Source organism: Strix aluco, chromosome 6, assembly GCF_031877795.1.
Source record: "Strix aluco isolate bStrAlu1 chromosome 6, bStrAlu1.hap1, whole genome shotgun sequence".
NCBI lineage: Eukaryota > Metazoa > Chordata > Aves > Strigiformes > Strigidae > Strix > Strix aluco.
In genome coordinates, this window is record NC_133936.1 from 38,900,206 (window position 1) to 40,053,638 (window position 1,153,433).

Below are 1,153,433 nucleotides of genomic sequence, written 5' to 3' on the forward strand. Positions count from 1 at the left end.
ATGCAATTGCAGCAAGGGCAGTGGATGTAAAATGATGTTTGGCACCCAGGGAATGCAGATTTTAAGGTCTGTACACAGTAGAGTGTGGTAAAGGCTAAGACCCTATTTGTCTTCCCACCCCTGCTAGTTTCACTGGTGCAAATAGTCCAGGGAATTCAAGAACACGAAATGGACCTCAGTGAAGAGGGGCTTGATAAGAGATTTTCAGCTGGCATAAATCCATATCATTCTCTCATGTCCCAGTATAATTATGGCTGTTAAACTTTTGGGGCAAGTACTGCAAGAGTTGGTGAATGAAATTGGCCCTGAAGAGCATGTCTCCATATGGCAGCATGGCTGGAAGACTGAGATTTTTCCAGAACTAATGTGACCCTTCAGAGCTTTGTGTTCATGTTATTGATGGAGTTACTCTATTGCGTTTATTGCCCAAATGTCTTCCCTTTTAACAAATGACAAACTGTATTTTACAACTACTGATATTCTTGGAAGACTCCTCTGGAAAATGTCTCAAATTCCTTTGTGTAGGGTGCCTTTGGGAGTCTTTAATGTTTTGGATGAATAGTGCTGGCTAGCACCCAATAGGAGTGCAATTTGGAAGGAAGCTTGAGTTTGATTTTTCACAGTATTATATCTTGTGCAGCCCTTGAAATCTGGACACTGAGAGTAGGAGATAAAACACTTCCCATACAGAAATTCAGGACACCACAGTGGCTTTGTTCTCTCTGTAGTGGCACCCAAAACTGGAAACCAGCAGGAAATAAAGCCTTCTCTTTCTGCTTTCCAAGTAACGCATCCAATATCTTCTACTTCAGATGGCAGTAGATGAGCTACTCATCCAGACTTTCTTTATAATCACTTCTAAGAAATAGGCATTTCTAGAGCATGATTCATCGGATCTGTTTCAAATGTCTGCTTTAGGAGGAGGTGGGATGCACTGCTTCCCTCTGCCACCTGTGAAGGGAGGCTCTCCATGTCTAGTTCAGAGGTAGGCGTCTAATCTTAGCTGACAGGGATCCTAGCCCATATGTTCAGTCCCTTCCCCTGATGATCTTAGTTGGCCCTTCTAGAAAAAGGCTTCTTCTGAGTTAGGTTGTGTATGTGTGTTTTTTGGCAGCTGAGCAGTGCAAAAACACAAAGCCTAGTGTAGGGATGTAATTTGTTCTCCAACTTACAACAGACAGTTCCCAGATTAAAACCTACCAAGGCTTCCAAGGCTTGGTCCTGTTGGAAATACTCAGTGATGGTCTTCCACCAGAAGTACTGATCTCTGCAAGGGCTAAATTACCCTTTGCCAAAGTGGGACCTCAGACCTGGTGGGATGTCAGTTCCCTTTGGCTGCTCCTAAAAGGAGACAGCAATTTCCTTTCAGAAGTGAGTGTGAAGGAAAAGCTGAATCTTGACTCCCAGTTTTCTGCTTTTATTGCAGCATGGATCAACTCTGCACATGGCAGCCTTCTGCCATGCCTTTTACTTCAGCTGCCCAGCCCCTCTCTTGGGACAGTTTGCCTGGGTGACCAGGTTTTCAGACTTAGCCCTTGCTATGAGTCTAATGGGAGAAATATGAAGAATGACTCAAAGGCACCAACCGAAAAGAAGAGCTTGAATAGCTTTGTTTATAGCGGGGGGGAAGAAATTAAGAGTTGGTCTAAAAAAAAAAAAGGCTGGGAGATGAAGACAAACTTGAAAACGGCAAGCAGTCAGACTGGATGGTCATTTTTTGTTCTTGAAAACTCTTTGCGTTTACGAATACCAGTGACCCTTGAAGGATCTCTTTGACTGATTGGACAACTCCAGCTATGTGGAGAACACAGCAGTATATTTTTCATAGATCCTAGAAACTGCTAGCACAGGTTCAGTAGCAGCTTGGATGGCTCTTTTCTAACCCTTTTGCACTATTAGACATTCTGCAGGTTGCCAAAGGAGGGGTAATGAAAATCAAGGCAAGGGAGGTCTAAAAACCTCACTCCACCAAGGACAGTGTCTGCTTTGTGAATTGTCAAGAAGGGTTTAGATATTGGCACAGTCCTCTCTCCTGGAGGCAGGACAGTCAGGCAACTGAATTCCCCATAAATTTTCCTGTCATTCATCCGCCAGGAGTATTTTTCAGAAAGGCTGCTGTTCCATCCAGGTACTCCCCTTTTGTAATCGAATGATGATTTATTATCCAAGCAATGAAGAAAAATATATTACCTTGGAATTTATGAATGCATAATGATATGTAAGCCATAATAATGAATCACTCCTTTCCTTCCCCTCCCTTCCTCATGTATATTTGGATGTTTATTTCCATATAAATTTCCATTTATTTATGTCCTCCAAAGTTCTCCTTCACAAAGGGGAATTCCCAAGTTAAGGAGTTGGAGAGTTTGAGATACCTGAGTTAAAGAACAAACAAAACCCATATGCCTTCCAGCTTTCTACTTCTCTGTTTACTTGCTTTCCCAGAGCTTGCTCACTCTCCTTGTCTGAGCTATTGCTATCGTGTGTCTCCCCTGCAGACCCACTTTTAACTCAGGTAACTATTTACTTAAGGTCTGGGTGTGGAGCAATGCCCAAGTCTGAGCACAGGCTAAGGCAAGCCAAGGTCACTGACCACTTTGTTGCCATCGCGTGGTTCAGCAAGGACTGGTGTAGAGTCAGAAAAGTGCTGGATCCCCTGCAGGTTGTCCTGGTGACAGGTGCAGAAGGGGTGGCCCCCAGGACAGCAGCATTACATGCCTTTAGTCTTTCGCTAGTCCATAGTCTTAGGTTTTGCTTATATTTGAGTAAAAACGAAGGAGCCAAGAGTCTAACATAATTCAGGCTAGAGTAGGAGAAGAAAACCTGTTGTTAAACCCTGGAGGGAGCAGTGTTGGAGAGAGACTGAAGCCTGTCATGAAGTGAAATGAACCTGGTGACGCAACCTGCCCAAAGTAACTCCAAATGTATATGCAGCACTCAGGTGTTGAACTCAGCAGTCATGATGCCTAGCCTTCACTGCAAGGTTATTTTTTCCACTCTAATGCATTACTCTCTCTGGACCCATTTAGAAGACGAGATAGTGATGTGTACAATGGCAGAGCCATTACAAAATAAGAAATCTGTTTAAACTAGGTTGAAAACTGTTTAAGCTGATTCAGTGGCATGGCCTTGGCCAATGCTGTGCTCTGCAAGATGGGGTGGATCAAGAGTAATTCTGTGCTAGGTAGAAGTGACACCAGTTAAAGCATACCTGATTTCCCTGCCACACACTACCCAAACTTCTGCTACTGTTTCCCAGGGAATCTTTAGCTAGGCTGATGCTTATGTTCATTTTCTAGAGTTATTTGCAAATATTTGTGTGCCATTTACAAGCTTGCCCAATTGGTTACTATGATGCTGTGCTTGAAATGTAGTTGGCAAAATCCGTTCTTGGCTGGAGATGTCAAAAGAGCTTTGTGGTGGTTAGAGACCCAGATCTACTGAAATTCGTAAGGATTTGGGTATCTAGCACGTAGATATTTCATTGAAAATCCCAGGCTAGGCCATTTGTTATACTTGGTATATTCAGAGCATGTCACAGAAAAAAAAAAAACAGTGTTGCCCATAAGAGCTGGAGGGAACAATCCCACAGTTTTGGCTGCTCTGTTAAAGTCTCATACTGCAGGCTAGACACTGCAGCAGGCTTCATCCCTTTGGGGCTACAACATGTGGTTCTGAAGGGATTAATAAACCCACTGTATTTCAATGAGTGCTGTAACAAGACAGTATTGCAAAAGTGTCTCAAATACCGAGTAGGACTTTGGCCAGAGGCAGACTTTTCTGTGTCTGGAACTGCACACACACAGGCGCTCTTAGCTCGCTCAATACTAAGTCAGTCTTTAGCAAAATGAAGACGTTACTGGAAAAACAGAAAACTTTATCCATCCTTGTAGGCTGCATTTGCATTTGAATGGGTTTTATTCTTTTTGTGCTCATAAAAAGTGTTATATTAAATATTAATATGGTATCTTTCTTGTGTTACTGTACACTTTCCACACACCTGGAAATTAACTCCATTGTAACCACAATAACCCCCTAAAAGAGGACAAAAAACCTGTTTATACTAGTGGAAGAATATTGCAAAAGCAGATTGAAGAGTTTCATTTTTCCAGCGGCCTGCCAAATTCCTTGACTGACATCGCTGAAGATACGGGCATGACTATCTCTATGTTCCTTTATTATTAAAATGCAGCAGAACAACAGGGCAGGCAGTGCTTGGTAAAGCACAGAGAAGGAACTCATAAAAACCTGCTTAACAGACTTATGTTAAAGAGTTTTGCTCTCTGGAGGTGAGTCCAAATGAGTGTGAAAATTTTGATTTGAGCTGCAGGGTGTGTCATCCCTGATTTTTCTACAGGCTGGAGTGGGACATGTTGAGGGGATATGAGGTGGGAGAGGGACCACATGAATTCCTTTGCACTGTCTGGCACCATGAAGGCACACCAGAAACATTCTCATTAATGTTGCCATGAACTCATGTAGGCATCTGCCATGATTCTGGTGCAGTCCCTTTTGCACTTACACTGGCTTGAGCAGAACTTGGGGCACTTCACTCCCTGTACTGCCCTGTGCCCTGATTGCTTTCAATTCTTTCAGTGTTAGGTTCTGGCATTTCTGAGCAAGATGTGAATATGTGAATTTAAACTTGAATTTGGAGCAACACAGGAAAGGAAGAAGGAAGTTTTCTGTAGGTATAATGGACTTCAGACACATAACATCTAAAGAAGTACAAAGGTGTAGTCCGTCAGTAAATTGCTACTTTATCTGAAGGTTTGTCATGGAAACTCCATGTCAAATTTCAGATCTAAGGATGAAGCCTGTGTTCTTCTGAGGAACAGACTAATTTGTTTAGGCTTGCTGTACTTATGTCAAATTATTCCTGCCATTTGCTAGTGATTAAATAAAAATAGGGAAGAGATTATGTTGCATGGTCGCATTTGACTTTCTTGCATGTTACATAGCAGCTGACTGGTCGTCTTACCGGGCTGACCATACAGAGAAGGGAAAGGATGAAAGAATCAAGACCAACCCTGCCTGATAAAGCAAGAACCGCTGACTTGGCTAAGCCATATGTTTGAATTGCACATGCTAAGCTAACAGACTATAGTATTTACAAGACTTCACTAAACACTTAAATCTATTTTGTGGACAAAAGGATTTTAAGTTAATTTATTTTGTTGAAAGAATAATTTAAGCAAGTTAGCATTTTGTTGACAGAATTATGATGAAATTCATTTTGTCTACATAACTGATTGGACAGTTAGCTGAATGCATTTTCTCCACAGAATCAAGTATGTGCCAGGACTGTCAAGCAGGGTTTCCCACATGGTTTCAAGTAGTTTGTCAACAAAATGAATACAAAACCCTTTTGTCTACAAAATGAACTTAGGTGTTAATTGTTTGTCGATAAAGAGTGCAAAGCCCAATGATCCTCTGTTGAACACTGATAAAAATGTATAAGGAGTGTGTGTGAGTGTGTTTGTACAAATGCGCAGAGCTGTGTACCTTGCTTTGTTGTCAGAGTCCAAATGTCACAAACCAAGTGCCTCGCAGGGAGCGGTGTCCGATCCAAGCTGGGACCAGACATGGTCTGGATATCATGTTCATGTTGAGAGCATCACAAGGCATTAACTAGTGTAGAAATGCAAAACACGGGAGCTGGAAAGCTGTCAATATTGTTTCTAGCAGGGATTCAAAGCCTCCCACTGTGAGTGTTAATTCCAGTTCTATTTGGTATGGTACAAGCACACGTGGGATGCAGTAGCCTTCCTACCTTGAAGAATTGTATCACAAATAGATGTGGCAGATAAGTAGCAGAGAGAGGATGTGTTGTATTCAGATCATGCTGGTTGGGAGCTGAGGCATAATGAAACAAACTCATTAGTTTGAAGTCCTATGGGGAAACACCTCTCGGAGACCAGGAATAGATTTCATTCTTCTTGACCACATAAACCACCCTCTCTTTCTGGACAGACACTAATTAAGGCAGTGCATCATGAGCCATGTGCCCATACAAGATGGAAATCTCACTTAAACCTTGATTTTAAGCACAATTGGGCTCATCTGAAGCCCACTGATGGCTTCATTTTCTTTTCTCATTTTAATTTTTTCATATTTTTGCATGTACAGTGTGATTGCAAGTATTCCCAGGGCTCAGTTTTGAACACAGCATCTGGGGTGTCAGCTCTGAGCACCTCTTGGGTAGACCTGGGAACATAATGGAAAAAATGCCTGTTTTATTCAGAAAATATCATTATACTTTTGGAGCAGTCTGCTTAGTGTTAAATATCTAGAAAGGAACAAGAAAAAAAGAAATACCCACTCATTAAATATGCCGTAAAAATGGCACAAAACAATTTTTTGTTCCTTTTCCCTCCCATCCTTTGTGCTTTTAAGAGGGTTAAAGTCAATGGAGGGTAGGAAAAATATGAAAAAAAAAAAAAAAAGTAGTAAAGCTATGAAGAAATATGACAGTGTCATAGTGCAACATAGTTCAGTCCTCTAATATGTTTTTCATGTTCATTCAGCAGGAAACAACCAACTAATCCCCAAGTTCATTTATACTGTTTAAAGGACCCTGGCTTTCAGCTCTGCTGATTTTCAGAAAAGCCAAAAGGAAAGAAGAGCAGTCCCTTTTCAGCTGTGTTTTCTCTAAATATTCTAGTCACTGCTGGAGTGTTGAGGTTAAGGAGAGGTACATTGGGTAGGGAGAGGCGAGGTTAAAGGCACGAAAGTTGTTTCTCCTAATGAGGTTTGTCATTTACAAGGGCATAATCATCTCTGTTTTCTGCAAGAGAACATTTATGTCAGGAGAACTATGCAAGACATTGTTTTCACATTCTTTTGCAGAATGTGACCTTTCAGAGAAATGTAGCCCTGTACCTGAGGGTTTGAGACTGCTCAGACACAGCACACATTGCAGCAGTGCTGGCAGGAGCTCAGCTGATGGTGGGGCCTTCCAGCTAACATTGGACGCAAAGAGCAACTGGTCTCACTTACGTCAGGAGGTGACAACCCTGTTTGAGCTTGAGTGTCCATTGCTCTTTTATGTGCATTTTTTACAGTGCTTCCAAAATGTTTCCCTAATGGCTTTTGCCTTTTGCTTTCTGGTGTGAACAACTGGTCTGTGGGGCTGAGCAGGAGCAGCAGTGGGGGTTTTGCAGTTTGATTATACCATTTAATCACACTTTTTCGGTTGAGCACATTATGCTGTGGCCTGCGAAGAACCACAATTGCTCTTGCTGCAGAAGGTAAAGCAAATCAGACGTGTCAGACTCCCTTGTTGCTCAACAGTCACTAATGACTGCAGCATATGTTGCTGCTTCTCAGGCCACTGGGAGCTCAGTGCATCTGTTACTCCTCCAGGAGCCAAGTCCTGATTGTCGATACCGTGATCCCCATGCACTTAGCAGAACTGTGGTGGTGTTAGCTGGTCCCAGGCCAGCAGCTGTGAAGCTTGAGAGGGACTGTGGTGGAGAGAGGGTGCTGGGAAACCTAGGGAGGATTAGGCAACAACTGGGGACCATGACATGCTAATCTATAATACACAAATGATGTGTCTCGCAGAAATCCCAACCTGGAAATGAAAAGGTTGCAAATTACAGATGTTATATTAACATGGGTTCATAAGGCACTCGCTGGGGGCTGCATGCATAAATTGTCCAGGTAATAAAAACTGCAGTGCTAGTGCTGAGGGACCTCTCAAAAGCCAGGATTTTCAAAAGAATGTGGTACCTGTAGTGTGGAGTGTCTGTAAATCTGACCAGTGTGCTATGAATGTAAAGCTGGGAGACTGCATTTTAAAATGGCCTGGTAAGAACAAACTGACAAAAAAAGGTTTTGGTCACCTCTGTGTTTCAGATACCTCTTCACTGCTCACCAACTCACATATTTGCATACTTCCCAGCAGATCACACTGCATTTCCATTTTACCCTGAGGTCTAGTCTGCAGTGTAGGCATTCAAAGACACACCTATTCATAAAACTGATTTTGCAGCCTAATAACTCTTCAGGGCCAGGGAGAGAGAGCAGGATTTTAATGCAGGCAAAGGCAGGATACTTGGAAAAAAAATGAAGTCTGTACTATGTGCTATAAGGAGAAGAGAATACTTGCTATTAAACTTATAATGTCATACCAGATAATAAAACCAAAATTTGAGCCACTAGAAAGGCCAAATCCTGCTCTCTTTTGCCTACGTGCATTTTCTTTGCTAATGTAGTTATTCCTGCTGCTGGCTCCAGCACAATCATCTCCTAAATGACTTGGCCTACATTACATCTCACTTTCTAGGGGAAGCCATAAGTGTCATTTTAGTATGTTGAGGTGATGTAGCAGTCCTTTTCAGTATGTAAATTATTATCAGCTTCGTTTAAAGCCCTAATAACTAAGTGCATGAATGACTAAAGATACATAGTAAGGCTTGTCTGCAAAGGTCACATAGGATTATTTTGAGTGTGAATTGCAAAAATGGTTTCTGGAAAGGCTGTGTGATATTTTGATATGAGGAGCATAAATGGCAGTTGTTATTCCACCTGTATCAAAAAGAATCAAGATGTATGTGGTTTACAGCTTTGTGTGAAGTAGAGTGCTATAAAGGATGGTTAGATCACCCTCGCTGCATGAAGGCCACTGGAGGTTTCTCCTGTTCAAGGCATTTGCTCTTGTTTTGTCCAACAGAATCCCAAACTAATGGAGCTGTCATTGTAATCTGACAGGTAGCTAATATATAAAGAGGGAAAGATACATGACTCAGAGCAGCACTTGTTTGGAGCTATCTCATTAGTCAAATGCAGGAAATCAATCAGAGTGCGGTGGGGTTCCCGTAATTCAAATGAAAGATAAAATATATATATACTTCATAGTCTATACAGGTGACCATTTTACATCTGTGCTGGAGAGCTTTTCTGGCTCTGAGACAAATATTTGTGGCATTCCCAGAGGGGTGTCTGGGTGTAGAGAGGTTCACAGTACCTCCCTGAACACATTTGCTTAAAAACATGGCCCACGGTCCTTGCAGAAGTGACAACAGGCTGAAGAGATGGTCTCAGTGCTCTGCTGGGAGTGCACAGAGGGGGAAAAGGGGCAAGATTTCCTTCTTGGAAGAAACCTGAGCTGGTTTGCTGCACGGACATACTGGATTTGTAGGTAGCCTGAACCTAGGATGAGGGCAGCCTGCTTATGAGAGGCCCTCATCCCGAATGGGATGCCAGGTCTTAGGATGCCTGAATAGACAATGCCAGGTCTTGGGGACAGCCTGAGATTCAGAACAGGGTTGCCCTTCTCCCATGGCCTTGGAGCCGACTCCTCGCTCCTCAACATGCTGGAGCCCTTGTGCATGTCCAGGAGATTTCTGTCTTGCACTTGCTCATTTTGCTTCCTCTAAGCCATCTCCTGGTCACCTTGTACTCTCCAGCAGCCTAGCTTTTCATCTCCCACTTATCTGGAGCTACGTGGCCGACAGGGCCATCTCTCCGTTAAACTCTCATGGCACCCATCCCGAAGCAGACGATCCCCTCTCTGGACTGCTCAGTGCAAGACAAGAGTCCCACCACCATCTGGCCTGCGTCTGAAAGGAGCAAGTAGAGGGTACATACCTGGCAACTGAGGTGCTAGAGATGTATATTAAACTCTTATTAAAGCAAATAACTTTTGCAAGCTCCCCTTTAGCCTGATTGAGGCCCCACTATACCCATTTTGAGAAAAAAATTTCATTCTTAATGACCAAAGACAAATCCTACTTTTCTTTTTTGGCAAAGAGGGCTCAATTATGTCAACTAGAGAGGTAGCAGCAGCAGTGTTCTCTTCCTTCTCTTTTTGTAGCCTAATTAAAAAGCGTAAGAATGAAGCTTAGAAACAATAGGGTTGACTCATAAGGGATGACTCTATATGACTCATAAAATATGAGATTATTCCAGAGACTTGAAGTACATACACATGCACTGAGAACTTGGGCTTGGGGGGGTTATTTTTCATAACTGAAAGAAGAATGCTTGCTCTGTATTTTGAGATGTACCTGACACATAAAATAACATGTTCCTTGCCATTTTATATGTGACATATAAGATTCAGTGACGTGGTATAGCTGGGAATATTTTAGAAAGACCCAGCATTACTCACACTTCCAGCATCCTTTGCTTTAACTCGGAAGGCTACAGCTGATGCCTGGTACAGTGGAAACTGTAACTTTCTAAAGAAATTGAAATGACCAACTTTTCTTAGAGGCAGCCTAGGAAGAAAGGGTCCCAAACCAAGGGCTGGCCTTCAAAGATCCCCAGTGTCATCCTGGGATTTTGCAGATTGAAACCAGCTCTGCCATTTTGCTTTGAAAACTAGGAAAGCCTGATTCAGAAATGTCTGTGCAAGGGACAGACACCCTGAGGATTAATGGCCTGTCCCTTTAAGCAGCACAATTAAGCACCAAGTACCCCTGAGTGACAAAGATGTCAGCTTTCACTATTACAGCCTCTCTAACAAACCCTTGTGATCAATCAACTGTCCTGTTCAATTAGAAAAGAAAGATGTCATTGCCTTTCCTCTGCCAAAGGTGTCCTTGTAGTCACCTGGGTGGAGGGACAAGCCTGACCCCCCCGGAGCAAGACTCAGGGTCACTGCCGGACGAGCACTCATTCCTTGCCTGGGAGCTTCATTGGTTTTCTGGCCAGAGAAGGCTTTTGCAGCTCTTCGTTACCATGCGCTGGCAAGGAAAGGCAGCATGATGGATTAATGAAAGAAGCTTGATTGAATGGGGCTAGTAAGCTATCAATGAGATTCCCCCATACCTGCATTGTTCTCCTGGATTATAACCAGAGCTACTTTCTCCTTAAAATCAAGAAAGCTCTTGAGATTATACCTGCCAGCGTTATTTTCCAATACTGTGACATGTAGTGGCATCTTGTCCTATTAATTTGCAACTCAGAGAATATAAAAATCTTAAAAGAACAGATCATGATAAAATGGGATAGTTCATACATCTGAATTTCAGGGAACCATTAGTTCCAACTTGATGGTTTTTTATTTGGCTCCACATAGCACAAACAGTGGCTTTTCCTCATGTGCATCTAGGTCCTTATTGCCCTTGAACTCTCTGCTGTGCTCCAGTTATTGAAGTGCCCAAACAGCCTAAGCTAAAGTAGCACATCTTTTGCATACTTTTTATTTAAAATTGATTAGTTTGGTGTGCATCTTGTGCCACATATGATTGTTTAACCTGGGCTGTGGGGATACCTCCTGAGAAATCCCAGAGGCTTTACCGTTGCTGCAAGCAGATGAGTTGCTCCTCTGCCTTCTTCACCTTCCTAAAGAGCAATCACGTGGGGTGGAAGGAAAAAGGCCAGCGTAGCTCAGTTGGTCTTTTGGGCCACATTGTAGGTGACAGTCATTTCCAAGATGATGTTTGCATGTTGGGCTGTGCGCATACTTGGGAGGGGAGGGGGCATTCAGCATTCTCCTGCCCTGTCAAATCAGCTGATGTGAGATCAGAGGTCAGAAGATTTTCTTAGGAATCTTGCATCTTGTACCAGCCCAAAGAGCCCCAACCTGCTAGATGTGGTTCCCAGCACACTATGGATGTGTGTTCAAGCACTGATCACCTCTTCTCTCCATACTCTACTTGCAATTGTTTATCAAAAGGAATGTGAAGAGGCTGTCACAAAAGCGTGCTGTGCTATAAATAATGGCTTTGCTGTGCCGAATATGAGCCATTCAGTGACTGGAGCAGAGACAGCTGTTGACAGAAGGCTGAATTGTTCAGCAAGAGCAGACACCAGGATTAAGTGTGAAATTTGGAAACTGCCTCATAACTTCTACAGGAACGTTAACGTGACATCAAAGATTATTAGTGTTGTCAGGCATGCATTCTCACACTGAGCTTTGGGTAGGATTTTCCTCTTGGAAAAAACCAAGAACACAGATTTGCGTAACTCTTCCCAAATTCTTAGCCTATTTTGAAGGTATGGTCTGTCACTCCCCTCTACGGCATGCAGCCCTTATCCCACCTCTTGTTGGGATCCACGCAACAGTGCTTATGGTCAGGTGTGCACATACTGGCTACGCATAGTGTTTTAAAGAGCAAGGTGTCTTCTGAAAAATCCTTGTGTGATAAATGAACCTTTTCAGTCTTGTGTGTCTAGCTCCAGACTTGTCTGCCAACTACATACCATATGCCGAAACCTGTGCTCAGGTTGGGATTTAGCCAGCATCAGAGAGCTCAGTACACCTACTCTAAATTTGCCACCTTTAGATAGAGATCAAGTTACCTTGGTCTGTGTGTTCATGTCAGTGTCAACATGCCCCCTGGTTCCAAGGTGTCAGGGCGCAGTGCAGCCCAGCAGACTGGGGCACGCTCAGCGATCTCAATATGGGCTGCCAGGGCAGGGGGAGGGAGGGAGCTTGGCAGCCCCACTCTCAGCTGGGAAAGTACCCTGGGCTGCTCATCCCAGCCGTTTGCAGGGGAACTGCTCCTGGGCTTGCAGCCAGCAAGGCACAAAGTCCTGGCAGCTGGCTTGGTTAAGATGGTTCAAGTTTGGTTCACAGTGTAGAAGTACTCGGGGCACCTGAACATCTGGGTATGTGACATGCTCATTAGTTAAAGAAATCCACATTATGTCTCTGATATTGGTTACTATAAACCACCATGAGGATCTGCTTAGATGGGAGAAGGTAGGATGCTACAGGAAACCCCCTATTTCCTTGGGGCTGTTTTTTGTTTTGTTTTCCTTTTTACAAATAACAAATATAATGTGTTAGAGACTTTACAGGACACAGAAGGTAGCTTTTCATGGTAACTATGGTTTGGAAAAGGTGGCAAATATTAGGTCCCCACATTACAAAGTGCAGCAGTCCAGCAGCTTGCTGTTTGGAGCTTAGAATCACAGGCTCATTCTTTCTTGCTTGTACCAAAATCAGTAAGCAAAGTCTATATTAACAGCGTAACAGAGGCTTGGCAAAAGATCCAGAATCTTGGCAGGACTTAAAAAAAAAAACCCAGAGTGAATCCACAAATCTTTTTTTCAGGAAAGGAGTAATTTTAATTGTATCTGAACATGCAATTGGACACGTATGGTGGGGAAAAAGCAAACTATTCTGTTGGGTGAAATTGTACCAAGGTGGGGGTGTAACTCAGCACGGTTCCTGGCTTCAGAGTAGAAATGGGCACTAGGAGCTTGTCCGTGTGTCTCTAGGAGAGTTTTGAAACACTGCTATTCTGAGCTGGCTTGATTTTTTTTCCATTGCAGATGAGTATGGAGTATGTTTTTGCTGTAGTGTTTAACATACGAAGCAGGGTTTTTCCTGGTCCCTTTGAGAAACACCGCCACAGCCCTGTGAGAAGTTAGTTGCAGGAACATTTTCCTGGTGTTTATCCTATGTTTTCCCTTGCTCAATTCCAGCCTATTTTTCATCATTAGAATTGGTTAAAGTGCTGGGGGGCGGGGGGGGGAATTTAGGGAATTTGAAAATCCACTCATGCTGTTCATCCGTTTTTAAGGAAGAGGTATGTAATTGGCAGCATTAGAAGTTTTGCTGAAACTCTTTGTTGGACTTCTGAAGGTTTAAACGAACTGTTTCTGTAATTGGTAATGAGTGACAAAAACCTTCTCGCCCTCCTTCCCACCTCTTCACTGGAGAATTTGGGCAAGCACTAAACTTCCATTACAACCTCATTTCACTGCTATCTTCCTTGAGAACTTTCATCCATCCCTCTCTCCTCTCTGGGAGAGGCTTGTTCCTTACAGCGGCAGTGCAGGGACATGTGGTCAAGCCATACTGGTGTGTGGGGCTGCCGGTGGCCTCGGGGAGGGGCAGGTAGGGCTGTGGCATGCAGCCAGTTCCAGCGGGCTTCAGCAGACCCACTGAGGCACAGCTGAGCCTGCCAGTGCTGCTGGTGGTGTCTCTGGGAAAAGATACTGAAGAAAGAGGAAAAAAGCCACACAGGCAGAGAAATGAGGAGGAAAAAGAAGTGAGAAACACCAGGGTCAGAGAAGGAGGAAAGCAAGGAAGGGCTCTAGGTGCCAGAGCAGGTGCCACCTGCAGCCTGTGGAGAGGACTGTGGTGGACCAGGTACTGCCAGCAGCCGGTGGAGAGGACCACAGTGGAGCAGGTATGACCTGCAGGCCGTGGAAGACCACAATGGAGCAGGGGGAAGGTGTGAGGAGGAAGCAGTGGCAGTGCTGACCTCAACCCACTGTTCCCCATCCCAGCAAGGAGGTAGAGAAGTTAATAGTGAAGGAGTGAGGCTGAGCCTGGGAAAGGAGAGGGGAGGGGAAGACGGTGTTTTAGTTTTGCTTTTGTTTTTCATGCTCCAAATCTATTTTAATTGGTGATAAATTAATTTTCCCCACATCCAGACTGTTTTGCCCATGACAGTATTTGGTAAGGGATCTCCCTGTCTTTTTCTTGACCTGTTAGCATTTTCATCTTCTTTTATCCCCCAGTCCTGTTTGAGGAGGGTTAATGAGAGAGCAGCTTGGTGGGTGTCTGGAAGCTGGCCAAGGCCAGCCCACCACAGAAGAAACATGAGGGTGTGTGGCATTGACAGGAGGTGACCCTGCCTGCAATGCACCACACAGAGATTTGCAGTGATCGTGTTCATGCTTCCCAAGCCCTCCTCACTGTGACAATAAAATGGAGAGACCATTTTCTCCTCCTTTGGTGCCCATTTGGCAGCAAGTATCTCCTGATTAGGATCAACCAGCTTAGTAGCCATTTGTGTTTTCTTCTGCCTTGCCAGAGGACTGTGCTGGGCAAAAATTCAGCAGGAGCATTCAAAGTCTTCCAAACCTCCTTGTGTTTGTCCTGGATGGAATTAGGCCCATTGGACTATAAACACCCTTACTGTGGCAGATGCTTGACTTTGGGATTTTTGTTTCTGTCTGTGAGGTTGGTTGAAGGTCTTTGATGTCGAAAGTAATCAGTGTCTTGTTCACTGAGGTACAAACTGTCTATTGTCACTTTACAAGCTATAGATACAGAAAGATTAATGAGGAATAAGCTACACAGGTTGAGGATGGGCTGTTTTTTTACTGCATTTCTGCAGCACTTCAAAAGAACTGAGAGAAAAAGCAAAGAATAATGTCCAGGAGTTTCAGAGATGAGTAATTACCATTTTGGGAATGAAATCTCATTTCTTTTCAGTGTCCCAAATATAAATAACTGATCATTGCAGGAGGAGGCATTAGCAGTTATCCCCAAATATCCCCTCAACTCATCAGTCCCTTTTTGCAGTTGACCAGTTTTCTAACTCAACAGGTAGTCCAACTTTCCTATTTTTGTGGTACATTCAAAGTCAGCTGCCTCTTCCTTACTGGGTATTCTCCTTCTTTGAGTCCAGTGTATGTAATTAAGCAGAAGATGATATTGCAATGTGTAATTCATCATGTGGAAAGCAAGAACTTCAAGACAGAGATGGTTGCAAATGGATACCAGAAACGTGGCTCTTCTGAATGGCTTGCCTCAACCTCAGCGACTGTGTGTGTCCCTGACTCCCTGGTTTTACTGGACCAAAACTGGATCATCTTCTGCTTTATCTGCTGGAACATGTTTGTTGTCAGTGTCTCAGCCACTATTCATCTCTCTCCAAATCTTCACTGAAAGCACATCATCCTTTGCTGCATCTTTTGTTTATCACTTTTCTGTTATTATTCATAGTCCCTTGACTCTGTCTCCTCTTTCTGAAGGACAAATACTGTTTTACATTATGTAAAGCTGGAAAGCAGAGCCACACATATCTTTGTGGGTCTGACAGATACAGAAATTGTTCATGTCCTGTAGCCTGCATTGGACATAGTCTTGTAAGCAGTGACTTCAAAGTCTGGCCTTACCTGCTCATTGCTTAAAGCAGTTCACAGTATTTTCACAATATAGCAAACCATGAATCTACATCTACATACAATTCACAAAATATTTTCAAATCATAACTTTAGCTTCTCTTCCTAGCAAGTGACTTATGCCTTCATATAATTTAATAATGTATCTACCGTCTTAGCATAAATGAGTAAAAGGCCCTAATAATACGGGGTGGAAAGGGAAGTGAAATTTGAATAGAAATGCCTTAGTGGGAAAACTGCGGGTGGTATAAACACAGGAAGAGGACAGGTGGCTCTGAAGACCTTGTTAGATATGCTGGTTTCCGGTTATGAGTGTCTGCTCTCAGCACATAGGCAGGGAATATATGAGAGCAGGAAAAAAACAAATTTATTCAAGTGGGATCTGATTGTGCCATGAGTGAGAGGAGTGTGCAGAGCCATCCCCCTAGAGAGAAAACCTTCCCATCAGAAGTGGCCTCTTAGTCCCACAGCTGATTCCCAGGACTCCTGCCTCCTACTTGCAGAGACAAGCTAAACATCTTTGACCCTGTAAGAGAGGATCAGGACCGCAGGAAATTTATTAGGAACTTGGGTCCTGCTTTTTATGAAGGGCACAGAGAAAGACAGCAAGAAAAAACCTTGCAATAGGGGAAAGATTAGACTGTTGCTTAGGCAGTGGCATAGCCTGGGATGCTGAAGGTGCCAGGGTGCATGTTGAGAAGTCACTGTGGAGCGAGGAGGATCACTGCATGCTGCCCCGTGGGGAGAGGTACTTGCTCCCTTCATAGCTCCTCTCCTTTCTTTGGCACTCTGAGATTTAAGGTTTGTATTACCCATTGTAAAGGTACACAACTGCTACTTCTGTTAGGGAAAACTGAATTTACATGTTATGTATATTAAGCTTCATAGTATCTTACCTGTGAGGGAACTGTTGTCTTGTTTCTTTGCAAAATGAGACAGTCACAGATAGGTGAGGGGTTAACAAAACCTATGCAAGCAAAAATAGCTTTGGTATTTACCCACTGTGTGAAGAACACAGCGAACAATTGTGTGTGAATTACAATAGATGTGTCAGATAGTGCTTTCTTTACCAAGGTTTCCTGGAAATTGCAAGGCTGTTTTTAGTTGCTGGTAATTTTTTCAGCCTTTAATTGCTTGGGTTGATCTTCTCTACAAACACAGCTGTAGGCTTGTATTCTAAAATTACTATTATTTTAGCCAAGTCTGTTCACCTGTTTTTGGAAACAAGGCATTGAGAATGCTGCTTTGATCTATATATACTAAAAAATTCTGGAAACCTTTTCCTGAGCAGTTTGGGTGGTGGTGGCTGTTGAATCCAGCATGCGGCTTTCTGCTCTGCTGTGCAAAGTTAGACCAAGCTTAGTGAGGTGTTTGGGGAATTAAGTTTGTACATGGTGGAGAGACCTGTTGATTTTAGCAGGTAAAAACCTCCAGAGTTAAAACTCCTGGAGCATGTGCCATCCCTTTCTCTCCAGTAGCAATGACTGATGAGTGGAGTTTTCACTCCCACTGAGTGACAGCTCATGCCTCCCTGGCCCAGGACTACAGTGCTAGGTCATTGTTTGAAATTGCTGCAGCTGTCTGCACTGGGGGACACTTTTACTGCTCTGTGAGTTTGCATTTGTGCGTCTTTCATATGTTTGCACAGCGCAGGCAGGGGAGCCATCCCGTTGAAATGCAGAGTGGATGGGGGGCAAAGAAAATTACTGCTCGTCTGTGACCTTTGAGCACATGATGTTACAGTCCCAATAATGATATTTACTGTGACCTGGAGGTCGTACACAGTTATGCCGAAGTCAGCTTTCAGCAAAGCATCTATGGTGCTGAAGTTCCTTTTAAACAGCTGAACTGGGAAAGGGACAGTCGCTCACAGTTTCAGAACATTTCACTCCTAGAAGGGTTCAATTGTGCTGTATCAAATAGGAAAAAAATTTGAAATATGCAGTGGATTTTGAATTATAAATGTCCAAAGCCTGCAGAAACCAGTGAACCCATCTCACTTATCATTCTATGTCATCAGAACAGAATGTTTTCTGATTCCCCAGAGAAGGTCCTAAACACATATTGATTAAATTTTAAAGACATCAGGAAGGTGTCCAGATTCGTAGAATCATAGAATGGGTTGGGTTGGAAGGGACCTTAAAGATCATCTAGTTCCAAACCCCCTGCCATGCTCGGGGACACCTTCCACTAGACCAGGTTGCTCAAAGCACCGTCCAACCTGGCCTTGAACACAGCCAGGGAGGGGGCAGCCACAGCTTCTCTGGGCAACCTGTGCCAGTGTCTCACCACCCTCACAGGGAAGAATTTCTTCCTTCTATCCCTCCTTCTATCCCTACCCTCCCTGATCAAGAGTCCCTCCCCACCTTTCCTGTAGCCCCTTTCAGTACTGGGAGGCTGCTCTAAGGTCTCCCCGGAGCCTTCTCTTCTCCAGGCTGAACAACCCCAACTCTCTCAGCCTGTCCTCACAGGGGAGGTGCTCCAGCCCCCTGATCATCTTCGTGGAGCCACTCGAGCAGGTCCATGTCCTTCTTATGTTGGTGCCCCCAGAGCTGGACACAGCACTGCAGGTGGGGTCTTAAGAGAGCAGAGTAGAGGGGGAGAATCCCCTCCCTCGACCTGCTGCCCACACTTCTCTTGATGCAGCCCAGGACACGGTTGGCTTTCTGGGCTGTGAGCACACATTGCTGGCTCATAGTTTTCCATCCACTAGTAAAGTCCTTCTCCTCGGGGCTGCTCTCCACCCACTCATCGCCCAGCCTGTATCTGTGCTTGGGGCTGCCCCAACCCATGTGCAGGACCTTGCACTTGGCTTTGTTGTACTCCATGAGGTTCACACAGGCCCACCTCTCCAGCCTGTCCAGGTCCCTCTGGATGGCACATCCCTTCCCTCCAGCGTGTCGGCCGCACCACACAGCTCGGCGTCATTGGAGAACTTGCTGAGGGTGCACTCAATCCCACTGCCCATGTCACCAACAAAGATGTTAAACAGCGCCAGCCCCAACACCGACCCCTGAGGATGCCACTTGTCACTGGTCTCCACTTGGACATCGAGCTGCTGACCACAACTCTGAGTGCGACAATCCAGCCAATTCCTTATCCACTGTATCCACTATCCAATGTAGAGACAAGGATGTTGTGTGGGACAGTGCCAAATGCTTTGCACAAGTCCAGGTAGATGGTGTCAGTTGCTCTTCCCTTATCCACCAGTGCTGTAACCCCACCGTAGAAGGGGTCTGTCTTCTTGCTTCTCTTCGTTGTTGATTTACTTGTTAACCTTGCAGGTGGGCTGAACTGAACTTTCTAACAGACTTGCACTGTGGATCATAAGTGCAGCCTGCCTGCAGTGGGATGAGTATACTAATTCCTGCCATGTGTACCCAGCCAACATCTTCTGGTGGGCTGGTTGTTCCAGATCAGCTTGTTGGACTGAGCAGTGGCCATGACACTTCTGCATCTGGAAACCTCCCAAAAGCAAGAATATACAAACTGAAATCCACACGGGGACCAGAAGGGATCCTCTGTAGAGCAGGAGGAGGACTTTGTCTCAGATGATCTGTGGGTGCATGAGCTGAGGTTTTTGACCTCAGACTGTGGATAGCTGGGCAGCCACCAAGAGTCTGCAGTTCTCTAAACAGAGCAGATGAGAGAAAACTCCTCATCCAGCTTTGTTTCCTCTTGCGAGGAAAGAGGGAGTAAATTGCTTTCTGGAAGGCATGCAGAATGGAGGTGCTGACCTGGCATTACACATCCTAAAGCTCAGAGCAGCCTTGTCATATGTGGTTGCCGACCCTGATTTCAACATGGATTGGACTAGAGACCTCCTGAGGTCCCTTCCAGCCTGAATTATTCTATGATTACTACATGCAACACCTGCCTCAGAAATTTCTGCCCCAGGTCACTCACCTTTTCTGCCACAGGCTTTGCATACTGAGCTGGAATGATAGTGAGGAGAGCTGGGATTACAGGCAAGGTATGAGGGACTTTCACCAGGTCCTGGGTGTCCTGGTGCCCAGAGCCACAGGAGCATCCTGCAGAATGCGGTGGCTCTTCAGCCTGTGCTTCCCTCTAGGGCTGGGTTTATGTCAGAGGCAGGGGGAGCATGGGAAGAGATGTTCAGGTGCTGCTCCATGTCCTAGGTGGGAATGGGTTTGCTCTTTGCCACAATTCCTTCTTCCCTTCCCTCACAGGCGTTTGGTCTGATATTTGTAATTCAGCTGGATTAAGACCTGCACACTCTGATTATTACCTGTGATTAAACCCTGAAGAAAAAGGATAGCTGGGAAATATGGGGTTGCTGGTATTTTCTGATGTGAACAAAAGGTAAAAGTTGACCTGTTCAGGAGCAAATCAGGCTGGATATTTGTCACTCTTGCTGAATATTAAATTCTGGCTCTGTGCCTGCAGTTTATTCTTTCCTTTAGTCCCTATTCATCTTCCCTCCTTCCCTTTTTTTTAATTTATTTTTCAGATGCCTGAATGAGTGGCTTTACAAAATGCACAGTGTGTTTTCCTTATGTTTCTGCCCAGTCTAAGAATAAATTATAGCTTAAACTTGGGAATGCTACATCTGTCACTAGTTGTAAAGCGGCCTTGAAGAATTTTGCCTTGGCAAGCCGTAATTGCTGATAACTGCTCCTTTTATGCAAATCTCGGCACGCGTGGGACTGCTAATGTGGTGGTGGGCTCAGTGGAGGCACGCAGCTGCAGCAGGCAGGACGGCTTCGCAGGCACTGCTCTGCATTGCAATGGGATGCCCCAGGAAGCTGTTCTTGGAATGATCATTAGTTTAGATACCTGTAAACAAACCATGTGGTATTGAATTCAACCCAGAGAAAAAACCTACTTATTGAAGTTCCTGCTCATCACTAAATTAGTCTTCAGTATTTATTTTTAAATATAAGGAAATTGCCTTTTGAGCTGTGGTTGCTTTTATTGCCTGGCTCCCTTGCCTTCAGTGGTAAATACAACTGCAGTGTGATTGTGCTGCCTGCCAGCTTGGCTCATGGGAGTCTCACTGAATTACTACCCCGTCTTACCTGCTTCTCCCTTATCGTAGAAGCAGTTATTTCTTGGCAAAAGCTGGAATTATAAAGTCATAAGGCTGCCAGGCCCATCCTTGGCCTCCAGATGTGGTTATGGTGCTGAGTGAGCAGCCTCGCAGCCACTGAGCTGCAGTAACCCATGTATACCTTGCAGGAAATAAGGTGACTCACTCTTTTTCTGCTCCCTCAGCAAAGGAGCAACTACTAAAGGAGTGGTAGCTGGGAAGAATGTTAAGATAAGGCTACATCCTTTGCTGAGCATCCTATAGAGCAGTCTCTTCTTGCTTTAAGGCTTTGCTGAAACATATTTACATCACTGGGAATTTAACCACCCAGGTAGCAGTCCCAGAGACAGGTACTGTCGCAGCAAAAACTCTGAGCATAATATGCAAACCATTAGCTAGCTAGCATCTCGCTGCTGAGGTTTGCACTACCAAAAATGGAGGGATTATAGAGCACAGTGGGGCTCGGTGCAGCATGTGAAGCATATGTTCAATGCTACATGGCTAATAGTACAAATTGTAATACCTGACTTATTTGGAAAGGTCAGCAAGCACTGCAGCTGGGCGGCTGTCTTGTGGTTGGCATGGCTGTCTCTGCAGCCTGTTGTCAAAGGCTGATTCCAGCACATGAATGCTCCAGTGAGGCTGCCACTCAGGAGACTTTTCCTTTTTTTCTTCCAGGGTACAACAGAGGTCCTGAGTCCCAGTGTGGCACATGATGCAGAGATGCAGGGTCCAGCAGGAGAAGACAGCCCAGGTTTGGTAAGTCTTTGTTCTTGGCTTGTTAACAGGGAATGACAGAGTGGTTGTTTGTGCAGAAGTGGCACTTCCCTGGGTGCTGGTGCGGGAGAGTCCTTGAGCTGGGAGGTGTGATAAGGAATATGGATGCTCTGTTCATGTGAGAGCTGGACATGTGCTTTTGGAGAGGAGAGTGCTTTGTGCTGTCAGCTTGGGAGCATGTCCTTCAGCATGGCTCTGCTGGGAGAGCTGCTGAGCAAAGTTTTCCTGCCCCATGACCCTTTTCAACCAGGTGTAAGCTGGAGCATAACAAAGTTCAACACTGTGCTGCAAATCCATGTGGAGCAGCTGTCATAGGGAATGAACTCACAGAGGGAGCTTAAAATTAAGTATCAACTAGACATTTTGAATAAAATCTGATCCTCATTGTAGTAAATCCTTTAAAAATACATCAGGAGAGAGATGCTTTCCTTCCTTTTTACAAGTGAGGGGGTTGATTTCCTTGAAAGGTGTGCTGACGCTCTAAGGTACACAAGGTAACATTGACAAGGAGGTGAGCTATCAAGTCGTGTGTCTGGGACTTCTTATCAGGTGGCACCAATTGCATTGCCAGCAGCTTGCATGAGCAGAGGCGATATTTTGTTGCTGTAGTGTGACTTTGGCAGGTACAGTTATCAATGCCATAGACTGTGTGTCCTATCATTTATCTGTTTGTGGTCAGGCTGCTCCTACCATGTCATTGATTTCACTTGCTGAAGAAGAAATAGGGCTTTAATTGCATAATTCAGAGTGTTCAGGGACCACATTGACCTGGAGAATTCCTGCTGGCTCCCTCCCACTCCATTTCCATCACCTCTACCGCGGTGGCTCCTTGCTCAGGTTTGCTGTCACAAGCCTGTGTGACACCACACTGCAGGCCAAGTTGGGGTCCTACAATAAAATGCAAATAACACACCTTACTTTTTCTTGGTTCTTTGCATCCTTCTGGAGGGATGTTTTTTTTCCTGTCTGTTTATGGCACAGGTCCATGAACACTTTGGGACAGTCTTGCTGCACAGCAGCATGACATGCTGGGAAAGGATGGAGAGGACAGGCTCCTTCAGCTGGTCTTGTCATCAGCATCTCTATATGGTGAAGCTACAGCCTGAAGAAACTGTTTGCTGGAGGGTGGACTGTAGCATGAGTGGGTTATTTATTTTTTCCTGGCTTGAGGTTTTTGTAGCCTATGCTGGAGAAAGGGGTTCGGGGAGAAACATTTGGTCTGACCGTATACTGGATCTTATGCTCTTATGATCAGTAATGTTGAGTCCATTTCACATGCCTGTTGATAGACGGGCTCAAATGTCTGATTTACCACTTTTGGGCGCTTTGTGCTTCCTGAAGTCACTTTGTTTTAAGGGATGTCCGGTGACAAATACAGAAACTGAGGTGGTCTGAGATCACCAGTGATTTTTTGAAAGTTTTGGCTTACATTCACTCCAAGGTACTGTGGGATAGTTTGCTGTGTATGTGTATTGACAGCTGGGACTGCTGCCCCTTGGTACTGTGCTGTACACAAACATACCATGAGAGATGGGACCTGTCCTGAGAAAAGTATAGGCTGCACAGACAACAGATGTGTGAAAGGAATAAACTTCTGCAGATCATCTCCTCGTTGCAGTGCTCTGCCCACTGGACCATACAACCTCTTGGGCCTGTAATTGGTTCTCTCCAATACCAAAAGACTAAAAGGCAGTATAACCCCATACATCACCAGTTAAATGAGGATGTTATCCATGTCTTCCAGATCTGATCATCATTCTGCCCACAATGCTTTGGGATTTTGGGCCATTGACTTAGCTCTTACCCTGTGAACCTGAAAGAAGGTGCAGGTCTTGCCACTGCACTATTTCATCTGCTGGATTTTATATAGTGTCTCTGGGTTTCTTAGGAGGCAAGATGCACACAGTTTAAACTATGCCCTTGCAAAATAGAAAGCAAAGGTGACATTGGGGTCACCCTTGTGAACCCTGCTAATGAACTGATTATTGCCTTTCTAGTAGCTAGAATAATAATGGAGTACCACTGTGCTTAGAATCTCGGGGACAAAAATCCCCTGAAAGCAGGGTTTTAACAGGGAAGGAGGAATATGAAGGTGAAATAAATTTTGCAATAATTCTCTCACAAATTGTTCTAGACATGTAAATATTGCATGGCTAGCCCATAGTAGTCACCTAGGAGTCTTTATTATAGACTGGGAAGGTTCAAGAGTAGACTCAGAATGGTTGGTAGGATTGTACCCATTAAGGAATAATTATACCTACTCTACAGATGAGCAATACAGATACATAAAGGTATTATTTGTTTAGCTTAATAACAGTTCTGAGGTTTGGGGAATTTGGAATCCTTGCTCTTCCTGGCAATGTCTCCTTCATGTCCCTGGTACATGGGCACAGGAAGCATTTTGCCTGGAGAATACGGGAGAACAATAAGAAAAAGCAGAGTGTTTAAACTTGCTGACTAGGGATGCTGTCTCAGTGTTACCTGGCAGAACTCAGGACCATCAGATTGCTTGGCTAGCAAGCACATAGCAAGATAAGGAGAAGAATTAGATTTTTGTATTGAGTAACAAAATGTTTAGTAGTGAAAATGGGAGAACCCAGGGAGATAGTGTTTGGAGGGACAGCCTTCATGGTTCAGGCTACAGAACAATTTTGCAAAGGAAGAAGGTTCCTTTATAAGGAAGAAGATTTCCTTGCAGAAGCTTTTTTGGCAGCACTTCTTTTAATTTGCTCTGGAGAAGCTGGTGTGTATTGGCTCCAGCAGCATTTGTTTTAAGTCACAGTGGTGTTTCTTGGGTCTGGTGTTTCAAAGCCTTGCACTGGTGCCTTTACAGCCCATGATAGATATGCCTGGAGAACATTGCATGGGCATACACTGAAGTGTGACTCTAAAACGCTGCATTTAATATTGTCAAAGATCTCTGAAAAATAAAACCAGAAAGGGGAGCGCATCTAGTCTGTTCCCCTGATAACCACATATTCTTTGACTAGCAGTAGCTTTGGGGCAGGTTACTTCAGGATGATGTAATTAAATAGACACTTTAAAAGTCCTAGTGTAACTATTGATTTTTTTTCTCTTCAGACAGTTATGGCTTAGACAAGGAAGGAAGGGAAGTGGGTACCTTTGCAAGCTTTTGTGGCAAAGAGCAGAACAGATGTGGAATCCATGTGAAAGTGCTGTTATCCCTCAGCATGGAAGATCACCACAGTCCTTATTGTAGCTCAGTCCTTTCTCCCTCACTGTTTAGTGAAGAGACTCATGCAAGCAAGGCAGAGGAAAACATGCCCTCAATGGTTCAGCTCCATGACTATGTTAGTGCATGTAATTATTTGGAAACATATGACTGTAGATATCTCTCATAGTCACAGGCAATACTGAACAAGTCACCTCCTTAATAGGGACTGTACATCTGAAACTGCTTCAGCTATGTGGATGACTGGGCCCTTTCTATGTATATAAATCTGCAAATGTGTAGTAGGTTGTAAAATTTATGAGCACTTTAGCCCTTATAAATTTTTATCAAGTGTGGCTGTTAAAACCAAGGGTTGTTATTAGTGTTACATGCAGATTTTCATTATTATTAACCCTCTGCTCACCCTTTGCCTTATAGGGGGGAAAAAAATAGAGAAAATAAACTCTAAAGAAAAGGGAAAGAGAAGATTTAGTTTATTGGATGAAAGTAGTGAAATCACTTTCAGGTCCACAGATTGGTGGTCTAAGACCTGGTAGTAAAGATTATATAATCTAGATGGGAGGAATTTGGAGGAGGATATTCCCGTTAAATTCTAACTGTCTAAATGCAGTGTTGCTAGGATATGTCCCAAATCACTGTTCACTGCAGCTAGATGGAAATTGAATGGTTTTCTTGACAGAATTTAACTCAATAACATAGTCCTTTTGAAATGCACTGGACTGACATTATGAGGAAGAAATTGGTAACTGGAACCTTGATTCTGCATGTCTGTGCTCCTTTTTCCCTTTTACATGATATGGATGTTGTCCATAGGAGTCCTGTCAAAGCATGTGCAGGGCTGGATCATGTCCGGGACCAGGGGAGGATGAGGCAATGCAGAGCCAGGCTGCAGAGCAGAGCCACTTTACAGATCTACGGGGACCCTGGGAGAGTCACAGGGGGACACAGGATATTTGGTTCTCACAAGACTTGTTGGTGGGCTAGAAAAACTTATCCCAGAGCAGTGTAAGGATATCCATGCTCCACTGCAGGCTTTGGACCAGTCCTCATCACTATCAGTGCATGGTATATTCTCACTCCTGTATTTTCTTCTCTCCTTCCATGCTTTTTTTTTGGTCATGGAGTGGAGTTCTTTTTTCTCCTTCTTTTTCAAAAACGAAAAAACTGCTGTTAGGATTATGTCCTATTACTTAAAGTGCTTGTTCCGCTACATGTACACGTAAATTTAATTATATTGGCCATATGAAAGATGCATGAAGGTTCACTTTTGGGAAGTATGCCAAAGAGATCTTCTGAATGCGTAGCTGTTTGATGTAGGCTTGTGCATGGTAATTGAATTACTGATCAAGTACTGTATCAATGAAATAATCTTGGTAAATTCTGTGTACTTTAAGTAACTAGAGCCTTGAAGCTGTGGTAAGTGGATCAACGCTGTTATTGATTTTTTTGTTGAATATGCATATTTTATATCTCTTAATAAGACTGTCCTTTTCTAGCTGTTTCCATGTCCTTCAGACCTGAGGGGTTTTTTTTTTTCAATCACTCGTGAAGAATTTTCCTGTCACTGCTTATACTAAGGGACTTCTCAGATGTCCTCCTCACAGCTTTCCTCCTCAGCTGTTGGGAATCCTGCTGCAATGCCACTCCAGTGGATTGCTGTCTGCTTCCCCCTCCCTCTCCTGTGGCCCTTGCAAGACAGGAAAAGTAGGACATTCTCTTTCTCTTCTCACTGCTTTCTGTACAAAAAGTCCTTGCTCTAATTCTGCTGGAGTTTTGTGGGAAAGTCCATTTACATCCTCTCTATTGCTTCTTCCTGGCTTGTCTGTCCCTATCTACCCTTCATTTTGCTAGGGAGACTTAAAGTCACAGGACTGGGGCATGACAGTAGCAAATATAATCCATCCCTTCTGTGTCCTAGAGACCAGGAGAAGTGATGAGTCCATCAAGATCCTATTAATATTATGGATTCAAAGTTAATTGGTTTGTCTTTCCCCTTCTTTCTTGTATGTTTATTTTCTGCTCTCTGGTAGACTGCTCCATAGTTAAGCTCTGGTCCAAGGGGTAGCTAAATTGGTGTTCTTCACAGTGTTGATATCAAATTGCAGAAAAAACAGCTGAAGAAAGAGTGAGTGTCATCCTAGGATCATCTTCTGCAAACAGCTGTTGAAGATGCTTCAAGACAGTGTAGGATGGCAAATATAGTAACCCATAACATAATAACTTTGTGTATAATGACCCCACCCAGTTATATACAGGGGTATGTATGGTATGCAGGGGATGGACTTGAGTAGAGGTTATTTTGAAGACCTTCATTTTGGAGTCAGTCTGAATCCCAAAGTGAGATCTGAGCATGTACTTTCCACTTTTCCTAGAGCAAAGCTGTTTACCCTTGTCAGTACTAGACAGGACTTACAGTATAGACATCACTAATATACATGACTGATAAAGGTCATTTACATTCATTTTTGGATATAGGCATTACGTATCAAGTCCTATAGTATGGCATCATCAAGACGTGCAGTCTCAAAAATTGACCCAAAGAGTCTGTCCTGAAATGCATGATTTATGAAATGACTTAGTCAATTCCTTTTGGTATTTTAGAGACTGAAGATTTTAAAGAAAATGTCTGACTTACTTGAAATCATTCATAGTTCACTGCATAATGCAAGATATTGTTACGAGTTGGATCTGACATGCTCCTTTAGCAGCTACAGTCTCTGGTGGCCTGTTCCAGCAATTCCTTCATGCATTTAGGAGGTTTTCCAGTGAAATTGCGCTCCAGCATTGCACTCAAGAGATACGGCATGCAGAACCTGGCTTTGTTCAGCTGCAGAAACAGCACTTGAGGACATATTAAGGAGCTGGATCGGACACAGCCAGTGCGTGGGGAATTGAGCAACTGCTATTCATGTTTCATGGACAAAAGCTTGCCTCTGGATGAGAGCCACATGATTACTGAAAGAAATCCCTTGGTGATCAGTCTCCTGGCAAGAGCTGAGCAGGTCTTGGGCTGTGTAGCCTGGCTCACGAGAGAGGAAAAGCATCAGACATATGTGATGAGACCTCTGCGAAGTGCACACTGCTCTATCCAAAGGAGATTCTCACCCTTCACTTTGAATGTTGCCAATGTGTCTTTTCCAGCCTCTGCATTTGCCAAAACTGGAGGGCCAGTTTTCACTTTTCTTCTCTGGGATCTTGTAATTTTGTGTCCTTTGCTTTGGTGCTTTTTTTTTTTTTTTTTTTTCTTTTCATTTAGAGGAAAGAAAAAAATCAGAAATTATCAGGCATTAATGTTTCCAGTTGCTGCTTGTGTCCACACAGAGACCTTAAATGCATATCTTCTGCTAGCAAGAAGAATTAATTGTTTCTCACTCTTTGTTCTTACTAGGGCTGATGTGTGAAACAACGGAAAAATAAATGTTTGATTTTCTTAAATTAGGATGACCCTATAAAAGAGACACTAGAAACAATGGGTCTTCACTAGTAAACTGAACAAAAGTGATATAAATACCTCTGAACATGAATTTTTAGATTGTGATCTAGCAAACTGAATGCTGTAACTGTTCTTTCTTTGATGTTTGAGGTGAGAAAAAGCCAATGTTTGACATCACATTCATAAAAGTAACATCCTATTTCTTGTCACTGATAGCAGGTGGTGCTGGAACTTATACATCAAACCATTTTTTTAACCTTCTTTTACACAAACCACTCTTTGTGGCATTCTGTCTCAACATGATCAAACTATAGTTTCATTCACCTCCTTTTTTTTACTTTGTTTCCTACTAAATAGAGCAGCCAAAGGAGGTGGGGAAAAAACAGCTGTCTGAGGCTCTAGTGTAGAATTTATCATAACTGGTCTACTCTTTTTTTTTTTTTTTTTTCCCAAATTTGCAGTGTGTGTCGTTATGTTTTCAGGTCAGGGCATAGTCAGGCCAGAACCTGTAATGGCAGTTTGAGCTGCACTGCACCGTGGGAGTGTCTTTGCCTTCCTGAACAAGGAACAAGGGTGCAGGTCTGAGCCACCTGCGCATCCGCTGGCACCCGCCCTCTCCCTGCTTCCACAGACCTCTAGCGAGTCCCTGTCTTCTCCTGGTGCTTTGGTCTCCCAAGCATACAACACACAGATCTCCTGTGAGGGAGCGAGGCTGTGTTTTCACAGCCACTATCACCATGCAGGCCTGCTCCATCACCAGCATTTCTAACAGCTGTGGCAGTAGCAGTATATATTAATAAAACTAAAGGATTGCAAACCAGATTTTGGTCCTATAGGGCTTGGTAAGGATGCCTGACCTCAGCGGAGCACGTCAACTCACAGCAGCTGAGGGCATGACCTATCTCTCTGCATTTTCGCTCTCTGCCATATTAACTTGATTCAGAGTGGCAAGGATTATGGTTTGGGGACTGTTACCTAAACATGAGGCAGAGGGCAACAGCAAGGATGCATTTAAGGTTATTTTTATACAATGCTGTGGCCAATGAAAATTCGGAAGTCTCTTTAATGCTTTTCACCCAGGGTAATTGACGTACAGATTCTCTCAGACCTTTAAAATCAGGAGTGCCTCAGGCTTTGTGGTACTGTCTCTTCTCTTTACTCCTGCCTTTTTCACAGTCTCGTGCAGTTCAATGCTTGCATTTCCCTCATCTCTGCTGTATAATTTGGTTCCAATTGCACTGAGCCCTAAAGGCCAATTCTTTATAAAATCAGCCAGTGGTGCCACCAGGCAGCGTCAGCTAAAGAGCAGCTTCTTCCAGCTTTCTGCCACAAGAAGACATCCCTGTGTAACACAGGCCTGGGGAGGGGGTGGGCGTGAAGCTTCCTCCAAACCTCTGTTAGTGATCTGGGAAAGGGGAACAAGACTTATACCCTCCTTGTTGCATCTGTCCTGTTCTTTAGAAGAGAAGTGGTTCCCTTGCAGGTAGGCAATCTTGCTCCTGCAACATGGAAAATAATCTTCTCAGTATTAATCAAATTTTGAGTCTCTTTTAAGTCATGGCATATAACTTTAATAGCAGCCAATTATCTGTTTTTAAAGAGGCCTCTTAAAACTGTGCCTTCTCAGAAAGTCTTTAAGATCTCCATGCTGGGTTGGGTTTTTTTTAATACCATGAAAGTTTTCTTGAACTCCTGCAAATACTCCACAGTATTTCCTATTGCCTGCTGCCCAGAGAAGATGGAGAAGAGGTGCCGAAGATGAGGAGTGCTGTTTCCCCTTGCGGGAGCATGACGAAGGACTGGGCAGAGCTGGTGCTGCTGGAGCACTCCCTGCGCTGGCCTGCGAGGGACTCTGCGCTCAGCAGACGTGGGCTGGTGTTAGTCTGCCCTCAAGGGACGACCTCAAGGGGCATCAAGGCAACTTGATGGTTATTTGCAGATTTTCCTGAGGAGTTGTCTCCCATTCACCCTCAGTGAACAAACAAAACTGAATACATGTTAACTTCATTAATTGTTTTCAGAGATTCATGGCAGGAGGGAAATAGATTGCAAAAATGATCAATAATGAGAAGACCTCACCTCCCCTCGGTACCCACCGAAGAAAACCTCAATTGTTCACGAAGAGCTGTGAATGCGTTTTGGGGAATTGTCACTGTATGGGAATTTGAGGGATCTGCATTATTCTGTGATTACAAAGGACAGTAAGAAAGTGTACTGGATTTCTTAAAGATTCTATTGGTGTTCTATAATTTAATTTCAATTTCCAATCTAATTAATGTATTTAGTTAAAAAGTGTCATGAAAGCAATCCTTGAAATGTTTTCCAATGCGTATTCAAGCATTTAAGAAAAGGAAAAAGCAGACCTTATGGTGTAATGCATAAGATGTTTTGCCTCAGAAAGAGTATTTAAAATAAGTGGTCATGTTTAGAAACCTGTATGAACAGAGCCCTTTAAAATTCTGTGGTAGAAAGGTAGTCCGTGGAGACTACAACTACAGAAAATATTGCTCTACTAACATACACTTACGCTTTCCTCAGCAAAATGTAGCTAATGAGACCACTTCAGCTTCCAGTGCTCTTATGAATGCTAACTTCATTGTTTAAAAAAATAAATAAGCAGGAGTGGGAGTGTTATTTAATAAGAATGGTAAACAGTTGGGCTGTCCCTTGGGGAGCAGTTGCTGATGCAGAGTCCAAGCAGAGGTAACGGGCGGGTTTAGTGAAGGGAAGCTATCATTAGTGGTTTCATTTCACATGAAGATTAATAACCTCATTTTATACCTTTCTCATGACATTAAAACTGTTACAAAAGCAAATAATCTGTTTTTATGGGATGAAAAAACAATGGAGAATAGGAGTTCAGTGCACATACAAAGATAAAAGAGGAGGTGAGTATCTCAGAGTGACATGCAGAAGGACAGAGTGTAGTACAGATAGAGGAAAGCATTTATTAGTTTCTTGACCCTAGATCTGACTCAGTAGAAAAGTCTTGCTTAAATATATGCTTTCTTGTGTGTATGGTTTTAATAAAATCTTTTCTGATTTTACTCCTCCTTGCAGTTGTGAATCAAAGACCTGTATCACTGATAAAATGGAGGTCAGCAATTTAACAGCATCTTGCAGAAAAGATTTGGAAGTGAGTGAAATTGAATGGTTATCTGAATCGGACATTTGTCCTATGGGGGGCTGAAAGCTCAAAAATCAGGATGTCACCTGTAGGCATATTTGGGATTTTCCAAAGTAGCAGGATCCATAATGTTGAGAACAGAAATAGAGGGCCCTGTGACAACTCATGGGGAACCTACCTGATGTTGGGGTCCCATTGTGCAATACCATGCTCTGGGCCTGAAACCTTTTAGACCTAGTCTCTGATTTACCAGTAAGATGAACTGATTAAAGTGCCAAATGATTTTCTTTCAATTCAGTGGATTTGAAATACTTAGAGCTAAACTGAGTTTAGGTCCTGCTGGCTCAGAGGTTACAGGAACAAAAAATGAGAGATTATAATGTCAGCTGGACTGGAGCAGACCAAAAGTACCTATCTGGGCTGCCACTTTCTGGGGTCAGAGCCTGGGGCGTGTGCTAGAAGTGTGACTTTGTGGAAAGTCATGAGTGGGAGACTGTGGTCCAAAGCTCTTCTTGCTGGCTACAGGCTGCAGGATCTGTGTGATGCTGCATACATCTGGTTTGTAAATTGTTGCCGGAAAAAAAGCACAGTGCCTCATAGAGGATGCTAAAGGGGAGTGTAAAAATGAGTAAAGGTGTGACAGTCAGTAATTTAGTGTGAGAGGGTTTTGTGAGGCTGAGGGTTGGGGGCAGACACAAAGGGTGGGAGGTGCCTGGGATCTGGTCTCTAACCCCAGCCAGCGCTTCCCTCTGGGAGAGTCCTCCTGCCCTGCAGCAACATCTCCCCACTCTCACTCACTCAGATGATCCTCTTGTACTCTGAGCTACTTTTTGGGAAGAAAATAAATTAATTCTTCAGGCAGAAAGCCAAAATGTCCAGCAGCTTCCAAACAGTTGAACTGTGTTGTATAGGAGGATTAATGCTGTCTGGCTGTGCATCACCAAAGGATGTTTTTACTTTGTTTTTAAATTTGGTTTTCTGAGTGTGTGAGCAAGCTGTGATTCTAGGGAAGATGCGCTGTGTTGTTGGCTTTGGGTTACAGCTCTGGGAGAGAGGGGCCTCTGTGAGCAGCAGGTGCACTTGCTGTTCTGGCTGTAGTTTGTTTTTAAGATGAAGTAATCCCAGGAGAAACAAGAACTGGTGTGGGCTGAATTTTCTTCAAGGAAAGATTAGTTTGTATGTGGCTGAAAATGTGGGTTGATGTAGTCATGTAACACCTTTGTGTCTGCATGGAAGCTGCTCTGCTGTATCTCTGCCCTGGGAATCATGTCCACTACTAGCTGGAAAAAAGACAGTACTGGTAATAAAAGAAGGTATGAAATGGCCTTAAACTGAGATGAGGCTTAGCCTATGAACTCAGATGTGAATTAAAAGCAAAATTTGGAGTATTTTAGGGTATTTGGGCCTATGGTTTTGCTAAGAAATTTCTGTTGGTACCCCACTTCTGACTGCTGTAATAGAGTAAACATCAAGGGTCAAAATTTTCAAAAAGTGCTCACCATCTGTCCTCTGAGTTTTACTGTTTAAAAAGCTTTCTCTGTTTAAAAGCTTCTTAAGTGAGGGTCTAAAAATATATGAAAAAATGCAAAGTAGTAAAATTCTTGGTTACGTTTTGGTCATTTTAAGCAACTTCAAATTTCAGTGGTATTACAGTCACTGCTCTGGTTTACATCTGACCATTACCCAGAGTCAGTAACTGCTGATCAATACAGTTTGTGGCTCTTGTGCATTGCTGTGCAGAATAATACCAGTTCAGAATCTGTATATGTCAGTTCTCTATTTTGTGGTTTGAAAAATTAATACAGGTTTCCACTCACTAAATGCTGTTATCACCATCTAGTTGTCAGAATGGTTTAAGTCTGTTACTGGAGTAGGATACATGCTGAAATGTTATTAAAAATCTGGCATCTCCAAAGAGATAGACAGAGCAAACATAATGACAGTCATAAGCATTTGATTTTTGAATAAAGCCTTCAGAAATACACTTCTCAAACACCATTTTGCTGCAAAACTAAACCATTGTGAAGTGCGAACTCCTCATCTCTCTCTAAGCGATAAAACGAAAAGAATAAAAAATCTGATCAGATCTAGCACATGGTAGGTAAATGATAGGTGATGTTTAAGCTGTTTAATAGAATAAATACTATTCATCGAAGCCTGCAGGCATGTAGTCTAGCCCAATATGGGCTAACTGGGGTCTTGCAACACATCAAAAGTTGATTTGTTTCTGCCTATGTTACACTTTGTGAGAGTACAGGTACTTCTTATACAGATCTCTCAGAGGGCTATCAGTAATGACAGTGGGAAGGGCCACAACATTTTAATCAGTAGTTGCTGGGTCCTTAAACCCATCCATAACATTGTCTGCCAATGTGCTTGTTGCTGTCTCCCACAGGACTTGCTTGCCTGCAAAGTCCTCAGTCGTCCATGAACCCTTAGAAAGGGATCCCCCACTGAATGTGTGTCTCAAAATCAACTTCTGCTTATGCCTTTTTTTTTTTTTTTAAAGATCTTTGCGTGTATCTGCAAATCCATAATGATTATTAGTCATGCTATCATATTAATCGTGTTACTGATGTTCATGGGGAGGGCCTGTTCCTACAAGCACTAGTTGCCATGGTCTTTATCTCCTGTTGCAACTTCCTTTAAGACCCTTATGTTGTTCATTTAGCAACAGTGGTAGTCCTTCAGCCCAGCCTTTAAAAAAGATACAATAAATGAAATCTTAGGCACTGTAAAAGATGCAGCTGTTAAGCAGATGAAGAATAGGAGGAGGAATAAGTTTCTCCGTTAGTACCCATACCTTGTCTGCATGGGCTGCTTCTTACTACAGAGCTGGGAACCCCATTCTGCACCATGGGCTGAATGCCCTCTGCTCTGCCCTCTGTAGCAAAGATGCACCTGTGGAAAATTGAGTCTGAATTTGTTCAGAACCTGTTGGATTGTAACAGACTTCTCAGTCTGGAGGAAAAAAAAAAAAAATCACTGTCCGCAGAAAGCATGCAGCTGAGAAAATGGCCTTTACACACTCTTGTAGCCTTTCTTCATGGTATCAAGCTTGAAAAGAAGTGTACAATGTTATGCCAGTCTGAAGCAAGAGAGACCATTTCCAATGCAGTTTGCATTTCTATTGGCTGCATATACAATACTAGGCAGAGACTGTAAGCCTAGTGGGAAGGCTTTATTACTGAAAGGTTGTAAAATAAAAGGATTTGTAAAGATTCTGTCCTCTCTTGTGAACTCACTGGCTTTGTGATCGATGTGCTTTACCTCCACTACATTCTGTAGTAATTTGTAAACATTGGGATTGCTTATTTGACCAAAGCCAGTCAATTTTTGTCAGATGAAACAAGAGAACTGAGCAGGTTTAGGCCAGTCCTTTTGAGAAGGAGAAGCTAAATCTCTGTGTAGAGCCTCTGACTACCCCAACAGGCAGAGGGCTGAAGCTGTAGGACTGGGTCCTGCCCTGTTGAACTGCTGTCCCTGAAAAGGGAGCAGCCAGAGGGTATTGCTGCTGTTGGTATTGTGGTCCTCTTCGAGAAGCACTGCTAATCAACTTTCCTCTCCCTATTTATTACCAGAAGAAAGAAAAATGGCAACAGTTGCCTGATCTTTAACTGCAATCTAACTGCCTAGAAAGCTTGCTATCAGTCTGTTCTGTTTCCTCTGTGTATTTTCTTGATTGCTTTATCTAGTGATGTTTAGTATTCTTCATTCCTCTGTCATCTGATCTGTTGTATGATAATAGCAGACATCAAAAACGAGGATTTTGTCTTAAAAACCCTATCAAGGACAGCAAGGGCTTGATGTGGCAGAAGCAATAAGCTCTGCATCTGCTGGTGTGCAGCGAGAACTCTCTTATCAATTAGCCCATCACTCGCAGGTTTGTCGTGACTTCCCAGCACCACAGCATGTGCTGGTAACAGCAAAGTAATGATGGAGATAACTCTGCTTTCTCTATCAGGTAAGGGGTTTTTGCTGTAACTTTCTCCACCTTCATATTTCTCTTCAGCTGTACAGCTCTTTGGGCAAGGGCCATCTTTGAACTGTGCAGAAGACAGTGCTATGCTAAGAGCTGTGTGCAAAACACTTTGGTGGAGCTTAAACATCAATGTGTGCATGGCTTCAGGTCACCTAAGTAGTCCTGGCCCCTCCTTGTTTAGCAAACCATCCTGTACAAGCAATCAGGCTTAATCCCACACTTAACATTCATCACAGACACAGGAGTTTTTCTGCACAGGACTTGATTCTCTTTCTGATGGAAATTGCTGGTCTGAACATAAAATAGACAAATTTAACGGAGGGTCGGCTCTGCCAGGGGCTGGGCGGGTGCCCAGAGGAAGGCATGGCAGAGATGAGATGTGCTGTGCCCATGTGTATAGGAGCTGGGAGAGGGTGACGGCATGCCAGCGCATCCCAGGCAGCAGCATCCAGCTCCGCTGGTGACAGATGGAGTGGCCCTTCCTCCAGTCCAGGGGCAGGTGGCCCTGCAGGATGGTTAGACTCTGCAGGTGCATTGTTTGTAGGCAGATTTGTTAATTTATTTGTTAAGGCAAATTACAGGTCAGAAGTGCCTTAACTATAAATGGTATCTCCCAGTCTGCTGGGATATGTGGTATTGTGTGGTCCAAAAGCAATTCCCGAGGCAAAACATGCTGCAGCAGGTGAGAATTAGGGACTGTGGGTGATGGAGATCATCATTCTTCTCCTCCCTAAGAGTACCAGGCTTTGGGAGGGGGTGGGAGGGTTTAGGGGGTGCTAGAAGGCCGCTGCATGGCAGAGAATGGCAGTCTTTAATCCCAGCTGTTGCAAAAGCATTGTTGTTTGAGAACTATCCTCTACTTTAGAAAACTGAAATATTAAAAATTGATTTTTTTTTCTGCTTTTATAAAATTGGCCAGGTTTCTGACATGTTCCCTGAGGGTTACAACCTAATAGCTGATTTTTGTGGCCTTAGAAGTAGCCTGTTCCTACTCCTGGTTTCACTCCCTAGAAGTTGAAAACCATCACTTTCAGTGTTACTGCATGTGAGAAAAGTATTTCTTCTCAACCAAAAACAAGGGGCTGCAGGCTTGGGAGTACAAACTGGCCTACTTACAATGTGCATTGAGCTCCCTTGAAATAGTGTTTTATAGAGTTGGTCAATAATAAAAAAAAAAAAAAAAACCAAACAGCATAACAGTATTAAATGTAGCTTGGAACTGAGCATTATGGGCTGCAGTCTAGACGAGCTCACAGACTTCCCCAGATCAATCCCATTCAATTCCATGCTGTTCTACAATGGTTCTTGTAGTTTGTACAGATTTATGTGTTCAAATCCTTTTTCAAAACACATTGAAAACTGAACTCAGCCTGGCTGAAGGTAGAGAGAGTTCCTAACAAAGTTTTTAGGAAGCACGTTGCTTTGGCTTACAGGCCTTTCTGCAGGAAAAAGCTGTAAAGTTCTTAGCCAGATGCTTGTAATACTAAAAATGCCATGGGCAGAGTTCTAGCAATATAAACATGCTTGGTTTAGGATGGTTATTCCCCTCCTATTCCAGGTAGAGGGTCCAACCAGACCAGTATACTGCTCGTTTTCTTCTTTACATCAACAAGTGTTGTTGGCCCAGTCTGCACTTTCGGTAGGCTTGCATAGGTCAGAGATGGGGAAGCTCAGGCTGCCTGCACAAAAATTATGGGGCTGGAGACAGCAAATATTGACCCCAAACACCAACCATGTCAGCATGGTTGCTCTGCGTAGGGTTGTGCAAGTTGCCTCCGTGACACAGCTTGGTTTAGCTTGACTTCAGTGTCTGTGTTCAATGGGGAACTTTGAGCAAAATGACATGTTCCACATTTGAGAAGTCCCCTTCTGCCCTGCTCATTGAAGGGCCGAGGAGCCAAGTGGCAGCTATCTGTAACACATAACATGCTTCTCAACCACTGCTCCTCTCTCTGCCACAACTTGCTGCTCAGGGCAGTGGAGTCTTGAGTCCAAATCGGAGGCTGAGCGGTCAGGGCTAATTATGAACTGGTCATGTTTGATGCTGCAATAAAAAAATTCTGGCATGGATTCTTACATAGCATGAGTCACTGACAAAGCGTAAATGGCAGACAGTCAAGGGAAAGATCACTTTCATCCCCTGTACGGATTTGTTTTAAGGATGTTATGCTAGCTAGAGGTGTCCAGTGAAATGCTGGATGTTGCCGTGACAATTACCAGGGTTTACATAATCCTTTCTAGAACATCTGAATTTAATTTCTGATATATATTTTAGAATAATATGTCTCTGTCTTTTGTTTTGTTTATTTGCCTATTCCACGGTGGTAACACGATTTCAATTCTAAAAGCAACTAGTGGCCAGCTGTCTTCATTAGAGAGGTAGTATTTGAGGAAGACTCCTTTGTTCTTCAGCTGTCCTTCATCCGTGGCAATCCAGCCCACACACCTGCCAAGCTGTGGCAAAACATAATCCAGTTCCTCCACAAGCTCCTGCAAACTTGCTAACTGGGGAACTGAGATGCGGGCAGTCCTCCCAGGGAGCTCATTCCCTGGGGCTGCATCACTGTCTCAGCTTGTCCCATCTGTTATCAGAGCTGTCCCCTTTCCTTGCACATCAGAGCGGACGTCTACTGCGCTAATTGCTGGAGACCAGAGCTGCTGCAGAGGTCCTCATTTGCTTTAGGACTGGGAAATCATTTCTCTGGGACACTGCAAAGTGCTACCTCAAAGGCAAGTGTGTTTTTTTTTCAAGGTGTAGAGGCTCAAAGTCCACTGCACACTCAGATGGCCATGTTCTGTTCATTTTAAAGGGAACTGTGAGAGTGGGAGAGAGACTCTAGTTGGCAGTTTTGAATGTCTGTGCTGAAAACTGAGGAGTCTTGTTAATGAAATATGTTGCATCTGGTGGCATGGAAAATGAGAATCTTATTTTTGAACTAATGTTATTTGACTAACAGCCTGCTTCCAAACTGCTTTGTTTCTAAATAGCCAAATAATGTGAAATTTCCAGGAACCAGTGTGACTTTCTTCAAAGTTTTCTTGTCCTTCATATTTTTCAGCATATTTTCTTTCCCCTTTCAGGCCTGTGTTATTTGCCAAACTTGTCTCTAAGTCTTTCTATGTTTCTGATTCTCTGTGCACTAATAGTACAACTGTTTTACAGGCATGGTATTTGTTTGTGGGAGAAGCTAAAATGCTTTCCTGGCATAGGAGAAATCTCTGCCCCGAGGAGTTCAAAGACTAAAACTAGAAAGCCTGGACTAAGAAGATAACAGGCCATTAGTGGTTTGGGTATTAAGAGCCTGACTCGGGTGACCAGATTATATTCTTCCCGCAAGCACAAAGTTCTTGTTTGACCTGAGGCAGGTCATGAAGATCCAAATAGTCAAAGATACGCAGGCAGCAGTGATTTGGGCATTATAAAACCCCACTCCTCCCTGTAAGATAGCCCTGCTCCCACCTCCATGGAGCACTTCAAAAATAAATGCATTACAGACAGTAAGACCTCCTGATACGAGCAGCAAGGAACAGATTAAGTGCATTAGCTGGGATCAGGGAAAGGGTAGCTCCTGCACAAAGAACTATGATTTGTTGCAAGCTGGAATTAAATTTTAAAACACAAGAGAGGTGGTTATGCTTAGAGCTCCTTCACAAAGCAAATTGGCATGTGCTGAACCTCTGCTGGCACAGCTAAACACCTTCTTCAGCCTGAACTTCCTCCTCTGTGCTGAAGAAATTCATGCCACATCGACAGGCTGGACAGGAGGAGATTGTAAAAAAGTGGCAGGAGTACAAAACAGAAAAGTTCAGCTATGAAGTGAAGATTTACAAGAAATGCTAAGGAGGGAGACAAAAAGGTGACCAGTAATTTTAATTGTGAAAAGGATTTGTGAGATGTTCAAGTATATAGCCCATGCTGTATACTCAGCAGAGGTCAAATGTTTTTCTGCAATCTTTCTGTGCGTGCCTCATTGAATTTTGATGGGTGCATTGCTGCATACCCTGCCAGTCAGCCTGGAATTGCCCATGTATCTAGTGGAAAATGACCCATACAAACAATGGCATTGTCTTTTCAAACTAAGGATACTACCTTAGGTTTGAATTTGTGTGGCATGCAGGACACCCATTTCTATATCAGGCAATTTCAGCTCAGAATGAATAGGGTTAAACGAAGGCCAAATATCAGGGAGTGAATATGTTTGTTTTCTGTAATACAGCCTGTCCTGCAGATCTCTCATGGTGAATGATGGACAAAACTGGCGACATAATAGAGTAGTAAGGGACTACTTAGCCCAAGTAAAATGGTAGCACAAATAAGTCCAAGGCTAATGCTCTGCTTTTTATATATATATAACAAGAATTGCACCCTTAGGACTACTAGGACTAGCATGTAGGAGATGTATCAGGATTTCAGTGTTCCTTTGAGCTTCCAAAGACAACATATATTGTCTGGGGAGACACTGACTGTGGTGAGCAGGCTGGTGGGGAGTGTGAAATTGCCACTGAAAATCAGTAATTCTAATAGAGTGTTCCCTCGTATCCTCTATTCAACAGCTCCGGGAATTAAACAGTTTTAAACAATCTCCTGATCTATAACAATTGATTATGCATTTATTAAAACATCTATTAAGGATATAGTATTCCTTCCTAAACCATTGATTAAGGGACTGCTTGAGCACTGTGTGACTGTGTTATAGTTGCTACTCGTGTACGCCATCAGAGTTCTTTGGAATGTAAAGAGGCACAGACAATAAAAAGTCTTAGAATTACAGAGTCACAGAATGGTTTGGGTTGGAAGGGACCTTAAAGATCATCTAGTTCCAACCCCCCTGCCATGGGCAGGAACACCTTCCACTAGACCAGGTTGCTCAAAGCCCCGTCCAACCTGGCCTTGAACCCTGCCAGGGAGGGGGCAGCCACAGCTGCTCTGGGCAACCTGTGCCACTGTCTCACCACCCTCACAGTGAAGAATTTCCTCCTTGTATCTAATCTAAATTTACCCTTTTTCAGTTTAAAACCATTACCCCTTGTCCTATCCCTACACCCCTGATCAAGAGTCCCTCCCCACCTTTCCTGTAGCCCCTTTCAGTACTGGGAGGCTGCTCTAAGGTCTCCCCGGAGCCTTCTCTTCTCCAGGCTGAACCCCCACAACTCTCTCAGCCTGTCCTCATAGGGGAAGTGCTCCAGTCTTATTATTTTATTACCACATACATCTTGCTTGTTTTTTCCACTTTGGATGACTCTAGTTATCAGAACAGGTGGTTCAAGGAAAACATGCCTGCAGCAAACTGCCTCTCAGATAATGTTCCATGAAAGGGACCTTCGATTCTTGTTTTAGTGCAGCATGTGTGTGCAATGAATGAAAGAATACTTTGGGGTATGGTGTATTTTAAAGGGTTAAAAAAGACTAGAAAATCAAACTAATTTTTCAGGTGACATATGTTGCATTTCTACCTTGTTTTACTTGAAGAACAAAAACTGAGGCCAATTTTGAGAGATGGTAAGAAGATGACAGAACCTATAGCTCTCCACAAGGAGGAATAAGTAGGTAATGGGCTCTCTATGACAACTGGTCATCACTGCTTTAATGATACAGACCCAATGCCAGCATTGCATAAGCCATGAACTCTGTAGCCTGATGAAACTAGAGACAGCCTGCCCACATCTTTTGCCTCTGGGAGTCCTCTGCTGCTATTGGCACCAAAGAGTGTGTTGAAGTGCTTGCCTTTCCTAGAGCTCGGTGGTGACTAACAGCATAATATTAACTGACAGCTTCTCTGTGGAAGCTGTGATTTTAGTTGTGATGAACATTTACATGGAAATGGACAAAGTGCCCCTCAGCACAAGTTCTTCTGCCCATCTGATGGGCAGTCTGTGGTTCAGGGGTGAGAATACCCAGTCCCTCCTAGACAAGACCCTGACACCTGACCAGCCTGCCAGGAGGCCCTTAACCTGGGGTGGTCCCGCTCTTCATCCCCTTCCCACTCCTTCATCCTCCCCACTGGTGAGTGCCTGCAGGAGGCTCTGACACAGTCCTTCTCTTTACCCTGCCCCATGAAAAAAACTCCAACTGAATGCCATCTGGATTCACAGTGTCAATCCTCAGCTGCTGTGTAATGTCACTGGTTTCAGAGGGGCAGTTGTACATGACCATGGGCTCTCCCTGTCCATACATAGGTGTTCCTGTTATATGGGAGCACAGTGGTACCAGGTGGGCTGAGGTACACTTCTGTCATGCCACCACAGCTGCTGACAGAGGCTGCTGCAGAGAGCGCTAAACTAAGGAAAAATGTGTCACTTGCTCCCCCAGAATTTTATCTTAATCCCTAACAGAGACTAGACTAAACCTGGACCTTTTGTTTGAAATAATTGCTATAATGTGGAATAGCTTTCTTACCCACCCAGAAGTTCTGTGCTGGTACTACGACTGAGTCAGAGAGGAAAAAAAAAAGCAACATAAAATTAGAAAAAGGAACCAGTCCCTTCTGTTTTATTGTGAACATGTTTTCTCCTTCAACATTTTCACCTAGAGGATAGGGGTGAGTTAGATCTGAAGTGCACAGGAAACAGGTATGCATTCCCTAAAGGGTTCCTTTCCTTGCTCTGCTTGAAATGACTGTTAGCTGGTAGGAAAAATCTGCAGCAGCTCGGCCTGGGCCTGGGCACGGGTCAGCGTAGCACACTGTACCACACAGGCCATGCAAGGGTGCGGGGCTGCCTGGCAAGGTGGAGGTGGGAAGCATGTCACAGTTTGTCCGTCCTCGCCCTGCAGGGACTAGGGCTTGTCAGGAGTTACCCCACTCTCCTTCTGGGCAAGAGTGGAAACCCAGTCTGTCTTAGTTAGATCTTCATTAGCCCTTGGCACAACAAAACTTGATTTATTGTGCATGAAAGTGTGTAAATTTACATGGTGGCTCATTCCTGAATTTACGCTTTGACTTAATTCCTTTCTCTTTGAATGTCTTCTACAAAAATACAGCTGAAATCCAAAGGATTCTGTTTTTAAGTAAATAGCAATATAAGATGTTAGAGCGCTGAATGCACTCTGTGATGAGGTTAGCAGTGAAATGTTCACAGGTTTGAGGTATTGTTATTTGAATTTTCATTCAGGTAGCTCACTGAGGGAAGCATTCATAATCTGCGTGAATTTCCAGTGCAGCCAATATAAAAATGGAAAAAAAAAAAAGCTGGAAGCAGAAGTAATTAAACTGATAGTTAAACCTACACTGAAGGAAATGTGGGGTGTAGAAAGTCATGTAGCTTTTTTTTCTTTTCAGGAGTTTTCCTTTTGTTGCTTTCTTTCAAGTGATTTCAAAGGCTTTTCAAAGGGAAGATTAGTGCTGTTCCTGAGTTACTCTCCAAGTCAGAGCAGTCATCTGGGATTTGTTTCACCTGGAGTTCCTTTCCCAGCCTCCTTGGGCTCAGGTCCCCTGCCTCAAAACCTGCTTCACACCAGGGTATCCATCTGTGTGATGAATGGTGCTGTGTCTCATTATCTCCTTATTCTTGTCTGGGTCAAAAGCAAAGATTGTGAATATATATCTGTTCTTTCAGAGGAAGCTGAAAACAAGTTTATTGCCTTTTATGTTTTCGAATCATAGATCCAAAATCCTTCTTTGACCTCCTCCTTTTCTGTGCTTTGCAATAGGCTTTGCTAAATAGTAGCTGGCACCCTTAGAAAAACTGCAACACAATATACCCTTTGCCTTCCTTGCTGGTTCTGCCCATGTGGATAGTGCTGGGGCTTAAGACATGGCAGTCACAGGGTAGAGGAAAGAAACAAAATTTTCTTGGGCTGTAGGACTTACTGTGCTCTTAAGGCAAAAAAAACATCGGCAAAGCAGGAAGAACAGTTAATAGAATTTGTAGGGGAGATTGACAGAGTACAAATTAACCATTGCACCAAATATCTCATTTGATTGTTTTGTCATGCACTAGTTTTCCATATTGCTATTGCTGGTACCAAGCAGGAAATAAATGAAAACAAAGATGCAAAAGGAACATTTATGTATGAATTAATTTTCAGTTGCCTCCAAAGCTAAGACCATTCTTATATTTCAAAGCTGTAAAAAGTGCCTGAATTTTTTTCCCCCCCTTAATCATACAAGATCATTCAGGCTCCCCTTTTTTTTTTTTTTTTTTTTCCTCTCCCATATGTACAAGTGAGCAGGTAACTGCTTGATCAATACAAGGGAGTGAAGCACTTGCTGGAGACAACTGGAAAGAAACTGGTGGGATTTTTCCCTCACAGCCAAACATTTTGGACTGAACTAACATCACTTTTTGGTGCCAAAGAAGTGGAGAAATGGTTAGAGGGAAACCATAAAACCTTTCACAGCGTTTCAACCCATTGAGCTCGAAAAAGTATGAACATAAGCGAACAGAAACCCATAATTTCTTTCCCAATGAAGTGTCAGGACTTCCTCATGTTCCTGCAGGACCCATACACAGACACTTGCAGTGAATGTTAATATGAGGGCTGGGCTGGGAGGTGACAGGCACCAAAACGAGTGTGTTTTTTTTTTTTCCTCTTACTTGGAGGCAGAGGAGGGGAGGTAGATGACCCTTCTCATTTCTGGTCTTGATATGATATTCTAGAGTCAAAGTCATCAGTCCAGAAAAACAACCAACCAGGTGATATTACATAGCTCATGTTGACAGTGGCAGGACTATTGGTGTACTATGAGGTGAACATGGGCTTGGCTCATCGGCTGTATTCAGGATGTTTTAAATTGAAAAAAATTTGCAAGTAGAGTTTTACAGAGCTTTTGCTGAAGGAAACTTGTGAGCAGAACTAGCAAGCTTGAAAATTTGTCTTGAATTTATTTCTTGCATGTTTGTTAGATAGTTTTACATGTCATAACATAATAGAACTGATGTATTTTTATTTTCAGCTCTCAGCAGAGAATTGAAATTTAGTGATGATTGAAATATTTTAGTAGCAGCTACCCAAAATTATTTTAAAGAGAATTATTTAAATAGTGTATCATTTTATTACACTAAAACATGCCAATAATGTCCATGTATATTTTGTAGAATGCGCACATAAATATAAAAGTGAGAGAGAAACATGGCATTCTGAAACTCATAATCTTTGGATGTATTTGTTGTCAGTCTGTATTGAAAAGAAAACAAATGTTGACATATCCAAATATTGTGCAGACCAGAAATCCTATCACCTAGCTAAGTATACTGGTTAAAAAGAAAAGGACAGCAAAAGAGAAAAATTAGAAAGCAAACTTGAATGAGAAAAAACAAAGTCTGGGGAAAGATGAGAGAGAGGTAACAGGTTGGTTGTTTTTGTTTTTTTTTTTTTTAAATTAATATTCAGTTAGATAAAGCAGTCAGTGAAAGAACAGCCTGGTATTCCCAGAAGGAATCAGGAGAAGTTCAGTTCTGTGTATTGTACCTTTTCATGTAATAGTCAAAGTAGATATTTACCATATCTATTTACTTTTTTATTAAGAAATGATAGTTGGATCCTGACACTTTGCTTGCACCAAGTGAATATCTTTACTGAAATTGCTTCTCACTGGACATGTTAGGTCTGTTTACATCAACCTGGGAGAGTAAAACACCCTTTGAAGTTACTTAGATACCTCTAACACCCCAAAAGTGCTGGTAATAATAAAGGGGTCCCACAAAATATGGGTGAGGGAAGCAGCCTTAGATATGGCTTAAGCCAGAGGTTCTGTACTTCTGCCTGAAAAAGAGTGTAAAATAGCATTAAGGACAGGACTTCAGTGTCCAAAATGGGTGTTTGTAGATCTGCATGTCTCAAGGTCTCCAACTCTCAAATGTCTCCAGGAGAGGTGGTTTTCAGAGACTTCACATGGGGCAGTGTCTTGAAGAGCAGAGCCTGTTTCAGCAAGTCATCCTTTCCAGTTCAGGTCAATATTAGGACTCACAGAAAAATGTATTAAAAGAAAAATTATTGATACTTTTTACTTCTGGACTTTTGAGTGAAAATTGAGGTAATTTACAAATTAGCCTGGTTTGCATCCAGCTGTTCTCCTCAAAGAGAAGCAAATGGCTCTCACCACAAGGAACTTTCCCCCTGCTCACCGAAGTGTGTCCATGGTGGAGGTACGGAAGCAACTCATGGTTCTAATTTGAGCCTGTTCTTCCTCTTTGGAGGAAGGAACACAGGTGCCTTTTCCAGCAGTGAAAGGTTCAAAAACCACATATATGCATATGAATACATGGGGATCAAATTTAAGACTCCAGTCCTTGCTGTGTTAATGAATAGTCACACCCTGGAGATAATGGCACCATTTATTAATACATGGTTTAAATGAGAGGGGTATTGCTGGAGGAGTGGGCAGCAGTACTGCTGGAGGATGTTTGTAGGCTGATGGCTTCTGCATGGAAGTCTCAGGGTGATGTGTGGTGCTTTGGAGGACATTATGTTATCAGAGGAAGAGATGGAATTATTCTGAATGCAGGTTAGATAAGTGCTCTCTTCCCATTCACTGTTCTCTTCCTCGCTTTTCTTTCTTTGCCCACATTTCTCTCCCTCTGCCTCCTGAGTGAATCTGGTGTTATAGATGAGGTTTGATAGAGCAGCCATGCAGTTTGTGAAGAACAGTAGGGTTTCTGGAGTGTCTTTCTTCTTGGAATATTGCAAATTAATCACCACAAGATTCAGTTTTTCATCTGAACTCCACATCTTCCCACCTGATGGATAGCAAATAATGGTCAAAACAGAAATAAAAGGATTAATTTGAATCACACTGGAGTTTCTCCTACATTCCTTGACTTAGAATTTAATCATGGATCTGATTGAAAACTGAGTGACCAAAATTGAAACAGACTTGTCTCAACCCCTGTCAGTATTACACCCTAGGAAAAGAAATTTGAAGCCTGAGTCTGAGGACAACATGGAGGAGTTCTGTAGAAACTGGAGAGGTAGGCCACTTAGTATCTGTGCCATGATTATTTCTTATGACAAAGTTCATAGTTTTCCCTCATTCCTGCAGTCTTGGTTAACTGACCCACCCTTTTTTCAGTATGCTATTACTCTCTTCTGCCCCCAGATTTTTTTAAAAAAATTTTTTTCCGGTTGTCCCTTTGGTCTGAAGGTAGGGTGGATAGGCAGGCATTATTCATCCAGGGAAGGGATAGACAGTGAAGGCTACAAAAAGCTCCAAGCATCTTTTTCTCTGCAGAAGGGTAGCTATATTGCATCTCTACATCTCGTGTCCCAAAGCTCTCAAAAGCTGTGTTTCCATCCTTTACAGCCCCTCTTTTTTGCCATCCCTTTCTCTTGACCTTTGCTCTTTCCCAGGGCTTCCTGCCTGCTCCTGGGAGTTTATGGAGAAATGATGCCTGCTTGGAGGTTGCTATGGCTGGGGAGCCAAGTGAGGGTCCATGGTAGGATCACTCACCCTAGAATATCTTGCATGGTCCGTATTGGCTCTAGAAGGGCTGTGGTGCTTGTGTCTCACGGGGCAGCTTTCTTCTCCCCTATTCTCTCCTTCTCCACAAACCCAAAGTTGGCATAGCTGCAGCAAACACGAGCAAGTTTTATTAGCTGCGTCCAGCTGGAAATCTGGCCTTGTACCAGGTAACCGTGACATAACTCAGACTGCTTTCCATTCTCCCCTGCCTCTCCCTCCATGAATTAGTAGCCGTAAAGCACAGCTATGGGCAGCAGCAAATCTTTCCATAATTTCTGCCTTCCAGAGCCAGGTAACAGTCCAGGTTTCTCATCATATCTCTCTCCCCCTCTTTCTTGCTCTCTTTTGGGGACAGGTAACAATAATACTACACATTACATGTCCTCCTTACAGCTAGATAACTAATGATTGCCATTATATCTCTGCCAGAACTAGGTAACTGCAATACTCTTCATTATATATCTGTCTTAAAACCAGTAACAGCAGTACTCTAAATTATGTACCTTTCTTCCTATTTCTCTGTCAGGCAGGTAATTGTTATGCTCATCTTTATGTGTCTTTCCTGGAGCTGTAATAGTTTTCATTGTATCTCCTCAGAGCTTATTATGGTAATGTTCCTTACTGTATATTTCAGAGTCTGGTATTTTTAGAGTCACCTCTGTAGTATTTCACCTTCTATATTTCTTACAATTCGAGTAATTAAAATAGCATCCTTAGGTTAGCAGCTTTCAGAAGGATTGTGCTTTTCCTGTCAGGAGCTCTCTGTAGACAGTCTTGGGGTTGGAAGTGCTCTTTAAAGTCCGCTCTTGATCCCAGGGCCGACTGATGCCATTCACCTTTTGGATTTTGGCAGTGCTTTACTGCCAAGCCACCATGAGTCTGTGTTCAGCTGTGGAAGATGCCAAGAGGGGCTTGGCCTCCCCTGGTACTCAGGGCTCACCTTCAGAAATCAAGTTGTTCCTACATGTCCATATTTTCATGTCCAGCATTTTGCAAATTGAGATGCTGACTTATTCAGAAGAATGGGCTGCTCCTTTACAGTGCCTAACACTCTTACTCCTGATTTTGATTTCAGTCTTCTTTCTTATCTCATAATATAAAATCTGCTGTTCATGGGTAACTGAGGCAAGTTTCACAAACTCAGCTATGACTCCTTGATTATTATTAAGAATTATCTTTCTGGGATTTCAGTGTTTGCTCTTCATTTTTCTTCTGACAGTACTATGTCTTCTGTGAGGCCCTGATGGAGCAGAAATAATACAGTGTGTTTTAGATGATCTTCCTTCTTGTAGCATTTTATACTGAACAGGTTAATAAACCTGTAGTTGGTCATCAGTTTATGTAAAATAACTCCAAGCAGCAAGCCCAATCTGAAAATCACTTGATAAACTATTCAGTAAATGTATCTGCATAAATAACACACAGGAATAAATTGGAACTGGTTTGAGAGCAGAAAAGAGAGCTACATTTGCAGCATGGTTCCGAGACTGTAAATCAAATCAAACCAATTTTGTCTTCTGTTCCAGCTTTTATTAGAGAATCAAAATTCAGATCAGTCTCATGAAAAGATTTCCTTGTACTGCTTGAATCTCATAAGGAAGCCTGACTCTACTTGCAAATGAGCACCGCCTCTAAAAAAAAAAAAAAAGAAACGCTACTACCTGCCCATATCCCCAACATGAAATAGCTGAAAAGTAAAATACATTTCAAGAAACGTTTTGTTTGAATTTTGAGATGGACTGGAGTAGAAGCTGCTTAGAAAAGCAATGTGACGTGGCTTCAGATTAGGACCATAACATATGGAGAACTCTTAAACTTCATGGAAAACTAATAGGTATAGCTGAAGTGGGTAATTTCAAGAGTGCAGCCATAGAAGTTGATACAGACCTGTGAATGACATTACATCCAGGAACTGTGTTATTAAAATTGCCACTTTATTGACTGGCATGGAAAAAAAATCGCAGAGGAAATCAGTCAGCAGTATTAAGGTCTAATCACAACAAGCCAACGAAAATGGAGGGCATTCTGCAACTTAGAAAGAAGCTGCAAAGTTCATTGCAAAGAGCACTGCATTTAGAAGAAGGGCTTCTCGCAAAGCCAGTCTGAGTGAAGTTACCTTCAGCTTAGATGAGAAAGATATGCTGGCAATATTTTTTCATATAAAAGAAAATTGAATTCTTAGCCAGAATAAGAAGAAAAAAATAATGGGAATCTAGTGTGATTGTGAAATTCCCTCTATGGTAATCCGATCTGGAGACCATCAGCCAGGGGAGTCTTTATCTGTCATCTCCTGACAAGGAGAATTTCCAAAGCAAAATTTCCAGAGGAGTTAGCAGAGATGATTGACTGTCGTAAGAGCAGAGCTGGGGTAATGCTGAGCACCTCCTGTGGCAATAGTTCATACATAAACTAATGTCATGAGGTATTTGGTGTAAATTGCTGTTGATTTCAGCAGGTGTAAAACCAGCCCTCATAAAGCGCTTAAAAGGAACATATAAGTATGTGCTGCACAAAGTGCTTCACTTCTCTGCATCTCTGTTTCTTGGATGAAATGTTTTATTTATAGATAAATGTATTTATCTATATATGGGCACTCCTGCCTTTGCCTTGTATATAGAGGGTGATGGGCAGTGAAAGGCTATCAGATTGCATTGCAACTTTAAATGTTCAATATTTCAAACTGAACCAGGGTTCAATTAATGTGGTATCTGCAATACAGTTTTACACAGCCCATCCCAGACTGACTTTATGCTCCCCAGAAACTCAATAGACCATGAGTTCTCCAGTACTGGAAGCTCCTAAGATCTGTGGTACACAGCACCAAACAAGCAGGGTCCCTGTTTTAGATTAAGTCTTTTTATGTTACACACCCCCTCTCTAAAAAAACCTGCTTAGTATTTGTTACGTTGCACTGACTAAGTTAAAGGAATGATTTCTATCTACCTGCTAATATAAGGAAAAATAAAATGAACCATATTGTTTGTCTAACAAGGTCTATCAGACTCAGGTAATAACATGTCAGTATAGGCAGATGTAATGAAAGCCAAGCAACTTATTGATGAGGAGCTGAAGGAGTCAAACTCTGATAGAAAGAAATAATTTACATTGAGGCATTTCTTTAATTTGTTTCAGATGAGGTCAAATCACCTGATTCTTTCTTTAAACAACTGGAAAGTTTTCACAGATTTCATAATATGTTCAAGGTAGCTTATGCTTTTGCAAGAGAGCTGCTTTCAGAGAGCTGCAAATACTTATGTTCTGATGGAGGTGGTACTAAACAAAGAAGAGTTACATAAATGCCTTGTAGCATAGGCTTCATGTGTTGGGAATATTAAAAATAACTCCTCAGTGCTCACAGGGGCTTATTTCAGTAAAGTGTGCTATGTTTTCCATCCTTTTATGCATGACTTCAACTACAAAACCATTATGGAGTTGAAATGTATTGGAATATCCAATATACAATGCCCTCTGGCAAAACCCATGTGAAAATAAGAGGGATAAAGAGGGAAAACACATTTAATATTCATATATGAATTGACTGTATAGTCAATACACTGGCTTGCCTTTTTGCATAGTCTTCAGTTAAGCATAACCGTTTTGTGTCCCGTTTCCATCAAGTTTCAGTGAAGCAGCATACAAAAAAGAAAACCAACCTCTTCCTAAACAGAGAAGAGGTCCCAAATGTAAATTTGACTTTCTCACTTTTGTGATTGGTAACATCCACAGTTTGGGGCTTTCTGTTATGAGGCCGGACCCAACTTTGAACATCTAGATCCAGATTTCCAAAGGATTCAGGGAGAGTCTTGAAGCCAGACTCTCTTAACTTGGCTTTGAAGTTTTATATGAATCCATAGCAAATCTCTTCCTGCTCTTTTAGCCTGACTTCTCATATAAAATGTCTCTGGATGGGACACTCTCTCATTCTTTCCCCAATAACTTTTGAAGTTGTTCAGTTTCAATGTTTTTTTTCCCGAGGGATCAAAAGCCTCAAAATGTAATGTTCCTACAAGCATAATGAGTATAAACAGCTGGATAAAGGAGAAAGAGTGTAGTACTGTTCCCCACTACAGAAAAGAGGTTTCAGTGGACCACTCCTCATAGCCATCCAGGAGTTGTGAACCACGAGAAAAGCTCAGGATAGAGCTCTTTTCTCCTTAGACTTCAAAAATCTAAGCATAAGACACAGACTCATAATAAAATAGGCTTTTATTCAGCTATATGGGAACTCTCACATGTTTTCTTTGCTAGTCTGGGAAAATATTTTTAAGATTTTAGCATAAGATTTGCTCCTATCTGAGACTGTCTAACAGGATTTGCCAGGATGTGATAGGAACCTATTACCTTTGAAAATTAATGTGCATATGCAAACCAGTTCCTCAGACACACAGTTGACACCTGATTCACAGAGTATGGAAGAGTGATTGCAAACAGATTGTAGTCCTGAAGAAAATGAAATAATTTTGTAAAGAGTTGGGGTTTGGTTTTTTGTTTTTCTGTTTTGTTTTATTTTTTAAAATCTAATTAATTGGGAGGAAGAGAACAGAGAATGAGATCTCTCAGGGCCTTTCGACCCTCTCTGGAGAAGAGAAAAAAACCCCAAGCAAATAAAAAAATCTTGATCATTAAAGCCATTTTTAGGGATTGCTAGGAAATTTGAATACCATAAATTACTTACATGCAACACATATTCCCATGTTTTTATATTCACAAAGGCCTTAAAACTAATGTGGGAAACTAATTTTTCTTAATCTCACGTACAGTATGTAAATCAAAGAAAGACCTCTTCTAACAGAAACAGTATTTCTAGCACTTACAAAACCTCTAATAAATTTTGACTGTTTAAAATTTCCCAAGTGGACGAACATGTGCTTTCCTAAGAGGGCCTGTTGTCTGTCTCCTCCTAATGGCAAATACCAGGTGTGAGTTTCCAGTTTTCACCAGGTATCTCTGAGCCAGATTGCACTGGGCAGCTGTGAGATTAGACGGTTGGCTCATGTTTAACGTACCAGCAGAAACTGTGATTATATTAATTTTGAAGTTTTAGAAATATAAGGGAGTGTTAATAGGTGTTTCATCTTAATCACTGCCCGGACATGAGAAAGGATGAAGAATATTGGAGAAAGGATGAAAGGATTAGCTTTGGGACAGTTTTGGTGGAGGTAGCATTTGACTGGCATAGTTTACTCTCAAGCTGGGTTTCAGAAAAACGTTCCCACTCCATCATATCGGTCCAGCAACCTAAAATAAGGCTGAATCTGCGTAAGGGGAAATCTTTCAATATTAGTGTTGCAATGGAAAATAGATCATCAAGATACTTCAGATTAGCCATGGTAAATTTAGTATTTCAGAAGGGAAGGAAAGAAGAGAGTAGTTTTCTTCTGAATATGTCATGGCACACAGAGCAATGAGGAGAGACAGGCTTTTTCTAGGGTTATAGAAGACACGGGTTTCCCGTGTGTCCATTATGGCAAGGTCAGGGTTTTTGAAAGAAAATAATTGAACAAAAATTTTGAATAACTTTTTTGTGACCCTAAAAGCTAAGCTGGGAAATGGCATTTGTGAGAGAAAATGGTTTTACATGAATTAAATTCTCATACAGCACTGTTCACTTAAGCTTTGTTTACCTAGCGTTAAGGGTTAGGGATAGGATTTCTAAAAGGAAGAATGACTTTTTGTCCATATATGTATATATGTCTGTATGTATCTTCATATGGAATTATACACACACATATTAAAAAAATATATATATTCCAAACATATATAAATATATATTTATAGGTATGCATTTAGTCTTCAGAATTGCAGTGAGAAGGACCTTTTTCTTGAAAATTTTTCTTGCTATTGATTCAGAATCTGGTTACTGTGGTGTAGTTGAAGGTAAGGGTGAAGAGTAGAGTTACCCCTCCAGAAATGCAAATACAGAGAGGGAGTGTTTTTGGTGATGAATTTACCTGCTATAAAGACAACAGTTTATGGAAGTGAATGACTTCTTTTATGTTTTTGTAGAGGCACTGTCAACCCAGATGTAGTTTTTCCTGGTGTTGTGGTTAGAATAAAAGCAGATGAGGTGGGTTTTCTACATATTCTTTTATGGCCAAATAAGATCAAATAATTTTCCATTGGTTTAGATACAGATATTACTATTGTGGATATGGGTTTCTAGGTAATTAGAAGCAAGGTTTTTAAAAGAAAGTGATATGCAGAGCAGTTTTCATCCATGCATGGCACTGTTTAGAGGAAGAACAGTCCTTGTAGAAGCAAATGCATTTATATAATTTTTTTGTGTAGACACTCCTTACCTGGATGTGTATTTTGCCAGGGATTTAGAAAGCAAGGAGGTGTGCGTTTTCTTACTAATTATTTTATGGCCCTTTGGATTAGTAAGAAGAATGGTGTTTGGTAGGAGCAAGCAGCCTCAGATTAGTTTCAATGCACGGACTGCTTAACTGGGTATGGTTTTCTGCCCCACCAGTGATCACAGGGACAGCTAGAGCATGGCTTTCTGGAAGAAAGCACTCAGGAGGGTGATCCTCCATGGCTTCTCCTGTGTCCAGGGAGCTGGGTAGAGGAGTGGGATTTATATGAGCTCTGTTGATGGGAAAGGGTTTCCAAAGGAGGTGGTCAGGAGAGAAGTTTTCTTCTGATTCTGTTGGATTTGGAGCAAGAGGGTTTCTAGGAGCAACTGCTGATTTGCCCTGTCAGGGAGAGGGAGAGGAGAGGCAGGCCTGCTCTCAGCTTAGGGATGGGTATGGGAAAGGTTTCATGGTTCTGGTGGGGCAAAAGCTGGTTTGGGTTTTGTTTGTTTTGCTAGTGTTAGTTTATGATCTTAGAAGGGAAACTAAGTGTAGCAAGTGCTCTCAAATTCTTCCATGGTCTATAGATTTAGAAAGGGGGAACATGTCTGCGGGAGCGCCTGCCTTTGTATTAGTATTGGTGTAGACTCTGGACTTCTTTCATTAAGTTTCATACACGTCAGGTTAGGGTTTCAGAAAGGCGATGTCATGAAGAGTACATTTTTCTTCTGTTTTCTTTACCCTGATGTTAGAAGGTGAAAAAATGCTTTATAGAATTGGGTATATACTCTATTTTTTATATAGATACTATTCATGATGGTACATTTTGGTCAAAGTTCACAATAGAGATCAGTTTTTAGAAAAGAAGCAATTAGGAGAATAGTTTTCCACTGAGACTTACTTTGGCCCACAGGAGGGACCAGTTTTGAATGAGACCATGATCTTTATTTTTTGTACACAATGATTACCTGAATGCTGTTTTCCTCAGAATTTAGGTTACGTGCATTAACCTGTAACTTTTTGAAAAGCAAATATTAAGGAAAGATGTAGGTCTGGGATGAAGAATCATATTGGAAGGAACAAGTAGTTTTGATTCAGCTCCGTGAGCAATATGTTTTACACGGGTTTTATGATTAACATTAGAGTTTCAGAGAAGGAGCAGGGAGGACTTCATTTTCCTATTGATTGCTGAATGTTCCACCAAGTTATGGCAAGGACAATGGTTCATAGGGCAAACAGCATGTGTTAGTTCGAAGTAAATACCAGCCATGAAGGTTTAGTGTAAGATTAAGGCTCTAGAAAGAAGAAAACAAAACTCTGGTTTCCTACTGCTTCTTCACTGGGTAGGGAATTTGGAAGAAAGCTCCTCCCAAAAAATTATTTTGAGTATGTGCTTGAGGATTTTGTGATATTTCATAGCAGGAGTAAGGGAACGCAGAGCTTTTGTGCAAGTCTCATGATTGCACTGCAGTTTGCTGGACCATCCATCTAACTGAGGCAGGTTACTTTTGAGAGAAAAAGCAAAAGTTAAAACAGGCTGATATATTTCCAGGGAAAGGCATTGTGCTTGAGACTTTCTGGCATCTCTGTAGACTGGGCAGCTAAATCACATGGAGAACAAGAAACACTGGTCCAGAGAATGATCTCTTCTCCCCAGAATGCCAAGTCTTACTCTCTAAATGAGACACAGGAGTCAGATTAAATGTATTTGCCCTGTATCTTTCTTAAAACTAGCTGGAGCGGATTGCACTGCTATTGAGGAGTCCTAAACTGACATACAAGCAGGTGAGCTCTGTGTGCCCTGTCAACCTTGGCAGCGTGCTGAACACAAGGAGGAGCACATAGCATCCCAAAATTTTGTGGATGGAGAAGATGTTATTAAGAGTTACTAAGAAGATGTTCTGGCTTGTACCAGAGGTGAAGGCCAGACAACGGCAAGATGCAAATGTGTTAGGGTCATGGCATGGCTGGACACAGGAGTTGTTTCTTATTAGGACTCTTATTAGATTATTAATTGGCTCTTGGGTTATTAACATGGACAGTGTGGCTCAGTAAATTCTATCCCATTTATGCAGGGACTCTGTGAGACCTTGCAAATTGTGTTGCCATCACAGCTATGCCTAAAAGCTTAGAGGTATAAAACTTCCACACTGGCAGTAGATTTCAGAAAGTACATCAATAAACAAACCCAACAGAAAACCTGAGTTTACCCCTGTCCTAACCCCTGTGATTATAGCAGAGTAGCATCAAGATGTGCTGGAGTGAAATGAGATCATAAAAAAATAACGGTAACTGAGCAGCAGCAGATTTGTCAGCCTGGGGAGGTTGCAAGAACTATGGTAAAGATGGGCAGGGTCATCTGGGGACAAAGCCTGTGATATCTGGAGCTCTCACAAATGGTAGTCATTTTTAATGGGAGCTGCTGGAGCTTGGTACCACTACAGCTTGTCATTTCAAAAAAACATTGTAAAGGTAATGTTATGCCCTGTTTGTGAAGGAAATGACAACAGTTTCCCCTTTGGAAAAGACTCCCCAGAGCCAAGTTGATGATTGAGTTTTGCATAAATTAGAGCATATACAGACTTATTCAGAGGGGCCGCTGTACCCGTGAAGGGGAGGAATAAATCCCTCAGAGACAGAAAATAGCAGAGACAGATGTGGTGTGTGTGAGATTGGCAGCCCTATACAGTGCAGTACAGGCATGTGGCCTGCCCAGAAACGTACAGTCTGAGTTGGAAAGCTCTCAGCACAGTCCCCATCATCCCTTGGAGGTCAGAGAAGCTCTTAAGGATGGAGCTAGGCAGTGGACTAGCCTGCCAGCAACGTCCTGCCAAAAATGCTATACTACATCATCTGGCAAGGGTCAAATAGCATTGCAAAAATACCTCCAAGGGCTGAATATCTGAGTAAGGAGTTGAGAGACAAAATACGTTAAATGTATAGGCTGTGTCTGAAAGAGCCCTTGGTGGCAGCATGCCACTGCCAAAGCATAGGCTGGGCTCTGCCTGGCTCACAACTCTCTGCTGCCAGGGCAAAGGGTGGTGACACTATGTGCCATGGAGGGTCTTGATCCTCCACAGTGGGAAATCACATGCCGAAGGACCTGCATTTCTGCTTCCTGCTGCTTGAGACTTCTTAGGTTGTGCAGAAGGTAATGTGCTCCTTCTGGAGACCGGCAGTGATTGTGCCAGGCAGAGTTGGACTCGCAGTGCCAGAGGGAAGCACACAGTCTGTCCTGAAGCATGCTTCCCACCCAGTGTAAACTAGGAATTGTGCCTCTCTTCATATTATACTCGGAAATTCCTGTTAGAGATAGTCCTACTGTTTAGATCACTTAGGTATTACAAGTGCTGAACACATCTGCAGTCTTTAGTACGACAACGTTCCCTTACTTTGTTTTTATGCATTTTAATGGAAATTTGCAAGGACTGTTCCAACAACACAAAAGCAAGGCAGGTAAATGTGTCTGTGATTTCATGTAGCTTATGCAGCTGGTTTTCTGTAGAGGTTGGATGTTATTTAGGATAATATTGATTGGTGTTATTTTGCTTTTGAGACTGGCCAGAGTTTTATTAAATCATACCTGTGTGAAATGAAGTCCCTCCTTTAAGGCTATGAAGGGCTGGAACAATGATGAAAGGAAACACATTTATGCTTTTACTTTCTCCACAGATCTGGAAAGCACCTTGTGCTTTTCTGAGTGGAAAGCTGTTACAAAAGAAGTACTTTCTGGGGCAAGTCTGGAGGACAATGACCCATCAGCTCTGCTGCCTGCACTGTGGGCTGGTAAACTCCAAAGGGAGCTTTCCTTGAGCAAAGCTGTCTCCTGTCCCCAGTGTGGGGCACTTGGGGATGCTTCACCCCACCCTGCATCCACTTTGTCTTTTTGCTCTGTGCCTTCTTCAGGACAGGCATAAGTGAGGCTCTGGTTTGTTAGACACTCCACATCCTCTTTCAGCATATACCATCTTAACCTGTCTTTGTGGAGGAGTAAATATTTTTTACATCTATACGGAGAACCCTTTTAGATGTTTTTTAAATTACTGGAAGCTAGTACTTACATATAATACTAAATGTAATAGTTATATGTATAGCCAGTCTATTTCAGAGATGTCTCATTTGGCTATGATCATCTGGGTAACTGCTTTGTTATGTGTACCTGAAGAGTCCTAGAAAATCTTTTATTGGCAAATAAGACATAACTCTAACCTTCAGCAACTGGGAAAAATAGAGAAAAGAACTTAACAAATATGTATTTTTGTGGTTTTTTTCAGTGGTTTGCTTTTTATTAACTCAGTAAAGCAATTTTCAAGATTACATTTCAGGGCTTTTAAAAGACAAAGTCTCTGGACATACCATTATCTTTAGGCTATTCAATACATTTGTGCCGTATTTTCTGCACAGTATACATTTTTATCTCTTTTTTTTTTTTCTTGTTGAGAGAAATATTGATTTGTCCAATGAAAGCTAATTAATTTAAGGGGAAAAAGTGTCATCCATGAGGGAAAGAGAGAGAGCAGGAACATTTGGACAATGCATACATAGTGGAAAAAGTTCTTTATGTAGTTGACTGCATTAAGGTTAAAGGGAATGTAGTTCCTCGTTGCTCTGGAGATTAATTTCATCACTGACTGAAGATAGGTTTCCTGAATCTCTTTATACATAGGCAGTGATATGGACATAGAAATGCTGCTGATCTTCTCCTGATGTCAATCTGTATGTCAAGGTATGGTCACAAATGCATTATATTTTATTTGTGCACTTGGTGCCAAATCCAGTCAGTTGTGTCTAAACTTCCAGTGCCTGATCTGGGGTGAGAGATCAGCCACTCTTCTGCACATTGCACCCACTCGAGCCCCCTTGGGTGGTCTTTCATCCTACGGGGTTGAGACTGCGGGTTCGGGGTTATTCTTTGGGGTATTGTGCCTTCTAGTGGTTTGGGGTGGAAATGATGCAGGCAGGAAGGTTGAAATGGGCTGAAAGCTTGTTCTTGTCTACACGAGCTGGATGTTGAAGCCTAAGACATGGTGGGTGCAGGCAGAAGGCTGAATTTAAGAATGCAATGAGGTGTTATTAATCTGCATTATTGATAATACAAAATACAGCCAGAAATGTACAGATTTATATATATGTATTTTAATATACATGTATGTTTTATATTTGTATTCTTAAATTTGTACCAGCTTGGAGCTCGCAAAATAGCCAAAAAGACCTCGGGTGCAACCCACCCCCTGGTCTTTAAGGCCTTGTAAACACCCATCTCCTACATGGCTCTTGACGTGTCTCCGCTTGGGAGATGAACTCTTCATTCGCACACAGGAAAGCTGCAGTTCCAGTAAAACCTCAGCACAGTTCCTGTTTATATCAGTATAACTGGGATTGGCACTGCAGTAAATATTACCTGTCTGCTTTGGAGGTGTGCATGCTTCCCACTGAAGGAATTTGGGAGAAAGATATGAAGAAGAGTCATGAGTTCATGAAAAATCCTCTCTTGAGGCAACTGAGTGTTGGATCCTGAGGCTCACTCTGGCTCAAAGGCAATAACTGGGATTCCAAGTGCTTTGGGCACAGACTGCCCCTGCAGTGGTGGTGTGCCTGTCCCAGTGCCTTTAGCCCACTTTGCTGGGGTGGGAGAAGAGGGTGATGTTCACTCAGATGAATCCCCTGATCTACTCCCTCATGAAGTCAGTCTGCACAGCAGGCTGAATGGCAGGTAGAGACCAGGAGGGGAATATTCCCTGTGCCAAAGCCCCTGTCTTCATGAGCCATTTCTCCAATTCCCTGTATCTGAGCTACACAAGTACCTTAGACGTAACAGAATGTGCTGGGAAAGGATATTTGTCTTTCATTTTGTGTGTGTGTTTTTATCTTTTTTTTTAAGTATTAGTGTTTGTTCTGATTTTCCTTTTTGAGGGGGGAAATTCTGTCTCATGGAGAGATGAAACTTGACATGGTGCAATAAACAGCCGGTGGGCTAGCTATATATTTAGACAATTTTGAAAACTTGTCATACCGCTTGTATTTTGAAGTTGTGCTATCTATCGCATTGGGTTAGCAGAGAGCTGAAAGAAGTGCTAACCACACACCAGGTGATCACATTAAAATTACCTCAGTGACAAGGGACACCAAAACATTTTCAAATGTAGTGTTTTGAGTCTTACGTTAAGGTGACCTCCAAAACAAGCCTGTCTAGAGGAGCATATGAGTTTAATGCAAAGTGTGAATGAGTGGATGATTGCATGGATCCACAGACATGCCCAGAGGCCCTATAGTGTCCAGCAGTTATATGGGCAAGCTCATCTTCTTCATCTCAGTTACAGTTCTTTAATCTATTTAGTTTTGGTCCACAGTAAAATAGCAGCCTAAGGGGACTATCTTTGGGATGCATTTCATTCCTGAGACGTTCCTCAGGATCGGTGTTGGGACCGACGCTGTTTAACATCTTTGGCGACATGGGCAGTGGGATCGAGCGCGCCCTCAGCAAGTTCACCAGCAACACCGAGCTGTGTGGTGCGGCTGACACGCTGGAGGGAAGGGATGTGCCATCCTGAGGGACCTGGAGAGGTGGGCCCGTGTGAACCTCATGGAATTCAACAAGGCCAAGTGCAAGGTCCTGCACATGGGTCAGGGTGATCCCAATCACAAATACAGACTGGGCAATGAGTGGGTGAAGAGAAGCCCCAATGAGAAGGACTTGGGGGTACTAGTGGATAGAAAACTGCCTATGAGCCAGCAATGTGTGCTCGCAGACCAGAAAGCCAACTGTGCCCTGGGCTGCATCAAGAGAAGTGTGGCCAGCAGGGCAAGGGAGGGGATTCTCCACCTCTACTCCACTCTCATGAGACCCCACCTGCAGTGCTGTGTCCAACTCTGGAGCCCTCAGTAGAAGAAGGACATGGACCTGCTCGAGCAGGTCCAGAGGAGGCCACGAAGATGATCAGGGGCCTGGAGAACCTCCCCTGTGAAGACAGACTGAGAGAGTTGGGGGTGTTCAGCCTGGAGAAGAGAAGGCTCCGGGGAGACCTTAGAGCAGCCTCCCAGTACTGAAAGGGGCTACAGGAAAGGTGGGGAGAGACTCTATCAGGGAGTGTAGGGACAGGACAAGGGGTAACAGTTTTAAACTGAAAAGGGGTAAATTTTGATTAGATATTAGGAAGAAATTCTTCCCTGTGAGGTTGGTGAGACACTGGCACAGATTACCCAGAGAAGCTGTGGCTGCCCCCTCCCTGGCAGTGTTCAAGGCCAGGTTGGACGGGGCTTTGAGCAACCTGGTCTAGTGGAAGGTGTCCCTGCCCAATGCAGGGGGGTTAGAGCTAGATGATCTTTAAGGTCCCTTCCAACCCAAAACATTCTATCATTTTATGATTTTACTCTCTGAATCCAGACAGACTTTTCTTTAGTGTGACCTCTGGAGCATAGTTAAAAGAGAATAAATCTTCTCTTCTAAAAGACCAGTATATGGTCTTCATTTGTGACCAGAACAGTTCTTCCTACACCTGTCACAGTCCTGTGGAAATACTGTCACAGCTGTCTCAGATATCCAGTATTTTGGTGGTGTGCAGAGGGTTGTGTTTTACCTGCATTCTCCTGACTGCAAAAGAGCACCATGAGTGCCCCACATTCCTCTGCCAAAGCATGGCTCAGAAGTGTAAGAAAGAAATAACCTCTTCCATTCCCTTACTAAGATTCCTTTAAAGCACCTTTCTCCAAATGGCTCCAACTAACTTCCCTACAAACAATTAAAATAAACAGAAAACTAGTCAATGTTTTGAAACACAACAGCTAAGGAAAATTTAACAAAACCCATCTGCCTATGCAAAGTAGCCTTGACTAAAGCACATACTTTCTTATGATGTGTAATTTACCAAATACTTCAATAAACAGCAATAGTTAGTCTATTTTGCAACATCAAAGGCTTTCCTACATTTCTTGATCTTATTTCAGCTTGTACCCACTCCTCTCATTAATTTAAACCTGAAGGGAGTACTTCTTTTCAGTGTCTAGGAATAAGCTTAAAATATTTTAAAATAAATGCAGTAGATGTGCTTTTATTTTTACCTCTGTTTATGTAAGAGACATCCAATAGCATGTACCATCCTCCAGATGTGTCTGGACTGAACAGAGCAGTCAAAGAATGGGCAGGGTGCAGTGGACTGGAAATGTTATTAGTAGGAACAGCAGTAGAAATGATGCTCAGGGTTTCTTCAGCCTTTTCAGCAGGAAGCTTCAGTGTGCCTCATGGTGCAAGGAGCAAACCCCATTTCACGAGGGAAGAATCCATTCTGTGGAGAGGGAAAGTGGCTTGTCCTCGAGAGCCAGCAACTGAGCCCAGGCCTCTGCTGCTTTCAGTGAAGTTTAAATACTCAACTACTTCCCAGGGGAAAAAGGAGAATGCACTGGGAAAATAAATAATTTTGATGCATATTGAGAATAATAATATTTTTCTTCTCTCTGGGTCTAGGCAGTTCAGATAATAGGAAGGAATTCAGATATTGGTGGCTTAGAGCCTAGCTGACGTAAATAACGGCAACTCTCTTGACTTCAATCACAACGGTTCATGCCAGCTGAGAATTAGGGCTGTGTTTGCAGAGCTCTTTGAACAATAAACCAGCCATCTTCTCTCAGTACTGTTTTCTTCTGATGAGAAGCTGTCTCCTGGAGAACAGCTGGGAAAATCAAAAAATGTCAATGTACAGCAGAGTGACAGGAGGGAAGTCTGTTTAGCAATCAGTGCAGAGGAGCTACTCTGTCCTTGGGGGTGGCCGTGCAGGGAACAGGGTTCTCCAAGGCAAAACATGGTCAAGCCCTTTTTGCCATGCAGGAAAGGGAGGCACAATTGAAGCCTTTCTCCATGTGGTTCTTGTGATATAGATGAGTTGAGCTTTAAAAGAAGTACATTCAGGTACTTGTAGCAGCCAGCAGCACAGGGGAAGCAGAGGGAGATCAAGCACGCAGATTTGAGTGTCTTGTCACTGAATACTATGCCCTGAATTACACACGTAATGCAGAAGGGAAAGCAAGTCTGGGAATTTTTTCTCCTTAGCATGACGAGAGCCTTGGACTCCCATAATGTTGTTAGCCATGCCTTAACGTGGTGATGTCAGCACCGGTCTATACATTAAGATTTCAGATTTTATTAGGACATCACGCAAAGACAATGACCCAGACAATTTTATTTTTTAAAAGATTTAAAAACTAGATGCAAATACCTTTATGGCAGTATCAAAATATGTTGCAACTATATTTCCAAAGTGGAGGGTAGAAGTTATTTATAAAAGCTTTTTTCAAGGGCTAGGGTCTCTGTACCTATTACCCTGTGAGCTTCCTTAGATGACAAAAATAAGAAAGGACAGTCTCCTTTGTTCGGCAACAACCTGTGAATGGAATGAATTCAGGAGAGACACTTTGCTAAGGCAGCAAAGTCCTCAAATGTTACAGGCAATGTGCCAAGTTCCGTAGAGCAATTGCATTCACAAACGCTACTAGGGAACAAAGATAAATGATCACTTAGTGCACAAGAAGTGCTTATTTTCTCTTTTCTACTTCCCTCTCTTTCCCGTGAAGTGTGAAGAAATACATTAGTTTTGTAACATTTCTACTAGTTGTTTTGGTTTCTGCATGGAAATCTGCAGATGTAAGGACATTCCTCCTACTTCTTGTCCTACCACCAGTGAGGTTGTTAACTTTGAGAACATCTGGGTAGAAGTAGAGTGAATCCTTTCTCTGTAATTAAAAGCGAGTCAGGCTATAGGGAGGCTGTGGCTCTGTAATGTGCTCAGTGTTGTGCTACCATGTGTTTTGCAAGATGGTGGTTATTAATTGGAAAACATTAAAAAATAGAAAGACCAGTGCTTATGTCAGTTGTTTCTTACAGAAAATACATAGCTTCTAAAGTTGTGTCTATCTGCCGTTTGAAATTGCTGTTTCAAACTCCAGATTGTTCTGCCTTTTTCCATTAGTTCAGAGTCCTTCAGTGCCTCAGGTTTTCTTCCCATACAGTGGTTTTTCACATCTGTGGATCAGTTGTGAAATTAAAGGGAAGAGCACGTTTGCCAAGGGAGTCTCCTCTTTGGCACTGGGTGAAGACATGGCAGTAGAGAGCCCCTCTTCCCTGTGCTGGCGCTGTGAAATGACAAAATGTCTCTGAATCAGTCCAAATGTCTGGCATGTAACAAAAAAATCCTGTTGGATCCTTTGGGTGAACAACCCCACTCCTTCTCTGCAGCCAAATGAATACTCTTTTTAAGGGAAGAGTTAACAATTCACTCTGCTGAACCTAATTCACTTTTGCTCAAGCCCTTTTCTAGTACAAGGAAGGATTTATGACTTTCTACTATCGAGCCTATCCCAACCTATGCATTCCCACATGGAAGTGACAAGCTCTGTATTGATATTGTGAGTGGCAATTGCAGAAGACAACACATGGCTTTGGGACACATTTCTCATAGAGCATGGCCACGTCCTTCTGCTATAGCTTGGGCACTGTTGGGCTGAAAACCCTCTGGTTTCAGTATGGGGGACATGCTAGAAAACTCTCAAAAGCATTTGAACAGTCATACACTTTCTTCCTTGAACCCATAAATTCTGTATGTTCAATCCTTCAGCATGTGGCAAAGCTGTTTTCTAGGCAGGTAGAAAGACAAGCTAAAAGTCTTGAAAATGTAGATGGCAGTTGATTAGGACTGGTATAAATTATTTTCTCAGCTTTTGTTGTATTGGACTGGTGAGTTTTGTCTTCGACCATTAGCAATGAAAGATCATGAGGATTTCAAAAGACAGTAGTTTGGTGTTTGACACTTTTTATTTCAGCCCTCCTTTGCAAATACCATCAGGGATTGGTCCATGGTGGAGCATTTCTCGTTTGGAGGTTGCAAGAGAGATGCTGACAAGCTGGAGCAAGTCCAGTGGAGAGGACCATGAAGGTGTTTGGTGGTTGGAGCACACAAGCCAGGGAAGTGGGGAAGAGTCACGTTCAGCCTGGAGGAGAGAAGGCTTTGGGTATGGGGGAACTAACTGCCGACTGTCACTACTGAAGGGGGATCGTTACAGAGGTGCGAGACTGTTCCCAGAGATGCACAGTGACAGGACAAGAGGAGTCAGGCACAGGTTGCAACAAGAGCAATTCTTGGTGGGTAGAAGGTTTGGTCCTGGTTGTCCCAGTTTGGTGCAATTTCCATTGTTGCAGGTTTTGAGAGTTTGAGTGGAAAAGGTGCTGAGCAATAAGATTCAGGTTTGAAGTTAGCCCTGCTCTGAGCAGGGGATGGACTAGAGACCTCCAGAGGCCCCTTCCTATTTGGATTATTCCATGATTGCATGCAGTGTATGCAGTGCACACTGCATGCATTGCAATTCTGTGTGCTCTGCTCTGTGGTTACAGCCCTTTAGCAAAAGAGAATAAAATCTTAAAACAATATTATCATCATTTCTATGGAATTCACTTGTATAAATATTTATAAACATTCAGTTTCCCCTACACAGTGTTGTATTTTCCTGAAGATCTCTGGTTAGAAACAAAAGCATTAAGAGCTCCCCTGTCCCTGCTTAACATGGCACTCTTGGCTTGATAGCGAAACCTGCCGTTGAGTGCCCATCCGTATTCGTTCTGTCCTCCTGAAGTGCTAATCCTGTTTATCCTGTTGCCATAACCTCACTAAGTCTATTTATTTGCTGATTAGCTCTAGGCTTGATTATTCCCTTTAAGCACTGACAAAACATGCTGAAAACAAGGTGTGCACATGACAAAATTTGAATAAACAGAATTATCAAGGAAATGCTAGAGAAAATCCAGAACACAATGCTGAAGATGCAGAGATGTCTGTTCACAGCCGTTAGTCTTAGATGGAAATAAAGGGGAGATTTAGGCGAGTAATGTGGGAAAACTGGGAAATATATAGGTGCCTGTGATAAGGGACTCAGATTTTTCATCTCATGACAACTGGTTAAACTCCACTCACTCCAGTGGAACTGCACTGATTTATTCTAGCTGCGGATCTGGCCTTGTGGTTTGTAAAATCAGCTGTGAATATGCAATGGGGATGGTTTGGGTTTCTTTGAAAAATCTGAGACCTTTTAAATAAATATTCAACACAATATGTTGCTAGAGGAGGACCAGTTGTAGGAGAACCAAAGGACTTCATACAGTCTCATACATTACAGCTCATAACAATGATGTCCTGTGGTTTTAGACTGACGTCATGAATAAAGCAGCCCATAGTATTTTGTCCTGTGCTTATTCCTGTGTTAAGCTGATAAACTTGAGTTAGCATAGAGCTTTTAAAAGACAGATGTCTTGCCTAGTTTTAAAGACTTCAGGTGCTTATATCAAGTCCCTAGGCCAATTGTCTCAGCGGTTAATTACTCCTTGCTATTACAAGAAAATAATGCTTAATGTGGCCTGAATTTATGTAGCCTTATCTCCTGGCCATTAGTTCTTTTTATGTCTTTGTGTGCTAGGTTAAGAAATTGCTGGTAACTGAAATGTTATCCCCAACTGTTTGGTTAGAGACCAGCAAGATTTGTTTAAGCTTTCAGGTTTCTGTTGTGGCTTTCTTACCAAAGTTTATGTTTCCCAAGACAATAGGCTAAACATCCTTAATGTAGACTGTGCAGCCCATATTTACCTGGCTAGCTTCTACCTGAACCCTTGTTCCTGTTGGCTTCAGCCACCTCCAGTCCTGCAGAAGAGTCTAACTAATGACAACCACAAACATGGTTAGAGAAAGAGTTTAGCCTCACTACATCCAAGAATATCTTTAAAGAAGGATATCAGGGTTTACTCCAAACAGGGTTATCATAACAAGTTCTGGGATTTCATTTGCCTGTTACTGCTAATTTAGTTACAAATAACTGCATAAAATCAGTTCATGAGAATATATACAGACACTGTGCAGTAGTAATGAATTAATATCATTAGTGTGATTAAAATGGCAATTGTGTTAATGAATATGAAATGAAACATTTATTTAATGTGAACTTCTGAACTTTTTAGAAGCAAATAATAGACATGTGTTATCTGCCCAACACACTCTCTTCCGTTTTCCACTCTTCTGGTTTCTTTGGTAAATTTATGGCATTAAATGATTGGAACAGCTTCAGTTTGTCCCATAGAGTGAAGCTGAACGTTACAGGTGTTCTCCATTGCCAGCTCCCCACAAACCTGTCCAAGGGTATCCGTGCATCTCTCCTACTACACTCGTGCTGTATTGTCTGCTAATGCAATTAACAGACTTTGAAGGGTGGTCCCTGTATATGGTACCGCCTTTGGAGTTAGTGCTCAAGTCTGTTCCTATTCAGATATTCTTATTTAGCGAGTTTTACCTCTGTCTCCATTGAGAGAAGGCTTGAGCTTGTCTTTGTGGAGGCTTACCTTTCATATGATTTTCAAAATACCATTTTAAAAGTGCTTTTTCTCCACTTCTATGACACTGAAATGGCCAGATAGATTAAAATTTGGGCACACAAAAATATATCGTCTTCAAAATTCATCTCTTAGGAAATACAGCTTACTGCTGGACATTGGAGGGGTCAGACAAATTTTAGATCATACACAGTTGTTCGCCTTATTCCCCAGCAAGTTCCCTGCAGAGACCCAGAGTCCAGGAGCATAGCCAAATTGCTATGAGTAAGTGGCGGAGAATGAATGAAGATTTGCTCCTGTCCCCTCTTACGCCACATGCTGCCTCCTGAAGATACTGATTTACCATGAGTATAAGCCAGTGTTACAAGAGCTGAATAGAGGAAGGGGCTTATTTTCCACTCTGGAATTCACTGGATCTTAGTGGGCCATCTCTTATTTGTAGAAGACCAGGTGATAAATACCACAACGTATTTTCAGCAACATGGTACATTGTTCTTCTTCTCTCATGGGTATGAGGCAGGAGAATGCCAATCTGCTCTCTGCACAGCAGTAATTCCCCCCAGTGAGTGTTAGGAGTAATTAAAGCGGCTTCTCCACAATGAAAACCACACTGTAATACCTAATTAGGAGAACTTTTGAAACAGAAAGAATAAAATGCCTTATGCTACCCATCTCCCTCTGACAAAGGTGCTACTGTGGGACAGACTTTGCTGCTTTTAAACTTGCATGGGGAAGACTTAATTTAATTCTCCTGAAGCATACAGCAGTGTTTTCCATGTGGAAGCAGCTTCATGCCTTTATTTTGTCTGAGGTCAGTAGGAAACTCTTGCAGCTGAGGAGCGGCTAAGCATCAGTGTGAGTGGCCCACATCCCCTTCCCAGGCTGTCTGTCTGTGTGACAGCACTACTGCTCCCTTTCTGTGCTGTCCTCTATTCCAGCCTCATTGGCAAATCAGGCAGGAGTTTGTCTGCCTGCAATACGCTACTTCCTCTAACTCTTAAAAAATGTAGCACACTGCTATAACTTCGAGTGCTAATTGCTGACACAACCTGAATTATGGAGTCATAACCAGAGAACTTTTACTGTTGCATGGGGGATTATTTACAGTAGAGAAGTATGTGAATACCGAATTCTCTGAGTGATTTCTGGGTGGATTTCACATTTAACTTATGATAACTACCTCGATAAAAGCCCTGAGAGAATAATTCCATCTTGTAGCTTTTTCATGATTGCTATTGTACAGGTTATAGATCTTACACTTTTCATTTAGATATGCTAAATAGGTTTTTTCTTCCATTAATAATGAGAAAATTTCCCCTTTTTTCTATGCTTTTCAGAATTAAAATTAGTATTAACATTATTTGGCTATCTGGCTGTGAAGAGAATTTCAATGATGTAAGCAAGAAAGTTAATTTCATTTTTAGAAGACTATTACTGGGTGGAGAAGAGCCACCCAAAGGAGAATTTGTGGGATGGGTCTTCTCTCTAGCAGATTCGTAAGTGGGCTGCAATGATAAAATTATGTTCTTTTTGCAGAAACAAAGCGGAAACCCGAATAAGCTTCTCCCTGCCTTAAAAGTAACATCCTTATTCTGTTAAACTCTAAACTTTGGGCTGCCCAACAGCCCAAAAGAGTCCAAAAACACATTTTTGTAGACTCTTTTGAGACTTCAAATGAATGGTGATGGAAGGGCTAAGCCGTGCCCTGCCTCAGTTTCTTCTGCAGCCCAGCAGAAATGAGTGCAGCAGTCTGCAATGCTGCACGGTGGCAGCTCTGTTCCTGGGGCTTTCCACGCTGACTGGGCAGCTCGTTTTGCTGTTCATGTCATCTTTGTGTCCCTGTCCCCAATGCTCTCAACAGGTGCCCAGCTTCCTGTGATGTGCCTGGCAACTGGTTTTAACTAAAACAACAGTTAGCAAATATATCACATATGGATTTGAGATTTCTGTCATAAAACAAATGACTTCATCCCCCTGCTCTTTGTTGGCTGGATTCTCCTTTCAGCTCCCATATAGAAGCTGTAGTTCTCCCTTCTTTTGAACCTTGTCTGGTCCCAAACTACTGCACAAGGCTACTGGCCTTTTTCATCCAACACCAACCCAAATGGGCTTACAGATATAACACAGGCAAATTATTTCTAAAGGCCAACTTTACCTTAAAAAGGCTAATCTCACTAGGTGCCCTGAATAGTCCATGGAGAGAAACTTGGACTCTCCCCAGGGAGCCCAGCATGGAATGGGTCGTTGGGTTAATAGTTACTATGTTAGTCCAATGCAAGAGCCTCTCTTGCCCATTCTGAACCCTTCTCTGAAAGACCTTATCCCATACATCACAGAAGTAGTAAACAGAATTTTTGCCATAGCTGAAGTCCTATCTAGTTTTTACCCTTTTAAGGTAAACTATTCGAATTCTTGCAGTCCTTTCCACATAAATTTTGTTTTCTGGACCTCTGACCCTGTTTAGTGCTCCAGTCTAAACTCTTTTCAGATGACATCTGATTTTCTAGAAATGCATAGCTCAAACGTGGTGCTTCACCAAGGCCTTCTCCCTGCTGAAGAGAGCAGGAGATCTGTTTCAGGTACCTCCCAGGCAAAATGAGCCCTCAGTCCTGTTAAAGCGCATTCTAGTAGATGGGGCTAGAGCTCTCATTTGTTAAATCATTTTCAATTCCAGGTCTGTTCTCCAAAGGATGTGTTGCTGTTCCTCGACTGGCATCATCTGCAGACTTAATAAGCATGTTATCTGTTTTATCATCCAGATCATTAGTGGAAGTATTGAATAGTCCTAGACCCAGGGCAGCTCCCCATGGAATGCACAGGTCCATACCACTATTTTGATGCTGAAACATTGATAACTGCTTTCCAACCACTTTTGCATTCTCCCTGCAATGTGAAATTCCCATGCTTCCTTAATTCAGCTATGAGACTGCTATAAAAAACAATGTCTGAAGTCAGGATATGTGACATCTGCTGCTGTTCTTTTACCTACAAAACCTATCACCCTCTCACAGGAAAAAATTATTTTGGTTTGACGTAATTTGTTCTTGAGAAATCCATGGTGGCTGCTACTCAAGTCCTGCTTTCTCCTAGGTGCATACATGCAATGTGTTCAACTATTTGTTCCAGTTTATTTTTTCTTTTCCCAGGATTTCATGTTGCTTCTATTTCATTCTTCCTTTCAGAGAAGGAGCCAAAACCAAGAGCTGTGGATTTTGAGAAGTGGACACTGATAATGCCCATCCTACACGTGAGTACTATTTGAGGTAGGGGTAAGGGATGGTTTTGTGTGAGGATGCGAGGCAGAAGCTCTCTCCTTGAGTCTGCCACATTTCTAGGATGACAAATTTCAATAACCCAAGGCTCTTGCAAGGTTTGCAGATAGGCCTTCCCTACTCATACAATTCTTAGTAGCCTTTTTGGGGATTTTTCTTGCACTCGCACTGTGAGTCAAGGACTACTACTGGCACAAGAGCTCAGAACTGACCTGATGTTTAAGTGTGATTTACTTTCAGGTATAAACTTTACAGGCAGTTACAAAATGAAAGCTACCTGTTAGAGAAAATGGTGGTGTTTCCTTTCCTTTCCTCAATTCCCTCCCTTGTAAATGAGGTCAGGAATGTTATGAAGCTAACATCATTAATGGTTGCAAAGTGTTTTGAGATCCCCGAATGGAAGGGCTTATATAAGCAGGAAAGTCTTATTAGGATAATTACAATTGCCAACTGTACTGGCACAATATAGATCACTTAATGAGTTATTTGGCTTTTCCTTTCTCTCTCTCTCTTTCCCCCTCAGCTCCCCAAAGCAACATAAACAGACTGATTTTAATTGGCAACTTTCATTTCTAGCAAATGGATTTTTCACTGAAGTTCAAACTCAGCAGCAACGTTTAGAAAATGCAAGTTGATTTCAGATCAATTGGAATTTGCAGGGCCACAGTAAAGAGGAAAATCTCTATGCTCTTTGAACTACAGAAGCACACACTGAACCTGCCTTTTGAATTATGAGCACTTCTCTCTCAATTACCTTGCAGTGTGTTCACTGCAAGAGCTGTGCTCAGCTGTTGACAGATGCTTGTGACTAATATGATGAAGGTGAATTGATGACTTAGGCTGGCGACTAACATGATATAGCTAATGGTCTCTGCAGAGGAAAAGAAATCCCCTTTGTAGTTTGATCTCCCACTGCTGTGATTTCCTCTCTTGGTTTTGCCAGCATTTCACTTGTGTTGGTTTGAATGTGTGGCCTTCTGGAAGTGACCCAGAGATGGGGTGAGGAAATCAGTTCTTGCTGGTTTATTAGGACTTAAAGGACTATTGATAATCAACTAGCTTCCTTCCTGTAAAACTTTTTCTCTCAGCTGCAGTAACCACTCATGTTCATCCCTGTGACTAAGAAGTGGCTACTTAAGGCTTTATAAAAGTGTATTAAGAAAACTATTAAGATTTAGGAAATTATGATCTCCTTGTAGGTATGACTACCTTACAGTCAGTAATATCAATGCTTAAATCAGCAAGGGTTTAATTCTTGTTGAGCTCTGAAAATTGTATCTATATGCAATGTGGTCCCATTTGGGAATGGCAAGTGTGTTGACTGCTATATAGCATATGTGCCCTTTCTTTCCTTTCTTACTTCTTGTGGATTCCTTAGAATTGGTCCCAGAGGTTGTTTGCTCATGCATTGAAACACCATGCATTTAATTTATACAACTGCCATAATAAGTAATGCAATACTTTATTATTATTACTGCTATACAATATTTATATGGAACTCATACCTACAGATCTGTCCCTTTCTGCTAAATGTTTTTCAAATATACAAGGAGGGAAATCTCCACCCTATAAAACAAATAATGTAGCACAAAAGGTTGCTCCCCAGCTTTTCAAGTTCACCTTCATTCCTGCTGTCAGCATGGGGGGAAAACATGGCTCTTACAATACAAACCATGGGCTCCTGAATCCTAGAGTCGAGGAGAAAGTGTCTGCTTGGCTGTGAAACCAGAGAGGGCTTGGTTTCTTGCTTAGCCATCACTTATCTAGCCTTAAGGCTCAAGGGGCCATGAAAGAAATCCTCAGTGAACAAGAGCAGCCCAAAGGACTGTGAAGCCCCACTCTGCCTGTGTTTAGCTGCTGAGCTGAGAAACCCTCGTGGAATACCACAAGGTGAGGTGACATGCAAATGGGCATCTTTATGGCAATGTCAAAGGGTAGTGATGATAGTTTTTTACATCATGCATAGCCCCACACCACTGTATTCAGTTGTCAGGAAGACAAGTCCCAGTCTGTATTTGCTGCTCTGTCAGTATTTTGTTCTGCACAGTGCTGATGACCATACTACTTAGCAACAAAACAAAGCCACAGCTAACGACTCAGTTCAACTTTCAAGACTAGCTGAAGTTTTTCATGCACTGTTCTTTAGGATGTCATGTTTCCCTCTGGATAAATCACAGTGGACTCTATCATGCTTTTAAAACAGGGAATGTCAGATGTATAAATCCTGAATTGTGCCTCGGGGTCTTTCTGAAGCAGCAAAACAGCCTGGGTTCTGCCTGTTCCCCTTCCCACCCCTCATACACTTGGTGGAGATGATGGCTTACACTGTAGAGCTGCTGTCAGGTTTGTCCTAGGACAATTTAAAAATGTAAATCTTACTGACATCCTTACTAAAGATAATGCTAATGTTTACAGCCCCTGGAAGCCCTTAGATAAATGTACTATGTCCATATTGCCTGCCTTGAATCCAAAATGTTACAGCAGGAATCACTTCCCATACAAGACTATCAGCTATATAGTCTTGCTTCAGCAGAGCCCTGTTGCATGTCTAATTAGCTTTGTATCTCTCTTGTATATATGTGTGTGCGTGTTACAAAAAGCACTCTGACATGAAAGCCCCAGAACATCACCATGTTTCTGAGGGAATGCTGCCTCGTCTCTGCTCTCTGTTCAGCCTCAGACTTTCCACCTCGTGCTTAATACTCAGTATAATATTCCTGGTCCTATTGGGCTGCAACATATTCACCCTGTGGCAGAGCATAGCTGCACATTTTGGGTACAGCTCTGGGGACTCTTTCTTTGTGTGCCTGTTTCTGCAGTTAGCTGTTGTGCCGTCTAAGCCCAGGGCTGGGGAGATGCCACACGCTGCAGCATGCTGCTCTGCACCACAGCTCTGCAGTAAGCCCTAGCCATGGTTTGGCACTGCCCCAACAGCCTTCTCTCCCTCTAGACCTCCTCAGCTCTGTACAGCATCCGCAGGGCAGCCCTATGAAGGGTTTGGGTATCTTGAGATACCCAATCTGAGGTTCCCTTGTTCTGGTCAACCATGCCAAAGAACAGGAAGAAAACTAAAAACTTCAGTTCTGTTTGTGCCCGAGGTGTGATCTCGGTGTGCACAACATGGCTTTACCTTCACTAGGACAGGTAACAGCAACCAGCCCAGCACCCAACTTACTTCTTGAGGAGCTTCAGTCACTATTTCATCTTCTATTACTAGTCAACCTGTTTCCATAGAGAGTATGGAGGTGGGATGCAGTGCCATGCAAGCATCAATGGCAACACTGCGCTTGGCGTAGGGAGCATTTCTTTGTGCGACAGGTTGCTAGTTGCTGTGACAGCACTCGTTTTTTCCTAGGGAAATGTTATTTTTAAAGGCCTTTCCCTTCAGTTAAAACAGAAATTGTTAATACTGAAGGTATGTTACAGTTTTTAGAAGCAGAGGGAACAAATGCTTAGAATAGCCAACAGTGGCATTTTCCACTGTAACCAGTGCCACCAGTCTCTGCATTGAGCACGTTTCCATTAAATGCTTCATCTCATGCTACCTGATGGCTCAGCATCATGGGGACATGTGTGGCAGAGCAGATCACTGTGGTTACAGGCTCTGGGCCATTCCTTGGGGCTCTGGGCACTGTGAGTGAGAACGAGGAGGCATTTATATAATTTTGGGAACATTCTGCCTTTTCTTGGTGTGAAATATTCCCATGCTCTTAAAATACTTTTTTTTTTTTTTTTTTTTTACCACCATAGTTCTTTCACTGGGGACTCTAATGCTTTGAAATGAAGATTTGATTTCTGCTGTTCTGCAGAGGTGATGTGTTTATAGCATCCCTCCCCCTCTCTTTCTCCCAGCTTTTGTGGCTTTTAAAGAAGGAATTGGACCAGGATTGTGCATCAGCTGTGGGTGAGAAGGGTGCTGGCAGGTGACAGGTCCAGGCAGTCCTGACTGCTGCTGGCTGGAGACTGCCCAGAGTAGCAGTGGGAAAAATCTCTTGACAAATATGTGTATATTAGAAAATGGAGGAGAACTGACATAATTTCCTGGTTCAGCAGGCACCCGGCAAGCCCTAATAGCCCCAAAATGGTAAAGGAGAAGTTCTGAAATTTGAAATCTTTCTGATTTTCCCCTTTTTATTTATTAATGTTACAGAAATAGGAAATTATCAGCTAGCTCATTCCTGTGGTTTGCAAACAAAATGTGTTTGTTGTTTTACTTTCCTTTCAAAAAGGCATTTCTTTATTTAAATATTGACCTACCAATTTAAAAGGAGAAGAGGTTTAGAAGAAGGATCAATAATCTGAAAATGAGGTGAAGGATTTTGTGTTGGACTGAATGGAGCATTTTACCCAAAATGACATTTTGAGGGTTCTTTCTTTTTGTTGGCTGAAAGATATTTTTATTTGGACTGGAGTTAAGTGCGTTGTTTCAGCATTACAAACTGCTGCATAATTCCAGAGAGACGCAAGCAGGGGAGACTCCAATAATTGTTTATTAGATATGGACAGTGAGGCTAAGGGAATTAATTCTTGGACTTGGGATTTTTTTCTGCTGTTTTCCCATGCTTTATGCATTTTGGCTAATCTTTGCTTCTTGCTCCCTTGCATTATCCCTCCTTCTTTAAGCATCTCCTTACTTGTGAATCTCTCAGCAATTTTTTGTTGACTCAGTGTGTGTTTTATTTTAATTGCTTCACCTACAAACTGTTGAAACTCTTGAGGTATCACCAAGGAGAGGGAAACATGGATCAGGAGTGGGCCAGCAAGTGCTTCAGGCTTATCTGCATTGTTCCTGAAGGCGTAGCAAGCAGGAGACATGAGCTTTTAAAGTAAGAGAAATGATGATCAACAGGTGTATGGCCAGGACACTTAGGTGCCAAGATTCAGTTTAGGGCAGTGTTATGCCGACCACTAGTGCAAGAAGTAATCCCTGCTGTGGACTCCTTGTAGTCTAGGTATACATGTGGGGATAAATAGGTAAAAGCAGCATATTCAACAGGTCTCAGGTGGAGTTGCAGTACTAGGAGATGGGGGCGCTTGCTGGGAAGTAGGGGGCAATTGGCAGTGTGACTCTGGCTGCAGGGACCCGAGTGTGTGCCTGGGCCATCAGGAGGGATGGTGTACCAGGAAGGAGCTGCGGGAGATCCCCACTGCCCTCACTGGTTGCAAGCAAAAAAGCCAGAAGGCAGCATGCCATTTTGTACAGTCAGCCTGCTGTTATCCTGATCTAGCATGACAAATTGTTGTTCCCAGAGTGGCAGCAGAGTAATCAGACTGTGACAAATGGTTTACTTAGAGCAATTTGTTTTCATTTTACTGAAAATTTCCGCAGTCTTAACAAAAGGTTCCCCCCTGCCTCCTCACTCCTACCGCCTCCTTCTTCCTTTAATGGCATTTGCATGATGTTGAGAGAGGGACTTGGACCAGACCTGCAGCTGAGAGGGCAGCGTGGCAGCTGGGAGACCACAGTTCTGGGCACCCTGGGCTTTTCACAGCTGGAAGTGGTTGCTGGAGGCGAGACAGCAGTGATGATGAGGGTGAAGTTCCTCCTCCATTAGCCACAGGGCTGTACACGTGCTTTTGTCTGCTTTCTCACAGGGGAGCTGAGCTCCCTCTTGCCTTTTGCAGGCTGGTTCCTGGTAGATGAAGGGTGTGTGGGAGCATGGGTTTCCCTGAGGGTCTGAAAAATGTGTCTGTCAGTCTGGCACCTTTCACAATTACTAAAACCCAAGTACAGCCCTATAGCAGTGATGATATGACTGGGAAAGGGGGGCTGTGTCTACCTGAAGTACTGCCAGCCACATCTGCCCTGTGGGTGACAGGGCAGCTGTGCAGCCCCATCCCTGTTTGCGGCACACCTGGACCCATCTGCTTTAACACACTTGCAAAAGCCAAAGAATACAGAGAGAAGGGGAAAACTGCTAAAAAAGAAACAATGCCAAAAGCTGACTAGGAATTTGAGAGTGTTCAAGTCCCTGTCATGATAGCACCTCCAGCTGGCCCTGGGATGAGGACCTCACTGCCTTTCCCTGCTCAAGTCTCAGCCCAGTCTTGCCTGTACAGGCTCTTCAGTACTGCGGTGCCACTGCAAGGTTAAAACTTGGATGAATCCATCTGCTTGGATTTCCTGGCAGAGAGGTGAAAAATGGCTAAACTCTACATTGCCTATTTAGCAGACTTCACCCTGCCCTATGGCAGGGAAGTAACTGCCATGAGACTGACCTAGGAGTGGGCTGAACTTAGGCTACTCATATTCTGCTTACTACAGTTGCTCTCATAATTACCTGCTGCTTCCAAGTGCAGTTCGTGAAGTTTTAGCAGCCAGTGCTTTCTGTGGGCTGCAGGAAAGAGAGACCAACACCTTGTGTAAAATAAGGGTAGTGATATGTGGGGGCTGGAGCCAGGGGCTCTGTGCCATGGGGAAGAGGGCAGGGAGGAGATAGGCTGGTGACAGGGGACTCTGCTGCTGTTGGCAGTTAGACATGGGTTATTAGATTAATATTGAGAGGGCCTCACTCAATACTATTCTCCAAAATCATGCACCAGGATGGGCTTGGTGGCAGACCTGGCCAGCAGGCCTGTGCCATCCAGCTCTTTTTCAGTTCTGGCTTCTTTCCTGCCTGATCTTTTCCAAAATGCATCACTTCCCAGGCCAGAGTACCTGGGGCTCTGCAGATGTGACACGTGCTGCTGCACTCCTTTGAACCCACACCAAAGCCAGAAAAACTTATTTGGGGCCTTCTGTGGTGCAAGCCTTGCTTCTGGACAAATAGTGGGCCTGGGGCATTAGAAGGTGAAGCAATGGAGTCAGGGATTTTCTCCATTATGCTACCTGTGGCTGCTATTTTTTTATATCTGCATGCAATTGTTTAAAGTTTACCTCAGTACAGGCTAACAGGATGAAATGCTCAGGCCACTCTCATATGGGGGGGTTGGACGTGACAGTCTGTAACAGTCTCCTTTGACTCCGAGGTCTGCCTGTAGCCTCAAGGGCTTGATTTGGCAAGCTGCTGCATTAGGTGCTGGTACTACATCTTGCATCCTTGTGCTCTTGCACAAATACTCAGCGATGTGATGCAATTTACTGCCGCGTCCCCCATCCAGCCACCAGAGACATCCATCAAGGTCTGGGGAGCAGCCAGCCCAGCCCTCTTCCTGCACTTTGTCACGATGGCAGTTGTGTCTAAAAATAGTGCAGTGCCACTTAGAGAGCCTGGCAATGTAATGGCTTTCCTTAAATGACATTCCCACTCTGTTGGCCACTTTGCTCTGTGCAGAAGCCCTTGGAAACAGCATAACAGTGTGTAACTAACTGATGCCCACTGGAACGTGTCCCTGGCCTTGGGTGGAACGAGTTTCTGGTATATGTTCATGCAACAAAATGACTTAAGTAAGACCATTATCACAACATGGTTTTCATAATGTATTAGCAAACATAATAAAGTGATGGAAAATTACTTGCACTAATCGGACATCCATAAATAGATTCAAATAGTATGTTTGACTCTTAATTGGAGTGAATAATTTATCAGCTGATTAAATCTGATCATTTTGTACAACCTGGCAGTAGTTTTCCAGTGCATGTTTTTACTGTCCATATATCTCCATTAGATTGACAAATTTGGGTGGTTCAGAATGGTAGTAGTCAGGGAAATGCCATGTGTAAGTAAATAAAGCCAGATTTACAGCATTGGGACACCACTCTCAGATAGTTAACACCAAAATAGGGTGCTGTTATATGTTTAGATAATAGCTGCTCTGTGTCTCACAGATGATTTCTTAAGACATAGGGAGAAAGAAGAAAAAAACCAAACCTCAGCTGCCAAGTATAAACTTCCCAATATTGCAGGTAGAGCAGAAAAGCTGCCAAGAGCTCCTGCAGCGCCTTCTGGGGTTGCTCAAGGAGAGCAGTGGGGTGCGATGGCAAGAGGAGGAGATCACAGCACTCAGTGTTTCAGTCCTGCTTTGTCAGGGGCAGTAAGTCCCAGTGGTGAACACCTGTCAGACACCATCTTTCCATCTCCCTGCTCCTCTGTCCATGTCTCCTCTCACCATACCTGCTCCCATCCACACTTGCATGCTGTCTGCACCTGCATGGGCATTTTCTGAATGTTTTGGTGTTTGCTTTCCTTCTTTGATGTTAAACTCTAGTTCTCTTTCACTGTTTGGATATGAGACATTTCCCTTGATGACACAGTAAAGTCTATATTTGGATGCAGAATCCCACGTGGCTGCAAAACTTCCAGAGATACAATTAAAAAGAAATTACAATTGTGCATAAAATGAATATTAGATAGCTTCAGAGGTCTTAGGCAAAGTCTTGAGGGAAGTGCTGTATTACTGAAGGCCAAGCCTGTGGCGTAGCTTGCTCTTCATGGTCACCTCATCCTGTGCCATGCAGACCTGAAGGCACTGCATCCCAACACCTTTGGAGGCTGGTGCAGGATCCCAGGGTGCCCTATGACAGGTAGTCTGGAGCTGGCATCGCACCCTGGCCAGGATGGTGCCAAGAACAGGGCTGCCACAGGGCCAGCAAGGGGAGGTGGATTCCCCACTCCTCCAATATGTGCAGCTCGCATGTAATCTGTGAAAATTGGAGGGTGGTCAGTCAAACAGGGTGATGACGCAGCTTAATTGCTCTTTACTCTAACACAGGATAGGTGTACAGAAAGGCAAATACAGATACTCTCTGGATTTGTTTGACTATTTCTTTTGCACTAAGAGAACATGCTAACAACCTGACGTGAACTGAGGAGCACTGGTCTCAGTGCTTAGCGTGATAGTCCAAATTCCGCTCTCCTTTGAGATCCGTACCAGTGAAACTCCTGCTGACTTCCCTAGGAGGAAAGGGAGGAACTTGGCATCAGATGATTTGCAGGGTTGCTTAGCTGTAATTTAAAAGAATTAAAATGAAAAGCACCAAAGGGATGAACCAGTCAGCCAGAGAGCATTCGTAGGGCTAGCTGTGTGTGAAGCAGGGATGATAACTGTTGCCTTTTCCCTTCAAATTTGTAGCTGGAACGTCCCTGTTATCCCCAATGTCCATCAGTTCAGTTCCTGACTAAGGAAGAAGGAGAATTGAGAGAAAGAGAACAGATTTTTAGTACTGGATTAATACGTTGGGCAGATAGAGGTGCGAGTATAGAATAAGTATAAAAAATTACTATATATCAGCATATAAAATTAAGCATATGAGATATATACCTTTGGCAAGTCAATAGAGCTAGTGTTAGTGTTGTTACTTTGTAATGGAAATATTTCCTGTGCCTGTCTCAGAGTGGTGGCAGGTAAGAACCCATAATTAGCAACATTTTAATAGGAAAAAAACCCATTTTTTTTTCTGTATTAAATTGCTGCAAAACTAGACCCCAGCTTGGATTGGCATAGAGCAGTGAAACATGGAGAGTGCCTAGGAAGATGCAGTGTTTTTTGAAAGAAGAGAGGGTTTACATACACCAGGAACACAATTGTTGCTTTTCACTCAGTGACAGTGTTGCTTGTTATTTACAAAACTAAAGCAGTTTCCTTAGCATTTCCTCTTGTCACTCTTCAGGCCAGCCTGGGCTCAGCATGGTGTGGGTGAGGGATGTGGCCAAACAAGGAAAGAATGGCCAGAACTTTGGATCTGGCAGAGCTTTCTCCTGATTGCATTTCTTGAGTACACTGCCACTGCCTTCAGTGGGACTAGCTTTTGTCCAAGGCTCCAGATAATTACCACCACTGGCAGCATTATTCTCTTCAGATAGACTCAGCCAAATAACACTGCTGTGTGGCTCTGGACTGGCAAGCTGGGATATGCCTGGCGTGTTGTTTGGAGGCTGGAGCTGTGTCTTGCCTCTTGCCAGCCCTTGCACAAGCAGAATTAGCTTAAATGCGTATTCACTGGATCAGGTCTTCTGGGAAGCCGATCCACCGCTGTTTCTGTTCTAGCTTCTTCAAGTCTGTTTACACTAATGAAACTGGTGATAATGTTAGCCCTAGCACACACCTTTGTGTTTTGTAGTGCTGGTTGTTATTACTGTGCCACAAGGACTGGTTCTTCCAAAATGTCTTTCTCAGCTTGGACTGGGCAGTGTGGTTCATCTCTTCCCTCTCCATTGGGATAAAACCCAAGTCATTCTTGTACAACTTGTTGAATGGAATGGTATATGGGAGTATGTGCCAAGCTTGTCTTGAAGAATGGCATCAAAATTCAGGACTGGGGTTCAAAAAATTCAGCATTTCCTTTGCATCATTAAATATCAGTCTTGAGGATGCTCCCTGCGTTTTGTTGTTTATGCATTGCTAAGGTGACATTTGACACTTCAAGTAGGAAAGACAAATTGCAGTGTTTGGCAAAGCTGCTAAATGTTCATCAGTTAGTGATGAACTAGTTAGTGATAAGTCTTTAGCTCTCTGGGTAATATCCAAAGCAAACAGATAGGGTCAAAGCCTTTACTCATCTGCATCAGCATCCTTCTGTTGACTTAAGTGGGGTTAAGACAATTTACTAGCCACATACGTCAAAAGGGTACTTATTTCCTGGTGCATTAGCAGCAAGATCAGAGCCTAGGAAAGTTATTTAGCTGTGAATACACAGTATGTTCAGTGCCGACTCCCTGAAAGCTCCCTTGTGTGTGCAGGCAGAGTTCACTGCTTGCTTGCTCACTCACAGTCAGCCTGCTCTCCCTTTTGGACCCAGCATGTGTTTCAGCATTTGTTGTTTGCTGTATGCTTTTCTCTTTCAAGCCTAACATGGCCACTGATGATTTTATGTGCTCCTTCTCTTCCTACCCCAAATAAGAAGACCAGGAGCTTCTTAATCAACAGTGTTTCATTGTCATAATTTTGAAAACAGTGAGTAGCTGTTGATAATGCCAAACTTCCTGGCACTATTTTATATGACACCATTTGCAACTGGAAAGGACGATGGTGATGTGAGGGAAAACACTAGGTTTTACTTTTCTGCATCATCTCACCCAAGGAAGATATTCCTTTTGGAACTCAAAGAAAATGTTGCAGATTACTACAGCACAAAATCTGAGCCATTTAGCAAGGCCAAAATAACAAACTCCCAGGACTGAGTCAGAGGAGGAGGAGGAGGAAGGTGCAACACATCTCCCCTTCCCCAGGCTGCCTGGGGGTTGTGGAGAGGTGGACCAGGGAATGGGGACATAGAAAAACATATCTTGTGCTAGTTACACCCCAGTTATCTCTGACCTGAATGCTGCAGCAGTGCAGAAATGTGTTTGTTCCAGGGACAAAAAGGAAAGCTATGTTTTCAGAGAGCAACATCAGTGTTTTTTCCCAATGCTTGCTACAGCAGGGCTGTGGCCTGCCTCTGCTATAGTAACAGCTGGAAAAGGAGATTGATGTTTATTTTCATTCATGACCTAAGGCTTAAACTGTCTTCTTCAGCCTTGTATATTTGTCCAGTATATCTACACCCTGGTCTCTCCAGTGACCTGTTGATGCCACATTGGCTTTAGTGCAGCGTTGCCATCTTTTAACATTGCTCTAAGGTTCATGGCTGCATAAAGCAGGGATGGGGGATCACAGGAAAGCCCCATTTCCAAAAACTGCAATGATATATTATTGGAGAGCTCTGGAGGTAACCCTGGTAATGATTAAGTCTGTGAGTTTGCTGTTTGAGCCTTTACCCACTGAGATGTTTGAGTATTCCCAGCAGGGAGAAGCAGTGACTGGGTGTGCGGTCACTGCATACTATTGTGTCTCCTAAAGATTCATGAACAAACCAACCATCAAATCCAGAGGAGTATAAATAACGCTGAAAAATCCAGACCTTCATTCCCTCCAAAGTGGTGAGGGCTGACTGTGTGAAATTCCGTCTGAAAGAAAAAACCTTCATTTTTACTATTTATTACAATAAAACTGAAAGCAGCCCACATTGTCTCTGAAATGGGAAGCATGACACAGTCAGTATTACATTTTCTTTCTGGATGCAAGAAAATGACCTTCATAGCTCACTTGAGGCTTTGTCTCTTTAGAGTTATGGGCCATTCCCTTGTTAGTGGTAATAAACTGCATTATATTCCACTTCACAGTGATGGGGTTTTTCTACATAATGCCAGGGAACTAAAAAAAAAAAAAAAAGGAAAGAATAAAGGTCAGTGAGTTTCAAAATGTGCTTTATTAAAAAGGATATAAAAGGGAAAGAGCTTGTATCACCTCTCAAACGATATGTGTTATATTAATAAGCCATTATATTTTAAGCACTATTTGTAAGTGTTGCGCACATGTAGTTTGGGATGTTATTATACCATACTCGAGGGTACCAGATGTTCAGCACGCAGAATGGACTGGGACAAAAATCAGAGAGCGCCATAGAAGGGGTGGCTCCTCTGCTGCCAAGCATGGCTGAGACGCTTCACCTTGGCCATCTGAGTCAATGGCAGGTCCCAATATTTCAAGCCCTCCCAAATTTCTGGCTGTGTTTTTAAATAACCCTATCTGAATAGCAGAGACCAGGACACTGTGTTAGTGCAAGCCAAAAACCCTGTTGTTGCTGTGCCTTTAAATAATGCTCAGAAACCCCCTTATTTCCCCTCTGCACTTTTGGCCTCCCAACAGGCCTGTAATTAGCACAGATTTTTCACATTCATGGATAGACTGGAAATTTGGAAGCACTTAATGAAAAAGGTCAGTTACCTTGACCAGGCTGAAATTGCAGTTAGAGGACATTTACTTGCTCCCAAGGCTGGCAGCATACAAATACATGAATATTAACGTACCGCACACAAAAAAACAAACACCGTGTGTAATGTTTGCAAGGATAGGACCTTGTGTTCAGCGTGACTCCAGCCCCAAGGGCTTGCTTGAGCTTTGGGGGAATTTCCTCCTAGACTTACTAAGGCAGGGTTTGCACACAGTCCTCGAGTCTAGAGCTGGATTAGGACATGACTCCAGGTCCAGATTAGCTAGCAATCCAGATTACCACCCTCCCATATGATCTGAGCCAAAGACTAGGTGCAAGTCATGTATTTCTTTCATGGTATGTACAGCACTTCACCCGCCACAGCTACTGTGTTTGGTGGTGGTGCCAAAGCCTGTGTTTCCAATAGGTTTTGTTTTGGAGAGCTAGTTTTGATGGGGAACTAGGTGTTGTTTTGGTTTGGGGTCAGGACCAGGGTCTCAAAGGTCACTACCCATTTTGGTTTTATTTTCCTGAAATAAGGAAGTGCAGGAAACACCCCACCTGCAATCTTGTGGGCTTTGGGGTGAATTAAAAAAATAACATGAATAAAATAACACCCTCTGGATACAGGAAGAAAGTGCCCCTGCAGCAAGGGACTGGCTGGTTTTGCTCCCATGGCATCTTCTGTGATGCCTCCTGTTTGGTATTTGTGGGCTGGAGGATGACAGCAGAGGTCAGAGGAGGCTGCCTCCAAAAGCTTACATACAGACTGGAAAGTGATTAAGGAGTCCTGTGGAAATAGAAGATATGTGAAGCATAATATGATTTCCTGTCTCTCCCTTAGTTCATGAGTTTAATGCAGATTTCTAAGACTACTGGGCAATAAGTGCATAATACGTTTTTATTTATCTGTTTTAATCTCTCAGACTATGCTAAATTATGACAAAAGTAAAATAAGAAACTCACACAGCAAATCCTCTAAACAACTGTTAAGTTAGAAAAGCTCAGATCCTTTTATTTCTGGATCTCTTAGGTGCAGTTAATGCTTAATGGAAGAAGAAGAAAGTCCCTGGTAATAATTACCCAGATTGAATTGAAGCTTATGATCGATAGCAGCAAGGATTCTTACAATAACGTGCAAAGCAATGTGTCCTATACTCATTAAAAAAAAATGTGTCTTTTAAACAATTATTTTTACTGTGTGGGTTTAATTCTAAAAGTGATTATAGCACATTGCTCTTCACCTTAATTGTTTGGCAAATGTCATACTGTAAAAGCAAATCCCTCTCTTGCACTTACAGAGTACTGTGGCATTCTCGTACTGCCAGGAAGCCCCTGCAAGATGCTTACCCTCCCCATGGAACAGGTTGTGAGCGTTTCATAAACCTTTCCACACCGAGCATCCCTTGGAGATGAGGAAACTATTTTATTCCTACTTTTATACACCTGGAGAACTGAAGTACAGAAAAAGCCCCAGATCCGTTAGGGTGCTCAGATGCAAAAATCCCCCTGTGACCGAGTTCTAAGTTCATCCCACCTGACTTTCAGGAAATGGCTGACAGGATGGTTGTGCTGGAAGTTTAGTTGCCCTTAACAATCAGTTCTCAACCACCAGACCACTTTGCTGCTTCCCCATCCATCTGTCTGCAGCCGTGAATCTGGCTTGCCCACCAAGTGCAGAGCTGGATCTCCAGCAATGTATGGCCAGATTTCCAAAACATGTCACCACCAATTATTTGAACATCTGGCACCATTTGAATGTTGTGTTTGTTTAGTTTTGTTTTTAAAAGAAACTGGTCCCTAGCATGTGCACCATGTGTTAATTAGCATGGAAGAAAGACAAGTGTGATGAGCTACTCTTACCTAGGAATAAAGCAGAGCAGAGCAAGACGCACGGCTCAGCAAAGCCAAAGCTCTCAGGGCATAACCAGCACCTCTGTGATAAACTGGATGACAAGGCAGGGACAGATGGGTCTTCTCCAGGACTGGCTTCTCCTCTGACTGCTTGTGAAGGTGCCAGTGGTGAGACTACAGTGATATGGCTACATCACCACCAGGAAAGGAAATTTAGGACTGTCAAAATTGTTGCATGTGTGAAAGTTAGTGCCTGTCTGCTGGTGCTCTTTGCTGTTGTTTGCTGGTTGGCATTTATAGAACAGAGCCAATAGAGCTATTGGCATTTCAGGAGATGCCTGATGCCTTGCAAGATTGCGTTCTGGAAATAAGGAATCTACTTTATATCACAATGACTGTCACCTGCACTCTCTGCTCCACTAAAGTGCATTTATTGTAAGGCTGCATCAAACAAATGGAGTCATAAACTGCACTGTCCCCAGGGCAACTGGATGAATTAAAATCACAGAATGGTTTGGGTTGGAAGGGACCTTAAAGATCATCTAGCTCTAACCCCCCTGTCATGGCCAGGAACACCTTCCACTAGCCCAGGTTGCTCAAAGCCCCGTCCAACCTGGCCTTGAACACTGCCAGGGAGGGGGCAGCCACAGCTTCTCTGAGCAACCTGTGCCAGTGTCTCACCACCCTCACAGGGAAGAATTTCTTCCTTATGTCTAATCTAAATCTCCCCTCTTTCAGTTTAACATCATTACCCCTTCTACTACCCCTACCCTCCCTGATGCAGAGTCCCTCCCCATCTTTCCTGTAGCCCCTTTCAGTACTGGGAGGCTGCTCTAAGGTCTCCCCGGAGCCTTCTCTTCTCCAGGCTGAACACCCCCAATTCTCTTAGCCTGTCTTCACAGGGGAGGTTCTCCAGCCCCTGATCATCTTCGTGGCCTCCTCTGGACCTGCTCGAGCAGGTCCATGTCCTTCTTCTACTGAGGGCTCCAGAGCTGGACACAGCACTGCAGGTGGGGTCTCATGAGAGCGGAGTAGAGGTGGAGAATCCCCTCCCTCGCCCTGCTGGCCACACTTCTCTTGATGCAGCCCAGGCCACGGTTGGCTTTCTGGTCTGCGAGCACACATTGCTGGCTCATAGGCAGTTTTCCATCCACTAGTAAAGTCCTTCTCCTCGGGGCTGCTCTCCACCCACTCATCGCCCAGCCTGTATCTGTGCTTGGGGCTGCCCCAACCCACGTGTAGGACCTTGCACTTGGCCTTGTTGAACTCCATGAGGTTTGCCTGGGCCCACCTCTCCAGCCTGTCCAGGTCCCTCAGGATGGCACATCCCTTCCCTCCAGCGTGTTGGCCGCACCACACAGCTTGGGGTCATCGGTGAACTTGCTGAGGCTGCACTCGATCCCACTGTCTGTGTTGCCAGAGATGTTAAACAGCGTCGGTCCCAACACTCCGCCCCCTGAGGAACACCACTCGTCACTGGTCTCCAATTGGATATTGAGCCATTGTCTGCAACTCTTTGAGTGCGGCCATCCAGCCAATTCCTTATCCACCAAGTGGTCCATCCATGAAACCCATGTCTCTCCAATGTAGAGACAAGCATGTCATATCGGATAGTGTCAAATGCTTTGCACAAGTCCAGGTAGATGATGACAGTTGCTCTTTCCTTATCCACCAACGCTGTAAACCCTTCAAAGTATTCTACCAAATTCATCAGGCATGATTTGCCCTTAGTGAATCCATGTTGGCTGTCACCAGTTCCTCCTTATTTTCCACGTGCCCTAGCATAGGTTCCAGAAGGATATCCAAGACAGTGACAAATGCTGCCAAACAGTATTGATGTTGGGCTGCTGGACCTGTGGTCTCTGGCAAAGCCCAAGAAACAGTCTTGTCTCAGGGAGAGTCCAGAGTTATTGTTCTCAGTAACTGAGGGGAACTAGGTTCCTGTTTCCTCTGCCTTTGCTATCAAAGGGGCAGCCAGGCTCTGCGATAAAGTCTGCTGAGTCTCCACACCTTTGAGAATGAAAAGTTTTGTGTCTTCAAATTTAACTTTCACAGGTCTTCCCTCCACTGCTCCAAAATTCAGCTAAATAAAATATAGATCAAAACATGCAGCAAAATATTGTGGGTCCTCTGCAGCTCCTGCTGAAATCAGCAGTGACAAAACTCCTTGTCATTCAAATGGCATGAGACCAGTCATATGGTTATACATTTTGGCTCTGCATTGTTATAACATGCTTTGTGTGTGTCCATTTATGGACGTTTATGGATGTTTTATGTTACATAGGCTTATACAGGTATGTACACCTAGGAGAGATGAGCACCTGTTTATCTGCAGGCAGCAGATATGTGCCTGTGTACATGTATATGTATACTCTGTGTGTGCTGCCAACATATGTTTAAACTGGTATAAGGCCAGGACTTTGTGATGTGTGTATCCCCGTATGTGTACGTAAAAAGCTAGTCTGCTTTCAAATCGCAGAAGCCAGTTCTAGATCTAAGCTGTAATGGAGACCTTGGGTTTATAAGACCTTCTCTCTTGGTGGTTCTTTGTGTAGAATAACCGTGTGATGCAAAATCTGAAATTGGTGATGGATTGTTATCTGCTGGGCTGCAAGAAGAAAGCTCCGCATGTAATCCCATCAGGTAAAAGCTCCTTGTATGATGCCATTTTATTTTACAGGTGGGCAGCCATCCCAGGGAAGACTTTAATTTGAGAGAGTCTGTACTTAACAGCAGCAGTCCAGAGCCCTGCCACATTCTTTCCCTTGACCTCTTTTGTTCCTTTCTAAAAAAATATATTGGGAGGCCCTTCACAGGGGAGGAGAAGTCAAGGATAACAGTATATCTGTTCACAGTGGCAATGGCCAGCCAAGATCTTAGCTGACTGCAGCCTTGTGCTGACAGCCTGGCAAATGATCCTGTGCCAGGAAACAAAGGAGAGGGGATTTGGTAACGCTGCCCTCGGGCACTCAGCTCCCATGGAGGAACTGGAAGGCCAGGAGCAGACTCTCTGCTTGGGAGAGGAGCAGGGGTTACACATGGGCCCTGATCCTCAAAGAATGACTCAAAATCAGAGCAAGGTGAGCAGTGTGTCTGTTCATACCCAGAAGAAATCCATCCACTGCACCCATGTCAGCTATACCAAATTGGTCACTCAGCCACAGCCACCCATGGCTGCGTGTGCATACACAGAAATTATACTGCTTCATCTCCAGCAACCCCCTTCTCACCTGGTGCACGTCTTGCCTTTCCCCAGCCCCATCCTCCCCGTTTGCGTATTTCTGTCTCCAAAGAAATCACTAAGGGAGAGATACATTTCTTTTCAGCATCATGCTGACCCCCTTTCTCCTCCCCTCAAGCCCTGAAATTAATTAAATGATGTCACGCTTGATTTTATCTGATTTGGAAGCAATTCATCACCCTTTTGCTGGTTCTATTAGTCTAAGCGATCAGCACATTAATTCATTTGTGAGACTAAGCTCAAGGGTAATTACAGTGAGGAAGCTTAATGCCTAAACGTGTTAATGTCTGTAATCAGAACTATTTTCTCAGTGCGGAACAATTGTTAGACAATTACACTTGGATATGATTGCCCTGGTAGGCAACAGACGCTGTGTCAAGAGGGGAATAGCAGAAGCTTGTTTTGCAAGTAGTGTATTATCAGCAAATTTGACTCTTTGCAATCTCTCTTCTTCTAGATTCTGCGCAACACACCCCTTCCTCAGGTTTTGCATTATTAAATAAGTCAAAAAGTCATCTCTCTCTCTCTTTTTCAGGCTGGGTAGTGTGGGGCACAGAGGAAAATAGACTCCTCTGCTTTTTTCTGACATAAATGTCACAGGCTTTTGCTTCTGGTGTCCTGGTTTATGTCCATGGAGAGGAATAATTAATTTAATAGGCAGCCCTTTGCTTCCCAGTAGACACAATTTTTTTTCTGTTCAACACTCAGTGCTTTCCAGTCAAAAGATGTCTAGGACCGTATGAAGTTTAGGACTGAGATTCTCCCTCTTTTGTCCATCTGGAGGACTCTTTGTTGACCTCATGGTGGGGGAGTGTCCTGCCAGGGTAATTCTGGGTTTATTTTAAAGGAGAAGTAGCTGTTGATCGAGGGACCCATATGGGCAGAGTGGGACCACACAAGTATAGCAAGGGGGCACAAAATCTTTCTGGGCAAGGTTGTTTCACAGAATCACAGAATCATCAAGGTCGGAAAAGACCTTGAAGATCATCTAGGTCAACCATTAACTTAACATTGACAGTTCTCAACACCATATGCCTCAGCGCTATGTCAACCCCACTTTTAAACACCTCCAGGGATAGGGATGCCACCACCTCCCTGGGCAGCCCATTCTAGCGCCTAACAACCCGTTCTGTAAAGAAATGCTTCCTCATATCCAGTCTAAACCTTCCCTGATGCAACTTGAGGCCATTACCTCTTGTCCTATCGCTTATTACTTGGTTAAAGAGACTCATCCCCAGCTCTCTGCACCCTCCTTTCAGGTAGTTCTAGAGGGCGATGAGGTCTCCCCTCAGCCTCCTCTTCTCCAGACTAAACAACCCCAGTTCCCTCAGCTGCTCCCCATCAGACCTGTGCTCCAGACCCTGCACCAGCTTCGTTGCCCTTCTCTGGACACGCTTGAGTTGTTCAATGTCCTTTTTGTAGTGAGGGGCCTAAAACTGAACACAGTCATTGAGGTGCAGCTTCACCAGTGCCAGGTACAGGGTAAGATCCCTCCCCTGTCCCTGCTGGCCACGCTATTGCTGATGCAAGCCAGGATACCATTGGCCTTCTTGGCCACCTGGGCACACTGCTGGCTCCTGTTCAGCCGGCTGTCAATCAACACCCTCAGGTCCCTCTCTGACTGGCAGCTCTCCAGCCACTCCTCCCCAAGCCTGTAGAGCTGCTGGGGGTTGTTGTGACCCAAGTGCAGCACCCGGCATTTGGCCTTATTGAAGCTCATGCAGTTGGCCTTAGCCCATCGCTCCAGCCTGTCCAGGTCTCTCTGCAGAGCCTCCCTACCCTTGAGCAGATCAACACTCCCACCCAACTCGGTGTCGTCTGCAAACTTACTGAGGGTGCACTCGATCCCCTCGTCTAGATCATCAATAAAGATGTCAAACAGGAGTGGCCCCAAAACCGAGCCCTGGGGGACACCACTCATGACCAGCCACCAACTGGATTTAACTCCCTTCACCACAACTCTCTGGGCTCGGCCATCCAGCCAGTTTTTTGCCCAGTGAAGCGTGTGCCCATCCAAGCCATGAGCAGCCAGTTTTGCCAGGAGAATGCTGTGGGAAACAGTGTCAAAGGCCTTACTAAAGTCAAGGTAAACAACATCCACAGCCTTTCCCTCATCCAATAAGCAGGTCACCCTGTTGTGGAAGGAGATCAGGTTTGTCAAGCAGGACCTGCCTTTTATAAACCCATGCTGACTGGGCCTTTCTTCCTGTTCTCTTCTGACTGAGCTGTCAGTGCCCTTGTCTGACCAGAAAGCTTCTAGTTTTATGTCAAGTATCCTAAATGTGTCTATTTCCTTCATGGCTAGCTCCAGAAGGAAGTGAGGAAACTTACAGCTAATTGTACAGAGTTCAGCTTTTAATAAAAAAGGCAGAGTGCCAGGAAATATCCCGACTGTACAATCACCCTGCCTAATGCCCAGCAATAACCCCACCTAGGCTGCACAGCACGTGTGATATTCAGTGCTGATGGCTGCTGATAGACGGTCATGTGGGATGAGCAGGCACACCACAGGCTGTGTGGGTGCTGTGTTGCAAAGGGGTTTCAGGGAAAGGTACAGCTCTGGCTCCTGCCTGCGCAGGGTGGGCTGTGGTGGAACCAGTGTTGCTTGGCCATACAGAGTCTGTTGCCTTCATGCAGCAGGCAAAGGATGGGAGCGTGGCTAGGGGTAGGGATCAGCAGCGTAGCAGTGAGCACAACGCCACGGGAGGAGCAATCACACCAGCAGCGTGGACCAGGCGAAGGTGGGGACAGCCCAGCACCTGCAACCTAGTGCTGCTGGTTCAGGGCAATTCAGCCTTGTGGGACTGCTGATCCCTGCCCACCTTACCCTTTCCTGAAACTGGTGTGTGGCATTTGCAGGCAGGTTTTGTTCAGCCTCTCCAGATAGAAGCCCTCCAGAAGCGAGGATGAATTTGCTGCAGGCTCTGTGAGCTGGGTGGTGTGTCTGGGCAGAGGGGCATCCAGGAGCCCCACAAAGTCATTCCTCTTTCTCCCTGGGCAGCCACAGTGACTTCCACTGTTGCTGAGCGAGTCTGAGCACTTGTGCTTTTCAGCTGGGCAGAGATTTTATTTCCACTCAACCTGGAGGCCCTCCAATGCACAAAGCACTGTACCTTGTAGAAATTCTCATTTGGGGTAATGTCCCATACACTGCTGGTCTTGAAAAAATGCATTTCTTGGTATTTGAAGAAAAGCCTCTAGCTGTGCTGGATTGGCAGTGTCCTCAGAGGCCCCTGTGTTAGTCCTTAGCATCAATCCCAGCCTCCTGCCACGAATGAGGCAGGGGAGGAAATGAGTTTACAGTGATGTGTTTTTCAGACATGGTGAAGCTTGTGCCAGTGACAACCCCAAGAAGAGCTGTCTCCTGAGACGCTTTCAGAAGGCTGTCTACACTCAGAGGAAGGTAAGAATGAATCTAAAGTTTCTGTTGTCATTAGTGGTATAGATGAAGAACAAACTGTTTTTTTTTTCCTCAAGAGAGCAATCCTCTCTGGTCTCCAGCTGGACTTGCAAGGGACTGTGGCAGTGACCTCCTCCTGTCTTCACATCTGATTTAACAGGACTGGTATTAGCACCTCCCTGCTTTCTCCAAAACCTAGGATACAACAAAACCCTGCTGGGGTGCCCTCTGGACAGCACAAGAACAGGGACACTCTGTAATAACAACCCTCTCCTGACATCACGAGAGCAGGGAGGCTCTGCAGGTGAGAAAGACAACATGGCCTGGGCAAATGCAAGCAAGTGCTGTACCAGCCACTGACTTGCTTCAGTGTGACCCTTTGCCTATTCAGGCTTGTTTCTAATCCAGGCTTTGGGTTGGATCACTTGGGAGCTTCCCAGGTGAGAGCACCAGCGTGTGCCAAGGGTTTCATACAGTGCCCAGCACGCCAGGGAGAGCAGCCTCACCCGGGCAGGGTGGGAGACCTGCCCAGAGGGCTGTGAGGGCTGCTCCTGCCAAGGGGAGCGGGTAGGGCTGGGGCAGGCTGCATGGGGACAAGACAGGCAAATTTCTCCTGCTGAGGCAGCCAGGGGCATGGTGATGGCTGGGTTTGCTGTCTGTCGTCCCAGTGGGGTCTCGCTGCAGGTTTGCCAAGGAGTGTGGCACGGCAGGTGGATTTTGACGGAATGGCATGAAAACTAACACGATATCTCCACTGTTGAATGAGTTAAAAAATAATGAAATTCAGGGCAATCTCACATCTGTTCTCGCCCAGCTATCAGGTCTGACAATAGGGAATGTAAGCACAATAGGATGTTATGTGGAGAGGTCTGAATTTTGCTTTGTTTCTTCTCCTTTATGCTGGAATACCTTCTCAGCAGTGTAGAAAACCCATTTCTCACCCTTTCATGGTCTCCTGGCAGATCTTTGAATATTAATGCTGTCACCAGCTTCCATGAGTTGAAGTGATCTGTGTGGGGTTGATGAGGGTTGTAGGACATGAGTGAAGTTCCTCTGCCTCCCTCTCTCCTGTTCAGGCAGAAAGCAAAGCACAGGGCACTCACCTGCTCTGCTGGGACCCTGGCCTGGGAATCAGGAGGTCGGGATTTATTTGTTGGCTCTGGCACTGGCTTGCTGCGGAAGCTTAGGCAGGGCATTTCCTCCCATCTTTTGGCAACCTTGTGATCTTAATCCAAAGTCCCTCTGGTCCTTGCTCTGCTGATGAAGTCGAAAGCACGTTAACTCTTATTCAGAAAGGCACTGAAGCCTGGGATGGCTGAGGCCATTGGACCATCCAAGGCCTCCAAATTTTCCCTCTGCTCCCCAAGTTGTAAGGAGCAGCAGGAGATATAGCCTGTTCATTTTGTTATGGATGTTACTGCTCAAAATTAGTCCCAAGTTACTGTAGATACCATTTGAAACTATGATATTTGAACAATAGCTTCTAAAATATTCACCTACTCCTCCACATTTTGTCTTTATTAAAAGCTATAGAATATTTCCAATGTGACAGGAAACATGCTCCATTGTTTCTCCACTACATTTGACTGAAATAAAGCTGTTTCCCTGCACAAAGGTACCCACCTCTGAGCAGTTTGCTATTCTGAGTCCTGTTAAATTTGAAGTCTAACTTATTTTAGCTATTGTGGTCTCAGAGAGCTACCCTGCGAAGTTCTTGCATGCAATTAAAGCTTGATGGGGTTTTACCCCATTTACCAACAGACACACAGAACAGTACATGGATTCAAATGAAGTAGAAATACAATCAGTTGAATCAATTAGGAGATTAATATTTCCATCCTCTCTCCTGTGTTTGGTGGTTGGATGCTTTGAGATACTTTCTGCCCACAAGAATGCAGTCTCCTTCGCCATCACGTATTTAGCCAGAGGTGATGGGATAACAGATGCAGTAAGAAGGAAAAATTAAATCACTCAAGAGATCCCAGATGCAGAAATCAGATCCCTGTACTCCCAGTGAAGCCTGCCGAGCCCTGCTGTGCCCAGTGAGGCCGGCCGCAGTGCTGGGGTGTGAGGTTCACGCCACAGCCCTGTCCCCGGACACAGCTCATCCACCAGCATCCCCCCACGGGAAGGAATGTCTCCCCATGCATTGCTGGGGCAGCGCTGTGCAAAAGCTCTCAGAGCTCTCCATCCCATCTGCAGTGTTAAGGATGGCTGCCTAATGATTTTCCCACAGACGTGCTGGTCAGGGAGGTCACGGGCAGGTACAAGCCAAGCTGCTGTGTGGGTGACTTGAGCTTTTGCTGGTTTTGAGGTTTTGCTGAGAACTAACCGGTGCGTATCACCATGATTCAAGAGGCGGAAACTTGCTGTTGGTGTTACCACCCTGGTTGAGATGAAGCGGGTAGAGGCAGGCCTCTGCGGTGCCTGGGGTATTGCAGCTTCACAGCCTCAGGGGTTGCAGCCACTGTGCCGCAAAGCAAATAGCTGCCTGTATCCATTTACATTGCAAATGCACAACTATAAGGCACCTGCAAACTTTGCAAATTTGTTTGACTGCAAAACCCATCAGAAAAATGAAACTCCTTGCTCACAGATTTTGGTTCCTTTGCCCCTGGTTATGGCTTACAGAACCAAAGAAAACAGCTTTTTGTGGTGCAGGAACAGTAAAGTTACTGAGACTGAATTATTTTTCCTTGTCAGACAGCCGCGAGTGCTGGAGGATTCCACCGGTATTGGTACAGAATCACCACTGGGCTAAAAATAGCTGGAGACCACAGGGCTGTGGGGAGAGGAGCAGCAGCGCTCAGCTGGACACCTGAGGTGTCCTCCAGCCAAAATGACCCATCCCTCCCAGCCTCACCGGTATGCACAGCTTCGCGCTCACCAAAGCTGCCTTAACAGCTCCATCCACATACTGGTCGGTGTGACTTATTGACGTGTCAGTGAGCAAATGTGGGTGTGTTGCTGTGGGCAAGCCAGGGCTTGCTGGGTTAGCTTGTAGTCAACTGCTTCTGCTGCCCTTGAGGACTTGGGGGCCTGCTCAGACCATGGTAACTGTGCTGTGGACCAGCACTGGAAAATTACTCTGTTGTTACTCCTACCCTCCATGTGTTTCTCCCTCATGGTTATAAATACCATCATTTTCTCCCTCGTGGTTATAAATACGTTTTAATCAAAATGAGCATGTTTTACTCTTCTCTGTAAACAATGCAAATGCAATGCAAACATGTCACTGTCTGCTGCTTGGTATTTCTGCATAATCTGGCAATCCTGCACAGAGCAGATAAAACGGCAGAGAAAGAAAGTTCTTACCTCATTTCTCTCTTCTGACCAAGACAATACATCTAATGGCAGGACACGCAATCTGTCTGCCCCAGATACACAAATATTTCATCTCTAAGTCTGGCTAATATTACTGCTGTTGGGGTCCTGGGAGGCCTGGTTCCTGGTTGGAAGCTGTCACCACCCATCAAACACTCTGATTTTAGCAAATCAGCAAATTCAGACAAGAAAATATTTCTCCTTTCCTGCTGCGCTGCTCCCTCCTCATTGCCACATCCCTCCCTCCAAAGGCCACATTGCACAGCATGGCAGTGTTTTGGTGGATGGCTTGGCTCGTGGGCTAGTGCAGACGTGAGTGGATGTGTGTGTGTCCGTTTGCTCAGATCCTCCTGAAACACCTCGTTCAGCTAAGTGACCCACCCTGCTGTAGCACGCTCAGCATCTCTTAGAAAGTGTCAACTTACCTTCCTGCAGCCTGACAGCGACAGGCTGAGGGTTTCTGCTGGGTTTCTCCGGGCTGTTGGGGCAGCACATTTGTAAATGCCATTTTACAGACAACAGTGCAGGTGGGGGTGACCTTTGGGTAAGACTGATGGCACTACTCAGCATTAGTAGTAGTATGTAGTAGTACTTAGTAGTAATGAATACTAAGTATGTATTCATTAACTGTAGTTTGTTTTCCTTGGTTTGGCAGGATTCGGGTGTGCCACAACCCCTTTGAAACATAAAGCAGTGAGGTGGCATTCAGCGCAGCCATCAACCGGGGAGCCCAGACGTGCCATGTGGTAAGTTAGAAGGTAACAGGGGAAGGAAACAACTCCTCTATGGAAAGCTGCTCCCATACATAGCAGAGGAGGAGTGAAGGGCAGGTCGTTTCCACCCCCAGGTGCCGCTTCGTGCTCCTCAGAGCCAACAGTGCGCAGGACGGGTCACTGCTGACCGTCGGGGTGTTTGAGTCGTAGGGGCCCATTGCGGGCAAACAGGGCTTTGCTGGAGCTGGGTCGTGTTTGCTTTCCGGGTTCCTTCCCCGTGCCGTGCTGCAGCATGCAATGCCTTCAGCCGTGGTTCAGCTGCCGAGGAGAGCGGAGGTTGTACCGCGGTCCCCAGCCCCAACCGGGCCTGCCAGGGCAGAGGGAGAGAGGCAGAGCAACAGAGACAGACACAGGTGCCAGAGCAGCAGGTCACCAAAGAGATCAGTTTGCTTTTCATGCCGCACAGCTTCTTCCTTCATCCCTCCTGCCCTCTCCTGTTCTCATCCCCTCCCCAGTCCTGGTCCCTGCCTTGCCAAGAGCACACTTTGGTACAAAGGTCTGAAAAACCAGGACCATTTCTATTCTGTGGGAACAAAAGGTTTCCTTTGTTGTAATTCCTCTGTTCAGTTCTGCACAAGGCCCTCGCATGGGGCACAGCAACACGCACCCTGTATGGTGGGGACAAAAGCAGATTATTGTGGGGATGGCTGTAAGGAAATCATGACCCTTTCTGCTACAGTCTTGTTGACTTGATGGTGCTTTGCAGGAAACAATTCATACAGGTTTTCTCCGCATAATAATTGTAAAGACTTTTCTTGGTGGGAAAAAAATCAGGGGGTAGAGAGGAGGGATTTATCTCAGGGGCAAACACAGCTGTGCCAGAAACAGTTTATGCAAAATTAAATGATCACTTCCTGCTTCCCAAATGTTGTGTCTCAGTGTTGTGGCCCTGATTCAGCGTGGGGGAGAGGGTGATGCGAAGGACTGGGGGCTCCAAGGCTGTGTTAACCTCTTATTTCACTGCTGGCCCACGACAGGAGAGTGGAGTTCAGCAGAGAGAGGACAGCAGCTGGGCTGCTTCGCTAAGGCCATCCTGCTACACATCTTGATTTGGTGTTGGTGTTAATTTTTTTTTTTTAACTTCTTTTTTGCATATATTTAGAAAAAGGTAGGCCTGGGTTAAAGGTCATGATTAACATGCACTTGACACCTCTTGGCCTTCTGCAGCCCCCTGCTGCTATCTGCCTCTCAGCCTGCTGTCCTGGTGCTTCTGTGGCCACTCTGGTGGCCTCCAGTGTCGGCTACTGTGGGTGGCACAGCAATAGAAACACCCACTTTTACAGGTGTATTTTTTCTGGTAAGGAGAGGAGACTTTTGCAGTTGTGCTGGCTGTTTGTCAGCCATTCATCTGGAGAGGTGAGCAGGCATGACAGGTTGGGGCCATGGAGCAGGTGTCCCTTTTGGAGGTGCTGACTGTTCCCTTGAACAAGGACTTTAGCAGGGCTTTAATGGTCAGGATTAAACCCAGCAGTTACCTGGAGTATGCTACCGCTTTGCAAAAGTAAGGGGGAAGATGGGTTTGAACTGTTTAAGAGGAGTTTAAACTGCAACAGGGGAGGTTTAGACTGGACATTAGGAAAAAATGTTTCACAGAAAGAGTGGTCAGACAGTGGAATAGGCTGCCCAGGGAGGGGGTGGAGTCACCATCCCTGGATGTGTTTAAGGGTCGTTTGGATGAGATGCTGGGGGATGTGGTGTAGGGGAGAACTTTGTAGAGTAGGGCTGATGGTTGGACTCGATGACCCCAAGGGTCTTTTTCAACCTGAATGATTCTGTGATTCTGTGAACGGAGGGTTGCAGACAGCATGGAAACAGTTTTTTAAGTATAATCTTTTTTCTTTTTTTTTTCTTTTCTAGATAGTGACATGTAAAGACTCATGCCAGCCCTCCGACTTGGGCTGCCAGCGTGCCAGAGGACTTCACCCAGCTGCCTGTTTCCAGCAGTAGCATCTCTTGGAGGATGTGGAGACTCCCCACGGACTGAGGGGCTCTTCCAGGGGCAAATTGCTCTCACAGGTATACCTGACTCTGCCCACACAATTCGCCTTTATCTATCTCCCCTGTCTCCCATCACATCATAACCCCCATCTCCCCTATCATTTTTCTCTGTGGCTGCTGAGACAGTCTGGGTGTTACACAGTGGCCTGCAAACTGGGATGTCTCCTTGATGGCTGCACTGCAGGCTGGCAGGGGCTCCAGCTCAGAAACAGCATTTCCCTAGGTGAGTGAGGGCTGTTGGATGTTTTTGTCTCCTTTCTGGCCAACCTTCAAAATTAGTTTTGCCCTGGGAAGGAACAAGCCATGCAGGAGAACAACAGGTTACCCCCTCGGGGCAGGCAGGAGGGAGCAGGGAATGTCTAGGGCTGCACCAACACTCCAGTGTCCCCAGGAACAACCTGCCTGGGGGATCTGTGTAGGGAGCTTAAAAAACCCCACACCCCCTGCCCCCAAAAAACCCAAACCCAAACCAAAGAAAAAAACCCAAACCCTACCCCTATGCCCTGCCCACCAAATTTTCAAAAGGCTCCAGCCAATGTTTCAGTTGACTTAAGCCAAAATGCTCCCAGCATTTCAGCTGGCAAACATTTAGTGAAGCAATCTTGAAACGTCTTGGGAGGACACGTTTCAGCCTCCGCCCTCCTGTGCAGTGACAGGACTTGCCAATATAAAGGCTCAGGCAACAAATCCACCTTTTCAGGTAAGATCCCCACCCCCTCCCGCTGGCAGCACTGTTCCCAGCTGTGACTGCACATGTCCAGGCGTGGTTTTTTCACCCATCCCCACACAAGCTGGTCTGAGGGGGTGGCCAAACACTTGGGCGCTGCGGTGCTTCTGGGCTGAGCTCCTCACGCAGCTGGCGTGAATGTGTTGCACAGCTGGTACCTGCCAGTGTGATGAGCGCTTTGTAATCCTGGCAGGGAAATTAGTTGTCCAATGTATTATAGACAGCTTGATTAAAGGAGCCAAAGGGAAGCTTGTTTGCTGGGCTTTACCTTCCTGTTTTGACTTTTTCTAGCTCCTGGCAGGAAATTCCAAAATATTTGCTGGCCCAGTTTGAGCTCTGATACAAGAACCACATTCAGCTACTGCGCCTTAGCAATGGCCACGGCCACGTCAGTGGAGCTGAGCTGTTTCTTACCTGCTGTTGGTTTTCACTTGGTACATTCTTTAACACATGAGGGGGGTTGTTTTAAATAGGCTGTTCATCGGACCTCTTTCGTAGCGTTACAATCACAGTATGGTTTGCAAACTGAGAGCAAGCTTTAAAGAAGTGGTTTGTCTGAACTCTGGGGCTGATCCCGTATTACTGAAACTGGTAAAACAGTTTCTCCTGCCTGGAAGGTCCCCGTCACAGTGCTGGCAGTGGCTGCTTATTTTGCTTTTGGAGAGAGCAGCAACAATCCCCCTGCGCTCAGTGCACAGGGTTGCAGCAGTGGGACAAAACACGGGTCTGGCAGGGCAAGCTGCCAGTTTCACCACTGCAAACCTGAGAAAGCTGAATGCTGGGCAGTTGTAGGACAGTTTGTAAAGGCCCGTGTTTGTACGGGTTTTTTTCTTTTACTGCAAGATCAACTTTCTTCAGAAATGAGTCCTCAGGTTTAAATAAACGCATACGCGTGTGCCCATCTGGTTCATGAGTGAGTGACAGAGCCGCAGAGAACTTCATCACCATTAGTGCAGCATGGAATGGCTTGCTAAAGCTAAATTGTGCTTTTCAGTAGCAGCTTAAACACCTGAATTCAGTGGCCTTTCTGCCAAGCTTTTCTGAATGAGTGGCAGAGGGCTTTAAATGAATATTGTTTCACTAGAAAAAGTTGATTAATGTGCTTTTTTGGCAGGTAAGTAAAACCCACTTGGGGAAGGAATGAAGGGGGAGAGGCTCTCTCTTGTATTGCTCACGTCTCTGGATTTTATTTATTCTGAAGCGTTGCTGAAGTTCTGCTGTGAGCACGTCACTAGTTTTTATGTCAAATCTCTGCCTTTGCATCAGACACCATTTCCTCTGCGCCATGTTAAATGGGCTGCAGCCTTTCCCCGTGTGCGTGTCCCCACGTGCAGGCTGGCCCTGGAAAGGGCCTCGCGGTGTGGAGGCGGTTGGGGCTTCACAGTGGTGGCCCTGGTGGGAGCAGGGTGCCCTGCTGTGGGTGCTGCCCCTCGCCCACCCGGGAAAGGGTGGGCTCCCAGCCAGCAGTGCCCCATTTTGTTACAACCCGTGCCTCACCTACCCCCACAGAATGCCACTGTAAAGCATGAGCTTATAATGTAAAACTAACCTCTTCCCAGCAGCAGAGCTGTTACAAACAGCTTGTGCTCCCGGGGCCGGCTGCCTTTGTGGTGCTACCGAAAGTAGGAGGGAAAGTTACCAGCGGGGCTCCAAGCGAGCCCTGCACAGGGCGGTTTGTTAGGAGAATTGTATGTATCTGTGCAATGACCTTTCCAGACTACTGGGTATAAAATGTTGAGGTCATTTGTGAAACAAATAGTTGCAATCCAGGGAGATGATTGGAGCATTTTCAAATGCGCCTCAAAGAGCCAAATGACCTTTACTATTTCTTGCTAAATTTAAAATGCTCTCCGGAGTCCCGGTAAGGAGGTTAGCCAGAGAGGCAGACAGGGGCGGGCAAGAGCATTTTGATTTAGGGTTTGTGCCAGACCCCCTGGGATTGAACATGGATTTTGCAGTTAATGCCGTGCTGGGGAAGGGCCACGTGCTCGGTCGCAGGACTGCGTGTGGGTCGTGGGATTAAAGCCGGCTGCGGGGCAACAGTGGGCATTTGGCTGAGGGCATGGAGTAGCACCTATGGGCTTTTTCAGCCCCTTTGGGGCGGGGGTGTGGGCAGCAGCCACACATTTCCTGATGGGATTTAAAGGTGCAGCTGCCAAAGTCAGAGTCATACTTGCCCAAGCAATGGCGTTAGTGAGAAGGCATGCGAGCATGGGGAGCACGGGGGCCTGGTGGCCTGGAGGACGTGTGGTTGCATACTGGGGTTTTTGGTTCTTTCAGTTTTTTTAAATTTTATTTATGGCATTGAGTTCTTGTGTCTTAATAAACACACCACCCCCCACCCCAATATCCCCTCCAGCAACAAAGCTGTAAATCCTAAGGTGGCTGGAGCTGGGGCCAGGGTGGCTGTGGGCCAGTTGATGTGCTGCAGCTGGCCACTGGTGGGGGCACAGGGCCTGGGACCAAAAACCCTTCACTGAAACCCTTCTTCACCGAAACCCTTCACAGGCCTTGTTTTAAAAGCTCAGAATTGCACAGCCCTGTTGGGGGGGTGGGGTGTGTGTGGCAACACACACACAGAGGGGTGTGGGGGTGTTCAGAAGAGAACACTGTTGTCTTCCAGGTGTTGCTGGAGGAGCAAACTTCAGCATCGCTGCCCCTGAGCTGGGCACTCCTGGGGTGCCTGAACTGGGGGGGGGTTCAGATAGGCCCATGCTCCCAGGCTGCTGCAGCCTGGGGGTGTGCTCAGCCTTTGCTCTCCCCTCACCACCTGTTCTGGTGACACCCAGCTGCAGGACAGCTGGAGCAACCCTCACCTCCATGGGGTGTTGTTCTCCCCCTCCAGTCCCAAGTGCCAACCCAGGTGCCAGCAGGACGCCCTGGTGTGGGCTGTCCCCCGGAGGCACTCCCTGGCCTGTCCCCGGCTCAGGCCACCCCGGGGCTGTGGTGGCCGTGGCTGTAGGGGTGGGTTGGGGAGAAAGGGAGGGGACTTTGGGTTTCAGCAGGGTGATCGTCCAGCAGACCCCGGGCCATGGCGGGGTCAGGGAGTGGGGAGGTTTGGGTCAGGATGGGGACACCTGGCGGGGCTGTCCCCAAGGGGGGCCCGAGGCCGCTCACTCAGCCGGGACACCAGAAGCACTCACAACCTGGCAAGAAATTTCATGCAGACACGGAGACTTTGTTTCATATTTTATTGAATTTCATTTATATTAAATTAAAAATATATTTCTGACAGATTCATGTAACAAAAAGGCAGAACAGTTTTCAAATTGTTCAGCTGGGATGAGCGTGGGTTGATGCAAGGTGGGTCGCAGTCTACATTTGCCTCAACAAACAGATAAAGCTCTACCCCAAGGACCATGAGGAGAAACTCAGGACTGCACACGGGGGGGAAAATATAACCACACGAAGAGAAGATCCACAGGTTTCTCCCCAGCCTCCAAACAAGACAAAAGGGGAGGGAAGGAAAAAAAGAAAAAAACAAGAAACCATGAAAAGAAGGGAAATTATGCTAAAATATGTACCTAATATTAACCCAGGTCAGTAAGTATTTTAACAGTGCATAATCCTCGATAGCTAAAGTATGAGAAACAAAAGGTTAAAGTAACATTACGCCACACACAATTGGCATACCCTACTGTGTAAGCAAGTGCAGAAAGTCTGAACACACCACAATAGTGCTAAAACACAGAATCACACAGAATGCCAAAAATGGTACTTCTAACCAAAACCAGAGGGTGGGAAGGGAGAGAAAGAAAAGGGGAGGAGCAGCTTAAATCACAAGCAAATTACCTATATACAAATCAACCCTAAGGACAATTATGTTCCAAATAATGGAGTCCACAAGGAAAATAAAAGCAACATTATCCTTATTTACAAATGCAACTAGCTGTGTCTTTAACAAGCTATAAAAATACTATTCACATTTTCAAAGTAACATACAGTAGTTTTTGTATTTTTTTTTTTTATTTTTGTTTCAGAAAGGCAGCTAACTCTGAATGCATCACTTTGCAAGAAATGAGTGTCTTCCCCAACACGCTGATGCTTCTCTTCTTCTGAAGGTACTTCATAAGGCAGAAGTGTTGTTATTTTGTCTCTCTGCACTTTGAGAACATGGAGAATTGGCTAAAACCCAGACCCTCCCCACCTCTGCCTCTCGCACACCTCCCGGCAGGCGGCCGGGCTGGCTGCAGTGAGCCCGTCCCGGGGAGGCAGCTGCCCCCTGCGCCGCCAGCGGGGCTGTCCCTGTGTCGCCTCCCAGGTGGGGCTCAGCCTTTGATTTTGGGAGGACAGTAATGTCATCCTCCCGGGCTGGGAATCTGAGCCTCATCAGAAAAGGAAAAGTCAAGAGGTCAAGACCACCAGGTCAGGAAATGCATTTTGGGTATCTCTATTTTTAGAGAGACTTCTTTTTTGCCTCGGTTTCCCCTCCCTACACTAGAGCTGCTACCTCTTTAGAAATTCCAGCTTACGATGTTGGGGAAATTGCAAAAACTGGGCCAAAAAAAATGGATTAAAACTGTTGTGAATAATGTATTGATTATGTACCAATTTCCAACATTAAAATGCTATAAAAATTATGTTTTCATTGACCTGCATTTTCCTCTTAACATACCCCACCATAAAAAGACAAGTACCCAGCAACTCCCTTCAGTCCCCGTCTCCCAAGGAAGAGTGGTTTAGTGCATTCAAAGTTAGCTACCCCTTACACAGCTGCTCAGTTAATAATCGACCCATTTAACAGCAGTACCAGTTTATGCTACATATGTCATAGTACCTTACCTCAAAAGAACGGCATACATATCTACACTTACTTATAAAATACCATTCACAGTTTATTACTGTGGTTATCCCAAAAGGGTTTAGTCTTCGGAGCGCTATGGACAATACAGTGTTTCCTCCCTAGGAGGGCTCAGAGGCCGGGCAGGGCACGGAGCGGGCGGTGCCACGGGACCATGGCGCTCACGGCCAGCGCACAGCAGCGACTTGATGGACATGAGCGCCCTGGTCACGCCCAAGCCAACAGCGAGGGGATGCTGCATGGGACGCACCTCGGCCCTGGGGGGCTCATCCACAACACGTCTGGAGCACGACTTCATGGCTTTTGGATTGGGGAGGGGAGAGGAACTGGGACAGAATTACTCACAGCGTAACACCTTACACATCTCCCCTTAAAGCCCCTCTCTACCAAGGTCCACAAAGCGCTCTCTCAAAATTAAATAATAAAAAAACAACAAAAAAAGCAGCGCTGACTCATTTCCTCATCAGGGTAACATCCTCAGGTTTCCCCCTCGCACCTTCTCCCAGCCTGCCAGCGCAGGCCCCAGCACCCCTCCAGGCTGGCTCTGCCTGGGAGAGGCGCTCGGCTGCAGCTCAGGCAAGTCCCACCGAGCCCCACGGCCACCCGTCAGCCCTGAACACCCGCAACTTTCCCCCAAAAGGTGCCCTGTGGTGTCCAAACCCAGAGGCAGAGCCCAGCCACCACCGCGACCACTGACAACAGCCTCACCTCTCTGCAATTTCCCCAAGAGCAAGGAGCCTACAGCATAATGACGTACTAATCCACACAACGGTACAGGAATATGAACTGTGATAAAATAAAATTAAAGGTGGAGATGTGATTTTTAGACATTTTGGAGTGGTGCTTCTAACCACAGAGCTTTATTTCTGTTATTTATTTCCAATTTGAAAGCCCCATTTGTAACAGTGACCTTTTCTACCTCATGTAACGCTTAGCAAGAGTCAGAAAATAAAAAAGAGAGGGAACCTTGCAAACATAGCGACGCTGCACAGAGGCTGCCCTGCGGGACGACTGCGGCTCCTTGCATGTGATGGAGCATGAATATTGCAGCCAGCCAACCCCATCCCGCACAGCCGTGGCTTTCTAAGAAAAGATTCTAAATCCAAGGTTTTACGTAACAGACGAACTATTTGGTCAGCAGCAGTGGTCTAAGATCCACGGGGATGAGAATATTGCAAGTGAGGATGAGAATATTGCAAGTGACAGAGCTGGACATGAAGGGGTGCACAGTCTTCATGTAACTGCAAGTAACGCCACCTTTTGAAAAATATTTGCTGAAGGGCACTCGAGGTGCTACTGTCCCCTTTGAGGTGCTCTTTAAGAGCCAAGGAGGCCCGGCTCTGGTTCGTGCCACAGCCTCTGTTCTGCCAGCCTCGCTCAAGCTAAACAGCCTCCAAAGCAGCTCCACACCTACCCGAGCTCCGTAGTTCCGAAATGTGACTGGGAAACAGGGGCAGGAGCCCCAATACGCCACTTGTGCGAGGTGAGGGGCAAGTCCATGCCGAGAAGTGAGCGATGCTCCAGCCTCCAGCCCCTGGGGCAGCTGTGTTACTCCATCCCCCCCCACCCCCAGGAGGCTCGGCAGACAGCGGGTGCGCGTGCCCGCAGGTGCTGCCCTGGCTGTTACCCTGTCCATAAAGAGACGCCCGCCCAGGGTGCGCAGGACTCCCGGGGGAAGCACGGCTGACTGGGATGCCTTCAGTTATCCTGGGGAATTACATGACCAACAGCCTAATTCTGACTTGTGCCAAAGTCTCCCCATCTCCTGGGTGGTATAAAGGAGCCCAAATCATCCCTTTGTTCCTTTACTGCCACCACAATGCAGGACACCTACACAGACACCCCATCAGAAAAAAAAAAAGTTTTCTTCTTTAATATCTGAGTTTCCCATAGAGTCCATCCTCAAAAAACCCCCGAGCCCAAGCTATATTTCTAGGCTGACTTACCTGACAGCTGGTGCTTTTGACCTGTAGTGCCCAGCTCGCTCTGTAGCTTTGGGAAGAACGGATCCACAGAGAGTCGGGGCCAAGCTGGTCTTTCAGGGTTGCTTTTTTCTTTGCTTCTAGGCTGGGACTGGTGGTGGCTGAGGGTGGGGGCAACGCTCCCCTGTAACCCCCTCCCACATCTCTAGTGCAAACTGGTATCGGGCCGGTGGTGAGCCCACAGGCGGCCCTGCCCCAGCACCTCAGCGGCGCAGGTGCCCCTCGCCCGCAGCCTCTGGGCTTACCAGCTGGGCGACAGGAAGGGAAAGTTATTTCCCCATTAATCCAGGAAATAATTGGAATGAGATCACCGCATACAACCCCTGCAGTCAAGAAATGCATCTTCTACCAAATAAGTGGTACAACCAGGGTTAACACCACCTGTCTTCGTACAAAGGATTTCAGGGCTGAGCTTAAGGTACCTGAAACAGACCCACAGGGTGACTCCTACTGCTGATACTCGCTCGGATTTACTTCCATCGCTCGCTACCTGTGAGAGATGACCTGTTTGAAAGCAAGCTGTAAATACTCTGCTAAGAAACCCTCCTGGCTATTTTGCAGAAAAAGAAAAATTTGAAAAGAGCTGGAGAAGAAAACTTAAAAGTAGTTGGTTTCAGTCAATTATGTTACAGCAAGTCAATCAGATCCAGCATCCACATCTGTTCGAAATAACCCTCAGGTAGAGAACAACATATAAGACAAGTATCACTGAAAGAGATTAGGAAAAAATAAGCTGTTGTTCTCTTTCATTTAGCGTGTTGCTTTGCGCCTTGGACAATGGCTGATATACACTGGGGTATCTGCTCTTGAAAAGTCAGACACCACTCTTTCGTGGACAGGCTACAATAAGGGAAAGGAAAAAATTTACAAAGAGGAGGCCGCATTGTAAAATCCATAAAACCTGACAGCGCTGTGTACAGACACCATTTGTAGAATTAGCAAATTAATTACACCCAGACAAAATACTTCTGGCTGATGCTCTCACCTACTGCTTTGTGCTGACAAAATGCATCTGTGTGTGGAAGTATCTGGTTTTCCCCCAAACTTGTAATTATTCATTAAAAAGCCTGACCCTCATCTCCCCAAGATAATACAGTTGAACGTTTGCCATGATTTTGCCATGTACATTTGCCCCACTTCTTTCACCAAGGCAGCAGCTATAGCCACTAAGGCAAACACACGAATTAGGGCCAGCCAGGTATTTCTGCTGATCAGATTAAAGCAGCCAAACAGTTCTGCTCTCAGTTTTGCTTTTTTTCTTTAACCGTGGTTAAACTTTCTTTGGCAAAGAGACAAGAACCTGCCAAAGTAGCTCGGAGGCACTACTCTTGCAGAGGAAACGCGCAGATTTGGGGGCCGTACTCACAAGTCTGCTGCTCTTACTGGGGAAAAGGAGGCGGTTAGCCAGACGCGCGGCACCACCACGCGGGTCAGCCCCTGGCACAGCAGGAAACGCAAGGGCTGGTTTTGGCAATGGCTACTCAAACTGGAAGCTCAGGGGAAAAAAATGCCCATTTGTGAAGCTGCAGTCTGTCCAGTTTCCCATTGTCACTAGTTACGGTGATCATTAACCCTTTGTTTGCCCTCTGCTATTCAAGACACAGCCAGCATGGCTCGGCACAGCTCGGCCTGGCTGCGTCTCAGAGCCCCAGCATAAGGAAGCTTCTGTCTGGCATTCGTGCAGCCTCACTTCAAAGAACCTCTGCATTTCCATGCTACTTAATATAGTATATCACACCCACAGTCAACAATTAAAATGAATAAATAATTCAAGTTTTGTAAGAAATAAAATGTTAAACTGTTAAAAAACACAATTATTTACATTTTGATTATTCGACGGGCTTGTTTCCAACACCGGTACTACTTCATTACCAGAGAAACAAACAGGCCTCACCTTCCGTTAGCAGCTACATCCCAGCACCACCCTACCCGGGTTTGGAGGTGTGCATGCTTCTGCCCCAGCAGCCTTTGAGTGCACCTCTTTGAATTCAAACACGTAAGTTATACCAGAATTTTATTTTATTTTTTCTCCATTAGGAGTTACTCTGTTACAAGACTTGTTCAGGGACAAATCAACCCCTTTCTTCACCTACCTACATAACCAGAGCTGCTGCTGCGCTGAAACAGGACATCCACAATCCCGTCCCAGTCTTTGTCTCCAGGCAGCTGGGCAATTGTGCCCCAACCTGGCAGACCTTTGCCTGTGCTTCAGACGACACCCTGTGAGCACTACTGCTGGCAAACCTTCCCTGGAGCGGCGTCTCCAGGACCTCGTGCCACCCCTCTGTGCCCCCGGCCTCTGCCCAGTGCCTGCCTCTGTCTCCTGCCAAGACCACGAGGCGTTACAGGAGGGCACCAGGAAGAGGCCAGGCCTCTCAGGCGCACGATGGTTTTGTAGCCATCTACCCCCCTTCAGTGGTCTGCCGGTCATTCTGTTCTGCCACCACAAACCAACTTGGTACCCCTTGACCCAACATCTCCTTTTAATAGCTTCAAAGATCTGTACTTGTTCTTGCTGTTTTCAGACTCTTCAGCTACATACTCAGTTTACAGGTTTAACACCCATCCTGCAGCTGGTTCAAGCTGGCCTGAACACACCTGATGCAGAAGCTGGCTGTGGGCTAAAACAACCTTGACCTAGTGATCATACACAAGTTGTTTCCCATCTGCAAGTGTAACAACCAACCCAGGTTTGAAATCTCTCCATACCTTTGACAAGCTGACCCTCAGCCACCAAGATCTGGATAACTCTTGCTTGCTTCTTTCTCCTTCCTCTGCTTCCCTACTATTACAGGTGGCAAGCTGTTCGATGGCAGGATTCTGGGGGAGCTTGATGCCATTTCCAGACCACTGGTTGTTGCTGGTTTCATTGCCAGGTTAGGTCACCCCAAAGATCTCGACTTTAACAGTACTGAGGCGCATAAACTGAAATACCGTTGTATCACCTAAGACTGCCATCCATCAGGTGTTGTTTCTTCCCCTTTAAAAGCCTAAATGGATAGAGAGATAGGCAGATCTTCAAAGGTACTTAATAGTTCCTTAAGATTTTCGGTGGGAACTAGGTACACAGATGCTCTTACACACATGGGTCTTGGCATGTCAGGAGCAAGCCACCAGTGTCTCTGGTCCTTATGCCTCCCTTTCCCAGCTCCATCTGCCTCAGGTTGCTAAAAACGTCCAGAACTCTGGCTGAAAGATATTTCCAAAGAGGAGCAGGCGGGGGGTGGGGGTGTCTACCTAAAAATTGAGGTTCATGAAAGCAGAACTAAGTGCAAGGAGACTGACTCATACTTATTTACATTTTTGACGGAAAGCTCTGCGAGTCATGCACATTTTGACTTCTCAAACCTCATATGCACCATCTTCTGTGCCAGAGTAATCCTCCTTTTAGAAAAAAGTATTCTGTACTGTGCTGCAAGCCAGAGCAAGACATTTGTCTCCTCCGATCCCTGTCAGGGCTTGCTCTGCTGTCCTTTGCGTGGCAGCAGTAACAGCTGGTTGCTCTGTCACTGTATTCTCTGAAGCAGTCAATGCAATGGCCTCTCAGAACTGGTAGACGTTGTTCCAAAGACTTGATTTGCTTCATTTTGGCATTTCCACAGTCATCCTTTACATATAATTCATTTTAAAATTTAAAATTATTATTTTGTATTTTGCTGGTCACTTCCATATTGCTTCATTCAAAATCCAGAAAACAGTTCAAATAAAATCGGAGCTTAAGTGCAAACTAACTTTCCAGTGAACCGCTATGTGCGTTTTCTCCAGTCCAGTGTCTGTTTTCCAGTTTAAAGGCCCCTTCCCACCACCACCCCACAGAACACCAGCAGACTTCATGACCCACATCAGACTCTCCAGTTCTCCATCTTGTCCTCAGTGTTGCCTGACAGCATCCCCAACTCCCTTCATGATCACAAAAAAGAAAAAGAGGGAAGAATTTGTTTAGGTCTTTTTATGTATTTATGGTCAGCAGGTATAAAACAGGAAAGCAAAGCCTTTTGCATACAAATCTTGGTTTCTTGGACTGTCTTTTAGCTTCAAAAAGAACATGTTGGAGGCGTGGTTTTGTTACTCTCTTCTGAAAGGGTTTTTGTGTTTAGTGCTTCTCATGTTGGCACACATACAAAAATGGTCGCATCATATACCAGATCTGAGAGGGAGTCTCTGTGGTTAGGAATTGGCACAAAATCATGGTGTGGCTCAGACAAAGGGTTTAGCCGTATATTAGAGTCACATCATCATTTCTTGGAAAGCCACAATGAAGATCTGAACGATTATGAAAAGCCAGGTTAGACATTTTCAGTTGCTGGGATAGAAAGTGTTAGAGAAAGAAATTGGATTCTCAATCTCAATTACTATGCTATCACACATGATATAAAAATTGTCCATTTTCCCCCCAGTGGAAACTGCATTGAGATTTCCAGGAATGCTGTACAGACTCTCATCAGTTCCTGCTGAAAAAACCAGCCTCTCTCTGGCTTTCCCTGCAGTGTCTGGGTTGAATCACTGAGAACTAGCTCAACAGCAGGCAACACTGCCACTGGCCTTTACTGGTACTGTCTGGCTTCTCTGACCGTCTGACCCTCCAGATCTGCGGAAAGTGAGAAAGGCCAGGTTGTACACACCTTCTTTCAGTCTCTTTCCTTCCTTCCTTCCAGGTTCCCAACCCAATCTGCAAATGACTCCAAGACATCCATTCACTTGGAAGTATCAAAAATGAGTGAACTGGCAAGAAGAGGAAGCTCATGGGAGAAAGGGAGGGAGGGGGGAGAGAGAAAAGGGGAGCGAGAGAGAAAGAGTGAGGCAGCTAGAAGGGGTTGCCTTTCCACTTCTGTAAGACCGCGGTCACTACACCACTGTATTTCGGTGTCTGTAGGGCGGCGGGGGCAGCACAGTGCCAGGCTTCAGGGAGAACTCGGAGAGGTATTCAGGATTCTCTGCCACAATGGGCCGGATCCGTCCGTTCTGTTTGTAAAAGTATTTTGTGCTGTACTCTTGCAGGTAGTCCGGGTGCTGGAGGGTGCTTCGTGGGGGCAGGCTGTGGTTCCAGTAGTCCGGGTTGTCAAAGGCTTTCTTGGCTTTCTCCGGCAAATTGTTCTTCAGGTACTCGGCATTTTCCAAGGTGTTTGCAAAAGTGTTGAGGTACAATGGCTCGTTCACGTACTCATCCTCTGCTTTGGGCTGCCCGTTTGGAGCGTTGTGATACTCTGGGTTGTCCACAGCTTGGACATCTCCATTCTTTCGTCGGGAAACAAATGGGTTCTCTTCCACCGGGTTTAGGTAATCTAAGGGAAGATAAAAAATGAATCAGCGAAGAGAGGGAGTAATCCATCCACGTAGCAAGTATCACGTGTACGTTACTACCAGGCTGTACCAGAAGCGGTACTCGGACTTGTGCGTCCTCCACCCCAGCCATTCCCAGAGCTCCAGATGAGATCAGGTGCCGATCATGTTGAACACACACTTGTTAAAAGTGAAGAATTTACAACCTAAACAGGCAATATGGGTTACAATGAAGACATACTGGTAAGCTAAACTACAGCTCCCGCTGAGCCACAGCCGCCCGTGTGCCTTGATTGATCCTGGACTTTCTCTCAGTGTATGATCTACAGAGCCAAACACGCCGTGCCACTTCTGCCTCTGCTGCCGACTCTCTGTGCAACCTTGGACATATCAGCCAAATCCTCTGCTCTGCAGTCTTTCCATCCAGAAAGCTCTACAGAAATCTTAGTTAAGCCTCTCTGCACAAAAACCATCCCCAAGGGCTAACTTCTAAGACAGCTTCATTTCTAAGAGAACAATTTGCCTGATTAAAAACCTTCCATCCCTGAAGGACAAAGGGCCTCAAAGCATGATGAAAAAAATGATTCAAATGAGCACTGGAAAGGGTACAAGAGAGCCTTACATCAGCTCCAAAACAGGACTTGGAGCAGGCTACAGTTGCTTCAAATCATTTTCTGTGGATTAACACCACCAAAAAATGTAGTTGAATTGCAGAAAGATTTTAAGGCATATGGAGCTTGTATGGAAAGCTAGACAGGAGGTGCAGAGGGAAGAGAAACATAAAGAGATTGGCTGTCCTAGGGTAAAAACACATGCTTTGTAAGGTCTCTCCCATGGTCACACACAGGTGACTGAGCCAGGGAGCAATGGATTCACTGAGTGTTATGTCCTGCCTTGCTCTGTGTATAACAAGGTCTCGCTGCAAAACAAAGCCAATCAGCCTGGGCAGGAGGGATGTCGCTGACACTGTGCATGGGCTGAAAAGTGAATGGCTTGGAGGGGAGCCAGGGAGAGGAGTGACTGGGGGTGGGACCCCTGCATCAAAAGCATCCAGTTCATTCAAGGCTGGAAATCATCAGATCAAACCAACTTCCAGTATTAATTCTGCCTTTCATCTCAGAGCCTAGAGGTTCCTTGAAAAACAGGGTCTCCAAGCCAGCGCCATAAGCGAGGGATGATCTCTCAGCCGCACGGGGATGCCAACACAAGACCTCTGTTTCCAGTGGCATGGCTCTGGAGATACCACAGAGAGTCCTGCCTGCAAGGAAACGGGCCCTTGACTGTTTTAAGAGGGTGGCTGTGATCCTCAGCTCTGGTTTTATCCAGGATGGGGCCAAAACTATGAAATGCAAAAGTTCAAGACTGAGGAAGTACATTTGAACACGTAGATAAAACTTTGCTGAAGCGAGGTGAACAGGCACAAGTGCCCGTACCAAAAACATAGTGGGAACATAATTTTTTTTAGCGATGACAGCCAAGCAGTGCTTTGATTTGAATCCCTCAGCTGACAGAGAGCGTGCAGCACTGTGGCCACACTGTGCCATCCTTGTGTCTGTGCCCAGTGAGACAGGAAGGAGGTGCTGTCTCCTGAGCTGCTGCTACCGCATCCCCGAGGGCTCAGGTAGCCCCTGGGAAGTGCTCAGTTCCTGCAGTGCTCTGACGATCCCCAGCGTGAACCTGTATGTGAACATATGTGTGGGCTCACACTGAAGCAAACTCACAGCATCAAATCTCTTGTTGCTGACTTGTAGGGCCATGAGTGCACTCCCACGACTGCTACTGCCATGGGTCAAGCCCCAGGGCTCCCTCTTTTTCCACCATGTAACACAAAGGGTAAGTGGCTTCCAAATTCTTAGCAAACGCAGTAGTTAGTTGGCATTTACATTTGCATTAATTAATTTCTTCAAAGCTAATGCAAAGGTTTGAAAGCAAATTACTAATGACACATCCCCTTACATCTAAATGATTGCTGTCACTATTTAAAAAGGAAGAAATGAATGATGGCAAACTGGGAAGTGTAGCACTCTGAGCTGGAACAGATCTAGGCAAACTTCACCTTGCAGCAATGGTCTCTCTGAAGCACATCTTGTTCTTTCAATCCTAAACTTCTCTTGGGTATAAAATGCCAACTGTGTGTATCGGTCCTGTGGTATGTTCAGCATGACATTTACCAAGCACGATGCCATGAAGATAAAGAAGATCAATAAACAAAGTGAAGTGAAGACTACGGCTGGTCGAAGATAGATTCTTTTCTTGGAAATAACTGAAGATTTGTGTTTGGATAAGAAGAGGGTTTGGCTTTTTTTCATTCCCCTCTCTTGTTTTTACCCACAAAGAAAAGTAAAAAGGGAATGACCAAACTTGACATATTGTCACATTTGAGCTTTTCTAAGTAGAAAATTAAGCAAAGAAAAATGAATCCCCATGCAAACAAATATTAACCTTGTCAGAATGTTTCAACCTTGCTGGGGTACTCAATAAAGCGATTTTTGGTGAAAAGCTGCTGATGTAGAAAAAGAATGTCTGGAAAGACAATTTTTTACCTGTTTTAGGTTTGTCTCGCATCGGCGTCATGTACCCATCCTCATCCAGCTCTCCCCGGACAACCCGCTCAGGTATGAAGACCGTGGGATCAGCGCTGTACCTCTGGGTGCTGCTGTCCTCTTTTGCCAGGGTTGCCACTTGTTTTCGTAGTGTGCCGTTACAGCATGTATCTTCAAAGATCTCTGCTGTGGCCCCCTGAGCAACCGGGGCTTCTGGTATTATGCAGCCAGGAGCTCTGTATGGCATCGGCACTTCTGCAGCATAGCCACCATCTCTGTACACAAACTGGTTCTGTTGAGAAAGAAAAGGCAGCGTGAGAAAGGAGGCTCTGAAGGGAAGGAAGATTCAACAGCGAGTTATCTCTGTGGCTCCTGTGCCTTTCCTGCCACATTTGCTCAATGATGCATTTCACCGGGCAGGTGAAGCCTTGCCCATCCTGCAGACCGCTGCATTTCCAGCGCTGCAGGATCAGCAGCAGCACAGGCTCTCTTGTGGACCGGCAAAGCATCTGTGTGCCCAGTGGTGCTGAGCTGGCTTCCCCTCCCAGGGAGGCACCGTTGGTGCAGCGAGGGGAGCAGGGAAGCAAGCTGGCTACTCAGGGCTGGAAATGGGGCTAGAAATGGGGCAGGAAAACTTGTCTCCTACCTAAACATGTGGAGGTTGGATATATACAGCTGTAAGATGCAAACATGGTATCTCCTCTTCTATTACTTTGTCAATCTCCCCTGATTTCCGAACAAAACCCTTAAACCTTACGTTAGGAAAATCTCCTTCTTCAAAGGGGACTGGGGATAGAGGACATACCATCTTTGAACCCGGTTTATTCCTGGGGGACCTACTTTTAGGGTGCCCTGCAGTGACAACCACAGGGTCACCCAAACACTATGTAATTCATCAGGCAGTGCATTTCAGGCTGGTGAACTGTGTTCGTATTGGCACCTCAACAAAATGGCTCAACTCAACCTACCATTTTGCTTGACAGCAAGGGCGTGCAAGGAAATTTCGACATCATGACCTATAAATAGGAAGGAAAAATGTACAGATTCATCCAAGCCTGTTACCTAAATGTATTTTTAAGAAAAGTTGGCAGTTGGCAGAATTTTGGGTGTGGGTCCATAAAGCTTGCACATGAATCCGGGCTGAGTGTAGAGATCTTGACTATTTGGTTGCTTATATAAACACTCCATTCACTCTTGGCTTTTGAGCCATTTATGCAGGAAAAAAGGGGTTTGAAACAGAAAATACGTAGTGAAGGAAGGAGGAAAACCTAAAGGATGAAGGTTGAATGTGAAATACTTACTCCTGACATAGGGGTGTAGGCAGGAGGAGGGCTGTGTCCAATTTCACTCTAATAGGAAAGAAAAATGGAATGATGGATACATAATAAGAGGTCACATGAATGAAACAAGTCACATGAGCTGTATGAGGTAATGGGGAGTAACATGCACATCAGATTTCCTAACTGAATCCAAAATTCAAAGAATTCAATCATGGCAAATGTCTCACCAAGCTGTGTGCCTCACCAGTCTTAGAAAGGGCTACTGAGTTCCTCTTGTTGGCTAAGGGCAAATGCCATCTTACACCTGCTGCGAGCTGTGTATCCTGCAAATGTCTCATGTCTAATTTTTGGAAAGTCAGATTGTACAGAAAGAATGACAGACGGTGCACTCAACTTCAGAGGAAATACAGGGCAGGAGAAGTGCAGAAAGCATCTAGCTCCAAGCCAAGGCTTCCTTTCCCAGGGACAAAGCAGGAGAGGAATAACCAGGAGGGCAGGAGGGTGCAGGACTGTCATTAGACTGTCACATCTAGCTTAAGTATCATGAGAAAAACAGCCTCTAAGCTTTGGTAAATCCAAATAGCACAGCAGCTCCTGGATTTCAAGACTCCAGCATGCCATGGTCCTGCTCTCAACATATACCACCCTTCTAATGTTACCTCTGTATCACAGGCTAAGGAGTTTTACCAAGAAGTCTAGAGTATCTATGCAAAGATCTTCATTTTGATATTGGGAGTATCCATGCAGAGATCTTAATTTTGATACTGGTTTCTGGAACGATCTTACACTGCCCTGTGGACCCTGAACTGCTGTAACATCACCAGCACAGTGGCTGCATTTATACCTATTACTGCTACTCAAAACTGGCCTGCCTTTCACAGAGGAAATGCTGAATTTTGGAGGAAAAGAAAAATAAAACAAAGAACCCTTTCTTTCTCATATGTTTTTCTACTGCCAAAATGGTATTTTTGAGACTACAAGATCAGTTCTTCATAATTACTTTGTTTCCCATTTTGTTTCAAAAACTGTATTGTATTTCCCTCATCTCCAAGTTGGGGGAGACAAAAAGTCAGGGTTTGAAAAAAGAAGGTCTAAACTTGAGATAAAATAGAAGGAAAAACCCACCGCCTCAGGAAAGAAGTCTAACCACCCTAAGAACACTCTACTTTAAAAAATATCTCATTAATCAAAATCTGTTTCAAAAACATATTCACACCAAGAAACATACCAGAATTAAAAGAAAAGACAACATGCATCCTCACATAGTAAGGACTGGATGTTCTACAGGCAATCTTTGTAAACTTCTTGTCAAAACATCAGGATGGATGGTCACAGTCAAATATCTTACTTTATAAAGGAATGTTTTGTGTTTAAGCAGAACACTTGCATCAGGAAAAACCGTAAAAACAAATACAAGCTTTTTAAAAATGCATGCTGTCTGTCTGAAGGCCCTTTTCCGGTGATCAAAAATATGCCTATTTCCTGCTATTTGAAATATCCCTGCAGCCATTTTATTACTCAGAACAACACCATGTGTTTGAGGTGTAAATGTGGTGATAAGCCATAGTTAGAGATACACTTTTTTTCCATCCTCATGAAAATTCATCCATATTTAGCCAAGTTATGATCTAAAAATGGCTCCAGGTTGCAAATTACAAAAGCGCAGGAAAACCTTTGTTAGCTGGATTGTCTATCAGCACCATCCATTAGCAAGGCTTGAGCAGGACTCTCCATAGTTGTCCCACTGTCTCAGTGACCCCCCCTGCCAGTGCCCGTGCCCAGGGGAGGAGGAGGAAATGGCAGTCTGAGCAGACTGCAGAGGAGTTGAGAGGCTTGCAAGGAAAATGATGCTGGAGGAACTGGCAGCAGGGATGGTCAGGAGCCAGGGAACGTTGGCTTGCAAAGGAACAGAGGGACAATGGCAAGCAAGAGAGACTGTGAGGTGCAAGAAGGGAGAAAGGGTTGGCATGTCACAGGAGGTTGAGTAGGAAGGGAGACATGGTAGTAAGACCAAAACGTGACAGGGAGAAACAGGAGGCACAAAGACAAAAGACAGAAGGCACTGAAACACCAGCTTCTCTGGGGGCTGGAACTGAACTTGAATCTCCTCTGCTGTCAGCAAATTGCTCTTGAAGCGAATGGCCAATGCAGGCCTGGTTCAGCTGGTGCAGAGGGAGCCCAGCAGCCACCCATCCCACTTGGCACAAGTGGCAGAGCTCAGCTTTGTGCAGCCAGCCGGAGCTCCGGGGGCTCTGTGCACAGGTAATAGGGCTGAGGGAGGATGGGCTGAGACACCCCTGAAATCTAGGCTAACTGTGACTGATTTCACTAAGCTTTTGCCAAAGACCTTGTTACATTTGAAAAGCAGAGCTTGAACTTAAGCCCTAGGCCTGGGAGCAGCTTTGGCCTCTCTGACCCAGCTGTGGCTGCTGAGAGCCAGAGGATGATGCCAACTGCAAAGAAAGTGCCGTCTAAGGCAGTACAGAAAGAGATGACAGCTTGGCCGGATCAGCCTGGAAACTTCAGTGCTGCCCCATCTGCACATAGTCTCTTTCTCTTATTCAAGACAAGTGTACTCATATCCAGAAGAACAACAGCCAAGAAAAGTTCACAAGGAGGGAAGGAAGAGCCTGGCTGAGGTAATCGCACTTGAGAGCGAAGTTCATAGCAGAAGATGGAACAGAAGACATTTTACCAGAGATTACTTGTTTAAAGGGAACAGACATCGGTACAAATCTGGATACGGACTGCGCAACAAGCTTGTAGCTTGGCAGTCTTCTGCAAAAGCTTGTTTGGGACAGTTGGGAAGGTCCCTTTAAACAGGGAACACCATGGAAAACGGAGATGTTCTGATTGCAGAGGACAAATCCCCTCTGAACCCCTGCACTTTTCTTTGGTACCACAGATTTGCAGTCCACTTATAATGACATATGGGCAAGGATACAACCCAGAATGTGTTAGACAAATGGATAAAAAACATTCCCTGAGCCTGCCAGATGCTACTTTGAAGTCCTACTGATGGCTACAGGATGTTGCACTGCAGGACACTTAATCTGCCTTCTCCTTGCCCTCTGATCTCATATTTACTTGAATTCAGGGAAGATTTCTGTCAGCTCCAAGAAGATGGAGAACGAAAGACTGAAGACAAGTAAGTAGTAAGCTATGGCGTATCGAGGGTGGTGAGGATTTAGGCAAACTGACGATTACAGATAGGATCCAGAGAAGAAACACAAAGTGGTGTCTGGAGACAGTCAACTCTCTTAACAGCGAGGAATCCAAAGCTCTGCTGGGAATCCTCTACCTCCTTGTAAAGCTCCCGAGTTTCCTTCCCTCCCTCCCTCCCGCAGACTGCAAGACTCCAAAGAGGGGGTTTGCTTCTTTTGGTTTCCAAGGTGGCTACAGCCCTCTGGACTGCACGAGAGTGAACAGAGCTGTAGCAAGACTGTGTTCATATTATACACAGGGAACTGGAGTTTGCTGCCGTCTGCTTTTCACAGGCACTAGACCCGTGACCATAACCACTCCTTTTCTATTCAGTACTACACTGTGCTATATTACACACCTTTAATTTACATCTTTCTATTTTCACAGAGGCACTCCCATGAATTTCAACTTGTGGGTCATTGAATCTGGATGAGTAAGGGGAGAGCTGTCTTGAACTACTTTTAGTTCACAGCCCACAGTGATCTCTTAAAGGTAACTTAGAAAAGCAAGTCTTTTGTCAACAGGCTTGACTTCAGTACACAGGGCTGTGCTACTCTGCCAGTAAATGTTTAGATGATTAGCAACTTAAAAAAATACTGTTCTAGGATGGCTACATTATCTATCTGTGGGCACGTTTTGCTCCACCCTTATCACAAAAGGCTGAACCCACTGTCCTATCTTTAGATCTTCTTGGCTGTGACTCTAACATTTAAATACATACTGTGCAACTATAACAACATAATAACAGGCCCTCTTAGAATAGCCCTGTCCCAAGATGTCAGGAGAGAATGGATTAGCATTAATGCATTTATTGCTATTTTTGCTGACAAGACCCTTCCCAGTCAGTGACCTGCCAACTAAGATCACAGAAATGGTATTTTCTTCATGCCTCCCCTTTAGCGCTGTACTAAACATAGCTGTCTTGCAGCACCCTTAACATAGAACCTTGCAGCTTGGCTCTTCTCCAAACCACTGGTGTCTGCACACTTTTTAAATTCTTTACTGTTTTTCCCCATGATTTAATACCCTGTGGCCACTGTTCCAAAAAAAGGAGGCGAAGAAAACAGCTGTGGTGCCCATTAGTGGGACTAAAAATGTGATATAATTGTTTAAATGTCTTTAAATTGCCTGCTAATTGCTCTGTGATGTCATCATTTTGTAGACTTCCAAGATAACTACTGAAAGTCCCAGCCAACTCTTATTGGTCAGGACATGAATCACACTGTGAGCAGAAAATACATTTGGACTTTACCAAGTAAAACTTAAATAGCTTGATTTGTATGTGTAATCCAATTTACTTTGTTGATTATTTCTTTGTTGTTGTTTCTTTTGCACCTTAAATACTATCTTGAAAAAAAGAGCTGATGTTACTTTACTGAGATGTTCTAGGGTTTTGGAGTTATGATCCTCAAATTCTGACCTGTATGATCAAATTCTCTAGCTTGCTGAGATGGACAGAGACTTCAGAGGCAGGTTGCTCAAAGACCTCACTACATAAGCCGACTTAGAAAGTATCAACTTGCATACTAAAACCAAAGATGAATAAATAATCACCCTCTTTTGATAGCGTAATATGCATTACATCCATTAGCTCTGGAGCGCACACGTCCATCCACATTTAAACTCCTAAGCATCCTCCAGAAGGAGCCTAGCCTTTTAACTGCCCATGAGCAGCCCTAACCAGAAATGCCCAAGATTTCATTCTTTATATCACATGATTGAATTTTAAGCAAAAACACGACATGAGGGAGAAAAGATAAAAAACAAGCAAATGTCCCCTAAAGCCTTTTTAGAGGCGCTTTGGTATTAAACACGAGTGACATATCAGCTATTATAACCCCTAACGTTTGTATAAAATGAGCCTTGATAAAAGAGAGGTAAATAACACTTTTGTGAATATTGGCCTGTGTTATTGCTTTCTATTCATTAATTTCATTTTCCAATTCCTTGCTTCTAAAATCTCCCAGAGGTAAACATCTCCTCCTTTATAGCAGGGATATAATATCTTCTGTCCGCATGTTAAACTGTTATGAAATCAGAGCCTTGTTGGGTCCTGCCGCTCATATTTATGTAGTTGTGTGAATATGCCTCTGCCTTGTCTCTTTTCATTTGAGTGTAGTGTCATGCCTGGAGTATGGCTCCCAGAGCTGTGTTCCTCCCCCTGCCTGCGTTACAGCTCATCCCACACCAGCCCTGCTGTGACCACAGCTGCTTTCAAAGCTGCACCCACAGCAGATTTCTAGTGGAAGAAACACTGAAGGTACTCAGTGATGTGATGCTGATGTGGGACTACAGGTGGTACAGGACTATCACTAATTAGAAAATAAATAAAGCTTTATTTTACAGCATGATCTGGTACCCCCATGCTTTGCTTGCTAGCAGAGTCTCCCAACAGCACCCACGCTGCTGCAGAGCTGGTTTTCCTTGTCACCCACTGAGGCATACATACACACTTGATAGGGTTGCAAAATTATTACTGCTTCTTGTTTTTAAGCAGCCTGTTAGGTTCATGGGATTGATTTTTCTTTACTAAAGGCAAGGCACTGCCAACATCAATGTACACACACACACACACGTACATTTGAACCCACTCTGATGTGGGTTTGATTTGAACCCACTCCTATCCACATGAAACCCCAATTCCCTTTCACACTCCTTCTGTTCTTGTACACAAAAAGCACCAAACCATAAAGCAGGAGTAAACCATTCCCACCTTCTCACACATCCTGTTCGGGGGCATCTCATGGTCTGTGCTTCAGGCAACTCAGTGATTATCTGTTTTGATCAAGCTCTGCAACACTTCTTTGTACCACTTCAGTCCTAGGCTGTGTGCCTCCAGAAATAACTCACTTTCCCCCTTCCCCTAGAAACTGTTTACCTGATTTGAAACCAGGTCAGCATCCAGGCTTGAGTCACCAAACCACAGCCTCCTAACATACTGGGCTGAGCAGATCTTGCCGCAAGCACCAAGATTTCAGCAGTTCTCTGGGAAGAAGGACAACTGATTTATGTGACTGGATCTGAATAATATGCTTGGGATGCACTGGCGGGGCTGCAGGCAGTGCACACAACACAGAGCTGTCCCACCAGCCCCAAGCAAACTCCAGCTACATGTCAAGGGAGCGACCTGGTATTTACAATTGATCTGAACTGAAATTCAAATAGGAAAGGCCACCCCAGGAGAGCAGCCACCTCTGCTCAGGAGCAGTCCTGCTTCCCTCTGACCACAGAACTAACAGAACTTCCCTCTGCCCTGCTTCAGAGAGCCCACAGCAAACATGTCTGAGACGAAAATCAAAGGAAAGAAAAAAGCGTGTACCAAAGGACTGCTGTGTAACGTTAAACAGAAATGAAATGTTGTTTGTATAGTATTAGCTAGAAGGCTTTGCAGACCTTTGGAGCTTTCTGGTCCTAGCCCCTGCTCAGAGCAGGGCCATATACAAAAAGAAAGGATTAGATGCCCCCCTGGGTCATTACAGTTAAAGCATATCTGTGCCTACAGCTTGCAGCACCTGACAGAAGTCTGGCATTCCTCATGCTCTTGCTTCTGTTCAGCCTGGGCTCCTGACCCTACTTAAGAAGACTCCATTCCCCACTGGGCACTTTCCTTTAGGACTACAAAGAAAAGTTCCCATTAGCACCACTGCCAAGTGTCATGGCTTAGCAGTAGGTACGGGTCATTGCTGGCATCCTGCATCATTTCAGCACACAGAAAAACAATCACAGCATGCTGGAGATGTACATCCTCTGAAACTGGTTTGGGGGGTGTGTGTCTCCTACATCACTTATTTCAGGCATACAAACAGCAGTGTGGCCCACCTGAGTTAATGCAGCAAGACAGGACATACATTTTGACAGTGAGAGGAAAGGGGAGCCTATTATTCAACAACAAAAATAAAAGGTAGGAATAATATACACGGGCTGTGGACAGTAACTATGCAACAATTTACAGTGCCCTTAGTTCAGTGGCCATAAAGTTCCACTGGGGATTGATGAATCTTTATTGGAAATGATGAAGTCCCAGTCCCTTTTCCAGCATTACCCTTTCTCGAAACGTGTGTAAACTTTATAACTTGAATGTTGACACACAATAGAAGAGAATGTAAGCACCATCCTGTGTTAGCTGAAGTGTTTGCTCCAGTCTCTGATGACTGCTCCTTCCACAATCAAGACACAAAATGTCCAGTTCAGATCAGTGACAGAAAAAAAAATAATAGAAGAAACAAGGAATAAGTCTTTTCTGCATGTAAGTTTTTCTTGGTCGCTGTTCGTCAGAAGAGAGGTAACGTCTGCAGGCAGCCGGAGCTCCACCTCAGTTGACAGAGGCTGCCTGTATCATCCAGATGTGCCAGATCACGTCCTGGCAGTATGGTGGGTTTAAGACATCCCTGAACTTGTTCAAAATCAGTACGGACGTTTCACTGGTGACCTGGGTTCAGGTCAGTACTGACTTACTTCATAGCTTCAGATGAGTCATTTAAACTTTCTCTTGCACAATTTTCTCTCCTAACAGCTGTCTGTTTGCAGACTTATAAACTCTTTTAGAGCAGTCCGTATGCAGTAGGATGCCCAAACCTGAACACAGCCTTCTAGGAGTAATTTGGTCTGGACTGTAAACAGTAAACGGCATATATCACAAACAAAACATGCCTAACGATCTTGGCATAATGGTATAGGGAACGGCATACCTAAATATTGCACAGAATGTTTCCTGTGCTGTTACTGGAAAATACCAGACATACACCATATATTTTCAGTGTAACACTTCATCAAGCAGAGGAGTCAAAGATTACAAGACCAATGAAAATCACTTTTTAAGAGATGCATGATGTAGCCACAGAACTCAGTATCCAGGCACACTGACAGGGAAACCGAAGTGAAATGCTTTTCCATAGACTCATCTTTACCTGGGCTGGGAATAAAAGCATTCTCTGGCTGTATGGAATCAAAAACTCTCCCTGGAAATGCCCCTGTCCTTCAGACCTCAGAAACCTTCATCCTTCCAACCTTCAGAACGGCTGGCAAACAGACTTCAGCTGGCACAATATGTAATTTGATCGAAGCATGACACAAGAATGAAGATGCAAGAATTCCTTTTCCCTATTATTTTGTATTAACACACCGTGAATGTCAAATGGACAGGAGAGCAGGAAGGGAGACAGCTTGCATGTGTCTATCTTTCCCTTTCAATCTCCTACCCTTCCTGTCACCCATGACTAGCTTTCTGTCACTCCTTTTTTAATACACTCTCCAAGATGTTTTACAGTAAATGGCACCTTCTAACACTGGGCCAATTCCCCACAGTTTGGAAGAGACAACATACTATTTCCTAGCTACTCTAACAATTCCCTGTGTGAGAGAAGGGTCAAGGCGCTGCTCCTGCTCATATGCTGTAGCATCTGTCCAAAACACAGGAGCAGCAGCAGCTCCTTTTCTGTACAAACCTCGAGCTTCAAATCCCAAAACAGGGAAAGGATGGGGAGTGGGACCAAAACCACAACATGGTCATGATTTGTGATTGCGACATGGCAGACAAAAAAAAAAAAAGCACAAAAGAAAGTTGATGAGCAATACTCAGAGCAGCAGCCCCCTCCTATGCCGCACGCTGCATTGCCATCTTCCCCAGTCTGTTTTATACAGTAATCAAAGGATATTCTGAGCCTCTCAAAATGCCATCAACCCTCATTGAGAATGAAATAGAGCACATCTCCACTGAAGCCTTTACAGCAGTAATCATTACAGCATGCTGGCCTGAACAGGGAGCTCTTACAGACAAAGATGGGTTTTAAAAATAAAATAAAAAAGCCTTCCTAAAATCTGAATAGAAACTTGATGATAATCTCCCAATTTTATTATGCAAGGGGGAAAAGAAACCCATAATTGTGCACTCTTGGTCTCTTATGGCAAAGAATAGGCTTCTTGATGAAATGCTGAGTTGATTTAGAGCAGGGCTGAGGTTCTGGTGGCAATAATACACTAAAAGAAATAACCATCCAGCTGATTTGGATAAAATAATCATTTTTTAACATTCTAAATCTAAACTTCATCTGTGCCTCCTCCCCCTTCTCCCCACCACATCTTCTGGAGAGTCTTTTTATAGCTTTGAGAATTTTTTTTCCCCTCCCCTACCGCAACATCTAACAAAAAAGACAGACTCTTTACTCTGGCTAACAAAGGGCATTTTAGGCTGTGCTGGCATTTTTCCCTATTGCATGTATGCTTAGAAAGTACAGTATTTGGCACAGGATGCTCCAGAGTCTGTCCTCCTGCCACCTTACGCTTGAAGCATTATCACAGGAGTCCGTTGCCGTGGGCTGCTGTGGCTGACACTCTCTGGCTCGTGAGCCCCAACCGTTGCAGGTAGACAGGCATTTAAAATGACAACTCCTTGGAGCTCTGCCAGGTGCATTTCCAAATCACGGCCACTTGTATTTTCAAGGTGCTTTTATTATTTTTAGATAATCACAAATATGATTCCTCAGAAATGGGTATTTTTCACTAACAATTTCTGCTTCAAATCTAGTCACTGAAGGAAAATTTCCTCCCAGCTCTCATAATTATTTCCTGACTCTTAGTCCACTTTTCCATCTACTGAATTATGTAGAGTTGTTTAGCTTGCTGTTTTCCAAGAATGCCTCATCAGTGCAGTGTAGAAATATTTATTACTTACTCTCTTTATATCTATTGACTTTTTTTCTTTTCAGGAGAGAAAAGAAAATGGATCAGCTGTGAGCTCTCTTGACTGTTAACACAGCCAGCAGCTATTCATGGATTAAGCAGATGCTGCCTGATTTTAAACCAGTTTATATTAAAGCTCAATAAATTTACATGTCACGCATCAAGGTTTGAAGCAATATACAGCTACAGTGTCTTCCATCGATTCCACTGAGTGTTAACTTGCAGTAGGTCTCACCAGGCAGTACTGTGAGGTGGTGATTTGTTATTAAATATATATTCAATCTGTAGAAACCAAAATGCCATCCAACACTTTTGGAAAGTCTGACTTCGAATCTATATGCCTGAATTCAGGAGCCTGAATGTGACAGAAAACAGTTAACCCATTAAAAAGTTCCTGTTTTAAGGCACTTGACCTGCAAAACCATGAGGCAATTTGAAAAGTTGGTCCTGATAATCTTTCAGGCTGAGAAGGGCTTACTCCTTGAGTAATCCACTGATTTCAGCTGGCCTGGCTGCAAAGAAAGAAACTAACTGCCATAAAGCACTTTCAAACAGTTTTCTGTGAAGAGACAGGCGTCATCTATTCTGTTTGAGTCCTCCATATGAATTTTCTTCCCTTCTCCTCTGGCAAACTTAGCATATTTTAAAAAGGTATTTAAATACTCATCTTCTAAATACACATATTTTGTAAGAAGCTTTCTTTATTCATGTAAATGATTAGGACTGAAATAATTTTTTATCTAATGTATTTTACAGTCTATTTTTGCATGCTTATTCTTACTACTTCATTCACCCTGAGCAATGAAATTAGGCTGACTAGTATCAGTCTGGGTTCACCTCCTGCTTTTCATGGACAGAGATGGCCTTGTGCTATCTACATTTCCAACAAAGACTAGAAACAGACACAGAAGAATTTCCCAGAAGAAAAACATTACAGTAGGCAAAATATTTGTGATGGTCAACTAGACACCAACAAAACACTAAGAGCTACTGAGGACTGCTTAATGTAAAAGGCAGAGCAGAACAGACAGGAGCCTCCTACCACCAGGATGTCATTAAAACTTAGGGAAGCAGAGAATGGGAATCAGATCTCGAAAGAGAGCTTAGTGGGACTTCCAGAATTACCCTAAAGGTGTGATGGCAGCAACTGCAGTATCCAGTACACTGTTGCCTAGACTCTACTAGGAAAGTACAACAAAATGTAGTATTTAATGAAAGACATACAGAATGGATTCCTACAACCTTTCCTAACTAATCAAGCAGTTTTTCAAGAAGCAAGAGAGCTATTATAGAGTTAGTGTCAGTGTAATCTTCTGAAATGTTATGAAATGCTTTGATCCAACGTCTAGTTAATTTACAAGTTCATCTGTTCTGGCATTGGAGATTTCAGTGTAACACTTGCGTAAAGGAAGTGACAGAGTCTAGTAGAAAGGAAAAAAAAAAAAAGACTAAGATTTTCAGAAAGATTTTGATCACTTTTTGAGGAGAAGGAATTAAAGAAACGGGATAGAAATAAATAAAAAGTCCACAACCTGACACACTGTAGTAATAAGCATCAACTTTAAAGAAAGATTTGGTCATAGTATTTTGGGGAAGATATTGCAGAAGTAGAGGGATGGCAAACACCACCAACCAACCAAATGAAAAGGAGACATCAGAGTTGTCCTTCTTTAACAACAAACAGTACAAATAGTACTATCCTACTTGGCCCCTTAAGCAGAAGGGATTTCTGATAACTGGCAGCTCCTTAATCTAGCTCAAAAAAGGGTGCATGGTGGACAGTAACAGGATCCAAATCCTGCTAAAGAGTCAGCATTAACTGCTCAGTGAGCCTTCTCTATACTGTGATGTATTTTTCATCCCAACCGATACAATCAAGACAATCTTTCTAAAGACAAACTCTACCTCAAACAGAATTTCTGCACTTGATGCAGAAATTAAGAGACAAGAGACTCTGGCCTGTGTTATGCCAAAAGGTTAGACAAAACTCTTGCAATGGCCCCATCTAGCCTTGGTATCACTTCACACAAATTATCTATTGACTTTAGGAATGAGTAGTTTTACTGCCATCAGCCCCACGTGGCCAGGACATACCTGGAGAAATAACAGCTTGAGAGCTTGGGCAGGAACAGTTAACTGCCTTTTCTTACAGAAAAAGAAATGGGGACCAGGAAGGCACTGATTGCTACTAAAGCCCTGGACACAAGGAGAATCATGGACAAATCATCACTCCCTCCTGCCACCTTCTTTGCCAAGAGGAAAGGATGCTATAACCAACCGCTAGCTCTCGCCACCTGCAATGACAGTACCTCTCATACTAGCTCAGCTGTGCTGGCACACTGGGAAGTGCCCCTCCAAATTCTGAGTGCTCTTCAAAAATCCCTCCTTCCAGCTGTAACTGAAGACAGCAGTGCTTACAGTCCCCCACCTTCCAAGTCTGCTGCATTTCAGTTATGTAAAGGACGTTGTATTAGACCTCACATCTGATCTTCTACCACTGGAGCACTGCAGGTGCCTAAGAAATTCAGCCCTGTTACTTAAAAATCTAGTAAAATTCATTTAATTCTGGTAGCAATCCCACTGGTTGAATAGTCCCTCTTGTCCATGATACGCTTTGGAAGGAAAGATGCCATACTGATGTGAAACACATCTGAAAATCACTAACAACCATCTCCTTTGTAACCTTGTGATTTGAAAAGAGCTACCTTTCAAATGTACAAATTAATCATAAAGATAGCTTCTTACCTGGTTTACTCTGGTATAATGATTTTATATGCAAACATATACAGATGTTCAGCCATGAAACACTACCAGACCTAACGCCGCACCAGGGCTCCTGCAACAGCATACCAGACACTGCTCAGGGAACTGGCTTTTGGTGTACCAGAATCTGTTTTAGCCAAGCAGAATAGTCTCCCTAGACATATGAATTAGACATCTCTGAAAAAAAATAGCTTGATATTTAATTGCAGGGTTGGCAGGTCCTTCCATGATATATAGCATATGGAATAAAATTACAGGGACAGTTATCAGCACGTAATAAACAGTATAGACAGTTTTCAGCGGGAATTAGCCAAAGATTTAGAGCAAAAAGCATCATGGGGTACACAGAGTGCTTTCTGTGTTAGTATTATCTCTGTGCACACAGAACAGTACTCGTTACAAATACCTGAATGAATCATCTAATGGCTGTGAATGTAGGACACTTGAAGCACTAGCTGGGGTCCTGTGCTCATGGAAACACTGCCGAGGATTCAGCTTATCTCTCAGAAGCACAGAGCTTCTAAAACTCCGTATTTCTAGAATTTCTCTAGACAATGAAAAATAAAAGCTGGAAAAAGCTGAAGAGCCGAAATTGTCACTAAAGCGTTTCAGATGCAATGAAAGACTTCAATTTAGCTTAGGATGCTAGTTTTTATTTAAAAGCTGCACCAGTCTCAGGCTGGACTTCATAACAGAGGGCACTGTTATGGGCTAGAGCGTGTGCAGGCTTCTGCTCCTGGCAATACAGGTCCCAAAGACGTGCTAGTATGAAGCCACTGTGGGTGTGATGGAAATGCTGAAGCTGTGTCTGAGCCTCACAGCTTCATAAATCTCAGTAATCCCTGGAGGAAGAAGGTTGTGACACTTCCCAGGGAGCTGGAAGCTCCCTGAAAGGCTTCCCTCTTTCCAGTCTTCTTTCCATAGGCTGCAGCTCTGTGCTATTAATTCATATCCAAATACCTTTGTTCTTCACATGGGAGGGAGAAGGCAGGGAGTGTTTTATGCAAACCTCATCCAGTGGTGCCTCTCCCAGGCAACAAGCTGCAAGGATTTAGGACTGAGATCACCCTAGAGAAACTTCAGAGCTTTCCTTAGAAAGTAAATACTGTTGCTCTTCCTTAATTCCCTGACTTCAAAGCCTAAGTGTGAGGAGGCTCACCATCTCCCTGCTTTCTTCCTGCAAACTTCTGTCCCCAGTAGAGCTGCGCTGCTGGAACACTCAACTAAGGCTGTCAGTACAACATGCCCAGAGAAGGAGCACAATACTCTGCCATCACATTCACTAAAACTACAATCAGAACAACTAAGATGGGAAACACAGTATCTTTCATACTTCTGCTCTCTGAAAATGACATGAAGATCATGTAGCTCTTGTCCGTGTGTTTTACTTCACCAAATTGCCTGGCAATCTCCCCATAAAATTTAATTTGCCAGACACACTGAACACAAACTACCTAAACTGTATCAATTCATTTGGCATCTATGGCAGTAGCAGCACTATAATGAGTTTGTGCAATATTAATACTCACTACACCAAACAAGCATAAATCACAAATTATCCAAAGGAAACACAAAACCAAAATCTGACAACTGCAGATAGAGAGCTCTGACAGCATTTCAATTCTGTGATTCTTGTAGCTGACATCCCTCCGTACTGAACTATGCACAGCAGATGCACTATTACCTTAAAGGAGCTACCGTGTATTTTGTTTTAAATCAATATAAATCTTCACTGGAAGAATAGTTAATGTACCAAGAACATGAGTGTTTCAGAAAAACAACAGACAAGCATGTAGCTTTCTGCCCAGAGAGGAAAACAATGTACCACATCCAGAAGAAAACCCTTCTGCAAAGGAAAACAGGAATGCTAACATGCTATGGGGCTTTCAGCTCGGCCCCAAGCCTCTCCAGCAACAAGGTGCTGTGGCCTTCCTGCAATCCAGATGTACTTGCCTACATGGCAGTACAAGCAGTATGTTTAGGAGATGCAGAATTGTTAGCAAACAAAGCTGAGACTGAAGCTAATCTGAGACACTGGACAAGTGTCAAAATTCTACTGGTAATCAATCCTGTTACAGGACAGGAGTCAGTCTCCAATGACACCAGCAAGTGCTATTATAAATCAGCTGGTTGTTCAATAGCAACTTCTTTGCCCATCTCTTCTTTTCGCCTTAAAAAATGACCCCTCCATAAAGATGCTCCTACAATAAAGAAAAACAATATAAAGATGGAAGGGGTGCAAAAATACAGAGCTGAGTGCAGCAAGCTTTCTGTCCCCCAGCTGCCTTATCTGACGTTACCTGGGTCAGAAAACTTGGCTCACAATCTGAAAACTTTTGACCAAGGGTAATTCCAGATTTTTTAAGTGTTAGATTGTTGTACAATGCCAGAGAAAAATTCCCAGCAGTAGGAGTTACTGAAAGAAGGATACAGTCTTGCTACTGTCATTAAATTGAATTGCAAAGCAAATCTCCCACTGACTTTAGTGGTACAAGATCACAGTCTCAAACCAAGATGGGAAATTGTGAGCTGCAGAGAGGAGACGACACATCAAGAATGTGATGGAGCCTCTGTGCGGCAAAAATAAAGGCATGGGGCTCTCCTTCTACAGCTCTGCTGACTTCAAGGGGACCGCATGTGTGCAAGCAGCTGCAACAGTGTGGTTTAAAGTTGGGCAAAGGCTGTGAGAAAGTTACTTGAATATTCATATAATATTAATATTATTATTAATAACAATAATAAAAGCTTGTGTTTGCTTTCTGTGAGTATCCTAGTGAGCATGTTGGAAGCCCAAACAGCACATTTTAAATAACTCTCAGAATATTTAGTTTAGAATTTTTGTTAGAATTAATTCCCTGAGCTCTAGTGGACTCCTCTGCTTGGCTGGCACTAAAGACGGAGGCAAAAGGAACTGCTGAAAAATCAAGTACATTTTCCTACTAGTCCTTTTTTCTTTAAACACCCCAGTGTTTCCAGCAAATATGGGAGTGAGATGAATATAGAAAACCTTATGGGTCTGACTCTGATCTCTCAACCCTATGTTGGTGTAAATGGTAGTACTCCACTGTGCAAAACTAAGCTACAGTGATTTCCATCAGTGTGACAGTGAGCACCTTTCAAAGGTAACTACTGTCAATTGTTCCTTTTCTCAGGAAACAGAACCTCTCCAGAGACAGCTAGGAGTAAACTTGACTTATTTCAGATCAGCATCAACATTAGAAATTAACTCTTGTTGCCATAAAGAGGAAGTTTCTTGCTTATTGCTAAATCATGCATCATCCCTCATGCATCATCCTCCCTTCACTGCCTTTCAGTGATGCAGGAGAAATTCTACATGAATCCAGCTCAGCCAGTGGGACTACAACCCAGCCTCTTCCAAAGACCTCTCTAAGTCTCCTTGCCTTTAAAACCAGTAGCAATTTCCTTATGAATTGACTGGATATTATTTATGATCAAATTTTGTCTTCCTTATTCCAGAAAAGCACTGATTTACTCAGGAGAGGTGAAAGAACTTCACGCAGTGTATGGTCAGAACATGAATACTGACCTGGTTTATACTCTCTTAGCTCCTTTGCTTACCTCTTCCCTGCCTCGCATGGTGTAATCAGTTCAGTCCAGAGTATGAATTTGAAACTACCTCGGCTAAGGACAAATGTCCAAAAGGTTTCTGAAGCACAAGGAATAAACACTAACATTTCAATGACACTTCACTTAGCATTTAAAATGTGACTTCCACTAAAAGGAGCATGGAGACAAAACCAACCAACCAAACAAGTCCCTAAACACTCTGATGCTTGTGCAAAGCGCCTCACATTAGTAATGCATTTCACCATCTCTTAGTTTTGTGAGTAGGGGGTGGCACCTGAACTGTTAAAAGGATGGAGCCAAGTGCAGGAACAGGCAGAGCTACAGGCAGGGAGCTCAGGAGTGATACGGAATTCCAGAAACCCAAAGTCAGGTCCCCACCTGCTGCAGGGCTCTTGTGGCATTGAGCCTGAGGCATTTAGGACAGGATCCAATTCACCAGAGCTCACGCACCAGGTCTGAGACTGCTCTGGAGCTGTCAGTAGCCAGTGGATAGAGAAAGACACCTCCAGAAAGAAACTTATCCCACTGTAAATATCCAAGGCAAGCAGCAGTAATCATGGGCTGGACGCACTCACTCTTCTCCAATAACATGAAATGAAATCTAGATGAAGATTATATCCCTATCCTTTTGATGGTTAGCGTTATGTGAGCTGCATTCCACCTGAACACTCTCTGTGCCTTGGCTCCCCCTGTAAAATGAACAGCATTTCCTCCCCTGACAGGGATGTTACGAAGACCAACATGCTAAAATCTATGACGTGCTCAGCAAAACCACATGCTTGTGAAAGAGGGCCATGAAAGCATCACATACAAACAGGAAAAGGGGCTGGGTCTGAAATCTGGCTCCAGACACAACAGCAGCATTATCTATATATTCCAGCTGCCCTCAGTTACATCAGTGCCAACCCTGTCAAGACAACAGGATTGGGAGAATCCAGGCTATGCACTTCCCGGCCAGAATGGTACACAACTGAGAAACAACACTGCTTGACTTCAGAAGCCTCAGCTGTGCTTTCAGGACAGGCAGATCAAGTCGAGCCTTTGTTCACTCAAGGCTGAGCTATTAATTTAGACTTCACTGAGGCACAATGAACAGGGAATCCAGTGACAACATTTTTACAGTCACTCTCTTTGCAATGGGAGCTTGTAATTCCCAAGGCAACTCTGGCCTGTGTTTGATTAGTGTACTTAAATCTCCACCTGTGCTTTTATAATAACCAGTATTTTCTGTCAGAGCTTGCTCTTACCCTGTTGGAATCAATTCTTGTCCTGGAGGTGTAGATGGGAGGAGGGATGTTGAAGGCTTGAGGAACAAGATACTCTTCAGCATCCATCATATCTTCCAGGTCTTCCTCATCAAGAAGGTTTTGGAAAAACTTGCTGTCATTTGGACTCGGGAGTTTCATACGATCATCTCCCTAAGTAGATTGTATCGAGAGAGAAAAACGGTCAAAAGATCGATTAATTTTCCAAACAGGGAATTTCAGCCTTCTTCATGCCCTAGCGGTCAGGCTGCAGGGACCACACATGCTGTTTTGTTTGTTCTAAAGCACCACATCCACATAATTTGTTTTGATTTTTTTACTGGGAATATGATGACAGAAAGGGAATAACTGCATAAATCAAGCAAAATAATTTTTTGGCGTTCTTGCGATCGAGCTTTTATTCTTTCTTCTCTTTCCCATACAAGCTCAGTTTCTGACCTGAGTTCTGTCAAGGCCTGATATATTTTGTGAAATATCTCAGCTATTTAGGCTCACATGGAGGGGGAAATAACATGGAAACTGCTGTGTCTGGATGTTTGCTTTAGTTTCATTTGTATTTTTAGGGACTTAGAGGCTAAATTTCCCTCTCATCCATATAGAAAATTCTGCAGAATGTAACAGAGCTGAAAGCAATAAAAATCAAACCAGGGAGCAACAGCAACAACAATGATATGTATTTTTATTGAAACAGCATCTACAAGCTGGAGAGGGAAATCAGGGCTGTGCTTTGCTTGGTGTCACAAAGCATCACAAAAGGCAGCCCATGTCCCAGACTCCTAGTAGCCCATAGAAATGATGCTAAACTTAACTGCATGCCTAAAGAATGGCCTCCCACTCTGCAAGAATTATTATGCCCCGTGTGGAATCCAACAGGGAATGATGGCTGGGCTACAGGGTACATACAGACGGGTTTAAAAGCTCAGCAGCAAGTTTGTCATTCTTGATTGCACCTGAGGGGAACGGGAAGTCAGAATGCAGAGATACCAGAGCAATGGAGTTACCCTGGTTGCTCCTCATGAAGCGCATGGCCTGTATTGTCTGCAAGGATCATTGGAGAAGAAGCCTCACAGGATGAAATACCCACCAGACTATCCAAGAGGGGAGGGAAGGGCAGCGGAGAGGAAGGGAGGGAAGAGGCATTTGGAATAGGGAAGCATGTCCTATCTAATGAAGTAATTTAATCAGACTGATTTTTCCAATCTGAAAGCTGAACTGACAATTTAACACAGCAGGGAATCCTGCAAGAGAAATTCCACTTTCAGCACCACAGATCCTCTTGACTAGTATTTTACTTTTCAAATATATTTTACTACTTCTCAAGCTGAATGAGAGTAGCGTATATTTACACTGTGTGATAATACACCATGAGTAGGCTTGCATGTCTACACAGTGAAATGAAACACCATACGGTGAGATTAGCACTAGACCCAGAAGCAATCAGGAGACATAAAGTTACAGTGAATCTACTTCTGGAGGCTCTTCAGCTAGGAATCCTTACGTCAGTGTGAAGCTAAGGACCGGCTGGATATACCTCTGCCCTGTATTCCATAATGTGGAGCAGATACAGCATGAGATGTAGCACGAGAGTATCATTACCTGGATCAAACTAATTCCATGCTTTGGTCTCTGTTGTTTCAACATCACCTTACTTCTTTTAATTTTTCATTTTCATTTGAACTGCTCATACATTGGGAACATCTAAGGACCTTACCAAATAATTGGATTCATTTCCTGTGGCTTGAGTCTGAGTTGTAATAAACACATACACAACTCTAGGTTTCTGCAGAATGCAGGAGTGAAAGGACAAAAAATTTCCACTCCAGGGAGTACACAGCTCCAGCTAGATGTAGTCAACAGGTATGGCTCTATTGGTATTGCCCTGCTGCCACCGTGTAGTTTCATGTGATGAATCATTCTGGTGTGGGTCTATCACAGGGACTGTGAAGCACCACAGAGCCTACACAGCCTAAGGAGGACACAGGGGAAAGCTCCTCTCTAGCATGAGAGGTATCAATGTGGCACAACTCCCTGTCTTCCGAGAAACGTTTATGTTTAGGCTACGAAAAGAAACTTTCTTATGATCTCAGCTGTGCAGGGAAGAGTCTCTTCAAGATAATCACCTGAGATTCAGACTAAGCAACTGCAGAACCAAGCAAGTCCTTGGTCTAAAGTAGGTCCACTGATGGACAAATCTTGTTCCCAGTTTCATGAGACAATGCAAAGTAGTGAGCAGCTTGCAAAGCCAGATCTTGTGTATGTGCTCATAAATACAAGCTTAGGAAGTGAATTTCAGGTTATTTTATTATTTCTATTTTTGAGATACTGACACTGGCCATTCTACTTCATTCTTGTATAGTACTGTGGTCACTGTTTGCTTTAGGTTCAAGAGCACCTTGAGCTTAAGAGTTTTAAAGGCAACCCCCTCAACAGTCAAATTTGGCAGACAATTTTTTTTTTCTTCCCTGATGTTGCAGTCTTGCTTACCTGAATTACTAGGTACCTCTGAGGGTCTCGAGCCATTCTAGAGAATTCAGCAGCCAGCTCCTTGAATTTTGGCCGACTGTCAGCATCAATCATCCAGCCTGAGGACAGATGAAAGATGAGAAGGAAAACAATTAATTGTCAAGGGAAGAAATCATGCAGTTTTTAAAAATGCAGAGGTTTGAAGTCCTTGATAGCTCTGGACTAAAGAAAAGTTACAATAAAGAGCCCAGAATAATGGAAAGCTAGAACTCCATGATGCATCTAAAATGGAAAACATCTGGTCTTGGCCAGAGAAGACCAGATTGTTCCACACTGCATGGATTTCTTCTTAACTTGCTCTGAGCCACTGTTCCCCATCCCCAAAACAGAGACAGCAACAATGTCTTGCAATTTTGTGTCTATCTTGCCCATTTAGATGTCGGCTCTGACTGTCTTTTATTATGGATGTATCCAACCTCTAATATAATGAATCTGATCTCATCTGAGTCTAGTGGGTTTATTACAAAGTTACTACTAAATGCAATTTTACTTTAAGTGGCCTACTGTTCCAGTGACTTAGATTAAAAAGAGCTGTTCAACAGATCTACAGGATGACTGACCTCACATCTGCCTTTCAGGTAAGTCTGCATTCACATGTCTGCATCATTAACACAGACCCCACACAAGGCATTTGATGCTATTTTAATTTAGTAAGGGTGATTCTTTTGTCCTTCACTCTCCAAGAAACATTCATTAGAAACATCAATTCTCAACCCTTGCTAATGCTTTCTGCAAAACAAGCAAGTAGTATGGGTAGTCACCACCAGCAACTAGTTTATCTCAGTGTCAGCTTTTTCTAATGGAAGATCCTATCAGCAGCTTCCCAAGAAAATGTTCTCATTTGCCAGGGAGGCTAAACGAAGCAGGCCTTATCTCCTTCATGCCATTTAACTGAAGAAGTGACCAACACAGGAAAAACAAAGCTGCTATAGCTTATACAGATTTTCACACAAACATTACACGACTAACTCTGTACATTTAGCTGTAACTTTCCATCTTCCAGAATATCCCATCTACTAGGACTTCCTTTTGTCCACCGAGATTCACCTCATATTCATTAGAAATCCTACCAGATGGAACATTTTTGCACTCAACCAACATGAACCCCTTGCACTGTTTAAACAATTTCCATACCTGCATGCACAGTACAACTGTTTTCAGAAGACACATTATTTACCTCTTCTAGTTTTATTCTCTTTCAGTCAGTGTTTTTGTGTACAAAGCAAAAAGGAAAGTACTAAGATGGATGAGATGTGTGTTTGCTAATCTCACTTAAATTAAGTCAGAAACACCAGAGAGATGTTCCTAATTCTTTTTAAATTAGAAGCATAGCCTTGGAGGATACTGTCACTAGTGTGGGTATCTTGGAGATAAAAGGGTAGGAAGGAACCATGTTCAGACTGTTTTCGTTTTTTGCTTAAGTAAAAATATTCAAAATTATTGTACTAGACTAAGAATGATAAAAAATTATCCCCTCTGTAGCATTTCTTGTATTAATTTAATTTTACTTTTTATTATTACTATTGCAATCATTCTTCTTGTTACTAACAATAAAACATTCATGCTTTTTTCCTCCATATTTGGAACCAGCATTTCTCCTCACAACCTTCACTGGCTGGGTATCCATGTACTGTAATTATGTTTAATACTATCTTTTTTAACATCAAAATCAATTGTCATGGAAATGACAAGGGTTTACAATAACAATCATACAATTTTGACTTCACAGCAAGAATATGAGATACCATCTGACAGTAATAAGAAGCTGAGCTAACTCAGCCCTTCATGGCTAAATTCGTATCTTTTGCAATTGCAAAAAATGTGCATACAGTATTTAAATGGAATTTACAGTAACTTGGGAAGCTTTTGTTTTGAAGCAGCCTGCCTCATTACCCAGCACTGTCAGACCATAGATGCAAATGTTCTAAAACAGTGTCCCTCTTGCACTGAGCACGGGGATATTCGAAGCGACATGACTTACACTTCACCATCACCATATAAACATCAATAGTGCAGATCGGAGGTTGGGGCAAACGTTCTCCCTTCTCCAAGAGGTCGGGGATCTCTCGAGTTGGGATTCCATCGTACGGCTTCCCACCAAAGGTCATAAGCTCCCAGATAGTAACTCCTAGACAGAAAAAAAGTGTTAATATTTGAGGTCATACTGCTCAGATTCCTTCACCATTTCTTATAGTGCAGTACTCTGGCCCAGTTCTGGACTGCAATCTCTTCTTCATTACAAGTGACTGTAAAACCACTGTAAAAACAAAGTTTGGTATGCCATTTAAAAAGCTCCAGAAAATGGTGAAACAGCACTTTGTGTTAATCTTCAAAAGCAACTTCCCTCATTTTTATTGGTGTAGGAAGCAGCATGATAGATCTGAGGCACAAGAGAAAGGTCTAAGACAAATAAATGGTAGTAAAGTAAATGGATGCAATAACAAAAGAATGCATCGTGCTCTTTTATCATATCAAAAGGGAAAATGAATGGCTGATGTACTCTATTATTTTAAGGAGAAAAACCGCAGATGTTCCGTAACTTAGAGCATCAATTTCCCACAAAGGTACAGCACTGAGTAACATTATGTCATTGTCTTTGCCTTGTAAGTCATTCACAGACACTTATAATGCTTTTTTCCTTAAATCACCTTATTGATTTGAGTTATGATAGCGCTGTGCTTCAAAACCAAGATTCTCTTTTTGAATAACCATAGCACTTGTTTTGGCATCAGTATTGTAAGTAACAGAATTCGTCCCACAACAAAATCTTAAATATTGAAAATGCTGCTATCACACCAGTTTAACTTTTATTTTTATTGCAAAGGTCATTTTAAACATGCCTCCAGATCAGTAACCATATTTTGCCAGCTGTCATGCTAATGTGAAAAGTGATGGGCAAAATTACCATATGTATAAAACACATATTTATTTCACCCTCATTCACCTCCTTTGTTGATGTTCAATAACTATAACTTGCCAATTGGTTTTGGTCTTGTCCTTTCTGATTACAGATATTCTGGGCTTCCTGTACTTAAAATGAATTTCATAAAAGGAGGCATATTTTTTCCCTAAGTGATATGGGGCATACAGAATTTGAGGAGAAAGAGCAGCTTTACATGACTGATTTAACTTTTGTACGTTTTTCTCAGCTGAATAGAAGAGGGCAGCTAACCAGTCACAGCAAACAGTGTCTTCTGCTGCTACCCACAGGTAAAAGTGAGTAATGAATAGAATTGTACACCTTTCTGTTTCAAAACGATATGGCAACAGGAAATGCAAATAGGAGTCCATGGCCCTAGATACTGCTGAAAAATTCCACTTTCAAAGGTATACATGATTTTATTAGTAACAGCTATACTAGATGAACAGGGAGACTGTTCAGCAGATGTGGCACAATAGCTCGTCTGGATAACTGAATTAACAACAGTAAAGGAACATCTCGTTCCTCAAATGTGACTTTTTTTTTGGTGTGTGTGAAGTCCACATGAGCTGACCTGTCTAACTAATTCACAAGTTATCTGTGAAATTAAACGGATGCTTGTTTTAGTTAGGATGGAGAGCTCGTCTCTTTCTCCTTTTTCTCTTGCTGTATTTGTTCTGTATTATGACAAATTCCCTTTTATCTGACTGTAGGTACAGAAAGTCCCATAAGCTTGAAAATGTTTTTTGACATTCATGGCTTTTAGAGTTGAGATTTTTCAAAGGACTGCTGAAAATTATGACCTGCAGCTGTATTTTTATGAATCTGTGGCTGAGCTGAAAGAGGCCTTCTTCTGTCATAATAATCAGCCAAACTGTTACCAGCCCAGACCTTACGGCAGTCATCCTAGGAGGGACATCGTGATAATGTATTTTAGTGAGCAGGGAAGTAATGCAGGAGCCAAATAACAGCTGCTGTTCAGAGTTACACATTAAAAAATCCCCAACAAAACCAAACTAAGAAAAAGAAAACAAACACCTCCCCCCCCCTCCCCCCAAAAATGAAAAAAATAAAAGACAGAGCAAAACCCACTGGAATTAACTCCTCTAGGAGAAGAGGGTATCTTTAACATAGTAACACAACTTGGTTTAATGCTTTACAAGAGACAAATTTTTAAACTAATCACATGAAGATTTACCATAGCTCCAAACATCACTCTGATGGGTAAACTTCCTGTAGTGTATGCACTCCAGAGCCATCCACTTAATTGGCATCTAGGGAAACACAGAAGAAATGTAACTTTAGAAATATAATATTAAAACAATACAGATAGATCCTGTATGTAGACATCAGCTTCCTCCCCGTTTCCTTTTTCAAATGCAAGCCTAAAAAAAGCAGCACTACCCACCAGAGGAAAAGGTTGTTCCTGACCTCTAGAATGGGGCTTTGCCCCATAAAACATATGGAGGCGAGAAATACGAACCAGTTATCTGCAGAACTTCTCATACCACCCAAATTTTACTGATTTAGATGTAGTGGAACAACTCATTTTTTCATCATACCCACATAAAGATGGGACCAACACAAAAATTACATTCAATCCCCCTAAACCTGAAATGCAGCAGAGAAGGTGGAATACAGTAGCTCTTTTGCCTCAACAGTTTGCAAAACCAGACACTGCTATCTCAATTGCTCTGTAATGAGGCTAGTTAATAATGCAGTGCCCGTAATACTTCACAGTCCACGTCATCATCATCAGAATAAACAGCAATGGGGAGAATTTATAGTGCTTAACCTAATATTTGTTAGGAACTTAGCCTTCCTGGTTCTCTGTATCATTACTGCAGTGAGAAAAGTTGCTCCTAAAAGCAAGTCAAAAGTCCCAAGTTAGGCTTTGGGTCTGAATCACCCTTGGGGAGAGCTCATCTCTTCTGACAGAGAAAGCTGTGTAGGCAAATACAAACCTAGGTTTGGCATAAGGGTTTTCCTTCTTGAGTTTGTGTTAAAATGAGATTCACAGTGTTTCCTGTTCCTGAGCTGGGCCTGTGAGACAGTCTTGCAGTCCATTAATTTCTAATGGACAGACATTAAAAAGAGATTTTTACCTGGCATGGACTTGTATGGGTTGCCTCTAATTTGGAACTATGGAAGATATACTGGAATAAACCAGAGAGATACGTAACTGCATGCAAAATCTGAACAGATGGTGGGTGTAAAAGCAGAGGATGTGTCTTCATTCAAACCCTTATGAAAATACCTTCCATGAAGTTGACTAATGAACATAACCTATACAGTTATGGCAAAAATAGCACTCTCTAATAAAGATTGGCTTAGCACTTGTAAAGACAGTTCATCCTCCTCCACTAAATGCAGAAGAGTAATGCTTTCATTCCCATTAAATGCGACTGGGTCGTTCCAAACTTGAACAATTGCTGAAGTAGCAAAGCTGCATTTCTCATCATGGGATAAGTCAGATTGGAAGCGATCTCAGGAGGTCTCTAGTCCAACCTCAGGCTGAAAGGAGGTTCAGCTATGAGATCACAGCATGTCACTCAGGGCTTTATCCAGTCTGGGCTTGAAAATCTCCAAGGATGGAAACTGCACCACCTCCCTAGGCAACCTGATCAACTGCCTGATTGTCCTCATGGTGACAAAGTTTTTTCTTTTATCCAGTCTGAATCTGTCTTAGCATGCTCTCAATACAACTTTAAGCTGCAAATGTCTTCAGAACACTTCTTTGGAACTGGAAAGTGACACATGTGACATGTAAGTCCTGCTCCAGAACTCCCAACAGTGTGATTGGCTTCACAAGTCCAAGACACCAACTAACAGCTGCCAGGGAACAGCTGGTTTGCAAGGACCAGCTCATTTTCTGTCATTCACTGGCTGATGGAGGGAAGAGGCAGAGGGGTTACTGAAGAGGGGATTAGAGAACTGAAGGAATCAGGTAAAACTGCCAAAACTCCACCTTCCCTGCCAGGAGGTCTCTTTACTGGGGAAACAGGAAAACAACGGCGACTCTTTTCAAGCTCTTCACCTCATTGACTGAAATGCTGATGTAATCCATGCAACAGCTGCCAAGGGCAGCAGCCGCACAAATAAGGCAGCAGCCCATCCAGGAGAAAAGCACACGCTGGCAACAGCTGTTTGTCCCAGACAAGGGCACAAGTGAGCACAGAAAAACACAGATAGCAAGTAGACAGAAAGCAAACTGAACGTTCAGAGAAAGGAATGACAGGAGATGCAGAACCCCTTGGGATTTTGTGACAGGTTGAAATGTGGAATTTCAAGATGTTTAGCATCCGGCTGTGGTATGTACTTAGAGCCTCTACCTACAGCATTTTGAATTTTATAATGCATTCATCTGAAGGCATTAGAAATGAGGTGAGGCACTATATGGATGCTGTGCGATATGCTGAAAAGTAATATGGGAAAATGTCTGGTTTCAAAATTATCCTCAAGCTAGCTTTTTACTGCCCTGGTATTCAGCATGGTATTGGGGAGTTGCATGCAAGAAATAGCATACGCAGGCTCTTCCAATGTGACAGAAGAGGTAGCTCTTTGCTGAGCATATGTAAACTCTCATATACTACAAATACAAACATGTTCTGTGTCCCTCTGTTTTTGTTTTCTGGAAAATTACTTGTCTGAGAAAATGGGACTGCAAATTATTGAGGTTCATACTGACTAGAGAAAGAGGCTTGGCAGGAATGCCCTAGAACAACTGTCAGTCATTGAACTGACTTCAGAAGTCTTCAAAACAAGACACAAAATGGAACATACGAACAAAACCTAACTCAGAGTGTGAAAACTGTTTAGACAATTATATTTCAGCACCTGGAGAAGCTCACTGAACAAGAAATGAGCAGCTTTTATGTGTGCTGTCACAACACAGTTCTAGAAGACAGGGCTTTGCTAAGTCACTGACAGACTTTCTTACATAGATAATAGTCCCGTGGGGATACACTGCCCTAAAGAGTTACTTCAGGAGGTTTGTCACAGTGTGATATGTTTACCTCCAGACATGTTCAGTACTCACCTTCCCTCCATCAGCATTATACTCCTTTTCATCTCCTTCCAAAAGTCTGGCCAAGCCAAAGTCAGTGATCTTCACATGGTTTGGTGATTTCACCAAGACATTACGGGCCGCCAAGTCCCGGTGGACAAGTCTCCTCTCTTCCAGGTACATCATTCCCTGAAGGACAAAGAACAGTAAAATAATCTTAATGAGTCTTACATGATTTTTTAGAACTACTTTTCACTGGTGATATGTAAAATTTCTGTTTCCCTTATTGGTATTCACAATAAGAAAATGGCCTAGAGGGCAGAAGTTCAATGCTGCTTTTGCTCGGAGCAGGAGGTGGGATTAGATGATCTTAGGTTCCTTCCAATGTGAATGATTCTATAAGATTCTGAGGTAATTGCCAAAGGAAACAAAAAACTACATAGATATCTCCTTTGCTCCAGCAAGTTTAGAATCTGGAAATGTGAGACAAAGAAAAGAACTATTACAGCCCTTATTTTTCAGACAGGAAATCTGAAGACCATTAAAAATAATCAACTTAGGCAGAGTCCCACAGAAATTAGGCCAGACTGGGAAACAATCCCAGCTCTTCTACATTCCAGGCAAGTGTCTTCAATTCAAGATGAAGCTTCTTACCCATCTTCAAATGCTTTTAAGGTGGACATAAATTTTCACTACCCTCAGTGGATTAGAAGGAAAACAATTCTTTATTCCAAGTGCTGCAACCCACTTGCCTTTTCACTCCCTTAAAATTTTGCATGTAGTATTATAATAAGACACTAGATCAACGGCCTCTTTTTTTATGAGCATATATATTCTGTTAGAAGTACTTTTGTTAACAAGCTGATCCAGCTGCCTTTAAAGATAAGGTAACATATACTCAAGCTGCCTGGCCTTAACCTTATTCTTACTCTGATGAGAGACTAACCATCTACCATCAGTATGGAAGTTTACATGATGCTTTGTGACACTGAGATGAACACTAAAGCTTAGTCTTATTAATTATACCACACACAAAGGATAGGCAGGGTTACAAGACTATAATTTCATTAAAAGGCATTTATGACATTAACCATCATTAGGAGAACCTACAGATGAAATTACACACTTGATAATTACCCTTAAGGTATCTCTTAATATATTGGCTCTGTATAATATATATGGTAATTTTTAAAAAGTCATTGCTGAATACTGAAGAGATCATATTATCCCATAATAATTCAGACAGTCACAGGTAGCGATTAAAATAGCCAGATTACTCAGTGTCATGGGCCAGACTTTATCCCCTTTCACAGCATAAGAAGCTCACACATACCTATCCCCATACATACCAGGAGGACAATGCCTATGGGTAAGCCACCATTCATGGTCACTGGGCCAGAATGTAGCCTTTTCTTGACAGAAAGTGGATGTCTTTACAAAAAGTATCAAGTGGAGCTCTGAAATGCTGTGGCTTTTAGGTGAAAAATTTCAGTGGAAACACCACTAAAAGGTTTGAAAATATGTGAGAGAACATTTGGCATAAACACTATTTCATTTTTAATGTGGTAGGCTTTGTTGCAGTCAACATGAAGGCTGTTTGAAAGGGGACATGGGGACTCTTTGGCATAAAGCAAACAGAATTATTTTTTAAAAGCCCTGCTAGTTGAGGCAAACACGCCCTCCTGCCAATTGCAAATCAATACTTTTGGCCATTGCACATCAGAACTGTAAGTCTTTGAAAGCATAATGTTTTTTGACATCAAATTAAAACCTGTAGATAAAGGACAAATAAATCTCATAGGTCAAATGATCGTGAGTCACACAACAAACACACCGTGAAACCAGAGGCACCATGACTTAGCACAAGAATTATCATCTGAAGAAATCCAACCAGAAAAATACAACAGTCAATAGACTCTGTGTAGAGGAAAAGCAACCACAGAAGTGGTCCTGTAAAATTCAGATAGATTGGGAATTCATATAAATCCTGTTTCACATCTCTAACACTGAACAGCAACCAGAAAGGGCTTCAAGGCAGTGTCAACGCTGCTCATAACAAGTACTCGAGGAAGCAGGTGGACTACAGAAACCTCCCAGTCTCATGTTCCTCCCTTTCATCTGGGGGTCTTGCAGCCAGTCTGCTGAGATGTCTGCAGGTAGGTGTCAAACAACTTGTCTGGACGTGCCTCAGAAAGCCACTGAGAGAACACCATGCCCGTGCTGCGCTGGGCTGAACAGCACGCGCAGGCATGCAGGGCTCTGTGTGCTTTGTGGAGCAGCCTCTGGCCCACAATCATACGTCCAGCTTTGCTGCTCCTGCAGATAGCAAATCTAATTGTAAGGGTGGCTTCAGGTTGCCCTTAAATATACCACATAGTAATTCCTCACTCATCTAAAATTATACTGGTTCTTTGCAGTTCCTGAAAGTGCTGCCCTTGAAGCCAGGATTGCAGTCATGTGTGAACAGACAGGTGCCCTTGTGCTTCCCCCAAATACTTCTCTCCTGCAGCTCCCAATCTCTTCCTCCACCTTCCATGACATTAAGCACCTCTCTTCAGTCTTACATCCTTCACTGCAAAAGAGCTCCTTCCTGAACAAGAAGTCTCAAGGTGCTGTTTACGCTTCCTTTCTACTTAGTTTAGAAAATAGCTCAAATTTTTAGAATGAACAGAAATACTTCTAAAACATCATAGATTTGAAATAACGTCCAATATCCTTATTTGGTCAAAATTCTTAATACCTCAGAATAAGGCAGGGAAGAAAAGAAAGGTCCAAACCTGGAGACATCTTTGTGGGCAGAATCTGATGAGGACACAAGAACCCAGAGAATTTGATGAGAGAATTCTGTTGGTATCAAAATACATTAGGCCCAAATAAAATTCTCATTTTTAATAGATTAATTTGCACCTATGAGCACTGAAACGACATGAAGATATTGTGGATTTCTTTTAGCAGAAATGAAGAAATGGAATTTCTGTCTTGTTAAAGTCAAAACAGATGATCTGTACAAGGCTGTAGCCCCCTGTCTTTAGCTAATGATGGCAGCAATAGATGGTAAGGTGTCCAGAAACATCCTTCACTGAAAAAGTTAAACAATCAAACCCTTAAGCACGCCTCTTTGGTCTTATTTTACCTTCTCTACGTATGTAATTTACAAGCATTTTTTAAATATGTAGGCTAACACTTTAGGATGTTTCACTGTTTATTCTACTAATTAATTTCCATTTATTTCAGTCTTGTGCTATTATTTAATATCATCTTAGTAAGATTATATTTTATTTAACTTAACATCATACTCTCTTATGAACTAGAAAGATGCGTAATCACCAACCTGAATACTGCTCCTAACCAATACCACAGCTGGTTTTCTTTTCTGTTCACGAAGAGTGTAGAAATAGCTGTCTGTATATCACTGTACTTACAGTTTACTTCACCTCTGTCAAAGAAGCTTCTCAGTGCTTGTTCCTACCTGTGTTATCTGCAAAGCTAAAAACAACCCATGCAGGGTTGACAACTATAAAATCCTATGCAGGTCCATGACCTGCAGAAATGTAAATCCTCTTAGGAATACCCAATGTACAGATGTTAGATTTTCCTGATATCCTATCAACAAGTTTTACATGTGGATGGCAGAAGTATAAGAGAAAAGGTATACATGTGTCTGTATTTTCATTAAATGAGACTATACAAGCAGAATGAAAACAATCTAAAAATGGGAATCCTACAGTATTTGCTGCAGCAATACTGTCTAAACATATACTATGCCAAGAATTATCATTTGAAGGCATTTTTGAACCTCACAGGAAACGTGCTCTATGTACATCTCTCATCATTTTACCTGACACAGAAGTATGAAAACAAAAAAACACTCTCTGCATCACACAGCTGGTGCTACCACCACCCAACAAGCCCATGATCAAATACCAAGAGGACATTTTACGAGAGTTACAAGACAAAACTACCAGTGACCCTAGACCCTGACAATGGAAAGAGATCTGTTTGTGGAAATGACACGTTCAAGCCCGCTCCATTTGCGGTGTGATCTGTGAAGCTGGGGAAATAAGTGCCCTTCAGGACTTGTCCAAATTAGAGCTATACAGATGCCATATAATTATCAAAGTGTAAAATTTCCAGATAATAAGAAACCCCATACTTTAGTATACATATTAGAACATCCACAATAGGGTAGGACTTTTATGCTGAAACCACTGAGAGGAAAAAGCTCAACATTAAGCCATTAGGATCAGTTGTCCCATTATCTCTGAGCCCAGATTCATCTCACACGAACACAACAACCAGCCATGACCTACCCATCACTGCTACTTCCTCATCACAGTCACAACAGAGGTTTCCTCACAGAGAATGTCATTAGAAATGCAATTACTGCTAGGGTCCCTTAACATAAAATCGCTCTCTGAATCAGCACCTAATGTTATTAAGAAGTCAAACAGCCACTGCAAACAGCTGTTACACAGATAAGTTGTGGAAGTCCCTCTGGAACTTCAGGCAGGGCGAGAAATAGCCTTTTATCTTTCACAACTGCGCCCCTTATCCTCACCCAGTACCAGAGTCACGTACGAAGACAAACCTGTGCTATGTGGATCTTTACATAGACATACAGAGCAGTAAAACCACCTGCAGCCTCGACCCCTTCTACCCGTGTGATTATGAACTGTGAAAATGTAAATTCTCCTTTCAGAAGCAAGACACAAATGCCCTTGCCAGGACTTTGAGTAGTGTTAAAGGTCTTTTATCTTTGCCTACACAATTACTAACCTGACCTGCCTATGTGTTTCTATATTTCCCACAAGGCTTGCAACAGCACCAGGGAAACTGAGGCATAGGATAGACTTGTAATAAGCCAAGATGGATTTGTTCAAAGGGAGGTGGACAGGAAAGATGTAAACAGCCACTAGGAGCTTTACTCCAGTAAGACTTTCCTGCCTGTCACTTCTCAGCCTTGATAGTTTTTTATGTAATAACTAGAGTGAAAAAAAATATCAGCAGTTTTACTAGCTGAGGTTAATCCTACTCTCTACCCATCAGTTTACTCTTGGAGCTGGCTAGAAATAAGAGAGAACAAAAATGATCTTGAACAGACTAAAAGTTCGTCCTTAAGAGCTATAAAAGAAGAAAGTCTTTCTCAATTTTATTATGGAGTGTTTGTGAAGTCTCTGGGACTGTGGATAGACAGATTTGGCATGGTCATTTCAGGTAGGGTCAGGTATGCTCGTGCTCTTGTCACAAGAAAAATGACAGACCTGAAAATGAGGTAACATGTGCTGGCAACAAACTGAAGTGGAACAGTGGAAAGGAGACTTTGTGTCAAAAAATCCAGGGGGGAAGAAAAGACAATGAGATGGGACAGCTTTCTGATCTTTCCAAGTGCTGAACTGAAGTAGAAAGTATCAAATTAGGTTCAATATCAGGTCTTCCAGTGCTGCAGACATCTACAGAGGGGCATCATCAAAGGCAGGCTGGTGGTCGAAATAGAATAATAAAGGGATTTTTTCAAAAAAGCAAAACGAAGCTTTTCTGGAAAGTTATGGGTTGTCCCCTGAGATGTTCTGCCTTTAAGACGTGGTCATAATTTGCTGTTTTCTTACTTCAATACCAGTGTTACTTTCTGCTGCTGTTATTTGTCTCCCCATTCCTGAGGGCAGTTTTTGAGCACAGCCTCCATCTGTACAGCTCAGAGTGTAAGAGTTGCAAGCACAGACTGCTTCAGATGCTGTTATTTGATTTCCTTCAATTTTCTGGACTTTTCAGAGTCCCACTTCCCCACTGAGGATGCTTCTGGATTTGTTTCAAAGGTGGCAGCTGCTGTTCAGAGAATGTCTGACTTTTGAATTGCATGACCCTTATCTGAAAGCTCCTTCCATTAGATGCCTGTACCTCATTTCCAGAAAAAAGGTATTCATTACTCAGGACAGAATTTAAGCAGGTATGCAAGTCATTAAATGCAAAGTCCCTTTGGGATAATTATCAGAGATGGACTGAAGTGTCCTGAATCACTAACTAAACTTTAAGTATATACATATGTCTTTGCATGATGCAAGACATCATTTTGCAAGACAATTCAAATTAAAAAAAATAAGTATAAAGACCTTCACCTGCCCCAACAACTTCAGCAATACCAGCAGACAGCAGATGTTCTAGAAACACTTTTTTTTTTCCATGTGACTTTTTGCTGTTTTCTATAATAAACGTTATTATCTCCCTAAATAGAGGGAATGTTGATCTTATCCCATCCAGAAATTAAGAGCAGCCTGCCTTTCTTCGATAATAATTTCCACCCACCAAAGCCAAGCACACATGGCAGATTCATCAAACAAGTACGTGAAGGAAGAAAATTTCAAGTCCAACTCAAATCTCATGGACATTAATCTCCAGCCTTGGAGACTGCCCTCTTTTCATCCTAATAACTTGAGGCTAGCTTAATAACAGGAATCACTACAGAAAGCTTGAAATGATCATCTTTTCCCCGCTTACCCCATGGAAAAAGTGTAATTTTACCAGGGGCTAAATACGCTTTCAAGGAAAACGCGGTGCCCTTTGTTGTCAGGAGCAACCAGAATCATCTAAGTAGCTGTTACTCCAGAGATAGCTGTGGGAGGGAAAAACTGACACTGCTCTGAAATACACTGACTCAGCCGCAGAGGTGTGATTTCTTATGTAGGTCTGCTTGGGAGCTGGGACTGGAGGTCATCCTCACAGCCAAGGGAAAGCAAAGGATGCTAACTATTTCAGTCCAAAGCTGCCAGACTGAGCTGGGGACTCGCACCTTGTGCTATACACACCTCCACCAGGTTAGCTGTCAAGGATTTCTGAAAATGTCTGGAGTTCTACCAACTCTGGTAAAGCTGGCAAGGGAGGCCCATTCCTGCAGCCTGGGCTGTGGTATAACCCCAAATATTTAGGAGTTCAATACTTCCCATTCATATGGGGTAAGTTAATACCTCTCTCTCTTTGGTGAAGGGTACACAAAGAAAGTTTATGTGATAGTAATATATTCCTTTCCATCTGCTGTTCCCTTGACTAAGCTCTCTCTCTCTCTCTCTCTCTCGGTTTCTCTTCTCTACAATTTACTTAAGTTGGAAGCAATGTGCTATTCATGTGTAACAAGCTGTACTATGAGGTAAAAGTGCTTTTCTCTCAAGCTGGCTGTCTTTAGATGCAGCCTTAGTATACAAAGCCGATATAACTAGCTGGATTTTCCTACAGCCATGTTGGACCTGTCCACCAGACCAGGACCATACAACTGAAACTTTGCTAGACCTGCACTCCGAGCTCGTGTGACACGAGCAGTGTGGGTGCTGTGTATTCATGTCTGCTAATATATCCCTTTTCTCACAGTCCTGCTGTGACATTGCTAAATGGTTTCAGACTAAACCATTCAGAGTACACAGAGTACAAGACTATCTGTACTTGTCTTAAGAGGCAGTGCAGCTGGATTATTACCCCTATGGAAAGATAACCAGTGCCAATACAATTTCTGCACAGATTAACTCAAGCTAGTTCTGCTGTGAAAAGTTAGCAGTGATGTTTTGCACACAGGTTAGTCTTAGACCTCTCCACTTGTGGATTACCCAGAAGTACAAATTCTGTCTGCTCACACATGGGAGTGTGATCACACATTGTCTGACTCAGCTGAAGCACAAAATCGAGATGAGCTGGCTTCATACAAACCACAGGAGGACACACACTACCTGTGGCAGTATAAACATGCCAGTTACCCATCAAAAGAACAAGTCTGGGAAAAAAAGTATACACCAGACCATTGCTCTGCATCATGTGGCTGCTGCAGTATATTCGTTTCAGTAACAGGAATCCTAAAGCCTGGTTTACTGCACTGCTGAGCTATGGCCCAAAACACAAAATAAAAATTATGCTAAAGCATAACAGGTCAAAATAAAATCAGGAAGCAAAAGGGAAGGGAAAGAAGCTATTAGGCTAAAGTTTAGATGAGAATTACAGGAAAAATGCAGGCTACTCCACAATGACAGGTGATTCATAAAGGAAGAAAGCAGAAAGAAATGTGAAAAGAAGCAAGTTCATAAGCTTATGACATTTCAAGACTTAATTGACCGGACTGAGCAGACATTTTGATGGGCCCAGACCCTCTGCAATCCTAAATTAAAATCTCAGGAGTGTCATCTCACCCCTTCATAGCAGAGATAAATGGGTCACCGCTGAACTGACTGGTTCACGATTCTGAGGCTGTGGGGTCCTTAAAATGAAGCTATCTATCCTGGGTGGGTGTTGAAGTTCCTCGGGCATCACCAGAAGGGGATTTTGTTCCACTGTCATCATCAAACATGTCATTTGTCTGAACTCTTCATGAAAAGTATGAGTTGTCTCCCTGGCTCCCTCAAATTATGCAGGTATCTAGATTAGGTGGTGCTGAACATAAAGGGTCTGTGAAGCACTTCATGTTCTTCTGATGAAAGATGTTACATAAATATATTAAGTAGCAGAAGCAATGAGATGTAAAACAGGTATTTCAATACTGCCCATGCTGCACGTGCCTCCAAGTTCTGGTCCCACCTACAGTCACATCTGTGCAGGTGCTACATAGGACAAGAGAAAAACAAAGTACATTCCTACACATGACATTCCGGAGGGAGGGAGCTGTGGAGTTGTGTCTGATCTCCATTTTGCAATTAATTCAAGACTATTGCCACAGTGCTTCCTTAAGACAGCTGGGTGCAAGGTGCTCTCCTGTGCCAGCCTTAGTGCCTTCAGTGGGCAAACTGGCTCATACTGGCTGTGTTACCACTTCACTTGGGCCAGGTGTCCTGACCTCCTGGGCTGTGTGGACACAGGCTATGTTAGTCTCCTACAGTACCTTCTCCCTATTCCCAAGGTGCTCAAAAGGACAGGGATGTTCTCTAATCTCTGAAGAAAATCACAGCTCAGCTTATGGTACTGCAGCTCAAAGAGGTGATAGAAATTGTAGCTTGTAGCTGTGCTTATTATAAGCATGTCACCAGTAAGGACACAGTAACCTGGATACAGCTTTGCAGCTCCTCTCATACCCTCACTAGGTCAATGTAGATGTGATGCACAAACGTACGTTGCAGCAGAGACACCCCAAAAGAGTTTCTGACCCTCCAATTACTGAACAGACCAAGAGCTGTAATAGGAAAAACTTAATCAAGTCAGGGACTCGTGGGTAAAGGGTCACCCCCAGAACTTCGATAAAGCATCTGATGCCTCCCTGCTAGCTCTACAGGACATGCTTCTCACAAGGGCTTCTGAAGGTGAGCACACAAACCAGCCATGTTTTCAAGAGACTGTCCTTTGGGTGCATTACCCCATGTAGGAAGAGAAAAAAGCAAGGCAGAAATGTACTGATGGTCACTGTGTAAGAAAAAGACTGACTGTTCAGATGCAGCTTTCTGTTCCACTGCAGGGATGCCCTTCCCTGGATACCACGGGGCTCTGCAAGTCAGAATTTAACACTTGCTGTGTCCACTAATGCTCCCACAACTCACCTCTGTCCAGGAAGCACAGGAGTATGTAGCACTGTTTTGGGTGCAACCGCAGCTATATGCTGCCGACAACTTTTTCTGTAAAAGATGCCTTTACATAAGAACTAACTGCCTAAATAACAAACTTATTACTGCAAAACTCTCCTTGCTGGGCAATAAACTCTCATTGCAACGTAACTACAGTTAAGAGGCTGGCAGGAACACAGTCCTTATAACAAAGACTGAATTACTGTTTCAAAAGCGAATCCTAGTAACCTGTGCTACACATGCCAGCAGGAAGAACCTACCTATCCTCTGATTTGGGGAGTGCTCAGAGACTTCAGGTTTCAGCTCCCAGTGGATCACATACTCCTGGAAAGTGTTTGATGCTTTTCAAAGTGGCAAGCAAAGAGAGAGGTATCAGCACATTAATGATTTGAAAGGGCTTTTTGAATACTATTCTTCTCTCTTAGATTAATTGCTACAGTTAGACTAGCTCCAGCTCCTTCCTCTGAAGAGGCAGGTGGGCTAAATGTGTCCTATAACAGAGCTCCCGGTGCAACTTTAACAGTAAAGCTGCGACCAGTGCTTCCTTAATACTCTGTAGTAAGAAACTGCCCATGAGGGAGATAACTTGGCTTTCTTGAAGCCTGCAGAGAAGCCTGCACTCAGAGGGCCAACAGCATACTAAACAACGAGCTACCTTTCCCCCACCCCAGCCACTGACCTCTTGCCAATACAATTACAATCGGGAGAGTATATTGTGTAGTGCATTCACTCTCTCCAAGAAAGTGTATTTAAAATGGATTACTTCTGCTCCTTAGGCAGGCGATCAATAGAGATGTGGACTGCAATAAGTACAGAGATGTCTGTGGGCTGCAGCACTTATCCTCTGTGTCTCTTCAGAAATTAATTAAAAATCAATGAAGTGTGCAGCCTATTAATAAGGAACCTCCAGATTAACAGATACAAGCACAGCCTTCCCTCAGTTTCAGAATGAACACAGCCACAGCACAAACACATTAGAAATTCGCCAGCACTTCAAACAATACCGTAAGATCTGTGACCTTTCATGACTATGCCCTGCATCTGACTAAACCGCAATATTCTCAACTTTATGCACCCTTAATACATTATATGCTATTTGTTTCAAGTTGGTTAAACAGGAGGACTTGGAGTAACCATTTAGAGGCTTCAGAGTTACTGGCTAGATTTCTAGAAAATGATCTTACCACAAAGCAAAATCACCAGTATGAAGATTGGATCCAGTGAACATCTAACAGAGGGGTAAGTGCACTTTATAACTCCTGGAGGTCACTCTTGGGATTCAGCAATAATTGACAAATTCAATCACTTAACTTCTCCAACGACTTGAAGACTACACTTTGCAACCTGATGAATGCTTAATTACTGTGAAAGATTGAATTTGCCTGGGTTTAGAAGCAGCTGGGCAGGGGCTGGAGAAAGGCATTTTTGTTGTTGATTTCTGTCAGTCAGGACCCCAATCCCTACCACCCCTCCACAGCCCAGCAGTAGCACGCCATACACAGAATATAGAGTAGCTTATAACACACCTAGAGCTGCCAGCCCAGGTCAGGGCCCCTGCTGAGCAAAGAACAGCACATACCCACAGCAAGAGCTTTCCCCTGCTTCTAGGAGATGAGATTCTAATAAAAAAAAAACCCACTCTGTTAATAAACATAGTGATATAATAAATAAAACATTTAGTAAACAAAACTGTGTTTTAGGAGAAAGATGAAATGACTTGTCCAAGATCATTGGTGTTGGGGCAGAGGCAGGGACTGATCCTAGGTCTCAGCAATCACCGGTCCAATACAACACCTATCTTCCCTCAGTTAAAACCCCACCTTTTTCAGACAGCTTTCTTGGGAAATGAGCACTGACCCAGTAGCAGATAATAATTTTCCACCAGAAGTGCACTGATAAACTGACAGGCCATGCGCTGGATGTGAGGTTTTCCAGGATTCACCTTATGTTGTATGTTACAATAATAAAATAGGTGACAAAATGGGTCTTTCCTGTACTCTTGTGTATTTGGCTGGTTCAGATGAGACAATGGTTTTGGACAGCTAAACTTCTTATTCTCCCCTCTTCCTGGGCAGTGACCACCAAGCATACAGGGAACACTGCGCTGGCTACTATCTTGTGTGTTCAGATGAAAATCCTCCAAGAAGAGCACACAGCAGCTCCCTGCTTTGCAAAAGGCAAATATGTACATAATTCCACTGATCCCCCTGAAACACTTGAGAGGGGAAGTTTTTGACCTCAAGACACGTGTTTCACAGGGTGCTTTTGGTCTAATTAAATGCTTTTAGCATTATCCTATGTTCTCATTGAATTAAGCATGGCTGATTTTTTTTTTTTTTTTTTTTTTTTTTCCTCAGCAGACAGCATGATTGTGCCTGAATTTCTGAGGTAGGCACCTTTACTTGAAAGATGCCCCTGAAGCACACACAGCTTCAGGGCTCTGTATGACCACTTTTAAAATCATCATTCCGGTGTAAACAGGAATACAACAGGACAATGGAAGTACTGCTTCTTCTAGAAACCACCATTTTCACAAGCTATTCCACTGCAAGGGCCACTGAGCTCTGCAGGAGAAAAGTGGAACAAGGGCATATTTACCCTCTCCCACTCCTATTTTCTTCTCACATGAGCAGAGCAAGCAGTTGGTCTGTCTGATGGCTTCTGCTTAGGACTGCAATATTGTTCTACAAAAGAAAATGTTCTGAATTTATTCTAAATGCTTTTGATACTCTGATTCAAGAGAGTTCTTGAATAAATTAAAGCTTTGAACTTCCAAACTCTGTTGCCACTAGGTTTCTGAGCACTTCTTAAAAACCCACATCACAGGTAACCATAGTTACCCATTTCATACTTTTTTTTTTTCCTTTTCTAATTGAGAAGCTTATGACAGCTGACAGAACAGGAGAGGCCAGCCACATAAACAGGGTGTGCTAGCTCATAATGGCTGGAGAAACCTGCTAAATAATCCATTAACCTTATTCAATAAATCCAGATGAATGCTAGAGTGGGTGGAAGACAGAAATGTGGTTTCAAGAGACGTATATTTCCCCCCAGCTAAAACGTCACATTATTATTAATGGTTCAGAGCATCGCTGTATTGACAGTGAGAGCCCACAGAGTGTGAGTCAAACTGCTGTGCCCCGCTATAGTTACGTGCATTCAGACTGAATAGCCTTTAGTGTGTGCGGGGGGGTTAATCATTAAATACAGCCTGTCACTTTTTTCTTTTTGCTTCATGATGCTGAGGAGGACGTTTATAACACAGATAATTTATCCAAGAACATATGAATGGTCCATATGCTCCTTGAGCGTATGGAAACAACAGCCAGTGACTTTGCACTGGCAAAGTAAGGGACAGCTGAGCTCTGCCCACTGCACTGGGGTGCACGATCTGTCCCCTTCCCTGCTCCTCTGCACCTCAGCTCAGCCCTATCCAGACAGTAACACCAACTCCATGTGGGGATAACGCATCCAAGGCAAGTTGAGACAAGCCCTCACGCTACTTAAAGTATAATTCTACCCTTTAGGCATATGGACTCAGGTGATTATGGAGCACTGACTGCAGTAGTATTTTGTGCTATGCATCGGTTCACTGGTCCTGCAAAGTGGTTCTACAGTTTTTTCACGGGACCACAATCCTACAGAGAGGAGAAACTACTTCTGAAGTTGTAAATGTCCAAAAAGAAACCTTCATTATGTCCTCAAAAAAAAATTGATTCTTCTTTTTACTTAGATCTGAGAAATATCTAAATGTGGTTTGGCTCAAGCTTTCAAAAGCCATTAACTTTTAAAATGAATCCCAGTGCTGGACGTTTCAGTTCCCTAATCTGAGAAACTTCTCATTGAGTGAGAACTGACTGTTTTAATTGATTTCTGTACACTTCCCAGCTACAGCAAATACTTCAGTTACAGCTACATTTTTGTCAAGCTGTCTCCGGAGCCATGGATGCCATGATTTATTCGAAAAGAAAGAGACTCATGACTTTGACATCTCACGATTTGAGCATGTGGGTGGGTGAATATATTGGAAATTTTGAGAGCTGCTGAGCTGAAACAGGTGACCTGAGTAGAACAAAGAGGAATCGGGGCAGGTGTATTTCCACTGATAGTAACATTTCAAGTGACTTAAGACTCAATTCCTGAGTCACTAAGCTTAAAGGGAGTTTTTCCATTAATTACAACTGAGACAAGTTCATGCCTTGGGTCAGTGCTGCTACCACTGCACAGTACCCAGCTGAAACCTGCAAAGTGGGTTGAAATGGTTTTTAACCATTGGCAAAGTAATTCACCAGGGAAGCACAGGAAACCTAACACCCTTGGGCTCCTCTAAAATCCCAAGTCTCCTTTGAGAAGACCCACACTTGACCCTTCTCCCCAGCTATGAACCCATGTCTTTTTGTCTCTCACTCTAAATCACAGCCATGAATATTTCTATGATTTACAATGACAAACTACTAGCCCTGGCTATGGAATATGGATGGGGCATTGCCTGGAGCAGCCAAAGGCCTTTAACAGGAATCAATTTCTTCCTCTAACCTGTGACCAAGAACTGCCAGGGCCTGGCTGCTAACACCCTGCCTAAGAAGTTGTCCCTGTTCCTCCTGTGGTTCTGCAGCAGCATTTCCATGCTTGGACTATTGTTCCAGCACTGCTGATTTGCCATATAGCCACAACTGTTTCTGGCAAATTGCCATATAGACACATGAACCTTCTTTTCCTTAGTACTGAAATGCAAAGATTCATGAAAGAAAGGGTCTGCTAATAGTAAAATCATTGCAATGAGTAGAAAAGTCTCCTGTTGATTTTGATTCATTTGGATCAGATCCAAACATATGAGAAATCTCCAAGCACAGTTTCCACATGTCTCTTGGCTGGAATTTTTCAGCCATACCTCCATCTCTTGGCTGCTTCATTCACAGTTATTTCCCTCTCTCTTTTAAACTGCCTAGATATTTCAAAGGCTCAGCTGTAGAAACTCACCATCTCCCCAAGGACCCAATCATGCTGGGTTTTTTTCTCCTCTTCAATTAAAACTAACTGGCACCAGGCTTAAAATGTTTCTGTACCTTGACTGAAACACATTGATTAAAACATAGGCAAAGGCACAACATGACCCCCAAACAGAAATACCTTTAAAAAGGTCTTTACACTAAGGGTTTTTTAGGAGCATGGCAAGGAAAATCAAGCTGTCACTGAGGAAAGCATAAAAAAAATCAGGTCAGTAAATGCTGCACTGTCGCCAGGTGGTATGGACTTTAATGGAAAGAGCTTCTTTTCTAGAGGCACTGAGATAATTGAGGATGCCTGGAATCACATACGGATACTATCAACTAGCTTCTTGCCCATGAGACTATTACTAGAACATAACACACCCATATACAGTTCTGGCTCTGCCTCTCCAGAAAACTTGCACAACTCCTCCAAACTGCACCACTACGAAAATTACTTTTAGTACATCAGCACACACAGCACAGGTCATATGTGCACCTCCAATCCCAGATTTTAGAAATATTAGAATTCATTTATAAATTTCTAGCCGAGCACATACAGAATGAATGGTACCAATAGCTTCTTAAAATCCGCACTGCATCTGCTAAGGGTCACGCCAGTGGGTTAGGATGGGAAGCAGCTGCTGCAATGCTGCCCTATTGCAAGAGCTCAGAAGTTACCGTTCTCTGTTTTCATTTAAATTTACTTTTTTTTTTTTTTTTTTGCCATTTTATGTATTTGGTTCCCTAAGAAATCAGGCTGGTGCAATCACGATGTGTGCATATTTATCTTTCTATCTGTCCTTCTCTAGTAATTTTTGATGCTTTTGATAGTTTTCAGCACAATTTGGGACTACACTTGTCTGAGAAGTTTTGCATTCTTATGAGTTTTCTGAAAGCACGTAGGCAAGGAGAGGAGAAAGGCTGTAATAGTTTTCCTGCTCTTGTGATCATAGTCTTTCTTGGGCACTAGAGACTCCACGTAAGAAAGAGACATTATTGAGGATACTTTAACTAGCACTAGGAACATATTAAATTCCAGATAACCTAATCACTAGACATAAATCATAGGCAACCAGCTCTCAGCAGCTCTACTGCTCATAAAACTGCTTTTCTAAAGAGCTCCAGGGGGCCTCATTGATCACAAATTCCACGAAGTTCTACCAAAGGAAAAAATGCAGCCCTATTTACATACACTTATCTAGACTAAAACTAGGGCTTGGTGCACCTAATCTGGGGAGCTGCAGATCAGCACACAACTACCCATGGGATGCTGAACACTCTTTCCCTTGAGTTGCTAAATGACACTAAAGGGCAGCTACACAGATTCTGATAATGGGGTCAGAGTGTCTTTCTCCTGGAAAACCACTGCAAGTTTTGTCCTTCACATGGAAATTTCTGTGACATAGCCTCACCCAACTTAGCCCACGAGGGGCTGAAGGCTACCTGGCCTCAGACTTAAAATAGCCATGGTCCCCTGTGTAGTGGTGTACTCTATGAGCAGGAGGTGTTCAGGAATGGGAAAGACACAACCAAGTGCAGTTTCCCCTCACTAACTCTGGGGCTGGAAGCACGGGGTGGGACACGCATGTTGCAAAGGCCAAGGCTGGATGCGTGGCAACTGTTTTAGCCTGACATTGCACATAGGTATGGAGGGAGCCCAGGTCTTCCTAACCTGGAAATGCCATGGCAGCAAGCCAGGACACTGCATCTAGACCCAGCTGGTAAGTCCTGTATGGTGCCCTACTGCACTGCGCAGTCCCGCTTCCAGGTCACAGGTTCCCACTGGCTTGTACGCTTCTGCCCTGTCTTCCAGTCCGCAGTGGGGCTATGACCTGTAGAGCTTACCCTCTAACAATGATGACATCCCCAGACCACAAAAAGCCTTCATGAAGCTTAACACAGACTAATTTACTCCTCCTCAGGGATCTCAAAGCCTCTTCCAATATCAACTGAAAGCCCCCTCTGAACTTTAGAGGGCTTGAGATCAGCTAGCTTCAAGAGAATTAGGTAGTTTTCCAACATTGAGCTCTCTCTAAAGGTCCTGAGGCATCCTCCTGATGCTGCAGGTGCACTGATATCCTGCTCTAACAAAGAGGCAATCCTACTACAGATATGTCCAGGAAAAAAGACATGGGTTCATTTTACTTTGCTGCTGTTACCACTGGGATGCTGGGAAGTCTGGCAGTGAAAGAAATGGATACAGGTGCAGGCAAGACTCTCCGAGACAGCCTGAAGGCAGGTTTTCTATGGCAGTCTCCCGCATGGACTCTCAGTTGTTTAATAATGTGGTTGAGCCTACAGTGCCTTCTTTTTCTGTTAGCGGGAGTATTAATCACAGTCTCATCTATCTAGATGCCTATTTTTATGAAACTCATACAAAGATAATATCTTTGAGACCTTTTCTCCCCTGTCAAATCTGAATAAATTCAACCAACATTTTGAAAAGTTATTGCAAAGGAAACTTAAGACAGACACAGAGATTTCAATGGGGCTAATTTCCATAGAAAACCAGGCTAAGTCCAAAAAAGTTTTAAGAAAACTCAAGCCCTTACGCATTCCTTTCTTTTAAAGAAGGCTTCCCTTCCATTTCTTAAAGGAGATTTAAAGTAACCATCCTGCCCTGTCCTGAGGGAAAAAGCCTGAACTACACAAATACACTTTGAGCCTTATTTTATGGACTGCAAACCTCATGTAGCTCTGATAAATACTATCTGCTTCATCTGAACTGTGAGCTATTGTTCAGGAGAGAGACTGTGCTGGAGCATCTTTGTATCACCAACTAGACTATCAGCTCCCTGGCACATCTAGGCTAGCAAGCTTGGGCAGTATCCATGGGTTTTTTTGCCAGGGGTTTCTTTCTGATCTTTCCTGTAACTGCAGCAATACTGTAATTCCCCAGCAGCCAGGCCATCATAGAAGTAAGTCCCTCAGTACTCTAGAAGCGTGCTCATGTCTCGTTATGCAGTAGAATTACAGCCAACATCACAGACACAATACTGCCAACCTCAAACACTGAAAAATCAAAGCCAGAGCCTCTAAAAAAAAAAAAAAGCAAAAGATGTTTACTTTCAAAATTCTGAAACTAAAAATACTTAGAAGGTTCTGTTCTTTTTTGCCCTTTGGCCTCTGAAACATTAGGGTCTACTTCAACCCTGTTTGTGGGTTCATCCATTCTTTGATTTTGCTTTAAATGAAAGTAGAAAATCTCATAGAATCTGACTGGAGCTGGAGTTTTCAGAATATCCTGAGGAATAGTGGTTTAAAACACAACTGATGGCAAGAGTGTGGCTACGCAAGAAGACTTGGACAGCAGACTCTCAGAGGTCTAAAAGTTTAGTTCATCTTTTAAATCTATTACAATTTATACTGCAGTATTCATACTATCAATTTATAATTTATATCTCCTAGACCCACTGTGCTAGGCAGCCTTTTTCTGCCAACAAAAATACAACCCCAAGCCAATACTAATGTATGTGTTTACATTTTCAACACCCAAATAGCAGAGTCTTGGTATGTGTTGAACAAACAACAGGTAAATCACAATAAGCAGCTGACTTGTCAAACACCAAATGTTCTGGAAACATCATGCTGTGTGTATTTTAAGAAGGAAGTTGGTTTTGCACATTTCTTATGAGGAAGTTAACAGCGGCAAAGGAAAATGGGTAATATCATCCCAGGAGTTGTGTGAAACAACACAGAACTGGGTGGGATTGAAAAAAAGCTTTCATTCAGTACGAGTGTGAGAAGGGATTCCGTCTGCTGAATAGATTAGATGGCTGAAGCAAGAGAGGCCACTCCCAGAAGCCCAGTCAGGAAGTTCAGATGTCTCCTGCAGGGTCAAAAAACAGCCATAGAGAAAGGTAACTGCCTGAATGCCAACTGGATGTCCGTATGAGACTAAGGGATGCTACAGGATGGCACACAGAAAGGACAAAGAACAAGACTTTTAGCACAACTTGAAGGAAAACCTGAGAATGATGGCTTCTATGTTGAATTCAGGCAGGGGAAAGTCAAGGGCTGTCTCCAGGGAAGGAGGACTTTTCCATATATTCCTAAATTAACTAAAATTCATTAAAGAAGAACTTGAACACATTATCTCTCTGCTATGCTCATGGAAACAGCATAACAGATCTCAGTTTTTGGCTGATTGTGTAATTCAGTAATTACTGGTGTTCAATCTTTGCATGTCCCTGTGGTTCCAAGGCACCACGACACAAGAGACACTGTTCTTAGGCGAGAGGACAAGAATATTTTTCAGAGACAAAAAGGACAAAGAGCTGAATACAAACAGCCTAAGCTGCCAAAATTTATGGGATTTCTCAAATGCAAACCCAGACTTCACAGTGAGCTGCTGTTCCCTGTTCTGATGACACAAGCTGAGCAATCCTAGCCCCTTTCCCCCAGCTTCACTGACTTGCCTGCACCCTGGGCACCTAGACTCCTCCAGGTTCTGCCACACCACTGTATTTTGTACTGCAGGCAGCCCTCAGCCTGCTTATGCTGCGAGGTGCATCAGTCCCTTTGGAAATAGTGAGAGCTAAAGAACCGGCAAATGAAAGGAGGAGGGGGAGTTCACTGATTTGGGCAGAACTGGTTTGGGTAGAGGGATGTGGTTCAGTAAAGCCAGCAGAAGAGACTGTACCTTTTATTTAAAAGTTCCTAGGTGAAAAGAGAACAGACGAAAATGGGAAGGGAGGCAGAAGAAGATAAATGTACAAGGGCAGTGCCCTCAGTTTTCAAAGGACCTCAGGTAAGGTCAGATTTAATGTTTGCCATTTTGAAGGAAATTATCATATTTTCTCTTGTAATTAGCCAAGCATTAGAATCAAAGCTATACTACTTACACAGCAGCAATGTGTTTACTATTCTGGGTTGCGGTTTTTTAATATGCCTAATGCAATTTTAATACTTTTATCTTTTTATGACAAGACTTGGTTCAGACCAAAATAATCACTGTATTAACATTTTTTTCTTACCCACTCTAAGTAGTTCAGTTCATTACTGCAGAAACAGCAAGCCTCCCCAGTCCGTCATTAATTCCTACTGTTTTAATTATGAGAAAGAAAAAAAATTTCTTTATGAAAGACTATGTCAAGACATAATGACACTGTAAATACAAATCTTAACGCAAAGCTATAAAGTACAAACCAGACAAGTCAGTTGCTAATGTAAGATTCTGGTAAAGATCGCATTTTATTTGGTAGGAACTTAATTTTTCACTCTGCCAAGCCATTCTTATGCTGCTCTAAACCCACTGAAATTAACTGCATCACATCTGCCTGGAGAAGAATGAAGCCCTTAAAACTGTCCTAACAATAAGTTCAAAGCACATCCCCATATCTTAATTTGACAAAGTTCAGGGAAATGTCAGCTCCGAATGGTGTAGAAAAGACCTATTTCTATAACGAGCGTGAATTGGGATTCTAATTCCAAACAGCTCTTCAGTGTGGGGAAAGCTGATGGAGATCTGAACTTGGACTCACTTCTAGTTTGGGCTAGTTTCTTCAGCTACTTTCACAACAGAAGCCAAATCAATAAACTCACTGCTTGCAGACAACATCTATAATAATACAGATAAGCTACACATCTAAGATGGATGGGATTTTCAAAGGTATGAACAGATTTAATTAGGTCCATTTTGACCTCAAGGCTTTTTGATCTCAAACTGAAGCATGAGACAAGTGCCACAACACAGAAACTGCACGTCCACATTCCCAGAACAGAGTATTTAAAGTTCAGTACATACATATGTGGCACCTCAGAGACAAGAAGTTTGCAAACTAGGAAATTCAGGAAGCTTAAGGTGATGTGGATGAATGCACTGTAGAGATATATGCAAATGTAAAAAGCTGGACCTTTTTTTTTTATTTTGAGTGGCATAAACACTGTGATTTCAAAGTCGTGGCAATTAGCTAAAGGAAGCTAACATGAGGAAAAAACTAAAATGTAAAACACTATGTTACATTCAAGTCTAACAATTCCTCCAGGCTGAGATTTCAATTTTTGAATCCTGGAAGAGGTAACATGAATGACCTTAATTAACATGCAAGCCCACAAGATAAAGATGCAAACTGAAAGGATTTTCCTGTCGGTTCTTAATCCCAGAGACTTTCTGGCTGAGAGTTACACCTGACTCAAATTCATTTGCTTCCAGTCACTAAGTCCTCCAACACTGGGAAATAGATGTGATTTGACAAATAGATAAGAAACTCTAGGGATCTTGTTAATCGTCAAAGTTTCCTGCTTACTCATGACTATTTTAAAGGAATACCAATAGAAGCAAAGAGGACAACAAAAACACCTGACATTCATGCTAATAACAAATTCAAGCAAAATCAAATCACAAATTAGAGCAAAACGGACCAGAGAAATAGATTCTTCTATTAAAAGAAATAAGATTTTCTCTACTATTCACTGAAGTTAATTACTTTCTACAACTAACAACTGCTTGGACCAGGACATTTTATTTGTTGATATCCTTGTTACATTATATTCAGTTGCTGAATGATCTAGCAGGCATATTATTAGATGTATTAGTAGAATCTTCTTCAGATGACAGAAAGGGAAAAGCTTCTTGCATGTATTTTTGCTGATTAAGTGATTCTAGAAGTAATATCTGAGCAACAGTGACCATTCCCAATAACTCACTGAATAATTATTTTCACGTATACACATGCAAAAAAGCAAATATGAAATGCTTACTGTAATACAGAAAGTCTCTTGAGAAACTGACCTGACATCAATGAAAAAACTTTTTAACTCCCATGGCCTTTGGATTAAAGTGAAAAAGCTAGAGAGCGGCTGAGAAAAAGCATAATGTACCTTCACAATGACCTTCAACTACTGCATAATTATCAGGTTCGGCTTTGACAGATCAATATTTGAAAATAAAAAAATCCTCAAATTCTGCATTGCTGCTGGATACTTGCTGTCAAGTCAACAGCAGATTTTACCTTGGGGCTTTAACCCTTATAAAAATCATCATCAAGCTTGATTGGATTACCAGTGACCAAAACCATTAAAGGGAATTGCTGCGTAAGGAAACGAACACCTTCACTGCTTTCAGCATCTTTGCTGGCTATCCAAACTGCCCTTGGGCTGACTGTACTCTGTCTCCACCCCTCTGGCAAACACTTCAGGAACATGAGCATCAAGACACTTTAAATCCCTACTGGACAGGTACAAGAGCTCCAGGTATTGATCATGTTTGCCAGTTACCTCAGTGGTACCACAGGTCCTTCTTTCGGCTTCACAAGATGGAGCCAGATTATACGTCAAGCCACTTCTGCTTCTACATAAAGCCCAACTGGAGATCACTAACTGACTGAAGATGATGCATGAAGAAGCACCTCTTGGCCTGAGTTTCACTTAATATTTCTAATAAGGCCTCAGGCAACTCTGAACAGTAAGGCAAGGTCTGGCAAGGACTGAGGGAGGGGCTATGATCTACATGGAGGCTGGTGGGACATGTTGGACAGGATAAGAGCTTAGACTGGTAGGACTGCAGTTGGATCTGCCAGTAAGGAGTAGAGAAAGCAGGTCACGAAATGGATGTTTTCTAACTAAAAACCTATTTCAACAGAAACATGAGCTCTGCTAAGGTTGACAACCTTTGGTTGGGTCATTACTGTCCTTCTTGATCCTAATTCCCTGTAGTTATTCTATGATTAAGAGGCTGATCAGCCTCAAGACTCAAACTGAAGACATGTGACTATTTCCAGCATGGATATAAGACCAACTGAAATCATGGAACAAAATCCATTCCGTACTGGACAGAAAACAAAATTCTACAGCCCAGACTAATTTCTGGAAATTACTTTTCATGGGAAGTGGATGGTAGACTTTGTATAGAGATGTACTACAGAAGGAGCAAGCATTTGTACAGTGAGACCACCACACTTGGTGAGAAGCAATTTTTATAAAAACCCTGTTCTGGCCTTGAGCTGTCTCTGCCTGCCTGCCTGTATTTCAAACAGCTGCTCACCTCTCTCCACGGGCACTCTGTTTCACAGAATCTAGCAAGGCTGTTCACAAGTAAGCAGTGACTGGGAAAGCTGGCATGGAACAAAACTTAAGAGATCACTTCAGAAACACTAAAGCCTGAGGTACCAATAGAAAAGAAATTTTAAAAAAAGACATAGTTACAAACAGCCCATTTTTTCAGCCACAAAGAAAACTGGCAAAGAGAAACTTCTATGGCCTTATTTATAATAATATTTACTAAGGTACAACAGCTAGAAAAAGATGCAGACTTTCTTTTCATATTTCTCCTGTAAAGTAAGTTTTTCTTTCTTACTCTGTATTAGCATCTCAGGGCTCATGACCAATTTTCAGCGACATGAAGAATACTGGCTTCCCCTGCGGCTATCTACTGGACTGTACAAGGAACTCTTTCCCTTCTCTAACACTAGCACACAGCTATTGCGAAGATACACCAGACTAGGGGCTATACAGACATTGAAAATGTAACACTCTGCCCATTTCAGCCAAGGATGTCCATTCACATCAAGTGGGACTATGTGTAAAATAAGAAAACTGGACACGTGCTGGTAGGATATGGGTGTTACACTGCTCTGGGAACGCCCTGCACATGGCCCTGAACAAACAAGGCTCCAGGCACCTGCCTGATGATAGATGCAACCACAGCGACTACCTCCTGACAAATATTTCCCTGCCCATTTCCATTTCATGTTTTTGTCTTGTTTTGGGTTTTTTTGGGGGGGGATGTGTGTTTGGTCGTTTTTTTTCTGGTTTTGAGCTGCCATTCACAAATGAACGTGGAAACGAAGAATTTAAAGGCCGAATAAGCCAGCAGGAAAGGTAAGGGACCAGGATTTTACTTAGTCATCTCAAAGGACCTCCTCTTCTCCCCTTGCCTCCAGTTCTGATTGGGACCATGGTAATTGCCACTATTTAGTGGTAAGGGGTCCTCAGGAGCCCTGTTAGCTTTCTTAGGATGAGTGGCAGAAGTAATCACTTTAGCTATTAGGCAAACAAAAAGAGCTGCCAGTTCTCACAGGGCTTGTGAGACCCACCCAAGCTGCTCTGTCCCCTTCCCTTGCTTAAGTTATTTGCTGGCTGGCTGGCTGGCAGAAGAATGCCATCAATGTTTGCTAGCTGCTTATAAAAGATTTTTGCAAAGGGAAAGAAGTGTGATCCCTTCACCTCTTCCCTGCCACTGCCACCCCCACATCCCAACCAGCCATTCAGCTGCTCGGCTGCCTGTTCTCCTCTCTCCCACCCCTCTGTCTGCCTCTCTTTGACTGTATTTTAAATCTCCTTTAGTGTGTTTTCTTAATGCACTGTCACACATTTTAATTCCAGTTCTTAGTCTGTCAACAATGAACTCTGCCAGCTAAACAGAGCTGAAACTGCTTTGCAGTTGGCGGCAAAGATCTATTGAAGTGGGGGGTAACATTTTTTCAATAGCAGGCTTTCATGTAAAATACTAAACTGTAGTGCAGTCTTTCTACTATAGACTGCGATTAAACTGTAATTCCCTGATAGACTTATAACCATGATTTCCTACCAGCTGGCCTGGGAAATTATTTCTGTACTTCACCCAACAGAGCTGTTATTTAGATGGCACACACAAAAAAATGCACATTCAGATTTGCAGTGCCTGTGTTGGGAAGGGAGGAATGTGCCGCAGCTCCAGCCGGCAGCTCCAGCCAGGGGCAGGTTTCTACAGTAGATGGCAGCACCCAGGAACTCCGAAGCTTTCCAGCTGGCCAAGCTATTCCAGCGGCCCCCTCCTTCTGCGGTTTTACTTAATTTCCACTTATTACCCACAACAGGGATGTCCTCCCCCTTCCCTGCCCTGCTCCTGGTTGTAGTAATCTCAGCTTTCCTTCCAAAAACCTTTATGTCCCCCCTTTCAGAGCAGGAGATGCTCAGCTTGTTCTGCTAAAACGACTTCCAAGCAGAGTCAGAACAGAGAACCCGGCCCTATGCTAACTCCCTTATTTGACAGATTTATTTCATCCCATAAAAAGACAACAATATGACATATTCTTCAGGGCACAAAACTTAAAGGGGCTTTGTACTTCACTTGCAGCATTTGTGGAGTGAAAACAGAGGAGCACTAACAGGTAATGCTAACACAGATTAGGGGCCAAAGGAAATGAGATGTGAAGGAGGATTAAGCTCCAAGCAACCGTTCTCAGCTTTGCAAACAGAGAGCACAGCATATTGCCTTTATTATTCTCCCACTCTGGCAGACAGGCATCCCGCTACTCATTTGCACCAGGAACGGGGCACGTTTCCCTCTGTACCAGCTCCAGGTTTTTTCACAGCCTTCCCTCCCAGATGTGCAGGCCGAGGCCCTCGCTCCAGCCTGCCTTCAGCGACTTGTTACACCTGGGTGACTCACACAAACGCTCCCAGATTTCTCTCGGTTCAGAGGAACAGTAACTGCCACCTTTCTAAACCATTCTGGCCAGCTTAGCTGATTTCAGGCAGCACAAGCACAGCCGAAGGGGACTGTGTCCCCCAACATCCCCGCCTTGGCTGTTGTGGCTGGGGGCTCAAGGAGCAGGACAACTGCTCCAGGTACTGCATGTCCACTACCACCCGCAGCAACACCACAGATGCTCCCCTACATGCTCTGCAAGTGGCAGTAGTACAAGGGATCATCACACACCTCCAAAACACTGCTTGTACATCTTTAATACGGAGATAAGAGTACTGAGGTCCTCAAAAAAAGGAACGGATGGAAGAAAAATCTGCAGAAACCATGCAGATGAGCTCACACTTTTAGTAACAGAGAAATGACAAGGTATGATGCTGCACATCAACTGTCTGTTGGATACCTCTGCACAAGGCAAAGGGCTGTTAATCCAAACCTACAAAGAACCATGGCACATAATGGCCACTGCATGAGGCAGACCTAGTTTTAACCAGAGAATAAAAGGCCCCAAACTTTAATTTTAAAAATTAATACTTACCTAATCCTGAACTTTTCCCAATACTGCCTTTTCAAACCTCAGTGACTTAGTTCATGCTGATTTGGCAACAAAGGTGTTAAGGACATCTGCAGTGGCCCTGATATGTGCGTGGAGCAACACAGGATGTTCTCTTTTTCCTCCAGATTTCCGTGGTGGCGTAATGCACTTGAGGAAAGTATAGTAAGACAAGCATGACCGGGGAGGGTTAGTACCTCCAGTACTATCTTGCAATCATTTCAGTGTGTATAAGCTGATTTCTTAGTACAAACGCAGAAGCCATCACTTCAGCAAATACAGACCTGGGATTGTTTTCACAGTGTGCACCTGCTGATTTAATTTTAGGCCTTATATTTTGTGGGGTGCATTTCTAAGCGTTGTTTTAGGTGCCCAGACCTCTCTGTTTTGCCTCCTGCATTGAAGTGGCATGGTAGAGACTGGGGACAGGGAAGAAAAGGGAGATAGTGTTGTTTGCTGTGGCTTTCATTCTGCTCCATTCCCTTTCCCTGATGAATGCAGTAACTTTCACTGCCACTTTGTTGGTGAGACAGAAATACGCAGCATCAAACATGCCATGTTAAAGTGCTGTCTGGGATATGAGCTGAGGGAGCTTGAGCCTTGGCTTGTGTCAACAGCATCTTTCACATCTCACAGGCATGGGGAGATGAAGGTCATTGAGGAAGAGCACTTGAATCAACACAAACGCAACTGACAGTGTTAAGCTCCAAAGAAAAAATTGCTCCTGATTTTTTTTTCTCATTTCTGACCAAAAAAAAAAAAGGAGGAAAATATCTATTTAAAAATATCATACTGCTAACAGTCACTCACCCCCAAACCACCTACACCTCTAAGATAACTATAGTACTGTGTCTCCCCAGCACCTCAGCAATGTGAACGCTCCCGACGCACTTGCCATTTCTGGCGTGCAGAACTGGTACTAATACTCGCTTTTCCCTCTCTTGAAAGCCTCTTTGCCAGCCAGACATTGGTTGTCACTGGGAAAAGTCCCAGTATGAAATACTGAGTGGCTTAGCAGAGGGTGACAGGAGAGAGAAACACTCATTTTAAGTCTGATCCACGCACCATACCAACAGTGAGGGGCAATCTGAATGATCTGGGCATCAGGTTCTAGCCACTGTTTTTCCTGTGTGCATGGAGGTAATTTTTATTTTGAGATGAGGTTTCGAATATATCTAGTTTTAAAATACACAGCAAATTATTTCATTTGGCAGCGATACTATACTCCTATATTCTCTTCCACAAACCAGTTCAGAGAACATGAAAAATGCCATCTAATGAATCACTTCCATTATGCTTATACATCAAGTAGGTAAGGACCTCCATTGGCATTGCACAGAGGGGAATATGAAACATGGGAGGGATTAGAAGGCCTGCAAAAGGTGAGACAGAAAGTGCACGAGTTAATCAGAAACACTGTTCCCAATCTTGTGCTGTTATCACTGTCTGAAGACATTCCGTGCTTGCAGGACACTATTATCTGCTCTTGATACAGCACAATGTTAACAACATCAAATCAACAGCAGGGCTATCAGTCTTCTAAAGGATTGGGAGTTTAGACCCCTCCCTTAATCAACTCAATAGTTACTTGAACGTAGCTGCAGACACATTCAAAAGATGGTAAATCCTACCACATTGTTTCAGGAGAAGGCTAGATCAAGGCTAATAAAGAAACAATCCAAGACATTGATTTTTCAGGTTTACAAGATGTTTCAGACAGCGCTGGCTCTGTGGGAGTTTAGCATGGAAATAATGTACAGTCTCTGCCACATATTCAATGTCAGTATCCATGGTAAATTTTTATGACGGGAATGAGGGTTTTCATTTTTTTGCATTATGAAATTCTTTATTTGCCACAAAACCAGAAAGAATAAAGTTAAACTCTATATAATGTTGCTCACAGAACCGTCAATTTCCTTTTTGTCCTATACTGCATTCTCCTGTAAGAGCCGCGCTGACTGGGAACCCGATGCTGGAGAAGGTATCTCAACCGGACAGCCAGCCAGGGTTCCCCAACTGGAATCACAGATATTCCTGTACGACTAGACAGAGGATGAATATTAAAGCTCAACAGCAATTCCAAACCCTCTGGCTTTTCACTCACTTTGCTGTAGGAATACGTGCCAAAATAGAGGTACTCTTACTCTTCCCTTTTGTGTTCCTTAACTAAGTAGTAGCTGGAGACAGGAAGACAGAAAAGGAATATGCTGTCAAGACAGTTTCATCATCAGGGCTGTGTCCCAACACTATGCCACATCATTATGGTTCTTCTCCCCTCCAGATGAAAGGAGAGCATGTACAGCCTCCAGACACGAACCCACAGTCCTTTTGTACATTCTCACCTGAAGGAAGATTCCCATTGCAAAGAAATGCCAAGTTGCAAAATAGTGGGAGTCTGGAAAAATACTCAGTTCAGATAGTAGAAATCTATAGTGTACATTTGAGCACGGTAATGAACAGCAGTCAGCAACGCACCATTACAGTCATGAAGACTAACCAGAGACTGAGCTGTACGAGCAAGAAATAGCCAGCAGCTTAAAAGAAGAGATTATTCCCCTCTACTTATCTGAAACTGCATATGAAACCTCATGTACCTCTCCACAGTACAAGAGAGATGTCAACAGACCACAGAGAGTCCAGCAGAGGACTGCTAAGATGGTGTCCTGGTTTAACCCCAGCCAGCAACTAAGCCCCACCAGCCGCTTGCTCACTCCCCCCTGGTGGGGTGGGGGAGAGAATCAGAAGGGTAGAAGTGAGAAAACTCCTGGGTTGAGACAAAGACAGGTTAATAGGTAAAGCAAGAGGCACGCACACAAGCAAAGCAAATCAAGGGATTCATTCACCCTTCCCACGGGCAGGCGGGTGCTCAGCCATCCCCAGGACAGCCGGGCTTCGTCACGTGTGACGGTGACTTGGGAAGACAAACGCCATCACTCCAAACGTCCCCCCCTTCCTCCTTCTTCCCCCAGCTGTATGTGCCGAGCATGACGCCACACGGTCTGGGATATCCCTGGGGTCGGTTGGGGTCAGCTGTCCTGGCTGTGTCCCCTCCTGACGTCTTGTGCACCCCCAGCCCCCTCGCTGGTGGGGTGGGGTGAGGAGCAGAAAAGGCCTCGGCTCTGTGTGAGCACTGCTCAGCAACAACTGAAATGTCCCTGTGTTTCCAGCACAAATCCAAAACCTAGCCCCATATTAGTTACTATGAAGAAAATTAACTCTATCCCAGCCAAAACCAGCACAGATGGTTAGAGGAATGGACTAGATAAAACACAAGGAGTGACTGATGCAACTGTGTTTTGTTTATCCTGGAGAGGAGGTGGCCAGTGGGGGAATCTAACTGCGCTTCCACTAACTGAAGGGAGGTTGCAGAGGAAAGAGGCCTGATGCAACAAGCACAAGTTGCAAGAAGGGGAATTTCAAGTCAGTAGAAGGAGGCATCCAGGTTGTTCACATTTCTGTGTCTGCTACCTTTCCCTTGCACAGTGCCTTACTGGTGAGATGAGGGGGTTTGAAATGTTTAATCCAGTCACTCAATCCCATTTTCTCATCCACAGAATGTCCATCAAAAATAACAGGGGACAAAAAAAAAAAAAAATCACACAGGGCACGGCCCTCTAAACTTCCTTCACATGTGACCAACTTGCCGTCGGGAAGAAACCTATCCCTTCTTTCTGGGACTAGTTGTGCGTACTTGTGTCCCACAGTCAGTGCAACCTGGTGTGGCATGGTACTGTCTGTCTGCAGAAGACCCCTGAAGAGGGATTCTTCTCCTCTGTCAAGCTACCTATTTTTTCCAAGTATATCAGGTGATTTAAAAGAAGATATAACCTATTTCCCCCTCCCATCTTTCTCTTTGTAATCATTATGGACATTTCCCCTGAAGTATAACAAGTACCACAGAAAGTCATCCTAGCGGCAAAATAAGGAGGCTGAAAGCTGTCATGGACAAGGAACCAAGCAGGCTTCTTTATGTTGAAGCCAGCCTCAGTATTCTGATTTTACCCACCACTTGCCATTAGAACAGGACATCATTCTTAAGCTGTAACAGCAAAGCTGACTTTGATGTTACTTGAGTTACAAAAAGACAAATACTGCAGGGCCCAAGTTATTACAAGTGAGGAAACTGCAGACAAACAATAGCTGCTTAGATGAAGAACTGGTAGTCAACATGTGAACCTCTAAAAGTATCAGCTTATCATTCTTACTATAAAGCAAGCACTCGCTTTCCTCATCTATGTAGTATGCCTGTGCATGCTACAATCAAAAATGAACACAAGGATTACATTTAAATCAGAAAAAAGTAATGAAATACTTCACAGAGAGAACATGTTAGAAAGTTGGACCTGTTAGGACTGGTCAAATGATGGCCTACTCCAAGAAAATGTGAATTTTGCAGTGTACTTCAGCTTTCTGCCTCTGAGGAAGGATATTTATTTGAAACACAAGTATTCTGAAGAGCAGTGGGGACCTCCAAAAAGCAACAACAAACGAAGATTCTGTAATTACAATTTCAGACTTCTCTGTTTATAAATCCAGCTTCAGACAGTAACGGTCAATCCCCTTTCCTTGGAAACCCTGCCCTGCAGAAGTACTGATGTGCAAAAGTGTTTTTCGTGACATTTGGCTAAAGGCTGAAAGCTGTAAGGTTGAGTCATAAGCAAGAGGATAGGTGATCGTAAAAGCGTGCGCGTTTCTTCCAATCTTTCCATGAATAAAAAACCCCCAACATTTCAGCAAGGCAGGCTTAGCAGCCCTTGAGAAAGATTTTATAAAACCTTTACACAGAATTGCTTTCCCTTTTTAAGTTAGTGGCATTGTTCGACAAAATGGCCTTCACTTAGCAGCAGTCAAGGGTCAGCAGTCTTTTTGTGATAGGTAAAAAAGGTGCCTCACAGCACTACAAGGAGTTAAGCAGATCAAACGTTTTAGTTGAAAGAGAAAATACCTGCTTGCAAGGACATATGAATGGTTTTATGCCCTGCACTTCATGTGCAGCTGTAATGCAACTCTGAGGTCTTCTGAACAAACTCTTTCAGTGCTTAAGAGAAGGGAAACAGTGTGTCTGTAGCTTCCTCCACATCTCAGCTGGGTCTGAGGTTACAGCGTCAGCAGCGTACAGTAACTCTGTGACTGCAACCAGAGTTGCCTTTTGCCTGCTCCTCTGCTGGGTCCCTACAGCTTCTAGGGTATAACTAATCATCTCCTTGACAAGGCCTTGACTTCACCTTATATTTTTGAGCAATTTAAGTTTTGTTCTGTTTCCACTTATAAAATCCCTCAATTTGCAGAATCAGGAAAAGGAGAGGCTGAGATAATCAGGCCATTACCACAGTTACATTTTGGGGAAGAAGACATAGCTTTTTTAGCTGATATCCCCCTATATAAACTTTCTGCAAAAATGCAGTAATGCATTTAAATACCATTATATTGGGTATGCTTATCCGTTTCCTAGGAGGAAGACCTCTATCAACAGGCTCCCTGAACAGCTGACTAACCTGAAACAGCTTCCGAGATTTGCATCTACAAATCTGAGTAATCTAAGTAGCCTGTTCTGCAAAGAGTTACAGTATGAAACAGGATCTTCATGACAGCGTTTTCCTCTCCCCTCTCTTAATTATTATACTCTGGTCCCATGCATCTGAACTTTGTAAACACCCTGCAGAACAACTTGCCTAGTCAAGAGTTTGCATTACCTACATAAATGTCTATTAGCAACTAAAGTGATGCACAGCAGACAAGAGACTTCCCAAAGAGAGACAAAAGGCTATTAATTCTATTTAGTTGCACATATAAAATATGCAGCAAATAACAAACACGCACAGGAACATACACAGTCCTCCCAGAGGACAAAACTCCAAAGTAAAAACCAGGAATGACAAGAAAAAAAGCCAGTATTGCTAAAAAACATTAAGCTTTAAAAGTAAAGATCAAATGTTTGCCTGTGAGAATAGGAAAAAACCTTACATCAGGATCAAAGAATGCCCTGATGTGCGTGGGATTCCTTCCATGATATGGAGTGGGGAGAAGATGTTCAAATACCAAGGTTATTTTGACAATAAGGAGTATTGTGCTAGTAGGTGTTTCATATGAAAAGCAGGAAGCACTCCCCAAATAACAATAATAATAACTTCAGGTGCCTGGCTGCTAGAACTAGCGTTTTCCTAGGTGTGAAAGAGTATATGGATGTCTGCTTTTATGGTTATTTGATGGACAGAAGGGGTGTATACAATATTCACAGATAAAAAAAGTATCCTGTAAGAAGTTATCATTATACACCAAATGACTAGGAAGGTCAATGATATTGACTGACTGATTAAAAATGAGATTTATAAAAAAGAATCAGATGAAAAGCTTGTATACATGAAATACTGCAAATAACAGATAATGCACCAGGGGATTTATTACTAAAACCAATTTGATTTTCTAAGCCTTAGGTAATTTAGAACCTGCAAGTGAATAAGAAAAAGGCTGTTCTCCTCCAGAAAATATTTGTTCTGCCAAAACATAGGAGAAAAAAATAAAAAGGAAAAACCTGCTAAATATTCTCCCCCTCAAAACCAAAACAGAAAAGGAAATAGGAAAAAACCCCCAACCCTTACGGTAGCAGAGCTCTATGCTTCATAACTTCATGTACTGCATTGTCAACCAGACTGGCAGATATGAGAAAGCTGACAGCTCTCCAGAGGACCCCGCTGAAGCTGCTGTGCAGAAGTCTGGAACGGCAGAGACCTGATCCCGCATGTAATGAGACTGAAGAGAGCTGGAAGGTAAACTCCCTTCCCCAGCTGCAGGGAAGGAGCAGACAGGCTGTCTGCCAAGCCTCACGTGAGCCCTTCTGCGTGTGCAAATGCACATACACCAGCATGGGCCTTCCCTCCCAGGTGGCTTTGCTCGGGGGAGGCATCCTTGTGGGGAGGGGGAACCAAGTCGTCAATGTTCTGTTTACTATAAATGCAATGCAAAAAGGCATTAAATTATATTACATTAAAAAAAACCCAACTTGCACTTAAAGTGTCTTACTCATGAATCCAGAGAATATACAGTCAAATGAAGGAAATACTGACATGTCTGTGCTCATCTTTTATGCCTTAGGTTAAACACACTGGAAAAGCCTCATTAACCGGTGACAATTTTAGCTAAAGGTCTTGTGCACCAGGCTGGCTGAGTATATTAGGCCTCATTAATTTTTTTTTTTTTTAAAAAGGAACAAATATAGCTGCTCTAATATTCCATTCAGTTTGTCTAATTCCACTTTAATTGGTATCCACGTAACTGATCTCTTGCATTTCTCGTGGAACCGTCCCAGACACACGCACTCCACGCAACTGAACACAGCAAACACAATCAATCCTCTATTTTGCTCCCACTGATGTCAGCCCAAAAAGGCTCCAGAGGAACACAGAGACTTTTCATAATCTCCCAGCAGGTGAGGCAACCCAAAAAACGTGGCTGTGGTAGCAGGTTGGAAAGTGCACAACTCAATGTCAGATGCCAAAGGAGCGGTGGCTCATTGGTAGCTAAAACCTTACTGTGATCATTGTATAAGACAACGTACCAGCGCTTCACCATTTACTGCAAATTCACCACCACCTATAACAACCAACCAACCCCTAACAACACTATGTGGCTTCTTTTACTGAACGTATACCACTACCATGGTGAGGTCTGCTCTCAGAAACTTCAGGCTCTCTCTGATCTGTATTTAAATAGATGCCCTGCCCCTGGGCATCTATTTAAATTTGCTCTGAAAACCCATTTGCTCTGAAAACCCAGAGTAAACCCGCTGATGAGTTGAGGGTAGGACTCAAGGCAAGCTAAAGAGATAGCCAGCCAAAAGTTGACACTGACAGTTGTGTGTTTGCTGCCTGTGGCAGGAGTTACCCTGTTATATTATTGCATCATTTATGACTTACCAGGATGAAGGCTCAAAAAAGAGACTGTAAAGGACAACTGCCACCGTAATACAGATGTCAGATCATTCCTGACTCAATAAAGCCTTCTGTTACCAGTGGTATGCTAGTGTAAAAGGTGCAGAATGGGAATGGGTTTGCATGCTCCCTTCTGACAGTAATGCAGAAAAGGGCCTGGTTTGCAGAATGGTTGTACCACCTCCACCTATGATGAACTTAATAAACATACAGCTGTACATTACCACACACGTGTATATGCACAGACCCAGAGAGCACCAGTGGCAGACTGAAAGAGAAGTAGAAGGAACACACATCTTACTCTTTGCATAATATTCACAGATGGGACTTTGGGTTGTACCCATTCTGACATGCAGTCTCTCTGATTGCATTGCAAAGTAGCTGTACTTTCCTTTAAGGTGCATGAATTCCTTAGGAAAGGTGGCTGTGACAATAAGAAGTCTAAGAAGTCAGCATCAAATGGAGATGCTGCTGGCTTGTAGATTTTTAAAGGAAAGTATCTCATTGGCATTCCTTTGTGTCCGGTATGCCTCAATTAAAATCAGTCACTGTGCAACAGTAAAAAAAGAATAGAAATACCAACAGAAAAAAGAACATTTTATAGCCTCATGCCTGTGGTGAGTAGGATATGTAGATGATTATGATAATTCTGACAAAATTAATAGGTGTTGTCACTCTGTAATTTGGGGAAAGACAACGTACTACTCAAGTGTCACACACATGACACTAATAGACCTTGCTGGCATCTTTTAACAAGAGATAGAAAGATTATGGCCAGGTCTCTGCCTCTCCATCAAACGCTGGTGGCTGCACTGCAGGACAGTCACACTGACCCTGCTGACGGGGGCTGCCAAAGCCCTGGCACCTTCTCACCCCAGGCACCTTCTCGTGAGGTTCATCTATCAAAAGCCTTTAAAGGCAGCAAGAAGAAAAGCCCTTTTATTCATCAAGAGTTTAAGCTAGTAAAGAAACACTTGAGAAAGGGAAAGGACACAGAGCTTCACTTTTCAAAGTGCTGAGTGAGACCCTTTTATTCCATTAAAGAAAGCTTGAGCAGCATCGCAGAATGAGTTGGAATAAGGGAGGGAATGGGAATTTTCACTCTTTGCTCAGTCTGAAAGACCTAACTAAGGTAGGTGACTGAGTACATGCTTTTTACTACACATCATGAAATTAAACCCCACAGCTTCCATTCACATGTCCATTCTTGCTCTGCTCGTTTTTGCTAATGTGCCATGTTCTCTTCTCCTGCCCTGCTGTTGTACCGCGTTGTTTCCTTTTCCAGGAGATAACAAAATAATGCATGAACTATAGCAAAACTAAGAAATCAGAATGTAAACTAAGAAGAAACAGTGCGCTGGAAAGGTATGAGTTATTCCTTTTAAACAGCAACCTGCACACTAATTTAAATTTCACTGGCCAGAACCAGTCTTGCCCCTGGAACTTGGTCCAAGAGGACACTCCTCTAGAGCAGATGTCCCCTGGAGTGCTCTACATGGGAGAACGTGCCAATGGTGATGACAACGTTTTGACAAAGACAACATTTCTGTGATGTCACCATCCCCCATGGTCAAGTGAACTCAGACACTCACACTCAGCATCCCCCAAACTAATCACAGAAGTTATAATATGCTTGTCCCCTTCTCACATCCATGGCATCCAACCAGACCACCTCTTTCATACAGGAGTGTTTTGGCCATGCTGAGTGAAATTCCCAGCCTGTGGAGATCATGGCTTATTCCTCACCTCCACCACATGGTTCTCTGCCTTCCCTTGACTTCACAGGTCACTCACAAATGCCAACAGTGCCTTAAGGTGGTTTCTCTCTCTTTGCTGTCCACAAAGCCAGCAGAGGCAAGTGCTTTCAAAGAACTGCTCAGAACATGTCTCTGTTTTCTGTGTTCTCACTGCCCCTCTGGAAGTATCATCTTTCTCCGTTAACTATACGGGGACAAAAGAGCTATAGGTCTTGACATGAGTTACTTTTTCTAACACCCTCCTGTAATCTGTGGGAACCTGCACAGCTACATATGCTGTGATGTGACTCTCCCTTTCCCATTCCTCCATACTCAGGCATGCACACACAGACACACATGCAAGACTTCTTCATTACTGCAGTTTAGGCTGATAAAAAGAGCAGCTTTATGGAAAACCCCTCTGGGACTGACTGTACATTCTGCAAAGCTACCTCTACAGCAAGTAAATAAATAAATAATGTGTTCCTCATTTTTGATTTAGACTGTAATTTCCTTTTTAATAACTATCTGCTTTCACAGCACACTCACCAATTCAACAGTATTTAACAGGAGGCTTATACTGTTTTCAGGGGACTTCAATTATGAATTAGACCGTAAACAACTTCTTTCTTTTTTTGTTTATTTCCTCTAACACTTCACTAAGTGGCAGCGTATTCAAATTCCTCTTCAAACAGTTGTATTGCTTCAAGTTTTTACATTAGGGTATAGGGCTATTTTCTTCCTGCCTGACTCTACTGTTCTCATGGCCGTCAGATTAAAAAACAAAACAGCACACTAAAAAAGCCCAGGCACCAAATAAACATTGTCCAAGATGAATCCCTTATTTCAACCATTCAGTGTTCCTTCATCTTGCTGCATACGGCATTTTTGGTTGAAACGAATAGAAACACTTAAATCTCGGTCACCTCTGTCCATTTTAAATGCCAAAACACATTTGACTTTGTAATGAACTGCAGAGCTGTTTGTATAGCCTCCATGTTCTAGAATTAAGCAACAGTCCCCATGAAATCACTCATTACCACTGTTTGCTTATTAGAGCCTCAGGCAAGTGTAAGGGCAGTTAACTCGCTAACACCACAACTGCCAAGTCCAGTAATGACTTATTCCCAGGTCTTTCTTCTATTAGATATGCCACTCCTTACAGAAAAGAGTTTTTACAAAATGCTTTAAAAGTTACATTTCCGAATGATCATTCATTACTAAACCTAAAAAGTAGATGAAGGGCTAAAGTTACGGGGAGAAAGCTGTATCTTAAAAGGGCCAAACAACACGACAACCTTCATTTAGAAGTTGGAGTCAGAGTCTCTAGGCCAGTAATAACAAGCCTGAGAAAGAGGACATGATGTCACAGAGAACCCGCCACAACACATTCAAATTTGGCAAGAGAGGTCAGGAACAAAGCGATGCTCTCAGACCACTGCCAACGAGCACCAGCTAGGCACGACGGGGAGCCAGCCAAATCTTCTGGCTTTTCATTTTTACAGAAGGTTATCAACAGCAGACACAGAAAACAAAGAACTTCCCAGCCATTTCAGCTACTCTGCATTGCTCACATGTCAATCTTCTGGTTAAAAATTACTTCAGCTGATTGTCTCTTTGGAGGTCAAAGTAATAATCCTTATATCCCAGCTTAGGAAGAGGGCAGAGATGTATTCTGATAAGGAAAATGAAGCAGAATTATGCCTCAGGAATTCATATACCACATGGTCCAGGTTTTGAGGAGGAAAATTTGAGAGGGCTTGTATATCACTTTCTACTCCAGCAGGACCGAGATGATTAAAAGGGACTCTGTCATCAGCTGTCATCATAAGCCAAGTGGCTGGACCTGACTGTGTCTAACAGGCTAAATTTGAACAGGATTTATGAGGATGAAGCTCACACAAGACAAACAGTGATGTTTCTGGTTGAAGTTGGTCTGAATTGAGTCACAACTCTTCAGGAATCATAGGGATTTTGATGGCAACAAAGGATGCTGGCTTCCTTGCAAAGGGAATTTGCATCTATTGTACCACTTACTAAAGGGAAAGGCTGGGTTTCCCACAGTGATGAACTTCAGTCAGTCATTGACAGGACCGCAAAACTGTATCCCAGTGTGGCAGAACATCCTAAATAAATCAAACACGCCTTATCTGCCTATATTTATTAATATATCTGATTAGTCTGTAAATACGATACCTCAACATGCTAGGAAAGGGGGGGTATGTCCTGAAGCCTACTGGACTGTAAAATGGAGGGGGAGAGGCCATTTGCGTCCTCAAGAATGGCAGGACAGAGACTGCTGACTTAATTGTAAAGCAAACTTCTGCACCACAGATTTACAAGATTACCTTCAGAAAAAGGTCACCAGCTACTTAAACATGGTTTTAAGCAGCGAATACTTCAATAAACAATTTGGCTTATTTTATATTTAGTTTGTAAATATAATTATACCTTGTTTCATAAATATTTGAGTATTTATATAGTATGTATATTTTGTTTATAAATCTGTTACAAAACCACTCTGGCTTAAGTTTATTTAAACCAAGAAGGAAGACTTACTTTTTTACATATTCAGAATTATTATTCTGTAATATAGTGTCTGAAGGACTCTGATGGAGAATGCTATAACTGTCAAGCTCTTAAGACCCTGGTTCTATGTCTGCAACTACCAAGCTGTTAAGACTATGGCTCAATGTGAGTCTATTTTCAGTTTTTGTTATACACCTAGAATGAACCATATATCATGCAACCCTGATACCAGCATTCAGACTTCTTATCAAGTGAAAGTTTAATATCATACGATATCATCACTGTGTGCTGTCAATGAAGTCAAAATACGAATATATTGCTAGACAGCAGTAGGATTTATTTTCATCCTCTCTAAACACACACGGGCACAGATATATGTATCTGTGGCACAGAAGTGAGCTTTTCAAAGATACAAAGAGAAATTAGTTGCCCAGTACCTTTCCATTATATAATATATAGGTATACATTATATATATGGTAAAAACATACCTGTGCACTTAACTGCTTCAGAGAGGAAAATATATACGTAATTGCAAAAAATCCCCCACAAACCAACATCTCTCTAATACCTCCATTGAACTAGCACTTTCAAACATTTCTGCTAGGGAGCTTATGAAGCTGAGGACATGGAGAACAGCTGAGAGCAGAAATGAACCCACACATACATATATATTTTAAGGCAGAGACAGAAACATAATTCCTTGAAGATCTCTTTTTGGTATACTGCAGCTTCAAGAAGTCACCAGTATTAACTGATGTTCATGTATTTTTCCCTGTTACGAGCACAGGTTGCCACTCGCTGGAATGCTGTTGATCTGGCAGCCAAGCTTGATAAAAGAACAATGTCGCCTTTTAGTTCTATGTGGGCTGAGCTTGAGCAGTAAGAGAGCATTATGCTATTACTGTAAATTACACTGACAGTGGAGGGCTGCTGGGGTTATATGGGATAAGCAATGCTGCACAGCCACCAGTAGTAGAAGTAATTAGCTGGTGTAATGAAGAGCAAGAAAAAGGAGAAGAGTGTTGGACAGCAAAGTGTTGTACTGTCAGCATTATCATTCTCCAAGGCTTCGGCAGAACAATGCACTGCTGAGCCTCTGGTAATCTCTACACATGGCTACCCATGAAGAGAGTAATTAAGAAATGTCATTGCCTCCTTGGGAAAATACCATCGCGTCTCAACAGAATGATGATAATCTCCATAACAGCCCTGTTCTCTCTCTCTCTTTGTTTTGGTGGGGAGTAAAAATGCGTGACAATGCACTCTAAGCTAAATGCGCTTTTGTTCTTCCTTTTGTTACACATCAACCCAAATAAGGCGCTGTCGGTTGAGCCAAACAAAGCTAGATTTAGAAGTAAGTGCATGCACTCCCGAAGTCTGCATAATCAGGCAAAGCCAGATCTGTGTTGGGCATCCCTACTAAAAAGAGTATTTAAAATTCAAGTGTCTGGCACAAGATGGGCAAAATCTGACAAAGTCAAGTCCCCAAAGAGGAAGGCTTTTACAGGAGCTTCTGGATCTCACAAGCACTGACTGATTTGGTGAAAGAGGCAGTGTGACAGCCCTCATCCAAGGGCTGTGGAAGTCCATGCAGGACTGCTGTTTCAGGTTCAACTCCAACTAAAGAGCAGCATTCCTGCAGTGGTGTGCAGCCGTGTTACCTAAGATCAATACTTCCAGGCCAGCGTAAACAAGACAATTGCTATTTTTCCAGCACTGGGCCAGACTCATGTCATCCTTCACTGGGTGACCTTTGTATCATATTGTCAGTCAGCCATAAAAGACTGGCCCTGTTAATTGACATCGTGCCTGAAAATATACATATAAACCTGACCTTAAAGGTTATGACCTATAGTTTTCTAATAAAGATTTTTCAGAGAACTCCATACTGCTGGGGAGCAAAGCAGTATGTACTGTCAAACAGCGATGCAAAGGCCATTGCCAGGAGTCACTGAGGAAGCTAGAAACGTCTCTGCCATTCCTCCTCTCCCTGCCTACTACATGTGTACCACTGGAAATGCACAAGAGCTGAAAGATATCTTGCTTGTCACAGCTGTACCTATATAAATATCAGAAATCCCCTTACAAAAGGTGTGATTAATTACACAAGCAAAGATTTCAGAGAAAAAGGGTGATTGCAGCAGTCTGCTAATGAGGCTGATCAATTCAAATACTTTTTTCCTTCCCCAAAATTTCATTCCAGGTTGTTTACTCTGCTCTCTGAAATTAAGCAGTTGTGTCTACACAGCCAACATACCTTTGATTCTCCAATTCACTGCACATTTAGATTGTACTGGAGGTAAATATTTGCAGCTGGAAAGTAGACAGCTGAGAGTTTAAATGTAACAATTGCTATTTCTGTTTATTCCAGCCTGTTCCTCTGATAAAATGGAAAGGATGAGATGAAAAGCTTTCATGAAAATGGTGTCTTTTGGGTTCTGTGTTACACAGGGCAAAAAGGCCAGGTTCCCAGCCAGGGATTCTCTGACACTAGTACAACTTATAGTCACTACCACTACTTCTATGTTTTATTCTGGAAACCTTTAGGCAGAAATACAGCATTGATTAGTGTGTTCTGAGATTCTGAGTGGTTTTTCTGTGAGCATGATTACATACAGAATGCCGATGCCATGATGAAGGAATAAATGAGGGGAAAATTTTTAAAAAATTATTTTCCAGCATCCACTGATTATGGTAACTGTCATCCTCCAAAGAAGCCTGATAGGCTCCTGTTAGCTATCTCTAGCTGCCCAATTTCAAGACATTATCTAGTGACACTACTGGTTTAGTCTGGCATTCCCCCTCAGGATACAGCTGAAACTTATCAGGTAGGTAACTAGGCAAAAGATAATCACAGTGAAGTTAAAAATATAATGAAAAAATGAATATTTAAAAAGAGCTGAATACACAGTTTGAGGAAAATGGAAGTGATGGAAAATGACAACTCCTCATAGGCAGATTCAGAAAGAAGGGGTAGAAAGAAGTAAGGCTTTTTTAACAGCTTTTGGAAGAAGAGTTAAGTATTTTTAAATTTGACATTCCACTATTGCAAGAATAGTAAAAAAGACTAAAATCTTTTAAAAGTCCAAACGGAGAATTACCTCTGCAGTAGACACGTAACCTTGCCTGATAGAGCTGCAATCCCTGGAAAGGCTGTATTAAGAGTTTTGGCTTCCTCTACATCTTTGCCTCTTTCTACAGCAAATGACACTTTTCTTCAGCTATGGGTTGGTGGGTTTGTACAAACACAGAGGCCATTTTCTACATGATTCCTGTAACATTCAATAATAACATCCCTGAGTCTTCTATTTTGAGTGAAAGTTGCAGAAAAATATAGTACAAGGACATATTTAAATGATACAGCCTGAAAAAGCTGCAAGTATTGTAAATCTCCTTTTGATTTCATGTACAATATAAATTCTGAAGTAGTGGGCTATGTTCCTTTCTGCCCATTTATGTTGATCTCAGTTGTTCTGTCATTAACTTCAACAGATCCCTGATGTTAATCCAGAAATGTCCAAATGCAACAAAAGGATGACTATTTCTTCCTTGGATTATCAAGCCTAAAAGTGAAAAATCTCACCAAGAATTCTTGTGTATAACATCCTGAATCATGTGCTGAAAACCAGACCAGATCATTTGGATGAATACTTAATCAAGTACATCTGATCAGGAACTGTTTTCAAAAGCAGTGTTCTTCATAATAAGCAAAATGATTTTAATGCCATTGGTATGGCTAACCTCCCATATTATTTTTATTTAGCTTGGAAAAAATCCTCACAGACACTTCTACTCCAACGGATTTGCACCTAGCGGGAATTAGCTTACCTATTTTCAAAGAGATTTACAATAAAATATAAAGCTCTGAGTCTGTACTATTTTGACTAAATACCCGACTGAATGGGAAGATACAACTTCATTCTCATCTTTCTGTAAAGCCACTCCATTTTCTAAGATGGCTCCCAAGGAGCAAAGACCCACAGAGCTTCAAAGCAATGGAGAAAGACTTGGCTGAACACTCCAGGCCCCAGTAAACCAGACTTATTTTGTGGGCTTCTTTGTTATGATGCTGTAAAATGGAAAAAGAGAGAAGGGTAAAAAATGCACATGGTGGAGGAGGGTGGAAATTACATTTAATAGGGCTATAAAATTCTGCCTGACTCAGATCAAATGCTTCTGTCATTGCTGTCAAGCAAAATTATGGCAGATCAGGATTAACGCTGCATTCTTTGGAATCTATAGTCTTGCTTCTCATATTGATTTGTGGCAACAGGTCAAACAGAATCCTTAAAAAAGTACATACGTATATATCTGTGCATATATGAGTCATAGCCAGCAACGCTAAATTTATGTGTGCATGCATGTGTGCATTTTGTTTCATTTTGCTCCCATTTGCCACATGAAAGTCTTTTCAAACACATTCATTATTGTGACAACAGGTTGAATCTGTAATTCACCATCTGCCTAAACAACATTAACCTTCATGCAACCTCATATTATTATTGTTAGGCTTTGTCTGAAATTTAAAATCCTCCTAATATAAGCTGGGGGGACAACCCTTGCACTTAACATCATCCCTTCTATTATACACACAACCATCCTTGCCAGTGCAGTTGGAAACTTGCATTTGAGATTGATTTTATTTACCGAAACACACTAGACTCTCTTTAAGACAGCACTAGTGTGTTAGTAACCACCTTGTACCACTGGACAGCCTTCAGGCACACCCCTGCCCCTCCACACCCCTGCCTTTCAGCAGTTGCAACTTCTGAACAGCGCTGCTGGAGTACATCGCTAAATTCCCTTTTCTCCTCTTCTAGAGACACAGGTAAAAGATTTGCCAACCATTTAAATACTACAATGCTATTCCCACAGAATTCTTTCAAAGGACTGCATGCAGTTCTGGATGTTAAGAGTTTCCTCTGAAAAATACAGCCAAGTCCCTCTAGTAGGAGCATTAACACAGCTTGCTGTTGCAGCATAAGCACTATAAGGCAGTGGCACCACATTCAGCACTCGCTTCTTGACAGCAAAAGTATGGAATGAGACTCAGAAAGTTCAGTGAATGCTGAATATATTGCCCATTCATCCCACCGTTTTCATGAGAGCACAAAGCCTTTCCATAGACCCAAATCTAACCCTCCTGACAGAAGGCTGATTATACATACACTTCCAGCATGTGCACAGCTGAATAAAGGATCAGCTTTATTACTTCTAAAAAATATCTTGCATTAAAGAAAGTATTTTAAATCAAAATCCAATTCAAAAACTCTTTCCTGAAAGTATGTCACAGTTTAATAACCCTGGTTACAGGATCTCTGTGTTGCTGTTCCAGAGAAGGAGGTAGGCATCCTCCTCATTTCAAACTACCAGGGGGTGTTTGGTGCAGACCACAGCTGGCACATCTGTTTGCAACTGGCATTCAGTCAGTCAGGAGAGACTCCAGTTCAGGAAAACTTCGCTGTATGTGAAAGGGCCACATTAAGCACATGCTTAAGTCTGAGCACTTGCTTAAGGCCCTTTCCTTAATCACACCCAAAGTCAAAACTCATTTTTCAATCACTGATTCAGAGGTGCCTAAGGTAGGAGCAGAGCTTCCACTGACTTTCAGTCAGCTAGCGGCTTCAGAGCCCCATGAGACAGTGATGGTCCTGCACACCACTGTCTGCTATTGTCCACATATTTCTAACTCCGACTTCTTAACATCATTTGGGCGATGGGTCTCAAACATGACCAGAGAAGACACAAGAAGCCCATTAACCACTTTATGGTTCATTTCACGGGTTTACTATTGAAACTGCCAACAGGAAACTGAAGCAGTTTTTTCTGAGGTTTAGATATTTCTGCAATATTAAAGGTGTCTTTATATAAAACATATACTTTTGTACTCTAAATTGTTGCTTTCCTAGTGGCAGTAACTTGCATTGTCTGTCAACTAGATACTCAGCCATATTTTGATCCTGAAAGGAGAAATCTAGGTTTGCAACTAAAAGCATTTTGAAAGATAATACTTTTCTATTTTTCTATTATTTCTGAGAAGAACATGCTGGTGCCCTGGTTTTCCAGAAACGTACAGCCTCTACCTTCTTATGGTTCCTCTTCTCACAGACCACACTACTTCATGCTGTTAGTCCTCTGCTCGGTTCTAAACAGACCTTTCCACTGTTGCTGCCAATATCCATTAGCAAAATATTTTTATATTTACTGTACAATTTACTTTCATCATCCACTAGCACTCTGTACTTAACATTCAGAAATTAAGTTGGCAGTGACTGGTCGCCATTCCCACTACCTTTGAAATCTAACCTTTTAGTGTGTGTCTTGGATTGTGGTGATGAGGTTTGAGTCCAGTTGCTCCCATTTTATCTTTTTTTCCCCTGTGTAATTTCATTGATACATGAGAAAACTGGTATAGAATTAAGATAAAATGCAGGCAGTAGAATCAAACCCCCAGACATTATTGGATCTCTGGGAAAGGCTGGATCTAGGTCTGAATTCTGAAATTTCTGCTTCCCTCTGGTCTTGACCGGGGCTAAGTCTTCCTGCACTTGATGGAAGTCACTGTACCTACCAGTAATAAGTGCTGCACTGGGAACGCTGGGGTCCCAGTCCTTCAGGGGCTGAATAACATATCTGAGGATATAGATGCCAGTGATGGCAAAGATGTGTCACTTCGAAAATAAACATCTTTGTTTTGTTTCTGCATGCCTGTTTGCTATAAATGCTTTAGCTAAGCCTCAATAGCTATATTTCACTGGGAGAACATTATCTGTTGACAATTATGCAATTCTATTAACATCATTGCCTTTTTAATCTATGAAAGGTTACATTAAACAGAAAGAAGGCACACAGGAGACAACAGAAAAGAAAGTACCTACCCTTTCAGGAAAAAAAAAAAAGATTATTCAAATGATCATCCTGACATTTATTTTTATACGAAAGAAAATAGAACAAGAAACATAACAGGATATTTTGGTGACCTGAATACCATCAGAAAGTAAATTAAAACTCACAATAAATGCAAATGACAGGACAGACTCTTCCCTCTGCTCAGATATGTTTATAAGGGTGAGGTGAATAAGATTAACTGGGAAACGGTTATTTTGTGGACTTGTCTGCACCAGTCATTGCTGGACTGCCTGACAAAGCACAGTGAAGATCGAAGAGGATGATCTAATGTATGCTACCTTACTACAAACCCTTAGCTGTCCAAAGACTCTAGGAAAACCAAAAGCAACCACTACTTTTGAAGTATTAGTAGTGTAATAGCCTTCATAGCCATAGGATGAAACACATCTACCAACTGACATTTATGCCCAGCCCAGTACTGGATGAAAATTCCAGCGCTTTTTCCAGCAGCTAAGATATTCCTGTTTCAGGGGCTTTGCAGAGAGCAGAGCCACCCCAAACGCACCCCTTCACACGGGCACAGACTTCCTAACCCATACAACCAAGGGAGCTGCCTGGAGCAAAAGAGGAGCTGCAGGCTTTCTCTGCATCTGGAGGTGGAGCACTACAGTATCAATGAAAACATGACAGGTGGACAGAATCTGCTTATTTTTCTTAATTCACAACGCAGGGGAAAAAAGGCCCTAATTAATCTAATAGTTTATACTCTCTGAATACTGTGCTCAGTTCTACCCAGAAGGCTCCCTCCTAACCAGGACTAAACATACCACTGCTTTAGTTGCTTTCAAAGTGTCACCTTTCAGCTGGAGTCTCTGGTCAGCAGCATACAAAGCTCTGGAGGTTGGTAAATGCTCCTCCGACTTACTGAGTACTTGCGGATTGTGGTTTTGAATTAACTCTGGGAGAAGGGTAGGCAAATACATGGGGAAGAATTGTGCGTTCTTCTTTCTAAAGCTGAAATGAATGTGCATATGTATTTTTCATCAAGCATAGGCAAAGAACAACTGAGACAGTAGAGAACTTACTGATGCTTAGGACACTGCAATTGACTGAATTTCCTACCTTAAAGATCCCCTCAGTTATTAGGAGACTTCAGAAAAATCTGTTTATGACCATTGTCTGTTCAAGTACATCTGGATGGGCTTGTGACCTGTAGTTAACTGGCTCTTTGCATCACTCAAGTACTCTTTATCTTCCCTTTCCAACGCTGTGCTGCCTATTGTACACTGTGTAGGAGGGATCTGTAATCACAACCCAGAAAGTAGAGAGAAGGGGGTTATTTTTTGTACGTTCTGTTAGTGCTTGAGAGGTTGTACATTGAATGGAGGGGGCAGCTGAAGCAGAAGAGAAACACGAGGGCGTCTTTCTTGGGAGCTGACGCTTTGTTTTGCAAAAGTTGAATGATGGCAAAATTGCTAAAGAATTCTAGTAATTGCACCCCTATTTGGCATTAAGGCAAAATTACTGAGAGCCAGATTATGACTTCTTATGATGGACAGCACTTAGCTCCATGTGTATGAGAAGAGGTATTATCAGCTGGTCCTTGGAATTTGTACTTCTACCAAGGAAATCACATTTCCTATGAAAATTTGCATATTCAGCCCTTAGATTTTTTCACTGCTTCTCACTTGCTCTTTTCTTAATTTTCATCTTAAGACTTGTGCTCTGCATGGGGTTGCTGTCAGACAGAGGTGAAAAAAGATTAGTAGTTCAGTATGCAGAGCCAACGTAAGGTATGAAAGTATAGGAATACTTTTTATACTTTATTTTGTAGCTATAATAATGTGTATTTCTAATGGTGCTCCTCACAGAAGTATTTGCTTGCCCTTTACTAAGCAGTCAGAATTACTCAGTCTGAAACAGCACTTTCTTACCTGTCTTTAGTTCACCTGAAATGACTGATAGAACTCTTTATAACAGAAGGGTTAATGCCTGTCTCAAGTCAGTATCTACAAGGAGCTAACACTCAGAAAAAGCCTGTCAGAATCTTATTTCATTTGTGACTGGAAAGGATTTGGGCTTAGAATAAGGCAATTACACAACTGAGAAACTTACACCAGCCCACATGTTCTCTGCAAAGAGCTGTGAACAGACACATAAATGTTAGTTAGAAGGGACCTCTGGAGGTCACCTAGTCCAACCTCCTTCTCAAAGTAAGACTATCACTAGTGCTGATTTTACTTCTCCAAGTATTTTTAAAACAAACGTGTAATTTGCAAACATTTTGTTTTCTAAACAATTCATTTCTTCACATGCAGCAAGTAAAAGATCTATAAGTAAAACCATCCCTAAAGATACAAGAGATCACGCATATCTGTCTAGCTATAAGAAGGACTTTCAGTGGATCTGTGAGTTGACCAATTGGAATTATTACTTCAACTTACATTGAGCTCAAACCATAAGACAGCCTCTGGTTATTTTTAATCACAGGGAAAGCTGGTCTTGGCACACGACTGCGTTCGTATGAAGACAATCCTGCATTTCTCCATGAAGACAGACAAGGCTACACCACTGAGAATTTTGTATGTTCTGGTCAATCGCTACCAAGCAGATCCCCATCAAGTGGCTGAATACATAGAGGGCTGTTTCTATGAACTTAAGAACTATTTCTATGAAAAACAACACTCCCACTTGCAGTCATGTTATTTCTACCAAAGTCTGCTCAAAATAAAACAGGACTGAAGGAACTGGTTGCACCAAGATGACAGAGTAACATTTAAGTTCAGAATGCCACATTTTCTGTTACTCTAGACCGAAATTTGTACAAAAGTCTAAGTTATCTAGGCACTAAAATTTTGTTGAAATTCCAACACTTGTGTCAGAGAAGTGTCACTAACTCACTAGCACCACCTACACATGCCAATGGCTAATAACGATACTCTTAGGCAATATTAATATTGCCAGTAACTGCAGAAAAGATAAATTAGTCCCTGTGGGGGTATTATGGGGCTGTAATTTCAGTTCAAGTTTCTATGACAATACAAGCCAAGAGACTGAAGTCTGACTCACACTGAACCTAATTAGAAATGGCAAGCTTTGGAAAGCCATCTATAACTTTCTTTTTAAATGGCATGCTGTACTAATAAATGAAATGGTTTTACATGCCTTTTACCAGTTTCCACTAAGGCTAGTCCAATTTCAGAACTCATTCTTTAATTGTGATGTTATCTGAGAAGAAGCCTTTCCAAATGCCAAGGTAAATGAGCATCAGCAAGGTGATGGATGAAAAAAAGGAATGTGCTCTGTAGACAGATGTCAGTATATAGATACAGATTCAATTAAATAACTTTTACTTGGGCTCTTATGTTCCAGTCCTGCTATTAGATCACCGTATTTCAGCCCAGACACATTCAAAAGATTGCAGTTGGCCAGGAAAATCTGCTTCCTGGAATGGGAAAAGCTTTGGATACATAAAGTTTCAGATTAAGTTTTCCTCTGATGGCTAACTAGAATGAAGAGAAGTGCCATCCAGCTCCATATGGTACTCAAGTACATCAGCAGCCTCAAAGTAAGATTAGCAGACTCATTACATGGCATAGCAAAAAGTGTGACTCTTCTGAAGATTGCTGATACTTGATAAAAAAGGGCTGTCTTTCCTTTGGGTTTTTGCTTGGCTTTTTTCTTTCTTCCTAAAGAATCACAAAAAGTACTTGGCAATAAATCAGGGATTCTGTTTTAGAAACTGCACAGAAGACACCTACACAGAGATGTGTTTTCCGTTATTGAACTTGTACTGACTATTAGAAACTTTAGAAAAAGTAGTGTGTTACAGATCTGCTGAAGATAAAATACCTGCTGTTTCTAACAATCACCAATTTGCTGTTGGGCTCAAAATACCCATTAGCTGTCTCTCTTCAGGGCAGCGAAGATTAGATTATCAATTGTAAAGCAGACTGCTTATGAGTCTCTGCTATCCATTTCTGGTAAGTGTGTTTCTTTGGCTTCATAAACCAACAATAGGCCATAAATGATGCGTTGTTGTCTGGAAAGCAGAAGATTTAAATTAGATGGTGCAACTCCACAGATATATGTCTGTGTTCCTAATCATTCTTACTCACTGTGTTTGCGAGTATTGTAACTGGCTCAAACACTTTTGGCTCTACCAAGCAAAGTTCCTGGTGGGAACAGAGAGATAATAAGATTTTTAAAAATGGTTGAGATGGAAATAAAAGTATGTCCATGTAACTTGAGACAACTAGCTATGTGGCATATTCAACACAAAGATTTCATCTTGGCTTTTATGCATATTCCACATTTATTTAGACAGATATTATCACATCTCAGACTTACCACCTGTCAGCTCTGATTTGATAAAACATTGCGTGTGTGTGCTACAACCCACTGACAATGCTCAGTAAAACTGGTTAACGTAAGCCACCTTTATCTAAAAAGTTTACCTAAAAGGGACCTGACATAATCACATTGTTGTGCAAGAAAGCTGTAACATATAGTTGGTTACTGTATGTCAGCTGACAGGTGGAAATTTATTAAGATATGCCAATTCACATACTTTCAGGTAACCACAAAGGTAAATGTTTTGTCTGAGAATTGGAATCTACTGCATTTATCTTCGTGTTAACGTAAGTAAACAAACCTGTGACAGGTCTGGCATACGATCTTATGAAATTCTCTCAATTTGAAGCAGTCCAGCAATAACACTTGGCCCTTGTATAGTGTCTTTCATTAGAGGACCTCTACATGCTTTATTTCATTATGGGCTGCAAGCCCGTTTGCTGAAGAGAGTTTAACTGACATGTCAAAAACCTCATTAAAAAAAAAAAAAAAAAAAAATCTATGAAACAGCCAGAAATAGAATCCAGCCCTTTCTAACTTCACATCTTGTCTTTTACCATAAAACCAGGGACTCCCATTTGAATCATTGCCTTCTGAACTAACACTTGAGTGCAGGCAACACTGAAGAAAGAATGCTAGCAACTGGCTAAAGTAGGTTTTTGCTTAAGAATCAATGGCATTTTGTCATCTATTGCTTTAAAATGTAAGTGATCTTTTCTTCACCTTAATTTATTCTGGGGCAAACATTCAAGATTAAAAATTGCATCTCTTCTCACTTCATGCAGCCTGGATGGAGTGAAAGATTATCATTCATGAAAACAATGAGAAACTAGAAAGCACCTCCTGACAGGTTCTGCACACAAGCTGACTATGAAATAAAAAATGGTCTGAGGTTACCTTGATTGTAAGTGCCAGATGACTTCATGTGGTTGACTCTTCAGTTGCAAGCCACTACTCACGGTTCTTTAGCATAATTCCTACCCTGCATAAGCAGGAGGCATGCACTTGGCACTTACGCAAAAGCTGCAGCAATGCACCTGCTTCTCTGCTTCTCATTTTGTGGATTTCCAGTTTAGATATACTCATCATATCAAGCAACAGAACACTGGACCTTACCAAGAAAATAATTTCAAGAATATCATGTATAATTCCTTTCTTTCTTTGCTGGGCAAAATACCAACAGGCCTAACACTTTACCGCCAACGCAGAAATGTGCATGTACATCCACTTGAAAAGGAAAAGAAAAAGGTAAATGAATGCACCAGAAAAAAACCCACAGGTTGATATGTACAGCTAAGAAAGTTATATGAGGATATGAAGATAAGCCTCAACAAAATAGCCCCTGGAATCTACCTGCAAGTATTCCAATATACTTGGACTCCCATGTGTCCATCAGGATTTCCAGACCAAAAACACAGGCGAGTGTGCTCTGCAGCACATATATGGTAAATCCAATGTGTCCGACATGACTTTGCTAATCTGCGCATGCTCAGATCATCCACACCGTTGGTTTGACACATCTGAATGTGTTGCAGCTTGGGGCACACTGCCACTGTGCACAGTCTGCACGTGCACAGAACTGTCGGATTTCTGGTCTTCTAGAACCTGGAGATGAGCTAGCCCTGCAAGGCATCTGTCTGCACAGCATCTGAAGGCAGGTTGGTTTGTTTCTCCAAGCAGCTTTTGATGTAATTATTGCAACTTTCCTGGCACACGTTACATCAGTGGTAAAATCCTGATATTAATCCCTCATACAGTTAAACAGCTTTTAACTTTTTTTAAATTTCTCTCCCTTTCCTCAAATAATTGTATATTACTTTATATTGTTATGACACATCTATTCCTGTAATCATAAGGTGACACCATATCATGCTAAAATACATAGTGGAAGTATCAATTTCTTTTTTATAGAATTTTACAATATTAACAAGCATTAAAAGCAGCTACTACGTAAAGAAAACTTCAACAGCTTATTTCTTTGTTAACAGCATCTCCTTGTTTGTGCTGCAATGAGGTAGGCGCTAATCAAAAGAATCTTCAAAAATTTTTCTATTTTGTTTTATTATTATTATATATTGTATGTTATCATATGATACACTTGACATACCATAGTATACCTCCCAGGAAATAAAGTAAAAATATGAGATGAATGTATTTAAAATGAACTTGCTTGAGCTTATTTTAAGATGAAATATGCCAAGTGCATTTTTGAAGCTTCTTTTTGAAAGTATAATCTTATTCACTATTCAGATGTTGAAATTCTGATAACTGGCCAGCTCTGTCAGGCAAAAGGAGCTTCCTCATATGTTTTTCATCAGTTCTTTAAATCCATTCATGCAGCAGCCAAGGTAAAGACCAGAAGTCAAATTGAAATCACCTCCAAAGAAGGTAAAACAATATGCAAATCACCCTTGAGATTTTTCAAAAACACATATCACCACCTGAACTGGACAAAACCACAAGCTACTTAAAAAGCACCCAAATCTTAGACATGATTCTATTCCGTAGAGGAAGCCTTTGTAACTCATTTGTAAGGAACAGAGAACACAGAAAATGGGCATCCTGTAGGACTGCATGAGACAAAGGGTCAAAAGTCTGCTTGCTTTACAAATGGCTTATTTATGATCATTTTCTGCAATTTAATCCCCAAATAAGTGTATTCTATGAAATCACAGCCTGACCATCACTTAACTCTGTCATGGTCCCTGAGCAAGAACCGTTCTAAACTGAAGTCAGTCTTTTCCATCGCAGAGGAGCAGTTTCAAGCCTTATTCTAACCAAGCGAATCCTGGGTCTCCACCTAATAACCATGAAAGTTGGTGGCCAAGGGACTGCAGCACGCTGGAAAAGGCCATGACTATGCCAAAAATGTATTTTACCAAAGAAGGGGAGGAAAGAGAGGATGGGAGATGGAAAGGAACCAGAGCTGAGTATGAAAGATAACCACTCTCAGGTAAAAGCCTGCCTCTTTAGATGGCAACAACAAGGAGTTGTGAGTGCTGGTGGGGCTAGGATTTACCCAGAGATTAAAACCCAAAGAACACTTCCCTAGTGTAAGAAGAAGAGTCTGATGATGCCAAGGCAGGCTATTAATGGGTAACTGAACATTTTAATCAGCTTGCTTCTGAAGGACTGTATTACAACAGCTGTCCATGAAGACAAAGTACGAGTTTCCTGAAAACCATCACCTCAAGATTAGTTAAAACACAGCGAGAAAGACTACAGTAAGAAGTGATTTAAAGTTAGGTAAAGACTAAAAAGAAATTAGTATGATTTAACTAACACACTAAAATGGAATCTGTGATTTAACGACCAGAATAATGAAAGGAAGCTCTGATGAATGAAATTAAAATAACAAGACTTAATACTTTTTGAATAAATGCACTGTTGCTCTTCAACGATCAACTTGGTAAAGTAGAAGAGCTTAAAGGAGGCTGAATATCTCACAATGCTCGGTTTATAACAGAACAGAAGTTCATAAGAAAAAGCTTCTTAATCTGTCACAAATCGCTGATTCAAGTTGGAATGTGCTCCTAAATAAGGCTTTGCTTAATGCACAGGTACCAAACGTTCCTTCCTGATCATTAATGTCCTTCTGCTTTTTTTCTTCTCTTTCTATTTATAGGAAACAGATTTAAAGAAAATGTAGCTCAGTTGACTAACATGCATGGAAAAAGCCCTGAATCCCAGCCCTTCAGGTAGCACCACTCAGTGTAGCTCCATTGACTTCAAAGCCGATTTGCCCCAGCTAAGAGCCTGTTCAGAACAGCATGGAAGATGAATGCAACAGAGAAGCACTGACCACTTAAACTCAAACCAAAACAAACCAAAAAACCCCTCAGGTTTAGGAACCCTATTTTGGATCTCCCACTTTGCACAGAAATATAATCCTGTGTAAGGATTGCCAAGAACTGAAACCTCCAGCTGTAAGAGCATGCAGGGCTGTGAGCAACATTGCTGCCAGGAACACTGCTGGGGAGCAGGAAGGAGAAGGCTGGGCAACGAGAGCCGTTTGGCTCTGCACACCTCACGGGCTTGCTGGCCAGAAAAAAGAGAGTATCCTTGATGTACAGGAACAGCTCATGCCCTGCTCAACTGCCTGGGATACTACTCAACAGAACACATGTCAGTGGCCCAGACATGATCCATACAAATATCTGAATCGAGCCCCTCGGCAGCAATATCAAGTAACAAGACCAAGACAGTGTAAGGTACTAAGGGATCTGAAATACCTTCTCAACTCTTAAGATCTGCTTCAGAAGCACAGGGCTCGATTTAAAGAAGTGGGTAGTTTTGCTCTGTTTATCACAGCGATGACTACAAATGCTTTTGAGATTTTCTATGAAAAAAAAAAAATGCCACAAATTATGCTTACTTTGGTTTGGGAAGCAAAGCAGAAAAATCCCACAACATAGTATCAATACAGAGCTGACAAAGTGAAATTTTTCTATGGTTTCCATGATTAAATTTCCTTTCTGACATTCATAGTTTTAAAATGAGATGTAAAAAGAATTATTATTAGCCTTACAATTCAAGATACAAGATGCTGTACAGAGCATAACACCATTATTAAAATTTTAGTCTTAAAAAGACAGAAGAGTATATGGGAAAGAAAGTCAAGTAAGAGCAAAATTGGAAAGATTACAGAGGCGGAGGTAACAAGCCGTACTTGTAAGAAGCAGAGTAGAAAAGAATTCATATCTAATGGGAGGGACGCAAGAAGTGTGGCAGACAAAACATGAGACATTATTCTGTGAATACTGGTAGTCCAAAAAGATGTGTAGGTCTGAACATCTCACAAGAAACAAAGAGAGTTGGAAGGCAAGACAGATAGGAAAAGCTTTAACTGAAGAACATGGAATGAATTCCCTCTTCAATGAAATACTGTCCAGGTGGGTGAGATCTGAACTGTAATGAAGTATTTTTAAATGTAGCCAAAATCAAAGACACTGTTATTTCATCTTGTCCCTGAACCGTCAGTTTTGCAAAAGAAACGTTGTGGGTCATTAGTCTCTAACACAAACTTATTTTTAAATGTAATAAAGTCTTCATTAAATAATTCCATTATATGTGTTTTCCACCTACCGTACACATACCATGAATTACTGATAGCAAGCCCTAGGCAAAGACAAGAGGAAAAGAGAGAGTTGAAGTGAAAACTTTTCTTAGGGTGAAGCAGGCTGAACACACATGAGATTGATTCTGATATGTTTACTCACAAGAATAGCATCATCATTGCATGAATAGGCTTGCTGATTTCAATGAAAACTCAGAGTAATGCATTATTCAGTTCAGCTAATGGAATCAGAATCTGATTTAATTTGAATTAAGAATGAGTAAAGTGAGCAACTAAGAAACCAAAAAACAAGAAACAATCCAAAGTGCAAAACACAACTTGATCTGTATCTGCAGAAGCTCCAAATTTCAGACCTGGGCTGTCTCCCAGCAAAGCGTGAGAATGCTTCCTTTCATTGTTTATTTTTGCCCTGTTACTCAGCTTCGAAACCGGGAACTAAAAGCAACCGTATCATCAAATTCTGCCCCTAAGCAACCGTACCATTCAGTTCAACTCGGCTTCATAAACTTATCAAGCTCCATCTTAAAAGTCATTCATTATTTTGTCTCCATTATTTCTACTAGAAGGTTTCAGAACCTTACCACTTATAGTGGCTAATAACCTTCTTCTAATCTCCGCTCTAAATGTATTCATAGCCAGTTAAGACTCATTCATTCTCATGCCAGTGTTGTCCTTTACCTTACATACTTGTTTTCCTCTTGGGTATTTAACCATGCTAAATTTATAGCTAACACTCAGCATACAAAACTTCATTTAACTAAACTAAATACACGCAAACATTTAATCTCTTATCATATGATGGGCTTTGCATACCCACAAACCACTACATATGTTGCAATTTGATTTCACTTTTTGGGTACAAGCGGACGCTTTTCACTGTTATCCACAGGAGGTAAACTCAGAGCTTCATATAGTGATAACAACACATCCTGTCTCTATTGAAAGTGATATAACTGGTGTATTTTAGACTTATTCTTATCTTTATGTGGGACTCCAAAGCTTGTATTTAAACCTGAAAATGGGCAAAAAAAGGAAAAAAAAAAACAAAACCAAAAACCCAAGTGCAGAAATAGTCATCTATGTTCCTTCCAATTCAGACACACAAATCCTCTATTCTCTTGTGTATATAAATAGCATTTATGTCTTGTGGAAAGAAAAGATTGTTCAAAGGTTAGGAAATGAACCCTAAATTTAGGAAAATAAAGACATCTGCTCCAACCTCAGAGTCCTGACATATCACCTGCCTTTTGACTCTGCAGTTCCTTATCTACTAGGACAATGATATTCCTCTGCTTACCAGACATGTATTAGGACTGCAGGGTGGGAAGACAGTACCATTTTGAGAGTGCCCAAGTATGAAAAGGGAGTGCAACAATGATAATGTAAAGCACAGGATGAGATGTCTCCAAGTGAAACTGCCTTAAGCGCAACATTCAGAAATGATTGCAGCCAAATCCCAGTGGCTTCACATCACAGACCTGCAAAGTTCTTCTATGATTTATCACTCACACGTGTGTAGGCACAACATGCCAGCAAACACAAAACAGGACTCCAGATCAAGCTTTCTCACCAAGAGAACCACTGGTGCACATAAAGGTGATACACAGGGATTGCAGGGTCACCTGCTCTCAAGGAGCACCAAAGTTGTAGTACTATGTGCTACACCGTGCATGTTGACACAGTAATTCCCAGGAGTCCGTAAAGCATGGCAGCATACTTTCATTTGTGCCACCTCCAAAAGCCTTAACTTAAAATCACTGTCACCTATCAGAGTGTTGCACTGCACTGTTCCAGTCTACTCATAATGTCAAACTCCTCCTTCAGTGACACCTAGCTCTTAAACTATCTCCATTCCCAAACATATGGAAATTCATGTACTTTCTGCCTTTTCAAGTCCCCTTCTGATAGCCTACATTTAATTTCTTTCTCTCCATCTACTATCATGCAATTTGGATTGGTTTACTGAATGCTGACATGGGAGACATTGCTGTAGGCAAGTCCCTACATAAAGGAATTCATGATCAAAGTAATGCAAGTTGAGCCTAAACACAAAACCTAACTGTATTACAGTGTAGCATTTTAGTTATATACACAGGTTTCTAGAAGATGTTGGTCAAAACAATTTTTTTTTTGAAAAATAAAGTTGCCTTCTCTAAGACCGACTTTGGTTATGTGTGTGAAACAAAACCTGACAAAATACCATTTTGAAAAAAACAGAACAAAAATGTTTATAAAAGTCAGCTGTATTTTTTTGTTTCAAAATAATTCGTTTTAAAAATAATTTTAAAAAAAGATACTATAAATCCAAAGACATGTCAAAGGTCTTGGAAAAATGTCTTCATTTGGAAAATTCAGAACTGTTTCAGTTCAGGGCAATACATTCTTTTAATGCTCATTATTCTTCATGGGATAAATAATCCAAACCTATTTCCCCTGTAATCAGAAGATATTAAAACTGAAGTCCTGCAACACATCAAGCCATGCACTGTGTGGAATATGATCCCCTCTGTTTGTTCCTAACATGGACAGTTAGTAAATAAAAATAGCAGCAGTGAGGATTTAACTTTGGCCCACAGACAAGGGTAAAGTTTACGGAAGCACGAAGGTCACAGGATAAAGAAAGAAAACCAAAACACAGTGAGAATTGCTGCATACTGAGAGCTAATTTGCACAAACAGGCTAGACAGAAACAGATGGGATGTGGGAAAGCGGGAGAGTGTTGACTAATGACACCTGACTGCCAGATGACCCTGTGGGTTTGAGGGCTGGCATGGCACCTGAAACGGTGCCAGCAGCCACTTGGAACTGCCCTCTCCCCTCTCACATTTCATTAAGCAGACTCACCTTGGTCTTCTGCAGCACAGAGGAGCACACACAGAGAATTACACAGCATCCCCAGGAAGCGTATTCTTTCAGCTATACTACCCTTCTATCCCCACTTCATCGAGAGCTGTTTAACTGACTGCCGTTCACTGCTGCGGGTGTATTCATTGCTGTGTCTCAGGGGAGCTCAGTTTCAGTGGATTTTCTGTGTCACGTATCCTGTTCCAGTGTTTCTGTAAAATTTTACTTTAGGATGGAAGGAATGTATCAACAAAGTACCGGGATGTAAGATGCTATCTTCAGCCCTCATTTATGGCTTGAGACATACCTCAGCAAGATTTCATAAAAGGATATCAAGTGACTGCTGCTTTCATACTTTTTTCATGGGCCTCTGATACAGCAAGTCATGCTAGGACAAGGAGACAACAGGCTTCAGTCCACTGCTACTCCTGGCTCCCACTCAGACAGAGCAGTTACACATGGAGAGTGGACAGTTTGGGGTTTTTTGAGGATACATCTAGATTTGGGACATGATCAGTAGCTCTTCTGCTAGTAGACATCTGCTAGGCTTGATCTTGTTCTTATGAACCACAGTCCTCATCTGGAACAGCTTCTGCCAAGCATATCCCTTCCCTTTTGACAGGCCAGTTCTTTTTTCTTGTACAAAAGGTTACTGGATTTATGCCTGAGCATTGGATTGCACAGGAGAACTTGGAGATCTAGCTAATCGTGAAATCTATGCTCTACTCCAGTATGGACACATCCTTTAGAGCCCCAGAACCTTTGGCAAATGGCCTTACAGAGTTTCCTGAACATTCTTGCATGGTTTTGGGAGCAGGTTTTTATGGGGCACATGCGTACTGTGGTACTCTGCAAAAATGTGAGGGGTCTTAACTTTAAACATCAATGCCTTGGCCATCTAATTTTTGTAGTTATCCAAGCAGGATAAGTTACGTTATAAAATACAATGTTGACAGAAAGGCATTCACTAAGGGGAAAAAACATTTTAATTTATGGGTATATATAGAGAGAAATCCAGCTTTTGTTTCTGAACTCCAGCAACTTAAAAATAGCCAAATATATATATTTCTTGAATAATAATAAAAAAAATGCTTTGGGCTGAAACATTTTATGCTAAGTCACAGTCCAGAGCAGAATTTTATGGTTGAGTTATAAACCTGAAAAATATGGGCTTATAATGGAAATCCTGACAGACCCTAGTAGGTGCTCCTATAATATCTTGAATTTGATTTAGGAGTGGTTTTCAATAATGCTTTCCCAAGCCAGTCTGTTGGGGACTGCTAGAAAAAAAACTAATGTTTTTTTTTTTTCTTCCTCCCAGTGCAGCTCAGTGTACTTGAAGAGAATGCTGGTATGTTCAGGCAAAGCCAGCCTTCAGGGCTTTTGTAGCCTGTGGCCTGTATCAGAGACCCTAAAAATGTCAGTGCTAAGTGCACCTTTCATTTAACAACACAATAAATTGTCTATCTCTGTGCAATAAATCGCTCATTTCTGTGCCTTTGTAAAGGCCAATGTGATTTATAAATGGCTGAAAAATCTTCCTCTTGTTTTCTAACATCCGTGAATGGATTTTTGGGGGGAAGGGAAGAGGAAGCCTAGATAATCCAGGAGTTGTCAGATTAAGACTGGAAAAGAATGATTACTACCCACTATAAACCTCTCCTGGTCACTGACAAGCTGAAAGCAAGTTAACATCCCTGCTCACAGGACCTTACGCAGTACAGAAGGGTACCGCTCACTGACAATGTGTACCATACTGTGCAGAAAAGAAATACAACCACACTTGTGTGGTAGTTCCAACCTTAGCTTAGTCCTCCAGTACCTGCTTTGTCCCAGATTCCCTGTGTGTCCTTGTCATCACCCGCACCCTTCACATTTATCCCTCTGCAAATTAAGCTGTCAGAAAGCTACAAGGTTAGTCTACACTTGTCTTCTAGACAGCGTAGTCAGTGGAGAGAGATAGTCACCTTCAAAGGTTGAGTCATTCCACTCAGCTCTAGAGCTAATGACCAAATACATACACACACACTAAAGACCATAAACAAATACTATCATACTGAGGTTATTATAGCATGCAGAAGAGCCTTAGAGAATCAGAGATCAGAACACAAAGCTGGAAGAAAGATATCACTATAATTTCTATATAAACCTGATCTTACATTTTTGTTCCTGTGGTTCTGATGCAATCTTCGAGCTTCAAATATCCCTCCCCCACAAACTAAAACAGCACATGGGATTCATGCAGTCACAGGTCAGCCAGTATTAAACCCCTCAAAACCAAATGCATTATTACGAGAGAAATGAGGAAATTATGATCCTCTCCAAACTCTGTAATAAGACACAACAACATAAAAACTGGTGGGTGGCAGGCATGATGCTCCTGTGCTCTTTCAGAGCACTGACTGGGTACCAGCTAGAGGGAGCCAAGCAGCCAGAGCATGAGAATGAAGAAAAAATGACAACACTGAAGAAAGCAACAGGAAACAGAGGCTGACACAGAACACTGTAAAAGTCAAGGAAAGACAGAACTAAAGAAAGCAAAGGACAAAATTACAGAGAAAGAGAGTGTGAATATGAAAGAAAGGAAAAAACTTGTTCAACATTTAAGCTGATTAATTTTATCATGCATTCCTTCATTTTAATGCTGTTCACGGAAGACTTCTGTGGACAACTGGGTTTGGTAGAAAAGATAAAGAAGAAGTTACTACACCAGTTCAATACTCCAGATGAAATGACTGGTGAAGAAAGGAGGGGGGGGGCGGGGGGGGAAGTGCATGAAAGTCTCCACAAATAGGTACACAACTTTGCAGGAAAACGTGGAATACTGTGCCCACCAAGGAAACACACAAAGCACAGAGATGCTGTAATTATTTTTAATAGGATTCAATTCCCTGATTTATTTGGAGAATTTTTTCCAGCCACAGCAACTAGGGGAAGAGTCGCCAGGCCCTGATCCTGTATCTCAGTATACAAACAATGGCTGCCCTCAGTGTGCCCACATTAATCTGAGCATGGCAGATCAGACACGATGACAGAAGTCCTAACATTTACTTCCTGCCTTGCCTTGGATGGAAAAAAAAAAAAAAAATCTTCATATCTGAGAGGATCAAAAGAAACTTCTTCAATGTCTCACAAAAGCCCAAGACAGTCCAGTTAACCACAGCAAGAAAGAAATCTGTGCCCTTCCACCACTTAAAAGATAGGACGCAGAATTCAGCAAGATCCACCTGAATTTTGTTGCAAGGGCTTCTCAAGTTTGTTGAACCTTTGTAACTCAGTGAGCTGCCCAGCAGGGTATGGAAAAAATCCCTGGTTATGGGCTAGGTGAGGTAATTCCCCTCAGAGAATTGATGGCATACCCTTGCTCAGCAAGAGCTCTCCAACACCAGAACACCACCAGAAATAGGGTCCTTCATTTCAATTTCCCATCTGTGGATATCAAAGCTTTCCAGCAGAGTGAGTAAAATAGTCATGATGACTAGGAATAAGAAAAGAAAACTGCACAGAGGGATTCAGGAGAGTGAAATGATACTTTCCCCACCTATTTTGATTTTGCTGCTCCACACACGATTAAGGCCTTGTTTCAATATGGCTTTAATTTCATAGCTCTTGGTTTAGATCCTACTCTTCTATACACTGCACTTCCTAATAGAGCAGCCCCATTAGTAAACTACATTTATGCTAATGTACTTGCTTGCAGTGATAATTATCACAGCCCTTAGCCCTGGTCCTTGCCAGTGTGAGCACGTCAGGAGGGGTTGGTATAGCATTATAATTATACAATTAGCCTTGTCATGGCAAGGAGCTCTGGGAATAGAGACATCTTGAAGCTTAAAATGTGGACAGCTGATAGATGACTGTCATTAAGCTCCTTTGTTCACTCCATGATGGAATAGTTACTGAGCTGTAGGGTAGGCTACTTTAATGAAAAAGAAAGACCTTGAACCACAGCCACTATCCTCCACCTCTTCCCAGCCTGTCCAGTCACCCCCAATTCCTCCCACTTTACACAGCTTCTCTTCTCATCCCATCTGCAGCAGAATAACAAAATCTGTCTCTAACAAGTCATTCCTAATCCATCAAGTGTTGATGGAGGAGAAAGGCTCCTCACCTCACAGTGCAGTCAAGGGGTCTTCACTTGCCTCCGGCCCTCCTGGCTCAGAGCCTCTCTCACTCCAGACATGAGGAGTGCAGCCTTAAACTCATTTAATTTAGGATGTGAGGTGAGTGCTGTACCAGCTTGTGGGTCAGCTTCTCAGTTCCATAAATCAGCATAGAACCTTTGAATTTCACATAGCCTGTGAATTTACATCCAGTTGAGAAGCACTGCCCTGGAAGTAATAAAATACGTCTTTCTAAAAGCCTGTCATGGAGAGGCTTCAGGAGCAGGCAGTGGCCAAGCCCTCCCTTTTGCCAAGAGAGCTGCTGGAGGGCACTGAGCCCTGTAACGTGGACCAGCTAAAAGGAAGAGAGAACAGGGTGGCAGAAAGAAGCAGTAAGGAGGCTTTGCAAGTGCCTTTGGCTTGATGGCTCCTGGAGCCTCTCAGCTGCAGATCTGCACTGCTGGCAGGGAATCCTTAGAGAGAGCAATAACTGCAAGTGTGCTGGAATAATACTCAAAAGACTTGAAGACATGCATCTGCTTCATTAAAATTCGATCCCTGAGTTCCTCTCTCTTTTTGTTTCCTGGAGTGTTTTCAAACGTTGTTTTCCTGCATACCTGGATAACTGATGCTATGCAGGGCTTTAGTTAAGGTAATTTGAGAATTATTTTACATTGAAAAGGTATAAAAAGTAATCCCCTGAAGTACTTGCTTTTCCTTCCATGACATTCCACTGTATCAACCTACTTCTACTTTACCTCGTTAGTATTCTGAGGGGTTGTGAATGAATTATTATAGTTCAGAACGCAAAAAACATGTCTGGCAGCCCTGGGGGATACAGGGCAGAACAGAATGGGGCACTGGCTAAGACCCAGGAGAGCTGAGCTCTCCTCCACAGGCTAGGTGATCGTAGGCAAGTTGCTTTGTTTTAGGAAGACTGCTTCCTTTCTCACTCTTTCTCTGCCTTGTCTTCTTTGGGGCAGGAAAAGTTCCTCTACATTCGAACACTGCTCAGCAAAATTGGTGCAGATGTAATGTAAATTAACAGCAGCAGAACGAAACCTTAATTGTACCAGAAAAAACAGTAAAACAGTAGATGGGGCTGCCTGGGTTGAACTTCTATGTTGAATTTAACAACTGTTGTATGCAATGCTACAGAAGCAAAAATGCATTTCTATATGCCCTTGAGAGAGACAAGCACAGCACAAAGGCCCACGATAATAATTCCAACAGAACTCGGGCTAATTTTTCCACTAGAGTAACAGTGAGAGGATACGGCCTCAGATAAAGGTGCCTTATAGTTAACCTCACCTAGGGGCAGAGTGTAACCAACTCTCTCTGACTAGAAACCACAAGATGTTTCTTACTTCTTGAATGCATTTCCATAAGAATGTCCTCACCCCCACACCTCCAAGTTGCCAGGGAGTGTGTTTAGGCAGCCCTTGATGAGAGAAATTATATCAAACACACTGAAATATCAATGCACACAGTACCTGTTTTTTTTATTTTGGTTAAATCTTACTGATTTACATGCATGTCATGCACTGGCTGACAAGGACGTAATTCACCTACTGAGAATTCACTTCTAGACTCATGCCTAGAATTTGATTCTCAACCCGTTTCTCAAGTAGCCAATACTATGGACGACCACGAAGCATTATGCGATCCTTCCGTACCCTAAGGCCACCAAGCTTGTCACTCTTGCTTCCACTCTAGGAAGTATCTTGATATGTGAGCATAGTTTACTGCTTTACTGGACATCAAACTCCACATAAAATTGCTGAGCTGAACTCAGAGCTAAAAGGTTAAACATTCAGTCCCTAAGAGAGACAGTACACATAGAAGTGAGACACAGGGAGATGCCTGTGTATCTGCAAAGCAGAAGGGAAAAACCCCCTTAGACACAGCTGCTGTCTAACAACCATGTTTTATGCAGAATGCTTGGGGGCTACTCTATTTTTATAACTTTCATCCATAAAATAAGAAGCTAAAGCTTCTGGAAGGAGAACACAATTACCCTACAATGATATAACAGTCAGAATAAATTCAACACAATCTGTATAAGCAAAAAGAAAAAGCATCCAAGCTTTTTTCAATTGGCAGTAGATAATACTTAATAACTGCCCTATTGTCAACCTTCAGAAATGATCTCCAGAGCCATATGCAGGTTGGCAACCAGGCATAGCGCCTAACTAGTTTTTGCATCTAGTTGTACAGAAGCAGGGACATATGGAAATGAACAGCCTGGCAGAACAAGTGAACTCTGAAGCAATGACTTCGATAAATAAATGCCTGCACATTGGCAGATGGAGAAAAGCGCAGTAGGGAGGAACGGTATTGCAGCAGCAACTTGATTTTAAACGATTCGTAAAAATCAGCCTGAACTTCAGAATCAAGGCATTTCCAATTTCTTCAGTCCTCTTTTTGTTGGGGAAAATTCTCACCATAAAAAGAGGGAAGCTGAGGGCAGAAAGATGTATCTAACAAAAGATACCAGAAGCTGCTTCAGGGAGCAGATAATAAGATTGGGAGGTCACTGATCATTTCTGCCTCTTATTACATTGCTAATCACATTTTTGGTAGCTTTCAGAACAACACAACCAGTCATTTCCGAAAGTCTAGAAAAGCAAGATGTGGAGAGACACTCTCAAGCTGTACGGCAGAGCCTGAAAGGTGAGCACAGTGGACACAGGTATGTGGGTACACACACCCTTCCCACGGTGAATGGAAACTTGTGGTTGATACAACAGGCACCTTCTGAGTTCATTCCTCTGGAGACCAGTCTATTTGTATACAAATCGAATCTTTCCTATTTGCACTCTGCAGACTGATTCCTAGTTACTGTTAAATGTGACAGATGAGTGGAAAACAAGTATTACTACTCCCCTGCTGCTAGCAGGGGACTAGGACGTTTATACCACTTTTGAGGATCAGGGGATTCCTTGTCTGGTGATCTCAAAGATTATTCGTCCTAGCAGTTCTGAAACATTTTCTTGCGTACATCCTCTCACCCCAATCAACATTACAGTCTGAGAGATAGCAAGGGAATAGGCATTTCTGTATCCCATCAGAAAGCACAATGCAATGCAGAAAGTTCTGTGCAACGTTTGCGTTACTCATATATTATGAGGTGTGCAGAGCCTCATATGTCCCTACATCTTTCCTCTCTTCATTGGTAGCTTCCTATATAATAATTCAGATATATATCTTTATGCATAGATGCAACCTGATAGGGAAGATTTTCAACACACAACTGTCATTTAAGGTCTCCAAAGACAAGAAGAAAATAAAGAGTTAAAGGTACATTTTTATTTTTTAGAGTCTACTTCCATAATAGGATTGTGCCATACTGGCATGGTATGCAGGTAGTCAGTACCTGTGGTGACCTTAACTACAATAATCCATCCCCTACTAAATACCACTGATACGCACACAAAAGCGGCAAAATGCGGCACTCCCTGTCAGGCACACACTGATTGTCTCCATGCCCAGTACCAGCCACTGCAGTAAAAATAAGAGAAGGGGAAGAGACACATGGAGAAACTGAGGAGAAAATAGTCCAGACACACTGCGATGGCCCAGAGTTAACAGGTCAGCCATATGTACCAAGTACTGTATTTTTTTCATGAAAACAGTCACCTGCTGCTGTCCCCTTTATGGGTAGACAAGTGGATGAGCTTCATGCTGTAACGTGAGGCCAAGGCAAAATTAACCTCAGGATTACTGTGATGCAGAAGAAGATTAATTTAATTAAACTTCAATAAACTAACTAAACTTCCCCTCAATAATAGGCCACCTTTTGCTGTAAAAAAACTCCCTTTCTCTTCCTGACGCTTTATCAGTTAGTATTACGTGTATGATCTCACTTCTTTGCACTGCTTGGTTACCCACCATCTCAGAACTCAAATATCTGTAATACCTCATCTTCTCCTCCCACATCACACGGTAATCAAGAAAACTGGCAGGCAATGATTTTCAAACGAGCGTACCTAAATCCAATCCCCATGTTATGCTGAAACCATTTACAATGGAAATCAGTTTAGAACCTGTTTCACTTTGGTAAGAAGCACCATGGGAAAACCATGACCTGCCTTCCACAGACCCTCCCACAGATCTGTCAGCTCTGTAAGCCTCTACTATGGATCAGGCAATTTGCTTCACTAAATCAGCTGCCCACACGAAGTCCATAGCAAAGCAAGTACAGCTCTTAGTTCAATGAGTCAATGGCCATATGCATGCACAAACTGAAAATAAAGGTGGATTATCTTTTCACGTATGCCACTGTGTAAACGTTTTGTAATAAATAATAACAGCCACTATCAATCAAGAGAGTGAAGAACAGATGGGAAGGAGGTTGTGTTGAGAGGAAGGACTCAAACAGGAATATGTATTTTCTCCCCCACCTTCCTCGGTCTGATAACAGCCCTAAATAAACCTTTGCAAAACTCCAGATACAGGCAACCCCCATCAGTATGTTCCAATATTTCATGAAACTCTGGCTGCTTTACCACCACAGCACAGCATTTTCTAGATATTAACATATCTAGAAAATGCTGCGACATCTGAATGTGGGTTTGGGATTCCCTCCACCTCTTTTACAGATCAACTCCTCTACCCTGCAGTCTGGTCATTTCAGCTACTGTCATCTTCAGGCAGGTTTGACAACAGATCTGATCTGGGAAAGAAAACAGTCCCTATTAATGATGAACCCCAAATTCCTCCTCTCCTTGAACAAAAATTCAGGCCTAGCTGAATTTCTCAATTTTCTTACTTTTGTAAGAAAATATTTTGTATTTAAGTTTTTAAAAATAAGTCAATGTTTACTTGATGGCTCCTATTCGGTCCAGCAAAACAAAAGTTGAATCTCCGGGTTTCTCTCCCAGTGCTAACAGTTCAACATTACAACTTGAATTAAGATTTCATAATAGATATTGTAGGAAATTCACTTAAGGCTTCAGATTTAATATAAGAGAGCAGTCTGTGGCACGCATTTTTATGTAACAAGTGTTTTCACTGAAATAATATACCCAAAACTTTAAATAGCTTCTAAATAACTAAATAAAGAGAGGTCCAGATTCTTATTCGTAGTAACATCACTGTATACAACTCTGGTTGCACAGAAGAGCCTTTAAAATGGATAAAAACTATGGCCTCTACACTCTCAGATCTTGTTACTCTTTGCAACCAATTATCAATAACTTGTTCTTAGTACAACGCTGAATAACTAAACGTACCTGAAAACATGGGCAAAACATTGTGCAAGGATTACATCAGGGCTGCCTTTATGACCTATACTGTGCTCCATCTCAGCTGAAGTGCAGTCTGTATATGAACAATAATGGCTTCACTCTTGCTCCCAAAACCCCACAGGAAGGCAGAGCAAGCAAAGCAGGATCCAGCCCTTGAGATTTCCCATTCTGCAGAGAGGAGCAATATTACCCTCCAGCCTCAGCTGTTGTGATAGGTCTTAAACACAGCAGAACCGCGGTGGTTCCCAAAGGAGTGACATGAAGTGAATATTTATCTTCTTGGCAGCGTGGGGGCAGACAACTGATGGCATATCAGAATTTAACTGGCAATGCAGATTCAGAAAGGCTGAAAACTACAATCAGGATAAATCAGTATCTATGAACAGTGAACAGTAGAAGAGGCTGAAAAATCACTCTCTGCTCAGCCCCAGATGTCGCACAGGGGGCTTCTTCCCCCACTTTTTTTCCCCCTGAAAGACCCCCCATTAACACCGAGTTGGAGCTACAGTCAAAGAAAAACACTTTGGTTTACATATTAACAAGTCATCTATAATACTGTAAGCAGACAAAATAGTGTGTATTTCAAGAAAAACCCAACCTTCTTGAAAACAAAAAAAAATGCCTGGAAAAAACCCACAAACACCCAAACAATGTTTTTTGTATCTTTTTTTGGTATGTCATGTTTTTCAGTTAGTTATGAAAATGACAAAAAAGGAACAACAAGAACTACATACCTTAGCTATTTGGACACACCAGTTTAGCAGAAGCTGGGAACCAATATTATCCTTATGCTCATGAACATAATCCAACAGGCAGCCATGAGGCATCAGCTGAGTGACGAGCTGAATGGTGGGGCTCAGGCAGACACCCAGGAGTCTCACCAGGTGCGGGTGGTCCATGCTGGCCATGATAAGAGCTTCCTGTAATAATAAAAGTGACCCCATTACTCCAGTGTGCTTAAAGACTCTAGGTATAGAAGATCTCCCATTTCCCATGCAGCATCTGAAGGGGATCAGCGTCCCCCTAAGTACCATGAATTCCTGTGTTGTCTATCCAGTGCTAGGCATACCTAGGCAAAATCCAGCCTGGTGTAATGTATGCTTGATGTAATGAGCCCCAAGAAACGGGTCAGACTATCTGAACAGAACCAGTGAAGGCTCAGATCAGAAATTCTGCACTGCCCTATATTCCCTGTCCTGTTACAGCCACAGAAGCAAAGATGTAATTGTGACACACTTGACCTTGCTTAAAGGTCTCATTGGTCTTGTTTTACTTCCCTTAATTTTGTTCCTTGAATATATTTTCCCAACTTGTGGTCAAATCCATTGGGCATCAGCTTTTTTTAATGCAAGCAGACTATGCCACTCATGCATAGCGAGACGGCCGGTTAGGTCTCATTTGGCAAGATGTTTGATTAAGCTGTGCTAAACGCCTTACTGGATCAAAGATTTTATGCTTAGTATTTTATAGGCTTAAGCATATAACACTGATATGTCGACTGAGGCTTTCCCAAAGTTCAACCTGCAAAGGGTTAAGAATCAGGAGGTTTAGTGGGGGCTTTTCAAATGTGTCTGATGTTCCTAAGTCCCACTGAAAGTCAGCAGGTTTGTGAAGCCATTAGGATATGACCGTGCTGCTGTCTCTATGACTGTGGTACAGTAACAGCCTAAACTAGTGGTCGTGCTGGTACAGTGGTAGCCCAGCTGCAGTAGCAGTCCTACCCGTCTCCTGACAGTGCCACAAGCAGACCACTACACAATGCAGCAGCTTTCTAAATCTGAGCCTCTTAGCTCAGCTCCTGATACTTCCAAAGTCCTCTCCCAACAGATCTTGAATGAGTTATTTCATTTTTTTCCACATTCTGCTTCCCACACAGTAAACAGGAAATAATACTCCTTTCTTTCTTCTACACTTTATTTATCTTTTCCGGATCATAAGCTTTCAGAGATTTTCAGCTAGCAAGCTAGGTTGTCCAATACCAAGGACCAGACAGACTTAATCTTGGCTATGCTATTTGGCCCTAAAGTTCATACCACTGACAAGTAGCACAGAAACTCCTTATAAAAAAACCTACATGTCTGTTCTTAGAAGTAATGCTGCCATCACAAGCAACTGGCATTCAAAAAAAGCAGCAAGAAAGCTTTTCTCTCTCATTCACTAAGCCGAGTTCTCCATTTCAAGACCTCTTCATCATGGCAATGGAACAATGAAAAGTGAGATGAAACTGCAGCTTTGTAAAGCTATTTTGGTTCTTCTTCTTTCTCAAAAAACCTATACGACATCTTTCTGACAACTTAAAGAATAACAGCTGTAATAGTGCCAAAGAAAGAAAGACAGAAAAAAAGGATGAGGAGAAGTTGGCATCAGAGGAACACAGCATACCCCCCAACTCATAAAAGTTTGGGTTTTTTTTCCTTCCCTATATTAAGGCAAAAAAAAGTCCTGGCAAGTAGGCTGAGTTTGTATTAAAGGAAATTGCTCATCATAGTACAAAGAATATTTGAAACCAAATTGCAGAGTATTTGCATAATAGTTCTCTCTCTTTCTTTCCCCCTCTTTTTTTGTTAAAATGAAAAGATGAACAAGACACTAATTGTAGGGTTTTTCCCCCCCCCCCCCCAGTAAGAAAAGAGCAGATGGCCTCCATTGGGGGGAGTATCTCATTCCTTTTTCTTCCTAAATATATGTGAATAAATAAAATAAATAAATGAATAAATAGGGGCTATTTGTTGGGATGACTGGAGGAGGAGTTCTGAGGAAGATTCCAATGTAACAAATTAGAAAAGGGGTCTTAATTTAAGTAGCTTTGCTCACATTCAGATTAATACAGTTCTCGCTCACTCAACTCATATGTATGGCATCTCTGTGAAACAATTTTAGCCTTTCTTCTGCTGTGACTAGAAAATGTCACTGAAGGCCACCTGAATAAATACCTGTTGACAGGTGCATTATCCAGTTTCAGAGCGTGAAATTAGTCTGCCTCATTTTTTCTTTTTACCCCGTTCATTTTTCTCCTGCAGATGCATAAGGGGATAGTACTTGTTGCCCTCTCCCTCTCTGAGTAAAGGTAAGAGTTTCTGTAGGAAGTTGGAGCAGGAGTACTTTTCTTTATAATGAGGACTGATTAGAACACAGACAATATATTCTTTTTGCTCACCAAGGGACCAGATGGAAAGCTTTGAAGCATGTGCTCCATTAGTCTCCAGCTACTTGCCATTTACAAGTCTATCTGAGTCCAAAGGAAAGATACTTCTGTACAATAATAAAAGCAAGCAGTGCCCCTTGTCTCATTCTGATGTTATGGGAAAGCACGTATTCTTCCAACAGTTTTGGGCAACGGTTCCAGAAAAAAAAATAAAAATGTTGTTAATAAAATATTATGGACTGCTCTGTAATGAATTGAGACACACAACAGAGAGCAGGGAAACCTTCATTAGAGATCTAAGTCACTAATGGATACTAATTTAGCATGAATCCTGGCTTCACATAGTTATTCTCATTAGTACAAGTATTGTTATTTTTATTGAATTCGCATCTACAGGAGAACTAAATTCAGGGTTATGTCTATCTGGCACAGCACAAACACAAAGTAAAAGAGATTGCAATTGTTCTGCTAGAGCCTAATTAGACAAAACAGACAAACAACAACAACAGAAACATTATGACTTAGTAGCAGTTTAAAAATCTGTTCAGCAAATAAGGAACACGAGTCCCCATTTTAAAATCTCTTTGGACATGAAAGACCCTAGAGCTACAATCTCCATGGCACTTAAGCAGTCTGCAGCCTGGTTCCCAATTAAATTTTCTGAAACATTTAATCAGGTAAGGCACCTATACTCACAGACTTGGCTGTCTGACACTGGGATCTTTCAAAACCAACCTCTGCAATTTCCCTTATCTTTTGGTAGCCTTATGTCTGCAGATCTTGTCTCTATACTCAATTCGCACAATTACATGAATGATTCTAAAATTGTGCCAATTCTAATTTAATGGAGAGAAAACCGAGGTACAGAAAAGCACAACCTACTATCCACCGTCACATACGAAGTCTAGAGCATAAGTGGGAACTGAGCCCCAAAACGCTTTATCTTTTTCTCCTGAAAAAAATTCTTTGAAGGTTGAAATAAAAAAGGGGAGGGGAGAGAAATTATTAAGATACAATACTTTATCTTTCCCCCAGGAGTCAAGAGTCTTTGTAGTATCATGTGCTCACAGTAGTACTTGAAAAATGACAGGAGTGGTGACAGTTTTGAAAGGCTCCTGTTGGACATCAGACACCCCCTCCTTCATCTATCTGCAGGAGTGAGAAGTCTTACCACAAGAGTAGCTCCCCAGCCAAACCAAATCTTTTCCCTGAGTTTGTTTATGCTACTGTCACTGCTCAGGTATTAATTACCACAGCAGTGCGTGGCAGCCATACACAGGACAGCTATAAACCAGCCAGCTTAGACACAGGTAGCAGTTGTGGAGCTCAGCTTGCCCTTACCTCTAAGATGTATTTTGCAGTCTATGGCGAGCCCTGACCAGCTGAGGCTAGGGTACTACAAGATCTCAAACAAGTTACTTAAAACCATGGCTGCATACGTATATTCTATTCACAGCAGTGCTTACAATGTTAACATATCCAAGGGGAAGGCTGGTAAAGAAAGACCTTGATGCAGGAGGCAGCTAATCCTGCAGGTAGCTTGGCAGGGCCATTGTTGTGTCCCCCCAGCCTTGTCACAGACCGAATAGCAAGTGACTTTAATTGAGCCTTCCATGTTCAACTCAGTATTGCACTTCTCAGATACGCTGTTTTGTATAAAGAAATCACGGCATGGTGATCATTCCTCTCTTCTGCCCCTTTTCAATGTGGTTGAATTATCGCCACATTAAGCTCAACTCCTGTGACTTATACACACAAGCCTACATTAAGCAATTATATTCAACAATGATATAAATGTTATTTCAATGCTTCACACTGATCTGTCCCGTGCATTTAGTAACACAACAGCATACCCAAGAAGAAGGGCGAATTTGTAGGTCCCAGGTGAGCCATCACCAGACCTACAAGTCTGGTTTCTGTCAGCATAGCCATGTCAATAGGGGTCTGAGGAGGTGCAATTGCCGATACACAGTGAGAGGCCAGAAGCAGCCTTCAGAGTACCTGCTGTTAGACTGCCAAAACATGCTTTGACAGATAGACCTTATTTAAGTCACGAGACCTGGCCGCCACTGTACTGATAGAACACATAGTTCCAGTTCCATCCAGGCTAAAAGCACTTCTCAACACAGATGATGAAGGGAACTAGCCACTCACTTCTCACAGGTCACTTAAGTCACCTTCATTCTTTAGATGGCTTTGAAAATCCCACCTAAAACTGTTTCCTGATCTATCCATACTCTGCAGATGTTTGAAATGTCTTTAATTTGACTGTTGTTTCTCAAGAGTAACTCAAAATCCAACTAAAGCAGGATTTTCATTTCAGCCTTCCAGGATGAGGAAAAAAAACCAATTCTCAAGACTGTGATAAGAAAAGGTGCTCTGAGTAACACCTACAGCACATCTTATAAGATGGTATTTAACTTCCCCCTTTCCTACTTTGATGTGTTATTGCTAACAATTACAACTGACAACTGGACATAAGTATTAGCCAGCATGATGGTCCCTGAAGAGCATCCTTTGATACTGGTTTTGTTTCTCTGACCATTTAGTTTGTAAACCAGCAGGCTCGGCAAGGTGCATGAGCCACGAGCAGTAAAATAATGCCATACTTATGTCCATGTTGAAAATTTATTCTCCACCCAGAGTGGTCCAGGACACAACTCTTTTCCAGCACATGTCCTCGTTAATTAGTGCACCAGTTCAGTACATGGTCAAGCATCCCTGGCCAGACTGTTCCTGAGATGCTAGAGATGGCATACAGACAACTCCTGAGACCCTTGGGGTCCTGGAACCAGGCAGAGCTGATGGTGAGCCATCACCCTGTCGAGTCCAAAACCATGCTCCAAGGGAAATCTGAACATCAGAATTGGTCAAGAGACCTTCCCTCAGCTACTTACGGAGGCTCTGAAACATGTAAACAGGTTGTGTCATTAAGAGTTCTGTACCATGTGGCAGATCCCACACTTTCTAATGCAGTGCTTGATAACCTCATCTTCTTGCTGCTGAAGACTTCACCTAACAAGAATTAGCATTTGAAGCAATATTGGTTATCTCCTTATATCAGATTTAAGCATCTGGCAGAGGGCAAAAATTACTCCTTTTGAAGGCTTGTTCTTTAACACATGATCTTTCTGAGCATCAATGCCCATACCACACAGAGCACTGGGAGAAGCTCACTTACAGGGAGCCAATGTCCCCTTCCCCCTCCACATCCCTCAGAGCCAGTGCAGGAGAAACATGCTCCCTGTTACAGAGAAGCATCGCAGATCTGCTGCCCCAATTCAGCAAGCCCAGGGTAAATTTCACTGCTCCAGTTAAGCCAGATGAATATATGCACCTGATAAAAAGTTCAGTAAGCAGGAACAAAGTCTTAAAAAAATCTTTGGTTTCCTAACCTTCTGCTTCTAACTGTTCTCACCATAAAATGCCCTCAAACAAAACAAGCCAGAAAAGAACAATTCACCTGTTTTTCCTAATCACTGTCGAGTAAATAAACGTACTTAAAGGCTGAGTTCATACTGCGCTGTGCATTTTTCTGAAAGCACAAGCTGTGCTGTGGTAACAGGAGAGATACTACAGTGAATACACTGCTTTTTACATTAATTTTACAATGCTTCTAATGGCTAGGGCAAACACCTGTCTGGAATGCACGTCTGACCTGCTTCAGGGCAGATTCAATTACAGTCCAACATATTTTCAATGCCTTTTCTTTGTCTGCTAGGTCTTACAAATTTTTTAGGTTATAGCCAACTTAGCCTATGCAGTCTGCACAATTACTTAAGCTGAAAGATAGCACAAAATATATCCAACAACATATATGCCCACATTTATTGCATGATAATGATACCCATTGTTCTATTTCCCCTCTACTTCCTATGCAAGATGCTGCTTTCAAATTGCTTTACAGCATTGCTATACTTTCAACCCTAGGGCTGCAATTTGTCACCACTGGGGCAGATACCCTCTGGAAAGCTTCCATTGAAATGTCTCAGCCGTTTCTGAAAATGAAATGAGAGATGCAGCTATAGGGACCAACAAAGGATATCAGAGTCCCACAGCGAGACAGTAGCAAACAGAGGGATGACAGTAACTGCATAAACTGCCACAGCTGTTTTTCCAAGAACCGCTTTATAGTCATTAGGAGCAGACACATTTAACAGGGCACTTTCAGGCAAAAGTCTTTCTTGGGACTTGGCAACAGCCTCTCTAACCAATTTTACTGCTGTGTATAATACAGTGAACAACACCTGAATGCTGCAAGGGCAGACTCAACCCTGAGGTTACTACTGCAGGACTGAGCTATGTGCTTTAACTTGGCTCATGTAAGTATGGCAGCATGTCCTGTGACAAAACAGGTTTCTGTCACTGTACCCTCCTGAGAGATGGTGACAACACCTAGGTTGTGTACAACAAATTCTCTCAGCATCCACAGGAGAAGCAGGACTCAGGAGCAAATGAATTTATCGTTTTTAATGTATTTAATGTATTTATTGTTTTTAATGTATTTAAAAATAGAAAATCTTTCTATACATCCACATCCATACTTCAAGCATAAAGCAAGATGAATACTTACAGTAGGTACAGGTTCATCAATGGTTGTTGCACAGAAGTGTAACAGTGCACATTCAGGTGCAAATCTACTATGGACACTCACACAGTCGCTTTTTCTTTGGGGAAATGCTGACTTTGTCTGGCACAGCAACAGTTATTTGTTGCTAAATCAAGGCCCTGTTATTAAGGAAGTCTAACTGGCTAACTAACACCGTCTCCTTGAAGCTCCCCCCATGCTTGTTTTGCTTTAGGAAGTCACTTTAAGGAAGCTATACGTGACCAAACAGAGAAGATAATAGTATGAGTCTTATTAACATGTGTTTCCTCAGAGCCAGGAAAAACTCTTATGATTAAAGAGACTACAGGCTTTCAATGGATGGTTTTGGACTTTTATCTCCTTTGGACATAAGAGATATGAGCTTTTTTTAGTTCAGTTTCCAATGAAGAGCTTGACCAGAGGTCCGCTGGGTAGTAAGTGAAGTCACTGCATACTTAGACTGGAGTACAAGTGTGCTGCACCATTAAATGGTGAGATTACTTTATTCTTTCAGAAAGTTCTGGAAATCCAGCTGCCAGGTGTGCCACTACACCCAAAACTTCCTAGGATAAAAATGAAGAATGAAAAAGAAAAGAAAATAAAATTCCACAGCAGGGACCACACACTGTGGTCTATCATGCACAAATGTGATGGAACAGCATCAGGCAAGTACCGCTCACTTGGCTCAGACCGAGGTCGGGAGAAGCTCACTTATAGGTAGCCAATGTCCCCTTCCAGTGCTCCACATCCCTCAGAGCCAGTTGGGAGAAGCTGGCTCCAGGTCAGTGTCCCACCATGCATCCAGGCTGCAGCTGGGTGATGAGCAAGGCACGGCACACCACCGGAGCCAACGGGTGCCCAGCCTTTTCTGGAGGTGGTATGTGTCTTTCAGTGTGCTGCATTTCTCAGAGCAGGCCCACCCTCTGAGACTCCTTTGCTTGTCACAGCACTTGCCCACAGCAGAGAGGGTACGTAGTTTTACTGACTCAGCACTGCAGAGGCACAGCCTGTACTGTTGACACTGAATTCAAACGCATGCGATTGCCCCATGTGATTCAAATGCACGGGAGAGATGCTCCACTTTCTTCCAAATGCTTACTTGAAACTAGCACAATTCACGGATTTGAAAACTCTCCCTCTCAAAGGTGACACAAACTGCTGGGTCAAATAGTGCCCACCTTGGAGAAGCAGTAGGCCCTATTCATGCAGGAATACATACTTTCATGCACTTATAGAAGCAAATCTGGCTCACTACATATTTTGAAGCAACATAAAAAAAATTTAAAAAAAAAAAAAAAGGCAGTACTCTGATCCCTGTCCTGCCAACACCACAAACAGTGAGAGCATGGGCAACCATTCTGACTCCAATAGGGCTCAAGTGCTTAGAGTTAAGCACATGCTTAAATGTTCAAAAGTGTAGGAGATACATTCTGTAGAACCCACACACCATATGCTTCTTTCTTCTCCCTGCTGACTTTGTACCAATTAAGTCTCCTAATTAATCAGAGCCCATGTTAGACAGCTGAGGAGGAATCTCAAGTCTAAAGGAACAGACCTCTAGTGCGCAACAAATCAAGTGAAGATTTTCTTTCAAACATCCAGTCAGGGAACAACTCCCACCAGCCTTTCTGTGAACCTTGTCTGAAAACATTGACTCTGGTGACTAGAAAGAAAAATCCAGACCAGTTTCTGTTCACTTTTATGCATAAATGGCCAAGAGTTCAGGACCTCAGCAACCAGAAATGTTTCCATTGAAAGCTGTCAAGAGAAGTAACAGTGGGTTTCAGACTGGCCACCCCCCCTTGCAGATTGGGCGTAAGAGGTTTAACAGCGGGCACACCTCTTTGTAAAAATATCGTATCATTCTGACAAATGTTTTACTTACAGTTTGTGACATGCAACATTATTTCAGAATAGTCTGTCAAAAGTGATTTGTTTCTTACTATTTTGATGCAACTAGCAAAAATGTTTGAAGTTTTAAACAGTCTAAAAAAGGAATCACTTCAGTATTATTCAAACAGGAGGGTAAACAGACCTTACCACTGACCAACTTATAAACATTTTCAGCCTTAGCAGCAGATTCCTTTCAGGAGGAGGGAGTTATTGCTTTGATTTTTGATTTAAGAGGAATGATGGCAAGGTCTCAAGAATGAGCGACAGATTAAAAAGAAAATCTATCAAGTTCTCTCTCCTTTCTGAAAAGTCTCAGGGCATTGCTTTGAAATTTTCTGTTATCACTGAAAAGCTTGACTTTATAATCACACACTCAAAGCTCATTCCTCCTTCAGGATAAATTTAAAGGGACAGCATCAGATTGAAACCTAATTTCATCAAGTGTACTATCAACATTAAGAGTTGTTTTAATCAAAGATACATTTTGCCCACAATCCAGGTATTTCATCTCGCACAACTGAGAATTCAAAATAGACTCATCTCCATGTTTCCCTCATCTGTATTCAGTTGCATAAGAGCATCACACTCAGGACTCAAGTACTGCAAAGGGATGATGATATTTAAAGAAAAAAGGTTTCATTGGACTGTTTGGTTCACTGTTAGATTTTTTTTTTTTTGACCAAGCTGGCATCAGTGAACAACAGTCATCAAAAGCTGCCACACATTTCTTGTGTTACAGTGCTTTCTTCTGTTACTCTGCTTGCTATTTTCTCCTAAGTTTCTACAGCTTCTCCTCCACCCCTATCTTCTCTACTTTCTTTGTTCTTTATTTTACTATCCTGTTGACCTACTCTTCTTCCAAAGATAAAATTAAAAACCTCTTAAAAAAAAAATGCTTGAAAGAAAATCACTGCCACCACCACAATTCATACACCTCCTGCCTGCTGTGCACTGCATCACCTTTCCCAAGTGCTGCAAGGCCGGGCTCTGCCCTGGGCTTCACCTGCCATGGCAAAACCTTGATGCTGGCTGCATCGTCCTGCATCCAGCGATGCAGCCCCTACCCCTGCTGCTGAGCAGATATGGCCCAGCCTTAGGACACTCCTAGAATAGTGAATCCTGGGAGCACTGGGTGTGTGTGGCAGGGCTGGGGTAGCAGGGTGCTGTGGGGGGGCCCCTGGGGGAGAGGCTGGGGCTGCCCCGGCCTGACACTGCTGACTCCAGCCAGCCCACGCTGCCGCAGGCGGGGAGAGCTGAGCGGAGTGGGGCCAGGGAGAGTGGGAGGAAAAGTGGGGTTTTTCCACAAACATTTTAACATGTTTGGGTTTTGGGTTTTTGTTGTTGTTTGCTAATATTGAATCAGCTATTAAATATTTATGTTAATTGACAATAAATTAAGTTAAATTCCCCAAGTCAAGTCTGGTTTGCACACGACAGTAATTGGTGAGCGATTTCCCTATCCTTATCTTGACCCGGGAGTTTCTCTCCTGTTCCTCCCATTTTCTCTCCAGTCCTGCTGGGTGTGGAGGGGTGAGCGAGTGGCTGTGAGGGGACTTGGCTGCGATCTGGGATGGCTCCTCCACCCCCTTCCATGGCCATCCGTGGGATGCTGCCCACCCAGCTCAGTAACTCGGCTCTGAAAACTGGCCAGAATTTAGGAAGTCAATGCAAAAGAGAGCAAAGGTAGCTCACGTCCCTGGCCTGCCTTATAGATTAATGTTTTGAGGAGGTGTGGTGTGGTGTGTTTGTTCTTAAAGACTGGCAGCTTGTCTTATACTCTAATCATAACATTTCATATCCCTCCCTAAACTTTCACAAGATTTGAGCATGTCCTGCTGTCAGGGTAATACACACACACACACACGTAACAATATAATAATGAATTTTTTTTATGTTGATAAAATCTTGACCTCTGCAATAATGCCCATCATCAAATACTATGTCTGATCTTCAATGCGTGGCTGTATTCAGGTCCAGACTTCTGTCAGGGCGAGCCAAACAATTCGAAGAACAAATCTGCATGAATGAGTGGCCAACTGTCTGTTACTAATACAAAACCCTCGGTCAAATCAGTCAACACAACTGTACTTACTAGTTTCTATTTGTGGCTGGGTTGACACTCTCGTCAAGACAAGATCTCACTGAGGCATAGAAGCCAAGAACGTAAAGTTATGAGCAAACACCACTTAAACTTGGAGTACTGCAGGAGGGAATGACTATTTTATAAGTAATCTGTAATTTGAGAGTGGTATAAGTAGAGAAAAAACAATAATATATGTTACACTTTCATCCTCTTTTGTGAATTGCCATAATCCCAAGAACTATGCTAGTATGATGGCACGGTATCACAGATCTGGAATTTCCAAAGGACTGTTCAACCAAACAAAAGGACTCTACAAGGCAAAACACAAACCTCTTTTCCTAGCATTTCTTACAGTGAACTGCAACAAGGCTGACTGGGGTAAATGTGCTTTTCAACAGCCAGTCGTACCTCGCAGCTGTCTAGGAAAGAAAGTGAAAAAGGCTCTTCTAGTGACACTGTCAGGGAAACTTCAGGCAAAAGAAGCACATTAAGAAAACCTGGAACCCCAAGGCACTACCATTGTGCCAAAGTTAGTGCTAGAGACATATGCACAGCAGCTCTGTGGATGTGCCATACAAAGAGCAAGTTTGCTTTCAGATCTGAAGCACAGCCAATTTGCACCCTGATTATAAAGCGGTAACTCCGTCCACGCTGCAGAGAGTTTTGACAGCTAGCACCTATTTTGCATCTTACTGTGAGGCTCAGTAGTCAAGGGGTTGACATTAATAAAAAAAGCAGTAAAAGGTATCCGTAGCTGTTATACCATCAGCCTTTCTAACTAACACAATTACCTATTTGGGACGACTTTTATAAAGTAGAGCGGAGTTACATATAATTAGTCCATCGTATCTATTCCTTGTTGCATGCATTTACATTTTCATTTTTAAAAACCTACACCACCATGGTATGACATCTTACTGGTATCAAAGAACACGCTGTGCCTCCGAGAGGCGCACCGTGAAGCTCAAAGCAACACCTAGTTGCCAGTTCTTTGGTCATCCTCAGTAGACTTCTGTGCCAGTGACAGGCCAAAGCCACAGCAAGCTGTTGCACATCACTGGAGACCTTATAGGAGTGTTCACTGAGAGGAGGTTTTGGAAGTAAATAAAGATGGCATGTTTGGATAGTCCTGTGACTACGTAGAAAAGGAGAAAACGGGTATCAGTCAGCAGCTATGGGCAGGCCAATATGAGCTTGAAATAGTCCTGGAATTTTGTCTCATTTATACAAGCAGGGGAGCGAGACAGACATCTCTGTACATTAAAGCATCTTTCAGGACTGAGCTACATAAGGATATTACATGACAAGAAAAGGCTCTCTTTGTGAGACACTTCTTATGTTCACATGGAGCACTGAGTGCCACTCACTTTTTCAGCACCAGCTCAGCTGCAGAACAGAGGGCTGATTCTGCAAGCTTTAGTTGAGCTAGAGACATTTATATGGTGACACAATGTAGTTTAAGACACTTTCTGGAGCTCTAGGACACCTTGAGAGCTTGCCAAGCTGCCACATAAACATCAACATTGCTAACATTTGGTAGTCGAGAGTTTCACTCAGATCTACGTTCTGATCTGAATGACAACACTGTCAAGCACCTAAATTGTGCTCTCACCTGATAGATTAGTCAAGAGGGACCAGAAGCATCTTCCCACTCTTCTTAAAATCAGATAGGACACAGCATTCAGATCCTCAGAAAAGGCCTAGCACTGGAAAATGTTTCCCATTCTTTACCCAGCTAAAGAAAAAATTCCCCAGTCCTCCCTGCTGTCCACAACTTAACCACTCAGAAAAAATGTTTAATATTCCAATTTGGATTTGACAACATTCCTGTCTAGTAAATGTAGTCTGACTTTTGAAACAACCAACGACTTCAAAACAGAAATCTACCACAGTCCATTCACAAAATGAAAAAACAAGTATTTCAATCACTAACATATTTCTAAAACATCTTCCAGTTGAGGAATTCACTGGAATTTATCTCCCACTGAAAAGCTTCAGCAGAAACTCTTCCTTTAGTTCCAGCAAGTTAATATATTGTACCAAGAAATCTTTTTTCATTATTTTGCCAAGAAAACATTTCACCGAGGAAACTATCCTTCCCCATTTCTTTCCAAACCTCCTCCAAACACTTTCATTACTAAAATAACTTCTCAGAAGACTTGTATTTTTAGCAGATGACTCTAGCCACCGACCTAAACCAACAATACTTCCTTTTAAAAAACCCAATTTGCTTGGCTTCAGAAAACATACAAAGAGATAGATTCTGCTTTTACAGGCATATACAAATCATCCCACTGAACTCCACCGAAGGGCACTGCCTAGCCAGTAAAAGTAGCCTCAACACTAGAGAACGTTTCCAAATGGATTCAACTTGGGGGCTGCCTATCCACTGACATTACCTCCACTCAGTAAATCGACGCCTGGGGAACTGACTGTAGCTAGTCCCTGTTCCACGTGCCCCTACCTTATTGAGGTCTTAATTTCCATCGGGTAAACTGTTATTTGACTGTACCTCAGCCATTTCCTACCTTTGCATCGATATTGCACAGGATTTACCCATGCAAGTCGATCAATGAATGCCTTTGAAGCTAGTATTGAGCAAATGCAACACTGCTGCAGTTTGTCAACATAGCTCAAAAATCTACATAACTGTATTTTCTTAAACATTTTTATATCATTTCTCATGTAAAGCATTAAGATAACAGACCCTGGTCTATCCAAAGCCTATTTAATTGTATTTCCTATAACGCATATGCCTATGCAATTAAAAACCTGACATTCTATATAAAGCAGAAACCTTCAGGATACAATTGCAATCCCCTTATAAGTAACTCAGAGGTAAGAATACCTATTCCTTCTCTTCTGTTGCTAATACACAATCTGCCTTACATCAAGCGTCATCCAGCTTTTTTTAAAATACCTGACTTGGGGGCAAAACCTGACTGATAAGAGATGTTAGATAAAACAGCTTTGTTTGAAAACAAACCTCATATAGTATCTACTTTTCTAAGTAAACATTCCAATCCAATTTAAAACCAGAACATAATTAAAAATAAAAAAAAGAAAAAAAATAATTTGCTTAGAGGTTATGAGATCTGTGTTACAATTAACAGAGTCCCATCTATAAATGGGTATAATAATAATAATAATAATCATTCCTCTACCCTTTATCTGCCGTGTCTATCTTGACTGAAAGCCTTTCAGGGCAGGGACAAGCTCACCATGTTTTCACAGCATGAAGGTTTTTTAATCTTAATAGGTCCAAGAGATGCCATATATTACAATGAGAAGCAACACCAAAGTTAATATGGAAAACATCGCTCTGCAAAATCTTGTTTATTTTCAAAACTACAGTTTCAGTACTGAAGGACCAAGCATTTCAAACCAGCAATTACTGCTCCATGGACTGTCAGCCACATTGTGACCTCAGCTTTATCTCTGTTTATCCTAGTTATTGCACTGAAGTCTAAAAGTTATTGGCAAAATATTACAAAGACTATCAGCAAGCCAGTCATGTACCAGATTTCCCTGTCTTATTTCTTCCATTACAACTATGTGATAAGCAACGATAGGGACAGTTGACTATCACTTGTAAATAATATGTAGAATATTAATAGGAACAGATGGTAATTATATCATTTTTATAAGTCTGTGACAGTTGCTGATGTATCAGAGGTGTCTGGATCAGCACTGAGACATGGGATACACTTAATTTTTGAAGGGTTATCTGCAACAAAACACTAAGGGAGAAGTATTCCAAACTACAGTTTCTTAGAAGACTTTAAGATAAAATATATTTTGACAGTGATAGTTCAAGTTCAGCTCCTATAAGCCTGTGCTTCTGTACCCTTAAATTTCTATTAAAAATGGACACAGTGTGAGTATTTGTATGTATAAAATGGTCTTGGATTTTTTTCCTCAGTATAACACAAAAAACCTTGTTCTCCCCTAACTTTAAGTTGGCTTGGCACTTTGGCAGTATAAAAACAAGTATGACAAACATAATGCATTGATCCTCCAGGGCCCTTTGCCCTTGCTCACTTTCTGCATTGTTGCTGATCTGTGAGTTGCAACATGTGCCGGAGCTCACACACAACCCCATCAGGCTGCTTTCATGAAAAAATCTGATATGTAATAGCCTACCCATCTGGCACTGGACTAAATCACAGACAAGTGTACTTCAAAAATGTTTAGCCAGCATATATATACAGTTTTACAGCCAGCTCCTCTGACTTAAATATCAAGACATTTCTTCTTCAGCCTTTCCCTCAAACCTCATTAGATTCACTGTTAACCTCGAACTAGTGATGGCTTGTTTGGGATGCATTACAGTTAGGTCTATGGAAACAGTACCTCTTTTTTTATTAACAGAGGTCCCATAAAAACCTGCATTTTTTATCAGTGTGGCCACATTCTGGCATATGCATTGCCCTTTAGGAATTTAAACATTAACGTGTGCCTATTTTAGATTGCTAATGTGAGCTGGCAGCACAAAGATAAAATGCAAAGCAATAGGAAGTTTCTTAAGTACAGGCTTTCATTTTCTTTCAGCACTAGTTGCCCAGTTCTTGGTGCCAAACTCTGCTTTAAAACTGGGTATCTTTGTCAACTTCTCATAACATATCAAGCATTATTCAACAATCTTATCACCCATTTTACCATGTTTCATCAGTTTTATTTCTGTACTTTGCATCTGAATGTCAGGAGGACTCTGCAAAGAATGCCAGTGTTCCCAGCCATTTTGCTGAAGTTTAAGGAAGGCTGTTTCTCCTGTGTGCAATTACACATCTATTAGCTATAACCACTCTGGCAAGATCTGTTCCTACACAGATAACATCTTCCCCTCTGCTTTAAATCACACCATCCATCGGTTGTGCAGATGAAAAGACTAGCACCTGCAGGCACTATCACATTGGGAGGCGTGTCACCAAAATTCATGGCCTTACAGTATCCAGCAGAAATTTTTACTCAATGCATAAGATTGCTCTCCTAAAAGTCCACATCCAGATAAAAAAGCACGTAAGTTCTGGGAAAATATGAAGCTGGAGGAGAGCATTCTGGCTCAGGTCCAGATGTAACATATAGTAAAGGTTGGCAACATACAGTGTGGTGCCAAGAACTAGAGATCCACGGTGCTGTAAGCAACAGAAAACTCATGGAAATATAAATCCCAAGCACTTCTGATTAAGTCTCCTAATTAAACTGTTGTGCATCACTTTTGATACTCATAGCACCACTTCTCTGCCTTTTTTTTTTTGTTATTCCCATCCTTTGCCTGTTCAATTTCTAAACACTTTTTCAAAAAGCTCTGTCCTACTGTGTCCTGATATAACAGTGTCAACCATGAGATCCTGACTTCATAACACATACAGCAAAGCAAATAACTGACTTCATGTTTCAGTAACCAAGCTCAAACATACACTCCAAAGCCATAAGTATCAACCATGTTATTGGTGTGCCTCATACCTTTAAAAAGAAATTGTAATACAAGACATCAGTTCAAAATGTTTCCTTCACATACACACTCTTTACAGCCAAAACTACTTCTTGAATATGATTAGAATTTTTTATAGTTTCAATTAATCTACACTTATGTTTCCCAGTTAATATACTAACTCTCCTTCCTCATCTTCTCCTCACTCACAGATTTACCAAACTAAGGTCAGTTGGTTGGTTGCAAGGTCTCCAAGTCATAATGTAACACAAATTTTAAATAAGGAGTTCTGCCATTGCCAGCAACAAAAACCTTCTGAATATACTTCCTAACTCATTTAGGAATAACTTGTAGCACCAGACACTCACTGAAGCATGTGATTCTCCCTTAAACCTGTGGCAGGCTTCTTGGAAGGATGACTCCAAGAGATGAAGTCCCAGCTCTGCTGAATTCACTGCCAAGTTCACAGCTCCTGTTGATTTCAATAGGGCTCAGGTTTCCCCCATCACCAGTAGCAAGCAAACTCTCTTTTCCTCACTGTATTTTCCAGTTAGTGCTTTATGCCAGCAGAACTGTTTCCAAACAGTGTATACACTTTCTCCATACAGCCACATGCTCTTGCATATGGAAAATTAACAGTGCCCTGCACATACACACACATCTTACCCTCGCATACTATGAAAGGAAAAATTACTGAAGTAAGCATTTAAAGAGAAAATTATTGCGTAAGATGGAAATAACAGAAATGTGGCCTTGCAACAGTTAATGTTCAGATGGCTAAAAGCAGTTAACCTTCAGTAGTGATCAGACTTCCAGCTTCTGTAGAGGCTGATCACTCTTGGGGCTTGTGCATGGTATGCAGAGTTCTCAAGGACAGCTTGATTTCTGGCATCTCTGGACAAGTTGGAAATTGTAATTGCAATCACAGTGAGCTTCTGCACCTAGAACTGACAGGCAAACAGTTTCCCCTCCTAAGTGGCTATACTTACCATGTGCGCAAGTGGGAGGAAGAGGGGAGACTGCACAAAAAGGAGTCTACAATCAGGTGAGTTAGGTCATCCCTTGCCCCCACCCCCAGCAACTTACCATGATGGAGTGAAAACCTGTTGGAATTGCAGCTGAAGCACACTGCCAGGCAGTGCAGCAACACTGCTGTTCATTATGAGCTATTCTTACAGAGACCCCTTATGACAGTTGGAAAGGAGGATGTTTACATAAATGACAGCAGATGAGGATAAGAAAAAAAGTCTCCCTGCTGCCATAAAGGATTTCATTTGATCCTAAACCTGTCCTTTAAACTGAGGTTCAAGATTAACTTGGTTGTATTTCCCAAGCAGCCATGCAGTCAGTGGAATGACTGTGGGGTGCCCAGATGTACTATCCAATTACTGTTAGTAGCAGTGTCTTTTCAGACTTTCAGAAGCATCTACATGGACAGTTGAAGACCTGGGTCAAACACTTGGCTAGGTAGCATGAGATGTGTACAAGGAACTAAAAATAATTCAAGGGACAGACAAAAATATTTCTCCAGTCACCTACATAGTCGTATAAAGCAGGATCTTACAAGGAGACTCAGTGTATATGCATCTGTGTCAACTGAGAAACTGTATACCACAGAGCGTGTCCACAGAGAGAAAGAAACAAAGAAAAGCATCTAGACCTATCCAGATCTCTGCAGGTTTTCAGCTGAACAGGAGATAAAATTCTCTTTTGCTAGTCAGCTACATGATTTTTTCCTCTTGAAACCTCTGAACCAAAGGTAAGTTCGATACATCTTGAGGACTTGTCTTTATTCTAAGACAGGCTTACAATTTAGGAAAAGCCGTTTCTCTTCGTTTGCAGTACAAGACAACTGACTGCTTTATTAATTTAGTTAATTAGGCCAGACATAGATAAAGGATGTGGGTATCGGCCCCCTATATGCAGCTTTAATTTGTTTGCTGCATGCCTGATGGAGGTCATTGTCACTTATTACCTTTACACTTCACTTGACAAATGCTCTCCTGCACACTGACACTGCTCCTAGAGACAGCAGGGAACTACAGTAAGTCCAGGCGAAGTCAAGAAGCCCCCTAGATCTTAATTATAAAACCATAAAAGAAACCAACTGCCTCTGAAGCTCTCTTACCAGGAAACAAATGAGAATGGGAAATTTATTTCCAACCATAAATCCCAAACCCTTCAGTTTAATTTTTCCCAAGTTAACTTTCTCACCTAGCTAAGCAGCACTGCCTTCTATTATTAGCTTCTGGCCCAATATCAGCTGACCACCATCAGTCAAACTGTCTTCATCTCAATGAGCTCAGGGACTCCCAAGGAACTCTGTGTATGCAGACTTGTGCTTGCAGCCTCTAATTATTTTCTAACAGATAATGGAGCATTTAAGTTCAGAGAGGATAGATTAAACTTGTAAGTGGATCAAAACCCTGGACAGACTCACAGCTCACAGGTTTACTTCCTGGAAACACCAAGTTTAGAGGGCTGAAGAGGAAAGGCCCTCATCAATTGTCTGTTTGCCCAGGACATGTTACTTCAAAGATGTATGTTTTTTAGCCTCAAAGATAGTTTGCTATGCTTTCCAACTGCACCATGACTTTGGAATATATTACATTATCAGTCGAGCATCTGGTTTGATGTTAAACCATTTGATCAGGCCAATGGCTACTTGACTTATCAGACAATCATAACAGTCAAATAATTTGAGGCTGAGGAGGGAAAATTGTTTTCACAAGTGAAATTATAAGTCCCTGTTCTACTATCAAGTAGCCTCTTAGCTGCGTATTTGCCTTTTTTCCTCACAACAAGCCTCTCTTCCCTCCTTAAAAGTCAGCACCCTCATATATTCTGTTACCAGCCTTAGGGTAAGGAGCAGGATATCCTTCCCTTCTGATACCTGCTGCGTCCGCTGGTGACTCCCCTCTCAGACATGCTTGCAGGCAGACCAGTAGCAAGAACGCCTGTACTCTGAATTCAAATTCCAGCGCCCTTCGGGGGACAATGAAGTGTGACCAGCCAAGCAGGGAGGAGAGACTACGCCCCACAACTTAAGCACCTAACCGTTTCAACACTTGAGGGGAAATCCTTTAGACTCTGAAATTATTCCAGAGATAATATATATTCAGAAATAGGTGGGAAAAAAGTAAACCTACATTTTACAAAACAGTAGCAACCACCTCTGCAGGGTGAAAGCAAATCCATAGAAGTCCACATGTACATTCTGCTTCTGCCCTGGAGAAGGCAGTACGGGTTACTTAGTAGACTTCAGTTTGCACTGTTGTAACAGACACAGACTACTGCAGTGATAAAAACTCTAAGAAAGCAAGGAGCAGGGTAAAAGGAAAAGAGCTAGCTGGGAATGTGTGCAGAAAGCCCAGAAAATAGACTCTGCTGCAACACCCCAAAGAAGAATTCTAAATAGGGGATGTACTTTTTGAAGATGGCCAATTCATCATCCCCTGATGGGAGGAGGGTGAGAGGTGTTTGGCTATAGCAGGTGCTAACATCATGCATTATTTCATTATAGTCATTACAGATCCATTAGTGGGTGTTCAAGGTGCTGAAATGACAGCCCAGTAGCCAAATTGTTGTTCTTTACTCTTTTAGCATAACATTTAGCAGAATTTCAGGAGCTCACAGAGCACTTTTAGACTTACATTCTGCCAACATTAGAAGTCTTGACCAGAGCCTATGGACAATGCCCCTAACTTCTATACCAGCTATTTCTGTAGACACTGAAGAGTCCCAAGTACTCTCTCTGTACACAAACTACTGTTTACAAGAGGCTTTACATTTTCCAGAGCCTCTCTAAAAGGGAATGCTAAGTTTTACTTGCAAGTACAAGGACATACAAAATCGAGTAAGAAGTAATTGCTGACAAAAGCACACCTGTACTTGACAAGTACAAAAAAATTAGTCAAGGGTGTGACTCATATAATGACACCTCCTTCCCACTAACCTCCTCTTCCCATTCATAACCGACATGTCAGACACTTATTTAAGAGTTAACCCTCACTATGTTCATAATGGCACTTAGCCATCTATATACCTTTACAAAATCTGATATAACTGCTTTTAATCAACAACTATTCATAATACTCTTATTACTGAAATCACAGCTGATGCATTTTGCTTGCATATGTACACTTAGATTTTCCTCAGCAACTAACACGAGTACACAATACCAAGTTTTATCAGGATAGTTATACTGACCCAAGCCTTGGGGTGAGAATGAGTAAAACATGTTTTTCTACTGTAAGTTACTCTTCAGTGAAAGATATTTAAATTATCTCCTCATAATAGCTTAAAATTTAAAAAAAAATTAAAACTCTGTCCTTTCTGGGACAGAGAGGAGCAGTCACCTTAAAATCATAAACAATGCCTAGGTCATCCTCTTTAAAAATGTGGCTTGTTTCAGGAAATTAATGACTGGGTTAGGAGGTGAAGGTGGCAGGAACGTCTGTACGATTGCATGAGCAATTATTTCAAAAGAATGAATTTAAATCATCTTCGTCAATGCAGTACAGCAAAGGATGTTACAGACCAATGTACATATATCAAATGCAGCACTGATACAAAACATCTTATTTCTCCTTATTGTCACTTACATAAACTAATGATGAAGTCCAATTCTTTTTGTTATGATTAAGAATAACCTTTAGGTTATTATTAACCTCTAGCACTAAAAATAACTTTAACTTTTCTCTCACCTTGTTAGCACTGGGTCAGAGACTCGTGAGAAACTGCTAATTTAAACAGAAACCTTTCCTAGCGTGACTGTACCTTACATAGTTAAAATCGCTAGAGTTACCAAAAAACCTTCATAATTTCTGAGCCATTTATCAGATGTTACGATGCATACACTGGAGGGAAATGTGGTCCAGTGAACTGTCATCTGATCAAGCTGAGCTATGAAACCTCAGACAAGTAACTTTGTCTTTTAACAAGGACCTTATGTTTTCTTTGTAGAGTGCTTGAAGGTTAATCAGTATCAGAGAAGGACATATTACCATTATTTCTCTATCACATCAGGGGTCAAATCCTCAGCTGGTGCAAGCTGCCTAGTTCCACTAACTTTCATACTGTGATAACAACTCCCTCATCTTGAGGCTGGAAGCTACACGACATACTTGCACTCCCTGCACGTTCACTCCTAAAGGGTGCTGAATACCAGCTCTCCTCCTGGAGCTCTACCATTAAAAATACACTTGACCATTACTTTGTCCATTAAGCAAACATCTAATCCTCTTCATCCCTTTAGTGCAATTAATTCTTTCTGAACAGGGCCAAAATGCCCTTTGTTTTTAATTTGTGCACAATGATTATTGAATGTCATCAACATAAATGTACAGTGCTCTGTAGAAAGCACAGGGAATACCTTCATCTATACAGCCTTCGTTCAATTGCCTAAAAACTCACACATGATAATTTTTCTGAAATAACTAAATCCATAACTGTACATTTGTATTCATTGCTAGATGAAAGATATAATGGGAGTACATTCTCCTTGTGGTTTACAGTCTTATTAATGCTTACCGAATTAAGCCTATACACTGAACAGATCTTCAAGACTTAAAAATCCTATGTAATTTTCAAGTTCATAAGAGGGATTTACAAAAAAGTGCCAATTTCTATGATCTGTCAAAAAATTGTCACTGAATGGGACATACACATTCACAGTGTCAATGAGGCTTGATCTTGACACGGAGCTAAAAACTGAGTGCATAGTCTCCATGAACATAGAACATTCATGAAAATTATGATCTTGACCTCTTATTAACAATATTTCAGATTAGTAAAGCAAAAGGGCTTTTAAAATCTGGCACATTTTAATTTTTTTTCCCCTCCCTGTTACGCTTTGCTGCTGCTGACAGTTCCCAGACTCTCAGAGCTTAGTTCTCAGGACCACTGAAGCAGAAGTGAGCTGAGGCTAAATTTCTGTTGTGGTGAGTTCTGCACCAGCAGAGACTCGCATACATGGCAAGATGCTCCCCTGCAACTCCTCCTCTCCCGTGTCTCTAGCTTCTCTGCCGTGGAAAGATAAAACAAAGAGGAGTTTCACAGCCTTCCACTGATGGGAAGACCATTTATAAGAAAACTCTAAGCATCTTTGGGTCCATGACATCTGCACACTGAAGAACCCAGCCCTTCATTACCATGGCACTGGCATTAGCCTGGTAGCCCAGGTACTTACAGTTCTGTGATGGAATGATCTACAGGCAATAAACTAAACAGGGCAGAGCACTGCCTCACACAGATCTGCCTAGTTCCACTGCTTCAGAGAGGCAGCACTGACCTACCCACAGCTGAGGTGTAACCTTGGTTGGTTGGTTTTGTTTGTTCAGACATTGTTGCAATAGAGAACAGTATGGATATACATTAATAATGAGACAGCTTGTCCAAGACTGAGGGAAGGAGAGAAATGACCTACAAACAAAATTTCAGCAGCTGAGCTTTTCTAGGAACATGATATTGTAGCTCTCGCTGAACATAAGCACAGTTGGTTCTGTGTACAAGCCTTCTACTATTTAAATATAAGGTAAGAAAACTGGCAGAAATACCTCTTTAAAATGTCTGTGGACTACAGAAAGACACCCGTCCCGTTCCACCCCCTGCCCCGCCAAACTCAAAGACACTGATCATTTCTTACATCCATAAACTCCACATTGGCTTTCGGACCAGTGGTCTCATTAAGGATCTTAATGGCCACAGGAATCTTTACCGTTTCTCCCTCAGGGACCCAAATACCCTAGAAAAAGAAGAAAAAGTGATAGAAGATAGTGACAACAGCGTTAAAAACTTCAGAGTTACAGTTCTTTTTGATGCATTCTGTCATATTATGCAGATCAGTTACGAACCTCAGAACTGAGAATACACAAAGCTATAAAACAATAAAAATCCCAGAAAACTATTACTTACACCAGAAGTAAACCATTATGTAAAATGAAAGATTTTGTACCAGTGAACGTCCTCATCAGGCCACCTTGATTTTCCTGTCCAAAACAGGGTTTCTAGAGAGTAATGTCAACACATCAACGATGCACATACTTTTTATACTGACTATCGATTCTGATAAAATTACACAAAAATCTGGATTTTCTGTCTGGATTCTGATGCTAAACTCACTGAAGCTCTCATGAAAGTGATTATCACCAGGTCGTACTATCATGCAGGAACAGGACACCCCGAGAACAATATATTTAGAATGAAACATTTAGGAGCTATTTCTCTAATTAATTGATATCTGAGAATTAAAGCTTAGATGGCTAAAAAGTAAACTTTAAAATTAAAGTTCACAAACTGTGTGTCTCTCAGGCTACTTTTCCATCCTTCTTGATTATTGCTATATTCTTGGCAACCTCACTGTACCTATCTCTATCACTTTATTATTGTCTAAGCATATTGAAACCGATTATTCAAAAATGTATTCCCATGATCTTGTAGCTGTAGTGACCTGGGTCTGTACTTCCTCCATTTCCTCCCCAGTTTGAAGACAGACACAGTATCTGTCCTCTTCCAGTGATCTGACCTACCACCTTGATTTGGCAGGTTTGGGTTGCTCCCGAAGGGTTGGGTGATTGGTTTGACTTGCCCATTAAGGCATACTGCATGCCCAACATGAAGATTTAGACATGACCAACATATCTTAAAAAGAAATCATCTTTAACTGAAGTATTTTTTCCCTTGTGGGTTCTGCTCTTACATCCTGGTTGTTAAAGGGTGTATTGACATAACTAATCTTTTCTATTAAAATGGAAGAAACAAAAAGTATAACGGTTTAACTAATGAAAATATTGTTTTACAAGGTATTGTTACTATTACAAGACCCAGGTGACACTTGCAAAATGACAAAGTTTATCTAGCTTTCCAAAAGTGTACTGTAAAGCCATTATGTAAGAACAGAATGACAAACTTTCATACTGCATTTTAATATCAAGACAGCCCAGCCTGTGTAGTCCTCTTGCATGCAAGAATGACTGTGGCTGACACTCCTTTTCTCACCAAGAAATATCTGCACGTCTGATTAAAACTAAAGTCAACATTTGAGCCTGTCTGATTAAAGCTGAAGTCAACATCTGAGCCTGAAGTGTGCTCCTCCCACACAATTCCACTATCCTGAGTTTCCCAGATATGTAGGGCTCTTGAACCCATTCACAGTACAGGGTGCTTTGCTTCAGAACTTGACTGTTCAAAAGTTAACTGAGGGAGCTCACTGCTGTATAGTGAAGACTCTTACCTTGTACACGGTTCCAAAGGCTCCAGAGCCAAGAACCTTGACACGTTTCAGCTCAGTTTCCTTCAGGATACGAAGCTGTGCTTGGTTGGGTGCTGTGCCACTTGGAGTCAAGGGTTCCACAAGCTATGAAGGAAAATCCAACAGTCTTAAATATTTGAAATTGTGAAGACCCGTCAGACATTTATATTGAAAACAATCGATCCAACTAAATACTGGAATAAAACAGTGGTAGGGTCTGTTGAGCACTAACCTGCCAACTCGTGGGAAGATTTCTCACCTTCAAAAGCAAACGAACAATACTATGAAACCAAGAGACCTGATAAAGAAAATCCTCACTCAACATGTAATAATTTCCACCAGGAATTGCATGATGGAATTACGAACTGGAAATTGAATTGGTGTCACAATAACATACCCAAGGACTCTTGCTAATGGAGGCAGTATAAATATTTTCTACATGGCAGAAATACAGCATTTATTATCAGTGCACGACATTCTATTTTTGCCCATTTTAGTGTCTTTTAAGTTGGCCATATTTCTTTTTAATAGCCCTTACTTAATGGCTCATCACATTCTTATTCTGTTTTGGGGAAGGGACTATTTTTCTGAACTTCTGTTATACCACACGGGAGGACAGCCTTAAGGAGAAAACATCTTATAGCAGACCACTAATTTATAACAGCCAGTAATTTACTGCAGAAAAGGCATAATTAAACAATTTGCTCAAGATGTCCCAAGAAACTTTGTAAATGAACCACTATGGCACATTCAGTTTAAAATGCTCTCAGATCTCAATGTTATACTGTCTCTGCCAGAAAAACAATGCTTCTTAAAAAATAAATTAAAAACACACGAAAAGGACAATACTCTAAACAATGAATAACAGTCTGTTCCTTTACAGGATGAAGAAAACAGTTCAGGGCTACTCCTGCTCAAGTTGGTTTGAAACCACTGCAGTGTTTCACAGTTTACAAGGCTAAATGCACCATGCTCTGCAGTTTGAGAACTACTTCTATGGCTCTTTCAGCATCATGAACTACTTTATTAGTTGACCAGACTTATTTAGTTTTGTTCAGGTAAAAATACTGGTATCTGGAAATTATTGGGGTTAGGAAACCTAACAAACCCAAACAGCAACAAGTCAGGTTATCACAGAAATAATCCGTGAGCTGTACTTTTCTTAAGACTGATTTCTCTTTTCACCTTTCCACTTTAGATGTCCAGTACTTACACCATAAAAGAAAAGTAGACAGACTGGTGGTACACTTATGCATTTTCAGTTTGTGAAGGGTGAAAACAGCTTCTGTGCCACAGTCCACCAACACAGGTACGGCAGGGAGAAGCATTGTAGGGGTCTAAAAAAGTACTTGTAGAGTTTTATGGAGAATGATCTACAGAAAGAATAGGTCTGTTACAGCCTCCAGCTAGAAATAGAGACTAGCTGAAGCTATAGTTGCTTATGGGTTTATCTTGGGCCACTCCTGATTTAATCTTCAGTTTCTAAACCAAGACAAAGCTTCCCCACATGTTCAGTAGGAGGCCTTGGTCCCTCAGGAACTAGTGTCAGCCACAGCTTTTATCTGACCAAATGGAGAATGAGAGCTGGACTTCAGAGCCATACTTCCCAAATGCAATGAAAACTACCTGCTTGATATAATTTATGCTTAAGTAGGGGCTAATACAATGGCAAGATTTACATATCTAAAGGCACTGAGTATTGTTAAGCTTTCTATACAGCTGAACAGTATTTAACAAGCTACGCAAATTCTAGCCAAGCTTCAAGATACTTAAGGCAAACAGATTGGGGATACATAAATCATTTGCTCCCAGGCTCTATAGTGGAGATGAGTGGGAGCAGGACCCTTAGAACAGAACAGAAAACAGCATTGTTAACAAAGCCTTATCAAAGAATCACTAGCTAACGGTATTCCCAAGCTTTATTATCTTACAAAGGGGGACCCTAATTTAAAAATATCATCACTTGCGAAGAGTCTCAAGTATAGGACTGAGGAAATGGTAGCAATCACCTTTGCTGTAGCCAACAGATAATGATTTAATGTTATGTTTAAATATACTTCCTAGATTGCCCCCTCCACTACCGGCATTTCAAAGAGCAGGATGGTGTGGGCACACATATTTTTGCTATTAGAACCGTGAACTTCATTTGGTTAAGCTCTGTGAAGTATCTTGGCTTAATAAAATACATTATTCTTACTGATCGTGACTACAGGCTTTGACAAAATCTGGACCACAAAGGCACTGTTGTTCCCAGTGCCTACATTAAGTGACAATCTCTGAATTTAAATATTCCTGATGAATTTAAGTTTGCATCAGAGCTTGCTGAAGGAACTTACTTCAGTCTTAAAAGTTCACCTCAGTATGCACTGGATGAAAACCTGTAGTATTCAAGCATGAGAGCTGCTAAATGTACTGATGAACTGGAATAGAAGCTCAGTTGAGAGCAGCATGTGAGTTCAAAAATTTGATGGAACATGACTTTGTAATCATGTGGACATTTTTGGTCTTCAAAAGCCATGAATCTGTATATGTACAGAAAATTAGCATCTTGAAATAGCTTCATTCTTTCCATCAGTTTAGTCCTGCAGAAGTTAGCAAAAGGATTTCTACAGATCTCTCTGGTAACTGGACTGAAGACCTGAACATCTTTAATATAAAAGCAGAACAGCTCTGTATATCTTTTCAAATATTCTGTGAGAAGCAGCACACTCTCACCTCAGTCTCCAGGAATCTTCGCAATGCTCTCTTCTTTTTAATGCTTTTGCGCCGAACGTACACGGCAAACGTCAGGCCCACAATGACGATGATGAAGAGGCCACCAATAACTCCCGCAGCAATCAGAGGGGTTCTAGCAATCAGAATCAGAGACTTTATTTTTAGATAGGGCGAGAGACCAAAGGATGGTTGGGTACATAAAACATAATCACTTGGAGAGCTTATTAACTGCCTTACGACCAGAATTTCTAAGTCAGTCCAAATGGGAAGTCAGGGGAAACACATTAACTTTTCTTGGTTTTAATCAACATACCAATTCTACTTTTTTCAAACTTCCATGCACATGTGAGGAGTCGTGTGGACAAGGAAACACAACATGCACTTTGATGGCAAACGCAAATCTGCAATGGCAAAATGAGGATACAGGTATCTGCAGTTTTCCCGCCAGAGCTTTAACTGTGCTTACTCTTTGGCTCCATCTAGATTAACTCATGGGCTTCTGCACTTTGGGGAAAACAAACTAACGGAAAATTCCCAAACTACCAATACGATGTGCCTTCCCGAGTATGGAGGAATTGAGAGGCAACTTCAAATATGGTTTCATAGGCAAATCTGGAGGCATCATACTCGTACACCTTCCTCAGGTAGAGGATATTTACATTTGAACAACATAACTCATGAATAGAGCCACGCACCCTCTTGGAACTCCTGGTTCATTACTATTACACACAAACATTTTGGCCAGGGGTTATAGCTGCACCCATCTGGTTTTGCAGTGGCTTTTCAGCATAGCCAAATCCCAGACCAAAAGACTGGTGTGTTGGAGCCAAAAAACTCCTGCGAACAATGCCAAGCAAGGCTCAGCTTTTGTACAAGACCTGTTGTGCTCCCACTACTCCTTATAACTACTTGCAGCTTTCCAGTCTCTTGAGCAGCATGAGCTACAATTACTAACTTGTTTTGCCATAGTGATAAGCTATAGTAGGCTGGCATCATGGTCGATACTATACAAGCTCAAAACAAAGACTGTCTCAGAGAGTCACTGACTCAGGTGACCACATTTGGGGATCGCCTATACAGACAGTGGAAAGAAGCAGGCTCCCTCTGAAGAAAAAGTCTATGTGCTCTGGCTCAGTTTGCTTTCTCTCTCTCCCTGCTCCATCTCTAAAGGATGGGTAGCAGTCTCCAAACCAAAACCTTAAATTAGGCATTTTCACAGCATACCAACAACTTACCAATATAAACACCCTCACAGCATTTAACATGCTCGGATAAAGGACCTGTCATATCAACCCAAAACAACTCTCCTCTTCATTTGCATGTGCTTTCCATGATGCTGATGCAAGAAACTCTTTAACAGGCAATTATGAAAAACACTGGACATCAAAAGACTTCTCTAGAGCTAGTAATGACTAATGGTCTTGAGCAGAGGAATTTATTATTTTTATGCTGTATGAACAATCATATAATTTTTAACAACCACCACCAAACCCCAGACTGACAAAACAGGCAGGAGATCTCTTGGCTTTAAAGAGCATATTAATAACTATCATAACAGCTGTCAAAATAAATAATTAGAGTTTTATGGTACTGTGTACACTAAAATGGCCCAAATGATATTTATATGACAGACCATAATAAGGAAACAGTTCCAAAGGAGATGTAAGGACTAGTGAAGTTACACATTCCTTGCAGCCCTTTTACTGTTACAGAGAACAGGGGTTCAAAATGAATTTTTATGATCCATCATGTCAACTCTCACTGACTCTTTAAAAGAGAGTCCTCACAATTTTCAGTAGTGATTTGAAAAAAAGCATATAATTTTCAAAAACTTCATCAAAGAAGCACTTAGTTATTAATGTGAAATATGCTGTAATGGCAAATTATATCTGAATTTTCAGGAGGCATCAACTAAACACACTGTTAAGGAAGCTTAAAAAGGGAGCATAAAAGGAATAATATGCAAGAAAAAACATATTTAAATGCTAAACAAATAACTGAAATACAGAAAAAGTTTTATTTCCAACTCAAATAGTTGCCTTCACTCCTTGCATAAAAATCACATCAGAAACAAACATCACAGATCTAAATGGATGTGCTTGTATACCGTACAGCTTCTCCTCACTCTGCTACTGAGCTAAGCCCCAAAGTCAACAATCATGTGTTTTATCCGCTACACTACCAGGAGACAAGTCACTGCCTTCAGTGCTTTCTGGTACCATCAGTGCACTTCGCTGTTGTTTCCAACCACACGTAAATTATTTTCTAAGCCCAGTTTTCTGGGTGTCACCTACCTCATTTGGGTTATTTTTACTTATGTTCGTTAGGCCAAGCTTGCTTTTTGATCTATTCTGCTAACATCTTCAAGTCTCCTGTATCATTTCTCCACTATTTTCATGTTTGCAGTGTCTTATATTTAATACCCTGATGGATTTCATTAACATGCTGTTTACCTTTCTTTTACATAATTGTTAACATGCCTCCAAGGTGGCACTAATCAGAGAACTTGCTGAAGACATGAAACCTTTCTCCCATTTTGTTTTTTTAATCCAATCCTTTTTTTTGCATATGCACCTAACCAACAGTTCAGCTTCACATACAGCTGGACACACAAATCTCCTTATCTCTAGTGGCATTAAGGGCTTAATCCACTTACATTTTTGTTACATTATTGTCCCACAACCACCTCTGTGAATGCAGTTCGCTACATTTGCCACCTCAGACTACTGCCCACTTAAAACTAATTCTGGGAAAGTTAACAGAAGTGACGTTGATGCAGAGAAAAACTGTTACTACCAAAAATCCCTAGTTTTTTAAAAGTCATTTTTAAAAGCATGGAGGCCTCATGTCTCTGTTAGGGCTCACAAAAGGCTAAAGTCAAGCAAAGAGAGGTAGTCTCTCCATGTCAGTCCTGCTCATCCAGCATAAATAATGGACAGCCAAAAGTCAATCCTAGCTCACATTCCTTTCAGCTCCACCACAAACCAACCAACAGGAAACTCCTGATACAGCCACTACTTTCCTTTACACACTGAAAATCTACCCCAGAGGATGAAAACAATCTCTGTTAGATGTTTCTGGACTTTTATGCTCATCAAAATAGCAGTCCAAGAAATATGGCCCTGACTCATAATTCAACCCCACATAATGAATTTGCTATCACGCACCCTTCCCTCAGCTGAGGACAGAATACCCAATTAACAATTGGAAAAGGTGGCAGCAGGGGAGGCAGTGGGAGGGAAAAAATCACAACATGTTGAAAATCCTGCCTTTTAAACTGGAAACTGTGTATCTGTGACTAAAAGTTGAAAGTAAGATTCTATTATTCCCTTAGGAGAAATGAATAATATATATTTCTTTTAAATGTGTACTGTTTTTTCATATTTAGAAGGATGTAACTTCCACTCCCACACACCAAAATTGAGACAAAAAGTTCAAAGTTAGTATTCCAAGATGGACAAGGATGCTCAACAGGGGGGCTCCTACCGTTCCATCCACTCCAAAACATCAAAACATCTGCAATTCCCACAGTGCTTTGAGACCAGGTATTAAAGCCTAATTACTGATTTAGATGAATACATGGTCTCATACTTTTGACTGGAGAGCGCAGCAGAAAGGGGAAAGGAAACACAGTTGTGGTTCATGGAGTAAAGCAGAGAAAGAACACCTGCTTTTCTATCTTTGGCACTAACCCACCTAATATGCTATGTAAATAAATTGAGCTTTGAAACTGAACTGTTAGAGGGCTTTAAGTTCCTGCCTCAACTTTCCCCACCTTCCCCTCCTTTATGTTTTATCTGTATATCCAAACAGGATTCATTACAACCTTGAATATTTGCTAAGTAGTTGCTTCTTGTAAATTTTCATTATCAAGGCATTATTTTCTCCTGATGGACGATTCATACGATCTGCATTCCTCACCCCTTCCATCAGTGAGGAGTTCACCTGACTTTGAAGCTGCACTTTTAGAGATCTAACGGATTCTGCTAATCCTGGAATGATAATCTTAGTATTTAAAATATACAAGATAAACAACCTGACTGAGAAGCAAATCCTTGTATGTTTTAATAGCTTCTCTCTGCTGTGCATCGCTCCCCTGGCAGCGCTCTACAACCACAACTTCCAGAGTGCCTGGTGTTCACAAAACAGTGCTCCCTGGGGATGGGAAGAATTCATCTAATCTTATTCACATTAAGACGTGCTTTGCTTTATATTTTTCTTTTTCAAGAATAAGGCTCCCTTTCCCCTTTCTCCACCTAATCTGAGGGTGTTTGAGCACTGAAAAATGTCACTATTTATGTACAGATTAGGAGATTTTATCATGTGTAAACATGAATTTTAACTCACAGATGATGTCCTACTTCCCACCGATTCCACATTTAATCTAGATATGGGCAAACTGCATTCCACTGTACTCTCAACTAGCTGTAGTTAAACTCTGGTGGCAGGTCGTTCTAGCCACAACTTTTCAATATGCAAAATGACCACAATGTTGCGGTCTACATCTAGGTCCATTCAGCAGTTAAACATCAGTTTTCACTTTGGACAAGGCTAATGCTGACAAACAGCTATCTACAATCAAAACTGCTTCTTCCTTACCCACATTGGTTCCTATATTGAAGCCTCCCTCAAGCAAATATTTCAGGACATTTCTAGATCACTATAATCAAGTTATCTTATGCTCAAAGTTTCTTCACCGGCCTTGCCAAATGAGAAAAACATGCAGAACAGAGACTTGCAGTCTTTAACTGACAGTGTACACCCTTTCCTCCTCTAGTATACCACTAACCAAGATGTGCTGTTGAGATCAACTGTGCTGTTAGGATACATCAAAGTTTTTAACATACAGTGACGTCATTTACTGAAGGTTTCCACATATTTTGGTTATCAGAGTGTTTACTGAGAATACCAACAAGACACAAACAGATATCTTATGTGCATTCTTTAGATTGTAAAAGCGTGTCCTACTCATGTCTCTTTTTTTTTTAAAGGTAGGATTCCCCATTTCACTCAGAAAAATAAATGAGGACAAAGAAAAAAACATTAAGTATAGCTTTGAAAATGAATATAACCTAGGATTCTAGACATTAATATGTACTGATTATAAATTTATGACATCTTTACTATCATTAAAGCACATGTGGTGCACAGTGAATATCTTTAAAACTAATTTTAAATCTGAATGGCATAATTTAGGAGAACAACCACATTTCTGTTATGTTTTCATCACAAATTACTAAGAACTCTCAATTTTAACTCCCTGTTAATACAGTTGACTGGAAATAAATACTGAAATCTCTGGGATTACAGTATCAATATGGAGGCTTTTCATGGGCCTCTCTTTCTGCAAAACTGAAAAGCTCATCTGACATCTTTTGCACCCCTGGTATTTTTGGGCTGAGACTTTTCTCTTCTGCCACAACATAAAAAAGAAATGCTATTGTTAAGAACTTGCACAGTGACTTTGTTTCGAGGCTTGTGCTTTAAGTAAACAGATTAATGTTCCTTGTAAAATATGCCAAGTCAGGCCCCATATAATATAGATTGATTTATCTGTGACAGAAAACCAGTTAAATTCACTAGATTGGACACACAGGTGAAGCCAGTTCATAAAGTAAAAGAACAATCCTCTTTATAAACTTGTCATATTTCCCATTTTCTTTGGGAACGGTGATATTTTGCTTTAAATAAAGAAAACTAGACCTATAATGACCATGGGCGCTGATGGACTGCTCTGAAACTAAAACCATCAACATTAGCTCAAAGAGTTTCTCTCTGCATAAAGCATTCCTGTTAGAAGCAATAAACTCAGCTTGCTTCTCTGCAACCAGTTGCAGTCAACTGGCTCTACAATTATGTCTGCGTACGTGAAATTATTAATAAGAAAACATGCTTTTCTCAAGTAGAAACATAAAGTGCATTTCCCTGTATGACATTATATGCTGAGAGACTACTCTGTCTGGTGGCACTGCTTTCTATTTATTAACTGTCAAATCCAGAAGTACCACAGAGCAGCACAGTCTGAGGCAGAGCATGTTACATCGCTTGAGGGAGCTGGAGAAATATAAGATAGTGCCCATATTAAATCAGTAGGTAGCCAAAACATTCAGTGGGAGCTGGGTCATATACAGAATACAAATCCTAGCATAAAACTGGCCATTGAAACTGAGAAGGAACATTCCTTCACTCCGCAATAGGTGTTCAGGGAAGATTTTTATAACGTTTTCTTCATTGCTACATTTTGGTTTCTATTATCTGTTCTAGCAGACATGGGCAGGCCAATTACCTTCACCCTACAGCCTGTACAACTTCTCAAGCAGAAGGCTGAACTTGAGCCTAAATGGCTCAGAAATTATTTCAACCTGCCCTCAGCTTTGCTCCACCAATGACTGTACAGATGAGTGAACACTGCAGCCAGTATTTATAGGAATTCATTAACATTTCAGATGGCGGCTTGATTCAGTCTAATGCATGCCATTTTTTCTTTACAGTTAAACAATTATGTAGATAGGTGTATGCTTCAAAGTTTGGAAAAACAATCAGATCTCTGAGGTCACGTATTCATCATGAATTAGACATTCACTACTTTGTGCTCTAAAATTTTTGTTAGCCAGTATTTGGTACAGGACACAGAAGGAAATTCACTTCAGTTGGGTGATAAATCAAACCATACAGAATAGAGAACAGGCAGGAATGCTCAGGAGTATTTTAAGCAGCAAACAGGAAGAAACCTTCTTGAATACTGTGCTCTTCCTTCTGCTATTTTTTTAAAACACTTCCCAAATTTCAATGGTGGAAAATGCTTGTAATTCACTTAAGCTGCAGTTAAGTGTTTGCTGAAATTGAGCTATTCAACATATGAAATATCCAAACCCATACATGACTAAGCAAAATCTTGCCTGTAGGACTGCACAGGTAATTTGCCTACCTTTAAGGAGCTGCAAGAGGAAGGTTTCTCTACCTCATGCCCTTCACTTTTACTTTAATTCACAAATCATCATCTTTCTTTTGAAAATGCACTGATCTCCCTTTTTATACCTGCCCCTTTTGATTGTTTTTGGGAATGCCAGACTTTCCATAGAGTAATCGTTCAGAAGATTTAAGGAGCACAGAAGAGATTTTTTGTCTAAGTGGCTGTGAACACTGGACTCTCCTGTTCCAGCTTTGAATCACAGGAGGCAGCGAGCATTTGCTTTCACAAGTTCCAGGAGTATTTCACAGTAGGGAACCTGCAAGGATTGTATTTGGGGACCAAGTCTGAGATTCTGTCTCGGATTCCCTCTTCCTAAGGTCTTTATGACTTTATGTTTCTCCTTTGTGAGAACAGATTCTGTACATTAAAGAGAGCCCTAACTTCTGTCAGACCACTTCTGGTTCAGCTCTGCATCTACAGCCCCATGAGCCATGGTGAACAAACCTCTTCACATGAGTGAGCAGTCAGACTAAGGTTCAGCACTGGACACTGGCAGAGGGGAAAAAAAAAAAGCCATCAAAACAAAACAGGACATGATAAACTGATGAGAACAGAACTGTTGTATTATGTTCTCAATTGTCAAGTTTCTTGTCATATCCAATCATTTGCTTTGTGATAAATGTAGAGCTTATATGGGTTTCAGCTGAGGTTTTTTTAACAAGTGGTGGCATTAGAGCATCTTTTGGACCTATGTTTGAGATTGAAGTTAGAGCGCATGGAGGATTTGTAGGAGAATGTGTCTGGAAATATGCACCCATATCTCATGCATGTATTACACACATTCATACGTACATATACACACACAATTAAAAAATTTTCCTTCAAAGTCTAAATCAAGATAGTAACACTTCAACATAGTAACACTTAATTCCACACTGGTATAACATATATATAAATATAGCATTTGAGACATTTATTAGACTACTAGTAATGGCCATGATGCTGTTAACTTCAACATACATTTTAACTACTCCTCATTTGAGTTCTAAATATGCAGAATTTATTTTTGTGGAGCATAGCAGGGAATAAATGCAGCCAGTGCTCATAAATATCGAGGAAAATCCAAGGTAGATAAAGAGCAGGGTACATTACATTATTTCTGAGTATGTCTGATGCTGCTTTCGGATTTATCACTATTATTTTACAAGGACAGCATTCTGTTTAAATGTCCTACACAAATTATATCAATCATTAGAAAATCCCACTTGGTTATGGGGAAAAACTCACATAAAATTGAGATCCTCCATCTGACACAGGATCATCTCCTATATGATAATATGCCCAAAAATTCTTTTTTGTCAGTAACTTATCAGTCATCTCACAGTAGTTCTTAAATTACCAAGTAGGGCAGAGAGAAACTCTGGTGTATCTTGCAACTCCTCTTAATTCTAGTCATCATCCCACTGCCAGCATTTCCCCAGAGGCCATTCAGAAAAGAAAAGTTCAACTTAGAAGCTCCAAACCCACCCACCTTCACTCCTCTCCTCCGTCTCCACAGCCACCTGAAGGAATCTATTTCACTTCACCGGCTGTAAAACAAGCCAAGGGAAACCAGCCTTTGTGAATATTATCCTCATCTTCTATTCTCAGCTCAACTGATGATTTTTTTTTTTTTTTTTTTTTGCATCTTATGTACACAGCAACCTCCTATCATCTTGATAGTCACAGATGTGACTTGATTAGAAAAACAGCTTGTGTCCGTGGTGAGGATACTGCTCAGAGTAACCTAGACTCTACAACAGCTGTTTTATTATGATTATTTTGCAGTACAGTATGGCCCACATAAAGGCAAATGATATTTTAGTAAAACAGCTCTTCCTTCTCCCAAATTGCAGTATGATAGAACATTCCAGAATTTATTGCAGATACCACCTTATCTATGAATCTTCCAAATGTTAAAAATACTTTTCTTCCACTAGCTGCTGAACTCCCAGAACAGAGCAGGCCAAACACCTGGGAAAGCAGTGATCCAGCTTAAAAATCTCTTTTTCCTATTTCAGCCACAAACCCCTTCCTCTGCCCCCATTACCAAACCCCCAAACCTAAGTACTGGCCTCTCTAGTAGACAGTGGATCCTACTGACTTTTTGTGCCTTTTAGGTCTCTCAGCTTCTGAAGCTCATTGGGCTCAAGAAAACAAAGAGGGAGAAGGCTCAGACATCTTTTTTTCCCCACCTCTAGCATAAGACCTCTCATCCCACTTCAAAACTATGTGTATTTGAAGTATTTAAGTGAGAAGAGCACAAAAAGGTTGATGAAACCCACTGGATAGAATACACACAAACATACTGCTACAGCTATAGGTTTTGGCTTGCTTTCTTAGTAATTGCCTTTTTCTCACTGGAGTTTTCCTGGAACGGGAAAGAGCTCCTTTATTTTAAAAATTCATTGATTAGAAGATGATTCAAATATCTCAAAGTCTGGAATCTGGAGCCTGATCCACTGGTTGATCCAGGAAATCAAAGCAGAGAGAGTTCACGCAAAGCTGAAGCGGTGAGACACACTGAACTTAGCCTGCATCATTTACATCTACAAGTCATTTACATGCAGAGGATATCGCTGCCATGAGGGAGGGAAAAACTTATCTACAGGAGATGGGACTATTTTAAAGCTAGAATATTATCTCTTCTATCTGTTCTTTGTCTATTATCCTTACTGTGATTGAGACTATGCATATTAACAACTAGTGGTCCATTTTTAATGCAGGAATACTTTTTACCTTTTTTTTCCCCCCTACATCAGACCATGTGGGGCAGGGAAAGAGGTAATTTCTTTCTGAAATTTATACATTTTTTTTTAGGAATGTTATTCAATCAAACAAAGCAATGCCCACTGATACAGAGACCACTGAAATGACCTGAAAATATCCCGATGGCTGAGTCAAGTCTACTGGGAACTTAGAAGAGACCAGTTTGGCCACTGCCACGCTGGTGAACTGTCCAGCTAGAATTAGTCCTCTTCCCTCCAGTCTACCAGGTCATTGCTGTTTCTTTGCTTATAACCAACCAACCTACAGGATCTGTATATCATGGTCCATGCTCCCTGAATTATTTTCAGATTAATTTGCAGATTAACATGCTATATTGCCAAAAGTAGGGATTGCAATGTCTTATCTCCTCTTCAGCATGACCTGTAAGACTATACTCAGCAACACTGACATCAAGCCTATAGGTTCTAACTTGGCTGAACCTTAACATCATTAACAGGAGTAAAACAAAAGGTAACAAATAACTAAAAACACATCCTCTGTCCTTTTGTTTGCTTCTGCTTTTCCACTGGCACCTTTTCTTTTCACTCACATTATGCTGCTTTATAGCTTCTGTGCCTTCTAAGAAATATCTGTGCTACTTTATTTCAGTGAAATATCTAAACATCATTAGGTTTACTACAACTAGAGAGCTACGAGTTAAAATGGAACAGCAAGTGAAATAAGAACATGCAATGAAAATCCAAGTGAGCATTTCAAGAGGCAAGTAACACCTTAGCGTATTGCTTTGATGGCCTGTGTTTCTAATGGACAGACTATGTCACAGGCGGGGTGTTGGGAGTCTAAGACAAATTACTTGAGGAAACAGTTCATGTTTCTTACTTAAAAGGCTGATTGCATTTCAGACAATTTTCCTGCAAGTACTACAAGAGAGACTTCACATAATTTACAAACCAGGGATTAGGTCAGGACTGGACCATGTTTAACAGAAGTTTGGCCTTTATCCTGATGGCACAGTTGAATTTTTTCTCAAATTTTTGCATAAATGCCACAACTCTTCAGGATGAGGCATTACCAGCTCTGTCCCAGAACAGGCAAATACGCAGTAAGCCCCTCCCAACTCTCTGCCAATGAAAAGCTCAATCAGAACTAGCCAGCACCTGTTTTTCACATTATCCCACAATCTTTCTTTGCTTGTTTGATCATCTGTTCAATCTCAGTTAACTACAGAAATTATTATCTGCATTATTTTCTGCAATGTGTCTGCAAAAGAGCTTGTTCACCTGTGTGTGATGGTGTTATTAAAAATTTACATCAGATTGAAAAAAAGCATGAAGTTTTTTGACAAAAGTACTGTCATCCCTAAAGAAAACTTCATTTACAAAGGTTACATACAAATAAAACCAATATCTAGATACCATACTTTCTAAAACTTTATAGTACAAAAGATACAGCTCCACCAAAGCATCTTCCAGGAAAGGAGGGGAAGGACAATAAGAAAATTGCTTTATAGATATCAGAAAGGAATAAAACTATCCTAAACGCAGTCCCCACCTACAGTAGGTTACACAGCTTGACATACTAACACTGATCTGAAGAGATCTAATCAAGTAGACTTGACGGTACACATGCTTACAACACAAGCACACCATGACCAATGTACTGTTCTAAAGAACCCAACCAAGAGCCTCTCATTTTATGCAAGAATTGCAGCTCCTTTATCACCTGACAGGTCACGGTGAGTAAGCCAGAATGCAGAGAATTAAGTCTTGTCTGGACTCTAAACTCAAATAAATGTCATGTAAATTGTTTAAATACGAAAGAGCGACAAATCCTGCATTATGCAGGTAGATTGGAAGTAAGGCGGTAAGCTTTAGTTCTGATTTATTATATGTTAAATATTAATGAATTATTAAGAAACCATTCACTGAGGTTTAAACAACTCTACATCTTACATATTTCTAAAGCTCTACAAATGTATTTTTAATAATAGATAATTAATTTATAACAACATTAAATCTAAATTAAATCCTCATTCCAAGCCATAAAAGAAACCCATTGAAGAGTGGTGAGATATATACTGTTGCTCTATAATAAGGTCACTTCTTCATGGCACAATTTTATATCTGCATCATATATTATTTGTGTAGCCAAAGCAGTACAGACACACAACACAAGGCTTATGTAGCCTGATGAGAAATAAAAACAGTAACCTCTGCAACAGGGCTGTGTGTTGTTTTCCATTCTAACAAACCATTTCCAACTTGGAATTTCCTAATGCTTCTTGCCTTTCAGCAGTGACCTATCACATTTGGCCTAATCAGTTATTTTTCCTACTCGTAGTTTCAGTAAAAATAGTCAGTTTCCTGAACAAAGAATTTTCTTATTTTAAATGTATTTGAAAATCTATTTTGCAACTTGTGGTAGCAAAGCAAAAAAAAAAAAAAAAAAAAAAAAAGCTTTTATTGAGAGTCTCTGCAAAGAAATTTGATTACGACCCGACAAAACTCCAATGCTTGGTAAATATTGTGTTTAGTACTTTCTGTATATTTCCCATGACACTCCTCATAAAACAGCCTGCTGTTAAGTGGAGCTGAACATATTCATACAGGTCACCAAGCTGGACTTTGTACTCAAGCGACAGAGGGGTAGGACTTAATGAACACTTGGCATGAAGTTCAGGGATAACAGAGGTACCGTGAAATTCATGGTGTTACCTTGTGTGCTAAGCAGACCAAACACAAGTCCCTACATGTTTCTGCAAGAAACCTGCTTGCTTGCTTTGTAAGACTGGGTGCTGCACTAATGGTTCTTCAGAGCTCGGCAGCTGAAGAAGGCACAAGGGCTGGGACATACCAAATGAGACAATAAGGACTGCCACACATATATGCACAAGAAGACAAGCTAAGGCAACTTCTATAACCTCACTGTGGCATTTCTCTGTTCGGCATGCACCACTGTGCAATTATGAATATTACCCAAATCCATCAAACGAGCACAGTGCAGAGAAACTTGGCCTGTGAGTATCAACAATCTCAATATACTGCAAGAGTATTTCACTCATATTCCCCTCTTTGTATAACAAACCACTAGAAACATCAGATTTCTGGCCTTATTCTATCCTGTGCACTCTCAACAGGATCCTCAAACTGCTGGAGCCACAGAACAGATTTTAAACAGCACTTGCATGACAATTGCTTCTAGTTCTTTCACTCTTTCAACCTTAACAGTTTATTTCTCTCTATAGTAGCAGATCCTACCAAATCCTTCCATACTATGAGACCACACCAGACAACCCTGTTGAGTAAATCAGAAGAAGTAGAAACCTTTGCAGATCCCAGACAAATCTTTCTGAACATGTTACAGAACAGAAGCTTTAATACAATGAGAGCTTTTTAAATCTGTGGTCAGATCCGTACAGCAGAAAAGGAAAACCCACCTAGCCCCTTTCCTCAGTAGATGAGTCCTACTAAGTGGGAGTGGTAAAAAGTGGGGGAATCTCATGAAATCACTACAGTGACTTTCATTCATGTCACAAGGGTACTCAAAATGTATTCCTCCCAAGGCTTTAGGCAGTGAAATATTGCTGTGACAAGAGCAGTGCTCACAGCACAGGTCTGTTTGAGAACCAGTTCAGTAGCAGAAAGTTCTCACACAGAACAGGGTTTTCTCTATCAGTCTGTCCTAAACAAATCAAGTGTAAGCTCTATCCAACCCATGGAGGTAGGACAAGAAACTGCCTTTTTTCTAGTTTTGATTCTTAAAAAATAGATCTGTTTCTTCAACTGCTCTGTTCTGATACAGCATCAGAAATCTCCATATTAAAAGTCTCTCAAGAGTAGCATCTTTTACCAATCAAGTAATGTAGCTTAGTTTGTACTCACAGATCCTATTTTTCCTCTTATTTTATACAGAGATTCTCTTCCTCTTCCCCTCCAGAATGACTATAATTATTCTATAAAAATACAGAGCATATGGAACACTTTCCTCCAAGCAATGGAACAGAGCGCCATAAAAGCAATGAACATAAGCAGTTTATTAGAGGTGGTTTCCCTTCCCCATCATCTACTCAGAGCTGCTGTGAAATTCTATTGAAGTCATACTGTGCAGGGGTACAAAACAGCTATGAAAGGATTTGCCTGCATTACATAGGGTTTACTGTTAATTAGCTCTTGTACACACACGCAGTACATAAAACCAGCTTTTTTTGTTTAGGAAGTGATAATTTGTTGAGAGGACGTCCTTTGTTGATATAAAGCTAGCATTACGATTGTAATTTGAGTTAACATCTACACATCATTTTATGTAACCACTTGACAACGGTGGTCCTGGCTAATTAGTTTCTGTTAGTTAAAAGGGAAATGTGAATGAAATTTTCTTGGGGCATATATAGAGACAGCCATCAGCTTACTCAGACCAGTAACATCAAGGTACTAGGTCTTTCCTATCATATCCACCACATGCTTCTGATCACATCTTCAGATTTGCAGTCTCTCACGCACTGGAAAGCGGAAACTTCGCTTGTCCTTTGATGGTCTCTTCTCTATTAGTATTAAGCTGAATGAATCACAGGGAGGATGAAGATATTTGAATTCATACTTTAAGTAGAAACTTTGTCCACAACCTAGCTGCAATAATCGAGTTAGCCAAATCTTTCTGGCAGACCTGGGAGCGGGGGAGTGTAGAAGAACCAGCCTTTTGTGACTGCCTAGAGTACTTTTCTTAATGGACGGCAGAGTAGTATTATTACAGTTTTCCAATCTTCCTTTTAGGCAATGCTTATCCAAATCTTTGAAGCAGGCATACTGCTCCTTTCACTCTTTGTTCAGAGTTCCTAACACGTATGCTGTTCCACCCAAAGAAACCACTGACCATAATTGTCAGAAGGAGGAGTGTCATTCTAGTGAGAGGTGGGAAAGGAGGACAGCTAACTCCTTTGGGCACTCTGGGAAATTCCAGCCTCCATCTGCTTTCTGTCTTTGCTTTGGTGATTTCTAGGAAAGGTTGATATTAGAAGGGGGGAACCCAAACTGAAGCCTTACAGTAATAATCTAGTACCTGCTCCCCCCACCCCCAAAAGGCAGAGAACAACAGGAAGAGTTATGAGGAGCTGAGAAAAGCTGGGACACAAGGCTCGTGTCTCCTCTCTGTTCCCTGGGCTGAGATTCTCAGCACAGCAGGGAAGGAAGGAAGGAGACAGAAAGGAAGACAGAGCAGCAGTGACATTAGTTACATGCCAGCTAAGGACTCCACCTTGCATGGGGAAGTCTCTGCTGGCCTGTCCCACACCTGCAGGCCTCTGTATCATCTGAGCAGCCCAAAGAGGTCAGCCAGAAAATCTGCTCAGCAAACTGACTCAGTGAATCACACGAATTACCATCAGACAACATTGTGATAGGGATGCTATGAATTAAACACGATATAAATACAGACAGAATGTGTGTTACAAACGTGAGGAAAGGCTTCCCCGGCTGCATGATTTCAACTACAGTAAATCAAGACCTATAATGACAATAACCAGAATGTGCAACTAACGACAAGCAGAGGGAGGCACTCATTTCTCCTGTGACTTCTAACTGCTTTAGAGTCTGAAATTTTCCCGGCAGTTAAGAGCACAGTGAAAGCCTTTGTGAGGATAAATTGAACACATTGAAAATAAATGTGGGTCCTCACAGGGAAAAAAAAAAAGCACATGAGATCCAGCAAGTAACCTAACAGTCATTTGAAAAATCTATCAAGTAGTCTAGAGGAAAAGGACTAAAATAGCCCTTGTACATGGCACTGAGCTGGAAAAAGGAAAAGAAAAGGGTTTCCTTGCATCCTTTTGGACAGAACTCTATTGAAGCTGAGAGTTTTAAAAACCCAAACACCTGTGCATAAAGACACACAATGCCACAAGCAAGGACTTTTTTGCACAAAATGTAAGGCACAAAACATAAGCAGAAAAAAAACAAAGTTTCACCTGGCATCTGGAAAACAAGCCATGTGATGCACATCTGATTAATCCTCATTAAACACAACAGTAAGAATTCCTTTGCTGTTCTACCACACTCTTACAAAAGCTTTCAAATCAATGGATCATGGCAAAACCAATTTGCAAACTGCAAAACTGGAAAGAAAGCAACACTGGTATGAAAATGGAAACAGGTGAAGATGAGAAATACTTCATTGTTTGTGGTTAGAGCCCTGCTCTTACTTTCAGCTGCCTGAACAGCAGGGAGCCCTGCCCTTCAACTGACTGCTAATTCACACCAATGGAAGAAATTCAAGTCAATGGACAAGGATAAAACTGATCATTAATTATTTTAAGGTCTATCAGTCTAGGGAGGGTATGCATTGTTAAAGGGACATGAAGAAGGTTCTACCTACAGCGAAACCCGTAAATTTTTGATTTACATGTCTACTGTAATAAAAAGTATCACTTTGCCAGTGCAGTTTTGCCCATTTTCAGCCCAAACAAAAAAGAACCATTTTCACACACACAAAAAAAAAGCAGTTTCACTAATCTAATAAATATAGAGGTATGAAATTTCCTTCTTTGGCTTGAAAGTGAAATAGATACATACATACTGGCATTTAAATACAGTGCAGTGATTTTCCTAAAATAAATTCAGCAAAGTTGGAACAAAAAAAAAATAAATCCATAAGATCTAAAGGAAACATTTGAGGGCCTTCCCCTCTCAGACTGAATGGAGCAGGAAATTATTCACTTGAGCAGAGTAAAACAATTGCTTTAATTTCAACCCCCCTTGATAACTTGCTTTACTACCTTGACAGTAGATTCAAGGAGACAAAGCCTACGATTTACACAAAACCAATAAAAACCAAAATAAGCATTGCCTGTTAAGACATGGTTTAAGCCTGGCACCCTACTAGACAACACTTTCTTTAGTGTTGTGTCATCGTGTTCAAGCTTCCATTCCTTTGATTACACTTTTAAATATACGGCCCAATTTAACATCCACTGTGATTGACAGGAGTCTTTCCAAGAAATTCAGTGGGTATTTGGCAGTACCTCCAGAGACTTTACTATTACCTGAACATTTTCAATGCAAAGGTAAGTTCTGGAGTTATACCACTTGAATTAAACAGTGAACAAGGTCTCACTAACTTTTGGGCTAACAGAGGAAGCTAGAGCGAGCAGTCTGTAATGCTGTAAGAGTTACACTACAGCCAACAAATTGTCTTTCTAGTATAAAGCCCGTAATGTTACCTCAAAAACAGATTAAAAACCCAATTGATGAAATACATGTAACTTTTAAATTGGTTACTAAAGCAAAGAACTTCAGCATGGCCTTCATTCCCTGTAGTTTGGTAAGTTCCTTAAACTTATGCAAATAGTAATAAGTTTTCTGTATTTGTGCTTTGAGTAAAATTGACAAAATAGAGACCTTTAAAACTGATTACTTGGTTTGGGCAACTCAGTTTGGATGACTACATCTGAAACTGAGTCCCCCACAGAAGTATCTCAAACTGGATATCCGAGAAAGATTAAAATAAAATATTGAAAAGCTCAGTCTTCTTCTGTTGCTTAAGTCAGAACTCATATTGATTTAATTAAACAAGTATACCATTTGATAGCATTTATAAAGCACTGTTTTTCAAGTCTAAACATGTTCTCCTTCAACAGCTAGAAATAGGAATATTCACATTATGTACACAACTAGGAAGGAAAGGCAACCTTAAAATCTTTTTTAAAAGACAGGAAAAAAAAAAAGTAAAATCCTTAATGAGGTGACGTTGACTGAAATGATACATTTTTCATCCAGTCTTAGCTCAGGACAGTAATCCCAAAGCCTGGAAGTCATACTAACCAGTTTGAATTTAAAAATAAACAAGCTCAGTGGCAATGAAGGGCTTTCATGAAAAAGAATGCAGAGTATAACCAGAATGTTTTGGGAGTCTTCCTACATTAATTTATTTTGATTGCCATTACTGAAAAATAAAATTGCTGCAAGGTTATGGTTATTATTATTTTTAAACAGGAAAATTAAAAAAAGGTCAAATAATAGTGTTATGTGAATTAAGGAAGAAATTCAGTTTTGCGGAAACATTTAGTTTTTCCAAAGAAGTACGGAAGAAAAAGCTTCACTTGCTTTTAAGATCTGTCTTAAACAAAAATACAACAAACAGAAAAAAGTAAATTCCAATTTAACCAGAGTTTTCACCATGTTTACTTCTAATAAAGTATCATAAAGAAACACATATTTCTGCAGAAAATTTCAGAATTGAATCCTTATTGATTTAACCTAAAAATAAACTATATGAGTAATATATTTAGTTGGCTTTCAAATGGAAGAGTAACTTTGGATGTTCAGATGCATATCTTACTTAAGGACAAACTATATTCTCCCCAATAATTTGCGTTTCTGAACAAACTGGATAGTATAACATTCCTATGGCAACCAGGGAAGGACCTTGTGTACAAAAATGGAGAAGTGGTGGATGTTACCTAGCATGTTGTGGTAAAGTGGACTGTCGTGTCCATGGATAGTAAATGCAGTCATGACTAGCGGGACCTCTACACCTGCAGGCAATTACAGAACAAAAGATGTCATTTGCCATTCACAAGGACATGCACACGCATGCGCCCTTGTCCACACGTGGAGGATGGAAGACACACAGGGAACGATCACTCAGCAAGTACCTATCCATCAGGCCGATGCAGTCTTCAATACGTGGCCCTATGCACCTGCAGCAAATCCAAATTGAAAATAGGGAGAGAAAGAGAGAAATCTGTTATTTACAGATCCAAGAAGCAGGAATCCTTTCTTTGCCCCACATTCTTAATTATAATTCTCAAGAGAGACCCAAGTCATCACAAAATTATAGCTTCTGACAAAAACAAGCTTGCAATGGGAACGATAACAGCAACATAAACAGCACCCCATGGTTGGGCAAATCTTGGCTCAAACAACACTTAAGGCAGGTTTCACCTGCGTACGTGGGAGCCCTGACAATAGAGTTGCTTTTTCGGGATGTTGTCTGAATCATCAAACCAGTGATTACTGCACAAAAGCTGTTCATTTGCAAGATGAAACCTCTGGGAGCACAATGCAAAACTTTTTTTCTTTCTGTAACTGATGCAATTGTTCATTCTGCTCTAAACTCCTAGCTTGGGCAAGTGCAGAAATATTTTGGAAGCTGACTGTACTTGTATCAGGGAAGCTCAAGGATGAACTTCCAACAACAAAACCCAGTGCAAAATGGTGTCTGATGATTCAGGCATTTTATTCTGCTTTCCTTAGATGCTGCCAAAATTCCTCCACCTGCAAAATCAACAGGTGCTCACCAAAGACAATGGAAATGCAGGGAATCACTTCATGCAGCACCACTAAAGCACAACCACGGGGAAAGAGTCTGTCTGCAAAACATGGATATGCATGGATTTTCCTTGCCCTCATGAATAGCAGTACATGAAGTCGTGTCCTAGGTCCTCTGCGTTCAAATAGCAAGTCAGTTACACATTGACACAGCAGTCAGGATTCTCAGAGACAGATACATAAAGTTAAGCTTTGAGGGGTTAAGACAACCTGACACACTTTAGTGCTGAATGCCCAGCTAGTCCCTCTGTAGCCATGGGGAGTATCTACCTCTCAGCATTTTAATGAAACCAAACCACTTCAACTCTTTAACAAGATCTCAGAGCCATTTTATTAACAGGCTCTTTGGCTGTAACTCTACTACAGGAGCAGGTGATCTGACACATCAGTAGACTGAAACTCACTTCTGTGGAGGCATTTTAAATTTAAGGTATGATCCCCAACTCTTTTTAAAGTCTCCTACTTTCAGTTTGGCTTTGATAGAGGGATACGCATGTCGAAAATCTGAAAGAATTCAAATATGCTCCCATGAGATCTTCTTTCCACTTCACCATCACTTGCCACTCATCAGTTTTTGCTGTATTTAAATTAGCTATCACTCTGCCATTATAAAACAAATTCAGTGAATTCAATTTCCCCTTACCTGCCCATCACAAAGAACAGAATGCTAATGAACTTAGCTCTTGTTTGTTTACTTCAATTTTTTATTTTTATATAAAAACTGTGACATGCAAACATGAATTGTAAGGATTTCCTCAATAATGGTTTCCTTCAGCAAATGTGCAGACATCAAAAGGATTCATTAAATACCCAAGTGGCCAGATAATGTATAAACCAAAAGGGTAGATTTAAACGCGGTTCAAAAACTTTACATAGAGAGAACTCTTGATGGGTGGTTTTTGAAATTTCAGCTGTCCTGGGCTTCAGAACTTAAGAATTCAGGACTGTATGAATTCTAACCATTTCAAACATATCCAACATTTCTTCCTTTCATGGCATTCTCAGCATTTTGCAGAAAACCAGTTCAGTAATGAAGGAGGCTGAAAAAAAGTTGTACAGATCTTCCATTTCCTAGCATGTCAAGAGAAGCTGAGCTCAGGCTCTTGCTATAAAAAAAAGAAGGCACTCTTCAAATTAGAGGTCTGAGAGCCCATTACTAGCTCAGATAACTGGCAGCCTATTGTCTTGCAGTCATTTCACATCTGTACATTTATTCTCTCAGACTTCTGGAGAACAGGACTTGAATCTGAGAAGAGAGAGCTATTTGGACCTCACCCACTCCAAGCTGAAATACCACTGATTTTTATTTAAACCTGTAATCTTCTTCAGTGGATTTCCCAGCCCCAAACAGAAAACACTGTCCAGGTGCAATTTCCATTACTCCCAGTCATGTTGAACAGTTCCCTACTCTCTGACTGGCTGTCCTGATTACACGCGGTAACGCACAATACAGTGTGAGTAATGGCAATAGCTATTAACAAGCTATTTTGCACCACCAAGTCATCAGTTATTTTTCCTCTGGAAGTAACTTCCTTGGTTTCAGGCTTTTTGACACATATAAGTACAAGCATGACACAATCATACATCACACTGGTACTCCATTCACCCCCAGGGTTCCTTCTTCTGCTTGGAGTCTAGATGATATTTTCATTTCCAAGTTCGCTCTGTAAAATGAACTGGTTAACTGATACATGCCAATTTATTAATGATATATTCAGTACCTTAAAACAGTCCAACTGAGCTTATATAGAAAATTACACTTGAAGCTTATCCTAGCTTTACAGACAAGCATCCTGTCCCCTGCCAGGCAGGGCTGGCAAGGAGGGGGGGTTGCCCTCTATGTCAGTGACAGCTGGAGCACATGGAGCTCCTCCTGGGGATGGATGAGGACCCGACTGAGAGCTTACGGATCAGGATGAAAGGGAGGGCAGGGAGAGGTGATATTATAGTGGGGGGCTGCTCCAGGCCACCTGACCAGGAAGACCAAGCGGATGAGGCCCTCTACAGAGAGATAGGAGCAGCTTCACGTTCATCAGCCCTGGTCCTCATGGGGGAGTTCAACCACCCCGATATCTGCTGGAGGGACAACACAGCTGTACATATGGAACGTACTGATGATAACTTCCTTCTGCAAATGATAGAGGAGCCAATGAGGAGAGGGGCTGTGCTAGACCTTGTTCTCATCAACAAGGAGGGGCTGGTGAGGAGTGAGAGATGAGTGAAGCTCAAGGGCAGCCTTGGCTGCAGTGACCATGAAATGGTGGAGTTCTAGATCCTTAGGACAGTGAGGAGGGAGCACAGCAAGCTCCATACCCTGGACTTCAGCAGAGCAGACTTTGGCCTCTTCAGGGATCTGCTTGGCAGAATAGCATCGGATAAAGCCCTGGAGGGAAGAGGGGCCCAAGAAAGCTGGTTGATAGTCAAGGATCACCTCTTCCAACCTCAGGAGGGATGCATCCCAACAAATAGGAAGTCAGGCAAAAATGCCAGAAAGCCTGCAGGGATGAACCAGAAGCTCCTGGACAAGCTCAAACACAAAAAGGAATCCTACAGAGGGTGGAAGCAAGGATACAGAAAAATTGTCTGAGCAGCCAGGAATCAAGTTAGGAAAGCTAAAGCCCTCAGACAATTAAACCTAGCCAGGGATGACAAAGCCATCAAGAAAAGCTTCTATAGGTATATCACTGATAACAGGAAGACTAGGGAAAATATGGGCCCTCTCCGAAAAGAAACAGGAGACCTAGTTACCTGGGATATGGAGAAGGCTGAGGTACTCAACGACTTTTTTGCCTCGGTCCTCACCAGCAAGGGCTCCAGCCACACTGCCCAAGGGGCAGAATGCAGAGGCGGGGACTGGGAGAATGAAGAACCTCCCACTGTAGGAGAAGATCAGGTTTGAGACCACCTATGGAACCTGAGGGTGCACAAGTCCATGGGACCTGATGAGGTGCATCCTCAGGTCCTGAGGGAACTGGCAGATGAAGTGGCTCAGCCACTGTCCATCCACCAGCCACTGTCTATATTTCAGAAGTTGTGGCAGTTTGGTGAAGTTCCTGCTGACTGGAAAAGGGGAAACATAACTCCCATTTTTAAAAAGGGGAAAAAAGAAGATGCAGTGAACTACAGGCCAGTCTCACCTCTGTGCCCAGCAAGATCATGAAGCAGATCCTCCTGGAAACTATGCTAGGACACATGGAAAATAAGGAGGTGATTGGTGACAGAAAACATGCCTTCACTAAGGGCAAATCATGGCTGACAAATCTGGTGGCCTTCTGTGACGGGGTTATAGCACTGGTGGATGAGGGAAGAGCAACTGACACCATCTACCTGGATTTGTGCAAAGTGTTTGACACTGTCCCACATGACATCCTTGTCTCTACATTGGAGAGACATGGATTTGATGGATGGACCACTTGGTGGATAAGGAATTGGCTGGGTGGTCGCACTCAAAGAGTTGCGGTCAGTGGCTTGATGTCCAAGTGGAGAGCGGTGACAAGTGGCGTCCTCAGGGGTCGGTGTTGGGGCTGGCGCTGTTTAATATCTTTGTGGTGACATGGACAGTGGGATCGAGTGCACCCTCAGCAAGTTCACCGATGACACCGAGCTGTGTGGTGCGGCCGACACGCTGGAGGGAAGGGATGTGCCATCCAGAGGGACTTGGGACAGGCTGGAGAGGTGGGCCTGGGTAAACCTCATGGAGTTCAACAAGGCCAAGTGCAAGGTCCTGCACATGGGTCAGGGCAATCCCAAGCACAGATACAGGCTGAGAGATGAGTGGATTGAGAGCAGCCCCAAGGAGAAGGACTTGGAGGTACTGGTGGATGGAAAACTGCCTATGAGCCAGCAATGTGCACTCACAGCCCAGAAAGCCAACTGTGTCCTGGGCTGCATCAAGAGAAGTGTGGCCAGCAGGGCGAGGGAGGGGATTCTCCACCTCTACTCTGCTCTCGTGAGACACCCCCTGCAGTGTTGTGTCCAGCTCTGGGGGCACCAACATAAGACAGACATGGACCTGCTCAAGCAGGTCCAGAGGAGGCCACGAAGATGATCAGGGGGCTGGAGCACCTCCCCTGTGAGGACAGGCTGAGAGAGTTGGGGGTGTTCAACCTGGAGAGGAGAAGGCTCCAGGGAGACCTTAGAGCAGCCTCCCAGTACTGAAAAGGGCTACAGGAAAGATGGGGAGGGACTCTTGATCAGGAAGTGTAGAGATAGTAGAAGGGGTAAGGGTTTTAAACTGACAGAGGGTAGATTTTGATTAGATATATGGAAGCAATTCTTTTTTGTGAGGGTGGTGAGACACTGGAACAGATTGCCCAGAGAAGCTGTGGCTGCCCCCTCCCTGGCAGTGTTCAAGGCCAGGTTGGACGGGGCTTTGAGCAACCTGGTCTAGTGGAAGGTGTCCCTGGCCATGGCAGGGGGGTTGGAGCTAGATGATCTTTAAGGTCCCTTGCAACCCAACCCATTCTATGATTCTATGATCCTTTGAAAGAAAATGATGAGTTAAAAGTTTTGAAAACTGGGAGAAACTGTTTTTTCCTGAAACAATCCTATTTCCCTCTGTCACAAATATTGTCTTCCAACAATTTTCCCGAAGAGTGAAAGGTGGGGTGAAAGGGGTCTTAACTGTTCACAGATGTGGAGTAGTGAAGCCATTTCTGGTCAGATGAGTTCTCAAAAATCTGTCATTGGAAACAAGCAAAACTCATTATAAAATGTTATAGATGGATTAACTCTGGACAGGAGAAAACCTTGGTTCTGGCAATGACCTGGTCATCCAACTATTGCTATAAAGTCAGAGAGCTCAAAACCAGGAAGCACGTACTGATGGTGACAGTAAGAAAGTTGAAGCGGGGCAGCAGGTTGAAGGAAATTTTGCATCTACAAAATAGTAAGGGTTTATTATTCAGAGTTTTTTTCCATTGAATTTGCACTGTTGTTTCATCTGAAATTCATAATGCCTTCCTAAAAATACACCTAAGCTTTAGGGACAAGACAGTCCTTCTGCCTTCAAACCCCTTCTGGACCACACATGTGTCGATAAGACTCCTGTGACTTCTCTGCTCTTGGCTTAGAAAGAAAATAAAGTTTAGGTGAAGAGTAATACACTTCCTTCAAAAAGTTGTGTGAGGAGGTGCATTCCTACGACGAGGAGAGGTGTCCAGTGAGATCTCTCATTTGTGTCTTGTCCTGTGAGGAAGCAGACCATCAAATGCCATTATATAATTAGCATTTTATGTCTGTGAAAGTGTTCCATTTTGGTTAGCTCTGCAAGACAAGGTGCCAAATGCTTTCTGACTCTCTTGAATTAAATGGGAAAGCTGTCCCAAATGCCTCAGATCTGCTCTGAACTGGCTTCAAGTAGCTGATATTTATCATGGGGATGCAAGGCCAGGAGCACAGTTGTTGCATCCAAGGAAGTCACTCCTTAATAGTTCTCTTATTCAGTGTAAGATCATTAACAGGGCTGGATAATTACACGCCTATTAAGAGAAGCAGTCATTATACTTGAATAAGGGAGGAGAAAGGTGTTATCAAATCTCATGCTCTAGGGTGTAAAGGAATCATCTACAAGTGCCATGACAAAATTGTGGGAAAATGCTCACAGGAAACACAGAGGTGGGACAGATATCTTCCTTGGTGACAACAACAGGTGGGGATGACTAGAAACAATGTATGAGAACTAACAACCCAATTTAGAAAGCAGCCTCATTCAAAGAGAGCAGCACTGCAGGAAAGAAATAATACCACACTGGGAGCACTGCTCTGCAGCAGCTCAACACTTTTTGATGAGTATCCAAGCTGTACTGCGAGGGTATTGGTTTTATTCCAGCAATTGATCTGACAGAGAGGAGAACAGACATGCCAGATGAAGTAGAATTATGGTTTTTCTGTACCATTCAGTTGAGAGCCAAATATCAAGATGTGTTCTCTCCATAACCTATTCCACTGAACAATCCTGATTGAGGGGAATTTAAATATTAATTTCTAAAGGAAGGGTATGAAACTAGAGAATTCAGTATTAAAGGAGAAAAGGAGAGAGAGTAAATGATTTCCTTTCTCTCTGTGGGCACATTCAGCCCCTGACAACACTGGCAAGAAGATAGACAACCCATAAACCCCAAACATCTGGGGCAGTCATTAACAGTTTCATTAACATAATCACATGCCAGAAAGTCTTTAGGAACACTAGAAAAGAATACCCATGCTTACCCAGATTTGGGGGGTGGTGGGGTGTTGTTTTTATGAGGGGGTTAGAAAAATACCTAAGAATAGACACATTAACTCTTTAATAAGAGGGTGAGGATTCCTGTGAGGATTTGAGTCATGGCAAAGGGATAGCTCTTCATCTGGGAGATCACCACACCTTTGCATATGTAACCTGGGTGAGACCTTTGGCCCTTTTACTAGTGGTAGTTTGTAATTTCTCCAGGGATTGGCACACAAATCTAAATGAGACATTCTTTCACCTCATCAGCTGCAGCAAATATAAAAGAGGGAAAACTGAAAGTTCAAGGATTAAATGACAACATCACTCAGTAGAAAGGAACCCTGTGTCACCAAGGGTTGCCAATGAATACTGGCAAGTTCAGTTCCAACTGCCTAATGTCCTTCCTATTTGTTCATGAACAAGAATATCAGATTTTCATCACAAGGCATAAAAGCCTCCCTTCTTGATTCCATTCTATCCAGGGAGATAAAAACAAATGACCACTTGCAAAATACTGACGCACAGGAAGAACTGAAAGGCATGGAAAACATTCTGCTCCTTTCCTGGTCTAGGACAAATGCAGTTATGCCATGAAGATTAGTAATAGATCAATTAGACCTCCCCAGAAAAGAGGAGGGAATGGGAAGTGTCATATCCTGGTCTTCTGTGAGGCCAGCAGAGCTGCAAGGCACTTCTTATGCAGGGTGGACAGTAAATCTATCATCCATAGCTGGGCTTGTCAGAATCAATCAGAATTGGCACTTCCACCATCTATGAGAGCCAGAACCAGAGCTCCTGAGGTGAGCTCATCTTTTCACATTGTTTCTTCTTACACTCTTCTTCCACAGTAGCAACATTTTTCTTATTGCATAAGTGATTTAAAGGGTCTGAGGGGAAGACAAATCTTTAACAGATCCCGGCTCTGTCTTTGCGATCTCACTTTCATTTCCCTAATGGCTCTATTGTAATTAGATTTGCAAAACCAGCAAAAGGTCTCATTTTGAATAGCAACAGCTGTTGACATCAAGATTACACTGAATAATTTACTGGTTTAATTTTAGCTGCTAAACAATAAGAGCCTTTTGTCGAAGATTATTTCACTCACTGAAGTTTTCTCTTTTTACCCCTGGCTACTTCCGCTTTCTTTGTATGCTGGACACCACCATCCGACTCATCAAAAAGACATTTATAACTTATGTGGCCCATGCAAAACAATAGTTGTGTATGTGACTACTATTATTTTGTTGCACATATTCTTAATTCTGGCTCAGACATATGGGCTGAATACTTCCAAATGTAACAAGTGATTTTGGGCACTTAGGACTTGAGAAATTGATGCTCAGACTCCTCTACAAAGTCTGGTTTCAGACAAACCCTTTGCATCGGTCCCCGTATGAAAAAGAGAGCAGTAATGCTTTCAATCTCACAGTAGTGCTGCCAGGTTAGTTCACCAATACAAAGAAGCAGAGATGAAAATTCTGTCAACAAGCAAACAGAGTAATTTCACAGGCCTACACTTAAGTGTCAATGGCAGCATTTGCTGCAAACCAGTGGTAGCTAGAAGGAAAGCTAAGAGCATTGCTGTGAAAAGTTGTTCTCTATGGTTTTCAAAACAGATGCAAGCTTTTTTCTGATAAGCTGCTGGCCACTCATGACTAGAACCTGAATGTCACAAGACACCTGAAAATCAAAGGTTGCAGTACTGCTGCATGCACTCCGTTTCCAGGAGTGGGACAGCTGCTTTACCAAGCCAAACTGTATGTAAATCATCATGTGCTATAAACAGTAAATAGCATGGTTCACTTCACAGAATTTGCACTTACCCTTGGGTGCAGTTTGGATGACACGGATGGCACTCACGATCCTCATCAGCATATTTAAAAATGAAGCTGTTGGCCCCCTGTAAGCCATCAGGACATTTTTCCACACAATTTGGACCATCCTTAAAATGGAAACACTTCGTGCAATGGTCAGGTCCCTGAAGAGCATGGAAGAAAGAAATGCAGTGTACTCAACTCTGTCTTCTCCTGCTGCACTAGAACTGCATGTCCTAGACTGACAGACAATAACTGCAGTAGCATTTCTTTCCCAATGAACAGTGAATTAGCTGTATGGTTCCATATGTAGGAGCTGTATGCTCCTCTGTTAAGGAGCAGCAAACATGTAAATCCTGGTGCTTTTGGCCAGAAACAACTTCTGTAGAGTGTAAGACTCAATTTCAGCTTCTAAATAGGTTTCTTAATACTACTGATGTGCTTAACACAATGGGCATCATACCCACTTTAACTCCGAGAAATTTCCCACAACATCATTCAATACTGACCCACATTTGCAAAGCAACTGCACTGGCCTTTCAGTGGGCTCCCCTACCTCTGCACTCCAGAACTACTTTCCACACTGCATTCTCCCTGCGGTATCTGATCACAATACTGAAGAACTACAAGGGCTCCTTCTTCTTAATATGTATGTAGACCAGACTGTTACAAACTACAAACCAAGGTTCCTGGACATCGTCGAAGTAGAATTTTAAAGCTGTGATGATAACCTAGCGTATAAACAAATCTGGAGCTCAGGTTGGGCACTGGTCTAGGATTTTACATTCATGACCCCTGCTACAAATCCAAATTTCACTTGTGGGTTGAGCACCTGAAACATTAGCTTCTTGCTTTATGGTTGTGCTGTAGAAAACACACTATTGCAACAAAAATGATGATACCTACTGAACGGAAAAAAAAGACAAGTCACAGAAATAAGGAAATAAGTTATGAGTTAAATTTCCTCAGCGATGAAGAGACTAAAATACAGCTCCTCATTGTCCACAACACTTGTGACTTTTAATCTTGGCAATATAAAGAAAGAGACAACTTCTATCTCACAAAAGAGCAATAATCTATGAAAGAAGACTCACTGGCCATTATAAAGGTGACAGCTGCAGTTAACATTCATTTAGGATGCATGAAAAAAATTCCTATCAAAGCAACCTAGAAGGCTAACCTAAGCTGAATAAAACAAACAACATATTGTTCAAGCTGAGAGATCGAGACAAATTTCCACACTTTTTTGTGGGGGAAAAAAAAAAAAAAAAGGTTACTGAAGTTGTAGTAGAACAGGACAGAACTGAGCATAAAGAATGAAAACAGTGAAAAAAGAAGGCACTCAAATCACAACTGCATGCTATCTGTCATTTAAAAATTTTGTGCATCTGTACCACTAAGCATTACTACAACTCAGGAAAGTTTTTTAAGCCACTTTGTTAAGGAATCTGATCCAAGGAAGTTTATTCCCAGCACCAATTTAACACGAACAGAATTCTTTCCCTACATGCAGAATAGGTATATTTTCTGCTTTTGTTAACATTAATTTTCAATAGCTGCTTTAAAGTCTGTAAGCAGAAAACGTCTGTGCTTTAGTACACTTTAACAAGCTAGCCCATAACATATAAAATTTTGTTCTTACCGGCCCATAGCATGTGATCATGTTTTCTTCCATCTTTTCACACTGGGGATCACACTCCACACAAACAGAACCATTTGCAAATTCTCGAAATTCCCTAGAAAAATATTTTGGAGACAGCTTAGGAGAAAGCAAAAATGAGACTGAAACAGAGACAAAATAGCTGGTTCTTCACTTGGGGGAAATCATTTCAGCTTCACTAGGGTCAGCAGACTAGGCCAGCTGAGATCACTTCTGTTAATGACGTTATGTTGATTTACACCAGCTGAAAACTGGGCCTCATCAGCAACCTCATTCACGGGCAGGTGAAGCAGAAGACATCTTGTTTACCAGTATAAAACTATAGTGGTTTTTTCCCCTCTTTGCTTAAGAAATAAGGACCTCCTTAACAGAACAAAGTAACTCATTTCTCTATTTTTATCTATGGAATTGTCACTCATAGCTCAGATTCAGGAAGCCACTTGTTACACGTGAGACATCACTATCAGGTAGGAAAGGATTAGAAAGAGCACTGATCACAGTGCAGCTCTTATTGTTTTAGTTACGTCTCTACAAACACTCTTGTTTTAAAGCCCATTCTCCAAAAGGCTTGTAACTTTTTCATCAACAATTCTAGACTAAGATCTGAATCTACAAAATGTCAAAACAAATCCTTTTGCTCATTCATTTCATGTATCCACAAGAAACTATCACCCAAGTGTGGGGTTTTTTTTTTATTATTAACCACATATAAGGGGGGAAAAAAATGTAGTGACAGTAGGTGGTATTTCTTCCTTTAAATGCCAGCTGTCTCATTACAGGTGACAGTTGCACCTCACAAAAAACCTCCGGCACCCTCTCAACACAATTCATCCCACCCTCTTCTAGGCTGAGATGAATTAACATCTGAACAGATCATTTCTGTCCCACTGACCACAGACAGAATCTATGTAACTAGCTCAGACTGAACACCTAAAGCTTTGCAGATGGATCTCATCTTGTTGCTTTAACCAGTTAAAATATTTACATTAACCAGTTAAAGATGTGCTGCACACTTATATTAGTGGGCTCTAGTAATATCCAGATAAAGGAGGAAGGCCTCTGTGCTTAGTTTACTGATGTTCACCCTCCACTCCTCCACAGTGTAATTTAGTACCTATTGCATCAATACAGCTGAAGAAAACCTCAACTGACAACGGCAAGTGAGCTTACCCTTCTCTTTGGCTTTGGAGATAGATCTTTCCTGTTGAGGACTAACAGAGAAGTCAACTACATCTGACCCTACCCTGAAGTACTGTTGCTGCCCTCCAAGATGAATGTGAAGAGCTCTCACACAAACAAAAAATCTCCCCAAGCCCAGGTCACAAATCACTTCACATATTGAGGAAGGAACTGAGCCTGTGGAAAGTGTAAATACCATTCACTAACGGATACAGATCAGAACATTCTGACCTGAGGGCTGGTCAGGAGAGCCTCCTCACAATCTTACCATGCTAGGCTTCATGGCAGCAAGTCACCAAATGTGGTCCAATATATTCCGGTGCACATGAGAACACAGCTGTGGTCTGCAACTTTTCTTTTTTTGGAGGGGGTGGGGGAGGAGGGAAGCGGAGCTTTTAAGCATATAAAACTGTCCTCTGACAAGAATTCTTTTTGCATGCATTCTGCAGATAGAAGAGTTTAGAATATTTTCATGTTTCTATAGGAGTTCATTCAATACTCTTTCCAATTACATGAGTTGGCATCCAAGACAGGAAAAGAAAGAGGACGAAATCATACAGTGATCTTATTGTCAGTTAGCAGCATGAGCTGAAAAAGATGATTTAAATAATTTAGGTTTTTTATGCTGACTTTAAGAGAGGTGTGGGGGACCTTGCTATACTGTTACACAGGAAGTAAAATTTTACCTGTTTCCCTCCACAGCCTAATTATGAATTTCTGCTGCTGCAGCTAATATAAGCAGTTCAGCTCTATTTTCTGTCCTAAGGCAGATTCAGCCACCTTGGCTGTGCCGTATGTAGGTATTCCCCCACCCATCCTCCAGAAAAGATGGTGCACGTGCATGAGCAGCAGAGGAAAGGGGAGGAAGAACTCATGTTGGTTTTACTATTTATATTTGTGTGTACACATACACAGTGCATTATGAAAAAAGAGAGACTTTTCCTAATTTGGGATCCTTATTCAGAGAATTTCTTTATCACATGCCTAAATCTAACTCACCTGAAAGCACATAATTGTATGTGTTTCTGAACAGGGGTGTCAATATTCAAGTAGGGCCCAATGGTGGGGTTTTTTTATAAGTCTTCACCTAAATTGTTCACATCATCAGCAATGCAAAAGGTGCAACAAACTTTTGATGTTGCATGAAAATTTTACTCGGCAGAATACTGGGTAAAGCCTTCTACACAAGTTAAGATTTAAAAATCCTTAAAACTTATCCCACAACATATTTCACTCAAAATCAGTAACATTGGCAATGGAGCCAGATATTGATTAATGTAAAACCAAAAGAACTTACTCCAAGTCCTGAACAATGTAATCAGCAACTTTAGGGGAAAGTGCAAGGGAAATATCTTACCCATCATACAGGTTACAAGAGTCTATGCAGGTCCGTCCCCTGATGAAGCGCTTGCAGGAGAGACACTGGTCTGGCCCTGGCCCCCAACAGCCATCACTTGAGCATAACTCATTACACACCATTCCATCAGCAGCTGCAGAGAGAGAGAAGAGACTGTCATTAATTTACATAGTCCTTTGAAATCCAAAGGAAAACATTTCATTCAGCATTCTGCCATACTCAGAAAAGTAAACTGAACGTTCAGATTTTCTAGAAACAGAATAGCAGAAAATTATCATCGTACCACTACAGAAGCACACTGTGCACTCTCAGTTTGAATACTATAAACACTTCTGGTCGGTTCCTTCCAGAAAGGATTACAGTAGAGTAAGAACAAGGTTTAAGAGAGTGCTACAAGGATGATCAAAATTAGAGAAGAGCTCCTACATCAGGAATAAACAGAAAAGTAGCCTTAGATATGGGTGAGAAAGGACATGATAAAGGTCTATAAAATCTGAATGACAAGAAGGCGGTAAGTAAGCACGAAACAATTATTCATTGCTTCTTCCAAGTCCCTCATAAGTATTCAAAGAGACAGGAACACAATAGGGTTCAAAAGTGAGATTTTTCTTCATAGAAAGTATAGATCAAACTGCAGAATTCCCTGACACAAGACATGGTAAATGCCAAAAATTTAAAGGATTTCAAAAATCAATTGTCCAATTCCACAGAAGGGCTATTAAACTAAGATATAAAGCACTACCTCTGAATTCAGAACTCCCTGAAATAAAATTTACAGATGGTAGGGAAAAAGTTGAAGGAAAATCACCATTAACTGTGATTTTTTAATTGTTTATTGCAAAAGCACCTGAAGAGCCAAAGAGCCTTTATATTAAAACCCCCAAAACCACACAAAATAAACTACTAACAAAGGGTGGGAGGGAAAGGTTGCTTCAAACAGCATAATTAATTCTGTAATTTTATTCTACAGAAATCCTTCTCTACATAAATATCTAGACAACTGTGACAGATGGAGAAAATGACCAAAGGGCAAAAGAAAACACATGTTCTCTCTCCAGCATCTGAAGAAAGTCCAGTTGCACAGTTTCAGTCAAACCCTGGCATGTGAAAGGGTAGATCTCTTAATCTGAATTCAGTCTTGCATGATGAAACATTTAACGCAAATAGATTACGTACTAGACAGAGTAAGATGAAAAGAGCAGCGATCTTAAATATCAGAGATGGCAAATACATAAACACTTCTTTGCTTTTAAACCACTGGAACCAACTTGAAGAAAGCATCAAATAATAAATTAAAAGTAGGCTTGCTGGTAGAATTCTACCACCCCCTCCAACACTGTAGCAATGAAGATGTCCAGTGGGGAACACACACACACGTACTGAATACATGTATTAAACAGCAACTGCATATGCCCAGCACACATTTAAAGACAGGCAATAGCAAAATCAACAAAAGATATTTTTACAAAATGCAAAAAGCCCTCTGGCAGCTTTATATTAAATAAAAAGACAGCAGTACTATGTGCACTATTTTTCTACACTTCTTTCAGTACAGCAGCATTGCTGGGTGACTGGCAAAAAACCCACCCTGTTTTCGTTTCAGGATACCTGGTGGGTTTGTCTCCACTGTCAAGGCTGGAACAGTGCAGTTAGGTACTGTCGATTACAATCTACCTTAACAATTAAAGAGTATACTGAGTTTTATTATCTGAGAAGCACAAAGCCCTTCTGAATCACAAAAGAGAGCAGCAGAAAGATGCTTTCTGCTCTCCACAGCATGTTTTAAAACTGGTTATTCTGTGCTATGGTGTATATAATGTCCCACGTTTGAAGCACTGAATATCCGTCATAGCAGCCTACTGTACGGGAGAGCACACTGCTTCATACAGCGGCTGCCTCCTTAACCGCTCCATAATCGCTGCTTTTCATCAGGCAGCATTGTTTGATGTTGGCACCATGCCTGTCAAACACATCTTTCTGATCTATACAGCATGCCTAGCTTATGTCCTCTTCTATTTCCTACAAGGCAATTCCTGCACCTCCTTTTGCCTGCCGACATGCAGGAAGTTCATGTCACACTGGCAGGGTGCTCTCCTTTGATATACACTACCTGTCCTGTCACCGTCACCCTGCTTTCTGACCTCTGAATTTATTACTAAGCACTTCTTAGAAAAAAATATGCAACAACTGTACGCAAGCCCATGTAGTGAGTAGGCGAGAGGAGTGAAGCTTCTTCCATATTTCCTTTCTTTTTGCAATAGGACATTTGCTTTATCGAGACTGAAAATGGCAGATCGTTGTCTACTCATCTGGTTTTCTGCATAGAACATTTTCATAATTCAGTGCCAAAAGAGGACATTTCACCTTTACATAGGAACCAATCAAGGATTTCATGTCCTCCAGCCCTCACAGGCAAACTGATCCAAGAACAAGAGATTCAGCAGCATGCTTCCTACTTGTACAGTGCCGTAGCTGTCCCTGCATGGCTCTGCTGTACAATATAGGTAATTCAGCAGGTAGATGAGCACTATCTTATTCAATACAATGCTATAAATAACTTTGGACACAAGAAGTCTGCACACTCATGTCTTATCAAGGCTGGAATGCCTAAATATATACACACATTTTTTATATCACATATACTTTCTTAATGACAACATTCAGAAGGTGTTCAGAAGTATCTTTTTGATTCTCTTTTGCCTCAAAGCTCAAATTAGCCCAACATAAAATAATTAAATTTAGCAGTAATTCCAGGTGGTCATTTAATTTCCTTTAAAGCATATTAATTATCACAGATTCCAGCACAGCAAGAGAGACCTGAGCTATTTAGCATGCTGTTTTGTAGAGATTTCTCGTTGTCTTTCCCTGAGCTCTGCTGTAAATCAGGAGTCATTCTGCTGCAAAGGAGCCACACCACACAAAGCCAGTATGAGCAGGGACAAAAAAATCAGCTCTTCATTATTATCCTAACTCTAACTTTTTTTATGCTAGCAGTATTTTTATAACAGATGTCAGTAGTTCCACAACGTCACTGACTGAACTTCACAGAAATCAAAGGAATAATTAGGCAAAAGCTTTGCATTAGCAGATGTTACCTGTGTAGCCAACACAGTTGCCATTTTCATCCACTTTTAGACATTTCATGCATATCTCAGCCTATTGCTGGCTTTGTACAGTACAGTTCAGAAGGTGCACTGACTTGGTATTAAAGGCCAGTTTGGGCCTATTTCATGTTCATTGCCTACAGGAGCATGCAGGAAAAAGTTCCAGGTGATACAGCTGGTCATTTCAGGGGAACCCCAATTATGCCTGAGGATTTAGAGCACACTTGAGGGCTCCCTCGGAGCAGACTCCAGCACTTCACGCCTGGTCTGCCACTCTCCCTTGATCTCATCCAGTCTCATGGTGACATGTGACTGACACTGACCAGACAAATATATGAGTCTTGCCTCATGTTGCCTGCCACAGGGACACCTGGGATTAACAGGCAGCTTCAGACTTAAACTGTATCAACAAAAAGAAAAAAAAAAAAAGGAAAAAACCCAAACCCAGAAATCATCACAGTTCTAATTAAGCAAACTTTTTATACAAATAGTTTTATTTTCTACTCAATGACTCACTTTAAGTGCTTGTCATGCAATAAAAAAAACACACCCTGCTTTGGAGATCCCTTTGTTCTCATTTTTAATCTTAATAATATCAGTAATTCTTCTGATTTTGTTTTATACACTCTCGTCATTGAAAGGCAGTTTCCTGTTTGCTTTCTCACCTTTTTTTGTAACTTGAAATTGTGCTTTTATTACTAGTGATTTCCTTTCTTTTCACTGTTCTCAGCTGTCAGACTACTCTGTGATCAGGATTTTACACACACACGCACACAGTGTTGCACTAAAATAGCCCTTCAAATAGCAAGTGACACTATTACAAGATAGCTCAGAAAATATACTGAGTAACCTTATGCAAACAAAAAGAGAGCTTTTCAGTAAAGAAAATCATGATTACCTCATTGAAATCTAGCCAACACAGTGCCTATAAGTCTATGAAACAAGCAATAGAAAAAAAATTTCGGTATTTCCTTCTGCTTATTTCTAAGTCATAGAAATGTTTTCATAAATGAATCTTGGCAAGATGGTTTTTTTGACAACTTATAAAAACCCATTATGCTTGCCTTCCTCCTCTTCTTTAATTATAGGGATGGCTAAAGAAATGTTTCAATTTTAGACACATTATTTGGCATTTCCATGGGCTGAGAATGTTCTGAAGCTCCAGCATATCACACGGCCATATGTCGAAGGAAAGAACAATAATGCTTTTGACAGGAGCTCATTTTCATCGGGAGTTTCAGAACAAGTGTTCATTCTTTATTAATGGGGTCACACAGGTTAGAAGCAGAAAGGTTCAATGTTTTTCCCCAACCTAGATAGAACACAAGAAAATTAGCTATCTAAAAAAAGAAAGATTATTATTTGGCTATCCACTTATGGGCCTGATCCAAAGCTCCGTGAACTCAATAGAAAAGCTCCCACAGACTTGAATTAGCTTTGCATCATGCCTGATAATGAATGTAATCATTTATTCAAGTTGTTAATTGGTGGCTAAATTGACATAATTCATAACAATCACATTTATAACAACCTTTGCCTAGAAAGGTTTCAATGTACACTGCAGGTGTCACTGAAGATTAAAGGAATTATTTAAATAACTTTGTACAGAAGAACATTTTTCTGCATTTATTTTGTGTGCACTCATATTTAACATGAGTCACCTCTGACTGTTCCACAAAAAAACCCATGCTGGGAAAAAAACGCAGATTCTTCACTTCAGCATGGAGCAATGGTAAAATCTAACTACCAGAGCACACTCTCCATCAAATAACATTATAGTCATTCATTCTGCATTAATAATGTTCATAGCTAAGTAAGTTTTATGCACAAACAGTTTTTAACATTACAATTTATAGTAGTAGACAAGTAGTAGTGTACATTAAATGAGAGCTTCAGGCACTGCATTTTAGATGAATGATCTCCAACTGTCACTCAGCTTATCAGTTTGAAGATGCCCATTTGCCATCTGAACTCTTAAACAGCCTTGGGAGACACCATCAGTCTGTGCTAAAAGTGCAACAACTGTTCAAGTCTCAACTTGTCCCTTGCCCTCAAGTCTTCTCCCGTAACCTGCCCCCAGGCCTAGGTGCCTTTTAGGGTCTACACAGTTCAGAAGTCTCTTGCTGATGATCACATACTGCCGCCCTTTCCATGGTGCTCAGCCTCAAAGGTGCCACCTTCTTCTATGTTCCCTGTGTACACAAGCTTGGACACTGATATTTCTATCCCTGACTGTGTGTAGGGAAGGTGGAGAAGAGAGAGATCGCATTCCTCCCAGATACCCATCCCTCTCTGGCCCCTCATGGGACAATATTAGAAAGACAACACAAAGCAATACACCATTGTGGGGTTTATGGATTTTTTTAAAATTCAAAAAAACACACATATGTTTTGCTCCTGTATTTTCAACATTCTACAAACAAGTTAAGTCTGCCTTAGGCTTTTAACCAGTATTTGGAAAAGCCATCTCAGAGGCAGTGAAATATCTGGTGACTATTTTAACACTGTTAAGAAGTGGCAGAAACAGAGAGATGAAATAACTGAGGGTATCAGGAGCATAAACTATATTTTTTGTGTTGGATAATTTTGTAGCATTTTCCACTGGCTCAAGTCTGTTGTCTTTATCTTCTTAATTGAGAAAAAAAACACAGTGTTCTGCCAAACTCTATAATGTCAAAGATGAAGCATTAATATAGACCAAACTTTTCCACAAATATTTTACTCCCTCAACAATTTTTCAGTATTTCCTCACTGACTTATATGGTCAGCTGAACGCAGCATTAAATGGTATGGAAAAGATATCATCATCTTGTGATATATCGTAAAAGTCACTTAAATATGATGCTGACTAGAAGATCTTGGAAGCTCTTACATGAGTTTTAAGAAAAGGTACATGTTGATTGTAAATGTTTGCTGTAACTTGCTTTAAGCCATTAACAATCACTAGGTAGTGAGGAAAATGAAAACAAGCTGATAGCAACTCAAAATATACAAAGAAATAATAATAAACACACCTCAGAGTGGCTGTAATAATTAACATGGTTTAGACTGGTTTCTTCACTGGAAATGATGTGAAAAAAATCTTTAATGGATAGTTTTATTAAAAAGTCACACCCTGCTAGTTACCATGCATGCAAACAGACAGTACTTCTACCATAGAGAATGGATTCTGATCCTGCAAATATTTACTTATGCATTTCCCTTCCCCATCTTATTTGTCACTCAGAGAGGCATGGGCATATGCCCAAGCATCTGCAGGATCAGGGTCTAGAACAGGCAAAACAACTGAAAAGCAGAAATGGACACCCTAGAGGCTTGCCCTCAGATCCCAAACATTCAGCCAGTGGAAGATTGAGAGAAAACTCTCCTAAATCGCAGCTGTTGGCCTATCCTGAAAATCACAGATGTTTCGGAGGATGCTGGAGAAATGCATCTGGCTCTAAGGAACAGTGCTGCCTTACTCCAAGTAATTGTGAAGATTTTTGTTAGACATCTAACCTGCAGCAGAACCCATTTAACCCCAGAGAGGTGCTGACTGACAGGCAGAGTTGAAGCAGCAGGATAGCTCTTCTCATCTAATGCTGACTCTCAAGAGGCCACAAAACATTAATCAATTCACTCACACAGACATGCATAGAGAGAGAAAACCACTGCTCCCTGTTAGGATTCAGGAAGTCAGCTAAGGCACTGCCTTCTGATGGGAGTAACTTGGCCTCTAGCCTAAGTTCATTATATATAATCCATGTAATGAACACAGGTTAGAGTCCGTTTCTAAAACTAGTCCCTGGGTACTGTAGCTTACGTTGTGACTTCTTAAAATCAAATGAATGAGATTTGCTTTCCTCATGAAGATTTCCCTTGGTGTTATATTTCAGAAAATATCTTTAGCAGTATTTTTCTTCATGGAAAAGAATGAGTCTCTATTGTAACAAATCCTCAACAAGCCAAAAGTCAAATAAGTTTACATTTTCCCTTTGTGTGCAAATGCAGTGACAAGACATACAATGCAAGAGGATGATGTGACAGTACATCCAAGTTTCCATTTGCCCTGGAAGCCCATATTTCAGTAGTTGTGGCGGCTTCAAAGGGACTCAAACTTAGTGATCACAGGAAAGAGCAAAGAGGTATTTGACAAAGGAGTCCTGACAACTAATATGGAAATATCTTCCAAACTACTGTGCTCAGCTATGTTCCCAAGCTCTCAAAACCGGTGAAGCAAATGAGACGCTATTCCATGAAGGGAAAACCACCTTAGGAAGTTCTCTGCTGAGTGGTTTTCCATTGTCTTCTAACATATTGTAAGTTACAGAGAGCTTGAAGCAAAGAGAAAGCATTATTGTATGAGACATGAGGCCTATGTTCAACCTTATTACTGCTTGTTTTATTTTTATACTAAATCTCTAGGAATGGAAAAGACCTGGTTGTTCTTTCATTAAATGATGCATCATTATCAGACAGCTATAGCAAATCTGCCATTAGAAAACATCAAAGAGAACCGAGAGCAAAATTTTTCTCCCAGAGTCAGCAGTTCTTCATACAGTAGAGAGGAAGCCTGTGCTCTCTGGAAGGTTCACAGGTCCATGTATCTCCAGCAAGATGGGACCACACTAGGATCTTGGAATATAACCCTAGTGATTCTTGAGTGGTCATCAAGACCTTGTGCTTCTTCAGGTAGATTGTGTTGTGACAACCTAATACATTCCTTACATGACATCTCAAAGGGCTAATTCCTCCTGTCATGACATACAAAATACACTTGTTACTAGACTGCTAACACAGAACTTGGTTCCTCCTCACCATTTGATCCTATTAAACTCCAACCACTGCATGGGAAAGCAACTAGCAACCCACCATCCCTGGGCAGATGCGATTCTCTTTCTTGGCAACACCTTTATCTGCCAAATACTATACTGTTTTTCATAGTTGGCTTTCTATGTGGGGGCAGAAAGAACAGACTGCATACTAGAACTACAAGTCATCTACAAATGCTCCAGGCTGGCAAGACTGAAGGCATTAGTTATTCATGGGAAGTCAGGAGCTTTCCTCCAAGTTACAAAGGTGCTAGAAAATGCATGTTTTTCCCTTGCAAGGCCTATCTTATTCAATGTTCAAATAATATTCACCCTCTGAAGAACTCAAAGCAAAGAAAAAGCCTTGAGATGGAAAAAATGAAAAACAAGAGAACAGAAGCCAGTAAGATGATGATACAAAGCTCATGGATGTTGAGCAACTGGAGCTAATTCAGAACAAGATAAAGTTGGCTGGGCTGAAAATAGAGACGCTGCAGCCTTCTCTGTCCTGCAACTGGTTAACTCATTTTATTATTCAGGACTATTCTTGGACTCTTCATCAATGCTTCATTCCCACATGACATGATCATCACATGTTCAATCATCTCTGGATGATAGAGAGAGCTATGCCACTCTCACAGACAACCACCTGAAATAATTTATCATACTTTTGTCACCTCTTGGCTGGGTTACAGTAGTAAGGACACCAGGGCATGATGCTGTTCAACATTCAGGCCACCCTTGCGCACCTCCTCACCACAGCAGTAGCAGCAGACACTGCACCTCTCCTCCACCTTCTGTATTGCCTTCCTACAAGATGTTCTACCAAATGTAAAGTTCTAATCCATAGTCTAATCCACAGCCTACACCAAGGACATCTTTTGCAAACATACACAAAAACTTCTACCAAGAAAAGTTCTGTTCAACACATCCTTCTGTCTCACATAACAGAACGTTTATGTCAAAGAATGAAGTATGCCGCAGTTTGAAAGTGGACAGCGGTCTGCTGCAGGTTAAGAAACAACCCGTTCCCTCTACACCTTCAGGCATGATCACAATTAAACTATCTACATCAACAGCAAGAGGCATTTCTTTAACCTTCACTTTTTAAACTTTTCTGTAGAGAAATAGCCTAATAATAATAATAAAACCCAAACCAATAAAACCATGCAGAGACCACCCAAACAAGACTTTCCATTTCATGTAGCTCTTACATAGCAGAAGAGATTAGAAAAATAACTGAGCAGCAGTGATAGATGTATAGTTGTGTTTCACCTAACACTGGAAGGTACACTTATACTACAGTGATGAGGACAGTCACAAACTCTCTCAAAGCATAGCAGAATAGTACTTCAACTGGAGGGTAGAAAAAAAAAGGGGAAAAAACCCCTCACAAGCTAAAGAGTAAGTTAAAAGTAGGACCACAGCCTGAAAAAAACCCAAGGCAAGCATTTCTGGCTGGTCAAAGCGCAAAACCTAGAAGTATCACTTAAACATACAGCAATTTAATGAATCTTCTCTCTTTCTAGCAGTCTAACAGATGCTTAAAATAAACTGTATTGCTGCTACAAGATGATTGTATTAATGCAATTTGCTGCCTGATTTCTGTATAACCAAATTGTTTCATCTGCTACATAGCATTCATTCGCTTTTCAGTACTATGAGCTCAGTCCAGTTACTGGCACCTAAGATTTCCTGAAAGACACTTAGTCCCAATTAAAAGTAATCTTCTTTATCAGATAGGTCAAATACAGAAAGGAGGAATTCAGTGATCAAAAACAGATCCAAAAGTGACCTTTCTGGATTAAGACAAAGCCACTTCAGTGAAGCACGGTAAGGGAAGCAAAAGATGCTAATCTCACTCCATAAGGAAAGGGCTGTAGTTTCTGAATCTTTAAAATCAGTGCCTTTTATGAACACTACATTCACTCCACATTTATGGCCTTCAGAATTCATATTTGTGAAATTGGATCTCTAATCTGGAAAGTTCATGGTAAGGAAGCAGTGCTCTCTCTCTTCTCCCTTTCATTTGTTCATACCTTAAAACATTTCATTTGCCTAGAAATCTGCTCAGAGGCAGACTGGGCCAAATCCTTAGGTTCTGTAAATGATCACAGCTCCACCGATGTCCATGGAGCTTCAAGAGATATTAGTCAAGCTTCTGGCCTCCTCACTGCACTGTATTCTGTCAGTAATTGTATCATTTTCCCTCCCCAGACGAGCCAGTCGTAGACAGCAAGATTTGCACTGAGCAGCAGTACTTACTGCAGTTCTCTGCCTTTTTATTTCGATGAATCACGGTCTTTTGACTGGGTGTGCTGAAGAGGCTGGTCCAGTTGACAGTGTGGTAGTAGCACAAATTGCTGTTGTCTGTTATGTAGATGTTGCCAGCACTGATTTGCTTTAAGGACTGAAACTGCAGAGAAGTAATGCCTTGTTGCTTTAGGATGAGTAAGGAAAGGCCACTGTGATGAAAACAAAAGTAAGAGAGAACAGGAATTAGCTTCAAAAGGAGGAACTTATTAGAGCTGGTTGGGAATTTCACAGAATTAGTTCCTAATGTCAAGATGATCTTTCTGGCAAAACCCAACTTTGGTCAGAAAACTTTTATTTTGGGGTGACACAGATATTTTTTGAGTCAACATCCAGTTCTACTGCCTAGAAAATTATGAGTCCTGCAAGAATTGCGATACCACAAGCTGCGATGCTCGCAACGCTAGGCCAAGTGGGCCAGCAGAACTCAACTAGTTCCATTTCATCCATTAACATATTTTTTGAGATAAATTGCTGTTGAGAAAACGGAATAAAATCCAGGTTTTTTTCAACAGAATTAATACTCTGATAGTTTATGCTAAGGAGAAACTGACAAAGTCATGCAAAATGTATTAACATCTTCTGTCAGGCATCAAATTAATATTTTTGTTATTTTCAAGGAAGTTTTTCCAGCCCATTTTCCTACATTTCATTTTTCTTTTGTTGTAATATGTGGTTATCGCCTTTCTTCATCAAAGGAATGGTAAATGATTGTCTGTGTAACACAGAAATGACTACATGTATTTATGACTGAAGATTAGTGAAGACAATATCCAGTTTCTGGGCATCCTTTAAGTTATTGTATTTTAATGATTTTAATTCTTTTCCAGCTGTTCCAAATACAAATTACTGCTTCCAAACAGAATGCTGGGCTGTAATTCAATCTCAAGGTTTCACTGCTATTCATATTCTGCTTGGATTGCTGTTTAAGATGACAGCAGAATCCCATGACTAATTTACCACATTCACATGGGGGACCAGGGGTTGCTGTATAGATCATTCAGGTACCTTCTGGTGCTTCCCCTATTATTTCTCACATTTTCTTCTCTTCAAACCAATTCCTCCACCTGAACTTTCATTCGGAAACATCTCTGGTAAAAATGGCACTAACGTACACCCCACCTGTAAGGTACCTCAGTGGACTCAGTGTTCTTCCATGCATTTATTTTTTACCACTTCTTAAGACCACATCGTTCTTTGGGCACATGAGCCTGCACTTCCAAACGCAACCACACAAGCTTCCTGATAATGGGGCTAAGTTCTTCTATTAATGTCTTTTAAGTTATGTTTCACATTCACAAGGTATTTTATACCATAGTACTTTCTGGACAATGAGTGAATAGCTACAGCAATGAACTAAGACGTTTGGTTTTGGTGGGTTTTTTTTTTAAATCATTATGTTCAAAAGTTATTACCCATTATAAACAACTCATTAGCGAAGATACTGTTAAGGAATACCCTGGTAACAGCAAAAAATATATCAGTTCATGATGCCCTTCCCAAAGGATGTTGCATTCTGTGCTACTGAACAAAGAATCACTGAATACTAATAAAAACCAATTCCATCAACAAAGAAAGCACCTTACCTATAGAGAGCTCTTCCACCAATAGTAACCAAGTTAGAAAACACCCTGAAATCTGTCATATTCTCAGGCCATGACTGTATGTTCAAATATCCTGAAGGAGAAAAAGGCAAGCACATGAATGTCAATGATTTAGCCATAAAGATTGCTTTATCACATACGTGAGTTAGGGCAGGCCTAGCCTATAAATGAAAGACAGTGCTGATCTGAGAAAAAGAAATAAATAGGTAATGAATGCTGCAGACTAATGTCTTTGAATTCATCAGGCTGCTCACCACTGTCTTCCCCAAGAAAGCAAGGGAGGACTTGTCCCAGCAGCATTACATCCACTTTCAACAGTCACAGTGAGGGTGAACCTAAACACAGGCTGGAATCTTGCAAGGCCTCCCAGCCTTTTCTAAACAGCAGCCGCAGAAACAATGAAGATTTGCCTGAATTAAGAATATTCCATTTTAAAATCTGCTAGAGACTTAGGGCAGAAGTTGAGAGATCCGTCATGATTCATTAAAAGATGACAAGACTTTCCTAAAACAAAGAACTTGCGTTCGATTTTGAGTGTGTGTGAGGACTATTCATCAGAGAGCATTCTCTGCACAAGTATGTGGGACTACTTATTTTGTGCTACACAGACCTCTACAGAGTGCAATTCCCCATGAGTTTGATTCAGTACTGGACTGAAATGCAGTACATCTTTAAGCATAGGGGTAATTCCACTTAAGTACTAGAGCTGAGACAGTCAATTAGACAGTGTGCTTAAGAATGGCAAATTACAGACACCCAGATGCCAGACTATCTTTCACATTAATTAGGGAAAGATTCAGAGCTTGCTTTTGTTTTTAAATACCACTGGCTTGCTGAAATACACAACTTTTGAGAGGTGAAGCACATGGGAGATAACTCATTTCAAATGCCAAACACTTGTTGAGCTATAGCCAGCTACAATCATGCTGTAGCGTCCAAAGATTTCTTTTTGTGTGCATGAAATAGGAAAAAAAATAAATAAAATTCTATCTATACATAATCAGCAATCCCTCAAGAACTCAAAGCTGCAGTACCTTTCTCCCTGCCCCCGAATGGTGAAACAAGAAGCAAGATGCAAGAAAACAGAGTACTGAGTTCTAGCTATATGACCCGACTGAAAAGTCACAAAAGGTGGGAGGGACTACCTCCCCACACTTCATACATTTGTCTTTAAATTACAGAAGCTAATTTGGAGCAGCATCTGCTGTTAGAACAGGAGAAGTAGCTGCACAACCAGACTGGATTGTCTGGCTTTTGCCGAGGCATATTTCAAATGTTTTCAAGTGAAGACCAAGACCCCTTGCCCACTCAACAGTAAGGTCTTGGTCTTCTGATGCTTGTGTACTCCAAACCTAATGGGCATTCTGTATTCATGAGCAAAGGACAACACACTTGTGAATATCAACTGATACCAAAGTTGTTGTGTATTAAACTTTTATGAAGTTTGCTGTGCAGTGAGTTTAAAGAAAAAAGCACTTTGTGTTCTTCAGAAAACCCAACAAATGACAATCGTCAATGCGAAATGAGAAGTTCAGATTATAGGAAATCAGAAGTGTATTACCTGTTATCTCTCTCACTGTTTGGAAGATATTTAATTTCTCGGGATTGATTGCAGCAATTGTGTGATATGGGTCCCTGAAAGATTAAAAGGACAAAATGTGATACTCTGAATTAAAAAAAGATGAGGTTCTCAAAGCTATACCATATAGAAAGCCATATTCAGGAAGTCAACACTTTGCTTTTAGGCAGCATGTGCTCCAGATTTCTTCAGAATGTTTCCAATTTCTTCAGACTGTTGTTCCTGCAGAACCTCTGTCTAACTTCTCCCAAGTCATCTTGAAGGAAAATAATGGTGTTTAGCATCTTTAAGGTTCAAATCATTAATGTCTGAGCAAATATTTATGCTCATGGAAAATCAAGGGATTCTAAACAACCATGGGTGACCTCCCTAAAAGAAAGATGAATTTTCAACATTTTTCCCAGAAACACTAGCTCAAATGGTACAGTTGCGATACTGTACTACCAGGACTAACAAAATTGTTACTGAAACAAGGGACAAGCTATAAGCAAAACAAAACTAAGAGCATGCCAGCAGTTCCTGACACTTGGCATTAAAAGGGTACACTTTTTAGAAGGTGTTGAACAGGGAATATCAAAAAGCACAAATCCTCTCCAAGGAAGTCTGTCACCTGAAAAATGAAACACCCCCACCAAACATGAAAATCTCAAAGTTAGATATACTACAGTATAAAAATATGAAGTTAACTTTGATTTTGAGAGTGCTATCATTTAGTAAATACTTCCCACCCCCCATTTTAAAGGGGTAAAGACTCTCCAACTATTAAAAAGCCATCTAGAAGCCTAACCCAAACAAAAATACTTTAAAAATCCTTCTGTAGTGCCATGTTACGGTATTTTTGAGAGGGTAGGAAACACCCTCTGTAAATGCAGACCATGCATTTCCACCCTTCCTCCTTCTGCTTTCCAAAAGACATCTTTCTGGGAATTGGAACATGCAGGTGATCAACTAGGCCTCACAAGTCTATGCGGTGACAGACTGATGGGGTCACTTCTAACCATCCTGGAGGCGACACCAGGTTAGCAGCAAAAAAATGATTTATTGAACCTTAACAAAAATCCCAGTGGACCACAGAAGCATCATACACACTTAATTTTAACAATCTGGGGCTCTCAGAAAACTTGGTAACAAGTTTTGACTACCTAACAGAAACACTGCACTTTGCTTTTAAAATGTGTTACTACAAAAAAAAAGGAAAACCCTTGCCTGTAGTAGACCTGAGGTTGCTGAACTTCACCTCCCAATCCTAAGATAAAGTAGTCTTTAAAGATACAAATAGACATTTAAAGCCCTTAAACAGCCAAATGTCCGATACGTTTTATCAACATGTAAAACTGTAGAATAATGCAGTCCTCATCTACCATTCTTATCAACAGAGCCAGGATTTTTCAGTAGAACAGAGGCACAGCTGAATTTTACAGCTCCAGGGATGAGAGTTTCAGCTCATTGTGAAACTGGAGATGGACAACTCAAGGGAAGATAAAAAGCTGGTGAGCACTGAAGGCTTGTTGCTCCTGCTGCAAGTCGCGAGGGGGAAGAAGGCGGCAGCATTTGCTGCTAGCTGGGACTGGCCATACTTAAACTACATCTCTCCTTGGTATATCCCACCCCTTCAGCGGCAACACCAGCAGAAGGCAGCTTGGCTTTTTAGCACCCCAAACAGAAGAAAACAGCAGAGAGAAGGCTGCATCCGACCTATACAGGTCCTAACAATTTTTCAGCCAATGTGTTTTCTGTCTCTGCCTCAGGCAGCAGATATGTACCCTAACAAAGAACACTTTATCCATACACTTCAGCAGACCATTACCTTAGAAGACTGAGTACTAATGACTCGCCAACATTTAGGTCTACCTTCATCCCACTTAGCTTCTGGACACTAATTAAAGCTGATTCATAATTATCTAACTTATATATCATAAATAATTGTTCATAAACCCAATTCATAATTATATATATAGTTTTTATATCAATTATTACAAATTCACAAAGACTTGAAGTTCAAGTATTCAGGACAGGGAAAGGCAGGCTACAGAATCACAGGATCAAAAATATGACAGGATCAATTGTAATAGCACAGTTCCCAATAAAAACAAAACCAGCATCTTTTACTGAAGTTATTCTCTGCTACTACAAAAAATCTTTCAATTCCCCACAAAGAGCTAGACTTTAAGTCCCTACAATCTGAAACACTGAAAATTCATACTTTTAAAGGTGCAGTTCACTCTGAGTAAATGAATTGTAACAGGAATTAATTAAAAGTTGGAGTTGAAATATTTGTTATTGTTTTTGCTCTATGCTGTCCATTTATATAATAAACTGCTTTTGTAGCTAGTGTAATTTAAAAAATTTCCTTTCTGTATTATTGATTTGCAAAATGTAACAGAAATTTTAAACAAAAAGCTGTTCCAGAAACACAAAGTTATTTTAATTAATTCTCAAATCTTCTTCTTGTATTTCAATATATACTACTGTAATTTATTCTATGGAAAAATTTAGGGTTGCAGAACTCAGTGTCCTCATACTTAACACTTCGTGGAGTGAGTTTTCTTCATAAAGAATGAGAGACAAAGTGCCACACAGTTTCAACATTACATGTCCTAGGCTTATATTATTCTATTAAAATAGAACAAAATATTTTAACCCTCTGCTTTATAGTCCATAATTTAGATATTTTTCAGATTCATATGGTTTTATTCAAGGGTTGTTTTGGTTCATTTAGACAGATTTTTAAATGAGACTCATCTTGTAACTCTGCAGCTAATATAACTTTCTCAACAAAAGCAGTTCTAATACTCAAAATTACATTTCATGTAATGCACTGGAATAATCCACACAAAATTGCTCACATCCTCTAGCCGCTTGTCTTGCATTTACTAGAGTACTTCCTGTCCTGGGAGACCTAATAGATTTACACCCGGGCTCTTGTTCGGTCACTTGGTCAGTTCAGAAAGTGTGATGGCCTGAGCGCTGACTCCTGTGTGACCCTCTCTAGGGTTTCAACAAGTTCAAAGCAGCATTTCCTTAAACCACTTGAACCAAAGTCCTCTTCCTCCCTATGCTACGTTAACCTTTCACACTGTACTCCCTGCTGGAGAGATGAGAAGACCAACTACACAGTCAGAGCTCACATTTGCTGGCCTTTTGAGAATCACTGAGCTCTAGGGCCCCACTGAAGCGGATTTTCAACTGTCTTTCTCATGGCTGGAGTCAAGTTGTAGGTGGAGCACTACAACCAATCCCTATATCAAATCAACGAAACAAGTTGTTTCTTTCCACCTCACCTAGTAGGGAAATTTGAGCCAGGCAGGTTGGTGTCAACCACTTTATTATAATCTAAATATATCTGAATCTATAGAAAGACTAAAGAAAAATATGCTGGCACTATTCATGCCAGAATCCCATTTCTGATCAATCTGCGGACATTCAGTTAATCCCATTTTCTCTATGCCATAAAGCTGCAAACATGGAGTTGGTTTGGGAACTGTATTTAAGATATCTAATCTTGACAATCAGCTGCAAGAAATGTTGAAAGCTCTGAGGAACCTAAAAAGCAAGTTAAAATTTGAAGCCTACACAGTGCTAGAAGCAATTGAGTACTGTAGACTGTTAATGTACCACAAAATATCTGCATACTTATTGCAATAAAGAGGCGAAAGGGATTAATCTTATTTGTACATTTTGAGGATTTTGCTCATTTTAATAGGTCCAGAAATACCTCAGTGTCATGTAATTCACCATGGCTGATTAGAACATGAAGGCTTGAATTAGCAAGAAGGTACAATCATATTTATGTTCTCTCTATGATGGAAAGAACACAATGCAGGAAAGCAGCTAGTTGCATTGGGCCCCCCCTGGCCATCAAACCAGAGTATGCCTGTCTTCCCTGGCCACATCCCACCCTCACAGCATTTGCACCACGCACTCACCCTTGCTACCACGGCAAACACACAGCGCACCAAACTACAAACAGCAAGGCACTAGTTATCTGGCCGGTGTATCTTCCTTTAGGAGGAGACACTGGGAGACTTTTAAATACTGGTTCTGTACCTCCACATCTTCAACCGCTACTAAGACTTATTCAATATACAGCCATATTGAAATCAAAATACTGGATTAAATACCAGTGAGCTTTGTGCATCCCTGCAATTGAAACTTGAATATATACTTCAAAACTGATTGACAAGAGGGCAGCTTTTTTGCATGTGTATGCAGTGACAGCCACCTGAGCTATGACAGTTTGTGCTATTCTGCACATCAGACTGCTGGTCATACCCCATTTAAAACAAACTGATGGAAGGTAACTTCCCTTTCTCCCTTCTATTCTCTAATCAACCATTATTGTAAGCCAGTACCAAGGATCTCATAAAGTAACCACAGATCACAGTTTTTTCTCTTTCTACTGCAAACAATCTACTTCTTCCTTTCTTTTCCTAGAGGTTGAGTCTTGAGAATCAAGGTAACAGTTTCCTTCATAATGGAAGGCAGAAAACAAATTTATCCTGGATCTGCTATTCTGTAAAAGAAGCCTGCAGCCATCGTTAAGAGGTGGATGCAATTTGTCTCACCTGGCACCATGACATAACATCTTAACGTTTTGTCACTTACCCATGAATCCCAGTAACAAGGAAGATAAGGTTGCCATTGATCTTGGTACAGTTTATGAACTTGTCAATGTTGCTGGAATCCACCGTCTGAGCTGACACTAAACTCCCTGTTCCAATGCCGTCACATGCTGCCAAAACAAGGAGTTTGTGTAAAGAACTAGGAAAGACAATTACTGAATCGGAACATGTTGGCCTTCTCGACACAAGTCTTCATTTCTTTCAGAGATAAAGCAGCAGAGAGGTGTTAAAATGGCACCCATTACATTACCCATATTCCTAAAGAAGCACTGCCAACTTAAAACAAACAATAAGCTATAGTACCTGCCACAGAAGGACATCCTGGCACACAGGTTAAGGTACTTCACACTGGATCTAAAGGCAAGTATGAACCACACTAAATCCCACGCAAGCCAGCTGTAAACAGTTAGTTAATAACTTAGCTCAGACTAACCCGGTGGCCATGGCATTTATTTGTGCACTACTCACTGCAGAAACTGAGGGGTCCTAACACTGCTAGCTCCAGAGACCCCCTTTGCCCTGGTGGATTTATGAACTTAACCATTCACATGCCATAAGGTCCTTTAGAAAGGACGTACAAATAATTCTTGTGAATTCGTGAATTTGTTTCCAGATATAGCTTCCACTAGGACTAAGAAGTGGCATAGGCCCACCTGGGAAAACTGATGGTGCTTTGCTCCTGAGCCATTCAAGCAGGGAGCAGAAAGCCTCCCTAGAGGAGCTTGGGGTGGCAAAGTAACCTATAGATTTCAGTCTTCTCAACAGCATCATCACTGAGAAACCTCTAGTCTATGTTTTAGACACTTAGAAAGGAGGTAGAGTCTGGGAAAACAGAGGCATTTTTAAAAAACAGAGGAAATAAATGGAAACTTAACATTGTATTGACAAGTATGAGACATACCATACATTGAAGCCAGGGCTTTAGTACAGTCCCCTTTGGAATGACAAAAAGACAGCTTTAAAATACCTCCAGGAAATACTTGTCATTAAAATAACATAATAAAGAATTCTTTCAAATTTCTCTAAAACCAACAGAGAAATCCCCTTCATTTTTATCTAATCAAAAGTAATTGGTTACATGACCATTATAACTTAATAAATTTTAATTCTATTATATACACTTCACACACAGCCTACATAGCTCAAAGTTCTGTGGGTATCCAAAGGCTATTAATATTCTACAACATACTCATGAAGGGTATTTCATGCCAAAATGACAGCCTGCTCTGCACAGACTACATTCAGGAAAATTTATACTAAACTACTGCCTACCTTTAGGACAAATGTCAGTGCAGGGCTTGCACATCTTAATACCATTTTCTTCAACCTCCATCTTGGAGCTCGGACATGCACGGACACAAGAGCTGGAATCTACCACAAAGTTGTCTGAAGAGAAAAAGAAGATATTGGCAGAAAGTGAACCGCTGGACTAAATAATACTGAGACATATTTTTGGACTCTGTGTCAATATATATTATTCATTACCTCAGCATTTCCACAGTGACATTACGATTTAATGTTCAGTGTTTTCAGAAGTAAGCAAGCAAATTAGGCATGTTTTTGGAGACTTAGGAAAATCCATGAATTGTCAGGCCTGATTCCCCCTCCTCCCCCAATTTGATTTTATTATTATTTGTAGTAAAGAAAGCTACAGTAATGGGAGAGAAATAAAACAAGACATTCTGCCCTGTCTCTTTCATACACACACAAATACATACATCTGGGATAAAACACTGCAGAAAACAATGACAAGTATTTCAATTTTGCTTTGTAAAACAACTGCCAAAGGGGATATAGACTGATCCTACCTAATTGAGAGCTTAATACTGTCAAGAAAGGCAAAAAAAAAGGAAAAAACGGTCAATGAAGTATTTGAACAAAGAATCATATCCCTTAAGTAGTGCATGGTATACCAGTTCCAAAAAAAATTATCTTGCTTCAAAAAACCCACCACTCTATTACAGTTATGACTAAGCCTTGACAGGCACAGCCTCAGCCTACTGTCAATCTGAACTTCCCCACAGAGATGCAAAATTTGGATTTTGTTTTGGGCTGAATCATGGTTCCATTTATTATAATTACCCATCCTTCTTAGATGTAATTTATGGATAAAATAATTAACGCACAACACAACTGTAAACCTTGGTGGGAATGAAAGGGAGACCAAGAATACTGTCACCCCTATTTTTCTTTCTAACTAAAACAGCAGTATTAAAGACTATGTAAGTCGTGACCTTCCAAATTTTTCTGTTGCTTGACATCATCTGTCTGGTATAGTTTTTTGTATGCATGGGACTATTCTTTTTTTAACTCCCTCTTCCCCTCTAATTTTACTCTGGAGTTTTAATACTGTATTGTTGTCAGTATTGCATGGGTTTTCCTCACTGGGACAGAACTGCTCAGAAATATTTATTGTAACTTTCTGTCAAACCATCATTATTCCAAGTTAAGAAAAGGGCATCAATATCATGAAACCATATGGTGCCAGGTAGTACTGGTGATGGACTGTTAGGTTTCTGAAACAGAAATTTATACCCTTTTACAATCCCATTAACTATTTTCACAGTTCATTTTGAAATTTACAAATGCTGATCTAAAGCATGAATGTTAACAAGTGGTGGTCATGAAAACAGGAACCGAGCGAATTCCCCTTCTTTAAGAAAATCACTATAGGACATTTGGGAAGTGTCACAACCCAGAATGTCACTGCCTTTAGTTAACACATGGCTGAGTTATTACAGGCTGCAAGCACAGGAGGAGTGATTTGAGACACTGAACTATGCACTTAGCTCTCATTCTCTCATTGTTTTGTAAGGCTCCTGAAATGCAACTCAAACTTTCTATCACTGCAGGAAAAGGCAGCTAACACAGCACTTACGTGGGCACTTTTTGACGCAAAAAGCCCCATAGGTGTACTTTGCATTGTGATTATGCTCCAGCTGGAAGGTGGTAGGATTGTATACAAAAGTCTGGGGACACTGCGTGACACATGCACCACTGTCATTGAAATTCATACAGGCCTGCAAAACAAGGGAGAAAAAAAATATTAAATTAAATCACAGAGCTGCTGTTGGGTTTTTTTAGTTTATAATACGGACTTGATTGTTCAGACTCGCTGCAACAGTGAGGAATGTGATATATAGTTTTCTAACCTTCATTCTGGATACTTAGATTCCTTGCTAGGATCTTGGCAAATACATGACTTATAAAAGGGGGCTCACTGAGCCCCCTTAATTCAAAACACAGTTGACTGTTACAATACTTGCTACAGAAACATAACAACACTGTAATTTGTTTCATAACTATTGTTACTACTAGCAATTAACTAATTCACAACTCGTTAGGACATTCTAAAACTGCCAAGAGTGAACAGCTATTTATCATAGTCAGTCTGAACAAATGCTAATGACTCCTTCAGAGCTCCAACCTTTAGATTTCTTACAGCATGGGTCCATCGTCCAGCTGAAAACTAAAATTCCCAATTAGAAAGCATGAGGGATAAGAACTTCTTTTGAGCTAGCACAGGAGGGGGTCATTTCCCTAAGTGGCAAGTTTAACAAGGTCAGTTGCTTCACACACTGAGAAAAGAAAATAGGACTTTGTATCACTTGGCATTCAAGCTCAGCCACCCACAGCTGACAGAGGACAGGGCCCTGACAAATGAAGAGGCAAGTGTGTGGATAAAGAAAGTAGTGGTATGCAGGGAAAATAATTGACCATGCAAAGCTGATAATTAGTAATAGAAAAATCCCACCGATTTTGACATTCCTTGTCACCACATATCGTGTCTACAGTTTTAACCACAGCTTATAAAAGACTGTTGGAGTAATATTCACAAAGCATACCCAAAATGTCAAATTTCATATGAACATGAAAGCTGTAGCCTGGCTTGGATCCCTCTAGTAGTTTAAGCAACCACTGCTACTGGATTCTGCTTCCCCGCTAACCTGTTGTCCAGAAGCCAGGTTGCTTTGGAAGTTTTAGTCTAGGGATGAATCCTTCTGGTCCTTTTCCAGGTTGTAAAAAACAGAGATGATTTTGAATGTTTTAAAGAGTCAGCAAGTATACCAAGATGTGTGTGGTGTCCCCTCCCCTGCTGGACTGGGACTGAGAGAAAAGTGAAAGAGATTTCTCCTTCTGCTGCTTTTACTAACAGTCCTTATCTCCATTCAGACCAGGACCAGCAGGACTGAGGGATGTTACTTGTCACGTCAGAAGATTTCAGAAGGGAGAGGCTAATAATGTAACCGATGGAGAAGGACAAAATCTGCTGCTGAAAGGGATCAATAGGGAGTTCCAGGTTGAAGCCACTGTCCTCCACATACGGAGCACGAGCTAAGCCAAATTGCCTTTCCTGTCTTCTCTGGTTCTCTAAAGCGAGTAGTACAAAACCTGTCAGTTTCTCATAGAACCAGATTTATTTTTTTCTTACAAAGATAAATATAGTCAGTTACTTCTTTACTAAGAACTAGATGGGAAGTCCACCCTATGAATTGATTGTGTCACTTTTCTGATTCCACTGGGTACTCAACCAGGCCCTCCTATGCATTTCAAGTTTTAGATCCAGTTTGGCTTTGAATGCAAGTTAAGAACATCTCTAAAACTTTGTTTTAGCATGTTTGCTTGCAGTTATGTCAGATGTTGATTATTGTCTTTCTTTTAGAACTGAATACGCAAATGATTGTATGGCAGCATATGGAGAAGGATGGATGAATTTTATCTAGAAATATTAAAACCATATTTACAACAGGATGCTATTGCAAGCTGCCATAATACGCTAAAGGATTTGTAATGCTTCATAAACTGTACTTTTGCTTATTAATAAATACTAATTTAGTTTGCTTCCTCAACACATTTTTTACATCCGCTGTTGACTTAAAAGGTACTCTATCAGACAATCCTCTGATAAGTGTTTAGCAAATTCATAAAGTAAAGCACACAACTCTTCAGAGAGATGGCACTTCTCAGGAAAAGCTCATCTAAAAGATTTGGGAACTTTTAATTTATGACTATAATGCTTTGTATACATTTGTAATTGCTTCAATAATATATGCAAACTTCTAACATTTGGTGCTAAATGTTGCTAATTTGTGAATGAAAGCACTGGAAAATACACAAGGAAAAAACAAAGTTCTGTATCTCAGCTGAAAGCTAAGCACAGTTGTCTATAGCCTAAAGGATTACACTTTTCACCCAGTGTGTACTAAGCAAGTAATGACTAGCCTTGAAAATTGCCAGACCCCTGCTGAATTTCTTTTACATTGCTCTTGGCCCAGGAGTGAATGAGAATAAAGCCCTGGGTGCTTCTCTGCTGGATAAGAACAAACAGACTAGTTGATTTTTAGCATACATATTTCCATAACTGCTGCAATTTAGAAAGTCTAACTCATCTTCTTTCAGGCTGCAGTACTACAGAACTTAGGCTGCAATTAACTTACTTTAACCTTTGAAAATGGACATCAACACATCAGCTTTGAGGATGTTCCTCAACAGTCATACGGGAATAGTAACGGCATGTTTTCTCTTTCCTTTAGCTACTTAAATTGTATGTGACATGGGAAAGAATGTTATTTTCCCATCTCTCTAGTCCAAAGCTAACACAGAACTTCCAGTGAGTGCTGGATCAGGTGTACCACATGTGCTGAATATCTACTTGTGCAAAGCCCCAGCCACAAAGAACAGCTTTAGTAAAACCTGTTAGCAGTTAAGTCAGGCCATCACTGCATTTCAGCAGCAGCAGAAGGATAGCATTTAGAATGTGTTTCTGAAGCACATCACCTACCCCTATCAAATGATACCTGAACAGTGAGCAAGTTTCAGGTTCAGTTAGGGAAAGATTCATTTTTGCCAGTTCATTATGATCCACTTGCCTGCACTGCAGGAAATCTGCAATTTCCCATACCATAAGATTCCTCCTCTCAATCCTATCTGGCAGATTTTAAAAGGAGCCTACCGAACTTTGTAGATATTCATTTAATCAACCACTTGGGTATCTTTGAAAATGCACCTCTCTGTGCATGCTCTAGTTCTAGGCTTCTTTAGGTCTAGGTTTGCTTCCCCTGAAAACATTAGCTAAATTTGTCTCTGCAACCCAGTGTTATGAGCTACACATTTTTTGAGATCAGTGTTGGGTTCTGAAGCTGCTTACACCATTATAAGTAACAGAGTACAAACAAGACAAATTTGTCTAAAGGCATGTATGTTCAGATTGTCTATTTTTTTTAGGAAGTTAGCCTTTTTCTCTTTTCATCTTAAGCAGCATACATTTGAGGTAGAGTATTTTGGAAACCACTTGCCTTCCATCTCCCCTAAGAAGCATGCCCAGTAAAAAGGCTGAATTTAAATCAAGTCTGGCAGTAATAGGGAACAGGGAACACCTTTCACAGAGAAGCTAAATTGTATTCTTGACTTTCAGGTAAAAAGCACACAGAGCAGTAATAAAAGCCATGCTCAGATGTAATGATAAATACTTCTAAAAATTCCCTATTGCCTCTAAAAGTTAATTTTAGAAAAGCAAAAGATAAAAATCACAGAGATTAGCATATTGATGGTTCCCAATCTGTATTTACAAATCTCATAAATCTGTTAATGGGTAATATTAGGGTAGATAAGAGATGTTAATATAATGTGAAAAATCTTAAAAGCTAAAATTTGCAGTCTAAATCTAGGAGTGTGCATGCAATACATTAAATGGGATAAAATGGTGAATTTCATGGATTAAAGCATTAAGAATTTGCAGTGCGACTGCCAGGAAGAAGAAAAATGAGAAGTCTCACACATACAAAGCAATCAGTGTCTTTAGGTCCGGAACAACCTCCAGCGCATTCCCGGTGGCAGCAGTCGCTGACGTAGGGCCCATAGCACCGTCCATCACACTGCTCTGCACACACAGTCTTCGTTACTAGGAGGAGGCAGGAAAAATTATCATGTCAGAATCAGGAGAGAGCTCTTCAGCTACACACTGAGGAAAACAACAAACCAAACAGCATACTGAAAAAACCCTCAAATTTTAAGGTAATTGCTTCAGTGGTACTGGCCACTCATATCCTTCAGAGTACCTTCACGATATCCTCTTTAGGAACATATATGTTGCCTAAGGACTTGTGGAGGAATAATTTTTAAAGTGTTTGCTCTTATCCTTGGAAATTCAGGTGGAATATTATTTTCAAATTACTAGTTTTTGTAAACAGCTGATGGAAGGATATGGAAAAGAAACCCACAGAATAACAGAAAAGCCCACCAATTCCATGTGAGTTTTCCCCCACAAAGAACAGCAATACTGAGTAAATGAGTGAAATTCAGAGTGAAGCCAGCAATCTCAGAGCCAAATGCTGTTCTTGATGGCAAGCAATTTGACAAATAGGCGATGAGATAACAGAATGGAATAGAACCTGCAGATTGGAACTCATTTGGAAACACCACTTACTCTTTCTAAATAACACAATCCAGCCTTCATTCACAGGGAAACAACTATATTCCACCAATTGGAAAGCACAGTGATTTAAGTGGTACCACACTACTGTACCTCAGGGCTTAGTCTTATGCAAAGAATGGTCGACAAGTGGAGCACCTTCCTCCCCTCACTCGGCGATAGCCTCTATCTTTATTTTACAGAAAAAGAAATTAATACTATCTGCAGGACTATACCAACCACCGCCTGCAGGACGCCAGGAAGCTGTGCCGTCAGCTGTCTTTGGATAAAAGCAGGGATGTTACACCTCTGTAATTAACCTTTACCATTCACTTTGTTAAAAGCATTTAATTACTTCTCTGTGGAAAACAGTTTTCAAGAAGCCAGAGAACACAGAATACCATTCAACTTTCTGCTCGATTCTACTATTTAATGTATTGGTAACTCCTTTATAAGCACTTTCCAATCCAAATTCCCTCCACTACTTGCCTGAAATACTTAAGGTAATACTTAAGGTAAAGCTTCTTGATATACACAGTATTTATTTAGGACATAAAAATATAAATAACCAAAGAGAAGTCATGATTTATAATCTATGGAATAAAGTGATGAACTTTTAGAATAATTCCTTCTTGCTGATATCAGAGGCAAACCCTCTGACAGAAAACACTTTTGTGCCTTATGCAATCTAATTTAGGAAATAAGGGAAATTTCTGTAAGTGCACTTGCTGTCAACACTGCTAGAGAAACAGGATTTATTTAAGTATTGATAAACATTAGGATAGAGATATAAAACAATGGTATATGTTAAGCAAAACACACATCACAGTACGCCACCACCACACCAGTAGCTGAGAGGGACAGAGTGCAATCTCATGAAAACCAGTGAAGACCTCATTTAGTCAGTGGGTGAATATTGTTTTCTGCCAGTTCAGAAATTGGTCCATAGTGCCTTGATTTGCACTGGACTGGGCACTATCTGCTCTGACCTCAAAGGGAGGCAAGGCCCAGATTTATCCTGACTTGATGGAGGACCCTATTTGCCAGAGGTTCCCCCTCCACCCTGTGGAGAGGCACAGAAACGGAGGACATTCATTTCATCCTGTCCCAGGACCCAAATCCCCTGTGTTTACCCATGTCACTCCTCAAAGAAGCAGCTGGCCCCTGAGCCAAGGCTGACCCATCTAAACTCTCTGCCTCCCTTTTACACAGCGACCATTCATGACCGTGCTTACCTCACTTTTTAAAACGACCTCTCCTCTGCCACCACTTTCTGCCCCTCTGGCTGGCGTTATCACTGCCAGTGGCAGGGCAGGCCCCGAGGCCAGGCACTGAACCACTCTGTGTGGCGGCAGAACAGGGGGCACTAAAATGGCTGCCCTCCCCACATAGCATGCTCAGTGCCCCCTTCTAGAAGGTTCCACAGGCAGAGGGCACAGTGTCCAGGTTCCCCTCACCAGCACCACTCCACCTATCACAGCCTAAAAACTTATAGCACACCAGCAGCATATTTCCTTTTTTTCTTTTCTTTTTTTTAAATTTTTTTAATTGCACTAGAATCAGAGAGCCAAGGATACAATCAACGGTGTTACAACAGAAAAGGAGAAGATGAGATGATAGCACACCATGGTCGCTCACCAGCAGGATGCTGTTAAAAAGCATTCCTTGCCGTTGCTCCACAGGAATTCAACATTTTGCTTAAACCTGTTTTAGTGTAAAGCATCTCTGTGTAGACAATTAGTACAAGCCACCTAATTAGCTCTGTTTTAATGTATTTACCTCAGTGCCAGCTGTTGTTGGGAGCAGGTCAAGATGTCCACCATGACTATATAAACATTGCTTCCCCGTGGAGGAGGTTTCCTGGCAGACTTCTAAAAGGGCAAAGAGGGCAAGGCCCAGCAGTACGCCCCATCTCATCGGCTGCAAAAGGTACTGGGAATCCTCCACCTCTGCCTCCCCAAAACCAAGCCCTCAGGAGGTGAATCCCCCTGCCTCAAGGGGAGGAGGGATCTGCCCATTCTGTGCCTGGTGTGTGACCACAAACCCCACTGATCACCCGCTGGCATGTTTAGAAAAGGCACAGCCTTCTCATCAATTCACGAGTTGTTACTTTTAGAGAGCCAAGATCTGTATTTGCAGGATTACACACTTCTTTCAAGCTGAGCTGCAGATAATAGTGCTTCCCTAGGCTGCGTGGCTTAAACAGCAGTGGGGAATGAGCTCAACAACAGCAATGGATTTAAGCAATTTACTGACATCTTTTCAGCAGTTTTCACACTATTAGGCTATGACAAAATTATCTAAATTATTTACCCTCCTCTAGAGCCCCACCCTAAGGCTTGTGCAATGTATAAAGTTACAGATAAATTCCCTAACTTTTTAAGAGATTACAAGAATTTATTCCAGAGTATGTTTCCTTTTTAAAAAAAAAGCAAGAGCACGCCCTGCACCAGGGCTGACCTGCAGGGATATGTCCCCCTTTTCAGCACAATACTTAAACAGACTGCCTTCAAAAAGCATACTCTGCTTATGATTAGGCACCAGCTTAATGAGGGCCTCTACCATGCTGTTCAGGATAGGAACGTTTTGAATTTTCCTGAAGACTAGGAAGTTACAAAGTGGTTTGCAAAATTTACAATTACAACAAATGTTTGTCACTGTTCTTCCCTAATTGTTTATTTCACTGGGGAAGTAAATAATGCCAACAGAAATGCCAACATTTCATTCTAGGAAAAGGCCACAACACACCCTATTTATCTTCTGGTTCACTGCATGCTGTATTTGCATTACAACTATTATTGATGGTCCAGCTCTGAGGAGGATCTGTCAGATATCTTCAGTGGCACCACACACCAAGACAAAAAATAATTTAGTGAGCTCTGAATGTTTTTAAGGACTCATATTCAAGACAGTCTGCAACGAAGGGTTTTCCCCAAAGCAAAACAAACACAAGGCAATACTATGTATCGTTTGAAGTCCCAAAACAATCTGATTGTTCAGATTCCAGTAAACATAACTCATCAGTTCAGCTTCCCACAATCATTATCATGGAGTAACCTTGTAGAAAATGTACCTAGCAGCACTGGTTAAAAAAGATAGCAAGCTTTTTCCCAAAAAACTTTCCCCCAAATGCAATCAATTGCTTTTATAGCTGTGACTCAAGACCTATCCGAAAGGGTGAAATGTAAGGGTAAATATTACCCAAGATACCAAATTGTATGTTCAGGTTGATGATCGTTGGTGGGTGACTCCTTGAGGGGACGTGTGGCTCAAGATGGTGGATGGGGACAGCGGTAGGGAACTGGGCAGCAGCTGCAAACAGGCAACAACAACCGAGAGCTACCCTGCTGACAGCTGAGAGAGAAGAGTGGAGTAACGCTGACCTCCTCCTCTTGCTACCTAGTGTGGAGACTGCTCACAGGGGAGCTGGTGGACAGGGGTGATCAGGAGCCCTCACATCACGTCCTTCTTGCAGCCCAGACATACATGTGAGATCCAGGAGCTCTGGGCTGATACCCAAGAGAAATCTTAGGTGCCAAATACTCATTTCTTCACCCAACATAACTGTGAGGAGAGCCTTCACTAATCGCAGCTGAGGTCCCAAGTTTCAAATTTGAGGGTTTGGCTGCACAGAACTATAACAGTTGAGGCCAGGACACCAAAGGACAGTGGCAAACACCAAGGTCTTGAAAAAAACATGTGTTGGGATGGATTTCTGGGGGAGTGCAGAACACTGACTGTCAATCTCTACTAGTATTTCACTATGATACAGCAGTAAGGTGCATTGGGGACTGGGTGGAATGGGCACTTCATATGTGTGCAATTAATCAGTCTCTCTTACTGTTTCCCTTAATCTTTAATTATGTCAGGGCACTATAAATCTATGATGGAAAAAATGGGAAGTAACTGAAATCAATGAAAAAGTCTTATGAACATGCAAAGTTATTAGAGAAATACAAGGATTTTAATTAAAGATGCTGGCTCCAAGCAAAAATGCTGTGTTACCCTGATTGATTTAAGCTGCTGGTTCAGCTCTTTCTGTCTTCCCCACCAGGCTCCCGCTTGCCTTTTGCTACTCTAATTGGGTACTTACTGCATCGTCACCTTCTTTTTCTCACCAACATCAGCTGCACAAAGACTATATAAATACAATTATGCTCAGGCCAAACTCCTGTACACATACACAGCCATGGAGCATTTCACATTTGCTGAATGTTTATGTTTCACATTTGATTTAAAGGCTATTTGCCTTTTTGCATTCCCTTAGTTGGGTCTATATTTTAATTTAGATTTTTCTCTTTTGTTTCAGTTACATTCCTCTAGGACAAAGTGCATAATCTGTCATTTTAATAAAATAATGGATTCAATCTGTAAAAGTTTCACTTTCTTTTCATACAAAAAGTAAAAAAAAACCCCAACAAACTCTTAACAGACATCAACAGCAAAAATAGTAACAATCTAACTATAGAGTTTCAAATTTGATTAGCAACTGCCAAAAGTGTTTGTTCTTGCATTTTTTAAAAGTGGTTTACATTCTATTTAGTGGTTGCCCAATACTCTTTGAAAAATAGATTCTCTTTTAAAAGTATTTCCACATTAGCCTTTCCTGACATGGAAGCAAAGAATACTGTATAGCCTTTAAATGTTCAATATTAATATTTACAAATATTTTAATTATAAAAGAAAAAAAGGATTGTTAACTGCATAAAACAGTACCCTGAAATTACATCTTCTCTACTTCCTAATAGAAGAGCTTACTTTAAATTTCCTATTAATTGTCTTCTTAAATACGTACATTTTCTTGTCACATTTAGAGAGAGATTAGGACAGAGTTAGATGCAGGTGGTGTTTCAGATAGAAGTATAGAGAGACCACTGGAAGGCAACATAAGAAGAAGCTAGGTAGATGATACTCATGCAAAAAACAAAAGGATTTTGATTTTTTTCCATTTGTAATTTGAAATGAAAGACATGTATTAAGATCTTTCTTTTTTTATCCTTTCCCAGGAAAATAATCTAAATCTTATCTTGGGAGGGGAGCTCATTAGAATTTTTTGCTTCAGTGACTCCATAAAAAAAATGAAATTATTAAAATGCAGACGTGCCTCTGAGTTGTTTCTAGGAACAAAACAGTTTGACACTGGGATGTAGTGCTGCTGAAGTGCTTTCCTACACACATTTGAAAGACGTGCATCCCCAAGGTGACTAGGTTAAGGTATACGCTGCGTTTGTGATACCATTCATCCTATCTCCGGCTTATATCTAACTTGAAAGCCCAGCATGTTTTTTAAAGTCAGAAATGAAGGCAGCAAAAGCACAGCACTACTTGTATTTTTATGGTTTGAATCTCGTATTGTTTCCTTCAAACAGTTGCAGAAAAACACATTTTGAGAAAGTGCAATGAAGAAATGCCCACTGGCAGCCTAATATTCAGTCTTTTGCTTAAATCCTGCTGTTTAACCAAGGTGCAGTGAGATCAGGGAGGCAAAGAGAGTATATTATAAAAATTAACTCCTGTCCCTGGCAATCAGAGACTGCAGAGTGTGCTTGAAAGTAAAAGGTTGTAGAGTAGCTATTTCAAATTAGAAATGTTTGACCCGTGTATCTCTCTGGAACCTAGATGGCATAAGTCTTTCCATAGTTTATTATTTTAAATCCACGGTTGTGCCTTTGGCCTGTCCCCACTGTTTGGATTTGAGAGGGCAGTCACTGTGAAGAGAGAGATAGCTGTCACTCCTGGAGCAAACCTACCGTGCAGCTCTGCTAAGCTACTGACTTCACAACACTGCAGAGAAGTTTTGCTCTCTCTGGTATTACTACATTAATCCACCAAATCAGTTCACTTATCTGAGAGCAGTGCTTTGTAGTGGTTGAGACCATGGGAACTGATCCTGCCACATGGACTTTTGCAGCCACACAGAGGCCAGCTGGCCTTTCCGACTTTACCTAAGGCCGGAGCCTCTGCTTGCTGGAGCCAAGGCCTGAGCCAGGATCTTATCATCCTTATATAATATAACTGCCAAGGTTTTATAGTATTCTTGGATAAGCTAACCACATAAGGCCTGAACAAGTGTACTCAAGTTTGGATGAATTACCCAGGTTCCTACAGAGTTACGAGTTTTAACAGACAAACAGGCCTCTCATTAGGACAGAGAAAGAACAAGCGTTAATTAATTCTAACCATGATATAAAATAATTTGGTCAGCTAGGGTTTAAGTTCCTTTCCATTATCTACTTCAGCACATAACCTTGATATAAGGAGGCTTTCTCGGCACTGACTTCTTTGAGGCTTTCATAAAGACTGCCAGCAAAGGAAGGAGACTTACTGGCTTGATTCATATAAAGAAGAAACTGCTTAGCATCACTGTACTTGGTTTGTTATACAGTTATTCCTACAACCTGTCCTAACGTGTTTTTAATCATACCCACAGATAAAGCTCAATAGGAATATAAGAACATGTTAACTTTAGTGGAGCTGTAACTGTCACCAGCTTTTCCAGCAACATCAGCTGATACTCCTGACCAAAAAGCAGCACCTGGCAGGGTGGCAGAGCCTCTGCAGGCACACAGCTCGGTTGCCTGTGAGCCTCACTTTGCTATTGACAGCAGGTCAGCTTCGATTTCCTGCTTGTGCTCACTCATAAAACGTTCATGCCAACCTGTCTGCCATTTCTAATTTCCTCTTATCTCTCGCTCCAAGTAGTCAAAAAAAAAAAAAAAGGCATAGTTGTGCTGGTCCTAATACTTCCAACAAAAAAGACAGATGACATTGGGCTATCATCAGTTGAGAGAGTTAGTTGGTGTGCTCGCTTGATAGAGGTTAATTTGTCACAGTCCCTTCCTCCTATCTACAACTCAGCCAAGGAAACAAGCACAAGCTAGAGCAGTGCTCTCTGGGGGAGGTATCAGCAACCATTTAATTTCCTAGGAAGAGCGACTCCAGTAAACGCAACCGATTTCCACCCTCCTAAGTTTCAAAGAAAGGAAATGTAAAGGATAGCTCTATTCCTGTAAGGGGGAAAAAAGAAAAAACTTGTAGGAAAAGACAGCTCTCAATTTTCTCCTCTTTTATATTTGCTAATATTGTGACGGCACTTCTAGCTCTTTAGCGCCTATCTGAAGGAGCTGAAAGCACACAAGGAAGAAACTCTTTGAATATAGTTCCTTTTTATTCATTTTAATGCTCTCTAAATTCAAGAGGACAGACAGACATTGTGAACAACCCTTCACTTACCACTTCTTTCACAAAAAAAACTATTATTCTTTCTTTCAGTACAACTCAAATACATTCTGAAGTTATTATAAAGAGAACAATTCTGCTAGATAACTAATATTCCCAGGCTTCCACGGGAATTAAGAGTATTTTGGCATTAGGAACTTTGCAGTGTCAGGCCATCATTAAAGATCTCCAAATCTGCTTAGTAGTTTTTTTCTATTCCTGCAGTATCCATTTCAGTGTATTCCAAAATAGCCATCAATATTCTCAGGAGCCATGCTCCATGTTGCCACCAAGGAGTGAAAAGAAAATTCAAGTGTGCTTAAGCATTTTTCGAAAGCACAAGGGAGGAAAGAAAAACATAAATTCACATGGGTGGAAAAAAAAGCATATCTGTTGGTAAAAACATACAGAAAAAAATTTCAAATATTTTAGAATTGTACTAAAACCAGAATTTGTAGTATCCCTTCACAATTACAAAAAAAAAAAAAAAAAAAAAAAGTAGTATCCCTGTTACATTATTTTTCAGCCCTTTCTTTCTCAGAGTCTTGCATACTTACAGGTCTGGCAGTGATTCTCTGTGGGTCCCCAGCATCGGCCTGTGCAGGACTTGTGGCATCGACCACCTGCAGGACAGACAGAAAGAGAGAGAGATTAGAAATGTGGCTTCCTTCCATTTCTTCAACATCCAGCAACTGCTGAAGAGGAGGGTCCACCTTGTCTTTGGTTGAAACACACTGCCTGTAAAAAAGGCCCAGATAAATAACCAGGATTGGTGTCAAACATATATGAAATATGACTACTTATCCAAGTGCTTTATACCCTAAATACCTCTCTGCTATGTATAATGACTGGGACATTTTAAAACAAAAAAAGAGATGAACAAGTCTGGAGGACTGAGGAACAATTTCATCACCCAGTGCTATTATTATTGCTCTCTATGTTCTCTCCACAGAAGAGATGGCTGTGCTAGAGAGGATATGTATCTATCTCACATTCAATTTCATCTGAACAATGGGCTGACACAGTCAATGCCTCTGATTAAAAGCCACCCCTCTCTCTCCCCGAAAAGCTTGCATAATCTTCATGTCTGATATCACAGAAAAGGAAATGTGCCCTGTGCAACCACTTAACCCCAGCGACAGCTAAGCTCACGGGACCTTTTCTTTTCTGGCTGGTGGTTCTCTAATTGCTTGTGGTTGTGCTTCTGAAGGATCCTCATGTTCCTTCAAAACCTAGAGGTGATGTCCTGCATCGTCCTTCCACGTGCTGACAGCTTTAGTCCTTCGAGAAAAGGAACTGTAGGTGCTTTCATTGTAAAATACAGATGGAGGAGGAAGAGTTAGCAGTGGTAGCTTTTATAAACTATGTAGTAATTAGTGACTGAAACCCCTCTGGACTAAAGAGGGAGTTGAGACCACATCTTCCATTTCATGGCTAAATGCCAACCACTGTGTGAGGAAATAGAAAACAGGCAGAACAACCGGCACATTCTCCTCTCGCTGCATTTTACATTATTTGAGAAGACACTCAGACAGTCCCATGCCAGTCCTGACTGTGAGTGAATGGAGACCTCATTGCACAGCTCCCACCCAGACGGGGCCAGAGCTTAGTCACACTCCTGCTCTTAGTGCTTTTCCCTCCTGAATGCTGAGAGCCTGCCTTACTGCACCCTCGTCCCGAGCTGCTAAAACCCAGGTGTGGCAGTGCCTGAGGTGTAGGCAGCCAAGCCCTTTAGACCCAGCCAGACCTGAAGGGATGAACTGAGAAACCAACATAAACATTGTTGAAGACTATGCACAGTCCTTATTGCTGCTTTTTTGACCACAGGAACCAAACCTGGTCTTTGATTAAACTTTTACACATCACTGAATACTGCTGAGATCCTATTAAGCCAATTTCCCCTTTGAACCTGATCCAGAAGTTTACCTTTCAATCCTGTATCAACAGCAGCTGCTGTTAACACTGCTCCATTACACTACATCAAATACTTCCCACATACCCTGATGGCAGATAGCATTGGAGAAAGTGCAAAATGTCTCTCAGCTAAAGTTGGATCCCCCAAAAGAAAATGCTGCTCCTTTGTTAACAGTGTGCTTATACCTATGAGACATTATACAGCTGAGCAAACCCACTGTGACGGTCGTGTCAAGTTGGACTTTCTGTCACTACTTTTTCAAAGCTAGTGTTCTTCCCTCAGCACTCGCACAGCATTCATGGTGCTATTGATGATGCTGTATGGTAATTACCACGCTGTATGCCAACTACCTTGTTAAAACTACCAGGTCCTTGCTGCATTCATGTTCATTTAAAGCAATTATACTTGGTAAGCATTCTTGCTGACATCACCAGCACATAATTTGCTGTCACATTCTGCCATCTGTTTATTTAGATCACAAATGTACTATAACTACCTAATGCAAACTCATTCTGGCTGACAGGGAGGGGACTCCATCTGGCACGAATAATGCAACTTTAATCAGTAATAATGATTATTATGATTATTAAGAGACTACTGAAACTCTGTGCAGAAAGCAAATACATCCATATTGATTTATAAGAATAGAAGTTTAAAAAGAAGGTGAGGTAAATAGAAAATTAAAGGAAGAATTTTTAACAGAGGCGGCTCAATAAGATATAGTTAGTTTGTTGATTTTAGTGCTGGCTCAACTGAATAAAAATGATCCCCAGGAAGTAGGTTTTATAAAGTCACTATCCCTGGCCAACAGAAGAAGCGGGAAGGAGAACGTGTATGGCCCCAGGTGCACATTCAGATTACCTTTTCACCACTTGCTTTGCTTGATCCTCACCTGAGCCAGAGTATCTGTGCTGGGGGCAGCTCGGGAGGAACTGCAACCCACGGACAACAGAGCCTCCTCTTGCAAGACTCGACAATATGCTCAATCCTTCCCTGTGGTCAAATCTCATGCCTGTCTAGCCTAAGGGGTCTGGAGTTTAGGGAGAAAGCCAGAAGCCTTGCAGCTAGATGCAGTATAAAGCACTGCACAGATCACTTGTAACCACATATTCCTGAGGCAGAATAAGGCAACAGTTTGGCTGCTTCTTCCTCTTTCTGTCCCTGTCCCGCCCGCCCCTCCCCCCCCCTCCAAAATATACTGTATGCACTGGGCTTTCCACTGCAATACGTGCAGTGAGATAACACAGAAGAAACTTCAAGCATCCCTTCAAGTGATCTCTAACTAGAGAGTCCGCCCACACTTCTGCAAAAGCTACACTTCAAACAGAAATCTTCATATTTGAAACTCCTAGGTGCTGAGCTGATCCTTGGTACGCAACCAAAAATGTATTCAGCCACCTCTACTCCTCATGGAAATAAAAGCGATCCAGCATCTTCAAAAATAATTTAAAAAATTTTTTTAACTTGCATGCCTGCTTCCTCGTACATGACTTTGGCAGTGTCAGATGATCATTTGCATTTAAATAGAAATATTTAACAATAAAGCAAGAAAAGGCTGCCAGTTTCCTTTTTTCTCATTGGGAACTCAAAAGTGTCTGTTTCATTGTTTTCACTTTTCTTAGCTGCACAAACACAACAAGGAGCTCAGCTTGTAGGCAGCACACCTCTGAATTGCATTGTTACATGTCCTTTTGAAGGTCAAACATACTGAGAACTAAAACAAAAAAACCCCTCCTCCCTCCAAATAGCGTGTTATATTAGTTTGCTTGTTTAAAAAGAAAAATAACTTTTTTCACTCTCAGTATGAACTGGTCCAGATTCTGCCCTCACATAACTCAGTATTTCACCTGTTTTTCCCCACTGTAATAAGGACTGACTGCTTACCCATTGAAGATCAGCTCTGTAAATCTAACACCAATATAGTCCCATGGAAGTCAACATAAGTAGACAGGAGCATACGGAGCATTCATGTGAGGAACAGGTCTCATGATTAGATTTGTATGTCAGGCTTAAATGCTAGTAAATCTATTGGCCCTAAGACTGACAAGGTCCTTGGACTAATTATACTACTTCTCACAGACCTTTATATATATATTTCTTAGGATTTTTATATTGTAGCGAGCCAACAGATTTGAGAAAAATTTATCAAACAATTTGTGGTATAAAATAAATTATTCCTGTTATTCCTTGTGTCTCAAATACTCTAAACCCTTCCAACATACAGCAGTAAGGGCTAAAGGAAATAACTAATGAAGAAATGGCAAACCATGAAACTGTCTAAGCGTTCTTCCTTTTGTTTTGTAGTAGCAGAGAGTGGAGGTACAACTCCTTCCTATGATTTCTTCCACTGGTCCTTGACATCAAAAGATGCTGAGTGTTCTAAAGTCCTGGTGACAGTCGGTGGGACCTAGGAACACTCAGCAGCAGTAAAACAGCCCATCTGTGACAACTCATCGTATATGTTCTTATTACAATCAAACAGTGATTCAAGAATTAGCTGGAATTTTTAGCGAAAAAAAAAATTCTGCAGGGCTCTACCTTGCAAGCACTGCCTTGCCCATTCACTTAATTCTTGCACATTAGTGCAGGCATGTAAGAAAAAAGGGGTTTTATCTTTTCTAAGCGAGATAAGGAAAGGAAGAACCTGGAAAAGTCTCCAGCCCCGTTACAGATGTGATGCTAGAATGCTCCTGAATAGTAGCCTTGTTTTGCATACACGATAACATTTTATTCATTAGACTGCAGAGGAGGAGGGAAGGAGTTAAAAGAAGGCTTACATAATTTTTACAGGGTTTGTTACGAAATCTAAGTTTAGAAAGGGCAGATTCCCACTAGAAGTGAGAATTAATTTTGCTTTGGCAAATTTCACGCAGAAAACCAATGGCTCGCCTCCTTGGCTCATCTTCCCTTGGCCAATACTACTGCACCAGATCTTCATTATGGACTCTGGTGCAGAGTATCGTTGTAACTTCCAGAATGGAGTTTTATTTGTAGGAGATGCTTCTGCTCTCCCAGCTAGGGAAAGTCACCAGCAGAAAACGTTTGCTCACTAGCTTGGGAAAGACCAAGGTTACTTCATCCTTGTGCTTTCCTGAAAATTGAGTAGGGCTTTCCTTTGGCTTCAGACTGACATTATTATTTCAGGAACAGTAAACCCACAAAGGATTAAGTTACTGACAAGACAAGAAAAATGAAGTCCTCCTCTCAGCTCTAAGCTCAGTGTAGTACATAGAAGAAATGCTGCTTCTTCCCCATCAGCTGTGCCAGCTGCCTCAAGCAGACCTCTCTCAGTAGGAGAAGGAAAACAGAAATAAGAGAAGTAATGGTCTCACTTTGCACAAAGCTTGCATTTACAGATGGTTTCTATCAGGTTAATAAATCATTAATAGATGTTAGCATAGCTGCAACACACTGATACTGAAGTGTGAATAAACACAGCCAAACTGAAGTGGCTTTGATGGTTATAAGCCATGGTTATAAGCAGCCTCTTACTTATCTAACAGTCTAAAATAATTGATTAACTATCAAAACACCTATAAATAATTTATTAGCTTCTGTAAGCTACTTATAAACTCATCCTTCACCTAAAAAATTCAATCCTGCAAAAACTCTAGAGATACCATGTAGATGTTTCTAGACATAACTAGCCCTAAAGTCCAAGAAGTTCCAGTTGTACTTTGCAATAAGAGGTCCCAGGCTCTTCCTTACATTGCTTAGATGGGACAGAAGGTTTAAATACGCTTGTGTGTTGTTTTACTAGGCAGCTAAAACACCTTAGTTTTATGTATGAAGAGATAACAAAATCAAAATATAATTCAAACACCACAGCACAGCATTAACGAGAATTAAAGATACTATTGTTGTGATGGATTGTTCTGCCTTTATCAGGCTGTAATGCCTTCCCTGTCCTTGTCTGACTATTCCTATTGTCACACATTCATTCATTCACACTTCTTTGTTAAGTAAAAATCATTTTGCATTTTCCACCAGCCCTGTGCTAGCCTTCAGATCTCTCCTATTGATTTGAAAGTAATTACCTAACAGAGACTCACACTTTTCAGGATTTCCTTTCTCTATGACAGGAGAGACACATGTCGCAAAAGAAAGTAAAACTTTCTGCGAAAGAAGAAAGCACCTTACAGAAATATCTAGTGCCCATTTTCTCTTCCTCTCTGTAGAAGCATTATGGGATACAGAAATCTAAGGGTCAATTCCTCTACTGCTGTCAAACTGTTGCTTTCACTGATGTCAGATGAGTTCTCCTCAGAATGTATTGCCAAATAGTTTTCCAACATGGGATTAGTTCCATAAATTCAGGCTTTTCTTTAACAAGCTGTACCTGCACCAATATTGCTACTTTTATTGTGGTAAATGGCAGCACTTCAACTGACCTTTCTGTATGGTACCTGTATCGCTGCTTCTACCCCAAAGTCTCCATGCCCAATAGAGGTATCCTGCACAAATATTAACAAGATCCCTTTACAGTGAAAACTTGCATAGTGTTCATCAATGATGACTACTTACACTGTGAAAAAGCACAGCACCTTTTCCGGATGCTACCACCGTGCGTAGGTCAAAGTTTTCTAGCGCCCACCCCCTCACTGCCAGGTGTGTGCATCTGGCGTAGGGGGACCACTGGGGCTCAGTAACGGTGAAAGCAAATTCCCTCTAATGATTGCTTTCAACAGGGACTTCCAACTCTGCCATTCAACCCCTCTATCTTCCCCTCATCTTCCTCAGTAGATAAGAAGAGACACGCACACAAATGGATAGGGACTCAGGCACAGGCAACTGAAAAGAAACTGGCATGGGAAATGAAAACAATCCAAGAGATATGCCCTGAAAGACAGGCACGGGGAGAGATACGGGGACAGTGTGAGAGCCAGGAGAGGGAACACAGATAAAACTCAACCAGCGCTGAAGAAAACAAAAACTGAATACCAACAGGGGATGCATTTTCTTGAGCAATGTGGGATGGAGACAACCTTTGCGTGTGCAAAGGGATCTGTTGAGAACTGCAGAATTACAGAGAATCACTAGATATGCTGGTGGCAGACAGTTTTGATTTTAAGAGATATTGGCCACCAGAGGTAAAAGAATAAATGGAAAGTCAAGAAGAGCATGTCAGCAGCACTGAATGAGCTCAGGCCAGTGGATTCATATCTATCGCTGACAGCTCTGAGCTGATAGGAAGTTCACTGTAACATTAACTTCAGCTGCTACAGAAAAATGTCTTCAGGCCACAGTAATGACTATGGAAAGGGACCTGAGGGGAGGGTAATGAAGACACTGGTTATTTTTCTTTGCCTGGAACAGACAGCGCTGGTAAGGCTGTATGACTCGATGCATTAATTGAGGGTTTAGTCATCCACACAAAATAAAAACCTTCACATATGACATAGTCTAAAACTTTACACTGATTAAGCAATTAGGAGCTATTAATTATCACTGCTTATAGCTGTTAGCACAGAGCAATGTAAGTGAATACCCCCCACGGTGGTGGAAAATTAGTTCCAATCAGCATCAAATGCCTTTCTGAACACACACACAGGGATCCTGAGCAAACTGAAAGACACAGCCGGAAGGCTAAAAGAATAGGTCAAGTCATACCTGCTGCTTGGCAGGCTCATCCAGAACAACAAGTCCTTGGGAATCTTGTAATCATTATTGTTAAAAAAATATATTCCCCTCCAGTAAGCCATAGATAGCTGCCCATCCTTGCAGCAGGACCTCATCTCCTGAGCAGCAGAGCAGCTTCGTCCCTGTCAAACAGGGGGTCTACACCAGGGTCAAACTGAAACACCCTCCCTCATATGGACCATCCTCAAAGCACACAGATCACAGCCACACAGAACCCTTCAAAATACAGGGGTAGCTCTTATTTACCCTTTCCTCTGTGCAGAAGGAGATGATGTTCCACCATCTGTAGATGTTAACACTCAACTAGGATGTGGGGTTATGCATCCCTCTTTCTCCTTTGCTTACTGTAATGAAGACTCTCACCTCCCAGGACAGCAATCCAAGAAACGGTCTACAGGCTAGTCTCTGGAAGGGGAGAGCACAGAGCAGGCAGCCATCCCTCCCGATTGATGACAGCTCTCCTGACAACATGGGGGGCTCACTGGTCCTGAAGGGAAAGAGCTGGACACAGCACGCAACCACATTCTTGGGTTCTTGCCCCACAGCTCAGTGGTTATGATCACTGGAGAAAGGATACATCTAAGCATCAGTCCATGTCCCTAGGACTATTTCTGTATTTTACCTGATGATTACTTAATACTCAGAATTCAACAGAGGACTAGAAAAGACCCCAACTCAGATCAACCTGGGCAGTTTCCACTGGGAGGTAGGAGATAGGAGGTACAGATTTGAATTCCTTCACACAAGGTAGGAAACCAAACCCTGCTCCCCCACATCGTTGGGAACTCCTAAGCTGCTAATGTATTTCACAAAAGGGGAGAAAAGTCCTTCTTACTAAAGAAATTTGAGTGTGAGCAGAAGACATGTCTGTGAGAGGAAGGCAGCAGGCAAGTAGGCACTCCAGATTCCCAGCAGGCAGAGACCATAAAAACATCTTCTGTGTCTTTATATTAATTTCAGCATTTCCCCCTGGTTTGCTCCTGGCAGGTACTACTTTAATGGGCTCCCTCCTCTGCATGGGGGTGCCCAGAAATGCATGAATTTCTTATCTAAGGAGCAGCCACTGGGATGCTTAACGCTGCAACGCCTACACCCTTCCTCACCCTAGGCTACTGCCCACTAACTCTCAGCCCAGGTGCTTTTTATTCTCACTCATATCAACAGGTGCTTCTGTTTGTGGTGTAACAACACATGAAATTAAAACATACAAACAAGCCAAGCAGCAGCGACTCCTACCGAACTCAGCAATCAGATGTGCACCCATATCAGTGCCTCTAACAAATCTTAAGCCAGGTATCTGTCCTTAGGTGCAGCAACAGATTTACTGCCTAATGCATAATCTTGGCTAGGAGCTGAAGGATGCAGATACAGGTTTCTTTTTTTGGACACTGTTTGAGGAGATTTTCAAAGGAGGTTCTCAACAAACTCAAAGGCACACTGAGACGTGCCAAAGCTGGGGGTGTTCTTGTGCTTGTTTAAAATCAACTCCTCCACCCCTCAAACAGATCAAGTCAGTCAATACCACGTAAGTCAAAATAACGTCCTCTAATAATGTTCCTGTAATGCTGCCAAAGCAATAGAAGTCTGAACAGAGGCACGCATAGTTTTCATTTTTTAAACAAAGTAATAATGTCAAAGAAAGGAAATGAGAAGTCAAAATTGAAGTTGCTTTTAAAATTCATTTTACTTTTTCTTGATGCCATGTAATATTCCTAGAGCCTGCCTGGGTGCAGTGAGGTCTGCTAATGTTCTAACCAACTTTTGACTCAGAAAGGAAGTCCCCATTCCATGAAATCTGGAGTCAAGTTTTAGACAAACTTTGGTGAAGTATCTTAATATGCTTATTCAAATGTAATTGCTTATTCAAAATGTATCTCTGGCTACTTGAAACAAAACTGATTATTACAAAACAATACTTGGACAACAGAAGCCCTTTCTCTGTTGGAAAACAATGCTTGGGCATATACTCTGATATTTAGATTCAGTATTTGCTATACACAAATATTCAATGAAAATAATCATACAAACAAATTTCAGACTGCAATTTCCTGGATAATCTTCAACTATCAGTGATACACACAGGGGTGATGCTTCGGACATTCTGTGACTAATATGTAGGTGTAATACGATGAATTCGGTATGAAGTTGCCTTCATATGTAGCAATTTCTATAAAACCACTTGAAACCCCTGGATTAAGTATCTTACTCTGCAAATATTCCCAACATTTCCCCTATGCCAGAACACTTCACTGATGATGGCTTTTGTGAGTTTTTGAAAGTAAATTACAATTTCCTACAAGAGGACCAGAAAGAAGCTTTTGAGATGTGAAGCTCCTTTGAATACTAGCCCAAGGAGAAATGAATGAGGAGATCCTACACACAGGGACAGAAAGCGTGAGGGACTGCAGGAGCATAAAATACACTCTTCTTTTTGGCTTTGATACTTGCTACACCTTGCTTAGCTTCCCTTCTAGTCACTCACTTTCATTTGAAGCCACGGCACTCACTGTCCTCTTCCCTGCAGAACGTGTGAAGGGATCAGAGAGAAGCCCTGTGTTTGAGCAGAGCAGTGGCCAGAGCTCTTTAGCTAGGCTGTCCACAAAAGCAGGTCAGGAACTTTAGCGTCAATTCTGAGAACTTCTGCTAAAACAGGCATGTGTAACAAAATCCTTGAAAAAATGCAGCTATGATAGCAATAAAGGCTTGGGGTGGGTTTGTGTTTTATGCAAGCAACAGAATAGTCTATTGGGAGAAGCCCATCACGATGCCGGCTGGCTAGTCCCAACATTGCACCCACCAGCTGCCACCGAGCGATACACCTACCCTCGTGTTCTGCGCAGCAGCACCAACCAAGCCTCCTCTGAGCTGGTGGCTGGTACATGCATCTTGCAGATCTAACAACAGACAACTTCAAAAGGGTGGGAGGCACACAGCAGCTTCAAGAACCAGTAGATGCAATTGAGCGGCTGATTTTAGTCTTTCTTTTCTTCCTCTTTCCCTAAGCAGCTCTTCAGAGGCAGCTAGCTAGAGCAGCTGGAGCTTGCTGTGAAAGACCAATTCCACCCACCTACCCACTTGCTACAAATCTGCCAATTACCATTCAATTAGACTATTTTAAATATTCAGAGTATTTGGGGTTTATTTCCCACTTTCAAGAAACACTGGTGGTTTTGATAAAGCAAGCTGCTTATAATGGAAAGGGATGCTTTCATTTAAACCAAAAGTCTCTCTCTTGTGCAACATACTGCTTAAACACCAATCTGCTTATAAACAGGTGGTGCACAGTAATACATTATACACACACAGGTTGCCATTAGAAGATAAGCATTTACCAACAGTGCCACATGCTATGTGGAGCACTACTTAAATTCTGTAGCTAAAGAACTAGTGCCACTTCGTAATATTTTTTTAGATCAGCATGGCAACCTGTGCCACTTGGTGGGTGATTTTTACCCCATAACTGCTGTAAGAAGGAAGGAAGATACTCTGTAAAACAGGTCAGCTCTTTGGCAGGGAGGGGGTCAGTTTGGGGGTTGGATATTTTTTGTTTATCTTTTTGAAAAATATATTTTTCACTGCAAAGAGATGCCCATATCAGAGGTTCTTCAGACACCATTAATGCTGGCTTTCCCAGTGCCCTCCTTTCTGTGTCCACGACTCCTAAAGATCCTCTGCTTTGTAGCAGTTGCCTTGCTAGGTCCCTGGATCAGGCTCTGGCAGCCTAAGGAGTTCTGTCCCTCAGGCATTATTTATTTGTATTAGCTAGGTATCCTTGTGTTTGTTACTTACTTTTTATTCAGTGAATTCAACTGTTAGAGGCATTGTATTACCATTAAATACCACGTCTGCCTGCCTTTCAAATCTGTTTCAAGGGCATTTGCCAATTGACAAATCCCTTCTGAAAATGCTGGCTGAAGGTATTTATTAGGAAACTAAACTGATTCCCTTTATTCAAAACACACTGTTCTGGGTTGAGGAAAAACATTATAGGCAACTTCAAGCAGTTCAGCCTGCCATACAAATGCAAAACAACTTCATTATATCACTGGGTGTCATGTATTCCTCCATCTTCAGTTACATATGCTTGGCAAATATTATTCTTTAAAATAAATGTCTTCTGTTATTGTATTTGTCTTTCAATTCTAGGTAAAGAAATAAATTCTGTCCTGACTAGATAGTCCTTAATGGTACAAAAAGCAACCTCCACATATGCTGAACAAAAGGTGGTTGGGGGACTTTCTGGCTGTCTATATTCAGCTCTAACATAAATTTTCTTTCCAACTGAGATATCCATGAAACTGTAACTGCTACTAAAACGCAATGCTGCAAGCCCTTGAAGTGTGTTCCACACGGAAGGAGCTTTCACAAAACGGTTTAGTTATTTGTGGCTTTTTATCGAAAAGAACAGCTTCTCCTCCTGGCTTTGCCATGGTGACACCAGCGGCAGGGAACATATTCTGTACGGAGACCACCTGTCTGTGGAGGCCCCATTCGCTGGTCTCCAAACATACATTTAAAATGTTAATTGAACTTCAAGTAATAACCTCAATGAAAGGTTATAATTTAACAAACTCTGCAATAACAAATGTCTTCAGGGTATACTTTCTGGAATGCCATTTTCTCCGTAGGTAGTTTCCAATTTAGATGTACACCAGAAATGATACACCAGCTATTCTGAAAGTTGGCTTTAAGTGTGAATTAGTCACTTCCCTCTTTTCTTGTTGCCAACGTACATAAATATACTGCTGTTACTCTGGCCTTCTGTAGAGCAAAATCCTTGTACTTTGAAAAAGCACAAAATATCTTGCAGGAGTAACTGGACAAAACACGTTTTTCTCACATGTGTGTTGGTACTGAGGGCTTGGGGGTTTGATTTACACATGTGCTGGTTTTGGCTGGGATAGGGTTAATTTTCTTCATAGTAGCTGATATGGGGCTAGGTTTTGGGTTTGTGCTGGCAACAGTGTTGATAACACAGGGACATTTCAGTTGTTGCTGAGCAGTGCTCACACAGAGCCGAGGCCTTTTCTGCTCCTCACCCCACCCCACCAGCGAGGGGGCTGGGGGTGCACAGGACGTCGGGAGGGGACACAGCCGGGACAGCTGACCCCAACCGACCCCAGGGATATCCCAGACCGTGTGGCGTCATGCTCGGCACATACAGCTGGGGGAAGAAGGAGGAAGGGGGGGACGTTTGGAGTGATGGCGTTTGTCTTCCCAAGTCACCGTTACGCGTGACGGAGCCTGGCTGTCCTGGGGATGGCTGAGCACCCGCCTGCCCGTGGGAAGGGTGAATGAATCCCTTGGTTTGCTTTGCTTGTGTGCACGGCTCTTGCTTTACCTATTAACCGGTCTTTGTCTCAACCCAGGAGTTTTCTCACTTCTACCCTTCTGATTCTCTCCCCCACCCCACCAGGGGGGAGTGAGCAAGCGGCTGGGTGGGGCTTAGTTTCTGGCTGGGGTTAAACCAGGACACCATGTCTTCATTATTTACATGTAATTATCTCCTGTTACAGGAGCATCCCCTAGTCTAAAGGAAAACTTTCCTTTTACTTACATCTTGACTGCATTCCAAACCTTTACTAACTAATGGTACTTCCACACTTGAGGGAGAGGACTCCATCCTCCCTTCCACTCTGATCCAAGACTCCCCATTTCACCAGTGTGGCTTCCCAGTGGAAGCAGGACTGGTCCTGTATGACAGTGTTTTGGATGGTCAAGTTGAAAACTGGTGTGCACATATGTAGCATTTTATACAATTTAGTCACAGCATAACTGAGAACTGGTAGAAGGTTGGGACCTTTGGGAGAGATTGCAAGGATCTGAGGAACACCTATTTTTCATAACTATCACATAGTTACTTCAGAATTAAATACCCAATGGTTTGACCTGAGTATAAGTTGCCAGATAAGTCACTATGTGCAAAAATGACCCTTTTCTAATATTGCGACTAGTGGTACAAAAAATGAGTTACTGTGCTCTGTGAAGAATTACAAGGTCACTACTGAACATTAAATCAACAGGCTGGCTACCCGTCAGACCTCATTCTGTAGCTGCAACAAACGGCCATACACAAATTCACCTACATCCCTTGCCAGCAACTCCAAACACAGACTGTTAACACCCAGTGGGGAACAGGGCTTGTCACTTATACAAAATTCCATGCAAATATCAATTTATGCTTTATGTGAAACATACTACAAGAATACACTATGTACGCTGAAAAGGATGTATGTGTATCCATGTGGCTGATTTCTCCTATACCAATTTAGAAAAATGTAAGGAGCTTTTGGCCTTAAACCAGTCTGACATAAAGAAACTTTTCTACTAAGCTAAGTTTCTTCCAAATTGTTCCCATTTCTGCAATATTTTAAAGAAGTATCTTTTTAGAAACTGTATTACTCCTTTTGCTAACATGTGGAAAACTTTCAGTAGAACATGGTCCAGCAAATGCTCAGTTATCAAGGCTGATGGAGTAGAATGTTAACCTAAATAAAGCAACTCACAAAGACAATATCACAGAGAAAATGAAGGCGGTGGGGGGGGGGGAAGTATATGGAGCCAGCACTGACTCACATCAACCAAATACATACCATACAGAGATAAGTATGTCAAACTGAGCTATAATGCTTCCAAACACATCTGCACGCCGGTAAGGTCAATCACAGCCTGCACTGTCTGCACCAGGAGATCAGAGCTGACTTCGTAAGCAACTGTGCAGCTGGCTAGCCCATTTTCTGTTCCTTTAATTAAAATGCAAAGCACTGGCTAAATGGTAAACATTTAATTAGATTTGTCTCTATGTTTCAATATTAATAAAACACATGAAAAATGCATTAAGAGCCAGTTAATTGGGGGCTCTCCAAAAGTAGCTGTAAATGAGCAATTATAATACAATTGGGGTGTGGTTCTCCAGGGATCATTTCAGGGCTGACGCTTTTTAATATTCTAGCCAAAGGTTTAGAAATTATTTAAAAAACCCAGACAATAAAACATACGGATGACAGGAAGACTGAACTCTCAGCAAATTACAATGAAGAGCAGCCAGAATTAGAGAGAGCACCAGGCTGGCAGGTAAGCTGGAGTCACTCACACCAAATGTCTTTTATATAGCCAAACACAAGATTGCATATTTCAGAATAAAGCATACAGGCTACATTTTCTGGAAAATGGGGAGTCTAAAACAGACAGATGTCAGAACTGCCTGAATACCAGGTTCCTCGTGTGAAGCTGAAACACAAAGGATACAATTTTTACTTCTACAGGATATTGGTTAAACAGTAATAAAACGCTATGCTATACACACTTTGGTTTCCACCTCCTAAAAGCACACTGGAAAAAACACTGATATTTTACATTGATGAGCAACTAAAATTATTCTGGGGCTGGAAAGAAATTCCTCACTGTGAGAGATGTGAGACCCTCTATCTGTTTAACTTATAAAAAAAAATCAGGAGGTGAGCTGATTACATGGTACATGCCATTTCTGCAGGGAAAAAATGATGGCTACAAGAGACCTCTTTGAGCTAGCTGGAGAAGGTGTAAGATGCAACAACATCTGCAATTTAAAACTGTGTTCAAATTAGAAATAAAGGCAGTTAGTGTTTTTTCTTTTAATATTAGGGAAGTAACCAGCTTCTGAAGGGACGGCTGCACTTCTGCAAAGCTTCAGACCGGTGCCAGGACTGTATAGAGGACTGAAGCGCAGCGCTCACCCATCCAGTGACTGCAGGAGCTCCAGCCACGCCAGGGCTGGGGCTGCTTCTGAAATGCAAAGCCCGGCTGGAAGATACACTGTGGTTAGGAAAGTTACTGAGCTCAACGCCACACAAGAAGATGATACTTCAGGACCTCCACAAACAGGGAATCAGAGCTAATGATGATTCAAGGCTTCTTTTGCTCTTGAAAAATCTATGAATCAATAGGTAAAAAAGAGGGGAAACATTTTAAAGTAGTGTTTCCCTTGAATACATCATGGAATTTACTGAATCACAGGTACACAGCTGAAGATTGAGCCTTTTCTTCCTATGCATCATGTAACAATGTGCAAGTACTTCTGCACAGCTCAGAACCTGGGTGTTTTTACATTATCAGGTGCAATTAGATACAAAGCAATGACAGAGAAGTACTATGTTATGAATAGTAGCAAGTAACTGAAGTTGTTCTGCTTGAAAAAATGTCTTGCCAAAAATTCCAGCTTTTTTCACAGCCGACAGAGGCTCAGTCAAAAAGCCAGACCAAGTCAAGGGAAATTTTTCTACAGATCTCACTGCACTTCAGAGTCTGAGCAGAAATTTCAGTTCAGGAGAATTCTTTAAAATGGGCTTAATTTTCACAGTTCAGTTTTCACAACTCTGGGCACATGCCAACATGCAGTCCAGCATTTTTCTTGAGTAATTTCTTGAAAAGCAGCATTTTTTTTAAAGTTAATAACAGAAAGTAATTTTTAAATCTTTATTACCCAGTTACCAGCTCCATCATGAACATGCATCCATATAGTTTCAGTATTTTTAAATGCATTATTGATTTATTTGAACCTATGCAAGTGACCTCAGCAGAATAATTCAAACCCTTCAGTTTTTTTGTGAAACAAAATCTCCAGGTAAAGCTCCACTGAAAATTCTGATTTAATACTGCAGTCCTTGTCAAATCCGGCAAAAGAGCACAAAGGGGGTTAGTCCAGTTTCTGCTAACAACAAAGCCAAGAAGAACATTGAGGATGCAGATCAAAGCAGCTGGGTTTTCACTGGACTTTCCCTAAAGCTGGTCAGAGGAGCTGTCTACCAATCCAGAGGCATTTTAGGCAAGAAGCCTAATCCTTATTTCCTGCTTTGTTTCTTGCACCATCACTGGGAACTGCACCTCAGGTTTCTAGCTCTAGCTCTTCAGTTAAGGAACTAAATCCAACAAGTAGATGTGGTAACAGGGGAATATGCTCTTGCAAAGCATAGCTTTAGCATGCTTGGCTAATGCTTGAATTTATGACATTTTTGAAAGGGGAGAGAACAGATTTGCAGCATTGCAGAAACAAATTCAGTAACATATATCTAAAGGGAAGATTTTGTTCCTTTTGTTAAGCACTTTTGACATTCCCACTGCAAAGTGCCCAGCTTAAAAACCCCAGGCTGATAGCGTTGATTTCAGATATATGGAAGAGAAGGCTGCTTTCAAATTACAATTAGTTTTAAAAGCTTCAGCTACAAGATACTAGTATGGGAAGGCTCTGCAAACAGTAAATACTAGTATTATTTCAGCGTACGAGTCAAAATGCCGGGCACAGAGGTATGTCCTTGGAGGGTTGAAGTATGCTTGGTCCCTGGTACAACATTTGTTTATTACATTTCAGCAGTACACGCTGAGCTCTGCACTGGCAGCCACTGGCTCTACTCATCTTAACAGTAAGGCCGTGTAATTCAAAGGCCTCTAACACGAGCTTTTCTGCATGCATTTGATCAGAACATGAAGCAATGGGTAAAATGCATTTCAGGCCAAAGAAAAAGAAAAAAAGGAGAAGCAGCACTTAGGATTCACACGTCTGCAGTGTTTCTATCATAGCGGTTAAGACGCTGTGGCCTTTTCAACTGGCTTCTTAACACTGATTTGACAATGAAAGCCTGCGAAGAAGGGAATCAGAAAAGCTTTATTCCCAGAGTTCACTGGCCATATTCTCTTCTGTCTAGCACTGATGTAAATGAAGGGGACTGCCAGAGTTGGCAAATCCAAGGTATGAAACAAGCACCGAGGCAGGGGACTGATTTTATTTCAAAGCATCTTCATTTCACTCCGCCCTCTTGCCTTCCTCCTCTGCTGATTGCCTTGGAGCAGCAGGAAGGGTTGCAAGTGAAATTATCCCTGAAGTGGGACCATTATCAGCTCTTCTGTCTGGCTGGGGAAGAGCACAGCACAGGCAGCTTGCAGTGCCCGCTCCCTCACGGGGGAAGAGGAACCAGGAGCACGGCTGAGCCCTGAGTGCGCACACACGCTGACACACAGGTGCTCCCACTACAACACTGCATTTAGACCAACCTGCTGAAGTCCACTCTGGCATCGGAAAAAACCCGGCAAGCACTGGGCTCTTCTCTGAAGGTGGGCCCTTGTTCTTTCAGACATGTAGACACCTTGGAGGAGATTTTATGGCTGCTACTGATGGTTGGAAACAACACCAGCGATGCCAAAACACCAAACTGGTTTAGGATTTAGGACCTGCTGGAATGATGAAGTATCTGATTCTGACACTCACGGCAGTTCACAGCCTTTTATCCCCAAAATATTCTCTGCCAGGGAGCACTACAGAGGTGGTCACAGTGAAACAGCCCTAACAATTCCTGGGCCATAAACTACCATCCAGTCCTGCCAAGCATGGCTAAACATGGCACACAGGCCGATGCATTTACCTTGGTCTTACACAATCACACATTTACACTACTACTAGTATGGACTTTGTTGAGTTTGACACAGAAGGTTTGGTTAGTTTACATTCCCAAATTGATGTAGCCTCTCTGACAGACCTTCTCCCTCTCCTGTAAAGGTTTTTAGATAAGCAGTAAACCCCACTCATTCTTTTCAAGATATTCCTACATGGCAAGTCACAGAGGGCTTTCCTTGACATCTCTTGCACTTAGGATATTCTTGGTAATGCCAAGCAATGTGTACTTACTCAGTTCCAACAGACTCAGTCAAGATTTGCATTTGATAGGAGGCACTTCAGACTTCAGCCAATTTAATAGTCACGCAAAATAAACAGTAAATACATAGATATGCTGGATCCAAAAAAGCATAAGTCACAGTCTACGCAGAAAAGTACCAAAGACTTTGTAACGCACTGAGCATCATTTTGCAGCAGTGGCAAAACAGCAAAGCTGGGCCCAGCAAGCACCCACACTGCCTAGAGGATTATGAAAAGTGACATGTGAGCCAAATCTGAGAAGCATATACCTTATTTAATGATACTCTATACTGATTTCCATTCTAGGGTTATAATTCAATGTTCATTTCTCCAAGTCCTTTCTGCACCAGTATAAATAACTTGTCTTAATTCTTCTGTAAGCTACCAGTACAGCACATTCCCTTTCTCCTACCTCTTGACAGGTAGTAATAAGGTTCCACGTTTGAGTGATTTCATTTGAAGGCTTTTTTTTATATATATATATACACACACACACACACACATTGTGTGTGTGTGTGTAATACATGCGTACACACACACAGAGCTATTTAATTTTAGGCTATTTTAAATGGTGATTTCTGTACCTGAATGCTTTCTTTTCCATAGCCTTAACACCTTTGTTAAACCATTTTAGCTATTTGTTGACTTTCTGTATAATGGGGTTTAGATTTTCACCTATGTAAGTTCTGAAGACAGAAATGGTTTGGATTAGCTAATTTAATCAAATTTCACAGGACTCATGAATAGTGTTGAGATGGAATCCATTTTCTTGTAGAAGGAGACTTATGATTATTAAATTAAATACAGTCCAACTGCGCTCTGCTCCATTCCAAGTAGGGAAAATTAAAGTAAAATTTGGATGGTTATCTTAATGAAGCTGCCTGGGTACATAGCTCTCAATCATCATTGAAATAATGTTTATCAGGTTTATCAAGCACAAATGGCAAAGCACAAATTGTTCCTTCCCTACATTTCAAAACAACTCAAAAGGAATGCAAAAATGTTTTAAGAAAACTGGACTTAGGTACATACATTCTTTCATCTTGCTGTGGGAGCTAATATTTGCCTTTATTACTTTCAGGGTGTGATTCCAAAAGTACCCAGCACTGATCTCGTTCCAATTCCTCTGGAGTCACCAGTAAAACTTTTGTTAGCTCCAAAAGATAGTACTGATGTTGGTTGCTTTTTGAAAAGAGCTTATTACCTTGGTGTTGCAGAAACATTTGTCTTGAAGAACTGCCAAAGGTTAAAAGAAAACCCAATAACAGAACAAAACAGAGTAACAACATAGTCTTTTTCTTGTTGAAGTAACGACTCATAAAAGGGTACAGCCATTCCCTAACCTTCAAAGGTTTTATCAGTTCTTCTTAGAACTGATCATCACCAGTGATGAGGTTTTTTAATATGCAAATAAGATAGCTGGTTGCATTAGAACTATGTCATGTTTCCAGCCAGAAGGCAGAGGAGATGAGCCTCAGCTCTGCAGTTGGAAGATCGAGGAGCAGTGGAGTTTGGCAGGCTCCCGGAGGAAGCTGTATCTCCAGTAGCTGTGCTCTGATTTTGAGGGTAGCAGGTGAGATAGACAAAAGCAAGTCAGCCTTATATAAAATTTATTATACCACAAAGGACTTGGTTAAAAACAAGTTGCTGGTTATAAATTATGGGCACTCATCAAATGGTCTTTACCCAGAGTCTAATTTTTTTTTTTCTTAATTCCTAAGATACAGCTGAAGACCTGAAATCTGTAGCAGAAGCTAAAGAGGCAATCAGTCATTTATACATCCTTGAGGGACACCTTAGGATATGGTAAGCAATCCAGAATGTCTCTATATCTGGAATGCTCAAGATATGCAGACAATATGTCTACTGTGGTGTCACTTCTGACATCAGATATAAACTTGTTCCCAGCCTATACCTGAATTTCAGTGTTGATACATCCTGAGGGTACTGTTTAATAGCAAGGTATTAAGTCTGAATGCACTTTAGTATCTCATGGAATATTTTACGTAAACACTTTGTATCACTGTCACCACCATTCACTAGAATTCATTATTGCTACAAGAATCATCAAAATACTACTGAACGTGAATAACTCTAGGGAAGGGAAACAGATAAACGGATCAAACAAATTAATCAAAGTACATAGATACTGCAAGTTTGAAATTGAGAGCATTAAAATAGAATGTATTAAAAACAGAGAAGTACTGGCTATATTGTAAAGAGCAACCCATTCTCTGCAAATTCTCTCTCTTTCTTTACAGGCACAAGACAATAGGATAACTATTTCTTTGAGGTTCATTTCTCATCTTAAGTCAGAATATCCACGAGCTTGTACCATAATTACTCCAGCAGCTAATTATGATGCCACAGACAGACCATTGTGACTCAAGGACCAGCCTGAGCAACAGGAACAAATGCAAAGCAAACAATAACGTCTGTGCCTCCACGGCAGCATAGTGGCTTTAGCAATAAATAGAAAAAGGAATACGCAGAAGAGAAAAAACAGATCAGAGAAAATTCAGAAAATGTATGATGTTCACAAATACTCTCTACAGGCAGTGCTTTTAAGATTAGATTAAGTGTTCCTACAAGGAGTGTACAAAGTTTGAAGAATGCAGTGAAGAATGCAGTGAAAATTTACAAATACAATTCTCCGTAACAGAGGATCAGGGAAAACCTGTGGTCATATTTATACTGTTTCACGCTGAGCGGATGACAAGGCTAAGAATAAAACTGGTACTTACATCCTGAGCTGCCATTCGTTGGAACCAAAGTGAAGTTGGAGGCCCAGGGGTTACGCACGATATCCTGCCAATGAATGGTGTCTGCAAAGCACAGAAATTTGTTCTGGCCAACATACACCCCTCCATTCAGTATTTCTGCATAAAAGAACAAGAGAACATACTTGTAAGACTTTAAACATACAGCTGATTACATCTATTGCTGCTTTGTGTGCTGGGGAGAGAGGGCATGAAATTTAAATGCAAAAAATTCTCGCTGTAATCTCAATACTCTGAAAACTGGAGGGTAAGGAGCTTACAGTATTTGTAAACAGGAACCATTAACTTATATGCAGAACAAACCTGATGAAGACAGCCACACAGTTGCTAGATGAGTTACTAGGTTTACCTGTTGTTCCAGTGTAATCAAGTATGGAACAGTACTGCTATTTGTGTGTAAAATAACCTTCAAGACCTAACTGACTTTAAAACCGCAAGCAATCAACCATACCATGCTGTGTTTCATTAATACGTGTGCACGCCTAAAACATACAATAAAGTAATGTGCTCCGCTGGGGTAGGAATTTTCTGAGCCCACAGTACATGAGAAAGGTCCAGTCATCATAATGTCTTGAAAAGCATGTTTTCTGATCAGACCATGCTGCTGTAATAGCATGATCCAGAATACTGAAGTACTCCAAATCTCAAATACTATGATCCAAAACTACCACTGATATGCCTTGCTGGAAGCTTTGTGTTGAAGGGAGATGGTTTCTGAGCAGATGAAAGGTTTTTTTTAATTTATTTTTTTTAATTTTCACGTTTATATCACTTTGTTTAAAAAACCAGCTTGTTGCTCTGTCTCTAAAGGCTTGATTTGTCAAATCTCAACATGAAAATGATCTTACAGTTTTTGGTTGTAACACCAGGGTTTCTTCTGGAGCAATAACTTGGTTTTTTTACCCTCTGAACTCTTGTTCAAATTCACAATTTCTCTACTTAACCTGGCTCTCATATTTCCAAAGCAGAGGACAATCCATGTGACTTTCATTAAAGTTAACGGGAGCTATGCAGCTAAAACCTCCTGCATCGCTTAGTGTCAGAGATTCAAGCCTCAGCAAAGAAATGTTGAAGGTTAGTTTCTAATGGCACCTTAAAATGACATGAAGTGGTGCTATACAGCTGGGAGTGTCACACTTCTCACAGAAACATTAAGAGTAAAACTTGACTATGGTAGCAATGATTAAGGTCATCTGATAGTCCTCATCTCTCAGGAAAACCTTTAAAAGCTGTAGTGGGAAAATTAACATTAACAAATAGCCAGGAAGGAATTACTGTGTATTTTTTTAAAAAAATTTCAGTGTTTACAGGCCACAGCATGTAGAGGAGGTGGCCCCGAGGAAAAGAACGTATTAAATAAAGGATCATCTGTAAATACATCCTTCCACCATATTAATCAGTTCAGAGTATTACTATTTCTTAGAAACCTCTGGTTTAAAAGCTTGGCTTTTCATTGAAAAGGGGCTTAAAAATGAAAACAATAATAATCATCTTATTCAAAAAGAAGTCTGGATTAGAGATACAGCAATGATCTGTCTGTATGATATTCTTATGATCCCTGACGAAACCCATACAGCATCTGCTAGTAATTCTGATCTGGGGAAAAAGTGGGACTTAGTCTTCTAACTTGAAACTTGATAGTGATGATTTCTCTGTGTTATCCCAGCTATACAGGATTACCTAATCCATTATGGCCCAGATTTTGACTAAAAATAACACCTGACAAGCCACAAAAAACCTGGAAAATCTACATCCATAGTTTCTTAAACACTTGCACACAAATCCAAATAGTGTCACTATCAGTTGGTACATCTGAACACCTGTCACTGGCATAATTTCCTGGGTTTTAGAGCATTCACTCGCAACAATACCTATCAAATTTTCTTTTCTGCTAGGAACTTTGATGCATTCTTGTACAGCAGGCAGCATTTCCCTCTAAAAGTAATTCTAATAGTTTCAAATTGTGGAGGAAGACTTTTTTTCAGCATAAAAGTAACCAGAAAATGTCCCGTGCTTTTCCCATGATTTTCTAAAAGCAAACATGGAAAATGCTCTGACTTCACTCATCACTGAATAATAAGCATTTTTCCTGCTGCTCTTCTCCAAAAATGTGATGCAGTCGTTATTTGCCCTACACTGTACCATTTTTTCACAGGTGACAGGATTAAAGTTTACAGGCCTGTTCATGTGGTGAGGTGCTAATAAACCTGAGTAATAATATCAAAGATGGGTTCTTACAGATATTAAATAACCCTGAGTTCAAAGTTTAGTACAATCTTTAAAGTACTTGTGCTTGTCTCTTCCTGCTTTGTGGGATCCAGATTCATTCCCTTTCTACCTTCTCATTCCAACCTGCTATCCTACTTTTCTTCATGCTGAGTCCTTGGCATGTGTAAATCAGCACAGATGCGTTGGCTTCATTGACTTAAAACTCAAATGCGTTTTGCACTTCTCTGCCCTCTCTTAGCAAGAACAATGCCTGGAAAGACCTAATAAACCCTGTTACATGTTAAGCAAATGAAGCACAAATGTAATCAATATACAATAGACTTACGGTATAATGAATTCATCATCTTAAAGTCATCATCTCATTTTAATTTACAGCACTGAAAGTGAGAGATAAAGTTAAACAATAGACAGGAGGAGAAAGGCAGGCATCTCTGCCTGTGCAGACAAGCTAGCAAAGGAAACCAGGCAAAAGAGCTTTCTTGTCCTGCATGCAACACCTGAGGTGCCTCTTTGCTGAACTCTTTCCAAGGTTGGAGCAGGAAAGAGAATGACAAGTCCCCTAGGGAATTTTGTGATTTCTACTGCAAAGAAAGAAGCTAGTTCTTTCCAAAGAAACACTAAAAAGGACTGCTCACCATGGAATGTATTTTAAATGGCATTTTGGGGTGAGTAATTTTTATCTTCTAAAACAATTTTTCATGACACTGGAAAATTAGTCTAAGTACCACACTTCTGCCTGGGATAGGAGGCAGAGCACTCGGCTCTCTCAACTGCTGCCTGAAATACCTACTGTGCTACGCTGGCAGCAAACATTACCCTTGGACTTCTATGCTGCTCAGGGATGCAGAGTTACAAAAGGCGATTTTGAAGCACAAGTCCTACTAGCTTTCATTGGGAAAAGGGTTCCTAAAGGTGTCAGACAATTTTGGACGCCTTGTTGTAAGGTACCAATGGCCACACTTAAAAGAGTACCAGTATCCCATTTTGGCACCAGGGCTGCAGCTGGTGCTCTGCGCAAAGGAGTAGCTCCAAGGTCTTTTGTCACTTGATTCTGAAGTGAATGCAAAATCTTACCATCTTCCTTATTAGAGCTACTTTACTGGCTTAAAAGCAGTATAATTCTGTAACTAAAGTTATATGAAAATAAATCAGCAAGTGCACTCGTCACTGACTTCTGTCATTATTTTGCTTATTGCTGCCAAATGATTGTGGGGAACTTATATCTGCATATTATTAAAATTCTATTAAATGGTTATTTATTCAAGAAGCTAAATCAGAAATGTATTATCCGTTATATCTGCTATTTTCTTGCTTCCATTAGCCCAGTGATGAAGCAGAACCATTACCGCATAACTTTGGTTACCTACCATAAAATACTTAACATACTAACAGGAGAAATAGAAACATACAGGTCTCTGGAAACCATGAAACACAAGTAGCTCACACTTTCCATAAAGTGCCACGGAACACAGCTAGATACATCACACACATACTTAGTCTGCTCAATTCAAAAAAGTAGTAAATTCGTAACACCTGTTCTAATAGAATGAGTTTGGCTGGAGTCAGTGAAACTGTGTTACCAGACACCAGAAGCCTAAGCTCACTGTAAATAAGGCAAAGGGATGCTGGCTCTGCAAGTGTGTTGTCTGTTTAGACCGGAGATGGGAAGAACTCTTCATCCATCTGTTAAAAGGGCATTTCCTTCTGCTGACTTTTTCTTGTGTACAGTGTAATCCCTCACAGTCTGTTATCTATTATTTATGAAATATGTATTTATTTCAAACGCAGATTAAATTAGCAAAATGTGTTCACATTCTGGAACGTATCCTGAAGCGCAAGTAACTCGTGTGTGTTGATATGCAGTGGGGGCTGTAGGCACCTATTTAGCAGTAGAATCTGGTTCTAAAATTGTTATAAAATTGATTATAAAATTGCTATTGCTATACAAGGTTGCAAATTAAAAGCTCTTCTCTGGTGCTATAAAGCCAGCTGGCACAATGAACCGGGAGAAGGCATAGCGAGAGGGAAAAGAACTAGGTCTAAAGTGGGCAGAGAAAGGGGAAGGAGTTAATTAGGAAAAACTGTTGGGCATGTCCACTGTAGCCACTTCAGAAGCAAAACAGAAGATATCTTATACCTTCCAAGCTGATTGTCTGCTAAGGAAATGGCTGTCTTTTACACTACACCATGTAGAGGTATGTATACTCTGCACATACATAACGCATGTTGATACCTTAATTTCCAAGGTTAGCCTCCATCAGAGCTGAAGCATCTTTGCATGCTGACAGTGCTGCATCTTTGCCACCATTACCCAGGTGATAGGGATTTGTTGTCAGATACAGTGCCACTCTCAAAACACTGTCATATTTCACCCAAGATGCTCAATGCATTATCTGAAAATAGCTTTGGCCTGGAAATTTCATGCCAAACCAAGTCTTTTGATCTCTTAGCACAGTTGATTGCTGATGACCCACTGGGAAAGCACTTCATGTCCATCATTAATAGGCTATGTCTTAAAGGGTAATGAGAACTGGGTGCTTTAGGAGACAATAGCTCATCCATCATCAATCAAGATCTGAAGTTTTTATACAGATGATTTAAGAAGAGTTGGACTGTGTAAAATTGAAATGTCACATTTGTATTGGGAGATGGGGGGAGCTTGGTAATGAAAATGAGAGTTTTAACCTTCTCCATTTCAGCTCAATGACCATACTCAAAAGCTCATGGATGTGGAATCTGTGTACCAGCTAGAAGCCCCAGACAGCCTTCGATCTCAATTACACAATTTCAAGTAAAGATTATTTGGGTCATTAGCTGGAAGTCAGTTTCAAGGCTTGATGGTAACAGCAAGATATTCTTTATTTCTATCAAAAGCAGGCAGTGTTATGTGCAGCCTGTGGGTCTGTTACTTCCAACTGCTCAGTAAGTAAGTACATGGGATTGCAGCACCTGAACATAAATCTTCCAAATCTAGCTACCCATTTTGCTGCTTAAATAAAAATGGAGTCATGTGATTACCTTTCGCTGAGTTTGATGGGGTACCCTTTTCACCATTTCACCTCAAATGTGTGTGAAGATGGGCTCACAGGGTCCTTGTGAGTCATTTAGCTACTTCATCAAAGGACAACAGGCTCTGGTCAACTCTTTCTTTAGCGATCTCCCCAGCGGGAAGATCTGTGTCATGAACAGGTTCAGCCATATTAAACCAACTCAAAGAAGACATTTGTATATGCTTGGATTATTCCTCTGTCTGTGCATGCCCTGAATTCTTCCTTCTCACAGCCTTATTAAAATTAAGACACCAAATCATTTAGCTGGTTACTCTGTAAAAGGAAACAACGCTGCAAATTATCCCAGCCCTTTGCGGTAAACACACCGGAGTTACAATGTATGTTCCATGACTACCTTATTTTCAGAGAAGTGAAAGGTTGTGTGCAAGTCTGTGTCAGGCTAATAGGCCCCCTTTCACCTTGCACCCTGAGCAGTTACTGAGGCCACTGGGCACATAAAATGTGGCCACATGGCCCCACAGTGTTCAGTGCATGGAGAAAGTGATCCAAACTACTATGAAGAGAGTAGAAACTGCTGAATCAAGGAAGTAACACAAAAAGCCCTCACCCATCCAAAAGGGAACAGTTGGGTATAAACCCAATATAAGATGTGTTCCTTTTCACAAGAAGCAGTCCTGTTCTTAAGTATATTTGGTTTTACTCAACACACTTGGCTTATGCTAAAGGAAATGGTCTCTCTCCGTAATCTAGCTAGATTCACTTGTCCTAGAGGCTGCTCAATTTAACGCATCTTGCAATGATGGCAGCAGCTTCTGCCCACTTGGATCTTGATTCCCAGAAGTGTTTAGGCCCAGGTTTACATTTAATCATCTTCTTCCCCTCCATTCTGGGGATGCTGATAAGCATTTGGTGATGCAAAACACACATCTGGAAGATAACATATATTTTAAAGCATGTCATGTATGTGTATAAAGAAGTGATACAGCATTTGAAATATAGAACCTATGTCACCGCTGCCCCCCATTTCACGCAAAGGGGACATCTGGTCTAAGAACCATTACAGCTTTCAGTATGAAAGAACTGTTGCCCTTCGATCTTTTGATCTTTGTTAGGAAAAAGAAAATTGTATTCATTTAAGTCACTGTAATGAATCACTGATGAGTTTCAAATTACTGTCTATGGAGAGCACGACCCATCGCTAGCTCACCCCAGAAGGGACACTCTTGACCTCAGTAAGAGCAGCAATATGCCAACAGCCAGAAATGAGCAGTCATTTCATTCACAGGAGCCATGACTTAACATTCAGGTAGCACAGCACTACCTGATGGGGATACCTGGGTCCCAGTTAGCAGCGACCTCGCGTTCAGGAAGAGGTGAGCTGGTATGTGCCTCTTCAGCAAGTCCTCTGCTAACATACCATCACTTGGCTGTGCTTATCTTTCAGTTGTTCCAAAAACCATACCTCTGAGTATGGATTTCAGCAAGGAAGCACAGCTGTGGGCATCTGATTATTCAGAAGTTACTAAAACCTGCTGAATCCGAAATAAATCATCTCTCTTCTGCCCTGTTCTTATTCTTTGGCAGAAAGCCAGCAGAAGGTGCAGAAAGGGAGACAAGGTGCAGCGCACTGGGTGTACCAACAGGGCAAACAAAGTCTCCCTGGTGTCCCAGTGGTCTCCGGAAAGGCTGAAGGCTCTGACAGATACCCCAGATAACCCTGATCATCTTTAATGGTGAGCATCCTGTGGGACATAATGTGGTGTAATAACCTAGAGCAGCTGTATCAGAGCTTGCCTTGCACTCTTTCATGACACAGCCCCACTTTCTGTGTCTCAGTGAAGACTGAACAGACCTCAGTGTCACCACTTCTGCCCTCTTGGAATGCTACCCATGCCCTATAGCTGCAACAACTCCTTCATCTCTCACACTGATCAGCCTCTGCAAAGGTGCAGCAACAACACACAACCAAGCCACCCCTCCTGACTCACCATGATGGCTTCACATTCATTTTTCTTCATCATTTCTCTAGAGCTTTTGTTGTGTTTGAAGCATTTCTCCAGATGAATGGTTTCTGCTCCTGAGGCGGAGCATGTTTATTTGCCAGCCCTACAACAACAGGAGTGGCTTCCAGCAGAGTTTCCTAGTGCCTCCAGGACGTTTCCATTGGCTGCAGATTCACCTACAAACTCTACAGAGAACCACCAGTCAAGGCTACATGGAGGTAAGATTGCAGACTGATCCTTCAGCCATCCTCCTTCACCTATGACCAGCTGTTCTGCTAGTTCAGAGTCCTGGTGTACGATACTGGGACCTAAACCTTACTGTCCCACCGCTCCAACAGAGACTCGTCCCACCTTCTCCCTTCCCCAATCTCGAGGGCAGGCAGCCAAACAATCAAGAGAGTCTGAAGAAACATGGGACAGAAGTGCTGAGTGTCCTATTCCAGGCCAGAAAAAGTGGAAGCTGGTGCTCAGAGCCACCTAATAGGTATGATGTACACTGAGCCAAACTGAACCCTTAAGGAAAGCAACTCTCCACTGAAGACCACCTTACATTTCATATCATCTATGTGGGCCAAATTTGAAAAATAGCACCACGAGTACTTATTTTTATTTTTTCCCCTAAACTTTTTAGAAAGTTCTCTCCTCATAGGATGTTCATATCATTCCTTCTTCCAGGATGAGCCTACATACTTGGACCAATTCAATTCTGTGTTGCCAAGACAGACACAAGCATTTTAAATGCCCTTCCTTGTCAGGGCACTTGCTATATAATATTTTGATCAGACCTGTAATGTTTTATGTCTGCTGGTGGTAGCTCTCAATTTATCTTTTCCATCTGCTGAGATAAGTAACTGTGAGACTACTGTGTCCCTGTTCTCCTGGCATTGGCTCTTTATAAGAGGCATCTCGCGAGTAAATGTTGCCTGACAGTTTGTCTGCCATTGCTGCTGCAGCCTTTCCAAGCAGGCTTTTCACATGGAAGTCAAGCAGCAGTAGGAACATAAACCTCAGCAGGGCCAGGGGCATCTGAATGCAGTAGGGTTTCCCTGCAGCACCCCCAGGAGCTTCAACTCTGGCATTATCTGGTGGTATATTTTTTAATTCTTTTCATATAACCACTGACAAATTCAAGAAGCCTGCTTTCTATCCCGAGCACATCTGGCACTCAGGCCATGCACTTGGCAAACAGACTGATGGCCTTCTGTCTTGGAGCGTAAGTGCCTCAAGTACATCCTGATTGGCATCAACATGCAGAAATTCCTTCTCCCTTCAAAAAAAAAAAAGTTAAGATCTGGATGTAGTGGTAATTTCCTCCATTTTCTGAAAGGCTGTAAAAAATTACTGACTCCATAGAGCCCTTCTCTTTCAAAACTGTCATAATGTGGCTTGGAATAATCCTGGAAGGGTGCCCAGATCCACGTCCAGCTGCATCCTGCGTTTCAGTACAAGCATTTGCATACGGGCTGGTAATTGGCATGCAGCTGGTTTTATGCCAGCTCCAGCAATTGCATAACCTAACTAATCTTTTCTCTGGGCTCGAAAGAGGAGTCTGTGTCCGCTGAGCTTAAAATTTCTGTATGGGATCTGTTCAAGTATGCTCTCACATTTCTATGTCACATTGTTAACCTCTCCTGAGATACGGTGTCGACTCTTGGAAGAGGAATTTTAATTGAAATTTGTCTGAGGTGGGAAGTGCCTGTGCCTTTCCCTGGCTCTCCTGTACTGAAACTGTGCAAATGACATGTTGAAAAATCCTCCTCCCGCACAGAGGACTGTGAAGTGACTCTTCGTTGGCTCCTACCAGCTGTAAAGACCTCGGATTGCGTTTTCCCTCCCAGCGCTGTGGCTGGGGACAGCCAGACAGCCAAAAGAAGGCCTGTAAACTGAGGAACATGCACGTTAATAACAGCAATTAGTAAGGCCTTCTTTCTAAGTTAATGAGTTTGACAAGGTCTGAGCCTCAAGTATTCCAACTCATATTTTTTCCCCTTTAACTGCTATAATTGCTAAGAGGTCACTGTCAGTCCTGCTTCTTGCTTTTGCATGCACGCTTAATTCAGGTTTCAAAAATCTGACGGGATGTCAGGGAACCTGTCCATGCTGCTGAGCCCCCGACCCTGTGGAAACACAGCTGAGTGTGTTCCTGCTAACTGTTCTCCCTCCCCAAAACTCGTGTGCCTTCCGTGTGATCATCAGGTTTGCACACATCCTTTTTGACCTTAATTATGCCCATTTTCTGTTCATCTATTATCAGGTAGTAGTGAAACAGTGGCAACAACTAAAATGTGGCTGTTACATTAAAAAAAATCCAGAGTTCAGGCCAATTTTCCTTAAACTATTAACCTTAAACCGGTTGCTTAGGTGAGGCAAATAAGCACGTGTGAATTCATGCCAAAGTAACCACTTTGGATAGTGGGAGCTAAAGGAACGGGTGACAAGGTCCTAAGCACAAGAAATAGTTCAGGGTTAGTTCATTCAATTTTTTAAGACTACCATCTCTCTCCCTAAGTGTTCCCCAGTTCTTCTGCCCGCTCTTAAAAATGAGCCCTTCTCATCTCCCACCAATCCTAATTTTAAAAATGTCTCATCCTACACATTTAGCTTTTTAAAAGCCACTATGAAAACATCCTCTTCTTTCTTTCCATCAATATTTTGATTGTAACCGACATGGTTGCAAACATTCTCCCAACACACCTCTTTCTTTTCCCAGCAGCTGAACTGCATTGAACCCAAGCTGCTCTCAGTTACGATGCAGTAGATCAAGAGTGATGCTGTGGCCTGGAGTGACATGGAAGTAAAACTGCGGGGAGATCTACGCCTCCATTAACAGGGGACATACTCTGCTCCCAGTAGTGGCTTGTCACATGGTGGACAGTCCCTTTTCTAACTCATTTTTGCTCTGTATCCATGCAACCTTGGCAGGAACAGGGTTGCCTTCCTTGTCATATTTGATAGCAGAATACACTTTCTTCCTGGAAAAAGGATCGGTTTGCTTCCAGCACTTTACCACTCTGCAGTTAAACTAGTCCAAACAGCTTCTGTCTGCAGGCAGCAAAAGCACACAGTTTGTCCTTGTCTACACTCTGGCTAAACTGCAGCTGGCACTGATTGATGATATTTATTTCAGTGAGATCATTTTTAATAATGTAGACAACAGGAGGGACGAATAAGTGCCGAGACCCACCAGTTCCGCCGTACTAACTGCTATCCTTAGCATTAAGAACAAGTCTTAGTAATTTTTTGCCAAAGAGCTTCCCAAATAACCCTATGCAAGAGAAGGAGAGCACACAAACAGACCACGGGCTGGGAACAAAGTCACTTAGGGCAAAACAAAGCAGCTGTTCTCCTGGCTTCAGGGCTCGGTGGGGTAGGGTTCAAGCCTGAATCTCTAACCCTGCATTGATGTGGATAGCTTTGTGGCTTTTCTTACCATTGCTTTCTAAGGCTAATACATCTAAGATACAATTTATAAATAAATAAATAATCTTAAGAGATATCCTGAATGATAGCTTTTTTCTCAGTCCACTAAGTGCTGTGCCCCAGAACTGAAGAAATGTTGGTAAAGGGATGGGGATATACATCCAATCAAATATAGAGGGGAAGACATACTCTTCTGAGTTACTTATAACTCCTTTTTTGTTTTTAATAGCTTGTCTTTCTCTTGAGCTTCAGAAGTTCTTGCTCAAATTGCATAGGCAGTCAGTATAAGGCTGCAGAAGTTACATACCTGGCTACTCCTGGTCTTCAAAGGCTACAAAACATCTGTTGGTTGGCAAGAACAATTAATTAGCAAAACTGAAGAGATGATTCCTTTCTACAAAGGCCTGGATGCAGCAGGGGAGGGGGAGACGACTCCAGGGAAGTCAAGCCTTGTGAAGGCCTGTAAGCTGTGTGCCTCTGGGCAAATTCCCAAAGCTGAAATCTCAATGAATTTAATGGTTCTTAATTCCACAGGATTTCTAATTACAGCCAAGAGAAGGTAATGAAATGTGATGTAAATGTTTAAATGGAAATAAAGAAAATAAAGAACCTGTCAAATTTGCTAGTCAGTCTCCCAGATACAGCTCCTTGCGTACCAAGTGCCCAGGCTAACCGATTCCACAGACACAGTGACAGGAGAGAAAAATGGCTCCTAAACCATCCTGCCCACAACCCATTATAGGCTGTCTGCTAATGAAGAAGGCCTTCTCTTTCAGCCCACCTGTACAGGTCTGACAAACTTCAGTAGCCACAAGCTGCATCCTGGAGCTTCTCTATGTTCATCGGAAAATCTCCTTCCCATCCTGACTCTCCCCATATGCCAGCTCCCTGCTCTTCTCCAAGGTCTTCTGCTGGCTTTGGGGCTCGCTCACAGCCTCCCTGCCTGCCCTCCAAAAGCACACGGCACACGCACTGGGGGCTCTAAGCCAGGGCCATGTCAGTCCCAGAGCACTGCAGGGAAGCAGCCTCCCTCCCCCTGCCCCACGGCAGCCTCTGTCGCGGAGCACCTGGCACCCACACGGCAGCTGCTGCCACAGCACCCTCCCCTGTGTCACCCTGCCCATTTCTGCCTGTTCCCTGAGCTGCAGAAGACAACAAAAGCCCAGTGCTCCTGCCCACAGAGAAGAAAAGCAGTTTGCTAAATGCCGTCACTGATGTCTCACCTACTCTATTAAACGCTGGCATTTTCCCGTTGCCAGCTCAGGTGAAGATTCCCACTCCTGCAGGGCAAGGGGCTCCATGGTAATTTGAGCAATCCTGATGCTGCAGAGCACGTCAGCAGAGGACCAAGTGAAGGCAGGTAAATCCACCGAGCACTTTGCAGTGAAGGGACGGGTAAGGGCAGTTAGGCTGAGTGCTGTGGGGTGAGCAAAATCTGTTCCAGAGTTTTAAGCCAGTTAATCACTGGCTTTCATTTTTTAACATACACAAGAATCCTGCCCTTCCCTTTTTTTTTCTTGTTTGACACCATTTTAGATTTAAATTCTTAGAAAATGATCCTGTGAATGACCCATCTGTCAGATAGAAACATGTGTATATCACTAGCAAGAGACAAGCAAACAACCCCCGAGCACCCACCATCTCCACAGACACAAGGACCTGTGGAGAATTCCCACCAGGAGTCAAGCCTGGGGCGCAACGCAGTGGTGCAGCATCAAACCAGACGGTGTACCCCAATCGCGCAGCAGCTTGCAGCACTGCCTCCAGCCCCTCTGCCCCTGGGTTAACCCAGGAGGGGAGGAAGGAGGTAAAAAAGGCTCCAACAGGCACAGCATAAAATTTGACCTTGGCCTTCTGGGCAGTACCATTAGCACAAATCAGAGCCTACGCATGAACAAAACCTTCTCCTCGCACATAGAAAGAGGGGAAGTTCCTAAAACATGTAACATGTATGAAACTCTCATGATATGCCAGAGCAAGAGGCACCATGCTCAGAAGCAGAGGCATGTCTGAGTGATCTCTGGAAATGACACTGTTGGTACACGTGCATTTTGGAAAGAGATAGTACTCTCAGATGAATTGGACCAATATCCACTTAAAACTGTGCTGGTGATTACAGACTTAATTATAGGTTTGGGGCTTTTGGGGGGCCTTTTAAGGCACTTTGGTTTTGTGCAAGCAAAGTTTTCCCACTACTGTGTCAGTCTCCTGTCCCAGCATCCTTCTAACTTAATACCACTCTATGGTTCAGCAAAACTCCCACTGGGGCACTGCACAGGGTGCATGTGTGTTGCCAACTCTGGTCTGCAGTTTTTAGATGTTTGGTTGTTTTTCACTCACAGGCCACGAGGGAGTTTAAGATTGCGGAGAACTGTAGAAGGAATTTTTGGAAACAACAGGCAATATTCCTCATCTCCCTTTCCCAAGGAAACACTGTGGTTTCACAAGAGGAAGCACGTTCTTTACGATGGGGCTTGGTGCTCAGGCCTAGCACAGCAGCACTGCACAGGTCACAACCAAAGCAGACCCCAGCTGAGGGTGCACAAGAGGGGAAGAGCATCAGCTCCACCACATCCATCTCTCCTATGAATTTGCTTTGTGCAAGACTGTCTCTGAGGGGATAGGCTGGACCATCGGGGAAGACAGAATTGGGCAAGAGCAAGAATTTGGCTAAGCAAGCTCAGCTCAGGCTCCTCTCCCTCCTCAAGCCCTGTGAAGCACTCCACCTGCGTGAATGTCAGCTCAGCCTGAGCTAGCTCGAGCTTTGCCCCTTCCCGTAATGTGAACAGAGGAGAAAATGTCCTTGACTGCTTGCCAGCACTTGTCACAAGAGGGACAAAGTACTCAGGGCTCCAGCAGGCACTCTGAGATCTCTGGATTCACACATTTACTGGTCTGGGATGCAAAATATAGCTCTGAGCAGCTCTAAGAGTACGCTGTCAGCATCGTCAGGACACAACGGCCGCTGACACAGGTGGTGACACCTCTCTTGCACTTGCCCTTTTTCACCTGCTTCTGAGTTATGGAAGAGGTGATTTAAGTCCAAACAAGTTCAAACCTGAACATTCTGTTCACAGTTGCCTAAATCTGACACAGAGGTGATAGCTGGTTCAACAGAGAAATGTAACCGCTAAAACACCAGCTGCTTCTCCCCAGTCTAGCGTGTGCTATACCTGACGTGAACACTGCAGCAGGCTGAACTCTCCTGGATGCTGCCCACTCTCCCTGTACCACACAGTACATTGGTAACTGCGTCTTACTCAGGAGCCAAATCCTCCAGTTTACCTCTCTGGCAGAGCAGACAGAAATCAGAAGTCCTGGCAGTTCTTACCTGCACCTAACTCTCAGTGTGCCCTGTTGAGACTTGAACTCGCATCCTTCAAAAGGGCAGCACCAGCAGGCCACTGTAGCACCCATACTGTAAATTAAACCTACCATATGGCACATAGTTACTTGGAGGGGTCTAAAAGAAATCTCAGCTAAGAAAAAAACGTAAAGGTACTCACTGCGTTCATGTACAAAAAGACAGAAGGGGAATATGGCCACACATCAAATACTCAGGAGAAAAACCTTATGATGATGAAACAATCACCTATAAATTACAAATCCAGAAATTTTTTTCTTTGGTGATTTTGATTCCTTTTCAGGAATAATTAACCTTTCCTAGCATGTGAAATGTTTCCTGCCAGACAAGAATAAACAGAAGACTAAATAAGCCTCAAGGCTGAAAAAAAAATTCAGATCTTTTGTTCAGTCATGGAGTTCCTGTACATTTTTCCTTTAAAACCATAACTCAGTTTCATATTTACTTTGTTAATTAAAACTGAGATTTATTATATTTGTAACTTAAAAATCCAATAAAAAAGAAGCCACCACAGGCAAAAGCATCTCCCTTGGTATAGCTGTTATAGTAGGCTATCAATCAGCTATGAACACGAATACACAAATTGACTGTGTCTATCAGGAAATGATAAAACAACATCCCACTGATGGAGGAAAGTTTTGCTTATCAGCGGCATGTGTCATTATTCCACAAAATAGAGAGCTGTGTTCCATTCAGGCAACTTCAAGAATGAGGTCTTTTTCCTCTGAGGTACTCCCTATATTGTGATTATTCTAGTAATATCTATCTCAAAAATTAATTCAGTGCAAGTATGCTGGATGCAGAGAAGTTGGAGTAGATAGCACTCTATACATATGGGATACCAAAAACATACTGTTCTTTACCTCAGATTTTTTCCAATAATTTTGAATTGTTCATTAAATAACCAATGCTCTTTGCCTGAGCAAGCAAGACACTGAATTAAAAAGAAACCCTGAAGAGAAATAGTGCAAACCTGCCCTGAGAGCTTTCATGTGCTTCCCGTTGCTACGGGGTACGACAAGCGCTTGTGCAGGATGAATACATCACCAGGCTCTTTTGAAGAGCCTGTTGGTCTAGACAGGAGGTACGGCAGAAACCGGATGGGATGTTAAGATGCATTTCTTCTGTGTTCTTCTCTCACTGCTTGAAAAATACATAAGAAAGAGAGAGGAGTCTTTAACTTTTAGCCTCGCTATATATTGCGGAAGGATGTACTGACTTCAGAAGTTTCTGTTTGTCTGTTGATTCATTGTGTAATTAACCCTGTGCTTACGACTCAATGAATTGCTAAAAAACCCTGTGTATGTGTCAGCACCCTTCTAAATAAAATACATTCAGTGTTCTTAAATAGTATCACAGTAGCAACACTAAAAACCAAAGCCTGGCCTAATTATACAAATTATTACAGTAAATATTTAGGACTGAGTATGGCTTTTATGTGGTACTAAACAGTGGTAACATGTAAGAGATTAAACTTGTAATGAACCTTACACATTCTCTTGCATCAAAAATTAAATTTTAGGCTTAGAGTTTCTTCACTGTCCATGCAAGTGCAATTCCTCAAAGACTACAAACATGTTTTGCTGTAGCTCCCAAATGTCTGCATTTATTTCTGTGATTGTTTGTGCGAGTAAATTCCTGCTCAAGAGGAAACCAGAACATCTCAGAGACCCACATAAAAGAGCTTGCATACCACTTTAAACCAGAAAAAGCAATGTGGATGACCTGAAATCTCTCTCACTGCCTATTTCAGCATATGGGAGTTTCAGTCACTCCACCAAGGACAGAAACAAATGCCATGATCAGCACGACCAGCCACCATGCCCTTCAAATAATAACTAGATTTAACTCCACTGCAATGGTTTTATCAGCACCTCCTAGCTAAACCTGAGCAGCAAAAATATCTATTGTGTTGTTTTGATTGAAAGATAAAATCATGCTAAAAAAAAATTTCTACAGCGATACATCAGCAGGGCATCAACCTGGCTGCAAACTATTCCAAGCCACAATTACACCAAGTACAGGTCTTTACGTAGTCTCAGTCCAGTGGGTCTCACACCTATTTGCACTGCTGAGGAACACACCCTCTTATAATTTTAAATGTTCTTTATAGTGTTTTAATTTGAAACAAATATTAAATAATCCTGGGTCACTTGAAGATATTTCTACCACCACAGAAGACTTTATTTGCTGAAATGTATCAGTGCTTGTACATATTATTAATATGTTACTTATTAGCACAAAACGGACTTGAAGGCCAATAAATGAGGTAACCCATTTAAAGGCCAATAAAATGCACCAAGGCAAATAAAAATACAAGAAACTCATGTCAATTTTAAAATAATCAAGGTCTTTAGGAAAACCAATTAATACCCCAATAACTGTCATTCCTGAACTGTTTCGTAGCCAAGATAACTTAGTGACTCAGCTCCCAGCCTGGCAATTAGAAATTGGCAAAGTCCTTGATTGATACAATAACAGTACTTAAATTAATGAAGCAGATAACGCCTATAATCAAGGAGAAAAACCTAGAAAGGGTCTAGGTAGCATGTTATTACACCACAAAAGAGTTGATTTATTTTGATTTCAGTTGTGCCTCAGTATGTTTACTAAATGCAGTTCATTTTACAGGAACTTTCATCTCTTTATGCACATAGCAGTTAAAATGCCAACTTGGCTGATGATAAATCCTAAAGAGTTTGCGAGTTTATAGGATATGAAACCTATACAAAATTTCAGTTGCCTCTCCCTAAAAGCTGTTGCTGACTATTTAGTGGCAATCATTCAGCAGACCAGAATTTCAGAACTGCTTAGATCTAGTGCTGATAGAAAACAAACTGATGGATTTATATGTCAAAATGAGCTCTCTGGAAACTGTCCCCTTTTCTCAGTGAATTCAAATTCTGTACTCGAATGTTTCTGACCACTTAGCACATCCACAAATCTATGAAAGCATGAAGTATTTTCATTTATGACAGATTTTAAACCACGCCTGGTGACGCACTAGCACGGCGCCTCTTCTCAGGGATGGTAAGTTTCAGTGTATTTCAGTGGAGCCGCAGGCTCTTGTTGGGGAATATTTCAGGCTTATTGCAATTGGCCTTTTGCCAGCTTCCCACAGAGAAAGCTGGACTAACTGGAAGATATATCACCAGACCCTGACACTTCATATTTCTCCATCACTGGCAGGACCATCATCCTTCAAAAGTCCATTTCCAATTCAGCTGTCTGAGAAGAATGAAAAATCATTCTTCTAAAAAGTCTAAGCAAGTGAAAAAAGATAAATGGATTTGATCTAATTTAAAAGTTGTTGAAGATGTAAAATGACATGAGAAGACACAAGTACTAGTTTATTTAGGACAGCAGCCTAAGACACGGGCTTAAATGACTATCTTTGGTAAACTCAGGCAAGTGGACTTTTCCAAAGCTTAACTTCTATAAGGGATTCATATTATAGAGATAACCTTGGTGTAGATATGATGTCCTTTGCTCTAGCACCTGACACAGATCCACTTTCTTGTCTTGCCAAGCTCTTGAGGGGCATGCCTGCTCTCTGGAGTAGCAAATGGAAGGCATCTGTCACAGTGCCAGAGGTTGTCATTAAAAACAAATGGAGAAATAACAACAAAATGAAGAAACACCTAGTGCTTGGGAACCTCTGCCAGAACCTCTCCAGTTTAAGATGTCACTATTGCTGTAACAAAAGGACCAGATGAAATGCACTTATACATGCCAGTGTTGCTACCTTCATAAATTGCTGGATCAGTTCCTGGCTGTATTAATAACTGAGTGCTCCACTATATTCAGAGAGTAAATACCACTGCTCAAAAAACCACCCCAAAACTTCATAAGTCCTGCTAAAAGTATATTGTTCAAAGGATGCAAAACCATGCCTTTTATCAAATACGTAAATGAACTATGATACCTAAGCCTTTATAAAATAAATTGTTACACTTTTCTTTAGTTATTTATACCCACAAGTATAAACAGCAACATGCATCTACCAAAAAAGAAAGAGGGAGAGAAAAAGGCAGCTGTGCAGGCACCTGAAATACTCTACATCTATATTATGCAGGATTCAAACTCTAACACCTTGCCTTCCCATAATCCAGGAAGATTACACGATCAACACATTGTAACAGGAAAGATCCATTCAGATCACGTTGCCATAAACACACGGACACGCAAGAGAATCACATGAGCTATTTGATATAATTTGCTTCTTCTCTTGCCATCACTCTGCTGCCAGAGGCCAACTAAGAGCCCTGGCACTCTACTAGCTTTGCCGTGTTGCTCAAGTCCTCCCTCCACTCTATACGTCTCCAGCAGTGGGAGCAAGGACCTGAATGACTGAGGCACCCAGCTCTACCGGCTCATGCAGAAACACTGCTGTGTGCAGGCTCCACATTCTGTGGAAGCTGCCTTTTCCTCAATGGAGGCAGAGTATTAGCTTTAAAAGGCTGAGATAAAATCTGAAGTCCCTGAGTCACATCCCAGATGCTAGAGTCAATAATACGGTCAATAATGAAAGACCCAGTTTCTTATTCCCCGCTGGTAACATGGCGTACTTTCAGCTCACTATGCAAGCGCTGCCACCTCTCCTCGCGTGTCTCAGATGCAGTTCCAGAATGAAGCTCCCATTGATTCTTACTTTCTACAGACTGCTGGATCAAACACTGCACCCTATTTATCTATGTCCAGAGGTTTTTAGGTAGCAAAGTGAAGCAAACCAAAAAACTCAAAAACCATAAAACATCCTATTTTCTCCTTCTCCCTTAAACACACTCAGCAAAACTTCAGCCCAGGGAGATTTGAAATCCATTCCAAGTTATCACTGAAGACAGCACATTTAAAACAGGAAAGCTACAACTACAGGATTTGACACTGTAAGGCTTTTGGCTTAACACTGGTTTTGGCAGACCTGTGAGGTTTCTAGTCCAGAAATCAAAGCTAGCAGCAATCTGCCCATGATATTTCTGGTGCAAAGGCCACAAAGAACAAGCTTTTGGTGATAAGAACCATTGCAAGGCAATTTACACCACCACCAGCTCTTTCAGAGTTCTTTTCATTTCACTATGATGAACAATGAAAGAAGTTAGAGCTGTAGGATCACAAGATCATGAGAAAACACTCAAAATCTACAAAGAGGAGTTTCGACGCATGATTTCCCTTCTCCCTCTAAAATTGAGATTGAATTTTCTACTCAGAAGCAATTCAAACAGCCTCCTGAAATGTCAGCAGTGCCAAAAATATGTGTGTGTCTACATTCAGCAACCTACCTCCTCATCAAAACGAGGCCACTTTTGGGAAGTTTTATCAACATTTTCCTAATGTTATAGCTGACTGAAGTAAATAAAGCTGATTGTTACTTGTAAGATTTCATTTCCTGATTAATAACAGACATAAGTAGTTATGGTTTGCCACACTGATTTTAGCCTTTCTTTAGGACTATGTGTAAGAGAGGTGGCAACACAAGAAACTAGTAACTTATTGCAGCTCAGAAAGAGGTGAAACAGCTGATGCATTCAAGGAACCAGATGTTCCTGTAAGTACTTGCAAAACTGAGTTGAAGCCATCTGGTCTCAGTGCTTTGCCTCTTGGAAGATGTGATACTGCATTTGCAATTTCCTCTCTTCATATCATTGATTCTAACTGAGGTTTTTATTCCCCTGAGGGTCATGGGGTGTTAAGTTTCTCCCAGAAATTATGCCCTGGTTCAAAAATGATGAAGTTTAGACAGAAATGAAAAAGACCCCTCTCATCTTCTCGTTCCCCGTATGCCCCAGAGCTGGTACCATCGGAAATATTGGAAAGAGATAGCTAAATATCAATAACAGAATGACTTTTTCTCCAAAGCTCGAAGTCTGCTTTTGCACTTCAGTTACAGTTGACACTTTGTGGTCTTGACATCATGATGCTGGGAAGCAATGAACTTTGGCTTGCAAAGCCCAGAGAGTTATTTTAAGACCTTCTGCTCTGTGTCTAGGCCGCCCTTAAACACTTCTGACTGCCAGGGCTGTTCTAGTGGAGGTTATTATCTCGTACCAGATTCCTCTTTCACAGGGATTCCTTGTGTGGTGTAACACTCCCAGGGCAGCCCTACCCTTCACCTTCCCATACGCCTGCTGGGGGTTATCACCAGATAAAAGGGTTGTGGAGACAACTGTTGTGGCTCGCTTGGATTTGGCTACTGCCTGGCCCACTGGAGGCCATCAACATGCAGCTTCAATCAGAGTATCTCTGAAACCAGGAGGACCTGCGTGCCCTTAATTTATCAACGCTGGGGCCTTAGCACAGCTGAGGATCACATTTCAGTCCGTGGAGGCACACTGATTTACAGTATTTGCAAATTCTGCCTTACATCTTTTGCTTTGCCCTTTAAGCACATATTTTTGCCTTCCAATGTACTCGCCCTTCTATGTGATAGCTCGCAAGTCACCACTCCGGAAAAAGATGCTCTGTCAGGATAAATGCCAACTGCCCTTTAGAGATATTCATAATATAGCAGCTTTCATACTGGATGTTCCCTGCATTCATTCTGGAAGTGGACTCTGCCTCAGGACTGCATTACACCATACCTGGTCACCTCAGAGGCAGTGCTGAACACATTTACTTTTTACAATACGCTATGCTTGGAACAGTGCTTTTGATTTCTAATTTTTTTTACAATTGAAATGGTTACGCAAAGGAAGTGTCAACCTAATGGTTCATAAAAGCACTTTTCTGGAGAACAAATGTTAACCGTTCGTCATGACTGAACCTGAAAAGTTCCTGCTTTGGATGCACACAGTCTTCATAGGCAGGGTTGCATGGAAAGGCCATTTAGAAATTGGAGTTCGCATCACGCTGCCACTTGCAAACCACTCCTAACAGTCTGTTCCTGAAGGGCTTTCTCCAGGCTAACTTAAATAAATCAGGACAAAGACTTTTTGATACTTCTGAAGTCGGTATAGTGGCCTAGCAGACTCTATTATTGGAAAAATTTTCCTACCAAAATTCTTCTGTGCCCAGTTTATTCTGTTACTTCTATTTACAGTTCATTCCTTGTGCCTGGGCTTTTTCTTTCTGAATGTAAGCAATGAAACAAGCTAAGCTTTCATTGCTGCGGCATTCACAGCCCTCCACAGTATTTCATGCAAAATTGAAGACCTTCCAAATCTGGATTCTTTTTGAGTTGGAAAAGTTCTACCAACATGAAGCATTTTCTAATATTCCCTGCTGCCACCCCATTTCTGTAATGGCAGGCTTGCTTCCTTTGTAGTTTCTTATAACAAGCCAGAACAAAAACCACAGCACGTCAGGACTGGAAGCATTGCCCATGTATTGAGAACATGCTGCTGTTCCCACATGAGTGCATATTGTTTCAGAAGAGCTTTGATGACATGGTGTCAGAAATAAACCAGCAGAGAGATTGCTCCTGTCAAGTAATCACAAATACCTAATTTTAGTGCTGCAGGATGTTTCAGCTCTAACAAGTCCCTGGACCAACCAGAGCAAAAGCTGTACCATTGTAGTCTCTGCCTCTGCAGAGTTTAGGAAGAACAAGGTGAAATCTAAGATGGACTGAGGTCACTGGTAGAAAGGGTCTGTGCAGAGCGTCAGAGTTCCAGCCTCTCAAGAGTCAAAAAAACTGATGAGCATCCCTTGAGAATGCCATTTATTGTGTGTATTGTGCCCAATTGTAGCTTCCTCTAGGAAGGTGGGCTGGACAGGTTGTGGTAAAAGTCAAAGGCCTGCTAATATGAAAATGCTTTTCTTGGATGCCTTTGGAATTTAGCAGAATCCTGCAATATACTAGGAGGCACAGGCTTGGATCTGATGGTTTGTCCAAGGCCTCCCCAGATGCCAGTGGTACACCATGTGCTGCAGACCCCAACGAAAGGGGAGACTTTACCATTACCATGCAGTTTGCATGCTCACTTCTCATAGCAGAAGAGAGCACATTTGGGATGGACTCCTCATTAACTTTTTCAATGTTATATTGCAGGCGATTCAAATCCAACAAATCATGCTGATGACAAGCCACCTTGAGATGATTAATTCCTGAAATCAATTATAACACCGAGAAGAAAAAAAAAAAAAGGATGTAGGAAACTTGAAACTCCCTTAGAACAGAACGTCTCTCCAAAACCAAGAAATGGTGAAGGCAAATGAAAAATGCTTACACAAACAAGAGAAAAGCAAAAGGAGCTGATAACAAGGCATAATCATACCTACATCCATGTGGCTAAATGCTTAGCCAGAAGCACAAAGGTCTACATTCTCTCTCAGAAATACCAGACCAAAACAGTGAAAGACCTGACAGATGGAGAGCAGTGTAAAACAGGTGAGATGAAAAAACACCAAAAAGATGTACTGTTCTTTCTGGGCTTATCCACCTGTGGTAAATTGTGAAGTTTTGCTCATTTGTAGTGGACAGCCTAATTCTAAAATAAACATAACTGATAACCTATGTTTTATTTATTAGCTAGGCACTCACCAGCGATTGCTCAGCAATCGACCAATATTCAGTATGTGGTACATCTCTGGGTACTATGCAGTACGAATAAAGAAATCGACGTAATCTTCTGGGTGCTTTACGGTGAAAACAGTAAAGCTACAGCGAAAGAACAGAAATATCTACACAACCAGGCACAGGTCAACACTGACTGCTGGATCCTGTGACATGGGAACAGAAAGCAGGGACGTTTACACAAACCTCTCAGAAGATTTGGCCAAAGCAATAAACTAGTGCAGGAATTTTATGTGATGGCATTTCCAGGAACTCCCAGACAGGCCACCCCAGGAAGACATATGGGTATTCTGTTAGTATTACTACCACCAACACTGTGTAATTACACAGGGCTCACCTGCTTTAAAAACATGAGGAGATACAGGCTTGGCCAAAGCCCCAACAAACTTTAGTGGTGCAGCATGAGGACCAGAGCCCCAAAGGAATGGAAGACTTTTATCATTAGTATGTATTTACAAGCTCTTTTGACAAATCCTGTTGCATCCAGAGTGCCAAAATAGCTATGTTAATTCTATTTGCCCAATACTGTTTTCTACACTAGCTAGTTTGGCCAATGAAATATCTCCACCACACAGGACTGAATTGCTGCAGGATGGTGATAAATCTCTGAGTGGCATTTTGATTTGGGATTAAATCATTAGTATTATCTGGCCCAGTTCCCCAAATCAGTAAGTAAAGACTTGTTGTTTTAGATCAGAAAATAATCCAGCTGTAGAGCTACTACAGGGAGAAAACATGGGAAATGGTTTCATAACCATGTTACATGAAGACTGCAAGACCTGTTTTCAGGGGATTTGAAATTTTGAAGTCTGACTTCATTGTCTTTTAAGCTGAAAGTCAAAAATTTAAATTCCTCTGGCAAAAAGATCTCTGTCTCAGATTACTTGAAGCATTTCATTTCAGCAAATGTAAATATTTCCTTTTGATTTGCCCTTAGAAAAATTTAATATATATTACAAAGGAAAATATTCAAAGCAAAACATATTTTTAAAATGAAAAGCTGAAACAGTGCATCGTCAGAACTGTCTTGGGAGAGTCAGGAAATCCCTGAAGTAACTTCTGCTGAAACTGCCTCCTCTACAAAACCATTCCACTTCTGATGCAGGCACATATTGTCACTGAACATGGTTCAGTTGCAGCTTTGTCAAGGTCCCACTTAGACTTGTCTCATGCACTAAAAAAGTCCGTAGGACAAGTCCTGAAAAGATATGTCCTTCCAACAATTAGGCTAAAAACACTCCTAGGGCATAATGAAGCACAGAAGAACATGTTCCCAGCTGAGACTGAAAAAAAGAGATAACTGCTAAAACAGGCTACTGTAAAGGGAGTATACTAAGTATATTACTTAATTAGAAGAGTATTTTCTGCTCTTTGTTACTAGTTTTCAGTACTCGAAATATCTTGCAAAATAATGGAGTGTATGAAATCTGAAACGAACAGGTTTTACATTTCCATCATGTTCAGAACTAATTCTAATTAAGATCTGTCTCAAAATATGCAGAACCTAAAAAGAAAACATATATTATCTTGGGAAACTAAAAATATGCTTCCCCAGGCAATAGTAAGGTTGTGCTGTCAGAGAGCTCCTTCCTGCCTTGAAATCTTGACAAGAGAATATGATGATGAACGAGATATTAGCAGATGCACAAAACTAGCAAAGATGACTGAAATAGAACATATTATAAGAGAGTCAACTACTTTTTCATGCTACCATTTTGATTAGAAATGCACAAAAAGCCAAGAAACGTTTTCCTCATCAACTTCACAAGAAAGGTCATCATGAAAGGACTTCCCAATGTCTTTAAGACAAGGGATGACAGCATTGTGTGATAAATTCTTATTTTCAAGATGTTGTTCATGATACTTGCCTGAAACTTTCATATCTTTGGAAAGTTTGGCGTGTTCACTCTGGGTAAATTCCAAGCCAATCATTACAGATAATACACAACAATTTTACACAGCAAGGTTTCAAGTTTTCAAGGAGACACCATTTTCAGAACATTACTACAGGTCTTCATTATCCCCAAAGCGAGGAGAGAAGCCAAAATATCTGTCAGGTGTGCTAAGAAAAGTTCCTAATGTGATGATGCCTTTTTGGCCCTAGTAATTAACTTGTTCCCACTATCACTAAATACACCTCCATTTTTACTTAAAGAACAAGAGCTGCAATTATAGTCACCTGAGACAGCTGGAGTCACCTGAGAGACTTGGTAGTACCTCCTGCTCCCTGCCTGGGTAACTGCAACACTTCTGCCAAAGCAGGTTAATGGGTAACATGTTTCCAGGATTAATTCCAGAATGAATAATCATTTACACAGAAAATCAGAAAACTTTCAGAATTCATAAGCAGCTTCTGTCTCCTTCCCAGTGTAAAACAAATAACCTCACAAAGACAATGCAATAGAAAATGGTGCATATATTTGCAACAATAAACGTGAATTGGGCATTTCTGGCAGGTGGCCAATGCGTCTATTAAGTACCAGAAATATCCTGCTGGGACAGACCAGTGGTCCAGCCAACCTGGTCTGTCTCTGCACAACAAAAGAGCTGGCGCTTATGGAGAGGAGGTAGCCTGGCCTCTCCTCCAGCATCCCCCACTACCCACAGCCATTGTTTTGGGGATGTCAGGTCCCTACCTAGCCATTTATGGAACTGTCCTCCATGAGCCCACAGGCAGTGCCTGTCTCCCCAGCCTCGAAGGGCAGTGAGGCCAGGTTGTTCATCACCTCCTGTGCAAAGAAATTCTTTCTTTTGTCTTGCAAATCCATCTCCTACTTATTTCACTAAGCACCCCTTGCGCCAGTATGGAAGGATTTGGTAAACAATTCTCTTCATCCAATTTATCCATCACCTTCCTGATTTTACAAACCACAATCGTATTCCCCCCACAGCCTTCAATTCTCCAAACCAGTCTCAGAATTTTTAGACACTCCTTATAAGGCAGCTGCTCCAGGCACTAATCATTTTAGCCACCCTTCTCTGTTCCTACTGTAATTCTTACAACAGCCTTCTTGAAATGGTAAGACCAGAACCTGCATGTGCTATTCTGTTTATTTCTTAATTATTGCTCTACACGGTCCAGTTCAACTAACTTACCTTTGAAAAATTATAGCACAAAGTATATAATGGAGCATCTCCCACAGGGCAAATAGATGCATGTTTCCAGCATTCCTGGTCTTTATCTATTAAAGCCAAACCCTCTCCGATCTTTCAGATAAAGAGAACCCCATTTCCTGAGTTAAAACCCCAGTTGTTTCCGGCAGGCATTTGGTTTATAAACTCCTAGGTGTCTTCTGATTATTATTTTTTTAATTTACTTTCCTACACATCTTGTAGTTGAGCAACTTTGGACATCATGCTACAAGAGGAGAGGAGAGCTGTAATTTTGAGAGCAGAATGCGTTGGTGGCTGGAGCAAGGTCTGGGACCCAGAAGATCAAGGTGCAATTTGCCTGCTATGCCACAAAATCTTCTGAACCCTTGGGCAAGCCATCCCTGCCCTGGTCTCCATTAGTGCAAAGGAGACAGCGGCAAGTCTGACTCCTGAGGGTGCTGTAAAGCTACAGACATTAACAGCTATGAGATCCTCTATCAGCTAAAACCAGTACATAAAAAAATAACAGCTGCTTCATCAGTGAAGTAGGGACCAACCTCCTTGTCTGGAAGGCTCCCATTTTAAACCCTTTGTCAAATGTGTAAGACTGCTCCCTGAGGCCAGGAGAACAAAGAACATTATCTTAACCTCAAATCATAAAGTGCTCCTTTACATTCTGGCTGTGGAAAGGCTGTTCCACAGGCTACTGAGCAGCTGGAAGAAGAAATATGCTTAACTGTGTGTGTGATGGGTGGGGGGAACAAAACCCGTCTCCTTTTCTTTATAGCACTTCAATATCTATATAAGAACCACCTACTAATCATTTATTGTTTCCATTCTGGAAGTGCATGTCACAGTGGCTCTGGGGAAGATCTTTCATCTTCTGTGCTGTATATTCCTCAGAGTGCAGGGGCTTTAGTACCACAGTGTCTCGAGACCTTGGTGCTCCCACAAGTGCAACAGAGGTTCAGCACTAAAACAGAATTATTAAGTGGTCTTATTAACTTGCAAGTTTGCTCATTGGCTAAGCAACTAATATGCACCTTGGCTCCTTGCCCCGTGAGGGATCTTGCTTTCTTCAGTTCCCTAAGAAACTGGTTTATTCATACCCGCATTGTTCTGTGAAGGCAAATGTGATTGTTTTTAACATAACATTAATGTTATGAAGTTTTGATTAAAGCTAACTACCATTACAGGAAAATCACTGACTTTTTTTGTTTTGTTTTGTTTTAAATAGGTTGATTACTTGTCTGTGTGCACAGCATATGAAGAGTGTAACAGCAAGATATTTTAGAAACTAAATGCATATTTACTATCAGTAAAGGGTTTATCAAATTATAAAAATCTAAGGAGAAAAAGCAATCATCACCTTTCAAAAAAAAAGTTAACATAAAGCAGCATGAGATAGCTCTTTCCCAATACCAAAAATGAGAAATAATGCACCTCTTGCACTTTCAGCTAACAAGCAATATCCCCTTTAACCTCCTGCACCAGATAGGCACCCAGCGTTTTGTAGTTTTTCTCAAAGGCTCATTTCCACCTCAAAGCAGGCTGCGATCCAATATATGCATAAACATTTGGTTTCTGAAGATGTTCGTACAAGAAGTGGAGAAATGCAAGACTATTTACTGGAGCAAGTGGTAATGAAATAAAAACACACAAGAAAATATTCTTTTTATAAAGTTGGGTTTAAATTAGGACTATTGTCTTTATAGTATTCCCTACTCTTTTTTTTACATTTAACAGGTTTTTTACTTAGTTGAAGGTTTTCATCTCTTTGTTGTTTTTTTTTTTTTAAAAAAAGAATGATGACTCTGATATCCCACTTCAATGATTCAGTCCAAAAAATACAGAAACTTCCTTTGGGAATTTCAAATTTTTTTCTTCTTTAATCGAAGACAATATTCTGTAGCTAGCCTAGGGGCTAGAGTTTGAAATTAATGCTTCTGTCTTTTTTTCCCAAGTTCTCACAGAAGAAATGAACCAACACTCCTAACAGTGTAAATCTAAAATGATTTTTATAGCATTATTTTCATGCTTATAAAAGAAAAAGAGGAAAGAAAAGTCCTGTATTGGTGTAATCTTCAAATAAAACCTGTTAAGTTGGCAATCAGTGGGCTAGAACAGAACTTGGAAATATAGGAATGACTTTCAGACAGGTAGGAGAAGAGTATTAGCCTAACAGACAAGAATTGTTCATATAATATGGGTGTTATTTATAACATTATTGACTTGCCAACATGTAACTAAATCCTACTGTTTTGATAGTTTTAACTTTGCTGCTGTATAGACAAAATCCTCTGCTGCTTTTTCAGAAAAATAAGAATAATCACAAACAGAAAAATAAGAATAATAAAAACATCTAGAGGAAAGAAAAGCTATCCAAACTAATAAAAGAGGAAATTTTCTATTTAAAACCCAAAAGCTAAACCACCACTGCCTGTTTGCTGTAGCTCAGTACAATACCTGCTGCATTAGTAAAAGCTTAGTGCTTCAGGAATCTGTGCACTGCTTTAGCAGTATTCACCATATTTACCCAAGTCATTACACAGGAAGGAGGAGTTACGAGATGTAAGGGGAAGCAAAGTGCCTTCCAAATGAAAAATCCCACTGTTTCTCTTCTCTTCCAATTCCAAGGTTGGTCATCAGATAAACATATTTCAACACAGCAGTCAGAACTGAGTAAGACAAGACAGCAAATGCTGTAGGCTCCAGAGGCACTTTGCAACCCACAAGAGGCACCTCTCCAGCACAGCTCTCCTACACCATCCCACCCAGCACAGCTCTACAAGTTCAGAGGAAAAAACTTCACTAGCACGTGTCTAGAAGCAATGGTCACTCTGCTTCTCAAATTAGGGACGTGACGCCACAGTCCTTGAAATTACTGGCCCAAGGATTAAAAAAAAATGGGAGTAATTGTGTTCTAGGCAAATAAACCATTTTAGATGGCACTGGCAGAGTGCAGAAACACTTCAGGCAGCAAACTCTAGCTAATGGCTGATCTGCATCACTTGCTTTCAGTTTTTCCATCATTCAGCAGCTCCCCAGGTACTTTCTTTCCTTAACCCACTGTTGACAAAACACACTTTTCATACACAGAGCTCAATGTTGAGAAAAATCCACATCTCTTGGAATGGATTGGGTTTTAATTAAACTACTCTGACCCTTCCAAATAAAAACTGCCCACCTCCCCTTCCCATCTGCTCCGCATAACCCTCTGCGTGTAACCGTTGTCCATGCCGGGGTGGATTCTGCTCCAAGCCCAACACACTGGGCCGTGCAACCAAATTTATGCAGTCAGGGAATCTCAGGAGGGGTGCGGCCTGTGTACAACAGCAATACACATACTTACAGCGTCTGTGGAAACACCACATCCCAAGAGGTATCATAGCATGAAAAGCTACCAAATGACAGACTTCAGGAGAACGAGCTCAATGCCAGCAAGGCGAAGGGACACAGCATACAGACACGTGCCGTAAGACTGGAGAACCACAACTCCAACATCGTTATTTCTACGTGTTCGTCAACCAGGATGTACTGGAAAAGGACAGTGCAAATTTAGAGACCTGCTTCAGATGGCAGAGCACAATGTCCTCTCAGCAATGCTGAAGCCTCATGGGGTCTTAAGTGGGGAAATACTTTTTTTATTTAATTCCCCTAAAGGAATGCAGTACTGATAAGTATAATCCACCGTCGAAGTAAGCAAACTCTCTGCAAAAGTAGGAATTTCACACACCTAATTTCTTCAACTACACACATTTTCTTCTAATAGGCATACGCAGATGGTAGAGCAGCATTGTACCATACATACCAAAATGGTCCACTTTTCTCACTAAATGAAATAACAGCCTGCTTTCCTGTGCTTACAAAGCTCACAGTACCATTTCTAACGCAGAGCGAGCATCTTGATTTTCTGGTATAGTCTATGATCTTGTGAGGTTGGCTAGTTTCTCATCTTGTGTTTCTTGATTGTGTTTTCAAAAAGTCTTTATGACAAAACCATTTACCTGGAGAAGAAGTCACCATGTCCCTTTCTGGGAAAAAATTAGGAGGGTTTATGCTTCTCCAGCTGCTGCAGTCTGGATCTTTGCTAGTAGTGGGAAGAGGTGCCTCAAGGCTCTCAACACAAGCCCTTTGGAAAAGCCTGGTGTCAGCTCAACGTGTCCCTGCCTGTGCAGATGCCTCCTAACACCTGTAGCTTGCCTCTTCACATAGATCCAAGCATGTGTCCATTTTGAGGAGCGTTAGGTCTGTCAAATCATGCTCGCCACCTCAGTTAGGATTGCTGCTCTGTGGGAGATGAGAAGTGCTGATTCCAGACCAGCACTCTAACAACATGTTCCTTTCTTCAGTCTTGATTAAAGCATTTCTGTTCTCTGTAAGTACCTGCGGGAAGAGCTGCTGTGCCTGGAGCACTGCCTCTCACCAGCCAGCCTGGCAGAAGAGCACAAGACATCACAGAGGTGTTCACCTCGGGAGCTACCGGCTCATTTCAGAAGGCCAAAACCTTAAAACACATGAGCATCTTTTCAGAAAATATACATTCTTCTACTTGAGATGGAATGTAAGCTTGTCCTGCCTAATACTCTCATAAACAAACTAGAGAAAGACAGTCTTGGGAAAACTTGGAGGTGGGTGAAAGCTGGTTGAATAGCTGTGTGCAGGGAATAGCTATTGCTGGCTTGAGGTCAAAATGGAGCCCTACAAGGAACGATGCTGAGGAGCTTCTCTGATTCTCTGTAACTACAGCCTAGGTGATGGACAAGAATGTTTGCTCATACAATTTCAGAAAACATCAAGCTGCGAAGGACCTCAGTAAACAGCGGAATAAAATTAGAATTTAGCTGGTCCTGGCAAATTGAAAAAATGGTACAAAAAGAACAAAATTCAGAGGCACAAGTGCCAGAGACTATCCTTAGACAGAAATAATCCACTGTACAAACACTGAATGGGAAAAGAAGAGAGAGAGAGAAGTTCTTCAGGAACACATTTTGATCTGCAGCCCTAAGATATTGTCATGAGCCAGCGGTGACACCTTGTCATAGAAAGAGGTGAATATCATACTGGAGTGCGCAGAGAGGCACAGAGCCTGCAATGTTTATGAGATAACCCTTTCACACTGCTCATCCCTGGCAAGACGGCAGCTCAAACATTAGCTGTTTCAGCACTGCACTTCAAAACAAAGTGGACCCATGCAGAAAATTCAGAGGAAAAAAAAAAAAAAGAGAAGTGAGCAGAGACCTACAAGGGTAGGTAAAGAGAAAGCGGGCTGTTTGGTCTAAGGGAAAGAGGATTGAGGAGAAAGGTGATAAAAGTCATTCCTGCACAGACAGACAGAATAACCTCCTCCCCTGATCACGGTGAACAGACACGAAGCAACAAGCTAGCTACAGCAGAGGGAGGAAGGGTTCAGAAGTGAAAGACGGGGACCAACTCCAGCTTGCCTTGAGGTGTCATCTGGGATTAAAGAGCTGCTTTCATTTGTAACGCTGGCCATGGTGATTTCCTCTGTGCAGCCACTTCTACTGTCCAGGAGATGCAATGCTCTTCACTGAAGAGATGTAGTGCCTGGCTAAGAGGTGTGCTCTGGAGATGGGAAGCACTTAGCTTCCTATCCTCTTAAGCTCAAAATGAAGCAAAACAGTGCTTCCAATGAATAAAACCTCACCCATCAAAAGATCAAAATTCATTGAATCATGCCATCTATAAATAAGAGTACAAATCTGACTGCCAAATTAGGTGACACATTCCTTTTTGTTCTATCTGGAGTCATCAGTACTTGCAAATAACAAAATGAACAGCCAAAGGAAACTAATGTATATACAGCTAAGGCAGCTTTTCGTACACATTGTGTCAAGGCATTCCAATGACTTTTTGGCAACTATCAACTATAATGTCATCCAATCCTGCCGGTACCTCTTCACAGTCAGGAGACAAGCAGCAGGTTTGAGGAGGCTGTTAATTACAGTATGCAATTCATATCCCTTACTGTTACATGCACCAAGTGCAACACCTTATTCAGCACAACCAACACTCAGAAAGGTTCAGCCTCCAAACAGAAAGGAGACTGGAGCACATTACATAAAAGGACTTTTCAAAGCCACCAGCAGTAATGTTGTCTTCTTCCCTGAACTTTATTCAAATTTAAATTAATTATTATTTGTCTGGTTAGTTTGTTTTCCTTACACTCTTTTGTGATCAGAAAAGCTTAAGGCAAAAACTTCCCAATTGTTTAATACCCCTAATTAGAGCCAAGGTTTCAAAAGAATTCTTGTTTATGTCACTGGATCAAGATTTTCAGGAGTGATAAATGATAACAGAAGGGGGTAAGTTGACGTATCGAGAAGGGGACTGGTTTTTAGGGGGGAAAATAACCACTGCTCTTGGAAAAACAAAATACTTTGAGGAATGTCAACTCAGACCTCCAAAAATGGAAGTACCTTATGAAAAAAAAAGCCCAAAATAGGTCAGTGTGTTGAGCTATTTGAAAAGACATATTTTCTCTTTCATGACAGGAGAGGTTTGCTGACTGTTTCTGAAAAGAATAGCTGTTATTTACATGCCTAAACAAGAAAGGAAATCTGCGAACCTGGCTTCAATCCTGAATGATTATCAGCTGATATTCCAAGTGTAACAATTTTGAAACATTTGCAACATTTTGAAACATTAATAAGCAAGCTCAAGGTAAATGGGGCTGCAGTCCACACTATACAGCAATGTCCAATACAATTCAGGCATAGTAATTGAAGCACATCATACAAGACTTCCTACCCACGCATAACTGCTTTTCAATAGTTCTCAATGAACCCTTTTATGGGATCAAGGCTAGCGCCTCAGAAAATGTGGGCTCAGCTCCAAGACCTCCTCTTCCTGTAGCAGGTTTTTACCCTTCCTGTAAACTGAATTACATTTAGGACCAAAATATATGCTACTTGTGGAGCTCTTATGAGCATATTTTGTATTGAAGCAAGTTATCATAGAAGCAAAAGGAACCTGCACATAAGTAAGATGTCTGGTTAATCCTATCTGTAGAAACAACAAAGGCTGTAAGAAAGAAAACAGTTTCCTGTAAAACAGTGACTGGGACTATTAAAATATTCTGATTTCTGGACGTTTATTAATTCCCTGTAATTAAATGTTCTTCCTTCTTTTCACCCTAACTCTAATATAATTTGTGACATAAAAAGACATGACAAGGACAAATACTGCGCTGCCTGCCATAGCTGAGGAGAAGGCAAGTTGGAGAAAGGTTGTTTTGCAGAGTTGATGTTTTGAAGATTTCAGACTACATTTGAGGGTAAGCATCAAATCTGCAAAGAACTGATAGGCACTGCTACCTCCTCCCTTCCCAGTGAGGCCATAGCTCCCTTCTCTTCTCCTACAGAGTTTCTCCTCTGGCCCACTTAATTTTCTCCCTTCCTGCTAAACAAGATAAGCCCAGGGAGCAACAATATCCATTAACAGGGTTAGCAAGGCCAAGTTGAACTCTTCAGTGTAAAAAGGCCCCCGAACTCCCACGAATGGTTCAAAAATTTGAAGGGTTTGGCTTTGTTCTTTCTTGTCTTTTCATTGAAGACAGATTCTGTTTCTTGCCTTGTTTTTGAGTCTTTGAGATATATGTTGGTTTGTTCCTTCTGCACCACAAAGCCTGCTCTTTCTTTTAATCCAAAAGCTAAGCATCATTACTTGAGCCTCACAACTGCTGCTTGGGCTTCACTGCTACAACCATACCCCCATTTTATACTTGCATAAAATCATAGGGTCCAGGCAACAAGTAGGGGGAGAGTGTTTTCAGAAAGCATTTTGAGATCCAACTTCACAGTTCTCTTACAGCAAACTTTGACGTGAATATATATCACACTGTTTTAAAACTGCATTATTTGGTCACCCTTCCCATGCTGTTTCCCCCCGACCTTCAAGTTTCCATGTGAAATTAATAAAACGCATTCACTGCCTTCAATGATCTGTGATTTCAAATTATGCACCAGGTTTACTTGTTAGTTTAACACAAACATCTAATTATATTTAGAAAAAGTTTAGCATTAGAACATCAGCCCGAGCAAATCTTAATTTTTAATACATGTCACAGTGCCAACTGTGCATTCTGAACCTATTAATGATTATTTCACACAGCATTAATATCTGCAGTAGGATCTGCAATATTATTTTGAACAGAAAAACAGTGCAAGTCTAACATTTGACTACTATATACTGTAAATTGCTTATTACTAGCAAATTGATGCCGAGGGAATTGGCTATTTCAAAAGCAAAATTATCTGACCCATCAGAATTAGGGGATTAGCTGATTTTGTTTGCTACATGCAACTGCTGCAAACAGAGTGAAGTTGAAGAGCAGGCTGGCTCCTCAGCCCTGCAGAAGCAGGGGGGATTGCTAAACTGGCTTTGCTCTGAGCACGACAATGACAGCTCGGTTCACACATACTTACTTCCCAGCATGGAGCAACAGTCTCTGTTATCTTCCATTTCTGCCCTTTCTTTCCCATCACAGCAGAGCAGAGAAGAGGTCAAGAAAGTGCAAAAAGCTCACTAGAAAATTATTGCCGAAGGACCTCAGTGATTTGCTTTTGTGACTGTCGCTAGCAATGAAGGGATGGTAGGATTAATGGATTTTTTTTTTCTGGGCAAAAATAATTATGATCCTGTATTTTTTCATCCTTTAGCTCCTATGAATTACACAAGTTCATTTAAATACATGGGGCTTAAGGATCTTTTTCTTCCAACAAAATAAAAGATGCTAAGCTCCATTTCCATAAGCATTATCATCATAAGCAAAGCAATGACAGACACAAGCAAATCCAAATATGAATTATTAGAGCCTAGCAGAGGACCATGACTGTCCACAATTGCATTCTCAATGATTTGTAGAGCTTTGACTTCATACTGCCCCTGTCTTTGCATACTGGTCAGTAAAAACCAGACAGTTTCACCCTTGTGTTGGAAGGAGAATGTATAATGAGGAGAAGGGAAAAAAAAAAAAAAAAAAGTAATGAAAGAAGCTACCACTTTTTTCTTTTCTTTTTTTTCTTTTTTTTAAAAAACTTTGCTCCATTTGGTCACAGGAAAGACTGGTGCAGGAGGCTAGAACAAGGGCTTGTTCAGATGCTATCACTGCCTTGACAGCATGGCATTTGTTCCACTCAAACAACACAAAAAAATGTTGGCCTTTGCATGTGAAGCCCAAAGTTTTCTGAGCTGATTGCTTACATCCATCAACCACCTCAAAAAAAGACCATAAAGGCACCCAGAGTGCTGCTGAACTGGATCCTTCTGTGTATCCAAATAGAGCCAAAAAGGGTTGTTCCACAAGGCTGAGATGCCAGAAATGCGTTTAGTGAAGATGAAAGCTCTCAGGGCAGGATAGAACTGCTACAGGTGTGACTGGCAGGTCAAGCCAGGCCTTTTTATCTCTTTCATTTGATGCAGTCTTTGGTGTGAACAGTTTTGAAGGCATCCACCACTTTCTGCTGTATATAGATAAAGGAAAAAGTAAAGAAACCAAGTGCCAATGCACTTTATCAAAGTGGGTAACCAGAGGATATCTGGTTAGATATAATGATAACCGAAACACATTCACAGCACAAGCTCAGCTTGGTTCAAGACTAAGAGTGCACAGAGAAAGCAATTTTAAATTCTTGCACTTGGCTTGGAAAGTCCACAGAAACCAAGACCGTGACAAGATTACAGCAGTTAAGATTCCGGTTACAACCAAAGCAGTCCCTTTTTTCTGGGTATATCTATCTTTCTGCTCCTGCTGCCACAAAATGACAAACGAGACCAAATAACATAGCACAGGGATATGAAATTTGCCCACAGTCAAGTGTATAGAGAATGACTACTTCAGATATCTCCATTATGCACAAAAGGCCCAAATTTCAATCGAACTCTAAACACCTTACAAGATTTTTAAGAAAAAAAAGGGAGGAACAGACATGAATCTGCAGCTCTGTTTATGGGTTATGCCTACCTGTGCAGAAGTCTAAAAATGCTTCACTCCAGCTTGGCTTTAAACCAAGCCAGAGGTTTCACACAGGCATCGATTTTTCCCTTTGCAATGTTTCTAATGCTGATTTCTACCTGCACTCCCATGTCTAAGGGGCTGCTTTGTCCTGAACAAAACCACTTTGAACTTTGCAGTGTTCTGGGGGGATTTACCTGCCTGCAATGGATTTGGAAAGGCTGATGTTTAGAAATATCAGCAAACCTCATCCACCTACTCTAGACTTGGAGAGAAAGCCTCCCCTCAACCCCATGTTGTGTGTCTAATCAAAACCACTAAATAGAAGAAATTAAAAGTTCTTTCCCTAGGCATCTTTTTCCAACACGGCTTTTGTTGTTCAGCTCTTTGGTTCTGTTCTCACTTTTAATGGTTTGTGAAGCTTTGACTAGCACAGAAATTATACTAAGCATACTTTAAAAAGTGGAGCTAGCTATATTTACCGTTTTGGAACACTGGAAATAAATGTTGTTTGTATCATTTCAGAACAAGACAATTACTACTTTATTTTGTAACACATTTCAGCCATGACAGCATGTGGTGATCTCTTGCTCACACAGATCAAAAACCACTAGCCAAAAAGCCATTCCTCATTAGCACTCTGAGTTTACCTTTTGCTTATCATGTACTCTGATCAGACTGGAAGTAATTTCTTAAGATTTGCTTTGAGGTTTTGCTCATCTAGGAGAAGATTTTGAGAGGCAGCCAGTGTTTGGTAAAGCATGCTACAGATTTCGGAGAGCTTGTTAAAGCCTGAAAGACTTCCCTTGATTTCACAGTGCTTGGTAGGATTTTTTCTGTCCTTGGGAGATGACGACTTTGCTTCTGTGTGCAGACAGCTTTAAGAAGTTTATTTGCTACTTTTTTACATGCACATACAATGGTTATTTGGACTTAATAATAAACAGTTTTGCACAAATAGACAATGAGTTTCCAGTCAGTACCAGAGTTTCACAGCTCCCCATAGCTGTGTGTGTTTATATGTAAAGCAGAGCCACTTGCCCTCTGTCTTGCCTAGAGGCACACCTTGACCCTAAATGACTTTAATCACTTTCCTTGGCTAAATCCATCACTTTCTGTGCTGAACACGCTTGTTAGAGCCCTACCTCCACCCCTTTTACAAACACAGTTGGTGTCTCCATGTCTCCTGCAGGAACCTTACTTTTAGGAGTTAAAGGCTCCAGCACCTTGCCTGCACTCCTCACAAGGGAGAACAGAAATGAGTGACTCTCACAATCTGAGTGTATGCAAGTTACTGCTCACTCTTTCCACCTCATCAGAAAAGTAAGAGAGAGAAAAAAAAGAAAAACCTCATCCTCCCCCATAATTATTTCAGATGAATTCTTTTTTCAATTACATCACTGTTTCGTTCCAGCTCTTGCTAATACCTTGCGGTTTGTTCACCTGTAGAAGCAATTGTCCCTTACATCTCTTCTCTCTTGTCCCCCTTCCCCTGGGCTATTTTGGCTTAAGACATATTGTCTGCTAGAACAGATGAGATTAATATAGCTTTCCCACTAAATTTAGGCAGGAATATTCAGATGCTTTAGCAGCTGCCTGGGCTTCTTAAGAACTCAGTAATCCTTTAATCTCCAGACACTTTTTTTTTTTCCCATAAAAGATTCACAAGCAAAACAAATGCAATATGGATCAAAAATTCAATCAGAATGCTTAAAATGCAATTACATTCATCAGGGTGTTCTGTTAGGTTGGGTATTAAATCTGGGTTTTATTCAATATCCTCCTTTTATTATAAAGCAATATTTTTCCACTCTGTAAATCATCTGATCCCTAGGCTAAAGTCCTCTTTGCCCAAAACATATAAAAAAAAAAAAAAAAAAAAAGGGGGGGGGGGGGGGGGCAAGAGCTGCTTAGAAATTCCTGCACAAGACTGCTCCAGTGGAGACATAAGAAAGAGACAAATAAGACAGTGAGCAAAGCAGGGAGGCTAATTTCAGAATTCGGGATTCTGCAGTTACTGCTTTAATAAGTAGTTGTCAAATGAGTTCCTTCTTTAACTCCTTTTTCAAAGCAAATCCATGTGTCTCCTTGAACCTCTCTGTGAGCATTTCCCCCATCTTGCAGTTTTAAAGGAGTTCTGAAATCTAATCACTTTTTTTTGCACCAGAGCTATTTGGAAATTTTCCAACCAAATGGATTTTTCTTGGGGAAATGTCAACGTGTTTAAACCAAAACTTTTTGTGAAAATGCAACTTCAACCAAGTCTTTCAGCACAAACACATTTCGAAGTTGGGAACGAACTCCCAGGGAGAGGCCCACCCTATTCAGCCAATTTCTTCACAAGTAGTTCGTGCTCAGGCTTGGATGTGGGAGAATTTGGCTCTCTCTTCTGGGACAGGGCAAGGAGTGAGGTGGTCCACTGAGCTATCAGCTGTTTAGTGGAAGAGGCAGTAACATGTCCCCCTTCATGCCCTCTCCTGCCCCACCTCTTCCTCCAGTTCCTCAGAAAGGCTTTGCTTTTCACAGAATCACAGAATCATCTAGGTTGGAAGGGACCTTGAAGATCATCTAGTCCAACCATTAACCTAGCACTGACAGTTCCCAACTACACCATATCCCTCAGTGCTATGTCAACCCGCCTCTTGAACACCTCCAGGGATGGGGACGCCACCACCTCCCTGGGCAGCCCATTCTAACGCCTAACAACCTGTTCTGTAAAGAAATGCTTCCTCACATCCAGTCTAAACCTTCCCTGACGCAATTTGAAGCCATTACCTCTTGTCCTATCGCTTGTTACTTGGTTAAAGAGACTCATCCTCAGCTCTCTGCACCCTCCTTTCAGGTAGTTGTAGAGGGCGATGAGGTCTTCCCTCAGCCTCCTCTTCTCCAGACTAAACAACCACAGTTCCCTCAGCCGCTCCTATCGGAGTCAACAACCCAATGAACACCTGAAACGTCTTTTCTCCTCTCCCCGAGAGGTAAATCCGAAGCATGCGCAGACACCCAGCAGGCTGTCACCACCAGCTTCCCGCAGAGCCTCCAGAACAGCCAGCCCCAACCTGCTGTGCACGCGGTTGGCTTTCCTGTCCTGCAGTTGAGTTCCTCAGGATACAAGAATGACCAAAAGCTTGCAAGTAAAACTCTGTTTTTTCTTCACATCAGAGCACACGGGTCACCTTGCACTACCTTTCTGCTACAAGGAAGGGGTGGTTCTTGGCTGCTGAGTGGTGGTATAAAACGCCTGTCTCTACTGCTTCTCAGATGTTAGCTGATAGACCTTCAGCAGCTCTCACCATGCTCAGTGCACCGTCAAAGAGGTTCACGCACTCAACAGCTTGCTGTGCACAATCACAAAAGGCCAGGGATGGCACTGGTTTAATGATTTGGATAATCTGCAAATTAGGGCTCAGAAATTAATCTAATTAACATTGTATCAGTCTCTTTAGTGCTTTGGGACAGACTGGGTTAGTGTTTTTAGGACTGGCTTGGACAATATCAAGCAGAGTATGAGTGGGATCCCCCCCTGCATATACATTAAGAAGTCCATTATGATTTGAGTTGTGCAGTGGTCTAGAAGCTAGTGGCAATAACCAGCAAAGCCTTGGTAGCTCTGCACACTGCCCTCCAACTGTTCCTGTACAATATTAAGCTGTGATCCTGTTAGATGCCTGAAAATTGCTGTCTTTTATGACAGCTGGCCAAAATTCAGTACTGCTACATGCAGCAAAGTATAATAGTATTTTACCAGCTGACATTCATCTGAGTTTGACTGACAGCTGTCACAATCCAGTGTCTGTAATGTCTCAGCTTGGCACCAAGGGAGGGAGTGGGATCTCTGTGAAATAGTTACGTCTGAGTACACTTCACCGCACTACTTCCAGTCCTTGTACAAGCCACTGACCAGCAGTGCTCCCACTACCATTTTTGAGGGACTCAGAGTACCAGCGTCCTAAAAGGTCCTTCAAATAGCTGCGGATACATATTTTCAACTTTTCAGATGCACACTGATGTACTCTCTTCCAGCTGAGACAACCTGCACTTCTTTTCTTGGGCTGCCTACTACTAACTCACTACCAACTGTGAATACTGGATCAGAGATTTCTGAAGAAGATTTTAGAGCTTTCCCAAAAACACATCATTAAGGTGATTAAAGGTTTTGTGCCAATTGGAAGACCAATTTTGAAATAAATTATTTCTAAATAACGATACCAAGTGTTTTGTTAACGTGAATTAAGATTATTGGCATTTCCATTTCATCTGCTATAAAAATTTACTCAAAACCGAAGGCCAATTTGGGTGACACTAATTTTTTTCATTTAAAATACTTGTCGACAACAATTAAATTCCCTCAATTAAATGAGGGAAATCCATCAAAATCAACTCCAATCTACATAAAATTTTGATTTGATCACACTGACAATTTTGATGGGGACACTGTATCACCCTGTGTCAGGGCACATTTCTCTTCTGTTTGCAGGGAAGGGACACACGGGAGCCAGCCCCGCACAGAGCTGCCCCGAAGCCCTGGGAGATGTGGGCTTTCTTGTCAGCATTTCTGTCAAGAAGGATGAGAGCATTCTGCACAAGGGAATCCTGACTCTCATTTCCAAATGAGCAATAAACTATAAAAAGGTGTCAATGAAGCCAGATGGAACAATTTGGACATTGCTTCCAGTTAAAGAAACTACTGCTGTTCTGTAATCCCCTTCTGTTTTTCTTTTTTTTTCCTTTTGTTTGTTCCAGAACATGTAAAGACGCTGAATTAGTATAAGAACTTAGGTCTCCAAGCAAATAGCTCTGCAAGGAACATAATAAAGATGCTTTTCTCTTTTCATAGAAATTATACATAGAGAAGACAGAGAATGCTTGCTTTCCAACACAGATGTATTAGTGATTAGTAACAGTGTAAGTGAAATGCAGAAAAAAAAGTATTAAATACATATATTCCTGCATGTTCATAAATGTAAAATGGAACATATATAAAATCTGTTAAATATGGAAAGACTTCTTTGATAAACTGGCTCCTAGTAGGCATAAAACAATCAGCTAAAACCAATAGCTCAGAGAGTCTGACTTCTTTCCCCTATAATGAAAATTTTAACTTTTTTTTCAGCTGCTAGGTTATTACTGTCACACGTAGAAAGGGTTATTCCTGATTTATAGACACAGTAAAGTATTTATTACTTCTAAAAAATTGCCTTGCAAAAATAGTTAATTTTTTGAATTAAAAAATTAAAATATTCCATGAATTTAACTGAAGAAGTTTATAGACTTTTGAAAATCATACATAAAACAGGCTGTCAGAAACATGAATATCACATTAAGGCTCTTGGACTAGGTTGGTGGATCGCTCCTATAGCACAACCAATTGCAAATCTTCATTAACTTGTTAGGGGAGATAAGGATGCCCTGGAACAGCTAATGCTTCAAACACAAGGATTCACATTATGGAAACCCCTGTAGCAGGGCTTCAGGCCAGTCTCATAAACCAGAATGAAAGGCCGAAAGAACGCATTCGATGCCAGAGACAAGTCAAGGGGAAATGTTTGTCTGAGGTTCAGTGAGAGGTGATGCACCAGTACCTAATTTGCTATACTGCCTGTCTCATGGAGACAGATAATACTAATGCTTTTAATATGCATGTTTCCTACATTGCAGCTTTAGCTGTTCACCTGCATAACCCCACAAGATGCAGCAAGTCCCCTTTGCTTCATTTTACCTTTGCCTGTGCCATTTCCTTCTCTGCTGATTTACAGTAACATCAATAAGGAGGCAATCAAGGTCCATCAAGAGGTCAGCTGCTCCACTTTCCTGACCCCTTAAGTAGGTGTTTCCACAATGACCACAGAGCAGGCAATTGGGCAGCACTTCAGGCCCACTTCACACTTATTTCAGAGCAATCTAAATGTGCACAAGGTCAGCTTTCACATACACCACAGCTCTGTTGCTCACTGCCCTCCACTCCTGCAGTCATCCTCAGCCCCTGAAAACTGGAAAATGTTCTTAAATCCAAAAAAGCAGCAGCCACATTAGCTTAATTCACTGTCAGCAAAAATCACTGCATGAGATACAGGACAGTAGCGGTCCTGACCCAACAAGCTGTTCTTGCCACAAAGTCCAAGCAGGAAGGGTGATTCTGCCATGCTCTTGAAAGCTGGTCTCTAACAGTCTCATTTCCGGCAGGCAAGTTTACACCACCCAGAGCTATTACAATAGACAAAATAGGCCATGCAAAATAGCCTCAGGTTAATGACAATCGTACTCATTAAATATAGTAAGCAGATGAAGAATGAAATCAGATGCTCCCCGGAAAAATAACTTGCTTAGCTTTCAACCTTCTGTGGCATCCAATTTACAAAAACTTCCTTTATTTTGTGCTTCATTTTCACATACCTTGCTTTCTCCTGCCTGAATCTTTCTCTTCATTTCCGTCAGGGTCATTGCCAAATTCCAATTAAATCATAAAAACAAGAGAGAACAAAAGGAAGAGCAGCGTAACCAATGCAGACCTGAGCAAGTGACAATTGCAGACTGGAGCTATCACAGAAGATAGTTTAAAAGTATCATGTCAAACAAACGAGCTAATTACAACATGCCTTCAGTGAACCCAGGATAGTGTTTCATGGCAGAAAAACTCTACGTCTAACATAAATCTAAAGGCAGGAAGAATAGCTTGTACCCAAAACACTGCTCCTGCAGCTGTATCTGGAAAACAACCTAGCTTCACAGTCAAAGGTGCTCTCTTAGAAGGTCAAACACAAGTAAATGCAAAAACTTAGTCACAAAGCATGAGAAGTATACAAGCACAAAAGTAGTCAATCTGGCCCAGACTAGGTTTTCTTCTATGTCCTTCCTTCTGTTGTTACACAGTGTTTGAAAGAAGTGTCTATTTTCAATGAAAATGGATTCCTACCAGTGGGGAGTTGCAGCAGTTTCATGCTCTGAAGAGCACTGTAATGGTGAAAGCTGGTATTACCTGCACCAACTGCTGCCCCCATTACTCAAGCCTGCTACACTCCTGACTGCAGCAGGTATTGCAGCAGTGAGTTCCACAGATCAGTCCGCTGTCTACAGATGTATTTATTATTCCTTGTTTCATGCTTGTGGTGTTAGCCCTTCCCATCTGTGTGATGAAAACCTATGAAGAGGAGAGTTATAGAGAGCATTAGTCTGTTTGCTTGCATGCACCATTGCTGAATTGAACAACTGCCCCAGTACTTCCATTGGAAACCTCCCTCTGCACAATTTTCTTGGGTCTGCTCAGTTTATAGTATAAAACAGAATGAAATACAAATCTAAAGGCTCCATGCAAGGATTTGTATGAGGTGTCTGGAACAACACACACCATTCCAGGGATGAGTGAGCATTTTGGGGTGGTACAACTGTTGCATAGCACTGTGAACAGCTTGTTACAGGGCAGCACTCCTTTTTGAACTACTTCTTTATGCACATCTTGATATTCTTTTCTTAGAATAGCTTTGGGTAAAAAAAAAAAAACAGATGTCTTCATTGAATTGTTGATCCTTTGATAACAAAGCAAGTGATTTCTGGAACAGCCTCAGGGAAATTCACGTTGTTTTTAAGCAATAAAGCAAATTAGTACCATAGCTTTAAAGGTTAACAGACAGAATAATCCCATCCAATAGTAGGTGAAGAAGATGAAATGATTAAAAAAATCAATTTGTTGCTACGTTGTGATGTTGTTTATTATCAATATAGTATATAATCAGCTCCTCTGCATTCCATAAAGACCTGGTTCCTGCACGTAGAGTTACTCATAACAGTCTCTGCCCTGAGCAGCTCGTACAGACGATGGACACGGCAGGTGAAAAAAAGGCACGGAGGCGCAAAAGGGCATCGCAGAGTGGGACAGAGCAGCAGCAGCAACACTGCGGCCAGAGCCACGGTCTTTGGATGCACAATGCAAGGCCTTAACTTGCAGCCCACTGAGCCTCTCAAAGACACCCAACAAAACATAACTGAAATCCCCCCCAAATGCCTGTCTCATATATCTGCAGAGAGCAGTGTAGCACAGACCAAATGCTTTTTCTCTGTTGCATACCATGAGAAAAGATTACATGGTCCTTGAATGTAACACAGAAACGTCCTCTTCTCCCCAGGGCTGGAGGTGAAGGAAGTAGGTGACAGATACTGCAAGCTGGCAAGCTGTCGCACAGGCGGGCATTTCAAATGGGGTAATTTACTATGTTGCAACAGCTAGGCTGAGCTTGGTAGCTAAACTGGTTCACTGCAAGCTAGTTTAGGTACCTTTCTGAGTAGGTACTCCTCTGATACAGATGAGTAGGCTTTATCTCCGCTCCGAGTCCCCTAAAAGCTATATAGCTGCTTTAGCACAGTGCTAGACATGGGCTAATATATTCTGATGCACAACTCAGCACGGTATTACTGAGGAGAGACAGCTCAGACTCAGCTGTAGGCACGAGCAAAGCAAACTCATACTGACCCGTGAAAGACTGCAGACATAACTTCAGCCACCCTGCAGTTAGCAGTGTAAGCATATCTCCTCCTATGGAGTCAAGTCTGATTAATTCTCCATCACTCTTTTACTGAAACACCAGGCAGAAAATGAGATGGGGCCATTCTCCTCTGAAAACCATAGAACACCACTCCATTACCCAAAGCCACCTTCCGAGTATCACCTCCCATCACAAATGGACATGCCTATCACCACAGCCTCTCAGAAGAGAAGGCATATACACAACAACAAAAAAGGAAGAAACACAAATGCTAAGAAATCTCCCTTTTTCCCTGGAGCCCATCAAATACACCCTAGAGCAAACCCCTTCCTTCTTCCTACCACAGTTCACAGGGGGTTTCTGACTGTCAAGACAATACTGAGTTCACATCTTTCCCTCCAGGCTTCTAAATCTTCCTCCCCTTCCACCAACAAGCACTTGAAAAAGACAACGGGGCACAGAAACCACAACACTGGCTCTCCACTACTTACTGCAAGGCTCAGCTAAGCCACCTTTCCTTGACAGCTTTGGGCAACCAGGATGAAGACAGAACAGAGGCTGTCCTGTCTTACTGCTGTAATTGAGGGTGATCCTCTGCCTGCGCCCGGCATTTCCTAGCAGGTCCCTGCGTGCTGACTACGCTTTGGCTCACTGCACTCGGGCACTGATGAGGTCCGAGTCTGAGGGGCTGCAGCTTCAGGCAGTGCAGTAGCTCTTCTGTGCCACAATGCTTCCAAGATAACAGCTCAGCAGCTTCAGAAATTCCCATCAGTGCTGGCATTTTTATTTATTTTGGTCTCTTGGTAAGCAGCTACAATTCAAATTGTACAGAACATCTTAATCTTCATCAGACTTTGGGCACTGACAGGCTCTGGCATGGGGAACTGCAACACCTCTGTGACACAATGTCCCTTTAAGGCAACAGGTGATATATTTTTTTCTTCAGCCAAACAACCAGTGGTCACAGAATTACTGGTTATTTACCAGTCTCCACGTCAGGGTTTTGAAAAGCTATCTTGTCTGGAACATTTAACAGTCTGGTTTTCCACATGGATGATTTTACCATATCTGAAAACTGCTTGTTCCATCATCCCACAGGAGCTTGCGAGTCACAGTGTAAAAGAAAGTTACTCTCTTTCTTAATGGATAAAATATGCTTGTCCTGAAGAATATGTTTGCATAACACAAAGTACCAAAACATGCTTTCTTTTCCTTTTTTGGATTTATTTTTTACATGGAAAGGACTACTAGCATTGCCTCATATGATGGAAAGAGGAAAGAAATAAAAAAGAGAGTCAAAGAGAAAAAAACTGCCATGGATGGGAGAAAAGAAAATGTTTCCTTTGGCAAAACCAAGACTAAGACAAAGAACAAGGAAAAGATCAATGACAGATCTCGAAATGTAATGTGATAGGCATGACACAGCTTATAGAAACTGTTAGCTTTAGGAATGGGAAACTGCCAGGAGTCTCGTCCAGCTCCACACCCATGAATGAAGAGAGTTCAAAGGCGGTTCACTGCTGGTTGTGGGGGCTAGACCATCCTCTCTCAGGTCCCTTTTCTGCCTGTGATGTTAAAAGCTGCACTGTAGAGGTAGGTAAGGAGTCCCAGAAAGTGAGAAAGCCTTGAACAAAACAGCACTGAGATATATAGTTTAACACCATCTGGCCCTCTTTCCCCTCCTTGGTTTGGGCACTAAGTGTGCAGAAGAGAGACCAAGAGTGAGTCACTGGCAGCTGACTCTCATCGAACAGACTCAGTTGCCCTCGAATGGCTCTTACTTGCACCAGGACTCCTGGCCAGCCCCCAGGCTGTGGAGAGCAGTGCCTCAGCCTCACTTCTGTCCCTGCTTGTACTGGGGCCTGCTTGATATCTTGCCATTCTTTCTTTATCTTAAGGCTGTTTGCAATGAGACTTGAATACTTGGTACTCTTCTGTGGTGGGATCCTGCATGAAAACACACAGTTATGTGACTCCGTGTTCCACTAGCACACCTTCAAAGTCTCCCACATCAAAAGACGTAGGAAAAGCCTTTTCTGAACATGGGCTGTGAGACAAACTGGCTTCTTGTGCCACCTTCTACATTTTCATTTCAGCTACTATGCGGAGTATAAAGAAACCAAGCAGTAGTTGGGTTCTTCTGGCACTTTGAAATCAGTGGGGTTGAGATACCCTGCTTGCATTCACTGTTTGTTCTGGAATGACAATATTGCGATTTCTAGAATGGAAATGAAGGTGAGGATTTCCCAGGTGAGAAACTGTGTATTTGACAAATTTGCAACAAAAAGCCATGCCAAGTATTGGTCTACTGCTTTTGTTTTTAATATGTAATGAGAAAAGGTGTTAAAAATTAAAACACAATAGGAATAATGCAACATTGCTAAGCTATCTTTTTGCCATCTGTCAAGTTTGCAATATTTTCAAACTACTCCCAAGCAAATTACTAATTCATCACAACATCTCTCTTCCTGTCATATGATAAAATAGAATACAATTGCTAATGCAGTACATTTAACCTCTGTCAGGAGTTTGTATATTTGTGCGGAACCATAAACCGGTTGTTAGTGTGTGCCAGAAGGCTTCTGGCAGCCTTCCTAAAGATTTGTCAAAAACCAATTTGGATCCCCACTGCAGCAAATGTGGAGCCACAGACCGATGTTGCTGTACGTCACAATCTTGTCAAAAGCAGCCTTTGCAGATAATAAGAATCTAGGGCTGGTGGATTTATTGCAGTGGACAAAAGCATCGTGTCTTTTCCCAGCGTCTCCATGACTTGACGAATATCACGCTTTTTCCCTCAATTACCCAAATTACCTCTTGATCGTTTGGCAGGTCGCTGATTGCTTTACAACCACCAGGCAAGGCCCGAGCTCCTGCTTTACATCTACTGAGATGGCCGGGGAGTGTTCTGATTTAGAGGCGGTCCGAGTGAGACCTGAATCATGTCCATTAAATCTCAAGCAGAGGAATTAAATGGGCACACTCCTTGGAAGTAACAGTTGAGCTCATCGCTTTTTGTTTTCTTTTACATGAAACTAACTGAACCAGTTTATTTGTGTCCAATTTTCGATTAGAAATAATTATTCCTTTTAAGTGTTAACAAAGCAAACAGAATGAGTCACCCCAATTACTGTTATCTGTGGATTTTACACCGTCCTACCCATCAAAGGTAAATAATTAACTAACCCTTCTATTCTGTAAGCTCTTCACACATCTTAGTCTGCAATTTTCTGCTTTTCTGCCCCCTTGCTGATACAATTTTATCTTACAAGTTTATTGACAGTAAATACCATAAATTTTTATTTTCTCAGAAGAAACCTCTGGTGCTTTGGACCCTGCTAAAGCTGTGGCTCTTCAGGATGATATAAACTTTGCATAATGAGTCACTATTGAATATTAACAACTGAAATATTAATAATTAAAAGAACGCCAAGCAATAGCAGCATTTTTGAGATTACGGCCACCTAAGGATCACCACTGAATAGAAGGGAAGTTTGAGCTTGAATAGAAGCTTGAACAGAAGCAAAGCTGTGAAAATGAAAAAAGTGGAGAAGTTGAGAAGGGAGGGAAAATTGATTTAAGGTAATAAAAGAAAAATCTGGCAGTGTGATTGAAGGAGAAATGCAAAAGCTAATTTGATACAAAGCATGATTCAGTTTTGCTTTAAACACTCTAAACCATAAGGGCATGCTTTCTTTGGGTACGCCCCCAAATGCTTTATTTCTCACAGTAAGAGAAACTGCAATATATTGCAGGTTATGGTTTTAACTAAGAAAGCTGTTGGACTGACAGATATCAAAACCACATCTAATCACTGGACTGTTACAAGCAACCAAGACTGTTTCATTAGTGAGACAAAGAAGAGATGAAAATAGAAGTCCATATGCCTAACCAACAGGGCAGGAGGTGCTAAAGCCAAAACAGAGCTGAGTTGGAAACCGAAGTACTATCTTTACTGAAAAATTGGCAGAGGGCTAGAATTAGCTAGCTTAAGGAGATGGGCAGGAGGTTGCTGAGAGCTGAAGCCAGGCCTGATAATTGAAAGAAGAGAATAGAAATGATCAAGCTAAGAACAGAAAAACAATGGCTAACGTGGATGTCAAACATTAGTCTGCTGCTTTTAGTAAAGTGCTGTTTTCATCAGTTAAGGGTCTGCCTCAGAATTTCAGGGCCCTGAATCAAAACAGCCAGATTTATTCCCACCCTCAGTGCTAAAGGGCATCTTCCACAGAAATGTCATCTCAGCATTTTAAAATACATGCGTGCATGTGTATACCACCACCGCCACACAATCAGCCCTTTGGTCCCTGGTGAGCTCAGGTCTCTGCAGCCACCTCAGCCTGAGGATGAAGACAGTTCACCTTGTCTCTGCATTATCAGGACAGCTGCCACTGCATGGTGGAACCACAAGGAAAACTGCTTTACATCAACTAACAAACCCCCAAAGCCCAGTGTACAAATTTCTATTGTTCCTGGGATCTTCCAAAAGCTTTTTTAACACACTTCAGGGCCCCAATACATTAAAACCACAATATATTTTCAAATACCTTCCAGCCTGTCACATCACACAGAGTGCAATGCACAGGAAAGATGTCACTGCACCAAAGGGTCTAAATACAGAAAGGCGGAGGTAACATTTAATCCTTCAGCAGCAAAGGGGAGTTCTGCAATTGAATTTCAAGGGATGTGGAACGGACACTTGAAAGAGTACATGCTGGAGCTTCACCCTGGGGCATAAATTAGCAAAAACCCAAAAAAAGTTATTTGTTTTTAAAGGGAGCTGATAGATTTGACGTGTGTAAACATCTGTGGGCTCCTGAGTTTGTTACTAACTCTGCCATTATATCTCACTACCTGCTTGCTGCTCTCTCACCAACAGAAATTTTTATATTTTTAAAAAAACACCAATTAACAAACAAGAGCAACGTTAACTCATAATAGCACTAGCTAAGGCAGTGTTACTCCACCTAAATGCCTACAGTATTATTCAATGCCACTTTTACCATATGCTTTTTAATGAGCTGCAGGAAGGAATGAGTCTCAGCCAGGACAGAGCACATGAGACATCAGTCGAGAGCAGAAAGAGCATAGAGCAGGTGGCATCGATGCCACCACTGCCTCCACATTGCCTCTGTCCTACAGGCAGCACCCCGATGGGCAACTCATCTGGTTCTTCCAACCATGATTACCAAAAAGGGTGTCGTTTGTGGCAGCAGTTGGCTACCTGTCAGCCTGGAAACAGTAACATTGGCAGCTGGCTTCCTGCAGGAGCGAACGCTAATGGGGATGTTCAGCTGAATTGGGGCGCTAAAGATGCAGGCACCACCAGAGAGCACTGACCTGCTCATTGCTGACCTGGGGTGAACCTGGCACAGCTACTGACAAATAAACAGCTCTCTTACTCTTCCCTTGGTCTCTAAATGCCTTTTTTAAAATTGTGGGCTGCACCCTCAGCAGATATAAATTTGCATAGCTCCCTTATAATCAGTGAACCATGTCTATTTGCACCAGATGAACATCTAGTCCTACACTTTCAAAGGCTTTCCAGTTTTAGATGGGCTGGAAAATTAAGATTTCTCGTTCTAAATGCATTCCTGAACCTCTCTTCTTTCTAATGTGTCTACCCCCCCTCCTCCTTTCCATTTTAACCTACAATTTTTCAGGTCATTTAGTTCAGAATGCAAACACAGATGAGTTATTAGGAGCTGAACATTGCCAACTGTGCATGTAATGTGACTTTGTTTCATAAGGAGTAATAAGCATATCTGCACTAACAAAAAATAAGGACTCACAGTTCAGGAAGACATGATACAACAAGAGAGGCCTCAGAAATCTAACAAGCAAAACGCCTGCTTGCATAAAAACTTGTTAGAACTTTTTCAAGTACTTTCGAGCTGAGGATGGAAGCTGAGAGTAGCAGAAAGGATCAGGCCAGTGGAATTAGCTATAATTTTATGTACTGCCACCACTACATCACCAGGATGAAAAGAAAGATCATCCAGAGGGGAAAGGGTAATAATGAGTGTTCTTCAACATGTCAAATACAAAATACTGCAGAAATGTTGAGGCCTGGAAAAGGGCTAAGCTAAAAGGAAAAGGGCGATGGTCGCACAGGATTGGAGAAAGTAAGAGCTGACCCCTAAAAAAAGTGTCATTTATTTTAGACAAGCTGATCCTCCAGGCTCAGAATTTAACTTGTTTTTACTGCTGTTTTATTACTTTTTCCATTTTGCCATGACAAGCTAATGATTTTTGAAAAAATGTACCATGACAAATCCACCCCTGCAGGTGGTTTTACACACACTACATTCACGAAAGACTTTGATCCCTCTTCTCTTTTTAGTTTTTCTCCTTGTGTTGTGTTTTCAGGTTTTTTCTTCTTCCAAAGAAAGATTAAAGGAGAGAAAAACAGACACTGAGGATTGTAGGTAGGACACAATCCAACACAGTCCCAGTAAACCAAGAGATACAAGGCTAAAGGAAGGTTTGCAGCTGACTTCCCTCACATCTCCACCTCTAGTAACTGCAGTGGGTCATTTGCAGGCCTGCTTGCTGGTCAAGGACATTCAGTATGATACTTTCATGGTCACAAGGCACCGAAGACACTTCAGTTCCCCTGAGGAATCACAATGCTGACATGTCACTACCATTGCACGTGAAGTCGCCCTGCCCAATGCCATCCTGTGTGGTGTCAGAACAGCTGAAAACACTGGCAGGATGACTCTCGTAAATGGAGGTCATCTTTAGGAAGTCTTTGGGTAAGCCCTTTAGCTGAGGGAGCTCTGACTGTGAACCCGTTTAACACCCATATGGCATTTCTGGCTTCTGTGCTGCACACACCGCACCCCATTACTTGCGCTGCGGTGCTGCATTGTTGCAGCTCCTGTTGCACTGCCATCAGGAGATGCAGTCAAGCTTCCTACCATGCCCAGGGTAGCTGAGCAGCAACCATGCTAAGTCAACAGGGGCTGCCCACCTCCTCCTCCTCAGAAAACTAGGCTTTATTACTCTGGATCATATTCCCTAATATGATTATTACCTGATACCTGTGAATGGGAATAACAACAGCTGTTGCACAGAGGCTGGGAAGAGAAGATGGGGGGTGAGATGGACTTTATAAACACTTATAACTTCTAAAGATTATTCCTTTTGAAGCTAGACATACATTTTAATCAGCTACTTTCATCATTATTCATGAATGAATTATTAATTAGTCCTCTTGACTAAAAATAACATTTCCAGCTTGCTGCAAAAACACACACACACGCACACAAACATGAAAAAATAATACAAGAAAAAGGAAGATATTCCACATCATTAGCACTAGAGTAAAGGCTGAGTATTTGATCTCAGTTTAATTATGAATGCCTAGTTTGAAAGAACATTTCCACATCACCAGTCAATAACGCTGCTGTGTGCACTTGGGTGTAAGACACATTAAGAGGCAGTATTGGAAATGGCTTATTTTTCAGCAGCTTCACTCACTATGTTAATGGGTGTGTGCACATAAGTACCTGCACAAATACATGCCTTGCTAAAATGCTTTTCGTCTTGTGACTTCAAAATTGGGAAAAAACCAACAACTCAACCTTGTGGCTATTTCTGATTACACGGCAATCCAAGGCTTCAGCCACTGTAAGAACCCTGAGGAAGAGAGAGCCCTTGTCCCCAAACTTATGTGGGCACAAGAAAAAGGAAAGGAAAATCCAAAGAGGAGTACCACCATTTTACGTTACAGAGAGGGAAACAAGGTAAAGACAGTAGAGATAACTTACTCAAGCTGATCCCAGCTCTCCCAAGGAAAACCTATTAGGCTGTATGATTCCGTTCACTTTCTTATTTATCTATCTACCCACCCACCCACGCCATTCAGTATGGCAAACCCCTCCACAACATGTACCATCATTTCCTCTCTGACCTCTCCTTTCCCCAGACTGTCATCTACAGGCGTCTGGCTGGAAGCGCAGTTCTTCCATGAGGGAACCTGAGATGGCTCTGTAATGACCAATGTCACGTTTCCTACCACGTACCACCATACCATAAGGAAGCACCTTCTTGGTGGTGGTGGTGGTATTGCTTACAGAGCTGCTGGGAAGGGGAGGGTGGGAAGAAGAGAGTGGAAGGTGATATCTGGGAGCCAGCAGCTACAGAGGACTCTGATCAGCTTGCAGGGTCTTTTTTTCCTATAACGATAGAGACAACTAACAATTGTGCTTTTTTGTTATCTGAATTGGTTTCCTTGATGAGCACATCCCTTCAGAAGCTGCTGCAATGTTAATTTCCTAAATGATCAAAAAGATTCTAAACTAAGAAAATGCTGCACACTCAGGGAAAGAGGGGAAGGGTTCAGAGGAATTGGAAATGACTTGTTATTCTTCAGAAATCTGGGCCATCCTCTGAATGCTGTTATTTTTAAAGAGTTTGTGTTTTATGTACATGGACGTACATAAACACCCACAAGAGCTAATAAGGTTGAACGACTCCAAAAAACTCTTGTTTTGCCAGAGGCCTAGCAAAAAAATTTAACTAACAGGTTTCATGAACCTTGCTTGGGCTATTTTAACTGTTACTATATTACACATCTGCCTCGAGCCTACGCCAGTCTCCAGTAAAGTACCACCTTCTTAACATGTATTTATCATGACTAGGGCAAATAAACTGAAGTTACCAACGGAAAACATGTCCACGACACACCTTTCACCTCAACTTACCTGAAGAGGCCGAAGTCAAAGATGTACCATGATAAACACACATGGATTTGGAGGGGGATTTGGCACTTATTGCGGAACAGCAACTGTTCACCCACACAGCACTAGGGGATGGATTTTAAAAAAAGAATCAGGGATAACGCTTGAAGGGGAATCTGCTGAACTTGGGTACTTCTTTCCTCTCAGCACCAAGATGGGCTTCTCTGGCAGTTCCACTTCTTCGAGTCATATTTACAGCTCTGTTCCTTTCTTCTTTTCCTTCAGACCTCCAGAGAGATTTTGTTCACTTTAGTTTAATCTTGCCTGGTGTACTCTTTTAGGTCCATTTTCAGCTGAGCAGGTTTGTAGAACTTGCTCTGCTGCCCACCCCTGAGTCTGATTTACCTGTGAATTCCTACTTGCTAACCCAGAAGAGTGCCCCCGGGGATGCTGTGCTTAGCACACTTGTGGTAGCATAGGGCATACATGCTCTGCGCTGACTTTTCTGCTCACAGAGCACAGTAAGACCACATTCAGGTCAGGCTTTTCCAAAGTGGAATCGCCTTGGTTGTTATTAATTTTTCATTAATTTCCCAGCTACAGTAGTTTTCTCTTGAGAGATCATTAATAAAATACCACCCAAATCAGCAAGATAACAGGCAAAGTGACCAAACTACAAAACAAGTTTAATTAACTTGGTGTTTTACCTTCACAAGAGCCAGCTTTAAATTAAAGACCTGTATGAACTAAAGCTTTGATGATGATGAGGTCTACTGCTTCCTATATCTTGTTGTTTTAATTACTTCTCTGATTTTCCCCCACTTCCTCTATTTTGTTTGGAAGAAGAATGAAAGTGCCTGTAGACGTTAATGGAGGGTTGCTGGGAGGATTTGAGCAAAACTTCCCCAGCACAAATCACCAATAGTGGAGCAACCTCACCTATATGCAAACCTCATAGTGAAATCAATGCTGCCCAAAGTAGTAACTCTTTCAGGGATAAAGAAAAATATGAGATTGCTCAATTAGCTAAACCCTATTTCTTCTGAGGTTAAAATATAAATTTTGCCAATAGCTAATATCTGAGATTTAAAAGTAACCCAAACAAGAAAAGAAGCAAATAGTATTTTTGAGGTCATTGAGAAATGACATGGCAACTAACCAATTAACAAGCATGAGCTACACAAAGAACTAAAGCAAGGGGATGAAGCAGCACAATGTTTCCTTAAAAATATATGTATGTGGTGGCAGTGCTACACACAATGTTGAATCTGCAGGAGATACATGCTCCTCCTGGCAAGATTTGGACTAAGGCATATATGAACACTGACCTGGTTTGAGCCCAGGGGAAAACTGAGCACCACAAAGCTGATCACTCACCCCTTCCCCCTCAGGGATGGGAAGGAAAAAATAAAACAAAAGGCTCCATAATTGAGACAAGGACAGGGAGGGATGACTCACCCATTATGGTCATGGGCAAAAGACAGACTCGTTTGGAGAAGAAAAAGAACATCAGTTTAATTTGAACACCACCTTCACCACTACTTAATTTTCCAATCAGAGTAGCACAGTGAGAAGTACAACCACATCTTAAAAACACCTTCCCCTCACCCCTCTCTTCTTCCCAGGCTCAGCTTTGCTCCCGATTTCTCCACCACCTCCCTCCAGCAGCACAGTGGGGCAGGGATGGGCATTGTGGTCAGACCATCACCTGTTGTTTCTGCTTCTCCTTCCTCCTCAGGGGGTGGATTCCTTGCGTTACTCCCCTGCTCCAGCATGGGGTCCCTCTCATGGGACACAGTCCTCCATGAACTCCAGCATGGGTTCCTCCCATGAAGCTCTTCCCAATCTGCTCCAGCGTGGGTCCCTCCTGTGGGTCCCAGTCCTCCCAGTGATGCACTTCCTCAGCGCGGCCTTCCCGCAGAGTCCTGGCCCTCTTTGGGCACAGCTACCTGCTCCCACCTGCTCTGGCATGAGGTCTTCCATGGGCTGCAGGTCAGCATCCGCTCCACCAGTGACCTCCATGTGTGGCAGGGGGGTGGCCCTGCCCTCTCACCATGGGCTGCAGGGGGGTCTCTGCACCAGTGAACCTCCCACTCCTCCTCTTCCTCCTTTCTTCCACTGACCGCAGTGTTTGCAGAGGTGTCCTCCTCACAACTCCTTCTCACAACTCCTACTCCTCCTCCCAAGTTCCCCTTCTTAAACATGTTATCACAGAGGTGTGGCCACTGTCACTAATTGGCTTGGCCTTGGCCAGAGGCAGGTCTGACTTGAAGCCGGGGGAGCTTCAAGAAGATTCTCACATGGGCCACTGCTGTAGCCTCCTCCCCTGCTACAAAAACCCCGCCACACACAAAACCAACACAACACGCTTTATGAAACAGAGCTGTTCATGTCAATCCAATCAAGCATGTACAGAAATGCTTCAACTCTCTCCCTTTTCTTTATTTGCAGATGATTTTCATGAGTTTTCTCCCCAGTCTACTCTCTTCTCCCGTTGTGAACAAAAACTTATTTCATACAAAAGTACTTACCTAACTTGCATTTCTATGGATTTCCTATGGATATTTTCATGTTTTATTTTGTTGAGCTCCATCTACTTTGGAACACCCCAAATTGTATGGACCTTTGTTCAAAAATAAACTACGTGCTACCTGCGTTCAAAATGAATTCAGGTGACAATTATTTCAAATCAGATCTACTACTCACCAAAGAAAATATACTAGCACTTTGTTTTCTTTAAGATTCATTAAATCCTCACAATGCAAAATATCATCAGTATAAACAAGATCATCAAAATTTGGCCCATAATGATTCTAGCACCAATTCCTTTTGTGAGAAAATAAGCAAGAAAATGCATTTCACACTTTTACAGTGATTACTTCTAAACTTAATGTAGGCGTTTTTGTAAGTATACATAAAGTACATGCCATGTGCATTTGTGTGCATGCCTGAGGGTATACAAAGTTTATTTTATAGAAGGTTCTACTGAAACTACAACTGAAATAAATGTGTGAAGTTGAGACAATTCATGCCTGCCTTAACTGTTTATAAAAAAAAAAAAAAAGAAAAAGAAAGTGCATACACAGATGTGTTATCTCTTACTGTTATAGTGTTCTCAGTTTCAGCCTCGAATTAATTTACAGCACAGCAGACCCTACCAAACTGTACTCTTTTTAAGCCTAGCAAAGGAAAAATGAAGTAGATTTGTTACACAGAGAAGAAGCTGAAAGGTAAGCACTTCTTCTGCCAAGACAGAAAGTCAATAACTGATTCTTTGATGGTTCACTAAAAAAGCTGAATCTTTTGTGACAGAATGGTGAAACCATTTTGAAAATGTACAGATTTAAAAAGAGACAGCTAGAACAAAGGACAGTGAGAGACTGACATATAACATACAGAAATAATTGTTGTAATATTCTTTAATGCTTAGTATGACTTTGATCATCTTAAATAACTCTTGTGATTCACAGCAAAATCAGTTCCAAAACAAATTTACATACAGGAAGCTTTTTACAGTGCTCAAGGTGCATTTCTTGAGTCACATCAAAAAGAAAAAACAATTTAAACAAGACAGCAGACAAAGATGCCACTAACCAAGCGCAGAGACACCAGCAAGTGGCCCTCTAACAAAGTTACATTGAACTTTTGCCTAACCACAGGGCTGCGAAGTGTTGAACCCCACCTGGACAACCAACAGCCTACGACAGATTAAAACCTATAAGAGGGTTCAATGAACAACTTTAATAATGCCAAAGCTGTCAAAGCGTGAAGAAGTGGGGCTCTGTGCACAGAGACGGCTGCAGGAAGCTGGGCTCTCAACACAGGCTCTTCGGTCAGCGTTTTGGCCAAAATGGCTGATGAGTAGGTGCTGTGTTTGGCACCAATAGGACCTTGGAGCATTATGTCCAGTATTGGTGACAAAATCGGAATAAAGATAAAATGATTAAGGTTCAGAAATGAGCCATAATGATTAGAAATCATGATTTACAGTGAAAGGCTTCTGAATCTCCATCTATTTTCTTTTCTGAAATAGAGCTAAGATCTAACCTCATCACAACTCACACGTACCAACACAGGGAACAGACACTGGATAGCAAAAGGCTTTTCATTCTAGCAGACAAATCCTGGACATGACAAGTAACGCTACAGGAATTCAGGCAAGAAATACTGCATGTGCTCTGAACGGAAAAGTTACCAGCCAGCCCAGCCAGATCCACTTGCATCCTCCAGAGCTGAAGCAAAGCTCCTTCATGGAAGTCTACCTTCAAAAGGCCCACAGGCCATTGCCAGTACATACGAATCAATGGACGTTTTCTGGGCTGTTTCATGCAGTAGATGTAACTGCATAATCACAAGCCCTTTTCAGGCTTCATAATCAGATGATCTTTGGAAACCGTGGGGTCAAATGGTGTTTAGTCCTCTAACTGAAGTTTGAAATAAAATATGCAAATAATAACATGGAAGTCTATGAGCCTACTTCTAGAGGCAAACTCTTTGCTAGATTGTGCTCATACCTTGCAGGACGCACTGGGACCAGCACCCATACATCCCCATGCCACATGGGTAGGGTTTTGAGCAGAGATCTAGTGAGATTTGCACCAATGACTTCAGTGAAGCAAAATCCTACCAGAACACCACCAACATCGATTGGTTTAGAAAATCCTGCCCTGTGTGCATGAACATTCATTTGTTTCATCCCACTTTTCTATGTAACATGCCTTAAAACATTGCCTTGGGGAGCCGGAAAAAATATTAAAGTGATTACATAGTAATTTATGCAAATTGCTATGTTAATGTTGAAATTACTTAATTCTATAAAATGCCTGCAGTTTTTAGTGTCCTGTTCTGAGCTGGCTCTTGAAACACTCCTTCAGAGGTGTGAACAAGCACAGGCATTGGAACAACCCTGCAGCAGAGTCTGTGGCACTATGTTGAAGCAGCACAAAGGGAAGGAAAGATGCATTTTCAAAGAGGCCTGAAGCACTTCCAGAGGACAGGAAGCCACAGTTGCTCCTTAGGGTCCAGTAATACAAGAGAAATGAAAAGCAACAGTAAGGGATGCTGGAAGCAGACGTGCATGGGGCTCGGTGACTCATCTGCTGTTGTCACACAACAACCACCACAACGAGGTGGTACAGGTGGCCAGCTACTTCTCTAACAAGAGAAATTTCTTTTTCTGCACCTCTTCCCATTAATTTCCTAACTCCTCTGGAAAACTAAATTCACCGTTTGCTAATTTGGGCTGGAGGTCAGTGAATAACAGAAGCTTGTACCTCTACTATCCTCAAACCAGGTCTCATAGCCAACTCCACAATAGGTACCCCAGGAGCAGGTGAACAGGAAACACATTAATAAAATGCAATGAGATCTACTTGTACAAAATTTGTTACCATTTCTGATATGAAATACTTCCTGTTTACATACCGTAATTCCCTCTCCCTGGAAATCCTTTCAAAGGTTCCTCCTGGTTTCAGACAAGTTTGCTGTTAGCCATTGCTCATCCAAAGGTGGCCTGTTCTAGGTCAGCAGTGAAGCAGGATGGGAAGAGGAGGGCAGAGCAGCCAGCAAAGTCCTAAGGGAATGCCACTCACTCAAGGGAGGAAGGAAAAACGTTTGCCTACTTTCAGTGAAAGAGGAATAATGAATGAAGATCCCTCACTTTGCTTGCTGGAGTCCTGAATGGTTGGTCTTAACGACCGGGAGAGGCTCCACACCCAGAAGCTAAAGACCAGTGGACACAGTGATTCCCTTTGGCCTGAACTTCTATGAGGTCCAAATTCTGACTAACAGTGGCTAAATAATAAACTCACCCATTTATGATTACTTAGTCATGATTCCCTTGATGGAAAAGACCTCAAAGAACGTAAGAAGCATCTACATGTTTTGAATAAATCAGTTAAGAATAGAGATTTTATTGAGCAGCACATTAAAGCAGATGGGCACAGCGGAATAAGCTTCCTGTCTTAATTAGTAAGGAAAACAGTGACCTGCTTTCAGTTTTAAAAATACACACAGTAATAATTTACAGAGCATACCATGGCCTAAGTAAACTCCAGGTCTGGCTGACTGTGAACCACCAGTACAGTATGCCTTGCTAATGCTTAGAGTATGCTTTTAATATGCTAAATGTACCCCTAAAAGGATACTAAAAGCCTTACATTAGCATATTCTGGATAATCTTTGAATATATGATCAGTGCAAGACAGGCAGAGACTCACTGTCATGGCCTAATTAAAAATGAATAGTGTAGCATATTGACCTAACAAAAGTAATTTCTTCATCTCAACTTACTTTTCCTGTTCTTTTTAGTCCTTTGGCTGGAGCCAGCGAATAAAGTCGAACTGAACTCCCTTTAATAGCCAGCACTTTCAGAGTGCTAGTTTTTCATTTCAAACAATCTTCATATTTTGCTTAAACTTTTTTGTATAAACAGAATCTATCATGACTTCCAGTGGGAACAATACTTAGCCCATTCATCAGATACCTTCTGGTACCTGCAGCACTCGGGAATGAGATCTTCCTCAGCCAAAGATTAATACTTGATCTATCCCAGAAGGGGTAATAGACCACTGCCAAAGTGTCTATGCATCATTATAAATGGAAATTGAATTACATATGACTGTCAAAAGCAATTCACCCCAAGTTATCTAGATGCAGTTTCTCCAGCCAATGCAAATAAAAATGCTTCAGTTACGGTGACCAAGCACAGCTTTGTACTTCCACAACTCCCGCAACATTGAATCTGGTAAATCTACTAATCCACATGGCAGGAAAACCCCATGGAACTTTTGTGTGCGTCCCGCTTCCTTGCTATGTGTTTTAACTACAGCAATGAAGGGAACTGCAGTGAAGCAACATGGAAGAGCCACCAGTTTGCCTGCCCATTTCCCCAGATGCACAAAAGGATGGCACAAGGACCATCTCTCAAGCTTCAGCTTAGCCTTAGCTCTACCACATTGTCCCTAGTCACAGATACACAGCTTACGTGGAGAAACAGCCCTTCGCAGCGACAAGACAGGTGGTAAAATCAGGTCCCTCAATTTCCATGGTGACATTCCCCTTCTCTCCTCAACTCTCCCCCTTCCCCAAACTACTCTTTTTATTAAATTATAAAACAGGAAAGGTGAGAAAAGTAAATCATTACCTAATTTATCGCTTTCTACTAACATGATTAGAATTTGTAACTACTTCCTCTCCATTTCTCTTTTCCTGTACTTTTTCAACATGCAGCCAGCCACTTGCATCTTCGTTACACACCTGTGGAGCAGAGGTTTAAATCTCTGCCCTCAACAGAACAGTGACAGGGTTGTGTATTTTGTTTTTCTTAAACAGGGCCTTGACGCAGAGGTGTATTAAGTTTCATAGATGCCTTATCAGTCCCTGGCAGCTTCCATAACTTTGTTTTGAAGTCCAGCTAATTTAAGTCAGTCTTTCCACTTGTATTAAGTATCTAGTGATTAAGAAACACTGGAATGAATGCTGACAGGCAACATAAAAGAAAAACATGCTGTCACACACTCATTATTAAATTACTATTACATACATGTGTGTTTGGTTAACCAAAAGCAAGTCACCAGGTTTTGCTAAGCAATTTCTTTGCCTTTCTGCTAAGAACAGTGCAGCTAAAAGCTAGCATGCACCATGATCCTTGTAATTCAGGTCCGACTGTATCTGCTAAACTGCTCACAAGGTGCTGTAACTTTGGTGTTGCAAATTAAGCTTTCAGGGATATTCTAAAACCAGATCCCAGGTTTCTCATATATCAGAGCTGGCTGAGAATGAACTGTTCCCTTCACAGCTCAGAACTATCAGACACAGAAATCACAGCCAGCTATAATCTTCAACCCCTGGCAGAGAAAAACACATTTTCAATTCCTGCTAAAAGTACTGCTTCTTGCCAGTATGCCAGAAATGTCTCTGGCAACCGACAACGTCTTGCATATACTGATTTGTTTTCTATTCTATTTTAAAATAAAAATTTGCCAGCTTCCTATGTCTGAGGAAAATAACACCTTAAAGGGCTCAATCCTAAGGTAAAACATATATTGGATCCAATGAGTCAAGAGATATTTAGGTTCATATTCCACCTGGGGACCTATGTAAGGGTACTTTAGCCTTCTGTAGTTTCAAGCCTGAAAACCCACCAGGCTCCCTGCATGCTGAATGTACAAACAGGCCCTTCAGTTCCACTGCACTGTCTTACATGGTTTTACAGAGGCAGCTGATGCCACTTTGATACTCAAAACCATACCTAATCCAGCCTTGCACACATATATATACAGGTCTCTGGCTTGTTTAAAAGTAGAGGTCCAGAGCTCAACTGCCTGGGCATACTGGCATAACTGATACAGGGATACCGAAGACAAGAAGTCTGGCTCTTCTCAGTGTGGTACACAGCTATCAAAAGCAGTGAGCAGATGCATCTCCCATCACAGGCAGCGACCAAGGGAACCAGGAGTTTGCTGACCTTACCCATTTTCCAGAGTCTGTTTTTGATATTTTTATGTAATGTGGCAGCACTTGATACACAATATAAAGGATAACCCAATACATGTGATGAGGAATATTAAAGGCAGACGCATTTTTGCCAACGTTATCAAACCCCCAAAGAATGAACTGCTTTGAAGCAGGTGAGAAAGCTGGGCAAGTCTTACAGTTGTGAAGATATTTTCTCCTCTTCCTGATGCAATGAGTTAGGCTTGGCTGCTCTAAATTTAACAGGGCCTCTCAATGAAGTACAAAACTGCTGTTCGCACTAGAATTGCCTGATAAGTGATCGGGCTTAACATGTCACCAGTGATAAGTTGCAGACACAAACTACGAGCAGGATGCATGCTCCACGGCAGCAGGGATGTCCACGCAGCACGACCACGCCAGCCTCGCTCCAGTCGGCCTTGGGGGAAGTCCAATTCCTCCTGATTTCAGCGCAGCCCTTCACTTTTGTGAGAGCGGGTTTTCGCACGCCATCCCCTCCCCGAGCTGCTGTGGTTCAGCCTGCACTCCAGAAGGTGCTGCTCTCGCCCGCGGCTCCGCTCCGGCAGGGCCCAGGGTCACCAACCTGACTGCCAGCAGCCACAAGTCCTTGGGCTGAAAGTGATCTCGAAAATGAAATGCCTGTGAAGAGTGGGAATTCCTGAAAAAGGCCCTTCTCTTTGCTTAGCGTTCTTGTTAAGTGGTATCTATTTCTGGACAGATTACAAACACCAAAGACAGTTGTTGCCACATTTAAAAATAGCCCTGGAGGAAGGCTTAACCTTTCCCTGACCAGCAGCAAATTGTAATTGCTATTCCTAGATCAAAAAGGCAATTATTTAGCAGATCCCATAAAGGAATGAAGGGATCGGGAACATCTCCATGTGACATTACTTCAGGAGTTCCTCACCCCACCTAACCCTGAGTCTACATCCAAATAACTATCCCAGTGTCGGAGTCCCAGAATCAAATCCCCAACTTACTACAGTGCCATAGCGACACTGATTGTGGTGGTCCACCACTCACACTTCAAGTATTTATAAACCTACAAGAACAGCAGGAGATAGTCCTTGTGTTTGAAGCCCACAGGGACTTCCATTCACCCGATATTTTACTTTGCAGCTCATTTAAACTGTGTCCTTAACACCAAGCATTTGGTTTGTAATCCCTGTTTACAAGCAAAAGGCTTTATCTGTCTTAAAAAGTAACACTTAGCGGAGCTGCACCACAGCTATTTAGCAAGGGCAGCACATTGTGCTAGCACCATTTAAGGTGATATAATCAAACCAGAGTACAGACTCTGTGTATGGTCTCACGCAGGTATACACATAGTGTCTTTCACTAGATATTTAAGAAATCAGGAAAAGTTTTCATCAGTTAAATAAACCCCTCTCCTATTGGAATTGAAATGATCATACAGTCTTATGCAACTCTATCTCCAATAATTTAAAAGCTTATCCAAGTTACACTGGTCACTGTTCTGAAAACTTTGACTTCCGAGCTCAGTGTCAAGCACTTGGATCACATTTACAGCCGAGCTGCACGCTGTGTACGGTTACACACACAAGTGCATCCGCGCAAGGTGGGAACCGAGAGGAAGTGTCTCCCAGCCCCACGCTCTCCAAATTCCTGTTAGACTCACATGATGCCACTTGACCAAACAGTTATACCCAACTCCCTTCAGCTTGTTGTGCGAGCAACCCGAGCTCTGCAAGCCAACACACCGTCTTCTCTGCTCTTCTGGCTCTTCACATTAAATATAATGGAACTGTACACTGAGGGACTATTTAAAATATCTTTCCAGGAATAGTCTCAAATAAATGCTTCCCTTCGTATGATCAGATGTTAGAAAGGCCTTTTTGAACTACGGGGTTTAGAAGCTTAGTCCTGCCTAATGCTAAGGGAGGCACAGCTTCATGGCATGTGAGGTGGCTGGCAGGGGCATAGCACGGGTGCCGCATGTATTCCCAGATGCATCCCACCCGTCAGCTCTCCCCAGCCCCGCACAGCACCCAGAAACCAGAGGCAAGCAACTTCCTCACAAGAGAAATGATTAAAAAACTAGCAGCAATACTTTCAACAAAACGTGATGGGGATAGTGGCTAAGTAAGTAAGTAAGGCACTCTAGCTTTGGAAACTTCAGGTATACACCCTTTCTGAGCACAATTTTATTTTGCATTTCATATACCTACGACTTTCCAAAACAATATATATAGAAAATGGGAAATACTGCATGCAAAGCATACGTATGCTTTAAATACATATTTAAGTTTTTTAATTTAAGTATGAACAGTAAGAAAAAAACTTTAAAGCAAAACCCGTGGCTTCAGACTGTGTGTGTGTAGGCATATAAACACAAACCTTTGTTCTGGGCGAATGTTCGTCTTATTTGATTCATGCTGTAATAATGCAGAATTTTAATGGAGCAAAGTACTAAAAGGATGTGATTTGTATAAGAAAATCCCTCATTTTCATTTTAAATCATTCTTTTGTCATGGGAAATGTAAAACAATTTGGAAAATTAAAATATATAATAGACTAATGATGAAAGGTCTCATCCAAAGTCAATGGAAAAAGTCGTTTCATTCTGGTTTGGATTTATCTCAGATGTGACACTCCATTTCAGGACTAACTGCCTTGCCACAAACAAAGAAACAGAGGGCAAGGTATGTGTGGAGGGCAGCAGGCAGGGTAGCAGGCAGGGCAGCAGGCAGGGTGCAACCAGCCCAGCTGAGGTCTAACAGAAAGAAGTTCAAACTGGATTCGGGCCACTCGTAGATGAGACTTGCTGGCAAGTGAGTGAGTTCCTGACACAAAAACTGACCTAGCTCAAATGGTGTCTCTGAAGAAAAGCAACTGTAAGCACAGCAACCTGTAAATTAATGAGCTTATATATAGCCAGGACACTAACTATGGGACCTTACACTCCCAAAGACTGTAGGAACATAAAGAACCCTATACAAAGCAGAGAGAAGTTTAAGGGAACAGATGCAAGGAATCTTGAAAACAAGTCCTCTGAACACACATATACTGTGGGCAACCAGACACAACTTTACTACACTAAACACAGAAACAGTCTAGAAGCATGTCTGCCTAAAGACAGTATCAGAAGACAATCACATCTCTGACCATAAAATGTCTCATCTGTTCTCAATACCCACGCAATGCCAGGCCAGAAACATGCAAGCAGTCTGCTTTATACATACTGAAAGCAAGTTGAAAAGCAAGTTCCTCCTGAACATGAATTCTGTAATCAGTAATGATAATGAAATGTTAGGGTGGGGCTCAGCTCCCATTCCCTACCCTGGAAGCATCATCAGGGACTGCCACTGCCTTCCTCCTGCCACAGGCAGGACAACATCCCACGCCAGGGGCTCACGAGCAGAAAGGAGTGAGAAACCGCCTTTTCAGAGCAGAGGAGAAGAGAGAAAGGCATCTTTCTGCCAACAGTAAGGACAGTGCTACAGGTATCAAACTGCAACACAAGCAAGAGACTTCAATTTCTTCTGTGCAACTCCAGTGCTATTCTGGGACGGAGCGTACTGCTCAGCAACAGTGCTGGTGTCATGCAGGAAATAATTTCCATGGCAGTAACCTGAGCAGACTATTTGAGTAGGGATGCTACTTTTGTCCCTCTTTTGAAGATAAATCCATACTCTGAGATACCAGCATCAAAATAGATTAAGCCAGCCATAGGACTGCATTGGACTAAACTAGTTTTGAGCCATTTAGGAATGTGTAATCCCTTTCATAGGGCTATATTTATTTTCTTCACACTGCTTTGGTAATTGACGAAGATTTTGTATACTGCTGCATATTTTGGAGAAAACTCTTATAGCTAGGTGCCATCTCATGTGTTTGTAGGAATAAGCCTGGCCACATGAATTCAGGAGTACCACAAAAGAAACATACCATTGTCATGAAATACTTGCCCTACAGAAGGGTGGTCAAGGCCCACATGAAGCTGCTACCCCTTTGTCTTAGGTAGCTCACAGGAAACTTGCTTTTAGTAACTTATAGCCTAAACTTATTCTACTGCTGAACAAGGATGGATAGCGTAAGGCACAATAAAGAGATGCAACTTGACAAAGGTGGTACAGGAATGGGGTGCCTGTACCCACAACAGCAGCCACCTCTCCGGAGCCTCAGCCCAGTGTCTGCCACCTGAAAGATGCTCCCTGACATATCTGATTGCAACCCTCTGCACAATTTTTGACTGCAGGTGAGATGAATTGTCATAGTACTCTGAAGTGGCTATGAGCATATATGCAGGCTTATTGAGCCATAAATCTAGGAAGCAATGTGTTCAGGTGATTTCCAAGTTCACCTAAGTTTTATGAAACCTATTTTTTAGCCAAACAACTGCAAATGAGCAGTGCCTGGTGACATTTTATTACGTTTTCCCTTATTATGTCTCAGTGGTAAGTTGTTCTCGCCAATCAGTGTTGCAGTATCAGAGAGACTGTTAAAGACAGTCACCTAAAGAAACTAGAGATAAAAGATTTGACTGTGTCTCTATGAAATGGGCTCCCAGCTTAGAGTCCTGATTAAAATAATAAACCAATACAACAATCAATTAAGAGAGTGGAGAAGCAGGTATGCCAGTCAAAACTAGCAGCCATACAATAGGAATAAATCAAAGTAACAGCAGCACTGAGAAAGGTGCAGTTTACCCTGAATGTTATACCAAGTATTCTTGAAATCAATGTTTTACAGTGATGCCATTAAGCATATTTTCACCATACTAATGAGGAGGAGCAGACCATCAAGGATTTCTCTTTTCCAATTACATTCAATAACAACACGACCAGCTGATTTATTAATTTACAATTATCCCTATATCACAGAAGAGTATCCCCATGGAAACACCCATGTTTTTATGGTGCTGTTAATGAATAGCACCTTCATAAAGTTTTCAAAGACTAATAAAAAAACCAGGAGCTTAAAAACAAAGCGTATTTATATTTCCTTCCCATACATTTTGGTTAATAGTGGTGTAAATATGATTGCCCAAGAGCCAGTCGTTGGAATACACATTTTATTTCTCTTTCTAAGAGATTATCAAAGGGTCACCCACTTGGCCACTTGCGACTTCTGCGGGCCCACTTAATGAAAAGCAGAAACCCATTGTCATGTCCTCCTCCTCTCTCATACATTACTTATGAGTTGGCAGGCCCTGTTAACCATTTGGAAAGCAGGCCTATTGTGAGGTTAGCAGCTCATTAAATGCTGTTCCTCAGAGCTAATAAACTCACATTAGCTGAATTCTACATTGCAAGTGACTGGCAAAGCTCAGACCTCCCTGTTGCATTCCCTGGCCATCACACAGCACGGTGCACTACAGTAATTAACTTGAAAAAGCATGCTAATTCTGTTGATATTTGATATAGAGCAGTGTTGCCGCAAAGTGGTTGTCAAAACCATGTTTGCTGATAATAAACAGTTCCTATGCAAGTGAATGCGGCAGCCTGCAGCCTCAGTGTTTATCATATTACAGTGTTATGGGCTCTCAACTCTGAATATTCATGGTGGGAAATTAAGCCATAATTTTTGGATGCTAACAGTAGTCAATGTTTAATGTCACTGGATTTTGGTAGAGCTTTAGGTTGTGTAAGAAACAAAAAGCAACTGAAAGGAAGCCTCCTAAAAGGTCATGTTTAGACTTCAAAAAAAAAAAGACACATTCAAACAACTGCATGCTTGTATGGTTTATAAACAAACAAAACACTCTAGGCCCTTACTCTGCAAATGTTTATACACATGCTTCTCTAAATATTTGGGAAATTACTATTTTATGTTAGGGCCTCACTTTCAGTACTTCCTTTTCTAAGCCCTAGGCCCACAGCCTGCTGAAATACTCCTAAGCAAATAACAAAAGAACAGTATGCTAGTTACTCTGGGGATGGGTTTGTGCCCTGCTTACGAATCAAAGGGTTCCACTTCTTCCAGCTTGTGTTTGTTAAATGCTCCAAAAAGATTCACTTGATGTTTTCAACAAGCTGCAAGAAGGATAAACATACTTGATGCCTGAAACATCCATTTGGGACGGAGTCACTCAGGAGAATGACGACATAGAGAGCTGCAGTTTTTCATGGCAGTCAGAAGAATATCAGAGGAGGAGCATTCCCAGAAGAAGGGCTTTCCCACCTCTCTAGGACATTTGACAGATCAAAGCCAGTGAGTGGCTGGTAACTATCCTAACATCCTCTAAACACACACTGTACATGCACATACAATGAGGTTTGATCTATTTGACTTGGTGTCAGTCACCAGATGAGAGCAGAAGTGACACAGCAACAGAAAAGCAGAAGACAGCACGAACCTTGAAAAGCCTGAAGGAACACTCACAAAAGACACAAAGTCTGCCATCCATTTCATGTGCTCCATCAGTTCACTGACCTTCTTATACACTCTTCCTCCACTGGGCCCTGAAAGGGGCTAAAATATCATTCCTTACAAACAGTCAAACAGTTATTAAAATTAGGAAACAGAAGCTTTTCATAAAAAAAGCTCTCTAGGAAGCCTATCCTATCCCATCTCAATCTTCCCCTGGTCCTCAATAACTAGTCCTGAACATGGTGTTGCTTTACAGAGCTTGTTGCTCTGGTGTTACCCCAGAGCAATGAGCCTGTGGTTTTCAGTTGCTATGCAATTTTTAATTGTAATAAGGGCGTCCTTTCTGGCATTCTTGTGTTGCTAAGGAATGCATGGTTCCTATCCCAGACTGCAGTTTCTCACAGCAATCATATATTCCCTTGGACGAACACGTTAATTAAAATGTCATCGTGCCATTTCTTTCTGCCCGAGATCACGGTTTTGGTTTTAAGAAGAAAGCAGCAACAAGGTGGGAGAAATGCAGAAGTGGGCTACAGGAAGATAAGAGCATTACTAATTACATCTTCCACCTGCCTGCAATCCTGCGATACTGCTGAAATATAAGCATGAGATCCAGCACAAGCAACAGATAGCAAATGGGATCCTGGGCACTGACCAGCTTCCCCTATTCCAGTAGAACCGATCTGGATGACTTTAGTAAGTTGTTCATGCCTTTCAGCTCTCAGTCACAAGGCTTGGACAGAAGACAGAGATTGATTTTACAGAGAATGAATGTAATACTCTGCAAGTACCTTGGACTGCACCAATTAATCAATTATCCAAGTACATTCCACTTTAATACATTCATTACTGTTCTAATCTTTAATCAACTGCTTGTTCCACGCACTACGCAGTTCCTCCGTTTCTGTGTGAAGAACAGTATTCACTTTGCAAAGGAAAAACACCGCTTCCAGTGCCAAACGTGAAAAATCAGAGTGTGTTGACCGCTGTATAATGTGAACAATCTTGTAACTAATGGCTTACAGACCATGCTGGTACTTGCTGTGGCTTTGTTTGATACACCTGTTAAAATATTCATTGGAGATTAGTAGCAGAAACTGATCTGAAGAGTGTTTTTACCTTCATGTCTCAGCTTGGCACATGCAACTGAAAGTTCTACAACCAGCTACTGCATTTCCTTAAGTCAAAGTGCTTTCAAGCTGTGATTCACTTTAATTTTTTTAAAGGAGGAAGAAAGTTTGAAAACTGTTTGCATCACCTCCAAGTCTTCAGCTGTACCGCTACCCTCTCTCCCCCTCTTCTGGCTCTAGTGTAGGCTAGCACCATTCCCAGAGGAGACAGCCCACCCCAGCAAGGCCTGATCCAAAGCCTGTTTGGAGAACCTCTCCCTTGACTTCAGTGGGTGTCAGAGTATGTCCATAACACTCTGTTGTTAATTTTTTGATCCACTTATTCTATAAAATGAGTGACCTTTATGTGACCATTTCAAGTCTATCAGTCTCTTTGTCCCTATGGGAATTTCACATACTTGTCCAGCATAGGAGAGTTTCTGCCAGGAAGTGCTCTGAACTTGCATCACCAGCCAGGAGCTGAATCACAGAATCATCTAGGTTGGAAAAGACCTTGAAGAACACCTAGTCCAACCATTAACCTAACATTACAGTTCTCAACTCCACCAGATCCCTCAGCACTGTGTCAACCCTATTCTTAAACACCTCCAGGGATGGGGACTCCATGACTACCCTGGGCAGCCCATTCCAACACCCAACAACCCATTCTGGAAAGAAATGCTTCCTAATATCTAGTCTAAACCTTCCCTGGCGCAACTTGAGGCCATTACCTCTTGTCCTATCACTTATTACTTGGTTAAAGAGACTCATCCCCAGCTCTCTGCACCCTCCTTTCAGGTAGTTGTAGAGGGCGATGAGGTCTCCCCTCAGCCTCCTCTTCTCCAGACTAAACACCCCCAGTTCCCTCAGCTGCTCCTCATACGACCTATGCTCCAGACCCTGCACCAGCTTTGTTGCCCTTCTCTGGACATGCTCGAGTTGTTCAATGTCCTTTTTGTAGTGAGGGGCCCAAAACTGAACACAGTCATTGAGGTGCAGCCTCACCAGTGCCGAGTCCAGGGGTAAGATCCCTTCCCTGTCCCTGCTGGCCACGCTATTGCTGATGCAAGCCAGGATGCCACTGGCCTTCTTGGCCACCTGGGCACACTGCTGGCTCCTGTTCAGCCAGCTGTCAATCAACAGCCCCAGGTCCCTCTCTGACTGGCAGCTCTCCAGCCACTCCTCCCCAAGCCTGTAGAGCTGCTGGGGGTTGTTGTGGCCCAAGTGCAGCACCCGGCATTTGGCCTTATTGAAACTCCTACAGTTGGCCTTAGCCCATCGCTCCAGCCTGGCCAGGTCTCTCCGCAGAGCCTCCCTACCCTCGAGCCGATCAACACTCCCACTCAACTTGGTGTCATCTGCAAACTTACTGAGGGTGCACTCGATCCCCTCGTCTAGATCATCAATAAAGATGTTAAACAGGAGTGGCCCCAAAACCGAGCCCTGGGGGACACCACTCGTGACTGGCTGCCAACCGGATTTAACTCCACTCACCACAACTCTTTGGGCCCGGACATCCAGCCGGTTTTCTACCCAGCGAAGCGTGCGATCATCCAAGCTGCGAGCAGCCAGTTTTGCCAGGAAAAACAACCTCTTACATGTGTGCCATGAAGGCATGGTCTGTCCTGGTGACAGAAGACCAGGGGGTGGGGGAGGAAAAGTGAGATCTTGGATTGAAGGTAAAAGTGGATCAAAAATTATCTGCAACAGTGAGAAAAATGCATTTGTTGATAACAAGTCCAGCGTCTGATGTGCATATATACTTCACTATCTAGCCTTTCATCAAGAGCCAGAGGATTTATCCTTCAAGCATGAGAGATAGAACAGCTTAAAATGGTCAGTGACCACAGAAAGGATTAGCACGTTATTATCTTTTTAATCCACAACATTTACTTTTTCAGGATTTATTGGAGCTAATACAAAAGTGATTAGTGTTTTGGTTTTGCCAAAGTAAGAGGTTGTTTATGACTCCATTCCCGCACATGGCCTGTAATAAACAGATAGTGCTGGCTGGAAAGTGGCCAACAACAGAAAGTTTCATCATCTACAGTATATTCACAGAAATAGAAATGACTTGTGCAATTCCTAAAAAGTACCTAGACCTCCTAAAAGTAAAGCAAAAGTATGTTGCATTACCCCACCCTGCAAACGCACAATAAAAGGTGGCGTGGAAAGTCCTTCAGCTTTTTTGCCTTTGCTAGACGTGTGCTATTTTTACAAATGTGGGATAACCAGCCCCCAGCATTCCAGGATCTTAGTCAGCCCCCAAGAAGTCATGACTGAAAAATGCTGAGATGTTAAAAATAATCAATGTTATTTTTTGCATGTGCATTCTAGCTTCTGAGAATTCAGGATTCATATTTTTCATTTTCGCTCCACATTTGTGATGGCTGGAAATGGATTTATTTGTTTTTAAATGGAAGCTGAAATTCTCAGGCCATCACAAAACTTGGCACCTAAGGTTTTAAGAAGAATCCTCAAACTGACTTTCTTAAATCTGTCTATGCAATTTAAGATGTTCAATCTCTTTTTTCAGAATAGCACAGAAACCTGAGACTTCAGGATTGTGCGTCCCACCCTTCCCAAACTGGACTTGTGTTCCTAGAGTGCATACCATTTTAAAAGGTATTTAGATTGCTAACTCCTACTAATTTGAGTTAGATGCTTCTCTATTTTTAAATATTTGGCCCTTGTCACCTTTTGAAAACAGGGCTTATTATTTCAGGTCTTTGGCTTTTGAAAGTTGTACTTAACATATTGCCACATTAGCAAAAAAGTAGAAGAAAACTCTGGTAAGCTGAAAGGATGGACAGACAGACACATGTAGGGAAGCAACAAACCAGAAAACCTTCTTCTTCCCATCCTCTTACTTACACTGATTAAATTTGTTTTTATCTGTGTTTGGAGCAGACTTAAGAGAAGTGGAATTTGTTTCTCCAAACCCCTCTAACACTTACCAGAATCAAACAAAACTCTGTAAGTGTAACAAATGAATGCTGCCAGTCTTTTATGTATTAATAAATTTCTAGCTTTTCAAAGACAGAGACATAGGAATGCCCTTTAGTCTTACAAATGGCACGAAGTTACACAAGGCAAATGGCACAGCTTGCCCCTACAAACCGTAGCCTGTGATAGCTTTGTTTTGCAGTCAGTCCTCTTTGGTCTGATACAAAACCAGCACGCAACGTGTGCCTTTACACACACACAACCCAGTCAGGATTCTTACTCTACTCGGTATTTGAAAACACATCCCAGGTAGTACTGTATTTGCAATGAATACCTCTACTAAATCCCTCCAGCATATAAATGTTCCTTTAAGAAAAATGCTAATATCGAAGGTGAAGAAATTTAACTGTGGGTTGATTCCTATGGTTCTTCATTCACCTTGAGGCTGAAAGTACAAGAGGAGCTTGTGAGAGCTTTCTTTTCTTCCCCAGTTTGGACTGCAGATCAAATGTGAATTGCTACATGACTTTGAAACGGATTAGGATTTCAAAATGTCTTTTCTCATTTAAAGGTTACGTCTGTATTACAATCACAGTATCTCAAGTAGATGTTCTGTGCTGGCTTCAGACTACATAGATCTCATACTGTGAAGAGTGTGACTTGGGTAGCACAGAGATGGTTTTTGGCCTGCAGCCCAAATGTTTACTTAGTATCTGGGGAAGCCTTTGCAGCCTATGCTGGGTTCCCCTGCTTCACTGCCAAGAGCAGCTGGAGCCAGGCAGCTAGCTCAGGTTTAAATCCCTGGCTTCCACAGTGCAGACATGCGCTTCAGCACTGGTGCAGAGAAGGCAGAACATACAACTACCTCGCATCCTCAGGCCACAGAATTACTAAATTCTTCATATATTGAGGCTGCCGCTCTCACCTTTCACCTGGCCTGCTGCTTTGTGAGACTGTATCTGTGTTGTGTATCTAGATGTGTCATGTGTTAGCAAATACCTTTGTCAACCATACGCACTTCTAAACCTCACTTTGGACAAAATCTGCGTGGTACTGGATTAACACTCAGCCATTGTGGTGACAGCATGCTGCCAGCTGTCACGGTTTGAGCCCAGAGGGCAACTGAGCACCATGCAGCCACTCACTCATCCCTTCCCCCGCAGGGATGGGGAGGAGAAATTACAACAGAAAGCTCCGTAATTGAGACAAGGACAGAGAGGGGTGACTCACCCATTACGGTCATGGAGGAAAAAACAGACTCCTTAGGGGAAGAAACAGACCATCAGTTTAATTCAAACACCACCAATACCACCACTTAAAAGAGCAGGACAGTGAGAAGTATAACCATATTTTAAAAACACTTCCCCCCACACCTCCCTTCTTCCCAGGCCCAGTTTTGCTCTTGATTTCTCTCCTTCCTCCCCACCCAGTGGCACAGCGGGGCAGGGGATGAGGGTTGCGGTCAGTCCTGCTGCTCCTTCCTCAGAGGGAGGACTCCTCGCACTCTTCCCCTGCTCCAGCATGGGATCCCTCCAACAGAAGACAGTCCTCCAGGAACTTTCTCTGTCATGAGTCCTTCCCCCAGGAGACAGTCCTCCACAAACTTCTCCAGTGTGGGTCCTTCCCACAGGTTGCAGCTCTTCCCAATCTACTCCAACGTGGGTCCCCCCTGTGGGTCCCAGTCCTCCCAGTGATGAACTACAACAGCAGGGGCTTCCCACAGAGTCCCGGCCTTCTTTGGGTGCAGCCACCTGCTCCAGCGTGTGGTCCTCCATGGGCTGCAGGTCGGCATCTGCTCCACCAGTGACCAGGGTGGCAGGGGGGGTGGCCCTGACCTCTCACCATGGGCTGCAGGAGGGGGTCTCTGCACCAGTGAACCTCCCCCCTTTCCTCCTCCATCCTTCCACTGACCTCAGTGTTTGCAGGAGTGTCCTCCTCACTACTCCCACTCCTCCTCCCAAGTTCCCCTTCTTAAATACGTTATCACAGAGGTGCAGCCACCATTGCTAATTGTCTCGGCTTTGGCCAGAGGCGGGTCTGACTTGGAGCCGGGGGAGCTTCAAGCAGCTTCTCACAGGGACCACCGCTGTAGCCCCCTCCCCTGCTACCAAAACCCCTGCCACACACAGACCCAACACACCAGCTCACACCAATCTTTCCCCTCTCTCCTGGCCTTGGCACTGGCAGAAGGTGCACAACCCCAGAGGGAACTAATCCCTCATGCTGGGCAGCTGCCAGTTCACCCCACTCTGCGGTGCCTGAACAGCCCAAAGGGGCCAGGGAAATGACGGAGCTGTCCCTGTACAACTACTTGTAACAAAAGTTAAAAAGGATTTAAACTATATTTAAATTATTTGTCACTCTCCTTCCATTCCCTGTATGCATTTCATACCTGCATCTATGTTTCCATGAGGATCATTACTTGTGGAGCAAGACTTTTAAGTCAATAGTGCAAAAACCTCTCCCAGGGATTCAGGTAATTTACCTCCCAATCACATAGTGGACAGGTGGAAAACACGAAAGGAAAACAGTCAATAGCTGCTTGCTATCTCACCCCCTCTGAACTGCAAAAGTTTCTTAGGGAGCTGTGAATTACTCCCCTATTGCTCCTGTTACATTATTATTTTGAAGTGGCTCATGCCTGTGTTATTTGTTTGCCTGCTTTTTTGCCTTATCAGTTTGCTGGGTGATGTATAATTAAAAAAGACCTGTTTTACCACCTCACTCACAGATCCCTTCAGATAATACATCAAGTATGATAGCAAGAAAAACACAACATAAACTTCAACTGCTGCAGCTTCCTTGTGCATTCACTGGAACACCATCTTTGGGATATGTCTCTCATCAGGAATGGGTCTGTGCTACAAAAGCCAGTATTTGTTTCCTGGTGACATCTGTGAGCATGACAGTTTGTTGACATAAAAAACCACAGACTCTGATAGCAGGTGAGGCTGGACAACCCTCCCCAACCGCTCAGCACCCGCAGTTCCTGACAAAAACCTCCCAGGAGGGACTTAAGCATGGGGAGATATACCTGGAGATGGCGATTGCAGATTAAAGCTAGACAATACGTTTCTAAGTGCTGGGCTGGATACTCCACAAACGTTTGCTGCAGAGAACAAACTCTGCACCTCCTCTCCTGTGTGCACTCTCCCCTCACTCTTTCAGCCTCAGTCACTGCGGCCAGTGCTGCTGACAGCCCTGGCGATCTGGAGTCCTTTCTCCTTTCACCTCCAGAGTCTCAACCCGTGTGACACAGTTGACACCTCCTCTCTTCTCGCTTTCTAACACAGCCTTTTTCTGTCTATCATTGAATCTAGAGCTTCTGTCCAGGCTGTTCTCATGTCTTGACAACAGCATCTTGTCTGAAGATTTTTTTTGCCCTTCTCCATTTCCTTCCAAATTCCACTGTGTGACTACCTCTCTAACTGACCACTCTTTTTCTTCTCCTCTCATTTCATGCCTCCTCATCACATCAAATAAAAGCAAATTTTATTCACTTTCAGGATCTTCCAGGGCCTATCATTCTCTCATACACTATTTATGTCTTCTCTCACCTTCAATAAGCCTGTCATGACACCTTTCATCAAACACAAGATACATTTTCAAACATCTTTTGTTCTTTCTTCTGTGCTGTATCTCAAAGATGTGGACGTCCAGCAAGTTACCTCATTGACCTCTTTCAAATCCTTCCCCTCAAGCCTTCTTTGCCTCATACAGAAGTGAAACTTGGCTGCCTAGGTACCTATGGATGTGCAGAACTGATGTTCCCCATAAGAAGCTGCTCTGTCTCCCTGTGTTTGCTTTACCCACCTCTCTGGGACCACTGGTGGCCTCCTATCTTAATCACACTGAGCTATTTGGGGCAGGAGCTGTTTTTTTCACTCTTCTCCTATGAGTTTCTGAGCCATGACTGGGAAGTGCTGCTTACAGATGAGTCCTCTGTAAAGTGATGACCCTTGTGTTCTAGAAAAAAGTAGCTTGGGTCTATACATGAACATTTACAACAGTTTAGATTTACTCACAAACTCATTACTTAAAACAAATGAACACAGTCCCTAACTTAAAAATGCTTATGCAGAAACACTTTTCTCAACAGGTAAGAGAAAGTTCAATGTTTATTGAGAGTAGTTTTGGGAGATTGTGCTGTTGCCACTTAACACTGTCTTACTATCTAAACCTTGGTAATAGGTTCAGTAATCTTATGTAAAAATAAGGCAAAACACATTCCTGTAATGCATTTAGGGCGTGAAGAGCATATACATCACAGTTACCACAGCTCAACCATTGAGTGATAATTTATGAACAAGCAACTCATGAACCTGTGGCAACTCGCACACCTGCAGTCACCTTCCACGTCCTATCTTCACAGACCATTAAAAGGAAACCATGGCCCTTGCAGCAGGCCCAGTGGCCAGCTCAGGAAGATGATGGGTTAGGTTTCAATCCCTTTCCACACTGTCAGTGGGGTACAGTTTTGGTCACAAGTGTTAGTTTGGGCATTTAAGATTAGCTCTTGGTGGCTGAGATAAAAAGAGCCTGTCAGCTCTTGGGCAAACCAGGAGCAACAAAGAAAGGCCTATTCTTCACACAAGTCTTGCATTGGTTTAACTAAAATCAGTTTTGAAGTTCAGTCAGTTCAGCAGGTATGAAATCCCAAGGAATGCACTTAACTTAGTGCACAGACATCAGTTTAGCTCATCTGAGTTACTGAAGAACACTAAATCAATAAAAGCACTTGTAAATGGATTTAAAAGAACATTCATGTGGGGTTTGTTTCAATTTAACAAGTCATGTTAAGGAGCAATTTTAGTTAAACCCAAGTTTCTTTGTTGGCTACCCTGAAATCCTAGATTATGACACTAATTGCTCACATAAGAAAGCACAGAGGAAAGCAACCCTTGTATCTCTGAGCAGGCTACCCCAAGTCTCTGCATCAGAACCCACAGAGAAGGGATGTGAAACCGGCTGTCAGAAAACTCCCTCCCATTGCTGGGTCAGCGAAATCATGGTCAGGCAGTGCCGAAGCATGTAAACACCAGTCACATGCTAATGCCAAGAGAGAGCCAGCGACCTCCTCCAGTAACCTCTGAGATGCTGCAAACAGCACAGCCTCTGTCTTCGAGGTGATGCCTGTGCCGAGTCAGAAGCAGCAAGGTGGCTTTCTCATGCTGCTCATGGGAAGACCTCAGCCTTGGTTTGGATACCAACAACAGACAGGCACAAGAGTTTTGGAATGGCCCTGGAAGGCACAGGCAAACAACCCCTCTACCTGGTTGTGAGCCGGTGCTTCCCAGGAGACACAACCCCGACCCCAGCTGCCTCTGCAGCCACGCAGCTGTCAGCGTGCCATGTAGCACGCAAAGTCACCAACCCAGTGGAAAGCGGGAAGGAAGCTGCAACTCCATTTGCCCAGCTCCCTACTCCACTCTGTAAATCCATGTCTGGCCCTTGAGAAGGTTGCAAAAGGATCACCTGGGCTGATCTGAACTCAACCAGACTGAAGGTAGTCCCTTCCAGCCCTCCTTTCCTCAGCAACAGGACATTATTTCCATGTCCTATAGTTTCTTTCCTAGGACTGGCACAGGAGGGTAACCTGTCACAACCTGTCTCCATACAAAGAAACTTTATCTCTTTCCAGAAACACCCAAAGAGAAATAAGATGAAGGGCAGCTGTCCCCAGAGAAGGATGCAAGAAAGAAGAAGAGTTATGAAATGGGGATGTTGGAGGATATAAGCCCAGGAAGCAAGTGCCCCATGGCCCTTCTGCTGCAACAAGCAAGCAATAATCTGCCCCACCCAAATACTGTAGGATGGAAAGTCCCCGGAGCAGAGAAGCACACAGGCAGCACTGCCACTTCTTCCTCAGAAGCAAAGCAGAAAGGTTGGATAGGTCCACTGACAAAACAGTGATTGCAATTATATGTTTTTTTCTATTTATACCAGAGACTAAATTAACAAATTAATGTTTACTTCCAGCCACTGCTAGCAGCCTGAAGGGGAAATGGAGCAGAATGAGGTCAGCAGTGGTCATAGCTCATTCAACCCATCAGTATAGTCAAATTTGCTCAGCAGAGCTTTGATTACTTTTCCCAACTTCAAGGCTGGTTTGTGGGAAGAAATTTTTTTAGAAAGGGAGGAATAAAAGGCTAAAACTAAGGCCATGTTAAGATATTAATAAATCTCTCAATAGCAAAACTATTATCTTTATTTGGAAAGCCGAATGCTCCTGAATATTAAATCAAAACCACTCAGCTCTGAACATCTGGAAGTCTTGCTCCTGCATGAAATGGGGGCTGTAGCGAGGCTTACCGAGCTCGCACAAGGCTAACTGTACAGCCCACGGCATTAAGCTGTTACACAGTCACAGCCATTAAAATATCCCTCTCAGCTCTTCTGACACAGAGGAGGATGCTGCCCTTGCAACCTTACCCTATGCATATTTTAGCTCAGTGCCTCCTTTTAAGACATCAAGTGTCACTTAAAGATCAGCACCCTCTAAAGCAGAAGAGCCTCTGAGTCCAGCTGTTGCTGAAGGGTTTCATGACTGTCACCTTCACCTGACAGCAGCACTACAGCACACACCTGGAACTGGCCTGTATCAGCACTTAAGTGTGACCGCCAGAAGCACGGCTACCACAAGTAATAGTTAACTCAGCAGGCGTGAAGAAAACCACAGCCATGCAGTCACAACAGCATCGCTTCAAAACTCCTACACACCCTGCATAGGCAAAAAAACCCCCCACAGACTCAAATCCTGATCTGCCCAGTTCATCTTGTACTTGGAGTGTTTCAGAACAATAATCCCTTCCACCTTCAACCACCTTTGCCACTTCCCTGACACAACCTCGAAGCGGGGGCTTGGTGGCCACGCTGACAGCCTGAGCTGTCAGCACTGGTCCAAGCTGGCTGGCTGCACCTCCGGGTTACTGTGAGCAAACACCAGCCGGGGACAACTCTCAGTAGCAGGGTTTTGACATCTAACTGAGGAGTAGCATACTTCTCCTGTTAAAGAAATAAACAAACAGCACTTTGGTCTGTAAAAAGAGCCAGCAGTTTGCTTCCTTCTTGGGGAAAAAAAGAAATAAATAAAAATTAGGGAGCACAGTATTACCATCTCAGAGCAAAATGCAGTTCCTGCTCAGTCCTGGTGACACTGGCAGAGAGCACCAACACTATGGATATGCCACACTTTGGATGGCCTGCCAATGCTGCTCCATGTCCAACTCTCCCAGAACATACCTTGTAACTGTCTACTCAACACAAGGGAAGATCTTTTATCAACCCCTGTGAGCTTCTTACACAGCCTAGGACACATTCAGCTGTGTCCACCCCAGCTTCCCCATCAACCACATACGGGACAGGAAGCTTTGCCTTTATCCTCCCTGTATTTGTCTTACTCTTTTCTGCATTACAACTTTTTTATTATTATTAATGTTTGCCCTGCTTCTGCATTACATTTTTTATTGGTGTTTGCAACAGTGTGCTCAGGATAATGGATCTTGAACTGGCTCAGGCCTGTAAAGAATTCAAGTATTAGGGGAAGATAATCATTACTATTTCATGGAAATAAAACTCAGTTAACTCCATCAGAGACGAGAAACCCATTTCCTGGACTAGACATCCACTTTGCTTCTCATACAAAGTTACTAAAAGGTAATTTCAAGGCCCTTAAGCCAGGGAATGAACTCAGTCATGACCTAAGGCTCACTGCAAAGCTTGCTGCTAATTCAGGTGCACTTATCTGACATTGCTTTGGCTTAAAAAAAAAAAGGAACCAGCATGCTTTTATAAAAGAAATTATAACAACAGTAAACCAAGGGCACCACTCCAAGACACATTTTGCTCCTGCATTTAATCCTCCACTCCAGAACCAGACAGAGACATACAGGGAGCCTGGAGTTCATTATATTGCTTAAAAATTAGCAGAGATGCACAGAAGTTAGAGCTATGCATCATCCAGTGTAACCTCAGAAGTAACTGCCGCCTGCTCTGGGGACATCCTCAGTAGTCTGAAGCTACTGTATTGGGTTAAGTTCAAACACGGCAGCAAGCAGCTCCCAAAAAAAGACAATTTATCCTGCCAAGAAGCAGGTAGCTCTCGTCAAACCACACTGACAGACCTGCACCACAACCAGCAGCTGAGCTGATTCATTTACAACTTACTCTGTTTATCTGTTTTCCATTAGACACACTCTTGCCACAAAGGAAGTATCTTATGACTGATACTGGGATGAAATACGGGCAGAAAACAACCCTCCAACCCTTTTTGAAAGGTTTTAAAAAACCTTATTTCCTAGACCAGGTAAACAAGCCAAGACCAGATACTTCAGTGAGCTGAAATCTGATGGAAAAGAAAATCCAGTCTAAACCAGATTCGATTATTATTGTTTAATTAACACAAATTATTTTCATTTGCTTGGTTGAAAATGGGAGTTAATTTATAGAAGAAAGCATGAAAAGTTGTTAAATATCATAAATCATACATTTCCACTTTTAAAGGAAAGACGGTACCTGACAATTTCAGCATTTTTTCACTTGTTTTTTAAATGACCCCTTTCTCACAGAAAGCTTCCCTGTCAGACATTTTTCAATTTTAAAAAAGTTCTCAAAAAATCTGCTGCTAGCTCTAACTGAAGTCTACATTCAGGAGGTTGGAACAGATGAGCTTCTTTCACCCCCGGCAATAGTCTTGGCAAGAACATCCTGAACCTCTCCACATAAACTCAGCCTCTGCATCCTGCCCTCAAGGTACCCATGCCCCAGAGCCATTTTCGAAGCTGACTGACTCTACAGCCCCTACACTGGGATGGAACCAGCTCCCAGAGTTTTCACAGCCTTTAGCATCAATCTGAATGCACGCCCAGCTGACCAGTTAAAAAACAACACCACAAACCCAGAAAACAACACCGCAATCTCCTCTCTCCAGCACGGTAGACAGAGACGTCTTTGATGCTGCCCTTCCTTCTGTGCCCTCTGCATCAGGAGGTCCCATGGTTTCAAACCCAAAGCACGTGGCTATGCTATTGCTGAGGGCAGAAGCCAGCTCCCGGGGGGAACTCCAGCGTGAGCACCGCGTTTGTACAATGATTGGCCAGATGGAAGCCCTCTCGCTTCTAAGCTTTAAAGAAATGAAAGCACATCTATGAAAGTTTCACCAAGGGGGGGCGGGAAATAGAAGAAAAAAAAGGAAGGCAAAGGGGTTTCAGAGAAGACAGCCCCTTGAGCGATTTCCAAACATCAAAGAAAAAGGCCTCCAGCGTGTTCTCCTCATCTGATACCTTTGTTCCCCAACTCCACGCCTGCAGGCATGATCCTAGGGATGCACAAAAGGCTCCTACAGCCCACAGACAGCTCTGCATCCACACGAATTACCCGCCTCCTGCTCTGATTACCTCGCACTGCCACTTCAGACCAATCAAAGTCCATTTTATATGAAAAGTGGCTCTCTGGAAGCTAGGTGGGACTGTCTGGGGAGTCTCGAGTCCCAGAGAACTCCAGCAGTTCTGGATCAGAGCACCCCATGCAGCCTGTCTGCCCCTTCATCCATAACGCACTTACAGTTCAGGTGAGTCCTTCTGCTCCGTCATTAGATTGTGGGACACATATTTGGGTGCTTCCTGTTTTCATACCTCTGTTCACACGGTGATTCCCCTTCTTCTACAGGTCTGCATTTCTATTTTTATGTTCCCCTCAAGCTTATCTTTTCCCACCTATCTCTGCATTTGCCTCAGTGGTTTTGCAGAGATGCAGGGCAGGTGGCTGCCTGTTTCAGTGTTTACAAAACACACTCACAACCACAGCATACCCAGCTGCCCAGAACTGCTGCCCTTGAACACATTCCTGTCACCACATCCACTCTCATGGGGCAGGGTGTGGGTAGCAAATGAGGCAGGCCAGGAAGGGACTCTGGAGACAGCTCTAATTGCCAGTCCCTTTTACTTCTCCCAGACACGTAAGGAAAGCTCCTGATGGTAAACTCCTTGCTCCTCGTCAGGAACTGTTGCTATCTGTGTGCAGATTCAGAAGCTGTGCTCATGTGGGTAAGCTAACAAGAGTTTTCTTCACCCTGGAAACTGCAGGCAAGACCTGTTAGTGTAGCACTGCAGACAGGTTCCATCTGTTGGAACAACTTCTTGCATAGACTAACATACAGTGCATCCTCATAACAGCAGCATTTCCCTCTCACACCCCAACATACAAAGCTTGCATGAATAAACTCCATTTCAGATAAACTCTTAATGAACTTCTGCTCGGTCCTGGCCCTGCACTGCCACACATATCGAGGTTGCTGCAGACCCACCCAACTTAAAACTGCCCCATGTTGGTTTTGACAAGACTGGTCAGGCTGAGACTTGCAACGCTGCAAGGAACAGGTTTGTGTGCAGGCAAGGAACAAGCAGCCTGGGATGGAGCCGGCCAAGCGGAAGGTGGGAGCACTTGCCTCTGTCAGCCTGCAGGCAGTGTAGGCTACGTGAGTGTCTTTCGCCCATGCTGAGTGTCTTGGAGGGCTTCCCTGGAGCTAGATGTAGTAAATGAAACAGTTTTTGGTTCACTGCCTCTCCAGCCCCACCATATAGAGTTTCTAGGGAATTTCCCTCAGCAGCAAATGACATGAGAATGAAGAGGCATGAAAATAACCTAGGAACACCAATTATTTCCACCGTGTAAATCCAGGGGTCTGGTCCAACCTTCGTGGAACTCAGCATGTTCTTTGGTCCAACCTTCTTGGAACTCAGGGGGACTTTTGTGTTTGCAATGAATGGTGTCCTCACCAACTCCTTATTCTTACAGGTTGGGCAAGAAAAGCTAGAAAAGGGAGCTCACTCTTGGGTGTGGGTTTAAAACAGGTCTGTAAGCATATGCTGCCTTGCAGACATATGCTGCAAAGCCACTGAAATACCTTTGCTGAGCTTTAAGCAAAGGCACTGAACTTGACCCCTGATGCCCAGAGTTTCATGCCATTTTGAGCCCCAGACATCAGCAGCCCCACAGTGGAGGCTGGTCCCTCTGCCCCACCAGTGTCTCCCAGCTCACACCTCCCCCTGCGGGCAGAGAGAGAGAGCCCACCACCCTGTGGCAACTCAATGGTCTTGCTCAGGAACCTGCCTTTTGCTAGGGAGTGGTGATAGGTTACATTTCCCATGTAACACAAGACTTTAATTATTTTACAAAACCACCAAATTCCTTGTCAGCTGTAGCCTGTCAGAAGGAAATAAGAAAATCAATGAATCCAGAACACTGTAGAGAAAAAGAGGGGGGAAAGAAGAAAAAAAGAGGAAAAAAAACCCCACTGAAATTAACGCTTCTTTCATTCATCTGAACTAACGAAGATATACCACCAGAGTAGCAAGGACTTTAATTTCTAACATACCTAGTCAAGACCAGAACTTGGCCTGGGATGTGGAGTACAACCCATCTCTTTCTTTCCTTTCCAAGCAGGTGGGAAGCTGGGATATATTTTTCAGCAGTGCTGTCACTATAAACGGTACAATTTCTTCCCAACTGTAATGCTTATTGCATTTTACTTAAGTTATAGCGTAGCTCAACAGAGATCTGTCTGCCAAAGTTGGATGTTTTGAAATGCCACCCATTTCTGACCCATGTGATTGAAATGGAGGGATTACGCTGTTCAGATGTTTAACTCCCTGCAAAGCATGTGGCCAGAGAAATCCCTGTGCTGCTAAAGCTCTCAAGCCACTGAAGTCAGACAAAGCCACTCCATTACCAGAAGACTTCAGTATTACTGGATTTATCTTGATTGCCCGTATTTCTAAAAAGCTAAAGGGTGTTTCACACCTCCAGAACATGAAGAATTTCTTACTTCATAATTGAAAAATACACAGATAGAGAGAACTACTGCAGAGAGGTGAAAAGGAGGGACTGCCAAGAAAAGGTGAATGAATGGCATTATTCTTTTACATGGCATTATCAGGTGACAATGGCAGCATACCTGGACCTATTTTATAATGACATTTAAACTAACATTTGTCAGTGTTGAAAGTTCAATTCCACATCATGCCAGATCCTCCCTGAGTAGCATTTTCATACCAAACCCTCAAAATTAGTCTAATTAAAGTAGGCAGGCATTATTGGCTCTGTTGTAGAAGTGGTGATTCACAACTGAAAGCAGCAGAGGCATAGGATACCACAGGGCTAGGAAGGATTTCCTCTACTCTAGACCCCAGTCCTTCCTCACAGTCCACAACCTTTCTTTACAGAGCAGCCATATAATTAAGACCCTGAAAGCCCAGGACAGCGTACTTCTGTTTGCGGGGACCACCGCTGGGCAGGAGCGATCTGCTGTGTCCACCTTGCCGGGTTATTTAGCCCAAGCACAGGACCTGACCAGTGTGGTTAACACTATTTCCAAAGCTAGCTAGGCCTGATGCTAGCTCAAGGATCCCTGTACAGAGCCCCACTGCACGGCGTAGACATGCCTTGAGTCAGCTATCATTAGCTGGTATTAATCCTGACAGAGCACCCTGAACACAACATCCTTAAAAGGGCTTAAGTGGGAGTTAGGCACTAGTTAACTTATAAATTAAAGCATGAATTAAATTATCCACTGAAGAAAGTAAAGGGCAATTTAAATTTCAGTTCATTATGAAGTCAAAGCAAGCAAGTCAGTTTACACCAGCTAAGGATTTGGCCTAATTTCTCTTCCCCATGATTCTAAGCCCTGTTTTGTTCCAGGAGAAGCTGTGCAACATGAGGTTATCCTGCTGCATGACACTGGAGACTCACGTCAAACATTCTGCATATTAATTTCAATAAACTGTTTTAGATCATTTGCAATCCACTATATGCATTTCATAGTTTATGTGAAAATACTGGGGGGCAAAGGGACACCAGCAAACAACTTTCTGTGGGATCCTTTGAATTTCCAGTTAAAAACATTTACCAATATATCATAATTACAATGAGCTTTTTAATTCCCTGTCACAATCATTCCACACAAGGCTGCACATTTCTAACAGTAGGGACAGAACTGAAAACAGTAAAGTGCTTTGAAATAAAGAAAACTGAGCATAAATTGTTGATCAACAAGTTGCAAAGAATCTCAGACAGTGATACTGTTTTGCATGACAAAAGCATATCCAAATCCTTTGGAGAGATTGTGCAAAATTCTAGCCCTACTGAAATTTAAAAAACAATGTCCCACCCTTGTTACTGAATATAATAAACTCGTATGTCTCATGGGGCTCAAGATCAGTATTTATTTCTGGCCATTTACAATATATCTATTTGCCTTGATACCACCTGTGAGCGATTTTCTGCTAGCTGGAGGCAGTTGCTTCTCATCCTGCAGGTCCCTTATCTGGGATTCCTGGGGGCCACGTCTGCAGCCGTAAGCCGAGGAGTGCCTGGAAGCGCTCCCAGGCACTGATGCCAACTGGCAGGGAGCAGCCTGAATCCGCGCTAGTAACTGCCTCCGTGCTCACCACAGGGTGGCTGCGTACCGACTGCCAGCAGAGATCGGTCTCTGGCCTCTCCTGGCTGTCAAATCACGCCTACGACGTCTGGGGAGAGCAGCAGCTGGAATGGGGCAATTTTTTTTCCAGGAGACAGTCTAACAGTATCCTGGGGGAGAGGAGGCAGACATGCGATAGCAGGCACGCTTGCATTTATGAGCGTGGGGGCAGCCACAAGCCCTTTGCCCTTCTTTCCATCCGGGTGAGGTAAGCAAGGAGCACCCATGGCAGGTCCTGCACCGTGCCCCCAAGGCCTGTGCCGCCACAGCAAAGAGCCGTCATTTCCCAAGGGAAGCACAGCCGTGCTCGAGGTGTTCCTCCCTTTTCCCTGCTCACCGACCGGTCAGCAAAGACGTGCTGGGGTACAAATGTTTCTGTGGTCTGTGCAGCTCCGAGGGTACAGGGAAAGGAGCGCTGCTGGGCAGTTATGGAGCCTCTGCAGCTTCTTCTGCAGGGCAGGTAACTCCTGCAACAGCCTTGCGCGCAGAGGGTACCAAAGGGATTTTTTAAATAAATTCCTCATTCCTCCATGTATCCTAGCAACACCTCTCTGAGGTTAGAGATGTGATGCCTTGCCCACCTGTTGCACAGGAAGCCTGAGGCAAGTTACATATTGCTTTCTTCCCAGCTCGCCCCACTAGTACGAAGCTGCAGCGACTAAGGAAGATGCCACAGTCAGCACCCCCCCGTCTCAGCCGCCCAGGCTGGGTGTCACACACAGGCGTCTGCATCTCTAAACACCGTGAACTCGGCAGTGGCTCACGCAGTGTGCGTGTGGTCCAAGGAAAGCTCTTGCTGACACAGGCTGAGGGCTTTGTGATCAAGGCAATAAAAAGGAGGTGGCCTTAATCCCCGCTGCAAAAATGCTTTATGTGCAGTCACACAGTGCTGAGGGAGCTCAGGTCCTGAGCGGGCATCTAAATAAGATTACCGAAAGAGTTGTAGGTCCAAAACGTGCACAGTGAACAAAACTGAAAGAAAATTCGATTCTTCCCATGCCCTTTCCTCCAACCTGATTGAGCTGCAATATAATTATAGTAAATGAGCAGTCCTTGTTAAAGAAGCCAAGAAACTTGTTGAAAGATTGAAAAGCAACCTTTTTCATAGAGATGCCATTCTTCCCCCTCCCACCCCCCAAGCACCCCTTAACATTTTTCATTTCTTGTAGGGGAAAAAAGATACTGAAAATGTTACAGAAATTACCATAGAGCTTTAAAATTTTGTTTTACAGAACAATTAAAACTAAATTTAGTCAAAATAAAAAAAAAATAAAACCTATTACAAAAATCTGTAGACAGGGAAATTTACTTCGGACCATTTTCTACACCCAGTGAAGATGCTCCTTTTCCTATGACCCTCCTGCCCATCAGATTGGATTTCCTTTCTTTGGCTGTTACTGACCAAATCCTTTCAGCTACAACATACATTTGTCACTTGAACCTCAGTTATCTTGATTTATCATTTACCTGCATTCCTGCAAAACAAGCAAATAAGAAACTATAGATTTTGCTGCTTTTTTGTGTTACTGAACTTATCACTGCTAAGTCCATTTTATTCTAATATATTAAAGGGTTGCACAGGCACACGCAGGGGAGCCTCTGTCCCCAAGGGCAACAGGGGAGATGAGGTTATCACTGCTCAGTCAAAGATACATCATTTGCTGTAGATCTCTCTTATTCATCTTCACTCAGAGGAAAATATGGGATACTTCATAAGTGGTTTTGGCACTTGTGAGTTATCCCTCTTTCCCCACTCATGAAGATAAATGCTGTAATGAAACGCAGCCATCAGGTATTCTCTATATTTGGAGTACTCAAAGTGTGAACAATGATTATGCCCTTTCAGTGGATAAGTTAAGGCTGACTGCCTAGCTACCTGGGGAAGACAGGAATGATTTGCACTAGCTCACAAGCAATGAATGGAAGAAGGTGGCATACCTTCTCCCTCAGCATTGGTTATCCTGCTAATCTCAGGCTGAATAATACCTTCAGTATGTCAAACCGTCCTTTTTACTTTAAGGCTACTTGGCAGCTGAATCTGCAAGCTGAGATGAATCCAGCTGAGATGGCAGCAGCCACTTCATTAGTTCAATGTCTGTTTGTTTTTGACACTTCTGTGGAACCACTGACTAAGCTTTTATAACAAGTGAGACAAGGATTTTTATAGGTAAGAGTTTTTGCAAGTGTCACATGAATTTTAGGACATGGTCCTGGCCTGTGCTACACAAATAAAACTCCTTTGCTGGTTGACAGACATCATGAGTGAGAACTGGATCATGTTTTCTCTGTGAGTCAAAACTTACTGCCTTCATAACTGTCATTTTTTTATAGCATAAGGGAGGAAATTCAAGCATTTAAAGTTACAATTAAATATGAAAACCTGATAGACGTATCTGGCAATAAAAACACAGCTGCTAACAACACACCGAAAATAATGCACAGGGAGGCTGAAACCCTGTCTGGTTAAGTATGAGGATAATCTGCAGGGGAGAGCAGCTTCCTCATTTATTTAACACAGAAAATAGTGTTCGTAGTTGTACATCGTGCAGTACTGGGTAGAAATACCCTCCGGATCCCATCATCCAGACACTGCAAAAGCAAGAACAGAGCTTTCCAAACTTCTGTGAACAAGGCATAAGGCCTGGAAAGACAGTTCTTCACATGCGAGGCAGGAGTTATATTTTACTCAAGTGGAAGAGATGCACCATTCAAAGCCAATCTCCTGAAATCTGCACTGGACTAGAAGCTTGAAGGATGTAAGCTCGCGGGGGCTGCTTCCTCTTAAATTTAATAACAAATCACTGGTTGTTTCTGATGTGAATATGGAGCAACTGGTAGACACAGGATAGGTTCAGACACAGCTGATCTATCGCAGCCTTGCAATATCACCGATTCCCACATCCACCAGTCATTTTTATGCAGCTACTAATGCTAAGGATCTGTTAGGAAAATAAATTAAGTATTAATATGCTCCAGGAAGAGCATCTGCAACAAGAAGCAGGTTGTGGGTTAAAATAGCCAGGTGCATCTTAACCAGCCTACAAAATGGTCAAAGAACAGCTGCTGAAGAGACTCCTGAGGACCCGGCACATGCTATCTAGAAAATATTAAGAGTATTTTCAAGCACACACTGGCTCATATTCAGCACCCAGAAGCTATTTTAAGTGCTCAGTGGAGACAAGCCAGTGTTATTAGGGCACTTTTCTTCCAAGAGACAACAATACATATTGAGCCAAATAATCCCATCAGAGGCCTTTGTAAACACCTAAATCAGATGAAGCGGCTGGATGATCTCATGTTAGGAAAGATTTGGAGGCCGAGCTAAGGCAGGTTTTCTTATGACACTTGAAAAGAAAGTCAAGCTGTTTGCTGGGTAGTTTTGGTGCTGTGCCTATTACATAAAAGCAGCTTCCAGAGAGAACCTCTGGAGTCAGATGAACTGCCTATTGGTGCAGGGCAGCTGGTTCAGGAAGAAAACCTTGAGCCAGAGCCTACAAGATAAGGTTTTTCACCTTACTGAGCAGCAAAGCCATGGCTAACAAGCACTGAAAATACAACCCTCACTTCCTGGCAGAACAGCTGTCTCAGACTCAAGAGGTAAGGGTTCCAGTCCTTCTCTGGCCTTGGCCTCACAGCAACTTTCCAGCTCAGTTTCACCCAGCCTAATGTTTTACAAAGCATTTGGAGACCCACAGACAAGAAAAAATATACAAAGAAACAGATAATACTATTATTACCCGATGCTATAGCTCTGTATTATGTGAAGGCACAGACAGTCACAATGAACACTCTAAATCAGAAAGATGGGAGAAAATATGGGAACAGAAGAGGAGGAAATTGGATTATGACAGTGATAGAGAGAAGAGTAGTAGATGGCCGGGATTTAGAGACCTTGGGAAGCACTCTGATACCAGCATGATGGTCTCAGTAAAGAATACTGTTAAAAATATGACCAGAAGACCGAGCCTAAGCAGAAAGAGTCAGCCAAAACTGTTCTATTTGGTAAAGTATTTCAAGCCTCCTTTTCCCTCCTGTTTTTGAAAGCTTAGCTGTACAGCCCAGAGAGGCTTGAACACCAGGGAACTGTAAGCCCTTGTGTCCCCGCTCTGAATACTGTGACACAAAAAAATCAGAGAGTGAAGGGTGCCTAAATATAGTTCAGAAGGCTCCCACCTTGTACTCAGGTTCAAACTCCACATCCAGCTCAGGTCAGTCAGCATTTAGCCACTAGCAGACATAAGGCCACTTCACAATCACCAAAGTTTAGGGTAGCTGATGAGGAACCAGGTATAAATAAAATACTTCCAGTGAACTCCCTAAAAATAGTTTGCCACTGCCTGCACTTTATTAAGTTACAGTCCAGTGTTATTTAGCCAATTTTTAATCTCCCAAACCACTGAATGTAGATCCTCAGCTAGGAGACTTAAATGTTCATCTACACCGCATTATGATCCAGCCCTGAATTTACAGATGAACATAAAACCATGGGCTTGGCTTACATTTCTGTCTTAAGGAAATAAGCACTCTTCTCACTATATATAATGCACTATTTTTGCTTAGAAAAGAGAGTTCTAAAATTAAATACACCAAAGATACAGCCTCTCCCTCCCGCCCCCTTCCTCTGTCCCTACCCCCCAGTGCAGCAGCAGTGGGTGCAGAGGCAGAGGGGATGCTAAAGCTAAGCTAACTTGGCAGGAAATACGTAACACCTGAAGCAGCACACGTGCAATAACCAAGGATCACAAGGAAACCAACGTGCTCATGATATCAAAACTAAGAAAAAAGTTCATCTACTCTTTCAACAACTATTTTTGTTTCAAATACGCTCTTGGCATGACTTCCATACGCAGCCTTTGATCAGTATTGGGAAAAGTACATTTATGAACCAGAAGGAGTACAATGTACAACTGCCAGCCTTCCATGGTACCTCTGTTATTTGTAGAATGCAAGTGACTGAGGGCATTGGGGCAAATATTCAACAAGCTTGGGTTTTTTCTTTCGACTAGTCCATCACATTTGCAAGTTTCACTTACCTGTCAAGTTCTTCAAGCCAAGTTCCCTGAGTCCAAAGTTACCATCCTTTCTGTAGTTAAGAAATATCGCCAAAGCATATCGCTCTTCATACAGTTTGGTCCCACGAACAATGCGCAGGTTCTCCAATGGCAGGTATTCAAACTGATTCAAAGCCACCAAAACGTAGCCTGTGACTTCTCGGATGGACTGAAAAGAAAAAATGAAACAAACGCATTAGAAATGGTCCGTTTTTAATTGTTTTGAATTTCTCATACAGTGGATGCTTTAGTACGGGATGCTGGTACCCAAGAAAAAAAAAAACCAACTTTGGAAGACAAATTCTGTTTTAACTTACTGATTTTAAGCACATTTCTGTTTCAATTTAACTGAGTTTATTAGAGATACTTCTTTGGAAAGTAGAAAATAAATAGGTAGCCATTCTTCTCATTTTTATTAAACTTGAACAGAAATTCACAGTAAAGTATTAAAGATGCACAAAAGGATGACTTTGCAGAACTCAAAGCACAGAGCAGGTCAAAGGCCTCTGCAGGACATGAGCAGAATCCACTGGGGCAATGCCACAGTTCAGATAAGACTGTCTGCAAGAAACTCTCTGTTGTACAGGATATTTCAGAGTGAGACCGAAAGGACACAATATGGGGTAAGTGGGACACCTCTGGAAGAGCTCACCATGGAGCAGGAACAGATGGTAGGAAGGGGGTGGTAAGTTTGGAAGAGTAAATAAAGACAAAGCACATATGTATTAACACCCACTTTTGTACTTCTAAATGCAATCAATCACTGAACATTTGCAAAGATTCAAGTTTCATTTGGAAGTGCTGGAACCATACATGCCATATATCCCAGACTTTGATCAAAACCAGTATATCAAAACCTTTAGCAAAATGATTGCTGCACCTTTGGGTTGGCTGAAATCTTTGTTTGCTTTAGATGAACTACTGAATAACCCTCTTGCTCATCCTCAGGAACTGATTGCCTCAGTTGTAAAGGGAAAAAAGACCCCAAAACCCAGTAACTAGAAACACTTTTTCAAAGTCTGTAAGATTAACAGAACTGAGAAGGTTTTAGAAAGAAAAAAAGATTTAAAAGTATGCTCCTTTAAAAAAAAAAAAAAGTTCCTTCTAAAGAATGTAAATAAATGGCCTAGAAATCTGAAAAAGCCTCTGAAAAGTGTTGTTTCAGCACTCACACAGAGCCCCACAGTCCTCAGCAGGACTTCACACAGGTTGAAGGATCCTCCTGCCCAGAGCCGCTCCCAGAAACAGGAACTCTCAAATACAGTTTTCAAATCTCACTTAATTCCATGTGTGAAACAGCCTGCAACCACTGTATACGTGTATATTTATGTGTGTATGTATATTTAATGGACAGAAATTGATATAACTACTTGTGTGTTTAAGTGGATGCATGCACTTTTTTCTTCCCTTTGGCAAAGTCAATACCTTAAACAATACACAAAGAAAAATTCTGCTTAGAGTAATGTGCACAGACTATAACTAACATGATGGGGACTCCAGTCAATATCGTAATAAAAACAAACAGGCAAACAATCGCAGGCATCGAATTACATGTGTTGTGTATGTATCTTTAATAAAGAAAGGCAACATGGATCTGTAGCACAAAGGACAGGCTTTTGCTTCGCTGGTTCAGCGTTGCTTGCCATGATTTCACACCTAAGTGTGCAAGAGCCTTTTAATTAGGTTTGTAAAAGTTTGTAAGATTATTAAAACGTGTGGCAGTATACATAAGGAAGGATTTATATACCACAAAGTCTAGGCACTAGCTGTCCTTCTGAAGTCAGTTGTCTCTGCTCAGCTGAAGCTGCTGAAAAAGCTCTGGAGCTATTTCAAGACTTGCTTGGCATCTAAACAGAGCACAGTGTCATTACAGGACTTTGATGAGAACCCAGTGAGTGAAGCTAGGTTGAGAAGTATGGTTCAGTAGCTCAATATTAAATGTAGAACTGCATTATACCCTGGGACACTGGTTCCATTATAATTAGAAGCTTTCCAGCACTTTCACGATAGCTCTTTGCTTTCAGACATTTCAGCTTAGCCAGTCTGGTCTGGAACTTGTTTTTCATCGTACACAAAAACTTCCTTAAGCTGGCTTTTTTAGCCTCACTTCAGAATTTAGGAAATATGAAAATTATACTCATGGCTTCAATTTCCCCACTGATATTCTAGGGATACTGTGATTGCTCTAATTAATTTAAAGGGATGTTTAACTCCAAATTGAGTTGAAAAAAATTAAAAGCAGTTCCACAGCTGCATATGACCAAGTCCTCCCTGCCAATTTTTGTCACTTATAACCACGTTTTCTATTTTTACAGTATGTCTTATTTACTGCTGAACAGCACGTCCACCTGAAAGGGCCCTAATTCAGCATGGCACTGAAATTACACACACACACACTCAGCAGCAGTTCTTCATTCCAAAGTTAAAAAAAAAAAAAGAAAAAGATAGGAAAAGGACAAAGTTCTGCTGTTGATAATTGTGAACTACCCCGTAAGCCCTGTACTTGGTTTGGTTGGTTTATCCAACTGAAATGACAAATTATGGCAAGTATTTTGACAAGTCAGAGGGTCCTTCCCAGTCCCGTGGCTTCCATCATATTGCAACACCTATTTATTTGCTGGAGAAACTACCACGTTAACCCTTGCAAAACAAAATTATGAAAATAAATCAAAAAATCAGGTTTCTAAATTACTGGAACATAGCAACCTGACTGACCAAATCTAATGGTCTGTTATATTAATTCGGGGTTTTATTTTTTAATTCAAATTTGAATGAAAAAGGCAGAACAATAACACGTTTTGCCAGATGGTGCGTTTTCTGACTGGTCCAGCTTGAGAAAACATACTGGGAGTACAGCAGGCAGCTCAGGTTTTGGCCACTTCTGGCCAACGCTGTCACTTTGCCAGTAACTGCAAGTTTTGACATGATTCTTACTGAAAATGGACACCTGCCTGCTTGGAGCTCACTCCAAGCCCTGTTGGAGTCACTGCAAAGATGCCTGTTGGCTTCCAGGCAGACTCACAAATCCTCACACCAGACAGGATCAGCAGACCTGACTACCTCCTCTGCAACTCATGACAAGGTTAGGCATGATTTGAACCACTCAAACTTTTATACAAGGCTGAATGATTTCCTGTTCAGGTATCCTGAACTCAGGTATAAGTTCAGGTATCCTAATGCTCTATTTGAGCTGCTTTTGCTTCAGTGTTAGTCTGTGTTCTACCAAGAAGGTGGAGTGACTCACAGCAGTGGTAGTTGAAGTGTCACCTCCTAGTTTGATTCTCCAGCTAGGGCTGAAGGTCTTTGCAAAAATACATTTCTCATTAATCTGTCCCTCCAGAAACAAAAAAAGGAGACAAGGATGCAAATAACTGCATTTTGTTCCTACAACCTAGAACTGGAATGGAAAGAGCACAGATTAATCACTAACAGACTTAAAGCTAAAAGATTCTGACAGGGAAAACCAAATGAACTCTGGCAACATCCAATCTTTATTGCTGACCACTGTGATTTTGCGGGACACCCCCCTAACCCCATTATCACATTATTTTGACTGGGAACTCCTGGCCAGCATGATCTTGCCTTTCCTTGTCACCTTTCCAGCTCCTGAGACACGACCTGTTATGCGAAGAAGCCATCGAGTGAGGCAGCATCAGGCTCTGGCTCCCACAGCACTCTTGCTGCTTTGGTAAATGCATTTTGGCTCCCCAAAGTTGTTTGGGTACAGCAGCAGGAATGAGCGTACAGATTTGAATGAGGAAAAGGCTGAAAACTCACAGGTTCCCTGTTGCGAAGGGACAAGGGACGCTGTTCATTGAGTCCTCTGGGCAAACGCCTGGCTGTTCAAAAGCAGATGAGGAAACACCTCTGGGGATTCAAGAGCCAAAGGTGTCTGCCTCTCTGACCGGGCCTGTTAGGTATCAGATCTTGAAATAAGAAAGGGCATGCTTCTAGCAGGAAACAAAAGGGGGTGGGGAGGTAGGGAGAAGGTGGTATTAATCCTTGACAAATCTAAAACTTCACGAGTTGCTACAGGATTCAAGTCTGATATATTTACCAGAGAAAAGCTCCTCATCTACATTTTCAGACAGCAGATGAGTACTTGTGCTCCACAGCTTGCTAGCCGTAAGGCCCAGTGCTGCCCTGCACCCCAAAAACAGGCACGGTAGCCTATAAACCAGTGTCCTAACTGCCTCTACTCTCCCCAACGTAGCCAACTTTTTTTTTTTAACCTAAAACCATGTTACCATTCAATGACAATGGACCCAGTAAAGGCTGTATATGTACTAACACTCCTCAGGCCTCCAGGCACCACCCCGGGTGGCTGCTGTGCCTTTGGGCTGCCACAACATGGCGGCCACTGCTCCCCTCAGCTGTGCTGGGGCAGCCGCTTTGGAGGGTGCAGGTGGGCGTGCTCAGGGCAAACAGAGAAAGAGGGTGCCAAAATTACTCCAAAAATAAAAGGCTTATTTTCAGAGGTTCTTTTTCAGGTGATTAACTGTAAAAACGCGCTCTAGACAACCTGTTCCCTTAATTACAACTAATATTAGCTGAGCACAAGTAAAGCATTTTAAGTTCCCAACAGCAAAGCCAGAATTATCCTGTCAGCTGGGAGTAAAAGGCAAGACTGTTCCTTGCCATCTTAAATCATCCTTCGGCTCGAGTCAAATGAATCTGAGTGAAACGGAGCAAAATAACAGCGAAAACTTAATCATTCTGCCCAGAACAACAGATCAATGAACGATTAGGGAAGCTGATGTTTCTCATAAACACTACCAAGTCTTCTTAACATCTACTGGGGAAGGTTAGTCTGTGGCTAAGGCACCAAAGAGAGCTATATTGTGGGTTTTTATTTCAGTTGCAGACACATTATTTATCCAGTCACTGAACCTGATATGTTAAAGCCCTTGCTGCCTCATCTGACCGGACACATGTCCCCAGCACAGGAGTTGGAGCAACAGCAACCTGCTGCAGGGGTCAGCTCATGCTTGTGGGATCCCAGACAAGTAATTATCTTTTAGGTTAATTTTTCACTTTTCCATAAAGGCTAAGTATATTTCAAGTCTGCTTTGATCTCACTTCTAAAGTGCCAATGAATGCAAGCCCGGGAGATGAGTATCACCTGAAGAATGAGTGTGTTTAATTCACAAACACTAAAAAAAAAAAAAAACAAACCCAAACAAACCAAAAAGACATAAAGAATATATATTCAGAATATTCACTCCAGAGATAGAGACAAAAGCCTTTGTTTTTCCAGTGCTCGTTTGCAGTGAGACAGGTGCTTTGGTCCCCAGGGGAAGCCAGGGTGCCATCCCCACACATATAAAGTCAGCTACAGGGAAAAGTCTTGGGGAGGCACAGGGGTTTCCACAGGAAAGGGGTTTCTTCTTCTTCCACCACAAGAAGGTAAACAGAAAGGGCAAAGAACTTTAAATTAGAAACACACAGGGAGTAAGCCAAGTGGACACTTTTCATCCCATCTGTTGCAAATACAGTAATTTCTATTTTCAGGGGATATCCATTTCATGAGGCAGCAGCAAGGCTCCTTGTGCAGCTCAGCTGCCAGCAGATAACAGACATCTCCTGACTCTGATCCAAGGAGCTAGGCTGACCCTCCAACATGAACCGTGTGCTTTGTCGTGTTACATTAAATCCTATGAAAATCAGATTTCTGAGTGATACAAAGGGGAAAATATTTCCTGTGTGCATTGTCCTTTTTTCCACCTTAGCAAAGGTTAACACACCACAGCAAAGTCATGATTAAAATAACGAACATCAACAGTCACCACCACATCATCTCCTTCAGAAGCTTTTCACATCTCAAGTTAACTTTAACAGAGCATTTCACATTTTGTTTTTTGATCAATTAAAAGGTACGCAATTATATCTGGTTAGAACTGTGCAACATCCAACTGGCCAAATTTGTTTGCTGTTTTTATTATGAGAAAAAATCACAATATGGCAAAGATGACACTTGCTTAACTTTAAACAAGTTCTTAGGGCCATCATAATATCTACCATCACAAAACTCAGTCAGGCATGTTTGTGAGTGGGCTGGTAACCTAAAACACCATCAATTAATTTTTATTATTTGTTCATAAATTTTCACAATGCAATACAATATCTTTCACTGTCACAATTAAAAAGTTAGCATTTACTAAATAACCACAAAGTGGCCTCTAAGCATCTACAGCACATACAATGCTAACTCCAAGAGAAATGCTAATATCCAAACTGTGGAAATAGCTAGCCTATTGCAATTTGTGGAGCTCAATTAGCTGTTCCATGTATCGCTCATTGAAGGTTATGAATTTTTAATGACACGATAAAGTGGGATTTTCAAAGGAGTTCAGGAGATGTACTTACGGGATTCAGGCGCATGGCTGTTGCCAGCTTCTCTCGAAGCCCCATCCACAACTGTGAGGAATATGCGGTACATAATGACAATTCTCACGTCCATTTAAAGACAATGTCAAAGCTAACACAGAGCCTGCATGTAAGGAATTTTGTTCCACAACAAGCTTGCATCTCGTCTTCTTCCACCGTGTGCATCCTTCAATTACGTCAACACTTGTGAAATTGTGATGTTAAGCCCTTCTGACCACCAGCGGTTTTTCAGATACACTGTACAAGCTTCAACAAAAATCCCTCAAGTTTGAGCACACTGATCAATATCAGAACATGGATTGTGAAGAACATTTTCCTTGGTGCGTGATCCACAAGCAAGTGGTGTATCGTAACTAGAGTTGCCTTGGCAGTTGCAGAGAATTTATTGTCCAAAACATTAAAGATGCAGTTTAGATTCAAATTTTTTACAAAAAAAGAGGAACTTCCGGTAGTCTTTCAGTTTGCTTTAAGATGTATTAAAGGCAAAAGAAGAGCTTAGATGTAATTTTGTTAAGAGCTGTACCTGAGGAGCCTTGCACTGCAGCATGGCTGCAGAATCAAACTGTGATTCAGTTATTTAAGACGGCTGGTAGAAACTTTAAATCATACTCTTGTCCTCACAGACATCTAGTCTTCTTTGGTAGTATGCTTACAAAATAATAATAATATCCTGAGCAGTAGATCAATGGATTGAACAAAGCATTTGATTTCCTCTAATTTAAAGCAGCAGTCAGTTAGATGCATCTTTTGTTAAAGCCATTGGAAATTTGTAAGTGAAGATTTTGCCACATAATTTACAGAACCCACTGGGTGTTGTTGAATTAAAGCTTTGTTTTCTGAATGGTTGCTCTTTACATTTCGTTACTCCAAGAGCAGGACTTTTCATACATTAAAATAGGAGAATTAGCTGTGTAGTTATTTATTTACCAAGTTTGATGCAGGAATCACTGTTGCATACATGACGCGATGCAAGTTGGGCTGAATCTGAGCTAATATACGTTACAGAAGAGTCTAGGAGGGCTTGGAGTCAAAACAAATGCCAGTCTAGAATCCATTAAACCAGAAATCAATGCCCAAATCTGGCATTTAGAAGAAGACCCATAAATAACACATAAGTGATGGTGATGGACAAAAACATGGGGAGCCTATGAAAGGTGTATTGACTCATTTTGTAAAGTATTGCTGGGAAAACAATGTATGATGTGAAAAATAAAACAATAAACAAAAATTAGAAAATAATAAAAAAAAATAATGTGGGAATGGGAACATTCAATAGAAATAATAGGTAAGTAACAGGACCAAAAATAGCCCCTTTTGCTTTCAAATTTGAAATACAGATTCTAAAGATGTATCCAAGTATTCTTCCTGTTGACTGAGTTAGACTTAAGCTCAGACATCAGCTTGCACCATGTGTCTATGCCTACTTTTCAGCCAAAAACACCATCTGAACAGAGAAGTTGATCAGACTTACATCAATATCTGAGTGTCTTCCCAATGTTTTCTGTCTAAAACATAATCCCTCTGTTTGTGTATCTGCTTAGGAATTGTCTAACTTTCAGGTACACAGGTTGCTTGAGTGCACACAATAAATCCTAAACTGTTTATGTTGAGCAACATTATGACCTAGACAAAGTCTCCACTTTGTATCAACCTAATCTTCACAGCTAACATCTTTCTGTCCTGAGGAAAGCTATGGATCACTACGTATTTAGCAAGTCAATAAGAATTTTGACATTGTATCTATCTGTAATACCTGATTGGCCTTCAACATATTTGCAGAGTGGCTTCCAGAAGAGTTTATTCTATCATATCCCAAGGGAAAACTTAGTCATAAATTTGATGGGAAAGACTAAAATGAACGCATTATGCTGTTACAAAATGCTTTACCATTTGGGCAGTTTAGTAGTAGCTACATTTTGCAGAAACTCAAAGCACATCAGCTTATAGCTGCCCAGTTACAGAATTTCCAACTGGAGAGATTGATGCCTTTTGCTTTCTCAGCTTTTGGGAGCTTCAGTGAAGTAAATCATTGTTTCTTTCCAGGCAACGTAAAATTGCACAAACTGCTACTTCATAAACCAAATAATATCAACACTCTGGAAGGATTTTAGGAAAGTAATAACCGTGGGAAAACACATCCCCTTTTATCAATTTCCCTCAGACAGCCACAGCCTGTGAGAAGCTGTGAGCACATTCAAGGGTCTCAGGGACACTTTCTTTCACCAGGAAAGAAAAAGCGAGGGCTGTGTTATCAAACCGATGCCTGAAACTGCTTTAGAGAGGCAGCACGGGCCAGCAATGTGATCACTGCATTGGGATGTCTGCAATGGCTACCATCTTTGACACTTCTTTTTTGTAGTTAGATGGTATAGCCCTCGGAGCAGAGGTGCTTTCCTAACAACGCAAGGAGCCTTGATCCCAGTTGTCACCTTCACTGCACAATGCTTCACAGTCATATTTACAGAAAGTGCTGACTGCATTGCCACAGGCATCCCAAGATGTCAGTGGACTTAACCGAGTTGGTGTATTTACTTTGGCAAAACAAGATCATCTACAAAAGAAAAAGCATTCAGTTCCTCGTTGTTCCTATTTGTGATACTCTAAATCCCCATGACATTTTTGCTTGTGTCTAAGCTGAACTAAGTCTTGGGAGGCTGCTTACTTGGTCCTCTGGATCATGAAACTGGTTGGGACACGCCAGAGAGCCCATCCATGCCCAAGTCTCCTTCGCACAGCAAGAAAATGGAAGAGGAGGAGGAGAAGCAGGACTGGTGCTCGCAGCCTCACAGCTCAGCAGCACTCCCAGCTTCTCTGGCTTACATGCAGCCTGAGACAGCAAGTGGATAAAGTTTTATACAAGGAACAAAAAAGGAGAGGTAAAAAAGGATGTCTTTCCAATGATGGTTATGAAAGGTCAAGTGTCCGATCAGAAGTCAAATGGAAGAATACACATGACAAATGCAGTGCAGGCTGTAGCAGGGTGTCCAGAATTACACACCACTGTAAGCAAGCTGCCTGCGAAGATCCTAGGAATATTTTGTGGGCATTTAACAGTAGCAGGAGGTTTTATTTGTTCATTTAATATATAATGAGTGACAAGCTTTGTACATCAGACATTGTGATTTTTTTTTTTTTCCCAGTACACAGCCAGGTTAGTTGGTATGAATTATGAGAAAGTCTATAGTTAGCCAGATAAATTAAATGTGTTTATTACAATTTCTCCACCTTCTACTGTGGAAGCAATGGGAACCCTCGGTTGGCATGATTCCCACTCCTTGGAGCGATGCAGAATGAATTAAACATCCCAGAGATCTGGTACAGAGGTGGAGTTGAACAACAGGACTTTTATATTTTTCTATTCAAACTGCAGGTGAAGGTGTCAGGCCACTCCTGAAAATAAAAAGCGGTTTCTATTTCTGGATGCAGGAACTGACTACACATAGTGAAAATGTGTTACCCTTGCCAAATTTCAGCTAAACATTCTCAGTCAGACTTTTGTTTTTTTGCAAGAAGCAAATAGCTGGCTGTCCAATTCTGAAAAAGCAGTTAAGCTTATTTTTTAAGACCTTTGCTTTCTTTTCCCAAGAAAATACTTTCTTAAACACATACTTTCAGTTTACTTCATATATGGAACAACCACTCTTTAAGGAGTATTTTAAATGCATTTCCTGTGAGGAACCAACTTTATTGGCACTCTAGGACATTTTTGCACACATAAATTAGTGAATATTGGAGGAGTTGTTGACTGGTTTCATTAAAGAGGAGAATCTTCATCTAAATACTGGATTTTGGCAACTCTTATTTCTAGCAAATACAAAACATACAAATACATCATCTGAGCTCAACATCACACCTACCTATTGAAACTATTTCAGCCTTTGTAACTCTAATCTCTTCAAGAATAGAAACCCTGGGGAGATTCATTAATCGCTGGCTTTTGAATAGGTTTATTTCCATTAAGATAAAAAGTGAAGAGGCTTCTTGTTGTTTTTAAAGCTGTGGTTTTGTTTTGTTTTTTTGAGAAGCTGGAGAATAGCTCTGTTATTCAGGCTTTAATAGATTGTTAAAGTCTCCTTAAAGGATAGATCCATAATTTAGAAGATGTGGGCAATTAGTAAACACATCTGATTTTCAAATTCAGAGGTATTCCTTGGGAAAGACATGTGAACTCCAGATTTTGAGATTATGCAGAGTGCCACCAACCAGGAAAACAATCTCTAATCTGCAGTGACTGAACTAACCATAAAATAAGATTTTTCTCTGCATTAATTCCACTACTTTTCTTCAAAAGAGCATGTTAAAAACTTCTCCCACTCATTACATTTTCTGTGTGGTTCCTGAACCAAGCAAGACACACAATCTTACAGGAGGATGGAAGCTTTTTTTAATCATGTCCAGAACAACCAGGCACCTTAAACATACCATTGTTCCTATACGCAGTTACTGAAACAATGAACAAATGGTGTTCCCCCAAGGTGCACAAACATCTTTTTTTGTTCGAATTATAGGTGAGACTGGGGGGGGGAGTGGTGCGTGTGTGTTTGGAAAAGTTCTCTTCTCCAGGAACAAGACTAGAAAAAGTGGTTTGTTCCTGATTTAAAAAAAAAAAAAAAAAAAAAAAAATCTAAAAAGCTTAAGAATTAAGAGTCCAGAAGAAACAGTAATTTTATTATGGGAATAGATGAGACAGAGGGCAAGAGATCAGAGAGGAAAGAGGAAATGCTCGTGATCAGGAGCAGAGGACAGAATGTGTCTTTCCTAATGCAAGGCAGATTCAGGCAGCTGTCATTCTGGCATTATCTCATTTCTGAGTGCTTGAGTTTGCAATCTTACTGTTTTATTTTTCTATCATTTTGTTCTTTTTCTTAGGGGAAGCATGGCAGGAAAAGTGTAATACTCTGTACAAGATATAATTTCCTGCAGTACTTATCACCAGCAAATGATTGGACAAGCAATCTTTTGCCAATGGCTTAATTAGAGGAAACCTCTATATTTAATAATGTTCCTTAATGTAGTGAACCACACACAATAGCTTGTTGAATGAGAAAAAGCAGAGTGGTTATTGTCATAGCTAAGGATGGAAAAAAGATTCAGTCATTAAAGTCATCACAGAAACAATGTTATTAACTATACAGGAATAATCTCAAAGGAGTTCCCAGCTGATTGACAAGGATAAAATAATGCAGCAAGCTAAAAAAGGGCCTCTCTCTTCACCTGTTTTTATTAATACGCTTATTACCTTTCCGTGAAAGACAGCTTTTCAAGAGCTATTATTGTACTTAATACTAAATAAAATTAAGCATGACAGATTTTGAATCATGTCTTCTGAACTGCTAAACAGAGGGTGCTCACCAGTGCATCCCTCTGCTGGAATGTGTCCTTCAGCAGGAGCAGTCTAGCAGCCAGACCCCCAAAAACTCCTGATCCACTTGTGACCCTGAGACACTGAGCACTGCACCCAAGCGAGCCAGGCTGTGTCCGAAACCCACAGAAACAGCAAAGGCTGAGCTGAGTGGACTGAACTTGTTCACCACTGCCCCCTTAACCTCACTGACCACATTGGGGATGTATCCTCCCTCAGAAAGAGGACACAGGGGGTTGAGTGGTCATCTAAGACCAGGCTTTAGCACACCCAGCAGAGATTTCTCTTCCAACAAGGGCCTTCTCTGCCCAAAGTTGGCAGCTGGCTGTTGGTGTGGTAGTAGCCTTGAAAACGTGTCCATCATTCAATATTCAGGGACACAAGGAATAAAGACAGCTCAAGAGAGTGAGAAAAGGAAGCAGTCAAGGACCAAACTACATCAGAAGGCCAGCAGTGGCATTGATCAATGTAGATATTAATTACTTTACAGTCTGTAAACTACACAGCAAGTGCCAGCTGCTGTGAGCTAGGACCATCAAAGGTCAGATTATCATGAAATCATTACAGGAAAGGCTGCTATTTCCTAGCATATAATTGCTAAACCTAAGCACACTCCATATAACCAATAGGAAAATGAATTATTTAAATACTCTTTTTTTAACAAATAATATTACCATTTTAATTATACCAGTATTAATTTAGCTCCAAAAAGTGCCTGAGGATTCTGCAGAATTAAGTTTTGCCACTCTGGAGTTTTCAGAAACTTCAGATCTGCCCAACATACGTTTGTGTGTGTGTGTGTGTGTGTGTGTGTGTGTGTGTGTATAGATCTACATATAGCTTTTATACATATTTACAAATGCACATTTATGCTTTAAAAAAAGGTGTGTGTTTGTATTCCTGCATAATTTCTTGTCTTCAGGTATTTTGGGTGTCTAAAAATGCAATCCTTAGAAAGTTTCCTCACTGAATTGCATGCTGCTGTGAGACAAGAGAAAAATCCTGGCTAAAATGACAGTTTTTTCTCAGTTGAGCAAAACCAGTTCTCATTCTCACAGCACCCAGCCCAACTTTAAGGCTGAGTCGGCAGGTATAATATCAGGTTAAAGTTGCAGGCATTTCTGGCTCCAAAGGACTTTTATTTTTACTTTTCACCCAATTCTCTTCCTACTTGTAGCAACCACTGCTTTTGAAAGGCAACTGGGAAAACAGAAGATGGCAGATCAGGAGTATTTTACTCCTGGAGGTGGAGCACATAGTCAGTATACTCAGTGTCAGCTCCCCCATATCTACACATGCTATTTCCTAAAGTACCACATGTTTCCAGACACTGAAGCCAGACAACTACTCTTTCCATATTGCTCAACAGCATATTTACCCAATTATTTTTCTCCTCCCTCTTTTCTCACATGGCCCTAGACAGAAGAGACACTTTGATTTCTAATAGCTCATTACTCACAGCTGCTCTGAATTTCAGTTACTTTCTTGCATGGTCCCACTGGCTGAAGGCTGTGTTTGCCCTTGCCTCCTGACCCACTCTTCCCAGCTTCCTACCAGATGCACCAAACACACCCTTCAGGCCCCAGAAACATCTTATTGAATGAATAAATCCATTCAGTTTTATTGAGTTAATTCAATAATTTCATTTATTGAATGAATTTGTTTTGTGAGCATTAAATTGGATGGTGCAAGTCCTGATTCTTTGAAGACGGTAAACATAATTTCATAGGCATTAAATCATGTCCTTAATTGGTCAGGGCATGCCCCAAAAATCATTTGGTCACACAACCACCTTGCATAGATATTTCTGGGATGTCTCAAAACCAGTTTTTTCTGTCACTTAAACCCATAAGATATGATGGACTTGTTATGTGCAGATCACACCTCACATGCTTCAAAATTTGGAAAAGTTTATATATATAACTTTATAATGAGCCAAATGCTGGCACTTTTGGTTGTCTGCTCTTTTGAAATACTGTGTGAGCTTGCACCCATTGCACTACATACTCTGGAAGTCCTACACGCCGGGGGCAGAAGTGGCTCATGTTTGGCTCTCCGACTCACAGATGCAGCAAGATATTTACAGTATTTTTCCTAATGGGTTTCCATGGATGGCTGACCTTTCGGCTGAATACTTTAGCATCCTACTTTGCCAAGGTCTGTTACAGTACTTTCCTATCCCTGTTTGACCCTGACAGTCCTTGAATATTTGATACTAAATTAAAGCATTACAAACCAAGGGATAAACTCTGTCCAGGACCTAACCCTCGCAGACCTTAATTACATTTGCCAGCGTGAATGTTAAAGGCCTGTCATTGCAAGAGCTTTGGGCTTTGGCTTCTGTTGAACGAGAGCTTGAGAAAGAAGGGAACTGTCACCTGCACACACCTTCTCAAAAGCAAAGGCTTTTTATTTTACTTGACATTCACTTGTGTGCTGGCACTGTCCTTTAGTTAAAACTGCTCCCAGGTATTGAGAGCAATTAATACACCATTTGAGGTTTTGTTTTGCTATGCTGAACAAGCCAAGCTCAGCTCTTCTAGTCTTCTCTTTTAGAGGCTCCCTATTCCCTTCTACCAGTCCAGTAGTTCATCCCTCTGCTTCTCTGTTCCCCAGGAGAGGACCTAGAAAATTTTCCTTTGCCTTCATAAAATCGCCAGATTTTTTCTGCTCTCTTGCCCATTTAGGCTGTAAGATTTCCAGAAAAGGGCACTGTCTGTGTCATACGATGTCCTTACGCTGCATAATGGAATTCTTAACTGAACTGAGGGTGCAAAGTTAAGAGTAAAACACAAATTATCAGTAGTTATAGAAAAACGGCCATGATCTTTTCAAGTAAATGCTTAGTTTAGTTAAGAGAGCTGAAAAGTGGCTGTTCCATACACACATATCTTTCAAATTACTCATTAAACCAGAACTGATAATGTCTACACACCCTCTACTACAAATCCCAGCAATCCTGCCATTTCCAGTGAAGGTTCATTGGCTTTTCCATCTTGTTTTTCCAACAATTCACATTGGGTTAACATGGAGCTCAAAGACTAAGATTAATCTGTCTCACCAGCACCTAAAAATCAGCAAGCACTCCTTGTCTAAAGAAATAATCACAGCCCTGGCACTCCAATTGCTTTGCCTTGCAAGAATATTACCAAAATGGTACAAATTGCTAGATGGGAATCCAATAACCCAAGCGGCCAAATTCACAGCAAGCTTCAAGAAACAAACAACTGACCCCTGCCTCTCAACATAGCACCCTGGTCTAAGGGTTAAGAGCTGCTGGAGAAACTTCACTATCACAGCCTTTGTCACCCTCACCGCAAATACTAGTCTGAAGATACAGATGCAAGACCAGGATCTGAAAGGCACTGGAGGCTCATTCTCATGTCACTTCACATTCTGGTATTTCCAAGAACAAGGCAAAACTGCATTTTCCTTTTCTGCTAGCGTCAAAGTTAACTCACAGGACACTTACAAATTAACGTGTCCTTTGCTTTGGCTTCTTGATCAGATTTATAACTAAAGCTGAATGAATTAAAACAGACAGAACTCTTAACAAAGCATTGCTCATCATTTTCCCCCTAGGGGACAAGAAGTGGGGGGAGATACCCGAGGCCAAATTTACCTAATTGTTCCACAGGAAATCCTTATGTTTAATCACAGGCTGCTTCAAAGGAACTCCCAATAGTTTAATTAATTATCTTTATGCTATGTCCTTTCATGGAACTGAAAATATTCCCCCACTCTTACCTGCACCAGAAAGCTATCACTTTTGGAACCGCAGGACACCTGAGGAAGAGGACTGGTTAGAGCCAATGATGGGATTGTGTGTGTATGCGTGCCTGCAAAGGGGAGGGCTACAGAACGGGTGGCCGGACAAAGAGGTTTGCCTGCTTGCACAGCTCCTCACAGCAGGTATTCTCCTAGGAAAGTTGTGCTGGGATTAATTTCAACTGTAGTGACAACACTGAATGTGTATTTCAATATTAGCAATCACATGACACGCCAAGTAGAAGGAAGTATTTTCCTTTCAGAGAAGCAAACAGGCTCAGGACTGATCCAGATGGCTCTTGAACTGGCGCATCAGATCAGGAACTCCCTTTCGTGTCCCCAGAGGCTTTGCTGTGCTTACCACAACCGTAGCCAGCTCCCCCTCAGCGATGCCCATCTTCCTTGGCAGAGGCTCTGTCTTGGTTCAAGACAGGAGAACAAAGAACCATGTTAAAGCCACAGCCAGGGGACTTCAGCTGAGTTTTCACTGAGAAAAGAGTGGAACTGAAACTCCAGTACTTTGGGATGGAGGCACGTATGCGTGGGCATGGACTGGAAAACAGCCTCGCTCTGTAAACTAAACCATGTGCTTAAATGCTTTCTAAATTCTGCCTTCAAGAATGTGCTCCAAACAATGCAACTCATGGGCCTGGTCCCTGCTCTGTGAAGTACATAACCACACGCAGCTGCTGCTGTTGTAACACAGATGGAAATGTCTTCTTTTCTGCCTCAGGATGTCCTCCCCGGGTCATGTCAACATGTCAGACTCCACCACCCTTTCCAAGCTAACAGTGTTTTGAAGAGAAAATGATTTAGTCAGAAGACCATTGTTGGGTAAAAGGTTTCTGATACCTTTCTCTGAAGCTATGCTTCATGCAGAACTCTGGCTGGCTCACGTTTTGAAGACCAATGTCTCGGAAGACTGCCATGCTGCAGACATTTGGGTTTAGTTCTTTCTTGTCTTGTCACATTTCCTGCTTTGTTAGGAAGAAATTCTTGGTGTAACCCTTGAAAGATTCTAGATGGTGGCCCTGGCTTAAGGCATGGAGCGTCCCATGCCTCCCACTTCCAGAATCTGACTGGATTAGTGCTGGAAGAGAACTATTCTCTTACTCTCTGAAAACTAAAAATTAATCGCAACATAGCACAGTGCATTGTGGTGGGTCATAACCAAGCAGGCTCCCACCTGAAGAAGATCAGGATGGATGATGAAGTTTTTCAATGGGTCAAGGCGTTCATAAATTATCAGAGCCACAAGCTCTGCATTGAAGGTTTGTTCTGAGCCTAACTACAGTATGACCAGCTCTAGAAATTAAAGCACAGCATTCAGCTCTCTAAACATCCTAATCATGAAAAATCAGGCAACAGTGGTAAGTGACTGGGGTGCTAAATTGCTCTCTGCTTCTTGGCTCCCTATGCTTACGCTATTCAGTGTGTTTATGAATTTTTTGAGAAAAACTACAGAATGTGGAAACTGCCAGAGGTTTAGCAAGTACAAACACACACTCTAGAAAAATAATGTTACACCAGGCACACATCTTCATCTTTTACAGTTACTGACTGCCTTTCTGAGGTCCTGCTTTTCCAAACATTAGTGGGAATCTCTCTGGCAACTGCTGAAGGGCTGATCATGCATGGGGTGGCCAAATATTCTTCCTGTTCTTCATGTTCTGATTGAACTTTTCTCCTTAAACCACAACACCTGGCTAATCAAGCATCATTTACATTTCCATATATATAACACCTGCTATTTCTGAGGCACAGCTAAGAAAGTAACTCTTTATCAAAGCTACTTTATGTACACAAGAAAACTTGGCACAAGAAAGACAGGGGTAGGATAAGGAGGGAGGGAAAGAGCGCTGCCTTCTAGGTGGGCAAAAATGCTGACATGACGAATCTTCCCCCTTAATCAACTTATTTACCTTCTTGAAAGCTCATGATGACAAACTACCTGAACTGGAGCGGCCTGGGAGCTGATATCCCTTAGTGTCCGCTGCAGTAAATTATTGACAGGATCTGCTGATAGAGATAGAGAGAGGCGATAGTGTTCCATAACAAAGGATAAACGGTAATATCCACCATTTCTTTCCACTCTGCAACCAAGCCGCTAGTACAGAGTGCTTAGATTAGGAAGTCAGTGCTATTAAAATGAAATGGTTTTCTCTCTTTTTTTATTTCCTCCCTAAGGTGAACAAAGGCTATAAAAAAGTCATATATTTCCTAATAAATACTAAGCCGTGCTAGAATCAGATAACTGAGTTTATGCTAAGTTCTAAAATGCATTTTTTGGCAACAAATAGTCATTCAGATATCAATAAACATTGTGCACTTTATCATCATCCTGCTGGGTTTTCAGCTGGCAAAAGAGCTGTTTATGTTATGTGCCTTCAATTCCCAATTTCCCAGTATCCCGCTGCTGCAATTCCCACCCTCTCCTCATCTCAGAGATGACTTCTGAGGTGTATGTGTGTTGCTACTGAGACAGCTCTGCTCCTTTGTACTTCTGCGCATCACTCAGCAGATAAGCTTCTGCTCGCCATGTCACAGATGCAGGCTGGGGACAAAGTGTGGGAGACTACGAACAGTTCCTACTGTCCTGAAAATAGTGACAGAACTAGTGGTAACTCCACAGCATGGTTCCACTTTGGTAGCTATGGATTTAATTACACACTCCAGAAGGACACAGCCATTAGCACATGCATGAAATGCAGTACACAGCCTTTTACTAGATGTCTGTAACTACTGCAAGGCGTGAAGCATGGTTCAGGGAGTGGGGCACAAGGAGGAGGTCATGCCAATGCAATGTCACAGTAATGAATGGAAACAGAGCCATGGATTGAGATCCCTTCAGCCTGCAATGCTGCACTGAGATCAGCACAATAAATAGGATGCCGTGAAAATGCTGATTAGAAGCAGTGCATGGCTTCTGTTTCTCAAAAAAACCCCCGATGCTTACTAACAGTGAGCTGAGAATCTGCTCGTTTTGCATAATGCAGGTGATCAGCAGGGGAAAAGTGCTGGAAAACCTGCTTGTCAACAGTGAATGTCCCTTGAAGTCGGCATCTACCCTGACAATCCCCAGATGAGAGACTGCCCAGCACACCTCTCATGTCCCACTGCTGGAGCCACGACAGCTCCCTTGCTACCACCTTTAACTCTCCAGAGTCTCAGCGTGGCAGCTCCTGGGAAACCCAAAAGAGCATTGCATTGGCTTCCGTATGGGGAGTGCTCAACCCTCTTAATGGATGAGAAAGGTTGCTGCTCACCAATATAATCCAGCTGCCTTCCACCAGCCCTCCTCAAGCCCCAGTGCTAAGTGGGTGCTGTGCCAGAGCTCCTGCCATCTGTGGTTCCTGCACGTGAAATAATTCCCTGAGCTGCCAACACGTTGACCAGCTCTCATCCCCAGTCCTTCATGAGCTGAAGGGGCTGTGTTTGACACTGGCTGGCACTGGCACAGGCCCTGCACAGCCAGGTAACAACAGGCATTTATTGGATTCAGATAGCATAAAGTGCTGTTGCTTCGATCATTTATTATAATCATATTTCTTTTATCTGAAAAGTCTCAGGTCCTAGGCATTTCAGCTAGGGCTAGTTTTGTGGCATTGGCCCTTTCCCCTCCTCCTGAAGCCTGTTCATAAGTGAACATTAGTTCACAACCTGCAGGCAGAGCTACAACATTGGCTCTAATACAGCCCTACAAGCTTCAAAGTCAGGATCAGGGCTGCCCATGGCTAGGTTTGCAAGTCACCCCTAACACCCAACAGTCTGGTAGTGTGCAGCTAGAACCACAAGGACAGGCTGTCTTAGGAGCCAGAAACATGAAATTACTAACAGCACTTACTATCTACTTGCTAGGCAGGTACAAAATCACAGGGACCCTCTACACAAAGCAAAGCAGAGAGCAACACGAGGCAAATGTTGTCAGTGATGCCGTCATCACAGACACAGCTACGTTTCAGTCCTAAGTACTCTTAGATTCAGACAACTCCTAGTTAAACTTGCAGGTTCCCAATTTCAGCAGATACTATGCCAGTTTATTAGGTGCTACAGCTCCTACCCTTGAGTCGTGTTTTGAGCCCAGAAGGCAACTGAGCACCATGCAGCTGCTCGCTCACTCCTTCCCCCTCAGGGATGGGAAGGAAAAAATAAAATAAAAGGCCCAGGGATTGAGACAAGGACAGGAAGGGATGACTCACCCATTACAGTCATGGGCAAAAGACAGACTCCGTTGGGGAAGAAAAAAAGAACATCAATTTAATTTGAACACCACCACCAATTTACCAATCAAACAGAGCAGGACAATGAGAAATACAACCACATCTTAAAAACACCTTCCCCCCACCCCTCCCTTCTTCCTGGGCTCAGCTTTGCTCCCGATTTCTCTACCTCCTCCTCCCTAGCAGCACAGAGGGGCAGGGGATGGGGCTTGTGGTCAGTTCGACACCTTCTCTGAGGTTTGTTTCATTCAAGTGAGAGATATTTAAACTATCCTGCTCACTTAACTCACCTCATCTGCCACAACTAACCTCTTTCATGAGCAGCAGAAGGACAGATAATGAGAGATCGGGAGGCTGCAGGGCTCTGCTGTAGAGCCAGAGGTGAGGGAGAGAAGCAGGCTCATGAGCAGCAGAAAGCACAGCTGCTGGTTTTCTCTAGTGCTTCCTGGGGGAATTTTCTCAAGACTAATAATGTGGTGAAGCTCAAGCTGCAGAGAATCCCTGCGGGGAGGCACTGACTTGGGTCCCTGCCACGTACCCTGGGATCATTTTCCCAATCCTTGCTGGAACACACTGTCATTGGAAACTCTACCTGACACATTTGGTTGAAATCAGGCAATGAAAGTTAAAAGGGAAGGCGAGTGAGTAACAGGTACACATAACCCTTGAATGCTTAAGAAACCTGTCTGTAAAGTGGCTAAGGGAGACAGAACTAAAGAAATAACAAGTTTATCCACCCATTTACTTTCTCCATCCTCATATTCAAGCCAGAAGTCAACACGTACTGGAGTGAGTTGACTCAACATCATTTATGATTTTGACCTCCAGCTTGGAATGAAATTCAAGCAGTGGGGACACCAAACTAATGATGCAGGAATATTAAACCCATAAACTGAATCTCCTTGAACAATGTGGATCAGCAACCCTGGAAAACTGCTGAAAACAGGTGTGGATGACCCAAGTCAGGGCTTTGAACAATGACAATGTTGACAGTGATGAGATTATGTGATGGAGTCATCCAACTCTTTCTCCAGATGCTTCAGACAGCAGAAGTCTGGAGAAACAAGGCAGGACCAGAAGGAGGAAGACTCTGAAGGCGACAAGCCCCTGCCTTAAGCATGGTCTCGAGTGGTGAATGGACAGTGGCCAGACACGTTTTCAGTATCCTGGGTCCTGATGAAACGTGTGCCAGCCTGCCTGCAGAATGAAGCCTGGGACAGGACTGGCCCAAGGAACCAGGGTGTCCCCAACCCTACGCTTTTAACGCCACGGGCCCAGCGGAGAAAGGTAAGACCACCACAGCTGAAGAAGCCAAAACATGATAATGCAACAAGTCGAGGGCAGAGACGGAGAAGACGCCAACTCTGGAGCCAAAATGTCAGCGCAGTAACAAAGTGATTACTTCCAGCATATGTCTGGCACTTTCTTTCCTCAAATGCTAGGTTTATTTGGATACATTTAAAAAGCATTGACTATAAAAGATGTCAGCGTGATTGACTGACCAGAAAAACGTAAATAAAAGAGCCCTAAATTGCATCATTTGGGTAAATATGTATTTATACAGTTTGGAAAGAAAAGACTTGTTATTCAACTGTTGGACAGCAGCAGCGACACAGGAGCTGTTCTTGTTTATAATGCAAATCATGTAATTTGGGACACGCATTATGTGTATTAAAAATGCAAAGTAAGATCCATGTGAAATGCAGTTAATTTGCAGTAGCCACTTTTCAAAGTATAATTTCTCAGGCATTTACATATTTTTTCAGTAAAAAAATAAATTAAACAGTATTTAGAACATTTGCCATATCTCATTTTTTGGATCAAGATACTTTTTAGCTACAGAAACACAAAAATGGCAATAGAAACTGGTAAATTACTATTTTTTTAAAAAAAAAAAAATCAGATGTAAATTAAGTATAGGACTATCATATTTCTAATAAGCCAAACATTTTTAATTACAAACAATCTGATCTCAATTGAATTTTATGATCATCTTTGCCAACTCCTGGCCCCTGGAAGAGTGTTTACTCTGAGAAAACAGAGTCACAGAGCATCCAACAGTAAGAAATTCCAATCTGAAGGTGAGTTGTGCTCTGCAGGTCCGCCCCACACAAGCTGGGCCTTGAGCAGGGAGCAAGAGGGATGAAGGACCAGTTTCAACCTCCCTAATAGGAGGCTTCGGCTGGTCTTAGCAGGAGTCTCACAGCTGCTCCAAATCTTTGCTGTAATTCCACATGTTTTGGCTCCATTTCTCCCTCTCCATGTGCCCCGCTGAAGGAGCTTCCAAGGATGATGGCCAGGAGGTGCACACATCTATGACACACAGTGGTTGCACATTTTTCTTATAGTTACCTCAACAACCTCTGAGCCTTTCCATACCAGGGACATCCCCCACTGCTGTGTCTCCTAGAAAGGGAGCTGTCTTCTCCCTTCCTACTGAATTGGCAGATTTAATCCCTAAATTTGCAGATTCCTAAAAATATCACCGAGATTCTTCTTGGGGATCCAGAGGAGCACTCTGTGCTGCTTCTTGCAATGTCAGCTTTACTAGGCTGCTCTCCCTGGTCTCAGGAGGGGACCTGAAGTTGGGGTGTGCTCCCCAAGCAAAGCAGCTTGCTGGCCATAGCATGGGAAGGAGTATCCAGAGAAAATGAAGGACAGGTAAGTGACAACAGTATGTTTCCACTGCAATACCACTCCAGGCCACCTGGTATTTAGGAATGTAATTTTTCATCGTCACAAAATGCAAAAAGAATTCAAATATATAAAGTTAGAAACAGATATTTTCAGGTATTTTTCTTTGCTTTAATTTTGCTGGAATGGCTCACAACTGCCCACCTGAACAAGCTGGCACTCAGGCCTGGGCAGCTCTCACCCAGAAGCATCCTTCCCCTTTTACAAAAACTAAAGGTCCAGGCCCCCCTGCAGTCACAAGCAGCCATAGGCTGGTAGTTCTCATGTGTGGTAGTACTTCCCACAGCTGAGCTAGAGCATGGAAATAGGAACTTTGGGTCCGAGCCCTAATCCCAGCTCCGCCGCCGCAGAGTCAGCGTGTAACCGAAGGCAAGCCATTTTGGCGTCTGCCCCAATTGCTCACTCTCTAATCCAAACCCCGTTGTACGCACTGGGGAGCGAGCGAATCCACAGGCTTTAACAACATTTGGATCATGCCCAGTAATATTTGGTAGCACTCCTCGAGGTTATCGCATAGAAAGTATTATTTAAACCTAGCTACTTTATTATTTTCCCAGCAGCATGTCAAACTATAACCCTTGAAGTGCTAAACCCAAGCCATAGTCTTTGTCAGATTAACCTTCCTAGAGGCCTTCTAAAATCAATTGCAAATGTTAGCTCTGAAGGACCAGGCAGATAAAAAGCAGTTTCTACCCCCTCCAACTTTCATTTCAAGTTGCAAAACCAATCCACAGTCCCATTACAAATCAGATCTGAAAAATGCTGCTTGATTATTTTTTAAAGAGCTCAAACTAGGTCACCAAAAATAGAGTCTCTAATGGGCTAAATGTGGAAAATGACTGCTCAAAATTAACAAGTTCCTGGGCTCCAGGACTACACAAAAGCTTTTTGAGTAGATTGCTTGCAACTACACAAACTGTATCCTCTGCCACACATGGCAAAAACCCAGCCTGCCAGATGCTAAGCGATCATTTGTGCAAAGTGTAAAGTAGTTTTCAAAAAAACATAAAGGAATTTTTATTCTTAGAAAATAACTCTCCAGCTTCTTCTCCCTTCATTAGGAAGTGCTTTATAAACACGGCTCCTGAGGCTGGCCGGCTGGGCCACTGCAAATCAGAGGCTTTCAGCTCCTGTTGCTGCTCTCAGACTGTTTTCAGGCACATGGCGGGGGACAGCATTCGGCCCCCGGACTAACAGACCCACTAGAAGGTTTCCGTAAGAATATTAGCAACAACATGTGGTATGGGGCACTTTTGCTGGGTAGCTCTAATCAGAAGCCCCTGTTAAATGGTTAGCAAGCCAATACAGGCAGCCTGCTGAACCACCATGCTGAAAGCCACATGAGAAGTCAGAATGCAGGGGAATATTCACCTTATTTTAAAAAACAGGATACCCTCTACAGAAATGTCCTCCAGCCAGTGACAGTTAAGAGCCAATAACCATACATCAAGATATTACAGAAACACTAGTGAATGCTGGTTCACTGTGATCTTGTGCTAGCTACTTTGGCATCAATACTCACAGCATTTCCGTAAGTTACAGCAATGTATATGAAAACCTTAGGATCTAGAGAATTATAGGAAATGTGCTGCTTTTTTTCAGATCCACCATTTGGTCCACACCAAAACCAGTGGCTAAACCCTAGAGCAACAAGCAGGTCCAAAGGGTACCTACCTTGGGACCAACACAATGTCACACTCCCTCTCCCAAAACCAAGGAATAGCCAGCACATCACCTCGACTCCTTGCAGCATTGCCTATAGCCCCATGCTTAAACACAGCATTATTTTCAAGGGAGATAAAGCAATGGGAGACATCCTGCTCTGGGGACAACCTCTGGCCCCCATTTCACTAGTATCCCTGCAATGATGTGCAGCACTTGTAGCTCTCCAGGGCTGCTTCCCTCAATCCTAATCTGATTTAATGTGGAAGACTATGATAAGGGCTCTCAAAGTCATGGTGTGTAAGCCCTGATAATAAGGAAAAAAAAAGTTATCTACCCCGATTGCTTTCTCCTAAGAACCTTCCATCTTTTGAACAAACATTTCCATGGATAAAAGCAAGTTCTGCCAGATACATGGAAACAGATAGAGAAAACATCCTTCTGGGAAGCACACGCAGGCCTCAGCAGTAAACAGATGCGCTCATGTTTTGGACATGAATCACCCTCTGCACAAAGCTCATGAAAAATCGATCAAAGACAAGGACAGTCTTCCTTCCGTTCAGACATACATTCTGGAGACAGCCTAGCAAGCAAATGCCCAAAAGCCAGGAAGTTGAAGCGGTACTTCATAGCCCCACCTTCACCAAATGGTTAGTCAAAACATTTAATCTCTGCCTGTTTCCTCTAACATGAGGATTCTGCATAACACCCAAGATACTTGGATAAGGGGATGCTTCAGTACCTGCCAAGCAGGATCTTGATGCTTCTGCAGCAGCCCGTTGTCACCCACACCAGGGATCTGACTTGGAGGTTTTCAAGGCTAAGTGTTTGCTCAAGAGCACAAACAGGGGTGACTTGATTTGCTCTGCATTTTATTTTTGCTGTACATGCCTACTGGATTGCATCTCTCACAGAAATGTCACTTTTCTGCAGACAGACTGACCTTTGAAAAAAGTGAAGCATTTAAAAAAAATAAATCTATGATTAAAGCCCAGCCATATGTTGGAGAGAACTCCATCTCTTCAGTTTTTCTACCTACACAGGGAGCACCTTCCTGCACTTGTCCTCTTACATTAAGCTACACGACATGATTGAACAAGACATCAATAACAACATGATGTGAAGTGTAAAACCAAATGAGAAAGCTCTAAACACATCTCTCTTTGAAAAGGTGCTTTTTTTTTTTTTGCAGAAAGTGCAGATCACAAGTTACCAAGACGCAGAGAGGTTTCCCACTTCTGGGTAGGTGGCATGAAAACAACCCGGATAAGCAATGAGTAAAATGCGGTGCTCTCCGATCTCAGCTCAGGAGTGGCAATGAAGTGACAGACTGCAGTGATACCCAAGGGTGACTCCAAACTAACCTGCTTATTAACAGCCTTGCAGCTGGTCTCAGGAGGATGGGCCTACTGCTGGTACCTACACACAACGTTTGTGCTGAATGCGAGGAAGACTGTGGTACAGTGGCAGCTGCTGGTACAGGCTTTTCCACCTGCCAGTGGAAGGGGACAGGGATGGGGGCAAGTCAGACTTGCTTTCGTCTTTTTATCACAGCTGTGGAATTAGAAAGGCACTGAAAATAACATAGCTTTGTTATTGGTTTGCTAAGGAAGGCCCATCACTAAAATTCATGCTTGTTAGCTCACGTTGCAATTTTAAGACGTCAGTAGAAATACATTGTTAAAATTACATTGGTATGTTCACACACTTTTTTCTTCAATCCCTTCAGTGCAGTCAGCTGGCTGGCACTGCATCGCGTGTAGGAGTCTGGACAGACTTTCCCCACAGTAAACATGAGTGTGGCTTTCCAGTGTGGGCAGCCTACTGCAGAGGTCTGCACAAATTCATCAAGAGTGTGATACAATTCCACCAAAAACGTCCGTGGGATTAACATAGTTTAGACTGTAGGCACTAGTGTCATTTCAGCATACTTGTATGTGTATGTGAATAGTGTTTAGCTGGCATTCATTTTCTGTACATGGCCGTAGGAGTTTGTACAGGGGGAGATCAATTTTACAGGATGACAGGCTAAAGTCTTTTCGGGCAAATCACCCACTGATTTCAGAGAGAGGATTGCTGGCATTTTAAGATTTTTACTCAAAGACCTCTCTGTCTTTATATGAAGCCAATACCTTTTAATGGAGACTGTGATATCCTTGCTGTCACATATAGAACTTCTTAAGCTTTATAAGCAGCAAGAGCTCATGGATGTGATACAGCAAGTTTAAGAGAAGGTGGATCGAAGGGATCAGGTGAAGACTCAAATCCTCATTCATTAGGGCAGGGAGGGAGAGTACAGACACTAAATTACCCCAATCTCAGCTCCTTCCCTTCTCTCCTTCCATCCTCCAAACAGCACTTTCTTTCTCCTAAGCAAAAGGACACCCAGCATCTTCCATTTAATGGCTTTGCACAAAAGCTGCAGTTTAAAACCTCGGTGCAGAATTGTGGCACAAAGAAGAGTGAAACCACAGATCCTCAATCAAGCTTCAGCAAAATTCATGATTTATATGCTGTTTGTACACTGCTAGTTACACAAGACATTACTATGCTCAGGCAACCAGTCTGTTGTAAACAGGTTATGGACACAGCTCTTGGAGAGGAAGATGGACTCGAGGGTAGTCAGCTGGAGTACACAACTCACCTGGTAATTCCACACATGGGTGTTAAACTGGTCATAACTACATTTTACAAGGGCCTAGAATCAGGAATTATGAATCAAAGGGCACCTAAATTGCACATCTGTTCTGAGACTTCAAATGGGGACCCATAAACCTGTGATGGTATCAGAACTGTTTGTGAGACACAGGTCACAGTAAATTACAGCAATTACTTGATTCTGTCAACTAGATGAAAAATGAGCAAATTTTCCTTTGCCCCTAAGTAGTGGATCACAGGTCCCGGTGCAGAGAGGCACAGCTGTAGCAGGTGTGTGGAGGGCTTTAGGAGAGGGCAGGACAAGGGGCAGATGGAGACAGCCAGGACAGGGGCAGTAACCACCAAAAGCCTTCCAGCCGTTTCCATCATTTAGTGCTTTGAAACAAGCTATTTCTAGCACTGAAGACTTGAAAAATGCAAGTTTTTGCCATATGGCAACATTGACAAGCGCTTACTGAACACTTGTGAGCCCTTCTTTTACAGCCGTGCAGTGAAGTTGCACTTTATAAAGTCTCAAAAGAGAGACATGGGGAGAGCATCAGTGCTTTCATTAGCCATTTCACTCACAGGAATACTCATCAATAGTTACACAGTCAGTTTAGAACTTGGGCAAAGCATGTTCTCTCCATAAAAGAGTAAATAAATTAGCTTTTCCATCAATGCCTCCTGTTTTCTTGCTTGACAAAGAGTAGTTTTTCATTACTCAAATTGCTTTGTGCATTAGTCAATGAAGTCCCAAACATTAAATTCTGCTCATGAGTTCGAAAAACTCAGTCCAGATAACTTTTCTTTTTCAGCCTTGTTTTTGTCAGAACAGAAATGTTCTTTCGTGTGGCTTTATTAGGCACACACATTACAGCATTCTTGCATCTCCCTGCAAAAACCACCCATGCCCGTATCCATTCCTTATGGCTGCTGTCATTAACCAGCAAGCAAATCATTCCATAATAAAATACTAGCATCCAAAACACCTGCATGTTTCTGCCACACACCAGACATCCGCGTCCTTTTCTAGACAGCAGTACAACATCTTCCTTTCTAATGCAAACTTCCACCCACCCACATACCACACATAATGATTCAAAAGCAAAGGCAGCGGATTAATTATGCCTCTGATGTTCTCCAGTTTTTGTTCTCACCATTATCCAATTCTGAAAGATTGGCATCCCTAAATTCACAGAAGCCTCTTTCAGTGGATGGCTGAGTCTGTCAGATGGCGGGAAAGGCAGAAACACAAGCAGAATCACCACAAATGCCAACAGAGCAGCGCTGAGTTATGCCACCATGAGATGTGGCCCTGCATTTTTGCATACCATCTCTTCAACCACATTCCTACAGAAAAAGTTCAATAAAACTGAATTTTCTTGATCTTCTTTCTTCCCCTTAGAAACCTGATTACTCCAAGATTAGGACCAAAACTAGTCTGAGTTTAACTAGCAGTGCAGAATATAAAGACAGCATGATTTTGTTTAAGGGGATGATGAAATATTCAAGATCAAGATCCTTTAAAGCGTCCCTTTAAGTACAATAACTTAAACACTGGAAAAGAGTAATTTTTTTTAATTAAGGTGAAAATAATCTCAGAAATATGTAAATAGATACAAAAAACCCATAGCTACTACTGTCCTTTTCAATTTCATTCATGAACACCAAAAGCTTTCTTCTCCTTTGCAAAGAAGCTTCTGCTTTTATATTTTTGCCTTGGGCTCTTATTTTTTAATAAAAATAACAGCTAATTCAATCTTGGTGCTGAACTGTTTGGGGCTTCATTTCTTATTAGAGAGTAACTTTGGAGTTTTGCCATAATTTTTCTGTGTCCACATTTTATCTGATTTTTATCGACTACTTTAATTAAAATGACTTGCAGTACAATACTAATTGATTTTGTGATAAAATAATTAATAGCAATTAATTCATTTTTGGCGTAATTAGCATATGTAATTTTTTCCTCCAGCTGTCATTCTCTCCCTCTCAGAAGCCATGCCCTTAGGGCAGGAGAGGTAAAACAGCAACATTCCTTTATCCAGATGTCCACAGAGGATGCTAACCCCTTCCCCTCGTTTCAGTGCCTCTGTGAACACTCTTTGGTACTCTGAGCACTCCATCAGCCCCAAATAATACCTGTATCGCTAGCCAGTGATCACCAGGCAAGTTACCCAACCTCTCTCTAAAAGAAATGGCGAGATGTTTCATGGAGGTGTTGCCCAGGAAATGCTAAGACACTGCATTTTAATTAACCTCTCTTAAACTATAATAATTTGCCTACTGAGAGCATCGTATGCACACTATGAAATGAGGGTATTTTTTCCCCATTCCCCACACCTTTCCCTCTCCTGGCCCTTCACTTTGGCACACACAGCATAAGCCCTAGATCAAGCACACATCCCTGTGAAGCATGTAAGGATTATTCCAAAGAGAGCTCATACAGTGCAAACTCAAGTCACGTGCTTGCTTTCTCCTACGGGCCTAAAATTACCTGAGGCCTTATGTCTTATTTTCAGAGCAAACTCCCCAGTTACAACTCAGATAACCTTTGGCTTCCAATTGAACTCAAGAGCCTAATTCCTCTGGAAATCAGGAGCTGCACTTCCCATGGATCTGCAGAGGCAGGTGAGCAGGGCAGGAGGAGACGTGCCTGCACGCTGCGTGATGCCCAATGCGAATAACATTCAAAAAGCCCTTTTGTCGGTGGTCGCAGCCCTGCAGGCTGTGAAGCACTGACCCTGGTGCAAAGATAGCCTACGAACGCTGGGTAAGAAAATTGCTTTAGAAGCGCACGGCACTTCTTAATACAGTGTCAAACACAAGGACCAGACCCTGGCGCAGCAGGCGCTTGAGGATTGTCAGTTTTCCATCTGAAAATCTTTTTCTGAGGCAGCAGCCGAGAGAGATTTTTCTGCTGGTAGGTGTGAAGTGGAGCAGAACAGATTTCATAGTCTTTGCTACCTAAAACCATGCATCCTAAGCAATCTACTAGACTACTGAAAAACACCAAGGAACTACCACTCAGAACTCCTATGCACTGCACTATCAAAACTTTTAAAACTACTAACACACTGAAGAAGGAAGAAGGTGACCTAAAGGTGCAAGCCAGTCCTTGACCTCTGTAGCTGTCAGTGGAAAGAATTTAACTCCATCACCAGGTTGGCAGGAATTGCCCTACCATGGTGCAAAAGAAGACGCTGTCACAGAGGCTTCATCGGGCTGTGAATGTAAAGGATGGAGAATAAATGCACCTAGTCCCCCAGCAGCAGCCACTTATTTAGAGATATCAGTGGCAAGGCTGTGATCCTCTTACCAATGGCACCCAAGTCTGACCCCCAGACACATCACTGACCTGGCAGTTTATGATGAAGATAGATATCTAAAAGCAAAGCAAATTAACCACCAAATTTAGTTCCTGTGGTCAGGACATCAGACAGCTTTATGTACAAACATTTTCCTTTTAACTGTTCATCTACCTTACTAATCATTTTTTATTATACATTTTTGTATATTCTAAAAATTTGTTTTCAAGCTGCTACTGTTTCATTTTCAATGCAGACACACTTCTATCTGTTGCCTAGATCTAGAGCTGTCTTTCCCTAATATTGTGAACTGTTGACACCCCAAAGGTGAATTATAATTGCTCTGGGAATTGCTTTTCATACCAGCTAAAATCTTTCCACAGAACTTGTAAATTCCTTTTTTTAACTGCTTTTCTCAAAACCTCCTTATGCTTGTGTCCAGTATTCAGCAGCTGGTGCCACCTCCTTTAGACATACAGATATTTTTTAAAAGTTGTCGCCTCCAGAAAACCACTTGCTCTCTGAAGAATAGCTGCCTTGAAGGACTTTGTCAGTGATCATAGAATCACAGAATGGTTTGGGTTGGAAGGGACCTTAAAGACCATCTAGCTCCAACCCCCCTGCCATGGGCAGGGACACCTTCCACTAGACCAGGTTGCTCAAAGCCCCGTCCAACCTGGCCTTGAACACTGCCAGGGAGGGGGCAGCCACAGCTTCTCTGGGCAACCTGTGCCAGTGTCTCACCACCCTCACAGGGAAGAATTTCTTCCTTATATCTAATCCAAATCTCCCCTCTTTCAGTTTAACACCATTACCCCTTCTACTATCTCTATACTCCCTGATGCAGAGTCCCTCCCCATCTTTCCTGTAGCCCCTTTCAATACTGGGAGGCCACTATAAGGTCTCCCCGGAGCCTTCTCTTCTCCAGGCTGAACCCCCCCAACTCTTTCAGTCTGTCCTCACAGGGGAGGTGCTCCAGCCCCCTCATCATCTTCGTAGCCTCCTCTGGACCCACTCAAGCAGGTCCATGTCCTTCTTATGTTGGTGCCCCCAGAGCTGGACACAGCACTGCAGGTGGGGTCTCATGAGAGCAGAGTAGAGGGGGAGAATCCCCTCCCTCGATCTACTGCCCACACTTCTCTTGATGCAGCCCAGGGCATGGTTGGCTTTCTGGGCTGTGAGCGCACACTGCTGGCTCATAGGCAGTTTTCCATCCACCAATACCCCCAAGTCCTTCTCATTAGGGCTGCTCCCAACCCACTCCTCGCCCAGCCTGTATCTGTGCTTGGGATTGCCCTGACCTATGTCCAGGACCTTGCACTTGGCCTTGTTGAACTCCATGAGGTTTGCCCAGGCCCACCTCTCCAGCATGTCCAGGTCCCTCTGGATGGCACATCCCTTCCCTCCAGTGTGTCAGCCACACCACACAGCTTGGGGTCGTTGGAGAACTTGCTGACGGTGCACTCGATCCCACTGTCCGTGTCACCAACAAAGATGTTAAACAGCGCCGGCCCCAACACCAACCCCTGAGGAACACCACTCATCACTGCTCTCCACTTGGACATCAAGCCACTCACTGCAACTCTTTGAGTGTGACCACCCAGCCAATTCCTTATCCACTGAGTGGTCCATCCATCAAATCCATGTCTCTCCAATGTAGAGACAAGGATGTCATATGGGACAGTGGCAAATGTTTTGCACAAGTTCAGGTAGATGACATCATTTGCTCTTCCTTATCCACCAACACTGTAACCCCGTCAGAAGTATTTTACCAAATTCATCAGGCACAATTTGCCCTTAGTGAAGCCATGCTGGCTGTCACCAGTCACCTCCTTATTTTCCATGTGCCCTAGCATAGTTTCCAGGAGGATCCACTCCATGATCTTGCTGGGCACAGAGGCAAGACTGACTGACGTGTAAATCCCTGGGTCTCTTTTTCTTTCCTTTTTAAAAATGGTGGTCATGTTTCCCCTTTTCCAGTCAACGGGAACTTCACTGGACTGCTGTGACTTCTCAAATGTGATGGATTGTGGCTTAGCCACTTGTTCTGGTTTCAGATGGAATAGAGCTAATTTTTTTTTCCTTCCTTCTTACTAGCTAGAATAGTGCTGTGCTTTGGGTTCAGTATGGATTTGATATGAGAAGAATGTTGATAATGCACTGATGTTTTCAGTTGTTGCTAAGAAATCAAGGACTTTCATCTTCTCACGTCCTGCTAGTGTGCAGATACACAAGAAGCTGGGGGAGGGCATAACAAAAACAACAGACCCAAACTGGCTAATGGAATATTCCATATTGTATAATGCCATGCTCAGTACATAGATAGGGTGGATCCGGAAACCTCACTCTCACTTCTGGGATTGGGGTTTCAGGATTCTCTATTCCCTGGGATCACTAGCTGTGAACAGGCTGGGCATCGGTCTGCGAGTTGTGAGCAGTCACATTGTGCATTACTCGTTTGTATTTTCTATTAATACTATTATTAGTATCATTATTATTTTAATTTTTAAAATATCAATGATTAAATTGTTTTCATCTCAACCTAGAAGTCTCCCTACCCTTACCCCTCCAACTCTCTTCACCATTCCCCAGGGTTGGGGGAGGGTAAGTGAACGGCGGTGTGGTGTTTAGTTATTGGCCGGGTTTAAACCACGACACCACCTCATCTGCCAGTTCCCTCAGGACCTGCAGATACATCTCAACAGATCCCACAGACTTGTGCACCTTCAGGTTCCATAGATGGTCTCGAACCTGATCTTCTACAGTGGGCAGTTGCTTGCTGTTTTACATAGGCATAACCCAGAAGTTTGGGCACGTTTGAATTAAGACACCATGAAAGCAGGCAGTTTCATAGAAAATCCATTGCCTTCTGTTGCACAACTTCCATATTTTTTCATTACTTCCATCGACTCTCTTTGGAGGATGTACAAAAGCCCTAGAGTCTGGCACTGCGTGTTCTCTTCTTGGTTTGACAGGGGAACAAACAATGATTTCACCTTCCATTTCTTACTTGTTTCTGCTCAGTTTTGACTCCTTCCTAAATATTCCTCTGAACAATAAGGATGAATAAAATCTATTCCTGCTTTGTTACAGATTATGTAAAATAGGACAAGAGTGATAGAAACTGCATACCCTGAAATTGCAGCAACCATGTCACGGCTGTTTAGCCCAGAAATGACAGTCACAGCTTTCCTTAAAGAGGGGAAGGAAAGGGAGATGGATTTCAAGCTTTGAGCCAAAAATGCTCCACTGACCCAAGCCTAGCTTCCTGGCAGTGCATCTTTCTCTTCCTTGTATTATTCAACTGATAATATTTATTTTCTAATTTTTTTTCTTTTACAGTAATTTTGGAAATCCCAAATGAAAAAAAGAATGTTTTGATTGACCTCAGACTGAAATATCTGTGATGAGCTGACTGGAATACCCTGGTTCAGTTCAGTTCAGCCTTAACTTGCCAATCTATTGCTTCACGGCACTTATGATTTATAGCTTTGCTGATTTTTAAGCTGAACTTGCAACTCAGACAACACTGTGGTGCAGCTGGTACCGTCAACACCTCACAACACAATTCACTTTCTCATTGCCAATGCACTTCTGCATGGGCATTTCATTCTGCCAAATTTCTGGATATTTTAACTTGTCATTCCAAATCAGGATTACCATAGAAGTTGAAAGAGCAGAATTTTCCCATAAGGCAGGAATATCAATGCTGCATTTAGCCTTGCAGTTTACATTGTTGCTGTTAGTGGAGAAGTCTTCTGTTGCTCTTCAACAAGCTCATTATCCAAAATCATTTGGCAATGCATACTTAAAATAAAAAACCCAAACTAACTCCGCCAAGATTGAATGCCCAAAGAATTGAAAGAAAAAAGCCATTTGGTCTCACTGACCCTGCAACTAGTGAAAATCAACACCAAGGCGATAGCACTCGGAATGAGTTGTGACAGGATGAGAAAGTACCTCTACCTTAGTTACAAAAGAAAATCTATGAAATGCTCAAGGAGATAAATAAAATCTGCTTCACGCAAGAATTATCAAGGCCTTATTATGTCAGGAGAAAGAATAATTCTCTTCTTACCTCCCTTTCTCCACCCTGATTACTAAACATACAGAAACATAAGCTACTGATGAACTGACCTGAATGAAACTTCTGGCCAGTTCAACAACTAGAAGGTATTTTAACTGTAGTTAGATTGACCCAAAATAAATCTTTCATTTTTCAGCTCTCCGAATCAGTCTTTAATGAGCTTACGGGAAATGAACAGATTTTAGACTCCTTCCATCAAGCAGAAATGGCATTAAAAAATGAACCATGACAATTACACAGATGTTGCGTCCTCTTCCCTTCACACAGCTTCCCAGCCAACAGATAACTCACCAAAAACATGTAAATACCTAATACAGCCATAATTACCATTACTGTGCCTTACTCTGCCATCCTTCAAGAAGGCTCTTGGAAAAGTCACCAGGGAGCCCTGGACAAGGGCCATGTGGATATTGCTGAACCTGTATTGCACACTGGCAGAGGAATAGTGCATCTTGAAAGATGAGAATACATGAGGAAGATGAAGTTTTGCACAAGACTAGTCGAAATAGATTGAAATAATTAAAAAGAGCTGGAGGGAGAAAGAGATTGAAAGGAATATAATGAGCCAAGGCACTGAATGTCACTGTTGGTGGAATAAGACGAAGGCAGAACAGCTGTGCAAGGCGATGGGATCGCTACCAGCAAGCTGGAAACAACATAAAATTCACACGTCCATAATTTATTCACCCTTTGAATGTTAAGATTTAGGTTCAATACTACCAGGCAGCAACAAGTGAATGCCAATGCCTGTCATTTATTTATGTCACCCTTCAATACAGAGTTTAATAGATTGATTTACAGAGAAAGTTTGGCAGACTTAGTTATGGCAACTTTCTTGGGGGAAAATAACAAGCTTGAGTTAACCTGCTTCAGGCTCCGCTTCCCTGCCCATACAGGACCATCTAAAAGACAGGGTCTGTAATGCAGTAGATGATGTGAGATATTTAAATCTACATTTACAGGCTCTAGAAGGTCACTGAAATTCTAAGGACCAGAGTGATTTGAAAAGCTACTGAATTTCACCTTTGAGGCTCAATTAAAAGACTAATCAACCTGTGCAAACACTGATAGTGGTGACAGCGCCCATGCCAGGTCAGCCGTGGTTGAAGCACAAGTGCTCACAAAGTGCTCTGCAAGAATAATTCAGTGTATTTGTAGATATTATATTGAAAATATATCATTTCAGTACATTTTTATGTGCATGGCCTTGGCACAGCCCTGGCCCTTTTCTCCCACACGGGACACCCCAAAACCCTTCCTCAAACCAGCAGCCCCGCATAAATCCAGCTCAGCCCTCATGGCCCCGCAGCACCTTCCCTGCAGGAGCTTCTCCAGCCCCAGCAGCTCCCTCAAGCCCACTGCAAGGACTGCACCAAGTCCTGCTCCTGCTGTACTGTGGCCAGCCCCAGCCATTCCGTTTTCCTACCAAATGCCTCGCAAGCACCTGGGAAACCCTGCGAGGCGGTGGGCCTTACTCTGCTCCTGACCAGGCTGATCTCAAAGAAACACCCCAAGGCTTTTGCCCTTAACACACCCTGACCTCACTTTCCAGCCCAAGTCTGATGGCTGATCACTGAACTTTGCACCTAGATCTCTTAGTTGTTTTGCAAAACCTGTCTCACATTCATACTGGATTCCTTGAATAAATGGGCTTTTCACAGGGCACGTCAATAAATCAGCATGTTTACATGGCAGCAGATGTGCATAGCCACAAACCTTTTGTATGGCATAGCTACATAAAAACACATGCATACAGAGTTCAAGGTATAGTCAGTAATTCTGATAGAGTGATGAGCAACATCAGATTCATGGGACACGGAAGAGGAGCTGCAGAAACAGCAAAGCACAAGAGAAGCTGATCACTTTGTATCACAGCTCTCTGGAAATCAATCTGCAACTCGGCTTTGTGATTTCTGCTTTCCAGCCCAAGTCTGGTTGCTGATCACAGTGGACACAGTTTAAATATATGAGAGGTTTGCATGCAATTTTGTGAATCATAACCATGAGATTGATTCCCCTTCATTTACTGAATCAAGTTTTAAAAGCATTTGAATAATGTCAAAAAAGTTATTTGCATACTTAACAGTTACATGAGTTTTAGCACACACACAAACCTCCATTTGATGATTCATACAATAAAGATTATTTGTCTTTAGCAATTTATGAAAAGTGTTTTAAAAAATAGATACACTCACTCAGTGAGGGAACATAAATTATTAAGGATGGCACATATAGATGGTAACAAAGATTGATGTGATTGAACACACATTACCAGCAAAAAACAGTGAAATATCCCTCAGAGTAGTTAACTGCCAACTCACGGTACAGGAAATATTTCTCCAAAGTACAGTAGAGATGGCAAATTCTTGTAAATACCAGAAGTAGGGTAAAGAATATGAAACTGGCCATCAGCAATTTGCTAATCACATCATGAGCAGAAACCTCAGACTATTAGAAAATGATCATTTTAAATAAGCAAGTGCTTAAGTTCATCTTTATTCAGCATAGTAAAGCATGTACTCAAGTCCACAAGCCAAAGACCCACATGCTCCGAGTTAAACAGATGGCAAAAAGCTTTGCTGGATGGTCTGCCACGGAGTCCAGGCTGGAATGAATGGCTGACGCATCTATGACATGGACTCGAGGTATAATTGGTAACGGAAAATAGTAACGCAGTGACAAATACATACAGAAAAGATAATAACATGCAAAAATTATGTTCAAGACGTTGAAATGTGTTGGATAAGTTCTTGGTGATCTACACGATCTACTGCATCTCTCTTTTCTAAACTACATCTAATTCACACACAAGCCTTAGCTCCACGTGATATAACGCTTAGGTGGACAGAAAACATTTGGGATCAAATTAATGAACTCTTGCAGGACCGTAGAAGCTTAAAACCTGAGAGCTCCGCAAGTCCTATGCTTTACCTGTGGAGTTTGTCCCAGTAACACAGGGGAGCTGATGGCGACACAGACCAGCTGACATGTTGCAACAGAAAAGCTCTTTCCACCTCCAGAAAAACGGCGACTCAGGAAAATCCCTCCCCCATTCTACTTTTTCAACTTCTGGACATGTATGCTCAAGCCTATACTACAACCTGGAGCCTTACAAAGTGTGGCTTCCCACGGTCTCCTGATCCACAGCAGGGATCTCATGCAGCATTTCAAGAAGCCTCACGAAGGTCAACAATTACCAGCAGGAAGGTCAAAACATCAAGGTTTCTTGTTCTAGAGAACATGTTCTCTAGAAAAATAAGCATGTGAGTAACAAAGTACTATATCATGTCAGAAGTAAAATGTTAATTTTTAATAGTATTAAAAATGCCTATTATGGCTCCACACTCTGCACTCCGAACTTCTCAGGAATGGGGCCCACCTCCGACTAAGAACACAGTCCTACCAATTTAAACCAGTAAAGTCTAGCTTTTAAGCCCACAGCTCTTCATAAATGCCTCAAACTGCCTCTCAACGCTATCATTTTCTTCATGCACTGTAAGGGTCACCAGTGCAGACTGGGAAAATGTTCACTGCCTGCAGGTTCTTTGAAATATTTCAAGGCACTACATTTGCTCAATGAATTTCCTTTCTGGCTATTTTTTGATCTATGGGAAAAGAAAATAGTCTTAAATGTTTTGATATTAAGTATACAAAGACTGTTTATTCATGTCATTATAGCACAGCTTTCAAGTCTGCATTTTTTCTTTATTTTTAACTGGGGGGGGGGGGGGGGGGGGGGGGGGGGCGGGAAGAACCACCACCAACCAGATTTATGAGGCTGGCATGGATTCAAAGCCAAAGTTGATCAGAAAAAAGCTTTGAATATAAAACACAATAACTAAGCCAGTCTTGTGAAGCTTTTGATAGATGTGGTCTTCCCTCAAGCCATGAAATCCTACTGGAAGAACTTCAGCTTGTCATACCCTTTAAAAAATATCCAAAGGCTCCCCAAGCCCAAATCTCTTTGGAGTGATTTGAGAGCATCATCCATGCTAAGCGTTATCATCTTCTCCATGCCTCAAACTTGAGCTACTTGAAGGTTATCTCAGTGCAGCAAGAGAGGCACTCAGACACGAAGACCAAAGTGGAAGGCAAATGACTTCCCCAGGACATACCTTATGAAACTTTGCAGCAGGTCATGTCAGGAGCAGCCAACTCCCCTGTTACAGTTTTAGGGAAAGAGTGTGCTTTCCTAAATGATGGGAGTCACTTCTGTGCTAAATTTCTCCCAAGTGCCAAAAATTAGCTCCAGCCAACAAATAACCCAAGAGCAAGAGCTGGGTTCATCTGTATTGATTTAGCATCATGTATAAAGAGTCCTGACCTACACCCACTGCAATCAGCCTAACTGTTGCTGACACCACACCATATATCTTTTCCCTGGGTCTTGCCTTAAAGTCTAGAAGCATTTGTCTTTGGAAAAGAGCAGATTTGATTTTGATCACAAATGTCTTTGCATGATTCACTGCCACTTCTCACAGCCTCCCGAATTCTTCATTAGTTTGCAAAACGAACATGGGTAATTGCATTTTATTTTGTTCATAGCCTTGTTAACTTACTACAAGAGTATAAAAATGAACATTGACAGTCAGAGCTATATCCAGAGATCATTCAAAGTCATACACTTTCTCTAGGTCTCAATTTTTTTTACACGACTGAAACAAGGGCAAAAAGTCTCTCTTCCCATTTATCTATGAAGGGACAGACCTGAAAGCCTGTAGTTGTGCCCATGTTCAAACCCTAAGAGAAATATAATAATGACCAGACACTTTTTTTTTCACCTTGGTGTATCACTTCCAACTGCCAGAATACAGAGGTAAGAATAATCAATCTCATTTTTCAGGATCCTCCTGAAAGGTGTGTCTTGAGCTCAGACTTGTAAGGCCTGGCCTTCCCTTGCCTGCCATTTGTCCAATTTCGGTATGGTTCTGGCATGGCTAAAATATCTCCTGCAGGTCTCCCTGAGACTTGCTCACTATTTGCTCCACTCAGAGCACAAACACAAAAGGCAGCTCTCATGCTTCCACAAGCAAACAGGTTCAACCAAGTCCTACAGAGTACATGAAAACTCAACACAATTTGAAGAGTTTTAGCCCAAACACAAAGCCACCTTAACTACCTGCCTAGGCAAAGGGAAATAAAGCCAACAACACAGAAATCTTTTCCCAAAACACCATATCATCAGCCAAGGGTACTGAAAAGTTGATGGCCACTGCTTATGATGAGCTCTAAGTTGTCACTAAAGCCAACCAGACAGAGGCCAGTGAAGCTGGGACATGGTACTGCACATGCACAAGATGTACCTGTGTAAGCCCTATGGGAACTTCCTCTGCCTAGACATATGTACTCTTATTTTTGCACTGCAAAACCCAGCAAAAACAGTAGTGATGGTAAACAGGAAACAAAGCGGCTTTTCAGACTGTAGAACATCTGTGCAGATCATGCAGTCACACACCTTCACACAGAACATGTGAAACAAGAATAAAAAACCCAGCAGGTTCAGTCGGTGCTTGCTACCCGCTAACAATCAGTGGCACCACTCTCCCTTTCCAGAGGCGGTGCCCTGAAATGCCTGACCAAGCCCGTGGGTCAGTAGGGTTGACCCCATGGGAGAGCACAGGCTAACACAGCCCGTGCCCCCTCCACCAGTCCTCTGGTTTTAAGCTGAGGGCAAGTCCCCGCAGCTGTCTGAGGACTTGTTTTGCCAAATTTGCAGAAAACTGGAAGAAGCAAAACTGAGTGCCTTGGTCCCCAAGGCACTGCTGGTGGCTCTGACAACCCAAGCCCATAAAAGACCAGCTGCTATCATGAACTCCAGGGACAAGATCTGCGTCTGAGCTGACATTTGGCTTGGCCCTCGTGAAACAGGGCTGCCTTGATTAGGTTTGCACTGACCAGAGCAGTCTTCTGAGACTGGGCAAGAAATAACATCTAAACCACTTGCACAGTAAAGCACATTGTGCAACTATCTGCTGATGGCCTGGTAAGCAAGCTCTTATTTTTGATTTTATTTTTTCACAGGGACATAAGAGATCTACTACGCAAAGAAGGTGTATTAAAAAGAGGACTAAAAAGAGATTTAATCTATAGCTCACTTTGTCATAGGCTGATTTATCCCCCATAGTAGAATGCAGCTTTTGCACTATTAGTGTCCATCGGAATAAGAATGAATTCTAAGGATGCAAATTGATTGGAGAGTGAATTAAAGTACCAGTGGGCACAAAAACATCATAAAAATTATATGAGGAAAGCCCCCCAGCAATGGGGTATTTTGAAGGATATTCAAACTGCCTAACACAATCTAACACAGCTGGTCTGAATCCTTCCCTGAAGGGATGCAACCTCCTAACCCAGGCACACCATGCAGGCATCTGAACTTGCTACTGCCAGTACCTTTTACCCCTTTGTTGTGGTACATGGCAAAAGCACATGTCACAGGACCCTCTGCAACAAAATCATCAACACATTTGATACAAACATTGATGCAAGGATTAGAGAAATGTCTACTAAGTTAAAAAAAACCAAAACCAGCAATTAAAGATTTTGTCCATAACTAAACAGGGTTTTTGAATAAACATTTTTATTACTCTCTGGGAAAATTCTGCCTGCCTTGGAAATCACAGACTTTGGGCTACAACACTTTAAAAATAAATTAAAAATCACTGGGAAAAGTTTTTTCTTTTTATTTTATTGGCTTTAAAAAATCTGTGGAGATTTAAGCAGTCAATTTCTTGCTTTTCACATTTTTCCAGGGTTCGGTTGGGTTTGTTTTTTTTTTTTTTTGGGGGGGGGGGCGGACACGACGACTTAGACTTTGCAGATACAAACTGACTTCCCTGAAATCCCTCCTCTGATCACTACAATTGACACAAGTTCTTATCTGTCCTGCTGGTTTATACTTCAGAGAACTCGTCACACCTACAGGGACAGTGACTTCAAAGAAAGACTCTTTGGAGACTTCTTCAGTGCCCCTATCTTCTGCAGACACATTTCTAACCTATTCCTAAATCCCGTAACAGAGTTTTCTATGGATCTGATACAGAGATACACTGTCAGCATTTATAAAGAAACTTTTTTGTACCGTGAAGGCTTGCATACGAAAACACAGTGAAGAAAGTGAAAATACAGTCATACTGTCTATAAAAAGAAGTTAAAGCATATTAAATGATCACACAGATGCTTTCTTATATGTAAGAAGGCGGGCTTGAGTTCAGGTGGTGTGACTTTGTACCAAGGTAATGGCTGGGATCCCTGTCTCTTGCTAGCCTGTCGTCTTTCAGGGAATTACGATTTCTAACATTGTAATTTCAGAAGGAATCGTGGAAAGTCACACCCCCTGCTGTGTGAAAAAATTGCCTCGTGTCTCTCTGCACCACGCTTTCAGAGTGGCTGTGCCAGAAGCCAAAACCTTGTTGCCCTCCCATGGCGCAGGTGCTGCTCAGGGCAGGTTATCTGATCATCTACATGGCTTCCAGCTCCTACAGTTAACCAGGAAACACGGAGGATGTGTAGGCTAAAAATAACAGAAAACTTATTTTTTCAAATGAAGGCTGCTTTCCCTCCCCATGCCCTGGCTCCACTTTTGACAAGAAAATTGGAAGAAGGAAGAGTTAAAACTCTCAGCATCTGCAGAAAGTTTCATTTCTGAAGCTTGATTCAAGGTTCTTTCTAATAAAACCCAACTCACTAATTCTTCTAACTTGTGTGGCTGCCTGTTCACAGAATACTTTCTGGAAAAAAAGTGCAACTGGAGAACCTAACAGAAATACACTTTGTTTGGAGTAATTTCCTGAAAAAGCAACAAAAATCAGTCACTTACTCTACTTTCAAAATGCAATCACTGGCAAATGTCAGTGATTGACAGGATGAGGTTTAAAAAGGGCAAGAGTAATATTCAACGGGAGAAAAACAGACATGCTGCCAGAAACACATCTGGCCAAGAAATGCCACTTTTTAGAAACAACATACAAAACTATAAATTGCAAAGACCTTCAAGGAAAAGTGAAATGAAGTATTTTCTTAACAAAACCAAAATCTGAACCAAAAGGGAGTTTTGTAAGAACCTCTGGTTTGTTTTTAAAATTAAAAAAAAAGCTTCATTGAAAACAAATGGATGAAAAAAATCAACCAGGTGGATAGTCCTAATTTTTATCTTGGTCGCTAAAATCAAGATCACTTGATCAGCTTTAAAGCACGTGAACTGAGCTGATTTGGAGACGTTGAGCCACACCGCACTTGACGGTGCTGTCTTCTACCCCCACCAGCTGCCTCTGGCAGAGCTGTAGGTGGGAGAAGTTTGAAAGCTTTTCCCTACTCTTTAGCTGAGGACCACAGAAAACATTTTGTATCAAATTAAAAAAATCAGGATCAGAAAGTGCTGGCTGCACTATGAAGCCCTGTGATAATTTTTCCCAACTGCCCAGCATCCAAGTGCATCCTCTATAAACAGAGACCTTGCACTTGCTTGCCTTTAATTGACCCTTTTATGTGATTACTTGCTGTCTTCCCACAGAATCTAAGAAAGTCATCAAATTTATTGCTTTTGGTAAATATTTCTTACCCACCCAGGCAAGGACAAAAGTTAAGTGCTTGAACGAAAAGGATGATCATCTCATTACATGACACTGCTACAGTGTTTTCTCACTGTTTTTCTACACAGTCCTACTCTCTGCCTGTGGAAAACACAAGCTTTTAAATGACACCTTCTCTGCAATTACTAGGTTACCATTCTACACTGTTTTGTGAGACGCAACCCTGACAAAGGAACATTTTATAAAACAAAAGAAATCTCACTTGCCACACTTGTCTGTAGGCGACAGGGTGGCCATTTGGCAAGTGGCTGCTCACATCCTTCCTTGACCTGCAAGCGGAATAGCTCAGATCTCAGCCCCCTAGCCTTCGTAGAATGAATAAAGACACACAAACAGTCAGAGGGGAGAAATACAAGGAGTTATCCAAGACGGCAGCGTTTCAGGTGAAGGACAATGTGATTTACCATTTGCTTGCAATTACTGCCACATGATTCAGGTACCTTGAAGCTCATCATTGCTTCTATCAACCATTTTCCCAAAAACTATTTGCTGGTAGGGCTTAAAAAAATTGCAACAGGCTGGATGCAGGTGTCTGTTTAGGTACCAGCCTGTTATTGAAGCTAAATGGATTTAAACTGGCTCAGTCACAGGCAGGGGCATGGAAAAGGAAAAGATATCTAAGGGCACAATGGAAATTAATAGATAAATTCCCCCAGATGGCTCCAATGGTACCACATCTTCCCTGGTGAAAGCAGCCTGGACTATGGCCACACACCACACCAGTCCTTATCATAACCATGAAATGGGATGGAGTAACAGCATATCACTTCGCTCTGCGCTCTCTCCTTTATTCCGGCACCTGTAAATATTTATTGAAATTGATAGACCAGACACTGTGCTTCAGCTGTGGTATGGTCAACTTTATCATGCTTTTCCACACAGGAGGATGCTAATAATTAAGATCCTTCCAGATTTTGAAAATAATTGCAAATCTCCACCATACACAGGTAACGATAGCTTTAAAGAAGCAGCTGCAAGCTACTGCTGTTATACCAGGGATAAGTTTACTCTACTGAAACCCTGTGTTCGCTGATTCACATGAATAACAGGTAATCTGCAGAGAGGTTCAAAGTTCAGAGAAATCCCTGTGTTTTAGATACTTACCTGAATCACCCCAGCCTCTTGTGTCTGGTGGGCTGCAGCAGAAACTCTTCACAAGCAATCTTTTATATATTTCTGGTACTCATGATACCTTTTACTATACCTGGTATTGTTGACAGGGGCAGATAAAAAAAGCAAGCCTTGACTTCAGCCTATTGCTGTATGTTGTATTTCCCCTGGATGCCATTTATTACCTGTACTGCAGTAGTGCTGGGAGCATTATCGACCGAAAGAGAAAGTCCCTCCCTTGGGCAACTGATAGGCAAACTCAAAGACATGAGAAAACCACGAGATGCAGCAATCTCTTGTGAGAAGCAGAAGGAAAGCTCAGGGATGAACCTGAAAAGCACCATCAGCTAGGGAGAATGCGCTCACGCTTCGCTGTGCTGAGGGAATTGCTCTGCCAGTGGCGAGTGTTCAAGGGAGATCAGAATGAAGGCCAGATTGCAGGTTTCTGGGCTTTCATCAAGAGCCCCTCTCCCACCAAACAGGTGGGAGGCACCACCTTTACCTTGACTTTAATAAAGCTTTGACACAGTTTCCCATAGCATTCTCCTGGCAAAACTGGCAGCTCACAGCTTGGATGGGCACATGCTTTGCTGGGTAAAACACTGGCTGGATGTCCGGGCCCAAAGAGTTGTGGTGAATGGAGTTAAATCCAGTTGGCGGCCGGTCACGAGTGGTGTCCCCCAGGGCTCGGTTTTGGGGCCACTCCTGTTTAACATCTTTATTGATGATCTAGACGAGGGGATCGAGTGCACCCTCAGTAAGTTTGCAGATGAAACCAAGTTGGGTGGGAGTGTTGATCTGCTCGAGGGTAGGGAGGCTCTGCAGAGAGACCTGGACAGGCTGGAGCGATGGGCTAAGGCCAACTGTAGGAGTTTCAATAAGGCCAAATGCCGGGTGCTGCACTTGGGCCACAACAACCCCCAGCAGCGCTACAGGCTTGGGGAGGAGTGGCTGGAGAGCTGCCAGTCAGAGAGGGACCTGGGGGAGTTGATTGACAGCCGGCTGAACAGGAGCCAGCAGTGTGCCCAGGTGGCCAAGAAGGCCAGTGGCATCCTGGCTTGCATCAGCAATAGCGTGGCCAGCAGGGACAGGGAAGGGATCTTACCCCTGGACTCGGCACTGGTGAGGCCGCGCCTCGATGACTGTGTTCAGTTTTGGGCCCCTCACTCCAAAAAGGACATTGAACAACTCGAGCGTGTCCAGAGGAGGGCAATGCAGCTGGTGAAGGGTCTGGAGCACAAGTCTGATGGGGAGCGGCTGAGGGAACTGGGGGATTTAGTCTGGAGAAGAGGAGGCTGAGGGGAGACCTCATCGCCCTCTACAGCTACCTGAAAGGAGGGTGCAGAGAGCTGGGGATGAGTCTCTTTAACCAAGTAACAAGCGATAGGACAAGAGGTAATGGCCTCAAGTTGCACCAGGGAAGGTTTAGACTAGATACTAGGAAGCATTTCTTTCCAGAATGGGTTGTTAGGCATTGGAATGGGCTGCCCAGGGAGGTGGTGGAGTCCCCATCCCTGGAGGTGTTTAAGAGTCGGGCTGACATAGCACTGAGGGATATGGTGTAGTTGGGAACTGTCAATGTTAGGTTAATGGTTGGACTGGATGATCTTCAAGGTCTTTTCCAACCTAGATGATTCTGTGATTCTGTGGATGGAAGGGCTAGCAGGTTACATAGCATAATAAAGTGAAAAATAATGCGAAGAGTGAGGTTAATTAAACATTTCTGGGCATTTAAAAAAGGCTGGGGTCCTGCCTTCAGCAAAGGTAGCGCTTTGGGACAGAGCGGACGGCATCTCTCCCACTAACAAGCTGGTTCTCAGCCTTATTTAGCGTTCAAGCGAGTTAATTTTCCTAAAGCATTGAGCTATGCACAGGGACTTTCTCACATGGCATGTTCTTCTAACAGATCAAACTCTGTTGTTTTTAAAGTCTCATTAAATACATATTCAGCTGTCAGACATTAGCGCACATTACAAAAATGAAATTGATGGTTGAGACTGAAAATCCGGCCTGATACGCTGTCCCTAATTTACCCTGGCTATTTCAGCAGACTCTTCGGACTGTGTGATCCATTACAGCGTATTCGCTGTAATAGCAAAACACAAAAACGGATGAGTCAAAGGCAGAATGTCAGGTCACATTTTTCAGACTTAACTCAGGATTTAATTGCATTTAGAGGTTTAAGTCAGACTATTACAACTGCCTTTAAAGTAATCTCCTCATGTAGCCGGGAGTATATATGTCCCACACCCAGGTACAACTGCTAACCTTCTCTGCTGTTAACCATCACTCAATACAGCTGCTGTGAGACCCCTCTTTTCCTCATTTTTTACTGACTACTGCTGAATAATGAGTTTAGCCTGTAAACCAGGAACCACAGGCATTGTTCATGTCGAGACAAGGGACTCGCCTCCACCTCAGCTATAGAAACACACAAAAAAACCTGCTATGGGGATTTCACAAAGAGAGAGGTTCAGCAATCACTGAAGTCAGCAGCTGAAGTTTATGGGAGCAAGGCACCATGAGTCTCTGCAGGATTTTGCATGCCTAATTAGGAGTTGATGGCTAACGTGAACACCTTTGAGAGCTCAAGCCACATGAAACATGGGGTACGTGACTCAGATCCTGGCTGTGGGCTTGCCTTCACTGGAGAGGTATGTACTGTTAGCATTAAAGCTGGTAGGCATCATATGCAAATGCTTCTAAGGGAGAACAGTGCACTGCATTTTCAGCCTAATACCATGTTGGTGGCTCAGCGCAAAGGTTGCAGAGGGACGAGCAATCAATTCGCCACTGGAAAGAACAAAGTGGAGGCAAAGGCACCTGGAAAAGCAGCACCCCCATGACAGGGGGCTTAGCTGCTGCTTTGCACATAATACAGAAACCGTAAGCAGCACCACTTCTAAATGTCAACATTTTAGGCCAGGCCCCCACCAGCGTATCTCGGTGGAGATGTACCTGTCTGTCCTAACCCTAACAGCAGCTGGATCCATCACACTATCAATTTGCAACCACAGCACTGCTGTCCTCATGCTGATCCTATCCATGCAGTATTCAGCCAGTCCTCTCCCAGTGTTTGCTGAACTTCCCTCCTACCACTCACATACACATGCTCACCTCTAATAAAAATTAACAATAAAAAAAAAAATAAGTAAATAAGCCCTCTTTTTTCCCCAATAACTGCAAATTCATGACTCCTAGACCAAGGACCATTTGATGTGGCCAGCAGAGCACCAGCCTGGACATTCAGACATCCCCTGCCAGGTCTTCCGCACATCTCAGGTCTTTCTGTCACTATTCCACAACCTCTCCAACTCCTTTGACTGTTCGGACTGAAACACCACAGAGCAGAACTCCCTCTTCTGAAAAGAGGTTTCCTGTAATGATATCCAGGTGAAGCGCTTTGGACTGTATCATCATACAAATATTGTACAAATACTTATAGACCCAAGGTATTATTCTGTGCTTTTTTTTCAAACATTTAAGAATCAAAATTCTCTGACCTAAAGAGAATTACCTCACTTGTTATAATCAAATTTTTAAAAAGAAAACACTGAGCCTTCTTTGGCTGTTTGGACCAACTAGTTCATCAAAAAGTGAAATTTTTTCTCTCGATCTTCAAATAGCCTTTGAGTTAAATACTTGTTGCACCACAAAAAAGTTTGGTTTGTTTTTGTCATCAGATTTGAGATCAAGAAGAGATGAGATGCTCTAGGATGAAAGGCAGAAATGCCAGATGAAAGACTGAAACCCAAAGAAGATTTAAAATAACTGCACAAAGGTGCTGTAAGAAAAACATGGATAACTCCACAGTGCCGTGCTTGGTTCCAGCATATGTGCTTTCACGGTGTCTTGAGCCAGAGGCAAATAAACACCAGAAAGAAGCAGAGGGTTGGTTATGCAATGTTGCTCGGGATGGATCCCACCTCCCTTGGTGTCAGCATTGCCCCCGCCTAACCCTAATCTGAAATTTATGGTGCTTATTGGAGGACTTCTGGCCACAGCCCTCCCTGCCGTTTAGCAGCTCATCCTGAGCAACACTTTCACTACAGGTCTCAACTTTCTCCTTTTCGGAAACTTAACCCTAACCACGCATCAGCCCTGAGGTGAGACTTAGATCCTCGGGTGTCCCTGGTTTGCTTTGGCAGCCCCTTCTCACCCCTCTCCTGTGCTGTGCCTTGGGAGGCTTCTGCTTGGGGCCTAAGGGAATTAGGGTTCCTTCACAGCTACTGCTGGTTACCACATCCACTGCAACAGTAACCACTCTCTCTCTGGTCCAGCCTTTATTCCAATTTTTTTTTTTTTTTTGGTTGGCTTAAACAAATCCATCCTGGTTGCACAAAGGATTCTGCACATGCAGTTATGCATAGCCCGATTACATCAGTGATAAAACATGCCCTGTTTCGTTTCCTAAGCCCAAATTTATAAAGAGAGTACAGCACAGATGTCTTTTAATCACCGAATGTTTTTCTCATGGAGAACACTCTCCATTTTGGGGGGTTTGTTTTTAAGTTCATTTTTCAATTTACAAGCCTCCTACCTACTTTTCATCAGGATCACATCAGGGCACCCTCAGATAATCAGACAGAAATAGGTTCAGCATAGGAAGAGCTCTGACAACCTGTGGGAAGTAGGCTAAAATCCATAATAAGCACAAAAACCAAACTCAAATCAAGGTAAATCAACAAAAATCGTAATCGAAAAGGTGCAGATTAGAGATAATCAGCTATTATTGCAGAGAAACAATTTCACACCAAAGAAAAAAAGAAGGGAAAGCAAAAACAGACTTCCAACCTTAAAAGACTCAATTTGGTTTGTGTGGGTTCAGCATCTTCATTACTGACACAGATCTAAACCCTTCCTCAGTCCGGATTAAAACACACCAAAATTGCTTGCTAAGGTCTACATACAGCCCATCTGAGGTGGCTCCAGCAGCAGACAGATGCTCACAGAAAGCTGAACTGGGGCCCTCCAGATAAAATTCAGTGTCAGGGATTACCGGGTCTGAAACACCTTGCAAGTATTTTTTTCATCCTTTGATTTTTTTATTAGAATATAGACCTGTTGCTCTGTAATAACCACCAAAAAATTACCTCGTAAGACACCCAAACACTGGCCATTCTTCATCTCTGTATTTTTACTGTGTTTCATTTGGTAAAGTTGGTAAATTCAGTAGAGGTGCCTAAGGTACTTCCAAAAAAACCTGCAGTTAGGGTGTCGAAAAAATCAGCCCACACTCTATTTCTGAAAAACCCCACTAGCAGAGAACAACATGCCTAAGAGCCTACTAATTTGAATTTAACTAAAGAAGTTAAACAAACATCATCATAGCACCCAAATACTCTACCTTATAAGTAATCAAACATTATAGAATTAACAAAGAGGTGCCAATCTAATTAAAATCAATCCACAGATATCTTGAAACGCCAAGGGAGCCTGATTAGTAGCTGTTTATAGTAGCTGCTTAAGCAAATTGTGGAGAAGTAATAATTCTGATCTTGTCACGTGCCAGAAAGATTTTTCTCACCTCCAAAACACTCATTCAGCTTCAATTTATTTAAAGTTCATGTTTTAAAACAAACCAGCATCTTCTGTGGCATAATTCCTTCTCAACAGGGGTTTTTAGAAAACACACATTATAGGAGTGCTGCTTGTGCATCATCACCTGCTCATGAGCATGCACCAACCGTTTCTCCTGGTAGAGAAAGGAGCCAGGGGTGTCCAAAGGCACCCAGCCAGGACCTGTCTGGGACTCTAGCACTAGTTTTCTCAAATACGCTGCCTCATCGTAGCAGAATTGATTACAAATAGGCCCCTCCATAAAATTCTCATGGAGTGTATTTATCCAGACCTCCCACACCTTTTCCTTTCTCCCATCAGCTTCAGTGGCATTTGAATGAATCCCTGTGGCAAAACACACAGCAATTTTTCAAAAGATTTTTGCAAATATTTGGGGCAGGAGGGGGGGGGAGGTGGGAGAGACGCTGAAATACTGGAAAATGTTTCATCCCCTCCTGATGTCCGTGGGGCTCCCTGCAAACTGCCCACATTCCTCATTCAGGCAGGTGGTCCATCTCCTGCACTGACTCAAGAGCCTTTTGGGGTGCTCTGCTCTTTCATCTGTCTTCCACTTTAGTCACCCATCTGTGAAACGAGCAATGCCAGACACCTAATAAGGGGCTATAAGGAAAGAAAATCCTGTAAGAGCTCCAGTTGGGCACTAATTATTGCTGGGGAGAGAGCCAAAGAGATATACAAAAAGCAAAAGGGAATAAATCTCCTAAGACATGATGCTCTGATGCATTCCTGTACACTTGACTATGTACGTGAACGGCGGTGTCTGTCAGTGACTGAAGAACTACATTTGGGAACACAGGACACATCGCACCCTAAATAAAATGAGGGTTTTTCCCCAGTTTCTTTCCAGGGGTTTCAAGAATGGCATTTGCCAAAGGGGGAGAAGACAAGAGTCCAAAATGCAGAGATCTGAGAAAAGAATGAAATTGGGCCGGAGGGATAACACTTTCAGAAGGAAAAACCATTTTTCAACTGGACACTCAGTCCAGGCTGGAGAAAACTGGTTGGTGGACAGAGATGCTCTGTAAGTCAAGAGGAAAATGATGAGCCCCAGGCAAATTTCTAGACACCTTGAAGATCAGTAAATTCTGAAAACTCCCAAAAGAAGTAACAAAGCTAAGATCGAGCATGGGATGAAAGCGCTTCTTCCCTTGAATGACCTGTGTATTTCATGACTAGTCTGAAGACAGATTCTGTTGAAACCCCCTTTGACAAAAGCACTGAGGGGAGCAAAAACTGAAATGGGAGATAGAGGTTATGCTAGATCCTCTTCAGAACCAAGAAATCCTTAGAAAATATGGGGATCAAAACAGCAGCTTCAGGGTCATCTGCCATGGACTGTCTTGTCTGGAGATTTCACAGGGCCCAGCTGATACATGGGATTTTCTGGGGCTGCAACAGACACCAAAACACAAGACCCCTCAGCACTCACATACCCTTCCCACTCTGCAATGTGAGACCTTACAGCCTAAAAAGTTTAAGGGAGAGGAGATGACAGAGCAACTCCAGCACCTGGACCTGCTCTCACCCCTGTAATTATGTATTCGTGTCTGAACTAATTTATTTCTTATTAGCCACAGGACCAGTATCCCCAGGGAGATGCCTATCTCTACTCCCCCCACTTCCTCCTCCTTCAGCGAAGCCCAAAGGTAGCAACAGCAGAATGTGCAAACTCAGGCTGTGCAAGGACATCTGCAGCCCCAAACAATACCCAGCCGAACAAATCACTCACTGTTGCTCTTTTAGGCACTGAGTGGGAAAGCGAAGTCTACAGGCTCAATCTGTGGGTGCCGCCCCTCCACTGCAAATGGCACAGCTGCTGAAATGCATTTGTTTTTAGAAAGAGAGTAGAAAGAGTTTTTTTGGTATCCAATTCATAGAGCTTTGCTTTTTCCTTTTTTTTTTTTTTTTTCCTAATGTGAAAAGTGCTTTGTGAATGGGCCAGCTAAAATTATTTATAATGATCTAATTTCCATAAAATTGGGCTAATTAATTTCCATGCTGCCTGATGAAAATTGCTAACATCGTCTTTTTACTGACAATCGAGGTCCTACAGGCAGTCTCACACCCATCTGACTGAGAGGAGGTCCAGGCTGGATCCTCAGCTAGTGTAAATCAGCAGATACCTACTAAAATAAACAGAGCAGTGTGCTCAGGAAAAAAAACACAGGAAAATATAGTTTGGGCCATTTTACAGTTTATGTGGGGGTAACTGTGTTATATTCAATTAAGTGCATATATAAACAAAGAGGCACAATGGAAAATTTATTCTTCAAGCTCCTGAAAGCCAAGCAAAGACTCAGCTCAAGTAAAATGCACTTACCCTCCACTGGATTTAGGGAAAATATCAGTCTTGGTGCAGCAGTCAACTGGGAAGCGACAGGAAGGGCAGCTCAAAGGGAAAATGAAAAATAACCTTATGGGAGCGCATCAGTGCCTTGAGGTTTTACAAACAGCCAAGGGATATGTGCCCTCCTAACTGATTTGCATAAGAAAATTGTCACTAAAAGGATTAATATTACCCTTTTTAAAACCATTTCACACAGTATTAGTGGACACAAGTCAAGCTATGGCTAGTCCTGCTGAGAATAGTTGACTTTGCAAAACAAAACGATGATGTCCTACATCAATGGGATTTCACAGGTATAATTAAAGGCAGGATTTGGCTAGTCTCAGAAGCAGGAAATTGCTCCTCATAGCATCTTTGTGTTGTGGGCTACACTTTGACAATATTTTCTAAATCACGTTAAGCTTTAAGTCCCTAAGCCCACACACCACCAAAGGCAACTACTGTTGGTATTTAGAAAGGTATTATCGAGTTGTAACATGGAGTTGAGATGCTTCTTGGACTCCTAAAATATATTCTATCTATGTTCTTGTATTATTCCTATCTGAAGGCTTTCCTCTAAGTGCAGAGATGTAAGTTTCTGACTGTCACACCTTCTGTAATGTCAACATCCATGTCTCTGGCCTCCCTGACAACACAGACCATCCTTCCCAGATAGAAAAATCTTTCAGATTAATGCTCTGGATCAACTTGTTTATTGTGCTATGGGAAGCCTAAGTAAAGCAAAACTAAACAACTTGTTTTTCATGTCTAAATACTGCTAAATGATACTGTATCAAGCTAATTTTGCCTTAGGCTTATTAACACAAATTGAATTTGGTTCTAATCAGATACCAAGTTGGTACGCAATATGGAAATGTGTGATTTGCATTGACTACTGTAAAAAACAGTAATTGTATTTGTGCAAGACATGTATCTTGTAAAAAAACCCCACAATTATAAGTAGTCACACAATAGCTGTAACTTATCGGATACTGCCTGAGCAATTTATCCATTCTTAGCCTCAGGCCTACACTTTCAAATGATCTACATAAATTAGAGGGCAGATGTATCGGCTTTTGAGCTTATTCTGTGCACCCTTACCTTGCAGACCTCAGGGTCTGCATGGGAATCTGTGGCTTCCAGGATACTTCTTTCCAGAAATATTGTGAGAAACATGGGTAGGTGTGACTGTGGGGCTACCATTATCACGTCTACAGTGAGGATCTCTGAAATACTCCACATTGGTTGGTGGGATCAAGCACGGCAAGTCTGCATGCTGAGGTGTACAGGACAGGATGATCTGCCCTTCTACAGAGGCACCATCCTGGGCAAAGGCCATGTACAGGACCAGCACTGCATGTCCACTACTGAACATCTGCCAGCAGCTGCAACATGGTGTCCACCTCCAAAATCCAGATGGGCAACCACGCAGGGCAGTGTTGCAGCAGGAGGAAGGGTGAGGGATGTTGTGGCGATTTCCTGGAGCCTCTATGAGCTCCTCTGTCTGAAACAGGCCAGCTATCCTGGTGCCTCCGAGGGAAATACTTTAACCTGTGTGCTCAAGACTGACCTCACTTCTTCACCTTAGCCTACCATAAATGTGGATACTTTTGTTATTGATATGAATGCCCAATCCTTTTTTGCAAAGAACAACCCTTTATAAGAGGACCACAGCTACCTACTGGACTGTGATACAACCATATACATATATTTAATAAATTGCATTTATAACATTTTTAATAGCATTGCATTAAACGCTCAGTTTGCAGATGTTTACAGTGTCCCCAACATAAGGAAATGCAACTCTATGACTCCTTCAACTTTGACATCCAAGACTTATCCCCATCTCTCACAACTGATGGAAACTCTTCAAGAACTCATTCAAAGGCTTCATTTCTATACTGCCTTCATGCTCCCTATTAGTCGAACATGCATACTAGGCACAACTGCACTATAGATTTATGGGAATATATATATCTCAATGTTTTAGCTAGATTACATGTGTCAAGCTAATATCTCTTTCTCCTTTTATTTCTACTCTTGTCCTTATAGAGACACTTTATTCTACTGAAATATTAATTATGATTTTTCTTTCCCTGGATGTGCCTATATTTGTCTTTTGCTTCTATTTACTGCTTCATGACAGCTCATGAAAAGACAGTCAATAACCCTGTTTTCTACTCACAGGCAATTTGAATGGATGACTTGCAAGAGAAAAAAAGAAATTAAAAAGGTGTATGGTGCTGGGAAGGAGGACACGAATATTAGGCCATGGTTGTGCTGGATGACATTTTCTGAAGGGGCTCCTCTAATTGCTTTTTGGTTTTTAATTCAGTGAGGCATAGTCTCAGCCTGGCTTTGGTGTCAATAGCAGAATGAATGCTCTTTTAGAGGGAAATAAGGCCCACTGATGTGTTTGTATTTCTGCCTCAACATAAAAACTCCTTAGCTGAGCTTTTAAACTCCATGTACGGATCAATGGGGAGGAAAACTGGCTGGAACGCAGCAGCACTGGGAAAAAGAAAACATTTTGATCGCTGTTACCTGAAAAGAAAATATCTGCGAATGCAGCCGTAACAGGCAAAACCCTCAAAGATTTTCAGTATGACTCCAGGTAAAGTTCTAAAAGTTTGCAGTATCTGTAATACCCTGCAGCGCAGGCTGCCTTGCAAGGCACCCGGCGTGGAGCTGTGCAGGTAGTGCAGCAGGCAAGCACGCACACAGCGCGAGTTGTGTCACCAACGCTTCCCATCCGCCTCAATATCTGACCTGGGGTTTTAATTCCCTTTTGCAAATGGTAATCAAGTACTTCTGAACAGGTCAGTCCTGCCTATTATAAAAGGTATAACCCCAGGTTTAAATGCACTAGCAATCAGAAAAGAATGTAAAATATTACGAGAATTAACGGGAGAGTGAATACCAGAGAGATACTTAATGTACTACGTGTATAGGCAGTGTGGGTCCACATAGACATCATGTTCCCAACTAGAAAGGACAAAGCTGAAATAAGGAAAGCCACAATAAAAGGGTGAGCACTGAAAGGAAGAGCAGAAATGATAAAAATATTCCCATGACTAAGTGGTGAGGAGGAGATGGATTGCAAAATTCTGTTCAGCCTCCCTCCAAACATATAAACATCACTGAAAAGGTGTGAAGGCCACCAAATTTAAACCTGATAAATGGACATAAAAAATTAATTCCAATGCCCAGTTAGCTGTGGCTCTTGCCACTCTAAGGTACAATTAAATTCATGCATTTAGAAAAGGATTTCAGTAAGGATCCCACAGCTGAAAAGACGACCAGGGTATTCTCAGGTATAACAGTAAATCTTTTAAAGGTGTAAACACAATCCCTCCAGGCCTGCAGCACAGAGCTGTGCCTGCAGCCAGGGCCGAGAAGGAGCTCTGTCTGCAGGGAAGGGCTCACTGCCTGCACCAGCCGATGGCAGAACTATGGGCTCCTGCCCGGCCCCAGCCTGTGGGCTCTGCTCCACTGGGTTGACATCTTGAAAGCCACCTTTCCTCAGCTGCTCCTGCTGCTGCCTGCAAGAAATAGCCTATGAACCACCTCTCTATTATCATTTCCACAGTTCAATTGCTAGGTTTGGCCCCAAACCTATGATGAATATTTTAAAAATAAAGAAGTTGAACCCTCCAGAAAGAATCCACTCGAGTTCTGGGAAACAACTCTGGGTGGATTTACAGGAATGCTCGTATCAGCTGAAGCAGCTGCAACGCAGCAGCCAGCTTCACCCCGTTAGGATTCTAGGACCCCAGACTAAGAGCAGATCCTCAAGTTGAGACAAGCGGTGGCAGTTCTCAAGGTGCCCCATCCTGATCAGAAAACTGGATTCCCTTGCTCGGCAACATTGTACTGGGTTAGTCCTGAGCTATTTGCACACCATCGGCTGCAATCCAGCAGAAGAGACTCTATGGCCATCTGTCATTACTGCACACTCACAGACCAAGCTTTCCTGTTTCACTTAAAAAAACTTTTCTAGAGTGCTATTGATATTACACATTGAAGCCTAAACAGACAGACTTGTTAAAATAACACATCTTCTATGCCTGCAACAGAGGCGCTCATGAAAATACAATGAAATCCTTACAAGACAGAGAAATGTGCTTTTTATCGGGGTACAAAATCCCCAAACTTCTACCTTGGAAAAGACCAACCAAAAGAATACATCATTCTGCTCAATAAAACATTTTTCTGCAGACCGAAGCAAATACATTCTAGAAAAATATGAAAGGGTATAAAAATCCTTTTTTTTTTTATGCAATAGCTTTATTCCGTTTTGTCTGTAATTTATTGCATATAGGATGTGTCATTTTAATTCTATTTTAAGGCTAATTTTTTCCACAGATATTCAAAAGATGTAGGCGTCTGATTTTCATTCATTTTTAAGAGTAACTGAAACTCCACTCAGCCATGCTGAAATGCTGTCAGAAAGCATGCTGCGCTGAGTTAGTATATATTCACTGAAACGCAGCATGCTGCTAACGTGAACTTAGTATACACTATGTTATTAAACAATAATGAATTGAGGTCCTAAATGATGGCATTTCAGATGAAGATATAAGAGACTTTAATCACATTTATTTACTTTGCTCCCAAGGCAGAATCACATTAACACACCCACACGTCCCAGTGCACAATCACTGCAAGCTGCAAGAGCTCCAGCTCCTCTCTCTTGCCCCATCAAAAAACCAAAAAAACGTTGCCTGCAGGGTGCATTTAGGTTGTTCTGGATCAAGGCGGAACAAGGTCCCTTGAATGCAGGACCTGAAGTAGCTTCCTCTTGCTGGCATTATAGCATGTAATCTTCCTTATAAATTTAACAACCTCCATCCTGAAACTCCGCTCGCCATTATGACCAGAAGGTTGCTCCAAAGCCTTTGCCCTCTGATACTCAGTCCATTCACTCTTATCTATCTGTCCTTTCAGCCATCATACTTCTTTTCCTTTTAGCCATCATACTTCTTTTTACTCTTCTGTGTTTCTTCCTTCCCCACCAGCAATCTTGTTTCCTTTCAGCCCTCTCTTTACTGCACTTAAGTAACTTCAACCCACCTAAATAGGTTCCCGGCTTGCAGCCAGCAAGTGCACTAAACTGGATATCTTTACAGCCAAATTCCTAGCAGCTCAGCTTATCCAAATCTCACTTGTTTACGCTAATCCTACCTTTCTGTTACCATACAGTATTATCTATTTCCGCATCTTTCACCAGAAGCACAACATCCTCCTTTCTGCTGCACAGCACTATTTGCCTTAACAGAACATTTTACCATTTCATTTGTTTCTTACCGACTAAACACTGAGCACTTTAGCTGGCTATAGTACTACAGCATTATGCCTCTAAAGCCTGCAAAAGGATGCAATACTTAAATAAAATGTAGTAAGGCATAAAACTGAACTGCAAATCAACACATTACTGAATGAGCTGACCACAACAGTCCCACTGTTGCCCTGATTTCATCAGAAATTATGCTGTTGATTATGACAATCAGTGTGAGGTAGTTTGATTTTTCAATAGAAAACTATCCTGAGGTGAAGGAGGGAAGTTAAGCCAGAAAATAAAAAAAACCTGCTGTCAACAATAATATCAGCTCTCCAAGGAGTGCAGATTATAGTTTTGCAAAAGGCATCAGTGCTGAGGGTGTCCTGATGTACCAAGGACGGGGGACAACACCCCCCCCCGTGCTATTGCATGTGCCATGGTTTAGATGCAGACTTCCCTGGGAGATACCTTTACAAAAATTATCGTTGTGTTAAAATTTGCACATTGAGATGGGAATAAGATTTTACAAGGTTAGTATAGACACACGTGTAAGTGTATGTTCATGGTTAAGTGCACCTACACATTTACAGCACTGGTCTATTAACTTAAAGCAGACCTTTGGGATGCGGGAGACAGCAAGAAACTCCTACTCTGTTGTTTTGAGGGGGGAGTAGAAACAAAGTTGGATATTTAAAAGTAATGTTTATGCTGCCATAACTTGCTACTCAAGATACAAGGGCTTCCTTATTAGTTTTGTATAAAGCTGAAACCAACACTCAGTCTGTTTCACCAGCAAATGAAAAATCAAACCCAGATGCACCAACCCCCCTCAGCACCGTTCATTCCTTAATCCCGAGCAGCTTTTCACTACAGCAGCGCAAGTCCAATTACACAGGAGGGCTAGATCTCACATCCCTCTTTGGGGCACATCAATATGAAATCACCGATTAGTTCTTAAGCTGTACGACAGCAGCAATTCCTTCCCCCAACTGTGGCCGCAGCCTTGCGGATCGCAGCGAGTTGCACTGTCAGCTGTGGATGGGGCTGTGCCAGGCGGCAGCCCAACACCTTTCCCCTTGGAGACCAGATTGCTGGGCATAGCGCGGATTTGATTGGCGTGGATTAAGGAAAATTCCAAGCCCTGGAGCTTTTTAGCAAGAGCCAACTAATGCTTTTCCCCAGGGTTTTGGGAGAGCAGGAGCGAGATGCAGGCACGGGAGTAGCAGAATTGCAGGGCACCAGCTCTGCATCTCCATTTGTGCCCTGGCAGGGATGCCCTCAGCATCCCCCAGCACTCCAAAGGATGTTACATGGGCAGACAGCAGAAACTCAAATGCACTTTGGGCAGTGGTTTTGCTCCAGGACTTCTCCTGTGAATCAGTTCTGCCCATGCTGAATAGGTGTCTTTGACTGGAGGTTAATTTGCAGGAGTTTCCACTGCTGTTTAGTCCCTGATACCCATCCACAAACCGACTGTCTCTGCAACAAGACAGATCAGGCAGGTCTTCAGGGTAAATGGCTTAAAATAACAATTGCCATGTGGCCGGTCTATTTTGCTGCACGCACCCCAACAGCTTTCCCCCACTCAATAAAATATGTACAAGGAAATAAGAAAATAACAGTATCAATACGGAGTATCACCTTCTGCGGCAAATGCAGGAACACGGCCCCAGAGTGGGGAAGGCATGTCCTTCAATATTTAACTTCTTCACTCTTTGTTCTCCGTCTCAAGTTGAACAATACGTTAATTACCTGATGAAGCGTTATAATTACTCTAACAGCTCTGCTCTTAGTTATAATTACTGCATCAACACTTTCTTTTTCATATGCTTCAATCTATACCTATTACATTGTCATGATGAAGACACATTAACATTATAATACCGTATAATTAGCTGATGAGCAATTAAATTATTCCACTGCTCTTGTTCCTCTTTGCCAAGAGGTTGCTTTCCAAGCGCTATTATCTTCTTTTTCTCTGGTTTGCTTCAGAGGTTGTTTTTATTCCCCTCCATTTTAAAAAAGGACCTCATATACTTTATTCAAACAATTTCATTTAAAATTCCAAGAGAGTACGGTAGTTAAGGTCCTAGGAGAAGCTAGTTTGTTTAAAATAGTTTAAACTTCTTTCCTCTCAAGTTCAAACTGGTTCTGTTTTCCACAAGTTTCCTAGAATAGGAAAGTTTCAGAGAAATACTTGTGTAAAAAATAAATGAATCATTAATTGCTCCTTTAAAACACTTCAAGCCACATCATGGGATTATGCTAATAGGAAGAAGAAAAAAAAACCCACCACGTTATTGTTTTTCTCCTCATATTTACATTACTTTATACCTCAAGGAAGAAATCAGAAGTATATTTTGCACCTTTTTTTTTAACACCCTAAAGAAAAACATTGATAATAAGTTCAGTGTAACTATTCAAGAAGCCGGACTCAATCTAGGCAGCAACATGGGCAAATTCTCATGGCATATAGGAAATCTCCTAACAAACACTGCACAGTACACAATAATGCTGTGCAGACTTTTTTATCTCTAGCACTTATCTTGATTATTAGCCTGCCTTGCAGGTCTCACCTGCTTTGTCTTCTCGCTTGATTTTTGTGGCTGAAAATTGCTCATTTGGTTTTCAATCAGTGCGATTCCTATGTTATTATACAGCCTTTCCCCTCTTGCTCTCCTGGCTAAACTCACTTTAATATGCGTGTAAAATATCTACAGCACTGCATTGGTGGAAATACTGGATGCATCAATTTTAGGTGGCACTGGGCTGCCTAGTTTCCATTCTGGGATTATTTCTTATTTCCCTTCAGCCACGCTTTGCTGTCATGGCTGTTGCTCTTCAACCAACGCTTTGTAATCAAACAGTTCTTTTGATGTAGTAACAGAAATGTGAGCAAAGCACCTTGGTACGATGACAAAGCGGACCCTGGTGATGCAGTTGGACCCCAGATGCTTAGGGAGCAGTCTATCACCAAACAGCACTGACTTTCCCCATCCACCTACCAAGCTTTCCCCAGGTGGTTTCTCCATCTTAATACCAGAAATCCTCCATTTCCATTTGAAGAGAATGACAACTGCTTAAAATCACACCCGTCATTTGCTATGTTGATTAAATTCCTCAATTTCAGACCTACCCACTGAGTCTTCTGACATCTACCCACAGCCAAGCCAAATTTCTCGTCTTCATGCTCAAGCTGTTACTGGGCAAAATTCCTCATCTGCTGTAGGCACCAGCCCTTGAAGTGCTCAAGCCTGTGCTTGCCTTCATCTCTACCCAAGAAAACCCTGAAGGATCTGACTAAATTTGTCCCAGTGAGGATTACTAAAAATGTATGGCATCTGAATAAACATCCAGAGGATGGAAAGTTGGCATGAAGGATTTTTTTTGACTGTTTCCTGAAGGCTCCCTGTCTGCAACACCTGCATCTACCTCATTTCTAATAACGCATTCAACGGTGTTCAGCAACCATCCCCTGAAGTCTGCCTTGATCTTTCTCGTGCCCAGCCCTGCTATCCCAGCTCTTCGCCCTCCAACGCAGGGACAGGTTTCCACGCAAGCGTTCTGCTCACATGAAGGGTTGGAGTTTGTTCGCCTCCTCCCTGTGTTAGTCCTAACGCTTCTGCGTGAGGTGTGAGACTTTGAAGGTTTTGTCAGATGGGAAAGCACCAGGAAAATCAACATTTATCCTCTCTGATGCTACTGCTGCTTCCCACAGTGCTCAGGATAAACTGTGTTAATCCTGGACAGAGGGACTGACAGCTCAGCTCTTGCAGCCATTCAAACCTGTGATCAGTTTTGGATGTTTCTTTCCATCTACTGGCAACTCTCCTCCGTTTAAGTTATTTTTAAAGCATACAGATGAAGGATGTGTTATTTGTTTTATCACCCTCTTATTTTCCCTGAAAACTCCTGTTTATTTTCTACATAGTTCTTTCCAGAGTTACCATGAAAACACAAGACAATGCTGCAAGACAGTAAACAGAGCTGAAAAGAATTGCACAGTGGCTGATGCCTTCCTGCCTTCTGATCCACCCCACAGCCCCATCTCTGCACGCACAGGTCACAGCATCGCTCACGTGCGGCCGCGTCTCTCGCACCACGGCCCCGAAGCAACTACAGGTTGTTGTGTTGCCGTCTGGGTGCCCGCAAGCTGCCTCACGCGTGAATAAGGGAGAACAGGAGCATCACGAACTGCCAGCAATCAGCGCGGCACTTTTTCTTTTTTGATATCTCTATCTGCTGGAGCCGGAACAGAAGTTCAGCATCTTGGCAACATGTTGTTGTTTCAGGCTTTTTTTGGCAGCGCTCTTTCCAAAAAAAGCCATTTGGCAGATGTGGCACACAAACACAGCCAGCCAGCTCATTTGTTTAGGATCCTTACACATCCTCCAAGGACTTTGCACGAGCAACGTTCGCACCTCAGACAGCCAGGCTTTATTGCCACAGTTTCATTTTTAGCAGGGCTTCCGAAGAGACTGCCCTGGCACATGGTGCTGGTACATCCTGAACCCCAGTGGACCTGGTGCCTTCAGGCGAAGGTCTCCCCACTATCTGCCTCCAGAAGAAAAGCTCAGCTTTTAAAAGTTTTCTAGTCTTCCCCCACAGCGAGCATCACCTCAGCAGTGCTGGGGTCTTACTCTCCCAAATGGCCAGGGATACACCTTTTTTTATAGTATCAACTAAATTCAGAAAGAGATTTATGGGCACATCCCAGTGCCTGGTGGGGTCACCACCCGCGGCTAAAGAGCTGAATTTTACACTTCATTTTTGGAAGAAGGGTCAGCTTCAGTCTCTACAGCTACACTGGGCTGATCTGACCTCTTTCTCCCTTCCCCCCCAACAACATGCTTTTTTTCAGTGCTCACAGCTTTTCAGCTTTAAAAAACATCTCATCATTTTTGCCCATGCTGTTTATTTCCCAATGTTGTTTTAAATTGTTTGCACATGGCCCCTGGTATCTCAGCGGGTGAGCACTTTGCAAATAAAATGATGAGGAGGGTTAAAAGAATGCAACTTGATAATTCACACTAGTAGCAGCCAGATGTCTTATTGCCTTAGAAAGGAACAAAAAGGAGAAAACAGATCATCCTCATGTGGGTTTAGTTGTACATAGAACACTTTAAAAATGAAAGCAAAATAATATAGCAGATGCAAAAACTGAAAAGCTTAACACAAGTGAGCTGAAAACCAAACATACAAAGAAACGACAAAACATGTGCTTCCTCATGCTATTCTCCATCATCAGCACCCACTCAGTCAGGTTTTGTAGCCTAAACCTCTCTTTAAGCAAACATACATAAACTTATGTATACATTTTGCTAAAACAGGATACATTTTTCTAGTTGCTAATGAAAAATAGGACATGCACACCTTTGTGGCATGGGTTACAGGGACACACCATTGGAAGGGCAGATCCTGCCTTAGTGCACTTCACTGATGCTCCTGCATTATGTTTAGTGTAAAAAGCTGAGTTTATGGCTTATCTTTGCAAAGAAGCAGCAAAAAGGGAAGAGAAAGCCACAGGCTGCATAACACAGCACTCTTCTTACAAAATAACACATTGCTGTACTACAGCGTTTAAAATCAAATTATCACACGTGGTATCAAGCTAAGTACAATTCAGAGCAGAAAAGGAGCTGCGGACCCCAGCTTTCCCACACCATGGCATGTAGGAGAAACAGCAGGCACCCACGCAAGGGCTCCAGGCTCCGAGGAGGGAACAAGAGGGTCCTTTGCATTTTTACATGATCCTCTGACACTGAACTGACCTGGAGCAGCAAAAAGTCTCATCTTAAGATCACATAATTCAGAATTATTTGATAAACCAAATGATTTAGAATTATCATTCCCCATTTCCAATTCCCAGCTGAGCTGCTGTTTGGGTATACCATATGATGCCTGATATTTGGGGTGTCTCAGCCCCTGCTGGCAGCTTGGGAGAACTGTGGCCTCACTGGACCTTGGAGGACAGGTGAAAAAATTCACCTCTCCGAAGACCCCACAGCAAAGTCAGACCAGGCTGCCGAGCTGGCCGTCGCCCCCCGTGCTGTCGAGACACGCATGCACGCCTGGGAAAAATTACACTGCTATCTCACACTGGAGGGGGGAAACCTGGTGGAGACAAAAATCATGCCAAAGGCTTTGCAGAAAAAGATCTTTTCCTTTATAGGAACTGTGAAATGCCATAAACCATTTCCAGGAGCACGCATCTGAGAGAGCAGGGTTTAGCTGTAAGGCATGGAGGGAGAAGCAGTCATGCACAAATCTCAGGTCTGTAAATGTGATCACCTTCTAAAAACCATCTGGAGCCTAGTATTAAACCTAAATCTAGTTCTGCCTCAGTAGCAATAAATAAAATAGTAAAATACTCCAGGTAGTGGGCAAGTTCAAACTTGTAGGGAAAATAAAAAACTGACTTTAGTATCTAAGGGTGCTCTTTTTCCTTTTTTCTTTTTTTTTCCCTCCCTCTCTTAATAAAGTACACAGACATTCACCAAGAACCTGAGTTAATGCTCCTTGAAGCCAATTTTCCACTGAATTTCACAAAGCTGTGGATTTTGCTCCTAGTGAACTTGGTGGTAGTTTCAAGAACAGTCTCTTCAAATATACAGGTTGCAAGCTTAAGTGTGTCCCTGTATTTACTTAACCCTTTGACACAACACAGGAAAATCTCAGGCGCAGCCTGTCGGTACTCACAATGCACAGGGACTATGTGCCCTCTGAAATCATACTGAAGGTTAAGTTTGTGGTGTCCCAACTCCAAGAAACCAGCTGCTTAGCAGATAAAACCTTGCTCAGCACCACTGGCAACAGTTGAGCTCAGCTAATTTATACTGTCAGCAAATCTGGCCTTCAGCACCTAAAGGTATTTACTGAAATTCTAGAAATCATTTAGTTTGGACAGAGTTTGTATGTCCAGTACTGATATTAGGATAGGGGTTGTAATTCATTCAAATAAAATCAGGATATGTATTTTTGTGGTTCTAGAAATTATTTAGATTGGACAGAGTTAATAAGGCTAGTATTTGGGTTGTTAGACACCCAAATAAGATTAGGAAACACTCAATCTTTGTGATTCATACTAAAAGGATCTTGATAAAATAGTAACTTTTTGGTTTATTGTGTGCTTCATCGCAGATGCAATACCTGCACCAGACCTGTCTGGGGCCCCCACAGCCAGCAAGGCACTACTGATTAATTTAAGACACAGACACAGCACTAGAGTTAGGTTTCAAGGCTTTTGTGCAGGTCACTGGAAGATCTCAGCGGGGCCATCTCTTGCCCTATAGCTCCAGAAAACCGATAGACCCAGAAGCTGGGTGTAGCCTGGAGCACTGCCAGGGCCACCCACCTGCCAAGGAGTGGCACCAGCAGCCCAGTGCATCCCCAAACCACCACACACCTCTTCTGCTCTCCGGGGGTTTCCACAGCAACCCAACCACACTCCAGCAACTTCACTACCTGTAATGAAGGTCTCAAGGGGCATGCATGAGCCAATGCAAGGACAAGAATGGGCTAATAATCACTGCTAGAATTTTGTGGCTCCATTTTGGGGCAGTAAGGCATGAGAAAGCACTCCACGCAGAGAGGTTCAGTGAAGAGCAGGGTAAGCAGCACTTCAGCTGCGTAGATGACAATTACACCAGGTGTAACAAGTGGCAAAATGAAATGGATCCTTATGCCAATCCTTTCTCCTTTTATGTCCCAGCTACAACTCCTTCCTTTATGTGGAAAGATGGTAAGCTGCTGGTTGGGTTTCTTGGTTGTGGCACCACTTCTCTGATGAAGGCAGTGGTCAAGCAAGAAAGTGCCACGCCAGACTCATTCCAAGATTAAATAATATAGTTTTCAAGAATGACACATATATATTCACATCCTCTGTTGTGAAAAAACAAAAGCAATGCTGAAATGGCTTTTACCTTTTCTTGTAAAGCTGTAACTGGGGATTAGGAGAAGTAAGCTAAATCATCAACAGAGACCCTGTTTACTTCTCCATGCATAACTCCTTCCAATAACCAACATGGGAAAAGGGGGAATTCCTCAGACCTGACATGCAAAAGGAATTTTCTTTACAGCATGACACCACTTCCTATAGTACTACTGGTTTTAAGCAGAAATCTCATCCTTTAGAGGGGGAAGAAAAAAAAAAAAAACAAACAGAAAAAATCTCAAGCATCTTGACACATACACCTATGCTGAGTGTTTAGCATCATTTTCATCAGAAGATCAAGGCCTCACCAGTGTGTCAGACATTGTTAAGGCAAAAGAATTCATTGCCCATTCAGTCTATGAGGTTGTGCAGAGAGCTGGAGAAAGAGGCAGCTGTCAGGCATTTCTTTCCATCTCCACCATTTAATGCATGGCAGAGTGCCTCGGCCAACGCCATACCTTCCAGCTCCCACCACAGGGGAGACAGGAGGCCTGGAGACATTAAATGCTGAAACCAGTGGGGACAGACGCTGCTCCTCCTTTGGGATAAACAGGAAAAGCAACTGGGGCTGGTGACCGGAGCATGGCAGATGTCACTGAAATAAAAGGCATGTCCATGTCCCAGATGCATGGGGGGAAGGTCTGCCAGTGGGGTGAGGGACAGCATGTGCGTGGGAATCTGAAGACCCCAGAGGAACCAAGGAAGAAGCAGAAATACAACGCAAGAGCCCCTGTAATTGGAGAAAGCCCAGCCCCATGCAAGGACAGCACGCGCTGGGCTGAGCAGTGACTGCTGGGTGAAGCTTGGAAGAGTAACTAAAGCAATTACCTCCTCTGATTTTTGAAATTCCTTCTGTGTTCACAGAAAAAGGGCTTTGGGCAGTGACAGATGGTCCCTCGTGAGTCTCGCTGCGTTGGTTTGAGGCTTTGGACGTGTCCAGCCAGCCCGTCTGTGCTACGGCCCTGCAGCAGTGGCGTCAGCAGAAGGTGACAAGGGGCCAGCACTTGCAACCCAGACATATCCCAGGTGGAGGATGCAGGCTCTTCACTTAAGCTGCCAATGGAGGTGGGCTTTCACTCAAATGTTGGCCAACAACACAGAGTAGCTACATCCTCAGCCTGAGGGAACTCTGCTGGTGGAACAGGCAGCTGGAGGCGGACATGTTTTAAACCAGCGCACACCATAACAAATTTTAAGCACACCATAACACCATAACAAAGCTGCTTAAATCCTCAGCAATTTCCATACAAATAAGTGTAACTGGGAAAATAAGAATTAAAAATACCTGTCTTCAAATTCCATCTCTCTTCTTGGACAAAAATATCGCTAGATAGAAGTCTGGGCAATGGTTTAGATTAGGAAGGGCAGCAAAACCGAGAATTCACTCTAGCGGGCATTGACACTGACCAGGCACAGAGGAAAACAGAAGTCCAGAGAGGAAAAATAACTGTACTGCCAGAATTGCATCAAAGTGCAGCAGGAATTGATTGCATCATACCCCAGACGTGCAAGTGAAACCAAAACAACAGGGCCACCTTTTTTCTGGCACCTCCAGACTTGAATTCCTACCTTTACCCAGATCTCCCGGAGCAAGCTCCACGTGTGCCTGGATGCACAGAGGTGCACACACACCACACCGCTTGCTTTAAATCTGGGAGCCTTTGGGCAACCTATAAGCAAAATATTCCACTTAATAGAGCTAATAACCAGGTGCTTAGCACCTATTTGAACCTGCCACATCACTCCCTAGCCAAACAGTGTGCTCCTAATCAGCATTCTTCCTGACAGGTTTATACTGTAATTGATAAAATTAGACTAAGTACTATTGTGCCAAACGGCAGTACAATTTAAATTCCCTCTATTTAAACAACTGCTAGCTCTTGCACAGAAAGTACTGTACTTGAGATAAGCACGTTACTTTTAATTCCCTACTTTCCTGTTGTGTCAAGTATTTTCTTGTGGCTAAGCTGACTCACAGATCTATTCTGTTCTGTAACCCTTCTTTCATTCACCACCATAAATCTGAAATGAGGCCCTTGAATATCATATTATTCAATACAGCATCTTCGTTTACACCTGCTTATGCATAACCCCCAGCAACCTAAAGAATGGCCCTCAAGCAGAATATACCAACATGCACCTGTAATTGAAAATGCAATAGTAGAAAACAAAGAGAGAACTGACAGCACCTGGTATCACAAAGCAATAGGCAGTATCTGTAAGGCTAAACTATCTCCAGAAGCACGGTAGAAATGCTGCCTCTGCCGTCAGTGTGGGGCTCGTAACAAAGGTTATGCTCATGCATTTCTGGGGACAAAGAAGAGCTCTGTAAGTAAAACTTTGCTATGACCATCAGCTCACCCATCGTGTGCGGAGCATAACAAAATCTGCACAGAAGCACGGACTAACCAATAAGAAATACATGACATTGAGAAACTGCAGTCCAGAAAACATGCTGTCTTATGGAATAGTGTAAAAGAATATATAGCTGTACGCTTTGAACACTCAAATTTAATACAAAGGGCTATGTTAAAAACTGCCCCAGATTTTAACTTTTCCCTCCTCCTTAGACATCCACTTTTGAGTCTTGCCTACAGTGAGAACTAGATGTATTTCACATCATGCACGCTAATAGCTTATAGTTAAAAAAAGCTACCCAGCATACCTCACTGAATTAACTTTTATAGCCTTTTCTTGCATTTCAACATCATTTACCATGATGTTAATGTTACTGTGTTCATACAAGCTAATGTGAATAGACCTGGCTGGAAAACAGTGTTTCTATTTTTCAGTCACTCAGAGTTCAGAAAAATGAGTTTTCAGTTTGCACTGGCACAAAATCCCCAGCCCATATTGACAGGTTTCTGTGAAAGATGCTGACCAGACAAAACCAGCATTTCCTAACAACAACAGAAGTTTAAAATATCCCTAATTCACTACTTCATGGAAAAAAACAGAAAAATCTAACTGGAATGGCAACAGCCTCCTGAGCTGTGCACTTGGCACCCCAGCATAGGGACTCCCAGCATGTGACCTGGATATAGGAAAAAAATGGGGGAAAGAAGGGGAAGACCTTCCAAGGAAAGAGAGAGGAGTCCCTCCCTGCGGAGGATCCACACTGACCAGTGGCACCAAACACGTTTGGTGCAGCAGGATAGGAAGGATAAAACTCTCCAATATGCGGATCGGCAGCTCTCAAGTTTCTGGTACGTGATGACTGAAGGAGTGATTTGCTGAGATGGGTGATCCTACAGCAATTGGATAGATACACTGCTTTTCAGCAGGATTCCACCAGCACATAAATATTCTCTTAGTATTGTTTTTCCAGGCAAACAATTGCTGTACATACCTCAGGCACGCATGGCCGTGATCACATATCAGTGGCACCAATCACAGGATATGGTCTAAATCTTCTGAAAGTCATACACCACATTTAGCAGGAAAGATTGGCAATCATTAGAAAATGCTCATTTTCAGTCTACTCACTGAAACAGCAATATTTTTTCTCAAAGGTATAGATAAAAAAAGAATTTAAAAATTAGCTCACAAAACTGTAATTAAACACACTGTTGGGCCTGTGCCTTTTACTATGCCTTAGCACCACCTCACTCAATTAAAAAAAACAGAACAAAACAGATTTTTGCACTATATCGTAGATGTGAAAAGACCCATTTGGCTGAAACAGCTGATTTTCTGTGATTTATTGCTCCTTACTTATTCATATCTAGCTGATCATTTATCTAAATGAAATCTCTTCAAGACACTTGGCACTAATGCCAGAAATCATGCATTACTGTACATCTTAAAAATATCTGTGAGTATAAAAATTTCAACGTGGGAACGATGGCCGAGGAAGGGTAATGCATCACTGGATTGCAAGTAGAGCTTTTGCCTATTATGTATCACAGAGCAAAGATGATCTAAATTACCACCTTTCATGAACCTGGGAGGAGCAGAGCCCGCAGATGATCAGCCACGGCAAATCCATGTGCTTTTGGGAAAACCAGGGGGCTGTGCTCACCCACGCCGGCTGAGGAGCTGCCCTGCTGACTTCACCTGGCAACTTGCTCGCGATAGCTACGTTTGAGCAAAGCTACCACACCTCTGGAAAGCAAAGTGAGATTTTAATTTTGAGACCAACCTGCGCCGGTGTTTGAAGGCTATGCTGCCGGGTCTCTGGGGAAGGAGCAGAGCAGAAACAGCAAGGCAAAACGCAAGGAGGGAGAAATGGATGAAACAATAGATTTACAATGAGGACAGTGTAAGAGAGAAGAGAATTAGCAATCTTAGCACAAATTAAAATCAGGACAACAAAGGTGACCTGGCTTTGGCCACAGCAAATGACATCAAACCGGAGTTTTGGAGCCATGGAAACACACAATTCTTTTCTTGACTCCCCGATGGTTATCAGCTCTTTCTTTAAGGGCTGTGTATGCTAAGCATGCACTACCTACACACACAACATTTCCCCCTACCTCTCTAATTGGTCTAATCATGCATTTCATTATTAAGGCAATTTCTAATGTCACACATTGCATTAACAAAGTCTTTCAATTTATTTTCTTCCCCACTTTTCTCAGCTAATAAAAAGAGAGCAAGGAGGAAGAGGAAAGAAACTGCCCATGTTCAACACTGTTAATATTTAAACAAGCTCTGCACAGGCTTTTGAAGTTCACACCTCCCAGAAGCAGGGCAACTTGATTTTATTTTTACTGTGGCTACAGATTGGAAACAATGTCTCTAGAGGTGGCTTTATAGGGCATTGGGACATTGGTTTCCAGCTGGAGGGCTGTAAATGGGTGGCTCAGAAATGCCTACAACCTGGCTAGCTATGGTCCCTCCCTTTTAAAGCCCACCAGAGGCAGATGAGTGACTCAGTTGTCACTCATCATCAAGGAGGGAGTTTCTAAGTCATGGGGCTGATCATTTCCATCTTGTAAATTCACTAAAGTCTCCCTTACCCTTACTCTTCTCACAAACTCCACAGTTTACTCCTTTTTTTTTTTTTTTTTTTTTTTTTTTTTATGGATTTGCCTGTTTATTTGCTGTCAACTTCTACTAGTCTTGCACCAGGACCTTAAATGAGCAGAGGACGTTGTCCCATTGGATCAGTTCAGTGAATCACTGCAAGTGATGGCTGCTTAATTTGGTTGGGAAAGCAGCAGCAATTGGCCTGCTAATCCAGACAAAAATAAATCCCTAGAGCAAAGTATCAAGGCGGGACCTATAACCAGCTCTGTCCCACTCTGAAATTGCTTGGAAAGTCCTTTAAATCATTGGCAAGCACCTCAAGTAGCATAGGGGCACGCTGCAACTGTAGGACCTAGTGCAGAGCAGCAGCCGCTAGCATGCAGAAGAGAACGAGATAAGCCCTTGAGATGTCCCAGCCCGAATCTCTGCATCAGTGTGCTGGCACCAGCACGGACAAAAAGCTCTCTGCATTGCTGTAGGTCTAGATAACCGTGCTTTATCCTTTCTTGTACGGTGGTGACATACAAGCACAGAAGAAAGCTGAAAAACAGCAAAGTGCTCTTTTGCAATCTTGCTGTCTTGCTAAGGACACTTCACTCTAAGTGATAAGACAAGATCAGTGGTGAAGGTATTCATAATTGAAACCAAACATCCATTATGTGACTTTCAGTGACTTCCTTGGCATGGCTGTTCTGTTTCCTAATACCTCTACAGAGCTCAGAGCAGTTGAAACTAAAGAGGGTATTTTAAGCAATTCCATGCTAAACGTGTTTTTACCATCAACAGGAATCTGTCTGACACCTCATGGCAGTTGTTATGAACGTTTGTCCCTGTCTACATTGACCATAAGACATACTGAATAGCAACTTAGTTAATATGATGAAAAACACTCCTAATTTTCAACTGAAGATAGAACTTCACTTACTGATCGTTAATAGAGCAGGTTGTTTTCCCACAGATCAGTGTCAGAAGAGATCATCAGCACTGGACAGCCAAAGCTTCTTTTCACCCGAGCCTTTGTGAGCATCAGCAGCTGGACCGCTCACAGCATTCACTTTCGCTCCACAGCCACGCAATAGCCACAGCTGTGGATTGTTTCATCCCTTTCCATCCCAACACCCCCACGGCAGCAATGTACCTTCCCACTGCCAGCCCGCAGGGCTTCCCCAGGGTGACGCTCTGCAGGTGAAATGCTGGGCTTAGTTTCCAATTAGTGCCTCACCACAGACAAAGGTGTATGCTTAAACACTAATTAGCTATTTTTTTCTGCAGCTCTGGAGAACAGCAGAGAGCAAGAGGCAGGGAAACACACACAGACAAAATGGCTGAGATAGCTAATAGCAACTGCACATCCAGTCCCAAGGCCAGCATCGAGGTCCTGGGCAGTGGAGACGCCCCTGCAAGCAGACAAGGCAGGCTAGGAAAGCTCCCAAATAGTAAAAACTAACTGATAGCCCCCGATGCTGAGCTGGAATAAAATTGTGTGCATGCTGTGAAATATAGCGAAAAGTAACTAGAAGTGTGTAACAGGATAAACTTATTAAATAAGCAGCTTACTAAGAAGATACAAGTCTCTCAAGAGTGTCATGCATGATACTGTGGTGCAACTCAGGCCACCTACATCCTCCCTGGCCCTTGGTGCAAAAGCCTTCCCAAATGCTAAATGTTGCCTAAACATGGATAAACTTAGGTGCTCGGATTGACTGCTCTTTGCCACAGCATGACTGACAGCTTACAGAAACTAGGGAGAGAATTAATGTGTTTAAAAGTGCCACAATAATCACAATATATTTACATTTTTCTGACACATTAGTCAAACATTTATCATTTCTTAAAATGTAGCTATGATACTTTGTCTAAACTGTCATGAGTCACAATGTAATTACATGGTAATCATATGGCAATTAATTTATATGATATTCATTTGAAACAGAGAAGAATTAGGCTTGTGATAGCGTGCAAAATTAACAGGCACACCAGACAAGGAATGGAAATTAAGCCACTGGAAAAAAAAAATCCAGTAGAAAAATAAATGTTAAAATCAATGTTTAAACAAATTGCTCCAAGCTTTAGGAAAAAGCTATGAGACTAAACCACCCAATTTTCTGTTTCTGAATTTCTTTCTGAAACAACCTCTCCAAGGTTTTCTTTTTTAACTTCAGATTAACCCCCTCGGTCCATCGTAAAGGATCATTTTAATCTTCCTACAACATGCATATTAACAGTTTTCAAACTGAACTACATAAAGAAAAGAAACACACACACACAAGGCCAACAGGCTAACACAAAGGACCCATGTGCTTTTCTGTGCCCTGTTTTAGGATTTCAGGTCTCCAGATCTCTGTCAGGACTTATGACAACAGATGCTACGATATGGTGTGCACCAGTGATGCTCACACACTAACAGAAAATCAGTGGCAATACTGAGCTCTCCTTGCTTCAGAGACCTCCAGCCTTGCAATCTTTCTCTAATTGATTGGATAGCTCCAGGTCAAAGCTAGCTGCCTTGTGCACTGAGCTCCAGCCACCAAGCTGAACCCTAAGGCAATAGGGAAGCTCTGAAAGGGACGAGACTGGAGAGAGGCAAAGATGGTTTGGGCACAATTATAATATTGTGTCTGTCCAAAACCCAGGAACAGGATGACAGGTGACAGGGGAACAAAAGAGACAAGCTAAAAAAACCAGGAGGGACCCACCAAAAAAGAAGTTCTGAACTTACGACAGGCTTATAACAGCAACAGAGAGTAAATAATAAAAAAATGAAAAGTACTTCACAGTGAAGAAAATTAAGATTCCATATATGGTGAATTATTCCATTTACAGCTTTCTTTTTAAAAGTCACACGCTAATTAATGACTTCAGCTAATCTCATTCTTATTCACAAGACAGCCTGTATTTATTTTACAAAGAAAATGTTTAACTGGAATAGCCTATTGAGGTCTTCCTAACTCATCTTCAGCAGTTGTCTTGGGAAACAGCACTGTAGTCATATTTAATACATGCACTGTGTACAGCAACTTTGATGAAAAGGGGAATAAAATTATACAATTATTGCATTAATTATACATTATACATTTTTGTTCAGTGGCCCTTAGTACTTTTCAGAATAGCTGGGTCACCTGGAGAAAAACCGCACCACAAGGCTTTCTCATTAACAGCGCGATAGGGATGCCTCAGGCACGGCAAGCAGCTGGTAAGAACGAAACCCAACATTTACTTGAAAATAAACCCCATAAAGTAGGTAAGGCAGGGTACAGGGATCACGCAGGCAGCTGCAGTGTCATCTTACCAGCAAGCCCCTTAGCCTGCATGGGTCAGCATCTTGGGAAAAACCAAACTCAACCTGGCCCCTCACCTTGGGATGTCTTGAAGCACATCTGGAACCGTTGCTTTTTGCACAGCAGTTTAAGTCGACCTGACACAGCACTGCTGTAATCTCCCCATCCCCTCATCCTCACCCGCTCTCATCCAATTGCAAGGTCTGGCCCAGGAGCTCCCCTGCACTGGGAAATAAGAAGCACCACGTTTTGGTGGCCCCATTCACTGGGGAGCTCCCTGTGCACCCAAGACAACCTCATCCTGCAGGAACATTTTTTTCTCCCTGTCACTGCAGATCAGGGAGTGGCAAATCCCAAACTACAGAAACCGCATGCTGATGTGGCAAATGTGGTACAGGGGTAGCACTGTCCCCACTGCTCCTGATCCCCAAGGCCAGTGGCCAGCAGGCCACCCACTACTGGGCTGTCCTTGGCAAAATCACCCAATGAGCCAGTCTGAACAAAAAAACACAAACCACTTTTTGAGGAAAGAGCAAAGGAATGGTGGCTGGTATTGCCCTGGGAAGTTCCAACCACAACCACCACCAGAAGATGGTAGAGGTGGGACTGGACGCCATGTGGGATAGGATGATAACAAAGATGCAGTGGACCCTGAGAAACAGAAGCAAGCTGGTGGGTCACAGCTGCACGGGGCCTTTCATATGTGTTTACTTATAACTTGTTGGTGCCTCGCTTACACACATGTGAAATGGGGTGCAAATCATCTCTGGCCATCCACCAGCACAGAGCAGAGGCGATCTCGTTCAGGCCACAGATGACAAATGACACTCAACAGCATCCCGTCACTTCTTATTTATCACTTCATTGCTAGATGTCACACTACACAGCTATTCCCAGGCTCCTCCTCTGCACTACAGGAAGGAAAATGGATATTTCAAGCTCCTGATCCCATTTACTAGTGGCTTTTCTATTTGTGTGGGGTAAATACACCAAGGCCTAGGCAAATAATAAAAAAATAATAATTACCTAATGAATTCTCTGATTGATTTGATAAATGCTCTCCAAACAGAGAGGAAAATGGAATCATAAATAATGTACTCCTCTGCTGATGGAAACAGTTTTGAATAAACTTGCACGCATCTGGCAGTGTTTGCTGAGACAGCTCCAGTACATCCACAGGTATTGTGCCTGCCAGGAACCACTGACATGAGTTTTGGTGTGCTGTTCGCCATCTGATGCAACGCCTGGTGTTTTAGGAGCACGGTGGAGGGGGTATAAAAAAGCTGAGGCAAAAGGATCTCCTGGTCCAGAGAGGTGAGGCAGTTGCACCTTGTATCTAACGACCTCCATGGGTACAGGATGCACATGTTAAATTGTGCTGTGTTTGTGTTTACAGACAGGCAAAGAAAGACTTCAAGTGGTTTGGCCTTTTCTAAAACCTGAAGTCCCATCTCGTTCAAGCTCAAACACAACAGAGAGCTGCCATGTCCAGGCACAGGCTGGTACCCCCGCACAGCACCGTGCACACACCTCTTACCCTAACAGGCCTCTCTGACACCCGAAGTTTTCTCCAGGCTCTGCAGAAAATCCATCCTCCTCTCCTTGGCACATGCCTGAGGCAGCCAAGCTCACAGGAAAGGCTTCAGCTGAACTTTGTGTTTGCTTCTTGCTGCCCTTCCTGTCTGCAACGCTAACCTCCAGGAAGCACACGTTCAGCTTTCGCATCGTACCTATGTGAGGTGCATACAGAGCAGGCTGGGAAAAGTGTCAGCAAATAAATTATTTATCATATTATTGAGCGGGTTTAGCTTGGATGATCAATATGAAGAAACCCCCAAATGCTCTGAAATGCCTAACAGGCAAAATCCTTGGATCCACCAGATCAGTACACCAGTCTTTGCAAGGACTGGATTCTTCTCCGGCATCTGGGGGATTTCCTCCCCTATTTTCTCCCATGCTTTCTGCCACCTTTCCTGCATGGGTGACTTCACAGCGTCAGTTCAGCCTCGCAAGGGCCAGACTCACCGCATGCCTTTGTGCCCGCAGGCTCATCTAGCAAAGCAACACCTCTCTGCTATGCTCCGCAGCTCCCAGCTCTTTCTCAGCTCTCCAAGAGAAACCATAAAACCTTCTGAAAGCAGAAACAAAATAGTGCACTTCCCAGGTTTTCTGGCGAAGGATTCTCAATGTGTGTGTGTGTATATATATATATATATGCATGTAAAAACAAACCCTAATGTTGCTGACTTCTTTTGCACAACTCCCCAGAGCTTCTCTGTGCTGGCTGGCCGCGGGCCAGAAGAACAGTACTTTCAAGACTTACCAAAACTACATTTATCTTGTTCCTGCTTTATGTGCCCAAAAGAGTTTTCACAGATGACACTTGATGGAAAATGCTTTAATGGACTATAAATTCTGCCATCTCTTCTATGCCTGCTCCAGGCTCCAGTTAAATATGGCAAAGAAGAACTATTTGTACGTAAATAAATTATTCTTATATGGATAAAACTAGTCAATGTGGGAGATCGGATCCAGTTCAATTAGTGCCTCCATGACAGTAATGAGAAAAATACTCTGCCATGACCTATGGTAAATCTAAGAGAAAAGGCTCCAGCAGGGACTTCGCAATTCCTGGGCTAATTGTACATAATTAAACAATGTAACAGCACCATTTACAATAATTTCAATGATACACACATTTACTGATTTTATTACAACATCTGTGATCTTCGTTTTGTTTCATTTATTATATTTCTTATGGAGGCAAGAGTTCTTTTTAGTACAACAAAAACTGACCCGCATTTTTATGAATAACTTGTTTCCATCGAATTTTAACCCAGCAAAAAGAAGGCAGATTTGATTTTTTTGAAAAAAAAAACCTATCCTTATTAGGTTAGAGAAAGTTTTCAAAGAATAAACATATCAGCACAGGGGGAAAATAGATCAATTTCTGGTTGATCAAAATAAACTGAATACTAATCTTGAATGTGGCAAATAGCTCCAGCTGGAAAGGGGAACGAAAAACACACTTTAAAAATCAAAGTGCTCATTGCTTTGCAGTTTACCAGCATGTATTCTTTAATAGAAATTAAGAACTCAAAAAGAATTCAATTGTTAAAAAGCAGTATTTCCCAGTATTTTTGTTTTGATGGAAAAAAAAAAAAAAAGAAATAAAAGAGAGATATCTCACTGGGGCCAACCCCAAATGACTTTTCTAATTCTTTCCCATTTCAGTCACCAAGCTGAAGTGTCAAATGTTTGCAAGGCTCTGACTTTTACAGAAGTTTGCTTCTCTTGATCACAAATCCTCCTTTCCCACCCCCCTTCCCAGGTGACTGCTGTCACTATTAGGTCTCTCACTTATAAAACATCATCCATTATCTTTTCTTCCTTATTGCAAAAGCTTTATTATCTACTGCAGGACAAATACTGATGAAACATCCTTTCAGTGTCACCAAGAAAGTACCCACACCTCAAGCTTCGCTGCAGCTTAACAAGATTAAATCACATCACAGAGATGCCATGAAGCCACGAGCAGAAGTGTTCATGCTCATCTCTCCAGCGTGTTTTTCCCCAAAGGTGCTGGGCTGGGTATCGCCTCAGTGATGACTTTCAGCTAACAGCCCTGACAGGGGACAGTCCCCCAAGGCTCTGGCGTGTGCATAAAGAGCTTAGTTTTAAAGCTAAAATGGCATAATTCATTTGACTTTTACCAGGGGAATAGGGTTCCCCTGTTCACTATAATAGCTGGTTGCTATATAGTGTATATGTTTCAGCCTGCATCAGTGGTCCTCAGAGGTGTTAAAGAAAAACAGCTGTCTGGTTTCAATTTGCTATTGCTCTAGTGAATAAGTTTTAGAGGTCTCCTGAGGAAGACTTAAAAAAAATAAATAAGGTGGAAATGCCTGAATAGAAACAATAAGAATTAAATTAGGAATCTTAGAGGCAAGGATGATGGCAGGCACCCAGAAGAGGAGAAGGAGCAGAAGTCTTAACATAAGATGAAACAACTGTGTGCTAAAGGTGAATGGGTGGCTTGTGTGCGAGCCAGAACAAGATGGGGAGACCTGGATTTCTGCTTCTAAAAAGGCTTTCCAGACCCCAGTCATAGGCAGGAGCAAAGCTGCCTGTTACACACAGTCAGATACCGGGTTTGCTGGGATCCCTGGGAGAAAAGTCTCTGCTCAGCCATCATTGCATGCAAACCATGGAGAGATCCTGTAAATGATCTTTGTCAGAAGGCAAAGGGGTTTAACACTGACAGCCTCAATATAAGGGATTGAGGTTTGTCCCGCCTTGTATTTAGGGAAACAGCACATATGTCCTACCTGTCCTACTGTTCCTCCCTATCAGTCTGGTTCCACAGCTTGCCCAGTTTATGACCTGTCTTTGAAGAAGGCAGACCTCTGGAGAAGTGTATCAAGAGCAAATAACAATCAGTCTTTATAAAAAATAACAACAATAAAGCAAAAAAGCAAGACTGCCCACAACAGCTGGCAGCTTTTCCTCCTACAGTTACCTCTATCGGCTGCACCAGGCAGCTCTTCCACTCTCCCTCCTTATCTTGCGAAGTAAGCCAGAAAAATGAGGAGATGTCAAACAGGAGGAAAGAGAAACTGAAGCTCGGAAATAATAGGCAATGAATCTGAAATTTAAAGAATAGCCTTTTTTTCCCTGGTAGTATTGTTCCAAGCAGAGTGGGCTTGTAAAAGTCTAATCACTTCCCATCCGGCTCATCAATCACACAAGGGAACCGGCCCCTCGCACAACAGAGTGAGCCTCAAATTGGCTCCCACCAATAATAAAAGGTAGCGGAGAAGGACAATCCCTTCAGAGGATGGTTTAATAAATCTTGTCTAGACAGGGAACACAAGAGAAATGGAAAAGATTTCCTGGAAGACTGTGGCCATTCAATCCCATCCTGCTTACATTATTGATACACGCTTGCTGCAACCGATACTTTAATGCGAATTTTCGTATTTTGATTCTTGTTATTCAGCGTCATCTGAAATTAAACATTAAACTTTAAATATTTAAAAACAGGTGAAAGTAGTAATTGAAGCTGATGGAAATTGCATGCTGGAACTATTCCTGCTGCGTGTGCTTGCCTGGCTGCAAAAATGCCAGACACTGTTGCTACTCCTCTATTTTCAGCAGTTGCTGACATTTTACTGTAATTTATTCTCATTTTCTCCTCTTCTTAAAAATAACAACACCACTACTATTCTAATAATAAACCGACAGCTCTCACGTCCGAAAAAACTTTCAGTAGAGGACTGTTTCTGTCAGCAAAGGGTGCCTAAGCTAAGTGCACACGGACGGCTTGCGGAGCATATACTGTATAAAACCCAACTGGCTGCTCACCACGTTACACTCAGCGCTACGTTACCCTTTGGTTTCTTAGTCATAAGTTTTACTTTCGGTAGTCTGTCCTTTCCAATGCAGGGGCCCAACTGTCAGCTACCAGCAAAAATCCCATTCCAGTCTGTATTTGGTGTATTTTTTGATGGCTTCCTCCTCCACTTTTATCTGTCAGAAGCGCTAAAGACTCCCACAAGCCATAAAGTGTTTCTGACATTCATGGCTTTTAGATGCCGGGTTTCAAAGAACCGCTGAAGGTTATGTTGATTAAGCCCAAAGACATATTTCTAGAAAGCTGTAGCTTAAATAAAAAAGGTGTTTTGCTGTCACAGTGATCAGCCAAAACTGTTACTGAACCAGAGCATATGGGAGTCGAAAGCCATCAGAGAAACGTGTGATGTTCCAGGCTGCTAAGATTTGCTCTCTCCAGCAGAGATCAAAGGCAGCAGGAAAGCAGAAGAGGCATTTAGCTCAATTAAAAAATAAACAAATAAAAACAAAAACTTGTATTGAGCGAGATGATGGCCGATTACCCGCCAGTTAAGCGAAGGCTAAGAAAAATCATTGCCTCTTAAAAGTGCTATCAGACAAGAACCCTTTTTGTTTTGTGAGAGCCCCAGAGGGGCACTCTGAGATGCCTCTGGAGGATGGAGCTGAAGACGTTTATTTAAGGAAACAAGAGGAGCCTTTACTGGGAGCTTTCCTGAAAGCCCAGATGAAGGCCTCCTTATTTTGCTTCTGAGAAGTCCCTGCTAATCAGACACAACGGGATTCATCCTTCTGGCAAATTAACATCCAATGGACGCTCTCTGAAGCAGATCTGATAAATATTTGCATCCACTATGAATTCATGGCATGATGCAGCATTAAAATTTCATGGGAGAAAAAAAAAAAATTAAATTGCTTAAGGAGCTGTAGGGATTGGGCTCCTCGCAGTTCTAGGAATAGTTACAGGCAGTAGACATTGTAAAACTGCCAGTTGGTTCACCTAACAAAATTTCAGCCCTTATTAGACATGAAAAGATATGTAATTTCCTTCCAGGGGTCAGAGTTAAAACCCAACACTTCAGGTACAGCAGTTCAGCAAGGGCTGTAATGAACAACTAAAACTTAAAAAGCAGCAAAAACTGGGACTAATCTCACAATCTGAACACAGATTTGGAGAAAGGAGACCTGGTATGGGAGGAGCTGAGGTGCAGAAACGTAATCAAAATTATTTCTTTTTAAACTGAAATCTCAGGGAGTGTGTGAACTCTATTCAAAGTCATTTAAATAAACAGTAATTTTATAACTCCTGGCTGCGGCCTTAGGTGGCTCAGACATGTTTGTGCAAGTGTGCACAAACTACCTTATAATTGAAATGGTTTCCATACAGTGCTGAACTTTTTGCATTCATCTCATCAGGCCAATCGAGCTGAGGACACCAGCCCCAGCACTTATGAGTGCCGTTAAGGTCTCATGGAAACAGCTGCTCCATACCTCCCACTGTGGGGCATAAGAAACCACCCTTACAGCATTGTCCTCTCCCACTGCTCTGCCTAAGGAGAGACGGAAAACTTCCTAACACAGGTTGCTCTAAATGATACCTGAAAAATCCTTTTTCAGAAAATAAGTATACCTGTGGGTAGTTTACTCCTCCCTGGTGCACAAAAGCACGCAGGCATTGGCAACAGATCCGCAGCGGGATTTCTACTGTGCAAATCAGGTATCTTGTGCCGTTGTGATGGAAATCTAACAACAAGAAACAATATAAAAACCATCAAACCAGGTGCAAAACAGTTGGATGAAAGGGGATTTTACCTGCCTGGAGCCGTTCACTCTCCATCCAGCCCCTGGGGTGTGGGTGCCTGCGTTGCAGGACACAACTCAGTCCCCCCGATGGAAGACAGACCCTGTATGCCCAGCACACCTCTTTGTTCCCAGCAGCACCCTTGGGTTTCCTCACACAATTTTCCCAAGCAGCATGTTTCTAACGGAAGCTGGAGAAGGAAAAGGTGCCCAAAAGCGCACAGAGCCGAGCACACAGAAAAGCACCCACTCTCACCAGGAACACAGGCTTTAAACCTCTGTGTACTGAAATCATAATACTCAGGTAAATGCCATAAACCCAGTATTTCCCATAGATGCTAAATAAGCATTTTACTCCATCTCAGGAACACCAGAGAACATGACGCGAGTAGGGGGTTGAATGCTTGCAACAGAAAGAACTGGGGAACCTTCCAATGGTAACTGGTATACGATACCTGCATGGCTGCAACCCGTTAAGAGAAAAGCATATTTATTACCTTTTCTATTAAATAAAAACAACGCATTTTGGTCAAACACCAGGATTACAAAGACAAAGCAAAATGATATTTTAACATTTTACTAAAATTTGCTTTTCGAATACTTCCAGCCTTATTTAGTCCCACATCGCTCAGCTACACCTCCACCGACACAAGCTGAATCAATCCCAAAGCAGGCAACGGCAGTGCTGCTGCAAAAGATGAAAACATATTGATGCTGGTATAGATTTAAATGTGCTGGACCTACTCTGCCCAAGGAAATGTTGTCTTACCTACTAGGAACACCTGTAGCGATGCCATTATTTCATGATTTGGGGACTTCGCCGTGTCATCAGCATAGTCTAAGCGTGCATTGGCTGAGCACGCACCAGATCAATTTGCAAGGTGAGGGGGTGTCATTGCAAATGAAGCAAAATTTCTCAATTTCACTGGCCAGTAATGGAGAAATTTTTGATCAAAAGGCCATAATAATGTCAAGGAAAAGGATCACACAAAAACGCTTGCTTTGCAATGAGTGGATTTCCTTGCGCGCAAGGCTTCCCAACAGGCTCTAACCATATGTATTTGATTTTACATTTGATCAGTTTGAGTGATTTTGGTGTCACCTGACCAGGGACACTTACAGGCAGTGCAAGAAATAAATGACCTTTTAACCGCATTTTTTTCTTATATATGCATTGTTCTGCTAAAATAATTCACTGTATCCTAATGAAATGAGCACGACTCGCTCCAGGAATGAATGAATACTCACTCCTGGGTGATGGGTATTTATGTGCAGGGACAAAGGGTCTGTAATGGAAGATTTATCGTTAGTGCCTGAACCCGTTTTATCTTCATTTCACATGATACGAATGAACTGAGTGTTGTTTTGGGAGTATAATTGATCTATAGCTGAAACAAATCAGCTCCGCAACTAAGTGAGGAGATGAAGTGGTGGATAATCTGTAGTTTAAAACCAGCTGTTCTGCCGAGATCAAATGATTACTTTGGCACTGAAATGATTAGCTGACATGGGAGCGTGTTTCAGCATCCGCCATCATTACTGGGCACCGCTGCCGTAACCTCCGGCCATGCTGATGCCAGACACCAGAGCTAATTGACAGCATGGCTGGGATCAGCTCACCGTTTGCTAAATTGATGGACCTCACCTGGCCTCAATTACAAATATCAGCATTTTCAGGAAACAAACAGGCAGAGAAGGAGGATACCCAGGCACTAGTCAGATAACTGTGACTGCAACAAATGCCAGCAAAATGTTTTAGGTTTAAGCTGAGCAGCAGTCTCTGCTCTCTACAGTAGTTTTAACACAGCATAAATATTTGCAAATATTTTCCTCTTATTTCTCTCTGCTTGCACATCTCTGACAATTACTGAAAACTGTAATTCGTCCCATCCCTTTCTGCAGTGCCCTTCCATAGAGATTCCTGCAATGGCTGTTAATAGGTTTCCTCATTTTAGGCAAGGTACCACCGGCTCATGGAACATCACATGAATGGGACGGAAATGCAGGGAGTACACAGGTTTGCAGTTGTTTTTTCTTTTTCCTTAATCATCATCTGTACTTTCAACTACAAGAACCTTTTCCAAATAACCTGCAGATAACTGAGGTTGCACAGCAGATGAAACATAAACATGTTCACATAACCAGGCTGCAAAGACCGGCTGCCACAGCAGCAGGGATGTTCTGCATTGAACTCGTCGGCTCAGCGAGCAGGAGGGTAACCCATCTGCAGAGTGCACTTCCTTTCTTCTTCCTTTTACCTAAAAATTCACCAGACTCCAAAGAAATTCAAAATAGTATTTTAAAAATGACAGCAATCTGTAAGATCTGTTAGGTCAGGTTTTCCACACCCATATCAAAGCAAAACAGCTCCTTACAACAGAAATATTTTCTTCTAGTTGATCACTCAGTGGGTTTGAAAGGAAACCAGTAATGTCTTCTGCTTCCCAAAGAGGTTACCCCATGCTTTTGCAGAGACAGCCATGAATTCCCTGATGTTCATAATGGATTTTCCTTTCTTAAGCCTTCACTCCACACCACACTTCTGAAGGATGAACTGTCATTATTATTCCGGAGGTATGCATTACACAGGGTTGTTGCTTTGGACTTACAGCAGCAATATGACACATGCCTCACCATTCCTTTAACTCTCCTCTGCCCTTTGGCCCTTTCTAGAGGGGAAGCCGGTGAGTACAGAGCTGGGAGGTTGTTTTCAGAATCTCCCTTCCAAACTCAAGGCACGAGGGGTCCTTCTGTATATAAATCAACAATGCTGGTATGAAAAGGATTTAAAGCAATGATGTTCCATATCGCAAGCTTCCTCGCTTCGAGGCAGCAATATGCCTGCAGGTAGCCATGGGTGTCTGTGCGTTTCCTTGTTGGTGTTTCACAGGTTGTTCCCTGTAGCAAGACGCAGATACTTCCACCATCACCATGATTATCCAGAATTATAAAACAATTTATAATATTTTACAGCTCCTTTGCTGGCACTTCAGGATCTGAATAAATCCCAAACCATCAGAAATCAGAACGAGTGGTGACATCAGGCTCTGGCCACCATTCAAGCTCTTGGACCATTTGGTTACATCCATCCTATTGAGACTGAATGGCATTTACTTTGAGGGTGTCATCTCCATCTTGGGCTCATTAAGGTTGTTTTCCTAAAGCATGAGCATAAACTTTCTTAGAAGATGTATTTTTGATATAACTTCTCTCTCCAGTGAGCAACACTAAGCTATCGCTATTATTTTTCCTGCACAAAACAGTGCAGGTTTGTCAAAATCCACATGATATTTCTACTTTGTCTTTTGACATTTTCAAGTTTATTATGTTCAGCCAGTACCTCAAAGCACTTCATTCTTTCTCTCTGGTAGGACTAATAACCACCAAAGGGGGAAAAGAAACACTATGTGCTATTCAATACAGCATGCAGACACTATTACCCTCCTACTTAACTTTCAACACGAGTATTAAAAGTCAATGAGACCAGTTGCACTTAACCAGCTGCAGAAATACTGCCTTAAACTAGGTCCTCACCACTTGAACCAAAACCTCACGATTCCACCTTTCCGTGATGATGTTTGACACTGGGCACATCTCACCTGAGAAGTCAGTGGTACTTGATTTCACACCCCGTAGGGTTCAGCACTCAGAGCACTGTACAGCAACACGCACAACATGCAGCTAACAGACATATCCCTGCTGGCTGCTCATCAGGTTGGGCAAACCCATCCTCGATCCCAGAAAGATACATCCGCTATCACCCCCTGGCCAGCTCCAGTCTCTCTGGCTCCTCAGACCAGCCCCACACAGCAGAGCAGCTTTCACTAGGACACATTCTTCTAACACCCCCTTGACATGCTATTTTTGAGGTGGATGCCTAGGAAGGCCAACTTCTCCCTCTGCCACAGCCTTCCTGGGCACCTACACAGGATGCCTGCAAAACACACGTGGGGCCCAGCGCTAGTATCCAGTTTGGGGTGGAAGTGTTGCTGTTGCTGAATGCTGCAATCTGTGCAATTGTGCTGACATTTCTGAACTATAAAAGCCCTCCGGCAGGCATCTACAGAGGAAACCTTTAAAATTGATCCAGTTTAGCACAAAAACTGTTGGCTAAGCCTCCATCCATCCCTCTGCTCCTCCACCTCTTGACACAGCTTACAGCAAAAGACTTTGCTTTCCCTTTCATACGGCTTTTAACAGCAATTCAAGCCCATTGATCCAGGACTCTGAGTCAGTGTATTACAATGCAAGATTATTCAGCTCTCTGACAGTCAGTTTGTTTAATATCATTTTATTCCATAGTAAAATGGGATTGGAGGGAGGGAGGGCTAGAGGAAAAATTGGCAACGTATTGCCTAAATGCTCAGGAAAACAGAAGAATGTCACTCAAAGGAAATAAAATACTTCCACTTGGCGCAGGCTGCTATACCACAATTACTTATGTATACCTTCTCTGTGCCTCCCAACTTCAATCTCTGTTCCACAGAAAGGTTTGAGAGGGCAGGTGGACAAAGAGGAGAATAAATAAGCCTTAACGACATCTGAGCAAAGCTTGTCAGCGAGCAGTGTGAAACGGTGGAGTTTATGCCATCTCCTAGCTAGGGTTAAGACTGGGCTTAAAAACTCATTACACTCACCATTTACACCAAATAACCTTTCTTTCTATGGTTGGAAGAAAACTACTCATTTGCTTTATAACCTAATAAATCCATTTATAACTTAAAAGCATTTGCAACTAGGTTTTTTTCCTGTTGGTTAGTCTAACTTTACTCCATTGTTTGCTTTAGTCCAACTTCAATTAGGTCAACATTTCTAATTGCATTGGTAGGGGAGAGCTTTACATTTACAAGAGTAAGATCATTAACAGCATAAGGTGGTTGAAAGGAAGGGCGTAATTGGTTTCACACGCCTAGAGGGAAGATCAGCTTGTATAAGAAACAACACCTAATTAAGAAGGTTTGCACTGTTTTATTTTTAATAATGTCCTCCCTTCCACTACCAGTGGTTTTTTTAGTACCCATCACAGCAGCTTCTGGGTTCTGGCTTAGCCACATGTATTTTACCAACACGGAAGAGCTAACAGCATCAGACCCCTTCATGGACAGACAGAAGGAAGAGTCTGATGACACATTAAACAACAGGAAAATAAATAAATCAATAGGTTGTATTTAACAACAAAAAAAAAATAACAAGCCTAGACAGAGCCATGAAACTCAATAGCTGGTTTTGTTCACGTCAAGAATTTGACTCCTGATCTGTATTTTCGTTGGTGGCTAAGATTCAGTGCCCCAAGACCAGCTGGAAAGCACAACCAGTTTGTCAGACACTTGGCTGGCCGTGGACAGGTGAAGGTAGGTCATACAGTGGACAACACGAGGTGACAGCGCTGGCCCAGGAGCTACCCCAGACTGACATGGGGGAGGAGGTTCACCTGCACCTCAAAGATCCCCAGCAGATATTGCCCAAGGAGTAATGTGCTTCCACCAGCACATGCTGATCATGAAGGGAAGGGCTGGGGTCAGCATACGTCCCCAAACACAGCCCTGTATAGCAGGCTGCTAGGAAGGGAACAAGATCTGCGTCAGGAAGGAGGGGGAGAAAGGTCCTCCTGGCTATTACTGATGCTACATGACCAAAGTGCAGGAATATGTTCATTTTGCAGACTGCTCAACAGTTTTAGCAAAGAGCCCCCAGAGGTGTCCGTGATATTCCCAGGGTGATGGCAGACTTTGCCAGCTCCTCCAAATGCTTTCCCCTACCATTAAACATCCTCCACACACTAACCAGGCTGAACTGCCACCAATCAGTACCCATCCACTGCATTATCTCTGCCAAACCTGGAAAGCACTCCACCTGGAGCAGTGAACCCCGTGTGTCCTGGGCATATTTTTGGTACTGGGGCCTCTTACACCTCAAATGTCCCAGCAATGGGCCTGGGAAGGGGGTGGCAATACTGTTGAATGGCAAACATCACTTGCAGCCATGGATGGCACCCCATCACAAGCAGGAGTGCTCCCATGTTCACCTGGGCTTGCAGGCACCCCTGCAGCACCCAAAAGCTTCCAGAGGGGCTCGTGAGGTTCAGCAGGACCAGCAAGAAAGACAGACTGCTATCTCACGTTGTGGATGACCACCAGTGCAGCCCCCTGGGTGTGGGGGAGCCGCCCCACATCACCTCCCCAGCGCTCTTCTCAGCCTAATAAAGGGCAGCTTTGCTGCAACCACGAAAATGGGATAGCAAGCAAAAAGGGTATTACTGATCTTGAGCATGTGCATGGGTCTGGGTTACTCTGAATAATTTAGATCAGGCTTCTTTTATCTTTCTCCTGCTCCAGAGCTGCTACCGCTGCCATGCACATGAATCAGACAGGCTTCCCGGGAGGCTGGAGGTGGGTTGCCTCCCATACAATGGGAGCTGAAAGGGAAATACTAAGAGACAATTTTAAGAGACTCCTTAATCATCCTGGACTTCAAATCTTTACCTCTCATCTCCACGTGTGATACAGCTGAAGGAATCTTCCCACAACTGAAGGGGACACAGGCAGAGGCTGCGGGAGAGCTGGGGAAACTCTTGGCTGCTGCCAACACAATGGAGAGAGGAACGAAGCCCCAGGTTGGGGTCCATCCCCACATCCTCCTGGAGTCCCGGCAGGGGAGCCTCTCTGAACCACCTGTACGTGGGTGAGTGTGTGTCGGTGAAGGGCCTGTTGACACCACCTGCTAGTTGCTCCACACAGATGACAGCACTTGTTTTATACAGCAAATCGATCACAGGGATGTAGACACAAGGGAACGTGGCCGCTCCTGCCTCCAGCGGCTTTGGCAGCACTCCCGAGAGACAGCCCTGCGGCAGAGGGGACGTGAGGAGTGGCCTGGTGACATCCCCAGCAGGCCCAGGCTTCCCTGGAAAAGGGCATCATCTGCAGCCATCCTCTGTAACAACCTCCCGCCGCCCCGCCCCCCCCCCCCCCCCCCCCCCGCCAAAATGCTTTCGGGGGGGGGCGGGTCACACAGCACCTGGCACACAGAGAGGCAAAGGGCAGCTTTACAGTCCATCCCTGCACCAAAACAGAAACCTGCGTTTCTGCAGCACACAACTCTCCTCCTAAACACAAGTGGTTATTTCAGGCTGTATCTTTCATACGAAGCCACCAAAAATAATTGCTAAATTAATGGGGCAATAGCTAATGTACGTATATTTGGTTACAGCTTGGCAAACCCAGCTCGAGGATTAATTTAATTTAATTAAAAATTTAATTCAAGCAGAAGAGTATCAGCTTGCAGAGTCCTTAAGTTTTTCTCAGCTGAAAGCAAAGCCCCAACTCCATTGCAGAGCTGATCTGGGCTGCTTGCTGGTGTTGCATTGCTGTAGGGAAAGGGTGAAAGGGGAAAGAGGTTGCACAAGTGGGTTTTTCAGTTTATTCTAGGGAGAAGAGGTTGGTGTTGTGTATGGAAGAGAAAGGAGCCTCCTAGCCCAGTTATTCTGCCTGTTGCAATGCCCTGGACAGCTATAAAAATAAAAGAATAGGGCTGGGAAGAGTATAAAACCCAAGTCAAAAATGGCTGTGGGGAACTAGCAAAAGCATTAGCTGCTTGGAGAGATGAAGCTGCTGGGTTTGTAAACAACGTTTAAAAAAGGCCGTGCGAGAGCCAGACAGAAATAGCTGTGTGGCAAGTGAGGCCATGATGGCAGGGCAAGGAGAGGTGGGAGGTGGGCAGAGGGCTTGGGGTCACCCCGCACCGCTCTGCAGCTCCACCGAGGTCTGGAGAGAGGGAGCAGCCGCCGCAGCGCAGGGGCTGCACGGTGGGCGCAGGGCGGCTGACAGCTGCTCGGGATTATTTGCGTCCCCAAGTAGGCAAGCATGGCCGAGCGCAAGGGGGAAACCTTGGCAGAAAGACAGGGAGGCAGGCAGATGGGAGGCTGGCGGCTGTGCAGGCAGCTTTTCGCAGGGAAGAAAGGGGAGGTGTGAGCAGGGTCCCCATGCTGCCGCGTTGCATCTAGCAGAGGAGATGCACCAACAGCAGCTAGAGGCTTACACACCAGAGAAGCCTCGGCAGAGGTACGAATTGAGCAGGACCGTGACCTGTATCTACCAAAAATGGGTTGAAATCAGACATGCTGTTGAAAAGGGGGTTCTGAGCATCTGTGGAAGGGAAGCACAGAGGCTGCTAAGGGCATTCTGTGGAGCTCCAAGGACATACTTGCGTGTCAGACACCTGACTGGGACAGAACAGGAAAGCAGGCACTGCAAAGACATGGGTGCTGTCCTATCAGCATATCTCTGAAGTGCTAAGGCTTGGACAATAGGCCCAAGTCAGAGTTGACCTATAGATGAATCCTGAATATTTTATAATTGATAACCATTATGCTAATAGATATTTTACTAAGTTATACCAAACCACCTATTCTGATGTAAAAAGTGGAAGTATTGAAGCCTGAACAACAGGCCCTGAGCTGAAGCTGCTAACTCAGTATGCAACCATTAGTGAAATACGTATGGAAGATGTAGCTATCTTGAATGTATATTTATCTTTCTTTGTGTGTAGATGAAATAACAGGGTCATGGAGACAGTTGTCTGGCACTGTGGCCTGATGTGAGACCTTATGCATAATCCAACTAGATAAGCAGAGAAACTCCCTTAGCTTCTCCCCTGAGCCCTGGCCAGGCTCTGGGGGAATCTAATGTGAGATTGAAACCAGATATTTCCGCTTAAAACAAAGGTGCCAGCTATTCTGGCTTGCTGATTTTTGGTATATAAGGCTGGACCCACTTGCAGTGACTCTGGAAGCCTCACCTATGGGTGGACGCACCGCGTAGGATTTCCCACTTGCCAGGACTGGCTCTCCAAATCCTCGCTGTAACCGGGGCTCCCCAGCAACTGCGGATCTGGATGATGGTAACATATGCAAGTGGTGATGGATCTTTCTTAATTACTGTTCTCCCTCTCAGGTAGTAATGATTTGATGCATTACCCTGTATTTTCCTATTTGTTTAAGTGCACTGTTCTGTCTTTTCTTGCTGTATGTTTTCTGTATTATTCTATTAGATTATTTAGTTATTTCTACTAAAATACGCCTGCTCTTTTCACTCTGGTGTCTTGAGTTTAATTGGTATCCCTAATCAGCAAAACAATCTCAAAAGGAAAAAGCAACAGAAGCACAAAAATAACGTGATGCCTCTAAACATATTTATGCCAGAAAGCACAGGATACCTTTTACCTACCAGCCAGGAGGCTCTAGGAGTGGTGGGGTTGAGATGGAGCTGGGTGAGATTATGTTAGGGACTGCGTGGCATGCGATATTTGTCTTTGCTAGCAGGGACCAGGCATCAACCACCCAGGTACTGTCCCACACATCAAGGGATGAGGGCAACGTGAACATCAATTACCATAATAGTGCCTGGCACTTAGCTACTCACAGTGGCTGCAGCATGGGCTTCCCACTTCACTACCTGCTTCTCAACACAGGACAGGTCTGGAAGACCCTGCAAATCCATGCGTTCCTCACCTTGGCAATCAATAATCATGGTCATTCTAAAACCAGTTTAAACCGCTGGGATTATTTTAAGCTACTGACTCTGCAAAAGCAATGGGAAATGGCAGAAGCAGCTGTTCTCCTGAAGGAGAGCTGTATCACACATGCTTTTTGCAGTTAGCCTCTGCTCCCACTCCACCCTCTAAGTTTGGGATCTAACTCACTTTAGACATGGCTCGGGTTCATCCAACACAGTTGGCGGCTGATCACAGCCGGCCTAAAACAGTTTTGTCAATGCCAGAAGCATGGCCTGGCACGCTGTTGGCCTCTTATAACCCACCCAGAACAGCAGTTGCTTTTATTGCCATGGACACTCTAGCCAGGTTTATGCATCAAGCTGGAGGTAGCTTCTTTCCACCTGGATTTGTGTGGCACAAACAGTCCTGCTCCTCACACCGCTGCTGACACATCATTCGGCTCCATGTGCTTTGTTTTCTAATGGGTAAGGTGAAGGGTGAGGGTGGGGGGCAGGTGCCAATTACAAATAAATACATACATATATTTGATTTCCAGGTCTGTAATTACCTGGAGGTTGCTTTGCCTCTTGCCAGCCAAGGACATGTGCTGGCAAGGCTCTCCTGATGCAACCCACTGCAGGACAAATGCTACAGGGCAGCTTTGCATAGCGAACCCTTCCCAAATCCCCTTGCTGGTGTAGGGACGGATTGCAATGCTTTCCAAGCACTTCTGGGCAACCCCCCCTCCACATAGGCATAGCCACCCTGCAGCCTCTCTTTCTGGGGGACTCCCAACAGTCACTACTCCACATTTCACTCCCTTTTTGCTGAGCTGGGACCTTACTGAAGCCTGTCAGTTTTCAGGAATTAAGATACCATTCTGCGGCAGAAGAGGATGCAGGGCTATGCTGCCAGGCCTTCAGGAGCTATACGTATCATCAGAGTGATCTGCCGAGCAAACTGGACAAGGCAACACCTTCCTGTCTCTGTGCTCCCCTTCCTCACACAGCTGTTCAGACTGCAGGCTCTCTCCATGACCACGTCTCCACTGAGCTCTGCCTCTGGAGCTTTAAGAAGGGTCTGTTTAGACCCATTTTGCTATAAAAGCTTCAAAAAGTTACTTTTTTTCTAAACCAGAAACAGCTCCAAATGCCACGGGGACAGGCAGCATGGTTTGCAACCAACTCTTCCTGTGGCTGCTCTGGCAGTCCTCCCCCTTCAGAGGAATCTGTCGACCCAGTCTTCCTCCAAGACTATAACACAACCAGAAGCAAATACATATAAAACCTAAACCCCCAAATTCTATCCACCAAAGTATAAATGTGATTGTAAGGAAAGTGGTAAGTACAGGCTGGCTCAGGTTTTCACCGAGCACGCAGTTCTGCGCACTGACAAAGGGAAGATGGGGCTATACATCTTTGCAGTAACTGCAGCGGCTGTAAAGCTGCCCACCACAAAACGCCCACCCTGTTAAATGGCATGCAGATAGCTGCCAACATAACTGTGGCTGAGGGTGCTACAGAGGCACTATAGAGGTAAATGAAAAAAGAATTTATAAAGCAGTGTTAGATCATTTTCGAAGGCTGTTGATTGTGGTTAGAAATAAGTTTCATTATCATTTCAGAGAATTATTGCAGAGAAAAGCATAGAACTTTGGTCATGTCTTCAAAAATAAATAATCTGAATTGGTTAAATAAAATCCAAGCACGAGAAGACAATTTACTGACTGTGAATTGCTAAAAGCTTGGGGATTAGTCAAAGAAAACTCTCGTTTACCAAATGTGTTTAACAGAACAAGAGTGCTTGCAGAAGATTGTTTTGTGGTATACTAATTGTGTATTTTATTTTGAAAATTGAATACAGAGATGCTATTAAGAAATAAGAACTGTCCACAATATAAACTGTCAGCTTTGCCAAGTGAAACTAAAATTGGTTCCCATTTCTGAAATCAGGCGTTTGCAATATGAACTAGTGCACAATCTGAGCTTTTCTCAACCAGCTTATCTAGTTCCGCGGAGCAAGTCCTAGCACAAAATCCTGGCCCGTGTAATTAGTTGAAGTATGCCAGTGTGTTGGGAAGCAGTGGAATAAGGAACCTGACCTCTTCCCACCGTCACTGTCAACTTGCTGGGTGAGCCTGAACATGCAACAGGGACAAGGGAGCTCTCAGGGCCTGTTGTCCACCCAATTATTTGTCCTGCCCAGTTCAATTGTGCTCTTGGAAACCTTAAGTGCTTTTCCCTGCTGCAGCCTATGCCAGTGGAGAGTGTGCCTCAGCCGCAAAAGGGAGGTGCTACTCCAGCAGCAATGCGGTACGTTAACCTAAGCCTCGTTTCATTGCTGAAGCTTGCAATGGTGGGACTGAATTACCCCGGAGTACATTTTCTGTGGGAAGCTTGAGCCTCAGAAGAATAACAAAGAAAACCAGCTATCAGCCCACAGTCAGAAACATCTTGCCTTTTCCAGCACTCGGGCTTAGACACATTTTTTTCCTCCTACCAAGTGCTCCTTTCCTTTGCCAGGACTCACGGTGCAGGGAAGCACCAAGCAGCAGGAACAGAGCTAATGGAGCTGGAGGGTAGCACACACAGAGGACAACTTCACATTGCAATTGCTCACCCTTGTTTTGGTCACCTACGGGCAAGCAATAACACAACCAGAAGCAAAAATAAAATACATAAAACTATACCAGCAGATTGGCGGTACTGTTCCGCACACATATGAAAATGCTAGGAAAAAAACATTAGTATATGCAATCCCTTCTTAGATGAATGGAGCTCCTCATGACCCCAAAGCCATGCACTCGCTTGCAGGCCTGGAAGTTTAAGTGGTTGAGCATTTCATTCAGGTGATAGGCAGCCCTTTTTAGTCTTAATCAGCAGATATCCAGAGAGCTAACTCATAGACATAAAGCAAATCTACTTAGGGAATAAATGTCTAAATAAATATGAGAGATGAGATGCTGATCTTTTAATGTTCCTCTGCAGGGTAAATAGAATTATGGGGGTTTTTCACTTCAATTCATTTATGGTATTAGTTTATTATTGCATGATAAAAAGGCTCAGCCTGCCTAGCTCACTAGGTCTTCCCTCTGTTCTGGAGTGAGAGGCTGCCCAGCTAAGCTGAGCACTAACGAGAAGGCAGTCGGGTGGCACGCAAAGCCACAGTACTCATCAGCCGGGCATACAGGTAACGCAGGGGTACGTCAACTGCCTACCTGAAGTCCCTTTGGTGGAGAAAGTGGGCAATTATTGAAACAGAGAATAAGGAAAATTGGAGCAGGCTAGAGGAGCATCATCTTGCATGACGAGTTCACCATATTTAAGTCTGAGACAAATAGCCTTTCTTTTAGCTATCTCCCATCTGCCACCTTCATTCGGCCATTAAAACCATTTTTAAAATGATAAAACAAGTAATACTGCCTAACTAATGAATGTCGAATTATCAGCGTAAATATGCCAACATTTATTTATTTATTTGCCTCACCAAGAACATGTTCTCCTCTGTTTGGTTTTCTATTTTAATGACTACAATTTATCATATTAACTAGACTTCCAGTTTGCTGCGTTTTGTTTCAAGTTCTGTTTTTTGCTGAGACATCTGCGAGAGGGCAGTCTCAGGTAAGAGAAGTAATAAAACTAATAAAAAAGCAATAGTAACTGTCACCAGAAAGACAGAACCACCTTCGTTTACAGCACAGGGCCCTTCTTTCTTCCTCTCATTTGCTTATTTTACTGCCCACTTTCTGCCAATATTTTACTCTGCTTATAGCAGCTCTCCACAAGGAACGTTAATTCCCTAATCTCCAAATAATTTGCTTTCCCTACCTACCAGCAGCAGCGTAAGGAGGAAGGAAAGCCAAAGCGGGAGAACCATCCGTGATGAATTCAAGCCATGCATGATGGCCCAGTCGGGGGTTTCAGAAGGCATTTGAAACTCCAGCAATGCCCGAATTGATGCGGGGATCCTGCCCACGCAGGAGGTAACTATCTGCCGCCTGTCTCACACAGTGGGAAACGTTAGTCCAGCTGCACCAAGGCTATATATTTCACAGCACAAGCATATGTGTTTTTCCCACCTGTCACAACTGTGAAATGTATAGATAGCATTTACTTCCTAGGCATTCGTCAGTCAAATTAACAGGCAACCTGTTAGTCTGAGTGCAATTAGCACCCCAAACTTTACTCCAGGCATACTCGGTAGCTGAATTTTGCTTGCAGATCTTTTAGCAGCTTAGTGTAGGCTTTGAGTAAATATAAGCCAACGTATAGAGTGGAAATCCCGTGAAATCCCCAACAAATTTAACATGAAGCAAAGCTAAACACGCTCTTGGAGAATCTGCTTTGCCTTTGTTAGAACTTGTAATGGAAAGTTCACATTTTTACAAACTGAAATTGAGCACTAGGTTCACCCAAGACCCAGCAAACCAAACAACTGAGTGTAACACAACCTGCTGGGGCTGACTCCTGCCGCCCTCTTCCTGTTGCCGGATTTAAATTTCCCCGCTCCCGCTACGTGCTTTTTATGAAAATGCCAGTTAGATACAGACACACATCTTGAAACATGACATTAGCACTTCGCATACGTACATGCAAGCGATGCCATATGATACGGACAGTATAAACCCTATCTGTGTCATGGCTTGACTTCTTCTGTTGGAGAGTATGTCCAGCACAGCCTGCAACCACACCACCACGGGCTGCCTTTTCTACTATGCTCCTCACAGCTACATACCAGTTTCTTCCATGTTGCAGCCACATCATCTGCAGCATCCACAGGTGTCCACCTGAGTGCACTGGATCACTCCTTTACTGGGATATTTCTTCAAACATAATTAGTTTTAGAATGCCAAATAACGACAGGCATTCACCTTTCCCCTCCTTGTGGTTGCTAGCACGTTAACAGGAAATGTACAAACCACACTGACACGTTCCTTCACAAACCCAAAAGCACGATATTTACTCAAGGTGCAAGAAAGGCGGAGGGAGCGCACAACCCAGGCTCCACAGTGGCAGGACAGCCTTCATCTATCACAAACTTCCCCTGGATGCTGGAGGTTCAATTAGGCTCATAAGTCCAGTCTTGTACACGAAAGGGGGTTTACGTTCATTCAGAAATCACTTTTTTTTCCATTTTCTTAAATGCTCCACAAACATTGCCCAGAGTTCTTCCCTTGCTTAGTCTATCAATCAGTCCATGTATAGCATTTTACTAGAATTAGCTTCTCCAAGCCTCCGGTGCTTATCTGCACAATTCTCTGACCTTCCTAAACCCTACCTTACCTGATCCATACCTGCTGGCAACACACAGTGATAGAGACCTGCAAGGTATCGTTTTTCTGCGTAGTGACATGGCTTTCTCCCCGGAGTCCTGGATAAATCTAAACGACACATACTCAGAGCACCTGTCACTGCAATGACATTGCTCTTGTTTCTCTGCACATCTGTGACATTTTATTATCCTCTTATATTGCAGTGGAGCTGGTGGGAAAGAGACCTGCCCTTCTCAGCCCCACACCCGTAGCTACTCTCTTAAACACAGAAGACAGAGGGAAGGAAAAAGAAGATTGCTTACCCGCAGGAAGGAGAGGTCTCGGTTGTGCTCAATGCTGGTGATTTCCAGGTTGCCCATAACTACCTCACAGTTCTCATAGTACTTGCGCAGGGCCCGATACTGCTGCTCCAGGTCAGAGAGGGAGCTCAGCTTGTTCTCTGTGCCGGCACACACTGCAAGAAACCACAGGGCAAACAATCAGGATGAGTGTGGAAGAGGAGCATAGGAGCAAAGAAGGAAGTAAAGTTTGCATACAGGGATATGGGTAATTGTAACAAAAATCCTGAATTATTCACAGGATTGAGTCGTTCAAAAAAAACCCCAGCACAAGTTATTTGAATATCAGCAGTAGAGACAGGAAAGTACAAATACGATCCATGACCATCTCAGCAATTTAAACACATCTCACCAAACAGAATGAAGTGCTGGTTATTACCACCAGATGCAAAAAGGCTGAAAATGCAGAAATGCAGGAAAAATGCAAAACCAGTTGACCCCAGCACCTAAAGGGCCAAACCCAGGTCTCAGCGAAGTCCCTACTAGTTCTGCCAATGACAGAATCGGACACTGAACAGAGATGTGCCAATCACAGACTAAAGGTCGCAAGGCTGGAGAGACCTGTACATCCAAGCTGACCTGGGTAATCCAACATTACCCCTATTCAGCTGATGCTCAGAACAGTCTGTCGGACAAGGGAAGAACAACCTGACCAGAAGGCTTATACCCAACATTGTTTTCCCCATCACCTTCCTTAAGACCCCAGCTCTTCCCAGCTTTGCACAATTAGATAGGAGAAAGACAAAACCCACATCGTCTTTCCACAAGTCACCAGACTGAATGTACAGTGGAGATGTGTCAGATGAGTTAGGAAACACCATCCTAATACAGCTAGTTTTCAGAAGGTGCCCTTTAATATTATACTACTCTGTTCTAAATTTTGAAGTGTGTTTCAAAGCTACTGCACAATAACAGTTCAGCTCAGTCTATTAGCTTGCCGTGCATCAAGCAATGACAAAAACGAATGCGGGAAAGAAACACAGAAGCAGCGTTTTACAACAGCAGTTCTTCACGCAGCTCTGAGCCTGCCAGGACAGCAATGCTACTTAAATGGTCAAGTGTGAGTCTGGGCCTTTTTTTTTTTTTTGCATGCACTTACTTTTCCTCTTTACCAACAGTTTGTGGGTTGTTGTTATCTGTGAGAAAATGAATCTGAATATATCCAAACTTTTGAAATGGGCGTTATATTATGCAAAACATGAGCCAGACCAGAATGGCATTTCTGGAGCCATTCCCACTCCTGGATTAGATCAATACAAACAAAACTCTCCATTACTGGAGGCATAATCAGTAAAATTGGCTAAAATATGCTCTTTTGAATGATGCGGGTCCTTTTTATAAATATCAAAAGTAATTAGGTTTTTGAGTACTACTATTATTGACTGTTTACTTACTACATCTATTCCCCCCCCCCTCCTTTTTTTTTTTTTTAATAGAAATGGGAACAATTCTCATCTCTGTCTTCTGCTGCGGTCTCTCTGCTGCACAGCAATCTGCTCTTGTGCCAGGGCACTTCAAGCTTCAAGCAGCTTCTTGGTGTAGGGCTTCAGGAGGCAGACAGAAACCCATAAACTGCTCAAAGTTTTCTCCCAGGGAAACTCCCTCTGCCCTAAAAACAGCAACAGAAATCTGTTCCTCCTGAACCTTAACTCCCCACCAGGGAGGGATAGCAAGGGCTGGTTTCATTGCCAGCCATTCACAGGATGAAGGTTTTATCAGATCACTTTCAGGTTTTGTGTTTCCAGGGGCCAAAGAGCATGGACCTAAGATGAACAGGCACTACATAGGATTGCTTTTTCCAAATATGCATTTGGTCTAGTTACAAAATTTCTTTTGGTAAGGGATGTGATTTTTTTTTCTTTCTTTCTATGACCTGGTAAAGGTAAAATTTCAAGGTCTTTGCTAAGTTTAAAAACTTACTACCACCTCATTTCAAGGATGAACATTTTAAAGCATGAACATTCCCATTCTGAAACTTTTCTTGTAAACCCCTACCACTTAGAGTAAAACATATCTAAACAAGATTTTGTTTATAATATTTTTAATAGTAATTTTGGGGGTTTTCCAAGATGGAAAGACATGGTCCCACTGGGACCTGACGTACCTCTGCTGGACTGGGAACACCTGGAAGGATTAACCACTACTGCTAGGGGATGGCACATCTTTCTTTTTGAAATACAAAGCCCTGTCTTCGATCATATTTAGAGCTTTATTCAGAACAACCTCGAGATCTGCTGTACAAGCATCTCCACCCTTTAGGGAGATGCACGCCTGTCCCTGTCAGAAGATGTCTAAAAATGTTTGCTACCAATTACAAAATCAGTTAGTTTGCTTCTTCCTTAAACGCAGCAGCATCTATAACAAGATTGACTGTGTTTCCAGCTGAATAAGTATTATTCTGTCTTAAGGCTCCTGAGGACTAATAAATAATTTCTGTTCCATTTCACAATCGGTGCTAAGGATCAACATAGCTCAGAAAACAATTCCAGCAGCTCAGCTAATAAAGCTACATGCTGCAACACTGATATTTCATGTTGCACACCCATTAAATGTTTCCCAAAAGCTAATTTAGCCATTTGTTGCTGTAAGGAGGCAGAACACCTGGAGCCTGCTCTTGCAAGAGGATTCAACAGGAGCGAAGCCAGCCTAGACATAAGCCAGGGCTGCAGGTTTTCTTTGAGTAAGATTAATTTTGTACAATCAAACCACTGCAGTAACTACTCCCAGCTTTTGATATTGCTATGAAATCAATTCTGTCAGATGAATAAAATCTTAAAAGCAAATTTAGAAGAAATCATGTTGATCCTTTAAATTTATCTCATAGTAAGTCCAAGCATTTAATTTCTGTCTTAAAAAAAGAAATCCCCGTTTCTGCTACGCAAAACATCTCCTTGTCTCAGCTCACACCTGGGCCTCTACTGTATGCCTGATACATGGCAAAAGGTCAGTGCAAAGCAGCTCCTCCCAGCCTGCTCCGTCACAAAATTTGGGAAATCAGGGAAAGTCACTGCCCAGCATCAGTCCTCCCAATCACTGCATGGTCTGGCTTAGCTTTTGCAGCTCTGTACTGTCCTGACAGGTCATCTCCTCTCAACAGAAAATAAAAAAAAAAAAAAAAGAAATTGGTTACAGATTGCCTCAGATCAAGTCATATACCGAATGCAAGAGTACCCTACATCAATCAGGGGGTGCAGTAGTGCAGATTTTTTGCCATCGGTACCCAACAAGCAGTGCAGCCAATGCAGAAACAGTACTTGGAGCAGGAGAGAGACCCAACCTGCAGAATGAGTTGAAGTCCCAAAGCGAATGTGGGTATAACCATGGATCATTAATAATCCACTGTTACAATAAGCCATTAATCTCTCTGTATCTCAGTTTACAGCACGGGTTTTGAACATATAACTGTTGATGCACTCAATAATTATGCCAGATTCAAAATACAAAAGAGAAAAACTATGAAAGTATTTAAGAAAAGCAGATTAGATCAATCATCGCTTGCAGGAGGATAGAGCTGGGACAGTACCTCCATCCTTCACAGAGAATCCTTTAAGGCAGAGAGATTAGATATGATGTTGGCATTTTTTTTAAGGCAAAATACAAACTAATAGTGTAAAAAGCCATTCCCGTCACGAGGGAGAAATGCTGCTGCCATGTACAATTACAAAGGTGCTCCTGCTTTCCCACACATGCCAGGAACCAAACCTGGGAGGGACACAGACCAAAAAGCAGGCTGTGAACAGTAAGTTTTATCCTCCCACTTCGAGCCACAGGAGGCAATTCCCAGCTGCTCCAGGGCAAAAATAATCATTATGGGTCTGATTTGTTAAGAAGGACTAAAGTAACCCCACATGTGAGCTGGGAGCTGAGCAGGGTTTGCACGGGATCCCCAGTCCCTCTTGCACCCGAACTTGATACAGAGCACAAGTATACCCCTTTGCCTTCCTGCTCATCTCTTGGAAGGGCAACAGGCATTTATGCGTTGTAGCAGCTCTTTAAAATTAAGTGCCAAAATAATACATATTTTCAGGGATACTCCAGACATAGATAGGCATAAACATAAGCACAATAAAGTGCATTTCTTTCTCATGCCATGCAAAACCATCATAATCTGTATTTCATAAACCTTCTTCAAAGCACTTTGTTGTATATTGCTAGAAACATTGTTTTATATAGCCCCAGAAACCAATGAGCAGCAAGAAAATGAAGATTGGACATTAAAAGCAGTCCCTGCAGCAGAACCTATCCTGGTTAATAAAAAATACTAATTCCCCTGCCTCTAACAGAGGTCAAAAATTAGCAGCTTTTAAGATGTGCCTCCAGTCTGCAGCTTCTCTCACTGTTGAGCATGTCTGAGCACGTATACTCCCCACGTGCTCAGGAGGTCTTACAGAGGTGTTTCAATAAGGGAAACCCTTCAATGCCATTTTGATACATGCCCATGAAAATCTGACGTCCCTTATGTTCTCCCCGATGGAAATCCCAGTGAGCTGCTGACTGACAGCCTGTACCAGGTTACCAGTGTGCCACGCAGCTCTCAAGCACATCTATTCACCAACATGCACGTGGCCATTCTCTCTCTTTCCGTATTCTGGCAACACACCTCGCAGAGCATGCACGTGTACGTGTCCAGAGACACCCCCGACTAATGCTATCCTGAAGCTGAAGGATGTGCACCTTCGCATCTGGGAAGCCCCAAACCGCCAGTGACAGCAATAGGTCAGGCTACCAGCCCGTGGCTGCTTCTCATCTACACCCCAAAAGTGGGCAATTTTGGGTGGGCACTGGGGCACAGCGCCATCACAAACATGGATTTCAGTCATTACTCACACATTCACACTTCACATTCAGTTGTTTACTTATTACCAGCTACCTAAAGTGACAGAGTCTCAGCTCCTAATGGCCCCAATTACAGCAGTAATAATCGTCTGTATTGAATTGAATTTATGTTTTTCATCAATATTCATGCACATGACTTGGAAATTAATTTCCCATTGGCGTTTTTTTCATAACAAAGTCAAATCATTCGGATGCTCACTCAAAGGTAGCAAATAATGGAGGCATTTAAAAATGTTCTTTAGCTTCTGCTTTTTAGGCCATTATTTTGCTCTGCTCTGTTGATGATAAATCTATACATTAAATTAAGAAATTACTTTTGACTCCATCTAGTTCTGTTTCTTGTAATATTAATGGATTTTATAGTGCTCCCAGCTCAACAGATGAACTAACTTTAGGAAAGACTTGTTTCATTTCTTACTCAACCCCTCTCTGGATTTGCCTGCATGTAGAGTTACTCAGGAAGAGTGCATCCCATCATCTCCAGCATGGCCACCCCCACCTGAAGTAAGAGTGTCCAACTCCTCTCCCAAAGGACATTCAGAGAAACAGTGATGAGGCATCTTTGTTGCCAACACCAAGGCAGTTATCTCGAGCATCTGGATATATTCTTTTGAATCATAAAACATTTATTATTATCTCTTGGGCGAGGACGTGGGAGAGCAGCGTGTTTGCCCTGCACCAGCCTCTGCCTGAATGCAGCACAACCTCCCTTTGTCGACCAGTTTGAAGTGGGCCAAAAATGCAAGAGGAGGCTTAAACTCTTGGACTACTCATTTCAGGATCGTGTTTACGAAAAGAGAATCACACATTCCTTCATCCCAGACAGGACAAGCCCAACAACAGTCAGCATCTCCTTCTAACACACTCTTTTCCCATACTTCCCATTTATTTACTTAATTAGCTGTGTTGTTACAGACAGCACCATCATCGGTGTTTCTTGAAAGGCAGCTAACGTAACTGTTTATTAATAATTGCAAACACTCGTGGCAATTTGTTAAGACCCCCAGATGGGGGGAAATACTCAAGTCCCTTAAGGAACAACTAATTACCAGCAATGCCGCAGCAGTCTCCATTCATTTCATTATGCTGCGCGCTCTCAGCAACAGCCTGGGCACCCTGTCATGTACGCACACAGAAGAAGGGATAAACACACTTTTAATCCTTTCATTATTATTTTACAGCTCTCCCTGAATGAGCTGCAAAAGCCCTAAATTTTCATGCAATTATGCACGTCCTCACAAAGGGAGGAACTGCCTGCACTTACAGTCTTGCAGATGTCTTCTGGGAGAAGGCTAAACACTCCTTGAGGTCACTAGCCGTTTTCCTGTAAACCCAGTGGTTTTGGAGAATGTTTTAAAATTAGAGGCTTGCTTTCCCTAGGTGAGAGACTGTAATGAAGAAAAGCATAATTTTCTCTGTAATCCTAATTAAAAGCTCAGCTGGCACAAGTGTTTTCCTTCCGTGAGGTCTGCTCTACGCTAGAAAATTATCATCCCATTTGAATCCTGTTGCGTGCAATCAACCTGACTGCCATGAACCCCTGGACAGGCACAGAGCCATGCAAGGAGAAACTCAGCATTAGCATCCAGCCACCATTCAGTCCATCAGGGTGTCATCAGGATGAGGAGACACAGTACAGGCTGGCCCACAGCAGCTGTAAGCCACACCATCAAGTCTTTAATCCCTTCTATCTGCATGCAAACGTGCAAACAGCCCAGAAACACAAGCCTGGGAATGCTAGTATTTATTTTGATTTCCAAGTTGAGATCTCCACAACTGTTAAATAAAGTCAAATAAAAAAATTAACTATAATTTTCATCTAGATTTTAATCTACATGCTAGAAGGACACTCTGAAACAGCCTTTCTTCTCTTTGCATGGAGAAGAGGTCCCTGGGTTGATAGCACCAGTGACCAAAAGCATTAATTGCCTGAAATTTGTTTGCTGAACTCCTGAATATCATTTCATATGCATTGTAAAAGCTTCCCAGCACTTCCAGAAAATTGCAGGGAAGTGCGTTACCAGAGTGGTCTCACCTCCAGTGGAGGCTGATCAGATGCCACCTACAAAAGGAAACACAGGAACACAGATAGGCACGGTAAAGACTGACAGCGATTGAAACTTCATCAAGAAGGGTTAGTTACATGTGGTAACACTTTCCTGAGCTGATGGCACCCTCTCCTTGCACCAAGCTCTCCAAAATCTGTTTGGTGGATGCTACACAGCATATTTTACCAATGTAGCACCTCCGTTCACATCAAACAAAAAATGACATAAAAATATTGACTATATTTATACTGCAAGATGTCAAGGATAATTGCCTGTGCTGACCATGTCCAGCCACTGTCATCTGCTTGCTTTATGCCAGTATTTCCAGCATTGTTTCTCTTTTAGTTTCGTCATATATATATATTATGGTACAGAAACCAGAAAGGACAAAATGGGAAAAATGTACTGCAGGACCTATATCACACAGCTACCACTAAAAAAAAAGCAAAAATTAATATGAGAAGCTTTACCAATGGTTATTCCCAGCCCCCCCCCCCCCCCCCCCACACACACTTTCTTTCCTTATTTCATTCTATTTTGAGAGTAAATAGTTCCTTCTTAACTATAATGTAGGTACTGGACTTGACAAGCAATTAAAGCAAACAATTTCCACTCATCTAACTTTGCCAAATTAGTCATCTGCCATCTGCTCTATCATCTGGCTCTCCTTGAGGTCTTGCTGTGAATCTGGAAGCGCCTGCTCCGACGAGGAGGCAGCAGATAAGCCTCCAAGCTGGCGGGGAACCCAAGGGACAGAGGTGACATGGGGGTGACACGTGGCCCCACACTGCTCACCGCCACCCCCATCAGGCCAGCTCTGAGGAAGTGCTTGCTGGCTCTGGTGATCAAATTGGCAAATTACTGGCACGCAAGTTGTGACAGAAAAGCATTTAAAATTAAAGATTTCTTTTACAGCCACTTATACAGCATGGTAGCTTAGAATGAGTGTGGGATTTTCTTACTGGATGCAGGATGCAGAAAATAACTTACTTTACTGAAATGTCTTCAGCATTGGCAATTTAGTTCCCAATGAAATACATAGTGTCTATTAATTGCTTATTTAGGTTATCTAAGAAAGATCTGAGTGATTTCTGCTTCCACCACCTGCCTTAGTTCAAGTAAGACCTCATTTTGAGACAGTGAAAAGGTTTTCAAATAGCTCTGAAATACAACATCGGTCTCCTCTGCCCTCCAACTTCTGAGCACTGGCAGGACCTTTCTTTTTTACCAGGTTTCCAGTTTGGGCTCCTTACTGGGTCTCTCAGTATGATCAAGAGTATCCCCAGCACCCCTTTCCAAGTGACCTAATGTTCTCTCCCCAAGAAAATTAAATACCACTTCAGAGTGCAAGTTAGTCCACACAAACGTTGCCGTTGCTCTGAACCACCATACGGAGGAATCGTTCTCTCTGCTGCTGGTGAAGACCATTACAGACTGCCTATTCCTGCACTAGTCCCCAGTTCAGCCACTTGATTTCAGCACTCGAGTTCAGCCACAATTTCAGCAGCAGCCAAAATTAAGCTTGTGAATCTAACTCTTTATGCCAAAGAACCAAAATCTTTCTCTACAGTACCAAAGTACAGACCATCACCAATGCCTTCTAAGATTAGTAAGTCTGTAGATAAATTATCATGAGTAATACAAGGCCACGTGTTCTTAGACAGCTAAACGCAGAATAAGTGCCAAGCACAGAATTGAAGTCCTGAGAGTTTGCAAACATTGCTCTCCCCGCCTTCCAATCCTCACCCTTCCCAAGTCCTGCTCCAGCAAAGCAGCAATGGGGCTCATGCGACCTGTTTCCCTCCATCACTACATCACAGTGTATCCTGGCTCCCTACCAGGGCAAAATGGTGTAAATCTCTACAGGTCTCAGCAGTGGGCAGGATTTGGGTTGCTTTTTCAATGCCAAGGGAAGGAGTGGGGGGAAGGCGATGGAGCACAATCCACAAGCACCAGGTGAACACATGCACGGGTGGGAGCGGGGGGAACAGAGGGGAGCCAGGCACTTGGTCTGAGGTTTTGTACATGTGCCATCAACAGAAATCAATTCAGCAAAGGATGCCAAAAGCATCTGCTGCGAGGTTGGCCCGAAATCATTTCCAAACCAGGCTGCTTTGCTGGGGACATGAAGGGCTCCCTGCCCCCCACAGTGCTCTCCTGGGGGCCCAGGGGTGCTCAGCTTGCACAGAGCATTACCATGGTGTTGGGGCAGTGGCCGCCTTCCCCAGCAGCTCCTGCCACTCCACCGGGACTCACGCAGCTCCACGACAGCCAGGGGCCTTTGCCTGTCTGCCTTTTTTTCCCCTTCCCCAGAGGGCCCCTGAATACTGCAAGCATTCACTCAACTTAAATGCATTTTAATTAACATTGTACAAACACACCAAGTTTGTGCGTGCACCAGGGAGCGCATTCATTCAGCTTCTCCCTGATTCTCAGCCCGAGAAATCCAGTGGGAGCGCTGGCAGTCGCTGCAATGGGAACAGGATTGCAGTCCTCGCTGCCTGTACAGTATTTAAAATACACTTAGCAAAACGCACACAAGCTCTCAGATCCTACTTACTAGTATTTAAGTACCATTCATGTAAAAGATATCGCTCAGACAGGGTAGGTGGGACAGGTACTTTTATATCTGTTAATGTAACTGCAGATAATTAGTCACCACTAAAACACACAGCAACCACCACGTTGTTACAGGGTAAGCACAAGCCACTTATGACATTAAAAAAAAAGGTATTTCCCCAAGATCTCCCACAGAAATTTTTCTTCCATTACTAATTATCACATAACCCAAAATACCACCTAATGAAATGATTAAAATACCTGTGAAATTTAAACACATACAGAAATGGACTGCTTTGGAGAGAACAACATGCCCAAATTCTGGCAACCCTGAAAGACAAAACTGCAGAGGGGATTAAACAAAAAGTCCCTGGAAAACCATTTGGGAAATAAAAAAACCCAGCATCTCATGGAGAGCACCTGAGATGGCCAAATCCTGGCTTGAGTGTCCCCACCAATCAGGCAAGAGCAAACCCAACATTTTGAGCTGCTTTGCCTAAGTGCTTCAAGACTGCGCAACACAGGAGAACGTGATTAAAAGAAACTACCCTATTTTAGCCAATATGCACAGGTCTATTAAGTTGAACCTGCATGCAGTTTATTTTTCATTGATGAAAACAACAGGCTCCCAAGCAACACAAAAATCTTGCCAATCAGACAGGAGAATTCAGCTCATTTAAGACAGCTGAAATGGTAATTATTTAGACTCAGAAGTACTTCAGATGTAGTTGCAGGGAGAGGCAGGGGCTGCGCTGAGCCTGGCCGGGACCATGGATGGACGCTGCACTTTGTTTGGAGCCAAAACATGCTGAACCTGGGAACAGGGGCCATGTCCTGGGGTCTGTGGTTGTCGTATCCGTTAAGGTCATCAAGTCAAAGAATTAATCGAATGTGCTCTTTTACACAAGCCTTCCTTAAACTGATGGTTCTATTCTCCTAATTGCCCACGGCTAAACTAAGTAATAAAACCCATATGTTATTAAAGCAAGTGCTTTCAGATATTATAGTCAGGAAAAACAAACTTTCAATAACTGAAGTCTGTGCAAGAACCTTTTTTACTTCTATACACTATGTATAAAAACAAACAGCCTAATCTTAAACTAGTACCTTCTGCCACAGATGATCCTTCATCTGCTGTAGTTCATGCATGTTTCACACGAACAGCTTCATACACGTTGCTGAGCATGTATGGCATTGCTGCCGGGCACGCTCAGGAGCAGAGGTGCAAGTGAACACCAAACTCCCACCTTCTCAAACCCGCATGTTTTGAACCAAGTCCTGGATCACACAATTTAAATTAAACATACTAAAAAGCTAAATAAAAGGCTGAGCACCCAGTAAATTCTTCCAAGGCCTCAGCTCTGGGGAACAGCAGCACTGTGGCCACTTCTGGATATGGTCATGGCGTATAAAACCATACCTCTATCACTGAGTCGTTTTTCCCATTGTTAAAAAAGTAAAGGGACTACTTTTTAACCTTACTGAGGCAGCTGGCATAAGCTGCTATTAAATCTAGATGCACAGAGAGGGCAGAGGCAGGACCTGCATTTGAATTGATAACCTCATTGTACAAGAGCAGTATATTCAGGGCAAACACCTGCAGTGCTGAAGCTTCTGCCTATTTTACCTGGGAGGTGAGGACTGTGTGTCTGCGTTTGATGAGCTGCTCAGTTTGTCTCATGGATTCTTTAAAAATGAGTGAGCTGGTGGCTGAAATCACAGACTGACTTGCTCCTCTTCATGCAATTCCTACTGAGCCTTTGTAAATGGTTTCACTTTCCAAGGCTGCAAGCGGGTGCGGAGGGAGTCAAGCTTGCTGCGAAATTGCTCTTCAAATGCACCTCCCCTGCAGTCAAATCTGGTAAAGCGACTTCAAAATCTCTAATTTTCCTTGCCCAACCTATTGCTGCATTGCACTAACCTAAGGCATGTTTATTTGCTATTTTTTGTTTCATGTACTTTCAGAAATCATCCCAAAAGGTAGGTTCTAAGTACTTATCAAAATCATGTATTATGAATTCTTTATAGATCAAGTTTGGCCAAATACGATCCCTGTTAATACTATCTGTTCTTTCTTTTGGGCTTTTTAAAATGCACTCCATATATATTTTATAAATGTTTGGGTTTATTCCTGCCCCCCCCCCACCCCAGAGACTGCCCTTAAACTTCTGTCCATTGATTGTGACGGTATCAATTTGTTAAAGGTCAACAGAAAGCTTCTGTGACAGCTGAACTCAGAAAGCAATTTTTAAATGAGCTGTTTCTCTTCCTCTACAAAGCAAGATGCCAACAAAATCAAAACTCAAGGTCTTTATTTCACTAGCTTGACCAGTGGCTTTGATAGGCTTTGGATCTTTGATGGCTGCTGAACACTCCTTGGAAATCCAAGCTTGTTTGAGGGTCTTAAAAAAAAACAACATGTGAAAAAGCAAGTTTATGAAGAGAAGATAAAGAGAAAGGTTTGTGAAAAGAAGAACATTAATTTGCTGCTCCTCTGAAAACCTCTGCAGACCTTGGGCAACAGTTCCCAGGGATTACCACACAAATGTTACCGCTGTGTGGGTTTGGCCTCATGCATCCTTTTATCGTACATCAATAACGTACATTTTGCACTAAAAAAAAATCCTACAACCAGCTGGTTAGTCAAGAAACAGACTATGCCAACTTTGATGCTTGCTTCAGATTTGTATTGAGAGAACAGTTTATTTTGCTTGGGGTTGTGATCAAAAGCCTCTTCAAAGGCTTCCGCCCTTTTCCCCCATCCCACAGTTTACTGAGTATCTCAAATTCATAACCATTGAAAGTAAGGCTGCACAATTTATGACACTGTTATACATGAAGAAAACCTGCCATAAATCAAAGAAAACAGTTATATAAATGAGCATAAAAGTGCAGGAAAATGTCACAAGATAGCAATAAAGTATCTTCCAAACAGTAAATCCCAGGAGTAGAAGCACCATTAGTTTTGAATCCTCCACTCGGCACTAGCAGGACAGGTTTATCACTGGAGTAATCAGTAGTGGAGCTTGTCTCCCTTAATAACTGCGGATTCAGGCAAAACTGCACACCCCCGGCAGGGAATCAGGGAAGGAAGGAGGAAGCAGAGACAGGGAATGCACGTCTGCGCTCGCACCATCACACAAAGTGGTCAGAAGTAACAGTGTGAACCCATGGGTTTTCCCCTGCTGCCAACTCTGTGTGGAACAGGAACACACCACATGTAGCTATTCCCATATATATACACACATATGTACATATATATACACACATATATACATATATAAAAATAAGGTGGTTGGTCTTTTTGGAGCCTGTATGGCTCTTTTCTTCTCTCTTTTTCACTGAAATACAGAAACCGTGGAGGACTGATTCTTGTTTTACCTGCAAGAAGAGACATGCCCACCCCAGGGTGGCCAGCCAGGTCTCCTCTGCACATGCTGCAAAGAAAGCTGCTTTAGCGAAAAGACAACGGTACGGAATGGGCACAAACCTTGCTGGGGGAACACACTGCTGAAAACCACCAACCAGACCTCCCCCAGGCATCGAGGAGGCAATGGCAAATATGGCACTCCTGGGAGGAAGTCATAAGAAACTCTGGAAGAGCAGGGTGAGGGGTTTAACTCTGCAAATGGCCATAAAGCCTTTCACTGACTTCCCAAGTCCCAACTCAGGCTGCTGTCTGGTATTTGGTCATTTTTCCACAAACGCTACCAGCAGAAGAATGGACATGTAACAGCAAAATGCCAAGGAATTTGCTGGGATGGAGGAAAGGGAATGCCTTGTACAACACTGGGGCTGTCCCGGGAGCAGCAGTGGCAGCACCGGGAGGATTCATGGACAGACTGAAGCTTCAGCCAGCAGCACACGGAGAGGATGGCAGGAGAAAATCGCTCCGAGACTGAGCATGGCACAGAAGACTCCCACTCCAACCACCTGTGATGCTTCTCCAAGGGATTCCCTTTCCGTGCTGCTTGCTCCAGCAAGGCTCCAGGTGAGCAATCCAGAGCAGCCACCAGCCTGTGCCCTTGGGCTTATTTCTTAGGCCTGTGCACAAGACATTCCCTGATCCTTTTCAACTGGGAAAACTCCCAAGACTATTCCTGACCTCTCAAGAGGACATTTACATGCACCTTTAACCTGCACATGGTAACCATTAGCTCACTGTTAAAATAACACATTTGAGACATGTGCCAAAATAATCTGTTTTCTGGTTCTTAACCCAAGGCAAGGGGGACAAAAGGAAAAGACGCAGCAGATGGCTGGTTGCTTTTTTTGAAGATGTGGATGACAGTTCCCACAGACCAAAAGCAGCGTCTTATTCCTGTCTCTTACAAGAAAATGACAGTGTTTCTGCCCGAAGACCTCCCCACCTGATTTTATTTTCATAAACAAACACTGATAAAGGCAGATGAATGACAGGTGTCTTGCTCCTCATCACAGGGTAGAAAGCAACAGGCACATTATTAGCAGCCTCATTAAGAAGAAAAGTCCAAGAAGCAATTTTCCCCATGCAAGCCCTCTGTGAGGAGGCTGCTCCTGGGGTCCCCATTTCATTAATACCTTCCTCTTGCTCCACTTGATGAACCGGTTCAGTTGAACCTGGGAAACGGGAGGGAGGTGGGAGGGGGAGTCCCGGCGGGGGGCACAGGGTGCCCGGCATGTGATCCCGGCTAAACCTTGTGCCGGGGGCCTTGGCCGCAGCCGCGAGCTTAAGTGATGCGGGAGCACGTGCGGTCAGAGCGGCTCAGTGCAAATTTACCCACTGCAAAATGTCCTTGAAGCTGCCTGCCTGTGACGGGTAAATGGCAGCGAAGGTCAGTGAAGCTAATTCAGTGGTAAGGAGCCTGGCTCTGCACCGCTTGCCCATATGGTGGGGCCCCATCCTTAAAAACATTCATACCCACCCCAAAACCATCTCGCAGGGCACAGAGAAGTTCCCAGGAGCAGGGCTTCCTTCTTTTCCCTCCTTAATACTGTGCTCACTAAATGCATTCACTTTTATTACAACCACAAAAAAAACCACAACCCAGCTAGGACTGCTAGGAACAGCTTAATTAATAACAATTAGCCGCAGCACAATTGTGATTCAGGTGGTGTTTTGGAGCATGAAGGAGAAACTTGACACTTTTGGTTGTGTGCACGGACATAAGAAATTCCAGGCAAAGTTAATGGAAACTGAGCGGCTGAGCGATGCTGAAATTCAAATGTACTGTAAAATTACTAAATGATTTCAATGTCACAGGAAGGCGTCGCGCTACTTCCAGGATTATTAGCCCTTGCAGAGTTTTAATAATATTTGGTCAAACACCTCAGGAGCACATCACTGGGATATTATAAAATCACTGAGATATTATAAAATATTTTCATATTTTTAGGAGGGGGAGAATAAAATGCCAGTTCACAGGAACGGTGGGTGACTGCCTTGAAAAGACCCCTGATGGGACCAAGATGCCAGCAGGTCAGAGGTGCCAGCCCCCCACTCCCTCAAGCCACTGGTCCCTGCCTGGCAGCGGGAGCCTTGGAGGGGGCCCGGCAGTTCCCTCCTCGTCGAGGAGAAGGGGAAGGACACTTTATGAAATTGCAGTTGTCTAAAGCGCTCGAAACACCTGCCAGTCACGGCAGGTTTATTGGCCGCGCTCCCCGCAAGGGGGGCTGCATCTGAGTGCCTCCGCCTTAATTAGTGTCACCGCAGTCAGATGCAATTTATGTTTAAATATACATGGGGAATATGAAGACAGTCCCAGTGACTACTTTCAAACAAGAGTAAAAAGGTGGAGTCTTCAAAGCTTTTTGTTGGAGAACAAGGGAAATTCTTAGCTGGAAAATGAGTGGACCTGGCTCCTTGGAGGGACAGCAGTGGCTGGTTTTGTCTTATTAAAAATAAAGAAACAAACAAAAAAAGGATAAAGTGACCCTACAGGATCAAGTTTTGAAAGCATGAAAAAGCACAGAAACATGCAACCAGTTTGCATGCTAAATGTGAGTGCACAAACAGCATTTGTGCAAGGCAAGCTAGGCAGCTCTGGGTACGCCTGTGAAACTCGGCATGAAAACTGCACACGTGTGCTTAGATTGGTTTTCACAAGGCTTCTTGTAGCTTTGCATGGAGCCATCGCCCTGATCTCAGGGAAATAAATGTCCTGTACAGACTAGTAAAGTACATGTAATTTCTGCCAAAAGAGAACATACTGTAGCCGTATTGCAGGCAGAGGGAATTCCAGGTGGCAATGCCTGGCCAGGAGGGAATATGTTTGGAGGTGGTTGGTATACAGATGTGATGCTACTAGAAAACCAAGTGTTTCAGGCTCCTTACCAACAGTAAAAATGGCATTTTCTAAAGTAGGTAGACCAAGAACATGTGGGCTAAAACTGGAAATGAAAGTGGGTGGCTCCCACCCCAAAGCTGTGCAACGAATTCTACCTCAGCAGAGCACTACCTCCCAGAGGAAAGCTATCATATGCTCAGCAACACACGCTTTCCTTATAATTTAAAAAATCTAAGCCATATTGTTGCAAAAATGTGTCTCAATGTATGAAAACTGTTCTAGGGCTTCTACCAGAGCCTGCAAAGAGATGGGGCGAAAATATGTCTCCCAGCAGACTGAATCCATCCTACTGGTCCCCAGCATCACCATCCTGAGAGCACACAGCTGGCTCGACGTCACCAGCACTACCTAATCCTCAGCAGCCATAGAAATAAGAAATCACCACGTCATGAATTTACCAGCTCACCTCCGCTCCTCCTTTTTGTCACGTACAGCTAGAGCATAGCACCAGATTTTTGTTTTCCCTTTAGCTTCTAGAAGATTCCTCATTTTGCCATGACAAGTTCCCATCAAACTTAAGTTTGACAAAATACATCATCAAGAGAACTGGTTGGGCATCACTCTCCTTCCTGCTGGCAATGCTGGACAAGAAAAAATGGTGTTTGATGAACAGCTTTGGATCCTATTGTGTTACCTACATCAAGGTTGAAAGGTCTGTGGCTCTCCACACCCAAAGGAAGGAGAAAGCAGAAGAAAAATAAACCTTACAGATCATTTGGACTTAGAGAAAACCTAAGAAAACCTCTCAGGCACCCTTCAAACTCAAACCAAGGCCTTCTGTGAACATACTACATGCATGTCTCTAGTCATTAATGCAGGTAATATTCCTGCTTAAGGAAAGCATTGCTTTTGGTTTGGCTGCCATGCTTGTCCTCAAGCATGTTCCTTCGCAAGGAAGGTAAGGTTGGGCTTGAACCTGAAACTAATTGCTGCTGTAGATCTGGTTCTTAACGCAACAAACGTAAGTTCAAAATCGGGTTTAATTCTTACTCAGTTTTAGGCTGATGTGCTTCTTCCCAACAGAGATTACAACTGTTTGACATTTAAAATATGGTGGCCCCGCTCCTGAAAGGTTGCAGAAATCACCCTATACAGACCCCATCACCCTCTGCAAATTTGTCATCAGGGAACTACAAGCACTTGCTGCAATTAACGGTTCTCTATTACCCTTGTCTCTAGATAAAAGGAGACAAATATCTTCCACTGAGCTTGGAGACAACGGGAAGCATCACCCAGGAAAATACAGGGTCTGGCAAACCCACTTGAGAGCAGCGCCTCAGCCCGGGGGTGCAGAGGATGCACCCAGCTCACCTGGGGACAGGATACTCATCCCCCTGCTTCAGCAGAAAACACCTCCCTAAGTCAGACACGTACTGTGCTGAACCCTTCCTCTCCCTCTCCCCTTTGCTCCCACTGGTGCTATATGATTAATATCACATCAAATTTGTCTTTGTACAATATTTCACCGATCTTTCTTTGTGTAATGTTCGTTTTACATCAGGTGACAGTTTTAGTGATTCCTCCTTTATTTGCATGTCCCCTTGAAGAAGCTTCATTTCTCCTTCTAATCAAGTCATTAATTTTCACGAAAATTGTTCCCACCCTGAGATGGCTGGATTCTAATTTGTCTCTGTCACACAAATGACAAGTATCACCTCATTGCCATGCTGTGATATTCCTCCACATACCTGTACTTGAGTAGGAGAAGCACCAAGATTATTTTTCCACAACCATAACTGCTTTTCTCCATAGCAGTTTGATTCTATCACGATCCTTTCTTCAGGTACTTTGTAGTAATATTATACAACTGCTTGCTTTTTATTTCAAAGCAGATCTTGTTCATGATTTTTTTGTAATGTGACAAGTGGAAATGACGGTGCCAAAATTACTTTTCCTTTTTATCTTCTCTGCATCCTGTCTACCAACAGTGCTGCCCACCTGGGATGTCAGTGCATATCACCTGCTGTCAGATTGATCATCTTTCTGAAACCTCTTCCCCTTCCCTGGTATTGTCAGCACATGGATTCTCACATGCTTTAGTCACACACCCAGCCCTGTAACAAAAGCTGAACGCATCACAGAGTTTATGCAATCTGAAATCCAACCTGGGCAGCTCCTCCCTTTCCTAGCCTTCTTCCAATTACATCCCTTGCTCCTCCTATGTTTTGCTTTGGGGGGGTTTTTGGTTTTTTTTTTTTTTTGATCCAGAACTGTCCTCCTTAATTCTGGGCCACCAGTCAGAAGAATCATAAAATGCTTTCTGAAAAACTACCATGAAGGATGGCTGTAAAGGACAATGAAGAGCTGTACAGTTTGCAACTCATTTCCTTTGGCACCTGTCTTCTGTTATCAAAATAGCAAAACTACTAACTAAATCTCTGATTTGCTACAGCACTTACACATCTCAATCTTGAATGTCAGAGTTGCCAGATGCCTGCGTCAAGGCCACTGGACCATCCTTACTCTCCTCCTGGTCCATGAAACTTGCTTCCAACAAACAGCACACTGCCACTACCGAGCCTGCCTGACTACAAACATGGACTTTTCCAGGGGAAAGATCCTGCAAAGCATATCTGTGATTTTCTCCTGCCATTTACTATAAGACACTAACTTGATACTAACATCAAAAAACTTGGCCTCTCAGATTTTAAGAACACTGATTGAATTATTTCTTATCTCACTCCTTCTCCTTGGGGAAATGTACTTGAGCCCCAGAACCACCCCCACAATTGTATTTGGAAAAAGGCTAGGGCTGCAACTCCTTCACTAGCTATTCCCAACACACAGGATATTAGATATCAACAAATTCCAGTCTAATATCATTGAATAAATCAAATCTTTCTCTTAAAGACAGATTACTTCTGCTTCATTAAAGCGTCAAGGGTTGTACGCACACCCTTGAGGATTGCCCTGCCTTTTTGATTTCCTTTCTGTTGTTGTGCTTGGTGTACCACCGTGTGGAGAACACCACCAAAAGTGATCTGAAAAGAAAATTAATCACAGAGGATGTGAAGACCTTGCAAGGTTTTTGTTTTAATTGTCAGTTCAGCAGATAATTTCCACTGATGGGCCTGGATTACCTGGTTATATATTCACATGGTGCCCAGGGTTCATGCTGTTGCTACACGGTAATACTAAGCGCAGCACTCCAGAGAGAGAGTTATTCACCAGAGCAGTTGCTGGTCCTTGCCCTCAAGGTTTTTTGCGGCAATGTTTCTCCTTCCTTATCTGGCCTTCTCCCTTATCACCTTTCCTTCTGCCTCTCCTCTCCCAGTGCTGCTCAAGTGCCAGGTTCATCTGCATCCTCCGCACAGCCCTCATCTGCAAGGCCACTGTGTTTGCTCACACATCTTCTATAAGCCCCCTCTCACATCAAGCCACAATCACTCCAGTGAGGTAAGAGAAACTTGTCAAACAACAGCAACTGACCCAACACATCCGAACTACACAATGCCACTGGGTGGGAGCACTCTGCCAGCAACCCCATTCCTTCGGAAGGGAATTCAGATACTGCACTGGGGCTAATTTTAGTGCTGGCAGGAGCAAGCTCCAAGGCACCAATTCAGCAAATTACAGAACCACATACTCAATTGCAAGTGTTCAAGACTCAGTTAATAGGAGTGAACTGTGACTGAAAGGATTGATTTGGGGGAATACCATCTCCCTCCCTCTCCTGCTCTTAGAGGCTGTTACTGTGTTGTGCGCAAACATTGGTCACATTTTTTGAACCTTGTAATTGCACAAATCAATGAAATTCTCAACCACAAAAAGGCAAAGCAGCAGAGGGTTTCCTAACATGTTTCATCGTTGCTGAAGAAATCACAGTAGATCAAATGAATCACTGTATTTGAGTACCTTTTCAAACCCCAACTTCAGGAAAGAAAGAAATTTTTTTTTTTTTAAACTCAGAATTAAACTGACAACAAAGGTTGTGTCTTGCACTTCTACTGTGAAATCCCCCAAATGCGTTTCAGTGTTTGATTCGAGATACAACACAATAGATGTAAAGCATGTTCGCAGGGGGAAAGCACATGTACTTTTTAATCATCCTGAAATAAAACCTCTACAAGTGACAGCTCGCAGAACAGCAGAAAAGGACCTATTTCTAGATCTGGAGGTAATGCCGTTATTTGTAAAAGTTCAGTCAGTCTTGAAAAAAAGTGAATGTATGAACTTCAGAAAATCTCTTTTTTCCCAGCTGGGAGAAATTGTTACAATTCTTATAAAGTCTTGTAAGAAATAATGTGAAACAATACAGAGCAACACTACCCAGGAAAAATTCAGATTCATTTTGTATGATGGATTTATCTTGTTGGTCCCCAGACTAAAAACTTTTCATTCAGTTCTAATTTACTCAAGCCGGGCTCCTGATTTTATAGACATGCAGGAAACTCGACACAGATAAATCACTTTGCAAAGAGCAGACCCGGAGTAAAAGCAGACATTAAGCCTCTGCTCTGGTGTAAAAGCAGACAGGAAGAGAGATTTCCATGGTTTGCAGGCCATTGCATTTAATAAAAAAGAAGTTTAATTGAAAACTTGAACATTTTCTTTTCCATTAGGTCATTGATATTGCTAGATCACTTGATTCTAAAAGAGTTTATAGCGTAGGGGAAATCACCTCTGACAACACTTTTTTTTTCATTTTAGGTGTATTCTGGGTGTAAGAATACCAGATGATTGTATTTTGCCTTCAGTCTTCAGGTATCTGCCTACAGGTTACTGTGATTTTATGCTGCGTGTCAGTGCAGAATTACTGTCTGACCAGGGATGTGAGAAGAGAGCATCTCACTGGGACCAAATTTTGTGCTGAATTCAAGCACTCTCCCCAGATGGCTCACACTTGTCCCGAGTGCTCAAATCCACCTCTGCTCCTAGACCGACCTTAGTGAAACCCCAATTTCAAGTGCTCTGAATTCAAGAGATCTCCAAAAAACTAGATGAGAGAGAAAGCTACTGCAAAGGGGAGACTCACAGATCCAAAATCATCATCTGGAACAGAGTTCAGAGGCACAGACATGGGATTCTCAATACCAAATCAAAGATGTGGGATCTGCCAAACCAAGGAGGAAAATAAAAGCCAGTGAAGGAATACCTGATAAAAAAGCAAGCAAGATGTCAACATGACTTTTAAGGTCGGGAAGGTGCAAGCCACCACCAAGTCTGAAATAAAAGCATTTTCGTTACTGTTTTTGAAGACTTTTATTCAGTGGCCTGGTGATCACAACAGGGTTTCTCTTCTTATTTTAAACAGCATCAATTAAATGAATCTCCCTGTAAGAATTCACATCTAATTTTAAAACTTCCAAGCCTTTCTTTGGGTACTTCAGGAGCAGTTCAGGCAGTTAATCACTGCCTGGATTTCAGGTAGTGCAAAGAGCTGTGTCCCACGGACTGAAGCACGGTTTATCTGAAAATACATATTGACAGAAGCAGGCCAAAATATAGATTTTTAGGTCCTATAATTAAAGTATCTGCTTCACAGTGCCATATCTTAAAAGAGTTTTACAGGTACAAGCATTTTCCAAATGTGATGGAAAAATCTCAGAGAAAGGAAGAACAACTTGGGCGTCAACACTTTCCTGAAACTAGAAAACTGCAAACCTTAAAATGTTGTCATACTCCATTTTAGGGAGGAGACAGAATTAGGTAAATGCTTGAAAATGTTCCATTTGCTGAAACTAGTGAAGAAGAAAAAATCCAAAATATATCACTCAAAAAAACCCTCCCTGATTAAAATACATAGCATCTTGTGTTCAGGTCTGCAAGACACTTCTTGGGGATTAATATTAGATTTTATTTTGTGTTATGTGAATTCCCTCTTGTATATCATATGCATAGCATTGTCACAAACATCAGATAAGTAGGATCCTCTCTATCTTATTTTAACTTCAGTTTGTCTGGTGAGTGGATAGAATAAGCAGTTTTTCCTCCACTGAGGATAATAATAGGAAGAATACAAAAATTTTCATCTTTGCTTGTGTCTGCATTTATGTTTTTTTACTTGCTTTTGGGATCCCACAGCAGTAATGTTCCCTGAGATTAACTTGCGAGCCCTTTGTTGTTGGTCGTGATTGATTTTTAACTCCACCGCCTTCGAAATTCCCACGCCCTAAAGCCGCTGCTTTTATGTTTTCTTCTCTTCCTCAGTAAAAGTTGTCTGGGTGAGAGAAGAAGGATGGGGCTGGATTGAGATTGATCATCTTCCCAGTGGCATTTGAAGATTCAAGCTGTGCCTTATCACCAGGCGCAGCAGGGAGGATGCAGCGGCGGCAGCTTTGCAGGCATCAGCAGGGGCTACCTGTTTGGCTATCGAGTTTCCAAGGGTTTTAAATGGCTTCTGAGCACTACTCATTAGCAGAACAGGTATCCTCCACTGTAGTCCCTCTGGAGTCAAATAAAACCAGCATCTCAAAGAGAGATGTAACAGCATCTGCCAACTTTCACCTGTTTAGGAGGGGATGTGATAAGGAAAAGAACAGACAACTGTGACTGCTTTATTCCTCAGACAAGGTTACGAAAATGACTGGGGGACACTGACAAAACTAGTATGATTGGGTCATATACCTTTGACCACAAGTCTCTCCGAGATAAGTTCTCCTTACCAGATATTGCTGGAAGTCTAAAGGGTGATGAACTGAGAACAAGAAGAATATGAAGTGCATAAAAACTTTCTACTGTCAGTTTGCTTCAGATTATTTCCTAGTCAATCACAGCTCCCACTGCCTGTCCCGTAACTTCATTAAGCAAGAGGCTATAACGAGCTGGAAGATGTCCATACTGAACTGCCAGATTCAGGGTTTCAACATTACTTTTGAATAAACTGCACATCTTCCAAACCTGATACTTTAAAACAAACCACGGCAGTACTGTTTATATCAAGGATATCGTTTACAGTCAGCAACAATAATTCTGTAGCATCCAAGTCAGAGACACGAGGAAATAATATCTCGCTCATCTCTGTATCAAGGACAGAAGTCATTTTTTTCCAGAACAGCATGCATTTTCATTTTGTGAACATAACAAAGGTGACTACCCTTGAACCACTGTGAGCAAAGCCTTTCCATTTTGAAATTTAGATTCAGACAAAAACTAAAGTGCAAGATCACTATATCTTCTGAACGATCCTAAAGTTCAAGCACACTTTTATGAGAGTATGAATGCCTCAGCCTGTGGTTCTTTAAGCTAGTACCTTGGTGAAATGAAGGAGAGAGGCACTCAGCACAAAGGTTAAAGAGACTGTTTGGGCGGACAGAGAGGTACACAGAAAGCAGTAAGACAAGCAAAACCAGGAATTTTTGCAACAAAATAACTTTCAGGAAACTTCATCACAGAATCAGAAGCACAGGTCTAAAAGGGGCCCTGATAGATCACAGAGCCCTTCCCTCTGCCCAGCCTCATAATCCTCCCTAATATAATTTAAAACTCTCTGTGTAGTCTCACATGCCACTAAAGACTAAGATGACTATTGGATATAGCTTGTTATAAGGCCGTACGACTTACCTGAGGCCACTGAGTCCACTGTTGAAATGAACATATATGTCCATGTGTCTCTGCTACAATCCTGCCACCTTTGGTTTCCGTCTCATTTGTCCCGATTTACTTGTTGTTGTCCTAATTGCTATGCTGCAAGACCTTGAGGACTTGAACTACCTTTACATTATTTGTACAGCACCTGTGACACCTATTCTCTCAATCAGTTCTTTAATGTACCATAGCATATGACAGTAAGAGGAACAGTAACCAAACTAATTCTCTTCCTTCTGTAGATGTGAGGGAGAACACACTGTTTGTTCTTCCCCTCCCCACCTGCATGGCTTTTCCACAGCTGACTTCTTACCAGTGTGAAAGGAACTTTCTCCTGCTTCTCTGATCACTGGATTTTGTAAAGGTGACTCATTACTGCAGCTCATACGCAGCAGCTAAGGACAAAAGGTGTCACACACTCTGCACTGATGGTGCACGTCAACACCCCTCACCTCTCTGCAGCAATCCCAACCGAACGCTTAGCATGGCAATCTCTACTACAGGCTCAAGTAGAGGAAAACACACACACACACAACAAAAATGAGTGACAGGCTACATCTGAGCAAATAACTTGGAGACAAAGGATGCAAAAGCACTGCTGGGACAACCTCCAGGAATTCCCTGACCGCTGCTGGGGGGAGCCAGCCTCCAGCCTGCAGTGCATCCATAAACACAGAGGATGAAGGCTGTGCTCTGACCAACGCAAACGCGAGTGGCCCCGTGCCTTCCCATGTGCATGGTAGCTGGCAGAGAGGGGGAACAGTGTAGCCGAGAGAGCAGAAAGGCGGCTGAAGTCTTTCCCAGATAGCCAGGGAGATAAAAGACGACAACTACAAAGCACACAGCCTCAACGGTGAAGGTTAAATATGGGCTCCCACTGCCATTATTTATCCCCTGAAACAGCTGGGAAACTTCCGAAGTAGTTAATATATCACAGGAGCAGAGCAAGCGAGACCGACTGTATAAACACACCTCGGGGCCTGCTACTGTTCCCATTAACCGCCTGTCTCTGAAAAGGTCTGCTATTAGACAGCCTCCTGCTGCAGCCGCTCTGATTGAACGCTGCAGGTAGGGCAGGGAATTAGAGTGAAACACATCTCTAAAGATGACTCACAAGAGGTTTTTCAGGGAAACAACATTTACGTGGCAATTTTGGGAGGGGCTGAGGCCTCTCGCATGCTTGAGCCACCATTCTCTGCCTGTCGCCCTGCAAAGCTGCCTCTGTCCCATCAGGTCTCATGCAGGGAGAGATGCAGAAGAGGATGCCGTTGTACATTAAACAGGGGGAAAAAAATGGCAGCCTATTCCAGTAAGGTTCAAGCTGCAAAGGCAACATGGATGAAATCAAATGGAAAGGACTGCATTTGAGCTCATGCATGATGCAGGCAAACCCTGAAAAATTACCAAGGGCTGATCTCCTAGGGGCCAAAATATATCAGGGAAAAGTGTACTGAGGCTAGAAGTCTATTAAAAAAAAAGTTTTACGGGTGCAAGAATCTGAGACAGCTGAAATACCTTTTCTTGGTGTTACCATCATTCTGCCTATAATAAAATGGGGGCAAAGCTGCAGAGCAGTTCTCCGTTCAGCTTTGCACGAGACGAGAGGTAACACAGTGCTGGAACTGTGGACTCAAACACAGAAGCAAGTTAAGGTGAAATAGCGAGTTTTATGTCCCTTGTGGAGGAAGCCAGGTAAGATTATTGAAAAGTGTCTATTTTATATCATAGCCTACAGGAGGCATTTAGTGTCAACAAAAATGCCCCTCCCAATCTCACATCTTTTTTTTTTTGGCACCCCAAGTACCGTAATCTTTCTATTGAGTAGTTCGAGAACAAATGAGTGTATAGGCTCACTTGACCAAAGCTCTTTACAGGGACAAAATGCATGGTGGCAACATATTTAAGAGAAGTAAAAGCAAATTGGATGATGTCTGGAGATGCCAGAGCTGTATGTCTGTCCAGTCCCTCGCCCTGGGGCAGTTCCCAAGCAGCACAAACCACACAGCCTGAAGCCATCAGGTCTGTATCTGCACCAGCTCTCTTGAGGGCAAACCAGCTATTTGACTTGCTCAGAAGAAAGCCTGAAACAATTCAAGCTAAAAGGAAAATGTTGTGGCAAGGTTCAAAGCACCTGAACTGAGCAGGAATCTTCCTGCAACCTTAACCATCTCTGTCACTGTGATTTTCAGGAACAAAATGTAATGCAAATGGTAATACAACGCATCACAATTAGGGTATGTCAGACAGATGCCTTTGAAATGAAGGAATGGTGATAATTACGGTGTATAAGCAAAAAATTTGGTTTTACTGTTCAGAAATCTTCTTCCCTTTTATATGGGGGAATGTAGCATCTGCTACTAATATAATGCACCAATAATTGAGGCATATAGTGTATACTCACGGGAACCATAAGGCTGTTTTATTTATTCTTGGCCAACTGCGAAAATAAACAGATTTCACCGAAAGCGGTACATATGGAATCCTATCTTCATGGAGAGCCTATATATTTCTGCAGGGAGGTAAGTACTGAAACACAATAGAGTCTCAGTTGTGAATGCTAATGGAACTAGCAGAAAATGAGGTAGTACCATCAAGTTTGACCTTGAATCATCCTCTTTGTGTGGAGGAGTGGCATCCAGATTAGCCAAGCACCCATGGAGGGAATGGTTTTAAGATTTCGGAGTTCAAGCTCACTGAAACAAAAAATCAAGCTGCAGAGTCCAAAACTACCATAGGTGCTTACTTAAAACACTAGCAGAGGGGTCTAGATTAAAGATAAATAAGCAGAGAGTAAATACAACTCCCATGCCCTGCCACAACACCTTGTGCACAAACAATATATTCATACACTGCTTTACCCTTACTACAGATGACTCAAAAAAAGAAAACCAAACATAAAAAGGTATTAAAATAAACATACCCACACACAAATAAATGCAAGTTCATAAAGCCTGGCAGGTGGTCAGTACCACAGATGACTAGCTAGCACTCATATCCATGAATTTATCTTGCACACAGGTGTTCCATTTTGGATTTGACAGCCAGCCAGAATTGGACATATTTTGGGGGTATCCCTCACAGTTGTTGCGCGGAGAGACTGGAAGGGAGAGCTCTCCATGTCAACCTGCACTCATTACAATAATCCTCCTTTCTGATGGCTTTAGCATTGCTGCCAGATCTCTCACTTTGCTCTCTTGCAACGTGGTTATAAACAAATCAGTCTGCCAAGGCGCACATAGCTTTCAGACAATAACCCTAACACAGTATTTGCTCTTTCTCCTCTCTCTACTAAGTTGCTGTCTTCATCCTTTAGGGAGAGCTGAAGATGATGACAGGAACTCCATTAGATTCAGCCTTTTGATTAACTCCAGCATGTAAGATTTAGCTTCTGGTGCAGTTTGTAAGCAGAGAGGGAAATGATGACTTTGCCTAGGAAGATGCTAGATAAAAAAGTCCTAAAAACAACATTTCCATTGACTCCATAAAAGAGCTGTTTGGCTTTGCACAACCACGAACTCCACTGAGTGCAGTGAATCAAAATCTGTGGTAGAAGCTTTCTAAGTACACACAGGAGAATATCCATTTCTCTTCCTGGGGTTGTAAGCAAAAGATATATATCAGCTTTAAAAAGAAGAAACTGCATCTGCTTATGAATGAGTACAGATTACAAGCAAAGTTTATTTAAAAAACCTAACCTAGTAACTCAGATTCTGTCACCAACTAGCTGAATAAGAAGCAAATCACATCTCGAAAAAATGATCATCGGCTACATTAGAACAATGTCAAAATTATTTTATTAACCTGTGGTGTCTCTTAAAAAACTTTTCAATGGTTACCGAGGACTGTACCTGAGGTGAGAGGCAGTCTTTTCTAACTCACACGTTGCTATGTATAGTGGGACCTAAATCCACCTTCATGCCCCACAGCTTTCTGACACAGACACCCTGTATCTCCAAGACAAACACACAACTCTGTTTAAACCATTTTTGTTCCTGACATTGTCCAATGATGAAGATCCCACAATTTCTCCAGTTAATCTATTGCAATGCTTTGCCATACTCAGTGTGAGAAAGATTCCCCCTAATACCTAACTTCTGTCCTTCTTGCTGGTATTTAAGACCATGACTCATCCAATGTCCTCCTCTGCAGCAACCTTTTATACACAAGACACTAGCTACCTCCCTCTGCCCCAGCTCTCTTCTACACCAAATTTTTCATCCTCCTTCCCCTTTTTCTTTCAATCTGTCCAAAACTGGGCACAATGTTACAGCCGATGGGTGACTTCACATTCGTTCATGAGATACTCTGTTTATAACACCACATATGATGCTAGCTTTCTTTGCTGGAGCTCATGCCTAGCTTCGGGCTTACAATACCCCATAACCTCCATATTAATAACTGCTATTACAGGGAAATTCTTGGCTTTCACATCCATTCCAACACAACATGCTAGATGTTTTACAGCAAGGTCTTGTCACACACAGGATTAGGCTCTAATTCTGAAATTTGCTCTATATAATGGCTTTTAGACCTGAATACATTCGCAGTAGCAGTACCCGAATGAACCACTTCCATTAATACAGTAAAGAACAGAAGATAAAGAGTTTACCAGGTGAATCCCCCTCATGAGTGCTCCAAAAAAATGAGTTAGAGCTACCGAGTTTAGAGAAGATGCATTCATTTCCTCCAGCCTCACCTAAAAGTCAACAAGCTCCCCCTTGCCCACCAGCTGACAGGCTCCCAGTGTCGGTGAGGGAAAAGAAAGCAGAGAGCAGCAGCGTGGCCACAGGGGCTCAGCGAGACACGGCTGCCATCACTCGCAGCCGCTGGCCTCCTCTCCTCTGCGCCACTCCCGCCTCAGCTCCATCCCTCTACCCCCCACCAGCAGGTCTTATCTGATTTACTGATCTATTACCCATTTATATTAGGAGCTTCTTCAGGACAAAATTGAAGCCTGCGTCTCCATGAAAGGCTATAAAGAAACCCACACACATTCAAGAATCATTACAGGGTGATATTTTACTCTGTTAGCCCATTAAACAACAGATGAAATACCAGGCTACTGAAATCATAGCAGCAGTGTGGTTTCTAAGACACAGCCCTTAAAAGACCTCATATCTCTTATTCTCAGGATTCTCAGAAACTATTTTTTTTTTATATTCCAGAAGCCATCATCTGCAGAAAAGATTTTATCTTATCACTTGGCAATGGCACATCTATTTTCAGTAAAGAATAGGTGTTCAGAGGCTACTAGTATCACTCACTACTGCTTGCAAATGTTGGTGTTACAACTGTAATTTCTTCTGAGTGGAAGGATGAATTATGCTTAGATTAATAACTGAGACTCCAAAAAACTTTAAAATGTATTTACCAGACGTTAGTTCCAAACTGGGTTTGCAGCTTGGATTTGTTCTCCGTTCCCTGGAGTTGTGCATCAAGGTCTGTCTATGCCAAGGAAGCGCTTCACACTAAAGTAGAAATAATTTAATGCAGCCTAATTGTTTCATAGAGGCATCTTTAAAATGATGCATAGTTTGTTTCCCAGAAGTCCCTGGAAAATAGCTCAAGATAAATTGCACGGCTCTTGTCAACGCAGACCAGGCAGGCTCTGCGCTCTTTAGTACCAGTCTCGCTTCCACTGCCACCACTGCAGGGACTGGTGAGTCCCCGAGCCCACAGTGCGCTACATTTGTACACCTTGTTGTGCCCCTCAACACAGAGGGCTCTCTAAGCAGCTTAGGGGCACCCACAGAAAACACAGAATTTGTACAGCCTGTGAAAAAGAGCAATTTTGGCTGCAAGCAGCCCCAGGTCTCAATGTTAACTGAATGTCCCTCTGCAGCCACCAGTATACACTGAGTCTTAGAGAAGCTGTATAGCTCTGCCATGCTTGTAAATCACCCTAAACAAGTAAACTTGGAAATTAGAAATATTTCCCATTGAGGCCAGGTTACATTCACAGTCAATCCAAACCATAAACACATCATGTTCTTCACCAAATTCCTGCCGGAGGTCCTGATGCTTTAGCAAAGCTTTTAAGCTGCTGGTTTTACATCCCAAACAAGGTACCTCCCAGGAATCCTTAAATACCTCCAGCAAGGATTTATTTAAAGAAGTTTTTATACAAGCGACCTTTCTGTATTTCCTCTCTCCCTGCCTCCTGGAAACTTTTGTCTGCTCAGATACATTACAGCAGTTATGTTTCGTGACTGACAATTATCTCATAATGAAAAACAAGTCACAATTAATAAAGCTCAAAACTAATACCTGCTAAACTCATTTAATGATTTAATGAAGTAGGAGAGAGTCTTATGAAAAGATTTTAAAAGCAAGGGACTCAATTTCCAATTAGAGCCAACAATCATCGAGAGCCTACATGCTCCCAAGGTGGGGAAGAAAAAAAGGGGGGAAAAAAAAACCCTCAAAGATTTTTCCGTTGTTTTTCTTTGTATACTTCTCAAAGGGAAGACTCTGTCTTCTATGCTATTCGCACTGAACTAGCCTCTCCAGGTGGGACCGCATTGGCCATCCATTTGTAAGGGCTCTATAAAAACATACAGCACACTGCCAGGGTTCACAACACTCCCGGCATGTCACACGTGTACTTGTGGCATCCAAAATGGGGACATCCGAACCCAACCCTCGCAGTAAGCACGGCCTGGTAACAATACAACATACTTCTCAAATGCAGTGAGTGCACTAGAGGAAAATAAAAATGGAAACCAAAAAAGCTCTGTGCTGGCAAGGGAACCGTACTGGTATTGGTAGGAGGCGAGCCCTGCCCTGGCAGGAGGAAGGTGACCACAGTGACCTGCTTCGGCATACAGCCAGGCCCATGTCCAGAACAACACACCCCAAGCTGCTCCCAGTGCAGACACCAGTGTTGGTCCGAGCCCATGCGGGATGCCACCCCCACTGCCAGGCTGCAAACGGACAGGGCGCTGCGTGGAGGACAGCTTCACATACACCAACAGGACCAAAGGGTGTCCTACCAGCTCTTAACCCCAAGGGCAGGTGCTGCAATGAGCAGATAATGACTCTGCAGGAGCTGGAAACGCTGCGCTAGCGAGTTAAAGGAAATTACTAGATCACACACAATTCCAAAGACAAAGCAAGTTCAATTTACAATCATAAATTTGATTCTTGAATGATGATACACCTTTAAATGTTTCTGCACTCCACCAGCTCTGCTAATAAGCCTAAAACTAATTTAATGTTGTGCTATTCATTAATCATGATTATGGAAGAGAAACGCTGAATGCCAGGAGCACCCTACAGAGAAGTTTTCGTGGTGCTAGACGTTTACCAAGCAGTAGGCCACACCACCCCAAGCACAACAGCCTAAACATCAAAAAAATCCATCATCATTTCTGAAAAAAAAAAAAGCAGGACTGAAGGAAAACACCAAATAGCAGGCTTTCAAGCAACAGACAAGAAAAATACTTAGGGAGAGCATTTATCCCATCTTCAAAATACTCAGATTTTACAGAAATTACATCAGACCCCAGTTTGGTTTATAAGGCACTTACAATTTTGGGGAAAAGAAATCCCAGAAACTTCAACAGGCTTTGCCAAAAACTGACAACTGCAGACAACAAAGTGGAGTGGAGACAGGGAGCTCAAAGTCAATGGATGTGGATAAGGAAGATCCATCTCAGCACCAAGATTTCCTGCAGAATGGAGGCAATTTTCTTTTCCAACCCATTAGATCTACAAGCACAGTCTATCTGGGATACCCCTTTTTCCAGCTGCAGTACTAACCCTAGTATTTATCTACATATTTTCCCCTAAAAAACTAGTGACTAAATAGTCCTAGTAATTAAGATTGTAACATCTCATTTCTAGACCTGTCAGGTGGCACCTCTGTTTGATGCCTCTAGCTCTACCAAGAGTGACAGTTTCCAGCCAGGCTCCAGAAAACTAACCTAAGGCTGTACACCCATGGGACTCCTCTGTGACTTCAGAGCAGCTTAGTAGCTGAATTCCTCTTAGTTATCCATGAAAGTCTACTGTGGTTATTTTTTTAGGGGAAAATTCTACACTTCATGCCCAGGAAACATAAATCTAAGTCCAGGAGGATCTACAGAGGAATTATACAGTTTTACAATGGGTGAAATAATGAATACACAAATTTGCAGGGAGTTGGATCAAATCTCACTTTTCATTCTGAATACGCTTACAAACATCTCTCTGTTTGCAGTTTACCATCACGCTTATGCTACTGTTAGCCATAACTTCCAAGGCCATTCTCACCCTCGCTCTGAATGTAGCGCCTGGACCTCACTAGGAGGTAACCACTCACTTGGGGCATAGGGACAGGTAGGACCAGTCGGACCAACCTGCAGGGATAACAACACTCATTTCTCCCCTCCTTACGATTTTCAGCAGGTTTATGTTATCTCCCTTGACCACTGGCTCCCCCCCACTACAGGGACACAAGAAGCAGCTGACAGCAGAGAGTGGCAAAATCCCCACAGAGCAGCTCTCAACTGGGAACATGCTCTTCACTTGCCTTGTGTCCAGATGAGCTCTCTGCCCGTCAGAGTATTATATTTATTAGCCATCTGTATTATCTATCTCATAAAATGAAAAATCATTCGATGCTCCTTCATTTTGAGGCTGCTAAAAGGTCACCCTGCCTTGAGGGCTGAGAAAATCCTGGAAAGTGAAATAGAAATGGCACATACAGTACAAGGTGATCCCTGTCCCCTCCTGCCCACCCCCATCCACCTTCTCGCTTAAAAAAAATAAATAAATAAAATTCACAACTCCTCTTCATGATGAATACTAGGACTCCAAGCCCAGAAAAAGAGCAGGCAAGCCACCTGCGTTCCTGCAGTTATTACCAAGCTGAAGGAACAACAGTGCTTCTTACAGATCTGAGGGTATCAACTGGCGATTGAACCGAGCTGTAAATTGCTGAAACTCCATTTACTTTGATGGCTCACGTCTGGCTCAAGAATGATTCACAGCAGCTCCCATCTTGTCAAGTCACACAGGATTTGTATTTTAGTTTTACTGGACCTACAGGAGTTTCGCATACATAAAAATAAAAATGCTCCCATGATTTAGGCTGGTGCCATGTATGTTCAACTCCTGTACCTATGTGTCTCCAAGGAAAAGACAGCCTGCTCCCAGAAAACCAGGTTTAATCTTTTTCAGCTTCTGAGCTCCAGAAATTTCACAGTGAAAGCTTGCAACCATGTACATAAAATTTATGTCTGTTAACAGCAAACCTCTTTCCTTCCTTGTGTTTTATGGACCTCCTAACAAAAAGGCACATAGGGCCCTAAGATGATAGATCACAATTTAAAAGTCCTGTTCTAGAGGGATACCGAGATGTTTACAGGGACACTGTCCCTACACATGTAACCTTGATATAAAAGTGCTTATTTCTCAGTATAAAGACCTGAACCCTGTTTTTCTCTCTGAAGCCAGATATTCTCCAGAAGAACAAGCAAAGGCAAAAATCTGTTTCCCAAAACCCCCATGGATTTTCTCAGATGGTTCAGGAGCTCAGCTCTGGGTGCTAGGTTGGATGGTGGCAACATCAGATGTCCTGAATCTCTCAGGCTCCACAAGAGAAATAATCTCACCCTGCTCAGACTATGACAAATAAAACTCATAAAAGACTCTACATGGCTAAACCACATCCTTACTCTACGCATAGGAGAAAAGAGCCACGAAACTATACTTTGCTAGCAGTCAGGCAGAGTCAAGAAACTGTGTCTCAGTTCTTTCTTGTGTAAGGAGCATCTTACGCTCCCTTCGCCAACAAAGGAGGGCAGGTGAGTTCAGCAAGTGGGAGCTCAAAGGGGTTTTCACCACAGCTGTCACTGAACACAGCAAGTCAGTGCCACAAGCCTCACATACAAGAGATCAGCATCACAAATACCCTTCTACCATGCTCCAAGCTGCGTGGACAGGGCAATACCACGATTTTAAACTTCACTGCTGCAAAATACAGGTGTAATTTATCTAGTCCTTAACTTTGCAGCTTCATTGAATTGCTGAACCAGGATGGATTTAAACCCTTACTTAAATGGTCTTACTTAATCAAAGTCTGTATTGGATTGGGATTATTATAAAAGCATTTCTGTGGTGCCCAAACTCCCTCAAACAGAAAGCACTGCCAAGATCTCCCTGTCTTCTCTTCCATAGCCTGCCTGAGGAACAACAGGAAATATTTTAAGAAGTTATGTCCTTCCCTTTTTAATAAAACATTCTCTCCCTCTACCCCCAAATCAAATTTAAATACACAACAATAAAACACGCATTAGTCTTCCTGTCAAAAATTGCAATCACATCTCAGATAAAGAACACCGACTCAGCCCCAAGGCTGTAGTTAGCCAGGTTTCATTTGACTATTATGTTCTCTGGGAAAAACAGAAAGAAATCTATCTATGCTGACACAATCAAGATTGCAATAGCCAAAACACCACAGCTGTTCTTTGAATATTTCAGATAATGCTCTGCCATCGTTGATAATATTAGGACCGCCTGTCTCTTCCAGTGTTCTGCTACAATAATCAGCGTGCCAATAGGAATATCTGCCACCCTCCCAGCTGCAGAGAAGCTTTTAAAGATTTAATTTTGGCTATTATTTCCTCCCTGCAACACTGTATTTTTGCATCACACGTGCTAGAAACAGAGGCTGCTCAAGAGAAATGAAAAATTTAGCTACTCTAATGTAACTATAACAAAGGGCAGCTCTTGGACTTGGTACATTGACCTCTCAAGACAGCAAGATGTTCCAGCATGTCCTTACATAAAAGCACCCAAGTAATTCCACCAAATTCAAAAGTGACTTATAACGTGCTTTAAACTAGGTACACATTTAGGTCCAAATCCCCAGATGCACTTAGTATTACGTCCCATGAAAAGCAGCTGAATATCCCAGGTGCCATGTTTGATCAGAGGACAAACGCACAAAGTATCAGTTCACACATTTGTGGTTCAGATGTCATTATTAAAACTGGTCATCTACCAAATATCAAGCTTTTGTTTTCTTTTTAACTAAAACTGCAAGCATTTTTACTTAAATTAAGAATTTTAACTAAATGCTTCCAGTTCAGGTTCCCCCCTCCCCCAGTTTATTGTGGAAAGTAATGGCATACGACTGAAATATCTTTTCTTTCTTTCTGTTAGCCAATAACTGCTGAGGCATAAAAAAGGCTTAAGATAGAGGGCTCTTTGTCATGTTTTTGTTGTTCCTTCTGCAAAACAATGGTCAAACTGAGAAAAGTGTAAACATTTTAGAACAAGAAAGGGAAAATTTTTAAGAAACAGTTTATTACATTGCCCTTCACTACCAAAGGAAAAGTTAGAGGAAAAGTAAGCATTTCATATTTTAAAATAACTCCATGAAAACTGATGTCAGGAAAACTAGATCTTCAGGATGAGATGTCCTTACATCAAGCATTTTCAAAACATCAGATCTTTGGGACATCACTGATATTTCACAGAATCGTCTAGGTTGGAAAAGACCTTGAAGATCATCCAGTCCAACCATTGACCTAAAACTGACAGTTCCCAACTACACCATATCCCTCAGCGCTAAGTCGACCTGACTCTTAAACACCTCCAGGGATGGGGACTCCACCACCTCCCTGGGCAGCCCATTCCAACACCGAACAACCCCTTCTGGAAAGAAATGCTTCCTAATATCTAGTCTAAACGTTCCCTGGCGCAACTTGAGGCCATTCCCTCTTATCACTTATTACTTGGCTGAAGAGACTCATCCCCAGCTCTCTGCACCCTCCCTTCAGGCAGTTGTAGAGGGTGATGAGGTCTCCCCCCAGCCTCCTCTTCTCCAGACTAAACCCCTCCAGTTCCCTCAGCCGCTCCCCATCAGACCTGTGCTCCAGACCCTGCACCAGCTCCGTTGCCCTCCTCTGGACACGCTCGAGTCCTTCAATGTCCTTTTTGGAGTGAGGGGCCCAAAACTGAACACAGTCATCAAGATGCGGCCTCACCAGTGCCGAGTACAGGGGTAAGATCCCTTCCCTGTCCCTGCTGGCCATGCTATTGCTGATGCAAGCCAGGATACCATTGGCCTTCTTGGCCACCTGGGCACACTGCTGGCTCATGTTCAGCCGGCTGTCAATCAACTCCCCCAGGTCCCTCTCTGACTGGCAGCTCTCCAGCCACTCCTCCCCAAGCCTGTAGCGCTGCTGGGGGTTGTTGTGGCCCAAGTGCAGCACCCGGCATTTGGCCTTATTGAAACTCCTACAGTTGGCCTTAGCCCATCGCTCCAGCCTGTCCAGGTCTCTCTGCAGAGCCTCCCTACCCTCGAGCCGATCAACACTCCCACCCAACTTGGAGTCATCTGCAAACTTACTGAGGGTGCACTTGATCCCCTCGTCTAGATCATCAATAAAGATGTTAAACAGGAGTGGCCCCAAAACCGAGCCCTGGGGGACACCGCTCGTGACCGGCCACCATATTTATGTAAGTCCTATCTGATCTACGGTATCTTTCCTAATGGCGTGCAAGACTTATCTGTGGAGCCTTCAGAGACTTAGAGAAGTCTGAGTTTTTTTCTTGAAATACCACACCATAGTATTTAGAAATGTGCTGACAGCATGGACTGAACACACATGACAAAAAAAAAAAAAAAGAGAGATTTAAAGAAACAGTTGCATAACATGTCTTCTTCAAATGTAAACCCTGGCAGCTTCCACCGAATGATACTAAATTGCAACATAAGACCATTTCCCTCAGCTATTCTCTATTGCACAAATGCCAATGAGTTCATTGAATACATAAACAGATTATGATATTTAAGCAAGCCTTGAGAAACCAGAGAAACCCCGTAATATATTATTATAATCTATATAAAGCCTTCAGTAAAGAGGTTAATTATGGATTAAACTGTCATGCTTGCTTGTGTATCTTTAGGCTAGTGATTCTTAAAATGCAATAATACAATCAGAGAGATCTTAATAATAGGAAGAGTGGGATTCCTTCTATGCATTTCTAGCCATCCAAATGTTCAACACAGTGCCACTAGTAAGTTTTGCCGATAGTCTGGGAGAGATCATGCTACTGAAAGGGGACAATTCAACTTCAAATGATTGTTTTGGTTGAAATAAAACCACCCTTACAGGCATCCACTGATGAGAGGGGGAGCCCTGCACACTATCTTAGTACTTAAGCAGAATTATATTTCATCATTTTTTAAACCTAATTCAAGTCACCCTTCCTAGTTTCTGAATATAGGTTTATTGAGATTTCAGTTCTCCCTTGAAAGGGATAGATCCAAACCATGAAGCCTGGCTGTGATGCCACAGCATCACCGTGCATCTTAGTCATTTTATTTCCCTCATCAATTTACAAAACCTTTCGTAGGGAGGAGCCAGGCTCAGCTGGAGGGAGGTTGTCCTGCCGGGAACACACCAGCCTGGAGCTGCATCCTGGGCTACTGAGTACCTGAACTGATCTGCACAGGGACATACTGTGGAAGTTTGGTTGCTTTAATGAGTTTATTAGGGTTTTATAGTAATTTGTAATTGATTTCATACTCACTGCAAACCATTAATTACTATCTTTCAAACAGAACTTTCCAAGTTGGACTAGCAGTTGAATAAAGGTAGTTTCCCCATAAGATGATTTTAATGCACTGATTTGATGTTCATTACCAGACCGGGAGGAATCCTGCATCCAGAGGACCGGCCACTGCTTCAGTAAATAAACTGTTTCAGACACGTGCTCAGCCCACAGAAATTTACTTTTTTAGTCCTGGGATGCCACAGTTTCTTTCCTGGTCAAGACAAAGATAGCTTTCATCACCCTGACATTTTAATTTGAGATTCTACTGGCAAGCTAAAATACCAGTTAAAATAAGTCGCAGACTCAGGACTGGCATGCTGAGATAGAAATAGAACAAGTCAAACAGTCAAAAATTCCTTCTTGCCTGGAAGTAACATGACACTTAATAGAGAAACTTTGGTTCAACTGAGTTACAGTCAAGAAAATACTGCAGCCCAGTGCCACCCAGGTTTCTTTAGACACCTAGAGCTTGTCACATTCATTCTCACAAGAGAAATTAATGCAGCAGTATCAGCGCTGCTGTTGTCCTACCCCCAATGCATTTTTTCTGAAAACTATCCCTGTGGGCTGGGAAGGAATGTAATACGATATGGAGTTAACGGTGGAGGACTAAGCGCTTGCCTTCATAAATCGCTCATTAATAAATACCAGAAAGAAAGTCTACAGACCTTAATCCCTGAAAAGCCCAGCGAATGACATAGCTGTGATCTTAGGAAGGCTCTTACCACACTGTGCATAAAGAGTGCATGCAACAAATGTTAACAGTAAACTGCATATTTGGATATCACAGACAGGTTCACAGGACTATTCCTTTAGGCCTTCTGCTGCTTTGCCACAGACAAACAGTCACGCTTCAAAATCACACCAAATTTCTAAACTCTTCTGCATACTGAAGTGTTGAGAATATGCTGATTGACACACTGAAGCCTACAGTCATTTTGGAGGCAGGTTTGCAAGGAGACAAGGGGAAACGTGTTTTGTAGCAGGATGTAAAAGTCTAACCTTGAAGAGTAAATAGAGATGAAACTCTGAGAGATTATTTCAGAAACCCCAAAGCAAATTACCCAGGGAACATTCTACTGAGCCCAATACAACTATTCCATGTATTTTAAACATTCAGAAGGTCATTGGTCCTCTTTTTTGCCTCAGCATTTTCCTTGACCTAGAGCTAGGCTATCGGTGTCATTTCAGTTGGGGTCTCTCTACTTCTTGTGACTTGTGCTGCATTCATGGGTGGATTTCTTAAAATTGGCTTGTGACTTACCTGAGAAACTGTTCTGATCTGAGAGTGGGAGATGAGAGGAAAACATTAATAGAAAGAGAAATACAACACCACTATGCGGGGAGAGGCATCCACTGCCTGGCATTAACTTCCTTGCTACTCCCCCAAAAGCAAACGACTGTCTCATTTACGGAGGACCTGTCGCTGGTTGCCCAAGAGGGCTAAGAACGACGTGGGGTACTGGCTTGCAGAGCAGCTCTATTTATATTCCCAGCTAGCTCACCTGTTTTCTGCAGATTTTGCAGTTACACTACAGACAGATCAATCCTGTGATTTGCTTTCAGCAGGGAGGTGGGAACCCCCTCTGGCACTTCCTATTTTTAAACAACTGAAGTTGTTTTGTATTTTCTAAACCACATTGATCCACAAGCCTAATGATAGTTTTTATTAAAGCTCCCTTTTGTACACTCTGTCACAGAGGAAGCCTTAGAAATTACTATTAGTGATATGGAAAATGTTTGAAATCTATTTTACTCCACAAGTCTGCTGCCAGCTCCTGCTATGTGCAAAACAGAACAATAACCACAGAAAGTGTCATTCCCACATGGAAGCACTGATGGATACAAGCAATGAAGAGAGCTTATATGGTGTGCAACAGTTACCATACACCTTTAATTTATACCATATTGTCCGTTATATGAATGAACAATAAAAATAACATGAACATAATCCTACAGTTCAAATATATTGAAATATATGCACAGCTCCTCCCCCAAAGTTATTTAAATTCCAGCTGCCAATGGAATGAGAAAATTAAATTTATTTTAAAAATAATTCCCCATCATCAGGGTGTGAAAAGTCAAGGTCAGTCAAAATGTCTTCTTAACGTAAAGGGCATTTGTCAAAATAAATGTATCATCTCTGACCTCATCTCTGACAGACCTATGAAAAAAAGAAAAACCCACCCAACCCATGTGTGAACATGGCCAATTCTGACAGAAAACAGAAGAGAATGAACAGGTTTCAGTCACCAAGTGGCTTTTTGTCATTCACATCCACTGCGCATGTAGTGTTCACACCTGCCCGGCGCTCAGTCATGTTTTGCTGCTGAAAAGGATAACTCTGGGTGTCCACTCCTCATCACCTTGTGTTGTCACCTTTATCTGTCAAAAGTACTTGAAATACTACAATAAAGCAGCCACTTTTGGGGAAGTAAAAATTAAGAATTACCCCCTCTCCCTGTAAAAAAAAAAAAACAAACAAAACAAAACCATACTTTCATCATCTGAATAGAAACCAGTTTCTCCCCTAGGAAAAAAAAAAAAAAGTAATACACATTTCCATAAAACGGTACTGCTGGGAATTAACAAGCTAATAAAAATGACTTTAAGGATGCATTAAACTTGGGTTGGGGAACTCTCTTGCGTTTGCAGCATAAATGCTAATAAAATTATAAATCTGTTATTAACTTTTTATATCCCTGCCAAGTGATAAAGACTTTAAAAAAAAAAGACATTAAAAAGACTACAGACATACATTTTAAGATGAAAAAAAAATTAGTAGTCCAGACAACGCAAAAATTACTTACACCATATGAATTCTTCATACAGCCCTGAAAAAAACCACACTTGTCTCCCCAGGGCAATCCAGGATTGAGATCTGATACATTGTGAGGGCAAGGGAGGGAGGAAAGAAAAAAAAAAAGGAAAAAAGGGATTTCACTTTTCCTTTGAGAGCTGACTAAAGAAAGATCCCACCAGCATGTGCCTGAGGGGTAGGGCTTCCCCAGGCATCGCTTACCCGACAATAAGCTGTTTATGTCAAGCCCTGGTTGACAACATGCACGTTCGCCTATTAGAGCCCTACAACTTCCTCGCTGTATTTAACACACCAACCTATTCAGTGCGCTCATTGTTTCAGCCAGTGACAACCCCTGGCTAATTGCTACACGTGGAAGGGAAATTAAAAGGAAGGTCCTTTGAGACTGCTACGTCTGCTTCCAAATTAATATAATTAGCAGAGGAGGGGAAAAGATTGTAATTGCTTCAGACTTAGTGGTATAGGAGGGATTTAGGGATTAATATTTCGGGGAACCACCAGTCTGCCAGCTGAGTATTTGGGAATGCAGAGCAAAGGGACCTTACACCCAAACTCCATGATTCTTCAGGATGGAGAAACAAGGCAAATCGGCCAGATGCGGGAGCAGAGAAGCTCACTGGGGAGATGACCTCCTCACACTTGCAAGGAGCTGACATAAATCACCAAACACATCAGAAGGAGGTCCCATCCTCTTGCAGAAGCAGGTCTTGAGGTGCCTTGTCCAATAACTGAAAATTCAGCTCTTCTTTAACTGAATTAATGGGTGCTGCGTAGCTGTTCAGTCTGAACTCAGTACTCTGTGCCAAGGTTTGCAGCTTCTGCCCAACAGTAGAAACAGTGATATCTTTAATAGACCAGCCGATAACAGAAGAACGTAGACAACCAGTTGGAAAAGGCAGGCATAACCCCAGAAAGTTGTGTCCATTTTCTCTATGCTAGCTACCTTGAAATGTGACCCTCTTCCACATGAAGTGCTTCATTCACAGCCCTCAAACATCACAATTTGCTTCATAATCTGCATTAAAAATAGCACTTCCATTAATTCATCACAAAAATTAGTTAAATGAGATTGTTTTACTCTGCATTTCCCCTCTCGGTGTCACTTGAACTAAGATCCAACCATAGTACGCTTCAGTTACTTCCTAGGTATCTGTCTCCGTATAAGCCATATGCCTATCACATAAATCTAGCTTAAAAACCAATTGTGCCTGAATCTAACTTATTTTTTACTAGCTCACAAAACCTATTTTTTGCCCAGCCCCTCACAGACAGAACAGGTACCATTTCACTGTGGATCTCAAGCCACACAGGGTATGTTGCCACGGAAACACGAAACCAACCAAAACAGGCAATAAATGCTCACATGGTTACAACTCCCCTGGTCCATCAGTCCTTCCTTCACCTTCCCCTCCTTTGGAAAAGAGGGGAAAATGTGCTGCTAGTATGATTCAGCCAAGCGTGGCTACCTAGAGCTGCTCCTCTCCCCCACCTGCTCTTCAGAAAGTCCCCAAATTTGCTTTGAGATAAGCCCATGACAAGAAGGCACAAGCAGCACCAATTAAGGACTTAATGAAATGCAGTCCGTCTGTCCCGGTGCACCTGCAGCCTTTCCTGAGGGCAGGACACACACCAAAGTCTGCAAAGCACCAGGCTCCAGCACCCCACCCTCCTCTCCCATGCAGCCACCACACGCCTAGATGGCTCTGCAGCATGTCCCATCAGATAGCATTCCTCCAAGTTTTTAGACTATTTCTATGTGAGAGGGGAAGTACTTTCTGTCCTTGAGTCTTCTTCAAATTATATGTATATAGTATCACTCTTACAGGAACATATATGTGCATGGAAACCTCTGGAAACAGAGCAGCACAAACAGAAGACACGGATCCTCTTCAGCACTCCTGTGTGTGTTTTTCATCACAGTATTTTAAAGACCTGCCATGGCACCAAACGGCTAAGGAATTAAAGGAAGACTACACTTCACTTATGTTAAATTTCCGTATGTAAATCACATAAGAAATTATGTAGCTACCAAGACCAACAGGACTTTCCCCAGCACCTTCAATGGGCCTCAGGTCACAGCAGTGCAAATTCCTACACCAACTACTGCTGTGCATTAAGACGTTTCAAACCTTCTGATTTTCTCCCTTTTGAGTGACACCACTGAAAAGTGCCAGTCAAACTACATTTCTTAATTCAAGATCTCCATATAAATGCACAGCTAAAGAATGCAACAAAAGTGGCATAATTAAGCCAATAAAAGATTGCTCGATCTGTTTTTACATTCTGTGATTCCAGGTAATATTAAATCACTGGTTTCTTAGAAAGAAAAAACAAAATCACCTCCCTCCTCCTGCCTACTCCCCACTAGCTGATTGCTCTATCTTGCTCTTTTTTTCAACAGGCTTTGAAGAAAGGAAGGCCCAGCCCAAGAGTGTTTGAATATCTAAAAATACTATTATTTTCCCTCAAGACTGAGTAAATGGCAAACTGAATAGCACTTCATAAAACCATACATTATGCATGCAGCAACAGTAGATTACTGTTTCACAGTGCCTCAAAAACATGAGTTACACAAACCTTGTAGACCTGTAGTAAATTAGGAGTTTGGATAGATACCCACTTCACAGTATCAAGCAGTTGAGCATGAAATACTACGCAGCTATGCAGCTGGATCAGCTGGTCTTAGGGGCAACTGCAGAACTGCAGTACAGCATCGCATCTCCTCCTTCCGAGCACCAACTCCCAACAACAACGCGGTCCCTGCTCTCCGCAACATCACCGTGGCTGATGCACAGGTCAGTGTCTCTGCACATCACCCGTACTTTAAGTTAGTGCATTTCTTTTCAGCGTCTTTTCTTCTAATTCACAATATTCTGCTAGGGATGTTTCCTCTCTGAATTCCTGGGAACTCGGGCTAAAAGGTAGTAGGGGTCACCGGCTCTCCATTTAAACAGGTGACTGCCTAACATGGTATCTTCTGTGCCACTCAGTGCTGTCCCAGTGAACACAAATGCAGAAATGGACAAAACCCACCTGCTTTCTGGATTTAAATTAACTGAAAAATCAGAGTTCCATGTTGGTAGTAAATATTAATTGCTCATATAGGCTTAGCGTCAAGAGGAATATTTTTCTCTAATAGGTGCAGAGTAAATTTTCAGGGTTGTATGTTTTTAATCCAATCTCATTTCATCTACAATGTTTGTTTTACCCTGAAATAAGCAACTACAGGAAGCCAGAATTAAAACAAAAAAAAAGGACAGAAAAGAGGACTCTTGACTTTCCTCCACAAGTTCCTCTTCAGTTATCATAATGTTTAAGTACCTAATGTCTGTTGATTAATTCCTCTCTCTTTATTGTCAGCTAATCAACATGCAGCTCCTACTATGTCAAACTACCTTAAAATGATAAAAATCAATGGACTGTGTTGTTTTTCCCCTTTACAGTATACAAAATCATACCTGAGGAGGATACCAGAATAACTTTGGAAGACACAGGAGATATTGAGCACAGAGGTTGATACTATTCATTTTGATTCTGGTCATGTTTTGAAAAGTCCTTCAACCAAACTTCTCAAGAACAAAAAAGTAGTTGGGATGAAGTTTTTCGGGCTGACCTCCTTCTCTCTTTTGCTAAGCTCTGAAGCAAGATGGGCTCTGTTATTACATATACCTTTCAGATTTAAGTAATTTCATAAAGTAAATGAGAAATAAATATATTGATGTTAGGAAACTCGCTGCAAACCACACAGCAACAAAATTTCCTGGTGTTCTTGCTGCAAAGCAGCTGCAGCATTGCAGACCTTGTTTTGGTATCAGATAAATTGACCATAACTAATTTAGTTGTTATGCTAACTCTTCTATTTTCACTAATTCACAGGAATAGAAAAGTAGAGTTTGTTGGCAGTATCTTCTATTAAAACAAACTGGAAAGGAGCGACATTCACATTAATGGGATTTTATGACAGATAAATATTCTCACACAGCTGACAAAAATACAGAGGAACATTTAAAATTACATTAAGATTATGACAACCAAAAACCAAAAAAGATTATACTCAAGACCCTTCAACACCATTGTGGGATTCAGCAAATGTAGTGCAAGTTCTGTTGTGATGAAGGGACAGCTCTAGAAAAACATTCTATCAATGATCTTTATGGCAAAAATGGAAGACACTAATCTATAAACATGCACTTTTCCTAAAATGCCACAGCTTTTTTCTCTCAAGAGAGGGGAAATGGTGGCATTGTGTCAGATGTTGCCAGCATGCAACTGGCTCTGCCTGGTGTTCGCCGCAGCATGAATGAGTCACAAGGCTGGTGTCAAACACATCCTAAGAGATAAACCCCTGAATTTTCTCATTCCTTCATTGCTTTTGTATTCCAGGACTAGTGAATGTACTTGATCAATAAATGGCATAGCATTTGATCACTGTTTTCCTTTAGAGCTTGCAGTTCAATATCAGATGATCTGGCTGATGTGCAGAAACATGCACAGATGTTTACCAAGCATTTTTCCAAGACTGCTGACAGTTAATCAGGACCAGAGGATAGTTATTGTCCCATATTACATGTTTCTAAGCAGATCTGATGAGAAGAATATAACGAAGGAGATATTTTAATATACTTCAACAGCATATATTGTATCCCATTGCCCCAACAAAGCCACAGAGATGTATTGTGGACATCACACAGCACACACTAGCACAGTCCTAAGGTCTTGGGGCCAGCTACCTATGCCTTTTCTTTAATAAACACTGATTATCTTAGGAGAAAATTTTAAATGAACCTAAGATGTTGTCTGCAGGCAGCCATTAGATTTTTATTTCCCCAGGCTTGTAGATTTAATCGACTGTCAGCCATGGACCTCATAGATAAAGCACGCAAACCTTCATCATCCAGTTCCTATATTGCAATGACACTTTGTCAACCCAAAGCTTAGTGTGTAAAGACTCATCCAGATCACTAAACCCAGTTTTGCATCCAAGCCAGGGTAGAGTTACAACAGATATATCATCAGAAGCGGTCTAGAAAGGCTGGACAAAACCTTTTCTAGGAGCTCTCCTGCTCCCAGACTTGCAGCTTGCTAAATCAGTCTGCCCTGTGTCTGGTCAGACATGAATTTCCCCAGTCCTCCTTGCCAAGTCCACCTCAGTCTCCACAACCACTTAGCCAAAAATTCAGAAGAAAACCAGAGTAATAGAAACAACTAAGAGCACAGATGACATAAGATCTATAAATCATTGCCAAAATGCTTTGCAATCACATAGTCCTCATCATTTCATCATCCTGACTCCAAGCTAGTCATTCTTTTCAGATATACTGCGGGCCTTGCCTTTGGTGTCCTAGCCAGGTTATTTTGGCAGGACTGGGTCTGGCTCAATGCCAAGGCATCACTCGGCCTTGAGATCAAGGCAGAATGATATTTGGTTTTTTGCCATGTAGTACTGGCTTAAAAAAAACCCACACAGGCATAATTTCTGCCTTTTTCTAATCACAGGAAAAGGAGCAAAACTCCCACATAGATCCCACATGAGTCTTCATAGGTTATTAAAGAGTTTTCCTTTTTTTGCTGGTTTTTTACACTTCTTTCTCTTTTCTGTATAAACAACATCACCTGTGTCAACTGACTTTGGCCAGAATCAACCAACTGCAAAAATCCTTACCAGTTTTGTTTTGTTTTTTAAAACAACATTCTTTAGATGTTACCTTGCTAAGTGTAACATTCGGACTTACTACAGTTAAAGAGCCACTGAACTCAAGGACCAGGGGTTAAATGTGAAGGTACTTCTTCTCAAGGATAAATAACTCTTCCCACGAACCCATCCAATGAAGGATGTTCTAACACATTGCAATTTGAAGACGAAAAGAGATAAGTAACATCAGATTACACACTGGCATCATCTGCCCAATAAAGAGGGAAGAAAAATTAGATGGAAAAATGGTAACAGCCATGGTCTGTTAGACACCAAAACAATTCCTGAAATGCTGGGACTGGTGTGCCAGCAAGGCAGAGAATGCCCTGTCAGCTCTCGTCCTCCCAGTTTGCAAGCCTGGAAATTAATCAATGAACTGGTGAAGGTCATTAAAGAAGTACCTATAAATTCTTTAAAAGACCTTAATAAACCTCCTGAAGCAGCAGCCAGAAACTGTAGAATGTGCTGCTGCTTTATTGGGATATAAAACCAGAGAGGAGTGAGGGCAGAAGGTGAAAGATGGCGTCAGGATAAACAACAGCAGGTGCTGTTATTTGGTATTTTAAAAATCCATCTCTAACTATTCCACTGATGAAGCTTTTGTGCACTTGAACTAAATACAGCAGTTAAATTTAATCTGTGGGACTGTGCAAAGCACTAGGCAGTCTAGAGGTCAGGGCTTAAGGCCTGCTCAGGTGCTACAGGCTTCCCATCAAAAGTCCAGAGCCCACTGCTTCCAACCTGGGTCTCTCCAGGGGGCCGTACACTCACCACTCTTTATTTCCTCCATATCCATCAATAAACCACTGTACAAAAATGCTGGGAGAATAACTACCCACTTGTAGACACTTTTGATTAGGGCTGGCCAGATTTACTTGAACAAAGACCTTTACACACCAAAGACCAAACATTTCATTTGAAACATCACAGGTTGGACTCCTGGGAATATCTTACAGAAATGGCAACCTGTGTAGTCCCAGGGAATAAAAACTCCATTTTAGCTGCCAAATCAGGCAAGCCAGAAACTGGAACTCTGGTCCCTTCTATCCCAGACCGTTATTCAGGTTATGAAAGCACATTTACTTCTGAAAAGTTTTGTGGAGAGTCTGATGTCTGGATGAAGTATTTAAGTTTAAACAAAATGACAGATAAACTACACTTGAGTTTGAGTAGCTTTTGAAGGGTTTATGAGAGTTTGTAACAGAAAGAAAGAAGAAAGCTATATGGCTCAGAGGGATGACATCTACAGTTTTTCTGATCTCTCAAGTACAAGACAACATGTCGTTTCAGAAGTGACCAGATCAGCAGCTTAGTTTAATCAATCAGCTGGAACCACCAGGTTTTTAACCTGACAAGTAGCAATGCTTTATTTGACTGACAACCTATTTACCTTTACCACCTAATTTTAGCAGAACACAGACTAAGTCTTGACTCTATTTTGAGTTCACTGCAGCTAATGACTTTGAACTTAAGGGTCTGATAACACTAAATGGCTATCATCAGGCAAGTATGCTAAATTACCATAGGAAGTAGAAGGTACCTTGAAAGAAGGAACTGCACCAATTTATGCCAAGAAAACTGGACATCAATGAATATTGTTGGACTGTTCTCTGCAACACCAGGTTTCTGGCCCAGACAAACATGTTTCTTCATCTACAGTATTTATCTCCTGCCAATATAAATCCAGCCAAGCTGGCTCCATCTAATTCTCACTCAATATGCCCTTGCAGAAACAAACACAGAAGAGAGAAGTCTTTATCAAGAAATAGTCCTGCATAATGCAGAGCAACTCTCCTCCTTGCTTGCTTGAGGTAATTATCTCACCATTTTAGATACTTCTCTTTCATCATCAATTTTAGAGGCACTGCTTATAGAAGAAGGACTGATGAAATAAGGACTGTAACCTAACAGATTCTCAAACACAGCCAAAATCACTTGACATTTGCTGGAAGCTCTGGGTCTTTGAAAGATAAGAGCATGAAACGTGGCCTCATTCAAGACAACAAGAATGTTGCCTTCTTTTCACTGAGATGAAGGTTTCATGCACAGCTCATAGAAGAGGTTGAAAATTTTGTGGATCAGGAGAGGGACACACCGTATTTTGCTCTCTGGTGACTTACAGTTGCAACTGCAGTTAGACAGACAGCACCACGTGTGCTATGCAAAGACAGACTTCATAAAAAGCAATGCCCAAAAGAAACGTGATTCCACTACACACAAAGGTGGAAAAGCTCAACCAATGTCTAAAATACATCTTCAGGACATTGGTTCAAATTGTACCTCAGTATTTACAAAACACTGAATAAAAGTAAATGCTTCAATCAGTTGCAAACCCATACAGTACATGACCATGCGTACATGGGAATGATGTGAAAGCTGAGCTTTAGGTCAGATGTCAGAATTATTCCCCTCCCCAGCTCAGCTGGGTTTTTCTCAATCTCTAGATTCTGAGAAATGAGAAAATACCGAAGCCCTGGCCATGCTACTGAATAACACAGTACTTATTTCTATTATACTTTGTTAAATAGAGTCCCGCAACCAAGTGGTTTCCAGCATAAAAAGAAGTAAAAACTTGTGCATAAACAACTCAGCCACAGGAAGAGGTAAACAGAAACTGCAAATTAAATAGAATTACTTCCTCCTGCTCTTTTAAACCTATTTTTCCTTTAAAGTGTAGAAAAAAAAAAATAGATTAGGCTTGGGTTTTACCGTCTTTGTCTTGTTAAATCCTCCCAGAGCAGGTGGAGGTGGCAGCACAGCAGTAATCTTACATGTAGCGACATTCCTTTGTCTTATGCCTTCAATTACCCTACACCTGAGATCATGCCAAGGATTTGGGGACTCAGCACCCTTTTTCTGAAACCACCATCCATGCTAGTAATACGAATTGACATGGCAACAAGGATCCCCCCAAGACTGTGTAAAGTTATTAAATATTTTCCTTCAAATTTCTTGGCAATTTCTTGTAGATAGGTGGGTGTTTGCCTCTTCCTACAGGGACACATTTAGTACACTCTTTGCTGTGTTCTCACTAGTGGGTCCCTGAGAGGCTTCAACACTCCAAAGGTTTGGGAAAGACTGGATTCACATCTGTCTTTCATCAATCATCCTTGCCAGCAAGCAGCGGTCCAACACTTCACTGGACATCTCTCAATAGAAAACATAGTTAGAGAGCTCGTACTTACATCACCTGTAATGTCATCACATTTTAATCGACTGAAACACGTCCCATGATTATATAACAGAGATCACTACTCACAGAGAAGTTCTCTGCTTGATAACTTTGCCACCACTTTCCAGCACCACGCTTTACCAGTGCTCTGACAGAGGTTAGCAGTGAAATTGTTAGTAAGTGGATGTAATACATTCTGGGACACGTACTATCACTGCTTCTCTTTGGGGAGAGGCATACACAATTTTTTCTGCTGGAGTAACGCTTGGAAGACTTCCTGAAAAATCTTACAGCAATTAAGCTAATTTACCCCTGCCAAGCAGATGCCAGAAATTAAAACTTGCAAGAATGACAGACTTGCATGATAGCTAAAGACAGAAGAAAATTGCAAGATCCAAGATTATCATTCTCTTGCCTGTATAGAAGTGATTGTAATTATTGTTTGGTTCTCAACTATTCTGGGGCAGGCACCAAGGAAAGACATCTATCAAGACATTTGGATTCGTTTAGGCACCCTGCTCAAAGGGGTAATAAATGCTGGGCTAAAAATACCATTGACATTTCAATATTAATAAAGATGTGTGCTCAAGTATCACTGTAGTGATCCTTCTGCAATAGCTTTGTGATGTCTCTGTTGACTGCTTGCGTTTACCTTCCAGCTTCCTGAAGGTGATCTGCACATTGTTGTAATCTGAGCCACTGGCTGTCCTAAAATCATCACTCCATCCAATTCCTGAGCACATAAGCATTTTAACTTGCCTGCTCCCAAAGTCTATACTTTACATTAGTAATGTACAAGATGATAAGAAATTAAAAACCAATACAAGAAATGAAAGTGGCTGGTAACAAGCCTGAGATGACTTAGTTTAACCTTATAAAGCAAAGTAAGAGAACGCAAAGATCCCAGTCCTATTTGGTGCTTAAAACGACTTCCAAAAGCATCTACGTTTTATTCAGCTTTCCCTGAGCTTATAGGAAGCATTTGGAGGACTCTACAGAAACTAATTTGAATATAGATTCCTTGAGCACTATGTGCAACTGTAGCCCCTATTTAAAAAAAAACAAACCTCTCCTAACAGTTTAATTTCATTAAGTCCTCACAATATTACCTAGCACTCAGCAAATAACAAACATAAAGATTATCCATCCTCAAAAGACCTGTCCTTCAAACCTCTGCAATCTGTGCGTTAAAAAAAAATCGCAAATATATTTTCCGACTTTTTGTCCTTTCCCATTCTACAAGGTCATCCTATCCACAAGAGAACAAGCCAGACCCACTCATGAGGGAGCACCTAGCAGTGCATCTCAGCACAAAGCATCTCCTCTCAAGGTGATGCTGAACTGCTGGAGGTTAAACCCTGACACTTCAAAGTCCCTCCTCCCCTCCCAGACCTGAGCACATTTGGTATGGTAATCGTTAGGAAATAATCAACATGGAGTTTGACGCTGCCACTGTCAGAGCATCACTTCTCCACGTACAACGGCGCCCTAATGAAGAAACCCCTGGACTTAACGTAGATTGAAGAGTTTCTAGAGTGGCACTGACAAAAGTGTATTTATTCACCGCTGCCTCATTGCAATCTCTGAATTTCGCAAATTCTTAGTAATTATGTATGCGGGTTGGTTTCAGCTATATCACCCTCTCCCAGAGTTGTAAGCATATTAATAAAAATAAATAAGCCTGGCTTGCTAAAAGAGCTTTAAAGAGGTGGATGTCCAATTAAATTCCCAGGCTCCTTTAAAAATCCTAGCATTTTTCACTGTCAGATGCCATTAGAATAAGAAAGGTCACAGCCAAAGAGGGATCTCTGTAATTCTCTGAAGAACACAGTCTGCAAGCAGACAGCATTAGGAGATGCAGCAATGAATGCTTCCCAGCAGAAATTCAAAGTTTGCTTTGCAAAAAATTTACTCCACTGCTAAATTTATTTTGGTTACAGATAGGTGAATAGAACAAGCAACTTTTTTGGAACATTTTCTGAAACTTTTTCCTAAATATTGTTCAAAAACCAGCAGAGGTTGTTACTTTAACTTTTGTATTAATAAGCAGAAAGACAGCATCAATTCAGCGCCTCTCAGCATAGCACATGCTTGAAAACCAGGACAATAAATTTAGATGGAAACAGAGACAGGAAGACAGATGTTTTGTGTTTTAACAACTCCAAGAAATGCTTCATGCAACCTGATCAACAAAGCCCTATGGGCTGTTTTTATAGCGTGGATCTATCTAGAAGGTTAAGTGAGAAAATTAGCTTTAGAAATATTACTTATCGGTGTACTGTCACAGAGCAGTTACCAAGGAGGATTATCCTAGCCAAACAAACAAAACAAGCACCAGGAGAGAATCCCATTAGCAATTGAAAACCCACGGCCATGTTGTGGGTGCCATTTGCATATATTACAATTGCACAACGTTTAAAAACTGCAAATTGGGTTTTGTTTTCCCCTGGCTACCTGCCCATTTTTCTTTAAATTGATTTATTAATGTCCACTGTTGCTTTGCAGTTTTATCCTTTTAGCAATAATAGATGTAATATATCACAAAAACAAATTTTTAAGAGTACATCATTAGAGTGATGTAGCACTGGTAATAAACCCCTTCACACTTGGATGAACTTAAATCAGTTTCTCTTTATTGATTTTTGGTCATAACATAATTTTAAAGTTCAACTCAGTTAATAAAAAAAAGATTTGCTCTGGTGTTGTGTGTAAAACACTCATGCTGTAGGTTTTCACGTTATCTGATGCAAAGACTCTTACGGATTTATATATTCTCTCAAACAGTGGCTCGTCATTATACAGCCTGTCTTATCTTCTCTGCTGACCTGCATTTATCTGCCTATCTTTATTGCTACATGACTTAGTGCACAATAGATCTTTACTGTGACCATCTATCCAAACACATGCAGCCATTTTATCTTTCCAGCAGCATTTTGAGTAATGGTCATTTGCATTTTACCAAATTCTCTTACTTTACAGAGTGTTCTGCGTTGACAAAACCATCTGCTCAACCATGCTTTTTATTTTCTTCCAGTGGAAAAGCAGTAATTCACCTTTTCCACTTAACTTTTTTGACAATGTATATTTTAAAATCTGGTAGAATATTTACATGCTTGGTTTTTTGGTTTTTTTTAATAAACTTTTTAATCTTTCAGAAGCATACAGTCACACAGGCAGAATAAGTTAACACCAGCTGATCTTAGGGATTTATTGGTTGAAACTGCTTGATAAGGAAGCATATGATTTAGAAAGGTATACAATCACTTATCTCCACTCTTCTTGCTCCCCTGAAAAGGTATAATGATTATGGCTCAGCTTCACTGTTAAACACAGTCTCCAAAGGACAGTGTAGATGCTTCCACTCCTTTGGCCTACTGGCAGATCTCTGTAGCATGAAGACCATGGAGAAAAGCAGTAGCCAAACCCAACAAACAGGGCAAAACTACCCCAGGCCAAGGTGACCCATCTCTGAAGAACATGAACTGCTCAAACTCTTACATTTTTTACAGGACTCATCAAATAATTTTAGAAATAAAAGACACTAAAATCTACCAGCACAATAGTGCTTATGAGACAGCTGTCTATCTGAATCTACTTCATTCTACTTTTTAGGCCACCATTTCCTAGGATATCAGAGAGTTAATTGCCTAGCTTGAAATCTTTAGGAAGGGACTGTGCTTTCATCCAGCATTTGTGCAGGACCCAGCCCATCACAGTCTCCAACCACAGCAAACTGCTGTAATAACACAAATAACTGGGCAATGGCAACTCTGAGCAAAACTTGTGGTTTGCTTTGCTCTTCCCCTTACCCCACTCATCAGCAGCTCTGATCTCTCAAGTGGGGACCTTAGAACCCTCCCAGAGCTTACTGTAAGACTAGAAAAGCAACCTGCAAGCCTGGGTGTTGCACAAAATATGACCCAAGCATTTTATTCAATTGCTTTTCATTTTCTCTCATTTAACAGGTCACAGAGCACCTCCAGAATGGTCTCCTACAGAGATAAAGCGAGGGTGATTGGTCCTGGAAAAGTTCATAAAATTGGTAAAGGCCGATAAGATACTAGTGGTTGGAAAGAAAGATAGGTCAGACTATGACCCCAGATCAGTTCTAACAGACGCTGTGCTACAAACTTATCCGTCCAACAGCTTACCTAATCCAACACTTAGCCTACAGATATCTTTATGTATTGGCTCACTCCAGAAACTTCAAAGTAGTGAACAAAAATGAGATCACTTGAAACTGGTGGCCCATAAGGAGACGATGACTAATGAAGAGAACTGTTTGCTTATACCCCAGACAGTGAATTAGTCACATATATATTCATTCAATAGGCAACTTAGGGCTAGTGAGTTCTGTATTTACTGGCACATCATTTACAAAATTTGTGTTCTTAAATCAAAGACATGAATAGGTCAATCATATCATAAATCTTATCTGCTACCCACCAAAACAAATTATTCTTGTAACAATAAGGAAATTCTTACTTCAATACATTATCACTGACTTCGACTCAGGAATAATTCATTCCCCAGCAAGCCCTTATTTCTGGTTTTCTTTCACTTAAAGGACTGTTTGTGTATGATCTTAATAAAAATATGCCCATGCATCCATACACACTGAACAGCTGTAGGTAGGATTCAGATTTGTACCATGTCTATGCAGTGACATACAGGGAAGCTCTGTGAAAGCAAAATAGATTGTTATGACTAAGTTGCCTTAACTGGTTAAACAAAGACAAGAAACAAAGGAAAAGGCTTTAAGTTTTATCATTTTAATTCCCAGTCTGCACTACTTATTTTTTTGAAACAGATTTAAGATTCATCCCTCTCTAGCTTTGTCCTGGAAGATTTGCATCAATAGCTACTTACAAGAAAAAAATTAATCCTTTACCTGACACATACTGTACAAGAAGAATAAGCAGTTCAGATTTGGCCTTACAAAAGAAATAACACAAGGCATCAACTCAGAGCGTGACTAATTTCCCAAAAGTAGAGCAGTGTGGTTTCCAAACCCCGTGCTCAGCACCATGCTGAACCCTAAGCACCAGCACAGCCCCAAGAGCGGTGTCCGCCTGCCAAGAGCCCCAGTCCTCCTCCTTCAGCTCTATTACAAGCAAGCTGCTAATGAGGAAATCCATAACCTTTTTACAACAGATGCTGTGAAATATTCTTTCTTGATACGTAATGGTGTATTGATTTTTAATTTCAAAATATGCAAACATGACATTTGCAATAGTGACTCCACACACACAAAAGCTGTATTTTTGGGCTTTTCGATCTGTATTGCATTTTGCAAGCATTTGCCATTAATAAGTAGGGAAAAGAAACACAACCCTAACCACAAGGGGTTGCTTGGCTGTAAAAATAGTACAACTATAGATTTGTCCCTGAATAAAAATTCTCTCATAAAAAGCTGATGTAAACAGCTGCATGTAATGAACTTGTCAAACCTCAAGGTTAATTTAACACCACAGTGATAGAGGTATTTTGGATGGGGCAGTACCTCTACCCTGACTCTGCGACCACTCTACATTTCCTGTTATAAAAGCGAATCCAATAGCATCGCTCAGGCTCCCACCTCCCTTGATGGATGCATGCCTCTTTTTCCTCCTTTGAAAGGGTGATGGTGCAAATACCAAAATAGATTCACCATTTGCACAAGTGACATTTAGGAAAAATATGTCTTGTGCCTGTAAAAATAATTCTTATGACTGACTCACTGAAAAGCTAAAAAAAAAAAAAAAAAAAAAAAGAGAGAGAGACTAATTAGCACCAGATCCATTTTCTGGCATAGGTCCTTAAAACTGGGGAAGAAGGAAGACCAGAGAGGTCACTGACACATCAGCAACACGTTTTCAACTTAAGAAAAATTAGTTCTGGTCATGCTGTGCAGTACAGCCTATGCCCACTGGAAAGATGTACCACAATCTGAAAGAAGCTACTGAGAGGGTCAGTCCATGCCACGCTTGCCCCGCTCCTTGCTGGAGACAGGCTCCATCCCTGAGGGCTGCCGGAGTGCGAAACCAGGAGCACTACAGCCACAGGGAGAAGGGCTGACCAGGGGCAGGGGACGGCAGCAGGAGCCGAGGCAAAGGACCACGTCAGGGAAGACAAATCAGAGGCACCTGGCTGGTAAGGCAGGGAATGAACAGTACCACTTGTGGAAGAAACGGTGGGTGTTTAAATCATTTGAAAAGGCTTGACTTGGCCACTTCGCTTGCACATACAAGCCTGGGTACAGCAGGAGAGGCACAGTCCCAAACCCATCCCCTCTCCCCAGCGGACGGCCAGCTGAATTAGAAACGGGTCACTTTTTCCATGGCTAGGTAAAACTTCTATATTGCTGGGAAACCACTGAGGAAATACCCAGTAATTCAAGTCATTAGATGATACCTTGATTTCTTATGAACAATCATTATTAGTTCAAAGACACATTGGGTAAAAAGAAACAGAAGCTATTCCTTAGTGGAGGCCTTGTCTCTGCCTACATTGGAGAGGCAAGCATTTAAATCACTTTTTGAATTCCCTTAAATTTTTAAATTACTGAGCCCTTCTTTTCCTCAGATACATACAAATTTTACCTATGGTAGCAAAACCAGCTCTGCCATACGGACAAATGGAAAAAATAACCAATAGGGCACATCTCCAGCTAGGATAAACTAGTATGGCTTTACTGACTTCAACAGAGTGACATTGATTTACACCAGTTGAGACTCTGGCCTTACATTTATTTTTCAATTCGTTCCTAATGTACTTAAAATATCTTCTTGGAATCAATGTCGTGTAATAAAATATCATCCCAAGAGTGCACACACTGAATGTCAAGGAGAGGAAAAAAATACATCTTGCATAGACTTATGCCATGTTCATAATCATTCTCTTAATTTTTAAGCAATTCAAAAGGGAAAAAAAGCTGAATATTTCTTGGGATGTACCCTATAATCTTAGAACATATTTAGAATAGGAAATCAAAGCTGAGCTAAACTACCAATTGTGTCAGCAAAAACAGCCTTTCATGGCAAAATGACAATTTTCTGTCTTTGAAAGCTGCCTCTTCCAGTTCAAAAAAAAAAAAAAAAAACACCACCACACACAGGCAGGAATGAAAAGTGGTTTGCCCTTTTATTGTGCAAACCAGCAAAAAATACAATCCTCCCTGCAAGACTTTTTCCAAATTAAGTATGTATTTTTTTTTACTGTAAGTCTCTTGGAGATCAGTCATTTGGTAGCAAAAGATTAAAAAAAACAGTGTTTAAGTAGACAAAGGCAAACAATCAAGCCATCAACATTTTGAACAGCTACAGGTTTATCCAAATATTCAGTGGGTTTATTTTTACCTTCTTCTAAACGCCCTCATTGTGTGCAATTTTGACCCCATTGTGTAAAATAGCATGAGTCCATCCAACTTTAGCCCAGCTTGCCTATCTGTAAGTCATGGTCTCTCACCATAGAGGAGATGTTTAAGGACTTCCTTGAACGCTACAAACTAAAAGGCATCAGCATGACACAAACAATTTAAAAGGAGCATCCTATTATGCGACCTAGTAAATCCCTAATTCTAATCTCTGCCCCAAGCTCCAGTGGCACTATGAACATTTCAGCACATGCCTTTAGGCTGTCATGATTTAGCAGGGAATTTAGTTTTCTTCTTCATTCCCAAGATAATGTGAGTTACTCTTTGTGAAAGGAGACCCCCTCAACCCCTACACTTCTCCAGGCACAGGACCCTCAACAGGAGCTACAGGAAGACCTTTCAGTAGGACAGGTTCCCAAAGCACCTCTTCGATTAGCTTTCTGTACAGCTGGATACTTAAATGATTCTCACTTTGGACTCAAAGTTTTTTCATTTATGTCTTAATACATAATACATACACTGTCTGAATCACAAAGCCTGTGAATCAGGTACTTATGAGCAAGATCTGATACCGGCTTTGCATCTGGTTGCACTCTTTAGGCACCAGAGGCTTTAAAGCACAGCCTGCATACAAGAAGTAAATGGGACATCCAGTTATTCATCCTGTGCAGCTGATACTGCGTTAGGCTCCTGTAAGACCTGAGAAACAACACTTCTACCCAAGTCATTAGTTGGTAACAATGGAGAGCAACTTGATAAAGCCAAGGCTGTAGGTATAAATAAAAATAAAGTGACCTTAAATAGCTAGCTCAGCACAAAAGGGCATAAAAATTGGGGAGAACCCAAGTGTTAGCCTCTGCCCAAAGAATAATAAGAAAAAGAAAAGGCAAAAATCAGCACTCAAATCTTGCTGGTCTGCCAGGGTCCCGGCAAGTAGCTCTGAGGGGCCAATTAAACCACAGCGGTGGGAGAGGCAGCGACCGTGGCAAGCACGCAGTTGGCCAGAGAGGTGTAATGAAAGGTGGCAGTGACAGATAGCCCACCTGCACGTGCCTTTGAGTAAGATGAAAAGCCATTAACAAAGCAGCAGTGGTAGAGGGTTCCCCTGATGTGCTACGCACTAGGTAGACTAAAAGCAAAGCACTGGGCTCTTCCCTTCCGCTTCTAACCCAAAATTTTAAGGTACACCAAAGTGCCACACTTCAGGAAATCATGACCTCCTGCACTTTATCGCAGGCTAGCGGGTTTGCTACCACGTCTGCCCCATGCCGGCAATGTTTCCGTGCCCAGCGGGCAAACCAGGAAGGGAATAAGCTTTATACCTAGCTCTGCATGGGTCCCCTTTGGCTTAATTCTGGGACAGGAAGGTAAGGCCCTAATAAAAGGAGATATTTCTTTAAATCGCGTTTACTCCTCTCCTTTATCACCACTTAGTGAACCACAATTGAGACTGTGAAGCATTACATGGGTCCTGAGTGCACACGTCCAAACTGCTGGAAACCATGAGGAACAGCAATATCACTTAATCACTGGGATAGGCTCTGCTCCCAGGGTTTTCCTCAGCTTCCCAACTGGGTGGGCACATGAGCGCTGTCTGTTCTGCCAGCTGCACTTCAAGATTCAAACATCAAAAATACCAGAGTGGCAGTCAACGGGAAAAAAAAAAAAAAAAAAAACCAAAAGAAAAGCAGTTTCAGGATGTTGTGTCAATACATGAATCCTGAGTTTATTTTAATGACATGCTGAAAACTATAACACTGGGGAGAAAGAGAGTCACATCAAGGAAAGAACTACCACCCCAAAATTGGAGAAGTGAGTTTGAGTATCATTCTGCATTTGTTAAAAAAAAAAAATCTCAGCTGAGCATAAGTGAAAATAGAGTTGTCAAAGTCATAGTGAAATTAGAAACTCAAATAAAAAAAACCCCAATATCTATGACACATCATCAACACTAGGGAAAAATACCACAAAAAAACCCACTTCATTGATATCCAATTGAGAGAAAGAAAACCCACCAAAATCTCTGTTCATGCTGAAACCTCCTCATCCAGCCAAGAACCCTCCTACAGGTTTACAAACTACAACGTCTCTCAAGCCTGCCCCTGCCAGCTGGGGAAGACAGCAGCTCTGCTGACCCTGCGCAGGCCATGCTGGCTGGGCTGTGCCAGAGGGAATACCGCTTCTGTAACCTTTTTCTGCCACACAACCAAGCACTCAATTTTCCACTAGCACTTGTAAAAGACCCCGAGGTTCAAGAGCAGTTCATAATGAGTATGCAGATAATCCAAGGACACATTTGCAATTGCAAGATAAACCAAATCAAGGGCAAGAGAGTACTCTCCTTTCCAGAAATCTCTGGCTCAACCGTGGTCTACTTTTTCTCCCCAGAAAGTCCTGTTAGCCATTGCCCCTCCATCAGTACCTTTCCCCATATCCAACAAATCCCTGATCTCCAAGTTTCCCCACCTCAGCCTTTGAGTTTGCTGAGCATTCCAATACTTCATTCCACGTCAACACTGTACATATGAAAACACAAGTTATACAGCAAAAGGTGACTTCTGCTCTATCAGATAGTATCGCAAAAATTAAACTCACTCCACTATGTTCCAGCCATCTTACTCAACAGCAAAATTTCTGAGAGTCCCTGTTCTGCTGAATATCCTGCATTTAAAGAGGGAGATTTGGTGCTGATTGGATTACAACATAAGTGAAAATTCATGCATATTAATGATAAAATCCATTATTAGGGGTAAAGATGGACATATAGTCATAGAGCATATTAGTAACTAACTTTTAAATGGAGATTATTTCTCCGAATGAAAAGGCAAAAATAATCCTCTCTAAACCTGCTTCATTTTTAATACTTGCTGCCAACAGCTAGATCTGCTTGCTTCCATTCCTGATATGCCATAAAACCTTACAGCTTGTAATATATCCTCTGTGTATGTGTTGCCTTACACACCCAACAACAACAAAGAGGACTAAATCTAAACCTGTAAAACCAAAAATTGGAAAATAAGCTGTGAAAACCTGGTGATCAGGTGAGGTCCCTGACATCTGGGGAAAGGCTGATGTTGCCCCCACGCTTAGGGAATGGAGGGCATGGGAAGCACTGTGTGAGTCCCCTGACAGACCATCTTCCTGGCATCTATTTCCAACCAGCAGAGGACAAGGAGGAAATTGGGTTAATATCTGGGCCACCATCAGCAACATGTGTGCCAACACCAAGCATGTCCTCTGAAAATCTGCACGTGACATTACACCGCAGGAGGTGACAACCTAAGAAACAGCTACAACTCCCAAGACTAGAGGGACCCTGATAAACCTGAGGATAGAGCCCATCAGAAACCTAGTGGAGTCCAATAAGGAGAAGGGCCAATTTCTACTTGGGGCTGCAGACAAACACCATGCAGTGACCAGTGGAGCAGTGGCCCTGCAGAGAAGGGCTGGAGAGCTACCAGGGACACCGAGCTGTCTATGGGGCTCCCTGTGCTGGTGGAGAGGAGGTAACCAGCTACCCACATGTATCTTACGAGCAGGAAGAACGACTCCATCCCTGGATGCAGCAAGGCTCCTTGAACCAGCATAAGTAACCCACTCCTGTGCTGGGGGCTCCCCTGGAGCAGGATCTTGAGCTGTGTGACCTCCAAAGGGCCCTTCTGGTGGCACTTGTGTCATTCCGCAGCCCAAAAACTACAGGTGAAGGCTTTAACAGCATCTCTGCAAACTACTTATCTTACTTACTCTAGGACTTACGCTATCACAGCCAGGCAATAGAACGAATAAATTTGCCTTCTGTCAGGCAGTATCGAAGATATGAATAAAGCATTACAAGGCAATTTCAGTAACGCAGATCTTTGAACTGTGCTCTGCTTTCCCATTGCTACGCTCCTAACCACAGCAGCAGAAGGAAAAATCCCTATTCATCACACTGGGACCTTCTTTTGATGTTGATTAGAGATGGAAGAGAGCGTACTCAGACCCTATGGATTATTGGTCAGTATATAAAAAACTGCTTATGAAAGCTGACTTCTGCCTGAAGACCCACGCACAGTGGTGCAGGATAAACAGCAGTGAGATTTACAGCAGTGAGCCACCATGTCCTTTGACATTGCACTGTCAAAGCAAAACCAAGTGAGATTCAGCGGCTCCCTGCCAGGTTGCTCCAGCTAAAGGCCATGCCACACCAACCGCGTTATTACACTGATGAAGAGCTTGTATAAAAATAGGGAAAACTGTCCATCACTTACTTCAATCTCTGTCTAAAACTATTTACTCCTACTAGCCTTTGCTCTCCTTCTTCCTGGCATTTGTCTCTTTTTCTTTCCGATCAAGTTTTTCTTTCCGTCACCATTTCCAGAAACAGATACTGACTTGCAGTCCTTAGGACAATACACATTAAAGAGGCTGAAGATCCAGTTCATAGTATGCTCAGGGGAGCTCTAGGGTGAGAGCCAACAGATGGGAATCACCCCAAATCAAATGCTACTTTTGAGCATACCAGTCTGACTCTTTTCCTCCTCTTTTTAGAGCCTCATCCTGCAATAATGTTCACAAAAAAAACTCCTACTTAATTTAACAGAATCCCTTACAGAAGTGGCAGCCTCAGATACTTGTTTCTTACTTAGACCAGGTTTTCTTTAAGGTCTCAGTCCTGTAAACACTCAAAGCACGTGAGCAATGCCCTTGATTTCTGGGAGCTACTCACATGTTTAAAGACATACAAATGCCTTGGAGCTGACAGGAGCCAGACGTGCATAGGCATAGAACTAGCTTTTAAAACTGGATAAAACTGTTCAGTTAATAAATTACTTGTTAACTGATCCTCCAGTTCCAAACAGAACAACTCGAGTGAAAACAACACAGAAGAAAACGTGCATTTAGAGTCCAGCCCTGTAGGACCCCCAGCACCTTCCTCTGCCAGTGACTTCCAAGCAGGCTGCACGAGGCACCCAGCCCAATGCACGAGCAGGCGTTTCATGTCAAATAGGATCATCCTTTTATTTTCTCAATTACCTCAGTAACCAAAAGCACACAGCTAGAGATCTGTCATATTTCTGACAGTAAGTAATGCTTTTTCTGCAGTAAATTCAGTTAGTTGTTCTTCACAAAGGAATTGTTTTTAAGGACATCCCACCACACCTCTATGTTTTATTTGTGAGAGGAAAAGAACTTCTGTCCTGGAATTGTACTCAGTGAAACATCTGTAGACATGCAAGAGAATATATTTTCTAATGTAAATAACATCTTTTTCAGTGAACAGTTGTACTGTATTTTATACATGACCTTGTTATGCTTTTAATTTGACCACATCAGCGTCCAAAAACCATGGAATAGACTTCCTCAGAATCATTTCTGTTATACACACATGCACACAGATATATATACATAGAAATAAAAGCTGGGGTTTTCCTTGGCTTGTTTTATACATTTAATGTTTACATTTTTCTGTTTCTCTGTGATTTTCTTTTTATCAAAGCTGAAATTCTCATAAATCACACAGTTCCTGAAGTTTGGCTTTTAGGAATGCAAAACATCACAACACTGATTTTAAGAGGAAATAAAACTCCAGCTGGAGTTAGGGGAGTCTGCAGATACTCAGCATCTGAATATTAGACCTGATGCTTTGGGATGACAGAGCACCAGTTTACCCATATTTGCATATGTGGTATCTTAGAAATAAATTTAAAATAAAAAAGCAGCCATTCTGCTTCATGGTGGTTTAAAATTACAGAAACTTTTATTATCACAACATCCAAACCTTTCCTCAAACAGTTAGGAGCTTTTCTGACTGTGAAGTGACAATGTCAGCTCTGCTCCTGTGATGGCAGGACCAGCAAACACCGCCTTTGGCAAAGCAACCTGACCATCTCTGGCAGTCAATATTTCTCCCGATCTTGACTTTCATCATCATCCTTCCTAAAATCCTACATTTCCAATGACAGCTTCACTCATCAATAACAGCCCAGGGCAAATTCCTTTTCATGGGAAAGTCATCCCTGTTTTTAATAGCAGTTTTGACAAGCTGAAAGGTTTTCCTGAGGGAAGGGAGTGGTGGGAAAAACAGCCCCACCAGCACCCATTATCTAAAAATAAAAGCATACATCAGCCACTGGGGGAAATGATAAGAAAATGCTATTGAGATTAAAGCCATGAACTCCAAGACACTGATTCCCCAACAGAAACCAGCGACAGAGCACAGCGTGGCATTATTCGGCCATTTGCCTGTCTTCTAAGCACATAGGGAAGCACCCGAGTGCCTGGCCCATGCAGCAGAGCCCTCCCTTATCTTCCAATTTTTACTGTATCAGATGAAACAGCCCTTCATGTCTGACCTCTTCGAAGAGCAGGGACTCATCCCCCAAGTTCTCACCTAATACTAGATTCTCTTCCCACTAGACAGCTTTAATGGGTGAGACCCCACACTGTCTGTCATTAGTGGCATCGTTCTGTGATGTCCTCTGTTTCTCAAGGGAGTGGGTTTAACGGAAAGCCCTAACACTTTCTATTTCTTATCGCTCACCTCAACCCCTACAGCTCTACAATACCTTGACAAAGGAGTAGAAGTATATTAATATTTTTCAGTAAAATCCCTACAATTTTCTTCCAAAACAATCCCCCAAAATTTTTTCTTGCTTTCAGTAATTTAATTTTTATTTTGATAAAAAGCTGAAAAATATCTATTTATACATGAAATTAAGTTTTTGAAGAAAAGTAAACTAAAACAAACAAAAGCAACTTTGCCACGTGGCATACAATAAACAGCATTAATCTTTCATGCCAACACACCAGCACTCCTGCAGCCCAGCACAAACCTGCCATAGGAGGGCTCGTGTTTTACCCATCCCACAACAAAGGGCCAAGGCTTCTGCAGCACTAACATGGCAACACAGCAGCACCACGCGTAGCCAAGAAACATCATAAAGTTTCTTGCTCTGGGACCAGGTCTTCTTAGGTTTCCTTTGTCAGAAAGAACAGGGGTTTCTGGCTGTATTTTTTTTTTTTTTTGTCCACCATGGCACCTCCCCAGCAGGGTAGTAAGGATGAAACTACTCCCAAACTCTGTCCCCATCACCTGAAGGACCAGAACCTGGCTCCTCTCATTCCCTCAATTAAATCTCAGTTCCTGATCACCAAGAACATAACATGCAGCCAAGCTCCATTTGCAAAAAACATTGCCAGCAATAAGCAGAAAGTTAAGTTTAGATTTCAGAGCAAGTATTCTTGGCAATTATTTATGGTAATTGTCTCAAGCTGGTATGATTTCATAAACAAGGAGATCTCATGCAGAGCTAGGAATAACACTTTTTTAAATGCCCCTCACACAAACAGAGTGAAGAATTAAAAACAACCTCTGAGGGCTAAACTAAGCAAAGATAATACAAAGATGTTGGAATGGTAAAATATCTGCAATTAAACTGAACATCATTTTTGGGAGTTACACAAAAGCCTCCAGTGACAAACCCCTAAGAGCATTAGGGTTTGTTTGCTGGGGGGTCAGCGCTTCTGTAAGATGTAATCAATGGCACAATTGCATAAACTTCTCAAAAAAACGTAAAATAAATTTGCAACCATAAAGACTATGCAGAAGATCTTGTCTGTCAGCAGTATATCTGATCCACCCATACACTTGAAGGTTGAAACCACAGTGAGAGCCTAAGGACCATACAGCAGCAGCATGTGAGTCTCCCTCCCTTCTTGTGCAGCCCCATTCCCTCTTTTTGATTTTGTGTTTTAGCTTACCTGCTAAAGATAAGGCAGAGCACCCAGCAAGTTTCCTGTGCCATCTGATGACTGGAAGAGTGGGGGCATCTCACCCTGTGGTCCCAGAGTCACTGGCAAGGCAGGATGCAGCACCCAGAGGGCTGTGCTGACTCACTGGGGAACAGGGCTAGCACACAGGGGACTCCCAGGACCTGCCTTGCCACCATGCTCACAGGACCTGGCATGGCCAAAAGATCATCCAAGCCAGCTGCTGTAGGGAGAGGAATACAGACTGTCCCCCCCAGCACAGACAAATATAGCTCATTTTGTACAGACTGGTGCTATATAACCTAACGAGCGTTCCTGCTCTGCTTCAACACCTATTTTCCATTTAGCTACTACATAAAAGTAAAGGGAGGCAGCATTGTACACAAAGTCCTTTAGCTGCTTACCAAGTTCCCAAAGGAGCAGGTCTTTTTCCACGCATCTTTAAAGTAATGCTAATTACATTATACACAGTGGCAAATATACACAGGGGACAAAAGTATATCTTTTAATTAAGTATTACTATTGCATCCACTGTCTCTTATCCTCATTCCCAACAGAGGATGAGGAAGCAAGGTACCCTCAGAGCTTGTCAAGTCTGCCCCCATGCTGTGCTGCAGCAGATGAGCCTCTGGGTCTGAGCACCCCCAGGAACCTGCCCCTGACAGTGGGCACCAACCTCTACATTGCTATTTTTTTAAAGAGGTTATTCTCCAATACTAAAAACAAAAAACCCCAAGCCATCTTAAAAAAGTTTCCTGGGAATGGTTGGCTGCAAGACCACAGTGCTGAAGAGGGACTGTCTTTCACCCAGTGCCCCTCATCTACCACCACTCATGGACGCATCCACCTTAACAAAACATACACCAAGTTCGCAGCCGACAGCCCCTCTCCTCTATGCTGAGCTCATGCACTCTCATTCAGCTGATGTGCCTTTAAATCATAAGCATATTTACTTACTCGGCATTAAGTTATAAGCGCAACTTAAAGGATGTTCACCACAGTTAATAACTAAATATTATAAATCCCACAGTGAACGTATGAAGTCTTATATAAATTATACATGATCATGAAAATTTATTTATACATGCACATATGCAAACAAATTTTTTCAGAGATTACTCTTGTAATTCCCTTATAAAACTGGAGAGTATATCTTTGCCATCATTGTTACTTTAAATTTATTAAATCAAATGCCTGCAACAGATCATAAGGATGGGTTATAAAACCAAACTGAGGTAATTTTTACTTAAAAAAAAAAAAAGAATACTTTCCCAGTTCCAGCGTAATTTCTGAGCTTTGACACTAGAGCCCAGTCCTACTCCAGGAGGAGAGGGGAAGGCACAGGAGTCCTACCGCACAGCGGTGCTCAGGACAGCAGCACGGGGGTGGATCCTGGTCACGGGGTGCCAGCAGCAGCAAGCCGTTTTGTAGGCACATGCCTGCATGCAGAAAGATCCCTCCATCCTGTGGCATTTACAGCTGAAAACAAAGCCAAGGGGAAAGCCCTGTACAACCACTCCTCCACAGAGAGACACCTCCGGCAGGGAGCCCCTGAGGCTCCTCCAGCCACCCAGGGCATGTGGGTGCAACCAGCGTGTCCTCTATGAGGACACAGTGACAATGTGGCTTGGAAAGTTCAGGTGATACCCAGGTGCACAGGTATCAGCATGTGGGGACATCTTAGATACTCTCACACATCTTGCCTGGCCTCCCCCTGTCACTGAACGGGACGTCCCCTATGGGTCCAGTGTCACATTTACTACCACTCAGCAAGCATCTGGGCCACCCTAAAGCATCTAACAGGCATCAGAAGCTTGTTTTAGCCTTTTGAGTCTCCCCACACCCAAAACCAAGATTTGCCCAGGGATGCTCCAAATCTCTGCAACTGCCGACATCAGCTGTGGCGAGCGGGGAAAGGGCTTGTTTTAACAGTGCACTCCTTGCATGGGGTCAAGCCACTCCGTAACTGTATTTCAGCTTCTCCCCTTCACATGCTGCAGTAAGAACACAGCCCTACAAGCACATTCCTCAATGATTTAGCTCTTCCACGCCAAGAAGCTTGAAAAATTGTTCTCCATGCTATTTATTTGAAACAGCTTTAGTCTGGACTACAGACATAACAGGGTGGTGAGTTCAAGTTAACCATCCTATTTGGAAAAAAAAAAAAAAAGTCTGGAAGAACAAAGGACCAAACCTCACTATCACAATCATGCTGGAGCTGAGCAGAATAAGCACTCTTCTTCCAAGTCAAACACTGTTTACCCTCCTTATTCAAGGTGTGCTTATGCAACCAATTCTGTGCGAGTCTATGACAGAGCGCTTCGCAGACCAAGACAAGAGGTACCGTAGGACTGATGATAATGGGCACCAGTGGGTGTGTTAGGCTCAACAAATCCAACTCGGTATCTCACCGAGGTCCAAGGGACCCAAGTAATTTAAAAACCAAAACAAAACAAATAAAAGTTCTTCTAAGCCAGCCTACCCACATCGGACAGTCTGTGCATGGGTGGAGGACTGCATGCACAACGGATAATTTAACTTAGGGTTAGCATGCTCAGATTGAGCATGTTTCTGCTTAGAGAGATAGCTTGGACCGGTTTTGTCACAGCATGCTGTTCTTCAACTAGTGAAAATATACACAAAACATGCAGAGTGCATCGTCATTCAATTTTCAGTGGAAATATTAAAACAAATTAGTATCAGTAGAAGTCAACTTACATTTTTATATTTCAAAAGAAAATACTAGCTAATTTATCTTCCTACTAATATAAAGGGAATCAAGCTTGCACGTAACTTGGTTAGCGTCTCTAGCTCTGCGCAGCAAACCCTAAGGTAGTCCATACAGCAAGCTCTGTCAGATCTAATTGATAGCAAGACGACAGGCACTACACGAGGTGCTATAACACAAGCTGGTGCTCCAACTTTTCTTCTCGCTTGCAATATGCATACGTAGTTTGGGGGCAGTAGAGCCTGTTACTGCAAGACAAATTCAGAGCTAAAAGGATATGGCAGCCCTCCACACTGTAGTCTGATTGCATTAGACTGAGCACAGCACAAGAAATAAATATTTAGACAGGGTAGATGGCACCCTGAACACATCGAAGTGTCAGTTCTGATCTCCGACAAGTGAAAAGCACCCTCCTCTTCCTGCGCTCACGTGAAGCTCGCCATCTCTTGCTGTCTCATCCAGATGGTGTGCAGGCAGTGCTCTTCTGCTTCATTCCTAGACAGCTAAAAACCACAGCCAATCTGCCATGTTATTTCTGTCTCTCTCTGCACTGGCTCATCTATCACTGCCAGTGCATCTACTGCAGTACACGCTCCCTCCCTGCCGCCGTTTACGATTAAAAAGGAAAGAAAAAGAAAAATCTCCAAGCCCTAAATTACAATTGAGCTTCAGCTGCACAGTAGCTAATTAAGAAATTCGGGAGCTTGCAACTTCTGAGGAAGTAGTGGACTTAATTAAAATTAAAGCAGTTCATTTGAAGAGGGTGGTGTGACCCTCTTTCTGCCAGACTTCAGGCCCATGGAAACCCCTCACTGGTAGCTATGCAAGCTCTAAGTATTAGGATAAATGTTTTCATATGTAAATTGAGCAAGCATTCCTCAGTGCCCTGCCTACAGAGCCGCTTTATTGCCTCTCCCATACAGTTGTGCCCAGCAAACAACAAAAGGCAACCTGTGTTTATAGGGCACTGGCCTGACATTCAAGAAATCTGCACTCAAAATACTCAGCTGTGCCAAATGTCAGCAATGTGATGTGGGCAGGTCAAACAGTGCTCTGTCTCATAGTTCTCCCACCAGGAAAAATGGAAACAATTTGTACTTCTCTCCCATTTAACCTGTACAAACCCATAAACTTTTCAGAACAGGAATGGCCTCTAATTACATAGAAGCACAGTAGTAAACAAGGCAGGAACCCTCTCCTCATTGTCAGTGCCATCTCACACAATGGAAAAGGCAAATAAAAACCACCAGACCAGGTGCTCCATCCTCTCCCTCCCATGTCTCGGGCTGTCATAAAACCAATTCACACTGGGTACGTCCGGTGCAGTCCCAGCCCTGTCTGGGCTCACCAGCCATCAGCTGCTTTACTGCGCGATGGCCAGCGGCATGGGGGCTTTGCCGAGTGGGATGTGGGGAACGGCGGTCCCCTCTGTACTGCAGCATTTGACCCAATTACAGCTGCTGACAGCAGAGATAGAGAAGAAGTAGTTAAGCTGCAGTTTGTGACAGCAGAGCTTCTGCTGGATTCAAACTAATTGCCCACCATTAGCTGTAATTGGTGCACATTCTCCAATGCAGGCAAAGCTTGTATCTGTTTTAAAAGAAGAAGCAACCATAGCTACAGGGGGTGAAGCAACCACAAGCACATTCCCCACAGTAACATCAGTCAGGGCAAGCGCAGTGTCCTCAAGGATGCCACATCAGTACCAGCCACGGTCCTCTTCCACTCACCCTGTGGCATGCTTCATCACCCACAGCAGAAGATGAAGCGATAAGTTGTATGTCCTAAAAATATCAACTGAGATACAGAACCAAACAGGTAAAGAGCTAAATGTATCATCCAGCAATGAAGGGGAAGCCCAGAGCACCTTGCAGCAGTGGATTGCCTAGGAAAGCATCAGAGAAAGATGGCCAAGTGACCCAATGACATCTTATGCTACAGGGTGAATTAAGAAGATGCAATCAAAAAAATCACAAGCTGTAAAGGAGGCTAACAAGGCACGTGGGCAAGGATTTTCATGAGGCGTCCTGTCTGCTTGAACATGACACTGCCTGAAATAGAAGTTGACAGCACAAAGGGAGGAAAAATGATCACAGTGACACAACCTGAGGTTGTGGTTGTCCAGCTCCTGTTCTGACATCTGAAAAAGCACTAGCCCACAACAGTGAACCAAGACTACTTAACTGCTGTTTCAAGATAATTACTATTGGTTGGCTGTTCTTCCTTCAATACACATTAGCCCATCTGAGCTGTTTAAGCTCCCCTTTGCAGTCTGTCTCCTGGGCTCTCTAGAACCATCCCGTTACAGCTTAGCTAGAACAGGGTCATCTAAAAAAAACATGGCAAAACACCAGGTTCAGCTGCTGCTGAAAACAGTGGAATGAAATACCCAGCATCCATAATTTCTTCTATGCAGCTTTTAACCATCACTCAACTTTCCTGGCAACTGTTCAAGCACTCTCACAGCTCAGCTATTGCTATGCAAGATGTTGAGGATAGTAAAGTTTAATTTAAGTACTCTAAGCATGAATAAAACAAACCCAACATGATTTGGAAACGTGAAGGAAAACTGTAACAGAAACAGGGTCTTCTCCTAAATTAACAACATTGGCTTCTCACATTTGTAGAGCTGACTGCAGAAACCCATCAGTTCATATCTGTTCCCAGTAGCAGCAGCATGACAATGCCAGCACACTATTTGCCTGTCAGGGAAATACCACCATTTTGGGTAACCCAATACATTCTCTCTTCCAGGAAATGGGGTGTTTGCTTCCCTCATCCATATACCCGCTTTTAAGTATTTTGGAGATGGGCAGAAAGGCTAGACAGATTCTTTGGTTTGACCCACTACAGCTGCTCTTACTCCACACAGCTAAAGCACAGAAAATTGGCACCACTAGTGGACATCTGTGTGATGAGGAGTTTCCAGACAGTCATTACTTCTGAGGGGTGCAGTTTCTGTGTATCATTACAGAAGCCAGTAAGCAAAGTTCTTGCTAGGAAAATAGGAAAGTTGCCCTCTCTTGGCCAACAAATTACAATTAATTGCTCAAGTTGCCAGGAATCCGTATCTTTAAATATCTTAAATACACAAGAATGTACAGGAGTTTGTGCATAAAACCATAACACAATAGTGGAAGAAACTGAAAGAAAAATGGTTAATTTCTACTAATAAAATCATTCAAACTAAGCAGTTCTTTTAAGCCAATTGCTCTGTTTAAAAAGCTCCTATTAAATGTGGCAATTTTTCATTTGAAGTGTTGGTTGTGAGTATGTACAAAGGCACCTGAATTTCTGCAAAGATGAAACTATTGATTTTGTCAGTCTGCGTGTGAGAAAGAAAAAGGGAAAAAACCCTTTCTTTCAGTCTATTCCTACTCAGCTAAGCACTTCACAAGTGTTTCAGAGCATTGAAGTCCTCTTCAGTCTTAATTAGGCCATTTATTCAGTGAAGTTCCCAAAATTTTTGCTAAGAACACTTTTCCTGCATCGCGTTCTGCTTTCGAAGGGTTGCACAACACTGACACTGTCTGAGAAAATTTTCCAGTGGCCCCTGTGAGCCACTGTATGTGACGTGATGCCACTTCACAGCAGGGATGGTTCAATCTCACATTTTCATGTGCTTAACTCAAGTAAGGTGTTTTCATGCGATGTTTTCCCTTACCAACGGAGGTTGGAACAAGCTCAAATCACAAAGCAAGGTGTCTGACAAGGCCCCACCTTCCATTTCAGTCTCAAAGCAATTCATATAAAGCAAATTTGACAAAATTACAACGGGAAATCTGAAACTCATCCCCCAGGTACATCATGGATGCAGGGAACCTTCAAGGATGAATTTCTGACAAAACAGCGCAGTTCTGCCCAGTGTTTGGCTGTAGATTTCAGCAGTTTCCAGCAGAACTGCTGTGGGCCTGCTGGAGCAAATTTTTAAGCTACCAAGCCAGAGGGAAGCCTGGATGAGTACCTGAACAGAGGGCAAGGATTTATTTCTTGCCTAAGGCCCGCTTGAGCCCTCCAGCTGCCTTGTTCATCCAGCTACTTGCCTTGTCTGAGGCACAGGAGTCAGTGCATGTCCCTGTAGGGCTACAAGCATATTAAAGAGCAAGAGACAAATTACTAACTAGCATTAATCCTCCTTACCTGCTTACAATTAGGAGAGTTTGCTTTAGAGTGATAAGAAGAGTTGCTTTAAGCACAGCTATGACTGAGATCTGGTGCCTCAGACTTGGTCTTGATGATCAAAGTCCCTAAAATGTAAGGACAGACTAGTGAGACAGAAATGTAAAACCTGGTCAGGGGCTCATTTATAAGGATGCTTACTTCAAATCACCAGTGGCCCCAATTAGCCTGCAGGCTGAGGAAATGTCTTCAGAGAGCAGATTTTGTTATCACCATCTCCAAAGGAGTATGATTAAAAGAGTTCAGGATATCTTTGCCACAGCAGGAGCATCAAGTCAAATGTGAAAAAATCAGGAAAGGCAAGTGGATCACTTATTTCCCCTGAGAAAAAATGATGCACTCTGACAGGCTGATAAAACTGCTAAAATCTGATCCTACTAGCCACATGGCAGGGCCAAACAAATCCCATGCAAATCTCTTCAGCATTTCCCACAGATGTGCAACAAGCAAAACAATGTCAGGTGGAGATTAAATGAAGAAATTAACTCAGACACCATAGGAGCTGAATAGTGTAACATTTTGGAAGTCTTTGAAACATACTACCCCACCCAGGTCTTTAAAGCCAAACACCCCTTCCCGGGAATTAAACTTTAAAATACCACACATAAATTCACATATTAGAGAAAGTCACCACACAGAAGGTCACCATAAAACAGTAAATAAAGATGCAGCTCTGCAGAGGGAGATGTTTCATTGACTGGACTGAGCTTTCCCACAGAGCCACCTTCATGGTGAGGAAGACAGAGCATATCAGCAGAGGTCTTTGCAGCCCATTTGAATGGAGACGGAGCCCATCCTCCTTGGTAATTTGTCATCTGCAGAAACAATATTTCTGCCCTGGTTCAGATTTTGACATTTACAGAGAGGCTGAGAGGCAGGTTGCCCACCTCTACCAACCACACTCAGCGGTTGCTTGCCTTGTTAAGGCACTTGGGTTTGGTCTCTATTTGCCCACGGGCCCCATCTGGACCACAGTGCAGGTCTGAACCACCTCAGCCTGTGGACACATGCCTCAGGCAAAGGTGTTTGTGACAAAACCCATAGTAGCAGCCTGCCTCACCTGCGCTGAGAGAGGACATCACCACACTGCCTCCCCACCCACCTGGGAGGTGCCAACCCAGACAGCCCATTTCATAGCTCAGTTTTGCCACTCAGCAAAGTGGTGGTAATTTTTGGTATTCCTCTTCATCTAAACCTCACCATATACAGCTTGTTCCCATGCTGTTGCTCTCCCAACTTTTCTGCTTTACAGTCAACTCATTAACTTCTTTCATAAAATCAATAGCAGCATCTCACAGTGTATTGGGTCTGGCTGAGATGGAGTTAATTTTCCCCACAGCAGCCCTCATAGCGCTGTGCACTGGTAGCTAGAAAGGTGTTGATAACACACCAGTGCGTTGGCTACTGCTGATCAGTGCTCACACAGCTCCAAGGCTGTCTCTCCAACATTCCCCTCTCATCAGTGAGCTTGGGGTGGGCAAAATCTCAGGAGGGGACATAGCCAGGACAGCTGAGACAAACTGACCAAAGGGATCTTTCAAACCATATGACCTCTGCTCAGCAATAAAAGCTAAGAAAAGGAGGATGGGGGGGCATTCGTTATTATGACATTTATCTTCCGGAGTAACTGCTATGCATACTGAAGCTCTACTTCCCGGGAAGCAGCTGGACATCGCCCACTGACGGGAAGTAGAGAATAAATCTTTTGTTTGCTTTTGCTTTTGCTTCATTAAACTGCTTTTATCTTGACCCACGAGTTTTTTCCATCTTATTTTCTCCCCCCCCACCCCATCCTGCTGAAAAGAGGAGTGACAGAGCAGCTTGGTGGGCACCTGGTGTCTAGCCAAGGTCAACCCACCACACACAGATGCCAGCACTGGATACTCAGCAGAAAAATCTTGCTCCTTGCTCGTTCTGCAAGACTCAGGAGCCATAAGATCTTCCCATTTGGGGCCTCTGCTAACCACAGCAAGGGAGTGAACACAAGTTTGGCACGTGTCTCGGGGACACTGAACCCCTGAGCCATGCACATGGGGGGTGAAGGGCAGGACAGTCCATGGGATGCTGGCAACCTCTGCAGAAACAGCTCTGTCTCCTCAGCACAGCTATAAGGCACCAACCATCATGTGACCATTTGCAGGGTGTCCAGAATCCAAAAACTCCATCCATGCATCAGCACCCAAATACTGAGGGCAAATTCTGCCTGTGCTGTTAGGCAAATTGCCTGGACCCTGTGCCTCTGGTTTTTGGTTCATTTTCTGACTAATCTGCCATGTGTTCAGGATGGAGATCATCTCCTCCTGTGCAAGGAGCTCACATCTCAGGGCACCCACATGTTATTTTTAAAACAGCTAATTTCAAATTCTGTGCATTTATCTTACCAGACTCCCAAAACCCACCCTTGACTTGCTAAGCTATCAGGTATGTGAATGCTACAGGCAAGTGTAGTCACTCCCGACCATCATTAGCCATTTGCAGGGCTTGCACATAGAATGAAGAAGAAACCCAGCCACAAGCTTTCAGGTTCCTGCTCTGCAAGGCTCAGCGAGTATTTATTTAACTTCTAGCACAGACCCCTGCAGCAAGCACACCTTGTCAGAAAGCAACCCTTGCAGTGGAAGTCGAACGCTTGCTCTGTTGAAGTCTGTGCTGTGAATGTGACACACACTCAATTTTCAAGAAACCAAATTGGCTGTGAAGGCTGAAAGCCAGGGCCTGCAGCTCAGCTGGAAGGGCTAGAGCTGAAGCACTCAGATGAGGAAGCCCATATGCATCTGAGATTTCCTTGGACTACTCTAATTTTTCATAGTCAGACTGCTGGGCAAACTGGACACCACGGCCTTCTGCTCAACTGCCAGGGGAGGCTGTGTACTTGGCCAGCTCCTCAGCACAAGCAAAATGGCACCGGCCAGCCGGGCGAGAATAAAAAAAACCCCCACAATTTAAATGGATTTTTTCCCTTCACTGCCCCGAGCACCCTAGCAGCCATGCCTGCCCCATCCCCAAGTCCACCAATGTGGTATGCTCATGCCTCTCCCTCTCAGCTGGCCTTACCATAAGGTATAAACAGGAGCATCCTTCTTTTAGGCAGATGCAAAGCTGCAGGGCAGGGCAAGAAAAAAAGACTCCCTTGAGCTTTCTAGCAGGTCTCATCGAATCCTTCGTACTTCACCTCACCTCCCTAAAAATCCAGACAGCCTTTTAATCCACACACCCAGTGCTCTGTGGCAACATAGCACAAAACTAATAAAAAAAAAAACCCCACAACATTTCAATTAACTTTTTACGACTTCTTGAAAACCATCTGTGTAATTTTGCAGCATTTCCTTTTAATCCCACTGACAGAATTATGTTCATCTGCCTGAAATACCACATTTGTTGTGACTATCACAAGACCTCATTTGGTGGACGTCACGGCCCATTACCTATTTTTAATAGCAGGCCAACGTCTCTCCAGTTTGTGTGTGTTGCAGCAGACGGTGCCCTCCTGCAATGGTTGGGACTGGCCCCAGCCCCACGGCTGTCCCACAACCTCTGCATGCCAGCACTGAGCAGCAGAGAATAAAGAGGATTTGCTTGTACAGCTGGGTACAGGTGCTCTTGAGCCACATACCTGTCTCCCCAGTGCTTCGTTACTTCAGGCAGCAGTTTATGCCCATGCAAAGGGAGTCTTCAGCATTTTACAAACGCTGAGGAGCACGATGGGACCACAGCAGCCTGGCACATATCTGAGGACACTTGGAGCCCTCTAAGTCTCACTAGCATCCCGTGGGACAGGGAAGGACCCCAAGGAAGGGTGGTAAGCAGGGAGTTTGCAAGCCCCCTCAGCCCTTTCCCACATGTGCCAGCACAGGGTCTCCTTGTCCTCCGCTACCCTGCTCCAAGGAGCCGGGGCACCCCCTTTCCCCTATCCCTGCTCTGCCTTTCCCTTTTGTTTACCGAGTGCACCAGTGCTCCAAGGCTGTATTTGCACAGCCCTTGGCACTATGTGTCCCTGTAGCACAAGTAATCTTGTCATAAAAGTTGGAGAATGGGGTTGCCTCCGCTCCCTTCAGCTCTCCTACTAAAAAGGCTTCACCCTCTGATTTAGCAGAGCTATCTTTAAGGGGCTGCGTTTAATTTTACAGTCTTCTGGTGGGTTTTTAGTCTTTATAAGAGACTAAGAGCAAGACAATAGTTTTGAAATTGTGTTAACGGGGCAATCACACAGAATCAGTCCCCTTGCTACTCCAGGAAGCATTGTGATCATCATTAAATAACAGGGATGGCAAAAGCACCACTGCTAAAAATCCAGCTATCAGCTAACAGAGTTAAGAGACTGATGTGGGCTTCAGCAGGTTACGCCTGTCCCCAGGCAGCTCCTCAAGAGTATCATTCTATCTGTCTGTCAGAGTAAATATTGGAATGATTTTTCCAAGTGTCTGTCTCCCCTGCTTGCATAATCACACAAGGGGCTTACCCACCAACAATTAGGTAGTAGTTGTTGCAGTGTGTAAACCTTTGAAATGCACATTTCTTGGGAAAGCGGGGGTGTGTTGTTTTTTTTCTTTCTACAAATTCAAATGCTGTCAAAATGGCATGTCATAAAAATCAGTGATAAAAAATTAATAACAACCCCTCCAGGCTAGAAAAGCGGCTGCTTATTGTATTTACTAAGCCACTGTCTAGGAGCCTGAAGCCTGATTTCACACCAATCCACTCATTAAACATCTAGCTCAACATTGTACAGATCATGGTGAAATGCAGACAGCAGCACTGGATCTGTCTGCAGAGATCACAGCACTAAAGAAACAAAAGCCCTATGTGGTTTTGGTTTTTTCCTTAAAAATCACCCTTTCAGCAGCACCAATAACCATCTTGCTCCTCCTTGCTGTGTTCTCCCTCACCTGCTCAGCTCTGCCGGGTTTTGCTGGCTCAGTAACCTCTGCTGAAGGATCAACAGCCCCAGCCAAAGCCTGCAGGTGACACTATCGGAGCCAGCTGAGGACACCGCTGCATGGCACGTGACACTGATTTTTCATGAATCCACAATCTCATTTATTCCATGGTGCTCTCACAGAAGAAATCGCAACATACTATTGACTGTTATTTAAGCTGTTTCTCTTGCTAAAGAGGAAGGACTTCTCACTGAAAGATGAAACCTGTGTGGTTTCCCCTGTCTGTTTTCTTCATCTTAATGAGCTTACACAGGAAAGGTTAAAGCTAATAATATCAGAGATACCAATAGCTCAAAATCACAATCTGATAGGGAGAGATTATCACCCTGAAATTGGTTGTTTAAAAGGAGGCAGATAATAGCTATGCTTAAACCCTGGAAATTCTTTCAGAATATACCCCTCCACTGACAATGTGCTGGTTTGTTTTTTTAAGAAAACAACAGCATCAGCTTGAAACTACTCAGTTTGAGGTACGAAGTGTGTCAGTGCTTTGACTTTTATGATCACGGTTCTGTGCTTTTGAAGTGTAATTTTTTCTTCCCTCCTCCGTGTTGCTGCCTGGACAACCACAAAAAGCATAAGGAAAACTAGCTTGGCCAAATTGCTTACAGAGAGAAGAGCAAAGCTTCCTACACCCAAGGACCCTGCTGTCCTACTTGGAGAAGAGGCTCTGCAAACCTCTTCTCCAAGAAAAAAAGAAAGGGAGCCTAAGAGCTAAAAACTGAGAAGGGTCAGTAAAATAAAATGATAGATCAAGAGCGTATTTTCTCATTAAAAGGCCCAGTTTTGTTCGGTAACCTAGTGTGTTCAGGGTGATGAAGCAGCCACAACAAATGGATTTCTGAATTACCCCCATCTCTAGTATTTCTTTCAGCTGCAAGACCTGCCAGTTCACGAGCAACTTTTTGCAAGATCCACACATCTTTGCAATGCTCCTAAGCCCCCATTCCCACAGCAGCTCAAGAGCTCAGTTCTTAAAGCACTGCTGTACCATCCCCTCCAGCACAGTACAGGGCTGCTTGTTCTTTGGGTAACCAAGGCCCAGAAAGGCTTTGCAGCTTTCCAAAAATAGTAGATCTGCCCTTCTGGCTTCCAAGCTGAAACCAGCTGAATGCTGGAAACATGTGCCAGGGCCAATCCTCAGCCACTCGCAACCATCCATGTGCTCTCTTGATCCACTTTAAGATGGAGTATTTAAACATTACAAGGATGGAGCACTAGGTGCCCAAGATGCAAATCAGGCCCCCCTTGCATAACTTCCTAGTCATGCAGGTCTTTGCTCGTGCAAGTGTGGTGTAGCTGGGAACCGTCAGTGTTAGGTTAATGGTTGGACTAGATGATCTTCAAGGGTTTTTCCAACCTCGATGATTCTGTGATTCGGTGAAGCAGAGAAAGGGAGCTGTTATTTCCATGCAGTAACAGCTACACACTCAACGCCAGATTATGGCTCTTATGTCAGGTACACCCCAAACACAGATACACATATATATATGTCCTTCCTCAAAGAGCTTTAAGTCTAACTATGGGATTAACAGTCTGTAAGAAAGACCTTGATATGAAGCGATTAGTCCCTTGAACAAAAATCTGCCGCATCAGGCATTAGCACCGAAACCTGCAGTACAGCCCAACAGAGACAATGCAACAGAAGTCTCCTGCCATAAAAATAAATAGATCAATGAACGCTTCAAAGAGCGCAATAAACGCAGAATGACAATCCAGGTTTCCTAGAAACCTATCTTGAAGCCCAGTGCTGGCAGAAACATTTCACATGGAGAGCCCCAATCCAAGCGCCCTCCCAGGGGAGAAACCTCCGAGGGGCCAAATCCCCCTCCCCTCATGGGAGAGGGGCTGGCAACGGCTCTCTGCAAAGCCTCCTCCTAGCAGTTCCTGCCATGAGCTTTGGTGCAGCTTTTGAAAGTGAAAAGGAGAGCATGTACCCTGAGTAAACAAGGCTTTGTTCCAGCCCTTCTTGCCACTCTCCCCCCCAACAAAATTTCTCTGAAAACCAGGAAGAGCAGCTGTCCTGGGGAGATCCTCAGCAGCAACCTGCCTCATTTTGCAAAAAAGCTCAAACCTTTTAATTTGCAGCACTTTCTGGGTATAGGCTAAACCATTTTACACAGAAGCGTTCTCTTTTTCAGATTTGGGTTTCTAAAATTCTCTACGCATAAAAAAAGGACCATGCCCACACTGCTTTAAACTTCACAACTGAGGCTGTAACTGGAGGGAGAAAAAGACACCACCTCTTGAGTGCCCATCTTGGGTACCACTCACACAACAGATGAGCTTTCGTAAAGAACACATCTACCCTTCCTACATGTTTCACAACCTTTGAGCTAGTGATGGACATCTGGTATTGTCTCAAAGAGCAGAAGAAAGACAAGTTGCATCTCCTCCTCGGTAGCAAGGACATCAGTTGCTTGCTAGGTATTAAAATGAAAGACTTCCATGTACTGCCAGAGGTAAAAACCCTATTTATCAGTTGGAGACTTCAGCCTCCAGATCCTCCTCCTTCCCTAATGGTATTTGTTTCCACATTTGTGCTTGTCTGAAGAGGTGTGAAACAGAACTCATTATCAAGATAAATGACCTAAAACACAAGCCTCCACAAGTAACAAAAGCAAAGGTTACATAGCACTGTACAGATCCAGAAACTCCAGTGCACATATCCAGGTTAATCTACCACATAAAATAACCTGGTGGCAAACAAAGTCCCAAATCATTACATCTCTGGTGCAGAAGAAAAGTTGACATGGGATCTTGCAAGCCAGCACACAAGAAGCAGCCCTGCAACATTTACAACCACCCCCTTCCGTACTATTACCAGAGTGAAAAGCAGACAAGACTTCTGCTGAGGTTCATATCCACCGTGCCCAGGTTCAGCAGAGGCAGCACTTAGCCATCCCAGCCCCAGGCTGTCTAATTAAGTGTGACCACGTGCTGCTCCAAGTCCCTGTTGTGCAGCTTCAAGAAATGGAGGACTGTCTGGTTTTTGAACATCTCACTTCTTAAAAATCAAGCTGCTCATATTTTTAGGACAGCAGAGATACTATTGATTCAGCAACCCAGGATTTCTGGAGCCACTGCTGAGGTTTACTTTTATTTGCCCCGAGAAAGAAAAAAAACAAATACAGCAACACCACCAGAAGGAAACAAGACAAGTTCTCCCAACTCCACAGTGAGGGAAACCTCAAGTGCAACATAAAGCTTTTTCAAAGTATCTGCAATTTTTCCCCCCAATCTTCCTGCTCCTACAATTGTATTTCAAGTCTGGAACGCACTCTCTCCAGCAAACTTCCATTTCCCCCTTTAGGCTTCCCAATTCATGCTTTTTGGTGCAGGTTAAAACCTCCTACCACACAGGCTTTGCCCCCTGCTGCATTTGAAGAAGGATATTTTCCTTAGACACAGAACAGGCCTGGCTTGCCTTCAAGCTTTGGGTAAAGACTGTGGTTGGGTTAAGGTAGTTCATATTTCCCCTGCACTGGCTCACCGCCCCTTAGTCATGGGAGGAATGAAATAAACTCAAATCACCGTTTTATCTTACAAGTCAATGGAGCTCTAAATTGCCTTTAAATCTGAGGTCTAGTCTACCCTTTGCACAGCAAACAGCCTTCTCTCACAGCATCTGCAGGGGCTGGAAAGAAACTCCTCTCCTGATTGCTTCCCAGGTCAGGCTACTAGTATTAATATCCCAACTACAACTCAGCTCAGCCCCCCTTCAAGGGTCTCTCTTACCTCCTACTCCTCATACAAGAGCTCAGAAATTTCCTCAATTGCGCTTCCTGAGGGCCCCCAAGCCCAGCAAGAGCAGAGAGAGTGAATAATTACTTCAGCTACAGCTCTCCATTGCTGAAGTACAAACCTTTGTGCTGATGTCCCCCAGGGGGTATTTTGACAGAGTGGAGAGGAAAGTTGGTTGTGCCTTGCACCAGGGCTGTAGCATGGTCAGCCTTGAAAATCAGGTATGCTCAACCTTGTTTCTTCCAGCAGCCTCCTCCCAGTGATGGGGCTACAGATAGGAGAGCATTTCAGACAGCTTTCATGCAAAGGAAGATCCATAAAACTGGTTGCCACAGCCAGAGACACGTAGAAAGTAGGTATGACTTGCACATATTTGGGATCTGCATGTTCCAGTGAAGCACACATTCAGGAGAAAATAACTTGTGACCAGTGACACATCACCTCCTGAATCCTGTATCCGAACAAAAAGAGGACTCGACTGGACTTTACTCTGAGGAAGTCACCCTTTGCCGGCACTCCCAGGAGTAGAGGTGGTGGCCCACCCTGGGATGGTGGGGAGTGCCATTTCTCTATGTCAAACTGCAGCAGCCACAGAGAGGGACCTCAGAGGACAGGTCTGCCCATCTTGACTAATTGCTGCAAACGTCTGCGTATTAAAAATGAGCACAAGCTCAGAGCAATTCAAAGCCCTGATCTACAAATACCAGTTCAACCGGATGCCACTGGGTGTGGTGGATGCAAGAAATAACTATGTATTTATGTGCCTTTTGGGCTAATGTTGTGGGAGAAAGGGGACATGGGCTGAACACCGGCTGCTGGGGAGCATCCAGAAGGATCCTGGGCTGATCCCTGTCTTCAAAGGGACACTGGACTGGATGGACTCAGCATGGAAAACGATCTGTAGAAGGCAGTCTGTAACTCATGAAAAAAAAAATATAGACATACGCCAGCCATTCTTCTGTTTTTTCTCTGTATGTCCCCTTGTTTGGCATAAAGGCAATGACATTCCCTTGTTCAAGTCCTGAAGGAATTAGGTAAATGCAAAGCTTTTGGTTCACTGGTTGTTCTAGTGAGTTGAAGCACCGATTATCACTGCTGGAACTCCATGCATTTCCCTGCCAGGTCTAGTTATTAAAGAAATTTTACACATTTGATGTAAGATTCCACACACACCCCCACCCCCCCCGAAAAGATTAAATCCTCTTTGCAGCTCATGTCGTTTACATGTCTAATCTGTTCAGCTCTGCCCATCAGCTCTGCCCAGCATGCCCATTATAGCTGAAACTCCTGGTCAGAGTAGCCAGACTAAATACACTATTTATGATTTAGAAAATTTCAGATTTCAAACCTATGGCTTTTCTTGTTTTTCTTGCTTCTTTGGATACACAGTAAGACACACAGCTTCAGTTTATATTTTGCTGTTTGCCATTTATGTTTTTATTGCAAGTTTAAAGAAAAAAGGCAGTAAGAAAAATGGTGCTCGGTCCTCTTGCTTCATATGTGATTAAAACATTGGCTAGAACAGTGCTGGGATGTGATTTTTTTTTTTTGTAATGAAACAGTACTATTGAAGGTAATCCATGGCATGTGTTTTGTTATTTTGCTTTGCTTTACCCACTGTGAAGAGTGCTTGTCATGGCAAAGTGACATGCAAAAATACCATGAAAAACAGCTCCCAGGTAACCTAATCAAGCCTTTCTGGTAACACTCAGGAGATGCCTAAAGTCTGGGCTCGATAGAGGATTAAGAATGATTATTGCAAAGTATTTGATGGAAGAATGGGAGAGTGTGTGTGTATGTATATAAAAAGCATGTGTAAATAAATAGGGAACCACGACCCTTATAACCATGTTCTCCATTACAGACCCAGTGTAAGCTGGCTGTGTGTCACCAGGATGTTCATGCACCTACTTAAGCAGACACATACATACAATGATGTCTAGCCAATGGGTTTGCCAATAACTTTAAATGCTTTGCTGAGTCGGAGCCTGCCCAAGAAAGAAGTTTCTCAGGAGAAAAGAATCATGCAGTTGAAGACCACCTCACACCGCACTTGAAAAAAGGCAAAATTAAAGCTCTGTGGTCAATACAGTTCTTCAAATACTTTCCCAGTGTTCACCACCGCAACCCTAGTGCTCTTTTAATAAGGTTTGTGGAGCGTATTTGTTCTATTACATATCCTCCACCCGTTCAAACAGAATAATGCAAAAAACTATCCCGGCATGATTTACTGATCCATCATCCCTGCTTCAAACTGTTCAATGAATACAGGACCAACCATATTAATACATCTCACATTTCTTTCTTCCTAGCAGGGATGCCCCCAGCGAGGCAGTATGTCCACATGAAGAGCAAGGGGGCCAGGGCAGCACCCTGCAGTCAAGTGCTTTTATCCCTGCAGCACGTCTTGGCACACCCAACAGCAAAGGCGGCACAGCTGCAGCACTATCTTACATTTAACAGGAGGTGAGACCATGCACAGGTCTCAGCTGCAATTGCCTCAAATCACCTCCCACACTCCACATCCAAACTCTCATTTACTTCAACAGCACAAAGCTCCTCATCCTGTCCCAAAACAAGGATGGTAGTACCAGTTTTCAGCACACAAAGGTCTCTCCCTCCATCTTCTGGATCAGAAGTTCGCAGGAAAATACATACCGTTTCCAGATCTACCTGTCGCAGCAAAGCACGGAGTCATTCTGGAAGGTAAGTGCAAAGGTTGTACCTCTAGGAAAAGAAGTACTGCCTTCTAGAAATAAAGCAAAAAATTCTGTTTACAGACTGACCGCTGCCAGCTTAGACCACCAAAAGAGCGAGTCATCCATTCTGGTCCCATCCCGAGGGAGGCTGCGACAGCAACTATCACCATTTTACTGGAACACAATGTTCCAAATATGACAGCAGCAAGGAGGCCTGGAGTCTTTTAATAAAATTTAAATATTGTTTGTTTTCAGGAATTGTGACTCAGCCAAACACCTCCTAAGTTATTAACATTTCTTAAGCCCTGGAGCTGTTTGTGGAGTTGTGGTATTGCAATCCTTTTGTTATTTCATTAATTTTATTAATAATTAGCCATTTTACTAAGAAGCAGAAGTGCAGAAAACAATGTCCAAAAACCTCAAAACTACCTTAAAACATGTAATTCTTTCTACAAAAGTATCTGCGGTGAGGAACGTGGACAAAGCTGAACTACAGAACATTCTGATGCGCCCTTCAGAAATAGGCACAAAACTTCTCCCAGAAATCCCACAACACGACGGCGCTCCCAACAACCCTCCTGCAGTATTTGCTAATGCCAGCAGCCTGACAGATCTCACGTTTTCACAGCATCGGCTTTTCTGTGGTTAAGTGGAGCACCTGGCAAACAGGCAGTGTGTGTGCAGAGCTGCAGCAGGGCAGGGAGGGGAGGGGAGCTGCTGCTGAACCCCACTTTCAGCTCCAGGAAGAGCCCAGCTCAGCATCCTCGGGCAAACACGCATCCAGGGAACATCAGACATGCAAGCAGCAAACGCCAGGCAAAACTTGTCCACACACCAGAGATGAACAGCAAAACTGAGTTATACTGCTTTGCATTAATAACACCTGCCCCCTCCTTTTTTTTTTTTTAATAACAAACAGAAATCAAGTGCCTGACTCCCACACACATGCAAAGGCTGACTACCCTCAACCCCATGAAGAGCTCAACATTTTCCACACATCAAAACCAACTTGGTAGCTATGGGGCTCATGCCATGTCCCATCACACACAACCGAGAAATGCTGTAGCTTTATGTTGCTTCCACTTCCTCACAGTATTAAAAAACATACACTGAAATTCAGCTTGCTCAATAGATAATTTTCTTTAATGACGAGACCGAGGTCTATAAATTACAGAATCACAACAAAAAGATCAATAGGTCCATCAAGGTAGGGGAGTGGGAAGACAAGGATTTCTCCCAACATGTTATCATTATTCAGACAAATTAGCATTGCATGCTTCAGTAGGACTGGCTCTATATACAAGAAGCCGATTGCGACCCATTGATTTTGAAGCTCCTAGTCAGGCACAAGAGAGGTCATGTTCACTTCTGGATGCATCTCTTCTCTACACAGTGCAATACCTTCTGAATGCAACAGGCAGAAAAAAGCATATATTGGTGCAATTAAATCAATTACAGCATTTGTGTAGCAGTATCACGACTTATTCTGGAAGGCTTGCAAAGGGCTAAATGTCAAAAACATCTCTGCTAGGAAATTAATATTCGAACAGGTATTAAAGCACGCATTAGCTGTATGCAGTAACTCCCCTTGCGCTTATCAGCGGTATTAATCACAAGACAGGGATGAGAAAAACTTCCCTGAAAATAAAGCAAAGCAAAGCAAGCCCGTGCCGCTCATGATTTGATTTGTTTTGACACAACTGCATTGTTCAACATTTGCCATTGTGCTTTTGTACGACAAGGCATTTAGCACACGGCACACTGGGCTTGTGTACCTCCGCCTCCTCTCCCCAACATTACACTGCTGTTCAACGGCAAGCGAGCATTCTGAACAAAATGTTTAATTTGCAGGCACGTGCGATTCCCTTTTTGATTATCCATCTCCCCACACAATAAAATCCAGCTGATGCAGAACTCTACAAGTGCTGCCAAGTCAAACTGCAGGCAAAGGTTCCTTTAGCGCACAGAAACACCTTTGAAATTCTCATTTATTGGATTCTGCTGCCAATCACATTAATTCCAACACAAATGTCAAAATAAGATTTTTAAAAAGTTGCCTGATTAAAGGAGTGAACAACAAGGAAGGCTCTCTACATACAGTTTAAAACAAAAGGTCTGTTTAACTGAAGTAACTCCCTTTTCTGCATCTGCAGCAAATGCAAACTCTTGAAAACAAGAGGCAATTACTTAGACTAGATAAATCAGCAAGAACTCAGTACCAAGATCAGCTGCTTTTAGTAACTCCAGTCCCAGACAAGAACTTTTCTGCAGCGTTTCATTCAGTCTTACTAAAATCAAAAGGAAACAAACATCTATCTTCCCAAGCAGATCCTCACCTTATACATCCTCCACACCCCAAGTCCACCATAGCGAAACCTTAAGCATTTAATGCTGAACTCTAGTTCTGACACACATGTGGCCAACCAAGCTCAAGCCGGAGACTTTGCCTCATCTGCAGCAATTGGACTCATTAGGTTGGTGGAACAGGCACCCACCATGTAACGCACTAAAACACAAGAGGAAGGAAATTGAAAGAGGATGAGTCTCTTTAGCTGGCAATTTACCAATTTCAGCATGCTCCAGACATCATTTTAGTTATACCATCATTTTACTTTGTAGAGGTTTTCGTTATTTTTAACATATATATGGGGTCAATGGCTTTGTGACCTGGAAAATGCAAGAAAATCTATTCCTGAGCAGAGACTGCTTGCCTCTATGCCAGTAAAATCTGCAAGAGACAGCCCATAAACATAGCCCACCACACATACACAGTGTAAATAAGCAGTAGAATCATTTTTTCAGATGCATAAATGTATACATTTGCTTTGTATTTTATTAGTCAGGTCTTTGTTTTTATGCACGTGTTAAAAGATATTCCCTACTGAAAAAGACATTTTACCAAGGTCAACCCAGGAAGCGCTACAATTAAGATAGCACATCCAGCCACGATCTCTTCCTCTTCCGTATATATGTTCTGATGCTCTCTCTGCTAATAATATCAGACACATTTATAGGATTCATTTTCTTCTTCTACAAGCAGGCTTTGCCCTAACCCAGGACTGCTCAAGGAAATGATCCACAGCTGCTCAGTTTTCTCAGATGCACATGATCTCGCTGCACGCACAGAAGTCCACTTCTCATCTGCCAGCCTACAGTCAAAAGCGGATGGACACAAATGTCTCTGGCATACAGAGTGCCTAACCGAGCACTTCTCCTGAAGTGACATCTCTTGGAGGCTCTGCAGGCCATCAATTGCAGGTCACATCCAAGATTTGGCTCCTGTTCCTTCTGTGCTTGCACCTCAGCTCAGGGATGTGAGAAGACAATGGAGGAGAAGAGGCTTGTTAGGCCATCTGAAACATCTGGAGCTTGGATACCTTGCACCAAAAATAACTTGCATTTGCATTAATAACTTGCACAAAATCAAACACAACCTTCCCAGCTCTGAATAGCTGGTTCGAATAGGACTGAAGGCCCTCCGGTCTCTGGACAAGTCCCTGGCACAGCAGATCATCAGGCTACACAATCTGCCTCACGTTTTTCTAGCTCACATGGACACCTGCCAGGACTCCTTTTCCCAGTGTTCCTAACGGGAAACCATTCCAGCACTTCACTCTCTAGCCAGTTAAAGGTCCTTCTGTATTTCCCAGCCTAAACTGAACCACAAGTACTTTGAAACAGGTTTTAATTCTCATAGGTATTTCTTATATAGCTCTTGCTTTACAATCACAAGTGAAATCAGATTTGTGTCACCAAATAAGATGACAAACTCTTCACAGAAAATACATAAGTGAAGCTTATATTTGAGTGCAAAATTCCCATCCAAGTCAAAGGTATGCTCAAGGCAGCTCTAAAAACAACCACCACTATTAAAAAAAAATGGTCTGAGGGCTTGCTCTCAGTACCAGGGTCAATTAAACTAGCCTCTGAAGACTATACAGGGCCATCCCTACCCATAACAGATGCAGCACCTTGCATCCACATCTAGAACCCTGCTGCCTCAGCTCTTCTTCAGCCTGTTCAAAATTAACCCCCTTCCCTCCCTCTCACCCATGTAAGGCAGGCCATCATCCAGACAGTTTTGACTAAATACATCTTATCAAGGGAAAATAAAACTTCCCATTTCATAGCTGCACAAAAATGCCTTATGACATTACAAGCAGTTCAAAAAAACCCTCTGCATTAAACTGTCCAATTGATCGATTGCTGTCTTTGCCAATTAAGTAAAACCAGAGCTCCTCTATCTTTTAATGTAATGATAACTGTGAACCACAGGGGCTCGAGCAACTCTTAACTTCTCTCACCTTCATATCCTATCTTACAGTAACCACTGAAGCAGCATTTACTATATAGGACATGCAGAGCCATTGTGCTAATCAGTCCCTGCAGACCTTATGGTGCACTTTGCTGCAAAAGCAATTTTCATTTTTTAACTCCAACACCCTCTAAGTGAACAAAGCATTTTCAAAATCATCTCGTGGCTCAAAAGACTCAGAGCTGGTAGCCTTTCCACTTCCTTCCTTTTTTCCCCCCACCCTTTTCCTCAAAACACTTAGCTTGGCACATCTTTCACTCCAAGAGCCAAAAAAGGCACCGTGGGCTGCAGCAAGCATTGTGGCAGCTTCTCCACTGATGTCTTCTCCCAGTCTCCCTTTTGAAATAAAGACATGGCACTAGAAGAAAGGTTAACTTTATCATTGGAGGCTTTGGGTAGCAGGGAAAAAAGTTTCCTTTTGTTAGGTCAAGGAGCTCTGAAAGACCTGGTCAACATGGGAACACAGAGGTAGGCAAAGAAAAGAGCCAAGCACATCTAGTTTGCTCACAAGCTTTTTGTCATAGAGACAAAATTTTAGCTTAAATTAAGCAATTTTCATCTTTTAAGCATGCAATTACTGCACTCAATCAAAGAAGTAAATTAGTTGGGTAAACACAGAACCCCCGCAAGACTGAAAATTTTCAGTGAAAAATAAAGCACATCTGTCCACACTGCATTTTGCACTTGATTTTTAAACATTTCAGCTTCTACCAAAACGAGGCACTGCACTATTTCCCTTTCATTTTACAACTACTTTTCCTAGCTTTTTTTCCTCCCCCTATCCCTTCACTTCCGAGAAATATGGGTAGGTCGGGCAATGCAGTAAATGTTTGTGCTTCAGTCTTCCTCCAAGGGCCATCAGGACGGATGTTGACATGCTTATCAATAGTCCTTGCAGTAAAGTCAAGAGTTATGACGAGAACAATATATCCAGCCTGAATTTCTGGTAGTAGGGCACAGGGGTCTGGCTTCTGTGGGAACACTTACCAGAATATGGTCATCTAAACCTGTCCCTGAGTGGTTTTGCAATAATGTTACTCACAGAAACAAGGAAGTGGCATTTCCCCTCATACAGCAGACAAACAAAAGAAAGCTGAAAATCAAGCTGTGTATGTGCTATTAATTTCACCTTAATAAATCACTTCTTAAAATAAATCTTTTTCTGCTAAAACCAGCTGATATCGCAAGACCTTCCATACTTTGAAATGTGCCATTAGGGCTGGATTTGTCATAGCCATGTTTATCTCATAGACATTTTAGAGGAAATCACAGATATGCTTCCTACTGTGGTGACAGGAGCTATTTTCACTATAATGCTGTGATAACATAACAGCACAGATCATTACTAGATATCCCATTTCCAGTTATCGTGTCTGGGAGCAACTAGTCAACTCTACAGTAGACATGGAATTACGCTGGCAGGAGACTGAACCTGAACAGAGGTGATAATATTATTTTCAAAACACTTTCAATTAAGCTGCCTCCATGCACACTGCAGTTGAATTTAAAACAATATTTAAGGGTTAAAATAAGTGTTCCTCAGACAGTCAGCTATAAGAAGTCTATTGGCTAAGCAAAACTTAAAGTATCTTTACTTTCTGTTAAAATGACAGCAGTAATTCCTGTGTTACTGGTAATTGCTAACATCCCATGCCTACCTTATTGACCCGACGCTTAGACGCCAAAGTGACAGATACCTGGTCTGTGCCTTAGAGCCACCGATAGTTGATGGAGTAACCGGTAAGTGATTCACAGTCTATAATGGGAAAGTCTTTAGCAATTTTAGTTTCAGAACAGATTAGCTTTGGTATCTTTTGAAAAACTAGAATTTTACACTTGATTTTTTTTAAAGAGTCAGACATGCACCACCAGCACGTTCCCTCCTAGTAGGAAAACACCCCATTCTACATGTGGCAGTTGCATTCATTCCCAACATCAGGGAAATCGAGGCAGGGATCCCCAGACCCTGGCAAGCCCTGTGATGCCTGTGCGTACAACTGTAGCAGGGGTAACTCAGGAAACCCTGACAGATGTTGGGACAGGACTACCTTCTCACGGCAGTAGCATCGACAGGGGAGAAGCCCCCATTAGCACACCACGCTTCCACACTCTCTCCCATTAGAACTTCAGTCACAGACTCTCTCTTCATCATGGAGGGGTTTGGCTGGCACCCCAAGAACACGGGTGCTATAAGTTAGCAGCTCTGTGTACAACACTGGAAGAAATTCAATTATTCTCATTACCTCTTCATCAGGTCTTTTGTCTTTGCTTCGTGGGCTTGGAAGAAAGTGGGCCCTGCATGTTATTCAGAGCATGACTGCTTTGCTCTGTCTGGCTTTCTGTGCCTCACAAAGAAAGGCATTATGAAGAACACTCTTTTTTTAAAAAAAAAAAAAAAAAAATTCTTACAAGTACTTAGAAGTAGAGGGAGCACAATCCTCCAATTTAGCCCTGGTTGCAGAAACCATTAAGACCCGACTGGTAGTCAGAGCATTCAACCAACAGATAAACTTGTCTCGTCTACAATACCCATGTTAATTTTCATATATCGCTGGTGAAAGTAAGAGTGACCCATCTTAGCGCATCAGGTAGCTGCTACCGAACTATACCAGATACCCGGTTTCTCTTCTCATGGTAAAGCTTTGAGATTCCCCTACTCCCAGTACAGCCAACAAGTCCAACTGCTCTGACACAAGCCTTGTTCAGTCCCTTTGGAAGCATTTATTTTTATCAGTGGGTAGAAATTAAAATTGGTACATCAATGAGTCCTATCTGATTACCTTGAAATTCTCCTCCCTGCAAAGCCAGCAGAGGATGCTCAGACAAGAAACAAAAGTCTCTTTCAGTGGGGCCATAAAGCACAAAATAAATAAAACAGAAATCAAGGTCAGCCTTTTCCAGGCTGCTAAACTGAGCCTGCAGATGAAAAGAAACAAATATCCAAGAAATATTTCTCATAATCTCCTAGATGTAGGAAGGAATGGTTCCCCACCCCAACAGGAGCTTTACCTTGGCAGGATGTAAAGCTGTCACTGGCACACTGCCATGGGACTCTGCTACCCTCTCTCCCCTTCCAAGAGCCGAGGAAAGAAACATCCAAGGTTGGTTTGAGCCTCAGGGAACTCACAGGAAGCCCCTTCTCAACAGATCCCCCAAACACTGACTCTGCAGTAGAGGATTTTTAACTTCCAAAGAAAAAAAAAAAAAAAAACACCAAACAAAAAACCCACACACCAGGAAAAAAGCCCAAGATTGCAGCCCTTTCCATTGCAGACCCTATGACACATACGAAGGCATGTGCATTTATGCCATTAAAAGGAAGCACCTGACAGCCATGCCCTGCAGAGCATCCCAAAAATGATGGTCCTGCCAGCAAACCCTGTCCCTCAAAGCCCACAGCACTGAAGAGCTACTCCAACCCTTTCCCCAGCCCTCTCAGCTCTCCCTTTCTGCCCTTGCCCCTGGGCAGGCTCCTTTTCTGCTTAATTTTTTTGTTTTCACTATTTATTTAATTTAATTTCTTAGAAAAGCTAGGTCATAAGCCATCTGATGACTTTGTAAATGCAAAGGGCCAATGTTGTGGAACAGACAATCTAATGACATAGTGTTTAGTGTTCCCTAAAGCGGGAGACAGATGAAGAGAAACGGTGAACCGGCAACCTTAGCATAATTAAGACAAGCCTGAGTGCTTGCTGTAGTGCCATTACATTAATCTCACATCGGTGGCACCTGGCTAAAATTTATGAGATATGTAAAAAGGGCCTTTCTGACTGACCTTGATAAGACAGTGTTATTTATCACGTGAGGGAGCAGGCAAGGATGCTAGGTGGGAGGGGGTGGACAAGAAACAAGTTAGGAGGGAGATGAGAAGCCATGGACTAAAATCTGCTTACACCTGCAATTTTAAACAAGAGTACGCCTGTACAGTAGTCGCATCTGGCAACTATAATCAATCAATACAATTCTGTATTATTAGAACACCACAGAAGATAACAGTGGAGCAAGCCAGGCATTCGGCACAGCTCAACCTTGTGAAATCAAAACTCAAAGCAGGCAGATTTTTCAAACTGGCAGATTTTTTACATCCAAGAGTTCACTCTTACTTTTCAAAATTCTCCTATCACGAAATAAAATTAAACTTGTCCATAAAATAGTGACCTCATGTTGGAAAAATATCTCTGCACTAAAATTATACAGTGTATATAACAGCACAAAATTAATAAAAAAATAATGTGATTTCATGCATTTCATGATATTCTAAAAGTACAAAAACCTAAGGAGGATGAAACTCTAGGGCAAATATTTACTTCCTAAAGAAGAAGTCCATATAAAACCTCAAACTGTTGTAGTGAACCAACCTGAGAGTCCCCAAGAGGCTGCAACAGCCAGTGGCTGTGACTGCAGACACCGACTGTATGCAAAGCTGGACCCAAGATCTCGGAGCACCTCCCTGCCAAAACAATACCTATCTTTCCATTTCACAGAGTGAACTGAACCAGAGGTTACTTCAGTCCTGAAGGGTGTCCATCCAGAGCAGAACAAAGATTAGACGTTATGTTTTTAAAGAAAACAATCTGTAAAACAGCTGAAGGGATCTTGGCCAAGCTTTCTCCTACCCAGTAAAACAGAGCTTTAAAGTTGGGTTCTGAAAGCCAGAAGTCTGCAAAAACACCTATTCTTCATTTTGACTAGTGCATTTTCAGATTTCAGAAAGGGCTGTTTAAGTAAAGCCTTTCAGACAAAGCATTTATAAATAACAGCGCATTAAGAAGCTTAAGTGCAAAGAGCAGGAGTTGCTCTTCATCTCTGGCCTGAAGAATTTGTGAGATCTGCAACATGCATGCTCTTGTTTGGGCACAGCATGGAGCAACCGATCCTACGTCAACACAGCAATGCTAGCAGAGGGCAAGCAAGACCAAGTATTCATCGCACCAAGTTCAGAGATGGTAATTTCTTCTAAGAAAACTGTCATTGGACAGCTCTGGCTCTTCCTAAAAACCAGAAATGAAAACCACCAAGCCATATTTCTTAAGCATTAATATTTTTATCCACATTTTTCCAGCAAACAATAGATGTATTTGCTGTTGTGGAAAATGTAATTGTAGTGAAATACCCTCAGACATTTTGAGTTGCTGCTTTGCATTCTTCAGCTGAAACCCAGGAAACAAGAAAATAATTTGTCAAAGGCTCTACTAGGACTGAAACAAAGTTAAAGGGCGTGTGATTTTTATCCTCCAGTCAATCACAAACTTGGTGACAAGTTACTAGCAAAGTAATAACATATGTTAAAGCTTCTGCCAAATTTACTCTGCATGACTAGTGTTGTCCACTTTTATAATCTATTATTATTACAGCAAGAGATCTGTCAGATTCACCACATAACAAGTTAACAGCTTCTTACTTGCAGACTCCTTCTTCCCTGCCATTGAAGCATGGGCGCCCTTCCTCAAACAAACTTTCTTCAGAGGATATTGACTGAGGACTTGAAAAAAAACTGAGTTCACATGACCACCATACCCCAGAGCCCTCCTCTTTTCACTAGTATCTTACCCTTGGTCACCAGACTTGCACCCAGCTGCTTCCTAATGAAAACCTAGGCCCATCAAAGCCTCTCTGAAACACAGAAGCTCACCTTTCTCTTTCCATTAGACACCAAAGAGAGGGGATCAGAAACATCCCTGTGCTTTTGTCAGTGCTGAAATGCAGACCTTTCATTTTTAAACTGTAATCAAACGTGAAAGTCAATAGTTTCCCACAGACCTTTTCAAACACAAGGATGCTGCTCTCATGCAGTAAAGGCAAAGAAACTACCTGTGACCCATACCTGTCAGAACATTAAGCTGGAAAAAAGAATAATGTAATCCATTTCTGATGGGTAACTACTACAGCCAGGCCAGGTTACTTTCCCCAGGGAATGCCTTTTGCACAGATGAAAAAAAGCCACATAATTTTGAGCCTTGCAGTAGTATTACTCCAGGGAAAGGAGAAGTTGTAAGATTTTGTGTAACTTGAACCTCTAAGCAGCGTGTGTTTTCAGCATCACAACAAAACCACTAAGTTACTTAAAAAAAAAAAAAAAAAAACAAACAAAAAAACTAACCAAAATCACCTCCTATAGACCAGTTCATTATGGAGCATATCATACTCTTGTATTCTTACCAATGCAAAGGTGGTATTGAGATGCAAGGAGCAGGGGAGAGAAATACGATTGACTACCTAGACCCTACAAAGCTAGCACTCTGCTCCAGACCATCTTCTGCGGGAACCTGTCATTCTCAGCGACCACAGAGGGAGACGAGGCACATCAGCTCATGGTGGTTGGGACTGGCCCCAGCAAATATCTTCTTCCCACTGTTCTCCACCCTTCAGTTTTATTCTGCATCAAAATGAAAGTGTTTGAAATCTTCAGAGAGGAAAAGAGCAGTATACAGTCAACCTTGCCAGGAAACCATACTAACAGCTGAAGCGTCTAGCTAACATCTAGAAGACACTGAAGCATCTACTTCACACTAGTGAGATCTGCTGGCTGGCTGAGAGCCTGTCTCCTCTGGGACCAAAGTCTGTTGTCCTCTGCTTTCTTCCCACCTGTTCTAAGGGTAAAGGGAGGAAAACGCAGGAGGATTTGCTGCAGTAGCTCTGTAGGTATAACCTGCACCAAGCTCACCACAGGCAGGAACTGGGAGCCCTGGCCTGAGCCAGGTCTGCAGCCAGAGAGCCATCTTCACTATCCCATAGATCTGGGAGCCAGCATGGGCTTCATCCTCCTGGCACAAATCCAGATGTCTTTCATCAAATAACACTTCCTGGGGGGAAAAAAAACCCCAATACTACCTACCAGAGTCAGCATCTCTGAGCAAACAAGAAAAGACTCTGTGGTGTATTTCTACTGAAACTATAGTTACGTTGTCAGACGCTTCACATGCTCAGAAAAACCCGCTCCTATCTGATCTGGCTTTCAGAGTCGGTGGATTTGGTTTCAGACAGAAATTTGTGCTCAAATTTCAGGGAAAGGCCCTGAGACATGGCACCCCCTTCTTCCTGCTTCACAAACCCCTCATAACAAGGCTTTATGGCTCCCTCTGAAAAGTGACACTTTCTGTCAGATAAACCAGCAAAGCACAAGCTTCTGGTTCCAACTCTTACATGCTTATAATCCTAGCTCTGCTGTCAAAAGAGAGAGGACAATTCTCCCATTTTAAATAAAACCCAAAAAGCACAAGGGTTTTTCTGATCCTCTCCAAGTATAAACATCATTGTGCAATACCCACCAGCAAAATTCAAAGCCCATCTATTCCCAGCACAAAGAAAGAAAAGCAACAAAAATAAACCCAAACAGGGATTTGCCAAAGACAGTAACAGAAATGCCACGGCCTGGCCTGAACTAGCTTTCTATAAATGTAAAATCACAACAAAGTTACGATGTTATTTCTCATCCAGAATTTCTTAATTCCAGAAAATTTCTTAAACTAGGTTTGAAGTTATGAAGACTAAACAAAAATTAAATACCTCAGCAATTGATTTGTTAATGATTTTACATGTTTCCTTATAACAAATTCATTTTAATCAAATCCCGTTCCCACTGAATTTAGGGACTGACCTTTGTCAACTAAACAGGAGGGTTTTTAATCAAACAGATATTGCTTCCTTCATCTGACAACAGGAGCCTACCAAAAGTTGTGCCAAATGCAGCATTTGATGCCAGAGATACCATAGTTGATTGCATGACAGGCAAACAGGATCCTTTAGTCTGCCCTTGTGCCAAAGGCATCATTTTCACCTGATCGCTCTCCACAGGGGTGCTGCTTTCCTCACATGCACATAGGTCTGCAGGGAACAGGAAAGACCTAAACCTTATCTTCCCTGTTGCCTCTCTCTAGGCTTCCTCCCGCTGCTAGAAATACTTTGGCTAAAGCCTGTTTTTAAACTGGTGTCTGAAAGAAAGGCTGAACAGCAAATGGAAACATTATACTGTGATGAAAAACTCTATCAGAAGAAGATACCGTGAATAGCAAACTGCAACAAAGAGGAACTATGTACACATAAAAGGGGTTATCAAAGTTGCCATTCAACTTGTGTTAATCAACAGGTTCGGATAAGACTAAGTCCTTCTCACGGGATAGGCTCCATCAGACCTTCCAATTTAAATAACCTTGTTTATAACTCCTTTTCATCGCAGCACAAAGACTCCATTTTCTCTCTTTCTTGCTCTCCTTCTCTCTTTGTTGGTGCTGTTTACTCCCAAGTCTGTCTCTGAACTCTCTAATTAGCTCTTGATAGATCTGCTGCCCTGTTTCCACAAACATTTAATTCTGCCGTCAGTCCCATTTACATTACAGCATGTTGCATTGTCTTTTACAAACCTAATTTTGTTTGAATGAATGTAAATCCCATTAAGCAGTCACTATGTACCTATTAGACTGTGGCATATAAACTCAAAAACCCTCCTTATTTACAAGAGCAAACATAAGGCCCAATTCATAAAGGATTTCTAGGACATTGCAATTTGTGCTTTCTCCCAAACTACAGAAAATTCTTTAAGGCTGCAAAACTCTTTTCAAGATAGTATTGTTGAACTGCCCAAAACTCAACATGTTCCAACCAGTGCATAACTGACAATAATGCTTTTATAATTCTAATGAGTCCCCAGGGAGCGTTCACTAATTAGAGTAGTGTTTTAAAGTTGTCATTATGAGTTGCTCTATGTCTACTCTGGATTTTACTACTTTTTTTTGGAGAAGAATACTTGGGTAAGCTGCCCAACTGTAATGAAACAAACCCTGACACATCACTCTCTTTCCTAAGCTAACTACTGTAGCACAAGGAAAGAAAACTCTGTATGAAACTCATGGAGGTGATCAATATGGTTTTGAAGTTTCACCTGGAGCGAACTTTCATTCAAAACACCATCTCCATTGTGCCAAAAGTCATAACAGCTCAGCTGGAGTCAACTCTTGCCCAATTCTTCCTCAGGAAGGGAAATGTTCCCCATTCTATTAACACAGGGCGTCCCAGGACATTCCCAAAGTGCCAGGCCCAACTGGTCATGCCCATTTCCTCTGGTAGAGGCCAAAACAGCAGCAATATTTTGCAATATGCCAGAGCCCACAACCTGTACAACCTCCGGCCACCGTGTCAGTCCTGACCATGCTGGCCTTGGGCAGAAAGGTGACATGCAGTCCCTTTCAGGATGGTACAAAGGTCCTTCCCAGCAAAGCCCTGAGCTTGGCTGCTGCACCAGTGTGTGTGTGATGTCAGCAGCCTAAAACTACATTCAGTAAGTGACAGGGTTTGAGCCCAGGTGGAAACTGAGCACCACGCAACCACTCGCTCATCCCGCTTCCCCCTCAAGGATGGGAAGAAAATAAAGCAAAAGGTTCAGGAACTGAGACAATGACAGGGAGGGAAGACTTACCCATTATGGTCATAGGCAAGACAGACTCCTTAGGGGAAGAAAAAGAACATTAATATAATTCCAACAGCACCAACAATGACACTTAACAGAGTAGGACAGTGAAAAGCATTAGCATGTCTTAAAAACACCTTCCCCCACCTCTCTCCCTTAACCCCAGGCTCAGTTTTGCTCCCAATTTCTCTACCTCCTCCCCTCCAGAGGCACAGGGGGGCAGGGGATGAGGGTTGCAGTCAGTCCCACTGCTCCTTCCTCCTCATGGGCAGGACTCCTCACATTCTTCCCCTGCTCCAGTGTGGGGTCCCTCCCACAGCAGACAGTCCTCCATGAACTTCTCCAATGTGAGTCCCTCCCATGGGTTGCAGCTCTTCCCAGACTGCTCCAGCGTGGGTGCCTCCTGTGGGTCCCAGTCCTCCCAGCGACGAACTGTAACAGCAGGGGCTTCCCGCAGAGTCCCGGCCTTCTTTGGGCACAGCCACCTGCTCCGGCGTAGGGTCCTCCATGGGCTGCAGGTCGGCATCTGCTCCACCAGTGACCTCCATGGGTGGCAGGGGGGTGGCCCTGCCCTCTCACCACAGGCTACAGGTGGGTCTCTCCTCTGGTGCACCTCCCCCCCATTCCCTCCTTTTCTGCCACTGACTTCAGTGTTTGCAGAGGTGTCTCCTTCACAGGTCTTCCTCACAACCTCCTCCCAGGTTCCCCTTCCTAAATACGTTATCACAGAGGCACAGCCACCGTCACTACTTGACCCAGCCATGGTGCAAAGGTGGGTCCAACTTGGAGCTGGGGGACCTTCGAGAAGCTTCTCACAGGGGCCACCACTGTAGCCCCCTCCCTCACTACCAAAAACCACACCACACACAAACCCAACACAGTAAGTAAACAAATGCTGCTTTTTAGTATCATATGGATGCTCAGTGCTGGATACCCACAGCAACCTTGAGCACTCCTCGATCAACAGTAAGGCACTGTATACTGCATAGCATACCTAGAATAGAGCAAAACCTTGTCTAAGGTGAGGAGAATGTGTTATGAAGCTGCCACTCTACAGTTGGAGAGAGTAGAAAGCACAGAAAATTATTAAACATAATGTTATTCAAAAATAAAGTCCTCTGCACAGACAGACTTATATAAAAGTCTTGCTCAGCAAGAGCCCAAAGAGAAATGGTATTCCTGACAGAGTAAACTAGGAGAACTGGTTTCATCAATTGACACTCTTCTCGCACTGCAGCAAAACCCCCAAATCAAAACTCAGAAGCAGCTAGAGATAAAAATATTTGCATAGGTAACTAACAAGTCCTAGGTACTAAGAAATTCAGTTCAGTCCCAAAGAAAGCACAAAGGTTTTTCCTTGAAGAAAGCACAAGGGTTTTTCCTTTGCAATTTTGTCCCATTTAAAAAAAACCAAAACAACAAAAAAACCTGTCCAATGCTAGTCAATTAAAATTGCAGAGTTTAATAAGAAAGTTTTCCTATGGCCAGTGAAATTGACAAAAAATTTCCCATTAGCTGCACCAAAAATTAGCTGAAAAGCACAATCTCAAGTTGAATTAATTGAACAGCTTTGAGAAAAAAAGAACTAAAATTGCCAATGTTTCAAGTAAATTATTTTTAATTTTCTAAATACTGAAGCTTTAAGGTATTTTTTTTAAGCTAAGCGTTGGGTTTGTTGGTGGGTTTGGTATTTTTGTTTGTTTTTCATTTTAAAGATACCATATTTAACAAAAAGGTAAGATAAAAGGATTAAATAACTTCAGAATGAAATGGCATCAGAAAATAACCCACTCCTAAAATTCAGTAAACTCTACCTTGGACACTGAATGGAAATTCCATTACTCATCCACTTGTGCTCAAAAAGCCAGAAAGGCAAGCGTTTAAGACATGGTATTTTCAGGTACATCACTTAGATGAAGGGTTCTTATCAACCTTCATTAAGAAGCACAAGTCCTTTCTGAACAGAAGCTTCGGACAAGTGCCTTCATTAACTCTGCCATCACCTAAATGATCTGAAAGGATGATGGTAAGAGTTGAAACAATAACTACATGCCAGTAAGTATAGGGAAAAGTGTATGCATTTGCTAATGATTTTGTCTATGGCTTGAGTGCAGTCAGAAGTACCATTATATAATATAGATAATATAGATAAAGTATTTCATTTCAGCATTAGAAATAAGCAAACAAGCTCAAAAAGATGTTTTGCATCCACATCCACACTTATTTCAGGCTACCCATTGCCTAATTTTGTAGCAGAGAACACAAAAGGCAGATAACACTTCCAGGTGTACAGTACAAACCCGCATTTCCATGGCAGACTGCTAATTTCTTTGCTACATATGCTTTAATTTTGGATAATGGCCTGAGTTGAAATTACAGCTCACATTTGATGGATCTAGCTGATCAGCATTTCCCCACTGTTTATACTGCGAGAAGCAGGCAGTAGTTAAACAAAAAAAACAAATGGGAGGGAAGGTCATTTCACTTCCAGGATTCCCAGGTGACTCAAACACACACTCCCCCCCACCCCCAGCCCTCATGCCCACCTGCTCAGCTTGGGAACAACTGAGTACTTATTAACTCCTACCTGTGGTTGACAACTCTCCCCACTTTACTGAGACTATGGCAGATTCTCATCCTCTGCCGCACAAAGGTCCTCATCTGCTAAATGAAATACCAGGACTCAGAAGCACATCATTGTCAATCCCAACACTAATTGATCATTAATGTCCAAACAGGCTGTTGCTTGGCACTAATTTGTTAGCTATAGATTACCCAAACCTTTGGGATATTAAATCAGTGTGATGTACTTTACTGTGCTAGAACAGCACAAAGTTTTGAAAAGGCTCCCAAACCCTGACACAGCCTTAGAAAATGTAATTCTTAGGAAACAGTTGATCAGTCAAGTAATATACACAAGAGTTGTATACTGGAAATCTTACAAAGAAATATATTTCAACACCTCTAAAAGCAGATTTAGAAGCTGGTTTTACATCTTATCTGCAGCTCCCTGAAAGTGACTCAAGTGGAAATGAAATATGATGCCATGGTCAAACCTATCTATACACATCCCATGTTGAAATATTCAAGAATCCGTAAAAATTGAAGTCTGCAACTTCTATAGCAGTGCTATAGAGGCACCGTAACATGCAATATAGCTCAGAGAGATGTCCTCAATCTGCTCCCCCCTACTGTAGAGAGGAATTTTAATGCTGATTTTACTTAGAATCGAACTACTGCTATCTGCTTCCACGTCATGCTAAATGAAGAACTCAGATTCAGTATATTCAGGCAGGAGTCTTCTCCACTAAACAGTTATCCAGCCCAAGGAGATCCTCATCTTTGGGGGTAAACCCTCATGAAAACAGCAGATAATATTGTAGAAAACATCCAAATCAAAAGCCTTTCTCTGTAGTCCCAATTTGGACAATAACTGAACTGGAATGGCTCTTCAGTCTAACCTTTGTTATTGCTAACCTCAAAAAACAGCACAAAAATTTTAAAAGTAACAGCTAAGTAGTTTGGCGCTTCAGTTAACCTAAATCCTGCTACATGGGACTGGGATCAGGACACCCTTCTCTGTCCTCCCTTGAATATCACGACCACTGTGTTGCATACAGACATCCACATCTTCCCTGCTCCAAGACAAAGTGAGCTACTCTCCAGATGCAGTAAAGCTTCGCTCACAGAAAAGACCAGGGATAAGGCAAGTGCCTGTTTCCTTCCTCCAAGTGCCCACATATCCCCCCTGGCTGGTTACCTCTCCACAATCCAAGAGCATTATTCTATAACAAACTGTATTCTACCTTATTTAAATTATGACTTTAAACACAAAACTCCAGTTTTTCTGGTCTAGTTGGTTGGCATCAATAAAAGCTAGTCCTAATCCCATCACTACTTCTTAGACTCTGTATCTGGTGTTGTAACCCAAAATACATTTTATAGGCTTTCTGCACAGCAGTTTTTTTGCAGCAAAGTCAGTGAAGCTCTGATAGAACAGTAAGAAATTATGGACCTCATATTTCCTATGCTTTGGAAAAATAAAACTGTTGTATTTTTATTGGGATCATACCTTGAAATACTAAGTTTCTGATGTGAAAAATGTGTTTCATCTACCAACAAACATAGCTTTCAGCTTTCCACCTCAGACCTTTCCTGCCTGACTGCATTCCAGAAAACACTTGGGTTTTTTTTCTTTCCAAAAAGCATTTGAAGTTCTACTTCATCCTCTGTTCTTTTATCCTTGCTATCATCTACGCGTAATTTATACTGTCACTATATATTGTCTCTCTACCATGTACTGAGTTTTTTTCTGTTAAGTATTAAAGATAAACCTTTCAAAATAGACACCTTTCCATGATCCCTACTCCTTCTCTAGCATTAAAGAAATGCATGCTACATAGGTGTGGTTTGCCTCTTGCCCTTTTTTTTTTTTTAAATCCACGTTGGTACAGATGTAAAGTAGAGGACACTACAAGGAGAACCACACTCTGTGGGGTGCACATGTGCACATCGCACAACTAGGAAGAAACTCTTTGGTTACACTCACACAGCTAAAAGAGAGAGGTCAGCAAGTGAACAGCCAGAAGGGCATAGTAGGGTGCTAAGCCTTGGAAATCTCTTAGAGGCAGTCTTTTAGCAGATTGATTTTCATGTGCCTTCAGGCTAACACAAAGCCACGCGTGAGAACCCCTCTCAGTTACCCAGTGAACTGGGTCGTGTGTGACAGTATTAGTTAGATGGTCCTAGGATGTGACAGCAGAGAGGGAACCAGCTGTCCAAAGCTAATGTGCCATCTGTGCCTAAAATATTCTGCCAATTGTGTTGGCAGAACATAAAAAGTGTGTCCCTTTATCGGGCTATAAATCACAAGCAGGTCTTGCACACTGTCAATTAAACACTGATATATTGAGGGGCCCGGATGCTTCATTGACTTCCAGCCTTTTGAGTGTGATATTTGGTAGTATGACCACTACGGAGGTCATTAGCTACAAACTTAAAGCACCAAAGCAGCCTGAACAGCTCCCCAAGTGACAAGTCTATGGCTTACTGCCATCCAGGAAAGCATTCAACAGTTCCCTTTGGTAATGGGTTTAACTATGTGGGACAAAGAAGCATCCATGACAGAACAAATTATCACAGATTTCATTATTACATTTGCCTTACTCCCAGGAGACTGGGTTGAGTATTTTTCCATCTTTCTAGTTACAACCACAGGCAAAGACACCCACCCCATCTTCTCATAATTGGCATTTTGGTGGAACAGCCCGCAGTCCTGCAATCAGAGCCTTGAGCCTGGACTCAGCTCCTGGATGACTGTGAAACTCAGGTAAGCAGAGTTTCACACACTCCATCACGTTCTTCTACAAAAGCCTTACCAGTCCTTAGTCCATGCAGGTCAATGTGCATGTTAGAAAACCCCGTGGTACAGCTGAGAAAGCAGTGAGAGCAGAGGTCAATCATCACTACCGCTTACCAAAATTACCATTACACAGCCGCCTCTGTACCAAGCGAGAAGAAAGGGCCTGCTGGCCTTTGCCTGGACTCCAACCACAGCTGAAGTAGATGCCCACAGAGGACTAAGAGCACGGCAAGCACAAAGATCTCTCCCTTCACAGCAGCCTTCCAACAAATCCCAGCCTCTGGAGCCAGATGTGGGTTTCTACATATCTTTCACAGCCATGTTATGCACCGTAAGAGCCATAAGAGCACCCAACTCTTAGCATGTAATTGGCATAATCTGTAATATGATGCACAGATCTTTCAGAACAGAGAAATGCTGTACCTATAGATTCAATTTGAGTTGCCAATGCAAACAAAAGGGAGGGAAGACCAAAAACTGCAGTCAGTTTCTACGAGACAGCCTCCTAATAAACAGCTACTGACTGGGATAGAAAAACAAAATATTGCTACCTCTTTGATTGCCAGATGTGGTACGTTAGATAGCTAACAAAATTATGCAATGGACAATGTTATAAAATATAGGACCAAAATCACTGATCCTCAGCTTGGAAGTACTGAATATGTGACTGGCTGGCTAATCTGTTGGTCGTTTTGTTGGGTTTTTTTAATCTGCTGATAGACAGTGCAATGTCATCTCTTTTCCCCTTTTTATATAAGGAAACAACACAAAGTAGTTCAAAAGTAAGTCTGCAGTATTACTTAAGTCTTGCTTTTAATAGCAAGAAATAGTTTGATATATTTTGTAATGGTTCCCTAATTTTCCTTGCCTTTCTGCACACAGAAGTAAGAAGTGATCAAACTCAAAGAAACACATTTTCTATAGACCCTTGGAAACTAAACACCTCTACTGCAGATTAATAGAAGATACCACTTTTATGTTGCTATGTCATGAGCTACCACTAAAGAGAATTAGCATCAGTAAGTGGAAGAAGCTTTGATATCTCCTGAGAGAAGCAATTTAGCACATATCGAAATAAAGGTAACATGCTAATACCTTTAAAAAAAGAAAATCAAACCTTCAGGTACAATATACACCTGATGATTCCAATCATGTTGCTTCTAGGAACTGAATCACCAGAGACTAGAGCCTCTGTTGCCTGAGCAGAGGGAAAAGCTCTTCACATTTACAACTTAAAGAAGATTTGGAATCATCAGGGAGGTGCTCTGCCATTCAGATGCACAGAAACTGCACAAACTCATTCAAACAGCTGCCAAATGCTGGGGTTTCATGGGGCAAGAGGGTGGAGTTGGGGGGAAGCACTCTGGGGGAACAATTTTCACATTGAAATCTCAATTTTTCACCACAAATCCATAAATCTACTTTTTATCATTTCGGTGATAAGAGAAGACAAAAGGAAGATTCCTTCAAGGCCCCATTCCAGCTCAACTGCATCTACATTCACCAACGTCTGAAATGCACAATTCTGAACAGAGATTTTTTTTTTCCCCTGGGAATTATTACACCAATATCAGGGAACATTTTGGAGTACTTGTATTGCAAGACACGAAGACAAAATCATTATTACACTTAACCGGTGCTTTTCAAAAGCCACTACATCATCACCACTAGGAGAAGCAGCTAGGGTAATTTTCCAGATATATATTGCATTTGTAATTCACTGTTGACCTCCACTGTCTATCTGTGAACAAAACAGCACTTTAAAGCCTATGTGAAACTCTCTTCCCCAGAACAAGAAAGTTATTTCTAAGTGAGCTAGCTTTTCCTGAGGATTTTTTAATAGTCATTTCTAAATTGTAGTGCCATGGAGGAAAAAAAAAAAAAAAAAAAAAACAGCTGGATGTCACAGACTTGGGAGTAAGAGTAGGAAATTCAGTAAACATCTAGCCTTCACAAGATTTTCTTGCCAAAAGGCAAGACTGAGGGAAATTCCTAGTAAGAAACATGAGTAGAACAAAATAAAGATCTGCTAACTATTTATGGAAATGTCATGGCATTTTTCTCTAACTTTATTCTCCATGTCTGTGCTTGATCTATCGGTATCAAAATCACAATAGGTTGGACTTCGTAGCAAACTACTGAACATGCACTTTCAATCCACCTATTTTCCTGTGTGCTTATTCTGCCAGCTTCCTGTGTTTTTCTCACAGGTTTAATTCCTAGTTCTCTGACAGCTAATATTAAAACTGCAAAAATGAAGAAAATTAAAAGATCAGGATTAAGGATGAGTTTGCAAAACATAATAGCTGTATGGGCTTACAATATCTACTGCCAAAAATCACTCCAGAGAACTAACATTACAATGCTGTCTGGTATTCCCTAGCTAGCCCCTAGGCTAAGTGCAGGGAAATCTGTGGTAACGTCATCTGCTGGCAAACAGAAAAACCACAAAGTTTTTAATTGAGAATTAAATGTCACTGAATACTCCAAAGGTTGCTGAGAGGTCATAGTCATCTTCTGTATGCCAGGAGGTGAAAGAAACCGGGTTCACCCTGAAGCAGAAGATTTTTCAAAGGCTCGCTCGCATGAGGTTAACACGTGCTTTCTGATTTTTCCTGTGTAGCTCAGCTAAGAGGAGGAAAAGAGGTGCGTTAAAGCTTTTGGCTTTTCTAACACCTAAGCAGAAACTGTAGTGCTTAATCCTGGGTAGCTTTATTCTTCTTTGTAAAGAAATATATACACATAATTTTTATACAGAAAATACATTTAACAATGGAAAACAAAAATACTAGTATAACTAGTTATAGCAGAGGATAGCATTACAAAGAATTCTGATTACAGTTATTAATAGCATTAGTCACTGCAAAGGAAATACTCACCAAAGAGCTAAGCAAGAGATACTGAAAGTCATTAAAGCAGATGTGTTTTTCTGAAACAGGTGATCATTTCAAATTAGCAGGTGTCACTGGAGGATAGTCAATAATCCCAGGGAGGTGTCTGCATTACTATGAATGGTACCTCTTGGCTTTATAACCAGTAGGCACAGTAGTTTCTAACGAAACACTGTGTTGAAGGGCTGAGTTCAGTACCTCCATCAGGAGGCTCAAGTGCATCAGATAACACTACACACACTGGTTTTAATCACTCAAGCCCAAGTCCAGTATTTAAAGAAATCAAAAATGTATGTCCAAATCATTTTGTAAGGATTTTTTAAGAGGACAAACTGGACTGCTCCTTCAGGGAAACCTTCAGTTGTCCAGATGAAAGTTAGATTCATTTATTATTAAGCACTGTTTCTATGGAAAGACTTCTTTTAAGAGAGGCAAATGGCAGCTGGGCACCAAGTTCCCACTGATACTCGAGCCTAACTCTCAGCATGGCATATGGAAATCTCCCATATGACTTTTTACGCTGGACTGCCAAATACTCCTTTCGAGTTAATTTTCAAATGAGCACATGTTCTTGCATTTGTTACTAACAAAAACCCCACCATGTAAAAAGAAAGAGGCCACTTACAGACAGTTCACAATCAGAGTTGGATAGAAATGCCATAATGTGCATCTCTCCTTTCACCAAGCATGAATAACCAATAGTATCTGCCTAAAACAGGCTATATGTTCACTTAATAATTGCAGGCCCTTCACAAGATATTGAGTGATTTCTTTGGAAAGCTCAAATCGCAGCTCATTACTGCCAGTTACGTGAAACAGTGTTTGAGATGCAGCAGTAATGACACTGCATTATTCAGAGATAACAACCCAATAATATCTGTGCCCGATCACTGTGGTAAAGCCACAAGGCCGAACAGTGGGCTGTAGAAATCCCAGACTCCAGGTACAAGTGAGCAGGGATAGCCGACAAACATTTTTGTTGTGTGAAGAGATCATGCAGTATCTGCAGTAATTCTTTTTCTTCCCCCAGGAAGTATGTTGCTCTTCCAGTTCAGCTAACTTTATTTACAGTAGTTTCTTTATACACAGTATAACGCGTTTGTTTTTAGCCTCACAATTTAGCTACAGTAGCTCCTAGATTAGATCAGCCTGGTTGCTACTCACATTTGATTTACAGATAACAGCTTTTCTCCTATGCATGCATGGACTCTGCATCTTCTACATCAGTTGCTGGAGCAAGCTGGGGGATGCCTTTACATCAGCAAATTGTTTCACCTAAGCAGCAGCCTCAAAAAGCAGGTTAATTTGCACTGTTCAAACATAATCGCTTTAAAAAAGGAAAGGACTCATTACTTTAGTGATGCTTCCTGGTCCATTGCACCATTGTTGGAAACTCTGTCAGTAAACAAATTACATCTAACACTGTGCCCTTCCGCTAAACAGATCTCCTGAGAATATCTTGTTATGCATAATGCTTTCTTTCACGCCTCTCTATCTGGCAGAAGAACACAAGTATCTCTCTACAAATGCTGGATACTTTCCTCCCATATTTTCCATCTTAAAAAAAAAGTAAATAACAGGGAATAAATAAAGCTCAATACTGAAACTTTCCTTTCAAGTAGCAATATCAAAGAAAATTAATTTTTCCTATAGTAGGAGCCACTTTTGGTACTTTAACCCACACAGAGAAAAAGGACCAATCTTCTGAAAGTGCTGAGGATCTCCTGCCTAAAAAACAAATACCACAGATACTTTGTAGATGTCTCCACATTTGGGTGTTGCAATACTTGGGAGTATTTGCACATTTCAAGCCACTAACTAGACCAAACTACCAGGTTCACCTGAAGCAGCAGCTAAGCCCCAACATTATGGGCAATTTTCCTGTTAACTGACAGCCAGGACCACAGAAACAGATACCTTTCTGGGAAGTCACCACTGCAACACTACTATTATAGTTTGAAGATGATTTTAAGGGACAGATGGAACTTGCAAAACATGCTGAAAGCTTTGTTGGCAAAACAACAATTATTGTGAATTAAATTCATCACCAAGTTGAAGGCTTCCCTCCCACCAGTAAGCCCCCCTCTCACCTCAAGGTTTCTTCAACAATTACGGAATTTGGATACTTCTTGATGTATCGAAATTAAAGCAGTTAGTGAGAATTATAAGGGACAAATTTAATTTCTTTTGACTCCCGTGGACTTACACCATCGCTGCACTTCTGGATCTTTAAATGGACTATCCCATGTGGAGTTTTACATCATATCGACCACGTCCCCAAACATCACTAGACAGATGTTACACTGAGAGGTTTACATACCCCATACCCAAGGTAACAACAGAAAGCCCTGGTGATCTTCCTGCCTAGCACAGCAGGGGTCACCCCCCATGACCACCGTTGTTCCCAAGAGGCGCTGCGGGAAGTCAAGTGCTTTTGGACGTTCAACTCAAACAACCATCTGTTAACCACAAGGCACTTAAAAACGTGAACCCTAAAGAGTCTGTAAAACAAATGCATGATAATAACACTTCTCAAGACAACCATATTTTTTCTAAAACAAACATATTGGAAAACTCCCCTCCCCTCGCCTTTGCACAGTATGCCTTGATTTCAAATTAATAGTATTTGCCTGCAGCCACTGCTAGCATCACACAAAATACAAAAACAGAGCGTATGCAAGCCAGGGATGGGGGGGGAGGGAGACATCTCGTGAGGAAGGATATTACACACTGGAAAACAAGATGATTAATGCAGGACCTTGGTAAGAAAGAACAAACTTACGAGGAAGAAAAAAAATATTGAACTACAGAATTTTCACTATATGATAGGAAAATACTCCCGTTATTTTACTCCCCCCACCCATCCTTTAATTTTGAGTGGTTGTACATCAGAAAACCATGTGGCACTACAGAAATCTCCAAGACCTGCAAGAAACAGGAATGAGTTTGGAAACAAGCAATTCTGGCCAGAACATCAGTGCAAGGAAAACTTTAATTTCATGTGAAGCCCTGCTCTGAGGGTTCAAGTAGGACTCAACACTAGGTCTAATGTATGGAGGAGAACTCTGTCCACATGTGCAGCCTACAGCAGTTAGCTGTCTGCATTAGTGGCAAAGGAAGATTTCAAGAGAAGAATCAGTCATGAAGGAAAAAAAAAAAGTCAAAGATTTGGAAAGGACAACCAGTAAAGGAATGGAAGAACAGCAAAGGGCTGGTTGTGGTGCAGAAAAGCTGCTTTGCCATCCTTATCAAGCACGACACTACTAGAGGAAGCATACAGAGTAACGAACACATCACTCGGCATCAAAATGCTCCTAGATAAAAAACCAAGAGGGACAAAGTAAAACTTCAGCACAGGCAGAAGAGCCTGATCAAAAAGAGCTGCACATATATTATTTTAAGTCATCAAGGATGTCAGTAAAATATTGGCAGGTCTTCATAGTTGGTTTGTTGGTTTTTTTGGGTTTTTTTCTTAAGCTGAAGCTGCCAGCTAGCAAAGCATTTTGAGTGACCCTTCAGTCTGATGAAGTCTCAGGGAGAGCTTGTTTTCCAGCTATGCTTCCATACAGAAAGGATAGCCCATGATAGACTTCACAAACGCTTGCACAAATTCTTACAACTTAACCAGGCCCAAAAAAACTGGAAAAATCAGCACCAGAGTGGCAGGAACTGCCAAGACCCTCCGGCTCAGATGCCAGCACAGAGCTGCTGAAATGAAAAGTGATGTTCACAAATCAGCGTGCAATCATCTGAGCACGATTTGCGCTTTGGTTTGAGAGGCAAGCCCAAGGCTTGGGAGAGAGCGAGCTGTTAAGCATTATTATATTGAACTCATGTAAAATTTAGAATAATCTGTTATAGGGCTTAGGAAAGAAAAAGAAATCAGACAGGGCTGAAACAGGAGGAAAGGTTGGAATTATACCCCAAACAGACCTTTTCACATGCACAGTTTTGCATCTAACTTTTGAAAAGGGTAGTTTAGTTAATTATCAAGTCTTATAGCAAGATCTATTCACGCAATGAGGAAGGGGTTTCCTACCCACTGTTTTCAACGGGTTGGTTACTGCATCAGAGGCTACACTCGAAGCCTGTAAGGATGTGATCCAGAACCTGGGAGCACTGGTCTGACCTCCCTTTCCATCCGCTCTTTCCTTTTCACTGACTCCAGCAAACCTTGGTGGACTGCTGATTTTGCTGACAAACTCCAGTTGGATGAACTTTTGGGAAAGACATCTTACCACATATTTAAAAAAAAAAAAACAAACAAAAAACCACCAAAAATGGGGAGTTGCCACAAATGCACATTTTGTAATGTCCGCAAGACAACATAGGAAATGAATGCAGCATCATGAAAGTGTGCCCCAGGGGATTCTTACACCACCATCACATCAGCTTTCTTCCAGGTACAAAAGGTGTGTTTTGGAGATGGCTATTTCAAGACAGGAGTCAATAATTTTTAATTGAGTCAGGCTTATTTACTTGACTTCGTACTTTGTATTCTTCGTGGGCAAGTACATCACTTGAAACAAGAAAAATTGAAAAATGCTGCCTTTCTGATATGGTGGGTAACACTGCATAAATTCATAATGTCTCCATCCGGTTTTTCTGACAAGACACATTGACGCAAGAGTAATCAAAACATACAACCATGTCCCTTAACCTCTTCGACACTGGTCCTCAGTTACATCTCAATATGTTATGAGCTAAAAACGATGTATGCCAGAACTATGAATGTTAAACAGAATAACTAACGCTAGTAGTGAAAAGCAAAACACATCTGAATATGAATTGGTATTCTCAAATTAAATAGCTCTGATTTTGATAGCTAGTAAACATATTTATAATCATTCAGATGCTAAAATATGTGCTTCTAGTCCTTAGATGAATAAACATGAAAGCTGTGCCTGTTGATAAGTACTTACACATTCATTTCTTTAGTTGGAATACAAATCACACTTAACTTTTTTCTTTTTTTTTTTTTTAATTAAATGGGCTAGGACTCTTTCAGCAAGTCTCTATGTCATTGTAACACCACCACTGACTATGAATGGTGCACAAAACCCCTGTATACAATTCCACCAGTGTTCTGACAAAAGCCTTTCACACAGAGATAAACCCTCCTCAGCACATTTGCTACTTGGGTTGATCAATAGTCTGGTTAATTTCTTTATGGTTTATATTTTTTAATGAAGATGCATTCTCAATTCAGCATCTTGTTTATGTACAAATACCATATTTTGATTATATCCACAAAGAATAATACCTTAGTGTGGATCAAAGTGGGGGGGGGAAGGAACAACCAACCAACAAAGAGAAAAATGAAAGAGCAGTGAATTCTAATTTTTAAGGACATGTTTTCAATGGTTGAATGGCAGAGCAGGAAAAAAGGAAGAGGGCATGCAGCACCTTAAACCTACAAGCAGTTTGAAGAAGGATCACTTGGCATGAATCTGCCTTCCTCAGTCTGAGCAGGCTAAATTTTACCCCCTGTGAGTTTCAGAAGTGACAGGGCTGATCAGGGAGGCAAAATATGGCAATCCAAATACATATTTGGACACAATAATTTATCTAATGAACAGAGCATAGAAATGCAACTGCTCTTACAACTGCTCCAAGTTCCTCTGAGAAGGCAAGCAGAGAAAGCAAGATCTCCCCATGCGGACACCCATCTGCCCCACAGTGCTAACAAAGCTGATGGGCATCATCCGAGGCGCCGGACCCCTGCTCCCAGATCAGAATATCAGTACATGAAAGAAGAGTTGGTGAGCACTCACTGTCAAAAACTTAAGAGATAGAGAAGTGCTCTCATACTCAAGAGTCAATAGACAGGCACCTTACCAGAACAGAAAAAGGAAAGATTGTGGAAGAGCTAAAAACAAAAGGTAGTTTAACAGAGCAGTCAAATGATGTGCTAACCACTGAAACATCCTCTTCTTCATTCTCATGAGAGCTTACTTACTTTACCTTCCCCCTCAAGCAAATATTTAATTGGAATTATGGTACCTAAAAATCACCCCTCAATATCTAACCCTGTCTGTATTCCTAAATCTTTGGACGAAGTGTGGATGTTGCTTAGTATTACGCAATAATTACGGTACTAAATTCACAGTCTTAGAAATACACACAGTACACAAAGCAGGAGTCAGGCTGTTCAAAAATAAATAAAACAAACCATCAAATTGACCCTAAAATGATGAAATTAGGGGAAAAATAAAAGAAAAAAAATTGCTGAAAGTATTAGTTTAGCCCTTTCATAAATTTTTTTCTTTGACATATGGTTCTGGAGCCTTTCATTTTCACTTCTATTACATTTTCCCCATGAAAGTGAAGTCCAGAAATTACTTTCAAGAAATGAAAAGAAAAAAAAAAGCTGGCAGCAGAGATTGACATGTAGATAAATAAATCCAAGAGCAAAGATTCTCAAAGAAAACTAAAAATCATTAGATGTATAAAAAACCAGAATGGGAAACACTAACAATATGTATGACTAATATTTAGCTATAGCAATGGTAGCATGACACTGTGATTTTCTCAAGGATGCTTAAATGGTAATCTCCTCTTCACCCACCCCCAAGTATTAAACCAACAGTAAATCCAGAATCGATTCAGGCTTGCATCACTTCTCTTTAAAGTTCCTGGAGGACAGCAAACTTCATGACTACTTTTTTCCCCACACGTCACCCGAGCCGTTCGTGCACGTGTCTGCAGTTTAAAAGTACATGAACACATACAGTTCAAAAGGGATAAGCATTTCACAAATTTAAACTGACTTTGGTCTTCTGAAAACAGCCTCTTGCTCCCAGTCCTCATGCACACCACCAGCAGACCCCTCTGCCAGCACCACTCACATCAGCCTCAGATTTGGCCCTGACAGGGCTTCCTCCTTTAAACAAGAGGCTCAATCAGAACTGTAGCCTAGGTAGAGACAAGGATGCTTTGCAAACTCATTCTTCTTTCTTCAAGTGGCATGATTAATATGAACACAAATGCAAAACTTCACAATCTAAATTAAAATTCAAGAGGAAGAGGGAAAATGTGACACCCTGTATTTTAAAGCATAATGTTATGCAGACTGGACCACTTTTACCAACCAAGCAAGACATGACATGAAGTTTAATAAATATTCAATAAAAAAAGGAAAGAAATATGAATTTGATGAAGTTTGCAGGCAATTAGAGCAATTTATTTCACTATTAACATGACAGACTAAATGGAAGTCAGCTATGGGTGAAAATGCAGTTTTACTGCCCAGCATTCAGACTGCTGTGTAATTAAATAATGAAACGGGTGAGGGGCATCCACGACTGACTTCTCTAGCAAGGCAACCATCCATCACAGCCTTGCCTCCTGCCAGCGCAGTGCTGAGACAGTATTTGCGGGGATGTGTGCGCACCCGCCTGTGTGTAACGCTGCAGGGGGGATTTCTTTGCAAAGAACATTTCCCACACGGCTAGCTTATCCCGGCTTCTGCTGCACTGAAAATGCCAGCTGCGCTTATGGGGTACCAGGTCTAGTTTACTACTTGCTTTCTTTATTAAAATATTAATCAGATATTAAGCAAGTCAACATTTTATCTGATTCCAGAGTGAAACTAAAAAGCTATGCCATTCCTTCTCCCCCCCACAGACACTCCCCCTTAGGGAACCAGGACTCTCTTCTACCAGACCCTGTAAAAACAAGGAAAAATAGTCTGTGCTTAACACACCACATGCGGCTCTTCTATCTTCCAGGAGGGTTTGAGCAGGAGGGGTGCAGAAACACCAGAACATAAAGACTGCTGCTGTTCTAGATTTGAACATATGAACTCCAGTATTTCAAAATAAATTTCACTATTTATGTATGTTAACCAATGCCTAAATATTTCCCTACCCTTTCAATAGCAGGTACTAAGCTGAACAGATCTAGCAAGTTGGTCTCAGTCAGCAAGTTGCTGTTCCTGACAGACTCTCCAGCAACAGAACGAACAGTCAGTTTTGTTTGACAGGTTGTAGATCTGTTCGAGGTTAATAAAATGCTCCCTTTCTAAAATAGCTGCTTTGTCTGGCAGCACATACAGTGATAGATATGCAAAACACTTGCTCTAAATAATTCCTCCTTTTAACTAACTTCCCCCCAAAACTGCCTTTTTACAAGAGGATTTAAAAAAACACCTTCAAATATGTCTGCTTGCAAGCTTACATCATATACAAAAACAGGCAAGTTTGGAACATCTGATTTTTAAGAAGCTTTAAAAGAATTTCCTTTCAGGAAATCTGCACAGTATCTAGGACCCTGCAAATCTCTTTACAATGGCTCCAGCTGGTCACCCAAAAACTGCAGATAAATTTGAAAACCTACTGCAGCATATAACACACAACTTGGCTAATGCTACTTACAACTTCAAAGCTGGTCCATCCACTAATAGCCATCACCATGGGAACAAGGAAACAAGCACCAGTGAAAGGGAGAATATTTTCTTAATCCTTGAAAACCTACAGAGATATGCCTACCTTCCCTCAGTTGCATTTCAGCCATCAACTTACTGCTGAAGCAACTGGGACTTTGCAACACCAAAATCAATGGTATTCCATCTAAAATTAAGAACATTTTTATGGATCAAAATTTCTTTGAGTAAAGATACCCATCTTTGTTCCAATGATAGGAAACATACTTTATAGATCAATCTCAGACTTGGTTTCAAACGAAAAAGAGGGCCCCAAAAGCTTTGATCTGGTAGACCTCGAGAAAACAAGTATTCTGTAGTGTCAATATTCCTGTTTATTTCAGCATATGACCACAGATTTTCAGGAAAGAAACCAAGAGAAGGAAGGAAACAACAAAGCTATCCCAATTAAATCTACTCCAATTAGCTTAATTTCAGCTATGCATGTAACAAATTCACCTATACAGCAAATATTACAGCCAAGTCAATGCAGCATCAATTCATTGTTAGAGAAGACACAGTGATGTATCATTGATTTACAAGATATGACATGGTTGACTTAATACGTGTATCAGTACATACCATGGCAAAGAACGCACACATGATCAAAAAACGTGTCCGTTTTAACAGCAATGAGCTAGCATACTAGTTCGTACTAACAGGTTAGATAACCTCCTGGCCCTACTGAAATCAACAGAAAACTTGCAATGGTCTTCAGTGTGGCCAGAATTACAGCCCCGGACATTCTGCAGAGGCCAGCATGGTGCAAAAACCTCTATCATCTCCTGAAACTAGACAGGCTCCTCAGAAGGTCCACCTTAATTCAACCCACTAAAGGAGCAAGAAAAGGATTTGATGTACAAACCAACTCATGAAGGATCCATGACACTGCTATTAGATACAAAGTTGTATTCTAGTTTTAAAAGGATGTACAGCACTGATGCACTAATTAAATTAAAAAGAGAGCAAGATAGACAGCCATCATCACCTATATCGAGAGGAATACCTTGATCCTGACTTGCAGCTCCACTGCCTGTTAGCTAGTATGTTGTTCCCTTGTCAGGGCATCAGAAGGCTGTCTCCATAACTAGGAGCCTGTAGCTATTAATTTTTCATAGGAAGTATGTATCGCCGCAGCATTGTGAGAAGTTACTGATAAGGAGAAATGAGAAATCAAAAAGAAAGCACAGCACCTTTAATCATCAAGATTTACCCCCCTCTCCCAGACTGAAAACAGAGAGCACCTCATTAAGACAAAGGTGACAGGGCACAGGCACTGCCACAGGCAGGTTCCCCCGCCGACGCCCGGCAAACTCCACAGGCACAGCAGCAATAGTGACATTACAGACAACACAGCCCAGCACAACATCACAAGCCACTATTAGTGGGAGGGTAACGAAATGCTCTGCCTGTGGTAAAGCAATAGGCACCTGCTCTGTGCAATCTAAACAAATCCTTGGTCTGATTACCAAATATTTTAAAGGACTGCAAGGGTGTAGCACAGCAAAACTACACACACCATCCCCTTTCATATCAACTGCGTATGAGCAGAACTCATGAGAAATCTCAGTTGTCACCCCCTGCTATTAACCAAATGCATTAATAATGACATTATTTTAATGCTTTTTCAACTTTCATTTGCATTTATCCAAATGCCATCGTGTTAAGCAGCATTAATTACATGGTTTTGTCTGGGACATCGTGTTTACAGTAGCATCTGTTGAGCTACTGACATGTGAGACCTGCCACACTTGAATTTTTTCTGTCAACCATCATACTAAAGAGCTGGTGATGCTTCATTACAGCTTCCCCGAAGTTTCGGAGACACTGTGGTTTCTGCTCTGCATGCCGCCCATGTTTCCTGCAGCCACAGGAAGAACTACACAGAAACAGTTTCTTTTCTCCAAACCTCTTGGGATTTTTATATAGGTTTTTTTTTTTTTATATTTTCTCCATATATGCTCACCAGGCTGGATTCAAAGTTTCTTTCCTCAGTGGATAAACACGCACAGTTTTGTTACTAGGCTCCAGCTTTTTTTTTTTTTTTTCTGTTGCACACCCAGTCCCCAGGGCTGCCCTGTGCAGCCTCAGTACCATGCCCTCAGGTCAAAAATACCTCAAAAAAAAGCCCCAAAACCTCCCGGGCCCTTTGGGGGACACCAACACCCAACCACAGTGACGTTCCTTCCCCCAGGAGGAGGGGGCTGCAGGGTGACATTTTGTGCAGCCCATGACCCTGCTGAGCCCTTCAGAGCTGAAGTGGCGGGAAAGCTGGCTGAGGCGCGGCCGCCATTTCCTCCCTGCAGCCCCATTTTCCTGAGTGGCCCACTCACATGAAAAAACAGAAGAAAGGACCAGGGGACATACCTGAAGGAGATATGGGAGCATTTGCAGAGGTTTCCAAAGCCGGTGGAGGGTTCTGGCCTGCTTGATTATATACAAATATTTTCGTGGTTACCACTGAGGCAGCAGCAAGCACCTGCAGGAACTGTCTAGGTATCCAGCAGGAAACACAAATGTTACCCATGAGCCAGGCACCACCAGAGGATTCAACCCTCTCCCTCAGCATTTTGGGCTAGAAATGCTTCCTGAGGAGAACCAGGCGTCATCCCTGAGGCAGAGTACCTCTCCCTCCTGGATTGCAGCTCCTCGGTGAGGGCAGCGCCTTGCCGCGCATTGCCATCCCTTACAGCAGCCCCTAGAAGGCCCGGGGGCATCTTTGCAGCAGAAATATCAGAGAAGATAGGTATAGCCAAAACAAGTCTGCAGGCAACACAAGACCACACAAGCAGGGTGATATTCACCAGAGAGCGGTGGAGGAAATTCAGTGAGAAAATACAGATGAGCTGGCCAAGGCATGCGAGCTCAGCACAGCAGCCACTGTGCCAGATGATGGCAGCTGCCTGGAGTGACTCCACTTCCCAAAATGGTTCCCGAGGGGGCCTGGGAGCTGGAGACCACCAAGTCCAATTTCCAAGCCTGCTAAGACAGTGGAGTTTATTACAAAGAATAAAACCCCTCGTCACACAGATAAGCAAGACTGTGTTGCGAAAGAATCGGCATGTCTTCTATAAAAGGAAAGCCTGCCTTGATAACCTGGAGTCATATGAGGTTGTAAATTGGTATGTGAATGAAAGGGATTTGCAAAATAATTAGATTTTTCAAAAAGCCTTCAACAAAGTCCCACGCAAAAAATTCTTAAAGAAACTAAGCTGTCATGGGCCTGAAGGAAAGTCTCTTTTATGGACCAAAACCTGGTTAAGAAGCAAAAGGTTTTGGGATGAAGAAAAGCTAGCACTGAGGTTCCCCCCCGCCCCCCCCCCCCGGGATACATGTTCATGAGGATTTAATGCAATACCTTCATCACAGACCTGGAGAAGTGAGAAACCATGAAATCTCAGAGCCTGCAGATGAAACTAAACTATTTTGGCTAGCCAAATGGCACAGCAATGACAAAGAACACCAGCAGAAAGTCAAAAAGAGAAGTGAGTGGGCAAAGAGGAAGCAGCTGAGCCTCACTAGATAAGCTTAAAGTTAATACATGTAGGGATGATAACCTAAACCATGCCTATGTGATGCTGAACTCATGGGATTCACAACTTCAGATGTTGGAGTCAGTTACCTGAAATCATCAGCTCATTGTGCAGTGGCCTCCAAAAAAGAATCAACAAAATGCTGTGAATCATCTGGAGAGATACAGTGAAAGGGTCAGGTGTTGTTTTGCCACTTCACAGGCCCTCAACATGTCCCCAGCCTCTATGTAGTCCTGGTCTTGGGAAGGTTGCAGCAGTTAGACAAGGGCAACTGACATGATGAAGGGGATGGAGCTGCACCTTGCACAAGGAGAGAGCACAAGGGTCCAGACCACCCAGCCTGGGGAGGAGAAAGCTGAAGAGGGTTTGCTGTTTTAAGGTTTACAAAAACATGGATGCAGTGGATAAGTTTAAGGAACTGCAGTCTGCCAAGTGGTACAGAAGAAGAAGTAGGAGGAATTGGTAAAATTAAGAGATCGATTTAGAAGAGAGAAATCCAAGAATTTCTTTGCACAAGAGGTGGTGACTACCTGGGACTTGCTGCTGCACAAGGATGGGGAAACAGGTAGTGCCAGAGGACTCAAGAGAGGTTGAACAAATTCATGGACAATAGGTCCACAAACAGGTACTAGGATGGTATGCAGGGACCTCACAACCCCAAAACAACTGTGTGTGGTGGGGAGTGCTGTAGGAGAAGTCAGGCTACCTCCTCTCCCTAAACACCAGTCCCTTTTGCCATGCAGAGAGGCAGAAGACTGGGCTGGCTGAACCACTGATTTGATCCAACAGCTACAGTGACAGATACGCAGAATACTATACAGAAGGACCTCATAAGGTCCTTCAAAATGCTGAAAAAAATAAAAAATAAAAATTCTGTTTGAAAGATTTCCCTGCTAACCAAATCTTTGCAAAGCCCTGGAATACTTTCCAGTGTTGATGTGCGAACAGTACCCTAGTGTACTTGAAAAGGCTTTTGGGTCACTGGGTTGTGGGGGGTAAAGGAAAAACAAAAGAAGAAGAATCACATCCGAATCTGCCCAAACCATCAGACTGTTCCAAATGTTCAGCTGAAATCTCCAGCCAGGTCTTCAGCGCCCTGAGTGCTTTCCCCACCCTTGGTGTGTCAGTATAAATTATCATCAACATTAATTCTTTTGTTTCTTCCCTTTCCTAACAGATGTAGTAATCGCACATTTGGACACTGGCAATATTTCTAATTGTGTAGTGGGGGCAGAGATAGAATTAATTAATGATCCAAGTTAGATAGAAAATCTGAGTTAACGTCTTGCAGGTTTTTGAGGGGTTACTTATGGCTGGAGGTGTTCTTGCAGGCTTCCAGCTCTGTCACAGGACCCAGCTATGCATGCCAATGAGAAAACGAGCATTTCAGAAAGAGAATAGGCCAGATATTGAAGGACCCACTGCCACAAAAACTACTTTCTTAGTGGCAACAGGCCTCAGATAGTAGCTGGATTCAATGCAAAGCAGTACTGCCAGAAATTAAATTTCCCTGCTGGGAGCATGGTAGAGTGATTCCATTTGAGTGTTTCTTCATCTCCCCACCAACACACCCTGTTTTTCCTTGTCTGTTCACCTATCTGGTTGACTCTTGCATATCAAACAGCTGCTTTCCACCAAGGAGAACAACAGAACAAATCGCATGTGCACAAGAACACAGAATATTTCAAGGACAATGAAAACTATCAAGGCCACCCCCATCTTCAGGCAGCTGTATAAGTGAACTGCTAACTGGGAGAGATGAGCTCCAGATCCAATGTGGAACTGATGCCCTGGGCCTGTGCGGGATGAGTATATAGCACAAATTACACACTTTGCCAATGGGGAGACAGTCACATAACACCTAGCTAATATATACAAGCACACTGCTGGCCTTTACAGGCGGCCACTCACTGGAGGTATTGTAAACTGCCGCAAATGAGACTGACACAAAGGGAAGCAGAGCAAACATGAATAAAGCTTGTTTGCAGTCATGATTGCGACTCCTGTTCTACTCTGAACATTCTAAAACTTGTTAAATCAATCCACCATAAATTATATGTATATAAGGTTAAAAGTCTAGCAAAAACAACACTATTCACTAATAATGCAATCTTGGAGTTGTTAAGAGGCAGTAATTCTCAATGAGATGATTATGTTTAACAGCTTTCAAGATTAATAACAAGATTTACATTTTCAGTGTCTAGTTATTTTGGGTAGTTTCAGTTTGGGGTATGAAACTTACCTAGGAGACACACACTTTTCTGAAAAAGGCTGTGTCTCATCTCTGAGCTCCCAGTCTCTAGTATCCAAACTCACTACCAATTTAAAAAAAAAAAAATGCCTCCTGCTACATATTTGCATGTGTTTGCAAAAACAGCTACCCAAGCCCTACACAAGACACACATGTACATAAAATAATGCAGTGCAAATACATGACTCTATATCCACTGCAAGCCAAGAGAAGACTCTGTATGATCCATAATCATCACTGGAGCTATAATTATTTATCAGTCAAGAACATTCAAACAGCTATTGGGGCAGCGTAAGACCACCCAAATGCTATTTCTCCACATGACCAACACAAGAAAGGCCTATCCATAGTGCCTCGTGCTTGTACGACCTGCTTGCAAGGTACAGCCTTCATACAAGACAGACCAACCCCAAGGCCTCTCCAACATGCAGCTGGCACAAGAGCAGGGACCCTCTGGCTAAGCCAATCTCAGCTTCATGTCCTGGAGCTGAATTGAGCTCAGGTCTGTACCTAGCCCCAGGAAGTAACATTTAACCCTGCTAGTTGTGTACGCTAGCTAGCAACAAACTGATTCAGCTCTGAACATGCACAAACCAGCTGGACTCGGCTTCTACGAGAGATGCAAGGTCCCCTGAGGCCTCTAGGTATATTTTATTACTCAACTTCTCTAGTTTACTTCTCTAGTTCAGGTCCTGAATTCTTATTTTTACTGTCATGACAATTTTTAAATAAGAAAAAGCTGTTGACAAACACGGCACTCACAGTCTTGCTCAGCAAATTATTGCTCTTAAATAACTTTCATCATGTCTCAACTTTTGAGGAAAACACGACTCGGACACCAACACCACATCTCTTGATGGAAATCAACTGGCTGGCCTTTTGCTATGACAAACATTCAGGCTCTCCAAAGTTGCCCTTTCACCAGATTCAATGATTGCATACATGCAGCAATCAAATACTTAGTCTAATTCCCATTTCATGCTTTCTTTTATCATTAGATTTCTCCTACCCTGTGTACACAATCTGCATGGTAACTCTTGCTCATGCTGAAACAAGCTTTCAGGTGAATTTACCTTGGAGTCCCCAGCGACTGTGAGCAAGTTCCCCATCACTCTCTCTCAGAATTGCACCCACATTGCCTCCGGCATTCGGATAAAAGTGGTTTGTCAATAAAGCGCTGAAAGAAATTTCTTGCTTGGAGTATGTAGTGTCAGCTGATGGACAGGAACTGAGCAACTAGCTTATCCTTACAAAAATAGGATAATTTTTAAGTGTCAGAAAAGAATTCAGGCCCAGTTGGTTTATTTTTAAAAATAGCCCCAAAAAATTCATTTTTCATTCAGCATTCCAGCTTGGCCTCTCTCTAAAGAAGAGGAGGATATTTTTCTTTTTAGTTTGAAAGAGGATGTTGATGTTTAACAGGTTATATAGCTCCAGGCATTATTATTTTTCAAGCTATTAACGGCATGAATATGCCTTTTCTTTAACTGTGGCATTCCAGAAATTCCTAGCTCTAACCTTATAGACAGACACAAAAGCCCTGTGTCTTTGCATTTACTCTGAGTTACAACTGATTCGGATCTACAGAGTCAAGGAGTGTTAAAAATTAAGGTGACCGTGTCATCTGGCCTCAAATCTTATTAGGGACTGCTTATTGTCTCTTTATAATCAGAACTGCCTAGATCCCTTACAAGGCACATTACTTGCAATTTCATGGATTTTTTGGGTGGGTTTTTTTTTTAAATCATCATTTCGTATATCCTACATATATATACATACATTAAGTGTATGCTTATACACACACATATATGCAAAGGTCATCTTTTTATTGTCAAGATTGACACACCACAGCTAAGAGTCTTGTCAATACAGAATCTCACTGATTTTAGGTAGCTGCCACAGTGAGAAGGCGACTCCAATGTGAACGCTAGTTCTGAGGCAGACAAATGCTGGTAGAAATGACATATTATACCTCTTCAAACTAGAAAAAATGAATACACCTATTAAATGAACTACCTATCAAGAAAGACATGACGGAAAGCATCAGACCTCTAAGGAACAGCTTGTAAAACACAAGACAGGAAGTGGAAAAACTTAATACAAACAAAAACAACAAATCTGAAATTAACCAGATTTTAAAACCACTTGAGTTACCTCAGATAACTGAACAGGGTTAAGTTCACGTACTTCACGCTAGGCAGCACCATGAGGAAGAGCGCAGCTGCCAGGATTTATCTTCTTAAGTCCTGTAAGATTTATCCCACTAAACCCCACTTAGTCAAAGCAAAACAAGTGAATTTCTAAGAGTAATGAACACCCCTTTCCAACCCCCACCCCACTTTGTCCTTCACTTTTACTGCTGTATTTCTTTCCATCATGCTTATAGTGCTTACTGTTAAAATACAGAAAGTGAACAGTCAGCTAAATCAACATCTACCTGTTATTAGGGAGTTGGATAACATTCCCTGTCATACAAGTAGTAAGGGAAGGTATGTCTCAATGCCCATCCTTCACCCCAGCAGTTGCCAAAGTTGGCAGATGGCTAGAAGGATGGTGGCTCAATTCACTTTTGATCACCAACTTGAGGTTGGAAGAACAGCTACGCCCAGACACTCCTGCGTTCAGGTGCGGGAGCTCTGAACAGAAGAGGCACTTGGTGATTTGACAACACTCATCTCTCTCTGCTCTAAAAGATATGAAAAGATGGATTAAGACAAATCTTGTGCCAAGCTTTAGAATGCACTTCTAATGACATACAGTAGAAATCAATGCTTCTCCAATATCCTGCCATTTCCTTGGACTTGCCAGTGGAGTGGAAAGCAGATATTCAATACTTGACACATATTACTTCTGAATGTCAAAATATATTAACAAATATATTCTGTCGGTGTAGGGTACATATTCAGTTTCTGATGTTTGCTATAAAAACCACACCAGTGTGTTAAAAAAGAAAAAAGGAAGAAATGAAAATAACGAATCAAACACGCAGCTGAACTCCAGAGTCCATCACTAAGTTCAAGTGTTTCATGCAGAGGTCTGACACAACCATGCATGACACCAAGGAACCCTTGGCTAGCCTGATTCATCTTGTTAGTCCCTTTATTTCAGCACATGCAATTTGTTCTTTTTTTCCTCTCCCTCAATCATGCCCCTTCCTACATGACATATTTTATCTAGCTTCTAAGAACAAGACAGGATTTTTTCCTTTTAAAGAATGCTGCTGCCGGCCCTAAGGACACAGTTCACCTACTCTCTGGGGGTCAATACATTAGAGATAGGGTGGAAAGAATGTAAATTTTTCTTAACCTATCATGACCTCTAAGTCTAGAAATCCAAAACATGCAAACCTTTTGTTCCTCCCTTAATTTGGGGACAGAGTCACAGGAGTCCATCACATAAAATCAAAGCCAGTTTCTCCAAATAGGATTCCAACACAAGGGCTACACTTGGAGAACTGCTCCGCGCATGGGTTTTGAGACCGCTACTGCCAGTCTTAAAATGGTTATCCACCAGCCTGAGTCAAAACACACAAGTAGACGCATGTTGCACAGGCATGCGTGTTAGTGCAATCCATGCAGAAACAAAATTAAACCATCCAAAAGGTTAATTCTCGTAAAAGTAGTGATCAAGGAGCAGGCAAGGGTAGGGAAGCCATGGGGTGCTGCAGCGGGCAAGGGGTTGGTGGTGCAGGGTCAGGTCAGCAGCTGGTGCGGAGGAGAGTAGCCAAGCAGCCCAGATGTCTCCTGCTGTCGGAGAGGGAAGGCAACTGCAGGGAAGGAGCAAAGCCAGCTGCCTCAGATGTCTTGCACTGTCGGAGGGGAAGGTGTCTGGGTGTTTCAGCACAATACCCCCTTCCCAGGCTGGGCCGGCAAGGGGGAGAGGGCACAAGGAAACAGGAGAGACCTCAAGATCACTGTCACCTTCAAAGCCTTCTGCAGGCAAGTGATGCTACTGTCCAAGAAAATAAAGATTCCACTAAAAAAAACCTTGTACATCCTCCCACAAAGCCATTTTGTAAAGACTGGTAGCAATGGATCATATATATCAACAGGGAAGAGATGTGGCACATACCAAGAAAAACATCAGCATTGCTAATGGAGAGAACTAGGAAAAACCCACTGGCAAAAAAAGCAGCTTGGCTTTTGCAGCTTACCCTCTGCTTTACATAAAACGCTACCTTCGATATTAGTTAAATATTTATGATTCCACCTCTATACACATACCTGCACAGATACTCAGACATAGGGAGCTTGTTCTATCATCCAATAAAGTGAGGAAGGAAACAGAAAATAAATATGCCAGGGATAGGTTGGTTTTCTATATATAATAAATGTGATTTTGTCAAGGACATTTATGACTGGCGGAAGAGAAGCAATGCAGAAACTGAAAATGACTTCAATGTTAGAAGCAGAAGAAAAGTGCCTCAATATTCAGCCTCTCATCATTACATCACATTAAGCCAACCCAGCAAGTGGAAATGCAATCGCAAAGTTGTGGCTAGGTACGTACACTGTATTTTCCTTGGTTTTATTTATTCATATCTGACAAAGAATATTTGTTCTTTCATTTCAGCCTCTGGTCCTGCCACACCTCAGTACACCGTGGTACCTAGGGAGTATCAGGCAACAGCCTCAGGTATAGAGGCATATTTTTGCTATTGCATGCAGTCAAATTTGTACCTGAGTTAGTAACAGCGAGATCTCCTATTTCAGCATTTCCTGGGGGGTAAATTGACCCCTCTCAGCTACACAGCCTGACAACCCTGTTTGCTTTATTGCCATGCAAAATCCCACATTATCAGCAATCACACACAACCAGTCTCTATGTCACTACAAACATAGCTCAAGATAAACGCACATCTCTGAGTAAAGTACCATAGCAAAGGCAAACATCAACGAATTTTAAGAAAGCTGTTTTGTGTTACAGGACAAAGTGCTGTTATTCTTTATGCACAGACTCCAGATGTGGGGACCCAAATCCTACCTCCTCCATCCTAGGAATTACAGACAGCATTTTCCATAGAGAAATGGCAATACCCTTAATAACATGTTTTAACTTTTGGTCAGCCCTGAAGTGGTCAGGCAGTTGGACCAGACAATCACTGTAGGTCTCTTCCAACTGAAATATTCTATTCCACAGACCTCTGGTCAGTCCAGGGATCTGCTCGCCCATGCCCTAGGTGCCAGGGAGAGTGGTAAGGAAGATCTTTCTCTCGTGCTGCTTGAAATTTTTACTATGAAAGCAAGACTCTTTTCTGAAGTAGTTTCTGCTGATCAGTATTAGTGACAGAGCAAAGGAAAGGTCCTGAACGGAGTTCTGCATGTCCAGTTTTCCTTTGAAAATCTGATATCTGAAACGTGATTCATCTGATTGCCAGGAAGTAAAAGTTCTGTATGAAATGCTCCAGCTACTGGATTACTGTGCAAAACCTCTACCGCAGCTACTTGTAAATAATGAAAAGCTAACACCACTGTGCTACATAACCGTTGACATACACCGAATATTTATGGAGGCATTCATCTATATATTGTGCTATCTTTTATGGAAAGTGGGGGGTGCAGCAAGTCTGAAAAGGACAGATCTTTCATTCATAACTAGCGCCGCATCCCTAGAGTACTTAAGTTCCACTGTGGGCCATATTTCCAATGCCTTTTCACTTATGTTGATTCAAGTCATTTGACTTCTATTGCATCCTTGGGTCTCATTAAGTCCATCAAACTAACAAAACACACATAAAAGGAAAACAGGCCCAAAATGCATTTGGGATCTCAAGAGACATAGATTCACATAATCCACTGAACTTCAACAGGAATTGGCCACCCAGCTCTTCTGAAAGCACAAGACTATGCCATTTGACCTTGTTATGAGAGAAGCATCCTAGCTAGAAATGTAAGACAAGCACAAACTCCATTTCCCTATCAGGGACCTCTGCTAATTACCTCGCTTCACATCATTTGTTATTTAAACATTCAATTCACAGAAGACTCCAGTAGGTGAAACAACACAGGAACAGTAACCCCAAAAAAAATGAAAATAGGGAGAGTAATTCCAGCAGTGTGAAATGCAACAGGCCCGTTGTTCACCAACTGCAGGCCCAGAGCTCAACAGTGCTAATTAATAAGGCAGCACTCAAGGTTTGAAGACCATTCTCTAGACATATCTCACACAATAATGGCATCTGCTACTTGGTCTGAACATACACAGGTATTCCTCATAGGCACCCCCCAAGGAGAAAAAAAAGGTATTTGATATCACCCTAAACTGCTAAACTAGAACTAAATTACCTAGTCAAACCAGACTCTTACTGTAAACCAGACAGTATTATCACTAACATGATGGATCAAGGTCTATACTCACTGTTATCAAACACCAATAACAGGGACCAAGACAGCTGAGGCTCTGCCACCAGCCTGCTGGGTGACACTTCGTGTAGCTTCATGCCTCTGTACATCTGTTCTCTCCTCTCCTCTGTTGCTTTGCTGAGCTGTAAGCTCTTTGGAAAGGCTTCTGGTCTCTAACTAAGTGTTTGCTGTACATCTAGTAGAAGACAAGCTCAACTTCATTTGGAGACTGGAATGCAACATTTATTCCAATGAGTGTAAATGCATGCTATATATGCATAAATCTTGCAGGCAGAAGGTGTCACTTTTCCTCTCAGCTCCCTCCCCTTTCTCACCCAACAGCCATCATAAAAAGAAAGCTAGAATGGTAAATGGTTAAAAAATAGATCTTTAAAAGCTTGTAAAAAAATATAAAGAGATCTCAGAATGTTAAAATTCAACCAAGTTGCACATGCAGACACACACATGCACACCTTAGAGTTTGTATCATATTCATGGCATGCAGCATAACCATCAGGGAAAGCTTTATTAGATGAAAATAAGCCTGCTGTAAGAGATTTCCTTGCAATTATTCTGCTGCCATTATCCCGGCCAGGCATTCATGCAGCTTTTCAAATTAATATGCTTAGTTTTCAGAGCAGGAGATCAGAATAGTGGAATTCTATGGGGAACTCAATTACCAAAGAAAATAATTGCTTGAGCATTCAAGAAATTGGAACTACATCTAATTGTGAATAGTAGATTATTATCTGGATTATGGAAGACACTTTGAAATTAACTCAGACATATAGCTATATACGTCTTAAGGATGGTACCTGCTAAGATTTCTAGGGCTCCTCTCAGGCACAGGGGGGCTCACTCTCAAACAGAAAACTGAGACTACCAGTGTGGTTTTGTTGGCTTTCAGACAGGAATGCAAAAAGCCAATATCCATGCTGAGAAGTTAAAAAGCAGAGAACAACAACAACAAAATCACCAAGGGAATTTGCTTGGGACTTGTCCCTTTCCCATTTGTATTCCTTTGGCGTGGATGAACATTAGCATGTTGTGGTATGGTTGGCTTTTTTCTGCTTTAAGACTGTGCTGTCTGGTTGTAGATTGCCGGTGCGTTCAGGTGATGGCTACACACCAAGAGCAGCACAGTTCTAATAAATGAAGGTATCCTCCTGCTTGTGAGCTCTGCTGTAGTACAGAGGTGAACTTAAGTGGTGGAACAGGAGGGCAAGAGGAAAGGGGTTTAAACCCAAGAAGTCTGGGATTTTTCAGAGAGCAAAACAGGACACTTTGTAAGGGAAAGAGATTCAAGGATTTTGTTCAATTTCTCTCTGAAGATAAGCAAGCACTGTGGGGTAAAAAAGATCATAATTTTGAGAAAACATTTAGGAATTACAACAAACATGAAAGTATACAGATCTATAGGATGCACACCGAGTAAATACTTGGCAGAAATGACGCACAAAGTATACCTTGCAGATTGGCATCAAAATGGTACAAAGACTAGAGAAGGAGCTGGGAACAATGCCGAAGCTTAGACAGCAGGAATAAGGATATAAAAGCAGCAAGACAACGTGGACAATTTGAGACCTGCAGGTATTTATGTGCAGATTTCACACAAGAAGAATACATCTATGGCACCAAAAAGAATTAAAAAGCCACCCAGGAAATGAGAAGCTGAATTGAGGAGTAAATTTGCAGCACAGGAGAGCACACTGAGAAACCAAAGACCAAACTTCAAGGAAGAAGTGAAGAGGAAGCAGTTAGTTTTTTTTCACTAAAATATTATGAGGCAGCCAGGCGGTGTTGCAAGCAGGGTCTCTCCAGAGATGGAGAAGGATCTGTGTTAGCGCCTGATGAGAAAGCCACAGGAACTTCCTCCACAGAGATGATTTCAAACAGAAAGAGGCTGAGAGACAGGCATGCAGAGTAACCAGGAAACCCACTTTCAGAGGGCAGACTCAGAAACTGAACTTATTTAGATTCAGAGAATAAAGGTTAAGAGGGCATTTAGTTGTTTACTACACATGTTACCAAGGAGACAGAATATATTTCCACAAAACAAGCAAACCAAACTGAACTTGTTTAATACGATGCTGGCACCAGAACAAACATGGGTAGTGTAGGCAGAGTAGACTCAGGTTGACAATAAAGGTTTCTTAACATCCCAGGAATCCCAAAACTGCCCTCCCAGAGCAAGAGCAAAACCAAAAATGGCAACCTAGCACTCTAAGGCAAGGCATGATAAATTTTACAGAAGGGATTATACGATACAATGGTTTGTAAGGACTGAGGACTGAACTGGACAGCCTTCTGCTCCCAATCAGGTGACATCCCAGATTTTTCCAAATATAAGTACACTTTTACCACCAAAGCCCCAATTTTGTTCAAAGAAAAAGCTAAACACTGCCTCATAAAATGGAAACCTTCAATTTACTAATCAAAACCTAGCTGATTCTCCTTAAAAACGCCTTCAGGATGACTTTTTCTATATCGCACTTCCCCATATACAGCTGAGTACATGTTCATTCACAGCTGGTCAAAACACAAATGCATTTCAGTACAGACTCACTCTTCCTTCCAGAGACACTTTCCAGACTTGGTTTTGTAGTACCAAGACAACTTGTCAGTAACTCTCTCCACCAGCCTTTAAAACCCATCAGAGAGCGCTCCATTCTTTTTACACACCTATAAAACTTGAGTTGTGACCAAATGCATTTTGTCTGCACTCTGACTTTAGGTAGTTTGGCCAAGCTGTTTCAGCTATACGGCTTTCTGACAAAGAACTGGTGTTACTCATATGTTTTGAAGGTTACTGCATTTCCTGCCATTTCTTACTGCAGAAAAAAAATGACTTGAGCCTTGAGACTTCAAACCGAGTGCCAATGAGGGATCTTAGAGAAGTTTAATGCAGAGGCCAGTTCAGGAGAGAAAAACCTGTTCATGAAGTTATTTGACAGCAATTGTGTACTTTGAGACAAGCTGTTTTGATTTGCTGGGTTTTGTTTTCTATTTAATTGCTGATAGATAGCAAAGCTAGAGACCAAAACAGGATTCCTTAAGTTCTGCTTTCATTTCTACCACTGCTTACAGTTTCATCACCCATGAATTATACTCCAGAGCACAGGGGAATTTTCTGTAACTATACCATGAAACACATACAACTCTTTCTCAGGTTTGCAACTATCTCCTTCTTGCCCATAGCGCTCTTAACTCCACAGCTGTTAGGACTTACCTCCAATCCAAGAAAGTCTGCTTTCCATTTCAGCCTTCCCTGATTTCCAGGACAATTCTCCTTTGCTTCAAAGCACAGAGCAAAATAGCAAAGTCTTTCTATGCTTTTGGGAAACATCTACTAGCCTGCTCCCAACCTGAGAACTAAGACCTCCTAGTATGATTGGCCGACTTATGTGCTCTCCAGCCCCACCAGCAATTAAAGAAACTGGCCTCAGCTGAGATAAGACACTTCAACCTGCTGCAGGTGCATTTGAGTACCAGTCCTCCTAAAGGGCCCACCACCTCTGTGACAAACACACAGGTTCTCCAGCCTTTTCCCTTACACGAGGAAGCTGAACTGGCTGCAAAAGGGAGCTGGGCATGGAGAATGCATCCCATTGACTACTCAGGATAAGTTAGAGGGGTCTGTTTGTTCAGCCCTGCTCTCGCTTCCATTTCTAGCCCCACAACAGCCACCCATTGCAAAAATACCAGCCAAACCCCACCCACATATGGCACTTTATAGACACCAGTGCTGGCCTCTTATTTGCCTTTGAAGAAGCATTAGCAAGTCCATAGGATGTGTGCACACAGATCTTGAATTCAGACTAAACAGAGCACTTTCCAGACCTTGCTAGCAGCATACTGAAGATGTACCATTAAATATTAATTTTAGAGTGGGTTTCAGACACACATGACTCCAACAACCAACATGCTGCCTCTTCCTCATGTTAGCCTTGTATCTCTTCATGAAAACACTGCAGTTTTCTCAATCCAGCTGCAGGAGGTTTGCATCAAATATGTATTTGTGCTAGTCAGCTCTCCACCTAACAATAAAGGGAAAAGACATAGTAACAAAGTGGAGACTAACTGTCCATAGTATATTATCATTATAGCAGAAATACAAGAAGGATCAAAGGCCAGAGATGAGACAGCTATCACATGGTTAGGAGTACATCATCTTTCTCAGATCTACAGATAGCATAAGATGATGCAGTGCTAACGCTGGCACATCAACTCCAAGCTACTGATGGTATTTTAAATTATAATCTTATAAGCCATTTCACTTCTGATTATTTTAGTGGAAAACATCCAGCTCATGCTGTGTCCCACAGTTGTGAGGGAAGGAGAAATGTAGCATGGTCACCGCATCAGCTCGTGTCTCAAGGTGGGCAAGACCAGTTCCCAGCTCACCCGACGCCGCCTTCACTGTCTGCGCAACCACTTGGCTTGTGCCTTGCTCCTCTGCCTGTAACAACGCTAGACTTATTAGCTCACATTTTAATTATTGGGAGATATTTAGATGTCTCTGGAAATATGTTTTCTTTCTGTTTAAGAGCCACAACCAAAGGCTTCTAACCAGGCAGTCATATGTGGACAGTGCAAAAATCTGTGGCTTACTGAAAATGCAAAGAGAAAATACGCTGACTTTAAACATATGAATTCAAATAAAACATAATGAATTCAGTATCAAATGGGATGGAATTAGGTCATTATGCAGGTTCTTCTGCTGAACCAAAATGTCTGTTTCTGGATTGAAGGACCTTTTTGCATACTTATATGAGCAGTCCCAAACTCCGACGGGAGAATTTGCAGCAGGCTTGCAGTGATGGTTAAGTCTAGCAACTACTGACTGCAAGCAGCCATGGCCACCACTGGTCCATGAAAGGGAATCACCAATAGTTTTTAAATGGGCATTTCTACTTCCAGGCTTATCCATTTTTCTTGGAAGGTGCAGAGCTGCTGTGCAGGGATCACTCATTTACACTGCCCTTTCCCAAGGAAATCAAGACATCCAGACAAAGAACGAAAGGAGGAAGAAAGGCTTTCAGTAGATGGGCAAGCAGCTGTATGACTTAGAAGCAATCCCACCAGAGCACCTCGCATCTCAAATCTAACATGGCTCTTTCTACTCTACATCTAATTTTAAAAAAATTATAAATGTGCCATTGCCTGGCTAGAGCTTTACGGAAACACAAAGAAACTCATAGGCAATAAAGCACCAGCTGCTTCCTTGTAGCTAAGTTTATCACAGTTTAACAACAAACACTTTTTATATAATTTATACCCTCTGTGTGTATAGTCTCTCCAAGTAGATACCTGCTGGAATGGACATTTCTAGTCCCTGTGCTCAGAAACATAAAGAAATGCTGTTCACCAAACAATGATACATACACATATAAGTATGTATACACATATATGTATATATACATACACATGTATGTTTATGTGCATGTTTACATATGAGTATGTGTAAACGAATATATGTATATCTATATCTTATATATACATGTCTATAAATATATATATATAAATTTTCACAGATAGTAGTCAAAACCAAAAGTCTGTGGGCAAAAGCCTTCCACACGTACCAGTGAGGGCTCCTCACTGGCATCAATAAGACCCAAGACTAAGGATAACCTTTCTCTTGAAAGACCATAGCCTATATAAGCTAAGAAAGAATAAGGTACACCTGGAATAAGAAGTCTGGTAGACCCGTATTGGGATATAGGGCATTTGTTGTAGATAGGAAACAATATCATCACAGCTGACGGCAGAGGAAAAACTTGTGGGTCGAAAAGGTTGTCCCCTGAACCAAGACCTCAGTTGAGAACAGCAGTTAAGCAATGTTTAATTCCCACAAGCTCAGTCAGGTTTGCAGATGCGTTCAAAGCTAAGCACAAGCCTAAGTGCATTCCTGAAAAAGAACAGTAGACGACTCATTATGAGACAGTTAATAAAATGTTTGAAGCAGATATAAATATGAGATGCAACAGTTAGACATCCTTTACTCTTCCAGCACCCACTGGCACTGTCGAGCCGTCTTTGCTAGCCATGTTACAAGGGTTTATACAAGATCTTACACTGAGCTCACTTGACAGTTACAATTGCTTAGGAATTACAAAATTAGAAACTGATGTTAAGGCCTGTTATATGGTGATCATCCCATGCCCAGAGCAAAATTATAGTTGTCACAGGTGCTAGCTTACACAAGTTGATTATTTTTATTTTCCGGTCTGTTACTGTTACTGAACACTGCAAAACTCCACATCCCACACACAAAATTTTCATTCAGCTCTACCCAGGGTTTGTTTTTCAGCCCCTCCTATTCAGTTATGTTGGGACTGTGAAGGCTGACTGAACTTTAATTTTTACTTAGACCCAGAAGTTCAGATAACACTGTGCATGGAGAAGTGCAGCTTCACCAGGGGAGAGAAAGAGTGAGGGGTGCCATCAGCTGCAGCTGCTGCCCCCCATGAGCAAAGTCCTTGATCCACAACAGGCTGAAGGCTAAGCTCCACTTCAAAGGCCGTTAAACTTTTGCCCCTCTTTTGACTCCTAGAAAGTTGTCTTCACAATTTCAAAACTGCTTTTCCCTCCTAAATGACTTGATCTTTGCTCTTACTCTTCTTGCAATCAAAGAGATAGAACAGGGATGGGAGATTTATAATGTGGGCTCCACAGAGACAGAAAATGTTGCTCCATAACACTCTATAACCTTCTTATTTTCTTTGACATATCCAGTGGGTCAGCAGAGCCTACGATAGGTAAAACATAGGCCCTTATTAAGGAAATTGTCTGCTGAGATCAAAAAATAAGGTCTGAAAGACAACCCAAAGACTCAACAACATGAATTTTCATGGCACCATTACATAACATGGAGAGCTGAGAGAAACTCTGCGTCCCCCAGAAATGAATTATGTAGCATCAACTAAAAGTAGTATAATTTTCCCCAGGTTTACTAATCCTGAGCAGGCTCTATTCAGTTTTTCTGGTGTTTCTAGCACACAGTAGCAGTGTGGTAGAAGTGAAGGAGGTTGGCCTCATCTCACTACAGCTGAGAGAGCATGAGAATTACTGCACTGAAGTAACTGCAATCTCTGTGATGCCATGAAACTTCCGGTTTCCAGCCTATAAGCACTGTAAACCCTCAAAGTGTCCCAAAGATAAAACAAGACACAGGATTTAGTTCCAAAGTCATGCTTAATGACAGCACATCTCGGAAGCGATATTAAGCTGTAAACCTTGGTGGCAAAGGCAGTCTCTTGCTATTAGAGATCAGGGTGAAGCCTATGGCCATATTATCTTACACGTCAGCTTCACGAGTTTAACACTTTCCTCCAAGCCTCTGGTATTCTGCTACTGAGAGATACAAGGTATACAGGGGATTTAATAGACTTAAATATGATACAAGCTGGCAAAAATCCCATATTCTAAATTTTTTTTAAATAAAAGAAAAATATCTAATAACAGAACCTTGACATCAATCTTCAAGGAAGAGGCTAACAATGCCAGGTTATTTCCACAGAAATGGACTGACTTTACAAACTCATGGAGATCCACATAACAGTACTCTTCTATATATAATCATTACTTCTTTAGCCTACTAAATTTATGCTTCTAAGCAGATTTCAAATCCAAGCAGAAGATTCAGGAGTCTCATCAGAGTATGCGGAGCGGCACAGGAACCACGTGGCTTCCAATAAGCTGGAAGAAAAACAACCAGAAATAACTGACTCTTGTTACTAACATTGCTGTTTGGAAAATGGTACAGACCATGGTTCATGCAGGAAGGGCTGGCTTTTCAGCTAGCTGCTTGTTCGTCTCCATTTTTCAGTCCTCCCACTCCAACAAATTTAAGTAGCAACCTTTATAAATCGGCCAATAAATTACTGTAAAAGGAGAATATACTTCCTGTCTAAATAAATGATAGCTTAAAAGTTCCGAATGGGCCTTGTACGTGGGAAGAGGCTGACTTTGTTCAACACACTGCATGGTTTTTTCATAAAAAACAGAGGCTTCATTCACTCAGCCTCCTTATCTGCACCTGTCGTCGCTGCAGCTTGGCAGCTTTTCCACGGTGGTGTGCCGTACGTTATTTTCTCTTGAAAACCAGAGGTCAAGCCTGCCTACAGGGTGTCAATGGGAGGTGGCCGTCGCTGCATCTCAGCATCACTCCCCTGATCTGGCACCACATCTCCCGGACCCCATCGAGCATGAGCAGCCGCCTGTCCCGCTTCACATGCCTGCGCTTTTCGGCGCTGGGCTCGTCTCGGTGTCAGTAATGCACAACACCGATCCCCTGGAGTCCCACAGCCACAGCTTGGCTCACCCTCCTCCCTCGGTGATGCAAGTTCTGCATCTATATTTTGACAGTTTGAAGATTTTCTATTTACACAGGTACATTACCTACTGCTTCTGCATCTTAGAAACAGCCCCAGTGGGCAAATATGCTTGAAAAACTAATGGGAGCGTACATGGTTGTTTTAACTTCCCCAACTCTCTTGAGAGTAAGTAGAAATTAATCTCGCTAATGCTTTCACACAAGTTACCTTATCCTGAAAGGGATACATTCACCAAGCTGAGCCAAGTCTTTGATGAGTAAGAGAGTAAGAAAATGAAAATGTTGGCAATTAGCTGCCTTTATTTTATCAGCAGACCAGACACTGCTCTAATTATACCACACGCGACTTTGTACCAGCATGGGCTCTTAAAAAGCCCTGCCTTTCCCACATCATTAATATCGCTCATGTCATGTGCCAATGCAGGGCTACCATCACAAGATAAACAACATTAATGCAATGCAACAGCTACACTTAAAATACACATTTATTGACAGATTAGCCCCGCTCTCCAGTTGAGTAGCATACACTCTAATCTACTACAGCAGTTGCAGGCAGTGCAAATGCCAAAGGAGCCTAAGTGAAGCATGTCACGGGGCACTGACTTTTAGACTTACGGCAGGTACAGACATTGAAAAGTCTACTCGAAAAGCAGTCAGAGACATTTGTGTGACTGACACAATGTATGGCTCCTTCAATTACATCACCAATCCCACACTCTCTGTAGTCACTGAACTAATCAACCTCCCATTTTCAACTAAGCTAGCAAGATTTAGCAGACCTTACAGAGTGCACAATGGCAGTAAAGGAAACCTACAATTTCAGAGCCTCCTACCAGGAGCAGATGTCACCCTCGGGAGGTTTGCAAAAATCTTCATCAAGATATCTCAAAAAGCATCTGCAATTAGGAGAAGGGATGAAAAGAATTACTATATCCCTCCTATTAATGTCAGCTGGAGCCAGCTTAATCTCCATGCACAATCTTCAAGAGCTACTCCCACAATTCCTACTGAGCTTATATTTTTCTGTTGCTTATAGTATGGGTATTTGTTCTCAAGTGATAGCAATTCTGGCTTTATATGCGTGCTGAGGTTACAAAACATGGGACATACTCACTCAGGCAGGGATGCTATCGCATCACCTTCTCTCACTTCCAAGTTACCTTGCATATGATCACAGACCTCCAAACTGAAACAATCATGTCCTAGTGCCAAGCACTCTCAGCACCTCATTTCAGCTCTGGGTAAGGTTTGAAAGCAGCATGTTACTATATCCCAAGCTCCTTTATTGTTCAGCGTATCGCCTGGTGTGAACAGCTTCTCCTCTCAACCTTGTTCTCAAGCCTTCACAAACGCTTCATTATCTTTTCTGAAATAGAAATTGTTACAGTAATACATCTGTTTGCCCAGTCATCAAGTTATGTCGACCTTCGACGGTACACGGCCAATGCTTGCAGCGCATTGTCTGCTAGCAGAGCACGTAACACACAACGTGATCTAAGCCGGGCTGTGAATTTTATTTCAGAGAAAAGAGGAAAACGTGGCTCAGACAACTCCACTTCTCCTCCACACCTTTGAGCCCGTTCTCCACTTTTTTCCCCCAATCTAATCTGCTTTGTTCCTGAGATGCCTCTTCTCTGACTTTCTACTCCCTTTGGTCCTTACCTAGCCCTTGGCACATTTGTGAGGTAACTATTCTCTTTTGAGGTGGGCTGCTAGAAAAAAAGATCAGAAAATAGGTTTTGGAAGGAAGAAATCCCTGCATACAACTATATCATCACTTAGCAAAGTACAGCAACAACCACAGACCACTGGGGAAGGAGAACAAACTCCTGCCAGATTCCCTAATACAATAGGAAACCCGTCTTTTCTTAGATGTAAAGACAAATAACTTGTCATAAACTGAAATTTCTGCCTAAAATCCTGGTTTGGAACTTAATGAACTAGAAATGCCAATACTCCCTGGGAAGAAACAGAAGTGAGCCCCATCCTGAGACAAGGTCAGTGCCTTCACTTTTCTGCCCTAGTCAGCACTGCCCAGGCTACATCTTCTCTTCAACCTTTCCTCTTCAGCACTGTTCTGAAATACAAATACATCTATAACGGGACACTCAGATTTCATGCTCTTTCATTAGTAGCCAGAAACTGACAACAATTAAAATTACCGTGCCATGAGTAATACTTAAAGGGTCTAAAAAGTTATTTCATTTTCTACTGAAAGAGACGGGTGAATTTCAAATCAAGCAAGAAGGATATTACGGTGCCTGCAGCCACTCCGCAAAATGACGTCTGCCTCCAAACCTCTTACCAAAATTCACCATTTAATCTGTTAATCGCCTCTGAAAATGGATGTGTGTGTCAAAAGGAAAGAAAACAACTGCCTCAATAGCATCTGGATAAGAAAAAAAGCCTTTCAGACATTGCTGTTTGACCCTGCAATCCAATTTATGCCATTAGAAACTGTTTGTACTAGGCTCTGCTTGGAGGATGGTGCAACTATGTGAGGAAGCAACCTGCATTAGAACAACAAATACACCTGGTGTGAAAGCAGTGAACTTTAAAAGCCTTTCAGAAATTCAGAGTATTATTTAGTCAATCATATACCACGGAGCTGCCCCCAGAGCTGTATGTCATTTTGATAAATTAACTTGAAAGACTTGGAGCATAATAAAGTCAAACCCAGACCCCAGACTACAGCAATCATGCCTGAATGCAGCGTAAAATACTTCCCACAATAAAAGTAACACTTGCTACTGTTTAATGTTTAAGATCATTTTGAACCTGATCAAGGTCAGCAGTTGCATAATGTGTTTGGGCTTTGTTGGTTTTCTGTGCGTTTGGGTGCTCATAATAGAAGTGACACTAAAATCATCAACCTCTGGGGAATACCTGCCTCACCCACAAACACTGCTTCGGATTCAGAGTCCCTGCAAGGTAGCTTGCCAAAAATAAGGGATAATTCATGAAACATACAGTTTTGTTCCCTTGAATTTCTCCGTAGACTAAAGTAATATTGCACAACACACGAGAGGGCAAGACATGCTGCAGATAGGATGGTACCAATTTAACATGGAGAACAAAGGAAGATTTCTGAGAGGAGAGCACATGCCTTATAAGTACAAATACCCATGGTGGTGGAAAGCTTGCCTGTACACAGCACCCTGTTTCTCTCCAGGAACTGATGAGTCCAGAACTTTTTGGGAGACCACAGCTCCACAAGCCCTCCAGACCTTGCTAGGGCACTGTGCCCTTGTTCTGACTTCATTTTTGGTAATTGTACCACTTGTCTTTCAACGGCCTTCCAAAAAATCCCTATTTTTAGCCCAGTTCTGATGCCACCCCTCATTTTGAGTATCCATTGAGCACAACTCACCAGATGTTGCTGGCACCTATCAACTTACGAGATAATTTTTCACATCTGAGCAGGGTTTTAGCTTTCAAAGCAGTACTGCATTGTGAACAGGGATCTGCCACCGTTCTTCAGAGAAGCTGAGGCAGAGCGTGGAGTGGGTGACCGTGCTGCGCTGGGCTGGGCTTGCTGGCTGGGAAGCCTCTCCTGGAGCACAGCTCGTTTCCCAGCCCCAGGTACAAGTGTCTCTATCTTTTTGGAAGAGAGTATTGCTTCTCCTGCTGTTTCTGACTATTTCTATATCAAAATTGGTAAATAAAGCATGTTACTCAAAGTCTAACCAGAGCCTTCATAGCCAGTAGTATCTCGTCCCATCATTATTTCCCCACTCTGCTGCTGGTGAGCTCAGCAGCAGGGTGATGGGTGGCCATCAGAGAGAAGTGCAGCCCCCATCTCCCCCAGCCATTTCTGCCAGTGTATTCAGGGGCCAGGAGCTGCTGAAGGACCGAGTAATGCTCACACCTTAGTTTTTGAAAAAGCATAACCTCAGGGAGGGGAAAAATGAGCATTACTTTTCAGGGGGAGTAAACACTGTGACTCAGGTTTTATTTCCCAGGCATCCTGACTAATTCAGTGCTGAGGAAGGAAAGAAATACAGGAAGTTTTTCCTAACAACATTTCTAAAAGAATCTAGTATTTGATCTGCCAATTTTTCTTCACCTAGGTAATACCTCTGACACCAGAACAGTTAATCTTATATGAGGCCCAGCAATTCTGGTAAGGAAAGAGCTTAGGACTCTGCCCATCGCCCTAACAAGCAGCTGAACTTTGGACACTTAAGGTACATTCAAAACAGCACAGCCACTCTTAAGTCTACAAAAAATTGAATTTTTCTGATCATCTTTCCTTGTTGGATGCTTCTGAGCATATCTCACTCAGGTCTCCTCCTGAAGGCAGCCCCGAGGGCTCCGCCACATGACCTGGAGCCAGGCTCCTCTTTAGTTTGGCTCAGATGTGCCTTAAACTGGAGTACCAGTTATCGAATTTTTCCACTTGACTGTGCGGCACAATCAAGAACTGCTCTATTTTGCATTAGACTTTGGGCATTGCCTTCCTACTTCTGGAATGACAAATAAAAAACAGAATGGGAAAATAACCATTACAGCTCTCTGCAGAGCACTTGTGGCAGGCAGCTGTTAATAGTTGTCAAGCTTTATAGTTCTAAGGCTTGCTTCTCTTTTCACCAACCCTCCCAAATATTGTGCATTGCTCTGCTATCCTGAAAGCCCTCCTGAGAGTGCTGCCTCCCCTCTCCTCACTCCGCCTCCCAAGTGTCTCCTTTAACCACCACCCCTGCCCAGGAGACCACAAAGGCTCTCTGGGCTGCCCTAGATGGAAACAACCCTACCCAGACTCCAAATTTTAATCACTGCTTTGTTCAAGGGTCCACACCACCCTGTTTGCTTCATTTATATCAGTGCTTACTCTCTTATCCTCTGGCCTTCAATGCTGTGTGCAGCAAGCAACATAAATCCCACTTTCCAGAGCTGGTCCTGTGCATCTTTTCTACTGGTGGAATCATGGTCAAAATATTCTTAAGATGGCAGCTCCTCTCCATTCCCCATCACTATCAGGCAGTGAAATGAAACCCTCCTTATGCATTTAGAGAAACTGTCCCCAGCCTCCGATTTATCTCTTCTTACACCAGAATTAATACCCGAGCACTGCAGCTTTGTGTTATCTACAAACTGTAGAAGACCATCTAAAATATTTCTATCATCTTCTTTTGTAAAGGTTTTCTTTTGGCTGTAAGAACCTTATGCATAAAGAATATTTACTTAATATAAATATGCAACCAAAGAAAGACAAGCTACAGTTTCTGAAATGCAACATGCACATGCAATTTCTTCTCCACCTTCTAGTCTGTAAAAGCACCTCAAGAAATGAGGGTGATGTTTCTTCTAAAGTTTCCTGATGTTGTTTATGATTAAAATAAACAACTAAGTGGGATTATTTTCTTGAAAATTACTACCCTTGGGAGATGCCCTTAGTCTCTGCATACAAAGGGTGCTTTACCCAGTTCAGATTTTTGCAGCTACTCTTGGTCACAACCGGGGCTGCCTGAAATATCTGACACAGCATGATCACATCCAGCAGCTTCTTGCATTGTTATTTAACTTTGCTAAATGCACTAGTAAGTGGGGAAGAAAAAAAAATAAAAAGCTGAAATTAATCTACCCAGAATCACAAAACCCCCTTCTTGCACACTTTTAAAACAGAAAAGCCCCAATACTCAGGTTTCTGTTTCCCTGCCCCTCAGCTGGGGTTTGATATACAAACGCCTTTGAAGTGGCCCATTTTTCCCAAGGGGAAGGATACCAACCCCGGGCGCTCCCGCACAATCCACAGCCATGTGTGCTGTTAGCCAGCCCCTTGCCTGTGAATCGGCATCTGTGCCGACCAAATCAATAGTGGTCTGTGCGCAGACAGAGCCTGTGTCAGTCCAAACACAGAGCCGGCGCCGGTGGCTCAATGCTGCGCTTCAATCGTAAAAGGTTTTTGCTCACTATTGAGCCCCAAGTAGGTTAAAATAAACCCTGGTTAAGGCAGGGAGGAGAGTGGAAGGCACTACACAAATATATGCATTGCCCCAAGCATCCTCACGCTATGACAAGGGATGCTTGTCTCCTCTCCCTGGGAGATCAGAGCTACAGGACAGTCTGTTTTTCCAGGTTTTATCTCAATTAGAGAAAACTGGTTTGCAAAGGTCTCAGACAGCATAATCAGCACGCTATGCCTGATATTACAGATCTGAATCTATATTTAAGAAAGGTTAGTGCTCTGTGGCATATCACAATGAGCTTATTGTTCTTGCTATTGAGTAGGGACCACGTTTCAATTTTGCTACTGATGAAATAATGAAAGGGCCATTTCCATAGGAAATCACAAGAATTAATTAACCAGAACACAAGGACCCTCGTATCCTGCTTTCAAGCAGGGATTTCACTTTGAACTCAAGGACATCCTAATTCCCATACCTTGAGCACCACGTCTCTGAAGAAACAACCCTATTTTGGGTTTGCATGCAGAGAAAGAGGCAGAGATGCTCGGCATGCAGATTGCTGTGTGTGAACTCACCTACTGAAATCATGTTTATTTATTAATACGCATCCCTTCCCAAAGCACGCTTGTTCAAGGTTTTCCAGCTACTCATTGTAGTTAACAGGTCTTATCTTTCCTACCTGCCTGGTCGACTAGGCACAAACTTTTCTGTAATACAGAAGCCAAGTAACCATGACTACATTTAAAAACAGCCTTCAGACTTTTCCACCAATCTTGAAAAGCTGCTCCAGTTTATAACTTTTAAATTATGTTGCACTTCACCTCTCAAGTGTAATTAATTTACAGAAACAACCTTGATTTAGTAGTTTAATAATTTTAAAAATGTTTCTAAGGTGGATGTCACTTGAGCTCTGCGATGCAAAGATGTCTTAGCCAGTTTCCCTGGAAAAGCAGGACTTTTCTCAAATACTTTTAAACATAACTCTCAATTTTGCTTTCAGAGATCACATTCCCCCAAGTCTCCTCTATGTTGGGAGATGGTGAGAAGAGCAGCAGGAACAGCCAGACTCCCTCAGCAGCATACAGAAATCCTCAAACCAGAAGTGAAGCCTTTGCAAGATCTGGAGGAAAAACACATTAATGCACATGAAAACAGTAATAAGATCGAGATCACTTCTGCTTGTTCCAAATAACGTAGAAGGCTGGGTGCAGGGGTGCTGGAGCTACCCACAAACTAAGGTGCATGACTCAGGATTTGAAGGCTGACTTTGCTTAAGCTTAGCTTAAGCTATCAAGTAGAAAATAATTATCTTTAATAGGCTTTATTGAATCCCAGCCACATTATTCACCCTTAGATTTTTGGGTTCTGAACAGCTCACAGCTCTAAACCTCTTTAACGGTGGCAAGATCCCTGTATTTGTGCAACAGCTTTAAAAAGCCAACATTTGTTTGAGCTTACAAACATACTTAAGTCTGTTCTTCAAACAACAGTTGATGAAAACAGCGCTTCTCAATTGAACTAGCATATATTAACATTTATTAATTTCCTCTCACGCCTTTGGTTTAGTCTCAGGGTGAGAAAAAGTCCACAAAGACATCGGCCAGCTCCCGACGCCATGGCTGTAGAGGAAGCCCAGGAGATGCACTCAAGCACCCATCTTCTGCCGGCGTCCTGGACATGGATGTTTTGCAGCACAGTTCTGCCAGGATGGAGGTGACTTTCTGCGTCCCCTGACAGCAGGACGCCATATGTCTTAGCTTGGGGTAGGACTCAGCTTTGGGGAAACTGTGGCAGGTTCAAATCAGAAGTTTCTTCTATGCTTGCGACGTGGCCCTGATTCTGCAGCGACGTACCCTGGGAGTAAATGCAGTAAATGGTGGGGCTGGGGCCGGACTCGGGCAGGGCTGCCGGATCACCTGTAGAAGTGGAGCAACACAGGCACCCGTGGCTGCAGCTCATTGCTCTTCCACCACAAAATAACCCCCTCTCAGCTGGCAAACCCCCTCTTCTGCAGCAGTTCAGTAGGCATTGTTTCCTGTGGGGACGCAGCATTTTCCTCGGCAAGAGAACCAATCTGTGTCATAGTTGCACACACCATTTCTTTTATATTCAGAATAGACTCAAGCAAAAACAAAGAACAGAGAGAAAAATATGTGTATTTTGGCAGCAAGAGCAACACCTTTGAATAATCGAAATGACTGCCCATAGTGCACTCTGAATCTACAGCACAGTAAGAGATACGTAGGTGCTTCCAAGCTCAGGTGTGCTGCCTGCCTGGTGGCTGCTGTGCCATGGGGTACCACCCCATACAGCTCATTTTAACTCCCCAAGGCAGCAAAGGCAAGCCTGGACTGACCCGTGATGCCCTGAAATCCAGAAAGCTGGTCAACACACTTGGAAAACCAGCAGTGGCACAAAAAGAGGTGCAAAGACATTCCTGGTAGGTGATGAGGTGCTACAGCAAAAGCCCTCCAGATACACAACAACTTCTTCATTTCTACTCCATCAGATCATGGGAACATGACAAAGTCAGGATGCATGATAGAAAAACAAACAAACAAAAATCCAGTCTGTGATGTGCTTTAGATCATGACTTCTGCACTAACATACAAGTGTAAAGTCTGCCCTTTCCTTTTTTCAATGAAAGGTTTCAAATCTAGCTTCAGTGTTGCCTTTAGTTCATAGTTGTTTGCAGAACAAAGATGCTGCAGTGTGTAGTGCCAGAAACACTTCTACAACAGTGACTGACTGAAAGGAAAAGGTGTTTCAGGAGAAAAAGTTCAAGAGAAAATAACACGTTTATTGTATAATGACATGGTGTATATGTCGAAGAGGAAAACAGAACTGAAGCGCTCTTTTATTTTTTTCTACTAAAGTCAAGAAGGACGGAAACCCTCTCTCTATCAAAATAAGTAGCCTTGCTTTCTAGACAGCACCAAAAATTGCAGTCACTGAAAAACGTACGCTTGTAGATAATCAGAATATATCTTGTCCTCCAGGAAAAGAGAGTGCCAGAGAGTTTTAAGGTCTTGTTGAGAGTCATGAGAGCATGTTCTCCTTTTCCTTTAAACTACCAGGAGAACTGTAAACCTGATGTATAGCATCATCTAAAAAAACGAAGGCTTCCAGCCATCAAAAGTAGTGCAATGTAAACTTAAATATTTGATTCCTAGGAGCAGCCATATAACAAGATAAGGGAACATACCTATGAGTGCAGAGTAAACTCATAACTGCATCATTTACAATTCTGCCCCCAAGCTCCTGTATTTCAATATATAAAACAGAAAGATAATCTCCATATGGCTTTCTCTTTAGAACTTAAACAAAAAAATGTCAGAGCCAAATGAATGCATTTTATACCCACTTGGTATGTTATTTCCTATCTCATATTGCAGAGTTTCTTTTGATTTCCCTCGATGGAGGTGGTACTTCCCTGTACCAGCTCAATCAAGGAGGTTGCTGGCCTATAGCCGTGAAACCTCCCTAACCATTATACCAACAAAGAGGGAAGGTTTTGGCCAACCAGAGCAACTGTTCGCTATACAAATTGGGAGACCCAAGTTATTAATGATAATAAGCAACGTGAAATTAGGGGGAGCAGTGCCTTGTTCCCAATTAAGTCAATAGCCATTTTATCACTGACTGTGGTGGGATGAGGACATGGGTCATTGTAATTAAATTCTTTTTTCCTTTTTTGAAGTTTGGGCTGCAATATATTAATTTACTATTCATCTGACAGGACATTCTGTCTGCAATTTATTTAATGAGGAGAATCAGAGGAAGAAACAAATGAGGCAGGACAGCAGCAGAAGATTCATAGTGGGTTGAAAAGAGAAGAGGAAAGCAAAGATTTGATTATCTACCTACATGTCTAAGAAGAACAAGACTTCACAAAGCTGGTGGAGCTGTAAGACGGGAAGCAGTTTGTTTTCCCCGAACAAAATCGAATCAGATGGATATAGTATGGAGGTTTTCTCAGTATCTGGTAGGAAAGCAGCAACGAGCAGAGAGGACAGCAAGCAGTAAAGGGCTGTCCAGAGTGAACAGATAGCATGTAAGGAGACCTCCTCCCTCATCCGACACTCTCACACCATAATGGATGGAAATATCCTGGTGCAGGAAAAGCAGAGAAAACTGGAGTCACTCCTTTCCCTGCACTGAACACACAATATGTCCTGGGGTGCACATACACCACCCAGCTCCATGCACCTTCCCCTAACGCAGCTCAGCAATGCCAGTGCACCTGCAGAACGAAACAAAGCAGCACGCAGGACCCAACACCCACAGCACATGCATTTTGGGAATTTTGATGCAGACTAAGTCCAACCCAATCCCATAGGCTCAATGACTGTGAGCAACTAGAGAGCCTTAACAGAGATTTGGAGTGCATCGTCCAGTGGAGTTTCACCCCAAGGAAATTCAGGATGGACACCCCAAGGCAGCTACACAGCATGAACCCAAGCACAGTAAGTGGGGACAGTCCAGAAATCCACTTCAAAAAACACACATGATCTCGACTAGTAACAAGAAGAAACTTTTCCCTAGGAAAAAATACAGAGGTACCACAAGGAGGCATAACTGCTGGGTGCTGCTCGAGGCTGGCCTGTCCCAAGACCGAATGCAGCCGCATCAAATTGGTTGTCATTTTTAATTACTATGAAGAATGCCCTATCCACAGTCATATAAATAGGGCCTGCCTGGGCAGATGATGGTACATACAGCTGCTCAGTAACCACTCAACAGATTACATGATCTCTGTACAAGCACTCACAGTAATTTACCAGCTTGGACACTGCAAGTGGCAAGAACCTTCCATTTTGGAGGAGTCCACAACATACCAAAATTTGTTCTTTTATACTGCAGTGTTGTGGTTACACTAACACCAGGCAGAGCCCTCTGCACCAACTGCTTTCACCCTCTGATAATGTGCACTGCTTTGTTGTATAAGAAATGGATGTGCTATTCAGCTCTTTGATTTATTCAGGTAATATCAATTCAAGCTGATTGTAGCCTACTGAAATGGCAAGTACTGGACACACATTTAAATTTAACTATCTATTGTGACACAGTGATAAATTTAGACAGGCTCCAGGATCAGTATTTTTCTCTATATGTCACTTCACAGCAAAGCTCTATGCCACTGAAAACCTCCAGCGGTCCTTAAATTGCTGCTGTGTCACTTTTTCCCAAATTTAGTCTTTTGAAAAGCCCTGGAAAGTCCTATGGAGATGAGAGAAAGTGCTGCTAACGCTGTCTGGACATGCACAGCCATCATGGCTGACTTCTCTCCCTGTTAGGCACCTACTTTGCCTGCACCACTCTGAACTATCTCCACCATTTTTCTGTAACACACACAAGGAAAAAGTAACTAAACCAAAAAAAGGCCATCTAATCCTACAAGCCAATATCTACAATAAGTCTACATGGCTTGCAAGGCTGCCCACTTAATAAAGTGGAGCTTGTGTAGCACTGGGGCCTCAGAGAGCTCCTTGCTTGGGGATTTGCAATGTGCTGCTTCTTCCCCTCCCGGAACCACTGGGGCTGGAAATTCCCCCCACGTGCCATCCTCAGGTTCAGAATGCACCAGCGTTTGCAATTTTTTCTCTGTTGTATCGCCCTTTACTCTGAGTTTTGTTCAAAAGGTATGGGGAGCCTGGAGGGACTGTCCAAAGACAGTCGACTTCACACGGGTAGTTTTTGGGGGCAGTGTACTGAATTTCCACTCCTCTGTGACTCAGGTATGAACACCATGAAAAACTGATTTATCTTTAGACATTTGCCCCCAAAGGCAAATTGTTTCCCCATGCAGCTCAAAGAGCTATCAGACCACCACATAAACAAATGTTCTCCATTACAAGGGCAACTAACGCTATTAAAAAAAACCCACAACAACAGAAAATGTACACCTTACATTTCTTGCATGTGTTTACACATATGCTACTGCTCTGCACGTTTAAGCAGGAAATAAATCAGTTCTTCACACAAAGGTTTCAATGCAGGAGCACACTAATAGAGAATTTACTCAGTATGTGGTCTGTGCAGTCAAAGATGTGTAAGAAAAACTTCTATTTCTCAGGTTTGCTCCTCTCGGGAACCAGCACTACGGCACGTACCACCTGGGAACACAAGGATGATATTTGGCAATGTAGTTATTGTGTTAGTAAGCTAAACACCGATACCTCTGCTTGCTCCTGCCCCACTCTGCCTGTTGCTCCCATGTCAGTCTGAGCATCCCTCTCATGTACAAAATCACATATGTATAGGAGGAAAATGAAAGACCTTATGAATTTTTCCATCTCATACTAACTCAAGAATAGTGGACAAAACTCAAAATATCTATAAAATGTTTTGGGTGATAGCTAGTTGGAAGTTTGGGTTTTATGGTTTGGTCATTTTGCCATTCGTACTAGAAGTTCACCTGAGAGTTTTACTGTAAAGATTTCTGTATGTGCTATTGCACTCCTGCACACTGCTGTTGAGGGGAACCCATACGTCAGTGCAATGCCCATGCACCAGCAGATCACTATATTCAACCACTCATACAAGAACTACAGTAACAGAAAATAGAGTCAGTAAAGAAATACATTATCTTAGGTTGCATTAAAAATGTATTTGGTAGTAAGGTATTAGATGGGAAAATCTTGCTTAGAGCAGAGTAGATGAAAGGTTTGTGTAGTAATGTATAAAAGGTAAGGACAGTTTTTGCCTGGTTTCCACAAAACCAGAGTCCTTGTTCTAGTAGTATCCTCTTGCCCAGCTTTTCCTCCCAGTTGGTAGATCACTTAAACCCCATGACGATTTCTCACAGAGGTCTGTAATAACGTAGCCACAGAACACTTTGAGGGAGATGCAGCTAGTAAGGGAATAGGGCCAAGCAGCATTCACGCTTTTATCTGCTGTAATTTGTGTGTAGTCGGTAAAGAAAATGGATGAGGATTCCCCCTGTGCTGCACCTCCCGCGGCAGCCCCGAGTGACAGCCTCTCTGTGCTTCCCTCTCCAAACCAACGTGATGCATCGTCCTTCAGCAGCGAGCTTGCACAAACAGCAAGCACGGTTCGTTCTGGGAACCTTAAGAGACATGCCAATGCCAGAGCAAGGTAAGTTACTGCTATCTTTAATTCCTACTGGGTACAATATTAGAGACAATGAGGATTGAACGGGCAGCGCAAGGCTTGCAAGCAAACAGACATAGGGTTTATTATCACAGCAGAGGTTCTCCAAACCATGCCTGAAAAATCACCCTCAGGGTAGTCTACCCTGCCAGGATCTCTCAAACATGTATTTCTGCCAAAATAACCCAGCTCTACAGTGGAGTGGGAAGAATATCCTTGGCTTGATGATTCCCCCAAAACTTTCTGGAAAAGCATGGATTTACCCTTACGCCTGAACAGTGTGCACCTTTAGTAATGCCAAAAAGTAATCACGTCTGAGTACATCTTCAAAATGATCACTCAGATGAGATGAGTTACCGAAGGAAAAGGACCCCACTGTAAGCACTGCAGCTGCCAAGCGAGAGAAAGCAAAGCTCGGAGACCAAAAGCAACACCCATCACACAACAGCAGGGCCGGGATATTCATACAGCCAAGCCCTGGGGATGAGACCCTACAGGAACACTCTCCCAAATGCCATGGTGGTTTTGTTATGGAGCAAAGGGGGAACCTTCTTTCTCTGGCATTAGACAACGGCAGTGCCTCAGTTTTGCCCATGGGAAAAGGTGATGACTCAAGGAGTTCATCAGGAGATGATTGCTCAAGGTTACCACTACCTCTGCCCTGATCCTTTGCTGGAAAAACTGGAGCTCCCCAAGTGGACTACTCAAACATTGTGGCTTGCAAAGAGCAGGTCAGCCAAGTCCAGCTAACTGGTTTCCACCTGTGAGCAGTTTGTCTCCGATAATGAAATAACACAACTTTGCACAGGTTTGTCAACAGTTGGCTTTTCACTCTCAAAAATTATTAAAACAGTAAAAGGTAAAAATCACTTAGGAAGAAAAATGCCCTTTATACTTATACACTTAGGGAGAAGAGCCTCTAAACTTTGAGCAACACAGCTAGATAACCTACAAGACAGTGCCCTACCAGTTTTGAGGGACCGCCTGGGTCTACTGTTATGATCATGGCCCCACTATCAGCTACCTCCACCACCACCATCTGCTTCTGGGCATCGTGTCGCTGCAGGCTCTGGCACAAAGGCACTACTCATCTCCTCTCTCTGGCACCCTCCTCTCCTCCATTTTCCCCCTTCTCTCTGGTTTCCTCCCATAGCTTTTCTTTGTTTTTTCCTTCTTCCTTCCCTCCACCAGCTAATGCATTTCCCTCACTGAAAACCTACTTTCTGCTCATTAGGAACATGGGAGTAGGTCCCTGTTATGCTGTATTTACTTTAATTATATTATTTAGCAACCAGATGTCTTTGTAAGCTGTGAATTCTTCCATGCAGAATATATTCCTCGATAATCAAGGGAGAAAAATTTGCAACTCCAGCTGTGACTCAAGGAACTCAATTTGTTTACATTGGTAGGTGCTTATTAAACACCTCTTTACTAAAGAAATCTCCAAATCAACATATCAGTACATTTATTTTCATTGCTTATGGGGGCGTCTCAGTGAAAACAGGATTTGGACAGCAAACTACAGCCCAAGATTTCAGTGTTGTACCAAGAGGATGCCACGGTAAATGATGCTAACAGCTACTGCGGGGCAGAAAGCTGCTACATGTAATCAAACACTACAACTGAATACTGAAATTTTAAGTTAACTGAATATTGATCACATTTTTTATCCTATCATTAAATCACTTGAAGATATTGTAATACCATCCCTCAGCTCCTGGAGAGCACCTACTGCCAGGGAGGTGATATGCAGCAGTGATTACCCACACAACAGCATGTAACAGGTTCAGACAGATGATTGCTCGCTTATCCCCTCCTGGTAGGAGCAAGGAGCTGCCGAGCACAGCGGGGGGAAGAGCCCCTCTTCTGCTAAGTGCTAATTTGAGTAATGGGTACAGGCACTGGAGGCTAAGGAAGCAGCTTCCACCTGATGCACTCTGTGTCTTCACACATGAGCTGACTTTTTGGATGCTCTGGTTGCATTATCGCTTTCAGAATAAATTGTCTTATTTTTATCCAGACGTCAGACCCTGATGGCCTTTGTTCAGTTTCTTTAATAGTTACTCCACATTTCCCAGGTTAAAAAACAAAGCCAGGCCCTAGGATCCAGCCTCGGACACAGCCAGGAGCAGTCACTCTGGTCTCCTGCCCGGAACAGCCAGGGCAAAAGCACACTGCCTGCACCAAGCACTGCTAGTACCATCGGGTTTCAAGGAGGCATCAGCCCATGCCACGGGCAGATGGAAGGTATCAGAGTGAGCCATCCTCCATGCATGGGCCATGAGACAGCTGCTGATGGGGCATCGCTGGGCTGCAGCTGCGTGGTGCTCAGGTGATGCTCGCTCGCCTGCAGAAACAGGCCATGCAGGACCATAAAACAGAGCCAGACTTTGAACAAGCTGGGAAGAGATGGGCCCAACTGAAGAGAATACAAAAGGAAAAGACAGCGAAGAGGACAACAGCAGCCGTGTGAATGCGCGAGCCCTCGGCAGCATCTCCCGGAGTACTTTGCTCCCAAACTGCCAGAGCCTCACCACATTGCACCGAGCCCCAGCTCCAGCACAGCAGTGAAGCTATCTGCAACTGCCTCACTGGGGCCTCCTGTCAGGAGGCTTATTTACTAAACCAGGGAATAATACATCTCGTGTAACGTAATTTACTGCACAATTTCACAGCACTTCTAGAAAAACTCGTCCTGGTGTCACTGTGATTACCAGCCACAATCTCTGTGTCTGCCTTTTTAGCTGGATGCTGTTTTCTGCGATTTCATCCATAATTGTAGCACAGGAAAAATCACTTGATTCATTATTTATTTATTACCCCAAAAGATAATATCCTACTACCCTTCCCCATCATTTCATAAATCAACATACAGGGGGTTATGTTGATTAAATTACATCATATAATGATGCACTTTTTTTCAGCACAGAAGGAAAAAAAAAAACGACCTACAACTGTCAGGCAATTCTCTCCCCTACCTGGAGGTTTTCACGAGCTAGGTACCTGCACCCAGCAGCGAGGATGTGCTAACAAGCCAAAGAAATAATACACATCAAATTGCTGAACATGGATTTCCAAGGTTTCTGTTGGCTGGCACAAAACCCTGTTTCCCCACTTCCCAGCAATTCAGTGAAGAGGAGCAGAGGGCTGAAAAGCACTACTTTAATTATAGCCATCAGTCTCTGAGACAAGGCACTTAAGAGCTTTAGCTGCTGTAAACACTCCCTTGATAGCAGATAAGGAATCTGCTGAAAGAGGGTTTTGTGTGGGGAAACCTCAGGGGCTAGGGGTGAGTCTGGGGAACAGGCAGCTCCAAATCTGGCACGAAAGGTGAGGAGAGGGCATGTGAAAAACCTTGTCTGGCTTCACCCTGTTGTGATGACTCTGAAGTCGATGAAGGTCCACCAGGGATGCATTTGGAACACGTACCATCATTCATCTCTCTGTATTTCTCAGAATCCTCCCCTGGTCCCCAGCGGCTGGGGGTGAGGGACCTCCCGAGCCACAGGTTGTTTCTCCGCATTTAATAACCCTCTATGGATTTTTCTTCTATGAATGTGATCCTTGCTGTATTTCAAAACATGTCATCGATTTGAGTGGTGTTTAAGTGAACTCGGGAACTCAGGCTTAAAGCTGTCACCACCATAAATAAGTGATTGATACCAGCGATGAGTAGTGCCTACTCCTGTTAGACATTAATTTGGCCCCTGCCATTCCCTGCAGACAGACAAGCTGGCTTTCCTAGAAGAGGCAGCTGGACTTTGTGTCCTCCCACATTTGGGGCCAATTCCTGCTTTTGGCATAAGCACCACAGCAGAGCCCAACCTCCTTCTGCTCCCCTCTTGCAGCTCTTGACCCCAGGAAAGCCACAGGGAGATGGCTTTCCCAGGGTGAGATGGGGAAGGAGCCCCATCCCCTGTGCCCGCTGCAGGTGCTCCCCTGAGAAGCCATTTTCTTGGACAGACCTGCATGGGTTCATCTGTGCACCTCTATATGTGGCTGATGCAAACAAACAATTACAAGATGAGGAAAAATGTACATACCACTGAGTCCCACCTTTATCTGTTTCAATACAACATGAGGACCACAGCACAAAACTCAAGAGCAAGTCACCAGGCTGAAGAAACCCATCTCTAAATCTCTGCTGCTCTGCCTGCTCCTCTCACTTTGCACCTTTGAGAAATTTATTTATTAAATTCCCTGGTTAAAAAGTTAAGCAAGAGAAATAGTCAAGCATCAACACCAGGGACATTTTACACAGATATCAATGTATCTTTAATCACAGTCTACAGCCTCCCAGTTTCTATGTGTCAACCATGAAGCAACTTTTTACTGGGTGAACACCACAGTGCTTAAGAGCTTCCAAACATTGCCGGTCTACCATCTACCACTGCGATTTTTATGCTGGTGAATCCTGCACTGAAGCTGTGTAAGCATTTATTTTTACCCCTCTCTCCAGCATAGTGACATGTATCTGCATGCCCATACACAGCATGTTTCAGTAAAGCAGCAGTAACATCTCAGAGGATAACTCAAAGCCCTTCATTTTCAAGACAAACAGGTGAAGATAAATGATGATAAACTGAAAAGGGGGAGCCACCAGTTCATGCTGCTGCCAAACTTCCCAGTGACCTGTTTTTAATGAGTAGGGCATCACACCCAGAGCTTCACCCTTTATATAGAAAACGCTTAAAACAGTTAAACCATGCAGGCAGACTCTAAAGCAAAGGAGTCAAAAAAATAGCACAGAACATTTTTAAGGAGGGTTAAGAAACCAGTTCCTGAGCTGGAGCTGCCATATCCCCAGAGGTCCCCCAAGGCCATCCCCAGCACTGCTGCCTCTGGTCTCTTCCCGGGTACACGAAGTTTTGCCCAAGATTTTTTACAAATGCTCAGAATGCTCTTTCCCAGGTGTTTCCAACTAGAGCTCCTACTTTTATCTGTTAAAAACAATAACACGCACTTCTGTCTCAAGCCTCTCAACTCCTGCTACTAAAGCAGCCTCACGCAGCATCCTCGCAGGCTGGAACAGCCTGCTTTTGTGGAGGCGGAGGGGAAAGAAACACTGCAGAGAGGAACTAAAAAGGCTGATGAACAAATTCACATTCTCCCCTGAGATTTCAGTTTTGTTCGTCCCTTAAAAAAAAATAAAAGAACCAACATAAACAATTTTTTTTTTGAAAAGTCAGCTGAATCAGCTCCTCCAGCACCAGTGCATCACCCCAACCTATTACAGCAAAATATGGTGTAGCCATTTAACAGGGGGCCAGAAGTGTTCTGTGGCATCTTCCAGGGCCAAGACCTCAAATGCAAGACTAGGAGCAGGCCATACAATCAGGACGCATTGGTCTAGGAAGGCCGTGAGAGGTCAGTCCTCCTGGGGCAGTTCAGTAACTATCAGCCTGGTTTCACACCTATACAGCTTCAGAAAACATAAATATGACACATAACTTACCAACACAGAACCCCACCTCCCTTTACCTTCCCCGCCATATAGATCAGCTGCGACACCAAACAGACACTGCAAGAGGTTCCCCAGTGAATCACTATGGCAGATGTACAGCACCTATGATTGGGTGCAATAGAGGATATAAATATTTTAGCATATTTTGAAAGGATTTACTGAAGGAAGTTGACCCCCAAAAAACCCAAGCTTGTTCTTGTGCCCTTCCACCACCCCCAATTTAACAATCTCTGACCAGTTGGCAAAAGAAAAAACATCCTCCAGGTGTGCTGGGATAAAATCGTCTTAGTGGTGACCTGGCCCACGAAAAATGCTTCTAACTCTGGCAGAAGGGATCAGAAACAAAAACGCATTTTCCTCTTCCCTTCAGCCTGAGACCCTGTGAGCAGCCAGGCGATTTCCATACCTTCTATAGTTGCTCTCACTTTGCTTAAAACGTGCCCAGCTGCTCCAGGGGGATAGTTTCACGGATGCAAGTTGCTCCATAAAACCACCATCACAAGCATGCTAAATCCCAGCCTCCTGCCTACAGCTCTGGCCCAGGCTCCAGCACGCTGCCAGGCACACGGCTTTGCCATAAACCTTTGAGAAAAGCAATTATTTATCTCTGATGTAAAACACCTTCCTTCCTCCACTTTCTCTGATAATTTGATGCCACATCATCAGGCGAAAGTGCCTCAGTATTTTATACAGCAGCATAAAAATTTATGAGTGGAAAAAAACCCCACCATGGTGGCAGAGAGAGACCTCCAGTTCAAGAAGACTGGTTTAACATTTCTGTGCTTCTCTACAACACTGCATCACCTTTTGTTGTCGTTTAAATACACCCAATATTACATGCTTTAAGTACTATGAAAAGGTGGAGAGCTCACCCCTTTCACAAGTGCCTTGACAGGCCACTGCTGCTCCGGGTGAGAAGGCTGCTGGTGCTACTTGCAGGAGTAATTTAATCGATTTTGTAAAGGTTAGGACAAAATTAAGATCAAACTTTAATGTTCTCTACACCTCCTTTTTTTCTTTTTTATTAAAGGTATTTTGAAGAAATTATTGCTATAATAAAGGAAAGGACAAATACATGTCAGTAGTAGAAAACAAATTTATATTCCTGCTGTGACAAATGGGCCGTGCCACGCTGCGCCCCTGGTCAGAGGAGACGCCCCAGCCCGGCCTTGCTTAATGGCAACTTCTTATCCTCTCCTGCCAGGCCAAGTTTCCACCTAGAGATTTGATATTTGCCTTCATGGCTGGTTCTTAATAAAATAGGGTACTTTCAGAATGAAATTACCATGGATGTATTACAGATATAAGACATCTCGCTTCAAGGGCATAAGCCAACCATTAAATGATGGACATTAGAAAGAAACTTTCCTTGTGAACAAGTTATTATGTCCCGATGGTGCCGCTTGTGTTTCTGCTCAGAGAACGACACTTTTGCACTGCATTGTCCATCTTCTCCCATGCACCTGCATCCTACCTGGCACATAAGCCTTGGTCTTTCTACATTGTCCCTTCCCAAGCACCTGACCACTGTGCAGTGCCTTTCTCCTTGCAGAAAAGCAAGTGGAGGTCACAACAGGGACCACAGTAGAGGACAGGACTATTTATATTTAGCAGATCAGACCCTGCTGCCCAAAGAGGCTGTGGTTCTCCAGCCCCAACCATGTACCAAGGAAGCCCCAAGAGCTTTGTCATTGTCTGAAGCCACATGAGGATGAAACTCCATGTTTGTTTCTGGCCCTCAGAGGCACCCAATTTCCATTCTCAGGGATGTGCTGTAATTTGGGAGGGCTCCCCTCCCTGGAGAACACTACTGTAGCCACGTGCCAAGGCTCTTCTTTGTTATAGTCACTTTTTAGGGCTGGGAAACCACCCAAAATTTGCACCACCAGCTGCCCATTAGTCCACCTGCCCACCATGGGTCAGATCTGCTATGCAGTACCCCGAATTGTTGTTTCTGGGGAAGATTTGCCAAGATCAGAGCAAGGAGGAAGAGTCCCTTTCCACAGCGCTAACGTCACTCAAACTACCTTTAAACCTCCACACTGTGGCAGGCTCCAGACAAATAAGGTCCTGTCGCATGCACAAGGTAAAGCTGAGAAGGCACAGACTGAGCTACACAAGATAAAGTTACAGGCCATCATTTTTAGCAGCACTGCTGTGTAGTTACTTCCAAATTATCCACTATCCTAAGTTTTCTTTTTCTCCCAGCTTGAAGATAATTCAAAAATAACTTGATTACACACACTTCCTATCAGTGGCAACAGTACTGAAGGAAAAAAAAAAAAGGTTTTCCTTGTTACTGTCTAGTGCTCAATTTTCTGATTTGATTTTTTCACGCATTTAATACAGCTTGTTAAGTAGCAATATAATCAAGAACGGCAAGTATGAAGACCAGTTTTACAGCGATTAAATCATCTCTACAGAAACCAGCAATAAAAAGTCAGAAAGAAAATCTGATCCTGCTGGAAATTCATTCATTTGAAAAAGGACAGACTTGCTAGCAAGGGCACTGATTAAATCAGCTGAGGCGCCGTATAAAATAATTGGGTTGCAGGGAAGGGGCTGGTTAATTATTATGCTATAAACATTATTATTGCAAATCTAAGTATTTGCAGAGATCACAGTTGGGTGTGTTTTTTTCCAGCGATGCATCTGTGAGATTTCTATCTGGAACAACAGGTGTATATAATATATATACACACACACACTGTATATAACATGAAGTAATTAAAAAAAAAAGAGGTAAACCCAAATCCAAGGCTAACACCTCCCAGCAGTTATTGCCATGAAGACAGATGCAACGCTTACAGAAAACATACTCTTGCTGCATGCATGCAGTGTCCTGGGACACAGAGCGCAGCTCACGCCAGAGCAGGGTGGCAGAGTTTCCTTTCTTTGACTCTCCCTGCAAAGAGGAGCCATGGGCTGAGGACACTGGTATTTCTTCTTCCTGGTGAAGCTCCTGGGGATCCATAAATAAGGAACCACACCTGAGCCACCAGCACCTGCAGGACCACCGATATTCTTTCTTCCACCCACATCACGATTTTTAACTAACAGTTGGAATATCTCTGCATTGTAAACACAAGGGATAACTGCATTATTTGTATAAAAATATTGCTTTCTAAAGGTTTAAAAGTAGACATTCTGGAGTCAGGCAAATAAATGCTTAATATGTATAGAGTTCTTAAATATTGCAAAGTTTGGACTCTTACAACCCACCTCTTGTATTACACCTTTCACTTTTTTTAATATATTACAGTACTGTTTTAATTTTTTTTTATAAATACTGCCTACATGCCATTGCTAGGCAGCATTTCAAATGACAGAGGTTAATCTGCGTACACATCCCCCTTACCCACTGCCATCTGTCAGCAATCAAAGTCACATAGCAGATTCCTGCATTTAAAGGAGTGAACTCAACTGCACATGGTTTTAGGGGTAGGTGGCACTTCTCAGGCAAGCCAAAGCTTTAAGATTCTCCTGCACTGCATTACATTATACCAGAGAAATCATACCTTCATTATTCTTTAAATATTCATATTAGCATCAACCACAGAAAGCCAGCAACAGCCAAAGCGACCGATACAGAGCATCTCTTCAGCAACAGATGTGTTGGGAAACTTGACTGAGCAGATTATGTATGAATATATACAAACATATAGAGACATGCACACACACACATATATATATATATATTTAGGCACACAGACACTGAATCGTTGCATTAATTTTAGGGATGTTAAAAAGAAGAAAACATAAAAGGATGCAGACTTTGAAAAGCCTAGATAACGCAGAAAAGGCTTACAAGAGAGGGGTGACATCCTTCCCCATGTTTTGCATGGAATTGCCAGTTCTGCAATCCCTTATCTAATGGTGCTGCTTTTGGCAAGGGAAGAGGAAAAGCTGGGAAGCAGGGAGGAGGAAAAAGCTGTCCCGATACGAAACACAGCAAACAGAGCAAGAAAAAAAATGTTTAGTATAGAACAGAATAGCAGGAGAATTGGGGAAACACTGAAAGGTTTCCCACGGTTCCCATAGCTTCCTACAGCCGCTCTTCTTTCTGGAATTCCTCTATAAAACACAAACCATCTTTTCATAACATTAGCACTGCTTTCACAGCATTGCATCCTACCCTGGTTTTCTGTAATCCAACCCCTTTCCCAAACAGAGGGGATCCCAAAGGCACTCCAGGACATTCACAACCTAGAATCTAATGAGAAAGAGGACAATGCACCAGGAGAGACCACTCTGAAGTGGTGAGATGTTCACCTACTGGGGATGGACACAGGTTTGCCGTTTCCATTAAACACATAGAAAATTGCAACAGTGATAGCAAAATAGTCACTTCTTTAATAATATTGTCCCCAAGTACCCCAGTTCTGGATAGTCCACATGTGACACCCTGTCCAGAGGTGTGGGGACCACACTGGCCCTCTGCATCCCTCCATGGGTGCCAGGCAGGGATGTTCCCCTGCTTGGGGCAGGGGGTGGTACTCAACCCATGGCTCAGAGCTGCCTTCTACAAGTTGTCATTAGCACCCTACTCCTGCTTTCCTCTGGTTTCTGACTACCTAGGTCATTAGCTCCAAAAATACTGCAGGGAAGATAGGAAAAACGCTTATAAGAAAAATAAACACATCTTTGTTTGCTCTGAAAATGGAAACTATAGGATTAAACGTATCTGTATAAAAACTAATATCACAGATGAGCTGGAAGCTGTTTTGTTTTTTAAATCAAGAGAGTGAAGACCCAAAGATATGCACTTAATCCACCAGCTATTTGAATACCCTAGTCCTTTACTTTGTTCACCCCCTTTCTTTTATTTTTGTATCCTGACTACTTATTGTCTCTTTGTAAGCAGCAGTCTTTACCTACAGCATAGATATCCTTCCCGTTGTCTGAAATATTTATCTTGCAACTTCATGCTGCCATGGTTAGCTGGAAAGATGCTTCTCAGCCTAAAATCTGGATAATTGCAGAAGACCAAAGTGAATGAGCAAACACTGCCTTGGATTACATGGACTGGCTCATCCTCAGACATACTGAAATCCAGCAGCGACTGGGAGCCTTAGGCAGAATTACTGAAGTCCCAATCACAATCTGACCAGCATAATGTTGTCTTCAAGGGCATTAAGCCCTGCTATCCATCCATGGAAAGGAAAGAAAAGAGACACAGGTTCAAAGGTACTGTGCTACGAAGTTGTTATTCCAATTTGGTGACTGCTGCCTTCTTTCTCCCTCCTTGTTATTTTGGTTATTCCCCCTTCAGTCATGTCACAGTGAGATGCTAACAGGCTGCCAAATAAACCCTTTGGAGAACATAAGGATGTTACATGCTTCATGATTCCTAAAGAGAACATCTAGTACTATATTAAGGATTTTACATCGTTCGATTTAACTCTTGTGTACTAGCATTAGGCTCCTGTGAACAACGACTCCCTGCAAAGCTGTGCCCTCTGCTTGCTTTCTGCACTCTCCACTCAACCTCCGCTTCTCCTTCTCTGCCCAGGGCAGCCGCGGGAGCACAGAGGCAAAGGGCATCTCAGGATGTCCACGGCAGACAAGTCGAGGGCTGCAGGGCTTGCCCTGCTCGCTCCTGCCAGCCACTGCCTGACCCTCTGAGGATGTTCAGGTTTCTGCCTCAGCAGCACATCACTCTGGGAGCTATGCGTGTAAAAGTCACAAAGATAGCCCTTCCCTGAACTCAGAAGCAATACTTTCAAACTGCTACTGTTATTTTTTTAATAAACGACACTTGTCCAAAATGGCAGGGTATTTAAGAGAAAATGACACTAATTTATGCAAAAGTAAATGATATAAATGCAATATTCATTTCCACCTCAAGTCAATTTTCAAGGTGGCGATGGAAACCAGTATCGCTTGAATGGGAAACATCTGGCAGGCAAACCCAAGGAAAGGGGCTCAGCACTCAGAAAACGTAACAACTGCGAAGACACTTGGCCAATTCTGCTGCAGAGGCAAAGGCACACACCATCACCACCCAGCCACACCTCTACGCACAGGCTGTCCAGACAGCAAGGCTTGTTTTCCCTATCCAAATTCAACCCAAGGAGGAGAGAAACTCAGAGTGCCGCAGGCATGGCACAGCGACCACCCCAAAACAAGTCCTCCAAGAGAGATACGTGACTTCGTAAGCACCACTGCTGGCAGTGGCAGGAGGAACAACCTTCCTGCAAGACATTTTGCAAACGTTAACCACCACTGCATTCACTCCCTCTTCCCGATCCCTTTTTGATACTGAACTACATCTTGCTGCCCTGGATAAAACCTCCTACCACAGAGCTGGCAACCATCTAAAAGTTCACTTGAAGCACTTACCAATTACTCGTTTGAAGCAGAGAAACAGAACAAATCAGTTTATGTGTGTTTCTGCTGTAAAAAACACAATTCCTTCAGTCGATAATGAAAACTTGTGTGGAATCATAGAACATTTTTGACCTAAACAAGTCTACTCAGTTACCTCCTTTTGCACTGCTGGATTTAAAGCCGAGAGCACACCTTGCATGAGAAAGCATGGGGTACCAGCCTAAAACCTGGAGTGGAATTGCTACCCTGCTTCAGGAAAAAAAAAACCTGCTTTCTCACTGTATCACTGCATCTCACAGGTGCAGTGTCAGAACATAAATAAATCTCACAATGTCCTGTGAGGATGCTCATCTCTTCTTGGGGGAAATTAATGAAAACAACTCTTTCTTCTATATAAAAAAATCTAATCTAAATGATAACAAAGTCCCATAATAGTTGCTATTATGGAGAAGAAAGATAACAACAAGTTACATTAGAGTTCCAGAATTTTCTTCTTTTTTTCTAAGAATCACCCTCCAAGGACCCCAGTAACCAAATAAACAGCACTAGACAGAACAGGGGCATAGAAAGGACCTCAAGCCTGCCCACAACAAAGGAAGATTTCTTCTACATTCATAGCTCTTTAATAAAAAAGGTTGCTAGAAAGAGAAGTCCTGATGCCTTTTGTTGAAGAAAAGCCAGTTTGTGATTAGTACATTGCAGAAAAGGTTGAAGAAAAGTTTGTCCATTTGAAATCCTGGACTCTATAGAATTTCATGACCAAGGTTAGCGAAAGCTTGGATGAATCAATATTCTTTGTGCGTCCACTGCACAGTTCAAAGCTGCCTGTCTGCTGATTTCATGGCTGCACACATGTCTGTCAAGAACTCTAAAAACTGTACAGAGAAAATAATATAAAAAGTTTTAAGTCCGCATCAGTTCATCTTTTCCTTCTCCCCTCCTTCCTGCTCCATTTTCTTCACCATCCTGAACATCCCTACAGCACCCTCTCCATGTATCTAACAGTTTCCATGTATCTAACAGTTTGCTTCCTTATAAAACAGAATATTGAGCACCTTTCATTCATTTCAGGCAGTAAAATCTATTTACTCTATAATGAAAATTGCCTGAAAGCCACCAAGAGTCTGTGAAGTCCCATACAGAGCTCCTCTGGCATCAACAGCAGCAAAAAGGTCTTTGCTGGCAGATTCCTTTGAATCATCAATATCTATTCTCCCTGTTACCTGATCTTGATCAGGAGCATCACCTCAAAGCCCTCTGACAGTAGGCTTGTTCTAAGTTACCTTCTCCAGGTTAAAAACTATTGAGGCATCGGGTTCATACAGGCATGGAAATTTTAGGTCAAGAATGACTGCACCTAACAAACAACATAAAATATGTGAACTTTTGGGATTCTCTATTATCTAAGAGCAAAGAGCAAATCTTGTGGATGACAACACAGTAAGATTAAGACACTTGCAGCAGTAACAAAATGGGCAATTAAATTAACTTTAATCCTTCCAAGATAGCTTAGTAGAATCTGTGGAAATGTCAGACTGGAATTCAGCAGCTACGGCAAAAAAACATGGTTTCAATTAATTATGGGAATGAGTTAATCAGTGTTGATCACGGGGAGAAAATGGACATGGAAACACAGAGGTATACTGTGACCTGCAGCATTACCAAGACAGCTCCACTCTACAACAGGCTCTTACAATGCAGTCTTGCAGGCAAAGTCAATGTTAGCCCAACATCCCTTATAAAGAGCTTCCTTTTCCTGCTCCTGAAGTACGTGGCAGAAGTCCCAACAACTTCCACATCTTGAAAATCATGACAGTTATGAACTTGCATCACAAAAAGTGTGTCAGTATTCAGAGTTTCTGACCTTCCCGTTTCCTTGGGAAAAGTCTGAACCTCAGACTCAGCCTTTCACCCAAGCTGAACTTAATTATATTAAAAAAAAAAAAAACAAGCAGAAAAAACACACTGGTTTACTCCATTTTCCTTAGCAAAGCACAGGAGCTAACGATTGTGCTTACAATACACTAAAAAGCAGCTGAATTGTTTAGGTAAACACAAGACCTAACTATGGAGAATTTAGAAAGGACATAATCAGCAGTTCACCATCTCAGACTGTTAGGAAAGCCCGATACTGATCACTGGGATATTACAGCAGAGGCTAGAGTTAGCACTACAGCATTTCTGTCTTCAGCTAGTTTTTAATTGCACAAATAGACACTGTAAACGTTTCATTACCTGAGCATGCCCTTGGTGAGCTATGTTGACGGTGGTGATGCGTCTTTGCTTATTAACAACACCGATGCATGATCTGGGACCACCCCAATGGTTCCCACTGCACATCTTGGCCAACAACCCTAAAGCCATCAATCAGTTATTATGGAGCATAAAAACCAGACCAATTTTTATCAGGAAACTATCCAGCACAACAACACAGGCATAATGTTCATGTTATGGTTTCTGATGAGTCATTTTGACCTGGACACATCCCCAAGTCTACCTTCAAGGCAGGGTTACCCAGTGATCAGCAGGGCCCTTAGCAACTTGATGCAAAGTCCACATGGGCCCTGATTTGGGCCAGGGTTGAAACAGATGATCTCCTGCAGTCCCATACAACCTAAGTTGACCAACTCACTAGAGGGGAGGAAGGATGGAGGCAATCCCTAGTTGAAGACCCACAGGCAGTCCAGGGAAAAGACAGAGACCAAATGGCTGTGACTTGAATACTGAGACTACTCTCCGTATCACACGGTGCTTGTGCTAACTGCAGCCTCAATCAAGTGCTGTTTTGACAGCTTAAAATGAGGGCGACTGTTCTTCATGAAGGAATTCAAACTGTACCTATTGAATCGAAAACTACCTCTTTCACACTCTGCATCTGCCAATCTTACCAGTCCGCCTAGGCCGTGAAAGTAAAGGAGAAAATGAAGGTAGAATGATAGAATATTTTTGAATATTAAAGTTATACCACATTGTTGATTCATTTATACTTCATTAGAAATTGCATTGCAAATATTTGGCTAAAGTGCCATGATGTTGGGAAAGAAAACTTTTTCTTTTCTTTTCCCTTAAACTGAGACCAGAAGTAACGCATCACACTCACTCCAGGAACGAGTACGCGCCGGGCAGACAGAAAGGACAGCCAACTCCCAGATCCTGTGGACTTGGGGTAAGAACTAGAGGGCAAGAAACTCTCACAAGTAGGGAGGATTCCTTCAGAAAACACATGTAACTCTGGTGCATGTCATTACAAATTGGCAAACACCTTCACACGTTCATGAATTTCATTAGAACAGAAGAATTAATTCACTGGAATATCCTACAAAATTGCTATATGGCTAAGCAAGGTAAAAAATACATCAGGTCAAACAAATATTTTATTTTTTTTATTTTTTCATTTATTTTTTTCCCCCACTATTTAATTCCCTCAAGTAAGTCATCCAGACATTTAGGCAGGCGATTTACCGGGAAGCTCAGGCTCGAATGAAGAGGGAAAGCTTGTCCGGAGTGTTGCTGAAAGCTATTTTCCAGACTACAGAGGCTCAAAGGTGCGCCGAGAGAGCTTGCTTTCTGTCTTGAGAGATCAACACCTGCCAGCAAAATTTGTGACATTATTATCTGCAGCCTACAGAGACCTCCAGAGACACCAGATACCAAGCCGAAACAGAACTAGTTATAATCCCTTGTCCCCTGGGGAACAGTATCCCTTGGTTTTTAAGCTCCTGTAAGTTAGATTGTGTTTAATTATGATTATTATCGCTGTCTATACGCTTTGGCTCTGTTGAGGTGATACAAAGAAAGAACAGGCATGACTTGGAAAAAAGATAACACCTAAAAAGGTCTGTCTTGGAGGTCTAGTGGTTTATTTGCAGGTCCAATTACACTGGGTGGGAAAATGCATGGAACAAAACAGAAGGCAAGCATATACAAATTTTTTCTTCTAAAAAAAAAAATAAAAACTTATATACACACCGCTCTTTTACCCTAAAGCATTTGTCACAGTTTGAAAGTCTTATGGCTGAGACAGAGAAGATATTTAGGGACATGTCTATTATTAAGCATTTGAAGAAATTACTAGGAAATGGCTAGACATCACTCACTCCCACTAAATTCTTATTTATAAACGTTTAATGGGAAGTGTCCCTCCATCGACAGGCTAAAGCAGACTCAGACAGTGTTAGCAAGAGACTGCCACAGCTAGAAGATTTCACTTGTGTGTCCTGAGACCGAAAGCACAAATTTATGGCCAACACAGAACAGCAGAGAGATGAAACCATCTGGGCTGAACGTGACCGTAGGAGCTGCTGTTTGTGTCGCTTCTGGACATCAGCGGGGTTTTGCCACTGAAACTCTGCCGACGGGAGGAAGCTCCTCCAACAGTGGCAAGAGAGAGCAGAGGGGAGCCCTTGCTGATTTTCAAAGCCACTCCCAGGTGCTCCAGCTCCCTCCAACAGGCATCACTCAGAGGAGTTTACACCAGCTGTAACCGCTGACACAGACCAAGAAGAAACCATCCCAATTTTGCTCCCAACTGTAAAATCACAATTTATTTTACCATGCACAGTTAAACAAACAAAACAAAACACTATTCTCTTGCTTCACAAAATCAGTTTCAGATGCTGAGGAAATACTCTTCTACTAAATGCTAAACCTAAGAGATGAAAGCTCCACTGACCTCATTGGAAAAAGCTCCCACGAATGTAAAGGGGCCAGGACTTCCCCCCCTCTATTTCAAACATTACCGTATTACTGTGGTGTGCAGAATGGATTACACCAGCCTTGCTAATTTGGGCAAGCTCTGAATAGCGGCAAAGCCGGCCACCGAGCCAGTGCCTTTTATTATTCCCCCATTGCTGCTTCCTTAGTATGCGACCGAGCGTGCGTGGCAGAAAGCATCGGCCTTTTCTTCGCGCTTCCGCGCGGGGCAGCGCTGTTGTGGTAACCTCAGTGGAATCCCTCCCAAAGTGAAGGCTGCCTTCATTCAGAGGGGCACGCAGGTGTCCTCCCTCCCCGCCAGCAAGGGCAGCAGCTGTACCAACGTCGGCCAAAAACCTGCTGTCCCAAATTGGGTATCCTCGGCCCAGCGGAGGCTGCTCAGCACAGCCAGAACCCAACGCCTCGTCAGACCCCAAAACTGCATCCAGCACTCAGGGATGTTCAGGAGAGCCCTGCCACCGGCTGGATGCTCACGGAGGACAATAATCTGTGTATATGCATGCATCTGCCACCCAGCTCATGCACCCCGTGCTTATGGGAGAGGCACTCAGTGCTGATTTTGGTTGTCTTGAGGATAGAAATACTTAAGTTAATCCAACCCATTCAATGGGTTCTCTGCTAAATAAGTTACAACATCATATAGGCTATCGCTGACTTATGGGTAGTTTTCTCAGGATGGACCAACAAACCAAAAATAACTGGATTCCTCTCATTTATTATCTAACCCATCTAAATGTCATTTGCATAAGCATCTTAGCTGGTGGAGCAAAATATCTCCTATTTCCCAAGTGCTCTTCAATGGTTTAGTCTTATGCATGGTCAAAGTCCACTTCTGGAAGATAAATGTATGTGCTGGTACACATGTGCTTAGACACGCTCAGGTGGTGTCTGTGCCCTCTGCTAAGAAGGTAAAGCATTTAATAGGTAATGGCCCTACAGTCCAGGTTATCTCCTGCAGAAACCATACAGAGCATAAACCTTGCACTACAGATTTTCTCAAAAAAAGCAGTGCTTTCTTTATACATATATATATATAAAATGCTTCTGGCTGTATAAATATTACTCTCATTTTTAAACTAAAGCTCAAATAAGGAATATTTGCTTTTGTCTACAATTATTTGGAGGTTTTGTTTTTTCCTACAGAATGACAGATGATACCGTCTTTTCAAACTGACAGAGCAAAAGAGATTACAGTGATAATCAGGTTACCTTAGATAGAAAGAAACGAGAGATTCAGAGATACTCTCCTGCCTAACAATCCTCAGACTTAATATTTTCATCTGCTGGGTAAGCACTATCTCTGTAAGGTTTATTTGAACATATCACTTTCTCACTAAAGCATTTTCTGGCTTCTTAGACTTTCTCTGAGGATTTTCAGCTAAAAATAGGCTATAGTTTCAAAGCGCAGTCCTAACAGAAATTGGAGAAGATATATCATGGTAACTGTGTTTACCTTATAATAAAAGAAAATGAGGAATATTCCACCTACTTGAACTGGAATTTAAAAAAAAAACCAACAACAAACCCCACTAAAAGGGAATAAAACAATGTCTATAACCAACCACTGCATTAATTACCCAGAGACAAAGCCAGCAGCAGAGATTTACATTCCTGAGGCACACACAGAGTCTGTGGACCTTTGAGCCACACAGAAGGGAACCTCTGAAACCCAAAAAGAACACTCTGGATAACCTATCTCCAATCCCACAGCTGCAGTCACAACTTGGTTTTCCTTTCTGACATTGCAGGTGATGAACTCCAAGCTCAAGCCTCCAAGTTTCACCCAGCTCAGCTTTTTTCCCCATGCGTTTTTAACGTTCAGCATGGAAGACAAACCATGTCTGGTGCCCCAAGTTCCTCTATAAGATGCATTTGAGGATAAGAAGGGGACGGTATTGGAGCAGCACCTATAGCCCTCTAGGATTGGGTTAAGCCACAGAGCACAGAGGGCTAAAATAAATACATGAACTCCCCACAGCCTACAAGTCTTTCAGTCAGTGTGTCTGACAAAATGCTTTCACAGATCCCAAAGAAAATCTAAAACAATGAGAAGATCCTAGTTCTCATTTCATCTTTCCAAGCTCAGCAACTCACATCTGAATTTAATACCAAACCAGCATCAATTTCAGCCTGAGGAAGATTTGGCTTTTTCAGATTTGATTTCTTCACCAGCTCCGCCACAACACCCAGCAGTTACCAAATGCATTGCTAAAATGAGAGCCCTTTGCTATCATCCAATTAAAACCACCATTAGGCAACCCAGGAGCCATCTGCATTCATCTTCAACTGGGACAATCTGCAAAGCCTTGGGTCCATTCTCAAGGAACACTGATAGACCTGGTGAGGCTTGCTCACCTGCTCAGTACCTTTGACTTTGAAAAGGACTCGTCCTCACAAGTGAATTCCTAGGGCATGTCAGACCATTTGCAGGATCAGGCGCTGTAATATGGCTTTGCAAATTCAAGATCCAAGATAAATTTGCATCTCAAAAGTACATTTGATCTGCAATACCAAAATTCACAAAAACAAAAGACTTTCTGGATATAACACCGGCTTAGGTTAACAAACAGGTAGCTTTACGTGACACACGCATAAATCTCAGTATTGTAGGGCTACTTTAAAACATTGGATAAGTTAATAAAAATAATCATTCAAATCACTAGCATTTAAAAATGGATACATTAAAAAATAATTTAAAAGTGGACAAGTATCAAGTTAGAGATCTTTAAAATGGTGTGGAAGCTATTTGATGGGAAAATACCAAGTCAGAGTCCTAATCCTACATTAAAACACCTGTGGATAAACCTCAGGGGATCACTCCATTGCCCATTAGGCAGCAGCTCCCAGGGAAGGGGCTTTCACCTGCAGGCACTGGGAGAGCCATGGAAATGGGCATAAGGAGACACGCAGCTCAGAGCTGGAGGAAAACCAAGTCTTCAGTTCACCTTTTATTCTCCTTTTTCTCTCTAAGACATACAACAGGCTCATCAGTTTCCATTTCCTTGTTTCCCTTTTGTTCAATTTATGAGCACGCTATTTGTACTCATAACAGCTGCGGGAATGTCAGCATTAGAAATGTAATTCTAAGTATTTATGGAAAGGTCTAGTCTAAAAAACACCTCCAAGGAAAGTGTCCCAGGACTGCCCAGCTTAAGCCTGCAGCTCTAAATCAGACCAAGCCAGGAATCTTTTTGGACAAAACATCTTCTCTTTCCTTTGCTGAAAATGCCAATTCCTCAAAACCCAACCATGCTGGGTTTCAGGAAACCTTTGGCAGAGAAAGCCCATAATTTCAATACTGCAATGTCTGGTCAAAACCAGAGCGAAGATGAAAAGGCCTTTGAAAGCCAAAAAACATGGTGGGGTAAGACAAGCACTGCCTGTTGCAGAGGAAACCCAGGCGGGGCTATGCGTGCAAGCCCCAGACCGAGGACAGGGCTGGCGAGACAAACCCACACGCTCCCCGTTCCGCTAGGGTGGTCATTCCCAAATCCTAGAGATTTAACGGATCACTACGAGCGCTGGAATTACAAGCACTCTTCTGGTTCCAGAGTTTGAACTTTCTGCCCTAATAAAACCTCTCCTCTTCACGCAGCATCTGCTTTTGAAGCCTTTGGTGAGTAAAGGTCAGAGTTACTCTAAAGGCAATCCAGTGATTTCCAAACAAAACATGCAACCAACATTGACTCCATCACCTGAGAAACACTGCATCAGATGAAGCCAAATGACCAAAAAAGTATTTCTTATTAAATTTCATTTTACATTTCCTCACATGGTAATTAAAAAGCTTATGGCCAAAGATATAGGAAGCACTAAAAATGATGCATACGGAAAGATCTTACTGAACTTAATGCAGCATGAAATTATTCAACAGGCCAGTTTAAATACTTTGCTGTAAAAATACACAGCATAAAAGCATGTTTTGCTGCTCTTTGTTTAATAGTTGAGATAATTAAAAAAAGACAGTAATTCCAAATATTAAAGAAAAAACAAAGTATCAAGTATTTATGTTCTCAGAGAGTTCACAGAAGTACAGCTCACTGACTGCAACAGCACTAGACACAAATGTAAAAGGCCAGGGACTTACTTCTCTTTTTAAGTTCTCTGAAACCATCCTTTTCAAAGCAATATAAAATACTACAGAAGTTATATATCTATTCTGATTGACTTTTCATTTTACCAGACTCAATGTGTTTAAACCACTATCTTGCCACGACCTGAAATATTTCAGGGTTATAGTTATTTTACAAATGATTATCAAAGAGCAAATTTACAAATTAATCCTAAAGTAGCAAAAAAAAAAAAAAAAGATTGCTGAATAATTTCAGCGATGCTCCCCAATGTTTGCACAGTTCTTTGCTTAATTCCCACTCGCCAAGCACGAAGAGCTGGAGACGTAGCACAGGCTGTGTCTACGCTGCATATTATGGCCAAATAAAGAGGTTTAACTTTTTTTTTTTTAAACCTAATCTTATTAACTCTTCCAGTGCTGACACAAAGACATATATTCCCATTAAACTTTCATTTTTAAAGGTTAATGGGACCTTCTTCAAACAACCCACTGGTGGCCCACTGGTAACCCACTGCATTCAGGGAAGGACTCGGAGCACCCACTGATGTGGGACTGCATATATTTTGACAGCAGTGATCATAATTCATCTCCTATCTCGCAGCGTGTCAGGTGGCTTGCACGGCCGCACGCTAATGCTCACTCCCTGCCATTTGAAATGCATCCCCTCCTGATGTGATCAGCCACAAGAGCATTCAAGATGAAGCGAACAACGTTTCTAAAATTCAGCAGAAGAGAAGTGGATGTAAAATAATGATTAAGAAACCAAATTAAGGAAGCAGAATGCGAGTTTTGCCCATCGAGCATTTCAGCAGCAATTTTAAATGTGGTAAAAGCTGTCAAACATTATGTTAATCTTAATTTCTTTTAAAAACCTTGCAGTTGGTAGAATACTAAAAAGGGAACATGTTAAATGTTGTTGGCATCATTCCCAACTCCACTGTATGCACAAACTACCTGGATTTTTTTTCTTTTAAAGTATGCTTCAACGTGTTTTCCTATTGTACTTTTTTTTTTTTTCACTAGGACAGGGAGAAAAAATAATGCTGAGGATACTTATTTTCCAAAATACTCTAATTAAGTCAGTGGAGACTCCAGGAGCTCAATACCATAAATAGAGAAAAGAAACGGAACATATCAATCAAACCAACCCAGCTTGAATTGCATCTATAACAAAAATCAGGAAGGAAACAACAACCTATTCAGCAGGGGAATAGCAGAGGAAATATTGACTTGTTAAAAAGAAGCTATGGACATATTTTGAGCTCTGAGGTAGATGTAATTGTTTCTAAATAAAACTAAAAGTCCAACTGCATAGTCAGCCTGCTCCTGAAAGGATCCGTACTGCTGAACTACAAACAACAGGTGGGATTTTTATCAACGTTTCTCCTCTGATTATTTTTGCTGCAACAAAAATATCAATACCTGCTAATTTTCAAAAGAAATACAAGATGTGCACACTGGTACTCTTCTATTGGCCACTGAAATACTTCTGTATTTATATTTCACTTAATTTCTACTTTTATTGATCTTTCGGGTGGCCTTAAATGAGTCTGAAGTGTAACTATAGTTGTGGCACAACCCCACAAGTGTTTCCAATGCTGCAAAGTCCCCCCCCAGGCCATACCTCAGTATGAGCTCAGGTAGAGGAGCACCATGAAGACCCCGCAGGCAGCATCCCTGGGCAGCACTGCGCTGCTGGAGAAGATAGATGCTCACTGCTAGAGTAATGTTTTCACGGTACTTGCACAGGAAACGATCACAACTGTGTCTCTAAATGAATCTGGTTTAGTTTTTGGCAGAGTCTGTACTAATTACTGGTAGGACAACTGCTATGGCCCTTCCTTCCCTTCCCAACTCTGTCCCTCCTGCTCGGTACTGGGCTCCAGTGGACGTGTGTGGGCTGAGAGGCGGAAAAACCTCTCCTTTTTCAAGTAGCAATTATAATTCTCCTTGTTACAATAAAATCCTTTCTGTGATTAAATTTCAATCTGAGCGGTCTCGTTTTCTCATTCACAGAGATTTTATTAGTTTGTGGGAACGTCTGCTTTCCCTCCTTTGAATTTATTCTTAAATTACTCTCCATTTTTTCTTTTTTTTTCTTCCAAAATCCCTCTCTTTCAAGTGACATTTGCCAACATTAGTCTGATTTAAGACCTTTTATCCAACCCATTGCCTTTTACTTAACTATATTGCTTCCAAGACCACTGGGACCTCCAGGCATTAATCATCAGCATTCATGCTGAAGCTGGCTTTAGGCAAGGAGTTACTGTTTCTTTGGGGAATGCTGTGCACCATCAGCTGAAATGCTCTGAACAGTTTGCTCTGGTAAATTAACTCTAAAAGTGAACTCTCTCCCCATGCCTGTCAGCGCCCCTCCTCTTAAAACGCCTGTTCTGTGGCACCACAGACCAACTCCATGGCTAAGACTGGCATACCCCATACCCAGTCTTATCTCATCCCTTCATTTAGGCTGAGCTTACCTACCTACCTACCCTTGGTCAAGGGAAGGGAGGCCCATGGTCCAAGCTCAACACTACATCTAGGAGCAACAAGCCAAACCCACTTGGCTTGGCCTGGTCTTGCATCCACCATCAGACCTAAAGCTGGATCATCTTGTTTAGAGCCCACCTTGAAGTCAGTGAGATGCAAAAGCCCAGACACCCTCGACTAAGAAGGGCAACACACTACTGACGTCTGATAAATTTGTAAAACGATGTTAGGAGCTCAACAAGGCCACTCAGCCTGGCAGCAAGAAGACCGGGACAGGGATCGGCATTGCCGAACAAGCATGAGGCAGATGGTGCAGCAGCTCTGAACGCAAAATAAACTCCAGCCACTACCGAGCACTCCAAATCAATAAAAAATTTAAAAAATAAAAAAAATAAAGCCCATAACACACCACAGAAAATCCATCCTGCATTCCGTGTTAGATTTGTCACCACAGAACAACCTCTGCACAGCAGGGATAGCAGGCCAAAGCTCTAGCCTTTACGAAATGCTCTGACCACCCTGACCAAAGCTGCATCTGAAGCCACTGCTTGCATCACAGCAGCTGCAACATGCCTATAAATTACTATCATCCAGAATCTGTAAAAAAAAAAAAAAATCAGAACAGTACCCTTCCATTGGTCTGAGCTCAAACCCATCTTCAATCATTGTGGTTAAGGGTTTTTCAGCATTTTGCAGAACTGACTCAACTCTGTCACCTTGTACAACTGGGTGCACCCAGTGAGTTGTAGAGACCACACATTAAAATACCTCATCATTGCTTTCTCCAAGCACATGGAAATTTTCTAGCTTCTTCTGCTGATTTTGGGGTGCACTGGGAAATAAAATGGGAATAACATACTTCAACATTACCCTCACTTAAATCGAACAATGTCCCCCCAAAGTATTTATGTCCCTGCTTTCACTTTTAAGTGGCATTTTGCATAAATCCCAACCACAGGGGTTGTGTAAGCCTACACCATTTTGGGTGTCCAGAAACACTCCAGGAGATTTCCAAGGTTCCCAGGGATGCATCAGGCTTCCAAAGATGTCCCCTGATCACAAAGGGCTTTGCATGAGAAGTGCTAGACTTCGTTCTTCTGAAAGTACACGAGACATCTTGCATTGTTTTGATTTGTTCTCTTGGTGTTTATAATTAGAGACCTGAGGTCACATTCCCAGTCAGAATAAACCAGTGGCAGCACACACATTTACAGGAGGCGAGCACCTAAGGACGTGTTTCCAAAGGCATCAGATACAGGGGGGTGCCGGCAGATGCCCAGCAAAGTTTTCCAAATGGCACAGGCAGGTCTGGCACCTGACCCCCATCGGCTTTTACTGAGATGGAGGGCTGCTCTACAAGGTGAAATTAATGCTGAGTAAGGCAGAGCATGAATTCAACATGCATTTGTAATTCCCTGTGAATTCCCCACATGAGCAGATTTAATCTGCATTACAAATGTCTTTTCATGGCTGAAGTCAACCCAGAGCTCTTCTTTCAAGGGTAGGGGAAAGCTGAGGCTCTGTTATTGTACATTTCAGCTTGAGTTTCTGCATATTTTTCTTGCTCTAGGAATGTGGACTCAAAAACATACTCCTGATTTCTGCAAGCCTAAGCCAATGCATAACTAATATTCTTAGGCATCTAATAATGCAACTCAGACACGCTACCTATAGGAGCATTTTTTCAAAACACCATTAGCAGGCTTTGAACTTAATAGCCATGTCTCTGTTAAGTTTTTGTGTCTTTTCACTGTGATTATAGAGTAAGGTTCAAAGCAGCTCTCAGCAAATTCAGCTACTTCAAGAAAATCAGCTGTACAGGCCAAATAGCCAAACACACATACACACACACACATGCAATTAAAATCAAATGCCTAGATGATCATTTCAGTTTTAATTAGATTTTACCAGGACTATGAGTTAAGTCAAGGCTGCAGGCTGAGATGTTGATTTAAAGCTGTAGCTAATGTGTTTTATTGCCAGATTTGCTCATAGTCAAAGCTAATTATCCCTATTATGCTTACATGATTTTTCAAACAACAACAAAAAAAAGCATTAAAAAGGCGAACGTGTAGAAAGCAGATTGGCATGCTAGTGTCTATGTGTGTCTGCGCATGCGTGTGTGTATTTACCAACTATTTAAAACCTAGATCTTCAGTCATACAGGAAAATAACCAAGCAATTAGCAAATGAAGTAAGTGTGGTATAGTTAAACAAACATCTGATTTCCAAGACCCATCACGAAACATTTAACACAGTGAGAAGATCTATGTTATTCCTAAATACAGCAATACTGTGGAAAGTATGACTGGGGCGGGGAGGGGGGTACTAAGAAATGCTGAGTAGTTTTTCACAATCATATCTTGGAAAGTAAGGGTGGGTTCAAGAGAATCTTCTGTGATTTTCTACATTGAAAAAAAATCAAATACTGTTTTGGTTTTGGGTTTCTTAACGCTTCTCACTATTAACATTTCTTTCTTAATTTTATGTCTGGGAAAATGAAGAATGGGAAACATTGAAGAAAAAGACAGTGCAAATTTGAAGCTTTTTACATTTTTAGTTCTTAAAAATACCAAGACATTTCAAAAGAAACAGCAATTGCTAAAGAAAGCACACCCTAACTACTCAACTTGAAGTAAAACCTTGCTTCTTTCTCAGAAAGAGTTCAGATATGTCTTGAAGAGGCCTTCACCATTGCTCTTCCGTCCTCCTTGAACAAGGACCCAAGAGTGTTTGCTCTTGGTTTCATCTCTCTATGCACTGCCTTCACCTTGAACAGGTGCTCGGGGTCTGCCATCCACTTCCACGTCTATCAGGGAGTCTCCTATGATGCACAGGGCTTCTAAGGAAACTCCCAGAAACTCATCTTCCATGAGTTAAATCAAAAATAGCATGCACACAGTCAGCCAATACTCCCCCCCCCCCCCCCCCCCCCCCTCCTCCTGTCAAAACAGATTTTGGTTTGCTTCTGTTTTGATTTTAAGAGGAAAACATTCTGGAGGGGGAAAAAAAAAAGTATGCTTCCCCACTGGAAAATGACAGGTTTCTTCAAAAAAAAAAAAAAAAAAAGAGCAAACACTCCCCAAAACCCAACTGTTGAGATTTTTTACACAGGGCTGCAATGCCTCATTGGTATCTTCTCAAGGAGAGTCCCCCACTGCAGGCAGGGCCATCAGGGAAGAACGGCCTGGGAGAGGGTGGGACACCCGCGCTGGTACTTTTGAGTCAAAAAGTGTTCAATTTTCCAGTCTTTTGTCTGACCGCTGGAGCTGCTGGTCAGTTCTCCCACAATATTGAAATTGTTTTCCTTAATGTTTTTGCAGGAATGCAGTGAGGATCTCCAACCTGCTGGAGGCATCTGCAATGGCTGTGAAGCTGAAAGGCAGCACTGTGGAGAGCCCACATAAACGGTGTGTTTTAAGGCAAAAAGCCAGAAAGAGAAGCTGTTTCCTCTTTTCTGAACATAATGCTGTACCACTAAATATGCAGATGGATTTTCACTACTCGCTTGCAGCCAGGATGTCTTCTATTTATAACTTTTACTTAGTAGTAGTTACTCCCTCACCACATACAGGGAAATTATTCTTTCCTAGTTCTTTCTGTTGAAGGAGACGCCATTGCAGCTAATACCCAGCCATGCCACAGAGCTCACTGCACAGCCCAGGAACATCAACCCCAACACAGGCAAGATCCATGCAAGGACTTCCTGAAGTAAGGAGACAACTGCAGATGGGCTGACTGCTCACCCCATAACCAAGTGGAGATGACCCTGTCACTTAAATGCTGCTCAAGTAGCAGTTTATTGTCATTAGATAAGCAAACCACTTTCTCAAAATAAATAATGGAGTAACAAAGTATAGGCTGTCTGTACCTCCTCACTACCTCACATATAGAGCATTAAAATATATCCAGAGAATATGACAATAATGGACTATGTAAAACCTTGTTGAAAGGTTAAAGAAAAAAAGAGAAAGATGGCTTTAATATTCTAAGTGCCACTATGTTTGACAATTTTAAGCTTTGGCTAGAAAGAGGACTCACCACACATTCCTGCTATTAATTGCTTTTGCATTTACTGTCATAAGCCTCAGAGGACAATTTTTATGAGCAATACTCTAAAATACTTCCAGATTTTCTGACTTACTTAGCCTTGTCAAAAAAAAAAAGTGAGGGTAGGAAAGCACGTAAAAACTGTAGATGTTTTGCTAAAACCAACTCCTACATTGTTTCAGGTCAGCCATGCTGCTGTTTCAAACTCAACACCAGAACCGAGTCCAGCCCTGTTGCCAGAGCACCTGTAATGATAATGAACATGTGAGTACTCCCCCCTTGGACACACATGGCACAGCCCATCTGGCTTCGAGGCATGCCCAGAAAGTTATTTCTACTTCTTTCCCCAAGGGGTTAAAGCCTGCCCTATGGTCTCAGCAAATTTGGGGATGGCATGACCATCACTGGGAGGCTGCACAGGCACATTTGCAGGTGTGTGCTCATACCTGCATGCTGCAGACCGCCAGTTAGTGCTATTTTATCTTTGCTGCAGCAGCTGATCTTACTATCACTTCCTTTAAGGGAACAGATGGGCTTGCTTACTTTGTGTGCGTACTTCCAAGCAAATCAGCCGAGAGTGGCCTGTGAATACAGCAACGAAAGACCCCTCTTGGAGAGCCTTTCCTTGGGCATCCAACAAAAGAGAAAATGAAGAGCTAATACTGGATGAGACCCAAGAGCTCTTCATATGAATAACTGCTAATGGGAAAAAGATGCCCCTGAGAGACAGAGCTGGAGGCAAGTTGTGACAATTGCTAATAACTCCCGAGGCCATCAGGGCTGGGGATTATTTAACAACCCAGCATGCCTGTGGCATTGGATGGACACCATTGCCTACTCAAATCCTGGAGGATTTTGTTCAGTCTGCTTATAAATTACACCTGCAGATGAAGACAGAGCTTTTTATTTTTCCAGCGTCAAACAAAATGTCCTTTCAGCAACACCTGGCCTGGGTTTCTGCTTCTGTCTCACTCTCCTGGTACTTTCTTGGTCAAACTGAATCCCACAATCAATTTAGCTTTCAATCCGCAATGGGAAGGTTGGACACTGTGAACAGAGGCCAAAGCCTTTGTTTGCAGCCCCAAATAGGATTGCATTAGTTAAGCCTTAGCTGCCGTTCTCAATTTTCTTCATTCACACTACACACTAGCAGCCGATTTGGTTGAACGACATTTGGCAAATGCTCTTGGACCTTCATCTTCCACTGTGCCTTTTTCTTCAAACAGTTAAACCAAGTATTTTCCTTTGCTATTAATGACAGATACTAAAGCATCTCGCCAGTACCTAAGCAGAGCAAACAAATGCGTGCCTGTTCAGGAACGCCTTGGTTCAAACTGTGAGGATCTGATAACAATTAATGCCTACGTACAGAGACTTTTTTCTTCTTATTTAAGCATTTTCATATATATCACAAAGCAGATCACCATCCAGCATGCAAAGAGTAAGTGACAAGGTGCACAGGATTATATATCTATTAAACAAAATAGGAATTCAATCTCCAGAGAGCTGTGGAGGGATGCCAGCAGGAGGGCTTAATGACTGGCACTGCAAAAAAACATCAGTCCTCTGCTTGCATGGTGGATTTTCTGTACTGATCAAGTTGATACACACCTGTAATTTTTCATGCTATGGTTTCCAATATGTAGCACTATCAGTACTATTTCACAGAATCACAGAATCTCTAGGTTGTAAAAGACCTTGAAGATCATCTAGTCCAACCATTAACCTAACATTGACAGTTCCCAACTACACCAGATCCCTCAGCACTATGTCAGCCCGACTCTTAAACACCTCCAGGGATGGGGACTCCACCACCTCCCTGGGCAGCCCATTCCAATGCCTAACAACCCATTCTGGAAAGAAATGCTTCCTAATACCTAGTCTAAACCCTCCCTAGTGCAACTTGAGGCCATTACCTCTTGTCTTACACTTATTACTTGGTTAAAGGGGCTCATCCCCAGCTCTCTGCACCCTCCTTTCAGGTAGTTGTAGAGGGCGATGAGGTCTCCCCTCAGTCTCCTCTTCTCCAGACTAAACAACCCCAGTTCCCTCAGCTGCTCCCCATCAGACCTGTGCTCCAGACCCTGCACCAGCTTCGTTGACCTTCTCTGGACACACTCGAGTCATTCAATGTCCTTTTTGTAGTGAGGGGCCCAAAACTGAACACAGTCATCGAGGTGCGGCCTCACCAGTGCCGAGTCCAGGGGTAAGATCCCTTCCCTGTCCCTGCTGGCCACGCTATTGCTGATGCAAGCCAGGATACCATTGGCCTTCTTGGCCACCTGGGCATACTGCTGGCTCCTGTTCATCTGGCTGTCAATCAACACCCCCAGGTCCCTCTCTGACTGGCAGCTCTCCAGCCACTCCTCCCCAAGCCTGTAGCGCTGCTGGGGGTTGTTGTGGCCCAAGGGTAGCACCCGGCATTTGGCCTTATTGAAACTCCTACAGTTGGCCTTAGCCCATCGCTCCAGCCTGTCCAGGTCTCTCTGCAGAGCCTCCCTACCCTCGAGCAGATCAACACTCCCACCCAACTCGGTGTCGTCTGCAAACTTACTGAGGGTGCACTTGATCCCCTCGTCTAGATCATCAATAAAGATGTTAAACAGGAGTGGCCCCAAAACCGAGCCCTTGGGGACACCACTTGTGACCAGCTGTTGACAGGATTTAACTCCATTCACCACAACTCTTTGGGTCCGGCCATCCAGTCAGTTTTTTACCCAGCAAAGTGTGTGCCCAAGCCATGAGCAGCCAGTTTCGCCAGGAAGGGCTAAGAGCATTGAGACCTTAACACTTCAGAAGTAGCCTTGAAATATTGCTTTTCATGTAACACAGCCAAGCGGACCTTTTCTGATACTAAGCAGGATAAATCTGAACTCCAACATCACCAGATCTCCTGAACTAGGGAAGAAAGCACCGCTCTGAAGAGCTATTGCAGGTATTTATGGCACACTCACCTTGCAGTTACCGGTGCCTTTGTGCTGGCAGAAAGCTGGTCTGTATCACCCGCACCATGGCAGCGAGCTCAAGGAAAGCTAATAAAGGGCTTTAGAGATGGGTTATATTTAATGCAATTGTAGGAGCACAATTTAAAGGCTGCAGTGTGAAAATACACAGGTATAGATCCCCTTACGGACATTTTACACCACCACAGACCCTCCCTCTCCGAGAGAATGGGTATCAGTCTCCTGCTTACTACAGCCTCGCTGTTTTTACAGGACAAAAACCCTGCAGCACCAGTGAAGTGCCTTGATCAAGCACTGCTTGACCACTGAAACTCTCCCTCCAGACCTCAAAAGTCACACAGCTGAGGAAGCACTCTTAGGCAGTAAATTTCTGAGGTGATAAAGAGCTTTTCTCCCAGGCAGGTCACACATTTCCCTGGATAGATTCACTCGATGTCATACACCATCACGACATCCTGCAATGATCTGCAAGATGCAAGAGGCAATGGATGTGTCATCCCCCCAGACTGCACCACCAGCATGCATCTATTAGTAATATTTGTTTCTAATGAGTAAAACAGAACCTGTACAAACTGGCATACACACTTGTGTAGGTGGCAATGCCACGGAAATCAGCAGCATGAACAGTGCCTGTGTACAAACACCTTCGTGTGTCGGAGTCCTCCAACTGTTCTTTCCCAAAATGAGTGGCCATGAAAGGCAAATGGCATTGAATGCAATCAGAGCTTTAATTTATTATATTCCATTCAAAAGCTGCCTCGAGTTGGGTTAATCAAACTCACTCTGCCTGCATCATTTTGTACATTCACGATGTTTTATTTACACCTCTTTCATGTTAGGTGAAAAGATACTGGGTTATCTATGGGTCCCTGCTGCCAATAAACAGCAGGACTGGAAGCTGCGTTGTTTGCTCAGCCCAGTAATGAGAGGTTTGTAACAAAATCATTCAATGCTGGCACCATTTATTGACTTTGTAAAACAACCAGTTTTCTAACTCACTATCATTAATTGATCCCATGAAAGTCAAGCGTAAAAGAAAGACCCATCGTATTTGCATAGCAAGGTTTCCCACTGGCAGCTCACTGAGGAACTGTCAGTCGGATTATTTCCGGGCTTAACCACAGGAGCTCAGAAACCCTTTTGTTTCCAGAAGTGACAGGGAAGGTGAGCTGAAACATGTTGCGAACTGCTGTCCCTTCCCAGAGCTCATCCAGCACCACCTCTCCTGGGTGAGGATATGCCAGCACCGGGTGGATTTGGAAATTTAAAATGCAACCTGCTTTATTCATTTCAAAAAACTGTTTTCAGAATCAAGTATGAACTTTGGATCACATAAAGTTCAGATTTAAAGTAAAGTATGTCCAATATCACTGGGAGTCAGGAAAGCATCCCTTCTTCCATTTACAAGGACAAGATTTTAAAAACATTCAGATACCCAGGGATGCAGACATACCTAGAGCAAGTGCTGCTGCAAATCCTGATAACTGCTCCACCTTTACACAGCTAAGACAGACCCCGCAAAGAAACTACCACATCTTTAGGTAGCTAAGGCAGACTTTAAATGTCTCGTTACATTCTGTACTGAGAAAGCGTTGGACTTCACAACATGCTTAAACTTCTTCTGCAATTAAGGGCGTTATTAGACAGGTGAGAATCTTGATCCTTATCCAGATGTCTCCAAAACACAAAAATTTGGCCAAGTCTTAATTTAGGTGCAACACTTGTTGCTACCTGAGAAGATACTGATGGCATAGTGATAACTGTGTATCATGTTTTACAACAGCAGAGACTCACTGGTTATCCTGCACATTCATACCTACGGCAGAACTTCAACATGCCAAAAATAGTTAAAATCCCACTAGCATTTCTGAGGTTTTTTTCAACAAGTCTTGTATACACTGCAAAATCCGCCTTTACCAAAATAGGAGATTTTCAATGGAATATCTGTTTTTCAGCAGAAAACATAATGGGTAAAATTCCGAGATAATTGTTTCTGCTTTTTCATTTCAATACTGTCAAAACATGTCTGTTCAGTAAGAACAGAGTAGCTTTGTTTCAACTTTGTCATGTTATTTAGACATGTATATTAATTGAATTATATTTCTATTTATTTTACTCAATACTATTCTGTTTATACATACCCAATGATTATTTCAAGATTTTTTTTCCAATCCTAGTTATTCTGCACATTTTAAAATACAGCCTTCCCTTTCCAACTGTGAAACCTTGTTTAATGTCTCAAGACATCTTGCAGAGAAGAAACAAAATCCCTCTGCCAGTCCTAGCTCCTAAGCTTTATATGCTACTTATTTTTTTTAATAAATACAATGGACTGGGGGCTTGAGTCAGGAAACCTAGCCCCGTTCTGTATTTGACAAGCACTGAAGATATAGACTACTAGAAGGAAGAAATAAGTAAGGAAAAAAACAAGAGATCTAAAGACCTTTCTCAGGATCTAAAGAGAGTGAAACAGTGCAATGCTCTCCAGGTAGTGTCCTGCATCTGATGTACTTTGGCCAGCAGGCAGCCAGACTCGGTATCTGAAGACACATCCCAATGGGTTCCCCGAACCAGCAGTGCAACTGCAGCCTCACGCAAAAGGACCGCAGATTTATTCCTGTAATGCTTCCCAGCACCAGGCCAAGACCAAAATCCCCAGCCCAAGTGCATTTGCTCATTTGAAATATGTGCACTGTGCTCCTTCCTCTGCCCGCCCCAAAGGCTGGACATGAGATTTACGTTGAAGAAGTCCAATTAATGCATGAATGACTTCGCAAGGTCATTAGAGAATAAAACTTGATGGGGGCTAAATTCTCCTGAAATAAACAGAGGTGTAGGAGGGGGTTTGGGCCAACACTGGGACCTCCTGGACAAAAAAAAAAAACCCAACAGATAAATCAGACTCAGTAAAGTGAAAAGTGTTGGGTCACTCCCACTCCCAAACATCCCCAGGTGAGAGAAGGAGGAACATTGCTCACCCAATACCCATCATCTAAAATTTGTGTGTCTGCTCTTAACAAGTCAGGTGGGCTTCTCTACAGTCAGCACCATATCGGTGTGCCTGATCCCATCCCAAAATAAAAGTAGGTAGGATGGCTTAGTGTCAGGAGAGAGCTGTTCTTGCCCACAGATGGAGCCTTTCTGATGGCTTTAAGATCAGAGTCAGAGTTTTAGACTATGAAATGAGATAAATTTCACTTGAGACAAGCGATTCAAGCTAATCCTACCAGACTGTACTACGGGAGCTCAGAGTTACACCATGCAAGCAAAGAACATGGACTGTACTTAACACATCCTTCAGCCATTCCCACCAACACCTTGCTAGGACCCTCCACGCTTCACCAAAACTTTGCCAGCTGGTTTGCTCATTTTAAACAATGTTTTCCCAGGGAACCTGCCCTCAATTTGGAAAACACAAAAGATGCATGCTGGAACTCACCAAAACCTAGAAAGGGGGACTTTTTAATCTTTACAAAGCCAGAAAAATATCATTCTGATTACAAGGAGACACAGACTTCTGACCCTCAAGGGACAGGTATCTTAGCATTCAAAATCTGACATATACAGAAAAAGGCTTGGTATTTTTCTTGGAGAGGGAGGGTCAGAGTCAAGTACATTTTTCTTCTTTTTAAAAAGGCTTTACAAGTTCCTAGAGTCACTTATACTATAGAAATATATTCCTATCATTTTTCTTTGGCCACCAAAGCAAATTCTGTGTACAAAGGAAAAGAAGAGAGATGCACATAATATCAACCACAACACTGACGTGAAATAAAATACTTCAGAAATATTATGATGTGGTGAGGCACCTTCCTGTCTACTCTTAAAGATGTCAAGTGTAATTCAAACTCCACTTCCTCCACCATGGGTAACCCAGCCACCAGAAGTTTTCATCAATAAAAAAATTTAAACCACATGGCTTAAAAATCCCCATATATAAACATTAAGAGGATGTGTAAACTGGATTATAAATCTAGTGCTCTCAAATTCCAGTGCTGCAGTCAGCCAGCCAGCCAGCCAGACTCAGGGCGTATATCCTAGATCAAGACAGCAATGTCAAATTACTCTAATTATTTTCTTGGAACAAAAGTTCTGAAGAGTTTTGGTTATGAAATGTTAATATGTTTCATTTCCCTTTGGCAGCTTGTTGGCCCAATGCCGTCTGTGAGAGAGGGAAGGCTCTTCCAGCTAAAATCTTGCCCAATTCTAAACGCTTTGCTATATTTATCTTTGTAATAATATCCAGAAATTTGAACAGCACATATAGGGAGTCGCTTTTGCCTTATAAAATGGAGACGAGGCATGGCACATGCTGGGTTCCCGCCCACCTTTCTTTTTACTGTGCCACACATACAGTGTGGCAGGGACACACAGCAATCAGAAATTGGGAAGACCAACCTGCACAAGAGAGTTTATGCATACACGTGCAAGTAATTTGGTGCAACAGGAGGCACAGTTGGTCCATAGGTCAAAACCATCTAACACAACTGTTTCAAATTTTAGGGGGAGCATTCAGGGTGGTCCATGAGCCCATCAGCCTGACTCCATGGGTGGACTGAAGGTGCCTGCAGGACTGGTTCAGAGTATTTAGTCTCTTGGGGAGTGCATTTGCACACCTGAAGTGGAGTACCAGACTTTGTTTCCTGCAAAGGAAATTTAGGATACCTGCTCCAAGGACACGCTGTGATCCAAACCAGCATGCCAGAAGTGAGGTTGCATGAAGGATCTGCCCTAAAATCATGCTACTGCTCGGAACCAAAATGCTCCCCTACATGCTACAGGAATACAAACTCTGGGGAATGCATAACAGCATAATGTTTGCCAAAAGGTATGGCATAGCAGGAAAACCAAGCCTCCTAGTGGAGAACATTGAGGAGACAGATTTATAGCTACACATAGGCTTGCAAAGTCATCAGAGACCTAAATGCATTTACAAAACAAAGATAGAGTCAAAATGATCCTTTGGGTTGAGAGGGTATCTTTGCTTTTTTGCTTTATTAAAAACATATTTCAGCTGCTGATTCTTTCTCTCAGATTTGATTTTTGACTTTTTCATCCTGTACAGAAAAAAAAAATCCCTCTGGATACAAATACACCTGCGGAAGGGAACTCACACATGAGCCTGGGTCTTTGCTGCATTTATTTGCTGTTCTGTTCCCCATGAAGCCCAACCAAAGAATGTGACTGATGCATTTGATTCATTTGCTTTCTGCCAACAGATTTCATGGTGTTTTTTTCAATTTATGAAGATCTTAAATTATTGCAAGAAATATAAATGACAGCTGAATATGAAGTTTTTGTTTTGTGTTTACCCAAAGACATGAAGACATTCTTTGGTGCCAAGGTCTGCCCTGGTACTTTCCAGTTTCACCCTGGTACTTCCCAGTTTCAGTCCGCAGCACTGGGTTGGGTGCCCCAGTCAGGAGAAATGATTAGCAAGTAATAGTTTTCCATAAAAAAAAAAGTAATACCCATAAAAGAATCTAAGTGGTAACTTCCAGGGTGGGATAAGAAGAAGAATGAACATCCAGCTCCTCACACCCTGCTTTCCTACGGTCCTACCTAAGTAATAAGAGACGAAGATGTAAGGAGGAAAATGCCAACAATATCTGTGAAATTCAGTTCTACGTAGAACGTGGTGAGAGTTTTCCCCAAGCCACCAGCAGCCAAGTTCGCTAATGATATCTGCTCACATAAAATGTCACCAACACGACTCCCTTTCTTAAGGGGATGTTTTGTAAAACTTCAGAAGTGACAGGTTCATAGCCCTGTTCGCGAAAGGTCATAAAAACCTGTATTCTCATTTTCCGCTGCTCTAGCCAATAGCTGTGATTTAGAGCCCGCAGTTTGGCGGCATGATTGCTGCCGCACCGAGGAAGAGGCTCCATGCATACCGATACCGTGGCTCCAATTTGGCAGGCTAAAAGTCTCCTAAAATTGTGAAGTGCCACCATAACTTTATATGACTTCGTTCCAAAACCTCAGCTATTTCTAAAATAAAGTGCTTAAAGAAATTTCAGGGCTCCAATTACAGTAGTTAAAAAGGAAATGTACTGCTGGAGACCTTGCGGCACTCGTACTCAGATCCTCCTGCAAATGTGCACTCAAATGCTTCCAAATTGGTTCCCGCAGAGTAAAGTTACTAGAAATCAGTGCAGCATTTTTCACTTCATTTTCCAACGACTTTATAAGGCTGGGAAGCAAGAAGCATATTGAATGGATTTACATTGATGCCCAGGGATGCTGTGATGCCACTGCAAATGTCTACGATGCAGGGTTTTCTGTCCATGTGGCTGCCCTGCTGCAGGTAAACCTTCCCAATGCTTAGCCAATTCTGCCACAAACCTGTTTTCTTCCGGTTTAGAAAAATGAGTTAAAAAAAAAAAAAAGGGGGGGGGGGGGGGGGCAAGAAGCCATGGCATGAAAGAAGCTCTGCAAGCTGGGAGTGACCCCTGGCTCTGCCTGAACACAGTCAACTTTTCTGAGCAAAACCATCTGCTGAGGGTCAGGCTCCTGATGGACCCTCTGCCAAGGTAGCACTCCCCTTTAGCCTCAACCCCACAGTGAGTTTTAATCCCCAAGCAGAAATATCTACACGCACAAAGCTCAAAGCAGGAAAAATAGCCGAAATCCTTTGTTGATAGAGATTATATAAATACCTACAAGGAACATACAAGCAGGTATTCATTTACCATAAAATATAGGTACTTGATTGAAAAGAAAATTTCTATGAAGCCTTTCATCCTGGAAAAGAGGTCTCGTATCAAAAGAGATAAAAAAAGAATAGTTCCGGTTTTGTTGAAAATGCTTGGTTCCTAGAAAGAGAGCATAACAAGCCCTAAACCAAAGGCACTGAAAGGTCTGACATGGAAAACCCAAAAAATAGGAAAATACATTTGGAGAGGGGTTTCAATAGAATAGAAGGGAATATTTCTGTGGAATATTTGGTTTTCTAATTTACTACCTCTCAGATGCAGTCAGCAATCTTGATATTAGCTGTTATGTTGACAAATACAAACCCATCTAATGCTAGGAAAACACCTGCAGAATGCAACATGCAATGGACTTAAAAACATCCCACTAAACCCATTACCACGCTATTTTCCAGCGCTGGGCAAGCACTAACTTGTGTCCAAAGGCAAAGGGCCCAACAACTCACTCTGGTATTAGCACCTGAACTGAAATTGCAAAGTTTGGATAAATGCAACTCTGAATCAATGGCTGAAGAAAACTTGCCTTCGAGCAGCATTTCCTACTTTCTTTAATGGACAAGATAAAAATCGGCATATTGGCATTCTGTGCTTCGCTGACTCCGAACCACAAATGATAAGCTGGATTTGTTTCAGGTTCCTTTGGTTCACACAGTGCTTGGAATAGTCCCGATAAGATTTTATCGCAAATTATTTTTCCTGCAGGGAAAGCAAGGCTGCAGGAGGAAAATATAACATTGTTTGTGCTAACAGGAAAATTAAAAAAACTTGTAATTCTCACATGATAACATTGAAGGGACTTACTCGAAGCCACAAAGAGCTACTGCTTGCATTGGGAGCTCTGCATTTGTGGCTTAAAGGTTATCTAGACCCAGAATACCTCCAAGTGTACCTCCTTGTCTTCTTGCTTTTATCGCTCTGAAAAGGCAGATGCACAAATTGTAAATGGCCCTGCTTGCTGGCCTGCTTCTGAATCCATGAACCTGCCCCACACACGTCCCACAGCCCAGCGTCCAGCCTCACCTCCTGTAGCACGAACCGCTGCAAACAGCACGGCAGGCGATGCAAAGCACGTCCAACACTACAACTTAAACATTATTAAACCTGATTTAATGTCTTCTTGAGTATCTGCCACACAGTATGCTCATTCCCAAAGTCTGCAGAAGGGTTACAAAAGTAAAAGGCAATAATTTATATTAAATACACTTTTTGAAGGTGCTCCTATGAAATCCTATTAAACATGCACAGAAAAATCCAAGTCGGCCCATAACAAGGTCCACCAGGTTCCTCTCTTGTGTGCCTGATCACCTACATGGAAATTGAGGTGTCTTTGCAGAGCCCTGCATTTGGCTACTGCAGATGACAGTGGGGACAATGCACATGAAAGAGTGAGTCCTTACTGTCAGGCTGCTCCTGAGCGAGGGAGCTGAGAGAAGGGAAAGGAATAAATAGCTTTTATATACATGGACTGTGTTTTCCCGTTGAGATGCAGATGTTTTCCTCTCTTTCATTGCACATTTTCCATCATATAACCTGCATGTCTTGAGAACACAGACATCTGGGGTAGCACCTTGTTTGAAATATCATATCTTTAAATTATTTATAATCGGCCTCTTTTTACAAGGAGCTGCAGCTAACAATTTTTCCTAGAAAGGCAAGGTAAGTTTAGCAGTAATTATGGGAAAGTTTTTAGTAGCAGACTTGAGACAGGGATGAAGGTAATGTAAAAGCTGTCAGAGTAAATCCTAGGTGAGACACCTTAGTGCATCTTCATGCTGTAAGTTAGCACCGGCTTTGTATGGCAGTCTAGCTGTTCATGATTTCATTTTGGTCTCTCCCAACACTTGTCTTCATTTTTATTAAATGGTGCAATTTGCCCTTTGTTCTTTGGTGCAATAGTTAATTAATCTCGCTCCACCATACTGCCTACGACAGAGTGCCATTCAAATGTTCCTAGAACCAAATTTTCACCTGCCTTTTTTCTACTAAAACCAGTACACTAATGGGTGGGAAAAAATATTTCTTAGAAGATTTAATCAACTATCCCAGCTCCTTCTGATTAGGAAGTCTCTTATTTATTCAGCAACTTGTTTTAAGGAATGCGTTTCCTTCCCCCCCTCTGTTTTAAACCTCAAATTTACGGTGCAAGGCAGCAAGCAGCATTTGCAGGTTGGATGTTTACCTAATTAGCTGTAGTTAATGGAACCTTTTATACATAAAGTCCTTTCCCAACTCTGGTACTTCCCAACAACACCCTTCAAATTCAGCTGTTTAAGAGGAGATAAAACAGACACAGATAAGCTACAATGCGGTGCCCTAACTGCCAAACCTCAACCTTCACCACAAACTACGCTACAAAGATCAGTTTTACGTGACCTCTTTCAGTCTGACACCTTTCAGATCAGAGATGACAGCTCCTCAAAAGGTATCGTCCAAAACCAAAATGCATTAATGTCCAAAAAGATTGTGTTACACACTTCTGCACCTTGAGCTAAGTCTTCTACGAGCTTCACAAATGACAAGATCTTCTACTACAGAAAATTTGCTGATGGATGCTGCTCACCTTGGAGTGCTTCACAAAATAAAACTTGCTCCTGCATTTGCAATGCCAAGCAGCATTGCTGCACAGGTCTTCAAAAGTACACTCCTGTGTCATTATACCACAGGACGAATGTTTATTGATATTTCAACTGTACTCTATTGAGTTTTTTAATAACAAAGTGTCTTTATTCCATTCACAATAATATTCAGTCTGAGTCATTTTCTTCCATTCCTGAAAACACCTGTGAAGCCAAACGGGGAAGAAAAGGAAAAAGCTCTGCACAGCATGTTACGATAACTGTACTAGTTGTCCTGTAATACCTATTTGTTCTGTGTTATTTCTCTTCTAGATCATTTTAATTTCGAAATATAATGCGCCCATCACATTTGGAATATACATACCTAATTTCTATGTTTTGCATAAAAAGTACGTAACAAATATTAACCCATAGTAAAGGCAGTCCTGCGCTCTTCAGGAAACTAAGCGTACTGGAAAGTTGCAGCCACAAGCTGTCTCTTTTGTACCTTACCAATCTCCATTTTCTGCCAAGCAGTAGGTCTGCCCATTGTCTCTGGTTGAACGCTTTGAGCTGCATGTTCAGTTCGTGGTTTGGGGAGCTCACTTTGTCACTGTTTGCTTGTTTATTTCATTTGGAACCGATTGCTATTAAATAATCATGAGTTTTCCTGCACCACCAGCTTCACTGACTGACACATGAGTAGTTTCCTGCCCGGCAGCTCTTGCACAAGCAAGCACATGGTGTCCCATGCCCAAAGTGCTACAAAGCTCCACGTGGCTGTTTGCTCAGAGAAAACCCAGAACTTGTGTCACTCCTTGGCTCTATTCCTCTTTCATTACTGCTAATGTTGCGATCCCTTTCTTGGTCTGTTACCAACTCATCCTCCAGTCTGCTGTCTCACCTCTTCTCATCTGCTAGAGAAGCATCTGGATTGCTGTATAATAGAGTGCAATTGCAACACCAAAATCCTGGAAATCTCTCTGTTCTCACACCATTCCCTAACTCCCTAAAGATAAACCTTCACATTTCCAGGTGTTATTGCCTTCTAAGCCTAAGATAACAAGAACACATAAAATAATTTAAAATAGACCCGGAGGGGACACCAAGACAATGTCTACATTAACCACCCGACACTACAAAGAAGGACCATCAGGGCCTAAAAGCTTAATGTAAAATATCTGAAGGACCTAAGTAACATAGGATCTCCCATGTGTCAATATTCCTTTGGACAGAATGTATTTCCTAACATCTGACTTCATGGTCCCTTGTTACTGCTTCAGGCTGCCTGATGTGGATATCCTCCTCCCTGAAGTCATCTCACAGTTGTCATCAGGTCTACCTTCTATCTTCTCTGTAATCTAAACAACCAGCCTTCACCAAATATCTTGTTCCCCAGGCTCCCGATCATTCTTACTGCTCCCATTCACATGCTTCCGTGTTGCCCTTTCCCATTGGGACACTCCACGTCCATCTGAGGGCAGCGCTTGGGCTTAGACCTGCCACACATCTGACCAGGTCAGAAGAAAAAACCCACAAAAACCAACCAACCAACCAGTCTCATGAGCAGTACATCAGATGGCAATGTACAGTCCAACTGTTTATATTCAATGGCAGCCTGGGTGCACCTCTGCTGGCAGGCTATGCCCTGCAGTCACTGCCATTCTGATATTCGTCTGACTAATTCATGGGCTCAACACCTTTACTAACTCCACATGTCAAGGCATTCAAGGGAAAGGGTTGGATGGACTGATGTTGTCAACTGACAGCTGATCTTGACCTCTCTGAAGCACCTACTCTGACAAACTCAGCTCAGATGGCAGCATCAAATGTGATCTTCATGAGCCACCTAATCACTGCCAACTTCAGGTCCAGAACTCCTGCAATAAGCATAAAGCATCTATCATTCACCCATTCAAAAAAAAAAGCTATTTCTGTTTAGATGACAAACTCTTGCTGTCTACCAAGCACAGCAGGAGAATCTCAGCTACTCCTGGTATGGCTACAATACAAACAATTCATTAAAGTTGTGCAGATACTCAACTGGTATGAATCACTGTCACTCCAGGGAAGTCAAGAGGCCAGAACCCCTGTTCATATTAAAAATATATAGATCCCCAGAGTCCCCTACTGACTTTTATCTGCTAGTGATCTAGAACAGCATTTTCTGACTAATCCTTCAAAGTCATTCTTTTTTTGAGCCTCATCAAATTCCTCACATCCATTGTGCCTCCTGGGACTTTGTAACTCACCCTGAGTCTTCACTCCTTATACATGATTCATCTGTAACCGCCTTTTCTCCCTTTGTCTGGTTCCCCAACAGTTCAAAGTAGTACCCAAGATAAACACAATGCTTTTCCATTAACCGGTTTGGGTAAGTACTGTCCTGCCATAATTTTTTTGTTTCAAAGCATTGGTCTAGCAGGACCAATTGATATGGAAATGAGTGTAATTACCAGCGTAAACAATCTGTTATTTTCCATACAAGTCAGAGCACTAAATCACCGATGGTCCACTACATTACCATCTGAATAGAAGGAGGTAGCTAATGGTCCATATGTTAAAAAGCAGGTTACTTGCATCTTCATTTGCAAATGAAAAGCAAGAAGGACAGCTGGATAGTAAAGATATGACCATTGATCATACTGCCATTCCCTGGACTCCCACGCAGAAAAGCCAGGTATTAATCCACAAAACTTTCTCAGCTCTGAATGCCATCCACTTCATGACAAGGTTCCAAAAATTACTTGCGATACACCAAGTGTGTTACCCAGTCCACCTACAGCTCAAGATAGGAAACTTCCCAACTAAGTTTCATATATCACAAGGAAGTATTTGAGAAACTACACTACAAAAGCTATACATTTGCCTTCTCAAGTTGTGATATATACCCATAGCGCAAACTTTCCCAAGGAAGCTGCAGGAAGGAAGCAAAACGAGTCCCGTGCATCAGCAGGGGCTCATACAAACCACCACCAACACAACAGATATGCTCAACACTGCTCCACCTCCAGTTCAGTCCCAATCCCAGCCCACGAGCTACATGATGCCTTCAGAAGACCCCTTGGACACAGCTGATGGACTGAAAGCAGCACGGGGGGGCAGCAACTATGTACACTGACTTTGTACCAGGAAAACCACCATGGAGCCTTTGCCTAAGCAAGAATTAATCACCAAGTTCAGTTGTAAGAGGTAAGGTAGGCAGAAAAGTCTCCAGCTCCATGACGGGAGACATTTAATGGCAAAGTTGAATTAAGGAGTTATCCTTCCCTCCCTGAGCTGCTTGCTAACAACAACTGTGGCCAAAAAAAGGGGGGTGGGGAAATATTTTTAAGCCCTGTTAGTTCACCCACCAAGTTCCTGGAGCAGCCCTGTAAAGAGCTGCATGAACACAATGACAAAGGACATGCAAGAGATAACTGAAGACCCAAAATGCAACCAAACTAAAACATCAATCCTAAAACATAAAACAGTATCTTCTGATACTGCATGGAGTGAAATTTCTTTTTGTTCTGCCACACAAACACCAGGTATGACCAGGAGGCCAGTCCCCAGCTCCAACACCAGCAGCATGCCTCGCCTGTGAGCCAGCATTGCAGCAAGTCTGTTTGCTCAAGGAACATCCCCTCCAGCAAGGAGAAATGGCAGTACCTGCAACAGGGATGATGGGACAGTCATAAACTTCCCAGCTGATGTCCAGCAAGAGTGATAATAGCACTGTGTTCCGCCTCAACAGCGCTGCTGCTAATAGCAGGGTTTATATTTAATATATCCTTGCAAAGATGCTGCTGCTGCTTTGTTCTTTAAGAACAAGATTTCCTCCCTCAGCGTCCTGGTTTTCCCCTGTCCTCCTACATATATGGTCTTGACTCAGTGGTTAAAAAAAAATACATTGAGAGGAGGTCAAGCCACTTGTAAATGCATATGCATTAGAGCTCCCAGAAAGCAAACTAATTACACTGAAAATGATGAGCTAAACAGAACCAGTATGACACCAAAAATGACCATTCAAGATGTGCTAATAAGCTCCAATACATAATTTCTCACTCAAAATAAGACTGGGAAGCTTTAAAAAACAGGTTTCTTTTTGCAAAAATAATCCCGTCAGTGATGGCATTTATAATGCAAGATGTATGTGAAGTTTGGCAGCCCTGGCTTGGGGTGGCTCCCCCACACCTCCATCATCCCTACGGGAAACGGCATCTCTCCCCTCCCAGGGGGATGCACACACAGCACCGTGCTCTGCGGATGCTCCAGAGACCCTCCAGTCCCTCCCCAAAGGGAAACAACTGATAACCCTGGGAGAAAACGAAAACTATCTACATACTCGATATTTTTTTCCTACAAGAAGTTTTTCCTCATTCTTCACTGACTTCAAAAATTATCTAACACATCCTCTTTCAGTAAGGAAGAATGAGGCAACAAATCACAATACCCTGGCATTTGTAGCGACTAATGGATATAAACAGCATTTTCAAATCTGTCAAAATAATTTACAGTATCTCCCAAAGTTCCCTTTCAGTACATACAGTTACCAAGTTAAATGGTCTTACAATTGCAAAACATTTTTGGGAACAGTCTAAAAATGAGGGTATTTATCAATGGGTTTATTAATATGTGTAGAAAGAATAATGGATGCAATATCTGGTAAGGGGACATCACATTATGATACACACTTTAACTAATTTGCAATAAAAAATAAAATAAAATAAAAAAAGTATATTGTATCCCAGGGAGGCTCTTATCATTTGCCTACTGCTCTCTCTTTAGGCACTTTTAGCACCTGATTAATTAATAATTGTTGCTTGGGTTATGCTGCTTGGCAACTTCTGTACCCTGGCTGTGAATCATAATCTAGCACTAAAAATTTAATAGGTGCATTGCAACCCTATCTGAGATGCACCCTGTTGAGTGTTAAATAACTTTTTTTTTGTAAATATAGCCTTTTTTTTTAATCTGAAAGCAGCATTATGCTTCGATAACTCTACCTGTCACCAATAGCAGTAATTAGCACTTGTGTTGCTTCACTGAGAGATTACCTGATAGAATCCAATTAGGGATTTTTTTTCCCCGTTGTTTTTCTAAAGCCATCACCGCACTCTGCTGAGCTGCATTTTCATGCTGTGCAACCGAGTTCATTAAACACAAGTGGTCAGCTGGGGGGTGGTTTTTTGGTGCCATTTGTAAAGGCTGAGCCCCAGGAGGCTGGCGGCAGCGGCACTGCAGATCAGGCCAGACAAGAAAGCTTCAAAGGTTTTCCCCAAAAGAACCGTATGAAAAATTAGTTTCTGGGACAAACAACAGAGAGCGAGAGACCTGCTGTATCGCCACTACAAGTAAATAACAGCAGCAATAAAAGCAAAGCATCCATCCTTCCAACACCAAGCCCCCAGCAATCACCGGGATCCAAATAATGGGATGAACAACAGGTTATTTTGGTACTAAAACCTGGTCAAACTGTTCAGCGAGAGCCAGACTAACACAAGACGAGTGCAGGAGTACCAGATACATCATTAACACGAGCAAGGACATACACTGCAGCCCGTTTTGGGATGATCACCCAAGGCCACCTGTCCAGCAGAGTTATCTGCAGCCCACTGGGGCAGCGTCTCGGGGCCTGGGAAGGATCCATCCCACCACCGGGGCTGGGCAAGGGGACCGAGCAGGGGTGGCTAGCGAGCACACTTCAGCACTGTGGAGGACGACTGTGACAAACGAGGTAAATCCTGACCTTGCAGCAGCTCCCCCACCGAGCCCAGCAGCTTTCCGGTGGCTACGCAAGGACATCAGACAGTGTCTGCTGACTAACCCAAAACCAGCACAAAACCTCAAGCTGGAAATCTTGGCTAACAGGCAGGTAGAGCTGAGGGCCATGTCAGGCTCAGAAAAGTCATTTAAAACTCCATGTTTGTCCCTGCCCTCTGGGAAAAGCACCCATGATGCCCTCCAGCAATCACCACCAGCTCCTGGGCATGGTCATGGTCCCAGCCCTGCTGTTGGCAGCGGAGTCAGGAGTAACAGCTATTTGCAGCACTGAGTAAAAGCCACAGAGCTCCAGGAAAAGGGGCAAGCATTTGGAAGAACCTTACCAGAGGGGTTTCTAAAGGCCAGCTCAGCCTGGCTGAGCTCTCCAGAGCCAGTCCACCAAGCAGCATGGAACACCGTGTCCTGCAACTTAAAAAATAATTTCCTTTCCGAATTTGCACCCTATTTTTCTAGTACATGCAAATCAATTTCTGCATAAAATAACAGCAACAGGAGGTTTAAGCAGCTTGTCCCATGGAGGATGATTTTCAGTTCTGACCTCTTCGAAGTAGATGAAGAGCAGCAGCAAGTGGCTGAGCTCCCCAGTACTGCCCAAAGGGCTTGCAATCTCCCGTCCACATCCACCAGCGGAGCTTACAGCAACTGGGAGAGCACCAAAAATCTGTGTGCCACAGGACAGGCAGTGGTTACTCTTACTTTGGGTTGGTTTGAGTTTGTTTTGGTTTTTTTTTTTAATGCCTTCATTTTTGGATAAGAACTTCAAAGCCCTACAGATAACAGATACTGCTGATCTCCATGTAACAAGGTTCTCGAAGGGGAAAAAAGAAAAAAACAAAACACCCACCTACTAAAAAAAACATAACAACAAATTCTTTAATAACCTCAACCCACTCCCTCCACTGCCTGGCACAGATACTATTTGCCACTGCTTTTCCGGGCAGAGCTGAGCACTTCAGAAGTGCAGACTTTTGGGATCACAAAGAATTTTGGAGATGCTGACAAGCTGTCAGGAGATCTGAAAACCAGCACTTTCTTACAGCACTCAGGATCACAAACATTTGCCTTTACCTTACTATCTATCACTTTCATGAAAAAAGAATAGGAAAGAGTAATAAAGCTTTTACTAGAACTAATTAAAATTAAATTACTTACAATTTACAACCTGCTCCTTCTATATCCCTAAAAATAACACCAATAAAGAGACAGACAGCCTGAACTCTCTATTAAATAAAGTTCTGGCTTTCCCTTGCTTTTTAATATGTCACCCAAGAAATAAAATACTGACATTACACACGCATCTTCAACAATAAATCTAGACAAAACCATTAATCATAAAAAATTTATTCAACACATTTTGCCTTTTCTACTACGTGTGAATAATCCACAAATTAATAGGAGACCAACTAGGGTTACCACTGCAATGATTAAAAGCTTTGGAAGAAATACAAACGCTTGTGCTTCAGGGCATGCACTGACCTCTAGTTAAGAGCAGCAGGGAAGAACTGAACCAAAACTGCAGCAAGTGAAACCAAAAGTGCCTTCAGGAGGAAGGCTTCCCCAACCAGTCAGCACTGCGCCTAGCTGGAGACAGACCACAGGGCACAACAGCTGAGCTATCTGGGCACACCTGAAAACCCCTCGTGTATTATTTGTTATTTAATATACTACATTCCCCTAACACGAAAGAAGTACTCGGGCTCTCAGGATGGTAGGAAGCTTTAGAGCTAGCAAGTCTAGGAGGTATCACATACATTTCTAGACAGGCTTTTGCACAGGATCCCACAAACCTGCACACAGCCACCTATTTTGTACGTACACACCCATACACAACCACTGCTTGTATACACACATGAGCATGGGATTGTTTCGGTATGTTGGAGCCTGGCCCATCCATGGGGTTCTTCCCAGCCCAGGCAATTCCCCTCCCCAGCTTCAGTGTAGACCAGGTCTGTCACACAACATGGAGCAGCTCACACCAGGCACCAGAGATGCCTTGTCTACAGGTGACAGTGTAGGTGTGAATTCTGGGCAATTGCCATTTTTTTTAAAGCCAGAAAAGAGTGGGAGGATAGAATCAACTACTCTACAAAAAACACTTCTTGCTGCATTTGGGAGACAAGAAAATTGGTGAAAATGTGAACTCTCATCATCCCCAGGAACATTTTTCTGACTTACAACCAAAAAAACCATAGTCTGTGATGCATTAAAATCTCCTAGAACACAATTCAAAGAACAGTACGAAGCCAGAAAAATCCCTGTGATTTTGGGAGTGCATTTCAAATCGCTGACAGAGAAAGTAACAGGTACATGAAATGAGACAGCTAAAATAAGACAAATATTAAATATCAATGTAACAATTGAGGACCAAAGCAAAAGCAGGAGAAAAAAGGGCCCATGATTGAAAGTCCTACATTTCCTACTCAGCTAGACAATCCCATTAATGCTACAAACACTGTCATGTCCCTTGTGGACAATTAATAGACATACCATCTTTCTCAGGAAAGGTACAACCTCCTTTCTGCAGGCACAGCAGCAGTACGGAAATTGGGGTTACGTTTTCAAGAGGACATTAGCTCAACTCCCAAATGTTTCCCAGGTGCAATCAGATATCTCCTCAATCCTCACGGCAGCTTTTTATAAAAAGGATCTCAAAGGACATTTCAGGAAGAAGTCTGTATAATTTTACAGATAGGGAAACTGAGGCACTTCTGCTTGTAACAGTAAAAGCCAGATATCAAGCCATAGGCTTTTCTTTAAATGTTTCCCCTTGATAGAAAATATTAACATCGCCTTCTGTCATCACTAAGGGATGTTACATCTCTTCTCCTCTCCTGTCTCAGTTCTGTAGCTCATATACACTCTGTGTTGCATCCTGGGACAAACCAAGGACCCCACACCACCATTTCAGAAAATGAGGGATTGTTCATCATAGCTTTTAAAGCAAACACTGGCTGACCTCTTCAGCAGCACTGGAGTATTTTTCTTTTCTGTTGTATTTGCTGTACTGTTTATTAACTTTCCATTTATTTTAAGTCCTGCTAAGCCCAGTGGAGAGGGTTTGCAGTTTATATTGCACTACACTGATCCTCCTCCTGCTTGTTTTTTTGTAGCATATGGCCATTGAGGTTATAGTCTCTCTTTCAGTTCTGTGTCTAGCTTTATTACCTTAAATTTTTTTTAATACCAAAATCTATACGACACTTCTCTCTGCAGATGTCTCTTCTGTCCAAACTCCTCTTTTATCTCCACCTTTTCTCCCTTAACTACTCTGGGTGTCCACAATGTACCAGTGCAAAGCCTGTACCACCACCAGAGGGTTCAGATGCAAGGAGAAATTAGTGCTGGTGCTGAGATTTTTATTTGTGACTTAATAGCAATAACATTAGTCCTATGTGTTACCTGCTAACATTTAACTATTGCTAAACCTTAGTAATAGCAGCAGTCTTCTCTTCTGTTACCCCCTCTCCATATCTTGTCACAAAAAAAAAAATTTCCACCCAATTTTCCATTTTCCTTTCCTGTTCCAGGCAATTTTCCTCTTGGTTTCTCCACAAATAGTTCATGACAGGTCTTACTGTTGTGTCAGGCAGAGACCAGACAGCCCTCCTTGGAGAAAACCTATGTCTTCATGGAAAGAAGGATCGCCCGGTGATCTGTTCAGAACATTTTGACTAGGAAAGTTTCCTAACAAATCAGTCTTCCAAACTGAAATGTTGAGTTTCATCAGGAACTCAATCAGTTTTGCTACCAAGTGCTCTGATGTTTCTGCAAACACGTTCATACCGTTTTCATGGTTAGCCCCAAAGCACTGTGAACAGAGCGGTCCTTTGTGGCACAGTACCAACTGCGTACCTTGGACCTCAAGACAGTGATGGCTGGTTATTGTGATTAATACTAACCTTAAAGCCAGAGGAGCACTCTTCGGAGACTGTTTTGTGTGGCTCATCACACAACAGGATACACCACTTCTATTTAAATTTCTGCAATAACAACTCAACGCTTTCCACCTGTGTTAATTCCTTTCTCTTCCATCATTTGTATTTGATAAACATATTTCTTGTTCAATTACAATTACCCTACTAAAAATCCATCCTATTTATCATCTTACCACTATAAATTGAGGAGCTGATTTTGATATGCCTCCTGAGAAGCTGCCTCACACAAAGTGTTAGTCATCTGAATGGGTCTGCCAACACTCCCAAAGCCATATTCTAAATATACATATATCAAAACCCAGTCCTTACAGGCGAGGAAGGGACAAAAAGCCTTCTCAGGATGCTACCTGCAAGGCCAAGCACACCTCCCTTTCTGCTTCCTTTCACATAAGATAGTTGAAGAAAAAAATTTTAACCCCTGTTAAAGAAGTGAGGAATGATGCAGCTTCAAACCAGGAGAAAAAACAAACCCCTTTCTGTCTACAAAATGTCAAAGGTGGAAGGATGCTGTCCTTTTCATTTCCTTTCTTCTCTCTTCTAATGAATGGGAATTTATCACTGAGAGCTATTTTTTAACAAAAGTACCAGAGTTAAACAAACAGTGGAGGCCTAATCTTCAGGTAATGTAAATTAGAGCAGCTCCATCGAAGTAAAATCTATTTATACCAGCTGTGGTCCTTGCAATATAATTTCAAAGCATTCTTTGTCGCCTGCTACTGGCTTTACAAGGGGCAGAAGGCAGAAAATTTACCAAAAGCCAAAGTAATAGAGATCTCTTAGTGATGATTGCAGAATCGATACAACGACAGAGACTAAGTGGCTATGAATCATCCTGTTAAATCCAGCTGGTCTGCAGGATTGCCCCAAAACAGCAAACAAACAACAAACCCCCTCCAAAGTGACTCCGCTGAGCCCTGCAGCTACTAAACCTGTGCAGAGGATGCGGTGCCATCCCAAGAGCCACATCACTGGGACGCCGAGGGACACGACAGCCTTTGCAAGCCCCCGGCCAGCACGGCGTGCCATGCCCTCATGCCTGCCCTGCGTCCCCGGGACAGAGCCAGGTTTCCGGGGCCGGGAGAGCTGTGGATGCCCAAGAGGGAGAGCAGGACAAGGGTGACATTGTTCCCCATGCATCGCCTGGGTCACCAAAGTTCACATCGCTTTTTTTTCCCCAAAACTTGTTTATAAGAGGCAGTTATTATCATTCATTTCGACATTAAAAAAAAATAATAGTAGTAATACAACAGGAGGAGCAAGGGAGAGTGCCCAACGATGACATGGGCACAAAGGTATGCAGGGAATGAGGAGGAGGGAAGCGGCCCAGCTGCCCAGGGCCCATAAATCACACCGGTCAGACAATGACCTTTCGTGCGCTGCCCACTGTTAAAGGTTTCTGACATTCAAAGTCCTCCTCTCCACTTTGCAGGGACAGCAAGGGCTCATGAGTTATTAAAACAGGGCCTGATCACCAGTCAGAATGAATAAAGCTGTTTGAAAAAAGAGGGAAATAAAAGGTATGAAAACTTTACATAAGCAAGGATTCAGGTCAAAAGTCTCCTGAAGGGATGGGCGTTTTGGGGCACATTTATTTTTGTCTTCATGGGCAACGCTGCTGCAAAGGAGGGCTGTTAATATCAGTTGCAATGCTTATACCAAGACTCCGAGAGGGCAACAGCTCTTGGCCAGCTGGATACTGGTTTGCAAAAAACAAAGCAATGGGAATTTCATTGTCACTTTATAAGACAGTATCTCTGATCAGAAAGAGAGCTGAGGCAGTGACTTTATTCTCCTTGTATTTTGCCACCATGGCCCCCAGTCATTTTAACCTGTTTTGAAGAATATAAAACTCACAGACCACTGAACCATAAAGCCAATTGTGCTTTTTCTCTGCATAAATAAGTGAGCATCTTTGGTGTCAAAATGAAGTAACTCCAACAAGAGAAGCTAAAGTTCCTTGTGCATACTGTAAATTATATATAGCTTATAAACACAGGTAAATACAGGTATAGTCACAGTGTGTATATATATAGTCTAAAAAGTCACATTATCATTTCATTTCAGGACAAAACACTAGTTTCATGGTTTCTTAATTTTATTTTCACATAAGGAAAGTTTTCTGCAGAGACTTACATCTGGCTGATGACTTCTTGTAGGAAACTAAGCTTCTCAATGAGAAGGGTTGGTGGGGCTGGGTCCCTGCATAACAAAGAGATGGGCAAAATTTTCTGCTTGGACATTATTTTTAAATGTGACAGGATCATCAAGACATTATATAGTAATTGTCACACAATGAATTCTTTGTCTACCACAGATCAGGAACTGTAAATAAACTCCTAAGGAACAGATATCCTAGTGTGGACTTTAATCCATCAAATATGGTAATTGTTAGCACAATCTAACAACTCACTGGCTTGCAAATTAATCACTCAGTCTTAGCAGCAAGGTGCATCTTTTTATCACTAATACTTGGCATACAAAGTGTGGCTAATAAGATGCCTCTAATTTAAGAGTCTCACAACATCCCCCTCAAGGAGATAATTGCTCACATTGAAAGCCTTGATCCTGAAAAGGCTACAGAGAACAATACTCACCATGGCTAATCAACTGCTCTCTACCACTGGAGGGGAGGTCAGAGCAGACCACCTCTTGCTGGAGTGCCAAGAAGGACATCACAAGCTATAGGAAAAACAGTATGGGATTGCAACTCATCAATATATATGACCAAGTGGACCAGAAAGGTAATGTAAGCTCTGACCCAGAAATATGCAAAAATTCAAGAATTTTTAACAGCTTTGACCTAAGTTGAACAATACATTTTGAACAAGATAGCTTCAAAGTGTGTAGATTGAGCAATGCTTATAGTTCCTTCCTTCTAACATCACCTTACCCCTCTTGCTGTCCAGACCTAATCAACTATCAAAGCCTTCCCTCACACACAGTCCTCTTCTTCCCCTAAGCAGTGTTCAGCTCTGCCCACCTGCCTCCACCTGGTCGCCATTTACTTTTACCTCAAGGAGACAGCCAAGTTCTCATGGTCTTCAGCCTCAGGGCTTCTCCCCAGAGCTTTACCTGCATTATTGATCAGATTGACTAACCCCTTCCTGGTCTCTCCTTGTGATCGCTTTCAGACATGAATTTGTTTAAAAGACAACAAGTTTCAGGCAGGGAACTCCTCTTCTTGGTTGAAGGGTGAAGAATTCACCCATGCTCTAGGGCTCCGCAAGGTAGTAAGTGCTGAACAGAAGGGTTCATGCCTTTTCTACATGTCTTCACAGCCTGCAGTGATTTCAAACAGGATAGTGAAAAGTTTTAAGAAAACAGAGGAGCCAACCAGTTACAGAATATTAATGCAAAAGATATAGGTCCTGATAGACTTAGGGTATTTCCCAAAGAAAGCTGGGGAGAAAGGGAATTTACTGCATAACTCTAAAATGATGATTAGCTAGTAAATGCACCATCTCAGTGGATGTGATAATCAACTACATATTTGCATGAGTTCATTTTGTTAAAAAATGAATATATTTTGTTAAGAATAAATCCCCCCAAAACCACAAAGATATTACAGTGCATCCTGTAAGTCAGGGATGTAATAACAGACACCAGACTTCAGACACCAGACTTGCTGCCTCTCCATTATTTCTTAAAAATTGGACTTGAAGACCATGTGAAGATTAGCACAAGGCTCAGCTGGGTTCTGGATAAAACACCAAGTACCTGTGAAATCTGAAAGAAGGTAAAAACAAGCCCTTTTGCTCCAGATTTACCATGCCCAACAACATAACAAGCCTCATTCTCCACTTGTTTGAATTTTTGTGAATGCAGAGGCATCCAAACCTCAGCAGGGGGATGGCACATCCCTTCCACTCTCAGATCACACAAGTGGCAAGAAACCAGTGAACAACTTTGAGAGAAGTCTGCTGCATGTACAAGACAAAATTTAAGGAAACAAGAGGAGAATCATCCAAGGTTATGGTGGGTATCCAAAACTTTCCCCCCAGGGAAGATTGACCACTTTGAGAACTGCACTGTAAACCAAATTATACGGTAGCAGCCAGTAACACTAAAAATTCCCCGTACAGCACTGACTTTTTTCTGTTTTATTTTGTTTTCACTGGAAGTCGTCAAAATATCTACTTTGAGCATGATGGCAGATCATTGCCAATCTGGTGAGACTGAGCTACTTCTAAATTGGGAACTGTGACGGGAGAGTAGTGCAGCATTAAGGCTTAACTAAGGAAATGAGTCACTTCAATTAGAGAAGAAGCTGTAGAATTTAATAGAAGAAATTGCTATCAACTAATTAACGCTTATGATTATTATTATCAGTGGTTTTATAGAATTGTAACCTAGATATCACTATATAAACATAACGTTAAACAACTGACATACAGAATCAAACCCTGCTATACTTCCTTCTTTCAGAATATAACTGCTTATTTAAGAATAGTGGACTGATTAATCAACTAAAAGTTCAAGGGACCAGCACATTATCAGAAGGCTGACACTGTATCAAATTAATTGCCACTTGCATTTTTAATTTAGTATTCCATTTCTTAGTTAAACTTTATTGGCTACCCTATATATATATGCCTTTTATCTTCTTGAAAAGCAGGAGGTACTTCTTCAGTAATATTTATTGTTAGAATGACATGACCCTTACTTTTTCTTCACATCCTTCTTTCTGACATCAGTGTGGTCCAAACCTCTCTCCCTGCTGCAGCTGCTAAGTAATAGCACAAAAGAGGCATAACTGCTCTCCCCATACGTTCAAAAGTGGAAGGAGACCTGGCTGTTCCCATATGACAAATTCACTTTGCTCTTTTCAACCCCAATGTTACAAGGAGACCAGTGCAGTAGTTTCTCCTCTACGGCTGTAAGTCTTGTGGCTCAGAATGGCAGCACAGTAAATAAACTTAAAAGTAGGATATTCAGAAATTGCAACGTCTGAGTAAAAACAGCCAGACAAAATCTGCTCCAAGTCCTTGATCCTACAAATGCACAGATTCACACAGGTCTCCTCTGCATACCATTCTGCAAATATTTAGCTGAATGAGTTTCACACTCACCAATTTAAAAACTTCACACCTGTGTCTCTTTACCAGGAGTTAAATTTTATAGGCTCTGAGAGCAAGGGAAAAGGGAAGTGCAGGCAGAGTTTATGAGCTGAAGGATGATGGCAAGATTGCAGGCACTTGGTTTTACACCCTCTACAGTGGAGAGGCTGGGAAATAAGCTCCAAAAAGGCCACGCACTAATGACACCTCAAACTGGAGGCAACAGCAACGTGCGCCCTAAGAGGCAACTTCCAAACTGGTGGCAAAGCAGGTGAGACAGGGCACAATTCACCCCCAGGATGAGCACAGCCCCATGCCGCTTACTGGTATTGATAGGACCACGTAGCGTGTCACCCAAATGCCACACACCACCAAAACATCTTGTCTGACCTCCTTGTTCCAGAAACATTGCTCCAGGTAAATCTGAAAAAGGAAGGAGCTTTAGTTTCTGCAGGACCAGGATCCCACCAAGTCAGTGACCTTTCCAGAAGCACAGAGAAAAAAGCATGTCCCTCTCCTGCTTGCAGCCCAATCCCATAAAGCTTTTTACACACACTTAAGCTCATCCTTCCACATTAAAGTGCTTATGATGAACTTTAAGCACCCTCTTATGTACCATGGAAGCTTCACAAGGTGCTTTTGGAGAACCTGGTCCTTGACTGCTTGCTGAACGGGGTTGGTTTGGCGTTAAAAAGGACCATGTTCACCCCCAGAAGGATTGCCACAAGCCAAACCATCAAAAACAGGCTAAACACAGCAAATCCAATGCACTCTGATCTGAATAAAATTTTTCCCAAAATGAACTCAAGTCCCATCCCAACCCTTTCAGCCATCTTCTAGCATGACTGTAACAGAGTGCTCGACACAGGCTACTCTTAACCTAGTACATCCCAGTCCCATGCACAATGATGCAAAGTCCATCCACTGGAGAGGGTAGTACCATGGAGCAACCAACTGAAGACACCCCAATGCAGATTTCCATCAGGTACGTGCTTATCTCACACTCCAAAATCAGGTGCTCTCTCTCCACATGAGGTTGTGGCACACGCTTGTATATGAAAAAGCAATACATAGTCACTAATTGTGCTAATTTATTACTGTTACACTGTCTCATTCAAAACATCATTTAAACCCAAGTTAAGAGCTAGATTGCTAAATACACTTTAATCATAATATTCTTCAAAGAATGAAAGGCAGGCAGACAGCAGCCATTTTGCCTTCATCTGTCTTTTCTTGTTGCCAAAGCCCTTTCAGATGCTCACCCATTTATCACTTAGATAGCAATCGTTAGCTCTTTTCATCCCAACTCCTACAGACTGATGAGGGTTGTTACTTTTTTTTTTTATTTACTTTCTAACTATGCGCAGACTTAGTGCTGTAATAACTTCTGTCCTTTTGTAAGATTTCTCATTTAAAAGGGGAGCACTGAAAATCATATACAACCCTACACAGTCTGTATGGAGATGTGCCCCTGCATAATGAACAAACAAGGAGATTTTAAACAAAAGGTAAGCAGTCGAATACTGCAAGTCCACACTGTTGACAAAATCTGGATTTTTACTCTCGTGGCATTTTAATAATCTTATTAAATACACACCTCAAAACAAGTCCTTCTGGGTTAGAAGTGCAGTTGTTTGCTCAAATTTATGAAGCAATTAAATTTAAGCTCCAAACAATATACGAAATGTATGATCTGGACCACAGACTACATTGGCTATCCTTACTCGTCATGGGTCCTGATGTAGTTGTATTCACATTTTTACCCCAGATTTCATGGGACCAGCACCAGGTCCAGGCAGAACACAGATGGGACATGGCCAGGAGAGCCACCAGCAGTATTCCCACAGCAGTGTCTGTTGGAAAGACACTTATTAAGACTTTGCTCCCCAAAATTAAATTGCCTCAATGTACCTTGAAGGAGGAAGTGCTGTCAGCACCTCACCTTTTGTGCTTGGGGAGACACAAGCCAAGCAGAACAATCTCCTCCACACCTTTCAGCGATGCCATGGATGCAATCCTGCTCACTTATTCCCTTACTGTCAAACACAAACCAGCCAGAGATATTTGGGATTTTTTGCAGAATATTACCATGCATAAAAAGCAGAGAAAGAAGAAAGGATCCTTTTCCAAAGTTTGGTTTTCCACAAGGAATTTCCTTTTAGATACACAGATTTAATTGTTTTTTCCTCCCTTTTGAAAAGGTGTCTTCCCAGTTTCAGCTTACTTTCAAACAACACTTGCTTTCAATTTTGGAAAACATTTGGATGTCTATTTCAGGATGTCAAGATGTTTTACTTCAGTTTTGTTTAAGAAAGATACAAAGAAGTTGACTGAGAAGAGGGAAAATTAACAGTTTCCAGCTACTGAGCTAAGGCAGGCTGAAAACTCAACTGTTAGGGAAAAAAAATAAAAATAAACAAACCCAAGAGGAATAGTTTTCTTTTAGAAAACTTAAACCAAACAAGATATTCTTAGTGGGAAAGTTATTCATGTGAAAAAGTTTGACCAGCTCTAGAAATAACTGAGGTATCATAACAGGCCACTAAAGTGAATGAAGAACTCAGCCAGTGTTCTTTAAATTCAGATTTGTGGGCATTAATTTATTCAAGGCCATGAAAACACATGAGCTGAATGCTCATCACCTGTAGGATCCAACCCACCACCTCTCATCTCAGTTCCCCGTGTACACGCAATGGCAAATGGTCCTTCTTGGGTACGCCAGGGAGCCCAGTGCCTCATTTCTCACATCTCCATCTACAGCATCAGTTCCCCTATCCCACCACATGAGGCTCAGCCCCACAATGCACCGACTCACACGGCAATTTGGGCATTTATTGGGAACAGCAGGTACCTGCAGAGAGTCTTTTCTGGGGGTATTGACAAATGAAAGCAGATCAGAACAAGTTACCTACATCCCTCTACCAAAAAGCATCTCATCTATCAAAAGAAATAAGTGCTCTATAGGCTGGAAACTGCTGACTTACATTTGTTCAACTAATGTCCAATTATTATTACATGAAACTCTACATGGAAAAAAAAAGGAGTCTAATAAGAAAGCTAATGAAAATTAAGTATTTTACAGGAAAGTTACCTAAGCATAAAGTCAACTAGATATCACTTTGGTTTTCAAATCCAGGGGCACCAACATGGGAAAAGCTGGCATTCACATGGGAACAAGCTCTCAGCCATGGAGGAAACAGAGTAAGCCAAAACTCTTGCAGAAGTCCAATCTCATCACACAACCTTTATTTCTTTCCCTAAGCACACATTTTAATACAACACAGGGCTTTCCATACAGTATTTGAAAACAGTTCTCTGTGCAACATTTTGAACTGAAACTTTTGCAAATACGTTTTGGGGAGAGTAAGTAGAGGTTTGCAGTGTGTGTGTGGGGGGGGTGTCCAAAGGGAGCACAAGCTGCAGCCCCCTCCCTTGCATCCCCAAATTGCTGAGGATTAGAGATGCAAGACAAGCGATGACGTTCAACCTCTGCAGCCTGCTGTCCTGCATAAATGAAACGGGTAGCAAATTGTGATATTGCTTGCAATTCATTACCTTTTTCATTTTGATTTTTTCCTCGATTATAAGCTTAATAAAAGCCTCTTGCTGCACTTCAGTGCAGACAGATTTCACTGCTACTCTCTTCACTGACTTCAGCCATAAAGCCACGCTAATTACTTTGAAAGGTTAATGGGAGGAAAAAAGAAAGAGATACACACAAACACACACATATTCCTAGTGAGCCGTCATGGGTAAAAGAGGGCTACAGCCCCGGCTTGGCCAGCCCTATTGACAGAACAAAGGAGCTTCTGGCCTGGCAACAGAGAGCAAAAACTGTGGATGCAGAGAGCAGAACAGGGAGAGGGAAAATAAGGAAGAAAGAAAAGGAAGTAACACTCATTCTTGTGTTGTGAGGTCCTTACTATGCAAAGCTTTCATGCTGCAAAGAAAAGTGCTATTGAGAGAAGGTGGAGGGGACCAAAATGCTGGGACGCAAACGAGCAAACACGCTGCAGCGCCTGCTGTGAGGGGCCCAGGACACTTCAGCAGCACCAGCATGGCCTGCAAACGCAGAAATCATTTAGGAAGCCAGATGATACGATAGGTACCTATTTTAAAATGAATGAAATAACTACTTTCTTGACAGATTTGCTCTATTATGCTGCTAACAACCTGCAGGTGCACACCATCTCTGAGCATCTTGCACAGCGTAAACACACACTGCAAGCCACAAGATGGATCATGTATTCACTTTTCCTCTGTACACATGTAATGTTCAGGATAGTCACCTAAATTAGATCTACTTTTCTGTAAAAAGAGGAGAGAAATTGAATTATGAGCAAACACACTTCAGTTGGACAGGTAGAAATGCCAGGAGAGCCCCAAATTGTCAGGGCAGCCCTGGCTGCAGCCAGCTCCAGCTGAGCACCCCGCAGGCTTGCAACAAGAGGATTTACCTCCTCGCTGGCTCTGGCTCTTGCCATAGTGCTGCAAAACTGCACACTCCAAACACTGCAATTTACCATAGTCACTGATAATAACTACAGGGTACCCCATTTGCATGGAATAAGTTACCAGCAAGTTAAAAACTCACTCTCTCTCTCTCCTTGATCCTCCTCTTCTAAAGAAAAGTCCTCTGAACTTGTGTTTACAGCCCCACCGAAACAGATGAACACGTTTCATGTGCTAGGGTGCTTTGCTCACTGAAATCTTGCCCTGCAGCAGTAAGCACCAGGACAGGGTCTGTATATACCAGGTGCCCCCACCCCGTTAAGAAAAAAAAAAAATCCCATTTTTGAGGTTTTCCACATCTTTTTCTATTGGATAAAACACTGGGAAACATGAGCCATAAATAGCAACATGCATTTTTTGCCTGGGTCCAGCTCCCAGCAAATCAAGGGCATTTTACTCAATTAAGGACCACGAGGCTTATATCTTAGATCACATTTCATTAATGAGTACTACTTGGGTTAGGATGATTTTCAACCACAATTCTCAAAATGCTTTGCAAAGAGAAGGAAACAAAATTTTTATCACTTTCCTGTTTTGCAGAAAACAGAAGAGAAAGTGCAAAAGATAGTTTCTTTTGGAGAGGGAAAATCCCTCACCAATGGCCAAGAAACGAGACAAAAGTGTAACCCAGGTCCCCCCCATCACCTCCCTAAGCCCTTGAGAAACGACACGCCTTCGGATCACTTCAGAAATGCATTTTGGAAGTCCTCCATGAAATGTGCAGTATTTATCTCCCAATTCCTGAAATCTTGTTATCTTGACAAGTGACAACTAGCCATTTTCAGCGTAAGAAAGAAAACATATTTTTTGGCTCTCCATGTTAATTATACTTTAAAAAATATGTAAACTGTAGTCATGGGAGAGAAAAGGGGGGAGAGAAACCCTGTTACAATAGCCACACATTGACAAACTAACAGACACAAACTAATTATTTTGTGTCTTTCCCAGCAAGTTTCATTCAATTAACTGCACCGCTGAGTTCAAAAGGTGATTAATTGAGGCCTATTCTGGTTTATGGAATTAGAGTCCCTCAATGATGTATGCAGAGACATGGGGAAAACTTAGATTTAAGCCCAGCTGCCTTGGCCAAATATTGAAAGAAGTGGAGAGGCGGGGGAAGAAGAAAGGCACTCAGCATTCAGATCTTGTCTGCAGTCGAGCAATTAATTTCCCACTCTGTGATGACCAACACAGCGGTGTAGCACACACATAAATACTTATCTATCAGCACTCAAAACCTAAAGCAGGAGAGCACCAAAACAGCTTCTCAATGATGTACTGTCAGTAACACCTGGAAGTCCCAGGATGGTCACCACTGCACCCAGAAGCTGATCATTTTAGCCACATTCTAAAACTACTATTAATTTTTTTCAGACTAATGGCTTTTTTCCTGCCCTTAATGCTTTTTTCATGAGTTTGTTAGGTTATTAAGCAACTTCTTTATCTTCTTCCTTTGGTCATCCATTCTGATAGAGGGAACATACACATCTGGTTGCTTTTCAACAAAGTCACTGCTTAGGATGCTCAGCCCCTTTGTCCTGGGCTGAGGAGCAGAAGGACAATAAAGAGAAATGTAAAACAAACTTAAGAGTGATGACCCCAATCTTTTTGCCCACCCCTTACAGGAAGCTTGCTCTGCAAGCCCACACAGCTCCTGACCCAGACAAACAAGGTGTACCAGCACCTGCTTGCAGCATCGCCCCGGGGGTCTCCAACTCTTTGCTTGCATTAGGACAGATTTCTGAGGACTGAGGAACCAGGCAGGTTCAAGGACTCCTTTGATCTGAAATCCCACCCCTGATTTTGCAGATTTTCAGTGAATCACCTTCCCCAGGAGTGGCAAGATGGATTTATCTGTTAGCAATGACAGCCGAAGCTGCAAAAGAATGAAAACAAGAAATAAAAACCGAAACCAAAACAAACAATCCTGACAATCTTGAAAAAGACAGGAACAAAGTAAATTTTCAAGTCTCCCAGGCTTCATGGACCTGCTCAGTGCCCATAGCCACATGTCTCCCTCTGTACCTCCCCAGCACCTTCCAGACTTTCTTTGACCAACAAAATCCAGACGTGCAGCCGCATTCAGACCTGCTGCAGAACACCTCTTGGGCACAAGAGTCCCGACTGCCAACAGCACCAGTCCCAGAGTAATACTCAAATCCCTGCCCCGATTTACAGCAGGCAGCTGGAATCTCACATCAGCCAAGAAGAGCACACCTCCTCGGCCAAAACTTGGTAGGAGCTTTATATGTTTCTTTATGCAGGATTAGCAATGAAGCTCCTTTTAACTTCGACTTTTGTGTATTACTGTCCTTGCCCGTGCTCCACAGCCCACGTAGTGCCTGGGGTTTTCAAGGTGACATTACAATCACCCCTGGAGACCACCAGGGCAAACTATCCACTGTAGACCTAAACAATCCAACCCATCCACTTTAGAAGGCGACATCTGTGTCCTCAATTTGGCATGTTCATGCATAAATGCTCATGGCTGCAGGATGGCACTGAGACCACACAACACCAAGTGGGCCGAGGAACCTGTTGGTCAACGCTCCTGTTGAAACTGTCTGATCATACAGGCATGACAACACACCACAGGCTGCCCTACACATCGCACCTCAGTGTGAGCAAGCACAGCCTCTCCCCTGCCACATATATCACCCCAGAACAGGGGTCCTGAGCCTCAGCTGCTCTGCACAACACAACCACTTTAAAAAAAAAATATCACCTAAAATAAGCTATAGTAGCAGCAGTGAGTTTTACTTTCATTGACTGTTATCTTGATTTTCTCACAAGAATGCATAGCGAGCACACAGATCCATAATGTATCAACTGCGTTTCAAATGGCTTCTGATTCAGAATATATAACTACTACTATAAGCTGCAGGAGTATCGCTTTAACAAATTATTTAAAATCCAAACAGCTCATAACAAACATAACAGTCTGACTCAATGGCAGATGCATTTTTCATTTATTCATTTCTGTTAAAGCACATGCAATGTTAAAAGCAACAGATAATTAAAACAGATGAGAGCAATACAATACTTGGTAAAAAGGTGCCACTTACTGTATCAGTAATTAGTGATATTTCCATTACTCTTCTTTTACAAGTATCATTTTCACCCTTGTAGTTTCTGCCTTCTGTAGCTTAATAACTTCTTGTTTCTACTTTCTTTGTTCAGGTATACGTAATTCAGCATCATGCAATCAGACAAAAAAAATAGCTTGGAAATATACCTGCAAGAATGATGCTTACAGACACTCTGACTCTAGTACCTAGGCCCACTTCTTTCCCCCTGCAATGTTTACACTCAAGTAAAATGGAATAAGCATATCTAAGTTTTGTTAGAAAAAGTATTCGTTACCTTATGATTAAAGAAAATCACCAAGATAACAGACACGTTGGGATTCTTATCATGGCAAATCTAGCACGTGTAATTCACACTGCATCCAAAATAGCCCTTCTAATTGTGTCAACCCTCATCTTTCTGTACAGCATGGTTTAAGTTTGATTAGTGAATTAGCACTGCACATTTGGGCTGGTGCATGCTCAGGATTGATTGAACTGGTCAACCTCAGTCCAAAAGTTTTCTTTCCATGCTTGTGCTTTAAAAATGGGAGGAAAACAGTAAAATGAAACTGGGAAGCAAGTAGGTAAAGGTCTTTATAAAACACCCCAAAACCAACAACAATAGCAATCTATTGAATAGGTATCTGTAACAAATACGGAAGGTGGAAAGCTTAGGAAAAGGGGAAAAAGCAGAAGAGATGCAGGGTAGGGCAAAGTCCACAGAGTGAAGTTGGTACTCCCTGAACACATTTCAGTGATCATCTTGCAGTCATAAATATGGAATTTTAGTCATTTAAAGAGAAAGTTTAATATCTCTAAATTTTTAGGTGTCAAAACCAAAGAATCCCTCCTCTGACAAACAGAAGGTGGCATGAATAATACTCACTTATGTCCTGATAGTATGCAACAGGGTACCATTACTATGCAAATCTGAGCAGCCCCTGTACATGCACCTACACTAACCTTTGAACACCCCAAAGTAGTTAAAATAGAAGTAGAAGCAGACTTGGTGGCAGCTTTCACTGAAGCACAGCATGGGGACAAATCAGTGGGACATACATGGTATGTGGGGAAGGCCAAGTTAGGTCAGAAGAGGAGGAGAAGAAATAGCTGCACCTTAAACATGCCTTAGGATCCCTTAGTATCTGCTAAGATACAGTGTCCCAGTGAAGGGGATGGCCACCACGACAGCTGTATAGAAACAATTTTCTTTTTGCAGAGCATTCACTGCAGAGAGTTGCAGGAGAAACCAGTTCTTGAAGGATTAAGACACAGTGAAAGAAATCTGGCCACAATGAGCTGGTAAATTCAGGGAATGACCATTCACCTGGACCAGATGACTTTCACTCTGAGGACCCAAGAAGCAGCTGCAGGCATAAACACACACAGCTATAAAAGACAAATTTCTTCTCAGCCTTTAAGGCTAGACTGCACTGTGCCAGACGCATCCTCTTTGTCCACATGGGAATTTTGGGAAGGTACAATGTGCATCTTTGCTGAGAGCTTCCCAGTGACCTCAAGAGCTGCAAGGAGGTGGCAGGATACAGCACCCACCCTAATGCCAGGGTGCACATCAGGCACCAGCTATACACAGTCATTAAGACCTCTCCTCAATCCCTTGTGTAGCACTTTTCAAAATGTACCCGTCTATATTTATTCTTTATATAACAGAAACAAAAGAAAACAAACAAAAAAGCTAACAGGGGAAAAAAAAAATCTGTATTTATATAAGCATAGGAAGAAATGACTAGGGAAAACAGGGGCAGCAGAGAAGCCCTGCGGCACGGCCAGTGCTCAGGCAAGAGCTCGGGGATGCAGGAGCGAGCCATTTCAGCTGCCAGTATGTGCAGCATGCCAGAAAAGGAATGTTTGCTGCCAAGGAACTGTAAAGAAATATTGGTGCAGTTAAGTATGCAAATATTGTGTTGTTGACAAAGGAAGTAATAGGGTATTTTTTCAACATTTTTCTTTGTGGTAAGGAGAGGCTCTGCACTTCTCTTTAAAGGCATTAAATAGCAACACCACAAGCGTCACCATCACCCTCACATTTGACACTTTAAATCCATAAGCATACACAAGTGCATGTATATATACACTTCCAACATACCTTCCTCCTTTTCAAAAATGGAGTGCCACTTTTAAATATTTCCACTTTACTTGCTTTGAATTGCCGGAGATCAAATGAGTCAATTAAGTGCTGTGTCTTTTTTGTTCAGAGGCAAGATGAAGGTAATTTGCTGCTCAGCGCATCTGTTTCCTCATCAGCACAGTAAGGACCGGGCTAATTAGGGGAGGAAAACAATATGGTCATATGGATAGGCCAGATTGCCTGTCACTCAGCTATTCAGCGGGCAGGTTGTGCTATAAGGACAGCAAACAGATGATGAGTCTTCATCTCCTTCCTCGCCATGCCTCGAGAAAAAAAAAAAGAAAGAAAAAAACCAACACGACTTCAAGTACTCAGATGGTTACCTGACTATTTTTAGCATTAATCTCAAAAGGTTCCTCTCCAAGTCCTGCCATTGCTGATGTGCCCGTGATGAACGTTGCTGCTCTTTGCTCTGGCGAGGAGCCCCATGCCAAGGTTTCTATTTTAGCAGCTCGCCCGCGCCGAGGCCAGTCACGCCGCTCTGTCTGCTCACCCAGGTGGGCAAGGGGCGACCCCTGCTCACACCATGGGAAGCACAGGCAAGCTGCAGCACTGGCACATGGAATTTATCAGCATTGCATGTTTAATTGGTAACGAAGTCATTTCAATTCCCTCTTCTATTGACTTTAATCTAGGCATCGCTCCACTTTACAGCGGACTTGGTGCAAGCAAATGTGGGGCTCTCCCTGCTCCAAGACCTCCCCACGCAGCAAACGGGAAGGCACCCATCTGGAGGATGACTCTTTTCGTAATGCATCAGAATGTTCACCATCTCTGCCTCCCACACCGTGATTTTTTTAATAAGTGTTTTGAAAACAATTGAAACTTGTAAGAAGCAGTGCATGATCAAGACCCATCTAAAAAGCTGTTGTTGCTACTCCCTTCGCTCTCCAACACTGAAAATTCCTAATTATTTTTCATCATTTTAGTTTCAATAGATTCAATCAGGCATATGATTTCAAATACCTCTGACTTAGCAGCACTGCAGAATCACAGACCCTGATGCAACAATCACGTGGGTGAGTGCCCTGATTCAGCTTTAAATCACCAATCCTAAGTCTGATGTCAAAAATTATTTTCTCGATAAACTGCAAACATGCAAGTGCATGAGAAAAACAACTTTAAGGAGACGAGCTAGAGATAAGTAATTCCCAGTCACTCACACGCAATCCCACTGCAGCATTTCTGTTTATTAGGAGAAGATATGGAATATCAGAGGAAGTTCATTTATTCACTGGCCTGTAAAATCAAGCAGCAGTAGACATTACATTTACTACATCTAAGCTTTATTTGCTACTACAAAATGAAATTGTATAAGGTACAAAAAACAAGTTAACTCATATTGAGCATATCATGAAGGCAATCAACCCAACCAAGGGCTTTCACATCTCCCTGTCAGCCACAAGACACAGACTGAGTGCTCGATACTGCAAATACAGCTTCTTTTTTTTTTTTAATTTATTTATTTTAATAGAGTATTCCCAGCAGATCTCTGGTTTTACATTGATCAGAAACATACCAATAAAGTCCGCTCTTCAAGCGGGGAACAGTTTTGCAGGGCTTGCTAAAAAACAAACCACAAAAAAAACCCCAAAGAGCCGCCAAACCCAGAACAGACTTTTAATGGGGGACCACCCTTCTTTGCACACCAGGGAGGACAGGTTCACTCACAAGCCATTTAAAAGTCTACCAGGGAGCATCTTAAAGACTCAGCTCAAAATGAGACAACTCTCATCCCAGATTTTGGCACACATCCCACAATGGCCTTGACCCAACAGCTTTGCTTAAACCAAAGCAGCTCTTTGCTCCCATTCTGAGGGCTGCAAAGTTTGGGATGAGTCACCGATTAATCTAGATCCATAAATAAACATCCAAAAACATGGATCAGATTGCAGAGCTCCCTCTGAACTTCAAGTCTTTACCCCTGCACCCTCACCAGATCTCAAAGAAATTGCATTTCCTCCTTACCAACTCTTCACATCATTATTTACTGACAGCCTACAACACATCCAGCCCCTCAAACAGGTGAATGTGAATCTGACAATACACATCAAGGGACAGAGGCCAATACAGGAGAGCAGCTATGATTATATACAGTAGCACAGGTGAAAATAAATAGGTAGTAAGTCAGTATGCCATGTATTCAGTAGGAGTACATAAACTCCTTTAACCACAGCTTTATTGCACCAGTATCACACAGAATTAATGGCAGAAACTACAATTCATATTTTTCTACTTCTTAAAGCCATTCAAACAGTTCCTTCTAACACTGTGTAAATACTAAAATTTGTCCAAATCGCATAATCAAATTTAGCAAACTATGCAGAAAATGTCAGTGGTAGGAATGGCAAACCAGGCTACTTGATTCATTAAGCAAATCCAGGCAATAAACTGTGTCCTCCCCATGAACAAACACTTGACAGGGTGGCTAGGAGTCAGATGAAAGTGGAGCACAGGGCAATGAGAAGGTCTGGCTTATGAGCACCAGTGACCTGTGTTCTGCTTGGGTGCCCCACCAAAGCTTTGCCACTAGTGCTTTGCAAAAAACCACTGTATGAGCTCCAGAAAATCTGTTTTGTGTAGTATACAAGCTATACTGACAACTACATGCTGGCAAGTTTATGGCCAATGTAAACACCAAGGCTTTAACAGCAATGGGCTAAGCTGCAATAGGTCTCAGAGGGCTGTGCAAAACCCCTCTAAAAAAAGTCTTAAAACAGTCAGAGCAAGGAGAGCACAGGGAAATCGCACGCAAAACACAATGCATGTGAAATGCCAGCTTGCTGTGTATGCCAAAGTTTGCATGGGTTCAAAAAAGCAAACAAATTCTCAGCTGAAAAACCTCCATCGAGCACAGTTCAACACAGATCTCCACCTCCTGCCCAGGGGTCTGAGCCAGAAATTTGTGGGAGCCCAGTAAAGTCTTCTGGGGAGAATTTTATATGTGTGTCTTGCTCTTATATCCTCCAAAGGATAAACGGTGTCCACTCAGAGCCAGGTTACTGGACCAGGAGGACCATGGTTTGACCCAGCCAAGTTGTATGTTCTCACATGGACCATTACACCTTGCTTTATGCTCTACATCCACACAGGCTGATCCCACCCCATAGCTCAATCTTTCCTCATTAAGTCCAAAAAAAAAAAGCCCACCCACTGCAAAGGAGCAGACACCCTATTCCCAGTAACACATGTTGAAGGGAGGTTAAACTGGGGGCTGGCACTTCAGCTTCGTCACGGTAATTATAACAGACTGGAAGCACCTAGACTGAGTGGAACTAGCCACAAAGTCACTACACTGCTTTTTTGGCTAGAAAATTAGAAAGTCGCCTCTGCAGTAAGTATAAAGAAATATCCAGCTCCAACCTGACAAACCACTGCATTTGAAAAAAGAGAAATGGACATGCCACTGCTATTCGGTAAATGAAACCGAGGGGTCTAAAAGACTGAGTGCAAACCTCGGAAATTTTAGCAGTGATGTGCATTAATCAAAAAACAACAAACCACAAATAGCAACCAACTGAAGGGAGCGCTTGAGTTTTAAGAGACGCCTTAAGTTCAGCCAACACTGAAAGCATTTAAATTCTGGCAGCTTCAGAAGTAAGTGCCAGCATGAATTTAGATACTTTGAATGTATCCAAGTCCTCCAGTTGCAGTTTCACTAGAAAATAATGAAACTATACACAATCAAATCATTATAAATAAAGTTTTTTGAGCTCAGTGGAAGACAACATTGATGGATTCGTGATCTGTACTGCTGCAATAAAGCTAGTAATAATTTTGATGTATTGATTTATTTTTTTCTTTAAAAAAAATAATCTGGATTGCTGTAAGGAATGCCTGCTCAGGAATTTCAGCCGAGCTGAACACTGTATGTTGCTGACATTGTCACTATGCTTTAAGTCAATTAGGGAGACTGGAGCCAGATGGCTGGAAACGACCAAAATTACACAGTACATTCTGTTTATTAGTTAGGATTATTATTCAGGCCATAATTGCTTTTAACAGATTATTTATCATTATTAAGATTACAATGATGTGCAAGAAAATTACAAACTTATGAAAAACATCATTTTTCAATTGCGTCTGTCCACACTGTTCAAAACTTTTCTTAAATGCCCGAACTAATGAATTAAAAAAATAAAAAAATTAAAATAAACCCATTTCACTAGCCAGATGCACTGATTTTGGGACACGACCAGAGCCTGCAGGAGAATGGCAGACACAAGGCATTTCCCAAGGCAGCTCTTACACTGCTGCTCACCTGAGCTGCAAGGATCCTCTGGCAGGGAGAGGAGGATGGATGCTCAACACCTGCAACTCCTCTGAAATCGCCTGAACCCCATTATAAACTTAACCAGGCCCCCCTTGAAAAGGACACCTTAAAGTCCTGCCTCTAAAAGATTCATTCCTCCTGCGCTCCAGCCAAACAAGAAAACATAGGAAAGGCAGGTTTCACAAGGACTAATAACAGAAAAATCAATTGGGAGAGGCATCCAGGACCTAATTTTAAAACAGTGGCAAGTACATTGCTCCAGCAAAGGCCACGGCTTGCCTGAGGGAGTAATCATTTGTTTACACTATCGATACCAACATATTTATCTCCTTCCTTCAACAGCTGAGATGGTCCCTCAGATGGGTTTTCCTACAGCCCTCATCTTCAATATATATTTTTTTAAATCACTCACTCATACAAACCATCATGTTGAAATAAAGATGGTTGAATGCTTCCACCCATGAGATATCCACCACTCCTCCAAACTGGCTCCAATATCAGCAGTTTTGGAAATTCTGGTCCTATAACTCTGAACCCTCAAAAGTATAAATCCAGGTGTCAGCAGCTGGGGACTGGGAGAAAAAGGCAAGTATTCCTATCAGAGCCTACCCTAGAAGGGAAAGGCACACAGAAAACACTGGTGGCCAACAGTCTCACACAGCCACAAGCCCTACTCCTTTGACGCTGGGAATATTAAGTTATGCAATATAGGTTTCTTTCTCTGCCAAAGATCCTAAGATCATAACTGAAGTCAAGCAACAATTGTGACAATTCAAGTTGTGTGAATCCAAGTCTCTTAAGCTTTTAACTTAACATATACATAGCAATTATCTGAAGATTTATCTTTATCCTACAGCCTTTGGGGAGCAGTTAGGTTTAGCTGTCCACCAAAATCCTGAAATGCAGTATGCCACATTGCAACTACAGTTCAGCTTTGAAACAAGTGCTTTAACACACCATTTGTGGTTTATCCTGAATTAGCACTTGGCCAATCTGTGGATTTTTCAACAGCACCACTCTTTTTCCTCCTATTCTTACAGGCAACTTCACATCTCATCCCACTGAGCCATGATACTCTTAATGCTTGTGGTTGCTGCTAGGTTGGGCTTTTAAGACATCCCCTAAAAGGGGAAAAAAAAGGCATTAGTAATATGCACGAAGTGTCCTCTAAGGTGGACAAAATATTAGCCACCATTAAGAAAAAGGGCACCAGACAAGAAAAGCAGCATCCTTGCTTGCTGTGATCCTGGCCATTAAGCTTTGGACAGAACAGTGAGGAATAGAAGGAAGAACTAGACTGGCTAATCAACAGGCACATCCTGCAGATACCCATTAAAACCATATTACATTTTTTCAAAATTCGTATACTTCCCATGTTACTTAATCTCCCCCCACACCTACCTCCTCATTGCCCTCAACTTCTAATAGTAGTAATGACCTTGGCACATGGCATTTTCTTAGAATTAATAGTTGGCTGGTGTTAATGGCCCTTGGCTACACCTTGGGCCATCAACTCCTCCCAGACAGTCATTAATCCCAAGGAAATACCCTGCACCTCAATAGTTATTGCTTAATTAGCTCCACATATAATCTGTGGAGCTCTAACACCACACCAAAGGGCTGACTTATAAATTATGAGCAAGAAAACTTTCAAGTCAAAAGATTCAAGATACTGCACCAAAATCTAATTAAAGGCATTTTAACATGCTAATAAATAAAGGATAATTATTTGGGGGCTGAATTAGCTACTTGAGTAAGCAAAGCAACTGCTTTTGACTCAGTGGAGAGTTAGAGGGGCTCCTTTACATTGCTATACTACAGCGCACGCTGCAGCAGCCAGCTAAAGCACAAACCCAAGCCTGCACTCCAGCAATAAAGTTCTGGTTTTTAATATGCCATAAACCGCACCAAGTTACAGCTGGGGGAGACTTTGAGGAGGATACACACAAAAGGGCTGCACACAACAACAGAGGATTTGGGACATTTGCAACAAAATCCTGTCCCTAAAGACTCCCCCGAGCACTGCTGAATACTCCTCACAGAAGTAGCCCGGGCTGCTGCAGGTCCTCTTTGCGTTTCATTGCTCCTCATGTACTCTTGCCACCTTTAGGGCAGGTGTTTTTCCCAGATTACATATCCACTGCAGAGCCAAATATGATTAATTATGTTCTTTCATTATCAGAGTCACCCAAAGTGAAGACAGACCTCACATTTCATGATGCTGCATTAATCTCTCCATCCCAAAGGAGACCCAACCTCATCACTGGCTAATTCAAGTCCAAAGCCTCTTCCATCTCCCTCTCCGCTCCTCGAGGACAACAGGGGAATGGGTTTTGGTAGCAGCAAAGCCAAGGGAAGATGAACGATCTTGTCAAAATAAAACAACAATAAAAGACTGATCCGCAGAGGAAGATAAGCTAGAGGAAACAATTCAGATGAAGAGGACGCCTGATGATTTAAATGTGGGGCTCAAAGAAAAAATGAGATGTCTATAATTATGAAAGAAGTATCTTCCCACTGCCTGGACTGTTATTAGCTAGGATAGGAAACAAGATGACAGCCAGAGACTTCATAAATCAGCCCACGCCGCATGTTGCCACTCCTTGGCAGTAGGCAAACATCTGCCCACACCTGCACCGGCACGGGGAGTCAGCAGGATCCCGCAGTTTGCTTGGGGGCTGGCTTTCCTTCCTGGCTTGTCTCCTTCAACTAGTGAACTCCATTGAGCTAAAAATAAGTGTATAACCAGCAGACTGCCAAACCACAGCATCTTCCAGACCTCACCTTTCCTCCCTTGTGCTACAACCACCTACATGCCACAACCTGCCAAACAGGCATTTTTAAAGCTATTTATCAGTAATCACACCAGCGGAAAGAGGACTCGTGCGCTGCACAACAGGGCAGCACATCTCCTCCTCTTTCCCCTTCATATAGCTTTTCCTTTTTGGTTTGTTTTTTTAATGGGTTTTCCTAATAAGGATTCACCCACGCCACTGAGCTCTCTCCTCCCCCCAGGCTGGCTACCTACCTGCCCTGATAGCTGCATAATTAAAAGGAAAACCACTCCAGGTAATTGGCAGGCTTTGCTAATTAAAAACTGGGGAGGTAATAATTTGGCCCAAGGAAAAGCCCCACTCGTATGCCATAATACAGACCACCATCTGCTTGCTAAATTAGCCGTGGTGAAATATTAACATAGAAATGACTGACACTGATTTTTTTTTTAATTTTTTTTTAAAGGAGTTTGCCTTAACACAGAGGACATTTCACCACCTCATTGAAGCTCTCCCTGCGACAGGAGGCAATTTCTCTTCCAGGGACAGATGTAGCCAAATTTTCCTCGAGCATAAAGCCAGTAGCTTCCTCGTGATGGACCTTCCCAGTACCATCAATTTAACAGGACCAGCATGCACAGCTCTCCCTGCCTCAGGCAAGCATCCACCCCTCCCACAGGGACACACGGGTCCTCTCCAGGGAGATTTATGGCCCCATACACGATGAGGGCAGCCCCACACCTAGGGTCACACTTCTTAATTCACTGTGATTAAGCAAACTTTAGGTGATTAAGGAGCTCTCACAACCTCTGGCTGGCTGGTTCATATAAGACAGGATAGAAATACCACCCCTGCTTTACCTCTGATCACAAGGCTGGATCAGGGATGATCACCTGCTTCTCTTTAAAATTCACACTCAAGCCAAATCCTCCCCATCTGGGGTAGAAACTTGGCCACTTCAGCAGCTAGCAGTCAAATGCCATGTTTTCATACCCTGCCTCTGGAAGCAAATACAGACGAGGAGCACCTCAGGTCAGGACCACCTTGGGCACACACGTCCTACTGCCCAGCAGAAAACAGCAAAAACTGCTCAACACAACATACAGATAACATAGTGGTCGAGCTCCTCAACTCCATCTGCATGAGATTTATCTTTTACCATCACAGCAATGGTCTCCATAATGCTCCCACCACAAGTCAAAATCCAGGTGGCCACTGTGCACAGCCAACTGGGAAAAAACAGTCCTTCCACCCAAAAAAACCTTAGCACAAGAAGAAGACAGAGAAAGGAGTAGGAACCAAAGCAGGGGAGAAGCAGCTGCCACAGGGGGATGCCAGGAAACCTGGGGCCCTGGACCAGCTCCTGAGCATTGTTGCAAAGCCCTGTTCAGAGCTGTAGTGAGAAACTCCAGCGAGGAGGAGTGGGGCCCTTCTTCCTCTCCAACCTTCACACACCAAGTGCAAGGCACACCACAGTAAATTAAAACAAGGATGCTATTCAAGCAAGGAATCTAATTTCGCTAATTAAAATTGTAACAACAGCTGTAAAACAAAACGACATTAAAGCACACAATATATTTGCCTTTTACAAGTTCCCATCGTATAGAGAAGACCTTCCTTCCCCAGCACTGCTTATTTATCTAGGGGAAGGAAAACCTTTAAATATGCTTATTTTTCTTCTAGGTTTGTACTTTTCCAGTGAATGCACAACCTCTGTAGTATAGCTGTATGGCCAGGGCTCTCTCAATACCATAAAGCATCCAAAATATGGACCTCCATCACCTGCCATACTGATACACAGCATCAGTATGTTGCTTAGACACAGACATGTGTTGTACATTGTATAGATGAATACAAAGCAGGACATGGGAAAATGCGGACACATTGTGTTATGCGTTTGCTAAGCCCAAGCAAAGCTGTGCCACTGGAGCAGCAGTCAGAGCAGCTCCTCCATGTGCCCACAGGTTCTTTTTGCTCTTAGCAGCAAACTGCAGGAGGTCCCAACGCTGCCTGTACCTCTGCTAGCCCACACAACCATCAGGGAATAGAAGACCAAAGGCACCAAAGCCTCTTCCCTGAACCACACACAGTCATCAAACTCACAGCAAGTGCACTTTTAGCAACTTGGAGTCACATTTTAATTCTTTACTTTGACACATGATAACATTAGCAATTAGTACTGTGGGCAAACTGCTTTCCTCCATCTCTTTGATGTTCGTTATTTTTGCAGTTATTGTTTTGCTGAGAGAGGAATTTGTGTTCTCCATTATCCTTCAGGGAGAACAGAGAAGTGCTTAATGTAAAAAACATTTAAAAAAATCACCCACAAAGCCTAACATGATACTGAGAGTTAAATCTGAAAGCCTTTGCATCAAATATGATAATTTCAAGGGTCACATCACCATCTCAAACATTCACTTCCCCCCACACCCCTTTTGCAAAAGATCTATTTTTATTTTCGCTTAAGCATCAGAACAAGTAATGGGGAAAAGTTTGAGGAGAGACCATATGAAGTTCCCCAGGCAAGAGCTCATTAGTGACTCACCGCGATAATTAACAGTTAAGCTGACCCCATCAGGAGTCAAAACGCATTTTTCTGATGGAAACGGAGCGCATCTCCAGAAACCTCACCGTGGCAGTTCAAAACACATACGGCACCCTCAAGAACCACAATTTATCATTACAGACTGCGTTTATATTAGGACATAAGTAAACAACAACAAATAAAATAATATTTGTACGATGCCTTGATACATTTCCCTCAGACATTTTCAGGTGTCAGCTGTAATAAATGAAGCATTTACTGGGTGCAGACGACACTTTAAACAAATCAGCGCAAGTCCCTAAAGGAAACAAGCAGCAGCATATTCGGTAGTATTTCATCATTTCAGAGCCGGCAGAACGAAGCTGACAAGTACACAAGATAAATACTTTGTTCTGTCACGCTGTGTCACGTCGGGGAAAACATAAAGTGTTATATGACCTTTGGAGACACAGCCCACGGAAGCCTTCCTTCTCGCTTCCACGACGCTCTTTGCAGGAGGGGAAAAAAGAAGATAAAATAGAAACAGCCCTTCAATGCGCTGCCTCGCAGCAGTTGTAACTCAAGGGAATTCACATCCACCTTTCTGGCAGAGGTTTTGCTGCTGAAGCCCAAAAAGGGGGCTGGGAGTGGTGGGAGCAGAAGGCAGCACTGCTGCACCTCCCATGGCTCTGCAAAAACAGCCGTAATGCACTCCTTGCAGAGGGGAAAGAAATAAAATGGTGCAATAAAATAGTTAATTACTATTGAACACTATTTTCCAACAGAATGAACATTCACTTTTTTTGCTTCTTTCTAAAAAAAAAAAAAATACACCCTTTTGCTCTTGGTGGGATTTAAAAGCACAAGCCAGGCTGAGCAGACCCAGCCCTGCTGCTCTCGGCAGAGCATGGCTGCGGCACAGCAGCACAACTCAAGGGCCTCGCCTTCTGCGCCAAAAATCATTTTACTGGGCCAGATGAAATCATGCTGGGACACCGCTCCTTCAACAGCCTCCGCCGGACCACGGCATGCCCCAACACCACGGTCAATTCAACTGTAAAGCACATTGACACAGAATTGTTGTAAAGCAAAGCATGAGATCCGTGATGACACACTGAAACCTAAACACTGTGCTGAATTCACATTAAGGCCCCTGATAACTTTTTGCATGTTCTAGCCATGTCGAAATTCCACTTACATTTTAATTTCATGCTCCCCCCCCACCCCATTCCCAGCAACATCCTCCAGACTCCCTGTCCCAGGCAGCCAGGGCAAGCAATGCTGAGGAAACACAAACATGACATCTCCATTAAATTTTTACATGGCAAATAGCCTCCTTGTCAGTACTTTGGGACCAGGGGAAGAAGAATACTGAAGCGCTTTGGAGCAAGTATTAATAAACACCTTTGAATCCTGAGGCACGGTGCAATGGGCATTTTTAAACAGTAAAAGCATTTGATGGGACACACTGCCCTGTCTCACCTTACCAGCGTGTGCCTGCCACCTCCCACCTGCCACTACTGTATCTCACTGACATTAGAACAATGATTTTCTTTTTTTTTTTTTAGAGTTCCCATTTTTAAAATGCCAGGTAAGCAAGAAAATTAATTCAAGAAAGTAAAGATGGTTGCAAAGCCACAGATACAAGCAAGACGAGTCAGACCAGGTTTAGCATGTCAAACTAATTTCAGGCATTTTTTATTAAATCTAAGAATCAAATATATAATTCTATTTAAAATAAATCACTTTGTGTTCCAAAATAACTGTAATAACTAAAGATAGGTATTGTATTAATCATAAGTGTGGGAATGTTTGACATTTTCCCCTCCCCTTTCTTCCATGAAAGATGGTAAGCAACAGACCATCCTCATTAATTACACTGTCACTTTTATGTAACAACCCGCAGTTACAGAATCTCCATAATAAATTATATACATTTACATCAACTTCCTAGTTTTCATGCCCGTGTATTTAATTATTGTGAAAGAGACAAATAGGTAATTAAGCTATTTGCAGCTATAGAAGGCTGGAATTATCAGTGTAAAAAGACAGGTACTGGAAAGCTGGCCCTCTAGTATACATAGTAAAAAGAAATAATATTAAAAGCAGATAAGGCAAAAGTGCATCTGTAATTATTAACAATATGCTTAACATTAGATTTTAAGTGTCACATTATTATGAATTAATTTAACATTCATTAGAGTTGCTGTGATCATAATGAATCCATTTGCCAATTGCTTTGCCTTCAGATAAGACTCCCTTAGTTCCATCATAACCCAGTCATTAAGCGTTAATTAACAAGCATCTAACAATGAAACACTGGAAAATGGAGTTAGATAACAAAACAAGTGTTTTGACCTGCCAAAACACTATATAGAAGAAAGAAAAAAAAAAGGCAGGGGTAAAGAACCTCTTCTACTCATTTTCAGCCAGGTTCTTTTAGAAAGTAGATTCTGGATGTTTGCAAAGAGTGTTGCATCTGTTCAAGTGCTCCAAATCTTTGCAATTCTGCCCCAACCCCAGTGATGCTGAAGTTACCACAGGTCTAACTAGGCAGAAGAGAAGAGCTACCCAGACAGGTTGCCCACCAGAGCCAGCTGCAAAGCCAAGGACAGACAAATACTCATCTTCACATCCAGATGAGTTCAGGTCAACACAGGCAACATCCTTCCAGGCCCCAAGGCAGGATGGAGAGTGAAGACCACCTCCCCACCCAAATCAGTTATGGAGATGGAACAGCTAGCAGGCAGAATCACTCCAGTAGCACACATGTGTTTATCCTTCTTTCTCTGTAAACTGCCGCCACATGATGTTTTAAGTGTCATATGAACTAAAACAGCATGGTACTCTATGTTAAAGAAGAAAAATACTCAGTGGAAAGAAAAGCGATGCAACCCAAGTGATAACAGTTTATTGTAAGCGTCCATTAGCTAATACTGAACCATAATAAAATACTTTCAGAAGTACACATGGCATCCCCAGGAATACTAAATGGCTTCATTATTTTTACTGCCTATAGACTGAATATCAAACAAATTCATAATAAAGAAACTGCTGCAAGAAAATTTTATCTCACCAAGAAATAGAAGCAGGGGGAAAAGTGCTTTTACTGCACATCTTCCCATCCCCTGGATCTGGGAAAACACGAGAAGAAAGGGTTAAGCGTCCTACTCTACTCATATTGAGACTTCACTAAGGACTCTCATTCTCCTCCTGGCATTTCCGTCCCAAAGCCTCCCCCTTTGGTCGTGCCACCAGCACGCCTCGCACCCCACTCCTCAGCTTTTTGCCGGACCATCCCATGCTGCTACTCTGCCCCGGTGAAGTTTGGGAAGGTGCCAACAACTCCCGTGGAGCATCTCTGCTCCGCACCGGTGGGAAAGGATGAGCCTGGGCAGCACATGCTAAACCCCAGAGGTTTTAGTGTGGGTTTTGGGGAAGTGGCACTGCTAAGTGAAAAGGATGCACTTCAGAGGGATGCAGCCACTGATGGGATGTGCTTATCTATCACTTCAAACAAGCTGTCAGGGATCAGAGCCTTTCCCAGCAGTGGGAAGCCAGGCTTTCCTGCTGCAAAACCTGCATTTTCTTGCCATGAGGAGCCTTGACCAGGCACACTGCTAGTGCAATTTCATGGACACCAGGCGGGCACACCTCCTCTGCTCAGCAAGGGGCAAGGCCAATAACTGTATTTACTTCAGGATGACCCCAGCTGATGATGATAAAAAAAACACCAAAACCCAGTAGTTTGTGTGTTTTCTTTCCCCTGTTGCTCTCTTCCCGCTGCATCCTTCCACCCTTCTCACCTTGCCAGGGGAAACCACATTTTTGCAGGCAAGAGCTATTCTCCCTTGTCTCCAACAGACGCCCGTGCAGTCATATATAGACAACAGACAGGCGGACACACACACACTAAAAATAACACCGGCACTGCGCTCAGAAGTAACCTGATGCTAAAACAATATGACAGCTGCCATTCGCCTTTCCCAGGCAAACCAAAGGAGGAGTTTAGTCATCCCAACTTGCTGGATACCACAGCAAGTGCTGGGCTATTACTGGGGGATTAGCAGCTCCCACTGAAAGTTACCAAAAGGGGGGACGTGGGGTGCCTGTGACGTCCCATGCAGTGGAGCAGGGGGGTGACGTCCCATGCAGTGGAGCAGTGGAGCAGGGGGGTGCAGATCCAGACCTGCAGGATCCCAAAGCCAGCAGAGCTTGTGAGGCCACGGGGTCTGGTCCACAGGGGACCAAGGGGAAATGTGAAAGCAACAGTGCTGGTGTTTCTTCTCCTTCTGTCTCCCCATTCCCAACCCCCCAAAACATGCTTGCTATCCCAGCAAAGAGAGGAAGAGATGGAGAGTCAGCACAGGGAAAAGGGAAGGCACCTGCTGGTATAAAACCATCTCATATTAACCCTAACAAAGTAAATTTTTTTTTTCAATGCCTCTTGCAAACTTCAAAAATCAAATACCACAATAAGAAAGCAATAAAGAAAACCATCCACAGATTTAACAGAAAGTGTTACAAACAGAAATATGTACAAAAGTACATTTCCATCAGTCTGTCTTTCACCAGATCTTATAGGCCTTTTACTTTTTCCCCCTTTAATTTGATATCTACCTTAATTTCAAGAAAGCCTCCAAACTACCTTAACTTCATAATAAACCGTGACAAATCAAGGACATAAAAAAAATAACAGATTGCAGAGAAGCAGTCTGACTACACTGCGCCTCATTATTGTATAAAACTTTCTTTCTTTCCTTTTTTTCCATTAAAATATTTAAGCCTTCCAAACCTCTGTCTTTTGCCAATTAAAAGTTCAGCTAACTACACTTTCAGGCAGCAAGAGAAAGACACGGACCGTACTTCATGCACTCTGGGCTGAATAGCTTGCAGTAACACAGGCAATACGCCGCCTGCAAGAATAGCCAGCAAAACTTCAATCTCTTGCTGGTAGACTGTTCCCTGGTAGTACGGCAGCGACTGCAAGCCAAGGTCAATTCTTTTCTTTAATTCCCTTCTTTCTCCTTTTTTTTTTTCCCTCCAAGGCATGGGAAGAGAGCTTAGTTATTTCTGCATGGATGCAAGGTGAATGAGGCTGTCGCTTCTCATTGCAGTGCTATTTATTACAGGTCGCTGACATAATACAGCTTCTCCCCCCCATCGCAAAAAAAAAAAAGTGGGAGAGTTCTTTAGCATTGCCTCACTTGTGTCTTTGAAGGGAATATATGAACAGGTTTTATTTATTTATATAGCGATCTGACAACAGAGATGCATCAGCTTGTTTTCAGCGGCTTCCTGCTGAAAAAGGCAAGTTACCCTGTTAGGAGTTTAAGAATACACACACACAATAGAAGAAAAAAGAGTACACATCAGGAAAAGAAACTGCAAAATTAACAAAATGTGCCGATGAAGATAAATTTATACTGAAATTAAGGGGGGGGGGGGAGAACAGGGGGAGTATTGTAGGCTTGCTCCTGCATAAGCCAGACTCACAGTAAGAAAAGAAATAGAGTAGTAAGAAATTAAGCTCCACATCCTCGGCTGGTGTAAATCAGCATCATCCCTCCAACTTCCCTTGCTGCAGCAGGAGACCCATTCCCGAAAGGCTGTCTGGTTTAAGGGTTGGTTCTGATCTCTCATCAGCAGTTCCTCCCAATTTAATTCATAGTTTCAGATGAAAAGATTTTATAGATCTCTGTTCTGTCTTGAGATGAGTTTGCCTAGAGCTCCAAGCAATAAATTGATGATAAATCAATTTTCCTGCACTGTGCTTTGTAGCCTGCTTTTTTTCATACAGCGCCGAAAGCTGTGTATAAAATACCACATTCCTTACTTGTTTTTTAAAGGTAGGCTAATGCCTCTGAAAATCAAGAATATCCACAGCCTATTTTTAGGTTGCTTAAAGTAAGCCAGAACTGCCTTAATAAAAAGATCTTTTAATTCACCTCTAATATATTATTTCACAGCCAGATTAAGAGATAAGCAAGTCTGTACCAAAGGCTGTGGAAGTTGCAGCTGTGACTCGGGAGAAGGCAAAGTGACCCAAACATGAATGCAAAAAGGCTTCCACAAGCTTCCCATGGGGCTGGCTTTCACCGGCCCCATGGGGTCAAGCCTGACAACCTGCAGACCCCACAGCGCTTGGAAGTCACACAGCCAACTCTCACCCACGGGACCAATACACACTCAGAAGAGATCATTCCTGTGTCCTCCTGTATATCCATTATCACTGGATAACACACTTTAACCCTTTCATCTGCATTTTCTCGCAGCAGTATCTGTAACAGAGCAGCAGTTGCTATGGAGCAAGGATAACTATTAGCTCTTCTGCAGATAATATAATTAGTATTGTAATTCATGCAGTGTATTTTTTAATCCTTTCCTATCCCAAAACACTTTATGGATTTATGCATTTACTCAAAAGGCTGTCCATCACATGAGCCTGAGCTGAGACCACAGACCAGAAATTCATGCCTTTGGAGAGCTTTCAAGTCTTCAAGACCGTATTTCCGAGTCCTCAGGGTGTCAACAGCAGAAAGGAGAGCTGATGGTCACCAACGGCTGCAAAAGCCTTTCCAGCAACGTCTAAATGCTCCAAGAGGCGCAGCAACACCAACCCCACAGCAACTGCTAAGGGGCCACCAGCTCCTGCCCACAAATTCCCTACCAAGGTCCCATCCTCCCCAAAGGCAGGAGGCTGATGGAGCTCTACACAGAAGAGTAATGAAAACACAAATCACCTGCACTGGAATTTGGAAGGACTGTCTACACATCCTGAAAAATGTCAAAGGATTTTTAGTTTATCAAAGTGGGCCAAGACAGAGCTCAAGAAGCCTCACATACTCTGACACTGCTCCCAGCTGCGTTGTTCAAACATCAGTTCAGGGGCAACCCTTCACCTGTATTTTTGGCTGGAGCTCAACTACAAACTGTACTTTTCCTGATGCCATCTTCTTCACCCTCTGTGGATGTGTAATCCTCAAAGCTATTGGGAAGGCATGATGAAGAGTTTTGCAAGTTCTGCATTATATGCATGGAAGACATGAAAGATGTAAATTTTGCATACAGCAACCTGCAACTCACTGTTCTTCCTCCCCTTAACCTCCCACAAATACCAGCCAAAATGAATTAAATGCCATACAGGCATAAACAAAAAGAAAATACAGCATTGGTCATTTTGGAGATTCAGGCTTGGATCTTTCCACGGTTTTTACAGCAGTCATGCTAATGCAGCGTGCAAGGGAAAAGCAGCTTGTTAGTCTGAGCTCGCTCTTCCAGTTCAATTGCCAAGGCTACCCAACACACTTGGACTCTTATTTGCTTTCCTTTCTACCGTGTCCCAAGCTGGGAAATTAATATGCACAGAGGACATAAACCTCTCGCTCAGAAATAAAAAGTGACCTTAATATGCTCCTGCTTAATCCCTCCCGGGCTCAGCATACCATTGCTTTGGGAAGACAACCCAGCGTGAAACCAGGGTGCCACTTGGCCCTCCAGTCAAAGCATCCATCCCGCGTGTGCACTGGGTGACTCCGTGTGGAAAATCCCTCACTGGGAGGAAGCACCGCAGCAGCAGAGGTACCAGGCAGGGCTCAGCCCCTCTCCTGCACAGCGGCAAAAGCACGCCAAAAAAAGGGAAGCTGCATCCACGCCTGGACAATACAGTGCTAGAAAGCACAGAACACAGATCTGATGTGCAGTAACTACTCAAGACAGCTGGTTCTCAGGGAAAGTCAGGGGGTTTGGGCTCAAAGGGTTGGGTTTTAATGAGGAAGTACACATGAGAAACTGCTTTTGCTTCTCAACTCCCCTATGCAGGAGCCATGGGCACTTTGCACAAGAGCACCCATCCTGCCACAGGCCAGCACAGGGGCACAGCTGCTGTTGAAGCTGCAAGGAAAAACTCCAAAGTGCTTTCTAAAAGACATATTTATAATCCCCACCTGTGCTCACCCCACTGCCCCAGGTCAGGCTTAAAGGCTTTGCTAGCCTGTGGCTTCTGTTTAGAGTTTCAAAACTCTGGGGTCCCAGACAACAAATCCTGAAAATTTCTGCCAAATATGCCTTCTCACAGATGAGAAACTGCCCCTAAAATAGGCACATGCTCTACAGATTTGCACAGGGAAGCACGGTGAAGTTGGGTGATGCCTTGGATAAGAACGTGGCTCCCACTCTGTGGGAACAATCTGGACATTATTTCCTTCATCCGTCTGGAAAGATGTGTAAGCACACGCCTTTCTCTAAAAGCCTAAACAAGTACTCCCTCCTTGGAAGCAGTACCAATTCTGAAAATCACCATCTCTGAGGGTTAGAGCCTACAAACAAGCTAGTTACACAATTATTATGGGGTTTTTTGGAGATGACATTAATTCTCCTTTTCCTAAAACACAGCACGGCCACAGCCATAGAGAGACAAAAAAACCTTGCTCGTGTGAGCACCCAAGGACCACGCCAGATGAACAAGAGCTTGTACTAACTGCAAAGTGGTGATTGCAAGTATTTCTTCAGCTATGGCTTTGAATGTTTTCATTGAAAAAGAGATATTTTGGCAGCACACCAGACAAAGACAAAGCAAAAAAACCACCTCTAAAGTATATGTGTGCATATGTGTAAATATATATATAAATATAGAAAGCAAACAATTGCTTTTGCCATTGCAAAAGCATCATATTACATGTTTTCAAAACAGCTAATTCCAGAGCAATGAGGTTGCATGCATGTTAATAGATCTTAAATTCAGTACACACGCACAGGTGTAACACGCACATACTCTTTACAGCTCTTTCAACAACTGTCACAGACCCAGAGCACAAAGCCACAGCGAAAGCAAAACCCAAACGCACTAGTCTTACTCAGGAGAGCCCAATGATGATTTTGGCTTAGCCCCCGACTTGTACAAGGGCGGGTATGTCACATCACTCCTCAGCATCACATCTTTTTTTTTTCCCCATCTTCGGCTTTAAATTAGTAAGCCTTTGGCACATGGGCTACCCACCATACTCCTCCCCACTGCTCTGCTTGCATGCATTACACCAACAACATTACCAACCTCAGCTTCAACGTTATTAAAATCCATTGTATGAGTAATATAGGAATCACACTTTGCGACCATGGGGGACAGGACTATCCCTAGCAGGAGGCAACGACAAACTGCTGATGGCTGAACAGAAAAGCACCTTCTGTGCTGGCTCACCTGCAGCTGAAAGAGCATCCACAGCTTTACAGTTCAACCTGCCGCCTGCTCACTAAACACCTCCACACAGCTGCAAGTAGCTTTCAGTTTTCTGTATTTTATTTACCCAGTGCTTCTCCGTACCAACTGGGCAAAGCCTCTAGCCCGCCTTTTGCACAGTAATGAACTACTGTGCTGCAATCTGTATTTCGGGAGCATTTCATCAGACACTTACCACTTTTTACCCATTGAAAGTGTACCAACACATGTTGAGTTTCAGAGGGAAAAAAACACTTTTTCCTTCACTTCCAGTGGCTTGTTACTAATGTTTAAGTGAAGACAAAATGCACAAGGCTCATAAAGGGAGAACACCAGTGGAAGGGGAAGGTGCAACACAACGCAGCCATCAATAGAAAGCTGTGTTTTCTACCATGATTATTCAAAGCCCAATTTGCAAAACTGGTTAATTTTGCATGCAAATGGACAGTTACACATCTAACTGACCATTTGTACAAGCAATTACACGCACGATTACCTGATTGCATAATTGTGTGGGCCTAATTTTGAAATTGGGTCTTACATTTTCTGTTGAATACAAGCGCTGTATTTAATAAATATTGACTCAAAACCAAATATTGACAAAACATGAAATGTGTGTCTTCCCAAGAAGAGCACCATGTAGCCCTGGTGTAAAGCAGCACATGCCCACCAAACTGAGGCACAAGTTTCCTTGCTGAAACTTCTAGTCCTTTAAATTACGATTGACAGCGAAATACATAATAAGCGTAGGCACACATATCTGTACAAACATGCCAGATATCTTAATCAGAAACACTGGCAAGGTCCTTACTGTAATTTTTTCAGAGGAAGACTTGTTCTGGGGCATTCTTGCTGCTTAGGTTGTATTCTAGGGAGGAGAAATCAAAGCGCGTTAAAAGAAACCTACTATTAGCAAGCCTGTCAGCAGCTCTTAAGTGTGGTTTTATCAGACAAACCCTGAACATCAAGCAAAATTCAGGCTCTGAATTATGAGGTGGCACAGGTTTTTTGCACGCGATCCAAGCGTTTAACGTCCCAGGCCTTCACACTACTGACCTCTAAAGTAGAGGTTTCCACATAAACTCAATCACCCTCAAGTATTTTCAGCCAATCGTAAGGAGTATTTTTCTTTTATGGAATAATCCTAAAGACCGTCAATTTTCCTGTGAATGTCATCCAGAAGTCTCTATTTTACATGTCAACCAAAAGCTCTTTAAGATTAACTGTCAGAGTCCTCGAGTTTTGGCCAAACATCAATTTTCTGTGTGGAAGATGCATTAAATTTAAGTTGCTTGTTGCTATTGCAGGCAAAGCAATATAGCAATTACCAAGCTATTTCTGACTTACAAATCCATAAGTAATCATATTGTTGGAAACCCAAACTTGGTGGAAAAGAAATGGAGTGTTAAAAACAAAGACTATTGCTGAGGTAGTAACTGCCAGCTCCCTCAGGGTGCATGTCAGTGGAGAGACCCAATATCACAGTCCCTGAGCCATACGTACATTTGCAGAGACCTGGGGAAAAGCAACTCCAATGCCCTCAAAGCCTGTATTTCATCCATTACACCTATACTTAGACCACAAAGACGATTTGAGGTAGCACTTGCTCCTCTCCCCAGCCTTCCCTGGTACTTTGGTACCTGCTGCTTATGTTTATTTCTATCACATCTCCACATGCCACTAAGGCCCTATATTACTTGGTGCCCAGATACACCCTTCTCAATATTACTAAGTCAGGTTTGTGTGATCTGAGAAGCAATCCTGTTCCACCACCTCATACTGTTGACTCCCAAGGAAAGCCTTATTTTACCTGGCAAAATAAGGCTCTGAGCCTGTGCCACCAGATAAACAGGGGGTTTATTCCAGATATTCCTAGAAACGCAGGCATGCTCCAATTCATATGAGTTCTCAAAGAATTTAATCAACAACTGGTTTAAGAAATACAACTAAGAGCAGCTTTGGTGATCTTAAACATGTTCTGCAAGAGTTAGCTGGGATCCCAAAAAAAACCTGTCACTTCGGCTCACATCAGCACCATCCAAATCAAGGAGCAACAACCCAGGCAGCAATGCATCCCTCCTCCTCGCCTGGCATTGCTCGAGTGCTCCATCCTCCAAAAACCCAAAGCAGCACTGCCTCAGTAAAGTGTTTAAACACCAACCATGCCCTGGGGGAGACACTGACATCATTAAGGCTCAGGACAAACAATAAAAGCCTTTTATTGGCCCCAGAAGGCAACACAAACAAATCTAAACAGGGGCTACCCTACCCTAGCCAAAGCTCCCTGTTGGAAGAAGGGCCCAGTCATCAGTGAGTGAAAAAGGATGCTCTGACAAACACTGATGTCACAAAGGTACTTGTAGTTGATATCATTTTATTGTATCACTGCAAAAAAAACAGTTGGGCTAGACCCAAAAACCCAAATGGAAACAAATATCACAGCAATTCTCCCACAGCCTAGAACAATTCAGAGACTTTTAACCCAGGAAAAGCATGGGGTACATAATGTTTGGAGCAGAAGCTTTCTGCCCAAATAGACAGGATCCATCTGGGACAGACAGGACCTACAGAAGTCACGCACCCTCGTATGGCCTTTACTTGGAGAAAGCTACTATTCACAATGCTTTTTTCTCATTTCTGTGGGCCTTCAGCGAGACTGAGATTATTCAAGTTGACAGCAAAAGTTTGGCAAGATCCTTTTTCAGTATCAGAGGACACCTACCTGGTAATTGCTCTACTGTAGCATGAGGCATAACCCATATATTTTAATGTCTTAACCACATGTCATGGCAGCAATTGGACTAGAGCTATTATGAGTCTTAATAAACCCATGTTTCCATCTCCAAAGTCACCAGAAATATTTGCCAGACATTGCAAAACCATAAGTCAACCAATCCCTGCATAAAATCTTACAAATGAGTTAAAAACCATGACTTATAAAAACAATTCTTGGACTTCCCCCCCCCGTTTCTTAAGCTACAGGGGTTTTAACTTTTCTCTGCACGCAGAGCAGCTAAAGATGCTTTTTCTTCTTTATGCAACGACTGAGATTCTTATGACTCCAAGATCTTGAGATAAAATTAACAGGAAGAAATTTGCGACCAATAACACTGCATGAATCTATTTGTAAATCTTCCAACAAAAGAAGAAAAACAAAAAAGCATTCTCCTGTCCCCAATCTTTAGTTACTACAAGAAAGTAAATGCTAATAAAAGGCTCTTCAAGAAGCTATTTTATTAAAGGTTTGAGCTACACACCGAAACCCTTGGGCAGACAGAAACATTCAGCACAGACCTGATTGTTTCTTTTCTGAGAAGTTAGACTGAGCCACAGAAAATGTAAAGCATCACTACAGTTGCCAGCAGCTCCAGAAAGACCCCCCACACACACCTGTGCTGCAGGCACCACATTATCAACACAGCAGCTGCTTGTTATATTGTGATATAACAAAGTTTCAGTCACACATGAAGCAACACTAGAAGCAAATCTAGCCTGGGACTTCAGTGTTATGCAGCACGAGGGTGATGTGAATACTGTAAAAGTTATCGCCACTATTTATGGACTCTAATAATTTTGCGTTTTTCTAATATGATCTTTCCAATACAAAGTACAGCCCCGGGTGATACCAGGGCTGCATGGCTGCATGAGCTGGCAGCAGTTTTAAACGTGTTACATGAGAGGATCCAAACATGAGTGATTTTAAGAGCAGCTCAACACTCTGAGATACAAAGATAATCCTCCGAAATTCAGGAAGAAACTCACAGCAACTGGGGGCACATCAGCACCGACACATCAGCGCCAGCACAAAAGCCCTCCTCTGGCTCAAGGAACAGACAAAAGGAGAGAGAAAAATCTGCGACAGCTTTACATTTGTTTTGAAAATTTCCATTTTCTCTTAATGGGATATTAATTCCCTTGTTCCCATGAGCTCCACTGGCTCTGGGGGAGAACAACTCCTGCCTTACACCACTGAAGCCCCCGGCAGAATCGGGTCCACAAGCATTTCACCGGGACGCTGCGACGAGCGACTGAGTCAGCTCACAGAGGGCGTGAAATAGCAGGGATCAGATCTCAATTTGCTAAACAAAATTAGCTGCACACCATTCTGTTTGCGTATCGGTTTCTCCCGCTCACAATGTGCTAATTCAGGCAGCAATCTCTGCGGTACATACAGATAGAGTAATAAAGGCAGCTTTCAAATAAAGCAGCCATATACATTTTTTTTGCCTCCTTCCTACACAATTCCATGGCTTTTTCCATACACTCCAATGCGTACGTCCTCTGAGCATTATTAATAGCTACTAAAGAATATTATCTGCCTACCAATCACTTCAGCTTCCTACTTAATGGCAAGTACATTTTTAGAGCATCAAATATATCAACAGGGACAATGGTTGCTAAATTTGAAGTCAACAACAACTGGAAAACATTAGCTACTTCACTGGTATTTTTACATGCTACAGAAATATCTCTTGAAATAAATGAGCCTTTTTTTATCCTTTCAAAGAGATAATAAAATAATACTTAATTCTAAATACTGTCACATATCCTCAGCAAACAGCAATTTAAATTTAGATATATACATTTTTACCGCCAAAGATAATGGGCAAAAATATCCACAATTCAACTTCACACAGTGGATTGGATCAAAAAAAATTCTTAGCTGGATGTCAGCCACAGTGCAGCCAATGAACAATCACCAGTATATGGACACTCTTGGAAAAGGGGTTAAAGCAAAATAACTCTTATGAACAAATGCTTATGGTTGCATCTGGCTGCAATGCTAACCTTAAAAGATTACTAAAATATTCCATTAGCATACTAACCATGGTACATAAACTTTTATGTTTAAAATGTTCAATATTTCAACGTAATTTCAATTAATGGAAATTGAACATTAGGATGTGTATCAAGTTAAGTGTGATGATTTTTCTTCCTGTCTGTGCACCAAAACAGCTCCATCCTGTCAGTGCCAACTCCTGTCACAGCAGCTACGTCCACAGGAGATGGTCCTCAGCAGCTCGCTGGGGTTCAAGTGAGCAAAACGCTGCCGCAAATCTCTTCCCGACACATTCAGCTCTGCACACTGAGCTGTCGAAGCGCGTGCTTAAACGTAAAGCGTGCAAGCAGGTCTGCAATATCTGCTCGGGCACCTCACCGAGCTGCAAGCACAAGCACAGGGTGCCTGCCCCATAGGAGATATTTTCTTAAGAAAACAGGTGAGGAAGCACCATTTGGAGAGACCCAGAGGGGCAGCGGGAGTCAAGCCATGCCAAAAGTCAGTAAGACAAGGACACGTTTCAAAGCTTTAACCAGTGTATCATCACCAACCCCAGACACAAGAGTAGCGTGCCCTCTTCCAGCAATGCTACAGCCAAGTCTGCATCACCATTTCACACAGCTTTGGGCTTTTTTAACTTACTCATAACATCACTTTGTTCAGAAGGGGTTTATTTTTTATGGCATGCGAGCTTCTTTCCTCAACCTCCCTCTGACTTGACCCATTTCCTTAATGAATCATGCCACAAAACTCGGGGGGGGGGGGGGGGGGGGGAGGAGAGGTCAGGTATCACAACCCTTAATAGACATTTATTAGACAGTTTAGTCAAGCAGCTGTGGACAAAGGGTCAGATAACATCCTGCACAGCCACAGTAGCCTCCCCACATGAATTTAAAACCTGTCAGCAGCATGTCCTGCAGTTCAGCATCCTCCCCAGCCATGCTAGGGGCACAGCCTGGGATGGAGACCTGCCTGCCACGGGGCAGCTCAGCCCCTGACCAGCACAGGGCTGAGCTCTGCCTCGGGGTCCATGTCCTCCCCAAGCCCTGCCAGGCCTCATTTCCCTGACTTTCTTACTTTCATGGTTGCACTGATGATTTGGTACACACTCCAAAAAAACGAGGCACCAAGTTTTACGGCAGGTAGGTGCCACCTCACGTACCGGCAGGGAGACAACCGGCTCCCCACATTCAGTGGAGTGGGTCAATGCTGCTGGAGGCAAGGGTGCATCAGCATCACCCTGGCACGGCTGGAAACCAGCCATGACTGCTGCGGAGGAAGGGTTCACCCCTCTCTGGTATCAGCTACGGGTGGGTCCCCAAGACCAGTGTCCTTTCAGACAGGTTTCTGAAAGATTTCTGTAAACTCTGTATTTCTGTAAGCTCAACACCAGGCTGGTGACGAGATACAGGAGTCATTTCACCATGTGAGAAGAGTCCACGCTGCAACGTTGATTTATTAGGAAAAGATTAAGAAAGATCAAGTTATAAATGCCCATTCAGTTACTCTATGTCTAGCTGCATAGACATCAGCAGAAAGAGGAACAAACCATGAAATTAGCGTATCTTAGAAATCCCTGAAACGGACTTTACAGAAACAGTATACAATGACTGATGGTTTTTATAGCTCTGAAAAGAACTGCATCCACTAAAAGTCTGGGGCTTACTTTCTCATTTGTTTATTTTCCCACCTCCTGCTTTGTAAGGAGCTAGAGTTTATAGGCTTCAGGCATGGAAACAAAAAGCAGCTACCACTAGAAAACAAAAATACTTCTCGATACTCTTACAGTATGAATTTCTGTTCCTTGTATGTATTTATATTCTTGGTATTCTTACAGTAGAAGTTTACAGTGTGACTAGTATGTGCTCCTGTAGTTTGAATTACAGACTTCGCTCTCCAAACACCTGCCAGTGTGAGACCCTCAGGTATCACTGATCGACAAGCAAATATTCATCTATCCTGGACTTTGCATCCCCCTTTATGCAAAGTGGGAAGAAGGACTAGTTTCCCTGGCAGGCTAAGAAAAAAAAAAAAAAGCTATATATATAGCAGCAGCTGTTCAAAGACTTCAGGAGGCTTGGCATGTGCCCATATGCCCAGCAGAGGTAGCGGACAGGGCAGAAATGAGACCATTTATCACATGGACACACAGCTCATCACAAGGAAGCTGCCACTGAGCAGGGCTTAAACTGTTCGTCCAAAGCAAGAAGTCGCTAAACAAACATTAACTAAAGTTGCTGAAATGATGAATCTTTCTGGCAGACTCAAGTACTCCCATGGGACAATTCAGCTTCAGCTACGTGGGCATACATAAAATCCACCAGCAGCCTGCGCTTGTTTGCAAAAGGAAAACCTTTAAGTCAGTGAAAACAAGAGCCTGTCACCCACCCCAAGGACTTGTCAGCACATGTGTGACACAGAGGAAACAGCCCAGCCACAGTCACCTCCTGCTGCCTTCGCCCATGCCACCGCAAAAAGTAAATCCCAGGAACAAGCCCCCGCTCCTTTCCCAGCAAAATTGCCTCAGCGCACTGAGAGCGGCCGAGTCCAAAGGGGCAGACCTGGCTTAGCTGTTCCTCCAGAGCTGCCATCACTTACCAGAAAGTAGTCTTAAGAGCATAACTGTCTGGCTGCACAGTGTTAAACCCCCATCTGCGCAGGCAGGACACAAAGCAAGTTCAGAAGCTTCCAGGGAGCCATTATATTGTCCCATATCAACCACCACGCACCAGCTCACCCTTACTGGCCTAAAGAAATAAGGAGAGGGGTCGTTGTGATGCCAAAGCACCTGCATTTTGAGAGGACCAGAATGAACATTTAAAAAAAGAAAAAAACACCCCTATGGGCTACACTGTCTTTTTAAGCAAGTGCATGTATTTTAGAAGGACCATCTGATCCGAGTTGGTGCTGAGTGACTTTCTTCTTTCCTAGCTTGCACAACAGTTACTATACTATTACGTGTACACTTCATTCCTAGATTGAACTTGTTCACCTTCAGTACCCAGTCATCACTCTGGTCCCAACTTACTGGCTAGCTTAAGTCCTCTAGAATATAAACCTAGAAATTCGCTCCCAGTTTTAAACACCTCTGAGTATTATCAATTCATCCTTAGCTCCTCCTTGAAGTCACCTGAGCAACTTTCGTTGCTCATTTGAAGCACTTCACAGTGAGTTACTCTTCCAGCACGTTATTACACCTCCCCTATCCTGCAAGCGAGGACACGGGAGGTGGGGACAGGAGTCCAGGGTCGGCCGATTCCCTGCCCTCCCCCTTCTCCTCCAGGCACCCAAAAAGCTGCTCCCCGGCGCGGGAGAGGGGTGCTGAGCAGCAGGACCAGAGCCTGGGAAATCACAACTCCAACTCCCGGCTTCGTGTCCTGCTGCCTGGGAGCTCCTGGGGGCTGCTGCCACCTAGAGATGCTCACACAGCAAGGCTGCAGGCACGCTGCCCCGTGCGCCCCATCGCACCCCATCGCACCCCACGCTCACAACCCACCCGAGCAGCTCACCAGCTCTGGCAGGGACTTGCACAAAGATCTTTTTCCATAAAGCCTTTGAACGTGTGCACGCTCTTGATGACGGGCTGCACTTTCATGCACAATGAGAGCAAACTTGCTGTGGTTTGCTTAAATCTACTTAATTAAAAAGAAGATAAAAATAACTCTAACATCCCCTGAAAACTAGAAGAAAACATTTAGTTAAATTAAGGGCTGTGGCTAATTCTCCGCTAGAAAACCGAGGGCACATTTCAGAACAACTCAGCATGACAAATTAAGGTCAGGAGAGCAAAGCAGCCCCCGCAGCTCAGCTCGATGCACCCGCAGGGTGTCGGGCCCTTGGCTGCCACGCTCGCAGGGGAACCACCGTGGCTTCCCCGGCTGCTCCTCCCGCTTCGCCACCGTACAGGTTCAGGAGAAGGGCTTCTCCTTTCATGAGCTGCTAATGCCAGAAGTCTCATTTGGTTTACTCATAGGCATGTATTTCAGGTCCTTATTATTACTGTTTCCACATTAATTACAAGCACAGCTCTTAGTGCCAGAATCCATACACACATACATCAATCTCTTTAAAAAAAAAAAAAAAGGGGCTAAGTCACTGGGGCACTCTGTGGTGCTGATACAGGGAGGGTGGGCGCACGCAGGTGGGCAGCAGGGTGCAGCCCCGTGCCAAAGCTGTCCCAGACTCCCTGGGGATGACCCCATCCTGTCTCCTCTGCCCTGCAGCAGCGCTGGCTGGCAGTGCCCTCAGGGGACACGCGGGGACAGTGGCAGCCTGCCCTGGCTACCATGCAGAGACCTTCCCTCAGATCCCCACAGCACAGCCCTGAAGCCAGACACGCGTGGGGGGAGCGGGACTTCCAAGAGGAACGTAGGGTCCGTAGCAGCGCCTGCTCCCCTTCGGTAAAAGGGCCGAGACGGGACGTCCCCTTTGCAGGGACTGAGTCATCTGATGGCAGCTACAGGCTGAAACTCCCAGTCAATATTTATCATGCCTTTGCAAAGGCACTCGAAGCTCAGCCTAATTTTAACCATCAAATAGACATCGTGGCGGAATAAACGGGAGAGGTGCCAAGGAGGGCTGCTGCAAAGGAGGGGAGCTGCATCTCTCCGAAGGCATGCGGCATGTCCCATCTGACATGGCCCAGAGAGGAGCAGCAACATGAAATTAAAGCCTGCCCATATATCAGCCTGAACATGCTCTTCACTGGAAAAAAAAAAAAAAAACAACCCACCAAAAAAAAAGCTGCAAAAATATCTGAAGTACAATTAATTTCTCAGAGCAGCTAAATACTCCAAACAGTGCTAAGTTAATTTGGCTGCAATTATTTAACAACTCAACATCCCCATATATCAGAAAAAGGAGTTAATTTATCAGCTATTTCCAAGCAGAACAAAGACTCGACAGCTTCCAGGTAACAGCCCAAGCTCACGTGACCCTGGCTGAGCTGTGCACTGCAAACATTAGATGCCCGAGCATGGAGGTAGAAGAAATCGAAAAACCCAACGTATTCACGCATTTGCATCTTAACCAACAGACATGGGATAATGAAATCAAAAGTTTGGCCAACAGCTCGCTTGCACGAGCAAAGGCACCGTCATCTCCCTTGACACGCTGAAAATGAAGGTGGCAGCCAGAGCCTCATCCTAATGCCCCCCAAAAGCCAGGAGAGCCCAAATTCCGGGGGGTCCTAAACACTTCCAAATCAAGGCTCACCTGTCCAGTCTGCCTCGCTATTTCAGCGAGTGGTGAGCAGCAAGAGTCAATCATTATCTGCTATTCCTTACAGCAGCACCCAAGCCCCTCCAAACAGAAACTACCACTCCAACCCCGTTATTTTAAACAAACAGATTTTCTTTTTTGCAGAGCGCAGAGGCTTTTCTGCTACACAGATCCAGGAGGCTTCCCCGGAGGCGGCAGGAAGGCAGGCGAGCAACCCTGGACCGATGCCTTTTATTTTCACTGGGGTCTAAATCCAGCAAGGGAGCATCTTTGTGATCATCCACTCCAACAGCCACGTCCGAGCGGTGGGGAAGGAGGGCTGGAGAGCGTGGGAGCAGCCCAGTGGGGACGGCTGCTGCCCCAAAGCAGGGCAGGCTACGGGCAAAGTCTGAGAGAGAAAAGTCCCAAGTCAGGGGAAGAGACAGGCTGCGTGTAAACAAGGAAGCAGGCAAAAAGGTACAGCAAAGCACAGCCTGAAACAAGGAATGCAATGCTCCGTCAGCTGGGATTTACCGCCTCAAACCGCAGGAAAAGAAAACGTCAGGGAAAGCAGCAGCAGCAGCTCAACGTTTCACCCCTCCCCATCTGAAGGATTAGGGAACTATCACACGCAGAAAAAGTAAACTGTGCACCAAGATCAAAACTGCCTGCGACGCCTAACCAGGCAAGCAAAGCCGGGACACGCTTCCTGCACTTCTCAAACATATCATCATCTCAGTTACATAAAGCTCCAAAATATAAACTGAATTGTGAGAATGAGGAGCTGTTGCACCAATACCGCCCAAACATCATAAATTTTGCATCACCGGGGAGGGGGGGGGGGGGGGGGGGGAAGTTACAAAGATTGAAGAGATTTCCTTTTAATGTTTTATTCACAGCAAAGGCTCCCGAGAAGCGCGATGACAGCGGGAGACGATCCCGGTGCCCTCCCCGGGAGACTACACCGGCACAGCCCCGCATGACAGCGGCGGAGAGCGCTGCTTCGATGCCAAAGGAAAAACGGGGGGGGGGGGAAATTTAAAAGAAAAAAAAAAAAGAAAAAAATCAAGCCAACGCTGCAAGTTTCCCTCCAGAAAGTTAAAAAAACGGGGCAGACCCTGCGGGAGGAAAACGCTCCTTTTCTGGCTTTAACTTCCAAGCCGCCTACTCGCTCTCCCCCCTGCACAAACCCCCTCGGACCCGTGTTTACGTTGCGGTGTTTGGACACACCTCACAGCGCCGATGGACGGGCTGGGGGGAGGAAAGCCTCTCCCCACCCGCCCGGCGCAGCGCGAAGTTCCGCCGGAGCGCGCAGCCCCGTCGGGGCGGCAGCGGCACCTGCGCGGCCACCGGCGGCGGGGACACGGTGCCCGGCCGGGGCTGTGGCGGGAGACGGCGGCCCCCGGCCCTCCCCTCCCCGGGCAGCCGCCGCCAGAGCGGGGACCCCCGAGAGCCGCCGCCGGGGAAGGGCGGATCTTTGCGGGGGGCTCCGAGGCATCCCCCCAGCCCGGAACACGCTATCATCTCGAGCGATAATGAATAAAAAAATAAATAAAGTAAGCCGGTGTCGCCACGGCGGGCCGCGCGGAAGATCCGCGGCCGCCGGCTCCGCTCCACCGTGCGGCGGCTCCCGCAAGGGCTTGTCGCCCTCTGGCCGCCGCCTCCTCTCCGCGGGACCCGAACAAACTCCCGCACCCCGCGCAAGCGACGGGGCCCCGCAGCCCCGCCGAGAAGTTGGCGGGAGGGCGCCGCTCCGCCGGCCCCGCCACCCTCCTCTCCGCCCCTCACCGCGCACCGGGCCGCTCACCCACCTGCCTGCGCCGCCGCGGCGGCCCGCGGGGCCCCGGCCGCCGCCGCCAGCACGCAGCAGCTCCACCACAGCAGCCCCCCGGCCGCCGCCGGCATCGCGCCGCCGCTGCCTCAGCGCCTCCGCCTCGCCGCCGCCGCCGCCGCCATCCCCCGCGCAGCCTCCGCGCTGCCGCCGCCACCGGCTCCCAAAAGTTGCCGCCGCCGAGCCGCCGCCCCCAGCGCCGCCCCTCCGCGGGCGCGCCGCGGCGCCGACGGGGCGGCCGCCGCTGCCGGCCGCGGGGCGCTGCGCCGCCAGCACGCGCGGAGCGGCGCGGAGCAGAGCGGAGGGAGCGCGAGCGGGAGGAGGAGGAGGAGGGAGGAGGAGCGGCGGGACGGAGCGAGGGGGCGGGCGGCGGGCGGGGGCCGGCGCCGTGCGGGACCGCCCCGCCCTGCGCCACCCCCCCCCCCGACTCCGCACCTGCGGAGCTGCGCGGGGCGGTGGGGGCTGCGCGCGCGCTCCCGCTCTCCCCCCCATCCCCCTTGCAAAAACGAGGGGCAGGTGCGCGGGCGCGGCGACGCGCGCTGTCACTTTTTCAGCTCAAAAAAAAAAAAAAAGAACCCACCAAACCGGGCACTGCCGCGCGCCTCCGCGAGCGCGCTGGTGCGCGCTTTCACTTTCCCCACCGAAAATTGGGGGTGTCAGGGCCGTGCGTGTGCAAAAAAAAAAGTAATAAAATGAGGGGTAGCTGCGTGTGTGCGTGTGCGAGAGGGTGCCTGCAACAACCGCGGCAGGGTGCGTGCCGGCGGGTGTGCAAAGGGACCCCTCCGCACACACACACCCCGCGCCGTCCCGGGGCGGCGAAGGGAGGGCCCGTGTCCCGGGGGGCCCGGGGGCACAGGGCCACCTCCCGCGGGGCCGAGGGGAGCCCCAGCAAACGGCGGGGTCAGGGGCTGGACGAGGCGATGGAGCGGCCGAGCGGGGCCGAGCCGGTCCCCGCCGCGGCGGCGAGGGGTCCGTGGGGCGCCCTTGGGGGCCCCTCGCCGCCTCGGGCTTCCCCCACCGCCGCCTGGCCCGGCCGGGGACGTGGCACATCCCTGGGTGCTCCCTGAGGGTTGTCCCCGCGCACCCCCCCGCCTCCCCGCGTGTCAAAGACCAAACCCCCCCCGCGCTGCGCTCACAACCGGGGTGCCACGGGCGACAGCCAGCCCCGCGAAATGTGGGGGCTGCAGGCACCCAGAGCTCCGGTGGGGCGACGGGACAGCTTTGGGGTGGCAGAGATGGAGAGGAGGGTGACGGGGGCGGGGTGGCGGCGCCCTGGCCCTCGCTGGTGGACTTTGCGCTGAAGCGGCTGATGAGCAGTCACGTTTTCCAGCCGTGGGGCACGGAGGCGCGGTGGCAGGTCCCACCCGTGGGGTATGTATCTGCCGTCTTGATGGCCCCCGCCAGCTTGGTGGCACCTCCTGGGTGCACCCAGGTGGGGACAGGTGCAGTACAGGGGCCCTGCGAGCACCAGCCACGCTGCCCCTGCATCCCCCCCCGGCATCGCCCACCCCGGCACAGGGGTGACATCCTCCCGAGCGAGTCCAGGGGACTGGCGTCTCGGCAAGGCTTGTCTCGGCACGACAGCGACCGAAAATCTCAGCGTCTCATCACAGGTTTGAGACAGTAGCTGCCATTTATCACTCTTGATGACTTGATTGGCATTCTCAGAGCCTCAGTCACAGCTTAACCAAACTCCACAAGCGTGCAAGAGAAGAACATAGAAGCATGTTCAATTCTTAATTTTATTTCCCAGAAATGTGTGCTCTGAGATAACTTTTTGCTGCCTCCTCACCCCAATCCAGCCCTTGTGGAGCTCCTCAACAGGAAGGAGCTCTCCTCACCCCTTTCTATCTGGTCTACACATCGCTTCTTGGAGCACTCCTCAGCGACCCCAACAGCTTTCCCCAGCACCCCTGAGCAGATTTAGTGGAAGAGCCTGGCAGCGAGTGTCTTCCCTCCGGCCAGCTCCAGCAGAAGAGTTTTCCCATAGGAATTAACTCAACCTCTGAGGATCATCCCCAAGCCCCTCCCGCCAAACTGCCTCTTTTCCAGTGAAGCCAGAGGCTGCTCGTATTTAAGAAAAAAAAAAAAAAAAAATCCCCAAATCAAGACAGTATTTCAAGTCGGATTACAGCTCTTTCTCCAAAGAGCTGAAAGTTTTAGCTGAAAAGAATTAGCTGGGGTCTGCAGAAAAGAGGCTGTAAAGAAGGAGGTTTTATTGCCCTCGGCGCTGCAGCTCACCGCCTCGCAACAGCTCAGCGTACATCAGCGGAGGCAAAGTGGCAATCCACCAGCCAGCGCAGCGATGGGAGAAAGAAAAGGCAGTGGGGAAACAGAGCCCTGACGTGCAGGGTCTTTGGCGTCTTGCTTTGGGGTTTTCCGTGAGAACGTCGCTTGGGTGAGGCCAGCCGGGAGAGGCCGGGAGCCAGCCCGCGCCCTTGCCGATGGGATTAGCAGCAATGCTAATTGTTCCTCCTCACCACCCCCAGAAAAAAAAAAGTGTAATTCCTTTCTGTCGCAGAAATGGATCCGACGGGAGGCTGTGGGATGAAACTCTCTCAAATATTGAACTAGAGAAATTTTACTCTATCTGCCTTTCAGTAAACAGTGACTAATTGCTCTGGCTGGAGCTGCCGTACCTTCAAGATTGGAAGGTGCAGATGGAGCAACGATAGCAAAGGCTCCTTACCTAACGTTGGCTGTACATTAATCACAAATGTTTGCTATGCAAATCTTGTCATACAAAGCAATTATTGCTGTTCCCATACTGACCTCATGTTTATTTATTACATGAGCTCTTTATTTGAACCTTGTCTGGTCTCTCTTCCCGTATAAGCGTATTAGCATGTAGCTTCCAAAGGCATCCAGCTGAGAAATTGTAGATTTATTTGTGGCGTGGGGGGACAGCGTGCGCCACGCCGACTGCAATGCAGAGCCGAGAGGCTCTGCTCTTATGCCAGTGGCTCTTCATGCAAAATATTCTCACCCCAAGGTCTTTGCTGGGACGAAGGATGCTTTCTAATAGCACAGGGCCGCGACACCGGGTTTGCTCTGACTCTGCAGTATTAGCTGATGGTTAATGGAGACTGTCAGCCCAAGGAGCTGCACAATAAAACTCCAGTTGGGCTTTTTAGGACCCACTTAGTAAAAGTAAAATTTTACGCAGTCCTTCATCCTTGGCTTTGCCACCTTTGCCTACCTCCGGGATGACGAATCACAAAAAGATTTAACTCCGCAACCAAATAAGTTGCAAGTGCGTTGCTGAAAGGGGTGGCGTTTGGGTGGCTGGGGTGCTGGGTGTCTTTAAGCACCAAATATTCTCTTGCCACAGGAGTTTTCTCCATGTGATTTAATGTTGAGCAACAGTGGCATCCGGTGGGCAGAGGGTTTCCTCCCTGACAGCTCGCGGCAGCTCGCTCCCTCGGTTTTGCCGTATGGTTTCTCTAGATTATCATTAAACATGATTTCTAAATTTATCTGGATTCAGGATTCTTGTTTCTCCCCCTTCCTTCAGTTTGGTTGTGTAGCAGGCAGAGCCATGTGTTAACTTTTGCAGCACTACAGTTTTCTTTTAAACACGCTAGATTACGCTCTGCTATATAATCTAATGGCAGGTAGGACTTCTGAAATCAGCCGCCCCTCCAAGCCAATTGATTTTGTTCTGCCTGGACCCTGCGTGGCCAGTACTTCAGGCATGGCTCCCCATGGGAGCCTTGAGCCAGACCCTCCTGCCTGACCTCTCATGGGCCCCCTCCACATCCACAAACACTATCAGTGCTCTTTTATGGGGGGGGGGGGAGAAACTAGAAAAGCTCCCGGAGCCTGAATCGAATCAAATCCCACTGTTGTATCCACCAGCCCTCTGCTCCCATCCACAGCCTCCCTGCATCTCTCGCTGCTTACTCTTTTGCTCTCACTGTTGGTTTCAGCTCTTCGCAATGTAATGTCATTTTCTGATTTAATTAACACAACGTTTCCCATTGCTACCAAATCATTAATAAAGTCAGTAATGAATGGCAGGCCTGACGATGAACCCAGAGATGCCATGCCACATACTTTCCCCTGCCCAAATCACCCCTTTCCAGCATCACCCTTTCGTTAGGATCTTGGCTGGCTTTCCATCTATCTGACAATTTTCATGCCCCAGTCGATTTGAAACATTTCTTTTCCCCCCAAGTATTTCTCTTTTATGGCACAGCTGTAGCTTTTGCTAATTGTTCATGAAATGACTTTTTTTTCCTAAAGTAATATTTTTTTTGAGAGGTTGAATTAAAAAGGGGCCATAAATGACTAATGATAATTAATAAAAATGAAGAAATAATTGGGCAATATCTTTAAATGTGTATGCCTGGAGTCAAACTCCTAAATCCCCGTTTCAGTTAGAGCAGCCTGAGGTTTTTTTTCAGAACAACAATTCCCATGACTGTCTCAGCAGGGTAAGACACAAACAGAAGGACAGGGAATACTCCAAGTGATGAAATAACCCTCCAAAAACCCCAGAAAGCTGAGGGATGGGAGAGCATGCTGGACCATGCCGCAGCAGACAGCTTGCTGCTGCCCTCCTTCCCTCTCTGAGAGGAGGAGGAGTGCCCATGCCAGGGCAAGCACAGATTTGGAGAGCTAGTGAACATCTTGGTCCTCTTAAAAAACAGCACATTTAACCCATGGAGAGCCCTGCCACTTCCACAGGACTGTTAGAAAGGGATTAGACATTGAAGGGCAAGACAGTTACATTAAAAAAAAATAGAAGCAATAAAAGTCTTTTTGTGGTTCAGAGCATAAATCAGCCTTTTACTGCTTCCCCTTGCAGGGAGTACAGCCACAAATGTCTAACTCAGGGATTTTTATATCTCGTTGTGAAATACCTGGAAGAGAGCTATGCCAGGGAGTGGGCACGGGAACATTCACCTGAGTCAGCGTTGCCAGTCCGAGGATGCCACGGCATCCCAGTGGCTTTGGGAGGGAGGCTGAGCGTGATGGCGTGGGGTTGAGCGTATGGTCCCGTCCTGCAGAGTGGGACTGGGCATTCACAGAGCCGGTTTCGATGGCAGCTTCACCCCTGCTCCCCTCTCCTGATGGCAATTTATCACCGGTGCTTTCTCTTTGCCAGTTCAGACTAGCAGAAACTGGGATCCAACCCCCAGATCTAAACCCAAGCTCATTAAAAGGTCACATTTTACAAAGCGGCGCAGCCACCCTAACCAAATGAGAGCCTGGCTAATTGCCTTCTGTCTGAAATGGGGTTTGTGGTTTCCGTGGGATCAAGTGTGGTTTCCTCCTCTCCTCCCTCAACTCTCTGGTTATGTTCACAGTCGCTGATGAGCATCTGATTTTCAGAAGATACTGCATTTTGCAGGGACAAGCGAGCTTTCCCAACCCCTGGATTTGCTTACGCCCAAGAAGGTGCAGAGGCGGGAGAGTTGCAGAAGCTGCAACATAGCAGGGCAAAAACTGCCACATTGGGCTGAACCTCAGCAGGCAGCCTGAGAGTGCAAAGCACCTCCCGAAATGTCGCGCAGAGTAGGTTTGAAGCACACACGTGAGACATTAGGTCAACACATCACTTTGTTTTCACTGCTTCTTGCCATGTCAAGTGGGACAGAGCTGGCCAAGCTGGCACATGTGTAACAAGCTCCAGGTTGCTCCCGCTTGCTGGGCTGGAGAAGGATGCATACATCATAGTAGTAAATTGTTTAGCTGAAAGCATGGCAGAACTTGTGCCTTGCACAGCAGCATCCTATGTCATTTAACAAAGCAAGTGGGTGTCAGCTGTGGTGACAGAGATGCTCCTTGTCAGCCGTGCTGAACGAGAAGCCCTGGTCATTAGTCAACACGTGCCGGAGCACATGAAGCTGAAAGTAGGCATCTTCGCACAGAGCAGGGCAGCAAAGTTGCCAGCAGCCCTGAAACAAATACAAACACATTGCATGAGAAAAATATTCACTCAGGTACCGCCACATCTGCCAGCACAGCCTTACTTACATGCGATGAGCCACCAAAACCTCATGCAAAAAGAAAGCTTGTGCAAGAAGAAGAGGGCTTCTCACCTCCGGACAACTGGGACCCTGGGAAATGCCAATGAGCCCACCTCAAACTGATGTTGAGACAGTTAAGTATGGAGGGTTTATTTATAGGTGCAGGCTTTTCCCTTCACGCATGGACAAACAGGACAATAAATACAGGATCCACATGCACACACTCACGTGAGCAGTGCTTTGAAAGTACATTGCCTTTGTGGATAACAGTGGTGAATGTCTGTGGGGGGAAAGAGAGTGGCACAGAGGCATCCCCACCTCCTCCATCTCCTGCAGAGAAGATGCGCTGCCACTTGGCTGAGATCCCCAGCTCCACGTTTAGAGAAGTGGGACCTACAATGGGAGCAGTGTGGAGCTCAGCTGTGTTTGCAGGACTTCAGAGATGATATCATAACCCCAGAGGCAGAGCAGAGTGGAGCTCCAAGCAGGCTGTGAGATGTGAGCTCAGCCATTCACTGGGGCCAGCTAATCCAGCATCAACAGTGGGCCCATTGTAGGGTGGTGCAATGCACTAGTTTGTCTTTTTTTTTTTTCAGAATTATTGTTTGGGGAATAACAAAAATTCCCCTGGAGCACAAAGAAGTGTATTCTGGGAACCTGAAGGAGGCCAGCCAATTAGATCATAGAAAAACTATGTTATAAACATGAAATTTCAGAAGTAAGAGGTAGTCAATACAACACAGACTTCATAACTGTATTTGCTGGAACTAAGGACTGATCTCAAGAAAGCATTTTAGACCACACTTGGTTTTTAGTGGTGTTTATGTCTCAGTCATAGCAAAATGATTTAAGTACCCCATCAATTTAAGGAGACCTCAAACAGGTCTACAAGGTCCTTTCTGAATTAGGGCATCATATTGTTTATTGTTTCTTTTTTTTGTTTGTTTGTTCTTTTTGTGGTTCTCCTGTATATATGTCCTTGTACCTCCTGTACCAATGTCCTTGGTAATTTGCCTTTTCAAGGGCTTCATTTACATTTCACAGCTCCTTCTCTTAAAGTGCTCTGGTTCTCACGCCCCTAGAAGATGAAGCCTTTTTTTTTGTCCCTCATCCACATGGAAAAAGGTGGGTGTGTTCGTGTTTTCCTCCTACCAGAGTCATATATGACATCCAAATACAGCATCCTCTTACCTAGACCTTTCTCACTCATCCTTCTTTCCCATCTCTCCCCTACCTTCTTCATGATCCTGGTGGTGGGTCTCACATCTGCAGCCAACTCCTCTCAGCTCAATGATTTCCTGCCACGTTTCATATCTTCCCTCTTTTTAAAAATAGGAAAGCCTCTTCCCAACTGGTGTTGAACAGAGTGCAGCAAAGACAGTATAGAGGTCACCCACTTGACATCAGAAGAGTTTCTTCTTGCAGCTGGTGGATTGTACTTCAGTCTGGTCCCAATATATCACTTCTCAAGCCATACGATGCAAGCATATCAACATACTAATAATGTTTGCATTTGCTCATGGGGGACTCAATTTTGCAAGACGACTAAAGGCAATACCAGCTGTGGTTCAGCATTTTGCCGATCTGGTGCTATCGACTGACAATAACAGGGCTGAGATTTCTCCTCTGGGGTCAAAGCACCCCACTGTTTTCACCACGTTCAGGGTTGCATCTGGAAAATTTTAAGGGGGACTAAAGGATATCCACCCATTCCCTGAAGCACGTTTGAAGCTCCCAGTCACAATTATTTATGAAGCAGTTTCTGCCGCCTTTTCTTGTACAAAGTTTTCCTATAAAAAATTCATTTATACAGCACAGAATGTGTCTATAAATAAAAGACACTCCAGCTCACCTGCCTCTTTACATTTCTATAGGCAATGCAAGCTCTACTTATAGCAAAATAGAGAAAATTAATGCCGCCGCCTTATCAGCACACATTCCCGGTCTGGCACAATTTGCTGGATGGTCCCATTTGCCCGGTAATTCATTGTTTCTATAGTAATCCCGCTGAGAAGAGTTTCCCATTGTGCTCAAGGAGAAGGGCACTCCCAGGACCGTGATAGCTTTATTAGTTCCAAATACCTTACAAATAGATCCTCGTTATCAAAATCAGCTTCCAAAAATCACCGTTATTTCAATCTTGGTCGTTAATGCGCCCAGGACAAAATGTTCGGTCGCTTCCAGGGGACCAGCCCCTTTGCTTATAAGCGGCTGAGTGCAGGCTCACACTGAGTTTGTTGGTAGGAATGACTGCACCAGTCAGGTCCTTTCAGGTTGTTGTTCCTAAATAGTTCTATTAATTCTTAATTTTCTGTATAGTTGTAAGAGTCATGAAGCTGCCGATGTGAGCAGAAGCACTCAATAACTCAGCAAACTGCACCAAAGAGGATTTAAACCCTGGCTTGTTATAAAGTTGCCGATTGAAATCACTTGTCCTCATCAAAGTGGCAAAAGCAGAGGCGACGGGGCTGTGCTGACCGATGCTGAGGTGGTACCTGGGGCTGCGGGCGCTGCTTGGCAGGCAGCTCACGCGCGGGTGCTTTCACACGCAGGGCCCCCCACCCGCCTCCTCCCAGGGCCGGAGCCCCCCAGGAACCGCAGCACAAAGCCGAGCAGGATTTCAGGGTGCTGCTGCCAAGGCAAGGGCAAAACTTCCGCTGGCAGGCCAGGAGCAGGCAGCAGGCCAGTGGGTCGCCTTGTCGGCAGGCAGCCGTGCAAATCTCCGCCCAAATTTTCCCTTTTTTGCCTTTTTTTTCTTTTTTCTTTTTTCCTGGAATCCAGCCATTTGCGAGGTGAATGCTCTCTTCTTGCACTGCTTTTTCTTTCTTTTTTTTTTTTTTTTAAAGAGCGTGCACTAGAAAATAAATTTTCAGCAAGTACCAAGTACTATATAAATCTTGTTACTTAATTTTTAAATTCATTTTCATATTTACTTTTAACCTCTGTTACTGATTCTCTGGATATTGGGCAGTCAGGAAAAAGAAAAAAAAGAATGCTACTGCAAGTTATGACAAAGGTCTCACCACCCTGACAACACTGAACGAGAGAACAGATTTGGCATCAACAGTCATGGGGATTAATTCTGCTGCTTTTTGGGTCTTATTTGGTGTGCAGAGGGTCTGGCACGTTCCTCAGACAGACGTCGCTTGATGCCTCTTATTACTGACAAAGCAAAAAGGAAGGTGTAGGAGAAATCACAACCAATTCATACTTCCCCACAACTTACCAGCTTGTAGAAGCACTTAAAGAAGGAAATATAAGGTCTTGTTTTAATTAATTTTTCTCCCTCCAGCTCCCCTCCCATCTCTAGTTTAGAAATTTATCTCAAGATCAATAATAGCAGTTTATTTTATCTCAATAGATAAACTAAAAATGATCCAAATTCAGAAATTTTCACCTTTTTTTTTTTTTTCCCTAGGTAAAACAAACAATGCCATTATTGAAAGATCACCCACAGGCAAAAAACCAAAAAAACCAAAAAAAACACCCCAAAACACCCCATCCTGATTTGGAGTAACCCTCATAGGAAGGGAAAACCCTTGCCTTTCAACCCATCAAGCCTTCCAGCCCTCCCATGCCACCCTCTTAATTTCCTAATCAGCCTGCTTTGATCATTCAAGAGGTGATTTGAGTCCAGATCTCGTCCCACCATCCATGATACAACCGCCTGATGACTTACTGGCTTAGGTGCAGTTTTTCTGAACTTTCCTCATTTGAGTAGTTTCCCTCTTCTGCTGTAAAAAACTGCCACAATTTGCATTGATCCCTACGAGCAGGGAATGGTTGCACTCTTCCCTCCTAAGGCTTAAATTAAGACTTAATGAAGACTCAGAATTTAAGACTAAATGTTTTGCCCCCGGCTAATTATGTCTGTGAGGTTCAATTTGCTTGGCAAGCATCTGAGTTAAAAAAACAAAATCAAAACAAGCCCCAAACAATATTTACATGTTCAAGAACACAGCAAATCCTCCCTTGAAATGGCACAAGAAATCCTCATAGAGCTCTGGCTTCCTTTCAGCCAGCCTCGTTTCATTTTAAAGTTGTTCAATTTCCTGAAAAAAAAGCAAGTTCACTATCTTTGTGATTTAAAAATAGTGAAATATCTCAAATATTTGTGCTTGTCTGTTCTGGCAGCTCTTGTGCGTTATAGCTACGTGTATAGTTACACATGTGTATAGCTATGCTTCTGTTCCACACCTCTACATGGGTGAAGATCTGAAGTACAGATCCCCTTTGCAGCTATTATGCATCACTTCCAAGAATTACATTTAAAGAATTACGTTAAGCTGGTGTTTACCTTCCACTTAGGTCTTTCATTACAATTCCAGCCATTGGCTGGATCAAGTTTTCATTTTTATAATATTTTTCCTCCGTGTAGCTATATCTTGTAAACAGCCTGCTTATTTATGACTATGAATGAGATGGAAAAGTCAGCGAATATCTTGCGGTATTAAGAAAAAATAGCTGGGGTTAGTGCCTTATAGAACGCACTTAATAAATTTGAATAATCTGAATTTCTATTGCAGCAGTCTTTAAAATAAAGAGCTACAATTTCCTTTTTTTTTTTTTTTTTTATTTTAAATAATGCACAAAAATTCTAATAAACAATTTAGTCTGAACCACAGGGAGAAATGAAAGGCTGTTCAGATGTAGTGACTCACTGGATTATTGAAAACAACTATGTGGCTGCAACTGCTTTGACTTGCCGCTTTTCCCTCTGTTTTTAATAACGGGACCACTGCAGAGCTTTTATGAAAAATGAAATTTCCTTCTTTTCCGATGGACAGAAATATTTATGTGAGTTGGAGAAATATAACTAAAATGGTGCGACCTTTAACACAGCTACTAGGCACAGATTTTTATGTATATGAGTTGTAGAAAGCTGTCTACGCATCTTAATTCTCGTGACTTACCCCTAGCATGCTTTTTCCCTTCTGTGGATCAGCTGATCAATTTTTCCTCCTTCGTTATGAATAAACCTCCCTCAGAAACGAAACACGAGGCTTACAAGATCTGGGAGAAGCTTTGCCACCACTCTGTATAAAAGAGATGTGAATTGAAAGGCTGTTCTGCTGTGGGACATTAAGTAGATTATGCCTCCCACTGTGCTGAAAAGCGCCACTGTCAACATTATACCAACTTGTTAATAGCCAGCTAGCTTTTTTTTTTTCCCCCTTTTTTAAAGTGTATCTATAGTTAACTGCAAGGAAAAAAAGAAAAACCCAGTGCCAAGAAGGGTTTCCCTCTTAACTGGTGGCACCTCTCTGGTAGATACCCTGAACATCTCCATCTCTCCACAGATGGAGATCCATGCAGAAGCATGGCTATGTCAACCCATCTCCGATACATTACTGACAACACATGATGTTTAAATAAGTGACTGATTAGCTGTGGGATTCGGGAGATTGTGTGTTTTGTTGGTGCTTGACGTGCTGACAAGCAGGTGAAAAATGTTGCCCTGTGAACATAGTTGTCTCTATTGACAGAGATGGGTTATGGAAAGATATTAGTCACTGTAAACCCCGAGATACCTAACAAAGATGGATTTCAATAAAAATAGTCATTAAACTAACCCATCCTCTCTTCACAGGCTCAGACGTAAAGATAAATGTTATATATTCACTTCTGTTGATGTCCATGATTAACAAAGCCATGAGCAAGTATCATTTCTGATACCACCATGTTTCTTTTAACTACCCTGGAAGAACTGTCCAGGGCCAAGCCCCTCTCACTGAAATGCCAGTTTAGCATCACTGGTACAGATAGATAGATATTTCCGCCATCATGTTTTGGGGTGGATATTTTTTTTTTACTATGCAGAACAGGTGGACTGCTTTCTTCTTAAGTATTTACTAGACTTATTAAAGATCAAAATGGCTAAGCCTTCCTTCCCTCTCTGCATTGGAGACTGGGTAAAAGAAACCACACTTGCCAGCCAGTCAGACCACTGTAAAACAGTGCTGGAAGGGGCTTCTTTCTGAGCAGCTTCATGATCTTCACAGGGCTTCACCTAATTTTTCCTGATGGCCTCTCAGTGCTGAGCTCCCTTGCAGGAGGAAGGCTTGGGGAGCCATCAAGAGTTGGCCATGCCTCCTGCTTTCCAGTGCACGAGAGCCACCTCACTGAAAGGTGATGTTACAAACGTCACTGCCTTTGTAGATGAATTATCTTAAACAACACGGGGCTGCCGCTGGTTAGTCTTCTGGTTCACACACATCTCCTGCTGTTGGGGGGAGCTGAGGGTGTGAAGGGAGTAGAGCCTGCAGTGCATCAGTGAACTCAAAAGCAAGATTCACTTCCAGAGGTAATCCTTATCCTCTCAAAACATTAACCTAAGGGAGCCCAAGGAAAAAAATGGCTAGCTTGTGTTGGTCATTCACTTTGCTTAGCCTGACAAACATTGCAGAAAAGGTGGCCTAGAGCAAGATATGCTTTAGATAAGGAATAACTCCTGTTCCAGTCATTGCTGGGGCTGTTTAGTCCTTCATTTTTTTGACATGTTAAGGAAAGCCTCCACAATGCAGACAACGGCAGTGAAATAAGATGTTGGCTTTAACATTAAGGACCCAGTTAGTCTGTATGAGCAGAGAGATGATCATACTGTCTGCCTTGGCAAGACCTGTTCTTCCACCCCACTTTGTAGACATCCCTTCTTCAACTGCAAGGTGCACAGCTGGTTCCTCAAAATTTTGTCTTTCCCTCTCACCCTGTCAATTGAAAATGAGCTGGTGGCTTTGCTACCATAGCAGAAGGTAAATCATCATCATCTCACTGTTTGACCTTGTGAAAGAAAGGTGAAGTACCTGAACTTCTGTTTTCCCATCCTGAGACGCCATTGATTCCAATAAGTAAATTTTCACAAAAGAAAGGTAATTATCTGCGAGCGCTCTGCTGTAGCATGGATTCACCTGTCCTACAGCATCAGATAAAGGTAAAGGCAGCTCACTACCACACGTGCTCAGGTGCAACAGTTTGCACCTATCAAAAGTTTTTGGTTCCAGGAAATGAAAGGAAAGCAAATAAGAGAAGCTCATTTGCAATCACTTAGCATTCAAAAAATGAAATAAAACAAAGCAACGTAGGGAAACGGTCAGCTTTGCACTGTGCAAGGCAAAATGACATGGCATGTTTTCTCCTGTTTAAATTGCTGTCACCAATGAGGCTTTTTATTCTTTTTAAACCAGTGAAAACTTGTGGCATAACCACTTCTCCAGGGCTTGGTGGCCAGAGGCTCACCCCAGCAGGCACGCAGCAGAGGTGGCCGTGATGCTGAGGTCTGGCTGACAGTCAGCTCAGGAGCACATGGGATGTGGTGGGGCATGGTGGGCATCTTGGCTGCCCACCCATGAGCCACTGATTCTGGGGATGTTCAGCTGATACACAGTCACCCTGCAGCCCTCAGAGTGCTCCGAAAGTGCCACTGGAAGGTCTGGGCGCTCCACCCAAAAAGAAAAGAAAAAAAAAAAAAAAAAGAAAAAGGAAAAGCTTTTACTTACAACTTTAATTCCTTTAAATGCAAAATTTAATTTTGCAAGAGGAAGTCTGTTGCAACTACTCCCTGTTGCAAAGTACCACGACTTGACACCACAAAAATACAGTCAAATTGCTCCTGGGGACCGCCCGGGATGCCGCAAGCGCTGCCCCCTCCCCGGCTCCCGCAGCGTCCTCCACCTGCAATACAACACTGCCCTCTCACGGCTCCTCTGCTGCCAAAAGACAGCATTTACGAGGACACACAGGCAACCTCGGCCTAAAATCCTGGGGTTCTACTCCCTATCGCCCTGGGAACGCTGGGGGATGCACCCCATTTTATATGGGGGCAGAGTGCTGCAGGGATCCAGCCTCCTGCATCCCTCATCTGCTCCCCAGGATGCGGGTGGGATGGGTGGGTTGGATTCCCACTCCTCAGCTGATACAGAGAGGGGTGAAACCAAGGGGACAGCTGAGGCACCAACGCCTGGTGTGGTGCAACACCCTGCTTTCATGCTGAACTGAGCGATGCTGCCTACTCCCCAGGTTTACATCCCCACAAAAACCAAACACAGAAACGCACATCACTGCATCGACTGCTGCTTGGCAGTTCTCCTTGCTTTGAGCTTGCCATGCAAACTGAAAAGAAACAGTTTTCCTTCTTAATGTGGAAAAACTTCCCTTGGTAACATCAAGTCAGCGCTAAGTCCGGGTAAAGGAGATGTTTGCCTGGAGCAGATGTCCTCAGTGGGTGACAAGGCAGCAGGATTTGCCGCTGCAATGCCTGGGAAAGCTGAGCTGGGTGCTACCCTGGGTCCCTGAAGGATGTCTCACAGTGTATGGGCAGTGGACACAGCTGGGATGGAGGGTAAAAAATGCAGTACAATCTCCCTGTCCCTTCACCCTGGCACCAGGATGGGGTAAGAGGCCCCTGTGGCATTGCCCAACTTTTTCCCTCTGTACAGCCTCTCCCCCACACTGACCACAGGGTCTAAACCCTGCTTTGTGCCATGAAGGCCTGGGAGGTTGCTCTTCTGCTCAGTCTCATTCCTGCCAGCTCGTGCACATTACTTTGGCCCAAGCACATCAATCGTGCCTGTACCAAATGGTGGGTTTTCAGTTTACATGTGCTGGAAATCAAACACTTGCATCCCTATCAGGTATCTGTGCCCCCTGAGCTCCAGTCCTGCAGCTCTCCTCTGTGTAAGCAATTCCTGGATACACTTTTCAAGCAAATAACTCCCATGGCACCTCAGGCACTTTTATAAAAAAAAAAAAAAGGTGCAATATGCTATTAAAGATTGACCATACGGCTATCTCTGTTGCACAGTTCAGACTCTTGAGCTAGAAATAAACCAGGAAGGTCTTACAGTGCGAGCTGCACTTGGATGCTGCCAGCATAACAGTAAGACATCCACAATAATGTTTCAGTCTCTCCAATTTTTTCCTGAACTGCAGAACTCACTGAAAAACTGAGCCTCAACTTTTACCTTCTGGTTGCAGACTTGCCGGCCTCCGGCTCCACGCTCCTCTGCTCATCAGCCATCGTCGCTGCCCTTCTCCACACTGTCTTTGACTTCATGGTGCTTAAACCACGATCTCAAAGGAGCATCACCAGTGAGCTGAGGATCAAGGCCTGCCAGAGCAGGAAAAACAACTGGCAGGGTTTTGCTGAGAGACCGAGCTCTCCTGGACTTATTCTTAGCTAGAGAATAAATGACAAGTGAAGAAGTCAAAAGGTGTTTCTGCACAAGTCAGAATTTTGTTCAGTATTAGCTGCAATGCACTACCGTGAAATGCGTTGGCAATGGAAAGTAAATAGATTATGGACTAAACTATGTAAAATATAAAGTCCATTACTGAATACATACTTCACAAATTAGTCACCGACACAAGCTAATGATGTAGTTTCAAGCCAAGAGGCTTGAAAAGGTTTTACAGAGGCAACTGATCTTGATCTCTGCTGGCTGCAGAGTCCTCCCACTCTTGTTTCTTCCAATAAAACCTATTTTGCAAGTGCAATTATTCAGTGGCTGGGGTTAACCCCATGCTCTGAAGGATGAAGGCAAGGTAATTGGCTGTATTCATCTTAGTATTTCTTTTGCAGTGCTCTGGGATTATAAATACAAGATAAAATATTATTGCAGGAGGCCAATATTTAACAAGGTATCAGCCAAAGGCAGAGGACCTCTAAATGCATGGGTATGCTATGCCAAGAGTAGGACTGTTGGGGAGCCCCAGGTAAGACATGAGAATCATGAACATCAAGGTTAATAACAGGTGATTTCATTATCTCTCCCAAAATGTGCCTCATCCCTGGCTGCCAACGTCATTCCCAGCACCACAGGGTTTTCCCTTCTCCTGAGGGCTGGAAAGAAGCCAGCCCTTCTCCTCTTCCCTCTATCATCCTGTCCTGGGGTCTCATCCAGAACCTGCGGGTCCTGCTAACAAGAGGGCTCATACGTCCTGTGGGAATACGGGCACTACCTGCAGGCTGGGATGCAGCTAGTCTGGGACAAGCCTGTGCATCCACACTGCAGGACTTCAGAGGATTTGTTTTCAGGCACCAAATTCCCTTTCGCCATCAAGAACAGAGGTTTGAAGAGTAGCATCCCAAGGGATGTTTTGTGTCTTGGTCCCCAGTAACACACAGGCACTGCATCCCCCTCAAATGAGCCCCCCTCATTAATCACACTGCCCCAAATCATCCCTCAGGTTGAATTTAGCGGCCTGCCCCGCTGCTTACCTTCTGCAATTGATATTGCCCTTTGCCTCCTGCACAAACAAGGCCAGGCAAGGTTTCTGACATCTCATGGCTCTCAGCCTAATTACATAGTGACGAGGGGCCACATCCCCACCAGGTGGTTTGGGACACAGCACTGGCACTGAGATCCACAGGGTCCGGCAGAACAAACGTCTGCACAGAGCCACAAGGCCAGAGTGGAAACCAAAAGCATTTGTAGGGTAGGGAAAAGCCTACACATGCAATATCTGCATTCATTGTGCATCATATGTCCCTCTACATAGTGTTGAATCGGACCTAAAGAAAAAAAATTTACTGCTTTTGGAGAAAAATGGTCTCTGAAACAGCTTCAGGTCAGAAAAGGAGTTTTTTGCAAACCGTAAGGCTTTTCAGCAAAGGTCTTAGACCAGCCCCGTGTGGGGTGCCCTCGTCTAGCACTGGGAGCCAGGGCGCCCATCCCCATGGCAGCAGGGAAGCGGTCTGGGGTAGATGGCAGCCCTGGACTTTCCTACTAGCAGGGGAAATTCACTGCACCCCTGCGAGATTTCCCACAGGGAAAGAAAGGTTTAGAAATGCTTTATAAGTACAAAAAGGGATTACAACATCCAATCCCTGCATTTAATGCAAGTAGCTCTTCAATTTATACTCATTGCCTACTCTTTATAAAATTCTTGGCATTGCCAGTGTCTTCTTTTTCCTACAGTTCCATTCAAAACCCATAAAAAGCTCAGAGGCCTTTCTAAACTGAGAGATAGCAGACCAAACTGTCTAATTGAAACCAATAAAGCGCTATGCTCCAAGGTTTCCTCAGCAGCTTCTCTCCTGGCAGACAAATCTCAGTCTTCAGCTAACCCAGAAAAAGGTCAGTCAAGCCATCAAACATTTCAAAGCACAGTTAAGACCCCAAATGAGAGAAGTTAAAGTTTAATGCTGAAACTTCACTGCCATTTGATGCTCACCAATTACAAGGGTCACTTGAAATACGATCTGCAGAACCACTGCATGTGTCAGAAGCCGGTCTCTGCTGATGGACATTAGGAAATTTTTTGGTGAGGCAAACAACCTTGCTATAATAATATGACTGCTGCTATTAAAAAAAAAAAAAAAAAAAAAAAAAAAAAAAGGGCAATTCAAGCTGTAGCTGACACTTAAGAGATCGAAGAAGATGCTTTGAGCCTGAAGAACTTGAAGAGTTTTGATGCCCTTAAAACAATTCAGCTCCTGTACAGATGTGGCTGTCCAGAAGAAGTCAGAAATGAACCCTCCATCCCAGCAATATAGCATTTAAGGATAAATCAAAGACCCAAGAGAAAAAAAAGTCCACAAAATAGTCTAATTAAAAAATACCAAAAAGCTAAAATTTTATACAGATAATCCCATTTCCCTACCTTAAGAATTCTTCAGTGCAACATCCTATACTTAAGTTTAAAACAGAAAGAAGCTCAAAATCAGAACTAAATTAAAGAAAGTTCAAGCAAAGCCTTTCATCATCAAAACGAACAGGTAACAAATAAAGATCTCGTGTTTGACATTCTTCTGTCCACTGCTGATTACAGCTGACACATTCTGCATTGTTTTATTTGAACAACCGTCATCTTTGCCAACAGCAAAGTGTTTCATGGGAAACTCTTCAATGCCATCCTACCCATGCCTGCCTAGACTTTATTTCAGAGGAGTGACACTGAATTACTGTGGTAATACCAGTGAAGTTATTACCAGCAAAAAAGGGAAAAAAAGTATGGATCTAATATCTCCAGTACCTTTCCTACCAAGCTGCCATAGCAAGGACTGTCTTCCATTAAAGAGACAAGGATTTGCCAAGAGAAGTCTTTCCCTGGATCAGCCAAGGAAGGTATTTCAGGATTAAACAAGATGTCCAGGCTTGCTCCAACTGTAGCTCCATTTTCCCTAAGTCTCTGAAGTTGAGGAAATCAAATAAGGAGTTGCACTTCTCATGTACCCCAAATAAATTAATGATTGGCCTGATTCTGGCCAGCTGAAGATCAGCCTGAGAGCAGAATCACTCACACCTCACTGAAAATGTGCCAGGAGACTATACTATTGCTATTTATGGCTGCCTACTTGCTGACCATTGCTATACCTCCATCTCCTTCATGCAAGAAGAGTCACCAGAGAAAAACTAGATCTATTTCTGCAGGGGAATGACCCAGATGCCAAGAGAGATGCCCATAAGCACTGTTTACTCCCAACACTGTTTCGGATAGTATGACTTCCGATCATGGGAAACCATCCCATGGGAAAGAGGCCTGGAAGGACTTCGTGGTAGTTTTTAACAAACCTCCTACTCAGAGAAGCTCAGACATCTGCTTATGCCTCCACAATGTTCACAAAAACCTCCACACCCTGGGGCAAGAGAGAGCTGGAACTCTGTAAATTTAGGATCAGCTGGAAACTCTGAGTCTTCCAGAGGTTTGATGGATCTTCCAGCAAGTCCCTAGTAAGGAAGTCCCTCATGCCTAGTAAGTGGAGCTGAGCACAGAGGAAAGCTGTTAACCTGTCCTGCCAGGATCAGGCTGAAATGGAGAGGTGCTGGTGTTATGCAAGTTTGTGTGTGCGCGTGTAAAGGTCTTACTCGCACAGGTCAGTGCTCTACCTACTATAAAACATACACTACAATGGGGCTGTTATTTGACATAGATCCAAGACATGTCAGATGCTGAGGAGCCCCTGGAGAGGGAGAGGTTGTAGCACGTGGTGCTCTTCTCCTTTGCATCCTCTCCAGTCTTTGTGGGGTTTTAGTGGGGGAATGAAGAAGGGTGAAGAAAAGGGTGAAGGGAGACTTTAAATCAGGGACAATCTGTCTGATAGTTGAAGCACAAAACCAACTTCAGGATTTTCTTCTTCTATCTAAAGAAATGGCAATTAAAAAAAAAAATCACCAGCAACCATGCTCAGAAAAAAAAACACTGAAGAACCAACAGTGAAGCCAAAAGCAAGTCTGAGATTTGCTGACACCATTTCTACTGATGGAAAATTGGCAGAACACTGCTGAAGACAATTGAGTTTGGCTCCTTTTTTGGCAAGACAAAAGCTAGCTAATTTATTTAATGTTCTCACATATGTATTTTAAAAAAAAAATATTTCTCAGCTCAAATGCCACCTTGACATGTTAGCTAGCTATCTACTTTCATTATATTAATCTCCATTTTTGGTGCACATTATGAATATATAATCTAAGTCATAACATAAAGGTTTCTCCATGGTAGTAAGAGGACACATTATAAGACATTATACCACAGTTTATGATGCCAGTGGAATAATTTTGCATCAAGGGTTACAACAAAATTCTTGATAAAGGTGCTATGGGAAGTAATTACTGCCCACCCCATCCCACCCCCCACCCCCCGCTATTAGCTATTAAACTTTAATAACTCAGATATGATTTCAGGTTTCCTAAAAGACAGGCTGGCATAGAAAGTTTCTGTAATGCCTATATTTTAGTGGCCAGAATGAAACAAAAGTATTTAGAACATATTCACTATTTCATTTAGACAACAAGAGATCCAAAATAAATAAACCAGGGTTTTTCAAAGCAGACTGAAAGAAATCCTTGCTCCATCTAAGATTCCAGATACCAAATCACATCTGATGGGCAGTTTGTCTGTTGGCTAATCCCATAAATATAGTTATTTAGACAAGAAACTGCAAATGACATATAATGGCAGAAATAGGAAGATAAATCTAGGATATACGTAATGGATTATATAAAAATGAGTGAGAAATACCTTATAATTATTTCAGGCTGTTGAGCTGCTTTCCTAGTTGATTTTAAAGACTTAGTTATCTCCTCTGGAGCAATAAGTCTAACCAGCTGTTGGTATATATAAATTTCTTTCAATGGCCCACTCAGTGTGGCTCCCAGCCTGTGCTATAGGCTTGCCTTTCTGCTTCTGTCAGCTCATCGGCACGGTAGAGCATGAGCAAAGCAAGGGACTTCTGTAACGTTGCGTCTGGGAAGTCTGATAAACCTTTTTTTTTTTTAGGAAAGCATCTACACAAAAGCAATTTGGCTTTATTCATTATCATACCTGGAAACACCAGAATTGCCCGTAGAAATAACAAGCAAGTTAATATTCACCTTGCTGGTTCCTGCACATGGAAACACATGACAAATATTTTTTGTTTGTTTGGGCTTTTTTGTTTGTTTTTAAAGACGTTTAAGTTGGTACATTATCAGCCTGAATGTGAATTTCAAATGCTCTTTTACCATCTGGGGTCTTGCAGGGGCAGAAGAACTTGTGTTTTTATGCGGTCTAGCCACTAAAGCCTGACCTACAAAAAATAGGCTTGCAAACCCCACTGCATTTTTGCTCTCCCATGGTGGACTTAGCTGTGCGTGTTTGCACTATTCATCTTGCAGAATGACTAAAAAAGTAATAAATCTTATTAAGCATAAAAAATGGAGAACGGGGTAAAGGCATGAGGGGACAGTGGTACCAAGGCAAAACAGAGCTTTCTTCTACCATTTTCACAATGGCCTTGAAATTACTATTAAGAAAAATAAATTAAAATACCAGTTAAAAATCAGGCAGCCCTGGTTTAAGAAGAGATTTGCTGACAGGCTGCCAGAAAAAGCTCATGGTGCCTGAGCCTTGGATGAGTTACATGCACTGCTGGTTATGGCAAGGGAAAGAGTGTGGGGAGGAGGAACTGGCTCTCAAGGAAAACGCAAAATTGTACCCACTTCAAAGACAGCACCTGAGACCCTGCCTGCGAGCTCTCTCTTGCTATTAATTGTCTCAACAGGACTCTCTTGTTTAGAACAACAAAACAATGAACATAAAGAATAATAATAAAAAAAAGCATAAGAAATGGGAAAGGAAGGCATTTTAATGATCCACTTGACAAGAAAAGCATTTTAAGCAGCCTTTGCACAGGCTTCTTTATTCGTGGTGGGAAAAAAAAATGATCAAATCGAGGGGTATAAGTGTAGTTTAAGGGGTCTGGTTTGTTGTGGTTTTTTGTTGTTGTTGTTAGGTGGGTTTTTTTGAAGGGCCGCTTAAGGAGTGAAGCTGGGGAGAGGACTTCTGCTGTCAGAATTGCTAATTCCTGAAAGTTTTGGTCCCTGACACTGTGGGTCTTTGAAATTCTCTGGAAACATTCGCTGGAAGTCATCATTAATACAGATCATCATAAACAGAAGAAAATAAATAATTCTAAGGATTTATATAATAATAAAGGCATAAAACGTTAAGTAACATATTTTGTAGTGAATAATGGATCTGCTGCTAGCAGAGCCCATCAGGGAGGGGGAAAGCCCTGGCTCAGAGATCTGCAGGCTGCCTCTGGACCATCAGCATGAGACTGCTACAGGAAAGGCAAAAGCAACTCCAAAAGGGATTGGGACACCCATTTTCGGAGGGGATGGGAACAAACTGAGTGCCCCAGTGAGACAGATCACTTCAAGGAGTTACTTCTATCAGCTGGTGTTTAGCTCAGCTTCTCATTCTTTCTCCTGTAGAAAAGGAAGATTAGCAATGGCACAAGAGCAAGTCAGTCTAGATGGCCACAAATATGTTAAGTTTGAACTTAGAAACAGGTTAGAGAACCATTAGCAACATCTATTTATGGAGCAGCCCTCTGAGAGGAATAATACAGGCCAGAAGAGAGCCACTTCTTGTATGGGTCTTGGCACAACTGTGCAAGGAGTTACTTGATAGAGACTGACTGCAAAGTCCTCAGCTCTGAGGAGTCCTGTCTTCCCAGGCTGGTTGGTGGCATGCGCTGTTTGCTTATTTTGAAACTAGCAAGACACTTAGGGATGTGCTAATCTTTCCACCTGGCAATAATAAATACAAATTAACATACTCCAATTTTAAGATAGGGTTAAGTATTTTGTGACTGGGTTCTGCATATCTTCACCCACCACTCAGATATGAAACCCGCTAAAGATATCCCCAGTTTTTACAAACTTTCCAAACCTTTTCCCACATACTCCCACACACTAAATAGCTGCTTTGGACTGCACGTCCAACACACATTTTTAATCAGTCGGGCACTATTGTAGGAGAAGCACCTGCTAGCCCTGTTGTCCTCCCGCTTTTCAAAAGGACTCCTATTTTCCTAGCTGCTTGAGCCAAGTTAGTGACATACCAGGGGCACCACAAAGCAGGTTTGTTCTCTTTTTTTTCATTCACATGGGAAAACAGCTAAGTCTTCTCTTGGCTGGTGTGTTCAGCCCTGAACGAAACAGCTGGAAGAGCTGATTGGCAAGACCAAACCAGTTTTAAGTCCTGTGTTGACCAACTGACATACAGGAACAAGGGTGTGAAACAGGAGCAAGTTTGTCTTTCTGTTGGACATCAGCTATTTCCAGTTAGAGCTGACTCCAGCCAGTTACAGTTTTTGAGCTGACGCACTGCATCAACCCAGATCAAAAGAACAACCCTTGAGGCCTGAGACTGCATGTCCTTACAGACATGCTGCCTTATGATGCTGCACTTCAGGTTCACAACCGTCCCACGTGCTGGCCTCCATGGGGATTTTACTTTGAATTTTGTGGTGTTTCAAAAAAAAGTCTCTGACACATGGGGCCACCAGCACACTGTGAGGCATTGTCTCCTGGGGGTCAGTAAACACTGGGCTGAAACAGAAGTGAGAAATCTCTGCAGTTTAAAAGAAATATATATATATATATATATATATATATAAACGAGTGAGAAGTGGAACATTATCAGTTGCTGTTGCTCAACAAATTTCAACTTTTCCCAGTACTTTGTTTACTGCCGCAATGGACAATGACAGACACCAGGTTGGTAACGGTATGGACTTGCCCAAGGTGTTGGATAAAGGGTATTGCTGACCCTTCAATGGCACTCCCCAAGCAATGGGAGGGTTTTCCAGCTCTCAGACCAGGCCCCCTATGGCCATTCGCTGGACTACAGCCATTTTTTGGTTAACAGCTTTGCCTCAGCAGGTCCAATGAACAACCTGAACCTGCAAGTCCCTTCCATGTGGATCAGTAAGGAAGGCACTCAAACTCATGGAAAAAACCCTTTTTTTTCCCCTTTACATCCTGTATTTAGATGTGCTATATTACTATATTGTAACATGAGGAATTTCAAAGGTAATATATTTTTAGAACAGTAAGAGATAACACATAGGTTTGGTTTTCCTGTTTAACCACCCCACTCTGCATCCCAGTACAACCAGCTCCCAGTGAACAGAGACCTTCATCTCCCAACCTGTCTCACCAGCCACCCTCCAGCTGCATATTGTGATACCAAGTGCACAAACCAATAGCTTCCTTTCACTGATCCAGAGCCAAACCATAGTATTTATATAATATCCATAATATTGTCCAGCCCATAATATTATGGGACAATGTCCAGCACAGAAGAGACAAGGCTGGAGTCTGGGAGCATGTTTGGCTGCTTTGTTTTAGTCACTAGATGTCAGTGTTTTACCTACGCTTAAGAAATTTCCAGTCATGGTGAGTGAAGAGTTACTAATATATAAATAAATAAAAGTATAAAGCATCTTCAGTACCGAGGCCCCATCGAAACAGCAGCAAATCTCTCCTTCTCTCAGGTAGTCCAAAGGTTGCCCAAAGAAAGTCGTACTTTCCCCTCTCCCCAGTTTGTTTCTGCATGGAAATAGAGTTTAAAGAAGAGGAGCTGAGTCAAACAGATGCATGACACAAAAGTTACCTGCCAGTATTATCTAGAGTAAAAAATATGCCTCTTTGCTAAGAGCTGCTTAACAGACCTAGCCAAGTACTTTCAATACAAGGAAGGAAACATAGCCATTTATTTGAAACTTTTTTTCTACATTGTACAACATTCATCAAGGTTTTGACCAGGAAAAATAAATTGTATAGTTTTTTAGCTATATGAAAAAGTTTCATAATTTTGTCGGAAGTAATTTTACCAAGATCCTAAATTGTTTAGGTTCAGGTAACAAAATAGGTTCAAACACATTGACAACATTAACTGAAGCTGGTATCTTCAACATTTGGTTATGCAACTAGGACAGCCACCTTTCATTTAGATTTGAATTAGAAAACCAAAAATTTCTCAGAACAAGTGATTAAGAAAAATTTCACTCAGGTATATATCCCATCGCCATCTCAGTATCAGATTAGCAATACATTACATGGTTTAAAATACAGTCCCATCCCTTCTCTTTGTGCACACACGGTCTGTTTGTGCAATGCACTTCTAAAGTAACTTGGATTTTAAAAATTTGGGGGAAAGTAGGGGAGGCTCTTAAATAAGCCTTTTGCTTCTGGCTCAGCACAAAAGGAAATACTCCACCTTTACCAAATTTGCACTGTTAGCTCAAAACCTGGTAAGTCCTTATACTTTTCCATTAATGTATCAGCACACCTGCTACCCTGCCTCCCATGTACTTGGTGGCATCTCTCATCTTTGCCTGGCTAAGGTGTCGTCTGGGATTTATAGTGGTGACAGGCAGGAGAGGGACTGCATTAACCCCGCTGCCTGCAGCTACATCCTCAGCCTGCATACAAACCCGGTGAAAGGAAACATCTTTTCTAGTTTTCTGGAAGTTCAAGTAGGATTTTGAAGCTGGATGTGAGCTCCTGTTCACAGACAAAACAGGAGCCCGTGCAACCATGAGCCACGCAGAGCTGAGATACGGATCTACCGAGATCTCTTCCTTTACAGTGAGGATCCCAGAGGGATTTTCACAGCTATGTATTTTCCACTAAGCATGTTGCTGTTAGTCAGCATCAGAGATGGTACCTGGGGTCCCAAAAGAGGGGTGGCTGCATATATTTTGGTTATGTTTTTTAAGTCCAAAGTTGAAAAGTCTTATTAAAATGAAGCCGTTAGCTACTGATGCACACTCACAGTGAGGTTACTACTTAATTACAGTTTCCTTGCAGATCATCCCATCCATGGTTGCCTTACACCAGTTAAAATTATGTCCTCCTGAAATAAAATATTTCAGTTCTTGAAGAGGAGCATTTCTGAAGCAAAGGTCGTAGCAAATGACTATGCAAACTGTTGGCTTGACTAGGGCTGGACTTCAACACAAATACAGTTTAAATTAACCCACACCACTTCCTGAGATCCCCATAACTGCAGGAATTAGCAGATCTCCTTGCCTTCCAGGTGGTCCTGTCTCTGTTGTATCACCTTTTAATTCCTCTCACCAAATCCTTTTCTGTCCCATTCTTTCCCCAACACAGGGCTGAAGGAGATTGATGTCTCAGCTCCCTCTTAGACCATCAAAGGTGCTCTGTGCTGGACAGCCACAACAGATCGTCATTTACTGTTCAGAGTAGTCGTATCTTAGAAAAAACGAAGCAGCTATAACAACTAGCAAACAAAAAAATGCTGAAAGGAAGATGAACACCATCTGCAAATTTTAAAGGTAAGTTTTCTGTTATCTTTTGTTGTCTGTCAGTATGTGTATGCTGTATCTCACTTTGCATATGTTGATTGAATGAGAAATTGTGTGCCATCAAGTAGATATGACAAAATAAGTAAATTCCCCCCCCCCCTTTTTTTTTTTTTTTTTACAGGCTACCTATGCATTAAGCTCACTACGGAATTTCACGTATGCGATGCTAGTTGTACTCGACAGCAGCCTATGGGCCTCAGGGGAAAGGTAGGGGAGTACCTTTGCTGCAGAAAGATCAATATTAATCTTGTTATGTCACTACTCATAAACGAAGTGTTGGAAAGGTTGTACAGATTCCAAGCAAGTACGGAAAATTGTAAAACTTTACTGAAAGGACAGGGATATACTTATATTTGAAATGATGTCTAAGGCTAAGCTGCCCTCTAGAAGAAAATATCAAGGACCTTTGCAGTTCAGATACAGCCAAATACAATGCTACATTTATGTTTTTAGACACGGCCTGGGCAAAAGAAAAAAAAAATTAAAATTCCAATTTTCTGGTCTACGTCCTGAAGAGTAAGGAAAAAACTAAAACCAAAATGAAACTATCAGTGACCATCTAATGATCCATCTCATCTCAAACGCCAAAAAGTTGTCAGTGTTCCTCCAGCCTGATGAATCCGGGCATTGAATCAGTGTGGTATGAACAAGTCAAAGCAAATCTAATTGCTCTGGGCTACATTATATCCCGACACATGCTGAGGAAGATTGGCATCCATTACTCATGCTTAGCAGAGGGGGTTTTCAGGGAGGAAAGCATATGCCAGGCAGACCCAGGACCAGCAGGATAGGGCATAAGCAAGGAAACAGTAATTGCTTCCCTTTTTAACATGGAGCATGGCTTTTGACTTAAAAAGTTTTTGACATAGTCAAGTGTTACAGAGTCTCTCAAACCACCAACCACCAAAAATTAAAAATTTATTATTAACACAATTAACTAGCTCTCTGTAAATTACAGGTTCGAATGTCTGTGAGAGGAGAACAGAACAACTTTCTACGGTTTAATGGCAACCCAAACCACAGAACTAAGAACTCTATAGGGTTTAATGGCAACCCAAAATGCTTTATCACTCACCTGACAAGTGAGGACTCTCAACCTCGAGGACCTGCTCAGGGCAGCGTTCCGACCCAAGGCCCCTCGACGAGTTTCCTTGGGCAGCGTCCTGACCCAAGGGGAGAGTCCTCGACCGCAGCTGCTGCTCCAGGGGACGAACTCAAAATGGCTGCCCCAGGGGACTCCATTTATACCCAGCCCGAATCTGACCTGCAGTCAATAGCGGCTCCCATTGGCCAAAGGCCCCAACTACCGTGAAGCCCTGAGAACAAAGGCAGTCAGGAGCTGCCACACCTCAGCAGCCAATAAGCTGTTTTCACTGGGCAGATGTAACTTCTGTCCCCCTAACTCCAAAACTCCACACTGCCGTGTGGTAAACACCACTGTTCACCTGCCAAAACATCAAACGCTAATATTTTTCCTTTGTTCTCGAGTTCTGCCCTCCAGCAATTGCACCAACTTCGAGATGTTACCAGCAGATTTCCCCAGTAATATTGCCCAGGGTATCCCCAGTGCCAACACCTTCCGCCAAAGAGGATTCCTTCCTGAATCATAAAATCGACCTGACTTATCCCGGGGCGGTTTAAACTCTCTACCAGGAGGCTGCTCAGGGGGGGGAGTCTCCAAATGACTTGCCAAACCCTCCGTTTTCCATCTTCACCCCCACCTGGGTCAGTCCAGCCCATTTCTTGCCCATAGGTAACCAGATCCTGTAACACTTCTGCCCACGTTAACACGTGCACGCGAGGGGCAGGGGGGTTTTGCTGGTTGCATTCCATAGCTCTTTGCACCTTTTCTCTGAGGGACTGGATATGGATCTTTAAGGCATCTGCCCTCTAATAAGAGCTCTAAGGGGGCTGGGATACACCAGCGCGGCAAGCGGTATTCTGCACAGCTCCCTTTCATACATCGCCTGAATGTCAGCCGTCTTTTGTCCTCCCTCCGCCAGCTCCGACAGTCCCTTTACTTTAATGGTAACAGGTTCTCCCCTCTCCTTAGGGTCCACACCCCCAGCCTAGTAAGCCACTCGAGATGTTATTGACTGGTTACCTGCTGGTCCATCACTTAAAAACACTCCGGGACCCTGAAACATTCTGCCTCGTCATCACTCAACAGAGTTCAATCCCCCCCCATTAAAGAAACTCTCCACAAACACTCGGTTTCAGTTTCACCTGGCTTATGCGAATATTTAACATGAAGTTCACTAAGCTCAGGTCCCATCCAGGGGGTTGTATGGACGGTGGTTCGGGGGTTCCCACCTTGTGGACCTGTATGCCTTTCTGTTTTAATGAGAGGTCGCACATTTCTTTCCTCCAATTCCTCTATTTCCTCCAAGCCACTTTCATCAGACTCTCCCCAAATATCTCCATCCCACTCCTCAAGATCTACACTGGTAATTAACTTTCGAATCTAAACAACACTATGCTGGAACGAGCAAAAAAGCCTCCTAATTTCAATTTTTTTTCTAATAACCGCCTTCTCTTTCTCAAAATAATTCTGTCTTTAAATGATCGATTTCCAGCCGCTCCTCTAAGGCATCTCTCTCCACTACTACAAAGTAATCCTGCACCTGAATCAAGCAGGCACCTAATATGGCACACATTTTTCCTTCACTTCCGCTATTCCACCAACTTCCCCGGCTTTGTTCCAACTTTCTCCCAACTTCCACCAGATCAAACCACTTCTCCTTCGCCCACTGTACATCTGGGGGAGAAGGGGCACAACTATACTTCTGTAATAACTCTTCTATTGACATCCTGCCGACTACACCAATTGTTATGGAGGCTCTCAAATAAACCACCAACCACCAAAAATAAAAAATTTATTATTAACACAATTAACTAGCTCTCCGTAAATTACAGGTTCGAATGACTGTGAGAGGAGAACAGAACAACTTTCTACGGTTTAATGGCAACCCAAACCACAGAACAAAGCCCCACTCCCTAGGGTTTAATGGCAACCCAAAATGCTTTATCACTCACCTGACAAGTGAGGACTCTCAACCTCGAGGACCTACTCAGGGCAGTGTCCTGACCCAAGGCCCCTCGACGAGTTTCCTTGGGCAGCGTCCTGACCCAAGGGGAGAGTCCTCGACCGCAGCTGCTGCTCCAGGGGACGAACTCAAAATGGCTGCCCCAGGGGACTCCATTTATACCCAGCCCGAATCTGACCTGTAGTCAATAGCGGCTCCCATTGGCCAAAGGCCCCAACTACTGCAAAGCCCTGAGAACAAAGGCAGTCAGGAGCTGCTACACTTCAGCAGCCAAGAAGCTCTGCTTTCATTGGGCGGAGGCACCTGCCACATGCAGTGGTTTCTCCAAATAAACAGATGGAAGGCATGCTGGATCGTGGCTTTTGGAGCCCAATATCCTCACTCTTACAGCAGGTGACCATATATCTCTCCCAGCTGCCTTTTGTTCTGCTGCTTTAACAATGGCTCAAACGGTCTCTATTGATATAGGTTTGAAGGAAAGATAATATAAATTGACATTTCTACTGTTGTATTGGCTGGAAACAATAAATCAAACAATCAACCATAAAACAACTTTATATCATAGGACAAAATGTCAATTTGTTTTGGTGAAATCCAATCTCCATTGAAAAGTCAAGTCAGCTTACCAGGAGAGAAAGGAGAGCTAACAGACAGTTACTGCAAGAGTTTAACAATCCACTGTGAGCTTATTTTTAAACCGTGTCAGGAACCACTTGTCAGCAGCTAGTATGTGGTTTGCTACGGCCACGATTCCCACTGACATCAAAAAAAGCACAATCAGAACAAAGTGCTGCTGAAGGAAAACTGTGACTCTGTCAACCTTTCACTTTTTAAAGCAAAGCACCCAAACCTCTGAAGTCTTATGAATAAGCCATCAGCCATGCACCTTTGGTTTTGTGGCCACTGCTATCAGGCAACACAGAACTAGCCCACATACTGCAGGCTACTCACTCATCATAAGCTGTTCCTTATAGTCAGGATAGTTTGGATGGGATAAAATTGATCAAGAGCCCTCAGCCATCACACTGCCGTCTAAAGACATTGTTCATAAAAGGGTGTCCTAGTTTGAAGACCACTAAGACATAGAAGAAGAAATCAGTGTTGTTTTGTGCACCTCAAGTTACACTTGTGTAAAAACATATGCGTATCAGCCCAGGTTTTATTTGCTCCTTTTAAAACGTTGCTCAGTTAAAAGTCTCTGACAAATAGAAAATATTTGCATTCTTGCCTGGTCTGTGGGAAATCAGCGACAGTTTTGTCACTGATTTGAATGCCAGAACAATTACTGTGAGACTCCATGGGCTGGTTGAGCAACGGGTTTTCGATCATTTCATATAAGGCCATTAACAGCTGTAATTTCAGCCAACTGCCACATATTTGCAAGTGTTTTATGTTTATATTTTAACTTTAAAGGTTCTCCCCCTTTCTATCACATTCAACAGCATCTCTCTTTATGGCAGTACTTCAGAAAAGGGCCACTTGCCACATAGCCACATCTAATTAACACTGGATGAGCAGCCAATTTTCCATCTGCACAATAGCAAGAGAAATAAATTCTCATGTCGTTACACATTTCTGCTGAAGAACCCCCCACTGACACCACAGAGAATACGGCAGGGGTAAAGGATGATGAGTCGGGAATGGCTGGTGTGGACTTAAAATTGGGTGGAAATGGGATAACTTTCAAGGCTGAGCTAAAAGCCAGTATTTGGAAAGTTGTTTTGACTTCATATTCAGTCACAAATTGACTGCAAGTGTCTAAGATTTTGCTATTGATTGGATTGAGTGAGCTGGGGGAATTTCTGCTCACTCTTATCACTCATCCACTATTGGACCTTCAAATATTCATATAATCACCTGCAGTTTAAGACTTCTTGGATATAGACAATTTTACTCTGAAGCAGTTCTAGGTTTGGCAAATTTTCAACCACTTGAATGGGACAAAATGAGGATGCAGACACAAAACTCTGTTCAGTATTTGCAGCAATATTGTTGTCCCATTCTCACATCCATATGCCCAAAGCAGCCCAGGAACCCCGCCACCTAGTTCTCCCTGGGAAGAATAAAAACCAGCTCCTTAGAACATTGTATTGTCATCCATCAATTTACTACCAACTATCATCCATCAACTCTAACAGAGCCATGAAGTTTCTCATTTCCATGTCTTAGGTATTAGCAATTTCAGAAACCAAATTCAGCATTTTCTGGATTCTCTACCTGGACCTGTAACTCTTCTGTTGAGCAGGGAGCATTTCCTCCCACTTGCCACACAGCCACCACAGGGCACGTTCACCAAAGCCACTCTGTGGCCATTGCCCCTTGCAGAAAACCCACGTGCTTTGATAAAAACACTTTATTCTTAGCAATCTTCCAAATGCCCTGCCCCCAAGGGCAATAAAGAGGAAAAAGAAGTTATAAAAGAATAACCAGGTGAACTTTACCAGGGAATGGTCTTTGGTCCCTTTTTGTGTCCAGGGCAGATAATCTTCTAACAGTCCTCAGAGCTACACATCAGAGTCCTACACTGAAGGCAAATGTTTTTGGGTTTCTTAGATGGGCAACCCTGACAGGGCTTCGTCAGCCATGGCAGACTATATTGTGAACTATGATTAACTTTGAAGAAAACAGAATGCATAATTTCATGACCCATTAAACTAATAACTTTTTTCTGCATTGCTGGACTTGGGCAACATTGTTCTCATCCCCACTCAGCTTTTCACAGCCTCGTACCCATTATTGTAGAGCAGTATTAATTAAGTACAAATGTTCTCCTCATCAAAGCATTGACTAAGGAATGTCAAATCTTGTCTCTTCAGATGCCATAAGGGGCCCATTAAGTGATCTAAACACTTCCAGAAAGCATTGCAACACACCACAAATTACAGCATTATGAACAGGCATTCAAGGTGCTCTTAGCCACAAGCTCCCAGCCCTGTTGGAAGCCCCGCCATGGTGTCTTTATAAGACCTGATACAGGCTTGCTTCCCCCAACAGCATCAAGCCACAAGACACTATTTCTGTCCACCTTTGAGGCTGACAAGAAACAGAAGAGAAACCTGTATTCCCACAGCATAAGACCTTGTACCAGGTAAGGAGATGTTTCCTCTTCCATAGCTGCACCTTCTGAGCAGGCTGCCAGGAAAAGCCAGGCCCAAAACAGCTCATCCTCCTCTGCCAGAGGTGCTCCTAGGGGAGGGCAGAAAAGAGGTGAAGGAACCACATTTCAGAAGGTACCTCTTCTTAGCTTTGAGGATCATATACAAAGAGACAGAAAGCCTTAGACCACAGCTAAGAAAAGGTACACAGCCAGGTCCCCCAGTTTAAAACTCACACAGACAGCCAAGAATGAATGAAGAGTCCCACCTTCCCCTTTTACCCACACGTGACATCTTTATTAATGATCTAGATGAGGGAATCGAGTGCACCCTCAGTAAGTTTGCAGATGACACCAAGTTGGGTGGGAGTGTTGATCTGTGACTTTCCCCCTCTTCTTCTACCGGAGAAGGTCTTCCATCATCTTAGAGTCACAGAATCATTTAGGTTGGAAAAGACCCTTGAGATCATCGAGTCCAACTGTTAAACTAACACTACCAACTCCACCACTAAAACATATCCCTGAGAGCCATGTCTACACGTCTTGTTGTGTGGAAGGGTGGTAAGGACCATGTGAAGTCTCCTGCAGCCAGGGATGCATACCACTGGGGCTTTTGTGGTCTCCTTGCCTCACCCTGGGGAGAACAGCACTCCAGGAGATTTAATAGGGCAGCAAACGTACCTCTGGGAGAGTAAGAAAAGCGCTGTTCAAAAGAGAAGGTAAAAAGAAGAAATCCTTAAGAATATCATTCACTGAAATAGCAGAGTTGATAAGGTGCAAACCCAGCTTCTTCAGCATAAAAAGTTTCAGTGGGAAGGCTGTCAGCCCTGCTTTGGGCTTCAAGAAACTCTCTAGCAGTTCTGAAAGGGGCTCAGGAGCACTCTTGGCAGGAGAGCATATGGTTTTTCTGAACGCCTGAAAGGGAAGGCAGCTGCAACCTATTTAAACCACATAAGCAGCTCTCAGCACCCTTGGCGGGGAGCCAGGAGTGCCTCTATAGCAGGTAACTGCACCTGAGAAATTTCTCAAGACTTGCAGGGAAGTGTCACAGAAAATTTAGGGTCTTGGTCCCAGGAAAATTAACCCATCCGTTTTGTTTGCCAGAACCATACACAGTGAAGGGGGTTTCCCATAAATCTTGTGCATTGCTACTGAGTCAGCCAATGTCAGCAAATATTACCAGTCTTTGCTCCTGAGCACACGTTGGGACCCAAACTCAGACAAAAATTCCTCCGGTCCCGCTTTGCACTCAGCTCCCTTGGAAAATGAGAGTAAGATTTCTAAAATGGGTTTACAGTTTCTTCCACAGTTGTCACTTTCACTTCATGCAAACAGCTTAAAACATGTTTCTGAGCATGTTTATAAGAACAGACATCACATGTCCTGAGAGCAAAAACAGGTTTCCTATTAAATAATGATGGCAACATCTCCCATACCAAAAGGCACATGCCAGTTTATTGCTACTTCACGCCAACTTTTATCTTCTTTTTTTTTTTTTTTCCCTCGTGTAGATGAGTGTTATTAAGTGCTTGTTTACAGACTTGGGAACCTCATCATGGTGTTTTGTCCTGTCACTTGTCACTGAGCTAGTTTTTAGATGAAAATATTAATCAAAAAATGCTTCCTTAATGTAGCCATATAGTTTCACACCTGAATAGCAAGTAGTTTCATGCCTGAAAGTTGTTTCAAGTTTCTTTTTCATTTTCAAAGGTGATTTTCTAGTTCTTTAGAATTATAAAAAGAAAATTAGGAAAATCTCCCTTCTTAAAAGTGTTTTAATGAAAAATTATTCCTGGTCTGATAGATGGGTCAGATGAGCAGTCATGCTGGCAGAGCAGTGAGGAAGCACTGACCCTTTGCTATTCTAGGCTCTCTCCAGCCACTGCTCACTGTTGGCATCTCCTTCCCTTTCTCCTGCTCCTGTAGTACTGCAACACGTTGGGGATGAGCCACCATGTCCCCTCCACACCCCATCACCATGCCCAGGCAGCTCTGTTCTTCTTGTTAGAAAGCTTTGCTTTGTCCTTCCAGCTTGTATTTCCCTCCCTCCAAGAAGATACGTGTGTAAGCTTCCCTGTCTCATCTCTTCATGTTCAACCAGAATTTCACATCTCAACCCTGACAGTCAATTTGAAAACCTCATGTCCTCTTACCACTCCCAAAGTCAATGTGCTCCTGTGAAACCTCGCAGGAGCCAAGCTGACTTGTCGCACAGTCAAGAAATGCTCTGGGAAGAGCTTCCAGAGGCAGAGAGCAACTGGGAATATAATTCTCCTTTGAGATCCTCTCCCTCCATTTGAAGTGGATAACCTATCTTGTCAGAGTCTGAGGACAAACATTTTTTCCTCCAAGAGCGTGGACATTCGTTGTCGGTAACAAATATATGGACCTGCTGGCAGGCAACCATACAAATGACTATTATAGCAGCATCCCATACATCCCTTGTAATAGAGGCTCTCAAAAAGGCTTTGTTTTTTACATCATTTCACACCATCTGACATAAGAGTCATTCCTGGTGCTATTTTTAGTAAACTAATCTGTGTTTGGAGGCAATTTTTCCCCTCAAATATTTCTGGGTGTTTGATAACTGACACAGCCCCCATAAGCGAATCATTTGTCATCCTTCACTAGAGAAGGTCACTTATGACCATTTTAGCATCTCCCAGTATTTAACTGTCATGAAGAAGTGATGGTTCTTTTTGAAGTTCAGCAAATAAGTCGGCATTCAGTTTCCGAGACCAATTATTCTAGACTATTGGCTTCATATTAGGCCACAGGAAAGCTCCTTGTTGGACTTTGGAGCATGCTGAGGTGCCAAGGTGCAGGATGACCCTACAGGAAACCAGGCTCTCCTGGATCCATGGCAGATAGAGCCATCTAGTTCATCTGCTAGGGTCTTTGTCACACCGCTAGGATTCATGCCTTGAAACATTTTCTTGTTTCTGTAAGTACTACAGCTAATGAAAACAGACTAATGCAGGAATTCAGCAGTACCTGGTTTATAGCAGGGAAATGGGGCATGGCTGGGTTGGGTCCATGTTTGTCCTCTCATCCAAAGTGTGCCACACTCTTAGAGTTTCTCGCTTGGCATCACTTGGTGGTCAAAAAGCTCTAGGAAGGTTACTGAGAATGCTTGTCATGGCTTCTATAAACATCTGTCCCTCGGGAGCAGAGCTTGTCCATTGGGTCATTACGTGGCACAAACTCCCAGGAGTATAAGGGTTTCTCCAAATGCAAAATCTTATGGTGACCCAAGGAGCTCCTCTCAGGGGAGATTTGTTACTCCATGAATTCAGGAGGTTTGCAATTATACGGGTTAATGCGTGAGAAGCAAAGTACAAACTTCCCCTGGAGCACAATGTTAGTAAACTACCTGGTCACCAGAGGTCCAGGTGTCCCGAGGAGGACTCATAGAGAGTCTATCTTTCTCTTCCACAGAGACCAGATCCTATTGCAACCCTGACACTGCAGGTGCTTTTAAAAGCAAACACAATCAGGCAACATAGTGGGAGGAAATACACCGATATATTCATAGAGAAAGGTTCACTTGGGGTGAGCTGGTTCCTGATCTGGAGAAGTTTTATGTCACTACCAAGAGTTTTAGAGCTACTTTGAGACCTATCTAGTCCTGGGGAGACAGAATCCAGATGGAGGATTTAAAAGTATCTGTAACAAAAATGCATGACACAAATGGTATGGCTGCCAAGGTGGGTACCAATGGGTGTGGATCTGCTTCATACCCAGACAGACAGGGAATACAGTAGGTAGCACATTCTGGTCTGCTGCATCAGCGTAGCTCTGCAGTCAGAGCACTGGCATTCGATTTTAAAAAGCAATCATTTAAACCTCTGCAAAGCTCCTATCATCATACTTCAGCCAGTCACAGTAACTGGAAAAAACTCCTAAGTTATAGCTCAGCTGCCTCAAAATGATGGCATAGGCCACCTTGATTTAAAGCCCTGGAGTGAGGAAAGAGCTTATCTGAAAGTTTGATATTCTTAAAATCATGTAATCATTTAGTTTGGAAAAGACTTTATGATCATCGAGTCCAACCATTAACAGAGCACTGCCAACTCCACCACTAAACCATGTCCCTGAGTGCCACATCTACACATCTTTGAAATACCTCCAGGGATGGTGACTCCACCGCTTCCCTGGGCAGCCTGTTCCAATGCTTGACAACCCTTTCGGTGAGGAAAGTTTTCCTAATATTCAATCTAAACCTTCTCTGGCACAACTTGAGGCAGTTTCCTCTTGTTCTATTGCTTGTTACTTGGGAGAAGAGACTGACACCCGCCTTGCTACAACCTCTTTTCAGGTAGTTGTAGAGAGTGGTAAGGTCTCCCCTCAACCTCCTTTTCTTCAGGCTAAACAACCCCAAATACTCCCGCTGCTCCTCATAAGACTTGTGCTCTAGACCCTTCACCAGTTTCATTGTCCTTCTTTGGACACACTCCAGCACCTCAATGACTGTCTTGTAGTGAGGGGCCCAAAACTGAACAGTAGTCGAGGTGCGGCCTCACCAGTGCTGAGTACAGGGGGATGATCACTTCTCCAGTACTGCTGACCACACTATTTCTGATACAAGCCAGGATGCTACTGCCCTTCTGGGCCACCTGGGCACACTGCTGGCTCACATTCAACCAACACCCCCAGGTCCTTTCCCGGGCAGCTTTCCAGCCACTCTTCCCCAAGCCTGTAGCATTGCAGGGGGGTGTTGAGACCCAAGCGCAGTCCTTCAAACACTCACCATTAGAGTGTACATCTTACTTATCCTCTGAGTTTGTCTAGCAATTGAAAGAAATACTTAGACTATTTCTGAGCATTATTTCACGTGGTGCAAGAGAAATTGGTCCTGTAACCATAATAAGATTACTTCTTAGCCGTGACCCTGTGTAAAATCTCTGACACTTGCTATTATCCCTAAGAGATGTCCATTTTACTTCTTACCCTGCATCCAAAACCATGGATCATTTTAAATATCCACGTTTAACTTGTATACATATTTTTTCAGGATTTTAATAGGATTTCTCATCATCTGTAAAGCACCATGAAATGTAATATTTTCTCCAGAATGAGCTGTGAAATTTGTCTACCTTATCAACAATTTGTGTAGAACTTGCTTCTTGGATTAAGTGTTTGACTCACTGAATGCCTCCTTCCCACATTCAGTCTATCGAATTGGCATGTTAGAAAATACATGGCTCACCCTCTTTTTTTTTTTTTTTTAATGGTAGTTGTAGCCTCAGAAGTGATACATGGCATTTTATTGTGCATGCATATGTTTAATTGCTGGAGCTTAAGGAAGAACATTATGTCTAATCCTCTGCTGGAGTGGCTTTATTGCACTTTATGCACAAGCACACAGCTACAATATCCAGACGTCTAGAAGCCTTGCATATTGCTCAAGATCCTGAAGCTATACAAACTGGGGGAACAAATGGTCCCTGCTCAAGCATTTCATGAACAAAGCAAAAATTAAGGTCACTGACTGGCACAGACTAGTAGTTTTAAACAGGACAACATCAGTATCTGTGATCAGGAGCAATGTCAGAGCACCACTGACCTATAAATAAGAGATTTCCCCCACCCAGAAGATCCCTAAAATGCAAAATACTGTGTTATTTGTAGATCTGGGGCTTATTCTTCTTCTGAAAGAGCAACCTCCAGGAAAAAAAAAAAAAAAAAAAGTATATTCTGATGATTGCCCCAGACTATAATTTAGTCTTGTATCTGCAAGTTTCAGGTTTTGTTCAAGTACATAATGGTGCAGTGGAATGCTTCCCAGCAGTCCCCCAATACACACTCCTTAATAACAGAGAGATCATTTACTGGAGAGAATGAGCAGTTTCTTGCATAAGCCTCTTTTGTATGAGAAGTTTCAAGGATATGAAAGCAGCAATTATCCTCACCTTGGCTAATACAATTAAGAAATTCTGAAGTACTGAGAAAACTCTGGAGCAATTAGACTTTGAAAATCGCCTAACTATGAATTGTCATTTGCCAGAGAGCTATAGTTAGATCAAATTAAATCAGAGATGCAGGGAATGATCTGAAAGCAGTCAGAGGCAGTGGGGTAGGATTTCCACTGCAGTTTGTTATGGAGCTCAATCTGAATCTTCTGTCAGTTATGACCATGAATTATAAGCACTTGGGAGTTTTTAGGGTACTAATCAGACATTTTTTGCTAACTTAGGCAGAAACATTACATTATTTTAGTGATAACTGTGCAACTAATTCTACTCCCAGTCCAAAGCAGAAATGTCTTAGGTAACAGAAAAAATACTGCTTAACTTAAATCTCTCATGCTGACTCTAGCTTTTGTGAAAGAGGTAGGCTGGTCCTTACAACAGGATCAATATTTGAACAATTTGTCTTTGAGATCAGGTAGAAGAAGACTTTGCAAGATTATTGCAGCTTAAACATCATCAGTAAGAAACAAAGCAGTCCTTGGATAAGCGCTGCATTGACTTTAAGGCGAAGACATGCATTGCAGAAGAGCACAGGCAAGAGCAGTCCTCCAGAAAACATGATCCAGGAGAAGAAAGTGGAAGATCAGGTCTGAAGAAGAGGAGACAATACAAAAATCCTTCCATGACTGCTATTGACAGGAAGGAAATGATTTCTTCAAGGTGCTCATGAATGGTGGAAGTATTGAGAGGTTTAAGTTTACATTAGGAAGATTTCTGACGATGAGAAGTGAGAAACACTGAGTGGCTGGGGATGGTGAGAAGCCTTCATCAAATCCATTTCTGGTAGATGTTTGATCTGACTGATTTTGCCTTAGCAGACAGGGAGTGGGTGACCCCTGTGAAGGTTGTGATTTCAGCATCCTATTTCTTGTGAGCATGATACTTTTGGGGGGCATTTCATCTGCAGATTGCGGCTGTTATAGCAGCATCCATGTCACCAAAGGGGAGAAATGTTAATATCAGCATTAAGCTCTAACTCTGACAAAGGTTTGGTTCAGACTTATTCCTCTAAACTAGAATATGAGTCCTAACTTATTGGTTCTCCTCAGTATTTAACCTTTTTGCTTCCAAAAAGGAAAGGTAATGGAAGGCATAGGAAAACTAATGTCATGTTTCAAGCTGATGCTTTCATGAAGTTGACACTTTCTGATATTGTATTAGTGCTTCTGAAAACAGGATTAAGCAATAGGCTCACCACTTCTTTGCCTGAACAGGCATGTTGACAATAGCTTTGTAACTAATTTTTTTAAGCTCCCTGTCCATCAATATCTCTCAGAAGCAGGACATGCTGTTAAGACTGAAGAGCATTCAGCTAATTCAGACTGTTTCTAAATCTGACAGTCCTTTTGTGCCCTTTGACCCTTTTACTCTCCCATGAAGTGGAGGAGTATTTTTATCTTCCCACCTTTGAAACTTTGAAAGAGGAAAAAATGTAAATAACAAGAATGGCTTTGCTTAACGTGTGGGAAAGGCCAGGAGTCTGGTTTAGTTATCACAGAAACACAGAATGGTTTGGGTTGGAAGTGACCTTAAAGATCATCTAGCTCCAACCCCCCTGCCATGGGCAGGGACACCTTCCACTAGACGAGGTTGCTCAAAGCCCCGTCCAACCTGGCCTTGAACACTGCCAGGGAGGGGGCAGCCACAGCTCCTCTGGGCAACCCATGCCAGTGTCTCACCACCCTCACAGGGAAGAATTTCTTCCTTATATCTTACCTAAATCTACCCTCTTTCAGTTTAACACCATTACCCCTCATCCTATCCCTACAATCCCTGATGCAGAGTCCCTCCCCATCTTTCCTGTAGCCCCTTTCAGTACTGGGAGGCCGCTATAAGGTCTCCCTGGAGCCTTCTCTTCTCCAGGCTGAACAACCCCAACTCTCTCAGCCTGTGCTCACAGGGGAGGTCCTCCAGCCCCCTGATCATCTTCTTGGCCTCCTCTGGACCTGCTCAAGCAAGTCCCTGTCCTTCTTATGTTGGTGCCCCCAGAGCTGGACACAGCACTGCAGGGCGGGGTTTTATGAGAGCAGAGTAGAGGGGCAGAATCCTCTCCCTTGACCTGCTGGCCACACTTCTCTTGATGCAGCCCAGGACACGGTTGGCTTTCTGGGCTGTGAGTGCACATTGCTGGCTCACAGTCAGTCTTCCATCCACCAATACCCCCAAGTCCTTCTCCTTAGGGCTGCTCTCAATCCACTCATCTCTCATCCTGGATTTGTGCTTGGGATCACCCTGACCCATGTGCAGGACCTTACACTTGGCCTTGTTGAACTCCATGAGGTTCACATGGTCCCACCTCTCCAGCCTGTTCAGGTCCCTCTGGGTGGCACATCCCTTCCCTCCAGTGTGCCAACCTCACCTTAGATTAGTTGTACTAATCTAAAGCTGGATGTGACATGCGGGGCAACAGGATTCAGCAGGATGCACAATGGAGGTTCACACAGCTGTGAAAAACACCTCACCCACAGCAATAGCAAAAACCCCTCTGTTGAATCAACTGGAAGATAAGAAATCAACTGAAATCTAGAGTTAAACTTTCAGCAGCTCTTCTGCATTAGGCAACTAAAGATCTCCTAAGACTGTGCCCTGAGACACGTACAAACGAGACAAGATCTTGTGGGACGTCAGGAATTTCCTCATCTTTGCAAATCCTGAAGAGGTCATTGCCAAACACCAGGTCAGTGACCAAATGAACTTCCCTTCCCACAGGGAGGATAAACTGCCTTAAACCGCCCAAAACCACACCTGCACAACACCTCTTATGTGTTGAACCTTGTTTGTAGTCTTGATGATCTAAGAGCCACTAAAGGGATTTTAGAAACATTTGAGTCCAAATATCTTTCTGGAGACACCCTTACATCCCAGCCAAGCCAGGCAACAAGCAGTTTATAAGATCTAAAGGAAAATGTCAATTTTGACCAATACCCCAAGAACCTGAACAAATATAATCTTCATGCAAATGAATTGCTAAGGAGAAGCAATGCTGCCAGGATTAGAGGTCCAAGCGCATGTGGCAACCATGGGTTCTGCTTCAGGACCAGTGATGCTGCAGACAGCACCACGACAGGGAAGGGGAGGGAAAGCACTCCAGTTTCCAGGAGCTGTGAGTGGTGCTAGGCTGCGCAGATTTAGAAAGCATCAGCTAGAGCTTGGTGGGTGTCAGACAACTTCTTCTCCCCAGAGAAATGTGGGTTTACCAGAAGCAGATATAAGCCATGGGAATACTGTATTTAGGCACTTTTCCCCTACTGTGGGAACCCACTCACCTGCAGGTTTCCCACAGAAGCCCTGAGACTTTCCACAAAGGAGCCCTGAGCCAGCACATTACGTGGGCATTGAGAACTGGCTTTCCACAGCTCTGCGGACACACGTAGGTGTTGTGTTGGAAAGGTTTCTTTGCTGTATTACTGACAACAGCTTCTGAATTTGGGCTGGGGAGGAAGGAGGTTTCAGCACCGGGTGATGACACTATGAAGTTCATATGCACTTGTGTATCAATGACATACAAGTATCTTTAATTACCAGCATGAGGCCCCCAAATCACATGACTTTAAGAGAATATATAACATCAGCTCTAAATCCTAGTTTCTAGAGGCTAAAGGCCTGTTTCATTGTGGTGGGAAACATTACCCTCAGCAGTGTTTCTGTACCACCATGACAGTCAATTTGAGCCACAGGGGGCCAGGAGAGCTCCGGCTGCAGGAATAAAACATGAACTTCTACTTCCATGACAGCCTGCTGCTCACAGTCATTTTCTGTTATCTTTGTTAGGACCCCATTAATACTTGACCAGTCAGAAACATCAGTGACTCCTGCAGCTGGCATTAGATAATCTTGCACTTGGCAGCCTGAGGGGCTCAACACTTGCTCTTCTTGCTAATAAGTTTCCCATCGCTAACTCTTCCTATCACATAGTCAAGTCTTGACAGGGCTTGATCCCCAGACCACGGGGATAAAACTCTCACCGTGCTTCAAACCCTTTGAAAAAGAATTGATATCCACTGTATTAAAAAACCAGTATTTCCAACTCATTTTGAAAGACAATTCAGTGGAAAATAGGATGAGTCCCATCCTTCTGTTGGCTTAGTTATATTTGATTGCATTTACTATGGTGTGCACGTAGTTTCAGATTTTACCAGGGAGGTTAATGAATGCGAAGCTCACTGTGCAGGGTTGCTTAACGCATCTTGTTGAAGGACACCCTGCCCTGGGCTCCGCCTCTGCTGCTGGAAGAGCCCAGCCAGGGGATGCTCCTGCTGGCCTCAGGAAAGCTGTCCACCTGCTCTAAGGTTTGCCTGCATTGACAACTTGATCCAATGCTAATCCTAAATTTCTTTTCAATGGGAACTTCCTTTTGCGCATGGAGAACTAGATAATACTTAAAACATGGGGATATCTCCCTGTCCAGATCCCACACACTGAGAGCAGCTGATGCTCTGCTCCTTCCCCAGCTTTCCTATTATCTCGGTGGTAACATAACTTGTGAAGAACATTACTTCATCATTAGCAAGAGAGACCCAAGAGGTCTGAAAGTTTGTCCTAGATAATCTCCCTCCTTATTAAGAGTAGACTTACACAGACATCAGTGGTTCACCTGTAGTTAAATGGGTAAACTACTTAATTTACAACAAGGGATCTGGGAAAGAAGGAAAATAATTTCATGCCTCATTGTTTTTCTGTGATCTCATTACACCAATGGATGATGCTTCCCTTATATCAGTCAAATATGAAAAAGGAGCTGAGGAGCAGAGAAAGGATTGCCCTGCCTAGAGAAGGATGGAGAATGTGGCCCAAGCTTAGTTTCAGTGCTAAATATCTTCTTCCCTCCCCCAGAAATCTGATGATCTACAGGCTATAGTCACTGCAGCTGACAAACCGATGGTACCTGAGCAAAATAAGGGCCTCTCCAAGCACCTTCTCTCTCCTGCACCACTGAAGGTGAGGGCTCCCAACATATCTAGGAGGTCTGCCTCCACTACGGGAGGGACACGCATGGGTGGGCAGGCAGGAGCTGAGCAGTGAGGAAGACAAAGGAAAGGCACTTCAGTAGCCTGAGCACTACTCACTTGCTAAAGCATCAAAGGCATGCTGCAGAGTGGAGGTGTGAGAGCTTTTCACAGGAGAGGTTGTCAAGATCTTTTTATAGACCGCAATCAGCACAGAAAGGTTTTGAGCAGGTTTTTCCTCCTGTACAGTTACACAAATAGTTTGCTAGCCGAGATGAGGAGTCAGTTCCACGAGCAGCAAAATGACTGAAGTCTCTTCTTTTCCGTTTTTGTGTGCTGCTGAATTTGTTGGAAACTAATAAAGGTGAGCCCGTACCAGGAGCCTGTCCCTCCCTCAGGAGCCGCTGTGGGGAGTGCTGCGTCACCCAACCTCTTCTCATAAGGCCTGGAGAAACCGTGAGACGTGACAGAAATCAGCCAAAGTGTTCAAGTCTTCCCAGGGAATGACTGAGTGGTTTCATAAGGACACAAGACCTCTTCGTTTACAAAAATCATAGCACCAGATGTTGCACAAACACTATAGTTTAATGGACAATCTCTCTTTGATATTAGCCGACATTTTAATACACCACCATTTTGTGCATCGATTAGCAGAAAACCTAGCACCTACACATCTATTTTAAGAGATTAAAAATCCACAAGGCGTTTCACACTTAAGTTATCTTCGTAAAATGAACAATGCCACAACCTTAAAATAGTTTACAAGCACTTCACTCTGCAAGTTTTTTCCACTGCACCGAGATAGGCATCTCCTTGACAAGTGTGCCAGGGTCAGCCGAGTCCCGTTTCGTTCCACAATGCCCTGTGCACTGAGGCTGATTCACAGCTTTATTTGTTGCTCTCCTGTCTTCATTCATTTATTTCTGCTGCCCCCATAGCCCCAAGAGCAAGCCTGAGCACTCGTGGACCTCTAAGTGCTGTTAAGAGGAGCTGGTGGCCTTTGAGCTGCTGCAAGCAACAACACCGCAGACACTCTGATCTGTAGGCGCAAAGGAAAAAGAAAAATAATTTTAAAAAAAAGAATCACACCTGCCACCCACCTCCACCCTCATCCACACAGGCATTGGAGATGACTAAGAACAATCCAACTGTCCTTCCCAATTTCAATGAAAAGGTTTGTCTTCAGTGTGGGCACCGTGAAGACACAGTATCCGCTTCTTCTTGGTGCAAGAGCCATTTCCACTATGAATCACTGTTTCCTGATTCATCAGCAGCTAGGCTTTCTGTCTGCAGGGATTAAGAAAGAGAAGGTGACATGGCCTACCTTTGACATACTGCACATCCCCGGTAGGAGGGAGCAGTCATGGCCATTGCTCTCCCTCTGTTTTGGCCAAGGCAGTAGGTCAGGCAGCCTCCAAAAAACATTTCCAAACCAGGATCTGATGCCAGTGGTGATTTACAGCTCCATTACACATGTCACCTTCAGGGCTGTGACAACCGTGCTGGGAAAGTCCCACAAAGCCCGACAGTCATCTCAAAGAGTTGATCTACAACCCGAGGTGCAGACAGGAGCCCCTGTCTGCAGCTGTGGCCTTGTCTTCTGCTCAGTGCCATTTACTCTGAGCTCCCCCCAAGATATTACAATTTAAATTATACAGACCTTTTCCAGTCCAGCAGAGGAAGACTCAGAGCACCAAACCACCTGGATATATTTTGGAATTTATATTTTACTGCACTACACACAGAGAGGACAACCTTGGTCTTCATTTTGAACATGCCTGTGGAGCTAGCTAGGCAGCTAAGGTTTTTCTGAAGTTTTCCTGTGAAATTTCAGCTGAATTGAGACATGCTGTCACAACAGTGCAAATTGCCTCTGACAGCTGAACTTTCCCATCAGACCCAGAGGACTCAGGCAGCTGTGCCTCTAGTCCAGCACCAAAGCCCAACACCACAATGAAAACTGAGGAGTCTGGTGGCCCCACAGGCCAGGTGCTGCACAAGCATCCAGATGAAGACACCAACCCTTGCCTACAATGTTTTGAGCTGTGACACTGTTTTCCAGACAAAACCAGTGACTTCTCTGCAAAAGACTGTTATCATCCCCCACCTCCTACCCTCAGTTCTTTACTGTTTCCTGCAGACCACGTTTTATCTATCTGACCTATATGACAAGATTATTTAATCTGCCTGAAGCCAACAGCCTCAGCCAGGCTCACTGGAGTCAACAAGCTGTTTCTGATCAGTATAGGTTGGAAAACCCAGTGATGAAGCAGACAAAACCTTGCTGCTGGTTCACTACCTGCAGCCAATTTCAGAAGTTTCTCCAAAGTGAATAACAGGTCAGATAGGAACCTGTCAGATTTTTATCTTATTTTTGGGGGGTACTTCTTCCTGATTATCTGTGAAGAACATGGGAAGGACTGATATTCCCTAAAAAAAACCCCAAACCAAAGTCAACAAGAAAACCCTCACAGGCATGTAATGGCATGATGGTCTGTAAGCAGGTGGCCTAGTTACAGTCCTTGCTGGCATTAATTTCAGTCTGAGTGCAACAGGGATCTCCATTTCCACACAAAAGAGAGCAGTTGGCATAACAAACTGTGCAAAACCACAGCTGCTCTCGTTTTCCTTGCAGCGGTGCCCTGCAAGTAGCAGTTTCTCAGCTGGAGGTGGCCTGGAGCATGACCACAGCTCAGCTGGCTTTATTTTGTTCCCAGCAGCTTGCATTGGATGAGTTTGGGTTCTTGTGGTGGAAGAGCACTGCCCCAGCTGCAGTATGCAGACCTGTCCCTTCAGGCTGGGGAATGTGACACAAGCAACATTTGTGACTCTCTTGTGCAGTTGAATGCAGGAGTTGCCACTCCTGAGCCCTGCCAAGCCTTCAATCTAGGCTGTCTAGGAGGAGGCCCCAGAAGCAGGATCCTAAGGAGGACAGGAATGTAATCCTGGGCTCTATCAACTAATACACCTAAGCCGTAGGAATTAACTATAATTTACAAGTCTTTAAAGCAACACACAAGAGGACAAGTCTTTCAAAAGCACCTGAGGCTGTTCTGAACAAAGTCTCATTGACTTTCAGTAGCACTTCTGCTGCTACCTGTTGTAGGTGTCTCCGAAAATCCTACCCAGAGACATAAAGCAACACAGGTCAGACAGGAGTGTGCAGCTCAGCCGTTTGGTTTCTGCTCATGATTACCGTAAGTGCAGCAACTGGATGCTACAGGGGCTTCATGCAGAGGCTTTCCTTTATTTCTGGCACACCTCAGAGCATGACCTCTGTCTTGCAAGGTCTGTAAGGAAGCACTGGTGTGAACAGAGTCTCAAAAAGAAACTCAGTCACCACAGTTCCAAAACTTGCTGATTTTGCATGAGTTCAGTATAAAAGTGGTCATAATTCAACTGAGGTTACAACTAAAGGGCCTCAAGAACTGTCCACTTGGAGGGTTGGGCTGGCACTTTAAAGAGGCTGCTCTTCAGCAGCTGGGTGATAGTGAGGCACCAGCTCAACCTGCTCTCAGTCTTTGCTGCTGCCTTTCCACTAGAAAACTTGAATTTTGAGTCCCAGGGTTCAAGTCTGGAGCAACTTTTGCCACTGTTCCCCTTTGGTGCAGTCAAAGTGGGAAGGGATGGGTAAAACCACCCTTACTGGGGATGAAACACCAGTCTGCATCTTTAGAAGTGGGTCTTCAGCCACAGTGATCCTCAGGTATAAGAGAGAATATTTGCACTTGCATACTTGCAGAAAGGAAATGAAATGTTACTGGTGTACCTATTTCAGCAGATACCTGCAGATGGGTGGAGTGCAGGTTTCCACAGAGCACTTGAGAAAGATTTCAGTGTTTTGCAGCCACGCCATACTAAAAGAAAAAAGAAAAAAGGGAATGCAATAAGCAAGACTTGACTTCGTAGCCTTTTCACTCCCACCTCCGCTTTGCTGTTGCTAAAGTCTTGCTTTGGCTCCGGCTCATCACAAAATGTTGGGGACAATGTCCCTCCCTGTCTCTTGGCTCCCCCCTCCCTGACCCACAGCCCCTGCCCTCCCAGCCAGGCCGCTGCCGAGTGCTCCAGCTGGCCGGGGAGACAAGGGGCTTCCCAGCCGGCAGCACTCGGCTCTCCCAGCAAGCACATGCAGCCGTCGCTGTGCATCACAAGATGTCGTTGCTGTGCCACTTTTGTCCCTCCTGCCCATCTCTGCTTCCCTCGCAGGGAAACGCATCCCCTTCCCTATCCAAACCCAAATTCGCACGCTCCAGGCCATTTCCTTGGGAGCACCCCACGCCTCTAGGGACATTTACGGACAGGCTTCCCCCAGCGCCCAACAAAACAACGTTTGCCAGAGTCACAGACCTGACCCTTGCTTGTCTGTTGCTAAAATACCAGCCTTGGAGAAAGGTAGCCACGTTTTCCTCTAGCCACTCATCCCCGTGTCTGAGCAAGCATCCACGGGTCTCCCCCCGTGTCATGGCCACAGTACGGACACGCAGGACTTGCAACAGCACCTTGAGACACGGGCTGGGTACCACGTGGACTTTGTCCTGGCAGGGTTTGTGCTTTGTCCTGGTGTGCAGGGCTGCCTTGGATAGGCATAGCAAGTGCAGAAAGACTGCTCAGACAGGATTGCTGAGATCCTGTCTTATATGGAAAGAAGGGTTTAGAAATAAAAAATCACCCCTCATTGTTGTAGCGTGGAAGCCCACACTTGTACAGCACCTGTGGAGAGGGGCACATGACTGCTCTTCCCAACACCATGCTGGAAATTGAGATTTTTGGAGCTGGAGCTAATTCTGGCTCTCTGTCAGCCCCCGAACTTCATCGAGCCAGGCTAACAAAAACCTGGAAGGAGAAGAGGTGCCTGAAAAGGTTAGCAGCTGGCCCGAGCTTGTAGAAGAGAAGAGAGGATTCACTGATTCTTAAGCAGAACTTAAAATCTCCTGTAGCTGCCACAAGACTTTTCTCATCCTACCTCTGGATAAAATCTTCAGTCTTTTTCCATACTGTAAATTTAAGACATGGAAGTTCCATTTGGCAATTCCTAATTTAGCACAAGCTCTTTTGGGGATGCAGTGCCATGGTGTAAGTCAAGACAGGTTCAGGCACCCCCAGTAAAAAGGTGCAGGTCCCCTGCATGTTTGGCAGTGACCATCCTTTCAAAATCCACTTGATTCCACTCTAGAACAAAAACTACACTGCTGAAACCACTGCAGATCTGACAATTTTTGGGATATCTATTACTCGGATTGATGTTTTTCCCTCTGTAATAGTCATATCTTTCAATATTAAATTTCTTTGCAAGGAGCACCTGGCAGATGGTATTATTTACTTTTGGATGAACTTGTGCAGAATCTACCCTAAAGCCTAGCAAGAATTTTTCCACGAAATGCATTTTAATTACAGAAAACCCCATTTACTCCTAGGATGCCACCAGCTTTAACTCAGGTCAGGGGAATTTTCCTGCATGGATCTAATCCACGGCCCTTCAACTCCAGCCCAAGGGCTGACCACACAATTGCATTGGACCTCTACCAAATTCACGCTAAGAGGTTTTAATCAGGTTTTTTAAAAATTAAATGCTACTTCTAGGATGTGACATATAGGGCCTTCCCTAAGGGCCTTCATGGTGGACAGCCCCTAAGGGCCAGCACAGTATTTGGTTGGTCTTTACATGTTACCTTAAAAATTAAAATTCAGGTATATTGGAGACATTTGACTATCTCAAGCACCCTTTAGTGAACTCCCTGACAAACCTTTAGTGATGTTGCAGCTCACTTATTTGCAAATCTTGTTTATACCTCGTGGATTAAAGAGTGTGAAACTTTAGCATGTTCACTTGTTCATGTTTCATGCAGAAATCCTTTACGCAGCAGGAGGAAGATCCTTACCCTTCTCACTCCTCTAAATCCACACTCAAAGGAAATAAGCAGCAATTCAGCATCCTTTTTCACAACCCGCCAAAATCCTAGAGGCACTTTATATCCTTGGTCCCCCTGCTTGGGCAAATGGCATGAAATAAAACAGCTCATAATCCCATCCATGGCCCAGCATGACAAGAAAGCCAGAGTCCCTTGCAGGTTCAGTGTTGCACTGCTGGCAGCAGCAGCTGTCTCTGAAAGCTTTTTTGAAAAGAAATGAGATTCCCTCACTCACTTTGCCAGAAGCAAGAGGTTTAAGACATTGAGCAGCAGAAGCACCTCTGCAAATCCACCCGAGCCTGCCCAGTGAAACGCAGGGGACCCCATGGCCATCCTGGAGGTGCTTTTTTTTTTTTTGAAATCTCATGTAGAAGTATGAAGTCACCCCAGTACTCATGTTACCATCTCCAGATCAGAGGAGAGCATGTTATAAACACTGCCAGCGCCTATTAAGGGGTTTTGCTTTACTGAATCTGGCAAACACAACTAGGCGTTTCAGAGCTGAACTAGCTCACAGAGCTTTAGCCTTTGGATTACTTACTAATGAACTCCCCATAGTCCAGCCATTTAATTTCATTAAATTGCCAAGACAGTTCCAGTTAAAGGCCTAGGTCAAGTGACATACTGCTGATTTCAGAGACCTCATCAGGAAAAAGCACATTCCTCTGTTTAAATAGATACAATTTTATAAATATCTGCATTGTGCAATAACCTAAACAGACAAACATCCTGGTTTTCCCCAGTGTATCATTGGAAAACCCAGCAGTAGTTACAAGCAAGGATCATGTTTTTGATTTTGGGGATTTTCTGCTTCTGAGGCCAGAAGGTCTGCTCAGACTGTGCCGACACAGCAGTATTCTCCCAGCTCCAGTTAACTGCTCACATTTTCCCCTTCCCTTCTCAGATGCAGGCACTTCAGCCCACTGAGGTAGGATATTGTAACAGTGATTTGCACCGTGGTTCAAGGAGAGATGCTTAACCCTGCAAGCGATTTCAGTCCCCTCTCACTGCTTTAAGCAAGATGATTTGGGCTCTTTGGTCCATTAGGTCAGTCCTTGTCAAGAGGTTTGAGGCTGGGATGGAGAAAAAGGGAAGCCAGGCAGGCTCTGGGGAAATACTGCCTGTCCCGTCCCACGCACAGCAGTGGGACAGCCAGGGTCAGTTCCTGCACCTCAAAACATCCAAAGGTTTATATGCTGATCTGCAGCCCACCAGCGGCAAAGGAGGGTCCCAGTTCCATCCCACCCCTCATGCCCACAGCTGGAGACAATGTGTGAGCTGAAACCCTCTCCTGGAGCACCTAGCTCACATCTCCCTGGGCTGCCGAAGCCTTTCTTGCTGATCTCATGGGTTTTGGACTCAGCCCATAATAATCTGCGCAATCAGCAATCCTTTGGCAAGTGAGCGGGGCCACGAGCTGAGGACAACTGAAGGGAGTGAAATTTAATTTACAGAATGGATGGCTGTCAGCGCTGCATCCTCCTGGCTGCATGCACGTGGGACCGCAAAGGCTCCAGCTCCAGGCGAGAGGCTGCCACAGCGCCGGCTAACCTCAGCTGGGCATGCGGCCCCAAATCCACTTACTCTTAATAATGCTGAATCGCCTCTTCTCACCTCCAGCTTTAGGACTTCTCCTTAAAACAGATTCATTTCTTCCTGACCTGCTTTGTTGACTGCAACGTTGCATCGCCCTTCAGAGAGGCAAGGAGGGAACAATTCAGCACAGCCACTTTGTCCCCCAGATTAACCCTCAGCCAGCAGTGACCCTTGCACCGTGTTGCCTACGAGGTGCAAGCTCATCTTGCTTGGATGCTGCTTCCCCCCGGCGGCTCTCACTGCGGAGCTGGTGTGACTCCCAGAGCCCGGAGCCAGACGGAATCACCCTGAGAAAAGGAGCACAGTCAGATTGATGCTGCAGCTCTCAGCAACACCAGGCCAGTGAAAAAGAGGGTTGAGACACTGTGGGGTATCACTACCACATGGCTATACATAGTAGAGAGGCATTTATCCCAGTGCAGTAAGGGAACCACTAAAAGACACGATTTAATAAAAGAAGTACAGGTGTGATTCCCCAATGTCTGATTTCCACATCGGGACCTGTAGGTCTCATACAAGCCCCACCAAAAAGTCAGAAAAATAGCCAGCAAAGCCAACATTGGCGACACCTAACCACTGACCCTATTGCCTTCAGATCAGGCCCCTTTCAGTTAACACTGCTGATACAGAAGACTGAGCTAGGTACCAAGCTCTCATAGTGCTTTAAGATGTGGGTATAGAAGGGAAATCTCTAAAACTGTTTGTTGGTTTTTTTTACCCAGACTACAACAAGGAGCACTTCCAGCCTTGTACATCATGATACCTCAATATTTTGTCCCTGGAAAAAGATGAACCCTTCCCCAAGGGCACCAGAAAGTCAGTGGATTGTGGTACATCAAGTTCAGCCCTGACTGCCCTGAGGGATGCAGGTTGTGTTCACAGCAATATGCAGAATGTGCATACCCACAGCTTTGTGAAAATGCAACATTTACAGCTGGCACAAGGAATTTTGTGGGGCAGTTTTCAGAAAAGCACAGAGGAGGAGGAGGTCATTTTGTGCTGCTGTGCCAAGGCAAAAGGCAACAGCAGCGTCACAGGCACACACCATCAGACATTTGCATCCCGGCTGCCTTAGAGGCTTCTTGGGGCGAGAAGGACTTCTTTGATGGACATTAATCTCGTACAATAACTTCATCTCATATGTTCAGGGGAGAGAGGGGAAAGGAAGAAGCTCCCCACCCTGACTTGCAACAGCAACCTTTGCTCACTGAGAAGAAAAACCATGAACATCTAAATTCACAGTAGACATTTCTATTAACCAGGATATGGTTTGGATTTAGGTTCAGAATCAGGACAATATCACTCTGAGAGAGCTCTTTGCAGATGTTAATCTTTCTCAGTTGCAGTCATTCCTGTGCAGAGCGCCGTGCATTGTGGAAATAGAAAATAAAGGATGGTCAAGAATAAATTACAACAAGATTGAGTGTGTCTTTCTCAAAGATATGCCCTAGTTCAGCCACAAGTTATTTGGCTCTGTGCAGGAATCACTGAGTAAAGCTTTACGTCCTGTGTTATGTAGGAGCTGGACACAGTGTTTCCTTCTGCCCTAACAAGATGAGGTCTCCATACTGCCTTGTCCTGGCACCAGGCTGCTGCTGGCAGCAGCAGAACACCTGCACAACTGGTGCCAAGTGTCCCAGATGGAGATCTGTCCCTTTCAATTACAAAAGTAGTGAAAAAAATGGAAATAAAAATAAAATAAAATTTTTAAAAGTCACAACTGTTGCAGAGCCCTCTTGAAAGTGAAAAATCAATATCTGGCTTTTAAAAAATGAATAGAGGTGAGATACAGAAGCTGCCGCTGTCATGTCCAGCTTCCTTTCCAAGCCCCAGTGCAGGGATGCTCGCTCTTGTGGGATGTTGCTAGTGATTGCAGCAAAACTTCTCGAAAAGCATGACTTTGTACAAAGAGGCCCTTATGAGTCCGAGCACAGAAGGCTTGGGCTCATCATTCATTCAATATGTATTGCAAAGGTGTGTCTGGGATGAAAGTATTTTCCAGTCCCATTGAGGTGTGTGTCTGCATTACTTTCTTATTTACAGCTTTCAAATATTCATAAGAAATGTGCAAGTATTTGACATCTGAAAAAGACTATTCTACAGGCACAGTGTTTTCATGAAAAAAATTACTGAAGCTCTTGTGTGAGTCATGCTAATCCTCCTCCTAGTTAGTGAAACTTGGAAGGAAAACAGCAGGAAAAGGAGAAGTTTGGAGACTGCTGACAATAATTATCTGGGCATGGAAAGTCTTCCATACAGAGACATAGACAGGATCTCCTTTAGTGCAGTTAGAGAAGAGATTAATAGCCTGAGAGGGATATAATAAATGGTCAATACACTGGAACCTAGCTACTTGTACCAAAGGAAAAAGTACCTACTGGTCTTTTTTTCTCTCTTTCTCTTTTTTTTTTTTCCTTCAGAGAAGGCAGGATTTTTAGGAGGAGCATCCTGCACTCTGCAGCATCCCAGGGTGCCTGTATCCTAAGAATGAAGGGAAAAGCCTGGTTTAGCCACCCCAGTTTAACAGAGCTGTTTAAACAAGGTCTAGCCAGAGTAAAGAGATCTTCCTCTGACACATGTCTATACAGCAAGCAACTACTGTCCGTGAGTTACAAAAAGTCCCTAGTCCATTGTTCACCAATCTGGGATTGGATTTACTCCATTAAAAATAGTTAATGGAATGTTAATGGCACTTAATTGTATTCATTGCACTGGTTTTGCAGCGATTTTTTTCCTCGATTCACAAAGATGGGATTAAGTGTTAATGTATTGCAGGCTGCTGAAATGTATAACCTGCGGTCATGATTTTAAACACATGTAGAGGTGCTAATTGCATTCAGTTGACACAACTGTAGATGGGAAGATCATTTTTCGCACCTTATCAGCACTGGGGAGGCGCTAACTGCATTCAGAAGACACCACTGCTGTTACAAAGGTAATTTCTTGCACTTCATCAGAGTTTAACACATGCTTAGCAATGCAACTAGCCAAAAATACCATACCACCAGAGTTAATGAGGTTCTTGCATGTTTTTTAACAAATGGGAATTGTAAAAAAATTTCCTCCTTTTTTTTTTTTTTTTTTTAAATAAAGAGTAACAAATTCCTGCAGATGCCACATTGTTGGAGTTGGTGGTTGCCTGCCTCAATGCAATTTCTGAGCATGCTGCTAATGCTTTCTGGTGGATGGATGCCTATACCAGTCGTGTGCAGTTGTGCATCTGTGAACTGCCGAGAGTCCTGCAGCAGAGCAGAGCAGGTAATACAGGCCTCTTTTGTTTCACAGCCTGTGAGGGCAAAGACTGACACATCAGAAAATACTGCTGGGATTCTTTGAACCTCGGCAGAGATTCAGGCAAGGCTACTTTGCTTACCTTGTTTAGTTCTCTGTTGCTCCCAAATTTCGGGTAATCTCTTGGAGCTCTCCCACTTCCCCGACACCACGTCCGGTGGGCTGCTGGGCTGCTGGACCAAGCAGAGCTCTGTGCTTTGCAGCTTGAGGAAGGGCAACGAGATACCCTCCTGGCCTCACCCAAGTGTACCAAGAAGACTTGCATGGTGTCCAGTATCACCTCTATGGCAATAGCACACTCTTTTTCATCTCTTGTTCCTTTGCTCTCCTATCTCTAGCTTATCTCTAGGAAGTGCTGCTGGAGAAAAAGCTGAAGCTTTTTTGCCAGGTAGCCAAAGATAGTTTTGAGATCAGAACTCATAATTTTGTGCAATTTCAGTGTATTTTACTATGCTATCAATGGTTCTCTTCCTTCCTTCCATGCTTTGAAGACCCTTTGACTTTTCCCTGAATCCACCTGTGGTCTTTGAAAATCCCCTGTTTACAAGGTGCAACATGCTGAGGTCATTTAAGCTGTCCTGGGTAATTTGGACATGCAGCAGATGGGAGGCAGGTCTGGTCTGAAGCAAAAATTCCTACTGAAAGGAGTTTCTCTCTGCTTTAAACAAAGAAGCCTATGATAAACCATTCAGCTGGGAATAAAAATGGCTGGTGGGAGAGCATCACAAGGCTCCTCTGGCACAGGCAGGTGACTAAATAACATGACCTGGGACCTCCTGCTTCCTCCCCTCCAGTTTTGAAAGCACAGGTTTTCAGGTTCTGTTTCTCACATCACCCTCAAAATTAATGTTGGGCTACTCAAAATAGCAAGTGGCAAGACATGACCGTTTAGCCTTCACAGCCAGAAGACCACGCACTGCACTCCTATCCCGCTGTCGACTCCTGAGCAGAAGGATGCACGTCCGAGAAGTGCTTGCACGAAGATGAAGGGTGCACTATCAGCGGTGGTAGCAGAGAAAAGAGCACTGGACAGCAAAAGCACACCTACACAGGTGGTGCTGAGAGTTAATGTTTACATGTGTCCTTGGATGACTTTACTGTATGTACCAGGCTCAGCAGTTTTTCAGCTGCGCTGCTAAGCAGCACTCCCACCCAGCAAAAGCAGGAGCCAATGGTCAACCTGAGCTGTACTCACAGCAGAGTGCAGTGGAGACTTACCCACAATGGATTCAATAACTCAAGAGAAACTGTTTAAAAACAAACAAAAAAATGCATCTCTAATCCCCAAAATACCCACTTTAGGTGCTTGCCTTGAATGACATGCTGGTATGATGTCAACAAGAAGCAGAAACTTTAACTAATAGAAGTATGAATATTCCCCCACATTACCTCCAAAATCCTTGAGCAAATAAAGCTAATCTGAAGACAGAAACGTAGATTTGCAAAGCAAATTTACCCCGGTAATACACACGTGCCACTCCCAGGGAGAAGCGAGCAATCACCCCAAGCGCATTGCCTGGCTGACACTGAGGCACTGCAGCTCAGCAACATTGAACTGGATAACAATCACAGCCTCCAGCCTATGTCTTTCTCTTTTGCCTCATAAGACGTTCCTAAGTTCTCCTTACAGAGTCAGGCAGCATGTGTCTTGATCTCTCATTGTTTTCTGTGGTTTATTTTCTTTTTAATAGCTCTTTTCTTTGCAGAAAGAATCACAGTTTTCCCTCAACATAATAATACGAACATCACTAGCTGCATGTTAAAAGTTGGCTGCCAAACATGTTTTTGTAGCTGACCTACTGCAAACTGGAGGGTTGAGCCCCAATTCACACCAACAACGGCAGAAAATTAGCACTTGGAATAACTTTCTTACTCAGAGTGACAACTTCACCCCAGTTCCTTTCCCTACCAAAGCTCCCATTTGTCTTGGGTCCTCCCAGAAGACATCTTTGTGGAGCACCATCCAGTCCTCCAGCTGGTAGATGCAACAGTTTTCCTTCAAACAACAAAATAAGAAAAAATCCAGTGAATAGCTCCCATTGTTCAAGGAGGTTCTGAATCCCCCCCCCTCTCTCTTAGCTCCATCTGTTAAAGGTTCTCTCAAAATGTGCCCTAGATGAGAAAAGGTTATCTTGAAAAGCAACTGGGGCTCAACAAACCTCAGCACATTAATCCCAAGGCTCCGGGTGTAACATGTCCCAGCACAGACCATGCAATTACCTCCAAATGTATCAGCCTGTCCAGCCAGCTGGTTTGGTGGCCAGTGGACCCTCAACATCATGCCCTTGGCCGCTGCAGCTGCTGTGCAGAGCCCGGCTAGCAGACAGTATGAGGACTGGCCTGTTTGCCAGGCTCCGTGGGCTGGTGTTTTCCAAGCCCGTGGCTGCAATCGTAGCTCCCAGGTTCCCAACAGTGTGGTAGTAGCAGATTTACAAATGGGAAAGCAGTGGGTGGGATCCAGCATTTTGCTAAAGCCGAACACAATGGCTTCAAGAGAAACAAACCTCAGCTTTCCCAAGTTCTGGAAGAAACATTAACTTCCGGGGAAAAAAGGAGAAGAAAAAGGCCTTCAGAAGCTTCATTTTATCCCTCTCCGTGATGACTTCCCAGCTGGAGCTGATAGCCAACCCAAGCAATTTTGACGTTAAGGAGTAGCTCGCTCCCATGTACCTTCTGCTCTCCCAAGAGTCCCTGCATACCCTGAGCCGTTACAGCTAACAGTAATCACAGCATCCTTCCTGCACATCCCTCTTTGCTTCTCAAGTCTCCAGCATATTACTTGAATTGTATAGAATATAAAATAAATGGTCCCAAAGACACAGAGGTTTGAGTGTGGCCATGGGTAGGTCAATGTTCTTTTGGTTGTGTAGTGCATTAAGCAGAAGAGATTTGCTCTGTAACATAAATTAACATGATCTTAAGGCAGCATTAATTTGCATTCAATGACACACCTTCTTAGGGAAATGCTTTTCATATTAAGCATGTTTTGCGTGGCAAAGCTTGACTAGCACTGCGTTCGTGACTCTCGAATTCAGACGCAGATGGAAAGATGCCGTCATCCCAGGAACGAGCCGGGAAGCTCGTTGTTGAGCCTACCCACAGCGAGACACGTCTTGCGGCTGCTCATTTCTTCAGCACCGTAGGAGAGATCACGCTTATGTGGAACCTGTGAGTAATCGGATTCGACAGCTGGAGGGGTTTCCTTGTCTTCCGAAATTAAAGGTCATTCTTTTGTCGGACAGTTTTCACCCCTGTCAGCACACAACCTGGGAGGACCCCTCACCTCTTCCCTTTGCTCTGCTCCCATAGGTGACATTGCATCGCCCATCCAGGTGCAAAGAGCTTCCCCTCCCTGCCAGCAGTCTCTCTGCAGGTCAGTGTCTTCCCTGGCCTTGGGAGAAAAGGCATCTTCTGTGCTGGAGTTTGGTAATTACATGGTCCATTCCCACTTCTAACAGCAGCTGGGCTCTGGTTTTGGGACAGTTACATGACTGGACTACGGTTCTTTCCCCAGCTGTAAAATGGAAAGAAACCTACTTCTTTCCTCTATTATCTTTAGACACAGCTATCTCTTTATATCTAATCTTTATCTATTTACAGGTTAAAACAGAAAGCAGGATTATTTCTAAGGCACCTGCAGGCTGTCTGGGCAGTCTGACCTCTTTGGAATAATTAATGAGGCGATTGCAGAGATGTCCATGTCACCGGCTTTGCTTGGGGTCTGCCGGCATTTTGTTAGCACCAGTAGTAACTAATAACGCGGGGGGAGCTGAGGACTCTTCCTTCGGGGGAAGAAACACAACCCAGCTGACTGCAAGATGAAATTTACTGCAATATGAAGGGATCACCATGGAAACCTCTTTATTTTATTTCAGCCAATCTTTCTGTGCTGTCACTAGCAATATCACCTTCTCACTAGCCATAAAGAAAGGATTCCCAAAGAGGTTTGTAATCCTTGCTGGCTGGCCAAGACATCTGCCGGGAAGACATTTTTTCTCCAGGAAAACCATTTTCTCTCTGGTTCCTCTCCTCGCCAGGTGTGACTTCACCAGTAAAGGATAAGGCACCACTCCCATCCTGCATTGCTCCTCCTGTGAGGATGCTAGATTTTAACTTTGAGAAAAGAACAGGGACAAACAAGAAAACCTGCTATGTTACTGCCACCCTTTTCCTCTGTCCCCATACCTCCTCGCAAAGGAAATTGCTGCTTTGACATGCATTTGCCCTTGAGCACCAGCCCTTGAGAAGCTGCACATCTCAAAAGACAGCTCCATCCATCTGCCATGCCCTAGCGCTGAAATGATGACCTCTCAGAGAGCAGGGAAGCAGGATAAAACCAGCAGCTTCTCCATGGAAAACCTGAAGTGAGACCATTTGGAGGAGTCCGACCAAGTGAAGCTCCACTTGAATCTTCTTTGCAGGAACCTAATGCTTGAAAAAAGTGAAATAATCCGTTTTGGCTTCCAGCTGTGGTGACAAAGGTGAGGAAGGGAACTGCTGTCTCTTTGGAGAAACTACACCTCCCTACACAAATACTTAACAGAAAACAAGCTCTCTGCTTGACGCAGACCCATCCTGGTCCTGTGGCTGTAGACGAGCAGCAGTTTCAAACTCTGCATGTCAAAGTGAGAAGAGCTTCAGTTTTGGAAGATCAGCATGACCTGAATTGCAGAGGGAGCTAAATAGGTCAGGCTTTTCAGACACTTAGTGCGTCACATCTGGGTTTCCCTTATATCCTGTACAATGAAACTCTCCATTTACATTTGCAGTCATCAGGAAAAAGACTTCGGGCCACTATCCTGCTCATTCAGAGATGTTTCTAAAATGATCAGTGGTTTGGGGACCATCAGCATTGTCTGTGGGACCTGCGACAGCCTCACGCAGTTCTGTTTTCCCTCTGGGGGTGATTGGGATGTTGTGAAAGATCACCTCCCTTCAAGTGGAGCACAAGCTCTGCTCGCAAAGCCTCCCATTCTGAAGAAGGTATCAGCCATTCCCTTTCCAGGCTTGGATGAGCACAAGCACCTATTTGCAAATGAACACCCCGCCAGACCAGTTCCCATCTCCTAACTCTGCCAGGTGGACAGTTAATGATGGCCTCCACCTTGTAGGGCACCCACATTTACCCATAGCAAATGCCATCCTGAAGAGATGTCTCCTGTAGCTCCAACTTATTGCATTAGCTGCCGGGAAGCGTGCAGATCTCGGTGACCTGATTTGCCCCAGAAAACACAATTGCCTCCAGCAAGGAGGAGTTCATCAGCAAGTGCAGTGCTTGAGCAGGGAGAAGGCTGTGATTAGCGAGCACCCCCATGCCTTCCGCTGGAAAATTGCCTTGCCTCTAATTACTTCATGCCAAGAAATAGCCTCCGATATATCAGAGGAAGCAGAGCCCTGAAGAGAGCTTGCTTGCCGACAAAGCCCTCAGATAAGTTCAAAGAACAGCAGCCGCTAAAGAAGCATCACCTTGCCTTTTAGGCAAGGAAATATTATTTGCAAACTCTACATATTCCTCAGTAAATTCATGGCAGAGAGATTACAGCTGTGATATGACCCAGAGCAGACGAAACTGAAGTCCAGAGCACTCACATGGAGTGCATCCTGAAAAGAACACTAACGAAGAAATTAGAAACTTACTCCAATGCTTTGGAAAATCTGCAGATTTTCAGTTATTTTTTTTTCCCCAGAATAAATAAATTATAAAAGATACATTTAAATAAAATGAGCCTGTAAGCCAGCTTCCTTTCTGAGCTTCAGAATGGTCTTAAAGGCTCCTAAAAGACCAGGCTCACTAGCCATGCCTATGAAGAAGTCACTAAAGCAACTGCACCAGCAGGTGGGCCAGCTTGACCCCCACACCTTGCAAAGATGCATCATTTCAGATGTACAGGAGGTGTATCAGCTTATAATTGCTAAAGAGCAATTTAATAGCCCAACTTTTTCTAATGGATCAGTCATCGTGGTTTACAAGACAGGAATGTCCACCCACTGAATGAATAAATTTAGCCATCCTCACTCCCTATCAGCTCATCTTCAGCTGAGTTACAAGGTACAACCTGAGGCATTTCTAGATCTACTTCCTTAATAAGCTCATTTCTCAGTATAAACACCAAAGCTAAGCAGGAATTTTCTACCTCTTGGCACCAGAAGCACATCCCAGGCCCATCCTGGCTGCCAGAGAGAAAGGATGGGGAGGAGACATGAATAAACAGAAAATGGTGGGATACTTTGGAAAATGGCTTAGGTTTGCCACTTGTATTCCACCACTTCTGTGTGGCAGTTTTAGGATGTTCCATTTGCCGTCTTCTCCTTGTCTGTCTTGTTGACCTCGAGTGTTAGTTCTTCAGAGCAAAGACCATCTCCCACTGTAATTTGGTACTCTATTTGATGCTAGAACAGCCTGTTCTCAGGCAAGGCCATTCAGTAACAAAATAACGAGATCTCAAGTCTATTTTTGACATGATGTTATCATGAAGGAAGTCGAAGAATCGTTTTTCCCTATGAAGCACAGTGAAATAATTTAAAGAAAACATTATAATATCACACACAACGAACAACTGCTGAAAGAATTCCTACAGATGAGCCTTAAAAATTTGGCAGGCATAGGCTTATCGTAAAATCAGGTGGAGTTATCTCCCCTAAAATCTTTTTTTTCCAATAGAATACACCTTTTGGAGATAAAAATATTAACAAATAGTTTTTGATGAAGAAGCCCAAACAAGCCTTGACAAATCTGACATTTTGCAGAAACTGCACATTTCAATTTTTTGTATTATTTCAGAAATTTTGTTTGTGGAATTTTGCATTTTAGTATGCATATATATGCTAGATTTTACTGCAATGTCCTGTAGGAACTTTTGAAATGAAAAATAAATATTGCAAAACATGGGCTAACATAACCTTTCAGGAGATTCTGACATAAATATGGATCAACTTATCTTGGAAAACTTTAAAATAATGTTTTGACTCCCCAGTTTAATGTGTGTTAAATGGTTTTCATATACATCAGTCAATGTGTTAGAGACTTCAGAAAGAGAAATCAGTAGAAACAAATAGAGCCATATTATTCATTTACTTACTACTGTACTTACACCATGGATTTATAGTGCTGTTACTATAAGCTTATTTTGCCATAGGTTTCTTTCTGCCTCAGAGAGTGTAGATGTTCACTGGGAAACAACCTGAGGATAAAATCTATAATAAAGCAATCCATAATAAAAATAAAATATACAAAAACATGTTTTAAAATCAAAAAAGATTGCATATATTCATGAACCCTTCACAATTTTTTTAAGATGGAAAAATGGTGGAAATGTTATTTATTAAATGTTTTATTTAAAAATATTTGTTAAATTATGCCATCGTGGTTAATCTATCATCACTAATCTGGATGCTATAGATATTAATAATTATTCTTCAATAATTGAATTAGTGATTCAATAACTAATGAGAACCTTAATATGTATTAATATTTTCATCGTTTTTACCCATCTTTCTATCTGTCTAGCTGTCCTGCACAAAGCTACTGAAAAGCAGCTGAACAAGAGCCCAAAGTGATGCATTTTGCGAGGGCGGGTGCAGAGCGCACAATCTCCTATCTACTCCAAGGTCCCAACGCACTGAAGCATTCAATTGCACTCTTGGCTTTAAGAGCAAGAGTGGTTCACCGGTAACAGCAGAGCTACCTTTGTGCTTTTGGAAATACTCCTTCTGCTTTCGTTAACAGCAATAATTTGCCGGAAGTACTCTTTTTGAGTACAAGGGTCACAACTTCATACAACAACTTGTTCAGAAGTGTGGATGGGAGTGCAGAAACGCTGTGCATCCTTAGCAGACACGTCCTTACTTTTAGTCTTGCCTTTGATGTCTTCATTTGCCCATTTAAGGGCCAATCCTGAGATAACACTGCCAACAGCTCTCTGAGGGGCTCTTGGGTGGAGCTCTTGCTAAGGGGAGCTGTCACAGAGGGCTGCATTCAAATATTTGCCTGTTTCTCCTTTTTTTATCTCCTTGTGCATTCCAAATGTTGTAGCGAAGATCAAAGCCTGCAAATTGGTTGCTTTTCCCCCAAATGGCAACCCAATCGGTTTGGTTTCCTGGCTAAATTTATCTCAGGTAGTTATTACGGGAGATGGAGACTATGAGGGAGAAATCTGGCAACCTTCTTGTACTCTTCTACAAAAGAAAAGAAAGAGAGAAGGCAGCTCACCAAGTGCATTAGACCAGGGAGAGCACAGGAAAAGTTAACTCTGCCTCACCATGTTTCCAGCACCATCCCTTTCCAGCCTCCAAACAGCCTTTCCATTGATGCTAAACTTCATCAGAAACAAGCACAGAAGTCCAACACCCACCAAGTGGATCTAGACATTGCCTGAGAAATACACGTAACATTTATTAACTGCAAAACCAGTAAAAAGTTATCCAGACTGTAAATTGCTGGTACCTCTCACTTAAGAGAATGCCAGCTAATCACTTCTCCCACACTACCAAGAACTCCTCTCATCTACTTGTGCCCATCACATTTGCTTGCAGCTAACCTGATGTATATCTAACTAGACTTGGAGGAACTGTGCTCAGCTTGCATTTAGTATTGAAATTTGCTAGTTTTATTAACAAGCTGTTTCTACTCCATGTTTATGTGACCTGAGGCTTCTCTGTTTTCTCCTGCTAGATATGATAGTTTGTTCAATGTATTACTGATGCTTGCAGACCTTGTTTCACCCGTATCTTTAAACCAACACAGTCACCACACTATCATAGACTCATGCCTTGAAGTTACAGAGGTGCCTCACTCCTAAAGCATCAGCCCTCAGGCATCTTCATGTACCCAGGGGTATCCTGAATACCAGGTTGGCCAAGACACATCTGAGAACCCATCTCCAGAGGGCTTTGGAGGCAGCATGCACTGTGGTTCAGCCTGTCTACAGCTCCCATCTATCCTTGCAGTAAGTCATGTCCTCTCCAGAAAAGGCTAAGAATGTATTACCTGCCAAAGTCAGTCTTTTCTCCACAGAGATATGTGGGCTAGATAAAGGCAGCCAGACACAGAGCACTGGGGAAGGACAAAGCCAGGCAGAAAAAAAAGAAGGGAAAAATTATCACAGTGTGCAACTAGGCAGGAGACACTCACACAGAGGATATCAAAAACATTAGAGAGGATGCATGTCATCTCATCATATTTAGCCACTAAAGAGCTGTCTGTCTAGTGAAAGCTGATCAGTCAGACACTGCTGTAGAGTGCTGTCTACAGTCAAGAGTAAGAAATAAGCCTTCCTAGGAAAAGACTCACAGCATCCTATGACAAGGTGGGGTAAATCATCCTTAGTAGCTGCCTCTCCCTCTCTCTGCATTGCCCACAGGAGCCTAAGGACTGTGGCTTAACAGTTTTGTACAGCTGCCATTCCTAACGAAAGGTGAAGTCAGATAAGACTTCTCCAACTTGCATGCAAAGTCAGTATAGAGTTATTTGTAACTCTACTATCTCCCTCCCTATCTGAGTTTGATGTGCCAGACAGACAACCCAAGAGCTCTCCCCTTCTGGAAAGAGCTTACTGGTCCCTGCCACAGGACAGCTGCAGTCACCAGAAGGTGAGATAGACAACAACTTCATTAGCAGATGCTTGCCTTGCGCCAAGACCAACTCATTTTTATGCAGCATAAACCACTCTGCTTGCACCAGACAAGGCTGGATCAACCCAACATAGATGTCGATGCAGCATGTACATCTCCATCACCAGAGAAGGTATTTCTCTTTAAAATTCATCCCAAGTATTTAACTGCAAGATGACAACTTGAAACAAAGCTATGCCTTGCCTTACAAGAGATACACAGGTTAAAGAAGAAGGTGACAGTATTGCCCTAAGTAATGAGGAGAAAGCAGCCATGCTGGGTGCAGTGAACGTGCAGGAGGGAAAGGAGGAGAATGACCTCTGATGATCTGAACTTGGGCTCTTGCAGATCAGTAGGAGATGGCCATTCAGCTCACTGAAGAGTAAGTTTTCTCCTGATTTTAATTCTCTGTTGCCAAAGAGCATGTGAACCAGGCACAGCTCAAGTTAGATGATTGGAAATTCAAGGACTAGGAGTCATCTGACAAATTTATTAAAGTGTACCAACCTCTGTCACAATTTAATGAACAGATTATGCATTGGTTGGACATATAAATGGTAGCCATGGAGAAACAGTCCCATCTCTCTCCAGAATAAACAACATTTCACAGTTTTAATTGTGTCCTGATGTTATAACGATCACAACTAAACTGGGTAATCATTCATTAAACATGAGCTAATCCCATGTCCTGCTATAATTATTATTGTTTCCTGAAAATATAACGTGTAGTACAAGTACAATAAGTGCAAATTGAAATATTGCTTTTGGAAGGTTATTTATTACTACCTTCAGCTGTAAACATTTATAACTGAAATTTATTGGTCCACGGTCTCTTCATATAAATATTTTATGTTCAGCCTCAGGGATCTGCATCTTCTTGTTTAAATGTCTCAGTCCTGGTGTCTGCACCAGCAAAATAATCTCAGGAGAGAAAGTCTGCTGTCCTGTATTACTTGGCCATCCTGCTGTTAACGTAAGGCAGCATTATATGTGCTATATATTACCTGTCCATAGGTGCATGCAGATGTGAGGTAGCAGTAGGCTTGTTGCATTACTCTGGCTTATAAATTTGTTAGCATAGCACATGTAGCATTCCTACAGGCAACAGGGCAGCACAGAGGCATTACTTCTTTTATTGCAATATTTCTGCTGAGATTCTTCTACTGAGTTGAGGAAAATGGCTGGGGCAACTGGAAAAAAATCTGTAAATGTTGGTGAAGAGGAAGGATTCGTAGAGAAGATGCTGATGAGTCTTCAGTCTCTCTGTACTTATTTCTACTCCCATGCCAATAGAACAGCAAGTAGTGCCTCAAAGCAAAGAAGCAAGGGTTGATTAGATAATGGGAAACAAGTTTAAGATCTGGCCTTATACGTCAGTTTTACAGAAAAGGCTGTGAGCCAGCTAGACACGGGACACTGCGTGCACCTTGGTGTGACAGTGAAATGACTAATGCAGAGTAAAATTTTTCAGCAGCCCTGATGTGTGCCCAAATATATGAATACGTTCATACTGCAGCACGCAGGAGAGGCGTCTCTTGCCGCTACTCCTTCCAGTTCAGAAACCCAGTGCACCTAAGGAAGGCCTGAAGCAGACAGCAAGCTGGCTCTGCCTCCAGTTCAAGCTCAGCTTGCTGCCATTGCCACACAGCTGAGCAACTTCAGCAGCTGACACTGAACGTGCTCTCTATCCCCTTGCTGGATCCTATCATCCCTCCTGCAATGGGTGTTGGGGCTGGGTCGCTCTGCGCCATGCCCACAGCTGATAGAGATGTACAGATAGCGATAAAGAGGTACCTGTTCAGTCTCAACCACTAAATCGTAATAAATCATTTGGGTTTCCATGGCAGCTGTCCAGAAAAGTTGAAGGAACTGAGAATGAAGTAGCTGAACTGCTAACAAAAATAATGTATGTTTTTTAATGATAAATTACAATTTCTACAGTGGAGGGTCTGTAAGAAGGCCAGGTCCATATCAATCCTTCCTAAAGGAGCTAATGGTTCTCCCAGGACTCCCAGTCCCTCCCCACACTACCAGGAAAAATAGCAGCAAAGATCCTTAGGGAAAGCTGTAGAACCTCTTGATGAATATAATATGCAAAGGGTGAGCCAGCATTGGTTTTGCCAGGGAAACAAACACCACTCTGTCCTAAATAATAAGAACTTACTGAAAGGAGAAATAAAGTAATGGTTGAGGGATAGGCAGGAGATAGCATGTGGACTCTCAAAGGAGCTTCGTTTAAGTGCCCCAGAAGACTATTAACCCTTGGAGCATGAAACAGGAGCACACGCTTTCAGCGCTCACTTTCAATTATCTGCACCGAGGGACTGCTGAGCATGTTTGCCTCTGGATTCCCCATTTTCATAAATGGATAAACACACACGCGGGTGCCTCTCTCTCCGGCGCCTCTTCTCATCTCTGCCTGCTCACAGACTTTCCGTCTGATATTGTTTTTGTTGCTACCCGTATAAATCAGGAATAAAACCAGAGGAAAACCTGCCTGAAAGATTATCATCAGCACCCAGCTATGCAGATAAATCCCCCGTGCAATGGAATGGTACTAAGTCCCTGCAACCACCATGTGGGGTTTTTTTCCCCTCTCGTTTAATTTCTGAGCAGTCTTTTATTGCAGAATTTTTAACAGCCCTGGAGTACTCGGTACTACATCACTTATAGTATGTAAGGGGTATTGATCTCTTCAAGTTTATCCTTTTAAGTGGTTCCCATCAAGTGCCGGGAAGTCAACCAGTTTGAGCTGTGTGGCCCATCTACAAAACTCAGGATGAGACGATTGAGTCTGCTCAGAAAATGGGGATTCATTTGTTTTTTTCCCAGAGGGAACTCAAGTGCGTGTAATGCTGTTAACACACTATGTTTGCATGCCCTTAAAAATCATTTGATAGCCGTACTGAGTGCCTCCAAACATTAAATACGTTTTATAAGTAGTTGGCTAACTAGCTGGGTGTGCTGTAAATGCAGTAGTAAATAAAACAAGAAGTCTCTAAATATCAGCTCTACTTCATAGTCAGGGGTACTTTTTCAGCCATGCAGTAATTCCCAGTGTTAAAAACCTTGATTTTTACTTTTTATGCTACACTGTGACTAGAATTCACACCTAATCTTTTTAAGTTATGCTAAATATCTCTCACCTGTAATCCTCCCGTGAAGAGTGAACATGATTTATACTGAGCAGGTAGGAACGTTTTCTGAAGCTGGAAATTTGCTTCGCAGTCTTCTACATGCAGCAATAGCATTAAGTCTGATGCTACTTGGTTTAGGTCCAGGTGGCACTAGAAATTCAGTTTATGTTGTCACTTACTGTAGGATTGCAAATGTTGGGGCAGTCTTCCTATCAAAAAACTTTTCCTGGGCAGAGGTGATTTTCCTGGTGAACTCATCTCACTCAGCTGGAGAAATCTGTGCTTTGTAGTCAGTATAAAGGGCATCTGCAAGAAGAAGAGAAAAGAAATTGGTAAAGTGCTAAGGGCAGTTGTTCAGATTAACCTTTCCTAAAATTTTCTGTTTATGGCACAGCAGAGGTTGACAGAAAACAGATCTATGTCCCTCACCCCAAATCCATGCCTCTGAAATCTGTTGGCTTAAAACAAGTGTTCACAGGGAGTGGGAAAAAGAGAGAGAATAAAGAAAGATAATAAAAGAGAAAATGCCACCTATGAGAGTTTTATTTTTTTTTTTCCTGTAAGTATTTCAGGATTTTTCTTTTTGTTACCACAGGATGGGATGAGACATTGGCAGCCAGAGAAAAGGCACGCTCTTCAGGGAGCGAAGGCTGTATTTCTGCCTAACCTTGCAGTGCCCACGCTATGGAGTAGGACATCCAAATGGAGCAAACCCATCTGCAGGAGGTACCAGCAGGAGCCTTTCTGCCTGCCCGTGCCCACACCTACTTCTTCAGCAATCAGAGACACCTGGTAGCGACAGACCCCAGCCTGCCATGAAGAAATCCTAATCCAACTGACCAAAACAACTCAAAAACTAGAATGCAACCTTGGCGGTCCTTCTACAGACAAGTTTTCTTTAAAATAAAGGCTATCAACTATTTCTGCTTCTTCCAGTATCAAATGCATTCTTGCCCTCCCAACAATGCAGAATTTAGTTCATTTTACACTGCTGTAGGGACAAAAATATTGCTCAGATGAATATTTACTGGAAGTCAGGAGCGTAAGCTGGGGCAGGACAGCAGTAGATGACTGCTGGTCATCAAAGCACACACCGAATGTGACATATCCATTGCTCACACTGTTAAAATATTCCAGCTCCGCTATAGAGATGACTGCAATGAGCTTTGTGCTCTCAGGATGAGTGCTCGCACAGGGCTACTCAGCAGCCCTGTTACGTAGCTCCACTATTGCTAAACCAAATCCATAAATCAAAATGGGAGGATATAAACCAGGACGGAGACATGACTGCAGAGTGCCCAAGATCTGAGATCAATATTCATCTTACAAACCTCTCCAGAAGAGTTCCTTAATTAATTGTTGGAATTAAAGTAAAAATTGACCCCTCAATTTGTTCCTGTGGCCTTTAAATCAATTTTCTTTTCTTTACAAACCATCATTTTAGGACAGGCAAATGAAACAACACTTTTTTTCTTCATTAAGTATTAAAATAACCCTACCCACACTCTGAATGTATTCTAAACAGGACTCAAAGGGCAGGAAGCCAGCATCTCCCACTTCAATCTGAAAGAGGGGAAATATTTTCCCAATTACAGGCCAATACAGAGACTTCACCCAATTCGGTTTGCATCCTTGCATGCGTACACCGCTCCCTCCTTCTCCCCCACCAAGCAAAAGCTGGTCCCCAAGGCCCCATTTCTCGGTCCACTTATTAAGCTCTGATGACAGCACGGCAGGGAGCCTCCGATTGCAATGAGCAGAAATGTCTGTGCGCTGCCACAACCGTGGCTTCCTAACCAGCCTTTATTTTTGCTTTCTTTACCAAATCTTAAACAACAGCAGAACTGCATCACAGGTTACCGAGTGCAGATTCCCTTATTTTATGCAACTGTGTACCTGCTGTCACCTCACAGCCTTTTACTGAATTTGCCTCACGCTGCGATCTGCAAGGTAAGGAAGAGAGAAAATAGGATTCAAGAGATGAAGGAAGGGGTTTACTTAACGTCACTGAAGTCCCAGTTTATGCAGACCGCAATTTCCCAAGCTCTCAACGTGAGCTTCATAATCCGTGTGCTACCTTCCTCTGCATTTTTTCCTGGATTCCCTTACATCCATTATTTTGCCAATACTTTCAAAGAATTGCTAAAAATCCCAAATCAGACAAGGCTGGGACTTTTTCCTTATAGTTGGCACGCTGACTGCACCCTCCCAGTATTTTACAGCTTGATCCCTACACAACATTTTCCTCTGGGAGAGCAGGCAGCTCCCACCGACCAGCTAGGGATGCTTTCTCATTGATGATGCTCTATGTTGCAGACCCAAGACTGGATCAAGACCTATTATTTCCCACCCATTGAACCCCAACCATGGGAATTACCTGCAAAGCCCCACTCAGAGTGACCAGGATGGGTTTGGACAGTGATCTTGACAGCAAGAGCAGCCTCCACTGGATTACACATTGACAGCATCATGGGACTTCATTCCTGATCTTCAGAACCATATGTAGATGGATTGCAGGCTGTCTCCTCACACACGGGGCCAACACAACCAAAAGCCCTCTAAAACCTGGGACGAAAGACATGTGAGCTCAACATAAAACGTTCTCTGTGGGAGTGTAAATTGGCAGAAGGATCATTGTAAATCAATATCTCATGGATTTTTAAAATATTATTTAGAATACATTTATTTAGTTGCACTTCCTCACTTTAATTAAGAGAATTAGTAAGTAAATAAACACATAATCCACTGAGTCAGATTTTCCAGGGCTGTGGTGGAGACGCTGGGTGGCTCCGAAAGCACCTAGAGATGTTGGCAGGCAGAACCAAGTCACCTCTTACCTGCCCAGGCACCGCAAAGACGGGCAGTGAAAATGGGCAGATATTATGTCTGCATTTTAATGGTGCACTCCTGTGCAATTTTTTAAATTGATAGCTCTGCACAGCATTCACAGATGAATACCATCTGGTGTGGTGATTTATTGCCCCCGAATTTCTCAAGTTACTTTTTTTAAAAAATTTTTTTTACTTTTCTCATCTTACCTTTTCCTTATATTTTCTCTCTACAAAAACATTTTCTATAGAAATGCAGTTGAGAGAGGCATTTCCCTAACATGCTATTTTATCATAAGATAAACAGCGGCCTGTCACTAGACAGACCAACAAACAACTGATGTATGGGATCTATTTAATATCTCTGCGACTCCAGAGGCATTCTGGTCATATATGCTGTTCTTTTCCAATATTGTAAGAGATGCTCATAGCAGGTCATATGGAAAAATTAATATATGATGATGGCATTAAAGAATGTGTTTTAATGCACATACACAAAGGAAAAAAAAAGTGTGTTGTACAAGCATTCCTAACCCTGGTCTCTCCTAACTTTTAAATGACTGATCTGGAAGAACACAGTAAACTTATTTTGTAACTTTTTTCATTTTGGCTTTTGTTGTAATTTTAGTGTAACCTTCCAAACTTTGATGTACACTTTATTCCCAGCTCACATCTTACCTCTTTCAGTGTATGTGATATCCACTACCATAGCTTCCAAGATCTTTGTAATCCTTAACATATCTAGCCTTTTCGTGCTGGTCTGTAATGCCATTGCTCTCAGACCAGGGGCTGAGCAGGAGGAACGTGGACCACAGGGACCAAGATGCACGATGCTGCTGAGCATCGGCAGGACTGGGAAGGCAAGCCCATGTTTTGGAAAGGAAAAGCAGCTTCTTGATGAGATAGTGCAGCTTACTGCCCTCACAGCAAGGTACATCGCAAAGGCATTGATAACTCAGGCCTGTGGTGATCAAGTGATTTCTTATTTTTTAAATTCTGAATTAAAAGATTTTTTTCTTTTTCAACTACGGAGAGCAATTAGCTAGATTTGTGATAATGTGGGGAAGCAACTGCTGTTACATTGAGGAACCTTGAACATGTTTGGGATTAGGTGAGAAACCAAAAGCTCTACCAGACATTTTTCTCCCACCATGAAAATAAATTTGCCCTGAACTGGAGTCTCCAGAGAGAGCTCTGAAGCCCTCCTATAGCCTGGAACACGTGGGGACCCCCATACCTCTGCCGTGGCCAGCATGGAGCTGAGCCCCTCAGGGACCTCCTTGTGTCCCCATCTCCTCCTAGGAGTCCCCTCCCTGATGGGACACTGCCTGGCAATAGCACCCACAGCTGCACTCCAAACTCAAACCTCCATCAGCAAACACAGGCACAGCAGGGGCCAACCAGGTCCACGGCCAGGAGGAGAAGTCTTTCCCAGAAGCTCCAAAGGGGAGGAAAGCACTGATCCACCCTCTGTTCATACAAAGAACAAACTCTGAACTACTTGTGGGGTTTTTTTAAACATATCTACCAGATCAGACATCCAAATCACCCTTTTTACCCTGCTAGGGGGAAAAGTTTCCCTTATTGTTTAAATATGTTAGACTGAATGGAAACCATACTATAGATTGTCTGTCCTTTTACTCATATGAAAGTATAATTAAGTCATGCTAAAGTTGGGAGATCAAGAGAGTTTGTGATAGATAACAAGCTAGGAGCTGTCAAAACTGTCAGGCCATTAAGAAATGAAATAATTCACACCCCAGTAATTGCTTTTATGTGCATTTTCCTATAAAATCCAGGAGACATGAGTCACGGGTCCTTACAAAAGAGCCTTGTTTATCAGCCTTGAATATGCTATATTGCACTTTTACTTTCAGGGAGTGTTTGCCACAGGTATTGTCCTCTGAAGATTTAAAAAAGTGAACACAGCACTTGGTGCTCGTCCCGGCTCCTTCCTGTCCCCCTCCCATCCCTGGAACTGGGGACAGCTGCAGGCACCGTTTTGCCAACTCTGCCTGGGCATCTCACTGCTGGCAGCAGCAGATTTGGTCCTGAACACCTGTAGCACGCTAAGAAATTTTGGCTTTGCAAAACAGCACGTGATAATTTTTCTTCCTCCCTCCCAATTCTGTGATTTCTTTGGTCTTTTTAAGCTGAGACATGCCTGAGCTACATAAATCCTGCAACCAAAAATTTTGGAGTAATAGCAGGCTTCCTCCAAACTGATGTTTGCACCCAGGCTTCCTCATAGCAGCTCCTCGGTGTGCTTGGGGAAGCCACGGCGATGTATGAAGGGGTGTCACTGCCACTAAGTATGATTTCCACACATTCAACAGAAGGAGGATTGAAGCCACCTGCAAAGTTTTGCTTCTTATCCAAAACGGGCATTCTGGGAAGAAGCTGAGGAGAATGGTGAGAGGGATATCTTTTAAATCAGGTTATTGGCAACATTTCTGACCTCCAGGTGTTGAGCGTTATTTGTGTAATGAGGAATTCTGACCTGTTCAGGATGAGAGGGCTGACTGAAGAGGATATTAGGGGAGGGTATGAAATGCGTCGCAAAGCCCCAATCCCTTGATCACCACTAGATGCCCCTGCAAGCCACGCAGTCTGCTGGGCACCACCTGCCTTTCCCCGGGCAGATGAGACAAAGCTGAGGCTCAACTCAAGTAGAAGATTCATTTTTTTCTTTACCGGGGTTTTTGACAGTGAGGGTTACCTCTTTAACCATCCACCAAGCATCGCTCTGTTATAACAAGGGACTTGGGATGTGTGTGCAAAGGGACTTCAGAACCAATCCAAAACCTTAACGCCTTTGACCTTCCCCTGTGCTGTTGTACAAGTGAAGGCACATCTCCTTTTCCACCAGGCAGTCTGCACGGCACAGAAGAGCAATATAGGGAAATGCAAAAAGCCAGCAAATGCTGCAAAAGGCTCCAGATATCACTTACTTACTGTGCTGCACTATGTAGTGTCAACTCATTTCCACAGATGCTCTTGATGTTGCCTGTCCAGGGAGAAGGATGTTATCACACAGGCTGATTATTGCTTCCAGCTCAGTGGTTCTCAGGCCCCCATTTATTTTACATACCATTAACAGGGTAACAAAACCCCTCCAGCTTTCACATTCACCTTTCCTTTGTAAGGCACGATTGACTGCATGCTGCAGAGGAAAGAGAAAGAAAAAGTCAGCTTACGCCTATATGCACAGGTATTTAGGGACCTAGGTGCTGTCACCTTTAGGAGTGAGGCACTCAGGCTTGGCACATCCATGGCCACGACCAAGGTCAGACCAAAAGCTGGGACAGGACCTATTACTTTCCTAAAGCCTGTTTTTGGAGGTTGGTTGTTTTTGGTTTTGTTTTGTTTTGTTTTTTTCTGGTGGTGGTGTTTTCTCTTTCAATTCCTTTGAAGATCTCCATGCTCTTTGCAGAGATTGCCTAAGCCTTGTGTGCCCCCATGGGTGGGGCGAGCACTGGTTTCACTATGAATTTCAGCTACAAACCTGGCTATGCAGTTCTGAGCACTCAAAGAAACGGAGATCTGGGGGTTGGACCTGCAGCCTGATCTGTACCAACACGCACCTCCCGCGGATGGAGAGCCTGGGCCGGAAGCACCTCGTGACTCATATTTTGACTCTCGCTGGTCTGTCCAAGACGCTGCTGCTGGGATCATCTCTTATCAGTTGCTCGAGCTTTTCTCACGGTCCCACATTTTGAGCCGCTGTGTCAAAACTACTTGGCACCGTGCATGCATCGTCTCCTCGGCCCTAGCGCCCAGACCTCCTCCTCCGCTTTTGTGATAGCCCTCCCTTTCCCTCTCTTGTACCAGCCTGAGTCTTTTTCCCACCAGGACTGTAAAATCCCACCAGGCGCTGCTCGCCCAGCCTGCACACTGACTCTGCTCCAGGGACTTCAGCTTGCAACCTCCGCAGCAGCCCTGCCAAAACAGCTCCTACCCCACTGCCAAGTGAAAATATATTTATTTGTGGAAATAAACGCCCATGCAAACATCAGGGTAACCCATGCATGGGCTTGAATTTGTACCCTACCTTGGGGAGGGATCAATATCTCTTCTGCTGCTTGCTGTGTCCAGAGGATATCTTTTCTGGTCAACCCTCCATCCATTGCCCATGAGGCAGGAAAAATGCTGGATTTTGTTTTCTGATAGGTCTTAAAAAAAAAATTGAGAGCTGAAAATGGAGCTATCTGACCATTTAACTGCAAAGCTGTTGTGTCTCAGCAATAGCCTGTGGCTCCTCAGCACTTGGACCTGTCATCCCTAAACCTCGCCTCTTCTCAAGAAAAGCTGTTTGCCCTCTTCTGAGCAAAAAACGCATCTCCTCACCTCCAACGATGTTTCCTGTCACCAGGAGATCATCTCCTCCTGGGGGAGTCACCCCGACACTTGTTTTAAAGGTTTCCTGCTGGCAGCAGCGGTCACGATGCTGCAACCCAAGGGAGCACGGCCAGGTTTCCCCTACACAGGAGGGTGGCAGGGGATTGCCATGGCCCCACATGCTGCAGGGACCTTGCGGCCACACTGTGCCCCCCCCATCCTGTACCTGCCAGTGCCTCTCCTCCACGGTGTGGGCCCCCACCACCCGTCTTGGCTCACCACCATCCCCTGAAAAGCATTCTCTTGTAAATATTTGCCAAAGGGAGATCCTCACTGATAAGAGAGCTGGGAGGTTTCTCAGGGCGACCGTGGAGGGAGGATTAGGGCTGTCTGGGCAGGGATGGGCACTATGGGAGGCTGTTTCCATGGGGAGCAGGAATCCGGCTCTGCTGGCGGCCGTCCCACTGCACTGAGCCTGAGGGATCCTGCTGAAATGGAGACACGCGTTCACCTCCGTGATTCACCCTATCCCCAGCATGAGGGTTTGACAAGACCTCTGAGCAGAGCGGGAGCACTGGCCCCTTGGATGACACCTCCAAACCAAGTCGTTCACGCTAAGTCAGTGCTTTCAGGGCAAGGACAGCCTCTGCCCATGCGCTCGTACGGCACCTTGCACAACATGTCCCCTGAAGGATGATTTCCAGGGTGCACTTGGAAAGGACGTTTCCCTTCCTTGCTGCCTTGCATCAAAGATGGCCATGAAAAACACCTTTGGAAGAAGAAAACATAACTATCATTCCTTCCCCCACCCTTTTTTCTTTGTTTTCGTTTTTTTTTTTTTTTTTTAAATCTCACTCCCTGGCAGAAACTACCCTCTCCCATTTTCACGATCCGCCTTGTCCCCGGGCTGGCGTTGATGGCTACAGGGAACAATGTGGCTTTGAGGCTCCTGGTGCGTGCAGGGGAGGGGACGGGGTGCCGAGCAGCGGCTGTAATCCCCCTTTAATTGCTGTATAAACACAACCAGTGATTTCCATGGATTGGCATAGCTGAATGCGTTATTTTCCGACTCCAAGAGGAACTTTTTAACGGAAGAAAGCTCATTTTTTTCTCAGATTGGACTATCATACACCCAGATCTCAGTATTTCAGCAGAGGTGTCATAATTTACAAAACACAATTAATACCAGAAAATCAGTACCGTGGACACAGTTAAATTTAAAAAAAAAACCAAACCCACACAAAAAATTTGAAAAGCTTATCCCTTCATGGAAACAAGCACATTTATATAAACAGTTACAACCACATTATACCACTTTTTCCCATATCAATAAATGAAAACAGCACAAGGTGGGCATACGGAGCAGCCCCCAATTTTGATGGCTGTACATATGGCAAACTGCAAGCTCAAATCACTGAGCGACCCTCACTAGTGCTGTAAATCACTGTAGCACTAAAGTCAATGGAGTTAGATTGATTTCAGCCAGCTACACATCTGACTCGGTAATTCTGCAAATAAACTTTTCAGGTATCAAAATACTTCCCTGAATTTCAGCTGGACAAACATTATGAAACTCAAGAGAATTTTTCTGTGAAATACCTTGAAGGCTTTTGATGCATTCAGCTGGGTTGTTAAAATCCCACATAAACCAACTATAGTCAAAACTTCTTCTTGTTATAGGAGTAGACTAGACCGAAAATTGGAGGAAAAGGCATTTTCCTCTAGGAAATGCTGATATGCAATTTTGGTTTTATCAGAATTTTCCACAGGAGAAAAATATTTTTCAGTAAAATATCATGGCTCAGAAATGTGTCACTGAGCTTCAGGTTTTGTCCCTTAAGGCTTTTATTTTTCCACATTTTGTTTTGTAGCCTAAGTTTTTCCACCAAAATTCGTAAGACCTTGAAAGCTAAAGACTCTCTGAGTTTAGCACACACGTTCTCTCTGTCTACACACATCCTGGGAGCTGCAGGTTGCAACAAAACTTGGCCCGGAAAGGAGAGTGGAAGCAGAAGGTACTGAAAACCAAATTCCCATGAGACATGCTAATGCCATTTTGCACAAAAATATTTTGGTTTTCAGCCAGAACAGCTTGGTTGTCAGTAGTATGATATATAAATACGAAGATTTGGGGTGGAAAGCAGATGTGCACATGAAAAAGTTAATTTTTAGTGAAAAAAACCAACTTTGCACCAAAGGAAAAGAGGAAGCTGCACCATAAATCTGACAATCTGTATTTCTGGGAGAGTCCTGTGAAATCTCAGCCCCATGGGAACTTCGCTGTTCACCACGTTGGGGTCAGGACTTCTTCTTTAGGATGTTCAACACTGCACGGTGTTGACCGTAAGTGGCACTGATGTTCACATGTGCAAACTGGCTCTCCAGGTCACGATCTGCATGTTGAGTGAGAGACATTCCATCAAAACCATCTCATGACAGTAACTACAACTAGGACCAGCACATTTGCTCAGGCTAGGGTCAGTGGTCCTAAAAATGGCCTCAGTGGCCCCAAACTGGTACCCGATATTCAGACCACGTTTCTAGGGGTAGGTATACTTGTGGGTATGATAGCTGCAGCCCTTTGCAGGCTTGTGCCTGAGTGGGACATGTGCAATCTGAAGATGCTGTGTTTGAGCAAATACGCTGAGCAGTGCCGAGAGCATCGCCTGACAAAGCCACCCCCCAACTCCGGGTTGCAAACTTGCTCGGATACAGTCAGCTGGAAGGTGGGGTGGCCAGGTCAGTGCAGTTCTGCCTGCAAAAGCCCGTGCAGGTGCAGTATAGCCTTTCACTGGCATATAATATCTGCCCACCTGCCTTGGAGGAGCACCTTTCCTTTCCTTGAGGGAAAGGTCTTGATTCCAGCAGATTCAGTTAAAGATTTCATATTAACTTTACGAAAACCTACAAATTCATATGAATATGGAGACAAAGTAGAAGACAAACAAGTCCAAACCTCTGAGTTTCTTGTGCACATGCATCCCCAGTCATCTCAGCATTGTGGTGACCTGTTCAGGGCAACCAGCTCTGTTGGAGAGCCTTGTATTCATCCACTCTGACAAAATTTCGCTCTCAAAGTTACTGACATTTTCTGACTCATTACTGCAAGAGTTGGTAACAGTCCAGGTTGTGCACCTACTGTAGTAGCTCAGGGATTTTCTCAAGAAGAACTTTATATTGGTTACAAAATTAAGGCATTACAGGAAATTGCATAGAAAAAAGCTGAGTAAAACACTCATCAGGTTTGCACAGGTAAATTTTCAAAGGATAGAGATTTGACACCCAGGAATACGCATCCCTTGCAATCAATTTTAAAATAAAAAAGGACCAAAGACCTTATTTCCCATAAAACATAACTCCGTTTGAACAACTCCCCATGCAACCTTGTGCCCAGGATCTCTCTACGGCAGGCCTAAAACTCTGGGTCTTCACCAGTGCTGTGGCAAGACCAATACAAGCACACAAGGCAAGGTATAAGGCGTTCCCTTTCCCTTTGAGTTATTCCACTTAAATGCTCCAAAAGAAGTCGAGGGCACACCTATTTTCATGAGTCACTAAGAGGAAAGGCCATTGCATGTATGCCCTATATGACACCAAGCTGAGTTGATCCAAGATTTGGCCCTCGGTCTCTGCAGCAGCACTTGGCTTCTGAGCAGTCAAGAGGATGGATAAGACATACCAGGGATGGGATATTAGTTACTGAGAGGGAGGGATACGGCTCTCCAATAGTTAAGGATGTAGCTGGTATGTTATAAAAGGACAAATTTTTGCTACCTTGCAGAAAGTTTAAAAAAAAAGTAGTCATACTCTTCCTGTTGCTACACTGAAGTTTCACTGAAACACTTATTCTGAAAGGTTTAAGGAGATGGCTGGAAAAAAACTTCACTGAATTCCTATTCGTACGCATTTCGCATGCACACAAAGTCTGTCAAAAACTCCCAATAACAAGCAAGTAATTATGTACTGGGGAGTCACACTTCTGCCTTGCCATGCCCTGGCCGACAAGTCTGGGTACAGTCTTTGTCATATAGGCTATAAACATACAGACGTTATACCGTAAAACTTACAATGCTCAAAACTGAGAGAAAAATGTTATTTGCTGTCATCCCTGCATTTCATGGAAAATTGTTAAAAGTGAGGAGTATTAAATCATTATGTATCATTAAACTATAACCAAACCATAACCATTAAGCCATCAAATCATAAAGTTGGAGGGGTAAAGGCCTACGTCTGAATTTCTTAAAGCATCGCCCATGTAGGCACAGACTCCAAGCACTGCGGTGGTGCGAAGAACATCATTGATCCCCACCATTCAGCATGACAGAAAATATGTTAGCACTCCAAGGAGCTGCAGTGGGCAGAGAGTATCTACGTAATGAGTAGCTGCATATCTTTTGCTGTCCTCCAGGAGACAGGCTGTTTTGAAACACAAGGCACACACTGCTCCCAAGAAGTGAGACAAGATGGGATCTGGATTGTCTGCATCTTCCACAGCCACAGAGGACTGCTCTGGTGGGTTTGCTCTTTTCCCTTTTCTCTGGAGGTGAGGCTTTAAGGGATAAGCTGGAGACTACACTGATACAGGGTTCCCCTGCACATTTCCATTCATAAGCCACTGAGCCGGTAATTTTATAAGCCATAATTAGACGTTTTCTGACATCTAATCCGCTCATGTGTCTGTTTTAATTTTCCCCATTGAACGTGCAGAGGTAGACGACAGCAAAACAATACCCTCCTTCTTTGCTGCTCGTCGGCCTCGGGAGGAGAACCGCTCTCGAGAGCTGCGATGGCAGGTTTCCGAGCTCAGAGAAGTGATGCACCAGCAGTGCTGGGAAAAGAGACAAGAGCGATGGGTGTTGCAAGCCCAGGGCTTGAGCAGGGCACTTTCCCTCTGCTCCCCTGCACGGGCACACAGCCAGCTATTCCTGGCTTACCGTAAGGAGCAAAGTTTCCATTCTAACCCCAGGAACTGAAGAGGAGAGCGCTGCCATACAGTGCAAATTGCTGGACATAACCAAGAAGCAAAGGCCAGGGGAAAAACAAACAAAGTGAGCATTTCTGGACTACACTGTCCTCATGGCACAGGAATGCAGGCAGTGTCTAATGTTGCAGGAAGTTGGGAAACCCCTCCTTTCCAGCAGGTTCCTTCTTTTCTTTCTTTTTTTTTTTTTTTTAAAAAAAAAAAAACCAACCAAGCCCAAGCTTACAAAATGTACTTTGCTGAACTCAAACAGATTTTGTGTCATTTGTGTGTCGGAGACTTTGCTCCTCAGTGTTCCTGCAGCCCCATTCAGCCCACGGATTCACCTCTACATGCTGTGTCTCCAGTCCATCCCAGCAACTGGGGCACATCCTTAACCCCAGAGGCATTGCCTCAGATGTTGACAGCACATGCTTCAGCCTTGGGATGGTTCAGGACTGTGCAAGGTAAATACAACTGACAGTGTAATTGATGTGGTTTTTCTCCAAGCGAGTCGAGAGAATTTTGTTTGCCTGGGTTTGAATGTCAGATCGCTGCAGCTCATTTCATCGGCGCATTATCAAATTCCTTTCTTTCAGGTAAGAGGGTGCAACCAAATCATGGCTAAGAGGATTAATGAAGATGTGTGGCACCTGAGTCTGAATTAAGTTCAGGTGAGAGCAAACAAAAATTCATCATCTAATGACCAGATATCCACAAAAGGCTCACTATTACCAGAAGAGCAGCCAAAACCTGGTGCCAGATGCTATCAGCAGTCCATATGAATCATCCCTGTGGTGAAGCTGTAGAACAAAATGTTGGTTTGCTATGTTCTTGCTTGATAAATCACAGCTTTACAAACCCAGGGAAAGGCAGGAAAACGTCAAGATTTCTGAACATAGGGATCGTGAGCTGGGGCCTGCCCTACAAAACATCTCTCTTGAAGCACTAAACGGAAAGGATGGTCTGACTAGACAGGAATGGGGGTCCATGAGTTTGGTCTCACCTGCGATCTACCATGTAACCTGCACAATTGGTGTCTTTTAGCCTTTTTCTCTGAAAATAGAGGGAGGCAAATTCTCCAACATCTCAATGGTTAATAATAATACTAATCCAATACTAGGTCCAATACTGACCACAGGGAGTCTCGATATCATAGTGATGTGACTATGAAATACAGGACAGAAGGAAGATGCTAAATAAATAGATGAAAGATTCAGCCCAAAGAGAAACACAGTTATGGAAAACATTGAGAGAGGTCACTGAAGAAGCAGCAAAACTGTCAACCGATCTAAGCCAGTGGTGATGAGGGGACTGTCTCACTGGCTGCTAGGCAGACAACTTGACCCATGATTAGATAGCCATATGTGGAACTACGAAAAGGGAAAACGGCTGGGATTTTGAGAGGGTAAGACCCTTGTCCCCATGAAGAACTGCATTTGCAAACAAGGAAGCAGACTGGCTAGAGGTGCATGGGATTGGCACTGGCATTTAGTGTGATCAGAAAGGCAGAGAGCTGTGGATGAGGAAGATGTTAATTTACTCTGAGACTAGCAGGGACCCACCCATGAAGTATCGGGTTGGTTTTCTGAAGGGATTAAGGAGTCCTCACCCTTTTGGGAATTCTCTGTGCTGTTTTTGTTGCTGTCATCCAACAAAGGTGCGGCACCGGAGAGGTCACATGAGAGGTGAGCAACGTGTTGAGTGCTCTGCTTCCCTCAGGATGGAGCAATACACACCAACCAGAACAGGTGAGTCAGAAGAAGGGCAAAATAATAGGGAACACTGGGAACTTGCATCAGAGCTTCCCAATCAGGGCTCAGTCCCTTATAATCATTTATACTGATAATTGATGTTACTAGCTACTGAATTCTATACCTCTCTTTGATTTCAGTAGAATAAGTCATGGAAGAAAGAAAGTGAAGTCTTCTTCAAAGAAACGGTTTGTCCTATGGACTTTCATGGGTTGGACTTTCCCACCCTTCCCATAGGGCTTGGATCTGGCGCAGCTCTTCCCCAGCTGGGAAAGTCATGGACCCAGAAAACCACTTTCCCCTCGAGTAGCAAGGCCAAGGAGTATGAAGAGTCATCCTCAAACACAAAACCAATAAAAAAGGGAAATTGGTGTCACTTACAGTCAAGCTACTGCCCACAGGATTTGAAGGGGAGCTGCAATGACAGAGCCACTCTTCTTGGTAATGGCAGGTTGGGGCAATGGCCACATATCGTGTCTTATGAGGTTCAGATTGGAGATTAAGAAAAAAAATTGCACTAGGAGGGAAGCACAGACCTGGAACAGGTCACCCAGAAAGGTGGTGACATGTCCATCCACAGCAGTGATCAAACTTTTGATAGTCAAAGCCATGTCTGACCTGATCTGGTGTTGGAGACCGTCCTGCTCCAGATGGGAGGTTGCATTACAGACCTGCTGAGGTCCATTCCCGCCATCTATGAGACCTTGGGGGAAGGAATAAAGCAGAAAGAGCAGAAATGGAATAATCCTTCCTATTTTGAAGCCTTTTGTATTTTTGCAAGTCATCAGATATGTATTTTCATGCAAACGAGGGCAATGCCATACACCAGTGGGTAAGAACAGTACGGGCTGCCAGTTCTCTTGCATTCCCCCCATCCCATATTAGGAAGAAGTGGGGGCCAACTCTTCTCCAGTCCTTCCCAGTAGGCAGAGGGTCCTCCTTCAAGCAGTGGGTTGTGTCTTCCGGGGAACTGCTGAAAGGGACTGAGGGCTGAGCTGTGCAGGTAGCCCATTTCCACTACTGACGGGTCAGAGAAGTGGGTGTTTCGATTCCCAGATGTTATCCTTTTTTGACCACCTACAGGGAGCCTTTTATATGTGGCCCTCACTGTCAGAGGTCTCACCAGAAAACTGGGAACAACTGGATTAGAAGCACAAGATGACAACCCTGTCTCCACTGTGCTGCTGCTCCCACGTTGATACTCCGGATAGCACCATTATGTAACTTCTGAAGATGCTCTTGTGTTGATGCCACCAAAAGGCCACACTTGAAGCCTTGACATGACAGGAAGAGAATGGTTTTCAGTATGAGAAAACCAATACAGGCAGCAGCTAGTGACTGGGCACATGCTCAGCCATTAGCAGCTCTGTGGATGCAGCTGGAAATGACCGTGGGATTTTTTAAGGGCACATCAAATTGATTTGGATCTGTTAAAACCTAACGCCTTGAGCTCCATCTGTGTTTCAAGTGTCCCTGCTGGAGGAGCAGAGGGAAGAACAAACACAAGTAGAGAACAGGATTTTCCTTGCCTTATCCCCACCAAGTATGTTTGTTTAAACAAGATGGGTGGAACCGAAGCCATGCATGGGTGAAACTAAAAGGAGTCAATCTACGTGCTTGAATACTTCATACCAGCACACTTGCTCAAGTACATTTCCTTGCAGTGCAAAAGCCAATGGAGTCCTCACAGCTCATCCAAGTTAACACCTTCTCTCCTCTGAAAAATTTTGCTTACTACTCAGGCCTTTAAATTTAACCTTTTCCCCCCACTGCTAGTTTACTTCTTCCTGCCTCCAGTACTCCAGGCAGTGGGTTTACCTTCCTCACACCACACAGCACCTTTTAAAACAGATGGTATGGGGTGGGGATCACTACTCCGTGCCAGTGCTAGCAGGTAACACTCCAGCCCCGGCCTGATTTCTCAGCCCTTCCTTAACACTCTCCCCACAAAGAAGGTGAACAGGTAGTTCATCCCCTTCAAATCCATTATTCCACCACTTTCACAAATTCAATCTAGTAAATGGGGTTGGGTGGGTAGAAACCTTCACACAGTATTAATACACTTAATTTCAGCAGTAAAGTAATTCTTCAGGAATTCAGCCATGTGCAAAACATCCTCTGCATCCCTTTGCTGTCCGTGAGCACATCTCTGGGCCACATCAGATACCTGATTCACCCTTTCTGGAGTGAAGGCTGGAAAACATGCTCAACACCCCTTGCAAAGAGCATCTCAGACGTGTTATTTACAGTAAGAGGGAGATCTCTCCAGTGTTGCTGGATTGCAGCACTGTTAGACAGAAGCTACTGAAGAGCTTTGAGGGCACTGAGCCCAAGCCATGCCCATTGGACTATTGGTAAAGGAGCTGCTACACTGAACCGAGGCAGACGCAGATCTATTCAGCCTGGAGTGACTCTCCTGGAATAGTTTGCTAGTAAATGAGTGACACATGGCCATCAGGAGTCTGACAGCATTGCTCCAACATGGCCCAAAAATACTCCAGCGCTTGCATGTGCCCCCATGGCATGTCCTACTCCACTGCTGAGCAACCTTGCTCCCACCAACAGCACCATGTAGAGCTTAGCAGTAATACGCACAGTGAGATATCAGAAAACCAGAACTAGAGTGGATGAAGAGTTTGGAAACATGTCCTTGGTGAGTAAACACTCTTTTCCTTAAAACAAAACCAAACCTAAAACAACAACAAAACAATTTATTCACACTCTTCGGAAGATGCTAATTAAAGTTTACTTTAAAATACTAGCAGACACGAGTGTGGGCTGTAACAGGAACATACTGTGAAGTGACAGGTCTGCAATAATCCCATGCCTCAGCCAAGTCTAATTCATTCTGATCACACACAGGTCCGAAATCCAGGGAGGCTCTTGGAGCAAAAGCATGTGCACTTGTGGGAGGTGCAAGAAGTGGCTCCGGAGCTCCGGAGGTGCGAGAGCGAGAACAGGTGTGAGAGCAAGGGTTAATAAATGGGGGGTGCCAAAGAGCCCAGCTCTGCGGCAAGCAGAAGGAAAGCTCTCCCCACTTCGCTACAGCAGCTTTGCAGAGCTCTCCCTCGTTCATCGGCTCAGGGAAGGCACCTCCTTGCAAGGTTTGCTGTAGTCTAGAGCAACCTGGCTGTGGAGAACAGGAAGGAGTCATGGGAAAGGCTGAGCGTGGCCTGGTACTAGAGGATGAGACGTCATGACTGCTTTGCCTCTAAGAAGGTGAGCACACACACCAAACGGAATAACTCCCTTAGCTTTCAAGAGCTGACAAACCACTTGCTCCTCACTGAATCCTAACACTGCCTTGAAACCCATGAACTGGGGAAGAAAGGTTACTTGTCTCTTGCTTTCTCAAGATTTTCACTCATGCACAGTGATTTAGGGACATGCCCTGACTGCACCTAGGTGCCCAGAAGAGATCCAGGTGCATCTCAGGAGGCATTAGGAGGGCCAAGATGAGTGACTAGTGAGGAGCAGAGCCAGGGGTGATGCAGAGCGCTGGGCTGGGAGCTGTAGCTGCAGCTACCTGAACAGGGTCCATGCTTTCCAACAGGAGCAGAAGTCCTCCGTGTCTCATCAGTTATCTGAAGCCAGGCGTTAGGTGAAACACCAAACACTAACAGAATAGCAAAAAACCACCATGAGAGCAATACTGAAATAAAAATGAGTTTGTTCTAGTGATGCATGTTACAACCAGTTCCCCTATTGCCAGAGCAACACCATGGCATTTGGGCCCAGACGGTTATAGGATGTTGAGGAAAAGGCTGATGGAGATGGGCTCCATGTCCCTGAGCATGGTTCCACTGCTTATTTAAACTCTATAGTATGGTCCAGGTTGAGTAGCAAAAGCTACAGAACGGAATGCATGTGATTTCTTTTTAATGATGCCACTTCCTAACTTACATGAGTCTATTTCTAAAGGACTCAGGAGTTACCTTCATTTAAAGGTCCTTCAGTCAAAGAGGTCAAGAACACCAATACTGCAGCACACAGAGGTCATTGCATCTTGAGCAGACAGGCTACCTTACTCTAAGTCAGCTTGCACAGGCAGTGATGGCAGCATGGCCTCCAGCAACCAGATTTCAGTGGACATGACCTGACACTACTCAGTGCCCAACAGCTTACTCAGGTTGCAAAGACAGCGTGCACCATGACCACCACTGCAAGGTTTAGAGCTGCTTCTAAACTGCTGCCAGCTGCCTCCCCTCCTAAGGAAGGCGCCTGGTTTCACAATTCCCACACATGCCCCAGCCATGCACAGAGGGACGTGCCGTGCTCCCTGTCCCTGCACGGGGAAAAATCAGCATCAACACATCTGACTTCTGGGCATGTTTTAACCTGCCAAACACCAACGCCGAGCAAAAGTGCCGGAGAGATTGCCTCCAATTTACAAAGGACCGACTGAGCTTTCTGAAATCACAAGAATATAACTGAAACACTATCAGCGACAGGGCAAGAGGCAAACAGCTACTTGGGGCCTCTGCAGTGCAGAAGGATGATAAAAACTCATTACGAGTTTTCCAGCTCTGAGTACAGCTTGGGGATTACCTCATGTGTGCAGCACTGCCCCGCTCCTGCCTCTGTTCACTGGGGATGGCAGTGGAGAAGCATGCTAGATCTAACAGGAAAACATTTCACCTGTTTCCTGCAGACAGCATTATTTATTTTTATTCCATCTTTCTTTCCCCTGGTCTGCACATGCCCTGGGAAGGCATTTCAGGTGTAGGATTTCACTGGGATCCCACCTGCATTTGCTGCAACACTTCTCTTCCAGGCAGACTTTAATTAGATGGGGCCAATAAACCATATGTCAAATGGGTGATTTCACTTTTAATTACATTTTCCAGAAGGTAATAAATAGTTCCATTAAAGTGAACAGGAACCGCCAGGCGCTTGCTCCTCAAGCCTGGTGTCACATCACCTCTCACAAGAAGCCCCACTTACTGCTGTGCCAGATCTGGGGAGCCCAGGTTGCTTCTCACAGGCTTCTGCCCAGCCAGTGCTTGTTGGGACCTGGCTCACACCCCCACCGTGGCTGCATGCATGTGACACTCTGTGTTTCAGACGTGGTGGCTTCTCCTCCTTTAACCCACTGAAAATTTCACCGGGCACTGAAAAGGGAATAGGGCAACATATCTCCTTAAGTTATCATAGGACTTGAAGTGGACATGACGAGTCTCTTAAGTGCTTGGGAAAATCACACCCTTTATTCAGGCTTAGGGCTTGCTCTCACTATTATAGCATCAGACTACTTACTGCCTGTCTCAACCATTCAAGAGAATCACAACCTTATATGATGTCTTTAGGAAATTATCATCACAGACACCAAGGGGATAGGTTACCTCACCTCTCTTTCCTCTTGTAACCCAAAGGCTTTGATTTCTTTGCATGTAAGCCTGAGGTCCCACTTCACACCCCCCCATCCATCCGTGGTTCTGGATGCAGCAGTTCCAGGTTACAGTCTCTGAGATATAGCATGGAACTAACCTGAGCCTGCCCGCATGCCAGCAACCCACCCACTCACCTGGCATTAAGTTCGTGTCCATATGATACATGAAGGAGCTCTTAGACCCTTCACTGATGAAGTTTCATTCATGTATTTTCTTGCCTGTGAAATCCCCATTGCTCCCCGAGACATGAATACATATAGATCTTAAAAACTAACCCAACAGATGGGAAGCAGTATAATGAAGGAGCCTAACTTCTTACAGATTCTCAAGCTTTCTCCTTGGGCCTCTGAAGAGTTGGAAAACAAGGTCAGTATAAATAATTTTGTATCCCAAAGCTGTTTGATAAAAACATCCCTATGTTTACCAGACTGCTGCTTAGCTGTGCGCTTGCTGACATCTCCCTAATTGGAGAGCAAGAACTTCAGAGGAGCAACTTCACACTGATCAGAGTTTCTGGCCAGAAATCTGGGTCAGATCCAGTGTCATACTCAACTGGAATTTGACTTTTTCCATATTACGAGTCTCCTCTTTGAGCTGACATGTTGCATTTGAAAAGAAATATTAGTAAGTAATGTCAAGTGTGAACTGTAGCCCCCAGGGGAATTCTTAAAAGCGTTGTTAGATCCATATCAAACACACACATAACTTGTGGTCTTTGGGTAACATGGACTGTCACCTACAAAACCTAAATGAGCTTATTTAATTTCTGCCATGAGAGAGTAGTATTGAGGGATGAACACTGTGGCCACTCAGTCCAGAGTGCAGCCAGATCATATGGCCTGACTGTGCTGATTTTGCCAAAAAAGAAATAGCATTTGCACCGTGATCCCTGAGCAATGTGAGTCACAGACCTAAAAAGCTTGAGAAGAACTCAATCTTTAAGTTTAACATACAGGTGTAGTGTCTAGAAACTGAACAAGAATGTCTGCATCCTATAGGCAGATAGCAGAGAGAGCTGCCATCAGCATCCATGGATGCTTCCCACTAAAACACCTTTAAACAGTAGCTTCTATTCAGTATCCTACAGGAGAAAACATAGCTATAGTATCTTAATATAAGGGGATTTTGTTTTGATTCAAAGTAGCATCTTAATTTCAGATTTAGCAAGTGTCAAGCTGCGTGTCAGAAACTGCCCAGATCAAACTTAGCTTAATTTAGAGTTGAAGCCACTGTTGACAAAATGTGACCTTTGACCTCAGGAAAACCAAAATCTTCTCAATTACTACCAAACTGCATTTTCAAGATCAATGACAAGCATGTGGCAGGGTCCGTGAAGGACCTAAGCTTGCACACCTGTTGGCACAGCCTCAGGAGAGGATGCTACGCCTGTCTGGACTGTGTTTCTAAGGACACAGATGAGCCAAAAGCTGTAACAGAGAACTGGACAGTCCATGTGTCTCTTCCCACGGGCCTTTTTCTGACATATAAAATAATGACTGTGACTATGCTGACTTCCCTGGCTGCTTTTGGGCTGTCAGAGAGCAAGGGAGCTACTCCCAGCTTTGGAAGAGACGGCTTGCACATACCAAGGAGTTACATTTTCAGATGTACTCTGGAGCCCCGTGGCACTCACTGTTCACCAAGAACAGCATTTTTGTGACTCATTTATCATCTCTCCCTCCCCTCCACCCTGCATGCCAGCAAAGTGGGGCGCTCCGGGGAGAACTCAGATTTGCCAGAATTTGACCCATGCTGACTGGGCTCACCTTGCCACAGGGGCACGAGCTCACCCTCCCTCTCTGCCAAATTCGATGCCACCCCAGGCTCCAGGGCTGGATTAGGATGAATCCACCAAAGGAAAGGAGGGGAGGGGAAGAGACCTGCATCTCAAGTCTGAAGCCCCTCGGAAAGGTGTGGAGAAAGGGGCTGGCAAGTAACAAAGCTGCATGCCTGGCATTAAACAGGTAAGTGGAGCACAAGGATTTCTGGAGGGGGAAGGAGCTTGGGACCGATGGATTTTGCTGCGGATATGACAGGTTTCTTCTCTGGGTGAGAAGGGAAGAAATCCCCCCTATCCACACACTAAACACTGGCTGTAAAGCTACAGAAACTGCTGCCTGAGGTACAATAGCCTTGAAAAGGTTCATCATCTAAACTTATACATCTTGTCCTTCTCCCTCTTTGCCCAGAGATCCAGTTGACGTCAGCTGATGGACACACACACACTGCTCTTCTCCTTACAAGCGCAAAGCAGCAGCCCTTACACTCTGTACTGATGTTAAAAATTCACTCCAAAGCAGACCCAAACCTTCAAATAATAGCAAAAGGGTGGACAACCATTAGAGCTGGACACTACCACCAGGGCCATGGCTGTGGCACCCAGAGGCTCCCTGCCTTACACCTTGCGGGGGCTGCTCTCCAAGTCCAGGAGAGGAACTCCTGCACGTCTGTGTGTAACAGGGGAGACGTGTCCCTAAGCATGGGCTCCTATTTCTGCCCAAGCTCTCCTGAAATATTTCATCCTTTCGACCTCCACAGTTTTTAGGGTATCCAAGTAGCTTATAGCTAGTTATACCTATATATAGTTTATAGTTATTATACAGCTTATGACTCTAAGGGCAGTTATTACACACACCTTCAGATGCATCTACCAATGAGGAGATATAATTTCAAGGCAAGGTTATCTTCAGTTTCCCCAACCAATATTACTGCACTTCAGTGTGGCATTTTGGAGTCTTAGTCCACGAAGAAACACGTGGAGAAATGCCTTTGGGTACAAAAGTACTAAGTTACACACCTGCGTAGATTTCTGAAAGACAGATATCACTACTATGGGCTTTAAAATTGTTATGAACTTATCCAGTTCAAGATCAAATTTCTCAAACAACTCAAAAACCCCTCATCTTCTTCAAAACCATGGACTGCATGTTCAGAGTTTTAACAGAAGCCTTCCCATAAAGGTGATCTCCAGCATACACGAGCCACACACCCTACACTCTTACTGCAGTACTATTTACTACTTAAAAGTTATTTTTCTTCAGGAGAGCCTTTAATCCCCAATATCCTGTCAAAGAATGGAAATTCACAGGACAGAGCAAAAGCTGCAGCCAATAAAGTATTTGAAGTGAAGTGCTCCAAATTGTGGCTTTCTTCAGCATCTTTACTCTCAAAGAATGACCTGAAACCTCCTCCATATTTCATAATCATTAGCTACATGTCTGACTAGCTTCAAATCTACGACATTGTTCAAAATCCAATTATTTCACATATTAGAAGAAAAAAAATGTGTACAGCTCAAATTATGCACGAAAACTCATAGTCTAAACGAATTTCTTAGCAGGTTTAAACTGCCTGATGGGGAAAAAAGGCATAAAATAGACATTTTGCTTAAGCTGTGGCTAGGGGTAAATATTATTAGCCAATTTTTAACCATTTGTTTCCAAGTTACATCAAAGGACTGTGAAAGTGCCCAAATGCCTGAAGTTTATATTTTTCCGATTAGAATATGATATTTTTCATCCTTGATTTATACGTCACCTTACCTGGTTGGTCATCCAAACACACAGTGTCCTCTACCTGTCTGGGAAGGTGTTCCTCCCAGAACAAGAGGAAAAGCACCATAAAATTCCAGTTGCATTGCTATGTGAGCATGCAAAACAAAACACTGTGACTGCACAGCATGCACATAATCCCTGTCGTAAACAGTTGCAAAGACACATTCATTTTCAGTGTCAGCAAACCTCAAACACTCAGGCTCTGCGTTTATTTCAGACCAGAATCCCGTAGCCTAACATTGCACACCTTCTAGTATCTACTCAGTCCACATGTACCAATTTCCCCAGCACAGATATTTTCTTACCAAGGGGTGGTGAAGGCTTACCTGGCCTCTCACTGTAATTTTCAGGGAGAAGGGGAGAAAAGAGTTGGTCTGGTATTTCCAGCTGCTGTAGTCAGGAGCAGGGGACAATGTTCCTTCAGTAACTTCTAATGGCAAATCTTTTTCTTTGAAAATGCCTTTCTGAATATTGTCTTAGATGTGTTGCTGCTGTCTGCTGGCATACTCTGAACCTTAGAGGTCAAGCCTCTTTCCATCCCATGTGTCCTCCATGCTCGGTACCCAGCATTTCTTGCCCTTGCTGATGAAGCAGAGGAAGGCAGAGGAGTTTTCTTTCCAAGGCTCTTCATATCCTACAGAGAAAGCACAGTTAATGCTGATAGAAATAAAAGCTACTCTCAAAGGGAAATTCTGTCCTCGGCTCCATCAGAAAGGAACAAGAGAGCAGGGTTTGACAGAGCACGTAGAAAATCAGGATCATCTGAATTAGACAGGACTGTTGGCAGCTATTTTCTTCCTAGTTCTGATGGCTCTTAGCTATTGTCATACCTGGAACCAAGTCAAATGCATGCTTATCCCACTGTGCAAAGCTAGTTCTTTCAGCTTCTAATAATAAATCAGGGGCATTAGCAAACTCTTACACAGGTTGCAATAAAGAACCATCCCGTATTTAAAATGCACCAACTTCCAGCTGAGATCGATAGTGTTCCCTTTGAATTTTCACTGCTTAATTTTAAGCCAGCTGAACTCTCACTTCTTCCAAGACTGCTCTTTCCTTGACCACCTTCTGGCCACAGTGGGATGGAGAGGGTCCTCGGCTCCCTGAGCATCAGGCCCTGAATACCTCTAGGATCCCACCTGAGCACCTGCTTCCCGAGGTACTGGTCTCACCTAGGTTGCTCATACCCATTTTTACTACTCATATGGTGAAGTGAATCTGTAGGTTTAGGTATTTGAAGCTACATCCCCCAGCTGATTCTCAAACCCCTCACGGTGACCCTGAAGCACTTCTCTCCATCAGTACAGTTTGCACCTGCACGTGCTGCCACCCCATAGGACCTCCTGCATTCCCACCAGCCTTGTGGCTCTGCTTCTGTTTTGTCAGGAGTGGATGAGTATCCACACTGCCGAGGATGCTCTCTGGGATTCTCACTGCACATCAGTGTTTTCACAGCAATGCCATGATGCCCCTCACTGTAACATCAGAGAGAGATTTAAACAGGAGCAGTGTCTACAAGACACAGGTGGTAAATCTTCCTGTCCATTGATGGGGCCTCAATGGAACACCGTGCTTCATTTTTTTATATATTTGAAACAATACTGTAAACCAATTTCCAGCCACACCAGCTGTTTATACATGTTTATTCCTCCCTACAAGTCATGCCTTCTGGAGTTAAAATAGTTCATCGGGGCTTCCAGTCAAATTAGTTTGGAAAGTCTGAGCAAACCCTTTCAGAGAGTTATGAGAATAATTAGTTCAGCGTAAATTGAAAAAAGCCAGAGAAACAAAAACAAATCCTGAAGTTTGCCATTTCTGCAACAGAGAAAAATGTTTCATTAGTGATCTAACATTAGCTAATAATAGCCATGAAAATACCGTGCAATTCTGAAAAATGGTGACTGATACACCTTTAGCTGCTGCTGCAAGAGGATGATGAACATTTCCCCTCCAGGATGATGGCAACCATCCTATATTATTGCTCAGACCTGAGTATTTTAAGTGAGTAGAGAAATCTATTGCTCGAAACAAAATTAGACGTGAATGTCTGAGGAGAATCTTGACCTTTTTATGTCCGTTTTTCTGTGAAATTTTGTAAACTTTATTGGAGGCCACTTCCTGCATTCACAGAAAGCTACTTTTCTTTGTTAATACCCCAATAAGTCTGCAGAACAGTGTCAGAGCCAGAACTGCTAAGAACTGCTTTTAACCATTTCCTTTCAGATAAATGTAATCATCTGCTCAAACGCAGTTGTCAGAAATCAGCTGAAATCTTTCGCCATTCCTTCAAGGGCTTTATCCCCCCTGAGGGGCAGCACGATGAACAGTCACGTAACCAACTGCTGGCAGTGGGAGATGTGAACTTTGAATAGATTGAATATGTCATTCCAAGTCCTAGCTCCATAGCACTAACTTTAATTGCCAGCTAATGTCCACCTGCTCCTCTAAAATTTTGTATGAATATACAGGAGATTTCCACTATGAAGTAGCTTTCAACACCATATGGGAGACTAAGTTATTCCCATTTCAAAGATGAGTTTGTGAGACCAAGAAAAAACAGCTTGTTGACACTTGAAAATTGACTAAAAGAGCTTTTCTGGATGCTCTTAAGCTAGAATAAGAAAATGTATTAAGTCAAGTTAAAATAAATCAACTCTTATTCCAGAACGAGTGCTATTATATTTCGCATTCAGTGCATCAATCCTTATGGATGTGCTTCTAGCTATATGTGAGTCCAAAGGCTCTCTGGGGCCATGGTTACACTTTCATTGACTTTACTGGGTCAAGATCTTGAGAAAGGGGCCGAAGTGCTGCAGCCTTGAGACTTACAGAACTCCCAAGAGGCTGGTCCCCATAGAAACCTGAGCCTGGAGTGGATGGAGATGTTCCCTGGGCTGTGAATGGGTAGGAAGAGACACATGTCTCAAGACAAGATCCTTTTAAGCATCACACCAAGGGGCGGTTGCCCCAGCTCAAGAAGAGGACTAGGAAACCTTCAGTGAGGGAATGATGAGGATGGAGGTACCTTTCATCTCACCTCCCCATAACTGCACTCCTGGGATTTCATCATGCTTGAAATTCACTCCTCAGATGTGTCACTTCAATCTTTCAGATTAAGAATTGGAGCAGGACAATTCTCCTTCCAAAAAAGGAAAAAGGAGAAGGAAAAAACAAAAAAGCAAAAGCTCTCATTCAATATCTCATTGGTTAAAATATTTCTCCCAAACCCAAGACCTAATTTCAACATCTGTCTGAAGATCAGATGAATCTTTTCTGCAGAGTAGAAGAGTGGACTTGTCACTCAAGATTAACTCATCTAAGAGAAAAGGTAACTTTTACTACGGAGCCACCATCACTCAGTGAGACTCGAAGTTATCTGATGATAACAACTTGAACATAAGCATTCATCATCCAGACAAATTATGTTAATGTTTGCAGAAGGCTGAGAAGCCCAAAGCTGTCAGACAAAATGAGTGAGACTCTGGTGCCCAAGTCCCTTAGACACTTTTGTACATCCCAGTCACAGCTTGTCAGAGAAATACCCTACGGATGCTTCAAGTGCTGTCTAGTTGTCATACTTTAGACCTGACCAGCAGCCAAACACCATGCAGTCACTTGCTCACCATTCCCTGTCTTGGGGCATGGGGGAGAGAATTGGAGGGGTAAGGGTAAGGAGACTCATATGTTGAGATAAAAACAATTTATTGACATAAAATAAAATAAAAATAATAATAATAGTAACAGCAGAAAATACAAATGAGTAATGCACAATGCGATTGCTCACCACCTGCTGACTGATGCCCAGCCTGTTCCCAGCTAGTGATCCCAGACAAGAGAGAATGCTGAAACCCCAATCCCAGAAGTGAGAGTGAGCTTCCTGATCCACCCCCATCTACATACTGAGCATGGCATTAGATGATATGAAATATTCCACTGGACAATTTGGGTCCAGTGTTTTGGCTGTGCTTCCCCCACAGCTTCCTCTGTACCTGCACATGGGAAGTTGAAAAGTCCTTGACACCTGGACATGGGAAGTTGAAAAGTCCTTGATTTCTTAGCAACAACTAAAAACATCACTAGATTATCAATATCCTTCTCATATCAAATCCCATACTGAATCCAAAACACAGTACTATTCTATCTAAGAAGGGGAAAAAAAATAGCTCTAACCCAGCCAAAACCAGGACACTAGTTTTTCTGGTATTAACACTCTCCATTTTAACCACCTGCTTAACCATAAGCATTGAGGACAATCCCCTCAGACCTCATTTGTGTGTTCTTTGACCATCCAGCAGAGTCCTTCTTGATGGACTTGAGATCTTCCCCTTTCTACAAGAGAAAAATGCAATGGGTTTTATCCCAAGAGACTTAAAGCCAGATGCTCCACATAAGGCAGAATCCCCAATCACACCCACCAAGACTGATTAGCTTTTCTTCAATTGGTGCTATTTTTTTGGCCAGCATGACATTTACCCAGGCGTGGTTTTCTGCAGACTCCTGGATCAAAGCTTTGCCTCTTCGGCATGGCCACAGCCAGAGCCCCAGGGGAGGCAGAAGTGGGCAGTGCCTGCTTCCCTGCTTCATCCACCTACTCTGTGTCCAGCCCAATCCTCAGCATCCAAAAACTCAGTGAAGACCCCCTCAGCTCTTCTCCTCGCAAGGGATCTTGGAGAAAAGCTCTCCCTTGGTTCAAAGCGATGTACAACACCTCAAGCCCTCTTCTCTGCTTCTTCCCTGCTGCCAACCCTTGCCGATGCTCTTCTGCAGTCGTGTCCCCCAGCATCCCTTGGGAAGCCTCCAGCCTCAGCAGGGAGCATCACACTACATTTTACCTTCAAACGTCTGCCTGAAGTCAGACCCCAGCCTTTGCCACACACATCTGCAAACACTCCTGTCACAAGATGAGACTTCTTCAAATCTTGCCAAGTCCAAACATGACGACTCTAATAAAATGCTAACATTAGAAACGAGGGACTCTGTTTGGAGCCCGGCTCCTAGATAAGCACCTAACACGTTAGCTCCCTTGCAGGGTCTGTTCTGCATTTCATCCACCCAGTGCAGCTGACGAGGTGATTTCATAGCTGTCAGAGCTGGGATCCGATGCCTTCGATAAGGCATATCCCCTGGGCACTGTCTCAGCGGACACCTCTCGTCACAGCCATTCTCATGCTTGCTGACAGCCTGCTTACATGGGTCAGCTCAGTGGACACCTCAACTTCACAGGTACAATTTTTGAGGGGAAGAACCTGTTCTGGGTACCTAAGGCTTGTTTATCCCCGAGAATCAAACTTCAGAACAAAACCATCTTTCTCTCTAAATGAACCTTTTCTCTAAGTGCATGGGATGCAAACAGGTTGGGGAAACTCATATTGCCCCCAGTGCTATGCCAGATTTTCAGCCTTGGCCCGTCTATTCTGCCTGGAGAGAGCAGAGAGTTATCAGCACCCTGATCTTCCTCTGTCCTGTCAGCCTGGTGATATTTTCTCATAGTTTAGCACTACACCACTGCTGACATATTTCACATGACACTCTACTGCCAGATGCCTCAGTTTCCCATTTGCTGTCACACATAGATAATCCCCTGAGTGCCAAAAGAAGCTGGGGGAGAAATTAGCAAAGCCTGAAGAAAATGAAGGGGAGGATGCCTGGGAGGAGCAGAGGACAGCAGAGGGGACCACAGCTTGGAAAAACAGAGGAAACTCAGGTGGAGCAGGACCTCTGGGATGGCTCCATCACTATCCCTCATACAGCTGCAGCCCACTGCTCCCCCACCACGGTCATCAGTGCCTTTTGTGCAGGGAGATGCCATTTATAAAGCCATCCTGGGCTTTGGCACAAGCTCTCCCAGCCAACACTGGCAAGAGGAGCAGCAGGGGTGCCGCAGGTTAAGCGCCACCCGCGCTTGCCAAATCAAGCTGGGGAAATTCATACGGCAACTGCTTTCCACTTTGCTTGGCTCCAGGCAGTGCTATTAGTCTCTCCGCTTAATGAGCATTAACCACCGGCACACAAACAAACACGCCAAGCATTTACATACGGCTGCGGAGTCTGACGGAGCAATAAACAGATGAGCTAAGCTGCTCTTTACATAAGGATACATTTCACGCATCAGCGCGGGAGGGAATGTGATTTTTCTGCCACAAAGCATATTCCGTGAGAAATTACAGGTGTGTTTCTCATGCCCAGAGAGAATAATAATCATTTTAGAATTCCTGAATTAGGCCAATCACTCATCCATGGGGCAAAAAAAACCCTACAATAAAATCCTGCCTGACAAGCTGCCACCTGAAACCAGAGGCAGGTTCTTGACCTAAAACCAGCCCTCGCCAGAAAGGCTTCTAAGGAGGTAAAACAAAGATTTTTGGTTTTGGAAAGTTTTTTGGTTTTTTTTTTTTTGAGAAGATAAATCACATGGATCTTCAAACCAGCTGCATGATGGGTGGGACAGCATAATGTATTCTCATAGTACTATCAGAAAAGGATTGTCTCTTTACTATCTACACAGATAGCAAGACAGTTTCTGTCCTAAAGTGCTTGCAGGAGGGTGTTGTGGCTTGTTGTAGGGTTAGAAAATTATTTGGAGGCCTGAAACTGAAACATCTCAGGGTTGGATTTGAGTTTTTCATCTCCACGCAGCAAAATGTAGATGTATCTGGAAAATATTGCATTGCCAGAGTTTAATTTCCCCTTTTGCTTCTTTGCTAGCGTCTCCAGAGGCAGGGAAAACACTATGTAGCAAGCAACAAGGAGAAATAAAAGCATGGAAGGAAGCAAAACAACAGGCACCAATTAGGCTTTTGTTCAGATTTTTTTTCTTCCGTGGTGAATTAGAAGGGAAGAAAGAAATGAAAAAAACCCCTTATGTCAACATGTTTCAGAAGTCCAGGCCTTTAAAAATGCTGCATGTTTCAGTCCCCGCAGAATGAAGCACCAGTTCAAGACAACCACAAACTACTTTGATACAATCTGCAAAATTATTTTTCTAGTTGTTTTGAGGAGGGCTGACTAATTAGCAACACAGCACCTGAAAGTACCCATTTCTGTTATCCCACGCCTTTGCATTCTGGCTCTCCCAGGGGCCAGGCAGGTGATTTCAACCCTTTTGCCCTGCAGCAGCAATGTTTGCTGAGGTGCGATGGGAAAACACAAACCACAGGACCAGAGCACCCTTCATGGCACTGGGAAGATCAACCACACACTGCCAGGATTTACTGTCTCCACCTGCTAAGGTGGCCTCAGCAGGTATAGGGTGAAGATAAGCCTTATCCCCCTTGCACAGTAAATGTCTCCTGCAGACAGACTGCACAAAGGCTTGAAAAAATATTATCCTGATTTAATTTTTTTACCATGAGAGGTAAACTTGTTCTTGTCTCTGTGTGGTGGTGGTAGACTGCTTGGTCTCCTACAGTCCATTTCAGCTCTACATTTCTGTGCTTCTAACTTCTTATTGGAGTGAGATAAAAACTTGTGTGGGGAGGGAAGGTGGTGGAGTTGCTTTTTTCACCTTTTATTACTTCGTCAACCAAGTTTTAGAATGACTTTATTCATGTCAAAAACTCCCTTACACCAACATGGGTTCCTGGCTTGTGCCTGCATCTCTGTGCATATACCAGCATTTTCCAGATGCAATAGAGGAGGTGATTCCTCTCCTCTCCGAGCGCTGAGCAGGTTTTTCCCCTCTCTCCTTGCTTTCCCCAATGCCTTTCATGACATATTGCCACGCCATTGCCTCTTCTCACCCTGCAGTGAAATTGCATGCATGGGTGGATTAGCCAGCCCCACCCAGTCTGCCCTGAGTAACTCTCAGCCATTAATCACCCACGGCTGTTTGGTGAGCTTTGTGAAATTTGACCGTTTTCCTCCTCTCCTCAATTCACTTTTTTGTGTCCTTGTGCCTACATCTGAGCTAAAAAATGAGAAACACCAATGCCCCCAACTGCTGCTCTGCAATTCAGCAGGGCTGCAAAACCCAACACCCGCTGGTGTGAGGAAGACCATCCTGCTTCTGATCTGGTCGGTGTCCTCATCAGAGGAGGAAATTCAGCTATCCACTCACCCGCAGAGCTGAGCCCAGGTCCAGTCTGAAGCAGAGTATCTGAAGAGGATGGTACCCTCAGAGATCATACTATCTCACTCCATCCTCTGAGACTCGGCATCTGTGCGTTACTGGATGAACTACAGCTACAGTACAGATGGACATAGGTGGACCTCTACCACCCTCGCCTTGTTCGTCAGGTTTGCCTGTGGGTAAAAGCAGAGACTAATCATTAAGTGACACAGAAAACAAGCCTCCATTCTGGAGGTACACAGCAGATTGTACTGAGAGGAATAATAATTTATTTCCTTATATTTGAAGTAATTTAACCAACTTTTGCTTATCCCTTAAATGATGTGTCTAAATGTTGCAAACCCGCTCAAGCCTTACAATAACAAACAGGGTCTTTAAAACTTTAAAAGCGTTTCACAAAGAGGGCTTAAATGGAGTTTTTGTAGCCGTGCTTGTCACCAGCCCTGGCAATTGGGTACTGACCTTTTTTGGTGCCAAAATGGGACGGTGCTAGTAGTCCCATTCCAGGTCTCGGAGAATAGGTGTCTGAGTTACACATGAGGCATGGTACAGAGACGGTGATCCTGGAGAGATGTGGCACCGACTCCTTCCAGGTCAGGTCCGAGATGCACTGGGGGCCAGAGGAGAAGAGGATGCTTTATTGGGATTGGACAACTTCAGCCTCAGATGCCTTTCTGTAACTGTAAAAACAAAGGTTCCCATTCACTTGATAAAATAAACAAAAAGGTAACATTATTTCGGAGTTTAACCAAATTCCAGCATATTTCAGCCAAAGCCCCGAGCACACCACCTGACAGGGAGGAGGAGGAGGGCCATGTCCTGTAACAGGAATCATCACACATGCTCCACTTCCTCTGCTCTTCTCTGCTCACCAGATCTTTATCATGAGAGATCACTCATGCTGTGCTGTTTCCTCTTCTTGTTACGATCTCCTGCACAACAGGGACTTCTCAGAATTTTAATGTTTAATATTATGTTTGACCTTTTCATTAGTCCAGCTTTTGGTTGGCTTTCACATTAACTTAATCTTTTTTTGGGGTGGCACACATTGCAAACTGGGCAGAAACATGCACTGACACCAATTCACATTAGAAAACACTGTAAAAACCAGATTAACGAACTCCGCAATTGGGTTTCAAAGAATTCAGGAGTCATTACAATTTTGGAAACGATACCACCTTTTTCAAAACAGAAGTGGTGCCAGGTGTGACAGAGATGACTACGTTTTGAAGAAAAACAAGACACACTTCTCACTTATTGGTAAAATTCAAAAAGTTAAATAAAATAGTATTATTTGGCATTGCTGAAGACTGAGCTCTCTCTTATTGCTGTAGAAGCATACGGCAAACAGCAGCAATACAAGTATCAGCTGGTGCCGGGACTCAAATACCACCACTTCTCACATCACCCTTTTTGACATTTCCCAAGAAATCAGCACTAACAGTTTCTCTGCTTTTATATCTCTGCTGACTGTTTTTATTCTGTGTTATAATACCCTTATCTGGGATAATCTGAATTTCTCTGGCAGCAGTATTTCACTCATCGGTATATTAAAATGCTTTCCGAGAGCCTACCTCTGGTTCTCTTTTGAAATAGATTTTAAACTAGCCTAAATTGAGATACATTTATTGATTCCATTAGCATTGATTCATACTGATTCAGGTGCTTATTTGGGAGTAAATAAAGTGAATCACTTTTATTTGGAATACTGCAGCTTTTTATATGATACCATTCCACCTGTGGGTGATTTTCTGGCTTCCCTTCCCTCACTTTTCCACAGAGATTTGATACTTGGTCCATTATTTTAATGAGGACAGCAGTGACAGCTATCAATTACCCGATGACAATTGCCAGATCAACCCAAGTTTTCTTATGAACTCTTCCTGAATCACACTTTGTCCCCTCTGGACAGTTTCCCCTGTCCATATGTTTCTAGAACTCCTCCACAAGCGTAAGGCATCCTTCGAGCAGAGAAAGGTACTGCCTTTGGTCAAAATTTAATTCTGTGAATTTGGCTTGAGGTCACGTGTTAAACAAGTCCAGCAAAGCCTTCAGTACCATGCCTCCAGGCTCTGAGTAGTACCCGAGATGCTCCACACAGCACAGCAGGAATCCTTCTTTTGACTTTTATGGTTGTGTTTCCTGAAACTCCATACTAACGAGCACCATTTTAGCACATCCCACTTCTCTGGATGTGCATATAGACCCCCCCGCCTCCTACATATCTATATATACATTAAAAAATAGGTGTACACATACATACATACGGAAACAAAATAGTGACAGCTGAGACAGAGAAATGTCCCTGTTTCTTGCCACCCTGAAATAAAGGGATTAAAATTAGTTGCTGTTGCACTATTAGATACGTACAAAGCGCGAGTTGAGTGCCTTTATCTTGTCATCACTGGTTTACAGCTACAAGGGCCTGTTATTCCCCTATGATATTTCCTCTGGGGTGACAAAAATCTGTTTCAAAATGTTCCCAGCTGTGGTTTGAGGCTTCCTTGCTCAGGGCCGGTAGATAAGGCAGCTCCCTGTCGCTACATGTGCTGTAAGCAGGGAGCGGAGCCCAGCAACTGGCGCCAACCGAAAAAGGAGCTCTGCCCTGATCTTATCCGTCCGGCGCGTGCAACACCCCGCCTTGCTCCACGCGGGCATCCTGTTTCCCAACGCTGCCGTGATCTTCGCACAAGAAAAAACACATTTGCAACTGTGAGGGTGGTCAAACACGGGCATGGGTTGCTCAGAGAGGCTGTGGGGACTCCGTGCTTGGTGATATTCAAAACCCAGCTGGGCACAGCCCTGGGCAACCTGCTCTAGGTGACCCTGCTTGAGGAGGGGGTTGGACCAGGTGATCTTTTGAGGTCCCTGCCAACCTCAACCGTTTGTTCTGTGATTCAGAAAACTCCAGCCTGACTCAGAGCACAGCTACCAAAAGCAACTCCCGCAATGAAACAGAGAAGATGGTTACTCTTTAGTATAACTGTGATTTGCATGGTGTTAATGCCAAATTGCCCCAGTCATCCACCAAGAGCTGGGAATGCTAGATCCTGTACAAACTCAGAAAGGAAGATATGACTCCTTCCCTCTCTCTGCTCCCTTCCATAGACAAAATTACACTGCAGTATCTGAAACAGCAATGCTCTGACCAAAGAGCTAGCTTCATTATTAATACTGTTTAAATTAAATGTCACATATGGGATATATTAATTATATTGGTTCACAGCGCAACTGTCAGGTTTTGTTTTACCCTCTCTTCATCCTCCCCAAATGAAGCATCAGGTGGTGCCTTGTGAGTAGAAGAATATGGCTATCATCTGGGTGGTGTAAGTGATTAGCAATGAATTAAAGTGACATGGAATAGTAAGAACACAGGAGGTGACAAGCAAAAGATCTGTGACACATGACTGCAACTCAATACGCCAGCATAGTGAAATCAGAGCTCCACACTGGCTAAGTAAGGCAGGTTTCATTCTTCCTCTCCACCTATGAATGAATTAATGGGAAAAAAAATCTAAAAATCAAGGGTGACGTGGTGAAATTGTCCTTGAGAAGCAGTGGATATAACGCTGACACTTCATATGATTAATGGAAGCAATGATGGCAAATGCAAGAATGCAAAAGGCTGTGTGCCATGTGAAGATATTCATTAACTGATTTGCTTCCTTGTTTTGCCATTTCCCAAAAGCAGAACCTGGCGACAACCCTTACAAGTTGGATGTGCACATGATCACCCTCCTCCTTTGCTCTCCTTCGAGCTGAAACTGAAGTCAGCCAAGGGTCTTGTCACCTGCACCTTGGTAGCCCTCTAACCAGTCCCTTAAACTGGTTTGGGAAGGAAGGGGAAAACCCTTACATTAGTCCCACTTCATAACCATGTCTTCAACTGCAGTGTCCATGGCTTCCTCTCCAGCAGTCTACCCTGGAGGGTCCAGAATCCTAATATTTCATAATCCTACTGACAACAGACAGAATTTCTATCCTTCCTTGTTTTGCCAGGCCATCCAGTGGCAATGTATGAACAGGATCATCTCTATCACACCACTGAATTTGTCTGCACACAGATTCAGGGAGAAGGGCATTTTCTGAGCAGTCCCTGCCACGCTGTGTAGAATGGAGGCATTTGCAAAAATTAACATTCAAATAGGAACCTGGCTGAATTCTGCTTGACTACACATGTGCTGGCTCTCCAGTAAGCTATCTGAATTAACACCAGTCAGCTCCAGCTGATAAAAATGTTTTGATAGGTAATCATTCACTAGGAAATGGCTTTAAAGTACCGGTTTAATTCCAAATAAAGTAACAAACAAGCCTGCATTGGCTGTACCTGCCACTGGGCTGAAACTGAAATTTAAGAGACAACACATCCATTGCCTTGACTACCTATATTCAGTCCTTATCTATTTCTTGAAGCTCAAAAGGTGCGCACTAGTAGATTGCTATGCTTGCTAAAACACTGATTTCATAGAAATTGCTTTGGATATGGAAAAGAGATAACACAGTTTTGTTTTGTTTTTAAACAGGCAAAGAAAACAAGGTGACGTGTCAAATGATATTATTAAAGTTATTTCCTTTGTTAGTAGATTCCTAAAAAGGCTTAAAACCCAATAATTATTATGAATCAAATGCACCAGAAACACATTCTTAAAGCTTTGCCCATAGATAATTTATCAGCTGATTAAGAATAGAGATTTCTCTCCTAATTATGTGAGCATGGAGCAATTGAAGAGTTTTTCCCATTAAAAGTGAATATTATTCATTAATCAAGTCTCCCTGCCCCCACCTGAGCTCTGCTAAAAGCAGCAAGTTAAGTGGGTCAGGAGAAGGGTTACAAGTGATGCTGCAAGACCAGAGATAAGCCATCAGGCAGTTGGAGGGGAAAGCATTTTATCTAGAAGAACAGGCCTGGCTTTCGTTCCATCGAGATAAGCACTAGAGCTTCTCTGTGTGGGGAAATAGCCCAAAATAGCTGTTGTGGAATACCCCTGCCTAAATACCTCCCGAGATAGATACACTGTGCTTTGCACTAAACCCTCTTTTTGGTCCAGTGAGGAATGGGATGAGCCAAGTGGTGCAAAGGCTCTGAGAATGATGAATTAGAGGGCACCCTGAGAGAGCAGCAGTGGGAAAACTATTGTGATACAAAATCACCATTTGGCTTATTCCACCATCATTTCCCCCTAAAAAGAAACTTCAGGGTGGGGATTCTGGTGGTGTGTAAGCTTGGTAGCAGAATAGGGCAAACAACTAAAGATAAAATTGCATCAGAGGTCATCCATGGTTTATTCAGCCTAGCGTAGATGTGCACAGATCAGCCTGAAATAACATCAAAGGTTTGCCTATTAACAGCCTGGGGCTCAAAGAAGCCTCAGCAATGCCGCAGTACATACAAAGAAATAAAGTACATGAGCAGTATTGCGGTCATCTGAATTTGTCAGGACAGGAGAGCCAGAGGCCACTAAAATATCGGCAGTTACACATAAACCTGAATGAACCGGCTAGCAATGTTATCTTCAAATCACTCCTTCCTTAAGAGCCTAAGTTTTCTTTTATAACTGTCTATACCAAACCCAGAAAGTCCTTCACCTTTCATCTGTTACATAAAGTTGTCTCCTAAGAGCAGCTGAAGTGTCTTGTACAAGGTGCATCACACACTGGCTTAATCTTAAAAACTTCCTTTCCAGCAGATATTACCAGCATAAAAATGGTATCCTATTGATACTGTTATCACTTTCCCCCTCTCTGGAGAAAACAAAAAGTCAATGCTCACATATTAAATGGATCACAGCCCATTTATGTACTGGAGAGTTTTCAGTCAGAACTGCGAATAGGACATCATCCAGCTGCAGTGTTTCTAGCAAGGTCCCGTGTAGATCTGGTTTTGACCCAGATCATGTAATATCTTATCAAAAGATCTAACAAAAAAACCCAGAGAAATAGAGCTGGTAATGTTCACAGATGCGGCAGATGTGTGAGAGCACGATAAAGATTAGCATGTCAGTTATCCAAAGCCATCCGGATCTGTTGGGTGGCTGGACTCGTTTGACCAACATGTGTTTTAGTACATCTCAGCTTCAGATCGGACATCCAGGGACCAGCGATGCTGGTCACATTTCTAAGGAGGGGACTGTATTCTGAAAAGCAGTGATTCAGCCGAAGCTTAGAGGTCAGCTGAACACAGGGTAAAAGTGCAATGCACAACTGTAAGCACAGCTCACTGCTCTACAACTACTGAAAAGCCATTCATCAGAACACAAGGGTATATATCTCTGTATGCACCCATATATAAGTACATGGGGCATAGTCTCAAGAAGCAGCAAGATGTTAGAGGGACAGTTACTGGAATATTGTATCCAAGTCTGGTATCCATGCTTTGACAAATAAAAGAGTCAGAATAGAATTACAAAAATATCTTTGGACTTTTGAAAATGAGAAGAAGCTTGGTTTCTTTTTATAATTAGATGATAAAACCGTTAGTGCTAGCTAGGACCTATTTTTGCTCTGTGCTAGAACACCACCTAGCTCTGAAGGGCTTCTAAGACTAACATAATGCAAATAATCAACATCAACCTGGACTGATTTAAACCTTACCGTACTCTAATGTCTACTGACAACTTCTGTTTTCTTACTGGAAGAAAGGGGGAAAAAGTTGAAGGGACATAAAGAGAATATTTGACTGAAGAAATTAATTTTTTTAAAGAACTCCCAAGAAAAAGCCCTTTAAATGCCCTATCATGGCCACACAGCAGCAGCATAACACTCAGTATGTACTGCAGGCATCTGAACCCTGCATTCACTGCTCAGGAAATGCAACCATCGCCCAAACACTACATATTTCTGCCACTTCAGTGAAAGCAGAAGCTTTTCAAGCTGGTAGGACTTGGGTTGTTTTCAGGTCAGCCATTGAAACATCTCTTTGATAGACAATGATATACAGAGGTATCCAAAGACAACTGTATTCCATACTTTTCATAGTACACCGGCCAAAACAGTCAAGTGTGCCATCGGTTCTGGGTATGCAGCGTGCAACACCAAAACCTCAGTTTTCATGGAGACCAATGACTGATACTGCCTACAACCTCACGCACGAGGACTGTACATGTCTCAAGCTAACTGTAAAAAAAAAAATAAAAATCCGCAATGACTGTACTCCTAGATTCCTGGATTTATCCATAAATGACATACAGACTGAACTGACAACTAGAAGTCAAGTTGCACTAACACAGGCAGATGCTGTCTCGAAATCACCCATTTTGGGGGTTATAATGGCTATCACCAGAACAGGTACACACAAGAGGATATGCACAGATGAGAGCATACCCATAAAAGTACACACAACAGCCCAGAGAGCTCAGAGCCGCACTCACATCTTGCAGAGAGAGAGGGTGAATCAGCTTAGCTCCAGTAAGGCTGCTCAGGCCACGCAGATTTGTAGCAGCTGAGGATCTGGTCCTACAGGTGACGGACCCCCTTGCACCTTATACAGCAGCTCATCCTTCCTAAGGTGGGACTGGTTCAGGAAAGGGTTTTTGAGAGCCAGAGCATCTGTGGTACCGCTAACAGCAGGCTGCCAAAATGCCTCTTCACAGCTTGTGTGAAATACAGCTGTGTTTCAGGCACGTCTGCTATGGCTTGCCTGGAACTGAAAACAGTTTGACAACTTTACTCGAGTCCAACAGCAACTGCAGAGCTCCCTTTTGTAGATTAGTCCTGTTTCTTCACTGTCATGAATCGCATTCAGAGGCAAACCTTTAAACTTGTTTTTTTAAAGTCAGTTACCAAGAGACAGCCGGTGGCAGGCTATCATGGGAGATGAATTTGAAAAGGGAGGCCGGTCAGATTTTGCAACTAACTGATAAAAACAAATCAACCACAGAAACAAATTCCTCTACTCATTTCAAAGAGGGGAAAAAAAAAAAAAAGAAAAGAGAAAGGCTTCAAGCACGATCTCTTTTTTTCCATCTCGGAGATTTCTGGGAGTGCTTTGAATGCTTTATTTTAGCAAGGAATAAAAGTCCCTGCTCCTGACAGATTGCAGCATTCTCTGCCCTGAGAACAGATCAATATTACAGATCACAAATAAAATAGTCAGAAGGATTGAAAACAGGATTTACAACTGAATAGCTACCACACCTACATGAAAATAATAATTTACATTCCTCACCACGCCCTATAAACTACACACAGGCAGTCTGAAACAGGAAAAGTAACAAAAATAATGGGAAAGAGCAGCAAATAGTGTCTTGACATTATTTGAACTGATATGAAAACAGGAGTTGAGGGCAGGGAAGTATTTCCTCTTGAAACCAAACAAAATAACCCAGAAACCTTTGGAGGGTTTAGAGTTTCAGGCTTTCTTATTGAGAAAAAAAATCCCCAAATCCTCCCAAATCTATGAAAAGCAGACACTTTCCATAGAGAATGGGTTCATTGAAAAGCAATTTTCTGTTAAAAATCAGTTTTGACAGGGTAGTTTCATCCAGGCTCAGATGCTGGATGCCACAGGAGTGTTTGCCAGGAATAAAAACAGGCATTTAGCTCTGAAGGGCCGGGTTGCCAGGGTTAAAGAATTCTTCTTGCCTAGGGGAGAGGTTCCTCCATCCCAGGGACGGCCGGTGACAGATCAGAAGGGATAGAGGTTCACGATTTGTGTGGGAGTCTTGAATAATCTGTTCCTATTTTAATGTGAACATGGGTGGTAACATGGAATTACAGCGTGTGGAGGCGGGCTGGTGTGTGCGGATTAATGAAAAATAATGAGATAATATTGAGCATTTATATAGTCTCATTAGAAGGGCTCGGTTTCTCCACTGACAGAAATCCCTGGGAAATGTCGTGTTCTGGGACTCCATCCCTAATCTCTGTACCACGAATTAATAAGACACACAGAGGCTATTTCACAAGTATATTCCTTTGAAAAGAGCTTTCATTCTTAGCCTTAAATTTTAAGCGACCTAAGTACTTACACAGTAATCCTTTCAACTCATATTTCATTGAATCCAGAAGTCATTGTGGCTCCTAAGGTACTCCGCTGTGAAAAAAGATAAACACTGATAATTGCATGCTGGAAATTATGACATGCTTATACGATACACCAAGACAAAAATAAGCACTGAAGGGCAGAAGGATAAAGCTGGGTTTATTGAGGACTAACTACATTCGGGTTGACTAAAAAGAAAAAAAAAAATAAAATCAAGCATGTTCAAACTGCCATCCAAGCAAAATTTATTTTTAGTCCCTCGATTATTGTGAGTTTCATAATGTGATTTTGAGGGCCTACCGTTGCCTCCCATTAACACGGTTCTGTTATATATTCTGTGGTGTCTTGGTGGGAAATGATTCATTGGAGAGCTGGGATTTGACATTCGAGCACAGGGATGGAGAGAAACATACTCTGATTCACCACGTTTTAAAAACACAAATTCACCCTCAGATGAAGCTTTAGTAATTTCTTGAAAGTACTAAAAATAGAAATACTAGCGCCATAGAGGCGAAAGCCAGGAACCAACACTTAAATCTTTATTAACAGGGAGAATTACATTGGTTTTGGTAAAGTTGCAGAAGGCACTTGTCAGAATGCACCGCTCAAAATTCACTTGTGCTGTTGTGGCCTGTTGGTGACAAGGGGAATTTTGGTTTAATGCCAAGGCACTGGGCAGGCAGGTCAGAAATACGTTGCTTACCTGGCTACTAGATTGATCCAGTCGATCAACATGAATGGTGATGCTGCAGATTAAGACCCGCTGCAATTACATCACTTGATCCAGTAACAGAGAAAATGACGTATTTTGAAACCAGTTGCCTCCCACAGACCAAACTGAGACTCCATGATGATGGCATATGCAGGCACTGGTCACTGGAGGAATTTTTAAGCCTGTTACTATAAAGCAGGAAAAGGCTATTTTCAATTGAGTAAGAGTTTCCCAGCAAAACTGATGCGGGGAAGGATTAGCCATGATTCCCTGTTGCCTAGATTGAGTTGAACGGGTGAGGTCAACCTGCCCTTTGCTTGCAGCTGCTGGCAGGGTGATCTAGAGAAAAAGGCAATGGTACACCATGGTGTGTGACTCTCACCCAGACACTTAAACAAGCACAAACACCACGCCGGCCCTGAGTTGAGGCCAGGAGATTTCTAAGACTGTCTTCGTTAATAACACGAGGCCATGCACAGAATTTCACTCCTGCAAATGACTCAGCAGCCTTAATGATTATTAGTCAATTTAGTTCCTGCCTATGAGCTCTCCTCTCATCTTCTCAGACCCTTATCTGAAGTCAACGAAAAGAGCGTCACCATCTCCAGTAAGTTTTGGGACAGGACCTTGAGTTTGTCAAGCCAGTCATTTCTGTCTTAATATGGCACAACGTGGTTTCTCCTCCACGCATTAAATATTTGGACTATCCCATTAGCTGAATCTTGGGTCTTTTTGAAGCAAAATCAGTAATCTGGCAACCCTTAGCGAAAGAAAATGGGAAATTCTGCTCGTTGGACAAAAGCATTCCTTGGAGACAACATACATCAAACATGACTTAAGGGAAGATTAAGTTTTATTCAGATGGTATCTTAAGGAGTTTCCATTCTCATGTCAGTGGTGAACACTTTTATTGTGGGGAGAGGCTGGTTAATCTTTAACCAAGACTTTACAAGAGATTCTTAAAACAACAACAAACAACTTACGAAGCTTCACGAGCTCTTCCTTTTATTCTGAAGAGTGTGTTCTGTGAATGCTACCAGATTGATAGCTGCATTATGAAAGAAAGAACAGGTTAAGCGATATGAACTACCCAATAAATCCCTACTGGGAAGATCACCTCTGGATACAAGAGAGGAACTCAGCCAAAAACCCATGCTGAGGGAAGGGTCCAAAAGAATTGTTTATGCAGTCCGAATGTTTTCCAGAAAAAGTTGGACCTTGGGCCACTAACTCATTTCAAAAACATGGTAGACCAAGTGGCAGGTGACCGATGCCACCATTTTACGTAGTAGGACCTTAGGGTGAATACTTCTCTAGCTCAAGCTGAAGCTGATGATTGTTATTAATGTCATTAGCTTCAATGAATACCAAAAGTGGACCTGCGCCCAACTCACCAGTCTCATAACCCATACTCAAAACCCCAACTCATAATGCATTCAGTCTCTCTAGTTAATTAATAGGATTTGTTATCAGGTAGAAATGCAATTCCTTTGAGGTGCCAAATTGCTGTGTGTTTCCTGCTGCAAGAAAGAGATGTTTCCAGAAAGCTTAAATGGAAAACCCTTTTGTGTCAGAAGTTTATTTTTATTGGTAAAATATTAAATAATATACAGAATTAAAAACTGCACTTACACTTCTGAGAAGAAATAATTCTTGGACAAATTATATGCTTGTTCCTGAGATTCCCTACATTTATTCCAGTAGCTGTGCACTCAAGACAGTACAAACCTTTATAATATAATCCTTTTCACAAAGTATTACAAAGTTTCTGCAGCTTCTTTTATTTATACACACATACAGACTCACACTCTCACATGGCTGTACAACACTCACACATGTACAGAGTACACACATACAGATGTGGAACCATATGTATGCATGTATACTAAGAAAGAAAAAAATAATAACAAGTCCCATAGTTCAGTCTATAGCGGCAAAACTTTTTTAGCAGGGGGATACAGGTTTACATTAGGGTTGCTCACATGCACCACTGTCATAGTGATAATTTCTGAACTCCTTTTATAAGAGCATGTTCCAATGACCATGTAAAGCAATGGGACAATTCCCAGTGTCTTCACTGGCTTTTGAAATAAACTCTGATTTTTTTTTTTTAATTTTTTTAAATTTAAAAGTTTCCTCAATTTGAGCTCAGAACATCTGTCACAGAACTAAAAAAAAAATGTAACCTGGGAGAAAAGTGGTCATTTGCCAGATTACTCACCTGGCTTGTTTCAGGAAAACAGCACTAAAGTGGGCAGAGTGCAACTCCGTATGAGGCAGGGAAGATGCCGTGACAAATGGGTCAGACCTGATAGCCCAAAATTACGCTCACAAAAAGGTGCGTGCTTTGCTATAATCCCACTGCTTCAGGGCGGTCCCCGTTTGTGCGAGGACCTCAACAACCTATGTGAGGTTACCAGAATTTGGCCCAAGGAGCATGAACCCGTGGGCAACCGTGACAGTCGCCCACTGAATGCAATTTTCTTCTTGAACTCAAATGCAAGAGTCTGGGAAATAATTTGGCAATCAATCAGAACAGGATACAGTCTCCTCACTTTTGTTATTATTAAAAACAAACATCTTAAATACAAATTTAAAAGACAAAAGTGGCTACTGTGCATGCGCAGTAACTGCCTTTCAAAGAAATCTCAACGGGATTTTTTTTTTTATTACGTACCTAAATACATATTTACAGAACAGCGGCTTCAGTCTACTGGGGGAAAAAAAGGCATTAAAAATACACTATATATAAATATGTATGATATGTAAAACAAGTCCCATCTAAACTTATATAAGACAAGGACAACTCTAAAGAAGCTTTTCTGGTCTCTCAGGTAGATAAAGGACACGAGTCCTGTAATTCTTATGCAGGCAAATCTCTCCCATTAGAGTAAATGGCAGTTTTGCCCTAGCTAAGAGATTAGGCCTAATCCAAAATCCATCAAAGTCAACAGGAGTCTCCACTGAGTGGGTTTCGGATCAGACCAAAAGATTAATTTTTTTTTTGTTATTTTTAATAAACATCAATATTAAGTGCTTTTCTTAAAAAGAAAGCTGCAGTTATAGAAGAAAGGGAAGGAAGAGGCAAGAACAGGTATGTCCTTAATTCATACACTGGATGTGTTTCAATGTCAAATAAAAGCAGGAGTTAAGGTACGGGCTTTCGCCTTAACTTATAGTTTCTCACCTTTTGTCAGTCACAATCTTAATTTACATAGTTAGTTGAACCTTATCTTTGAACGTATTTAAGACAGAGCATTTTGTTTCACTGATTTGTGTGGACTGAGGAAAGAAAAACCATTGTACATTAATAAGACGTCAGGGGAAGTATTGCACATGAACAGAAAAATAACCCAAAAAGGTGGTTTTGTTGGTGATTTTTTTTTTAAACCAATATAAGCAAATCATCCATTTCTGCAATGAGCACGTTTAGAAAGCAGGATCCAAGAATGAAGCATAAGAAGCAAATTTGGGGTTGGTAACCCCCACCCTGGAATACAACAGTAGTAAAACTTTTTTAAAGCATTTTCTTCCAACAGGAAAAAAAATTATATGACTTTTTTACTTTACAATTTTAAATCTTTCTAAACATTTGCATTAAAAGTTTCCAGTTTCTCATAGAAAGATATACATTTTAGGAAAAAAAATACAACCAGAAAATAAAACCAACTAAAAAGGAAGGCAAATATACAGTATTATAATTACATCACTGTGGAGTCATCTCGGAAGGTACCCTAGATCTTTAAAGTGTTACAAAGTGTACGTACCTTATTTTTTTTCCTCAAATCAACTATCTTTTTTTCTTTTTCCTGTTTTTAATATAAAACTACACTTGAGTACAAAAATATGTAAACAGACTGTACAGCCAATGAACAAAAAAAAAAAAACAACAAACAACAAAAAACAAACCCCAGAACCCCTAGACAGCCCAAAGCTACAGGAGATAAGAGCAGGCCCAGACTTAAAGCTCAGAGAAGGAAAAGGGGGAGAGAGAAGGAGAAAACCACTGAAAGCCAGAGGAGACTGCTACATGGCAGAGGAAGTGAACATGTTCAAGCTCTGAGGACACTTGACAATTCGTCAAATAATTGATCACAGTTTCAGAATCTGAACGATTACAAAAATAACCAAAAAGTCCTTCCCTTGTTACAGTGTGTTCAGGAACGAACATCCATTTCCAGTAAGCAATGTCAAATCCCAGTAAGTGCATAGTAGGGGATTCAGTGACCTCTACCCTTCAAGAAGCTTTTCTTATTCGATGTCACTTGAGGTAAAACTAAATGGCCCAATTTACTGCAAACTGGCCTCGTTGTGCCAATAACGGAGTCATGCTCTCCACCATGCCTTGCGGGAGGTGTCTGTATTTTATCCATGATTGATAATACAGACTAGAGGCTACCGGTATTCACGTACCGCCGAGTGCGAGGGATTAAGGCTACTACACAAATGTAAGTGAATGTGTCTTCACTGCAGAGCCCTGCCACTCAGTGCTGATGACTGAGACCTAACCAGAGCTGCTGCGCTGCACCAATTAGCAAGTAAGGCCCTGATCTCACAAATAATGGTAATTATTAAGCACACGGTTAACTGCAAAGCTCCTGTGCACTTCCAGATCTAATCGAAGGGATGGCAGTAGGCTAATCATGTGCTCAAATGTTTTCTTGGGCTGCAGTGCAGTCACCGAAATCAATACCTGCTGCAGGAAGGAAGCATCAGCCCAAGCTTCGGGTCAAGCTGCTCCCTTTCTCCCAACAGAGTACACATCATACGAGCCCCTCTTAAGACATGATCTGATTAACTTCATCATCATTCACTCTATTAAATACTTCACATACTGCTAGTAAACACATAGCAGTATTTTTTTTGCAACTCTAAATAATACTAGGTTTTACTACAGCAATGTCATTGTTGAAATGGTCATTTCTGTCCACGGATTAATTAGGTCCCATGATTTGTTTGTGAAGGAAAAGTTTTTACAGAAGCAGAGAGCATGGGCAGTTATCCTCCCAAACGAGGAGCCACGCGAGCATACTGATAACCACCTTTCTGAAGGCTGGAAGCGAACAGGAACCAGGAATGCTTGTCTGCATGATCAACCGAAAAGCTAGGTGACTTAAACAGATATAAGTTTTATTGTTATCTTGGCCTGTTAAGCGTGCAGCATGGCAAAATGTCAGCACACCACCTCCTCCTGACTGCCCTCTATTCACTTCAGAGCCTCAGTGGAAGGAGAAAGACAGAAATCAGACGCTTCCAAGCATGGCTGTAGGATGCTAAATTAGAAACTGGTGATGTTCTCCTTGGCCTGCACTTCAGGACAACTCTTAATGGGATAGAAGGGAATATATTTACTATGAAGCAAATTCTGCCTTTTTTCTACCTAATTCCTGCTCCCACATATGCTCTGTGACTGCCGTGGGCCCAGACGCAAGTGGAGAGGTGCTGAGGAGCTGGCACCGGGCTGCCCCTGGGCTCAGAGTCTGAACAAAAGCATGCTGGCCTAGTCACCTCCCCCTACCCACAGGCTTCACTCCATGTCCGTGCTGGCATGCTTAGGTGCTGCACCCGTCCGGGCAGGGTAAATAACTAGATCTGAAACTAGGTCACCAACCAGCCAGGAAAGTACCGAAACAAACACTGTGCTTTTCACCAAGTGTTCCAGCTAACAAACCCCAATAACATCTTCTACAGATGCGCTTCCCTCATCTCTATGTTAATTATTAGGGCGGCAGCAGCGCAACGGTCAAACTTGCAAACCATTTCCACAGAACTTTTGTTCTTGCTGGATTTCTTTTTCCAGGTTGAAGCAAGTGGCGGATACTTTAAAGTCTGCTCCCGTTCCTAAGAGGGAACTTAAAAGCACAGCAAAGTCCACTGTCAAGCATGCTTTACTTAAAGCTCTGGAGAGGGAGAAGCAGGAGATGGCTGCCCTGGCACTCCGTAGGGCACGTGCAGCTGGGGGCTTTGCAGTGAGTCTTGGCGCCGCTCTGGGGACACCATGTTGGTTGGGACCAGCTCTGAGACCAGCTCTGGCTGGACAGGTGGAATGCACTTTGCTAGGGTAATTTTCAGCCTTTCCCACTCCTAAAAGCCAGCTGACTCCAGGAAATCTCACAGCAAAGGACAAGGATGGTCCTCTCTCCCGGTCAAGCTGCCGAGGAGGGTGCGGAAGGGGAGAGGGATCTGCCTCGCTACGCCATAGGAGAAGGGATGTTCACTTTGGGTTGGTTTTTGTCGTGCATTCTGAAAGGGTATGGTAGGATATCATGAATGACATCACAAACTTCCAAAATGCATCTGAAAAAGGCACATATACAATAAAGCATATATCTAATTATATGATACCATATATATATAAATATACTTTCTCAAATCTCCAGCTGCTCTAGGCCACAGGCCATCACTACCATCCATTTTTGTTTTTAAATGATACTAAGCAAAGCTAAGATGCAAATTTCTAAAGTCAAAGCCAATTTCATCACGCTTTTCCTAAAATCCCACACTGAGTTTAGGCGACTCAGGTATCAGTGCAGCCTCCCTTCTCCCTCCTCATTACATTAATAATGCACAGCTAAGAGTTAAGGAAAGGAGTATTATGTAGCAAAGGAACTGTATTACTGCGGCTCTTGTCCTTGGCTGAAATAAGCACCTTTCCCTAAATTATCAACAAAGTTTCTTTCTGGAAGAAGGAGTGTCTGTTGTCTGGCTTCTTTCAAATATGAAAAAGCTAGCTCTGGACCTAGACAACAAGAATAATGTCCTTTTAAAGGCCAGTTTTGAAGGGTTTGGTTTAATTCCTGGCCTCCTCTTCTGCCTGACAGCCCCAATTTAGGAATACCCTTGTAAACAGAAAGAAATTTGGAAACTCCTAAAATTGAGACTTTCTTCACCTTTTACTAAATATATTTTAGTTCCACATGGCTATTTTGTGAGCTCCGTCCTTACATTGTAGAAACCACCACCATTAAAAAAATCAGGCCAATTAACAAATTTAGATTCCTTCTCTCTAATACAGACCAACAGAGGTTAATGCCTAGACACCTTTCACGTCATGTCATAGATGGAAGCACTTTTTAAGGAGGATAAAATTGTTTTAATCCTATAAGTTACTGAGTAAAGAGCTGGCTTTACTGAAAAATGCTATATATTTTGATGTGCACTCCTAACTGATTGCAAAGAGAGGTGGCTGTAAAATTAATTGGCCATAACAGCAGATATATAGATAATGCCCTTTGCTCCAAGAGTATGGATCATACCAAGAGCAGAATAAGGAGTCACACTTCTATTTCAATTAATAGGCTTGTAATACTCTAAATTGAGTCAGATTTTTGTGATTTTTGATGTAAAAAGAGGTGAAAGGGTTTACTGGCAGGGATGTGTACAGAAATGGCTTTTTTTTTTTTCCCCTCATGAAAATGGGGAATGCTCACAGGAAGCCAATTCTAAATTTGCAAATGCATGTTTTTAACTGGAAACCCGATTCCAAGAATTTCAAGAGAGTCCAATAAAAATCAGCCAGGTTCGATTTCCAACACTAAATACTTAGAACAAATGGATCTGCAGGCCAAGGATTATCTCCTGAAATTCCTAGTACACTGTGAATGACTAATGAACTTGACAAAACTCAAGAGCTTTTCTTAGAAGTCTGCAGAGAACAAGCAAGAAAAAAAAAAATTTCTGAGGCCCCATATTGCACACTTCCGTGTAGGGGCAAATTGCTTTATCTAAAACCCTCCAATAATTTTCAGTAGGAAGTGAATGCTAACATAAATGCTAATCCAAAACTTGTTCAAAATTTGAACAGGAATTTAATCTTTCTCCTTTCCCTAGCTCTAGGATGAAAAACTTCAGAGAGTGTTCAGAAAAGGACATGGATAATAAAAATTAATGCAACCCCTCAGCTTCTTGCTCTGCAAAAAATGCAGTTTTTGGAAGATAACGAAACCAGGGTGTCTCTCCACTGCCTCCCCAGTTTTCTGTGCCTGTGATACTGGGACACGGTAGCGCTCACATTCAGATTTGCATGCTACCATTGGAACAAGAAGTTGGGCTTAACTGAAGCCAGCTATAAAACCGCTGAGCCTCCTCATCTGATCTTTTAAGCATCTACAGAGTATACACTACAGGAGGTATCAACGAATCACCAACGAATGAAAGTGCACGCTAATGAACTGCAGATATAATTGCAGCCAACTTACTTGTGGATACACAAGAGATTCTCTGCCTTCCCCATACTATGGTCCTTTCCCAAACACAGGCAGAATTTTTTAACACTTTTTCTCTAGTGCTAAGTATTCCAAGAAACTACAGCCCATGTTCTTTCCACTGACCACAGAGGGGAGAACGGAGTGTTGTGCCCCAGAGACTGAAAAGGGATTGCTGGCAACCCTCTTCTCAGGTTCAGGCGCGTGTCTTTCTGGAGGCCCACACAGCCTACTGACCTTTGGGCCCAGCACCTTTCCCTTTGCACATTGTTCTTGAAAGACCTTTCCTGCCTCAGCAGAAATCACAACCACTTTTTTTTTTTTCGGTGGCATGCTGTAAAAGCAACCCCCCTTTTCTGAATTTCCAAGCACATCCTGATGCAGAACATGGCTGGCCGCCTCCTAAGCCAACCTTCATAGCTGCAGAGAATCAGCCATATGGAATAAAAGTGATGCCCTCCAGCATCTCCTTGTTTTATTCCTGTACAGAGTCCTTTGATTGCACCAAGCACAAGAAAATGAGAATGGTCTGGAGGATGGCAGTAGTTCATTTGCCTGAGTTGCCTCTACATTAGGATGAAGAAAGAAGGAGGGGGAGGAACGCAACGACATTAAGAACAATGTTGGGAATAGGTCTTTAAATCTGTCTCTCCAAAGCCCGCATATTCCCAGCCTTGATAGGTCTCACGTTACACAAGATGACATTTCTCTCCATATTGTATTATAATTAATAGGCTACTGCAAGACTTTACCAGCTCCTACTTAATAGCATTTCAGTGCTGGGAAGCAGTCATCAGGTAATCTGGCCATGATCTACTGTATCCTTTCTAAACACAGGTTCTAGCTGCCAAGAATGTCACCATAAAAAGATTTCAATCAATACCACTCAGCTCCTTACTTTCAAATGCTCCAGGTCTAGGAAGAGAAGAAGAAAAAAACCAGTACCCTCAAAACGAACAGCAAACTGGCATATGCATCAAGTACGCAGATTGAAGTGAGCAGATGGGAATTCATTATGGCCTGATCTTGCTCTCTCTTTTATACTTTAGTAACTTTATACTTTGGAAAAGGTCTCACCAAGCGCATGGAGACCGTGTGCACAGAGGGGGTTAAACCCATGCAGATCTTTCCATTCTCAAGCTGCGCTCTTGTTGCCAAACAACAACATTTCAATTGTGATTGGTACAAACAGTTGGGTTTCAATGGCAATCTGTCACATAGGTTTAAGCCCAGTTTTTACTGATGCAACCTGCAACTTGCTGGGTGGTTGCTGGCTTTGTTATTTATTGGGAGAGAAAGAAAGGAAACAAAACAGATTGGTGTGTTTTTTTTTTTTTTTCTTGTCCAGTCTGTAGTTCAAGGACTTGCTCTGGAGTTTGTTTCTCCATTTGTTTTCCCTACAGTGAAATTAATAAATTGGGAATAAAAATGAAATCTGCAAATCCAAATCAAAGCACAGCACCTGCATCTCCTTGTATCACTTTCTGAAGAAGGAAGGAAGGTCATATGCGATCTGTTCATTTGCAGGGCTTCTGTGCTCTCTAAGAGCAAGGGCTATCCAGCAAAACCTGCAAACACTTCCACCTCTAAATTAAAGCAGAATTGATGACTTAAAAACAAAAGGAAATCACTGGTTCAGCAAATTAGCAAATAAGATGTCAACAGGAGAAAAAACGGTCAAGGCTCGGATCCTGATGTAGCTGAAGTAGTTGGAGTAGTTCCATTAAATTCAATGGAGCTAAGAGGATTAATGCTGGCCAAGGATCTGGCTCCTAGCGTTTTCCCAACTGCAAGTCTTAGTTTAGGCTGTTGCCAAGAGGTTAACACTGTGATAGTAGAAGGAGAAAGTATTTATATAATTATATATCTATATATACCTATATTTAAAGAACACTTTGCTACTAGTACTTTTGTCATTTTAAAATCCGTAATTTTAAAACAAAATTATTTCAGAAGAGCAGCAGAACCTCTTGAGTAAACTACAGACTCTCTCACCCACTCCTAGGCCACTTACCGTCCCAGGAGCAAGAAATGTTATTTCTAAATGCTGTTTCTTAAAACATAGGGTGCAACTACATAAGAAAGGCTCCCAAGGGTCTCTAAGAAGCCAATGAGTCAACACATAGGCATGAAGTAACAGCAAATCAACAATTCTAAAAAAGGTGCTTCATAAGTTAAGGAAAATAAAAATACAAAGCCTCAGACTTACCACAGAAGGCCCTCAGACTTATGAAACTAAACTGCTGTAATGTGGTACAGTGTTAAGACATACATTTCTTTTTTTTGTTTTGTTTTTTTAGCATTCTAGAGGGGCAATACACACTGAACCCAGGAAAAAGCTCACCCTAAAAAGTAACATCAACTTTGATTCGTGCTCCTAAATCCCTAACAGTTTTGCTTTAAAAATAATTGTTCATTCTGCAGAATAAAGTTCCCCCCCCTCCAGCCACCAAAACCCCGCACCGTATCTACATGTTTGACAAAGGCTCTCCTCCAAAACGTTTCTACCTATTCGTCTGAAATTGTACATGAGTGGCATCTCGTCGGGACTTTAAAGCACCTAGCAGGGTTGAGCGATATCCCAAAACAGGACGTGATGTACAGCTGAGTGAGACAGAAACAGACTGCCTTTCAATTCCCACAGGAAGCGAGGCGGGTCACTCACCAAAAAGTGACGGCAACAACAATCCCCTCTTTTATCCCTTCCCTTCCTTCTTTCCATTCTTAAGCTGGGCAGAGCAAATGAGGTTGGGTCCACAAAAAATAAGGTTAATAATAATAATTAAACAACAGCAACAACAACAACAGCAACAACAACAAAATAGGCGTCTCAATGTCTGAGGAAAAGTGGGATTGTAAGTGCAGTATTTCTTCATGTGCAGTTCTTCTACTTCATACGAGTCCCCTTTGGATGAGAAGGCCTAGTGGAATGTGTGCTCCCCTCGGACTATGTGCGACGAGAACTCATAGCGGTCCTGGCTTCGGTAGCCACAGATGTTGCACTCTAGCGGGTCCCGGTAGCCGTGGCAGCCCATGTGGATGGTGTACATGACATGGTCCAGGAAAAGGACGCGACAGTGCTCGCACTTGAAAGCCCTAATCTGCTCCCCTTCTCCATTGATGACCTTGTAGATATCCTTTAAAGAGCCCTTAGAAGCTTTTGTGGCATCCAAAGCCTTGGCGTCCTCCTTCATGTAAGCCGGGCTTGGCTTTCTCTTGGGATTTAAGGCAGAGTTTCCTTGGTAGGACTGGCGGTCTTCGTGGCTGCTCTCTGAGTCAGTAGAATCCAGGCAGCTATTGCTGGGGGAGCCCTCTCTATCCTGGGTTCGACTCTTTGGTCTGATGAGGGAGATCGGGCCATCCATGTTGTTCTCGTGACTGTCAGCTGTTTCCCTGCTAATGGGCCTTTCTATCCTGTTAGGATGATAGACCTGAGCATAAGCTGAGCTGATGACCGGGGACACCTCTGCAATTGTGCTTGGTGTGTGCTGCATCAGGGGGTGAAGCGCCTCAGCTCCAAGGTAGGTGATTGCATTGTTGATGGCTTGGTCCATCATGTGAGACTGCATCAGCTCGGCCTCCTTCTCATAGGTTAGGTTCATATCAAAGGGAATATCTGGATAGCCAAATCTCATGAGCTTTTCACCTAAGGGACAAGAGCAAATCAATGAGAAAAATCAATGTAATCACTCCAAGGTTTCACTGTAAAAGGGGTAGGGAGGGACAGAAAACGCCTGACTTGGGGTGAAATTTATTCCAGAGTCCAAAGTTAGCTTCCTTCTACTTGTTTACTGACCTATAAAGTTTCTGTCCTGAGATGGGTAGAACAGCAACCTCACCAACAGCTTTTTTTTTTTTTTTTATTCCAGGTGAAACATGTGGCTCCAGTGACCTCCAGGCTGATTCCTGTCGGGGTTACCATTAGCCGGGGTCCTTATTTCTCCATGCGGGAACAGGAACGACACAACACCAATGTGATGATCAGATTGTCCATCTTTATTTTTTCCAGTCCTAGTTACATTTATATCCTACTAAGTTCCGTACACGCACTCATCTATCTTCTAATAGGCTACAGGTTATCTACACGCGCTGTTCATGTGCCTCTACAAGCATTTGCATTGGTTAATTGCAATTAGCATGTAAAGCCCAAAACTTGCCAAAAACTCCCCTGTCTCATACCCTGTTTTGCTCAGACTTGTGTGCTTTTGCTGACCAGAGGTGTTTCTCACTTATCTGCTATCTTGTGTGTTTGTGCCAGCCTTATTTTGCTGGCCTTGTCTTCGTCCTTGCATTCTTCTGCCTGCACTAACTTTCCCTCAGTGTGGCCCAGACTCCTACAGATTCCAAACCTTCCACTGGGCCGACTGTGCCCATGCTTCAAGTTAGGAAACACACGGTAACTGGTAGAAAATGGGATTGAACCACTGAGGTCAATGAGGCTCCAACGGTTTATACCATTAGACAGACTCTCCCAAAATTAAAGGAGGCAGTACCACATGTCCCCCACACTCTGAGGTGCCTCATACCCACCTTACAACAGGGCTGCGTAGTGAGAAACCTAAGCGACAGTACAGGGGGCTGGTACGGTGGCACCTTTAGAGCCACGTACGTAAATCCTTCAACCAGAAGAAAAAAATATGAAATGACTGTATGCAGCCACAGAACGGAGGAAGTAACGGGAACACTGGGGGCTGACCTGCCATCTCACATTCAGGCTATAGTATCTTTGTAGTTCTTACCCTCAAAAAAAAAAAAAAAATCCTATCCCAACGTTTTGGGCTGAGGAAAAAAGATGCACACCCTTCAGTGTCTATTTATGCAAGAAAACAAAACAGAGAAACCACATGTATAGCTTAGTTTCAGTTGGTAAAAGGCAAAACCAACTTTCATTGACACAGGATAAATAAATACATAGTGATGATGAAGCCGGCTGATTCATCACTATGTGAATCCAATTACACATCCTTGTAACCTTTTAAAATCAATGGCACTACAAATATGCAAAACCAGAACCACATGCTGGTAGATTATGCTAGTCACAGGGTATGTTACGTATCACAGCTCTCCTTTGAAGTTAACAAATTTACCACTACTTACATCAGGGCTCAGCTCAGCAACACTGCTTTTCCAGTGATGGCTTTAGAGTGTCAGTACAAGGGAAGTTCATATAACAACTCTTCTTTTTAAATAGAAAAGGTTGTATGTGTAACGATGTATAAGATACAAGACATACATGCTCATATGTGTTCACACACACAAATATCAGCTAGTTGCTGACAGATAATTTTTAAGCTGATTTTAGAAAGTATGATAAATAATTTTGGTTGGTTTTCAGTGTCTTTGTTACTTTTCACTGCCTGAGTACATAAAACCAGACTTTTCTTCAATAGTGTAAGCTAATAAATTCAAGGAGTCACTACATACGACTGGTTTGGCTATCCAAGAATTAAAGAACTCAAGAATCTTCTATCACCTTTTGCCAAAACTGCTTGGAACAAAATGTGTATAAACCACCATAAGAAAGAAACAGAACTGTAATCCTAAATCTCTTCCAAATAACATTAGTACATTTCAACATAGCTATCACTCAGCATTTTATTTTTGACTGTAACAATTCATTCCACTTAGTGTGGCTTATCTTAAAGTGATGCATAAAGAGAAATAATTTTACATTACCCATGGAACAATCAGGTTATCCTTGGAGATGATGCATCACTCTTGGTTGGGAACTTAGCCCTGATTAGCAAGGTAATTAAATGCAAGTCTAAAGTGAAGCATGTGAATATTCCTACTCTCTTCAGCAGTACTGCTCACATGCTTCTGATTAGACACCATGTTCATGTACCTCACAACCTTTCCCTACAGCTGGCTGTGTTACAGCTTACCGAAAGGAAGCATGATGTAGAAAACTGTTCCTTTGTTACACATTAGACATTTGGAGAAAAATAGGGAAGGAAGAAGTAAATGGTGCTACAGCAATAGCCTCTGTAATCTAACGTGACCTAAGGATGATTCTTGCCATCAAATATCCTCTTTTCAGCGTTTCTGCCGAGGGCTGGCAGTCTCGCTGTCTGTGATGGCTGTCCCGCTGCTGATAGGATGGACAACTCTTTAATGGGAGGTGGCTCCTGCCTCACTTGAAACTGAGCAGCCCTTCCCAGGTTGGGCCAAAGTGGGACTGGGGGACAGCTCCAGGAGGCATGTGATCTCTTTGGCACGGTGGAAAGAAAGAAATGAAAATGGAAAAGGCCATTGGTCTCTGTCACCTGCTCTGGCCACCTGTGTTGTTCCTGTGTTTGAATAAAGAACTGGATCTAGTAGGAGTCTGATCCAGCCATCAAACACGCTGTCAGTCCTCTGTAGGCTATACAGATCAAGAAATAATACCTATCCTTTATGGACTACTTGGATGAATGATACAAACCTTATTTTGATTTCTTTTATCTTCCACATTTAGTTACTCCACCACAGACAGCAGAGTAGAGAAAACTGTAAATTGCCAGTAACCTGAATTATTCATTCTTTTAATTATGAACCGGTTCCAAAGATGTCAGAGCCTTAGAAATGAAGCATGACATAAAAAAGTAAAATAAATGATAACACGGGGAGGAGAGGGCATAAACCACACAACTCAGAAGAAACATTAACAAACCAGCCTGACGTGGTTCTCAATTTGAATTCCTCTTTAGCCAAATCTGTACTTAAAACTAATCAGATTCATAATTTTGAATTTTCATGCAAAATAATGCTCAAATTCTACTTATTCTTGCCATATATTAGTGAAGTAGAAGAAGAAACATTCTTCACTGTGGTCATCTTATCGTATGACATTCAAAAAACCTCAAAACAGGTATTTGAAGCTAGATCAAAGCACACAGACACAGTTGTCCTGTGATACCTGTAGTCCATCTCATCAAGTATCTAAAGCGACTGCAATGCCAGACACTTAGAAGAAAGCTGCAAGGAATCTTGGAGAAAGCGGTTACAGAATCTACCACCGGGTAGATTGCTTCCTTAACCCCATTAACTAGAAGCTGACTAATTCTGAAGCCAGTTGATCTTTACCTATTCTGAGATGCCTGTGTATTTTTAATTCTTACTATAACAACCGTGGTCTTATCGTAAGCCACACAAAAGTCTCCTTTTGTATCCTGTCAGTTCTTAATGCCAGTGACACTCTGTGAGAGTAAGCACTACATTCAAACCGAAAATACATGAATCTGCTTCATGTGATCAGCTTGAAGATGGTTGCTTTCAATTTCACTAGTGTCTGCTTCTTCCTTCATTGAAGGAGAGGCAAAAAGAACTACTCAGACTCCTGCGCATCAGAAGTTATGCTTTCTGCCTCCACTATTTCAACAGGTTTGGTAAGACTAGTACCTCCATAGCAGATATATAACCAAGTCTCTCACTCAGAAATTAACAGAAATTTGCTGTATGCTGCTTCTTTTCCTCCCGAACTTTCAGCCAGAGTAGAGACTGTGGTCCATAACCAAGGTCCCTTGGAGATTGCTGATCAGAAGAGCAGTAAAGCATTGATAGATGTAGCATGCAAAGATTTTAGCTTATGCTTACATGACCTTCTCATAAACACCATTAAGTTGTTTTGGACAGGTGCCACACTTGCAGTATGCACAGGAAAATTTCCTGCAAGCAAGAGAACCATTACAAGTTCTTCCTGATAGAGTTGAACAATATTTCATTGGGGAGAAAATGGGAAGAAAAGTAACATCATGGTGAAAAATGAAAAGTGGCAAAGTGGAGACTGCTGTTTTTCAATTCAAACACTGTGATGCCATGAAAGATCAGAAAAGGCAGAAATAAAAGATACAGTAAATATGAAAGAGGACACTTTTTCCCTGCAGCTGGATCTGGATAAAAAGCTGCACGTCACATGAAACCCTGAATTCCTAGCCCCAGGAAAACTGAATACCAAAATGATCTGTTACACCTATAGAAGAAACAACAGTTAGAGTTTCTCTAACAACAAAGTAGCATGCCCTACTGAAGAGAATAATAATCTGCTACAGCGTATCTCAGGCAAGGATTTCCAATCAGTAAATTTGCCTTTGAAGACAGTAACAACATATGGTCAATTCCACCCGAGTGGACAAGTAGCATAACCTTCCTGGTCTGAAAAGACCATAATCTACGGATTCCAAAAATGGATTCAATTTATACCATCCAAAATGGTATAAATTTTGGATGGTTGCCTCAGTTGCGAGGTACACTTACAATCAGTAAACTATACTGCTTTGGGAGCAGGCATGGGTACACCAGAATTTAAGGGAAGGGAGCAAGGTCTCCAGCCCTCTCAGATAAACTCTCTAGCCCCTGCGCAGATAACCTCTGAGAGGTATTGCAAACACAATTCTGTTCAAGTCAGTGGACAACCTGGGGGAAAAAAAGAGCAAGAGGTTTGAACTGCCCTTCTTTCTTTTGAGGCTGTAATGTTTCTGACAACACTAGGGAAACCTGCTATGATGGGTCCATGTTTACAATCTCATAAAGCTCTATTTGGCTTGTCAGTGCTCCCATTTCCACCCTCTTCAACCCCAGCTGTTGTCACAGCAGTAAATTAAATCAGAGTATAAATCCTCCAAGTTCTTATCAGCTATACAGCAATTCATTTCAGACCACTCTTAAAGACAACAGTTTTAAGAACTAAGCTTTTGTCTCAGAAGGACTAATAACAACAACGTTGGAAATACTGATGCCTCCTGGTGTTCATCCTGTGGGATGGATTGTTCCTGACCTAACCTCGGCTTAGCACTGATATCTGGGAATGGTCAGATGACTGAGAGCAGCCAGGTCAGTGTGTCAGTGCCCTCCAGGTGAGCTGCTGCATGCTGCTAGCTCCCTACTATTCAAAACCATGTGGGTTAGCTTAAAAAGCCCTTCAGTGGTGATTTAACATATCCATCTGAATCTGCATTTAGCTGAGGGGCAATGACTTTCCTAAATGGCTGTGTTAATTGCTTACAGTCCTCTGATCCTCTCTCCTAATTGTCCTTGGTGTAGGCAGAATGAGTATGTGACATCCTTAAATTCTGTACGACTGTCCATCCGGGGACTGTGTGGAAAACATGTATTACATGACTTCAGAGTCTAGCAGCATACACTTACCCCAAGTAATTCTCTGTCCCAACTCTACTCCTAAGTTCAGCACTGCCTCAGTAGCAGTAAAAAGAAGCTTTAAGCTACAGCTCAAACCCATACTGTCTCCTGTTAGAAGCTGAACAATTTTAAGATGTCAAGACACAAAGCAAAATATGAATTCTGGGCCTAGGATTCTAAATTTGGTAACCAAAAGTAAGCCAGTGCTGTTTTATATTCATGCGTTAATAAGGTTATTGTGTGCAGAACGCTACACTTGGAGCAAGCACTTCTTCCAACAGAAGTGATGTGATTTTACTTCCTCATGCCGGTATTATCAGGCCAGTTGTTGCCAACTCTCAAGAATTTAATACAAGTCTTGAGATACTTGTTGTTTGTTTTTTTAACACACACACACATACAGAGCCAGATAATTATACGAGTCTTAGGTTTTTTTTGCTGGGGCAATGAGAGGGAAGATGACAAGTTTAAATCTCAAAAGGCCAGAGAAAAGTTAAAAAAAAAAAACAAACCAGCCTTAAGGCACAGTAAAAAGCTCAAGATTTTCTAAGCCATTTTCATGATCCTGGGGATCTCACTTTTGAATTCTCTGGGTTGGTAAAATTAATTAAATAATTTTCATGATTTCTTGCTTTGATTTAACCATCTCCATTGTTGTCCCTCCCCATCACAACCAAGTTCTGAGTGCGCTACTTTTCCCTTTGTTCTTTTGGCTATTACAAATGACAAGTAACCTACCTACGCACTAAAAATAATAAAAGGCGTATTGCAAGCTTACCCACAAACTTCTGTGGGGTGGAGCTTTTACGCTTTCCCATGTTGCTTGTCAGCTTCTCTATAACAGCAGGTCTCTCAAAAGGCACCAGAGAAATATTGTTGTCCATCACAGGCTCTTGTTCCTTACAATCTTCCATAGGAGGTACTACATAAAACCAAAAAATCGTATCAGACAAGTCTGGTCTACACTTCACAGACAACACAAATCATTTGAGCCCTGCTGATTGCGCAACAAGTGCAACACAAAATAAAGCAAGGTGCAAGAACACACTGGCCATCAAGATAGCAATCACCTTTAAGCAGAGCCACGTTTACAAAATGCCTCTCTTTAGGAGCCTCTTACTTAGCAGAAGTCCAACTTTAAGCATGTATTAAAGGACTTGTTTTGTTCTGAATGCTCAAGATCCCCAGTGAGAAGGGGACACTTCTGAAAACTCAATCTGTAGATGACATTTTCTGTTATTCTCCCTTGTCACCTGTTGTCAATGTAACTTTTTAGTTAGCATTCTGTGTGTATTCCCTTAACTTCACGCTTATCATACAGCATGTTATTTTCTTTTCATGCTAACCTTAATGACTAAAAAACATACAAGGCATTGATGACCTGTGTTTCCTGGGCCTGGCTGTGCGTTCCCCAAGACAAAGGCTTCCTGAATGAAGGATCTGTTTGTTCAAGCATGTTTCCTCTCTATACACGAGACTGTAAAATCAACAAACACTGTACTGGAATTACAGGATTAACATTGCATGGAAATTCCCTTCAGAATCAGTCGCAGAAACTATAAATTTTTTGATTAATATTTTATTCCTTCAAACACAGACCTAAAACCAACCTGTGAATGCAAGTCTTCTGTGTCTATCCTCCCACTTCTTGGGATCAGCAGGGAGCATTCCTGTGCTAAATAGGTTAGGGGAATGCTCATCCACTGTCTCTGAGATGATAAAAAGAAATCAGTGACCCCTTCTGTCTTTACTCATTTCACTCTTCATTGCTTGTCGGGTTAAGGACTAAGGTGCTAGAGCAAAAGAAGTATAGGAATTCCCCAGGCTCCTGACCAGGATAGCGACAGACTTGCACAGGGTTTTATGACTTGCACAGGGTTTTATGTCACTTGCTGACATAGTGATTCACTAAATGCCTACAGAGCACTCTGATTTTGTCCAGCGCCCTCTTATAAACACCAAGAAGAGTCAGTGGTACCGTGCTGCAGATCAGGCCCAGAGAGTCTGAGTCATTTGCAATATATGTCAAGTGTGACTCCACCTGTAGCTCTGCTGCCATGAATTTAATACATGGCTTAATTGTCCTGCAATCATCTTCAGACGGTAGTAAGAGACACTTGAGAAGGATCAGCCACTAGTTCATGTGCTAATGGGATGGTAAGGTGTAAAAGATTTTTTGAGAAGAATGGATGGCCAGAGAAATAGAAGCTAGGATGATCTTGCACAGAGTTCCTACAATTTGTAAAGCGAGCAACCCTTTGTATACTCTGTATTAGATAAATCTTCCAGTGAAGTGCAGGTGGTATTACAGAGGTAGCAGAGAAGGGCTGAAACCCTTATCTTCTGCTAGTCCTCCTCTGGTCTCCCACTATAGCAGCCTTCCGTGTCACAGACACCTTCTCCCATTATGTGCCATAAATGAACACCACCAGCCTACTTTCCTCCCAGGTAACTTTACTACCTTTAGGATCCTAATATGGAGTAATCACTCCCCTGTTCTTAAACATGCAGCTGTTTGCTAGCACATAATATATGAAAAATGGGGTGATAAAAGCCTTGTCTTTGCCATCTTTCTAGTAAGGAAGAGCAAATACCAGGCAATTACAAGAAAGAGTATCTGCTCAGGTGAACTTCTAAATCCAGACATTCATAATAAGAAAACATGGCAATTTATTCATTTGATTCCATTTGTGCCTCTGCTGCTATGGAAAGCTGAGTACTTTGAGGCTCAGAACCTACCATATGCTATAAAATGATTTACTCTGCTGCTTTTTTATTTGTACAGGATGCTCCCCCTGAGAAACACAATGGTTTCTCATTTACAAGGCAGTCCTGCTGGCATCAGTGAAAGAGAGGAAGAAAAAGCGTAAATATGAAATGAATCTAATGTTGCAACAAAATGGGATGCAGTGTTCAAGTGACCTAATTAATGCCCAGTGCAGACTAGGAGGTCTGGAATACTTTAATAACTAAGGCTAAATTTTTACGGTTATTTAAATACTGTGGTTGGTCAGGAGCTATCTTTACTAGTTCTACTCAAGTATTTACTGAGGAGATTTTTGGGAGAAAGGAAAGATTATGTCTGTTGATTTTCACTGGGAACTGGCATCTGACTGTCCTTTTGGTTTACCAAAAACGAGTGTATGCACGCACACTCTGTGTGAAACCCTGGATCCCTGCTCCAAGGCGACAGCCATCCTCACTGCGATGGGCCTGGTTTGCACACAAGTGCTACTTCAAGAATTTCCAGCCGTTGGTGTACAGAACACACGAGGCTGGTGGTGGGGACCTAGGGAGGTGCAGAGGGCTCTAAATCCCTCCTAGGAAGACTTCCTAAAGGTATGCTAGCTTTGTAGATCTGTACTTACCCATAAAATCAGTTGAAAACCTCCTGATTACTTCCATAGCCATCTGAATAAGCCCCAAATGCAGTGACATTTGTATGTCTTATAACAATTAAGTAATAATTAAATAATTCTACTGTTGGGCATATGCATATAAAATTTCCTAGACGGAATTTGAAACCTTTCTTCCATGAAAAATGAATAGTGCTAAAAAAGACATCTGCTCTTCTCTAAGTCAGGCAAAAATTCTGCTTGGACTCCTTTTAAAAGAAGTACAATCATCACCAATAAAAACATTTTCTTTTCTATCTTTCCTGCTGCAAGCTCTTTTTCCCACCTCAGAACTCAACTCTATAATCCAGACCATGGCTCTTCTGCAACAGAATCACTGAATCATGCCAATATTTGTGTTGTGATGGGAATAAGTTACCGGAATGTGTTTTGTTATGCAGATTTCCTGGGAGAAGGGAGAGAGAGAAGTAGTCTAGTTTCTGGAACCATTTAAATTGCATGCAAAACCAGACCAAACAGGTGAGATGTCACATCTTAGAAACCCAAGGAGTTACGCTAAAGATCACATTATCAATTCTAGATACACTAATTTTCATTTCAATTTAAAAAATGTACAACTAAAGGGCAATCAGCCCAGCCTGCATAATTTCTTTTTGGGGAAAAACAAAATAAAAAAGAGGAAAAGCAAACCGATCACACACAACCAACAGTTATCACAAATCAGCTGCTCTGTGGTAGAAGCTCATGTGTACACATTTACTCTGCGGTAAATGCAATTCCTTTTTTGTTGTATTTCATTGTACTTCATTCCCTTGGTAGTGGGAGCTACCGAAGAACAGCTGACATGTTATAACTAGCTTTGATACAGCAACTCATTTTAGGCTGTGAACCTATGGCCTCAGCTCAGAAAGGCTTTTTACTTCTAAAAGCTCACATTTTAGTAGGCTTCTGTTCAGGGATATTCTTAACCAGCTATCAGGGTGTGCTCCTGGATTGCCCATGCAAACATTCACCACTTCTAACACTGTTAATGTCCTCAATTGCAGTTAACACCAAATGTTGTTTCTAAACCCAAACTCTCAATGCACAAACACAGATGATCTTCAGAACAAAGACTTTATTTTCCTGAAGAGACACTGGTCTTTCAATCACACTGCTCAAAGTGGCTATCTTTTCATTTCTGCTTCTTAATTTGTAAGAAACGACACATACTATTAGAAAAGTTTATGCTGTTTCAGTGAGGAAAGAATAGGGAAAAAAAGAAGTAAAAAAAATCACCCAGTGTGCATTTTGCTGATAAATACTTTTGTGTGCAGACGACAGACACTGGGCTAAGTCTCAGCTGGTATAAATTAGTATTACTCCATCAACCTCAATTTCCTTTCTTAAGCTCACAATATTGCTATTTTAAAAAAGTGTGTGTGCGCAGAAAAATGACAGGAAATATTCCCATGTACCCTGGTGTGAAGTCTCCTGTGGGACCAGCATTTTAATGATGTTTTAAGCAACTATGTAAGAGGGAAGGACACAAGTCCATTGTGTCTTTTCTGTGGAGCTGGCCTTTGAGCCTTGCACTGCCTAGGGCTAGGCTTCTTTCTCCTTCTAAAAAGAGTATCCTTCTGCACCCCAATTTAGGAATGTCCCTAGACTTTTTTGCTTTGTGGAGATGGAGAAGAACATATAACTGGGTGTAAACCATAGCTAGTCTTCAACACTTCTCCCTGTTTCTTCCCACCAAGGTCACGTTCTTGGCATTTGGAGTCTGCCACTTTTGCCACCCCCAACACACTGTGCTAACTAGGAGACCGCAGACTAATTTCTACCTCCAGGGCCAGCGCTGCTTAGCCGAAAATTGCCAACAACAAAGTCACTGGAGCTGTCTTGCAGCAGCCGTCGTGCTGAGCAGGGAACAGGAGCTAGCCACAAGGAGGGGCAGCTCAGCAAGCAACCGGCACCCTGCGAGATGATGCAGAGGGACCCAGAGACTTGTACATTCCTACCCACACACCGAAACTAGCCCTTCTTCCCCTCCTCTCGCTTCCCCTTACAACTTTAGTCAGGTGATCTAGCCATCTGCAAGACAAAGATAATTGAAATTAAAGGCCTCATCAGGCCACTGCGTAAGCATCCAAGTAGATGTCTGTAGCGTGCCTATAAAAACTGATCAACTTGAGCACAATGCTTGAAAAAATTCCAAACTCTCCAGGGGCTGCCTCCAGTTTTCCAGAACAATTCATGTCTGCAGAAATAATTTAGACTGATATTAAGTGTTGGCCATATTGGTGGAGACCCAGCACAGCTGCCTGCATCCTTAAAGCAGGATGCTGGTAGGGATAAGAAAATCCCCACCTCTATCTATTCTGTGCATACTGGTGAAGTTGTGACCAGGAGTCACACCAAAATGCATTCAGAGGCTTCAAAACACTCAGCAAGGAGAAAATACTGAACAAGTATTTGGAAAGAGAGTCAGAAAAACTTAACCCCAGTGTGATGCAAAATAAACCAATGATCAAAATCTCCAAAGCATACACTCACTCATCCTCAGGAGTACCTTTTCCATGTGTGACATGGGAGAGAAGGAAACAAATACATTTTTCAGGGTTAGACTAAGACCTAACTTTAAGCTGAGTAATCATTTCTATGGTCTTCCCTGGTGTCTTTATAGTCCCAGGAGAAAGGACTTTGCTGCAGACCTCTACAGGTTGGTGCTGATGACCCTCACACTCCCATGCTGAACTTCACGGGTGGGAGTGACGCTGGGATGTGAAGTGATATTTATTGCTGGTCCCAGTTGAATTTGGAGCTCCCTGTCGCTGCCTGTCCTTGCTGTGCCCTCGCTAAACAGCTAAATGAAGACAGAAACAGCTAAACAAAGACAGTGGATCAAACATCCCCTTAAACATTCACCAGGGGAGATTTAGACATATTTGCCCAGAGGAGAAAGAGGCACTAGTTGAATTCAAAGTGCTGTTTTAAGCTAATTTTGTTGAGAAAAGTGAAGTGGTTGTGTGAACATTTCTATTTTAAGCCCAAGTAAAGTCAGTCAGGCTGTAAATAAAAGAACTGTCCACATGGGGTTTTTACTGGTTTAACTTCCGTTGGTAGAAAAATCAATGCAAGGTCAACCATTCCAGCTTCTTTGGGTAGACAAGGTTAAGGACTTACTCTTCCTGTCATAGCATTAAGCAGCTTAGAAAAAGCTTTACATTTCCACAAAAGTTCACTACCAACAAGAGTAAACCTAATTTTAATAAATAACTGAATAATAAACCCAGAAGTTGAGTAGAATTTGGGTAGATCCTCCACAACGTGACCTCTGAAACCTCCTGGCTGTCATAACTCTATCAGTCTACTGTTATTTCCCTAGGGAAAGGCTGACTGAAATCACCATCCAGCTGGTTAATAAGACAGGCACACCCTCATAGAGTGAAGAGGGTGTATTTTGTTGGGAATGGAGTCAGTGGTTAAAATCCTACTATCAACTACGTGCTCCATCTAGCAGAGAAGCACACAACAGGTACCTGCAAATAGCAAAGCCCTGAGATCAGTCTTTCTGCTGACTTTTACAAGTGTAAAGTCAGGTCTAAAGCTGATAATCACTAACTTTAAAGACATTGAAGTCATCCATTACATTTTAAATGTTGATTGTAGTCTCCAGGGTGTCTACAGAGATAGTAATTACTTAATAGAGCTGTATGAACATTTTGGCAATACATATCAGATATATTTAAATGCCTTTATAGGATTAAATTGTTCATGGAAAAGTACTCTTCAAAATTTTTTGGTAATTTCTTTCACCAAAAAATAGCCCATATTAGAAACACCGAATAGATTTTATTTCAGCTTGTATTTTTAGGTTTTTAGAAATGACCTTTCAGAACTTATACGTAATTAATTTGTAAATGAAGCCATATGACTCCACTCAACACGGTAAAACAAAATGGAAAAAAAGAGGAAATGTTCTTTCACCTTTTCATCTACCTACAATCTAACTTTCTGGTATTTTTAGATATATGGCAGTTTTTAATCAAAATGGAAAACATTTAATTTTTATATTTTCTGATTAGTAAGAAATTTTAAATCAAGTACCAAACATCTAAAGACAACTTTTAAAAGTTAAGAGATACTCGGTTTTAGAAGAGTTTCCGAAAGACTAGTTTTGAATAAAATTGTAACAATTTTTGGACAGCTACCATTTAGTATTTAGTGCTACAGATAAGCTTACAACCCTCCAGTCCAAGACATTATGCTCACTATCCATACTAATAGCTACAGAAATTTTTGAAAACAAATTCATGGAGTTTGACATTTCTTGCTTTCAACAATCTTTTTGGCAATCTTCAGTCTTTATGTATATTAACACATGCAGTGTTAGTTAACATATTAATACTAACACATGTAAATGCATATAAACATTTTTTTTTGGTTATAATGACTTTCATCAACACTGTTGAATTCCATTCTGCTCTGGTGATTTTTATATCTATCCCTTCCTTTTTTTTGGATAAAAGAAATATTACAGGGAGTAGAAATAATGACTTCTGAATACGTCCACCATTCTTATCTCTTGTAATTACCAGTCACTATCAGAAAGGAAGGGGAGGGGAATCATACATTTCATACATGGCTTAGTTAATTTTTAGGGTAACTTCGCACAGATGACTTCGCTTTATTTTCATGACTGCATATTTATACATACTAAAAAGTGAAATACTGACTTAATAAATAAATAAAATCAGCAAAACCATTGCTGTTAAATTGGACAGAGTGAGGATTTTACCCATCTTTTCTCCTCCTGCCTATCCGAGTATAAGCAATCTATAAGATGGAAGTGATGCAAAGCTGAAAGGAAGGAAGAGAAAGAGATGGAAAAAAATCCGCAAGAGATGCTGCAAATCCAAGAGACCTCAAGAGGCAGTTTCCACCCACCATGGTGACTCATGACCTGCCCGGCAGCCTCCATACTGACATTCTGCAGATAGTTGTGGCAGCGTTCCTTGTGCTCCTCCAGCGAACTGCGCTGCTTGTAGCTCCGGCCGCAGTAGTTGCACTTGTGAGGCTTCCCCACTGCGGAAAGAACAAGAGCATCAGGTCAAATCCACTGCAACCCACTTTTGCTATCAAAATCACACCTTTGCAACAAACAACTCTTGCGATGGAAAGACACCCAAGAAAGGTTACTCAAGTCCCAGACCTTTTTCCCAGCCCCATTTTCCCACCACACACACCTCCTCCCACCCACCGGGTACTTCGCCCCATCCGTTTTTCACACTAACGCGCAGATTCATCAGAAGGAAAAAGAGGCGGACTTGTTGGTCGCAAAGCAAATAAACAGACGACGAGAGAGGAAAACAAACCAAACAGCTGAATCACACCCCAGCACTGCCTGTGTGTCACCAAGTCTCGTGGGAAAGAAACTTCTGAGACATTTTGCCCATGGCACGAACAGTTGCCTTCACAAAAACGAGTTGCCCCAGTGGCCTAATTCTGCTCCCAACTGTGGGGAAACCCATTACATGGCCCAGAGGAGTTGTTCTTTCATTGAGAAAACTTTGCCAAAATTACTAAAGGGAAAGTTGGAAAATAAAAGACAACAGAAAGTAACTTTGGTAACAGCACTGTTACAAGCCAGAACCAAGCTGTCAACAGTAATTCAGAGATCAGCTAATATTAAAATATATATAATATAAATATATAAAAAATATAAAAGGCCATAGGTACAATGAAAATCAAGCCAGACAAATGCAAGACGTAACTCCAATTTTTTAGGTTTTTTTGTTTCACTCAGCAGCATTATGAACAAATGGCAAATGCCTCTTAATACATGCAAAACCTGGCACCAGATTCTCATAAAGTATATCCTTTTCATAGCATGTCATTAAGAAACCACAAGAATGGCCTAACCCAAGGCCAGAAAGCTAGCCAGAAGTGTATTTTGCCAAGCTGTGATAATAAAGGCTTTTAATATAATTTAAACTTGTAGAACACGAACATTTATTCTCTAATAACTAAAGAGCTATTAAGTCAGTACTGCAAGTCTAGTAAAACACCATCGGCTGTGATTTTCAGAGCTGGCTAAGGGATGGGGAAGGCCAAACTTCTTCCAGAATTTTGAAAATCTTAGGTAAGAATTTTAGTTTCCGGCCAAAGAAATTAAGAACATCCTCTGTTGGATACTATACATGTTTCTATTGGGTTTGTCCCAATACAGAAAGCTTTTCATGGTCATTTATTTAATGAAATCCAAGCTGCACTAATTGCAGCCAAAATGCACCGTCACTACTCGGATGGGAAAATGCAGGGGAAACTGGGGAGGACACCTGTAGCCCATAGGAAGCTGGTCAGAGGGCTCCTTGCATTGGGGCTGAAGACCCAGAGTCAGGGAAATTCTCTGGGGCTCTGCAGGACTAGCACATACCACAGTGTGTGCCCCACATCACCCATATAATGGAAGATGAAAAAGCCTGAGTCTCCAGTATCAGAGCTGGTCAAAAAATTTCAAATGTTTTTGTCCCAGAAAAGATGGATTTGATGAAATGAACACACTTGCAGAAAGTTTCTGTTTTTCTCAAAAAGTTTGTGTGTAAAGTTCAGTGACACAACCAAGTCTTCCACTGGGGGAAAAAAAGCTGCTTTTAATAAGCATCCAAACTGTGGATTTATTTCTCTTTACTTAGAGATAAGGCTCATCCTCAGGAAAGTATTGTGTCTTTATTTTATTTTGCTCACTAACTTACACTGTTGCCATAACTGGTGCCGATACTGGAAATCTCAGTGGAGGCCAAGCATGAGGCTCATTACCATTCCCAGAGTAATTGCCCTTGATGTGAACGATCTGTATCAAGTCTCAGCTCTTAAACATAAACCAGCCATCTCATTCTGGAAGCACCTTTAGGAAAACACACTGGCGGCTCCCTAGGGTGGAAAGACTTTTATCATCACCATTACGCTGCTTCATCATGCATCTAGATGGCATCCATGTCTGCCAGACTGACACCTTTATTAGAAGCTAAGTGAGTCAAAAAAAAATGAGTCCAGTTAACTGGATCAAAAAAATCAAATACAGTTGAAGGGATTAAGTTAACCGAGCTGAAGCAGGGCTGAATTAGCCCACCCAGTTTTGCTACACAAGTTTATCGAGATAAAGTGTAAGACAGAAGGGAAAGGGATGACTGCTTTCAGCTATTCAAGGGGCAGCTACAATTAATTAAATATGTTATCATTTAGCACAGAGAAACATATTCTGCTACAAGCTCACTGTACAAAATCAACAATCAAAAAAAAGTTTGTATTACACTTCTTCAAATGGTTGCTCCCTGCATTGCAAAAATTTCAGAAACACAAGGCTGAGCTTTTCCAATGATATCTAGGATAGTCAGCTACACAAATTCCATCAAATTTCAAGGTTCATAGAGATGATAAAAGCTAATGATAAAGGTACCATTTCTACAGGCAATATGGGATTGGAGGAACATAACTCCCCAAGGAAAGAAATACTCCAGCACACACGCTCCTTCCTCTGGGGAGAAGATAAGAGAATAAACAACACGTGACAAATGTTAGTCATGTTGCCTAATACACAACGGGAAGCTGCTCAGACACAACCATGAAGAACGAAGTTTATGAGCTCCAGTTGAGTAGGATCGAATACAACTCCCTTGGGTTCATTTCCAAATTCTGTTCCCCCTGCTCTACAGATGCAATCACATCATCGCCCCACATGTGAAAAATCTGATTTATACTACAAAATCACACAAAGTGACGGTGACTTGGGTTGCAATGCAATTGATAAGGTCAGACCACAACGGAATCAGTTCTGATAGCAGCAGTTTGTGTCACCAGCAATTCTCACAACCCATTTGGTAAGAGGTGCAGCTAGCTGAGGTAGCAATTACAGTCTGGATTTTAGAAACCTTGTTGTTGTGACAAATGTCACGTCATTGAAATAGCTGCAAATTTCCCCTCATATTCTCAAAGTAACTAATGTCAAAAAATATATATATTTTTGGATGTGAGCGTTGCCAGTGGGTGTACATTTTTCCATATTTTGTATTACGCAATAAAAAGCTGTAAAAGTGTATTAGCGAATTCAATTCTGGTGATCTCCTCAACAGCAGACTTTTTTCCACATAAACCACTGTATGAAACCACATGACTGCCAAGAGAGATTTCAGCCTTTATCAAATACTGTATAGGAGGTAAACATTAATAGCCAAAATTTGCCCCTAAAACATGTGGCTTGCACTACTGGGCATGAGCAGTCTTGGTCTATAGACCACTGACTTGAAGGCAAACAGTCTAACAGTGCTATGGCCTTCCAAAACCCTCTCCAAGCACCCACTAAAGGCAGCTCTTTCCACCATGGAGCCATTTCCACTGTGAAGTCACTCAAAAGTTTGGCTCAGGTTGCTTGGTACGAAGCTGCCTTCTCAGAGATCCTCACTGAAGACCATGGTACACAGACATCACATTCAGCGTTGTATGCAGCCGCCACTGCCAACGGTAGCGGGACCCAAGCAAAGTCAGTTTGGAAATCCCTGGTTTGGGGTAATTATTCCTTCATCACCTTCTCAAGGTAAGCAATCAGATAAAAAATTACCATCACTCATTCTCATAGAAATGACACAATACAGTGAATGCAAACAAGCCCAAAATCTTGAGAAATCTTCAATCTGTTGTTGAACTGGGAAAGACCAAGGCACTGGGCAAAACCCAGCAGCCATACCTATGAAACAGCTAACTTGAAGAACATAAAACCCCACTTTATATTTCTTGCTGAAATGTCAGAATTTCCACGCGTTTAAGCTCAGATTCGTACGGATGACAACGTGGCACAGAAAACCCACAGTGGAGTCTCAGCCTCAAATGGAAAATATTATGACAGTCACAGTGAAAAAGACATTTAAATTTGAAGTACAATTTTTACCATGAAACAGGTAAACCGCTCGTCGAGATTCACAGAGAAACGGAGTTTCCTTACGAAATTAAAATGCTCATGTGGAGGGAGGAGGGGGAAGAGGAGGAGGAGGGCATAAAAGGCAAGGTGTTTCTGAGTTAGGAATACTTTGAGTCCTGTGGGTGAACTTTGATAGCTGAGAAGTCTGCGTGCAGTGACAATGAGATGGTGTAACTCTAAGGTCAATATTCAAGACAGAAAGCAGACTTGGGCCTAGGGAAACTTCTTTAAAGTCATAAAATAAGGTCAGTGAAAGAGAAAGAGCCCGTAAGGCATTCACGCAGCATTTTGTTCTCAAAAGACATGGGAGTGCATAGCAGAATATAAAGTAAGTCAAAGGGAAATAACAAGGCATCCCAGGTAATACCTTGCCATAAGCATATAACAGCTTACAGAACAGGTTAAGAGCAACGATACACTTTGCTGAGCCAAAATCCTGTCTCCATTAAGACCAATGACAAAACATTCACCGATTTCAGCAGTCAGGATTAACTACTCCCACTATTTTGGGTACCACGTTCTCCTCTGCAGCAGCACAGAGCACAACTCCTTGCCAGCCACCTGCCCGTGTCCCGAGTCCCTGCGACAGCTCAACCGCTAACGTGACCAACTCATCCAGGAAAGTGCATTACTACGGCCGTGTGACGTAGGTCAGCACAATCCAAGGACTAGAGACTTTGCACTGAGCTTTGTACCAGACTTTTATTACTTTTGCATTATTGCCCCATCAGGACCTTGGAAGGGAAGCCAGCCAGGATTTCTGAACTAAGTGGCCATCTGACGTAGCTACTTTCAGTCTGAGAAAGTTCCTCTGATAGTAGTGCACTGAGCACAACTTATTTCTATAATATCTGAAGTCCTACTTGGCCCCTATCACCCCGGAGTTGGAGGGAACCCCAGCACTCTCCAACTGAAGCTTTCTGAAGCTGCATTGAGGAAGTTAAAATGTTCTTTTGGGCTGATACTCACCCCTATTAGTGAGGTTGCAGAATTCTCTGTCACAGTCATAACACCAGTATTAATTCATTATTTCTACTTTCTTCCCTAAAACTGGAAGCTGCCTGGGAGAGGGGAGCTGTTCTGCAGTCACACAGTGCCTACCACAAAGCAGCCCTTTGCCTTGAACAGGACTTATCACAGTAAGATCAGTTCTAACACAGAGGTAGGACATATTATTAAGGTGCTGGGTTGAGACTAGGGAGCATAGGGTTCAACTCTTAGTAATGCTACAAATTTTGTGACTGCAGGCAAGTTATTCTGATTTCCTGTGCTTCAATTATTCATATGTATGATTAAGGTAATAATTCCCTTCTTCACAGCATGTAAATGAATTCATGCACTTTGTGAGATGCAGAGGCTAATTTGGTGAAGCTCACACAAGAAGGTAGACACAGAAAAATACGGCCCATATCTCCACTGAGAAATTAAGGACTTAATAATACACTGTGATTTTATTAGATATGGGAGTGAACATTAAAGAGCAGGAGGAGATATTTGGGATGGCACAGAGTGGAGGATCAAGCAGGAATAAGAAAATCAAATCAGAAAAAAAATAAGTGGCATATGAGGCAATTTGCAGGCATGGTGTCCTTTCAGGCCGTGAAACAGTCAGCCCAGGGAAATGTAAAATGCCCCTGAGCCTGGTGACATTTAACACCATACAGGACAAAAAAAGAGAGTGTGCAATAGTCACAAAAAGGTGGATATAATAGCTGCTGCGGTCCTTCCCACCTCCAGCTTCCCCAAGCCAAGGAAGCAATTGTCAGAGCCAAGGAGGGCCAAGGCGGGCCAAGGCAGCACTGAGGTTTCGGCAGGAGGGCTGAGGCTGCAAAGAGGTGACACACAGTCCCTCCAGTTCACTGCTGTAATTAAACAGCGCACTTTGGCTTTTCTAGAGCTGTCTAGCTCAAAGCTTCACACACAAAAATATTTACATGAATAATAGACCCCTAAACGAATTAATCACCAAAAAAATTAAAGTGAGACCTAAGCCCATGCTGGCTCTGAGCAGCACGTAGCTTTGCAAAGGAAACTGCCTCCTACTCCGATGCTGTATCTCGCTGCTGTGCTTAATGACTGTAAATGTGTTCATTGAAATTCATGGGGGCTCTTTGATTTGTTGCCTTTTTTTTTTTTTTTGCCTGGGAGATTACACACACACAAACACACAATAATCAGTATATACGGGAGTTCAGAAATAACAGCAAGTCCCACAGCTAACCTGAGATTGTCTGAGACAAGCTGCATGCAGAAGTCACAACACATAAACGTCTAAAATAAGGCTCCAGGCTGCTGGAGGACACAAGCACACAGACTTGCGACACACAGTGTCAAGTACCTCCACTTCTGAGCGCCCAACCTGTGACATCTTAAAGCAGTCTGATTTTCAGAAAGAACCAAATCTTTAATCACATTAAGAAAACTTTGCCTTCACCTTGTCATGCTTGCCAGTCCAAGCAGAGGCAGCAATACCTGAGGTACGTTTCATGAGATATAGCTACGTTTCCGGACCTCATGGAGTTCTGATGTCTCCATTCTACAAGCACTTTTTAGATTACTGTATTTTGGGCCAAGTCTTAAGGTTTGTGAAGTCATGTGGTAAAAGATGGGGTCACTAGATCATGCAGTAGAGGAACCATACAGCTAGATCTGTGCTTAAAGAGGTTTCTGAACACCTCAAAAGGTTCAAAAATCAAAATGCAGCATTACAACAGGTGAAGCCTACATACATGCCATTAAGCAACTAGTATTTTCTTGACTTGGAGCTTGAAATAGAGCACTTGACTCAGTTTGGGCCTCATGGTCCAATGCCTCCTAGTAAAGATTATTATCAATTGCCTATTGATATATACGTGGCTGTTCAACATTTTGTGAGCCTCCCAGCAAATCAAAACCAGCTTGTCCTGACTTTCTGTACAGTGGCAGTCAATGATAAGTTATTTCTGTCGACAACTACACTGCTATTACTAGCAGTGAAACACCACTAGATACTTGAGGTACATCAGCATGCAGTAAAACAATGGCAAAACATTGCACCTACACACCCTTTGTTTTCTAGACACGCCTGCCTTCCCTATAAACATCTCCAGGGCATGAAACAGCAGCTTGACACCTGCATCTACCTGCCAGTTTTTTACCGTAGTGTAAAATAAGCGGCTAGCAGTGAAATACTGTACTAATGTTCTGTTCTCCCTCGATCTTCTGCAGCAAGCAGTATTAAACATCAGATTTTCAGGACGTCATCCGTCCTACATTTTGGCTAGAACCGACCACAAAAACACGCGCACATGGAAAACAAGTAAAAACTCTAGTCAGGAGAAACTTTCAAGTATCTATACAGGCTAGAATCTGGTGTAAATCAGCAAACATTAGTGTTCATGTACAACAGCTCAAGGGTTGGGGTCCTTACTTGTACCTTTGAGGCAGTTCTGCCTGCAGCCTTTTATTACTTTAGTAGTTTACTATGATTTATCTTGCAGCTGCTGGTGGCTCTGTTATTTAATCTGATTCATCAGATTGTGTTTATTTATTAACTGATCTGCAGGATTTTACAGATAAAACAATGTTCCAATCTGCCACAAGGGTTATAAATAAGTAGGTGGCATTTTTGTGCCAGAAGTTTAGCAAACAAACAAACAAACTCCTGTTTCATTGGCACAGTCACAGAATTACTGAACTCTCCCTAACCACCCAGATACTTGCAGGGCTCCTGCCACAGTCTTGCAGCACCCATTAAATAATTAAAAACAGAAAAGCGAGAATCTTATACTCCATTTTCTTTCCTTGCAGCACAGAAGACACACAGTTTACTTTGTAGGTTTGTATGTTGTATCTTAAATATGTGTGAAAAACAAAGGAAAACGTACCTGTCTATGTGAAACCATGAAAATAGATTACATACGCCATCAAGGAAAACACAGATAAGGACACTAACATTGTATTTAGTTCTGAAAAAGATGAAATTCGTGGTTACTTGCTCCAATTCCACATCCCAAGAAACATACATCCTACCACACAGAAGCTCCCCTCATGGTACCTTCATCTCCTTCAGTGAAGAGCTTCAAAGCTGGCAAAAGGCACCTGACACTCATTTTTTAGTTAATACGAATGTCAGTGGAGCTTTCAGATTCTCCACCACATATATTTGAAAATTTCAAATGCAAATTCTGCTGTGAGGCCACTGAACCGGGCACAGTGCCTTTGTGCCATACCAACATGTCCCAGTCCTCCAGGCACCCCTGGCACTGGTGGGGTTCCCAGGGACTTTACACTGACTCTGAAATGGTTAAACACTATTAAAAAGGGACTCTGTTTAAATAGCACTCTGGTGGTGAGATAAACTAACAAAAACCAGGAAGTCCACAAAATAACTGGGTATTTTATCACCTGGCTAGCTTCAAAATTGCTTAAAGGCAGCCAGGTTTATGGCAACTTTCTTTTAAAGGAGGAGAGGCCCTGCTATGAATACGAGAGGTGACTTCAGAAAGGAGCCTCCTCCTGCAATGCCCTCACACTATCTGGATGTGGGTGGGAAGTGGCTTAAGACAGAGGTTAAACCTTAACTGTATGTACTGACTCTGTACTTTCCACTCCACTTCAGACCTTTAACATTATATTAAAGTTGACTTGATAAACAGAGCGTTAATTGGTTCACAGGACAAACCTTCCAAAATACACTCGTTGGCATCTCTTCATTTTAACCCTGCTCCTGGGACACAGTAAGTAGGAAAAACGAAAACAAGTTTAGGTTGGTCTGTTGTTCTTCTCTGCCCTGTCCTGTCTGCTCACCGTCAGTGCCACAGCTCAGCAGGAATTTAAGGAGGTGACTGGAGATCCACACGCCATCGCAAGCCGACGTCCGACTGCAGGTGAAGAGGAACAGCTCACACAGGCAGCGCAGGGTGTAGGTACCTTGGTGCAGAGCAGGAATGCTGCTGGACAAACACTCCCTTGAGAAGTGCTTTTGTTTGTCTTGGGGTTTTTTTTCCCTCTTTGGGTAAAACAAGTGTAGATGTTGGGCCAGATTCGTAGGTAGTATTAATGGAAGTAATACCCTGAAGTCAATTTACCTCAGCTGCTTACAGTTTATATTTATTCCAAGTGCTGCCCCTTTGCAAATTTTGCAGAAGCTCTTTAGCATTATAAAGCCAACAGAACCTATGAGTTATTTGAAGCGAGCAGTGCCAAACATAGTGTTACCAGTTATTTTATACTATATAAGCAGAGACAGACAGAATACATGACATTTAACTTATAGCACTTAACTACAGCACTAGATAGTTTTCTTCTGCATAAAATCACTGAACAAGCCCTTAAACTCTAGCTCAAGTCTTCTCATCCCGTGGCAGTGAGTCCCACTGTTCCAGCTACATGCTCCTGCACAAGAAAAACCATTTCTTTCAGCACCTGACACCTTTTAATTCTTTGTCTCATATTAGGAGATAGGAGGAAGGTGCTTCAGTTTCCCTTTAAGTAAGGAAGTTTTCCCTTTTCTTGTCACTGTCAGAAACAAAGTTTTGGAAACAGACAATTAATAGCAAGCTGTCATGAAGATAATAGCAACATGGGGGGAATAATATTGACAGCTCCTCTTCTTTTCCCAACCACTTTAGTTGGGAGTTTTCACTTACTTTGATTAAGGCTAGCAGCGAAGGAAACCTTGCTTCCAAAAACAGGTCAGGCTGTGAAACTAATGGGCTCCTTTGGGACATGAAAATTTTTATTCATACTTTCCTTAGTGCCCAAGAACGTGCGTGGCCCATGCCTTTGTGTTACCCTCGTAAAGATTTGCTGTTCAAGCATGCGGTTTTGTCATCTCTTGCACAGATGTCAAATGAGGTCAAACAGAAAAAGAGCTGACTGACTCCTTTTACCTACGCAGTTTTCCTATCTGCTCCTGTTGCTCTCTGCCAACACGCCTGACAACATATATATTTATCACCAATGTTACAGAGGAGCTTGAAATATGGGTGGGACTTTTCTCAAGCAGACAGTGCTGAGCCACGCTGTGCTGTGTACTTTGGAAACCCTCATGTGAACGGCTACTCCAGGAAGAGACTTTTTGGTGCAGCTCACTGCTCCCAAAAGCTCATCCCAGCTCCCATCACATTTACTCCAGCTTCAACAGAGCAAATGAATCTGCTACCACCAGGGCTGGACAGATGCCTCCTTTCCACACCATGCTCGTCATCAACACCTGTGTTGCTCAGTGCTCCATGTTCAAAGTTAGCCATAGTACTTGGCAGGAGGAAGCCAAGATGATTTTTTATGGAAACAATGCTTAGCACAGAAAAAAATTAACAGTAAAGATATCTTTTGAAGGATGATGGGATCCTTTAACTCCCCGAGAGATGAATCTGGGATACTGGACAGCTTTTGTTCTAGCACAAAACTCTGCATCAAGTGTCTATGTCTGCCACTGAAGCTACATTAAGCTTTTCTGTGTAATAAAATTCAGCAATTCCTGTTAGCCCCAATATCTTTCCTAGTTGTATTTTTTTTTTTTTTTGTAACACAAAAAATAAACGACAGCTCCAGAGCACTTGCTAAAATGCAGGATTTTTTAGGTTTGCTCAGTGGAGAGAATGAGAAGGGAGGGAGGGAGGGAGGGAGGGAGGGAAGATTTTGGGTTTTTAGGATGTTTCTTTTTTGGTGCGATTAGTTTTGCACTACAAACCCTGGATAGATTCAAAAACTGTTATCGTGACTGAAAGGAAGGCAGACAAAATGAAAGGAAATTAAATATGGGTGTGAAATTAATCCAAAAGAAAGAAAAAGAAAAGAAGGAAAGAAAAAGAAGTGCTTGGGCTGAAAGTAAAGACAGAAAAGCTTGAGAACACAAAACAAAGCTCTCCAGACATCCAGAAGTACTTTGAAAAGGTTTCCTGTAAAAACGGGGAATTTAGGAAACTCCGAATGTACTTATCTGCATTCGTTGACAGAAAAACATCCAAACAAAAATTCACACTGAAGGTTCTACTAGGCTATTAAAAAGAGGTGTTTTCTCTGAGAAGTCTGAATCAAGAGTGAAAGAGCATAAAACTTCTCACTTCACCTGGGAGAAGAAAAATCTCCCTTTCTCATTTTCTTACTTTTTTTGTGTGTGTGTATAGTCTTGTAACTGGGTCAGCAGACAGGGCTTTAGGACATCTGGGTTCATTTCTGTATGTGACACTGATGTCTTGAATGCCTTTGGCAAGTCCCTTTTTGTCTGTATTCTAGATTCAACCTCTGTAGAGGGTGGTTGGGCAGTAAACCTTGTTGCCTTCTTGTCTCGGACTTGAACTCTCTGAGAAACAACTGTCTCTTGCTATAAGTTATATGTTACCTGACACAAAATGGCCTTTCCCTTCTCTTCACCAATGGTACAATCCTACCCCAGGGACTGTACACCAGCCAGGTCAAATTCATCCCAGACTTCATGCTGATCAAGGCAGGAACCTCATGCATCTCAACCAAAACTGTACTTGCAGTCTCCTGAATTTGGCTCATCATTAGCCCTTGGGACAAACTCATTGCTTGTAGAAGACTAATGATATGAACATAATGGATACATTTTTCACAATATAGCTAACGTGGACATTTTACTGTGGCACATAAAAGTCAAACAAAGCACTTTTCCTGGTGGATGATCTATTCTTTGAAGCTGAGCAGCTTCATTCCAACAAAACATGCCAAAAATCAATTCTTTGATGGTACTTGATGGAAATGTAGCTATGGATACTGAGACACACCTGATCCTACAGCATTACCAACACCTGCAGTCAGCTGACCAAAAAGAAAAGTTAGCTCACAATATTTTCTCACTCCCTCCCCACTCATGAAATAAATATTGTAAGGTAAATAAAAAGGCCAGTTTATCACCTTTCACTCTCATTTGTAAGTGTCTACGATCTGCAGGATCTAGATTAATGGTTTTTTAATTCCTGGGGTTCAAAATACATCAATAGTGTAAACTCTGAGGAACTGTGCCATATCAGTGGAGTTTCTTCAGATTAGTACAACTACAATTGCTATCAAAAGTTCAGTCATTTTGTTCAAAAACACTTTTGTGAACCACCTATTTTCCTACTGGAAATTTTCTACTCTCCTGTTGTTTTAAAATCCAGTGGAGTAAAGATGGCTTTTTTCCCTAAATGTGCTCTTACTTATGCCTTAAATCATTTCCCTGTTCCATCCTGGTGTTTTACAGGAAGGAAATTAATACTATACATGAATCACAGAATAAAGTGCCTCCTACAAAAGACATCACTCTATTAGGAACACATTGTAAGTGGCACATTCACTATGCATTTAATTTTCATTTACAGTATGCACTCTATACTCAGTATGCTGCCAGTATCAGTTTTTGTTTTCATAACCTATTCCTGACACCTAACAAGAACTGGGAGTGCTGCTCCAGGATTTGGCAAGAAGGAACAGGTTGTGGATGAGCAGGTTTCTCTGACTCACCTACACGGATCAACAAGGAAAAATAAAAGGGAGAGGGTGGAGATTGCAAAGGGGAAAAAAAAAATGAGAGAGAGAGAGAGAGAGAGAGAGAGAGGAGTGACGTGTTCCTTTGGATGTGGTGTGTAATGCAGCTGGCAGACTGCCTGCTCGCGGTGCCACAGAGTTCCAGACATGCCAGTCCAGCTGACTCAGCTCTTCGGAAGAAGGAAAGGGAAGGGAGAAATTTCTGAAACGTTTCTGCTATCCGAGGGATGGGGATTGTGAGGCTCTCCTTGAAGATCTTTGAACCCATCTTTCACACCAGGGACTTGAGTGGTGTCCCCGGAGAGGTATTAGAGAAAGATGCTCACATTATAATCTTGTACAGAACTGCTTATGCTTGTATCAAATCATGTCTCTGTGGTTGTTGGAAAATTCAGCAGCACAGCTTGATCCCACAAACCAGAAATGTCAGGCCTTTCCTAGCCAAGGCTAGCTGCTCTCAGACAAGCCACTGTCTCCAAGGAGACGAGCAAAATGCATGCACATGAAGGGTATCCAAGTGAGAGAGAGTCTATGGCCCATGTCGCTTTTCTATATAAAAATTTCATCATCAGATTTTCAGCAGTGTATCCCTTGCATATGATTTATTTTCTAGGAAGAGCTTGAAGCCCTTAAGTAGTCTGGGCTCTGCCTACCTGTGAGACCAGCTCTAACCCATGATACAGCACTGTGCTACAGGCAGCTCAGAACAGTCCCGGTCCTGTTCAGCTCGGCGGAGACTCTGTGCTGTCCTAGCCTTCCACTCCAAACTGAAGAGGCAGGGGGAAGAAAGTACCTACTTCCCAGCAAAAGGAACTGAAACACAGGCTAATGCCCAGACTGTCAAATCCCCTAATTCTTGTCAAAATCAAGCAGACCTCAGTGCTTTTGAAGATAAGAACCACGGTGAACTGGCCCCAAAACCAGCACTAGGATGAGCTTGTCTTAATTTTCTGGTCAAGATCCTCACTACGGGCCCTCGACCATCTCGGAGCACGTGAGAGCATTCACGCCTGTCTCACTGGAAGGGAGGAAAAGGACACATGTTTGGGGAGCACATTCCCCATCCTTAATACAGGATAGCTGGCTCTCTGAGCAGGAGGAATTTCAGGGCAGCAGCAGCATCCCAGGGAACTCTGTCGCCTGACGTTGAAAATCCTACTGAATTACACTGCCCCACCGACCACTTGCAGCACTTCCCACAGAGGTACAGTGACACTTGCATATTTAATAGAAAAAGCCCAAACAACCTTTAAGTAGAGGCTTTTCCAAAAGTGAGTGCTTTGCAGTGGACAGATAACTGTGTGGATGGGGAGCGTCCCAGCCAGGTGCTCTTTGTCAAAGTTTCAATAGGCAGGGCCTCAACAGCATTTCTCCAGCTTCAGGAATGAAGATAGAGATCTCGTGTCTCTGTTGCAAGGCACGGAGGGAACTTGGGCACCCTGTCTGAAATCAACACAGCACAGTTATGCAAAACATGTATGCAACTGGCATCTCTTGTGTAATCCTGGCTGTAATCAACCTCTCTAACCACTCCAGAAAGGAAGGAGGGGCAGAGGGTGGAGAAAGTTCACACTTAGATCAAATAAAAAATGGGAAGATATCCAGAGAGCTTTAGTCAGGTAAAAACACAGTTCCCTCTCATGGGAAACCTCCAGGACAAGTTTCCTTGAACTTCACACAGGGTTATAAATAGGAGGAGAGTCACACAGAGTTCAGTACAGGTTGACTGTAAAAAATCTAGACAATCTCATTTTCCTTCTTGAGTGATATCCATCAATATCTTTGCTGTAAGCCAATTCATAATTACAGGTTGCTGAGAGCTCAGGAGAACATATCAGTAGCAGCTTTCTGCAGCTCTGCTATGGCGTGGTGTTAACTGGGTTATTTTTTCCCCCCTTTAGTTTCTCTTGGGTTTCTTTCCAGATAGCAAAAAAACCCTCTCTGACACCTTAAAGCACTCATATATTATCAAAAATGTCAGTGGCTATTCTCCATTTCACACTGCCCCATAAAATAGCTCTGAGATAGCAGTGAAAGATGGCCTCAAACCACCGTTTGACTCCAAGCTCAAACTTTCTCAAGCTGAAAGGTTTCACAAACTCCTTCAAGAACTGACAAAGGCCAGCTCCAAATGCTGGATCTCCTTTCCTCAGAGGCAATATGCAAAAGCTTTTTGCCCTTGAAAATAATTTTCTCAGGGGAAAAAGAAATTACTTTTTTCCTCCTTAGAGCTGCTGTGGTATTTTGCTGCTCAAACAGAGTATGTGCAAGAAGTGGTCTTGGTTTTGCTGAGATGTGGCTTTGTCAAGTCAAAACCATTTTCTCCTCTCAAGTGCACAAGAAAGCTCTCAGTCACCTCTTGGATCTGTTCTACAGAAACCACTGCAGCTACCTCAGAAGGCTGCCTCTGGAGCAGGAGGACTCCTCATGCACCGGATCACGTCCCCCAAGCTTATTCTAATGCAAGGAGACACCCAGCTCCCAAAGACCGTCTGGAGCCTGGCTGTGCAATGCCTGTGTTTACAGCTGCACCTTGAACTCTGATTTTGTATGTACATATGCAAACTTGAGCATAAAAATAGTGGATCTGTGAAACAACCCCTGATGACAAGGAAAACAAGGCCAAGAGAGGCCTCTATAGTTTGAACTTAAAGGAGCAAAGGGCTACACATCTTTAAATACCTAAGCTACTAGACCCTCCCCTGCCAGCCTGTCCACAGTAGTTCTGGAGCAGAAAGACAAGTAATTCACATGAAGTTCCCTTGGTGCTTAGGTACCTGAATTTGCAAATTGGGTCTCATGGGTTTTTTTCTATTTCATTTTCCCATCACTGAAAAATGGATAACAACCAGGCAACAACACATACCCACTTCACATATGCTTTGGGCTGATGAAATAGATAGGGTTCATAAAAGAAAAAAAGACACAAAAATTGCAGGCTAAGTAGTAAGTCCTTTAGCATTATTAATAATCACCTTACTATTGTGTCTAAGATAATCATGCTGGTATCAGGGTATAATACCTCAGTGGTTATGGTAACAATACAATGTTATTATTCCTTCCACTTTGTAATTATCTCATTTCACTATTGCACAAAGGCTAAGTAAAACTAAGGAGATAATACGCAATGCTATGCAGCAGGGGCACCAGCAGCACGGGAATACTCTGCTACGTACTTACATGACCTTCATTGCAGCAATATGCATGCGCCTTGCAATCATTTGTGCATGCTGCCCTCTCACCATCATGACAAAGTTGAGAAGTGCTCTTTATTTTGATTTCACTGACAGGCAACTGAGGCAGAGACGAGGTTAAGGGGTCTGCATCTGTACTGGCCCATGTTTCAAAAGTGTAAAATGACTTTACAATTTAAGTCCTTCATAAATGAGTGAATAACAGTAGCAAAAAAATTCAAAATTAGCAATAAAAAAAGAGATTAGAGGATTGGAAGATAAAGAGAGACTAGAACAGAATTAATGCCAGACATATGACTACAGCCTATCACAGTGTAAACTGAGCACAAGAATTACTCACAGTCACAGAAGATAGTGTTAGGAAGAGCAATAATCTGCAGCAAAAGAAAGTATAGTTTAGGTTAAGTATCAGGATAAGAGTCACAGCTATAAAAAGCAGATGGGAAGTGGAATTGTCTCCCTAGGGAGGCGATAGAAACAGTCTCTCTGGATGTTTAAAAAACAGGTTAGGCAATGCTGTTTAGAAGGACTGCTGCTCTATATGCAGAAGTCTTATCACATTCATCTCCTGTTTTGATGCCAGTGAAATCCCACATATAGCACTGTGGCAGAATAAAAGCCCAGAGGAAAAAGAAAGTCACTGTCTCATTTGCTCCTCCAAAGCAGGATGGCTGGTGTAAGAACTGGCATCACCCAGCAGTGAAGAAGTGTCCGTTTTCTCTCCAAATAGCAGCCCAATAGGGCAGGACCAGGTGCTTCGTTCTAGTTGTACATGGTCTGAGGCAACACAAAGAGGTACAGAATCTGGCTGATGATGCCAGGATGTGAATTGCTAATGTGGAGGGGAGACAGAAACCACACAGCAAACTGGACATCAGCAGTCCTGTCCCAAACACACACTTCCATCTTGGCACAGGCATTCCATCAGGAAGAAAGGAACTGGTCAAAATTAATGAGGCATGATCCCACATGAATCTTACACCACAGTGATGCTGTCTAAATAAGGACCTTGTTACCCCTAAGTATTACAGGGCTGTTTGACCTTCTGGATGAGGTGACAGCAGGTTCAGGAGGTCTGAAGAAACGGGCAAAGGACAACCCGTCCCCTCTTTGTAATAAGCACCTTGTTGCACTGCAGAGCTGAAATCTGCCCTGAGGAAACTCCCTCATGGTGCAGCTGCAGTGTTGGGGCATTCGTACTCTTCCCCATTTTGTGGTGCAGGACCTCCTGCCAAACATAAAACTCTTCCTTGCGAAGGGTCTAGAGACTTAACCTGACACCAAACACAATTCTGCCACCTTGTCACATTAAGGAGAAGAAACTTGGATGATCAGGGAAAGGAGAAGACGACGCAACCTCCCTCCAGATCTGCTCTCCCCATTCTCTCTGCTGAAGAATAGAGGACTCACTGGTAGACCTGCAGGAGGCAGAGACATAGCAAGGCCACATTCCACCAAGAGATACAGCAGGAGGCACGAGACTTGTCTCACAGATACCATGATAAATCTTAGCACCTACTAATCTTGCTGTGAATTGATATTTAGAACAAGGATACTCCCATAGTGTTGGTGTCTCTCATTGCTGGCGGAGTGGGTGAGTCTTTCTCTATTCCGCCAATTTACAGGCAGCCCCCAAGCACTAAAGGAACAGGCCACCTCCTGCTTACACTAGGGCACCACGAGAAGCAGGGAGCCACACAGCATCTGTTCCCCTGTCATCTCAATCACACACCCTGGAGAGAGGGGGAAGGTAATAAAAAAAAAAAAAAAAAAAAAAAAAAAAGAAAGAAAAAAAAGGAAAAAAGCTGATACCCAGTCCTAAAAGAGAGAGATATTCATGAGGCTGGCACACAGCACATCTACCTTTGTTCACCACGACCACTTCTCCTGTTTCTCTGTCTTATCTGTCGGAAACAGATCTCTTGGGTTGAAGAGTCAAAGATTGATCCATAACTACCACAGATAAGAGGGAATCTTTATGGAATTTCAATACTTTTAAAAGTGAACACTTCTTGCTCTAGGTAGAACCATACCTTTTCAGAAGTGCCCCCCAAAACCAAAGCCTACATGTATCTTTTCTGGAAAGATCATGATCCCACAGCATCTTTAAATCAAAGATGATTTCTCAGTGATAATTATGCTCTGTAGAAAAGGCTTAGCATGACCAAGCTTGTACACTGAGATAATTCTGGGCACATAAAAGATGATCTTTTTATATAACTGATACTAATACTTATCACAGTAGTGCTCTGGAGGTGAAGAGGACCCCACCACTTCAAGGATCAGGTTCAGATGGGGCTTTAGTGAAGTATGGGATCCAAATTGGCTCTACAGAGGATTAAACTTTAAATAAGGATGCCTGGGGGATGAAAGACCTGGCATACCAAACTCCTAACCCTGTACACATTTTGATCTTACCTTCCAAAAATGCACATACAAACAATATGGAAAGCAGAATACCAGAGATTTTAGACACTCTACAACACAGACCGAAGGCCTCTGGGTACTGGAAGCATTAATGAGAAAGCAGAGACGGTGCAGTATTGTGTACATGCTAATAACAGTTTGGGACCTGGCATCCGATAAGAAAAACACAAAATGGTTTTGTGACGAGGTTAATTCCACTGAGTTTAACTGAAATAGCACAAGAAAACCTGAGAGGAAGAGTAGCTCTGCCTGATTAAATAGAGCTTTAAGTATCAGATCAACAGAATAAATGCCCACTGGCTCATCACAACTGAGGGAAGATGCTGTTTGCTAACCTATTTGTGGAACTGGGATTTGCATGCAAAATATCCCCTCGCCTCTTCACATACTTGCTTCATTTTTCACAGATAGTATCCTACTTGTTCACATTTAATTCTTTTTTGCCATTCACAACATGTTTGAGTCAGTCCAGCGCAGAGAGTAAGGAGAATTTCAGGTCCCAAGATTCTTTTAATTATGATGTTCCCAACCTCAAAGACATAGTTACACAGTAGATACTGGGCCTTTTGAGACTGGAGATGTTAATAGTGGTAAAAGTCTCTTCAAGATGAAAAAAGCAGTTTAAAACATTGACTCTTCATTACTCTTAATAACTGTCCTTGCCACTGTTTCAATAATTCTCACTGGCTTTTGACAGGCAGGACTTCATGCACAGCATTGTGTCTTTCAGCACTGTGCTTGTTCACCCAATTTTTCAGCTGGACTGAGACACTCACAGGTGGAATGACTCTCCCAAATATGTATTGAGTCAGGCACATTGTCAGAACTAGGAACCAGGTTCCTTCTGCCTCTGAGCACAGTTGCACACACAGATATCACTTGTCAGTTCTGCCGACAACAGCCATGCAATTGCAGGCGTGTAGGACATCTCGAATGGCTCACTACCACACAGGAGGAGCTGAGAAGAAAGTCCTTATGGAGAAGACGAGATGAGAAAGATAGACTTGCAAACCAAGAAGCGTAGACGGAGTTACTATCTTTCCATGAACGAGGCATTTACCTTTTTAATTATACATGCCTTTTATCTTCCACACTGTACATAGTTTGCTAAGATTGTGCTTTTGGGAGTTTTTGCCTGAGCCTTTCTTTTCAAAACAAATGCTTCACTGCTTTTCTTTTGCAAATAAAATGATACCATTAGTTCAGTGCTACTGAAGAGCTGGGCAGTAACAAACAACGTGCAGCAGCAACGCAGGAAGAAGAGGGGGAGGAAAAAGCAAATATTCGTTAAAAGCGGAGAAGGGGAAAAAAAGCATTTTCTAAACAGGAAAAAAGTAGCTTGGAAGCAAATTTTAAAATGTATTGCAAGGAAAAGCTTCTGTGACAGGAAAAAATAATGATCTGACTACCTGCTTTTAGGAAGAAATAAACACTAAAACTGCTTTCATATACGAATAACACTTACATACTCCCACAGTAAGGGAATGTGATTGAAGTTGCTAAGATAAAGAGAAAAATCAGGAAATTCCATAATTAAGGTTGCCTGAGAAGGGTTCATGTGGTCAGTGTGTGTGCATGCATGACAGGACAGTCTTTTAATCACAAAAATCACAAAATAATTTGCCCACGGGACCATCCTTGCTTAGTGCAAAGGATGGATGGATGGCTCTCACTTAATCTGCGTTTTGTTTTCCCCTTAGCAAGTGATCCCATCCCTCATTTACGGCTTACTGCCCAAGCCCTGCTCTGAAAACTAATGCACTAATGTTTTCTATGGGGTCTTCCAGATTGCTCATCATTGCAACCTTGACTTTTTAAAGAATTATCAAAGCATTTATATTGACAATAGCATTATGAGGGGAAGGCTGACTTGGCTCCATTTTAGACAGAAAAGAAATTAATGTCAAAACATGACTGCTAATTTTACGTGCCCATTTGAAGATGCCTGGCTTTTTAGGGTAAAACAGCATCAGGTTGTATGTCATATCTTTCAAAGCACGGAGGTTAACATATTAGGTGCTTTAACCATCAGACTGATCTGTTGGATCAACTGTCTTCCTTAAAATTTCTGGGTTTTGTTCATTAAATTGCCTACAGTAGAATTCATCTCATCTGTTTTGCATCTGCCTTTGTCTCGATGTGCAATTCTAAAGATGAGAGAGAAGATGGGCACATCTCAGGGTGAGATAGCAGGTACTCTGTGCCTGCCATCAGGAGATTGGCTTTGCCTGGGTGTTTTCCTCTTTAAAAACAGCAAAACCTAGGCAAGGTGAAGCCAATCCCTGCTGGTCTGTCAAGGACATCCTGCAGGAGGGGGCTACCAACTTCTGCCCCAGCCCTCCACAGCCTGTCCTTACACTCACATCCTGGAAGCCCACTCAGTCACCTCTCCTGTATTATCTGTGTTGTGGAACTATGGAGTTAATTCTGAAAACAACATCTGAAAGTCCCGTAAGTACCTTGAGGCTCATGCCCACTCTTAGTGTAATTCTGTGCATGAATCTCTCCCCAGGCGTTATCCTACTGATGTCCTGAAGGCATCATTATATTCCTGAAATCAAAGAAGCTGCATGTGGGAGGAAAATACACACACAAAGTTCATCAGAACTCCATATGTCAGTAAAAGGTAAATAATTGCAGGGGTAAATCACTGCAAGATAAGTTCTTAATTATTTAGGGTTAAAGAGCAGCAGTGTTACAGATGCGAAGTAATATTCTGTTAACCACTCATCCTGGGAATATTTATATAGTAAAATATTATTCTGCACAAGAAGGGGAGGCACAATGTGGATTGTGATGCTTAGAAACATTTTCAAATAAATAGGAAATAATATTAAAAATCATGAATTAAAAATCCATCCAAAGTGCAAAAAAAAAAAAGCTGTCATAAATTAATTTTTTTCCAGGTTAATAGTAGCTTCAGCTATTTGAAATATCTCTGAGATGCTTCTGCTAATTTCTGTTTGCAATTACATTTCCTTATTTTTTCACCTTTCCTGTCTTACTGCATGAAAATCCTGCACTAAGCACAGGAAAAATTGACTAAATGGCAGTAGCGAGAGGGTGTAGCTGACTAAGTGGTGACACAAACAAAGTGCTTTCAAAATCACAGATCAAACTAGCTGGGAGAAAAATAAAGATATAAAAAATTCTTTAATTCCTTTCTTGCATACTCTACCTTCCATAAAAAACAAGTAGTTTAAAACCTTCTTGGGAAGGAAAAAAGAATGCGTTTTTTTTGATTAATAGCACTTTTTTATTTAAGAAGGAAAAGGACATACAACAGAAAAAAGGAAATTGGTCTTGCATTTTTGAAATCATGTACCAGATCCTCAGCTGGTGCAAAATAGCAGTACTTTCTTTGCTTAGGGGATGTAATTCCAACCTGTATCAGCTGAGGATCTGATCTAAAGAGCTTTCCTCTTCTAAATAAAAAACATATTCAGACTCACCTCAATTTAGTGTACCAGATTGAAACTGGATTGAAGTCTCATATTTCAAAACAGTTTTCAACCTCTTCTTTCTATATTTTATCTGATATCCTCTTTTCTGGTCAGAAATAGCAGAAAAGGTAAACATTTATAGAATCATAGAATCATTTAGGTTGGAAAAGACCTTCGATGAAGTTTACTAGATTTTCTACACCTTCAAGGTCTACGTACTTTGATGTGTGCTTTATTAAAGCAGAAAGAGCTTGTATAGCAAGTACACTAATACGAAACCGCTTAAAACAGTTTCATATCAGTGTACTATACAAGCACTTTTTTAAAGCGAACATCTACCCACCTTCTCCATGAACCAGGTTCCACAAATACATATGCATAAACCAAGCAAGCTTGCCTGTGTAACAGGGACAGAAAGACACCTTAATTTCCATGCTCACACTCAGACTGGCATTTCACCTTTGTGTAGGCGGGTGCCAGGTTTTAGGGCAATATCTCAGGTTTCTAACTCTTCATCTGTGAGTGCTACTCTAAGAATTGTCTTGGAGAGTGTTGTGGGAGCACTTGTTTGTTCCTGCTGGCCCTCTGCTGAAAACTGTCCTAGCTGACTACTTAAGAGGGGTGACACTTTCTCCACTGAAAACAAACCATAAAATTACAAATTGAGCACACCTGAACACAGATAAGTCAGTTAGGGAAGGAGCTCCAGGGGAACTTGTATGCCTAAATAGCTTAGGTGCCTTCTGAAAATCCCACACCTTTACATTTCATCCTCATGCAAAAAGCAGAAACATCAGCCATGCACTTTTCACACAGGAAGAACGAACAATCTCTATCAATGGCTGTATCTAGGTAACAAAACCTATATTCATATTATGAAAACAATCTTCAACCGCAATGTTCATGTTTTGTAATGTGGGCTATTTTATGTCACAACTCCCTTTTTTATTTTAATGGTGAATATTTTTATCGTGTTTTCTTTTTTACTAAATTTCAAGTTGAAACTACAGTTATGGTCAGATGTGTGAAAATTGCACCTCACAGCTCCACAGACATTTTCCCTTTTGACTTTCAGATCAAATCCTCACGGCTGACAACTCTCAAGAAATTCTCTCTCAGTCTAATCCCACACTTGCACTCCCTTGGAAGCTCATGCTTTCTGTCAGCAGTACGTTTGCATCAATACAGCCTCCTGCATACTCCAAAGTCTACCTGGAGAAGCTTACTAGCTTATCTTTCTGATTCTTGGAAATGTCAAGGCAACTCTGTATCCTAAGACCAGCCTAATGCTCACAAACCAGAAACCTCTACTGAAGTGATGCTGACCCTGCAGAAGAAATGCATATAAAGAGTCAGGAAGCTCCATGATTACATTTTTACATGCAGAGTTTCTGTCTGTGGCTGCACTTCAACCACTGTGTTTCAGTAGTCACACATTTGCTAACACCCAGAAAAGTTCATCTATAATGCTGTCACTTGTAACCAGTCCAATTATCTCTGCTCATTCAACAATGAAAAACACAGTCTCCTATAAATGGCCTGGACACAAAAGTTGAACATCCTAGGAGATAAAAAACACAGCAAGATCTCACTCAGGAGTCCTACACAAATGACTAAGTGGGCAGAATGCAGCCCCTTGGTGTAGCATACAGGGACTAGAAACACATCCGATCCTGATCATCAGGGCTACCAATATAACGACTAACACGCAGTTACATGACAGGTATTTCTTTAGAACTTATCAAGAAACTGTATCAAGTAGGCTTGATATAGACACGATACTATCAGGTAGCAAGGCAAGACAAACCCAATCTCTCTTGGCCACCATCTAGGGTGAGTGCTGTGGCTGCCATGAATTGGGACTAGAGCAAGATGTAACTGAATCAGAAATGCAATTAGGAGGTTTTTGAAAGATGAACAAGTATGAACTCCACCAGCATATGGCATTTATTAGATGAAGAAATGGGTATGAACTGCAAAGCAGGCTTCCAAGAGCCCACAGTTATTCTTTTGGATCTCTGGAATTTCACAGCCACTTTGGGGCTGAGAATGTCAAAACAATCTGCCAGCGAAGCCTGGATACACCCAAGGAGACATTCAAAGGGAAATGCGATAGCATCAGCAGAGGAGCTCAGTTACACAAAAGGAGAGGTGTGGCTGAACCACAACTTTTCTGATTCACATCAAGGCTTTCCCAAAGTTCAGAGCTGCCCTATCTGAAGAGGATAGTACAGACCCAGAGACACCAGGAACACACAGTTATTTTCACAAATCTACTTCACTTGAACGGTAAAGGAAAAAACAAGAGGGAAGAGAAGACAAGGTGGGCTCACCAGAGTGCGTCCTGAGGTGTCCTGTGAGGGCGTCCCTCCGTCGGCAGGCATAGCTGCAGAAGGGACATTTGAACGGTTTCTCCCCAGAGTGCAACTTGATGTGCCTCAGCAGGTTCCCCTTCTGGGTAAAAGAAGCTCCACATTGGTTACAGTGGAAGGGGCGTTCACCTGGAAGGGAATTGGAAGGGAGAGAGCTGTCAAGAAACATCACAAGACGCATGGAGCCAGTTATCCTGCTCTTTGTAACAGTGCCATCTTACATAGGTACAGTCCCCACCACCACCATCACACGGCACTTGCTAAAGTCAGAGGCTGTTTCTTTTGCACAACAGACAAAGCCTCAAATAGTGATTTGAGGCTCTTTCCTTGAGGTGATTAATGTAGCCCAATTTTCTCCAAGTTCTCCACCTCAGAGGTTTTATCCTTCATAAAAGATGAGCTCTGCTCAAAATTTAAATCCATAACCGTGGTTTTGTAGTATTTATCTCTATGGTTTTGCACTTATTTTTAATATAGGTCCAATCCATATGAGTTTTTAGAACTGACTAACAATTGGACTTGGACAGATGTTAAGGTCTTAGCTTCAAACCAAATCTTTTGCTTACATTATACTTTAATTGAAATCCCCTTTTAAAGACTGCTTTGCAATGCTAGAATGGTATGAAGAGAATCAATGCCAGTGAGGATGAAGCCCACAAGCTCTGGGCAGTAGCAAACACTGATAAAAATCTTAGACCATTAAACTGTGAAATAAGCAAATTCGTGCTCTAAGTAAAACTAATTGAAAAGACTCATTTGATGAAAAAAAAAATTAACAGAAACTCTACACCTTACCCTCTCCCTTCACCCCATGCATTCACACACATCCAAAACTTATTTTGATGTTAATCCTTCATATTTGCCCTAGATAGTGGCACTGGATCCATAAAAACAAACAACCTTTAAAAAATATTATTATTATTATTACTATTATTATTATTTAGAGGAAAAAACCTGACAAACTCACACAGGTTTTGTGAAATATTATCAAAACCATACTCTTATGTCAACATTTGTTGAGGACACTAAGTCTCTGCTCCAGCATTCTTGGGCAGACAGTCAGCTCAAATCATCCACTTGTGTCCCTCTGTGCAAACCAATAGGGCACAAGCATATACTTGTGCTGGCCACTTGCCTAAACGCTTTACTGCAGCTGGGCTTTAGATGCAGAAATGTTTTCACCAAGTAGGGCTCCAGTGCAACAAGGTCCTGAACATCAGATTTCAGACGTAAGCAACCTCATTAATTTTTTCAGTGCATCACAGAGTCTGGTGGGACTTTCTGATGTTGAATTCAGTGGCCTGAAGCACAGATCTCATGAAATACAAACACATTCCGTGATCTGTCACATCTCTCCAAAGCCTTTTTCAATTGCTTTAAATTGATTACTCCCTTGCTGGACAAAATTAATGCTATGTTTTTACAAAAGGAGTTCACGTGTCTAGTGCAAAGTCCAAAATAAGTCTGTAGATTCAAATGGAAAGAGGAAGACGAGAGCTCTTACAGATGCCCACAAGCAATTCTTGCTTCAGTGGTTTAAATCACTGCCAGCACTATGGTCCTACCAGGAGGGTAGCAGAAGACAGGTGCACCATATATATGCCATACCTCTGCAATTTCACTTCACCTGCGTGAGCTGGAAATTACATCTGAAACAGCTTCAGATGCACTGAGGAAGATACTAAGGTTTCTACAATCTTACCAAGAACATTATAGAGTAATGATAAAAAAAAAAAAAAAATCAGGGCATAAAGCTCTTCTTCCAATACACCGAACACGAGCTCATTGGAATTGATAGAGTTTGTGGTCTCCCTTTCGAACTCCCACACTATACTTAAAGGATCTGATTAGCCATTATCTTCTTTCATATCATTTCAAAATGTCCATAAGAGAGATATGTAAAGAGCCTGCAGTAGAAAAACATAAGGGTTTTTTTTTTTCTTTTCTGTTTTGCTTTCACTGTCTGAGAAAACAGGCAAAACCCCTTCCTTTAACACGTTTCTCAGTATTCAGGAATGATAGCTTCAGTTTCAGGATGACAACATTAAAGAAGGTAGCGAGTTTCTTACCAAGTCTAAAGTCTTTCCTTTTACTCCTGCTGTATTTAAAACTATGCAGTTAATATGTTTTACCCACTACATCACCCACTTATCTTTGATATTTTGGAGGCCATGTAAAAGCAGGTATTATTCCTTGATAAACTGGCAGCTGAAGCCTCTGGTCAGGAATTCAAATAGTCACTGCACCTCAGTTTAGGGGCACAGATGACATGAAAACACCCACCACAAAGACACCAATACTCTGCTCTTCTCTTGCAACAGACAGAATCTGCCACAATAGCACATTTTACCTTAAATAACCTTTTTATCTATTTAAAGCCAGCACAAATTCATTTTTCCTACTGGCTTAATTCCGGGTAAATAGCTGCTTTGATCTGTTTGTTATACTTTTGTCTAATCATTTGATTCCTTCTCCTTGTTTAAGCTGCAGGCTTGTGGGATGACTGTTAATTTTGGTCACACCTTTGCACTATTGATTAGTGGCTTTTACAATTAGTACAGTTAATCTGAGAGACCATTCTCCAATAGAAGGGTACAAAAAAAGTGAAGACTTAATAATAAGAATATTTTGCTGGTTTTTAAGAACTGTGCTGATGCCTGCTTCAGATACTAGCAAACCAGATTTCTTTGTCACTTCAGTGCCTTGAGAAGACAATCATTTATCCTGCTGCCTTTTCCTAGTAGGTCTGTAAGCAGTTCTCCAGTATTACTATTTCCTAATAACAAAATAACAACCTTGACATCCTTTCTCCTCTTACTCTTCTGTGAAAACTCGAAGTTTTTATTCATAGGCTCAAATTAATCACACTTCAAACTAAACATCCACTCACAAAAAGTCTTTAAATAAGTTTCTTCTCTACATGACAGTCCTTGATGATGTTTCAAACGTTTTCGTATCTTTGGGGGTGATGGCAGCACAGACATACCAGAAACTATAGACCTGTTAAACAGGTGGCATACACAACTACAAGAGAGTAATGACGATTACAAGCATGGTACGTTTTTCACTATTTATAGCTATGTATTTACCATTTCACTCTACATACTTACACTGCTTTATTAAAGTAAAAACTCCTTATAAGAAGAACATGTACTGAAAGGCAACTTAAGCAAGCGTTTTGCTTTTCAGCACTGGGAACTATGTGACAACAACGCAACTGCAAATATTTTTAGTCTACTCTAAGTATTAAACCTTTTCTCTATTTTAGAGCTAAACCATGGCAGAAAAACCTCAAAGCTTAGTGATTTAAAAAAACCAAAACAAACTGACTTTCTGAGTGGGGAGAGGGGGAGGAACAGCTAGCCAAACAAAAATGATGTTTCTTTTCAACTCCAGTTTTAAGATCTAAAGCCAGACAAAACCAAGAATGTCTAAAAAGCCTTGTTCTGCAGCTCAGGGAATTTAATTATCTAAAGTTACTTCAGGAATGGACACGGCAAGGTGAGCTAGAGCTGCCAAGTATTACCTTTCCTAAGGCTTAGTAAGAGGGGCTTGTGCCAGGGAACAGCCCTGATAATTAATTAAATACATAAATCCACAGGTTTTTATCATTTTACAGTTAAATAAAGTAGTAATTAAAAGGTACGATTTCAAATATTTACCTCCAAATTACAGTAAAATACTGCTGAAACTTCACAGTTTGTTGTTTAACATGCATCCGTTACAGCTATGTCTCCTCCAGGAAATGTAATAATGAAATATTACTGCTCTTTAACTACACCAGTATCTAAAGCACACAAGTTAACTTGCTGTTGCGCAAACAAATACTGAGATGAAAGGTGAAGTGGACCAAGGGAGTCAGGGTTATTAGCAAGACACTGTCCCTTCATAAGTATCTTTAATATTTGGCAGCTGGCTGGAGACTTCATAGAACAAGCTACGAACGCCGTCTAGCTGATACAACCTGAAACCAAGCGAATGAACTGATTAACTTCCCACTAATAGCATTCATATTTTACCACTTATATGTCAAATGTTATTTCAAAAAGCAAACCAACTCCTTTTTCTGCTTAATTGGAAGCTTCCCTGCACAATAACTCTCCTTTACCGCCTCAGCACGGAAGTGCTGCGCAGAAGTTTCAGTATGAGTTATCCTTCTTCGAATCTCATACTGGTGCAAAATAATACATCAGTGATATTTTCTGTATCAAAACAGAAATTTGACTGAGGACAAAGAGCCTGCAGACCTCGCAGCCAAGGAGAGTTAGATTTTCACAACCCTTGGCTGGTAACTTTTGTGCCTTTGAAATCAAACGGAGCAGCTCACAAAATAATGCACTGGTTCTCATTAACAGTGAGGCCTAGTTATTTCTACAGCAGTGCTCAAGTCCCTTCCTGTGAATGTTTTAATTACCTTTTTTTTAAAAAAATGTTGGTTTTAAAGTCTCTTCATTGTAACAAGGAAAGCCAGGATAGAGTCCTTCTACATAGAACCGGGTCCAGTGGGACTACATTTAACATCCGTCCTGGCTAAATGTGTATCTAAGATCTCAGCCTTTTTTGTTTGGCACATACTTTTGATATGCAAAGGATAGCTTAGGTACTTCTCAAACACATTTATTTTAACCTCTTAATGCAAAATTACTGTGTCCATGCTGCCATCAGAAAGTATTTGCTCATACTAACAATACTGATTTTCACCCTTCTGTAGTAGGCTTTTTGTTAATATTCAGTTAAAATGAAACATTTCTCCTGATTCATCAGATGCCGCAACTGCTCTGATTCTGCTCTGTCCCAGGAGCACAAATGAAATATCAGCTGTGCTACTGACAGAGTGACAGGCAGTGAGTTGCAACCTGCCTTTACCCAAGCGAGATACAGAGCAGCAGACTTCGCTCCAATTCTGTATTTGTTATTCTGGGGACAATCTAGTCTGCATACCTACTTACTGTTCTATCAGATTCACTTAACAGGCTGCACATCACCTGAAATCAGTGATTTTACTAGGGCTTTTTGTTGGAAAAACCTACTTTCAGAAAGGGCAATTTATTATAAAACAGTAGAGACAACTCTCTCATGAAAAATTCTGGGAAATCCTGGGTGATTTCCAAGTGTCCTCTGTACACAAATTTATGACCATATTCTTAAGAGAGAACTGTGAACTGGCAAAAATACCAGAAGAGTTTAGCTACTGAGTACTGCAAGTAAAACGCATCCTTAGGCAGAGAGCAGTTTTGAAAATCTAAGCTCCCTTTCTTTATGCTTAAGTAGAAAATGAGACTTCTGGAAATGTTAGATTTAAGAACCTAAGTAGAAAATATCACTTTTAAAAATTTGCCTCTGCAGTTTTTGATTCAGTGCCAAATCAATTCATATTGCAAGAGGCAGGAAGCCTGCACTAGGTTACAAATTACAAATTAAACCAAATAAAACCTTTCTACTAGAAAATAAAACAAGCAGTCCCACGGAGTAAATCGTAATATGTTAATATGACCATTTGTTTAAATTTGTTCTTGGTTAGCTTCTTTAGGCACAAAAGTCTTTTATACTGAACAGCACAACTGGGTTTTTCCTCATTTATTAGTGGTGTCCCAAAAACTTGAACTCTGCATGAAAAAAAGTTAAATAGCATTCGGAGTTCCAGTGTTGCATATGTTCAGTTATAACACTATGGATGCTAAAGCAGAACTTGAGGATTTTCCTCATGGGCACATAACATATCTCATTTCACTGAATTTATGGTACTAAAACGCACGTGGAGTGCAAGCAAAGATCTGAGACCCTCCTGTAGTTAGCACCCAAAAAAAGCCTAAAAATAACCTATGAGCAGCCCAAAGTGAGAGTGGGTCAAGACTGCTATCCCTGCTGACTGCTGTGCCCTGTACCCGGGGACCCAGATTTGACCTGTCACTGTCCCACTATGTCCACACAGAGAAAGCATTTAATCTCTGGGTGTTCTTATAACAATGAGGACAATCCCAACCCTCCTTTAGAAATAAAAAGCAGTGGACTTAATAAAGGACTGGATGTTACAGTGGAGAAAAAAACCCCCACAAATTCACAGTGCAAGGGAGAACAATGCATGGACCTTGCAGATTACAGAGGCAGCAGCAGGGCTGTATCAGCAAATGGTTTCTGCTTTACCAAAAATGAGGAGCAAGAAAATTTTAATTCAGGCCCGCTAGCAGAAAGCCTAAAGAGGTGAGAAATCACTGGAGTTCCTTTTCATTACCTCAGACAAATTGGATTATTGACCTTATCTTCTTCTTCTCCCCTTCCCTCAACATCCCCAAGCATAAGCCCCCGGAGTATCCAGTGGCAATATTATGTGACCAGTCATCTCCTGAAGTAACAAAAAACTCTGATAAAGATGTTGCTATTCAGGGCATGTGCTGTGGAATATGAAATCTGGACCAAAAGAAGATAGTATGAGAAAGGAGGAAAATAAATCAAACCTGACACATGCTATTCTTCTGACACAAGGATGTAGCACGTGCAGGAGGGGGTGGGGGGGTACCCTGCTCACTAAAGTAGGGAGTGCATCATGCTTAATTCCCACATTAAGTGTTTTATTTATTTTCTGTCAGCGATGACAAATAAATAGAAAGGGCCTTCTCCTGATGCCCATGCAGATTACAAAAACGCTTCACCTAAATTATCAGTCTTTTCAGAGAAATGTGTTTGGCAGTATCAGATGAGCAGTGCCATGGGCTCCGTGACAGAGGTGCCGTGGACCAAAGCATCGCTTCCACCACGTGCACAAGGCAGCGCTTGTGCAGATCTGAAGGATGAATGGGAAATCCCTGGCTTGGTCTATCACGGGAAGGGGTGACTGCAGACATCAGAGGAAATGGATGCTCCAGCACATGAGGATGAGAGATCAGACACTGAGTTCATCTACTCCAGCATCACTCACAGCACAGATTAATTTTCTCTGTCCCTATATCTGTGTGACTGAACTACCATAACGTGGCAGGGAAGACAAGTGCTCCTCAGGAACAGATGAATAATGGCTGAAGAAAACTGTGACTCCACATGTTTAACGCAGCCAAAGCCATATGGCACAGCTTCTCGCAAAGCCTAGGTCCCTGGTGTAAGGAAAGCCACATTCTCGTCCCAGCATACATGCAAATTACAGCCTCTACTATGGACCACAGCTTTTTGTGTGATTTACATAGAATGCTGACAGGTTTTTTGGGAAGGGAGAGAGACTTTAGTTTTTGCCAATGCAAACAACTGGCCAGACCATGCTCTGGTTGTGTACAGATAAAGAGAAGAGTACGGCAGGATTCAGCTCCCAAAACATACTTAAACTGGCTTTGAGAGGTAAGGATTTACATGCCAGTTGCATTAGCTGATAAAGAATATCATCCTTTTGCACTCACTAGGGACAACCTCCCTTCCCTCCACCATTCTCCCTTAGGCTGCAAAACCAGACTACCCACAGGTCAGGGCTCATTCCAGAGCTGGGGCCAGCCCATCGCGCCCGGCTGCTGAGGAAGTGGCACTGCACTTTAAGAGATAGATACCAGTATGTTAAAAATACTCCTTAAAATCAAGGATGTGGAAATCCAAGCAAACTTTTCCTTCTGTTGTGGACAGTGAGGCAGCAGCATGTATTAAAAAACAAACCAAGTGGGGGGGGAAAAAAAGAAAATTCCCCCACAAAATTTGCCAATTGGTTTACTGAGAGTAGGCCACTGAGCTGCACATTAAAAGGAATGCCATTTCTATATGCTTGAAATCATCTGTATAGAGCAATACATCACATCTCCTCTGCTCAGATGGGAAAAGAGTCAGAGCTCTAAAAGGAACCAGCCCAAAGGAAAAAGCTACCAGTTATGCAATTCCTACCCCTGCACCCGCATACAGCTGTCTTGCCTGCACACAGATGAGATTTGGTTCTGTTCGCTTTGAATTTGCATGTCGTCTTCAACATGAAAAAGGCAGCTTGTTTGTATTTAAAAGATGCGCTAGCTATTCAGTATCTCAAAAAAATGCAGACCATTTAATTAAGTACCTAAATCTAAATTTAGCAGGTCTAATTTAGCTGCTCAAGTTCAAATACGTGGACTCTGATGCACCTACAACACATATGCTCAGATACACGCAAGTGCCAATGAAAACTTTTGGGGAGGTTGAAAGCTGGGGACTCAGTCTGTTACATTCTCTATTCTCTTTCCCTTTCCTAGTAATAGCATGTCAAATTGTTAATCAAGATTTTGGTACTCCAGCTAATGCTTTTCCCCCGTCATAATTGCTGTCTAAAATCATGACTACATCGTAAACGACACTGCAATGTTTTGCATTATACATTTATGTTAAGTTATTATCAATACAACTTATATACAGGGCATTAACTATGTAATATATATTTGTTATTCCTCTGTACAGAAATTCTATTGATTTCTTTCCCATCAAGAGCACACTACTTGACTGCAAACTACCAGGTTTACAAAGGGATTACCTAAAGTCTTTCTTACCCTACCTTAAAACCCCACTTTTCTTTTTGTATCTTAGCAGATATCTCATAGTCAGTGTGAGTCTCTCACCCCATTAAATATTAGCAGAGAAAGATAAAAAACCAAAATATCTTTCATTTTGTCCATAAAATATGAAGAACAAACACCCACTGAGGCTCCAACACAGGAATCTGCTTAACCTTAATAAGATTTAAGTGTGTATCTTAAGGTAAGCATATATTGTAGCACTTCAGGTGACTTACACATGCTTATAGCTCATAAAAGTTAAGCACAAGTTTACATGCTTTTTTGAATCAAAGGCTGTGCTAGGTAGACCTCTGCAAGACCAGAGAGTGTTGTCTTCTGGCACCATCTATACTTTTATCCTGTTGGAGGTAACTGTCACTCCCCTCCCCGAGGAGCAGCAGCAACGAAGTGAGTACCAGCCTCCTGGGCACCCTAGTTTGTCATATTAGCCAAAACTCCCCTGAAATTCCCTGTTTTGAACTTGAGGCCTCATCTTTCAGGCCTCACAGACCTGCTCAATCAGCATATCGCAAAGGTTTTGTCTGCCTCTTGAATTCTCAAATCCCTAAGCCTAGTAAGCTGTTTTGGTCTCCAAACAGTAGTAGTACTAATAGTAATAAATTATAGGAGAATGCAAGAATTGAAAGGCTGTAAAAATGGTATCTGGATGGTGAGGGGGAGCCAAGTGCTAGTCCGTGACAGCGGTTCAGGTGAGGTTCCCCTGATGGAGCTGTCACACAATGAGCAGCAAGCCCACCCTGGCATCAGGATCACTAGGTAGTGAGTGTCCCCTGTGGGGTTTGCTAATCCCAGGTTTGCCAGGCCACCGGCATCATGTCCAGCCACTTGCAAAGAAAGTGTGAGATCCCTGGGAACCTGGCTGGCATTGTCTGCCTGTGAGCGCCTCTAAGACCATCTAAGACTGACCTTAAAGGCTCAAAAGCCTTGCACATGCACACACACGAGCACACACACCCCCCTCATGCCAGAGGATGACTCTCACCATCTTGCCCCTGGCCAAAAACAGTAAAAAAGGCAATTTCCAGACTCTGTGCTGTTTTTAAGAACCAAAGGCTGGAAATCAATGTCAAGGAAGCACCATGATTGCCAGAAACACAGCATCACCGGAATTTGGGGAGTAGGAAGAGAACCAAACCAATGAAGCCCGTCTCACCCCTCCCCAGCCTCCTGCTACCCCATGAATGAAAAGGGAAGAGAGAAGAGTTGTCAGGTAATATCAACATCAGACGCCACAGGCAGTCATCAGATTTTCTTTCAGCTGCTTACCAGTGTGGCTCCTTTTATGTACCATTAGCACATTGGGCCCAATGCAAACCATGCCACAGACGTCACATTTCAGTTTACCATTCGGAAGCCGGATTCCTCCCTCGCTCGATAGCTCCTGGATCTTTCTGTTATCCGCCATCTCGTTACTCTCAGTGAGGGGCTCTTCCAGGCTGCTTCCTTCATCATGAGCCCTGATCTCATCCTCCTGACTCAGGGGCTTCCTGTCACATTCCTCATCACTTTGCATTTCTAGCTTTACTGAATTTGCTGAAATAAAAAAAAAAAAAAAATTAAAAGTGTGTATTTTCTATGTTCCAAATTGATATCATGACAAATTCCTAGTACTGTCAATATTAAAGCACAGCCCTGAAGCTCACACCAACATGAGGGCCTCGTGGTGGTGATGGCACCACAAGTTACAACTGCATATTTCTTCAGGGCCTTGTTTGTTTTTTTTTTTAAAAATCCTAATTTCTACCCCTACTTTACAGAATAGGAACTAAGGCACAGCATGATTCAGAGACCTACCAGAAGTTGCAGAGATGCAGCAGGCTTAAGAACTGACCTCCTGCTTCTCAGCTTGAAACACAGGAGCTCCCTTCCTTTCAAGGAGCCTGAGTTACAAGAGCAAAGGACATAGCCAGAGCTGCTTCCTTCAGGTCTCTCCTGCCTTGAGCTACTGCACCAACACATAATGTTTCCAAAGAGAGGATGCTGCACTGCCACAGCTCGTGGAAACACCCTTTGCAGGCAGGATTGTTCAAAACACAGGAACCTAGCGAAGCCAGGCTTGTGGACTGTGTTGGTAATCTCCAAATGCACGGGCAGGTTTCCTGACAGAGGGGAGACCAATCTCTGGAGGAGCCTCCAGTGCTTTTTTGCTACCATCTTCTGATTCACATAAATGGGGCACTGCCAAGGCAAACAGGTCTGAAGCAAGACCTATGCTGCTGGCTTATTTATATTTGCAAGTGAAATAAGTGCAGTTGAAGACCTTTCATATCTGCCTAGTTAGGCTGGTGGGCTCATCACTGATTTCTGTGATCCTCAGGTCACAGGATAAACCTCCTCTAACTATCAAGAGCTTGTGGGATCAGCAAATCTTTAAAGAAAATGAATGCATCACGCTTTTTCATGTAGGGGTGTCGGTGCAGGGGTGTTTTAATCACCAGACACCCCCATTTCAATGCCTCAATGCTTGGTCAAAACTGTTGAAAGGCCTGTCCCAGCGTCACACTCTCCAGCCACACTGCCAGCCAGAAGGCAAGCCCACGTGCCTGCTTCCCTAAGCCTTGATCCTGCTGAGAGGTTTAAAAAGAAGGTGATTCAGCCTTCATATCTAAGCAGTCTTTGACCTCTGTACTAAGGCCCTTGGCACGAGTGTCAGTGACAGCAGTGGACCTGGCTGATGTCTCCTAACCCTGGCCAGGTGTGCTCCAGAGCAGCCACAAAAGGGGCACCTCACTGGGAACCCAACAAGGGAGTTAGGAGTAAATGTGTCTGATTGCTGTGAGGCTTCAAACAGCCGGCCTGGAAATGTCAGAACAAACCCTACCACTTAGACTTCCTCCTTCATCATGCTTTCTCCTCCTTTCCCAGAATTTATAGTTAAAGAAAACCCAAGGTTCAGACACTGGCGTTGATGTTGCAACTCTAAATCACTGCTGTTACTTCTAGGCAAAGCATAACAGGCTAAAGGCACCAGAGACCAAACAACAGTAAGATGTTGCTTTTCAATCATAAAATTGTTGAAACGCATCTTCCACTATTCATCACGGCACTAATGGGAGCTAAGGAATGAAAGTACTATTACAGCAAAGCACATCCAGAGCAAGGACACAGCCAGATCAGATCACAGCAGGCTAATATCAGCACAGGCACTGTCATTGAAAAGGTCTATAACTACAAAATATTTGAGCTCTTCATTTATAGAAGGGAATTGATATTTTTGTTGCCACAGAGATGCATTTATTGTTTAAAAAAAGAAACAATGGCACAGACTGAGAGCTTGACCATGACCTGGCCCCAGCCAGTGCCCGGGGGCAGTGCTTGGCTGTGCTGGCCTGGGCGCAGGATGGCCGTCCCCACCTACACCCAGCGTGGTGGAAGAGCACAGCCCCCCGGGGACAGCTCTCTGCTCCACAGTGCTAATCCTGGTACCAACAGCACGCACAGGGAAACGTGTGGATGAAAGCAACCTCTTGCTGGCCAGACCCTAAACTTCTACGTAATTGCAAATCACCTCCCCCTAAGGTCAAGATATAGTTGTTTTCTTAATAGCTTTTTTTGCAAGGCCACCACCACCTCAACAAAGGGAGGAAGAAAGGCAGAAACAGGTCAACAGGAGACTGTTTGCACAGCAAGAGCAAGGCAGCCTGCCCCACCACGGCAGCAAGAGAAGCAATCGGAAGCCATCCAATGCTTGTGTGGAGCCCAAGGTATGGGGGCTGGCACAACCATCACCAGCCTCGTGACCAGAAGGATGCACCCTCAGTGGAGGGGCTGGAAGAGCGGGAGCTTTGCCAGCTCCACGGGCTGGCAGGGAGGAAGCTGAGGTTCTACTCCCACCTCCCCGTGGAAAGCACGCGTTGGTGATTTATGGACAGCCCACTTTCAGAGCTAAGGAATGGCAGTTCCCTCTAATAATAGCAGCCTTTTGGGGTATTCAGCAAGTCTGAGAATGAAGCCCGAATAAACAGTTTGCTGTCTTCAGGAGCAGGATTTAATACACTTGGCCACACAAGTAGCTAGGGTAGAGCCAGAAATAGTGCCCTGCACTCCTCACCTAAAACCCCAGCCGCTGCCACGAGCCTGCACACTCTCCACGCACAGTAATGCACAAAATAACCAAAAAAACCTCATACCAATTGCGTATATTTATACGTACTCACAAGAGAGATAGAAAGCCTTGTATCTTACCTATGGAAGTTTTTGTCTCTATTTCTCTGACATGGAATAATAAACACTTGACTGTAATAAGTGCTGAACACCACGAGTTCCCACTCACGTCTGTGGACCTCTGCCTGCTCAGCACGTATGAAAGCAACGCTGCAAGAGCTTACAAACTGGAAGATCACTTACTTTATCTTGCCCTAGCGTTTCTTTCTGCTAAATGATGGCTTTCATCCAACAGGATAAACAGCACAACAAAACGGAGCGAGCCGTTTGCTGAAATGCAACCTCCCCAAACACACAGTGCTCCACAACTCCTGCAAACGTAGCTCACAAAGCCCAAGTAATTCACATTGCATCTCTCATAACATGCCAGCTATTCTGCAAAGTTGTGCAGGCTGTTCACTCTTCTTCCCTCACCTTCACACACACACACAGAGCACCGTCACTGACATTTTCAGAAACCTTCCGCTAGCTCTTGTTGCTGCGGGAAGGTTTCCTTCAGCTGGGACTAGTCGCAGGTCTCCAAGGAGGGGTGCACTGGTGCAGCAGGGATCTCCTCAGCTCATTGCGAGGGCTTTGCTAATCAGGTCATCTCCGCTGCCTTACATCATACTGGTGTGTATATTAGGCTTGAGTGGTAGCCTGCATACAAACAGGCGCTTAAATTGCATATAGTTTGTTTTCTCTGTTCTCAGTCAGTCTTTGAAACTACAATCATTTTGTATCACTGTCTTTGTTTTCACCTACAGCCACAAACTCAGAGAGCATAATGAACTCCGCTGCAAAGAAAAAAGGGATTCAAGGGATGTTTATGGCTATTCTGCATCGTACACAAGTCTCCACATCAAATTTTACCCTGGGTTCCCTTGCCTTTCTTGTTCACACGCTTGCTAAAAGTGGCAGGCTTTCTCATTCCTTGGCAAAGCAAAGCATAAATAAGTAAATGGAAAAAATTTTTAAAGTTTTTGGCACTTTTCCTAAAAATTACAGCAAAAGAGATAGCAGGGATAAACTGTAATCCAGCTCACTGCAAAAGCATGAAGTCAAACCATTTCCCTCCAGTTAATACAAGTTCCTTCCACCTTTTCCCAGTCCAGCACAACACCTCATGGAGAAAAAAGAAAAGAAAAAAAAAAAAAGAAAAAAAGAAAGTCAAGCACCCGCAAAAGCTTCTACCTATGAACACAAAGCTAATGGCATATAATCACCAGACCACATAGCAATGGGTTTTTTTCTTCTTTTTTTCCCCTCTTTTTTTTTTTTTTTTCAGAGCACCATCCAGCTGATCCTGAATCACACTTTATCCTGAGTGGCCAAGTTGAATACAATTATTGCTAATGTCTCATAAGTGCTAATTAAACTGTAATTCCCTGTTAAACAGCATTTTGGCAAGTTTTCAGTACCAAAATATTTCCTTCACCCACAAATTAGTGTAGCTACAAACCAGAAGTTGGAAGATCCACCTAAGAAAAATATTCCTACTATTTCATCCTCTGTCATGGAGATTTGTTCCCCTCAAAAGTGAGATCTGGGAGGAAAAAAAAAACCCTCCTGTCTTGTTGAGACATTTGATCCCCAGGTGGGATGTAAATTAAAGCACTGGCCATCTTGTCCTTCAGCGAGCAAGCTCGAGTGCAATTCCCACCACAGAACAAAAAATCCTTCTGCCCAACACAACAGGGAACAAGCAGCAGGACTGTGCCCCTCTGTCTCCTCCACTGTCTGCTGTCCTAGGTCGTTGCTTATTTTATCTGTGGCCGTGGAAAACCAGGCTGGCCACTGTCACCAAGGGTTTGTGGTCTCCGGCTAGAGGTTAGCCTTTCCTGGCAGCAGCTGCACACCACCAGCCTCTTCCTGCTGCCCCCGGAGCAGCAGAAAAAGCAAGCCTGACTCCTCAAGCCCTCCCGTGCCTCTTCCCCCATCCCTCTTCTCGCGCCAGCAGGAAACAAAGCTTTGGCCCAGCTTCAGATACTCATCCTTGAGGAGGCAAAATTCAAATCTGCCGCCCCCGAAGAGCCTTGGGGTGGCTCTGTGGGCAAGCACAGCGAAGGACACTTGCAGCTAATGCAGACACAATGCGTTCTCTAACCAAACTTGTCTGATAGCCGGGGGCAGGTGGCACATTAGCTCTCCCGGGGTCTGCTGCAGATTCCCTGTCCAGAACACAATATAACGCAATAGTCAAAGCCTGGATAATGTGTCTTGTCTTTACCCCAGAACACAAAGAAATTAAGAAATTGTTACTTCCCTCTGGAAAATGAGACCGAGCTCTAACTACCACAACACAGTGACAGGCAGCTACAGCACAACCTTCCGCGTATCATCTTGTCAATGGTCAGTGACACCACCTATTTTAATCATGAACTTCTCCTAGGCAGTGGATTAGTAACATTGCTAATTGGCAGCTAAAGACAAATAGAAAATGACCCAGCTTCTCGCATGTTTTAAACCTGGGTACCTAGTTCTTACACATTGCAAGACTCAGATGTGGAGTGTTTCTGTACTATTAAATGCCCTGTTTCTATACAATTAAAAGCCCTCAGTAATGGTGAGTGGAATACAGTTAATATGGGATGGCAAACTGCTAAGTGTTTTGTAAAGCAAAAATTAAGCAGGGAGAGAGGGAGAACTCTTCTGTCTTGACAGATTTTGAAAATTCAAGGTAAGGAATGCCAAAAGCTGGAAACAATGAGCCCTGACTCTTTGTTCAGTCTAAGAGCACTCTGGTAGCAAAAAGCGTCCTTAAAGAGAGTGTTTACACCACTCCAGAAGTGTAGTGAGACTTTAATGCATGTTTAAACATACTTTCCTCCTGGAACAGTATAAAGGGGTCTTAGTGAAAAGAAAACTTCATCTTTGAGTTTCTTATTGCTGGTAGAAGTTGGCTCTTAATTAACGAGGCTTTTCAAGCCCCATTTTAGCTTAATTGTGAGCTATCAAATGTGTAAACAGGGGACCACCAAGACAAATCTTCCCTTTTGAAAAAGGCACCCATACAAAGGGTGAGAATGCCAGCTGAACAGCGGCAGAACCAGGCAAGGAATCTGCTCTGTTTTTGCCTCATAGCCACAAAGTACTTGGCAAACAGGTTGACACTAAAAAGCAAATTAGCTAGAAATTATATTCAGTTCCTGAGAAAGGAACAGGCCTCCCCTTCTCCTTGTGCTGTGCTGGTGCAAAGCAGGTATCGCTGCAAAGCTACGTAAGCGTGATGCTGAGGAATAAGGAGAGTCAGGTCTGCTCAAGGCACTGGCAGCGCATCTGCTGCTTCGGGTTAGATAACCGTGATCTCCGGGAGAAAAGAAGACGTCTCGAACGACACCTGTGGGCAATGCTGCCCTAACGACACTGTAATGGAAAATGTTTCAGTTGGGGGTTAGAAAGGTGTATTTCAAGGGAGTCAGTTCTGCTTTCACAGTAGATTGAGGCTTTCTGGAGGCTTAGAGAGAAGTGAAGCTGTATCTGGATGGAACAAATGAGGGTGAATGTCACCTGCAAAGAACGGGGAATTACCCAGCTCCTTTCTCAAGTCAAGCAACAAAAGCCCAAGCAGGGCCTCTTACGTTACACATGGACATCCCCGATGCTGGGTGTCAAATTTGTTTATCACAAGCTGCCAAAGATTTAGCTTTTTGGCCACTGAATAAGTGGGAATCTTAGATGGTGACACCATGTTGTCACGGTGACCTCAGCAGGCTTATGTCCATTTGTAACTGTTAAATCAAACCAAATATTTCGTAACTAATATAAAGGAGGGAAAGGAAAGATTTTAGAAGCTTTGTGCAGAGTCCTTTTCTGCATGCTACAAACGGGATTCTTCAAGCCCACATGGAGGTAGTTAATACGCCAGAAATTCAGTGAGAAATGATCAGCTTATTTAGGCATCCTTAGAAATTTTTAGTTTTCACATTGAAGAATCTCAGTTTAAGCCTGTTACCTCTGAAGTCAATTTAAACTCTCACTAAATGCAACAGAATACTTATTTCATATCTTCCGGAGGTGGTGTGTGCAGTAAGTGTAGACTAACAGGTCTGTTACACCCAAGTTTAGTTTAAATTAGGATGTGATTGCATAGCTAAGCCAAGCTTCAGTCAGGTTTTAGCTGACACAAACTGTGGTTGCCATCCTCTCCTTCCCCACCCCTTCCATCTTTTATACTGGCACCAGCGCTCATGGAACTGGATGGTAAGCCAATCTGGTTGAAAACTAACCTTCCTGAGAAAAAACAACCATTTTCAGCTGGATCTGGCATACTGTGCCATCGCAAGAACCAGCTTTGGCTGATGTGGAGCAGCACCCTAGATGTCACTGCAAGCTTTCAGTAGCAATGGTTTTAAAACACCAGACAGCTTCTCCCAACCCAGCTGTCCACGGTCAGACACAAGGAATGAAGACTGCAGCAGTGAAACCTGTGGAACAACTTTTATGCTCAAACAGCTATGCAAGCTTATACAAATATTAAACTGAAAAGACCACAGTTACAGTTGGACAGGCTCCGATCTAAACACACGGCATCCCAGCAAGTGCAGCATTAAGACCTGAAATTTATTTTCTATCACAGGACCAAATTCTGATGGTTCCAATGATTTTTGAGTTGCATTCAGTGAGAACCCTGCTGAAGTCCAAAGACTGAGACACTGAGTAAAGAGTACTTTGGTATAAGTAAGGATGGCAGTATCTAGACCAGAATTTGCCCCAGATGCCCAGCCTTTAGACATGACTGTTTGCTCACCACAAGTCACCCATGCTGCATACCTCCATCTGGCAAGAGTCAGAACTCCTAACTGAATATATATGATTGCTCAGTGTCGCAAGATTCCTCTCCAGAAGGACCTCAGGCCAAATTTCACCCACAAATGCATCTATGCAACTTGTACTTACACAAGTGAGAGTCTTGTATTCATATCCCAGGGTAGTACTCCTGATGACCCATCCTCCCCCTCCTTTTTTGACTATACTTACAAAGTAATTACAGTGCAACAAGTATTGTGCTTAACATTATACAAGGTTTCTGCTGATTCCCTATAGGTGCAAGGAAGAGCTTCCTCACCCCCATGCCCCCCTATCTACTTGCAATGTCAGAACCTGGCTCCTGCAAAAGGCGAATGGAATGCAGTGGTGCTCGGCTCCTAGCCGCTGTCCCCTCTATTGATGCTCAAGCTAGGCCAGTTATCAGGCTTGGACTCATGGATTTTTCCCTACAGTCAAATTAGGAGCAATTGTGGGATACCTGTTTATTCGTTCTACTTTCTGGGCTCTTTTGATGGGGTGAGAGGGAGTAGGATTTTTCTTTTTCCTCTCCTTTTTCTGTGGCATGAAACATGCTTTACTGAGCAAATGTCGAGCAAACTTTCTGCCTTTATGCTACACCTGGTCAGCACTTGCGCTCCCCTGCCCTCTCCTGCCACATACTGTAACCACTAAGACTTTCTGCCTTTGTCTTAATGACTTTACGCTCGTTACAGACGGGCAGGTGATGTTGAGGGAGCTGTGGTGCATGGCAGGTGTTCGCCAGGGCCCCTTTTCATTGTAAACTTTTATTTCACAGTTACTGTGAGCTGCAGGAGGCAGGGTTCGGTGACGTGGGTGGTCTTTCACAGCCCTTTCCCTTGCCGATCTAAAGCAAGTCTCTTACTGTCTGCAACATGTACATTAAATACTGTCAGTCTCCTCTCCTACCACAGCTCTTTTTTACTTCAGTGGAGTTATTTCTGATGCACACTGGAAAGCAGAGAGAGGAAGAAAAATAAAATCGGGCTCAGTCCTGTAGTGAAACACTCTGTCTCTCAAAACATTAAACCATGAACACCTTTTTATTTTTAAGATCAATTCTAATTCTAATAAGGGAGCAGAACAACATACTCATTGAGCAATGACACAACATTCACCTCTAAGTGGATTTTCTAAGAGGCTGCTGAGAGCTCTATATGGTACCCAAAACTAGAAATCTGTAATGGAAAATGCTGACAAACTACAGCTATATATGGATCATCTCTTATAAACAAAAATAAAGTGATTTATAAAACATCCATTTAAAGTGACCAAAACCTCATTGCTCACTCATTGTCATCTCTGCTTCTTAAAAAGTGCATGACTTCCTAAAATGCTTTCCAAAGTGCGCAAAGAGTAGTAATTAGAACAGTAATGATTATTTCATTTATAAGGAACTTTCCATTAGGGATCTGCACTATATTTGAAAATACACCTGAAAAAGTTGTTTGAAGCCAGTGGAGTGACTTCTCTGGGTCCGGACCAGGTACTTTGCTTCATTTTCTGGCATTTTTACCACTAGAGACATTATTTTAAATACGTGAAAAGCTTTCACCACAAAGTTACACCTTTGGATCATTCACAGCTTTCAAGAAAAGATGTATTTATTTTTAATTATATAAACTCTAAATCATCTTAATGCAACCTGATCTAGCCATGTCCTCCTCCTCTAAAGGAGGCACCTCCCCTGACTCATCAACCCATGGAAAATTATAGGATAAGCACCTGCCACAAAAATATTTTCTGTCTTTGTCACTACATTGTAAAAAGGAGATTAACAACAAAATCTGTTTCATTTATTTGAGTCAAAGCCTTGTCTGCAACCTTGTAGGCAGGTGGCTGATGCAAAGCAATGGGCAGATCCCTGGATCGCTGCAAACGTCTAAGCCTAGGGACTTCTCACCATGCACTTCACAGTCCTTGGTGTGTTGGACTCCACCATGATTACAAGAAAAAAACGGAAAGCAGTTTTGCCTAACCACAGACTGCATATCGTTGAAGGAAAACTCTTAAAAGCCAGTGTCTTCGTAAATGCTGAGTTCTGTCAGCACGGTGCTGCTTTGAGACATGTATTTTTACTTGAGACAGTTGAAAAAGTATATTCCCCTCACTTTTTTTTTTCTTTACTGATTTCAGATAGCCAGTGGGGACAGAGATTTGGGGATCTGGGATCTAGAGAGACCTGCTCACAGTTCAGAGACCCCAGTAGTATTGAATTCAGCACATTAAGGCAGGATTTAGAGCTCAAAAATCTACCTACATCTAAAGATTCACATGAAAGTGCTGCTCTGAGAACCAGACATTGATGGTGTGTTATAAGGATGGCAGAATCTGGTTTAGTCCTTTAACTTCTCCAATTTAAAGGCCAGAACAGTCTATAACCATTTTCTACTTTCAGAAGTTACTTCAAGAATTTAAATCTGTTTAAACCCCAAATTTAATATACTAAAAATGGGGAGGGAGGGTATCTCTGTTGCTTCCTTCCCACAATTTAAAACACACCAGCTATTAAAACAGCAAGATATTTAAATGACTATTCATTCTGATTTTTTTTTTAAAGCAGTGCTAGGCTTTCACCTGTATCATTATTATGTAGGCAGTGACAGATGGCAATGGAAAAATATAAAATAACTCTTGGAGTATTAACTTTTTTTCAGTACCGTATGTGTCAGATTCTTTAGCATAAATAAATGGCATTACACAGTCTCATTAAATCTATACATCTGTGTAGTAACTTGCAATTTATGGATATTTTCTGACACAATGTTCAAACCAACAGGTTTAGCTCACATGTTTCTTTTCTCACCATGCCATCTCCAAGTCACCAGAAAAGCAAACAAAAGCAAAACCCTACAGTAAATATTCCTGAAAAATTCTATGATAAGATTTGCTATTCATCATCTACACATATTTAAGGGAAAGAGAAGGGAAGAGGGTGGTGGGATCATGGAAGAAAGGGGCTGGAGGGAGTTGGCAAGTCAAACAGATAATTAGGCACCTAAAAATTTACATATCTAACAAGTAAGGAATGATTCCTCAAGTTAGATTAAAACAATAAGAATGCGGGGGCACATGCACATTTTCTTGTATCAACCACTTAAACACCGAAAGCACCCCCCACATTTTCACTGCAGTACCCAAGAGCACTGAGCGGATGCCCCCATCGACAGCTCAGACAAGAAAGGACTGGGGATTGCAGGACCAAACCCCAAGCTGAAACATTTCAGCGTGCCGAGGAGGTCATACGATGCACCATCACCAAACAAGTTAAAAGATGCTGCAAGTGGTTTTGAGTACTACTTGGTATTATTCTGGAAGAGTCAAGAAGTTGGAGACGTAACAGATTCATAGACTGAAGCATCTGATACTTCCTCAGGAGATACACGCAGCCCTCTCTCGAACACGTCTCAAACTCAGCTACTCCTTGGAAACCGCACATTCAACCACCACGTACAGCCATGCACACAGCTTCTCTGATGGACAGCAGAACTATTTCATTTGTTTGTCCTCAGCTAGCTGTAAAGCAGTGTGTGTCCTTTGTTTTATTAAGGGGCTGAGGCTGGGCAGCATCAAGGAAGGTCCTTGTTTGCCTTGTTCTGGCTTCTTCAGCCCGGGTTACACAGGGAGAGCAGGGACACTGCTCCTCCTGGGAGCACTCCCAGGCCCATCTTCATTCATCCTTGAGCAGGAACAGGGCAGCTGTGGAGACCTTGCAGCTGCTACAGCCTGTCCCAGTTAGAGTCTCTTCGAGAGCAACAAGTTGTCTTTGGGAGCCCTCCCTTTAACACAACAGCCCGCTGGTCCAGGCTGGTGGAAGGGGATGCAGCACCACTCACTATTACTAAACATTCATTAAAGATAAAAATCCATAAACATAGCTGCAAAGAACAAGCACCCACCAGAGAGGAGTACAGCAGCCCTGCAACTACATTCCCGATTGCTGTGTTTCAAGAGGTACCTCCTTTTCCAAGTGCCGTGAGAGTACCTCTGGAGATGTTCTCCAAAGAGCTCCAACGGGTCTGGAGAGCTGTTAATACCTCCAAAATATCACAGAGTATCAAGAAACACTCCTGCCTGAACATCAAGTCACATCTTACAGACAAACTCAGACCTCATGTACGTGACACATTCCCATTGGAAAGCTTAAATTTGGCATTAGCAGCAACTTCTGCACATCACCCTTTTGTCTCCTTGGGTAAAGGATCTGTTGGGAGCTATTTACGTACTGGCTCTTTTCCTCTAGGAGGAGCTGGTATCTCTGCCTAAAATTAAGATTGCTTGACACTTCCTACGATGAGGCCCTGTTTTTTACTTGCTTATCACTTTGCCAAAAACAATTTAGGCTGAAATTTATAGGCAATATTTTAAATTTTTTATGTGAAACTGCAAATCAAAACAGTTCAACTGGCTCTGACAAAGAGGTCGGAGAAACCACCACCACTGGTTCTTAGAGTTCAAGTAAGGTGATCCATGACTGGCCAAACTAACGAAGCCTGCTTTTCTACAGATTTGTACCCACGGTCTCTTTCAAGCCCTCTTTCCTTGCAGTAATCCTAATTGGGGTACCTGCTGCCAAACAGAACAAGTAACATCTGAGTTCCACTTGCCTTCCCCCTCACTAACGAAGGCCAGCAATCCCAAGAGATCCTCTGACCATGCCCCAAATTTCATCTCATGGGTACACTTCTACTGTGTCAGTTCAAGAAAAGTGAGATCCAGAGACATGAAACATCACTGACATGCCTTACTTTGTTTTTGGGGATGGGTCATATGCATTTAAAAATCATTACTCACTGCAATGAAAAGAAGAAAGAAAAAAAAAAAAGGAAATAATTTGGCATCCTAAGAGCCTCACTAAAGCTCTTTAAAGTGCATAATTCCATCACCGTACTGTACATAGCACACAATCTCTGAGGGGTAATTATCCATGGATTGGAAGCCAGTGTGAATATACACACAGTCAGTCAATATGATGTTGTGCTTGCTGCTGCTGCTGCTTCTCTTTTTTTTTTTTCTTTTTTTCTTTTTTTTTTTTTTTTTAAATCAATTTTAATTGTTGTAGATCTATTTCTGCTAATAAAAGAGAGTGAACTGATTCTGGTCGGATAGATTTCTGGATACGGAAAATGAGTGAGCAAAACATGTGAGAGTACTTACTGTATTACCAGAAATATTTATAAATGGCTCTTCCCTCCCTCAGCTGGCAGAATATCAAAGCACTGAGGAAGCAGCACGGATGGCTTCTGAAGGGATGGAGAAAGCAAAAGTCCACTCCTTCCCCATCAACCTGGGAAGGCAATGCCACAGAGCTCTGGCAGAAGCCCAGACTAGAACTGCTCTAACAGCAACATCTCCCCTCTTGTCAAAGGGCTAACGCTATTCTGAGTGCAAACTGTATTAAGAAAGGATCACAAATGAGCCTCTACAGGGAATAATGTGTCTACTGGGTTATGACAACATATGGAGACCCAAGGTTTTTTGTAATTCAGATGTGATTCCTGGGACTGTCGGCCATTCCATCTGATGACAATCTCTGAAGGCTTGATGCCTACATACATCAAGACCAACCTAGACTCTTTGGGCTTGACAGTAGTGCAGCTGTCCCTATAAAACACAGCACTATCACAGTGTATTAGGTGTATTTATATCAGCAAAATAAAAACGTGGAGACAAGCACATTTTCAAGAGGCACATAGAGAATCAGCCGTATCCCTGCGTGAGAACTTGGCTGAGAAAGAAAGGACTCTGCACTACGAGCTCCTGCAAGAGGGTTTCTGCAGAGGTACACACACACAGAGTGCTATAACTGGGATGCAGATTCCTGTGCTTTTGCATAACTCATACCTGTACACAGACTAATGAGGCTTTCTAGAATTGGATTAACCAAATACACACTCTGAACTCTGATCATGGTTTGCTTCCACGTATCCCACTTGTGTTAATGCAAAGGCAGACAGGCCAGTCGTGGTCTGCAGATTTACCTGGGAGGAGACAAGCACCCCGTTGGGCTGCTGTGCTCCCAGCTGTCCCCATGCACACCCAGGGGCTGGCAGTGATGCCCAGGCTGCAGAATTGTCCCGAGCCTGCTGTTTGTTCTCGTCGGTGGAGAACTACAACAAGGTGCACCAATTCCCAAGTTAGCTTGTGCATGTGAAAACGCCTGGGGGTCCTGATTCAGTGCAATACTTAAGCAATCACTGGTCTTTAACATTAAAGTCAACAGGACTTCGGTACATACATCGGTAATTACATGAATTCATCACTGGGCTGAGCAAGCATGTTCCAGCTCACAAAAGCAATGAAAGGACAACGTGCAGGAAGAACGAAAAGCCTTCAGGAAAGGATTAGTAGTGTCACAAGTTAAACATCTCCTCCCTGATGACATACAGGATTGGGTCAACTGTGCAGACAAGCGAGAATGCTGTAGCATTAAGTTAGAAATGGTAATAGCCTGCTTAAACTACTGCCTGTAGTAGCATTTCAGATAACAAACACAGAATACTAATGTACAATAAGCAATAGTTTAATAGCTCTCCTGTATAGAGGAGGTAGAGATTTTTCAATGTTTAACTGCACGTCGTTTCTATTCCAGATCTCCTATTTGGCTGTTTTAACTTACCTAGCGGATTTGAGTATAAGAAATAACAATAAACTTCTCTCTGTAATCAACCTCTGAAACCCTGCAACTCTTGCTTTACGGTTCTAAAAATCATAACCTAGGAGGGCTATAACCTAATAGCGATATACTGTCATTAACAGTCTACTGAATTACAACAAATAATGTAGAAGGACCTGAGCAACAACTCCGCCCCACTATTTTAAAAATAGCTAACAGAGGTTTGGTGACAGTATGAACACATTTCAGTTTTATAGTACTAAGTAACCTACCACTGCTTATGACCAATCTTGCTTTTTTTTTTTTTAAAAAAAAAAGCATTCTTTAAAAAATTGTCTTAATCCACACTAAATATACAAGTTCCTCAGATGATTATGTCTTCTCATAAGTACAGGAAATATCAAGAATTTACAGTAGGTCATTCGAGTACCCTTGCTCACAGCAAGCAGAAAGTAGTTCAGCACCTACTGAAATAATTGCCAAGCAAGGAAAAGATAAAGATATAAAACAAATTTATTGGCTGTCTAGCGGACTTTACATTCAATTTTCTCTTGTCACATTCTCATCAGGTGTATGTACCCGCACAATTCCAGTTGCAAAGGTTATCATCAGAACTGTGTCAGATTCAACTACCCTGGTGCCAAATTTGATCTGAGGGGTTCAGGGAGGCAGTGTGCATACTCCCAGGTAGGACATATAATTTTATATATCACATGCAATGCTTCATTTATCTGCTTTCGTATGCATTGCGGATCCATTGATTTCCTTTAATGTTCCCAAACATTCATAACCACCATTATTCATGCATATATGCTAAACAGTCTTTGCAGAAAGTGACTTGTTCATATAAGCAATGCCTCGTTACTACTCTGTTGTCAAGTTTCTGGCCTGGGGCTTTGGGATCATTGGCTTCCTTAAAGACATCATCAACAGGGGATTCTCACTCTAGGGTAAGAATAAAGCATCTACCATGAGGCAGAGCCTGAGATGCTTAAAGCTTGATTTATTTTAGGCAGCTGCACCCCGCACACATGGAGGTGGAATATTCCAGTCTCCAACTTTCAGTTCTGGTGGGAGACATAAGGAAAATAGAGTTTTTTTGCAGTGACTACTGAAAACAAAAAGAAAGAAATAATCATATGGGTCAAACAAACAGAAACATTTCATTTACTATGAAAATAATTTGAGCTGACTCGAGACGTTTATTTGAGCAAAAATAAAACATTTCTGAAGTTGTATAACCTCCCCCTTTCAAGTGCTGGCCCTTTTGAGCTGAAATACATCATTTTGAAACAAACATGGAAATGTTTTCTACTTTCAAACATCAAAAGCCATTTCAATGTTGCTGAAGTGTTTTCTCCCCCAACATTTTCATCTAACTTGACTCAAATTTCATTCTGGTCCCGCTCACAAGCTGCCTTTTTTGACAAATTTATTACTTGTCATTTCCACCTAGCAGTTTCCACAGCAAGCTCGTTCCCAGCAGGCTGTAAGGATGCAAACCAGTCTCGAGCTAGTCTTTTGCATCAGGAACTAAGGAAGCATTGAACTTGTTTAAATCAAGGAATTTCTGAAACAGGCATGGTTTAAAACTAAATAAATGGAAAAAATAAAAAAGCAAACATTTGAAACCTCTGTATGTCCTTAACTGTACGATGGCATAGTTACATCATATTTTGGAGAGCGAAACAGCTGTCCCTCCTATCCCCTTCTTCAGCACAGATGGTTAATTCAGAAGCCTTCACTGTGCTCCTGGCTGCCCAGCCACGACAGGGATAGAGGACCTTTGCAGTCACTCATCTCCATGGGGCCTGGAGCCGTACCCTCTGCTATGGCTGGAATGGATCCAGCTGAAAAGTAAGCTGAGGTGGGAAAGGGGTTGCTGATAGAAGTACAAGGCTGGGAATAAACAGAAAGGGGGAACAGTGGCTGGGTATGCCTGTGTGAGTAGTGCTGTCCCCAGACACCAGGCGTGGGCTCCTCGAGGTCCCAGCTTTCATCTCCTGCATGCACTTTCTGCCTGTCACAAGGTGCAAGTCTGGGTTCGGCTCTAGGTCTGCTCCCAAACACAGGTGAGACCAGGGAAGTCAGCACAAGGCTGCTATAGATCCTACAGTGCCTAGCTGAATTTATAAAAGCCCCTCACTTCTTTGGGCCCTAAACTTTCACTCAAAATCAGTTAAGGCACTTTCATAAATCTTACTCGGCATCTAGTTGCATCCTTAGGTGCCTAAACACATGTTTAAACAGGAATCTAAATCTACAACTCAGTTCATCTACAAAATAGAGGCTGTAATTCTTTATCTTATGGGGGTTCAGCGACGATAAATTGATTAATGTTGGAGATTAACGTTCATGCGCTGAAGTCAATGAAAGTAGAAACAAATCCTAATTCAGCGTGACATACACTGCTTACAGGAATCCCAGCATTTGTAAAGCCAGTGCCTTCTCTATCAGGGACAAGATACATCTGCTTGCAAAGAATCTTGAACAATTTTCACTCCATATATTTTGGCTCAAGCTAGTAGTAGCAGCCTGCCTCTTTTATGAGCCCTTCAGAAAAAATATCTCTGTACATCCTTTAAGTTCTCTACTGTTGGGTTCAATGAGATTAATGCAGAAAAACTTGGAACATAAATTCAAGCGACAACTGAAGTTTAACACAGGCTGCAAGAAAAAGAAAGGCAGGCAGGACTTTGCATATGTTTGCACAAAAGAGAAATTGTTCAAGCGAGTGGGAGGAAATTTCTAACACTAATGTCTTATAACATGACCCCATGCCAGTTGAGATGTCTTTCAAAGACCGCATCACGTGCTGTTGATTCCATGACGCATTATTTCCAATGTTAAAAGAAAAGTATGGCTGGATACTGTGCTAAGAAGGAAAATTAATTTGTGTCACTATTGTAAGTTTTTCTTATATTGCAAACGGAATACACTGATTAAAAAAAAAAAAAACCAGAATCTGGATGTTAATTTAAGGCAAAATAGGTCATTAATAATAATTTGGAAAGAAACAGTAACTACATCTGCTAAAATAGTATCTGCTTGAAGAGACACGGAACAAAATCCTAATATTTACTACATTTTATTCTCTCCCTCTATAAACAGAGCACATGACTAGCGCTGGCTTTAAAGAGGGTTTGCATTATACAGAAAATGTCAAGGCTGTCATTGAGAAAGTCATGAAGACGATACAGACCCCAACTCAAACAGAGGGAAGAACCCTACCCCTTTGGGGTCTACAGCGACACTGAGCACTTGCTCAGGTTGACTGAGCCCAAGCTCTCTGTGGCACTGCTACAGACTCTACCTTCTAAGCTAGAAAGGGTGTTGATCACACATCTGTTTTCATCAGAAATTCCATCTGGATTTTAGAAATCTTCTCAATTTAGATCTCATCAAGACTTGCACACATCTGCAGAGAGCTTTGATTTCTAGACACCAAAGGCTTCCAAGCAGGAAAAAAGCTTCTCTGAATAGTTTCCCACCCACTCTTGCAGCAAGACTGATAACAGTACATTTGTGCCTGTGCTTTTGGATAGAAAAGGTACACGCGTATATAGATATGTACACACATGTGCTTCTGCTGGTGAAGCTATGCTCTTTTCTTAGCTTGGGTTTGGATGTCCTCACTCAAAAAACATCGCAGCATCCTGAACTCATCAGGGCACTGTCTGCCCTAGAGTCCAGCACCACCGGTTTTAATGAGGAAATGCCTGTGCTCATAGGTTTTGTTTCTACCGTATCTTTATCTGCTGCCTGGAGAATTTAGGTGCAGGAAAGAATGTGGATATCAGCTGGATACCAAACATCATCGGCCACTGGTGAGTCAAGCAAACGGCAGGACTGAATGGAATGGATTTGACCCAGAGGTTACCAACTTTTCAAAACATTGCACGTGACCATTCCTTAAATAGATTAGATGACACATTCTCAGCCAAACGCAAACCAGAAAATGAGATTGTTATCCTCCTATTTGCCCGCTTTTTGGAAAAAAGGGAGGGCAAACTTTCAACCTTCTTAAAAAGGCAGTGAGCTTTCTGCATTCCTGACCTTTCACTTGCAGAGGGAACGCTTATTTCTTGCTGAGCTATGGCTCTGATCATCCTTGCCAAAGCTAAGATGTACACGAGCTGGCTTACCCTTGTTTCCACTGGCTGCTGGAGCACGCCAAAGAGACTGTGTGCCCTACTGCCTTAAGCACCGAGCCAAGCAATGTGATACTTTTCAGAACCTTATATAGCACTTTAAGAGCTGTATAGAGGAGCTCGAAACAGGATGACATAGAGGGCAGTGGTGCAGGGAAGTTGAGAAATGTCTTCTACTCTGGCTGTGAAGCAGATCAAATGGTCAGTTCTAAAGTGGGGCATGATAAACTCCCTAAATTTTTGGAGTCAAAAGTTAGTTGAAAGACTAGAATAACACAGAGTAGGAGGGGAAAGTGGATGTGATCACCCACAGACAAAAAAAGAAGGTTTATTCAAGCATTGCAGTATGACAATCATGCATTGCAAATGCCCCTGTGAAGTGAAAATTTGCAGTCAGTACTGGAGGCCTGGGGTTTCAGCATTCACAAGGAAGGTCAGCTAACCGAAGCACTTTGGGAACTGCATTTGGCTTTGTCATTTCTCCCAGTAAGCCCAACAGGAAACATTTGTGCTGAACTACTACTTCTAAATACCTGAGTTACTGTTTGAACAGACTTACTACTACCCCTTCCATCAGAGCTGTGCCTACAGATCCTAAACAATGCCAGGATCCCTTCCTGCCCAGTGCTCTGTTTTACCCAGCGTTAGAAAAAAGTGCAGAAAGTCAGGAGGTCCGTACCTGCAGTGCCCATTTATCTATCCTGTTATCTAGGGTAGCGCCTAATACGTGCCGCAGTCCTACAATTCTACTCCTAAATGAAAAAAAAGGGATCAGGGTTTCATTTTTCAATCACTGCAGCATATATCTGGGGTGCTCTCTACCAATATCAGCACAGGCAGAGTCTATCTTCAGGCCTGAGGAGAAGAGAATTTGGCCCAAGATGTTAAAGGGTTATTTTAAGGAATGCTTTTTTTTTTTCTCTCTCTCTCTCTCTCCATTTGTTTGTTTTGGAATTGATACCAGGAAAAAAAAAATGTAACTAGGAAACAGAATACATAACCGCCTGAGGTGATGTACAAGAAGTTTCTTCGCATTCTCTGACTTTTTCCTGGTTAAAACCAGTTTGCCTGGGGATGGGCCAGCTTGGTTTCGGCTTCTCCTGCTTTCCCAGCATTCCACAGACCAACATGACCTTCATTAACTCAACACAGCAACTGGATCCAGCTAACAAAATCCAACACATGTAGGCACTTGTCCCCCTCGTCCTCAAGGGTAGAGAAACAAGGATACAGTTGTTCCAAAACTGGCCTTGCCATTTCCAATCCTTATCCTCACACAGCAGATGCTATCAAGACTGCTTGTTGCTGGTCAAAGGCTGCAGCAGCTTCTCTGCACCCTTTCTGCTCGCTGGATTAACACCCAGTTGCTCTCTTAAGGAACTGTGGATCTAGTGAGAGAGCTTCATGAAAAATAGTTTACAACAAATGATAAATAACTAGTAGTCAGCTCTATACTTGTCTTGGCTGAGTGTCAGGGTATTTGTTACTGAGAACATGGACTTATCCCAATTTAAAAAAAAAAAAAACAAAAAACAAAAAAACGAAGCAACAACAGAAAACCTCAGAATTGTAGCAATCTGGACACAGTTTGATGGATTAGGGGGCGTGGGTGAGGAAAAGATCTAGTCAGCCTGCAAAACTACGTATCTGGAGATGCAACAGAGATAGTGGGGAGTGAACTGAAGATAACAGCCTGGCCTCATATTTCATTATTTATTCAAACTTTTCATGTTTTCAGCAGAAATTCCACTACAAAAAAACCCCAAAAAACAGTCCAGTAGCTATCAGCAGCAGAAAACAGGACACTATCATGAGCTAAAAAAAAAAAAAAAAAAAAAATCTCTCTCTGTACCATTTACACTCAGGACCAACACTGACGAGCCCAGACTTGGCAGCAGCAGGTCTTATATGCTGCCTACATCCTGCTGCCTTCAGTAAAACTATTTTTCTGAATTTACAGGTTAGTGAACAAGTGAAGTTTCAGACCCAATAACTCCAAAATTGGACTCTGCACCTCATCTAGGGCAGAGAACTACAGTACATAGAGGGACTGCATTATTTTATCGACTGTGCTTTTTGTCATGCTGTACCACTACTTGTGACAGCCTTACAAATGCTAAAGCGGATATTAATCCACAAAGGCTCTTTCAGTGAAACCAACCCTTTGCAAAGCTACAGATCCAGAAGCAGAAGCTGAAGCCTTGCTCTAGATGAAGCCTAAAGCCATTCTGAATCAATTCAGTAAAGGGTTATTTGCTTTAACTGAGACAGGAACCAAAGGCAACTGGGTGTGATGCTGGTCTGGCCACTTCCTCGAGGAGATGAAAACTGGCACACCTCCTATGCAGGGGCCACATAAGAACAAGGAAGACCCTTGACATATTTCTGACCGTGATTTAAGTGTAAGACCTTTCCAGACTGGGACCCTTTCCCTCATTCTTTTTTAAAAATCACAAAAAAGTCCATAAAGTCCACAGACTAACCAGAATGGAAATGGGCAATGGGAAATGGTGGAGGAATAAGCCTGAGTGAAGTGTTACATAAGGAGTGTTAGGGTTTTAGGGGGGATGGTTAGTTTAGTTTGTCATACCAGCAAAGTAAGAAAGTGAAAGTGTTTCATATTTAGAAAGTTCAATAAATACTTCTCAGGACTTTGCTGCTCGGTCAAGATTCCAGGTACCAGAAGGAATAAAAAGTATCATCAAGCTTGCACAGCAGTTGCTATGTCTCTGTTATTTGTGCAAACGGAGAAGTCTGTCATTTTTATCCCCAGTTTAATCTCAGATGTAATCATCTGGTGGTGCGTGTACTTAACCAAACTTCTCATTATAGTGCATATAAGTTCCACTAGCAGAAGGTACCCTGGATGATGCTACAAAGATCATTACTGTTATGAGCATATAGTATATCAAAACAACCACTGTATTTAAAGTAACCAACATGAGAGATGTCCTCGCCATAATCAAATTCCAGAATGGTTTTGTGCACGCATTCCCATCTGTCTTCGTCCTTCCCCATAGTGAGTTTAACTATCACCTCACCATTTACTGCTGCAAGGGCAAATTTATGCCACCTAGTTTTACACATCTAACAGCTAGTTAGCCAAGTCCCAGCTAGCACTGTCTAGGTTCCCTGTGAAGTCAATCCAAATAAATAAGCATCTCCAGAGGGCAAATAATTTCATCCCACCTGTTCTGTGAGATGATGATTTTTGGAAGAGCCTACAGAATAAGATGAAATGACTAGTTTGGACTAGATATCTAGCTTCTGCAAGGCTCAAGTTCCTAAAATGAACCTCTCGTGGACAGGACTATTCAGTGCAGAACTTCACAGATCCTTCCACAGAAGTTGGAAAATATTTTAATCAGCTATTTCAGCTGAAACCATTTATTACTAAGACAACAGTCCCAAATCATCTTCAGAGCAAGTCACCCTCACTAGATATCAAGCAAAGCTGGACCATACTGCTATGCCTTCCCAACTTTGGTAGGGATGCTCAGATTCACCATCACCGTTCTACTTTTTCGCCTTCAAAAATCCTAAAAGGACACGGCTTGTCCATGTTTTCCACGTGATGCTGAAGTCAAGTTCTCACAATATTATAAGCCCTGTCTGGATTTGAGAAAGTTATAGTCAGAGTATTTTACGTTACTGGAATTTCTTATATCAAACTCCCTTTTACAGATCATGGACTAATTTATGCCAGAAGAAAATCTTGTACTTATTTTAATTATTTTATTGGTTCTTCGAAGAAGAAATACAAACTTAAACTAGGAAGCGGGAAAGATAATGTGCACTTGTCTTCCACATACAGTCAAAGTCCTTCCAATGATACTGGTGTTAATAATGCCCAAGATCTACTCTTTTGCTTTAAGTGGTAAAAACCAGACCCTTTTCTCTCCCCTATTCCCATGGGAGAAACAACTGCAGAGAAATAGCAGGAGTGAAAAGACATGGGGAGACACACTCACCTATGAAAGCTTTCACATACTACAACTTTGCAACAAGGTTACAAGCATTCACCCAAAGCACGGTATGTTGAGATACCACTACTGTTAAGTCACTGTGAAACAATGAAAGGAAAACTACCAATAATGAAGGGGGTGGGATGGTTTGAGAAGTCCAGAGTCAGGTAGGATTCGGACACATTAAGATAAGAGGGGTTGTTATGAGCTTCTAGTCTGACCTCTCTGCCCACAGAGCTTTGCCTATCAATGTCTGCACAGATGCCACAGCTTGTTGGCTGTTACCTTTCCCTAAACCACTGACACTCTTTCTCTGCGGGTGCCAGTGGCAGGTTGTTCAAAGGTTTCTATCAACTTGTTTCACTCCCTTGTACACAACAAGCACATTACATACACAGCTCTTCTGAGGACAGTCCTGAACTCTAATGGTGTGACCAATGTAATTAACTCAGGATTCATTACAGGTGTGCTGTGATCCACTCTGAAAATACCTGGACACGTGGCTGCCCACCATGCTAAGTCTTCCTTCCCGTCAAGCTTCCAGCCAGGACACTGAGCAAAATCAGGTTTAATCCCAGGTTATGAGTGTGTATGAGAGCATACTGCTGGAAAAGTGCAGATTAATAGAAGCTGGAGTTCCTCCTAACTCCATGAGTATTGCTAGGGCAGAAGTCCTGCAAGCTGACTCACACAGTTCCCCACCCTCTCTGAAAGAAGCAATCTTGTTGAAGAGACCTATAAACTTAAACAGAAAAGAAACCCTACGGGTTTTCTCAAAGGGGAAAAAAAAAGAAAGAGACAGACAGAAAAAAAGGTCCTAAAGAAACACACAGAGAATTTAGCTACGCTCGGTATTTTCTAGGACATTAAAAAAAAAAAAAAAAAAAAGAGTAATGGAGAAAAAGAACTACTTTCCTAAATTTCTAAAAATTCTTATTTTCTAAAGTAACTTTTATAAAGCTAGTTAGTACTCAAGAGAGTTGTACCATCTACATTCTAAATCAGATCTGCGACATAAAAATTAGAAATTAAAAAATCCTCTCACAGAAAACACTGTGTTCTGGTTTTTAAACTCTGGCTTTTCACAGCTCCAGGTTTTCTCCCGATTTTCAAAGCAGAGCCTGGTCACACATAACTCAACCAGAAGAACAGGCAGTGCCTAGCCTGCAGTAGCATGGATATGAGAACAAGCAGGCAAGGGATGAGGGTCTTATCCTCTACCTGTTGCCAGCACTCTGCTGGGGGAACAACAGCACGGCAACACCTCACGAGCCTGAGTCCTGGTCTGAGGGATGGAAAAAATAATTGCTTTTTCCTACAGTGAAACTGCAAAGGACTAACAGGTTTTCTGTGCTATTTAAGGGGAGGAGGGGGAAGGACTATTTGACTTTTATTAAGAATGGCTGCTCTCACGTTAGAGATTATTCTAAGAGGCATTATCACCAGTTAGTCTGAGTTCTTTGGTTGTTGCCTGAGCAGAGCTGGAAAACAGACTTGTACTCCCTGCAATAAATTATTGACTGCTATGATTTTCAGGAAGCCCAAGGTGTGGTCCTTGCTGGCAGGTGTGAGGGTGTTTGTTTGCCAGCCTTTCCCCCAACTGGAGGAAAGGTACTCATAAAGTAGAACTGCAGAAGAAAAGCAAAAAGTGAGAGCCAGGATTCCCTTAAGTGACTTTTTGGTGTTCAGTGGACATGCACATTTTGACTATGTTGAACAACCAAAGTGTACATCAAAGCACAAACGCACCCCACACCAGAAAACAGGTCTATGTACGGGGATGTCCGACCTTTGCTACGTCTCCTTCTTCAGAGCCACAGGTAACCATTATCAGGAACACAGAAAGCACAGATCACACATGCACTACACAGACCAACCACAGAGCAAATACGGACAGACCACTGCTGTGTATCAGACCACTGCTAATAGCCACTAAAGGATATTCATGCCCTCTGTGGTGATCTTTCCAAAGATTCAGATGGGATTTAATTAACTATTCTGCCCAACACCCATCCTGGGAGGCAGGCAGGGAAATGTCCTTACCCCTTTCCTTGCAGAGAGGAGAAAAATGAAACAGAAAGGCGAATCAGCTTGCTCAAGTCTGCCCCATGAGCCAGAACTAGATTTCACCACCTCCTTCCTCCCAACCCAGTTTTCATTCCTACAGACCAGACCACCTCTCAGATCTGCTCCAGGTGAGCAGATAACACACATGTACTTCATACCACAGAAGGAGGAAGAGTCATAGTGAAAAATGACTCGAGGACTCAAAGATTTGGTGTGATTTATAACTAAGCACCCTGGGAACAGCAGAGGCTGATGATATTTGAAAGCGAGAAGGTAAAAGCATAAAATTAGGACTGGAGCTAAGGTGCTGTGCTAAGCATGACAACCTGACTGCAAGCAGCAACCCCTGTTGCACTTCTTCAATGCCCTCAGAAGACTTCAGACACAAGACAATTCATATTTCATTCATGAATCCCTGGTACTACACCCAGTTAATATCTCAGCACTCTTTCCCCACATTTTTCCTCTTTGTGCAGCAAAAGATTTAAGTTTCAGGGGAAAAATATCTTTATCAATGGTAGCATTCCTTAGGGCACTGCCAGTACAAAAACCCAAGGGATGTAAAATTAAATGCCTTGTGTCCTTAAATCTTGTAAAGTGTATTTCCTTGGGGTTTTGGTTGCTGAAAGGTTCAAATGACACCAGGCTCTTCAGAGTTGTCCTTCGTGGGTGTTTTCATCATTCTGACCTCCTACTCTAAAACACAACTGCTAATTCCTCCTAGTTAGAAATACAAAATTTTAATAAACCAGCCAGCTCTACCTCATACCATAATAAAGTAATGCCCCTTGCTCCTATTTGTAAAAAGCTGGCCTTTATAATAAATCTTAGGCTCTGGAAATAGAAAGATATCATGCCTAGATGTACAGCCATCGGAACAGTACAAATATTCCAAGGTGAAATGTTCTATGGCCAGAGGCTCTGAAAAAGAGCACACTTAAGAGCCCTGAAGTTACAGGCTAATTTCAGTACTTGGTGAATCTTAAAATAAAGCCTTTATGTAAGCCTTTTTAGGATTGTGGCCCTCATTTGTTTTTAACTGAAGAAATGAAAACTATCATTATATAGCTCTGGAAAAGACTTATTCCCAAATAGATCCTGTTTAGAGGCCAAATTCTACCCTCCCATGTTTATATGCAACTCCCATATAAAAATTAAATACCGCCCCCTGAAGATCATGAGATCGTGTAAATACACACAGGCTCCCAAGCATGCTCGGCCTGGCTAGAGCCAACTTTACAAAGGTTCCTCTAAGGCAGCATCTGTCGGTCCCTTGCTGTCGTGGTACTGGTGCCCCGGCCACAGGGCCCTCGGGCTCCCCTGGGCTGCAGTCAGGGTCGATACCCAAAGCATGCTAAGCCTCTGCTGCTGGGGTGCAGCGCTGGCCCTGCCCACACGTACACACGAGCTAATTTAGAGCCTGCCCAGGTAAATCCACAGAAGCTCTGTTCACACCTCTGACCACACTGTAGATGTGCTTTGAGGGGAGTAGAGTGACCCTGAATTCTTTTGAAAAACAAGCCCTTAAAGGTCTGATTTCAAAACCAAACTTTTTCACCTATCACAGACCTGACAAATTCACAGTTGCAGAAAAATGGGTTTCCTTAGACCTAAGAAAGGTGCTGTTTTTCAGCTTATTTAAGAATTAAGAGTTTCAAGATCACAACCATGTGCCCTGTCTCCCTGAAAGCATCGCCTCAGCCATACCTTGGTGGCTAACATAGGTGAAACCAAAAGGTTGTGTCAAATATTTTACCAAAATCAAGATCACTACCTTTTGGGATGACTGACTGCAGCATTTCTTGCCGAAAATAAATTTCAGTTTCTTTTGATAAAAAATACATTTGGGGTTTTTTTATGCTCTTTGTGAGTAAGCAAATCTGCCTGGCAGCCCCCTCTCCACTGTGCTGCTGAATTCTGATTGCGTGGGGAAGACGGGATGGCTGTTAACCTCTGTATCGTCGCGTCAGCATCACAACAACATGCTCCTCCAACAATCCTACACCTCCTGTCAGAACATTCCTCTACCTCCGCTTGTTTTTCCAAGTTTAATTAAAGTCCACCACAATTTTTTCCCATCTGCTCCGAGGGGTTGAGTGCCTCTGCCTCACTTCTGCTTCTGGAAAGCAGCAGGAACAGAGGGGTTAATGCTCTGTATTCAGAACAAAAACCACAACGCTGAGGCAGACCTGCACTCATCCAATCCATTCCCTGACAAAACTTGTTGCTAGTCCTGTCTGCACCATCCTAGATCTCCCAGGTTTCGCTGGCCTCTAGCCAAAAGTGTCGTTTTACTCTCATAATGAAGGGGGCCAGAAGGATTTATCTTTCCCAACCTCTCCCTACATTATGTCCATCCCTGCAGAGCAATCTTCTTGTTTTTCCACATTTTCTTGCAGTCTGAAACCCTCCCAAGGGCATATCCCCAAGGATCTTCTGAGATGGAGGGCTTCTCAGTTTACAGCTTCTGCCTACAATGCTGTATTTAGCCCATTAAAAATCCCAATAAGGTTACACATAAAAGCTCCTTCAAAGTTTTGGCCCTGACACTTTACTCCTTGCCTTCTAAATCAAGTTATGCCTTATTTGAAAATCTTTAGAAATTGTTTGGAGGAGTGAATGACCTATTCTGAGGCTTTAAAATTAGATCAAAAGTATAAAGTTGCTTCCTCCCAAGCCACTGTATTACTAAACAAGGAAACGGTCACACAATAAAATTTCCACAAGAAGAATGGAGTCTGTAAACTGAAGCTGTCACAGGTAAAATAGTGTAAAAAAAAAAAAAAAAAGGAAAAAAAAAACCCTGAAGGCTGATGCTTTAGAATTTGTTAAACTCCTGAAAGCTAAATTAATAACATACAGAATACAGTTCCCATCTTCCAACTTGCATCAAGAACTGCCTCCCCAAAACTGCTGCCCCTCCAGAAAACCAAACCTCTGGGGTCAAACATTTTCCCTAGAAACTAAGTGCAGGCTGAGAGACACGGGTTAATGGGGCAGATGCCAAGTTTACCTTTATCTGCTCAAGTAGTCTGCTACTCTGGTGGAGTCAGGGGATTACAGACAAGTACAAATAACAAAGTCTGCCCACTGGATCCCTCCTTTCCCTTTTCAGTCTCTTTCCTCCCTACAATGTTATCATGGCCGAGTTAGTCACAATATTCCCACTGAGTTGTGAAAACCCTCAAAAAGCACTGAAAGCACAGCTGAAAAGCAACCAAAAAAAATCCAGCTCCGTGCAAGGATATATTAGCTTTCTCTGAAAGGATTTATTTTCTTGGGCCTGGAAGACTAATTCAAGATTGAAATTGTTCTCCTCCTGGCCCGTGAAGAAAACTCAACAGTAAAAGTTCTGCAGCTGGAATTTAGCAAATAATCCCATTGACGAGGCACAAATACCTGTTCTAACGTGGCAGTTACGACTCTATTGGGTCCGTCAATACTACAGTTGGAGTAGAAACCTCCCTTATTTTTAAGCAAAGTGAGCAAATAAAAGTCCGAAAGCAGGGGGAAGGATCCTGAAGCCAGTAAGTGCTATTTTTACACACTAATTGCCGATAAAATCACACTTAAGGAAAGAATGAACTTTAGCAGCACATCCATTGTTCCCCATTGCCATGGTCTACTGAAGGGAATCTCAACTAGATCGAGCCTGCCTTGAGTTTTACTTTGTGTTTTGATTCCAGCTTTGATAAGGTCACACCTTAGAAGAGCCATGCACAGTGTAACAGATGGGAATAAAGCTTTCAGCTACTCCTAGACTCTGCTAATAGCATTTCTAAGAGAAGAAAAATCATAATTTTTTTATATCTATATAAATAGGTACGGGTTTTCAAGTTACTTTTGCTCCCACCTCATCCCACCAACCCACACGGGGATGATTTCTGCTGCAGTGGAGGCTGTAACAGCTGAGAGCACAGAGGCAAATACCCACTCAGGCAGGCGGAGAGCCTGCAACTGCCTCCCCCCAAGGACCATGGTCGCTCCTGGCCTCCTCTCTGCCGAGCCATAGTCCTCAGGGAAGGAACTCCTACCACGAGCTCTGGAAAACCACCCAGATCCCCAAACCCATGAAGGTAAAGACCAGTTTATGTTCGGACCTTCCTTCCCAAATAAGCCAGCCATCCTCCACTGCTGCTCCGCTCCTGGCACTGATTTCACTCCGAATCCACCCTTCTGAAGCCTCAGAGCCTTCCTTTGGTCTCCCTCCTGCTGCCAGCTTGGGATCCAATCCATCTTGGATGTCATTGGTAAGACACCAACAGTGTCAACTACAGGATATACTACGGAATTTAAAAAAATAAAACATATTAAAAAAAAAGTGAGGTAATGGTGACCTAATTTCCTAGACTGGCTGTCTGCTAACCACAACTTTAAGGTTTCAGAGACTTTGGCTCACTATCAGCTCTAAAAATGCCTTCTCTGCAAACTAGAAATAAGCATATTACATTGTTTTCAGATAATACCATCCAAAAAAAATGAAGGAAGGCCACAGACTTGCATCCCATGAGTAACAAGCCAAGAAACTTTTTTATTCATATCAAACTTTTAAAAGAAATATGAGCTTTTATACACAAAGGAGCTTAACTCTGGTCCATCACAAGAATGATGCTGCCACACAAACGATCCCATACCAAGATTTCTACAATGCAGGCTTAATCTTCAGTGAATTATGTTAGAAAGGCCTTCAGTTTAGTATCACTTTATATCAGGTCAGGAGATAAGCGGTAACATTATTAGCTGTAATGCTGAAAATAGACTGTGGAAAGAAAGTTTTGGAAACTGCATGCCATAGGAATTAAATGCTAGGAAAATGTGGAAAGCAATTTGCTTAAGACTGTGGCGGCTGGACCGAGGCAGAAGAGGTCACGCTTAGCAAAGCCTCTGGAATTCCCAGGGACGGTACTGCAGTGTCGTGAAGGAATTTCGGGGGATGTTGTATACTCAGAGTGCTAAAAAGCATTTCATGAGATTCTGCACCAGACAGCAACAGCTAAGGTGAAGAGTTTTGAAATAAGATCTGAAGTGGGAGCCTATACAGTAAATAGAGTTAAGAGCAGGAGCCAAAGGGTACCAAAAGTGTACTTCAGGTTGGAATGAAATCAAAAGATCACTCCAGAGGTCAGTTTAAACCTCTTTCACAAAATACGTAGGTACTCATTTATACAGGCTCTTCTTGCCTATTTATGTGTTTGACAGAAGTATAGTAAGTCCATAATGTGGTTTTGGTTCGCTCTCCCCTTGCGTGTTTCAGTGTATTACATTTGCGCATCATTTTACAGTTGCTAAAAAGCAAGGTAATGAAAATAAATTGAAACAGGACTAGATCAGTGAAGGAACAGAGCCATTGTACATCAAGTGATGTTTGATAGACATGAGCCTGAAGTAGCTTCATCAGTATACAGCCATGTGTGCCTAAATAGTTCATACTTGGAGGTTAGTATACACAAGTACGCAAAACCACAACTCAGCACACTGGTCAAGGGAAAAAAAAAAAAAGATTAGGCTGCATTTACATGGGTCACAAAGACTTTTGGTCTGGACACTAGAAAAGGTCTAGAAAAACTGTGGAAGATAAGAGGCAAAAAGCCTAGCCAAATTCAAGATGGAGCTTAGGGGAACTGAGACAGTTGCCTCTACCACAGCTAAAGATAGTAAGGCTCCTCCATTCTTAACTAGGGATCACGGCAGAAACACGTCTCAGAAATTCCAGTACCATACACAGGAGCTAGTGAACAAGCAAAGTACATGGTTATTCTTCTAAAAGGCTTCATTCAGCAAGGCTCTTAGGAGCACGCTCAAATCTTGTACAAGCCAAAGGGGCTTGCTAGTGTCTTCAGACCCATGGTGAATGGGGAGAGGACTACTCAAAGGTAAACAAGCACATAACTGTTAAGCTAAATAGTATGCTACCGAAGTCAGATCTGAAACATTTGCTAAAAACCCATATTGATCAAGTTGCATAAATACAAATTCAGTTCCTCAAGGACATATTATTATTATCCCAGAAACAGTTCAATGAAAAGCAATCAGGAAAACGCCAAATACCAAAAACCGTACATGTTGAAGAACAACTGGAAGAGACAGGTTGATTCCCAGCAGAAGAGACAATTTCTAGGAGACCTTTTTGAAATTTTTTATCAGTACAGGAGGGACAGACATTGTTCACATGCCAACTGTTTTACAGTGGTAAAAGGTCCAGAAAAGTAGGAGCAGTGTAAAAAGAACAGAAGTAAACATATTTGCTTCAATGCCTGGTTAACTCGGGCAAATGTAACTTGCAGAAAAAACCTCAAATTTTTAACTAAGCTTAGAAGAGACTTACTCAATAGCAGTTCTGGACAAATCCACCTAAGCTCCCGGATCAACTGGTTTGTGTTGGACCAGTCTTTGCTGAAAAGCCAGCCAACAGCAAAAATCCAGCTCCAGGAGCTCAGAAAGAATAAAAGACAGTGAGCACAGGCCACCTGATACTTTTTTCAGGAAAGAAAAGTGAAAAATAAAATTATTCCAAAGACTGTCTCCATTCCCTAAAGTGTCCTCAATTTTGCTAATTCCACCACCATCAAGCAGACAAAAACATCAGCTTTGCTCATTTGGACTGAGCTAAGTACCTCAGATTCTGCAGATCACTGACATGGTTTAAGAAAAAGAGGAAATTTAGCATTCTTATCACACAGCATTTCCTACAACCAGCTAAATGTTAGCAAAGCCTCTGGCCTCTCAAAGTATCCTATACCTAAACTGCAACTGTGAGCTTCTCTAACGTGTCATGGCTGTTTGCCAAGTGATTATTCAGCAGAACTACCATGAGAACAGAGGAAGATGCTTCTCTACTTCCTGGCTTTTAGACACAGATATTTCTCAAGTCAACTGTTTTGCTTTTTTCCAGCTTTACTGCAGGCTGTGGGCATAGAAAAATCCTGCACCTGTCAGGTCTTACCAATATTGCTAACTCAGTATTTAAAGGATGCTCTATGACACTGAGGTCTATTTGCAACCATAGACCCCTGGTGCCATTTTTCAGCTTGCCTCTAGCAAACAAATTCCTTGATAAAAAAAGAGATACATTATGTTCACTCTTCCAGTTAAAGGAAACAGGTAAATAAACTCAGTGATAGTTTTCAACCAAAATGTACCTCTCCTTCCTCTTGTCAAGCAGCCCTTGTAGAGATAGTAACCCAGCAGCGGAAACAGGTGTAGACACGGAAACAAATTTGCAAGAACTGATCCCTGTTTGTCACGTTGTCCATGAGATAATGAAGTATCACACTCCAAGAACTAACCTCAGGGCGAGAAGGTACTAATCTGTGGTGACTCTTACTCCCCCCCAAAACCCATCAAAACACCAAATTATATTCAATGCATATACATGCACGATTTCTTATTGTTCAGGTTTGACAGAGAAGATATCTTGAGGTAAGGGTGGTTAGAATAGTCTTTCGCCTGAATAGCACTATATATTCTCCTACATAAATATAATGAATGTATTTATCTCCTAGAAAAGCCCAGCCTCTTTCATTGTCACATCAGGCAGCAGAAACATGAAAATTCTGCATTAAAAGATAATTTTGAGGTAGTCCTTTTTTTTTTTTTTTTTTTTAAGAATCACTTGTAGTAGTTTCTTCCAGTATGTACTTCAGATACGATAAAAGCTGAGAGCATTGGGAAATTCCTATTCTTAGTCTTTAAAGAATACAGTAAGTCTTAAACGTGCGTCCAAAAAACTTCTGACACTTATGGATATGTTTTCAAAGCAGCTCATGGGAGGTACATGCACAAATCCTGTTATTTGTTAACAGGATTAGTGAACACTGCTTAGAAAATATATCCCAGACTGTTTTGGCATTAACATGCACATTTACAAATCTCAAAGACATTATAATTTATTCTTTGTAAGGAAACATTGGCCTACCAACTATTGCCCAAGAATTCCAGTTAGCCAGCCCCAATTAATCTCTTGTCTCATTTACTATCTGGGCAGCATACCTTGTTTGTCTGACAGCAGTGACATTACACCATCCTATTTCATAGCAGAAGCGCAGTAGTTCGTAGAATTGAATTTTGACCATTAGAGTGAATTAATGATTTCAACCATACTACAGAAGAATGGCATTCCTTCTCTTCTTACGATAAATATATGGGAAAGAAAACCAAACAATGTTTTATTATGGAGCTTTATGTTAAATAAAAATGATGGCACATTTTTAAAACTAAATAAACGATAGATAGTAAACTAGAACATCAGATACTCTAAATCAGAAGCCCTTATATTAGATCTATACTTACGGCACTTCACACCAACTGAAAATTTGGCACCAGCTGAGGATTTTCGTTCTGTATGAATGTCTTCCATAAAAATCAAAGCAAATTTGCCAGAATATTTATACACAACTTACAGTAGGTTTTATAAAAAAATTATAGATAGTTCAGCCAAAATTTTCATAACCATTAGAATTTCAGTTAGTCAAGGGAGAGTTAAATCTCCAGTGCTCCAGACACAGGCCTGCGCTTTGATTTCTGCCACTACTCATTCATCTAAAATTGAAGATGGGCCTAACCTTGCCCTGAACAAAGTGAGTGGAAAAAGGAATGCACTAGGTTTTCAGACTCCACACCTACTGTCACCTGTCGCTGATGAGGAACACTGAATCCTTGGACTTACTCTCTCAATTGAATTTTACCCTTGTACTCAAGATTAGGTTCTGAGTATAGGGGTATAGAAAATAACATAGAAGTAACTTGAAATGCACGTAAGAAGTATGAAACACTGTTTTCAAGGGAAAAATATCAGATTAAAAGCTATGTATTTTAATGATATTTATTTGGAATGGGGACATATTGTTTAAAATATTCTTTATCTCTACTTGTTCTTCCCCTCCTCAAAATATTTAGCCTGCTGCATAGCTGGCCTCAAGTTTGGACAGCAAGATTTACTATAGAGAAGTGAAGTCACCTTGCTCCCAACAGCTAATGAAAGAGCAACACTGAACAGGACCAAAACGTCACATCATTTAGACTCCTTCCACAGCTGCTCAGTGAGATGACTTTCCTTCTTTCACTGTCCTCTCATAAGGAGAGGAGGAAAAGCCAAATGCCTGAAGACTTTCATTTTTGCAGCACAGCAAACAAAAAAGAAACATACTCTTAGTTCTCACCTTAGTTCTCACCTACTCCAAGCTCCCCCTCAAATACAGAACACCCCATCCCACTAAAGGGAGTTCATGCTGGAGTTGCAGAAAGTCATGAAAAGTACATGGAAATGACGTTTGTGCTGCTGCACAGTTGAACTGTGGCCCATGAAAACCCAGGCCTTGTGTATGTGCACAGACATTGAAGGCCTTGGCTTGGACTTCAGCGTAGAGAGGGACTGCCACCAGCCTTTGAGTGAGAATTTGAGAAGATGAGGAAGGCTCCAGGCAGGCCACACAATTAGTGACCTCTATAAAGTGAAAAGGTGCCTCGTTGCTCTACGTGACTTCCAGCCCTTCACTGTCAGGCCATCGTGCCATATGATCCCATTCAGAAATGTGTCAGACTCCTGCCCACATTCTGGCAGAAGCAAAAGGGTAACTTTGCTTTATTCGTTGTCTGCTGCTTCTCGTGACAATTTTCTAAGTTTAAATAGCTTGCCACCCCACCTGATACTTGCCTCTTCCTGTACCTTTCAATGGGCCAAATCCCTTGCCCTTTCAAAAGGTTTAATTTACCAGGCTGACTAGAAATGGCAGAATACACCTTCATTTCTTGACAGAGCAGAGAGATTCCCGAAATAGTTTAAAAAGGGAGTTCATGAAACGGAAGACGTCTAGTCGCTGAAGCGCAGACCTCTGCGTGGGCTAAGCTACCCTGGTTCTCAGGCTTGTAAAACAGCGTCAACATTTCCCTTCTCCACTGGAAACGCTTTACCTGCAATATCACATCATGGCATATGCCTTTTTCATAACTTTATGATGTCGGTGCCTGACAGACATCTGGTGTCGCCTAAAAACGTTCAGATATTTTTCAGGTATGCAGGTTACAACAGAAGTTCTTATTAGTTCCCGTATGTCTGACCTTGTACCGTGCACTATTGTGCTTCATCTCATTTTCACTGCTCTAGCTGAAGTGTGTCAACTTTCCGTGATTCTCTTTCACGTTGATATTGCCTTCTCATTTGACTTTGAAGATACATCAGTACCTCCTCATTTTTAATGGCAATTCATTAACAGGTATTTGAAACAAATTCGTTTTGAGACTGAACCAGAAGCTTGCAACCTTCTTGTAGCCTGATAATTCCCATCTATTATAGCCTGCCATGATCTTCCATTTAGACATTTTCTCATGTGCTTTATAACAGCATATCAATTTCTATCTTCTTAGTTTAACTAACAACTTTCTCAGTAATAGCATATCAGCTGCCCTACCAAAATGCAGATAGATTAGGTATACTGTGTTTCTCGTTTCTAAGATAAATGTATTTTATTAAAGAGAAAGACATGCTGAAATAATTCATAATCAAGTGATTTAATCACCTTTCAAAGTTGAGGTTTAAAAAAAGCAACCAGGAAACTTCAGTTTAAATACTGTAGCTGAACCTTGTCTCGCATTTGGACTCAGCTGTTTTCTAAACAAAAACTATCAGCCACAGAGACCAGTGATTTTGCAAATAAATGTAAGCTTTATAGTAGATCAGGCACTTTTTATTACCTCAGGGGATATACCATGCACTTATTTAAAAAGCTTAACATTCATTTATTCATACATTTGTTTTACATGTTAAGATATTAAAGGTAATTAACAGCTTCATTTCCTAGATTATTTTTAAATTAATGATTTATGTCAACCTTATCCTAAACGCAAATTGGAATTGGCCTCAACTTCTCAAACCAGTTTTTATTCATCAGCTTGCAGAGGAGAACAAATCTCTCTGCTTTTTCACCTCCTAGCCATCTTACCCATTTTGATTGAACTCTGAATAAACTGAAAAAAATATCCCTGTACCAACACAAAAAGCAGCAACTACAGTAATAAAGCACTTTCAGCAACAAGCTCTGCTTTTAGGTGCTGATTTTGTGACATCCCCAATTTTAGTAGCTAGACATTCTTTAAAATTTCAGCAGCAAATATTTAAGCAGCACTTTCGCTGTTATTTAAGTGATCTTTCTGTTACTGTCGATTTATGTTTTAAAATAGGCTCTTACGAATAGGCTCTTCAAACTTAAGCAGGGGTTTGAAAAGTTATTGAATCGAACCTGAAAATCCAATCAATGTTTTAAAACCTCCTTTTTAAACTGTTGGATATTTATGTACTCTGCTGTTCAGCTTGCTCAGCCTGCCTTTGGAAACTTCGGTTGCACATGTTCCTGAAGGCATCTTAAAGCGTTTTCCCCTGCATCCTCTCTCTCTCTCTCTCTCCTTTCCTCAATTCTTTGTACTATTGAGGTCACACTAATCCAGCTATAGTTGTTCACATGACTTTTGTCCTGAGATATGCCAGTGGCTACTATGTCATCTCTGTGAGTGATATTTATTAAATTATGCCTTTGTGGACATTTATTTATTTAAAAACCCCAGGTTTTTGTGCAAAATAGTGTTAGCTAAGAGGAAGTGCACAGAGTTTAATAGACAGGGATGGGCATGTTTTGCTAACTAGCTAATCAGACTCAGAAAAGCATAAACCCATTTAAAACTTCCTGGTAAAACCTGGTGCTGTCACAACCAGCCAGTTACCGAAGTACAGAGGAATCGCTCTCCATATTGTCCTCCTCCCTTCATTTTCTGCTCCGTTCACTCTGTGGGTTCCTCCTTTGAGCAAACCAGTATTTAAGCCAGCGCAAGCTGCACTTGTCTGCAGCGGCTGGCCAGGTCAAATAGCTTCACAGGGACACTTAACATCTACAAGTGCTATAGGATAATCCTGGAGTCCTGCCCAGCATTCCTTCTCTTGCTTTCATAATCATACGTAAATTAACTGGCACAAATTGAAAGTTCAGAACTGTGTGTGGAATATTGTTGCATGCCTAATGCCTATCTTCAGGTGCATAATTAATTGTTTTGTGAGGCATTTTCAGGCAGGGGGAATAAAAGCTCAGCATAAATGCCGATACAACAGTCTGTAAAGCCAGTGGACTAGAACAGAAAGGCCTCCGAGATCAGTAGCTTTCAGCTAAGACTCCCGCTATCATTATGTGGAGGACTAATTAGGATATTATTTGTTACCATTTGGAGGAGCAGCTTCTCAGTTTGGTTAGAGGTGAGCACTAATCAGCTGCTGAAATCTAAACTGATTATGTCTGAAGTGTCGACAGATGCAGAACTCCCCGAGTGAAGAATGAACATGTGTCAGCTTTTTGTGACAAGCTAAGGGAATACTTGTTTAACAGAAAAAAAAAAAAAAAAATTGTACATTATTTAATACTGTGCAACAGTCATGTACAAATAGAATAAAATCATATGGAGAACAGTGGAATTGAATGTACCAGTCTAACACATAAAAATAATTATAGAAAATGTCCTATTTCTTCTCAACATAACCAAACTCTTTCCCCACCGATGCTTTCCCTTAATAGAGTTGTCGAGGGTAAGAGAGGGCAGAAAAAAAGGAAAACCTCTCAGACTTGTCAGCAAAGCATTGCTCTGTAGACTGTGCATTAACGCTGTTGTTTAAACAAGTGTTATAAATAAGTTTTCCATTCCTCAAAGACTAAGCTCAAATCCTTCCCCCTATCCTAAAGTCACCTGTGCACTTACATTTTTACACAGTAACCTACGCCGCCTGATATATCTACACACAACAAAACAGCAATCTTTGCCCTAAGGAATTTAGAAGGGAATTTAATAGCGATACTCCCATCCCTGCTTCACAGCAGTTCAGAAGTAGCAGAAAGATCCTAGTTCTAACCAGGACAGTCCTGTGGGCAGCCAGGGAGGACTGCCTAACTTGGCAGGTCCTAAAATTTTTTTAAATTTTGCCAGAGGAAAACTCCATCCTGTTTTCAAAACGCCATGAGACTGAAAGGGAGTACAACCCAACCAATTTCCTTTGATCTTCTCCTCTGTAGAGTCTGGACCGAACAGCTCAACACCTAGCAGGAATAAACATCAACACTCCACTTGACACAAGTTATGCAAACGCATTAGTATTTGCGGGATTGGGGCTTCAAAGACAAGGTTTGAAAAGTGAAAAGAACAGAGGGATACAGCATCAAAAATGGCATGTTTCAGCATAATCACCTGTTCACACAATTGCCAGATACAAGACAAAGCAGTTGCAGTTTATCATGCTCATTGCATTAAGCGAGGCAACAACTTGCACACTTATCCTGTCTGCACTTTGCTGGACCAGGTATACAGGTAAAAATATGAAAGAGCAGTTTGAACTGTTGCACAAGTAATATGATGAATTATAAAGACACTGCAAAAGCATCTAAACTACATAAGGTGCTGAGCATATATATGGAAAGAGACAGCCCATATCCCAAAAAGCTTTAATCCTCCTGAAAATTAAAATCCAAACGAACGTGTGGGTTTGAAATGTCATTGTTCAGCACCAGCCAATGAGATATTCCAGTTTGAGTTTCTGAACCATCTGGTAAAGCATCACAACAGCTTTAAGCATCCAAGGATCTGTCAGGGGCTTTAGTTTAGAAATACTAATAATCCCATCATGTGCAGCTCCTGCTGAATGGAAGATATACCTACTCAATGATTTACTCCCCCCTCCCTTTCCCAAGTGAGCTAGGGAGAACTAGCCTGAACAAGATTTGTTAACATTTCTCCATTTGAATACAGCATTGCTCAAATGATTCGAGAACTATTACCCTCCTTCAGCTTATGAGCCTTTGTGAGGAGCTTTGGTGGGCCAAAAGGAAAGAACAATACCCAGGACGAGCATTTAAGGAAGAGAAAGTATTTTTCATTGAACCACTTAATTCTACTGATTTTATGCTAGGGATTTCTTTCTTTTTTACAGTTTACCTTGACTTTTAGAGGCGACATTTAAAAAAAAAAAAAAAGACAAAAAAAAAAAGAGGGAGGGAGCTTCATTAAACACATTTAACACTTCTACACAACCCACAGAGCAAGAAACACTGGTCTGGTGAAGTGAACTCATAGCTGGAAGACAGGCATTTCAGCTTGTTTGTGGCTTGGTCGCTGACTCACTGCATATGATGGACCACCTCACTTAGTCCAACTTCATGTATCCTTGACCCATTTTCAAATGGTCTAGCAATCCACGCCATCTCTAAAAGTCAGGCCTACAGTATCCCAAGTGGAGCATCCCAAAGACAGGTGGCTCTTGCTGAAAAAGAGGGTAAGCTCTTCTCCCACCTCCGTTCTCTGAAAGTACAAAGGATGCTGCTTGTTCATCGTTAAAGAGGACTTTGAAACCTTTGGATGAAATACCCTTTCTGAACCTTATTCATGGCCTGCCAAAACCAATAAGGGGGCTTGGGATTCTTTTTCCCTTTTAATTCCAACAGGGTTTAAGCCATGTCTACAAGTATAAAGTTGAACTAGCAGCTCAGGACTGTTGGCCCCAACACGTGGCTTGTGGTCAACGTGTTGCACTTGGGAGATTTTGATGATGCTCACAGCAACAGAAAAACAAGGTGACACAGAGACCTGAATACAATACATTTGCAGCACTGTTATTGCCCATGGGCTGAGAGGGGCTGGTGACTGTTTTCTAGAGTAGCAGTTTGCAGTCACTAGGATACTCCTAGCGGGGGACCCACACAAAAAAGGAGAAATGCAAAGCTGTTATTAAACAGTCTTAAATTGTGAAATCCATAGCTACAATGCAAAATGGTTTTGGGTCTGGAAATCAGAAAAAAAAAATTAAAATAAGCACTTTTTAGAAGAAACTGGCCTTTGAAAGTAACCTCACAGCCTAGCCTCACTAGAAAGGCACTCTAAGCCTAATATGCAGGCTCTTCAGGGAAGTTGTTTAAAAATACTTTGTGCACAGCCAATTAATTTTAACTTATCGATTGAGATGGCATCTCTTAATTGTTCAATTTGTTAAATACTTCTTTGAAGAATTTTCTTTCCAAAGAGCCACTTAACACCAATTTCTGTAACTTGCCATTTAAGCTGTTGGTGGACACATATACATTCATAAGCATTATATACGTGGTGAAGGTATATACATTCATAAGCGTTATCTACATGGTGAAGACTTTTTAGTAGTTCAAAAAACCAGCAGCAACAACAAAAATAAAAAAAAAAAAAAAAAAGGGTTTGTCTTAGAAAACCACACTGGAAAATAACCACTCACAGGTAATTCTAAATAGAGACTTGTGAAGTAAAGACAAATGCAACTGAGAGCTAATAAAGCCCTATCTGTTAAACTCAGCATCCTGTGAGCTGATATTGGGCTTTTAGCACTCACCATTCTGCAAACCACTGGAAAAAAATGGTAATGGGTAAAACCCAAGAAGATGTGATAAAGTCTTCCTATTTCGCTGAAAAGCCACACGTCATTTGCATGAACACTTCAGCAAATAATTGCCGAAAAATCAGCTGTCAATCAGCTGCTGCTTCTATACGACAAGTTGACTGGAGGAAAAAAAAAGTTATTTTCAAAATTAAGAATTGTGTTGACGTATAGAAGCCATTGATCAGTACGTGGGCCAACGCAGAACTGACGCAAATTACAAGGTACTGAATTAAGAAGAGTCAAAACCCAAAAAGTTTTAGGTAAATGAAGAAGTATTCTTTATTGATGGGAAAGCAACCCAGTAAAGGGGTTCACAGCCTTAAAGAACAAAAAAAGCAATTCACCAGACAAAAACTCCATGCTGAATGGAAACCTACTGAACACAACTGACAAGATCCAACTTCTTTGCTGGCATCTGGGCCTTTTCCTATTAGTATCACAACTTCACAGTTTCCAGTGCAAACCAGTGCAAGTCAAGTTGCCCCACAATCAAGCCATGCGTGAAAGCTCTCCCCGTGCAGGATTACAGTGAGGGAATTTATCATGACAGTAGCCTTAAATTGTTTCAGAGCAATAACATAGATAAGATATGGTGTTTGGCTTCTAAGTGTCCAGTTTTGTTCACCACCAACTCTTCCACACCCCCTGCCTAAGACACAAGCCTGTCAACACTGAAATACATTAATAATTCTACCCATGTTGGTATTCCCATGGCCTGCTCTAGGCCAGGGTATGCATGTACCAAATCACAAGCAAAACTCACGTTTTACACTTGCTAGACATCTGGACATAACTTGAGATTCTCAAAAGGAATGATGTGATGAACACTCTGGTCTTTCTCTGCCTCTCAAAACTGAAAAGGCTCGTGAGCACCCATGCACTAGATGACAATGTTCTCAGAAGATTAAAAAACAGATCCTTTTACCCATCCCAAGCCAAGCATGCCTTTTATTGGGGCAGATGAGAAAACAGAGTGAAACTAGGCCTGGACAACAAATATCACAGATGTAAGATACAACTCTACCATTAAAGAATGCCCCATTTTTCAATCAACAGCAGAACTGCCTAAAAATAATAGTAATTTAAACTCAATCAGAAAATTGAGGTATTTTTCATTAAAACTGATTTTTCAACCAGCTCTAACAAAAAGGAAGTAGAGGAAGAATGAAAATAAAAGGCATGAAAATGTAATATTAAAAGTACTCCATGTTTTGTGGCTCTTACTACAGTAATAGCACCTCCCTGCCCCATCCACAATTTTCTTTGCAAGATCAAAACCAGACTGACCCAGCACCTCGCTCCGTATAATTTAGCCTTCCACCGAGAAACATAAATAATACTCTCAGTCTCCCTCATACAGTCTACTATTTATCAGCTACAAACATCTTTACTCTGAGATAAAGTAGGTTTCCAGCTGTCTAGATCAGGGGATAACTTACAGCAGCATTTCAAAAACATGTTTGCCCAACTGGGGAGAATTCAGAGCAAAAAGGGAAGTCCTGCAGGACATGCTGTCCTCTGATAGTCAAACCTCTGTACTGTTACATGAAGAACGAGGAGGAGGAGTGAGGAAAAGGAAATGTACACATATCACAACTTTGTACTTATACAACACTTTCTCTCCACAGTCCTCTACAGAGAAACAAGGCATGAATCTTCACCAACCCCATCTACCAGGGATGAAACTGAGGCACAAGAGAGGGGGAATTTCCCCGAGATTGAAAGAGTACTGGAGGGAAAGCAAAACTCATGCTAAAAATTTTTACTGGCTCTGAGGATTACGCTAGTACTACCACCTTGGTTTTTTTCCAACAGAAGAGTCCTACCACATAATTGCTTCTCCAACACAGCAATGGACATTGAACTTGGAGTTCAGGGAAGAAGGAGGAGGGGGGCAGAGAAGGGGAAACAAGCAGAGTTTCAAATCTTTGGTGTGTATTTATAATGTTGTAGAGAAACTGCATTTCAGGATGGAATGATTATTGATTTCTTAATGGATTACTGCTGCACAAATTTACACTCCCCCCCAAAAACATCAATCTTAGGATAATAATTATAAACCTATCACAGTGTATAGAGCATTCTGACTGAGTAGAAACGTATCACTATCTGCCGGGAAATGGCCAGTTTTCTATTTCTCCCACTCCAACCACATTACAGCATGGCAAGGAGCTACTAAAAAATACATGCTATTATAAAACAAAGTTTGTAATAGCCACAGGACATACCTCTAGTCAACTTTCATTAAACGGACTCTTTTAAACTGCTGCCTTTAAGACAATGCTTGATCCATTAGTGAACAATTAGTTATTAGAATCCTTTTACATTATTTTTATCATAGTAATGAAGCAGCCCCAGCATAGAGTGAGACTCCTTAATGGGCAACATACATTCACAAACCCACACACCCTCACTTTTTCTGCTTACCAGCCTACAGTCAAATGTTTCTGTAGCTAAGTAATTTTTTAGCGAAGGCATCCATAGAACAGCTTTGCTACAAGCAGCATCACATTGCAAAAATGACTGAATTACCACAAGGACTTCCCTTGACTTCAAGAAGCGCCAGACCAAATCACTGGAAACGGGGCACTACGGCAATTTAAAAATCATTCTAAAACAAAAACCTCAATATCCCAAAGTTTGTGCAAGGTGCAGGAATGTGGAAGATTCAAGTCTGGCTCTGCTCAGTGGTTCCCACCCATAACACCACCTATCTTCTGCCCACTGTTTAACTAGAGACATTATATGAGGTTATAGTCCAACATGAGCTAAAAGCGACCTGCAAAAGGGCTGGTTGTGAAGCCAGCACCTCTCAGCTGCTGGCCCCACCTCTCTGCAAGAGACCACCCTTTGCACTGGGGCAGAGGCAGCAGAAAAGCCAATCTGCTGCCTCCTTGACCAACACAATTTACAGATCTGTTAGCTCCAGGCGTTAGCACGGTTCAGCATACCTTTGACTCTGCAGAAACATCAGCACCAGGACACCCTACTTAAGACACCACCCTCTCACTGTGTGAGACCGTGCAGTAAACTGGATCAGTGAATCGATCCAAGCTAAAAATATCCCATTTTGTTGTTTGGTTTTTCTTTTTTAGAAAAACTGCTGGCATTGCCACAGAGAACAAGGCACATTGAACTCTACTTTGAACGCTTGCCTTAGGAACAGTCATCTCTGCTAGAAGGGCATGTGGGGCACTTGCCAGTCATAACATCTTTAAAGAGTCCTAACTAATGACAGCCCACACATCCACTGCAGGTTAAAACCTGGCACACAACAGATTTTCAAGCTCCTGCAGCACTGTTTGACTGCAGTTTGCTCTGGAGCAGAGTTGCAGTTACACCCTGCTCAACACCAGTCCCACTGTACCCAGTGCTGAGCCTCGCCGTAAGCAGCACTTAACAGAATAGCTCGTAGAAGCCAAGTGCTAGAATTTAAATGGAAAGATGACATATAACTTGATTGTAACCTGGCTGTTCCCTTCCATGCCTAAAACAATTTCATATACAAATGCAGCCAGTTGATGTTCCCCCAGACTAAGGTTGTCATTACCTACAACTTGCCCCCATGAAAAGGGTCTGCTCCAAAAGCACGTGGAACTACATGAAGAACCTTCCACGAAGTGCAGTGGCTTTGGATAGGGCCTAAATTACGCCTGAGGAAGCTCTCCAGCTACACAGCACAGGATCAGCACTCTAACTCTCATTTTCCAAGAGCCTACAATTCAATTAGTGCAGCAACTTCCCTTTCTCATAAACTGTCATTCCTCCCCTAGACCAGGAACTAGTCATAGCTGCTGTGGGACAGCAAGAGCATCCCCAAAAAAACCTCATCTACTCAAAAGGTGGTTAACAAAAGAAGAAAACAGCCAAAGAAAGCAGCATTCTCCAAGGTACACAGGCCACATAAAATAAAAGCAAAAGGCCCAAAGCGCAACACTTGCCATCAGCTTCAATTAGCAGCAAAGTGGGGTTTGGGAAAACAAGGGCCTCTTCAGAGCTGCTATAGGGCAAAGATGAAATCCCAGAATTAAAAACAAAATCCCCACATGCATATTAATATTCAGAGGCAATTACCTTTCAGCTTAAAGTCAGCCAACATGCATCTTACTACAGCAGCTCTTAAAGCAATCTTGTTTACAATTGGAAATGGATTACATTATCTCAGCTCCACCTATCCTCATAATGCAGAGCAAACTGTCAAACATAAAATTACAAAATGGTTATTGTAAGGTATCCCCTTCAGCATAAGAATTAATTTGACCTATTTTATTACTAAATTATTACTCCCACACAAATTTTCTATCATAGATATCTATCAGCGCTGACATTTATATTCCAGAGAGGCGCTCTCAGATGCATATTTTCTTCTTTTCCATCTCAAAGGTGTATTGAGCAGATTTGATGTAAACAGCCTCCTGCCAAGCTAGTTAAAATCTTTAAACTTTATACATACAATTAGACTGTGACAATAACCATTTGCTGGGGAAAAAAAAAAAAAAAGAGAAAGAGATCTACACAGAGTTTCAGATTCTGAAACAAAATGCTTCACAAGTTAAAGAAATGATTAATCTAAATTTAAGGAGGACCTACAGATATTTTTACTATGGCTCCGGCAGGTAGTTCTGATTGTCACCAAGAGACACGATTTGACACAATGGCCCTGATTAAGAATGTGCTTAAGTCCTATTAAAGCCAATGGAAGTTAATCATCTGTTTAAGAGCTTTGCTAAATCAGGACCAGAACAGGAGACATTTCCAAAAAATCTGGGCCTAAATTGAACACACACTAATTAGCTGCACACACCAATTACATGATTATGGATGAAACACAGTTGTTTAGCATTTACAACAGCACACTTTGTGTGGAATCACTTAGAAATAAGGTCTAATTATCATTCCGTAACAGGTCCCACAATGCATTATAACCCCCATATACCATGTTAATTTGAGTTGAAGGAATAGCTTAAAGAGAAGAAAAAGGAAAAAAAAAAAAAAAAAAAAAAAAAGAAAAAAATCCTTCCAGTAATATTTGTCCAGATTCTCAAGTGGATCAAGATCTGACCCTTCTGGAACTTCACTGTGTTCACAGTAAGAACATCTGAGCACTCCAGCTCAGCTCTGTTTTCTTATTGCTACATTTTGCTTACAGAAAATATTCACTCTTGCATTTCAAAATGTAACATTTGTACTCTATGCCGCCTAATGACTTAAGCCCTGCACTCAGGAAACAAATTGACACAGATTTGCATATCCAGGATTACAGATATCAGAAAATTATTTCTAGCAAATTACTGTGCGTACAAACCAGGAGTTGCTGAAAGTGTAATTGTGAATGATCTCAACCATCTGAACTACTCGACATTAGCCAGGATTGCCAAGTCTCACTTTTATGTCCCTTAGACCGATATTTACTGTTTTTTTCTTAGCAGCAAGACTTTCAGATAAGTGACCTCAGAAGTCTCCACTTTCATTAAATTAAGAAAAAAAGACATTCCCAACCCCAGAGACTGCTGAAAAGCCATGCTTCAGTGCAAAACACGACTCAGAAATGAGAAGGTAATTGAGAATTACATTTATTAAACAAACACACACACACACAAAAATTTCATGGCATGTAAGGCAATCTTGCGATTTAAAACTTGACTCATGATTGTGAAAGTTTGGAGTTGGCATGCCAACTTGGTGAGCCATCTGCTCACCAACAATTTATAAACGAGACTGCTGCCAAAGCCACCCGATTACTCAGTTCTAATATTAGTGATGTAACTAAAACACGCTTGTAAGGTTTTTCTCCCCATGAACCAGGAAGCACAAGAAAAAAATCCTCACAGAGGAAAAGTTAAAAATAAAATAGGTAAAATGTATTTATGCTCAATATTCCCTTCAAGGCTGATTAGTAGGAGCATTCAAGATTAATTCAATGCTTCAGTTCTGTAATTCCCTCTAAACCAAGTCAGAAGGAAAAAAATCAGTAGTGATTACAAATGATGAGACAAGGTGAATCATATATTCTGTATCCAATACCCATTTCTTTGTTAATGATTCAAACGGTACTTTGTTAAAATAAAACACACTACGCTAAAAAAGCCCAACACCTCATAAGAGCATTTAATATATTTTGACAACAGATTTAAAAAAAAAAAAAAATCAAGAAATTGTGCATACACGCTAGCAGGTACAACTGCTAATTTTACTAGTGATGCTAGAACCAGGCAATTTGGGATAAAAACACTATCCTATTTAAACAATTCCTTTCTTATTAAAATTCCAGATTTCATATAGCAGTGAAAAACTGCTGGAAATTAACCTACAGTAAATAATCCTTGGGGCAAAAGATACTGTAATGAAACTGCATGGAAAATTACTCACTCAATCATTTTTAAAACGTTGAGTCACAATTCAGTTTTGTTGGCCTGAAACTCCAGATCTATCTCCATGGCAAGTCAGTAGCAAATCCCAAAGCACAGTCAGTATTCCCAGAGCTCAGACATGTGGATGTGCTGCTACAGTAGTAAACCCAGGAGCCTGCAATGTCTTGCACTAGCACTTCCACGTAGCACCTCTTCCCACTGAAGTAAAGAAACAGTTTAACCACTGGCTTCAATGTGAGCAGAATTAGGACATTCTGGAGTGCTCTATAGGGGACACTAATAAGACTGAAAACACAGGCAATCCTGGTGGTATTAATTAGAGGACAATGACAGCGATAAACATCCCACTTCATTTCAGAACACCTTGCTCTATCACTGCCAAAAGAAGGAGCTTTTAAATCTGCATTTTGAAATTAAATGCATCATCATTACACAATTACTGTTCTAATTAGCCTCCTCAACAACAGATCGGCTTTATTTATGATTAATTTTAGTTAATGAGTTAGTTGTAGTTTTATCTGACAGATAATGGGAGAGAATTAATAATTGCTTAATCCACACAAAATTCTGTTGTTCACATAGTGCACAAAATTTTGACAAATTATTCTGAACCCTAGCCAACAACCACCAGCACATTTTCACTATCTGAAAGCAGCCAAAGCTCAGCAAATGTTACCATATTACATTACAGTAGATTAAACTGTTTATATATATAGTTAGAATTATTATTATAAACTACAGTCATAATTATAAATTGAAATTTTGTCGCCAGCACATAAGGAAGCATTCCCCCTTCCAAAACACCTGGCCAGAGCAATTAATTCAGGTCATCTCTTTGATGGTCTACCAAAATCTATTCCATTCACAGTCACACAAGAAAATGATGCTGAGACCCAAGCTGGAGAAGAAACTGTCGTGTCCCCATGTCAGGCATCCCATATCTCTCATACCTTTGTCCATACCTCTCCAATGAGCTCTAGCCTGCCTCTGAAGCCAATTCAGCATCACAGTTCTAGTTTTTTAACTAGGCATTGGTTTTAAATGGTTTTAAACCATCATCTTCAGTTGCCACATCGCCACCTTCTCTCAAAAACACTTTCCCCTTCCCAAACGCAGGGCTGGTTTTGCCTCCACCCAGACCCGAGTACTGACCTCACAACAGGAGACACGTCAGGAATTCCTCAAAGGGACTCTCACACACCACTAGTTTCATAAGGGCGTTTGGATGCCACAGCAAAGGCGAGGAAAACATGACAAGCTGGGGCACCGAATGACATTCACGTGTTTGAGAAAACAGAACAGATGATAGCGATCAGCATAAGCAAAGCAGAACCGATATCCTAGTGCAATTCTCTTCTTCTAGCACAGTAGTCTGTTGCTGGAGTGCTGTCTATCAGATGCAACATAAAACTTAAGGATCTCCCCGTATACAGTCACTAAGGAACCTTGGATAATTATACTGCAATTATCATTCACGTTTCTACAATGAAAACACTATTTTTACTCTTTTCCCAAGGCACTGTACTTTGCTGTTCTAGGCTGTTAAAAAACAAACAAACAAACAAACAAACAGGGTTCCACTGCAGGAATGGCAGCAGCTGGGACACAGATAAAGCATCCTGACATGAAGATGAGCAAGTACTTCACAGAGCGTCATTATAGATTATTTCCTGGAATGCACTGCAGTTTGCTTTGGTTTTGAATACATATGTGATATATATTTACTAGAGCAAAATTCTCACTACTATCGATTTTTCTATAAATATTTAATGGTTACCAGTCAGAAGCTAAATTTAAGTAACAATAGCGCTAATGACATTAAATAAATGAAGCACTTTAAAAGTGTGAGAAAAAAGCAAATACCTCTCTACAGCATTTTAGCACAAGAGCAGTAAGACAGCAACCTCCAACCATGTTACGTGCTGATAGCCTGAGTCATGTCTGGTCTCACAGTCCAACCAGCGAGGTGATTTTGCACAAACATCTAACAAAAAAGTAAGTTCTCCGAGCAGCAGATTTAGCAGAGACTGGCTTCCAACAACTTTTTCCCATGCATCTGATGTTTGAAAAGGGTAGCGCTTAATAGCTTTTCCTTCAGCAGAGGCACAATTCACATACCTCTCCTCTTTCTGCCTTCCTAATTTCATGAGACCTACATGATTCTAGTATTTTTCAAGCCTGTACATCTCTATCGTATGTGACCGAAACTCTCTATAAGTGCCTTCAATTTGTATTTACACACATCGCACATGTACAGGCTTGTCATAAACCAGGGCTGGACACATTTTCATATTTTTTTCTCCAGCTGCCAACCTTCTCTACTTGGTATTAGCTAATCTGGGGGCAGCTGACTGGTGATAGCATTTATACTCTGAGAACACTCTGGTTTGGGATTCACATATAAGTGCATAGGATTTTAGAGAAATAAAGAAATTGTGCAACTGATAGAATACAAATTTAAAAGAACACAAGAATCAACTCACAGAGCTCTCACAGCCTGTTAATGTCATATACTACTTGACCCTTAGATACACAACTAGCACATTACTCTTCCGAACTCTTGAGTCTGACTTCAAAATCTGACATTTTGAAGTCACATACACAAATGATGAAGCTGACTGCCTCCCACCTATAGGAGCTGAATTCATACACTAATTTCTCTAATTTTTCTCCACCTCTTCAGCCTATAATTTTATTCACCCATTTGTATCTCTTCAACTGGCATCCTTTGTGAAGCTCTTAAAGATTTATTGTTGAAAAAGCATGATATAACAAGGAGATATTATTACATTACACTCTAGAAGAATAGATTATTCAAAGGATAATACCTAACAGTGATGGAGAGAGGCCTGTGTATTTAAGCTAGAGGAAATTTTCAAACAGGGGGCTCAGTAAAGCTGATACACTTGATTGTTCCACACAGCTGCATGGAGATGTATTAAAACTCATTGGGGAACCACCTGTGCTGGTTACAGGGTCAAAACAACTGCTAAAGTTGACTCAATTTTGGGAGATAAAACCATAAAACTGTTACACACATGTATGTCTAGGACATGCCTACATCTGAAAGAGGATGAGGATTAAGGCATGGTGTGACTTTAAGGCCCAATAGGTGTATTCTAAAATACTAAACTCTGCACGGGTACCAGATCATTGCAGGCTCTCCAGAGATGCAGGGGGAGGAGCCCCTCATCACGATACTACACATGCGATACAAAGGCTGTACCTAGGAACAGAAAATTAAAAGCAGTAGAAAAAACTGCTAATTAAGAAGATTTGTTCCCCTTCAGGGGCCATTATCTGGACAAGGCAAAACAGATGCTGCAGGATATCAATTTCTCAAGAAATAAGATTAAAAACCACCAAAACCAAACCCCGTTTTCTTCTTTTGCCTGAGCCTTCTCCCCCTATTACAGACTTGGCTGCTAACCAAAACAAGGTCTTCAATCTACTGCAACTCTTTCCTGGAAACTTTTAAACCATCCATGACTTAAAGAGAATAGCTACTCTTCCTCAAATGAATAGACCTCATATCTCTTCTGTGTAAAGACTTGCTGTTTTCATACAGAAAGAGGAAACTTCTTTCACTTTCAAAAGAAGGGAATTCACACCAGCCTGTTTGCTGCTCTCTGGGCAGAAGTGAGTGTTCTAATTCATGCTGCTGGAGTCTAAAGGATGCACAGATATATGTAACAAAAAATGTCTCAGTTTGTGTTTTATGGCTAGGCCATTATGTAAGAGAGCACATTTCCTTGCAGAGGGAATCATAAAATGTCCGAAGGCTGGGCTGGGGACTAGGAGAGTAGCTGTGAATTCTTGTATGACTGCACGCACACACATTCCCAAATCAAAGAGTAATTATGAGAAAAATTAACATGGATTTGGGCATATTACAGGCTTCTCCAGCCACCTTTCTGGGCCACTCACCAACATAACTTTCATAGACTGAGGGAACACTTGTCCCTTGAGAAAAACCAGGACAACACCACTGTCTCCTGATGGAATTAGGGGTTTTTGGAGGTTGAGGGGAATGCAAGGCAAGCATGACTAATAAGAGAGAGGCTGGAGAAGTCTCCAGCCTACTGTTGAAGGTCACAGCATCATTATCTTTAGGACAACACTTGTTTTGTGCAAGTGGAGGAACAAAGGGGATCAACAAGAAAATATCCCACATCAGAAACTCAAGGTTTGTCACATATGTGGTTTAACCGCAAATGGAGCACCTCTATTATAATCCCTGCCCAGATCTTCCATTAGCTGGAGATGAAACACGGACTGTCTTACCTCCTCACGTAAGAGGAAACTTCACAAGAAAAAAGGTGATAGACAGGACAGGCAGACAAGGTGAACGGATTTTTCTGTGCTTCAGTATGTCCTACCTTCTTTGGAAACTCCTCCAGACTTCCACCCCCCAGGACAAAGGACCTGACACCAACAGCACCAAGATGTAGCTGGGTCTTCTATCCCTATCACTGCATGAAGCTTCGGGGTAGACAGCAGAGCTGAGTCCTCAGAAGGCCTTCTCCAGCCCAGCGATAGGGCAAGGACTTCAATACTCCCACTAATCTTCCCTTTCTTGATCCCCTACTGCAGTGACTACACCTGTGCCCAGAACAGCCCCACAGGTGGTTCCCATATCTCGGCAGAAAGAGTGCGTGAAAATAAAGTCTTTGCAGCTTCTCCAGGTAGTATGAAATATGTTGGGGAGAGGGGAGGTAAGTCTGGAGTGAATCAGATTCCTTGGCTCATGACTTGCGTAAAGCCCACAGCCTGCTTAGAAGAGGGGCTCCTGCCTACGTAGTGAGACGATGCACTTAAACTCTGCTGTCTTTTTCATTCACCACCAGCTGGCAGCTGCAGTTATTCACACCCTCTACACCAGGGCTGGGAGTGCAGTTTGGCCCTAGGACTGACCTCCAACCGCCTACAGGTGTTCCCCCATTCCTGAGGGGGCACAGGGATCCCACCAGCAATCTTAGCTTCACCGCAGGAGAGGCCAGGAGCCCCGTGACTTCTGGACAGGCCGAATGCAGAGCAACGGTGAGCTAAAAGAGCGGGTATAATGCGCAGGGAGCCCACCACCTCTGTGATGCTATGCTATGGGAATAAACCCCAAAATTGGAAAGCAAAAATAAAAGGTGCGGAGAAAGCAAAACTCAGTTTAAGGAAAAAAAAAAAAGAAAAAAGAGGTTTAATTCATGGATGTTTACATGACCTATCAGCACAGAAATGGGGGGGGAATCAATCAACCCCACGCTTTTCCAGGAACGGTGTCTGCTGTTTTACGGTACGCTCCAGTGTAACACCTGTAACACCGCTTGCAGGTGACCCTGCCAGCCAGGGCTGTGCTCACAGCAGGAGCTTCTGCCAACATCGCTCCGCCTGTGAGGGATTACAGTTCTTCAAAGCCACAGGCTGACACAGCAGTGCCAGCAGAAGCCGGTAATGTAGACCTGGCTCCGGATCAAGGGCACATTTTGCTGGGTAGTGTAAATAGGGGTTTGTCCACACAGATTTGGTAATGCTCAGCTGCACGGGAAGAGTTAAAATGCTGTGGTTGTTCTAAGGTAATCACAACATAACAGGGTGCTTTAGCACTATGTGGGACAGGAAATAAGCTACACTGGTATTAAGGTACTTCTGAGTGTGTCTCATTGTGGGGCTGCAAAAATTAAATGTAAAACAACCCTGAAGTTGTTCTGTAGATATTGTAATAAAATTCCTACTTTTGTCAACGCCTAACACGTGTCATTCAAACCACCATCGTAAGTGATCTACAGCCTCTGTGATTCAGAGAAAAAGGCAAGAGAGGGAAAAAAAGCAGCACAAAAACATGAAGGGACTCCCCTATGATGACAAGAGTTGGGAGAAAACCTGGACCTCTGGTCACCTAGCCCAGAGCCATACCTGTCAAGCCTCATCGCTTCTTGGTGATAATCACAGCTCTGCTTCCTTCCGTTTGGATGCAGCAGTCAGCCGCCTGGACTCCAAACAAGTGTTCACCGCTCTAGGCAAGGGACAACATGCCGTGGCACAGGCTCTGCACCCGGGCTGGCAACAGGTCTTGTTACACAGAGAGCAGTGGCACAGCCTTCTCTTGAAATTTTCTACAGAGCTGCTTCAAGGTGGATCCCCTGAGGAGTTTGATTCACTGGGATTATTGAGGAAAAAGCAGAAGAGGGCTATCCCTTTTCTCCCAGGTAGAACAGCATCGCTTCGTTAAGGTGCCCTCTTGGCACTGGAAAGAGGTCACGCACCACTCACCCTCAGTAATGCACAAAGATGACACCGGTAGCTGCATTTCCACCTGTAAAACCTAGTCTTGCAGACCAGCACTTAGCTGGAGGACCAGACAGAGCCTGTGGCCCACAGGAACGGGAAACAAGCCCTCGATCCAATTTCTCAGGGGAAAATACCCACTGATTTCAACAGGAATGGCACCTTCCCCTGGGTTCAGGGATGGGAAAGACAGAGCGCTCTCTAATGGGTATCTCATTTCCATTGCTATCAAAGTGCCACATTTCAAGGAAGATGAGGATTGCTCTTTTCGTTGACATGTCTGAAAAAGAACTGAAATTCCAGAAGCAAACACTGAAAACTTGCTGACTACCAAGCTAGCAAGATCACTGAGTGTTGTAACAGGGTGTGTACCAAGGAAAGTTAACCGAACCTGACACTCCAAGAGAATAACAGAAGCTCCCTAAGAAAGGTGTGTGCTGCAACAAAGCCCTGGCAGATGACCTCTCAAAAGACTTCCATCAGAATGAATAAAAACCTATTTAATGAGATTAACTGATCATTTCGCTCCACCCTCATTATAACACTCACCGAGAGAGAGGAATGTTTTTTCAGCCGAGTATCTGACTCCATAGGGAATGCCAGAGAGACTGTGACAGAAGATATTTAAAATACACAGGGGAACTCTCCGCCACTGGAGTGTGGTAGTAACTTAAACTAACTTAGTAAATAACTTAAACACCTACTCAAACACCTTAGATAACAACTTACTTAAACAAACAGCAAGTAGCCACTGAAACTAGTAGGTGTTCACGCAGAGTTCATATCAGAGGAACTATTTAATGATTTTAAACATACCAGTGTGAAAAATCTACGCTGATGTGGATGAAGCTACAACAATCCAAGGTGCATCCCAGCAAGTATGTCACTTCCAAGTAACCCTTTTTTCTTTTCTTAAAAAAAAAATATATATATATATATACACAAACAGTGTACACTGCTCTGCAGAGCTTCAGTTTCTTAGGTGTGGACAAAAACCTAGCTTTCTGTTTAAAGCCTGATCATCACCTTTTTATTTATTATTTTTCCTCCTTAAACTTCAAGAAAACTAAACCCATTGGCTAAAACTTTGATGAGTATTATTCCCCCGGGAACTCTCAGGGAGTCTGAGGTTAAAAGACTGAGGCAAAGTCAGTGCTCCTGAAAGCGTCAAAGGAGCTCACTTCTTCCAGTTCCCCGCCACACTTTCTTGAGCTCATCCCTTACATCTAAGCTCATTTTGGCATAGTGCATCTTCACTGCCCTTCACCCTGTAAGACCACAGGTACGTCTGTATCGGGCATCATCGTGAAATTCCACAGCTGAGCTCTCTAAACATCAAACTGTCAAGGTTGGGAAGTCAGACACAAAGGACTGGAGGACATCTCAAGGGACTGCCAAAAGTCCACCTTCCTGCACTGAGGCAGGATCAAAGATACCCAGACCAATAGATGTTGCCTACCCTACTCCTTAAAGGCTGCTGGGGAAAGAGATTCATCGGCATCTCGAGGTTATCCAGTCCAAGTTTTTCGCACCATATGCAGTGTTTCACACTTTCCAAGATATTTGGAAGAACTAGAGACCTGATTCCCTACTTCAGAGCACAGCAGTTTGGCTGCCAGAATTCTTCATGCCCCAGTGCACGTGTCAGGGGAGTGACTGCCTCAAAGCACTAATTCAGTCCTCCCAATGCAGCCCAGCCCAGCCAGCTTCAACCACCCTCCCTACAGAAAAGTCTCCTGCAGAGGCTCAGCCTCCGTTTCCTCATCCTACTGAAAAAACACATACTGAGCCAAAAAGAATCCCAGTGCAAGGTCCAGCCTCACGTGCCTGGGCAGCAGACTCTGGCGATGGCAAGACTTGCTTGCTGTGTAGCTGAGGCACGAAGCAACCTCTAATTTCATGCAGTTTCATTCCAAAAGGCACGCTCCACAGTTACGTTTCTTTATCCATACAGATGTGGTGCTGATACAGCTGTGGTACATGAAACTTTCTGCTCGAGGCAACACAACTGTGGCGAAACAGGATTTGCATGACAACTTAGAGCTGAAAAACTAAAGTAACCAAGAAAGATTTGGGGCTTTGAAGTTACAAAAAAAAAAAAAAAAAAAAAAAAAAAAAGAGGGTGCAACTGATGGTCCACCCCAGTCTTCTCTCATCACTGGGAATACAGTATCGGCTACATGATACTAAGACCTTGCCTAAGTTCTCTTTAAATACTGCTGCTGAAATCACTCACACTTAACCCTGTTGTCCCAATAGCTATCTTGTCAGACAGCACGATCATTCCCCACCATGGAGAAAATGCAATCACCTCGTTATTTTCAACAGAGTCAGCTCATAATGCTTATTTTCTTAATAAACTATTTCTCATAACTTAGTAACACTTTAAGCTACTATAAAAACATCTTGAAAGCACACCACAATTTTAATCAGTTTCAAACATCAGATGTTGGGTTTGATATTTATGATTGTTCTGACTGTTTCATTTAAGGGCTCCTTTTGTCTATGAAAGCAAAGATAAGAAAATTATCTGGGACACCCACTGTAAAGTCTCCAATCTAAGAGGAAGTTTTCTCTGTCACTGACTGTCAGATGCTAATAGCTGCTGTTACTATTTTCTGTATGATATCAGGCAAGCAGTCTTAGAGAAGTATCCTTCATCCTATACAAAGTAGTCATCAAGTCAACAAATTGAACAACTGTGCCCCTGCAGTTTATAAAGGGCACATTCTTCTAAATCCATTTTAATCTACAGGCGGGAAAAAAAAATCTCTAATAACTATAGTAAGAACTCAGTGTGGTATTATGAGGAGGTGACTGGGAATTATTTCTTTTTAAAGCCTCTTTTATAAGGATTCCCCATCAGCCTTTAATTAGCGTACTGGTTCCTATTGGGAGGTTCCTGGTTACTTACAGCCCAGTTCAGCACTCACCGAAAGCAACAAGACAGATGCCCTTGAACTTGGTGGGGTCTATAGGAGGGCTCAGAGCCACGCAGGGAACGCTCTAGTACCAACACGAAGTTAATTGAGCAGGCCTTTGATGCCCAGCTCTGGGTGTCAGCCTTTGGAAGAGTCTTCCTATGGAAGATCAGAAGAAAATCTGGATTTCCCAATTTGGGGCTATGTAAACATATCCTAGGTACTCGGCAGGTATAGCACTAATTTGTCTTGCTGTAGAGGAAAGTGAGATGATCTATCAACCTATTCAATTTGACTATTTACACATAGTTTAAATCTTTGCTTACATAGAACTACAATAAGGTACTTTAGAACAGAGCATCTGCCAAAATACATACAGTATTCTGCTAAAGGCAGATACATACCGTCAGGTATATGTAAGATCATTAGTTAGCTATGACAGGCGATTTACTGTGATTTATCTTTCAGGATCATCTCATTCACAAGGAAAATTGAGTGTCAACCCCATCCATAACCTATACATACCGTCTAAATACTTGAAAACGGTAATAGGTTAAAGGATGCTGTAGACAACTCTCCAACACAAGCCAAAATATTTAACCCAAAACCTTTTGGAAAAGAACCTGAAAACACCAGTAGCCCAGCCAGAACTCCTGCTAACACCGATTGCCAGGGGCTAACGAACACAGAAAACTCTTTACCTAGCACATAATTTTACTGTTGCTGGGAGAGCACAGCTCAGTCGTTTCGGTACAGATCCAAGAAATTTGCTTCTCATGGTTTTCTGTCTGAGCCAGACACAAATTAACCCTAAATTAAGAGCTGTGGTTCAAAACGATTCAATGGAATGCAAGAACAAAGGTCAAAACTTAGATCTCTGGCCTGCAGGTGCACATCCTGAGCGTACAGCTAAATAAGGCCATCCACCTTCTCGGGATGATTGGCAACAAAACCAGGAGTGAAACATCTGAGGTCTGATCCATGTGCCACCTTACGTACCAGCTCCTCCATTAGCAAACCCTACCCAGCCAGAATGACATGCCCTGGGCTTCACTGTAATGGCAGGCCAACAGTAGATCAGTCTCCAATGGCTCCACTAGAAATTAAACCATACTGAAACACTTACAATGAAGGATGATGGATTGATCCAACAGGAGCAACTAAATTCATACAAAATATTTCAAACAGACATTCCTCCTTACCATCTCCACCTCGCCTAAAAAAATATATTTAAAAAAAAAAAGAGGTCACAGGCCTGTGGGTTACTGAACCTTTCCTATACCCTGCAGAACAGGTGGAAAGCTCTAAAGCACAGCCTGGCAATTTAGTCTACACATGCCAGATTCAAGATTTGGCCAAAAACCTTAAATGAACCAACGTAACAGCTGCCACAAAAGCCGACAACCTCTAATCAATACCTTCCATGCTTAAGACAGAACAAACCACCTCTCTGCAAGACATTCTTACGCCTGCAAAGAGTAAATAAATTACAACAAATTTAAGAAGTTCAAGTTTCGCTTGGCTTAAGAACCTCAGGCAGAGCCCCTAATTTTTCAATAGCAGCACATGCTTAATGCAGAGCAGCAGTGATGAAAGCAGTTGAGACACCTGTGAGATACCACAAAACACATTTTAAAAAATAAGATATTCACCAAGGCTGCAGATACATGTGTGTTGCAAGAACTAATGAAGCTTAAAAACCACTGAAAATGTTAACACAATGAACAGGAAAATATTGAATGTGTTAAAGTATTTTTGCATGACTTCATTCTAGATCTTTTTATTCCCTAATTTGACTCTGGTTTTTAGTCTAGATTATAAAGAAGATTTAAAACAGGGAGCTTTTTTTCCCTTCCAATGAAGGCTTCCCATTAATAAAAAGGAAACAAAGAAAATGAAGAAAGTGAGTAGTAAAACTTTTACAACATAATAAAATATATCAGAATCCCAGTGCAGCAGGATTGGAATTGTCTAAAGATGCTGAATTATGATCGGTTGTCATATAAAGTTCAGTCCAGAGTATTAGCAATCATATTCTCTAGCAACATGTATATAATTGGGAGATCTTCATAATAACCCTCAGTTTTAAAGGCTCATAAAAACTGCGTTTTACTCGTAATTTGCAGGAGGAAGGAAGAATTCTTAAAGGAAAGTAACATCTTTCTCTCAGTAAGAAAGACTCTGAAGGCAATACACTGTGTATTTTAAAGCAGGCAACCCTAAAAGCTCTCTCTTCCTTTCACAGTTTTCAGTGGGGTTATTAGACAAACACTCAGTTTAAAAATATAAATATGTATCTATAGTACACACACTAGAAAGAAAATCAGTATCACATAGAGAGAAACCTTCTGAAGGCATACTGGAAGCAAAGCATGTTAAATTGTTTTTGAATACAAGTACAGAGTTACTTTAAGGTAAATATCTTGATGTAGCATTGTAACCAACACTAAAACGAGCTGTGGCACTCATGCACAGAGAAAAGAAAGGATGTTGGGTTTATGAAATGTGTGTAAAGAACATTTATCGACTTCCAAAATACAGCATGAAAATAATTATAAAAATATTATCAGCACTTGACACTCTGGGTAGACTCCCAAATGTCTCTATGTTTTCTCAATTTCTCCGCTGACATTCTAAAACAAAATCCTTTCAGTTTGTTAGAGAGTCAACTACCGAGTGCCATAAACTTCCAATTATCCCAGCCACTTTTGGACTTGCCAAGGCAAAGCTGAAGTAATGAATAGGATGCTGAAGTTTCTGTATGGAATACTAAAATACAACCTGTCACCAAGCCCAGATATTTTAACTTTATACTTTTGCCAGAGTAAAGCCTTTTTGTAAATAAAATGTGTTTGTTTTCAAATAAAGCTACTTCAAGCTGTTTTGGGAAGCACAGTAAGTAATAATAATAATAACAACAACAACAACAATTTCCATTTGGATTTCAAAACCTGATGAAAAAAACCCAGCACATGTCAAGCCTAGTGTTTTCCTACCTGCAACAGGTAAGGACCAGCTCTCAAATGCCACCTTGGGATAGTTCAGACTAGTAATCCCGTTCATGTTTAGATGAGACACCAGCATGAACAAGAAAGGAAAAAAAAAACCAACAAACCAAACCAAAAAGATCTACCCTGTCCTCCTCTTCTTTTATTAGCAATGCCCACAGCAGTGGTTAAGACCCAGTAAGCAAGCTGAGGACCTGGAGGACCAGACTAACCCGAACCCGCTGCTAGAGAGAACCAGGTTTAAGAGGAGACTTACTGCTTGCCATGTGACTGGGGGAGGTATGCTGCCCATTGGGTGTGCTGGAGGTGAGGTCAATGGCCATGCCGGAGTGCTCCCTTTCGGGCGAAAGCTCATTGTCACCTGCTTTCACAAAACAAGTCCCCCGTAAGTTTCCATCCCCTTCATCAGCAGAGCAACACAACAGTTAAAAAAGTACGACTCGCTCGCTCCCTTTGCCCTTCCCTCCTTTACCAGTGGGGTCTTCCACAGCCTGCAAAAACTGAACTCTCAGTGGCCACAAGTAAACATTTGACTGATTTTAAGAGCCCCCCCCAGACCTACTGTCACCAGTCTTCTACGCACACACCTGTGACAAACCTTGCCCCAGATGCTTTCTCTCAAGAGAAGTTAGGATTACTTTTCATTTGCAGACACCGAGAACCCAGGCTGGGCAGGAGAAGTCTGAAACAGTACTTCACCATACGGACGTTCCCCCCTACAGCTCTGGGTTAACTGACAGTTAAACAAAGCACTTACACAAACCCTGACACAGAAAACAGGAGAAATGCATAGTGAAAGGGAAAAAAAGTTTTTGACTGCAATTTGAATTTCTGCAGATGAACTCTCTCTCATTTGCAAAGTTCATTCATCCTCAGCAAATATTTAAACCCAGAGGTACTCACTCATGCACCCCTCCCCACGCATTTTTCAGTCATATACAAAGTTTGTGTTTAAATGCTATTAATTCAGTGTCATCTCAATGCAAAGTTCATACACAAGGAAGCTAAAGTTTCAGGTGTCTGCATTATAGAAAGGACAGTGGGAAAAGTAATTCAGAATAATCAAATGAAATGACTACTTACATGTTATATATCCATCAGCAGCCTCTGCTTCCATAGTCAAAGTGCAGTGCTGCAAGGCAGAAAAGTACACCCTCAAAGATGCCTGTCAGTATCAACCATTAAATGATTAAACTTACTTAAAGCCCTAAGTAGTTGCCCATTTTACTGCTGTTGCAACCATTGCCTAGAGAAACACACAAGTGTACTGTATGTGCTCATTTGCAAAGCACTGAACTCTTCCTGCAAATTACGTGAGTAGAGAAATTCAGCTGCCTCCTGGGCAGGCAGCACTGGGATCATCTTCGTCTGACTGAACCCCTGTCTCCCACTTGCATTTTTACCTGATCTGAGAGTTTTCTCCCTGACTTTCCGCTTGTTTTGTTCAAGCTGGGACGGTAATGATTTATCAATTACCAGCTCTCACAGCCAGAACAGACTTTGAGGAGATGGATACTATTAACAATTGCTCTTTTCACACGCACTCCAAGAGACTCCATCCTGATCTAAACAAAATAAAGCCCTCCCGTGTCTGTTCCCCTCTGAGAGTTACTACAACTCTTTGTCTCACACTACCGTACACGGACGCACACACCTGTACACGCACCTGTTCACTCTAACCCTTATTTATCTGCCACAGCATGGGGCCGAACATCACACTTAATACTCCCAGATCATGCATTTTGTGGTGTGAAGCAATCTTAAAGTTTCTGGAAGCACTTTGCTGACACAGAACAAGCTATTACTTTCCAGAAACCCAAGTAACTGTATAGAATGACACCCCCTAGCTATCATTTGATATATATTGAGGGAAGAAAAAAAAAAAAAAAAGAGAGATCAATAATCATAACTATGTTCTTTTAAGTGGAAAAGTTAAGAATCTGACATGACCAGAGGAGAATTTTATTTCCTCTCTCCCTCCACGGCCTCTTTTTTGCCTTTAGTTTCAAAACTCTCACTGCACCAGGCAGCTAAATTATTCACAATGAGCCATTTCTGTATTGATCGCCAAGTATATTTAGCCCTGGCTCCTGGAATTTCTCCATTACTTACTGGAAAACAGGCAGCTTCACTTCTTGTCTCCAAAACCACTTCCCTCCCCCTCCCTTAACCCGCTTTCCTCCCACCACCACCCCCCCCCGCCGCCTTTCCCCCAATAAATAAATACTTTTCTCTGTGCTCTTCTTTGGTATAAAGCAGATCAAATTCCCAAGGCATTCAGCACATAACACTTAAATTTCAACCTGCCCAGCTGCTACCAAACTCTCTTCAATTACTGATTTTCACATGACTCTTAAAAAAAGAAATCTCAAAAAAAAAGTTTTCAAAACAGGTAAGCCGCTTCCTCAAGCCCTTCAAAATTACCTTATCTTCCCCCTAGTCCAGGTAGGCAGGCACACACTGAGAAAAAGAAAGAAACATCAGAAGCAACAGGGAAAGATCATCCCAGCCAATGAAGTGGAAGGAAAGAGAGGGGAGGAAGGGAGGAGGAAGAGAAAGAAAGACAAAAAGAAACACAGAAACATCCATAACCGAAATTAAAACACGGTTTGATTTTTATTTTTTATTTCTTCAACAGGGGGGGAGGAGGAGGAAGAGGAGGGGGGGAAGAAAAAAGTTTGGTCACCATTTTTAGGCTGGTGATGGCAAATCCCAGCTGCTAAGCCTCTCTCTACACAACGAATGGGGAGAGAGAGAGTTTTGCCCGGGCTGAAGACACAGCAAGATGGGGAAAGTTAAAAAATAATTTTTAGAAGAAAGGGGGAGAGAGAGGGAGAAGGGGGGGGGGGAAGAGGGAAAGGGGAGAGAAACCCGCCCCCGGCACTTACAGGTGGGGCATGCGGAGCCGGGGAGCCGGGCAGCCCCGGGGATGAGCCGGCGGGGAAACTCGCTCAGGAATGGCACATACTTTGAAGGAAGATGAAGAACAAAAAAAAAAAGAGAGGGAGAGGGAGGGAGGGAGGTCAGCCGGTGCTACAGCAATGCGATTAACCAGCGGGGAGAGAGAGAGAGAGAGAGAGGAGAGAGAGGAAAACTTGATCCACCGGTTCGTTACGAATCGGCACGAAAACGGGGGGAGAGGAGGGGATGTGGGGAAGGATGGGGTGAGGGGATGTGGGGAGGGATGGGGTGAGGTGGGGCCCGGCAGACGCACTCACACCCCGCGCAGGAAACCTAGGCCAACTTCCCCGGAGTGCCGCTCCGGCCCTGGGCGACACCGGGCTCCGCGCCTCATCCCTGCCGCTCCCCACCCATACCACAACCTGTCAAAGTCACGGTCCTGCCTCGTTTTTCATTTTATTTTATTTTCTCGCTTTCCCTTGCACACACACGCGCACCCCCCCGCTCGCCGCCGTCTTTCCCCCCCTCCCGCCGCCGCGTCAGGCCGCAGCCCCCCGGGGGCCCGCAGGTGGCGGCGGGCGCTGAGGGAAATGGCAGTTGGGGCCGGCGCTGACTAACGGACCGGGCGAGCCCCGCCGCCCCCCGCCACACGCACGCCCACCCCCGCCGCCCCTCTCCGCCCGCTTGGGATGGATTGGGGGGGGGGGGGGGGCGCTTTTTCTTTTTTTTTTTTTTTGTGGGGCTAACAGCAACAAGTCATCGGAGCCCACCGCCGTGCGGGAGATGCAGCACAACCGCACTTTACTCGGGGTCCCCTCCGCACACCCCGCCGTCCCCCCGCCGCCTCGCACACCGGACGGAGCTGTCCTCCCCGCCAGGGAAAGAAAGACCGGGGTGAGGGGGGAGAAGGGGGGGAGAGGGAAGAAAAAAAAAAAGAGAAAGAAATAAAAAGAAGCCAGGCGCAGATTTACCTCAGCCGCGCAGGCAGTGAATCACTTCCATCACCCTTTTGTTTGTGTTTTTATTAGTGTCGGCTCTCTCTGCCTAGTGGAGGTGTGTTTGTGCACGGCAGTTGGCTATGGAAACTAAGGCAGTGGAGCTGTAGCTAAGGGTAATCCTGTTTTTACTTCCTCCATCTTCAGAGAGCAGGGTTAGCCTGGGACAGCTGGTCAAACCCCGAGAAACCGATCCGGCGGCGGCAGCCGCCCGCCCGCCCGCACTCCCTCTCACACACACACACACACACACACACACACACACACGGACACGGACACGGACACGCTCGCGCACACACACACACACGGACACGCGCGGCCGCCGGCGCCCCCGCGCGCGCAGCCCCGCGGGCGGGCGCGGGAGCGCGCGCGCGCGCTCTCGGGCCCCAACAACCGCCCCGCGGCGCCTTCTCCCGGGAGTGGTGAAGGGTGCGGGGGGGGTGCGGGGGGAGGCGGTGGCGGGGAGCGGGGGGGCGCGGGGGGCGGGTGCCCGCGCCGGCAGGGCCGCTCAGCACGCTCGGCAATCGATTAGAGGACAAGTGCCGCCGCCGCCGTGTGCGCTCCGCGCCTCACGCGGACGGAGACACACACGCGCGCGCGCGCGCGCCGCCCCCTCAGGGCACCGCCGCGTCCCCGTGTCCCCTTCCCCGCTCCGGGCACCGGGCTACCCCGTGTCCCCCCCTCCACACACCCACCCCCCACCCCCCCGCCCCCCCCGCTCCCGCTCCTTCTCTCCTCCCCTCAGGAGCGGCGACCGCTGGGCCGCCGCCGCCGCCGGGCGGGTGAAGTTGCCGGCGGAGTCATGATTCAGCACTTCTATTTTTAACCGCCGGGCGGCCGCGGGTGCGCAGCGCCCGCCGCCCCTCGCCGCGGCCCGTCCCGCCTGCGCTGGCGGTGCTCTAATTACCGCCGCGGTGGCAGCCCGGGGGGCAGCCGGATGACGGCGTAAAACCGGAGGGGAAGGGTTCAGAGCTGTCGTGCTTGTTATCTAATTGAACATTCAAAGTAAATATGAGGTAATTTCTTTCCTTTCTTGTAAGTGTTACGCTTAGAGAGAAAGCCCGGGTAAAATAAAAGCCTTGCCACACTATTTTCCCCCTCTCCTGAGAAGCCGGTGTGGTGCGAAAGGGGGAAAAGCCAGCACTATTCTTCTGAGGAAAACCCTTGCTCTGCTTCACAGCCGAGGCTGAAGCAACACCTCCGAGCGCCACAGTCCCACCTCAGGGCCCCGACCCAAACCCACGGCAGCCGGTGGGCGCGTCTGCAGCAGGGCAGCACCCCGTGTCTTCGGGGCCGAGCGCGAAGGCTTGACGTGCTCTCTGACAGCAGCTTTCCCTTGCCTTCGACAGGTCTTCGGTCAGGTGCAACAGCATCATCCCTTTTTCTTCTTCGAGCATCTCTTCATCGAAGCTGAGCTGCTGGGTGCTGGTGACTGTGGCAATGCCATTATTAGGCACCAGAGTTAACGGTCCATTAAGAAGCCGTGGTTGTGTATGTCATGCATTATATACACAGATACTAAATTTAAATTTGCAAAGTTAAGCGCACACAAACACTAGGAAGCACCGGAATTCAGGCTGCCCACACACCCTTGAGGCTTTTCACCCAACAGAGCAGCCGACAGGAGTAGCAGGGAGTTATTATTTTCACTGGTACCAAAGGGGAATAACACACACATTTTGCCAGCGAGTTTCAAACGTGCACTGATGAGAGCACCTTCATCGCTACATACCCACGTTCTTCGTGTATGAAAAGCCTGCAAAGGCTCCAGGTACCTGTAAATTTTTTTGCTGTCAAGCAAAATCTTAACTACAGCCTTATCTCTTGCTCCAGCTACATGCGAGCGCAATACTGTGGTTAGGGACAGTAAAGTAAAACCCAGGTTTTATTAGCTCAGCCACTTCACATCAAATGACGTTCTGCTTTGTAGTGGCAGAGCCGCCCTATCCTGAGAGAGGGAGACAAACTCCACTTTTAAAAACATATTAAGTTATTCAGCCAGCCAAAGACACTGAAGTTAATAGACAGCTCTCTCCCTCCCCAGTGCTACAAATTTTAGCCAATTAGTCATTGCGCCACCTCTGTGAAGTGGGTTAATTTAACTCTTCTCATTTTGCATAGGAAGGAGGCAGAAAGGTTAGGGGACTGGCCCAAGGCCACAAAGAGCACGCAGAGCTGAGCCTAGAAAGCAGACTTCTTGTTTCCCACGCCTACGTTTCAACAACTAGACTTGGCTTGCCTACATCAGAAAATAGACTGGCATAGCTATAGCTGTGTAATTATACCGTAACAGTTTATGCCGGAATAACTCTCCTCGTGGACATTCTCCTCCAGATGGAAAGTGGCTTCCCAAAAGCTGTCCAAATGAATTCACTCAACAGCCCACACTTTGGGTTTTGCCTTTTTCCCTGCCCCCCTCTTCATTTTGGGGGGTCAAAATTCCTGAGGTGCGGGCCTCGGTAGCATTTTGAAGCCTTTGATCACTTCCACAGACCATTGAAAAGCAGGGACAAATGCAAAACATGTCATTGAAATGCTACAAGTCTAGTTGTCAAGATTTTTATGGTGCTTTTCATCAAAAATGTTGAAAACTGAAAGCTTCCAGCTGGCTCTCTTTACAGGTAATAATTTAATAGCTAACAGCTTTTCTCCCAAAACTGCTGGAACCTGCTTGAACCATGGAAGCTGATGGGAAAAGCCAGACCCATCCTCTACAGTAATTATTTCTGATTTTTTTAATCCTGCAGCTTTCAAAGCCAAATGAATCTGTGAAAACAAGGAGGAGTGACCAAAGGAAAAGTAAGGGACAGGGAATAAAGCGAAAGGGTTTGCCTTTAAAAATCAGCTTGTTCACTCCAAGGACTGCAGAGATGAGCGCATCTTCACTACAGCAACATGGGGGTGAGTCACTGGTTTCAATGCAAAACGCAGCTCGGGGGCTGCAGCAAGAGCTCGGTGGTGACTTACATCCAGCACACACCTGTCCCCAAACGAGCCTCAGCAGAGCGGCTGGGATGAGCTTCAGGACCCAGCAATGGTTTGGGGATCAGGAGACCCGGGTTCCCATCCAACCACACTCAGAGGTCCTCCGCGTAATTTCAGCCAAGTCGTTGTTTCCCTGCGTTTCAGTTTTCCATTTCTGAAATGCGGGGAATAATGCCATGAGAGTTTTTCTTCTGCTGAGCAACACCCCAAGAGCGTTCTCAGCTTTGCCATGGTCTTGTGTCGCATTGTAGAGGTCACTTCAGTGCACCTCCGCAAGAGCCATTGCTGGAGCTCCTGTGGGGCTGGTGGGCAGCCCCTGCCCCTTCCATTTCCACTGGCAAGACCGAAGCAGCCTTCGCCTGCCACACAAGCCCCGCTGCCTGGGGATCACAGCCTGTGCTGACAGCCACTTACTCTTGAGACCCGCGTTGTCCTTCCGGGCATTCGCTCAGTCTCCCCGGGCCTGAGCTCTCCTGCCGTGTGCTGGAGACAGTAGAGCTCTCCCATCTCACAGGGACTCTGGGAGGAGAATTTAATTCCTCATCGCTTGTCAGTAATGTGCTTTGATAAGTCAGGGATGGCCTCAGCCTATTTTCAGCAAAATATTCAAACATTTAACCCATATATACGTGTGTGTATGCACATGCATATGTGTGAGAATTATTACTCAAAACGACCATGATGCTTTCATGTAAATTCTGGCTTACATTGTCTAATCCTCCTTTTTTATATGCCTGGATAAGGTCAAGGTATTCCAGGAGTTCACTCCCAAAACACTTGTATTAGGTATTCACATAGATAGTAGCTCATCACAGCAAAAGCTCCAGCTTTATTTAGATTTATCTGACACACTGCTGCCTTGGACAGCTATGAACACCACAGAGCGGCAGACCCCTGCATCAGCTTTCTTGCCTTTAGACTGAACACTCTCTTTTCTCCCCACAGAAGGGGCACTTTGAAGACAACCTGGATCAAATCCCAACATACTTTGGGGAGGACAAATGTAGACCTTTCTTTACTTAGCTCTGCGTTGGGCAATCTAAAAACCATATAAGCACTAATCTATTCGTTATTCCATCTCCTCCTCTTTACTACAATAAAGCACTGTTTTATGCTTATATGCATCAATAAAGAGACCTATAAAGAAAATAATGAACATCCTTTAATATCTTCAGAGTATACCCTATTAATTTTAAAAGGGACACAACATACTGTACCCCTTGTATTTCACCAAGATAAAAGCCTATAGATTAATTCCTATTAAAACAGTTGGTATTTTCAGGACATGCAGATGTAATTTATGGAGAGGCACAATACTCATAATAGCTCAAAGGCCACAGAAACTGTAGATCTGTGTCTGTTACTGTAGTTGTACAGGCATTCATTGTACAGAGAGCAGTTGAAAAGGCAGCGTATGTAATCTGAATACTAAATTTGTGAATAGTTTCTCACTTGGGCTGGTTAGGCTTTTCAAGAGCAGCGGATGCTTTGTGGGGGACTTTGTAAAACATTCTGCTAATATATCACACGGTTGCTGTATTTTCTTCTCTTATCTTTACTGTTAGAGCTTTATTCATGAAGACACAATATTTGATTCTTAAAAGGGCACCAGCTCCTGCTCTGTACTCTCCACCTGAATTCAGTGTGCTCCATGAGAGACAATTTTCACAACAAATACTTCTTCTTTCTTCTGTAAAGTGGACAACTTTAGGTATATATAACCCAAAAGTGTACAAGAAACAAAGATCCTTGTCCTCACCCCTGTGCATTCCAATTGCTATATCCAACTTACTTGGAAAATAGTATTATATTTTCTGGTTTATTATCAATAATAAAAGTGTACAGGCTTTCTCTTTTATTATGGAGATATAAATGTATATGGATATATCATTTGTGAGGAAGGGAAATTCTAAAGTGTCCTAACAAAATTTAATTATGATACAAGCTACTAACAGAGAAGCCTTCAGCCCGGGATCATTTTAATTCTTTGCTTGTACAGCACCTAGCACAATGAGGATTTATGCATGACCTAGCTTCTCACTTAGTACTTCAACAAAATTAAGAATTAACTCTTGCTTTGCTTATGGCTGGAAGTCACAGTACCAACAGAATGATATACATCCAGTAGGGAACAGTGAACAGCACAGACTTGTGAAGTTCGTTAGCAGCTGATACAAAAGCATGCTAGACCGATTTAAATTACTGGAGTTGCTGGAGGCATTTAGGCAGATAGATAGTTGTTACTTGAGCTGAAATTTGGCAAAATTATAGGTGTCAATCATGTTGAGTATTGCAAAGTGCCGGGAAACGTTCAGTGACAAGCGACCAGGCTCATGGCTTTGCAACATCTGAAAATTTGGTGGGAATGATGTTCCTCCATTTCTCTATGACAGGATTAATGTGAAGGCTGAACCTCAAAAGGCCAAAGGTCACCACTTGGGTTTGAAGGGGCTTCTACAATACAGAAGACTTCTACCGAATTAGGCTGCAAACATCATGGGAGCAGGTCTTGTAAGGCTTCTGACACTGACCTCTGGGTTCAGCCTGATACACTGCAGATGCATTCACAGTTCTCATCCTGGGTGAAATACAGACTAGACAAGGCCACCCTATGTATACATTTCTGAACACTACAGCTCTTTAATGCTTGGCAAAGAATTAAGGAATAAGGACATTTTCTCTTTGAATCCAACCTACCTATGAGTGCACAGCATGAGCCAGTGGCTTCCTGGGGGCCAGAAGCCACAGGGGTGTCCCAGGCCAGCATGGCAAGAATCTCACCAGCCAGGGTCCATCCCACAGCCTTGGCCTGGTTTAACCCCAGCTGGCAACTAAGCCCCACCCAGCCACTCACTCACTCCCCCCACAGTGGGATGGGAAAGAGAATCAGAAGGGTAAAAGTGAGAAAACTCCTGGGTTGAGACAAAGACAGGTTAATAGGTAAAGCAAGAGCCGTGCACACAAGCAAAGCAAACCAAGGGATTCATTCACCCTTCCCACGGGCAGGCGGGTGCTCAGCCATCCCCAGGGCAGCCGGGCTCCGTCACGCGTAACGGTGACTTGGGAAGACAAACGCCATCACTCCAAACGTCCCCCCCTTCCTCCTTCTTCCCCCAGCTGTATGTGCCGAGCATGACGCCACACGGTCTGGGATATCCCTGGGGTCGGTTGGGGTCAGCTGTCCCGGCTGTGTCCCCTCCCGACGTCCTGTGCACCCCCAGCCCCCTCGCTGGTGGGGTGGGGTGAGGAGCAGAAAAGGCCTTGGCTCTGTGTGAGCACTGCTCAATAACAACTAAAATGTCCCTGTGTTATCAACACTGTTGCCAGCACAAACCCAAAACACAGCCTCATACCAGCTACTATGAAAAAAATTAACTCTATCCCAGCCAAAACCAGCACAAACCCTGAGCAAGGGAGTAGGGCAGGCCAGAGATGAAGGCCAGGTCTAACCAAGACCCTCCAGGCAGGTCTGCAGGGATGAGGCAGGTCAGACATTGTGCCAAGAAGTAAATCTGCAGGTCAGGATCAGCAAGGTCCAGGGCTAGGCAGGGGCACAACCATGGCCAAGCAAGAGACCAGCACTCCCCAAGCACAGCCCAAACAAAGAGCAAAGCACGGGCTGAGCTTAAACAGGCTCCTGGCCCAATGGCAGGTGTGTGGATGGAGGTCCCATCTGAGGCTGATCAGGGTCATTAAGGTCTGTTAGTGCCTTCGGGGTCCTCACACTGCCAACCCAGCTTCGACTCTGGACAGCTATGGGTAGGAGTTTTCAAACAATGAAACAAATTGCTGACCTTATCATAAAGTTAGGTAGTCTAATTGACTGTGCATGTTCTTGCTCAGCAGGAGTATTTAGGCATCTCACTCCTCCTTTGCTGAGGAGCGACGCTGTGCATGAGGGAAGTAACTGGCAAGTTTTAAGCTCATGTCTCACCTTACCTTGCAGGAGCTTGCAGATCTCCCTGGTAAGCAGGTCGTTTCCCCTGATTCTACCTGGCTGGTTGCATGATTTCCCTCAGTGTCCCAGGGTCTTTCTTCAAAACATCTGAAGGATGTCCTGTTTATTCATTTCGCTCCTCGCTTGACACATTTCCAAAAACAACACCACCCCTGTTCAGTGTGCATTGCTACAAAGAAGTCAGCATGGATTTACTGGCATGTACTTTACCCTCATTAGTCCTTGTCCCTCTTTCTTCACCATCCTTCCAGCATCATGCTGATGCTTGTAGGGAGCTGGGGAGAGGTGGTGGTGCTGGGTGGAAAACCAGTTGCTGTAGTTGTCAGGGTCTAAACAGCTAAAGCATCTTTCAGGCTGACAGCAGCTCCTGCAGGTGTGGGGCTCTGTAGCATGACCTGAACCAGAGGGCAGGCACGGCTGTCCCAGGCCAGGGGAGCAGGGCAGGGGTTAGTGCCCTCTGTGCTGCTCCATGCAACGTGTGGACTCAAGTGTGAAGTGCCACCACCACAGTGAGTGCTGGGGGTGAAAAGCTGCCCTCCGAACCAGTCTTTTGATCATTGCAGAAATGGTAAGTCATCAGAGTCTCATGAGTAATGAAGTCAGAATGTAAAATTGTCTTAGAAAACAAAAACACCAAGTTCTTCACCTCCAGAAGTGGCACAGCTGAGCCAAAGGCTGTCATCTCAGAGGTGAAGGACAGCCTGGGAACTAAGCTCGCTTTCCATGCCTTGCTTTGGAGGAGGATGTACATTCCCTGCCCCCCCCCCCCCCCTCCCCATTTACAAGCGGTATTCTGATATAGGCACCTTGTTTAGCCTCCTGTTCCTCAGCTGCTTCTGGAGTTCATGGAGAGGACTGATGCATCCAGATTGCAACTCCAAGCACCAAAATTAGATTCCTGCTTGTAGTCACTCTCCAGAGGAGCATTTCTTTCTGTGGTGACCGCATAGGGAGGCTGGAGATACCAGCCAGCTAAATCAGGTACTTACAGTGGGTGCATATTCCTGTTCATATTTCCGTTCTTCACCTAGAAAGTAAACTTGATAGTATTTATTCTCCTCTGTTAACTGTGCTGAGAATCAGGAACACCTCAGCAAGGGACTTGGATACAGCTGCGATAGAGGCCGTGCGAATGTGCAAGAGAGAGCCATTTAAAAACCAGGGTGTTTGTATGCCTCTTTTGTGCCCATAACCAGTGTCATCATAGGAGTGTCCTGGGGTTTGATTGTGAAAATACAGTCACCTTAAATTAACTGGCCACATAATCAGTTTTAAAGTGAAGCCAGGTTAACTTTGATTAACCACAAGCAACAATTTAGATCGTAAAAATAAAACATTAGCATCTTTTTACGCTCCTCTCAGTGTTACATGAAACAATGTTTGACCACAGCCTTTTAAAGCTGCATGTTAATTTTTATTGCAAAGCATTCCTCTGTATTGCTCCAGCAGCAGAGCTGATGGAGTGCTCCACAGACTTTTTTTAGGATACTGATTCATTTAGTGGTAGAGGTTTTCTTCATTTTTCCAAGTTTTATTTATTATTCTTATTTTACTCCAGGAAAGGAATAACATTTCTCTACATCCAGACATTACCCACACATAACTGTGCAAGCAGAGAAAACATAACTTCATTCTTGTGGTTTGAAAATGCCTCCTTTTTCCTGTTTGTTTGTTTTTAAGAGGGAAGCGTTTCCATTTCTTAGGTCTCCTTTGGGGATTTAAATCAATGAAGACATCATTTGGTCTCTATATTAAAAAGACAATCTTTTATTCCCAGCTACTGCCAATACACTATCATTTTTTTCTGAGATCTGGAAGAACAAGTGTTAGTTTCGGTTTATTAGCAACATGAGGGAATCTTCTAATTAAGATTTTGGGTGGTGGAACGACATCTAAAGAAGATGTCATTTTATCAGTTATCTTTTCTTCACTGCACAGACCTGAGCTTATACCACTAATATCAATAGAAATTCTCCTACTGACTTCAGCTGAAAAGACCTCATCTAAAATCTACAAAAGTGGAAAAAAAAATTCAATTTTTACAGCATTATGAATGAGGACATAAATAGAAAAAAACTGCAGATATTATCATCATCTTTTCCTTAAAAATCCTTCTCTGAATTGCTTTTGCCAGTTTATTGCATCAGTACACTGCTAAAGAGTGTTCTTCTCATAACAAAACTTTCCTCATTCAAAACACAGAATTTATTATGACGTCCTATAGAAGTACCAGGTCTCAGCTTACTCATTGCATTAGAAAGGCAAATGCTTTTCATAGTGGCTTGCTGCTGGTTAGGTTTTGTTGGGATGGTTTTTAATTCAACAAGGGTATAATTTTACATTCAACTCTGAAGTCTGGTTAAAAATAGCAATTGAAAACGATCCTTAAAATCTGAAGATGTTTTCCATGGAAATTGTATCCAAAGCAGCTAAAGGTCTTTAGCATTGACTTGATCCTAAAGTGATTTCCACAATATATTGAGTTGTCTTAATGGCTGACAGGAAAATCATGACCCTCCAGCGAGGTTATCCTAGATGGCTCATACAAGACCTTTGCACATTTGCACATATGACCCTTTGAAATAAAGTGTTGTCTGACTGTAGATGGTGGCTTCATCTTTTGTAAGACAAAAGAGCTCTGTTGAAAACCTTCACTTGTCATCGCCCTAAAATCAGACATACTGAAAGACGAAAAACTAAGACAACGACTTCTCTAAGAATTACTATCTGTGACTGCTCTTAAAGTAGACAGAGCTATGAAAAAAACAAAATGCCAAACTGTGGGGCTGACCTCACATTTCTCCATGGGAATGTTTTTTTCCACGGCCTCCTTTAAGAGGTAGTTTCTTACTTTAGATAAGGGAAACTCCATCAGCTGCTTCATAGAGCAAAACTGACACCCACTGGCCACCCCCAGTACTTGACACACTTTGAGCTGTTGAGCAATCCTGACTTCAGGGCAGAGCAGGAGAAAGGAGAGGTGATCACCCTTCTAGCTCATCTCAGTCCTTCTTCTTTACAGTCCATGACCTCAACTTTGTCAGTGGTAGCCCCAGAACCCTGCTGCCATGGAGTGGGATGATGCATGACGTAACACCCGGGCTCCCTTTTGCTCCTTAGGGAACCAGTCATATAAAGTCCTTTTACATGACAAATGGCAGGGCTCCTACCCCTTTCTGTAGGAAGATAGAGCAGCTTTACTGACCATTTTTGCCTCGAAATTCAAGAAGACATGTCATTTGATCAATCTCGGGCTTGCTGTGCCCATGGTCCACCACACTTCCCTGCATCAGCTATTTGGAGGCAGCCATCCATGTGCTGGTTGCCACTCAGCCAGACTTACTCAATTCTGCTCCAGTGGAGGTCCGTATCTTCTGCATCCCACATTTCTCTGCGGGATCCTCGTTTCTCGTCACGCTGTCACCTCTGATCGCTGGAGCTTTATTATCAAGGCTCCCAAAGATAATGTTTCCTACCAGGTACTGTCGCCTGTGTGTTGTGTGAAGAAGTGTCCCCTTCTGCCTCCCTGTCACAGCACAGGCCAGAGTTACATTGGCATTTATACATTTATTTTTCAATCGCATTGCATGCTCATATCTAATTTGCTATCCACTTAGGCACTTCCAACATGATTGCCTTGTAAGTAGCTCCTTCCTACCAAATATCTTTGTTTTAGATTATATTTATCTCCTCATGGAGAACTTCAATCTTCCCTGAGATTCAATCTAATTCTCTTATTTCCTCCACATGTCGTATATCATCATGTGCTACCCTCTGGTAGTATCCCTTGCTCCCGTCTGGTCTTTGAAACTCTTCTCCGCTCTCTTATATGTTACTGATTTCATAGAATACATTATATTCTACATGGAACATGTCACTTTGCTGAAAGGTACATTATTACATTTTATGTAACCAGCATGCCCTTTTATGCCTGCGTGATCAGTTTGCACTTTAGCTATTTTAAACATCCCAGTAGTACATTATTCAAAATCTAAAGCATGGTGTCTATAAAGCACTGTCCTGTTTCTTATCACAGTTTCCAGGCAGCGTAGAGTAACTTATGTTGTTAAACGGGGAAGAATGTTTTTTGACACGGAGCAGCTTCATCCACGCACACTGTCCCTGCCTGTGCCCCTGCCTGAGCTGGCTCAGCCTCAAGTGAAAAAGGAAACTGGGGTAAACTGTGCTCTCCCTTTCTGAACACTCATACATTCAGATCATCTCACAAGGGTTTTCAAGAATAGGCAAGCCACTCTAGTATTTTAAATAATTGTCTTTTAAGACCACCAACAGAAATGAATACTCTGACTTCATTTTACAGTTCTTTTAGCTTTTAACTTCTCCAAGTGAGCAAAGCATCACCTTGCGTTGCTTTAGAGGAACCTGATGAAGTTACAAGATTATTTGATGATTTCAATAGCTGGTTAATTAATAAGTTGAGGGCAACATGTGACACACAGCCTCTCTAAGATGAACAGAGGCCACAGTGTTTCTCTGTATTTCCCTAACACTATTTATATCCACTTCAGCCTCAACAAATTCCTCTCGCCCATAGCCTGACTTCACAACAGGCTGCATTGCAGGCTGCTGGGTCCTTAGGGGGACACGAGCACAAATACCTCTGGCAGTGCCATCAGGGGAAGATATTAGGGCCACTCATTGCCACATACCCAGCATCAATATTGCAAGGGAGGAAGATCCCACCTTGACTTTCCAAGTCCAGGGTCCAAGTGCTTCGGCTTAGCCTGGTTGTTAGTCCAGCCCCAGCTCTGAAGCGTGAGCCTTTCACAGGTGTCAGTGGGGGACAAGCCATGGGTCTGGGTTAACAAGACAAAACTACTTGGCCCACGGCTGTACAATGTTATTTGTGAGCATGCAGAGATGCCCTGTCTGCCCAGGCATTTGGGAGCAGCGGGGAAAGAGCTGGAGGGAAAGTCCCATCCGAGCACAGACGTACCGGGAAGGGATGCCAGCTTCAGCACAGTTATTACAGAAGGCGCCAACCAGGAACCTGTCCCTCGCAGTACAAATATACTTTATTGCATCTCACTTTGGTTTCTAGTCTTGCCTGAATTACAGTTTCTCCCAAGCTACAGTGTGCAGCCTTGTGGCCAGAGGATGAGGAGTTTACTTGGAGAATATGGAGTCTGTTCGTCCCCAGATGTCACCACGTCCCAGAGGCAGTGGTGCTGGTAGGATGGTGGGGACACCCTGCTGCCTCACTGCGGGGGCTGGGCTCCCTGAGCTCCCTCTGCAGAGAGGGGGGGTCATGCTGAACGCTGAACTGAAGCAGCAGATACCTCTCTCCTGCTTTCCTTCTGCAGTGATAACATTATTAAAATAATACTAAGCTGCCGTACACATGGCTGATGGCTACACATCATTTATTGATTTTTCTTGCTTAAAGCTTAGCCATGATCTCAGGCATGCAAAAATCCGTTACATCAGAATGATTTGTCAGTAAATTGCTTTTTATGTTAAAAAGGAGAGGAAAAAAGATGTTCAATAAAGAATCCTGAGATTTTCAGGCTATGCCTTAGGTAATGGCGGGGTTATGAAAATACAGGTAAGTCCCCACCTTGATTCATGCCCACACAAATTATATGCTTTATCTGCGGGCTTTCGTTTGAATATTCTTTTCCATATTCAGACTAGATTTGTCTCTATATAGTGGGATTCCTGGGGGAGAGAATTGTTTATATAGACAAACCTCAGATTGTTTAGCTTTCAAATTTCATTTTTCAAAGCAATTTCTGAAAAATGACCCACCCCATCGCCCTCCTAAGTATTTGCTTTCTCAAGGTCTGCAAAGAGGGATAATTTGCTGCAGCTGTCAGTGTAGGGGCACAAGAAGGGGCTGTATATTTGCAGTGGCAAAGGACTCGGTTTGGTTGTGCAATTTTGTGGAAGTGTTTGAACACAGAGTCCCTGTGCTTTCCCATGCTATCAGGTCATCGTTCTGAAAGCCCAGTCCTGTTTGGGTGCAAGTTATAGCAGCGTGTCTCTTCTGTGCAGTTTCCCAAGTCCATATTAATGTATGGTGTTGATGTACAACCCTGATCTTATTACTGTTTGACTTTTTAAAACTAGACATCACATCCACTCTACTGCATCCTGTTGAGACCTCTTCACTGTGCCATAAACTGTGAGGTTAGTATCTTACTATCCGTGTTTCCACCTTCTCATATTAATACCAAGCGATATATCTGCAGCCACGGACACAGTAGTCTTTCCTACATAGCAACAAATGATTCGAAGACACTTCTGAAACATGTGCAGGAGCCCTTTGTGAACTGACACCAACACATTTGAAAGTTTGGATGCTGAGAAATCCCTCAGAGACAGACAACATGGAGACCATTTGAAGTCATCTATGCATATATTTTGCTGTGATCATACACAGGTGGAAACACTGCCCGGCAAGTCTGTGCTGCTGGGTAAAGACTAATCACATACCCCATGTTTATATGTGCTTATTTGTCAGCTGAGGGTTTCGTATGAAATGAGAGGAACTTCAAGACACTGAAACCCTGAAAAAAATGAAGGGCTAACAGCCTTCTGATTTGCCATACTTTCACTGAGATGTATCAAAATCTATACAGAGATCCAGACATCCAGTATAAACATGCAATCCAGACACTTTCTGTAAGTGATGTGAATTCAGGGAGGAAATCCCAAGAGCCAGTTTTAACAGTGTTTTGAGTGCAAACTTGTTTATAGACTCACAACCAGTATTTCCATGATTTTACCAGCTATGTTTCTGTTGTGAGACTGAGACTATTGCTCATTTTTTACTTTGATAACTAAGAACTGCAGATGTGGTTGGGTTTTTTTCCTGGTCTTTCAGCCTTCCTCTCAGCTGCTTGAAAACATGCAGACTTTTTCCTTTCAATTTTCAGGTTTAGGTCTCAATCCAACAAAACACTTAAACTAATATCTTCATTTGAAGTTAGCCTTTTTTTTTTTTTTTTTCATCAGGAGGATGAATTAGATGAGCTCTACTGGTGTCCTTTCCAACCTAAATTACACAACCCCCCCCCCCCCATTAATAGTCATAGTACTTAATATTTTCTGTAAGATTCTCTCATGGCCATTACAGATCAAAAAGACTCAAAGATGTTATAATCCACATATATAAGAAGCAAGGACAGAGAAAGAAAGGGCACTATAAGGTGCAGGAAGAGAGTTGGTTTCCAGTAGTCTAATAATTTTTTGCAGTATCATGGATATGATGTGGAGGTTTCTCATCCCATTTTTTTTGCCCTTCATGCATGTTTAAAATCCATAGCCAATTTCCAGCCTTTGACTCTTCTGGTTTGGGTTTTTTAACATTATTTGTAAAGGTATTTGAGAAATAAATACACTGATCAAAGGGTTTTCTGGAATTGTAGCTTGCTTTCTACCTTTCCATAAATAATGGCAATACACAGCCAAGGCGTAGTAAGCATGTGGCTGTAATATTTATTGCTTTCCTCTGGGGAGCCATTTATCTTACAACTACTACAGTTTAGTTTCGGAAACATGTCTGATTGTAACACTTGCAAATGCATATTTCGAAAGCTGGCTCTGATAATTTATGCACTCACGCTTCCAGATCACACGTTATTTTTAAAGCTTCCCTTTTCATGATGTTCCCCATTTTCACTAAAACAAAGGGGAAGAAAAAAAGCCCACCTGTGATATACCTAAAGGGAAACCCATGTAGATGAAGAATAAAATTTCCATCACGTTGCTCTCTATATCACATTAGTCCTGTTGGGCCACAACATACACCATGTATGCTAAGATCAAAAAAATAGGGGAAAGCTAGAATTTAGTACAAATTACTCTAAATTTGTCAAGATCATTAGTTCAGAGTAGGAGAAATAGAAAAAAAAAAAAAAAAAAAAAAAAGCTGTGCAAGTTTACTGTACCTGCAGACTTGTCCCCTACAATTTACCTCAACAGATAGAAAAATGTGCAATTTGGTGGAATGTTTTCCATCAAAAACCCAAACTGTTGGTTTTTTAACTCTATTTTCATTTCTGCCAGTCAAAGTTCAAAAATGTCCACCCTAAACTTAAGTTTTCTACTTTTGGAAACATATTTCTGAATTTGGGGTCTTCAGTTTTCTCAAGAAAAAAACAGCACCATGAATGGAAATTATTTCACTCTCAATTTTTTTAAGTTAAAATTTTCTGTTAAAAATCTTTTGATTAAAAAATTTCAGCTAGTTTTAATCTTGATTCTTGCTTTTTGACCATAGCTGCAGGCATGGCAAAAGACTGAAGAGAGGACAGAAACAAGAAGTCCCCGGCAAAAGTTCTGTGAAAGGAAAACATGTGAAGAATAAGTAAGGAATAATATTATTTGCCTTATTCTGATCAAGTTTCCAATATTCAGTGATTTCTTGCCACTATATTTAACAAATGAAATAAAAGCCAGAGTCACAAATATCAGGGTGTTCCATATAATTATTTTGCTGTGTATTTTACCCCACACGCAAACTGAAGTTCATGTTGCCGAGAGTGAGCAGTTCCTAACAAACAGCCCTTACACAAAAGGAACTGTAATATTTCTGGCCATTTTTATGATTGCCAGTAAGAAAACCAAAGTGATATATAATCTCCTACCCCTGCGTATACCTATTTGTTTTAGGGCACTATAAGCCAATTTTGTCATGGCAAAGGCCATATTATCATATTTTGTCTAATACCAGCTACTTTTCAGTGAGTGAATATACTTTATCGTTTACAGTAGTCTGGCTACCCAAAGCTAATGACAGATATTTTTAGGTGTGAATTTTTGAAGCACTGAGAGCAGATGATGAAACATTGCACCTCAGAGTTTGCCTTTGGAGTTGCACGCATTTGCAGGGAATCTCTTTGAACGTCCCTGCCAGAGCAAAACACGTGCTGCGTCTTTCCGCTAACTTAGCTTCTAGTGCTCTCCAGATCCACCTGTATAGGGTGTTATAAATCCCTTATCCCTGTCCTTCCCAAACTCTTCACCACCCTCATGAGTGTATCCTGATAAAATCCCTGTGCAAGAGGAAAGCAGGGTCACAAGTGCCTCTCTCAAAAACAGAATTAGGGAGCATGTGGGCTGCTTGCTGTCTTCTCCAGCCTGAAAACTTTCCCCGGTGAAAGGTTTTAGAGCAAGAAAGCAAGGGGTAATTTACAAAACAACCCCCAAAACTTTCCACTATACATAAACTTTTTTTTTTTTTTTTTTCCTGTGGTAAAAGGCAGATGAGTTTGATGTTTATTATCAGTTTTTCCTGGTGTCATTGTGCAGAGTTAATGTAACTGCCATGCTATAGTAATATACATCTGCACTTTGAAATGCACTGGTGAATGTCAGTTAGGCAGTATTTATGCTTTTCATGGTGTCAGAGTAATTAACATCCCCTTCGTTTTAAGTATGCCATGAAACAATACATTAAAAGTCCCCGCAGAACATACCAGAAAGGGTTTAAACAGTAGAGAGAAAAATATAATCATAAAGATCAGGGCTGCATTTCAGCCCCTCACTTTGGGTATGGTAAAGTTTAAACCCAGGGCAAAATCCTACTAATGGGAATTAAGCAAGAGGTGCCTGGGCTACACGCTGGCACGGAGATGAGGGTGGAGGAGTGTCATTTGCTGAGGTTCTGGACTAGAGACACCTGCGCTGCTTGGATTCCCTTTTGTTCTCCATTTGTCCACCCTAAAGCCTCTTTCTCTCTTTTTTTTATTCATACAGCATTGAGTTTCATTAAATGTTTATGACCCTATTACAGGATACAGTTTTAGATTACTATAATAAAAGGGAGTTGATAAAACTTCATTATCTGTGGTGGCAGAGGAAGAATAAAATCTTACACCTTCAAGTTTGTCCATAACATTGGTTGTAATAACTTTTTTAAAAGCCAAAGCACACACACACACACACAAAAAAAAACCACCCTGAAAAGCCAAATTCAATGTTCCTGGATTCAATGTCACAGTGTCACTGTTGGAAATTAGTAAATCAAGCATATCAGGAGAACTTTACTAAAGCCACAATTTCTTTGTCACTGCATATATTATTTCAGGGCAACACCTTTTTGTTCCCTGTGTTATAGGGTGGGAAGTATATGATGGTTAAAGTACAGGAGTATCACCTCAGCAAGGACAAATTTATACCTGAGTCAGGGTGTGGAGCTCAGAAATTCCTGTGATCTTTTCCTTTAAAAAATAAATTGCTGGTACTTTAATCATTTATCAGAAGGAAGAGAGTGTTTGTTTCAAAGGCGCAGAACGAGGGCTTTAAAATTAAACTCTGCTCATCTTTGGCTTTTGAGTGAATGCAGGAGTAATAAGGATTTTAAGATCTGCAGAGATGTTTTAATTCCTTTACATTCTGCAGGTAAAAAAACCCACCTCTTTTCCTCCCTCTTACTAGGTGTGCAAAAAGAGACATTTTGATAAAATCTAGTTCTCAGTTTTGAGTTTTATAAAATAAGAGAAAAATGTTACCAATGCAAAAATGCCTCTCTAACAGCCCCGCAAAATACTCGCCTCTTCCCCTCCCACGGCATTTTAAGACTAATTGTGTTTAGCGTATGGATTCGGCTGGGCCATGCAGAGGTGATGCTTAGTAACCTACTGCTGGGCTGAAACACAAGCAGCCCTGAGAGGTACCTCACGTCCCAGTGGTCTGGGGGAGCCCACGGAGGGGTCCAAGATGCACAGTCTGAAATGCCTGTGGGGTTTGGGCTCTGACACCCCTGAGAGGGGTTCAAGAGCTGCAGCCTCAAAGGGGCATGACCGAGGGTGGGCAGGGAGAAGGAAGGAATTGTGCAGCTGGGGTTTGGGAAAGGTTTCTGCAGGGGAACCTGCTGTCCAGGTTCCTGCAAGTCTGCCCAAGAATGGTCTCAGAGGAGCATATTGGATACAGCGTGAAAAACTGGTCTCAAAGGATCCTTCAGAAGCAGAGGGCTGGGCAAGCTACCTGAGCTGGGGGGCAACCAGCCTGACTGCAAAGGGTTGAAAAGAAACAGGAGGTAGTTCCCCAGGTGCCCTGCTCTAGCTACACCGCCCCAGCACTGCCCCCTCCAAGCCTGCATGTATTTCTGGTGCTTTCTCTGTTTCTCACCCTTTCTTCAAAAAAAGTTCCTCTGAATGGGAGAGCCACCGCCATTTGATGGCAGGGCAAGCTGCAGCCCCGTTGGCCAGCTGTGGGCTCCAGATGTGCTGGCAGAGAGCAGGCACCCACCTGGGTGTCTCTGCTCTCCTCACCTGCTCCCAGCCACAAAAACTGAGGGTGCTACTTGTTCTGACCCTCCATCAAACCTGGTTGAAACGCCTCCGGGGGCAGACAGAGGGTTGGGGGCCGGTGGAGAGAGGGAAAAGGAGACACCACATGGTTGGGGTGTCCCTTGGGCCCCAGCACTGCACTGCTGGCATCTCCCCGCAGGCAGAGGAAGGAAGCCCACCAACAAAAGACAAAGGCAGGTGTGCAGGGGGAAGGGTGAGGAGATGAGAGATATGGGGCAGGGTGAGGCCCTGGATGGGAAAAGCTGCATTTAAGGAGCCGTTTTCATATCTGAGACTGGCAGAAAGAGCACACAGCCCTTCCTTACTGATGGCCCGTGGACTGGTGTGGCCTCTGCTTGGGAAGCCTTGGTCACATCTCCTCTCCAGTGTGCCAGCAGGGATGAGAGGACCTCTACCCAGTATTCAATGCTGGTTTGATTGCATTTGGACTAGCAGCAATCTGCATCGCCAGGGGTGGGGAGAGCTGGTTCTCCCTTCACCCACCTGAAAACACATCTTCAGTTTGTGGTCCTGGTCCTTGCTACCACTCCACTTTTGGGCTTTCGGCACTCACAAAGGTTCCACGCTCGGCCTTATGGCTAGAAGCACGAGGGGTAGAAACAGCTCTCATTTAAACTCTCTTCATATATAAGCAGAAATGCTGTGAGATTTGGCAAAATCAGGAGCTTCTTGGCTGCTCCATTTTTTGTAGAAGTTAAAAGGGAAACGGAGCATTCCTGATCCTGAAAGACCCAATAACCAACTTCTTGTACTAAAAAAGCTCTGTTGCACACACGGAAAATGTGTAAAGTGTAAATGTGTAAAGTTTAGACACAGGATCATGGGTGTGTGTGCTAGAGCCAACAGCCCCGTATTGTAAAACTCAAGCAGGTCCAGGCTTTGGCTCTCCAAACTGGCATGTGTGCAGACGTCCCACTGAGGCATCTGGTGCTAGAAATGCAGCAAGTCAGCAAACAAACTTTCATTCCTACCTGTGAAAAAGATCAGGAGGTGGAAGGAGGAGGTTGGGGGGAGAAGGGAGATGCTTAAGTGGTCTTTGAGTAAGATCTGTTTTCTGAAAGTGGAAGCAACCATCTCATGGTTGCTTCTTGATGGTTGGAAGCAACCACCTCCTGCCCTATAAGAAACTAACCTCAGGTACACTTCGTACGTCAAAATAAAATTTTAGTTCAGTGTCTTGGATGGAAACTGCTTGACATGAAAGAGGCAGTTTCATATAGATGTCATTAGGATTCGGGGTTTCTGCCCACATGCAAGAGAGTGGAAAGCTGCTTTTAAGACGTTGTTGGAGCAGCCCCGTTTGTTACATCGGTTTGTGGGACGGACTATGCCTCTGAGGGTTTAACTAAGGTTTTAACTTGCTGTGGCTTGAGCCCTGGGGGAAAGAGGGGGTTCAGTGAGTATGTGCCAAAGCTCCTCAAAGGTAAAAATGAAGTTGGTGCCTATTAGTCAGAAACCACCACAAAGCTGCGGAGCTGCAGGATGCTGAAGCCCTGGGTGTGCTATTTAACACCTGCCAGCTTTCAGCACAACTGTATCCTATGAGGCTGTTTCCACTTGCATTTGTGGTTAGCAAAACCAAACCCCAAATCTTTAGCAATTAACACTTTTTCTCTAAGGTTTCTGCTGAAGTGGACTGTCATTGCACGTCTGAATCTCAGTGAGGAAAACCCAGGTTGAATGCTTGAACTGTATTTTTTTATGGAGGCTTTGGTTTCAGGAAAGGCAGATGTGGCTCAGCAATGGGGAGAAAGGGATCAGGGAGATGAAAAGACGGCAAAAGAAAAGGAGACCGCTGAGAGCACATGGCCTCTGCAGAGTAAAAATCTTTCTGGATACTCAAATTCCTTTGAAAATCCAAAGCCATTGGGATAAAGCAGCGAAGTGCCTGCTTTTTAGCTTCTTTTAAAATACCCTCCAGCCTGTGACCATTTAAACAAGGGTTAAAGAGGGGGATTAATTCACACCCCCCTAAAGCAGCCTGCTGCCTGAAGCCCTGCCTGCTCCATCCTGTTTCAGCTCCCGCAGCCCAGTTCGTAGGCACGCAAAGAGCTGTAGCCTGAGCTCTGGCCTTCGGCTCACCCTTGCTGCGGCAGGGCAGCCTGGAAATACGCTCACAGCTCCAGAGATGCGATTTCACTGCGCTCCTCCATGAATTTTTGCTGCCCTGAGAATGGGGTGGGTCTGCTCCCAAAGTCGGGGGGAAAACCTTACAGACCTCGACTTGCTGCCAGGTCCGGGCGAAGGGAGGAGAAGAAAGCAGGTAACAACTTTTTGGTGGGAGGAGGGGTGTGCTCTGCTCCCCTGCCCAGGGAATGGGAGGGCTGTTGAAGAGCTGCTTCTGCAAGAGCAGGTCCCTTCTGGCCCCTCTCCCTGCCCCCGAGCAATACACACTGTGTGGACATAAGGTCCTTAAAAAGCTTTGGAAACAGGAACAGTTTTAAACTTGAGTGTCCCGTGGGTATTCGTCTTTAACGAAAGAAACTAGAGGAATCAGCCACTTGGGAGCAGAAGCAAATATTTATGTATGAGCTGCATTTATTAAATTCTCTTTCATGGTTGACCTCTTTTTTTTTTTTTTTTTTTTTTTTTTTACTTTTAAGGGGTAAACCAGCTTAAAAACAAACCCTCTTTGGATCAGCGTCTCAGGCCGCTCTAGACCAGGCGTCTCCAGTAATCCTGCTGTTTTAACTGCAAACACAGCTCATTGCAGACCTGCTCCCCACCAAACATCTCAAACTTCCTAAGCGGGAAGCCCTGGCTTTGCCTTCCTGTTAAGTCAACAGAATAAAATGGGAGGAGAGACGACACTACCCAGCAGTGTCAGCCTCAGAGCTGTGGGGCCGTTCAGGAACAGCATAGCCCTCCTCAGTCATTAGCATGTAGCAGAGGTGGGAAGGGAGAGGATGACTAACAACATGGGGGAAGAAAAGAAGAAAAAAAAAATCTATGCACAGCATTCACAGCAGCTGAGTCTGTCCCCTTCTCCTCTCTGAAAATGGTAGGGCTCGGACGAGACACCTGCATGCTCGGGAAGAGGTGAAAGTAAATAAAACACATTAGTTAAGCAAAAAAACAAATGCAAGCTCACACAAATATAGGATTTTCAAGGACTGGTGTGTTGCAAGTGATGTGATGGTCTAAATTGAGTCTCTGGTGTGATTCTGTTCTGCCTGAATTAAACTGGCGCTTCCCCTTGGCTGCTGTGGGACACAGTGGTGCCGCAGGTCAGTGGGTACATGGCTGGTATCTATACATTATCAGTGTGAACAGTCATATATATTTGCATAAGGACTTCCAGATGGAATGAATCATTGGGGAAAGGAAACCAAAACACTGGGTAAAAGCAGTGATGAACAGATTCAGATACTTTAGGCCTGCTTTGACTCCTGAGAGCAATTAATTGGTGGTCCCTAAGGAATTTTGATGGTGGCATCTAACCTTCATCAGCAGCACCTCGCTGACCGAGCAGGCTGGGGCTTGCGTACGCGTCCATGTGGGTGCCTATGGAACAACGTTTTGATGTGATCTGGGATTATCCCATGGGACTTCACGCTATCCCGTAACCGTGGAGGTGACTCCAGTGCTATACTGGGAAAGCTTTTCCAGAAAGCCTCCCTGCTCTGCTTTTGTTATCCAGGCAGCCTGCGGGTGCTGTACCTAGACATGACACATGCGCACAAGAAATAAGTCCTGTAATATTCTTGCACAACTAACATGGTAAGTTAGACTGCATTCCTGTCTTTCAGTTGTCAGGAGAGTGTGGAAAGAAGATATTTATCGCATTAGCCCTGCATGATCAAGGAGAAGCCTGGCTGTTTAAGGATGCTTTATTAATGAATGCTAGAGGACATCTACCCCTCCTAACGTACAAGTGGCTTGTTACTGAAAAATGCAGGGAGATAAACAGCCAAGTCCTCTGTCTTCTGTGGCTGTTCAGTAGGTGTGTTACACTTGACATGGGTTATTTATGAGTCTCAGATAGTGCCCAAGGCTAAACCTACCATTGCCATTAAAAAATAAAAGCAGATGTAACTGACAGTGTTCTTCTGCTGCTGTTTTAATAACACGAATGTCTTTCACATGACTTAAAAGGCCCAATCCAAAGTGTATCAAAGTCGAGGATAATTTTTCTATTGACTTCAAAGGGTTTGGGATCAGGCTTAATAATGCAGCTGGTACCTTGCCCCCTCTCTCCCGCCCTCCTCCCCCTGCGCTTGCTCTGGCTGGAGGCATATCAATACCTCAGACAAAACCAGCGCTGTGTGTGCGACTGCTGCCGCTTACCTGCTCCATGCAAAATGTGTACTTAACCGCTGCTGGAGCACTCCCCCAGATCACCCCGTGCTTCCAGCAAGGCGCCGGAGCCCCACTGGGGGTGCTGATGGGAGAGCGGGGAGCCAGGGGCACCTTCTTCCCTGGTTGACTCTTTCTTAGCAGCGCATTGACAGCTCGTGTGAAGCTTAGAGAGGGTCAGCTGGCCCACCCTGGGTGTTGGAAACGTGTCCCTCTCCAAAATGTAAACGTGAAGGGGTGCTGCTATAAGGGAAACCCTTCCCAGGTCTTCACCTGCCTGCTTTTCTCCCTCTCCCTGAAATCTGCACGCACCTACTAAATTCAACCCACGAATAGTAGGGGAGAAAAAACCCACAACTCTTCAGTAAATCACACTTCGTGTTAAATAATGAGATGTATTTACATCCATGGCATTCCCTATGGCTCGTTCAACCCTGCTACAACTGGACAAAGGTCAGTCTTGTCATTAGAAGACATATAGCAACCCTATAGCCTTTGTATACCATCCTGTAGCAACCTTTTCCACTCCAGCAAAGGGAAGCAGAGCAGGCAGGGTTGGCAGGCAGTGTATGGTTCCATACCTTACCATCATGCTGCTCACACCCTCTTGCGCCAAGCACCTGAATTTTTACCAGCCAACCTTAATTTCCATAGCAAACCACAACGTGGAGGCCCTTGTGACCTCATGGCTCTGCGAGCTGGACAGTTAAGTCTTTTAATTAAAACTGAAGGAGCTGATGGCTCCAAGTGTCTCATAATGCCTGCTGGCAGCCTGGCTGTGGGAGGGAGCTCTGCTGTCCCCCCTGACCCGCACAGCTCTTCAAAGGCTCGGGAAGGCGCCCAGAAACACCCTGGCTGGTGGGGACGGGGATGCTGCAAGAAGCCAGGCACACGATTAGCCTCACTGGAGACTGCAAAACCAATAACACCAGGTACACACGCAAACGCATGGCTGGAGTGGAGCCTTTTAAAACACAAAGTTAATGAAACTTCAGCTCCTGATGAGCTGTTAGTATTTTAACCCTCCTAACATGAAGGAAGGTGTAAGGGCACTGATGTATGGAGAGTTGTCCCCAAACCAGAGGGGCCGAGGTGCTGATGGTAAAATGCCCTGGTTGCAGAGAGCTTACTGGGGCGGGGAGCTGCAGCAGGGGCGACTCAAAGAGCATGGGGTACCCAACGGCGGTGGCTTCAACACAAAACTGCTTTTAAAATGAAATGACTGAAAGAGCTTCCCCCTCCCTCCCAGCGCGTGCTCGCTGCTTGCTGCCAACACATTGCAAGCGCTCTGGAAAATGCTGCTCACTTGCTCTGTGGTTGCTCATGACAGCTTGATTTGGATGAGAAGAGAGAATTAAAACAGTCTTCTGAAGAAGATGAACGACCTGCATCCAATGCTACCTTTTTTTCCTTTTTTTCTTTCTCATTTTTTCTTTCAAAGCAGTGCTGTCCTTCCAAAGGCCACGTCCTCAGGACACCAAAAGCACCAGTGCATTTTCAGGGAGGCAGTCGCTGCTCCTTAGCTCCCCTTTTATTGCACACACTGCACACAGGCAACACGACACCAAAATAAATTTACCTATGACTTCTACCAGCTCTAGACCCTGTGGGCACATCACCCCCTTACGAACGCCTCCGTGCAGAAAGGATAAATTTGCCCTCCAGCAAGCGATGCCAGCAGCACCACGCTCGGGTGAACCGCACCGGATTTATCCCGCTGCGCGGGATTGATCCTGCCGTGCTGGATTGATCCCGCCATGCCAGGTACCAGCCCAGGGACGGGTTAAACCAAGCCCTCCCTCAAAACAGGAGAGCGCCTTGGTCCCGAGAACGAAACTCCTGCAGCACACACAGACACTCATTTTAATGACTATACTTTGTTGTAATGTTACCAGATATTTTAAAGAGCATATCACTCTAGCAGAAGCCACTGCCATCTGTGCTTCCCCAATTAGGAATGCAAGCAAATATGTATTTTACAGTAACATCAATAAAATGTAATGCGCAAGTGATGTATCTTTGGTTTTGTTTTTTTTTAAAGACACAAATTAGGGAACCAGTCAGTCTTGAAACTGCGGAATTCCCTCGCAGAAAGAATGGGGGTTTTGTAACCAAAAGAACAATCCAGGCAGGGCCTCTGTCGCAAGGATTTTAGTTTTCAAAGCAGAATAAATGGGCTTTAATATCTTTTTTTTTAAATGTATCATCACTTTGAGAACATATCCTACACTTTTTTTAAAAAAACCCCAAAACCCTGCTTGCCAGGCTATTCATTAGTGAGCATCCCATACGATATGCCTGAAACCTGCCTCCTGTCAGAAGACAGGTGTTGAACGTTTTCAAAAATCTCGGCTCTTTTTTTTTCCACTGCTGGCTCAGATCGGTCACCCGCACTGTAAATCAGCAATTCAGGGAGGAAAATGCTTTCTTTTCCCCATTACTTGCAACAAGGAGATCTGGGTGCTCTGCAAATATTTTTGGTTATTTCCAGAAGGTCCTTTCCCTAACGGAACTGGGCCATTGCCCTCCCCATTACCCCACAGTACCCAGCTCCCTGGGAAAAGAAATAAAAGCTTTCAGAGGGCAGGGGAAGAAAATACCAGGGGAGAAAAAACACATTGCAGAGGAATAGAGAGGGTGGAGATCCCTGGTGCAGGGCTGGAGAGCCCACCTCCTCAGGGGACGAGGGGTGAGGCTGGGTACCGCGGGGGGGATGCTGGGTACCCCAGGGTGTTGCCAGGTAGCACGGGGGGATGCTGGGTACTGCGAGGTCTCTCGCTGGTGATGCTTATCAGGCTGCAAAGTTGCACAGCAAGGGCTCACTGCAGGCTGGGGAGGTGTTTGAAGTCAAAGGGGAGCCGTTAGAAACCTCCAGCCTGCTGAAACAGCGCTCTGCACTGCGGTCACTTGCCTCTTTCTGCCTTTCTTCTTCTTTTTTTTTTTTTTTTTCCATCCTACTGTGTCTTAAACTGTTTCTCTAGAGCATGCGGTCCCCAAAGGGGAGGGGGGACCAACCCAAACAAAGTAAAAAAGCAGCATATTGTCTGCGACTGCCAGCAAGGCATCCCCTCCCTATCTCATGCTTAATGTGATAATGAATCTTCCCGTAGGAGCTTTTGTGGTTTAGGGCTTACTGAATAATAATGTAACACAGAATACATGCAAAGCCACATTTCTCTCTCTCCTCCTCTTTTTTTTTTTCTTTCCAAAATACACATCTGATCAAAAGCCAGGCTGCAATTAAAACGTAGCATAGTTTGAGGTTTTGGTTTTGGTTGTTTTTCTTTCTTTTTAATGCCACTAGATGGTATTTCATCAGCAAACGAAAGCTAAGACAGCGTAAATATTTTCTCCACAATGGTAATGATAAAGGTTATACTTTGTAACTCTGCTTTGTGCTTTAGCACTTAGCCCTTTTAAAAATATTTTAAGTTTAGCACGCAAATAACTAAGAATTGTGCTTTGTGACAAAGGGAGACGAGCACAGAACTTGCTTTGCTCTGTGCAAGTTTCCCATTTCAGCATTCCCTGACCCCATCTGTAACTGTGTTGCATTCACGTGTGCGTCTCCTCCACCAGCTTAACCATGAATAACTTCTGTCTGACAAAGATCTCGGAGCATCCCTGCGTGATGCTGCGGAGACCCAGAAACGATGTCCCTTTTAACAGCGGGGAAAGCCGTCAAACTGCTGCCATCTTTGCCCAGGTTTTTCACCAACTTTATGCCAGAGAGAAGAAGAGAATCAAGTCTTTCCATGGCCTCTTCTCCTCCCTATGCTGTAACTTGCTCTCTGTGTGTATATTAATGTACTTGAGAGACTCCTTGATGTGCCTGGAGGCTTCACACCACCTATAGGAGCAGATATTGGGTAATAAACCCCAACTAATCAAAGTGAGGGGAACATGAATAAGAGTGGGATGTGAGGACCTCACAGGTGTTCACCATGGAGTAGATGGTGTCAGTCATGGCATTTGAGAAAATACTTGCAGGACCAGAGCATTAATTCTGTTCTCAGTCTCTTCTTGTGTAAATCCAAGTATAAAACATTAAGCTCCATATTGATGTGCAGAGATCCCTTCTTCAGTCCATCGGTGAAGAGGGACATTCTCAGGAGGAGCTTCTCTATTTTTATCAGCTTGAAAATTTTCAAACAGGAAAGGATAACAGGTCACCAAATCTTCCCTCTCCATATACCTTCCTTTACACTAATAGTTATGGTCTTCCTTGTAGGATACAGATGCAGTATCTTACTTGAAACCCTGATAGGAGTCACTCATATGCACAATTAAAATTAATTACATATCTGTAGAAATGTCCCTGAGCCTTGCTAATAAAGAAATAATTCAATTTGACGGTCATCCTCATTTCTATCTTAACCACAGCATGTAAGATTCGAAATACATGTGTTTCATTTCAGTTAATTACTCTGGGCACGCACACAAATACACGTGCTCCACAATTAATTACTCAGAGCTCAGTGAACTTTGCAGGCACTCCAACCACATTCATCAAAGACCTTTTCTCCCCAGTTTGGCCCTTGATTTCCCTGTGTCTCTCTGGAAGCCTATTCCAGGGAGAGGTGGGCACAGGGTTTTTTGGTGCTCCGGGAGCCACAGCCAAGCAATGTGTGGCCGGCAAGGAGGTTAGGTGAGGGAAAGCGCTTGCCTTCCCTCCTCACAGCCACCTCTGATCTCAGACAAAGACAAAATACTGGGCGAGAGGGAGCTTGGGTCTGGCCAAGTGCAGCTGCTCTTATCTCCTTGGGTAAGAGAAGAAAGTCTTGGCACAGGTGAGCCGCTTGAATCAAAGTCTCTTAAGTTCCTCCAGAAAACGTTTTGCGTGGGAGCCAGCCCAGAGGAGCTCCAGCCCTAGAGAAATGCCTGTGCCGCCTCTCTGGGCTGCCCTCTGCTCCTGCCCTCCAGAAACAACCCCATTTAGCCAGGACAGTTTTATATAGGTTGAGAATGACATTTGCATGGTTTCCTTTGGCTATTTCTCTGTCGTGTGCAGCCTGCCAGATCTCCTGGGGAGAGCTGCCTCCCACCCTGGGCTTGCTCCATGCAGGACAGAGCAAGCAGGAGGTGCCACCTGCAGCAAAGATGAACTAGGAAAGGCATTAAAGAAAAACTTTCTAGCGGCAGGGGGACACAGGCATGGGAGTAGATGAATTGCCCAGGGAGGCTGTGGTGTCTTTGTTATTAGTGTTTTCTAAGGTTGAAGAAACTTCTCAGGGGCAACCTAAGCAGCATCTGCAAGTCTCAGGACAGACGCAGTCATCTTAGGAGTCTCTTCTGGCCAAGCTTCCTGCAATTTCCAGCACCCTCGTACCTCACAGGGACTTGGACACCCCCCTGCAGCACCAATAACCAATACACGAATTTCTGACCCATTCAGGAATTTATTTTACATGCTGATGAAATTTGAGTTGCAATTAAGTCCCGTTCATCAGGACTTTACAATATCTGCGATGGAAATTCGGCAGATCCCATTCAGAAGACGCTAGCTGCTGCATTATGTTTATTTTGAATTTAGAGGCTTGTGCTTAGCGACAGGTTGCCAGTGTCCATCTGTAGCTTGTTTTTTGTTTTCATCCGTGCTGCACATTTGTGTGACAAGACGTGGGCATGTTCAGCGTGGAACAAACCTGCTTGTTTTTCACCTCCAGTCTACCCACAGGGAAGGCTTGGCAGATCCCAAGCCTGGCAGCTTTTTCCCCAAAGGCACCTTTAGAAGCTCAGCAATCCCATCCACTGCCCCAGGCATGCCAGGGTCAGGCAGGAACAGGCTCTGTCCAGTGCAGGAGGCCTCTTCTGGCCAGGAGCAGAAAATCCCCTAAGCCCTGATGCTCTAAAAGAGTTGGGATGGCTTCTTCCTAGTATTTCAGCTATAAAAGACATTAGTCCTACACTTCTCATAACCTCACCAATGGAGCAGAGGATAACTTCACCACTGTTATTTAACAGCTGGATCCACAGGCCAGGGACATCTGGACATCAGACCCAATCAGTCTCCCCCAAGCTTGCAAAACCTTAACCAGTGCTTTACACCCCACATGCATCCTCATCCCAGCACCCATTCAGCAGGCAAAGCATCTGCCAATCCTCACAGGGCTTTTCGCTTTGACTCTGGTACCCTCCCTGCAGGCCTGAAGCTGGCCATGTATTATTTATCTTGGTCAGTTAATTAAGCTCCCAATTTTTTTTTTTCCCCTACTAAGGCCTTTCCTAGCATTTAGGAGAAGCATTTAAATGTGCTAATGGCCCATCCCCGAGCGCCCCCAGCTATTTAAACTTCAGGCTGCCACAAGCAGCTCACAGGAGAGAGGATGGGGAGACCAGGCTGCCTTTTGTAGGAGATTTGGGGATTATCATAGCTCTCTGAGCAAATTCAGAAGTACACATGCACACAATTAACCAACGAGTATGTTTCAGTAACAGAAGAGCCTCCTTTTGCCATTAGTTGAAAGAAAAAAAAGTTGATGATTTTTAAAGCAACTTCTTTAAGGGAGGAAGGGAAATGATGCATGTTATGCAATTGCAATGACAAATAAGGATGAAGTTCTGCCTGGTCTCAAAAATAAGCAAGAGGTAAAACGGTGCTGATATCCCTCCTAAATCACTGAAAGCAAGCTAGCTAATGCACAGTACATCTTGCAAAAGCCTGAATTTTGGTTTTCCTTTTTCTGCTCTCTCTCCTGCAGAGAGGAGCTCCCTGTTAGGGTGCTGGGGGAAAAAGCCCCCAGGAGGAAATCGCACACATGAACCCAGGGCTGGCTGCATGCTGCCACACCCCAGCCCTAACACAGGGCAGAGACTTCACCGTTCCTCACTAAAAGCTGTGCCTGAACCGCCCTTCTGCGGGTGCCAACCATCGTGCAAGGCACGCGCTGCAGTCAGATGGCAACGTAGGAGATCCAGAAGTTGTGCCAAGGCTCTGGCTGGGGCGGGGGAAAGAGAAAAGAAAAGAAAAGAAAATAGTCACCCACACAGAGCAGCCTTTCTTTGCAGGCTCGCCGGCGATGGAAAGCTCATTGATGTGCCCTGAAAGAGCACCTGAGAATCCCAAAAACGGCGAAGAGAGGAGCCAAGCAGGCGGTTGCACAGGTTCTCTTTCTGCAACATGCACTTTTTCGGAAAACCTTAAAAGAAGCAGCAGTCTCTCTCCCTGAGCACAGAAGCCAAGACTTTTGAGGCTCTTCTCTTACTAGATTTAAATCTTCACAATAATTCAGCTAAGGGAAAACAAAGAAAACCTCAACGGCAGCAGACTCATGTGCAAGACTTTGGCAAAGCCCTTTCAGGCAGCACAGCTGGAGGAGGTTGCAGCCTGCACTCCCCGGGAAGGCGGCAGGAGGAGAGCAGGGGAAGCAGCCAACACACGAGGTGGGTTCAGCGGGATGAGACCAAACGTTAGAGGAAGCCTGGCCCACGTGCACAAATGCTACAGGTCCACTATTGTCAGAAGAAGTCCCCTGGGAAATAGACACCTGAGCAGGAATAGGTGAAAAGAAAAACTGTTGACTATTGTTACAAGCTTTCCCTCCCCTGCATGGGCAATACAGGAGCTGACGGCCTGCTCCTGTTGCAGGAACTATGTGCAAGCTCTGCTAGGACAACAACTGGCAAAGCCCATGTCTATCCTTAGCTCTGCCCTAAGCTGTCATGTAACCTGGAGCAATTCCCTTCCTCCCCATGTAACCCTGCTTAAGCAGTAAGATCTTCAAGGCAGAGACCTTTTGTGTGTATAGCACCTGGGGGAACAAGGTCAGGGGGATATCATCTCAGGTATGATATTTTCCATCATCATAATAATAATGCCTGGCTGTCACCCACCCTGCGTTCAGTCACAGGCTCTGACAGTTTGGCCAGAAATCCAATTTATTTGTTGATGTCCTCATAGCTCCTGCCTTTATCACAGAGAGCTGCTCCCTTTGATCTACACACAGTGGGAGACTCCAGCAATTTCAGAGGCTCCAGGCAAACTCCTTGGAAGGGCAATCAGCCCAGTATGGGACTGGAGAATATTTATGACCTTGTTAGTACAAGTGAGGCTTTTCTACCCAGACTATGACTGGGCTGAGACCGGGCTCTGCAAGTGCTCTGCTTCAGAAAGCTGGGCACACAGGTCAGCTTATCTCTTTACAAGCAAGCAGGTAAGACAAAAAAGCCAAACTAGAACAAACAAGGAATATTATTGTCTTTGTTTATGCTCTGCTCACTCCTGGAAGAACAAGTTAGGACTCAGGCCACATCGTAAGAAACACACTCCATGGTGCTGCAGGCAGCAGCCACCAGCTACACCCAGGACTGGGCTTACAAAACCATCTCAGGCACAGAGGGCCAGCTGGAGAACAGACCTCCAAATTCCCCGAAGGGCAAATACAACAGAACTGACTGAGCAGCTTCACAAACACACACAACGAAAAGCTCAAACTCCTCCCTCCTTCACTCAGGGCACTCCTAAGTGGGGTGTAAGGGACTTTCAAACCAAAAATACTCCTCCCTTAACAAGCTCCAGACCTCAGGCTGTAGCTGATGGTAATTGAAAGCTGTTAATGTGACTGCTTCCAGCTGTGGCCAAATCCCAAAGATGCTCCGTCGCCAGACTCTGTCAGTACCCCAAGTGACTTCATAGTTTTTCAAAGGCAAATGTGTAGCTCTCATGGTTATGGAAAACCCTGGTTCAGAGACACTTAATGGGCTCAAAAACACAGAAAGAAAATAAACAGATCAATGAAAAATCCTGGTTTGGGGTGCTTTTCTTTAAAACCACTGACTTAGTTTCTGCAGGATTTAGCTCATAATTTTTGAATACAGGGGAAAAGCCAAATACTGAGAGTTCTGGAATCCAAACAGGGGCAAGATGTTGGCAGCACCCCTCAACCTCAGGTGCTTCACCAGTCCTGTGTCCCTTCTTGTGCCCCCCGAGCTCCTTCGAGCTATGGCCGTGCTGCGGGGCTGCAGTCATTGCTCCCACTGCAGGAACAGGAATAGCCAGTGGGACTCAAGTATGCTTGCTGTTCATGACCTGTATTAACTAGAGGATTTTCTTTTGAGGGTTTGTGCCTTTTTTTGTGTCTCAATAATGATGAGGGAGATACAAATATGTTGGGTGTTCTTGTAATGGTCTGTTTTGTTTTGTCCCTGTTCTGTTCAATGTGTTAGCATTGCTTGTGTTTGTGACTTCAGCCTCACTCTTGGGACATCACCTTGTTTTATAGATGTCCCATTGCAGTTATAAATCTTTTTTTGTGAGTAAAAGCTCATGGTAGTGGTGGAGGTAGAAAAAAGTGAAAGCTGAGCACCTTCAGCTGGGAAAAGTGAGAATGTGAGCCCTAATGCTGACATTGTCAAAAAGAGAGGCAGGGATTATGATGGACTGTAATGTCTTTTTCTGTTTAATCTCTTGCTGCTTGGTCAGTTATACTTTGGCTTTGTTGTGGGGTTTTGGTGGTTTTTTTTTAACACCTGGGCTTGATTGTACGCATTGGTTTTTTATTTTTCTTGGTAGAGGGTGGGACAAAATATGCTACTTGTTTTGCTTCTGTGCATAGTCTGACACTGGCTATAGCCTGAACCACTCAGCAAATAGCAGCCCTACCAACATGATGTTTTATTGCCTACAAACAGACAGGACTCCCCACTTCAGTACTGGTTTAGAAGGAACAGCCATCACTCATGCATTTCTCCTCCTGATTTTGATAGGAGCACCACCAAGTAGCTTGAGATTTTGGAAGCAGCACTCAGGAGGCTGCAGAGCCTTACTTCATGGCCTTGCTCTGACGAAGGAAATCCTGAAATAATTCTTAAAGATTTTGGAGGTTGTTTTGTTTGTTGGGTTTTTTTTTTTTTTTTCCCCCCTAAGGATCGTAGACTGAACTCTGAGTTTTAAGAGGTTTCAAACAACATTAACCTTTATTTGCAAATGGTATGAGCTGAGAGAGACTTGCTGCAGGCATTGGGTTTCCATTCCCGCAGGCTCAGAGCTTTTCCTGGTAGGTTTACGGTGCAAGGACGGATGGACTTTTTAAAGGCTTTCAGCACTGTAACTTTGGCTTTTATTATCCCCAAAAATCCACATTCAAATGTAATGAGTTGGCTATTAGAAAAAGTAAGACATGCAAACAACACGTTTGTAAAATCTGCCATCCTGCTCGTGGGAGAAACCCATGCAAGGATGCATCTCGCACTGACAGGCATCCATGCTGTCCTGGGCATCTTTTTCAGTCCTAGGAAATAAAAAAAAAAATTTAAAAATCACAAATTGTGCTTTAGAAATGCCATGCTCAGGCTGCAGGGAGACAGCAGAAGTTGTGTGTTAGCAGTGTCCCTGTGCACTACTAAGCTGCCGTGGTAGGACTCCCGGGGCACTACACCAAGGACGGGGGTACATGCAAAATAACCCTGGTGATTTTATTTCATTTTCTGTGAGGTGCAGGGTTGCTCAGGCTCTACAAGGTTGGGGTATCATGCCCAGCAGAGTCCAGCTCACTGCTGAAATGGGTTTTGTTCACTCCTTCCCATGAAAAGGGGGGAGCGAACACCAGCCCGTGATAACCCTCTTGTTCATCGAGCACCATTTGACAGCAGCTGTGTTCTGGCATGTTTCAATTATACTGCACCCATTACGATATCCAGCAGTTTGATTACTACAGTTAACTGTTATTTGAAAAATCTGACCAAGCTGAAGAGATGTGAACAGGTCTCCTGGTTAACATTTCTATGATAGCTTGGCAAAAAAAAAAAATCCCTTCCCACCTTTCACCTAACCTGTTCCACTTGTCAGGATGCTCTCCCCACTCATCCCATGCCCAACCCACTATTCTTCAGTTCACGCTTCAAAGGCTGCTCTTTCTGAGCCCACTCCCAGAATTATACATGCTTTGAAGTACCTGGGCTTCATCTTCCTCACCAGAAAGGTGCTTATAAAAGGAGCCCGAGGAGAGAAAACTGCTTTGTTGGCAGTTCTGCCTCCAGAGCCACTGCCCTTGCCCCATTTTCCTGCCACACCTTGTTAAATACCTGCAGGAAATTGCCTGCTTCCCTGGGGTCCGGTCTCCCGTGCCTTATACAAGTGCAGAACAAGGATTAAAAAGTTATTAGTCTAACCTGGCTGTGTTTTCCACCTGCCTGCTCTGGTATAAGGGACTGCAGGACGTGTAGGGCAACAGACCCAAGGTACAGCTCACTTCACATGGTTTCAATCAACGAGAGGCAGAAACCTCTTAAAAAGGTAACCCTGGCTGAGGCCCTGAGCAAAACCCCACTGAAATAGGCATTAAGATTCATTACCGACCTCTGACATTGCTCCTGTAGCAATGCTGAATGACAGAGCAATGTTTTATAGGTAGTAATTTTGCAAACATTTCTTCTTCTGCCTACAGAAGTAGCACATCCCTCATCCTCCCGCACAATCCAATGGCTGGTGTAATTAAAATGAAGCCAGACTCAACTAATTTGACACTCAAGCAGTTCAGATTTAAAATATTCTCTTGAAAAAATGCACTTTGCTGTTAAGAAGCAGCACATATGTTTATGTATGGATAATGAGCCTTGCTGGCAAGGACAATTAAGTCTCCTGTAAGCATCTGTGGTCATTCTCCACCCGCATTTCAGAGGGAGGCTGCCTGTAAAATATTTGCCATTCTCTAAGGTAATTGTACCATCCCTTGTACTTGGCTCTCATGGTTGCTGCAGTGATTCTATAGAAGACTGTTCCTTGCCATTTTCCTGATGCGCCTTCCTAATCTCAAAGGAAGTCTGCACTCATCGCCTAAAGTTAAGTGTATTTTATCTTTATTCTCCTTTTACATCGTTTTTCTGCCTTGGACCTGGTCTTGCAGTTAATTATAAAATAAGCACAACCGAAAAGATTGGGTTGCCAAGTACAATGACAATATATCTAGCAGCAATTTCTTTCACCCAGGTTTTTCCAGTTTCTTGCTTTGGCCCTATCACATGTCCCAGCTGCTAGTGAAATAGCTCATGGGGTTTTGCAGGTGTGGAAATTCAGGGAGAGCCTGATGGGAGCTTTTTCCATGCCAAGAGGGGGTGGATGGGGCCAGATCTGCTCAGGGACAAGACAAGAGGTCCAAAGCAGATCAGGTGATATCACCCATCTTCGCTGCCAAAAATGACCACATTTCTGGGTATTTATGAGATTTTTCAGCCCTCCCAGGAAGGAAGCTCTTTTCCCTACCCCTGGAAAAGAGTTATATCATACTTGTTTCCAGAATCCAACTTAGAAGCAGCCCAAGCATGATGTTTTTTGCTGGCTCTGTGCCAGGCGGGCCAGGCTTCTCGCAGGCAGTGTGCATGCCATCACAGGCACAGCGGAACAGGCAGGGGCAGGGCTTCCCCTGTCCCTGCAGCCACATGCAGCATGTGCAGGGAGGAAACATGTGCAGCTCTGCAGGAGAAGGGAGCCACCGTGCCCGGTTTCCCTACTGCTCCTCCCAGGGGAGGATAGAAGCCTTGTTGCATTTAGGCCCACAGGATGCATTAGCTGCTTCTGACTTCTTAAATACAACTTTCCCTGCAGCTAGATGGAGTCAGGGCAGTATGAGTGTACACTGGGGCTTTGCTCAGGCCAGAGTTATTTCTGGCACCTTTCTCCACGCAGGGAGTTTGCTGAGCTCTTTGCCTTCCCAGTAATTCCCACTTGCTCTAACACTAGGAATGCCACAGGACTATACTGAAATAACTCATGTTGCAAAGATGGTGCACAGGTAGAAAGTTTTATACTGGGTTGTATTCTTGTGACAGGAGCCCACAGGGGAAGGCATTATCTTAGGAGCTAGCCCTGTCTTTGCAGGGCTAGCAGTCCTGAGTTATCAAGCTATACCCATACCTTACCTAATCATTTAAAGAACAGCTGAACAGGGGACTAGCAAAGGTAGCCCTGTGCATATCAACTCTCTTGCTTTTTAAAATTTATATACATGCACATGTTTTTGGGGCAACGAATAATCCAGTGTGGTCCTGAGGAGTCCCCTTCTGAAAGTGCCTTTTCCCCACTCACAGCTATTTCACAGTAATACACTTTTAGTGTTTGTTATAAGTAGATTTCTCAAATTGCTGTGAGTCAGAGCCAATCAAAATTTCAGTTGTTTACTTAGCAAGCGGCAACAAGCAAAACAGCGCTGGGTGGCCGGGGAGTCCCTGCTCCACCAACGGTGCGCACTCACTTCCCAAGGGTCCGTCTTTTTTATATCCTCCGCCTTCTGGTATCGGGTCTCCCTGAGAGGTGTACCCTGCGTCCGCGCACTTTGCAGCTAGGGGGTCGCTCCATCCGGGTCTTCCTCGCGTCACCAATTCCTCGTATTTCCTGCTTTCCTGAGAGTGGCTCACAAAGCTTTTGTTTATATCTTACAGAGTACAGACACTTCCCCTTTGTCCTTCTCCCCTTTGTCTTTCTCCCCTTTGTCCTTCTTCCCTTCTCCCTCTTTTCAATCTTTTGTACAATAGGAGTCCTTGCTTCAGCATTTCAACTTAGATAAGCACTTGCAGTCAGTTAGTCGTTACACAATGTAATAGTTAAGATTAAGCTTAGGCTTATATAGTTTATGGAATAACATGTCACAAGCTCCCAGTATCTTTAATGGAATTTGATGAACAAACAGTTTACTGTCTATCACAATCCCCCCTTTTTCTTTTTATCATTTTGTTCATCAAATTGTTGCAATTTTTGTTGAGTTAACAGGAGAGTTGTTTTTTTGTTGGGTTTTTTTTGGTTTTTTTTTTAAAGTCGTCATCTAATTGGTCGTTTTTGGTTTTAATGAGTATTGGACGGGTGACAGACATCAGATATGTTACCCGCTGCATCATTTTCCAAGTTATGACATATAATATTATTGACAAAGTTAAACTGATCAAAATTAATATCAAGAGAACCACAATGGGGTGACACAACTTATTCAAGATGTCTGTAGCAGTAGGTGACCATCCAAAAAGGGTGTCCCACCAGTTATGTTCTGCATTCTTTTTGCTCTTTCCAAGACTCGGTGTATTTCCTCCACATTGTGATGAACAGTTATTAGTTTTTGGGGGTTTTTTTGTCCGTTTTCTCAAACTTTCTCTAAAATTTTAACTAAGTCTTTGTGTTGAAGTAACTGCTTAACCAAAGTGAGATTCATTCCAATGGGTGTAGGTTGTAGATTATGTATTAACGTATAATTGGATTGCAGGAGTTGGTGAGACATGACCGGGGCTAAATAGGAAAAGTCACATTCGATTATCTTTGTGAAATTGTAAAATCAGAGATTTGAATAATTTTTAGTCTCTACTATGACCTTATCTACGGTTAAGAATTCACAAACCGTCCTCAAACATACACAACCTTTGCCGATATATATGAGTACTGTTTTAGGACTTCCATTGGGATGGACCTCAAAGTGGTAAATATTTTGTTCGATATCTAAACAAATATCTTGTGCCTCAATTGCATTGCCTTCACAAATAATTCCTTGTTGTCCTCGTACAATGCAAGGTTCTAAATTGACGGTTTGTCATTTTTCGTTTACTTTTCGGGCCCATACTCTATGCTCAGAAGGATAGAGTATGGTCCCATTGTGATTTAGTTTTAATGAAATGACAGGGTAAATTTGGTATATGGTGGTATTATGAACAGTGAGTACAAAGGCAGTAGCTGTATTTGTGATGGGGGTCATAGGTAAAGTTTACCAGATTCCACCAGGATTGGAGTTTCCTTTCAAAATCAGTGGTACTGTCCCAAATTATTCTCCGAATTTCAGTAGGGTGGGTTCCTTCTTCATCTTCTTTTATAATTGAAGTAGCTACCGACTGCATCCATATTTGGGCCTGGACGCAGCTGAGAGCCAAAGATAGGTTATTTTGGAGTATACCGAGTGTACCTGTAATCAATTCGTGATCTTTTATATTTACCTTTTCCCCTTTTGGTAATATATTTGACAACAGCTACTGATTTGTCCCCAAAGCCAATAAGGAAGATTACGAAGGTTGTTGTAAATCAGTTAAATTATTAACTGAGGTTGTCAATTTGTTCATTATTACCTCCGAGTCAATATTATTTAAAACTCCTAATCCTGTTTCCAAAACGCCGGTTAAGTTTCTCTGTATTCTTTTCATAGGAGGAGTTCGTTTTTGTAGCCACGTTGTCCAACCTTTATAAGAGGTTTTTAGGAAAGGTGAACAGGTTGGTTGAATATTTGAAACATTATTTTGTATCAGCAATTCAACTTATTTGAGAGACCACGCCGGGTTAAATAACATTTGTTGTTGACCTGTATTTCTAATTGCATATGGTCCAATTCCAAAGATTCTTGGGTTAAACACGGCAGTTGGTTGTGTTGGAACAGTATGAGTAGGAGTAGTTATAGTTTCCTCCTGTATGTTCAGTGGGAATCGGAAAGATACAACCTGGTCTCCTGACCTGGTTCCCCCCAAACAAACTATGGACACTGGTTGGGTTGCAGTAAACGCATACCAACAGATCTCAGTCTCACAATGGGTTTGAGTTATTTTAGATCCTGTCTTGTCTCTTATAACGATTTGAGTCAAAGGGGGCTGACGGGTTATCACACTTACATTGAATGTTCTGCAGTCTATTTGTATCTCATCTCCTTTTTTAGTTGTCCAGGTATGGGATGAATTTTCCTATTTATATGTTTGGAGTGTTCGGTTATTATTTAATATGGTGGTTGTCAACCTCATCCCATACAAATTTGTACCCATACTTCCTGTATGTCCATAATAAGTGTCTGACCAGGGTCATGGTATTAGGTTAGTTAGGGTATGTTCAAAAGGCTGGTGGGATTCTATAGATTTATGTAGTTTCTCTTATATTTTTTTTTTTTTTTTTAATCAGGTTGTTTGGCACTCCTATCTGGCCCTTCCCTCTCAGAGGTCTTTTTCTCCTCAGAGTAGGGTAGCAAAGTTTTCCCCACTTCAGTACGTCTCTACCTCTGCCTACTCTGTTGCTTAGAGCAGCAGGGTGCTCCATCTTCTCGGCAGCAGCCGTATTCTTCAGGGGTACGCTTATCTCTGCTCCGGGACACGTAGGCCTCCTAGTTTTTAATTTTGACTTCGGGTCCACGGCAGGGGACCCAGGGGATCTGCTTTCTACAGATCACCCTTAGGATCTGAGGGTGATATTCAGTAGGCCAATTAGGGTGAGTGCACTCTATTTCGGGATTTATCCCTTTGGTAAATATTTCCCACCAAATTTTCGAATCCTCAATTATTTTTCCCGTTTTTACTCCAATTTTTAGGGCCTGATTACTTAATCTTCGTTCTCGTTGATAACACTGTTCGCAACTAGACCGAAGATTTATTCCATGTGCATTATGAACCCACCAGTCTTCTTTACATACATTACACTTTATGTAGATAAAGGGAAAACAAATACAAGTTTCAATTGGACAAAATATCAGGGTCTCACTCATCGAGTCCTTCGTAGGTTCTTTCAAGTTTTCCGAAGGGTGACTCGTAGATCCCTAGGAGGGCTGGTTACTTTCCAGGTCGGATCCTGTATAAGTCCCTTTATGCGACTTGCGTGTGTCCACCCCTTCTCAGCAGTCCTAACAGCAGTTTCTGTAGTGATAAGAGTAACATAGGGTCCTTCCCAACGGGGGGGTCAAAGAAGATTCTTTCCATGATTTGATTAGTACTTTATCTCCTGGTTGGATTTAATGCATGGCCACATCCAATGGAGGCCTTTGTACTACCATCCCCCGGGCCTGCAGTTGTTTTCCCCTTGCCATTAGCTGTATCAGATAGGATTTTATCTTTAATTCTTCAAGTTGGGGGTGATCTGGTGGTATTTCTAAATCATAGGGCATCCCATATAACATTTCGAAGGGAGAAATACTTACATCGGTTCGGGGTTGAGTTTTGATATTTAACAATGCTAAAGGGAGACACTTGATCCATGACATTTTGGTTTCTAACATCAATTTGGTAAGGGTTTTTTTTGGTTTGGGGTTTTTTTAAAATTTTTTTTATTTTTATTTTTTTTTTCTCCATTCATACGTTCAACTTTTCCTGAGCTCTGCGAGTGCCACGGGGTATGGTATTGCCACTGTGTACCTAGGGCAGCCAAAGTCTCTTTGGCTACTCTAGATACAAAATGTGGACCCCTATCTGAGTCTATTGTTTCTATTGTTCCATACCGAGTTATAATTTCTTCAAGTAGTATCCTTGTTACTGTGTGAGCTGTGGCTCGAGCTGTGGGAAAGGCTTCTATGAATTGGGTTAAATGATCTATAATTACTAATAAGTATTTATACCTCCCCACCTTTGGTAATTCGGTAAAGTCTATTTGTATTCTTGCAAAAGGTCTATGAGCCAATTCTCACCCTCCATATACTTGTTTTCTTATTTGATGTTTATTTACTTTTTGACAAACGAGACATTCTCCTATCACTCTTTTGGCTATATCATATATCCCAATGCACATGTATTTAGTTGCAAATTGATCCAGTAATGCCTGAGTTCCCCAATGAGTGTTTTTATGGAATTGCTGCATTATCTTGGTAGCTATGGGTTTTGGGAGAACTTCTCGGCTATCCGGGAGTTCCCATTTTCCATTAGCTTTCTGTTTAATCCCCATTTGATTTAATTTTGCTTGTTCTTGAACAGTAAAGCTTAAAATTTCATAGGATTTTCCATGGAAAAAGCACTACTTAAACCCTGGTCTTTCACATACACATTCTATGCCGTCTACCCCGAAATCGTCCCAGCAAGCATAACAGGGGAGGTAATTATCTCCATAATTAACACACCGCTTTCTGGCCTCTATCGGATCATCCAAGTGCAGTGCTAATAGCGCTGCTCTCTTTGCCTCTTGATCAGTAAGGTTATTCCCCCGTACTAAAGGATTTAGCCCCCTCTAGTGTCCCTTTAAGTGTACTACCGCAATTTCGCTGGGCCCTCGTATAGCTTGCAAAATTTGTGGTATTAACTCCTGATGTACTAGGCCCTTCCCCCGAGAATTGATTAAGCCTCTCTCTTCCCGTATTTTTCCAAAGGTATGTACTACTCCGAAGGCATATCTAGAATCGGTATATATAGTTCCCACTTTTTCTTTTAGTAATTGTAAAGCCTTTAATACTGCATATCATTCGCATGCCTGTGCATATTCACTTTCCTCCAAACTAAAGGGTTCCTTTGAATTGACATAAATGTTTAAGGCTTGACAGACCCACTCTTCAAAGGATGCAAAAAAACCAGGCCAATAGAGATGGTCGCCCCTGATTTGTTTCCCTCCCCAAACCTCCATACAATAATAAATCATTTCTACTTTGTCCTTACCCCCTCTAGAGGGGTAATTTTCCCAATGGTTTAACATTAAGCCTAAAGGGCTATCTGGTGGTATTTGGGGGTACCTCACCTTGGGTCCCACACCACCCATGGGATCAGAAGGCTTGCTCTTCTTCTGTCCCATCTTCTGGAGCGCCTTCACAAACTCACACAATTCGTTTTTCCCCCTTTTCGTGACCCAGTCCCTTGCGGGATATGGGAAATGCACTACCGAGGGGTCCGCACTCGCTTCACCCTGCTGGGCGTCTCACACACCACGCTCCGGGAAACCCAACCCCAACCGAACGGATAACCGGCCTATACTCACACAACCCTGCGTCTTCGTCCGGGGCTTCGTGCACAAAGATTACGGGGTTACCAGTATTCTTTTGCTTGTTGCCGAGTTTTGGAGTTCGTCAGTAGAGGGTGTGATGTGATAGCACTCAGCCGGGGCCGCTGAACTCAGCGGGGCGCGCCTCCTCGTATGGGGCTTCCCACCAGATTGCCTCTATCCGAGTCACGGCACCAATTTTGTTATAAGTAGATTTCTCAAATTGATGTGAGTCAGAGCCAATCAAAATTTCAGTTGTTTACTTAGCAAGCGGCAACAAGCAAAACAGCGCTGGGTGGCCGGGGAGTCCCTGCTCCACCAACGGCGCGCACTCACTTCCCAAGGGTCCGTCTTTTTTATATCCTCCGCCTTCCGGTATCGGGTCTCCCTGAGAGGTGTACCCTGCGTCCGCGCACTTTGCACCTAGGGGGTCGCTCCATCCGGGTCTTCCTCGCGTCACCAATTCCTCGTATTTCCTGCTTTCCTGAGAGTGGCTCACAAAGCTTTTGTTTATATCTTACAGAGTACAGACACTTCCCCTTTGTCCTTCTTCCCTTTGTCTTTCTCCCCTTTGTCCTTCTTCCCTTCTCCCTCTTTTCAATCTTTTGTACAATAGGAGTCCTTGCTTCAGCATTTCAACTTAGATAAGCACTTGCAGTCAGTTAGTCGTTACACAATGTAATAGTTAAGATTAAGCTTAGGCTTACATAGTTTATGGAATAACATGTCACAAGCTCCCAGTATCTTTAATGGAATTTGATGAACAAACAGTTTACTGTCTATCACAGTGTTAAATACAGGGTGGTTTTTCAAAGAAGCACACTTGGGAACAATTACTTAGCTCTGGACCCATCCATCTACTTACACCCATCTCCACCCCTTTTCCCCTGTTATATTTTTGGCATCTCTAATACGTGTCAAAGTCTCAACAGAAGAATAATAGTCCTGAATGAGAGGCCTGGGAACAGCAAGCAGAGCATGTTATTAAGGGACCAACTCTGCAGCGTTGCACAATAAGGAGCTGCACTCTGGAACAGGGCTGTTTGGGGCTTTAATACCAAGCAGTGCAGTTGTCTCCTTTTTTTCTTAAATTCCTTCTTTTATAAAAAGGATTCTATTATTTATTCACATTAGGAAAGTTGAGGCTACCCTAAGCTCAGGTGAAAGCAAAAGGCAGCACTAAAATATCATTAAAAATGATAGAAGGTTCCAGGTCAAGTTGGCTATTGCAGATAAAGCTACTATCATCTCCCGTTAGTGACTGGGACTGAGCGCCAAGTGTTTTCATTACACACCAAGTAAGAAGTACTTTATAAATCACAATAACTCCTGACACGCAATAACATCCAGTCTTATTAATATAAACTGCAGGGATTTTTTTTAAGTCTGCTGGCAGTAAAACCACCCCTTCCATAAAATGTTGGCATTCACACATGCCCTCCAGCTCCTCACAGCACCTTTAAGCACTAAAGATGTTCATTACCTCATACACTGAAAAAATAGAGTGGGATTATATTATTGCTTCAAAATACTTTCCCCCACCTCTCCCTAAGTTGGAAGGTGCCAGTTGTAGGCACACCAAAAACCCATGGAGGTACCTGACTTGCAGCAGCCAGCCCTGCTCCAGCACCAGGTTGACTCTGCTCTACTGATGCACCACTGGATTTAGCACCCTGGCACGCAGGTAGGGCTGAACGCTCTGAATTAGGGCAGAAGAGCATTGCACTCAATGCTTTCTTCTTCTTTCCATTTAGAGACAGCTAGGTTTTATTTTATTATTGTGTTGGGAAGCACTGCATCTCCCTCAAAGCAGCTTGTCCACATAGGCCATAGTCTCCCCTGATTTAGGGGTTGCAGGTGGGACCTCCCATGCTGCAGGGAAAGGGCTGGAGGTTCCTGGAAAATGTCCAGACCCCTTCTTTCTCCAAGGAGCTTCAGACAAAATGACAGTGTGTTAGCTCAGGTCCTCACTGCTGTGGCAGGGGGGGGTCCTGTAGCCACCAGGATCCCACAGACTCCTAGCCCCTACCTTGCTGGGTCCTGCAGCCCTTCCTCCTCCTCCTCCCTGCCACTTCCCTGGGAGCTCTTCTGTGCTCAGTGCCCACAGCACAAAGTTCTCCTCTCTGTTGAGGGTCTGCAAATGTTTTCCTAACACAAATAAGCATCATCACAGGAGACACTGCATTCTTGTGCAAGGAGGGACATGTGAGCTCCTGCAAGGAGAAAATCAGAACTAACCACAAAGAGACAACTGGGATAGAGGCAGCACCATGACCTTGCTGGTCTTCCTGCATCCATCCACCAAATAAGTAACTCTTTCTACCTGTGTACAGCAAACGTGTTGCAAGAGGAAGATGTTGTTGCAATATAAATACTAGGATAGAGAACAGCTCAGTGAGATGATACCTTTTTTCTATCTAGGAAAAAGGGGACTTTTCCTGAGATACCCCTCTTTCTGATTCAGGAGAACACACGTCGTTGAAGCAGGGAGAAAAGACACTGCTCCTCCGGATTAGCCAACCCCAAAGGAAGCAGCAAAGAGATCTGAGCCCAAATTGAGCAACAGAGGGACTTGGCTCAAGCTCTCCAGCATACCACAGAGCCCCACCATTACCAACCTGTCTGGGAAGTTTTATCTTCTTGATGAAGTCTTTCATCAGACAATTTCTGACCAGCCCAGCTGCTGCCTTCCTCCCAAGAGCCTCACCAAAACCATCACTCCAGCTTAAATACACCTTGTATTATAGTTAAAATGCTCGTCAGGTGTTGGTCTTACATAGTTTCATGCCAATGCACCACAGCAGGGCCTCATGTATACCTGCTCTGAATATTGACAAGGATGCGAGAGGAAAGACAAGCCCCAAGTTTCTGTTATTTTCAAGTGACTTTTGATGAGATATGTCAGAAATGGCAGGATCATTTCAGAAGTTGGTTGTACTTTGTACCAATAGCTGCTTTTTGTGCATAATGTGTTGAGGAGTTGCTAGCGGGAATGACTGGAGCACCAGTTAATAAATAAATTAATTGCTTATAATTGGGAATGCTCCAATAAGGGCACTTTAAAAAAGTGTAATTAGGAATAACTCATCTTACAATAAACTTTTGCAACTTTTTGACTCACAAGTGAAAGCCACTTTGCCTGCTTTGCTGTGTGTGGAAGCGGTGGATGCTGCTAATGTATGCACAGCCATGCACAGTTTTTCTGTTTCTATTAATTGCCAGTGCCTCTCAGTACTGCATTTGGTTTGTGGCTTCAAGGTTTATTCCTCCCCCCGCTGATGGTTCCTATAATGTACACAACAAGGGGCTCCTGAATGTCACTTAAATGTTACTAGAGATGCAGCATTGAAACGCCGCAGCAGAGGCACAAACACTGTTATAAGCTTCATTTGTAATCTTTAAGGCTTTTTTTTGGCAGTTTATTCTTTCTTGCTGCAGGAAATAAAACATGTTTCCTAGCTGCACCGTGATGAAAAAAAGAAGATTTTAGTACTAATTGGATGAAAGGAACAGTGTAAAACTTAATAGAGAAAATAAATCTAGAAGGGGGAGAGAATTAATGTGTAAAAGTCCTGTGGGTCTCCTAAAGAAAGCAAATGTTTACCTGCCCTGAGTATGTATATTTTGAAGGTACCTTAGCCCAGTAACAAAACCGAGATCAGTGCAATACACCCTTGTATCAATATTTGCACTTCAGCTCGTTCTCTGGGGTTGTAACATTATGGCATGAATTTTATTTCCTTGGTTTCTTGGTATGTGTGCTTGCCCTCAGCTAGACTCGGTATTTAAGGCACCTGGCCCAGGGAGAAGCCGTCTGAGGGCAGCTGGTGGAGGCGATTCCGGGCTGCCGACAGCAGATGTCAGCATTGCCATTTTCCTGAGAGGAGCAAGCCCACCCAGCGGCCCCCCCGGCTGCCTCCGCCAGGAAATTTTCATTGGAGGAGAAATTAGTGAAATAGTCACATCGAGAAAATATTAAACTAATAGGCAAGAGCATTTATTTTTGCTCTTCTGCACATTTCTAGGCGTTTTAAAAATATTCATGTTACCTAATGTCTTAGGATGGATAAAAAAGACAGCGCTGTCTTTTTCCATCAGTTTAATGCTTTGCCGGATACTCTTTTAAGGTTTCTCTTTAACGATTTTTCACATCATATGACTGTGAGAAAGAGCATATAACAAATTATTATTCCTTTGTTTGACCACGCAGGGTCTGAGAAGGGCAAGTGGCCTCTCTTCTCCCTACTCTCCATCAGCAAGTGCCGCACCTATAGCGCTGTGCATCAGTTTTACCAGCCTGGGATGGCTTTCCGATAAACTCCGGTGCCTTGCAGGAGGCTGATTGCTCCTATTCTTGAATCTCTGAAAATCAGGGGCTAAAGCATCCCCCAGGTCCATGCCCCCAGCTTGGTTCTGTGACGGGCTCCGCTCGTACACCGCAGGGCTGCGTGGCAGGGTGCAGGGACGGGGCCGAAACTTCTCTGCCTGGTGCAGATATATTCTTTGCTTTGCATTAGGGTGGCAGCATTGGCCGCGCAATGGGGACTTGCAGCAGCCCTGGCTGTGCTGGCAGGAGCTGTGCATCCTACGCGAGCTATAGGTGCTGAGCTATACGGGCTGTGCAAGCAGGGGAGCGAAGAGCCGGCTGTGCATGGGGACACAAAGCAGTCCAGTAGCGTATGCACCACCAGGCCCTGCAAAACTCCTCCAGAGTTGAGGTTTCGCCCAGCTGAAATTAGAAGCTTTACTCTCTGACAGCTCTGGGATATTTTATGGCATGAAGTAGCCCCAGGCAGCCCACGCGTGGCCAGCTGGTATTCAGCGAGCTGAATCTAAGCGTGGTATTTGCCATAGCGAGGACACATGTGAGCAACCAGCCCTTCTTGTCCCTGCTGTCCCCTCCTGCTTTCAGCATTTTGGAAAGGGAGACGGATGGAGTTTGGGGACAGAAAGTTCCCACTGGGGTGGGGGGCAGTGATGCTAATGAAAGGGACTTCATCTGGAGGGCACTCGAGTGAGAGCAAAAGAGACCAGTTGTCTGCCAGCGCCGTGTCCCCATAAGCTGCCCTGTGCCTTCCAGGTGTGGTGGGAAAAAGGGGATGTCTGGCAGGAGGAGGGGAGCCAGGGAAATGGAGGAGAATCAGAGAGAGGAGATAGTGGTGCATTTATTTACATGGGAAGTTTTAAAATGATGATGGAGTGCAATCACCGGTAAAGATGAGAAAGGATCATTCACCTTGGAAAATTTCTACACTCTACCACAGCTTCTACCACAGCCCCATTCGCAGAAAATGTGTTTTCAGGAAGGCATTCATCTGCTTGTGGGATTTCAGGCTTTTGGATATCTAAAATTAATGCTATATTGGAGATACTGACACACCCAAAGTCTTGCAGTCTTTCTCCACCAGTCCTCCTGTTATCCTGAAGTGGCATGAACTATTCTGCCAGAGCCGCGCAGTGCCGTAACATACTTAAAATTTCATTTTAATTTGCACAGGGCTTTGAAGGCCTGGAGCAGCACCATTTATGAGCAGTGTAGTCTCCTTTCTCTTGCCCCACAGTGGTTCACTGGTGGGAAATACCATTTGAAGATTGTCATCATCACCTTAAAAATATACTCGCTGGCTACAGTTTTTGGAGCAGCTGACACTTTCTTTTTGCTCTTTTTGAACTTCAAACTCACAGAAACCAGAAGCCTTTGAATGATGTGAGTCTTCAGATGGTGCATGCGGTATGAAAACCACAGCAAGATCAGAATTTTCCATTATAATTACACACAATTGTTTGGACTGATCACAGCATCCTTCATTTCTGTGGTAATTACACTGGCCTTGAACGCCATGTACTGACATCCCAATGTCTCCCTGATATTCAGTAACTACTTCTGATCAATGCTGATGTGAACGAATTAAAGTTAATAATATTGCCTCCTACTAGGGCAATGGTTGCTGGGCTCTAATTCAATCCTGCCAGCTGGGAGCCAGCCTGAGCAGGTGCTTTCACTTTGGATGTGAAAAGAGACATGATTTAAGGCCCTGGTGAGAAGGCTGAGATGTTTTTTCTCCTGGAAAGGAGGGAGAATAGGTAGGTAGTGATTGCATATTGGAGAAACACTTTATTAAATGTGGTTTTTAATAGATGTTTTAGGCCTTTTTGTTACCATGATAAATATTAAAGAAAGGGTATTAAGACTGAAAGGTTTCAATTGGTTTTGCTTTTCTGCAACTGAAAGAGAAAAAATGCTTATTTTAATTTGCTTCTATGTTATAAATGGGTCATGTTAGGATAGGTAGCTTTATAATGAAAAATATATTTATATGGTGCATGGAGCCAGCACCAGAATGCTTTTAAACTCATATATATATACACTTATATTACTCTTGAAGCCTGGGGCCTGAGTTTACTGTTGTCCTGAACTTTGTTCACCTCATTACAAAGCAGATGCAAAATCTAATTTGTCTTTGCTCTAGATGGCTGAAATTAAAAGCCAAGGTACTAGTGAAAATGACAGCACAAGACAGCTGGCAATGGCTCCTATTTCTTGCTAGTACTTTCCTTTTGGTTAGGTCCCCTTGCAAACTGACAAAAGATATATCTTTGCAAATCATTTTCCAGCCTGCACATGTGTTTAATTAGTCTCCAGACTGCATAAGGAACTGCAAGGAGGAAGATAATTATGCAGCCTTCATGCTGTTTTGAGCTCCTGTGCTTTGCAATTTCTTTTCCACTGTTCAATTAAAAGCTAAGCACTTTTTGAGGCTATCCAAGTAGACAGCTATTGATTCTTCACTCGGTAGCAGAAGCTCTTCTTATAATTTGTCAATTTGTAAAGTTGCTGGCTGGGAGAGAAACTGGGTAGCACAACATCCTTGGGGAAATAACACAATGAATTCAAGGTGTGAGCTACAAGATGGTCTCACACTTAAAGCCCAAATATCTGATAATTTAGAAGCACCTTGCTTTTTTAAAGCATTAACCAATAATTTTCTGGTTAAATAAAAGGACAGTTGGTGATGTGTGGAGTTTTGAAAAGATCTTACTATGTGAGCCAGTGGAAGCTGAGGGATTTTTAGGTGTGTCTATGTTTGGAGAAGAGGATCCATGGGCTGTTCAGAAAAAACTATGTCAAGACCCTTTACCTATATTGACGAGACACTAGTAAGATAGTGCTTTGTATAGTTGTAAGGTAATCACCCTGACAGCTCCCTGGGACAGACGAGAAATGTGAGTAAAAGCAGTGCTTGGACTGTGTGGTTCTGCTTGGTGGGGATCCTGGATCTGCCAGTGATGTGTTTTTTTCTGTATAGAATGAAGTGCCGCGGGGTGGGGGGGGCGGTACTGTGTGCCTTAATGCACAATTTAACTACCATGTACATCTTTACTATGTGCACTGCTTATCTGCTTTGGAGGAAAGAAATATGTTGTTAGAGATTCACTGTCTCTCCTTCACTTGTGGACAACATACACATGTCCTCAGTGGCCATGGTCTACCACTGCCACAGGAGACAAGTTGATGTGACAACACCGGAGGTGAGAAAGGAAGAAAATTGAAAATGTTTGATCTTTTTGCTATTAATGGGTTGCCTTGGTAATGTTTGGTCTGTGGAAATTTACTCGTTTTTTTCATGAGTAAAAAAGTTTCCATAAGTACCTAATGCAAAGAACATTCACCCCCATGGGATCTTTTCCTTTATTTTAAGAGATTTTGAATGTTACCTCTAATAAAGCAACAGCCAATACACTATTAGAGGAACTGACACAGCTAAAATAGAAATTCCCCATGCAGAAGTAAAGATCTTTATGCAATAATGGCTAAGGAGTAAAGAGGATGGTTCAGATGAAGATTATAAATATCCCCATTAAGGGCCCTCATTTTCACTGATATAATTACAGAAAAAGCAGGGAAATTTTATGGGCAAAGCTGACAGTCCTCATATAGGCTTTCAGCATTTATACTGGCACATAGCTTAATGGTGACCAAGTCAAACAGTGCCTTCTGTAAGTGTTCAGTTGTGGAGATCCTCTGCGCTACCACTTTTTCACATCTGATCCACTGGATATGGGCTGTGCTTCACAGCAGCTGGGTACAAGCTTTGGCATTGAAAGCACCTGAGCCTGGTCCAAGTTTTGCTTAGTCTTTTCTCCTAGGCAGCTTTAAGGGGGCTGCAGAAAATGGTGGCTATGGCTGGGAGAGCAAGGAGGCTGCAAATGGAGGGTCCTACTTCTCCAGGAGATTCCTCTCACCCTCCTGTGTTGGGGACATAGGCAGGAGAGGGCTATGAACTGCTTACAACAACAACATTTTAGATCTACAACAGCATAGCTCACTCAGTCCTAATTAGCTGTGACCAGTGGAAGCATAAAGCTGACACAGTACAGTGAAAGAAACATATCTGAAAATGTGCCTAGGAGGAAGGCTGTTATAGAAATACTATAGTAGAAGATGAGTCTTTCTTTAATTAACAGATTTATGGTACAGTGAGTGCGTGATGAATTGAGATGGTATGGTTAACTGTGGTGAACAAAGCTGTATCCTAACAACCGGTGGCTCTATAAAACTACGTTTGCAATGAAATGTCATCATGCTTGATAACCCCAGGGCAGACTAAGCTGCAAAGCTGAGAAACATGTGCAAGAAGAAATGTTCAGGCATGGAGACTTTGGCCGGGCTGACTTTACAAAGTCCATCTGTGAAACCTGAACCCAGAGCTGGTTTCCAGGTTTCCATGCCAGTTCAGACTGGATTTTCAGAATGAAGCTTTTGGTCTGTATGTATTGGTACTGTTGTTGTACCCAGACATAGCCACCAATTTCATCAACATTTTCTCAATGTTGAGAATCTGTTACTTGTTAATATTAATTTGCACTAATGGTAGTGTTAATCAAATGCCAATTAAGACATGGTGTTCTGTGTAATGATGAAACAGGCAAAGTGCTTTAATGGTCACAATTTTTTTTTTTTTTCATGTAGGGACTGCACTCTTCACTGGAGGGTATTGGGGAATGGCCGAAGTTGTCTAGAGGGCACTCACCTTCCTTGTACAGGTGGAGGGCGAGACCACTGGCAGGACTGTAGCTGGAGATGCCTGCAGTTTTTATTCAGGTGCCATCATGCTATGAGCCCAATTTCATACAGGGTGTCTCGTGGTGGACCCTGGAAACTGAGACAGGTGAGATGTCAGGTCTGCAAATGTTCAATTAAACATCTTGGAGTTGTACAGAAAACCAGTGCCCTGTTATGCTACTTGCCATAAAGCCAAAATCTTTAGGGCTATTTTGCCTGTTATATAATTTAGTGTGCAAAGTTTTGAGGTTATTCCTGCATTCCTCCTGTGTTTAAAACTGCTGTTCATTAGGCACACTTTGGGAGGAATGATAATATTTTTGAATTAGACTAGTTAAGAAAAAAATGGATTGTGTTTGGTCCTACCTGTCTTCCTTCAGATATAAAAGGATTTGGGCTAAACATCACAATTACACTGATCTTGCTGGCCATTTAGTATGAAAAAAGATGGGGGTGGGGAAAAGTTATGTTTTTACACCTCTTCATCAGAGTTGCTATTTAACACAAATTATCTTTTTCCTGTGTAATCTAATTGCCAAAACTTCAGCCATTTCATTTGCACAAAGTAAGGTAACCCATGGGATATTATACAGATGTAAGAAATAGGTTCTCTGCACTGTCTTAATATATTTATAATAGAGATTCATGCACAAATTAGGTGAAAACAGACTTAACCACGTGTTTATGAAGTATGGCAAATCTAATTTAGAAAATGCAGGGATGAAGAAAACATTGCTGACATCAACTTTACCTTCCTCAGCCTTAGATTTGCTGGGCAACAGCATATTGTAGCTATTTCTATTTTTATAAGCTTTGTGCAAATTAATGTGCCCTGTGGCTCTTGAAAAGGAAATAACAAGTAGCTTCCAAAAAGCTGGTGATTTAACTTGTGACGATGAGAGCCTATGAACGATGACATGATGGGTTCAGTTCATTAGCTCCGGTCTTAAGTTGATTGGAAAACCTCATCTGATTTTGCTGAGGGTTGGGCCAACAGGTTGCTTTTTGCCTTTAGCAGTAAGTAAAATCACTGTGCGATGTCTGCATGCTTGGTATACACAGTGATTTTTAAATTGTTAATTCTGTAGTCAACATGTCTCACTAGGTTCAGTGGGTGCTTGTTAGAGACAGAGCCTTGAGTTGGAAAAATGGACCGTGAAGGTGATTATTTCTTTCTGAATTATTCATTGGGGAATCTTTGGCTTGTAAATGAGATAAATGTCTTTGACACAGGACCTGACCACATGCCAGTCTGAGTAATTGCTGGCTCACTGTGAAATCACCTGGCAAGGGCTAAGGAGGGTGAAGACGTGGCAAGAGGCTCTGCCTTGCCAATTGGAGTGCAAAAGGCAGGCTGTCCACGTTTAGAAGTGTTCCAGCTGATAGGACAAAAGGTGTCTGACACTGTGTGATGTCTACCAGGACAGCTGAAGGCAGGCATACACTTTGCATTGTGCCACGCATGCACGCTCCCTCCTGCACAGAGAGAGATGGAGAGAGGGAGGAGGAACTTGGGTCTGGACAGCTATGTATGCCTGCAACAACTCCAGCTCGCTCAGAACCTGACTTCATGTTTTTGTCCACAAGGTTGTTTTTTTTTTTAAAGCAGGTGATCTTGCCTTCTGTAAGAGTGGGAATTACAACTGCAGTCACTTGTCATATGTTCAAAAATACTGATTTGCAGCCCCTAGCTTGTGAAAACTAATGTTTCCTTCTGCTTTAAAAACACTTTATAAAAAGTGTAGAAAGCGAAAATTGCAGATCTGTGATGGAAATGTCAAAAGGGATCTGTATGGGCTACTTGGCCTACTTTCTTTTTCTTTCCACACTTTGTTTCACATTTCCCACTATTATATGGAAAGGACTATACAGAGCTATGCTCTGATGTGGGGTTTGACTTGATTCTGGCCCTGGGAAAGGGTAGTGGATATGGAAGTGCACATTGATCTGGTACTGGACAGAACCATTTCAATACCAAGCGCAGCAAGGTGAGTTGTGGGTCTGTAAGGGAGAAGATAGGCAGACACTGGCCTATGATGATACTTGTATTATGTCCCAGTAAAGCACAAATACGTGTTCAGAAGTTGAGGTGAATTTAGGTGAGGGAGTTCTGATCCTTCTCTTCTGACCCAGCTGACTATTTTGAAGCGTCAGAAATGCCTTTACAGGGAGGTATCTGTTAAATCTGGTTAATTTGAACAGATAAATTTGTAGTCCTTAAACAGTTGTATCATCTTAACTTCCACTGCAACAAACTGCTATTAAAGGTAAGGCTACATTTCTCTCTATTCCAAACCAGTGGAGAGGAATCAGCAGCCCTCAGACTGCCTTGTAGATGCATGTTTTAGACAGCTGGCTGCCTCAGGATGGTAGCATAGTAATCAACACCCAGGGTATGGAACTATCTCATCTGGTCAAAACAGCACTGGGAAGAGTCGGATCTGAAATGACATACTTCTCGAGGGCTTGGGTACCTCATCCCTGGCTTCAGGGAGTGGACTGGAGGAGGGTGGGGGCCCATATACAGCAAGCCTCTCCTGGACACTGGCACTGCAATTGCTCTTTCCAGAAAGGTGACAAAGCTGGCAGAGTCAATTTTAAGGATTTGCAGTCAGTGAAAACCTGGAGGATCTTCCTCTTGGTTTCAGGTGCCTGGATCCCTTTAGGCCTCTCTAGATTCTCAGCTTATCTTAGGGATTTGGCTCTAAATTACCAGGAACATATCTGAAGTATAAAGTGGCATGAAATATAGTAAGTGTTTATATTAAGTTAAGCTTCTGGTGTGTGAGCTAGCACATTTTAAACCAGTTTGGGCATCTTCAAACGCAATTCAGGGTGCTCAAGATTTAGGTGTAGTTTGAGAAGCTGAATTATCAATATTTGCTCATTCTATTCTATACCAAAAGGATCAAATGGCTTGATAGCAGAAGTTATGGCTGTGCTGTAAGCAATACGAAGGTAAAAGCAAAGAACTTAAACATAACATTTTCAGACTTCAATTTTGTGGCACTTCAATATTTAAACAAAATATTACAAAAACCACAAAGCAAAGCATTGACATTTAAGTATAGGGTGTCAATATTGTACTATTGCTTTCATCAGACATACATGAAAATGAAAACCATAAAATGCTTCATTCACACCACAAGCTGCATTCAGTATTGTATATAAAAGACATTTAAAGAAATAATCTTTTATCCAAATGTTGGATTTTTACAGAATTGTTGCCTGAAGTCCTATATCTCTGTTAATAATAAAACAAAAAGATGGACATAAAGACTGTGCAGTCTCCGTTATATATTAATATAAGGAAACTAGCGTACACTGCCATCCTTAGCTGAGTTAAGACAGATTAGAGGTAGATGACTTCTAATTATTTATATCTTCACATTCTGTATGTGAGAAAATGACGCTGCACTAAGAAGAAACAAAATAATAGAGGAAATTAAAATTCCATGCTTGGTCTTGATCAATGTGACTGACTTCAGGCAGTTAGTGAAATGTTTGGCTAAATACCCTGATAGAAAACATTGCTTTTGGCTACAAATCCCCTGCTCGTCCTTGCCTATCTGTGACCTCTCAGACCAATTTTTTTTAATAATTTCCTGGCTGTTTTCTTGGAACAGGAACACATAACATCTTCTAGGTGTATCTCTGAAAGCATACGTGTTGAATACCCAAGGATTGTCAAACTTCTAAAAGCACAAATGGAAATGGTCAGATTTCAAAGGAGATTGGTCAGAACAGGGAAAACCCAAGCAAAAAGGAAGCAATAAGTCCAAGTAAGGAAAGCAGCAAAGAGCAGGCGAACGTGTTTTGGCGCAAGAAGGGTGAAAAGAAGTGAAGTTGCCTGTGCTCTGTCTGATTAAGATAGAGATAACAGAGAGGATTGGGTGCAGGGAGCAAACTTAATTTTGGTGAAGCACCCAACAGTTTTTAAATCACTTATATTTTTGCTAGATATATTCCTTTATGTATATTTTTAATCAGACTTTGACAGAGAAAATTTGGTTATGTCAGGTCTTAATGTGTGCATATATATACTCAAAAAAAAAATTGAGCAGGAAATGAGCTAAAATGATTCTGGCATGTGTTAATTAATATGAGACTCAGACTTCCAATGGGAAGATGCATTACCTGGGTAACAAGTAGTAGATTACTTGGAAGCATGATAAAATAAGTAGTAATTTCTGCTAGCTTTTCTGTTGTTTGTCCTTTAGTTTTGTGTGTTTTCTGACATGATGGCATCTTAATTCTTGCCTGTATTACTAAGCACAGATTATAGTAATACAGCACTTTGTTTTCTCTGGTCTTTTGTTTTTAAGGATGGTGGCTTTCCTTTTTAAAACTGTCACAAACATTTTTTTAGCTTGTAGCAGGAGTGTATTATCTGCTTTGTGGTCAGTTACCTAAATCTGAAAAGCATATGAAGTAAACTCATTTTCAAAGAGGAGAAGAGCATATGAAATGAAAAGCCTCTAATTATCAGGAACAGATGATCAGTAGTTCCTGTAAGCTGTATAAATAACTTTGTGTTCATAAAGCTGTAGTTTAGAGAGAACGTGGATCACAGTTCTAAAATAAAAAAATTACTGTATGTCACCTGTCTTCTCTCTCTCAGCAGAATTTATTCTTGTCTGTGATGCAGAAATACTCCCAAATTTAGTACATGGAGAGCCAAAAGGTACCATCTGTCCAATGCTCCTGAGAATTTTCAAAAGCAACAACAGCAGAAGACGTGGAGGCTGTAGTTCTTGGGAACAGCAGCATCTGTGTGATAGAATAACTCTTTTATTATACATTACAGTGTACAGGCTAGACTATATACAATTACAGGTCCAGTGTCTGCAGTGGGAAACCTGCACTTCACAGTACTGTGCCCTGTGCAACCTGTGCTGTGGGGTCACACTGTACTGATGTCAATCTGCATTATCGACAAAATACTTGACCGTTCACTCCCAAATTCTTCCATAAGGGCAGTCAAACCTTCTCATACTTCTGTTTGCACTCATACTGTTGGGTTTTGAGCAGAGCATTGTCTCATTCTTTCCTGAGAAAGAGCTGTGCAAAATTGAGGCCAGACTAAATTTTAGAAACTTATCAAAGAAAAACAGCTTTTGGATTAGGTGATTGAATAGTATAATTAGTATTTCAGCTAATGCTAGTTATGCTTTTAATAAAATCCTTAGGAGAATGAACAGCAGCAGAAGTGCTGAACTATTGGGAAACGGAGTTTCTTGTTTTCACACCATCTCAGCCCAAACCCTTCTTTTTGGAGACTTAGTATATTCTAGATCTAGTTTATAGAAATAACTGGAAATGTAGTAGAAGCTTATAAACTGAATGTTCTTCTATAGAGATAAAATAGTACTACATTTAATAACTTCAGCTTACCTCTGAATGCCAAACCTCTAGCTTTTTAGTATTGCTTTCCTAGCACGCAAAAAACCCCCCAAACTAAGCCTCTCTTTTTTTTTTTTTTTTTTCTGGATTAGCTTTTTTTAGGTTTAAAATACTTGAGAATCATATGAGCACCAGCACAGGAGTGAGGAAAGAGGCAGGAATGCACAGCAGGAGGCAGAATAGAAACTTTACTGATTTAAACTGTCACAGGATCATATTTACTGAAAATCCTACTCCATTTTTTAAAGCACCCCATTCCATTATGTTTACAGTCCTGCAAGACCCCTCAGCTTTGCAAATGTGACCTTTATAAATATGAAGACCTGTCATTACAGCTATTACACTGTACTTCATACTGTAGTTACACTGCATTTGGCAATCCTTACATCTTTAGATTAAATTTTTGTTCAAGTACCATATTTCTGAGACTGTTGTTTGTACTAATCAATTACTTTGCTTCCTTTATCAAAACTACCTTTGGCATACGTTGTTACAGGAAAAAAAAAATCCTGCTCCTCTAATTTTGGAAAAGTGAATGTATTTCCATAGCATGGTAAAAATGTTGATACTTTCCAAGAACAAACGTTTCATTGGATACAATGTTCACATCCTTTGGAAACCTGTATGTGCCACCTCCTTAGAAACTTCTATGGGAAGTCTGTAAAATAAATACATGCAAAACATAAGGATGTATAACTTCCCACTCCCTTTTCCCTACCTTCAATACTCTGCATGTAATGCCATCAGTTAAAGAAACTTCCTCTGTAAGCTTTTTTTTTTTTCATTTCGGAGTCTGTGTCGCAAGTATCCTTGATGTGATTCTTAGGATAACTGTTAGCCAAATTCTGTGTGTTACTCTGTTGTTGTACAAGCAGCTGCCAGATGGTAATATGGAGAAAATACATTTAACGTCAGTCACCTAACTGGAAGCCAGATGGCACAGCAGAAGTTGGAACAAGATGTCTGCCAACTCAGTCTGGCTTCCAGCTGTGGTTCCATGCTCCACCATGACCATGTGGACAATGGCCTCGACTCACCATGATACTGCCTTCATAGTGTTCCTGGCCACACTATGTGCTCATTCAAAAAGCTGAGTTGATGACATTCACTCGTCCTTTTTCCCCAAAAGCTGCACTGAAGAACAATCAGAAATGGGTGTATAAAAGTCAGTGGGGCGGATAATTCTTTGCTGGCTGCTTGTCTGTCGTGATGAAGTGTATAAACTGGACTTTTTGGATGCCTTCCTGCAGGGGAGGGAAAGTCACTGAAAGTAGCTTCCATGGACGTTCTGGATTTTTAACTCAACTTGTCAGGATTGTAGTCAGTTTGCTTGTTTGAATTGAGTAGGAGGGGATATTTTGCTCTGAATGAGAGGACAGTCTCACAGTCCTTCAGTTGGTGGTATAAAGCTGGAAGAGTATCTGGCCATTAGGGCTTGGGAGCATGTGCAACACTTCTGGAGCATTCCAGTTTACCCAGTTCTCATGAATGATCTTTTTCAAATACTATGACTTGTCTGGCTAAGGTGCATGGCTTAGTCTTTGCTGTGTGAGAAAAGTAAACTGTCTAATGAAACGCTCAAGCTACAGCAGATGCTGCTTCTGTGTCTTTCCCACGAGAAGTTATGGGCTATAGTAACAACACTGCTTATTGCCATTTGGGAGACGATAATAATTTATAACTCAGACTGTTATGAGGCTATAAAGCAGGGTGAATTGGCTGTTTGGAATTCAGCTTCGCAATAACCAAATATAATGTATTTATGGTAGGTGGCTTTCAACAAGGTAGAGAGAAACACATTGGCTTGTTATGCCTTCTGAAGGGAAATTATTCTATCAGGTCACTTATATAGTCACGATGGGATGACATAAATAGTTTAGAAGTTGCCAATGAAACACTTTCCAAACAAAGCTTTACACCTTTGGAGAATAACAATCAGTGACCAGCCAATTCTTCTTTAAAAGCAAACAAATAATGGGTCCTTTAGGATAATGACAAATCGCCACATATGGTAGAACTTGTTATCTTCTCATTTCAACTTTTTTTTTCATAGTAAGTACTATTGCAATAACTGTATCTGACTTTTTGAAAATGCAAGCCACAGGACGTCCTGAGCTACCTGGTGTCTGAATGTAGAATGTAACTTTTATGAGGAACTCTGTTGTTGCTAAAACCCTCCAGGAACAGTTTCCATTATACTTGGAAATGGGCCAAATAATTGTTTGTTAAAAATGTGCTATTTGGTTTTAGTTGTAATTTATTTTTATATAATTCTTGACATGGTTGGATATGTTTGTATCTTTGCCTAGCCTTTTTTATCAAATCTATTAACCATGCACTTCGATCAAGCTGTTTAAATATTCCTTTAATAAACCAAGAAGACTGGGATCCTTTTGTCCTTCACTATTAATAGTTGTCCAAACTTAATCTTCTCTGAAGCACTTCTCTGAGCCCTTTTTAAGCTTTCATCAGCCGCCTTCAGTTGTGAATACCATACATTTCCATATTTTAGTGAGATAGACAAGTCCTGTGAAAGATTTGTAGGGAGAAGTTAGGCCTGTAGAGGCAGAGAAAACTCACAGAAGTGGTGAAGGGTACTGCTTAGCATTTTATTTGTTCAACTCTGTAAAGGCTAACAGCAAGCCTGTTGCTGAGAGAAGTGAATGGTGTTAACTTTTGGATATTAATCATCTGTGCTTGCCTGTATGACCAAAGTACAGCTACGCTTACTCTGTGATTTGTGGTGAATTTGGGAACTTCCCTAAGAGAATGAGGCCTTTATTTGAAGCCATCCCAACTGCATTATGACTTTTTTTAATCCTGCAGTTTTGGAAGTACTGACTCATGGATGTGCTTTATGATGCCTCTTCTGCTTCCTTGTTATTTTTTTGAGGCGCTCTCCTGGAGTTCAGGATTGGTCTTTTGGGTTGGATGTGGACAAAAGAACGTTGTTCTGATCACATCACTTTTCTCTGAAGAAGACAACCCTACAAGATAAAAAGAAAGCTATGTCAGCATTTGCCCTCCATCTCTTGAACCCAGATGAGTTCAAGCTCTGACATGTATCAAACTCAACACAATGGTGAAGCTGACAATTGAGAATTTATGAAGGAATGCAACAGTTCTTTTTGCCTTAGCAGAGCTGTGACGATCTTGTGTGAAAACACTGTTCTTCCATTACAGTTTGGAGACTTTGACAGTGCCCAAGTCCTCATCATTTCTCAAGAATGTGTCTACAATGGGAGAGGAATGGCAATCCTGTGTGACAATCTCTGGAAAGAAAATGCTAAAATAATAGTTTCACAGGTAACAGGCCTTCTTGCATGACTGCATCTTTTTTTCAGGCTAAAGACTGAATTGAATCATATAATTCAATTTCACCCACTTCTAGCTTCTCTGATCTTCAAATTATAGTTCAATTGTTAGATTTTTTTTTTTTTTTTTCAAAGCTTCAAGTGAAACTGGTGCCTCTCTTTCAGGCCAGCTACTATCACTTCTTTTTTGATCCCTCCCCTGAGACTTTGGACATTTATTTTCAGTTACTTTACATGAATTCAAGCACTGATTCTGAATTCCTACTGCATGCAAAGCCCATTAACTCAAGGGAAATTTAGGACTGGGACCTCTAAGCTTATTTTAAAATAAAAAAATGGAACAGAAGGTTTTGTGTTGACTCCTGCAACCTATCTCAAACTCCTAGGAGTCATAACATGTATTCTCCACAATGTGGTGTAATAAAACATATATGGTATTTGTTATTCAAATCTCAAGGGGAAAAAGAAGTTGTAGTCAGGATGTTGTGGCCGAGCAGTTTTGTAATTCTCTTATGTAAATAAGAAATAAGATATATGTATATAGTTTCTATTGTTAAAATCAGTTGTTAGAAGGGAGCTAAAATGGCCCCCATCTTCAAGCCACTACAAAAACACTTGTGCTGAGTCATCCCCCCTTCTGTGACGGAAACCTGAGACAAGCCCGCCGAAACCTGAGAAAAGCCCGCGAAAACCTGAGAAAAGCCCGGGAAAACTTGTTTACAACTTTGCAGACCCCTCGGGGTACGCCCATCATGAATATGGATGAAGCCTACACTATAAAGGGACTCGGTTCTGCCGGGTCAGGTGTGTGTCCTGGTAGAGCAGAGACTCCCGGCACACCCAGCGCTGTTTTGCTCACTCGCTGCTTGCTAATAAATTTATTATTGATCACTAAAAATTGAGAAGTGGCTATTTCCCGCTAAATTACTTTTAATCTATAACATGTGGTATGCATCTTTCTCAAACTTTTGCCTGGGAAAACTCCTGCTTTTAATTAAACTAGAACATACTGCAGGAACTTAATTAAGCAATCAGTCCCACAGGACTGAGCTCAGGTGGACCAGCAAACACCTGTTTCAGCTACAAAAATGTTTCTGCTGAAGAATAAATTAGCCCCTTCTTATGAGATTGGAGTTTTTTCCTCCCTTCTACTGTTGTTTTCTTTCCATTTAAGAAAATGAGCATTTCCTAGCCAGAAAAGTCGCAGAAGCTAGTGGGGACGACCCTGAGGGGACACGGAGGCCCGCCCCGGCTTCGCCCGCGACCACCCTGGCAGCCTCCACGGCTCCCCTCAGGGTGCCTCGGCTTAAAGGCAGCACCCTTTGCTACCTCCGGGGGCCAGAAAGTGAACTGTGAGTAACGCTAAATTAAATGAATTAAATCAAATCGCCGCCGGGGGTCTGTTACCGCCACCGCCCCGCGGCGGCCCTTCCCGTGGAACGGCGGCGGGCGCCTCCTCTCGCGAGAGGCCGCCTCTGGCAACGGCACGACGCGACGGCGGGGAGGCAACGGCTATGGAGGAGGGGGCGGCGGCGGGCTCTGAGGCGGCCTTCTGCCTGCAGAGTATCCTTCCTCTTCCTCATCCTCGTCTGAGGCGGGCGGCTGGGGGGTGCGGGGCGCCCTGGGGTGCCGCCGGTTCCCCCCTCAGGGGGCGAGCGGCGCGGGCGGGCCCGTCTCCTCAGCGCTCCCGCCCTCCGGGCTTGTCCGGCCCAGGCGGGGGAGGGCAGCGGCAGGAGACCCGTGGGCTGCCAAGTTGTTTCTGAGGAAGGGGGGAAAAAGCCCTCAAAGCCCACCACCTTATTGCTTGTTTTTGTGGAGCTAAACAGGGACAATATGCGCGGTTGGGTTTCGGTTTTTTGTTTTTTTTTTGTTTTTTTTTTTTTCTCTTTTGAGACAGTAGGGTCTTGCTCACTTTAACGGGGCGTTTTCATTGCTGATGGTAAGAGCCCTTGAGTGACCCACAGCCTAATTTTATTCTCTGCTGATGGGGCAGTCTAAGCAAGAGTTAAAATTCTGAAGTGGAAGACTGTTGTCGCCTCTCTTGTGCTAGGTGCTGATCAGTAAATGCAAAATATCTACGGAGGGGTGACAAGACTTGTTACTAAGACTCACAGTCCCACAATATGCTGCTGTAAAAGGTGCTCTAATTTCCCAGTGCCAGCCACACTGAGTAACTGGCTAGGTAGTCGTGGTTTTGTTTGGTAATGTATATGAACAGCTTATAAAGATCATGATACAATAGCCTAGACATAATTTTATTTGCTGTGGCTTTTAGAGGAAAAAAAAAATATCAGTCTGAATTCTTTTCACAATTGAGTTGTAGCAAATTGTTATGGCTTTTAAATGTGTAATTTTTGGTCAGATGACCCAAATTCTAGTTTTGTCACTAAGTCAGACTAGCTCTATCTGTTCTTTTTTGTAGTTGTGAGCTGCTAAATCAAGATCTTTCAAGCTTTGTTTTAGAGGCTAAACAATCAGAGCTTAAGTGTTAGTCCCACCAGTACCTTAGTTTTTCCTGCTTTGCTAGTACTAAGATATAAGCCAATATAAAAGCAATTAAAAAAAAAAAAGTGAAAGGTTGTCCTTTGCAAGCTTGTGCCTCAGTTTGTACCTTCCTGAAACTGCACAGCTGTTTTCACACTACATGGGGTGCTTAAATAAGCACTGCATCAGGATGTGTTAAAAAAAATTTTGACAGTGTTTGTTGGGAAAATACAGTTGCTCTAAAAATTAATTGACATGTTTTATTGTGCACCTGGCTATGATTTTTGAAAAAAGGAGGAGAAAAAAATCAGTATTTTTAATATTTTATTCTGTGCACAGTGTTTGCAATGACGCATTAGTTTAGACCGTAGTGAATCGCAAGGACGGTCAGGTCAGTAGAAAATTCAGGAGCAAAACAGTGTTTGAAAGTGTTTTACTTATCAAGGGTATACTGCGGTGATGTTTCTGTCTGCATTGAAAGATGTGATAAATGCAGAAAGTAGTTGAGATGGGGGAAGGATCATTCAAAAGATAGCTTTGGACAAAATAGTCTCTGATCAGATCACTAAATGTGGTGTGAAAAAATGCAGGGTACAGTATTTTATTTAAATGTACTCTATTTAAATTTTAAATTGATAGATACTGTGCTATAAAGTAATGAAGAGGCTTAGGGGTTTCAGAGAAGCATGCAGATACTTAGTTTGTACGTAGAATTACTACATATATGCGGATATTGTCCCCTGCTTCATACCAAAAATGTTGTACCTGGGTATTCATGCCATATAAACACGACCACACTTTTTAAAGTCTCATTCTTTAAAGAGAGAATGTGTAGTCAGCTAGCTAGTGCTAGGATACCTTAATCTAATTTTTAAAAAGGGCCTTTTTAGAATATTACCCTAACTAGTCAGTCAATATTACTGTGTCTTTTATCTTGGCTTGCCTGCTGCAAGCATCCTGGCTTTTTTGAACAATAAAGGAAACCTATTCCTCCTGCTTTGCACTTGTGCCTTGCTGCTGTTCCCTTTTTCTGGTGTAGTCAGCTGTTCAGATGAACTTTTCTCCCTCTGAGTTGAAGGAACAATGCCCAGGAATCAGGAGCTGTTTCATTAGGACGTGGTCAGACACTGATGTGAGGACCAAAGCTTTCCTGCCACAGAATCACAGAATCATCTAGGTTGGAAAGACCTTGTACTGGGTAGCAGGCAGGCAATTGAAAGCTAGCCCAATGCTGAGTCCCTGGTCACTATCTGAAGTCTGTTGGTTCAACTCTCAAAAGTCATGTCTCAGCGTGAGCTATTTTCATCTTGGTTCTCTTCACTTACCTTGGTGAACCCACATATGGTCCTGGAGTACCATCCTGAGAAAAGATGCATATGTTGAACTGCACAATTTCTTTGCCCTCCCGTTAAAGTCAGAAGAGTTGATCCAGATTTTTTCTGGTCTGACAGAGACAGACTTAAGCCTGATAAATCTAATAGTTTGGGGGTTCCTTCCTTTTTTCTCCCCACTTGTGAAAGAAAGCACAGTAAACATTTTTTGGAGATGAGTTTCTGCATAGTTCAGGTTTTAGAATGAACCATTCCAGAATCAGTCAAGTTAGAAAATTGGGCTTTTGCAGAGAGCAAAATTTGAGCTGCAGAAAGGAAGTGACTTGAATTCAAGTCCTGTGTTCAACATCTGCAGTCTGTGATGCAGTAACTGAGGAAGTAAATTTGGGGGCACATGTATTACAGGCATTTGTTTTCATGTACTAAGCCTAGATGGGAGATTCTTAAGAAGCGTTCATACCAGTTTGCTCTTTATGTATACAGTTTTTATAGTAAGCATGTAGTGTTGTCATGCAGTTGGAGGTACACAGATGTGCTTCAACTTGATTACCGAAAATTATGCCTTCATACATTCAATGACTTCCCTATTTGTCTTTTGTTGTTGCTTACAAGAGAAAATGATCTCTCTCCATTTTTTATCTCAAACTTCTAGAAAGTGGTGGTTATCCTGTTTTGGGATGTGATCCTCAGCTGTTAGCCTTTCAGATAGTTACAATTTAACTGATAGTTTTGCTGATGCTGTGATGCTGGGGTCTTGAATGCAATGAGACTTTTACACATATATTGTACTGTGAGAACTGTAGCAAAAGGCCTGTTTTTTAGGAGAATAATTCAGATTTTGGAAACTTGATGCAAAGCTGGAAAATCATGTATCTTCCCCCCCCCCCCCCGGTGTGTGTGTGTGAAGTACTGAATTGCTAGGCATATCTTTATTTTTCAAGGGAAGGCTTTTCCTTGGAAGTTAATTTCTGGTTTATTTACATGGGTCGTTTGTAGGCTTACTGATTTCCTAGGCAAACTGTCAACAGAGCATCTTGCTAAAAACATTCATTCTTGTTATACTTTCATGGGCTGTGAGGCTAGTGGATGAAAAAAATGTTTACTTGTGTTTCATTTTACACCATTTGTACTTATTTTTAATGAAAACTCTAAAGCATTTGGAGGAACTGTAGATAATTTCCAAATTTTTTACATTTTGAAAGTTCCTTATCTTTTTATTGTAGTTGTGTTGTAATTATTAAGGCATTTGTATCAGCTTCAGTAAATGGTCCTCTGATATTCAGTGTGTGATCTCAGATGTTCATGTTTGAACTCATACATCTGAATTTTATAAAAATGCCATTCTCTGAGAGTGTGAAGCTAGTTATGCTTAGAAGCATAAAGTCTGTGAAAGTTTCAGAGCAGTAAGACTCCTATGCAAACCGATGATTGGGTAAGTGAGGGCAGCATTTAGCTAGTATTTAATTCAGAACAGTGCTTGATTTCTAACTTTGATAGATCTGATGAGGCAAATTTTAATGGTGTTTAAACCTGCTATAAAAACTTTGTAAATTCTGTTTCTGTGCACATAGTTTTCACTGGAGCTGGGCTTATTCACCTAAAGGCTGAAAGAAGCCTTGAAAGTGAAAAGTCTTGTGTCAAAAAGAACAAGGGCGAAGGTGGTGGTAACAGATTTATAAATGGTTGGTTTAAGTTGGAACTCATCACAGACATCAGCTGTTTCAGACTTAACAAAATCTGCAGAATTTACTATAACAGATGAGACTGAAGATGATTATCAGTATGAAGAGGTAATTTACTAAATTGATAATCTTCTGATATATGTGGTAGAGTATTCATGTTTCATTCTTTTGTTTTATTTCATCAATCACAAAAACATCCTAGGACAAATGACAGGAATCTCTTTTTAGTGTGCTGATGCTAGGCATATCTTTATTTTTCAAGGGAAGATTTAGTGTCAGTTGATTTGTTATGTTTCACTTTTATTTGAACATTAAATACATTTTAAAGATACAGGTATTTCTATTTAGACATTTCAGCTTATAATTAATATTTCGGTGATATAAATTCTAATTAAATATGGCAAAATATTCTTTTAACAAGAATGATATTCTTTTCAGTAGTCATACTGGGAGTGGAAATGGTATTCTGAAAGAAAGATGTATAAAATATGTTGATACCTAACTTTAAATCATTTAATTTAGGTTCCAACAGATGATGAATTTAGTCTTCAGGAAGATGATGAGGATCTGTCAAAGGCTTTGCAGACTATTCAAGAGCAGGCTGAAGATGCCCAAATTTTAGTAAGAACTTCCTAAACATTCCAAGAGTCTATCTGTAATTCAGTTGGCATTAGTGGCTGAAAATTTACACATCGTAATTTATTTTAATTATGAAATATTTGTGTGGAAAAGATTGTCTCTTATTTTTTAGAAGTTTCTAGGAGTAAATATATGCCACAGTGAAAAAGGCAACTTATGTTTGCCGGGTTTCATCTTCCTTTAACTTTTGTTCATGTTCCATAAACAACCTGATATAGCAAATACATGTAACAAATATATAGATAGATTATTTAAAATATATTAATGTTATTACAGTGTATCAGTATTTTAGGGTTTGTTTCTTTATCTGAGCAGATTTAATGAGAGCATGATCCCTGACACAGTAAAGAAACTTCATGCCACAGAAACTTGTGTTTGAATACTTTGCTAAAAAAGATTATTCATATATTGAAAATAAAGAATGGGCTGTTACACTGTGTTAAATCAAAATAGTAGTGAAATTATCAATCATTTCACACCATTAGTTTTTGACATTTTTTACATTTACAGTTTGATTTCAAACCAGTCATGTAATAGTTCAGAGTGACACAATGGGATTGTTATATTGCATTTTCCAAAATATGATTTTACCTGAATTTACTTGTTTATAGCAATCTAATGTGAAAGTGCTTTTCCTTGCTGTGTTTCTAATATCACCACTGTCTTACAGCCTCATCAGTAAGTTGTCATCATAGTGTTTGTTTTGCAAAAGTGAATGATTAATAATGAAAAGATAAAATTATGAGAATGAGTCTTAATATCAAAATGGAGAAAAGATGTGCATTTTCTTCTGTACCAGTGCATATCAATGGATCAGTTTTGTATTTTAGATCAAACTTTGAATGAAAACTGATAATACTGGAATTTTATGTGTTTTGAAACTGAATATGCCTGAAAATTAAGGGAAAGATGGCAGAAGGTTTTAAGACTGAACATGCTTAATGTTAACCAAGTAGTGGAAGTTCTTAATGTTCTTTAGGGATAACTGAAGTTATGTCTGTTTTACTGTGTGAGTTGACATTCAAATAAAAAGTGAGACAAGGATGAATATTTTTAATCTATTGATCTTCTCACAGTGCTATATTTAATATTTTACCATTTTATTGATTTGTTGAACTTTGAGTGGTAGGAAACAATATGCTAATATCTACCCCATTTAATCAAACTGAAGAAAGTGTTACCTTAAAACAAAAGAAGAATGTGTGTGCTTAAACTCAAATTCTCTTTGATTTGGTGCTTATGCTGATAGATGTCTGCCTTCTTGCTTCTTCACTCATTATTTGGGGGGGCCTCATTTTTTCCATAACTTTGAAACTGAAATAATATTTTCATACTTTAGACAGAAAGACGTGAATAGAAAAATGTTTTAATACGCTTGCTAGTTCCTTGACAGCTTTCATAACGTCTTGCTGTACGTTTTGTGAGGCTCAGTGACTAGATTGTTTGATGCTAATTCACTTGGAAAAACCAAGTGCTGCAGCAAATGCTTTTGGTGGCCAAAGTCAGAAGCACTGTTTCCTGTGAGTTAATATTGATTCAATATCCAAAATCTGAGCTAAGAAGCACAGTAGAAGCTGTTGTCTTCATGTGATAAATAATGGGTAGACTTTTTCAATTATTAGCTTCTAATCATGTCTAAACCAGGTTAAATTAGGTAACAACCATATCCTGGAATAGCTACTCCATGATGAAGTTTTAAGTGATTCTGTATATTTGCTGTTCATAGTAATTTGTATACCTAATCCCATATTAAAGATTGCATTTCAATACTAGATGCAAATCTTTTTGTGAAAGGAAAGAAATTATATAGAGAAAGCACAGATCAAGTGAGCATCCAAAAATACTCAAGTGATTTGCCAAATGCAGATATTATAAATATCCATGGTTTCTAAATTGAGTAACTACAGCTTCTTTTACGCTCTGTTAAAAAGGTCAAGTATAACCAGGAAAATCTAAGAAAAATGCTTATTTTCAAACTTCCTTCCAAAGTAATTCACACTAATTACTAAATCAAGAAGAGCAAACATAAGCAAATAAGAGATGGTGCTAGAGATGGTGTAGGAATTAAAGCTATGTTTCTACAAGCGATATTGAGACATGTTTTCCTTCCTTCTGTATCTCTGCATGCATACAGTGAAACTGCTGGTCTTTAAAGAGTATGGTGAGGCTCCCTCACAGTTCATGTTTTTGTTTGGATCCCAACAGGGAAATGAGGGTGATGGAGCTCTAATCTCTAAATATTGTTTCCCCCTAGTCTGGTGGTAAAATGGCAGCTGATTCAAAATACAGCTGTGCTGGGCAGCACATGCGCTGGATGGCAGTGATTCCGCCTGCTGTTCCTGTTCTAGTCATCATTTGTCCTTTTCAGTCACAACTCTTTTTTTTTTTTTTTTTCTGTTGTCCTTGTTTTGAGACATTGTAAAGTAATATAAATTATTTTTAAACACAAGTAACAGAATATTTTGCATATGAAAGAAAATCTTCAGCTGATAGGGACCCTAGGAAAAGGATACAGAATTTCTGGAAAACCACACACACAAAGCTTGCTGAAATACTTTATTCAGTAGTTACAGCTGTTTCACTTCAATTCTAGGATCTTTATTTTCTTAATATCCCAAATGATACTCAGAAGTCACATTACCCTTCATTAACCTTATATTTTATGTAGGTTTGATTTATCATTTGTTTGACCGTTTTAAAAATCTTTGAATTCTCTTTTTTATTCTTTTTCAGTTTAAGTTTTGCAAGAGCATCTCATTTTATTTTCCAGAGGAATTATTAATTTATTTGGTGTTAATCTTTCTTCACTGGACAGAATTTTTTGCTAGTATTATGGAAGTCCTTAAGGTTAAGCTTTTAGCAATTATTTTACTGGCCATATTTGCAATGCTTACAGTCAAAATGTTTTAAAGATTTTAATTCAAAAGTAAATATTTAACCAAGAAACATTTAACAAAGCAAATATTTAGTTTGTTTATTTTGATTAAATGGTCAGAATCCTTTAATAAGTTGTTTTAGTCTGTGTAGCTTCTATAGGGTGTGTTTGCACCACATTAATAGATTGTATTTTCCTTATTTCTAAATAGGTAAATATATACAAAAAATTAGTTATGCCATTCTGTGGGTAGTCATCCAAGGTTAAGATTAAATTACAGAAGTCATTAGCCTAATATCACTCACAAAATCTGCAGAAGAGCCAGGAATTTAATTCTGGTTTCCTGAGGCCCTGTTCCAATACTGTGCCTGTTAGACTGCATTCATTTTCCCCTATATTGTTCCCTGCTCGAGCTTTGGTTCCTGAAATGATTCTCAGTGCTAGTATCTAGCTAATAAATTCTCTTCTGCACAGATGAAATGAATTCTTATCATATTTCCCTTTATTAAGGGAATCAAGCTGTGTCATTTCTTCCACAGCCTGGCTTTATAGATGTGTTTGGGAAACTACAAGCAACAATATTAGACATTTGCCTCACTTAGAATAAAGAAAGAAAAGAAGCAAGAAAAGGGATGCAACTGCATGTCTGCAGATGTACTCTCTTTGGTTCTTGTATTACCACAATTAGAAAATAGACCTGTCTGATGTACTGTATCTCTAGTAATAAAATATGCTAAATATTACATTGCACTTGGCATGTTGTATTAGTCATAATACAGTGTTACATGGCCGTGATCGTACATGTACAATTCTTTCTGTTTATATTAGGTAGGTTGCTTGGATTAAACACAACATTTTCTGTATTATACAAAATGGCTGTGAGATTTTTCCAGTGTTTTTATTTTATCAAGAGAAATGCCTTTATCTCCAGGTAATTTATGCAGTCATGTTGATAGAGCTCCCACTAAGGACATCAATAAGCCATAAATGAATGGAGTTATCACAAATACCTGGCCTATAGATTCTTTTTTAAATGGATGGAGGAAATAATTTGTAGTCACAGCCATCAGCATGTCTTGATGAATATCTCACTGGAATTTTTTCGTTTTCTTAGTATTGAAATGAAGGAAAGAAGGTAGGCATGTGTGGAAGCTGTTTCTGCTTCTCATCTCTACAGTGGGTTTTTTTTGGGTTTTTGTTGTTTTTTTGTTTTGTTTTTTTTTTTTAACGATATATAGCACATGTTATCATAGAATCTGAGTTTTCGTCAAGTGATAGTTGTCACGCCCAGGTTTGTTAAGTCATTCTCTCACCAGGAGGCAGGCATGTGCAGTGCAGTACCTTGTCTTAGTAGATTGCATTGTTGAGCAAATCCATTGTAGCGTTATGCCCATGTGGAGTTCCCAAATGCTGAGACCCTCATATTTAGGTATGTCAAGTCACTGTAATCTATTTGAAGTCTGAATGAATTAAAGCCACATCTTTGGCTGCCAAGTTGTGGCAGTCTCTCTCATCTGGTTATCTTTAAATGTATTTTGCGGGGGAGCAGGCTCAGACTGGGTCATATTTTACTTTTTCCATACCTCCTTGGAACATGAAATCCCTCTAGGAGAGTTTAATATTAAGCTGTACACTGAGTGGGCTGAATGGGGTTGGGTGAATGAAAGAAATTTGCATTGCAACAGAAAGCTGTGAAAGGGATTTCTTTCCTTTTTTTTTTTTTTTTTTTTTTTTTTCCTCTTCTCTGTAGTAGGATTGCTCTGTTTTGTTTTGATTCTGCTTTTGGCAACTGTGCTTGACCCATGAGCTGATCTTATCTGAGTAGCTGTCTGTCTTGGTGGCACTGGAGGAGCTGCCTATGAAGCCTCGGTGTACCATCTGCATTCTGCTAGCACTTGTAACAATGTTGTCTGGCAGCTTCGCTCAGTGCCTGCATATGGATGTTGAGAAGAAAAGGGAGAATTGACCTTCGTGAGACTTCCTAAGAGATCTGATGATGGAGATGCAGTTCTTTCAGTCTCTGTATTGCATGCATCATTACAAAAATAATAAGCCTTTTTACTACCACCTTGGACTTCTGCATTTTTTATTAGATGAAGCACTGATTTTTCTCATCAGTAGTTTTTAAGGTTGCTGAAGGGTGCAGGAGTATGAGAACTAACGTTTTCTCTCTGGCCAGTGACAGAAGATCATCCATCAGTTTAAACAGTTTCGAGTCCATATTGGATTATGTCAGGTTCAGAATACTTGCTTAAATTGGGTGATTTTTGAGTTATTTCTCTATAACCTTTCACAGACCTTGACATTAGAAGGATCAGTGGTTACAGATCTGATCAATAAAGACAAGGGAAACACTCAGCTGTACTCCAGTAGATCTGTGACTTTAGATAAGTTCAGAAATAGAAGGTATGATAATTACATTTATCTTGTAGGTTTAATAACAATTATCAAATTTTAATTTCAGGCTTTGCAATCAGTTCTGACTTCAGAGAAATCAGTGTCTGAAATACCTGAAGCAATGGATGACTACTTCTGCAATTTTCTGGTCAGATTGGGAATGTCCAGAACCCTTGACTGCTTCCAAACAGAATGGTAAAGTATTTTAAGTGACCATGTTACTCTGAGAATTAGGAAGTAGATGCTCAGGATTCAAATATTTCCAGTATTTCAGGATATATTTCCAGTAAACTCTTCTGAGGACAAGTTGTTCTTAAATATGTAGTGTTTTACCAAATAAATATATTCATGTTGAGAATGAGGATGCAGAAAAGGACGGACTTTCAGGAAAGCTGACTGCAGGTACCTTTGAAGGACTGTATGCATTTCAACTAACATTTACAAGCCTGAACTGGTCACCTGAGGCCTCTTTTGTGACCAGTGAAGATAAATACTCATTTTCAGGATGCAACTTATCTGAGTTAAGCCATCTCCTTTAAGATGAAATGAATTCAATTATATTTTTTCAAGTGTATTCGACTCTTCACTGACTACCAGTGAAAACTAAATCCAGCTACAGTGCTGAAGTTGTCATGGGATCAAATTAGTCCAGTGCAAAATGACCAGCATTTCACTTCAGCAGTGCTGAGAAATCACGTGGTTTTGTTATTGTCTTGCTTTCCAGAACATGGGTGCCTGCTTAAAAACTGAATATTTTGTAGTATGCTATAGTATTTGCACCTTAATTGTTTGGGTGGGTTTGGATATTCATCATAGCTACCTTGTATTTTAAGTAGAATAATCAAAATTTTTGATACTTGGTAATTTTTTGTACATTAATGGAAATAATATGGTTGGTTTGGTTTTTTTCTTTTTAAAATTTAATTCATCTAGTAATCAGAAGAGTAAACTCTTGAGCTGTTGCTATCTTTTTTTTCACAGCTTTTATAGATTGCAGGGATTTTTGTCCATACTTTGTGCAGAAGTTTAAACATGCAGCTTTGTCTAAATACTCCCACTTCCTCCACCACTGTCTTCATTTATGAAATCCCACAGGATATATACTTTTTTTAATATTGATTAAGAATGATATGACAGGAATGCTGCAAAGCTAGAGAGGAGGACTGAATTATTTGGAGCAAAAGATGACTTTGTAATACTTCCAGTTACAAGCTTGCTTTGAAGCTGCAAGTTACATTGGAAAGATTCTGAGAAGTGGAAACACCTTCTTGAATTATCTTGTAGGCAGTCTTTAAACATGAGAGGTTCAGATATTTTTTAATAAGGTCTTCTGAAATAGTTTGTTTTGAAAATTAGTGAAATTGAAAAGTTAGAAACATCTTATTTTTTCCTGCAAAAGCCTTGAAGCTTTTAAATTTTCTTAGAAATATTTTCTTAATAGGGAATCATTGCTGTCATTTGCAAGGCTCTGGTCTTATTAGTGTAGAGCTCACCAATCAGGTGTTGTCTTTGGAATTAATAATGATCCACTTTTTGATAGCATAACAATGCGACTTAAATGATTCCTTAGAGAAGGAACACTATGGTTCTGTATTCTTTTTCAACAAAAGAACTGATATGAATAGCATTAAGTTTGAAGTTTAACAGTTTTTGTGCTAAAAGAGAATTAATACTAGACAGGTATAAATAGTGACCTTTTTATGAAACTGCAGCTTTCTTTGAAGCACTTAGACTCTGAATTCATATCAATGGCAAAATTCAAATTGCTTTTTTAACAGAGCAAGTGCAGGTCTTAGCAGGCCCTATCTTGTAAATCCTTAGCTCTATACATATATTTTTTTCTCTATAAATAATATTTTTAATTTCAGTAGCATTACAATTGAGGATCTAATCTTACTGTATTGAGACTTTTGCTGCATTAATACCTTATTTCAAAATGTTTCATGTTGGTTTGAAATAGATAATTTACAATATTAATGAAAGTGAGAACAGATTAGTGTACTCAGGTTCCTCATTATGTATTGGGATGACACTCTTGCTCTCATGCTGTGGTGATCAAGTACTAATGGAATTTAAAATGAGAAATTAATTAACGTAGAGAAAATTTATCAAAAGGCTTGCTTTGAAATAATTGTCTGCCTGAGATCTAAAGGTCACTTAAATTGGACCAAATTATCTGTGTTTATTTCAGAGTTTGAGAAAACATTCTGTTATTCTATCCAGCTGTATAACATGTTATGATTTGATTATGTTTTATTTTAAGCCAAAACCACTACTTTTCTATGATGTAATGAATAATTTTAGTACACTTGTAGTGATTTTTTTATTTATGTAGTTTTTTGCACATACGCTTTTTTTTTCTTCCAGTTATACTTTAAGGGACTTAAAATTAGACTTAAATAATTTTTAGAATATTTAATTTACCATTAAATTTTCTATTCCTTTGATATACAAGACTTTATAGTGCTTTTGTTGCTTATTAAACATACTGGATTGACAGCTTTGGCGTATGAAGTACAAGGGCTGATCAACTGTAAATTCATGCATCTGACAGTCTATACCTCCGAATCCCAGAGAGCCCACTGCTGCTGGCAGCATGTCGTGAGTCTGATGAGCAGATGAATCATTTGCTGTTCTCACATACGCACGGAGCTATCACTGTGATTAGTTAGTACACTCATCGGACTGGTAATCTCTGACTAAGTGTTCCTAGAGACCTGGCAGTGTTTCAGCTTGTGAGTAAAAGGAGAGCTGCAGACTAATTACGGAAACACGATTTGAAAATTCTTTTTTGTTTGATGTGGTTAAAACTATGAATAAAATTACGGGACCAAGCCAGGTTAAAAGCTATGTCTCTTGTGTATGCCTTGCAGAGATTGCCTGGGCTATGTGTTAATGGAGGAAATGCAACAAAGCTACTATATCTTCTCTGAGCATAAAGGTAGACTCATTACAAAGCAGTTCCTTTTTGCAGAATGAAGAAAATGGATATAGGTTGTGATTCTCCATGTCACAACTCCCTGAAGACAGTGGAAACAATCTACTTATTTCAGGCAGACCAAAGTTTCCTCTGCTCTGTGTCCAATTTGACCTGGAAATCATATGACCACATTAGTGTGCGTTGTGCTCTGAGTTCGTAAATCTGGAGAGAAACGAGCGTTATCAGTTCCAGAACAGCATCAAACTAAAACAGATACAGTTTTTGGATTAGAACTGGCTCAGAACACAAGTGAAGTAACCTCAAGTTTGATTTGCAAAAAGTCTTGTGGACATACCTACTTTCTTGCTTACATAACAAGCATAACATGATAATATAAATGTTCTAGTTATATGCCATAATAGATTGGGGGAGTGTACCAGGGCAAAAAGGTCCTTTATTTTTCTGTGCTCGTTTCTTTCTTAGCCTTCTATTTGAAACTGTTTAAGAGGTTATCCGTTGGAATGATAGTTTTTAGTAAGAAGTTCTTGTAAAAGCTAAAACTTGAAATTTTAATCCCTGAATGCATCTCTAGGTGAGTTGTTCCTTGGTAAAGGATTATCCTGAGCTACATATCAGTTTATTGCAGGGTCTATCTGCAACCTGATTTCTTTAGAACTCTTAGAAACTTGAATTCCATGTAATGTATATAGTAATAATGTATTTTTCTTAGTCAGTCTGCACCGGACTTTGATCCTAAAATCATAGTTGACCATCTGTTCCTTAGGTTTCCAGATTCTTGGTTAATTTTAAATAGCAATTCAAGAATAATAACAACTCAGTTGTTCTGAAAAGCTTAGAAAAATACCTGTGTGTTCACGGAACTAACTAATTTAATTTGGATCATAGTTCCCCTCTATAAAAGTGAGAACAATAGCTATTTGGCAGTTGGCTAGGTAGGTAGGAGTTCTATGAGTTTTACAGGACTAGGTTGATGAAAGATAATGAGAATTCACAATGCAATGTTGTTGTGTGGTTTCCATTTCTGCTACATGCACAGAAACCTTCATTTTTAGTAGTGTTCTTGGACAAGGGCATAGTGAATTTATTGGCATTAATTGTATTTCATTAAAATTGTCTTTCAGAGTTCTTAGCTCTGCTGGAGGCTAAGTTCATCAATTATCCATCGCTGATGTGTCTGTGCAGAAATTTGATGGTTTTCATGAGGTACAGTTAGGGCATTCAGTGGAGAAATTTTTCTGGCAAATAAAGGAGTGTGTAGAGTTGTGATCATCTGCAATGAGAAGTGCCCTTATTTGCAGTATTTTCAATAGGAATTGTAACCTGCTCATCAGTCAATGTTTGGTTTTGGGTGTTTTTTCAAATAAAAGACTAAGGTTCTTAGTATTAAAATCTGTTGCTACTGTAATTTGCTTAAGAAGACGAAGTGATGATAGAATTAATTTTGCTTTGGACATGTTCAGTTTAACTTTTCAAAGATCTTTCATCTACTGATGGTGAATGTGGGTGACAGCTTAATTCATAGGGGTGAGCACTCCTAGAAGTATCCACAGAATGCAGGTAAGTGGCTGACCGTAGGAAGTTTTTTGGACATAAGAGTTTCTAACATTTGCCTTAATTTTTTTGAGGAAGTTAAGTAAAAGTTGCTTGTCAAGTAAGAATCCCTTATTCTACAGACACTTTTTGTTTCTGTAACATGTTTTATTGATCTATGAATGCTGTGCTTACTGTCTTCAAGCTTCAAATCTGCTGTTTGTGTCCAAGTCCAGGAGATAGCATTTAGTATAATTTTCATCTCTAATTACTGGTGTTCTTTTCATACTTCCTTATTACTTGGAAAAAAAATAATGTGTGGATACAATATATTTTCCACCTGAAAAGGCAAATAATGTTCATATTACTCCTTCTAGTGAGTTCCTACCCAAAACATCTTCCATCAAAGTGGGAAGATTATGGGGCTATAATCTTTGTCTAATATAAATAATTTATAGCTCCGTTGAACCTATGCCGAACTGATATCATGGCTGCAGTGGTGCACAATGTCTTTGTCTTCAGTGGGTCTATAAAAATTTGTACCAACTGAAGGTCTTGCTCTTCTGTCTTCCAGGGCAGAAGTAGATGAAGAAATAGATGTTTTATACATGCGTGTACTGGATTCTGGAATCGCCTCTCCAATGTCTGTTTGCACAGAAGCATCTTACGCTTGTATATGTAGACTTGAATCTTGCAGTCATTTGAAATACTTTGACAAATACTGATAGCTTATAATCATTCCTTGAACAAGCATGATTCTGCAGAAGCATTTATTTTGTGTAGTGAGAGTCACATGTTTTGGATCAAATTTAGCTTTTCTGAATCCTTTCTAATATCACCACTCTCTCTTTTTGTGTAGAAGATACTTAAGTACTTTCAGTTGCTCTGTATTGAAATGCCTTCAAATTAAGCCTAAAATGAATAGTGTCAATGCCTACATCCTTTTTACTGCCTGTTAAGAGTATTCTTAGCTTTCATTGACATCCTACCAAAAGAGGTAGTCCTGAGATGGACTGAGCAGACTTTATTGCCAGGGGCTGTAGAGATTCCTAGGTTGCTACACAGCATTACATACTGTGCCAGACCCTCTTTACTTCTCAAAATGCAAGTTAGTCTGTATAAGTAACTAAAGCAGCCTTCAGGCTTCTGCATCACAGAATCATGTTTTCTTGGGGGCTGGTAAAGTAGGTAAATAGTGGTAAATATAATCAAATAAATAAAAATAAGTAATCTGCAGAGAGACCTGGACAGGCTGGAGCGATGGGCTAAGGCCAACTGTAGGAGTTTCAATAAGGCCAAATGCCGGGTGCTGCACTTGGGCCACAACAACCCCCAGCAGCTCTACAGGCTTGGGGAGGAGTGGCTGGAGAGCTGCCAGTCAGAGAGGGACCTGGGGGTGTTGATTGACAGTCGGCTGAACAGGAGCCAGCAGTGTTCCCAGGTGGCCAAGAAGGCCAATGGCATCCTGGCCTGTATCAGAAATAGCGTGGCCAGCAGGGACAGGGAAGGGATCTTACCCCTGGACTCGGCACTGGTAAGGCCGCACCTCGATGACTGTGTTCAGTTTTGGGCCCCTCACTACTAAAAGGACATTGAATGACTTGAGTGTGTCCAAAGAAGGGCAACGAAGCTGGTGCAGGGTCTGGAGCACAGGTCTTATGAGGATTAGCTGAGGGAACTGGGGTTGTTTAGTTTGGAGAAGAGGAGGCTGAGGGGAGAACTCATTGCCCTCTACAGCTACCTGAAAGGAGGGTGCAGAGAGCTGGGGATGAGTCTCTTGAACCAAGTAATGAGTGATAAGACAAGAGGGAATGGCCTCAAGTTGCGCCAGGGAAGGTTTAGACTAGATATTAGGAAGCATTTCTTTACAGAACGAATTGTTAGGCGTTGGAATGGGCTGCCCAGGGAGGTGGTGGAGTCCCCATCCCTGGAGGTGTTTAAGAGTCGGGTCGACATAGCGCTGAGTGATATGGTGTAGTTGGAAACTGCCAATGTTAGATTAAAGGTTGGACTAGATGATCTTCAAGGTCCTTTCCAACCTAGATGATTCTGTGATCCTGTAAATAAGGAGAGGGCAACATAAGTAAACAGGAAGGAATGAAGACATTTCCGTAGGTGAACTCTGTATTCCATGTTGAAGATAGCTCATAGAATAATTCATCCAGGTTATCTGCAGCTTTGTCATCTTATTTGAGTCCTCAAAAAAAAAAAATCTTGCATATATTTGAGCATATGAGATAACATTTGTAAAAAACTCACAGTCCTTTTTATTTAAACAAGAAATTTTTTTCTCTCTTGTATTTAAGCTATTTGGAAGAAAGGAAGGGAAAGAACAATTGTTTAAATGGAAGTACTCTGTTGTACAGGATATGTCTTTTGACTATTATGAACAATAATACATTTCAGAATGAAAAGCAGTAAAACAGGAACACAGTGTGGTGGGATAGTACTGTTACTAATTGTTTATGATCATAAAAGGTAAATGCCTTGAGATGATAAATGTATTTGTGATTCTGGTTTAGGTAAATTCTAGCATAAGAAGGGAGACATCAGTGAAGTGAGAAAAAGGAAACACGGAATAAATATCTCTCCATTTCTCTTCTACTAGGTATGAACTCATAGAGAGAGGTGTGTTCACAGCTGAAGACGCTGGACTGGTTCCAACTGCCTATACCCGCAACCAGCAACTTGAGGCTGAGAATATGCGTTTGAGGAAAGATTTGGAAAACTATAAACTTGCTGCGAAGTATGTTATTTGGTCTTCATGAAACTTTGATATACAGTAATAAATGGCCAGATAAAGTAAACCCAAGTACTTAATGGAAATAATAAGTTCCTGTTTGTTATGCTGGCTGCACATATTTTTACATCTAGGTGACATTTATAATTAAAGTTCAAGTTTCTCTGAGCTCTATTAGAAACCTAAATGTTAATTTCTTTTATTTGTATTTACTGGGCTATAGAAAATAATTTTCAATATCCAGTAATCACAACAAATTACTGCAAGGAGTCATGAGAGTATAATATGTAGAACTAAAAAATAAATGGTTATGTGCAATTTGTATTGAAATACAGTACTATAAATTACATCTACCACAAACATCAACATAGGAGAAAATCACTATACATTTATTCTTCATTTTTTTTAATTGCAAAAAATCTATCACTCTGGCCCTAGTGGTAAATGGTTGTCAGTGTAAATTACCATCACTAAATATACTTGTGTGTACATTGTAGTAGGTGATTTTACAAGTCAGTTGTACTTTGGTCATAAGAGAGTTAAAATATTTAGCCTATAATGGAGAGATGCAATAATGAACTTACATTAACAGCCTTTTCTGAAGAATGGTACATCTGCACATGTATGTGCTTACTGAGAATTTACCTGGGACCTAATAATGTACTCACTTCAATTTTGCCAGTGCATAATTTTAAAATACGGAGCTGTAAAAAAATGTTAACTCCATATCTCTGATTTTCCTCAAGATTGCTCAAGCAAGATTTTCCTTTATATGAAAAATAGCTACTTAAATAATCATTGCTGTGATAATAATGATAATCAGATTATTTTCCAATGATAATGATTTATTACATTTTAAATTAATAAACTAATTGGCCATAGTCTAATAATTTAAGTAAATAGCTTTAATAATCAAGTCAAATATTGTGTAGTCTAAATATACTTTTGCAATGGGAGTTGGGCCACATAGAAAACATTCCTTTATTTTAATCTGCAGCTTCTTTTGGACAATGGATAGTTAGGGGTTGTGTGTCTCACTTCAGTGAGGGAGTAAGAAGCAGTAATGCATAGTAAAAGAAGGAAAGACAAAATCCGTCCCTTCTGAAATTTATTATTGTCGCTAGTAATTCTAACAGACTTTCCTTTCTGTTTTCCTCCCCCCCTGCCCCCCCCTTTTTTGTTTTCCCCCCCCACCCCGTATGAAGCAGAGCATGCTATAACAAGATAATCTGAGTGGATTATGACTTGATAAGAGTTTTCCTGGGTTTGTGGGATTGCTACATGATTGTTTAAGAACATAAAGCTCAAAACCATGTCACCGTGGTCATGAATGAGTTGGGTTTTCCCATAAGAATGTCTATATCCTCTGTGGGGTGCCAGAAAATTTTTTTATAGCAGAAGTCTAGTTAAAAGGCTGGAAGATGACATGGTAATGTGCAACAGCAAGAAAGCAGGGGAGGGAAAAGACGTTGCCAATATGCTAAATTCCTACAGGCTCTCTTAAATAAAATTCCCAACACTCACTTAAGTGAACTGTGCTAAAAAAAATAAAATCCATGAACTGAAACTGTGCCTTCCCTTTTCACATTCTAGTGTTTGATGAAACCTAAACCAGCAGTGCTGTGATGGTAAACAAATGGGTCATGTCACCCATTTGGTATTCCAGAGAGGGCAGTGAGAGATAGGGCAATTCTGTATGACACAAATTAGAAGTGTTCATTGGCATTTACCATTGAATACTGCACTTATTCTGCATGCACCTTGTTAAAACACTATTAAAATTAGTCCTCCTTTCTCCTCTTGCAGGAAGAGCTTTATTTTCATAGTCTTTCTGCTAACGTTAGAATGGAGTATATGTAGATGTGAAACGGTTTGTGCTAATGGTCACTTCATTTTTCAACCTTTCTATTTCAAGTAACTTTCAAAGTTTTCATTGTTACTAATGTTCAGCACTTCTGTGACATTCATTTCACTTATTTTGTTTTGAATAATTTATGAATTAAAACAGTACTGTTTCTGGAATAACGGGTGAAATTGAGCATTTCTGCTGTACATACCATGAGTTAGTGTTCCTTTATGTCTTTTGGATAAACCCTGATCATAATACTCTGTACTAAATCCATTTACAGTAGTGACTGTTAACAGCATTTTTTCTTGTTCATACATTCAATAACTGGAGTCAGTACCTTTGCTATGATAAAGCAAATATTCCAGCAGGAGCCAAAATCATCTGGAGGACAATTTGAGTTTTCAAGTATTGAGAGAGAATTCACCAGCTTGCACTGAAAACAGAATGCCTAAGAGCACTGAAGAAGTGCTGATTTGACTGGTTAGAAACTAAGCATTTGTGTGAGCAAAGAAAGCCTCATATTTTGCTCTGTGGATTAGTTGGAAAACTTTCATTGTGAGATACAGTGCTGTGAAGAAAGCTTTTAATTACATTTCATATTTTTCAGCTTGGTACTCTTGACAGCCATCCTGCAGAAAAGAGATTCTGTTTGGGATTTAGGCAGGTTTGGGGGCCCAGGATAAATAACTGTAAACCAATTACCTCCTGCTTTAATGTTGTTTAGCAACTGGTGGAAGAGATTCCGTGTCTAGAAGCTAGCTGCAATTGTATTTTGGGTATTTTAATATACTATTTACATGATTGCATGGCAAGCAGGTGGGCAAATAGAGTAGACTGCAGGCTCTTGGTTACATTTCACTGGGGCGTTTCATTATTTAAAGAGAAAAATCACAATCAGCTTCACTTCCTGTGTACAATGAGTATGTATTTTTAGTAGGCTGTCCAATGTCTGAAGGCATCTTGAGATGTAACAAAATCCCTGAATGCATACATTAAAAGAAATAAATATTAGCATAGTTCTTTTAGTCGGCAGCTAGTGATAGTTATTACCTTAAGGTTTAGATACACTACTAACCTTCTAAAACCAGACATTGTGTTGCGATAGAAATCAAAACTAATTTTATGTTGGTTTGCCATGTGACAGTAGTTAAAGTATACCTTAAGTGTACTCCCTTTCTCTTTCTTTTATCTTGAAGGCTACAGTTGAGCCCTGATTGATTTACTGGTAAGGGATGTTGTTATCTGCTGCAGTATTTCTCTAATGGAAGCATAGGTATTCTTTCCAATATGCAAGAAAATTTTGAAACTAACATCTCTGAAAATTGTTAACTCTTACAGGAGACTAGTTGATTTTAATTCATTGTCTTCAGTGATGATTTGTCATTCAAGCATTTAATATTCTAGTAATAGTTGCTTGAGTTGAATAATAGATTGTAATTTCATGGCAACATTGAACTCTGCCTATCTGATGATTTAAAATAACTTGAACCCTATCTATTTTGGTGTTTTCCTATGGCCTGACCCTTTGCATTGCTTTTGTATTTAAACATGTAGGTAGACAACATAATGGTGTATCAGGTTTAAGATTGTGTTAATCACAGGGACTGCTGTCATATTTCTAAGTTCTTTAAACATTGAGGAGTTTATTAGGGAGATGGAATGAAAGTTGTGTACAGCTTTTGCCTGAGGTTTGTAATGGAGTTCTCAAACATCATTTAGAAAGTTTGAACGTTTGCAGATATCTTCCTGTCCTGATTTTTGGAAGCACGCTCACAAATACATGCCCAGTTTACAGACACAGTAACTGTCAAAATATAAAGCAATCCTGGGAATCATATTTATTATTACTGTTAGTGCTATCACCAGCAATAAAATCCTCAGCTGATCTCCTATTTCTGTGCCAAAATCTAACCATTCCTGCGCATATTTCTCCACTTATACCATGAAAACAATAAAGTGCACACTTTTTGTATTGTGCACTATATTTAAATGCATCTGTTTAATTATGTGGTACATTTAGCATCCTTGCTGCTAAATGCTATATAAACTAGATACAGTAAAAACACGAGACTATATGTTTTCTAAAACTGTCTTTATTTCAGTTAAAATTTTAGAGCTACATCTTACAGCATCTTGGGGAATAAAGTCCCACCTATATTCAATGGGAACAGGACACACAACTCACCTTTGAAAATCCCTGCTTGGATTTATTGAACCCTGTCCTCTTCTGCTATTTTTATGAAACTACTTGCTTCAGAAAAGTTTAAATGGGGATAGCTGCAGTCTTTGACATATATCTTAGCTAAAAGAAATGGATATTGGTTTTGCTATGGCTGTAGCAACCTCTTTTAGAACAAGCCATCTGCTTAGCTCTGAAGGGGCAGGTTTTATATTCAAGATCTTATGGCAAGTCACATTTTGTAAGTGGTGTCATGATGGAGTTCTTTCACAGAACTATCGTGAGACCACCGATTGATTTACCTCTCAAATGTTTCGCTGTTCACAGGAACTGGAGCAGAATCATTAATCTGTACTTTGTATCCCATTCCAATTTCCTAAGTTACTCAGTTCCACAACTTCTGGTATTTGTCCACAGGTGTACACAAAGCTATGTGCATCCCCACGGCTCCTTTGAGCTATTCACAGTGTTACTGTAGGGGCAGCCCTGCCTGCTTTTTCTCAGGTTTGACTGATACATAGTGGCATTAATTCACTGTGCTCTTCTTCAGGTCTTTCTGACTGTTCCTGCTACAAGCAACCATTCATATATAAATGTATACATATAAATATGGTAGTTTGTATAGGTAATAAATATAGTAAATGCATATATAGTAAATATAAATTATTTGTACAATTAAATATAATGCACTGGTGGTTATGGGTCTTCTTCCTGGACCTGTGATTTTACCATACTGCACTGTCGTAGTGGTTTTCCTAACTCTTCAACTCTTTTTGGAGAGGAAACAAGCTTTCTTTTTGTGAAGAGCAAATATCTAAATTCTATGTAAGGTAATTTCAAGCTTCCTTTCCAATTAAACAATCCATCTGCTAATCTTTCCTGCCAAACCCGTTTCAGTAAAGGCAAGGAGAAAATGTATGAAATATATACAGAGTATTTTCATTTACGTTTATGGAGCGGAGCATCTCAGGGTGTCCCATGGCTGTGTGTAGAATGTGCTTAGAAAATAACAGGTTATCAGTATGTTTGTAATTAACTTTGAAATGGATTCCTTTTGCTTCCTGCTGTCACATACAGGGGACTCTTGGGGACAGGCTGCAAATATGATTGAATAGAGCCTAGAACTTTTTTAGCACTGTTTATTCCAGAAGGTCTCTAAATGCATATATTTGCAAGGCAACAATACAGTTATTCTTTTGTGTGTGCCCTTCTAGCGTGTAACAGATGTGATGTAGGTATTAGAAAATCATATTGCAATACACGTTCATGTAGAATTTTAAACCCACAACAAGACTTTTGTTTTCTAATCACCTGTAATTTGAATACGTACCTCCACAAGACCCCTTGTGCTTAAAGTAAGGCTGACCACAACTCTGAGATTTATAATGCCAGAATCCTTATGGATCCTATCTAGAGGAACTGAGGGAAGGTGAAGAGTACCCACGTTTTTGTACATCAGCTGGCAGCAAAAAGACCTCAGAAGTCCATGTTCTCCACCACAGGTCATACTACCAAAAGTTTCCAACTTGGATACAGTAGGCATGTGCATATCTGAAAATTAATTCTATATGTTTTCAGCATACCTTGATGAGCAATTAATAGGAGACTTCTCTCTTTTGTCTTCTGTTTACATATAGCAAAGCAAAAGAGGCTTTCCTAAAAATGCAGAAAGAACGTGACTTCCATCGAATGCATCATAGGCGAGTGGTCCAGGAGAAAAACAGGCTTATTTGTGACATTAAAAGGTAAAAAATTATTTTAATTACTATACACGTAGCATTGAAGAGAATATCTTCAATTATTCCTTGGTAATGAGATAACATTGTGGAATTTAAAGTGCTAAAGTAAAGCTGACTGCGTTTAGTTAGTGTCCTGATAAATAGCAGTTCTATCTGAGCATTCTGCCATGTCTCTTAAACAATTTCTAATGATTTTGTGATATATTTTCCATGGTCTGATGTGGCATTAATATATGCATAGTATTTCTGATAGTTGAAAATATAAGTAAGATTTTCTTTTAACCAGATCTTTTTCCATAAATAAATAGTGATTTCAGGCTTTAGATCCTTTGTCCATTTTAAGGGTAATTGGTATCACACTGAGTTCAGAATCTTTGCATTCATGATTCTCACAGCTGCTATTTTCTGTCCTTTTACATCTTGAACTTCCTATATGAAATTTGCTGTGTTGCTTTGTTTGAAATAAGCCCAAACTAGTCCATTGATACTGAGTTACAATAGTTTATTTTATAGTATTTAATTCCATAATTTTGTCATTCTGGAATTCTGTGAGTTTTCTATTAACTGTTGTGCTACTTTGCCTCTATGAGTAGAACTTTTATATTGTTTATCTGAAGATCAGTGGGCCAGGTGAAAGACTTGAGTTTAGAATCTCTTCTTTGCGTGTGTTTATGCCAGCACTTTTTTTAAAATAACATTGGGGAGTGGCCTACATCTGCAGCTCCAAACAATTTACAGAATTTTGTTGATATTGTTATCAATCAGTGCATGTAATAGCAGCTACATGTTCTACATCTTCAATCTTGAAATACTTACATACTAATGCAAGAGAGTATTATTCATTGACTTATCCTCTGTGTATCAGCTTTTTGTAAAATGCAGTATTTTTGAAGCTGTTAGTGTCATGTGTTTGTCTTGAGAGATTATATATCTGACTTGTAGTTGGTCTGAAGAATTGAAGTGATTAAGTATTCTAGATGTAATGTGCAGTGAAGAAAGAAATAGTAATCATATTATGACTGTTTTGTCTAGATTAGGATCTTGCTTGGTAGTCAGATAATAGCTGTAATTCTCTTTCTTCCAATGAAATATCATCCGTCTTCAAGAAAACGAGAATTATGAAAAACTCATGTGTAGTATGTGTATGAAGAATTAAGGACAGGTCAAAACTGGATGGATTGTTTTAAAAGATATGAATAAACAAACTATGAATCCCCTTATTGATCTGACTTCTTATTTTTGGTTGTTTTTTTTTTTTTTTTTTTTCTTGTAGTATTCCAGGTGGGTGGTTACATACTAAATATCTTTGCTGTCTCCTCTGTGTTGACCTTTTGGCACTTTTATCATTTTATTTGGGGAGGGGTAAAGTTACCTGGACATAAATCTCTGATTTAACTCGTCTTTGAGGAGTCATTTTCCTCTTCTTGTTCACAGGCTGAAGGCACATTATGCATCGTATGAACCAGTGCTGAAGCAGCTGACAGAAAAATACCAGACTGCACTGAGACAGAAAATGTTAACTAGTTTGGAGAGAGACAGAGCAGTTGAGCAGGTAAAACTATGGTGAACACCACTTGCAAAGCTGTAAGGAATGCTTTTGGTTTTTACTTTGGTAAACACAGAATATTTCTGTTAAAGCAACTCACTTATGCAGTAGTTTGAAGCAGAATATTTTGGTGAGTTTCATGATATTTGGTGAAAGTATGTGAAACTTACCACTTGTTACCATTTGTGCTACAAAGTAGTTCTGAGTCTGTACTTGCTCAGTGCTGCTCTACACAAGTCAGCAGTGTGCAGACCCTGTTACACTCTGTGTTGACAGCCTAAGGAAAGGTGTGATGTTCCCACTGATTCACATGCTTCCATCTATGCCTTTAGAAATCTCTTATTTTAACTTCCTTTATCTACTATTTTATTTTTTCCTAAATATACCCAGGAATGACCTACTAGTTTAGGAAAAAATACATTAAGATATCAGAGACCATTTTTCTGTCTTGTGAGTGGAATAATAGAGTAGTATTTTCCTCCTATAATCTTATCTGATGTATAGGTTGGTATACAAGATTGACTGCTCCTTTAGCTGGAAGTGCTATAAGCACAGGTAGAACAGATGAAGAACAGAAAATTATCTGGCATGTGTTTAACCAATAGGCTGTTAAAAAAAAAAAAAAAAAAAAAAAGAAGGAAAAAAAGAAAGAAAAAACTCCCCAAATGCATTGCATTTCAGCAGTAGCATCAATTACATGTGGGTAACATGAAAGAAAATTACCATGCTTGCACTCTCTTCTAATAGTCTTCATCTCTCATTTCCTCCTTTCCTCTGCCTCCAATTTTTCTCAGGTCGCCTGAGGGCTTACCTCTAAATGACTGAGGGTTATATGTTTGAGATTTCAATAAGTGAAAGAAAATGTCCTATAGAAAAGAAAGGTTGCTGTCCCTATACCGTTATGCTGAATCAGGAGTACAAAACACGAAACGGTTACAATGCTGTGAAATTTCAGGAACATATGTAACACTTATGCAGTTATGAACTGTATGCATTCTGGAGGGATGACTTCTTTGGTAACACCTAACACTGTATTTTGTGGCATTTTCTTATGGCAAAGCTGTATGTCATACTGTGGCTTTAAGTTAAAGATCAGTACAGTGATAGCGGCTAAAAGTTGACGGTGCAGTAAGAGCCCTAGTATTCTATATGTCTGCATTGTTTTAATAGAGCTGTAAAAGTATTTTGAGAGATTCTGAATGACTTGTATTTTATCACATTGTTTCACTGTGCCTTTCCAAAATCTTGAATTAGGCATAATGTTTATAACCTAGAGACAATAATCAGAAAAGTAAAAATTTATAGATGGAATTTATTACTTATGCAGGCATAAATGCTGTGTGTTGTGAACAGCAGTTCAAAAACAATGTTTTCACATCACCTCCTCTTGTTCTCTCCTCTTTTAAAACTAGGTTACAGGGTTGCAAGCCGCATTACAAAATCTAGAGTCTGGATGTGTTATTCAGATTCCTGTCACAAAAGGTAAAATATCCTCATCACCAAGCTCAGACTGGTTATGGGGTTTTTGTTGTTGTGATGCATTTCAAAATCCGGTGTAACAGTAAATCAAAAATTCTTGCTCTGTAAACATTTTATCAGCTGTCCTGGTGACAGAGCAGCAGTTTTATCATTTGAATATTTATTCTAAAATGTATCCACTAAGGACAGTGAGACTGCTGATGGCAACATGGAATATGTGAGTAACTGTAGAAAGGCTTTGTTCTAGAAATCTATTTTGTGACTCATTTTGTTATTTTATTCACTAATACTCTTTTTTTTTTAATGCAAGTGTTCTTTTTTAGCTAACTCTTAAGAAAATATATATGATGGTCTGGAAACATTTTGAAAATACTGGTGTTATGAAATCCAACCTCTTATTTTAGCATGTCTCATTTTTACAAGAGGTTGCTAAGGTTATATAATACCTGCTGGAATAATACCTTATCTGTATGGTACTACACTACTTCCGTGGTGTTTTGGGTAAATGCAGAATTATTAAATTATTTTTCTAGCTCCATCAGAAAAAAACCTAGCACCTCTGGTTTCCGAAGTAAATGAAGCTCATGCTATGACATTCTTTGTGAGCATCACTCCTACTAATAATTTTGAACCTATTTTCCAATTTCAGCTACATTTGACAGTGAGATAAGTCTCAAAGAAGACAGGTTTTTAAAAGACTCCTGAGAATAGATGAGATGATGAAAAAGGGAAACAGTGAGCTCTGCCCTCTTTGACAACAAAGTATTCACATGAGAAGGGGATGTTGATTCTGCCTTAGTCATGAGCAGGACTCCAATCAGAGATTGCAGTTTATTTGACATTAGAGAACCCCAAATTTCTCAGCTGCATAGGTGACCAATATAGCAAATATTATACAACTTCCGGGTGAAGCTGTTGCAGTTAGGACATTTTTTTATATCTGTTTATTTTGCGTTTTTTTCCAGTGTGTTAAAGGCCTAAACTTCCTTTTGCACTGGTAATATACCCCAGGTTAAAAGCCAGTGAGTTACCCCAGCCTTTGACAATCAAGCTTCATTAGTTCCTATGTTCATGGAGTTACTTCCATTGTATAAAATTCCTGTAGAAAAGACAAGGCTGAGGAGAATAGTAGCCACATAAAATTTTTTGGTTTCTTTTTGGATTTGTAGCTGAGTGAAGAGGCTAGCAAGCATTTCCTTGACTATTAAGATGGCTTACTTACTATTAATGCAGGCATTTCAACTACCATCCCGATCTTTGCCTCCCTATTATGAGCGTAGCACATTCAGTTTAATTTTTTCCTTTGAATCCTGTCTAATGTAGGTTGAAGCAGCTGGTCTCCTGAATTGTCGTGAATTGCTGTGAGCACGGGACTGAGATCGAATTGCCTGAAAGATGCCCTCATCCTAGTTCAGTTCTTGGTTTCCATGCAGCGGTGGGAGGCTTGTATTGCTGAGAGAGACCCTTGGAGCACACGCTATTCCTTTTCTAAACTACTGTTTAGTTAAGAGCGTAGCTGCTTCCATTTCTGGCAAAACTTGGAAGGGTTCTGTAGTCTTACCCAGCATAAATTAAGCTATGATTTTATTTTGTATACAAACAAATAGCTACTAAACTAATAACTTCTGTAAAGACAGACTTCAGATGTGTTAACACGGTGGAATACTGAAGTACTGGTGGCAAACCTCTTCAGTGTTCTTTCTGTGATAGATAATTATCTATTCCTAGATAATGGATTAGAATCCATTCGAATTTGGATTCTAATGCCTTTTTTTGTATGTGCCTCCTAAGCAAGGCACATTTCAGGCTCCCAGAATACCTTTCTGTGGCTGTATGTACTGGATACGCTCTGCTGTAGTCTTTAAATCTTGTTACAACTAAAAGTATAAGCCTCTGCCTCACTCCAGAGCACTGTGCTCATTTTCATCCCACTTCAGATAGGGAGGTAGAGAACGGGCTTTTTATTTTATGTTAGTTTAGGGTATATACCATTCAACTTTTCATTATACTCTGGCTTGAGGATATATAGTGTGGGTTCTTCCCTCATGCTAGTGTTTTACAGTATAGATGCCCCATCTGTCTCTTTTTCTTATTACACATACTTTTATTTGTTGTTTGAGTGATTCTAAAAACCACTCTCTGGCTGTTCACAGTACTTGTTTATTCTCCAAAACTCTTGAGAGCCCTTTATAATACCAGAAAGTGACAAGCAGGGGAGCACTTCAAAAATAATAATATCAAGAAAAAAAAAAAAGTCACTTAGTCTCCAACACAAATTATTTAGCTCATCAGCCACCCATGTGCTTGTACAAGCCTTAATTTGCTACATACCTTGTGTATCATAAATTAAGCAGTATTTCAGATCATTTCTTTTCAGTGCTTTGTCCTCTAGTACTACGTAATTTTTATTACCCTTTGTAGGTCATACTCATGTCTCAGTGGGCGATAGTGTCTCTTACTCAGATACTTTCTGCTGCCTCTTGAAGGATGGTCGTGTTCTGTTGCCTCCTGAATTCTTATTCCTGAGACAGTATAAATGCAACCTTGAGAAACAAGCAGTGCGTAGATACTGGAGAAATGTTTGCTGCATTTTTCTCTGAATTTAAGTTCTTAGTTTGGAAGAAATGAGTGCTGTTGGACTTGCAGATCTCTGCTGTAAGGAGACCTACAGGTGCATTTTTTCAGTTGCCATCTCTTCGGGGCTCACTTTTATGCCTTAGTACATTGGTATGTTTTAGTTAGAAGATAATAAACATTCAGACTGGCAAGGTAAGATGCCTTTTGCCAAGGTAAGATGCCTTTTCTGGCCAGCTGTCTGCTCTCACTGCAGTGCAGAGCATGAAGGAAGGAGAATGGCTCTGCCCGGCAGCAGGAGATTGTCCGTCACTGCTCCAGATGCTACTTCTGTCCCACAACTGAGTTGACTGTGCAACACCTGGAATGCTGGCTTTCACTAGAGGGCACTGAGAGTGGCTTTTAAGTAGTTTTGGATTTGCTGAATTGTTTGGGGTTTTGAATAGTGGCAATGAGGTCCTGCATGTGCAATCAGGTTGTAGGTTTGTTTTTTGGGGTTTGTTTGTTTGTTTGTTTTTGGTGGTTTTGTGGTGATGTTTTTTTTTTCCTGAGTGAGTCATGTGCATAATGAAGAACAAAGGGAAGCTTCGTAGCCTTCACAATGACTTTGCATTGTAAATTTGTATCTGATGGCTAGGTAGAAAAAAAATTAACAGTAGTTAATTTTATAACTATTCTGGACTTAGTACATAGGCATTTGATGTAGCAGCTTTCAGCCCTTTTCAAACAATTAAAGAGGATACCATCTACAATACAGAGCATGTAATTTATTTACTAGGGTTATTTTGCTGTCCCACTGGCAGACTGCTGTTCAGCTTTGCAAACAGCACTTTGTACACAAATCCTTCAAGAGAAAGTTTTCTTTAGGTGTCTTAAAAATTATTAGAAGGTTAAGGTTTTATTTCCTATTTACTTACCTTGCTTGTTTAGTTGATAGGAAGGACATTCAATAGTTGGAGAGGAACTAGTTAACAGTTAGGATTAGGACTTGGAGATCTTGTAGACTGCTTCTCTGTCCCTGCTGTGCTCACTCAGAAGCCAGCTCTGAAAGAAGAGTTGTATTTTGAGTTCAGGTTATTTTTTAAAATGATTGGATGTTTTGTATAAGAAGATTTGCATTAAAAACCAGTTTTGTTTTAAATCTGGTCCTCCCTGATGTGGTATCAAGATCATACATAGAGGGATCTAATTATCAAAGAGAAATAAGTAAATTTTTTTTTTAAGGTTATTGGTGTATATTAACAGAACACTCACACCCTTACTTACGGATCAAGACACAGGGTTAAGTGGTGCTCTGAAAAAAGACCACTTTTGCCTGAAGGAATTAAACAGTGTTGATTGTGGCTTTCTTATAAACCTAAGTGAATGCTGCTATAACAGCTGGTTCTAAAATCATGTTATAAAGCTGTTACTTGCTCAGTACGTTTCTTGTATTTTCTAAAAGCAACAGCTGCTTATTTATTACCCAATTATATTCAGAAGTTGAATTCAATGAGTTTCTCTACTCATGGTTGAATTAACTCATTGCTAAGCCTGTTAACTGTGCTTTTCCTTTCCTTGATCTAATGTAATTGCTGTTAGAAGGTCATGCAAAAAGAAATTTAAAATGCATCAGTTAAAGTACTTAAACCTTGTTGTCCCTGTTCCATCTACAATTGAATCAGAATAGAAAATCTGTAAACACAAGCTGTTGACATCTTAATGCAATCCCAACAGTTCTTTAGAATTTGTTCAGGGTTTTTTTAATGGTTACTGACTTTTTAAGCCCTTTAACTGTCATAACTCTGTTGGTTTATAAGTATGTGTATTTCAAAACCCAACAAACCAAATGCTCCGTGAGGAACCTGCTAGTGGGTAGAAGTTACTAAGTGTGTAGAAAGTGTTTGACATATAAACCAATCTTGCAGCATACAGTTCCTCAGAGAAAGGTATTATTCAGGATATCTGTGACAGTAGCTTTAACTTTTAAAGTAGGGAGAATACAGATATTTTGTTAGAACAGGCATGGTTCTTTATCAGCTACAGTTTTAGTTGGATTGGGGGTTTTGTGTTTGCTTGATCCACTTTTTTTGCCTCAAGAGTGGAGAGGGTGGTGGGGTTTTTTCCCTTTAAGTCAGAAAGTTTGCATCTTGGTGTCAAGGTCTTAATAAAACTATTTTTACAAGAGCAAGTATTTAGAAATGCATAGTGTCAAATACTTTGGTTCAGTCTGGATTTTAGCTATATAATATATTTTTCAATCTGAGATTTTTTTTGAAGAACTGGAGGGGTGTAAGTGCCCAAATACTGTTAGAATTCAGTATTCCAGTCTTCTTCCTGTAGACCCATGTACATACTGCAACAAGGTGCAGGGGTCACAAGGGACTGTATTCAGGTACGTGAGCTGCCAATACAAAGACTGTCAGAGAATAGTATCCTTTCTGCTGGATCGTGGCAGATGCATTGTACTGTAGCCCACATGTGCTGTACTGTTCCTCATATTCCTTTCAGCCTATTCTGATGATTTACAGCTATGCTACCTGCTTAGGATTTCTTTGCTGAGTTACCTATTCATAAGTAATCCTTGTTTGAAAGGTGGGTTGGGAGAAAGTGCAGAGAAGCAAAAGGGAATGCAGGCTGTAAATCAGAATAATGCATTGGTGGTAGATATTGGGTAGGATGCAGGGAGATGATGTTTCTTCTCGCTCTGAGGAAAAAGAAGAATTGCATCCATTTTACTGGGACTCTCCTGTACTGCAGGATTTAAAATCTTTGCTGCATTTTGGGGGCAGAATTTAGGATACTGTTAGGTAAGCTGAAATAGATCACATCAAAATGATTTGTGGAGCAGAGTTATATATAGTCTTGGAATACTTCATATGGATGGCACGATAATCTGAATATCTTTTTATAAAGTGGTGTTTCCTTTATAATTTCACATATCTAGCTAATATTAAGTAAAGAGATATCTTCCAGAAGACTAAGTAAAAAATGCATTCTGATGATATTTTTGTTGATTTTATGTTATAGCAGGCCATGATTGTCAAAGGAAGAAAGGGTTGGGTCCCACCCAGAAAGCTCTGAGGGAAGTCAGGCAGCAAAAATTCCTTGATGCTGAAAGCTCTTCCTATGATCCCGTCAAAGATGTGGAGAAGAAGATAGGCAAGACACCCAAAGGTATGCAGCAGGGGAGGTCCAGACTGGACACTAGGAAAAAATGTTTCACAGAAAGAGTGGTCAGACAGTGGAATAGGCTGCCCAGGGAGGGGGTGGAGTCACCATCCCTGGATGTGTTTAAGGGTCGTTTGGATGAGATGTTGGGGGATGTGGTGTAGGGGAGAACTTTGTAGAGTAGGGCTGATGGTTGGACTCAATGATCCCAAGGGTCTTTTCCAACCTGAATGATTCTGTGATTCTTTCCAGTCACTCAGTATCTAATCCAAAGTATACTTTAAACTTTTACTAAGCTGTGGTGAAAGATACTTGTCCAACATGACTGAAAGAAGTCATACTTAGTAAAAGTAAATAGGATAGGTAGGTAACAAGCCTTTTATTTTTAATTGTTAAATTTTTATTGTAATTAATTTTTCAGGGAATAATAGGAACTCAGAGTAGTTGAAGCTAGCAAGCTACTTTTCGAGTGTCTGATATAATTACCCTGCAGAGGAAGAGCACTGGCTGTAAATGCTTGTTGCTCTGTTAAGTTTCTTTTGTAACTGGAGAAATCCTGACCTATTCTGTAGTGCTTGCAAACTTTTCAAGCATTTCAACCTATCTGTTTCAGCTGGATCTAAAAGGTATAACATCTGGGAGACTAAGGGCAAAAACTTGGTGATTTCTTAATAATCAGTGAAAGTTTCTAAACTTGAGTATACCAAAGCTGTGTTGCTGTTTCAGTTTGGAAGTTGTGCAAAATCAAAATTAATTCTTTGTTGATTTTTTTTTTTATTGTTGAAAGGAATTTTTGTTTACTTACTGTATTCTACTTGGTTTATTTATTGAGATTGCATTTTTGGGACTATATAACAGTGCTTTTTATTTTTCCAAATCAAGGTAAACATTTTAATACCTAAAATGTCTTGATCTCTTAAAACTGTTATACTGGCCTATTTTTATTTGAGAACCACAGAGTTTAAACTGTGCTTTTTGAGAAGAAAAAAAGCTTTAGTTTACAGTGATGTAGACGGAATCAGCTTCAGTCTTTTCTTTCCCTGTCTTCACAAGAATATATCTATGGTGACTTATTTTTTGTATGTTTCTATCAGGTTTTGCAAGGGCATTTCTTCTGTCTGACACTGGTAATGCACCTCTCCTCTGACAAACACCATTTTATTTCTGTTTTCATCACTTTTCATTCTCCTGAACCTCCAAATAAAATTAGAAAAAATATATATATTCTATTGCTTTCTGAAATGCTTCTCACCACATATTGGAAATGATTCTCTATACTGTCTCGCCACCTATTAGTACCTGAGTCATACTGAAGCACCTGCCAGTTAGTCCATCTCCACCTTCCCTGCTTTTCATTTGGTGGTTGGAAACTTTCATCTTAAACTCTTATTGGTATCTCTTCTTTTCATTTTGACTTGTGAACAGATGAGTATTTCTTGGCTTATGAAATCTTATTTTTTGTTCCTGTTTCTACTGAAGTCATCAGGATTTTTATAGTAAACTTCAGTGAAGGTATACTTCACTCCTAGAATATATAAACCCTACACAGGTAGTATGCCTGTCTGGCTCTTTCTTGTTCTTTAAATTCATGAGCACTGTTAGTTGACTAGTTCTGGCAAGCATCTGTGTTTCTGCAGATCTTATGTTTCCCAAATGAGTCCTACCAGAGGCCCTGATGTCTTTATTTAATCAATGGATTAGAAGACTGGAGTGGCTCCAGAAATAAGACATCAGAAAATATGGGCATGTTTGAATGTACTAGATTTTACCATGGCTAAGCAATAATCTGAAACTCTAGGTGCACATCAAACATCTTTTTCCAACACTAGAACAATACCTTTTCTTCACATTTCATGGATCTATTATTTCTAAATATTTCCTTTCGCCTATCAAAGGAATACTACCTTAGATACCGCATGTGAATTGTCTTCTCAGGCTGTTAGAAATAAATGGCAGAGAGAATGATGAGTTTGTAGAGGGTGAAGGGGTGAGTTAAAATTGTGTTTAAAACAAAGATACTCACAGAACTCTGTCCCTTAATGCACATTTATTGAAACTACAGTTTTAATCTAAGCTATTTTATTAAAACAGTGCCTTCTTACTCAACAGTTTAGTTGTCTGAGTAGTTGTTCCAGTCAAAAGGATTAGGTATAAAGGAGTGCCTTGCCTTCCTTAGATCATTTTATGTGATACTTGGAATCAAACTTGTGTGGTGCCTCATCTCCTTTGACCTATATCAAAAGACCTTTTAAATTGTGCTGTGCCTTATGTGTATCTTTATTGAAGAGTGTACCATAAATAATAGTCTTGTTCTCATTTACAATATTGAAAATAACTCTTTAAATGTTTTTTGGGGGGTAAAATTGACTTACACATATTCAGATTACACTTCATTTAAGTTGTCCTTAATACCACAAAGGAAGTAAGAGTCAGGGCATAAATAGTTCAGTTCCATGGAATTCAGGTGAGGAATATATAGAAGAAATAAATGAAATTAAAAACCCTATATTCAAACAGTGCATTTATGACAAAATAGAGTAAAAGATAACAGAAAGTTATGGGAAATCTAGGTAAAATTCACCGTCAAATATTGTTTAGCTCTCTTCAGTAAATGTAACTGAACATTTAAAGTTTACGAAAGTTCAGAGTGAACAGTTTATTCAATTTTAAAATTTAGGCATTTGGATCATATTACGTTCAGTAAAAAGCAAATACTTTGTCATGAAATTGTATCCTTGAGACAAAATTATAAATGTTTGTATTAACTGTACTGTTACATAGGAGTGAACTATGATTTAAAATCTTTTCTGTGTCTTATAGCTAAATAGTGATCTAACAAATGTCTGTGCTTACTTTTAAGTAGATGCAAATATGACTCATAGCTGAGCTAGAAGGTTTACTTCAAGGACAGACATATATTGTGTTATTGTAATATCCTGTAAAAGCTGATGTGTAATTTAAAACCTAAGGTCCCTTTGATATGAAGTTTATCACTGAAACAGTGAAGAAGCAACTGGAATTTTTCTGAGAGAATGTATTCTGATTTTAAAGTCTTTGTTACAAAACTCAATTAAATTATACAGTAACAGGCTATTAGGCTAAACTGTTTACATATCTAGCCCTTAATAAGCCAGTATCAATAGCATAAATATTCTTAGATTAAGAATGTGCATAGAGTACTGCTTTAAACATTTAAATTAATTAAAATGCACTCACAGGTCATTAAAAGTGTAGAGAACCTTTGATAATGTGATTTTCATTATCCTGATGAAATATACTTTTCCTGTTTTTATATTTTCATTCTCCCAGGTTCCTCACAGAGTACATTCTATGTTTGATTGCTTTCATTAGTTATTAGCAGGGCAATTGCAACTTCTTTATGTTCAGTAAATCCTATTTCCACATATAATGTATTACAATTCAATTTCATTTTCTGAAGTTTTATTTGGTGTACAACTTGATCAAAAGGTGCATTGGACATTTCTGGAGTTAACACATTATCTGTTTCTGTGGAACAGATTTTGAAATTATGGACAATCGTATATTAAAAAAATGCAGAAGTAAAATCCAATGATCATACAAACATAGCTTTTGTAATTAACAAGACTTTTGGTTGAAATATCACATATATACATGTATAATACCCAAGTTTCTCCTCAATTCTATGGAAGAAGGCATACAAAATTTAGAACTGCTGTTTCTGTGCTCTCAAACAGAAGGGAAGTGTCATGTCCCGCTCAGGTGAGGGAGACAAGTGACTCAGATTCGCAAATCCCCAACGGAGCGGACAACGGTGAGACAAGTCTCAAAGTCCAAGCATTTATTAACTACCCACAATGTACTAACTGAACACACGATAACTGGCTAAGTGTATAGCAAGTTGTGGTAAGCAGTACAGTATGCCTTGCCTTTCTTAATGGTAGTGAAGGAAAAAGGGGGAAAAGGAAAGAGAGGGAGATGGAGGGAATAGAGGAATAGAGATCACCAGTCTGAGTTCCTCCATCAATCCCACCAGTGAGGGTTCCAGGAGGCATCCATCTTTTTCGCTTGCATCCGTCTTCTTCACTTCACTGCACTCTCCAGGCCCCCCGCCCTCTTCCCCCCCGCCTCGATTTATACCCACTTTCCTTGGGTCCGTCCCCTAGGTTGACCCACATACCTACATATCCCATGTACAGGGAGGGGTAAGGTGTTTCATGGGATGATGTAATTATCATGATCATGTTAGTCTTCGATAGCATATTGAGGGATGTCAACTTTAATATGCATTTTGTGGATAATGAAGCAAAGGTCATTCACCGGACAGATGGCCCTTGAAGTTTGTCCAGGTGCACCAGAGCAGAACTGTCCTGTCTCCACAGGGCTCCTCCCTCCAGCTGCATCCTGTTATTGGGGCAGCCTTATCAGCTTTGACCTCCACACCATCCACCCTGTGACTATAGTTTCGTCTTGCAACTGTTTGAGGCATTCCTTAGCTCGGAGGGCCTCAACTTTTATGTCTTTCTCAGGTTGTTTTTCTCAGTCCATGTTTCTCACAGGCCTGGTTTTTCATCTCTCACAGGAAAGTAAAACCAAATGATTGCTTAATCAGATTATTGAGTTTGAATATAAATTAGCACAGCCGTATTGGGACAGAATTGGAAAGATGAGGTCCCAAAATACAGTGAGGAAGGTTTGTAAATGAAATAGGCAATCATTTTGTGTTTGTAGTAAGGTTACTAAGAAAGCACTGATTTGATATTCAGTAGAGAGAAGAGGACTGACAGATAATACTGGGAATACTTATTTCTACAGTCCTTCACTGGTATAATAAAACTCCAGACAGATAGCTAAGAAAATTAATACCAGTTACAAAGATAGAAGATCGCAGTCTAGAGAAGGGGAAAGAAAATACAATGTCTGTATTTCAAATGAGATAAAAAGTAAAAGCTAATAAATTATAGACTAGACAGTGTAACTTCAATTCCCAAGGAAATTTGTAATGAACAAATGAAATTTTACTGAACATCTGGAAGAAACCAGGAACAGAAGTAACCGTGAAAATGGATTTGCAAGGAAAAAGTGTTTCAATCCAGTCTAAATTAGATCCATAACAGGATAAGAGGTCTCATGGATAGAAGAGGAGCAGTAAATGTTGTAACTTTATCTTATTCTCAAAATATGAGTGTCTTATGTTTTTAATAAGGTTTTGGACACTGTGCCACAGATCATTCTGATTAGCAGCTGTGGATGTCACATGTCCATGTCTGGCCTGACAGAATTTTCCTAAATTAATGGAAAACAGGTTGGAAACATGCAAATATTGAATAGGCTTTTGCTGGGATATGTTGTTAATGGTGATCTGGAAAATGAAACAGAAAATATGCTGACTAAACTTGCAGACCAAATGAACTGGGTTTGGTGGGGGTGGAACAGCAAGCACAATTGAGGACAGGAGTACAGTTCAAAACTTGACCTGTTGGAGAATTGATTTAAAGAAATAACATGTAATGTAAGAAAAGGTGCAAAGCTCTACCTTTAAAAAAAGATCAAATGTACAAATACAGAATAAGAAAAGAAAGAGTCAAATAGCTTTTTTTTTTTTTAGAATAGACTCTAGGGTTTGTTGTATAAAACAAGCTTAGCATGAGTCAACAATGACATAATATTGCAGAATAGCAGAACAGCATACTGCAGTGTAAACCAGGACTATTGTACAGAGGATGTGGAATATTCGTCTTGCTTTGTTCAGTTGGCATGTATCTTTGGCTGGAGCATTGTGTTCAGTTTGATCACAGCTCTTCAGGAGACAAGTGAAGCATCTACAATAGAGCAATAAGTATGATTAGAAGTCTGTGAAATATAACTGTCAAAGCAAAGGTGAAAAGTAAAATTGCGTAGCCTACAGAAAAGAACACTAAGGGGAGGCAGGATACATCCTTAAAATCTAAAAGAAATCTGTTAAAAAAACCCAAAACCAACAAAACAACCTCTTAGAACAAGAAATAATAAAGTAGAAATGCAATAAGAATGATTCAGATTACATCTTGCACAATTTATGGTGATAAATATAGTGAAGCCCTGGAATAGATTGCCTATGGAGTTTATGTTACTGGAATAGGACAGACAGATTTTTCTGAGGAATAACATAGGTGCAGTGTCCCCTTGGGAAAAAGGATTTTTTTTAGCTGTCTAGCTGTCATTATTAGTTTGATTTTCCCCCAAAAATTGTACTTAAGGGAAGATTATTTCTGCCTTACCTTAAAATAGCAGGCCACTTCTAACTTTCTATTAAAGAATAGCAACATCAAAATATGTTTTTATAATTCCCATTTGACTTGATGGCTGGGGAAAGGGGAAAGACTCACATTAGTGCCAGCAGATGGGAAAGCATTCAGAAGATATGCCAGCTAGCAAATGTGTATTTGTGAACTGATGAGCATGACTGTAGCTGTACAACACGTACAGCATGTGCAGCTTCTTGTCCAGTGGGACTGTCATCAGGTACACAGGGAGCTGGAGTTATTGTGGTGATAGTGGATATTAAGCATCAAAGAATACGTATCTTTAGAATGTGATGCCTCTTCTAGTTATGGAATTGATGTTTCATGACTCAAATGTTAAGAATATGATCCAAGATTAACTGGATGTAAGCTAAGAAGTGTTCTTTGGTTGATTCTGCTGGAATTTAGTTTAAAAGAATCACATATTTTGTTAGGCAATACTTCAGTTTTTTAAAACCTCCTACTATAGACTTGAAAATGGTAAAAAAACCCCCACCTTTTTGGATAAAATCCATGCTTTTAATTTGTGTATGATATTCTGTATGTAATAGATGATGTGATGATGGCTTTAGTTTTAGGCTTTGCCTAAAAGTCTTTTTAAATATGACAGGCCTACATGGAGAAAATAAGAAAATGTTTAAGAATGTTAGCTACAAATAAAGCTGTATAGAAAAAAGAAAATTCATACATCTGCAAGAAAAATTTATGAAAGACAACATAGATATAATTTTCCATCCATCATTGCAGCTTTGTTAACTCAAGACACCCAAAGCCATGCATTTCTAGAAATAGATTGTTTGATATTTGAAGCCATTGGTACTTGATAAAATTACCTTGCAGAGCATCCAAAGGGTTTCTTTGTGCTAAAGAACATTGCTTATTTTGAGTCATTACATGCTGCTAAGAATAATAAAATAACAGGCCCCCAAGACTGAAAACAAATACAGAAGAATGTTGGAAAGTAAGATGCATTTGATCCTAATTTTAATTGTAGATATGCTTTGCATATTCATATATTTCTTTCTGTAGTTGAGTGTAAATAGTGACAGATTTTAGAATAATAGCCTGTCTTCTGTGAGACTCTGAATTTCACTCTTGCTGTAATTATTTGCAAAAACTGCTGATAATAAAATTGCTAATATTATATATGCAAATGGTTTGATTTCCTGGAAAAGGGACCTACTGAAATTGTATTTAATTTAAGAAAAAACCTTTGAATGTTACTGAGAAAATGTTAAAAAAAAAAAAAAAATTATATAAATATAAAAAATACAAAGACTTTAAAATGTTTATTTTTATTGATCGCTGTTGCCATTGCTACATTCCTCAGGACAGACAACCCTGACAAATGGAAAGAGCTGGGAATTGTGTTGTGCATAAGGGTTTCCTTTATCCCACAGGAGTTCCTGCAATGCTTTCCCTCCTTCCCTTTGGGCTTCATGATAGGATTTGACTTTGCATGATTTAAGAGGGAACTTGACAGCAGGACAAGAGCCTCCACACAAAGCACACACAGCAGGTGGCAGAATGATGCTTGTACAACTCTCAGTAATGTCAGCATTGTTTGGCCTTTGAGACCATAATTGAGTAATTTCATTAACTCTGGAATAATGCTTTGTGTTCCCTTTTAATTAAAGTGTCAAGACCTTAACATTTCTCTTGGAAATAGTTTGGGAATTTTGGAGGGGTCAAGGAGGAGAATGATTTAGTTGTGCTTGTTCCTTCACTAACAAATGTACGGTGCTTACAGCACACTTTTTGAAACATGCTAGGTGAAATGCCACCGAATGGGATCCTGCCAGTACAACTTCTCTCTGTAATTGTAATGCTCTTCTCAATGTTTAACTTTTGCCAGGGTCTCTGTTCTCTTAAAGAAAAGAGATATTGCTATCATTAGAATGCACTACACAAGACATACAGCAGTGCACCCCTGGTTGGGTACCTTGGTTATGATGTTATTGATGCAAACTTCATTACACTTGAAAAATGTCGATTGTTTTTAAGAAGGGTTATTTTGTGTGAGAGGAAAAATATAAATTCCACAGAAGTCTATTTCCAGTTACAATTCTTCTGTTTTTTTAAGGTCTGTTTCATAATAAAAATTTTATAATGCAAGAAGTGTGAAAAGTTATGTAATAATTTTGGAACCCTATATACATAGTTTTATCTTTCAATACAACAAAACTATGATCTGCTTTGGCATTTCTGGGTATTGATAAAATACATATAAAAATGTTAATTACTTAATTGTAATTGATATACAGTTGCAGGTCAAAATGTTCAGAATGGTAAATGTATTTAACTGGGGGAATAATCACCACTATATTTTTAAAGAAATATTTTCCCAGAAGAAACATTTGCAATATAAAATTCAGCAGTTAACTTACATTGGTGTTCAGAGATGTGGTTAAAAGGGACAATATGTGAACTACTGCAATATGTACTTACACAAAAAAAGTAGATTGAATGAGGCCAAGGTTAACAATACTAATTGGTTTTTGTTTTTCTATTTTAATGTAGTTTAGCTTAAATTATTCATGCATAAAACTAGATCCCTTTCAAATTACTGAAATGTGATTGAAATATGAAATAAGCACTCAGACCCCAAAATCTGGAAGGAAGGGCTCAGGTGCTCACTAACTGTGGTATTTGTATTTCAAATTAACTATTCTATACTAAGTTACGGATTTTGGTGTTTTGGTCTTTTTTTCCAATATTTAAACAAAGCCTTTGCATATGTAAACATCACTTTAAGGAAAATGAAATTCAACATTAGCATTTCGTTTTCATGGTAACAAATCTCTCTAACATACCATAAGTACTCTAGCAGGAACGTGCACTGCTCATCATGTTCAGGGTTGTTTGTCTTGTATATTCCAACAGTACTTCTGGGAGTAGAAAGTAAAGTCTTAATTGTTTTTGTTTGAATACAATTAAATGAAATAAAATGCTAAGGTTGTATTCCAAACAGTTTATGAATTAATAATCAGACAATTTTCTCCAGAAAATTTAATTATTTTTCATTGTAGTGTTGCATACTATGAAGATAATGTTAATGGGTCACAGGACTTTTCATAATTGTATTTCCAGTTCAAATCTAGGCCTGACAGGTTTGATCATGATTAAAACTAGTTGTTGTATAATCATGCATTTGTTGATCTTACCTTTTCTTGCATGCAATAACCAAAGTGAAATCTCTGTCAGCAGGGAGATTGAGTTCTGACAGAATACTGAAAATTTATCATCTTCTCAGTCTTCAGGAGGAAACATCACTGGAACGGAGAGAAGCTCTTATTGGCCTTTCTGTGTAGTCTGTGAAAGATCCATTGAGGTTGCTGCCTTCCCCCCCCATTCAGTTTATTTGTCCTTAACCAGCTTGTTTTATACAGATCACTGAACAATTGTCAAATGGTAGCACCTTCACTCCTATCAAGTAAGGGGTTTGATTTCTTGAGGAAAGGTTCCTTGGTGAAGGATTTCTGCTGGCTACTAACCTGTAACGATCTATATACAGGTGGGTTTTGTCTGCCAGTGGAACAGAAATAATTTCACAGAGTGACATTTAGACGGTAAAGGTGGATCAAATCTGCTGCTGCTAAATGCAACCACGTGTGTAAAGCACAACTGCTAAACAGCATACACTCTGCAACAGGAAACAATTTTGTAGATATGTTAAGAATGTTTTCAAACAAGTGCAGTCTGATGTCTTACTGTGGAGTTTGGCCATGATCTCTCGGAGCCTTGTCTTTGAGGGGAAAAAGCACAGTGTATTCTTTTGTACTCAAGTGGTTTCAAATTCCATTTAAAAGAATGCTCTTTTTTCTGTTACAGTCCTCCTTTCTTCTCCCTAACAGCCACCCTCTTCTTTCCTACTTCTATTCTCTTTGTAAATACTTGAAATTCTTTCAACTAAGGTGCTGAATTAAAAAGTTATTTACATGAGTTTGAAAGTCTAGTATAGAACTCTGTTATGCAAAACACAGGACAAAACATGCTAATGTGATAGCAGTAGTATTATACACTCAGCCAGTGGTTTCAGTTTACATCTCTTATATATTTTGTGACGTTTTTCTGTATTCATGTTTACAAGTTTTTATCATCTCGTGTATATACAGTTCAGATAGTGTGCTAAGTATTGTAAACCATCGAAAGCAGATCAGTCAATCAGACATTCAATTTACCACACATCTGCAACTGCTTTTATTTTTGCAGGAATGCTTCACTCATGGTAGAAGGCAAAGCTGTCCGATGTTTCTGTAGCACCTGTAGAGAAATTGTTCTCTTCAAGCAATACAGAAAAACTGAGATCGCTTGCTGTGATTTAAATCTGTCAAGAACAATTTCCACAACTTTTTACAGGTTAAAAAGTAAAAGAACAAACAAACAAAAAAGTTTTTAAAGATTTAGTCACATGTACCAGTGGTATTTGTTAATGTGAGAATTCTTTGTGTACATTATATTTCCACACTTCTGTTGTATACTGATTATTATTTTTTAAATTTTGTTTAGAATACTTAGATCTTGTAGCTAATTTGGGAACAATGCATATAGCTGTAACATCTGTCTCAGCTGTTTGTATATACATTTTTCATGCCTATTGCCTAAGGAAATGGCTATAAAAGGGTATTCATAATAGTAAAGAAATTCACAAGCCTCCTTCGCACTTCATGTAAAAATGGTTGCAATGCTGGTATGGTGTACATGCCCTGGCTTGAACCCAGCAGATAAAATAATCAGAAAGAGCAGCATGTATCCATGTTAACGTAGTAGTTTGGGAGAATACCCCAATTATGTGTTTCAGATCACTGAGTTGGTTAGCGTGACGATATTGTCCTTGCATTATTGCAAATAAGAAAGATAATAATGAAGATAGAGTTGAAATAGTAGCTATTTTAACTTTTAAAGATTATCCTTTGGAAATAAAAAAAATCTTATTTTGAGTATATTGTACATGGAATTTTTGATATACATTCAGTTGTTAAGTGATTGGTTTTGTCCAAACATAATAGTAATTTGAAAGAGATGTTCTCTTGATTTCCAGGATATAAGGCTTTGGCAGCTTTTTCTTCTGCTGCTTCTGTTCTGTTGTTGACTAAACTTCACTTGTTCTGATTTTGACTCTCCAGCTTCTCTTCTGTTTTGCAAACTAATAGTTCATGGCCAACCTTTGCCTGCCACCAAAGCTTTGAACAAGCAGTGTATGTAGACTTGCTTTTGATCTCAAAAATCCACCCAGGCTAAAATACTTTTGGAAATAACAATGAAGAGAAGCTGAAGGGGCTTTGTTGGCACTACTGTTTAATTATAGAGTTTTGTTTTATTTTAATGGAAGACAGCCTATTAGGCACTAATTAAGTGTTTTAGAAACTGTGTAAACATGAGAATGAGAGGGGAAGGCTGACAATACTCGGAACATGTTTAAGTTTAATTGGATATGTCCTGTGTCGTATTCTGTAACTCCTGTATTCTTTCTAAAAACACAACCAATCTAATATATTCGTGTACATTCTTAACCTTGGTGCTACTTTAACTGATTTTTGGTCTGAGAATCATAGCAAGGATCTCTTCACAGTCTGTGTGTAGTTTATTTCCATTTTTGTCAGGATACACACACAGTAAGCTTCTAGCCACCATCTGGTAAGCTGTACGAGTAGACAGGCTCAGTGGCAGTAAAACAGGCTGTATGTGCCAAAGCCGTGGCTAGGAGCTTAGTCAGGACACGCCAACACCTGTGCAGGAGACTATTCTTATTCAGCTATAGCAGCTACTCAGCGATGCTTTAGATTGTCTTAAATTTTATACTTTTGAAACAATCCTTTTCTAGTTTTTTGGAATAAAAAGTTTATTTTCTTAAATAATTTATGAATGTCAGGAAAGCTTTTAAATTGGAGATTTGGAGCTATAAATATTGTTCCTAATATCACAAATCCTGTTTTTATTACTTCTAAAAATTTTTACTAATTGAATTGATTCATCATGAATTTCATGTCTGAAGTAAGTTACTGTGATAAAAGTAATGAGAAGAAACAAGAAAAGGGTGACCTTTTTGATTCTCTTCCCAGCCAATTGTATTTGAATGTCATTTAGTATGTCATTGGATTGTTCTAGTCAATATATTAATGTCACAGCTGAGGTTTGATTTTATTAGTGCTGTCTTTTTGGTGAGTCTGCATCAACTCTAATTTGGATATTATTTTTAGCTACACAGGTATGTGCCTGTGTTTTATGAATTAGAGGTTGTTCTACTTGTAGTTAATATCATCTTGATATACTTTAGCTGCACACCCTATACATGTAAACCAATGGGGTTTAAGGTTTTCAATTTTTCTTCTCAAAAGAGTCTATACATTTAACAGCAATTAGTATTTAAAGCTCTGCAAAGGTGTTTAGGTTCCCTGTCATAGAAGTTATTAGGAGTAGATGCCAGTGTGATTCCAGCAGATTTCTGAGTCTGATCTGGAAGCAGAGTATTATAGAATTTTTCATCAGTTAGGGGCTGGAAGTTGGAGACTTTATTAGGATTTCCTTCAGGGCAGATACAAAGGGAGTCCAGAGGTACAGCTGATGGCTGAAACATTATAGGCCTTTTATCTAATGTGTAACAATGGCTGTGATCACATAGAAAACATCTTTAAAAACATATTAAATGCCTTTAGTAACTGCAGTTTATTTGAGTAAAAATTTTGTTGGGTTTTCTTCCAGTTTTACTGTGTGAAAGCTCTTGCCAAATATTGCCTTCAGTGCCTGCAGATTGAAGGCAGAAGCACAACAAAAAATGAAACAATTTAAGGTGTTGGTGTGACAGCTGAGGGTAGAAATGAAAGATAAAAGAATGAAATGACAGGTGACGAAGACAAGGCAGTTGTATGAGGAAGATGACTGGATCTTTGGGGAGTTTGAAATAAAAAGGCAATTTACAGTGTAGTGCAGAAATTAATGTAAGCATGGGGAAGCATAGAGGAAAACGTGATTGTGAATCTTGTGTTGCAGGTGAAAAGTGAACTGTAGCAATTCTATGTTTGCTTGAATACCAACAAGTAGAAGTTTGCAATCAGGCACTCTAGATCAGAAATGAGAAACTGAAGAAGACCTGCCAGCAGAAATAGATTTTATACCCAGATCCAAAAGGCATTTTCCACAAACGCTCTTTTTCTGAAACTACTGCTGTCCTTACGTGTTTTCACTGTAAGAACGCTGAAATACCTGCCAATTAGAGTAGGACTTAAAATGGGAAAGGTGGCAGTGCAGGTCTGTCTCTTTCTGCATAAGTGGAAGAATTATGTTTCATATCATTTTCTACATACCATGTCTTACATACCTAGGAATAAATGGAAGCTAGAAAAAGAATAATAGACTGAAAGGTTGGTAAGAGCATGGCAGATGACTATGAACTGCAAATAAACAAAGAGTAAGGCAATGATAAAAATGATACGTGATAAAAAATAAGGGGATAACAGATTATTATGGTTTAGAATTTCAGAGGATAAAAGTAGGACAGAAAAGCTACAGTTAAATTTGTGTGTGGAAGGGCCTAGTGGAATTTTTGTCTTGTGAAATCAACAGAGAATGAGGACATCTGATACAGATAGAATATTGGCAAAGGAAATCTAGTTTGCCTACTCCTGTCCACTTGGCTTTACTGTAAAGAGGAATGTGTCAAGGTGGGTTGCTCTCCTAAGCTTTTACTAAAGTCATAGAGAAAGATGCCAAGAAGATGAGGTAGAAGGTTGACATTTACAAACCCAATTTATTTCATAATACAAGTGGGAGTGAAATTCAGATTTAGAATGGATTACATTTTTGTGGGGGTTATTACTGTGGATAAGGGAGAGTCGTACCTGCTCAGGCACATTCAAAGGGCATTTAGACATAATTTTATGACCAGTGAATCAGGGCTCAAGGGAGAGTCTGAACGTCTATAGATTCTCAAGAATTGGGAAAGTTACAAGAAAAAGCTTTTGCTAGAGGAGTAGATGGAGGAAGCAAAGGCAATAGTATAAGGATAGTCAAAATAACTTGAGAGGGTACTTTCCTAAAAAGCCGGGTGGTATGCCGGTTTGCACAATTTCCTTATTTTGTATGCTGCTAGGTTCTGTATGCTCTATGGCAGAATTCTTTGGAGTGTCCACTTCTCAGCCTGTTTTTTCCCACTAGGGTCTCACTCACCTTATATCCAGGCTGTCTTTTTAGTTTTTCTAAAACACTTTTTTATCCAGAGTTTATCTCTAGAAATGTCCTGTGAATTAAAACAAGCTGATGCAACCTGTGATCAGACAATTTTTTAATTTTTCCTGGGTAGCGTTGGGTTTTATCGCTCTCTCCGTTGTACATTTCTGGTACTGTCTCAATGCCTAGATTTAGAATGAAATTGCAAATTGTCTTGGTTCTGTCTATGGATGAGCAGTTGTGGAGAGTTGGTTTCAGATATTCCCTCTGATTTTGTTAGAGTGGACAGAACAGAAAGCTGCTGCATATGAAAGGGTATTCTACACTTTGAAGAGGGAGACCAAGAAAGACAAATAGAATCTAGTTCAATTTCAGAATTGAGTTGGTTTTGAGGGGCTAATGGCAACAAAAAGCAGTACAAACTGTTACTTGCATTCTCACTAAGGATATATGATTTTGAATACAAAAAAAGAACAGGTCTATTGGGTAAACCATTGCTGGTTTTTAGATTAAAACTAATTTTGGGTCTCCATGCCATCTGTCCTAACCCACATAAACCAATTACTTTTCTATTGAGAGTACACAGACTAGGTTCAAGAATTGAATAAGATCTTGCAGTTTCTGATATCCCATACGAACGCTCAGTCTTTCAGTTTTCTAACTTAGGAATCAAGTGGTAATTTCATTCCTTCATCTCCTCCTGTAGTAAGAAATTGTCTCAGTGAGATTGTGCCAGCAATCTATGGATACTTCCAGAACTATCTTTAAGGTGTAAAAAGTGACTCAGGAAATGGAGAACTATAATACAGAAAACTAAAAAGTGTATATGATTAGTAGTAATATTAATACAAATTATCCCATGATTGTAGAACATAGATTTACCCACAATTAGCAGTACAAAATCACCATAAGTAATGTTACTAATGTGGTAAAGTCTGACATGAAGCCTTAAATGGAGACTCACCAAATGTTTTCAGAGTTTTTTTGTTTTTTTTTTTTTTTTTCTCATAAGCTATTTAGCATTTTTATGTGTGACTCAGAAAAAAAGAATCTCAAAAATCTGACTGGGATTTGATTCAGAGCTACTGAAGTAGAACAGATGACACACTGCAGAGGTCTTATTTCATGAAGAGACCAGGTAAATGAGGAGGGAAAAGTCTGGATCACTTGGTAAACAAAGTAGAAATAAAACTCTACTTTTTTACTTTAGTGTCTGTTAAGGTTCAAAGAATCATAGGATAGTGTGGGTTGGAAGGGACCTTTAAAGATTGTCTAGCCCAACCCCCCCTGCAAGGAGCAGGGACATCTTCAACTAGATCAGGTTTAATTAAGGAGTTCTTCATCATTGACTGTGACAAAGGGAGCAAAATATTTTCTTAATAGGACTGTTTACTTAGCAGACAAAAGTAGAATAGGATTTAGTAGATGAAAATTGAATCTTTTTCTAATCCAGAATGTCCTTAAACTGTTGTTTTTTAACAGGGAATGTAGTTAGGCATTTCACAAATGTACTGGCAGTTACAGTAAGTTCTTCAGTCTTGAAAAAACAGACAATTTCTAAATAATGTTTTTTAAGTTATGTGTAGCTCAAGTAGAAATTAATTCAAGAAAGTGCAATGGCCTGTGTTTTATGTGGTCCAAAATCAATTACAGGTGTAGTCTGGTCTGGCTTTATAATCTATGTCTTGATTAATTTAGAACAGACTGACTTCCTTGCACCTTAAGGCAGTTTTTAGCAGGTTCAGTTTTACTGCTGGCATGTTTGTGAATTCAATCTGGCAGTACCTCACTTACGTATTCTGTAGTATCCACTTCCTGCAGTGCTGAAAATATTTATGCTGAGTTACGGTGATAGATAATCAACATTATCCCTATTTGATATAGTACTTATTGCTAACAACTATAGTAATCAATTAATTAGCGCTTTATTATAAAGAATCCGTTACTCTCCAGTATTGGCAAGTTGAGTGCTTTGTATCTGCATGTCAAAGTACTCTTACAGCTTTGTTTTCGTTATTTATTGTTATGTGGAGCTTGGAATAATGGTTGCTACCTGTCCTAAAACTGAACTGGTATGATTAAATGCAAAGGGGAGTAATACGGACAGCATCTGTAAAGGATAATTGCAAATAAATCAATAACTAATGGTCCCTGAATGTGTTTACTAGTTCATTGTAGTGAAATATGGGCCTCTGTAAACCCTATGTGCCTTATAACAGTTACTGAGATGATTACAATACGTACTTTAGTCATGCGAAAAATTAGTGTATACTGAGAATATAAATACAATTTTTGAGGTTCCTGACAATGCCTTAGAAGTGGAGTATTAATCTGAAAAAAAAAAATGAAACTTGTTTGTTAATGTTTGGAAAGTTAATAACAAAATGGCAAAATTAAAAACTTATTTGAACCTCTAGCATCAATATTTGGATATTACTAATGGTAGGAGAATTTTTAGAAGATATATTTTTCTCTTATTAGAAGTGCAAGATAGGATCACATCAAACTAAATAATCCAAAAAAAAGTAGCATTTTTCCAGACTGTTTTTACAGTGCATGTATTAGAAATAAAATCAAAATTAATTCAGATGAACTGTACTTTGAAACATCTGTGAATGAATGTATGATCTTCTATTAGCTTCTAAGGAATTTTGTCCCCCATTTCAGCAGTGCTGTTTCTGTGAAGTTTTCCACTTGAACCCATGTGATGTTTTGGGGCGTTCTTGCTGGCACTATTTCATCCTCTCATTTTGCACAGAATTTGTAGGGACAGTCCTTACAGTTCTGGGACTCTAACCACGTGTACTTGCTGCTGCTTATCTTAAATAGACAGTTTATGTAAAAAGTCTCTCTAAAATTGCTGGTAACCCTGGGAAAACTGCATGTAAAGTAGAATAATATAGCAATTTTTGTTTGGATGGGGTCTGAGTTTCAAGGCAAATCTGTCCAATAGCTTATGTTCTAAGAAAATTATTCTGATAAAGCCATGACTGTTATTTCGGAACTCTTAGGCTTGTGATTTTGCCATCTTGATCAATGGGAAGATACTTCTTACAAAAGACATGACACACATGCTGGAGGAAGGAATTAGTGAAGAAACATTTGGCAGTATTTTGTAGCATCTAAACATTTTGATAGCTGATAAAACTGATGCTCGTTTTAATTATGATCTTTTGGACTAAACTTCATAATGATTTAACAAGCCTATGTTGGGAAAATATTATAAATCAGTTTTAGTAATTATAAATCAGTATTTGACATACCAGTCTTAAGCATGACAAGGCCTGTATGAGTAGGAGTATTTTCATTTTCTATTTCTTTTAATCAGCGCTTATGTCAAGTAGCAACTTTTTTTTTCAAAGAATAATTATTTTTGGTTTTCTAGTTTGAAGAAAAACAATATCCATTACATGCAGTCGTACTTAAAATTTGTAAATTCAGACTCTTCCTCTTGCTTCAGATCTTGCGCACTGGTTTTATATATGGACACATGTGTGTATAAAATTTGTATATATATTCTGTATATATGCAATATATAGCCTTTACATATAATAGCTATTATATATTAAAACATTTTATGTTTATTGTAAAACGATGCATTAGTCCTACTGCTACAACAAATAAGCCTATTTCTATAAACTGCATTTAGGATATTTTAGTGTGTTCTTGCTATATTTAAAGAACCAGTGCTGTCTATGTAAATCTCTCATTTTCTCAACCTACTGTGCAATTACAGTATTATTTCTCTAATGTGCATTAGGATTCTGTAGACATGGAGGTAGATTTTTATATTATCAGGTATGCAGAGGTCCTGTATATTCCTCAATGGATAGAAAGGGGAAAAAAAACCCAAACCAAACCAACCAACCAACCAAAAACCAGAACTGGTACCAGTCGGGATGAACTTTTCAAAATTAAATATTTGAGTGGAAAAACAATATGGAAGAAATAACACGATAATTCCACAGAAATGTAAGACTGACATTTATATTGTGTAAAAATAGTAATTTTATGTCTTTAAACAGTTAAAAGTTTGAAATTACTTTGTGTGGCAGGTACACCCACCCGGTGAAAATAGGGCTCCTTGGCTGCTGAAGTGTAGTGGCTATTGATTTCCTTTTTCTGTGCCCTTGTTCTCAGGGCTCTGCTGTACTCGGTGCCCTTGGCCAATATATCGGAGCCGATGCTGACCACAGATCAGATTCGGCTGGGCATAAATGGAGTCCCTTGGGGGAGCCATTTTGAGCTAGTCCCCCCTGGAGCAGTGCGCTGCAGTCAAGGACTCTCCCCTTGTGTCTGGACGCAGCCCAGGAAAACTCCCTGAGGTTCCTGTGGGTTACAATGCTGCCCTAAGAAGGTTGAGCCCTCATTTTTTTAAGTGAGTGACAGAGTGGTTTGCGTTGTCGTTAAACCCTAGGAAGTTTGTGGTGATAGTTTTGTTCTCCTGTCACGAACATTCAAATCTGCTGTTGTATGTTTGTGGAGTGCTACTTAGTTGTGTCAAAAAATAAATTTTTATTTTTGGTTGTTATTAATTGAGAGCTTCTGCAACACTGTTGCTTATTACTTTTGGTAGAAGTAGATGCAAGCTAAACACTTAAAACTTGTTTAGAAGCACCTAGTTTAATTAAAAATCATTAAGGCAAACTTTAGGCCAGAAGTTTCTCCCCTGAAGGTAGTTCAAGGGGGGTGAAGTCCTCATCCGTGTTGGATCACCTTTACATACTATACTCCATGGCCATGAAACTGCAGTAGTGCATTTTGGCACCATAACCAGTCAAGCTTCCTTGCCTTCCTGGCAGAGGCAAAGGAGTCTCTGACACAGTGTCAGCACAGAGACAGGTACGCAATGATGATCCTGCCCGCAGGGCAGAAACACAAAGATGCACAGGGTGTGGTTGTGCCATGTAAGTGTGTGCCAGGCGGCAGACTGGCAAGTAGGCAGCGTCTGCGTGGAGAGGTTCGCAGCCCCTCATGTTGCTGCCTTGTCCAGAGCTTCCCACAGGGCCTGGTGCTGACATCAGGAGTGTTTGATTGCAGACAAAGCAGCCCGTAGAGCTTACAACTTGACCCATTCCCAGGGAAGGCAAAGGATGGGGATGCCTTGGGGATGACATGAATACATCTTGTTTTCACAGCAAAACTACACTGTGCTAGAGTGACATGCAAAAAAGTGTTTTTCAAATACAGAGCTTGGATGAAATACAATTTTATTAAGCACGTCAGAAAGTTGGTTTTGTTAGGTATGTTTTCTTCTTCACTCTGACCTCGGGTTATCAATACAAGTATTTCATGGTAACTTATTGCATAACGTGTACTGAATTTAAGAGTGTTTTATTCACATTTGTTGAACGTATTTGTTCTTTTCACGCTAGGTTCCCAAACAGTGGACAGGAAGCTAGCTGTTACTAGCTCTAACCCTAGGGTCTTGAAATCAGTTTGAGTACTAGAATGGGAATAATCATACATGAAGCATGTATTTGATATAGGTTGTGATTTAATAAAAATGATACTGTGGTATCTATGATACCATACCATACAGCAATAGGTATGACCTAGGGGACTTTTTATAAGTTTATATCGGAACATGTGATGTTTAATAACTAATTTCTTGATTTCTATGGCTGTTCCAAGGAAGCAAACAGAAATTAGACAACTTGTTTGAAGAAAGCATCGAGATTTGTTAATTGACTCTACTATAGGATACATCTGTAGTAAATTCATATTATTCACAATGAACAATTTTTAAAATATATCTAAAAGAAGACAATACTGCAGCATATTTTGGAGTATGTCAGAAAACTGAAGTAACTTGATGTCTGTCATATAATCAGCATTACCTCTTTAACATACCTAATTGAATTGTACGACATATGCAGCATGTGCTGCTGTAACTTAAAATATTGCTGAATTTTAATTGCACCGTAATCAAAATTTAAAGCTACAAAATAAAATTATAATTGGAAGATGTTTCTGTATTTTATTGCACCATTGTTTATTTTAACATCGATCATAAATATAGCAGCTTTTTCAAGCATAAGCCTTTTAAAGGAAGGGATAGAGAACATCTTTGGGAATAGCACATGGTTATTCATGACTTACAAAATCCAGGCAACCAAACGCATGCCTTGTATAATCATAATTTATTGCAACATTTTCATTAATGTTATTTTGCTTCTCCTGGGCAAACGATCAAGCTGAATTTTGTAACTGTTTTCACTTGTTTATGCAAGATTGTTATATATGTAGTTGTGCTATACATCTACATTGTATGAACATAGATGTTTTGTGCCTTGTAAGAGGTTGATTATCTGTATGACATATAATACTATATTGAAAAACAGGAGCATATTCTATTGTTATGATGTGGTGATGCTATAATGACAAGAATCGGGTCAACGCATTCAGAGTCGCTACCAGTAAAATAGTACTGAATTTATTCTTTCACGTGTGATGATTTTACATTCATAATTCCTGTTAATGGCAATCAGACGTAGATGTTTAAAATCCAGAAATATCAGTACCAGTATAGACTTTGTATCTTAGAGTTGTAATATTGGATTTCATAATTTTAAATGAAGAAATTTATTTTAACTGCATGTATTGCAATGGATGGGGATGGATGAGGAGCAGACTAAAAGCTTATGAGTCAGGATTAAAGGGAAGACTGGGACAGAAGAAATTATAGTGAGCACCTGCTACAGGCTGTCAAGTCCCACTCAGATGAGGGAGACAAGTGACTTAGATCCATAAATCCCCAATGGAGTGGACAACGGTGAGATGAGTCTCAAAGTCCAGACATTTATTAAATTTCCACAATGTACTATTTGGATACACAATAGTTAGCTAAGTATGTAATGAGCTATGGCAATCGATATAGTATGCCTTTTGTTACTTAATGGTAGTGAGGGAAAAGGGGATAAAAGAAAAGGAGGGAGATAGAATAGAGCAATAGAATTCACTGGTCCGGGTTCCTGTGTTTGTCCTGTCTGCGTTTGTCAGGGATGAATCAGTCTTCTTCACTTCTTCGTGCCTTCCTTTTTCTTTTCTCCCTTTCGCTCCTCGCTCTACCCTCAATTTATACACACTTCCCTTGGGTCCATCCCCTAGGTCGACCCACATAGCTACGTATCCTGCGTGTGGGGAGGGGTAATGTATGGGATGATGTAATTAGCATTATCTTGTTAATCTTTATTAGCATATTCAGGGGTGTCAACTTTAATAGGCATTTTGTGGATAGTGAAGCAAAGGTCATTCATTGGACAGATGGCCCTTGAAACTTTACAAGATGCACCAGAGCAGAACCATCCTGCCTTTACAGGGCTCCTTCCTCCAGATGCATCCTGTGCTATCCAGGCAGCCTTATCAGCTCCAAACTCCACAGTATCCACACTGTGACTTTCGCTACTTATGAGTGTTTGAGACATTCCTCAGCTTGGAGGGCCTCTGCTCCCCCCCCCCATCCCTTATCTCTCCCAGGCTGTTTTTTTCTTGCAGGCCTGTTTCTCTCAGGCCCTGTTCTTGGGGAGTTACAAGTTGTTTCTCACACAGGCCCCTGACCAGGAAGCTTCTATAGGTATGTCAGTGATAACGGGAAGACTAGGGAAAATGTGGGCTCTCTCTGGAAGGAAACGAGAGACCTGGTTACCTGGGATATGGAGAAGGCTTAAGTACTCAATAACTTTTTTACCTTAGTCTTCACTGGCAAGTGCTCCAGTCACACTACCCAGGGGACAGAAGGCAAAGGCAGGGACTGGGAGAATGAAGAACCTCCCACTGTAGGAGAAGATCAGGTTCGAGACCACCTATGGAACCTGAAGGTGCACAGGTCTGTGGGACCTGATGTGGTGCATCCTCAGGGCCTGAGGGAACTGGTGGATGTAGTGGCTCAACCACTGGCCATCTGCCAGCCGCTGTATATATTTGAGAATTTATGGCAGTCTGGTGAACTTCCTGCTGACTGGAAAAGGGGAAACATAACCCCCATTTTAAAAAAGAAAAAAAAAGAGACTTGGGGAGATACAGGCCAGTCAGTCTCACTTCTTTGTCTGGCAAGGTGTAGAGTGGATCCTCCTTGAAACTGTGCTATGGCACATGGAAAATAAGGAGATGACTGGTGACAGCCAACATGGCTTCACTAAGGGCAAATCATGCCTGACAAATTTGGTGGCCTTCTACAATGGGGTTACAGCATTGGTGGATAAGGGAAGAGCAACTGACATCATCTACTTGGACTTGTGCAAAGCATTTGACACTGTCCATGTGACATCCTTGTCTCTACATTGGAGAGACATGGATTTGATGGATGGACCACCTGATGGATAAGGAATTGGCTGGGTGGTCACACTCAAAGAGTTGCAGTCGGTGGCTTGATGTCTGAGTGGAGAGCGGTGACGAGTGGTGTCCTCAGGGGTGGGTGTTGGCACTGGTGCTGTTTAACATCATTGTTGGTGACATGGACAGTGGGATCGAGTGCACCCTCAGCAAGTTCTCCAACGACACCGAGCTGTGTGGTGCGGCAGACACGCTGGAGGGAAGGGATGTGCCATCCAGAGGGACCTGGACAGGCTGGAGAGGTAAGCCCGTGTGAACGTCATGAAGTTCAACAAGGCCAAGTGTTATGTCCTGCACATGGATTGGGGCAAATACAAGCACAAATACAGGCTGAGTGATGAGTGGATTGAGAGCAGCCCTAAGGAGAAGGACTTGGGGATACTGGTGGATGGAAAACACTACGAGCCAGCAACGGGCGCTCGCAGACCAGAACGCCGTATCTTGGGCTGCACCAAGAGAAGTGTGGGCAGCAGGTCGAGGCAGGGGATTCTCCCCCTCTACTCTGCTGTTGTGAGAACCCCCCTGCAGTGCTGTGTCCAGCTCTGGGGGCACCAACATGACATGGATGTGCTCAAGCAGGTCCAGAGGAGGCTACCAGAGGGGCTGGAGCACCTCCCCTATGAGGACAGGCTGAGACAGTTGGGGGTGTTCAGCCTGGAGAAGAGAAGGCTCCAGGGAGACCTTGTAGCGGCCTCCCAGTACTGAAAGGGGCTACAGGAAAGATGGGGAGGGACTCTGCATCAGGGAGGGTAGGGATGGGAGAAGGGGTAATGGTGTTAAACTGACAGAGGGTAGATTTAGATTAGATACAAGGAAGAAATTCTTCCCTGTGAGGGTGGTGAGGCACTGGCACAGGTTGCCCAGAGAAGCTGTGGCTGCCCCCTCCCTGGCAGTGTTCAAGGCCAGGTTGGACGGGGCTTTGAGCAACCTGGTCTAGTGGAAGGTGTCCCTGCCCATGGCAGGGGGTTGGAACTAGACAATCTTTAAGGTCTCTTCCAACCCAAACCATTCTGTGATTCTATTAAATTAAATTTCCACCATCAAGGAGTAGTAAATTAAGAGTTTGATGATTTATCACTTCATTGAGACTGTAATTGATCTTAGTACTCATAATTATAAGCATGTTTGTGTACTAGAATAATTTCACTGTGACTCCTCACCCACCTTATTGACTCTACAGAGATTGTTGGTCATGCTATATCCAGTAACAGACTAGATTAATCAAAGGAGCTAAAAATACATTTGATGAGGTAGCTGGGATGGTGAAAGTGATGGAAGAAGCTGCATGTATTATTTCCACCCAGCATAGATGTCCTTTCTATGATAGAACAGATCTTCAATGTTCTTTCTTTGAAAAATTTGTTCATCTTTATAAAACTTAAGTATTTGTTTTCCATTCAGTGTGGGTGCAGAGCATCTTAAATCTACTAATTGTTCTGTGGTCAATCTTGAGCAAGCTCAGGGATCCATTCTGGTTTTCAGCTCTTGGTCCTAAGACTCCAAGCTCTCCGTCCTCTGAGCAACTGTGCAATTCATTGGGCATTTGTCTCTAGTGTACAAATTACACTACAGTCCCCACATTTGAGTGGTGTGTTTAACAGCATCATCCACAATCATGTTGCTTTAAACTGAGAAATGTGATTTACTTGGGTATTTGCTAAGAAGCTAAAATGTTACAGTTGTTTTATTTCTGTAGGGTTGGGCAATATGTTTTGCATCGAGTACGTTTTTTCCTTTTAGACTGTTACTTTCTGAAATAGTGGCAATAAAAGTTAAACAAGCTGTAGTGCTAAAAATAGGAAGAAAGTTATTGCATTTCAGTGATGGATCTTTTTATAATTGTTAGCTTTCCCTTATTCTTCAAATCTCTTAGGTTGTTAATCATTGAAAGATATGGTTTTAATAGCCACAAGAAAGGAAAGAAAACACTAGTGAAGTGCAGCAGCTTTCGATCTCCAAGTTTATATTTTTATAGTAGAAAATAATTGCTGTAAATTTATCAATGAGTGTTAATAAGAGCTCTAGTCAAAAAGGTATCAAGCATCTGTGGTATAGTTATACATTTATAGTAGTAGTGCTTTCTAGTTTATTGCATAGGCAACGGCTGTAGGAAGACTTGATTTGGCACATCCTTAAAAGTGAAATTGTCAGGAGCAGTTTCAAGTTTAAATTTACTGTTAACACCTGTTTACAAACTGTCTGAAGAGCTGCATGAAGACACTAGCCCTGAACATGAAGACAGAATAGTCTTACTATTGCTTTTTTAATTAATCTGACTTTTACTACCTATTACGTATTATCTTCATGTTTATTTTATTTAAAAAAAGGAAAAATTGTCAGGGTTATAAACTGAATAAGGAGGATTTATGTGGCCACAACCTTTGTAGGTGATTTTTATGTTTTTTGTTAGCAAGCCAAGCAAGATGTAGTATGCAGTAAAAGTTTTACTATGCTCTCCTGCTATTGCTTTCAGCTTCCTTTACTTACATTTCAGATGTTTGTAAAATAATTGTGGTCATGATTAAAATAGTAAAATAAAGTGCAGATGTGTTGTAGTACAGATGCTATAGACACTGGAACGTTTTGAAATTGAGTTGTTTCAATATTAAGAATCATACAGCACTGGCGACTGAATATTTTACTGATGGCATTCTGTTCAGTGAGTGCACTAAATATCTTCATTTTTTTCATAGCCTGCTAGAAAAGGATACCTTATTCCTTCAATTGCAAAAAAAAAAAATATGAAAAAGATGTAAGAATGTCTTTGTTTCCACTATTTGAATGTATCAGTTCTTAGTAATCCTTAGGTTGTTTTGAAAGCTGTGATAGTTTGGGCAACAACTGAGATATTGTAAAACTAAAGTCCTATTGTGAAAACTATATATTTAATAAGGAGTTTCTGAGTGGGACTACTCATTTCCATGGGACTGCTTTGATAGTTAAGAACTAAAATATGGAAATTTCAATATATTGAAATTTGTTTAATCTAAAGTAAAAGAAAAAACACAAAATATGCCCTCCATAATATAAGCATACCATATTTTGGGGGAAAATTAAGCAAACAATTATTAAAATTATTTTTCCCCTATATTTTTAACTTTGAGTAAAAAGATAACTTCAATGGTATAGAAGTGTAGCTATCAGTGATTAATGCAGCACTTTCCCAAGTACAGAGAAGCAGAGATAATCCTGACTTTTGAGTGAGAACCGAGAATAGAATATTTCCTTGAAAGTATTTAATGATACAAGTCAGGATATCTTGCTGAATCTTAGACATAGACAGTAGCTATGCCCTAAGAAGAATTCCATTTTCATGACTTTATTCTCATTTCTGAACAAAATATCTAGTATTTGCTTTTTAAATTGAATGTATGGATACACAAGCATGTGTGACTATGACTGTGCCCCTTGTGCGTGTCTTGACTGCAGTCTTAGAATGACCTTGATAGTTTTCAAATTGGAACTATTGATGATGATAGTCATCAATTTTTCCATAAAAATAAAAATAATTGCTCCTCCTCCTCCTTCACTGAAGGTCTTTGAATCACCAAATTGCTGTCCAATGATCTCAATGATCTTTGCCTCAGTTAAGCTTGCATTTTTTTTAGAAATAAAGTAACAAGGCTTGATCTTGCTCGCAATTGCATGGTGAAGCTACTTCTTTTCAACTTCAGTTTTTAACCTCTGAGAAAGGAGAAGCTTAGAACTATGTGTAATAATGATATAGACAAGGCCGAGCTGTGATTTAGATGAACTGATTTGGATGTTTTGTTTTGTATTAAACTATACTACATTTTTCTCAGCTGTGGGATGATTTGATCAGTTCCACTTATTTATTAATTGCCTTCTGTATGTTTTGACAAATGAGTCTCTTGTATCTTCATCAAGGAAAACAAAACCTGTAGACTTGCTCTGAAGAGCCCTGCTATGAGAAGTGAAAAGGCAGTCTTACTGTAAGAATTCAGGACAGGAAAGAAAAAGAAGATTTCTAAGAGCTTTAAGGGTAAATTGTCTTACTTGCATAACAATTTCCATCAAGACAAGATTTGTATTTTATTAGGGAGAATTAAGTAATGGTTTGAGACTGAAGATAAGAGTATGGTTTACTAGCCCTCCTAGAGAATTTCAGCTTGATCTGGAGTAAATCACTAAATCCTCATATGGTTCAGGCTCTTAACTTTAAAAGAAAAAAAATAACCCGCAAGCTATTCCTCTTCTGGTTTGTTCTTGTATATGAACCTCTGAGCTCTTAGGGCAGGGTATGCTTTTATGAGTTCATGCAATCCTAATTTCTATAGGTCTCTCTAGGTAAATCTTGAGAATTGGTAATAGATCCTTTTATTACCTGGGGGTGTAGATGGGTTTGTATTACTACCTTTGCCAACGTCTAATGTTGGGATGTCTTCCTTGTGCCTACAGAACAAATGGAGATAATGATGCTTACTCTCTTCTGCTAATATTTTTGAGAGCTATGGAAATAATACATGTAAATGGACTAAAAGCCATGGCTAACTTACGAGCGGCTGATAGTCTGTTACGCCTGTAGCTTTAGATAACAATGATAGTGTAGTTTCTAAATGACAGTTTGGGCACATACAATGCACCATTTGCTTTTACCATTGTCAGGAATTGAGGACATGCATTCAGAATGGTTCACAGAGATTCTTTCTAGGATGCTATTTTGAATGTAATGTTCCTTGCCTTTGATGATAAAGTAATAGGATGTTTAATTTCACAGGCAGGAAATGCATTACTTTCTCTTTTATACTGATGTAAGAGAAAAGCTTAATAGCTTTTCATGTTCATCATAGTACAAATGTCTAGTACATTGCAGATACAAGAGTGAACAAAACCGTAATATATTGCTTTGGCTCCTTAGCACTCAGTACATGCGTTTCTTGCATCTTGGCATGCACATTATCCTTGCCAATGCTGAAGTAGCATCAGGTTTTCCAATCAATGCTTGTAATAAATATGTTTCACAAAGCCTTGTTATGAAAAATCTCAACTTGTGTAATGGATTCTCTGTTACCCTTAGGCTTCGGCAATAGAAAATAATAGAATAAGGATTACATAATAACACTTTATTGCCAAAATTTACTGGGGGAGGGGAGCTATCTTCATATTAGCATTCTTGAGCATTTTTATTGTAGGAAGTTTTTAGGATAAAGATACCACATTTATTTCAAAGTGATAAATATTTGTATCTGGGAAAAAAAAAATCTATATTGACCTTTGCAATTTCATAGGTAGCTTGTTTGTGTTCCTTTTGAGGAGCTCAGAACCTACATACTGAGCTATGCCTCACATAAATTGAAGTTCCAATTGAAGCTTTGATAAATCAATACAGTAATAATATATTTTGGAAATAACTGTGAGAGAACACCTTAAGCTGGTATTGCTTCTAAACTCCTTGGTAGCTTTGTCAGGCAGGAAATCAACTTGGCAACAGACTTGATATGTTTGAACTGTGACTTCCACCTGGTGTGTACTGGGGAGCTACTGAAATCAACATTTCACCTGGCCATGACAAGTGATACCACTGTTTGTGCCATTCAGACCCCGAACTATGAACCATAGGTATGAATTATCTCAACAACTGAGGCCAAATCTCATGTTCTAGTAAAATAAAGGATTATTACACCAAAGGAGGTAAAAACTTCAGATATTCAGTAAGGAATTCTAATAATATTTTTGTATTATCCTCTTCTTCTTCCTATATTTGTGAAGTCTACAGCGATAATTTACAACAGTATCTCCTGAAGTAGTATCTGCGTTTTTTTCTACTGAAAAATGTGACTTTCGATAATTTCTGTTCAGAGTGCTTAAGCTTTCCTAGAATTGTTTCACTCTGAAATGAGTAAGTCTGGTTACATTTTGTAATTCTTTTTGTTCCAGAAATTGAATGAGACACAGTTTACAAAAAACATGTTGATTGTATGCTTTTTTTATGTTCTAATTCTCGTTTAGTTCAAATTTGTTATTCTCGAAAGGTAAAACTTTGTAAAACAAGGAGCACATAAAGCTTCTAAGATTTGCATGAAGGCAGTGGCACATATTGGGACTATATTCACTTTTAGTTAACCTTTTTGCCCTTTAGTCTGTGGGTAATAAATACTGCAGACTCATTTTAATCACTCCTACATTTGGAAAACATATGGATTTTTCTTGAAACTGGCTTCAGAGATCTGCAGGAATATTATGGCTGAAACACAATCAGAACTTGATATATATATCTATTAAAATGTGTAACTTCAGCCACAAGCATATTATGATTCCTTCCTGCAATAACAATGCAAGATTAAAGTAATCTTTAATCTTTACTTATTTATACCTTACATATTTATTTCCTAATTCTGAATGTTTCTGCTTTTGTTTAGTTTTTTTCCCCACATAGTTAGCCTTTCCCTCCAAAACTGTTCCTATCTGTGAGATAGGAAGAATTTTTAATTCTATTAACATTTATCTTCCACAAGTTTCAAATAGAATTTTAAAAATTCAGGTGTTCATTTGAGGTTGATTTTCTTTCTAAGATCCTCTTTCCTTCTTAGTACAACCCTAAGTACACATAAGTAAGAGGAAATATAGAAAACTGTATTTAGACAGACAGCTAATCTATGTGAAGTGGCTAGTTCAAGACATAGATGTCTAGTTGGCACCTTAGTACAAGATGCAGGTATCTTGTTAATACCTGAGTTAAGACAACAAAGGATGATTTTTATCATTTGCTCTTCATGATTCCCAGATTCTGTCTTCCTCTCCAGTCAGAGAAGAAAGATAAGACTGATGTCCTATGTCAGTCCCCATTCTAAGTCCCTACCATTCCATGGAAATGGAGTCCAGCGCTCTGGAAATGTGATTTCTGAGCCTCATTAAGGCAGTTTGAAGCTGAAGTTTTGCATATAGTCATGGTTTAACCCCAGCTGGCAACTAAACTATCATGCAGCTGCTTGCTCCCTCCTCCAATCCAGTGGGATGGGGGAGAGAATCAAAAAAAAAAAAAAAAAAGTAAAACACGTGGGTTGTGTAATAGGACAGAAAAGGAAGAAAATAATAGTAATATGAACAATAATAATACAAAAATAATAAAATAATTAGAATATACAAAACAAGTGATACACAGTGCAGTTGCTCAATACTGGGCATGATGTTATATGGTATGGAATGTTCCTTTGGTCATTTGGGGTCGGCTGTCCCAGCTGTGTCCCCTCCCAACTTCTTGTGCCCCCCTCCAGCCTTTTAGCTGGCAGAACATGGAAAGCTGAAAAATCCTTGGCTCAGTATAAATGCTACTTAGAAACAACTAACTTCAGTGTGTTGTCAACATTATTCTCATGCTAAATCCAAAGCACAGCATATATGTAGCTATACCAGCTACTAGGAAGAAAATTAACTCTATCTCTGCTGATACCAGGACATATATCTATAAAAGCTTAGAAAATAATTGCATAGGAAAACAGTATTGAGAAGTTTTTCTGCAAACAAAACTCTGTATGTAGCTTCTTAGTTTCAAAGAGGAAACATAATTATGGTTTAGATGGAACAAAACTTAGCAGTGAACATCTACAGCTTCCATCAGACCCAGTCTTACTTCTTTTTATAATCAAGTACACAAAAATAAATAAATGAAAAACTAGATTTTGCAGTGGTTTGTTAGGCTATGTATGTGATTGAAGCCACAGTCCACTGAAAAATATCTTCCAGGTCTTCAGTCTGTAGTAGATGTGCTTGCACTGATCATTAAGTCATTAGCTTAATTATTTTCATAATAATTTTAAAAGTTCGACTCAGGTTAACATCCTTATGGAACATGCAGTGTAGAGAGCTTCTGAAATGGGAGACAGAATAATATTCTTTTGATAGTCTGTATTTCTGAAATTTGCTGTACACTTATTCCTACAAATTAACAGGATGGCTACCATCAAGTTAAGTGCAAACAAATTCTAAAAAAAGGTTCGTGGTTATTCCTGCTGTGTATGTACATTTTTAGATTAAAATACATTGATTTTATTCCAGTCTTCATCTTAGTGGTTGATGGGTATTTTAAGGAGTGCGGTACTTTCAGTCTTTCCTTTAAAAGCTTCTCACAGCAGGATGTCCTGAAAATGTTGCAAACACGAATGATCGGCTAAGTCTTCAGAAAACTGTATAGTCTTTGTAAGTGGTTTTGTAATGAGTAGTGTAGTCCTTAAAATATATTGTGCACAGTTACCCTCCTTACATTCTGTAATGACAATCTATTTTTAATAAAGCTATTTAGCTTGGTTAATTAGTTAGTAATAAATCTCCTAGTCTGCTGACTAATCTTAGAAAAAATTTTAGACCACATTGATTGAAAATGAGGCTGCAAGATTAACTATATATGTATATGTATTCTGACTTTTTATCAGCATTATACTTGCAAGAAAAGTCTTTTGAAGAATACAGAAGATCTGCCTCTCGATGCAAGTCATGGAGCTCACCTTTATAGAAAATAGTGGTAGAAATAAAATAGGCCATGGAAAAATGGAGAATAGCCCCTGCCAGTAATCTCACAGAGGAAGACTGATATAAACCTTCATTCCCAGTTCTAGTCCAGTGCTTTATGTCAGTAGTATGCTATTTATCTTATCCAGTTTTTTCCTTGATGCTTCTTGCAACCTTTGAAGCTTCTTTCTCTACAATTCAGCCCCATGTTGTGATACAGCTTCTCTTCACTGCCTGGTGTATCTGGAAGCTTTCTCATCCTTGTCCTCAGCTTCTGAAGTCTCTGACCAAAGTAGATCATTGTTAATCCCACCTAAACTGGTACATTCCTACTACATTGTTCTAAGCAAATGTAATTTACTCCTGGAATTTACAAGAGATTTTTTCCAGCTTTTCTAAGGATATCAGTGGAGCGGACTGTAAAGCCAGCAGAGATTCACAAATATTCTCAACTTAATATTACTTGATCATACTTGTATAATCCCCTTTTTGGGACATGTCAGCTTTGTATAGGTGAGGCCAAGTGTACTGTATAGTCGTGACCTCAGACTATGATCTGCTTCTGATCGGACTGTACAGTGACCTGCGATAGGTCAGAGACTTACTCCGTGTCCAATACTAAAAATACATGCATTTAATTCTATCAGTTTAACTCTGTCACTCAGTTCCATAGTAACAGGTTTTTCTGTTGGTGGTCTGGAGAATCTATTTGTTATTTTAAAGCACATAGTTAACCATTAATTATACTTGATGCTCAAATGTAGTTAATATCCTCACATTCAGATACTGACAACAAAAAATAACTATATTCTGTATCAAGAAGTAACATCAACTCTCTTCAGCAGAGCTGATCTTTTTGAAGTCATGCTATGAGTTTTGAGTACCATTGTATGCCGATAACCTGCCCAAAACCCTGGACAGTTATTTTGAGCTGATTATAAATGATAAGTGCAGATTATGATGTCCAAATAGCTATTTGAAAGTATTCTCAAGTATTTTTCTTTGACTTGAATGTCTTTATGAAGGACTGCTCTCTCTAATCAAGGGCAAGTTTCTTTCCGGGGCCCATGCTGGATAATTTTTTAGTTCCTTGTTTGGGAAAGCTGATGTGTGTGCTTCCTTCTATCCACAATCCTTCTCATGCTGCAATCCCTTCTGCCCCTTATCTGGCACAGTCAGTCCTGGCTCCAGGCAATCTGTATTCTTTTTGGTGAAGAGCCTGAAAACTCAAGTCTGCTCATGTCTGACTCGAGGTCAGTTTGAGAAGGTTTCTTGTGGAAATAGCCCTCTCTATCTGATGACATGAGTGCTGAATATTAAGTCTACAGTAAGGTTCTTGATTAATAGCAAGAACATCTCTGCTATGTCCAGGGGACCAGATTTTCTGCTCCTAAGATGGTACAGTCCAGCAACAATTCTGTGATTCTTATCCCTCTAGGTTAACTGCTGGAGCTGAAGAAAACTGAGCTAACAGTTCAGAGTATCTTAGTATTCTGCTGGTGTTCAGTATTTTTGTATTCTCGTGTCTCTATCAGAAAGATTTGGACCCTTTTGGGAATCCAGTCCTGCAGTGGATCTTAAGCATGTTATCCATGAATCTTTGCTGAGCAATCCACTTCAATCAACATCTGATTTGCCTTCCATTATCTGATGATGAGGATGTTTTTCTTGATGATTGTCACTTCTACGAAATGAGAGAAGTCTCTATAGCATATTCTTAAGATGTCCTATTCCATGTAGGTAAATTTGTCTTCAGAGTTCATTCTAAATTCATATCTAATGTATAATTAGTTTCATTTGAATTGAGTCTTGAAGGAAGGACATTGCTTCAGGTCTGTAACTGAATATTACAGAGGCAGATACTGTCTCCCTGGGTTGCTGCTTTGGAGAGGCTCTTAAAAAGCTGCAAATCTGGAACTCCCTGCTGGTGTAGTCAATGCTGTTGAACATCAGCAGCAGCTGACTTGGAAAATGTCTCCTCTGAACTACAGCCCAGAGTTCCTGTTCCCTCTTCAAGAAGTGTTACTGTTTTGGTGAATTTTATTGGGGATTATGTGGCATGTGTGAAACTGGTCCTTCAGTCTTTATTCAAGTAGAGAAAAGGATGTTCTTATCCAAGTAATGGTGATCTTTGGGAAATACTGACTGGAGTTACTCACAGTCTAGATAGATATAGATATACAGATATATGTATTTGAAGTCAAAGGAGAAAAAAGGTTATTTACCTGTAGCTGCTCTCTTTTGCATTGTACTGTTTATATGTGCATACACAGCCTTCCTCTCTTTGTAGGATTTTTCCATTTATAATCATAGTAGAAACTTTCATTTAGCTGATAAATCAGTAATTACACCACAGACCATGCTGCGCTGAGCTTGGTAGTAGGACTAAACTTTATTCTTTTCATCTCCAGTACGAGAGGTATGCATAAGAAAAATAAAGAGAAGGAAGTAAAATATAAATGGAGTGATTTGGACAATGAGAATAGTTCTTTCATTCCAAACTGAAGGAGCTTTCTGGCTGCCAGTTGATGAACTGGAAAGGTTTCTAGAAGTTAACTTCTTTTAATCATGACATGGTCCAGTGCAGGGTAGATCACTGTATCTTAAATTTGTAGTTTTAAACTTACTGTTAAAGAATTTTAAAACTTTTTTTGTTCTGTTTAATTAATTTACCTGAATTTTGACTTTAACTTTTGACTGTCTTCCACAAAATACCTACTAAAACCAGAGATTGTCCTGAATTTAATATAGGGGATTTTATCTAACAACTTAAAAGCCTTCCTTTCCAAACATCATTCTCTTCTTCCAGTAGCAGGTACATAAATGACATTAACAATAAACATATCAAGGCTGAGTTTTTGTCACTTACACCCACATCATTACACAATTTTTTTTATGAGTATGAATGACAGCAAAATTTTATTTGCCATTTTTTGCTACATCTCACCATATCCACAGTGCCAAGTTGCTTCTTTCCCACTACTGTTATGTTGAACTACATATGTGGGGTTTTTTTCTCTTTTGGGGGAAGAAGGAATTTTGCTGGTATACAGTGAATTTATATTTGGTTACAGATAATGATTAATATTGATGGCTGATCTCTTTCTAGAGCAATGCTATATTGATAAAACTGTCCAGAAGTTAACTCATAGGAATATAATTTTAAAAGGACAAATTAATAAATCTCATAGTATTCAGTTGTTCACTACAGACCCCAGTCTTTCAGGTATGCCTGCAATCAGCTTTAACAAGATGTATCAAAATTAATAAAATCAGGACAACGGTGATTTAAAAAATTGAAAATCGAACAGAGGAGAAAAATAGAGTGGAAAAATGAGGCAAAATTGTGTTTTCAAAATAGTAACATAATAAATAGTATATTGTATGAACTTAAGCAACATTTCTAAGAAATAATGATTTTATTTTTTTCTCCGGGATTCAGAGCTCCCTGTTAATACTCAAGTGAACCCATACCTTGTGCATGCCAAAGAATGTACTCAACCTCTGAAATCTGGAGAGTATAAACTGAGCAACATTTTAAAAGTGCACGACTTAGCAGTGAGCTGGTAGGAACCATTAACAGTACATTAATTTTATTGTTATGTACACATTGAGCTTTATTTTTCAACAGGACATTTAGAAGCATTTGCTTTAAGTAAATTTCGGAAAAACTACTGGCAGCAGTCAGGGGGACATTCCTTCTGAGGCATGTGAAAGTGGAAAAAACATGAAATTTAGTGGGAGAGTAGATACAGTAAAACATTTGGGCAGAACTGCTTACAGATTATGAGATTCATCTTTTATGTAAGAAGGGTTAGATTTGGTTAGTAGATATAAAAATGGCAACCAGAGATGACTATAAACTCAGGTTCCAGAAAACTGAATTATAATGCTGAATATTTTTTGCAATTTGTATTTGATTGCAGTTTATTCCCGTGGGTCAAAAATCAGGAGAGTTTAAATTTAGATTATCTTGAGCGTGCAAATAGCCTGTAAGCAATGACATTTCAGGGCTTGCTTGCTGCCGCTCAGGAAGAATAAACATAAAAATATTTTTAAAAAAAATGTTAGAGCTAGTAGCAAAGTTCAGACAATTCTGACATATTGTCTAATTATGAATATATTTTAAAATTAATTTTTAAATTAATCAATAGTTTTGTCATTCAAATAAACTTTATGTAGCTTGGTGCTGGTTTTACTGCACTCAGACTGCTAGTAGATTCCTTCTGAAGGTACCTCTGTAAAGAAAAACTGTATTCCTACAATTCATTTCAGAAACTTAATTTCTTGTTGCATCTAAGAAACATAATCCAATGTAGGCATTTTAAAGATCAAAAAACTCAGGCAATGTATTTCTCATGCAGATTAAGTGTTTGACAATTGACTGACTTGTTAAAAAAAAATCAGTGTTATGAAGAAATATAGTACACCATATAAACAGTACACAAAACCAGAGCCATGAAAGCAGTGGCACAAATTAGAATATGCTGATGTGAGTATAAGGTAAACCTTGTCTGTGAAAATGGAAACAATATTTACACATTTAATAATTACAATGCAAAGGTCACAGATACTTTTGTTAGGTGGCTGCTCCTATTTTGTAATAAATGTCCAATTTTGTAATGAATAATTGGCCTAGCTTGGGTAGTCTTCTGCTTAGTCTCTCAGATGCTCAATTCTGGTTTTCTGCCTGGCTAATCCCAAACCTATATTTGTAAAGAAATATTTTGAAAATTTTTCTCCTGTATCATATAGTCATATTGGTCCGATCACAAAAGAAAGCTTGAAACTGGTGTCTCTGTGCTGCTCCTCTGAGGAGGCTGTAGTAAATCCATCCAAAATGTTAGTGGGTTTATCTGAAGAACAGTAGGTGCAAGAATGGTGTGTGGTTAAAAAAAAAAAAAAAAAAAAATCTGGAGGAGGAGGAAGACACTTCCACAGCTGGCAAGATTTTCAGTGAGTCAGGTGGAATAATGATCAAGATGTAACCTCTACAGACTACATCATCACAGATGTACGTGCATGACAGGCTGCAGGGGGACAAGTCTAAAGTTTGCCATGTTAAATGTTTGCCTTTATCTATAGTAGGAAGCCAGATTTGAGTTGCAAATTATGTTTGAATGTTGTTGAAAACCACTTGTGAATGTTAAAACATATATTATGTAATTGAAAATAGTATAAGCTCATAGGCTAGTCAAGAAAGGACACGTCTACCTAAATTTTTTGGTTATCTTATACTTGAACAATAACAGATAAATATCATACATGTTCATGTAAAACTATTTCTTATATTCCTTATCTTTCGTCAATTATATTTTTATATCTTACTGAAAGCATTATTCTAGATCCTTATATCCAGTGCTTCTAGTTTTTGCTAGAAATGATACTTGTATACTGGGGAATTCAAAGTGTTTTCTTCAATTAGTAACTGGATATCACACCTTTAAGAATACGATGCCACTTTAGAAAGCAATTTACTAGAATAAAAATAAATTGGATGTCTTTAAACTTATGTGGAAACACTAGAACTGGCTTGGAGAAACAACAACTGAACTGAAAAAAACTAGTGAGGATGTGTATTTAATTTCATATACTGGCAGTAAGATGTTGACTTTCATGTAACGATAATGCTGTAAAGAAAGTAAGAGCCTGGGACAGTGCTCTAAAATTAACTGAAATGCTTATTTAAAAAATGTAAAAGTACAAAAGTATGTAAAGAACAAAAGAAGAATTTTAAAGTGTTCTTGAAAACCTGTAAACAATGTAATAGAACTTTTCATTTGCTTAAAAATATCTGTGTACGTGGTGGATTGTAGTTTCTATACTGTGTTTGAAAAAAGCATTTAAAGTTTATAGTCATTTCAATTAACAAAGAGTTTTTCCAATCTGAATGCCACTACTTAAAATCTTTTTAAGTGATTGCAAAGAAAGACTGTCTTTTGTTTCTCTTGTTAATGCTAAAGGCTATATTGCAGTCTTTTGCTAAAGGTAGGCCTTTTTTTGACAGCATGTCCCAGTATGACAGTATATTTTTTTATACACCCTGCCCAATTTCAAAGAAATTTGACAGAGGAATAACAGACTGAGAAGTACTGAGATACCCGTGTGTTTCAAGGAAACGGATCTCCATGTTGAAGAAAGGGTCACTTTAGCACCCTGTTGGCTGCAGGTGGCCAAGAATTCAGAGAGGGGAGAGAAATTGCGAATACTCTATTTTTTGGGGGAAGAGCTTCAAATGGAGCTCATACCTTATTAGATGCTATAGAATCCAATCTCAAGTCGCACAGCTAGTTCACACAGAGCTTGGGTTATCATTTTTAGTTTGACACACCAGCTACTCAGTCCTGAATCTGGCTTTCTTTGAAAGTCCAAGAGGTTATTAAATGCATAAATCGAGATTTTTCAGAGAAGAAGGACTTAGATTAAATTACCTGTATGGGAAATTAGATAAAAATGGCCCATTTAAAGAAATTCTGAACTTCCACTAAATGCATTTATAGTAATTGTGATTGTCTATTTGATTTCATAGACAGAAGGTGGAAATCTGTATCCACTAGATGAGAATTCTTTCTTGTAGTTCATAAGATAGATGGAAAACATTCTATTGACTTAGGAAACCAAATTTGCTTTTTTATGATTTAGGTTTTTCTCACCAGAACCAGTGTATTAAAAAGACAGAACAGAATATGGTTCATGTATGTATATTACTAGATTCCTTTGCATATCTCTAGAAATTGGAGCACCTGCAAATCCAAACTCACAGTTTTTACATGCCTTAAAGCTGATGTAGATTAATTCCTTACACGTTCATCAGTATTCACTGAAACTTGTATTTGCGGAGGGGGAAAAAATAATCCCGTGGGAAACCATGTTTGTTTTCAGCTAAGCTGAAAGTTTCCAGCTTTTCAAATCATCACATATACACTCCTCTTCTGCATTAAACTCGCATTTCTCCAGTGTCCTTGTAAATATCCTGGTAAATCTTACTCTGCCTGCAAGAATCACTGTAAGATCTATAATGCCTAAATGATCTTCCCAATTTTACTTGCTTACTGTTCACTTTCTCCTCACCTGCTGTCTGCATCTTTCATGTTACCCCAAGGGGTTTGCATGGCTTTCCATGGAAGGTACTTCTACAGTCACCATATGCAATATTACATCTGTCATGGTGTATGTTGTCTTCACTTGGGAGAAGAAAATTGCTTATGCAAACATTACTCAGTACATTTTTAATGGTTAGTACAGTGTTGGAAAACAGGAAAATGTCATGTATTACTTTGGAGAGATGCTTATCTGAGATGCAGATAAAAAATAGCACTGATTTACAATGCTATATTTAGCATACAGTTTAATGTATTTTGTAGGTAGAAAATGGTTCTATTTTTCTTGCTTAAATCTCATATCAGAAAATTAGTGTTGTGAAAATACTGGCTATTTGCAGTTTAATTATGACCTTTTTAATATCCCGTAACGCAAGCAGAATGACAAGTGAAGGCTCCATTGCCTTTTCTTGCCTTTTTTGTTAATTTTTTAAGATGTTGTCATCTTCTCCTCCTTCTTCCCTCCCATACCTCACACACAGATGTTACTGTTCTCCATTCAAAGCTTATTTGATGTTTATCTTATATAGTAACTGCTGTAAAAATGCCATTTGTGATTGTGGGTAGAATTTGTAAAGTATATGGCCTAATGTTTTAAATGGATGCTTTACCTAGTAAGTATACCTGCATAAATAGAAAATATATATTATTCTTGTTTACATGTAACCTGATGTTCCCAAATCCTTTATCCTTGTTTGATATTTTGTAAAAGAAAAAAGATAGAGAATCGCAAATGCTCTGCCGAAGCACAGTCAAAATATGAAGCTGGAGGTAATAAAGAAAAGCAAATACAAAATGTTTTGTGATTATCTAGGCTTTCCTGATGGGCTCAGTAAAAGATAACTTTTCTATAGGGACTAATTCATCATTATATCTTATTATACTGGTTTCCCCCATTTTTTATCAGTGACTTCCAGAGAAGATTTTAAAAAACTTATCTCCTTGGGAACCATGCAAATTGACTTGCAACATAAAAATTGGTAGGTGATTATACGAGACTTATTCACAAATTAAAATTAAAGTTACAGTCTTGTAGTGCCTTGTGCAAAGTTATGGAGGTAAAACTGCACAGAAATTATTGCAAAACCCTGTAATCCCTCTACTACTTTTTCTCCTTCTTAACATATAAATACATATGTACACACAGATACACATGCACACAGAGGAATGATCTTTGCAGGAAAGAGAATTCTTTGAGAGTGTTGACATGAGGAACTTCTGAAAGAGATTATAGTCTTAAATTTGCTGTAAAATGAGATGATACTGATCTGCATTGTTTTTTTAGAGTCTCAAGTTTTCCATTTATATAGCAAGGTGGTGAGGCAGAGAGAATTTGGCAGTAGTGTGAAGAACCATGCATTTTGTCGTGTCAGTCAAACTTTGGTATCTGGGCTGTACTGTTTTAGTCCCTTTCAGACATACCTCCCAGTTTTCTATTTCATTCCCAAACCTTTTTTTTCATGGAGTTGCTTATGGGAAGAGTAGGCCATTAAGATTGTGTTGTGTATAAACAAAGTAACAGAAGTAGTGCAGACTATTTTTAAGCAAACATCTTGGTAGTTCTTTTCTGTTGCTGCACCCATTTGGAAAAAGCTCTGTATTAATATCTCAAAGCAACTTTCTCATAGTCTTTCTTGTCACTCCTTGATATTCTTCTTTATTGTGGTGCCTGTGGAGTTCTGACAACGGTTATCCCGATGGTTTGCTGAGACTGCTGCCTGTCATACTGATGAATGTTGTCTCCCTTTTTTCTGTGTTCTGCCCATTTGTTTCCATCTCTCTGTTGTCTTAGAGATGGTGAAGTAATGTCATTTTGTTCCATGTCTGAATGATGCCAAGCAAAATAGGGTTCATCTACCCAAGAAGTGATCAGTCATATGAATCTTATTGTGTCCTCATATAACACAAGATAGAAAACAGAGGATTCTAAGTCCAAAATTCATGTGGTGAAATTTCCCATTGAAGAAGAAAAACTTAGGGAGGTAGAAAAATCTTTATTAATTATTTAAACTCTCTTATTGCGTCCCTAGGGCATTAGAAAAGATTTTTTTTTTTTATTAAACTACATTTTTCCATTAACAGTAAAACTTTTTAATTGTGCCACCATGTGCTGATTTCTTGCATGAGTAGCCACAGTGAATTGGAGTTTTACATTAGCAACATTAGCTGCTGCTTAATTTTCCTATGGAAATTATACCTGTTTTTAAAGGAATGTGATATACAAGGGAGCTACTGCATATCCTAACCTCTCATGCTGTAGCCATTTTGATCAATTTAGCTCCAGCATAGAAGATTTTGAAGCTTTTTGGAGCATGTCTTGCATGGATTGCTGGGACAGTATGATACTCCCTGCCTTCCAACTTCTGTGATTCAGAAACCACCTGGGCTTTTTCTGCTCACTTTGCTTTGTATCTTACTCATTATCATTTCCATTGTACGCTTCAGACTCCATGACTGTTAAAAGGAAATCTGGGGAGTTTTAAAGTGTGGATTTCAAAAGGGTATCTCTGACAGCTAAGATTTAGCTCCAGAATGGAATTGTTTTCCCTATCAAACAGTTCTGGAACCCTGAGGTATGTGTATTTCCCTGCAACTAGCCATCCCAGCATGTGATCTTTCATGTTAGCACTTTCAAAACATTTGACTGAGACATAAGAGCACATTTCTAGAAATATATATAGGAGACAAGGTCCTTGTTTTTAGATCTCAGACGTTCCATTAAAACCAATGTATGTCCTTGTAATTCTGTAAGCAAATAATTTACAACATTGAACCTTTCAAAAACTGATTATATAAGGAATTAACTTTTTTTTAGAACTGCAGATATCCCTTTTCAATTATTGCTGTTCAAAAGTGAAAGCTTTAATTATTTCTCCAACTTATATATATAACTCTGAGGTCAAAGATGAATAACATCAATCTCACCTGCATATAAAAGTACTCAGTCCCTTACTATCTAGGTATGACTTTTATTTACAGACTGTGAGGAGCATTGAAAACTGGCTGAATGGCCAGATGTAGAGGGTGGTGATCAGTGGCACAAAGTCCAGTTGGAGGCCACTAACTAGCAGTGTATCCCAGGGGTCAGTACTGGGTCCAGTCCTGCTTCAGCTCTTTGTTAATGATCTGGACAATGGGGCAGAGCGTACTCTCAGCAAGTTTGCAGATGATGCCAGACTGGGAGGAGTGGGTGACACACCAGAGGGTCTGCTCCCATCCAGAGGGATCTCAACAGGCTGGAGAAATGGACCTACAGGAACTTCATGAAGTTCAACAAGGAGTACTATAAAGTCCTGCACCTGGAGAGGAACAGCCTCAGGCACCCGTATATGCTGGGGACTGTCCAGCTGAAAAGCAGCTTGTCAGAAAAGGACCTGGGGGCCCTTGCCGCAAAGAAGGTGAGTGGTATCCGGGGCTGCATTAGGAGGAGTGTTTCCAGCAGGTCGAGGGAGGTGATCCTTCCCCTCTGCTCAGCGCTGGTGAGGCCACCCCTGGAGTGCTGGGTCCAGTTCTGGGCTCCCTAGTGCAAGAGAGACATGGGTCTACTGGAGAGAGTCCAGTGAAGGACCATGAGGCTGAGGAAGGGACTGGAGCATCTGAGGCTGAGAGAGCTGTGGCTGTTCAGCCTGGAGAAAAAAAGGCACAGGGGCAGATCTCATCAATCAATGTTTGCAAATAACTGAAGGGAGGGTGCAAAAAGATGGAGCCAGGCTCTTTTCAGCGGTGCCCAGTGACAGGACCAGAGGCGATGGTCACAAACTGAAGTACAGGCAGGACCCTCTGAACAACAGGAAACACTTTTTCACTATGAGGGTGACTGAGCACTGACACAGGTTGCCCAGGGAGGTTTTGGAGTCTCCATCCTTGGCAATATTCAAAAACTATCTGGACATGGTCATGAGCAACCAGCTCTAGGTGGCCCTGCTTGAGCAGTGGGGTTGGACCAGATGACCTCCAGAGGTCCTTTCCAAACTCAAGCCTCTGTGATTTAATTATATATAAAAATGCACATAAATACATATGTAACGTATAAATTTCTATATATATATAATAATACTTTTAGATGTATGTGCTATTAATTTTAATGTCTGCTGAATAAGTGACATCGGTGCAGTTGCAGGATTGGATTTTTGTGTCTGCTGAAATATTCAAATACTCAATTCTGCCTCTCTTGAAATATTCAAATTCTGTCTTTCTTCAAAAGTAGAAGTGAGTGGAAGCTTGGGTTGATCCTTATCTCCATGTATATATGCAAAGAAATTCCTATTTCTCCTGTTTAATTTCCCCTCTCCCCATTTTAAGAATGTTTGAATATGTTTGAGAGAGCTAATGTAAAAGAGACAGTTAAATGCAGAATTAACAAGAGTCACTCAGTGCATCTTCCTGACAAGGGAGAAACAAGAGCAACTCCGCCTGTGTCACTCTGGACATATCGGTCTGTACACTTGCAGCAAGGGGTTTTTTGTGGTGTTTTAGACTGTTAATTTTACCTGAAACATCCCATCAAGTATTTTAGCATTAAATTAATGTTAATAATAAATCTGCTGTATCTATCTTTAAAATGTAGGAATTTCAAGTAGTTTCCTTTCACAAATGCTTGCATTGATGTCTTTTTTTCCCCTTGACTGAAAAGTCATTTCGCTGGTCTTGATGAGAAGTATAAAGGTGTGTTTACACTGCAAATAAATGAAGCTCTTATCCTCCTGCTGAAGAACAAGTAACTAACCCTAAAGCCTCAAAGTGTGGTGGGTACACCTAACACCTACAGTGGGCTGGGAAGAATATGCTATGTCTGGCCTGTTGCCCCAGCTGCGCCTCTGTCCTCGTGGAAGCACGTGTGGCTGATGCCAGGCACACAGGCTGGCACTGAGGTCCTTTCCCCAAGGCCCTGGTGCCACCTCTGACACGGCTGGATGAGATCTGTGCGAGCAGCCTGGGCTTAAGCACCTCTCAGAAATGTGGATGCCTGCAGCCTAAGCTCCAAGAGCCAGCATGGAAACTCAAAAGCTGAGTCAGGGAGTGAAAAGTGCCAGGTTGCAGTGGGCAGCACAGATTTAATTTAGATCTAATGCGCAGTAAAGACAGAGTAGGCATATATATATGGGTATGTGCTCATACAGCTCTGACTATCCTGCTAGCTGAGACCTCAGGCACGCACTTATCTCCCCAACAGTCCTCAGAGGCAATATTATCCTCCTGTGAACTAATTCCTGCAAGATTAGCTAAGTGGAAGATCCAGAAATTAAATTCATGTCTTCCAAGTCACAGTTCAGTGCTTTAACCTTCGATTTCAGAGTATCACTGTTTCCTATACAAATTAAGTTCTTAATTTTTTTCTGCATTAAAGCCCACGTTGTAATGGAGAGATTATTTCATGGACTTCAGTCTGTTCATTATCGTACAGTCTCTTTAACAGCTTTAATGCAGTTTATGTGGAAGAAGTAGTCATAGGAAAATGTCAAATGTAGTTTAGCTCCCTGTAATGCAGTTTAATAAGGAGTAAAAGTGAGCTCTCCATGAATAATCAGTGAGACCTGTGTGGATCACACTTTGATAAGCTCTGTGAGGGCTCGCTGTAGTGATGATACGAATGCACAGCTCCTGGCTACAACCCTTTCAACCTCATTTGTAGCTTTTGCTACCTAACACGGTAATAATAAGAGAAGGAAATGGTTCCCTTAGCCCTGCATTTGTCTCTTCTCCCCACTTGCTTTTTCCTGGTAAATGTTCCTTCCTGTTCCTCTCTATAAGCTTTTGGCTATCATAGTCTTAAGAAGTCTTTTTATTTCTCATTAGCTTTGTCTGCAGCTTTGGCCACAAGTGATTACTCCTGTGGGAAGGAATTGGCCATCACTTTAATAGGCAGCTTGAAACTGTAGCAGTAATAATTTGGTCATATTGTGCTCTTTTATGGTGCACACATGAAATGAGCTGGGTATCTCTGTAATTTTGTTAGTGAACAAGCATCTTTATCAGAAAAACAAAATTTTCAGGAAAGGTCAACGGAGGGAAAGCATATAGTTTTGTGGGGCTTTTTTTGTTACTAGTTACCTTCAGATTTTTTGAAGCAGGCTTTGCAGAAAAATGTGGAAGTACTTGTTTACAAAAACATGATTGTAAAAAGTTACTGTCTTACCTTTATTAAGGCTCTTGCATATTCTCCATAGACCGAAAGGTATGATGCCTGATAACTGTCAGCTCTACTAAATTTGTTTTATTTTCTTTTCATTCCCAATAGTCTGTGGACAAGAAAGGGGTTGAATAGATTGGGTTAGTAATTTTCTGATAAGTGTTTAACTGAAAACAGTCAGCCTGTGGTGATCCAACTATTCTGAATACCAAACACACTAATAACTAAATATTTAGTTGAAGAGTGCTTATTTTGAACAAACGTAATTTATAAAAAATAAAAGAAATTGTTTTGACACTTGCCATATGGGATGAAGTGCTAAATTTTAAAGTTATTTTGAAAATAAGTTTATTTATAAACATATAAAGTGTGAAAAAGATGTTGAGATTTTATTGAAATTAAATATATTGGTGACCTTAAAAAAGATGCTGATTTACATAAGGGAGATCACATTGTGGAAATGTGTTTTGTTGTTGGTTTGGTTTGGGTTTTTTTAGAAGTGCTCAATCTATTTTAGAATAGAAAAATGCTAAACTCCAGGATTTCCAAAAGGTGAATAATATCTGTCTTGACACTTAGTTGACTTTGATACAATTCTAAATAGTTATCTGCAAAAAGGTCCTCAATTAATGTACAATACTGAAATTTTCTTGAAAACTGAAAAGCCATTTACATTTTTATTATATTTTTAGCACCCATTCAGAAATACTCTTTGTCAAGAAATGTGGAAGGAACTGTTTATCTAGGAAGCTTTGTTTAGATTCCATATGTCACTTTTTAAGTTTTCTGGTATTTGGTAATAAATTGCTCCATGTAAAGAAGTATATATCTTTGGAAAAAGTACATTTTTTAAAAAAGTAAAATTTTTAGGCAGTCACAGCAAGACTTTATAAATATCTGAGTCAGCAACATATATACAATTAGCCTATAGATAAGTCATTTGTCTTCTGGGAAAGTAAAGAGCATTGCTGAGTGATGTTTCTGAGAACCAGAGAGTGTTCAATGCATAATATATTGTGGTAGAGAAAAAGGAAGAGGAACATAATAAAAATATAATGCCAAATTAAAATTTATATATTCTAAATAGACAGAAGTGACTTACATCAATATAAGAATAAGGCATAATGTTCAAAAATCAGTTGCTACTCTGGAATAGTGTGTGGGGTTGCACATGCTGTGTTTTAATGAGGAATTCTATTTGCCAAAACATCTAATGCATTTCAATTAATACCATAAAGCACTTTTCACTCTCTGATTGATACTATCTTGTAGAAATTGTAAATTGATCTAGTAATACTTCTGATCTTTTGTATTCTTAATCTGACCTATGAAAAGATGTTGTGCGTGTATTAGCAACCTACTGTACTAAGGATTCCTTTTTTATTGGCTGAGGTAATAGAAACTGAAATCACATACCATTCATTTGTAGGCCAGTTGCATAACCTGAATGTAAAATCACCAAAGGTTGTGGGTATTTATGGTTGCGATGATTTAGAGATACAACACTAACACAGAGGTACATAAAGATGGCAGTTTCTATTTGCATAACTCTACCTCCTAATCGCTTTGGATTGGAAAATCTCATATGGGTGTTTTATCTTGTAGAATGTTAATATCTGAAGTTTTTTTTTTTTAAATCTTCATTTGCTTTTTCACTATCTAAATATTTTTAGAGGAGATTTTTAATTATTAAAATGAAGGTGGTACTTGAACTATAGTACCTGCAGTGTATCTAAAGAAAAGCAACACAAATATAAGAAATTTAAAGAGGAAAATAGGTGTATTTACTCTTGTGTTTGAGTGAGTAAATATCCGGCAGGCCAAAAAAAAAAAAAAAATTGGATTGTGGATAAACTTGCTGCATTGTTGAATGAAAGTTCATAAGTACAAAAGAGCAATAAGGGGAAATATCTGTGAAAACTGAACTGATGGAATCACTACAAGAATGTTATGAAGTGTTTCCTCAGGGCATTCACATCCTTTGTGCTTCAGTATGGTTAAGATGAAGCTTAACTTTTAATAGCCATTGTAGAGTTTTTTGAGATACTATTTTTTTTGTATGTCATGGAATAATCTTTAAATTATCACAAAATAGTTGGGATTATTCCACATAGGCCCAGGACAGTGGAAAAAAAAAGCATGAAGAATGGTCTTAGCCAATTTTGTACACTCCATGGGAAGACGAGACAGGACACAGGACAAAGTTCTGTGCTAAAAATAACGAGGGGTTGCCTTTTCTTTACACTTACAGGTGTGCCTGCCTAAAAGATAAGGGAAGACAGCACTCCCTTGTGGTTTCACACTATGGGGTGATCTGAACTGCCTAGAAAAAGGTATTTTGGGCTTTGGTATTTTGGGCTTCGGTATTTTGGGCTCTGAATTCTTCAACAAATGCCAGTTCTCTTGCACTTAAAAATACATTGTATTACAAAGCTGTACTTTCAAGACAGAATTATAATTGAATGAAATTTAAGATACCATATTTTAGAAATGTCTGGTATGCTTGCTGAATGCTGACCTTTTGATTTCCTTATAAATCAGATTATGAGAATTACTCCATGCTTCCGCCACTGTCCCATTTGCAGGTGTGCCTGTGTATTTTCACATTTAATCTTTTTAATATACAAAAGCGTACATACTGAACATGCTCATAAAATATACATATTACTCCCTTTATTTTACCACTCCTAGTGATGATTTTCTTTTTATTCCATTTTAATTTCAATATTTTCTTCATGGTAAATTCTGAAAATGTCAATATTGACACAATTCGACCTATGCAACTGGTAAGATTAACAGAAAAAGTAAGTGCTGAACTCAGTTTGAAAGGTGAAGTTTTAAAAATGTTGAAAAGCATGTTCAAGTTCCATGGGAGGAGACTAAGCTCCCCTGGGTTTATGACTCAAAATGCTGAAACTGACTTTTAAAGGTTTGTTTCACCTGTTGGCCTGTTCTTGACACAATTCCTTCCATGTTCCTCTACTTTGGATTTTCATTCTTAACATTTCAGAACTGTCTCCCTGGAGAATTTCCAACATTGTATCTTAAAATGTCCAAATACAATCGGTTGGAAAATCAAGTGGTAGAGAATCCTTTATATTTGGAATACTTTACCAAAGTCTGCCTTTTTTAAAATAAAAACCTTTTCAGTAGTTTCACTTCTGTAGTCAATGCCAATTTTTATAGCGGTATTTTAGGTCAAGAATTTACATATTTCTTGCTATAGTTAACAGAGCTTGAAATAACATACCACTGCCCGGAATTCAGTGATGGATTTTAAAACATGGTTTTGAAGGAGATGCCATAAACTGAAGAGGCTGTGCACTGTCTGTAATGGGTGCTTTTGTTTTGTTTCTTCCAGGTACAAGAATGATGGTATGTCCTTGTACTGAAACAAGTCTTACAAGCAAGTGAAAGATTCATGACAGTGATGAGTTATGGTTATGGGTTTATTTACTGAATAGGCTTTAATTGCTGCTGATATAATTAATTAGGACTGGCATAAAACTGGAACATTTCTTGAGCATCATAATCAAATCAAATTGGTTTGTGTTTCTTACCTTCACTAGATTCTGTGCAGATCTGCTAGGAGTAAGGGCTCCCTAGCTAGGGATTTGGAAACTGTGAAATGAAGCAGATGTATGGCAGTAATAATCTTACTTGAATATATTCACTAATGTGGAAATTTTCAGGGGCTGTGCTCAGCTTCAGGGACAAACTTCCTATATCACTTAAGTGCTCAAATTCTAATTCAGATCCAGCTTTCAGCAGCTGCTATGCAGGTGTATAAACAAGCATCCAGAAGAGGCCAATTCCCATGTAGAGATTTGGACAAAATGACTAAATTTCCTTGGGGGTGCTCAGCATATTCTGCAAATCTCATCCCAATTGTAGATGTTACTAAAATTTGAAAATCTATAGAGTTTTTAGCTCAGTCTTAAATTACATCATTAAATTCATGTCAAGATTTTTCAATCACCGATGTAGGACAGAGTGTCTACTGAGGTAAGCAAGTAACAAACTGCTTCTGTCAAACCAGACAAAAGAACATCTTGATTTTCATTTTACGCTAATTGATACTAAATGCTAGAATAGTACTTGCCAGATTTTCTTGTATCTTTCTTTTCTTGTTTCAAAACAATTAGACTTATAGCTCTAACTTATAATCAAAACAAAATTGATGGAGATTTCAATTTCCAGTCCCTGGGACATAGAAATTTGCATTTGAAAATAAAAATGTCAACCAGGTGAATGTCTGTCTGAGGCTACGATCATCCTTGGTTCCTTATGAGTGTTCATAGTCATGAAAGTTAATGGACTGCAACACTGGAAACAGAAGTTTCTACATTTATCAGGGCTATTTCCAGGCTGAGCTTCTGTACTGTTGATATTTATTTGTTTATTGTTTTTTTTTCTAGAAAATAAAACCATCTGTATGTGAAATGGCATGTTTTAGTCAGAGGCTGTCCAAAACAAAGCAAGTTTGCTTTATTAAAATTTATAGCTTACAGTTGTCCATGTAGCTGCAGACAGGTTTTTTTAGCCTGCTTTATTTTTATATTTTGATTTTTAAATTATTTCAGAAACAGAGGTAATTTAAAATCCTTTCCATTAATTTCTTGTATTGAAAAGAGCAAGCTGGTGCTTTATTATGAAGGAAAACATCTTGGATGGGTTCCTAGCTGATATTCAAAAACATCTTCCTTGTAAAATAGTCTTTGAAATGGCAGAGGTTTGAGAACAACAAAATAAAGAGAAAAGAAACCTTATTATCTAGAACGGTATGACAAATTATTCCACATCCTAGAAGTAGCGGTTAAGGAGGAGAGTGAGCTCTCCACACACATACTGGTCAGTCTTTTCCATCTTATTGTGACCAGTCAACCCCCACACCAGGCTGTGGCTGGAGCCTGTGGCCCAGGCACCTCGCCTGCCTTGGAAGGGGCTGGCTTTAAAAAGCTCCTTTCTTTCCGGTGCAGAGCTCAAAGAGGTTTTTTACTAAACGTCAATATCACTTGGAACATTACAGGCCCATGCACCTAAAATGATCTTCTGACACAGACACATATAAGCCTTACTATTGTGGGGTTTTGTTGGCTGTTTTCTCCCTGCTGGCCAAGAATCCTGCCAAAACTACCCCAGTTATTCCAGGATGGATTTGCAAAGGAGGTAGCAGGGGGTATTTGTTTACTTATTTCACTTTTCCCAAGCTTTCCCACCCCTTTTTATGCCAGATTAATTAACTGATTGTCTAATTAACCAACTGCTTCCATTCACTGGCTCAGTCCTCTGGCAGGGCTTCACTGGGTGGGGTGCAGCCCCAGTGTGGGCAGAACAGTAGGGATGAGTGGCTGTAATACTTCAGTGCACAACTGGCCATGAAAAGTGTGGCCTTTTTTGCTAAGGCTGACCTAGAAAAAACAAAGCAAAAATCTCCACACACACAAAATACTGGTTTATTGAATGTAGACGTGGTTAACTGGGCAGGAATACTTTAGTTTCTACTTGATAAATTGTTTTCCTCAGCAGATGAATGCTGATTATTTTCTAACACCAATTTCTGCTTAGTAACTGATGTTTTGCTACCAATGGAACTTTTCTCCTTTGTTCTTGGTGTTTGGGTGATGTAGGTTAGGGTCTGCATGTTGCTTTTGTTGTTTTCATGCTCATTGTGTCATTACTAGATCTTAATATCATTAAATGGCTATTGAAGAGTGTCTTATTGTTGATATGCTCTTGTATGCTTTGTAGTTTGCTGTATTAGTTACTTACCGCAACAGAACACTCTTTTACCTTTTTACCTGATATTATGGAGATGTACTCTGACACCAAATGCTTGGTAAGCAAACCCAACCTCAAGACCACGCGAGATAACAGGAGCAGTTTCTGTAGCTTCTGAAGACCATAGAAGTCTGAGGTAAGTGGCTGCCACTTCTCTGGTGTAGCTGTGTGGTATCCCTGGTATAGGCACACAACTCATTCGGATTAATTTATTGGTCTCATTTGTAGAGTACTTACAGTTTCTTTTCGCATTTCTTTGAATTAGAATATGTTTGGTTTTTTTAAACTTAAAATCAATAAAGTCCCCATGCTTCTGTTTGATGTTTGTTTTTTTTCCATGTGTTTCAGAGTTATGGATTGAAAGTACTGGGGAACCAGACCTCATAATTCTGCTGTCTAAACAACTGTAAATCAACTTTTAAGACATCTTTAAGGTGTCGGTAAAATTTTACAGGAATTGATGGCTACCAAATACTACAGTGCTTTCCCAAACACTGTTATTTTAATGTATACCTCCTTATAAAAATGTCTTAGTAAAATATGTGCATATTTATATAGCTGCTCTCAAAAGCAGAGGTACCATCAGCCAGAAAATGAGTAGCACTTGTTTCACCCAATCAGAAATATTTCTGGTGCAGTTCCATGGAGTTCTTCAAACTTTGTGATGTAGCATCGTTTAATTGCTGCAAAATACGGTATTAACTGCAGTGTTAGTGGCTGACTTTAGGGGGAGTTAGGGAGGCAAGGATACATTTTCTGTGCTTTGAGCAGTGTTTAAATGGATCGGTTACCTTTCAGAAGATAGATAGTGGCAGGGAAAGGACAAACAAGACAACAGTAAATGAAGAAAGATTGATGGCCACTGAGACCAGTGAGAGTTTTCTGTCTAAAAATAACTTTCCTAGGTTTCTGAATAGTCGGGGGAAAAGTAGAAAAAAAAATGTTGTTTTAATGCCCTTTTCTGATGTACTCACAAGCAGTTAAACATGCATGGAACTCAGTGTGCCTCAGAAAATGAAACAATAATGCTTGATTCAATAGTTTTGGGGGTCTGATTGTAATTCGCTAGCTATATAATGACCTGGGTTTGCAGTGCTTGTATGAGAACTGGTACCTTTTATACTGAAATGTCCTTCAACCCCATTTTGTGTTGCATGTTGTTATAGTATAAAGCAAAACACTGCAGTATATGTTTCAGGTATTTAAAGTATTCTCTATCTTATAGTGCAATGCATGCCATATCTTGACGTAACGGTGCACTTCAACATACGTGTACTTTAAACTTACTGTATGATAGAGAACTTGAATGTGCCTTTCATGTGAATATCTGTGACAAACTCTGCACTATTGCAGTTATTTATAATTCCATTATACAAGTTTAAGCGTGTATTTGTGGAAATGACCAACCCAAAACCTTTTTATTCAAATGCAGGCAAAGAGGTACTGTAAATACATTCTCTTAAGTGTGTAAAGTCAAGACAGAGTCCACGAAGTAGAAAACTTGAAAGCAAGAGGTGATGGGGATAAACAAGGTTTTTAAGTCATCTCGGTTTTGGTTTTGTTTTTTTTTTTTTGTTGTTGTTTGTTTGTTTTTCTTAAAAATAAGACATGTTAAAGCATGTAAACCACTTGGTTTAATGCCTGAATTTTGTAATGAGGTTAGAATCATGTGACCTGCAGTTGGGAACTTTGGACACAGGTTAAACTGAGTTGTGCACAGTCATGCTTGAGGGTGTGGGGGGAAGGAGAAGGAAGGAGAAGACAAGAAAATACAGCACTTGGTAAAGTTTAAATACAATAAAGTTGGGACTATGGTGGCATAACTTTGGATAGTCATTGAAATTTTCCAACTGCATTCTTTTGATAAGCGTTCTCAGAGCCATCTGAATTGAATAGTAGGTGCTAAGTACTTAAAAATAATTTCTAATCCATGGGCATCCTTCTCAGCCTGTTCTTGTGTTTAAATGATATCCTACTTGGCCTTGTTTGCTTCCTCCTCCCTTTAGCACTGGTTACTGTCATATTTTAGTATCACTTCTTGAGCTCTTCATCCTTTTTAGACTTCATATCAATTATGGTGTAAGGTGGAGTTTGTTTCTGTAGTAATTTAGGAATGCTTTTTGTGATTGGACTGATGAGGGAAAGTTGAATTTTTATATTTTTTCACCCTGGAAAGTATAACTACCTACTGTATACTTCTGTTTTTGGTGATAAATAAAAATACAGTCAGATGAAGGCAGTAACCTCCAATGAGAGAACTGGGACCCTTTCAAGTACATTTGTGAAATTTGGCATAGCTAAACAGATAACTGTGGCCATTGATTGGCCACAAAGGTTGGATTGAGAGAAGGATCAACAACAGAAAAGAACTTTAAGGTTTTTCTGTATTGTCATTTTCCAGGTAACTGTAACTGTTTAATAACACACATGCTGTGACCTCCTCAGTATCACAAATCTTGAAAGGAAAGCTTCATTAGGGTGCAAGGAGTGACTTTGGTAGCTACTGAAATTCAAGGAGAAACAACTTTTGTTCTATATTGTTTCATTTCTTTGACAATCCCTTCTTTGGGACAGATTGAACCAGGAGGGAGAATGGGAGCACAAAATCCATATGGAAAGGACATACCAATGAAGCACATTGTCACATGGTAGCACTTATAACTTTAGTTAGTTCTGGAAGGCTTATTATGTGTAATTGTGATAATAAATCATAGTAAATTTCCCAGCATTTAAAACAATTTTTAAATATTGGACTTGTGTAAGCTTTTTGAAAAGTCCTGTGGGAATTATTTAATGTTAAACTGAGGATTTTGGTATTTTTAATGAGCAGGGAGTAAGTTCAGAGTGGTTTGGCAGTATTTCAGTTTTTGTAGATTACTTGAATCTGCTAATTCATACAGCCCTTTGAGACCTTTTTGTGAAGATTAATGGCTTCCCTGAAGAATAACATTCCAAATGCTGGAGATCTGCAAGACTTTAGAGACCAGTTCTATTTCAAATTATGCCAGAGTTTACTAGATTAAGCATTATCTATTGTTGGGAGAAGGACAGAAATTCACAAGAGGCATGGTAAAGATAAACCACCCATTTGTACTAATTTTATTTTCCCTATCTACACAAAATATATAAATTAAAGAATTTTTAGATAACATTAATATTTAGAAATAACTAAGTGGGAGGGAAACATTTCAAAATAAAGCCTAAGAGGAACAACTTGCCCAAGAAGAGAAGCACTCCATACATACTTGGAGGGTTAGCTTACCTTCTACACATCTGGGAGTCTTCATAATTTAGATATGAGGATTGAACCTGCAGTAGTCTTGAGCAGGCTCACAGACTGAGTAATACGGGAGACAGTCTGAGCAAGAAACTGGACCTGTGCTAACTCGGGTGAACTGGTTTTGTTTTCTCACTTTTAGGAAATTTAATGATCTAGACTTCTTTGACCTCCGTGTCGAATCAGCATCTTTGCAGGAAGATTACCACTTTGAACCACAGCACAAATTATTATTCTTTACCAGTCATAAACTAAGCACTCTTCCAATCCTTAATTTACTATTAAATAGACTGTGAATTGTTGATGTGATCTTTACATTCATCCACATTACTGTAATCATGCCTTGATCTGTACTCTTATCACTTCCAATCAGTCATCACTGTTGTCTTTGGAAAAATTGTGTAGTATAGTATAATGTCTGGCTTTCTGACATACAGAGAATACCTAAACAATGCTTACAGTCATGTCTTCCAACATCTTTCAGAGTTTATATTCTTTATTTTTGCTGCTCATCATCAAAGTCTTTAATATATTAAATTCTTCTGGTCTTCAACTTTGTGTATCATATTTAAGTTTTTAGCTGAATCTTGCTGTGTGGTCGTCTGTAAAGGTGGTTTATTTTTCATTTTTGATGACTCAAGTTTTCCTATGGAATACGTGTCAGGCACTTAATTTTATTCTAGTCTAATTTAGAATGAAGTTTGATGAAGATACTAATCCCTCTTCTTTTTGCCTTTCTACCTGCTGATGATTTTTCTGTTGTGTCAAACCTCTTTGTAACTCATTCTATAGCCCCTTTTTGTTTGTTTGGGGTTTTTTTTGTTGGTTCTGTCCTGTTTGAGGGAAGCTACAGATAAACTGAAGAATAGTTTCATTTACATGTGCTTCCTTTATGACAGATTTCTTCTCTCATGTTGAGGTCAGGCCAGTTCTGAGACAGGTATCACACTGTCCTGCAGAGAAGAACAAGGAGCACATATACTTACGGCTCTAACAAGTGTAAGCACCTTATTAAGATCAGAGTCAGGTTTATGAGGTTTCTGAGCACCTCAGCATTAATTTTGCACTGGGAGCTGGTCTTTGCTGTCCTTTCTGCCTTTGAAATGATTTTATTTTTTTATACTTTGGAGCACTCATTGACGGATGCATGGACGCTTATCAGTTTGAAAGTCATCTCTTCTAGATAAGAGATAGCCCTTTGCTGAGATGTGCTACATTTGCTGAAATGAAGTCATACAAGGCTCTTTTCTCAGGTGCTGTCAGTAACTTTCATACTCTTTTAATTTTGAACTATGGTTTAACTTTTATCACCAAATTTAGAATTTAATTTTTGTGTTAACTTTGATTTTGTGACCCATCTGTACCATCAGCAGAACCTTTCAGTTGAGTGAAGGATTTGAAAATAATGAACCCAGTTTAAGCTTGATTTCAGATGCTAATTTACCGTGAAATTCACATGTTTCCAAACCTTTTGCAAGTCTTAAATATCTGCTGCTTCCTGAGTGATTTGCTCTTTTGCTGAGCAGACTGACTGACAGTTCTTACCCTGAATGAAAGGTACAATCAGGGAGTACTTTTTTCTGGGTCAAGAGACACTAGTTTTAATACAGTTCTCATTCCATGCTGTTACGAGCCCCACGAAGTGTTTTATACTTCTTATTACATTTGAAAGTAATAGAATAGTGTTAGTGGAAGGTTATTGGATGATAAATGAAAGATCTTTCATTATAAAAATTGGATGTTCAAGGCATTTAGGAACTTCTGTGAATTAAATGACAAAAAAAGGTATATGAGTTGAGAGATCTCAGCTTCTTATTCCGAGAAAATGGAAAACCTTACAAAATTCAGGTGATGAAATACCTGTTAACAAGATAGTTTAGGCTATATAGACTTTAGTTTTTGCTTTCTGAAGATTTATACAAATTTTCTGTAAGGCATATCACGCCTGTGTAATAGGGTTGTGTGTTTGGAGGGAAAGAATGTTTGATAAAGGCATTATAATGCTTATTGATATGAAAGTTCTGCTTAATTTAATTTCATTAAAATGGAAGTCCTCCAAAGTCTCATATATGGAGACTTGCTCTTGCATTTGAAAGGTACCTCCTGCTTTTGAAATGGTGACAGGGGCTATAAGAAGTAGAATAGTTTGTTCTGTCATTCAGTAGCATGCGTAGGGAATATTCAGTCCTAAATCAATTGATCTCCTACTTATCATCTATAAAATCTTTAAACACCAGAGATTGTTTGCAGTAAGCCAGTTCTAGTGTTAGTGATTCTTATAATTATATGACAAGTTTTGTGGAATTGGCTTGGGTTTTGCCTTTTTTCTGTTGGTTTAGGTGTTATTTTGTGTGACTGAGTATGTGACCAAACACATGAGAATCCTTTCCTCTACCACAACCAATAAAAGCAAGCTGCTATGGAGAGCAATGCAAAACCAGGGGAATGTTTTTTTTGTTCCCTGTTTGCTTTTAATATCTATTACTTTAATTCTAAGTTTATGACTGTAGAACCAGACAGCATTTCTGCCAGCAATTCACTTTAGCTAAGGACTCTTCACTGTGTTTGAAATTCAAACCTATGTTTTCCAGTTCAGAAGTCTTCTGTGTTTCGATGATGTACCTTTTGGCTTTTGCTTTTTTTGTTCTATTGATGCCTTTAAGAGTTTTATGTATTTCTTCTTCTTTTTCCCCACATGAGTAAACATTTTTTACTTTCTTATGAGTTCATGTTATATTTTAACCTATGGGAGGGTTTTTTTTTTTTTTGGGGGGGGTGGGGGGGGTGGGGTGTTGGTTTTTTTGTTACCTTTCATAGGTTGGAGGCTTTTGAGTTTTATAAGGTTCTCTTGCTGTCTTGATAAGTTTCATAAAGGCCACTGAATATAAACCACAGCAGTTTTCCTTGGCACTACAGAAGTCAGCTTAATTACAGTTTGGAGCAGATAGCCAGAACACTGGTATGTTGTTAACCCTGTGACTTCTCAGGAAGCAATCCAGTCCCATGGCTCTATTGTAGCAGTGTTACCTTAGGCTTAATTTGGCTTGAATAAAATGTCATGTAGTGTGATGAGTTGTCATATGCTAATAAGTGGATATGTGAAAATTTATTTCACTTTTAACTCTATATTTTTTTTCACCTGTTTTCATTGAAAGGTCCTGCCTTTATAGAACTTGGATAAAGGTCTGTTAGAACTTGGCAGTGTGACCTTTTCCTTCATTAATTGTTCTTTACATCACTGATGTTGAAATAGTAGTAGTACAAAATATAATGTAATCTAGTTTTTTACAGAATCATCACTTAATTTTTCATTTCTCTTATAAACCTCCATGCATTCAAGTTTTTGAACATGTTTAGAATAAGTGTTTTAAGCAGCTGTTGTTGGATTAAACAGTAAGAGCTTGACTGTATGCATTACAGTCAAGTTAAGTAAATTAAATGGAATTTAGAATGCTTCACTAATGGAAAAATTATCTAATTCTTGTTGAAAATTGAAGATAGGCTTTCAGTAATGCCATGCTTTCACTTAACAACTTAATGCCTTTCTGCTTACCCAAAAGGCAAAAACTCAATGACAAATGATGGAACTGCAGCCTCTTCTTTGTCATGCCATTATCAGTATTTTATTCTAACACACTGACATTTCTTGCATGGTGCAATAACCTCAGTCAGCAGGAAATGCACAAAATAAATAATTGCAACTTCTCCATTAGCTTCTCCATATAGTTCAGTACACTACAAGCTGAATAAAATGAGAAGAATTAATGGAGTTACAGGCGAAAGCTTCAGAGCAATAATCATTTGGGGATATTAAATTAACAAGTGATTGCATTAAAATAAAGTCACAGTCCTGACTTACTTCACAATACTTTTTTTATTGCTGTTTTTCTTATTCTTGGGGAATGGAGCCTGATTAGAAGATCTCCTACTACTCTGTAGTGTGTCCTTACTTTCAGTTTGTTACCATCTGTAATTGTAACACTGACAGCAAAGTAATACTGTAATGCCAAAACGGTACCTAGGGCAAAATCTTAGTTTGGACAAGAATATTTCAGGATTCGATACCCAGTAACTGGGATTATGTTTCCTAACTTCAGTGAGGTGACAGGTCCAAGCCGTCTTTTTAGGCTAGCACGGGACAGAAAGAGGTAGTCTCTGAAGACACCTGCTGCTTTGAAATGAGATGTGGTCAGTGCTCTGCCATGCATCGCTGGGCTGTAGTTCTCTGCAAAGGCAAGTAGCTCAGAGACACAAGAGGGCAGAAAGAATGCAGCCTACAGCTTCTCAAAAGCAGACATAATGAGTCTGCTCATGTCTTCTGCTGCACCAACATTGGGACTGTGGACAGACTGTGGATGGATCATCTCTTCCATCTGTTTTAACACCACTGTTTAATAGAGGACAATGTCCTGCATCCTTTCTACTAATATAGCAGCATACCCAGATGACAAAATTTATTTTGTCAGATATTAAATTTCTGGGATTAATGAGCTGTTACTAGAAGATTTTTTTACAATTGAATTAGGGCTTCATTTCTCTTCTTAGCAAGAGTTTGCAGGAGTAAGCAAGCAGAGGAGGAAAGAAATTGGGAAGGAAGGTGAAATAAACTTGTGTATGATAAGTAATATGATTCTGTTGACAGTATCATACTACTTTTATTTCCTGAAGAAAATGAGATTTATGAAATTATTTGATGTGTGTGAGAGTATGTATGTGTGTTGATTACTGCACTCAGTTTAGAAATCAGTGGCCACATAAAAATGAGATTAGAGAGAAAACAGAGATCATGTGAAGTGCACAAATGAGAGATTGCCCTGTGATCCCACATTTGAGAATCCGTGTGATTAAGACATTTTTATTAATGTCAGAAAAGTTGGAAGGAACTAGAGTCAGTTTTCATTCAATGATGAAATGGTTATTTGTAGGGAATGGGGCTTTGTAAATTACTTTGCTCCTGAAAATGCATTTGTTTTCACATGTAACATTCTTACTGAAGTATTTCAATAATTGTATCTTTATTTTTCAAATACTGGAATTTTTATAAGCTTTCTTTTTGATGTAGAACTTTAAAGTAAAAGAAAGGAAACAATTTACTAAAATTCAGCAAGTAAAGGTGACCTACCTTGAAGAAATCTAACAGTTTCTGACCTGAACCTGTGTATGATTCTATTGATGTATTTTGATGAAAAGCATGTCGTGTTGGCTTTTTAGATTTTTGCCAGAACATACCAGGTTGGCCTATGCAAGGTTATTTTTTAAAAATCAGGTGTTTGTTTCCTGTGCTACATAAAAATTGTGCTGCTGTACTAGTCAAGTCCAATAATACCTCATGGTAGTGTAGTTTTCAGACTTTGAAAATAATTTCCATATGGTTCCCTTTAGTGTTTCATGTATAGGATGAAGAACTATTCAAGGTTGCAGACTAAAATCTACAGTATGTGTGGTTGAATCTTGGATGCCTTCTTCAAACTTTACATCGTTTCAGCTATAAATGTGCAAACAAGAGATGAGGAAGTGCAGTTTTGGTACCATGCTATTTCTTGCATGTTCAACTGATCTAATTTCCAGTTACTTCAGGGACTGTAACTAGAATTTTCTGAGGCTTGCATTTTATATCTCATAGCAGTTGAAATGGATATGTTTGGATTTATGTGCACTCATTTATGAAAATGATGTGGTTTCCTTTCCATACCCGCACATGGTGTAACATCTTTTAAATTTTATGCAGTAAGTAAAAACTGCAGGAACAATATATGCTGAAACTTATGAAGACATATTTGATGGGTTTTGTATGTGACATTGTACTATAACATAAATGCAGTATCTATGCCACTAGTATTTTGTTTAATAAATTTGAATTCAATTATCTTGCTGGGTTTTTTTCAGCTGCTAAATGTAATTATTTTCATCTGCCTTTAGGGAATTTGAACTACTTGATTTTGTTTTGAACAAAAATAAAGGGAAGAAAAATAAGCCAAAGATGATTTGTTCTTCGAGCTGTTAGCCATTTTATAGTCTTCTGGTAGCAAAGAGCCAGGGAAGAAAAAGTTGTATGCTAAAACTGAGGGTACAGTAAGGGGTGTGTGGCGTGAAACATCTAGAACTGTCACCACTGCAGGGCTTCCCTGTTACAGACACTGACAACCAGAGCAGCAGGCAAACATTGCACATGACAGGAAGATATTGTGGGTACCATAGCCCTGTTTCTTCCATGAATCTTGTGTTATATGTTCAGTGGCATGGACTTTGTATAGGATAGCCATTAAAAAGGCCTTCTGTGGGATTAAAAGAGCAGACTGCTGCTGCAAAGATGAATGATTAAAATGTGTCTTAAGCGTGCTTTACATTCAAAGGCTTAAGGGAATAATGACCTAACCGCATCTGCTAAGGTCATGTAAAAGATGAAATTTCTGGTTTTGAATGATCCAAACTGTGAAAAGCACATGGAAAGTAATTACTTAACAGCAGATGATAAAGCTATGTACAATGTCTCTGAAGGGCCAGAGATTAAATGTTCTGACCACAAAGGCACCAATTAAAGAAGGAAGAGAACATGAACGTTCCTTAGAAATAGGCATATTAATCGGTAATAACTCTACCAAAGTCACTGCTCTTACTCCAGACCTAGTTCTGCATCTGAAGCATTTTAAGATCTCTGGGGAATAAAGGTGGCAAAATCAGGTGTATGCTGTAGGATAATAAGAAGCTGGGAGATGACTGGTTAACAAACCACCTTTAAGCTGATTTTGTTCTCATATTGAAGCTTGGTTTTCCAAGGAGGTGGGGGAATAAGCTTTCATCTTTCCTCCATTGACTTTTGGTATGACTGCTGATGTTCAGAAGGCTATAAAGTGTTTTGGGAGGGGTTTTCAGGTGGTTTTCTTTTTTGGTGTATCTACATTTATGGTTTCTTTCAATGGATTTTTAAGGCAGCCTTTCTGTTTACAATAATATGTCTGTTCAGACTATGTAATCTATCAAATATTGAAATTTTCAGTGTCACTATTTTTGTTTCTGTAAGATTCAGTTGAGTTAGATCTAAATGTTAGGCTGCTGTTACAATTGTATAGATTAGGTGATAAAATTCACAGACACAAAGGCACTTGTGAATCTGGCATTGTATACAAATACTCCTTCAAGAGTAAAGGCCAACTTTTGAAAAAGTGATCATTACTAAATGTGTTAAAACATATATTTGTGCTTTAATGTTACTTACATTGTTGACTTAAAGTAGTTTTTCAAATATCACTTCAGAAATTCTTCCACTCATCAGGATTAAGCAAACCAATGGAAATCCTTATGCACAAGTTTTCAGAATTTTTCCAGAATTTTGTTTCAAACTTTTTTTTCCTGTTGCTCCTTTAGAGATGAGAACCGGTGAGGCAAGATGTGTATGCACCTTCAACATGGCCTGAGATAACTTGGGAGTCACTGGTGATGATGAGCCTAAGGTCTGAACACCAGCTAGGGAATTGATTTTTGTAGTGAAAGTGAATGGTGTTTTTGCTGAGCTGATGTTACAGTTATCTATAGTTAAAAAGCCTGACTACCTGCAAAATTACTCCAAGGAATGGAATGTCGTCTTGAAACAGTGTCTCTCTTCAGTAAGCATGAAGAACATAGCTTGAGGAATGTAGCTTTCTGGCCAAGTGTGAAAGCCAAAGGTAGTAGAAACTTTCTTACAAGAAAGGTTTCTTTAATAAGTTGGATTTTTTTTTCTTGAGTTGCAATCCAATAGTCACTGCAAACCACGTTGCTGAAATGTGTAGTTTTAAGTCTTAGTATTTTGTTTCTTTTGTGCTTATGTGTATAAGTTAAAACATTGTCCAGAAGTTTTGTGTGTAGACTCGAGTCACTCCTGGAGTCCTGAAGTAACATTGTGTGGTGTTCTTTAAGTATGCTTTTGTTATAGTAGTCTTTTTGTTGTTGGTGGTGAGATGGCTCAAATATTTCAAGGATTAGGTGCAACATGCAGCAATTTGATATTTTGTCTTTGGGCTACTGGTATTTTAGTATGAGACCTGGTTTGCAGAAACCCTAAGTCATTGAATCATCATTGGATTTTTGTCAAATTTCATGAATCGGTCAGTGATAGAACTTGTGTGTTCTTTAGTCTTACTGAAGTGAGTGTTTTATTTTCAAGAGGTACTACTGGTAACTGTTTCTTAACATGATTATATCACTTCAGCATGGTCATGAGAAAATTAAGGACGTGTTTAGGTGGAAATCAGTTCTAAAATAGTAGACCATCTAGATCTGCTAAACATTGCCCTTGATACTACATTTAGGTAGTACGTGAACTGCAGTCTAGTAGTGTTGCTCCAGCAACGCTGGAGCAGTTTGTGGACAGCTTCTTCCTTGAAAAAATGTAGCACAGATTGCCAGTGACAAATTCTGCATAACAACCAACTGCCCTCTTTCCTTTTTATTTTTGTTGTTGCTACAAAGCCCTGGGACTAGTCTATCCAAGCCTATTTGTTTGCTCGTAATGGTGCTGCTGTTAATGGCTGTAAGGGACAGATATGTATTTTATTTCTGAATAAATAAAATGACGTTGTCTGTCTTTTCAATGTCTAAATTGACAGTCTGCACCGGAGAAGAATAGAGTGTTAAATGGAAAAATGGGCCATCCTGTCTATTGAGATGAGCTTTGCATAAGGAACTTCTCAGCTAGCCCGATGCCTGCATCTCCACCCACGCTACCTCCTCTATTACTTTTGTGACAGGATAGATGTGCAGTCTCTTGAATGAAGTGCAAACACATGTGTGCATGCACTTCTGTTCAGAAAAGCCCCCTGCCGTCTCTGGACAATGCTCCACTGTATGCTGAAGAAAAAAACCAATCATTTTGTAGTTGGAAGTCATCTTCTGTAGTATCTCTGTAGGCTATCCAGGGCCTGTATTTTTGCAGAGTACAGTGCTATATCAATAACAAATTTAGCCTATGTAAATCATGCCAGATTTATTCGTTTATATAACTGCTATAAGTTAAGTCTCTTATTTAAATGTGTGAACTGAGATTTTCAGCAATGTGTTTGAGGTCAACACTGGCTTCTTGTAGGAAGAAAGGTAAGTTGATATCATCAGTGTTTGCAATACCTGACAGGATTTCAACCAGTATTGCTGGTCAGTTCCAGAAATAGGCCTGCTGGGGACTGTGGAATGCATGGCTATTTCTGCTGTGGTGAGGTTGACAGTATGACCTGATATAACTAATTTTAAGTAAAGGCTTGTTTGATTAGAGAACACTTGTTTAAAGGGAAAAAAAAAAAAAAAAGTGTGATGAGTGTTCAACCCTATGTTGAGCATGCAAGTACACTAAATTGAATTTCATAACTCTGTGTGATAATTACGAGCAAATTACCATACTTCAGAGTAATTTTTGACAAAAGGATAATGACCTTAACTCAGAACAGAACATTTAGGCTGTTCTCTATTGACAGAAAATCAATTAGAATCTTGAATTACTTTTGTGCAGCTTCTGAATGTGTGCAACAAAACTAGGTGGTGTACTGGATCGTGTGGTACAATGATGCCTTCGTGGCAGAGGTAAATGTTATAGTTGGGCAAACTCATGCATGTATCTTACGAGAGTTTGACCTGTGAATGGCAACTGTAGCCAAAATCCAGAAATGTGAGGATTCCTGGGGTAATAGACAACAGTTTAAAGCAGTGTCTCCATCTCCTGTCTGGTGCAAAACCAGGTGGACCAAGGGCAAGCCAGCCCTAAGCAATGCCTGGGTACCAGCACAGCCCTTGGGGTGCTGCCTCTGGCCAAAGAGGCCATGGGGAGCCGTAAGGGTGTGCATGTAGGCACAGACAGCACTAGGTACCTATCACCTCTCCTGCTCTTTCTGGCCTTGAAGAGTAAATATGTAGCTTGGCGGGCAGAGATGGCTTTTTCTTTTGTTAGAGTAACAATTGCTGTAACTATAGCAGTGCTTGTAACTGTTACCATTGCACAAACCTACTCCTGCAGTTTCAACAGCTGTATTATGTAAATTGTGTTGTAAAACTTTACTGTTAAAAATAGTTTTTATCGGTTATTATTCTCCATGGGGATTTTGTTGCTTTCTCACAGAAGAAAAATGGGAGTATAGAGGAGAGTTTCTCTTTAGAAACTAGGCTCAAAGATTTTTTTGTTCTTTACAGTAGTATAGCTGCATCTTCTTTTTCTGTTTCTTCATCACCAGTGTTTTTCCAACCTTAAAAATGGGGCCAGGAAGCTAAGTTTCTAATATGGCAAAGCTTATTTCAAGTCTAGGTGTGTTCCTTTGCGCTGTCGTTGGTGATAGACTACCCTACAAACAGTTATGGTTTAAAAATTGCATCTCTGTCCTGCTTTAAATGCCATCCGTATCTACTGTATCCTCTCTTCTGTAGCTCATCTTTTCTGGGTGGAATGAATTGAAGTGTCTCGAATTCTGAAATGTTATTATCGCATTTTCAATTTTCTTCTTGTGTTTTATTCAATCAGGCCAATTCCCTTTTTCTTTTCATAGCCGTTCCATCTGATAAGCAAATTATAGCAGGTGAGATCATTGATTTCAAAGTACAGTGCTATAACCAACGTACACGGCACAGCAGTCTGCGCCTGTAGAAGTGCAGGAGATACAGTGCCTGCTCACAGGTTGGCTTGCAAAATATGAATTGTATATTGATCAGATCTAAATCCTGACAGAATAACAGGTGAATTTGTAATACTTTTCAGCTAAGAAAATGGCTTATATACTGATCCTATAGTTTCAATTCTAGCAGCATCTCTCTCCTCCCTTCCCCCCCACCCCTCCTTTTTTTTTTTTTTTTTTTTTTTTTAAAAAAATGTCCATTAGTGCTGGCAAAATTTTCTTGTTCAAAACCCAGGTTTCAAGGCTTTATTTTTTTCACGTTCAAAATCTGGAGTCCCAGTCTAAAGGTAGCAGGAGATGTAATGCTGGGGAAGTAAGGTAGGGCAGAAATAATTTGGTTCATACAAGATGGATTTTTGCCATATTTTAGGGAAGCTTTTGAATTTGCTGTCATGTCCAGAAGCAAGCATTTTTATCATGCTGTTACTCTTACCCAGTTGTCAGTATCAATTCTTTCAGTGTAGAAGCTTTGTAGTTTTCAGTGCATGTACAGTTTGGTATCATTAGAGCTGAGTAACTTTAAAAGGAAGCAAAATGAGTAAATATTTTTAAATTGTAAAATGAAATTCTTTCCTGTTAGTCCTTGCACAAGTGTCTGAGTTGAGAATAAATGTGTGATAAAGACTGAGAAATGCTGTAGTTGAATAACAAGTATTTATAGTGGCCACAATTTATAGGTTTAATTTGGGACACTATGGATTAATGAGCTGAAAAATGTCACTTCAGTCAATACTGAGAAGATAATCAGTCTTTGCTTTGATGTGTATTTTCTGTTTAAATTTTGTTTAAATCCATGACTCTCATTTTCAGCTAAACAGTAAGAATTTGGTGTATGAAGAGGCTCAAGATTATTTTTATATATATAAAAACGTATAAACCATTATACACTCTTGAAATAGTTTTAACATTAAAATGAATGCTAGGGTTGTGCATTTGGCTTGTATTAGTCACACCTATTATAAGTCTTTCTACTGTGGCAGAAGAGATTTTATTGCAATTAAAGGAACAGTTTCAGAGTTTCAAATTAAAAAAAAAAAGGTAAATGGGATACATTTACCTCTGTGTCACTAATGTGTAGCTATTAACATCCTGTAGTTAATAGCAACAAGTCAGCATTGGATATTTTGTAAGCATTGTATTATGATATAGTAGTGAAGGATAGACAATAAAAGGGCAGCAAACACTCACACATAATGTTTTAGCCTTAAGAGAGCAAGTGCAAGTTGGAGTAGAAATTGTGTTTTCATCATTGGCACTGATTTGCCATTAGTCTTGAATCTGTTAGTCTGAGACTCAATTTAATTTACACTTCAGGATTCAGTATTTTCTCCTGTTTTGTAATCTCTAACTTCAATTAGAGGAATTGAATAATCATATTTGGTGAGTCAAAGGCTGAGGATTTTCCCTGCTGTAGTTCCTGGAGCTGGTTTTGCATCTGTCTCTCCCAATAGATATTTATGAATATTATATTTCTTATTTTGGCAGGGAGATTCTTATGAATGGAATATAAAAGTTCAGTGATGAGATACCCGTGTGGAGCTATGTCATACTCTAAATACCATCTCATTCCAAGATGTGCGACTAAAACATGAGAAGTAAGCTGAAAGGCTTCTTCTCTAGGTTCCCCTTAGAATTGCATCTGAATGGGCTCTTACAAGTGTCAGCATCTTTTTAGAGTCTCTCTTAAGTAATTAGTAACTGGATCAAATAATAAAGTATCTGCATTTTCTTTAAAAGTGTATTTCAAAGTTTTATGGAGAATTCATTGCAGAAGTTTTATTGTTAGAGGGTACTGTGGCCACCTTTGAAAAGGATAGTGTTCGGATTATAATAAATGAAATCACAGTCTAGGCAAAGTAAAATGTCCTTTTACAACTCAATAAATTCTTTTTTTAAGTATTCTTGCATAAGTTTGATTTCCACTAATCATCAGCTGAAATGCCATATTGGCAGGAAAGATATGCTTATTGCTGTCTTTTCTGAAAATGAAACTCCACAAAACAAGATTAAAACACTGATTTTTGGCAAAATTATATCTATGTGTGTGTGCAACTGTAAGCAGATTAGCAAACCACCTATAGAATATATTACATTTCTTAATGAGTACTTTTTTAATAAATCCGTGTTCGGTCATGTTATAGACCTTAGGGATCACTTAGTATTTTTATTAAGTGCCAACTTTTAAAATCCATTCATTCAGTCCTGCAATCATTAAAACTGTTAAGCAAAGTATATTTGTGACTGTGAATAGAAATTTCACTAATGAAGTCATTTGAAGGATATGCAAAGGTAGCAAGTTTCAGATAACGTGTGCTTTTATGATCCCACAGCTTTGCTGCTTTTAATCATGAAATGGGTCAGAAGAAAAGGAGCAAATCAGTCTCTTAGGAAATTTGTTTTAAATCATGAACTTCGTGTACTTTATGAAATAGAGAGTTTAAAATAAGTACCACATTGAATGCATCAAAATGGCACACAAGTGATTTAAAAGACCTTCAGTTATTTCATTTCCTCTTTTTATCCTTTAATAGACCATTTATGTGTCTTCCACTACTTATCATCAAAGGGATGGCTTCCTCATAGTAATATAATGCTTGTTTAACAGGAAATTGAATGTAACCTATCAAAATGTAGACCTATGCTAACATTTATTAACTGTGCTATTTGGACAGTTTGAAAGCTTTTAATGTTATTTTTGCAGAGATGTGCTGTCCTCATCCAACATTCATGAAGGCTTTATATAATAAAATTCAGAGGTGCGAAAAGATGACATTGTGGTAATGCTTTCTATTTTTTCCTGTATTCCATTTGAACAGTTAAGCTTACAGAATCACTTGTCACAAAGCTTATTATCAAAAGTACTTTTATTATGCAAAGAGCATTCATAATATGTTACATGGCTGAACAGTATGTGTATGAGAGCGTCACTGATTCCCATTTGAGTGGGAAAACCCAGTAAACCTGAATGACTGAATTCGGGGGGATTGGTAAGGTGACAAACAGAGTAACAAACAAAAGCGGTATGTGTGTTATCCTTGTTTCACTTACGGACAAGTGGTGATCTCACTATACAGCAGTACTTAATTATAGGACGTGCGAGAGCTGTCTTTTTTGTTCCTGTACTGGCTATTCATGTTACCCTTTAAGACACTGGTTCCTGCAAGTGTGAGGAGCCTGCATGTGACTGTTAAATCCTGGTCGCTGAAGGAGTGGATGGGGAGAAATTAGTCTAAGCTCTGTGTTCGTTGAAGCGTAGGTAATATGGATAAGAGAGCAAGACAAATTTACCTTGCACTGTGTGTAGACTCATTTCAGGACATTTATTTTTTGGAGGCATTTTGGAAGTGCTCCAGTGATTCTGTAAGGAGATAACATACATCCCTTATTTAATGTCTAGCACTTCTTCATACAAATATGTAAAATTGGTATTTCCTAAAACTAATAAAATTTGAGGGCTGTGTGTGATACCCTACTTAAGTCTTCCGTGTATTACAGCTTTGTTAAGAAGAGAGTAAAGTTCATCATTGAATGTGTGTCTGAATTTTAAGGTGTAACAACTGCAGATGGTGGCTTGGAAAGATTTTGGTTTTCTTGATTACTAGAATCAAATATTTTATTTCAAGGTGCTTTTAATGTTGTTTTTAGTCCATTAAGTAGATAGCCTGTTTTAAGAAAGCACGGAGAAATAATAAAGAGCAGATGTGCATGCAATAAAATTAATAATGCTTACCTGTGTAAGAAAATAACAATGTTTGTAATCTTCCATTTTATCCAGTTTATGTAGCCGATACAATTATTGCTATCAGAAGGCCCTCTGTTGTGGCCAGGATGATGTTATTGAATCACGGAATAATTTAGGCTAGAAAGGACTGTAAGAGGTTCTCCAGTCCAACCTGTTCTAGAAGATCTAGTTTTAAAGTTATATCAGGTTGCTCAGGCTCCTTCTTGACAAAACACATATAAAAGGACTTAAAAATGAGCTCTGACATATCAAAATCTCAGTCTGGAGACTGGAAACTGTACTGTCTACAGGTTATTGGAAGCTTTATATTGCATTGCTTATTGAATACAAAAATAAAATCCTGATGCCTACACTAGCTATAGTTATGCGCCTTGTTGGGTATACTCTGGTATGAAATGTAAATAGTTTTGAGATCACAAAGTGTAAATGTTGTAGTATTTAGTATTAGTAAATATTAAAAGCCCATTGAAACAATTGCTTGTTACATTTCCAGCATGGGTTTCTTTCTCCAATACTAGATTCCAGTAAATTTTTCTTCTCTTGCATGAGATTATGGCAGGTGGGTGCGTGCCCTCATCTTTGCCCTCTGAAACAGCAGGATTTGTTGTGAGCTGAAGCTAGCAATGCTGGAAGGGCAGAAATTGTACAGCTGTGGAGTTTACTTTCTCCAGAACTTACATCTTTTCACCTTTCCACCATGGTAATGAACTGCACAGGGTGTTTTTATTTCTTATATTGATTGTAATGCATTGATGCCAAAAACTGCACTATCAAAAGAAGAGAGTGCAACCCTATTTGTTTAATGGAAGAGGTATGGTTACTATGACTGGACATTGCTCACAACTTTAAGATGCTCAGAAGGGAGTACATCGGCTAAAACTGTCCGAAATTAGAACTGCCATTTTGTGGGAAGTCCCAAGATAGCAAAATTAAATGAGGAAATTGCCATGGAACCACAATTTCAAAATATTGTTTAAAAACATGAAAAATATTTTTCCTATTTTTTTTTTCCTGATTTTTCCTAAATTCATAAATTTTCCTGGCATTTTTCCTAGACATTACCTGCTTGCCATGTGTACACTGCAATTTACTAGTTTTTTAATGAAAAGTTTATTTAACTAAAAGTGGAAACTCTGGGAATCCTGACTGGGAACTGGTGGGTAGTATGTGCAGAAACCTTCTCCTGGAATGTATCCTTAACTTTGTCATTTCCAGCTCTGTTTGCAGTGAGTAATAAAATCAGTAAGAGAAGATAGCTGTCCCTATTAGGTACCTCTTAGCCTTGAGTTTTGTGCTTCCTGTCTGATCAGCGTAATATTTCTGCCATAAATGATATATTCAAAAGAAAATTAGGAAGACATAGTTTAAAAAAATCAGTTCTCTGCAGTTTTATATCATTTCATCAAAATAAGAGATTCTGCCTCATGAGTAATCCTGCTAACTTCTGCAAGGGTATGAAGATACTTAGTAGCAAGTTTTTGTGGGGGATTTACCAAGCATTAGCTGAGAATGAAAGCATTACTTTTGGAGATGTGAAGCTGGGACACCATTAGATGACTTTCCTGAATTCATATGCAAAACTGTGGTTCACATATAGCGGCAATAAGCAGCTCTTGGCACTTACAGACTGACTGGACTGCAGTCCATTACTTTGCTAAGAGCTGCTCATGTAACCTCTGTGTGTGTGTGAGTGTTCCTATGGGTCTCTAAAAGTAGAGAGTGAAATAAAAAATTGACAACTGTTGACTGTTGAGCATGCAAAGAGACCTTTCTTTTTCTAGACTCCATCCATGGTTTAAATATTTTAACACATTCAGTATTTTAAGGCATTCTTCAAATATTTTCTTAAGAACTCTTGAAGGCTTCAGTCTGAAATTTCTTTTCCTTAATACAGGATCAGCCAACTGCTCACTGCTAGTGGAGACAGAGTTGCCAGTTTGAGAATTAGCCACTGAAACATTTAGTTGATGGTTGGTTTTTGCAGGGTTAACTAAAACTAATTGAACTTCACTATGTACTACCCAAGGCACAGTAATTAATACAACTGCATAAATACGTATGATAGCAAAAGAATTGTTGTACAGAACTGTGACCCACTGCTTTGTATCTGTTCATAAAAATAGATTAGGATCAATGAAAATGAAGGATGGAAATGAGAGAACAGCAAATGAGTTAAGTAGGAAACCCAGGAGAGAACAGAATTTTACATCTGAACATACTTGTGATAATACCCCCTTTTCAGCAAGACCATAATGAAAATCAGTACAAAGGATAAAAGGCCTTCTCAAAGTGGGACGAACGTTAAAAGGTATAGAGAAAGAAAGCAAGACTTAATGACTTGCTCACACAAGTAGTTTGGGACAGAAGCTCTATCTATCAAGAAATTGTTCAGGGCCTGAAATGCTCAGTAAAAGGTAATACTGATGTAAAAATCATCTAATAGTACCAAATAGAAGATGGTCTGAGGCCATTGCAAGATCTTATGGGATGAGATCATACTAGAAGAGAAAGCAAAATTCAACTGGAGTCTTCTGAATTAGAAAAACCTGCAAGTAAGGTTAAGTGAAGGAAGGAATAGCACTTTTCAGAAGCTATTGAAGCCTCACTGCTTTAATTAAGAGACAATTGCATTTAATGTTTGTAGGAATGGGATGGGGTAACTGAAGCACTTGTTATGAAGGATGGAGTCCCTGACCCAAGAAATAACTTTAATTTCTTCAGCCTTTACCTAAATTTGTGCTGAAAGAGAGCAAGATATTAGATGTGAGGAACTGCTTGTAAAGGAATATCACTCCTTGTGCTGGGAAATCTGTGTTTTCCCTTAGGTACCTTTTGATAAGTCTCAAAGCTGGGGTAGAAGTCCATCCATTTTAAAGTGCAGTTGGGTTTGGATGTGTCAGTAATGAAGAGTCTCTAATGAAGTGCAACAGTTAATTCCATTTATATGTCTGTATTAATTGCTGATGTAGATGTTAATAGCACAAAGCTTAGTGTATGGAAAGCATTCATAGGAAATATCCGTGCTGCCTTCCTGGGTGAGAAAGCCGACTTAAAATGTGAATTATTAATAAAGTACGAACTGCTCAGTCAAGCACCACTCTCGTTTGCATCTCTACTGCTAATGAGGTATTTGCAGTTTCAGATGAAGAGAAAGTAGTCAGAAAGCCACCAGGAGGGAGTATATTCCTTGAGAGTGCTAGGGAATATTTTACCTAGGCTATACAGGCTGGTTCTGCATGCTGCTAAACTGAAGGTTTGTGTGGATGGAGTGCCTTTGGGTGACCAGGGGGAGCATCCTGGAAATAGCAGGGCAGGAGAAAGGTTCCCTAAGAATGCAGTGGGTTGTGACGGCATTGTTTTTTCTGTATTCTAGTCAGAAATGCTTTGTATAAAATAAAATCTCTTGACGAAATACAGTATCATTGGAGACTGGTTATAAACCTTCTTTGTATCAGAAGCTGTCTAAATAGTTGGCAAATACAGACATGTAATTTAATATAGGTTGTGCTTAGAAGAAGAAAAGATATAGTTAATCTAAAGAGGGATTTTCTGAAGCAATATTTTATTTACAACAGAGGAAGAAAATGATGGATTAAACACCCTACTTAAAGCAAAAAGTTAAAAATACCTACTTTCCCCCGCCCCCCAGTTGTCTTTTCATCTGCAGCCTTTTTAGGCATAGCAGCCATGCAATTAATTGAAGCTCACTAGGAGCCTGTAATGAAAAGTCTAACATCATGTAGCTAGTTTCATTAATAATATTATTGTTTTTTGTCAACTTTAATAGCAATTGGGTTTATCCAGCTGGAAAAAGTTAGACAAAGACAGATAGACAGGCAAGCCTGTTTACTGTCAACTGACTTAAAAAGAAATGCAGCTTTGCTTTTTAAATACATCAAACCTGACATGTTATTCACTTTTTGGGTTCACTTTAAGAACTTTGTATGTGGATGCTGTTTGGCTAATGGAATGAAAAGGTAGTTGTGGAGGACTGTGGTTGTGACTTAATGGGAGCTACTGTTTTTTCTTGCTGGAAATATAAATACTTTGGCAACCCAAAAGAGCTAGAAATTGAAGGGAAAATTGAAATCACCATTAGTATTTGGCAAAATCTTTAAGCCAGTATTGTCTTATTTTATTGGGTTAACGATTCTGTAAAATGTATCTCTCCAACAGGACTTTGAACTACATACTGTTAATTAGTGTGTTAATATGGTTCTAATTTTGTAGCTGTGAAGGGCTAAATAATGTCAACACGCATGTCAGTGCATCCCTTGACAATCAAAACTTCCCAGTGAAGCGTGTTTATGAGTTACTGGTGGATGAGGAGTGCTGGTTAAGCACTGATCGCTGAAGCAAAAACAATCCATCATTATTATGCCACAAACAGACATTGTGTTATTGAAAGTCCTAGTTACCTTTATTTTCCCATGCTGAAATCATACTGTAAGTTATCTTAACATTAATTATTCAGTAATATGCTACTGAAAATGTACTCTGCAATCATCCTTGTGTGTTTCATCATTGTGGTTTTGTGCTTCATTAAATAGTAATTGACTGGAAGTAAATGATCATCAGATGTCAATCTCCACAAGATGCATTGGTTTGCTATTCACTGCCAGATTAGAAACTGATTGGAAATTATTTTCATTATTTCTTCATTCTTTTGGCTTATAGCAGACTGATTAAGTTAAATGATAGCCGTTTAATAGCAGCGTTTAGTTATAATCTGGAAAGTAACAAGGGAGTGATTGCTTTATTGATGGCTACAGTGTGGTGGCTAGTATAACAATGTTGATAGAAACATAAAAATATGGTTCTGTTTCCTTATGTTCAACATTTTATGTAAGTGATGTTTGTATATGGGACGAGGGTAATACACACTCTTCTCAGATTGCTGGCGGTGGTGGTGAGCAATTTCAGCTCTTCAAAGGGAGAGAATATTCTTGAAAGAAGCCTGCCTTCTCCAAGAGGATTCAGTCCTTTAAACACGAGCTTGTATGGCACAGTTTCTCAGTAGCAGTTGTGGGCACAAATCAGAGGCAGATAACAGTGATCTGAATAATCATAATGTCTTTGGTGAAAATTAATACTAATTCAGCAGTGCTGGTGATCTGGAAGCGGACACACTGATGGACCCAAATTATTTTGAGGTAAAGCTGTGGAATGTGCATCAAACAAATCATTAACTAAAATAGCTCAGGATGGGATCTTGTTGGTTGTATCTAGAATGACACACACCTGTGAATGGTGAATTTTAACTCTTTGAGGCCAAGGAGGTGGTCCTGACCCATGTAATTGCATTTAGATATATGCCTGCATTATTAGGAAAATGGTGGGTTTATTATTGGTTTAAAAAAAACTGTTAGCATTTTCTTTTGGAAAAGCATTATACCAAGAATTCTTAGGTGGTTAATTCTGTCAAGATACCTATTTCAAGAGGGAGAGGTGAGAAGTTGGAGGTGATATTTGACATCCTTAGTGTTCCTGAAACTCTCTTCTTCCAGCAACATTAATGATAAATTATTGATATTATTCTAGCAGTACTGAAAGTCTGATACATATTTGTGAAGGAAGGATGAAGCAAAGCTGGGCCATGTAGTATATAATTTGGCATTAATTAAGATTTAATTAGGCATTTTTGAGTTGTGCGGTATAGAGGATAGCCAGGAGTCATGAAGGCCTGTTTGTCTCTTGCATACTGGGCAGATGTTTTGTGCACTTAAGGAAGGGCTTGTGGAAAAGTTTCCTTTTAACTGTTGATAGTTTTACAGTGCCTGGACAAAATTACTGCCTTGCTTGTTGCATTCATACTTAGGCAAGAAATCAACCTGAAATTGGTGCGACTACTCTCTTGTAGGTGCAGTCATGCTTCCACTGCTTTTGAGTTCAGTCTTCAGTAGCTTTTCTTTGTCTCATAGTTTACTTGGGTTTGAGTGCGTAGTGTGTGGAATTGGTAGAGAGAGTAAAAAAACCCCACAGATTCTTGTCTCTGTGGAGCTGTGACAACTGTCACTATATTACCTCTAAGTAGAGATAATTCTCAGTTCAAAATATGCAAATGATCACTGTCACTTTCCAAGTGGGCACAGTGGCAGCTGACAACATTTTTTTTTTTCTTGCTCACTGAATAGTTTTCAAACATGTCGTAGTAAAAAAAAATAATGTTTATTAATGGTATGGTGAGTGAAATGGCATTGACTAGGAAGCAATAGGGACTGTGAGATCATCACTGGAGTGTATAATGCTGGCTGTCTTGTCTTAATATGTATTGGGAGGAATACCAAAAAAAATTAAAATATTTGACCCAGTGGAGGTGTGCAGTAGAGGTAAAATCTGAAAGAACTGATGAAGCTGATGTCCATCTTGATAAAGATTTTTTTTTTTTTTTTTGTTCCAGCATTACTTAGCTTTAGAATTGCACTAAGGGAAGGATGTCTCAGCTCCAAAAGCATACAGTGCTAAATGTGCTTTTGTCTTGTCATTGATTTGTTTTTTCAGTGTAGTATATTGCCTATAGTAAATGCAAATTGTATTTGAAAAATAACATAAACAATGACCAAGTTTTGTAAACCAAAAATGTACACTCGGGTTTTTGCTTGAGAGTTAAGGAGCATATACTAAATTATGATAGCTGTGTTGTACTATCCAGAGTACCTCACTGGAAAATCCCTCATTTTCATCTGAATAGGTGTATTACAAGCAAATGTTAAGCTTTACACTGTTGACATTCATCCTTGTTATCTAGTACTGCTCTTAAGAAAAACAGTGAAAATAATAGACTGTTATGGTTAAGAACAACCCAATCGGAGTTTTTCTTTGATACTTAATTACAGTAATATCACATGAATACACAGAAATGAAAACATTTGTGATTCCTCTCTTTTGGAGTATTGGAAAGAGTTAGGACTAAAGATTATCTATGTGTGGCCTTTATGTAGGAGTTTGCTTTTGGCAGTTCCTGTGCAATGCAAACTATTTCACTTCCTTCAAAATACACGCTCCATATTTAGTTGATGTTCAGTTTTAAGACCATGGCATGCACAGAAGGTAAGTCCTCAGTGGGAGTGGATGTCAGTTGGAGCTGTGTTTGAATATTCTGTGATGGTGAGTATTTTGTCAAGTTGGGTCCTATGGTTCCTGACTTAGACACTTTTAAATCTTTTTGCAACCGTTTTAAAATGTAAATACTTTTGCTCACGAGATTGGGCTGAGAATATTAATTAGTAGCTTTGAAGGACTTCAGTGCTGTTAGTAAAAAGCTCTGTAAAAAATAAACCAAACCCACAACTGAAGACATGAATTTTTTCTTCGCTGTAAGGTGCCACTGGATTTTATTAATAGGACCTAAAAATAATAATAGTAGTAACTCGCATGCCTGGCAGCATAAGGCCGCAGATTAAATACTGATTAATCACTCAATGATTGAGCAGTGTCCACCTTGAAGAACCATGTGGTCATGTTATTGAAAGCTGTCAGGATGTACATAAAACTTGAAAGGACATTGCAGGCGCATTTATCTTTTGATGCTCAATTTGGCCCCTTTAATAATTTCAATTCTAGATTGTTTTGAGTTAACAATTTTTATTTTTCTTTGCACTTTGCAATATGAATCTCGTTCTACTTCCAGATTTCACAGCACAATGACAAGGTATTAGAAAATGGGAGTTAAAAAAACTAGCAGAGAACAGTTACATATTATTTCATAGATATATGTTGCCTCAACAGTTATCTAATAGGATTCTCTACTAAGGATTGTTCTTTTGGTTTTTTTCTTAGACCCTGATGACTTTTTTATGTGTTATCAAGATAATATGTATTTAATACCGTGTTGCTACTGTTAGTGATGACTCCATGCAGGCTACCCATTGATGTTTCATTCTCTGCACTATATAAAAATACACTAGTTACAGCCCCTGTATTGCTGTAGTTATGTGTTCATGTTTTGATACTCACTGTGCCTAATGTAGAGGTTTCTAAAATTCAGTTGTGAAATGTAGTATCTAGACAGCAGTGTTCCAGGTTGTTGCTGGACAAGCGTTGTGGGTATGAACGTGTACTTAGAGTGATACTAGAACACCCTTGTAAGCAAAAATACCCACGCATGGTATGTGTGACCAAACTGATTTAGTTCTAAGTATTCCTGCATAACACACTTCCAAATTATTTAAAGGGTATAGTGAACGGTTCAGAGGTGCACCGAACTGCTCAAAGTAATTGCTGTAATTGTAGCTACTGATCAATGGCATTTATTGATGTACTTTGCTGATTTTTTTTTTTCCTCATATCAGCAAGGCTGGGTGATGAATCAACTATCTGAATTCACAGCTGTCCGCTAAAAATGGTTGGAGTTTTTTTGCGGAGGTTGACAAAAATAATTTCTATGACAAAAGTAGAAAGAGCTTATGCTATGTTTCTGTTTGGGGGAAGCATTTTATCGGTTTTTTCTTATGTACATTTTAACTACATCTTTATACAACCCATTTAACAAACAAGTGAAAATACTACTAGTATTTTCCTAGCCACATTAACAAATGTTCAAAGGAGATGATTGTTGCACTTCTGTTGATACTCTGTAGTCTGAACTCATCAGTGTTTCACATTTTAATGTTTCTGGCACCTTAAAGTAAAGGCTGAGATTTTCAGTAAAATCAATACAGACTGAAATACCAAATCTGTCTTAGTAATAAAACAAGTTTATTGCACCAGTACAGTTCTTTCACCAATATATTTTTTAACATTTTGCTCTTCTCAAACCGAGGCTGACACTGGAAAAAAAAATTCTCTTTCAGAAAGATTTCTAGAAGTTGTTCCTGTCCTTCCCTGAAATGCCTTTAAAATAGAATGCATCAGTATCTCATATAAACAAGTGTTTGTTGTGTTTAGTTCAAAGAACTCTCCAGAAGGCTAGGATGGTGAGAGCATAACAGCAGTAATGATTAAAATACATGCAAGTTACTTAACTGAAACTTACAGACGCTTTTAATCTAATATTTTCCATTTTTTTTTTTTTGTGAAATCATCAAAAAATTTTAATCCCAGTTGAAAGCAAAAAGACTTAGGGGGTTGTAGACTTCTTAAAAAATATGGGGAGAGAGCACTAAGTGCTAATTTAGACTTTATGTATGTAATTACAGCAGATCTTTGTTTTATAAGGTTGCACGGTAAGACTCTGTCATCTACTGTTTTCCACTTCTGTGTCCCATTCAGGACAGGACATAAAGGGAAGTTAAGATTCCGATGGGAGTAGAGATGGTAAGTGGACAAGGACAAAAGGGATTAATTTACCTTTTTCCCTTTGTGTCAGGTTTTCCCATTTCGCTGTATCTTTTTTCAACAAAGAAGAAATGCTTGTAATAACAAAAGAAAACAAAAGCTAGTAGGATATTTGCTGTCTGAAGTTACTCAGCTTTTTTTTTTTAGTTGCTTAGATTTTAAGTCCACTTTGACCTTTCAAGTGGGTTTTCTTAAGCAAGGTGTTGAGTCAGATTTAGCTCCATATTTGGGATTATAGTTTAGGAATCCGCTTTTCAAAAATGATAGCAACATACTAATTACTCAGACAAGTATGAAAGACGCATGTAATTCAGGTATTGCTTGTCAGTAGGGATTATTGTGGATCTAGTGCATTTACATTTTGTGCTGTATGTAAATAAGAGTCAAAACATATTTGTGTATTCAACTTTTTCATGTCTATTAAGTTGTTAAATGGAGCATTACTGAAAAAACAAAAGCTTAAACCACCAGCAAAATTTGACAGCAGATCTTTGAAAGAATGTCAAGATTTATATTTAAGATACATGATATAGTTTATTAGCACAAAAATAAGATGCTGTTTAACCTTCTGTAACTCTTGGTCTTAAGTGAACTGTTGATTTTAAGATGTATCTTTACACAAATAAGCTGTTCTTCTCTCTTAAAACCAAACAATTTGGCCTTCTTGATGTACATCAATCCTGTGCTCCATTAGATGTCACTTTTTGTAGGAAAGGTTACATAAATCCTGAGTGTCTTCCCCTGAAGAAATTCAAATATGAAATTTTATTGCTTTTTTATTACTAAGCACATCACAGTATTATACTGTTTAATGAAATGTGACAGGCTTTGCTACAAGAGGTATAATGAATACAACAGCTTTTTTGCATTTAACAAGATAAGGTGCCAACATTTTATTTTCAGGATGCAAAGTGATTGTTTAGATTGGAGACAGATATAGGACTTCAACATAATGTATATATGTATATTTTTGCAGACATCTGGTAACTATCATTATTTCCTTGATAGATCTTCAGAGCAATAGTTTCCAACTTACAAAAAAAAAAAAAAAAACCCCAATTAGAAAAAGATCCATTCTAAAGTTTGAATGTAAACCGGGAATAAGACTTTAGCTGATTTTGTTTTATTTTCTCCTCGCTCTCACCTCGCACACCCCCCCACCTTTCTGCTCCCGCTCCAGGAAAGTACTTTTGGTTTCCTAGACCACAAAACATTGCCAGATAGCTTTTCCTTTTCTCAAGCTTTTAAAATCTTTATTAAAGATGCGTTAATAAGTAATAGGCTTTAAATATTAGCAGGAATCAATGCTTTCTACTTAAAAAAGATATATCATAGTAACCGTGTTTAGTAATTTAACAACCTTCATTTGTTTATGTTTTTTTCCATTTTTAATTTGAAGAATGTATTCTGTTCAGCTAATAGTTTTGTCAACCCCTTGTACAAAATTCACTTTTCTGTAGTTAATTAATTGATCACTTTTTAACTGCAGATGTTCATACTGGGGCAAATTTGAAATACAGCTGAAATACCGAAGGGATGTTGAGGATCCCATAATTTTTGAACAGATAGTGCAAAGTGTAGTAGCCATAGTGCTGTAACTGTAATGTAACAAATATTCCAGTCATACTACATTGCTGGAATGATATTTAAAATACAAAATTATTTTTCTTAGTAGTTTTAGAATTTACTTATCAGTCAGTACTTTTGACTGAATTGAACTTTCCGCAGAGTCCTATCTGTTAAGGTACTTCAAGATAGCACATAATTTGCTATGCTATTTATGTCTGCAAAATACAAATGATTATGAATTTCCTAGTGCATTTAGTAATTCTCTGCATGATTGGTGGTATAAAGTTAACTTAATGGAAAGTTCTGGTATTAATACCTATGTGCACTATGTATAAGAACTTCAAGTGCATACAACTGCTTACTGTACTTAAAGTAATAAACTTGCATTATTTTAATTGGGAAGGTCTGAAATGATGAAGTTTGGCCATTGACTTCTAAATTGTCAATTGTTATTCTGATGAAAGAATATTGAGAAATTAGTGCATAGTTTATGTTGAACATTCCAGGTTCTTGCATAGGTTTAGTAACTTGGAAAAAAATGGGAAGTTACTATGTTCATCAGTTGAAAGGAACTGTTTTTGTTGATGAACAGATGCTTATTTTCTGATGTGAAGTCAGACTCTCTAATGAACAGAAAACTCCTATCTGGGCAGATGCTCTTCTTGAAGAAAGTAGGATTGCTGCTCTGAAATGTGGTTATGCACCCATACCTACATATATCCAGATATAGTTTAGGTTATTCTTGATACTACTTCTGTGAAATATTAACCATATTCTAGCCAACTGTGTGAACTGTAGTACATTTACAAACAGCTTGCTTTTTCCACAGGATGTTTTTATTGCTTTATGAGACTGCTGATGTTTTTTTTTTCTACAGTCAATTACATTCTTTAAATAACAAAATGCCAATGTGCTTACAGCAGGAGTAGGATCTCTTTAAAATGGTAACATTAAGAAAAATACCTCTCACTTTTTTTCTTGTTCAGTCTCCTTCTCTGTCTATCCAAGCTCATAATTTTTAATGCCATTTTCATCTGCTACAAAATATAGATCTCTGGGCATGAAAAAGAAGAGTAAGAAAACCAAACCCAAACCAAAAGACTCAGTGATGAGGACAGTATTCTTTCAGCTTTAATTATATAACTGTGACTTAAGAACTGAACAGACTTTCTCAGTAGCATTTGGAAGTGATTTCATCTTCTGGCCTTTTTTACAATTCGTGTCCAGATGTGCAGGATGGAATAAGAGCAATGTGCTGTCACCTTTCACGTAATCCAGCTAAGGGAAGTCAGGGTAATAGATGTTTTCATTAAGTACCTCTGACCAGTGAGACTCAACTTCATTGATGGTTTATAGTGATACTGTGTAGTTCACCTGATTAAATCCTAACACCCTTAAGTGTGGAGATTATTTAAATAAGTGGATATTATTTCCTCATCTCAGTTTCTGAGTATCTTTGCTAATGGGAATACCGTTGCTCATGTATGTCTGATGTTAGTGATTGTGTCAATGATTTAAAAATATGGTCACACTTCCTACAGTATTTTACATTTTATTTAATTTTGTATCTTTTCTTTGACCTTCTGTGTGGTAAGGATGAAGAATATATAGTATTTTAGGCTTTGTTGTATCATTTTGTATGGCTTCAGTAGTTGTGCTTCTCACCCGTTGAAGTTCATCGGTTTTGCAGTTATCAATGTGCAATATAAATATAACTGTTGTTACTTTATAACTAAGCCTCTCAGACACTGTTCTGTTTCAGTAACCCTCTGCAGGGAGTAATAGTCACAAAGGGGCCTTATTTCCCAGTACAACTTACAAAATAAGTAAGGTATTAGGCTGGAAAGCCTCCAGGCAAGGAGAAATTGTCATTGTTGGCTGTATTCATCTATTACATGTATGAGGTCTCAGGCAGCTACTTTGATCACTCTTAAGTTGTTGGGGGTTTTTTGTTTTGTTTTTTGTTTTGGTTGGTTTTTTTGAAGTCTGAATGGTCTCAGTGATTTGAGATTTCCTTTACATTTAACATAGAATGCTGAAGGAGTTTAACTTCTAGATGGCAGAACGAGAATTACCACAGGACTTTGCACTCTTTATGGCATTACTTGCACTTCATTTCCTCTTCTTCTTCATATAATGCCTAACATCTACTGGGTGGGAAAGAATGCAGAATAGGAAACTTCTTCCCTTTCTTAATATCTTAATATTTTATGTTTCTTCATTTGTACTTTCAAAGCAGCACATTTGCTTGAGAGTTAGGAGGTAAGAGTTAAGGAAATGCTTGGACTGCTTTGCTTTAATGTGAAGTATTTGCTACAAAGCAACTGTCAAGTTCTCTGAAACATAGCTCCTTTTCCTTTTGAAATTTGGAGAAGGTATTCTGTGAGCTTCTTGGCTAATTGTCCCATGTCCCTGTAATAAGTTGTGGGTTTTTTTAAATTCTGCATAAAGGCCTGATGTTTCTGCTTTGTTAATTGAGACATAAGTTTAATAAAATTAACTTAATCTAAATGTAGTAATAATTTTCTTAAAGTATGAATGTTTATGCTTAATTCTGTATTAAAAACCAAATTACTACCTTTTAAAAAAAGGACCACAACCCACTAATTTGCTATTGTAAGGAAGATTAGTTTATCTTTTTCTTGAAGCCAAAATGTGTTTTGTAAATCTCTACATCTCTCCCTTTCACTGGTGAGACTGGTCCTACATCACATTGTGGATACAGTGACTATGTATTATGATCCAAACTTGGGTATCAAATATTTAATATTCTTCAAGTCGGAGTAGTTGGTGTACGTTGGTGTGTGGCCATATGGAAGCCTCACATTACAGTTGTGTAACAATCCTTTTGATTTTAAGCTGTTTAGTTTACTTGCTTAGAGATAAAAATAATCATCCTGCCTTCTAGTTGGCTGTCATCTTTTTACTTTTCTCTGTCAGTGATGGTAGTTTAGTGGTTGGGGTTTGGGTGTTTTGATTTGAGTTTTTTTTGGTACTGGGATGTCTTTTTTTTTAGTGAAAGAATATTACCATGATGATATTTGCCCAAATTATTCTTAATTGCAACTGGAATACAATAGCTTTTGCTTTCCGTTAGCATGTGTCTATTTAATAAAAACAGTTCTCTCCAGAAAGAGTTACAAATTCTGTTTATTATTAGGCTATAATATATATCTCTTTACAGAACATGTGAGCAAGCAAAATGTATAGGCTGAATTGCTCTCTGCATAAATGGGCAATAAGGGAGACTTTGCAGGGCTCTTGCTTCGTTTACTTATGAAAGTTTGAAGGCATTTACCTGTCAGGAAAAAAGACTCATACTGAGGAGTTTTCATCTGAGCCAGGATTGTTGCCTTTATAATACAAATACATTTATTTTTAATGTTGACTGCAATATGTCTAGGGAGAAATACATAGCTAGCAGGAGAGGTTTAAAAATAGGATTGTCAACCTTCTAATGTGTCCTTACTTCCGAGCTTTCAACATCTGACCTAAGTATGCTGTGAATCAAATGAAAATCAAATTATAGCAGTGTAACTATTGTCTCACATCTTGATGTACTGCAAGGAAACAAAGTAAAGGAGAAATAAAATTTCTTTTTATTGCGGGAAAGTCAGCACTTGAAGGACAGTGCTTCTAGTTGACTGCAAGTAGTGGAGACTGGAAGAATATTTCTGTAGACAAATTCAATATGTTGAGACGTTTAAGTGTAATGAAATTTGAGATAAAGTTCTGTGATTTTTTTTATTGATGAAATACTTAGCTTGGTACAGGAATACAGTATTATCATGGGATATTTACACTGCTGTACAAAACATTCTGAAAATTTGAATATGTGATTTATAAGAAAAAAGTGTTTCATTTGACAGATTGGCTTTTTTAATAAGCAGTGAAAGCATATTAGGAATTAGGATTTCAGATTCTTCATTAGTTACTGCATTGGAAGCTGTATTCACCAACTTATCTAAATTTTCATGAAAATTAGAGCTACTTGTCCAATTCCTCATGCTTTATAGTGACTATCAAAATATTATATGTGAACTACAAAACTTGATGTCCCCAAGGGAAACTTATAAGAACATTTAATAGTGAACCAAGAGATTTCATTGAATACTTTGCAGTTCAGAAGCTGAAAGAGGACTTATGTTTAATCCAGATGGTGGTAATAGGTATGGTAAAATCTTGAGATGATTTATTTTTTAAAGATGATTCATAAATAAGTTCTCTGAAATTTTTGGCTTGGTCTCTAACACATTGAGCTGGAGGAGAGGCAGAAAATCTTAAATTACTTTGAGTAGCCATTTTAATTGACTAAGGTTTAGACAGAGATTGCATTAATAGGGGTGGATACTATTTTTATTTTGTGTATGTAAGTTCATGTATTCTTTACTTCATGTGCTCCATGAAGGTGTAAAAGAAAGAACTCTACCTCTAGGGTTTTTAAGGTGGAGGAGGGGAAAATATGAGCTCATAAGGTCAGCGGGTGTTTTAAAACCTTTCCATTTGGTTGTCAGCTACATTGAAATAAGGGCTCTGACAATGCTCATGATTACAGCTTGAAATATTTTTGCTAATTAACTGGTGTTTCCAAGATATGGAAATTTCTACATCATCACTGATGATAAATACCATCAGTCTTAGGCTGAGTATATATGTAAGATTTATCAATATGATCTCAAAATACTCTCATTTCAAAAGTACTGTAGAAGAAACTTTGACTAAAAGTTACCTTACTGCATTGGAAATCAGCTATGAGCCATGAAATAAGTTGTGTAGAAATTTTTTTTAAAAGGTGGCTGAATTGAATTACAGTCAGACTTGGGAATCTGGCTGCAATGGAAATACAAGTCTTTGAATTTAAATATCAGAACAAATCTTTTTATGTTGAGGGTGGTCAAGCACTGGAACAGGTTGCCCATAGAGGCTGCGGAGTCCCCATGGTGTGGATATTCAAAATCTGACTGGAACTGGTACTGAGCAACCTGGTCTAGATGACTCTACTTTCAGCAAAGACTTGGGCTTGGACAGTCTCCAAAGTCCCCTTCCAAGCTCATTTATTATGTCATTCTGTGAATCAAAGATACATCTGAACTTGACCATAAAAATAAAAATGTATTATTAATCAGTCCAGAAACACTTCTGCAAGATCTTTATTCAAATTTGAAAGTGAGCTTGAGGCTATATTTAAAAACTACATGAGTTCAGTTCAGGCACTTGATGGTTTTCCATCAGAATGCATTAATGCATCAGAGTACATTAATACATTAATAAAGATGTTGTTAATTCTCCTATACTATAATTGATACTGACTGCAAGTCTTAAACATACTAATTTGACACTATGCTTTTGCTGTGGAACATGCTCATATTTTAAATTCTCAAACCAAGCGGAAAAAGTAATTAATACATGGAAAGTATGCAAGCTTAACTAACTTGGTAATTTTCCTGATTTCTCATAATTATGAAATAAATGAAGCTGAGAAATCTTTCAGTGTCTAAAAACAGGACACAAAATATTGTAAGGGAAAGCATTTGCCCTAAAATACCCAAACTGCAATTCTCTTTTGGAAGAGCAGAAAATGAGGGACATTAATTTTATTTTTTTGCTTTGCAAGTACTGTGCAGATGAAGTCATTAAGGTATCTGCAATAACAGCTTTATTTTAAGTTAATAGAAGTTATCCTGCAAGTGGAAATTAATGAACAAATATTTTATTAGGATTCAGCCTCTGATTCTTTCCCTTCTGTTAGTATGAAAAAGGTAAACCTTTGACAATCTTCCAGTTTGTTGCTATGATTTAGTAAGGAGAAAAATGGGTATTTAACTTAGGCAGGATGAGGAGGCATCTGGTTAGCTCTGCAAATACATTTTGGATACAAAGTACTAGATGAAATATTTCATCTCTCTTTTAATGGTGGGTTATTATAATGAAAAAGAAATTTGTCAGCTAACTGGCTACACAGATGGTGTTCCCAGGTGACAGTTTTGCTTCAGATTCAGAAAAATGAGGTATGCTGCAATTCAATGTTGAGTCCCACAGAATTAGTCACTACTGACTAAGACAGGTTTTAAAAAAAAAGTAATGAAATATGCAGGGCTTATTGTAAAAGCAAGAACTATTCTATTCCATGACATATTCAGCAGGTTCAGTCATGGACAAACAGATAAGCTTTTACAGCTTACCAAAAAATGGTACAAGAAAAATCAATTAGGAATTTAAATTGATTCAAAGAACTATTTAATGTTTCCGTGAAGGCATGTTTTTGGTAAATGGGAATGAGGTATCAAGCCATTCTTTGTTGAATGGGAAATGTTCATTTCCTGTCAAGCTACCACAGTTGCAGAAACATTTCATTTGAATAATGTGTAATCTTTTTTTTTTTTTAGTCTTGGGAGGAGAAGATATCTGAGATCAAAATTTTGTGTTGATGAGATTATCACATCATCCATAAATTCTGTGATAGATGCACTTTTTCCTTTCAAAAGGATGCCAATTCTGTTTCAGCAGAACCTAACTTCTGTCAGGATGTTGCCAAAGGATGGAGTCAGGTTTTCTTGAAGTTCTTCTGCATCAGAACTTCATATATCGTGCAGCAGTAAGAATGAGACAAGAAGATGAAAGCTAGCCATGCAAAACTGCAGCATCAGCCAGGCACAATTTTAGCTGTTGAATGTCTAAGCTTCTGGTAGAGTTAGGATTAAATAGGGCTTACATGATGCATCAGTTCTGCTTGACCAGCCTTTGGAAGTCCATTATGTAGCTGGTGTACTTGATGAGAGTGCTCTTCTGAATGCTTTTATTGTGTTGATAAAAATGTCTCAAGGATTTGTGGAAGTTCGTTAGTACAAATCTCTAACCAACGCAAAAATTGATGTGGTGGTGGTATCTAAACACTAGGATTTCACTCTCCTTTTACGATGAAAGGAACCACAAAAGAATATTTGCAAGTGAGTGCTAAATTTCTTGATTTGTTGGTTCCTGCTTTTATTTTTTTTTTAAAAAAAAGGCAATTTGCAAGCTAAATGAAATTTGAGAAGTTTCCCTTGGAAAATTTATCTCATTAACTGTATATCGTATAATGATTAAATATCTTCTAAAGAATTACTTAGGTATATGCTTGTGAGAGTAAGCTGTCTAATATTTCTCAGCAATTGCTGAAGGTTTGACTTACAAAGGGAATACATTTCTTTGTATTCAATAATAGTAGATAAAATGAACTTGAACTCAATGTCAGTTGTGTAAATCTTTTTTTCTTTTGAAAATTTTAGGGGATGCTATGGAGTTACTTTCATTTCTACTAGTTAAACCTTTTTAGGACATGATGATGGTGAATCTTCAATATTTCTATGTTCGTACAAATATTTGTATTCTTGAAGCTGATTGGATTTTTTTTTTTTTTTTGTGTCAAGGCTACAGCTTGAAGCAATATTGGGAAGCAGTACCATTTCAGATTTCTGACATCTGCATTTTATTGTGCAGGTAGAGTTAATAAAATGTGTCCAGAAGAGTTACTGACCCATTAAAAATAAAAATTAGAAAATGTGTTTAAAAACACCAAATACACACCACCACCCACCCACCAGCCGCTGGCTGGACTATCTGCTGCTTGTGACTTTAGACAGACACACAATTTCAAGTAGCTTGTGCACCATAAACAAAAACAATATGAGGTATCTCCAACTTTCAGATAGCAAATGCATCTCATGCAGAGTTTGTGACTTAGCTGCTGACAGAGATTGTTCGAGGAGCGCTCTTCCTTTCCTCTTGCACCCCACATGGATTGGGGACAGATGAAGTTGTCCTACTGTATAGATTAATGGGAGTAACTTTTACTGTGCTTTGCTTCTACTGCTTTGATTGCAGCCTTTTCTTAATCATGAGTAGCAAACAGCATGGTTGCCTTCTCCATGTTAGAAGGTACAGTCCTGTTAGCCCCTTCTGAATAACCCTATATGAAAGTTGTATAAGTGTAATACATAAGGTTTGATAACAGGCATATTTGAGAAGAAAAAAAAGTTCCTGCGTGTGTCCAAAACTAAACAAGTATAATAGCTAAAAATACTTTCAGAAATTCACTGTGATGATGCTACTTAAATTATTGAAAATAGTTGGATCACAGTCAGAAAGAAAACTGTCACAATCATGTTACCTTCTTAGACCAACAAGTTTGAAGTTCTTAAGTGCCTATGGACAAGTGATCAGTATTCCACACAAGCACTGGTCTGTTCCCTGAAATTTAAGGGTTGATTATATGTGCTGCACATATTTCTCTCAGGCACACCAAAGAAATGTAAGAAAACTAACTTAGGTTGAGCTAGAAAGTCTTAGGTTTGTGCTCCTCTGTGCTAATCTGATGGTTTCTACCAATAATGTACAGGCCTATCATGCTAATGGAAAAGTTTTATATTTGTATAGCTCAGTTCACCTAGGAATTTAGCATTCTTTACAGCACATCAGGTCTGTAACTCTACTGCAGAATACACCCATTTACAAAAGATAAACTGAGCCATGAAGTTCACAACCTGAAGGAAATTCCAACTCTCTCCTTTTCTGAAAAGAAACTGCTTCACAGCCCCACATTTTCCCTTGCTGCTTCTCCTGCAACTGCTGTTGTGTGGAGAGGAGATTAATATGTTGGAGAGAAGCCTGAGCTCCAGTGCTTTTTCTTCTTGGTAATTGGATGCTGAGTTTTGTGGAAGGTGTATCTGATCTCATCTGCCCAGAGTGCATCAAGAATGCTTTGTTCACCAAGGAGGGAAAGAGCAGTGTCTCTA

General features: G+C 42.1%; 3 protein-coding genes across 16 annotated transcripts in view; 1 reads left to right on the forward strand and 2 right to left on the reverse strand.

Annotated features, from left to right (window-relative positions):
* Window positions 1–100,830: 100,830 nt before the first annotated feature.
* Window positions 100,831–745,550, reverse strand: ERBB4 (erb-b2 receptor tyrosine kinase 4). 9 transcript variants are annotated; one of them, XM_074829725.1, is made up of 30 exons: window positions 745,418–745,550; window positions 505,170–505,321; window positions 409,742–409,928; window positions 319,564–319,698; window positions 299,156–299,221; window positions 290,752–290,870; window positions 286,848–286,989; window positions 285,242–285,355; window positions 283,953–284,079; window positions 279,330–279,403; window positions 277,751–277,841; window positions 276,117–276,316; window positions 265,958–266,090; window positions 263,404–263,497; window positions 261,771–261,925; window positions 253,064–253,108; window positions 252,869–252,943; window positions 234,738–234,870; window positions 232,005–232,127; window positions 230,418–230,516; window positions 207,363–207,548; window positions 140,520–140,675; window positions 137,679–137,754; window positions 135,542–135,688; window positions 133,522–133,619; window positions 131,020–131,190; window positions 113,561–113,608; window positions 113,228–113,275; window positions 112,260–112,551; window positions 100,831–109,718 (listed from the first exon to the last, which is right to left on the reverse strand). In XM_074829725.1, exons 1-30 carry the CDS (start codon window positions 745,509–745,511, stop codon window positions 109,282–109,284), a joined length of 4,017 nt encoding a protein of 1,338 aa, XP_074685826.1. In that variant the 5' UTR covers window positions 745,512–745,550; the 3' UTR covers window positions 100,831–109,281. The 9 variants fall into 9 exon arrangements, with proteins under 9 accessions (XP_074685826.1, XP_074685827.1, XP_074685829.1 ...); XM_074829726.1 differs by lacking the exon at window positions 253,064–253,108; XM_074829728.1 differs by lacking the exon at window positions 252,869–252,943.
* Window positions 745,551–853,767: 108,217 nt separating this feature from the next.
* IKZF2 (IKAROS family zinc finger 2) lies at window positions 853,768–974,097 on the reverse strand. 6 transcript variants are annotated; one of them, XM_074829739.1, is made up of 9 exons: window positions 972,876–972,919; window positions 972,412–972,447; window positions 971,071–971,119; window positions 970,244–970,348; window positions 911,599–911,787; window positions 901,706–901,873; window positions 877,807–877,944; window positions 870,300–870,443; window positions 853,768–864,050 (listed from the first exon to the last, which is right to left on the reverse strand). In XM_074829739.1, exons 3-9 carry the CDS (start codon window positions 971,102–971,104, stop codon window positions 863,326–863,328), a joined length of 1,503 nt encoding a protein of 500 aa, XP_074685840.1. In that variant the 5' UTR covers window positions 971,105–971,119; window positions 972,412–972,447; window positions 972,876–972,919; the 3' UTR covers window positions 853,768–863,325. The 6 variants fall into 6 exon arrangements, with proteins under 6 accessions (XP_074685840.1, XP_074685837.1, XP_074685838.1 ...); XM_074829736.1 differs by having other exon boundaries at window positions 911,521–911,787; XM_074829737.1 differs by lacking the exons at window positions 972,412–972,447; window positions 972,876–972,919 and adding an exon at window positions 973,860–974,097 and having other exon boundaries at window positions 911,521–911,787.
* Window positions 974,098–1,034,246: 60,149 nt separating this feature from the next.
* The window catches only part of SPAG16 (sperm associated antigen 16), a 468,867-nt gene continuing 349,680 nt past the window's right edge, over window positions 1,034,247–1,153,433 (forward strand). The window contains 10 exon segments of the mRNA XM_074829742.1: window positions 1,034,247–1,034,355; window positions 1,038,351–1,038,397; window positions 1,038,812–1,038,910; window positions 1,044,268–1,044,395; window positions 1,051,280–1,051,417; window positions 1,057,077–1,057,184; window positions 1,058,613–1,058,730; window positions 1,060,137–1,060,206; window positions 1,065,787–1,065,928; window positions 1,100,585–1,100,722. Of these exon segments, the coding sequence (XP_074685843.1) occupies window positions 1,034,307–1,034,355; window positions 1,038,351–1,038,397; window positions 1,038,812–1,038,910; window positions 1,044,268–1,044,395; window positions 1,051,280–1,051,417; window positions 1,057,077–1,057,184; window positions 1,058,613–1,058,730; window positions 1,060,137–1,060,206; window positions 1,065,787–1,065,928; window positions 1,100,585–1,100,722 (1,037 nt within the window). The 5' untranslated portion in view covers window positions 1,034,247–1,034,306.

Bases quoted from the DNA above. Each gene is read 5' to 3' on its own strand.
- ERBB4 (XM_074829725.1), bottom strand. From the start codon at position 745,511: ATGCCGGCGGCGGCCGGGGGGCTGCTGTGGTGGAGCTGCTGCGTGCTG. The intron at 261,926-263,403 runs GTAAGAACAAAA...CATGCTCTTCAG, and splicing joins TGATCACATGCTATGGGCCG to GGACCTGACCATTGCACGAA. The intron at 109,719-112,259 runs GTAAAAAATTGT...ATCTTCCCTTAG, and splicing joins GCGAGACAAACCTAAAACAG to ATTACCTAAACCCGGTGGAA.
- IKZF2 (XM_074829737.1), bottom strand. From the start codon at position 971,104: ATGGAAGCAGAGGCTGCTGATGGATATATAACAT. The intron at 877,945-901,705 runs GTGAGCCCACCT...TTCTTTCCGCAG, and splicing joins ACACCTCAGGACGCACTCTG to TGGGGAAGCCTCACAAGTGC. The intron at 864,051-870,299 runs GTAAGCTTGCAA...CTTGTCCCTTAG, and splicing joins CACCCCACAGAAGTTTGTGG to GTGAAAAGCTCATGAGATTT.